The sequence below is a fragment of the Pseudonaja textilis genome, chromosome 1, assembly GCF_049901715.1.
Source record: "Pseudonaja textilis isolate UNSWEBS1 chromosome 1, rPseTex1.2, whole genome shotgun sequence".
In the NCBI taxonomy this organism is placed as follows: domain Eukaryota; kingdom Metazoa; phylum Chordata; class Lepidosauria; order Squamata; family Elapidae; genus Pseudonaja; species Pseudonaja textilis.
The window spans coordinates 299,939,911-301,093,343 of NC_141990.1; the positions used below are offsets into that span (position 1 = coordinate 299,939,911).

The 1,153,433-nt window shown below is 37.7% G+C and overlaps 13 protein-coding genes and 3 long non-coding RNA genes across 58 annotated transcripts; 10 read left to right on the top strand and 6 right to left on the bottom strand.

Annotated features, from left to right (window-relative positions):
• Window positions 1–11,913: 11,913 nt before the first annotated feature.
• Window positions 11,914–80,526, top strand: MARK3 (microtubule affinity regulating kinase 3). Of its 11 annotated transcripts, XM_087922232.1 has the most exons (20): window positions 11,914–12,901; window positions 30,922–30,960; window positions 33,129–33,173; window positions 35,229–35,420; window positions 44,225–44,278; window positions 47,027–47,075; window positions 50,876–50,941; window positions 54,619–54,689; window positions 56,999–57,055; window positions 58,085–58,321; window positions 58,439–58,558; window positions 60,627–60,726; window positions 60,929–61,041; window positions 63,303–63,456; window positions 67,506–67,723; window positions 68,988–69,091; window positions 70,070–70,327; window positions 74,394–74,420; window positions 78,246–78,290; window positions 79,959–80,526. In XM_087922232.1, exons 6-20 carry the CDS (start codon window positions 47,048–47,050, stop codon window positions 80,302–80,304), a joined length of 1,944 nt encoding a protein of 647 aa, XP_087778358.1. In that variant the 5' UTR covers window positions 11,914–12,901; window positions 30,922–30,960; window positions 33,129–33,173; window positions 35,229–35,420; window positions 44,225–44,278; window positions 47,027–47,047; the 3' UTR covers window positions 80,305–80,526. The 11 variants fall into 11 exon arrangements, with proteins under 11 accessions (XP_087778358.1, XP_087778359.1, XP_087778354.1 ...); XM_087922233.1 differs by lacking the exon at window positions 78,246–78,290; XM_087922228.1 differs by lacking the exon at window positions 33,129–33,173.
• A 13,148-nt stretch (window positions 80,527–93,674) lies between these two features.
• On the bottom strand, window positions 93,675–107,422 carry CKB (creatine kinase B). Its single transcript, XM_026698556.2, has 8 exons — window positions 107,312–107,422; window positions 105,333–105,546; window positions 103,127–103,281; window positions 101,391–101,523; window positions 99,753–99,924; window positions 97,578–97,701; window positions 95,892–96,081; window positions 93,675–94,074 (listed from the first exon to the last, which is right to left on the bottom strand). The coding sequence occupies exons 2-8, from the start codon at window positions 105,523–105,525 to the stop codon at window positions 93,896–93,898; spliced, it is 1,146 nt and encodes a 381-aa protein (XP_026554341.1). The 5' UTR covers window positions 105,526–105,546; window positions 107,312–107,422; the 3' UTR covers window positions 93,675–93,895.
• A 10,864-nt stretch (window positions 107,423–118,286) lies between these two features.
• Window positions 118,287–169,678, top strand: TRMT61A (tRNA methyltransferase 61A). Of its 4 annotated transcripts, none has more exons than XM_087922260.1 (4): window positions 118,287–118,744; window positions 124,370–124,734; window positions 145,021–145,287; window positions 167,600–169,672. In XM_087922260.1, exons 2-4 carry the CDS (start codon window positions 124,404–124,406, stop codon window positions 167,923–167,925), a joined length of 924 nt encoding a protein of 307 aa, XP_087778386.1. In that variant the 5' UTR covers window positions 118,287–118,744; window positions 124,370–124,403; the 3' UTR covers window positions 167,926–169,672. The 4 variants fall into 4 exon arrangements, with proteins under 4 accessions (XP_087778386.1, XP_026554342.1, XP_087778385.1 ...); XM_026698557.2 differs by having other exon boundaries at window positions 118,288–118,498; window positions 167,600–169,678; XM_087922259.1 differs by having other exon boundaries at window positions 118,515–118,844.
• LOC113435038 (uncharacterized) lies at window positions 155,607–430,342 on the bottom strand. The gene is made up of 7 exons (XR_003373878.2): window positions 430,155–430,342; window positions 426,637–426,778; window positions 425,332–425,472; window positions 423,975–424,089; window positions 421,802–421,843; window positions 417,124–418,131; window positions 155,607–155,639 (listed from the first exon to the last, which is right to left on the bottom strand). It is a non-coding gene; the product is annotated as an uncharacterized LOC113435038 (long non-coding RNA).
• BAG5 (BAG cochaperone 5) lies at window positions 248,731–256,386 on the bottom strand. 4 transcript variants are annotated; one of them, XM_026698559.2, is made up of 2 exons: window positions 256,260–256,386; window positions 248,731–253,998 (listed from the first exon to the last, which is right to left on the bottom strand). In XM_026698559.2, the coding sequence occupies exon 2, from the start codon at window positions 253,968–253,970 to the stop codon at window positions 252,615–252,617; it is 1,356 nt and encodes a 451-aa protein (XP_026554344.1). In that variant the 5' UTR covers window positions 253,971–253,998; window positions 256,260–256,386; the 3' UTR covers window positions 248,731–252,614. The 4 variants fall into 4 exon arrangements, with proteins under 4 accessions (XP_026554344.1, XP_026554346.1, XP_026554345.1 ...); XM_026698561.2 differs by lacking the exon at window positions 256,260–256,386 and adding an exon at window positions 256,086–256,242; XM_026698560.2 differs by lacking the exon at window positions 256,260–256,386 and adding an exon at window positions 255,129–255,229.
• Window positions 255,011–262,220, top strand: COA8 (cytochrome c oxidase assembly factor 8). Its single transcript, XM_026698569.2, has 6 exons — window positions 255,011–256,668; window positions 258,451–258,648; window positions 259,142–259,205; window positions 260,267–260,357; window positions 260,908–261,019; window positions 261,444–262,220. The coding sequence occupies exons 1-5, from the start codon at window positions 256,501–256,503 to the stop codon at window positions 260,993–260,995; spliced, it is 609 nt and encodes a 202-aa protein (XP_026554354.1). The 5' UTR covers window positions 255,011–256,500; the 3' UTR covers window positions 260,996–261,019; window positions 261,444–262,220.
• On the top strand, window positions 273,211–319,055 carry KLC1 (kinesin light chain 1). 7 transcript variants are annotated; one of them, XM_026698564.2, is made up of 16 exons: window positions 273,211–273,405; window positions 284,750–285,011; window positions 285,892–286,122; window positions 287,239–287,317; window positions 288,015–288,240; window positions 291,115–291,202; window positions 291,589–291,690; window positions 293,483–293,656; window positions 293,842–293,941; window positions 295,284–295,333; window positions 295,428–295,495; window positions 297,971–298,079; window positions 299,455–299,616; window positions 305,581–305,699; window positions 311,189–311,255; window positions 314,236–319,055. In XM_026698564.2, exons 2-16 carry the CDS (start codon window positions 284,751–284,753, stop codon window positions 314,299–314,301), a joined length of 1,902 nt encoding a protein of 633 aa, XP_026554349.1. In that variant the 5' UTR covers window positions 273,211–273,405; window position 284,750; the 3' UTR covers window positions 314,302–319,055. The 7 variants fall into 7 exon arrangements, with proteins under 7 accessions (XP_026554349.1, XP_026554351.1, XP_087778378.1 ...); XM_026698565.2 differs by having other exon boundaries at window positions 273,223–273,405; window positions 299,455–299,589; XM_026698566.2 differs by lacking the exon at window positions 311,189–311,255.
• XRCC3 (X-ray repair cross complementing 3) lies at window positions 320,851–945,483 on the bottom strand. Of its 4 annotated transcripts, none has more exons than XM_087922256.1 (8): window positions 945,465–945,483; window positions 334,897–334,953; window positions 334,102–334,239; window positions 333,469–333,681; window positions 330,518–330,672; window positions 323,287–323,499; window positions 322,942–322,991; window positions 320,851–322,404 (listed from the first exon to the last, which is right to left on the bottom strand). In XM_087922256.1, the coding sequence occupies exons 2-8, from the start codon at window positions 334,949–334,951 to the stop codon at window positions 322,155–322,157; spliced, it is 1,074 nt and encodes a 357-aa protein (XP_087778382.1). In that variant the 5' UTR covers window positions 334,952–334,953; window positions 945,465–945,483; the 3' UTR covers window positions 320,851–322,154. The 4 variants fall into 4 exon arrangements, with proteins under 4 accessions (XP_087778382.1, XP_087778384.1, XP_087778383.1 ...); XM_087922258.1 differs by lacking the exon at window positions 945,465–945,483 and adding an exon at window positions 336,777–336,862; XM_087922257.1 differs by lacking the exon at window positions 945,465–945,483 and adding an exon at window positions 336,187–336,630.
• Window positions 336,242–351,756, top strand: ZFYVE21 (zinc finger FYVE-type containing 21). 2 transcript variants are annotated; one of them, XM_026698575.2, is made up of 8 exons: window positions 336,242–336,448; window positions 338,264–338,314; window positions 340,529–340,697; window positions 341,271–341,346; window positions 342,189–342,280; window positions 346,152–346,205; window positions 350,000–350,142; window positions 351,064–351,756. In XM_026698575.2, exons 1-8 carry the CDS (start codon window positions 336,317–336,319, stop codon window positions 351,097–351,099), a joined length of 753 nt encoding a protein of 250 aa, XP_026554360.1. In that variant the 5' UTR covers window positions 336,242–336,316; the 3' UTR covers window positions 351,100–351,756. The 2 variants fall into 2 exon arrangements, with proteins under 2 accessions (XP_026554360.1, XP_026554361.1); XM_026698576.2 differs by lacking the exon at window positions 346,152–346,205.
• PPP1R13B (protein phosphatase 1 regulatory subunit 13B) lies at window positions 352,054–407,691 on the bottom strand. 11 transcript variants are annotated; one of them, XM_087922246.1, is made up of 19 exons: window positions 407,329–407,691; window positions 395,484–395,604; window positions 392,942–393,089; window positions 391,048–391,167; window positions 384,262–384,326; window positions 375,529–375,630; window positions 373,176–373,350; window positions 369,124–369,320; window positions 367,250–367,390; window positions 366,122–366,302; window positions 363,681–363,782; window positions 361,504–361,667; window positions 360,755–361,256; window positions 358,960–359,723; window positions 357,391–357,528; window positions 357,173–357,306; window positions 356,858–357,024; window positions 355,211–355,410; window positions 352,054–353,329 (listed from the first exon to the last, which is right to left on the bottom strand). In XM_087922246.1, exons 2-19 carry the CDS (start codon window positions 395,589–395,591, stop codon window positions 353,288–353,290), a joined length of 3,450 nt encoding a protein of 1,149 aa, XP_087778372.1. In that variant the 5' UTR covers window positions 395,592–395,604; window positions 407,329–407,691; the 3' UTR covers window positions 352,054–353,287. The 11 variants fall into 11 exon arrangements, with proteins under 11 accessions (XP_087778372.1, XP_087778371.1, XP_026554356.1 ...); XM_087922245.1 differs by having other exon boundaries at window positions 367,226–367,390; XM_026698571.2 differs by lacking the exon at window positions 395,484–395,604.
• On the top strand, window positions 407,719–413,073 carry LOC148128275 (uncharacterized). Its single transcript, XR_015741184.1, has 3 exons — window positions 407,719–407,968; window positions 410,782–410,859; window positions 412,437–413,073. It is a non-coding gene; the product is annotated as an uncharacterized LOC148128275 (long non-coding RNA).
• Window positions 430,265–516,656, top strand: TDRD9 (tudor domain containing 9). 3 transcript variants are annotated; one of them, XM_087922241.1, is made up of 36 exons: window positions 430,265–430,472; window positions 447,759–447,865; window positions 454,160–454,251; window positions 455,631–455,852; window positions 456,951–457,073; window positions 459,471–459,551; window positions 463,645–463,812; window positions 466,306–466,409; window positions 475,831–475,886; window positions 477,673–477,727; window positions 478,818–478,902; window positions 479,388–479,445; window positions 481,817–481,921; window positions 483,453–483,550; window positions 485,511–485,642; window positions 486,079–486,244; window positions 486,610–486,673; window positions 487,581–487,644; window positions 487,930–487,974; window positions 489,022–489,075; window positions 492,356–492,472; window positions 493,631–493,738; window positions 494,537–494,637; window positions 496,276–496,449; window positions 497,532–497,643; window positions 499,081–499,293; window positions 500,241–500,330; window positions 500,455–500,715; window positions 503,231–503,386; window positions 504,240–504,310; window positions 504,933–505,042; window positions 505,263–505,359; window positions 505,723–505,861; window positions 508,646–508,764; window positions 514,037–514,109; window positions 515,279–516,656. In XM_087922241.1, exons 1-36 carry the CDS (start codon window positions 430,318–430,320, stop codon window positions 515,378–515,380), a joined length of 4,077 nt encoding a protein of 1,358 aa, XP_087778367.1. In that variant the 5' UTR covers window positions 430,265–430,317; the 3' UTR covers window positions 515,381–516,656. The 3 variants fall into 3 exon arrangements, with proteins under 3 accessions (XP_087778367.1, XP_087778369.1, XP_087778368.1); XM_087922243.1 differs by lacking the exon at window positions 496,276–496,449; XM_087922242.1 differs by lacking the exon at window positions 492,356–492,472.
• Window positions 431,163–436,529, bottom strand: RD3L (RD3 like). The gene is made up of 3 exons (XM_026698380.2): window positions 436,168–436,529; window positions 435,155–435,461; window positions 431,163–434,200 (listed from the first exon to the last, which is right to left on the bottom strand). The coding sequence occupies exons 2-3, from the start codon at window positions 435,451–435,453 to the stop codon at window positions 433,903–433,905; spliced, it is 597 nt and encodes a 198-aa protein (XP_026554165.2). The 5' UTR covers window positions 435,454–435,461; window positions 436,168–436,529; the 3' UTR covers window positions 431,163–433,902.
• On the top strand, window positions 523,481–607,028 carry ASPG (asparaginase). Of its 2 annotated transcripts, XM_026698577.2 has the most exons (16): window positions 523,481–523,738; window positions 530,296–530,419; window positions 531,681–531,792; window positions 538,564–538,689; window positions 540,601–540,684; window positions 544,187–544,313; window positions 556,344–556,456; window positions 565,731–565,916; window positions 568,450–568,563; window positions 572,176–572,295; window positions 573,837–573,932; window positions 575,035–575,198; window positions 579,648–579,734; window positions 600,731–600,830; window positions 602,201–602,262; window positions 605,281–607,028. In XM_026698577.2, exons 1-15 carry the CDS (start codon window positions 523,588–523,590, stop codon window positions 602,255–602,257), a joined length of 1,761 nt encoding a protein of 586 aa, XP_026554362.1. In that variant the 5' UTR covers window positions 523,481–523,587; the 3' UTR covers window positions 602,258–602,262; window positions 605,281–607,028. The 2 variants fall into 2 exon arrangements, with proteins under 2 accessions (XP_026554362.1, XP_087778362.1); XM_087922236.1 differs by lacking the exon at window positions 572,176–572,295.
• KIF26A (kinesin family member 26A) lies at window positions 647,522–836,894 on the top strand. Of its 4 annotated transcripts, XM_087922240.1 has the most exons (19): window positions 647,522–648,569; window positions 649,968–649,984; window positions 651,586–651,603; window positions 653,191–653,201; window positions 661,141–661,397; window positions 721,241–721,756; window positions 746,329–746,486; window positions 789,009–789,195; window positions 811,328–811,534; window positions 815,274–815,367; window positions 816,977–817,239; window positions 817,501–817,684; window positions 819,188–819,347; window positions 819,895–820,057; window positions 823,166–826,475; window positions 831,552–831,742; window positions 832,230–832,250; window positions 833,153–833,303; window positions 834,302–836,894. In XM_087922240.1, the coding sequence occupies exons 1-19, from the start codon at window positions 648,423–648,425 to the stop codon at window positions 834,478–834,480; spliced, it is 6,234 nt and encodes a 2,077-aa protein (XP_087778366.1). In that variant the 5' UTR covers window positions 647,522–648,422; the 3' UTR covers window positions 834,481–836,894. The 4 variants fall into 4 exon arrangements, with proteins under 4 accessions (XP_087778366.1, XP_087778363.1, XP_087778364.1 ...); XM_087922237.1 differs by lacking the exons at window positions 647,522–648,569; window positions 649,968–649,984; window positions 651,586–651,603; window positions 653,191–653,201 and adding an exon at window positions 660,643–660,994 and having other exon boundaries at window positions 661,131–661,397; window positions 823,163–826,475; XM_087922238.1 differs by lacking the exons at window positions 647,522–648,569; window positions 649,968–649,984; window positions 651,586–651,603; window positions 653,191–653,201 and adding an exon at window positions 660,643–660,994 and having other exon boundaries at window positions 661,131–661,397.
• Window positions 945,484–964,846: 19,363 nt separating the features above from the next.
• On the top strand, window positions 964,847–967,837 carry LOC148128276 (uncharacterized). The gene is made up of 3 exons (XR_015741541.1): window positions 964,847–965,008; window positions 965,307–965,393; window positions 967,730–967,837. It is a non-coding gene; the product is annotated as an uncharacterized LOC148128276 (long non-coding RNA).
• Window positions 967,838–1,153,433: the final 185,596 nt, after the last annotated feature.

Consider the following 1,153,433-nt stretch of genomic DNA (forward strand, 5'->3'; position numbering starts at 1 on the left):
GCAGAAGCAGATCGATCTCTAAGGCAAATGACAGCCACCCTATTTCCCAGGGTCATGACGAAAAGGGAGGGACCAGAGAAGGAATCATTTGGTTCAGTTCTCTATTATGGCAGCAACAGAGAAGCAACTACTGTGGTGATTTGTGAGCCAATGCGCTCTTCTCTCTCTCCCCACTCCCCAAGATGAATAGAGGCAGAAGCTGAATTACTGAAAAATACAGAGCCTTTCTCCTTTACTGAGTGCTATCCATCCATATTTCAGTTGGCACAAACTATACTGACAAGAAATTTCCTGTCTGCACTAATATCTGTCTTACTTGCATTGTTTTGGTTGTGACTCACTGCCAAATATTATGTCCTGAACATGTGTGTGCAGGACATATAAAGTAAAGCTATTAGTTTAATTCTATGATTTTGTAGTCTCACCCACCTCAGTCATTACCAGCTGGTAAAGAAACATCCAACAATCACTACTGATGTAGAAATAGGGTGGGGCTTGATGTTTTGGAGAAATGAAGATTAATCCCAGGGTAGCTATCATGTTTGTGAAGGATGTTGAATCATACATGCATATATCTCACAAACATATCCCATGAGCTTCATATTTCAATAGCCACAACAGCACAAACGCTAAACTTCTCATCTCGCACATCCATCATGATGCAGGAGGGAAGGAAAGAAACATTTAAAAAAAATATTAGGTGTGGCAGCAGTACAAAAAGCTGTTGATTTCTAGTATATATTAGAAAGGGGTTTTGTAGCAGGATTTGAAAACTGGGGCATGGCTCAATCAGAACTATTTGTGGTTGGGTAATATAATTAGTCCTCAAATTACAATTGTAATGAGCCTGTCAAAATGGTTGTAAAAATCATTCCAAAAGCTTTTACAACTATTTCGTGATAGTAGTCAAAACTGCAAACCCATTGGGAGCAGTTTTGCCAAAAAACAGAAGTTTGGCAAAACTGCATAAAATGTGGTCATATAATATGGGAAGCTGTAAATGGCCACAAATACAGCCACGTTGCTGAACACCTGAAGTGCAGTCATATGACTACAGCAACAACTGCCAGAACTTTGGATCCAGGTCATGTCCCCTTTTTTCAAAAAGGTCATAACTTTGAATTGTCGCTAAGTGACTGGTTGTAAATAAAGACTACTGTAAACTACCAAGGTCTTTCATTTTTCTTCAAAGGACTCCAGTGTGGTTCTTCTTCAGATGAATCAGGAAGTGTTTAAAAAGTTATCTAGATTGAAACAACTGTTTTTCCAGGGGAGCTGCAGTACCACAAAGCTAGGCAATTTATAGCCTTTGTGTTTCTTGCAATCCCTGGCCTAGACCATTTTTTTGCAAACCCCAGAGCTCTCCCTTTCATCAAAACACACTACTGACATTTGTTAGCAAACCACCAAATAGAAGCACATTTCCCACCAATTTTAGTGGAAATTCAATTAAAATAAATCATACTCTATTGAATTTTCCACTAGGGAACCCGCCCTCCCCCCCCACTTCCCCTGCAGCACTACAACTTATGTTCTTGGATTTTCTCCTTCTCACCACCAATGTCATTTTCTGGAATGGAGCAGCTGGGTGTCTGTCTAAACTTATATTGTCTTGTTGGCAGCTAAAAGTGCCTACAGATTTAGTGCCTTCCCATTCCATACTGTGCTGCTAATCTTAACTTGGGGCATTCATGTCAACAGGTGCCTTCAAGAAAAGAAGGGATGTGGGATATTGGTACAGCTGGGGCAAGTATTTATAGGCTGTTTTTAAAGAGTAAGCTTCTAGATCATATCTCTGTTAATATATGTAACTTAATCAGGGAAAATCCCTGTTTTTTTAATATATTCCACTAATACAGAATTTCCTGTGGAATCTTCTTCAGACCACAAACTTAAAATTAAAAATAAAGATTATTAAAAGCTACATGTGAAGTGAAACATTGCAAACATGAAGGTTTAAAAATAATCTATCTTAAGCAAAATACTGATGAATTACTGATGAATCAGCATCCACTGTGTATTAAGTTCACTTAATCATTTCCTGCCTTATTGGCATACTACTGAACTTTTTGTCAAATCTATTTGCTAGCAAATGCTAAACATTTCAGAATTGGAGCCGACTAGCATCAGCAGCTTAATCTGTCTGTTCAAACTCAAATCAAGCAAGATGCAATTCCACTGCAGTTCATTATTTTTACAAGCCTATGGAGATTGTTTGGCATCTATGTACAACTCAGCACAGAATAGGCTCAGAGTTTGGTGAGCAAGCATATCCATGTCCAGTCAACAACTTGGTTTGGATGGTCTTTAGGTTTCATTTCTAAATCAAGTTTTTTGGCTCATATATATAATGGCTTTGTTCTCAGTTCTGACATGAAGCTCAGTTTTAACAGCGAAAACAGCAAAAGTACAATGCCATCCAAGGCAGCAGGCTATCAGACTGGACTGCCCATTTTTCCCATAAAGTAAATAATTGATGTTTAAGCATAATGGAGATATCAGATCATTCTTGCATCTCTGGGGATTGTTTCAATCTCCATTTTCACAGAGGTTGTGATGACCCAGGGTGGGATACAAAATAAACACAGTCACAGCAAACAGGTGAAGCCCCTTTTATTCCTTCACTTTGCTTCCAAGCTCCAAATATCCTTGACTGGAGACAAAAAACTCCCACACAAGCAGTCACAAGAAGGAGGAAATGCTGTTTAAATGATAAAGAGTAAAAAACAACACAAACCAGGCAAAATAAGGGCTTGAAGACATCCATAGATATCAGAACACACACTGGAAAGGACACCAAACTCAGAGAAGAACAATAAACTAGAGATATTTCCACACTTTGTTTCCAGCACTCGCCCGTACGCATGTCCGTCCTCTTATCCAGCTGCTACAGCTGCAGCCCATGAAGAGGATCAAGGCCCTCCCCAGTAGACCATGTCTTTCCCTTATCCTCTCTTCCCTGTGTGCCCTAGGATGGAGAGGGGATGGGCCTGGGTCCTCTTCTGACTGCCCAGCTGGCCTCTGCCCTTCCCCAGCCTCCTCCACAACCTCTGGAGCCACACTTCCACTCCCTGTTGGCTGTTCCTCCTCTCCCTGAGAGTTAGTCTCCACCAGGGGCATGACAGAGGTAGCTATTTTAGTTTGGGACAAGATTATGTTTATATTTATGAACATAGAAAAAGAAAAATAGTAGAAAAAGGCAGCAAATAAATTTATATATTTATAATTCCTTATTAAAATTAGCAACACACACGGAAGGTCAATCTTTATAATGTAAGGGAAATGCATCAATTCATTTTTGTCCTCTAAGGGTCTTTGACAGTATGGTGTTGATTCACGGAGATGTGGGTGTAGCCTGAGTTTTTTTGAACCTATCTTATTTTGGCTTGGAGGACATGTTCTTTGAACCCCATATGCATGCGTATAAGTGTGTGGGTGCATGTATTCATATATGTATTCATACAACTGTTGCTGATCTGCTACATAATTTCAGCAATGTGATCTTGGGGAAATCCAAAGGCCTCTAAAAGAGGAAGTTGGAGGGTTGCAGATTGCTCTCCCATGATACACTGTCTGGCTGAAGGATCAAATTTGTGCAAAAAAAGCCAACTATCTCTTCCATAAAGTGGCTGGTTATATTTTGTCTATTATGGAGATTAATTCCACTGATGGGAGTGATATGCAGCTTTTGTCCTAGTTTCACATCTCTCAGAAGAACAGAAATTATATGAAGGAAATGACAAAGAATTTGGAGTCCCTCACTATTTGTGGCTCTGGCTTCAGCCTCATTCACCAAAACTGTCCCCCTGGGTGCTAAAAAAATTGTCTGTCTTAACATGCATGGAAGGGTAGGGTGGTGGTGAATAGGATAAAACTGAAATTACAATGGTCATGTGTCAGCCTTTTTCATATATATTCCCTTGGTTATGCCAGGAGCTACTAGATTTCCATTTCTCATGTTGAAGATTTGTTTCTCTAGATTTTTAATTGCTTTAAATAATCACAGATTCTTCTTTTGAACCACCAATTACCAGACTGACCCAGATTCAACGAACAGGAAGCATTGATTGAGTTTTGCATCTCCCTTCAATGGATGGGGTGAGATTTTTATTTTACAAAAGGAACCCTTATAGAATTCAATCTGCCTTTTATCTTTTTAAGTTTCTGCTTTCTATTTCTGTTCTGTCAAAGTCTTCGTTTCCTCTTCATCTTTTTTCCTTGTTAGATCTTGGCTGGGCTTCTTAATTCTTCTTCTCTTCCTCCAAATCTTTATTCCATTGGAGGGAAACCACTTGAAGAACTTTTACCTCACATCAGTCTGAGGGAAGGAGATAAATGCCTCTCTTCCCTCCAGTTTTCTCAGCTGCTGCTCCCTTTTCATGTTGCCTCTTCTCATCTAGGGCATCAGTCTATTTTTTAGTTTGCCTCTTTACTTTGACTCCTGGGATTTGGCTATGTTTATCCAGCCTATTTGTTGTGCTGGCTCATATTTGATTGTCCACTAGGACTCCAAGATCCATCTCGCAGTTAATATTATTGAACCAGGCACCACCTATTCTATACCTGTGCATTTGGTTTTTCTTGCCTAAATGTAGAGCAGTGGTTCCCAAACTTTTTCAGTCCACACCCCCTTTGGTGCTACAAATTCATCCTCGGTGCCCCCCACCCAGGGGTGGGATTCAAATTTCTGTGGGTGTGGCCTAATTTGAGGGTGTAGCTTGCTGGTCATGTGACCGGGTAGGCATGGCTTGGTGGTCATGTGACTGGGTGGGCGTGGCTTGCTGGTCACGTGACTGACTGGCATGGCTTGCTGGCTGGGCATGGCTTGCTGGTCACATGATGGGGTAGGTGTGATTTGGTGGTCATGTGACTGGGGGGGGCGTGGCCAGGTGACTGGCAAACCAAATACAAGTGGTCCTCACATAATGGCCAGTTGTTTAGCAAGTGTTCTAATTTATGACTGGCCTCCCCAGAGATACTTGACCCATTTTTGGAGTTTTGACAGCCATGCACACACATACACGTGACACACTCCCTTCTAACCCTGCTGGAGCAGGTCGTTGCACTAGAATCGGCAAAGCATCTCTGATTAGATTCTAGCGGTGAATAAAATCTAATCAGAGATGCTTTGCCGATTCTTGATTTGTTTTATTTGTATCTCATTATTCTATGTTGCTGAATTGCATTGACATATGTGTCACTTCTTGTGCACAACCCAGAAGCTTGGGAGGTGGTAGATTTAAGAAGCAAACAATATTTCTCCACCTAAAGTATGGAATGTCTACAGAAGGCCCACCACAACATGAAACAAAAAATAGTTTGATGTCCCTGCTTTGGAAGTTTGGCTGCTTATTAATATTTCAACAATGCTAACTTTAGGAGAGATATGTGATTAAAAAGTTTCATTTTCAAATTTATTTAATATATAGGATGGTTTGGACTGTATACTTATTTTACATTACAGCTTTCAATTACAAGCTTTCAATTCTTTTGGGAATAAGTAGTTTTTCCTGTTTCTCTTTGAACTGCATACATATTAATTGACTAAATTTCTGCACGACTACTTAAAGCTGGTGGTGATATATTAAATTGTTGTCTCCACTTCTTCAAACGGTCTGGGAATCTTAGGAAATATTAAATTTCTTAAGGCAATAATAGTGCCAATTTCAATAAAGGAGACAATCGATTAAAGAATTACCATGGGGTTATCCTGTTGTCAATCATGGGCAAAGTATTTATGAAAGCAGCCCAAAAATGCCTTCAGAAGAGGACAAGTCAAAAGTTTCTGTCAGGAGGATGCTGTGTCCAAATTTCTTATTATAACAATTGCTCAAGGAACACACCAGAAGTGGAAAAGAGCTCATAATTGTGTTAATGAATTATAGGAGCCCTTGATAATGCCCATTAATCAACACTACAGAAAGCACTCACTGCAGAACATATGCTTGCTAGAACACTTCCTGCAGCAGCTTTTTGAGGGATCATGGAATTCTATTTGCATTAATGGCAAAATATTCAAAGTTTCACTGGTCTAAGGCAAAATGCATTGTATATTCTTTGCTGCTCAACATCGTGATTGATGCAGTCCTACAGAAAATCCATGCCAGTTAGTGTGGTGCCAAATTTGGACAAGATGAATTCATCATAGATTAATGTTTACCAATGACAGTGTGATTTTTTGCAGACAGTGAAATAGATGCTTATGACATTCTACTCAGTTATAGAAGCTTCTGCTTATACAAATAAACGGCTTGACCATCAATACTGATGAGACCCACTTTGAGAGAGTTCACCTTGAGCAAGTTGAATTATTTAAATATCTTGGCTCAATTGTTCAAGAAGTGAGATAACTGCTACAGCCAATATCAGCAACTGAATCAGCCAGGCTGCCTCAGTCTGAAATGGTGTCAAAATATTGCTATTAAAATGTGCATCGTTAACACTACTGATGCTTGTATGGTGTAGATTCTTGAATCTTACGTCAAATAATTTGAAAAAACTTGAAGCTTTCTAAATTCATTGCCTATCCCTAATCCTATATAAGGAATTTGAATTTATAATAAACTACAAAATGAAATAATGGTGTTGTAACCAATTTATGACAGTTGATGAAATGTAGAAACATCAAACACTGAATTGAACACATAAATATCCTGCTATTATAGCTATCGTTATTTGAGAGTTTAAATCCAAAACTGAATTGTAAGCTTTTGTAAACTCTATAAAGACCACGGGATTAAAGTGTTAAATACAAAACTGTACAAATTAAAGTTTGCTCATATTTAAAACAAACACACAAAGGAGAAAGAAAGAACACTTTAAAGCAATACCCAACAGCATCAGTGGTTTTTAGAATCCATACTTTTTTAAAGTTATAATTAATTTTGAAATCACATTTCTTTAATAATGTTGCATATATTTATATTTCCTTTTGTCTAATAGTTTAGAATAATACAGAAGGGAAGAGAAAAAATATTATCCTCATGTTTTACTGTAAATTCCATCCAGTACAAGAATCACATCATTGGTTTCAGTTGACTATTGTCAAATTATTACTCTTATTGTTACTCCTCTACCTCCTCCTCCTTTTAGCACAACTGTTGCATATTTCATTGCTGCAGAATACAGTAAGTTTATTTCTACTAATGTTCAAGCTTATCAATAATTAATTTGTATTTAAAACTCTTATAGACTGAAATCATGCCTTTCTTCCTATTATGAATGGGATCTTTGATTCCATATTGACTACACAGGAAATACAATATCATGCTTGACTCAGAAGGTAGAGAATCCAAAGAGAGTGACTCGCCAAAGAGGACATGCTGTGATATGAACCGGAGACTTCTATAAAACAAGTTTGTTGTTTTTAAAACACGTTAAAACAAAATTATTGGCATGACTTCATCATCTTCAAAAGAAAAATACTTAAGAAAAATTTAACCCATTGCTCTTAACAGCATTTAATTTACACAGCTTGAGTATCCTTCCTGTACATGTTATTGGAAGTTAACAGAACAATATTAAACATCTTTAAATAAAATAATAATTTTGATATGAAAGGAATTAATTTATCATAAATATTATCAGGGCTGCTAACTAATAATGCTACCAATGACATATTTTCAGCATAATTTTATATATGTATAGCAAGAAATCACCCCCCAGGTACAATCCAAGGAAATTTACTTGTTTAGTTGTACTTGTACTTGTTTAGTTAGGATCCATATAACTATTGTATTTATTAATTTTGTTTTGTTTTGTTTTGTTTAGAAAGGGAAATTGGGACCTACCTTACATGAATTATTTGTCTATCTTCTACAATGATTTCTAGGAGAAATGCATATATTATTTCAAGAGAGCTGGTAACACAGATTTGTATGAAATTATTTCCTTTGACTTGTTACCCATTTTCCTCTACTTGGTGCTTTCCAAATGTGTGAGACTTCAGTTCCCACAATCCTTAACCAACATAGCCTATAGCTAGGGAAGTCCCATAAATCTGGAATGCATCATCTTGGGGCTGTTCTATCTTTTTCTAAAGATTTCCAGCATGACCTTTATCTTTTTCATAGCAGCCACAGTTCAGTTTTAACTGCACTACTCAAGGCAAGCCCAAGATCAGTTTCCTCTTTAGACATTGCGTATATATACCCATGCTTATGGTAAATGGCAACAGTCCTTTTAACACGCTCTCCTGCATCGTAGAGAAATTATTATGGACTCTAAATTACTCAGAATAACTGCATCACCAGGAAGCTTGGCCATTTCACTGCCAGTAAATTATTTTTTACAAACCTATTTGGACTGCTTTTTTTAATACTGATTCTTTTTATGTTTCTCAAGCAAAAAAACTGTCCATTTCTGGGTTTTTTGCTTCTTCTTTTACATACAATCACTGATTCATATTATTGATTTATCCTATACCTGCTACTCATATTATTGACTAATTTGGTTTTTAAACATCAAAATACACTATGCGTACCATCTTCTGTTGTATAAGTAACACCATCAGAAATTTCTGTGCTGTAATTACAATGGAGAGAATACAGAAAGATGTATATCAATTTACATTAGGCTACATGACAATTTATATTAGATTTACATTGAAATTTCACACTGAAATAAAGAGGGGAACAAGTGAAATAAATATTTTAATCATGTATAAATATACAAAACCAATTATTTCACACTTTTGAACACTGGAAATATAAGCATTCAGCAAATTCAATTACATCCATCTAGGTTTTAATGTCAAATTAACAAAAGTAAAGCTGGCAGACTATTAGTGAGGATCATGTTTCTTATCTTGTATAAATGTAAGCTTTGCCAAAAAAAATCTATCTCAATCTTCATTTCTTATAATCTATACCATGTACACCACCTTCTACTGACAACAAAAAGTAACTAAAGTAATTTTCCAAGCATTTGATGAAATGTAGTACTATATCTAGTGTATAAAAAAAATTTGTCTGAAGTGGTGTAAGGTTTCCCCCCTAAGCAGGAGGTTGGACTAGAAGACCTCCAAGTTCCCTTCCAACTCTGTTATTCAATTCTATATCTAATATAAAGTAGTTAATGGTGTAAAATAGACCATTTTTTTCTTTTGTTGCAACAGACAACTATGTATTTCCCTTCACTTGCCTTTAATACATGTGTTTTTGCTTGCACAGAACCAGCTATTGGCTGGGGTCATATTGCATTTCTTTTTGCCTCTGCAGTCATGGATAACTTACTACGGAGCAAGAAGGGAGAAACAAATACCTAGCAAAGTCAATATGGTAGAGATCCCTTGAGGGAAAAAGAACCAGAGAGGTCCACTCTGCAGATGACCAGTTATGACTTAACATACTTTCAGATAAGTAAATGATTACACATTACTTTAAGAGAACTTCCTTATAAGATAATTAAGAACAAAACTGCAATTATATTTGCTTTTTTTCTAATTTGTAAAATTACATATACAGAAAAGAACAATTTCAGTAACATTTGTCCTTCACTAGCTATTCTCAGATTATGAAAACAATGCTGCAATCTAAACAGATGGGATATTGAATAGTCAACTCAGTATTTCTATTCTACTAATAAGTATACATATTAAACCAGCAAACGATTAAATGATACAAAAATTCAAACAGGGTGCTTGCTGGCACTATACAAATGGCAGCACTATTAACTGCCCCTATTATACAATGTAGGTGGAAAAGTATTTAAACAGATAATTTCAGAAGCTAGAATCACCTATGTATTTATATGAATGAATCCTTTCATTCTTTTTTTTAAATTGCAGCACATGAAATAAAAAAATACAACAAATAGCCAAAGAAGGCCAATGTTAAGAATGATGTTTGGAACTTGCATTTATAAAGCACATTTAATAAAGCAATAGCAATAATTCACAATATGGGATTGAAAACAGAAAATGTTACATATTTTATCTCACCGCTGCTTCTGTTCCCAATCTTTCAAAAGCAGTATGGAGGGGATTTATGATCTTCAGATTTGCTGACCTCAAAACATACAACAGTAGCCAGGAGTCACTACCTCCTGACTGGATGGACATAGGCTTGCCTTCCTAGTCTGTCACTGATATTAATGCATAGGTCCTCCAAGGACATTCTAGTATCTCTTTGATCCCATTCATCTGCTTTTTCCATTCTCTTCTCCATCTATTTCCCTCAACCCTGACAAGCATATTAGTTTTTCTAGGCCTTCATCTGCATCCATCATATGCCCAGATATTTGAGTTTCTATTGTTGAGAGGTCATTCTTTATTTTTTCTAGGCTAAATTTATTCCAGCTACCTTCTCTTACAATCCTGACATTTTATAATCTAACCTTTATATATATTAAATATAAATAAGAAAGCATTTTTGTTTTGCTCCATCATCAACAATTCTTGCAACAGCTTTTCACTGTTTGCACATTCTCTTGTATCCCCCTTTTTTGTGCGGGCATATATACCAATCTTTTCCAGTCTCAAAGCCAGTCATATTTTCTATGACACAGAGCTGTTAATACTTTAATTCCCTCTTCTTCTAGAACTATAGACATTTTAACAGGTTCTCTTCTATTTCACAGTAGATATATACAATGGTGTAGTACATTTTTAAACTGCAGTAGCTTTCAGTTTATTGCCAACACATACAGTGCCTCACAAAATCTTTTTTGAGTAATATTGTCACATTATTCTTTCATAATGTGAAATGGGATGGAGTGGGGGAGAGATATTGCCTAGGGAATTACCAGATAAAAGGGGCAGGAATCTGTAACTGAATGACAGAGAAAGTGAGTTAGAAAGGAAATATAAATAATATATAATAAATAATCCTAAATAATCAGTGGTAAAAAGAAAGGAGATTTGTACTTTCAGACTTGTAAGATTCTGCTAATGTAGCCTTACAAAAAGTAGAATTAGTTCATCTTGTATTTTCTGTCTGGTATATTTGGGAGACTACACCGATGAACTCCTGCTTTGTAGATAACTGGAGTGCATTTGAATATGAAAGGCAAAACAATATGAAAAATCCTTTTTATCCCATAAAGTGCATTTATTATCTGTACATCTGCTATCCCCTTTGGTAGATTCCATAAGTCCTCAACAATTTTCACCATAATATATTGCTAGAATAATTTTTGGTCGCTTTTATAGGGCCACAAGAACACATGCTCTTGTCTGACACTGTGTTATGTTCTTATTTGAAAATACGCTCTCCGGAAGAAAACGGAGCCTCTTCTGAAGGCTCCCCTTCCTCCCTGAACGGTATTGCTGATGGCAGCCACAGCTGCCTTTCAGGAGAAACGGTTGTCTAGCCTCAATTTAAATAACTCCAATGAAGATGAATCCACTATTTCCGAAGCGGTTTGTTAGGAAACAAAAGATGCTTTTCCCCCACCAACTTCTTACATCATCTGCTTTTTCCCACTCACGGATACCGGGCTGGCCCCTCCGGAGCAGCGGAGACCAAGTCTGTCTTACACAGATCACCTTTCAGGATACTAAGAATTCCTGTACCTTTAAATTTCTCGTGTAGAAGCTAACCATGGCTGGGTTTTTTCCCTCCCCTCACGTGCGATTTTTTCCCTAACCATCCGCACCCGAGTTCGGTTAATTAAAAAAGACCGAAACCCTTAAAGGGAATCTCAAGTTGTGCGGGTAACCGCGTAGACCTCAGCCTGTCAAAACGAGAAGCAGCCCAAGGCTCCTCCTTGCCTCCATGCCAAAAGCGCTCCTCCTCCAACGCCGCCTCCCCCGCCACCCCGCCAAAACACCTTAGCAACAAGAGGCGAACCAAGCACGCACGCCTGCGCTTGCGCCCTTGGCTTCCTCCTCCTTCTCCTCCTCCCCACCTCCTCCTCCTTCCCGTCGCTTGTCCCTGTGTGCAAGGGGCGGTCTCTTCCGGTTCATGTAGGAACAGAGGAAGCCGGGCGGCCATCTTGGATCATCCGGGAGCGGCCGCTGCTGCCGCCGCTGCTGCTGCTGCGGCTACTGGTTGAGAGAGCCAAGGGAGCTGGTTTGGCGGAGGCGGAGGGTTCTCTTCTGACAGTGTTTCCAACCCGGCAAGCCTCCAGGCTGTGACGGAAGGGTCTTACTCCTTGGGTCTGAGCCTTCCCCTTTGGGATAGGGGATAGTAGGCAGCGAAGGAGTTAGGAGTTCTCCTGGAGAAGAAGGAAGAGGAGGGGGCGCAATTAAGACACGAGAGCCCGAGGCCCGGTGAAGCGACCCGTGTAGAGCTAGAAAACGGCTGAGGGCTTGGCCCGCTTCCCTTTGACCAGCTCCGAGTGGTTGGTTGCTTGTTCTTTCGCAGCCGACGGTGGTTGAGCGGAAAGCGGCTGCTGGTTTCCCACTTTTCCTTCCTCAGCAGCCTGCTAGTTGGGCTGTACCGTGTTGCTGCAGCGCCCTGCTCGCTCCATCTCTCCCGGCTCCCCGCTTTTTCTTTCCTCTTAACGGCACCGGACAATTTTTAGCCCGTTTTTTTCTTTTCTTTTGGTGCTCCATGAGAATCTCCTCCAATCTGTCGTCCCCACCTTCTAAAGACCGTAATCTGTCTATAAGATGATTCCTGAAGATTCCCAGGGGGATATAATGCTTCATTATCAGACTGGAAGATAGATGAGAAAGAGGGGTAGCGGTGGTGGAGAAAAATCACTCAAATTTCTCTCTCCCGCACTACCTTTTCCTTTGATGGTGGCACTTAATAACTGCTATCATGCTGTAAAACCACATTTTTTTGTAAATATATATATGTATATGTGCTCGGGGGGAGAGAGGTGTTAGGATTTTTTTTTATTTTTATATAATAAATCGTTGGATTTTGCCATTGCAAACGGTGCTTCAGCTAAGTGAATGAAAATGTCTACTAGAACTCCATTGCCCACGGTGAATGAACGGGACACTGAAAACGTGAGTGCGCTTAAGGATTCTTCATTGGTATAATGCGTAGCTTCATAGTAACTGAATACCATTTTAATAATGTCTATCATACGAAGTATAAGTGTATGCAGATCCTTGGATTAATGAAAAAAACCTTTTGTTTTCAGTGAAAAAATCAATGTAAAAAGATAGCATGTAGAGAAATAGTCTATGTTCATTTAAAATATAGCTTAATATTACATAGGGAATTCTCTACCACAGCAACCTTTTTTTTAGTGGAAGCTGAAAATCTGATAATGGCTATTTTTTACAGGTTGTTGCAAAATGTCAATTGGAAGTAAATTGTTATGAGGCCTGCCTGGTGTAATAACCTTCCTTTTCTATTGTTTTTGGAATCCTGCTTTTTTCCTCACCTCTTTTTCAAAATATGCCTCTCATGCTTAAAAATGTGTTTTCAGAAGACAATGGAGAATTGAGAAATGAACATACGTTCTTGGACATAAAATACATTAGTTGCTAAAAAGGGATCATGAATACATATATTGTGAAAAAGACTGTGTCATTTGTTCTGACAGATAATGAACAATATTACCTACAGTAAATACGTATTTTTCATATCTAATGTGTATTTCCTTTAACTATTTAAACTTTGATACTGATATTTAGTAGGGTAATATTCAGTTGCTTCCTTTTTGGGTGGTAGTGAAGAGGAATTATCCATTCTTAAATTGTACATTTGCTAATTTCATGCATATTGAAAAAAACACTGTTCTGGTATTTTTAACAGCATGAAACAGCTTAGATAAAGATGTTTTGTGGAAATTTAAAATGAAAAGCTGTATGTTGAACCCAAGCATTTGTCTTGGACTGTCACTAACAGATAATCAAAGAAATCCAATACTGTACATAATATATTGATTGATAGAGAAGTCATAAGAAATAAATACTTATATTTGTATTTGGTTTGATTGCAAGCTAATAGTAAACTGGAAGCTTATTAGGTTCCAAGAAAGGAAAATGTTAAGTTCCATTAGGATTTTAAATGCAGGAATAATAAATATACCTGAATGTTTTATAATGGCTTTTTAATCAATTCAACTTATTACTCAGTTCACTGTTATTAATGGAATGTGATTGACCCAGGTTTAGACACAAGAAAATATGTTTAGAATAATTGTATTATCAAGGTTTTGTATGCACTATCATTGTTGATAAAACTTTTCTCCTTTGTTTACTTTAGCTCTTGATACAACCTGCAGAATTGTGTTCCGCAAAAGTTAAATGCAGAAATTCAGCTATAGAACATTTTGAACTTCAGTTCAAGCCTTCAAAGTTTCATTTTAGATAAAATTGTTCAGAATTAGATATTTCTGTAAATCATGGTCATTCTGAGAACTATTTAGTAGGATTATTCATATACACTTTCCTTAGATCTTTTAGTGTTGTTTACATCAATCACTTAATGTAATTTAGAAGCCATGTGTGAAAATTGCCCTCCAATACAATTAATGAAGTTCCAGAATATACTTAAATAGCTTATTAATGTATCATTGTTATTTAAAAAAAGAACACCATGGAATATTTGTCAGTCTGAAGTATGCATGTTTCTTGAGAAAACCTATAGTAGGGGTTTAGAAATTAGTGTAGCAGATTACTTTTTCTTAAAACTGCTGGCAATAATCATTTCTATAAACAATTTCAGGTTTTGGTATTCTGAAATAGGATGGCTTATTCTGAACCTATAATTTTTGACATGTCTTTCTGGAATTATTTTACTATGCTTATAAGTTTAAACTGTTTTAGTTTCTGTGTCTGGTTTCATTCACACATATTGTAAGTTTAAGATTTTTATTCATGTTGTGTTGAACAAGTCTTTGTAGTTTGATTCAGAAACTGTAATGAGTAGGCTTGCACATCACAGCAAGACTAAAACGAATAATATTGCTTAACACTACAAGTGAATTTGGCTTTGATTGTGAGATTCTATATACAGTACTCTCGTTCATATTTTAACATGAATAAATGCTCATTTGTATTCTAGCAATATTTTTCCATTTGTAACATCCATCCTGGGGGTGGCTTTCACATTTGATATTTTCCTTGCAAGCAATAACTATCAAACATAGGGGGAACCTAAATTTAATGGGCAATCCCTCTTCCAGTTTAATACATTTTTGATACCACTGGAAACATCCCCACAAAATATTGGACATGACTATTGTATCCAAAGTAGGCTAGAGAAGGCATCTTTAAAAATAGAGAACTTCCATTAAGTTTATTTAAATGTCATTTGCATCATTATGATAAACTAGAACATTTGGGAAAGATGGAGACATAAAAGGTCTATTAATCAAATATTCATTTGATTGTACAGTACATGGAAATAACTCTGTTTTACACAGTATTCTTAAGAATATTTAATACACATCTATACGCCCCCATTGTCTTTGCACTGTTCCTAAAATAAACCTATTTTATTTTAGAGGGAGAGTCAGTTTGGTGTGGTTAAAGCATCAGGCTAGAAACTAAGAAACTGTTCCCACCTTAGGCATAATGCCAGCTGGGTGATTTTGGGCCAGTCATTCTCTCTTAGGAAGAAGAAACTGGCAAGCTACTTCTAAAATTGTTGCCAAAAAACTACAGGCTGTTGCCAGGCATTCAAGACACAGATTTAGTTCGTTACTGAGTTTCTTCTAGACTATATACTTGCAGTGACTTGGACCTGCTTTCCCTGCCTGATATTTGCAGATGTATTGCACCACAACTGCTGTCAAGCCTAGTTAGCATAACCAATAGCTATGCACATAAGCAGTGTTGAACATAAGCAGAGTTTAAGACTTTTAGAGAACCCCAGGTTCGGTAAAATTGAATTATGTTAAATTGGAAAACATTGTTCTTATAAGGCATGTGTTTGAATTGTACTTTTATGGGGACTGTAAACGAACTACACATCTTACTCAATTATTAAAAGACCCATTTGTAGCATGAAACAAATAGATGAAATCAGACTTTGCAATGGCACCATAAAATGTTTCATAGATCAGTTACTATGCTTAAATTAAAAATAATAAAATTTAAGTGATTTACCAGTATGAAAACAATGTGGTATTCCAATGTGGTGCCTTTGCGTGCAGTCTTTCTCAATAGTCCAGGGTCTTCATAGTAAATTATGTACTATTAATTCATAAATCAAACTGCCTATGCTGAGTGACTTGTTTTAAATGATATTCTTTTAAATTATATAGTATAGGTTAGGACATTACTATAAATGTGAATCAAGTGTATTTGCTGATGCATTTTATGAATTTATAGACTGCTTCAGTCATTGGCTGTCACAACCAATATACCACTATAACTACATCACCAAAAAGGCATTAAGAGTTGTTAACCTAATCTTACGTAGCTTTTTCTCTGGTAATATCACACTACTAACTAGAGCATACAAAACATTTGCTAGACCAATACTCGAATACAGCTCATCAGTCTGGAACCCACATTTCGTATCTGATATTAGCACAGTTGAAAAAGTCCAGAAATATTTCACAAGAAGAGTTCTCCACTCCTCTACTCGTTGTAGAATACCTTATGCCACCAGACTTGAAATTCTAGACCTAGAAAATCTTGAATTACGTCGTCTTCGGTCTGATATAAGTATAGTATATAAAATCATACATTGCAATGGCCTACCAGTCAATGACTACTTCAGCTTCAACCATAACAACACAAGAACACACAGTAGATACAAACTCAAGGTTAACCGCACCAAACTTGATTGTAGGAAATACGACTTCAGCAACAGAGTGGTCAATGTCTGGAATACTCTACCTGACTCTGTAGTTTCTTCCCCAAACCCCAAAAACTTTTAACCTTAGACTGTCTACTATTGACCTCACCCCTTTCCTAAGAGGTCTGTAGGGGGCATGCATAAGCGCACCAACATGCCTACCGTCCCTGTCCTATTTCTTTTATTTTTCTTATATGTACCCATTTCATGTATTCATAACTATGTATATACTTATAGCTATTATCTTGTAAGCGATTGACAAATCTAAATAAACAAAATAAATAATCACATATAATTTATTTTCATGATGCAGTGTTAATGGCCTTTTACTTGGAAGCAATTTCACTGGAGATTGGTCTTGTGGTGAAGGCATTAGGTTAGAAGAGAGAAAGGGCTAGAATCAGTTCTAGCCCTTTCTTAGGCACGAAGCAAGCCGAATGACCTTGGATCAGTCATTCTCTCTCAATCCTAGAAAGGAGACAGTAGTAAACCATTTCTGAAAAGCCTTGCCAAGAAAACTGCAGGGACTTGTCCAGGCAATCTCAGAATCTGACACGATAGAACTGAAGAAAAACAATCCACTGAGGTTATTAGAGATGGAGTTATTCTTGTATAAATATTAATGCAGTTGTTTTGGGAATGAAAATCAAGCATAAACTATATTTATCATCTTAGGGATACTTAACAGTTATATTTACATTATACATTATACAATATATATATTGGAATATGGAAGTTTCACAGCATTTTTTTATTGGTGTTTTGGGGTTTTTCAAAGCAGTTAAATAATATGAATCACGCACACTTGTATAAATAAATAAAAATTAGGGTTGACATTTGATCTTTACATTCCTGAATTCCCAAGTTCACATATCTCTGGGATTTTATTTCTAAGAGAATTTTGGGGGCAAAAATGACTTCTTAAAGTAGCCTTATGTTGCATAATGAAATTGAAATCTAAAAAGATACTTTCTAACACAAATCCCAGATCTTTGCCTATTGGGTGTTATGGTTTCATACATAGATAAATAGAATTCTTTATTGGCCAAGTGTGATTGGACACAGAAGGAATTTGTCTTGGTGCAAATGCTCTCAGTGTACATAAAAGATATATTTGTCAAGAGTCAAAAATCACAATAATCATAGGGTACAATAAGCAATCAAACCATACTAGGAAACAGTCAATATAAATCAAAAGGATAAAAAGTTACAATCATACAGTCACAAGTGGGAGGGGATGGGTGATGAGTGATGAGAAGATTAATAGTATAGATTACTAACAATAGCAGATCAAGCTTGCCTATGTCTTACTCTTAAGTTGCTATATTTACATTTAAGTGCTGATGATTGTAAGAATGTAGTCTGATCAGTGAACTGATCAATGAACAGACTTGGCATGATTGGGACAGTATATCAGATTGTGAAAAAAAGCAATATTGTTCTCCTGTAAGTAACAATGAAGCCAGAATGTTCTATGCAAAATAACTCATTTATTTTAGTGCTAGGTTTATTTATTTATTTTGTGCAGGTGATCCCCTCAGTTCCTAACTAAGTCATTATTTATTTCATGATAAATCCAAGGCTACTCTTTGCTTCCAAGTATCCACATTGGAAGTGTGCATTTTGAGTGTAAGAATGCCCATGGACACAATTCTTGGCATCTACCAAGTCTCATTTTTTGTTGTTTTTTTAATTAGAAAAATAATATTGTGAAATTGGTATTCTGTAGAACAGTGTACTGGTGTCTATTAATATTCTCATTTGTAACACTGGTTGGGATCCTTTTCCAGCATTCATGCAATTTTGTGAAATGGGCAGTCATTCAAGTATGTAAAACCGCAAATAAAAATTACAAAAATTTCCCAAGATTTCAGTGATAAGATTCCATAGGAATATTATATTTTCATGTAAGAATGAAAAAGTCTCTGGAGGGTTCAACAACTTTTAATGGTATTTTTTATTATTATTAAGGTGCAGGGCCTGTATACTTGAGGAATGTTATAGAAATCTTGGTGGCTGTGGATACCATTTTACTGAATTGGGTCTTGAAGAATGATTCTTGGCCACACTTCCATAGAAAAAGTGAAAGTAATACGATGGTCCAGAATGTTCTGCGACTCTGGAAGGGATTTCAGAGAGTGCATTCATTAGCTTGCCTTCTAGTAAATTGATATTATATTTATATCATGTCCATTACAGTAACCATTAATCACTCTCTGACATTAACCATGTTATGTGCTCAAATTTCCAAATACACTTCCTACCTCAAAGTGGTTGCTAATTCTTAACTCAGGTATTCAGGTAACCCAGATATATGACATAGTTTAAGTTTGAAATATGAGTGCTTTGTGAATAATAATATCTAATTAATATATACTGTTTCTCATGATGATGTTATAGTATACCAATGACCAAAATCAAAATTGCTTCTTAGTTGTTATAAGCCACCTTGAGTCACTTTGATAGAAAGATGGGCAGAATGTAAATTTACCGAATAAATAAATTGATGCAACTAAACAAAAACTAAGAAAAGTACCTCCCAAAATATGAATTTAAGGACCATAGAAGCCCCTGGGCTATGAGGAAGATACATAATGCAAAGATTTAATAAATTATTTCCAGTTCTTTCTCTTTGGCATAGTGATGCCCAGCTTTGTCACTCTTGTTCTGTCTGGTGATTGGCTATGGATAGTATATTATATTTGGAATGTATGTTGTCTTTGACCTATGCTGTGAAACTTTCATGTGAAATGAAGTACAGTGAAAGATGACAGAAAGGAAAACTCCATTTTGTTGAATCAGCTGCTTATTTTCATTGATCAATATTACTAGCTGCCTAGTGGTTGCTGAATGTGCTGTTCCTCTTGTATTTTTTGTGGCAGTGCAGTAGTTTCCATTCAGATTTAAATATTTGTTGGCAAGAATTTTTTAATATTTAAATATTAAAATGTGCATTCAGAAAGTTGGAATTGTTCATAGTAAGGTGATGAACTTTTGGAATCTGATCAATTAGTTTAACCATGTTTAATACTGTAGTAACATAATTGTACAGAAAACAAAGTGGATCCAGAAAACAGAAGTCATATTATACTGGAAATTGTTTCACTTTTTAAAATGCAGCCTGGCTTCCAGTTAGAAATTCACTGTGGCTGTTTCATATTTCTCTTATTTTGTTTTGTTTTCTCATTAAGGTTTATTTATTCAATTCCTATAACTGCTCATCTCAAGCAAGTGACAGTACTGGTCTAGAATGTATGCCTCTCGAACATGTTCCTTTGAAAGATTGTTTTATTTTGAAAAAAACTTTATTTTTATCCAAAGATAGATTTGCACATGGGAAAAAGCTAAGTAAATAATTCAACTGTTCTGCAGAAACAGATAATTTAATGGTTTTCTGCATTAAATGCAGCCCAAAATTTCATGCCAGTGTAGTGTTTTAGTCCAAACATGACTGAAGAGCACCAGATTAAAGAAGGGTAATTGAATGCATAGATATTCAAATGTTGTATAGATTATTGCTAAAGATTATTATACTACTACCATGATTCTGGTAGAATGACATTCTGGGTTTCAGGGTAAATATGATATGCCATCATTTGATTGTGTTAGCAATCACATAAATTTTCTCCATAATGATCTGTCCCTACTGATCCTTCAAGTCTTCCAATCATCACTGTTGTAACTGAATCCATCCCTCTGGCTATTGGTGGATTTCTTCTCTGATTTGCTTCCACCTTTCCTAGCATTAAAGCTTTCTCCAGAAAGCTAAGATTTCATATAATTTGTCTGAAGTAGGTGAAGCCTGGCCATTTGTACCTCAAGTGACTATTCTGGGTTGATCAGGTATGAACCTATATATTAATCCAAAACTGGCAACGTGTGATGTTATAATATTGAAATATCCCAGGCTTAATCCACAGCTTAAATCAATCTCACCTGCTTATGCTAATCTACAGAACAGGTAAATATTGATATATTGCTGAATGATTTGCAGTATATGGACTTATTTTTCTCAATTGTTCGGTAGGTTTGTAGTACGTATTTAGAGGGGTGCTTCAAAAAGCAACCAACTACTCCTTTGAACTGATATTTGAACTATCCGGATGTCATGGCTTCAAAGCTTGATGTAGTTGATTCAGGTCACTCTAACTGAGATTGCTCCTTAGGTAGGCTCACACTATATGGGAGGTCCTTAAAGCAGCCATGGGAAACCTCTGAGAGGATATGCTGCCTCAACATTTTGAGAAGCAAGTTTGTACAAGCATTTTTATCACTTTGGAAATTACCTTCCAAATGTTTGTCACATGCCTACAGCATAAAAAGGTATCCTCTCCATTTTTGATAATCTCTCTAAAGTCAGTATTTGTAGATCCAAATCATTCCAGAATCTATCTCAAGATAATAAATAACTTTGGGGGTCCAACAAAATAACAAAACTGATCTCTGAAGATTGAAATCTGCCCATACCAAATCTTGGTAGGCAAGAAATAGAAATTCAAGGTAATTACATGTCAGAGCAGTGGTCACCACTGGTGGTCTGTGGACTACTAAAATTTTCCATGAGAAAATTTTGATGGTCCACAGAAAAATTATTTGCATTTTCTATATTGCACTAAATACTATTTATATTTTTTAAAAATTCATATTAGTGGTCCACAGTCTTTAAAATTATGAATTTAGTGGCCCTGAGGTCCGAAAGGTTGGTGACCCCTATAAAATTAATTTCATTGTGACAAAACTGCTGAAACTATAATTCTATTGCAGTGAATTTCTACTCCAGTTAAGTACTGTGTTGTACACTGTCCCCAACATAGCCCCTTTAGTTTAGAACTTTTATAACCATTCTATCTGATATTTAGGACATCAAAAAATGAAAAAATCTCAGAATGATGCAGGGCAGAAGACGTTAAGATATATCTTTCATTGTGGCCCATGGTCATCAAACCAGTAGTTTTAAAAAGTATGGCACCTGGTTGCCGAATGTTTGCCTGTCTCCGTTTTAAAGATAAAAGTCCTTAAAAAATAGAAGAATGGTAACAAATAAGGATTTGTTGATGAATATTGGGAAAATGTAATAAATTATGAGTAGAACTAATAATCATGATTCAAATGCCATGTTGTAAATTGGGAAAAGGTTTTGATGCATTTCTTATCTTGGAATAAAAAGAATCTGCCATCAAAGAAAATTGACTCCTTACATATTGTTTAAAAAAAGTATTGTATGGTTTCAGAAAAAAATAGATAAAATGTCTTCTGTAGTTTAATTTCAGCTTTTAGCAGAAAAATAGTTTAGAAATTGCTGCATACTCAGATATATTCATTTATTTTAAAAAAATCTGTAAAATAAAATCAGTAATTATCCATTTTTTAAAAAAATGTTTTTGCTGTCAAAAGATCAGTTAGGAGAGTTAGTAGATAAAGTCATGTAGTTAACAAGACCAGATTCGTAAAGTTACTTGCTGTAACTAATAATAAGTCTTTATTGATTAGCCCTTGGGCCATATCAAAGTACAAAGTTCCAGCAACAATTTGTTACTAAAATTTAATAAAAGCAATTCAAAATGGAACTTGATAAAATACAATTTAAAATGGAATCTAGACAAAATACGATTTAAAATGAAATAGTAATAAAATACAACCCAAAATAAAATTGTAATAATGTACAATAATTTAAGATATAGATAAAATATAATAGCATTATATTTTGGAGTCTCCCTTACAAACTACCCCAATCAATCCCACATATGCAGATCTCAACTGAATCATTTTGTTTAAATACTATGCTACTTTAAATGTTATTTTCAAGTTCTGGCCGGACATAAGGTAAGTTATTTTGATATGGGTATCCCAATGGGTCATTCGTCTGATATATAGACCAAGATATCTGTCTCTCATCCTCTTATACACTTTGATATAGAACTTTGCACTTTGATATGGCCCAAGGGCTAATCAATAAAGACTTATTATTATTATTACTTGCTGTAACTAACAAATATCTGTGAGTGATTATTATTTTATTGGATATAACTTTTCTATCTATAGCAGGGTTATCAAACTCAAGGCCTGCGGGCCAGATTCAAATCTATCCCATGGCACTGCCCTGGAAACAGCGAAGGACCAGTGCACGGTGCCGCTGCCACTTACGTTGAGAACTCTAACAGAGTTCATGAGGGCCGCGTGCAGCCCTCCCTGGCTCTACTTTTGCTGCCAGAGGGCTACAGGAGGCTTTCACAGCCCAGGAGAGCCACACATGGCCCTCACGAGCTCTGTTTTTGCTGGCAGAGGGCTAGCAAAACTAACTACTAGCAAAAGTGGCATTTGATCACACAAGTTAAGCTGGCTATGCCCCCCACCGCTCACCCTAAGTGCCTGAATTTTGATCACGTGACCACAGGATCTGCAGTGGCAGAAATTTCAAGGACCAGATCTAAATACAATTCATTCAGCAATTTCATATGATCGCTGAATGAATACTTGTTAAGCGAGGACTATCTGTACTTGGTAAGGAGTTACAAAAGAAAGGAATAATATCTAGGTCAATAGTCTTGTGAAAACGGATTTTTCCTAGAAATGTCATTTTCCATTCTTTCATGTTGTTAAGTTAAGTAAGCAGAATGTATGGAGGGCAAATATGATTTTTATTTGCCCAGGCAGAGTGTGAAAGCACATATGCATGATCCATTCACAGTATATGGATATTGGTTCATAATATAATAATTATCATATTTTGAAATAATTTTGAACTTGACCTCTGGAGATGACTAACCATATAGTCAAAGAACTTACTATTAGATAGTACTATTAGAGGAGGGCGGAGCTGGCATTGCGACGATACGTCATGCGATCTTGGACGTCTGAGATCGCTGCCGATATCTTTGCTCCTGGACGGTCCAAGTGGATCTAAACCGTCCCGAAGAGACAGTGAATGTAAAGAGCGCATCCTGTCAATCCCAGGGATACCACAAAGTCCCTGGTAGATCCAGGAGAAGCTCTTTTTGCCAGCGGCAAAGAGGCAACCATTAAAGCTGCTGAAGTTGGGACAGCTCCGAATCGAAAGAAAACGGAAAGAGAGAGTGTGCTGGTTTGGTGAGAACTTTTTCTTTATTTTAAGATTTGAAAGGACATCCTAAGGAAAAGAAAGAATCTGTAAAAGTTTTGACAGAATTGATTAAGTGGCGATTTTAAACAGGAATGTCAAAGTAATATTTTTATTTTATTTTCATTGCTGGATTTTCTACACATGATCTTATATTTTGAAACTGGACTGTTTTTTTTCTCTTCTTTTTATCTATTCTTTTCCCCTTTTTGACTTTATAATGTTTTAAGCCTGAGACTCCCTTTTAGTTTTTTTTTAAACTTTTTCTTTTTTTAATTAATTCTTATTATATTTTACTTGGAAAAGGAGGGGGAAAGTGAAAGCTAAACTTTGTAACATTGCCAACTAGAGACTTGGAAATATTCTATCTCTCTTTTGACCAGACAAAGCTGAGAAACAACTGAGACTTCTTTTTAAGGACATTGCCTGTTTGATAAGATAGAGGGAAGAGCACGGGAGAGTATTATTGCTGGTGCTCTTCTGGGTTTCTATCAACAGCTGGAGTCTGGTGTTAAAACTTATAGGAAAAGAAAAGGTGATAAGTCTTTGGAGAAGAGAGTTATAACAAGAGCCTTGGATAATTAAACAAAGTGCAGTGTGCTCTTTTTACTTTTTTTAAGCTGTGCTATCCCTCCTCATCCGTTTACTTTTTTTTGTAATAGCTATTTGGATTTTCAGCTCTTTGGAACTTGTCTTTGTTTTTGTTTTTTCTTGTCTTTGGAAGTTAAATTTCTACGCTTTTTATTTTAAAGGAAAAGTTTTAGTATTAATGTTTCCCTTCTTTTTCTTTTTAAGGGAGTAGCTTTTTCTCTCTCTCTCTCCCTTTCTGGTATTTTTGTCTTTCCATCTACCTCCCATATTGATTTTTTCTTTTTTTGGATTATTTTTATGCATCGTTTTATATTTGAGACCTCTTAATTGGATTAAGGTGTTGAAGAGCCTGAAGAATTTTTCCTTTCTTTTTTTAGCCTTTTATTCTTCACTTTTTCGCCTTTTTTAGGATTTTACAACTTTTTCTTTTTTCTGTGTGTTTATGGTCTGTCCCTTCAAAAATTCATTTTTGAATTTTTATTGTTATCTAACCAGCCGATTGGATTAAGGTATACAAGAACTTGAAGAAATTTTTTATCTTTTTTTATTATTATTACTATTTGGCTTCTTTTTTCCAACTATTTTTATTTGGAACTACAATTGGTTATTTCACAATTGGATTAAGGTCTAGAAGAACCTGAAGATTTTGAATTGCTCAAAATGAGTAGGAAATTAACAGCTCCTGGTCCCTCAACTTCTACTTCTTCCTCTCCACCATGGAGGACAACATTTAATACAGACAATATTAAGGCAAGAAAAAGAACAAGAAAAAGTGACCCTACAGATGATTATGCAAGGAATTCAAAACATTCAAACAAGATCAGAGAATATTGAAAAGAGAATAGAGAACATTTGAACAAAGAACAGAGAATATTGAACAAAGAACAGGGAAAACCGATGTAAAAGTGGAGAACATCCAACAAATGATGATGAAGTATGATGAGAGACTCCAAAAAATTGAAGAAGATAAACAAAGAGACAAGAAGATTGGAGAGATTGAAAACAGATTAACTGTGGTTGAACAAGATAAAAGTGATATGCTGAGATGGGAGATGGACAGATCAGAATTTTATTTTAGATTCCAAAACAGAGGAAGAAAAAGGACAAAATCTAGCTGAGATAATGATAGAAATATTGGCTGAAGCTTTGGAAATAACTGAAGAGAAGATGATGGATGGAATAGATGAGGTTTATCGAGTCTTCACAAGATATGCGATGAGAAATAGCTTACCAAGAGAAGTTCACATCAGATTTACAAAGAAAGCCATTAAAATGCAAATATTGCAAGTGGCAAGAGAGAAAACATTGAAATACAAAGATAAGGAGATTGTGGTCTTAAAACAAGTACCCAGAAGAGTGAGAGAGATGAGAAGAGAATACCGATTCTTGACCAAATTGTTACTTTAAAAAGAGGTGAATTATAGATGGCTGATTCCAGAAGTTTTAATGTTTTCATGGCAAGAACAGAGATATAGAATTGATTCAATTGAGAAAGCTGAATCATTTTACACAAAATTTTCCAGAGGGGAGGAAGAGGCAGAAAAAGAAATTTCACTAATTGAATTTCAAGAGGACTCCCAAATGATGACTGAAAAAGAAGGTGCAGTAGGTGGAAAGGAGGAAGCCAAAGAACAACATGAACCAAGATCAATGAGAGCTGTCAAACCTAATTACAAAATATAACCATGGAAGAGAAAAAAATGATTACAATTAATATAAATGGACTTAACTTAGCCGTTAAAAGAAGTAAAATCTTTCATAAATTAGAGAAATTAAAATCTGATATAATCTGCCTACAAGAAGTACATATTAAAAAACAATATGAACAATTGTTGATACAGCCAAAATTAGGGAAAATATTCACTTCCTTGACACAATGTAAGAAAAGAGGAGTGGTTTTATATATTGAAGAGACCATCTCAGCGAAATTGATTTATACTGATGACGACAGAAGAATATTAATGGTGGAAATAATGGACAATAATACAAAAACACTCCTGATTGCAATCTATGCCCCGAATGACAATCAAGAAGAATTCTATAAAAAATTACGTATGAAAATAGTTGAACTGGACTATGTTAATATAATTATGATGGGAGATTTTAATGGAATTGTAGACAATAAACTGGACTACACAACACAGAAAACAATAAAGCAAAATAGAAAGACTCTCCCTAAATCTTTTTTTAAAATGGTAGATGAAATAAACTTAAAAGATACATGGAGCGAAAGAAATGCTAAAAGTAAACAATATACCTTCTACTCAAATAGACACTTATCATGGTCCAGAATAGATATGATATGGATGTCACCAGAATTGTTAACTAATATTCAAGAAATAAATATTGAAACAAGTACTTGGGCAGATCACAATCCAATGACAATTAAATGGAAAGGACAAAGAAGAAGATCTAGATGGATGTTAAATAATACTATTTTAAAGGGAAAAGACTTCACACAGTGGATGGAGAAAGAATTGGCCTTTTTCTTTGGAGAAAACAAAAAAGAAGATACACCAATCGAGAATGTATGGGATACAATGAAGGCATGTGCCAGGCATGTGCTTGATAATAGACTATACAAGGAAAAGAAATACCATGAAAAGATGAGCCTCTAAGGCATTAGAAGATGGGTATAAAGGACTTGAAAAAGAGCTACAGAAAATGCCACAGAGAAAGGACATTAAGCTAAAAATGGATATAACCAAACATAAAATGGGTCTAATAGAAAAAGAAGAATTAGCACAAAAAATTAGAGCTGCCAAACAGAACTATTTTGAACATGCAAATAAACCAGGTAGATGGTTAGCATATAAATTGAGACAGGAGAAAGAATCAAGGAAAATATTGCAATTAATAGATGACCAAGGCCAAGTTTGCTATGGTAGTAAAGAGAAGAAGGAAATTATTCAAGATTATTATGGGAAACTATACACACAAGAGAATATTGATGAGGAAAGAGTTAAACAGTATTTACAGAATGCTAATTTACCCCAGATACCTAAAGAGATTGAAACAATGTTAGAAAGCAATATAACGATGATGGAGTTAACTGAAGCATTTAAGAAACAAAATAATGGAAACGCACCAGGCCCAGATGGACTTCCGGCAGAATTTTACAAAACATTGCAAGAATCATTGAATTTTCCATTGCTAGAGGTTATGAATGAAGTTATGTTAAAGAAGAGGATACCTAAATCATGGTCAGAAGCTTATATCACACTTGTTCCAAAAGAGGAGACCGATCCATTACAAATCAAGAACTATAGACCTATCTCCCTACTAAATGCAGATTATAAAATCTTTTCTTCAATATTGGCAGAAACACTTAAAGAATATTTAAATAATTTTATCCATCCTGACCAAAATGGATTTCTACCAAAGAGACAAATCAAAGACAATATGAGAGTAATCTTGGCGACTTTGGAATACTACGAGGCACATCCAAAAAAGCAAATGTCTTTGATATTTCTAGATGCACAGAAGGCATTTGATAATATGAATTGGCGATTCATGTTACTACTGCTGGAACAGATGGCTTTGCTAAAAAATTTATTCAAGCAATAGAAGCTATATATCATAAGCAGACGGCAGAGGTAATGATAGAGAGAGAACTGACAGAATCTATCGATATAAGAAAAGGAACAAGACAAGGGTGCCCACTATCACCTCTGTTGTTTGTGTTAACTTTGGAAGTGCTAAATAGAAATATTACAGATGAAAAGAAAATAAAAGGGATGAAAATTAAAAAGGAAGAATTTAAGTTGCAAGCATTTGCAGATGATCTGGTTTTTATCTTAGAAGACCCACTAGAAACAGCATCAAAATTGATAGAAAAGATAGAGACATATGGAACGGTGGCTGGTTTGAAAATAAATAAAGATAAGACAAAGAATATGCTATCAAGACAAAAGGAAGAATTGACAGACCTATTGAAAATTCAGGTCACAGATGAGATCAAGTACTTGGGGATATACTTGACAGCAAGATGCAGTACACTAAAAGAGAATAATTATTTTAAACTTAAACAGCAGATAGCGCTAGATTTGGCGAAATGGGAAAATTTACAACTGTCATTAATAGGGAGAATATCAACAATCAAGACGAATATATTACCCAGAATTTTATATTTGTTTCAAACAATTCCAATTAGGCTTGGAAAAGACTACTTTGAAGATTTAAATAAAATTGTGTTGAAATATATATGGCAAGGTAAGAAAGCGAGAATAAAGTTAAAACTTTTGCAAGATGCTAGAATAAGAGGAGGATTTGGTTTGCCTAAGGGACTTGTATTACCAAGCTACAAATTTGATGTGGGTTAAGGAATGGATAACATTAAGAAATACTAGATTGTTCACATTAGCAGGACATGACCTGTTGTTGGGGTGGCATGCTTTTTTATGGTATAAAGGAACTAAAACACAGGGGTACTTTAGAAGACATTATATACGGGAGTCTCTGTGGTTAAATTGGGAGAAGATTAAAAGACAATGTTATTTGAAAATTCCAGTCTGGCTATCGACTATTGAAGCATTTTCTTATCTTATAATATACAAAAAGGAACAAACAGATATGGTGAAATATTGAATGAAAAGGGTGAACTTAAATCTATACAAAAACTAGAGGAACAAGGTATAAAGATGAATTGGTTTTCATATGCGCAAATACATTCAAGGTATGATAAAGAGTCTAAAACAGAAGGTTTCTATGATAAACTGACTGACTTAGATAAGATTTTGACAGGTACTGATGAAAAGGTAATTAAAAAATTGTATGGATATTTATTAGAAATTAAACTAGAAGAAGAACAAGTTAAAGAAACTATGGTCACTTGGGGGAAGAATTTTGGATATGGGATTGATCTTGAGAAGTGGCAAAAATTGTGGTCTCAAAATTACAAAATGACAATGTCAACAGCATATAAAGAAAATTTGTATAAGATGTTTTACAGGTGGCACTTTCCCCAACAAGAATAGCAAGAATGTTCAAGAATAAATCCGAAAAATGTTGGAAATGTCATCAGATACCTGGCTCATATTACCATATGTGGTGGACTTGTGTGGATGCTAAAAAATACTGGACTAAAATCCACATGTGGTTGGAAAAAATGACAAAAAAGCATATAGATTTGAAACCAGAAATATTTTTATTGCGAATTTTACCTGAAATATATATAAAGACTTGAAATACCTGATTGTAAATGTATTAACAGCGGCTAGGATTGTATTTACTAAAAACTGGAAAAATGAGAAAATACCATCACAGGAGGAAATCATTAAGAAAATATTGGAATGTGCTGAAATGAGTAGATTGACACTTGAAATTAGAGAACAAGAGGATAAACAACTTTATAAAATTGGGATCTATTCTATCAATGGTTAGACAATAAAATATAGTAATGAAATTTGTAGTCTTTTAGAAAATAATAAAGATGTAAAGATGTATTTTCTCATATCTACAAAATGATTCTAGGATAGATCTGGGACGATGATACGAATTGTTATAAAACAAATTAAGTAAAATATGATCATTTTGGAAAACATGAATGAATAAAAGTATAGTCAAATGATTGATTAATAATGATATTAATGTATTTAATATATTGATTGAGAAAAGGGGATTATATACAATGTAATTATAATTGAAGACTATGAAATGGAAGCACAAAACAATTTGTAAACCAACTGGCACACTGTATGTACATATATGGAAGATGATTTGATGTTTTGATGTTTTGTTTATGTTTGTTTTAAAAACCAATAAAAATTAAAAAAAAATAACTTATTATTAGACATGTGTTGTTAGGATTATACATAATAGTCCAAATATATGTATTTTTCTGTCCAGCAATTTATGATAGGTGTTTTTAAAAATAAAATTTTAAAGATGGACAATAAATAGAAATTCCTATAAAAATACAATACAGTTTCATTTCCTAACCATTCTATCATTAAAAAAAAAATTTCTTTTAGCAAGTGTCAGCTATGGAATCATCATTCATCGCTGCCACATATCTGGGGAAAGTGGGAGGGGGTGGTGTTAATTGAATAGCTCTTAGCAGACAAAATAATATTGTTTTGATAGTTCAAGGTTAAAGAGTGTGGCGCAGAAAGAATTGGAACTTACTTTGGGATTGGTTCATGTGATGTGATGACGAGTAAAAAGGGGATGGTTGTAGGTTGGGACATTGTGGGGAAGCTGGGAAACTTTTAGTTTCAGAATTCCACAGAATGTGCCAGATGCTATTCTAATAAAAGTACTTTGAGATTATGTTTGTCTTGGAGTTACTGACAGGAATGGATTTTCCTTGGAATGCTGACAGCAGGTTTATAACCAACCATGTGTCTTAACTGTTGATCTCTTAGTATTTCTGTAGAATAACTAGTAGTTTATCATGCATGTTAATGATAATGTCCTGTTTTAATCATTGTTAATATGTCCTTATAACTTTTTGAAATATTTCAATAAAAAGAATATATAAATATCCCTTTGATAAAATTCAGCAGCACCTTTTGACAAGTTTATTTCTATTTATTTTTCTCTTCTTGCTTTCACTACACCTATTTCTTAATGAAAAAGGATGCTGGAACATCTGTAGGGGAAAACTTTTGTGAAAAGGTGGGTTATATTTTTTTGTCCAAAAATCAGGCTTTTATCTGTCTTCTGAATATACAGTATTAACTATCAAATTTATTTCTCTGTTCTTAGTTTGTGGATTTTATTCTAAATCACCAGAAAATAAAAGGGTATCCAGTTGCTAAGAAGGAGGTAGTTAGTAAAATCACCAATCCTTTCCAGGAATACTTTGTAAGCTTGGATGTTTTGAAATAGAATAGTGAAATAATGGTGAAATTTACCATTCTTATTTACCTAGGATTATGTAATCTTATATAAAATTCTTTACTTTGGATTCTTTCAGGAGGAATTCGTCACTTTTTATCTCTGCTATTTATGCTTCCCTATACATTGCTGATTTCTCAATATACGCTTACTTTAAGTCTTAACCTTTTTCACATTTTTCTGTGAAAAAATATTGTTAGAACATTAACTTTTAATGTCAGTTTTCTCTCCTGTATCTTGCTTTGTTTGTTTGCATTTTGACTCAAAGGCTTTTAGATGTGCTCAAAATATTTTGTTACTTGTGAAAAAAAGTTGAATAATGTTCACTTACTTGAAAGTTAATAAGACCCCCTTGAAGGTGATGGAGATGGGTCTGAATCTTGTTATCTGGGGGGAGTTCAAGCCAGTTGTTACTGACAAAATGGACAGGGTCCTTGGAACTACTACTGGTAGTTCTGCCACCTATATTCTGAATCCATGCCCATCCTGGTTGATTAAGGCCTCCTGGGAAATGGCATGTGGTTGAGTCCAAGCAGTGATCGATGTCTCTTTGTAGGAGAGAAAATACAGCTGTCATTTGTCCTGATACTCATCCTTTTGTTGGTACTTGATGCATCATGATAGGAAAAGGGTGGCGGCTGCCGAGTCAGCCATGCTGGGAAGATTGCTGACATAAGAAAAGGGACAGACAGAAAGTTGTGCACCCCCTTCTCAAGAAGCCATCCTTGCACTCCATAGTATTGAACAACTTTTGTCCAGTCTCCAATCTTCCTTTTGTGGGGAAGTTTGTTGAAGGGTGGTTGATGCACAACTACAAAGGGCTTTGGATGAAGTGAATTATTTGGACCTTTTCAGTTGGCTTCAGGCCGGAACACAGCACTGAAATGGCATTAGTCACACTTGTTGATGACCTTTGTGGAGGGCTTGAGATAGAGTTGGTGTGACTCTTCTGGCCCACCTGGATCTTGTAGCAACTTCCAATATCATCAATCTTGCTATTTTTCTGGATTGGTTTTGAAAATTGGGAGTATGAAACACTGTGGTGATTCTCCTCCTTTCTCTGGCTGGTCTTGGTGTTGATATGGAAAGAATGGTTGAATCCTAGGTCCCTTCAATGAGAGTGAGCTTCTGAAGACCTGGCTTTTCCCTTAACTACTGGGATAAGATTAAATGATTGTGTGTTGAAAGTTTGATTTGGCACCAGACTTTCTTGTTTTTAATGTTTTAATGTATTTGGTTTTATAATTTTAATATTTTTGTACAGTGGTACCTCGGGACTCATTGTTAATTGGTTATGAGAGCTGTGATGAGTACTAAAAACAAGGAATGCCAAACAAACCACATGATTTACCACATGACCCTTTGTTTTGGTTAGGAAGGATTTTCTGTTTGTCCTTTTCTTATGTCAGCAACTTTTCCAGAATGGCCAACTTCTGGTCCATTCTCCACACCTGTCGCCCTTTTCCTATCACAGCGCATCAAGTACCAAAAAAGGATGAGTACTAGGACAATGTTTTCACATCAAAATGTGTCAAGTACTAAATTCTATGAGTTTTGAAGCAGTTGAGTACCAAGGTACCATTGTATGTTGTTTTAATTTTTGATTCAGAGCTGCCCAGAGTTGGTTATAAGATGGGTAGCTATATAAATTTTATAAGTAAATTAAGGTAGCATAAAGTGTTAAATTAAATAATTCTAAGTTGACTAAAAGATAGATGCTGGGCTACTTAACTATGTCTAATGGAGCACTGCAAGGAAAGGAACACTATGCAAAAAATATTCAAGGATAGCTTCTTAAGTAGTTTGTGATTAGTTGACATTTGTAAATGGTTTGAAAAAACAAGTGACTTCAATCACTGAATGAAGGTTGATGATTTTGTAGCATCATTATGTTGGGATGAGACAATTTGAAACTTGCAGGAACTTGTTTTTTTTTTTTAATATAGCCCCGAAGGCTGCCAGTTGAAGCCAGTTGCTGAATACTTATTCAGGCATGTAACCATATAAATTTAAAAATATGGAGTTTCTGAGCACACATTCTAATACAGAAATCAGATTTTAGTATCAGTACCAAGACTAAAATGATATTCATGAAAAATCTACTCTTGGTCTACTCGATCACCAGTATTTCTCTAATCTTAAGTAATTGGGGAGAATGAATTCATTTAAGTATTGCTGTTATTAGACAATGAAAAGCACAAAACCTGATTAAACTGTTGCAGAACATTTAGAGACATATCAATACATTTACATCTACTTACTTTTAGATTTACAATACATTACAGTATTGTTCATTATTTTGTAGAAAGAACGACATTGAAATTAATGCATAGATAAATTACTGCAACAGTTTAGAAAATGAAAAAGAATTGGAAAGATATTTGGGGGAGGTGTAAGGACATGTAGAATAGTATGAATAATCGTAAAATTTAGGAAATTAATTGTTAAATATTTTCCCCAAGTGCTGGGATACTATTATGACTGCACATATAGAAGCTTGACTTGTTACCAGGTTTTTGTTGTTAATGTTTTAATGTGTTTAGTTTTATATTTTTACTATGATTTTATATGTTGTTTTAATTTTTGATTGGGAGCCATCCAGAGTTGGTTAGAAGATGGGCAGCTCTATAAATGTTTTAAATAAATAAAAAATATAAAGGAAATACTAAATGTAAATATAACGAAGAACATGAAGAAACAATTATGCGAGAATATTATTGTAAAGAAAAGGGACTCATAAAATACATGTGGCAATGCCACTTTATTGTAATTCCAATAACAGAATCAAAATTGTAACGCCTAAAAGGTTGATTTGTGTATGATATTGTAATGGCCAGTTTATGCATACAATAAATTGTCTAATTTAGGTTACTAAAAACAGGGGGAAATATTTTGACCATACATGGATGTTTATTATATATTTAAAGCAAATATTTCACTGGTAAAATAAAAGGGTGCTTAAGATTATCAGCAGTAAAAGTATAAATTATGAAATTATGATTACAACACTAAAGTAACTCAGAGAGAAGTTAATAGCTCCCCTTAAAATAAAACTCACAGCAGCTTAAAAGCAAGAAAGTTTTCTGAATAAATGTGCTTTATTCTGTCAACAGAAGGATTACATAGATGGAGCCTAGACTTCCTTGACTGGGAATAAAATAAAAACCATTTGACAAGTGGGCAATTGAAGGAAGGAAGGAAGGAATAAATGTAGTATTGATCATTAATGAAAATTCCAAAATCCAAGGTCATACAGGATATGTATTGGGACCAACCTAATGTATAAAATTGTTTCAAGATTTCTAAATTTCTTCATTAAGCAAAGTTTTATTTAAAAGTGGTTGTGGGGAAGAAGGAAGGACTTTACTTTCTTTGGAAATCATGAAGTTTGCATATCCAATTATAAAAAAAATAGTGGAAAATGATTCCTAAATATAATGTCTTAGTTTTGTCTCCAAGTTTAATTAAAAAAGAGGTTGGGCGCATGGTTGGTTTGATTTTTTTTTCTTTTTGCAGCTAGGGCAAAAGTGCTATAAGTCATATTATCAAAGATTTTAAATAATTATGCAAGATATTGACTTTACATCATACTAAAATGTGAAATATGGTGGAAAGCAACAGAATCTCTCCAAATCATTGCAGGAAATGCCTATATTGGTATTGCTGATTTAAATATTCAACAAGAGTGTCTATTCATTAAAAATACTATTGTGTTATACTATATTTAAAATAACATTTTAGAAATCAAAGTATGAAATCCATGGGTAATCCATCTTGTCCCTAATAGCTGTTGAGATTGTTCAATAGGCAGACTGCAAAAGTGGGAAAATATCAGGTGTTTGCTTGTTTGCTTTTCCAAAAGTATCAACAGAAATATTTTCTGCTTAAATATCAAAGTTTTAATTTGGCTATCATAACTTATATACATGAACTGTTTTAATGTCATCTAAATTGGTGCCTATTTGTTCTGTATCTCCTAATCTGATATCAAGTTCTAGAGTCTATTGTGTCACAGTGTATCCTAAGTTTTTCTGTTTTTATTATAGCATACCTCTCACAGTGAAGGACGACAGGAAATTTCCTCCCGAACTAGTCGGTCTGGGGCTCGCTGTAGGAATTCTATAGCTTCCTGTGCAGATGAGCAGCCTCATATTGGGAATTACAGACTCCTTAAGACAATTGGAAAGGGAAATTTTGCAAAAGTGAAACTGGCCAGACACATCCTTACTGGCAGAGAGGTAAAGTCATTTTTTAAAAAAATTTGCAAGATAAATTTCCTAATACAATAATTTTTAATAATTAAAAAAAATGAACTTTGCATAAATTTAATAGGATGTTTTTTCTGTATAATTAATACTAACGAAGTGTGTTAGCAGTACAACTAAAAGGTTGATTAAATGTTGCTAGATTAAACTGTGGTTGTTGTTCAGTCGCTAAGTCTTTATGACCCCGTGGACCATAGCACATCCTTCACTGTCTCCTGGAATTTGTCCAAATTCATGTTCATTGCATCAGTGACGCTATCTAACCATCTCATCCTTTGCTGTCCCCTTCTCTTTTTGCCTCCAATCTTTCCCAACATCAGGGTCTTTTCCAGTGAATCCTCTCTTCTCATTAGTTGGCCAAAGTATTTGAGCTTTAACTTCACTATCTGTTTTCCAAAGTACAGTCAGAGTTGATTTTCTTTGGGATTCACTGATATCCTTCCAGTCCAAGGGACTCTCTAGAGTCTTCTCCAACACTAAATTCAAAAGCATCAATTGTTCAGCACTCAGCCTATGGTCCAACTGTCACAGCCATACATTATTACTAGGAAAACCATAGCTTTGACTATATCGACCTTTATTGGCAAGGTGATGCTTTTTAATATGCTGTTTTACCATAGCTTTCCTCCCAAGAAGCAAATGTCTTTTAATTTCACCGCTGTGGTGGCCACCTGCAGTGATCTTGAAGCCTAATAAAATAAAATCTGTCATTTCTTCAATTTCTTCCTCTTCTATTTGCTAGGAAGGGAAAGGATGCCATGACATTAGTTTTTTTTTAATATTGAGTTTGTAGCCAAATTTTGCACTCTTATCTTTCAACCTCATCAAGAGGCTCTTTAGCTCCTCTTCACTGTCTCCTATTACAGGGGTCGCCAACCTTTTGGACCTCAGGGACCACCAAACTAATAATTTTAAATCCCGTGGAGAACTAATATGAACCTAGCATGCCGCTCACTGAAGTGCCTGGACTCCCACTGACAGGATGGGATCCTTCAGGGCACTTAGCTTGGCTGCCTGTTTCTGCAACCTTAAATACTCAGAACCATTTGGACCCGTTTCCCACAGAAAATAAAACACCGGGATCTCTCATCTCTCTCTCTCTCTCTCTCTCTCTCTCTCTCTCTCTCTCCATCTCATTTCTCTCATCTCTCTCTTCCCCCCCCCTTTCTCCGGGATGGGGGGGGGGGGAAAGGAGCCTCTGAACTGCTGCTGGGTGGTGGGAATCTGATGTCCGGATGCCGACGAGCCACGTGCTGAAGACCAGATGGCTGGCGGGTTGGGGCAACAAGGGTGATACCAGTGGCAGATGTATTGATGCATGCGGGAGATCGTGGCATCGGAGACCTTCCCGGGTGTTCCCTGGCCTGCAAGGGGTGGGGTGGGGGGAAAGGAACCTCTGAACTGTTGTGTTGCATCCTGCCTCTGTGCATTGAGCAGGCCAAGAGGCTGCCAGCGATGCCCTCAAGTGAAGATGTTGCGGGGGAGGCTCGACCCTTCCTCTCAGGAGCTGCAACGTGCTCACTGCCCCTCTGGCAGCTGCCAAGCCACCTGCCACCGTGCTTCCTCCTCGCCAGAAACACACCGTGCTTCCTCCTCGCCAGAAGGAGGAGGCTTGGTGGCTGCCAGAGGGGCGGTGAGCGCTTTGCAGCTCCTGAGGGGAGGGGGTCAAGCCTCCCCCTCTCAACATCTTCACTTGAGGGCATTGCTGGCAGCCATTCGGCCTCCTCGATGCACGGAGGCAGGACGCAACACCAGTTCAGAGGTTCCTTTGCCCCCACCCCCACCCCCTCGCAGGACAGGGAACACCCGAAAAGGGCTCCAATGCCGCAATCTGCATGCTACTTTCCCTCCCTGCACGCATCAGTCCATCCGCTGCTGGTATCACCCCTGTTGCACTGCGAACCACCAAAATTTTCTCACAGACCACCAGTGGTCCGCGGACCATCGGTTGCCGACCTCTGTCCTGTTAGAGTGATATTGTCTGCATATCTGAGGTTGTTGATATTTCTTCCTGTGATCTTAATTCCAGCTTGTGATTCATCCAGCCCAGCATTTCACAAGATGTACTCTGCATGTGTTAAATAAGCAGGGTAACAATATATAGCCGTGTCACACTCCTTTCTCTATTTTGAATCAATCAGTTGTTCCATGTCCAGTTCTAACTATTGCTTTTTGACCCACATAGAAGTTTCTCAAAAGACAAGTAAGTTGATCTGATACTCCTATCTATTTAAGAACTTGCCACAATTTGTTGTGATCCACACAATCAAAGGTTTTAGCATAGTTAATGAAACAAGTAGATGTTTTTCTGGAACTTCCTTGCTTTTTCCATAATCCAGCAAATTTTGGCAGCTTTATCTCTAGTTCCACTGCTTCTTCAAAACCCAGCTTGTACTTCTAGTAGTTCTTGGTTCACATATTGCTGAGCCTAGCTTGTAGGGTTTTGAGTATAACCTTGCTAATGTGTGAACTGAACTCAACTGTACAGTAGTTTGAGCATTCTTTGGAATTGGCCTTCTTTGGGATTGGAAAGTTAACTGATCTTTCCCAGTCCTATGGCTACTGTTGAGTTTTCCAAATTTGCTGGCATATTGAGTGCTACACTTTAACAGCATCATCTTTTAGATTTTTAAATAGTTCAGTTAGAATACCATCAACTCCAGTAGTTTTGTTGTTGGTAATGCTTCCTAAGACTCACTTGACTTTGTACTCCAAGATGTCTGATTCAAGGTGAATGATCACACCATTGTGGTTATCAGGGGCATTAAGATCTTTCTTGTATAGTTATTCTGGTAATTCTTGCCACTTTCTCTTAATCTCTCTGCTTCTCTGCCCATCTTTGCACAAAACGTTCCTTTGATATCCCCAATTTTCTTTAAGGGATCTCTAGTCTTTCTCATTTTATTTCTTCCTCTATTTCTTTGCATTGTTCATTTAAGAAGGCTTTCTTTTTGTTCCTTGCTTTTTGCTTTCCTTCTTTTGTCAGCTATTTATAAAGCCTCATCAGACAGCCACTTCAATGTCTTGTATTTATTTTCCTTTGTGATGGTTTTAGTTGCTGTGTCTCGTATATTGTTACAAATCTCCATTCCTAGTTCTTCAGGCACTCTGTCTACCAGATCTAGTCCCTTAAATCTATTCATCACCACCATTGTTTATTCATAAGAGATATGCTTTATGTCATACCTGAATACCTTGTTGTTTTCCCTATTTTCTTCATTTTAAGCCTGAATTTTGCAATAAGAAGCTCATGATCCAAGCCACAGTCAGCTCCAGGTCTTGTTTTTATTGACTGTAAAGAGCTTCACCATATCTTTGGCTGCAAAGTACATAATCAGTCTGATTTCTGGCAATGTCCACGAGCAGAATCTGCTCTTCAGTTGTTGGAAAAGAGTATTTGCTATGACCGGCATGTTCTCTTGACTAAACTCTAACAAAATAAAATTTACTAGCCTTTGCCCTGTTTCACTTTGTGCTCCAAGGTCAAAATTGCCTGTTATTTCCATTACCTTTTGATAATGTACCTCCTACTTTAGCATTCCAATCTCCTATGATGAAAAGGGCATCTTTTTTTGGTATTAGTTCTGGAAAGTGTTGTAGGTCTTCACGGAACCAGTCAACCTCAATCTCTTCATCCATGGTTGGGAATAGACTTGGATTGTTGTGATGTTGAATAGTTTGCCTTGGATTCAAACCAAGATCATTTGTCATTTTTGAGCTTGTACCCCAGAAGTACTTTTCCCACTCATTTATTGAGGGCTACTCCACTTCTTCCAGGGGATTCTTACCCACAGTAGCAAATAATGATCATCAGAATTAAATTTGTCCATCCCATCCACTTTAGTTCACTGATTCCCAAGATGTCAATGACCAATCTTTCCCTCTTTTGTTTGATTCCATCCAGTTTATCTTGATTCATAGATCTTACATTCAAGGTTCCTATGCAATATTCTTTATAGTATCTGACTTTCTTTTCACCATCAGATACATTCACAACTAAGCATTTTTTCAGCTTTGGTTCAGCTGCTTCACTCTTTCTGGAGCTACTTGTAATCACCCTATACTTTTCCCCAATAGCATATTGGACATCGTCCAACCTGAGGGACTCATCTTCTGGCATCATATCTTTAACCTTCTGGTACTGTCCTTGGGGTTTTCCTGGCAAAGATGTTGGAATTGGGTTGTCATTTCCTTCTCCAATGGACCATAGTTTGTCAGACCTCTCTCTATGACCTATTCATCTTGGGTGGCCCTGCACAATACAACTCATAGCTTTATTGAGCTGCACAAGCTCCTTCACCATGAGAAGGCAGTGAACCATGAAGGAGAATGATTAATTAAATTAAAATTTAATTAAAGTAAATTAAAACTAAATTAAACTAATAAAAATTAATGTTCTTGGAAATCCCAATAAATTTCTTTCATTACAAGAAGCTAAAACATTCTCCTTTATAGAAATATTGGTTTGGCATGTAGGTTTCTTTATTTCATATATATTCTTGGCAGTATTTATGTAAAGCATCTTTATATATCCTTTAAAAATCTGCCATTAAAATGAATTTGGATTTTGTTGCTTAGTTAAGAATGCAAGAGTACTTATGCTATGAACAAGGCCCATTATTCCAATATCCTCTTTTCTATTTGGCCAACTAGATGGCAAAGGATCTAAAAAGTATGAAGAAAGCAGCCCCCTGTGCAACTGTTGCCTAGCAATTATAGAATACTAGAGGTGGTTGCAGATGTAGTGGACAATGTGATAGTAGCCGCTATCCACTAATTACCATATCACCTATGCATTTGTATAATCTTTTTCTAAAATCATTTGTCGGTGGTTGTAATCATATTTCGTAAATGGATGACTCCAATTCATCATTGGTTGCCTTTTTCAGCTTTTTTCTACAGCTGCAGAATATCTTGGTGCTGCAGCCGGTTAGATACAGATATGTAATACCCATACAAAGGTTGATACATTATGTTCATTTGTCTTCTTTCTTATATCCACAAACAACAAGTACAGTTTCTACTATCCAGGAATGTTTTCCTGAGCAGGCAATCTTATATGTTCAGACTGGTGAGATACTTGAACCATATTTTTATTCATATATATTTATTTATAATATATATTGAACCATATTGAACCATATAAGGAGCCTCGGTGGCGCAGTGGTTAGAGTGCAGTACTGCAAGCTACTCCTACTGCAATTTGGCAGATCGAATCCCACCAGGCTCAAGGTTGACTCAGACTTCCATCCCTCCAAGGTGGGTAAAATGAGGACCCAAATTGTTGGGGGCAATATGCTGACTCTGTAAACCGCTTTGAGAGGGCTGTAAAGCACTATAAAGCAGTATATATAAGTCTAAGTGTTACTGCTATATTACAGTAGTTAAGCTGAAAAGGGCCTTTACAGGCTCAATTTAATGATCTTTTGCATTAAAGTCATTTTGGAACGCAGATACAAAAAATTTCCATATACTGCTTGACTATATCCATGTGATACAGATGCTATAGAACAGAGTTCCCCAACCTTTCCAGCTTTACGGACCAAGTGAGGGTGGGTATTCTGCACAAGTGGTGGGCAAGCACCCATTTGCACAGCTCCATTTGTGGGAGCGGCGGGCACACCTGCCGTTTGCACAAATGGAGCATGCACGTCCGTGCTCATCTGCTTGCACAAATGGGAATGCACAATGCCTATGCCTGTGTACTCAACAGCCACTTCCTCAGCCTGATTCTGAACTGCTCAAGGCATGGTAGTGGGTTGCGGCCTGGGGGTTAGGATGCCCTGCTGTAGGATCTATTGCCCACATTTTATTGCAGTGCTGTTTAGTGATATTAGATTTTATATCTGGTAAAATACTACGTCATTTTGATACTTTTTCATACAAGTTCTGCTTAGCTGCTGTGTATGACTAGGAAAAGCATAGTTTATTTCAAGAGCCAATGATACAGAGTATAGCACAAATACGCCAATGCTGAATCTGAAGAATTTTTCCCACGTCAGATCCAAATCCAATACTATATTTTATTGGCTAATTAAGGACTGAGCCTTTTCAGCCTGAACTTAAAATGATTTTATAGTACTAATAAAAAAAAAATGTAACTCAGGGTTGACATGAGGGGTCCTTGGTGTTCTCTGAGTTTGCTTGTTTTCTTACAGATATTTCATTATCCAAATTAGGTAACATCATCAGTGCTAGTGATGATGTTACCTAGTTTGGGTAATGAAATGTATGCAAGAAAACAAACAAGCTCAGAGAGCACCAAGGAACTCTCCTGATTTAATAGTCTTTTATTAGTCACTCGTTATGCAGCAATTTATCTTGTGTTTCGCAGGAATATGTACATTTTGAAATCACTTAGAACATAATTGTAAAAAAAACAGATATGCAACATTCAAAATTTCTTTCTGCTGTTTCATTTGTAGGTTTAGAGTCATCCATCTTTAATGGGTGACTTTTGATAACATTTACTATTCTTGTGATGCCATTTGGAAGGACAAATTCCCTTAAACATGTTTTTAGAGGCAATCTCTTTACTCAGTGTATCTTACAGCAATAGCACTTACATTTATAAACAGCTTCATAGTGCCTTACAGCCCTCGCTAAGCAGTTTACAGAGTCAGAATATTTCCCCAACAATCTGGGTCCTCATTTTACTGACCTTGGAAGGATGGAAGGCTGAGTCAACCTTGAGCCTAGTGAGATTTGAACTGCCAAATTGCAGGCACCGTGGCTCGTATGTCTTCAAGTAGAACATAATGTTGAGATGATACACTTTGAAGCTTGACAAATAGATTTAGTAGTCTTAGCTAATGCCTTTTATTAATGAAAAGGTCCTTTGGAGATTTTTGCCAGAAAATTACAACCAAAGGAGATCTAAGTAGAAAGGAATGAAAGAAAACAGAAAAGATAATACAAATCATATGGCAAATCAGGGAAACTTTTTTTGTTAAGAAAAATTAAATGAAAATAAGTATTACTGTTTGCTGCTAGTTATTGTAGAAATATAGTAATACTGTTTTCAAAAAGAAAACAGTATTTGAAACAAACAGCTGTCTTTTTATACCAGCTGATGTTTCCAAGCAGTTCTGTTACACAACTCAGTGAATTATTTTAGAGCAGTGATGGCTAACCTTTTCAGTACCAAATGCCCAAAGTGTGCGCACACACACGAACCCTCCGCATGCCCATGCATGTGACCTCCTGCACTCTGTGCATACAGTCACAACCCCCACATGTGCACCCCGCCCATGTGCGTGCGACCTCTGTGTGTGCCCCCCATGTATGCACTGCAGGGACCCAAGGACCAGCTAGGCGCTGGGAGGCACATACGCACAGCTGAACTGGGGCAATGGCTCACATGCCCACAGAGAGGACTCTTCATGCCACCTCTGGCACACATGCCATAGGTTTGCCATCACAGTGTTAAGGTGAATTCAGTCTGAAGACACATAAAGCTGTAATTCAGTAAGGATATTATAAACACCTAGTTCAAAGTAGTAATGCATTGTCCAAATGCATTTTTATTTCATTATTAAATTTGTATGCTGCCCAGTTTCCAAAAGCTCTCGATACCTGTATTGGGCATGATGTTGAATCAGGGGAATGAGGCTTATATGAAGAGAGGTTTGAAAGCTGGTTGATTGATTCTTACCAGCAACTTAGACAAGAAAAAAATTGAATTCAGAATTTTGAGGTCCACTGTGATTTAATTTGACCAGTTAAAATGTTCCTGTTTGGCACAACGAAAGTCATGATTGCAGAGAATTCATGATGTTGAAGAAGTGTATAAATATATTTCTGCTTATCAGAATTCTAGATTCAACAAATTATATGTGTCTTGAAAGAGAGATTCAAGAGATCACTTTCTGTGCACTGGATATCAACTTGAGCGTCCATTGTTAGTAACAAAACCTGTCGTCACTGCAGAAGAAATATTCCAAATATTGATTATGGACTGTATTTAGAAGGGGGATTTGAAGAAAGGTTCTGTTATAAACTCTCTTTAGAATCTATGAGTTGTTTTCCTTTCTGTTATCCTTGTCATCTCTATTCTTCATTTTTGTCTCTTGTTGTATATCTTGTCTTTTAATGTTTTAAACTATTTGTAAACTGCCCAGAATCACTGGCAGCTAGGTGCCATATATATTCAATATATCGTCATCCACTATTACTATTACTTTTTTAAAAAACAAAATTTTATTAAGTAAATTATTTAAAACATTGGACCTGGCGTGATCGTTCCGACCATCTTGTTTGTCATACATATTATGGCATAGAATACATATTTTATATACATATCTATATATCTGTACATTTATGCAGTGGTTTCCAATTCTAGTCATCCACTCTGCCAACCCTATTCTCTTTTAATTCTAGATCTTCTTTTTTTCCCACCATTGATAAAATTTATCCCATACTTTTTAGTATTCTATCTCTTCTTTATCTTTCATCTCTAAAGTTAGTTTATTCATCTCAGTGCATGTCCATATCTTTTTTATTACATCATTTTCATCAGGAATTTCTTTGGCTTTCCACTTTTGAGCAAAAGTTAATCTTGCTGCCATAATCACATGTATCATTAAATAGATCTCTTCTTTATTGTATTTTTATGTTTGTATTCCACTTTATACCCTGCCATTATTATTATTACTATTGACATTACATTGATTTTGTGCACTGTTTGTTCGTTTGGTAATATGCTATTAACAATCAAATATTTCTGCTTTGTAATACAACTACAGTTAAGAGAAATCAAACAATTGTATTTTTTCTAGGTTGCAATAAAAATAATTGACAAAACTCAATTGAATCCAACTAGTCTACAAAAGGTAAGTTTTTTAGATATTCCATCTTTTATGTATACTATTTTGTTTAGAATATTCTTTTCTGGCACTTCTGTCTTCCATTTTTAAACATTGTATTATTTTAAGAATAATGTATTCAATATGATTTCATTTTAATCATACTCCATTCTCTTCTAATGGATAGAATGGAAGGAATATAATCTAATAAAATTAGTCTTGATCTGAGCTCAGAATTTTTGTCAAAAATGTGAAATAAGTACTATACCTACATTCTCATACCCAAATCTGTAGTATAAACCAAATTGTGCCTGCCATTTTAATTAATGGATAAAAATGATAAAAACAACATCTTCACATATCATTTTCTCAGGCTGGAACTATATGTATTGAAATTAGAGATCTAGATTACAAATCGGCTGGGAATCTGATCAGTGGAGGAGGTATAAGCCATGCTTGTAACTTCCCATCACCCAAAATGTTTCCTTGAGTTATGTAACAAATTTGTATCAGGAAAATCCTCTGTAGAAAAGCAACTGAAGGAGGGAGAGATGTAGAAGGAAGTATAGGAAAGGTTAAGCAGTCTGTCTTGCCCATTGTCACTTACTCAAGCAGTGAGGTGGATTTTGTGTTGAATGTATATTTCCAAGCTATGAATGATGCTATTATTTATTCAGTAAATTTTATAGATGTTTGATGATTGTTGGAATGCTAATTTCTTGTGATTTTTTTAAAAAAACTCTGTTCTATTCACAACGAAACGATACTTTGATAGCATTATCTCTGAGGCAGGGGTTGATTTAAAATAAAACAATTTAATTGTTCTGCTCCTTTCTCTACTAAGAGCAGAACATAGCAAAGCAAACGTTTGGAGTGTCAACTTGGAACTTTGGTTACTTTAAAAGCAAAAAAAGAAAACCATTGTGTAGATAATGCATTTCTTAGGAATCAGTCTTTGCTTTTGGAATCTTTCCAGCTGAAAATCCCAGCTGTCAAATGAATATTGTTTACTTTATTAACATCTTGATGAAAATATCTTACTTTGAGTTGAAAATAATTTAGCAAGCAGTTCAGTTTCCCAGGCTATATTGTGTATTCAGTTTAGAACAATCCAGTTACATATTTAAATAGAATCTTATATTTTATAGGAAATAATAAAAAGGCATTCTTTTCTTTTAAAATACCTAAATGTCCAAAACAGTTCAAGTGCTTTCACAGAAACAAGCAAATATAAATGCAATTTTAAAAACCTTCTGTTGTCATGTTCCTTATTAAATATAAGAAATCAAGTTATGTAAAGGGGAAGAACATAAATATTGTTGAATTATTATGAACCTTTAATTAATGGTAGTCATTCCGGTGATTAAAAATGTCTCCCAGTGAATGGAGAGGTGATTTTTAGAAACCTTCTAATTCTTGCAGCGCAGTGCATATTGCGGACATGTATAACATGTTTAATGGGTTGCAGGGAAAAAAATGGCTAAGAATATTATACATCCTTGTTTAGTTGAGGGAATTTTTCAACATTTGAATATTTCTGTAAGTTATTGTCGATAGACAGATTTACCATTGTGGTGGCTAAGAGTACCAATATATTCAGGGAACTTCCTTTGCCTCATCAGGCTCCTTGTCTCATTGATTCTGAATTTCTGCATTAAAATATGAGAAGTTGGAGAGGAACTTTTGGAGAAGAACCTTGATCCCAAATGAACATGTACACATAAGTGAGGAAGAAACTCCCAAAATCAAGAAAAGTCACCTTATTAGAGTCCCAAAGTTTCCATTTTTGAAAGCAGCATGCAAAAGAGATGTCAGGGAGATCTGAGGTCAAAGAGCCACAGAAGATTTGTCAGACAGTCTGCAATCTAAAGTCGGAGTCGTGGGATTCAAAATATTTTAGGAACATGGAGGATGAATTATTGAACAATTGTCCCAAGGTTTGCTTCCTAGCTACTATATCTACTTTAAGTAGAGACAGTCATTGTTGCTCATTACAGCAAGGTATGGGCCCTGTCTTGCAAGGAGCCTTGCAGAGTGCCTTTGCTTCACTGTCTTCTCCATGTGGTGAACCCTCATCCTGAATGGAGGCAACAGCTCAGAACATTCATCTGAAACCAATAGCAGGCAATCCTGTTCATTACCAGCTAGTTCACTTCAACTTCCTGCAAGTCCTCAGATAGGAATTCATCTGTTAACTCTGGAACAGGGTTAGGATATTGATTTAGAACTGGACAGATTCCAGTCTCCCATCAAACTCTAAAATTATTTTAGAACGTTTTAGCTTTGGCACTTGAAGAATTAAATGTATGAAATTTTGTTTATAATTTTTCCCCATTTTATTACTTTTATAAATAAGTCAAGGCAGCGAACATATCTAATATTCTCCTCCTCCTCCTATTCCTCACAACAGCAAGCCTGTGAGGTGAGTTGGGCTAAGAGAATGACTGGTCCAAAGTCACCCAGTCAACTTTCATGCCTTAGGTGGGACTAGAACTCACAGCCTCCTGGTTCCTAGCCTAGTGCCTTCAGTGTTCAGTTTAAGAAAACGTGAAGGAAGATTGAACATTCTTCTGAAATCTCTTTAGTGTTAAAACTTGGTCTTCAAAGTATGCTTGCTTGTATATGGAGAGAGGAAAAGCTTTTATTATTATTTTTTCTGGTATACTTGTTATTTTCCAGACTCTTCAAATATGTTTACAGTTGTAACACTCTTACATCTGCATATTCTCACGGTTGCTAGCTATGTAATATTAACTTTTTAATTTTCTTTTCTAGCTGTTTAGAGAAGTAAGGATAATGAAGATTTTAAATCACCCTAACATAGGTAGAGTATGATTTAAATGTTCTCTTTTTGCATAGATCTGTTTATCCATTCAGATATGTATTTTTAAAATATATGTATAAGTATGTGCATTTAATGTCTTCATAATCCATTTGATTTTTAAGCACATCAGTCATCTCCTAATGCACTCAATATCTTCCTATATTTCCACAGTTTCACTGAACTATACTTAAATTTAAAAGTCTAAAGTCTTAGTATGCAGCTTAATCATATAGTTATCTCCTGTAAATGAAACCTGAGCATGCCTCTCCCTTAATTATTTGCTGCAAGGCAGAATTAATGTGTTCATCATAATATCACCAATCAGTGGTTATTTGTGAGCAGATATCACAAATAACATTGGCTCATCATAACTTAAGTAGTTGCAGCATTCTGCAAGGGAAGGCAGTTTTCAAAGTCAGAAGCCTTCTGGATGTAAATGAATACTTTATCTTGCCTGCAGTTTGTTCCCTTTCAGAGGAAGCAATTGTATATATATCCATTACAGCTGATAATCCAATTTTTTTCTGGAGCATATTAAAGAATATTAATTGTTGAGATATGAGAATGAGTGGATTAGATAAATCTTGAAAAGCTTTTCAATTGAAAAGTCTGCTTTCTGTGTTTCATTCTGCCCTCAGACAAAGGCTTTGTCTTTTGTACAGCTGTCTCATTATCCTGTGCACTATTCTTTATAAGTGTTCAGACATGTTCCATTACATCAATTCTTTCTGGAAAGGCTTGAGCTGCTCTGAGCAAACACTCAGCTATGCTTCTGTTTTCTCCGCCTCCAATAAGCCCTCATTCACCTGGGTAACATATGTTGAGCAACTTCAGGCTAACAGGAGAGAGCACAGGAAAAAGGAGTGGGAACAAAGAGGGGAATAGTATAGAACATTGGGCAGGGAGAAAGAAAAGGATTAGAAGCATTGCTAGAGAAAATGATTATGAAAGAAATACGGAGGGGATTTAGGGGAAATATGAATGGATGGCAAGAAAATAGGCTTCCAGATCTGGACAGAAGAAAATTATGTAGATGGCCATTGAATTTCAGTAAAAGGGGTGTCAGGATTCCGTCAGTTGCCTGTTGTCTATGCCTGTTTTAGAGTTGCCAAGGGGTTATTTTTAAGCAGCTCAGATCTAATAACCTTAATGAATAGAATGGTGCCTCCCAAAGAGACTTTGTCTTTGGTCTCACCTACTGTTGAGGTATAACTTCTGGTAGTGCAGTGGTTAGAATGCAGTATTGCAGGCTAACTCTGCCCACTGCCAGGAATTCGATCCTGACTGGCTGAGGGGTGACTCCGCCTTCCATCTTTCTGAGGTTGGTAAAATGAGGAGCCAGATTGCAATATGCTGACTCTGTAAACTGCCTAGAGAGTGCTGTAAAGCACTATGGGGCAGTATGTAAGTCTAAGTGCTATTGCTATCCATAAAATAATTTGTCTCATTGTAAAAAATTTCCTCAGCTTCAGGGTAACTCATCATTTGTCCTTAAAATATTTGGATCTTCTGCAGCATTCAGCAGAGGGTTGCACATTCTAAATTTATAACCCAAGTACATATTTATTTTCAAATGAGATTGAATTATATCAGCTTAATTGGCATTTAAAAGTAAACACAAGTATTGAAATTAGTTAATTTTAACAATGTATTTTTGTAGAGTTAGTATTTTGTAGTTTGGATATTGAAGATATTGAAGCAGTAACTAGTTTGCAGCTGCTAAAAGACTATTATTTTTGGATTAAATTCTGAAGATCAATCAACACTGATTATTTATATCTAAGGATTTTTTATTGTTATGTAATGGGAAGAAAAAAATAATGCTTTTCTCTTTTTTACCTTTTAAATTAACATCTTTTTTCTCAAAATGTGTAACTACAACACTATTTTTGGCATTGTCACGATAAAAAACGTTTAGTTAAAAACACATTAACTAATAACTGTTTATATGATTCTAATTTGAGAAAAACTAAGAATTAGGTTATATATCTTTTGGGATGTCATCTGAGTATTTGATTCAGCTGTGAATATTGATTTGAATAATTATTTGAGAGGAATCATTTTGAATCTTGTGTGTCTAGCATAATTCATTAGTAATGTTAAGTTCTCAATTATAATTATCTTCTTTTTATGTAGGAAGACTTGATCTTTGATAAGAGTTATAAGTTTACCAAAAATTGAATAAATATTGTAATCTTAGCCTTTCTCTATGTAATATAGAGATAAGATTATAATTATGGAAAAATGATTTATTAATACAGAAGTCTGCCTTAATTTCTGTAAATTTCTTCCAGTAACTATATGTGCACCTCTATTCAAATTAATCTAAAAATATCTTATCACTTCACTATCTAAACATAAATAATATACTAGCATGAATAATTAAATGATATTATGTACATATACAGTATTAGGCAATTGAGTAATAATGTTTCTTCTTGGTTTACTTCAAAGGCCATTTTTATTTCTTTCGAATGATAGTAATATGCTTTTGAAGAAGAAGCCTCATGCAGTAGCATCTAAATAAGGGCAGCTCCATGTAGTGTAATAATATAAATCGGAGATCAGTAAGGCGTTAGTAATTTTAAGAGCCTTTGTCCAGGAATGGCTGTAATTGGTGCACAAAATGTAACAGTACAAAAGTCTTTGCCACACCTGCTGCTTGGTGATCATTTATTGAGCCCAGTAAGACCCTCAGATTACAGTATGAAGCACCTCTGAATGTAGGCGTACAATTCCCATATCATATGTATCAATCAACACTTTACTTTTTCCTAATAAAACTTTTTGCTCTAATACAGTCAAGTAAATAGAACAACATTTTTTCTTGAGGAAAATGAGTAATAATGGTAAAGGTCAATTGTCAGATTTTAAAATAAAATTGATAATATTAATGAATTTGTATGCTATCTTGAGATGTCAGAAGCAAGTCTTATGATTCGATTTTGATTTCAAGTGAGCGTTGTGATATATACAATGGAAAGCTAGGTTATAATTATTCCTGTATGATTGTTAACAGGTAAATATCTTGTTATTATTTCATTTCTATTACTTTAGCTTATTTGAATAAATTTAGCTGTCTTATATATAGACTGTAATAAATGTTACATATCTAGTGTATTATATCTCCTGAATGTGACTGTGAAATAACAGGATGGGCTCACTTAAATGTTTCTGCATTAGCCTTTGATTTGTTCTCCTGGGGGGGGAAGGTTGGCTTCCTAAAATATGATCAATTGGTGCTTCCTGAAACTACTTAGAGGTTGGATCTTTAAGTGGTTTCGGTACTGCAATTTTGGTCTGCATCCCCTAATGAAATGCAGGTTTTTTTCAGCTGATGTTTAGCAAGGCTTTTGACATTTTTCTGTGAATACTTGTAAATTGCCTCTAAACTGCTTTTGAGATTCCCCTGTGATTTTAATTATAGAATATGCAGTTCAGCTTAAGGAGAGGCTATGACTCAGTAAAAACAACATACTATGTAGATTCATTCCTTAGTATTTCTAGCCAAAGGACATTAAATAGAATGCTATTGGGATAGCATTTAAATAGAATGCTATTGGGATAGCATTTTGCAAAAGGCACCAGGTTTCTCATGTGTTTAGCAATGCCTTGCTGTTCTTGTATTCCAGGGAAAAATTGATTAAAATATGTATTTTGTATTTGATATCATTTACCAGGATATCAGATAGGAGAATGAAATATACTAATATTGTACAAGTAGATACATATATTTGATATTACATCTCTAAATTAATTCTTTCTCTTTCTTTTTTTTTTGGTGGTTGTTACTGTTCCAGTTAAATTATTTGAAGTAATTGAGACTGAAAAAACACTCTACTTAATCATGGAATATGCAAGTGGAGGTAAGTTCAAACACTTGCAAGCAAAACACTTACCTGTCTATTTATATAACATTTTATTTTGAACAAGATATTTAAGAATCACCACTTTCCTTTCATTGTAAATATCAGAATATTTAATTAATATTTAATTAATTTTAGCGATTACTTTTCCCTTGTTATTATTCAAGGACTCTCAAGTTATCTAGAATAGGAATCCAGAACTTTAGATGTTTGTGCTTTCAATAAAACACTAGTATTTCTTAATTTATTTGCTCTATTTAAATAATTGTATTTTTGTTGTTTTTAATAAACTCCCTTTCCATCCAGTTGGAAAAATAAAAAATGTAATTCTTGAAATGTGTATTTTTCCCTCTATTCTTTTTTATATCCTTGGTGCTTTATATATTTCCCAAATAACATGTTAATTTGCAAATAAACAGTTTTTACACTGGTTTGTCCTTTGCACGCTGAATAGTATATAACTTGCAACTTCCTTTTTTATCTGTACATGATAAAACATTTTATATGCAGACTGTTATGATTAGCTATCAAAATAATGTTTGGGGTTAAGCCTAAGAATTGTCCGCAAACAAGATAATTTTATCTTCATTACTTCCTCTTTACTTTGCATTTTGGAAAACACAATGAAATCTCAGTCTATAAGAGTTATTTGGCAGATAAATACTCATATTGTAAGAAATGGTTGGACAGATTTTTTTATTTACATAGAATAGCTTCCTTCTATTCAGTGATAAAGAACACTGGGATGGAACACAGATTAGATTAACTAGTGATTAAAGATTAACTGTGGGAACAGTTTATATTCATATTTAATAGATTATAAAAGAATTTTAAAATGTTTTTCAAAGCATCAGAACTTAAATTTTAACAATAATTTGATATCTCCTCAGGAATCAGTGCTTACAGTTGTTTCTTATTATTTTAGAAATAGCTTCCCCAAATCCTCAGTTACTTCTTAAATAATTTTGTGTTTGTACATTTCATATTTAATTTTATTTACTTTAATTATTCTAAAAATTATAAATGAATTATATTTGGTCAGGATGCCTTTCATATTGGGCTAATCCCTTGTGGTTTTCAAATCACATTTAATCGCTTGTGGTTGATTAGGAGATTGATTAGTTTAGTTGTTACTTCAATATTTTCCCCTATCTTGGCTTAGTCACACTTTTGATTTTTAATTTAATTCTTATTAATATTTTAGACAGTCCCCAATATTTGATGTTATATTGTCTTCTGAAAATGAGGTGCTTGATTGTGCTGATGTTTTCATGCAGTTTGTCTTGCAGATAGGAAAAATCATTTCAGTGGTAGCTACAAGCTGAAAATTATCCCATGTCTTCCTTTTTCAAACAAAAACATACATACATACATACAAATTATTTCCTCTGCATAAAATCTTACTACCATCTAAATAATGCAAAAGTAAAGCTTTTCTAGACCATTGGTTGGCTAAATCCCAACAGTCAACCTGGAACTGTGATTATCTACCAATTCCATTGATTTTCTGTTGTTTCTGGGTTCAGTATAAAGTACAGTTAATGTTTTTTAAAGCACTTAATGGTCTTGGGCTAGTTTATCCAAGATCAATTTCAGTCCATTAACCTGCACAGTACAGAAAATAATTTCAGAAGCTTACTAGAGATAAGATGGACAGGTACATGAAGGCACTTATTTTATTTATGCTGTCAAAACTGAGGAATATTTTTTATGCCTGGAAAATCTATAGCCTTTCCCATTACTACTGATTATTATTGTTTTTTGTGGTATTATTGTTGTTTAAAACCTTTGACCACTCAAAGCAGCTAATAGATTTGTCATTCTCCAAGCCCTCCCCTTTCTATCTAGCCTTTGACTTCAGGAGTTTCCTCTCCTGCCAATCTTCCTATCTGGATAGATGGTAACTCAGAATTCTGTTTACCTGCATTCAGTATTTAACATATTCATTTAAATGGGGTAGGGATGTTCTACTACATGTACAATTTTAAAATTGGAGTTGGTGAGGAGAGTCTGGGACTCAGTGGAGTATAAAAGCAGGCCTACGGAACAGGATTGGGAGGGAAATGGGCAGGAGGCTACTACAGATCTCTGCTGTCAATCATAAGGGAAAATACACCCAAATTTTGTTCATGTGACTGCAGGGGTGCTGCAGTGGCTATAACTTTGAAACCAGGTGATGGGTAGCTTTTCAGGAGTCCATTATAACTTTGAACTTAACAACCAGTCATAATTTGTGAACTACCTACAAACAGAACCTAGACACTTCCAGAGGAGAACATGTTTAGTTGGCTTAAATCAGGTCAGTCCATCCTCTAGTATTTATTCACAAGCTTCCAAATTGGAACTAGTATGGATTTTTTTCCTGTGAGACCTAAATAATTTGGTAGTTAAACCACCATTTTCTAGACCCTGAAAATACGGGGTCGTGAAGAGCTTTCCCATATTTTCCAAGATGAGGGATTGTTGTTTTGGTGTAGGTTTTTCTTGCAAACTCCCAAGTGTGAGAAACAATCATAAGGGTCTTTCTTGATGCAACACTCTCAAGTGCAGAAGCATGGTAACCATAGTCTCTGCTTCCCTAACCGCAGAAGTAATTTCTGACATATACATTATGGAGGACTTTTAAAGGAATGCAATGTATCTTATCCTGAAATTCTTTCCAATTCTCTAAAATTATGTGGGCTATATTTGTTATAGGATGGGAAAGCAGCTCACATAATTTCCCCAAAGCCGTCTGTGGATCATTGTGTGCAAAAGTTCAGGAGAATTGGAGGCTCTAAGTATGGGGCTACAGATGATGGAAAATTGCTAATAACTGGGGAGAGGAATCTGTGGTAGTTTAAGAAAATTCAATTTGATTCAGGCAATTTCCTCCTTATTATATTCATGTATTTACTTTTCATTCTAATGCAAGATACAAGTCATTATAAACATCTTCAGTTTCCCACCGTTAATGATCTGACTTTCTGTGATATTGCTGCAACAATAATTTTAACCTTATTTACTATGCAAACATTTCAATATTTGAACTGTCCCATAGACTACAGCATTGGGGGGTGGGGGGTGGGGTGGAGAAACATGATCATGGCTTATTGAATCATATTCAAAATTAAAACTAAATCATATGGTATAAAGAATAATAGTTTTTTTCTTCTTTGTGCTACTAAAAGTTAATTACCTAATGCCATTTATTGCAGGAGATTGAGGACAGGCAAAATTATCTCTTTCATGCAATATGCAGTTGAATTATTGAATTTACTAATCTAAATGAATCACCATTTTGGATCAACATTAGATATAGTATTATTTATTATTGCTGTCATGATTATCTTGCTTCACCAAGATTAGAAAAAGCACATTTTGGAATATCAATTCCAACATAAGTGAGAAAAAAATCTTTCTGCCCTGTTCCTGCTGTCATTTCTTGTAGATAATTTGGTTTACCTAATGCAATTATATGCCATTTATCCTCCACAGAGTTTCAAAATGTTCACAGTAGTTGAAAATTAATTTTAATGTAAAGTGATAAAAAGTAAAGCATTAAAAATAAAACCAAAAACTAATAGAACTATAACAATTCTGAAGATCTTTAATAAAATATATAACATAACATCTATAAGATTACACATGAATGTTCTGTTTGTGATCTGTTTTTCTTTTGTATGCCTTAATTACAGGGGAGGTATTTGATTATCTAGTTGCACATGGAAGAATGAAGGAAAAAGAGGCAAGAGCTAAATTTAGACAGGTATGAAAATATTTTGATGTAAAATATTTTTCCTGTTAGTGATTGATCCTTCGCATATAGATAGATGTGTTTGTTCATGGTGGAAAATACTGATAAAATTGACTTCAGTAATGTGACTGCAACCCACCAATGTTGATGCTATAGTTATATGATACAGCATTAAGAGAAGGTAACTTCTACATAATTTTGTGTTTCTACAAGGAGTTAATAAATAATAATCTTAATAGAAGAATCCAATCAGAGCAGGAATAGACTGTTTAGGCCATTAAATCTAATCTCAATCCTATGAAGGAACCTAAAGGCATTGACAACTAATGTTTGTCTCTCTTCTGCTTTAGTATGCCAGATCAAGGAATGTTTCCTTGATATTGAATTAGAGTGTGCTTTTTAAAAATCTTAAATTGATTTTTATACCCTGTAGGATGAGAACAGGTCTTGGTATCTTCTGTTTGACACTTTTTTCAGATATTTTAAAAATGCTGTCATAATTCCCTCTTGTTTTCAGGCTAAATAACTCCATTCTTTCAGTATTTCTTCATAGGACTCAATTTCTAACTCCCTCATAATTCATTTTGCTGTTCTCAGAACCTGTTCCTGTTTGTCTAATTCTTTTTTGAAGTATGCCCACAACTGGGCACAAGCTTTGAGAGGTGGTGTGATTAGCCTAGAAGGAAGTATTGTGATTTCAATATATTTTTATTGCGGTTTTAAATTTCATTTGATGTTTATCCAATAATCATATTGTTGGCTCATTCTCAGTTTGCAACCAACTTGTTTTTGAAGTGCTGTTAACCATACCAGATATTCCTCATCCTACACTTGTTCACTGATTTGTTTTTCCTAAGTGAAGAATTTTACTTTTGTCTCTCTTTATATTTCAATCTGTTAAATTTTAGCTCATTTTGTAAGTTGTGAAAATGGTTTGTGAATGGGATATTAATATTCCATTGACTGTGTCACCTGCAGATTTGATAAGCATTTTGTTCACTTGCTCACTAAAATCATGAATAAAAATACTAAAAGAGTAGAGAATCCAAAACAGTCCCTTTGTGGCATTCCACATGATTTCTGTCTCCAGTTTGATGAGCACTACCTCTACACCTCTGCCTTCAGAAGTTATCCACAAATATGACCAACTTCACTTCCACATTCTAGAGTCTTTCACTTTTTAAAGCAACATTTGTTCTCTACATTCATCTGATACTTCACTACCAGACCAGGATTTTTCCAGAAGAATTCATAGAGTTTCAACTGGATTATCAATGTTTCCTTGCTTTGCATCTGGCTCTAGAGAGTTCAAGTTATTCATTTTATACTTCTTCAGTCCCATGCTTTTTACTTGCCCCTTCATTCTGCTGTTTGTAATTGCCAAGAGGAACACATCCCATCTTACTGAGGAAGATTGAGCAGAAGCTAGAATTGAGTAATTTATGTTTTCCTTCACTTTTTTTTGTCTGCTAGTATTTTACAGTCTTGATCAAGCAGATGATATTCTAATTTATTTCTCTTTATTTTGAATATTTCTGAATGTTTTCTTGTTAATTGTTCTTATTATTCTTTGTCAATCTCTGCTCAATGTCATACCAACTTTATGGACTGCCTCTGTGCACTCTTCCTTGATGGTACATTACTCTTTCCTCTACCTATATGTGTCTTTCATATGTGCTGTTTTAATTTGCAAGTCTTCACTGAGCATTTTGTTGTCATGTAGGCTTCTGGTGCAATCATACACATTTTTTTTCCTCCTTAGAATTGGTTGTATTAGGTTTTTTTGTTATAAATCTTAGTTTATGTTATTGAAACAGTTTTTTTGAACTCTACAATGAATTACTTTTGTATAATTATGTTATCACCATTACAATCTGCAAAATAACTTTCTTAGCACCCAGATTCCTAGCTTCACTTCATTTTTAAAAATAGATTTTTATTTTTGAATATGGAGACTAACATGCTACAGAATAAAGGACTCACGTTCATTAATTTTATTTCAAGAATACTTATGGGTACATTTGGGACCCTTTGGAATTACTTAGAACATTTTTTTTAATTCCATTGGGTTGCTAGTGAAAAATTTACAATAGCCAATGTAAATAATAGACTTGCCTTCAGTCTTGTAGTAAATACTATTATTTGAATAATTCTTACTAATTTTGATAAATATATTTTGACCTGCACCCTTTAGCATTCATAATATGTCTTGTATTGCCTTTGTAACTTTTCTTAATTTTAAGCATAGTTGCTAGAATATATGACTGCAAAATCTCATTCTATAAACAATACTTTTATCATTGAACCTGTTTTCTATCCAGATAGTATCTGCAGTGCAGTATTGCCACCAAAAGCATATTGTTCACAGAGATCTCAAGGTAAGAGAACTATAAAGAATTTTATGGGACAATAAGTTGCATTTTAGTGCATATTTTTTTACTGTTACATTTTTGTTTTAGTCTGAAAAAATAATGGATTACATTCTGTGACAAAGATGGACTATTGCTTGGCATGTTAATAGGGCAAATATTTGGCTGGCATTTTAATAAAGTTGAACATGTTTTAGGGGAACAGATAGAAATAAGTATGTTTTTATACTAAATAAGGCTCTGTTGCACAAGTACAAGATGATTGTAAAGGCAAAAGTAGAAGCAACACATATAACTTCTCACTTTAAGCTTTACATAGCTTCACACTGTCTATGTTTCTTATTCCATCACTCCTTGTCTCTAGGAAAAGTTGTTCATACTCAGTGCGATATGGTCTATTTCCAGAACATAACAGCAGCAACAGCAGCATAAAGTATGCTTGCGCATACTTTAATATCCTCATAATTCCATCTTTGTTTGGGCTTTCGGCATCTTTGTTTAATTTCCCTTATTTCTTCAATTCTTCATGTGCTGTTCCAAGATTTTAAACCTGTTTCCTGGCTTTCCTTTCCTTTCCTTTAATGTCCACCTTTAAAACTCTTGTTTAACTGTTTCATTTTAATTTCTCACTGCCAAAAGCATATGGTATAAAGAATAATAGTTTTAACCCTTAACTTTCCTTTTTTCCTCAATTCTAAACAATATTAATTCTGAAAATTCATTATGAAACTTCAGCTTTTGAAAAAATCTGCTGTTTTTGCTATCTTTTCATAAAGATTTATAACATATAGTTATAAATCAGTAACAGTAGTAGTAGTAACATATAATTGGGTATATTTTACATTCCTTATTTGTTTCAGTTGCCAGATAATGTTCAGCTGTTTATCTATTAAATCTTTAACCATTATGCCAATTCCATAAACTGCATCTTGAAGGCCAGCAAATAGAGGAAGCTGTTTATTTGGGGGGGCAAGAACACCCCCACCCCCACACCTCCCACCCCTGCACAAGTCTGATCACATTATTTTTCCCCTCTAGGCTGAAAATCTATTACTTGATGCAGACATGAACATTAAAATAGCCGATTTTGGTTTTAGTAATGAGTTTACAGTTGGTAATAAACTGGACACCTTTTGTGGCAGCCCTCCATATGCTGCTCCAGAACTCTTCCAAGGCAAGAAATACGATGGACCTGAAGTAGACGTTTGGAGCTTAGGTGTCATTCTTTATACTCTTGTGAGTGGATCTCTGCCTTTTGATGGGCAGAATCTAAAGGTATGTATCTAATTTATATCTAAAAGATGAGGGAGGGGAGATCCTTCTTATGTCATTTCTCAGCTGTATCAGCATATTGACTGTTTTTTGAAATTTTCTGATCACTATTGATTTAAGGAACTCAGAGAGAGAGTGTTAAGAGGAAAATACAGGATTCCTTTCTACATGTCAACAGATTGTGAAAACCTGCTAAAACGTTTCCTGGTGCTAAACCCAACTAAAAGAGGCACTCTTGAGGTAATAGCATACTCCGTAAACTTATTATAACACATTTAGTACACTTACTAACTTTTACATTCATTTTTGCATAGATTATATTCCTTGCTAACGTTTCATCTGCTGGATCTCCCAAGTTGTTTTCCAATTGCAGAAAGAGAAAACATACTTAGGTATATTAAAATGCATGCAGCATATTTTATACCAGATATAATTAATCTACCTCCCATGCCTCTCCATTACATGAGAAACTCAAATCTTGTTGCTGCCTTATTTGGATATTGTACTAAGAAAATCAGGGCACCATGCAGTTAACTGAAATCATTGTACTGTCAGTAGTGAAATTGTCCTTGATATTTTTAAAGTTTCTGTATTTTAAACAGGTTTTTGAATGTTAAAGAATTTTCTGAATTTTAACGAGGTTGTGTTCCACCTGAAATTTGTTAGTCTGAATCTAACTGAATGATTTTATAACAATAATTTATATACCAATGTTGTCCCTTCTCCCTTAGAAAGCACTTTAAAACAAACATCAAAGTGATTTATGAACATGTTTATAGAATCAAAGAAGAGATCTATTTGTTTCAGTGGTAGCCAGCTGTCTGTCTCTGAGAAGCCCACAAGCAAGACACAAATCTCTTTGATGTTTGTTTTAACCAATTTTCCCTTGGTTTCTCAACAGCTAGTTCTGATACACTACAAATAATATATAAACCATCTTGATGAGTATGTTTGTTAGCCTTATCCTTGGTCTAATGAACCTGGGTTGCAGAAATTGAAAATATCCACTCCATTAGTGAATCCATGTGGTTCTCCAAATTTTTGCAGCCCAAATACTATTTTTCATGTTAGTTATATTATGTGAAAGGAATCTTAAGTACCAATCAAGTGGTATACTGGTAATGGTTAAACAACCGGCTCTGCTAGTTTCATTGCTGCCATTGCTACACTGAACAGCTGATCTGCATGCTTGGCATAGTAGCTTAGCTCTGCTCTCAGTCAGCTAACAGAATTCCAGAAAATTTAACAATCGGCTCTTGTGAGCTGGAACAATCTGGCTCCACCACACCACTATACCATACTATCTAAGAAATGAGGAGAAAAATATAGCAAGCTAATTTCCTCCACAAACTATCATATTGGTAAGCTGTTGGTAAAAACAATGTCTGGTAAAATGTACACTTGGTAACAGCCTTTACTGTTTCAGAGCAATGGGAAAAGGGCATTCATTACATGATACAGTGAATGAGCAGATATTTTGAGATGCCTTGTGAGAGAAATGTACCTATTCTTTTGTACAAATTCACCATTATGTAAATGGAAAAAAGATGAAAAGTTACCAATAAAAATATTTAAGGCAAGGACTATAGCATATCTGAAATTATAGTGATTCCCTTTGATTGAAACCAATCTTTTAATTCTCTACTATATAATGATAGAGGGTTATTGGTACACCTCTCCTTCTTTCTTTTTTATTGTGAACACAAACATTATAGTCACTAAGACTTGTCTGTTTTAGCAGCAAGCATCTATCCCATCTTATTCCTAGGAAGAAGTCAAAGATTGCTTAGATAACCATATTTTCCCCTATTTCCTTTGAGGGGACCACTTCTTTCTCTCTTTGGATCAATGTAAGCCTATATACCAGAAACATTCCATACTGTCCTTCCTTCCTCAGTAAGTGTCCTACAGAAGGTGATTCAGTAGTTATATTCATAAGGGAGATGTGGTAGATTGTAACAGAAAGGCTAGGTCACATGATAATTTCAATATAGCCTGAACTAGTTCTTAATATGGACTTTCTTTAGCTGTCATTCTGGCTTTCTATTGCTGGAATTTAAAATTTACATCTGGTGCATTGCATGCAGAATAAGAAAGAAAGATTTGGGAGAAATAATTTTGCCACATGTTAAAATATGTACTATTTATTTTGCTGTATATAGGATGATGGCAGTGTTAATACTGGAAAGAAAGGAAAGTGCCAGTGCTTACTTGCCTTCAATTATCTAAAGTATTTAGATGTGAGCTTTACTAGAGATGTTTGTTGCTGTTGGAATAACATAAAAGATATAAAACTTTTTATGTGCAGCAAATAATGAAAGACAGATGGATCAATGCAGGACATGAGGATGATGAACTTAAACCTTTTGTGGAACCAGAATTAGACATCGCAGACCAGAAGAGAATAGGTAACCAATGAATTGAAATGGGAAGCATCAATAATTAATAAAATAAATAGTGTACATTGTAATGTGGGGTACTGCTTTGTTTAATGTGCAAATTTATATAGGAGAAAGATATTTGCCATAATATGTAAATTGAGTTAAATGTTCTATTATACATCTATAATTAATATAATATGCCAATCAAACCTGAAAACTCCTTTTTTAGATATTATGGTTGGAATGGGATATTCTCAAGAAGAAATTCAAGAATCTCTTAGTAAAATGAAATATGATGAAATCACTGCTACATACTTACTACTGGGAAGGAAATCATCAGAGGTAAGTAAATTTTTCAAACTAACATTATAAGCTGAATATAATCAAAGCATATTGTTTTATTAATATTTTTTTAAAATTAGCGCTGTGTGTGGTCTGTGTATGTGTGTGTTCACTATTTATCAGCACAAGTTGATTCCCATATCAGTTGTGCAGCAGTTCTTTTTAAATAGGCACATGAATTTAAGGCTTGAAGCAGCTTGTTCTCATAATAAACTAGGATGTAAGCTATCTCAATTGGCTTATATACCCTTGAATATAAAACAAATAATAGTTTGGCTTAACAAGCATCTTAATACACTTGAAATAGTAAATTTAGGAGAGACAGTTTGGTGTTATGGTTGAGGCGTAGAAATCAGGACATCATCCCTTCTGGAATAGTGGTGCTTCTATTTAAGCAAGATTTTACATTTTCTCTCTATACTTCTGTTATTTCACATGTATCCGTTTCCTTTTTACAAGATGGGAGAGAAAGGAAATCACACATACACACAAAAAGCATTTTCAGTATTAATAAAGATAATAGTTTTAGAAAGAAATTACCAGAGTTGTTTACTGATATCCTGCTCTTACATTGAGTCTCTGTGATCAGGGGAGATGCAGATGCAAGATATTAGGTGCACATCTTCATCTTAGTGATGTTGAGTTACTACAAGCTCTGAATATTCATTGGCAGTTGCCAACTGATACCAAACATGCAATGGTAGCGGAAGCACTAGGGAATTTTATATTTCTTTTATAATGGCCAATATTTTTAAATGGAAGTTGTCTTTTCCCCCCTCGTTCCTAACTGGAATTAGGGAAAGAAAAAAAATTACCATGGCAATTGGAAATGTTGAATCAAATAATGATTATGCATTATCAAATCATTGTGGACTTTTAGCAACCACATAAATAGATTTTCTCCTTGAGGAACTATCTCTAACCTGGTTTTTCACCTTTTTCAGTGAGATACTCATCATTTGGAACTGAATCCATCCAGCTTGTTGATGGTCATCCTGTTCCTTTTTTTCCCTTTTATCTTTTCTAATATTAGAGCCTTCACCAGTATTTGTATAATGCAGGTGGAGATTTTCTCCAAGCTTGTGGATTGGTTTCTGAACATTTCGTTAACCAAGCTAGGTAACATCTTCAACTGTGTTCAGGGGATTCAATCCCCTAAATGTTGCTGAAGATATTACCTAGCCTTGTAATGAAACATTCAGAAACCAACCCACAAGCTTGGAAAGCAAAACTTCACCTTCATCCTACACACAAGCTACATAAATTCACCATTTGTATAATGCATCCAAAGTAGGACAGTTTGAGCCTGGTCATTTGTGCCTGGAGTTAGAACTCATTGATTCTCAGATGTCTTCTCCAACAGTATCAATATTCTTCCCATCCTGCTTCTTCAAAGTCCAACTTTAACTTCTCTAGAATGTCACAGGAAATCTCATGATTCTGATCTTAAAATGCTGGATGGCTTTGGAAAAAAAACCCTTGATAATTCTTGGCTTTGTCAGTTTTTAATTAATTTCAGCTGGATGGCTTATGGTAGAATGTCTGAAGGCTGCATGCAGCTTCCCACCACACAGCAGTTGTGTAATCAGAATCCAAAATGGCTATTTCCCCAGGTTTAAGAAAGGAAGTGGTGCAGGAAATTCTGGCAGGCAAAACACTCGTAGCCCCATTTTTGATCTTCCCAACCACACCCAACCAGTAGCAAGGAATAGAATCACAAATAATAATTTTAGTCTGATTGTTTTTTCAGGAGTAGTAAGGTTGAGAAAATTGAGAAAATGACTAGCTTCATACATCACACTAATCCAACTCCCCTCCCCCTACTGAGATGGTGAACCTGTGGCATGCGTGCCAGAGGTGACACACAGAGCCCTTTCTGTTAGCATGTGAGCCATCTCCCCAGCTCAGTTCCGCCGTGCATGTTTGTATGCCTCCCAATGGCCAGCTGGTGTTCGGATCTCTGCCACGCATGCACGGGAAATACACGTGCATGCACAGGGGTGGGGGTGCATACATGGGGATGCACGGACATTGCATTTTGGGGGTGTGCACACATGCATGCAATTTGGGCACTCGGTGCCGAAAAGGTTAGCCTTCACTGGCTACTGTGTTATCATTTAGCATGATGTGTAAAGTCAGCCTCATAGAATTAGACTTAGTTTTCTTTATATTCTTATTGAATGCTGATCCACGTTGCTAATGACCTAAATGCTGATCCATGTTGCTAATAACTAACCTTTGTCCTATCTATTTATATTTAGTTGGATGCTAGTGACTCAAGTTCTAGCAGCAACCTTTCTCTTGCTAAAGTCAGGCCAAGCAGTGATCTCAACAATAGCACTGGACAGTCTCCACATCACAAAGTTCAGAGAAATATATCTTCTAGCCAGAAGCAGCGAAGGTACAGTGACCATGGTGAGTGACTTTTCATTGTCTCAGAACTCTTCTGCTCTAGAAAACCAACACATAGGTGTAGTAGTTGAGTCTCTGCTCCAGAGAAAAAGAAAAGATTGTGCCAGCAATGAAGAGTTTAGCATAAATTCATTTTGGGGCTGCCCTTAAAGAGCATCCGGAAGCTCCAGTTGGTGCAAAATAGAGCAGCCCACATGGTTTTGTGCAGACCCCGGTATGCATAGGTGTCACCGCTCCTGCAGGAGCTGCATTGGTTGCCGATTTGCTTACGGGTGCAATTCACGGTGCTGGTTGTCACCTTTAAAGCCCTTCATGGCTTGGGACTGGGTTATCTCAGGGAACATCTCTTGCCAGTCACATCTACCCGACCCATTAGAGCAGGGAGGTAGGAAATGTTGTGGGTCCCATCCCTGAGGGAGATACATCTGGTGGGACCCAGAAGAAAGGCCTTCTCTGTGGTGGCTCCCTCTCTCTGGAATATCATTCCCCCAGAGATTAGAATGGCCCCTACTCTAGCACTCTTTCAGAAGGCACTAAAGACCTGGTTTTGCCAGCGGGCTTGGGGAACCCAGAACAGGATGGAGACCATCAAATGGCTAGTGTGATCTGCTGTCGTCAGGGCGGGGGGTAGGAGTTGGGGGGGGGTAATTTTTTTTCCAGATTTTGTTCTATTGTACTTTATTAATTATTTGATTCTTTTTGTTAGTTTTTTGTTTTTTATTTTTATTTTAAATATGGTTTTACATTGTGTAAGCTGCCTCGAGTCGCCATGGGCGAATAGGCAGCAATATACATAAAATAAAATCAATAAATATGACTAATCAGAAAGTTTTTAATTTAATGGTGGAGGCCAACTACGTACTACAGCTTCTCTGGTTGCAGATTTAACTATTATTCAAGACAATCTTTATATATAAAAGTGAAAAAGCACTCATGCATCATCACAAAATCTCCAGAACCGTAAAGCCTACAAACTTGAAATTTGGCACATATGTTCCTCTTGGCTTCTAGGTGCTCACTAAGAAAGGATTTTTCAAAATGACCATCACAGCATTAGTATTTCCTATATTATTATTAACAGGCTCTGATGCTAAGGATTTCAACTCCCCCTCCCCACCTGAAAAGAAATCTGTTCCAAATGCAAAACACAAGCAGAGGAGAGGAGTTTCAGTTTCAGTTTTAGTTTCACAGCAGCAACCAGCTTTAGTACAGAACAGATGAGCTAAGCTACGCCCAAACTCCTTGCTGTCTCCTTCTTGCTCACACAGCAAATACTGCTTCAGTTTCCAAACACCCCTCAACTGTTTCACACACTGACAGGAGGCTAGCCAGATGAATACCGATGGATGCTGGTAAGCAGAGGCAGAATTTTCCCCCCTTGTTTTCCTCTCCAAAAACCAAGCCCAACCACATAGTTTCGTAGCGAAGCATGGATCTAGTAGGCTATAAATGTTGATGCCAAGTAAATTCTAAAAACTAATAAAGGGATGTTTGATGTTACGTATTTGGACCTATTGCTATATATTTTCACCCAAATACCTTTTCATTATAGAATAAGAGATTAGATATGGTCTATTGACTTATCTCTTGCTATTTCCATTATCCATAGTACAATTTTAAAACAGGATTTTATTACTATATAATTTTACTTAAAGCTTATCAATAAAAAAAGTATCAAATAGCATTCTTACCTAATGGATAGGTTTAATAAGCACATTTTTTCGAGATTTCTTGCCACAAAACACCTTTTCTTCTAGTTCTGTTGTGTGATGGTGGTATATGTGTATGCATGTACTGTTTGCATGAGGAACTTCATGTTTACTCCTACTCTCATTTCCTTTTCTTCTGTGGGGAATCTGTCATTATTTCACAAAGTTACTAATTAAATATGGGATGGTGCAATGGCTCATTGGTTAAGATGCTGCATTTGTTAGCTAGAAAGCTGGCAACCAAGCTTCGATACCTGAGTGCCACACATCAGGGTGAGCTTCCATCCTTGCCCCAGCTCCTGCCAACCTAGCAGTTTATAAGCATATAAATGCAAGTAGATAAATAGGTATCAATTCACTAGCCACAGGACTGTGGAAATGTCTTTGGACAGTGCTGGCTCAACGGCCTTGAAACAGAGATGAGCACTACCCTCTATAATCAAGCAACAACTAGTGGAGTAAAATCCACAGGAATTGCTTTACCTTTTTTTTAACCTAACTATATAGAGCAGCAACTCAATCAAATTTGCTCTGTATGATGTAATAAAAGCAGACATTTTCTTATTTTACATGGATTTGAATCCAAAGTACAATAGATTGTTCTTCTTTTACTCAGTTTCTAACAGTTGTGTGAACAAAATTAAAAGCTCCATCTTCTTACACCAGTGCAATTTATTACAAGGCAAAATAGGATGTATTTGAATTAATTTTCTAGAGGCTGTATGCTGCCCACCCAAATATCTATAAATTTGAAACACGAAAAAAATGCTAATAAATCTTAAATGGATCAAGACTATTTTGCTTACTACTATACTATACTAGAGTATGTGTTGGTGATGAGATCATTGTGATTTTATTCCAAAAGCAGTTACTTCATTTTGAAGACAAGGGTATCTTGAAGTTTTTAAACTAAGGAAAGCGTACATATATTTGGAGTAGATGGGAAGGCGTGTGTTCTTTTGTCACAAAATTTCTGTGTGTGTGCAGATTAAGTTATAATAACCGCCATTACTGACTGCATAAAAGCAAAATTACATTTAACTATATAAAATTTTTAGTTGAGAGTGAGATGAGTAGCAGCTAAATTTGACAAATAAATAAATCCTCATTGTTTTAAAAGAAAACAGTTGCAGATTCTGTGACAAGATTTGCAGCAGAAAGAAAAATCTATAATAGTCATCCTGGATACAAAGTAGAAAATAGGTTGCATTATTTTTTGTGTGATGTAATAGTTAGGATGTTGTACTGGCATTGGAAGACCTAGGCTCTAATCTATTCGTAGCCACAGAAGTGCTATAAGACAGTCATTTTCCCAGCGTACTTCAAAGGATTGTTGTTGTGGAGAAAAGAGAAAAACTATATGTGCTACTTTGAGCTTTTGAACAAAAGGAATGAAACAAATTTCACAAATACATAAATTATTAAATTCTTTCTGAAGCTCTTGCTAACAGCTGCAAAAGATAAACAGGGTTTACTACTTTAATTTCTTCTTTTCCCCCAAAAGAGCTAATGTAATCAGATGTCTAAGAATGTTTGAAAATTAAAAACAAAACTTAGTCCATGTTTAATATGTGATTGCATATAATAAAAAATCAATGGTTTGAAAAGTTTCATAATATAATTTTTAAGATCTGGTGGTGCCAGGAGCACTAGGCCAATGCTGGCACCGCTAGAGGTCATCAACAAAAGTAATGGTGATATTTCTGTTCAGCGCCTAAGCTTGAATCTTGGCTGGAAAGGGTCCAGCAAATCCATTTCATCCAGGAATCTCTGTAGCTGTAATGCAACAACCTTACTAAACAGGAAAAGTTGGAGAATGGCTGATAGTTGTCTAAAATAGAGGAGTCAAATGATATCATTTTAAGATTGGGAGGGACATAATAATACCTCTTCCAAAGTGGGAGGTAAGCCACCCACATTCAAGGCTTGGTCTTAATTGGAAGTATCTTCAATCTTACAAGAATTAGAATGTGTCTCTAATTTTTATACTTGGGTTTCAGAAAGAAATACTGTATTAGTAGTAAAAAACAAAATAATTGCCCTAGAACAGTGATGTCAAACTCATGGCATCACGGCATTGTCACGTGACATATCGGGACTCCCCCCCCCCCAGTCACTAAACCAGGTGTGGATGTGGCCAGTGCATGACACATCCAGCCCATGGACTGAGAGTTTAACAGCCCTTCCCTAGAGAGTGGGCAACTTAAGAAAAGTAGATGTATTGTTGGTAATGCCCTCACTAAATATTGCTTAGATATAGTTGCTTATTTCTTAAGTATTACACTTTCATGGGTACTTTGCAAGCATAATATACAACAATTCTGTGTTGTTGCTTTTTTTCAGCTGGTCCATCTGTTCCTCCAGTAGTAGCGTATCCTAAAAGGAGCCAGACGAGTACTACTGACAATGACCTCAAAGAAGAAGGGATTCCATCAAGGAAGTCCAGCAGCAGTGCAGCTGGAGGAAAAGGAATTGCTCCTGCTAGCCCTATGCTTGGGAATGCAAGCAATCCAAATAAAGCTGATATACCTGAGCGTAAAAGAAGTTCTGTTACGCCCAACGTAAGTTGTGGATTTTCTTTAAATTATAAGACCATCTTACTCTTGAACCAAACTTACATATTAAGAACAATTTGGGGCATGTTAATTTTTTTATCAGTAAGAAACATGGTATCTCAGGCCTATTCTGTGCTATAATTATTATTCTATAAATTAGTTTAGTAGCATATTAATTCTGAAACTGTCTTACCATAGATTCTGAATGTGAGTATGATTGTGAGAATCTGTTGATTAGGTTTTTTTTTTCCTTCTGAGTCAACTTTGAACTTAGGGTAAACCAAGTCATTGTTATGGTACTGACACAATGTTTTTAATTATTTTTGAACTGGCTATTAATGTGGAGTTCTGTAAGGGAAATAGATATTCAGCCATTTCAGATACATGATACAGTTTCCCCAAAATACAGTTGGAGAATTACTACCTTATTTGTTTAAATTTTGATTGTGGAAAGTGAAAATGTTTCTGGTAATTAAATTTGTTGCTTTAGAGTCAGGTAAGCTTTCAGATTTAAGAGGTGAAAGAAATAGAAATGGGGGGAAATGCACACTTAGTATCATCTGGAGATGATCTGATCTATGACAGCGAAGGCAACCTAGTCATATTCTCACAAAATCATCTGCACCATCTCTGGGTTGATCTTTTTTCCCCCTGTTCTTATGGCTTTCTTAAACATAAATCAGTCTGACCATCAGCAAATTTCTAGTCTGAGATGCAGTATATTTAGGCTTGTGACATTTCTGGCCCCCATTCGTAGTTAATTGCATTACTCAGAGGGAGAAAAATCAAAACTTTCCAGCTATTATTGTTTTCTCTTAAGTCACAGTGGGTGCATGTTGATTCCTGATAAATAAGCCCAATAATCATTGTTTATTTGCTGTGTATCTCTTTTTAAATAGTCATATCTGATAATTCCATTCTCATTGATGGAAAACTGTTCATGACTTGGACACATTGTTTCTTTGGAAAGTAAGAGGCAAAATTATTTAATTTTTGTTTTTGTACTGTTGTCTCTAAACAAAATATTTTAAATGGGCTTGTGGTTATTTTTTCTTTTTGTATATTTGTATCCATATTTCATCATGTATTATCCAATATTTTTGCCTAAATCCTTTCTGTTCTTACTTTCTTTTCTATTTAACTAAACTTCCTTTGCAGCTGTTACAAGTAAACATATTTGTATTTTAATCTAAGTTAAATTTTATACTAAGATTATGCAATATTCCCTTCCTTAGGTGATCAGTATAAATGTGCTTTTTATTTTATCTAGAGCAACACTACACCTGGAGCCATGACACGACGAAACACTTATGTTTGTAGTGAACGAACTACTGCAGACAGACACTCAGTAATTCAAAATGGCAAGGAAAGCAGGTAAACATTTCTAAAAGGAGGCTTACATTACTATTTCAGGATTATTAAAAGCATATCGGTAAAGGGGTGCTTATTAGTGAAGAAGATAAGCATGAAAAAAGCAAACAATACAGAGAGGTGTAAAATTCTAGGCATGGAATGTTCTGGTGTTTCTCAGAATATTCTGTTTTTCTCCTGGAATGTGCAGATTGGCAGAATAGATACTTTTTTCCCTTAATGTTTCTTGATTATACAAAAAGGTAATCAATTGGCTTATTTTACTGCACATTGATAGTAAGCCTGCTTAGTGTTAAAAAACTTTTAAATAACCTTTTTTTTTCTGCGGTAACACCAGAAAAATCTGCTGCCTTTTAGCTATGTACTGCTATTTAATATGGGCAAAAATATGAGATCTAAATAATAAAAATTATCAAACAATTGACTAGAGAAGCAAGTGTTAGTGTAGGACAGGGCTGTCAAACTCCCGGCCCTCAGGCCGGAAGCATCACGTGCTGGCCACACCCACATCCAGTTTAGTGAAGAGGGGGAAAAGTGACGCCGCCGTGACAATGTGTGTTTGACAACCCTGGTGTAGGACATTTAGTTAAAATCTGAAAATGTATAGAAAGTCTTGAAAGTTTTTTATAAGGAAAATATAGTAGGAATCTTAGGTAAGTTGTTTTCTCCATAGTCTTCTGTCTGTTATACATGTATACGGTATTATAATGTACGGGTATTTTTGTTTGTTTGCTTACTTGCTTTTTGCAACTCATTGGCATATTACAAAATCTTTTTTCTGCTATATACATTTATTACCCTTTTGCAGTATGTTGTGTTGTAAAATGTACAGTATATAACAATATAGAAAAATAATTACTGTATTATAATCTACAAATCTTTGTCTATATTATGCTGTTTGGAAACACAGTTCTGCAAATGACTGAGGTTATACAGTTGAAATGTTTTAGTGAGTTTAAGGTTCCTGTGGCTTTATTCTAGTACCATTCCTGATCAGAGAACACCAGTTGCTTCAACTCACAGTATCAGCAGTGCAACAACACCTGATCGTATCCGATTCCCAAGAGGAACTGCCAGTCGTAGTACTTTTCATGGTCAGCTTAGAGAAAGGCGCACTGCCACCTATAATGGACCCCCTGCATCACCTAGTTTATCTCATGAGGCAACACCACTTTCACAGACACGAAGTAGGGGCTCCACTAATTTGTTCAGTAAATTGACTTCAAAGCTGACTAGAAGGTATGTATTTTTTAAAGAATCACAAACTAAGTTATGATTACTACAGGAATTTTCCATACTGAGCAGCACTTATATACATGTGGCATTTTTATGTGTCAGTGGTTTTTTTCTGAAACTATTTTTAAAAGTTGAAGTATTGACTATTAAAGTATGGAAATTATAGATCAAGTTCAGGAGCATTACTTTGTAAATGAGCTGCTTGTGTTTTCTCTCAGACAAATGTTACCTAAAATGGGTAATACAGTAGATTTTCATCCTTCAGAGAGAACTGTAGTTGTGGAAGCCAATTAAAATGACTCTTTTAAAAAGTGGGAAATACAATATAGAACATCTGCTGTAATGCGGCATATTTTAATGAGTAGGACTGTAGAAAATGTTCCATGTGTCTGGATCAGTTGGATTCAGGATTCGCTTTGATTGAACTGATAAAACATGCATGTTAACAATACTTTGGTTCAATGCACAGTCAACAGTTCATCAGGATGGAACTGTATAGTTCCTGATAAGGAGAATAATGTTCGCTAAAGAGAGGTAGGAGGAAGTTCTGAGAAAATTGGGGGATGGCAGGGCAGAGAGACATACCAAGTGGTGGGTGATATTGGTGTTGGCTGAAAGGAATCCCCTGGGAAGATTGGGAGGCAGAGAGGCAGAGGAAATACATGTGCCAAGTTGAACTTGGGAAATCTTACCAACAGAATCTTTGTTTGGCTAACGTTTCTGAAACGTTTCCTCTTTGCTGTCTATCTATTTAGTTGTTTTATTGTGGTTCAACTCTGTAACATATCACGAGAAAATGAGAAGTGTTCTTTATAAGAACTTTTCTCAAAATGCACAACAAACAGGACACAAAGAATTAACTTTAGATACTATGGTATTATTCAGTGCTTTAGACTTGTAGAGACAGAAGCAGATAAATTGGACAATATAGGTCAGGGGTCGCCAACCTTTTGGACCTCAGGGACCACCAAACTCATAATTTTAAATCCCAGGGACCACTAATATGAATTTTGATGGACAGTGGCTTGCTGACATTGGTGGGAGAGAGAGAGAGATCTGATCTAACTTACCTCTCTCTCTCTCACACACACACAGAGGCAGGGGTGGGATTCAAATTTCCTAACAACTGGTTCTGTGGGCGTGGCCTAATTTGCGGATGTGGTTTGGTGGTCATGTGACTGGCTGGGCATGGCTTGTATGTAAATATTATAAATATTAATATAAATATTGATTTTTTTTAAAAAAAGAGCAACTTTTATCCAAAATCAGGCAGAGTAGGCAGGCAGATTGAGTTGCTCACAGAATCACAGATTTATTCAGAGATCTGTGAGATCAGCTACCTGAGCCTGTCACATAAAATTTGCTAGTAAGAAAATTCACAGAATTAAATCACAACACACCATGTATGTAAATATTGAATTTTTTATTTTAAAAAGAGCAACTTTTACTCAAAAGCAGGCAAAGTAGGCAGGCAGATTGAGTTGCTCACAGGATCACAGATTTATTCAGAGATCTATCTATCTGCCATTGGCTAGCTGAGTCTGCACTGCTCCAGTTCTAAGGAAAGTTCTAAAGATTAGCTAGAAAGCAAGAAATGCGACGATTTCCTGCTTTCTAACTAATCTAAATCCCCTGGCACAGCAGAACAGCTGATGGTCGGAAAAAGGAAAAATAGCAATTTAACAGGCAAGTTTGCCAGGTAAGGACTGAGTAGCTGGGGAGGGTGTTCCTGCACAGCCTGGGTTAATTGCTTTGGGGGTGCTCTGGGGGGGTCACATTGCTCTGCACACCACCAAAATTTTCTTGCAGACCACCCGTGTGCCACGGACCACCGTTTGGCAACTGCTGGTATAGGTGCTATATAGGCTCAAAATGAAAATCAGAGAAAATGACAGTTCCAAACATAACATCTTTTACACCTTTTTGTCTACTTTCAAATAATGAAAGTTATGGTTGCAGATTTTACAAGAAATGTGAGAAAAAGGATTCTTTCTATGGGTATTTATCTTTGTTTGAAATTATTGATTACTAGGAGCTGCACCTCCAAAACTCCCATGTTTCAGAGATCCCAGTTGCAACTAATTAAGCAAATAGGTAAAGTCCATTCCTTAGTTGTAGAAGATGTTTTGCAAGCAGAAGATACCAAGTTCTATCTTCAATATTTCCATGTAAATTTGGATGTCTGCGGTAGTTCATATATTGAACTTCTTGTGTTTTTTTCACTAAAAAATCTCCGAATGCTCCTCAGCAGTTTTTTTGTAGGAGAGTTTTACTGTTCCACCATTGCTCAGATCATTTTAATGATGCCTGATTCGGGTTTAAACCACACATGCAATATTAATCTTTGCCTGTACTGATGCATTGGATATCCAGTACAAATCTTATGACTGATGAAAAAGAGAAGAATTCTATTCATTTGGTAGCAGGGAACTTGGACATGGAGTACAGATGAAGGAGAATGTTTGGAGTTCTGTTAACAAAAGTTAAGAGCACTGTGGAGAATCTTTTGGGCCATCTAGTTCATTTCTTTCATGAATACAAAATGTTTTACTTTTTAAAAGTCATTTTAGTCCAAAATTGGAATGTACAAAATTCAACAATTTGGGAATTAAATATTTTGTTCCTGAGTAGACAAATTGTACATCCCTAGCCCAAAATATTCAAATACTTACAACGTGAGTTCCCATTGTATCTGAAATTTTTAAAGAATGTCTGTAAACATTCTGAAATATGTATGGTACTAATCTGCTCAGTATTTCAATCCACATCTACACTCTTGAATCATACATAAATAATTTATTGACATACTTTTTAAGCAAAGTCCTTTTGACTAGTTAATCATATTTGTAGAAAACTTGTTTATAATGTACATATATGTTGTCATATTCAGAATGGATTCCTAAAATATGTGCATTCAGAAAGCAGTATTTTTCATATCTAGTTACCAAAGATGTAATATGTGCATTATTTCTGCTATTGATCAGAGTTATATATACAACTGGCCAAACATTTAAATTTCACTTCAAAATGTTGTATTTTTATGCTTGGAATAATTCGTACATCTTTCCCAAACCATCATCCTTTGTCTATGTATTTATGCCCTACAACAGTGTTGTTTAGACATTTAAAGCATTAAACAAAATATGAGTGTTTATCTTATTTGAAATATTTGTGATTCTGTCCTTGGAAAAATAGAAAAAGTAGTAGATTTAGGTCATATAATGAGGAAATAAATTAGAAAAATAAGTTCTTTTTTTCAAGTCCCCAGTGCTTTAAAATACACTGCTTTAGATGTAGACATTTGTTTATAGGGAGAAGCCAGCAGAAAGGAAATAGAAATCACTCCTATTTAAATCATCTGATTATTTCTTTCAAGCTCTGAGAATGTAGAGGAAATTCAGAAAAAAAAACTGGTAAAACCACTTGTCAATTTTTCCATCCAGTTTTTGATGACCCTTTTCTTCTTAAATGCCTAGTGAGATCTTCTATTCTGATAATGTAGAGAAAATCAGCATTTGTGGGTTGGTAAAGCAAATAATCTTCCACCTGTCTCCTCTCAGGGCTGATATCCTGTGTTTATTGTTTTCCAGAACATGTGCATACTGTCTACAGCAGGGGTGTCAAACTCACGTCCTCATGGCAGCGTCACATGACATATCAGGACTTTTCCCGTGGGCATGTGCAGCATGTGACACATCCAGCCCATGAGCCGGGAGTTTGACAGCCCTGGCCTACAGTAATCTATTACAATAGTATATAGTAATACACTGCCCTAATGTCTTTGGTTAATGATAAAATGTAGAAAGCAGAAATGACATGAAAGGATACTTTGCTACTCAGAAGACATTCTAGATCAACTATTGATAAGTACTAGAAGAAAAATGTTGAATTCCTCATACTGAAAGGCCATCCCTTTCAATAGCTATTTTTAATTTAATTAATGAATTTGAAGTGTTTCCATAGTTCATTCAGCTGGGCTTATTCTGTGTCTCACACATTGAATAGATTTTCAGTTTATTTCACCAATAACACATTTGTTAATTATTATTTTGGCTTTAATTTCTTTTAGAAACATGTCATTCAGGTTTATCAAAAGGTAGGATTTTATTTATATTTTAAGAACCAGCTCTTGCAATTAACACCAAATTTGGCTTTCTAGCCTTGATTTTTCTTTTTAAAAATGAAACAACACTAAACTTTCTGCTGAGAACTAAAAATACTTTTCATGAACCCAAGAAAATAAAATAAAAAACTTCATATTAACTAATGACAATCCCTGTGGACTCCTGAATAATGAGATGCAAAGCATGCCTTGTGCGCTTTACTTACTTCAATAGTTCCAAAAATAATTTTATTCTTTATACTAATACACTTAAGCATGCTTGTGATTGGAGATTGATGTTTGGTGATACTGATTTAAACGAGTAATGTACAAGAAACAGGTAAGTAACTCAGAACTTGCTTTATTATTCACATTTTAGTTTTAGTACCGTGTAAATTTCCACTAATAATACATTCAGAAGCTATTTGTGATTTGCAAATAAGCTATTAATATTGATAATGACAGTGTTAAATATCTTTAAGATTTTCAAAAGAGTATGTGTGTGTGTTGGTGGTATTTCTGCTGCTAGTTTGATATTGATGAATATGTTAATCAGAAAAGGAGAAATAAAGAAGCTATTGCTTCCAACTTTTCTCCCTTGTCAGTTTGCAGCCAGGAAGAGCTTGTTGGAGCTTGCCTGAATATTCTGCAAGTCTGAGAAATATTTTTTATACTCCTTGGTTTAATAAAAAGTGGAATATACCTTATTGCATATATGTATAATTTGAACTGGTTTGTTCACTGTCTTCGCCATTTTCAAAATTAGTCATCAGTTAGTGTGTACTTGTACTTTTTGTTACTGCCTTCATTCATTCAGCCTCTCTTCATACACTTTGCTTCATGTTCTTTTACTTGGGAGCTTCTCCACTTTCATATGGACTGCACCCAGTACATATGCCTTATAAGTAGAGTTTTCTTATGCAATAGGAGTTGCCTTTGCTTTATTTCCCCTCTCCTGGATGCTGGATAGTCTCCCAGTTCTTCCAAGTATGAAGAAGGGAGAATTAATTCTATTGGCAAATACTCATTCAGTGTTTGATAGATACAACAGTTAAGACTATTAGAGCTATTTTGCATATATAGTATTCAGCTTGCAGTGGTCTGCATTGCTAGCCCTTGAGTTAACTGTAGGTAGTTTAGTGACTATTCAAAGTTAAAATGGTGCTGGAAAAAAGTTACTTATGACAGGTCCTCGCATTTACAACCTTCACACATCTTTGCAGTCAAGTGATAGCAACCCAAGCAACTGGCACCCCCCTTATATTTACAGCAGCTGCAGTGTCCTCGGATCAAGCGATTGCCATTTTCGACCTTCCTAGCTGCCTTCCAACAAGCAAAATCTACAAGGAAGCCAGTGGCAAGGTTGCATGACAGTCATGTGATGTCTCACTTAACAATCACCATGATTCACTTCATGACTATGGCAAAAAATGTAAAATTGGATGCAATCCCATTGATGCCTCACTTAACAACTGCACCACTTAATGGCAAATTTTCTGGTCCCAATTGCAGTCATCGGTTGAGGGCTACTTATAGATTGAATTAAGCCACTGTTCTTTCAGGCCCAAATAACGTTGTACGGGTTACATAATTAAAGCTGTTGTCAATGGGCATCCCAGGAGGCATAGGTGTTGTTCATTTCACACGACCAATGAAATGCACAAGTCCTTAGTAAGAATAGTATTCCCCCACTATTCTTGCACATAAAACTGATATTTCTTTCTGTAAAATTACTTAAGACCTCTCCAAAGTGGCAAAACCATTTCAAATACAATTAAAATTTATTTTGCTTTGACTTGTGTTGTGTATATTTCCCTAGTGGTGTCTGCATCATAATAGCCTTGTTTGACTTTTAGTGTAGTTTTATACAGCTATTCTGATAGTAGCAAACAGAGAGGCATACTTGTTTTGACTTAAAACTAATACATTTTACTTAGTTAACAGAGTATAAAACCAGTGAATACTTTAGCTTCATTTTTTATAACTTTCTAACACTCTTTTTCAACCTCCCCCCAAATGAAATAATAAAAATATAAAAATCTATTAAAATGCATTTTTTAAAAGAAGCAACAGAACAGCAGTAGAAACCATTCAGGCACTGAAACCACCAGGAGAAAACTGTCTAAAAAGCACTTTTGATTCTGTATTGATTATTTATAACTATAATTTTAGTACATTCTGCTTGTATTGTTGTCAATTACAGCTTAATTGACAGCATAAAAGCCATCTGGTTTTGTGGCTGCTGTATGCCAGTTTTCCAATTATAAATTCCTATTAGGTTGTTCTTATGTGAGTTAACTGCTTAATTTATAATGTTTAGCGTATATCTTGCATCACTATATTAACAACCTAACAAAATTTACCAGTACAAGTGCTCTTGTATAACACAGTGCCAAAACAATAAATTACAGCCAAATATCATATTTCTTATTTCTCTTTTATTATCTTCCAGTATATTTTGCTTTTCTAGGACATAGTGCAAATGAAAGGAAGAAGTTATATTACTATTGTTATGTTGGAGACCAGTACTTCTAATATTAAAACATTAATAAGCCTTTGAATTGTTCTACAGAACGCTACTGTCAAATTTTATAACTGCAGAATTGGACTTCACATTTGTATGGAGCTCTAGATTACAGAGTTATAAATCCTTATAGATTTAATACATAGTGCACTGAACTGCAAAAAGAAATTAGTTTTCATAGATTTGTGAAATAGTTCAATTATATCGATCAGCTTTATCTTCATATAGCAGCCAGCCAGCCTGTTTAGAACATATTTAGATGCTGCCTTACAGCCTTATTTTCCATACAGAATACTATGTAGAATTTCACCTGAATATGTTGAGCCAATCAAATATATTTTTTATTGTTTCTATATTGTATACTGACTTTTGAGGTAAAACTTTCTATATCAGTGTGACTAAAATTCCACACAAAGCTGTGATAGTTCCACAATTAGGGATTCAGAAAAGATCTGTATAAAGACTTAGTCAGCATACTTTCAGTTTAGTATCTCAGACTTCTAAAAATAATATAGATAGCTCTGAACTTACAATGCCAAGAAAGGATTTCTTCCTTATTACTTTGTTAGCTATCTATCTATCCATTGACAGTAATTTTGTAGTAGGCAGAAATTTATTTTAAACAGAGGTTTAATATATTTCTTTTTAAAACCATATAGTAATTAGAAAATATAGAAGATTGGTTGAGATTCTTGTTTCACATCCAGTTTATGCAAGTTTTATTTTCATTTCTTCCTGAAAGAATTAAGATGTATTTATCTTGTATTATTACTATTTTCTTTAAAGATTTATTGTTAACAGATAGGGAGAAGTATAAGTACATGAAGTTACAGAATAATAAAATTTCTAGCTGAAAATATGGATACTGTGAACAGCAATTATCAAATTGGCTGTAAAATTTTCTTTATGTATCAAATAAATGCTGCTAAAATCCTGGGAAGAATGTTCTATTAGCTTATCTTAAACTGAAATAAATTTTTATTGCTTTAATTTTTTTCCTTCCTATCTAGCACCTTCTGCAAGTAATCAAATCTTTCACAACCAACTTGTTTCTAATATCTCTAGAATATCTCAAACAGTAAATACCTGAGGCTTCCCAATATATTTGATACAGAAAAAGGCATGCTTGATATCCTGAATGTACTGATTATTTCTGTGTTTAAAACCAAACAGTGAATTGCAGTTAAATTAAATGAGATTTCAGTGTGCAGTGTTCTGCCATCATTATTTGTGCTAGTGTAAGATTTGTCTTCTCTTTCCTGCTTTCTTTGTGCTTCGGCATTGTTTTCATTGAGGCTCCCGACTGAATATGAGAGGAATGGGAGATATGAGGGTTCAAGGTGAGGGAAAAATTGTTTTTTGCTTAAAATTTTAACTTAGATTAGTATGTCTCGTTCTCCCCTCCTTCAAAATACGTAAGGGTGTTGGTGGCGGTGATTCTTAAATATCTGAAACCCAAAATGCCTTCTATCTGCAAAACTGTGATTAAGTCATTCAAAGTACACGATTCTGATTTCTCATGCAGGTCTAGACCTACTTCCACATCCTTAGAAAGAATCCATGATCTTAGCTGCAATGTAATAAATCAGCTCTGAGAGATCCAGCTGGTAGTTTGCTGCTAAAGAATACTCTCCATTTAGCTTCAGATTGTCCTGAAAGGAAGCTACTTTCACTGCCAGATAAAGAAGGAGCTACATGCTGAAATTGCCAGTTCAGATCCTAGGATGGGAAAACATCCTGCCATAGAAGCAGTTTCATGTGACTAGGACTTAATCACAGATGTCTGTAACAAGGGCTTTGAATGACAAGCTAATATTCTTTACATAAATTCATAGATTTTATTGGCCTAAAAACCCCAACCACCACCACCTCTAGGATCCTGTTAGAAAATACCACGTTAGGAAATTAAATGAAATGTAGTTCTTTTCTTGAATATGCCACAGTGTTATCTCTGAAGCACCTGGTGCAATTCTGATTCCATGCACAAAACTTAACAGTACTAGATAACTTTATTTTTTAGAATTTAGGTGATTAATGCTTTTCAGAAGGGCATGGCAATTTTTCACAGGATCAAGAAGCAGAAGAGTATGAACTTCTAAAAATTCCCAAGACCTCATTTTATCTTAGCTTATCCCCAAAGAGTAAGGGAATTGGGTTGGGAAAGGAATGAGGCCATTTGTCAGATAGAATCAAATGTATTTTCACCCAGAAGACTATAGTTCGATAAACAATAAGCAACAGCTGCTGTTATAAATTGAACCAGATCGCAATTTATAATTTTAATTCTAATTTATCTATATATACAGTGTAACCATTACAGAATATGTATGTTAATTTTGCTGTTTTCTGGAACAAAACATAAATGGCAGTTTTCATCCATACAAATTATGGGTGATAATTTATAAAATAATCTGGTGAATCCATATTATTAATGTAAAACATGAAAAATTATAATCTCTATATTTTTTAAAGAAAACAAAAAATTTTAAGTCTGAAGTTATCATCTAGCAATTATAAACTTTTAAGTAGTCTTTTCTAATAGGTTCGAAGTGTAGCACCAACTTGTTGTGCTCTCCCTAAAAAGTCTTAGTAGTGAAGTTGTTTCTTAAAAACCCCAATTCCCAATGTTGTAAATTTCCCTGAGTATACTCTATAAAATTTGGCATAGGCAGGCCTATTTGTTTGTATTTTGTGAGGATAGGAATATGACCAATAAGGGAGAAAGATTTGGAGCAGAGAAGTTGCAGCAAAGTAATACGCAATACCATAGTCACGCTTCCATTTGCAGCCCCCACCTCACTCCCATAACATCTGCTTTCGGGAGGAATTAACTGTGGCCTTTAACTTTATAGGGCTGTGTCTAATTCATGTGTTGCTAAACACTAACCTAAGCTTTTTAATACTGATAGAAGAATGTTTTTAATAATGCATGCCTCAAAACACAATAGCTTTTACCAATAGCAGTTTCCAGGTTCATCCGTGAATATTGAAACTTGATTTCATTTCAGTCGTAACGTGGCTGTTGATCAGAAGGATGACAGCAAGGAAGCCAAACCCCGTTCACTACGATTTACTTGGAGCATGAAAACTACCAGTTCAATGGATCCTAATGATATGATGAGGGAAATTCGCAAGGTCCTGGATGCCAATAATTGTGACTATGAACAGAGGGAACGTTTCTTGCTTTTCTGCGTCCATGGGGATGGCCATGCAGAAAACCTCGTGCAATGGGAGATGGAGGTGTGTAAGCTACCCAGACTGTCCCTGAACGGAGTTCGCTTTAAACGGATATCGGGAACATCCATAGCTTTTAAAAACATTGCTTCCAAAATTGCCAATGAATTAAAGCTGTAATGAGAGGAGCAATCGAGTTTGTAAATTAAATAGCAAATTCAAGTGTTTTTGTTTTGTTTTTGAGGACACCGATGGTCATGTATAGAATACTAGGGCAATAACTTCTGCATCTTCTGGATCGTGCTATTGAAACAAAACAGTTCAGACAAGCTGCTGAGCTGGGAGGGAAGTTGGACTTTTTTTATAAGTGCACTACAGCATTAAAGTTGCCTATGTAAAATATTCCCTTCTGCTTTATTTCCATTGCTTTGAGTCTTGACAAACAATCTAAAACACACCATGTATACATTTGAATATTCCTCCTGTTGTGTGGATGTGTGAATGTACAGTATGTGTGTATAATTATAATATAAAAGTATTATATGTAAACAATTCATTTATAGCATCAGAACTGTACCAGTACCTCTTCCAGGTTAATTTTGGTGCTAAAATTGAGATGGCCAAGGTGAAAGTCCTTAAGAATACTAAATAATCGGTAAACACAAGTTTCACAGTTCACTGTTGTGTTTAAGACTACAAAGGTTTGGGTTTATGGGTGTGAACATTATTCCTGTGTTTTTTAAAATTAATTTTCATGATTTAAATCCCCCCCCCAAATCATTCTTTCTTTTCTTTTGCCTATTTATTATTATTTAAGTCTGAAATCAGTTTAAATTACTTAATTATGATAATGAAAATTGTGGGGGAAAGACTTCAAGGTTACATGTTTTTTCATGAGCATTTTGTCCTCTCCTTTTTTTTTCTAGTACACATAATTTTAAAATTTTTACTTGAAAAATTTATTCTCAACTCCCATTCATTTCAGTGGAGCTGGTGCAGGGAAAACTTGTTGCTAATTAAATACTGTAGAAACAGCCTGAACACTTGATATAAATTTTGCATTTAGGCTGCCTTATAATAATGTATTTTGAAGTAAAAAACATATACTCAGACATTTGTAGTATGAAAGAAATTCCTATGACAAAATAGCTGGGCCAGATCAGCAAAAAAATGATCAAGAGAGAATTCTTGAATTCCAGTAATTTAACTTTCTTGTACAATGACTGATAATGTTAATTATAAACAAAACACTATCACCATAGTTCATAAAAGTGAGAAAGTATGACCTGTCCAGTCATTTATGTTTCATTTGGTCTTTCCCAATTGTTTGCTGTCCAGATTTTAAAATTGGTTATGCAGGTTGGGAATTATGGGAATGGTAAATTATATATATATAAATTATATATATATATATATATATTGCCATCATCAGGCTTCTGCATTGAGGCTGGACGAACACTATACAAAGCCTGATGAATGGCAGATGAGATTCTGCCAAAACGTTGCTACAACTTTAAAAGCACAACTATAATGACGTGGGAAAATACCCGAATTCAGCTTTGTTCGGGTATTTTCCCACGTCATTATATATATATGGGAGATGAGAGCATTGAGGAAAGCTATTCTAAGTCTATTTCACGTGTTTCAATTTTGTCAGAGGGTTAAACTTCCTTGAAGCCTTGTTGCTGGTCCAGTCTTCCGTTATCATCAATTACATCTCTGTAGTAAATTCTGCTCTTAGAGAGAAAAAGCTGTTGAAAACAGGGTGGGTAGGTAAAGAGGATTGCCTGCCAGTGACATGATAGCTCATAATTTCCATTTGGAAATACTTTGTAAATCTAAACAGATTTATATGTTTTCTTGCACAGCTTCATATTTAAAAATATTTTAGTCACAGTGCACTGGAGTTTAAAGAGGGGTTTGTAAATGACTTAAATCTTTATTGTTATACTGGGTGCATAAATCCAATTCCTGGACTTCTATCTAAACTTCTATTTCCTTGTGACAAAGCTTCAGACATTCAGTGTAATTATGATGACTAAAACACTTTTCAAAAAGGCTTACTGATCCTGCATTGCAGGTGATACGAAGCAATTTCAGGGTGTACTCTACATGAATTGGCTGTAACTATCTGCCTTTTTCAAACTGCTATCTCCTCTGCTGGTCCTTATTAAACTGGGTATGTTTTGTCTAAATCAAATCAAAGGATGATATATTTTTTGCTGACTGAATCAATGCATTTTGATTCAAATTTGATTGGAGCTTAAATGATCATGTATTAGATAATATGGTCTGGCAAAAAAAACTTCATTTAAAATGTAGTGAATTGAATTCTAATATTTCATTTGGAGGCACCCAACTAAAATTCAATCCAGAACGGTATACAGAATATTTCAGACATTTTTCATCTAAGTGTAATTCTCCCTTGAAACTTTGTAAAGATGTTATATTAATCCTGCATTGCTGTAGTATAGCACAAAGTGACTGACTTCTGTTTTTTTATAAAGAAAAGAACAGTATTCTGTATAGAGATATAATTATAACAATTGTTCAACAGTGGCTGTAGCAAGTACTGATTCTCCGTTTTGTCAAAGCAATAAATAACATTTCAGGGCAATTATTTAAAACTTCAGGTGAGTATCCATCTGTCCTGTTATCTTTCCTGTTTAAATCTTTTTAAGCTAATTGAACTTTTTAATGCATAAAAATTGCCCGTTTTTATATTGTTCTGAAGAGAGCCAGGCCAAAAGTGAGAAGTAAGAAGGATGTTTCAAGATGATAATATATATTCTTTAGAGTCTGCAGACTTGCTGAATGAGATTTTACCATGTTCATAATTTCTGTGCTGAAGGTATTCTGCAGTACCAACCTTCTGGTGATGCTATAGGTTTTCTAATAAATTTCTCACCTGCCATAACTTGTTTCTATTTGTCAGTCACATATATTGTACTCATCTTAATTTTGAATTAATTCACAGATTTAGAATTTTAAAGCACCTAATTAAATATTCCATTGTCTACTTCATAATCGGGTGGCATGCTACCAGTTCGGCCCAGTTCTATAGACACTGAACTGGTTTGCTGCAACAACCTTTTGTTCATCTGTTTGGCCTACCCGCCTGCCCGGGCTCTTGGCTATTCTTTATTTCCTGCTTTTTCAACATCAGCTGCTTTGTGCAGCACAGCTGAGGTTGAAAAAGCAGAAATGAAGAAGCTTTTCAAATGCTGTGCACCTGCATGCAGCGCTTGTCAGCTGTCCGAGTGGCATAGCTGAGGTTTTTGGAAATGCTGTGCGCACACAAAACGCACTCTCACCGACCCGGTAGTAACACCGGTTGAATCCCACCCCTGTTCATAATTCACCCAATTCTCTAGCTACTGTTTATTCTACCAGGGAGATGATTGTCTTAGCAGTATGATGGAGTCATCTTATATAAATAGACATTGGAAAGGAAAATAGCTTCTGCCTATTGTAAGAACATTCTTGCTTCTCATTTTTAAGAGGCAGCTTTTTTGGAAATGCTATTATTACCAGAGAAACTCAAAATCTTGCTTACAAACACCACTGTACTTTTTTTCCCCTGAACTTCCTGTTTCCAGTTTAATGCTAAGTGTAGTTCAAATGTTAATGTCATTTCCAATTTGCTCTTTGAATATATGATCAGTGCCTACTGCTTGGGATATATAATTTTGGTGACAAATGAGATAATATTGCTTGAAACAAATAATTATACTAAGCCAAACATTTCTTAACACTGTTTCTGTTTTAATTTTATACTGTAGCTATATATAGAAGTATTGTTTCCTATAAAAGAATGAAAAGGTATTCAGTCAAGAAACTTATTTAAAAGTTTAGCACCTATTTCCCATAATGGTCTACCACAGTGGTGGCTAATCTTTTTTGGCTCCTGTGCCAAAAATTGTGTGCGTGCTTGCATGCTCGCATGCCAGCACCCAGAAGGCAATGTGCCCCCCCCCACTACCCCTATGCATGTGCGCACAATCCACACCCACCCACACCCACCCCCTTATCTGCACTGTGTTCACAGCTGATTTTTGGCCAGTTTGAAGCCTTTTACGGCCTCCTGGAGGCTTGAGGAAGGCATCTGTAGGCTTTGCAGGCTGAAAACTAGGCCCGTTTCATCACTTCCGGAAAAACAGGAAGTGATGAAACAGGCCTAGTTTTTGGACTGCTAAGCCTGTAGAAGCCAGCAGAAGCTTTCCTCAAGCCTCTGGGAGGCCGAAAAAGGCCTCAAACCTGCCAAAAATCAGCTGTGAGGCGCCCTCATGCGCAGTGAGGTAAGTTTGCCTGCAGCTCGCATGCTGGCACAAATGGCTCTGCGTGCCACCTGTGGCATACATGCCATAGGTTCACCATCACGGATCTATCAATTGCATAAATCTCAGTGGCTGGTATAAAAACAACAAATGTTGATCATTATTAAGTGTTGGCATTCTGAAGCTCTGCCTCTCTCAATTTAGTTTTTATCAGACACTATGACTATTCTGAATAGTATATTGAACATGTACTTGTTTTTTTAAATGCAATCAGCATTAGAATGAAGAAATGAATGAAAAAAACCAGTATCTTCCAGAATTTAAATACTTATGTCCTAGTGTTAAGGCTAATGAAGGCTTATGCAAAAAGTCCAAAACAAGTGAATACTGAAAGTTGTCCCTAGATATCATAATGCTTAAGTGAGTGTGGATTTTCTTATAAATCTGCACTTTGCAATTCTAGGTTTCTTGTTCAAAGTCAGTTTTGGATTTTACTTTTTTAAATAGGGGTCCTTCAATGATTTGGTTACATCACTAACTCATTTCCAAATTCATGTGGAAGCTGAATGGGTCCATTTACATGTAGAATTATGGTAGCATAGTCAGTGATCCGGGTCTCAACACATGAATTAGGAAATTTTACATTTATGTTGTAGCATCTACTTAATTACTCCGTCTACATGTTCCTTATACATTGCTTTCTTGGCAGAAGCCAGTCCAATTCCTTTTCAGCAGGTCTTATGTATTGTACCAATAAAAGAAAATATAAGTAGCTCAGGGTTGAACTACGGAGTCTTGGCACTCTCTGAGCTTGGTTCATTTCATTGACTATTACTAGCACTGATAATGGCTAGTCTAGTCATGAAACATCTCAAGCAAACAAGCTCAGCAAGCATCAAGGATTCCACTCATATATTGTGTTTTTCCAGCAACTTGTGTCTATGAATAACAGTTAAGTTAAATGCAGTTAACTTCATTTAAAAATAAATGTTATTAAATTCAGGATAAATAGGGTAAATTGACTGAAAGGGCAAGAATAAGTCCTTAAAATCCCAGCTATTAACCAGGAGGCAGGGAGAGGATGCACCCAGAAATGATATTGAAGATTTCTGGAAATGACTGGTATAATCAGTCTGTTCATCTGAGCTTTTTAAAAAGTCAAGTGCATTTGGAAACATGACAGTGGGATCATTTTTAAGAGTTATTGTAACAGACAAAGTAATACAGTAATTCTGGAATTTATACCTAACTGAGCAGCAAAGCTATGTCCACAAAATTGTAATGACCTTGATGGCCACACGATGTCTCTCAGGTGCAGAAATAGAAAAAAAATGTGTATATTCTGGTGCTTATCATCAATAGACAGATCTGCTGAAAGATAAATGATGAAATTATAATAGCAGATTTGTAGTTAATTTGATGTGTTGGAAGATCTGTTCGTTTATTTTTAAGACTTGTGGGCTTTTTTTTTTCAGAAGTGCTCTAAGGCAGCATGCAAATAAAAACAGAAAAATGAAACACTCAAAAGAAAAGCCTAGTTTTATATTCAAATTAAATATAAAATCCTCAAGTACAATTCAGAAGGAATGCCATTACCAAGAAAACCTGAAGGTTATATCTACAAGTAGCAGAACCTTCATAATAGATATCAACCCCCATGTTGGTTAATAGTAAGATAACACACCTTTTAATTACATGGAGGCTAAACCTTGAAGGCTTTATAAATTTGATATGACCCCTGTATCTCAGTAGAAGTAAAAAGAAAAATTTAGAACTGACACTCTGCAGTTGCATTTATGGGAATTGTAGTTCAGTATATCTGGAAGATGTCAGCCTGTGGAAAGCCATTTCTGCAATGTTTCAAGAACTCAGCAAAAGTAAATATGCTTAGTCTCAGCAAGGCATCTTTTAAATTCCAGTCTGGTGTTAGCCTTTGCAGAAGTCTCTATTAGGACTTAGGAAATATAATTGCACAGGAAGTCAAGATAACTACCCACAGACACAAAAAACGTCAAGTGAGGGTTACAGGAAAGACTGGCTTGACACTAAAACCACAAAGTCTGCCTTTAGTCACTTTCTTAAAATGGAAGGCAGGAAGTGGAGCCTTACAAACAAAAAGTTGCAGTGTATCTCCTTAACAGCTATGTAATTATGTGAAGGTGTGACTGAAAAGAATGTAACACAAGAAAAAAAGCAGCTTCAAATTTTTCCTCTGCACATGAATTTGTTTATTTAAAACATTTATATAGTTGCCCATCTAAGGTCAAATTAGAGGTAGGTCCTAATCATTTAAGACAACATCAGTAAAAACAACATAACATAAATCTATTAAAGCCATAAACATCAAAAGCTTGACACCAAAGTTAAACTTCCAATATTCTTATGAAATCTCTGATCAACTTCACCATATTCTACTGATTGGAGGAAAAAGCCAGGTCTTAAAAGTGCTTTTCAAAAGGCGAAAAAGTTGAAGACCTGCTGGACTTCATCGAGGGGAAGGGTGTTCCACAGGTCAAGGCTGCCACAGGAAAAGGCCTGCTTTATAGATCCCATGAGGTGGTAATGTTTAAGCGAAGGGACTAGGAGCATGCCCAATCTTTCTGATCTGATAAAGACAGGCAGTGATGGTGATGAAGATAAGAGAGAAATTGAGGATTTATAAATGCAGCCAGTCTCTGTGCAAGTAATTACAGCTCATTTGGGGGCTAAGAAGACATCTAAAGAGCATTTGCTATGCTACAGGAAGGGACAACTGACTTTTATTGGGAATTAAAACTGATCTCAATATTGCTGCTGCCTAATAGGTTTAGCAATGGATCCTATTGCAAGTCTCTGTAATTAACTCTTATTTATAGCATAGTCACCCAATCTGCTGTTGAATATAATGCTCCACTAGCCTGCCTTCTGTTCTCTCCACTTGTCTTGACACTGTTGCAATGAAAGCAATCATTAGGATTGCAAGATAATGTTTTGCTCCTGCCATTCCAGTCCCAGCCCACAAATTGCAATGGAGGGAGGAGGGTCTCCAGACATATTATAAACCATTGAAGCCTGGACTGTTGTTATATTTAGTGCACTGCCAAATAACCACTATTTGTTTTCAAATTTCCATTAACCAGAGTTATTTTTAAAATGCCTCATGCTATGATGGAATTGCCTGGGGGGGGAGTGAAAAGACTGGTGAACTTGGACAGAATAAAATTTTCCTTCATCTTGCTAAAATCAGGTAAGTGCATACTGACATAGGGAATTAATCATTAAAACCAGTATCTTAAATCAAGACAACAAATTGCCGACAACCCAAATGTATTTTTAGCCCTTAAGAGCCCAGCTGCTTCATTTTAAACTAACCCAGTTTGATGTGGTGGTTAAGATACTGGCTTAGAAGCCAAGAGATGCACATTCTGGTCCTGCTTTAGGGGTGAAAGCTGGCTGGGTGACCTGGTTTAGTCAATCTGTCTCAGCTCAATTCACCTCACAGGGTTATTGAAGGGAAAATAGGAGGCAGAAGGACCAATGTTGCCTTTGTGATGTCCAGCTGGGGATCTAGAACCGCAAAGAAGCATAAAAGAATCTTGTGGACCAATCTGAGCATCAACCTGTTCAGCTTTTTAATAAGCAGTTCACAACTAAGTCAATGTGTAAACAGCAGGAAGAGATGCCCAAGAATAAAACTATCAACAATAAGAGCTATGGCGTTTGATAATTTAATGTCTAGCATCTAAAAGTTAGGTTTCTAAAAGTGAATTAAGTAGATGTGAGATCCTTGTCAGGGGATGTCCTAAACAAAAGTATCTGATGAGAAAGGGACATGTGAAAGCAAGAAATGTTGATAACGTGTTGGCAAAGTAGTTGTGCTATATTAAAATGGTAACTCTCAAAAACAATCCCCCCTAGTCCCATCTCTGATTGCAAAGTAATAAGACTGCAGGGGAGCTAACTCAGGGCCAGCTAAGCTAGGGGATGTAAGCATTGTCCCTTTGCAAACAAAACAATTGTCTGAAAAGGGTCTTATTTGTCTAGTTCCCATAGAAACAAAAGCTTCACCCTCTGGCTTCTCTGTTTCTTGCAGATGATTAAAAAGTAAAGAATCTAGCTCTTGTTCACTCACATGTTCCTGACAGCTTATGAGTCAGTCAAATGAGAATTAGTTGGCATTCCCAATACATCTGCTCCATACTATTCCTGCTATGCAGCTGATGAAAAGATGCAGCCACACAATTGGGTGTGTGCTTCAAAATGTCTGTTTTCTATTATGAAGCTAGTCAGCTACCAGTTAAAGCCACATCTGATCAGACAGCAGAACTGAAAGTTCTAGATGGGAAGCAAGGGAAAATTTGGGCTGGTTCCCTAGAAAAGAAACCATGACCACAGGAAGGCTGTAACTTCTGGTTCAGAAAGCAGAAGTGGATATGCTGAAATGAGGCTAGCAAAGAAAATACACCCAAATGGAATTATGTTCTGTTGTATGAGAAAAATTAGGAGAAAAGGGCATCCACAAAGGATGTTCTGACCTGGGTCCCCGGGCAAGTGTAAGTACCAATAAAGCCTGTTTATTGCACAGCTACTGTGACAGGCAGCCCTTCAATGGTTCCAGTAAAGCTCTACCCCAATTTACCCTGAAGGCAGTCATCCATAGTCAGGGCAACCTGGTCCACAAACTAGGTCCAACAATCACCAACTCCAATTCACAAGTCAAGGAGGAAGTTTGAAGTCCACAAACAAGGTTCAGAGTTCACAAAGCAAGGTCCAAAGTCCGTAAGTCTGAAACACAATCCAAAATCCATCAAGCAGGATTTACCAGAGTCAGAGAAATGTTTGCTGTTCCCAAATGGCTGTTCCCAACAAATGCACCTTCCCACAGAGTCTGGCTAAATCACCCCCAGCCAAATGTTCCTTGTGAGGAGGGGTGGGGTTTTCTCCTCACCTGACAGCTGTTCATGTTTGCAACCTTTACACATTTTTGCTCTGTCTAAAACCTAGGGTGGCATAAGAAGGCTTTCTGTCAAGGCTTTTCCTGACTTCTTCATGGAATTTTACAGGGAATCCAGAGAATGTGCTTCAACAGCTGAGTTCAAACCAGAGATTTAACCAAAACCACGTGGAGCTTTGATTTGGCCTTTGCTGCCCCTGCCTCATTTACTATCAATCTGGTAATATGGGGAAATAGACCTAAATAAATGAGCATCTCTATTTGTTCACAAAAAAAGAAACACCCAATTCAGCTTTGTTTAATACAATGCGGTTCATACTAATGACCTTGATGAACAATCCGTTCCCATTGTGAGGCCTTGCGTTTTGGAGATTAATTTGGTCTCTAAATGGTGTGAACAGCTCTCAGTTCTACAAATCATTTTGGCTTATAAATTGCTTCCACCTAGGGAGCTTGTATTGTTTTTTTGAGTTCCCATTAATTTAATTCACTTGCTATTGATTTTACAAGTGAACTAAAGCATTATTCAATTCAATCTAGTAAAAAGGACAAAAACCAATGGTTTTTTGGAGCATAGCAAGGAGACTTTGAGTACTGTATACCGAATATCCCATATCTCAGAAATAAGTGAAATTAAGATTTCTGTACATTCTGAAACTATAAGCTAGGCCATTTCCAGGTTATGTTTCTTGTGGGAATAGAAATGATCTTCAGATATTAATATTTGTTGCTTAATATTTGTTTCTTGAATGTATCTACTATTCAAGAATATGTCTGTATTTTCCATTCCTAGGGTTAGTTCATTCCTTCATTTTTAGTGATTCCTTACATTCTGTTTTATAATTGTTCATAATTTTACTGCCTTCTGAAGTTCAATTATTTTTCTATAATAATAGTTTATTAAATAATTGTACAGAGAAAATTAGTACATGATATATCAAAGAAGAAGAAAAAAGGAAAAGTCCAAAGAGAGGAGAGGAGACAAACTTTCCTCTTCATTCCAGCAAGTATAAACAACTTGAAACTGATCCCTTTATCTTAAAATACAACAAATAGTCATTTCATTCTATATCTCAGCACATTGTTTATAAGTCTTTAAAACCTCATCAATCCTAATCAGCAAAGATCCATTAAGGGTTTCCAAAAATAACCTCTATCTAAAAACTTATAAACCCATTTGACTTTTTTCCTTTTACATTTGTATCTCCTTTTCTATAATTATACATATCTCCTTTTCTATCATTAAGTCTCCCAAACATTATCTTTCAACTCTAATCAGTAAAAATTCAATAAAAGTTTACTGCACAACGTAACTGGTTTAACCTTAATTAGATAAATTTAAAAGACAAAAAAAGAAGTCTCTTTTGTAAATCCAATTTAGAAAAGTTATCCAAGACACTCTTCTGGTTCATTATTTGTATGTTCTTTTTAGTTGTCAAATCATTCCCTGGTTTCATTTGTATATCCAACATTTCATCTTTTTTCCCACATCCTCGTTTTTAAACCCACATTTGGTTTAACTTCAGTCTTGTCCAGTAATACTTGTTCCTCTTCCATAGCATTATCAGTAATGTCAAAGACCTTTAAAACTAACTTTTTGCTAGGATATTTCATTTTTCTAGGAGAGGGGGGGTGCTAACTTCCTACAGTCCAGATAGAAAACCAAAATCATGAATATTAATATTACCCTTATTATAAGGTTACAGTAAGCATCTTGCAAGTCTGTATGTTGCTCTCTCTTATCTGCCTTTATGTTCCAGAGAACTAGGGAGGGCCAATTCTAATACACTTACTCAGATTATATTTTTGCTTTGGGCTCAGATTTCATTTTATCAGATTGGCCCCAATCTTGCTGGCTGGGTTTCACTTAAGACTTGGCTATTTTTCTAGCCATGAAAATCATGAACCTTCTCTTTTTCTTTGATCATATATTATATTTACAGTTATTTATATTAGTTTGCTTTTAAATTCTGTTCGCCACCCAGAGTTATTTTGATGAGAGGGGCCATATAAATCAATGTTGTGGGAAGTTGACATTCAATGCCATTGGAAGGTCCATGCGGTTGTCCAATGTTGTGCTATTCAATGGATTGCTTCTTTCTTGACTACAATCCTGTTATAGGGTTAAAAACTTAGTGTCTATGGAGATTCTCAGTCATCCAGGTCATTGCTGTCCCCCAAAGGGGCTTTCTCAAGAGGCAATTGGTTTTTCTGGTTTTTCTTCGAATATGTTTCACTTTCCATCTAAAAAATGTCTTCAGGTCTATCTGGATGGTGGGGAATTTATACTCCTTGCAGACAGCTGGTCATTTGCATTCTTTTACCAAGTTGTTAAAGCCACCTGGAGGTTTATCTGTGTCTTCAGGGTTTCCTGAATGGTGCAAATGAAAAAGCACCTTTCAAAAAGCACCTTTGGGATTAAACACTTAAGATTGTTGGTGCAACGTAAGATGCATTGTCCCTTAATTAGAAATCTTTCTCTGTGAGACAGTATTGGGTAAAAGTACTAGAGGAATTAAGAAGTACCTTTCAGAAGCAACCCTTAAGTTCCAGAAACTACTATAGCTTTCAGGAACCACTAAAAGTCAATATCTAGGCATTTTTCTCCTGGATTAAAATAAGGACCAAAATTCATGACTCATATGTATCTTCTTGATTTGTTCCTATAAAAATATTCATTCTTCTAATTAGCAGATGTGGAGATCATTGTTGCCCATGTCTGAGTAGTATCATTGCATTGATATGTCAGTGAATGCATGTTCCCTCAAGATGTAGGGCAGATCTAAAGTCATGATAATTCTATGAAACCTCCATGTTTAGAAGCAGTATATCCCATAATCCCATTGCCTTTAAGATGGATGGGTGAGCATCTGACCAATTCTGCTCTGACATAATTTTCCCAATCTTGATGTGTTCAGTTATATGGACTTCAATTCTCAGAATTACTTGCTAGTATGATCGTGAAAGAGAATCCTTAAGAGTGGAACTTTATAGCTCTGGTGGGGAAACATGCTGGAAAAGACTAGTATTACTAGGATTAAAGAGAGATTTGTAGTAAAAACAATGATCCAACATTATGTGCTAACTTTTCAAGTGCTTACAAACTAGACCGTGAGCAATTGAGGAAGCATGGCAATCCATATAAACTAAGCTTCTGTGGGGGGGAAAAAGCAAAATAATGTGGAACTGGGTGTCAAAAATGGAAGCCAGGTGGAATCTTCTTAAGGGTTTAAGTGGATCCAGTGTAAAAGATACAAGGCTTGGACTGGTGCACTTTTTAATTAATTTGACTTCTTTGGAACTCTTGTATCAGCCATGGGCCTTTACAGCATCCCTTCTGACCCATTTGAGCACTTGAGCAATCCATCCTATTATCACTCAGAATTTCTTCCAAGTGACACCAAAAACAGGGTGGGTGGGTGGGAGAAATACTCCCAAGAACTATCAGCAACGTTCCATGACATAATTGCACCATCTTTGTTAAAAGTCAATCCCTTGGCGCTCATTAGACATGAGCAAGAAATAGAAAATAGTTGGAAGACAAATCCAGCAGCTATCGATATGCTTATGAAATACATCCACAATGAGATAGGCAGCAAATACAAATGTAACAAATAAACACTATTCATATAATCATTTAGTAAACTGGTTGCACGAGTTTAGGCCTCATCCCCTTCTCAGCTCACCAATATGAATACTAAGTTTGTCCAACATTTGAATCTTATCTCCAGAAAGTATTTTGGAAGACACAGGACTACAAAAAAAGCATTTGCTTTAAGGGATGTAGACAGGAGCTATTTCTCCTACTCCTCTCCCCCACCTCTATACTGGGACTAGGCACTGAGTGAAAGGATACTGGATAAACATGTGGCATACATGGTGTCCATCCTGTGGCGGGGTGGAGAGTAATAAGAAAAATAGGTAAGGTGTTTTTAAAAGACCTACCTTTGGCATGAACTTGTCTAACGGACAAGAGATAGGCCTTATGGTGAGAAACCTTCACCCTTCTATGATAAACATTTTCTGATTGGAAATAGACCAAAACAGCAACTCCACACAGAAATACCACAGATGTTTTCATGATCCTAAGATTATCCTGCAGAATTCTTAAGATATACATGCTGACTAGGAAATTCTGGAAATTTAAGTCCACACATCAAGTTTTTTTTAAAACAGCTCTCTCACTATAGGCATTGGTCCACTCAGTTGACTTAACGCTTAGTCTGTGCTACTGCTTAGAATCTTGCTATAGCTATAGGAGCAGCTTTAAGACAGCTGTAAGATTGTAGCTTTAGCTACCCCATCATTCTTTTTTAACCCAGTAACAAAATCAAGAGACCTTTCAGGGCAAATGATGTTTTATTTCAGTTTCTCAGTGATATTTCAGCCATCAAAAAAATAAACTCTAACACATGTGGATGGAAGACTTTCTACAATGTTACTAAGTGGGTAAATCTCTTTTGACTCCATGATTTTGATCAGAGTGTCATTTTATTTTGTGTGTATAATTCATCCAATAAGTTAGGAAGAAGCATGAGGAGCTAGAACATTAAAGTGCTTTTCATTTCTGAGCTGGGATCATATTATTAATGCACTGGCCCTTTTCAAGGCATTTCTCCATTTCAATCAGCAGCTTTACTCCATCCACTACCATCTGCACCAGCTCTACTTCAGAGAATCCCAGACGGTCAGCGTTGGAGATATCAAATACTCCCCCCACAGCTGCTGTGTCCACACCACCTAAAACAAACCAAAACAGAAGTGAGGAACCCAAATTGAAAGCTCTACGATACAGTGAATATATTGTTACATTAGGATCAGAATTCAAATAATTACAATACACACACACACACACACTTCTTATTCCAGCATGTTTGAACAGCGCTGTTTTACAACCATCCAGTCAACATGTTTACCTTTAAAATTCTGCAGGATTGTCTTAAGATCACAAGCTGATCCCATTAAATTGCTTATGTGGATGTGCCTCCTTTCAAACAACTTCTAGTAAGGAAAAGCAGCATGTATTTCCTAAATTCCAGAAGTGAATTGTGCATGTGACTATCAGACCCTAAGGGAGTCATATCATTTAGGCCATGCCTTTGAAGTATCAGACATCAAAACTAAGCTGCCTTAGACTAGACCTCATCGCCACAACAATATACCCCTGTGTCTTGGAAAGTCAGCCTTTATGTTTTTTGAGTAGACTCTACTTGCTACATAGGGTCATCCCTGCTACGAGGCAGAATGCAACACCATAAATTGGGTCACATTCCCTTTTCCTGTATTCTCACAATCTACCACCAGCAGAGCTGTTTCACTTTGCCTGAAGTATTTGGTTCTCCATAGCAGTTCTGAGGTCCAGTCCTAAACAGCTGCCCTTTATGCATCACTCAGTGATTTCTCGGAATGATGGGCACTGTGAAAGAACCCAGGGAGGCTGCCTGAATATGTAGTTTGTGAGCTACCTCACAACATGGCATAGAGAGCCTGGTTGCCTGGAGGACAGCTTACCTTTGATACCACTGCTTACCATCTGCCTGGCTAATTTAATCTGGCTGGGGTTAGGATTAGATTCATTCAATTAAACTGTATCAGGATGCCAGAAGCTTTGTAGCACTTGCCCTGCATAATAAGGTTGCCCCCAAGATCTAGATGGTTCCCACTCTACTAGTGTTTCAATGGGGCTTCGAGCCCTGTCTTTTCTTCAAGGCCTTTGGCAAAAGCAGGTGAATCCCCCTGGACTGCTATCTTATTTTTGTTTTTTTACTCTTGACAAACTAGGTATAGGGAGATAGTTAATAGGCAGATCCTCCTCAGAATGATGCCTAACTAGTGTGATCAGCAGTGCTCCTACTGCCAACTCAGGAAGGCAAAAAACCCATCTTCCTGTCTTAAGTGGGGATTCAGCCCCATGGACTCAGAGAGCAAATTTATTTGGGCAGCTATACATTACCAGATATATTAGGGCTACAAAATCCCCAGAATTAGCAAGCATATCAAAATTCTTTTTGTAAAAGTCTGCCTCATGTCTGTTAAGACTTCAAAGCTGAGGGCTGTTGGAGATTTTAGGACAATCTGCGCTTAACTATTAATATCTTGGCTCTGCTGAATAAGTATCAGTAATATGGCATTTACCAACTGGAGGGCAGAAATATTTCTTAAATACAGATAGAGGTATGACATTTTTTCAGAATTAGAGATATTACCCAAAGCCAAATTCTCATTGTTGAGAGAGAAGAAACTGATTATAATTCAAAGTGATGTTAGGATCTTGTATAATAGTTTTTACATGAAAAAAATTCCCTGCATACAAAAGTTAGATTGAAAGAGAATATTTTAAAAATCTGTATCAAAGACTCATTTGTTTGTATTATGACCTTTCCCCAACCACTTTGTTTAAACTGTGTTTGGTTATGTTTTAAAATGCCTCTCAGAAGTTGTTTAAAAGGGTTTAATTGTATGTTTATCATTATCATTCACCATAATCTGGCTCATGAGTTCTTGACAGAATGATTTCAAACAAATGAAACAAGCACCATCCATGCTTCCTTCCTCACCTGTACCACGTTTCTGCAGCCTCAGCCTCTTGAGGATATCTCCAAATTTCTCATGTTTGCTAAGATTCGGCAATTTAACATGAACTCCCGCCCGAAGACCTGTGCCAAGGTTGGATGGGCAAGTCAAGATGTATCCCAGATGGGAATTCCACATAAATTCATAGTTTTGAGATTTGAAGAGTGTTTCAAGCTAGAGAGAAATGCAGATAGTTATAAAGAACTTCATTCTTCATTTCACAAGCTGAAGAAAACTGAAAGAGATCTTTCAAGGTCAACAACACAATTTTTAACATACCTACAGATTCCAATGTTAAATAAAGTATGACCATCATATTATTTCCAGGTAAAATTAATTGAATCTTTGGCTTTGTCATGCAACAATCAGTGGCTCAGCAGTGGGATTGTCATGATCACATAAAATATTGCTGGATGAGATTGTTGCCCCCTTGCTTTATTGTATGAAGGTAGTTTAGTTCTTTCAGTTCCCAAACATAAAAGTGGAAGAAGAGATAAAGTCTGCACTATAAGAGCAAGACATGCCGCAAGGTTCTTCATGCAAAGTAGGTTTTCCACTCTGTATTTCTCCAAAGTATAATCTCAGCTTGATGAAAAGCAACATTATTGGCATAGGACGGGCCAAATTAAGGTCTCCATGTTATATGAAGACCCTAAATCTTTGGTGCAATCTGCAGAGTTGATTCAAAGACTGCCACCAAAATGGAGTTCCTTTAATATGCAGTATCATGTATGCCATATAAAGTATATATATGGGAAGTAAATTACATCACTTTCTGTTTCAGAATTTAAATAAGCAAAAATACTATTTCTCCTTCTTTCTCTCTGTCCATTTGCTGAAATGCAGTTCCCAGTATACCACTAGAAAGTAAGCAGAGTCCTTCTCCCCCCCACAAAGCAAATACAATATACAGCTTGTTTTATCCCTAATAGATGGATGGGGCTAATATATACTTTCATCTTAAATGAATGAAAGATGGACTTTTTATTCTTTCTGTGATGCGCTGATTGCTATTTCTTTACTGCTTAGAAACATATTACCATTTTAGGCACCCTAATGCCTAAAGAATTTGCTCAGAGAATTTACAAAGTTACTGTATAGGTTACAAATAATTAAAGAGACTCCCCCCCCCCCCCATCTCAACTATGGTAGCATACCACAGCATAGATACCTTCCGGTTAGAAATGTTAGAACAAGCAATGGCCAAACCTCATTATAAGCTCTGTGGGGACTGGAGACATGCTGGGACTGGCCCTCTCTGCTCTTGGAAACTCATTTCTGAAGTTGCATATAACTATCTGTTAGTACAAGACAGGCAACTGAGTTAGAGAATGCCTTAAATCTGCAAGTATTTAAGATTTCTGGCCAGAGGCATAATATATATTATATATCACTATTATTTGACCACTATTCCTTCAATAAACAGGGAGAGTGATATCCAAGAAGTTTCTGGGGCAGGAAGGATGCACATTTTTACTTTCAAGCTCACTGTACCGCTACTTTTGCCTAAACAGATACTTTGAAACCATTATCACTATATCCTGATATGTTTGTCCTAAAGTCTGTGTTGTATTTAAATCAGCACTTTTGAATTGGATATTGTAGAGAAGGCTGCATCAGCTTGGATCCCTGGGCAAAGTCTACGTGCTTCCATTACCAATTATATTTACCTGCGTTAGCCCGGAACAGAAGCGAGCGAAAACCTCTTTCATATTTCCACCTTTTTGCATGGAAATAATTCTAAGGTGATCTTCCTCATTGATCCACACAAGGAAAGTCTTATTGTCATTATGCCTAAGAAGACAAAAGAAGACTCCTTTATCTCAAGCATAAACATATATAAGTTTACATACCAAAAAGCTTCCAAATGATGTTCTATAGCTTCTGATTGAGCTCATACCATTACTCTGCTGTAGCCATATCTGTATATTGCTACTATGGCTACTGTATACCCATTGCTACGACCTCTAACTGAGCAAAATGCTACATCACAGGGAATAATTTTTGAACCAAGATACCTCAAATCCCTCCAAAACCAGGGCTCATGACTCCCAAGACAATGAAATTTGGGGAAGTTGTGGCTACTTCAGTGTTATTAGTGGCTGCTGAGCTGCTGCTGCAGTCATGTGATCTTCATTTTCATTGTCCTATGACAGCTTCCCAGCCAGCTTTGCAATCCCTTGCTTCTTTCCCCACCCAACGGCAGCCACCTGCTTGGTAGAAGGGAAGGGGATTTCAAATACTTCTTGCTAGATTCCCACTAGGAATCTCAATGGGGAAGCTAGCAGGAATTCAGAAGTCACTCCTGTGCCCACTGCATTTTTGCCCACCCTTGATCATTCTGTTTCTCTGAAAGATAAGGAAATATCTCTGAAACACTGATCCAATAGGGCACAGGTTGCCTAGTAGATTAACAAAATATACCAAGCACTTCCAAGCACATAACTATAAATGGGAAATCTGCACTCACTACAATCATGTATTTGTTCAGAAATGGGTGTACCAATAGTGCAGTATAGAAATAGCAATAGAACTTAGACTTATATACTGCTTCATAGTGTTTTACAGTCCTCTCTAAGTGGTTTACAGAGTTAGCATATCTGGATCATTTTATCGACCTTGGAAGGACAGCAAGCTGAATCAACCTTCAGCTGGTGAGAATCAAACCCCTGGCAATCAGCAGAATTAGCCTACAGTATTACATTCCAACCACTGTGCCACCATGGCTCCTTGGAATGTTACACTACCCAAGAACAGTTAGCCATCAACCAATTTTTTTCATCAGAATGTAAAACCAATCCATTAGGAATTAATGAATACATACAACAAATGAAAGTATACATTAACTGTAAATGAAACAACTGAAATCTAAGTATGAAATATGTTGGGAAAAACCAGGTATAAATTTTGGAAAACAAAACTATAAAATTTTTGAATTCATTTCATCCAGGCAGAAGAAATATTCTTCTAAGTGACCTGGATGTATGGGTAGGATAATGCATATAAGAAAAATTAGTGTTGCAGAAAATGAGGTTGAGAGACATATGTGTAAAGGATATGGAGAGCACAGATATTTGCAAATGTAACCAGAGAGATCAAGATAAGTAAATTAAAAGATCAAAATATGAGAATAGATGCTGAATGATTTGAATTTAATACTGAATGAATGTCTGGCACAAAAAAAAAAATATGGTGAGGGAATTAATGAAACCTGAACTGGAAAACAAATGTGAGAAGAATGAACAAACAGATTAGGGTAAAGAACCTGAAAAAGTCCTGGTGGGATAGAATAAATGAGGTCTTGAGAAAGCATCAGGTAGGAAGTTTAAAGAACAAAAGCGCAGCATGAAAGCAAGGATTGTTTTACAAGGACAGGAAGGCAAGAAGAGAAATAATTAATGATGTTAATATAAGCTAGCTTTAATTATGTTTCCTTATATCATGTCTTTAACTTCTTTGGTTAATGCCAAGTTAGTGTGACAAGTATATATTATTTTGCACTGCTAGGATTTTTATTTAATTAAAAAAACCCAATTTTATCAGAAAAAAGTTTGGGTCAGGAGAAAGAATCCAAGTTAATTCTGCAGAACGAGTGTATCTGTTAGGTAACATGAGCTTAAGTTAAAAGAGCTTCTGTCTTCCAGCAAGTCTCTAATACGTTAAATTATACATGTTGCTGATCAACTCACTGACCAGTTTCACATGTAGTTGTAATCCACAATGTCGTGAAGCCACCTTTATTGAATAAGCCACAACCGGATGGCTATAAGAATTTATAAATCACAATATCAAGCTTAAATGAATGTCTTAATATTCAAGATGCAACTTTGCCTGGCAACACTCACCAGATCCCCCTTCCATCAGGCCAGTCACGGGCCATTCCAGAAGCCAAGAGCAAAGGGGAAACGGGTTTATCGAAAAGGAAGTGATCATCAATGAGCTGTTGTTGTTCGGCATCTGTCAAATTCTTCAAAGCATAATACTTCCCACTGAAATCCCCTTCCAGGCTGGCCAAAGCTGAAGGAAGAATAGCAAGGATTGTAAGCATTGAGATTGTTTTAAATGAGTTATTTAATAGAATATGCATATTCTTCTGGCCTAACATTCATTATGCCAAAGAGAGCAAAAAGGCTAGCTTCAGCCTGGCATGCTAACTTTTAACAATTTTCTAGCAGAGCAAGGCACTGGCTGTTTTCCAGAGTCTTGAGGCAGGAATGGGAGGAAGAATGCACCCTTCATTCAATGTACCTGCTTTTTAGCTGCTCCATTAATTAACATGCAGTTATTGGGTACCCCTAAAGTAGTGTTTGTTTTCAGGAACATCTTCCAGCAGAGTTATCTGCAAAGCACACTCATGTCAAGATGGTGGCTGCAACACAGTGTTTAAAGCTCCACACATGAAAACACTGCAAAAACAGGAGGAGTTGTTAACTGTGGTTACTCTGTTTCCCTTGCATTCACTTGAATAAATGCAAGGGAAGCAGAGTAACTACTGTTCAATTTTCTGCTGCAGGCAAGACTTCAAAGGTGCATTGAGCTACAGGCATGGTACAGCTTTCTAGCTGGCACAAAAGGAGTCTAACATGAAACACTCAAAGAGATAGTTCAATCATACTCACCAAGCATCTAATTAAACAAATCAGATAGTCCTCGATTTATGACAATTGGGACCAAAATCTTGGTTGTTGAGTGAAGCAATTAAGTGAGATATCATGTGACTGACTGCCCACATGACTGCTTTTGTACAATGACTGCAATCCCAACACTCATGGCTGTGATTATTTTTTGCACAGATCATTAAGTAGATCAGATCCCAGGTAAGGAATGTGTTGGGGAATAGGGAAGGGGAATAGGGAAGTCCTGGGAGACACTGCTCAGGAGCTGAGAATCCTCCCCGCCCATATCCAAGCAGGGTTTTCAACCCAAGTAGAGAGATACTTACATGTCTTATGAACTGGGCCTCACTCACTCATCTGGGGCATCTCATGCTTCTTATCTTACCATGCCCTCTGCTTGGCTTTCAGCTCCATCTTGTTTCTGGCTGAAGGATCTGCCTGCCAAAGCAGTGCAGTTCCCCTCCATGCACAGAAGATAATTCCTTTGGTGGTATGCAAAGATGGGGCTGAAATCGGTAGGATTTCTGCATCCCATTAAAGGAGATCAGTTCCTCTCAGGAGGCAGCTCCCTTTCAGCCAGCCCCCCCCAGAGCTAGAGGGAGTCCTCTCAGCAGGAGTGCTGGGACAACATTTTGTGATGTCCAGATGTGCTTTACGGGCCATAAAACATCATTTGGGTGGCCATCTTAATTCTAGTCCATTGTTAACAAACAGTTGTAAGTTAAGGACTACCAACAATGCAAAAGGCAAGGGTAATTCTACCCTATTTTATATCTACTTGTTCCTTTTGATTATCAAATTACCATCAGGACTAAAACCAATTCTACTTGCTTGGGGGGTTTGTACACAAGCAATGCTGAATTTTACCTTCCACAGAAAGTTTTTCAATTGCACGTCTCTCGCCTCTGCTACAGTGGGGGGGCAGACAGAAGCCACGGATGCTCCTACCAGTTCGGACACGTGAACTCAGAACATAGTTGGGGTCCAAATCATCGCCACCCTATAAAAGGAAAGAGCTTCATCATAGTAGTAAGAGACCCAACAGCTAATTCCATCTAGACTTACTCTGCAAATGAAAGGCAAATTCAGAGTTACATGGTGCACATTATATTTAAATGCCAGTGATATTAAATCTTAGTTCTGTATTTTCATTGTCCTTCCATACCCTTTAATTAAAATTTAATCAAGGAGAGAAGCAACCTGGAATTAAGGAGAAACTTCCTAACAGTGGGGACAATTAACCAGTGGAACAGCTTGCCTCCAGAAATTGTGGGTGCTTCATCACTGGAAGTTTTTAAGAGGAAATTGGACAGTCGCTTGTCTGAAATGGTATATAGTCTCCTGCTTGAGCAGGGGGCTGGACTAGAAGACCTCCAAGGACCCTTCCAGCTCTGTTCTGATTGATTGACATGGCTGTACAAATGGCAGCCAATGCCCAGTTCCTAACTGCTTCCACTTCCAACGTTTTATGACAGCCGCCTTGCTGATGAACAGCACCATTCCATAATTTCCCTAGAAGATGTATTAAGCAAGGTCAGTACTTATGCTGAAAGAAGCATTTTAAGCCAACTCTTGTCATTCTTATAAAGAAGTGTAAGATATTGTTGAGAAAAGCCCATTTTTGGACGAGATCTCCATCCTGGAAATGGGATACTGGCAATCAAGGGCTTACTTTAGAGCCCAAACATATGCCATTCTTCTGCTACAGAGGCTTGAAAACAGGTAAAGTTTCAATTTGCTTCATTACTATTAGTCCTTTACCTGTCCTTGAATTGAGTCTAATACATTTGGAGGGCACTGGAAGAAAATTGGAGCATCAGTTCATTAATCTCTCCAACATAAAGACGATTTTCTTCCACAAATAGGAAGCTCTTCTCACTAGCCATGGCCAGTTATTTTTTATAGTGACAGTCTAGTGATAGAGTGCTCTTCAATCCTATATTCCATGATGGAAGCGATTTATCCATCTCCACTGCTAAGGCATAAAGGACTAAACAAGTCAATTTATCATGCTTATTGTCCAAAAGATTCTAAATGAATGTTCAGAGTACAGACAAAAATTCTCTCCTGAAGAATATCTTTCTACACATGAGAAAGAAACCTAATAGTGAGGCCCAAGCTAATCCTAAACATACCTGTGCAATTTCTATTAAAACTCTTTAGCAACAGGAATCGATTAAAATTTTGAAACTGGCAATACAGATTGCAGCCTTCATAAATGTCACTCCGTAAACATATCCTATTGCTGCAGAAACAATTCTAGGTTAAGGAAGCTACCAATGGGTAGTTTTTAACATGCCTACCAGGTGTGAATCAGAAAGTACAGCATCAAAAGAATAAGTTAAAAATCTGTTAATAAATATTTGCCAATAAAGGAGAATATTTGTAGCTCGGGTTTAAATGAGGGGTCTCTGGAGCTCTCTGAGCTTGCTTGTTTTCTTGCAGATGTTTCATGATCCTAACTAGATAGTATCATCAGTACTAGTTGACCAGTTGACTGGTGTTACCTAGTTCGGGTAATGAAACATCTGTAAGAAAACAAGTTCAGAGAGAAACAGGGACCCCCTCATAAGTATCTGCTTCTTTTTAAAAGACTTCCCTACCTTCAGGTTATCAGGATTCAAGTCAGTCTTATGTTGATCCGTAGGTTTGTAGCCTCCGTGTCGATCTTCAATAACTGGGTCAAAGAGGTCACAGAATGTGACATACGAGTCCTCATCACCAGCTACGCATCCCACTGTCTTAATATAGGGATGGCCTACAGGAATTAACAAGCCAGAAGAGCTTTGGTTTGGATAATGCTTCGGTTCCATTCTAGCATTTGGCATTTCCACTCAAACACATTAGATTTTGTATGTCGTTAGCTTTAAAAGGTATAAAGACTTTGATACACTGTGAGTTCTCTGTTCAGTTAGACTTTATAGTTTGTTCATAGGTTTGTGTGAACGCAGCACATTTAAAAAGTGTGTACGTGTGTTGAAAGTAAATATTTGCTTTGAATATTTAGTTTACGCTGAATGCTCCAGAATTAGGCAACCTTAAAACCTTAGTTTCCATTAATCTGTGTTTTATTAATATTATAAAAATACATAGAACTATATATTTTCTGTGTAGGTATCAAATGTTATCTACACAGGCAGTCCAAATTCTACAGCCAGCACACATTACAAAGTGGGGAGGGTTCTTTTGGGCAAAATCCATTCTGAAACACAGACTTTTGCAAAATACAATCACAGGGAAATCAGCACCAAAATGGGGTGAAGGCAACTCATTATTTTCTCACCAGTGAAATCTTATTTAGATTTTTAAATTCTGAGGTTTCAAGCAGGGCTAATTTATCTAACCTGCCAACCCTCAGAACTGCAAAACTACCATTGTCCTTAATCTGCTAGCCAGTGGTTCCCATGGGCATTGTAAAGTATAATGTCTAGAAGTTACCAGGTTGAGGAAGACCGTAATCAGTGTCTGAAAAAAAAATCACAAATCAACTTCATAATAAGCCAGATATTTCTCTGGCAAGGCCATCCCTTAATGGATCAATTTCTATCAGGCCTATAGGAAAGTTGCCTGGAACTCAAATGCCTAATGCTCAGAAATCACTAAAATTGAATGCAATTGTTATTTATCAAATTTAGATACCATCCATCTCACTCTCATTATCACATAGAGACTAAGCATCTCTGAGGACATATACATTTTCATTAGAGATCATTATCAAATTATAATTTATCAGTCACTGGTGCCCAAACTTTTTATAACATTGCAAATTTTGTATCCAGTCCACAACAAATGATACCCAGGTGCCTCCATAAAACTTGCGAACAGGATGTCAAGACTACAGTTATCTCTGAAACATAAGACTGTAGAGCACAGGGGCTCTATTTATCACTATTGTTTGGATTAACGTGTACTCAGCAGTCTATTTCTAGAAGTAGTCATTGTAACTATTAGCCAGAGAGACTTCAATTAATTCAACCCGTTTGTTAATGGCTAGGAGAAGTTAATGGTCCTCCCTTCATCACATCTAACAGTTCTAAAGGAGGTTTCCAAGGCATAAAGGGCATAAAAAGCCATTCTAAAAAGCTCCATTACATACTACAATTAACCTCAACTAACAAGCATTTCATCTAAACCAGGCTTGTTTCAGCCATTTTGCATTTCTGTGGCCACAGCCAATTTCATGCCAAAAGCCTGTATCTTCATTAGCCAGTTCACCGGCTCAAGGCTTTGGCAGGATTATCAACCCCAGACTGAATAACAGCTTACAAGGAAAAGGATTCACAATTTCTAGCTCAGATTCAGGGTTAGAACATCAGCTACATGGCTTTTGGGGAAACTTGACTATGGATGGCCTCATTGGAAGGCACCTTTAATTATTAAAGGTGCCAGTTCAATATTGCTAGAGAGTAGCAGGAAAAATGCAGTAATATCCCCACTGCTGAGATCTACTCCTACTTTATGTGCCAAAGAGCAGCTGTATTTCTTAACCAGGGAGTCATTTTAAGAACTACAGTTGTAAATTATATTCATTTAGAATTGGGACTTCCTGGGAGGGGAAGGGAATTTCTCGTTCAACATTAATATTTGGGGGGGGGGATAAGCAGAAGGAATCAATAAATTTGTATTTGTCAGTAAATAAAGCCATTCTTGTTGCTATCAAGATTCTGCATAAACACTTTGCAGGATTTTTTTTTAAAGGTTGCCAGGAGATTCTCACAGATGGTGTTTTTTTTTCCCTAAAGCAGCACAGCACTCCCTTGTTAAAAAAAGGAACAGACAGAAATTAAATGAGCAGCCATTTTCCTTTACCTGGGTTGTCAACCCCTGTCTGAATACAATCATCCACAGTAAATCCAGTAGAAGTCTGTTTATCCTTCAGCTTTGAATATAACTCCAAGGTCAGAACTGAAGCCATGTGATTGTTATGGAGACTTAGATCTGGGTATTCATCTTCCGCGGAGTAATTCATCTTGCAAAGATTGTGGCTGTTTGAAAACGGCATAACTGGCCTGTCTGAAAGGAGCTAAGAGAAAGGGGTGAGGGGAGGAGAGGGAAAACATCATTTTGCCTCTTGCAGGGTATTAACTTTAGCTTCAGTTATACAGAAAAAGGCTAGTCAGGATCAAGGTCACCTTGCAGTCAGTCTCTCCCTTACCTGCCTCAATTCAACACTGTCTGCATAGCACCTGCAGTTGTGGAGGGTTGCCAAATATTACTCAACTCCTCCCCATACCGCTGGCCTGCAGGCTGGGCCAACACTAAGAGGCTTGGCCAAGGTCAAGGTGCTTGATCTGTGGCTGACCAACCAGGAATAGGAAGCCCAGACACCTACCTTCCCCCCCACCCCAGCTTCTAAAAGCTTTACTAAGAACGCCTCCCTCCCTTTTTCCTGGATGCCAGAGGTCACCTTCACCTCGAGGATAGCAGACATTTTGCTGCAGAAGACAGAAAGAACCCCGAGTTCCCTTCCGGTGGGTTTTCAGCCACGGGTTCCTTTGCGAAGAGCCGGCTGCCGGGAGAGCCGAGCCTTGCAAAGCAAGCCCAAGGAGGCAGGCAGCCTTAAATTCTAGCCTTCCCCTCGTCAGGGCTGCCTCGTTCCGCGCCCCAGGCACCTAACCTCTCTGTTGCAAGAGAAGAGAAGCCGGTTAGGGATGCGCAGGGCTTTGGCACAAACAATCGCAGATGGAAAGGCCGCGGGGTTGTTATCTACCTACGACTTTCCATCGGCTCTCCGGCAGAAGCGCGTCGGAAGGAGCAGGTGGCGGCCGCGGCGGAGTGGGGGGAAAAAGGCACGGGAAGCGGGAGGGAGGCTTTAAGTGGATCGAAAAAAAAAAAGCGGGGGGGAAGGGCGCTGGCTGCGATGCATCGCAGCTGACTTCCACCCGCGCTCTCTCCCTTGGCTTGCTCGAGCCTGGAAGGTCTCCTTGGCCAGAGCAGCCTGGCTTGAGCGGGAGAGCTGCGATGCGCGACAGTTCCGGCAAGGCTGTATTATTACCTTGGGGGAGCAAATGGCCGGGAGGCGGCAGGGAGTTGGGATCGCTGGCTTGGCGCAACTTGGCTTCCCTCTGTAGCCCTCTCGAAGACTGGCGAGGGAACCCCCGCTCTCCCCTGCAGCCCTGCTTTATAAGGGCAAGAAAGAGGCGGCCTCCTTCCCTCCCTCTGCACTGCCCAGGAACGCGCTTTCTTGGGGGCATCTCAGCCTCAGGAGAAGCAGCGACCTCGAAAATGAAACGGGCCACCATTACGTAACCAAGATGAATGGAGCCAATTGCTCTGAGCGAAAAACCCTAAGTCCTCTACATGCGCGCGGGCGGGCGCGGGGGGAAGAGGGCGAGTGTCGGAGCCCTCCGAGCATCGCGCCTCAGCGAAAGGAGTCGGATTTTTTAAAAGAGTTGGGGGAAAAAAAAAACCCAACAACCAAGGACGCCTGCAAAGATTTGAAGCGTTATCTCCAAGCCTTTGGACACGTCCACATTCTGGACGTGGCGCTTTTTTTTCTCTTTCTCTTTCTCTCTCTCTCTCGGTCCAAGAAAGAAGCTACAATCGTTGCGGCGTGAGAGCAGACCCCGAGTCGCCCTTCCTCTCCCCAGGGCGAGATGCTTCCTTCAAGAAACGCGCCTTCGCAAAGAGAGAGAAACAACAATGCTGGTCTTTTCGTGCCAGTAAAATGCCTGCTCGGGTTTTTCCTCAGAAGACGCCGCAGAGCCGGGCGTCCAGCTCGCCAACGTCAAGCTCTAATCCGAAGCCAAAAAAGGGGCTGCCCGGCACCGCTTGCCCTGCGCACTTACCGAGAGACTTTCGGAGGAAACTGCGAAAGGAAAAGCTCCGCCAGAAAGACCTGCCTGAAATGAAGCCTTTCCCTCCACCTTCCCATCCCTTTTATATGCACCCTAAGCCGGCTGCTTATTGGCTGGTATTTATATTCCATTCATTCCATTGGAGATTTGCTTCTAAGGGTGGGGAAGAACTTCTCGCCTTGCTCGAGATCTAACTGTGGTCCCCCACTTTGCTGTCGGGCCTCCTAACGTCCGATGCCCCGGCCGTGGTGTCTCGGACAGCCACAAAAGGCTTTCAACAAAGGGGAGTCACTTGAGACATTTAACTGTGGGGAAATACGAAGGATGCCGTCGCCAGCTTCCCACACACACACCCTCCCTCCCTCACGGAAAGGGACTGAAACACCACATGCCTGGGAATCGGGAAACCGCTGCTTGATGCAATGCTTCGGAATAAACCTCCGCAAACGTGTTTTATTCCTAAGGATGGAGTGAGAACTCTCAGGTCGATGCGATGCAGACCTGTTTGAACCAAGGTGTTTTTCCCCCCGCTCTTTTATTCGCTGTTTTTTCTTCTGCATCCAGTGAAAATGAATACAAGAGTATTTCAGTACAATGGAGAGAAATACAACCAAAAGCTTTAAAGATTTAGTGCTTGATTGTGAAATTCTCTGCAATTGGATTTATATAACAGCTGTGCTAAGCCATACTTTGTTTAACCACGATTCATTGCTTAGTTGGATTTTCATCAGATAGTAAACTAAACCAAGACAATTGTTACAACTTCGGAGAGCTTTTTGATAGGATTGTTCTGCAATATATTATCTTAGCAACTTCCCATAGAGTTATCTGCTACTCAGCAGATACACAGGGAGACTGTAGCTTCCCAGATTCCCAGCCCATATAGCTCTGGGGACATCTAAGAACTGCTGCACCAAAACAGTTGTTCTAAATTGAGTTCTGCAAATCAGTTCTAAGCCTATTTCATGTTTGATTGAATAACAAGTCTTAATACCAAAGGAAATAAATATACTTAGGAGTAAATGAGGTTAATTTCAACAGGATGAACCCTACCGTGAGTCTAAGATAGTTTAAATCTATAAAGATTGGTCTTTGTCATTTAGAATGAACCTGTGCCCATCCAGCTGTTGAAGAACAATTCAATTGCAATGTTGCCATTGGCCACACTGATGCTATAGTTTAGCAACATCACAAATGTCACGAGTCCTTCATCCCTAAATTTAATTTGGTGAACTCTTGAATTTATTTCTAAAGATAGTTGGGAAGACTTGGCCTTACAAGAGCAGAATTTTATTTCCTCTTTTTGCTTATGCTTATTTTGCTTATTTGTCTTTAATGTATTGAAATAGAAAATGAAATTCTATCAGAGATGGCCAAATGCAAATGAGAAAAAGAGCTACAAAGTCCTTCAGCAATAATTTTTTAACAAGCTCCAGATTGCTGGGGGCTCCATGGGTGCTGTCATCTCCTCAGCTAAAAATGCAGACAACATTTTAACTTTTTATATGCTGTGTGAAAAGCAGCCAATCTTTGTTATTCCTAACAGAAATTCCTTTGCAGGTTTTCCCTATAGAAAAAAAATCCAGCCTCTTTGCCCTTGTCTGAACTCTGCTCAAAGCATTCAAAGCTTTTTGTCCTTGTTATTTTACGACTTCCACGCATAATAAATTACACCAGAGGAAAAAAAGCAGGTCAAAAAATAGGCTGAACTAGATATTTTCTAGTCTTAAGTTTTAACTGTATTTGAACATAAGGCTGCATACAGTTTGTTTATATTCCATTTTTATTATTTTTACAAATAAGCAGTGAATATCTCCAACACACCTTCCTCCTCTTCTTTCCCCCACAACAACCCTCCGAGGTGGGATAGTCTCTATCAAGGTCAACTTTAGATATAAATATTGTTGCAGGTAGTAAGTATACTGGTCAGGAAAAGTTTTTTTTTTAAATATACCCATCTATACTTATTCCAAAGAAAAAGTATCAACTTATGACCACTTCTGAATTCAACTTGCATGAGATGACAGTGGGTCAATGAGTATTTTATTGATATTATTCTACTTTATGTAAAAATATATATCTAGCCTTTTGAGAAGTTAAAATCAGTTAACATATGCAATAGATAGTAACATACAGATGAAACTTTCAAAATAGAAAAAGATTCACACAGGAGTAAACCACTAACCAAATTGATGCAACATGCTAAATCAGTGATAGACCTTTAATGGCCAAGAGCCATACTTAACATTTTTATTTTTGCTGAGTGGCTGGATTTACGTTGTGTGTGGAATTCAAGGATTTAATTTTTCCCTCAAACTGTGATTCAGTATCTGTTTCTCAGCTGAAAATGATGGGAAACTGTGGGGTCCCGAGGGAATGGGAACTCATGAGACATTAGTTATCTAATCTGTAGGAAAACAAAACAAAACAAAATGGGTTGCAGTTCAAGTCAATTTGTGTGAAACAGGCCACAGCCAAAATCTAGTAAATTTGCAAGTCTTAACTAAGATATTTGGGGGGAAATGTTATGGCTTTGTACCTAATATCTTATCAACACAATTTTCTGTGTTATATTAAAGCTTAACCCCTTGGCTGAGCTTTTACAATATACTAATCTAAAATGTAACTGGGTAGTTTTTAGTTCAATGATAATACAATCCATAGACACATTTCAGAATAAATATGTGTACAATTATGATGTAACTTAATGTAGAGATGAAAATCAGAAACCCAAATAATAATAGCATAAGAAGCACCTTAATAGCTACTCAGCAAAATCATGGTAAAAGGGAGGTAATTAATAGGGATATAAGCCAGCAAAAATATTTATTCTACTGGTTCTTAATTTTCTTTTAAAAATAAAAGTGAAGCTTTAATTCATCTTATTAAAATGTTATAATGTTGCCTTACTTGCTGCTGGTTTTTCTATGTTATGTAAATTGCTGTGGGGACCTAGTCAGGGCTGAATAGCAGCATGAAACCCTTTAATAAATTATAATAGATCAGGCCATCTTGAAGTTGAAAATTCCACGTGATGGTTGCAGCCTGTGAAAAAGGAGAGAGCAATCAAGGTACATTATAGGACTTTTGGGACCAGGGCAACAACAGGAGCTTCAACAACAGTTACAAGAGGCAGGAATGAACACACACACACAGCAGTCTTTCTCTTCATGATGCAAGCAACTTCACCTCCTAATTTTCAGACATAATTCCACTCTTAAAGCAAAGCTACAGGGGTTATTTCAGAGGTGGTATTCAGCAGGTTCTGACCGGTTCTGGAGAACTGGTAGCGGAAATTTTGAGTAGTTTGGAGAACTGGCAAATACCACCTCTGACTGGCCCCACCCCCATCTATTCTCTGCCTTCCGAGTTCCACCTGATCGGATGGGTCTTCTTTTGTTGCCGTGCACAGGAGAAAGGATCTGGAAAGCAGGTTAGTGGGGTAGGGTGGGAATGGAGATTTTACAGTATCCTTTCCCTGCCACATTCACCAAGCCATGCCCACCAAACCACACCCACAGAATTGGTAGTAAAAAAATATTGAATCCCACCACTGTTTTTGGTTCTGGAGTATGCAACTACGTTCCTTTTCATATGAGCAAAAGAAAATCACAGTGACCAAAATGTGGATCACAGCATTTTGAAAAACATTGCTTAGTTAGTTACATGCATGCAGTGATACTATAAATTGATTTTAATCAGTGGATAATAGACCAGGATTTAACCCAAAATATTTATGTTGTTCTTGAGTCTTGGAGCCTAATATAAATTTTAAAAAAGAACAATGTTTCTGTAATTTGAGCAGAACAGATGCTGAAATTCCTCTTCTACTCAATTATTAAAGTCTTCATTGCTGCTGGCAGAAGATAGTAGTGAAAAAACCATTGATTTCCAGAAAAAGCCAACCAGTGCTTAGAGAGTGTGCATTTGCCAGGGTTTTAAGGATTTTAAAGGTCCCTGACTCTCATTCTGTTGCCTCAACTTACGGGTTGCTTCAATTGGATCACGCAACCTCTAGATTTTCCTAGGTTTTTTTTTTAATTACACTCTGCTTGCATAATTGTAAACAAAATATTTTGAAAAAACACCACCAGTATTTAGTGCTCTTTTATTCAGAAGAAATTAAATCTCCAACAATATCTCTGGAACTTATTCAAGGTACCATGGAGTGAATATGTATAAGTTTGCAATTTTTAAGTTATGACAGGAACTCTATTTCTTTAAACATCAGAGAAATTCAACCAACGCAGTTTTTCTTGTCATTGCTCCATAGAGCAGGTAAAAACTGGACTATGGCTAATCTGCACTGCACTTTGTTAAGAAGCTAGAATTTGACTAGAAATAGCGAGAGACCACAGAAGGAAAAAAGGAAGGAGAAACTTCAAACCCTCCATTCATATAGCTCCCTAAATGGCTTGATGACACTCAAGGAACAGCTTCCCTTATGCCATATAAGAACATGAAATATGCAGCTTCATTAATTTAAATAGAGCAACAAATTAATAAAAGTTTGTAGAACTAGTTCTTTGTCCAAAATGTAGACCAGGATAGGGCATTATATATTGTCAACAACTCCAATGAATCATTTCATGTGTTGCAACAAACGTTCTCTAAAATGCAAGCTAGCTGATGAGATTACAGCTACATTCATCGCCAAGTCTTCTGCAGAGTCAGGGCCAAAAGCTTTAGCTAAAGAGCTCCCTAAGTGACCTTGGAGTACTTTCTCTAATCGTTGCCTAATTAATCTGGATTTGCACAACATGCAAAAGACCTACTGGGGTCACAGCCATACATAGCCACATTATACCGTAGTCAACGTGTTATGTGAATCCAGAAAATAAGGTTTAATTGATTAAACTGTTAAGTATGGGTAAACGTATCATGGGAACACAGCATATGAGAAGCGTGCATACACACACACACACACACACACACCAGATTTGGTCTGTGTTAAATTAAGAGTCCAACTTGATGGGCATACTAAGATGAAAAATAAAGAATACCAACTGAATACTCGAGTTCTCTGTCATTTATAGAAACCTGTATGGAAAAAAAGGACAATGAATATTTGAATGGAAGATGTGTTGAATTAAAATACCTCCTTTCTTATTCAAGCAGCAGGCAGAAATGCCAGTAGAGGTTAATGGATATCATAATCCATTAATGCATTCTCAGACACGAAAAAGTGTGTACGTTGTTTTTCAGCTCATGATAGAGCAGCTAAGCTGCTGTACAGACTCTCCTCCATTAAGTGGGGGGGGGGGGGAATCCAGTAATAGCCACTCTTCTATTGACTCTTAACTCTTCACTTCAAGAATGTTGAGGTCTGTAAAAAGTACAGACCAAGCTGAAGAATTTTCCCACAACTTTTCTTTCATCAAAGGAACGCAAATAGACCCTATCTCATTAGTGTAGCTCCCGCCATGATAATTTCCTTTAATTCCAGCCTTAAAGGCCTAGTTTTATCTTAAATTACATTCATTTTATACTAAAGTAAAGCATTGTGCTCCTGGACCTTTCCTTTTGTGTGTTTGTTTGTCCATAAATTATTGATGCCTCTGACCAGTTACAGCTCAGTTTGTGCTCTCTAATGCATTTCTTCTCTTTTACTAGTGATTTTGAAAGTACAGGTAGTCCTCAACTTACAACAGCTCATTTAGCGGCTGTTGGAAGTTACAACTTCACTGAAAAAAGTGACTTATCACAATTTTTCACTTATGACCATTGTCGCATCCCTATGGTCATGTGATTTACATTCAGATGCTTGACAACTAACTCACATTGATGATGGCTGCAGTGTGCCAGAGTCATGTGATCTTGCAACCTTCTGACAAGCAAATCAATGGCAAAGACAGATTCACTTAACAACTTCAGTGATTCACTTAACAAATATGGCAAAAAAAATCATAAAATAGGGCAAAACTCACTCAACACATTTCTTAACATAAATTTTTGGCTCAATTGTGGTCCTAAGTTGTGGGCTACCTTAACTTGTGTCCTTAACTTATAATAAATACTATTTATTCTATTTATTCTATTCCTACTATTTATTCCACACAAATAATTCTTCACCAGCTTAATGTCTGGCTGTGAAATTGTTTTTAAAAGTTCAAGGCCTACCATGTTGAGGATGTAAATTATTAATGGTTCTAAGCAGTAGTAATTTTGTATTTGGAATAGTTGAATGTACCTTTTCTGGTGGGCTGTTGTCCAAGAGTGATGGCTACAGGCCTTAAGTACACCCAGAACATATTCTTGGGATTTCAAGCCAAACCTCTCTCATAGCCGTCACCATCAAAATAAATAATTCACAATATGCCTTCTAAATATAACCTTAGATCAGGGGAATCAAACTCATGTCATCACAGCAGCATCACATGATGTATTGCGATTTCCCCCCCTGCCCACCCTTTTCTAAACCAGGTGTGGGCTTGGCCAGCGTGTGATGCATCCAGCCCATGGGCCGGAAGTTTGACAGCGCTGCCTTAGATCATCCATTCTTCACCATGTAGCCACAATAAAAATGTCATAATGCACACAAGGTTTTATTGTTAGCCACATCTTGTTAGACATATAGGCTGCAGCTATATGTCTAATAATCTGCGTATGTCTAAATAATCTGCAGCTGATTTGAGACACAAAAAACAAGTTCAAAGCAAAGTAACTACACTTTTACTTAGTGTGGAATGAGAATTTTAATAGAAATGAGAAACTAAACCCTGGCTACTCCCTCTCACATCTTTTTCCCAATTTTTTTTTCTTTAAACATATCCGAATGCAGCTTCAAAGAAAGTAGACAGTAGTTGTATTTGCATAACATGTTTAGTTATGGTTAACTTAAAATTGACGGACTAGATGGCTGTGTTAATCACAGAGTCAACTTATTCTCCTAAAATCTTCTCTCTTTCTCTCTAATAGCAGAGTTACCAACTCTTTTTTTAAATTCAAATTGCAAGAGAAGAAAATATATAATCATCCTGTTCATTTAGGATATAAATGGCTGGGAAACATTAAAAGGCTCCTCAGATGTAACTATTGTGTGAAAAAAGCTACAGCAATTGTTTAAATTCAACCCTTTTATTCTGCTCCATAAAACACAAGGAACAAAATAGGATGATTGGAGGAAAAAATAAAAAAAGAGGCAAGCTTCCAACAGTCAGAATTTGGGCAGTCAATTGTTAGCAAATAAAAGTGATGTCTCATTTAAAGTCTGCCTTACAGCTATCAAATATAGCACCCCTTCGATCTAAGGTTTTGACATTGAATGTACACACCAGCATTTTAAATACACTAATGCTTTAGCTACAATTCACTGTGCAGTTATGTAATTTTAGAGTCTGGCTTGATTAATTTGATACTGGCCCTTTTAAAATAGAGCAGGTAAATTTATTGGTGAGGCTGTGTTGCTCGTACAGTAATTTGTCAAATGGGGACTTGACTTGGAGTATCCAGAGTAATGTTCTAATGGCACCCTTGTGAATGCAAACTGACAACTTTGTCCTTGAGATCATGAACAGATATAAGGATCTGCCTACTTTCTCTTACATCAGCCCATCCCCGTTTCCCCTGTGGATTAATTACCACTGTTGTTATTTGATTCAAGCACAGTGTGATGCTGACCACTATATTTGAGGAGTTTGTTGAGAAATGATACTTCCACCATCTCAGAAATTTGTAAGCAACAGCTCTGGAGAAGGTAAGCATTATACACTATCATGGCTACATTTTTAAACACCGTGTGGAGTTACCTAGTAGAGAGGCCCAACATAAAGCAAAAAGCAAACACTGAAGCTTCATAAGTAATTGTTGCAAATATTTCCAGGATGTAGATCAGGAAAGCAGAAGACAATTTACTCTAGGGCCATGCTACGAGTGTCCCCAGTGGCTTAATTATAAATGCTACAAAGCATTATGGGAAAAGCAGCTTACACTTCTGAAATGTTGCAAAAGAATCTAACAGTCTATCCAATATTGCCCCTGAATGTTAGTGGATTTAGGACATGCCTCTGCATAGAAAGAATGTCACAGCTTCGGGGACATGAACCTAACACATTTAATTGTGTCACATGAATGCACAATTTGTCCTCAGATGTTAACAGACTTCCCAGCATCCCTCATTATTACCCATGCTGGGTGGAATTGTTAGGAGCTATGGTAAAGTTACACCAGGAGAGCTGCATATGTTATGAAATCATGCTGAAGTTAAATTTCTGAGACCAAGGAACATTATGGTGAAGGTCTGGGTACAAAAATAGCAAAATGATTTCCATTTGAGCATTTTCCCTATACTGTCAAATGGCCAGTGATAATACAGCTTATTTTAAAACAAATTATTAGCCAACTTTAGGAGGTCAACTTTTTTTCAATTTTTTTCAGGCATTTATTATTTAGTAGGTGCATGTAGTAGGTGGAATTTTTTGAAGTTATTTTAGCAAGTGGAACTTTTTCTGTCAGAAAGGGAAAAAGCATCTGATTCATATCCAAATGTCAGGATGTTGTGAAATCACAGACATAGATCTAATTTAAAAAATACCTACATGGTGACAGCCATTGCCAACTTTTCCACCAACTCCTCTAGGTGTGATATGCAAAAATAAAAAATCAGAAAAAGCCATAAACACATAAAAATGCAAGACAACGAAGGCCTACCATAGTGCTACAAACAGCAATTGAAAACTTACTAGGCTTATAATTATCCTAGAACTGTGATATCATATACTCTTGATTAGCATGCTAAACTCTTGTCTCTTAAGGTTTTCTGCTCCTTAACAGTAATGGGCCACAATTCAATAGCAAAAATACAATTTTCATCATGGCAATTCCCTTCTACAGGTAAGGAAAGCATTTCTGTTTATGAAGTTGTTAAATTGAACCTGGGAAATGAAGGAATTATCAACTATCATCTCCAACTATCAACCATCATTTCCAAACCACTAAGAAAACACCTGACCAATAAATTATACACTATTCATGTATATTAGTTTATATGGTTTATTAGGTGGATTTTCTTTAATGAGTGTTAAATTTAACTGTACACGAGAGTCCTTAGGAAATATGACAGTATAACAATATAGCATGCAACTAAATTAAATAGATAAGATTTAGTTCCCAGGCTGCCACCCTCTTATTTATTTGTAAGGTAACTTCAGCCTAAAGCCGATAAAAGCTGAGTATGCTGCAATCATGTAAAAATGTAATATCTGAAGATGTAAAACAAATTATGAGTTTTTTGTTAGGATGTTTTCTTTTATTATAAGCATATTAAAGCTCTTGTAAGAAAAATACGTTGTAATTTTCCCTGACCGTTTGGAGGCTTTTTTAAAAAGGGGGGTTCACTGTCAGTTCGTCTCTGTTATTTCATCATTAAAATGCAATGGCTTTGATGATAAAAGGAGCTATTTTTCACAAAGATAATGGGATCTGTGGCAATCAAAAGACAGAAAGATTCATCCATATATTCTGCATAAATCAGATGGCAGGAATCAGTTTTAGAATTATAAAGACTGTTTTTTATTGGCTTAGTTCCCAACAATAAAATCCCTTTTTAGAAAACAAAGTATGTGCAGAATCTTTGCACTGAATTGCTGCGTGAACTAAGAGCTATTCTTCAAAATATTTCCCAACTCTTATGCCAAGAGTCAGCTAAAAGCTCTAACTGGCTGAAAAAACATAGAGCAACATTATAGGAGCAAAGTAATAATTTTGCATCGACAAAGCTGTTCTTATGTTTGTCGTGTTAATTTTGTTTACACTATGTGTAAACTTGCTCTGTGAAGAGCATTTTACATTGCTTTGGAGCTATTTCTTGGCAAACTCCATACACTAACAAAAAAAAATTCACTACCATATAAAGTATACATCAGAGTCATGCCCGCCCCTTTCTTCTTTCTGGAGCTTGTTTAGCTTGTTCCTCAATCATGACTCAAGGCTGCAGTCCTACACACATTGCTAGGGAACTGGGATAGCAGAGAAAGTCAAATTTTAATTCTACACTGTACATACTAACCTGGCGTGTCATCCTCATGAATCCTGTGATTCTCCACCTACAAAAATCTACTTTCTCTTAATTTCAGTCCTCATCTCAGCAACACAGAGGGGAACATGGAAGTGATTGTAGACCTTTACCTTACTGTGCTATGAGAATTACACTTAAGCAATGTAAGAAAGCCATTTGAAAAAAAAAATCCAAATTTAAAATAATAATCAGCACATTCCATTGAAGAAAGTAGGGCTTATTGTATTTTCAAGGAAACGCATCTGATTTAAAACGTATAACTATTGGGTAGGTAACTTTCAGTCATGGACACATAATAAGAAAGTGATGGGAGGATATTCTGCATTCTGTAAGATGTGTTATTTGAGCTTATGTAAATTTACAATTAAGGAAGGCCCACAGCATTTCCTCTCTCTCCTCAATAGTTATTTCTTTAAGTATCTGCTTCCTTTAAAAATATTTCTAGGGTTGATCCAGTTTTTGAAAATGTGAAACAATAACTACAAAATAGCCTGATAAGTATGGGCACCCAGATTAAGTAGGTATAGGAATATATGCAATCTCAAAACCAGGAACATATATCACAGATTAATACTGTAATCGCATTACAGTGAAGGTAAAGGAGAAATGAAATGCCAGTTTTAATCCATGCAAGCCTTCCTTGACAGAGCTGATCTTGCAAAAACAATGCCGTGGTTCGCAGTGTATTCACGAAAGGAACCGATTTTATTAGCGCAATCCTACACTCTACTCAGAAGTCCCTTCCAATTCAAAGGGAGGTTTAGTCCCAGATAAGCAGGGATGGAGCTGTCGCCTAAACGCGACAAGGAGACGCTCGTGTAAGAGTGAATTTGCGACTCTGGTTATTTAAAATAGCGACACAACAAATACCAATCAGTGATGCACCGATTGCACCACACAACTAATGGGAAGCCAGGGGCAGAAGCGACAGGACGCGAACTGCATCACCGCGAAAGGAAGCAAAAGCACTCCAACGAAGCTGGAAACGGGGAAGAGCTTCCTCCCGCTCACGACCGGCTATGCGAGGGAGGGGAGGAGCAACGTCATAGGCTGCGACGAGCAAGAGAGAGGAAGTACTGAAAACACGTGTCTGCACCGGCCGAGTCTGTGCTCTGCTCTTGAGCTGATGCTTCTTGCCTGAATGCAAGTAGGGAGTCGGAAAGGTAAGAGTGAAGTGAGATTAAAGCAAACGGCTGTTTAAGGAGTCGGGGCTGAGAAACGACACCAAGAACTGCACTTTGGTTGCCTCTTTGCAAGAGAGGCCACTCCATTCGCTACTCTGGAACCTTCTTTTGAGTGGACATGCTTTAAACTTTATAAAGGGAAACCTTTACAATCTCCAAAGGTCTCCAAAGGAAAGCAGAGCTCCTGCGATTTCATTAATTTTAAAGAACGGGATGTCAGCAGAGGTAAAATCGTGAGCGCAAACGATGGTCTGATAACAACATAGAAGTGTTACCTTGTGCCTGTTTTTCCCTTCCCCCTCCAGAAGCATCTCCTATAGAAAAGGTAAATAGGGACAAGTCGTTTGTAGGTCACAAATGCAAAACAGGCTGAAAAAAGGAACATGAAACGTGAAAGTGTAGAGTAAAAAAAGGGGGTGGATAAAATATGAAAATCCCATGCTTTCTTTCAGTCTGGGGTTTTAAAAATGTCTTTTAGTTTTTACAACTTCTATATATTAATTACATATTAAAACTACACATGTAGAAAGTTGTACCTGGTGTGTTGAAATTCTCAAACAACATATGTTGTAGTTGCTTCTATCTAACACCTAGTTGTCCAACCTTTTGGTTTGCCAGGACCATACTGAGTGAAGAGGAATTGTCCTGAGCTGCATATAAATATAAATATAATTAATGCATATAAATAATTCTTTTTTAGTTCTTTTTAAAATTTGTTATCTTATGGGGCTACATTACTAACTGTTCAGGGCTGCATGCAACCTATATACGTTGTGGGCCGGACATACCTGATCTAACAGTTTCTTGTTAAAAAACTCAGTTTATTGGTATTCCAAAACAAGTCATGTTCCAATATAGCAGTTGGTTTCAAACAAATACTGTTTAGAATTCAGTTTGGAAAGTTAGCAAAGCAGTTTTTCCAGTTGACGTAGAGACATTGAAAGAACTCTTATGATAGAGGAAAGAAGTTTTAATGACTTCATGAATTATTACTGCACAATCATTGTGGACTGCTATCTGGTTCATCAGATGCACAGAGTGTAGTGCTGAAATAGGAATATTATATATAGACACAGCAGAAGAAGACAAATGCCAGACAATTTTATGCATGGCTTAGCCACTGCTAATGCTATAAAGATGGGTCTAGCTATTTCATCTGCTATAAATGGTATGTTCTCTTTTGGAGAACAAAAAGGAGAAAAAGGATCTTTAGCAAGGTTAATTGATTGATTGATTATGTGCCACCACCAACACCAGTTGGTGTTGACTCTTAAGGACAACATAAATATATTTTCTCCATGACAATCTCTTCCTAACCTGGTCCTTCAAGTCTTTCAGCAGAGTAACTGATTCCATCCACCTTCTCCTAGATGTCCTCTTTTCTTTCATTCCACATTTCCTAGCATTATTAACCTTTACCATAGAGTTAGGTCTTTATATAATGTTTCTAAAGTAAGATCATTTAGCTTGGCCATTTGGGCTTCAAGTGAGAGTTGTGATTTGTTTTTATGATCAATTGTTTGTTTTCATATTTTTATTCTTAGATGTTTTCTCCACCACAAAAGATCATAAGTGCAAATGCGCTTTCTATCCTGTTTCTTCCATGTCCAATTTTTCCTTCTGTAATGTGTCATACCATTACTTGCACAATTCTGATCTTTGTACATACATCATGGCAAATTAAATATATTTTCCATGGCCTTCAAGAACTGCTCTAGCAAGTACTGGTCTGTAGTATATTTCTTTACTCCTTGTTCCTTTAGTATAGAACAGGCCTATCAAACTGGCAGCACACAGTCTGGATCAATCACTTGCAGGCCACACCCACCCCGGCTCCACAAAGGCAAAAAAACCACCGCAATATATCATGATCCGGTCTGTGATGTGATTGAGTTTGACTCCTGTTGTGTAGAAGATTGATCCTAAAAGGCAGAAGCTGTGTACCATTTCAATATCTTCACTGTCAATTCTAAGTTCTGTTTTCTTTAGGTTGACCTTTTATATGTAATCTTAGTCCCATCAGCATAACACATAGACTATAGATGTTTCTTCCTCCAATTTCAAAACTATGTTAATCTTTTTCCAATCCAGTTTCCCTTTATATATGTTCAGCAAACTATTGTACAATGTCCTTAATTTCTAAGAGGATGGTTCATTTTCTTCTACAATAAATCAAGGGGAAAGTTGGGTTGGTTAGTTGGTTTCTGCATTTTGCCTCATTCTAAGCTTCTAGTTTTATCTCTTGATAAAATGGCATATAATTCTGAGGGTGTGCACCATGACAATTTTGAAAGACATTGATGTCTGAATTTTTTTCAGATATAATTGTATTTCATTAGACTAATGGGATTCTCTTTCTGACATTTTTTTCTTTTCTGGCACTGTATAGAATCTTTAGCAAAAGGAAATAATCCAGGAATCACTGTTATATTTTCAGTGATATTGTTCTTTAAGGTACTGCAAGGTACACTATATCCTAGCATTGCTATTGTCTCTTTCTCTTTAAAAATGTTCTTGTTCATGTTGCTTAGTAGCTGGCAAATTACTTTTTTTCCTCCCACTTGTTTCAATGCCAAGAAAAGCTTCATTTGCTTTATAGCTGTGGTCAAGAAGTTCTTAGTAGCATAACAACAAAGCCTTTTAAAAATTGGCAATCTTGTAATACAAAACCTCCTCATTCAAAGAATGCTTTCATGCTACCTACCAATTAGTCTTGTACTATTGTTTACTTTTTTCTCATTTTTTAAAAATTTCCATTAGCATGTAAAATCAGAACATAAGTTAATAAAGTCAGAATGCAGATTCATAGTCTTGCATTAGCTTTCCAACTCTAAACTGCATTTGGCTGTAATTCTGATTAGTCTCGTGTTGGAAATATAACTCTACTTATGAGAGTACTCCTGTCCCTATCTACAAAGATCAAATGTATGGTGAGTGTAATTTAATTTGTAGAGGGGTGCATTAGCGCACCAACATGCCTACCGTCCCTGTCCTATTGTTTCTTTTATTTTTCTTATATGTACCCATGTATTCATAACTATGTTTTTACTTATACCTATTATCTTGTAAGCAGTTGACAAACCAAATAAAATAAATAAATAAATAATAAAAAATAATGATTACAAGATTAAGCATAGGAGCCTCATGAAATTATGACTTAATTTTGATGGTCAGCAGTTACGTGCTGAGATAAAAGATCTAATGGTGATGCTGGCATAAAAGCTAAAAGGACTTTTTGTCAAGTAATTGCAATGCTCCAAACCCTTTGGAATAGACATGGTGATTTGCAAGGTACAGCGTCCGTCCAGTTAAACAAAACACTCTTGCATTATTAATCCTCCTTCTCCTTCTATTAAAATTTTATAATAGTGTCATGTGGCTGAGATATTTAACATGTAAATGAAAATGAATAAATAAACACAAATAATTTTTGCTAAATCCCATAGTGAGTTTTTTAAAAAGCTTGTTAAAATTCAGAATGTACTCTTCTCCAATTTTCATGTGTATCTGAAGCAGCAGCTTCTCCTTAAGTCTCCCTCATCAGAGTAGGTAACTTGAGATCCTCCGCACCACGCTTATGTGACTTTCTTAACCATTCTTGCAACATTTTCAGCCACTTCCATTTGCAGTTATTGAAAATGAGTTGCACTCTAACCAGTTTGAAGTGAGAAATAAGCTTCAATGAAAAAAAGAAAAAAAAAGTTCTCCAGCAAAGTAAATTCAGATTCTGCCACATGATGTTTGGTATGGTCCCATTCGCTCCGAGTACAGTTCTTGTCCCTCCTTCTCTCAAATGTTAAACCATCTTCCTGTATGAATGTATGCTGTGTGGCAAGAATCTTGTTCAGAATTGCCAGACTTTGTAGGATAGTTGAAAGATCCTTTGTAGGATAGTTTATGTTCAAGTCTTTTCCTAGGAATTTGCTATTTTAGGGAACCAGTTTGCAAGGTGTTAGACTGGAGTATGGAGGACAGGACAATTATCTAAAATAACTATTCATAGAAACCTGATTCACATGTAAAGAAGAACTTGGATTTAAATATGCATTCCATAGATACAGATAATCAGAGTTGGAAGGGACCTTGTAGGTCATCCAGTCCAACCCCCCACCCAAGCGGGAGACCCTACACCATTTCTAACAAATGGCAGTCCAATCTTTTCTTGAAAGTTTCAAGTGATGGTGCTCCCACAGCTTCCAAGGGCAAGCTGTTCCATTGGTTGATTGTTCTCACTGTCAGAAAGTTTATCCTTATTTCCAGGTTAAATCTCTCTTTGTTCAGTTTCCATCCATTATTCCTTGTCTGACCTACAGGAGCTTTAGAAAATAGCTTGACCCCTTCCTCTTTGTGGGAGCCCTTCAAATATTGGAACACTGCTATCATGTCTCCCCTGGTCCTTCTCTTTACTAGACTAACCAAGCCCAGTTCCTGCAACGGTTCGTTGTATGTTTTAGCCTCCAGTCCCCTAATCGTCCTGGTTGCTCTTCTCTGTACTATTTCTAGAGCCTCAACATCTTTTTGATAATGTGACCAAAACTGGATGCAGTATTCTAGGTGTGGTCTTACTAAGGCTTTATAGAATGGTATTAGTACTTCCCTTGATCTTGACTGTATCCCTCTGTTAATACAACTTAGGATTGCATTAGCTTTTTTGGCGGCTGCTGCATACTGCTGGCTCATATTTAGCTGGTTGTCCACTAAGACTCCAAGATCCCTCTCACAGTTACTGCTGTTGAGCCTGGTTTCACGCAGTCTATATGTGTACTTTTGGTTTTTCTTGCCTAAGTGTTTGCTTTTCTGTATATTGAATTTCATTTTATTAGATAAGGCCCAGTGTTCTAGTCTGTCAAGATCCATCTGGATCTTGAGCCTGTCTTCTTGGGTGTTAGCTATTCCTGCCAGCTTAGTATCATCTACAAATTTTGTAAGTTCCCCTTCTATTCCCACATCTAAGTCGTTAATGAAGATATTGAAGAGTATTGGGCCTAAGACAGACTTTGGACTCCCCAAATATGATATAATTATCAATATTAGATAGCCTGCTAAAGACTGCTGCATCCTGTGCCAAGTTCTTACAGTGGAAAAGACTGAATTTTGGACTTCTTCATAATATCAAACTAAACTTGAACCACTCCAGCTGTTAGATTACTGATTTCTCCTGTGAATTGCTTGTGTTAAAGGGCTATTTAGGATTGTAGGACAATCAGTCCTCTCTAGTGAACTTTAGTTTACTGGAAGGAAACCGAGTGACTGAAATACCCCCCTCCCCCCGCCTTTAAGAGAGAAAAAAAAGATTGTTTATACTTATTCCTTCTGTCTTATTATACCTTCTGATTTTTATTTTATACTTATCGTTGTGTCTTGTCCAATGGTGTTCTCTATATGACTCTATATGACTATAATCCACATTCCTGGTTTTTATTCATTCTTTGGGGTACTAACAGGACTTATACACCAAAATATCTGGAGGAAAGCAGGAATTAGAGCTACAATAGATGGCAGGTGACAGCAAGAAAGGACAACAAGAATTGAAGTTGAGCAAAAGGGGTTTCCTGCTTCATTTCTATCCTGCCTTTTTTTGTACTGTAGTAATGACTGTATGTTCATGGGTTTCCAAAGTGAACTCCCTGACAAGCATCAAGCAAGCACAGCCTGCTTAGCTTCAGGAACGAAACTATATTAGGTTGCCTTTAGATCATGATTTGAACTATGGAATGATGCTTTATTTGAGTTGGAGATGGGGAACTTAAATGAGAAAGAGTAGTTGTGAAGAAGAAACAAGATTGATAGGCTAACATAAGGAGAAGCAAGGAGAGATTCTCAAGTATGTTTGTTTCCTTTTTTCCTTAGCTGCAAATAACCTGCCAGTGACAACATTATCGTGATGAGTTTTATTGAATATGGAGATGTGATAAAAGAAGGGGACACGGCAGTTGTCTTCTTGGGACATGAATCAATGTTTCCAGTGAAGGTGCAACATGGTGGTAAAACTCAGACTAAGTATGGTGTTATTAGACACTCAACTGACCTCATTGGAAAGAAGTATGGTTCCAAGGTGACCTGCAGCAAAGGAGGCTGGGTGTACATCCTTTATCCGACCCCAGAGTTATGGACTTTGAACTTACGCCACAGAACTCAAATCCTATATTCAACGGATATCTCTTTAATCACCATGATGCTTGAGTTGAAACCAGGAAGTATAGTGTGTGAATCAGGTAATGGGACATGGCATTCTGCAATGTTATTGTTTCTTTTTGTTCTTTTCAACCAAAGGTTTCTGGTACAAATGACAATTGTTTATTTTTATGTATTCAGTTTGGATACTGTCCAAATGACTGGCAGGGCATGTCCCCCCAAATAAAAAACAACATAAAAAAAGAACCTACAACAAAGTTGATGGGAGCAAAATACAAAAATAAGTACAAGAAGGCAACTCATGCAATACTCCCAAAGGTGCTTTTCAAAAGACAACTGGACTTTTTTTGTTTTTGTTTTCCTTGAAAACATTTCACTTCTCATCTAAGAAGCTTCTTCAAGAAACCAAAAAAAAAAAAAAAGACCCAAGAAACTCCTGTTGTCTTTTTAAAGAAACACCCTTGGAATAATCATGACCTGGATGATTGAGAGTTTTCACAGACAAGCAACCCAGATAACAAACCAAAACAAAAAATTACCACAGGTGGAGGCGTCCCATGCAACCTACCTCAAGTATGGCTGCTTTGCCAGATTGTCCTGGATTCCTATCTGAGGCAGTCCCTCAGATAGCCAAGCCCAACCATATACAGAAACATATTGGCAACCAGTACAAGTTAGAAAGCACGGGTGCAATAAGGGCAAGCTGAGGCAAAGAGTGAATGGTAGCTAGGGCCAAAGGGATCTTTCATAGCTCCATTTGGTGTGCCAGGGCACCCTTTCAGCCACTTACACCTATGTCACCTCACTGCTCAGCTACTGCAGTATACTCTCTATGGAGCTGCTCTTAAAGACCACCCAGAAGCTCCAACTGGTCCAGAATAATATAAAGTCCATATTCTGCATAGAGAGGACCATTGGTTTGAAAGAGGCCATTTATGTTAATACTGAGTAGCCCTCTCAGCACCATCTCTGTTCTGTCTACAACACAGTTCTTTCAGCAATTCCAAGAAAATTCCACCCCCATTTACACTCTTACAAGTGATCCTGAGGGCACAGATAAATCCCCCCAAATGGCCTCAAGAGCTCTCAGGGAGAATGCATGGATGACTGCAAAGAAATATGATCCTTTGAAACACTGCCCCCCCAGGCCCCCAATCTTATCAGAACTAATTCTTCTATTGCTCCCACCATCCTGCCAGAACCGATGAATGGGAATGAGAATAAAATGAATTTCCCTTCTTGGATGAGAAGGAAAATATCTTCTTCCTCCTCAAGGAAAAAAAAACAATCCAGTTGCCTTTTAAAAAGCACCTTTGAGATTGTGCTGAATAGATTCTGTTATGTTTTGAGTGGATGATTCCTCTATGGGGTGATCCAGAGCTTGATCCTCTCTATTTTAACCTTTACCTGAAATTTCTAGAAGAGAGTATGGATTTCAGTATCACTAAGTTCATGATATCCAGTTATATTCCTGCACCCAGGGGAGGTCAGGAGATATGGTTGAAGTCTTGATCTGAAGTCTAGGTCGAGAAAACAAGCTTGTGCTTAATCCCTGAAATAGAGAATAGCTGGCTGTTTAGAAGCTGACTGCCCCCCCCCCCGGATAATTCCAAACTGAGCTGTGTACCTCCTGAAAAAGCAAGTTCAGAATCTGGCTTCTTCCTAGAATAATAAATGGGAACCACGACTGTGAGAGGTTTGTCTCAGAATTGGCGGCTGCAGCAGCTATACACTCTCCCAGAATTTTGGGAGCACATAATATCCTGTATATTGTTGTCACCTCATGTCGGGGCTATAATAAGTACCTCTAATTAGGCTGTCTTGAAGACCATTCAAAAACTTCAACTGGTACAAAATGCAGCAGCTTCTTTGGAAATGGATGAGCACTGTTAGAATCACATACTATTCTGGAGGAGATGCAATGATTATCAGTTTGCTTCTGGCTGCTATTAAAGATGCTAGATATAATTATAACAACCTAAATAACTTGGGATCTGGGTAACTTGTAAGGCACCCAGTAATTCCAGCAGAGAGGCACCCTAAGAACCCCCACCTTAGTAGACGCAATAGAAGGCACCCAGAAATGAACATTCTTTGGTAGGATTCTTTGGATCGGCTTGCTACGTAAAATGGCCACAGACCTTTAAAGTTTTTTAAGGAGTACAAAATAATTAAAACATTGTTTTTTTGCAGATCTTTGGGGGGCTGAAAGATTTGATATTTAAAGAAGGAGGGAGGTTTCGCACAGGTTTTCAAGTGAGGAGAATGCTGTGTGGAATGTAGGATTATTCAACATTTATGGATGCTGCTAGTCAATGTATGTATTTATGTATGGTATTTAGGTTTGTTCGGGTATTTTCCCACATCTTAATAGTTGTGCTTTTAACGTTATAGCGACGTTTCGGCCGAATTTTAAAAGCACAACTATTAAAAGACGTGGGAAAATACCTGAACAAACCTAAATACCATACATATAAATACCTGTGAAAATATAAGAAAACATATGTATGTATGTATGTATGTATGTATGTATGTATGTATGTGTATGTATGTCTGACTCACAGATGAACACAGTACAGAAGCCTGATGATGGCAGATGAGATTCTGCCGAAACGTTGCTACAACTTTAAAAGCACAACTATAATGACGTGGGAAAATACCCGAACAAAGCTGAATACCATACATGTAAGTACCCGTGAAAACTTAAGAAAACAAATATATGTATGTATGTAGGTAGGTAGGTCTAGGTGTGTTCGGGTCTTTTCCCATGTAAGATTAAGAGTATCTTCGCAACGTTTCGGCGAGGTCCCACTCACCATCCTCAGGCTGGTGCTTTCAGCTTTGTGCCAGTGCAAGTATATGTATATGTATATATAAATATAACTACATATATTATTTCAGGGATTAATCATACACTGCTCAAAAAAATAAGGGGAACACTTAAACAACACAATGTAACCCCAAGTCAATCACACTTCTATGAAATCAAACTGTCCACTTAGGTAGCAACACTGATTGATAATCAATTTCACATGCTGTTGTGCAAATGGAATAGACAACAGGTGGAAATGTATAGGCAATTAGCAAGACATCCCCAATAAAGGAGTGGTTCTGCAGGTGGTGACCACAGACCACTTCTCAGTTCCTAGGCTTTCTGGCTAATGGTTTGTCATTTTTGAATGCTGGCAGTGCTTTCACTCTAGTGGTAGCATGAGATGGAGTCTTCAACCCACACAAGTGTCTCAGGTAGTGGAGCTCATCCAGGATGGCACATCAGTGCGAGCTGTGGCAAGAAGGTTTGCTGTGTCTGTCAGCCTAGTGTCCAGAGCATGGAGGTTCTACCAGGAGACAGGCCAGTACATCAAGAGACATGGAGGAGGCCGTAGGAGGGCAACAACCCAGCATCAGGACCGCTACCTCCGCCTTTGTGCAAGGAGGGACAGGAGGAGCACTGCCAGAGCCCTGCAAAATGACCTCCAGCAGGCCACAAATGTGCATGTGGCTGCTCAAACGGTCAGAAACAGACTCCATGAGAGTGGTATGAGGGCCCAACATTCACCGGTGGAGGTTGTGCTTACAGCCCAACACCGTGCAGGACGTTTGGCATTTTCACAGATGAAAGCAGGTTCACACTGGGCACATGTGACAGATGTGACAGGGTCTGGAGACACCATGGAGAACGTTTTGCTGCCTGCAACATCCTCCAGCATGACCGGTTTGGCAGTGGGTCAGTAATGGTGTGGGGTGGCATTTCTTTAGGGGGCCGCACAGCCCTCCATGTGCTCGCCAGAGGTAGCCTGACTGCCATTAGGTACCGAGATGAGATCCTCAGACCCCTTGTGAGACCATATGCTGGTGCAGTTGGCCCTGGGTTCCTCCTAATGCAAGACAATGCTAGACCTCATGTGGCTGGAGTGTGTCAGCAGTTCCTGCAAGACGAAGGCATTGATGCTATGGACTGGCCCGCCTGTTCCCCAGACTTGAATCCAATTGAGCACATCTGGGACATCATATCTTGCTCCATCCACCAACGCCACATTGCACCAGACTGTCCAGGAGTTGGGGGATGCTTTAGTTCAGGTGTGGGAGGAGATCCCTCAGGAGACCATCCGCCACCTCATCAGGAGCATGCCCAGGCGTTGTACAAAGGTCATACAGGCATGTGGAGGCCACACACACTACTGAGCCTCATTTTGACTTGTTTTAAGGACATTACATCAAAGTTGGATCAGCCTGTTGTGTTTTTTTCCACTTTAATTTTGAGCGTAACTCCAAAACCAGATCTCCATGGGTTGCTAAATTTGATTTCCATTGATAATTTTTCTGTGATTTTGTTGTCAGCACATTCAACTACGTAATGAACAAAGTATTTAATAAGACTATTTCATTCATTCAGCTCTAGGGTGTCTTATTTTTGTGTTCCCTTTATTTTTTTGAGCAGTGTATATAATAAAATTTATGTTCTATTAGTTTGGGTAAAGAGTTTAGATTTGTAAGACTGAAGTGGTTTAGAAGTCTCAACAATAAATAAATAAAACACTGGATATAACAATTCTTATATGAGGAAGTACTGTATAGGAATGCATTTTCAAAAGGTTTGAAATCATTGAAAAAATGGGATCATCAATTGTGCACATAGGCCTACAATGCTAAAATAGTCCTGGCCTGGATAAGTCAACCAAATTTCCAAGAAACCCCCTTTCTATGATTTTGTTGTGTGCTGTAATGCTAGGGCCTATCCTAGCCAAGTCTTCACTGTAATTTTAGTAGAAGGACATGTATAAATTTTGGGTGAAAGTAATGCAATTGCATAATCTTGGCAGGCTTCTGATATGATGGTATCTTTCTTGGACTGCACTAGTACCATCTGTAGCTGTGCTTCCTTATTTGGCAGGATGTTTCGCTTTCTCTCTCCCACTCTGTGGGAAACTTCATGACTGGTAAACGGTTTCTGGATTCAATACCCTCTGATATACTAACTTTGAAACTAGGAAACCCTATGAAATTTTGCCATGCTCATTTCATTAGTTTCTCTGCCTGAGGTTAGTTTGAGAAATTCAAGATGGCAGATTTAATCTCATGTCTTCTAAGTAGCTACTTTATTAAAACTTGAATAAATAAAGATTCCCTTTAGAGAAGCAAACAGGAAGCATCTGTGGGTGGAAAGGGGAATTGTTTCTTTTTCCATGTGTCACAAGAACTTACTACAAGTATTAGGGCCAGCTTCCTAAGTAAAGCACTTCTCTATATCTGCAACAAAAAGCAGCCTCAGCTTCTTCCCCTTTTCTGAGGTCTTCATAAGTATGCATGTCAGAGGATCTTTCTGTCGAGATTATTGTCCTGGTGGAAGGATTTGTAGGCATGTATATGAAACAGTACAAAATCTCAGCCTCCTTGAAATAGATGCGCTCAGCCTTGAAATGGCTGGTTCATCCTGGGAATCTAGCAAGGTGCTTTTCTTATTCAAAGAGTCTGCCACAGACCAAATAAGTTTCTTCCTTTATATGTTTATATGCATAGGCTAGTTTTTTATAGGTTCCATACATTTTACAGATTTATTTGCAAGCAAGGTTTAGGATTTGTTAGCCAAAAAAAGGTTTTGATTTTTTGACCAGTCAAAATCGTTACTAAATTGCAGACTAAAAGTATTTGGAATTTCCTTCATTCTCTGGACTTTAAATGGTTCCATTCCAGCATCCTGTTGAATGACTGAAAATGGTGTTTTGAATTGAGATCTTGTTTAACTGGTGAAGTGTTTGCTAAGACTACGAGCAGCATTAGGGGAGAAAAATGTTTGGAGCAAGGGTATATCCAATCATTTTCATGATGCTTATTTGAACCTCTTTCAATATCTCTGAATTCTTCTTAAAGTGCAGTGTCTAGAATTGAACTCACTGCTCAATCTGAATGGAAGTAGTAATTCCAATTATGTGTTTTAATATTTTCCCCTTTCTATCTCATTTTTAAAAATGATAAAAAGATTTAAAATCTTTAGCAGTCTTCGAACTGAATCAAAACCTTTATTTAACTATGGAACCCAGGACTTCATGTTGGATTTCTCTACACTAGACAGTAATTGACAGGCTTGTTGTAAAAAAGATTGGCTTTAAAATTGAAGATTAAGTATCCAGGGATCACATTGACAAATATGAATTGTATGTTGTTTCAGAATAACTATACTAAGGCATGGAATGATATTAAACAAGATTTATTAGACAAATTGCAGCTATCGTTGGATAGAATTTTAGTAATTAAGATATTTTATCTATGTTTTCTTAATTGTTAAGATAAATATACTGGTTTTCCTTCTAGATTTGATGGATAAATAGATTGAAAGGAAATATAGAATTTTGTTTCTTTACCTGACAACAGCAGTGAGACACTTGAATGCACATAGATGGAAGGACTTACAAATTCCTAGAGTGGAAGAACAGATGGTGAAGCTAGTGGAATTGGCTAAGATGGCAAAGCTGATTATTCCCATTAAAGAAAAGTCTTTGTCTGACTTGGTTTCTATTTGAAAACCACTATTAAAAACTTGAAAATCATTCTTGCTAGAAAATAGCAATAGCACTTAGACTTGTATACCACTTTACAGTGCTTTACAGCCCTCTTTAAGCGATTTACAGAGTCAGCATATTGCCCCCAACAATTTTAAGTCTTCATTTTACTCACCTCGGAAGGATGGAAGGCTGAGTCAACCTTGAGCCTGATGAGATTTGAACTACCAAATTGCAGGCAGCCAGCAGTCATCAGAAGTAGCCTGCAGTACTGCACACTAACCACTGCGCCACCATTTCTGTAAAGAAAATGAAAATGTAATTTTGGGTTTTGACTATTAGAACTGTTGATAATTATAGAAATACTGCATTATTGCTAGTTTTAGAGTAAGAGGTTAAAGTATTTTATATCTGTACAGAAAAAAAATTAAAAGTTATTTTTCTTTTTCCTGTTTTTCTTTCCTTTGGCATCCTTGATTTGTTTTGTTTTTTCCTTAACCTCTCTTTTCCATAACCCCCTTTTTTGCCTTTTTATCCTTTATTCTTTGCTGAGCCTTTTTTTTTTTTTAAAAGAGATGGTTGATATAGTTCCATTTGGAATAAATCACTAGTGCAAGTATGCGTTTCTAAGTTTCTGCCAAGAACTTGGGACAGTGATTCTGACTTGAAACTACTGAGCTTAATTGACAACTTGATGGACAGGATTTATAATCATAGGTTAGTAAGGCTTGCAGATGTTATGTTTGTTTTTGAACAGATTATGAGCAGACGAGAAAATGTGGTGCTCCAGCTGGTTGGATTTTGGATGCTTGTCTGACTTAAAGCATCTCAACCATATCACATGTCAAAGGAAGCAGACAGTGTGCTTGATAAAATACATCCATGTTTGAGATATGAGGCGTAACTCGTTTACATTATTTCAGTAGGATGTAATATTACAATTTTGTGTGATTGGTAAATGATAATCTACAGATGAAAATTCTGCTATTGGGTATTTTATTTTGTTATTGGTGAATTTTCAATCTTAAAAATGTCATACCTTGAGATGAAAATCATGGGCTAATTCCATAAGAATGCTGCTCTGTGATCCATTAGTGGGAAATAATCTTGAGAGCCTGTGCTAGCGTGCTTCTTGTAGCTTTATGTAAAAGGTTGTGCAACATCTTGCACAAATGGAAACACCCCCAGCTTTCCTTTCTTGTGAGGGATCTTGTAGTAAGAAAAGATAGTTTACATGTGGGCGAACACTTCTGGATTGAACATGTAGGATTTTAACCTTGACCCTATTTAACATGAGAGAATAACTATAATCTCATGCATACGTTCTAAGGAGAAAAATCCCATAATGTTTACAGATTTTTTTTTCCATTGTTGTTGTGGTTGCTGACACAGTCAGCCAGACTGGATCTGGCATTTTTGTCTTCTTAAGAACCAGGAATAGTTATAGTATAATTATTATTAGTAATTATAGTTAAATGATTTCTTAGTAATGATACTAGGTTATACAATTGTTGATTGATAATATGAGTCATTATGTAATATAACTATAATGGCGTTTAGGAAACGGATGCACAAAAAAAAGTGGTAAACCAACCGATACACTGTTTGTAAATCTATGAAGGAGGAAGATGTTTTTATGTTTTATGTTGTATGTTTTATGTGGTTTTGTTTGTTGTTAAAATCAATAAAACTTTTTTTTTTAAAAAAAGAACCAGGAATAGGCAGATCTTGTTAATAATATTAAGTGTATAATTGCTTTCTTTTGCCACATGATGTGGAATTGTTTACAAATGATGGTCATATTTGTACTAAGTACAAACTTTTATTGAAAACAGAAACAGAGGATGAGTTAAAAGTTGTATGATAAAATGGGGAAAAATTGGCTACAATATATACAGTTAGACCAATGGGAAAATATGTGGAAGAAAGAGTTGAAATTTTCGCTGAATTATAGCCTTAAAGATAATTTTTATAAAATAATGTATCACTGGTTTAGGATACTGGATAAAGTCTGAAATGCAGGAGGAAATTTCAAATATTTGTTGGAAATGCAACCAAACAGAAGATATATTTGTTTTTCATTTCTGGTTTGTCTCTGCTATCTTCTGGCAAAGTTTCAATTTCTTTTCACTGGGTAGGCCTTTGCAGTTCTTCCACTTCTACTTCTGTGAATGCTTTTATTTCAGATTATAAACTGATATTGATCTGCTGGTTTGTATTCTGGGTCCAGATATCTCTTCTCATTGAAATTGATTTGTAATAACAAATCATTGTTTTAATTGTTATGATTATTTACACAACAATGTGAAATCACAGCTGACAGTTCTTTAGCTGGTGTTAGCCTTCATATCTTCTCTTGCCAAAAACCTAGGATTTTGTAAAGTATCAGCATAGTGTATATGCAGTCCCAACCTTTTTAATTGAAAAAAATGAAAATTTTGAAATAAAATTTTTGTCAATATGTATATTTCCTAAGTGCCCAAATCTTGGGAGCTACCCAGAGATGGTTAAAAGATGGGAAGCTGTATAAATAATTTTAAATACATAAAACAAATCCTCTCAGTGCTGTCCAATTTTTTTTGGTATGGCACCCAGTTTGTGGTTAACTCCTGGGATCACCATGACTGGTTTACACCACAATCTTTCAACTTTGATATTCAGGTCATGTTATGTTGTGATCTTCTCCAGTTCTTTGACTTCTATTCCGCTATTTCCTGCTATTACCATATCAATTATTCACACCTTTTTCTTTTTAACCACAGTTAAATCTGGTGTGTTATGAATCAAGACTTTATCAATTTGTATTAGTAAATCCTGAAATATTGTAACCTGTTCATTTTGGACTATTCAACTCTTCTGCTCAATTTTTCATTACTGGTACATGGTAATTTTAAAGATGTTCCAGTGAATCATTTTGGCAACTGTTTTATGTCGTTGTTTATAATCCGTTTGTGCAAACTTCTTGCAAGAGCTGAGCATGTAATCTATTTTTTTCTACTTCTTTGCGCAATCTACAGTTTGAATCATGAGATGATTTTTTTTCAATTCTGATTTTGATTGAATAGCTTGTTCTTGAGTAGTCAATATCTAGCCTTCAATTTCTTTTTTGAATGTTTCAGTTTAAACGATTGCCAGATTTTATCTTTATCCACTTTCTGCTTGCTCTTTTGTAGACAGTAACCATGTAATGCTTTTCCTTACCAATATTCTGTACATGTTTTTATTTTATAATTTCAATATTCATGTTTTTTCCTGTACTTAAGTTTGAATTTTAAATTTACAACAATGCTTGTTCTTGGCTGTCTTTTACATAATCAGCCAATGCATGTGTTTCTTCTTTGACAGTCAGTTTGGCCGGAAGTAAATCTCTGCCTCCATTTCTGCAGGACAAGTATAATCTATCAATATCGTTACACGGATGTACCCTGTTTTCCCAAAAATATGACCTATCCTGAAAGTAAGCCCTAGCTTACTTTGCGCCCAATTTTTACAACCCCCCCCCCCCAGATAAGCCCTAATTAAGATCCCACCTAGTCCAGAGTGGACGGGTAAAAATTAAGCTGGGGGTGGGGGTGGTGGAGCTGCCCTACTACTTACCTTTGGACAGTTGTAGCCAGGCCTCCCACACCCCGACACCTGCCTTGCTGGCCCATTTCTTCTGCAGCTGATAACAAAACTCAGGATTGATCTGGAGTTCTGTTATTGGCTGCAGAAGCCTTCAGGAAAGCCTTTCTGGCTGCAGAAGAAGAAGTTCCTGAAGGCCTCTGACAGTGAAAAGGAGGCCGGGGGGGCGACGTATATAAGTGAGGTTAGTCAGTGGATGACATCCCCTGAAAATAAGACCTGGTAACTCTTTGGTGGCAATATATATATATATATATATATATATATATATATAAGACAAGGTCTTATTTTGGGGAAAATACGGTAATTGTGAATAGTCATCAATTCCCTTGTTTACAGTCCAAATTGTCTAGTTCAGCTTTTGTCCAGTTAATAATTCCAATAGTGTATTGTTTCTTAGGTATGACCCAGCTTTGGATATGGATAGCTTTAATGGTGTTTCTATGATTCAATTTTGTCTTCAGCACTTTTTGTACTCTTTGAATGCATTCTTTAGTAATCACATTTTTTGCTTGATGTTATCCAACTGTAAAATGCCCAGATACTGATAGGCTTCATCCAATTGGCTCCCGATGGTTTTGGCCATTTGGTATTTCAATTCCATTACTGTTTGTGATTTTACCCTACTTTATTGCTACTGCAGCATATTTCCCTAGGCTGAATTCCATTGCTATATCTTTGCTAAAAATTCTTATAGTGTATGAATGAAACAAACAAAATGCTAAAAAGTTATGATATTGATGTAGTTACTTACCAAGCACATTAAATTATATTAAAATATCTTTACCATCCCCAAGGCATGCCACAACTTTTGAGCACCCCTAATGTTTGGAAATTGAAAGTTGAAAAATTTAACACACTCTAGACTATGTCGACTGGATTTTGATTCCTGATTTTTCATAAAGCTTCAGATCATCCATGTGGACCAAAAGTGAGATTTATTAGCACATTTTGCTAAGACTTGTTTTCTTCAAAATCACTGAAAATGGGATCATGGCAATGACAAATAATAAAAATGATAATCAGTCACCTGGAAGATGCCTCTTCTAATGTTGACAAGCTCTTTTTTTCCCATTTCTAACCCCGGTTCTGTCTGCCACATCTTCATTATTTTTTTCTATAAACATTCTAATTTTTATTGACACCAATTGTTTCCAAATATTTAATGAACCAACTATAAGGTAATGAACCAAACACTTTTTAAATAATCCCTGAAGGAGATGGGCAATCTAGAAACACAAAATAAGAATAACATAAATAATCCTGATCTTATGCAAATTGTTTTTCTGGCATTTGCAATTCTCCAAAATATTTTATAATCATAAATTGAACTTCTGTATATCTCCTTTACTTTTTATTTCCTTTCTGTTCTGGAAGGATATTATTTTTTTCTAAATATTCTTGGATTTTGCCCAGCATTATTATGCCTATGAATAAAAATAATAGATGGAACCAAAAAATAAATTCGATTATATGCAGTTAATATAATTACCCTCCCCCAATCATATATTTGATTTATTTTTCAGCTGCATTAAAAACGAAAATGTGCACCTTCTACAGCTTTTGGATAGCTGTGGCAAGCCACATGTGGTCTTGGTGTTGAATATATTCAGTATTTCGATGGTTAGGCTTATTAAAAGTGCCAGGATATGCAGATTTACAGTGAAAAGAAAAGAAAGAGGAGAAGGAAAGATGCAAACATGTAAATATTTGAAAAATGTTCAAGAATCTGATGATGAAAGAATCTGAATCTGATGAACAGTAAAAATAAATGGAAAATTTTAAAAAAACCTAAAGTGAGAAATGGTAGAATCTAACCAAAAGAATCTATGCAAGGCTACAACTTAGAGTATTTCAGTAATTGGAATTTAACTACCCACTGATAAAAAGATGCAGTGGAACAGAAATAAACTTTATATTTCATATTTATTTTGTATAGTTCCAGCTATTATATATACTCCTACTCCCCCCAACAACAACAACAGCAGCCCTGTGAACTGGGTTGGGCTAAGAGAGAGAGAGGGACTGGCCTGAAGTCACCCATTGCCTAAGGCAGGACTAGGACTTACAGTCCCCTAGTTTCTACTGTAGTTCAGTATCTTAACTCCTGCACCAAACTAGTGTTTAAGGTGCACATAACAGTAGGGAAAAGGATTGAGCAGAAAGGAGGAAAAGCCATCAACTGAAAGTCATAAATAGAAAGTGGGGAAAAGATGTAAAAAGTGAACAACCAAAAGCCATTTTAAAAAATGCAAGAAAAGCAGATGGAAACCAGTTGATCAATTCAAGATTGTTCAACAGAAAGAAAAGGAACATAGATGCAAAACAAATTATGTTTGTATAGGAAGACAAAAAAAAAAGGGGGGGGGGTGAGGAACCCAGAAGCAATTGGTTGTAAAAATTTCAGATAGACATTTCTGAGTAGGTGGAATTGCTCTTCTCTGCATGGAATGATGAATCACCCCTCACAGTTCCTGGAAAAGGCAGCCAAGCCTCAGCTTTGGACTTATGCCCCAAGAGGCCCAAAGCGTTTCATGTAGTGCAGGTGGAATTCCTCCCGCCCTGCTGGACGATGAATCATGAATCTAAGATACAGCAATTTAATTTCCATGAGCACCACATTATAAGATTATTAAACATTTAATCTCCTGGGCTGTAGCAGAGAGGCTTATGGATATGGATGGGTCTAAAGTGTGTGTGGTCTGCAGATGGCATTTGAATGCAGTGCAGACTCCTGAAATAGGAAGGAGGCAGCTGAGGACAATCCTTAAAGACAACAGCGTGAAGCAACCTAGAATTTTGCTCCCATTTGTACCCCAGTCACATCCATGATTAGTGTGTTCTGGTTAAACTAAAGAATGGACAGCTGTACTTTTAAAAGAAATTGTAATCAGGGCAACTTAGCAAAGGGCTGGATTTCCTTGCCATTTTAGGAAGTGCATCTGGCACAGTGACACTAAGACTAAGAGAATCAGTGTTAGGATTTGCACTTTGCTTGCACTGAATCATAGGCATCTGCTCTGTATGGTGCACCTTCTGTTTTGAAGGTTGACAGTTATACTGGCCTGTGTGATTAGTAAGGGACCGGGTGAATCAAAGGAAATTTTGGGACTACAGAATCTGATAAAGGGTCTTTTTTTTTCTGTTTGGCACAATTCTTGCATTCTTTTTATTGATCAGGAATTATTCCTAAATTCCCACCCCCAAATACTGATTAATGCATGCAATTGCTGAACAATTAAAAAAAAAACTTTCTCAGATCAGCTATGCAGAGAGATATAATAGCCAGGTGCTTAAGGAACAGAAGTAGCTATATTGGAATATTTTTTGCTGTATTATTCCAATCTGTGAAGAAAGCAGATTGCTCTCCGCCAAAATGAACAGGAACCTGTCATATTGCAAATCTTACTTTAGGTTCAGCCAGCCCAGTTACTAGTAGTCTTTAAAAAATCTGCACAGTTCAGGAAGTACTTTTCATATTGCTGGATTTTGCTGGTGTTGTTTTAAAGGAAGTGGCAAGGACTGCAACTAGACTTTTTCTGCATGTAAAGCACGTACTCTGTGGGCAAAGCTGATGCCTGCAAAGCAGTCTTGCAGCATAGAAGCCTAACCTGCAGCGTAGGAGGTGCATGAAGCTTGTCAAGGCAACCCAAGTGTCTCCTCCCAAGTGTATTAACCAAGCCCACAACCTCTGTACTTAGGAAGGTCATAAGTATATTGGTAAAACAGAACATTTGTTTTCTTTTAAGTTATGTTTTGATAAATATTTTATTACAATCATAATTAAAAAGAAAATGAAGCATTTTCTTTGTGCACATTCCTCTTATTTTAAATCAAGAGATTTAAAATCTGAGATAGGAGGCAACGGGGATCACTCTAACTGCAGATAGAATGTGATGTTAATATAATTAAACATACTAAAAGTAAATTTGTGTTGGATTTAATTTTCACTATCCAGAATTTCAGAGCCATTTTGTATGGGCCTATTTCTTCTGGATTCTTTTGAATTTTGACAGATTCGAAGGCTGGTGCAGCCTTCAGCCTGGTGAAAATCACACATTCCTTTCTACAGTGAGCTACAAACCTGAATAGTTTGCATGTTTTCTCTTGTCCTAGTAGCTGAAGGTGACATATAGTGGGATCCACTTAAGTCACCAATCGCCGAGAAATAATACACCTCTTCTCAAGCCAGAATCCCTCCTCAGGGATTCTTAACCAATCTCTTAACGTCGCAGCTTAGAAATGATTTGTCTATTTGTTTTATCTCTTTGTTTTTGCTCTTGATTTGCTTTCTTCCAGATGTGTGAGACTTAGACAAGGAGATAGAAGATGACACAAAGCTGGTGGGAGAGAGGACTACAGGCTCAAGGTTCAAAAGGATTTTGATAAAGTTGAATGTTCGGCCCCACCAAAAGTGCTATTCGGTCGTAAGAAATATAAGGGTTTACATTTAGGCAGGATAAACCAGATACAAAAGTTTACAATAAGTGGCTCCTGGCTTGGCAGTACCTTTTGTTTGAATGACCTGGGAGTATGGGAGATCACAGATTAAGCACACAGATTACAGATTAAGTGTAATGTGACTGCCAAAAGGGGTACTGCAATCTTGGGCTGCATTAGGAGAGGTATAATGTTGAGATCAGAGGAAATGATAGTTCTGCTAAGCACAGTTGCACTTGCTAATCTCAGTTGTGATTGTGAAATAGATCTATCTGTTTATAAAATATATACATATGTCAATGTCAGTGAAGATTCTCAGTCATCCATGTAGAGTTGTCTGGAATTTGAGTGATGACAACTGGACTTCTTTTGTTGTTGGTTTGAAACTTTCACTGCTTATCCTTCTTCAACCTGAGCAAGTAGAGGAGGTTTTGTTTCACACCTATATGTCCTCCAGGGAGGTTTTGTTTCGCACCTAATCTATTGATTTGATTGGTTGAGGGAAGAGTGGGGGAATGTATTTATGCCAAAGTGGAAAATCCTTCCCTGAATAGAAGTTAAGGCTTCGGAAACAACCTGTCTCCCATTTTTTATGCTGCTCTTTCATCAGTTCCTAGGAAGATTGAGAACCACTTCATAAGGTTCACTAGGAAGGCCTACCTGGGATAAAGGAGTTGAAATATTTACACTCCAATGACTCTGCCTACTCATATATGCTGACATGACTCAACTTCCAGTAAATATGCCATTGTATTTATTTTGGAGATGTCCCTCTTTCACTGGAAAATCTACAGTTCTGATTTAAACAAAGAAGTCTGAATCAACTGAATCCTACAGAGACCAGGATGAAAGATAGCTTGATCAAAGAACGTTTATCTTTTCAAAGCCCATATGGCATCTGTGCATAAATAAATTGAAGTCTGGAGCTATTTTGAAGAAAGAGGACAACATAAAGCTAACTGGTGATGCACAACAACAACCCATCTGGCACTGTGTAGCACTTCTACTAAGTTTCATTATGTCAGATGTTGTTCAGAGAATAGTGATTTGTAAAATTTGGCACACAGACTTCAGGTATTCTGTTCTCATAACAACTGGCACACTAGCAAAAATAATCCCAGAGCCTGGAGACTGAGCTATTTGAAGATGTTTCCCCAAAATAAATTCTATACCTTATAATAGCACACTGTTTTCAGACTTGGCTATTTGAAGATATATGGACTTCAACTTCCAGAATTTCCCAGCCAACACACTGAAAGAACTTAGTTTGACTTGCTTTTATTTTACAGGGTTTTTATCAGGTATGTCACACATAAAAAACAGGGGGCTGTTTGTCTTTACTGTCATGTCACCATCTTGACTTTTTAGAACATAATAGAATAATAGAGTTGGAAAGGACTGCTCGAACAGGAGACACTATATCATTTCAGAAAAATGATTGTCCAGTCTCTTTTTGAAAGCCTCCAGTGATGCAGCAACTTCGTCTTAGTTCTAGGTTGCTTCTTTCCTTGGTTAGTTTCTATCCATTGTTTTTTCTCTTGTCTTTTGGCCCTTTGGAAAAGAATTTGATCCTCTTGTCTTTGTAGGAATCCCTCAAATATTGAAACATTGCTAACATGTCTCCCCTCATCCTTCTTTTCATTAGACTAAACATACCCAATTCTTGAAAACATTCTTTGCATGTTTTAGCCTCCACCCCACTGATCATTCTTGTTGTTCTTCTCTGCACTCTTTCCATTTTTATATTGTGACCAGAACTGGATGCAGTATTCCAGGTATGATCTTAGAATAGAATAGAATGAGCTGGAAGGGACCTTGGAGGTCTTCTAGTCCACTCCCTGCACAAAAGCTATACCATTTCAGATAAGTGACTGTCTAGCTTTGTAAAGTGATACTAGGACTTCATGTGATCTTGATTCTCTCCCTCTATTAATGCAGCCTTGAATTGCGTTAGCTTTTTGGGGTGGGTGGGGGTGGGGCTGCTACCACAACTTGGTTGGCTCATATTTAAGTGATTGTCCACTAGAACTCCAAGATCCCTTTCACAGTTATTGGCATTAAGCCAAGTTTCACCTAGTCTGTACCTACACAGTTTTTCTTGCCTAAGTGTAAAACCTTACTTTTGACTATGCTCTGTAGATAACTCTGGTTGTTACTGCTCCAAGCCTTGGGAAAGCAAGATTGAGTATGCTTGAGTCTTTTTTTTCTTTGAAATTCATTGTCTGTTCTTTTGCATCCTGTTTGATGCTACTGTCAAACTCGTGTGCACAATGATATCCTCTCTTATTAGCTATCTGTTGGCCATATTATCTACTACTATAATCAAAAAACGATTCCCAGAAACATTGTGCTATATTCTCTAACATTCAGTATGATGTTTTGCTTCACTTCTATTTATCCTATTAATCTCTACATTTAGTATGCCAAAAGAGGTTTTAATAGTGCTTTGATAAACTGGAATGCTTATTCGTATTCTATAAATACAGTAGCCATATGTCCTTTATTATAAGAGTCAGACCTTTATTTCAGTAATCTGCCCTTTAGATTTATTCAGTTTAATTATTTCCTTGATTTTGCTCTTGAATTTTCCTTTGTGAAGCAAAGTTATAAACATACTTTTTTTTTATCCTTATGAACCTGTTTCAGGGTTGCCCTCTTTTCAGGCTTCTGCTTTATTTTTCCAAGAAAATGTGGTCATTGTATCTATAATGTGGCATGATAGGCAGCAATTAAGGCAGACGGGCCATTTCAGCAAATGGAGCTAGAAAATTTATAGCATCTATCTCAAGGGAGATCTCCAGCATGGTTGCTTGGATTTACCTCAGGATGGTTTTGTGGGGTTTTTTTTTTGTTTTGCTTGGGTGAGATTTCCGAAAAGGTTTAAAAATTAGCAGGACCATTACCTTTCAGCAAATATGTTCATTAATTGGCATTCATTTGATCAGAGTTTCTCAACCGTGGCAACATTAAACAGGATGGAGAATTCTGGGAGTGGAAGTCCACATGTTTTAACATTGCCAACGTTGAGAAACGCTGGATTAGTTGTCGCCTTTGCCTCTCTTAACAAAAATGGAATTTGATTTGGCAAGATCTGCCAGACTTGCCTGAACCACCTGCCCTCAGAAAGGAGGGTTGTTGAAGTGAATCCTTCGTCCCTCCCAGTCGCACAGGTTGAGGGATAGAGCCACAATATGCTGGTTGAAGAATTGCTCAGCAGCGAGATAGGTGGCACATAAATTAAATAAATAAACGCTCACATTGTTGGTTGTACCTTTCTCTGTCTCAAACATGAAAGAACTATACAGCCCCGTTGATCATAATCTCTAAAAGATGATAATAAGAAACCAAATTCCTGTTTTGCTGTAGATATTTAAGTACAGGTAGTCCTCAATTTATGACCACAACATATGACTCCAGGATACTGAACCCATCATAAATACAAATTAGTTGCCAAGCGCCTGAAATTTGATCGTGTGACCACGGGGACGCTGCAACTGTCATTAGTGTGAAAAATGATCATAAGTCCTTTTTTTTTCAGTGCCATTGTACGTTGAATGGTCACGAAATGAACTGTTGTAAGTTGAGAACTACTTGTAGAGTTAAACATGTATGTGGAAATCTGATGCACGGGACAAATAAAAGGGTTCTCTGTAGCAATCATGAATAACTTCGGACTTTCTATAATTTTATTTTTGAAGAAAAAAGAGCTGGTTCTCTCTTAGGGCCTAAGCTACAGTAACTTGTTCTGCCCCCCCTTCCCTGTTATGTATTTCCAAAACAGATTTTTAATGATAATTTAGCAGATTGTTTCCTGCTACCATAGGAGATTGTTCTGTTGGCAAGAACCACACGTGCTTGGCAAAAAAATAAAATCAACCAGAAAGTACCATCAGATTCCGGATTTGGCATAAACCGGAGGTTTGATTAATCTCAAGAGCCAGGCAACCAGCCAGTTTTACTGTGGGTTCTAGAAAGGAAATGAGGACAGTATCTTCTATGGCTCAACAACTGATCGTAAAAGGCAGTTGATTAAAAATGTAAAAGACTGCAGTGTGGAAAACTAAACCAAGCAGCTGCCCTCTCGGCTTTCTATCCCTGCTGCTACTTCTGTGGATGAATGCAAAGAGATCCAAAGCAAGGGCAAAGGTAACTTGAGGTGGGGGAGGGGGAAATCATTACATCAGTGGGATGCACAGCTCCCTCCCAGTACAGTTGTGCCCTCTGGCAAGAGATTCAACAAAGCGTGTTGGCCTCATGAGCTCTTGTTGCAGAGTCTTTATGTGCAAAAGTAAGAGTAGGTTCTATGGTAAAATGACAAAGAACCTGTGGACACACTGCTACAGCAAAAGTGCTGGAGGTGCTTTAGGTATGACAAGATGCTAGGTGTGACAAGATGAGATGTTGCAAAAAGTTACTGGATAAGAAGATTTGGGCAAGGTCTTTGACAGAATGGATAGGCTGGTATGTTTCAAACTTGGCCAGTTTAAGATGTGTGGACTTCAACTCCTAGAATTTCTCAGCCAGTATTACCTTACGTGTGTGATCTTAACGTTGCCAAGTTTGAAAACACTAGAATAGGCAATATGCTATTCTAAAATATATCAGAGATGAGATGCATTCTTACAATGCTGCATGTCTTGTTTTGTTTGCTAGGGAAAATAACGTGTATAAGCCAGAGCACTGAAGCTTTTGTTTCAAATCTTTGATTGTTTTTGTAGGATTTTTATCCCTTTTTAGAAATTTGTGGGTACTGCCAATATGGATGATCAAGCATATTTTTATTTCAGTAAAATAAACTTAGAAACTTAATTGGGTATTGGCCATCTCGAAGATCAAGAGTTGGGCCACTCTTTTGTGTATAAAAAGTATGAAAGAAGAAAATAGAGAAAAGTTTAATAGAAAGATTAGTAAGATTTTATGAGCACCTGATTGTGGATAAGAAGTTTAGAAGGTGGCGGTGACCTAGCCTTTTGCCTTTTGCCAATTTTTCTCAGTTCTTCTGATGGCAACTTGCATCAGCTACAGCATGGATGTCAAACTTGTGTCATCACAGCGGTGTCGCGTGATGTATCGGGACTTTTCCCCCCCTTTGCTAAACTGAGCGGGGTCAGGGTGAGTTTGACACCCCTGAGCTCCAGCCAACATGGCTAGTAATTCAGGATGAAGGCAGTTCAGAACATGAGAAAGGCATTATTTGGAGAAACAATGAGATCTTTTAACAATTGGAAGGCTATCCTAATTTTGGACGTACTCTTTGTTCACTTACTGAGAGAATTTTATTTTCCACGTAAGAACTTGAACCTTGGAGGGAAAAAGAGAGAGAATGCCTTGAGGATTTTTTTAACCAAACAACCAATTCCATATCTGACCATTCTGTTATTGGATAATCATTACATTATTCCTTGTCAGAATGCAAATAGAGGTTAATTATTTGCCAATTATTTTTAGTTTGGCCATAACTATGAATTCCCAAGTGAACACTTTCCATACGTTGTGGGACTTAATTTTTGTGATTATCTGGTTGCCTGCCTAATTCAGATCTGGCTGCAGACTTTCCTTTTATACCTGATTCATGTGTGACAAGTAGTTGTTGCAACTGAAAGCTTGGTTACCTTACTCTTTAGCAAAATGTGGCCTCTCACTAATCATATGAGACAAACAACCTCTAGAATCACTTCTCTTTCCATCTTAGCAAATTAAGTTAATTTTCTCCAAATTGCATCTATGCAGCTCTGCTTTTGACTCTCTCAATAGTTGCCTCTTGTTTTAATTTATTTATTTGTTTGTTTTTTGTCTTCCCAGGAACTGGAAGTGCTTCTCTCTCTCATGCCATCATCCGGACAATTGCTCCAACTGGGCATCTGTATACAGTGGAGTTCCATCAACAGAGAGCTGAAAAAGCAGTAGAGGAGTTTGAAGAGCACAAAGTGGGGCATTTGGTGACAGTCAAGACCCAGGATGTCTGCAAAAATGGCTTTGGTGTCACTAACATTGCAGATGCAGTGTTTTTGGACATTCCATCCCCATGGGAAGCTGTAGGCCATGCCAAACTAGCATTAAAACATGAAGGTATGTGTCTTTTTCAAAACTACCATGTTTCTCCAACAATACAGCCTCCCCCAATAGGTTAAGGCCTATATTAAACATGCAAAATGAGGGGGAATGGCGGGGGGGGGCTTGCCATTAGGAAGTACTTTTGTTGCATACCCAGATATGGTGCTGTCTGCATTGACCTCGGCATTGGCAGGGCATTTCGTATTGGGAGACCTTCCACCACCGTTGCTTTTCCTTCTCCCCGTGCTGCCGCGGCGTTTAGAGCAATGCTGCGGCATTTGATGCAGCCACGCAGTAGGGCGCAGCCACACGGGGCCGGCCAGGGCTCCTCCCTGCAAACAGAGCCTGGCGGAGACACTTGGCTTCAGGGGCTCCTATCACCATCTTCCCAGGCATCGTTCGAAGGCAAAGCCCATTCTTTTAAAAACAACGCCCTACTACCGGTACGACAAAGCCTTCCCTACCCAAGAGGGCAGCCCAACCCCACATGGGGAGGTGAATCTCCCGGGGCTGCAGCGCAGGATCAGCCCACCCTGGGAGAAGCGCCCAGCCGCCATCCCTGCCTGGTGCCAGGCAGAGCGCAAAGAGCTTCGCCTGGGGCGCCCAGCCTTCCTGCCTGGTGGCAGAGCTCTGGCCAAGGCAGCGAGCGCCTCCCCCCAGGCCCTCCTCTCATCCCGCCAGGGCTACGCCAGAGCCGGGCAGGCTGGGCAGAGCCAGGAAAGCGAGCTGCGGGTACACACCCGCCTGCCAAGCGAAAGAGCCGGGCCGATCCGAGCTTGGCTTCCCAAGTCCCTCCAGCCTGAACCCGAAGGGGCCACTGGGAGAGGCTGCCTGAGGCAGTGATAGTGCCCACCCGTCCGCAGACAGGATGCGAGGCGACGACAGCGCTGCTTTCCTGGCCGGCGGGTCCAGCGGAGAGAGCGCGAAGCCTCCCATCCTTTCCACCCATCGCCCAGCCCGTCCCCAGCCCCATGCAACTCGAAACATGTTGGCAGCTCCAAATGCTGCAGCGGCATGGGTATCGGGCAGAGGCGCTACTTGGCAGGGCTCAGCTTGGAGGAGGACACAGCAAGGGCCGTCGCCTTGCCTCCCTGTCTATGGATAGGTGGGCGCTATCACTGCCTCGGGCAGCCTCTCCCGGTGGCCCCTTCAGGTTCGGGCTGGAGGGACTTGGGAAGGAAGCCAAGCTCGGGTTGGCCCGGCTCATTTGCTTGGCAGGCAGGCAGGCACGCACCCGCGGCTCACTTTCCTGACTCTGCCTAGCCCGCACGGCTCTGGTGCAGCCCTGGCAGGATGAGCGGAGGGCCTAGCGGGGAGGCGCTCGCTGCCCTGGCCAGAGCTCTGCCGCCAGGCAAGAGGGCCCGCCTGTCAGCTGCGCTTTGTCGTACCGGTAGTAGGGCGTTGTTTTTAAAAGAATGGGCTTTGCTTTCGAACGATGCCCGGGAAGGTGGCGACAGGAGCGCCTGAAGCCAAGTGTCTCAGCTGGGCTCTGGTTGCAGGGAGGAGCCATGGCCAGCCCTGCGTGGCTGCACCAAATGCTGCCTGGCTGCACTAAACACCGCAGCGTTGCTCTAAAAACTGCGGCAGCACGGGGAGAAGGGAAAGCAATGGTGGCGGAAGGTCTCCTGATACGAAGTGCCCCACCAATGCCGAGGTCAACATCCAAGCCGTCACCGCCCGCCCGAGAATGCAAGGGGGGGGAATTAAGTCACCCCCGAAAAGACGGCCCAGCCATTTTTTCAGGGGTCAAAAAAAAAATAAGGCCCGGTCTTATTTTATGAGAAACACGGTACTTGCTGCCTAATTTATTCCAACCTCTTACCTTCTAGATGTGTTGAGTAAAAACTTCTGTCATTCAACTGAACATAGGTATCTTGCTGGATAGCTATGATGGGAATTGTATTCCAATACATTTAGAGGATAATAGGTTGGGGAAAGATAGTCTAGGAAGGGTTATTACTATGATTTGATACATGTTTTGCAAGATTTGGAGTCTAGGTGACTTCAGAATTTCCCAAACTTGTCTTACCTTCAGTCATTCTTTCTAACTCCTAACTTCCTAATTCATAGGATTATGCCACAGGAGACAGTGAAACCAGAAAATCATCAGCTTGTTGTATTAGAATGATTGGTACCTGTCTGTGAGAGATCATCTAATTTCACAAATTGAATGCCTTACTTCAGAGGCTGTTAATTAATTTAAATAACCATAATAAAAATGCTAGGGGCTTTTCAACAAGCAGCAAGAGGAAGAAAACAACTTTCTCCCACTGGTTTGTCTTTGATTACCAATTGTAGCTGGCTTATGCATAATAGAAAACGCTCTTGAACTTCTGTCAAGCGTATTCTAGCTGAACTACAAGTGTGTGGGAAGACATAGTAGCATAAGTTGCTGAATGTAAATGTTCTCTGACATTTTGTTAATAGCATTCATACGTGTGACTTACACACACACACACACACAGAGAGAGAGAGAGAGAGAGAGAGAGAGAGAGAGAGAGAGAGAGAGAGAGAATTACGTTCTCCTAATAATTCTGAGATTCAATGGCACTTTTGTTTCTATTTCTTATGAACCTTTAGCTTCAGTCCAGATCAGCATACTTTGTTTGTTTGTTTATTTATTTGTTTATATATTTATTCAATCAATTTCTGTAACTGCCCATCTCTGTCCGTGGCTTTGAGCAGCCTACAGTTCAGAAAATTTATTACAATTAAAAATACTAAAAAATATTTAAAAACAATAAAATGAGTAAATTACTAAAAATGACCAGATCAAATATACATGGGAGCAAGATTCTTTGCCAGTTAGCAATACAATCAGGAAACAGGGTCCTTAACACATTCAGCCCATAGGCACAGGAACATAGCCAGATTTTTAGAGGGTTTATGAAAGGTTAACAGGGTTGGGGCCATTCTAACTTCTAAAGGGAGAATGTTCTGAGGAAAAAGCTTTGTCTTCTGGCTACTGCCAGCTGACATTCTTTGACAGATGGGATCTGCAATGTGTCCGTTCTGTTCGATCTGGTAGGACAGGTAGAGATTGTTGGAAAAAGGCTACCTCAGCTACCCCAGTCTCAAGTGATGTGGGGCTTTAACACACTGGTAACCAGTGCAATTCATGCAAAAGTGGTGTTATCTGTGCTGTTTATCTGCCATTGTTTACTACCTGCACAGCTGCACTCTGCACTGCATTCTGCATCAATTGAAGCTCCTGAATGGCAGTCCCATGTATAGACTATATGTAGTCTAACCTAGAGGTTACAAGGGCATGAACAGGGCCTCCTGATCACAGTAGGGGCACAATTGGGGCACCACTGGAAAGTCTGAAAGGGCCCTCCTAGCCTTGGCTGTCACTTGCTCTTCAAGCAGGGGCTGTGAATCCAGGAGGATCCTCAGGTCTGTCTGGGGCAGTGCAACCAATCCAGAACCAAAGGTGAAAGAACATTGTCTCAGAGGCATCCAAATACCCACATCCACTCTGTCGTGCTAAAGTTGAGTCAGAGCCCATTTTACCTCATCCAGTCCCCAATCGTCTCCAGACACAGGACTTAAGGGGCCTAAACTAGATATAAAAGCTAGATGTCATCAGTATATTGATGATATCTCACTCCAAAATGATGGATCACTTCACCCAGCGGTGTCATATAAATGTTAAATAGGAGAAAGAACAGAACTATGAGGCATCTCTCAAAATAGGATCCATGGGCTGGATATCTCTCCCGCTATCAGCACTGACTGGAACTGGCCCCAGAGAAAAAGGAAGTACCACAGTACACTGCTACCTACCCCTAGTAATCAGAGCTGCCCAAAGGGATACCATGATCGATGATATCGAACACTACTGAAAAGTCAAGAAGAGCCAGGGTGTATGCACTAACTGTATCCCTCTCTCGCTAGGATGAGAGCGATCTATGCTGACTCAGTCCCAAATCCTGATTTGGTTTGAACCCCCACTGAAAGTAATCTAGATAATCTGTCTAATCCAGGATTCTCTGAAGCTGCCTTGTGACCACTCTCTTTATAACCTTTCCTAGAAATGGGAGATTGGAAACCAAATAAAATTTGCCTGGATTAGCTGGGTCGAGTGATGGGCCTTTGAGGAGGAGGCATACCATTGCCTCTTTAAGAGCTGGGGGGGGAGATCACTCCTTCTCTCAAGAAGGCATTAACTGTTGCCCAGACCCACTCATTCATCCCCTCCAGTGAGGTCTTAATTAGCCAGGAGGAACACAGATCTAAAACACAAGTGGCCAAACTAGCATCCAAGAGACCTCTGTCCACTTTCTCAGGTTCCATGGCCTCAAACTCTTCCCATTCTACCTTGCAAGATGTAGCCACCGCCATTTCCATTGAGACTGCTATATGGTGACCCTTTAGTTGGCCTTTGGCATTGTTTCCCAAACCAGGACCACTGGGCAATTATAAGACACAATAGAGGCAGAGAAGTAGTTATGTTGCACCATACTTATCACCACAAGATAGGCCTTAATAGTGGCTCTAGCTCATTCCCAGTCGTCTTTGTTCTTTTTCTTTTGCCGGCAACACTCTAGGCATCTTAGCCTGCTATTATATGCACTTTATGCGATCTGCTCATGGATAGTTATCTCTCCATGATAATAATCTTAAGCAATGCATGATCTACAAGCTTGAATGGATCACTAGCGAAATGATCATGAGTTGGAGCCAAAGAAGTGTAAATGGAAGGAAACATAGAGCCACTTGCACTAATCTGCAAAACAATTGCATAGCTGCTTTAGAATATAAATTCAATAGTAATTTGTGTTGGCTTTCTGAATAGTTGTACAAAGTGCACAGTAAATTATACAAAAGATTTTGCAGTGTCATTTTGTTTAGCACAATTATCAAATAGCTATCTTGCGGAATGGAAGTCATCCTTTACATAAAAAATGGTAGAACATTTCCTTTCTATTATTGTTCCCACATTTAACTACCTTAAATACAAGAGAACTGATGGCTTATGCCAAATGGAGACTAAAGATTTATTATTCTCTTCTATCCAGTTCTCCTGATCCAAAACATATTTATATAACCAATCAGGGATAACTGACTTTTGGGGAATTCTATAATCTTATACCTGGATATAAATCCCTCTATGCAGCATAAATGCTGTTAATGTATTTTAAATCCTGTGTTGTTTCACAGCAGATGTCTTGGAATGCCTCCATTAGCTCTTTTTTTGTTCTAGAAACCACCTGATTTCCTGGACTTCGCTTAAATTGTGTTGATCTTTTATTTGGAATAATTGGAGCAGAGGCTAATGTAACAGGATTTTGGAACTATAGAAGGATGGTCCCATCATCCCATGAAGGCTAGAACACTGGATCTGTTAAAGGTCATCCATGTTTTAATTTCAAGCAAAATGCCCATGTTATCAGTCAAGCTTGAATAAAATGTTCATAGCATGTTAATGTTATTAATTTCTCAGAGCCAGCTGAATTGAATCACTTCGTTGCTTTGGGCATGATGAGGATACTTGAGCGCTTCCACTTATACTGGATTTGTGATTTGGACATAACGTTGTTTCCTCATCCACAACATTGCATGTCCTATTATCTGGATAGAATATTGGTTGATTGCTCCTGTTGATTTAAATCCAGCCAGATTTTGTAATGGGAGGAGACCTATGTTAATGGTGGTGTTGTAGACAAGAAGGCTCTTTTCCTTTCAATTCAACTTATAATGGAGAGTGGCATTTATATGGGAGAGGCTCTAGTCCATGGGTGTCAAACTTGCCGCATCACGTTGCTGTCCTGTGACATATCGTGACTTTTTTCACTTCACGGAGCTGGGGGGGGGGAGGGGGGCGGGTCTGGCCTGCGTGTAATGCATGAAGTTTGCAGGCCACCAGTCTGATACCCCTGCTCTCATCTTTTGGGATCAGATCATGTCAATGTCCATGAGATCACATCATTGAGATTGATGGGAGTTTGTCTTAAGTACATTATGTTGGCAGCTGGACATGTAACCCAACTTCCATTGCCTCTTGGGTAAATAATTAATTTATACAGACTAGATCATCAAAATAAACTCCTATATCCTATTGTTTCATGCTAGTGGCCTTAAGATGCAACTGCTTTCTTAGATGAGTAAATTGTATTGTGTTGAAGTATTATAGGCTGAATAATTCAGCAAATCTTGCCAACTATTTCCAAAATTCGATGCTTTTTGTTAGTTCTCAGCAGGAAAAATACCAGTGAGTATTTTGTACTTATTCATCAGAATTCTTAGGACCAAACTGTATGAGAAGGAGCCTTTCATGTCATTAGCAATTGTGTGGATGGATTTTAGAAAGTAAATACCAAGTCATGCTCTTATCCGTCCACCACTAACCTAGAGAGAAGCAAATTGGAGAACGTTGCTCTCAGCTAAATGTTAACTGTGATCTATGCATATACCATTCTTTTTGACAGAGGGTGTTAATTTTTATTTTACAAATTCCACAAGTCCCTAACAAGGAGGTAAAGAGGAAGAATACATTTTCCTCCACTGCTTTGAATCAGTCCTGATCTCTGAAAAGCTTTGCTCATTATTTTAATAGGCTGAGAGTTAATGGTCTGTTAAGCTTACATCTTTTGCTTCTATTCCTGTCCTTAGAATGCTTTGACCTCCCTCCCAACCTATTATATTGCAAAGAGCTGGAAGAATTAAAAATAACGCTTGCCGTGCTTTCTTGCAGGCCCTTATTTTCTGCCTACGGTGGTCTTCATTTTTGGAATTCTGGAGAATCCCAAAGATGTTGCACTGCAGATTTTGCTTCCTTGCTGAACTTGCATAATCTCTCTGCTCCCTTCATCCCCTTTTTAGCATCTGCTGATAAATATTTTTCACTACATTCATTAGAGTACCTTGATTTTGGTTTCAATTCAATGTCAAAAAACTTCTTTAGGCTATCAATATACAGTAGAGGATGCTCAACTATATGTAGAAGATATAGACACAATGTTTGATTGAATTGTCATGGAGATTTCTTGCTATGTGTTTCATCAATGACAACCCTAGAGCCATTTCAGTTTCTGATTCATTCATGTTTCCAACAAATGAATGGGGTGTTGAACTGAAGTCCATGATCATTGCTTATCCCAGGCGAGATCAAGGGCCATTTTGTTCAGGAAAAACAATAGTGAGTTTTGTTGTACCTAGCCGGTGGAGCTTAAGAGTCTGATTCTGAATTTGCATTAAATACAGAATTACTCTAAATAATTGGGGAGAGGGATGCATGCATCTGGGGTTATACCATTTTAATAATAATATTTAGTGATTTTCACACTATCTACTTACGGTAAGAGAATTTATCAGAACTTTGTAGAATAGACCAATATTGTTACTATCTTAGAAACATGCTGGTAGTAACAGTTAATAGAGGAAAAATTGTGCTTCGATGATATAATATGTGTTTGTGTAACTCCATATGTATTAAATAACTCCAAACAGAGATAGATACAGGGATAGATACAGAGATAGATTTTGATACTCAAATCAGTATCAAATTTCATTTTGATACTCACTCAGTGTCAGCTGATACAGGTAGTCCTGAACTTATTGGAACTGGAAGTTCCATCGGTCATTAAGGGAGTTGCACCCAGTTTTATGTCATTGTTGTTAAGCAAATTTGGCTTCTCTCGTTGTCAGAAGCCTCCTGGGAAATCATGATCATGTGACCCTGGAACACTGCAGTTCTCATAAATACATGCTGGTTCCTAAGCTCCTGAATTGTGACTGTGTGACTGCAGATATGCTGTGACATTCATAAGTGCAAGGACCAGCCCTAAGTCACTTTTTTTCAACACTGTCATAACTTTGAATGGTTATTATAAGAATGGTTGTAAGTTGAGGACTATCTGTATAATAAGCTGGTTGTATCACTGGTTTTATTTGATCCATGACAGTATCCTATAGCTGTCATCTGTCGGAATTCTATATTAGCCAGGCTCTAACTTGATTTTGTAGAATAACACAAAAAGATTGAAAGAGCAATCCCCTCAGCTGCAGTCTGAAGAAGAAGAAGAGGACTATATAGCGCATGGTTTTTCTAAATGAATATATCCACCCTCAGTCTTTACTAGTAGATGTTTAGGGGGAGAACAGGAGCAAATATGTGTTGGAAAGAATTTGTGTCTTTTAAAACTAAAACAAATTCCTGAGAAGCTCAGAGACAGCTTCAGTAGTTGCCTTCCTTAGCTATCTCTTGCAGTTGGTTTCTTAGTAAAGCAGTAAAACACCAAGACAATTCCACAAGCTTGAACAAAAAATCACAGTGACAAGAAGAGTGAACTTTTATTAAAATGTGAATAACTTTGCCTATCATGATTCTCTCTATAGCATTCAAGATAATTGGCTTTCTGTGGTGAACATCCAGCATGCTGACCTTCCATACCTGGTGCCCTCCAAAGTATTGGACTTCAATTTCCATATGCTGTTTCCCCTTCCAGTGAGTTCAAAGTCCAGTTGGAAAGGTTAACGGAATTGAAGTCTTAAAGATCAGTACAATTGGGGCATTGTAACTTGCTCCATTGTAACATGGAATAAAATCCTAAAACGGTTCAGTTTTACTCTCAATGCATCATGTTCCTGGAGGGAACTTTGAACTAAGATCTGGGATGCCTTGCTCTATAGCAGTGCTTTTCAAGTTTGGCATCTTTAAGATGCTGGCTCAGGAATTCTGGAGTTGAAGTCTACACATCTTAACATTGCCAGGTTTGAAAACACTGCTAAAGAGCATGCCAGATATCGCTTTCATAGGACAATGTAATGAGAAATGTAGTGAGGAGAGAAGTTAGATCTGCACACGTAGCATTTTACACACATACATATGCACGTCCATATGTCTTTCACAATTGGCAGCTTGATCTTTCTGTAGTTTCTATATTTGAGGATAAGTGTATCCTCTCTCTCTCTCTCTCTCATGATAAGTTTCTCTAACAAATGGGAAGCAAGTGGGAGGTTGTTTTTTTTAAAAATAAATAAATAAATAAATAAATAAATAAATAAATAAATACCAGGTCAGGTTTCTTCTAAAGTATCTAGGTGTTGTGCTTAGAATAAGCTATGCACATTTTAATCTGCACAATGTTCTGACTGCGGAATTAAAAGTCTTGAATAATTAACAATTCCTTTGCACTGAGAAAGAAGGCAGAGGACAAAGCAGAAGACGAGGCAAACAGCCAGGAAGGAACAGCGTTAGAAAGGTGAGAATGTACATCTCCCATCAGATGGATATATGTGGAAAAACTTCATAAATCTTTTCTCTCTCCCCCAAAAAGTGCGTAAACACTACTACTTCTTAAAGAACTGGAATTTTAAGATAAGAATTATTAGCACCTTCTCAGTGTAGTGGATGTATACCTATGGAAACACTGCCCATATTTGTATAACAATGAATACCAGAAGTTCATTTTATTTTGTTAAAGGACAAATGATTATAAAAGCAATGCAATTCCATTCATCATTTGACTCTAAGTCCTTTCTTGCATTCTATTCCTTGTGCAACAGGAAAGGTGATCTACTGTTTGTTTCTCCCAGAAAAGTTAACCCTGTTCACTGAATTTAATATTGGAAGTATTAATCATAATAACTTTGTTGATAATGAATGCACATTGAAATGAATCTAGAGCAGGAGTACAGTCACCTGCATGTGAATGCACACACGCGCAACATACAGTTTCCTCTGGGAGCTAAATCCTGCAGTTTTCCTTGTCAGCAAAATGTCAGTTTGCCCACATACTTTCTCACTTAAAGGACATTCTGTCCCCTCTTTGCCAAGGCAGTATTTTTAGTATGCTCTAAACACTGAATAAATGCGGATAGGATGTTGTCCTCACTCCCACAAACCATCAGTGATTCCCACCCTCACCCCACATTGAGATCCCAGTAATTTACTGTTGTGGTTATGATGTTGCAATGACATTTTGAAGCATACTGAATTTCCTGAAGGAAAATCCAGAGGGTTGCTGGGAAAATTAGTACGAAAATTAAATATAAAAAATACAAGAAATTGCCATATGCTGCATCATATGTGTAATTCATTCTAGCTGACCTGTAACTCAGTTTTGCCTACTCACAAACGACAGGCATCTTCCCAGGTGTTTTGCATCACACCTTCTACAATTTCTTACTTCGCTACCTGAACCTGATGGGAACTGAAGTTCATACCATTTGAAAAATGTCAAATCTTGTATCCTTGCTCCATCAGTGGTGGTATTCTACCAGTTTGGCCCGGTTCTTCCAAGCCGGTAACAGCGATGAGCAGTGGAGACCGAACCGGTTCTCTCCACTGCTCTGCTGTTGGAGCTGCCCGCCCACCCAGGCTCCCATACTCACCTTTATCCTCTGAATTTGAAGCGCAGCTGCTTTGTGCGCTTGCACAAAGAGTGCATTTGGCGTGTATGTGCATGCACACAAGAGCTCCCACCAAGCCACACCCACCAAAATGGTGGTAAAAATATTTGAATCTCACCACTGTGCTCCATATCAATATATGGTGGTTCTCCAGAGTGGATATTTCCCAGCACAACTCAGAAATAGCAGGGATTAAAGTTTAGAAGTTACCTCATGTAGCTCTTCTAGGAAATTTACTTGGAATTAGAAGATGTATTTGTCCACTGAAGGCAATATCCAGTTGTATCTGTTGAGATAGTCTTGTTGTTATGTATGAAATCCCTAATAAAAGATCTTACCTTTCTTTGGGAATGAAAACACTGCATGCTTTGAAACTCTTGAATCTGATGGTTTTCTGTGAGTTCCATGTACCAATTATAAAACTCCTAGAAGAAAAGCCCTCCTTGGTAGCAAAGGTCTAGACTCTAGACCATAAGTGTCAAACTCGCCGCGTCATGTTGCCGTCACAGACTTATTGTGACGTTTTCCCCCTTTGTAGAGCTGGGGTGGGCGTGGCCTGCACATGACGCATCCGGCCTACAGGCTGCCAGTTTGACACCCCTGGACTCTAGACAATGAATGACAACCACCCAAAATAAACCTGCGAGGTGCTGAAGGCCACTCTTGAAAATAGGGTGAGATGATCTCCTGGAGCATTGCCTGTGAGATTCATATTCTTGAAATAGGCCTTGTATAAGGTATAGGGATGATCCTAGGTATGTGTTTATTGTTCCTCCTGAAATGCTTCATACAAATTCAAGAAAAAGTGGTGTTTCTGTCTGAACACTTCCAAAAGTCAAATATGTTGTACAGGTAGTCACCATTCATTCAACATTCCAATGGCATTGGGAAAAAAAGGGACTAACGACCATTTTCCACACTTATGTTGTAGCATCCCCACAATCAAGTGACCAAAATTTGGATACTTGGCAACTGGCATGTATTTATGGTGGTTGCAGTTTCCTGAGGTCGTGTAATCACCTTCTGTGATCTTTTGACAAGCAAAGTCCATGGGGAAGTCAGATTCACTTAACGACGATGTTATTAATTTAACAACTCAGTGATTCACTTAACAATCATGACAAGAAAGGTGATAAATAGGGAAAAGCTCAATAACTGTCTTGCTTAGCAACAGAAATGTTGGGCTCAATTGTGGTTATAAGTCAAGGATTACCTGTATAGGTTCCTTTCTGTCAACCTCACCAGGTAAATATTTAGCCATGTTTCATTCCAGGTTGTGAGTTTTTGAAAAACTGGAAAGCAAACCCCCAGACTTAAAAGTGATAAAAGATGAAGAGGAAAATAGTGGTTTCAAAAATTATATTCAATACATACTTAACATAAAATGATAAATCTGTTCAGAAGTCCAGGTTTTTCTTGTGGTGGAAGTGTTGGAGCAAAACTCTTGAGAGTACAATAGCACAACATAGCTACTCCAAAACAGCATTCTCTGTGTTTTGTGAAAGAAACAATGAGCGTATGGGAATTCTTGAATTACCAAGAGTCTCTGATACAGTTTTTGTATAAAGCAGGCTACCCAAATGGATAATGTTTTTCTTGTGCTGCTTCCTCTTTCTTTACCTTCTTGGTTCTCCACTTTGATCTGTACAAACTCAAAATCAAAATGTCTGCTGGCCTCCTGCCTAACCTCTTTCTCCAGCCTAAGGAATAGGAAGCTTGACAGTTTAGTCATTTCCATCAAAACAATTTGCCCCCTGCGTTGAATGAATGTGGGACGGAAGAATTTCTTCAGACTGTCTTGTTGTTTTTCCTGTCTTTCCATCACAACAGTTCTAGATAGAGCATTTATTCTTAAAGGCAGCTCCGTCAGATCAAAAGGCTCACGCAGCTTCCATTGTGAGCAAGACTAATCTGGGATAATTACTATATCAACTTGGGCTGACAGATCTCATTAAACAAATTGCGTGCTGGTAGCTTTTAGGGAAGGGAGGGAAAAACACTCAAAGGAGCCACTTGAGGAAAAGGTAGGTGGTTGGTATTCACACAGCACACATAGATCTCATTAGGCATTTGTTCCCATGTTAGGATTCCCTAGGGAATCTCTATTGTGGAAATTAGTCCTGTAGGAACTGTACACCAACATTCTCAAGGACAGAAATTTTCCTTGACTGTCCTGAAAATGTTAGTGGAATGTTTTTCTTTTAAGCAAGAAGTAGACTTATTTCTTGTTCATTTTGCTTGTAGCCCTCCTATTCAAATAAGGGCTTACCCATAATACAGACCAAGCATTTGTTTCTGTTTCTGTTCCAGAGCTCACGTTTTAAGACTTAGAGGGAGATAAATGTCAATAGAAATTTAGGAGATACTTCTTGTTCATGATTTAGAACAGTTCAGGATTTAAATTAATTAATTAGAAGGTGGGTTGGTTTTCTCCTGTTTGGAAACTGAAAGAAAAGATTGGCTAGTCATTTGTGCGGTATTTGAATTCTTAATTTTTTGACAATAAATGGTGGTGTTCTAGATGTTTCATTTTCTTTATTCATTCTTTTAGAACGTGTTATATTTCTATTAGCATCCTGTAAGGTACAGACATGTAATGTAATGTTGAGAATTATTGGGAAATATCAAAGAACAAATAGTTGTCATTATTAATAATACACAATGATAAATATTTAAAACTGCAAATCCTTAAGCATATTTTATATTTTAGTGTAAAACTGCATCAAAATGTGCCTAGAGTGTCAATTCATAAAATATTTCTGATATAGAGCATCTTTATAATTCTGACAGCCAGTATTTGACAGTATTAAAATATCAATTTAATTCTATTTTAATAACCATACATATACAAACTAAATTACTCTAATTTTTTTACTTCAGATCTCTGTGGCATGTGATTCAGAAATGAAAGCTACCGTTTTTCTCCCCAGAGATTGCTTACTACTGTTAACAAATCACTTCCCAGCTGGGAAATCTGTTAGCTATAGTGACATACAAAGTTTTGTAGATCCACCAAATAATTTTTTTAAAAAAACAACCCTATGGTTATAGAGATGATTTGTGCAGCCTAGCCTAGGAAGAGCATCTCAACAGCTCATGGACGTTTTTCTTTGTTTTGAAAGATTGGAAATGTCTATGTTTTCCTTATCTAGAGCGTGGTATAAATCACCAGACACCATTTTATTTTCATTAGTGCATCGCATTCTAGGATAAACCATTAAACACAAAAACGTTTTAAAAGCCTGTTGGAAACAATTGAAAGCTGCTCTCATGTCTCCTCAGTGCTTTCTCCGAGCACAAAGCCTTTATTGTGAGGTGACATTTCACAATGCTTCCCTCCCCCTCCCCCTTTCCATAAATGCCGAAAATTAGAGCATCTCCTTCTCCCCGCTCCTTGCTTTTTACAGCTTCTGTTTTAAAAGGAACAACCACCATCAGTTTGTGGGCAAATCTCCTGAATATATTATCTGTTAGCTGTGATTTGTTAATTAGATCCCTGACCTTCTGTGCTGCTTTAAAATGCACCAGGCATCACAGATTCACAAACAGTTTGGGTTGGCAAGAAATATCTATTCCAGATGTTCGGTGATTTTAATGACCGTATCCTATTCAGTGACATGCATCCTATTTTCTGGATATAAAAATTGAACCAACAGCCTCTACAGTGAATTAAAACAAAGGATGAAGGGGTTGGGAAACAGATCTAAAGACACGTGATAAATGATAAGGAAACATTCCATGTTGTTTTCTGTTTTAATTCTTAAGTAGATTGCATATGTGGTATCATTTATAACTAAGTGAGCTGTAATGGAATTAATTATTCAGTGACAGCTCTGTACAGGGCTGAATTCCATGTTTCTCAGACATCCATTGTATTTTACTGATAATCTCCATTTAACAATCTCTTTTCTAGTACCTTTTCTTGGTAGAACCAAGAAGCCTTTGTCTTCTGAGAATCCCTGTCTTTAGATTTAAGTGCATCTTCATTGCATCTTTGAGTAGACATTCAAGACATTACATAACCTGCCACATCTTATGCCATGGAATTAGGCAAACTTCTGGGGAGGGGCAAAGTTGGCATTTTGTTGGGTGCATTTTTTTTAAAAAAGGGTGCTATGTTAGGTGTGTGATAGGTTAAATAAACAATTATACCACATAGTGAACCAGCCGTCTTGGATGTTCCTTAGTTAATTCAGTGGAATATTTAGATAGCTCAAGGCCATTCCCATAAACAAAACATAATGTAGAAGATACCTTTGCATTTTATTAAAATAATACATTTTTTTAAAAAAATGTCAGAAGTATCTTTGTGACTTACCTCAGTTGGTAAGGTTTGTTTGTTCTGCTAATATTTTATAAAATTTAATCTCAAATACAAAATTTAAAGTAGCCATTTTTAAAATTTATGTAATTTATGTCTTGGCTGAATGCGAGACTACCACTGGAGGCTGGAGTCAAATCCCCCTTTAGCTAAAAAGTTCATCAGATTATCTTAGACCATTGGCCCATCCTTCATTTTAATACACTTCAAAGGATTGTTTGAAGACAACATATGGAAGAGAAAGTACACTGCCCCTGTTTCTTAGAGAAGGGAAGGGTTAAAATTAATTAATTTTAAATAATTACTTTTTTTGTAGGGAGGATTCAAAATTGTGGGTCCCAAAATGTGCTTCCTTATTCTGCCTAACTTGTGAGTCATTCTGCTTTTTCCATAGCATTTTTAGATGCAGAGTTTATCTTTCTCTTCCTGCTTCAAAGAAGGAATTAGATATAAACCAATATCGTGCCCCTATTATACTTTATTTTTAGCAGGCAGGTTATATTATTATGTTGGATTACATAACAGTCTTTTGTAAGGGATTTGGTCCATTAGAGGATTCAGAAACAAGGCAGAGAGTTGGGAAGGAATCAAGGGAAGAGTAGCAAAACAATTTACACCACACCCACTGTTATTTTTCTTTTCTTTTTGCCCCTCCCCCGCATTTAAAACCGTTTGTGTCAAAAGGCCTGTATAGCAGAGATGCTACATCATAACCATGATCACGCCATCCTGCCTTTCTGGCAGGACAGCATCTCCTTTAATTCCGTCATGTGATTTGGCCACTTGCCTTTTCTGAGTAAATCTGCAGCATGCTATTCTGTACTGCAGAGGTGACATTAGGATAAACTGAGAGAATTTCAGAGAAAGCTGAGTTATTTACACGCAAGCTTCCTTGTGCTTAAAAGATCTTGACCATTGCAATGATAAATAAAATAAACTCTCTGTAAATACCGTGTTTCTCATATAATAAGGCCGGGTCTTTTTTTTTTTTTGAGCCCCGAAAAAATGGGCTAGGCCGTCTTTTCGGGGGTGACTTAATTCCCCCCCCTTTGCATCTTCAGGCGGGTGGGTGGCAACAGCTTGGATGTTGACCTCGGCGTTAGTGGGGCACTTTGTATCAGGGTCAATGCAGGCAGCACCATATCCAGGTGTACAACAAAAGTACTTCCTAACGGCAAGCCCCCCCCCCCCACCATTCCCCTCCATTTCGCATGTTTTAATATGGGCCTTAATTTGGGGGGAGGGGCTTAATTTCATTTCATGCCTATAAAACATGCTGGGACTTCCTATTGGGGGAGGCCGTATTATTGGAGAAACAGGGTAGGTGTGGCTCAACAATGTTTGCGCTAAACTTCTGTTTTATCTGCTCGATCTGTTAACCTTGGGAGGGATTTTCAGTTGCTGTCTCTTGTCAGTTTATATGTTCAGAAAAACGTGAGGACTCTTGGCTAGAAAGCTAAAGTCTCCTGAATTCTTCATCTAAGTACAAGAGATTATTCTGTACAATGTATACATACTATTCTCTTAAATTAACAGAGTCCTGCAAATGCACAGTAATCTGCTGAATCAATTGGTTGTTTTTGGTGGACATTTCATTACCCAATTAGGTGACATCATCAGTGTGGGATTTACTCACTTTGTATTCAGTAGCTTGCACAGCCAATGTTGGTATGGGTATAATTTTCTCCTTGGAATTTCTTGATTAGTATATTATTTTCTGCTTGTTTGTCTGGTGTTAAACCCTGCTTCTCTGGGGGTTGCTGCTGGAGGATATATGTTCTATTCTTTTTTGTTTCCTTCTTAGCTGTTCCCCTCCACCAGCCAACAACATCCAGTTTCTTTGCTTATTAACATTTAGATCCTGCCTCTTCTTCAGGATCTCCAGGCCTTACTATTCCTTCTTCCATTTTCAATGAGCTTTAATGAGGTTATATCTAGTGATGTAAAATATGGTCCACAACAGCTTATGTCAGAATAGTCTTGTCACCAAATGTCACCAATGTTAATTTCCTTATTGATTAGATTTTTAATATAAATTCTGAAGTAAAGATTTATTTTCTATTCAGTTATTTCCTATAAATACATTTTGCCTACATGATTTATATTATTTTCATTTTTCTTTAGTTAAAAAAAATATTAGCAAGTGATGTCATTAGGTATCGGTTCAGAAAAAGAATTTCAAGAGCATGGGAAGGAACTGAAGTTCTACACTTTTGTTATTTGAGAATAAATTAAACATTTGGAAAAAAATACCACTCTTAACACTGGATAGCTGGCATGATGCATATTCTTTAAAAATCATTAAGAAAAGATTGTGCATTTGCTATTATATTTTATGACTTTACAGCAGAGGTTGAGAAACCTCCAACTCAGTGGCTAGTTGGATCTGGACCCTGCTCTGCCATTTTGTTTCCACACTTGGTGTGCCAGTTAAGTATAAGAAAATTCTCATATTTTGCAAATGACATCTCTTTTCAAAGTCTTGGTATGATGGGAGTATTTTTTGATTTGTGGATTTTGGGGTAAACACTTTGTACCATGTAGTAGACTAAGTAAGATGAATTATAGATTTTAACAAAACATGTATGAACAGGCATTATTATTAATTTCAATAAAATGGACCTATTGACATTTTTGTAATGATACAATTCTCCAAAGTGAATGGAAAGTTTAGATTGAACTGTAGCCATATTCTGAAGAAGGGAACAACTTTTTTAGTGTGAAATCACATTCTGTTTTATGGAATTTTCCAGAAATAACACTCACCTCTCTCTCTCTCTCTCTCTCTCTCTCTCTCTCTCTCTCTCTCCCCCTCCCTCCCTCCCTCCCTCCCTCCTCTCCTCTCTCCCTCTCCCTCTCTCTCTCTCTCTCTTACACACACCCCCCTTTATTACTATCAATAGGTAATTTTTAAAAATACATTAAAGTCAAAGTACATATCATCTTGCGTGAGTTAATGAAAAGTGGGAAAATGAAAGTTTGAAGATAGGAGAACATTCTGGAATAGAGTAAGAGCATGGGTCAAAATTTCCATTTGTTTGAGCAAAGCTGAGGTTCCTTTCCTTCACATGCTGCTTATGGTCCACCCAGGGCTACCTATTGTGTGAGGCAAAGTAAAGAATTAGATCAATCCTTTGAGTCCCATAATTAGTCTTCTGATATTTCTTGTGTCTTAATCTTTTAGTCGTTTTGTTTACTCTTGGATGAAAATATGATATCCATATCTGAGTGCATTTGTCTATGGACCAATCAGTTTTAAATTTAATTTGATAAGGCAAAATTTAAAATGTGTAACTATAAGCCAGAATAAATCAATTCTATGTTGTGGCTCCTTAAATGTTAGAAATATATCCTCTTCCATAAATTACATTATCTTTATTTGCTTCTCTTGTACTTTAGCCTTTCTGCTCTATTGCTTGTCATACTTGAAATATCCTGTCTCCAGCCAAGTCATAAAATTATAGGATCCTGGAGTACTATATTGGTCTAATCTGATTTAGACTGGGGGTTGGGAGGAACAGATCTTTAAATGCTGTGCTATCTCAAAGAAAATAAAACAAATATAACAGTTCAATCCAGTCCTGGCTGCCTGTTTCCTCTTTGAAAATGAACTTAAATCTAAAATATTGTATTTTATATTATTTATATTAAAAGATCCCTTATATTAAAATGACATAAAACTTCCTTCTACACATCTGTGTTAAGCAGAATGCAGTTACATATAACCTGTCATCAAAAGGGATGGGAAGTTACCATTTTAGTATGAATGTAATTTGCATTTTGAAATTACTGTACTGTCTGAAATCTAATTATGCTTTAAAACTAATAACCTTTTTGAATTTAAAATAATATGTACATGTTCCTTTTAGGAGAAATGTATATAAATGCTTATGATTTAAGCAGGTTCTTTTTTCAAATTGGTGCAGCAATAGACAAAATAAATTTAAGCTTGCAAAAATAAGAAAGTGAACAAAATTAAATTTATTATCTTTTCCCCTCTCCAAAAATAGATTCTTAAACAAGGACTTGCTTCATTTCTTCTCCTGTTCCTCTACTTCTGTTCTACTGAATAATGCAAACCTTCTGGTCAAGACTTTATCAACTATTTATTTTAGTATCTCTTGTCTTTGTTTTAATTACCAGAGGAATGAGTAGAACTAGGAACGCTAATAATAAAGTATCTGTCTTGCTTTCTTAAGCCATTGGTATTCAAATTAACATTAATGAACTTATAAAAGTAATAATCTCCCTGGAATACCTCCTATATTTTGTTTATTAACCACATTTTTGTATTATCCTAGTCAACCAACTCTGGGTGTTGTTTTAAATCATCAGTAAAGACCATTGACATAGATTAACAACCCTACTCTCACCCTCTTTAAAACACTAAACATATTGGCCAATAAAACTGAACAGTTGCCCATTGTTCATCATTTGGAGTCAATAGTCTGTTGACAAAAGTATGTTTTAATGTTTTCCAAAATTACAGAAGAAGAGGACAGGGATATCTTGGAGATCATTCATACAGTATATAGGCAGCAGTCATTATAAAAATAAAAGTAGTATACTTCATTATATGGGTGCCACCACAGAAAAGGCCTCTCTCCCAGCCCATACCTCTCTTACTTCTGATAGGAGAGGGATCCTGAGAAAATCCATTTAACATTCTGTTCAAAACAAGCAGAATCATGCTGAATAAGGTTACCCCTTGGGTCCAGAAGCCATTGAGATAGATGTCACTCTGCAGCCTCAGATTTTGTAATTGCAGAATAAAAGGAACAGATGCTGCCTAGGAAACAGACAAGAGAGGCAGGAACCCCCAGTGGCTTAACAATCAGATGAGAAACTTAGGAAGCCCCAGCCCTAATGGATCAAATATTAATTGGCAGGAAGTTTGTAGTTTCAGACTTACAAGATTGATGGCAGTCCTCTCAAATTAACCAAACAGGAAACATGACTAGATGAACTGATTCTATTTTATTGTATGGCTACTTTAACAGAATCTTGAAAGTATAAGCTGCCCTTGCCATTTTTAATGGCTCGATTAGTTAGGGAGGGTCCTTCCTAAATTTCTTTCTCTGACTGTTAAGCCACTGGGGGCTCCTGTGTCTCTTGTCCAATTGTTTCTTAGAGAGCATTTCTTCCCTTCTGGACCCCCAGAGGTCCAGCAACCATTATCTTCTGCTGCTATTCAGCCAGGAGATATGAGTCCCAAGTCATGTACCTCTAGTTGAGCCTGCATTGGCAATGTATGATTGAGTATCATCAGTTACCTGTCCCCATAGTCTTATATAGATGTTGCGTAATGAAGAAAACTCCAAGCCCTGGAATACTCGACTTTGGAACAACCACAGATGCTAAATGCTCTCCCAGTAGATCAGCTCACAAGGTAGACCAAATTTATAACCAAAGACATGCAAGCTAATACCACTTTTATTGTAAAGCTACAGTAACTGTATTTTGCAAGTCTGAATGTGCTTCCCTCCCTCCTTCCATTTATTTTCATGAGAACTGGGGAGGATCATGTCTGAGATACTTTCTCAAATTGCATTTCTGCCAAGAACTCAGATTTCTTTTATTTGACCATTGTCTTGGTTGCAACTCTTCCTCCTGTTCCTCAAAGTTATTCCGATTACACAGTATAACATCCAGCATTCAGATAGGAGCAAAATATTATGGGGCCATCTCCACAGTGATCCTAATCCGTCCAGGTGGTTGGAAGGATATCTTGATCAATAATATTGAACTCTGCTAACTCTGGGACTGAGAGGAGCACACTCTTTCTATCCAAGTCCTGACAGAAGATTGGTGTTGTTTCAATCGTACATCCTGAAAACTGACTAAAAACTATTCATATCTGTGATTAGCAGCTTCACCAGTTTCCAGGGCGGAAGTTATCCCAACACAGCTGGTTCTTCAAAGCACTGGAGGACAAGATACGAAACTAATCAAAGAGAGAAGCAACTTGAAATTAAGGAGAAACTTCCTAACAGTGAGGACAATTAACCCGTGGAACAGCTTGCCTCCAGAAATCATGGGCTGTTTTTAAGAAGAGTCTAGACAGTCACTTATCTGAAACATTATAGGTTCTCCTGCTTGAGGGGACTGGACTAGAAGACCTCCAAGATCCCTTCCAGCTTATTCTATTCTATTCTTATTCTACTCCAGACAGTGTCTGCAACCACCTCTTTTCAAGAAAGATGGGGGCAACACGCTCTTCCTCTAAGACAAGGTCTTCAAACTTGGCAAATTTAAGACTTGTGGACTTCAACTCCCAGAATTCCTGAGGAGGAGGAATTCTGGGAGTTGAAGTCCACAAGTCTTAAAGCTGTCAAGTTTGAAGACCCCTGCTCTAAGATATAGAAACCACTTCTTAAATCCAGCCATGCTCATGTAAGCTCTTGTCAATTTTCAATCATTTTTAGTTCCAGAAAATAATTTTGTACATATTTTATATAAATGTGCTTTTTTCTGATGTGATTATAGGCTTACATCATTGATTGAACATCCAGTTTCATGAAAGTATAGAATTAGAATTAGTGATATTGGATGGGAGACATCCTCACCCCCAACAAAAAAAAAATAATCTTCCAGGTTTGTAAACAAGGAAGTCAAAGAAACATCTTGCAAACAGCAGTAACAAACAATATCCAGACTGTTGCCAGGAAAACTATCCGGTCCAGTCTGTGAAGTTAGGAGTCACACTTGACTTGAAGGAATTTTTTTATTTAATACAAAATTTATGCACTGATAATAAAACAAGCAGCTTTGACAAATCCATAAAAGAGTGTCAGGATTTGTGCAAAGACGAAGAAAGTTATGCAGTGCTATTCTTCCTGTCAAGGAAAAACAAAAAAGCCGTAATAGATTAATGTCAATTCATTTGAACATTTTGTTTGTGAAGAGAATAATTGAAGAGATGCTATTGTCAATAAGCACTGTGAACAGAAAGCCAAATTTAACATCTTCCTCTGGCTCCAAATAATTTACCCAGCCGAAAAAATTTTTATATGTTCAAATATATCGTCGCTTTTTCAAACCTGCTATTAAGATCTTCTCAAAAGAACACAGAAGGGCATTGTGAGAGTCACTGCCTCTTATGAGCTGCTAATATCTGTGTGAAGAATTTAAGAATTGGAACAGAAATCAAGGACAGACATAAGAATAAGGTACAGTCTGTTCCAGTTTTGTCTATATATGGCAATCAGGTACACAAGACATAAGAGTCGATGCAGAAATATATTGATGGTTCAATACTGTACATACTGTATCTATTCAAACATCATTAAGTTCTATGGAGCCTATTACCAGATCAATGGTGTAGGCTTGCAGTCTAAAATAAATATTTAAATTCTGCATATTTCTGATTCCGTTGAAGTTTTTCCATGCTTAAAATTGTAGATTTCACATAACTATTCCTGCAATCATCTGTAATGTATAAGATTTAAGACTTTCCTTTTATATAAACCAGCAACTACAGTCATTATATAATTTACTTCAGAAGAGTGATCCCACCGGATTTAATGAATCTCCTTTGGAAATAAATGGTTCAGAGGAACGTGCTTTAAATAGCATTATAGGAACTCGGATTGAGATAGGATTCTTAAAATTGCTGGTTTTCCATTCACAACCTTCCTTTTTCTGTTGTAGGTGGACGCATATGTTCCTTTTCTCCTTGCATTGAGCAAGTTCAAAGGACCTGCTTAGCTTTGGAGGAACACGGCTTTACTGAAATCACTACTTCAGAGATTCTGCTCAGAGTGTACAATGTTCGAACAATTAGTTTGCAAATCCCTGATCTTGGAAAAGCAGATGGTAATTCCAGCACTGGGCTTGATGGAGGCAACCTGTCAAATGAAGATGCCTTGTGTCCAAATCTTCAGCAGGAAACTATACAATTTAAGAGCGGTGTGCCACTTAAGGAAATGGTGGGTCACACTGGTTATTTGACCTTTGCTACTAAAAACCTATTTTAAATACAGGCTCGAGAGTGTTTCTGCTGTATGTCCTCTGAATGTAACTTTCCCAGCTCTCTGCTTCCAGAGCAATTCCATATATAGTCAGATTGATATTCTGTTTAAATAGCTAGACAGGAGCACTAGCCAGATCGGTCTTGGCAATGTGCTGCTGTTCTAAAACAGTGCTTGCCTAGTTGTCAGGTACGGAAGATGGACTGATAACTAATAGGTGCGGATTGGAATTTACAAAATAAAAGTCACATGAGAGAGAGTGTCTGTCTGTCTGTCTGTCTGTGTGTGTGTGTGTGTGTGTGTGTGTGTGTGTGTGTGTGTGTGTGTGTCTTTTTGACATTTTTCTCCCTCAGAGGGTTTGCCATAAGGATTTTTTTTCCAGGCCTGAATATTTGCTTTATAAATATAATGTTTTTTTAAAGAAGAATATGAAACAAGTCTAGTGTGACTTTCAATTAAGGCCATTAAAAACCACATCATATGGAGTAAACATGTTTTTATTCATACCCAAATAGAGCTCATTGTATGAATAAATTCTAAGCACAAATACAGATATATGTAATAAATAAAAGGCTATGTTTGCAACAGTCTCATCTCTTACTCCATCATCAAATGCTGTCTTTGTTTGATCATTCTTACATATAAGATTAAATTTTATCACTGCAAATGGTTTTAAGATTAAATTATTCTTGGTGCCTTCTTGCATTGAAGAGTTTTATCTCTGCAGATAGTTGATACAATGAACTGTACAAGATATACCCGCTCCAGGTACAGGCTATTTAATATATCTGCCTGAAATATGAAATAGATTTTGCCCTTTTTTTTTGACAAGAAAAAAACGTAATGAATCTTGGAACAGGTAACGTACAGCTCTGGTGCTAATCTGTAACAGTTTAACCACCGTGGGTAGCAAAGATAAGATTTAAAGGACGGCTGAGCAGATTAAAAATCAGGAAAGCATATTGTCTAAGAAGAGGCTGTTACACAATTGGCCTTATGACTGCTTTTCCCCTCAGAAGAGGTGAAAATCTTTATGGCACGCTTTAACAAAATACTTTTGTGGGAAAGTAGGACAAAAGTTCTTGTATCATTAGTAGGGTAGCACAAGGGTTCCCCTGCAAAGGAAGGGAAGGCTCATATTTGTTTAAAGGTTAGGCCAGCTGAATTAGAAGTGGAAGGAAGACTCCGCATAACCTGCTAAATCTCCTAGACCAGAGGGGTCAACCTCACAGCATCACAGTGTCGTTACATGACATATTGCGACTTTCCCCCCCCTTCACTAAACTGGGTATAGGCATGGCCAGCACATGACACATCCGGCCTGTGGGCCGCGAATTTGACACCCCTGTCCTAGATTAATGCTACAAGTTCTTACTTGGAATGCCATGTTCCTGAGGGTGGAATCTGATCACTGGGATGGCATCCGTTGTAGAAGTGAAGTATAAGGATGCTGAATGCATTATCTTTTAGCATTTAATAAAAATTTTACTTTAAGTATTTTATTTGGAAAAAATAACTAAGGGCACAGGACAATGGAAGTATGAATGGAGCACACTTCAATGTTAAGATGGGAAATGTTAGAAGAATTAGGTATATGATGTAGATTAGTATCATGTAAGAATAGAGTATTAAAGTAAAAGCAATGAATATGTCTAAACTATAATGATTATTGCACAAGTTATGTATACACAGATGACACACTGTTCAAATGAAAGATGGAATGTTTGTATAAATAAAATAAAATTAATTTTAAAAAAAAGAATGTAGCATACTTCATGATTTTTTTCCCATGGCTGCTTTGTTTCAGAATGTTTTAGCTAACTTTCCAAAGTCAAAGTATCTTTCTGTAAATGCAAAGTTTGCCACATATTTGAGCTCTCAAGCCCATTTCAAAATTCAAGAAAGTCTCATGAGCAACACCACAACTTGATTGACCTGGGGTGATTAAGAAAAGTCTCCACTGAATTGAGCTTAGCTCCAAGGGACTACTTTTTGGCATTAAGACAAGTTATTTGTGTTCTGAGATTCTTTTACTTCCTAGTCTAGCAAAAACTTGGATTTCAAGTTGTTCCACATCCAAGTATTAACTAAGGAAACGTCTCATAGCTTCCAAGGTTCACTTAAATTCTGCCAAGTTACACATTGTAAATAACTGCAAAATATCTTTTTTCAAGGAAGAAAGTGGTATGCCTCAAAAACAAAAACAAAAAAACAGAAAAATAGGCAACAACCATTCCTAAACACATACACAAAAAAGGGGGAGAAATTCAACACAATGAATTAGACTATGACACAATTGTGCCAAGAAGCTGCGCAGCAGCATCTAATCACACATATCCTGCTTTTTATATAAGAATAATGTAAATAAATTTCTTAGAGGATCTTCCATCTTGGCAATCTGCTTGGTTTCCTGTAAGAAATTTATTACATAGTTTTACGTCATTCATTCAACTGGAACACAAACACATACCCACCCGCTATGGTTTAGCCAAATCTTTGTGTAATGTCTTTGAAAAATCCAGGAGAGGGGATAAAATAAGATAAGTGGGATAGAAAAGTTGAAAGAAGGCAAAATTCTTTTAGGGAACTACAGACCATTCATTTTGATTCTGACACTTGGGAAATGCTAGTACATATCATAAAGAGATAAATTTGTAACCAACAGACTGAATTTGTTAATGATGAATCTTATCTCTTAATTAGATAACTCTTAAAAGTGTTACAGTGCTGTAACTTAATATCTTACACAAGGTTTTTTTTAAAAAATGCTTCATAATATTTTGACTAGCAAATCAGTTAAATATCATCTTTCCATCCTTCCGAGGTGGGTAAAATGTGGACCCAGATTGTTGGGCGCAATATGCTGACTGCAAACCGTTTAGAGAGGCCTGTAAATTATCTAAGTAAGTGCTATTGCTATCAGCTAGATGGTAAAAGCTGATGAACAGCTGGCCTGAAAATCATAATTAATGACTGCTCATCAGTAGTTTAGTATTAAATTGTATTATTTAACCAAAGGAAGGGCAATGAAATGTCTGCAAGAATACAATCAAGCTCAGAAAGGCCTAAGAACCAAACAGTTCAACTCTGAGCAATATATTCTCTTCTGTTGAACATATATTTTCCAAATCGCCAAAAGCAATTATTCAATTTTACTTTTGCATCTATCAGATCCTTCAGTACTGTATCAGTTCTAGCTACCACATTTTAAGAACAATTCAGACAATGTGAAATATATTCAGAAACAAAGCAATGGGGACAATCAAGGGACTGGAAAGTACATTCTATGAAGGGAGCTTTTAAAAACTGGGAGTGTTTAACCTTGAGAGGAAAAGACTGAGGTATCTGATAGCCCTGACAGATACCTGAAAAGATGTCACATAGAACAAGGTCAGGACCTGATCTCTTAACATTTCAGTGTGCAGGACATGTTACAGTGGATTTAAGTTACAGCAAGGCAGACTCCACTGAAGGTGGAGGGCAGGAGGGAATTTCCTAGCAACATAGTTTGACTGTGGAATCAATTATTCAGAGAAGGAGCAGCTCCCTTTAGTGTATGTTTTCTTATAAAGGTTAAAAAGGCATCTGTCACAGGCAAGTTTGAAGCTGAATTCTTGCACTGAACAAGGACAGGGCTCATTGGCCTAAATGGCCCCTTAGCAAGTTTATGGTTTTGAGTCAGATGCAAGAAATGGAACTCCCAATCACTGAATTAGTAAAAGGGAAGTTAAAAGGTTGCAAGAAGGAGTAATGGAGTCAGGGTTAATTTATTGCAACACAGATGTGGCTATTGAAAGAACTTCATGCCAAGAAGCATAAGCTAAATTCCACCTTATACATGTATTCCTATTACCCTCTCATATTCAGGGCACTACAGTTAATTGACACATATGCCAATTGGAGCCTGTATTCCTTTCCTTTCCTTTTTTTTCAACCACAAATGAAAGATTAAAAACCTCATTTAAAAAAGATCATTTTTTAAAAAAAATATTTTTTTAAAAGAAACCTCTAAAAGATGCATTCTATACATTTTTCTGGAAAAAAAATATATTTCATTTTGGGCGTATCTTGATTTCTCAGTCAGATAGTTTGTCGCCTATGGACTTCCTATCAGTGAGAAAAGAAAGCATAGCTGTTTTGTAAAGTGTGCTTTTGATTCAATCAAAAGGAATCTATTTGGTATGGATTTGTGATGAAATTAATTTCAAGGAAATATCTTTCAAGCTAAGATTCCTGGGAAGGACTCCTAGACAATGAATTTGCATATAATCCTTCCTTTCTCACATACATGTTCCTTACATTAAAATAATGTGCAATTCAAATATTTTGCATTGCTGATTTTATCAAAACCTTCCCCATTTCATTCAAAATATGGATAAGGAAGATGTGAGAGAACACCGAGGACAGCAAGGCACTGAGTAATATAATGTTTTAAAAGATAATATTGGAATAGAGGAGCACATGTCTATCAATGGATCCCTACCAGATTAAAGTAGAGATTCTGTTATTCTTCCTTAAATATATAGCCTATCTTAGCACTGTAGGTAGTCCTTGACTTACAACAGTTAACGTAATGGCTGTTCAAAGATTCAACAGTAGTAAAAAAAAAAAGTGACATGGTCATTTTTCACACTTAAAATCATTGCAGCATTCCCATGGTCAGGTGATAAAAATTGAGGTGCGTGGCAACTGACTCATATTTATGACATTTGCAGTATTCCAGGGTCGTGTGATCAGCTTTTGCAACCATTCTGACAAACAAAGTCAATGGGAAAATCAAATTCACTTAACAACCATGTTATTAATTTAACAAATGCAGTGATTCACTTAACAACGGTGGCAAGAAAGATTGTAAAAAATGAAGCAAAATTATCTTAATGGTCTCACTTAACAACAGAAATTTTGGGCTCAGTTGTGGTCGTACATCAAAGCCTATGTGTATAAACAGCACTCAAAGGCAATAATATTAGGTGTCATACAAACTAAAAGGAGTTTGTAAGAAAAGAAAAGAAAAACATTAAGTAACACGAATCAGTTAAATTCTCTTTCAGTATCTGAATGAGCTGAGAACAGGAGAGGATCGGAGGGAATCCCTTGTGCAGAAAAGATTAGATCCAGCCACCGAGATTAAGAATCTTGTTGGCTACAAATCTGATTATTTGTACATCTAAGGTAATGGGTCTCTTAATATCAGCTGTAGATTACTATTGTTATTAGTACCTAATTCCCACACTAGTTATGGTAACACGGGAATATTATCTAAGTGAACTTGTTTTTAAAGTTTAGCATTTTATATATAACCATCCAGGTAAACGTTAAGAACTTCACAAACATTAAGAAGCACAACATCTTGAAGGAAGTATAATTATTGTAAGAAATGGTGGAACACTCAGAATAAAAACAAAAAAGAAGTGGATTATGATAGATTAGTGCAAAAGATTAGTGCAAATGTCTCATTGTCACAATGTCATTGTCATTGTCTTCAGTCAGCCAATTCTTTAAATCCTTGCATCTGTTCAGGAGAAGCTTCTCTTTTCCAAGTTTAGGGTGTCACATATTCACGTCGGCCTAATTCTGATACCTAACATTTACAACATCACTTATCAATTCTGAAAGTATGGTTTCCTAGCTTTACATCATTACCAATAATGCCTACAGCAATTTTATAGTTTTGCTATTAACTTCCTCAAATATTTTGGGTCAAAGACTCCCAATTTTTTTTTAAACAAATGGCTTCTCATTTCTTGAGAAAATGGATCATTTGAATCTAGGACATGCTTGCAAAATAATAAGACCTTTCTTTTTCCTAAACAAGCTGGAATCTGCCCAGAGAGTCAGCCAAGCCTAAAAGGTGATCTCCCACTAGTGCTTCAGGAAATAAAAGAATTTGCCTCATACTTTGCTATCTGTTACAGGCCCGAGGCTAATGCAAGCTATGACAGTAATGAGGGTGGGAAACACAATCACAAGGTTACAACTTCCCAGCAACTGTCCTGCTGTTGAATTTCTAATTGGTCACTCCGAAAGAACAAAATGTTAGACTAGCAGTTTCCCAAGCTCAAAGCATTCTGCCTGGTGTGGGTGGTTAAGCTGACAACTTCTGTTCTTACGTGGGGAAATTGGCCCTCTCTTTATTTGGAATCTGGATATTGCAAAATAGAAGCAGGAGTGCACTGTTTTTTTCAAAAGTCACCACAATTTTCAGGTTTCCAAAAAATCTTGTAAATAATGGTCACTTTAGAAGAATAGAATAGAATAGAATAGAATAGAATAGAATAGAATAGAATAGAATAGAATAGAATAGAATTCTTTTATTGGCCAAGTGTGATTGGACACACAAGGAATTTGTCTTGGTGCAAGTGCTCTCAGTATACATAAAAGAAAAGATATATTTGTCAAGAGTCAAGAATCATCAGGTACAACACTTAATGATAGTCATAGGGTAAATAAGCAATCAAATCATACTAGGAAACAGTCAATATAAATCGTAAGGATACAAGCGACAAAGTTACAGTTGTACAGTCACAAGTGGGAGGGGATGGGTGATAAGGAGTGATGAAAAGATTAACAGTAATATTAGTGCAGACTTTGTAATAGTTGAACAGTGGTGAGGGAATTATTTGTTTAGCAGAGTGATGGCGTTCAGGGAAAAACCATTCTTGTGTCTAGTTGTTCTGGTGTTGTTGTGGTTAGCTGGCAGCAGGTGCAGATGGCTGAGGAGAGCAAGGATTCTGATGAGGGTCCAGGACCACCAGGGAGTGGACTGTTGCCTTCAGAGATTGTGGGGGCTGGCAACAGTGATGAGGAGGTTCTCGAGGAGCCTGTGCCAAGTGCATGTGCATAAAGGATTATTCAGAGGAAAGAACAATTACAGCAGCACAGGCGACTCAGGAGTAAGGCAAGAGGATAAAAGCCAGTTTTGAAAAAGCATTCTTTGCAGAAAGCAAAGAAGCTCTGAAGTTCAACTTGTGGACATCTTAGTTCGTGTTTGGAAAATCTTGTAAATTAGTTCTTATCTCTGGGTTTTTGGCAGCATTGACGAACAACTTGGCAAGGCTCTTTCTTGTCAGAGCTAATTAGTGGCAAGCAGCCACCATTCTATAAAGGAACAGAATTTATTAAACCTTTGTGTTTGCTCTTTGGGAACCTGGTTGGGTCAGAACAGGTGTGCAGTGCTCTATAGCATCATTTTGAGGGAAGGAGTTGAAACAGTTTATGTCTGGGATGTGAGGGGTCTGTAAATATTTTCACAGCCCTCTTTTTGATTCGTGCAGTATACAAGTCCTCAACTGAGGGCAGGTTGGTAGTAATTGTTTTTTCTGCAGTCCTAATTATCCTCTGAAATCTGTGTCTGTCCTGTTGGGTTGCAGAACCAAACTAGACAGTTATAGAGGTGCAGATGACAGACTCAATAATTCTTCTGTAGAACTGTATCAACAGCTCCTTGGGCAGTTTGAGCTTTCTGAGTTGGTGCAGAAAGAACATCTTTGTTGTGCTTTTTTGATGATGTTTTTGATGTTAGGTATCCATTTTAGGTCATGTGATATAATAGAACCTAGAAATTTGAAGGTCTCTACTGTTTAAAAAATTAAAAACACTGGACATTGCTGCTTTAAGGAGCTGTCTCTTTAATACAGCCACATCTTTTTTTTAGACCATATAAAAACCTGAAAAGAAATAACAGTTTTTTAAAAAAGGGTTATTTGCACTTTTGAATGCTCCAAATAACTTCTTCTGAATCATTTTCAAAGGCTGAACATTAAATTCTTTGATCTTCCCCAAAACTAAAGCTTTTGCAAACCAAAATGAAATTGCTAAAGGTTTCCATTTTTGCTCTGACAAGCTATAGTGTCCCCGTTTGATCTGAAGAACAACTAAACAGCATCATCTGCTCAATAGTAGCTGCTCTTTGATTATAAATTGTGGTTGGCTATGTTATGATATCAGCTTTAAAATCCCAGGTAAGTTTCAGCTGGTCAGGTCAACTCTTATGTGTATAATTTATAATAGGCTTTCAGGTGAATGGCAATTGGGTTGCTTGACTACACTTCCCAATGTCCCTACCCAGACACAATACATATTGACTGGGGAAGGAGCAGTGGATAGGAGCAGTGTGTTTTTTCAAACCAACTTTATCAACTTTAAGATGTCTGGACTTCAGTTCCCAGAATTCCCCAGGTTAGGGGGAACCTGGGAAACACTGTTTCTAGGACTGTTTTTCCATGGATTCCTTCCTTTCCCCCACATTGAGGGTACCAAATGTTTGACCTTGAAAGAGTTAAAAGCAAGAGTCCAATTACTGAATTCCACAGGAAAGCAATTTGGGATTGAAGTTGTTCGGCTGGGTTGCCTTCTTTCTTTAATATGGTCTGAAGGTAGGGGGTGGCAAAATGCCATTCCTCACACAAGTCTCAACATGTCTCCTTTAGAGCAAAGTGTCTCTTTTGTCCTTCCTGACTGCAAGAAATTTCTCCAGCCTCCAAGCAGGTGCCTGGCATGTAACCAAGGCTGCAATGACCTCTTTCTGCAACTTGGTCCGAAAAGCACATGACAAGGCTGCTGAAACGAGGCTTGTATGAACTTGAGAATTACTAGCAGAAGGGCTTTCAGAAGAACTGTACCTAATAATCAGAAATGGCTTTTTAGCTCAAAACTGAATATGTGGAGTCCAGCTAAACTTTTTATTTCCCCTTGCCTTCCCCTCAAGAATGCTAAATGCAGCCAGAGATGCAAACTGAGTATCATTTTAGATTATGCTGGCTGGAAAATTCTAGAAGTGGAAATCCACACATGCTGAAGTTGCCAAATTTGAAAAACACCGGCTCAACAGCTTCTGGTGATGGGGATGGCTCTTTGGAACTGTTTCCTTTAGAAAAATAACATGGCTGTCTCTGTGTCAATTTTAAGAAAGTATTTTTCCTACTATTATTATTATGCTGTGTGGTCTAAATCGATTTTAAAGTGGTTTTTGAAGACCTGAATTGTCAGGACATTGTGCCTTCAAAAACATTTTAAAAATTGTTAATATTTTAATCAGGAGAAAAGAAGAAAGGAAAAGGAAATGGAGACCTCTGCAAACTAAATATGCATTTACATATACACTGCCAGTGTATATCTGAAAACAAAACTCAGCATTCCTGTTTTTCAGATGAAAAACTATCTTATCAGAGAGAGCATAATTTGGTGATGGAGCACATAGTTTGTATACGAAGCGCTCTGTGTTCAATCTTTAGGATCTCTAGTTAAAAGAATCAGGTGTAAATTGAGAGGGAAATACTCTCTGGAAACCCCACAGAGTCTAATTTTTAAGACATCTATAAGAAGTTATTGTACTGTTTAGGCTTATGCAATGGTTCCCAAACAAGACCACCAATGCAGAAATAATATATTTGGAACAAAGAACTCTACGAGTTGTGTCATTTTGTAAATTAGTTTTTCAGAATATGTATTGCTTGCTTGTCCTAGCTATATAACTTTCTTTAATCTTTCCAGAGCTTCTTGGCAGTCAAGTTAAGTAGTTAAATGACTATGAGTACTGGGATTTGAGGAGAATAATTTCAATTTTCTGCTTGCTGCCTAGAACAAAGTCAAGAATACAAAAGACAGCATCTCTTTCCTGAAAATAAGCAAAGCAAAGGTGGAGAATGAATTTATGGCAACAAAAATGCCAAAAGTAATGCTCTTTTAGGAGTATTGCAGAGGATGACTGGTTGGTGAAAATATTGGAAGGGAAATATTTAAACGGCTCTAGCATTAGTAACTCCCCCGCTTTCCCTGAAACTCAATACCATTTCTGGGACACCAAGAGTAGAACATCTCCATGCTTGTAATAAAAATCATGTCTCCTATTTGCACAACTGAATAGGTTTCTTTACAAAATCCAACAGTGTCCTAGAAATTTTGGGATTATGGCCTAGGATGTATAAGATCTAGTAATGAAAATCAAGGAACATGGTGAAAAAAATGGGGCTAAAATGTAGTAATGACAATAGCTACAGGCCATTCAATTATATGATAAATAGAAACTCGAAATAGATCATTATTTCCCTCCATATATTTCAAGATATGGAGGTAAAGGCTGGGAATAGGTATGCATTTTACTAGGGAACTTTATTCCCAGAATCCTCCATCCAGATTGGAGGCTGTAGACAACTCTGGGATTGTGATCCAGATGTAAGGAGGGCACAAGTGTTGGAGAAGGCTGTTCTTTCTTAATGGACAATATTTCTCCAAGGTATCAGAGACATAGTTATCTAAGGAAACAAGTCTTGCCAGTCACATCTACCTGACCTATTCGAGCAGGTAGGCAGGGAATGTTGCAGGTTCCACCCCTGAGGGAGATACACCTGGTGGGACCCAGAAGAAGGGCCTTCTCCATAGTGGCTCCATCTCTCTGGAACATCATTCCCCCAGAGATTAGAATGCCCCCCTCACTAATACTCTTCCAAAAGGCACTGAAGACCTGGTTTTGCCAGCAGGCCTGGGGAACCCAGAGTGGGCTGGAGCCCATCAAATGGCTAGTGTGATATGTTGTCGTCAGAGCGTGGGGTGGTAGTTGGTTTTTGGTTTTTGTTTTTTGTATTCCCAAATTTTGTTCTAGTGTACTTTACTAATTTATTTGATTCTTTTTGTTAGTTTTTATTGTTTTTTTTTATTTTTTGTTTTAAGTATGGTTTTACATTGTGTAAGCCGCCTCGAGTTGCCATGGGTGAATGGGAAGCCATAAAAATTAAACAAACAAACAAACAAACAAATAAATATCTTTCCTGATGAGACAAAAGCTTGACATTGAACCTATAGCCTTTTCAAATGAAAAGCAGATGATTTAACACTGAGCTACAGCAGTAGCTATTCGGTGCTTTGCCAGAATGCTTGGGAGGACAATACAATAATCAACCAATTGAGGATGGATATATTTCCATATGTCAGCTGTCCTAGGGTAATCTTATTAAGTGGATATTGTTTCTGAGGACAAGGCTGTTCTTGGCAATGGAAGGTCCAGTTCTTTGAAACTGAGCTGTTCCTCTGTAGTTGACAATCCCTGATCCTGTAGAACAGGGGTCTCCAACCTTGGCAACTTTAAGGCTTGTGGACTTCAGCTTTGCTGGCTGAGGAATTCTGGGAGCTGAAGTCCACAAGCCTTAAAGTTGCCAAGGTTGGAGACCCCTGCTGTAGAACATACCCATGAACTAGCTTAACTGATGATCAAAGAGTAATCTCTTCCCCCTTCCCTCCTCCTCCAGCCACTGCTCCCACTTAGCAGCTGCTCTCTCCAGATTTCAAAAATGATACAAGAAAAGTGGTGGTGGAGGACAGTTATGAGAAATGCTGATTCTCTTGACACACCTTGAAGTGCGGGTAACCTCAGAATCAGCTCACAGAACAAATAGGGATGACAAAGAATGGGGTGGGATGCTCATTCTTTAGCCATCAGTTCTCCAATTGCAAGGAGCTGATACATACATTTGGAGGCTTGGTAGCTAAATACCTAAGATATCTCTGCCATGCCTTACCAGCTTTTCCAGCAAGGACCCTGCATACTCAAAGCTGCTTTTTAGAAAGTAGATGAAAGCAATGACAATGTCAATGACAGTTTTTCTATTACAGGCATTTGTGTTCAGGGATTCACATTATTGTTCTGGCTCAACTTATTTTAAAGTTTGTCTGAAGTGAAACTTACTTTGACCTGGGTGATGAACTATTACTAGTTTTATTTTAAGTAATAATTTAATACATAACTTAGAAGAGTGAGCTGGGCAGAGTTATAAAATGAATCAAACAAAACAATTTAATGAATTATGTTGAAATATGCTTATTCTTTGATTCTAAATGGTATGAGACTGTCTTAAAAATATAGGACAGAAAGGACAAATTTGGGGAAGCTTCTATGTGCTAGTTTTTTTGTAAATGCTTTTTAAATATTTCCATTTTTTCTGAAAGCATCACAAATTATTTTTATGACAACTGTCTTGTACAAAAATATCCAGAATTAGCTGCGGACTTTAAAATGATGGTGATTTAGACTGAAATTATTCTAAGCATAATCTCATGATTAGATGATTAATCAGTATTTTTGAAAAGATTATTAATGAAAGCATAAGAGGTAGGTGACCGGAGGTGGTATTCAGCAGGTTTTGACCAGTTCTGGAGAACCGGTAGTGGAAATTTTGAGTTCCACTTTCTCCAAAATTTCGGAGTTTCTCCAAAATTTCAGAGAATTGGCAAATACCACCTCTGACTGAGCCCGCCCCCATCTATTCTCTGACTCCTGAGTCCCAGCTGATCGGCTGGGTCTTCTTTTGTTGCACAGGAGAATGGAGCTGGAAAGCAGGTTAGTGGGGTGGGGAGGGAATGAGATTTTGCAGTATTCCTTCCCCTGCCATGCCCACAAACCACGCCCACCAAGCCACGCCCACAGAACTGTTAGTAAAAAATCTTGAATCCCACCATGGTAGGTGACCAAGAAAAAAACCTTTAGGAATAATATTTGAAGGTTAAAGTATCAAAGTAACTGTAGACTAAGGCAAGAACAATAAGAGCAAGACATTTGCTTAGCTTTGGCTTGGCTAAGTTTAAAAGAATTCTGAAGCTCAGTCATTTGCTTTATGATCCGCAAAGAGTTATATGCATAATAAAAAAATGTACCTGGGTAGCTTAGAGGCAAAGTTCACTTTAATTCAGGTGACAGATTAGCAAATATCTTATCTGCATACAACATAATGGCTTTGTTTGATCTTTGCATATTGCCGGGTACAAAGGGGAAACAGAAATATTTCATTTAAAGAAAGATTGATTAGCTTGCCTCTTTTGACTGATTATGTACCATCAAATTAGTGTTAATTCTCAGTGACCGCATAAGATGGATTTTTGCCAGGACAACCTGTCCCCAACTTGATTCTTCTGACCTTCCAATAGTATACCTTTTGGTGCTGACGGTCCTCTTTTTCTCTTTCCTCTTCACTTTCTCTGCATCATGAACCTCTCTAGAGACCAGTGGTGGGATTCAAATTTTTTTTACTACCAGTTCTGTGGGCATGACTTGGTGGACATGGCAGGGGAAGGATATTGTAAAATCTCCATTCCCTCCCCACCCTACTAACCTACTTTCCAGCTCTGTTCTTTTGTTGCAGAGCAACAAAAGAAGTTCCAGCCAATCAGCTGGGTCTCAGGAGGCAGAAAATAGATGGGGGCAGGGCTAGTCAGAGGTCGTATTTGCCGAATCTCCAAACTACTCAAAATTTCTGCTATTGGTTCTCCAGAACTGGTCAGAACCTGCTGAATACCACCTCTGCTAGAGACCTAGGTTTTCAAATAATGTGTCCAAACTATGATAATTTGAGCCTGTTTCTCGGTGCTTCAAGATAATTTTGGACTGAATGATTTTCTCCATTATAGTCTAGCCCTAACTTGATTCTTCAATTTTTCCAATGGATACTAGTTGAGTCCATCCACCTGGTTGTCCTTTTGTTTCATTTCATGCTTCCCAGAATTAGAGCCTTCTCTGGAGAACTTGATCTTTATATAATGTATCTGAAGTAGATTTGAGCCTGGTCATTTGTGGCTTGAGTGAAAATTCTGGGTTGGTTTGTCTGATGGTCCAGGTTTGCTTTGCTTTCTTGGCTGTCCATAGTATCTTCAAAGAGTATTGATTCCAAAAGTGTCAATACTCTTCCTATCCTGCTTCTTGAAAGTCTAATATTCACTTCCATACAGCTTCACAGGAAAAGCCACTGCCTGCATGATTCTGATTCTATAAAGCCTTAGTAAGACCACACCTAGAGTACCGCATCCAGTTTTGGTCACCACATTATAAAAAAGATGTTGAGACTCTAGAAAAAGTACAGAGAAGAGCAACCAGGATGGTTAGGGGACTGGAGACAAAGGCTTATGCAGAACAGTTACAGGAACTGGACTTGGCTAGTCTAGTGAAGAGAAAGACCAGGGGAGATATGATAGCAGTCTTCCAATATTTGAGGGGCCACCACAGGGTGGAAGGGGACAATCTATTTTCTAAAGCACCTGTAGGCCAGACAAGGAATAATGGATGGAAACTGAACAAGGAGAGATTTAACCTGGAAATAAGGAGAAACTTTCTGACAGTGAGAACAATCAACCAATGGAACAGCTTGCCCTTGGAAGTTGTGGGAGCACCATCACTTGAGACCTTCAAGAAGAGATTGGACTGCCATTTGTCAGAAATGGTGTAGGGTCTCCCAAATGGACTGGATAACCTACAAGGTCCCTTCCAACTCTGATTATCTGTATTATCTGATCTTTCTAGGTGCAGTATATATACACCCTAGCCTCTAAATACCTTTTCCAAGGTCTTCACTGCTATTCTAGACTGTGCTGTATTTCTTTACTGCTGATTTCTTTGCCCTTGACAGTAGATCCTAAAAGGCAGAAGCTATCCATTATGTTAAATTCAAGATGATCTTTTGGGGAAAAAAAACAGCCTGGTGCTCATTATATCCTAGAAATAATAATCATATTTCATCTATTTCAAAATAGTATAAAGATTTGAGAAAAAAAGCAGAATTTCTGACATAACTGTTACTTTGGTCGGTCACATAAATAAGTTCTGTAGAGTCCTGTATTTTATTATAAATTTACATTGTGATTCTTGGCTTAAAATGTTTTCATTGACACCAATAAAGACATCAAGAATAGAAAGTCAAATATATGGTGTTATATATGGAAATTTGTAATTCTATGCAACTGCAATCATACTGCAATCATACCTTAGCTAACTGTGAGTCACATTAACCTGTGAAGTGCAGGTGAGACTAGTTGTGATATTTTCTTCCTTTGGAAGAAAATGGCATTTTTATTATAATTCCTAGGTGACAAATCTAGAAAACTTTGTTATAAGTATTTCTTGGTCAAGGTATTATCCAATGTCATTAGCAGCCAGTTAAGCCATACTGGCCAAATGGCTCCAAGAGCAATGGTGACAATTCTACTCATAGGCCTTTCACCTTAGCCACTGTTACACTGCAGTTGTAGATGTGAAAGAAAGGACAAGGTGGCACTGTACAAAGAGTTTTGTGATGTCATCAGTTAAAAAAAAAAGAATGGTAGAGATTACATTCTCCTTCCAGAAAGAACACAGAGATTAGTTTGGCGGCTGGCCAGAGAACTGGAAATTGCTGCAAGCAAGTTCTTCTTCCTGCCTCTTGTCCAGAAGAACAATAGAAGTAGCACCATGATTGTAGAAGAGAAAGGAAGTTCATAATATTCCAGCCAGGGGTCAATTATCTTAAACACATGCCAAGAAGTTAAATATGGAGTTGCTGCAATTTGACAATAACAATGTGGAGTTTTTTAATGGCATATTTAAGGAAATTCTACTGCATTGTTGTGGCTGTTTTCCTTTTCAATTTGTTGCCCTGAATATTACGACAACTGTAGAGCCTTAGGCTGGAATAACATATGAATCACACGCATGTGTTTCTGCTTTAATGCTCATATTATGATCAATGATATAGTCTGTCCTAAATTACTATTAGTCTGTGATCAACATATTGGTCACATTTCATAATAGTCAGACAATAGAAAATCAGAATGGTGCTATACAGATGAAATATATACCAATAGAGGAGAATATTGTAGCTTAGGGTTGAAACAAAGGGTCTTTAGTGCTCTCTGAGCTTGGTTCATTACCCATACTAGGTAACATCATCAATACAATGAAGTAATGAAATATATGCACTATGGATGATCAGGGGCAGATTTAATTAATTGGGTAATCACTGGGTAAGGAGCTTGTTTTGTCTTGGGCCGGGCTGTCAAATTCTTGGCCTGCAGGCTGCATGCGTCACGTGCTGGCCACACCCATATCCGGTTTAGCAAAGGGGGGGAAGTCCTGATATGTCATGTGATGCTGCCATGATGACATGAGTTTGACTTGGGCTTCCAATGAACGTGATTCTGCTTTTGCCTTTCTTTTTTTTTTTTCCCTTTATATAAATTTTATTGAATTTACAATTAAAAAATAACATAACAACATTACATATGCAACAGAGAGAGAAAAAGAAGAAAGAAAGAAGGGAAGAGAGAGGAAAAAAAAAAACGCTCGGTCTTGCGACCGAAAAAGGAGAAAAAGAAGTATAAAAGAAAGAAAAAAAACAAAGAGACGGAAGAAAAAAGAAAATACGTTAAAACCAGACAGATATTCTTTTTGACAGTCTGCAAGATCTGTCTGCTTTTGCCTTTCAAACTATTATACATTCTGCTGCTTCCCTTTGAACAGCTGTCCAAAAGCATCTCCCAATCACAGGTATTCATCTGAATGCATCGTGTATTACACCCCTCTTTTAAATGTTTGCATCAAATTTAGTACCATGTAAGGATAGGTTTTGTAGACAGGGCTTGTGTGCATACAAGCCTATAAACGTGGGGGCAAAGACCTGTAGAAGTCTTTGATCAAAGTCGGGTTTCTTAAAAAGCCCCTAATGATGTATACTTCCTCTCACCATGAAAATAAACCAGGAAATTGAGAGGTTTTGCATTTTGCATACAATGTCCATTTATCATTGCTATCTACCCCAGTTACATTACTTGTAGAAACTTGTGTTCTGTCTTCTCTCAGTTGCAGCCTGTTATGTATCACCGATGAAAATGACAGCTCATGCACCAAAAAGAATTAAATAAAATTAATAACATTTCAAGCTGCCTTCTGACAAAGCAGGGATGAACTCATGTGGACATGTGGAGGTCTCCTGTAATATGAAGGGAAAAGCACTGTTTCACAATAGAACAAGAATCACTTGTGAAAGTAAGCTGAACAGCGGCCTTTTTCTGATTAGGTGTACATATAGCAAGCATCATCAAGAAGACAGGTACAGATTAGCTACACCACAGGTCCTATAAGAACATTCCTGTGTGCTTCTCCTTCTGCTTTTTTTTAATCCATTCCCTATTCCCCCTTAGATCCCATCTGGCTTTGGGCCTTTTATTCCCATTGCCTTTTGAAAGTAGAAGCAAATATTCCTTTCTTTCACTTTTCAAACATCTGTCTTTCATTAAGGACACTGTGGAAAACAAGCCATTGGTAATTAGCTTAAACAGATTCACAATCAGATTTGCTAATCTCAGTATTTTACGTATTCTATAAAATTGAATTCAGATGATTCAATGAGCTGTCCAGATTATTTTCATTTATGACTGAGCAATTGGAAGGATTTTTCTGGGAAAAGATACTTCTCTACAGATTACCATAGTAATTTGGTAAATACTGTATGGGTTTGAAAATGTGTTTATCATAGTCATTCAGAACAGAACAGAAACGCACAAGAGAGAGAGGTAATTCTAATTCCTGGCCAATCAGCTTAGATTTGAAGCTTGCATAAGAGGAGAGGTCATTTAGAAAAAAGAAAGGTTGTTTTATTTCTCCTTGAAGAAGTAAAATACAGTGAAGACAAATCTGTGTGATATTCATGTGAACAACTCTTGTAAGGACAATTAAAATTTGTACTGTATACACATCGTTTATTGATTCTATTGTGTGACATCATTAAGGCAATAAATTGTTGACTGAATGGTTCATGTACCTTTCTTTCTGAAAATTATATGTAGACTTAAAAGACTCCACCATTTATAGTTTAAATAAATGAATACATACTGATTCCTGGGGGAAAATTGGTACTGGGGAATGATTGTATGGGACAGACACTGAATTTTGGTAAGACTTAATGGACTGTGATAGAGAAAGATGCATTAGAAGTTAATGTCTCAGTTAGTTGTCAGGCTCCCCAATATGAGCTCAGCAGCAATAATCCAGACACCCCATATAACAGGTTAGATAACAATTTTTTATTGCTTACTAGTATGATTCTTGTGTAAACACTTGATGGCTTTCTATCAACATGAGAGTGCAGTTCCTTCTTGTAACCTTTGCAGTTTAAACCTGGCATTTCTTTTTCCTGCCTTTCCCATTGCTTAATGGATATCTTGTTTTGCATTTCTCAGTCTTATGGTTAGGAGACACTTTGGTTGCAGACATAACCGGCTTTGCTAGCTCTCAACATAACTTCCCAATTGTCTTTAATGGGATATTTCTCTCAGCCCCATTTTTAACTGTTCGGGGTTCACCCAACCTTGATTCAGCACAAAACAGTGCTGGTGCAAACTTTGCTATGGTCCCTGCTCTCTCTTGAGACACGTTGTCCTGATTTGTGACCACTATCAGATGCAAGCAAAATTATTGATTTTTCTCTTCTGGCTCTGCTGCCATCCCTCTCAAGTCATCATCCAGCCAGGAAAGAAATCCACCAAAACATGTACTGCAGTGGAAATAGGAGGTTCTGATTTCAAGATTGTCTGCTTTTTGTACAACGGTGTGTCTGTCCCTCCTCCTCCAAGTTAAAATACTAAGAAATAAAGAAACAGATGGGACAGAACTAGCCCAAAATAAGATCCAGAGAGGAGGGATGCAGACCCTGTCATTATTAGCTAGCAATTTGCTTGGTCCTGTAGAGTAAAAAAAAAAACTAAAAATGATGAGCAGCCAGCAAATATTCATTTGCTTCATGGTGAAGGAGGAAGAAGTTATTAAAATTGACAAATAGGGGGGAAATGTTCAACATCCTCATTATTTTGGGAAGGAACACTGTAATGAGAAATGGGGAAATGGCATAGCTGGTGCTGCTTGAGAAAACTGTTAAAGTGAATAAATGCAAACATACTTCCTCTTCTTCCACAAGTGAAATAGCTGAGATCTGCTTTGTTCTGCTCTGAAACCTGGAAAATTGCTATAGTAATGACCAAGTGACCAGTGGGTGGGTGGGGCCTACCAACACCCTCAAGCACACCTGTGACTATACCGTTATGGTTACGTGACTTCACACACCTAGGCAAATGGGTGATGAAATATAATAACTATTAGAAGGCTGAGTTTGAACAGTGTCAAATTAAAGAAGGTACTTTTTAAAAACTGGTACTGCTAATGACATTTGAAGGCTGTCTCATCCAGGGGCTGAAACTTCAATAAGTTTAAAGTCCTGGCTAAGAGGAGAAAATGGTGCTGTCAGTGAATTATGCCATAAGGACAGGCCCTAAACTACAGAAAAGAATTGCTTTCTCCTGAAATGTCATCTACCATTTCCATATCTGCTTCTCTGTGGGGTTGTGCTACTTTCACAAAATGTGTTCCCGTTTCTGTCCACAAGAGCCTGTCATGGACAGAATATCACATCTCCCCCCCACCCCCCAAGATATCTGCAAGTAATTCTAGGTACACAGATCACTCAAGGCAACACTGAGAATGTTATGACTGTCATTCTCCATAAATTATTCCCAGAGATTGGTTCTATTTAACAAGTGCTGCAGTTCTCAGTTAGAGTTATTGTTCTGAAGTCTGTAGGCAATATATTCAGCCTTGGTTTGCCTCAGGGGTCTATCTAGCATACAGATTAGGAGCTGTCCTAAATTCTTGTCTCATAGTCCTTCAGTTGAACATTGGCGTTACTAGGGATATTATGATAATGGATCCTTGAATGCAAGAGCAGATAGACACCTTCCTCACCTCCCTCTCCCTCCCTCCCTCCCTCCTTTTCTTTCTCCCTCTCCCTCTCCCTCTCCCCCCCCTCTCACACACACACTGCACCACAAACTCTGAATTCCTGAACATTCTGAGAAGTTGCTGTGTTTCTATTTCCAGAGAACAAATCACAACAAAATGGATCATCTTGCTTATATGAACACATCACACAAACTTAATTTATAGGGACAAAGAACTGACCGTTGTGGTCTCTTGTTTTTGTCTACATTGCAGCAAATATGCAACTGGATCCCCAGCTGGATGGAGTGACTAGAGAAGAGAGTGTGGGAATAACCAAGCAATAGTTACTGTAGTTAGATTCTCATACTTTTAACCATGTGTATAAGAAATGCTTTTCAGAGGAGGAAAGCTAATGCAATATTTTGAAATAGTATACCCCTCCAGCCTAATTTAATAATGGGAAATCATGTGTTTCCTGTTTCAGGAGTTACTCATAGTAAGGCTTCGGTTTATCACTGATCTTCATCTCTTGCGCCCTCCAAAGATGAAGGATAAACAATCTATTTCCCAAGGCAATCTACTTGGGGGGAGGGGAGAAACCTGGGTGTTGTTTTTTGTTTCAATTTTAATCCATGAATACAAACCTGGACCACACCAATGTTTCAGCAAGCAAATCACAGTTGTCCAAAACTGGACTTCACAAGAATCAATAATGATTTTAAAAATGAAAATTTCTATACTTCTTGTAAGAAAGAATGGAGGAATGACTACATAAACTGAGAGTTCACTGCATCCTATTCCAGAGCATCATGGTGGAGAACAAGTGTCATCCAGAGGTTCTTGGCCACAGTTCCCATCTTCTCCTGCTGAGCTGCTATCTAGAAGAGATAGCAGGTCTAGAAGAGATGATGGGAACTAGAATTTGATAGTTCTCTGGTCTATAGGTACTGATAGAGCTGGAAGTGATGGCTTTCCAGATATTTAAATGCTCGATGGCTATGGACACCGAACAGCTAAAGGACTTCCAAAATAAACCTTTTGAAAAGATTTAGATTTTTTAAATCCTGCACTGATTAACAGCAAAGTACTAAAAGCTCCAGTGAAAGAAAGAGATGGATGGGATTGATTTTTTCTCTCTTTTCCCACAATTTATTATCATGCCTTTAAAAGGGCTTTTAATGTAAGAATCCTTGTAATAAGTGGTGAAGTAGAATGCATTGGCAGCATGAGGTTTTAGCATATAAAAATGCATTTGGTGTTTCTGCTTCATTAAATTTTTACTTCGAGAAATTAAATATGTGGCACACACTTAATCAGATGACACAGCTGGCACCCACATTTTGTACCATTACATTGGAATGAAAGACGACAGTTTTGGAGTGGCTTCATTTCTCTGGTCTTTTTTTTAGCTCCTTAATAATATTATTTTTATAGAATAGCTTAAAGAGTAGAATAGAATAACTGAGTTGGAAGGGACCTTGGAGGTCTTCTAGTCCAACCCCCTGATTTTCAAGGACTCTTAAGATATGAACCACGAATTCAAGTAAGGTGTAAAGCAAAGCAGACAACTGAACTTTCAAGCCGTTGTCAAAGTACTATGTTTCTTGTTTTTTTTTCATACACTTCATTGCAGTAATACCAAGAGAGCAGCCACCCATGGTGGTAATCATAACAATACAGGTAGTCCTCGACTTACAACAGTTTATTAGCGACTGTTCAAAGTTACAACAGCATGGAATAATGTGACTTATGACTGCTTTCCACAGTTTAGACCTCTGCAGCATTCCCCCTGGTCATGTGATCAAAATTCAGATGCTTGGCAACTGGATCGTATTTATGACCGTTGCTGTTTCCTAAGCTGGTGTGATTCCCTTTTGTGACCTTCTGACGAGCAAAATCAATGGGGATGCCAGATTCACTTCACAACCGGGTTACTACCTTATCAACTGCAGCAAGAAAGGTCATAAAATGGGGCAAAACTCACTGAACAAATGTCTCATTCAACAACAGAAATTATTTGGGCTCAATTGTGGTTGTAAGTGGAGAACACCCATGTTAAAAGAATGAATTGCTGAATAAGAGCAAGCTCTTTCTAATCTACTTTTCTCTTTTCAAAGTGGCTATCCAGATGCTCCTGAGAAAGCCACAATGAGTATATGAGTACTCTACCTCGGGTTTTTAATAGAACTGATAGAGACCTGCTGCCTCTAAAGTAAAAGCAACTTACATTAATAAGCATTAATAGTAGAGAACTGCATCAGAATCTGCCAGATCCTGACTAACTCTTGGCAATATCACAATAAGGGCAGAAGAAGGAGGAGAAGGCTTCCTATAAACATAGACATTGGTCTTATTTGTATAATTCAGTCAAATCTCTTTATTGATAATTCTGGAAACAAGCTGTCACTTGGAGGATATAGGATCTCATCCAGTTCCATTAGGAAGTGCCTTAGTGTTCCTTTCCAAGAAAGTCCGGCCAGGGCTTCATTATATGACTTGACCATTATATGGGTTGACCATCGATCATATGGCAAGCAATGGTTGGGAGGGTTCTGGGCTCCCAGGCATTGGTATGGATTTTTATTGCTACATAATTTTTCTTGGAGGATCAACTGGATGTAATTTGAAAACTGCTTCATTTTTTATTAAACTATGGTGTTTGCATAATATACTTACCATACTATTAATCCAGTTCAGGCTATTCCTTCCACCACACTATATTAAAGCACAGGGAGAGGACGCCTCAGAGTGAGGGCCAGTGCATTTGTAAAATATGTTAATTTAATTATTAAATAAATTTATATGGCCACCAAACTCACACGTGGTGACTCTGGCCTGTATACAGAAATGAAAAAACATAATCTAAAATCCCAAAATGCACCCCACCAGTTGTGTTACAGGTTATTTATTTGCAAGATTTATAAACTTCTTTCCTTCAGGGGTTCAAGGGAATGTACAAAGCACTTTCATCTCAGATTTGGTCATTGTGCAACACAACTCTATGAAATTGTTTTGTCTGAAAGGTAGTGACTTTGTTTGCTTTCACAATGGAAGTAGACTTTAACCTGGATCTCACCAGTTTTAGACCGATCTTTTAGACTATACTGGTTTTCAGTGTTTCTCACCATAGACCTGTCCAATCTCTCCTTCACCTTTGGTCTAGTCATGTCTCATTCTCAGTTTTATCTTCTTCCTTGGCAGAAACTGGGTCTGTCGACAAATGTATTCCAATGGTTCAGAAATCGGAAATGCTTGCAAGAGAAAACAAGCACATTTTTTTTCCAAGTTTGCCTTCATTCTTGCTCTTTCCCATTACTTGTGGTCAACTTAAATTTGTGCAGGTATAAAGTCAACCCAGTGGTGGCATTCAAATGTTTTACTGTTAGTTCTGTGGGTGTGGCTTGGTGGGCGTGGCATGGCTTGATGTGTGTGGTGTGGCTTATTGAGCGTGGCTTGTTGGGTGTGGCAGGGGAAGGATACTGCAAAATCTCCATTTCCACCCCATTCTGGGGAAGGATAGTATAATAAAATCCCCATTCTCTCCTCACCCCATTAACCTGCTTTCCAGCTTCATTCTCCTGTGCAGGGCAACAAAAGAAGACCCAGTCGATCAGCTGGGACGTGGGAGGCAGAGAATAGATGGGGGAGGGGCCAGTCAGGGGTGGTATTTGCCAGTTCTCCGAACTACTCAAAATTTCTGCTAGCGGTTCTCCAGAACTTGTCAGAACTGGCTGAATACCACCTCTGAGTCAACTCAGATGGTATCCGCATCTGCAACCTGATGTGTAATTGTTACTATTATTTGATGAATAGTGCTTCTGACTGCTTGGATATCATCTCTCAAGCAGATGCTCTGGAGACAGATTCACCTTCACTGGTGTTGGGACTGCATAATGCTGAGCCTCAAGGCCAGGGCTGTCAAACTCCCAGCTCACAGGCCAGATGCATCACATGCTGGCTACACCCACACCCGGTTTAGCAAAGAAGGGGAAAGTCCTGATACGCCCCATGCCGCCACTGTGACAGTGTGAATTTGACACCTGTGGTCTAGGTCCTAGAGTCTAGCAGATGGGCTTGGATTTCCTGGCTCCAGATGGTAAAAGGAATCTATTCTCCTGTGTCTCAAGGATCAGTGACCCCTATCATTCTATTGTGATGAGCATGACATAAAACCTTCTCCTTACTTCTTAATTCATTATATTTAGGGAAGTTTTTAAAAACCATATTTTCTTCCTAACCATTGCATGGGGCATTTTTTGTCAGCAGGATTTGGGATGCAAAAATAACTCTCTCTCTCTTTGTGTGCGTGTGTGTGCTTGTTTGTTTGTTAAAGCATGGCAGAGTATTTCTTCTGACAATAAACGTTCCATGTAGCCATGCTGTGTAGTGCTGACCTTATTGAAGCCTGTAGAAAACTCTCATTATATGGAATAGAATTGCAGAAGCCTTAATTAATTTTGGCCTTCACAATCCCCTATTTAGCTTGCATTGCCACACTGAATGGCTCTTTGCTTCCTAGAATCACTTGAGAGGGAGAAAGTAGGATGGGTAAAAGGAGAAGGATTACAAAGGATAATTCTGCTTAATATTGGCAGCATAAAGGGAGCCAATACTTCCACTCTGTAGTTCCTGCTTGCCTTCCAGCCTGAGAGTGACCTTTTGAATATAGCCTTCCAAACAATGAACACAAAATATCTTATAGAAGCACACAGATAAATTGCATAAAATCAGATGGTATTAGATGTAAATACCTTCATCTATAGTATGCTTTGAAAAAACTCCTTGGGATCTTTAATTTATTTTTGCAGAAGTTAAATATCTAAGACAGGTAAGCCTATCATATTATTTAATTTTTCATCATTTTTACTTTTTTTCTCAGATTTTTAGTCTAATTTCTGCATTTGTATGAAAATATGTAAACACTATGCTTAAAACTCTGTACACATCTTTTATGAATTTCTCCTAAATGATGTATTTTCATAGTCAGTATTAATACACTTTGTACTGATATTTATAAAATATAAAAAAAAATATTTTCACACATGCACACACAAATATATATTCAAGAGAAAAATGCATGCTCTGTGCATTATGTGGGTCTATAGAGACATTTTTCTCTTGACAAATTCAATCAGAAATTTAGGGGAGTATAAATTTTGAAAAATAAGTACATTTGAAAAAATAACTTTTGGAAAACCAAATTAAACTATGAAATAAATGTCTCTTGACCTTGCTTTAAATGGAAAAGTCTAACAGTCAGACGCCAACCATCTTATTAGCTATGCTGCGTCAACAGCTTGTTCCTATTTATTGCCCTTAGTCACACCAGTTTAGGTAGGGAAAAGAGACATTAACATGATTTACTAAAACTCTACTCCATCTTTCACAAGGGAACTTGGTGAAAATTAGTATGAATTTAAGTAACAATCCAAAATAACAGTAAATACAAGGATTATGAGTTTAGAACCGGAGCCACAATGTTGTAATCAATAAGAGAAGAAGGAAAAAGGAATTAAGGCAGATGATGTGAAATAGGAGCTGTCCAAAGGATTAATTTCAGGTAGGGTTTACTGTCCTGTATGTGCTCCTAGAGAGTAAAAAGAACCTCTGAAATCCTGTAATAAATTAGCCATTCATATTGTTTTTGACCACATCTTCTATCATTCTTAAACACTGGTCATGCTGACTGAAATGGGATTTGTAGAAACCGTGATTCAAAATCAAGAGGGCACCTTGCCCTAAATAGTCACTTTCGGAAATTAGATTATACTGAGCTGGATAGACTAAACGAAAGGGACATGGAACAAAGCCTCTGCTGATGAATGTATTGGTAATGGTTCTGGAAGAGGGAAGATGGCCCTTAAAAATAGTTCAGTTCCTCAATCATAAAGTCTTTATATATAGTAATAATCGATACATTGAATTATGCCTAGAAGTACACCAGAAAAAAGCAACTCTGCAAACTGAGCCTCTCAGTAGAAGGCAGGCAGTTAAAAGTAATGAAGAAAGTGGCTATGTTTGGGGACATGTTGTGCTGAAGGTGCAAGTAACCAATAAGGTTGTGATTAGTCTCAATTACTTCACCTATTACTATTCCACTGAGAATATCAGTCATACTCTGTCAATCAATTCCATCTTAGTTTTAACCAGAAATCTTTTAAACTGGATCTGAGAGGACTAGATCTGGAATTTTGGCCTATCCTTCAATCCAAAATTTGACAATTAATCTAAAATAACAATCTCTGAATTATTTTCCAAATGGGTTCACCTATATAAGTCTATTGTTGCAAATGTAGGCATTAACGTACATTGCACTGATGTAAAATATGTGCACTTTGTTTTTTGATTGGATGATTACATTTATATACTGCCTTCCTGTGACCTCTGCTGATCTTCTGTAAATAGTTGGTACGTAGCAATGAACGCCAGTCTTGTGTTATGGCAAAGATGGTTAGAAATGAGAGGATGATGAATTCTAGTCTCGGCTTAGGCATGAAATCAGCTTAGTAACCTTGGCCCAGCCACTTTCTCTAAGCTCTAGGAAGCAGAGATGAAGGAGGAAGGTAGTAATAGCAAACCATTTCTGAAAAACCCTGCCAAGAAAACTGCAGGGGCTTGCCCAGGCAGTTTTTCAGAACCAGGCATGATTGAAAGGAACATTTCAATTTTTCTTGCTTCTTTTTTTTTTACCAAGGAGCCGAACAGTATTATTCTGCATGAACTCAGTTCATCCTCACCAAGGAATAAAAGGCCTGATTCATACAGTGATTCAGATCTCCCCTTCTGACCAAAGCTATTTCAAATATCAATTCAGTACCTCCTGACATGAGTGGGAAGATTTGACTGAAAATCTAATTCATGATGCATGCAAGCAAAGAAAAAAGCATATCTGCTTGCACTGAAAAATGCAGGCAAAGCAACATGGATGCAGTTGGAGAAAGACTAATTGTAGATTCCATCTAAGGCTTTGTTTTCAGACTAAGTATTTGATCTGCAACACAGACACTGTAGGATTGATTAATTTCTCTCTGGGGTTAGAGAGGCATCTGATTTCAGAGAGAGGAATTTAGCATCAGTTTCAGAGGTGGTATTCAGAAGGTTCTGACCAGATCTGGAGAACCGGTAGTGGAAATTTTGAGTAGTTCGGAGAACTGGCAAATACCACCTCTGACTGGAGATTTTACAGTATCCTTCCCCAGCCATATCCACCAGGCCATGCCCAAAGAACCGGTAGTAAAAAAATTTAATCCCACCACTGATGAGTTTATACCCCCAGGTAGTTTCCATTGACAAATGGTTTCCAAGTTCAGAAAATTTCAACCTTGGAAAGCTCCAAGGAAGAATAGGATCTGGACCAAGCAGAGGCGAAATGGGAACAGTTTTTAGACCAATGAATCCAAGGCTCCAAATGAAAGCTAGTAAAAGTCTCTGAATGATAGCAGGATGCAAATGTGAAAAATAAATAAAAGCTCTTCCAGATGCCCATTATATCCCCTTCCAGGGATGAGGAATGTTGGACCACATGTATCACTGGCCTAATAAATAAATCCCTTTCTACTTTGAGCCATGGGAAAGATATTCTTGTTTGTTTAAAAATACAAGTGGATTTTTATTAAAAAAAACAAGACAGTCTTTCAAAACGCAAATACGAATGATCTGGCAAGGAAGGCATCCTTGTGTGTGCCTTGGACTACACAGCAAGCATATGTAACAGCCAGGAAGAAATGGGATTTCACAACAAAACATCTAAGAGGCTTTCACAATGAACAGAAAAGCCACCGTCTATTTCCAATGTAATATCCTTTTCTTGACCTAACTGTGACCTTGATTTAAACTGGCCAACCTGCTAAGTAAGAGTCATCTTCCTGTTTTATTATATTCTTTTTCTTTAGTTGCTTGCCTTACTGTCATCATAGCCTTTGCTAACATGCTGTCTAGGGGACAAGAAATGGACAGAGGCTGTGGAGCTGTAGATTTAGACACCTGCTAGAACCCATCTTTCCTGGCCAGTCAGGGCTTCACAAAAGACAATATGTGCTTGGGTCTAGGCAATGATAGATTCATTTTGGGGTGAGACAACAGTCTATCCATTCATCAATAAAACATCACTGGACCAAAGAGTACTGGACAATTTTAATCCAATCTCCAATTTTAGATTTAAAAACCATCAAACTCTAACCTAAATCCACAACAGCCTATATTGTATAGTCCCATAGATTTCAAAATCAACATTTTATTTCTTTCAGTTTCCTGCAAAAAGTGATTTCCATGTAGAAACAAAATTAGTCAAAGCCTTTTCTTTAACCAAAGGTATCAATTTTGCCATCTTTGCCAAGGTAACTGTTGTCTACTTGAATTAAGATTCTAGACCCACTTTGGTGGCTGAAAGTTTGTCCTTGAAACTTACAAAACTTCAGATTTGAATAAGCTTGCATTTCATACATAAGAAAACATATGTTTATTTCTGGTTAAATTTTGCAAAGGGTCTGCAGTACTTTTTCTGGGCCAATTGAAATCCCCCTCCATCCAAAATAGGTGCAAATATTCCTAGATAAGTTAGGGCAACCAGATCTTAGCTACAGAAATCTGAATGACCTCCACAAGCTATAAATCTATACTGATATCTAGGGAATATCTGGATTTTTCAACCTGGATCAGATAACCCTAATTATATATTATATTTAGTTGAGGAACATATTTCTATAGGATATACTAGGATATTTTATGGAGTTTTTCAAGAGTTGAAATAATTTAGTCAAAGTTCAGCACCTGAAGTTACATGTATTACCAAGAGAAGATGCCTAACTCTCAATTGCAAATGAACTGACTTAAACGTTGAGTTGCAGATGGCTCATGCCTGGGGATTTTACATAACCAATTGCATTGCTCATTTCAGCTCTTAAACTGTGCCACGTTTACAGTTTCAGAAAAAGACTCCACAAAGTATGCCAGATATGCTAGAACAGATTGTCCTGAGTAGAAGGTCTAATCCTCATGGGAAAAAGCAGTGATTTTTTACAAATATTAGAGCCTTGCTTTTTGTCTTTCCTTTTGATTTTCAACAAAGAAACTTGCCTCTGCATCTTAATCCTGCAAAGGGTAGCATTTTCCACGCTGCAAGCCAAATAATAGTGTGAAATATCATTGGCAGAGCTCTGTAAATGCACTGGAGAAGCATAGGAAGAGTCAGAGTCAAAATGCTTTCCTAAATCCATTTGACACAAGAAGGGCATTCAAATATAACTTTGGACAAAGGATGGCTGCTTAGCAACCAAGTCTACGCAGCCTCCTTTGATCACAGAAGAGGATTTACATTTTAATTAATTAATTTGAAAATGAGTGATTCAACTCCCCCTGTGCTGGTTTAATTTTGGATTGGATGGTGGAGAAATCCTTCATGTCCTTATTATTTCCTCTGGCTACAACCACAGAGTTTAAGAGTCCAAATGAATTTACCAAATGAATTTACATGAACAGTCCCATTAAATCCCTGCATATGGCCAATATTTTTGCAGTCTTTAGCAAACAACAGTATGCCTACTAGCATTTCTATCCCACCCCCTTCTACTTATTCCACTTACTCAATCCTTTACATGCAATATTATTTTGGATCAATGCCACTAAGTAATTCTTTGCTAGCCTTTAGTCTAAAATGAAAGCCTTCTTTCATTATCAGACAATGCTGTAGGCAACTCATTCAATTCCAGTGTGGTTCTGATCATTCTCAAAAAAAAAGAAAGAGGCTCTTTTAAAAATGAAATGCAATTGCAGAATTAGACCTGTGAATATGTTATGGATTACTTGTGGATCACTTGCATGTTTCTTCTGAAGGCAGCTTTTGTCAGTTTGGTGATTTTTAATTCCTATTTCTCCCATGTTATCAGCAGACAACTTATTAATTGCTCATTAATTTATGATTTTAAGAGTATAGTTTTGCAATTCCAAATGCAATAAAATAAGAATGTTCAAGGGCTTCGTTAAGGATCATTTAGGAACACCATGGCCATGATAAATAAGCAAAAGGAATCGAAGGGCAAAATAACTTTAAAATGAAAGGGCAAAGAAGCAGCACTAAAACTACCTTTAAATACCAATATCCCACTATTTAAAAATATTTAACATAATAACTGAGTTGCAAAGGACCTTGGAGGGCTTCTAGTCCAACTCTCTGCTCAAGCAGGAAACCCTATACCATTTCAGACAAATGGATGTCCAATCTCTTCTTGAAAAGCTCCAGTGTTGCAGCACCTACAACTTCTGGAGGCAAATTGTTCCATTGATTAATTGTTCTAACTCCATAGTTCTCCTCCGTAGTTCTAGGTTGGATCTCTTGTTGATTAATTTCCATCCATGTCCATCCATTTCTATCCTGGGTTTCCTCTGGAAGTCCATGGTGGTGTATGGAGAGAGCTCAGATCAACAACATGACTCAAGTTGGGTTCTTTAGGCTGAACATAATAAGTCCCTCATCAACTGTTATATCACACTGCTTCCCAATTCTCAAAGGACAATTGTAGAGGGAACTGAGATAACAGCTGAGTAGGACTGATTGAATAAATGTACATTAGAAAGGTAGGATTCCTTGATAGTTACAGGGACAGCTATCATATTAAGTAAAACATGAAATCAATAGTTCAAATACGTATTTTAGCATGTATTAATTTCTGGCTAAAAAGCACAATTATCAAGCAAGATACATACATGAATGTTTCATACCTACTACCTTTGGTATAAGGAATTCCTATATATAAAAAATAGAGAATGGTTTTTTAACATTGGTACAATATTTGTAGATTTTTCAGATAACTGTATTAAAAAACAATAGTTTTATTTATTTTTATAATCTGCTACATAAGCAAAGAACTTGTAGTGTTGATAAAAATCTTGAACACTGCCATCCTAGATATTGTTATTTGTTAAGGTGGTACAATGCACAAACAAACTTTGTCTGCAGACCAAAAAGAAATATATTGTCCATTTAAACCTGTTAATTACTTTATATTTCCATGTGCATGGTTTCTTTTAATTTTAAAATCCTGTATGAGTTCTATTTTTTTCTTCTGAATAAATCTATATAAAATTAAATGTATTCTACCCAATCACTTGGTTAATCGCAAATACTAAAAAATAAAGAACTTTTTAATTAATCCATATGAACTGGATTGATAAATTACTTCTCCTTTACTGCAGAATAACAATTTTCTCTATAAACTTATTCATAATCATAAACTGCATCTCTGGAATGACCATAAGGTCCATGGTTTCATTTCATTTCTTTTCTTTTGTTTCTCACTTAAGCTGTGTGCAGAGTATTAACAGGAAACAGCTATGCTACCATGTCTTTTTTCCACAATGTTAATAGACCCACAGTAACACAACAGTAGTGACGCTAATGAGAAATCTTCTAAGAAATGTAATCCTTAGAGAAAACAAGTTACAACAAGGTAGCTGGAAAGACTTACAATGCTAGTCACCTTGAATGACCTTAGCACTTCAGGGATATACCCTTCAGTTCACAGTACAGCAAGTTTTTCAAGCCTTACTGTATACTGTAAGCACTGGCCCCACAGTACTCAGTGAGAACACGGCATGTTTTGTATAAAATAGCACCTATTACTGTGTCTCTGCTCTTCCACCCCTGGCCTTTGCTGAGAACTGAGAACCGGACGAAGTTAAATCAAAGGGAATTGCAGGATTTGGATGGCTGCACTGGCAAATGATAGAAATTGCAATGCAATATGTCTGGTGGGTACTTGGTGGAAAAAAGATTGCTTTAGAGTACTCACACAGCCTTACAAAGATGAAAAAGCCCTCCAGCCTTGTTCTTTTTATAACATGTTTCTCTGCAAACTGCTTAATTGCTTTTTAGCTGCAGTGTCCTTCAGAATGTGTTGATTACTATCATTTGCTGGTAGTAATTACCTTTTCAGAAACCGTAAGTGGTTGTTAATTTCATTACTTCAGTCAATTTCATTCTGTCTGTTGCCTTTGTAGTTTCAATTTAAGGGATGCAGTACACATAAAAATAGTTGGAGATGTTATTATAGGAGCCTAATGAAGGAGCTTTGCTTTTAGGTCCCAAGAACGGGACAATAAAATACTGCATCTTTTTTTTTTATAGTACCCATGCTTCCGTGAAAATACTACCTACCCTGAAAACAAGCCCAAGGCTGATTTTCACGCATGTGCCTAATATAAGCCCTACCCCAAAATAAGCCCTAGATAAGTCCCACCCACCATCTGGTTGTATAAGTTGGGGTGAAGCTCATGCATAAAAATCAATCAGGGGGGTGGGGGAGTGGAGCTGCCCCACACCCCACACCCAGTTTACATTAGGCTGTGTGGCACATTGCGCTGGTGCCGCCACTTACAGCAGGACGCTATGAGGCTCATTGCGCCAATGTCACTGCTTATGGCAGAATGCCACAAGGCTTATCACGCCGCTGCCCGCTGCCATGAGCTTCATGGTGTTTTTCCATGGTCTTAAGCTAAGCAGATAAGACATCCCTGAAATAAGACCTGGTGCTTATTTTGGGGGCCAAAACAATATAAGACTGGGTCTTATTTTTAGGGAAATATGGGTAAAATATATATTTTATTTTATTTATTTATAATATATTTTCAAAAATTTATTAGAGTGCAAAATATAAGCAAAAATGAAAACAGTGGGAAAATATAAAGGTGGAAAAGGAAAGGAGGAAAGTGTAGGATAAAAGGGAAAAAAGAGAAAAGGATTAACTTCCAACTCCTTTCAGTGCAGTAGGACAAACCTAAAATACTTAATGTGGTCCTGGTCCCATATAGTAAACCTCTATAATTAATTTTAAAAATCACAGCTTCCCAAGGTGTCCACTTTAAGCAAATAAGCTGTTTATTTTAATTCTAATTAATGAACAAGGCAGGACCACACAACTGTTTCAGTTCCTGATTTCAAGCAAATCATAGTTGTCTAAATCTAGACATCAGCAAAAAACAGTAATTATAAATTGTAAATCACCTGGACTCATTGACTGAGATGGATGACCATAGGAATTGAACAAACAACAATTAGTTGAAAAATAGAAGCAGAAACCTCTACACCAGGGGTCTCCAACCTTGGCCACTTTAAGCCTGGAGGACTTCAACTCCCAGAATTCCCCAGCCAGAACAGCTGGCTGGGGAATTCTGGGAGTTGAAGTCCTCCAGGCTTAAAGTGGCCAAGGTGGAGACCCTGCTCTACACTTATGGAGGAAAGGCTCTGTGAACCAAAAGTTTCCTGCAGTTAGACATACCTTGGTTGCAAATAGCCAGATAACCACTTGATAGCGTTAATGAAATTTAGAAAGGTAACTGTACTGGAATGCAAATCTGGCTCTGGGAATAGGAAGGGGTGAATGAAGAGAGCAGTTTCAGAAAAGATTACTGAGGCTTCTAAAAGAAGAAACTCAAAATAACCCTACCTTCATTTTGTTTGAAATAAGATGTAGTACAGACAACCTATGACAAGCTTCTAAGATTTTGTTATTATGCCAAACAACAATAAAGACATTATTGAAAACCCTGGTATTGCTTCCCCCCGCCCCCGCCCCTCTTTGCCTACCTCACTCACACTATTTGGTAGCCTGTAGTGATTGTCTGAATTTTTTCAGCCCCTATCAGTTAGCCTTATGAGGTAGATCAGTCAGGAAACAGGACCAGATGAGGTAATTCTACTTTATTGTAAAACAGAATTAACAGAATCATATAAGTCTGCAATTTCTTCCCTTGTCTCCTTTACAGCCCAAGAGACTAGGGAGGGTCTCTTTTGACCTTCTTGCCCCACCCACATTTCTGTTGTGGCCAGCTGCCTTTTATCTGATCATTCCATTGGTTGCATCTTTGTGCCCTGTCTCCCAAGGTATATCCACATACCATTACAATATTTCGCAGCTGTAACATGTGCTGTGACAGCCCTCTAAGACTCTATGGTGGAGACAACAATTTCACCAATGTGTTTATATTGAACATTTCTATCATTATGATTGAATAAACATTAAGAATATAAGTATTCAGAACTATTCAAATTGGGTATTATCCAATACCCATCCCAGACTATGGAATGTTTAATATACATTTCTTCTGAAATTCTGCCTAATCTGTAAAATGAATAGGAAACTAAACCTACTTGTTTCCCTTGTTTGTCCTTTGCTCCATTATCTGAACAGATAATGGGCACAGTATTAAGCTGATGAACCAGTCATAAACTTAGCATAACCCTATTTCCAATATGAGAGCCAGCTTGGTATAATAGTTAAGGCATCAGGTTAGAAATTGAGAGACTGTGAATTCTAGTCCTGCCTTAGCGATACAGCCAATTGGGTACCTTGGCCAGTGGTGGGATTCAAATTTTTTTACTACCAGTTCTGTGGGCGTGGCTTGGTGGGTGTGGCAGGCGAAGGATACTGCAAAATCTCCAGTTAGAGGTGGTATTTGCCAGCTCTCCTACTCAAAATTTCCGCTACCAGTTCTCCAGAACTGGTCAGAACCTGCTGAATACCACCTCTGACCTGGGCCCAGTTACATTCTCTCAGCCTTAGAAAGGAAGCAATGGAAAAGAACGTCTGAAAAACCTTGTCAAGAAAACTGCAGGGATTTGGACAGGCAATCTCCAAGAATTGGACACGATTGAAAACAAAAGAAAGAAAACAGCTACATTATTCCCAAATCTTAAAGTATTTTTCCACTAAGGATAAATTTAGCAGATTCCTGCACAAAGGTTAGGTGTATCAAAGCTAAATATTCATAAGTAAACAGGAGTTGAGCTTGATTTGAAGGAGATGATATCTTTTATATCTGTTAAAGAGCAGTTTGTACTTTATTCCATGCAAAAGTAGAATTAGCTATAATTTTTTAAAATAACTATTTTTCAGATTATGTTCTGCCTTTTTTGGCTCCAGCTGATACTCAGTGAGGCATACATTCATAAAACAATTGTAATCCATTCAAAATACCCAATATAAGAGAAGGTAATAAAAGTGTTAAAACATAACAATTATAGTAAAACAGTGCTGAGAATAAATTTCTCCACTGAATATTATAATATGTTGCCTTTTGATATGTCATTTATTGTCTTCATTCACAAAACTCAGAATGGCTTACACAGAATACCAGATGGGCTGCCAACTGGCTTAGCTGCAACAAGATAACTGCATTTTCTGCATTTGGAGTATAATGTGGACTAAATTAAGAATTCATATGCAATACTGAGCCAGCTTACAATTTTGCAGTATTTAGGCTATTATAAGAGACAAACCGAAAGCTCGAAACTTACAATGTTAGATAGATTGGCCCAAACGCTTTCTAAAAGGCAGCTGGACTTCTTTAGCTTTTATCTTCTTCTTGAAAACGTTTTGCTTCTCATGTTTTCAAGAAAAAAGAAAGAGAGAAAGTCCAGTTATCTTTTGAAAAGCACTTTTGGACATCCAAAACCTGGATGATTGAAAATCTCCATACAAGATTTTCTATATTAGATAGATCATGGATCCCCTTTTTCCTTCTAGCAACCCCATGTAGTGATTGGAAAAAGAGGACCTGAGTTCATGCAATAACTCTGTGCTACATTCCATAGTAGAGTGTGATGCATACCTCAGTACAAGTGGGACAATCAATGGACATCTTATTGAAAAAGAACAGATAACAACTAGTATTTAGGAGGAATCAAACAAGAGCCTGGCAGCCATGCTAGTTCTCTGGAGCATGTTGGAAAAATTTCCAGATTTTGTGCATTTTTGAGTTGGTGGCCTGCCTTCAAATTGGAAGGGCACAAGCTGCACAGACCAGCTGAAGACTTTAATAAATGTCCAGGTCACCTTATAATAGGCTAGCTATAAATATGCTCCTAGTGTCAGTGCAAGCCCTGAGAATAAAGGTTAAATCCTTCCTTCCCTGCTAAACAGCTCGCTATTAATCTAGCTTTACAGAGGAAAGGTGTGCAGTGAGAAGTGCCAGGATGACCTCATTCAACTCCTCCAGGGCTGTTCATGTTGTGACAGCAATGTGTGAAGAAATCAATTTTCATTTCAAGTCTGATCTCAGGGACTGCTTAGCTTTAAGATGTGCTAATGAAAAGGAAAGTTTTATTGGAAGATATATTTCAGCTGTTTATGTATTCAGGTATAAGGAAGAGGAAGAACCAAATGAAATGGTTATCAATTTGAATAATGGTTGTAAATCTCTTTGTTGTAAAATTCAGCCTAGATGCTAAAGCAAGAATGAGCAAACATGGGCAACCTATGGCTCACAGCTGGCATGTGATTCCTAATCTTTTTCATAATACCCCCAAGGACTCCACATATTTTTGCATGAAATTCATTGGCAGCTGCTAAAAATCATCTACACTTTCCTTCAAATAGGCTACACTTCTATAAACAACACCCATTTTTATAAACTTATAACAGGATCACCCTGTCTTCTGGATCTAGACACTAGAAATAACACATAACCCAAAATGTTGTTCCTGTCTACAAAAAAAAGATTACATTGTCCTATTCAAAAGCACTTCTCCCTTTATTTCTCTTTTGTTTAATATGATGCTGCTTCAAAATTCCTATTATTATCCACCTTCAATCTCTGAATGACCTGCTGTTCCTCTGAATGTTCAGTTATTCAGATACAACTTGAGCTTTTTTCAAGCTGGCATCCTGTTATGGGAAACCAATGCCCATTGTTCCTACCCGCAAAGCCCTATGTTTTGAGAAGATGGGAATTGTCATTCAACATTCAACATTCAGACTTGGTCTGCCTTGTGTACAAAGAGGATTTGTAGAGGGTCTTCAACTTTTGTGGACTGATACGAGTGGGGGCTTGGAGATGTGTCTTCTTGTTGATGATTCCATTTTATAGAACAACTTGCTTCCAGAGGTATTATACCTTCCTCTACCTTCCTCACTTTTCACAAGGTGAAAAAAACAATCCTGTTTTGGCAAGCTTTCAGCTAGAAAAGTGCACCTGGGCTATCTTTATGAATGTTATAGAGATTATTTATTTTTATTTTCTTGCCTACTGGGTTTATGTGAGTGAGTTGCGCTATATCTAATCTAGTTAATTGGTAGAATAATTTGGTAGTATAATTTGTAGTTGTTCATCTTTTCTGTTTTTATTTGTGCTATATTATAAAACAGCCTGAGTCTGTCACAGTAGGAATGGCTTATAAACAACTACATAAATAAACAATATCTGGAGAATGTCAGTGTTTGGCAAGCTACAGCTGGTTTTTTTTTTTAAATTGTTCATGCTCTAGAGCAATGTTATTTGCATGATGGGACCACCGGGTGAGGGTTTTTTTTTTTTGGAGGGGGTAGCCACACAGAATTCTTTATTCTGTCCAAAGCACCAATGCTTACTGTGGTGTCCAGTTTATTGTGTTCTAAGGCAGACACTAACCACTTACTGTGCTGAAAACCTGGGGGAGGGCAGAGGAGGAATAAATTGCAATGCAAATATTCATTCAACAAAAATGGAGAGAGAAGGCATAAGCCCGTAGCTCATTTTGATTCTCTGAAGCGAAACAGAGAATCTTTATTTAGTAATGGCAATAATCTTCACCTCTCAAAAGGTGAATTATTTTAATTATCATGACTTTTCCACAACTATTCTGGGAACTGCAGCTTTAGGAAGTCAGATTGCAGAGACCACTAGCAGAACACAAAATATTTATTTTCATTTTCCAAGCAATTATCTCACACGTATAATATTCCTGCTTGGATTATCCAAGCCCTGTTGTCCTAACAAACATTTGACCTCTACTTCCTTATCCTTGCTTTGACCAGAAAATTTTAGGATTTTACCTGCAATGAATCACCCTTTGTTTAAAAAAACATTAACGATTTACTAGAGTCAAGAGTAGAATGGACATTTAGAATGCTTTCTTTTACATAGTGTTTTAGTGAGGACTGTTCCCATGGAGATCAGCAAGAGTTGTGCCTAATTATACCTTGTCTTCTTTGCCCAACTGCCAAGTGACATTGTTATCTGAGTAATCTGTTGTATTCTAGAGGCCTAGATTACAGCAAGAAATGAGATTGGTTCTAGTCTGGGAGGACTGTGCACAAACATGACCTGATGTATTTCTTTGGCTGTTCTAGGGATTGTGGTAAAAGTAGCATTCTGTAATGTCTGGTAAGTGACATTTTCCCAGAACATCCCATATTTTAATACCAATTTCCCATATGATGCTCAGTGTTCCAGAAGTAAATGTTCTATTTTAAGATGACTCAGCTGTGAGGGTTTTTTCCCCCTTTGGATCTTTTTATGAGTATGATCTTCCATTTGGGTTTACTGTTCTTTCCTTATTGTCTTCCTGGTCTGAAGCAGGCTTTCTGATTAGTCATTTCATTTTCAATCTCACAACATTCTGTTTCCATTCTTGTGAACATTGTCAGAATGGCCATCTCTGGAAACTCTCATAATATCCATTGGCTATTGAAATAAATCTTTTACTATTTATTAAATTTTCAGCGAGATTATGACAATACCAGCTTGATACATGTCAACAGCCGCATTTAGGCAAAACTATGATTTAGCATAGGCAGTGGGCAATTTCTGGCCTCAGATTAATTTGAAAAGCTCTTCCCCATTCAAGCCACTGGCAAGACTGATCTGTCTCTTCCCGAAAACCTGTTATATGACAAGAAAAAGAAAGAGTGACTGAAAGAGAGAATAAAATAACAAAAGCTATAACAGAAACAGCCAGTGAAGGGGCAATAACACTACGAAGGATCAGACTATTGAGTATTCAGTTGGAAGACCATAGGAAGCAGTGGAAAGACAACCAGATAGACAGTGACATTTCCATGTTGTTGTCAAAAGCAAATGTCTATAAAATTCCCTGCATTGAAATTTGACTTGAAGGAATCCGTACATTATCTGATAAAGAGGACATAGAGACAGGACATAAGAGCTGTGGTGGAGCGGTGGTTAGAATGCAGCACTGCAGGCTACTTCTGCTGACTGCCAGCTGACTGTAATTTGGCAGTTCTAATCTCACCAGGTTCAAGGTTGGCTCTGCCTTCCATTCTTCCAAGGTCAGTAAAATGAGGACCCAGATTGTTGGAGGCAATATGCTGACTTTGTAAACCGTTTAGAGAGGGCTGTAAAAGCACTGTGAAGTGGTATATATGTCTAAGTGCTATTGCTATTGCTAATCAATCATTTTGACTGTGGCCTCACTGACTACTTTCTTCAGCCCAACCCATTGGCATGCAATGCTGTCCCAAAAGATTATTCCTAAAGGATTGTGACTCCAAAGAGAAAAAAATAATACCTTTCCCTTACTTAGCATGGTGAAATATATTTAGGTGGCCTTGGACATTTCCACTTCCTTTGCCTCTACTCCTTTAAAAGTAATCTCCCCATTCCGATCACAGTTCATCACAATTTAATGCAGTCTTTCCAAGCTGGTGCCTTCTAGATACACTGGGATTCCAACTACTAAAAGTTACCATCAGCACAAGAAGTTTCTGCTAGTGGTGAATGCTGAGAGTAGCAGTCCAAATGCATCTGGAAGAACATATGCTTGATCAGTCATTTTCAAACTTCAAAATTGTGGCATGTGAAGCCCACTCATCTTCAAGTGTGCTAGATTTTGGAAGGCTGATTTAGCATGTCATCAACTAAACTAAGGATGGATTTATTTCAAGCAATCTTGCTGCCTAGTCCATAGTTTGGCTTGCTATAAACTAACCATAATTAAAATTGTTAGATTTGTATAGTACAACAAATTGCACTGTAACCAACATGTTCTCAATCTGCAAAGATCCTTTCCAGACCAGGAGAAAAGTAAACTTTACCATTTCTCTCTCTTTTTTAATGTGAGGAGGAGGACCTGGAAAATGTTTGCTTTTAATTTTGATTAAGTGCAACTTCCCATCTCATTTGTAATTACTCTTTACTTTCATTTGTTTGAAACAAGTCCCTTCCAAGCCATAGATTATGATGGAAGAGGAAGGTTGTCTTGGTGCTTTTTGAAAGGCTAATTAATAAGGTAGTCTCCTTAATGTTGAGCTTAACGCTATAATGTCATGGACACATTTGTACAGAAAAAGTCATTGCCTTTTCCCTATATGCTGTTTGACTTCCCACTCTAACCTAAAACCCTGATATATCCATATAACCTTGCATTTAAATGCTAACCAGGACCAAACCTGTTTAAACAAAGTCTTCAAGTGCTGCCATGTCTCGCAGCTAATTATGCTGGTTAAAGTTAATTCTTCTATATTTTCCCAGAAACTTAGCAAGAGACACAGTCTACTCTCTAGCATTGCTGAGGGACCTCTGAACAATACAGTTATGTCAGGAAACCAACATAATTACTGATGGTCTCAGTAAAGCCATATAACAGAGTCAGTAAAGCAATGCATGGATTAGGTCTTTGAATCTGTAAATGTATAAACATCCAGTAAATACCACACTATGGTGTTTAATATCAAACACTGGCAAACCTGCTTTAAAATTTCAAGGGGAAAGGTGCCTGGAGCTGGGGTATGTTCGCATTACTTCCTTGTAAAGGTATAATCTGTACGTGTGGGAGAAAGAGGTTAGTCTGAAAGAAGCCTTTGCCTACAAGGTTACTGTTGTAGAGCTAAAGGAAGGGAAATGAGCCAATGATTCTCAACCTTTTCTTCACCATGAACCCCCTTTAAATACATTTTGTGCCCCTGACCATGGCCATGGACCACCAAGACTTAAGATGTAAATCATAACATTTCTTCAAGTCTTTTTAGACACCTTGTGATGACAGTGTGCCCCCGCCTCCGGTACCCTCAATCACGGACCGCAGGTTGAGAACCACTGCAATGAGCTATCTTGAATTCTTGGAGAAAAGGTCATATCAATCTCATCAATCATGGTTACACTAGGATTTCTCAAAGTGGTCAGTACAGTATCAACCCTCAAGAGTTGATGTGACTACTCATTCTTATCAATGGCCACACAGTTATTACTATTGTTACTTTTATTCATAGTACTACTGTAATAGTTAACATAGTATTTATTAAATTACTTTCATAATTGGGGTAGACAAACAATATGAAACTTCATAAGGATGTTAATGAGCTGAAGAGTTTAGGAACCCTGGTTAGACGTTCAGGGTCACCTTTCAAAACTAAATGCAAAAAGCAATTATTTGCACGACTAGCTAAAGTATAATTTGGTGCCATTAGATGTGATGGCCATCAATTTAGATGGCTTAAAAGAGACTTGAACAAAACAACAAGGACCAGGCTATCACTAGCTATTCATTTTGGTCTTTGTATATACTTCATCCCAAATCAAAGACAGAACATCACAAATACCAGGTACTATAAAACAATGGATGACTATTGCCCTCTAGCCCATGCTTACATTTCTTCATATAGATCTGCTCTAGCCAGGTAATTATTTTTTTGTTTTGTACCTTTTATAGCTCTGCCATTGTTTTCCAGTGTGATGACTAAAATTGTGTAGGGTAGTTCACTATACCCTTACATTATTATACCTTTACATTATTATAGCAATAATAGCATTACTATTTGAGTTTTTTAAAATTCCATATATAAAATATGCCTGTTTTTTTTCCTTTCAAAACTCAAGTAATCTTGTTTTCAGAAAATCTAAATCAGTGTTTTTCATATTTTAAGATGTATGGACTTCAACTCCCAGAATTCCTCAGCCACCGTGCTGTAAACCCCCAAAACATCTTAGACATACCAGTTACAACGACATACCAGTTACAGCCATGTGCCGGATTTCATTACATAAGCACTTTTGTGCTGCAGTCCTTCATCATTTGTTTTAAGGGCTGTTTGCAAGCAGTGAAAGGCCATATCTCCCTCATTTGTGGTAGGAATTTTTCCAGCATAGATGAACACGGTGTCTTATGTTAACTGACAGTTTCTGTTGCATATGAGAAGCTAACATCACTTTGGAAGGAGACATTCTTATAAATATATGTAAAATACTTTAGCAGATGAAGTCCGATTTGCCTCTTGAGATCACTTCTGATTTAAAAGTGCAACTGTTCTCATCTCTGCAAGTTAAAAGGCACCTTTACCATCTCTGATTCAGTGAAAATGGAATGATTTATTTATTTTAAGTTTCTACATTTGGCCTTTAAGAATCCTTGGGACTAAAATGTCTGATACAGTTAAACTAGCAACGTGCATATAGCACTGCCCCCTGCTGTGAATATAACTGTTTCACATTTCTGGGTCACAAAACAGTTTAATCACATAATGGGATATTTACATGTAAACAGGAAAAAAATGGGGAAAAAATAGGAGTAGAGGTTTGTTTTGGCTTTGTAAATGCCATTCGACGTATAAAGTCATGTTAGAATGCAGCAGAAATAATATTTTGTCCAAAAAGTGTAAAGGTATTAACAAGATCTTAAATGGGAGAGAGAGAGAAAGAAAACATACAGTACATAACAGTCTCATCTCTCTTCTGCTGAATTCAATTAACTTTGAAAATACTTGCTGGTGATAGATCCTATGTCCACAATCAACAATTAAATAAAATCAAAGTCTAAAAACCTAAGGGAGAAAGTGAGTTACACATTTTGTTCTATATACTTCAGTTGAGGAAATAATGATGTCAAGAACAGGAAGCTTTATGAAGCTATATAAATATAATATGAATAAATAAATAAAATAATAATTAACTCTAAAGGATCAGACTGAAGTCCTGGAACCTTTCCCAGAGTGACCAATCTATTTCTTTGAAAAGTCATGTAGGGAGTAGTTCTTTTCTGCTATTTCTCATCAACAAATGAGATTCAATTATGTATTGTTGTATGCTGCATAGAGTTGCATCAGCAATAGAGCGCCCCAATAAATAAACCAATTAAATAAATAACAATTGGCAGTCATCGCTAACTTATCTTCTATGAATTGTCTATTCCCCTTTGAAAGGCATCTACATTTTTAAATCTCCCTGAAAAGAATTTTGTATAATGCAAACTATTGCTGGCTGTGTTATTATCAAATCTAATGATGCTAATTTATTGTATTATTACAATTATATGATCTCTTTCTATATAGAAATCTGAAGAAGTTTGTCTTCAGGGGTCTTTCTCCAGGACCTTCCATCTACCAAAACAAAGGTATGTTTGCAATGACACACAGCAGTGAAACTTCTAATCTGAGTTTTGCAAACGCAAGACTGATTTCAGAAGTTTCAGTTATAACTGTATTTAGATGCATTCAGATACTTTTAATTTGTCCCTCCAAAATTTAAACCCATCTTATCAGCCTTAAAAGAACTGAGCTGCTGTGAGCCTTGGGTTTGTTTATTCCTCCTTTCTCCTCTGAACAGATTACTTCCTGGGTCATAATTCCATTTAAAACCCTTGCAGCAGAGTAGTAGGGGAACTCCAGGCCTTTGGTTTTGTCCTGAAAGCCAGAGGAAGGAGTTGATAGGAGATCAACCAATATGGAATAGTTGTTCTGACCTAGGCTTCCTCAATAGCACAAAGCTGAGTCTTCATCCCGATAAACCCCTTATTTAATTTACAGTGAATTCCTCTCCAGCAAAGTCACAGCCAACAGTCTTTCAAGACAGTTCACAATTACAGACCTTTATCAGGCCTGGAGAGTGGCCAGGCCGATATCTTTCAGACCCCACAATACTTGGCAAGAATGCAGGAATGAATTAATTGTCTCCTGCAAAACCCCACTTTCACTCCTCTTTTATTCCCTATGGGAGGGGCCATTCACTGTCCACCTGTGGCTTTACTCCCAAGTCGACCCTTGTTCCTTAGCTGTTCTCTTCATCTGGCAACTCTGCACATGTGTACACTGGGAACAGGCTCCAGCTGTTCTTCTGCCTCACTGATGTCCGACTCTGAAGGCAGCTGATAACTGTCAGATGTCCCTGGTCCCATCTCTACCTCTGATGCAGAGCACTCGTCAGAGCTTTTCCAAGACTCCAGGACTGGCCCATGTTCCTCCGCAACCTCCCCACTGTCTGAATTTGCTGCCAACTCTGCTGGCTGCTGATGGGTCACAACAATAATGGCATCTGAGATTTTGGCTGAAAGTCCATGCATCTTAAAGTCACTGAGGTTGAGAAACATTGGCCTAGACCACAGAAGCGGTTTCCAGGCTGAGCATGGACTTGAACCTGGATCGAGTTTTTCCAGTCATGCCCCAACCGCTATACAGGCAGTCCTCCACTTACAATCACAATTGAGCCCAAAATTTCCATTGCTAAGATGGTTATTAAGTGAATTTTGTCCCATTCTAGGACATTTCTTATTAAGTGAATCCCTTTAGTTTTTAAGTTAAGTAACACGGAATCTGACTTCCCCATTATCTTTGCTTGTCAGAAGGTCACAAAAGATGATCACATGACCCTGGGATACTGCAAGCACCCTATATACAAGCCAGTTGCCAAGCGTCTGAACTTTAATCACATGACCATGGGAATGCTGCAATCATCATTGGTGTGAAAAATGGTCATAAGTCACTTTTTTCAGTGCTGCTGTAACTTCAGTCACTAAAGGAATGGTTCTAAGTCCAGGGCTACCACATTAGCTAATACCACATTAGCTTCTACTGCTTAATGACAATATTGGGAAAAATAGATCCCTTTGCTGGGCTGGCACAATAATTTTTGTATGGTGGAACAAAGAAAAATGAGACTCACTCACTTATTTAAAATTATATGATCACTGTATATCTTCTGTCTCCCATCTTCATTCTTAGGAGTCCAAGAAGCTGCTTTCCATAGGATACAGTTATTGTTACAGTTATTAGATAGGATACAGTTATTGGTCCATCTAGCACAATATTGTTTCCACTGGTGCATGCAGACTGAATTTGGAGAGATACATACGGTCCTCGAAAATATGAGGCCCAGAAAAATGCATTAATTTCTACCAATGGTTGTTAAATATAATTTCATGATCATTAATAAAATGTAATCAATGGCTAAATATGTATTGAAATATGTAATGAAATATATATAAGATATACAAACTTTAGCAATTAATAATTTCTGTTAGTTTTAATTAAATTATACTATGTTTCACTGAATATGGGAATGACATCCACTATACCCAGTAAGTGAAACTTATTTCCTAATAAGCATGATTTACATTAGGCTAAGCTTACTACTGTTATTTTTTTAATAGGAACTTCTTTCATTAACTTTCATTACTATATCTGTTTTATCCTGGTCCAGAATGAGTTGTAAGGCAGCAGCTATGAGATTATCTACTTAGGCTATTCAGTGTTTCACTCATGTGAGAAATAGAATAGGGTTGTTTGGGATAAAAATAATCTATTTGTAATCTTGAAATGAGCCTATGTAAACTATTTACAGAATTTGGAGCCATCAAGAATCTGCTTGATTCATGGACAGCTCAAGAGCCTACACTTACATGTAAATAGCAAAGAAAAGAATCTTACTTGATGATACCATGTGGTTTTCTTCTTAGAGTTTGCCCCAATAAAAAAGTCTGAATAAACAGCATCCTTTGGCAAATGTATTTTCAATTTTGTTCTCCATCAGGAATCACTGCTCTCTTGCACAGCTAGAACCTGATCTAGAAGCTAACAATTTCCAAGTGATGGAGATTCTAAGAAGTCCTAGCATCCAGCATTTGGCCAGTACATAATATTAACAAAAAATCAAGTTCTGCTTCTAGATTTTGTGATTGAGGTGGGAAAAAATAAAAAATTGACTTTGGGTTTTGCTGATTAAATAGGTTTGTTGTTATAGACATGGCTAATATATATTATTATGCAAAAGCAAAATGTTGAGCCTGTATGTTATTACCGTATTCTACTGCACTAAAAAGAAAAGTAAATGCTTTTCTTTCTTTTTCACCTTTTACTCTACACTTTTCCTCTTCCCTTTTTTCCTCCCTTACTTTTCCTTTATTTCCATTTTCTTTGCATGTTATATTCTGATAAACTAATAAAAAAAATTGCATACGTGTAAAAGACCACTTAATCTTAGTATCATTTTGCAACTCGTTATATTCTGGTGATGTGACCGGTTTGTTTGGGCTCCTCCTGAAGAGAAGGTGCAAGCAACTACTTGCAGCTTCAGAGGTTGTTGCACCATTTGAATATGGCAAAATGACTTTTTGCACCTGGAACAAGCTTGTATAGAAACCTAAGTTTTGTTTCAGTTTCTTCTTGCTTGCTTCTTCTTGCAAGACTTCACTGTGGTGAATTTCAGTGTCAAGGCTTTTCAAAGTTAAGCACCAGTGTAGCTACGCTATTTGCAGAGAAATAACACTCTTAGCCAACCAGGAGTCAGGACAGCGGTTTAGGTGTTAGAACAGGGTTCTGAAAGCCCAAACTCAAGTCTATTGTTTGCCTTAGGTGCTCACTAGATTATTTTGGACCAGTCTTTCTCTCTTAGCCCATCCTACCTCACAAACCTTTTCTAGTAGGAAAATTTGGAGGATGGAGTTGTCATCTGCAATATCTTGAACTCATGAAGGAAAGTTGAGACATACATTTAATAAATAAGCTCTAATAAACATGTTGTAGGCATTTGCTGTCTACCTTCAGCTGAATAGGTCTGCCCTTCTCAATATGATTTAATTGCATATCAAAATGTAAAGGAAAAATACATAAACTGAAAAATTATGCTACTGTTTACAAAATTTACAACAGCTAAAACTGATGCAGCTGGAATCTCCAAATTCACTCTATTCAAGTTCTGCATAATTCTAGATTCAAACAGCCAATGAAGCAACCAGTCTCTTTCTATTATTCATTACAACTTGTAGCCTGAAGTATTTTTAACAAAAATAAAATGAAGTAGTGCAGGGCACTCAGGAAAAGTAAAGAAATAAAGAAACAAGTTCACTTAGTGATGTTTTGTCTGGTGATATTTTATAAAGGGTGCAAATATAATGTATAAAAGATCTATTCAAAGGCTGGGATTATTTACTTTTTATATTATATATGCAGAGAGAATAGTTAAATAGGCCCAAAGCATTTGCTGCATTGGGAGTCAGCCCAAATATATCCCTTTGTCTGCCCTTACCCTTATTCAACTCATTCTGTAGGTTGACACAGAAGGCCAGGAGAACATAATGGGTGAAAAGCCCTATTGTTAAGGCTACCTCAGACATTTTAACAGATTGCAGTTCATTAAGCATTTTCTAGTGGGGGGGGGACTTCTCTTAAGCAGTCACATGCTTCCTCTCTGCTTTTGTGGCCTTCAACTGACACCTGTTTGATCCTGTGCCTCCCGTTGTTAGCCAAGAATATTTGTCAACATTTTATGGGTACTGGATGCCAATGTTGTCAGGTTTAATTTTCCCAGTCCTCCAGAATATTATTTTTGGTAAATCGAACAACTGGAAAGAAATGTTTGCTTTAAGAAATAAAACATGGCCTGGATCAATAACTAGGCATACAATTTACTTTCAGTGATCCAGCAAGAAGGCTATTTGGTTATACAGGAATCAATTAAAGCATTTTTTTTAAAATAAAGCAAGAAAGATAGAATAAACATTGGTTTCTCCTACCCCTCCTCAACAAGGAACTGGCCGTACTAATCTATATGATTCAACAAAGTACATTTGGCACAATTTCAAAAGCCAATTTCCACTCTCACTTTAAACTCCAGAACACCAGAAGCATCTGCATTAGGGTTCAAAAAACCCCAATATGACTCCATGTGATCAAAGGCCTGCCCCTTCAAGGGTGCCCATATGTGCTGTGAAATGCTTCTATTGCACTTTATTCCAAGTCCTCTTCCACCCATTTCATCCTTTTTTCTGTTCCGTCTTACAGCAACAGGAACAGCATCCCTCAATCTTTAAGATTTCCCTGAACCTACAGATAACATCATTTTAAATGTGAGTTATTCAGTTTGACTATATAAAGATTGGCATGTTTTGTACATTTTAGTTTTAGGAACATTTAATGATTCCTGTGATTCAGATATATCGGACAAACCATTCTACATGACTGATGTAAGCAGTAGTAGCAGTGATGGGATTTATTTTTTTTTTACTACCGGTTCTGTGGGCGTGGCTTGATTGGCGTGGCAGGGGAAGGATACTGTAAAATCTCCAGTCAGAGGTGGTATTTGCTGGTTCTCTGAACTACTCAAAATTTCCGCTACCGGTTCTCCAGAACTGGTCAGAACCTGCTGAATACCACTTCTGAATAGTAGTCAGTTAAATTGTAGGCAAATGCACATCACTTGACTTGAAGGGAAAGACATCTCAACAATAACAGTCAGTAGTTAGTCTAGAATTAAGGGCCTGGCCAATCAATACTGAGGTTAAAGTGAGTTGCAGTCTGTATCTATTGGATAGGCATGCATTACTATGGTTTTATTATTGTTGGTGCAATAATAAAGTTACAGTATCTTTAAGTTGGACTAAGTAAATAGGTGGAAAATTATGTCCCTTTTAGTATTAAGTTGTTGAGGTGCATTATTTGGGGAAAGTTGTGGTAGAATGTGCTCTTATACCACCCTTCATTTTTCTTCTTCTGCATATTCATTTATTTTAAACATTCCTTTACCTATTTCTGAAAAGATATAGATTCCATCCCCCTTGCCATTTTGCTAGCCTTCTTCTGAGATCACTTCTGTTTGTCAATGTCCCTTTTAGATTGCAATACCCACAAAAGGACATAATATTGCAAGTGGGACCTGAATAAGACCGAATAGAATGGGACAATTACTTCCTGTGATCTGGAATCTTGTGCTTCTGTTAATACATTCCAAAATAGCATTTGTCTCTTTCATTTCTATATCATGCTATTGTATCATGTTTAACTTATGCGCTACTAAAATATCCAAATCTTTTTCATATGTACTATCATCAGACAAAGTCACATCTATCCTTTATTAGCACTTTTTATATTTTCTTCCAAGATGTATTGTATTACATCCCTGTTGAATGTCATCCTGTTCATTTTAGCCATGTTGAAACCTGCCAAGATCTGCAAAGCTGATAATTAATCTCAATCTTACTGAAATTTATTCAGGTCATTAATTAATTAAAATCTTAAGCAGCACAAGATGTAGGACATTGCCCCTTAATATCACTTTCCATATTGACATAAAATAATTTATAAGCACTTCCTGGATGAGGCTATTTAGCCTATTATGAATGCATCCCTATCATACTTTATCATATCATTAATATTTACAGTATGATGACTTTGTAAAATGTTTTTATAAGCTCAAAATGCAGTATTTTCATAGCATCCCCCTGATCTATCAAGCTTATGACTTCATAAAACAAAGGAGATGAGGTTAGACTGATACAACTTGTTTTGACAAATCCATGTTGGCTAATATTATTGATTCGTTTCTATGCAAGTACTCACAAACATGTTTCAAATAATCCACTCAAGGATGTTCTCAAGATATCTAGCTGACCATTCTGTCATTTTCTGGGTCATCTTCTTTCTCTTTTTTGAAGATAGAGGAAACCTTTGCTCTCTTCTAGTCTTTAGCATTTCACCACGTCTACAGAATCTTCTCTACCATCATTTTATCTGCTGAAATTTACCTGAAAGAGCCGCTTGTGCTGCAGGAATTAATATAGTCACCGTTACAGAAGATCATTTTATGTTCTTAGTAGGGAACTGAAATTATTCTTATAGTCATTTACATTCAAAAGCAGACTGAAGATACCATTAGGCGAAATGGTAGGTTGGGTGTCAATGTATTGCCTTATTGGGTTAGGATTTGCCTGAAAGTAGATAAGGTGCTCCAGGCTATTGCATTATCATTGGACCTGGTGCAGTTTGGCTAGTTCTTACTGGAAAAGATCTGTTGAGCGAAATGTTATGTTCTATGGCTCCCTCTCCCAGGGGAGGATACCATCTTGCTTGACCTCCTGCTGAAAAAAAGTTTATTTTTAGAAGTTATGCACAAATTTCTAGTCTACCACTCTTTTTCAAGATGGCTGAATGGTTACGGCTGAATAACCCAAAGCAGTCCTAGATAATACTGATATATTGCAGGTCAATTTCATACCAGGATATGGCATGAAGGCAGCTTTGGCTGTTCTAAAGGGCAATCTATTGGAAGATTACAATTTAGGAGGGGTGGTGTCTGTTTGATTCATTTGTACCTTTTCATAGAAACCATCTACCAATCCATGTAATCATCCCAAAGTACTTCAGGGAATCGTTGCTTTGAGATGTGCCCCCCCCCCCCAAATTTGACGATCGGTTTTAGATGATAATACTGGGAGATTGTAGTTGTCCCCTAAGATCTTTGGTCTGTGGATACTGTAAAGTTCTGTTCTACCCCTCATTTTAATATTTACGCAAAGTAGCTGACTGGGAGTGTGCAGTTGCATACATCTTTTTTTTCCCTTCTGTTCAATTGTGTCCAATTCATAGAGAGTGCCCGGACAAGTCTCTGAAGTTTTCTGGCAAGATTTTGCAGAATTGTTTGCCGTTGCCTCCTTTCTAGGGCTGAGTAATATGACTGGCAAGGACAGCTGACTGGCTTCATGCCTAAGTGGTTTCCATTGCCCCTTTTTAGGGCTGGGAGAATATGGCTGGTCCAGTTTCTAGCCTGATGCCTTAACTACTACAACAAACTGGCTGTCTACAAGAGTGATACCAGATCTATTTCTATTTTCCATCTTCACGAGGTGTTGGTTACAGACTGCCATGTGGATAAAACATAATAGACTAATGCTGAATCCGAAGGAGTATTGGATGTTAGAAATAGCTTTATCTGACTAGAGAGGACTTTACCAGCTCTGAATTAGAATGCATTCCCTTCTCAAAGACTGGATTCACAGCTTGGAGTGCTTCTCAACCCCCTGAGAACTCAGCTAAGCACAAGAATTATGGCACTTTCTTTCATCTGTACTTGATCTATCAACTATGACCTTTTCTGGCAAAAGCTGACTTAGCTTCCATGATGTAAACACTAGTTACCTCCTGAATAGGTTATTAAAATACATTTAAAGGACTCCCAGGAAATTGCTACTTTAATAATTGTATTGAAATGTTTAAGCAGTGAAAATAATAAGTACAATCTTTATTTTCACCTATTAAAGAAGAAACTTCATACAAGAAAGATTTTAAAGGAAAATAGAAAAAACAACAATAATAGTTTAAAAATCAATAATCAAAAAAATGACACTATTTTTCTGTGACAATAAAATAACAGTTTTTGATCATACAAACTATTACTAATCATTTGTTTTTAAACAACAAGTGTAACCTATTCTACATTTCTACTTTTCTATACATCCTATTCATTAAAAAAAGTTAACAAATTTCACTAATGCAGCTTTTACGTCTGGTATATATGCTATACTTTATCTCAGAAATATATAATTATTTTTTTCTCAGCAAACCAAGTATGACTGAACTCCCTAAACAGACAAATTTATGTATTTAATTTCTTAAACAGAAAAAAATTGCAGCATTTGGTGTAATTTAGCGCCATATTAATGTCGTTCAACTTTATTTTTTCCCCAAGAACCTGATTGACCATATTATTATTATCTAACTAAGAAGGAACCAGACAAATGTAAAGCATATGCACTTATGTTGCAAAAATTGGACCTAGAATGCAAAAACTAGGATTCTATTGGGCATTTCCCATCAAATATCTTGACAGTCGTGCTAGATTGAATAGGCTTTCCATTGTTTTCTTTCCCTTTCAAAGCACTTGCTTTAACATAAAAATCCCTTTGCAGCTTGTATCCTACCTACCCAAAGGAATGATTTCTCATTGTGTGCTAACTGGTAATATTGTACTTCCTGTATGAACTTAGTATGGGTGCCACCTAGAAAGAATGTCCATCTAGAAACAATTAGGGCCCTAGATCTCTTCCCAGAGCAGTGAATTTCCATCTCTACTACATGAGAAATTGAGAACTTACTTTTTTAATCAAAAACTTTCTCTTTCATCTTAGCACTTTGTAACTTAAGTATGATGTCTGTTCTCAATTTTATGTAAGCTTTTTTTGCTATCATTTAATGTTTTTATTTTCTTTGATGCTTTTATTCGTTAATGATGTTTGATGCTGTTCCTTAATGTAAGCTTCTGCAGGTTGGCACAATCTGCCCATCAGTTACAGGCACCGAATCGACAGTCAAACATTTTTAAAGTACGGTTATATTTTTTATTATTCTTTATTTTGTATTTTATTTTATGTTAATGTTTGCTATAATATTTAGTTTTATCTCAAAGCTATCACTGATATCCTAGACTTGCCTTTACAGATCTTCTCTGATACTTTGAAGGAAACAAGTGTTGGATTTGGACTTCAAAAACGGACCTTTCCCGCTATGAAAGTTTTCTATTTGGGCTTGTTAAATGTAAGAGCTGTGGGAGGACAGCTTCCCTGTGAACTTAGCTCCTGCTGGACAGCTCCTCAGCTGATTCAGGCCTTTGAACTTAATGTGTGCTTGTGGTGAGATTGTGTTAGAAGAGTTTCTGAATGGAGAAAGATTATGGGATAAAATGGTAACGAATAATACATATTTATGACATGCATACTTATCACATTATTCCATTTTGGTAAGCAATGATATGCAAGGCACAAAAAGGCAGTAAAAAATAAACCAAAGAAACTACAAGCAGGAACTAAAAGGAAAAAATAAAACTACAAAGATTATTTGCACTAACACCATTCTATATAACTCTCTATACCTTTTTATCTTTTCAAACAGTCCTTTCTTTCACATCTGTACACCAAAATATTTATTGCCTTTGATATTTAAGTTTTTCAACTCTCTTTTTTGGAATCTCATCAACAGCATCTATGATTTCTTAGTCCTCCACTTCTTCTGATTCATCTATTCACTCTTTCTCTTTCATCCTTCCGGTACGATTAACCCATCTCAATATATGCCTTTGTACCAGTTGTGACGTTATCTCTCTTTTGTTTTAGGATGCACACTTTTTTACCACCCCATTTAATACATACACACCTTGCATTTAATTTACTTTTGATGTTTCTCCTGACAAATCCCTGTAACTTATTACTTCCATGTAAAAAGCTGGGAAGAAGCATGCTGTAATATGCAGCCAGTTTTATTTATTTCAACAAACATGCATTTGTTGCAACATACCACATACTTCCCACTACATTTCTATCAGCATTTGCATATCTTACAATAACTTCACCTACTTTGTATTTTATAATGCTTCATAATTCAATAAAAAAATATCTTCACCTACATTCCTGCTTTTAATACATAATCTACTAAGGTACACAATCTATGTTATTAAAACTTATTACATTTAATATAATTGCACCAAAAATAATTAAACATTCAAAAATGAGTACTATCAAACAATGAGATCATAAATGATAAATGTATTAGATGATCTTTCCAGGTATTGTGTACATGTAACATAAATAAAGGAATATGTATTTCAAAAAGAAGAAATGTTTACTTGTATGTTTGGTTCATTTTTTTCCCCAGGTTCCTGGGTCATGGAATACAATTTTACTTAATTATTTGATTATTGTTTTAAAGGTACTTTCCATTTATTTCATTTGCTGCTCTGTATTGGATTGGTGTGCCAGGAACATAAGTCTGCAGAGTCTCCCTCAGGGGTTCTAAATGTAGTCTGGAGACTAGCTGTGTAAGAAGAGAGCTTCATAATTCACAGGCAATTTGCTGAAAGAAAACCTTTTGTTTTTTTACATTTGTTCAGAAAGACGCAGTTCACATGAAAGGAACATTAGCTTTGAGAACTACTCAATCATATTTCTCTGGTGATTAAAAACTGTATAGAGGATGTAACTGCAGAAATCTAATAATTTGAGAAAAAAATGTATCTAAGAACATAAACAAGGAACAGAGCATCCTGACTGCAACAGACCAAATAATATTTAGTCCATCTTTTTTGTTATTCATAGTACCTAGTCAAAAACTTCCAGGAATTCTAAAATGAGGACAAGAGAACAGAACCTGACTCTTGATGTGGTTTTGCTCTGATTAGTATTCAGAATCATATCTTCCTGGAATTCAGAACTAGCATATGTCTGTCATGACTAACCACCACCGATTAGCCTTACTTTTTATGAATGTTTTTAATCCCATTTCTACATCTTTTGGTGGCTATTTGCTTCACACCCAGCACTATTTGCCCAGAGTTCTATCTTATATTTTTCTGATTCATCCCTTTTATAAGCTAGAAAGACCCAAATTCTGAAACCCTGTTTCATAAAAGCAGGGTCCCAACCTGTTCATCTTTTAAAATGACAATTTAAGACATTGTAAGATTTTTGGGGGGGCAGTTAAGTTTGCAAAACTTATAAAATAAAGAGAAAATTCTGGAGAGCAATTATTATTAAAGCAGGGATTCCTAATCTCTAGGCTATGGCCCACTAGCGGGCTGTGAGCTATTTGCAACCCTGCAAATAGCAGGTGAGTGTGTACACACATGCTCCATTTACATGAGTGGCGGGCAAACACACCATTCATGCAAATGGAGCTGTATGCATTTGTGAGCCACTCATGTGAAATCATTCCCTCCCCTCCCCCATACTGGTCCACAAAGCCTAAAAGGTTAGGGAACTCTGTATTAAAGAGTTGCTGGGACTTCTACCTACAGGAACAGGAATGCAACTGTATGCAGCTATTGAGTCATTTGGGACACATTTACTGAGTTAACTTTTGTTGTTGTGGTTCACTGGCAGCAGGTATGGATGGAAGAGGTCTCTAATAGTGAGGACTCGGACGAGGATTTGTGTGTGATGCAGGGATGGGGCCAGGACTATTGGAGAGTGGGAAGCTGCCTTCGGAGCTTGTGGAGTCTGGCATCAGTGATGCAGAGGACCCCAGGGAGCCTGTGCCCAGTGCGTGTGTGCGTAGGGCTGCTCGAAGGAAAGAGCAGCTGAAGCAGCAAGGGTGACTCGGGAGAAAGGCTGGAAGGTGATGGCCCCTCCCATAAGGGATAAAAACCAGCCTTCGGGGACGTGTTCTTTGCAGGAAACAAAGAAGTTCTTTAGACTCAGGGTTCTCATCAAAGCCTTGCTTACTCCTGTTTGTTTTTGAAACTTCTGTCGGTGGATATTTAATCAGTAATTAGTCTTCTGATCTTGGTAGCCTTTCACAAACTTGAAAGGGCTTGCTTTTGATATCAGACAATTAGTTTTAAATGTATCTTGGCTAGGAATGCGCAGAATTCCCAGCGCTGCATTAAAAAAGGTTTGCTTTTTTACACAGTTAGTGTTTGTTTAATTTGAACAAGGCTTGGGTCAGAACAATTGTTCACATTAAGTTCTTTATAACAGCCAAGAACCTCTATTTTTCAACTTCAAGATTTTCCCTCTGCAAATTGCAATTGTGATAGTGTATGATATCAAGTTGTGATAGTGTGTCACCCAGAACAAGGCCAAGACCTATCCTCTCATTTCAGAGAGCAAGTCACGGAGTAACAGATTTAAGCTGCAGAAAGACAGACCCCAATTGAATGTTAGTGGGAAAACTGACAGGACGGCTTGACAGTGGAATTAATTACCCAGATAGGTTATGGCCTCTCCTTCATTGAATGCATTCAAACAGAGGCTAGACAGCCATCTGTCAGAAATGTTTTAAATTGGATTTCTGCACTGAGCAGGAGATTAGGCTCAGTGACTTAAATAGCCCTTTCCAACACTGTGAAAATAAGTTTTTTAACAGCATATTGCTTTTCTTAAAATAATGTGGGAGAATAAAAATAGGAAGATCTTTCAAAATAAAATTCAAACTTGTTTATTATAATCATATTTATCTAATTCCCAAATACATAAAATAATTCTAGAACATTTGGCTAAGCCTTTTTTCATTTGTGCCAAAATTTACCAGATGAGAAAATTTTGTGTAAATCTATATTAAGATAAACAAAGGAATGAGCGTGCAGCCATCAACAAATAAATCAAAATTGTTAGTGAGACAAAATGTCAGCTTATTTTTTTTTACAATTTTTAAGTAATCAAATATAAGATATTAACAAGATAAGATTAATTTAAACCTTTCTGGTTTATCAATAATGTCTTAACTGCATTCAACAAAATTTCACTCTGTCTTTCTTATTGTGATCTCTTTCATTTTTTTCTGAATGCCTTTAAAACAAACATACTGCCTTCTTGAGTTTCCCTTTCAATTTTATTAGCTCCTTCATTCTTTCAAGATTTTTTTCTAAATTTAAAAAGAATAAAAATATCCAAATAGCTTCCCACAATGACACTATTTATAAATCTACTAACCATTAGTCAAGTTACCTGGTTTTGCACAACACACTGAAATGTAAACTACCACATTGGTTGCATTGACATAACACACTGAACTGTCAACCAGACAACCACATTTTTGTGCAGCATGTTGTCTGAATCGATTGCACACTGAACAACACAGTGTATAAATATTTATAGTTCAGTCAGTCTGAAAGTGAAGGTTCTTACTTATATCTGGTTGCTATTTACTCTGCAGTAAAAATTACAGTGTGCTGCAATTTTAAAACTATTGCTAGATGTTTTTAGATTAGATCAGTTAAACCAAGTAGGCTGGATTAAGTATACAAAGAAAGCAATGACACACAAATCCAAAGGAGTTTACTGGAATCCAGATACATCTATCTGTATGGATTGTACTGGTTTAATAACTGAATTCGCAATCACACTAAAATATAGTTTATTTATGTATTGAAAGAATTGCATATTACTTGTTCCTACCCTATTCAAACAAACCATGTTATAGCTCAGTGCTGGGCATAAACTAGTCAATCCATTTGTAGGATTTTTTTTACATGAAGGTTCTTTGCGGACTTTTGTACTCATGGTTTTAGCAATATTGCTTATTGCAATTGGTCAAAATGTGAGAGATTAGCACCACAATCCATTAACCACCAGAAGCATTAATTGGAAAACAGGAGTATGCAGCCGTTACACATGGCCTAGCATGAAAATAATTAAGGCACTTGCACATGCACAGATGACACTGCAAACTCTGACTGACAGCAATTTGCAAGTCTGGTTCCTTTTTGGCAGCTGTCCCAGCAAACTTTGCACGGTTTGTTTTCCAACACTTCCTGTTTATTTTATTCTATTCTGGATTTTTGCAAATAAAACAAAAACTGCATGGTGGCTCAGACAAGGTCAAAGCTGGTACAAGTGGATCGGAGAAAAGTGAATCTTTTTCCTGACCCCCTTATTTTCATAAACAGCTCGGGTGCTTACAAACTGTTAAAAAGAAAACTGGAAGAACAGATACACTCCTGTTGGAATGGATCCATTTTGTGACCCTCATTACCCCACCTTGTTTTGTTTCTGGAGGGATAATAGAGCTACTGAGCCATAAACTAATTATAAATCTAGTTCTGAAACACAGGAAGTCATTGTCAAACAGCAATTTCATCTCACATGAAGCTTGCAAATAACTTCAATTTGATTTGGGACTTTTGGTAATTCATGTTAAAGTCTAATGTATGCTCTCTCTCTCTTTTTTTTTTTACAGTAATGGGACTATTCTAAATGGACCTATTCCAAAAGTTCAAGATCTGGAGAAAGCAATGGGTAACTGAAAAGTTAAGCGAAAGATAAAGAGTTTATGTCTTTAAGTAGATCCAAGAAGGAAAAAGAGCAAGCAGTTGTTCCCCAAGGCACCAACAACTTCTGCTTGATTCAAAGTTTCTTTAACCTCTGACCCATCCCATTATTTATATCAGACAATGTAGTTTTCCCACTTGTTTTTATTTGGAAATATTCCAGCCCCACATTTCTCAAGGGATAGAAACAGCAGATATTCAGATAGAAGACTAAAAACATGTTTTTGATATGCAAAGGCATCTTGCCATCCAAATTTAAATGGTGGATCTAGTTGTCTTAAATGTGTTGATGGCACATACAACAACTAAGGCATGTTTATTTAGTGGGAATAATTTTATGTTATCTGAAAAGAGGACAATAAATTCCAAAGTTCTTATTGCAAGTATTGGTAGAACTTGATAGAACTTCTAGTTCCTATTCCTCCTCTGACAGACACAACTGAATTCTGACACTATGGCTGTCCAGCAATATTTTTTTTAGATTTTTATATCAACTTTTTTTTTCTCATATACAACTCAAGGCAGCAAACATATCAATACTCCTTCCTTCTCCTATTTTCTCCACAAATTGTTAGGTGAGCTGGGCTGAGAAAGAATGACGGGCCCAAAGTTAGTCATGCCTAAAGCAAGATTAAAACCCACAGTCTCCCAATTTCTAGGCCAGGCTCTTAACCACTACACCAAATTGGCTCTCAAATTCAAATTATTATTTAAATAACCAATTGATTGAATAATCAATTAAATCTGACCGTCACTCAAAGAGCATAGAGCTATTTATATCCTCATCAATGAAAACATTCATTCGTCATTAGAAAAAAACATTCATAATTTATAGCCAAAAACAAACTTTAATTAAAAATTGTGCTGTATTCTGTAATAAATTGTAATAATCTGAAACAATGCTTTTGTTCATACTGAGCTTTGCCAATTAATCAGTTAAACTTCAGCTGATAGTTGACTTATCAAATTAATTATCACAAAGAATGGTCAATCCAAAATCTTTGCATAGTGAAGGGAAGTTATTATCAGAATTTTATGGGTAATTGAGTTGACAATCTAACTGTAGAAGAATATTCAATTGTGTGATGATTTGGCAAATGGATATTATACTGAATGGGGATATAGAATCTAACCAAGATTAAGAGGAAAAGCAACCAAGATGATGAGAGGACTGGAAGCTAAAATATATGATGAATGGTTGCAGGAACTGAGCATGGCTAGTCTAGTGAAGAGAAGGGCCTGGGGAGACATGATAGCAATCTTCCAAAATTTGAGGGGCTGCCACAGAGAGGAAGGGGACCAGCTATTTTCTAAAGCACCTGTAGGCCAGACAAGGACTAATGGATGGAAACTGAAGAAGAAGCAATTTAACTTGGAAATAAGGAGAAATTTTCTGACAATGAGAGCAATCAACCAGTGGAACAGCTTGCCTTCAGAAGTTGTGGGAGCTTCATCACTGGAAACTTTCAAGAAGAGACTGGATTGTCATCTGTCAGAAGTGGTGTAAAGCAGGGGTCTTCAAACTTTACAGCTTTAAGATTTGTGGACTTCAACTCCCAGAATTCCTCCTCCAGTCTTGTTCACTCAGGAATTCTGGGACTTGAAGTCTACAAGTCTTAAACTTGCCAAGTTTGAAGACCCTTGGTGTAGGGTCTCCTGCTTGGGTGGGTGAGGGGTTGGACTAGATGACTTACAAGGTCCCTTCCAATTCTGTTGATCTAATCTAAACATTCTCAAACCTTCTGCTGCAAACTGGATAATTGTAGACAATTGCAAACTTTGTTGTTTCAGCAGGCCAAAATATTATTGATCCCCCATTAATGGCTGTGTATGCTGGTCTTTAAAGCAGATGAATACTACTATTCCTTTACTTCATGTCACATGAATGGCAGAGTTCAGGGGCTTTTTCTTGGTAAGAGCTGACATGATTTATGTTTAATAAAGGTTACTTGGCTTCTGGAAAGCAGAGCCAAGCCAACTCTCAGGCTTCTTCTATAGTCTTGTCTATTATCTTCTACCTCTGAGGTTACATCTCTCGTCTTGGTAAACAAAAAGGCAGCTGTACGCTTGGCCAGCTCTGATGCAGCCCTTTGTCCAGGACTGGAACTCTGCTCACATCATTCATCACACTTGAATAAAAATGATCCCTTGGAGGACAAAACCAAGAGACAAGGAAGGGGGAGAAAGAGAGAGGAAAATAACAAAGCCTCTTTATATTTGCTGGCATTTGAATGGGGGCAGTAACAAAGCAACTGGTCCTCAAAAGCCAGGAGCAGCAAAAAGTAAACAAACAAACTGCAAAAAAAAATTCCTGCAAAAAAGCAACTTCCGAATTGTGGAGGATCTGGGTTGGAAGTGGGAGGAGCCTCAGATTTATGAAAGGAGGCTGAAAATCAGAGGTGCCAAAGAGGGGAAAAATCTGTTTCTATTCCTCCTACTGGAAGTTGTTTGCCAAACTGTACATGTTTTACTTTGTCAGAGGTCGTTCTGCTGTAGAAGGAAGCAGAATTAATGAATGGATTTATCCTGCTGAAAATGAAATCCTATCACCTCATATTATATTACAGGTCTGCAAGGTCAATTCTGTGATAGGTTGCTTTTCATGAAGACTGTGCAAAGCTGTAGTACAAGGTATGAAACTCTGGAATCAGCTTGCACATCATTTAAGATTCTTACATAAGGAAGGAGAGCCTCTGGATGACATTGCAGGAGAAAAGACCATGGGCTCTGCTTCTAGCCTCTCATATCCTCCAGCATCGCATATAGACATTTGCAGCCATAAACAACACACTGCCTTTCACTTTCCCTGTAAGCCTCCAGTCTTGCTGGATTGCTCCAGATTCGAGGGGGAGGGAGAGGAATCTAGCAAGCAGGTACCTCTGTGCTTTGGTGGGGGGAGGTTTACACAGAGCAAAACCCTTGGCCTAGACCATCTTTCTGTGGTTCAGTTGCATGTGTCTATTTTTTTTGTTGGCAGCAGGAACAATGCTGTACACAGCGCTAGTGTTACAGATTTGAATTTCAGGATCTTATGCAGTAAGGAAATGCTGAGAAGCACACAACAGGGAGAGAATCTCTGTGAAAGCAGTTGTTTGACCAACATATACTGCCCCTCCCCTCCCCATACTCCCTTGTCCTATTGCATCCTGATCAGATGGCATAGGGGGTCTGGGAAGACAAGAATTCCCCATAGATGATAGTTATGTGTATGAACGAGGGGAGGGTCCTTTGAATATTCCCTCTTCAACCTTCCTTTGTTTCTTTTGTTAAACTGAATTCATGAAGCATAACCTCATTTTGCTGTTATGTTGCAGCATCTAACATGATTTGCTGCATGACAGTGAACTAGTCATCTTTGGTTTATTTATCTGCTTGTTTATTAAATTTATATGTCATTTATCTCATTCCCTTACCTCTCAGTTAAGGGAAGTACATTATACCTAGCATAGGAAATTAGCTATACTCTGAATCAGAAAAAGAATATAGAACATAGAATAATAGAGTTGGAAGGGACCTCAGAAATCTTCTAGTCTAACCTACTGTTCAGGCAAGAAACTCTCTACCATTTCAGACAAATGGTTGTCCAGTCTCTTTTTGAAAGCCGTCAGTGATGGAGCACCCACTACTTCTGAAAGGCAAGCTATTCCATTGGTTGATTGCTCTCATTGTTAGGAAATTTCTCTGTAGTTCTAGGTTGCTTCTGTCCTTGGTTAGTAATATATTTTAGTCTGAGATCTTGAACATCAAAAAGATTGTGTGAGTGGCATCACAAAACTTAAAATGCATGCATAATAATATAACGGGATTTCTGTTTTTAAAAGACAAATGTTTGACATCTAGTGATGGTAAGGGAATAGAAGCAGAGGTTCAGAAAATAGAAAAAGGGGAGGCGAGAGAAAGAAGAGAGTGTTAAATTATATGGTGGGAGGCAAAGAAAAAGAAAGGAAGGACTCAAGGAGGGAGAAGAGATACAGGTAACTGCCCCAAATAATGTAAGGTGACTGCATAACCCATATCACATATACAAATGCGCCAGTGTTTCAAATTTCTCCATCTTCTGTCTATTCTGTTTTCCTGTAGGGATTACATGTTGGGCTAATAGCAAAAGCCAATGTGTCATTTGTATCATATGTATTCCCTGTGTTGTGCTGTGCTCTATAATGAAGAACAAAAACAAAGTTGTAATTCAGGCACCCAACAGTTGTACAAATGAATATTTATGACACATATCTAGAGATCTAATCAACTGCAGCTCTCTGAAGTTTCAAAGTGAAACTAAGAGAAAAGCCATTTTGCACTTCTATTCCACAGTATGTGGAACCAAGAATGTTCTATTTTAAAATGGGGGAAGACTTATACTGTGGTAAGTAGTTGGATGTCCTACCTACATTATAAGGCAATTGGGATCCAACTGGGAGATAATAAATGATCAGAAAGCACAGAATGAAGAGCCAGTTTGGTGTAGTGGTTAAGGCATCAGACTAGAATCAGGGAGATAATGAGTTTGAGTCCCACCTTAAGCATAAAGCCAGCTGGTTGTCCTTGGGCCAGTCATATTTCTCAGTCCTAAGTAGGAGGCAAAGGAAAACAACTTCTGAAAAACCTTTCCAAGAAAACAGCAGGGGTTGGACAGCATGAGGCAGTCTCTGCACATTGGACATGACTGAACAATTTTAAAAAGGCACAAAACAGTCTTCTTCAGAAGGAAAGGCTTATCATAGTGTCACCATCACTACATTGCCCAGGTAAACAAATGACAGTTGTGAAGCCTTGTGAGATAATGTGTTGCTGGTTGCATGGATGTGGATTTTAACCTTTCCTATCTTGGAGTCCAAGAGTGGGATTTAAATAATCTCTGTCCCGGTTAGGGTTAGGCGTTAATATGTTAGTGAGCACTAGATTCAGAATGAGTGTTTTACATTATGGCAAGAAGCTAGTTAGAGGATACAAATCAACCATAGGATATGAAAAGAAGAAACCATGTACACTGTCCTAGATTTCTTGGAAAAGGTATTATTATAATAGCAAATTATTCTGATTTGATATAAAGCAGCTCTATGGAAAGTTTACAAATGGATACATATAATCTTTCAAAATTCTCCACCAAAACTGCGTTCAGAAAAATTGGCTGTAATGAGGGGTTTGTGGATTGTTGGGTTTGTTTGTTTACGAATTTAGTGTACTGTTACTAAAAAGGGAATGGCAGAGATCCTTCCTGATGTCTTTCCTTAGAGCTGAATTAAAACCTCTGAGGCCAGAGAGGTTGCAGATCATTGACATGATGATCATACATTTTTTATTTGCATATGTATCCAGAGGCCACCTGAGAACTAAAATAAGCGTAATGGCATACCCACATTCAACCCATAAGCATTTTAGGGGATTTTCTTCTGAAAAATAAAATCTAAAATAAATATTCTTTCAGACATTTTAATGAGAACTGGTAAGAAAAATAAAAAAGAATCTCTGGAGCCATTGCAAATTGCCTGTTTTCTGCAATTTCTTATCATTTTAAAATTATTTAAAATTTAAAACATTGTTTATATCTGGTTAACAAATCACTGGGATGAACAAGCAAAAAGGTTGGGCCTTGAGGAAGCCCTAATTTTCAGACAACTTCCCAAGTCAAAAGTAATCCAGATAGCCAGACATATCTTTAAAAGCTAAATGATTAGAAATGCTATAGCTAAATCATTGGGATTTTCAAGCAATTAAATTTACATAAGGTGAGATCTTGTGATTTCCTGGGCTCCTCTGAAACCATGGCATGTATGTGGTCTAAAAATGACTGAATCTGCCCTTGTTTCTTCTTCTGCTGCTGCTGCTGCTACTTTTTTTTAGTGGTCATTATAAAAACTTGTTCTGCTATTGGCACAGGAGAGTGCAGTGTTAAGAGCCCTTTCTGCACCTTTCAAGCCTAAACAAAATAGCTCAACACACTCTGATTAAAAGCTGCTGTTCCTACCACCCTGCCTTTTCCTCCTCTTCCTCCCCTTCCTTTCACAAAGCAGCACTACATGCAAGGATTTGGTTCAAGGAGCATTCAAATCACAGCTGTCAGCTCTGAAACAAGAGCTGGGGTGGGATGAAGGGGGAGAAATAGGACACTGACATTGTGAGGGAGTTGCTATGGCAATTCAAACAGAAGGGTTGCTTAATAGGTTTTATTCCCAGGAAACCAGGAGCATTAGAAGGGAAATAGTAGAGCTAGTGCTCCACAAAAGCATTACCACATATTTTTTTTAATGAATAGCATCTCTATGGAGAATATCTTGGGTTTCTTCTCCCTTAAGAGCAAAGGAAGGACACCTCCTACTGGCCATTTGAAATATAAACTGGTGGCTCAGAAAAGGAAAGTCCATTCCAGAGCAGAGCTATCTGGAAGAATATGAACCCGCATAGCCCATAGCGTAAAGCCCTCCAGTGGTGGGATTCAAACATTTTTACTACTGGTTCTGTGGGTGTGTCTTGGTTGGCATGGCTTGGTGGGGATGGCAGGAGAAGGATACTGTAAAATCTCCATTCCCACCCCACTCCTGGGGGAAGGTTACTGCATTCCCTCCCCACCCCACTAACCTGCCTTCCAGCTCTGTTCTCCTGTGCAAAAGAAGACCCAGCCAATCAGATGGGACTCAAGAGGTAGATAATAGATGTGGGCGGGGCCAGTCAGAGATGACATTTACCGGTTCTCAGAACTATTCAAAATTTCCACTACCAGTTCTCCAGAACTGGTCAGAACCTGCTGAATACCACCTCTGCCTCTATTAACTTATGGCTGAGAACCCTTGTTATGGCCAGAGGCCCCTGAATGGGTGGAGAGAAGCAAGGGTCCAGGAGATCAGGCAATTATTCCAAGAGGTAGAGCTGTATATTTCTGTTTTTGTTTGAAGGAAGCAGGAATTTTACTTGATTTTTTTTTATTCTGTTTAACCTAATTTAAGGGGCTTGACAGAGGAATGGAAGACTTTGAAAATTTGGAGCTGAAGGTTGACCATTAATGACATAACTGGTCAGGCCAGTAATGCATGTACTTATTTTCCAATGGAACCTTCACTTTACATGAACTAATAAAGTGATTATTTGTCTCTAACTGATAAATTATTCCATCTTTCTGCTCAGAAGCAAACTGGATGTTTTTAATTTTCTACAGAATTCAGCTTACCCTTCTTAGTGCATAGTGGAGAATCCTAAATACTGGAACTTTGGCTTGATTCAGGATGTTCTTATGAAACCTTAAAATGTGGCTTTATTTATGCATTCAATTTATATTCCACCTTTCCTCAAGGTGTTCAAGACTGTGTACATAATATTGCTTCTTCCACATTTTGTCACAATAAATGCCCAGTAAAGGTTTTCTTTTTACAAAAGCTTTTTTTTTCTTCAAAAGCTTCTTTTCTTTTTCTTTCCACCTAGCGCTAATCTAATATTGTACAGCCACAACCTTCACAGGCACTGATGGTGAAACAAAAATATTACGATAATCCTCAATTTATAACCACGATTGGGTCTGGGATTTCCATTGTAAGTCAATGCAGTCGCAAAGCAAACCATCACATGACCAGATCCAAGTTTATGATAATTTTTTTACTATATTAATCATGCCACCTTTAAGCAAATTTGGCTTTCCCAGTTTATTTTGCTTCTCAGAAGCAAGCTGGGAATAGTTACAAATTGCAATCATGTGACTGCAAGATATTGTAGCCATTGTAAATGCGAGCCAATTACCAAGCTCCTGAATAGCGATCACATGATTGCAAGGATGTTGTGACCATAATAACTTCAAGGATGGATTGTAAGACACTTTATCTGAGGCCATCATAACTTTGAACTATTGTCAAATGAAACAAGCATTTCTTGTATCGCTGTTCTGCTATATATTATATTACTATATTACATAGTATCAGTACATTAAAATAGGTCATGTAGTAATATATTACCTCTTGCCCCAGCATATGAAATGACCCTTTTTTTCTGAAAAAAAGATGCATCTTCTCACCTGAGCCTTGTTTCAGTAACATGTCAAGTGGATGGTTAATTGAGTTTTTAATAGACTATAAGCATCTGTGGGAGTAGGGGGTGGATACTTATATTTAAAATTATGAAGCAAACTCTATTACTTATAGTCTTGCCTCTGGCATTTAGCAGAATTATTAAAGACCTGAATTTTTTGTTGTGATATTACAATGGACATTCTCATTGTTTTTTCACTAGTATCCATAGGATTATAGAATCTGATTTGAGTATTTTAGATTCTATTATGTTACATTGATAAAATAGCAAAATATACATATTCCTTGGTTTTGCATATAATATCAGGGAATCCATCTTGAATCTTTGAGGTGTTAGCATTTTCTCTCATGAGAAAATGCCCCAATAGCAACTCCTTAGTTGCTATCTCAGTTAAACTGTTTACAAACAATGCCATCTAGTGGTAAAAATTCTTGATACTGAAATTCCACATTAAAGTTAAAGTCTACAGTGGAATTATCTCTAGAAATATCTCGTAGCGATGGGTTTCATCCAATAGGTCATATTCTTGGGATGATGGCTTCATTATTGTGCTTATGTGTTATATGTTTTTAATTAACTTCACACATTTACTATGGATGTTTTAATTACTATCACAAACATCTTTCCCCTGCAGTTATTTTGTGAACCGGTGGACTAAATTATGACTTAGTACAATATATCAACACAGCAACTAATCTGAACATCTAGAACAGTGGTAGCCAACCAGTGGACTGGGGACCACTGGTGGTCCATGAGAAAATTTTGGTGGTCCACAAAGAAGTGTCACCCCCCCCCAAAGCACCCCCCAAAGTAGATAATCCAGGCTGTGTGGGAACACAAGGTTGTGCTGCCCACATGGCCTGCGGGAACACAAGGCTTGTGTTGCTTGCATTGCAAACAACCCGAGGTAGTGAGGGGAGGGGGGAAAGGGTGGAGGGGGGAACTTGCCCCATTCACCCCATGTGCCTCGCCTGGCCACTGGGCTGCTTCTTTCCGCTTTTTTCTTCTTCTGCTTTTGGCTGCATACAAGGAAAGCAGCAAAAGTCTTTCTTTCTCTCCCCCAAACTCTGCCAGAAATGAGTCTTTGGGACCCTGCAAGGCATCCTGCTCCAAGAGGCTGCGTTGGCATGACAAGTCTCACAAAGACTCATTTCTGGTGGAGTTTGGGGGACAGAAAGAAAGACTTCTACTGCTTCTGCTGCTTTCCTTGCATGAAGCCAAATCTCTCTCTCTCTCTCCCCTTGAGAACGGAGCTGGAGATGGTATCCTGCAATCCCAAATAAAGAATGATCGATTGGTAGGAAAACGGGGTGGGGAATTTTCCTGCAGACTTTTTTTTTTTTTGATTTTCCAAAGGTCTCTGGTCCACGGGACTTAAAATTATGAGTTGGGTGGTCCCTGAGGTCCAAAAGGTTGGCAACCCCTGATCTAGAAGACTTTAAAAGTGAAGCAATCATTTATATCACTTTATCATATTAAAGCAGTTGAAGTACCTTTCTCAGATCAGGTTCTGCTAGATATATCAGAAGTTAAGTTTCTAGAATTTCTGTGACACATATAATTTTATAATGCTGAAATAATACTGCAGCAAACAAAAATCTTATTGGGCTTTTAGAAAGGAAGGCTGAAGGGAACATCATAGCTGTGTATTAATCTGGAGAGGGAAACTTTTTTTTTAACTTAGCAAAGGGCCCTTTCTTTTCTTCTTTAGTTAAATTTAGCTGTCCAGTTAAATATCTGGATCGGCTCCTTCCAAATGCAAGCAAGACCAGCACCATATTGCTCTTTGCTGATATTATTGTGAGATATTGCTTGAATTCCAAAAGAGTGAACAAATAACTATCAGCTCTGCTCCTAATCCTTTGAAATTAGCAGAAATGGCTGACCAAATGACTAAGAAAATAAATAAAAAGTAATTTATTTGAGACAAGGAAAAAGTGACAAGAAAAAAAAGTAGCATAATTAATTCCAAATAATTCCAAATGAAGTAAGTAAAATAATTGTAAGTTAACTAATTATATATTATAAACCAGAATTAGAACTTGAATTTCAGAATATTTGCACTGTTCATAATAGAGGAAATTGCCTAAAAGAGACTTCCTGCTTAAATGTTGCCATGTAGTTTTTTTTTTCCTAAAAGCAATTTTTTTCCCCCGAGGAGAAATTTGTAATAATTTTTGCTAACAATGATATGCTTCACTCTTAAGTCCAGGTTAAATCTAGCAGATAAAAATTATTCTGAGGCTGTTACCATCCTCTTTAAAAGTCAAAGTTTGATTTTGAAAAAAACAAGGTAAAAAGGCAACTGTACTGACATTTAGGAATTTTGGTGTTGGGTGGTGGTTTTTTTAAAAAATATCTCTTGTGATGAGTTCATCAACATGTCTATGCAGTGTTCTTGACAACACTATGGCCACTGTCTTCCTCTGAAAACATCTTCCCTTACCTATCAGTCTATCCTACAGCCTGAAACTTCATTATGATCATCTACAAGGCTGACCTTGCTTACATTTCTGAGATCACCTTAGTCCAGGAGTGTCAAACTCACGTCACATGCTAGGCCAACCCCATCCGGTTTAGCAAACAGGGAAAAAGTCCCAAAAATGTCACATGACGCCGCTGTGACGCTGCAAGTTTGATACCCCTGCCTTAGGCAGTTAGCTACAGACTTCTGGTGTCCAAAAAAGAAGCGGACATAAATATTTTACAGCAACAACTAGTTATTTCTTCAAAATGGTTTGCTTGGTACTGATATCACTTATACATTACCGAAAGAAAAAGAAAGATCATTTTTGTTCAATAGTAAGATCGTTAGCTAGTTAGCGTGCATAAGAGCACCAATGTGCCTACCGTCCCTGTCCTATTGTTTCTTTTATTTTTCTTATATGTATCCATGTATTCATAACTATGTTTATACTTATACCTATTATTTTGTAAGCAATTGACAAATCAAAATATATAAAAATAAATAAAATAATTGGCCTGTTTAAGGTTTCATCTGCTGTTATTTTTTGTCTTTTAAAATTTTACTTTTTTAAATTTTTTTTTACTAATGTCAATGATTTCCTATCCTTGAAATCAAATATCATAAAGGGAAGTTTCCAATATTTTAAAATAAAATTAATAAATAAATTAGGTTCATGCAGCATCTTGCTCGTGGTTTTATTTTTGAAGTCCATGATGAACCAGTTTAACACTTCCATATCATCAGTGTCAAGCCACTTAAGATTCCGATCTTTAGTCACAAACCTTAGGCACATAGCTACACAAATTACACTGTTTGAAGTAAAACAAGTAATGTGTTATGCTAAGTGTTTTATTTTCACAGCAGACAAGTGTACGGACTGTCAACGCTGACATCATTAGCAAAGAAGCCGTAATTGCCAGGCAAACCAATTCCTCATGATGTCATACATAATCAAGGCAGATGACAAGAGATCAAGAAAAATTCACACCTTTTTTAACATTCTTCACTACTTCTCTGCTAATGACTCAGAATTTGTTTGTTTTTAAACTCCTGGTTTACTTTACGTTCCCTGGTGTCCTATTTGATTTAAATCTGTTCTGTTATCCACAATTAAACTCTTGGTCCAGGAAGGAAAACATAAATGTCAGATTTCCTTTGAACTGAATTTGACTCTCAATGACTTCATGAACAAGTCTATGCAGTTTCTGTTGTTGCTGGTTTTAGAAGTGGTTTGGCACTGCCGTCTCTTAGATGTTTTTCAACTACCTAGTCCAGCTTGCAACCCTGATATTTCCCAGATGTTTCCTGTCTAACTATGTACTAACCATGCCCAACCCTGATTAGCTTCCAGACCTAGATCAGTTAGGTGCAACTTGCTGAAATTATTAATTTTCTGAATAAGAACTGCATGAAAAGGAGGCTACGTAGGTTTAAGCTAGCCTTATATGTTTGTAGCAGCTTTACCACCTTACCGTACAAGTTGTCCTTGACTTACAATAGTTTAATGATAATAATTAGGATGGCCTTTGAAAGGGTACTTTACAGACTGTACTTATGATGGCTATAAAGCAACTTTGGCTTTTGCAAAACATTGTACTACCACCTCTAAGGTCAGATGACAACAGTCTAGTTGCTTGGTGCCTGTTTGCACATACAATTTGTTGCCAAGCGCTTCACAATCATATGGTCGCCATTTGCAATGTTTTGTGCCAGCTTCCCCAGAAAATCAATGGGAACCCACCAGGATAAGTTGCAAGCTGCTGGTGGCGCCTGCCACTTGCTGAGACAACTTCCTCTTATCTCTGGGGGCTGGCTGAGAACTGCTAGCCAAGGAAAACTGAACAACGCCTTCTCCTTCTCCTGTGCAGAAACACAGCCGAAAGATTTTGGTTTCACTCTTGTACCCCTTGGAAGGAGTTTCCTTCTGTGTGTGGAGTAAGCTGGGACAATGGCTGTGTCCAGCCCATTTTTCATCCTCAGAAAATCATGAGGTAGATAGAAAATGCTGAAAAATGGTTACATCATGCTTAACCCTATCTAGACTAGAGCACTTCTTAGCTTTATGGGGATTTCAGCTTGAACTTTTCAACAATATCTGTATTATAGAGTTTATAAAACCAAAATGAAGCAGAAAAACAGCTTATCAATTTTTATCATCCCAATTCCTTCTTCACAGCTAACACTATTCAGACAACCAAAATGCTGCCACCTATACATGGACACACAATTATTACAAATATAGTAAGTGGAATTCTGACATTCCAAACATTTGCTTCTTCAATTCTATGTTTATGTCATCCATAGAAAGATCTTTTCTTCCTGTATATGTTATATTAACTTTCCCTTGAAAAAAATTTCTTGCTCCTAAATCCAGCATTTCAAACATTATAGTATAGTGGTCGTCAATTATGCTAAATAAAAATTTAGAAAATGTCAATGTTTTAATGAAATATTTTCAACATTTTCCTGAGAGGGTATTACAGTGGTTCTCCTCTTTCCTTCAGGACTGATTCCAGTTGATGTCTATGGAAATTCTCAATCATCTAGGACATGGTTATCACAAAGTACTGTTCAAAATGCAACTGGATCCCTCTTTCAAACCAGTGGCTCTTTCTGTCCAGAATGTGAACTTTACTGTACATACATAGCACAATACAGGAGAACAATTCCATCAGGACAAGATTCAGCAGTCCACCTGCATCTAAAAGACAAATGTTGCTCTTTTGAAGACAATAAAGTCCACATTTTGGACAAAGAAGGCCACTGGTTTGAAAGAGGAGTTAAAAGGCCATCTATGTTAAAATTGAACAGCCCTCTCTCAACAGAGGGAAAGGATGCGACATCACCTATTTCCTGTCTACAACACAATCTTTCAGCAATCCCAAGAAGGTTCCATACCCATTCGTACTCTGTTTCAGGTGGCCCTGAGGATATAAACCTCTAAATGGCCTCAACAACTCTTGGAAATGAATGACTGACCTTCACAGTGCTGACGGCCAGATAACTGCAAAGTATATAAATCTTTTCATTCCTTACTATTCAGACAGAACTGGAGAAGCGTCTTGGATGAGAAGTGAAAGATTTTCAAGGAAAAAACCCAAGAAAGTCCAGTTGCCTTTTGAACAAAAACCTTTGGGATTCCAGCTGATGTTGATGGAGAGTGTGATCCTGTTTTGTGGCATACCTCTGGGCTCAAGTTTCTGCCCTCACTTTTTAAATATCCATATGACACCCTTGGTCAGGATGGGTTTAGATATTATCAATAAGATGATAACCCAGTTATAATCTCAACCCTTGTCTATCCCCACAATGCTGTTGAAGTTCTGTCTCAATGTCAGGAGCCTGTGAGGATCTGGATTGTGAATTAAAGACTCAATAGGTAACCCTACTAAAACCCAGGTGTCTGGAATTTGGGGCCACCTGGATCCAGAGAATTTCTATCTTTCATTAATTTCATTCTGCATTATAGACCCAGTGTGCAATTTATTGGTTATCCTGGTATCATTGTACCCATGGCTCAAATTGTCATTGTACAAATCCACTGAAGATGTGTCATAAATGATATGTGGTCCAGAATGCAACAGCATAAGTAATTATGGGCTATGATGCACCCATGTAACACTTACTCCATGAGCTACACCAGGTACCAGTGTGCCTCTGGTCACCTAAAAGACTTTCTTTGGACAATTCATAAGATCACTTGTTTCCAATCACTTCTGCCCAACTAATAAAACCTGGTGGCTCTGGCTTATAGCAATAGTGGTAGTAATAGCACTTAGACTTATATGCCACCCCATAGTGCTTTACAGCACTTCATTTTATACCTGAGTGGTTTACAATGTCAGCATATTGCCACCAATAATTTGGGTTCTCATTTTCCTGACCTTGGAAGGATGGAAGGTCAACATTGAGTCAACGTTGAGCCCAACAGGATTAAACTCCAGTCTCTGGGCAGAGTTTGCGTGCAATACTGAATTCTAATCACAGTGCCATGAAGGATTTAGGGTCATGTTATTTCAGCAGTATTATCTGGTGGACCCAGGAGATATGCCTTTTCTGTTACCACAATACATTCACACACAGAGAGATTATTTAAATAAATACAAATGTTTATTATTTTCTAACATGAGAAATCTGTATATAAAGTACAAATGAACTGCATCTATCATTAATAGTTTCTGATTCATTAAATATTTTCTGTTTTATTAACAGAAAGAAAACTTTAAGATAAAATAGGAGGCCATATCAACTGGAAGGAAATGTTGAATAGTCACTACCAAATATATAAACTGAGGTTTTTCAGCAATTTTTAATTTTATTTTTGAAATAAAAGTTTGTTTTGTGAGATATAACATAAATAGGTACCTTCAACTAGGTATATTAAAATGGTTTTAAAGTAAAAATTGTCTTAAATCTCAAGATCAAATAGTTGTCTTAATTTTATTCTTTATGAAGCATAAATTATATTATCCTGACTAGTTCTAACTTTAAAAACTCAGGAATATGATTATAGCTTATGATACTATGAATTAGACAGGTTATATTGTTTGACTCAGAAAGATGAAAGCAAAACTGTCTGAATGTGGGATCTATGTAATAGGTGCCAGAGAGTCTAATTCTTTTTAATTTATTTTTTAATTTTAGTCTAGGTTTAATGGCAAATTTAAAGATTTTACTCCACTGTGATAGTGACATTGAGTGCCAAGCTTGAAGAAATGTATGAAGTTTATTGTATATCCCAACATCAGTACACTGACGGCCATAGTTAACTGAATTACTTCAAACTTAATTACAGGAAGGAAATACAAGTTAATTGTATCATGAAGCCATTAAGGTACATCTCTAAAAAAGCATAAAGTAAAATAAACAGTCATTCTTCATCCACATGAACATGTTTTCTTTCCCTGGCTTTGCAATTTACTAAGGTGTAGGATCATAGAATTTATCATTCCATGGCAGGATAGAATTGTTATTGCTAAAAATTATTTAGTAAACTATAACACTGTGCAAATGAAAACATTGGTCTTTATTATTATAGTCTGTTATTTCACATAATTCTTCAGTGATAAGTATGGTGTTAGCCTTTTTGTACAAGACTGTTTAGTTGATTAAATCCTTGTTAAGCACAAAATTGTATATTAATGGATGCTGTATTTAAGTGTTATACAGTATTTATAATATATAGCTCACATAGGGAATATACAAAACCATCAAAACTGTTGCAGTTTTATTTTTATATTTGAAATATTATTTCAAACTTGAGGAAGCACAATTACTTAAAGAATCAAATACCACAATATGTTTACAGAATATTTGTAGTATAGAATCAGCCTTTCTTCAGGCATGGCTGGGAAACAAATTTTGCTTCTGACCAGATTTGTTACCACTGTTAATATAATAATTTGTGCTTTGCCAAGACAGAAGAATTTCATGGATAGGGAGTTGCCCTTGAGAAACAAGAATTTTAGGAAATATGTAGCATGCTTGCCTAAAACAAGCTCAATTTCCACATACCACATACTTAGTCATCATATAGATAAAAGGTCTCTCCAAACTGGAGGTTTTTTTAAAAAAAACAACAACCCTGAAACCTTGATTCTATAAAACAAGAAGCAAATAAAACAAACTGTAATACTGTTCTTCAAAGTTGGGGAAAAGATGTGAGATATTTGTTTTCTTCTATCATATTTGTGACATGTTCTCTTAGTACATGAACTTGGGGGCTGGGAGGGGATGTTTTTTATGGTTGTGTATTGGATTTTTATTTTTGTAAAATGCCCAGAGTCACTGAGAGTGAGAGGGCAGCCATATAATTTTTCTAAATAAATAATAATTATTATAAGGGTGAAAGTTCGTTCTCTGAGCTTCTGGGTTGGTTTCTGAACATTTTGTTACTAGGCTAGGTAACATCTTCAGCGGAGTTTAGTGGATGTTAGTGTCAGTGTTCTTCTGTTTAAAAGGGCTTCAGGTGTGGGTGTATCAAGTGACGGTCTTGTGGTGGGTCAGTTGTGAGTCATCAGTGAGTCTTGTGATGGGCCTTTTGGGTCTTGTGATAAGGAGATTACATCAGGTCAAGGTCATTGGGAGGTGAACTACTGGGAGGAGTTGCATGGGTTGATTGAGGGTTGGTGGTGTCTCTGGTTGGCTGTCCGGTTGATTTGGATTCTGAGAGGTTCGTAGGCTGATTGTAGGTTGTACACACAAGCTACAGATATTCACCACTATTGCAAATAAATAGTATGCTAACTTCATAGTTTAAAAAAAGGGTAAAGGTTTCTTCCTGCCAGTCGTATCCAACTCTAGGAATGGTGCTCATCTCCAATTCACAGCTGAAGAACCAGCATTGTCTGAAGACACTTCTGTGATCATCTGGCCAGCATGACTATACACTGAAGGAATGCTGTTAACTTCCACTGAAGTGGTACCTATTTAACTACTTGCATTTGCATGCTTTCAAGCTGCTTGGTAGGCAGCAAGTGGGGCAAGAATGGGAGCATATGCCATCATGCGGTACTTGGATCTCAAACTGCCAAACTTCCAGTCAATCAGCCCAGCATCTTAACCACTCAGCCATTGTGCTCCCTACCATCATAGTATAGACCAGGGGTGTCAAACCCTCTCACATCGTGGGACTATTGTGACATATCGCAATGTTTTTTGCCTTCGTGGAGCTGGGGTAGGTGTGGCCTGCACAGGCTGTATCCGGCCCATGGGCCACCAGTTTGACAGGCCTGCTATAAATGGACAAATAGTGAGAAGAAATATCAGTGAAATTATGACATGGTATTACATTCTATCCCAATTTTGTATGAAGTAGAAGCAGATTATTCATTTTGTGAAATCTGATGGTGATATAGACAGATCTTACCTTTTTGTCTCACCTTCCTACATTCAGTTTATCCAACTGGCTTAGTTCTAGTATATAATGAAATAAGTTAGTGAATATTTCCTTACAAGTACTAAAAACATGGCAAATACGTACTATTACCGGAAAATTCCTTATTTCCATAAGTTTAAATTGCTAAGCAGTTATATATGCCATTTTTAGTTGTATTCAAGAATATATGTTATTTTGACATATTTGGTAATCCATGAATAAGTCCATTTAAACTGAAAATTGAGATAAAAATGAATAAATTATATGCAACAATAGAACGTGGTTTCTCTTGACATTTTCCAAGGCATTGTGTTCATATTGATATTCTTCAGTTTTCAGTTTATTTTTATTCATGGTTTCAGCACAATACACTACATACAAGTAGTCTTCAACAGTTCATTTAGTGTCCGTTCAAATTTACAATGGCACTGAAAAAACTGATTTATGACCATTGTTGTGTCCCAAGGTCATGTGATGCCCTTTTGCGACCTTCTGACAAGCAAAATCAATGGGGAAACCAGATTCACTTAACAACCAGGTTACTAACTTTGAAGTGCAGTGATTCACTTAACAATTGAGACAAGGAAGGTCATAAAATGGGCAAAACTTACTTAACAAATGTCTCACCTAACAACATAAATGTTGGGCTCAATTGTGGTCGTAAATCGAAGACTACCTGTACAGTATCTGTTCCCAATTTATAATGCACAATTGATACCCTGAATTACATTTCTCTTGAGGAAGAATTACCTTATTTCTGCTTTCTCCTACCTGGAATTATATGAATAATCAAAAGGATGGACCTAGACTATTTCTAGTTCTTTCCAAATCTTACGATTTACAAAATATATATTTATATTCATTGTGTTAGCTACATACAGTAGTGTCATTAAATCATTCAGTTATAGAATATTCAGGATTGCTTTCTTAGCTGTACAGCCACCTTGTATTTTTTTCTTTCTGGAATGAGGAAATAATATTATAAGCAAACTATGACTCCATCTTTAAAAGAAAAACAGATTAAGGAGATATGTATTGATGTGACATATGGAACTGCATTTTTCATATTGTGATGAAATTGCTACAGGAAATCGCAACAAATGAAATAGAAGAATCAACATTTAAGATTATGGTGGTCTTGATTTCATAGGATATATTTATTATAGATTGGAAAAATATTTGCTGGGTATATTTTAATTTTGATTTTTTGTACTGAGAAAGAGTCTGAACTCTAAACTATTGAGTCTTCATCTATGATTCCTTGAAGCATTCCCTTAAAATAGAGAGATTACTTTGTCTCCTATAAGAGCCTAGCACAAGAGACATACAAAATAGATTTTTGGAGACAATTATTGGAAAACTCAAAAAATTGCAAGGTTTGGATGTAATATCACTGCTCAAGATTCTTTACTTTGGAAGCAACAACCAGCAGCCTGTAATACAATTAGTCCACTTAACTATTATAAAGTATATTCGTGATTCTCAGAGTCTCTTTTGGATCTATATTGTTCTATCAACAAATATTAAGACTTATTTTTATTAACTATCACCACATCCAATCATGGGTCTTTAAACCAACCAAGAGTACTACCACTCTTAAAAGCTGGTGGAGGAGCTCAATTCTAGCACCAAAGATGCCTAGGTGCTGACTGTGGAGCAGATCACAAACCGCTCATATGTAAGTTCCAAGTTAAGCTAAAGAAGAAGAAAACCAACTGTTTTCCAGAATATGATCTTGAGCATTTTCAATTTCATCAGTAATTGCTTTGAAATCCAGAAACCCATTTATAGAGAACTACTAGAGGAACTATGGAATAAATTTAAAAGATGCTGTTAGGAATAAACATGACCAAGTTGCCAAAGATGAAAGCAAACTATATGTCGGGGTGGTGGTGGGGAGAGAGAGAGAGAGACTGGCAAAAGGAGAAGGGAAGCCAAAGGCAAGAAGGGCAAAAATCTCAAGAAAGAACATAACAGTCTTCTGTCAGAAGAAACAGAAAGTAGTACTATAACTGCACATGTAAAGACATTGAAGATGGAAATAGAGAAGGAAAAACAAGGAAAGTCTTCCACAAGATATTCGAACTCAGAAAAATTTTCCAATCTTAAATTTGCATGCTAAAACACAGTTATGGACACTAACTCATTAAAAGACGATCATAGAAAGATTGAAGGAGTATACTAAAATATTGTACAGTAGAGATATGGGCGAGCATACAAGATGTCATAAGCTCTAGTACAGACGAAACTAGATCAGCACTTTGATTATTACTAAGTTGGAAGGCTACAGGAACTGATGAAATACCTACAGAAATATGGCAAGCAACAAACAAAGAATTTGTAAATTATGTCAGCAAATCTGAAGAAAGAATCCAAAATTGGAAGACGTGAGTATAAATTCTAGTAAGGGAGAGGGAGACTTAACAATGTGTAAACATTGTAGCAAAACCATGTTTAGTTCAGTGCAGATTGGAGACCTTAATGGAAAGGGACATTTCAGATATTAAGTTGACCTTAGAAAAAACTGAGGAACATGAGATATAGTATTATTGCACATTGGATAACTGGGAAAGCCAAATAATATTAAAAGTTTGTGTTTTATTTATTATAGAAAGGACTGTGATCATCTCAATCATCTCAAGCTGTGGCAAATGCTTAGAAAAGAGGGAATCTCAGAAAATCTCACTGTCCTCTTCCAAAATTGCACCTATATATCTATAACTACAGTATGAATAGACCATGGTGAATTCGACTGGTTTCATTTTGGCAAAAGATTGAAACAACATTGTACGCTCTCCCCTTATTCTGTTCAGCCTATATGTTGAACATATATTACGGGGAGCAGAATTGGAAGATGAATGCAGTTTAAAAATTGGAGGAAAAAATATCAATAACCATCACTATTTAATTTTTACTTATTTAACTTTTATCTCACCCATTTCACCTGAAGGTGACTGTAGGTGATTATGCTAATGTCACTACTCTGACAGCCAAATATACAATCTCTTGTAATAAAAGGCAGGGTGCATACTGAAAAATATGGAACTAAAATTAAATAAAAGGAAGACCAAACTAAAGATAACAGTGGAAACAACCAGCCATCGAACTGATAATGAAGATATCAAAATGCTAAATTGTTCCTGTCTTTTAGGATCAATTGTCATCAGTAAAAGAACAGTCAAGAAAAGCACTTGGTAGAACAGCCAGGAAGCCCGGGAAAAGATATTCAGATGCAGAGCATGTTTATACCAGCAAAGATGAGAATTCTGCATGCCATGATATTCCCTATTTTATAGAACCGAAAGCTGGATTTTGAAGAATCGGGACAAAGAGTATTGACACTTTTGAACTTTGGTTTTGGAGAAGACCCCTGAGAGTACAGCACACAAACTATCAATAAAGCAAACCAATGGATCATCAAACAAATCAGGCCAGAGGTCTTACTCAATGCATAAACAACCAAACTAAAATTATCCTATATCAGACATATTATGTGAAGACTCAGCTCTCTGAAGAAGGCTGTAACACTAGGAAAAATGGAAAGAGAAAAGAATGACTATCAGCAAGATGGATGTACTCAGTTAGGTGCACCACAGGAAGACTTAAAATACTGAAGCAGTCCCCAATTTTTTTGGCTCCATGGCAGCAGCAATGGCAAGAGGGAGTTTTGCACCTGCAACCTAGTTCCCACGCATGCCAAGCTTCATGTGTTCGCCTGCTGCTTGCATAACCTGGTTTCCAACAGGCTGCGGACCAGCACCAAGCTGGCCAATGGTTGGGGACCCCGACTTAAAAAATTATCAGATTAGGGACAGATCATGATGGAGAACATCTATGTGATTGTTATGAGTTGATGCCAATGTGATGGCTCATAGTCAATCAAAAACAACGTATTTATTTCATCAGGATACTCAGAATATTTTCAGCTTAGTTTAGGGTAGAGTTATGCAATAAAATTGAGCAATAAAAAATAGGCTTTTAGTATACTCCATTGTATTTTCTACATTCTTATAGGTATTTCCATTGTCCTCCTTCCTTTTTCTTTTTCTTCTTTCTTTCTCTCTCTCTCTCCCCCTCTCCGTTCCCTTTTCTTTCCTACATTCCTAGAGATACCTTATTTTAAACCTGTATATGATGTTTACATTGTCCAGTCCACTCCCTTAAGATTTCCGGCTCTTCTTGAAAAGTCACTCACTGCATAATAGTATAACTATTCTTGCTTTCTCATTAGGTTTTTTTTTTTTTTGATAAATTAATGTGCATGCAAACTGGGCTAGAATGGCTTGATTATCTTGCTTCTTTTTTACTTGGCAAATGAGACTATAATTTATTAAAACATAAATGTAAGCTAGATGTAATTTATGCCTTAATTCTTTCCATAAAATTGTTTTCTGTGCCGTTTTTATAAGGCAGATTTTTCTAGAGAACTCTTCCAAAACCTGATGCCTGCATGAAAAAGTGGAACAAAACCATGCAACAATCAATCAATCTGCTCCAAGACTTTTGGCACTAATAATAAAATCAATACAATAAAATTATTAAAATGTTCATTTTAAAATACCACAAAAGAACAAGAGTGATGTAATATAACTGCTTAACAGATGACAAAGCTCTGGTAACATCTCTAAATGCTCTATATGAGCTCCATTTTAACTTGAAAGGCAGGGAGGCTATACCAGAACACTGGAGCCAAAATGGACTTCCAGGCCTCTTCCCTTCTACTCCCCTCCACCCTTGCAAATGGAGCACCAAGGTGATTGAGATCCAGTTGCATTTTAAGATTTTCCTCTAAAGAACTCAAAAATTAGTGCTAGGAGAAAATTATAATTAGCATCTAATATTCAATGTAAAAAGTTGGAGGAACCAGAATTTACCATAAAATCCCAGAATATAAGGATGTCCTTGGGGAGGAACAAAGTTCATTATAATTGCTTCGGTAATCCAATCCTTCTAACATATTTCCCAGGGAAAATGACACTGCATAAAATTGGTTTAAGGAAGCCACTCTTCTTAATATACATATAATTAGGCTGACTTTAAAAAGATGCCTCTGTTTATACTGTCGCTATGTGATTGTAGGTATATTTATTAACATACCAATCTCTAAGTGAAATCTAGTTTCCAAATCTTAAAATAGTCTGATCCATGTCATGCTATGTTGATACTTTGCAGAAAATTAACACAGAACTCCTAAAACACCAAATAAATGAATTATCCACCATTTTTAAAGTTTTTCTTTCTGCCAACTATCTATATAGTGCATTAAATAGATCTTAGCTATGCAGGACATACAAATATAACTTCCCCTCCTATCAATAAAATTTTATTCTGATATAATCATTAAAGGAATAGAAATAATTTAAGGTTCATCATCTTCTGTTTCTTATACCAAACCCCATGGAGTGGGGGGTAAAACAGGGTAAAGGAACGTTTTAGAAAGATGGAAGTAAAATTAATTACTTTATTTGTAATCTGTTGCCCCTTTGAAAAGCTTTTTGATTGGGAAGGCCATTAAATTGCATTTAGTGGTTATAATTACATAACCTCTTTCATCCAGGAGTTCAAGTAGTTAAATCCTAGATAGTCAGATTCTAAGGTTCCAATTTTACATTTTAATAATAATTTAATATGTGATGGCTGATCACTTCAGTAATTTCTGGCAGCTTACAAAATCCAAATACATAGTGAAAACAATTAAAAACATAAACCAACAGTTCAATTCAAAACAACCAAAACTATGAAAACACAAGCAATTAACCTAAAGTCTGGGAACAGAGTCAGGTCTTAAAAGTGTTTTCCCAAATTGCACAATGGCAGTGTCCATATCTCTGAGGGGATTCTTTTCCAGAGGTAGGGGACAGTGACTTAAAAGGCATGCTTCAACGGTCCCACAAGATGTTTAATTGAGGAGACCCAGAGTTCACCCACTCAGCCCAAACATAGTGGGTGAGCAGAAACATTTGGAGATGAGGCAATCCCTCAGATATCCAGGCTTGAATGGCACCTGGAAGCCTACTGGCAACCAACACAAATTGGGACTCATGAGCATAATGAAAAGTGCCCATTATTGCTCAAGTTGCAGCATTTTGAAGCAGTTGAGGCTTCCACATGGTCTTCAAGGGCAGCCTCATATAGAGCACATTGCCATAATTTAATTATAAGGTGATCAGGGCATGTATGACCATCCAGGGTCTAGTTGAGGAAAGGCTGCATTTCATTATGTTATTTTGTTAACATATTATTTCTAAAATTGTGCTTCTTAAAAAGGCCTATATTTGATAACTATTTTTTTTAATCAAAAAGAAGAAAATCCTAATTTAACATTCTAATCCCATCCATGTATCAGCAATGGCTGTGTAGACCATTATGTCGAAGTATAGAAAGTATTTTATACCCACAACCCACCATGCAACACAAAGAATTATTCTGTCCTGGAGTAAATTGTCAAGAAAGCAACATCCAAATAATTTATTTGATTTCTGAATCTGTATATACTGAACAGTGCAATACATAAACATGAGATAATACACTTCTTCAAAAAATAGCAAGTTCCAACCACGTAGTAGCTTGTTCTCAAGTTTAACATACAACAGAATATGTACCAACTACAGGCCTAGTGCCCAGAGAAAGCTTAATTATAAAAGCTGATTACAATGGTTTGCCAATCATATTGGAATAGTTAGTTTCAAACTGCTCAAAACAAAATTGTTTTGTGATTGCTGGCAAAGATACCAGAAAGCTATCAGGCGGCTATTTAGAGCAACAGAACATCTAAAGCAATACAATCAAAATCATGATGTATTTGAGTAGAATTACATGTGTTTCTTACCCTAAATACTATGGCACTGCACAAAAACCTTTATATTAAAAAAAACACCCTCTGATCTGGTCCAATGCAGAACTGCAGAATAGACTGTTAAATCTTTGCAATGGAAAATATGTGCTGTAACTACTTGCATGTTAAGTAGAAAAAGAATGTTCTTAAATGCGCAAACCAAATTTACAATGTTTCATTTTGGTTTATCATATTTACTTTTTCATATTTATTCATGCAAAAATCAGATTTATAGTTATACCAAGTAACTTAATATAGATCAGCAAAGCACACTTAAATTTGAGAGCTAGAGATTATTTTTAAATAGAAAAATGGAAAATTATGCTCTTAGTACAATACCTACTGTAATTTTATTACATTCTCTTTAAAACCTGCAGCTTTTACAAGGTGCAAGAGTCATGGGAACTGTAAGAATGTCCCTGTGTACTAGAAGCCTACATGTTGAAGCATTGCAGTTATGTGTAAAATATGAGCAGAGGGTTAATAGAAAATCTTAAAGTTAAAATACCAAAAAACCAGGATGTATGTGGCGCAAACTAGAATAGCATAAAGGAAACAGCTGAGCTGTTTTTACAGTTTGCCATTCTTTTTAAACCACTCACTATGTGATTGCAGAAAGTTCCCCCAAATGATTGCTAGACTTCTTCAGAACTGCATGGGAATAAATGACTTTCGCCTCTTCCACTACAGTTGGAATTTACTGAAAAGATTTTTTTCCATACAAGATACTACCTGCAGTAAGTAGTAACCAATATTAAGAATGTTTCTGAAGCATAAACAGCATAAAAACTAAATCCAAATATAAACTTTCTTTCTGCTACAATTTTCAACATCAAATGTAATGCTGTTCCCCAAACACTGAAGCTTATTTTATGGAATCCAGGGAAGTAAAGAGAGAGGAGAATCAGCAGTAATCATCTTTCTCTTCCTTTCACAAAGGTATCTTCTGTGAAGAGTTTTCTGTGAGCTGAAGGACAAGTAGATACACAGCCAATTATTTATTTGTTCCCTAAAAAATACATGTCTAATCTGCTATCTCATTTCAGAGTACTCAAATAAGAAATAGCTTCCACATGGAAGTGGAAGAAGGGGAAAAGAGACTGGAAGAAAAACACTTGTATTACTGTTTTGAAAGTTATATTAATGGGGAATCCAAATCATGTAGAAACTATGTGTGCAGGGTGTGGGATCAAAATCATGTAAGTAGAATGAAAACTTCTAATTCAAGTGTAAATATCTTAATCCGATATGGTAGACAATTTAGGACCCAAACTAGTACAAAAGAACAAAACAGTACAAAAAGACAGAAGTAATCATTTTAAGCAATGAGAAAAAGGACAACATGAAGTTGCTGATGATGAAGTTACCAAAAAGCTTATTAGTCCATTTTGGACTATTAACTGTTCATTGACACAGATTCACCAAAATATTAGGACAACAAAAATACATCAAGCTTAAAAAAAAACTTTTTGTGCAACAAGATCAAAATTAATTTTAAGGTAAATTGAGCTACTACTCTTTTTTACATCTTACAGAAATGAAACACACAGAGATCAGAGAATTGAGCCAATGAGACTAGGCCAAGGACAAAACTAAGCAAAATGGAGGTTGCTGTCATCAAGGTTTTAGGTGTTTGCTAATATCACAGTAGAGACTTACAAATATGATAGCTTTTTTAAAGCTGTAACTGATAATCCATACTACAGAAAAAACTTCACTGAAAAACACCATGAAAAACTACAGCAGTCATAAGCTACAAGGTGCTACAAATTCAAAGGTCATTTAAAAGGCACTTGTTTCTGAAGAATAAGCCTTGTGCCTTTTAATTCTATACTAAAACTTTATTCATAGACATCAATGTAATATCTCAGCATGCATTAATCATGTATTGTAGAAATAATATTCTACAAGCCAATAATTTTGATTATATGGAGATTGGATTAGAAACATGTTATTCTACATATTAATCAACTGCAGATTTCTGGATGATACTAACAATGCATTCTAAAAATATAATTGCTGTTGATTTCTCCTATTCCGAATAGCAACGGGGAAAAATTATTGCTAAACTGACGTAAGTTTAGTGTATTCAAAAATATTATCAGATACTGTTAATGAATTATGAGACTTCAGTGAAGGCAAAAAGGTAATAGAGGACAAAATGTTAAAAAAACTAAAGCAACATTTTCTTGTATACTTAGGAATAGTACATACAACCTATTCAGAATAGTTAAAGTAATATATAACAATGCTTTTGTTTTTTAAATTCTGTTTTCTGAAATGTTTAGTCATTTTGATGGATTGAAAGATTTAAAAAGTTAAAAGAAATATCTGCTGCCTTCATAAATCATGAACAGCCATTTGGAAAATAAAACAGTTTTAATCAACACTCTTAAGCTATAATAACAGCACATGAAATCTTAGAAAAAGTAACATTTTTGTGTCAAGCTGAGTCTGGAGAAAGAATTGATGAATCAATCTAAAAAATGCAAGGAATGTTTGACAAGTTGCCCAATATCTACCAAATCATCACAAAATTAAAGGAAAATATCTACACAGCTATTAAGATCCCAAATTCAGAATCATTGATTACTGAAAAGTTCACCATAATTCAGAAAATATATATTCAACTTATGCTGTGCATTCTATCTTTAAAGTACCATTTCTATATTCTGGTGTTCCTCTAGTTTAAAAAGGTAAAGGTTCCCCTCACACAAATGTACTAGTCGTTCCCCACTCTAGGGGGCAGTGCTCATCTCCGTTTCAAAGCTGAAGAGCCAGAGCTGTCTGAAGACATCTCCGTGGTCATGTGGCTGTCATGACTAAACGCCAAAGGCGCATGGAACGCTGTTACATAATGAGAATTCCAGAATGTGCAAGGTGATCGACTGTAACTCTGTTAATTCTGAAATAATCCTATGGAAATCAGAAGAAAGTATGCAATTACAAATTTATATCTATATTTCAGATATGTTCATGTTTCATATTATGCCAAACTATTAAAAAAATCTCAGATGAAAGATCAGCAAGATTAAATCAAACACACAAAACAGCCATGAGTAATTTGCATTTAATCCTTTGGATTGCGACTGGATTGAACCAGACAACTGCAAACATCTAAACTGGTTTAAGGCTGACTGACATTTGCACTGGATTTTCTCATTAATTTTGCTTTGATTTTACAAGACTGTATTTTGTCTTGGTGTAGAATTTTATATAGAAAGCTTTAGGCAACAGCTGGAGATGCAGTTTTGGGAGTCTTCTTCACAAATCATGCAAACAACAGAAAACAGGCTATGACAAAAACTGTAACATAATTGGACTGCCTTCACTGCCTGATTGCACGAGCAGGAAAAAGTTGCTGCTTAGCCCAGTCCAACTTTTACTCAACCTCAAACAGATGAGCAAATGATGGAACTGTTAGTCTTATAGTAACAGGGAGACTGACTGTTATAAAGTGCAAGAGAGAAACCAACATCTAGCACACAAGACCAATATTATTTTAGTACTCCCATTCATCAGTTTTCATGTCCAAATAGTAAAGAATGTTCTGTGCAAGCTTCACTGCCTGTTTCCTGGATACTTTTGAATGCTCATCTCGAGGATCTATAGCATCAAGTGCTAGAAGCTGTTTGGTGAGGAGCTCCTCTAACCGCATGTAGTTCTTATCAGTTCTGTTCCCATCAAAAGACAACACCTCTTGCTGAATCTGAGCTACGTTTCCAAGAATATTCCAAATTGCTCTTTGTGATGAGACGTCTGTTTCTGTTTCTGTTTGCTCTACAAAGGTTTGTTGTTTAAGAAGTGCTTCCTTTAAGTCAGTATAAGTTATGAGGGTTTGCACTTCTATCACGGCTCGCCTCCTGGCTTCTCGGATGCAGGGATTATTGCCTGGACTTATTTCATCCAACTGGGCGATTAACCCCTGCAACTCTGTCTTTGACTTTAGATACAAATCTGAAGCTTTCTCTATTTTTAAAAGGGAACCTTTAACTTCTTTCATGTTATTGCGTATTTCTTCTATTTTTATAATGGATCCGTTTTGTGCCAAGTCATAAGCATAAGTGGAATCTGCTTCTTCTTCCAGATCCAGATATTTTTGCAATCTATTGATCTCTTCCACTACTTCTTTACGATAGTTTCTTATTTCTGGGTGACCACATACATCTAAGGCATCCAGATCAGCAATCAGACCTGTGAGTACACAGGATAAATGTCTACAGGTCTCATTGTTGTTTACTCCCATTAATACAGCAATAAGAGTCCCTTTTGCTTTGTTCACATCTCCTATGACAGAATTAATTTTGGAAACAGAAGGATGTGCATCACTAGACAATGGCAGGGAAGGCTGCTGCTTTGTACAACGACTTATAATTTCTTGAACAGCACATATTTTAGTCAGGGTGCGATATCTGGCTTTCCGCAGAGAAATTTTCCCTCCAGTTTTTACCTGAGTGAGTCTAAAAATTATATCCTGTAAACCTTCTTCAAATTCCTCAGTTACACAGTTGCCTCCTTTATAAAAGGCAGTGATTTCCTGCTCCACCAATGCCTGTGCCTCGTTAAATATGGATTCGATCTCCAGCCTTTGGGGATGGTTTGCATTCTGCTCTAGTTCCTTAAGCAGTTTCTCAGTTTCTTGGGCAGCCCTCTTTCTGGCTTGCTGAACATCACCTCTTCCTTCAGCATCCACAGAATCTATTTCAAAAAGCTGTTTAGTCAAAGTCCTTTCTAATTTCTTGTAAGCTCTATCACTGGACAAACCACTGAAGGCTACTACTTGAGATTCAAACTCTTTGACTTCTTTTTGTATTTCTTGCAGCCTTTTGATAGATGGATGTTGGTTACCCATATCCATTCTTTTTCTTCATCCAGTTTCAACAGAACTAAAAACAATGGAAAACAGAATAAAATGTAACAGATTGTTTGAAAATATTCTAAGAACATGTATGTGCAGTTGGAAGTACTCAAGAAATATTCCACTATTGTTTTGAGAGACAATACAGTACAACACATCAGTTTGACGATATCATAGCTGTAATATTGAAAGATTCTGCCAGTTGCTTTAAATCTGATGCATATTATGAACTTACAACATCTCTAATTAAATTGGTCTACCCCTTGCCAAAAGTAAAAAGTATAAACTAAAATGTTCCAAGCAGAGTGGTTTCTTTCCCCAATCTCTTTTAAATACCACAAGCAAGTCATAACAAGTGCTGATGTATTGAAGAAAAAAACAGTACCAACTGCCTCCCCATACAATATCCTTCTAGTAATCAAAAGCAGATAAAATAGGAACAAAAACAGATATATCTCTTGTTACCCTTCTTTGGTCATCCCAGGGAAATACGGAGTTATATTTTTGCCTTTTCCTCGTTTCTCCAGAAATAAAGACAGTCCTCCTCGTCATTTCAAACTGTACTGGCCAGGGTGTCAATACTTTTGAGTCCGGTCCATCGATTCCTCTCAAAACACACTGCGGCCATCTATCTCTACCAGCTACCACTTGGCACAGAGCAAAGCTGCAACTCATTCAGCCCCGATACTTATTGCACCCCCAACCCTCCCGGGTCCGCCCTATTCTTACCCAGTGAGAAGCTCTTCGGGGGAAGCGAGTCCCCGTGCACAGAGCTTGATCCCCCGGCCCCTGTCTCAATCCTACATTCCTGCAGGAAGGTAGCCAGGAATCAGCCCCGAGCTCGGGCCGCTTCCCCCAGGTAGAGCGCGCCGACAACCTCCCCGCCGTCCTCTCTCTGACCCCCACCTCGCCGCCCCACGCTCCCCCCCCCCACCAGTGACTTCACAATGCTGCACAATCTTAATTCCGCTTTGGCCACCGGGGCGCTTCTCCGGGAACGGCTGAAGGAGAAGGAGGGGAGGCCGCTTGGGGCGGGGGTGGGAGGAGAAAGGGGAGGCGGAGAAAGCAAACGGGTTCGAGTTCTGGAGGAGACGAGAACAGGGGGTCCCCCTCCCCGCCCCGTTCGCCAACACCCTTGATCAACCTGGAGCTATTTACCGGGGGAAGACCCATCCGCGCCGTCACAAGCTCCGCAGAGGTTTTCACCCCACCCCCCACCCCGACGCGGCTCTTCCCATCTGCTTCCTAAATCTCGCCCTCTCCCCTCCCCCTGCTGGGACTCCGCCGCCGCCAGCTGCGCTACACGCTTAAAAATAGTCGCCCCCGCCCCCTGCACGCCGCTGCTTCAACGCTTGCCAAGTAGTGCGGGCACGTCGCCTGATCTGACGCAGAGCGGGTCTCCCGAGCAGCTCTCCCGCTGCACTAAAAAGGGGGGGCTTGGACCCAACACGAGGCGAACAGCCGCTTGGCCTACCCGCCTTGGGAGACCCTCCCTCTCTCCAACCCCCCCCCCACACACACATGACCCTTGCCTAATCCAGATTCGTCCCTCCATGGGCCCCGATAAACGAGGACTTCTCTGCACCTTTTCTCTCTCTACGGCCCACCTTGACAAAAGGAAGGGGTGGGGGAAGAAGGCAGGCAGGCATAGGGGAGGACGCCACAGGACCGGAAAGAGGAAAGGGCGGCAATTGAGGTCGTTTAGACTAGAGCAGCTTTCAGGTCACCCCTATTGGCCGCGGGGTTTTGCCGAGCCTCCCCCCCCCCCCGCCCCCCGGCTTGTTTGATTCGGCCCCTGGCTCGCCAACTTCGTCGGAATGCCAGTCTTCACAATCGCCCACCAAGCAGTCTTACCAGGCCTGCCTGCCTTTGCTTTCCTCTTCACCTCCCCCACCTCGGTTTGAGAAGCCTTGTACCCGCTTCCACGCTCCCAATTAAACAGCAGCCGCCCGGGCATGTTCACTATCACTCGCCCAGCTCCTTCGCCCCGTCGGCAAGCACCAGCCTCCCTGCCTTCCTTCCCTCCTTATGCCGCAAGTCTTCTCCCCTTCACCTTCCACTCCATACTCTTTCCCCGCTCCCGCGACAACCGCGAGTCAGGTAATTCCAACTAACGTCGCTCCGCTCTTCTAGCTCCCTTCCTTCGAACCGACGTTGCGGGCTTTCCATTCTCTCCCTCCCGCTTTCCAATCCCCACGTTATCGTCCTTCGGAAGCGCACAGCAGGATGGGAGTTCTCCGTAGCACCTTCGCCGCCACGTCCCTCCCCACTCTCCGCTCTCTTTCTCACCTCAAGGTTGGCTCGAAAATGACCCGGCCTGATCGCAACACTCCCGCCGCCAGGCCAGCTCGCGCGCTCTCCCGGCGCTCGATAACGCCGGCGCCATTTGAGGCAACGAGGAGAGCGCGCGAGAACTGACAGGGAAATCTCCCTCCGCCCCTCCCCTTTCACGACGTTGCCGTAAAGTGACGGGCGCGTTCAGTTCTTGCGGCTGTGGGGGCTGTTTAGTCCTCGCCTCGGTCTGTCCGGGATGGCGGCACTCTTGAGGAGACGAGGGTTTCTATACAGCCTAGGCGGTTGCCGGTACTTAGTCTCGACCTGCTTCGGCTGCAGGTTTTTGTCGTCCTCAGTCTCCGGGGGGCCTTCGCAGGGCGAAGATCCGGAGAGGAAGAGCGCGCCCTCGCCTCCCAAGACAAAGGTAACGCGGAGGAAATAAGGGGCTAAGGTACCCAAGTGCCCTGTCAAAGTTTCGTAATTCCGTTCGTCTGGTTCCCAGCCAGCGTGACTTGACTGCGGGAGGGCACCGGGTAACCATCTGCTGTCATAGAGTCGGTGGCTTGGTCCACATAGCCCAAGTTTTAACGATAATCTGGTTGCATTTGCGCGTTTTGTAAATCCAGCCAATTGTGATTTATTCATCAGATCTTGGTAAGCAAATGAAGGAAGCTGCTTGGAGTTAATGAAATGATGGTCTCTTATCCTGGACAAGGCACTGTGCATAACTTGTGGGTTAAGGTATAATATTTCCCCTTTTCGGTTTTCTTTCTGTGACAGAAAAAGATCAGGTTGCCTCTCGTTGATAGGAGATTGTTTTTTCATTACACAAAAATGTTTTCTTCTGTTCAAAGCACTTTTAACCACTTCGGCTGTCTTTAGTAATCTGTGCTCTGCTAACTGCCTAGATTACCATTTTGCACTGTGTGTAAAGCTGATTTTGAAAACAGTTTGGAAACGGTGATACCAAGTGAACTGTCTGGGACTAAATATTCACTTCATGGTCTACATGACTTCAATTTAAGAAGCCGATTTTAACTCCTGAATCTCTTTATATTTTGGAACTGCCTAAAGAAGAGTAGATCTTTAGACTATCCTTCCCCACACTTTCCAAGAAATATATGGAGAACAACTACCCACTCTGGCATCAGTGGGATAGTGGTTATGCCATCGTAATCTAAGTTCTGCCTTCCTTTCTATAAGTGTTTATAAAGGGATGGGGCTTGGATCATCACATTAAGTACATTATCCTCCCTTCTGATACCCTTCTCCACCAGTGCCACTATCTTATCTGTAATGGCCCCTAGATCTGGAATGAGGGAAGCCTACTTTGTTAGCTTTTGAAGCTTTAACACAATGTCCAAAAACTAGAAATAAGAGTCAGTAACTGTATTGCTGTTCCATTTATCGGCAATAATATTTTGGGTTTTTTCGCCATGTTAGATTATAGTTAGATTAGTCTCAATTTTAAATTACAATTTCAGAATACTGTATTACAGTATCGAGAAAAAACTCTTGAAGGGCAGCTTGTAAAATGATTTTAATATCCCCACAATTCTTTGTTAAAATTACAAACAGTTGCTTTAGTTTATCTGTCCTCCATGAACTTTACTCCTTTGTAGTATTTTGTTTTGTACTTTATTTTCTTTTTTTTCCAATTGAGCTACTCCTTTATGGGGAGATTAGTTTTTCACTTGAAGTTTTCTTGTTAAAAATAGGATCTGAAAATTATAGTGGGGATGTTCAGCAGTGCATGATATCATGGGTTTGGAACTGAACATTTGGGCCTTTGGGGAATTAAGGGCAAACTAGAGATATTAAGTCTTATGGAGACATCATAAACCACATCTGTTTTCTATCAGGGGAAAACAAATTGGGGATCTATGTATGACATTTGGAAAATTGTATGTATTGTATTGATTGCCTGTCCCAGTTGTCTCTTTTTCTATGTTTTAATTTGATAGTATTCTTTTTTTAAAATATTTGTTCTGATTATTTCATTTCATCACCATTATCCTATTTGATGTTTGATAAACTACAAGATAGACATAAGATTGAATTTTGTCCAGTGTTAAATGTTATTCTTTAAAAAAAATTCTCACCTTTATAATTGTTTGTATAGCTTGCTTCTTTCATTTGGGAAATGTAATGTTGAAATAATTTGTGATGCTTTGTATTATTAACGCCACCTCCTCTCTCTTTTAAGGTTTCACGTTTTCACCCGCCTTCAGATTCTTGCTGTGATTGGATTGGACCTCCTGATCAATATTCAAATCTTCGACCAGTAATATTTTATGTTCCTAAACATGAAACTCCATTGGAGCGAAGACTGAGAGAACTTAGGCAGGAAACCCAGGCTTGGAATCAAGAATTCTGGACAAATCAAAATTTATCATTTAGAAAGGTAGATATATAAAACCACCAGGTGGCACTAGGTGTCCTTTTAAGGCTTGCACAATATTTGTTTTAAAGGAATGATATTATTCAACTGTTCAATATACAATTCATTTTTATATTTGTGATATTTTAAATTTATTTTTCATTTCTAAATTACTCCAGTACCAATTATGAAGTCTTACTGTCATAATTATTTGTTTACCCTAAGCTAGAGCCAGTGTATTTTTTTGTATTTTTATTGCTGTACAAATGTGTTAGTCTTAAGTAGGTCCTCTCTGTTTTAATATCAAAATGAATAGATAGCTGCTGAATTTTTTGTTACAGAATTGCATTTGCTGAAGATACATTAATCTCTGTTTTGAAGAGAATCTTATCCATCAGTTAAAATATTAGATGGAGTAGATTTTGCAATGACTATTATGATTGATAATAGTCACTTATAAGATGATACCAATACACTAAGAACCAGTATATTATAATATTATTGAATCCTATTTCAGGAAAAAGAAGAATTTGTTTGTTCTAGACTGAAAGCCAAGGGTATACAGCCAAGAGATGAAAAAGGTTAGATCATTAATTTTACGATTTGGCATACATTCTTAAATGATTTATATTATTTGTGGATTTCAAATCTAACCATTCATACACACACACACACACACGCACACACACACACACACTTAAATCTACCCCCTATATATATATATATATATATGTTTTCTTAAGTTTTCGCGGGTACTTACATGTATGGCATTCAGTTTCGTTCGGGTAGCCTGATGATGGCAGATGAGATTCTGCCTAAACGTTGCTACAACTTTAAAAGCACAACTACAATGACGTGGGAAAATACCCGAATGAAGCCGAATGACATACATACATATACATATACATACACACACACACACACACACACACATACACACACATATACACGCACATACGCACGCACACATTAGGCTTCTTGAGAGTGAAGTTATAAGTTAGAGAACTTATGATACAGAGTAATATAACTAAAATTCAGTTACAGAGGAGCTGAAAGAACTCCATAACTTTTCATGAATTTGGAGTGAGTCTTAGTTATAAAAAAAAATATTTTTCTTCTCCGCTTAGTATTATTCATTTAACCCAGGCAACTCAACCCATGATCATAGGCCCAGATGCACCCCTGGACAGCTAGTAAGGCATACCCATAGATTGTAAACTGAGAGGGGTGGAGAGAAAGAGAGAGGGGGGGGGGGGGAGAGAAAGAGAGAGAGAGAGAGAGAGAGAGAGATGAGGCCCAAGATAATTCCTCTTTACTCAGTACAGCATAGGCAAGCCAAAATTTTGGATACTTACGTTTAACCAGTTACTACTAATGCTACTGCTTGAATTTCATACAGCATTTTCATTTTACAGGATTCATACAGATCTTTAATGTGAAGAGAACATTCCTAAAATAATACAACTGTTCTGTGGAGGGTTGTTTGTGTTTAAAAGAGATCATAGGGAGCCATAAATCTATAAATATGGATAACCTGCCTTCAATTTCAATTTGATATTAAACCTGTCATAATAAAGAACAAATAAATTAACCATTAAGGTTTTTTCCTGATCTATAAATTGTGGTTTCATTTCCTTTTCAGGTCAGAAAGCATCACTGACTATAGAGGAAATGGCTGAATTTTACAAAGATTTCCTAAGTAAAAACTTGGAAAAAAATGTATACTACAATAGGTGAGAGATACTTTTCAGGATAGTTTTCTTTCCTTATTTTTCAAATCAGTTCTATCCTTCACTTTCATTGATTTCTTTAAGACCAATTTGTTTAATAACATTTTTGGAATTGTTTCCAAAAAGCTGACTTTACCTGTTTCTCTCTTGCTATTCACCTACCAATCTGTATTGTATTTTCTATATTCTTAATATTTCTTCATTGACTGTTTCATCTAGTGCAGTAGGCTGCGCATCAGTCTCATACTCTACGTAACTGATAATAGCAGGCCCTGAGGCAGATATCTCGAGGCCTAGAACGTTCAGTTGTATTCACTGAAATATGCAGAAAAGTGGGGATATGAAATAAAAAAAATAAAACTTTGCTTGAAATCATGCAGATTTTGCATACATCCACAGATAGTACAGAGTAGGGTATTTTTCTAGAAAGGTACTTTCAACAGCACATTGTTAGGGTTCATTTTAATTATGCAAAGACAGAAGTTTTTCCCCCTAAATATTTATCTTCTAAGGATGACTGATTTTGCTATGTTCATTTGCTTCTCAAATGTAGGGAATGGTACAAACGGAATTTTGCTATCACATTCCTCATGGGACAAGTAGCATTTGAAAAAGCATGGAAGAAATTTGGACTGAAATGAAATGCAAACCAACAGCAACTTTGGGTAAATTTGATTCTTAAGTTGCAGCTTTGACATTTAAAAATACAAAACTAAAAAATTATGTTTCAGAGTGTTGCATACAGAGTTATCAACTACAATTTACATTTATGTCATTATACTAATTTAAAGCTAACAAGTTCTTTAAAAAAATCACCCCAGTGGTTAAGTAGTAGCTTCTGCCCTTTTGTAGAACATTCCTCTTTTGGGGGAAGTTTAGATTAAGTATATTGCCAATTTCACTTATAGCTTACTGAAAATAGAATAACACAATTTTGAAAGAAATATTAATTTTCTCTTGATAAAATCCAGTTGTGTTTCTTTTATTACTTTAGTGGCTCTGTGTATTAGGCTAGTTACATAGTAAGCATGCCCAAATATTAATTATAGACTAATTATAGTCTAATTTTCCTCTTCTCTCTCTTTTTAGTTTTTTCAACCAAAGATGAGACGAAGAATTGAGTTTCTCTTCTAAATTATATCAAAGCATTCTGGTATATTTGTATATAGGTGCTTGTTTTTATTTATTTATTTATTTTGTTCATTTATATATCAGATGCTTCCGATTGACAGCAATGGTTAAGAAGCAGTATTAATATATAATGGAAAATTATAAAATAAATAATAATCATAATAGAACTGTCTAAAACAAATGGTTAAACCCCAGAAATTGCAGTATCAGAACAATAAATCAAAAGATGATTAAAGAATACAATAAAAGGAAGAGGATACCCAGTCCAATAAGTTAGGTTCATGCCCAGTGCCTTGTCAAAACAGTGAGGGGAGAATGGCATTGAACTTAGTAAACAGATACATTACACTTTAGTCATATAGCGTAATTTAAATGTTCCTTTTCCTTCCACTGGAGTTGCTCTTTGTCTGTCTAAATATAAAAATGATTAACATTGCATACAAGAACACTGCATATGTCAGGAACTTGATACTCATAGAGTAAAATAAATTAATACTTAGTCATGGTGAGTCTTTTGTTATAAAAGACTGGTAATTTATTAATACTGTTTCAACTATAAATAATTCAAATAATTTAATATTTTTCTATGGAACTGTAATTACCACTCATGAAGATGCCAGCATTATACTGTAATGCATGAAGATGATACTGTACTTATGTCATTTATATCATCTCTGAAAAGTTTATAATTTAGGAATGGTTCTCCTAATAAAGACTTTTGTTGCTGGGTATTAATTGCTTTGTCCTGCATTGCATTATTTAAAAATTTGTGATCAAATGTATAGAACATCTTGCTAAATGGCTGAAAATTGTATGTTAACAACACATGCTATGATGTGGCATGGGGAACATCTGAAAAGGATAGGTCCAAGGACCGGAGAAGTAGAAATGCCAAATCTGCCCAACAAGACACATCAAATGCCATTCTGAAACCTGTTTGGGCTTTTTCTGAGACAAAAGAAATTATCTGGCTGCATATGAAACACTTGTACTTAAGACATATTGGACGTGCAGCATGGATCCCAGGAAAATATAGAGGACTGGATTGATCCAGATAATCCAGCACGATCCAGATGATCTCTGCTTTACTAACAGTGTCCAATCCTTTCACCTTTTTTATACATCATTAATTGCTAAATGACTGAAATATTTTAAGATGAGTTTGGAATTCATGCTTCATTTAATTAAATACAAACATGTCTCCATTTTGATGTATTCATTTTTTAAAATCTCATATTCAGTATTCATTCTAGAAGAAATCATCTGTGTCTGTCAATCTATTCTTACATAAATATTACCTTTATTTATTGATTTGCACATCCGATGCCTCTAATAGATATATGATAGATTGCATTAGTTTAATGGAAAAGCAGCAACTATTCCACAACTCAAAATATATACCATATGGCATGTCATATAATGATTTGCTCATGGCATTAAAGCAACCAACTTATTTATTCTGAAAAGTGGTTCATTGTGATCGACTTCTGCCTGAATAGAAAGGTTCCTGGTGGATTTTGCATAGAGCAGTACTTCTAATGGATTCAGATTGTGCGTTCCTTCCACACATGGAAAGATTGCTTTTATTACAGGCACATTTCCTCCAGTAAAGGAAACATAAGCAGGTGAAAGCAACTTTTATTATCCATTCCATCCCCTGCAGCCATTAGTATTCTAATAATAGGTCTGGCCAATTTCATCTCCCTCTAGGGCAGATCTTTAGGGGATGCTAGTAGCTCCAGATGAAAAAGGGGATTGGTATACACAATGTATATGCACAAACCCACACCAAAGGCGATTATAATGGCCACCAAAAAAAAGCCAGTGCTGTGCATAGCAATCTTTTTCTTAGACAATCTAAGAGTTACAGGACTGCATGTAAACTTAAGTTTCAGAAATTCTTCACTGGCAAGCTTTTTTTTTTAAAAAAAGGCTTCATTTGCTTTTTGCCCCATTATTCTCCCCACCCCCTTAAAAAAAACAATAAATTGCCTAGATGAAGAATTCTTCAACTCCTGAATCTTGCATTCTTTTGTAACCCTGAGGTAAAGGTATCCAGCAGTTTCTGCATTATAATTACTGATATATATTCAGAATACTATATGGATTTTTCAGAATTTGCTGCTGTAACGTCCAAATCAAATAAGGGAAATATCAATGACATTGGCTTTCCATAGAAACAAAAATAAATGTTTGATTTTTAGCTGAAGTTAAATGTTTTTTTAATGTCTAGTAATTTTCAGTAAGATTGTGAATTCTATGATGAAACATCTTTTTTGTAAATTCTACATGCTGTTTAATCTGATGGGAAATGGTGATTTCATTCCAAGCATGTCCTTTATTTCCTGCTATTCATTAGATCTCTTCATTGAAGTATTCATTTCACTAGAATAAAAGAGGAGGATGAGAGAGAAGGAAGAGGCTGATTAAGGCTAAACTAAAAGCTCTTATGAATGTCTCTCTGTGATTGCACTGCTATTACAGAATGTGAGTTTATAAACCAGGGTATTTTTAATTATGCAAAAGAAGAGCGCTTTCATGGTGCATTATTGTCAGTTCTTAGTGTTTCAATTTTTATATTACCAACATCCTCACTCCTAATTTCGAATCCACTGGTTGTCTCATTTCCAAATAAAAAAGAGGATCTGAAAAGGATTGTGATTATTCTGCTCTCCTTTCTCCCAATTTCCTGCTAATGTGAGACAACACAGATACCATGTGATTTCAGATATCACTTTGTTGAATCTGGAGTCCCAGTAGAAGATTGCTCTATGAATCCAATTGGATCTGATAGGGAAACTATAATCTGCATTATTATAATTATGGTCTGATCCAAAGAGTATATAATTCTTTTACCTGTCCACAAATACAGTGTGCACCAAATGCTATTGTTTATTTTTGATTGAGTACTGTTCTGAAAAAGCATAATTGTGAGATGACCATTGTGTACATCAATGATTTTCAAAACTGGCAACTTTAATGGGTGTGGTTAGTGTGGAAAGTCTAGGAGGACTTTCTCTCCTAGAATTAGCCAGGCAGCCCTGGTGGCTGAGGAATTCTGGGAATTGAGGTCCACACATTTTAAAGTTGCTGTGCCAAGTTTCAGAAACACTGTTACAGATGCTGCTGTCTAGTGCATGAAATCTTATTAGTGGAATCTTGTTTTAGGGTGCGTTTCAGGCTACATATCAGATATTAGCATAGTGAAATTTCTAGAGTGAAAATAATTTGAGCATAGAAGGGTCATAGTGTTGCATCAAAATAAGTAAAATCAAATTTAAAGACTAACATATTTTTACAGCATAAGTGTGGTGGACTGGCAATTGAAAAAATGATGGGAGACGCAGGGAAGACGTCTGAGCAACTGCCAGCCCCGATAGCCCTCGGGTAGCAGTATTTATTAAGAAAATACAAATACAAAATCAAAACAATGACTTCAACATTAGCTCAGCAACATTATCTAGCTAGGCCTCAGCGAAGGTGATAAAGTTCCCGTGAGAAAGCAGGGCACCAAAGGTCTCATGGGAATGGCTCGGATAGGTACTGTGAACTCCCACACAGATTCCTGGTCTCTGAGCTTTAGCAGATCATAACAGGATCAAACTCTCATCATAAAGACACTACTGCCCTCATGAGGAGCGTTTGTGATACCCCCAGATCTTACAAAGCTGTACAAGAACTTGCAGAATATGATGGATATATTACCACATTCCCTCCTTTTTTATTTATTCAAAGATAGGGGTGTTTCAGTGGCAAAATACACAGTTCCCTTGCAAACTTGGTTTCGTACACTTAAGGCTGAGGCACACATTTGAAATAGATTAGGAATACATTGAATACAGCAACATAACATAATAAGTGTAATAACAATTATTACAACTAATTGAAGCAATAAACGTAACCATGAGCTGTCAGGAAGCCAATCCCATAGCAAAGCCCAAAATGACTTATTGAAGCCATCTTTCCCTGCTTCGTGTTCAGCTATGCGGTCTTCCATATCATGAACAGTTCTTGTAATGTTAGGCTCATAATTATGTATAAAAAACACAACAATGTAAATGAATTAAAGCACAAACTCCTAACATTATATCTAAAGCATAAAGTAACTTGGCGAATTTCAGACACTTCTTCATTTAACATCTTAATATTCTCAACAGTATCATAAAACATAGCAACAGTAAAATTATTTAAAATATGAATATCTCTATAGTTCATAGCTATTCCAAAAGGTGGGTACATGCATACAAAGCTAACAATTAGTTACATTTAAACTCTTTGCTGCAATCCGAACGTCCTTGATGTAGGAATTTTCCTTCCATAAATTATCACCAAGGTCTCTAGTTTCTGAGATAATAGCAGCTCTCCGCCTCCGTATTAGAGTCCGTGGAGGCATAAGACGAATGGAAAAAGAAGTTGTGTAAAGTAACTTAGGCAACTCAATTGACACCAATATTGTCCATAGTCTGAAACAGAAACATTAAACAGAATCAGAGTTGTAGCACAGGCTGAAGATATAATATCCTTATCAGGTCCCGAGTAAAGAATGTCTTGACCCTTATGCCAGGACCAATATGCTGGAAAAATCAAAAGATGCCGCTGTTTGCAGATTAATTTAGTCCGATTCCCCAAAGGAACCTGCTGCATACAAGTTGATAACCTCGGATAAGCAGTCATCTTTTCCCAGCTTTCACAGCGCCACGCCTGGACTGCCGGCATCAAGAGAATCAGGAACCACGGAAACGCCATCCTGAGAATCAGGAACCTCAGGAACGGAATCAGGAACCACAGGAGCGCCATCCTGAGAATCAGGAACATCCCTCACTGGCACCTGCGAAGCGCTTGTGAATGATCAGGCCGGATACATCGACCAGGAACCCAACGAATTTGACCAAGATGTTCTACTGCTGCATAACCACGTCCCCACGTAATCAGCTCAGCGGGAACCCATGCCGGATCCGGAAGGAATCGCACCAACACTCGAGGCCTCACTGCATCTGTAGAAGGGAAGAAAAATGCCTGCTGGCGCGCTAGGGGGTTACCAGACAAATTTAAAAATTTAAAGTATACAAAGCAAGATTTAAATGATCTTGAATTGCCGGAAGCCCCAGGAGCTTCCCTCCTTTTTTATTTAATTTAGCTAACATGTTCTTGAGCGTGCCATTATAACGCTCCACAATAGCTTGTCCTGTGGAATTGTATGGAATTCCAAATTTATGTTCCACAGACCACTGTTTGCAAAACTGATCAAAGACTGTGCTCCGATAAGCCGCACCATTGTCTGTTTTTAAAGTTTGAGGCGTACCAGCGACTGAAAATGTCTTAATGCAATGATTGATGACATGTTTAACCGCTTCACCTCTTTGAGGAGTAGCCATTAGAAATCCTGAATAAGTATCCACAGTCACATGTATATACTTCCAAGGTGCAAATGATGGATACTGAGTAACATCCATTTGCCAAATCATTGAGGGTTTCAACCCCTGGGGTTGACTCCCATAGGAATAGCTGTGCCTTGCTTTGAACATGTTGGACATTGTTGAATTATGGCAGCAGCTTCTGCAGCAGTAAGCTTGAATTGATGTGCCAACGCTTTAGCATTTTGATGAAAATAACTATGGCTGTCCCATGGCTGGACAGTGAGAACTGAAGTTACAGCACTGTCAGCTTTGGCATTGCCTTGTGATAAAATTCCAGGTAAATTACTATGACTACGGATATGAGCAATAAAACACACATTCATCGCTGCTCCAAACATTCTTGCAACAACAAAAGCAAACGTAGAATATTAGGTGATATTCCAGGAGACAAATAAGAACCTGCTACAAAGGGTAACAAATTATATACATACAAAGAATCCACTATTAGATTAAAATCCTGATTTTGAAAATTTTGAAAAGCCAAAACCACAGCAGCAAGTTCTGCCTGTTGGGCAGACTTCTGCTCTGATGTCACTTTTGTATGCCAAATTCCAGATTTATCTTTCCAAACACAAGCACCAAAAAAAATTTCTCCATCAGTAAAGACTGTAGGAGCATCTGATATAGGCTGATTTACTGATTTAGGTCACACCCTGTCCCATTGATCTCTCATTTTGCTGACTTTGACCCCCAGGAGCCCGACATTGCGCTTTAAAATGTCCAGGCTTCCCACAATTAAAAAAGTTTCTTTTTAGCATTTCCTGCCTGGAGAGCCAGAACTAAAGTCTCCATGTTAAAAGTCTGACTCCCCACCTTTTGGCAATCTGCGTTAGCCTGATCTACTGCTAACTTCAAAAGCAATTCATTCCGGGCAAATTGATTGTCAATTTGCCTTTCAATAGCCACTTTCAATCTGCTAATGAAATTTTCATAGGGTTCATTGTTTCCTTGTTTGATGTTAGTAAAGGTCTTCTCACCACCTTCGCCGTCAGGGAGGGCCCGTACGGCTTGTAAATTTAACTGTGGGAGAAGAACGAACCTCCTCAGGCATTCCATCTCTCTGTTGATTTAAAGCAACGTCCACACCAATTTCTACTGGATTAAGTTGAATCTCCACTCCAAAATCTACCAAATCATCTCCTGATAATTCCCCTCTATCTGTTGCTTCTTGAATAGCTGCAGTAACTGCATCTACTTGAACTCTTAAAGGCAAACTCTTCTCTTCTGACAAAGTATTTTCAGTGCCTGACAGCCCTCTGGATTTATCTGGAGGTGCTGTCGGTGGCAATATACGTACCGCATTGTAAGGCGGCAAACCTTCTTCGGGGGTGATAGGAGTGGTTGTTCATGCGTAGCTAATGCATCCATAACCACCCTCCAGGTTAACAAAATTGAAGAAGGGGCACGAGGCTCCTCGTGCAAAAATTTCCCTATCTTTCTCCAGCGCTCTACTTTAATACTACCTCCCTCTGGATAACACGGAATATGTTTCCAAACATACTGTAATAAGTCCTCAATTTCTTTCTTTCCTACTTCATGTCCTCTACTATGAACTCCAAACTTAAAACTATTCCCAGCGATCTCTCTCATTTCCCTAAGGTGCTTTGTCTGAGCTTTCGAGAGACCTTCCCCCATACTCACGAAAAGAATCTGTCTCCGTCCAGCGAAGAAGATGAGGGCCCAGTCGACGTCCGCGACGATGAGTATAGGATGCGGGAAACGTATAGCTTTCAAGCTATCACGCCAAAACGTATAGCCTTCCAAACTATCACGTCGGGGTCACCACTTGTGGTGGACTGGCAATTGAAAAAATGATGGGAGACGCAGGGAAGACGTCTGAGCAACTGCCAGCCCCGATAGCCCTCGGGTAGCAGTATTTATTAAGAAAATACAAATACAAAATCAAAACAATGACTTCAACATTAGCTCAGCAACATTATCTAGCTAGGCCTCAGCGAAGGTGATAAAGTTCCCGTGAGAAAGCAGGGCACCAAAGGTCTCATGGGAATGGCTCGGATAGGTACTGTGAACTCCCACACAGATTCCTGGTCTCTGAGCTTTAGCAGATCATAACAGGATCAAACTCTCATCATAAAGACACTACTGCCCTCATGAGGAGCGTTTGTGATACCCCCAGATCTTACAAAGCTGTACAAGAACTTGCAGAATATGATGGATATATTACCACACATAAGCTTTTCCAAATTATATCCTCTATGGATTCTACTAACAAGCATTGTTCCAATTTGTTAATTTTTTAACATTCAAATATTGCTTAATCAAGAAATTACTCTGCCCTTTAAGTAACCCTGATCGAAAGATTAGATACAGTCTCTATCTTGTTATTAAGCCCAATTCCTCATTATACTAATCACCTTTTCTAATAAATGTCTACATTTGATAAACTTGTAAATGTGCATCTGTATGCAGGTAAATATGTACTTTTATATACTAGCCAGAGATCACAATTCCCAGAAAGGATAGGCAAATAAAAAAGTGTAGTAAAATTTATTGTCTGCAAACAGGGCATGGGTTGTAAAGCTAATTGATTCCCAGATGTGATTAAAAGATATTTCCTCACACAACATATACACAAATAGACAACTTCACTGTATAACGATGAAGCTCAGCAAGCATAAATCCATTCTAATGAATTCACTAACTCTCACTCTTTTCAACACAAACCACTTGGTTTGTAATGTTTCTTTAAGCCAAAGGTGTGTATGGGGTGTTGCACTCTAAAAAAATCAGCACTCAATACCAACTATGCATATGTAATCTTTATAGTATAATATCTGTATTGTTTTAAAAGAATGCCTGGAAACTTTTCTCTCAATATGCTCAGTTGGTCTAAATACAAAGAGGTCCTTGAGTCAAACTTGACTTCTTGTGGATACATGGGGACTATTACACAATTTTATTGGAAAAAGTACAGAAAATATTTTGTTACAACCTTCATCCAGGGTTTTTCCAAATTAGTATTCACACTAGTTATATAGCCACTAGCCAATAACAATGTTTGGCCTATCTTTATTGAATTTTCTGAAAAATACTTCATTATAATACATTAAATAAAATATATCAAATTCTAGCAGTCATTTCCTGAACCCAATGGTTTTCTTGGACAACCTAGTCCTAGAAACACAAATAATTTGAGTCGGTATTTCTTTCCTGTTTTGGGGACCAAGTTAATTATTTTCTTTTTTAGCCAGAGTTTTGGCTACGTGTATGATTGAAAGTGTAACTCAAATTCCTTCATATTTTGCTGTGACAACTTATTTCCCTGCCCTCTCCCCGAATTGATTAGTTTGTTGAATCATTCATAAGAAGTGTTGTATTCTTGAATTTCATTATCTGCATTCACAACTAAATGTAAGCAAATGCAAGCTAAATGTATTTCTGTAATGAACAGAAATAACAAAGACCTGGACAAGTCAACAACAAACAAGGAGAATAGTGTGTGTGTGTGTGTGTGTGTGTGTGTGTGTGTGTGTGTGTACATGAATAATATAGTATAGTGGAAAAACTAATCCATAAACTTCCCTGAAAAGAGTATCAACCACTTAATGTTAGGCTTGCTTTGTACATGGGAAGATTTTGAAGGCTTTGCCTTTTACACCAGAAGATGAGGCTGAATCATACCTTGTGGATGGATTCTGGGTGCATCATTCTGCTTCATTTTTCTGTCTGCTGTATAACATTACACAGATTACACAGGTGACCTTAATGTTTCTCAGTAGCAAACTTTTGAGTACCCAGACTAGCAACATAGACGTTAAAAAGACAAAAAGAAATGGGCAGGTGGGCTTGAAGGGACTATATTCTGAATGTACACTACAATTAAAGTGTAATATTAATCTTTTACAGTTGAATTTAGGAGGTAAAGAGGAAGGAACATTTGAAAATCAGCTTTTAATAGCTCAAAAATAAGCCTATTTAATAGAGGAATCTCTAGCAAAATATGCTAGCATCCCAGAGGATAAGCTTTTATTTACTTTTCCTACACTTAAGGAGCCAGCCAGATATCCTTGCAGATAGCCGACAAGCCTGTAAAAAGCAGCTGCAAAATATAGTAAGTGTAGTATGAGGATATTTGGAATTCTATGTAGATACTAACATGGTTCACACATTTAGAGTCCATTTTTCTTCATAGAAATTTTGTTCCAGAAAAGTCTGATTGTTGATTTAGTAGAATAAAGGATTATCTGCTTAGTATGTCCATTATTAACTTCTAAATGTTTTTGATCTACACACATATTGTCCAAGCTCTCTAAAATTAAAAAAAGGACTTTTATTCTTTATTTTTTCAATTTAACCAAAGGTAAGATAGTGCAATTTAGTGTGGATGTTTGTGCTTCTTTAGTATAGTTCCAACCTTTTATTTTTAAAATAATCTCAAGTTACCTTCCAAGGCAACTGTGAAATATTCCCTAATGACTTCCAGAGAGCTTGTAAGTTATAATGCCACCACTTTGGTTGGTAGGCAGGTGTTATCTAAAGACAACAAATCATTTAATAAAAAAGTAGATGCAGGGCAAGCAATTGGAAAAATATGTAAAACAACTAGCATTTTAGAAACCTAATTTAAAAGGAAAATGAGGTGAATTTCCATGATAGAAAAAGTATAAACTTTTGGATATATAAATAAAATTTATGTATTGTATATACAAATTATATACAACCAAAAGTTAGGTCCCATAAGTCAATAATAATTTTTCCCAGAGAAATATTACTGTAAGTGTTTACAGGTAGTGCTCAACTTACAACCATGTTTTCAGCCACCAAAATTACAACGGTGAAGATTCAGGAAACAACAGCAAGGATTTGTTCACTCCTGAAAGGTTTTGGCAAGCATTTTCACCCAGCTGCTTTTTTCCCCAGTTACCCGCACCAACCTTTTGCTGTTTCCTTTTTGGATCCAGCTTTTCTGGCAAACATTTTGTAATTTCCTACTTCTTTTTTTTTCTTTCTGAAGACAGCGCTGTCTCCAAAAACAGGTAAGGAAAATTTAAAAAAATGGGAATGCTTCTATCCTCCAGCACATGGACTGTATTGATCTGCTAGTGTCATGGTTTTAAATATTTAATATAATGGTTATTAAGTAAAATGAATGTTTTTATTATTTGTAAACACAAAGAAACATTTCTAGATTAATATTTATTTTTAAACACACTGTACACTTTCCCTACATTTTATTTGATATAAAATGCTTCATTTTCTTGCAAGAGTGTAATTGGAAAAAAAGTAGTCTGCCAGGATAAAATAACTTCAGAATAATTTGGAAATTTGAGAGCTAAAATGAAGAAAATAATGAACTAGGATCTCAGATATTACAAATATTTTCTAGAGGATGGTAGTGTTGTTGGCAACATAACAGTGAAGAACTTTGCAACACCATAAAGATTAAGAAATTCATTATTCCTGAAATGTTTGTGGATCATATTTCATTTAAATAGGCATGTACAGTGGTTTAAGATCTGAGAAAGAATATTCTCATAAGGGAATGGTGAAGAACTGAAAAATAGTGTATGGCTTTCCTAAATTGTCAAGATAGTATCAGCATAAAAATTCTTGTTTTTCATTTAGTCATACATCCGATTGAATATATTAATGACTCAATATAAAAATGTTACCACGCCTAACTACTGCTTTGAAGTTATTTTTCCTCATTCTATTGCCCCTTTCACCATTTTCTTCTCTTCCCCACTTTGAAAATAGCAGATACATCCCCTCCCTCCCCCACCCCATACACACATTGTTTCTTGGGGCTATACAGTACTTTTCATTATTTGATACAGTGGGTTGAGATCCAGAACCGAGTGATCTAAATTTATGAAATTATAAATACGTGTCCTGTGGATGTGGAACATCTTACCCCCTAAGGTCAAATTGGCTTCCATCCTTCCGCAGGAGCCTGTAGACCTGGCTCTGCCAGATGGCTTGGGACCCTGTGGAGGGGCGGGCATCACATTGGAAGTGGTTGTTGACTTAAGGGGCAATCCCACTTTCCCCCTATCCCCGAGCCTCCCGTTTGATCATTGTCATTCACGAAATGATGGCACCACCATCTCCTAGAGTCGCATCACAACGCAAACCACCGAGAATTACAAATATCGATCGGTCACAATTCAACCCCGGCTTCGTCTCCCCGCCCGCAGCGTGGCGCATGCGTTTTTGTGGGAAAGCCTTCGCGTATTCCTCCCTCGCGCTCCTTTAACTTTTCCAGCCCTCAGTCCGCCCTTGCATCCCTGCTTCTCGGAACCAGTGACATCATGGCTCTGGGCACGCGCAGAATTGTGGGCCGGGAGGGAACCGCCATTTTCGGAGAGGAGAGGGGTGGGGCTAAGGCCGGTCAGTCAGGCTTTGGGAAGCCGGGAAGAAATTGTCTCCCGGCCGTGAGAAACACGGGAGGTAATAGGGGGGGCAACGGCGGTGCTGGGGTCGCCCCCGCCTTGTGATTGACAGCCCGGACTTTCCACCCGGGCGGTGAAGTCAGAGCAGGGGTGAGTATCGGCATGGGTCCCCGCCGCCTTCCTTAGCATCCTTTTCTCTTTCTTCGCCACCAAGGGAACCCGGCGGCCTGCCGCCCATCAAAAAATGCTGATCGCTCTTAAGGACTAAGCGGCCAAGGCGGTGGCAGCTGCGGACGCCAGCAGTAGGAAGAGCTCCGAGTGTGCGTGCGCGCGTGTGTGTAAGAATTGGGAGTAGATGAGAAGGAACAAAGTGTGGTGCTCACCAGTGGCAGCATCGAGAAGCGGGTCCTGTGGGGGAGTGGAGAGGTTCCTGGGTGGGCGATGGAAGAAGGGATGTCACACTGGGGCGTGTTGAGCGGAGCATCGGAGAAGATGAAGACCCAAAGGCGCTTTTTTTTTTTCAGGAGGCAATTGGACTTCCTCGAGGTTTCTTTTCTTTTCTTTGAAGACCTCTCTCATCCAAGAAGCTTTTTCAGCTCTGACAGGATAGTGGGGAATGGAAGGATTTATATTCCTTGCAAACAGCTGGTCATTTAGAGGGTCGTTTGAAGCATTTGGAGGTTTATCTGTGTCCTCAGGGTCATCTGAGTAGTGCTCCTGGTTCCTGTAATCTGCAATTTTTTTCCCTCTGGAAATCAAAGAAAAAAACAAAGTCCAGTTGCCTCCTGAAAAAAAGCACATGACCTGGATGACTGAGAATCTCTATAGAGGAGAAGATGATGAAAAATCAGATCTGGAAAAGGAATCGAAGATTCCCAGACACAGAGGACATAGGAAGCTGATAGCAATTCTATGTGTAAAGTGTCTTTCATTGCCAATTTGTCATTCTAGAAGAAAAGGCTGATTTAGGTGTCTCTAAGTGCTGGACTAATCTCTGAGGACAACAGCCATCCTTATTCTGCTGATGATGTTGCTCTTCCAAATGAAAAAAAAAAAAGCTAATTGAGGAAGGGAGATTGAAGAGGAAGGAACTAGTTGTAAGTTGGGGAAGTGTTTCTTTGACACCTCCCCTCCCCTCACTTGTGCTTACTGTCCTTCCCCTGCTTTCAACAATTTTATGTTGCAATTTGGGGCCTGACAACATCCAGGAATGGGGACATCTGGTCAAATAAAGAATGGTCCTTTGGATATTCGGATATGTATAGTTATGGACTATTTTTCTTCTGCATTAAAAAAAATCCTTTCAGGTTGGTTTTACATTTTTTTAAAGTTATTAAAAGCTTGCGTCTATTAGTCACAACTTCACATAACATAGATTCGTATGTAGATTTTTGATGTATATCATTATTGATATAATGCTACGAAAACATTGTTTTCTTGGCATATTTTTATTGGATAATTATTTTTTTACATTCTATACTTTACCTTTTTTTTCCCTTTAATAGATGGATATTTCTGGGGTTTGTGTGTTTGTTTGCTTTTTTCTGAAATGAGATCAGAAAAATTATAGTTCTGTTTTCCATTTTTCTGTGTTTTGAGTTTGTAGGCAGAGCCATCAGGTTTTTTTTTTCCAAAAGGCTTTTTATGGCTAGAAGATTTTGGTTGGGAAAAATGTAATAGCAAAGCTTATTATCTGTATGCAGTATGATGGATAATCTTGATAGGATTTCAGCTTATTTAATAATTTATAGAGCTAAATTTTTAATAGCTAAAACAAAGCTGCACCTTTTGCTTTAGGCTACTGATATATGAGTTTTAAAGAACTGTCTGGAAATATTTATTCCCTTTTGCAGTATGGTTTGGGTGGAGAAATTTAATGAAATTTAGGAAGGCTGTAGTGTAAGTCAAACTCAACTGCCTGATACCAACATAAAGCAAAAATTAAACTCAAAATTCCAATCTTGTATTCGCTTACCTGTGAGTAAATCATGTTGAATTTGGTGGTTAATATGTCTTAAGTAGGCATTTATACAAATAAGTTGTAAATGGAATTATGTTTTTCTGAACTAATTTTGAAACTGTATATTAAATAAATAGTACAAGTATAAATGTTTTCTGAATAAATTTAAATAATGCAATATTATAGAAAATATCTTTTTCTAAAAATTGCCAACACAAGTCTGATAACAATTAAAAACTAAATTATGAGTCTTAGAATGAAAAAAAGAATCATGAACAGTAAAGGTCAAACAGTTTAATTAGGCAAAGTCTTAATATGTTATACACCAGCAACTGTATTGTAGCAAGCAAATTGCTGACCAGGAAAAATAGCATGAGATGATATCAGGCTTGAAGCTAGGAATAGTGTGGTCCTAATGCATACCAATTTAGCAAAGTTTATATGCCAAAATTTAATGCAATCAATTTTAGGAAGTCAGGATTGAATAACATTTCTATATTATATTGCAGTAATCTATCTTCCATGCACCTGATAATAGGATTTATATATAGAATTAATATGACATTTTTGAAATTGCTAAATGGAGGTTGCATATGAAAGCATTAAAATAAATATCAACTGTAAAATATTAATATTATAACAATCATATCGTATTTGTGGTTTTTTTAAACGGAAAGAAAATGAAATATGGTTTAGAATAAGAAAGCTAAGAAAAATTGGGTCATTAGTTTTTCTAATGTTTGCAATGTCATATTAAATCTTTATATATGCAACAAGAAAATGGAACATTCTAACATTTTTTAAATGAAGATATTTATAAAATGAAGATCAGCATATAATATATAGTTGTATGTATAGTAGAAGCTTTTTAAAAAAATGTTGATTTCATTTTCTGCTTAAGGAGTTCCCCAAAAGGATCTAACCAAATTTGCGCCTACTTCTCTTTCCTTTTGTTTTTTATTTTATCTGTTTATTTCTCTTACTTCCCTCAGTGCCCTTGGGATGTTAGATTGTACCCTGTAATGCAGTGTCTGGCTTCTTATTGTAGGCTGAATTCCCTTTGGACATGTGGATTAGCGCAGCTACTCTTCTGGCTCCATTTCTTTGATCTGCTTCAAAGCCATGCTTTGATAGCTGCATTTTAATTTTAAATCTCAGCATACACAATGTGACAACATGGTTCCTATATATTTCAGGATTATTTTAATGACCAGAATGAGTAATTCACACATAAGGCAATAGGAATCAAAACTATCTGAAAGAGCTGTTTCAATTCCTCTCTTGAAGGGAGGAGAAAGGAAAATTGATCTTCAATTTTTAGAACTTATATAAAGTAAAATCTTTTTGCTTTAGATTGTTCTTAAGAGGATGAAGTGTTTATAAGCTTGATAATATATAGAGGAACTTGAGTAATGAAATATTTTAGAAAAATTGTTACCAGTTTATTTTCCATGTTTGATTACTGATGTGGAAATAAATGTTGATCATAGAAAATGTGGATTTGTTTTAGCTGCTTTTTTAAAACAACCTTAAAAAATGTTGCACAGCCAGTGATTCATTGGAAAATAATTTTTCCCCTTTCACTATTTTCAAATTATGTAATAAACATTCTAGTCTTTCTTGGAAAATACTGTAAGCTTGTATAATTGTAAGTAATATAAATAAGCTGTTTTAATTTAAAAGCTGGAAAAATTATAACTAGACAAAAATTGCAGCTAATGTATTGTAAAGGTTAGGAATGTAACATTTAAAGCTACTTTGTAAACAGCTTCTTTTCAGCCTGATAATATTTTTGTAATATTTAATACTGGCTACATAGATAATCCTAGACTTATGACCACAATTACACCCAAAATTTTTATTCTTAAATGAGACATTTGTTAAGTGAATTTTGCCTCATTTTATGACCTTTCTTGCCACTGTTGTTAAGTGAATCACTGAATTTAAGTTAATCACATGGTTATTAAGTGAATTTGGCTTCTCCATTGACTTTGCTTATCAGAAGGTTGCAAAAGGTGATCACAGGACCGCAGAATCCTGCAACTGTCATAAATATGAGTCAGTTGCCAACCGTCTGAATTTTGATCATGTGACTATGGGGATGCTGCAACGGTCATAAGTGTGAAAAATGGTCATAAGTCAGTTTTTCAGTGCTGTTGTAATTTTGAACGGTCATTAAAAAAACTATTGTAGGTCAAGGACTTTACAAGGCTGAATTTATTTAAGAAAATGTATATGGCTGCCCAACTCACTTTCACTGTATACAGCTTACAACAGTGATGGCTAACCTTTTCAGCTTGGTGTGTCGAAAATCGGGAAAAAATGTAGCCTTCCTCGGGTCGTGTGTCACTTCAAGAAATATCAGTAATTTGGTAATATTTGCAGCCCTAATAAAGAAAGAGTTATATTTTTAATATATTTATTATATTTATTAGTTCAAAAAGCTAAAAGTTTTGGAGATTTTTTTTGGAGGATTTGCATGGTGCTCTGTGAGGATGGTGAGAAGCAAGAACTGCAAGAGGTGCTATGGAGGCAATTAAAGCTTAGAGGAGCTGGAGAGGGGCTGAATGCTGCAGACTAGACATCCAAGCGTTTTACAGTGGGAGAGAAGAAGGGAGAGCCACAAAGACAGAAATGCAGATTTTAGTATTAATTGCACTTACAGGACAGCCACCCGATGCTGCTTATCGTGAGCACTGTGTCTGGTTGTTGTGCTGCAGTCCTCCTGCGATGTTTATGACGAACTGGGCTGGGGTGATCACACAGGGCTGTGAAACTCGTCTCCCTGGTCTCAGGGCTGCAGGTGCAGGATGTGGGGATCGAAAGGCCACCTTACAGGGCTGTGAACCTCATGGATCTCCTTTCCTCCTGTAGCGTTCCTGAGGTAATGAAACTGACAAACCTCAGTTTATGGTGGTTAAAACTGGTTCTCTGCTGCAAAGATCTCGCAGCAGCGGTGACACCACGCCTCCACGCAACAAGCAGGGAGCAGGGATTGGAGCAGAGCACAGGCAGCCTCTAAATGTGCAGGTTTTCCCCACACCAACAGGCGTGTCAGTCAAAGTGCCTCGGCATGTCACGAGTGACACGCGTGTCATAGGTTAGCCATCACTGGCTTACAAGAATAAAAACTCAATATTAAAAAAAAACAATAAAAAAGCAATAATTCCCAGCCCTTCTGATGACAACAGTCAAATAAGCCATTTGATGAGCTCCATTCCACTCGGAGGTCCCCAGGCACATTGGAAAACCAGGTCTTCAGGGCCTTTCAAGAGTGTTAAAGTGAGGACCAATCTTAGCTTGGTGGGGATGATGGTCCACAGTGAGGGAGCCACCATGGAGAAGGCCTTCTTCTATGAATGCTTCTGATATACTTTAAATGCATTAAATACATTAAAAAAATTCCATTACATGTTGTCAATTGCAATATTATATATTTGTGATAGACTTCATCTCATGTATTTGAAAGTAATCTATCTCTTAAATTGCATTGTTTTACATCTAATCAGGATTGTTGCTTGACAGATTTGTTTTTGGTTGTGTATAGCTGTATGATTTAGAATAATTTCATCAGATTCTACAGGGAGACAGTATTATTGATCTTGCATTTTTAGGAGGTTTTGGGAGATGAGATGAGGAGGCATTACTTTTTAGTAACAATGCCAACCCTACCAAGCAGCCTCTCAGAAGATTCTATTAAACTCTCAAGATTCTATTAAAGATGAAGTTATTTAGAAGCTTCTAAAACTGGAATTGTTTCCAAGAGCCTTTCTTTGATTTTACCATGCATCTTGCACATTTATTTTATTATTTGTGTTTTTATAATTGGTGTTTTTGGTCTTTTTTATGGAAGCTTGCAGCATATATGCTTTATTCGTTTTTGTATAAACTGCTCATAATTTTTTGATTGTGATGGATTAGAAGTAAAAAAAATAACTTTTTTCATAGAAATGGAAGATTGTATGAAGCTATATTATCTTGTTTGATAAACTTTCAGAGTAGTCTTCTTGGAAACATTTGGTTGTCCATAGACTTTTCCTTGTTCACTTTCTCTTTCATTGTGCTCATTTTCCTCTTTTACCACATCCTCATTTTTGGTACCTTTCTTTACTTTTATGGTATAGTTCAGTGGTTCCCAAACTTTTTCAGTCCACCGTCCCCTTGGTGCTACAAACTCATCCTCAGTGTCCCCCACCCATGCGTGGGATTCAAATTTCTTAACAACTGGTTCTGTGGGTGTGGCCTAAATTTGTGGGCATGGCTTGGTGGTCATGTGACTGGGTGGATGTGGCTTGGTGTTCACATGACCAGATGGGCGTGGTTTGGTGGCCATGTGACTGGGTGGGCAGGTCCACCCCATTGATCGTGCTGCACTGGAGGGACTAGCCCACTCCATCTGAGCGGAGTGGTGTAGCAGTCAATGGGGTGAGCCTGCATGGCTGGTGCCTAGAATACGGCCGGAACAGTATGTTAGAGAAGCAGAGCAAAGCCGGAGGTTGTTAATTTTCGCTGCAAAAAACCTCCAGCCGCCACATGGTTTTTTTCAATGCGGCTAGACTCCAGCTGCACCGAAAAAACCACACGGCATTTGGATGCTTTTTTGCAGCGAAAATTACTGACCTCCGGCTTTGCTTGCTCCGCTTCTCCAATGCACCGCTGTGGCCATCAGCGATTGTTGCACATGCATGCGATGTTGCGCATGTGCAATAAGGACTGACTGGTTAGGGAACAGCGCAGGCAGAGAGGAGCAGGGCCAGCCAGGGGCCTGTTTTACCAGTTCTCCAAACTACCGGGAATGGTAATGAACTGGTAGAATCCAGCATATTCAGCATATTACTGAAGTTTGAATGTGGCTTCAACCTAAACCCATTGCCCACTGATACTTAGATTGTGCCTGATTTGGATACTGTTAGTGTAATTCAGACTTAGGTCTTCATGACACGATGAAGATTTCTGTAAATTTTTTAAAAATGTACATATTTATTCAGCTATGTCTTGTCCTATAAAAGTATACTTCTCTGTTAGTTTTGTGTAGGAAGTGATATCTGTATTCAGACTTCAGTTAACCTATTTGCCAACAGCCCCAACGTCTTCAATTTGAGGAATCAGAAATGTTTAGGAAAGAGAGGTTTCACAAGAATAGCTATGCTAAACTGCCAAAATAATCTGAAGTGGGCTTTCAGAAAATAGCCAGAACTATCTAATTCTGAAAGGGATCTGCAGGATCTTTCACTTCTTGGGAATACTGCAAATCTGACTTTATTGGGAATTAACTTGATTTTGCACAAGAGTCTGTTTCATGCATTACTCCTCAGTTAAGCTAAAAGAAGCATCTCCTGCTTCCTTACTTCATGATCTCAGTTTCTTAAATAATGAGTTCATGCACAGATTGTGAATCAGATTATAACTGGGAAATCAGTTTAATCTTCATTTAACCAGCCAGTATCTGAGATCACCATATAGAGTAAACTGTGACTACATTCAGTGCAAGAAAGTGTGATTTAAAGGGAAATTGGAGTTAAAGAGGCCACATACACTAAGATGAACAGTATGAAGGCTTTGATATCAGTTTAGTAGTATTTGAATGAATTCGATGTGCACATCATTCTAACTACTGTATAATATTGGGTTTTATCCACATTTTTATCAAACCATCTATTGCAGTTTGTAAACAATTTATTGTATGTAGAATTGGAACAACTGGGGGTCTCAGTGCTTCATGCCAAATTAAATGTAATTTTAAGGTAATATCCTGCTTTTGATTTTTAGAACAACTCAAAAGACCAACTGTGGACTCCATCCTGAAAAAGCATGGACTTCTGCCTTAGTATAAAACATAGCTGTTGATATCTCATAAATATGATGTAGCATATGTAGATATTTCAAAAGCGTGAAATATCTACATTTCTCAATGTATGCTAGTTCAGTAAGTTAATCTGTTTAAAACTTTAAAGCTAACTGTATAATGCTTTATGACGTAACTTGAAAAATAGTGATCAATACATAAATTAGCATAGTGATTTGCTTTTTTATATCTTGCAAAAATCTACTATATTACTAAAAATCTGCTTAGTTCTTATTTACTGAACCCAGTTGGAACCAGCACTCCATTGTTAAGCAAAGTGGTTACTATGTGGGAAATAATGTGACTGCTTTTACCCATTTCCCTGCCCTGTGGAATGCTTACTTTGCTGCCATAATAGGCAAGCTTGCAACAGCTGCCCATAACTGACAAGACTACTGTAATCAATTTAACATCTTTGCATTTGTTTGCCTCCTAATGATTTTATTTCAGCTTCCTTCCCCCTCCCCCCACTCCACCTCTCTTTGGAGTGCTGTCTCCAATGATGGCATAATTAGCAATAAGGAATTAATGTTTATAATTAATTGGAGAAGAAGTGATTATAAGAGAGTAAGCAGGTACAAACAATGGAGGAATGCATATTGGAAGGAATGTGGTGGAGCCAGCAGTCCCAACTGTACTAGGTAAACAATCCATCCCTGCTTATTCTCTTGTAATCCCTTCTTCTCCAGTCTTTCTACTCTGCAAGTGGCAGATGGGTGCGTAGGAACAATGGATCAGTCAATGTATATTGACTATAATGGTGATCTTATGACTGAGAGACACTGAGAAGGTTATAAACACAGGCATTGGTTTTAAAGTTATTTTTTCAGCACCATCTTAACAATGAACTGTCCCTGAATGAGTTAATCGGTAAATGAGGTCTACCTGTAGTTGTCCAGAAAAAAAAGAATATAGAACCTATTAAAGAATAATACCAAGGAGACTCATAATTTCTATGCCAATGATATTCGGTGTCTAGATATGTATTCATGTATTTATGTGCAGAAATGATGTTTTTACAAATAATAAATTTAAAAAATGAATGGGTATTTGCAGATTTGATTTCTCATCTACTCTAAAGTAAAACAAGTTTTTAAAAAATTGCCTTCAGTGAGATAGACAGCATACAAGTTTGATAAATAAGTAAAAATGTTTTTCAATATTAGATTTTTTTAAAGCGAAGTCCAGGTACTTTGGATTTCAACCTTTTCATCCCAGTCAGTATGGTCAAATCATCTGGATGGTATCTGGCTTGTTAATAGTACATGAAAAAAGTCAGTAGTTACAAATAGAAAACAAGAAGTAATGAGAAAAGTTCTTGTCCTGAAAAATGTGGAGAATTATCAAACATAGAAGCTGTATTTAGGTCCACTGTTCTCAAGCAATATGCTGCGTACCTTGGGGCATTGCAGCAAAATCATAGAGCACTGTGAGATATTTTACCACTTAGTAAATGGAACTGTTGGTGAACTGGGCTGTCACTATACATGGCTTGAGCATGGTGAATGATAAAAGTTTGAAAACTTCTGGTTTAGGTATTTTTAAGACTTGTCAAGGTTAACTGATTGAAGAAGTAATAGATACGTTGACATTTCAATATTTTAAAATATTTCTAAACCTAATTGATTCTGGGAGTGTCGGGAGTTACATGCTGGGTTCATCTGCTGGTACCAGTACTTTCCCTGGCTCAGATTTGGGAATGACAGGCTTCATCCAATGTTTGGTAACTTGGCATGATAGAAAGTTTTATTCGGTTTTTGCTTACTAATTTATTTCTTATATTTGAATATGCTGTTTAGCCAATTTATTCCCTACATTTACAGTCAAATATAACAATAGCATAGATACTTATGAACAAAGCAAGTAAATTATAATAAAAACAGCAACAAAATTAAAATAGATTTAAGACACAGAACTATAAAAATGTATCAATGTATGTGCCAATTATGGAGACTATGGAAGTTTATGGTAGGAGTATCAAATGTATGAGGTTACCTGGGATTTAAAGCATAAGTTAGCAGTATTGCAATTATAGTTCTTTTATTCTTTATGTTGATGTGAACCTTTCTATTTGAAAAAAAGAAAGAATTGGACAAGAAGTAGGAGTAACAAAGCATGGCTATGACAGGATTGAAAGGTAGAACAGTTATTGATTTCCTTATGTCCAGACTCTTGAGAAATGTATTTAATGAATAGAGCTAACTCCAATAGTTGCTGCTGATATGCCTTTCTTCTACTACCTGTTTTTTCCATTGAAAGATAGAAAAAAAAAGAAAGGATTTCAAACAGTATATGACTGGATGCCAAGTGCCCCATGATCATGCAATCACCATTTTCAATTTCCTTTTTGGCTTCCTCAGAAAGGCAGTGGGGAAGCCAGAAGGGAAAACTGCAAGGTGATTGAATAAGACTTTTCCATCTGTGCACCCTCCCCCAGCCACTCTGCATTTGCTTCGCTTTGGCCACATGTGCACCTCCATGCATCCTCCCCAACCTGCACCTCTCACATACCCTCCATGACCCACATCGCACTTCTCATGCACACTCATGTACTTTACCTGACCTGCATGACACCTCTTGTGCATCCTCTTTGTACCTCCCTGACCTATGCAGTGTCTCATATGTCCCCTCATTTATTCTCCCTAACTCATACCTCTCACACACTCTCTCTGACCTGTGTGTGCTTGTCATGCAACTTCCTCAACCTTCCATACGCTCCACACTCCCTCTTCTTTCTTCCCCCACATGGCAACAGTTTGGGATTGACTGGTTGTGGGAAGTGGCAGGAAGTTGCCTTGCCTAATAATTGTGGCATTCAGTTAATGACAGCAACCAGAATTGTAAGGATTGCCCTCGCTAAATGACCACATACCAAGGGAATTTCCAGTGGCAATTGCTGTCATAAGTCAAGGACTACCTGTTTTAAATGTCAGAGCTGCATCACTGCTTATGGAATTATTTGTTGAGCACTTTATATTGATATGCTTATTTATCTTCTGCTTAAAACTAGAATCCTATTCAACATTGCCTATACATTAATAGAATCATAAAATGTCATTTGATACTATGCTTTCATCCTTCTGAGTTTTCCAGAGAATACTGTATATCAACTACCATAAATGGGTATTACATGATTGGAACACCTTATTTGGAGCTTGTGAAATATAGGGAGCTAGATATTATTCTGTAGCATCTCTATAATTCTCTACTAGGGACTGAACTCATTAACGTTTCCTTCACATGAATGTTTAGCTTTAAGAAATGTCCAGGTCCTGGTCCTCAATGGTTGTAGGAGGTGATATCTAGAAATTATCAGAATGATATATACAATCTACATTTAATATGCAGTTTATTCCATAAACTTTTGGTTCCACAGAATAAGCAAACACGAACATCACATAGGATGTACATTGTATGGAAATAGAGAAATGTTCCCATCCCCAAGAGGCATGAAAGTCATGTGAAGCTCCTTACATAGGAACATGACATAATATAACAACAATCTCTCTCTTCTGAGTTAAGGGAAGATGAACTCTACATATCATTGTGATCATTTCAGAAAACAAATGTTATTGGGCATAATTATTAGTAAATAAATTGCATTATGGGTATGTGAGCTAAAACTTTAATATTGAAACAATGTATTTAGATGGTATTTAAATAATATCTCTGGAATTTTTTTTTCGTAGAATGTATGACAACATGTCCACAATGGTGTATCTAAAAGAAGACAAATTGGAAAAGCTCACTCAGGATGAGATTATTTCCAAGACTAAACAAGTGATTCAAGGCCTAGAAGCCTTGAAGAATGAGCATAATTCCATCTTACAGAGTTTACTTGAGACACTAAAATGTTTGAAGAAAGATGACGAGACCAATCTGGTGGAAGAAAAATCAAATATGATTCGGAAGTCTTTGGAAATGCTAGAATTGGGACTAAGTGAAGCTCAGGTAAATAAAATGAATGAAGATAGCCTTATTTAATCTCTGATGTTCAAAATCAAGGGGGAAAGTTTGTATTTTAATTCAATTTAAATATGATTGTATATGATCAATGTATAATTGGCTCTGTGCTTTGGATAAAACTGACTTCAGTACACATGCTGTTTTTCGATGCTGTTTTTACAGTAACATACATTCTGTTTTCGTCTGTCTTTAGGACAGTCTTATTTGTTCCTTGGTATCAGGCCAAAATCCTTAGCATCAATAGGAGAATTTAGTTGATATTCCTATGAAGGAAACTTTATTTTCAGATATTATTAATTCACAATTTTGTTCTTCTAGGTTTCCCACATTGCATGTAGGTTTTATTTTTTGCCCTATCTTATTTGTCACTAATCAGTAAACAGCTTTACTTACACATACTTAAATATAACACAAAATCTTGACATGTCTACATACAGTAGTCTATTATTCAATAGGTTATACATTTAATATATTAATTCTTAAAGTATTTTATTAAATTTATCATTTTTATCATAAATCATCTATTTTTAATATCCTGCTTTCTATCCACTGTCCTCTGGTCAGTGTCATATATACATTAATAATAAATGTCTTATAAATCTTTTAGACTTTTAAGGCATTTTTTTAAATTCTTCGTGTTTATGCTTTGTTTCCTATGTCACGGCTTCCCTTGTTTTGTTTTTAATGAAGTCAGCTCTTTAATTTATTGGTTGGTGGATATTGTCTGTCTGTCTGTCTGTCTGTCTCTCTAGTTATCATTCTATCATCTCTCTTATCTAACCAATGTCCATTTCCTCATGGCTTTACAAAATATTTAAGTACTAGAATATTGAATCAAACAAATAACAATTTTGGTGCATTCTAGGTGATGATGGCTTTGTCAAATCATCTAAATGCTGTAGAATCAGAGAAGCAGAAATTACGTGCCCAAGTTCGTAGGCTATGCCAAGAAAACCAGTGGCTAAGAGATGAACTCGCTAATACCCAGCAGAAATTGCAAAAAAGTGAACAGTCTGTGGCTCAGCTGGAAGAAGAAAAGAAGCACCTTGAATTCATGAATCAGTTAAAAAAATATGATGATGATATATCACCTTCAGTAAGTAGCTTCAAATAAATTACATGATTTTCTTTAAATTCCTTTCTGTGAATGAATGTTACTCTGAAAGTATTTAGAATTTTTAAGGCAAATTTAATTTCTTTAATATCTGTAATGATAGACAAAGGCTGTATAATCTTTGTACATGATGTCAATCTTGCTTACATATCGAATTCCATAAAATGTGTAATTTTGTAATATTTTTATAATGCAGCCTCCTTTGAGTCCAGTATTTATTTGGCTTCTAGTTGGAAGCCAAAGGACAAATATATGGGACAGGCCAGAAATTAAAGCAGTACATTTATATCTTTAAAACAAATTCATTTCTACTTTCCCAAATGCACTTTCTAATCTAAGTATGCTATATATGCTATACATTTTATTGGTTTGATATCTCACTACAATCTAACAATTCTTGATTGTTACATTTTCAGAATAAAAAGAAAGACAACGGAATTAAAACAATAAAGGAGAATATTTGTAGCTCAGGGATGAAATGAGGGGTTCTTGGTGCCCTCCGAGCTTGCTTGTTTTCTTCAAATGTTTCATTACCCAAGCTAGGTAACATCATCAGTGCTAGTAAGGAATGCGGTTTGCTGTCAGTTTATATTCTGGTGTTTTGCCAGTCTGTGGGGGTGGGGGTGGTCTTAGAGATTCTTTGGTTGGACTGTTTACTGATGGTTTACTTGATTGTTGGTCTGACTTTAACCTTGGAGTTAATCTATGCTGATCTGAGTGCTGATTACTAGTGAGTAATCAGCACCCAGATCAACATAGATTAACTCCAAGGTTAACTTCAGATCAACAATCTAAGCAATACCCCAATCAAGAAACTGTCTAAAGAGTCATCAGTAAACAACCCAATCAAAGAATCTCGAAGACCAACCCCACCCATACAGACAGGCAGGACACCAGAATATAAACTGACAGCAAACATCACTCCTTACTAGCACTGATTATGTTACCTAGTTAGGGCAATGAAATATCTGCAAGAAAACAAGCTCAGAGAACATCAAGGACGCCTCAGGATTAAAACAACATACAATCCAAAGTAAAAAAGTATCTATATTTTGATTCAGCAATTTTAATAGTCTGCATATTCGGGATACATTTTAGGAGGACAAAGACGCAGATTCTGCCAAAGAACCATTGGATGATTTATTCCCCAATGATGAAGATGACCAAGGACAAGGAAGTAAGTTATAGTTGTAATTAATTTACTAAATTTACCAGACTACACCCTGAATCTGTTTCATTTCTGAAACCCAATCTTGTCTTAGTAAGCCTTCACCCAAAATTTGAAATTGGGGAGAACTTTTGGTTCCCCCCATCCACCCCCCAGTTACGTTGTTTAACAATTACTAGTGCATGGGTCCCTAACATTTCTTCCTTTCATGAGCTGAACTACGTTTTTCTAAAATCCAGGTAATTTGAAGAGAAAAGCGATATGAAAGTACTTTAACTTTTTTTACAGAACGTGTCCCAAAAGAGGTATTCTCAAACACTAGCATGTCATATTATTAAGCGTAATAGGTATACAATATTTTACAGGTAAAACATTAGTGTATATGCTACTAACAAAGGCCAGTTCAACTATATTAATGGTAGATTGATTGGTTTATAATGAAGTAACTGTTAGTTTTGGTCAAGGCTATTGTAAATGGTATACAAAATCAACAGTTGCGGCTATTGCCATAATATTAATATCATACCATACAGTAAAATATAAAATGATGGGTGAAATTGTAGTGAATATAGTATACCTGCATTGAAAAGTTTATAGCTGTCAAGCCCCAAAGTCGTTTTGGAACAATCAGATTTTTATGAGCTTCCAGGAGACTGGAAACTAACCTTGCCTCAGAATTGAATGGTCTTATTCTGATTATTTCCAGTTCAACAGCCACATAGCAGCGCAGCAGCAGCTGCCCAACAAGGTGGTTATGAGATTCCAGCAAGATTAAGGACCCTCCATAATCTTGTCATTCAGTATGCTTCCCAAGGTAGATATGAGGTTGCAGTACCACTTTGTAAGCAAGCTCTCGAAGACCTTGAAAAGACTTCAGGCCATGATCACCCGGATGTTGCCACTATGTTGAACATACTTGCATTAGTATACAGGTTAGTAAGGTTAAGAATATAGTTTTAAAATGTTGCATGTTTAGAATGTACTGATGCTGCAATGCAATGTTTTATTTACAGTATAAGACAGTTAAAAATATCCAACACCTCAAGCTCAAATGCTAACAGGAAAGGCCAGGTTTCTGTTGTTTTACAAAATGTTGTGTGTGGGTAAATTGGTCTAAAGAGGCAGGGCCCCCATGTTTCCTCCACAAGCTCCAAATGAAATGCTTGTGGACTGATTCAACAAGACTGGCAAATTCTGCTTGGAAGAAAGGATTCTGCAAGTTACCTCAATCAAAGCTAGATTTATAGACCCATTCCATTAACCTTCTATTTCCTTTTCTAGAGCTTTAAGAAAGCCAAACCATTATTAGGATGATAGCCAGGTAATCAATTCAGGATGGCAGTTTTATTGACAGGATTTCATTATATACTGTCACAAGACTATGTGGCAGAGGCCTGTGACTATGAAGATGTTCACATATGCAGACAGAATAGTTACCTACAGTGCCATTAAACACAGCAATCTTATACAGTGTCAGCCTATCTGGGACTAAGCCTCATTAAAATAAATAGGATTAGACACAGACTCTGCTATAATTAACATATTGTCACTTCAAAAAAGATTAGCTAGATTCTTGCCACCTCATCTTTTACTATGCCCAGACTGCTCATCTCTTTGATAGTCTCAGTAACATTAGCTGATAGTGATCTTTAGTTGTGTCATTCTCCAGGCATCTGAACTAGAAAGTCCAATTTATTGTGTTAAAGTAATTTAGCCTAGGGGTGCTTGGGCTGTCTGGGCTCTGGTGTGACGGAATCTGGCATGTTCTCCCTTGAGATGTGTTCTGTTAACTGAACAGCTGAAAAAGAATGTCTTCCCACTCATTAGTAGCCTGCAAGATTTCTCCCTTTTCCCACCACTAACTGAGCTTTTCAACCTGGAAGCTAGAATTTTATACACTGCTCAAAAAAATAAAGGGAACACTTAAACAACACAATGTAACTCCAGGTCAATCACACTTCTGTGAAATCAAACTGTCCACTTAGGTAGCAATACTGATTGACAATCAATTTCACATGCAAATGGAATAGACAAGAGGTGGAAAGCATAGGCAGTTAGCAAGACATCCCCAATAAAGGAGTGGTTCTGCAGGTGGTGACCACAGACCACTTCTCAGTTCCTATGCTTTCTGGCTGATGGTTTGGTCGCTTTTGAATGCTGGCGGTGCTGTCATTCTAGTGGTAGCATGAGACGGAGTCTACAACCCACACAAGTGGCTCAGGTAGTGCAGCTCATCCAGGATGGCACATCAATGCGAGCTGTGGCAAGAAGGTTTGCTGTGTCTGTCAGCATAGTGTCCAGAGCATGGAGGCGCTACCAGGAGACAGGCCAGTACATCAGGAGACGAGGAGGCCGTAGGAAGGCAACAACCCAGCAACAGGACCGCTACCTCCGCCTTTGTGCAAGGAGGAAAAGGAGGAGCACTGCCAGAGCCCTGCAAACTGACCTCCAGGGGGGCCACAAATGTGCATGTGGCTTCTCAAATGGTCAGAAACAGACTCCATGAGGGTGGTATGAGGGCCCGACATCCACAGGTGGGGGTTGTGCTTACAGCCCAACAGCGTGCAGGACGTTTGGCATTTGCCAGAGAACACCAAGATTGGCAAATTCGCCACTGGTGCCCTGTGCTCTTCACAGATGAAAGCAGGTTCACACTGAGCACATGTGACAGGTGTGACAGTTCTGGAGACGCCGTAGAGAATGTTCTGCTGCCTGCAACATCCTACAGCATGACCGGTTTGGCAGTGGGTCAGTAATGGTGTGGAGTGACATTTCTTTAGGGGCTGCATAGCCCTCTATGTGCTCTCCAGAGGTAGCCTGACTGCCATTAGGTACCGAGATGAGATCCTCAGACCCCTTGTGAAACCTTATGCTGGTGCGGTTGGCCCTGTGTTCCTCCTAATGCACGACAATGCTAGACCTCATGTGGCTGGAGTGTGTCAGCAGTTCCTGCAAGACGAAGGCATTGATGCTATGGACTGGCCCGCCCGTTCCGCAGATCTGAATCCACTTGAGCACATCTGGGACATCATGTCTCGCTCCATCCACCAATGTCACGTTGCACTAGACTGTCCTGGAGTTGGGGGATGCTTTAGTCCAGGTGTGGGAGGAGATCCCTCAGGAGACCATCCGCCACCTCATCAGGAGCATGCCCAGGCCTTGTAGGGAGGTCATACAGGCACGTGGAGGCCACACACACTACTGAGCCTCATTTTGACTTGTTTTAAGGACATTACATCAAAGTTGGATCAGCCTGTAGTGTTTTTTTCCACTTGAATTTGAGTGTAACTCCAAATCCAGACCTCCATGGATTGATAAATTTGATTTCCATTAATAATTTTTGTGTGATTTTGTTATCAGCACATTCAACTATGTAATGAACAAAGTATTTAATAAGAATATTTCATTCATTCAGATCTAGGATGTCTTATTTTTGTGTTCCCTTTATTTTTTTGAGCAGTGTATTTACAAGTCTTATTAATCCTACTATTCCAGGCACATTATTGTTAATATTTTTTTAAAAATCCTCTTATTTTTGTGGGTTTCCACAAGGCTAAGTAGTACGTAGTTTTATTTCAGCTATGTCTCTTAGTTAAACCCAAGTACTGGATTCTCATTTTTTTTTAGTATTGTCTTCACCAATGTTTATGGTGGTTCCACAAAATCCTATAATAAAAGTTTAGCTTCATTGTTAGCTTCACTAACAGCTACACGCAATATTTTGAAGTGAAGTGTAGAATATTTATATATTGTTTATATAAAGGATTTATAAACTAGTATGTGTTAATTATTTCTTCCCAATGTAGGGACCAGAATAAATATAAAGATGCAGCAAATTTACTGAATGATGCCCTGGCCATTCGTGAAAAGACCTTAGGCAAAGATCATCCTGCGGTCTGTATATAGTGCAGGTTTTTGTTTTTCCTATCACAAATTATTTTCCTTAAAATTTATTTTAATGTTAAATTTGAAATGAAGGTTTTAAAGTTTATTGTTAAACATAATTGAAGTTAGAGGACCTTCAGTTTTTTTTTAAATTTATAATAACTGAATACAAATCTTTTTAACTCTATTTATTTAAATTACTTTCTTCATACATATATCAGGTATATTCCTCTGCTGAAACAGATACTGTCTATAATTGTATTTCTTGAATAAACAATTAAAAAACTGAATTGTTTACATTTGAAGTATACTAAAATATAAGTATGTGAGTTATTTAACTTAAAAATTGTGTCAGCAGGCATAGTAGTTGATCTAGTGTTTGGTTTTTCTTGCAGGTTGCAGCAACTTTAAATAATCTTGCTGTACTTTATGGGAAAAGAGGAAAATACAAGGAAGCTGAACCTTTATGTAAGAGAGCTTTGGAAATCAGAGAAAAGGTAACATTTAGTTTTGTATGATATACAAAACAACCCTCATAAAATTGTAATAATAATAACTTACCACATACTTTTACCAAACAACACAATAATTTCAAATGAAGCCAGTAAAATTAGCTTAGAATTCAATAAACAAATATTAATATAAAGCAGAATACCATTTCATTTAAAATATTGTCCTCTGTTATTTTTGTTGAATATATTTTACAATTATAATAATGGGAGTACAGGTAGTCCTCAACTTACGACTAAATGAAGCTGCCCATTACGTTTGTAAATTATGACAGTCATAAAGCAGGTCATCCACATGATTGACCAGCTTTTGTAATCATGGTTGTCATCATTTTTGTGATGGTTGTTAAGTGAACCAATTATTTGCTATGGTCCGGTTTTGCCAAAATCCAGAAATGCAAATTTTTAGCAAAAATATCATGAAATGTGGTTATGTGACTACAGGATTTTGCAAACTGCTATGTAGGCCAGTTCCCAAGTGCCTGAAATGCAGTTATGTCACTGTGAGGGGCTAGGTGTTGGAACTTTAGAACTGGGTTGTAAGTATCCTGGACGATACTCTGGAGAGGTCTGTCAGAATTTAAAAGTTACCAAGCAACTAGTTTTAAATTTATGACTACCAAGATGCATGCAGCTAAAGAAGAAAACTATGCATGCAGATAGGAGGTTTTTTCTTATAAATATTTGTTGTAATAGAGATATATTGTAATTGGTTATTATAGAACATTAAAATATTTGTAATAGGACAAAGACCGTTGTTAACAAAGAATATTGTATGAACTTTTTTGTAAGTAGTTTCATAAGATAATCTACATACCAAAAACACCCCAGTGAAAATATTAGCAGATGCTGGGGGGTGGTGGGTGTCAAAACATTTTTTAAATAGTTGTTACATGAATGTTTTAAGCATATTTATCATACCACATTTTTTTTCATTCTAAGTGAAACTTCCTTAATCGCAGAATTTCTAATTTAAAAAGAAAAAGATTGGGGAGTGTTCCCACCTTGCTATCTAAAACCTGATAGTATGAGAGCAAAAGGGGATTCTGAAGAAAGCAGTAAGAATACCATGATGGAGACTGGGAAGTTGGGCAGCAGGGGACAAAGATAATAGCGGACAAAGATAATTTCCTATAGAGCTTCTTCTGTCAACATGACGCAGTAAAGAAATTTATGAAGTTGGAAGGAATAAATAAATGAGAGGAAAGTCTGAAGAAATAATATGAAGTAACGTAACCAGGGAATTTCAATATGTTTTCTAGGTGTGCATAGTAGATTTAAATTAATTGATTATTCCCACACAACATTTCTTCTCCCCCATCTCCAAAGGTCTTTCCCAAATACCATTATACAAAACTTCCATGCAAAGGCATTGCTTATTAGGGCTGTCCACACTTGTTTAACTGTAAGCAATTCTGTAAAGTTATACCTGAAAACCTTAAAGCATTTAAACATGAAACTCATGAACCAGAATATCTTCTTAAAATCTGCATTGCATGGAAATAAATCCTGCTAATGCTGATCAATAAATTTTGGGCTTGGGATATAATTAAATGGTTAATTTGAGAAACAAATATATGTATTGTAATACATTCATAATAAGAATATTAGTAAAAAAAACTAGAAAAGTAAATGTGATAGCAGTAATTTAATCAATTAATGGATAAAAAATGAATACTAAACATAGGTGGATAAAGATTATCTCCACACCTCAATAAAATAGATGTTAGCTATATCTGAGAAAGGGAAGAATTAATGTGAAATTCCTCTTTATTTCTAGGTGCTGGGAAAAGACCATCCAGATGTTGCCAAACAGTTAAATAATCTGGCATTACTATGTCAGAACCAGGGCAAATATGAAGAAGTAGAATACTACTATCAGCGGGCACTTGAGATCTACCAAACAAAACTGGGGCCAGATGATCCAAATGTAGCAAAAACAAAGAATAATTTGGTATGTTTGTATAATAGAATAAAAAGCAGAGAAGCAAGTCATTGTGGTCCTTATTTGTTGAAAATGTGAACCTGATTTCAAAACACTGTGACCTTAGCTGCTGGCTTGTCCTACAAATGCTTACACAAGTGCTGATACTGATATTTAAATTTAAAACATGCTAAAGTAATGCTTTCTTTCTTCAGGCATCCTGCTATTTGAAACAAGGGAAATTTAAGCAAGCAGAAACTTTGTACAAAGAGATTCTTACTCGTGCCCATGAAAGAGAATTTGGCTCCGTGGATGGTAAATATTTGTATTATGAAAAAATGTTAGACATGGAGATTATTTTCCAAATGATATGATGTATGTATGTTACATATTTAAAAATAATACAAATTTTAGAAATTCTTATATTAAAAGTGTTTATTTCTATATTAGTTCTGCAGATCTGACCATAGATATTTTTTCAAGGGATACATATTTCAAATTGTGCTTGAGGTATGCCCAACCCCCCCCCAATTCTAAATTGAGCAGAATTCACCCCCCACCCCCAAATACTGTATATATACTACTAAAACTCTTATGTCTGCAACCATTAGCTTGGCGTAACAGTGCATCATAGAGCAAAAAAACTTCAACCAAGGTATCTCAAATGGGCTAACTTGACAGAATGCGTTCAAAAATCCAGGAGCCATGACTGTTGTGGAACTGAAGTTTGACAAATTTTATAAACATTTTATGTTTTATTTTCTTTGTATTATAAAGCATAATACAAAATGTCTTAAAACATATTCTGTGGTCAACTCCTCATGTTTTGACTGTGCTTTACAGTTCACATGGGCTACTTTTGAGGCAGGTATATCTCTGAATATCTCCCTGAAGCTTTAACAACATTTCTAGTACATTAGAAGCTCTGCCATTGTTGAATGCATTGAGGAATCTGGTTAAGGAAATAGCTCTAAAATGATGACTCAACAGGTCATAGGTTATTTCAGTGCGTAATGAAAAAGGAATGGAAGAAGCATTTTAAAAAGCAAAACATTCAAATGCCACTGATTACAATTATCTGTCTGCTTTTAGGCCTCTTTTCATAATTAATGGAATTCTGCCCAGTGTAGTAAATATAGTACTAATAAAAATAAGTCAGCTGAGTGTTGTTTCACAGAAGAAATACTGATTGTATATAATAATTTCAGTGTAGTAGCTTCATTGAATTAAATCAGTTATGTCAACAAGGATGGACAAGTTGTCAGAAATACTGTGATCAATGAAAAACTTTGTAATGCTTTAGCAGACACCTGTGTTCTCTCAACATGCTATTTGAAAGTTGGTTGAGATCAAAGCTACTTTAAATAGAACAACTTGGAGTTATAGATCCTTTTTTCACAACGTCTAAGAAGGTAGATGCATTTTGACATAGCGGGATGAGATAATTTTCTGTGGATTCATCTTATTTTAAAAAATAGAATTGTGTAATCTTTACAACAATAGAAATAAGAGCTACTAGTTAACACTGACCAACATGTTTTAGAAACTAGCAGAGTCTAGGATAGATTTCTCTATATAGATATAAAATGTTTCCTTAACCATGATTCTGGAATGTGTGATAATTTATTTCGCAATTCCATATTTTACTCTTACATAGATGAAAACAAACCAATTTGGATGCACGCTGAGGAGAGAGAAGAATGCAAGGTAAGAAATTAAAAAGCAGAAATGAATTTATAAATATGTTGTTGTTAATTTATATTCCACTTTTCTGCTTCTTAATATATTGTTCTCACTTTAGGGAAAACAAAAAGACGGCATGACATTTGGTGAATATGGAGGCTGGTACAAAGCTTGCAAAGTTGACAGGTAGGTATACTTTCCCCAAATCATTTGTAGTGTTTGGCTGCTGGCAGTGCTATGAATTCTGAAATGTAAAGAAATCATAACAGCTAAAAAAGTATAAATCATTTTAAAAAATTGTGTCATAGTATTACATATTCTCTGCTTTCTAGTGAAAACTCCAGATTACCTCTTTATATGAAAAAAAAAACCCTATATCATATAAACAGGTAACCTGAATTTTTCAGTTTTCAAACTATTTTTCTGTTTAATTCTTAGGGTTCGGCGACAAGAACACTATTTTCACAATCCCCTGCTTGCCTATTGCACTTGATGTTTGTAGTGTGACTAGATCTATTTTACCCCTGCTAGATAGGCCTATGTATTACTTCAAAACATTCAACATTCTTCAAAATGTCAGAGGGGATGTATAAGAAAGGGATCATTTTACCAAAGCTACAGATAGTACTAGAGATACCATTGTAATGGAGCCTGCCCATTATGTTTGCAAGTGATGATGACCGTTAAGCAAGACAGTCTCGCTTAATGACTCTCATCCCCTACTCTTTTGAAGCAGCTGTTAATGTGTGAAACATTAAGCGGAGCACAGTTGTCTCAGATGTGGTGGAAGGTCTTGGAGGCTTAGCACAGACCTAGACCCATCTGCCCTGGGCCTCCGAAAGTTCTCCCCACTCCTAAGAGTCTCACCTTCTGCTTCTCAGCCCTTGGGTCCCTACAGGCCTTTCCCTGCCTCACTGGTCCTTGCAGATCTTTCCCTCCCCCCAGTCCCCACAGGTCTTAGTCCTGATGTCTACCTCACCAGGCCCCACATGTTCCTCCTCACTTAGTTTTTGAAGAGCTCTGGACCAATCCACTGCTTGGGTAAGGAGGGCAGGCCATGAGTCCCTAGGGAGTGTTTCTGCCTCCTGGAAGCAGTTGTCATTTTTAGCACAACTGCTATTTCTTGCCAGTACACTAAAGTGGTAGCTGTTTACATGAAGCCACCATGCAGCCTAGGGACAAACCACTTTGCTTTGCTTCTACAGCTGCAGAAAGTTTATGTAGTATTGTGCAGACCGCTTAAGGCAGCAAAATAGTGCATTTTTGTCCTGGGCTGCATGGCTACCTCGTGAAAGTAGCCACCAATTTTTCAAACTAGAATTTTAAGGGGGGGGGAACTATCAGATTAGTACCTTTTTAAAAAATTATATAAATTACCGTTATTTAGGACATCTATTGTTAACAATGTGCACATTTTGTTGATTCCAAAATGAATAGTTCTAGAAAACTGCAACATTTTGTTCCCAATGGGCCAGGTTCTTTTTGGAGAATGGGGGAGTTTGACACCTTTGGGCAATAAATTATTGAAACCAGAAGCATTTGAAGTGTTACCAGTGTTCTGGATTTTAAAAAAAAGGCTGTTCCATCTGTAATGTTTTTTGTAGAATATCGCAAACTATTTTCAGTTCAGAGAATTTATTTCTAAAAACCATAAAACCATCCACCAGAACAGTATGGTCTAGAGAAAAATCATAAATATTCTTAAGAATATTTCTGAATTGCTCTGCCAAGAGTTTTATTGGTGCAGCTAATGGATTTACTATTGCGATTGAAAGCATTTTGTGGCCTAAAGTGGTTATGCTAGAAAAGCACCATAACCACAGTGCCTTGAGAGAAGAAGCACCAAAGCACTTTGTATGTTTGTGTTATTATTGCTATTGCTCTTTGTATTTAATCCTATTTTTAATATTGATGTGGCATTGAATTTGTAAATTGTTAATAAGAGGTGGTTTTACTTCTTTTATCGGAATGAAAATGTTCACACTTTCTGTAAGAGACAAGTAGCAAAAAATGATAAATGCAGAATATTATGTATCAGATATTTTTATGGTTTTTCTTCTTTAAAAAAAAACCTGAACAAAGTTAATAAAGGGAAATTGATAATACAATTTGTATGTCTTAAAGCTATTGCTTTAGAACTAACTATAACATGGACTAAAATAACTGAAAACAATGTGTGCCCTTTGCAAGTATGTTATCCAAAAATCGCATACATGAACATTTCCATAACAAGCAAGTATTTAAATTCAATGCTCTTAGGAAATAAATGCCCATTACTTTATTAATTTATTAATACATGCTGCCGTGATGGTGCAGTGGTTAGAATGCAGTACTGCAGGCTACTTCTGCTGACTGCCGGCTGCCAGCATTTCGGCAGTTTTGAGTCTCACAGGCTCAAGGTTGACTCAGCCTTCCATCTTTCTAGTAAAAGGTCGGTAAACTGAGCGCCCGGATTGTTGGAGGCAATATGCTGATTCTGTAAAACGCATAGAGAGGGCTGTAAAGCACTGAGAAGTGGTATATAAGTCTGAGTGCTAATGCTAATTAGGCTTAAGATGAGCATTGGCTTTTAATCTTCCAATGTAGTCTTAAGCAGGATTGTTGCAAGCTTGGGTAGTTATGGATTGCTGTCAGAAATAATTTTGATTTTTAATTTAACAGTCCAACAGTTACAACTACTTTAAAGAATCTTGGAGCACTTTATAGACGTCAAGGCAAATTTGAAGCTGCTGAAACACTAGAAGAGGCAGCAATGAGATCCCGTAAACAGGCGAGTACTATAACACAAAAAGGTTCTTTAAAATGTTTAAATTGTTTACATTTTCAATATTACCATTATTTTAGAGCAGAACAAAGGTAAATTTAGGAACAGTGGATGATATGTGCTCCTTTACTGCATGAAATACTAAAGAAAACTGGCCACAAGCAGGCCAAACGAACAAGTTCAAGGATATCTTTTCAGCAAAATGTACCACTGACTATATCAGGAAATAACAATTCCAAGCGCTCATTGACCCCAAGTCTGTTCCCAGTACAAGAATCCACTGCTAGCATCTTTGACAAATGACCATTCAGTATCTGTCTAAGCATCTCTGTTTAATCAGTGACACACAGGATCACAGTTTGCATACATAGGAGCTTAGCAGGCCGACCATAAAGGAGTCCTTTCTACATTTTCAAATGAATACCGGTCTCCAAATCAATAAACAAAGGTCACTAGAGAATGTAACAGTGCATAGAAAACAAGGACAAATGATCACTGACAGCACCAGAGAAAAAAAAAACTTGCAAGAGCTATCCAGGAATCTTGCTTTTCAGATGCACCCAGAAAACAACAACAAACCAAGGTGATCTGCGTAGATTTTGGAGAAATTTAAACTATGTTGATAACTTAGTTTTATTCAGCTATGAATGAGCTCTCTCTACTGCCCTTTTGTCTTGTTGATTATGGAGCTTTCAAACTATCTTTGAAAAAGACGGTTACTGCATATAGATTTTTCATATTTCAACATTGACAAGAAAGATTTAAACACTTGTATGAAGTGAACACACCTAACCAGCAAAACAGTCAGACAATTGATGCATGATGACTTTGGCTGGGGAAGAATGGGCCTCCAGCCTGAGCACTAGTTTCATGCACTGTACACTGTATTGCTTGTTCTTTGAGTACACGATGTCTCAGGGCAAGCACAACCTGTTGCGACCAAGCTGGGTTAGGGCTTGGAGTCCAACAATGTTACTGGCCATACACATTGAAGGTAGGGCATGTGGATGAATCCTATTCTAATGGATATTCTGCATGGACTAGGAAAACCCATGTGGACTCTGTTGGAGTATGATGCTTATTTACTGACTGTTCAGAGACTGAGAGGGACTCCTGGGTGAGCCATCCATTGTGCATTCAGTGTGATTGAAAGAGACACAACTAAATCTGACTTGCTCCTTAACAAGTTTGACAAGATCAAGGAAGCAATTTTAGTACACAGATTCTAGTAAAGCATAATTAATGCTATTCTGGAGATAAATATAGAATCTCGGAAACTATAAAAGGATTTTCTAATCTTCATTTATTGTGAATTTATTAAGGTGGAGTGATTTGAAAAGCTCCTTGCTGATGTTTGTTTTGTCTTTCCTTCTTGTAATAGGGACTTGATAATGTTCACAAACAAAAAGTTGCTGAAGTACTTAATGATCCAGAAAGTATAGAGAGAAGGCAAAGCCGTGAGAGCCTTAATATTGATGTGGTAAAGTATGAGAGTGGACCTGATGGAGGAGAGGAAGTGAGTATGAGCTTAGAATGGAATGGGGTGAGTACAGTACACAGTGCAGTCAAGTTTTTATTCTGTTGGTGTTATAACATATTCTTGGTTTATATTCATCTGCAGATTTGAGTAAAAGAAAAATCCTGCTTTTTATATTTTAACATCAATTGGAAAATACTCAAATGGGGAAAACCTAGGAATTAATCTTTGGATCTTGCTGTGCTTGCTTTGAATGCTGATTGAATGTCCTAGTTAACATGCAGCCTAAATCAAGCTAATGTTCTTTTTTCTGGAAGCAAAGTATGACAGTCACATGCTTGTATTCTTTATCACTTAAAACATTTGCTGATTCGGGAAATAAACACTGCTGTAAACTCAGGTGGAATGATATAAAAGAAAAACCTGGACACTGTATTGTGAAAACAAAGTGAAAATAACTTCTGTATAAATGAAATCCACTAGTTTTTTTTTACATACAGGGAGTCCTCATTTAACAAACAGTCATTCAGCTTCATTGTCTAAAGTTACAGTGATGCTGAACAACTAGTTTGGTCATGTGATTAAAATTTGGGTGCTTGGTAACTTGGCTGTACTTATGATTGCATTGGATCTTCAACTCCCCTCACTTTCCCATCTCCCCCCCCCCCCGCCCCCATTTGTCCTTTTGGTCACCTTATACAGTGGCCTCTTTGGTAGTGGTGGTGATAGTGGTGGTGGTGATAGTGGTGATAGTGGTGGAGCTAAAATAGGCCCAGGGTCTTTAGCCTCAGCCAGCCACGCCAAATCTACTCATACCATTCTGCAGATAGGACTCAATGTTGCTGAAATTATGCACACAATTCCCATAATGCCTCAGAAGGCCTCAGAAGATTTCTGAAGCATTGTAAGAAGAGCACTCACAATTTTTTAGAGAATGACCTGAGTGGCTTCAGAAAGGAGGTCTGGCATAGTCAGCAGCTGCCTCACCTATAGCCAGGTTGGGCCTGCCTTTTCAGCAGTGGGAAGAAGATGGTGAAGATCAGCTGGGTGTGGCAGAACTTGCAGATTGCAGGGCAGTGGTGATGGCTGGGACTTTGTCCTGTGGCTCTAGTTGGCTGCAAGTGTGGGGCATAAGGTGGCACTCCCTGTCGCTGGCAGTGCTGAGGCTGAAGTAGGGATTCAGAATAGTGATGGCTGGCTGAGACTGCTGAAGGCCTTGGGCCTCTTTTTTCTGCTGCTGCTGCTGCTGCTGCCAAGGAGCGCTACTGGGCAAAGTGGCCAAGGGCAGAGATAGGAAGGTTGGGGAGCTGAAGAGGAGGCTCCCTTATTTTACTGGAGCTCAGGATGGGAGGGATCAAGACAGGAATGGCTTTGATCTAAGTGGGTCCTTGCTTATTCACCAGTGGGATTCAGTTAACAACTACAATGAAGACCACCAGGATTGCTGTTGCTAAGTGATGTGGTCACATGACATTGTACTTTATGATTGCATCTCTTAATGACAGAAATTCCAGTTCCAATTATTTGTTGTAAGTCAGGGACCACCTGTATGTTGTGAGCTGTGCTGCAGAATCTATTCTGTATACAACATTTCTCAAAGTTCATGGCACTAGAATGCAAAAATAAAATCTGGCTCTATAGCTGGATAAATTACTGCTTCCAAACGTCCTGGAAGACTGCTGCATTTTTAGAAAAAAATTGTTTTTATCTCATGCTATCTGTTCCCTTTGGGTAATGCAAAAATGTGCTGTAGAAATTAAAACAAAAAGCACTTTTTAAAGCCAGTATTGTTCTTTTTCTATTTGTCTGATAACTTTATCATTGTTGTAATGATTCTCGCTTGTTCTAGCAGCAGATAGTTTTCCACCTTTGATTTGTAACTGGATATGCTGAGCAGATAGAATTATTGTTCATCATAAGCGCATCATCATAAGCGCATCATCATAATTTTGTTTTTATAATACATTTGAAACCACTAGCAATTCATCTTGCATTTGGAAGTGTAGATTAGTTTCGATAGTGGGATATTTTTCGGACATTTCTTCTGTTGCTCTAAAATCTTGTCTGAATTTTACAGCCCCAAAGGTTATGTGGCTCTATTTTGTTCTTTTCTTCTTTGACTTTTTTTCCTGCTCATCTTTAACTTTCTTTGACCTCCTTTCTGATTTAATATTAACAGTGCTAAGACAGTCAATCAGCATATAATAGAAACACCATTACCTTATTATTCTTTAATTTTTCCTGTTGGAATTAGAACTGTGTACTGTACTCTTCCCTGATTTTTTTTTCCTTCTGCTTGGCATGCCTTCAGTTTTCAAGTGCAGGAAGATGCACTGTTTGCATGTGTTTTATTTTTTATTAAGATATATGCAGATTTGCGATTGGATAGAGCATTCAAGGAAATAAACAGTATTTCTAGATCACAAATAACTCATATTTTAAAATACTCTGATCAATAATGACTTCCTTCATAATGGAAATATCTGCTTTGAATGATATGTGGTCTTTAGGGTTGAGTAAACCAGATTTAAATCATGTCAAATGCAGCTGCAATTTAAACATATCCATCATATTCTTACAAAACACTGCTAAATTAATCATATTTTATTGTTTTAAAATGTTATCTTTGCCTGAAAAGTCATCTTTAAAATAATTCTAGCAGTTTGTGATATTGAAATAATTAATTGGATGGAAATTTAATATGATAAGGATTTTCAGCCTGTCACTTTTGCATTCCCAACTCACTTTAATACCTCACTGAAGAGGTCAAAGGAGCTGATCTACTTGACGGCTTTCCATTAGCTCCAAATTTCAGCTCCGCTTTTAGCTGAGCCATCATCAATCTGCCATTTGTTCCTAGAAAGGGACTGAAGGCAAGTAATTGCAATGGAAATAGATTTCAAATGCTTATTGGAATACAATATATGTTTCTATATTCTGAATAGAAGGTACAAAAATTGAAAATCTTTCAGAAAATCCTCTTGTGATTAAGAATAGATGTTATATTCTTTTTTCAAAGAAGGACTTGTTATCCTTTCTAGGCAGTAATGCTTCAGGGTGTGTTATTATTCATTCTTATGCCATATTCTTACAACATTTTTCGTTGTAGAAGTGGTCAAGGCAGTATTTTAAACAACAAATATTTTTTTTAAATGTTACTTTAAAACTTTAAATATTTAACATTCCATATTGCTCCTGTGCTGTGATAGTTTTGGAAAATCTACAAATAAGAATAAATGTGCTTACTTCACTCCACGTGTATAATTGTTGGGATCTTCCTCATGGACAATAGTTTTCTAATCTTCGGTAGTTTTCATTATTTTCTAATCATTTCCTTTCCCTCAAAAGTACTTTAACAATCAAAGCTTGGGAGAAAACACATATACATGTATGTATTTATTTATTTTTAATCCCATCTTTATTATTTTTATAAATAACTCAAAACAGCGAGCATAAATTGTGGTTGTAAATTTATTATTATTTATGAAACTTGTATACCACCCATCTCGCTGAGGCAACTCTGGAGGGGTTCAGTTCTGATACTGAAAGCAAGTGTTTAGGTTGACTTTGTCATCAAGGGTAACCTAAGCCTCAGTTAGAAGCCCCTGGTGCTTTATTGCTTAATTAAATACACACAGATTTGTCAGGCCTAAAATTTGCCCAGATTTTCATTACATGTTTAAGAAGAAAGCAGGCCAATCTCATTGGATCTTATTCATAAATTTGAGGTTGGTGTAAATTTAGAACAGTCACACTTTCCTCCTTGCAGTCTAGGTGGAAAACAGTTAATCAAAGGAACAAAAAAAAGGAATTGATAAATAGTATTTATTCAAAGAAAGGTTGAGGCCACAATACGAGTATTCCAACAGGTATCTTCAAATCTTATAGTATATTTCTGTTTAGGCAATTTATCATTGCAAAACTCTTGCCATTTCTTCTACTTTTTTTAATGTAAAGGACTGGAGGCTTGCCTCTTTTGGGAAAGCTGGACGGTCTGCATCTGTTTATTGCTTTGCTTTTTTAACAGTATAATGAAGTATTGGAATATTGATGCATTTATTATGAGCATGTTGGTATTGTTAATAGTATCTAAAAATCAAATTGCTCTATCTTGTTCTTTCTTTTTTTAAGGTTCTTTTGGTCCCTTTTGACTTTGGCTTATGTGTTTTTTTAATGGAAGTTCATTGGCTATAAAATCGATATATTCTCAGTTATATTTGTTATATTCACAGGATGATTCTGATTCTTTCAGCATGTGAATACTAAGAGTTTTGCAATAGAAGACAAAGGACTGCCTAAAGGCTTTTATTTTCATCTTAAAGATATTCAATTTCCCCCTTCTCTGCTAAGTATATATACGGAGCAATTCACATAATTAGGTGACCTAGAAATACTGTTAATAAGTATTAACAAGCTTGAAACTGAAAACTGTTGAACTTCCTCCGCAACAGTTTCATCCAGCTTTTTCTCTCTCCATTTCTGTCCGACAGGCCTAGATGCCTTTTCTGACTCTAATACTGTCTCCTGCATGACGGGCGTACACCACCTTCAAGCTCTAACTTCTCTCCACTACTGACTGCTGTGTATTTAGCAATTCCTTAAGATCTTTGTCACAGCTATACTTCCTGTAAAAATGGCCACTTCTTCAGTGCTGGTGTCTCTCACATTTGGGACAGGGGATCCTCTTTCTCTTGTATATGTGTCGCTTTGCCAGATATGTAGTCTTCTAGAATGTAGTCTTAATAACCATTTGCTGTGTAACAGACGAGTAAACAAAACTAAGAATGAAAATTCATAAGTAAATGTTTCACTATAATGAAAGATAGTTTAAGCTATTACGCAAGAAATTAAAATAGCATGAAGGTTACTTTGACAAAGTAATTAGTTAAAAATAATTCAAACTGTAAGGTACATGCTTACATTGTATTTAGACTTATAACAGGGTTTAACATCAATATAGATGTCTTGACTTAATGCTTATTCAAAAGTAGCAGTGCTGTTTAGTATTCATGTGAAGATGCAATTATGCTTTTCTCTACTAATCTTGGTGATGGGTGACTTTGTGTATTTGTCTAATAAACTCAGTCCAACTGACGTCTGTCTCTGTCTTCTGCGTAGTACTTTCTTACCTTTTGTGTATGGAAAGATTTATTTTCTAAAAACAGCAAGGTATTAGTAACTTGAAATTAAGCATAAACAAGTTACTTAGAGAATAAAGTTAACAAAATATTTCACCATGTAAATTGGTCCTCTGGAAAATGTCACCAAATATATTATTGTAAAATTATGGCCTTGCATCTTAACTTTCTAGAAGTCTAGAGTGCAAGAACTTAAAATGTTTTGTGCTATCATATGCTTCTGTTCTTAATATGTTTGCTACGTATGAGCCAAATGAGATTGAGCCTCAATCAATTTTTGCTCACTCAGCTGTTACTATAATGCTACTGCTTGGTGGTGGGCTTTTGTTGTATTCTTATTACTGCATCATGGTTTGCATAGAATGCAATAATGGGTTAGATGTCTATGCTGCTAATAGAAATGTTGGCTATTGTGCAAGGAATTGCCTTTACCTATATACTGTTTTGATACAGGTCCATTTAATTTTATTGGAAATGAGCAATTAAGTGTTCAGATAATTAAATCATTTTATCTTATTAAAACTATCTACCAAAATTTGTTTCGTTGAAATGTATGAGAATTGTAATTCTTGGTTAACTTGTCATCATGGTTCAGTTAAAGTGATGCACCCCCGATAGATAATATATTGTGTATTTATTTTTAATCTGTTCATCTCAGAGTCATTATCACAGAAACTTAGAATTAAGGGTTCAAAGTGATCTTGGAGATTATCCACTCTATTAAGAATAACTTTTTGTTAAATCTTGTTTATATATTTGCTTATAACTTCAGTGATACTTGCTTATAACTTCAATGACAGCAAAACATAACCAATTGGTGTTTATTCGTGATCACTAAACTCTGACAAAGGATGAATGATTCTGTGGTTTTAAACGTGGTCATTTTTTTCAGGATGGCACTGGATCATTAAAACGCAGTGGTTCCTTTAGCAAACTTCGTGCTTCAATTAGACGCAGCAGCGAGAAGCTGGTTAGAAAACTGAAGGGAGGAAGTTCACGAGAAAGTCCTGGGTAATTATTTTTAGATGTGTTGCAACACATGGGAATTGAATTATGCCTAAATTTATGCTGCTGTGTAATGGGTTTATCTGCTGTGCGAATATACCAGAGTTTAATCAGGAAGCTGTTCTCATAAAAATGCAGTACAGAGGATGAAGTTGAAAGTTAGTCATAAATAGTTGTAAAAAGTTTGTAAACAGTATTATGGCTTTGTAAAAATTTTGACATTATATAAATGACTAGTTCAAGAATTGATTGCGCTGTCATCCTACATAGAATGACTAATGCACTTGGCTGGAATTTCAGCAGGTTCTCCTTAATAACAAATACGAGCCTTTTAATTTATTCTGAAAGTTATTAAGATTTAATTTAACATGAGAAATTAACCCATGTGTATAATATCTAATCAAACTAGTTTATTGAATCTGTACAGATCTGTTTAATTGGGACCTGTTTACATTTAATAAACATGTAAACATGAAACTTTTTTTCAATTCTCACATATTAATAAAAGCTGTTCATCTACTTTGTCTAGAATTCCTGCAAATAAACTATTGTTATATTAAAATGGACTGAAATTCTTTATCCAGTCCTTCTAATAAATAAAAGATATACTTGGTACCAATATCATCAGGGCTCCTTTTGAAATCTATGCTCATTCTTCCTTATGAATCTTATGGTTTGAATTTTTTTTCGTAAAAAGCATGAATAACTTTGTTATTCACTCCAAATATACAGAGATATGTTATCAGTCTGTCTGTCTGTCTGTCTGTCTGTCTCTCTCTCTCTCTCTCTCTACACACACACACACACACACACACACACACAGAGAGAGAGAGAGAGAGAGAGAGAGAGAGAGAGAGAGTTGTTTCCAGGTCTAAGGAAATAAACTTGACAGATTTTATTACATGAAAGTATTATTAACTTTTAAAAGAAGTTATACAATGCCATTTCAGTAAAAACAATGTAGACAGTCTGGTTGGAAATACAGAAACCAATCTATTTCTACCTATGGTGCTTTGAAAAACAGGTAACAGTAATAAAGGAAATGAAAGTCTTTCTATTAACGAGGAAAGCATCTAGATCAGATGTGATTGTTTTTTTGCTACAGTAAACATGGTTACTTCTGCCTGTGATTATCTTTTGACTTTGTCTGTAACCATCAAGGCCTTTATCCCATAATCTTTTCTAATCTGTCACGTTCCAGTTTGGAATATTTCCGTATTTAGGTTATTGATAAGACAGTTAAACATTTTTGGGATATTTTTTCTCTGAACTACTAGATTTTCAGTCAATAAATAATAGCAAAATATTTCCAAAACCATCTACTTCTTTCCTTAAAATATTCTTAAATGCACTTTTTGTTTCTTTCAAGAATATTTTTCTTTCTAAAACCAGCCGAGTAAAAAACAACTTAAAAATTTGTAAACATTTCACAGTTATTTTATATTGCATTAGCATAAGCTTTCATCAATTTTAAAGTTTGGTTTACAAATAAAATACTTAACTACTTTCATTGTTTTTCAAAGAGCAACCCACTTTGTTTTGAAAATATACATTCTATAAAATATTGTTAAATAACAGTATCATTTAAGTGCCCTTATTGAGATCTGCTATTTCTATTAATTTGAGATCCTTTTTTCTGATAAATCTATACAAGCGAAAAACCTTTCAGTTTTTGAATAGTATTGGATATGGGGAGAAGGAAATAAATTAAGATTTATTTATTACTTTTATAAAGTTCTATACACAGTTTTGAAAGAGAATTACCTATATTTTTAAGAAATAAAAAGGAAGGTTTAACAACTAAATTATGCCTTTATAATATTTCAGAGCTTGTTGATTAAAAAAATTACTGGAGTTCAAATACAATTTTATTTTTTTAATTTCTTACAATTGAAGTAATATCCTTCTAAATTCATAATTATTATTATTGGTATTATTACTTGTTTTATTTTTATTCTAATCCAAGCTACAGTATAGTATTTTCCCATCTTATTTATTCTAACTTTTCTTCCTTTTTTGGAATTCCTTCAGAAGAACTGCAGTGTTTCCCTCTTTTAAATAGAAAACATGTTTTTCCTTTTTGAACTATTGCTTTTATTTTTTTCGAGATGATTGTTTGCTTTCAAACTTTCCAATCCCTTCTCATTTGGTAAATCACAGTAGATGGGAGCATTCAACAAAACTTACCTGATCTCAGAAAAGTTAAGGATGGTCAAACTAGATAGTATTTGGATGGGAAATTATTAGGAAATCCCAGGAATGTAAATCATATGAAGAAATTGTTAAAATAAGAAAGAGGCAAATAATTTCTATACTGTGCCGAAAACAAAACATTACCCCACAACCAAATCCTATCTGCATATGTCTAGATAATTACCAGAAGATCAGCTTTGAGGTAGTTTTTGCATTCAGAGAAAAATCTTCGGTAGCTACATTGTTCATTATCCAGTGTGGAACTTGGTAGTCTTACATTCTATGTTAATTAACTTTATTTTGGCACAATTAAGTTGGCACTGAAGGAGTTTTATTTTATAAAAAAATAAATTCTGATATTCAAATTGTCACTGTAGATAATTATATATCTTCTCTTCTATATTACTTTCATGTTCCTATATTACTTTCATGCTGCTGCATTTCCTTAAATATGATTATTATTCTAAGAGTCAATAAACAATTTAAAACATTATTTATATAAAGGGCCGTGATGATTTTTAGATTAAAAATAGCAAGTCTCAGAGCAGTATCACAAACTGTTTTTGACAGCCTGTCTTAAGAGGCTTACACTCTTGGAAAACTGCTGTTGTGAATCATAAATTCATTGGTTCAAAACATGTATGACTTCTTGAGTTCTGCTGCAAGTGGGAATTTGCCCAAATAGAAGAATAACAAGATTCCAATCTACTTTTATTTAATACACACTGTTATATAGTTTAACTTCTAACTAATAGCTGATTTGAAGTGGTATCTGTCCATGATGATATTTATGTGTGATCAGTAAAACAATGGCCTGTAATGTCAATTTTTAGGGTTGGATTTGTTTTTGTTTTTTTATAGAACAATCTACACCACTACCCACCTCCAACTTGGAACTTGGGGCCAATTGTTTATTGAACATGCTTAAGGAAATCAAATGAACACTCAGCAGTAAATAATAGGTTTTTCTTTATTCAATTCTAACCTCTATTAGGCAGAATATGCTCAGATCAAATTGACTAGATTTAATTTTTTATTACAGACAAAATATAAACAGTGATTTCCCAGTGCAGTGCAAAGAAGTCACAGACTGTGTATATCTGTTCTCTATAGCCACAAGTCAACATTCTAGGCTTCTTCTTCCCACCTCTCTAAATTAACTGGTAGGCCTCTTGATGCTAATGTCCTTCACTTCAGTCTCAGCCCTTAGACACTCAGCCTTTACACAGCCCTGTCTTTAGTGGGCAATCTAGTGTTTATATTAGTTAAAATCCTCGGGATTTTTTTTTCTGTACCTTATTGATTTGTACTCGAAGGAATGGTGCTGCAGGAATTATAGTATCATGACCTGGTTGCAGATTCTAATGCAGCAGGAATTTTGAAACATGTGAAAACCAGATTTTGTCTTGTCAAAGATTTCCCATATACTGTACTACTACTATTTATATTCCAAAACAATTAAATTTATATCACCCTGGGTATGAAGTCAATTTTTTAAAATTGACTAATGTTTTAGTGTCATCTGTGGATAATTTTCATTTAAAAACTCAGATGTTCATATCTGTGCTGTGTTAAACATTTTTAGATTAACAATACATGTTTTAACAGTATATATAAATAATATGTAAATATTGCATGACTTACTACTTTATGTTGATAACACCTGTTTTTTAATATGCATGCATTGAAGTTCTTGGATATGCAGAAATATATTGTTATTGTTGGCTCCAATACAGTGTAAATATTTCTTATTTTGTTTAAAATAAATTTGCTTGAATTTCCAAGGCTTGTTATATTAATGGTGTGCATAGGTGAGAATATATGTATATGTATATGTGTGTGTGTATATATACTGGAACAAAGCTGAATACTATACATATATATATATGTAGGTCTAGGTGTTTTCGGGTCTCTTCCCGTGTAAGATTAAGAGTATCTTGGCGACGTTTTGGCGAGGTCCCACTCGCCATCCTCAGGCTGGTGTTTCAGCTGTGTCCACCTCGCCTAAACGTCGCCAAGATACTCTTAATCTTACACGGGAAAAGACCCGAACATGCCAAGACGTGCATACCTGTACCCGTGAAAATCTATATGTTGCTGGGACTGTCTTTTGGCTAAGCTGTGCCAAAAGATATGGTGTGCCTGTCTACTGATATACACTTGCTTCACTCACAACACAAATCTATAAGACCAAATAATTTCAGCCACCACAATATGATCTTTCCAGTGCAAGGAATAAACTATTGCAAACTTCCCATAAAAATCCCTTACCAAAATGACTAGTGTAAACTGACTGGGTAGTAATAGTCAGCTCCCTCATGTTTTTCATCCCAAAATATCCAAGATTAATTAATCACCCAACTTTACTGTTTAGACCTTAAAGATTCATAAGAATCCTAGCTGGCATATGTCTACAGTAATGCAAATGTTTGCTGTGCTGAGCACACCAAAAGTATAGAAAAATAGTAATTTGTATATTATGCTACTTGGTTTTAAATCTTTAAGGGCAAAACCTCTAAAATGTTAGAACCCCCTAAATTATTATAACTGTAGTTATATGTAGGATAATCATTCAATAAATCTTGGAATATACCATGGAAATTCTACAAGGTTTTATCTGCATTGTTACAGCTAAATATGATTATAATAACATCTTCTGGGGCTGAAGAGTTGATTACATTGTTTAATACAGTGAGGTTTGCTACCAAATCTCTGCAGATTGTGGATTTCAGTTGGCTAAGGTTTAAATATTCAGGCAGAATTTTGGCAATGCCTCATATATATTATATTCTACTATCTGTAGTCCAGATCAGAAAAACTATCTCCAGAAAAGAGAATCTCTAAAAACCAATAATTTAAATTAATGTAAATTTAATTTAAATTAAAGCTATTAAGGAACAAGTCAAGATGGGCTATCATTTGTCCACTTAGTTACTAAAAATGAATTACATGTTCTTAACTAAGGATATTTTTTAAAAATGTAGATACCGGTAGTACTATATCTATCTTTAAAATAATGATTTAAAACAGTACGATAGTGAGTTTTAGAAGTTCTATGGTGGGATTTTCCAGTTCAGAGCAAAATAATTTAATTGTTAATAAAATGATACTTAAAATAATTTTAAATTTTATGACCTTTGTGATAAATATAGGAAAATGTGTATATACTAAATTGTATTTCTTTCAGTCATAACGGTGTTATTAGTGTAGGAGTTATTTTCTTGTAATATATGTTTTGTGTATTCAGAGCTTTCCATTTTCAGCTGTTCTGATTGGTTTATCATTGCATGTTCACTGTCCAGCATGAAGCGTGCCAGTTCAATGAATATTCTTAACGTGGGTGGCAAAACAACTGAAGATCATTTTCAAGTAAGAAGACCTATAATACTCTTATGCAACTAGACGTTACTGGCAGGGCTTAAAATAGCTATAGGTAAAATGATGAATTTGGGCATATGAGAACCCAAACTCATACATGGAACTAAGTTTGATAGTGTTTCATTCCTAATTTTATGTCATAACACTGCGACAACCTATTTCAAAGCTTCTAGTATGTAGGCCCAACAACTTTATTTAAAATAGCCATCAACTTTTGCAGTTTTACCCTTTTATATACTGTTGACTGCTGCTAATTCATTGCTCTTTCTATTCTCTGAATATTTTAAGGCACAAATTCCAGTGTTGTCAATAGAAACAATAAGTCTTTCATACAGATAGCAAATGAGGTGACAGAACCATGCAGTTCAGACTACATTCAGGTGTTGTGTAATTGAACATGTCTTCTTGGGTTGTGGATTTGGATTGCTTGCATCTGTCTACGTATGCTATTTTGTAGAAGAGAGTAAGTAATAAATGTAGTATGAATGAAGCTATCTGGAGACTGATAAAGATAATTGGCTATATGTGAAAAAAAACACATATTATACTGTCTTTCCCATAATAGGCAAGCAGAGATTAATAGAGTTGTGAGAGGCATCTGTATGCTATTTATAAATAATTTCAGGTAGCAGACATTTATTGTCTTATGTATGGACAATGTTATTCTGTAATGGCTTGTAGTATAAAGGCATTAGAAGTTACACATAAACTCACTGATATTCAAATCCCCCTTGCAGAAATATTCTCCTTTTTATACTATTTTACTGTATCATGGTTTTTCAAAATCATCAAAATGCTTTTTCTGAACCATACTTGTCTTCAACCTTGATTATTAAGGGAAAGCAGACAAACTGTTATTGACTGCTTTATGTTCACATTTCCTGACGTTTGCAAGGTTACCTTCACTGTCCAGGCATTTTAAGTGACTATTGGAGTTTAGTGTCACACTGATTAGGATTAAAATATATCTGTACAACATCCAGCATACTGATGCATTTAAATGTCAATCTGCAGCACTTTGGCAGTTGTGTAAATTGGATAATTAGTCTAGAAGGCAATTAACAGTGGAAGGAATTCTGTGTGGCTTTTCCAATTTGCCAGCTTTTGCTAAAGCCAGAGGCTACTCAAAGAGCTTGGTTTACTCTCTAGAGCAGAGGTGTCAAACTGTATTTCATTGAAGGCCACATCAGAGTTGTGTTTGACCTCGGGGGGCCAGGGTGAGTGTGGCCAGCTCAACATCACCCATGTCAGGGGCGCCTGTGGTGGCCCAAGCAGTCTGCCAGGGAAATGGGCTCCCGAGTTCTGTTTCTGGCTGTGACAGCCTCCTGCAACCCTCTGCCAGTGAAAACGGAACTCGTGAGGACTGCATAGCACTCTCCTGAGCTCCTTTTTTGCAGGCAGAGGCACCACAGGGTGGTCCTTTGATATTTACAAGCCGGCCCTGCAGGCCAGATCTAAGCATCCCGTGGGCCTTGAGTTTGATACCCCTACTCTAGAACAACTTTAATCTACCCCAAGGGGCAGTAAGTAAAAATAAATTGTGCCCCTGAGTAATTACAGGAAGATTTACACTTAAAAAATATTTTCAAACTCCAACCAATACTTTTTATAAAGATTGTTTTTCAAAATTCAATTTCTATATAGTACTTGCTAATGAAAATAATTGGGTAGGCTACAATCTTCCACGGGGAAAAATGAGATCTCAAAATATTAACCCAGTCACATTTTAATAATGTCTGCATGAAGATTCTCCTTCACATGTCTTAATATTTGTCATGTTTGATTTAGTAGTCTTGTTTAAATGACTAGTGTTATGTTATGGCTGTTAACTAACCCTATAATTTCAACTAACATAGATGGCAATGTAGCAGATCTTTCAATATTAATGCATAACACCAGGAGAGTAAAAAACCTACACACGAGTAGTTCCAGTTGTCTGAAATATTCTTGCATTTATATAAAGCCCAAAATAAGATACCTAAAGCAATTAAGAATTTCAGTTTTAAAAATGGAACTATTTATAACTGGAATATAATAACATGAGTTAATAAAAGTAAAATAGTTGGAGGGATAAAGTCTTCAGTTTTTGAGGCGTTTGTCTTAATAAGGTTGTAAAGCTAAATATTTAATTAATAATGAGGCCACAATAGCATCATAGGCACCCCTCCCTTTCCTTGAATCTGTACAGAAGTTTGATCAGATATGAAAAAAGGTAAAATAGTCCTATTTTTATAATATAATATAAATATATGATATATGATGTGCATTTTATATTACAAATAATCATAGCTCTTAGCATTTTCAGGATGCAACATTGTATTTTTTCTTGTTTGCTGAAGTTTCTATATTTTCATGAGTTCTATATCCTGTGGCAGAACTTGTTATCAGTCAGTGTTATCATACAAACCATAGAATTTAGGATTGTTAAAAACTTCCAAGATACCTTAAGTTCTGATAAAACAGCTTTGAAGATCTTTCATGCTCACATGCTATCTTAGAAACATATTTTTAATTGCTCACTTCCTAAAACAAGTACGATAAAAAAAATTCTGATAATCCAATTGGCTACTTTGTGTAATAAAGAATGATTTGACTGAACACGTGTTCTTCAGATAACCACAGTTTGAGAACAGAAGCAACTGCTTCCAGGTTTGTGCTTGTGGTGAAAAAAGGTACTTTAATTCGGAGCTTTTTGGATTCCTCTTTAAGGAACTGAATCAGGCACTGATAAAGATACGAAATGTTCTTGTTGCATGTTGGAATAAAGTTTATCTAGATAACTGAAAGTGTGTTGAACAATCTTGAAATTCAGTTAAGATCCTAAAACTAATTTTAGGTAAACAGTACCAGTCTTTTGTTTTTTTATTTTGGATTACCATGTATTTTGTTCATTTGGAGTTTGTATTTTTCAATGACTGATTGCACAGTTTACAACTATATATAAACTCTTTTTGTTCTCTTTCCTATGCAGGGACGAACTAATTGTCTGACAGATTCAAGAGCTAAGAGTGTCAGTCACACTGATTTGGCCCACTGAGGTTCTGGAACAGATGCTAGCTAAAATATTCGTATGAATCATGAAGCACTGAGATTCAGAGGTTTTGGGGGTCCCCATTATGATCTTTTTAGCACTTTCTAGGTTAAAGACATAAGAGAATGGACTATTTCTAGGCTCTCTTAAAATAACTGGCATTTTAAAGAATCCTAGCGTTAGCAATTAGCTTCTTTCTGAAGCATGCTGAGTTTGTTGCATTGTTACTAGCAAATTGGAGTTTGTTACAGATAGCTGTATAGCAGTATTCATAAGCAGAGGAAAATATGCCCACAGAAAGGAACTGAAATACAAAAAATGCAAAAGCTTTCCTCAACATGCTGTTTTAAAACTGTTACAGGAACATCCATTTTTAACTATGTAAGCATCTGCTAGAATGAGATTTACATTAAGTTCATCGCTGTAAGGAATAAGGACTTTGTACACATTATATATAGATTACAGATATGAAAATCGTCATGTAGCTTATGACATTCAGGTTTGAAATCAAGAAGGCACGATACTGGTTAATTGGAATGGAATAACTTTGACACCTCTTGAAAATGACAATAGCCAATTTATTGTGGCTTTCTTCAGTCTAAAAAATAATGAAAGTGGTGCAATTTACTTTAACCTGGAAGAGAAAAGCAGAATAAGCTAAACCCATCAGGTTTTCAGTCTTCATTTCAATCCCACAGAATACTCCTTTTTTTCCTCAGTCCAGAATTGTAAGAAATTGTTTGCCCTCTTGAATCTGACTTCTATTTCAGTTTGGAGGGGAAAAATAAGTACTGTACTGTGAAGTTGTGGCTTGCAAGAGGATCTCCTAAGAAATTTGTCAGGATAAACAAAAGCCAATTAGTGGCAACTTTTTCAATCTTCCATTGGTTTATTACTTGTTTGGATGATAAAGTCTTTCTCTTCTCAGGGGACTAGATAAGAAAGGATGTTTATCTGTTTCCATTTTGCAATACTATTATTTGCAAGCAGGAAGTAGGAAATGTGTCCAAGTCATGATTGTATGCCAAGAAAATTAAATCTCTGGCCACTAGGAATAACTGAGCTAAATTAATTTTGCTTACTTTTTTGCAGTACAATCAATATTAATGTGAACTGCAGAGGTTAAAGCACTAAAAGGGGAATGTATTCTAGTTTTATAAAAATTACATGTAACAAGATTTGTGGTGAAGCTACATCAGTCTAGTCTTTAAATGAAAACTGAGGTCTGGTCAATGCTGCTGACTATATAGAGGTTTTGCATATCATTTGCATATCATTTGCAAATCTCAGTGAATTATACTTGCTGGTTCACAATGGAGTTGGTTATATTGTTCTTAACCATCTTCGTTAAATTCTAAAATTCTGAACTGACTTTGGAAAGCAAATATAAAGAAACCAAAAAAGCTGATGTAAGATACAATGACTCTCCATTTTAAAGTTGTTGTATTTGGATTCCTGTCTGAAAATGCTGAAAATTACCATTGGTGGTATATTCTAATACAATTTCAGCCTGTTACTCAAAGTGGACAATAAATACGCCTTATTCAATATATTTTTGAGAATAAGAACATAAAATTTAAAGGTCTTTGGAATGAAGTGGTTAGGTTATTAAAATAATACTAGTCTCCCTTATTTTTAACAATTTTCCCATTTTTATTTTCTTAAGGAGAAAAAGATACATAAATAAAATGTCCTTTGTATGGTAACATGGTTGTGAGTTACATTGTCCTTTGTGTTTAATAAACATTTTTTTCAAATGAATATTCATATTTATCTTTATATTGTTATAAAATTACCTCTTGCATGCATACAGTTTAAATGAAAGTTGAAAATATATCCTGCCAAAAAGTTGAAGGGGGGCAGCCTTTTAATACCATCTTATTTTGATCTTATAACAAAGTATAATAGTATGCTTAGAGGAATGAAGCACAACAGCTGGCTCTTCATTTGGCGGGACTAAAATTTTGATCTGTCCAGTAGAACGTATGAATATTGTTACTTTATGTCCTCCAAAGGAGATGAAATAAATTCTCAGAATTTTCAGGATATCTAGACTTAAAATTCTGGAAATTATAGGAAAATCTACTTTTAGAAGATAAATCTAGTATGTTATGTATTATGAATAAGCAAATGACCTAAAATATTAATATTGTCTCATGGGAAATAAATGTTTATGGCTAATCTGTATAACTCTGCTAAACTTGGTTCTTAGTATCTGACTATCCTGCCTTGCTTATTATGGATCTATCAGTGAATAAGAAATGAGAGAAAAAATTTACCTGATACTTTTCTTTGAAGCAGTTTACTCAGTTCATTTGATTAGAAAACTAGATATACACAAACCTATGGTTGGGCCATGCTGTGCAATGGGTGGTTGTGATAAGTTATCACTCTACTGATATACTATTGAGGAAATTATGGCTATAGTATATCTTATCTTCTGCAATGTTATAGAAACAGTTACCATATATTTCCAGCTCATGATACAAACAGTTTAGCTTTTCACTAATTTAAGTGAGTATTGTAAAAAAAATAAATCACCATTCATTTCATTAGAATCTTGTATTTGGTGCAAAAATAACTTTGGTTTGTGCATCTGTTGTACCCATTTGAAGAACTCACCAGCATGGGGGTTCTTCCTGAAGATTGCCATTTCTCACGACTCTGGGGTTTTTAACTAAAACAGCTATGAATTGAGAGCTCAATTGCAATATTAATCTATCTGATATCTGCACATTAGCTGTCTTGACAGCAACATTATTCAGATAGATTTTTTTCCTCTTTAGTTTTTTCTTTAATTTTAAAATAGTATAAGTGATGGTGGTAATCTAAATTGCCTGTTACATTATATCTTTTCTTGGACAATATTGTTAACTAGTACCCAGGTCACAATTTTATTTGTATTATAAAATAAATAAAAATATGTTGCAATATTAAATATAGTTTACCTAAGCTACATCTTTAATAGATGTTCCTATATCCATTTAGGATACTCAAGAATATAATTAGCCACCATACAAGTCTTTGAAAGAAACATTGGGGTTGGGCTAGAAGACCTCCAAGGTCCCTTCTAACTGTTATTCTGTTAACATGATGATCTAGAACACTTGCCTTGCTTGATTCAGTAGTTATTCATAAATATATGAAAAATTGGCATTAGTAACATCTGGTTTCAAGAAAATGCTTCATGGAAAACAATTCAGATGACATTTACTACAGATATCCCTCTTTGCAAGCAGGAATGCTTTTTAGGTTTAACAATATGTTAAATCAGCTGGCTAAAAGATGTTTTGTGTTAAACTAGTAATTCCACTGATTATGGAAAATTAAATATTTTTATTGTATATATTTCTGAAGCAGGTTGTGTAGTGTTTTACTGAATTTGTTTACAATGTTGAAATACACCAATTTGTTAACAAGGTCAATTTTCCCACTGAACTCTGCTACTGAAATCTGCTGAAGTACAAAATTCATACTTGTAACATAAATCCATGTAAAAAATATTTTGCCAGAACATATTTATATTTTGCTGAAATTATGAATATTCCTTTAAAAATATGAAACTTTATTTCATTATTGTATATCGCAATATTAAATCAGAAAAAAAATGTTACTTTTAAAAACACACTACTGTAATTCTTAATCAGTGTGTAATTATCAATGTGCAATTCTATGGCTTCAGATAGTAAATTAAATAGTTTTTGTACCCTGTATGTATGACTTATCGCAACTGGATGTAACTAATGGCATTTCATCTGTGCACTTTATGCATGGAAGCACTGATGGGGCTATTGTGTAATGGCAGGATATTCAGCTAAACTGCTGAAATGGAGGAATTCATGTACCCTTTTGAAACTCGCTTCAGAGCACTTAAGGATACCATAATCGGAGAAAAAGCAACAAAGCAGCAGTTTAAAAAAGGAAATAAATTGTATAGGTAGTCCTCGACTTACAACAGTTCATTTAATGATAGTTCGAAGTTACAACGGCATTGTTTTTCACACAACTGTGGCAGCATCCCTATGGTCATGTGATCAAAATTCAGACTTTTGGCAACTGACTCACAGTTATGATGGTTGTAGTGTCCCAGGGTCATGTGATTACCTTTTGCAACCTTCTGGCGAGCAAAGTCAATGGGGCAGCCGGATTAATTTAACAACCATGTTACTAACTTTTAAAAACTGCAGTGATTCTCTTAACAACAGTGGCAGGAAAGGGCATTAATGGGACAATGTTCACTTAACAACTGTCTTGCTTAGCAACAGAAAATTTGGGCTCCATTGTGGTTGTAAGTTGAGGACTACCTGTAGTTCAAAATAGTATAATTTTAACACTGGAAAATATTAAAATGGAAATAGGCTAAATCAATCTTTTAGATTTGATTCTCCATATTTTATTTTAAAAAATTGCATTCTTTAAAACAGAACTGTTCTAATGAGGAATTTTATTCTTACACGAAGAAATCATGCATGATAATTTATCTGCAAAACTAAAAAATGGCTCTTTTAAAAGTCACAGTCTGTTTTTTTAATTGGAAAAGCATATTTTCAATTTGCCACAACAATTTCCTTCCTCTGTTTGGATTCTTAAATGGATGTTAAAGTGAAAATATTTGCCTTAGGCTAAAGAAGCAGACTTTCTTCAGAAGTGTATAGCATGGTGTCTTTTGTTTTGTTTTAATCTGTTACAGAGTTATGAAGTATTTGTTTCATAAAGCTTTCTTGTTACTCTCAAAGTGTAAAAATAAAGAGTCAAACAGAGCTAGATAAATGTGGTTTCTTTATTAAAGGGGCAGAAATGTTCTGTGCATGAAATGTTAACAGTCCTCAATACTGGTTGCTTAGCAACCATTGGAAGTTCAAACAGACCGGGTACTTCAGTCCAAATTTGAAGTTCCAAAAGTGTGCTCCCCCTTACACACACATGACTGTACAAACCAGTCCATCTTTACAGCCCTTTGCAGTATTCTGTGATCACGTTTTACGAAATTTTGCTGAAAACCAACATTTACTTCTGGGTTTTAGCAAAACTATACCTGTAGTGAACCATTGGTTCACTTAACAATCACTGGATTTGATTAACAACTACCACAAAAAAGAACTGTTAAAAGTGGGGATTTGCTTTATGGCCATCACGAGTTACAACATAGCAACCAGCTGTGAATTCTAGGAGTTGAAGTCAAACATCTTAAAACATTATCTTAGGAAATAACTATGTTCAAAGAAACTTATGTTCTCCTTGTTCTCTCAAACCATCTTTTTTGTAATTCCACCCCATTACCTTATAGAATCCACCCTGCTAATGTATATACATGATATGCTGCTATATCCAATCCGTTATTTTGCATGATTCTCTACAGAGGGCTGCATCCCTAACTTCTGCATACCTAAAAAACAACTTGTGCTTCAAGATTATTGTGTACTGATCCACATTTCAAATGAACATTTCGGGAATTTATGAAAGAAATTTATCCTACAATATACAATCTTGACTAATGCAGTCTGTTTCTCGGTGGAGAACAAGGTTTTTTCCTTAAAAATGTAGCATTAAATTTGGGAGAAAGTGCTATTTTCTTAAATACCCTGAAGAATATTGCACTGGAGACAAGTACATGTTTTGTTTAATCTGAACTGTTTGTTTTATCTTCAGGTCATCGTTCTATGAAACTTAAGACAACATAATGAGACACAGAATTAAATATTTTCAGGAAAACAATCCAGCCAAAGTCAAGTGTATTTTATTACTTTGGAAAATTTCTAAACATATATTCAACTATTAATAAGCCTGTAGTTTATATTAGGAAAGCTGAATGTTGGCATTGTAAACTTAAATAATCTTCATCTTTAGTTGCTTAACCAAACAGTCATCTAAATTTTTGTGGTAAAACAATCAAACTTCTGCAATCTGCTTGAAATGAAATCTAATAAAAGTTGTATCATTTAATTCTTCCAGTCATGATGGAGATAAAACACGCCCACCATATAGTTCCCAAACATTTCTGACATAATTAAAACTTTAAAAAAGATTCAGTGTTAAATGAAAATCTAAGATTCTCCATTGCTGCTGTGGCACTCAACATTTGTTCATAGTATGTTAAAATGTTATTACATTACATTACTTTAATATTTACATGGCTTTTTGATAATTTTTATTGTTAAACATGATTTAAAGTACATGCAAATTGCCATATAGTATTAACAAAAAATTAAAAGCTTTAAGCTTGAAAAAAAGCTTAATAGTGTATTGATTATTAAGAAAGAAAGAAAGTCTCATGTATTCTTACAGAGAAAATTTATTAGCAGGACAAATATTTTATTTGGACAAATAAAGAGTCCAGGATTTTCTATCCTTGTGTGGCCACAAGAAGCTGCTGCATTTTAATTGATTAATTTCACAATTTACTAGAATGTATGCAATATGCTAACCAAAACATTGTGATCTGAAGATGTTTTAATGAATAGGATCAACTAGGCTAAATATTATTTGAACAGGACTTCCTGTGATAATGGGAATCGTTTAAATACAGTGTAATAAAATATTTCTAGACACAAAATACAAAGTGAAGGAATACTCTCCATTTAATCATCCATAAATTGCATTGAGAAGCTTCTTCTTGCAGAAATCTATTACAGCATTTAGGAAAAACATCTCCCAAAATATGATTTGGAGAAGGTGTATAACAAGTACGGTATATAGGCACAGTATTTGACAATGATATGAGAATAAGTGAATCAATCAGCAGACAGTCTCTGCTCATCCCATGAAATCTACCAGTGGTGCATATGGATATTTCAAGTCCCCCTAATGAAATAGTGTCATCTATTAGGATTTGGAAAGTTTGTCTTCTATGTTACAACATCACCCTATAGAATTTCATTCCCATCAGATTTTGATTATCCCAACTCTGAAATGACTTTTGAGTCTGTTGGGATTTGGCCTTAATCAACCTCTACTGCGAAGGATTTTAAAATGTTTTTAGCCATGTATAAGCTCCCCAGAGTTACTACTGGCAAGTTGGGTAGCCACATGAATCATTTAAATAAATAGTAAATAAATATGGACATTTAAGTCTTATTATCTTTTCCCCCTAAGATAGGGGACATGAGGTCTTTATCTGCTAAGTTTCATCTCTTGGGGTTCTTGTATATTTTAAATTTAAATCTTTAGAAATTTAGAAAATCAAATTATTTTTCCCCATGTGGAGACTGCAATGGAAGTTACCTATATTTACATTTAGTGCACAGGCAGAATATAAATATGACCTCATAAGTTAAAACAGCAAAAAAAGTTTTAAAAAGACATTTTCAAATTTGTTATCTTAAAAGATAAACAAGGGACCCAACTAAATCTCCCCAGGAAAATAATTTCCCAGCCATGCTAGTAAGTTGCCTCACACCATTAATAGTCTACCCTGACTTTAAGACTGCAGCATGTTTAAATGGATTTCAGCCTAAGCACTTTCAGTGCAGCATGTTAATCCTGTGTTAAATACATGTAAATGTAATTGCTGACAGCAAAGAATTTCCTTTATAGAAATAGTTTAACTTTCAAAGGTTTTTCAGTTCAAAATTATTTGATCAGATGTTTGTAATATATCTGTTTTATGCTGCTAAAGGGGATTCTTTTATGAACTGAAGTTTTGTTGTTCTATTTTTGTAGTTTAAACTGGAGTTCAAATTATTATTTGCCTCCATTCTGAGAGCACAGTCCAGTTCAAATAATACAAGAACTACTGAGCAGGCACTTTGCTGAGCAGACAGGATAATGCAATAAATAGGATGATACAAGCACAGGAACAGATTGAGGATTTTTAATATATTAGCTCCGTTTTATACTGAAAAATGATTAAAAATACTGCTTTACGTTTCTTCATAATCATGACTGATTTTCCTGATTCCTTTGACACCTTCCAAATTTACAGTATAATAGCAAAAATGCTGGGGCAAATGAGGCGCAAAAATAATTCTTAATATTCGGAGCTCACTTTTACTATACAGTGTTTCTCCACCAGTCAGTGCTTGGTTTACAGTACGACACACCATCAATCTCATCAACAGCTGGTTAGACCAAGTTATTCCCAGTGCTGGAACAACAGTCCTGGCTGAGCAGCTGAAACACAAAGCCTGCAATTACAAAATATTCTACTCAAGAAGATTTCTGTTGGGCAGAAGTGTGGTTGGTCACAGCCTCACTCATCACAGTTACTGTTTCAATGAAGCAGAATCCATCTAAAATCAGGTGTTTTCACCTTGTGTTTCGGGCTAGCCACAGAATCCAATAACAATTCTTACATCATTCCAACTCAAAATGAGTTATTATAGGTAGGGTGAAAAGAACCCAGTATCAATAGAATAGAATTGAATAGAATTGAATGGAATGGAACAGAACAGAACAGAATTGAATTCTTTATTGGCCAAGTGTGATTGGACGCACAAGGAATTTGTCTTTGGTGCAAATGCTCTCAGTGTACATAAAAGAAAAGATACATTCGTCAAGAGTCAAGAATCATAAAGTACAACACATGCACACTATTGCACACATACAACATATGAGATATATGTTTAGATCTCTTTCTCTCACTTTGTATGTATGTGTGGGTGTGCATGGGTGCATAAATGTGTGCTTGCTGAATTTTTTTCCACTCACCTTTGAGTATTCCAAACAGCATTTTTCCTCTCATTCATTGCATCAGTTACCTAGATTATGCAAAAGAAACAGAAAGAAATGTACATTCAATGCTTTGTCAGCATGTAGTAACAGGAAAGAAAAATAGTTTTACTTCAAATAAAATACTTTGGTTAAACCAGTTAATTAACCAATGTTAATTCTGGTGAAACACAAAATTTTACTTGCAAACATTCCATTCTTAACTGTGAATTTCATTTAAGTGATTAAATCAAGGTCCAGTCAAATAGTAAAAACCAGTTAGATGCATATAACTCTCCTGAAATTAGTGAGATGTTGCTTAAGCCAAGCAAACTGCAATCTTACCTGATTAATGCATATTATGGGGGTCTGGAACCTGCTGCTTAATCTGTGAAGTTTTGCCCCAAATCTCTGTAAATATTTAGCTTTTGGGAGAGAATCTGTAGCACTGAATTCACATCTGAACAAGGCAGCAATGGAGTCGATAATAATTAGCCGCACCATTCCTCTTGAGAGTAGCAAGCTAAGTCTCTTAGTAATGCATTCATGGAAAGTGTCCTATAATAAGAAGGAAATACAACAGGATGTCTGTCAAGAACAGCACAGTTGTAAAAAAAAATCTGTGCTCCAGTGGATGTACAGTAATTACTACAATAGCCAGAGTAATCCTTATTCCAAGTTTTTGTATTTGTTTGCAATGCAGCAAACAGTAAATTGTATACTCAATCCATCAGAGCTTTACTGAGTCAGGAAGCTGAGTGAGAATTACAGCAATGTTGCAAATCTATGCACATTATTTTGAGATTAAGCCCCAATTAAACCCACTGAATGTATAATAGGATTACATTAAGATCTTTACAGCAGGATTATTGGTATGGCTCCTCACTCTAAAACAATCGCTTGCAAGAATAAATATCCTTTTTCCATGCTTGTAAATATGATTATTCAAAGCTTCTTCCTGCCAAAGTGTACAAGCATTTCCTAACCAGTGATGTTTTTTCCAGGGTTTCAGATAGGGGTCAGTCCCCTGGCATGGGTCCTGCCTAATGTCACCATCAGCACTGAAATAAGTACCAACAGAAAAGGATTAACTGTGGTCAGCACAAATTGATTTAAGTCTCCTAAAAGAAATTACCCCACTCCAAACTGAAATATATCCACTAACTGCAGAGCTCTGCTGCATTATACTACCACTGCAACCCACAAGCCATTTATAAGGTGGTATAGAATGAATCTGTTTTTCTCTGCACAACTTTTATTGTATGTTCCTGATGGAGCATCAAACTGGGAAGCGAGGAATATAGCTGACAATCATTCCAGTGAACAATAAAATGCAAGAGAAATATACTGGAAATCAAGTTCTTATCAATACATTAATGCATCCATTTACCCTTCTGGCTACTGTTCTAGTAAGCTGAAACAGCCTCCCGCCCCAATGACCCATTCCCTATTCATATTTAGGAAGGTGGCTAAAATGGAGTTACTCAAAAGCACTTTACATGTTGTCACTGGGAGATACTATGTCAATATCATAATGGGTAAATTAAGACATTACCCTGTGATTTTTATCCTGTACTTTATCTGTTTTATACTATAAAGTGCCAGGAATCTATATGGAGTATTAATATACTGTTCAAAAAAATAAAAAGAACACAAAAATAAGACATCCTACATGTGAATGAATGAAATATTCTCATTAAATACTTTGTTCATTACATAGTTGAATGTGCTGATAACAAAATCACACAAAAATTATCAATGGAAATCAAATTTAGCAACCCATGGAGGTCTGGATTTGGAGTTACACTCAAAATTCAAGTGGAAAAAAACACTACAGGCTGATCCAGCTTTGATGTAATGTCCTTAAAACAAGTCAAAATGAGGCTCAGTAGTGTGTGTGGCCTCCACGTGCCTGTATGACCTCCCTACAATGCCTGGGCATGCCCTTGATGAGGTGGCGGATGGTCTGAGGGATCTCCTCCCACACCTGGACTAAAGAAATCCCCCAACTCCTGGACAGTCTGTAGTGCAATGGGGCGTTCGTGGATGGGGCGAGACATGATGTCCCAGATGTGCTCAATTGGATTCAGGTCTGGGGAACGGGCGGGCCAGTCCATAGCAGCAATGCCTTCATCTTGCAGGAACTGCTGACACACTCCAGCCACATGAGGTCTAGCATTGTTGTGCATTAGGAGGAACACAGGGCCAACCGCACCAGCATATGGTCTCACAAGGGGTCTGAGGATCTCATCTCGGTACCTAATGGCAGTCAGGCTACCTCTGGCGAGCACATGTAAGGCTGTGCAGCCCCCTAAAGAAATGCCACCCCACACCATTATTGACCCACTGCCAAACCGGCCATGCTGGAGGATGTTGCAGGCAGCGGAACGTTCTCCATGGCGTCTCCAGACCCTGTCACGTCTATCACATGTGCTCAGTGTGAACCTGCTTTCATCTGTGAAGAGCACAGGGCGCCAGTGGCGAATTTGCCAATCTTGGTGTTCTCTGGCAAAAGCCAAACGTCCTGCAGGGTGTTGGGCTGTAAGCACAACCCCCACCTGTGGACGTCGGGCCCTCATACCACCCTCATGGAGTCTGTTTCTGACCATTTGAGCAGCCACATGCACATTTGTAGCCCGCTGGAGGTCATTTTGCAGGGCTCTGGCAGTGCTCCTCCTGTCCCTCCTTGCACAAAGGTGGAGGTAGCGGTCCTGATGCTGGGTTGTTGCCCTCCTACGGCCTCCTCCACGTCTCCTGATGTACTGGCCTGTCTCCTGGTAGCGCCTCCATGCTCTGGACACTATGCTGACAGACACAGCAAACCTTGCCACAGTTCGCATTGATGTGCCATCCTGGATGAGCTGCACTACCTGAGCCACTTGTGTGGGTTGTAGACTCCGTCTCATGCTACCACTAGAGTGAAAGCACCGCCAGCATTCAAAAGTGATCAAACCATCAGCCAGGAAGCATAGGAACTGAGAAGTGGTCTGTGGTCACCACCTGGAGAACCACTCCTTTATTGGGGATGTCTTGCTAACTGCCTATGCTTTCCACCTGTTTTTTTTTTCAATGAAATTTTATTAACTTTCAAAAAGAATACACAAACAAAACATAAGACATAAGAACATAAAACATCTTTTCTAACAGCTACTTAACAAAACAAATAAGACATCTCATTTAAGTACAATATAGTTCTAAATTATCACATTTCCACACACAACTTAATATGCATCTTATATATTCAACTTCATATCTTATTACTGTTTTCCACCTTCTTACTGTTTCTTCCTTTATTTCTATTCAATTTTATTCATTAAACTTATACTTTCATATATTTCATATTACTATATTTCATATTGTTACTATTTCATATGTTCTTATCCAACATTACTCCTCAATAGACAAATGTAGACTAACAAACACATAACATAAAGAATATAAAACTTCTTTTTAGAAAGCGGCTTAACCCCGGGTTATAAATTTTGGTACAGACGTAAATTAAATTCATGCTCAGCTTATATACTATTTCATATCTTATTTAAAATTCTACATTTTACATATATCTTCTCCACTCTTTTCACTCTCTTAATTCTACTTTATTTATTTAATCTCAATTTAAATCATTACACTTGTATCTTTTGTCCGTTCTTTTTCAATTATCCATTTATCTTTCTCTTAAGCACAAACTTTTTCCTGTAATGACTGGTTGAAGTATGACACCTTTCTATTTTCCCCCCAAATTCAACACTTAAAATTAAACATTATTTCTATTCTGATTCTGCTTAGTACATTCTACATGACATTTTAAAATAAAAAACATAATAATCTTATAGTATATTAAAAATAGTGTTCCATAACCAATTAGTTAATTAAACATTAATTACACAATCCCTACAATATTCTATTAACACATATTTCAAATACAAATATAAAATACAGTCTTGTGTACCTTTGCAGAATCTCTATTTAAATTATATTTTACCCTTTATCTCTGAAAAAAAATTGTTTATTAACATCTTGTTTAAAATCTTTATAACTTCCCTTCGCTTTGTCCCTTCCTTCCTTATCAAATCTAACCTTTTTACCCCCTCCTCTCTCAATCTCCAACTTTTTAATCTCCCCTCTCTGTTGTATTCCTCTTTTCCATTGCTTTCCATCGTTATATCGATTTTTCACCTTACTTTTCCCTTTCTTAATTGTTTTTTTAGAACTCAAATTCTTGATTTTCTTCTCCTTTTTACCCTTTTTTAAAATCATATGTCCATTAAAGATGGCTTCTTCTTCATCGTCCCAGTCTTTTCCTTGTTGCATTTCCTGGTAAGCAGAAATCGCCATTTCTAAAAAGCAAAGATAGATCCAAAAGAGCCCTCTTCCTCTTCTCTTAGTCTTTCAAACTGCATTTTCAATTCTTCAAAAGATACCATTGTAAAAAGAAAAGGATTTTTTTTTTAAGCAATCCAAATGTTTTCTTAGTCTTTCAAAAGATAGTTAAAGTCCCGAAGTCATCAAGCAATCAAAGTCAGCACAATCAGCATAGTCTGTTTCACTTTCTTACTTGCTCTTCCTGGGGCAGAATTCAATTACATAATTCCAAGATATTTTTTGGAAGTTTTATTGCGATTTAATCTCTAATCTTATAAAACTCCAAGCAGTCTCCTTCAACAAACGTTAGTATAAATCATTTACCTCTCTTCCCTCCCACTTAAAGCAAGAAGATTTGGGTTTTAAAGTATCAGTATTTAAGAATGTAATTTCCCCTTGGCTTCAATTTTGAAAGTTAGTACCTTCTGCTGCCAATACGGGTGTTTCCGATTTCCATCTGCTGTCTCCGTGGGAAGGAAAGTGAGGAGAGAAAAAGCTTTCCCTTTACTCTCCACCGCAGCTTAACGATCCTCTGGGAAACAATATATCACTTGAAAAGCCAAAGTTCCAGGGTATTCAGATGTTAATTGTTGTCCCGGTTCAGCCAAAAGCTTTCTCTGTCTTCTCTTCCTTCAGCACACCTCCTGCACAATCTTTTCCAGATGCCAGCTTCTTAGTGGCGGCCATTATGACCGCCGCTGCATCGTCTTGAGAAAAGGAGGTTAAAACTGGGTGGGGAGGGGGTCTGTGACACCCCCAAACCCCTTCCCAGATCCTCCCTATCTTCGGCTGCCTCTACAGGGCAGCCTTATCCTCCAAATCCATCTGGATCGGAGGCACCAAGACAGCGAGCACAGCAGGGATCGCGAAGAAACGCAAATCCCTGCTGTCACCGAAGCCTGGCAACCCGGAAGCCCCCTTTCCACCTGTTGTCTATTCCATTTGCACAACAGCATGTGAAATTGATTGTCAATCAGTGTTGCTACCTAAGTGGACAGTTTGATTTCACAGAAGTGTGATTGACTTGGAGTTACATTGTGTTGTTTAAGTGTTCCCTTTATTTTTCTGAGCAGTGTACATCAAGTAACTGAAGGTTTGACCAAAAAAGCTGGTTTAAAAAGGCACATTTACAAAAATCAAAAAGCTTCAGGAAACACTAAAGATTGTATTGTTCACTGACCTTGTATTTGTAATAAACACCTAACTTTAAAAAAAAAACATGGCCTTTTCCCAGCTTGGTAGCAGCAGTGGCCATAAGAGGAATTCCTATTTTCTTCTGTTTAATCAAGTAATGTGTTCCATGTGCACACACATATTTTCTCACCAGGGACTAATCAGGATATGTACATCTGCTCTGCCCATCTCTGTGTCAGATGTCTAATTAGGTTAGACACATGAGAGCTGCCTCTGTATACAAATTTCTGTTCTTCCTTCATAGTGTATCTGTTTGGCTTTCAATAAGTGTGTGCATCAAAAAGCATAGGCCAAGTGGCAAACATGCTGCCCTGGGTAATGTGATGAAGAGAGAAGGGAGGGGTTTAGAATAGAGGAGTGGTGGCATGCAGAACCATTGCTCATCTGCCCCTCCCAAATTCTTTGCAGCCCATGGGCATTTTCTAAATCAATATTTTTTATTTCTTTTTTTTTCAGTTTCTCCTACCTCCTACATCAAATATGGTTGTATTATGTTCTGTTTGAGAGAATTATTTTGCTGACAGACGGATAGCCATCATTTTGAGCCCTTTTAGGAAAGGACTTTCTAATATGCCATTGGGTTGGAACGAACAAAAGGAAAGCATTTGACGTACATTTTACTCTTGGGCATTCCACTTTTGTTTTCCTTTCCTTAAGAAAAATTACAAATAATCTTAAGCAAAAGGTATCCTGTGAAATTCCAGTGTATTTTCTCACAAAGGAAACACTGAATATGCCAGGGGAAAAACAAGCAACTGATTAAGTCAGATCAATTTCTCTTCAAAATCAGTGCAATGCAATGCAATGCCTAGTTGAAAAGATTTTCTACGCCTGCAGCATAGTAATCAAATGCCAAACAATTCCCCTCTCTGCCAATTTTGAAAGAGCAAATGAAGTCTCTCCCCTGTCCTTGATTCCCTTTCTATCTCACTTACTTTGTCGTTGTTGAGGGCAGTGATGCTGTACCCTTGTCTCCAGAGTACAAGTTTCTGGAGGCCTGAAGACTGGTTTGATCACAGCCCCTGAGTTTTACTGCTGTCCACCATTTAATGGACAAACTGTTCTAACATCAGAGGTATACCGGAGAACAAAATGCAAGTTACTGTAACATTAATCAATGAGGCAGACTATAATTCTGCATTCTGCATTATATGCCCAAAATTAAAATTCAAGGCAGTAATAACATTTAAGACAATATACACACACACATATATGTATGTATGTATGTATGTATGCATGTATGTATGTATGTATATGTATATGTGTATGTGTATGTGTATGTGTATGTATATGTATATATAAAAATAGGCAGCCAATGATTCTGTGACTTGAGATTTATTATTGATGGATTAAAATCTGCTTTTATTCAAACTGATTCTTTTAGTCTTCTCTTGATAGCAAGATATACAAGATGCGTTGTGCAGGAAACCTGAAACAAAGTTCTTTTAAAATGTTTATAATTCAGATGACTTAGTGCCAAAAAAGTAGGCATATAACAGCACTGCTCTAGCTTCTGAGAGTCTTTCAACTTTGCATAGTTTCATAGCTCTGAGAACAAAAAGCGTACCTTTTTATTATAAAATAGAAGAAAAATGAACATTCTTTTCAGAAGTTCTGTACATTTTTTTGCAGTATTGAAGTTCAAACGTGACTTGATGAATGTGTTCTCTAAGTTAAGGTCTTTTTAATGATACCATTTTTAATGTTTTGCATAGTTTAACTAATGGATGTTCTATATGCATTATTTGTAGTCTTATAGCTTCATATTGAGAAAATGGGGGGGAGGGAAGGCTAACTGTATATATTTTGTAAAAACCAACCAACCTTTTTTTCTGTAGAGATTTGCTGAGAAATGGCATTTATGGAAACGGTACTATAAAATTGATGTTAAGTGTGAGTAATTGTTATTTTGATTTACAAAATGCATATTCTACATTGGAATGTAGCATCACAGCTCTTTTTCAGCTGCATAGATTGAATCTAACCTTTTGAAGCACTGACAGACAGATAATATACTCACCAGGTCTGCCGCATGTTCAACAAATATTCTGTTTCCAAATTTTATCTTCTGCATCACCTCAGATGGAACATCACTCCTCAATTTTGGCAGCTGCTCAATCAGTTGCTGCAGACGTTTATTAGGAAAAACATCTTCTGTGCAAATGTAAACTGCACCTGTAACAAAGGCCAAGCCATCTGAAATTACTGGCTTCTCTCTGTGGCAATCAGCTGGAAAACACACACACACACACACACGCACGCACGCACAGGGTCCACCCCTACAGGCCTAAAATGCAAGCTACTTAATGCAAAAAGCCTTGCAAACAAAATGCCTGAATTCCTCCTGCTTCTAAATGCAGCCCTATTCGACCTTGTTTTTGTCTGCGAGGCGTAGTTGAATGCATCCTTTCCAGACTCCTTATTACAGTAATAACCCCAATTTGCCTCTTATTAATTGGCCCCTAAACAAATGTACAACTGAACCTATGCATGCAAACCTGTACAATGCTGCTATGACTGGAGCTGGAGCATTTGATAACGAACAACACTAGGCTCAACAATTGCTTAGATCTCATTTTCTGCAATAGCTTAAACTCAATTTATGGCCTATAAGTTAAAGAACCTTTTTCCAACAGTGATCACAGTATGATTGATTTTTGTCTCAACTTGTGTCCTTGCAAAGAGGGTCATAATGATGTGACTCCAAATTATAATTTTAAAAAAGCCAATTATGATCTCATAGCTGCCAACCTCACATCTCTTGATTGGCACCTTTTGTTCACAGGTGCAGAAGACCATTATAAACTCTTTTGCTCTAAGTTAATAGAGTCATTAATCTATACGTACCAAAAATAACCCCTAAAGAAAAAACAACAAATTACCCATAACAATAAGAAAGTTACAATCCCCCGAAAAAATCTGTTTGGCGAGAAAACAAAACTGTCTATGTTAGCTAATGTTAAAAACCGCTACAAAGCCTTATGCTGCCAGATAAAGGAAGAATGTACCAATGACCATTGCAAACTGGAGGAAGAGTTATTAAACTCGAAATCCACCTGAGCTTCTATAATTTTGTAAACACCACATTTAAAGACTCGAAAACTATCCCACCCCTAAAAGGGCCTAATGGGGAAGACTGTAACGATGAAGCTGTTAAGGCCAACTTCTTCAATATGTTCTTCAGCTCAGTCTTTGTTGATAGCAATGACTGCTGTCCCCCCCATTTCCTAGTTGTACCATAACAAATTGTAACAATTTACTACATATTGATTTTACAGTAGGTAACATTGAAATGGCACTACGTAACCTAAAGCCATCTTTATCTATTGGCCCTGATGGATTATGTGCCTATTTCTTGAAAAAGCTTGCCACTGCCTTAGCTGAGCCTCTATGCACAATCTATGAGGTATCTTTCAGAACCAGCTCCTTGCCCGACTTATGGTCATTAGCCATGGTCATACCTATTTTTAAAAAGGGAGACCCTAGTCTAATAGAAAATTACAGACCAATCTCACTGTGTTGTGTCACCTGTAAAGTCATGGAATCAATTATAAACTAATCCATCATCCTCCACTTAGAAACAAACAAGCAGTTTGGTTTCAGGAAACAAACAGTTTGGTTTCAGGAAAAATTTGTCCTGTAATCTGCAACTCCCACACTGCAGAAATATTTGGATCACACATCTTGACCAGGGTAAAACAATAGTCGCAATTTACATAGACTTCTGCAAAGCTTCTGATGCAGTGGTGTACGACAAACTACTGTTGAAACTAAGTTCTTACAGCATCTACGGATCCCTGCACAATGGATAGCTGTGTTCCTGTCAAACAGGCAACAAATAGTCAAAATAGGAAGGGTCCTATCAAATCTGGCACCAGTTAACAGTTGTGCCTCCCCAAGGCAGTGTTTTAGGACCCACACACTTTCTGCTTTATATCAATGACCTATGCAACCATATCAAAGCAGCTGTGTCCTCTTCGCTGATGACATAAAATTATTTAACACCACCGACAATGCTACTGCCCTGTAAAGCGACCTTGACTATGTGCCAGAATGGTCACATAATTGGAAACTTCAAATTTTAACTAATAAATGCTCTGTCCTACATTGGCAATAAAAATCAGAACACCAAATACAAATTGGGCGGAAATGATCTCGTAGATGACCCTCACCCTATCAAGCACCTAGGAGTACTCATCTCAAACCTAATTTTGCTAAGCTTATTCTTCAGTAAACATTGAATTGCTAACTAGGGCATGAAAAACCTTTGCCAGACCAATTCTTGAATACAGCTCTTTCACCTGGAACCCACACTGTATATCGGACATTAATATAATTGAGCGAGTTCAGAGATATTTCTTGAGAAGAGTACTCCACTCTTCTACTCACAATAAATTTCCCTGTGTCTCCAGACTTGAAATTTTGGGCTTGGACAATCTGGAACTGCACCACCTGCGGTCCGATCTAAGCATCGCACACAAAATTGTCTGCTAGTCTTGCCTGTCAATGACTTCTTCAGCTTCAACCACAATAATACACAGGTACAGAATTGATACAAACTCAAGGTAAACCGCTTCAAAATCGATTGCAGAAAACACGACTTCACCAACAGAGTGGTCAACACCTGGAATGCTCTACCCAACTCTGTTGTTACAACCTCAAACCCTCACAGCTTCAATCTCAAAACTGTCTACCGTGGACCTCACCCCATTCTTAAGAACTCCTTAAAGGAGCTCCTTAAAGGTGCATAAGCGCATCAGGATGCCTACCGTCCCTGTCTTACTGTCTCCATTTATATGCTGGGAAGGGATAATAATTTCCTTTTTTTAAAAAAATTATTTGATATGTCAACCCATTTTATAACTGCACCTGTGGGTGGCTAACGAAATAAAAACAATAAAAGCAGAGTAATACTAATAGAAAAAACCCTGCTCAAAAACACTAGAAACATTAAAAGAAAATATTCCTTACCAGATTCTAGTCCACCATATCTGTATGGATACTGCACAGAAAGACACAGCTGCAAAGCAATCTGAGTCTTCCCAGCAGAGCTTTCACCAGCAATTTCAGTAATTCCTGTGTTGGGAATTCCACCTCGGAGTAAGCCATCTAGAACTGCGCAGCCCAGACTCAGCTTCTGGCCTTGGGAAGTGCTGGGGGCTTGGTTTTGAAATAGTTGGAGTGCTAAAACAATTTGACAGTAGATTTACTTAATACACTTGTATGTCATTTTCAATGTAATTATCTTAAAATGGCTCAAAAAATAAATGCATGGAGGCTCTTAATCGGCTGATTCAGAAATCCTCAGCAAGCATTCAGTAAGACATCCAGCAAAAGCACAATGTTCCATTTCGGCAGCAGGAAAAGAATATAAGATGGAAAGGAAAGGGAATAAAAGAGATTCTCAAAATTAGAGAAGAAAAAAGGTACCTTGTTACCATTTTATGACATACACATCAAATTTTACAGCAAGTTAAAGGATTCAATTAGATTTTATAAAAAATCTGGAAGATCAAATCCCACTACACCTTCAATTTATAGGTTTATAGTAGTTTAATATTTCTTTAAATTGATTGTTTAGAAAAAAGCTAGTTGAAGACTTACCCGTAAAAACAGTGTTTTTTCTCAAAGTACTAGAAATTGTTCTTAGTAGATATTGTACATCTGTCTTGGATAGCTTTGTTAACCTTTGCAAATCTGATCCCGAAAGATGGAAAATGTCTTTAATTGATGTTATATTTGCTGAAATAAGAAAATTGATTCTATAACCAACATAGATTTATTTATTTGAAAAGTGGTAATATTACAGGGCATAGACATGTTATTACTTTATTCTCTTGTTCTGGAATCCTGTATCATATACCTTAAAATGGCCTATTCAACTCAATGCAACTTACTTTTAAGTAGACATGAATAGCATAGCACCATTAATATAGAGATTTGTTTTTATGCAAGTACTTTTTTCTAAAGCAAAACTGTGAAACTATAATTGTTCACTGTTGCTCAACTATTCAGAACATCCCTTATCACTGGCATTCATTCATTCATTCATTCATTCATTCTTCATACTTCTAAACATTAAGTGGGGTTCCTAGTACCTGTAGTTCAGCAATGAGAACAAGGCTAAAAAAATCCAATCAATGGTCAGCTATAGACACACTCACAGATGTTTATTCAGAAGTGAGTCCAACATGGAAAAATTTCAAATTGTGACCTTAGTTTCTTTTCAGATCTGGATATACCCAATCTCATCACAATCAGCATTTACCCACTTGCAACTGTAGTCTATACAATCCCTTAATCAAATGCAGCAAGACAGTTTTCTTACACAATCAATATATAAAAATGGTAGATGGGTGGCATATAATAAGAAAACAAGGATTTGTAGAGTTAATGTACCTTTTTTAATAGCTGCAATCACTCTAGGGTTCATGTCAAACTTATCCCAGTCCATTTCTTCACAAATGCAGAGCCACACAATATTAAGTAACAAAGAGGAAGAAAACTGAGTAAGACATAGCTTTAAAAAGATGCTAACAGAAAGATTTGAAATAGTTTTTTACATCAGCCTTGCTCCTTTATTTCAGTATTATTTTTCCAAGTTTTCTTTAATGCTTTTATGTTACTAGTGCTATATACTGACTTGCAATTCCTAGGCTCCTTGGCTTGTTTTAGTTATTTTCGGGTTATGTGAAAAAATATCAGGGGTGAAGAATAGTTCAAACATAAACTGCGTAAGACAATGATACTTAGGTGGAAAAATAAAAGGACATATGAGATTGGCCAAGACATATTGAATGTTGTGAAAGTGGATGCAGCTGCTATTTTACAATCATCCCACGAATAAGGGGCTTCCCTCCTCTATTCTTCTGGAACTCAAACAGCCTAGCCTGTTAGACGTCGAGTAGGACATCCATGGGAAGAAAACGAATGAAGCTTTTATCATGAAAGTGAACCAAAAAATGATGACAGTTGAATGAAAAAAAGCTTCCACCCCTACACGTAAAAGTAAAGAAATTTTAATAAATGAAAAAAAAATAATTACTGAACTTAACTCTTTTACTTCTTCATAGAATCTTTATTTGCCTTATAGTTCCAAGTCAAGCACATATGTGATTATAGACTCAAAACTGCAAACCAACTTGAAAAAAAATGCCAATTTTGAAAGCTAAACAGAGTTCTCAAAAACGGACAGTCGGACAAAAGTCCCCCCCAACTCAAACTCCACCGAGAAAAGCCTATGAAGGCAGAGTCGCTTTTAAATTATTTCCTACCTTCAATGAACGACCCTAAACCTTAGAGAAGAGAAAGGCGCTAACATGAACTAGCCTAAACCGCGGAAAGCATGGGCCAATCACAGAATGATGGAAAGAGTTAATAACCAATCAGAAAGCTTCGCTCGTCATCAAGATCTTAAACTTCGCTGTACATCTTTTACTTCGCTGTAAAAGGCGCATGCGGCGTTATTGTCTAGTCTGCGCGCACGCGTGCGAGACTCCTCTCTCTTTCTCCCTTTTTCACTTTCCTATTTGGCCTGACATGCCTTGAAGGGGATTGGCTGAGAAGTATATATCAATGGGGGAGAGGAAGAGTCGGCCCACCATTGTAATGTTGAAAACAACAGCTCTGTCCCCCACCCCGAAGAGAGAAACGTTTCTCAACGTTTCATTGGCCCGGAGAGACGTCTACCTTTAGTGAATCCGTTGGTGATTGGATAGCTGTGGCGGGACGGTGGCTTCGGATTGGGTGGCTGGGGTGGATCGATGGTTTGGGCGCGTCGCCGTGTGGCGGCGGCTGTGGTAGGAGGTCTGAGGTGAAAATGTCGGGGCGCCAGGCCCCTGAAGGCAAAAAGTTGATTCGCTCCGCTAGTGGGCTTCGAATGGTCCCCGAAAGCCGGGCTGCGCAGAGCCCTTTCGGATTGGAAGAGCCGCCGTGGGTGCCGGATAAGGAGGTAACGGTGGTAGGGCGGCTCAAATCTGGACCCTTATTCAGTGTTATCTCCTTCCTCCCTCTAGTCTCTGCCGCCCTCCGCCAAAGCCTGTCCTTTCGGTCCCTAGTCGTGTGGAGACTGTTGGACCGTGGAACAGCAGGCCTTCGCGGAACTTCAGTGGTGCTCTCCGCCTCATCTTCCCCACCCTTTTTTTTTTTTACCTTCAGGTCTATTCCTCTCGCGGGAGCTCCCCGCCTCCGCCCCCGCCCCCCGTGCTGGAATGAAAGTCCCGCTGCGACGCTTAGAGCTCGCCCTGAATTCAGGCGTTGGATCGATTCTTTGAACGTACTTGCCTTAAAATCACCCTCCAAAGTAGGACATCAGAACAGCTTGCTTAAGAATGGGGCTAGCACTGGATGTGCTGTTCTTCGGTCCGCCAGCAGGGGGTGTCTTGAGTAGAAAACAATGGTGGCTTAATTAGAGGGGTCCTAATGTATTATCAGTGCTTTGATTGGAAGCGACCCGAAATTGGTTGTAACATGGCTATATAAAAGCTTTAAAGAAATAAAATAGTGAAGGTCTGTTGAAAATATTGGAGATAATGGAAAGAATAGTCTTAGAAAAATAAGGTTTACTTTCAATAATGGCTGATTTAAGTATATGTTTTGTGAAAGAAACTAGATTGGGCGAGGGATTTGAAGGGAGAAGTAGTCTGCTCATTTATGGATTTCACATTCATGGAAACATTAAGAAAACTGATCACATAGCTAAAGAGACCTGGGAAACAAATAATGGCTTGGGAAGAAAAACCCGGAGGTGATGGTAGCAGCTGCAGGATCTTAAGAGGCAGAAATGGCAGTCACTGTTTCAGACTTACTACTACTGAAACAAAAAAGAAAGATGTAAATGTGCTCAGTAGAGCAGTGGTTCTACCAGACACCAGAATTGACAACAGACACATACATCATTATATGTCAAAATCATTCTTTGCAAATGCTAGGTAACACAACAATAAAAAACAAGTCCTTAACTAAATGTGTTCTACTTATTTTATCAAATACTGGAAAATCATGAATTATCAAAAAGTTTCAACAACATTGCAAACAATACCAGTTCTAGAATATTTGTTAAATGATGTCAGAAATAGATATTTGTCTAGAAAGTAGGTTGAAGCCTGTTGGAGCTTAGCATGTTGTCCAAGAACAATAGTATAAAGTACGTTTCACAGCAGCCCAACATATTTTATGTTCCATGAATCATGAAAAATATTGGCAGTATATACTGTCCTTATGTGCATGAAGAAAACTTTGTGATTGAAACTCTTGCAAAATACAAGTCTTCAGAACAACATATGTGAAGGATAAGGTTTCTGTTTCTTCAGAGCTACCTCCCCTTTCCCCATATAACATATTTTTATGTTATTTTTAGGCCCAATATAAATTGGTGTTTTTTATCCTTTTAAGTAAAATGATATTTCAAGCACTGTCTGGAAAATATGTAGTATAAAGATGAAGAAAATCAAGTGGACAGGAATCGGTTGTTAAAAGTTCATTAGAAGAAATGGTAACATTGGAGATTGATTTCAAGCAGTTTTAAATCTGGGGTTTAGATGTGATTTCAAAAAGTAGCCCTTAACTCGGTCATGCTAATTGGGCTTGAATGTGAACTACAGATGATCTTGTAGTTTTATTTGTATTTTAGAAAAATATGGTACAAAAAGAGGCTTACACACGTAAACCAATGAGGCTCTTTAGAATTGTGTCACATAATATGCCATGTATTTTTTTAGTCTTTGACTGAAGCAAACTTTAATATCTTTGTATTATTATTTTATAGTGTCCTAGATGTATGCAGTGCAATACAAAGTTTGACTTCATAACCAGAAAGGTAAAGAGTTTGGATGCAAGTTTATTATAGAACCGTGATGGTGCATGCATAGAACCTATGGCATGCATGCCAGAAATGCCAGAGCCATTTCTGCTGGCACGTGAGCCGTTGCCCAGAACAGATCCACTGCACATGCATGTATGTCTCCTGCCAGCCAGCTGATTGTTGAATATCTGCTGCATATGCGCAGGGGCAGGGCACATGAGGGGGTGTCATGCGCATATGTGCAGAGGCACACAGTGTGCACAGGGTTGTTGCGCGTGCATTGCATTATGGGTGCAGGCATTCCTCTGAAAGCAATAAAATGTCCTTGCCGTAGTCAGTCACTATTGAGTAGAATGTTCTGCATACCACCAAATGTGTTATAACTATAACATTTAGGATAGGGGTCGTTTATGCTGAAAAAAATTAGTGTAGTTTGTACTGAACATACTTAATAATGAAACCAAATTTTCTTTGTTTTTTTCAATCTTTTTGGAATTGCATTGTGAACACATTAAAAATTTTCGGTAGATGCATTTATTTATTTTTCTTCTATAGCTGCATATCTCAAACAGCAACTTTGGGCAGCGTAATGATTCTAAAAATATAAAAACAATAAAAACATTTAAACATATTTAAAACAATAGAAACATCCAAAATAAATATATACAGCACCCAAGATAATTAGACAATTCACAGGAAATCAAAAAAATGGGGCCCTTAACATATTCAGAGTTTCAGGCTGAGGTTCAGCTGGATGGCATCTTCAAAATGTGTAACATTTGTTTTTAAGTATAACCAAAGCCAGAATTACAAATCTCGTTATACATGATTATTGTACGCTACATATGCAATAATAAGTACTTCCACAAATCTGTCTCTCTCTTTTTTACATTGCTATCCTTGAGGCAATTACGGCTCCTTCTCTAATTAATTTTTTTTAGTCAGGCCATGCAGGCAGTACTCATTACAGTTGAAAACTACATATTGTGCACATGCTTTTTGATGCTACAGATTTGCTGTGTTTACATTAATTCATGTTGTATTTAATTTTGATTTCTTGAATAAACCAGCTGACTAGGTTATACTTATGTTTAACATACTGTATATATAATACATATATGATTATATAAATTATGTATTTAATTATATGCTTCACAATTTCTCAAATAATGTATTGATTTCTTGTGTAGTAACTTCATTGAGTTTTTGATAGGCAATTAGGATAGCATTTTTTTTTTCAGAACTGTAGATATAAGGATGCAGTACTGCATAGGGCTGCCAGAATAAAAATCTGGATGACCATTAGATGGCACAATAGCTCTACTACTATCTAGCATTCATTCAGATTATTGCAATCCTGATCTGGTGGCCCAAATATTTCTCATTACAAAAGATGTTTGTTTAACAAACATAATTTGGATATATTTCAGATAGTGAAGGAAATATTTGGCTTGATCAAATGTCATTTTCACATGGTATGTGAAGCTGTGGATAGCTTAACCATGGACTATTGAAAAAATCCACAGTTGTCTAATTCATAGGGTATATTAAACCTTATATTAGTAGAATTTTTACAATTCTTTAAGGATAATACATAATTTGTTTGCAGATTTGTATGTTATATGAATACTTCCTGAATTTATTTGTTTTCCTTCCTTCCCCTCCCCCTCTCCCTCTCCCTCAGTTTTGTGATATGGAGATTACAAAATGTATTAAGCGCTGTTTGTATTCTCTAAATATGTAACTCAGGTACTTAAGCATTAATTCTGGTTTGCTGATAGTTATTTATACTTATTATAATTCTACAGCACCAATGTCACCTAAATTACTCTGGACATTTGGTACTTGAAGCTTGCTGAATGTGCTTGATTTTTTAGAACATGGAAATGAAAACTCTGCACTTTGTACTCTGCACTTTCATGGACCGATTGCTAGACTTCTATGGAAACTAAAGTAGTACAATGTGATCTGCAAAGACAGCTTTCTCTAGGACATGGGAGTTCAGACTTAATTCAGACATTTTTCTCAATTTGTTTTTGTTTTTGCAAATATTTTGGTTTTTTTTTTAATCTGGCATATCAGAATTTTATCCTCTTTATATTCCTTGTATTTCTGCTGCAATATTTATTTCTCTTCTACCTGATAGAATTTGCCATAGAGCAGAATCAAATATTTTAAACATAATGATCCAATTTTGGTTAATCTCTCTCTCTTTCTCCTCTATTCCAGCATCACTGCAGGAGATGTGGAAAGTGCTTTTGTGATAAATGCTGCAGCAAGAAAGTGCCTCTGCCTCGTATGTACTTTGTTGATCCTGTACGCCAGTGTGCTGAATGTGCTCTCATTTCTCAAAAAGAAATGGAGTTCTATGACAGGCAACTCAAAGTGCTTATGAATGGTGAGTATTGAATATAGATTCTTATTTGACTAGCTAAGAGACAGTAAGGATTTGTTTGGGGTGATACACTTAATAATAGTAATAAATACACAACATAAAACAGGATTGTGAAATTTAATCAAAAAATTACACTTGGCCATTAGGTGGTATATCGAGGGCAGTAATGGATAGTAGAAGGCAGAAACTGTATCTGATTTTGTTAATTTTGGGTAAAATCTGTACAAGTTTAGTCATTATATATTAATTATTACACTTCAAGTAACAATATTTGGAGGTCTTAGGGGAATGTACTGAATGTTTTGGGTCTGCAAAAGTTCTTCAGCTTGGGTTTTTCTGATATAAGTACATCTTTGGATTCCAGAATAAAAAATGGTAAACCTCTGTCTCATTGTAATAGGAATAATCTGGATATGCCCAATTTTTCTTTTTCCAGTTAATAACAAAAATTCTGGAAAAGGTTAATAAACCTTAACTCTTTATAGTAAGATTGAGAATTGCACTTTTAAATTTGTTTTAATTATATTGTATTTTAAAAAATGTATCTTTAATTCTTTTTCTTCCTGGAATTTTGAGGTGCTACATTCTTTGTAACTCCAGGGACATCAGAAAAAACAGAAATGATGGTTTGTCGACTTTCCAACAACCAGAGGTAAGAAATGTGTTTTGTTTGCTAGTAGGAATTGAATCAGTTGAAATCTTTTTCTGAAAAATATTATATTTGCTACATATTTTGTTTCAACATTTTGAAGAATTACCTATCCAGCATCCTAGCTGTTATTTCCAAAGTGTTATCCGAACAATATTGCTACGACTTGCTCTTAACAGAAAATTGATACTTTTTCAATTTCCCTTTTTGAAGGTTTTGGCTATGGTTGTATGTATTATTTTTTGTTTTTCTTATAATTAATAAGTAGTCTAGTGTACCTTATTAATGTTTTGGTATTGATGATTGTATAAGTATGATCTTATTGGAGGAATACATTTTAATATTTCAGAAAGATAGCTAATGACCAATATTTTTCAACTCATATCAGCAAGAGATTAATCTTCTTTAGTGAGTTAGGAAAATTGCTACCTTTCGTTCATTATTTTATAAAGGTTTAAGGAGGTAATCGTTTTGACACCTGGTAATTTGTTTATATTGTAAGTATAGAAGTGTTGACAGAATCTAGGAGGAAGTTTCCTTGGGAAGGCTTTTCCCATATTAGAAACATTTTCAAACATTTCATTTGAGAGCGAATAGTCTTTGGAAACTGTTTTAGTACATTACTGGTTTTTTTTTAAACAATAAAAACACTTTAAACTATTGTGAAGTGATACAACAAAGCATAGGTACTACGAATAATGAGTAAATAAACTTTGAACAAATGTAATGTCTTGTAATTATACAGTATCAATGATTGTTTTATTTTCTAGTACGGGACTTAGTGATGTAATTGTAAGAATTGTAAGAATCACTAATATACATGAAATGAACACCTTTCTTTGTAGGTATCTATTTTTGGATGGAGAAAGCCATTATGAAATAGAAATTTCACATATCTCCACGGTCCAAATTCTTACTGAAGGATTTACTCCTGGAGGTAATTTGTTATTAAGCATAAATAGTAACTAGAAACCTGTAGCTAAAATCACTGGATTTTACCCTTCATAGTTTAAGCCTTCCAGATAGTAGTGTTTCTGTGACTGAAACCATAATTTACAGAATTCCTCTATCTGTATTCCAGGCCAGACAACACAATACACTGCATATCTCTTCCCCGCCTGATTCCTTCTTATTAGCTGTACATATTTCCTTTTACTTCCTTATTGCTTCTCTTTAATTTCTTTGCCATTTTTAAATTTTGCCTTTCAAATGTCTACCTATTTTATCCAGCTTTCTTTATCTAGTGTATTTCTTGTCAAATCTTCCTAGAATTAATAATTAACTTCTTGGGATATTTTATTAGATTGCTTCTTAATGGCAAGCATATTTGTCTCTGAGTTTTCTCTCCTTTTCTTCTGGGATACATATCTTATCTGAAATACAGGGTAAAAATCAGGATGGTGTAGTAATTAAGCTGCTGCACCAGGCTTACACAGTACTTCTTCAAATATGTCTCAGCATCAGTGGTGGTATTCAAAAACTTTTACTACTGGTTCTGTGGGTGTGGCTTGGTGGGCATGGCCATGTGACTGGGTGGGCATGGCGCTTTTTTTTTTTTTTTTTTGCAGTCCCCACCCATTTTTGGGAGCTTCTTAGCCACAGAGAAGCCTCGGGGGGGGGGTGTTTTTGCTCCTCTAAGGCTTCTCTGGGGCTTAGGAAGAAAAGGAACAGAGCATGGGAGGGGCACGCAGCACTCCTCCAAGCTCTATTTTGGGAGCTTCCTAGCCTCAGAGAAGCTCGGGGGGGGGGAATTTTTGCTCCCCCGAGGCTCCTCTGGGGCTCTGGAAGGCAAAAAATGGAGGGGGGGTGAGCTCCTCCCTCCATTTTTTGCCTTCCTGGGCCTCAGCAAGGGGAATCCCGGCACAGCTGATCTTATCTACAGCTGATTATTGGGAGGGGAAAAAAAAGAAATAAATACCTTAGGCGAATGTCAGGCAGGCGGGCGGGGTGAGCGAACATCGGCTGGGAGGATGACCGGGTGGGGGCGCGTGGCCAGCCAGAACTTAACTACCGGTTCGGCGACCCACGCCAAATTCTTACTACCGGTTTGCCCGATCTGTTGCGAACCAGCTGAATACCACCACTGCTCAGCATAAGTTATTTGGGTATCCTGGAGCCGGTCACTCTCTGTTAGCCCAGCCTGACACACCAGATGATTGTTGTGGAGGAAAAAATGGGAAAAAAAAGATTTGTGAACCTCTGTAGAAAATGTATGTACAAATCAAATAAATTAGTAAAAAATGGGAACTGACTGCCTTTCTTCAGGAAACATTTTAGTACTATGAAGGAGGGGTGGTGGTTATTTAGATGGCAATAGTTCAGAAACATCCAGTCTGAGAATTTTATGATATCATGAACTTACAATTGTTAACACAATAGTGACCAATTACAGGGCCACACAGTACACATATCTGTAGGACATTTTTTCTTAATGTGATTGCTTAGACATTCCTTTTAATTCAATTTAGAATGTTTGTAGCTTTTGCACTTTCAGATTAATATAATGCCTACATATGCTAATGAACAAGTTTTTCTGTGTAATTAAGTATTATATGCATAGATCACATTCGTGCACAATGAAAGTATTGGGAATAAATATATTACCTGTCAGATGCTTCTTGATTGCTATCATAGTGGAGCTTGCAAATATTTATTTCTTAACCACCCATCTCTGTCAGAGTGTGGCTCTGGGCGGCATACAATATAATGAATAAAATTTAAAAAATCAGAATTAAGATTAAAAACTTTTAAAATTATTTAAAAAATATAAAATTTCAGAAAAATTCCGAGATGGGGAGCAGTTGTTAATACAGGTGGGGGAAGTTCTCAAGGGGCCAGCCGTCTGCATAAATGTGTGGACCCCATGTAAGACTGGATAGCTAAATTTTGATCCCTTTCGGGAAGGCCAAGAGATAGGGGTTTTTACTCACCTCTGAAGGCAAGGTGTTCCACAGTATAGGGCAGCAATAGAGAAGGCTCTCCTACTATACCCTGCCAGTCAAAATTCTTTGACTGACAGATTCTACAGTATACTTTCCATGAATGAGTGCGATGGGCTGATACAATGGGATGTTGCAATGTAGAGTTTTATAGTTGATGATCAACACCAAGAATAACTTTTGTGGAGCAAAAGTGGTATATGTGCCCTTTTTTTGGACACCCAGTATGGCTCGCTCAGCCGCATTCTGCACTGTTGAAGCTTCCAGATTCTTTTCAAAGGTAGCCCCAAGCAGAATGGGTTACAATAGTCCAGTTGGGAGATGACCAAAGCATGTGTGACTGAATGGAGGGCCTCCCTCCCCAGGAAGAGGTATAACTGGTGCACAATGCAGCAGGAGCGGTGAGTCCAGTAGGTCCCCTAAGTTACATACCTGGACTCTCTGAGATAGTGCAACCTCATGCAAGACCAAAGATGATAAACTCCTGGATACAGAGGGGCCCACATACAGCCATCCCTTCTTATCAGGGTTCAGTTGAAGTCTGTTGTTCCTCATCCAAACCCTCACAGTCTCAAGGCAACACAAAGGAACATCCACTAAGTCACTCACTTTACCTGAGCATCATCATCATATTGGTAATATCTGTCTAAAAGAACCTCAAGCCGAAAAACAAAATGAGTACCTTATCTTTATGAAGTATAGCTTTTCATAAAAGCATTTTAGAATTTTGTTATATTTCTTAGATTTTGTTTCTGATTCTACTTCAGAAATCTTTATTGTTTGAAACAAAATGCAATTTTTATTTACCTGAAGTGAGCTTGCTTATAATAGGTATGAGACTTTGAAGTTCCAATTTACTACTGTTTCTTTATACTTTTATGGAAATAAACATTTATTTTAGATAACAGCTTCTGCCACAGATGTAAGCATGTAATTAGGACTTGTTTCTCACTTCATTAAGCTAGCAAAAAAGGTTGATAGTGGCTGTATTTGCAATATGTCACAAACTTACAAGAATTCCATAAGAAACTCAGTCATTATTTCATTCCAAACCTTATTTTTAATGTCTAATTATATTTTTTCAAAAAAAAATTCAGGATATTTGCAATATAAAAGAGAAAAATACTGGCTTGATAATAGAAGTAAATATTAATTCAGAATAATCTCAAATAAAACAAGAAACATGAGTGTTGTGCAAATCAGATACTCTGAATTATTTTTGGAATGTCTAGAAATTATTTTTAGCTGGTATTAACAACAGGATAACTTCCTAAAGATGTGACTGGTAATTAAACAAATCAGTGTATAAAACCTGTTGTTTTCAACTACTTAGAATCCTTGAGAGTCTGGTAATATAATAATTGTTTGTAGAATATAATTTAACAATATTTCTATTTTGTACATTTTAAAGTAATATGGAACTGAATTATGAACAAATATTAAGCCAATCCTTTATTAAAGCACATTGTTTTAAGAAAATTTTGGATTGCTCATTTTTTTATTTTTCTTTAACATTGTGTTAGCTACAAAAGTAACTATTATATAAGAATTATTTCATTAATGCCAGTTCTGAAAAATACAAGATTTTGCTGACTTTTTAAACCATTAAAGCTAGATCACATTAATAAAAATGTGATTGTGAGAATTCAGGAAAAAAAGAATAAAATTTGAGACCAATGTTTCAAGTATTCTGTCACTGGATTAGATTGCATTCATATCCATTTCTTGTCTGTAGCTTTCTGTATATTTTCCCAAATGATTGGTCCTGTTGTTCAATTTTTATGGCTATAAATTGAATCTTCATTTTAAACTTCTGTATTTCTTTTTATTAACATTTCTCTTCATTGCTTGCCTGCTTCCTTGATGTAGAAAACGACATTCATACTTATACCTGCCTCTTGGAAAGTGAACACATTATGGAAGGTCAGCACTGGAACTCATTACTCTTAAGCATGCTTTTTGTATTATTTCTTCAGTATGTGAGGTGTAGCGCAGATACAGTTTTTTTGTGGGAATGTTTTCTTAATGGCTGAACTTCAGATCCATTCACGACAAACCATCTCAACGGCCAACTAGCATTCCCCAGGCTACATGTAGCCACTGTTCCTTTTTTTCCTCTTTGTCTGACAGCTAGGCTTGGACTACAAAACATTAAACATTTAAACATTAAAAAGTTGTGTTAGACTGAAATATTAACAGTAAAATATAATATCTTGGTATGTTTTTATTGGAATAGGTCAGAGGTGCTTTGCTTTTCTCCAAAATTATGTGTGTATTTACTTATCTGGATCCAGTTTCATGAATGAAACTGCCAGAGGTTTTTTGTAAGTAGGGGTTGAGTGGTTTGTGTTTAAGTGAGAAAAAGATATGTGATCATTTCATAATTCCAGATGAGATGGGGAAGGGCTTATAAAAAGGAAAAGTCTTTCACTGGATAAATACTATAAATCCAACAGGAGATGGTTTCAACTTTGCCCCCTCCCCTAGCAGAGATGTGAAATTACTTTGGCCAAGGACCTGACTTGATGTTGGAAGTTATATTTGATATACGTTTAAAGTAAGTTTAAAATGATACAATGTGGGAAAGATGTAAGTAATACATTGCTTAGCACCCCCGCAAACAGCTGTAAACCCTATCTTTCTATAGAATTGCACATGACAAATCTGAGGAAATACTTTAGGTTATGACCTAACTCTGGAAGTGGCAGAACTCACTATTGTTTCTGGTTGCTTCATTATCTTTCCTGATTCATATGTCACATTGAGAAACATTTAATACTACTCTGTTTGCAACTCTATAGTCATCTATGGTCACTTCCTTTGCATGCATCACTCCGAGAATGGAGTTGGGTAGGTGATAGCTTTGAACAGATGAATTAAAAAGACAGTTTTTAGGCAGTGGCCACAATTAATTACCCAAGACAAAGGATTTGTTCTGCCTTACCAAAAGACTAGTCTGATTACATCAGTTTGAACACTGTTTATAAAGTGGTGTAGGAGTTGATTTGTATATTTAGCCTTTTTAGTATCTACATTAAATTTAAAATGTAACATAGCTTCATACTGTTTGAATAACTGGAGTGTGCTGCAACTATTCAGATTCTGTTTCAAAGGATGATTCATATTTCTTGAGGGAAAAAATATAGTTATCTGTAATTTTTAAAACAGCCATGCCTTTCCCATGACTGCTTTCTGCAGTTTCCAAGTGATCTTGGGAAAATATGCATCTGCTTTGAAGAGCTTCAGAAAAAATACTCTGTTTATGTCTTGCACATGCTGAAATACTATTTTGGAATGAAATCCAAAATATTGAACATACTTCTAGCCTTGTTGCTAGATCAGTGTTCAGAGATAGCCATTTAAATTTTTTTTTTTGTCTACTTAGGATTATTTTAACATGTTGACTTTTTTTAATCAAACAAAAGTGAAAAGAATTCTGTATTAGTTTTACCTATTGTTGAATCTCTCTATGCCATTTAAACTATTAAATCACAGCTTAGGTATCCCAGAAAGCTAACTTAACTATGGCTCACATTCAAAATTTAATTATATTACTGTTCAGTCAAATGCACTTATCGTTGTTTATAAAAGAATAAATTGAATAGATTTACTTTAATATTCTCACATTAACACAAATTAAGAGCTATGCATGTTATGTATTTCTCAAATATATTCTGAGACATTATAACCCCAAAATTATTTTTAATACTGTTTCCATTAGTTAAGTCAGCTTCATAAAATGCTAATCTAGAAATGATAAATGTGTCTACAGAAAAATAAGGCAGAAAAAAATTCCAGTCTTACATCTCATGAAAGAGTAACAACATCAGTTCTTTCACACTACCCTTTTATTTTCATGGGTAGTCTTTCATTTAACAACTGTAATGGAGCCTGCCCATTATGGTCCAAAGTTGTGACAGTTGTAAAACAGGTTAAGCAAATCAGTGGTTCCCTATGAGCTCTGTTTTGCTGAAAATTGAAGTAAATACTAATTTTTGGCAAAGCCATCATATAAGAGTGTTGCCTGATTGTGGGATGCTGCAAACAGCCATAAATGTGTCTCAGTTACCAAGCACCCGAAGTACCATCATATGACCACAGGGGAAGCGACCATCGTGACTTTGAATCTGGGTCATAAGTAGCTTCCCAGTAGGTCCATGTAGCTTCAAACAATTGCTAAGCGACCAGTTGTAAGTCAACTCGTATTCTTTCCAACACAATAGAATCTTGGGGATAAATTACATAGATAGACTTGAGAACAGGATAACAGAATGGAACTAAATTTGATATCTATAGGAAGAATTGCAAAAAGAAAGATTGAATTCAACAGTATCAGGCAGGGGTTTCAGAGAAAAAAAAATGCTTCCCTAAGAGAGGTAGTTGGGCAGATTGTTATGACATTTTCAATCATGTGATCTGAAATACAACTGTTTTAAAGTGTTGGAAAAAATTCAAGAAGCCATCCTCTGTGTGTGCTTTGTTATTCTCAAATCAGCAGTTTCTGCATTTGTACAGCAGTACAAATACAAGGATTTAGAACTGTGTATATTCAATTTTTTTTCTATTAAAAAGGAATAATTAGGGACTTTGCCTTTGACATAGGATTTCTTTGATACTTCTAATGTCATAAACATTGTAATTGTAGATTATAGTGGTTTTAGTTGGTGTTTTCAAGTCAACTCTTAACCATCAATCTCACAGGAAAAAAATTATTCAAAATACATGTCAACTTGTAATGAAGGAGATGGGTACAGGTATTTGTTGTTGCAGTATTGAATTTGGGATGTAATCATAAATCATTAATATTGTAAATAAATCTGTATTTCGCAGAATCCTCATACTGAAAGATGTTTAGAGTAACTTCTGTATTGTTTAATGGATTGAATTATTTTACGCTGCTCCATGTTTTTTCCATTGTTGCAAGCTATTTAAGGTTTGTCTATTTGAGCATATATCGTCCAAATAATGTCTTGTATAATGTACATTCTCCATATGTACTCTTGAATATGAGGCCTTATATTCATTATAACACTCGTTCTTGTAACCTCAAAGCTATCCAGTCTGAATACTTGCTCGGCCATAGTTGTTTTGCATGTGGCTTTCTCTATATCATTATTTCTTGGTGTGACTATATAACTGAGAGTTTAATACATTACTCAATATTCTTTTCAGGATTTATCAGTGATTGGGGTTAGAAAGAGATGATGGGTTAACCAGCCACCATTGTAAGGATAAAGCCGTATTTGCTTTGCAATGTAAATCTGTGGATTACATCTAATGCCACTGAATAAACTTCCACTTGCACAATGGGACTTCCTCTTGTTCTCCCTTTTCTAGGTCTGGTTCAGAAATTTACTCAAAGTTTGCATTGCATTTTGGGATGCGTAATTTTTCTGGTGATAGCAATAGCACTTATATACCACTTTACAGTGCTTTGCAGTCTCTCTAAGTGGTTTACAGAGTCAGCATATTGCCCCCAACAATCTGGGTCCTCATTTTACCCACCTCAAAAGGATGGAAGGCTGAGTCAACCTTGAGCCTCGTGAGATTTGAACTGCCAAATTGCAGGCAGCCAGCCAGCATGCAGAAGTAACCTGCAGTACTGCATTCTAACCACTGCAGCTCATATAATCCATTCTGTCAAGAAAAGCAGCCATAGTTTGGTACAGCCCTTTGTATTTATAATGAAGTATTTTTACCTTATTTTTTCCCCTTAGGAGGCAATACTCGTGCTACAGGTATGCTGCTTCAATACAAAGTACCAGGATCAGATGAATTCAAACAGATTAAATTTACTGCCGGTGAAGATTTCAGTTCCAATAAAAAGCTATCAGCTACCTGGCTGGCAGCAATGCATAAGGTAACTAAAGCAATTGTTAATTAAATTATGCCTTAAAGTCATATAGGAGTACTTTTAAACCTAAAGCTCTGTTCAGTTATCAACTTCCAAGATGCCAATAGGAAATTGGCAAGAAACACGGTGTTAGCAAGTCTCTTCTACCAGGAGAATCCACGGAAGTTCAGAGTCAAAATTGGCAAGATGGTAGGTATGCCATTGTAATCAAAACCACGTCTCTTTTAAAGAGAGTGGTGTTTAGCTACCACAGGCTATTAGTCATATACTAAGCTGAGGTAGTCTTTGATTTATGATGGCAACAGAAACCAGAATTTCCATTAAGTGATGCAGTCAAAACATAAGACTACATCATTTAGGAGGCAATGTTTGCTACCGTTGCCATTGTTAACCTAATCCCATAGTAATTAGGCATTTCTAGCTGCTGTAAAATGTTGCAATACCCCTCTCCCACAGTTAATGTGACCATATTTGGGGAATTTGGCACCTTTGTGGCTAGCTGCAGTGACTTGCGATCATCTGACCATGATTTGCAAACTTTTTTGCCCGTCAACCGCTGCTGTTTAGCTTAACGACTTGCAAAAAAATGTAAAAAGATGGGACTAGTCCCAACCTGCAATTGCTGTGACTAAGACTGAAATATATGGTTCCAATTATGTTAGCAAGTTGAGGACTACCAGCATAAGTGTTTGTGTACAGATTTTCATATAATCATACTTATCTTTTGAAATTCTAGAAAATTTTCCATGTACCATTCGATGAATCAGAATCCTAACATTTAGCACATCTTGCTTTGCGTTTTTCTTTTATAACAATTTGAATGCATTCAGAAATAATTCAGCCCCACTGCTGAATTGCATGTGCAATATAGCTTCTGACAATGACAGTTCACTTCTTCATTTTTTGTTCTTTTTTGTCATCTTACAGGCAGCAAAACTACTTTATGAATCTCGGGAACAATAGGTAGTTTTTTGGAATTGAGGGGAAAAGTTCAACTCTAAAAATAAGCTTCTTACTACTTGCTATTTACACATGGTATAGGGATTCTCCCTTCCTCCTTTCCTACGTTAAATGTGGTTCATCATGTGAGCACTGGCCAATTATAATGTGAGTATTTGGACCTATAAGTATTCACTTATTTCGTGTGCAATATGTATACAGTTTATTAATGCTTTAAATAGAGCTCTGCATCTATGACTTTATTTTGTTAAATCTTATCTGCACTTAATATGTAAAATGAAGTGTGACCTGCACTATTGCTAAATATATAGCACAACTTTTATAATACAAATTATGTAATTCATTTAAAACCAATCCTCATTGTTCCTGGAAAAAGTTCTTCAGAAATGTAGATCTCAGGTTTTCCCCCTATATATCCAAATGATCTATCAAATCCGTCTTAGGTATTATTTTATATAGAATCACCCTTTCTTCTGGTGAGGGGTTTGTATCATGAGATTAAAGCTTTTTTTGTTGTAAAATTAAGATTTACAAAATACTACAAATAGTGCTGTATAAATTGGCCTTTTTGAATGAAACTGTCAGCAAAATTGTTTTTGAGATTTTATAGACATTTTGTGATAATTTGGGATTTGGCTAATAAAATCTTATCAAATACTATGTAATCTTGTCTGAGGTAGCACTATTGGGAATTCATTTAACTAATACGTAGATCGGTGTTGTCAATTTGAACTTGGTATGAAATCAAGTACAAATTAAGCAGGAAAAAAGTAAAAAATAAATACAAATACAGAAAGTTTCTAAAGAATTCCGTCTGAAGACTTGATTTAACACATCACTCTTAAGGGCATGCAGAAAATATATAACAATATAACGCATGTAAGGTGTGTATATGAAAACTTCATAAATGATTTTCAGAAAAAGCATACATGTTAAACAACCACCTGAAACGCCAACAATTCTTAGTAGTAGTTTATTGTGCACACTGGATTAGCAGTGTATTGCAGGCTTTTTAACTTTTAATTTCATTTAGCAAATATTCTTTTACAATACTCTTTCACTTCTCATCACACAATATATACAATTGATGCTAAACAATAATAAAAGCAAGTCACAGCACTGCATGAATGGTTGTAAATTATGCACAATGTGTAATGAATAAAGCCAATTGGTCTAGAGTTTACTGGCAAACAAATAAGCATGGTTACAACATAATGGGAAGTTCAAAATAGACTTCTGTATATAAAACCATGTACAATTAGTATTCCAGTGAAGTGCTTTTTTGCTTGAAAGTAGATACTGGGTTTATTGCATATCTCACCCTGGCAAGCAGGGTCACTAGAATCACAAATACTATTTCAGTCCAAAAAGTAAATTATCTCTCCTTTCTCAGCCCCAATCTATTGAACCAACTTTTATCTTTTTATCCAACCTTTTAATCACTTTCCTACTTTCACAAATAAAATTTAAAGTCCTTAAATTGAATCTTCTAGCTTTTATAGCCTACCTCTTACCATTTCCAACTATTGCACTTTTCTTTCATAAGACATACAAGTTCCTTAAGCCAGGATTGTCTAGGAAATAGAAATCAGGATGTGTTTGAGGAATGATAACAGAATATTGGGAAGATAAATTTGTATTGTAAGCAGAATATCAAGAAGAAACATCAAGTGAAGGAACAAGTGCAGTTTTTAGAAGTGTGCAAAATCCATTCAGCATAAATGCTTCTCTGTCCTGTTCAGAAACACCTTTTATATATCATATGATTATTCATTACTCCAGGCTGTCAACTCTTACAAGCTCTTTAAGGATTTACACATTAAACTTAACATTCAATTGAATATTTTAATTGTAAAGTTCTTGACATAACAGGGTAGCTACAGTGAACTATGACAGAGTAGACAGCGTATCTGCATTTTACAAAGGTTTTAACATCTAGCACTTTTAATTCAATTGGCAAAAAATACTGTAGACTGTTTGAGTACCTCTCAATGATTGGCAGATTAATACGGAGCAGACCTCACTTACAAACTGCAGATCGAAAATCTCAAATGCTGTCTATCATATTAAACAAGAGCACCATTTAAAACAAGAATAGCTTTAATTTGTGGTGAAATGTAATTGCAAATGTCTCCAGTGTATACTTTCCATCTTCCAATTCCCAGAAAAAAATATTGACAAATCAAGTGATTCAGGCAAGTGTTCGCTGTCTTGGTTTTATCCTTGGGTATAACTGCAATAACATGAAATTGGAAATAAATTTAAAGTGCAAAAGAATGAGGAACATGTAAGGACAAAGTTGCAACATTTCTAGAAATTTTGAAGCATTGTAAAAAAAAAAATGGATGTGAGGAGATGAAAAATACTTCTTGGCTTTTTCACAGAAATAAAGTAACTTGCTACTATATAAAGTGTATTATATACTGGTTTGCTTAAGGTAATGCAAAGAGTAATAGCTAGGACAATCGTAAATTTATCAATTGAAATTTTAATTTAGAATGTTTCCAATGCCACTATGTTACTAATATCTAAGGAATGCTGTTCTTGTCAGGTTTGCCTGATATCAAAACACCAATTTTCATAAAAGGTATAGAATACCTATTTTCCTATGTGAAACTTCTATTCATAGTCATTTTCTGAATTTAAAGTTCAATCAGTATTAGCAGTTTTTACTTCTAATCATTTTCCCAAATTCCTGAAAATAATCAGTCATCTACTTGCAACTTAGATATTCAAGTGATCATCAGTGAATTCACACAGACTCTATCCCTGTGCAGAGCTCTGATCAAAACCTTTGAGAGCTTTAATGAATTTTGGCATGAGTCTTGCTCCCATATACACCTGCAAATATATGCATAATTCTTGCTAACTGCTTTTTCTAGGATCACCACAGAAATTTCTGGAGCAAACCATGGACCTTATTTTTCTCTTCTTTTTGTCCTGCCATAGTATGACAGCTGACCTCTTTTTCAAAGCCTTTTGTCAGGGACAAAAAAATCCCTGCCTTTTGAGTGGCTTATAAACAAAAAAGCTATCTGCAGCTAAAACCTGCAAAGCAGCCTGCGAACCATCAATCACCAATTTTGATATAGTTTTGAGAAAAAATGGTTTAGTAGAATCTATGGTCTTCAACACATACTTCCAATGTGTTACTCTTGGATGAGAGACTTATTGTATCAGATGTGATAAAAAAAGATTGACAATGTTTACAGAAGTCTAGTACAGGCAGTTCTTCATTTGTAACAGGTTTCATAGTGACCTCTCCAGGATACTTATAATTTGAATCTGATGAATGGGGGGTGGTGTCACGTGGTTGCATTTTGGGCACTAGGCAAATGGCCCCATTTATTGCCATATGCAACACATGTTCATGTGACTGCAATTTATATTTCTGAGTTTTGGCAAAATCCATAATAAAATGCAGTCACATGACCATGAGGCACTGCAAATGGCCATAAATGGGGACACTTGCCCAGTGCCCAAAATACAGTGGTGTGATCACCTCTGTGATCAGACATCAGGGTGACATTTGTAACCTTGGGACGGTGTCGTATGTACAGGGCGGGGGTATGTCGCAACTTCAAACAGTCGCTAAATGAACTCTCATAACTCAAAAATTACCTGTATTGTGATTATTTAAAAAAAAAGACTCCTGAGATTGGGGAGTACTATAGTTAAACACAGATATGGTTTCTAGGGACAGGGCACTCACCAAATGTTTCTGCACAGGATATATATATATATATACATGTATGTATGTATGTTTGTTTGTATGTATGTATGTATGAATCACAGACACCATGATGAAGAACTGAACGTTTCCTTCCACTGACCAGGATTGTCTAGCCCTTCATATGGATTATTCTTACACTATGGTAATTTGCACATGTAATTATTTTCTAATAGTAGACTTTATGACAACTACTTCAAGCTATTAGAAGTTGAATTAAAATACATTATAAAGCTGTAGATTAATCATTTTTTATTATTTCTATTGTGGCTATTCCTTGTTTCAAAATAAATACCACAATTTCTAATGGCTGTGATATGAACAATCAGATATCCAGCCTAGGAACTATATCACAACTTAAGATAAAGTATGTATCATACTTACCCCCAAGAGATTTTTAGGCACATAGCCTTCCTTGTCATTGAGCCGAGCCCACCACCAGTCTGTCTCACTGTCATCTTTGCGCCGCAAAATTGTAAGCGCATCTCCTTCATGAAATGATAACTCATCATTGTTCTGCGCTTCATAATCCCACAGTGCATAAACTATGCCTTTGTTCATGACTCCTAACTTCTCCTGTACACCTGTTAATAAATGTTTTAACCAAAATGAACTATTTTAAAACTGGAAATGGTATAATTTCAATTATGAAATTAAAATTTATTTAATTATAATTTATATAATTATAAAACATAAAAATCCCTTTTCTTCTGACCAGTAGTAATAAAGATGTAAAGGTTATGAACTTTGCATAATTATAATCAATCCCTACTTCATTGCTTCATCAGTAAAAATATCAGCTGCATTATTCATTTATTCATTTATTTGACTTTAATAAACCCCCAACTTCAATGGATTATGGGTGGTGTACAAACTCCAATGGACTTTGGGCAGTGAAAAAAATAAACAAAAACCATTTTTAAAAATTATCTTACTTCCTTTGCCCCTCAAGAAGACAAAGTTTAATGAAGGGGTCCTGGAACACAATTACTCTGCTGAAATATCCTAATAGTGCCGAAATGGAGACAAGCATTCCTTCAGATATCTACACCCTATGCCATATTTTGAACCAGCTGTAATTTCCAGGTGATCTTCAGGCACAGCCCCATGATAATTACATTGCAACAATCAATTTGTGAGGTGATCCATGCATGAGTAACTATTGGAAGGGCCTGCCAAGGAAGGTAGGTGTCATTGGAGTTGGGTTTTTCTGGAACGCTGACAGAAGGAGTGCAATGAGCACACAAGATGGACCTGTGCAATAGCCCTGGCCAGAGCTGCCACTTGCTACTTGAACAGTACTTGCAATTTTAGAACGACTGTAATGCAGCTCCATTCAAGGCCAGTAGCAATAGCACTTATACCGCTTTACAGCCCTCTAACCGGTTTACAGTGTCAGCATATTGCCCCCAAACAATTTAAACCCTCTCCCATACTGGCATACTTGCATACACATTTTCTTTGAGAGAAATGAGTCCTGGCTATCCACTGGCTATACTATGTAAAGCTGATAGTTTAAAGTGGCAGATACTGGAATCTTAAAAAGCTGTCAAAGTACTGAGCAAAGAAGGAGGAGCTATTATGCCTATCGACTGTTAAAGTGGCCAATCTAAACGAAAGCTTTCCTCATCTGAGCAATATTAAGAGGATTGTACTGCAATCTTAACATCTGAAGGGCACCAGATTGGGACAGATGGCAAGTGAACTTAGGTTTTCCATCTCTCAATTTAACACAAATTCAGATAAGAAAAATACCGTTCAAAAAATTATGTCTGTGTGCAAATATTGAAAAATATTTTTGTAATTAAGTATTACAGGTCAAGATAAAAATTGGTGAGTTTAAGACTTGTGGACTTCAACTCCCAGAACTCCTGAGCTAACATGACTGGAGGAGGAATTCTGGGAGTTGAGGTCCACAAGTCTTAAAGCTGTCACATTTGAAGACCCCTGTTATAGATCTTGAAATGAGTTGAGAAGAGACATTATTTAAGCTATGAATCTTCCAATTCTACAGGGAAACATGAAACCTACCATATAGGAACTGGGAACACTGAATATATCCTTCTTCCATCTCCTCACATTTATCTGCTGCAGTTTCTATATCGCTTATAGTTGAAGCAAAAATTGCTGCTCCAGATTCAACAAGTAACTTACAGAGGTGAACACTGTTGCAACTGGCAGCACAATGCAAAGGAGTCCTGAAACAAAGCAGATATTGGAAAATCAGTATAAGGCAAATAAAAGATATAAACAGATATGCTAAGATGAAACCAACTAGCATTTGGCTGCTAGCTTTTCTTCTCCAATTGTTAGAAGGGTTATTAATATATCACATTAATACCTTACCATCCATCACTGTCTGCTGCATTAACGTTGACCCCAAAATCCAATAAAAATTTAACTATGTGGTGATGGCCAGCACAAACTGCATTGTGCAGAGGGGTAATTCCTTCATCATTTGGTTTGCTGGGATCATCCACCTAGGGAAAAAAAAGTATGGCTACATGAAAATATTTTTATTTATTAAACAAAGCTGATGAATTTGATCCTGTTTCCCAGCTTACCTCATATATGATCCTTTGCACTAGATCAAATTCTCCCTCTAGTGAGGCATCCAACAGCAAGGCCAAGGGATTAAACTTTACCCGCAAGGTATGACCAGTTCTCTCTGAGTCTGGTTTCTTCAGGTTGGTCCTTTTCGTCTGAACAACAATGTGGATATCTTTAAACTACTTCACTGTGACAATATTCAATTTATCCAAATGAAATTTTATTTTTTTTAATGTATTTATTAAATTTATATATTGCCCATCTCACTATCTAGGTCCCATTCTTCATTAGTTATTAAATTTATACACTGTTCATCTCTATCTCATTATCCACAAGCTAACGAAGATTCAGTTTTCATTTCTAATCTGCTGTTAGAAGTTAGAAATGAACATGAATGAGTACAAATATAAGATGTATTCCAACTTGATCTTCACCTTCTCTTAAGTATGTATAAAATGCAACTGTGAGAGGGGTCTTGAAATCTTAGTGGACAACCAGCTAAATATGAGCCAGCAGTGTGAAGCAGCAGCCAAAAAAGCAAATGCATTCCTAAATTGCATTAACAGAGGGATACTATCAAAATCAAGTGAGGTACTAATACCACTCTATAAAGCCTTAGTAAGACCACACCTAGAGTACTGCATCCAGTTTTGGCCACCACACTATAAAAAAGATGTTGAGACTGTAGAAAAAGTACACAGAGCAACCAGGATGATTAGGGGTCTGGAGACAAACATATAAAGAACAGTTACAGGAACTGGGCTTGGCTAGTCTAGTGAAGCGAAGGACCAGGGGAGACATGATAGCAGTGTTCCAGTATTTCAGGGGATGCCACAAAGAGGAAGGGGTCAAGCTATTTTCTAAAGCACCCGAAGGCCAGACAAGGAATAATGGATAGAAACTGAACAAGGAGAGATTTAAGCTGGAAATATGGAGAAACTTTCTGACAGTGAGAACAATCAACCAATGAAACAGCTTGCCCTCGGAAGTTGTGGGAACGCCATCACTTGAGACCTTCAAGAAGAGATTAGACTCCCATCTGTCAGAAATGGAGTATGGCCTGCTTCAGCAGGGGGTTAGACTAGATGACTACAAGGTCCCTTCCAACTCCGATTATCTGTTATCTGCAATATGCCATATTCTCTCAATACAACTGAAAATCTACTTGAGCTATTCTAGAATCTTAAACTTTGAACACTGGAGAGAGAATCAGCTTTTTATTTCTCTCTCTACTGCTTAAAGATGTGTTGAATTATTGGTATGACCTACTTTTGTTGGCTACAACTGGATTGTGGACAAAAATCCTCAACTGAAAGCTTTAAAGTATAGCCTCTAATTTATGAGTCATTAAAGACAGATACAACTCATCAGAAAACTGCTAGACTTCCTGTCGGGAATATTGTTAAGCTTTGTCAAGCTATCATTATTCGACTGATGAATTATGCTTTCAGCCTTCCAAGTCTCATGTTAAGTCAGCATTGGAGAAGTTTGCCATAAAAATGCTATGGGCATTGACCAATTAAAAACACATTCACTAAAAATATGTTTTAAAAATACGTTATTCCTGTTTTGCTGTAACTTACCACAGGAAGTGGAGGTGCAGGAGGAAGAACAGGTGGCACCTGCTCTTCATCATCATCATCTGAGGAACTGCCCATGGGTGTTGGGCTAGGAGGCCGCTCTATAGGAAGAGCCATAGCAGGGTTGTTGTTGTTATCATCCTCAGTTGTCTCAGGAATTTGATTTGTAGTTTCTACACTGATCAACTCCTCAGTTGCAGGAGAGGGTAGTTCATTATCATTAGCATCTGATGAAGGCTCATCAGAAAGAGGAACTGTAGGAGATACTGACACGGGACCCTCAATATTGCCATTAGTATTCATATTCCCATTATCCACGTCTGCCAAGGTACCGATGAAATCTTGTGAGTTACTTGACTCATAAAAAGGGGCACTTTCTATTCCTCCTGCCAAAGTATTAAAGCGCTGGTATAAGAGTTTTTGAATATTTGGTCCACTGGGACCTTCTGGCTCTGTGATAGAACTTCGCTTCTTCAAAGGCCTAGGAGCATTGGCGAGTTTCCTGCGAAGAGCTTCAAGATCAGCATCACTTTGGTAACGAAGGGGTGAATGAACAATAGGAGTGAGCTTTGTCGGACTGAGGGGACGAGGAATGTTTTCTACGTTACTGTTCTCCCCAGAGGATGGAGCGCTTTCTTGCTCTTGCTCTTTTTCACTCATATCATTTGGTGCTTGAGACTGTGATGTACTGGCAGGCAAAGATCCTTGAAGGAAGGGAAGTGGTGAAGGAGATGTTGAGCCAGACTGTACAACAGGTTTCCCATAGACTGAAAAGAAAAGGTAATGGAGGGACAGTTAAAAGTAAACTAGAATTATATAACTTTAAATGGAAAAAAAAATCAAAATTACTTATCCTAGTGGTTGACTTGTAACATTTCCTAATACACATATATAATTTTCCAATCCCTTCTACATTCTTCAAAAATTGAAGTATCCTGAAGAGAAAGAAATTATAATGCCAAACATGTCTGATTATTTCCCATGTTTGATTTATTTTAGCCCCCTTTTCTCTCCTTGAGGCTGAACAGGTCAATTTACATTTTAATCCTACTTCTATTATTTTCTAGATCTTCCTTTTTATACTCTCTTTTTTTAAGACTAAACTAAGTGTCACCAAGGCTTTTTATCTCATATATACATAGAGATTAAAATGTCTTTTCATCTCATATGTACTAAAAGTTAAAATGTCTTTTTATCTCACATATTCTGAAATGAGAACAAACCCTACTAGCACTAATACAGCCAGTATGGTGTAGTGCAGGGGTTCCCAAACTTGGCAACTTTAAGACTTGTGGACTTCAACTCCTGGAATTCTGGGAGTTGAAGTCCACAAGTCTTAAAGTTGCCAAGTTTGGAGATCTCTGGTCTAGTGGTTAAGGCACCAGGCTCAAAAGCAGGAGACTGGGTTCTAATCCCACCTCAGCCATGAAAGCTGGGTGATTTTAGGCCATTTACACTCTCAGCCCAACTCACATCACATGGCTGTTGTTGTGGACATGTTTTCCACTTTGAAATATTTGTAAAAATAATAAAGGCCGGATAGAAACAAATAAATAAATTTTAAAATGTTACCTAGTTTGGAAATGAAATGTCTACAAGAAAACAATCAAGCTCAGAGAACACCAAGGACCTCACTATACATAGACATACATACGTATCTTCCTTATCTCTTTGATATACATCTCAGAATCACTGTTCACAATTATTAAACTATTAAACAAATCAAGTCTGATCATAATTCTTAAAGGGTTGCAACTTCTAAAGCATAGCCAGAAAATGTAGCATAAAATTATTCTACCTGCTTTAACTGACTTATTTAGCGTACTATACACAGCTTGTTGATAGTTCTTTGGTGGAGTTGCTTGCTGTAGATAGACTGAATATATGGAACTTGAGTTCACAGTTTGTGGCCCTTTTCTAGGAGACTGGGGCCTGGAACCTTTTTCAGCTAAGAAAGGCCTAATGGCCACTGTTAAAGGGAGATCAGGCCTGTTGTCACCGCCTGGAAATAATGGTGCATTAGAAGGTTGGTATGTTGGACTTGGAGGCACAGATATTCTCTGCTGTATCTGCTGTGAAGAACTTGGTTGGTGAATGCTGCTTGTGGGTGGTAAAGGAATAGGTCTTTGCCGGTTCACTGCTGTGGAACTAGGCCTTGGCAGGCTGCCATCTTTTCGTCTTTCCAAGGAATTAGTGGAACCTGGTCCTGAAGGAATAGAGCTTGGATAGGTCCCATAGTTTTGAGGCAACTGTTTATTTACACCAGGAATAGTTGGTGGTATTTTGCCCACATCAAGACTCTAAGGAAAGAAGTTTTAAAAGGCTGGTTAGACTGCTCTATTCCACAATGAAAGCTAGATAACTGAAATATAAATCTAATGATGAGATGCATACAATTTTGCCAAGGAGCACCATAGTATAACATTTTAACAAATGAGTTGTATACAGATTCTGTACCAAATTGTAAAAGCAATGAAAATTTTAATATTATGTGAAGCAAGAGGAAGTAAAGAAGAAAGGGAGGAAGGGAAGGAATAAAAAACCCACCAGTTTATCCGTGCTTCCTAAGCCTGACGATGACAACGGTTGACTGGATATAGTTCCTTGTTTTAAACTTGCATCCATGTTTGATTCCTTCCAGTCTGTATTTGAGAGTTGTGGTGGTTTTACCACAGCAGTTTGTTTAAGTGCAGGCCATGTTCCATCATTAGCTTGAAAAAAAAGGAAAATGTTTCATTAAGTATATGTTTGTGGAATAAATCAAATAGATCTAGACAAAAAATTTACATTAAAGAAATAAAAAGTAGTGACAGAGAAGCCAAAAAACAGATGTACTTTTAATTCTAAAGGTTCATTATTTTTGCATTCTTCTGTTCCATACCATGGTCAAATTACAAGAGGCTATAAACATATTCATATCAAAAGAAATACTTGTTATTTAAAATAGCTACATTCAGAAGATTTGGCTTCTTTAGTACATTATAACTGATAGAAAAGGCAATGCTATAGTTGAAATTCTCTCCTATGGTCAGGGGTAAAATAGTGCATTTATAATCAGTGATTTTGCACAATGAATTGTACAATTTTGCTTACTTAAAAGAGTACAATTTAAATAAGACCCGTGACATTAATTCTACAGCTAGAAATCACTTAAATCAGAATTATTTAATGGCATTAAAATGTCTAAGCATATAAGTTAACTTAAATTTCCTGCCTTAAATTTCTACCTATTTTTACTTTGATAGGCCAAAAGCAAGTCTTTCTAATTTTTTCAATCATGATTTTGTGCTGAGAAAAAAGAGAAAAAAAGTTCTATTCATGGAATCTAAAATGAATCTAACAAAATAGTAATTGCAAGATTTTTGAAAGAAGAATTTCCCAAAAATGTGATTAATTACATGCAGTACAATACTCATGCAGTAATAGCAAGTTATGGTATAGCCGGATATAAAAGATGTTTCTTTTTCACTTTAAATGTTTAGGAGGGGATTTAGGAGAGTATATAAGATTCTGCTGAAAATTGTTGTAGACTATCTGCTCCAAATCAACATTTAATACCCCTTAATTTAGTATAATTTTTCTGGTTCATTATTACAAAATTATAATCATGAATTGGTCCTTTATCCGGATTTGGGGATTTTACATGTCATGGGATCTGGTAAATTGATGAACTGTCTCTCTCCCATAATATCTGCCCTGTAGGATTGGTGTGTCCTGGATTCCTTCAATTAAGCAATGCAATTTATTAGAACCCCAGAAGCACATCATCTGTTTATTAGAAGAGCCATGAAGTTCCGGCCTCTGCCTCAGACCTTTGGGGAAGGAGAAGGAGGCCTCTTGCTTCATTCCCTCTGTCTATCATACTTGTCATGTTTAACTTCTATCTTTATCTTTTATCTCAGTTTTACTATAATTTCTTTGATTGTTGTGAGTGCCCAAATCAGCAGCATACAAGTTTAATAACTTATAATATTAATAAGAAAAACACTGATTGTGCAAAGAAGAAACAGTAGATTCTATACTCATATGTAAGCGCGCTCGTGCACGCGCGCACGCACACACACACACACACACACACACACACCGATTAAAGGGCATGTTTGGGAAAAACATTTTATTCTAAAAACAAGCAACTCCCATATTCATAATTGCTGACAAATTTACTTCATGTTACTATATATGACTTCCAGGAAAAGATTCTGCTGAAAATGAAATTTAGAATGTACAATTTTGTGTCTTAATTTAACTTATTAATTTAAAGCTGGAATAAACCACACTTTTTAGTTAATAAATGATAATACAACTAGAATATAACTACAAATTCTACACCATTAAAATATGTATATTCTTATAGTTTTGATAATCTGACTATAACTATATTTCTCTCCCATACACATGCATGATTTTCAATCTGTGTGATTAAATACATTTTGTGATTTTATACTCAATCACCCAATATGTATATATTATCAATTATTACTGAATAATCTTATTTTAATTAAATTTCTTCTTAGAAAGATAAGCCTTTGAAAAAGCTGAATAGAATGCAAAAACAGAGAATAATATTAATAAAATTAATATTAGCAATTTTACAGATTTATCTTCAAATTTAACATGCTGAAAAGTAATCAGTTGAGAATGAAATGACTTGATTTTTGATCGGAGAGTTAAAAATAATTGAAGAATATAGTTGGTTTAAATGTATTACGGTTTGTAAAACATACATTTCCGAAACTGATTAGTTTTGTTTCTTGGATACCATGTAGAGCTGCATTCAGGCCTGACATCAAGGTCTGATACTGTCCATGACCACCTATAACCATCATCTAGGATAGTACAAAGAATCAGAAAATGAACTATCTCTACCCACTCAACCCACCAACCCTGCCACCATTACCACAACAATCACCTTAACTCCATGCCTGCTTGCCTAGTAAGAGGAAATGTGGGTGTTTTTTTTTAATTATAGCTGAAGCAGCATCCAAAATATTTTTAGACACATATCTTTAAAAAGTGACATCAAATCTACAGCTTAAAATCTGTCTTGGAAAGTTTCATACTCAATTTAATAACAGAATATATATTAAAATGTAGGATAGAGACATGGCAAATTCTGGCTTGTGGAGTCTGTGTTAGGTTTTCTTTTTTACTAAAATTCCAAGATGTATTAGCAAAACACAAGAGCAGAATACCTAACTGCAAAAAAATGACTGAATGGTAAAAGGATGAAGTGAGTCAGTTATTTCTGCACTCCATAGAACATAATATCCAATATACTCAAATACAAGGTGTATACTGGTATAGTTCCAGGTTTAATTTAATTATATGAAAAAATTCAAAGTAATAGCTGTGAAAATTGTTTCCTCATTTTCATTTCAAGCAAGACATATGCAGATAGTCACATAAAATAAACATAAGACAAAGCACTTCAAAGTCTCTTCAGTTTGATGCCCTATTGGTGCCCAGTTACATGGCAACAGATGGCCAATCTCAAAAAATTAAACCTTGTTTATTACTGGAATGGAGGACATCATCACAAATTCCAATGGTTATAACTAGATTAAGAAGTTGAGTAAATATCCTAGAAGACAGTGAAAAAGCACTTTTGCACCGCTTCCAAAAAACTCTAATTTTACAGTACTTGAAGAAAACTTTATTTTTCTTTGTCCTTTGGTGTGGATGACCTGCTTTCTGAAACCTCCAAAGGGAATTCATAACTGTTTCTAACATTCTTAAGATCAAGAATGAAACTATAAACTTTCTTTTATTCCTGATTTAATTTTTTTTTAAAGCCACAAACTATTCTAGTCAGAAAGGTATTCTAGGGTTTACAAAAAGATTAGTTTAAAATGTTTCTAAAATTACATCATTTGTTTTGTTTGAACACAGCAGAGAATATAAGTAAAGGTACGATGAACAATGTATGTCTGTGGAGATTCTCAGCCATCCAGGTCATGGTTGTCTCAAATGTGCTTTTTCAAAAGGCAACGAGACTGTTTTTTTTTCCTTGAGGAAGAACAAAACATTTTGTTTCTTGGATGATAAATGAAACATTTTGTTCTTCTTCCACAAGGAAAAACAGTCCAGTTGTCTTTTGAAAAAGCACTTTTTGAGATGCACAATGCATGCATTCATGTTTCTTTGGAAACGAGATTATCCTCAGTACTTTGAAAGTGGCATCACTGTTAATGTTTACAAACTATTCTGTTTCTTCCAGATATATAAAAGGAGTATTACAATTTGCTAATCATTAAAAAGTCTGAATCATTTTCTTTTCATTCCTCCTCCCAAAAAGTCATATGCACATTTATCTAAAATATACAGGTGGATATGCAAAATCTCTAAACATTCTTTTCTGTTGAACATGTATGTATCTGTATATAAGACTTCACATACCCATATTAAAATTTGAATTTCTTAATTAGTCAATAATCTACAAATTCATAATGCAAGAAAAGATATATGTGTTGAGTGAACATTGTATACACAAGACTGAAGAGAGGGAGATAACAGAAGACTATTATCATTATAATGTTTAAATCAGAAATCTTCTGTAGATTTGGAGTTTGTACACCATACCTATAGTTTGTAACTATAGGAAATAACTAGATGTGGTCACAAATAAAAATAACAGAAAGAATAGATTATGGATAAAATTAAAAAATGAATGATAAATGATATGTAAAAACAAAAAACCCAACCCCACCCCAGAAATTATAGAAAGAAAAATGTGATATTTAATATATTCTGTTCTATATACTTAGTATATAATCTTTTCACAAATTGTTTTTGATTTAATTTACTAGCAAAAAAAGGCTAACTTTCAAAAAGAAGCATATATGTAATTATCATATACATGACTGAACAGCAATCTTTCTGTTTTTGAAAAAATATTTGTTATAATGTTTTAATTCTATTCTTCTTGCAATTAATTTTCATAGCAGAATTGTATAATACTGCACATCTAGAAAATCCATAGAGGTACCAAACAGAAATATGAGACAGAGATATTTATCCCAAGATTATTAAAATCAAAGAAAGTTGAAGGGGCCATTTTGCTTTATATCAATATTTTATCTCAAGAGATAGAGGGGCCATCTCAAAGAAATACTCCTTTATCATCTCCCTCTGTACAGAACAAGTAGAATCAGTAAGAGCTACTTACCAGATTTGGACCTTCCATGAGTTGTGCTAGTATTAATTGTGAGGGACTGTGGTTTTACTGGGTCAAGTGGTACAGCATAGTTGTTGGAGCTAGGAACCTGAATGTATGGCCCAACTGCTGCAACTCTGCCTGAAGCATTCAGTGAGGACTGTGGTGAGGAAGTTCCATTTATCCGATTTAACTAAAAATAACAAACCAAAAGTTGTGTTAATATGCATTTGAAAAAATAAATAAAAGCTCAAAAGTAATGAGTGCCATCTACTCCATTTTCCTCATTTCAATCTTACTGGATATTTTAAGAGATAGCACATTTAAAAAAAATAATTTTATGATGATGTCAGGCACCCCCCCACCCCCCAATAATGTGTATTTCTTAAAAATAGTAATGCCTTCAATGCTGGAAACCTTAAATCATTCAATATCTACTTCAATAGAGAAAGAATGATCAGATATTATCTCAGATATAGATATAATCTATTTTCTTCCAGTTGCAAGGTTGAAGAAACTGTAGCCTTTCATATGTTACAAAAGTACAGCTGACAGATTTCTCTCGTGATTGGCCACAACCCCTGAAGATTCTGCAAATTGTGGTTCAGCAAGTTATAGATTGTCAGCGGTTCCCCACTCACATGCTACTGCTTTTAAGTGAGAAGGATGTGGCTAAAAATATTAATAGATAGCTGAAAATCAAGGAAAATCAAGAGAGGCGGAGGAGATAATTTCTCCTTTGGAAAGATGGTGGCAAGCAAGTTTAATAAAAAAGTAAATACAATTTCTATTTTACTGTTCTAACTATAAAAGTGTTCTCTGTGAGAATTAGTATTTTTCAGATTACAGAGCATTCTCCCTAAGTTTTCATGTGTTTCATACATTTCACTCTTTTATGCAATATTGAAAATAAACCCCAGATTTTGCCAGCATAGCACATTTTTAATCACACATGCGTATCTGTGGTGTGAATAAATATTTTAAAAAGTTATACATTCTCAATAACTTAAAGAGTATTTCTGTAAGGTATTAGAATGCTACAGCTGCATAAAAATGTAAATTCATTTGGCTTTACAGAACTCACTGAAATGTGGCCCTTTTAATAGTTTATCTTACAGGGATGTTTTCTTTTTGACGTGCCTCAACTTTTTTCTTGTACAGGCGCTCGCGTAGCTCATTGATTCGTTTGTCCATCATAGCCACTTCCATGTTTCGCTTGTTCAAAAGTTCTTTTTGTTGCTGAAGTTTAGTATTCTGTTCTTGATTAAGCCTGTTGCGAATCTATTTTTAAAAAAAATATCAAAGTTGATCCAAATTTACTCACAGATACTTAATGTGAAAAGAATTAAGATCCAGCAGACAAGATTGAAATATATACGCTATGAAATTTGTTTCATTTAAAAACATGTGAAATGACAGTAGTTTGTGCGTATCTCAGAAATTTTTGAATCTCAGTGGTTTGAGTTTCCCAAACCTAAACCTTTTTCAGGAGCTGAGAGAAAAGTAAAGGAATTTTCATTCACTTAAAGTGTATCAATGCAGGGAATTGATCTAATCCCATTAGAATTTCAGATCTAGCTCACTGCAGACCAACTTTTGCAGAGCTAGAAACCTGTATGTCTGTTGCACAAAGACCAAAAATAATCTGTGATCATATGAGGTTTTAAACTAGTCAGACAATGTCAGAGTACTATCTAAATTGTGTGAGCTAATATCAAGAAGTTCATTCTAGATCTCCTAGTATCCTACTGCTACTGCTCAGCTCATTTCAGAGGTGAGCAAAAAAGTGCTGGCATGTAATTTCCCTCCTCATTCTCTGCTTATTTCTGACCTGACTATACTGAGGAGCAGAAACGCATGTTGTAACAGGATTTAAAGTAATTTTAGACTACAGTCTCCTTTTCCCTTAATTTGAAGACATGTGGTTTCTCCAGAAAAGCAATTTCTAGCAAGCATACACTGTACATTTTCACATATATCTTTGAATCTCACTTATGATTTTATATCAAAACCCATAGTTGGTCTTTATGTGACTCTGAAAAATAAGTAACTTATTAGTTAACATAACTAATAAGTTCCCCTAATACCTTGGCCCTGACACTTGGAGAAAAAGCCTAGTTTTAACAGCCTTTTTTTGGAAAGCCAAGACAAATGTTATCATCCAAATCATCATACAGGAAGAGGCAGTGCCCAATCAATAGGACAGGCACTGTGACATAGAAGGACATCTTCTCATTCCAACAGGATAACAGTTTCATAGAGGGGACCTGAATATGCCCATCCTATTGCATCTGGTGGAATGGGAGAAACAATCAGAGATGCAGGTAGTCCTTGGGTTATGCCCGCTCATTCAGGAACCATTCAAAGTTATGTCAGTGCAAATGAGGGGATCTTAAGACCGTTTCTCAAAATTGTATTCACTGCAGTGTCTTGTGGTCATGTGATTTGGATGCTTGGCAGCTGGCTTGCAATTCAACAGTTGCAGTATACTGTGGTCACGTGATTTCAATTTGTGACCTTCCAAATTGGTTTCCCACAAGCAAAGTCAATGAGGAAACTGGTGGGAAGCTGCAAATCATTCCCAGAATTTTATTTCATGACTTGCACTCTGCAGAGCCCACTCAACTGTCCACCTGTAGCTTTCACCCACCAGCCTCCTTGCCTGGAACTTCGTCCTCTTCCCATGTTGCAGCTACATGCTGTTCTTGCTTAATTACCCACACGGTCCTGGGGATGCAATGGCAATCAGGACTGCCATTACACTTTATGATGAAATTATTTAGTGATGGAAATCTTGGTTCCAATTGCTCTCATAACTGAAAGAATACCTGTAGCAGTTGCCCAATAAATATCAATAGCTGAACTGTTAGTGCAACATAGCTGATGTGTCCTGTTCAGCTTTGATGGATTCTCTATTTTTGTTTTATTTTGTTGTAGAGAAATAACTGATTTTTAAAAGTCCAAAGGAATGCTACACTTCTGCTAATAAATAAGTAAATATCTTAATTATTTACCTGTAGCTCTTGATATAATTTTTTTAATTCTATAGCTGCAGGTCCTGTCATCTGTCCATTATAAGACTGGAATCCATTCAGTTTCCCTTTTCTTAGATCTTCTAATTGTTGAGTAAGCTGGTCCACTTTTAACACTGCAGCTTGTAATTCTTGTTGCTTTTCCTGGAACATGGCACTGATATGTTCAATTTCAGTAGCTACAATTAAAATGAAAAATGAAAAAAGTATCAAGGAGTATCAGAGATTACATGCAATACTTTAGAATTGTATCCTTGCAAACTCTGCATTATATGAGGTGTCCTTAGTGCTCTTTTAGCTTGGTTGTTTTACTGCAGATGTTTAATTACCCAAACTAGGTAACATCACCAGTGCTAGTGACTAGCACTGATATTACTTAGTATAGGTAATGAAACATCTGCAAGAAAACAACCAAGCCCAGAGAGCACAAGGATGACTCATTTCAATCCAGAACTAAAATATATTCCTTTATTGGTTTGCATTATATCTCTGTGAGCAAAATAAAAATGAGAAATGTTGAAACTGTGATATGACAGAAGTTCATTATGATATTCTCATGCTGTAAGTTTTCTAAGATTCCTAAATAAAGAAATAGTCAAATAAATAAATAGTTCTCTACACTCAGGACATAAAAGCAATAATGGACAAACCTGGGGAGCTGAGAATACTATCATGAAAATTTAAACCTTAAATTGTACAGTCCAGCTCCATGTTCAAAGCCTAGGATGCTCACTATGCCACAACCAGCCTATAAATTCCATAAACAAAGAAGCCTGGGACTTCCAGTTTGAGCTTCTTCAGCGACAGACTGAAACCTCGTCTCTGTGAGGCTTTGATCCGTGCTCGCCGCTGGAGCGCCCCGAGCTGGCTGGTTTCGGGGCTAAGCCACCCTGTAGAGGTGGTGAAGAGGGGGGAGACTGCATGCAGGGTTGAAGAGAGCCGCATCTCTCCTCCCCAGCTGGCCATTACTCCCTTTCCCAAAGGCGGTTGCAGCAGTGGTCAGAAATGGCCACCACAAAGAAGAACTGGACTGGAAAATAATGTGCAGGAGGAAGATAAGAAGAGAAAGTTTTGGTTGACCGGGTCAAACAGCAAAAGCAACAAATAAGGTAACCTGGAATTGAAACTGTTAAAAAACAATAACATTGTTCCCTAAGAAGATTTTTAAGCTGCGAAAGAGAGAGAAAAGGGAAAAGATTTGGGTTTTTTTTCTCCTTTTCCTATACTGACAGCTAAGAGACTTAAGCAAGAAATTGGAAAAAAATCCACTTTGACATCAATAGGCATTTAATGCTGAAAATAAAAAATCAAAGGGATAATAAAGATTTCTGCATATTTAAAAGCTTTTGAAAACAGGAAAGGAGAGAAAAAGAATAAAAGGGCAGGATCTGGAAGGGAGGAGACTGCCTGGAATTAAAAAAGAACTTACAGCAAGATCTCAACAAGACTTCCAAAAGATACATTCTAACTGAAATATCGCAACAAAAACCCCAGGAAGAGAAAGTCGAAAAAGAAATAAGAAGATATAACTCGGGACTATCTGGATTACTTGATGATTTCTGGATTCTTGGTTATTGTATTTGAATGACTAAAATCAATCAGGTGGTTGTTTACAACTGTTTAAAATGGCTCCACTTTTAGAAGAACTGAAAATGGAACTTAAAAAATACAAAGAAGATGCACAAGAAGGGAGAGGTTCTTTTGGCTTCGTATTTCAGTTTTTAGAAATGGAGATTTGGAATTACGAGAAACAACAAGAAATGCCTGCAGAACAAGAAGATTGCAACAAAGAAGAAGCCATCCTTAATGGACAAGTAATCTTAGATGGGGGGGAAGGAAAGGGGGGAAAGAGAATGGAAAGTTTAAGATTGGGAAAAACAACTCCAAAAAAAAATTAGAGTGAAAAATAAGTATAAAATCAGAAAGCAATAGAAGAGGGAAATGCAGAAGAGAGAATTAGAAGTAGAGGGACAAGGGGGTAAAAAGGGGAGGGAGAAGATGAGAGGGAAGAAAGAAAGGAAAAGAAGTGATAAAGGACAGAAACAAAATATAGAGAAACAGGGCCTATTTAGAGATAATGGGTGAAAATTTAATGGAAAAAGGGATTCTGCAAAGGTACATAAGATAGTATGGTTATATTAGAAACAAAAATAATTTTAGAAAATATGAAACAATGTATGATTAAAATGTCTGATAAAATAGCTATCGTAATTCAGTGGAATGCTTGTCAATAAATAAATGTAACAAAAGGTATATTTAATGATTTATAAAACATATGTGAGGAGAAATAAGGGAAAAATTAATTATGGAGATTATATGTGTTTTTAAGGAAGTATGATATTTAATTGAAAAGAAGTGTAAAAGATGTTTAAGACTTTAATGATTATTAATGATAGAACTGAACTGGAATGGAATGAGGGTTTATAATTACATATATTTACAATCTTTTTTTAAAAAAGAATATAGTGTGTATTATAAGAATGTACCAAGCAGAATTCAATTGGAAGTTATGTATTATGTATTATATTGAAGGTCATAACCTTAAGGTATATATTGAAGTTTAAATAAGAGTTGAATGGATGTAATTAAAAGATATAAAGGTGTCATACTCCATAAACAAAGAAGCCTGCATTTGTACTTAAGGACTTAAGAAAATCAGTGTATGAATTTATAAATACTGTATGTTTGAAAGAAAGAATATTAAGAGATTCTCCAAAAACAGTAAAAATTGAAAATATTAATTCTGAATAACTCTTCTGATTTGAATATAATGATTAATCATGTGCTTTCCCTTTTGAATAAGCATAGCATGTAAATATATGTCTCAGAATTATATTTACTTATTTATGTAAAACTTTTGTATAGATACTGTCATGCCCCTGGTGGAGATTGAGGAAGAGGAGGAACAGCCAACAGGGAGTGGGAGTGTGGCTCCAGAGGTGGTGGAGGAGGCTGGGGAAGGGCAGAGGCCGGCTGAGCAATCAGAAGAGGATCCAGGCCCATCCCCTATCTATTCTAGGGCATGCAGAGAAGAGAGGATCAGGGAAAAGCGAGGTCTACTCAGGAGGAGATTACCATGATCCTCCTCGTGGCTTGCAGCTGGGAGCTATGTATATAAGTTTGTAACTGTGTAGTCAGAATTGCTGGAGCAAAGTTTAGTGTTTTCTTTGAAAGAAGTTTATCTTTGTTGGCGTTCTTCCCATGGACTCTCCCCATTATCTTCCTGGACTATATGATTAATTATCTTGGCTTGCTTCGGAACTCTTGTCAATGCGGTTTGTTTTGGTTTCCTTTTGCCTCATTATTTACTTTTGTGACTTTAAACTGTGCCTAATAAAACAGTGAAGTTAAGTTGAAGGCATTACCGGACTTTAATGTATGTTTTGGGTTATTTTGAGAGACCACGGGTCATCACAGATACCCACCTTAAAATCAAACTATGCCCCCTCCCACTATGACCTCACCCTATCTCAGTGCCTGGGGGAAGAGCCAGGTCTTGGATGCTCTCTGGAAGATAAAAGGGATGGGAACCTGTCGGATCTGCAGGATGGTGAACTGTATGTACACTAGACCACATAATGGTTCCCATAATAGATAGACCATATCGCCAATAGACCATATGGCTCACATAATAAGTCACATTTTTTAATCCTGGCTTATTGAAATATATGGATGTCTTGCATTGTTCACATAATTCATACCAAGTTTAATAGTTTTAACTATACATGAACACTTACATCTCATTCTTAATCAAGTGTGTGCTTACAACATGCTGAAAAATAATGTAAACTTGGCTATATTCAGCAGTTGTTGTCTTTGTCATGAAAAGTGGAGAGGGTGAAAAATAAAAGCGTAATAGCAGAAATGGCTTCCAATTAACTCCATGTTCAAAATGGTTCAGATGATTGCTTTTCCATATCTGAATTACCACAGAAGTTTGACACACATCTCACTGCATGACTATCTAAATCAAATAAGGGGTTAAAAAAGTCCCGTAACAAGTATTACAGAAATGGGAAAAAAATCACTCATACACAAATTGCCATTCATAATTTTGCTGTAGTCCACCTGTCCCCTCATGGCACGGATTTTTTTCAGCTTAGTCTCTTGGGTCTCTACTCGTTCTTTAAGTTTCTGAAGCTTTTCACTCTCAGACACAGACTGTTGTTGACGGCGTTCTTGTTGCTTGAGGTAACGCAAACGTTGTTCCTATCAAAACAAGTACAACATGTAATCATTCTGTTTTATTTTTAGAAAAATATTACCAGTCAGTCTGTTAGTATTAAAAGCATGCTGAGACAGCTAATCTTTAAATTAGTTAACAACTTTCTTGCCTGGCGATCTTTTTCCTTTTGAGTCTAAAAACAAATATTAACTCCCTGTCAAACCTGTAAGAATATCAAACCTCATATACACTTTTAAGAATTTAAGTGAACTATTCATTCCAGCATAGTTGCAAGTTTCCTGTAAAGCGAACTTCCTGCTACTCAAACATGCTTCCTTCCACTGAAAAATTGGTCCCAACACTCCATTACACAACTTCCCAAAGGAAACAGTGACTATCATAGGATTACAAACATATAAAGAGATCCAAAGCAAGATATATATCACTTCTTTAGAATCACAGCCTATGAACTGAACAAATGCAGGAAATGCTTCCTTTTTTCTCATAGCACTTTGTTATTACACAAAACAAAAACTAAAATTCATTTCTTCCCTCTAATATGGCACGTATTTTAGTAATAGACGCTAAAATACTTCAGATGCTAAAATACTTTGGAATATATATCTATATCTATATCTATATCTATATCTATATCTATCTATCTATCTATCTATCTATCTTCATAGATTTTCACGGGTACAAGTATGTAGGTCTAGGTGTGTTTGGGTCTTTTCCCATGTAAGATTAAGAGTATCTTGGCGATGTTTCGGCGAGGGTCCACTCACCATCCTGAATGCCATACATGTAAGTACCTGCGAAAACTTAAGAAAACACACATATATATACACACACACACACACACACACACACACACACACACACACATACACACATACCTGTACCCGTGAAAATCTACGAAAATATGTATGTATGTATGATGTATGTGTGTGTATATATGTATGTAGGTCTTGGTGTGTTCGGGTCTTTTCCCGTGTAAGATTAAGAGTATCTTGGTGATGTTTCGGCGAGGTCCCACTCGCCATCCTCAGGCTGGTGCTTTCAGCTTCGTGCCAATGCAAGATACTCTTAAATCTTACATGGGAAAAGTCCCAAACACACCTAGACCTATATCTATATCTATATCTCTATATATGTATGTATGTATATATGTATGTATATATGTATATGTATACATGTGTGTGTGTGTGTGTGTGTGTGTGTGTGTGTGTGTATATATTCTCACCCAGATGAAACCTAGCTTCCTAACAAATGATAGCCGTCCATTTACTCGGAGCCAAGCTGCACTAAAAGCCTCCAATACAGGAACACAATGTTGCCATCCAATCAAGACACAAAAAAGCCACAAAACAGACAGAAGATATTAGAAACACCAATCAAGCAGAACATAGCAAACTCCAAGACCAATAAACACAGACCAAGACTCCCAACCAATCAGGATGAAGAAAAAACCATTCTGGCACAGCAGTAGGCTAGCCCCAAATTTAAAACTGAAACAACTGTAAAAGCCTGACTCACAGACGAACACAATACAGAAGCCTGATGATGGCAGATGAGATTCTGCCAAAACGTTGCTACAACTTTAAAAACACAACTATAATGACGTGGGAAATATATATATGTATATATCTCACATACACACACATTCACACATACAAAAAACCTTTGGAAACTCAAATTATCTCTATTCTTAACATTCACAGAGCATTCCATGCTTAATTTAAAAGCATCCACACTAAATTTTTGGTTGAGCTCAAATAAACTGGGTGAGCCAAAAGGAAAAAAGAGAAAGAACCAGAGGTGTTATTCTCAGAGATGAAATCAATAGTCTGAGAAGTTTAATCCATGCTACCTCCAAAGAACTATTGATGAAACAAAATAAAACAAAACAAAAAACCTAGCTATAAAATGTGGTGTTGTGTTTCAACTGCTGCCTTATAAAATATCTGAGCCATTTTTTCTGCATTCGTGCAGTATCACCAATTAATTTTGCTGCATTTGTGCAGTATCACCACTAAGAATCCTATCCACTTTTATTTCAAGAGTATAATGTAAGGTCAGTTGCATATGTATAGTTGTAGCAGCATTTTAAGGAGGAAAAACAATTCTCAATTGCAGCAACTCTTTATTACATCATTTTCTGTATAGTCAGATTTAAAAAATCTTCTGGACAGTATATTTTCAAAGTCTGATGGAAGTTTTACCTTGGCAACCAACATTTGCTGCTGATTTTCAATTTGCTGTTGCTGCCTGGCAGCCATATCCTGAAGTTCTGACAGTGTGAGCTCAACACGTGGATTTCCAACCTATAAAGGAAAAAGATCAATTGTAAAAAAGAAAGAGCATTGAATGGAGATAGAATAAAACAATTTCAGTTTCACAAGTGTAAAAAATTAAAAGCAAACAATAATTTATTACTCAATCTCAAGAAAAAACAGAGCTCCAAAATGACACATACTGTATACATTATATATGAAATATGTTTGAAAATTTAACTTCCTGAAACCAAATATATCTTTTACATTCCTGACACATCAAAGTTTCTTAATTTTTAAAAAAATGTTTAGCAAAAAGTAGACAATGAATTATAAAAAACACACAAAAAACAGTAACATAACTAACAAAATCCTAGAACAATCCTAAGGAAAACAAATCCCAAAATAAAAAACTCACTAGTAAGTATCTAAATTTTTCACATGTGTATATATTATACATAGATGCTGTACAGAAATAATTGGTTTATCGAAAATCTACTAAAGCTCTCCTGTGTGTTTGTAATTTTCAATTAGCCTAACTGTACATCATAGCACAAACATTTTTGAAATGAGGTACCTCAAATCTGATTACTTAAAATGTATGCAAAATCTGAGACCCATACACATTAACATTTCAAGGATCTTCACATCATTGGTATTTGCAAAGTTGTAGCCGCTGCAGCATCACCATGGGTAGCTACAGTCATTCAACTGTGATTTCCAGTGCTCCCTGCAAGCTTCCCACAAGCAAAGTCAATAGGGAAGCCAGCAGGAAGTGGGAAGTTACCCCCACTCCCACTGCTATTTTGCCTACATGCTTGGTCATTCTGTTTCATGTTAGAAACAGAAAAATAACAAGAATGATAATGTTATTCTAAACAAAAACATATTGCTTCATCTTTTGATTACTGGAAAACATACTTTTTAAAAGAAATAAATTACACTTTTACTAAATAAAGATATCTATTTTTACAATTTCATATACATTTTCTCCTTTCATAAAGCATAATACATATTTTGAATTTCTATCATTTTTTAGACTGAATTTCAAGCTAGCCTGGTCTGCCTATCAAACAAAATTATTTGATAATTAGTATGGTATCATGTAATCATAAATGCACATATTTTTCATTATCTTATTTTATTTTTTACAATTGAACAGTATCTTTGGAACTGTTTTACCATCAAATAATTGTGCATAATAATACAATGTTCAATTACGGCTTAAATATTACATTTGATACAGCATGTTAAAATCCATGAGTCTGATTTATACTAAATCAAAAAAACACAAGAAGGGTGAGGAAAAAAAAACACTAGCTAGGAAAAAGAAAGTTATTTCTGTCCAGTTCTATTGAGCCATGTCTTGGATTCTTTCAATAAGGTTAACCCCCCTCTCCCCCAGATGTCTTAAGAAAAAGTTTAACTTGTGAATAGGATATGGCTCCAACTTCTCATACAAAAATCAGTAAGGCATTAAAGAAAATTTAATTTAGCATTGCCCCCAAAATATTGCAGTTAAATGCATACATTTCATAATACCGAAGGACTAAATAACTGAAGTATCTCCAAAATATAGCATTTTACCTTCTATCCATAACAGCAAATTATGACGATTACCTTCTAGACACAAATATACTTTCTACAGATTAAGACAAATCTTTACCATGAATGACTATTCTGCAGTAGTATATGAACAAAACAGAAATAATAACAAAGGTTTAAACCTGTAGCATTATGCTTGGCTGTTTCCTCTTTCTCCACATGAGAAAAAGATGGTTGTAGAAGAACAGGAAAGACACTCAGCTTCAGAGCTGCAAATTCTGAAGATCAGAACCAGTATGTTTGGCTCATCAAAGTAAGGCTACCAAGTCTTTGAAAATTAAATAACTTCATAATAAATTTGTTCTCAAGTAATACAGTTTTCCTGAAAAGGATTCAAGCTTTTAATTCTAATTCTTTTTAATTCAGTTACAGTTCAGATAAAATGGATGGAAAATATCTGCAATTTTTCTCATCCAAATGAAGTTTTCTATTAGAAAACAAAGCTCAAAGAAAACAACAGTAAACATTTCTAATCCTGTTAAAGTCTGAGAGCCCAAAATATTGTACAACTAAATACTGTATTCATACTACTTATATAGTTGTTCTCTGAATGACATCATTTATTTTTCAAAACAAACCTGAGCCTATCACATGTAAGACACAAAAACCTCATGGCACTCACTGACAATATAATAATAATGCATTTCCAGTGTTCATAAAAGGCACAGATACATAGATAACCACTCCCACATACATTCCAAAAATTCATTCTGAGCTTCATTTTCTAACTATTGGCTTCTTTCTATTAACTGAGAAATCTTTCTCTTAAAATAGAACTGATGCAAATAGAATTCTGACCACACTAATCTATAAATGAAAAACTTGTATAAAAACATAATATTTATACCTCAACTTATTACATCTGAGAAACCTTTTAGAGCAAAGCAAGTATCACCTACTGGAAACATAGCCAGTGAAGTCTGACTTTATTTTCAGTTCTACCATATCCAGTGACAAAGAACTGGAAAGAACATTATAAATCATGATTAAAATAATATTTTATTCAATAGAAGTCCTTGCGTGATTTATTTTCTTCATTTATTTAAAAGTATCTCTATCAGATGATGTACATTTCAACTCCCAAAGATAAGCTTCTATGCACACCAGTACTAGAAGCACCAGTCTTAAAAAACAATGAAGCGGAAATGTGATAAATATATAGTTCCCTGGCATGTGATTATGCTTATCAGCCTGTAATTTTCATATATTTTGCCACTGCAGCGGTATATGAAGAAACACAAATAAATTGCAGACTGGAATCTTGAAGATAGTGTTTTCATATCTGTTTAAAATCTGTTATATAGATACGAAAAATAATCCATCTATGGAACAGTTGATTTTGTTTGTCAATACTGAAGCCAAAATGATTTTGATGTTTCAGTCCATGTCCAGAATACAACAGACATGTTTTTTATTTATTCATACGATGAAAAGAAATTTTGATCCATGCAGGGGTAGTGTGTTGTTGTTGGGACGGTGGGAAAGAAGACAGACGAATGAGAGAGGGATAGAGATAGAGGGGAAGGAAGACAGTGAAAAAATGGGGGTAGAATAGTCATTGGGATATGCTTATCAGGGCCAACAAGGGCTAAGAAAAAGAAAAGAAGGTGCTGGGAAGATAAGATCATAGGGGACCAGTAGGATATGCCATACTGGAATTCCTAAAGTAGAAAAGGACAGAGGGGATGAAGTCCACCAGCCTTACTCTAACCATAACCTGTTGTCTGTAACGGTATGACCCTGTTGCTACTGAGGGATAAAATAAATAAATAATACTAAAATAATCACTGATGCTCAAATCTGGGAACTAGAAAACTGAATTAATAGGTTAAATTCACATGTTATGTTGCTGCTATAGTTTCAAACTTTGTAACTGTTTTGTGTGATGCATAATCCTTGCTATTGTTACATGATATCCAATTGAAACTAATATACTATTATTCCCAGGTTTCATCTACATTTCTCTCTTGCATTTTTTAAATTAATTGCATTTGGGAAGGAAAATGTAAATTTTACAGTGGCAATAATTAGGTTCATGTGAATATAGATTGACTAAATCTAGACAAAAAGGGAAACAGTGAAGACAGGACTATCTAATGATCATATTTATCGAGGCTTTGTATAGTTAAAAATGATTTAGAATAAATGTTTGCACTCATAGGAGCACAACATTTCTCTGATATTTTAGGCCACCATGAAAGCTTAAAAAGATGCAGTTGCTTTAAAAATTAAGTCATTAAACTAAACTTCATTAAAGTTTTTTTAAAAACTCATATTTTTTCAAGGCCTTATATTTATATCCACTGTACACTTCACCTAGCAATATAATTTAAAATGTGATTAATTATACTATTAATATTACATTAAAAATGTCACCAAAGTTCTCCTTATGCCATTGTTTATTATAAAAATTAATATACCATTCCACTAAAATGCTGCTTTAAATTGAGGGCAATGGCAACATTGCAATTAAAAGACAAATCAATTAAACATTAATAAATAACACTAGGTATAGATTACAGTAAATACAATTTCAGCAGCATCACTTAACATACCCAACCCAATTTGAACAACAACAACAACAAAAATGCTGCCAGCAGCAGGATACCAGATTTCTTTTGTCAGGAATCCCCATGTTCTGGGAATAGCCTTCTAAGTACTCCTCAGATTATAGGAAGGCAGAAAGAAAGGTATCTTCCAAAAGGTTCACATGAGAAAAGATAGTATTTCAAATAATCTGGTGTAAGTTCATATAAATTATTATATACCTATTTCCTGTATTCTTATTCATGTTTATACTTATATCTATTATCCTGTAAGTGATTGACAAATCAAATAAATAAATAAATAAAATAAAGTTATTATTTATCATAAGCAGTGCTGACCTGTGCCCATAAACAGAAAAGCAGACAATGAAGTAGTTGTAACAAGGAAGTCATATGCTTTTTACAACTGACCCTAATCAGTATTTTGGCTGTGCAATCGAGACCTGATGAAATTTCCCTAAAAGAGAATAGATTAAAATCTTTAACTGTGCAAATATACTGCCAGCTATACTGAAATCTGGATACAAAGAATCAAGGATTTAAATCTAGGAATAAACCCAACCTGCAGTTCAAAGTAAGCAGGTCAGAACTGTGCAGCTAGAAAAAAATACACTATCTTTTTGTACATTAAGCATTGTCTTTTGTGCATTCAGTTATATGTCCTCATTCAGTCTGCTACTGTCAGCCCTTCAAGGCGGGGTAGACCAGGAAACAGAGATCACAAGAACTATTAGAACTCTATGTCACAGGTTATAATAATATTCAATACCTGACACAAATTTCTCTGCCCACTTTTGTAACCAAGAAAATCAGGGCGGGGTAATCTTGAAGGTTTTTCCCCCCGCAGCCCAATCTCTTTCTCAGGGTTGACTTGGTATTTACATAACCACCTTCACATTCTTTCTTAAAGAAGAACTCTGTACTCCTCTACACCACCTCCCTTATCAGATTTAGTCTACCCTCAGACAGCATTGGAAAGTGCTTGGACTTGGAAACAAGGGTTGAACACAGAATAATACTTTCAGCTCTACCAGAAAGGCCAGGACAAAACACCACAAGAGCTACAGAAATTCAACTGGATAGGGTATTTTAGTAGAACTTTGAAATCCCAAAACCCAAAGAGAATCAAAACAAGGTAATCTTGAATATTTTTCTTGTTGTTTTGTCTGCTTATCAGATTGCACTTCTTAATGATCCATTTAAAAGAAGAGCATGAATTGGTTTTGTGACAAATATTTCAAATATGTAGTGCTTTTTCCCTTTAATAACTGATAATCAGTTCCAAAATTGTAATAAATGTAATCTAATTTTAAAGCAAATAGAAAAAAAGAAAATCTATTGACTGTACATTGGTTCACTGTGAAATGTACAAAAGATACTACAAACTGAAGACTGCTCAGTGATGAAATGATTTCCATCCTCCTTTTACTGAAAACTGGAAAGAACTGCAAGCCAAAATATGAATGTTGTGTTTACTATAATTCATCACTCAAAAGCAATTATGAATAATAGAAATGTCTCATTAAGCACTATAAATAAATACTGTTCCTTTAATTGTGACTTGTGAAACTGGATTTCTCTGGATGTTTAAAGAGGAAACAAAGCCAGCCTAGTGTGATATGCTCTAACCTGCTATGATTAAGGCTCATTAAAAAATTCTGAAATACCATAGGCTTTACTTTATTTTTGTTTTTCCAACATTGTGGTTAATGCAATGTTTATGAAGGTGACACAACCTCAAAAACAGACATTCAAAACAGCACATGATTAAATTTAATGCTACAGGCATCATAAAGCATTTACTTGCCTCACACATTTTTATTACAATGTTTCTTTTTCAAATTAAATTGTTGACAGTGTTCCATAAAAATTTGTACAGTCGCCAAATGTAAATAGATAATTCTTGCAGTACCATTTCTTCTATTTCACCATTTATTTTCATAGTTAAGTATGATTACTGAAACAAAAATCAAATGTGTATTTATTTTATTTTATTTTTATTTATTTATTTGATTTGTCAATCACTTACAAGATAATAGGTATAAGTATAAACATGAGTAAGAATACAGGAAATAGGTACAAATAAATGGGGACAATAGAACAGGGACAGTAGGCACGATTGTGCACTTATGCACACCCCTAACAGACCTCTTAGGAATGGGTTGAGATCAATAGTTGATAGTTTAAGGTTAAAGGAGTGGGGGTTAGAGGATGTAACAACAGAGTCAGGTTGTGCATTCCAAGCACTGACTACTCTGTTGCTGAATTTGTACTTTCTGCAATCAAGTTTGGAGCGGTTTACATTGAGTTTGTATCTGTATTGTTGCGGTTGAAACTGAAGTAGTCATTGACTGGTAGGACATCGTAGCAGATAATTTTGTGTACTACGCTTAAGTCCAACCATAGGTGGCGTAGTTCAAGGTTGTCCAAGCCCAAAATTTCAAACCTGGTGATATAGGGTATTTTGTTGCGAGCAGAGGAGTGTAGTAGTCTTCTCGTGTGGATTCCAGACAGAGGAGCTGTATTCAAGTATTGATCTAGCAAAGGTTTTATATGCCCTAGTTAGCAATTCAATATTTCTGGAGGAGAAGGTTCATAAGATTAGATTTATAACTCTTAATGCCTTTTTGTCAATGCTGTTATAGTGAGCTCTGGAGCTTAGGTTGTTTGATATTAATATTAATATTGATATTGTTAATATTAATAGTAAAACCAATGAACTACAAATAATCTATTCACAAGCTAAGTTGGTGAATAACTCCCACCTCATAAGAAATAAGCTTTCCTCCTTGGTTTGTATGAATCTAATAAATCTCAGGTGGCTTTGTACCTTCTTCGATCAAAAACAAAAGCCTTCTTCTCCTCTTATTTAAATCCTTCTTCAATATGGAAAACTGCCCCGGGCATTCTTCAAAAATCAATGAATGAAAAAAAGTCTAGCGGATTTTGCTAGCAGTGAAAAGCCTAATCATGACAAGATCACATCAGCTGTCAAGTCTAATTACTCAATGCATTGTCCTTTTTGTATTCAATGGAGAAGTTTAAGCTATTTCCATTTTTACACTTGACTGTGGATTTAAATTTCAAAACAAAAACAAAGCAGAATAGAAACTTTTATGATTTGTACGCCTGTGTGGTTTTAAGTTTTTAAAGGTTTTTAATGTTTTTAAAAATTTTCTATGTTGTCCAGAGTCCACTGGCATTGGATAGCTGAAGTAAACATTTATCACTGAAATAAAATAGCTATCTCAAGTTTTCTAAAAATTCTGCTTTCTAAAGAATAATAGAAACAAGCCAAACAAATGTAACATCCAGAAGCATATGAATATTTTATGCTATTTTCTGAAAAGACATGACTATGATAGATCATTTGGAGTCTACATATATAACGACACTAGAATTCAGAACCAGGATAGCTGATAAAAAGAATTTGGTGCAGTGGTTAAACCAGTGAGCTAGAAACTGAAAGATCATAAGTTCTACACTCACTTTAAGGCATAAAGCCAACTGGGTGATCTTTAGCCAATCACTTTCTCTTAGCCCCAGGAAGGAGGCAATGGCAAACCTTTTCCTAAATCCCATATTGCTATAGATTTCCCTAAAGTTAAAAAAAAATCTAAAGCTATTTATTCAATGGTCAGGAAATTACTGAGTTCATGCATTTGCTTAAAAACTGTCTGTTGTAGCAAATGGGGTGCTAATATGATTATATAAAGCTCTTTTATATAATATATAAGAACACTGCAAATATTTCATTCTAGGTACTAACAATAATGGCAAAAATGTGGTATTTATTCCAAGATAGTATTCACTACATGAAGATGCCACACAATCACAACAGCTGCACTGAAACTTTGTGTAATTGTAAACACTGTCACTGAATATTTAAAAAATACTATTTAAAATTTGTTCTAATAGTCTACATTACTACTATCAGTAAATTGTTGCAAAGTAACACAGTTTTGGGATATATAACATATATTGAAAACTTTTTGTGTATAATAGAAATACCAGTGGGTTAAATTCTTATAAATATTCCATATAAAACTGTTTTTTTTAAATGTTAAATTCAGGAGGGGAAAAAAGGTATGTAGTCAACTGTCATAAATTTTATAAAAGAAATCCATGCCGAATTTGTAAAATGTAAATTTTTTTGCCTTAGGGAAAGCTATGCAAAATATTTTACTTTAAAATGTATTTTAGAAATTTTAAAATATAGTCTGAGAAAGCGAAAGTAGGTATAACTTCCATAGATAGACTAATTAATCCTAATGTTTTTTTAAAAAAATTCTTATGAAGACATGCAAGATTCTGGTATTCTCATATTAGACTGTAAAAGATTGCAGAAGTAAAATTACCAAAATCACACAAGAGATTGCACTATTTACAAAATGTTGGTTGTTATTTTATGTTACTTTATTTATTTCTGTCTTAACTATGAAAACCCACTTGAGGATGCCAAAATTGCAGGTTTAAAAATACAAATCAATTTGAAAATATATATACTGTTAATATGCAATTTGCCACATACCCCATTTTCTGTACGTTTCTCCACAGGTATAGAGATTCCATTTCTATGATTTTGAGTCTGACGTCCTAGGAAAAACACAATTATAACATTTAGGTTTCCCGTTTAATAGCTATTTAGACAATATAATGCCCAAGCTTGTGTGTTGATTTGGCCAACAAAATTTTAGATGAAGAGGAGAATAAAATGTTTTCCATTTTTTAGTTGTACAGAGGTTTGTTTTTCTACATGTCAGTAGAACCTCCATTCAATAACAACTAAAATACCACTGGAATTGACATTATCTCAGTTTTAATTACTATATTGTTTTCCACAGTTATATTAGGGTGGTAAAAAGGTAAAATGTTTGTTCACTATACCCTTTCCACAAAAACTATCACCACTACTGCTGCTAATTTCAATTACAGGGAGTCCTTGACTTTACAACCATTCATTTAGTGATCGTTTGAAGTTACAATTGCACTGGGATAAGTGACTTTTGAATGTTTTTCACACTTATAACTGTTGCAGCATCCCCATGGTCATGTGATTAAAATTTGCTATGCTTGGCAACTGGCATATATTTATAACGATTGCAGTGTCATGGGTCATATGGTTATCTTTTGTGATCTTTTCACAAGCAAGATCAATGGGGAAGCCAGATTCACTTAACAATTGTGTTATTAACTTAACAATTATAGTGATTCACTTAACAACTGTGGCAAAAAGATCATAAAATGGGGAAAAATTCATTTAACAACTGTCTTGCTTAGCAACAGAAATTTTGCACTCAATTGCGGTCGTAAGTGGAGGACTATCTGCTTACCTATTTGTAAACAATACCAACCACCACCATACCATTTTATTCACAGAAGAGAATGTCAAAACTCTATTAAGCCTGAGTTTCTACCAGCCACTGTGGAGTATCACTGCCCAATCTTTTCCATGTATCAACTTGCTTGCCGTGATTGCTATTTTTCCATGAAGAGTAACAGTATGCCTAAGATTATAAAAACAAGCCGCTGATCTAAACAACCGTACTTTAATTTTGTTCAAATGCAAATTCTGATAATTTTTTAAATTACAAAAAGGGAGCTGGCATGGTGGCAATGGACCAAGGGGTTGGAAAGCCAGTGGAGCTCTGTTCATATTTTCCTGGGTGGCAACCAAGTGAGATTGGGTCAGGGGGTGGATGACCCCTCCATTATGGAGGCCCCTTGGTGAGCCTGAAGTGGAACTCAGTAGGGCTGTGGATCAATTGCCTTTGCTCTAACTATGGAACAGACACCACAGGATGCAGCAGTACAGCAGAACGACCAGAAATAAACTAGCACCTTAGCTGTCCTCTATCTTGGGTCTTCTTTCCCAGGAGAATATAAACACAGGCTCAACTGGCACAGGAAATGGATGTGATCGTGGCTAGAGGTTCTGCTTGGTGGAGACCCAGTGGAGTAGAGCGGGGGTCCCCAACCCCTGGTCTGTGGACCGGCACCAGTCCGTGGAATGCCAGAAACTGGGCCGCACAAACAAGCAAAGCCCCATCCGTGGGATGCAGGCACATGCAAAACTATGTCCCCTCTGGCCCATGGAAAAACCTCTCTTTGTGGAACTGGTCCCTGGTACCCAAAAGGTTGGTGGCCACTGGAGTAGATGATTCACATGGCCAAGTGGTTTATGGCAGCAGGAGCAAGGCAGTGGAACTGTGGGAGAGTAGCTATGTGTCTTGCAACTACTGCTCAAGAGGCCACATGTAAAGCAGCAGTGGATTCCCTTGCCTGTCCAGGAATACCTGGGACTGAAGTTGCTGGCACACAAATTAAGAAAATTTTTATGGACTTTATTAAGATTTGGTAGCTGGAATTGGGGCTTGTTGAAGACCACCTGTATGTCTATTTATCTTGCTACCCTCATATGGGAGATGGGAAAGGGCTGGGGATTCTGCCTTCCAGTCCTTTTTGGGGGTGGCTTCTCTGTTGCTTGGGTAAGACTGAGGAACAGAGTGTAAAGGAATAATAACACAGGAAAGTTTGATTTAGGATACAAGAGTTGTGGGAAGGAAGGAAGGAAGGAAGGAAGGAAGGAAGGAAGGAAGGAAGGAAGGAAGGAAGGAAGGAAGGAAGGAAGGAAGGAAGGAAGGAAGGAAGGAAGGAAGGAAGGCAGGCATAGGTTAAGATGGTTAGATGGAGTGTCTGGTCAGTGAGTGCCAGAACCTGAGCAGAATCTGTCTATTTTGATCATTTAGGTTGGATGTGGATGGCTTCCAGTGCCTTACGGATGGGAGCTGGGATCAGAAAGGGAAGCAGAACAGGAAAAGAGGGAAGATGGTAGGGGAGGGCATTGCAACCATGATGGCATGGGGAGATATGACAAGAGCCAGGGGGTAGGCCTCTCTTGGAGAAGGCAGCCCCAGTGTTTAATACCAGTACCCTGTGTTCTGGCCCCCCGTGCTCAACCCCAAGTCCTGGTTTCCAAAACTTTGGTGGATCAGGTCTCCAGTTGTTGCTGCTTAATGCCAGGTTGACCTGAAAAAAGCTCATCTCATCCACAATCTGACTGTGGATGAGAGAAACAACCTGGTTTGCATTATCAATTCCTGGATGAGCAATGTGTGTGCGGGGTGTTCCCTCTCTGAAATGTGCCCTCTTGAGTTTCAAGTGTGGCATCAGCTGTGACTCCAGGCATGGGTAGCTGTGGTGGTTATTTGTGAGTCTTTGGTGGCTTCTATTATGTCTTTTTGTTTAATGTATTTGTGAATAAATGTATGCGAAATTGTAAACAGACTTGAACATTGGATATGGGAAGATACATCAAAGTTGAAAGAAATGGGAATAATGAGTATTTAAGAAGCATGTGTGATAAAGCAAGAAACTTTAAAGTCAAATATGGATGGGTTTTGAATAAATGTGGATTGAACACAACATGAACCACAAATCTGATAGAAGCTGCAGCTTCTTGTTCTGTAATAATACTGGGAGTGGCTGACTTAATGATAGTGTTGAAAAGAAGAATGAATAGAAATAAGAAATATGTTAACTTATAGATGAGTTAAGAATAAAAGCTTTAAAAATAATTGCAAAGAAGATGAAATACAGCATAAATTTCAAGGAAACAAGTTTTATTTATCTATTTATTAAACTTATTGACTCATGCATTAAAATTTAAAAGCCTGCTAAAGAAAACTATTTGTAGTTCAGGGTTGAAATGAGGGGTCCTTGTTGTTCTCTGAGCTTCTTTGTTTCCTTGCAGATGTTGCATTATCCAAACTAGGTAACATCATCTGTGTCCTGACTAGATAACTAACTCCGATAATATCTAGTTTGGGTAATGAAACATCTACAAGAACATAATCAGGCTCAGAGGGCATCAAGGACCCCTCAAAATTTAGAGAGCAGAACGATGACAATAAATTAATAATAAGGTTCAGGGGGAAAATTATAGGTGGCTTTTAATTCTAGCAGTAACATATGCAAGACTGGTTCTTCTTTTTCTTTATTTCTGGTATGATGTCCAAATAAGTGGGGTTGCAGAGAAGAATTTCCATTCTAAATTGATATACAAGCTCTACCTTTATACAGAGAACACATATCTCTTTCAAATTAATCAAATCAAAAGCTCAAAAAGCACTTACTAATTTGTTAGTGTGCTTATTAGAACTACTGATTTTTTAATTCTTGATTTAAATCCTCAGACTGATGGAATAGGGAAACATACTACTGCTATGTGTCAAAAGGTGCAGCCCTAGAGGATTTCATGTTTGCTGAACAGTTTGAACAGTTGACTTAATAGTTTTAATGTTCAAGTAAGTTAAATATTTTGAAATGGACCCTAGTTTCATAACTACACTGCTCAAAAAAATGAAGGGAACACAAAAATAAGACACCCTAGATCTGAATGAATGAAAAATTCTTATTAAATACTTTGTTCATTACATAGTTGAATGTGCTGACAACAAAATCACACAAAAATTATCAATGGAAATCAAATTTAGTAACCCATGGAGATCTGGATTTGGAGTTACACTCAAAATTAAAGTGGAAAAAAACACTACAGGCTCATCCAACTTTGATGTAATATCCTTAAAACAAGTCAAAATGAGGCTCAGTAGTGTGTGTGGCCTCCACGTGCCTATATGACCTCCTTACAAGACCTGGGCATGCTCCTGATGAGGTGGCAGATCGTCTCCTGAGGTATCTCCTCCCACACCTGGACTAAAGCATTTCCCAACTCCTGGACAGTCTGTGGTGCAATGTGGCGTTGGTGGATGGAGCGAGACATGATGTCCCAGATGTGCTCAATTGGATTCAGGTCTGGGGAACGGGCGGGCCAGTCCATAGCATCAATGCCTTCATCTTGCAGGAACTGCTGACACACTCCAGCCACATGAGGTCTAGCATTGTCATGCATTAGGAGGAACCCAGGGCCAACCACACCAGCATATGGTCTCACAAGGGGTCTGAGGATCTCATCTCGGTACCTAATGGCAGTCAGGCTACCTCTGGAGAGCACATGGAGGGCTATGCGGCCCCCTAAAGAAATGCTACCCCACACCATTACTGACCCACTGCCAAACCGGCCATGCTGGAGGATGTTGCAGGCAACAGAACGTTCTCCAGAACGTCTCCAGACCCTGTTACGTCTGTCACATGTGCTCAGTGTGAACCTGCTTTCATCTGTGAAGAGCAGAGGGCGCCAGTGGCGAATTTGCCAATCTTGGTGTTCTCTGGCAAATGCCAAACGTCCTGCATAGTGTTGGGCTGTAAGCACAACCCCCACCTGTGGACGTCGGGCCCTCATACCACCCTCATGGAGTCTGTTTCTGACCGTTTGAGCAGCCACATGCACATTTGTGGTCCACTGGAGGTCAGTTTGCAGGGCTCTGGCAGTGCTCCTCCTGTCCCTCCTTGCACAAAGGTGGAGGTAGCGGTCCTGATGCTGGGTTGTTGCCCTCCTATGGACTCCTCCACGTCTCCTGATGTACTGGCTTGTCTCCTGGTAGTGCCTCCATGCTCTGGACACTACGCTGACAGACACAGCAAACCTTGCCACAGCTCGCATTGATGTACCATCCTGGATGAGCTGTACTACCTGAGCCACTTGTGTGGGTTGTAGATTCCGTCTCATGCTTTCACTAGAGTGAAAGCACCACCAGCATTCAAAAGTGACCAAGCCACCAGCCAGAAAGCATAGGAACTGAGAAGTGGTCTGTGGTCACTACCTGCAGAACCACTCCTTTATTGGGGATGTCTTGCTAACTGCCTATCCTTTCCACCTGTTGTCTATTTGCACAACAGCATGTGAAATTGATTGTCAATCAGTGTTGCTACCTAAGTGGACAGTTTGATTTCAAAGAAGTGTGACTGACTTGGAGTTACATTGTGTTTAAGTGTTTCCTTTATTTTTTTGAGCAGTGTATTTGACCTTTTATCTTATTATTCTTTTTGTTCTTTTTCCTTTCAAGTACTGTCTTATTATCATTTATTTTCTTATAAAAGCATACTTAAAAGTGTTAAAACTTATTTCTTCAATTATTCTGAAGTCTTCAATCTTAGTATTGGATTTTTAAAGGTAGCGTGTGTTATGTATAATTACCAGAAGAACCCGCTCATTCCTACTTACCTTTGATGTCTAAATTTGCCCTTATCCCCTAAAGCAAAATAAAGGCTTTTATCTGTATATTTAAAAAGTTCTGCTTCTCAATCCTTTTTCTAACTAAGAAAAAAATAGAAAGTCCTAGATGCTTTTAAGTAAAACATGTTACTGAGACAGAAATTAGCTTGTTTAGGGCCTAAAAGTACTAACTACTGAAAATTTACAAGCCAGCAATTGAAAACAAAATGAAAAAGCTTTTAGATCGCATCCTTAGGACTGTAGACTAAACAAGTTTAAATCAGGATTATATGTGGTGTTTTAGACCTATAATTATACCGTAGGGAAAAGGTATCAGGTGGAAAAATAAGATTCGAAATACAGAATGCATAAATGTACAATGTTCAGTCCCAAAAAGAGTGAGATATTTTTACAAACCTAAAAGATTTGTTTGAAAAGGAAAATGTCAAAGCCAACCTAAATATTTTAACCATTATTTTCAAGCACCAGTAAATCCTGATATTGTTTCTCAGTAGTTAATACAAGATGGATTATTTTCATTTACACACATTCCACAATTAAAAACTAGGAATTCACCTATAAGAATTAAAATCAACTTTACAGTTCTAGGAAAACATATTGTAGTCTTTTGAATTTTCTTATCTTTGCCATTGAATATTATTATAAGTTTAATATGGGTCCTAGTAATATATAAATTGAATGAATAGACAAATAACACTAATATTAGAAATTTGTTTCATAATGTTTCATAAACTAAGTCATCCATCATACAGTGTGAAAATATAATCTAAGAATTTAAGTAATCTTAGGTTGAAAATAATTTAATTTCTGTTTAAGTCAGACAACCGAATAGATATAATACATATAATTAACAAATAAATTTCTCCTTAGGTTCAGAAACTGGTTTCACCACCTTCAGCTGCAATAAGTAAAAACAAACGTTTATTGTAATTTGTCATCAGTATCTCACATCACTATATAGAGAAATGTTTGCCCATTCCTCATACAAAAGGATAGGAAGCATACCTTTAAAAATCAATATCTATAGAAATACTTGCAGATCACCTTTACCTAGAGTTACAGTAGTTAAAACCAACACTACTTTATCACTATGCTAGCAGGTTTAATTGAAACTGATAAAAGTTGGGGCATAAAAAAAGATATCCATGATACAGTAACAAACATTATAGAATAAAAGAATACCTGGTTCATTGCTTTCTGTTGGGGATTCTTCATGTCGGAGAAAAAATTTCACTTCTTCTCTACGAGGTCCCCATTTTTGTAGATGGTCATACATCATATGATCAAAGGGTATGTGTCGTTCTGAATACAGAATCAGAAATCATTCATTAGAGCAATTCAATTTACTTAAAATAATGGTAAACAAGTATATAAAATAAGTACATAAAATAAGAGATATATATAAAATAAGAATGATTTTCCTGTCATTCCCCTCCATCAAAATTATAATATTCTAGGGTTCCAATGGATAATCTAATTCTCCCAATTACAGAGTAACTTTTTTGAAAAAGTTCACAAATTGAAATGATATAATCTCTAAAAATAATGACAGTAGTGCTGAACTGGATTGTAGTTTACACAAGACTATAGCTTCATGTGAGATGTTACCATGTTTATATTTTTAAAACATTACTTATATATTAGATTTATATCCCACCTTTTCATTCAGGATCTCATGGTAGTGTATACAGCACTTTCTCATCCAGTTTTTGCCCATTATAAGCATCCTGTGTGATAGTTTGGAGTAAAAGGGAATAACTGGCCCACAATCACCCAGTGACCTTCTGAATGCCATAAATATTTTACTCTTTCACAACTCAGGATGTTAGAAAATAATGATAAGGGATTAGCACCTCAATGTTGGTATAGGTTTAAGGCTAAATATGCACATTTAACTCTATTCAGGTTCACGTTACAAGCATGCTTTCTACACAGGTACAGTAATGGTACTCTGCTAGATTGAGTAGCATGCTTCTTGCTGTGAAAATTTAACGAGAAAGAAGTAACTAGCAGAATACTATGGAGTTCCATTTGTCTTTTATGGAATCTAAGATTTATATGAAACAACTGGGGGAAATTATAACTCTGGACTGCTGTATTATCTATTTATTTATCTATGTATCAAATACCTCTACCTCTGTTTGCCACATCTTGCTCCCCTGACAACTGTAAAACTCTGGAATTAGAAAAAAAGCTCAATCTCTGTGGACACAGAGGTGGCAGAAATGCCTTTACCTGGCTGCTGCAGCCTACTTAGCTACTACAAAACTAGGCTACTGTAATGTGCTAAATTTAAGGAGCTTTAGAAACTTCACAGATACATAATATAGTTGTTTTAGTTTTTCTCAAACTAAATAGTCAGATCCTGTTTATTAACTACATGATTTGCCAATTTTGGAGCTAAATTGAAAGTTCAGTCTGAAGCTAAGTTCCTCCAAATTGGATTCAGATTTGTTAAAATTCTACAAAACCCATATGGATATATGGTTTAATCTTTTCTAATCATACTTGCTTCTCAGATCAGGCAGGCATCACTATGACAAATATTTCAAACCTGTCCCTACCCAAGGAATGCTATTCTGAGTGAAGATAATTGCACCCATTTAATATTTCCTTTAGGGGGCTTTTAAAAAGATATCTGTTTTTCTTAAGCATTGTAGTATTTACTGTTCTTAAACTGTGTGTTATTTACTGTAAATTAATTTATTTTTCAGACTTTTTATACTGCTAACTATGCAATAAACATTTTGAAGCTCTCCTTTTCAAAATGGATTGAAATGTGCGAATTCTATTTAGTAAATTTAATACATATATGAATATATTTTTGACTGATTTATGCTTTAATTCATTATTATAAAGATATAACTGGAAATGAAACTTTCATATTTTATTGATCTGCTGATTTTTCATATGACCAAGAATTCCCCCCCCACTTGTCTGGAAAAAATATATAGTTTCAGCCTAAACTATGGATAATATGCAGTCACAAAGTAATGTTTCTTTTAAACTGTTGATAAATGATAATGCTTGACATAATGCAGCATAGACAAATATGGAATACCAAAGTATTGCTTACCATTTCCACGCCACACTTCAGAAAGATGGCAGCTACCTTCACCAGGTTCTTTGCAAAATTCCACTACATCTCGACAGGTTGTTTCAGGAGTAATTGGCACTTCAGTCAAAATTTGTTCATTATTGCTCAGGAACACAGTCAATATCATCTGAAAAACAGGAAACCGCTATACAATATAGATCAAAAGTTTTTCAATCATACAATCTAATCTGATCTGTATAATTTGGTGCACTTGTCCTGAGACAATGAGTTTTTAAACTACAGAAGAAGGATCCTTTATAAAATTCAGCAAATATTCACTGAAAAATGAAACAGAATAAAGATATGCCCAAAGATCAAAAGAGTTAATAATAGAAATTACAACTCCCATCTGTTCTCAAATAATCATGTTCTGGTGATATGTTATATCTGATTACAGTAGACTGGAAAGAAATAAAAGAATGTTATGCTCACAGACTGGCAATCAAAATACTAGTCAGCAAAAACAATACATCTCAGTTTCTATCAAGTACAAATTTAAGCAGTGCATCCCATTTAATCAAGAAGCCGTAATATAGTTTTTATAGCTTATATTGTTAAATTGTAAGAAATGAGTCCTTAGATAAATGTGGTTGGATCTATAGAATGAGTGGAATAAATCCACTCCTTAGCACACATCCAGTAATAATATGACCACTAATAAAAGAACATTGGTTTCAAAGGAAACTTGGGGTTATTCCTGAGACTCTGGTGCACGATTTGGCTGCAGTCTTACTTGCAGTCTGGAATGACACAAGGGCCTTGGGATAGGATCACACCTATAGGGATTCTTTGTGATCAGGGATCCCATAGGACCCCAGTTTATAGCAGAGCTCCAGAAAATGAAACAACACAAGAAACACTATAGAATTGTTGGAAGAAGAGGAGGGATGAAGCCAACCAAGCCTAAGTAAGAGCCTTTATTAGGACTTAGCTTGTGGCAGTAAGAGCAGTGAAATGCACTTTTCTTTGCTCTTATTGCATCTGCAGATGACCAAGGGGGTTTACAATGTCCTATTATCAAAAATGTACATTTTTGAATGTACAAAAACGTACAATTAAGCTGACAAAATATAAGATAACACATTCAACATTTAAAATTTTTTTTAAGAAGATGAACCTGAACAAATTTGTTTATCTATTATACTAAGCAACTTCATATAATTTCTTCTTCCAAGGAAACAGCAATAGCACTTAGATTTATATACTGCTTTACAGTGCTTTACAGCCCTCTCCAAGCGGTTTACAGAGTCAGCATATGGTTCCCAACAATCTGGGTCCTCATTTTATCTGATTTCAGAAGGATGGAAAGCTGGGTCAGTATTGCATTCTAACCACTGCACCACAAAAATGATAAAACAATGCAATTTTTTGGTGATAAGAATTGTTTATGATCAGTTATGTCTGCTATTAAATGTAGTTCAATAAAATTATATTCTGCTGAAGCATACAACCTATTTATTTTTTCCTGCAGTAACAACAGCAGTTTTGCTAAAAGAAAGGAAGAAGTAACTAGAAGTGTCTAGTTGCAATATATAGACTTAAACTTACAAAATATAGGCAACAGAGAATATGAAGTACAAATAATAAATTAAGAACAATTGCACAAAGCAACAATCATGTAAAATGCCCTTAAGGGTATTTTTATAAATGATCTGAAGAGTGGCTTTGAAATGTGTCATGAGACTGCATTAAAAATTTTACAGACATTTTAAGATTTAATGAGTACACTAGACAATTCAAATTTATTGTTTCATCTACAAATTCAGGAAATGAAACAGCCATTTAACTGTTAATAAAAATAACCTAAGGCATGACTTTGTAAATTACAAGTACAAGGTCAGACTACAGAAACTAATCTTCTAAAACTATCTGACTATACAATAGCCTCTTGTTCACTAGAAAATGGTGCATTATTTTTCAACCTGATAAATATTTGTCAGAGTTAAAAAATACTAACAATTGTTTTGCACCTTTATTCTTTACCAGGAGGCAATCCTAAAATAATATACAAGTGTCAAGGGCACCAGATAATTCTCCAGGTATGCATTATTTAAATGCAATAAATAAAGGATCCTAAATAGTAGAAAAATGAATTTTCTACTAAATATTCACACACAGATATTAAAGCCAAAAAAATCTATTTTCTAAGAAACAACAGCAAAAACCTGTCTTACAAGCAGAATGCTTTTAATTATGGAATATTATAAATATGAGAGGAATGTAGAAAAATGCTATTTTTCAAAAATCTCTGCTGTCCTTATCAATATTTGTTACATAATTTTTAATTTGTTAAGCTAGTATCTACAAGACAATGTGATTGTAACAATATTCTAAAAATATTATGTAAAAAATCTCAAGTACAATATTTAAACATGCAAGTGAAAACAAATTCATGTACAAACAATAAATTTCTAAACATGAAAATGTTACTATGTCTGTAGTACATAATTGCAAATTGCCCCATGAACTATAAGAATTGTTGTGAGACAATCACGATAATGAAAAAAGTGTTCATTCTCACCTTTTTTTCCATTATTTTGTTTACTTTTCTATTTCTCTGATTTATGCTGTTCCTGCCATGTTGACAATCTTTGTCTTTTGGTAAGTTTAAGAGGTTTTGAAGAATCATTCTTAAAGGGTTCCTCATGTGTAAATAATAGAGAAAAAAAGGTGGTTTTTAAAAAATAAAATATACAGTGAAAACTAAAATCTAAAATAGTTCCTGTGCACAGGCAGCAGTGAGAATCTACTTAAATGGGCATCTTCTGGATGCTGAGTAAATGAATACAAGAGATAATGACGTGTGAAGATAAGCCAGGCTACTGAAACAAGACAGAGCCTAGTGACAAGCAGATATTGTGGATTGGGTTTCACCTAATTAGGTAAATTTACAAGAAGAATTCATTTAATCAAATGTGTAGTATTAACCACGGTCTCAGTTAGAATTTAAGTGAGAGAATTTAACGTAGTCATTGAATTAAACAGAAAATAATGTTTTAATACAATTATATACTTCTCTAACTTGACCAAGTTTATTTTGCATCTTATTTTTGTTTTTTATATATTTGCTATTTCATCCAGATTCCTGGATTCCTTTCAGAACCTTAATTAAATTAACCTGAAACGTCAGGATAAGCAAGTACTGTAACTATTAATTGCAATAGTAAATTAGTTAGATCTAATAACATATTTTGCAGAAAGATTTCTATTAATTTCCTGAACTATTCTCAAAGATGAATTTAAAAGGGCTGACAGAAAAATTTGGAGATTATTTACATGTTTTGAAAGCTGACAAGATTATGATTCACTGACTTAATAAATTTGAAGATTGATGTATACATAATGAATCCTTTCAGGTAAGTATGTACAATGTACATGTTGTGTATAAAGGAAAAACTGGAATTATTCACAACAAATGCAAATTTGAATTAAATAAAAGTGAATACTAATGACTCTGGCAGAACAAAATGATTTGAATCAAACTACAAGTGATTTTTTTAAAATTAACCTTCCTATTAACTTTTCAAACTTTATAACTTGATGAATTGTTTTTAGTGCAGTCAATCATATTCTCATGAAAGAAAGAAAATCACTTGGCTGTAGTATTAAGAGATATTTTTACTTTAAGCTTTAAGTTTAAAGTCTGATAATGAGTTGTGGTTGAAGGACATCAATCCCAAATTTGACATTAAAATGAAAAATAAAATAATTTTAATATTTAATATTTAATGATTATGTTTAAATACTTTATCGCATTTAGAATAATTTTTCTTTGTGATCATACTTAATGTATAATCAATTATTAATAGTACCAAAATACAATTACTTTAACAATATTGTCACTTTATGAAAAAAAAATAATGTTAAAAATAGTCATTTATACAGATGGGCAGTAAACGTATTCCAAATGCAAAAGTATTGAAAAGCTTAGTGCTGTCCAAAAAAGGTTAACCGTTATACTGCAGCCTGCCCATTAATGTCTGAAGTCAGGATAAATGTTAAATAAGCCACATCAATTAATGATCTCTCATCTCTGCTTTCCCCATTAAGTGTGCATGGGGTACCTCACAGGTAACCCTGGAGGGCCTAGTGCAGGCAGAAGCTCACCTGCCTTGGGTCTCTCAAGGTATCCCCCATCTCCTACAATACCCATGCTCTACTTCCTATCCCTTGGAGTCCCCATACTCACTTGGGCCTCCTTTGCCTGTAACAATTGCTCCCTTACTGCATAAGACCTGCAGAGCTCAGGGGGGGAAGGAAGGGAAAATGATAAAGTTTTGAAATCTGAACTAGCTCTGGACAAAGCAGCTCTTTCCCCTCCATGCAGAGAAACCTCTGTATTTTGAAATCTGAGCTAGCTGTCAACCCTGAAGCTGACCTGACTGAGGCCATTCTGAGGCTTCAGTGTTGCCACACTAGAGCTGTGGGATAGGGAGGGAATAGAGATAGCTGGGGCTTGTAGCCAAACAAAATACTTTCTCCTGGGAACCAAGGACATTCCCACAGGTGGTCGAAGAGAGGCAGGCAATTGGACGACACTGTGACTGCACCATGTGACTGATTGTTTGGGGAAGGGGGAAAACTTTTACTTTTAATTAGGTGAAAACTGCGGAAACATTCAGAGTCAGTTTTCACCAGTCTATGCCAACATGATATATCCAATAAAACTGTTCTTTGAGGAATTCACCTGCCTCAGAGTTATGTTTGTTATGGGTGTATTACTTGGAACCCTGCCTTTAAGCACTATGATTGGCTAGCTTGGGAAAATTCTATGGTTTACAAAGAAACGTTTAATTCACCAGCAAGGCAGCCTTTTTTACCCCTCCACGCAACAAGGCTGACCAGAACTAGCTCAGATTTCAAAACAGAGAAATTCCTCTGTGCAGAAGGGAAAAGATTGCTTTGCTGGTGAATTAAACGTTCTTTGCAAAGCACATGGCTTTCCCTGATCATGCTGCTTAGCTTTGTTGCTAGGCTGCATGGGTGGCTGGGTCGAAAAAGATGCTGCTTATACAGTTCTCCCACCTTGTCCAGCAAGAGAGACTCTCCCTCCCTTCCCCCACCTCCGGAGCTCTGCAGATCTTCACAAGTGATTGTGAGTGATTGTGAGTTGTGGAGAACTGTGTGGAATCCAATGGAGGGGCAAAACAGGCCTAGTGCCTTTGAGGACCTGGCAGGAGAACGGGGGTGGGTGTGGGTGTGGGGAGAGGAGAAATAGGTAGATGGGCACGCTGCAGTATCTCTGCAGTCAGTCATAAGGGCAAATGACTAGGTGGGCTCTGCAGAGTTTGAAAAAAAGTAATGTGTAGCTTTTGTAAGGGTCTATTATAACTTTGAACAGTCATTAAATGACCTGTCATACCTCAAGAACTACTTGCAACTGTAGAGTTAAGATTTTAACATTTCTCTTTACAATTTCAAAATGTATTTTAATTTGTTCCTCTATTTTGTATTTAAGATAAAGTTTTGGAAACATATGGCATTACTTTGAAAAACTTAGATAATGCAATCTTTTCCAAATCTTATACTGCGTTAAGATGCTATTAGAATTATATCCTATCATCAATGTTTTGAATTATTTGAAGCTATTATTTAACCAAATGACATGTGAGGGTCATCTGGTTACACAGAAATAAAAGTAATGTTGGCAATATAAATGAGTCTCTCTATCTAAAGTTCTTATGACCTAAAATTAGAAATCATAAAATATTAATTTTAGAAGAAATACATGATAATAATTGAATATGAAAGCCAATATGTTATATCTGTCTTGTTCTATTAACGTGATTGTCTCTAAAGTTATTAAAATGCTATTCATTTGACAATTGCAGCCTATATTACTATATCTTAGAAACTGAAAAGGATCTATGTCATGCAGGGCTGCATTCAAATACCTCACAAACATGACCACCAATGCAGCTACAGCCTTACTTAATGTTTCCTCCCTGGCATCAGGTATTCAAGACATGCTACCAATTGTGGCTCTATTCTCCATGAATTTGTCCTATTCTCCTTCAACCAACATTTAATGGCAGCAAATTCCACAGCTTAATTATTGTGCAAAGCAATACAGCTGGTCAGTTTAACAACATGGGTTAATTCTTATAGTTCATGGGGCAATTTGCAATTATGTACTACAGACATAGTAACATTTTCATGTTTAGAAATTTACTGTTTGTACATGAATTTGTTTTCACTTGCATGTTTAAATATTGTACTTGTTCAAATTTGCTTTGGGTCTCTGCACAAATGATACTTACAATTGGTCCTCAAAGTTTCAGCTTTGCAATCATGTGACTGAGATTTGGGCACCAGTAACTAGCCCAAATTTCTGACTTTCATGATGTCCCACAATTATGTGATCACAGTTTGTCTACTGGCTTTCCACAAGCAAAGTTAATGGGGAAGCAGGCAGGAAGTCAGAAATCATGATCACATGAGGCCCTCACTTAATGATCCGCACAGTCTTTGCTTAACTGGGTCTACTGGAACTGCCATCACTAAGTAGTGCAGTCATGTGACATCACGTTTTATAACCATATCATTTAGCAATAGAAATTCCAGTTCCAGTTGTAATGATTAAACGAGGGCTTCCTATACTTCTTATCATCTCTTCTTCTAATTTTAACAGATTAACCCAATGTCTAACAATGTGAGAAAAAATATTATCCATATTAAATTATACATGCATGATTTTAAATGCCTGACATATCTCCCCTTACTCATCTTCACTCCAAGCTTTTAAAAAATGCAGATGCTACATTCTTTCCTGATAGAACTAGTGTAGTACTTAATCGTGGTGTCATGTTTCGTTTTCCACTCTACAATATCCTTTTTCAAGAGTTACCTCCCAAAATTCCCAGTCAGCTTGGCCAAAGGGTACTGCTGCTGAATGCTTCAAGGCTTTTGAATTTTTTATCTCAATCTTTCTTTTAAAAGTTAAGTGACTTAAACCAGGGATGTCAAACTCAAGGCCTGGGGCTTAGATCTGGCCTGCGAGGCTATCCTGGAAACAGCAAGGGACTCCCCCACGGTGCTCTGCCAGTGAAAATGGAACTCAGAAGGGCTGAACAGAAGGTTGCAGGAATGGATCTTGGGAGCCTGTTTTGCTGGCAGAGCACTTGTGCCACAACAGATGCCCCTGATACAAGTGACGTCAAGCTGGCCACACCCACCCTGGCCCCCCAAGGTCAAACACAACCCTGATGTGGCCCTCAATGAAATTGAGTTTGACAACCCTTGTTATAGCCTTCAAGAATCCTTCTTCTACTTGTCTTTCTGGCTGCCATAAAAATGGGGGGGGGATTAATTGGGCTTTGTGGCAGTTGGGAGTGTGCTGGAGGCTTGAGATAGTGAATTGTAAAACTTGGGAAAACTTTCTCACTTGCTTATTGAGCTGCTGTAACTTCTTGTCTAAGAGAGCCAAGGCCAACCGCCCTGGCGAGCCAGAGGTCTGAAATACCACCTGAAGATGCCCCACATGACATTATACACATCTCAGATTGGATGGCCAGTTTGAACTATTGCGGGTGGAAACGTTGCCATTAACTTTGAATATGTGATTTTTGCGCCGAATGCCTTAGATCTTGAATTATTTTGATGCTACCACTTGATTTCCAGTAAAAGTCCTTTTCTCTATGGATTTTGGATGGAGCCTCGCCTGACAACCCTGTTCTAAGCCTTTGTTGAATTATAACATGAATTTTTCAACGTTTTTTCATGGTTTTACTCTGCAATTTTGAATTACTTTCATTTTTTCTGTATGGAAGTCAACCTTTATTTTCTGGGTAGTGAAAGTGACCTGTTTGGATTCACATTAGCATTAGATTTTCACTACAGGTATTTCTTATCTTCTTAACTTTTAAAAAGCTCTTTTTTGATGGATTTTTTTCCCCCATCCTTCTTTATTGTGAGATCGCAACTTTTTCTGTGGCTACTTTGTTACAGTATATCTAACTCCCCTGTTCTTGAAAGGAACTGTTTATGTCTGGTTGTAAATATTCAATTACAGGATTATATTAAAAATGCAAACAATGCACCAGCTTAAAGATAAAGCCTTCTGGGAGGCCTTTGGGAAAAATGCTTTTCCCAGTGCAAATTGAAAACTTTGGTTAAAAAAATTGAGAAAATAATGGTTCAAATCAAACTAAAGAGGATGTCCCAATGTAAGCAATTGTAGTCAAACCCTAGAGCAGGTCTTCAAACTTGACAGCTTTAAGATTTGTGGATTTCAACTCCCAGAATTCCTCCTCCAGTCATATTAGCTCAGGGATTCTGGGAGTTGAAGTGCACAAGTCTTAAACTTGCCAAGTTTGAAGACCTAGACTCACAAGTGGATGGATTGGAATCTAAACTGCTGTTGACAGATTTAAAAGGAACTTGGTTTGGAAACTGCAAGTGCACTGAAAAAGGCTGAAAGAGGATTGGATTCTACAGATTTGGAGTTAACAGTATCAGTGAGTGATGAACTGGACTTTCTTAAGACGATTGATGGTGATTGGGGAATGGACTTACTATACCTAACTGGAAAACAATTTGGACTGAATGTTTATTTGGCGGGGGGGCGGGGGAGATGGATAGACAACAGAGCTTCATGATTCTGGAGTATAAGATACAATTGTTGAGAAAATTCTCAACCAAAATCTTATGGAAAACTTTTCTTATGAAGAATCAAGTATGTAGCAGTAGCTCTCACACCCATAATCATAAGGTGTTTTGAAAGACTGGTCTTAAAATATATACAGGATTGTCTCCCACCGACCCTTAACCCATACCAGTTTGCTTATTGGAATAACAGATCCACAGAGGATGCTATTGCCATGACTCTCTACGTTGCACTGGACCATCTGGAGCATAGTGGGAACTGTGTATGGATGCTTTTCATTGATTACAGTTCGGCTTTTAATACCACCATTCCAGATATACTGATTAAAAAGTTACTTGAAATGGGCCTCTCCTCTCACACCTGCTGTTGGATAAGGGACTTTCTTACTAACAGACCCCAAACCATTAGGATTGGTAGCTATTTTTCCTCCACTTTTGCTCTCAGCACTGGCTCTCCACAGGGCTGTGTGCTGAGCCCCCTTTTGTATTCACTCTATATCTACAACTGCACTCCCTCTTGTCCCACTAACTCTATAATAAAATTTGCAGATGACACCATGTTGGTGGGACTCATTTCAGAAGAAGACGAAATGGCCTATAGGTCAGAGGTTCTCAGACTGGTCTTGTGGTGCAAGAGTCATAACCTCACCCTGAACATCAAAAAGACCAAAGAATTGATTATAGACTTCAGAAGATGCAAAGCAGAGCCTCTCCCACTATATATTAATGGAGACTGTGTGGAAAGAGTTGATAGTTTTAAATTTCTAGGAACTCATATTTCCGACAACCTTACTTGGTTGGTTCACACTATGGCCACTGCAAAGAAGGCCCAACAGCGCCTGCACTTTCTGAGGTTGCTGAAAAAGAGTGGTCTGGGTGAGAAGTTGCTGGTTACTTTTTACCGGTCTACTATCGAGAGCATTTTGGCATACTGTGTAACGGAGTGGTATGCTGGATGCTTTGCAGTGGATAAGAAGATATACCAGAGAATTATAAACATAGCACAAAAAAAATCATTGGTTGCTCTCTTTCTTTTCTGGAAGAGATTGCAAAGACCAGACTCCTCTCTAGAACACTAAAAATCTCCACAGACTGTTCTCATCCCGGTCATTCATATTTCGAATTGTTACCATCAGGGAGGTGTTATAGATGTCTTAAAATGAGGACTAATAGATTGAGAAACTGTTTCTTTTCCAAGGCAGTAATTGTGTCTTGAATCAAACAGTACATTTGTGATTTAGTTCTATTATTATTATAATTATTTTAATTTTTAAATACTTTGTAGTGTAATTGTGATGTGGTGTTTGGGGCACTGTGCTAGAGTAGCTTACAAATTTCACTGTATTTGTAGAATGCAATGACAATAAAGGTATTCTATTCTATTCTATTCTATTCTATTCTATTCTATTCGAATATCAGCTCCTGGGAGGATCAGAGATAATGATTGTGGTGATTTATGATAGATAAGAAGCTGTTGTAACTTTTTATGAGTTAAATACAATAATAGATCGTTAACAGAGGAACTTTTAAGTTTAATTTTGCTGTTGGTTTACCTGTTAATTACTTTGCTTTTTATATAGAGTAGACAGATGACAGGTCAAATTGGTTGCAAATAGATGTTGAAGTTTATAAATTTTGGGTATGCTTCGCAAGGGTAAGAAACTAATATTGTTGCAACATATTTATCAGTGTTCAACTAGAGGCAACCATATATGTATATATGATTTAGTTCTTTGTCCTTTTAATGTACTTTTTTAATGTTTTGTAAATCTTTTGTTTTTGTAATTTTTTGGAGTTTGTATTTTATCTTAATTTTCTGAATAAATAAAAATTTACTCAAAAATAAATGTTATATGGACAAACTTCTCACTAACATAATTTAAAATGTAAACCATAGACATTGATAAAACCATATGTAAAAATAGAATAAAAAAAAAACAGATTAAATAAGAATAAAGAATGTGAACAATATTTCTATGTTACCAGTATAATTTACCCAGGTCGGATCCACATATGCAGACCTCAACTAGACTTTTATTCAATTATAGAGCCATGTTATATGTGATTTTAAAATTCTGACCAGATATGAAATATGTTGTTTTAATATAAGAATCCCAATAGGTGGTCCAAGATACTAGTCACTCTCTGTCTTATAAAGTTGACATTGAAATAATATGTATTGTATCTTCTATCTCTGGAGTTCCACAAATGCAAGTGACTTCTTTGCAAAGGACTTTCATATTTAAGCAGTCATCCAAGCTTTTTAAAGCTCGCATTTGTAAACACTGCCCTAAGATGTTTAGGCTTTTTGTGTTTAGATATTTGGCAATTTGAAAAGTACATTTATATGCCAACCTTACTGAAGATGGCTGCATTTTTTGTGCTTCAATATCAAAGATTTTTTGTGCAATAATCTTTTTAGCTTATTCTCCAGTTGTATAGGAGACAGGGAGATCACACTCCCAATATAATTCGTCAGTTGTACAATTCAAACTCAACTTTTATTGAGTTTTTGTCTATTCTAACACACACAGTTTTGGGAGTCTGTTAGTTTCCATAGCATTAACTTTGGACCTAAAATTATATGCCCTGAATTTAGATAAAGAACAAATTGTATAAATTCCCAATTCAGCTCTATCTGTTGCAGCTGAAGTCTTTTATCCAAACCCAAAATACTTCTCAGATGTAGTCACTATGTTTGTTTTATTATTGATATTTAAGCACCAAACTTCAGCTCAATGTAAGAGCACTGAAGTGATCTTGGCCTTATATAATTTAATAATTAGGGGTGAGGAATCTAAATAACTATGTTTATTTTTTTAAAAAAATTAGGGAGTAGATTCATTCCTGGTCTTGTTCTAAGTGAGCTCCTTTGATGATGGAGCCAAAATCCAGCCTCAGAAAAACTTCCCCTAGGTAAGAAAAGGTATTAACCTTTATTGGCTCATCATCTAATAGCCACTATGGTGTTGTTTTCCAAAACCCTTGACTTTGATTTATTAATAGTCAGAGATTATGACAACAGGATCCAAGTCTTCTTAACAGCCTACACAATCACACTTTTAAAAAGGAACAGCAATATATTATCAGTGTATACTAGGGTACTACAATGTATATAATGTATGATGCCTTAGGCATGTGTGTCTTTATTACTCTTTGTAAGTCAATGTATGGACTATATAACAATGGTGCAGGTTGAAACTAAAAAAAAAGTAAATAAGGCAATAATCGAGGGGACTTCACTTATAGGAATGGGTGAGACATCTCTTCCATGTTTATGGAAACTCTTCCTTGCTACTATTTTTTCCTAAAAGATCTGAAGCATTCATTCATTAATGTAAATGTAATGTAATGTCAAATTGCTATAGTTGTATGTATTTGTGGATATAAAATATATAAATATTAAAAAGAGTAGAAATATTGGAAAATATTAAAATATAAAAAATGTTAAAACCTTTATACAATAAAACAATGTTTCTTAAAGTATGGCCTTGGGAGACCTTCTCAGGAGTCCTCAAAATCAAAATTATTTGCCAGCCTATGTTGAAAAATAATGCAATATTAAAATCCCATCAAACAATTGTGAGAAATGATAGCATCAGTGAATGTATCTATTTTAATTTTTAATATAGTAAATATCAATAAATAGAAACAAAAGCTCTTTTGGGGTGCTCCATAATTTTTAAAAGCAGAAAGGAGATCTGAGAGAAAATGATTAAGAAACACAATTATATAGAAATCATACAGTATTTAGAAAACGGAAGGTTCACTTCAATGGTACAACACCTGTAAAGGTGATTAAGTTTCATTTTACATCTGCTTTCTAGTAATGTTACGATCATTTTGCAAGCTAACACTTTGAAAGCAGAAACTTCTAAATGGCATATTTCATAAAACGACATCCAGTGACATGCCTTATACCTATTTAGTGAATGCAATCTAAAGAACAATCTACTGAATGAAGTCAGGAAGTTATCTTGAACTGCAAAGACAGTCATTAAGTTTACATACACCCAAACAAAAAGACAGTCATGCCGATTGATGAGAAAAAAAAAACAAGTTAGGTAATACCTTAACTAAGACCAATCAAAATGCTACAAAAATCACTCATGCTTTCTCAAAAATTTGAAACCGTGCAAAATGTTTTGCAACATTTTGATTCAGGCTAATAAAGCTATTGCCCAATTATGTATGCTTGTAAATGTTTTCCATTCCAGAGATCTATAATCATCAGCTTGTTCCATAAATTCATTAATCCTAATATCCCTGTTTTTCACAATTGTAAAATACCATCATCACAGAATGAATGGGAAGTTAACCAAATAGGTTTGTCTCATTCTTACTAAAATGCTTTATGCTACAGAAATTTCATCGAAACTATTACTTTATAACTTCACTATGCACAGTCAACATGTATTTCTTACTTATATTCTCATGTTCAAGCAGTTTTTGATATGGTTAATAATACAAGGAATCCTGCCTCTCCCTTATTTATTGGAAGATAAAAAGAAATGTATAATTATGTATACTTCTTTCTGAGAACCATGCTATTTCTTTTGCATATCAAGAGCAATTCAGGAAAAATAATTCCCAATCCAAGCAAATAAGTAATGGATTATATCTTTATAGATATCAAAATAAAGCACAGCCAACTAAGAGAAACCAGACTGCTGATAAACAGAATAAATTTTTTTAAAAATTCTATCACTGTTGGAAAAGATAAAGAACCAAGGCAAGGTCACATTCTTTTATGCTGAGATGAGCAACACATTTTGCAAACATGTTTCCAGGAGGTAACAAATTATTTAAATAAATACAGAAACGTACAGAATGAACTATACAGCCTCATCTAATGCTTCCTGTTTCTGTTACATAGAAATCCAACTATACTCAGTCATGAGTAAGCCTTTCTGGATTGGGATTTACTCATACAAAAGTAGACACAGGACTGCACCATGAAGGTGTCTCATCCTAGCTTTTCACCACACAGCCTGTATTTTTCTTTGATGCATATTCAGATTACTCCTTGACTGTGCCAGATGAAAGGCTAGAGAGCTCATATACCCGTTTTTCCCATCTGAATTCTCTACAAAAAAAAACAGAAAGGGCACAGCATTCCCATGATTTAAATTGTTTTTTTTTTAAAAAAAGACACCAACCTTTCCCTGAACCTAATATAAGGTTGTGTAAGAACCTTGTAAGAAGTAACAACTGATGATTTGGGAGTGGGGATGGGCAGCGGTGGTTTAAATCTGGCCAATCTTTCCTTAGGGAGGGTTGAGAGAGAAGCTAACCATATAAATGTATAAAAAGGAATCATACAAATATATAATCCGATCCGTCCTTCAAATAACCCCAACATCTAACCTTATCACCTCCTTCGGGAAAACCACCCTCAGCAGCCTGGCCCTGTCACATTCAGCTACTTAATGGCCCAGAAGGTAGGTTGGGTGGGTGGGAGGGAGGGTGGGAGGGAAAGAGAGAGGGAGGGGAAATCCTTCCTGCATCTGTTGGGAAAAGGGGAGGGGGGGAACCAAAACGTGCGGCGCGGTGCTGCAACCGCCTCCAATTGAATCACGGTCTGTGCAGGCTGAAAATCCCAGATCGTTACCAAGCCTGTTTCGGCGATTACCTCTGGCCGGCCTTTTCGTCGCAAACACCCGGCACGGAGAAAAGATTATCCCCGCTATGATTCCTCCTTCCCCCCCCAATAAACGGCACCCCTCTTTTCTACCCACCCAGCCACCCGCAATCCTGCTTACCGGCATCATTTCCGGCGCTGTCACTAGTGCTAATCAAGACGCCGGTCGGAGGAACGAAGGGGAAGGGGCGCAGGGCGACCGCGGACCAGGCCTGGCTGCGTTGCCGCTCCTTCTGGCTCTCGGGACCGGAATTAAGACAGGGTGGCTTCCAGCACGGTTGCCAGGCTCCGTTGTCCTATTTCCCCCTCGCGGAAGGGTGTCCTCGTTTTCTGCTGGTGTTTTTTTTTTCTCTCTCTCTCCTTCCCGTCCTCCCCTTTACGGGCGGCGATGACAGCGGCCGCAGAATCAAGAACGGGCAATACAAGCCCGGCCGCCGCCGCCGCCGCTGCCGCCGCCGCCGCCTCGTCCTCCTCTTTTCTCCTCAGAGGGTTTTTTTTTTTTTTGCCCTTCCTCTCAGCTCCGCTCTACTCCGCCTCTCCAGGGTTAACGACGACGCTTCCCTATTGGCCGAGGCAGGAGAGAAAAGCGGGAGGGGTTTTCCCACTGCCCTTGGAATGAGCAGGAAAAGGGGAGGAGGCAGAGAGAGAGGAATGCGGGGCCGCCTACCTGCTCTTTGGGCCGCACGTGACACAGGCCGGGTTATTATTCCTGGGGCCTTTTAGGATGCAGGAAGGAACCACCCTCCTAATGCGCCTGCAAGGTTTTCGCCATGGGGGAGGGGCGGGAAATGGATCCTAGTGGATTTTACACGAGCTTTGCGTGCATAGGAGAGTCGACCCATCCCTTTCCTCCTCCCCCTTTCTTTTTTACTCCCGTGGGCGTTCAGTGGTGCGTCACTGCAGGATCGCGGAATTTCACCTTTCCTATAGAATAGATTCTGAATCAATCTTAAAAGGCAGCTTGATGCTAAAGTCAGCCCCGCCGTTCTCAAGCCAACGTACGATGTGTTCCTAATTAAACCAAAACATATGACGCCGTTATCTTTCCCCAGTCTGATACCCTTCAGGACAACGTTGGTAACGCTGAATTCCGATTAATGTCAATTCTGTACAATCGGGAGGCACCAAGTTGAGAGACGCTGGGCTGGCGCTTTTAATGGCCCCAGTTGGTTCTGGATTTGCTGTCTTCCGGCTGTTTTTCCTGTTTTTCCAATTCTGTCTTGAACTACATACTTGGCATCCTGCGAACTTCCTTCCCCTTCTAGTACCGTAGGATTTGCTGCCCTAAGCAAAGGCCGCCTACAAGTTCTTTCCTCGTGTGTGTTGCATTTGCTAGCAGAACCGACTGTATTGCTGTTCGGACTGAAAAATCATTTTTATATATCATCTCTGCTTGCTCCTCTTCTTGGTCATGGAGACGGAAACTCCCCCCCCCACCTGAAGATCAACCCTCCTGTTATGGATTTATATAGGTCAATAGAAATGAGGGTAAAACACCATATTGAAGGAGGGAAATCCCTTAATCATCTTCAGTATTCCATCTCCACTTGTAACAAATACTAACACTGATTTAATACGAAAGTCTTTTTTCTTCTGCTAAGTTTGTCAAACCCTATTTTTAAATGTGCTCACAACCTTATTTCCCCTAGAATCCTGCCTCCCTAATTTGCTTGTGTATTGGGATTGATCTCTGTAATTGCAAATACCATAAACCTCAAATTCATATAAATTGAAATCTGTTCTACTACTGATCAATTATGATTTTTAACATTACCTCTTCCATTGTTTAATTGAAAGTAAAATTAAAGTTTTCACTAATTGTGTTCACATAAAATTTGCCTCACGCACGAAATTAAACCACAAATTAGACTTCTTCCTAATAAACATAGTAGGAATGGATACAAATGTATTTCTTTTCATTATACCCCCCTTCCCCCAAATCCTGGCATATCAAAAGCTTCAAAGTTTCTACTGTGATTTCCTTTTTCCGCTATATTGTATAATTTGTTTGGTTTTTTAGACCTTGATCTGGGCAATGGCTGGAGTAAAAGCTAAAATCTTGAAGAGAAGTAGATTATGTGGTGAACAAGAAACTGCATGTGAATTACTAAGGCATAAAACCAGCTTTCTTTCATAGGCAACATAAAATTCAGAAAGGTCTGCATAATAGCAAATATGATCATTCTTCTAGGAAAATGTTTAATTTTAATTTGAATAAAACAGAACAAATAGAACAAATGTTTTCAAATAAATGTATCTTAAAATTCAGGAATCACATGTGGCTCCCAAAACACCTCGCTTCTCTTTTTTAAAAGAGGCCCAAATTTATGGATCCCTCAAAAACTGACTTGATTCATATTTTCATATATATCACACTTAATCAAAGTTTCTTTTAAGGTGAATTATTTAATAATAATCCACACTCAGCAAATCCACAAAGGGTCACATATTAAGGATTTGCAGCTTTGAGGATTAGGTTGCTTTAAGGATAAGAAGCTTGTTAGTCTCTTAAGATACCACAATACATTTTTCTAACACTAGTAACATTGTTCCAGTCTGTCAATATTTTAGATTAGAAGTTGGATGCTCAGCAAATATTCCTGTAGTATAAATCCCAGAGGTCTAACTGGTAAAGTTAGTTAATTTTAGGCTGTGTTCACATGACATGGTAAACCACTACAAAGACTTAGCAAGTTTGTCCATGATATCATGTTACCTTTAATAAGAGCACCTCATTAGGAAAGGAGGAAACCTTAACCAAAGCACATAACATTGGCCCACTCAACTTGCCTAGACATAGCTTATTTTTATTTTACTCGGGCTTCTCATTTTGTCTGAACCCTGTAATGATGTTGAGAGTACTCTTTTCCAGTTACCAACACAGATGCAAAGAGTGTCTCCATGATGCTGTTCTAACTACATTACCTCTTCTCTTTTTGTCTCCACTTGAGAGACAATGAGAGTTTGAAAACATGTTTCCTAAATGATTCAAAAAAGAGATGCAGCCAAATTTGACTGTCATGCAGAACTGGTAATCTTTATTTCTTGTTCTGTCTACCCCAGTATTTCTCAACCTCAGAACTTTATGTTGGTTGCAAATTAAAGTCCATTGATAACAGTGCTGAGGTTAAGAAACACCGTTTTATTCAAATTACCTATATAGGTAATAAATGCAAGTGCAAACTCAATGTAAGGAAAAATATATCGAGGAACTAGAAACCTATCTGAAATTTTCTGATGGTTCTCTGCTAAGATCTGTTAACAATAACTTGCATTGGCTCTACTTGGATATTATGCCAACCCAAGTTAATCAGAGTCTACTCAATTATTCTAACTTTTTACATTCACAACACACCACACCTAAATTGATAAGACTTGGGCTCACAAAACTCCCTACACTAAAAAGTGGTTGACTTTTTTGTGCTTTATCTGTGATCACAGCTACCGTGCTATACTATACATAGATGAAAAATCAAATCCGGTTTCTCTTTCTGCAGCTTTGCTTAGTCTTAACAGCAGTTTTAAACATAGAATGACTCGAGCAAGAGTAATTCTTCCTGTCTTCTTCCTCTAGGTTACACCCTATGGGCTAAAGGCACAATGCACTTTAAAAGAATTTCCACAGCTGACAGTCCCTTACTACCAACTTGAGGTATGTAAGGAATGCAGATGGCGGAGTCCTTCCGCTTCTCCATCAAGGCAAGGCTCTGGGACAAGGCTTTCTTGAAAGTGGGAGGTTAAGGTAGAGACAGATATTTAAAAACCCACTGGGGTGTGCATGATCATAATTTAAAGTGCGGGGGGAGCATAATTTCCTATTATTGTTACTGGAGACTTGGAAAAGGTACATGTAAGGTTTGGGGAAAAATATTTAGCGTATTTTAATTTTTTAGAAGTATTTAGAAGTAACATCAAATCAAATTTATTTGTGATGGTAATTGATTTTGTGATCAGGAAACTTGACAGATAATATTTAAAAGCTGTTCACTTAATCATGCTTTACTGAATTAGACCAATTTCTAGGCTTACTTGACATAAGAAGCTGTAATTTAACATGGGTTATACACAAAGAATATTTTAAGCTAAGATGTAGTTGGCTATTATACATTGTGGAAAATTACAGAGAAAGATATTAAGTGAAAATATATTTTTGCAAACTATTTTAAACAAATACCGGTACTCTCTCTCAACTCAGCCCAACCCACCTCACAGGAGAAAGATATGTTTACCGCCTTGAGCTGTTTATAAAAATCATAAAGGCAGGATATAAATAAAATAAAATTACTTGCCTCTGCATTACATAACCAGAGAAGAGAGCTTAAAATGTATACTACCCATATTTCTCCTGTTGTGATGCTTTGGGAATTTTTCTTTTTCTCCCTAGATCTTGCCTGATTTTCAAACTCAATCTTTCTTTTGCTGTCTTCCTCTGCCACATCAAGTTTAGTCCTGTTGAATTAAATTCAAGGAGTAATTATGCTGACAGGTGGGCAGAATCACAACCTGCTTAGTGCGATTTGTCCCAGTTCTGGCAGATTGGAAAGAATAAAAAGAAAAGTCCCTGGCTTTTTAAATGTGAAGTCTAATGAATATTTTGGCAATGAGATATAACCTTGATACCATAACAGCTTTGTGTTAATTTGTTCTTGTCTCCTTTCCCCACCACCCTATGAATATTAATTAGTTATGAGAGTTTGAGCCATACTTCTAAAGTAGCCTGTGTTTCACCTCTTGCTGCTTCTTAGGGAAAACCTGTTCAGCGTCTTTGTGGCAGAAATTGTATATACCTAAAGCTGACTGGCTTATGACATCCCGCCCCCTCCTAGTACTGCTTATCAATTATTAACCTCATTGTATTTTAAAATGTATTCATATATATACCAACTCAGCTGTTTGCACAATACTCTAATCCAGTGTTTCTCAACTTTGGCAACTTTTAAGATATATGGACTTCAATTCTTCAAATTGCTGGCTGGGGAATTCTGAAATTTGAAGTCCTCACATCTTAAAGTTGTCAAGGTTGAGAAACCCTCTCATCTATTGCTTGACAATGACTTGATCAGTTAACTGGGTATATATAACCTCCAGAACTTTTAATTAAGCACACATTGAGTTTATAATAGATGGGGTATCATCTCAGAGTGTATCTAGTATTTACCAGGCTCCTGAATTTTATAATCATGAATTTTAAATGGGAAGCTGCAAAGTATCAACCTATTTTTTTTACAGAATGCCTCTGGCCATCAAATGGGCTCTATAAGCATGTTTAGAAAACGCAAACGATGGAATATTTGTTTGGAAGTGTGCACAGCAGCCCAGAGAAAGATCAATAGGAGTAAAAAGAAACATTTCATGGGAGAAAAATTTGAATTTAAAATTTTGAATTTAATTCAAAGCTGAATTTGTACAAAAAGTATCTGCAAGGTTCTGTATTCAACAGCTGCGGATCCTAGGGAAAAATGCATCTATTGCCATTTCTTGTTTCCACTTAACTAGTGATCCTTCCATCTTTCCTTGATCTATTAGTATTTTTGATATTTATTGTACTGTAATCCTATTGTACTTATTATTTCTACACTTTAACTGCATCCATTAACTTCTGCATCTGAGCTTAAATGCTTGCATAAAAATGAATTTTGTAACTTGAAGAGGACCATTTTCAGACTTGAATTATGTTTACTGCTTCAATGAGAGCTATGTCTTGAACATAATAACTCTTGATAGTTACAGCAATTTTTGTGTTCCAGTAGTTCATTATTTATGAATAACAAAACCCGATATTTTTTTCATTCCCAATTGCAATGGGATCCCAGGATGTAGACAATTTTCTTAATGCAATAAAAGTTCAGAGGATTCTAATATTGTACATCTTATTTTATAGTAATGTTTTAACCTTGTCTCCTGTAAAATTACTGTTGCTGTTTGAAAGGGTTCCATAGAATGATTTAAAATTTTAAATCATGGTTTGACAATCAATGTTTTAAACACTTTCTTCAGTCTCTGAAGCTGCTGGCAGCTATTCCAATTTTTTTCATCATCCAATTGATCGAAGGAAAGCAGAGCATAGTTTCTTACTGCTAATGGCACAAGGACAGCTCAAGTTTTTCTTTTCTTTCCCTTGCAAAATAACAAAGGGTGCTGACTTCCCCTTTCCTTGTAACAATAATATTCCACATCATCCAGTAGAAGGGGAACATGTTGGAGGGTAGGGAGGAAAAGGGAGAAAATTAATCTGGACGTAGTAATGTATGCTAAAACCATATCTATTTTAATATCTGGCCTGAAGGGTACCTAAAGCCAAATGTTGCCAAAAGTGAGACCAGCTGGATTTAGAGAACATGTAGCTGAGACATACCCTTTTCTTTGTTGTCTTGAGTTGCATGATGTAAGAAATCAATTACAATACTCTTTATTTGATTTTGAATGTACTAAATACATAAATTTTAATCTACATTGGAAATCATAAAATATGGAAATCATTTATATCCACACTTTTCCTCTTATAAAATTCAAGGTGATATGGGGGGTTAAATAAACTTCCATAAGATTACTGATCACATTGAGACCTCCTTAGCTTTTACCAAATGGTTGTATTATGTACCTTGAGACTATCAAATCATAGAGTATAGTCATACAAGATACTGAATCACAAATTGCCAACTATATTGTAACCAGCATATTCTGCAAACCCAGATGTGTAGTTAGATGATGGTTCAGTGTGTCATTAAACCCAGACATTAAATACATTTCTACCCCATTGCAATCAGAATGATTCCCAGCCAACATATAAATAAAAACAATTTTTAGACACCCATGGCAGCAACTGAAAGTATGCAATGACTTGTTACTCAACAACCAATTATATTGAATAAACCATGTTTGTTATCCATGTGAAGATAACCACACACCTGGCTATTGTAATATGTAACATAACCTGAGGGACATGATGCTGCTATGGAACTAAAGCTAAACAAAGATTGGATGGGGAACTTTTGAAAACAAATTTTATACTATGTATTCAATGATAGAACATATATATTTGTACATAAATATTACAAAAGGCATTCGTCTCCAATGATTAAACACAAGTAAACAATGACCTACTGTAATAATTTCCTGCCGGATATAATTATAATTTTAGTTGAATACAATTCAGATTACTTTCTGAGGGATTTAGAAATACAGAGCAACTTCTCAAAATTGTAAGAAATTGTAAATTGTCCCTTTAAATTAATAAATAAATCCAACATTACCTTATTGAAATTCCTTGCAACAAGTGAATAGAGAAAACAAATCAAAATTGGCACATAAACCTTATTTCCATAAACTTGTTTGTCCCTGTCTTCTATTTTTAGCTTGTTTGGGCTAACACACAACTGTTTAAAGCATCAATTTACCTGTATATTCAAAGAGGATATGAATGGTTAGTTTAAAAACATGTAATTTAGGAAATATCCATTTACTTCAATTTATCTAAACTTCTTCTGTTGAATTATACAGTAGAACTGTACTGATTGGAAGTTTGCTAAAGAGATTGTGTGCTCTTCTTTTATTTAAATAAACAGGATGGGCAGCATAATCTGCCTGACCTGTTTCTACTGCTAAAATATAGTGCTTTGCATCTCTGGATTTTTATTTTATTTTAGAGATAGAAACCCAACAGAAGGCATTTTTGTTATATATAACAATCTGCTTGAGTCATAAGATGTCTGTATTTCAAATTTACCAGCATGCATACAAGCAGATGAAGGCTGCAAAGTTTAAGTTCTGCATTATCCGTCTTAGCCTTTTTGGCCAAAATTGTAATTATTTTAATTGCAGATGGAATTAGGGAGTAAAAAAGGGATGTTGAGTATGTCTTAATTGAATGTATGGCTTAACATATGTGCATACAATGCTAATATTGAAAAAAATCACATCCTTCAAAGTATTACTAATAGCTATAGGTGAGTTGCATTCCTTATCCCACCATTTTGTGTCCTACTACTATTCAAAATAATTCACCTGCCAACTATTTCCTAATCTATGTCTTCTGTTCATTTACAGAAAACATAATAAAAACCCAGCAAAACAAAACACTTTCTCAATAGTATTAAAACAGCAGCCAACTTACAAATATATTCCTAACATGGTTTTTAAAAGATTTCCCAATATTTTATTTTATTTGATACTGCCTAACTTCTAAGGGACTCTGCACAGCTCAGTAAGTATATTGATCAAAAGGCAAAGCAGAAAAGAAGAAAGAGGAAAATGGTGAATCTACTAGGCAGCACATTTACAAACATCCTCTGGAGGCTCCAGCTAACCAAGCTCAAGGCCTAGGAAAATATGGCCCTCCAGAAATCCATCAGATAGGAATCATTAAAGGAAGGCATACTATTACACTTAAATGCAGTGTCTTCCATCCAATGGCCATGGAGAAGCATAACTGATAACAGATAATCAGAGTTGGAAGGGACTTCTGTAGGTCATCTAGTCCAACCCCCTGCCCAAGCAGAAGACCCTACACCATTTCTAACAGATGGGAGTCCAATCTCTTCTTGAGGGTCTCAAGTGATGGCACTCCCACAACTTCCGAGGGCAAGCTATTCCATTGGTTGATTGTTCTTATTGTCAGAAAAACATAAGGGCTCAAAGACTTTCAAATCTGAAAGTCGCTTACAAGATCAGAATCTTAGTTTCATGACTACACATTGCCCTCTAGGCTGAATTTCTCATAATGCTTGGCTGTGGCTTCTTATAGCTGAAACCTCTCCCTCACACCCCACCCCCTTGCCAAAAACTGGAGGGTTCCAGGAAAAAGAATGGGCATATTGACAAAACTGCATTATTTTGCAGGATCAAACAATGGTTAATTCAAAATTAACAAGTGCAGTTTCATGTTTTTATATTGGTAGTGATACTGACAAAACTGACTAAGGACAGCTATTTCAAGCTGCCATGGGGCAGAATGGTATTTACAGCTAAGAGTATTATATAACATATTCAGTCCACAATACAGACGAGAACTATCAGTGCTTATTAGGTTTGTTTTTCACAGTGCATTTGTACAACAGGTTTATAACCTTGAACAATATAGGAATTTATCTTTGAATGAAATAAAACAAAAAATACCCTTAGGGCAAACAAAAATATATCTAGTATGAAATTAAATGTTTAAAGGTCAAGGACACTTCCATTTTAGAATATTCTTAAAACTAACCTACTCTATTTCAACAAAATGTACAAAAATCAAATGTTGATTATATCCTAGACATTCTTATTCTCATAGCAGAAGTGCTAATTGGGGGGGTGTAAGTGAAATTCACTAAGTGAATGAACAACAATTTAGATATTATACACATGATTAAGATGGGCCACAAATAAATTTAATAAATACATACATAAAAAATAACGATCAACTCTATCTGCAAAGCCAATTCAGCCTAACTTCATTATCATAGAATCTTAAGAAAGGGTAACAAAATAGAAAATCACTTGATCACATTTTTACTGAATACTTTCTTTTGCCATTTTGGTTTTTTTAACCTCATTTGTTATCTGATTGTTCTAGGACCAAGGATGGCAGCAGCCTGCCAGAATCTCAGAAGAGATATGGAAAAACTTGTGAAATTATAAGAAAAATTATACATTCTTATACAATTGTTTTTCAATGAAGCCTGGGAGTATCTGATTGTGTATGTGACTGAGATCCATGCCAACTTGTGGCAATGCATGCTACATTTTTATCTGCAATCTAGCATCAGTGGTGGTATTCTACCGGTTCGTCCCGGTTCTGCTGAGCCGGTTGTGGCGATGAGCAGTGGAGACCGAATCGGTTCTTTCCACTGCTCTGCTGTTGGGCCTGCCCACCCGCCCAGGCTCCCATATTCACCTTTATGCTCTGAATTTCAAGCGCAGCTGCTTTGCGCAGCACAGCAGAGTGCTGCGTGGCTGTTGAAGTGACTGGGATCATGCAGGTGAGTTAGAATGCCTCTGTGCCTGTGCAAAGTGTGCGTTTGGTGCATACGCGCGCAAAGTGCACCCACCAAGCCACGCCCACCAAACCGGTGGTAAAAATATTTGAATCCCACCACTGTCTAGCATGCAATTGATATTTCAATACATTCAGCAGTCTTAAATTCTCCCATTCGGCTCAGGTTTTATTTCCCCGCACATCTACAGTTCAGGTTCATGCAACCTTGCAGTTTTATCATCAATGTTGTCATCAATGTTCAGTTTTAGGTAGTGGGTTAGCATATATCTGATAGTTTATTGACAAAATACTTATCTGAGAGGATGGAAAGAGCCAATCTACTGCTACTATCTAAAAGCATTCAGCTTTCAGATTTTTTCCCTTGTGATGTGACTTTGTAGCTGTGTCAGCTGGCAAACATTTTCCTTAGGTTCCTTTAAGTAGAAACTATTTTGGTGGGGTTTGATTTTGGTTGGCTAGATTTTATGGTCTTATGTTAGTCTAGAATAGATCCTGCTGTTTTTAACATGCTTTATCTACTATATTATGTTCTGAAGTTTTCTGTAGTGTATCCTGGAACCTGAACCCTAGGAATGCTAAATATAGCATTATATTTTAGATAACTGTGTTGTATAATGTCGTTATGTAGTACTGCATGCCATTTTGGTAGCTGGGCAATTAAAGAGCAGCAATTAAAAGAAAGTAGTGAAAAAAGTATCTAATAAATAAATAAGTAAAAAATATCGATTACGTCTAGGAAATATAGATTAATAAAATATTCGGCACACTTCTTGAACACCACATTTATTCACTCCACGACAAATGGCAGATTACCACTGTGCTAATGATGCACACTGCTTACAGAATAATTAGTTTCCCATGATGTAGCGCAGCTCGTTTACAGCTAGGATGACAGTTCAAAAATTCATACTGAAGATTGCAAGTTTTAATGATGCTGAGCCTTGGTTCCTGAAATAACATAATCTTAATTAGACCAACAACAAACCATTTTTTAATAAAATACTTATACTTTACTGGAAAATTATGATTTAAAATGATGGGGGGAAAACATCAAAGTCAATTATAATATGACATATTCCACTGGGCACTACCTAATTTTGTTTTCTCATCGGAAGATTCCACCAAATGTTCCTCAATTTTACGCCCCAAATTTGCTCCAGAGTGTCATAACACAGGGGTCGTCAACCTTTTGGATCTCAGGGACCACCAAACTCATACTTTTAAATCCCGAGGACCACTAATACGAATTTTTTTTAAAGCTAATATATTTAATATAATTTTTATGTTAAATGTATGTATGTATGTATGGATGGATGGATGGTAGGTATTCAGCTTTGTTCGGGTATTTTCCCATGTCATTATAGTTGTGCTTTTAAAGTTGTAGCAACGTTTCGGCAGAATCTCATCTGCCATCATCAGGCTTCTGTATAGTGTTCGTTTGTGAGTTTCCCAGCCGTTTCTGTTTTAAATTTGGTGCTAGCCTACGTTGTGCCAGAACGGTTTTTTCTTCATCCTGATTGGTTGGGAGTCTTGGTCTGTGTTTATTGGTCTTGGAGTTTGCTGTGTTCTGCTTGATTGCTGTTTCTAATATCTTCTGTCTGTTTTGTAGCTTTTTTTGTCTTGATTGGCTGGCAACATTGTGTTTCTTGTATTGGAAGCTTTTAGTGCAGCTTGGCTCCGAGTAAATGGACAGCTATCATTTATTAGGAAGCTAGGTTTCATCTGGGTGGTTGGTTAGGGTGTGTTTGAGCTGGAGGTATCTGTTTGTGCCCAGGTGTTTGCCTGGCTTGTGGTGTGGAGATTTTTTTGTTTGAGAGTGCAGGCTTCCAGATAATTGACAGTCTGGGGGAGTCATCTCTTCTTTTCATGCTTTCAGGTCTTTTTTCAATCTCTATGGCTTCTCTGATAATTCTGTAGCTGGGGTTTTCTATAGTGGCTAGGGTTTTGGTGCCATTGAAGTCGATGCTATGACCTGTGGCTTTCATGTGTTGGACTAGTGAGGAAGTGTGTTCCAGCTTTTTTACTGCATTTTTGTGTTCATCTAGGCGGGTACTTATTCTATTGGTCTGTCCAATGTATGTGGCCGGGCATGATGCATAGGGGACTTCATATATGCCTTCGTTTTCCAGGTCAATTTTGGAAGATCTGCAGCTGAGGAAAAGCTGGGGGGGTGGGGAGGGCTCTTCCAGCCTCACCTGGAGACAGGAAAGGAAAGGTGTCCCTAGGAGTACTTTGCTTGCTTTAGCACTTCGCTGCCAAACCCAGCCAGCCAGTGATTATTTGGGGGCGGGGGAGAGAGAGAGAGAAAGCATCTCTTGCATTACCCAGAGAGGAAAGGAGGCGAAACAAAACTCACTCTTTCACTGAGACCTACATAATGCCAATCTACCATGTTCCAGGAGTTCTTTGAAATCATCAAACTTGCAGTTCCTGTGCCTCCCAGCTCAGGTCCCTGAGATGTATGCTCCAACACAGGGTGGTGGTGGCAACAACAGTCCCTTCCCCCAGCTCCCGCTGTCAGCTCTCCCCATTAGTTTTCTAGCTTTGAATTGCTCCCGGCTCTCTTTCTTTCCTCCCCACTCACCCACGTGCAGGCAGGAAAGGAAAGGGAGATGGAGCCATGCACAGCTCTTCCCTTTTTCAGCTCTTACTGCCTCTCCCAACATCGAAGCCTCAGAAATGCAGGCAAAGCCGCCACAGCAGTAGCACCCTGAGTTGCTTGCTTCTCCACTACTGCCTCCTCCTCCTCCAGCACCACTTCCTTCTCTGGGTAGGGTGATTCTTAACTGAGCATGCTAAGGAAACTCAGGACGCTACTGCTGCGGCGGCTTTACCTGCGTCTCCGAGGCTTCGATGTTGGGAGAGGCAGCGAGGGGTGGGAGAGTGGAGAGCTGAGCATGGCTCTGTCTCCCTTTCCTGCCTGCACATGGGCGCAGGGGCGGGGGGAGGAAAGAGAGACGGGAGCAATTCAAAGCTAGAGAACTAATGGGGAGAGCTAACAGCAGGCGCTGGGGGAGGGGACTACTGTTGCTGCCGGCGCCGGGTGTAGGAGCTGGTTGGCGCATGCATCTCAGGGACCTGACTCTGGGGTCCCTCGGAGAGCTGGGAGGCACGAGACCTGCATGGCCCAGATTAATTGCTTTTGGGGGCTATTTCTTCTGTGGCCCACCAAAATTTTGCCATGGCCCCCCAGTGGGCCAAGGCCCACCGGTTGGTGACCGCTGTCATAGCAGACCTAAGTTATACATATGAGATTGAACTAGGAAAGAAGATCATACATCTATCAATTATTCTGATACAGAAGTATAACTCTGAATTCTCCAAAGTTTGTTCCTTTTGCTCATTGTGCCTGATGAACTCTGAATAGATATGCAAATCTAAGTGTTATTTTATACAAACACATAATATGCTACAATCTAGATAAAATAGCATAATGCTGTGCATGTTTACTTGGTAATCAATCACACTGTATTCAATGTTTCACTTTGTAATACTTATGAACTACAGCATTTTTGCACTTCACCCATTTCCTTCATTAATACATGGCTGTCAGAACCAGCATATGAAGGACGCAATAACTATATAATTATAATCAGTCCTTTTATTATCTAGTAGCAGTTTTAACAGGCCTCAGCCAAGTAACAGATTTGCTTTTTCTAGCATGGAATTGTTATAACTGCTTACAACACAAGAATGTGAACACCAGCTACAAAGCACAGCGAGAACTGCAGCTAGATTCTTTCAGGTATGTATGTTGTGAAAGATGATAGTTTAATTAATTTAAATATTTAAAATTAAATATTACTTAAGTTTAAATTAATTATGCATAAAATAATGTATATTCAAAAATAATGCTATTTGCAAAAAAGAAAAAATCAAAAAAGTGGAAAAACATGATTATGAGTAAGAGTTTAAATTGTTATCTAGATAAGAAAGACAGTGATTTAATTTAAATCTAATACCAAACGGACTGGATACAGATTTTAAACCTATAAAATACCAGTAGTTTCCCCTTGTTATGTGTTTCACTTAGTTTAGCAAACTGACAAGAGCTAACCTCTACCCATCCCCTGAATATTTTATTAAGAGTTGCTTTGGATAATGAAATGGATAGCATATAAATTTAACAAATAAACTGGCTTGGATAATCCAATTTAATGGGTTAAGTAGTGGCCTCAGGAAGAGCATCTGGTCAGTGAAGACTCAACTTCATCCAGTCATCCCAATTCTACCCCGAATTAAGGGGTTACAGGGTGATAAAAAGGGAGTTTTTTTATTGGGTTAAGAGGAAAGGGGATACAATCATAAAAGTCACTGATGGTTTTTAGAGCTACTCTTTACTTTTCCATATATCACACTATTTTAGTTTCCACCATGTGGAAAGAAGGAGCCCAGCTAGCCTAGATTCATGCCAAGTAAAATGTGAATCTTATTTAATGGCTATATATATTAAGAAAATCTTAGATTCAGAAGAAGTATCATTACTTTCAGAGGTTTATGTACACGTTTGGTACTAACAATAAATGCAGAACCACTGTCAAGTTCTACATTAAGATCTTAATTAATGAAATGTAATTATGACAGATCTATATGCTTTTCCAATTATACTAGCACTTACTCTTCTCTTTTTCCGCTGCTCTTCTTTCCGCTGCATTTTTACCTATGGATAAAGGAATTTCATTATTAAAAGGTAAAACAATAGTTCCTAATATATTCAGAGACATAGATCGCATCAGGACAAAGCTATATTTCAAGAAAAAAAAATGTATACATGAACCCGAAAAGTCAATTACAAAAAAATCTGTAAATTTAATACCAAAAATTTTGTAGTCATAGATGAAAAATCTTATTTCACTGAAAGTTTGGATTACCTTTCAATGATTTTGAATTATTTATTCAATTTAACAATTTGTTTTTTGGTTATTTTGACACTAATGTCACTAATGCCTTGAAATTACACATTTATTACAGATTGCTAAATAATACATATTAGGTCCAAAACCAGTAACCTGATTTTATAAGAATTTGAAGAAATAAGATTGTTGGTATAATTTTTGCAAAATTTGAGGCAAGTTTGATATCCATTAATTGTCTGAATGCTTCAGGTAATGTTTTATTAAGGATTGGTTACAATCACTATGAGACAGTACTAACGATGCAATTCAAGAGTTGGAATGTTAATTCACATGGCTTCATCTTGCTTTCCTCTTATGATATTTTTGTGCTAAAATCCACAGAAATCTTTGAATTAGAGATGAAGATGTTGTTCTTGAAACCTATGTATGTTTTGAAGCAGTAAATAGGTAATGGACTGTCAACATCTACATTTTTAATAGAATGATCAGGAAAAGCTTAATGTCATATTATCACATGTATTTTGTTGATTTGTTTTATATAATAAAAAATGAAATTCCTTGATTGAGCTTCAACAGCAAAAATTGCTTCAGTTATATATAAATACCTCTGTACAATGAATATAATACAAGGCAAAAAGGGAAAATACGGTAATCTTGTATAAGAAACTTTGATCTATTTTCAGTCAACTAAAGATATACCATAAATCAAATGGAATGCATAATCTTTTATTGTACTTAAGTTATTTGGATGCAATTAAACTTAAGACAAGAAGCCACAACACAAATTTGGGAATAGACTGTCAGGCCACAGATCATTAAAAAATCAATTGAAGCTTCCGCATAATAATTTCATTAATATAATCAGTTTGTAGTATATTAATTATCTACATCTAGCTTAATAAAAATTATTTATATGGATGCCAAAAGTTACTCAATAGCTGAGTATTGTAATTTTGTCTTCTATGTCAAATGAAGAAAAAAGAAAGAAGAGCTAGTTTATTCATTAAATTTATATGCCACCCCTTTCAGTGCTATAGCAACTTTGTGTGGCTTAAAGCATAATAAAATATACAAAACTGTGAAAAATTAGGAAAGATTAAATAAAGACTAAAAAGCAAAAGGACAGGTGACAGGGAGTGGGGATTTTTCCTCTACCCTGTGAGCCACCCCAGCATAAAGTGCCTCTATCAGGGCCCCAAGCCAGCTGACAGAGCCAGGTTTTAAGGCTCTTCTAGAAGGACAGGAATGTGGAGGCCAATTCCACCTCCAATGGGATTATATTTCAAAGGGAGGGGCCACAGCAGGAAAGACTCTTCTTTTAGACCCCACCAGGCAAAATTCTTTGGCAGATGGGATCTGAAATAGGCTTCTTCTGCTGAAGTGAATGGGATGGGCTAATCCTAGCACAGTGAGATAGTTCCTCAAGATACCCTGCACTCATGCTTTAAAGGTGACAACTAACACCTTAAATTAGACTCGAAAGCAAACTGGCAACTAATGCAGCTCGAACAACAACAGTGTTAAATGTACCACCCAAGGAGCCTTCAGAACTATCTACGCAACTGTGTTCTGTAGTAGTTGTAACTTAATAGCCTTCAAGGGTAGCTCCGTGTAGAGTGTGTTGCTGTAATCCAAGTAAGAGATGACCAGGGCATGAATGACTGCACACAGTTTAGTGTAGCAGTTAAGGTGCTGACCTAGAAACCAAGACACAGTGAGGTCTACTCATGCCTTAGTCATGAAAGCCAGCTAGGTGACCTTTTGTCCAGCCCTACCCACGCCAAAGGATTGTTGTTGTTGGGAAAATAGGAGTATTAGATATTTTCACCACCTTGAGTTACTTATAAAGTAATAAAGGTGGTATAAAAATCTAATAAATAAATCCCAAACTGCATATGTAACTAGAGTTCCAGAATACAAGCATATAAACTTTACCTCCAAATTCAAGTCTGTAAAAAACGTATCCCGTTAAGATTGCAGAAAACACGATAGGCTGAATTTCTTTTGAAGGTTTATACATAGCCCACAACTTTGAAACATTAGCCAGCATCTGTAAGTAGGAAGCAAACAACAGTATTTGAAAATAAACTAGTGCTTACTGGTTTATTAAATGTATGTAACTTTTATATTTAAATTTATATTATAATTAGGGACCTACAGACACTCCTCTGTATATGGAGGCTTTATTCAGAATGTAATTAGCTTGTCCTTCATTTACCCAAGAAAGTAAGAGTTCTTTTGGATCCCACTTGAAATCTATTATCTTGTAATTTGCCAGTGATTTGCTACAAGCCACCGAGCATGAAACCAAAAGCCAACCCTTATTAAATTTATTTCTCCAGCCTAGCAAACAGCATCCAGTTTATTGGACCTTTTTATGAGTTAACCATAAACTACATTAAGTGTACCTAGCCAATTGTGGATCTTTCGTGAAACTATGGCTACCCAAGCCATAGCTTAGATTCTACAAGAGCAAAAAGCTCAAGATGAAGCAGCTTTATATATTATTTTCCATCCTACAACAGATATCTCCAGGACATAAATCAAAATACAACACATCTGTATACCACACTGGCAACGCCAACCTACAGTTTTTATAATAGCTTCATGTAGTATATCTCCCCTAATAAATTTGTACAGCTTTTCCGTAAAGTGAATAAAAGGTATGTATCAAAAGATGATAGCAACTTCCACCTCTAGTGGCAATGGATTTCATATACTCTAGGACTGGTTACCCAAGGCTCAGACACAGGTAGGAACTGCAGCTCAGGAAAATGTATTCCTTTAAATAGCTTGTTAGTTGGATAAGATGCTACCAGTTTTTGCCATCATAGACTAAACAAGGCTCTCCTACTACAAAGTAGGGCGCGAGTGAAAGTGGTGGGTAGTAAGTCCTCTAACATAGGGGTCTCCAATCTTGGCCACTTAAAGCCTGGCAGACTTCAACTCCCAGAAATCCCCAGCCAGCTGGCTGGGGAATTCTGGGAATTGAAGTCCCCCCAGGCTTCAAGCAGCCAAGGTTGGAGACCCTGCTTTAATACGTCTTTCTCTATACTCCCAATCCTTCCCCTGCTGTCATAATAGCTGGGACTGGTCTATGACTATACAGTATCTTTTGTGCTCCCTAGACCCATCCCGGTAACCTTCCCCAACAAACGGTGCGTTGATTTCGTTCGCAAACGATCGAGACATTCGCATGGCGCCTGACGGGGCGCTGACAGGCAGCAAAAGGGTAAAAAAAAAAAAGTCTCTTAGCCAACCCGCTATTCCCAAATGGTAACATCAAACCCACCTTCAAAGTCAGAGAAACCCCAGGAAAGAAAGGTCACAAACGGATGATTGTAAAGTAAGAATGCCGCAAGGGTTGCTGGGTACGGAAACAGCGTTTCCCTAGAACGGCTCTTCATCCCGCTTCGCCCGCCTACAGCTCCCCCTGTTTAGGAGAAAAGAAAAGAGTCGCTTCCAGTCCCGCAATGGCTGTACGTTGCCGGAAAAGAAACCTTGGTCTGGCTTGTTTTCTGCAGATTTCAGTTCTTCCGAATAACGGACAATTCGTGGCACAGACACCGATGTGCAAGGAAGCCCTGTTATTTCTGTTTCTCCACGGGCAGGAGCATTAGCTGCCACTTGAGTTTAGAATACATTTACGGTTTCAGTTAGATTCAGTGTGTAGAGAGAAGTAAGCCTGCCAAAGAGTATATATCCAAGAGAGGCTGAAATAACCAGGCGGATTAATTCCGTTTTATTTGATTAATTGACACTGTATTTTAAGTCGACTTGAATAGAATTGGGCTGTCCTCCTGGCTAACGCTTTGTATAGTCTGCTATGTCTCTGTTAATTCATGTAAGACTAAGATGTATGATTTTCCTCGAATGATACACTCCTATAAATTCAGTGTGTCTCTCATCCCAAAAATATGCATAAAATGTGCTTGTTTTGGCTTACATTTTACAGTCAAAGCTTAAAGTATACACTTTTCACTTCAAGAATATGCCATACTGATTTCAATAGAATTTACTCCTAAGTAAAAATGTATAAAATTACTACCTTAATCATCACAGTTCTTTTAAAGTACAATATATTAAATATTCATCATAGAAATGCAGCCTATTGCAGCAAATGGTTAATTTTTTTTTGTAAAATCACTTACTATTCACAATTAAGAATTGCAGCTTTGATTGTTGTAACATGGGATGATCTCAAAATCGAACTTTCTTCACAACATAAACTGCATATAATATTGTTAGGAATGGAAGAAATCCAGTCTTCAACTTGATCACATCCTGGTTTACTCGAAATTAATAGCTAAAGGGAAACTTATGACAGCTTCAGTCCAATCCAGCATCAGATTGGGAAAGACTGAATCAGAACCTTCATAAACTAAATGCCATTTTTATTCCATGATCCACACCATTCTGAATACTGAGACATGTCAGAATAATTCATCCTAGTCAAGTATCACTGGCCATGCTGATTTGAATGTGGTTAGGATTGTCCAGCACTTCTGGAAGGCCCCAGGTTGGAGAACACAGCTTAAAATAAACATTGCACATCATTTTTAAAATGATATGTCATTTGACTCTCAATGGGATTTACCTCTGTATAAGCACGCATAACATGAAGTGCAGATTCATAAATCTCTTCAGCTCACTCGCTGTACTTTCAATTTATCTGTGCAAGAGCTTGTTTTTATCATAAATCTGCAGGTTAGTTGTAGATCTGACAGATTGCAGGATGTCTGGTTTGGCAGGTGAATATTACATAGAAGGAAGGGAAGACAAGTCTGTTGAATTTATTTCAGCTGTTGAGACATGTTGCTGAGATAGTTTGAGGCTTATATTAAATTCAGATAGTTAGCAATAAAAGATAGGAATACTCAATTTTAAACTGTAATCCTAATCTTACTGGAGGGGATTCATGGGATGTAGTTTTATAGGTTTTGTGAAACTATAGATCATCGTTTTTTGAAATGCATTGTTAAACTAGATTCATTGCAAAATACTAACTTGTGATTAATTGAACCACAGTTCATTATTTTAACTGGGTTTATATCACACGCTAAACTGCAAGTTAGCTTGATATTTTAGTTTAGCATTTTGTGTAAATCTAGCTGTAAACTAGAATGGCTGAACACTTTTATAAAATTCCAGAGAACAAATTACAGTGGTACCTTAGTACTCATCTTTAATTTGTTCCAGGAGGTGCGATGAGTCCAAAAACCATGAGTACCAAACAAAATTTTCCCATAAGGAATAATAATATAGTGAGTTACAAGGCAACTCACACTGACAAGTTCTAGTTTATGCATTGAGTAGCAAACAAATGATAAGTACAGGGACATTTTCACATAAAAATGCCTTGAGTACCAAATTCGATGAGTTTCAAAGCAGTTGAGTACCAAGATACCACTGTACTATAGTGGAATAGCTGTAGTACTAATTAAGGACACTTTGCAGTTAAACAAATACTAGTTTGTAGATGAACAAAGTCTAAATTAGAATTACAATACAAACTGCAATCTTGTTTATATCCAAACTAGCTCTATACCCCTGCTTCGCTATGTGATCAGGCTTATGGAAACTGAAACAGTATTTGCTGTGAGCAAGAAGACAGCAAGGAGGCTGGGTGTGGCTTAGCTCAACTGTTTTGTACTAAAAGTGGTTGCTGGTGTGAAATTAAAACTGAAATTCCTCTCCTCTGCTTGTATGTTGCATTTGGAACAGATTTCTTTTCAGGTGGGGGGGGCATAGAACTCCTTAGCATCAGAGCGTGTTAATAATAATATACGAAATACTAATGCTCTGATCGTCATTTCAAAAAACCCTTTCTTAGTGAGCACCTAGAAGCCAAGAGGAACATATGTGCCAAATTTCAAGTTTGTAGGCTTTACGGTTCTGGAGATTTTGTGATGATGTGTGAGTGGTATTTTGGTTTTATATACTGTATATAAGAAAAGAAAGATAGAAAGATAGATAGAAGAAGTCCAGGTGAATTCTGCAGCTAGCTTTCTGATAAGCTTGCTAGTGAGTCTTTGAAGGTTGGAATACACGTTACTGTTAGCGCAGTGGTTAGAATGCTGTATTGCACTGCCAGGAGTTCCATCCTGAGAGGACTCAAGGTTGACTCAGCCTTTCATCCTGAGGTTGATAAAATGAGGACCAAGATTATTAGGAAAATATGTTGACTGCTTAGAGAGGGCTGTAAAGCACTATGAAGTAATAAGTAAGTCTAAGTTTATTGCAATCTACATTCTCAACATTATAAATATATATTGAACTAATTAAGCTAAATTATTTCTGCAGCTGACAGCTTTGTGGATTTCTAAAAATAAGTGAAGGGGAACTTGATACATACAACACACTAGATCAAACTTCTCTAACATAGCACCTTCCTACGTTAGGATCAGAACTACCAATTTGTCTGATCAGCAACCTGAGAATATGATTCAAAAAGCTCCATCTAAGTGCAACACAAACATCCCAACGACCTCTTTTTCTGCTATGTTCTCACGTAACAGGTGATTCTCAACTTAAAACTACAGTTGAGATCAGAATTTCCATTGTTAAGCTAGGCAGTTGTTAAGTGAGTCACACCCAATTTTTCCCATGTAGTTAAATGAATCCCTGTAGATGTTAAGTGAATCATATGGTAATTAAGCAAAGCCAGGTTCTCCTATTGACATTGCTGGTCAGAAGCCAGCTGAGAAAATTGCAAATGGTGATCATATGACCCTAAGATGCTTAATCTGTTGTAAATACATGCTGGTTGCTAAGCTCCTGAATTTTGATCATGTGGATATGGGGATGCTTTAAGTTGTAAGTGCAATGATCAGTTATAAGTCACCTTTTCAGTGCTGTTATAACTTCAGCTGGTTGTGAAACAAATGTTTAAGTCAAAGACTACCTGTAAAACCTTCAACTGATATCCACCCCATACCTGAGAGAGACTTAAGTGTATTTAATTGCACAGGTGTACTTTTCTTATTTTCACACTTTTTTTTACTTGACGCAATTGAACATGCTTCCCTAAATATTCCATTAACACATACTCTGATGATTCCTAGAAGGTCAGATCAGCTCCTATTGGGCAATTTTTACATTGTGATTCTGGGACAGTCATTTAGAGTGGCTTGGCTTAGCCTTAGGGCATGTTCTTTCAGGTTATACTTCTCCTAACTCCATCAGGTCTGCAAGCTGATAACGAGTTCGACCCAGCTATGAAAGTGAGATCAGCCTACTGCCTGGGGTTGGATGAAGAGGCAGAATCCTGCTTTCCAGCTCAGCCTGTTTAGATGTTATGTGGGTTCCTTTAAAGATGTCTCCCCCCCCCTCAATGAAGGCTAATTCTGGATTTAAAAGCAGCCAGCAGACATGTGTTGCTTTGCTTAGTGCAGCAGAATCTGGCAACCCTCTCTCTCATCAATTGTCAGGATGCACTCACTGCATGATGTGGCAGAAGACCTCTCATCCCAGTCACAAGTTCCTCCTAACTCCATTAAATATGCAGTGCTTGATTTGAAGTGCTAAAGCCAGAACTTGTAATGCTGCTTGGGGTAACAAATTCCAGAATTCCTGGTTAGGAATGTGAATTGTTAATTGTTTGAAGAACCCAGCTGGAATAATTGCCTTATGGTTGATTTGTGCAAATGCAGCCATTTGGGTTAATTCCATTAGCTATAGGCCAGTTAACACCAAATTAATGAGTAACACAAGCACAACTGCAATTTAATGCAATTGGAATCACACGAATAGCTTCTGTATATACATATCCAAGTGGTGTGATATAGACTGCAACCCTAACTTGGCTTTATGTTTAGTAAATTCACAACACATTAAATCACCAAGCAGCCCATCTCGTTTTGCAATAGTGTGTTGAGTGAACGTAACCGTATCTAGTATATTAAAGAAAACTGGGTTAAATAATCAAAGATACCATGCAAATCTAACTCATTCCGTATTTGCGCGTACTTTCATTGTAAGCCTACACTGAATACAATCAGAATTGCTTTCAAGCGCAATCCTGCGCCCTTCTCAGAAATAAAGCTTATTTTCAGCGCATCTTAAGCGTGCGTAGGAGATACGATGCCGAAGTAGAAAACCGAAAATCGAGCTAACCAGAAAGAAAGCAAAGTACTTGCAGGTTCGCTGAACAAGTGCAGAAATTCGAGGTCTTAATTGGGCACGTGGCTGTAGCCGGGCGGGGCCCACTAATAAATTCAGCGCGGATCGGTCGACGGAAGGATAGATTTCTTTCTTCGCGGCTTCTTAGGGTTGAGCCATGTTGCGAAAACTCACCGTAGATCAGATCAACGATTGGTTCACAATTGGCAAAGCGGTCAGTGGGGTAGAATTCCTGGGGGGCGAAGTCCGGGCTGCTGGCTCTGCTCATCACCTCGAGGAATCTGTTGAAGAGGCGGCGCCTGCTGCTAATGTGTAAGTAGGCCGGTACCTGCAGCAAAACTAGTTCTCCATCGAAGGCACGCTTCACAGGATAACTGCTTAGATAGGTCCAAAACTGCACAGGTTCTTTGCTGTTGAATGGTATAAATAAAGCCCCTTCCATCAGTAAATACCCCCCGCCCCAAATTCATAAATAGGACGGATTTCACCGCTGCACAGGTTCTATTGAAACGAAGTACGATTTGTTTTTAGAAATAGAATAACGCCCCCACCCACCCATCTACCGTCCGTAATAGTCTGATGGTGGCCTACCTCAAATTGTGAATTGTGTAACGATATATTAAGTTTGAAGTTGCTGCAACGCGTTTGTTTTTGAATTGCAGCTAGCTTCTGTAAAGTAAGCTAAAAACAAGCTCAGTGCTATCCGAAAAATGGTGTGTGTATTAAAAAAACATGTATGACAATAAACAGTCAACCTGAATCTATTAAATGGTCAGAACCTCAAATAATGTAGTGCTGTTTTCTTGTTTAAAGCAGAGACAAATAAGAGTGGGAATTGCTTCTTTCTGAATTGGCCTCAACTTGGCCAGGTTATATAAACTTAAAGCAGGATATTTGGTTTTGGTTTTAAACATTTTTAAAGTTTGTCAATCTCATCTTGCCAAGAACTTCAGTTTTACCAAAAACATTTATGGTGTTCACAGATACTATAGCAATAAGCCACAATTTTCTTATGCTTTATTTAATAAAATACAATGGTTTATGTACACAACACACCAGACTAAATCGAAGCCACAGCAGGGTTTATAATACAGATGTGTGTATTCAGCCATTATATGAGCACTGTATATAGCGTGCTAGTAATTCTTAGAAAATTCTTGCTTCCCTGTCTGTCCATGTAAATAAATTGTCTATTGTGAGATTAAACCCTGGACTAGATAGATCTTGGATTTGATCTATCCATCTCAACAATTATTTTCACTGGTGTCTTGCTCTGCAAATGTAAAATTACTGTATGGCTATAGTTCTAACAATTCATATGAGACTATAACTGTTTATAGAATTTTAAATTCTAAGTGCTCATGGTTGTAGTCTCATGGCTGTTTATAGGGAGAGTTGAAAATGAATAGCTATATTAACATCCTCTGAGGTAATGTTATCACTGTTTTTGTAGAGTAATAAGTATTTTAACTGAAAATGAAGCAAATGGGAACTCTTTATGGAGAAACAGTGAGAAAAATATTTCAATCTTACATAATTTTTTTTCTTGTTGCCTGTTTCTAACTTCTGGTTTGAATCCTGAAGAACAATACGTTTGTTGACATATTTGCTAAGAAGAATATCATAGCTCAAATAAGATTTATTCACAGTAAGAATATACTAACCAACTTTTACAATAATATTTTTCCTTGTTGCTTTAACTTCACAGTTTCACACATTTGTTGACATATTTGCTAAGAAGAATATCATAGCTCAAATAAGATTTATTCACAGTAAGAGTATACTAACCAACTTTTACAATAATATTTTTCCTTGTTGCTTTAACTTCACAGTTTTATAACATTATTTGCAGACAGTGAAGCAAAAGAATGCTAATGAGAAAAACACTTTGAGATCCTCTTCTAATTTTCACACTTGTTCAATTGCTTTCAGTGTATAGGCTAACTAGAGGTTCCCAAATCAACATTGTTGAGTAAATTTATACAACACATATTAACCAACCATATTTTAGTTCAGAATGTTGTACATATTGAGCCATTTGACTTAACATTTTAAAGTTATGATTGATTCTTTGAAATTAACCCTGTGGAGGCTAACTAGTTCAGCATTGACAGACTGACACTTGGCGGAAGCATTTGTTTAGTTCAATTTTTAACCTTCATCCAAATCTTTCTCTCACACATGCTAACCTTATTCATGATTTTTCAAAAAATTAACATTTGGTAAAGTACTATTTTAGCAATTTTAAAAATCCCATTTCTTTGCAAATCTAGATTTTATTCATAAAAAATTACAGCATAAAATCTAATTCAGTGTATTGCTTCTGGGTATTTATCCTTTCTGGTAGATTTGAAGCAAAGGAAAAAAGGAGTTATTTTTTTGGTAATAAAGATTGCAATCCATAATGTACCTGCTTTTCTATCACCCTATTTCAGATGATGGAATTTTGGCTTATATAGCCTTTTTTTTACAACCTGTGAATGAATGCCATTTCAGATCATCCTATAAACTTTTTACTGAATTTCTGCAGGATGTAAATAAAGCTGCCATGCAGATTTTGCACAGATTTATCTTCCCCTTCCCTTTCAGGTTTTAATTTTGTGTAAATGCAAATAATACTCCAATAATAATACTAGCATTAGTCTTGCTACTATTTGCATCCTCCACAGCAGTGTTTCTTAACAACGGGAACTCTAAGATGTGAGGACTCCCTCAATTAGCTGGCTGGAGAATTCTGGGAGTTGAAATCTATACACAGCTGCCGAGGTTGAGAAAAACTGTTTCACAATATCTCATATAGCCTCATGGCAGGGAATTGTGGAGAGCACATTGTAGCCATTATAAAAGGGAGAAATATATATTTGTCTTAAATCTGTGATTAAATCTTAAAATGTGTACATATTTTTCCAAAGTGTCAATATAAAAAAAAGTGTCCTTTGGGTGCTAGTGTATCTGGCATCTTTTACTACTCTTTTTTTTTTTTTGGTTTAAAAGGCAAAATATGGTGCTATTGTTGTGACCTGCTTTAGGCCTTTGTAAAGCTTATCTGTTTCCAGTTTATTAAAAACAAGATCTTTTACAAAATGGATTATTTTCTTTTTAAGTTTTTAGATTAGAATTCAACATCTTTGTTTTGAAAACATTGCATTGTGTAAGCAAATTATTATAACAATCTGTCAGTGACTTTCATCATGACTATGTTTCAGAGCATTGCTAAGTCTTTAATTTGTTGCATATTTAGAGGGGCAAAATAAATGGTATTAAAGACAGCTTACATAGTCAGTTAAGATGGTGGACTCAGAGTAACAATATCCAGCTTCGAGTCCATCCTTAGTCCCAGAAGTCAGCTGGGTGACCTTGGACTAATCATTTGCTCTCAGCCCACATCAACATCAGGCTGTAAGACAAGACAGCAGATAAACAAAAACCCTCATGGCATCATGAATTGTGAAGCTTTGCTCTAATAATTAGATGAATACATTGAAAACAAGGGGACCCTGCAACCATGCAGGATTAATGCCAAGAAAAATGATAAAACCTCCATAAAAAAGTCTCTGCTATAAGAAGGATTTTAATGTGTCACTATTAGTATAAAGCATCCTATTTATTTAAGGATTATGCCAGCTGTAGTTTTTAAGTTTAAGTTTGCATTTATGAGGATGGGAAGGTAATTTTGGTGTATTGAATCATTACAGAATGATTATAGCCAAGCTGAATTGAGTATTAGCGAAAGAGAAAATAATTAACTCGATGGGTAGTAATAGGGAAGATTCCAGATTCTGTGGGAGAATGTTGGAAGGATGCCTTGTGTATTTTTATCAACATAGCTTGATACGGTTGGGATTTCCTCTTTGTCCATTTTCCTGGAGTTGGTGCTAGATGCTGCGAATTGGCTGGAACAATTTGTATTCCAAGCATCAGTCAGTTGATCTTGCTGTGCTTCTTTTTCAAGATTAGTAAGGAACTCTTTTAAAACTTGTTTGAATAAATAAACAATTTCCCAGGGTAAAACATCATTTTCTGCTAGGGCCTCTCGAAATCTAGAAAAGGAAAGAGAAAAAAAAAAGCCTGAATTCTATTAGCATGTATTCAACTTATCTGTTAAAAATGCAGGGAGAGAGAAGATATACTATCCTTTTTAGCAGTGCTTTTTAAAGGAAAAAAAACGGAATACAAAAGAATGATGTTTGCAATGCAAACAGCTGAAGCACTTTTTTTTCTTGTCCAATTTGTCCAAGCAAGTTGATTCAAACTGACATTTCCCTGGAGCCCTTTTCTAGAATCAGAGAGAAATCAATGAATTGTTCGTGGGTTTGTGTTGTTTTGAATTCCATATGCTGTATGTGCAGGTTGATATGTATATATATAAAACATGTTGGAGAATTGTAGAGAAACTTGCTTTGTGATCAAAACAGTTTCATATCAAAATTGCATGAAACAAATGTGAATCAAGTTCACTAGTTTATAATGAAAATCATACCATGCAGATTTTAAAACTGGGCACATGATAAAAATGTAATCGATGAATATGAAAGCAAAAGTTTAGCAAAAGGAACAAACAAATTAGCACTCTAAATATTAGAGCTGTGAGTACTTACTAAGCATTTAAGTGGCATATTCTGAATTGTTACATTTAATTGTTTTGCTAAGCTCAAAATTAAAGCTGAAGGCATATTCTTTTTCTATTTTGTGGGCAAATCTTGGAAATTCCTTCATTGCATGCTATTTAATTGAACAAATGAAATCCTAGCAATACTTTTTTGAGATGTCACAACCAACACAGAGAGTCTTATGAATAAGGCTGCGTATATTGCCAGAAAGTAAGTTTCTTTGAACCTCATTTCAAAGAATTATTTTTTTAGTTTGAAGCATGCTAGTTTTGAATTAATTTGAAACTGTTTTCTTGTAGGAATAAATTTAATATCAAGCTGCAAAGATGGGGACCCTTTTCCTTTCCTGAAGCTTTTGTTATACTATATAGATAATACATTTACCTGCTGAGTATGATTCCAGTTTGACATGGTTGGATTTGAGAGCAAAGAATTTCAACTTGTCGTTGTTCAGTAGCTGGGATAGTTATTTGAAGATTTTGGTAGCTCCTTATTTCATTGTAATCACTTTCAGGTTTTTGAATTTTGTGTCCACTTTCAATCTCCTGTATCAGCCGTTCACGTTCTTTCAAATGCCATTTTAGTTCTCTCAGAAGTGTCTTTGTCACAACTTCTGAGCCAGGATATTGTCCACTTTTGTAAGAATAACTTTTTGGCCATTTCATCCAGCCAAAGAATGGCATTTTGACAACTATTTAAAAAATAGAAACAAAAAGACACATGCACATACCATTGGTAAAAGGTGAGTTGGATATTTGGTTCTCAGGGATTTCTCGCTCAAGTTTGATAGTTAAATTTTGTAAACTTACCCATTTTTCACATAGCCAGGCAGTTTTAAACTGCAAATGTATCTACATTTAAATGGACTCGATAGAGCTTAATTCTGAATTCCCATGCATAGGATTGTGCTGTCAGTAATAGTACAATCAAAATGCAATTGTATTCCTCCCAGAAACTAGTATGATACTTAAAATATCCTACTTTAGCTTTATTCTGTCCTGGGTATATTTAATCTTTGTAGCACCTTTAGAAGGAATTGGCTAAGCCCATCTCAATTCAATATTTCTATTTTCAAAAACAAACACAATTTAAGTTATAGTATTCTGTATGTTCTGCAATCTAAATGTAAACAATACAAATCTAGATAATATTTATAAAATAACATTTGGTATGAGAAAATCTAGATTTTAGAGAAAAGACTAGTTTATTTGCAACAGTTTTTTAAATTACAAAAACCATAAAGAGACTTGTGGCAGACTAACAAATATATGCAATTAAAATGTTTCCATTTTTATAGCATCTCAAAATTCATGGATATTTGGAGTAACTCTTAAGAGATTTTTATTTTTATTTTAGTGCATCAAATTTTTTTAAATTAGAATTATTCTTCTACTTACTGTACTTGTAGAAAAGAATCTATTTCACCAGATGAGTTCTGCTTGATGTGATGATTGTTCATTCCAGTATGTTCTGTCTGAGACAAGTATTCCTCATTTTATCACTTAAGAAAAGTGTATTATCCCAGCTTTTAAAATAACTTAATTCCTTCTATCAGCAGAGGACCCAGAATCTTCTGAAGTGGATTCCTCTGAAATTCTTTCCACAAAGCCCTTTCACAGTTTCTGCCTTTCCATATAGACTTTGTCCTGAGTCAGTGAGAACAGTTTCAGAAGCTGTCTATGGATGCTAAATGTATTGTCTGTAGTCATATGAATAATCGTAATCTGAAGCCAAGCCAGATGTGCTTCCAGCTAAAGTAAAACTGTCGGTTGGATGATGTGATGCTTGGATGTGCATAGCTGTAGGTCACAGTTCACTGCTGTATTTTTATGCCCTGTTGTGCTCTAAAAATAACCTAGTTGCTTTTTGTCATTGGACTAAACTTTGGAGCAATTTTGGCTGAATTTGTAGTTTGCTTCTTTGTATTAGTGCCAAGATAAATTATTGTTCCACCCTGTTTACCTATTCATCTTACGTATGTGTATGTATGTATGTATGTGTGTGTGTGTGTGTATATATATATATATATATATATATTAACATGGCTTATGTAAGCTCATATCATGCAACTTTATGCCAGTCTAAGACTATCTATTAAGCAGCGTACAGCGTACTTGTTCCTCTTACACTTCAGAAAAACTATGTGAAATTATGCTTTTTTAAAAAATAACTTCCTAATGTCAAGGTGTCAGTGAACTTTGCCTTACATCAGGTCATCAGATTTTTTTCTTCATCTAGATCAGTATTTCATATTCTACAATGGGATTCATACATTTGGTCTAAATTATGTTTTATTGAATGAAACATAGTCTGCTGGGTTTACATAACATACAGCCATAAAGCAACCATAGTACATTGCACGGAGTTCTTTTGTTGGGGAGATGGTAAGTAGGTAGGTAAGTAGATAGATGTAAAGTATATGAGGCTTTGGGTATTGCCTATTTCTGTCTTTTCTATTATTATATCTGCTAATTCATCCTCTGTACCAGAATCTGGAACATGGAATTGAGTAAGTAATTAATTTAGATTTTAGCTCTGTTGAGAAAATAAGCGTTCATATCTGCTCCTAGATTTTCCTTCCATACTTGTACATACTTTCTCTCTTACTTTGCCTGTATTTGGTTAAGGTTGGAGTGGAGCTTGAGTAGTGATTTCCACTTTAACATTTGTTATTTTTTCTTAGCACAAAAAAAATATCTCTCCCATTTTGCTATTCCCTTTATTGGATTTTTTGCTATAAATACAAAAAACAAATATGGAATACATCTTAATTCCTTCTTTCACCAGTATATTTTAAAGTGGCAATAGTCTCTTTTTATAAGAATTGATGATCTCGCCTGGTTAATCTGTTTTTCAAAAGTGTTGAATTGAACTGTTGTTGAAAAATAGTCCTGCAAATCTGGTCTAGATGTCATGCTATATAAAGGATGACATCTGTGTCTGTTATTAAAGCTGATATTGCTTATATGTTGGAAAAATTCAAATGCCAGTACTAATCATCCTCAGTTGGAAGGTTTTCACATTGCATTGTGTGTGCTGCTATAAAAAGTGAAGAAAGGAGTTGGATGTAGAATGACAGAATGCCTTTGCACATTCTCAGACAGAATTAAAATGTTCTTTGCCATCTCTTTGCTGGCATAGTTGCCAGGTCAATAACAACTCTTTTGTTATTGTGAAAGCTAAATAACGGTGATAAGTTGCGTTCGAAAAAAGAACATACTTTGGATAATGTGAGCCACTCTACAGAATAATTAAGAAGCTAAAATTCTGCAGGATTAAGGATTCAGTAAACAATCTGGAGAGGCTAGATTACTTAAACAACATGGGCAAAAATGCCCAGATACTGCCATCAATCTGCCACACCTCTTTCTGTCGGGGCAGGAAGCTCCCTAGCCCCAGTCATGACTCAGTCTTGGCCCTATAGAGGCGTGGCAAAGGTTGGCTCCAACTATTTCAACAGAAAGCAGCAATTTAAAGTGTGGATTCTCCCAAAGGATTGCAAAAACTCCCTCAAAGTATCCAAATCATCATAAACAGGCAGCAATAGGAACTTTTGCCTGCTCCATTTTTTGCAGCCCCCCTGAACTACCAATTGAAGGCCTAACAGCCCAGGCAGTCAAGGGGGAGCTCCAAAATGATCCCCCACCCCAGGGGGGCGCTGAAGCTGCGATTGCCCCCAGCGCATTGTGGAGCTCCCAGGCTTAACCAGATAGCCCCAGAGCATCCACTTTTGTTTTCAAGGTCTCCAGCTGATTTTCAGGGCAGGCAGTGGCCATTTTGGTCACATGGCGAGTTGTGCAGCTAATCTAGGAGACTGGTAGGGCCACCACTGCCACAGCCCAGGGAAAGCTTCCAAGCCTGGAATTCCCCTTGGAGCAACAGGATTGGAGGATTGAGAGAGCTCTCCTCTCTGCAACCTAGGCATTAGCAGCATGGCTAACCAAGGCAGCAGGGAGCCCACGAGTACAAAATGATCCAATCAGAGTCCCAGGAAGGCCAGATCTGCAAGTAAGGAGGCTGCTAACAAAATAAAGGCAAAGGCTCTTTATTCCAGAAAACCCAAAAGAGGAGAAGTAAGGAGGCAAAAAACATTGGAAAAGCTGTTCTCCAGAGCTCAGAAGCAAGTTGACCAGGAGAGGTATATCCCCTCCCCCCAGCCAGGGCCTGTTAGCCCCCTCCCCCAGCAGCCTTTAGCACAGGAGTTGCGTGCAGTTCCCGGGGCTTGATCACCAGAGGGAAATAGGGAGCAGGAATTTATCCCTCCTGCTGAGGAAATCCAAACTCAGAGATTTCCTTTTGATTGCATACTTCCTCATCCTGCAGATTTGCAGATCAGAGATAGGACTGGAACACCTGAGGCTACTTTTACTCCAACTCTAGCGGGGATGTGCTCAGCAGATAGGATGGCCCCTGAATTATCAGAGGATCTTAAGGCCCTTATTGCTCAGGCCATTTCTCATGGGGTAGCCCTCCTCTCTGAGGGGGAGGAGCCAGTCTTCTTCCCCAAGATCTGATCCTCAGCCATTGCACCCAGTGCAACCCAGGCCTCCATGGGTTTTCCCAGGCACCATAAGGAGGCTTCTCCAACCAACTCCATCAGAAACACGGTATCTGGGAGGGAGGAGGAAATTCTGGGGGAGCAGGGGTTCTCATCAGATGAGGACCTGTCACCTGATCCATCCCCATTCACAGGTCTGTTTAGCCTGGGATTGTTTAAATCTTTCCTCCACAAGGTTAGGACCACTGCCCAAATTGATCCTCTGCCCACTATACCAACTGCTTCACCTGATGCTCGGACCCAACAGCAGGTTTTTTTTTTTTTTTGAAAATACAATTCTCCAACAGGAGATTCCTTGTCCCAAGTTATTTTTGGACGTACTTCAGAAACAATGGGCACAGCGTGGATCCTTCTGCACTCCAGGGGACAATGATAATTGTTTTTTCAAAATGGCTCTTCTCCTCTCTGAGTCACTTCAACTTCCCCCTCTGGACAAACCTTTGGCTTCCTTGATCTCTCCCTCTGCAATATCAGATGACATAGCAGAGGCCCTTAAAATGGAGGACAAAAAGGCAGAACAAAATTTCCACAGAACACACCAGGCCAACTTCTGGGCGGTTAAAGCAGCTGTGGCCACCTTCTTTTTTACTAGGACATTCCTTCTCTGGCTTTGCCGATTACAGGCTAGGATTCCCCCTGGGGAAATCAGAATGATCAGGACGTCAACAAACTGGTGGCGGCCTCTGAATTTGTGGCCGACTCCTCCCTGCATGCAGCCCGATTCTCCTCCAGGGCCATGGCCTCCACCATCACTTCTCATTATCTGCTGTGGCTACAATGGCCGATGCTAAAACCAAATGGAAAGTGGCCTCTGCCCCATACAACGGTTCTTCCCTATTTGGAGAGGCCTTAAATCTCTTCATAGTCGAGAATAAAGACAAGAGAAAGGTGTTCTCCTCTCTTACCAGGAGGGCTGATAGGAGGGCTTTTCCCTACACCCATAGACAGCCATTTCGTTCCTCAGACTCAGGCCAGGAATTCTCGTAATTCTAAAGGTCCTACCAGCCCAGATAAAATTGTCCTGCGGATAGATCAGGATTTCGAGGTAGAAACAAACAACAGTTTCAATCTTACCGGCCCTTTCATGGCACAGGAGGTCGTCCCTACCATCGATCCAAATGACTGCCGGACCCTTCATCCCATTGGCTGCTGTCTGGCCCTATTTGCAGACCAATGGGAGACCATCATATCCGATTCCTGGGTCCTGAAAACAGTGGGATTCGGTCTCACCTTGGATTTTCTGTCCACTCCTCTGAGGACCTTTACCCGTTGCCCAACCTCCAAGAACCACGTAAGGAGAAAGCTCATGGACATGGCAGTCCAGCATTTGCTAGACATCCAGGCCATCGAGCCAGGACCAGAGAGGGCATGAGTTTTACTCCATTCTGTTTGTAGTTCCCAAGTCCTTGGGGTGGGGGTGGGGTGGAGTGTGAACCTGGATCTCAAAAAGCTCAATGCTCATTTAGAATACAAGAGATTCAAGATGCAATCTCTGCAGTCCATCTTGGAGAGCATAAGGGGAGAGGCCTACCTCCACATCCCCATCTACCCCTCCCATCAGAGGCTTCTCAGGTTCTATTATGCGGGGGGGGGCATTATCAATACAAGGCCCTGCCATTCGGACTTTCATTGGCACCCAGGACCTTCACAAACGTGCTGGCAGCACTGGCCATGCACCTCAGAACAATTCTGGTGTGTGTCCAGTGCTATCTGCATGACATTCTAATCCAGTCCAGCTCCAACCAACAAGCCAAATCAGACCTGACTTACACAATCCAGGTTCTACAGGATCACGGATTTTCAATCAATTTCCAGAAAAGCCAGCTAATACCTTCCACCCGTCTCCTTCATCTGGGCGCGGTGATAGACACAAATCTATGCAAAGTATATTTTTCCCAGGAGCGTCAGGACAGCATCAAGTCGTTGATAGCACCACAGATTTTCAATCAATTTCCAGAAAAGCCAGCTAATACCTTCCACCCGTCTCCTTCATCTGGGCGCGGTGATAGACACAAATCTGTGCAAAGTATATTTTTCCCAGGAGCATCAGGACAGCATTGTCGTTGATAGCACAGGTCACAGCGGAGCAAGCGGCTCCCTTGGAGGTGCTTTCCCAGCTTCTGGGAAAATTAATCTTGTGCATAGCCATAGTACCATGGGCCCGATTGCATGCCAGGCCTCGCCAATGGTTCCTCCTACTGTTTCAGAGGGTAAGCACCAGCACCTCCAACGTCAGGGTCTGACTCCACTCAGATGTCCTCAGATCCCTCAGGTGGTGGGTTTCCCCAGCAATCACCAAGAGGTCCCTATTCAAAGAACCCAGTCTCATCACAGTTACTTCAGATGTGAGTCTGTTGGGAAGTGGGGGGCATCTACAGTCCCAGCTTGCCCAGGATCAATGGTCCACAGTGGACCTTCAACACAACATAAACTGGTTAGAACTGAGAGCCATTCACTTAGCTCTCAGACACTTAAGAAGCACAGTGACCAGCCAACACGTACAGATCCTAACGGACAACATGGTGGCCAAAGCACACATCAATTGCCAGGGAGGGATCCACTCCAGATCCCTCATGTCTGAAATGCAGCAACTGGGAACCTGGGCGGAGGCTCACCTATTATCGATCAAGGTAGAGCACATATCAGGGATAGCAAATGTCCAGGCAGATTACCTAAGCAGGACCAGGGTGGACAACTCCGAGTGGCGTTTCCATCCAGATCTGTTCCAGGACATAGCTCAGAGATTTGGGAGGCCAGTACTTGACCTCTTTGCCACTCTCAACGAACACCCAACTTCCCTGGTTCTACTCCAGATTCCTGTTGCTGGGCTCAGAAGGGGTTAAAGCCCTTCACAGCTGCTGGCTGAAGGGTCTCCTTTACATCTTCCCTCCTCTTCCCCTCATACCGGGGGTGAAAAGGAAAGTACTTATAGAACAGGCAGAAATCATCCTCCTCACTCCCCACTGGCCCAGATGGTCATGGTATGCGGATCTAGTGAATCTGTCAGTGTCCCACCCTTGGAAGATCCCTCAGGGCAGGATATATCTCAGCTGGGGGGCTTGGAACACCTGGAGCCTCAGTGGCTCCAATTGACCACCTGTCACTTGAGAGGAGGATCGTGAGGAGGGGTAACTTTTCCAGAAATGTCATCAAAACAGTACAAGCCTCCAGGAGGCCTTCTACAAACAGAATATACAACGCTACCTGGAAAGCGTCCCATCAATGGTGCACCAAGAAGAGCACAGATCTGACTGGCCTCAGTGCCACAGATCCTGGACTTTCTACAAACAGGACTTGACAAAGGGTTGTCTACTAGTATGCTATGCATGCAGGTAGCAGCCCTATCCACCGTGTTGCACTACGGGAAGAGGAATTCCTTAGGTCATCATCCGATCATCTGCTCCTTCCTCAAAGGAGCTATCAATCTTAAACTTCCAACAGTTCACAACTATCCTTCTTGGAACCTGTCAACAGTATTACAAGCCTTTACTCAGGATCCGTTTGAACGTCTTCAATCTGTAAGCCTGCAGTTCTTAACACTCAAAGTCGCCGCCTTAGTGGCCATCACATTGGCCCGGCGCATATCAGAATTGGCACCTCTTTCCATCAGGGAAGACCTCTGTACATTCCATGACAACAGGGTTGTCCTGCACCTCGACCCCTCTTTCATCCCAAAGGTAAACTCTAGTTTCCACAGGGCTCAGGAAATCGTTCTTCCCAAGTTTTGCCCTGCTCCTTCACACGACAGAGAGCACAGATAGCACAAATTGGATGTTCAGAGAGTTCTTCACAGGTACATCAAACGTACATCAATGTATCATAAAATCGAGGCCCTGTTTGTCTCATTTCAGCCATCTTCAATGGGCACTAAAGTCTCCTCTTCAGCTATAGGCCGCTGGATCAGGGTTTGTATAGCCAAGGCCTCCGAGACCCAGGCTCTTCCAACATCCAGATGGGTAACAGCTCACTCAACCAGAAGCGCAGCTACTACAGCTGCCTGGCCGACACAGGCCTCACTTGAAGACATCTGCAGGGTGGCTACATGGTCTTCCCTGTCTCCATTTGTAAAGCACTACAGACTGGACATACACGCCTCAGCTAAGGCGGCCTTCAGAAGAAGAGTGCTATAATGAGTGCATACAGACGGGAGTGCACAGGACCAGACTTCTTCCTACCCATAAGGACTGCCAGCTTTGGTATGTCCCATATGTGTGGATTATACCAAAGGCATGCTGGAGAATAGGCGTTGGCTTACCTGAACGCAGTTTCTCAGCATGCCTTGGGATAATCCACTCCCACTCTGGCAACCGTCTGGTCCAGTGTCCAGGTGGGAGGCAGAGCCAACGTGACAGGAAGATCATCAAATGGCTGCACCTTCATCATGACTGGGGCTAGGGGGCTTCCTGCCCCGACAGGAAGAGGTGTGGCAAAGATTGTTGACTTAGTCCCTGGGCAGAAAGGCAGATTCAACCAATATGTGTGGACTATCCCAAGGCATGCTGAGAAACTGCGTTAAGGGAAGCCAACACCTATTCTAAGAAAACCCCTCTGGTATATATTGTTTTGAACAATACTATTATGTGGAACATAACATCTTTAGACAAAACAGTAAGGTGTTTTTAATGATAGACTCTACAATTAAGGGGTAAGGTACCAATGAGGCCTAAAGTTTTATATGCCCTTGGCAAGATGTGTTTAATGTTCAACATGAGAAAGGAGCTTGTTTGTAATGTATGTCTTGGAAGTAGGTCTTCAAGAGATTCATGTCACATTGACCAAACTTCAGAAATGAATTCTATTATTAAACTAGCCAAGAGGCTGGTCTCCCTGCACCATACTGTTTTAAAATATTGTTATGCATTGTGCTATATGGCTGCTTGTTAGTTATAATTTTCTTTAGAATAATATGTATGTTAAAGTATAGCATTTACATTGGAGCTCATGCTTCATGAGTTAGCCAGGCATTTATGGATTATGTATCATCTACATGTGATGACATTCTGTATAAAGAGGCAGTTTGGTATAGTGATGAAGTCACCAGGCTAGAAATAGGGAGGCTATGAGTTCTAATTCTACCTTGGCACAAAGCCAGCTGTGTCACTTCTGAAAAAACCTTGGCAATAAAATCTTGGAAGTCACAGGAAACTAACACTGATTCAAAAACACACCAAAAAAAATCTGAGCTATCAATACATATTGAAACTACCATGGAACATTTTAATTCTGCTCAGAGTTATTCATGCCTTGTTCCACTCCTGAATGTATTAAGGTAACATGCTGCATATGGGACTGCCCTTGAAGAGTATCCAGAAGCTTCAGCTGGTGCAAAATACAGCAGATGAGACAGTAATGGGTATTCTTAGGAGGACACACATTGCACATCTGCTGATGAGCTGCTATTTGCAACGTGCAATTTAAGTGTTGGGGGTTGACCTTTAAAGCTGTACATGACATGGGGCCATGTTATCTGAGGATCCACCTCTCTGCAGTTACTTCTACAGTAATTACTTCATCAGGTCCGGCAGTAGAAGCATGTGGGTCCTTTATGCTAAAGAGTTCCATTTGATTGGATTCAGGAGATGAACTTTGCTGTGATGGTACCTCCCTATAGAATACCTAATCTCCCTGAGGTTAGGTTAGCTCCAATCCTTAGGGATCTTCGGAAAGTCCTCAGAACATGTTTTTTTCTAATATTAGATCCCCTGAGAGAAGAGAACTTCTGGCATTGGTTGCACTATGTATGACATCTAAACTCTCCTGATCTTGTTGAATGTAATGATTTAATTGTTTTAACTGGTTTTTATAGTAGGTTTTAATAGTTGGTTTTACTGTACTCTATCCATCCATCTATCCATACACATACAGAGCAGTATATTGTCACTAATAGAGCATGCCAATCACGTGTCATTATATATGCAATAATTTCATGCCATACTTCAAGTGAATGAACAAGAAAGAAAAATGAAGTAAATACTTTGAAATACCAGAAAGATTTGCTTAGGAAGATTTCAGCATACATAATACACAGAAAAGTACCAGGCCGAAAATGGCAAGAGACAATTCCCTAAACACCAGTTATTTCCATCTGAATTGGATCAGACAAAGGCATTCTGGTGAAAAAGGTTTATGAGGTACGAGCTACCTTGGAATCCGTAAACTTTTTGTGAGGTTCTAAACCTCATAGTCCTTGCGGGTCATTGCATAAAATGAATTTTCCATGTGAGACTCTTGCCTCATTTTTTTCTGGAATTCAATCCTAGCGAAGTTTACTGAAACTTTGAGTTAGAACATGTGTAGGAAGGTGTGAATGAATGGCTTTATGGGTACAGAAAGCAAACAGTGCTGCATTTGTTGCTCTGTGACCAGAGTATAAAAAACATTGTGCTGGGTGCACCCTCTGGTCTTCTGTGTAGTGCAGTTACTCGCATTTAAAAGCAATTTTTATCCTGCTTCTATTAAAAAATTTGTAGTAGTTTACAATTCCCATCTCCCTTTAGTTTTAGGTTATTGATACCCGAAACTTTTAGCATCATACTGTTTTGAATGCTAGTTTGTCATTTAAAAGAAAAAAGACACTTTCTGTGTGAAAATTGGTTGAAGTGTGCTCAGTCTTTTTCAGCATTCACTGAAACAGACCCTGGAATATTGTGTGCCTTGGATTGAAATTGCATCATACTTTTCTGCATCTTAAATTCATTTATGAATGGTACTTCATTGTCATTTCATACATCTAATTGAGTCATTGATTTTTGTTAAGCGCTCCCTTGCAATGTTTAGTACGTCTATATTTGCTGTGATAGCACAGTTGTGTGTTTTCTAGCAAACAGTAATGTGGATGTCCCAATGGTGCTTTTTTTCAGGAGGCAACTGGACTCTTTCTTTGAAGATGTTTTGAATATAAATCCTTCCATTCCCCACCATCCATTCAGAGCTGAAAAAGCTTCTTGGATGAGGAGCAAAACATCTTCAAAGAAAAAGTATAGTATATAAAATTATACATTGCAATGTCCTTCCTCTCAGTGAATAATACTTCAGCTTCAACCATAACAATACAAAAGCAAACAATAGATACAAACTCAAGGTGAATCACAACAAACTTGATTGCAGGAAATACAACTTCAGCAACAGAGTGGTCAATGTCTGGAATACTTTAACTGTCTCTATGGTTTCTTCCCCAAACCCCAAAAACTTTAACCTTAGACTGTCTACTATTGACCTCACCCCTTTCCTAAGAGGTCTGTAGGGGGCGTGCATAAGTGCACCAACGTGCCTACAGTCCCTGTCCTATTGTTTCTTTTTTTATTTTTATTTTATTTTTCTTATATGTATCCATGTCATGTATCCATAACTATGTTTATAGTTATACCTGTTATCTTATAATTGCTTGACAAAATAAATAAATAAACAAGCAAGTAAACAAACAAACACAGTTGCCTCCTGAAAAAGGCACCTTTGGGACAACCATGACTTGGTTGACTGTGAATCTCCATATACTTCTAGTAATGTGGGTAACAGTACAAGTAAGAGCATCTAAAGAAAGGAAAGACAAATATTAATGCTGTTGCCATTTTGAGCAGCACATTCTTAGTCCTTCCGCTTAAAAAGAGTCCAGGAGTTAAAAAAGGGAAATAACAGGTACTTGGGCAAGAAGAGATTGGCGTTGCATAAGAGCATCTGTATGGTTGAAAGCACACCCTTGGGTTGAGAGTGGTTGGCATCCATTTCACATGAAACCTCCAGTTGTTTTCTTATGAAAGTACTGGCGCTGGGATAGAGAATTGGGCATTAAAGTGGAAAATAAGGCCCTAAAATGATTGAGGTTTGTGAAGGGATGCTGTCAGAAATGCTTGTGTTCAAGAGAGCAGTTTTCAGTGGCTTTGCTCCATCTTATTTTCTTCCCCACTTAAGTTTTCATACTTTACTTGCCTTAATGCCCTGTCACTTTCTCTTACTAACAACATTAGTAGAATCCTGGAATAGTTAGTTCCCTATCATTAAAAAAAAACAACTCTTAGAGTTATTAGCTCTGGTTTAGGTTTTTACACAACTTGTCTATTCTTACCTCTGCTTGGTAATGGAACACAATATGTCATGACCAGCAGTTCTAATTTTACCTCATATGTGACATTTCTAGATATTTAATTCCATTATTTATATGGTTAAAGTTCTCCCGTGTAATGATTGCATAGGTCCCCCCCCCTTTATCTTCCTTTTTAATAGATTTAGCCAGTTCTTCCTCTTTCTGTGTTTTAGTAGCACTAATAACTTGTTCGGCTTCCCTCTGTCAGTTCTTATAAACTTCTCCATCAGCATTGACTCAGAAAACTGTGGCCCATAACTAATATGCATCTTCATAAAATTAGTCAGGAATTTTCAGTCAGATTTTATTATAAGTTTTTGTTTTAATTCATCATTTTTTTTTACTTCTAGGACACCTGTGTTGCAAAACGATGGAGAGGAATATGTAAAAAGATATAGGAAATTAGAGGCAAAAGAAGTTGAGACGGCAGGTGTCAACTGTTCTTCCTATACACCAGGTATTTCCTCCACTTTCTTCTTATCTTAGACATCCTCTCCAATCATGCATTGAGCACAAAAGTGATTGTGAAATGTGGCATTTGGGAAACATTGGAATAAGATGCTGCATTTGAAGGAATGGCTCTGCTTTTTACCCATTTAATCAGCAAGAGCTGAAAATGCCAGGAACGAAGAACATCCAGTGAAGCTGGCTGGAAGGAATTTGAAAAGAGATGGAAGGAAGCACTACTTCACATAGCCTTTACGCTGACCTGGGTGTCGGCAACCTGCAGCTGCAGAGCGCATGTGACTCTTTGGGACCTCTGCTGTGGCTCCCTTTCGGGTGATTCCCATCACTGGCTGGCCCCTCCCCCTCCCCTCTCTGTCAGTCCTTGCCCGGCCTGAAAAGGTAAGGGCGATGGAGAAGGGGCCGTGGCTGATTCTGTGGCACCTCACTCTTGCGGGACACGTGCAACCTGCTCTCCGCCCTGACCCAGGAGAGACGAGGGGAGGGAGCGGGTGGAGAGAGAGAAGGAGGTAGAGAGGTAGGTCAAGGTCAAAAGCGTTTTGTGGTTCCCAGGCTGGGTAGGGTTCCCATGTCCAAATGGCTCTTTGAGTATTTAAGGTTGCAGATCCCTGCAATAACCTTTCAGATTCATTAACATAACACAGAGTTGTGACCACTAACTTAGATAAGTTTAAAAGTAAATTGAGTAAATTAATGGACAGCTATTGATCTTTATAATACTATGCCTTAGCTGTTTGATTACGCTCAAGTGTAGATAACCTAAAATTACTTGTGTATTTAGTTTGCCTCCCATCTTCTTTATGCATTAACTCAATATAGCATACAAAATTCTCTTTCCTGTTTTTCTCCACAACTGTCCTATGAAGAGAGATTGGACTGCGAGAGAGCGATTGGCCAAAACATTACCCATTGATATAAGATGAAGCAGACTCTGGGTATCCCTACTCTTAGTTCTATGTGCTTGTTTAACAACCCATGATCCTTGTTTAACAACAGTAATAGAGATTGCCATTGCTAAGTAATGCAGTCATGTGACAATGTTGAAAAAGCACTATGCAATCTAAAACCATCTCTATCTCTTGGACCAAATGGATTATGTGCCTACTTCGTAAAAAAGCTATCCACTGCCATAGCAGAACCTTTAAGGATGATCTTTGAAAAATCTTTCAGGACCAGCTCCTTGCCAAACCTATGGTTACAAGCCACGGTCATCCCCATCTTCAAAAAGGGAGACCCCAGCCTAGTTGAAAATTACAGACCAATCTCCTTATGCTGCGTCACCTGTAAAGTCATGGAATCAATTATTATCCAATTCATCATCCTCCACTTAGAAACAAACAACCTACTCTCTAATAAACAATTTGGTTTTAGGAAAAAACTATCCTGTAATCTGCAACTCTTACACTGCAAAAACATATGGACTACCAAACTCAATCAGGGCAAAGCAATAGATGCAATCTACATAGACTTCTGTAAAGCCTTTGATTCAGTGGTACATGACAAACTACTCCTAAAACTAAAATCTTACGGTATCTCTGGACACCCGCTTAACTGGATAGAAGCATTCCTGTCAAACAGACAACAAATGGTCAACATTGGGAGCATCCTATCAAATTCTGTACCTGTCAACAGTATTGTCCCCCAAGGCAGTGTTCTAGGACCAACTCTTTTCATACTCTACATAAATGACCTCTGTGATCATATCAAGAGCAACTGCATCATTCTCTTCACTGACGATGTAAAACTATTCAACACCACAGACAATACTGCTACCCTTGAAAAGGACCTTAACTATGTATCAGAATGGTGAAACAAATGGCAACTTCAAATCTGAACAAATAAATACTCTGTCTTAGATATTGGCAAAAAAATCAGAAAATAAAATACAGGCTGAATGGTCAAGACCTTGTTGATGATCCAAGCTCTGTAAAGGACCTTGGAATACTCATCTCTAATGACCTAAGTGCTAGAGCCCACTGTAACTACATAGCCAAAAAGGCATTAAGAGTTGTTAACCTAATCCTACAGAGCTTTTTCTCTGGTAATATCACACTACTAACTAGAGCATACAAAACATTTGCTAGACCAATACATGAATACAGCTCATCAGTCTGGAACCCACATTACGTATTTGATATTAGCACAGTTGAGAAAGTCCAGAAATATTTCACAAGAAGAGTTCTCCACTCCTCTACTCGTTGTAGAATACCTTATGCCACCAGACTCGAAATTCTAGACTTAGAAAACCTTGAATTATGCTGTCTTCCGTCTGATCTAAGTATGGTCTATAAAATCATACATTGCAATGACTTACCTGTCAAATTAATATTTCAGCTTCAACCATAACAACACAAGAGCACAGAATAGATACAAACTCAAGGTTAACCACACCAAACTTGATTGCAGGAAATACGGCTTCAGTAACAGAGTGGTCCATGTCTGGAATACTCTACCTGACTGTGGTTTCTTCCCCAAATCCCAAAAACTTTAACTTTAGACTGTCTACTATTGACCTCACCCCTTTCCTAAGAGGTCTGTAGGGGGGGCGTGCATAAGCGCACCAACATGCCTTCCATCCCTGTCCTATTGTTTCTTTTTTTAAATTTCTTTTATTTTTGTTATATGTATCCATAACTATGTATATACTTATACCTATTATCTTGTAAGCAATTGACAAATCAAAATAAATAAAATAAATAAAATATAAGGAAAAAGGAAGTGTTTGGCAATATAAATGTTTATAAATATTGTCACCTTTTTATGTTTTCTATAGAGGGATTGGATAATGGGTGGAATCTTATTAAACTACCATTATTTATAATGTTTATTATAAGAATAAAGTGGTGCCTTGGTAACTTTTTCTGAAGAAACTGAAGATTAAAATGTGTTTTAGCTTTAACTAGAAAGTAGAGGGGTATAAGAAGTGTCCTCCATTTATGCAAGGCAGTGCTTTCTTGCAGCCCTGTTTGGAACTGTATATAAAAAAATAAATGTAGTTTTCTAGTTATTAACCAACACATTTCTAGGCACCTGTCAGTGAACGTCTGGGATTTTTCAAGCAGCACTTGAAATATTTCTCTTAGCAGCTTGAAATATCTTCTAGCTCATTTGGTCAAATTGTACAGAGCGCTTGATGTTTCCATACTGACATCTTTGAATTTGCCAGGGGGTGGATACCAGCCAGCTCTATAATGTGACAGTATATATGAGTTGTTCAGAAGAAATGTGTTCTTAAAAATATCCCAATATTAATACTAGCATTTTATTATCAACACTATAACTCTGAACATAAAATGGCTTATTTTTAGTTATCATATTGTAGTAATTAGTTATCTTAGTTATTAAGCTCAGATATAAACAGTTCACTTTATTTAACTTTACTGCATCACAACCAGACAGATAGGGTTTTGCAATTTTGAACAAGCCAGGATTTTAAGTCTTTTTCTGACCTTGGTTACAATTCTGGCTTGTTCTAAATCTCTAGCTATTGGAACAAGATAATGCAAGTTATTCTGAGTATATGTAACTTTTTTCTATTTAGTGTTGGTCAAATCTTACCTGAATATTTTACCAAGTTCTGAGCATTGTATTTTAGGAAGGACATTGTCAAACTGGAGCATGTCTAGGTAGACCATTAGATGATAAATGGAATAACAAGCCTAGGAGGAACTATTAGAAACATTGGATATGTTTTGGAGGAGATTATAGAGACATAATAGCTCTTTTCAGGTACTGGTTGTCATGTGAAAGACAGAGAATGGTTCAGAGTTATTCCAGAAGACAGCATGACAAGGAAGTATATTTGTTTGAATATGAGGAAAACACTTAAATTTTCTCTATACTGGAACATAGTGCTTCACAGTAATTGGTGTACTCTCTTCATTGGAGATATTTAAATAGAAGCTAAATGAGCTTTTTGCTAAATGAGATTATGCAGTAATGGATACTTGCTTTCCTTCCAATCCTTTCAGATTCCAAGAACTGCTATAATGTTAATATGGCAACATATTAATAAATCTCAACATCAGATGTGACTGAGATAATGTGAAAGTCCTTCCAAGCAGTTCTTGCTTGGTCAGTAAAGATGCTCTTCTCATGAGACACTAACGTGATTGGCTGAATTAATTCAGTTGCCAGAGCCTAATACACCGAAGCACGAAACAAGCGTACTGGTAGTTGTGCTTGTATAACACAATGAGATACAAATTAGCCAACTGCATTATAGGTAGTCCTTCCATTTGTTTAGCAGCCATTCGACGTTATGGTGGTGCTGAATAAGGAGACTTATTACTGCTTCTCAAAATTGTGGCTGTGGTAGCCCCTCTATGATAATGTGCCCAAAATTCGGGCCTGATCTGGCCCACCCACATATATGGTTGCCTTTTGGCTGCCCACCTACCCGCTGCTTCTAGTTGTCCAACTGTTGCATCTACTTCATTACGTGCCACTGCTTTACTTGCCAGAACCACCAGTGCAGCGCGGGGATTGTCTTACAGCCAGCCAGGGCCTTCCTTTACAAAAGAAGCTTGCCATATAAAAGAAGGCCTCAGCTGTGGTGGGTCAAAATAGCCTTTCTAGCCTCCCCACCCACCTGCCTTCCTCCCTCTCTCTCCACCCTCCACCCTCCCCCTTTCCCTCTCCCCCTCCCACCCCAGAATGTGGAAAGATAGTAAGGCTGCAGATATAGATGATATGATGGGAAATACCTGTATTAACATGGTTTGCTTGCAAAGTGGCAGTCTAATTTGTATCGTGTGTTTGAATGCTGTACATATGCCTGATGATGGGAAAAATGTTAATATTTCCCTGATAAAAGTGAATGCAAAAAACATAAGAGAATTTATTTTGTTAAATGTTCTGGAAAAACGTTTGGCAGAATTCTGGTTTAAAGGACACAGAAGTGATGACTAAAGAGTGGCATAGTGGCCTAATGGTGAAGCCACTTGCCTCCCAGATGTCTCAAATATCTCCCGCGAATTCAGCATGACATCCGGAAGGGCATCTGACCAGTAAATGCTCAGTTCCAACCAGTCGCCCTGACTCTACCCTGAATTAAAGGATTAAGGGGGTAAAAAAAGGGAGCTTAGAGGTGATGAGTAAAATTTGGGAAGTGCCCACATGATTTTATGTTGGGCAGAGGGTATTCAGATTTCCAAAGAACATAAGCCAAGTATATAATTCCTTTGTTGATTCTTTATACTTTGTTATTCTTAGAAGATAACAACAGGGGTGGGATGCTACTGGTTCTGCTTGGCTCTGTAGAACTGGTAGCTCTGAAGAGCAATAGACACGGAACTGGTTCTGTGTCTGCTGCTGTTTGGCCTACCCAGGGTTTTACCTGTCCTTTATTTCCTGCTTTTTCAACCTCAGCTGCTTTGCGCGGCAGAGCTGAGGTTGAAAAAGCAGTAAAAAAAGTGGCTTTTGAAATGCTGTACACCTGCGCACAGTGCTCATCAGTTGTCCAGGTGGCACAGCCTAAGGTTTATCACATGTGCGCAAAATGAATCACCAAACCGGTAGTAACGCCAGTTGAATCCTACCCCTGGATAACAATAAGTGCCATACCAAAGAGTGTTGGACGTCAATTAAAAAATCTGTGCACTGACAAAATTTTCATCTGTCAATTGCAATAGGCCTTACTGCTTGGATCTGCACATATACTATACCAACATATTATGGCATACTAGGTACTTGGGAAGAATTCAGTGTGTACGAGGACCAAGAGCTGCTAAAGAGCTGGCAACTAGGGCTTTACATTGCTGTAAATTAATAAATAAATAAAAATGTATTAACTGCGTTGCTGAGTCTGCAGACCACATTAAGAATAAATAACATTACGGCTTAATGTGTTGTGTAAACTAGAGCATCTGTTATCTTTCTAAATTCATAATTTCAGATGCTTGAAAGAAATAGCAAAATACGAATGGCGCACATGAATGAGAAGAAATTTCAGTTAGATCACTGAGATGCTAGTTCTTGCTTTCATTTCTTTTCATCCTCTTACATGATTTCATGCCAAAAGCAGGTTTCTTCATGTTTCTGAATGCTGCTTGTGATAGAGCCAACTGTAGATCTTATGCACAGTTGAAGGAATAGTTTAGATATTAAGAATTAGAAAACAGGCAGTCATTCAGAAGTGATGCAAACTCCGGTGGTTGCACAATCTTGTGCTAATTTGTATTCAGTATTTACTGCTGACCTGATCTGTGGAAACTTGGATTTTGTGGTCTCTGAGTACAGTATTTTGATGAACCTGCATTTCTGATCTCTTCATTTCTGTCTCCAGGATCATCTCAGCATGAATCTACTGTGGTGACTTACATACCAGATCGCAATTACAAATACCCTGATTTGCCCATCTCAAGATACAAGGAAGAGGTAACCAATTTTTTTGTAAATCATAACTAAAATGTGTTAGGTCTTTCTTCCCCCCTGTACCATCACTTTTCTTTGATTTCTTTTGATTTTGACCATTAATGGTTTGTGTGATGCTGAATTAACTTTATTTTTCAATCTTTCAAGCTGGTCTCCATAAATAGAAGTTTATATTAGGCTAACTGGGTTTGTTGTTCACCCTATTTTGCATGGGAAATTGACTGCTTCAGAAGATAACAAGTGCAGAGCCCAAAGTGCCGCTTAATATGCCACAAATTCAAGAGATATATGTGGCCTGAAATGCTTTTCTTCAGCAGCATTGATGTGACAGCAGTAATCTTTTCTTTAGTTTGGATAATGTAGCCATGGTTATTCACACTTTAATAACTTCTGAAAGAAATTATTCAGAAGCATGGAGTTACTATGGAAAAAGAACTGTATTCCATACAATAAGGCAGTAGGGCTATTATCTTATACTTGCCAGGCATTTTACTTAAAAAATTCTCCAGTGTATTGTGTCCTTTTTAATATATGTTTGTTTTAATGGAAAATGAATTTAACAATACAGTAAACTTCTGCTGATTGTACTCCAGCAATTTAAGGGATGCCTCATAAATTAAATATGTGTATTGTCTAAAGTAGATTGGAGAATAAAAGGAAATTCATATATAAACAAAGATTTTGTGGAATATGACTTAAAAGTGTGGACTTAAAAAAAAACAGCTGGGATTTAACAATATTTGGAGACTTGTTCTTGATGTAGATCAGGGATGTCAAACTCAATTTCATTGAGGGCTGTATCAGGGTTATGTATGACTTTGGGGGACTGGGGTGGGTATGGCCAGCTCACCATTATTCATGTTGGGGACACCTGTGATGGCCTGAGCGCTTGCAACCCTCTGCCAGCAAAAACAGAGTTTGGGAGGGCTGCATGCGGCTCTCTTCAGCTCTGTTTTCGCTGGCTAAAGGCACTGCAGGCCTTTGCCCTTTGCTGTCTCCAGAGCAGCCCATGGGCCAGATCTAAGCACCCTGTGGGCCAGCTCCGGCTCCTGGGTGTTGTTTGACAGCCCTGATGTAGATATTCTAGAGGAGAATACCTAGCAGCTGGGTCAGCAAAAGAGGAGAAATGATAATTTAAAATAATTGTTTGTGGTAGGCAGCCAAATATGATAGAAGTGGAGGGGGCTAAAAAGTGAGACAAAGCAGTTTGGGAAACTGTAAAGGTACGCTGACAAGAATTTTCTACAGAAAAGACAGAAAAGACAAATTCAGAATTTTTAAGACTGAAAGAAACTGGTAAGACATAAAGAAAGCAGAACTGCAAAAATATTTTAAGATTTGGGACTCTCATCCTTTTAATAACGTTTTTTTTTAAATTTCAGATTCTTTCATTGATAGAAAACCACTCAGTGGTAATTGTACATGGATCTACTGGTAGTGGCAAAAGCACACAACTTCCACAGTATGTTTTGGATTACTGTGGGCAGCACTCTATTTATTGTAACATTGTAGTTACACAGCCCAGGAGAATTGGTGCCAGCAGCATTGCAAGATGGATTAGCAAGCAGAGATCGTGGCCCTTGGGTGAACTTGTGGGCTATCAGGTAGAGCAGTGTGTTACTCCGGATCGCATGATGTCTCTGAGGTGGAAATCACATTCAGATTTTACTTCCCCCCTCCTTTTAAAATTCATTTCCTGTGCTGTAAGAGATAGTTAATTTCTTTCATAGCCTCTGGGGTGTACTAAAATTAGAAACATACCTTTGTAGAAAAGACAATAGTCAAAGCACAAGATTGTGTAAGTGGAACAGATGTCTACTTTCCCATCATTTCTCTTTGTCCAAATTTGGTCTAAACAGTTATCAACTCTTGAGAGTGGGTCTTGAGATTGAAGGAGGGATGAGAAATTCAATCTGTCTAGCCTTTTGTCCATTGAACAACCACCATTGGATCTATGCTCTTGGTGTTTTGGATCCAAGCTTATGGTTGGGGTTCCTTGGAATCCTTCCACTGGTAAATCCTATCCTTTTTGTACTCTGTTGTTAAGATCCTCCAGGTTGATGACTGAGCTCATGTTTTTATATTTTCTTTGTAAATACGTTTGTATAGTTTCTTCTGAATTTGTCTTTAATCAGACATTTAAAATGCTTCTGTTCCAATGTTTTATTAATGCATTATGCATTGTTTTGTTATAATTTAATCTTGTTTTACATTTTCATAAGATATTCTGGGAAATCTTCCAAGAATAGAAGTCACTACCTTAAGCAGCAAAATGTCTTTGACATGATATTGAAGTACATTTGTACAAACCATATACAAATAATTGGAATTATTTGTACAAATAATTAAGCACAAACTTAAAAGACACATACTGGCAGCAACTTAAACATGGATAATATCAGCTACAAATTAGGGACAATGCAACATTAATGCTCTGGGCTAATTTTAATTTTTTTTAGAAAATTGTATCACACGATAAATTTTGTATCCTTTTATTTAATCTCAGCCATGTCTTAAAGATCATGGAATTATTTTAGCAAATGAGATTGCAGTACTTGCTGCAACCCATGATGTTCATTCAAATAAATGTGGGGCTTCTATTTAATACTTCACCATTTTAAAATGTAGTGGTGAGTTTATCAGAGGTACTTAGTTTTCCTAATGATTTCTAAATAAATGCAACATCTCCTGTATCTTTCCAGGTTGGTTTAGAAAAAGTTGCAACAAAGAATACAAAGCTGATTTATATGACAACTGGTGTCCTCCTGCAGAAAGTAGTTGGAGCCAAAAGTCTTTTGGAGTTCACCCATATCTTCATAGATGAAGTAAGTTGGAGAAAAGTAGAACATCGCTTTACAAATGGCTTGTTTATTTTGAATACTTTTGGTTTATTTGGATTACAAGTATATAAAATAATGTTTAGCCTTGTTTTTGTCACAGATATTTTCTATAGATGTCTTCATGAGAGTTCTGTCAATGATATACAGTATATAACCGTGATGGTGACCCTATGGCACGCATGCCACAAGTGGCACGCAGAACCATTTATGCCGGCAAGCGAGCTGCAGACAAACACATCTCACTGAGCATGCATGCGTGTCACAGCTGATTTTTCAGTTGGTTTGAGGCCTTATTCGGCCTTCCAGAGGCTTCAGGAAGGCTTCTTCAGGCTTTTCAGCACAAAAATTAGGCCCGTTTCATCACTTCCTGTTTTTCAGGAAATACCAGAAGTGACAAAACGGGCCTAGTTTTCTTCCTGAAAAGCCTGAAGAAGCCTTTCTGAAGCCTCTGGGAGGCTGAAAATCAGCTGTGAGGCGCAGTGCAGTTAAGGGGGCGGTGGGTGTGGATTGCGCGCATGCGTAGGGGGCATGGGTGCACATTGCCTTCTGGTTGCTGGTGCGTGAGCGTGCAAGCGCACGCACAATTTAACAGTTAACAGATAATCAGAGTAGGAAGGGACCTTGTAGGTCATCTAGTCCACCCCCCTGCCCAAGCGGGAGACCCTACACCATTTCTGACAAATGGCAGTCCAGTCTCTTCTTGAAAGTCTCAAGTGATGGCACTCCCACAACTTCCAAGGGCAAGCTGTTCCATTGGTTGATTCCACTGTCAGAAAGTTTCTCCTTATTTTTGGCACAGGAGCCCAAAAAGATTAGCCACCACTGGTATATAACATTTGCTTAAGCAGTAAAAGCATTAATGTCTAGGGAGATTCTCAGTCATCTAGGTTATAGTTGTCCCAAAGGTGCTTTTTCAAAAAGTAGCTGGACTTCGTTTTTCCTTGAATACATTTTGCTTCTCATGCAAGAACTGAAGAAGCTTCTTGGATGGGAAGCGAAATGCCTTCAAGGAAAAACAGTTGCCTTTTCAAAAACCACCTTTGGGACTTTAATGCTTTAGGAATAAATTCCCATTTCTTTGGAATATGGGTAGTCCTCGACTTAGGATAACAGTTAGGACCGGAATTTCGGTTCCTAAGTGATGCATCACATTACTGCATACTTACTTCAGTCATTAAGCAAATCACTGCAGTTATTAAATAAATTGCAGTCATTACACAAATCTTGACTTCCCCAATGCTGCTTGCCAGAAGCCGTCTAGGAAGGTTGCATATCATGATCACGTGACTGCAAGATGCTGCAACTGTCATAAATGCAAACTAGTTGCCAAATGCTTGAATTGCGAGCATGTGACAGTAGGGACAATCATAACTGCAAGGGCCAGTGTAGTGTTTCTTCTGTCATTGCTTTGAACCATTGTTAAATGAACAATCATAAATCAGGGTGAGTTATATCTGGCATCTCTCTGCAGTTTTCAAGATATGTGGTTTATAATTGTCCTGAACCCAGTTTTTTAAAAAAGTAATCTTGGTTTAGTTTTCTACTTGAATAGTTGAGCCTGGCTGTGTGACTTTTCCAAAGTACTCTGAAGTGATTACAATGCTAAATTTAGTGGCTAGATCAAGCACCCTGACAGTTTTTGGAGAATTGGTAGTGCTGCCCTGTTCTATCAAATTAAGCCTATCAGTTTTATTTATTTATATATACATGTACATACATACATACATACATACATACATACACACACGCACACACACAATATTGCATAGTATAAAAGGCAAGTAAGTGTAGGCTTTTTTGGCTTTTATCACCATTAATCACAGTGATTGGATCCACCATTTCAATAGAATTGTCATTAGAATATATAGGACCAATTAAGTTTGGATATGAGTAAGTTAGTTCATCAGGGAGAGACGTATTTCAAGAGCAGAGGACAGTCATCTTGTATAAGCCTATTCTGAAAGGAAGAGTGTATAGCCTGGACAAAATCTATTTGATTTAGTTAGAATTACATTAATATTTATTGCAGTAAAATTAATATAATTACTCATCAATCATGTATGTTATATCCCCTCCAAAAATTCAAAATTCAAATTTGATAGCTGTTGCTGGGAGATTTTAAGACCACATTCAAAACTTTTCAAAACTGTACAATACCCCTGAGGCCTTAGGGCATACATGTCTGGTTTAGCTGTTTCAATTGTAACTCTCTTATTTAGGTCATTAAGTGTATTTCAGCAAAGGTCTTTCACTATGTACCATCTTCTTTTATATAACTGTTGAGAGCCTGCTGTTTTCTAGTAGTTCATCTTAGAATCCATGTGCCTCTATAGTAAACTCATTTCAAGTTGAGTTGTCTCATCTTTTAAAATAATGTTTTAGATACATGAGCGTACAGAAGATATGGATCTTTTGCTGCTGGTGATCCGGAAACTGCTGCGAACAAATTCACGATTTGTGAAGGTAACTGACAATTTCAAGGTTTATTCAGTAATACAGTGATACTTTACCACAGTTGTTGGAAAAGTTGTTAGGTTTCTGTTGTTACTAATATTTACCAATAGGATATAGGCAGCTGCTTGTAGAAAGTCCTCATTGCTTTTGATCATGTACATCAGGGATGTCAAACTCGTGGTGTCACATGATGTATTGGACTTTACCCCCCTTCGCTAAACCGAGCGTGACTGTGGCCAGCATGTAATGCATCTGGTCCGTGGACCACGTGTTTAGACAGCCTTGATGTACATACTTTCAATATTTTTCTCGTTCACAAAGAACCTAAATACTGGTAGTCCTCACTTAACAACCAGATACTTAGCAACTGTTCAAATTTACTATGGACCCCCCAAAAGATACAACCCAGATTCAAAATTCTGATATCACACACCTCTCCTCAGTCACATGATTGCCTTTTGGGTGCTCTTTCCACCAATCCATATGTATAGCTGTTTGTAGTGTCCTGTGACCATGATTTACAATGGAGTTTTTTGGGGTGGGTGGAAATTGGCATTAACTTTTGGTTTCTAGCAAAAAAATACATACCTAAATCCCCATTGTAAACAGTGGATTTGCTTAGCAACCACAGTGTTTATTTGATAATCACAACATTTGCCTAATGACCAACATAAAAAATAATGTAAAATCAATTATATGATGACCTACTGAACAACCGGTGTGACATTCAACTGTAATTTCAGGCTCATTTATGGTTATAAGTCAAAGAATACATGTACCTTATTCTTAAAATGTTTGGGGTCAGCATTATCCTGTATTTAAGAAAGTAAATAATCTTTAGCTTAAGATAAATTCTTCTCTCTCCTGATTTTGTTTTCAGTCTTTTCTCCACCGCCATCTGCTAGTAATGCTTAACTTGTTCCCCAGCTGCTGAAAAACTAAATTCAATCCACTTAAATGTAAGAGTTGCAGCTAAGTTTATTCTGAAACAATCCTGTTGTCCCTCCTCCCCATCTATATTGTGGGGGGCAATGTTCTTGGCTGGAGAGTTCAGAGGTCTGGATATTTTCCCTGGCATTAATAAGGTGGAAGCCATGAAAGTTCAGTGTGCCCCTTGTGAGCATGCATCTTTAAACATTGGTTTCTGCCCATAAGATGCTTGAAGGGATCACTGTGACATTAACAATGAAAACAATGCACAGTTTAATGTGCTTTGTTGATGGCTGTAAAATTATTCTCTCAGCTGTGAAAGAAATACAAGAGGATGGTGTTTTCTCTGTCCAGTGGCCCTCAACAGTCATTGATAGTTCACAACCCCAGGGATATAGGTGGGTACAGATAAAAAATGAAGTAAGCAGCTAAAAATATTTGCTGGCCTGAAATGGAGGTGTTGCATCTTAATGACCCACTCAGATTTTAATCATCTGTCCTAAACAAAAAAAAAAAACATTTTATGACATTTTCCTATACATAAATTTTGAACTGATTCTAGACATATAAGAAGGTGTCTTCTAATCCACATTAAACGACCACACTGTGATATTTTCTCATATACCGTGTTTCTCACAAAATAAGGCTGGGCCTTATTTTTTTTTGACCCCTGAAAAAATGGCTAGGCCAAAGCGGCTGGGGATTCTGCCTTCAAGGGAACTTTTGTTTGCCGAAAGAAGCAGCCTCACGGCAAGGGAAGTGTGTGTGCGCTCACCCCGAGGCCGCTTCTACCGGCCGATTGAAGTGGCTAGAGACTGCATTTGGGGAGCTTCCATCGCCCAAAAGAGACTGCCTAAAGACGAGGGGACACGGGTAGCCCTGCCTTGCCCTGAAGCGGCTGGGGACTCTGCCTTCAAGGGAGCTTTCGTCTGCCGAAAGAAGTAGCGGCGAGGGGACTGTGTGTGTGTGTGTGTGCGCTCGCCCTGAGGCTGCTTCTACTGGGTGATTGAAGTGACTGGTGACTGCATTTGGGGAGCTTCCATCGCTCGAAAAGACTGCCTAAAGACGAGGGGACACGGGCAGCCCCGCCTCGCCCTGAAGCGCCTGGGGACTCTGCCTTCAAGGGAGTTTTTGTCTGCGAAAGAAGCGTCCTCGCAGTGAGGGAGTGTGTGTGTGTGTGTGTGTGTGTGTGCTTGCCCGAGGCCGCTTCTACCGGCCAATCGAAGTGGCTGGTGACTGCATTTGGGAGCTTCCATTGCCCAAAGAGACTGCCCTAAAGGCGAGGGACACGGGTAACCACGCCACGCCCTGAAGCGGCTGGGGACTCTGCCTTCAAGGGAGCTTTCGTCTGCCGAAAGAAGTAGCCTCGCGGCGAGGGGACTGTGTGTGTGTGTGTGTGTGCGCTCGCCCTGAGGCCGCTTCTACTGGGTGATTGAAGTGACTGGTGACTGCATTTGGGGAGCTTCCATCGCTCGAAAAAGACTGCCTAAAGACGAGGGGACACGGGCAGCCCCGCCTCGCCCTGAAGCGTCTGGGGACTCTGCCTTCAAGGGAGTTTTTGTCTGCCGAAAGAAGCGTCCTCGCAGTGAGGGGAGTGTGTGTGTGTGTGTGTGTGTGTGTGTGCTTGCCCCGAGGCCGCTTCTACCGGCCAATCGAAGTGGCTGGTGACTGCATTTGGGGAGCTTCCATTGCCCGAAAGAGACTGCCTTAAAGGCGAGGGACACGGGTAACCACGCCACGCCCTGGAGCGGTTGGGGACTCTGCCTTCAGGGATCTTCTATCGGCTATCGGGTTATTCTAGCCTAGGCTACCTGCAGGGCACTTCTAAAGGCAAGTTTTCTCCCCATCCCCCCGCCCTTCCCCCACCCATTTCTCTTCACCTCGTGTAGTTCTAACGAACGATGTGAGAAATGGCGGGGAAAAGCATGATTTAAATAGGCCTAAATTTTGGGGGCGGGGCTTAATTTCGCCTCATGCCTAGAAATCTTGCTGGGCCTTCCTATTGGTGGAGGCCGTATTGTTGGAGAAACACGGTATATATTTCATTTTTAAATTTGAAAGATATGTCTAAAATCACATACATACCCTATTAAGAAAAATTTATGTGATGTTGCTTGGATTATAAGGACCAAATTGAAGAGTGTATGGGAGGGTGGAGTGCAGTCAAAAGCCTGCATTTTTATATTTGCAGATAAAATGAAAAACTTCATTTTCGTATGTAAGAGTTTTGAGGAATGGACTAGATTTGGATTTATTTTTACTTATTTTATTTATTAAATTGGTATTTATTCCTATCACTTGTGCTCCATTCACCTCAACATTTTCCTGCTTTATATATCCAAAGTTTGATACTTTGGATAGATTCATGCCTCCCCCTAAGTCTTAATGTGATTTATTTCATCTTGTCTAGGCAAACTTTTTAAACAAGATTTGCAAATAGTAGATTATGATTTAATACAATAGATGGAGGCAGCATTGTATGTGGCCTATTTCACACATATGATTTATGCAATTTCATTAAGTTTGTTAATAAAAAAGAACACTGTAGTTTTAAAATATGAATTAGTAATTAGTAAATTGTTATCCATACTTGAGATTGATCATTGTATGAAGTATCACAAATTTATGAAACTAAAAGGATTTGTAAAGATAGAAATAATGCAAATTTATAGTTTTGGATTATAGATATGTGCAGGACCTGAAAAATAAACAGATTTTTTTTCTTGGTTTCTTCAAGTCAATTTGACTTCTGATGATATTTTTTTCAGAAGTGATTTTCCTTCGTTGTCTTCCTTGAGTTGAGAAAAAATGACTTGGTCCAGTCTGACTTTGTACCTTATGTAAGAATTAATAATCCCCCAGTTTCTAGCTTTGCTGCCTTAACAAATACACTGGACTGGCTCTCAAAATACTTAATGTCAAAAAACAAAACATCCTTCTGGATTGTACTTCATTGTTGTAGTTCACTTTTTGTAGCACCAATCAATAAGATACATGTCCTCATATGTCTCTAAACCACTCCAGGAAGTAAACTTGACATTTTCTAACATATTGTGAGATATTGGCAAACTCAAATATATCTAACTTTTTGGACAAAACATGTTCTGGGCAATTAAAATTTGCTGTTGCCTGACCTGAACCTTCTAAAATGTGTATGCTGTTGTTTTTAAAGCTAATTCTGATGTCTGCAACTATTGACTGTGAAGAGTTTGCCAACTATTTTGCACTACCAGTTCGCAACAAATTGTATCCAGCCTATGTATTTCAAGTGGAAGGAAAACCTCATGCGATTGAGAAATATTATCTGGATGATCTGAAGCCTGTCCTTAGTCACATTAAGGTATGGAATAACTAACTTTGTTTTATTTCTCATTGGATATCTGGAAGGAGGAGCTCTGCTGGCTCAGGGCTTACAATGCAGTACTGCAGGCAAACCCTGCCTATAACCTGGAATTTGATCTTGACTGAGCTCAAGGTTGACTCAGCCTTCCATCACGAGATCAGTAAAATGAGAATCCAGATTTTTTATCTAAAATATTTAGATAGGAGAGATGATTGAAATAGAGAATTTTCCCAATCAGTTTTGAAATTATTATTATTTGCGTATGGCTTTGTTACAGTAGCCAGAGACCACAGTGCAAGTGCAGAGTTATAGATTGGCTTGCCAAGGTACCAGCCCTGTTGTTGGACACACTTGCACACTTCCCAAGATGCGCCGTAGGAGGAAGAAGCTGAGGCACCCTGCCATACAGTGCTGTGACTCAAACCATTGGAGCAAAGGCTATCTCCAATATTATTAAGTCACTGAGCCATTGCTCCTCCAGTTTTGAAATCCTACTGGTTGTAAATCTAATGAGATTCCATACTATCAGTACTTGAGCTCATACACGTGCTATATGTCATGCACTGTTTCAACCAGGATTTCTTGAATAAACGATAGCCATTTAAGTTGAAATAAATAAATCTGAATTCATTGAGCAAGATATGCTAGTTACAAGTTATAATGGCTATTTTGTAAAATTCTCTTATAGGGGTTCATCTAGTATGATGCAGTTGAATGGTGCATCAAACCAGATAATTGATTAATAGTTATAAAGTTATGTGTTAGGAATTACAGGAGGCAATGAGAGATTATGATTGACTCTGTGTTCTAGGCAGAGAGAATAGGTTTGAATACACATTAAAAGAATAGAAACCCTTCGATAGGGTTTTGTCAATTATGTGTCAGCTTCAGTGGATAGTGTCAGGAGGGAACATTTAATAGTATCTGACATTTATGAAAGATTGTTGGTGATGGGTTGACAACTGTAAAAATAACCAGGATGTTTACTGGATGACCTTTTGCTGTTGGGTTAGATCTGTCAAATGTGCAATTGCCTCAAGGATAGATTAACTGGCATTCTCCAACCCTGGCATCCTTGTGAATGGGAGAGGAGGAATTTGGGGTTCCTGGCTTACTTTTTCTTTCAGTTATGTGAATTTCATCCTCATAATGTTTTTTTAAAATCTGGCTGCTGTGTATTTCTCCCCCTCCCCCCATCTGTTTCCTTAATAGCCACCTTTTTCTTTCCTTAATTGAGAATGAAAATTAGGATGCTATAGGTCAGTGGTTCTCAACCTCTGTGTTGAAACCCCTTTGGGGGTTGAATGACCCTTTCACAGGGGTCGCCTAAGACCATTGGAAAACACATATGGTCTTAGGAACCGAGCCATAATTTTATGGTTGGTGGGTCACCACAACATGAGGAACTGTATTAAAGGGTTGTGGCATTAGGAAAGTTGAAAACCACTGCTATAGATGATGGTTTTTGCTCTACAGCTCCACTGCAGTTTTAAAGGGGGTTTGCTTGGAAAAGAAGGGTTTGCATTTCAGCTTGATTAAATGATGGTTTTCCAATTCTAAAAGGTAGAAATGAAGTCACAGTAGAACAGAATGAATTCAGAAATCCTGGTGCCAATGACAGTTGATTATATGAATATAATATCAGGCCTTGAGCCTGATATTGTGAAAAGAACAGTGGAAAGCAAGTTGTGTTGGGGGTATGGTGTAACAGAGCTAAAACAAGCTTTTAAAGTCACATGCACCTTTTAACTATGTCCTTTGTTCCAGCAAGCCCACTAGAGATGAAATTTCCTTTCTCATGCTACCTTACCTGGTTTATTTATGCAAAATAAACCCACTTGAGGCATTGTGGCAACATCCTTAATGTGGCAAAAGCATATCACATGAAGCAGCCCTTAGAAATTATTCTGTACCCTTCTTCACCAATATACAGGTAGCCTTCAACTTACTACAGTTCGTTTAGTGACTGTTCAAAGTTAAAATGACACTGAAAAATGTGAGTTATGACCATTTTTTCACACTTACGACTTCTGCAGTATCCCCATGATGTGATCAAAATTTAGATGCTTGGCAACTGTTTCTTATTTATGACTGTTGCTGTATCCCAGGATCATGTGATCGCTTTTTGTGATCTTCTGACAAGCAAAGTCAATGGGAAAGCCAGATGCACTTAACAACCAGGTTACTTAACTAGTCAACTATGGTGAGAAAGGTCGTAAAATGGGGCAAAATGCACTTAACAAGTATCTCACTTAACAACAGAAATTTGGGTTCAGTTGTGGTCGTAAGTCGAGGACTACCTGTATTCTGGATGGGAAAATACTGTATTAACAAATCAGCTGTAACATCTTATTCTTTGTCCTCAGCCAAATTCTTTCAAAATTTGCTCTTTGCATATTTATTTCTATTCCATTGCCTACAGTGAAGGAATGGCTTATGTAGAGCAAGAATGCCAGTAATGACTTTACTTTACTCTTTTTTCGTCTCTAGATTCCTCTTCAAATTAATGAGGACCCACTCATACACCCAGATATGTACAAAGCTGCAGTTGCTCTAATACAGTGGTTTGATGAGCTGGAGACAAAGGAAAATAGGTAAGGTATTTTCATCTTCATAGTTTCTATTTATTTTATTTTTTTATTTATTTTTGTCAATTGCTTACAAGGCAATAGGTATAAGTAAAAACATAGTTATGAATACATGGATACATATAAGAAAAATAAAAAATAAAAGAACAATAGGACAGGGACGGTAGGCACGTTGGTGCGCTTACGCACGCCCCCTACAGACCTCTTAGGAAAGGGTGAGGTCAATAGTAGACAGTCTAAGATTAAAGTTTTTGGGATTTGGGGAAGAAACCACAGAGTCAGGTAGAGTATTCCAGACATTGACCACTCTGTTGCTGAAGTTGTATTTCCTGCAATCAAGTTTGTTGTGATTCACCTTGAGTTTGTATCTATTGTTTGCTCTTGTGTTGTTATGGTTGAAGCTGCAGTATTCATTGACAGGTAGGACATTGCAATGTATGATTTTATGTACTATACTTAGATCAGACTGAAGGTGGCGTAGTTTTAGGTTTTCTAGGTCTAGAATTTTGAGTCTGGTGGCATAAGGTATTCTACAATGAGTAGAGGAGTAGAGAACTCTTGTGAAATATTTCTAGCCTTTCTCAACTGTGTTAATATCAGATATGTAATGTGGGTTCCAGATTGATGAGCTGTATTTGAATATTGGTCTAGCAAATGTTTTGTATGCTCTAGTTATTAGTGTAATATTACCAGAGAAAAAGCGATGTAGGATTAGGTTAAAAACTCTTAATGCCTTTTTGGCTATGTAGTTACAGTGGGCTCTAGCATTTAGGTCATTAGAGATGAGTGCTCCAAGATCCTTGACAGAGTTTGGATCATCAACAATGATCATCAGCATCATCTTGACTATTCAGCCTGTATTTTATTTTCTGATTTTTTTTTGCCAATATGTAGGACAGAGCATTTATTTGTTGAGATTTGAAGTTGCCATTTGCTTGACCATTCTGATACATGGTCAAGGTCTTTTTGAAGGATAGCAGTATTGTCTGTAGTGTTGAATAGCTTTACATCATCAGCAAAGAGAACACAGTTGCTCTTAATATGATCACAGAGGTCATATATTTAGAGTTGGTCCTCGAACAGCGCCTTGGAGGACACCACTGTTGACAGGTACGCAATTTGATAAGACACTCCCAATTTTGACCATTTGTTGTCTGTTTGACAGGAATGCTTCTATCCAGTTATGCAGGTGTCCAGAGATATTGTAAGATTTTAGTTTTAGGAGTAGTTTGTCATGTACCACTGAATCAAAGGCTTTACAGAAGTTTAGGTAGACTGCGTCTATTGCTTTGCCCTGATCGAGTTGTGTAGTCCATATGTTTTGCAGTGTAAGAGTTGCAGATTACATGATAGTTTTTTCCTGAAACCAAATTGTTTATTGGAGAGTAGGTTGTTTGTCTCTAAGTGGAGGATGATGGATTGGATAATAATTGATTCCATGACTTTACAGGTGACGCAGCATAAGGAGATTGGTCTGTAATTTTCAACTAGGCTGGGGTCTCCCTTTTTGAAGATGGGAATGACCATGGCTTGTGACCATAGTTTTGGCAAGGAGCTGGTCCTGAAAGATTTTTCAAAGATCATGCTTAGAGGTTCTGCTATGGCAGTGGATAGCTTTTTTAAGAAGTATGCACAGATTCTGTCCGGTCCAATAGATAGAGATGGTTTTAGAGTACATAGTGCTTTTTCAACATTGTCTTCTGTAAAATCGATATGTATTAGATCATTGTAGTTGTCTGTGGTTCGATTAGGAAATTCTGGGCTTGATCCATTGCTGTTTACAAATACTGAGCCAAAGAATGTGTTAAAGAGGTTGGCTTTAATAGTGTCGTTGTTGCAGTCTTTACCATTAGGTCCTTTCAGGGGTGGGATGGACCTTTTTTTTTTTTTTTGTAAATTTTATTTGAGTTTTCACAAAAAAATTCAAATAAAACATCTTTTTTGAAAGTAGTGTAATCCCGAGTTACATTTCTTCGTACAGACACAAATTCAATTTCATGCTCATTTTTATGTTCTATTCCATATCTTATTACTGTTTTACATTTTCTACATAGCTTCTCCCCTCTTTAATTTTCTCAATTTTATTTTAATTACCTCGTCTCAATTCAAATCATTATATTTATACTTTTTGTCTGTCCTGTTTCAATTTCCTTATTATCTTTTCTCATTAAACAAAGTTTCTCCTGTAGTTGCTGATTGGAGTATGACATCTTTATATCTTTTAAGTTTATCCATTTAACTCTTATTTAGGCTTCAATATATACCTTAAAGTTATAACATTCAATATAATACATAACTTCCATTCGGATTCTGCTTGGTACATTCTTAAAATACACACTATATTCTTAAAAAAAAAAAGATTATAAATATATGTAATTAAAACAACACATTCCATTCCAATACAATTCTATCAGTAATATTCATTAAAATCTTAACTTCTTTAACATTACTTTTCAATTAAATATCATACTTCTATGGGAACAGTTATAAGCTTTCCATAATTAATTCCCCCCCTTCACTTATATTTTATAAAAAATTAACTAATTAAAATGTTCCCATCCCTTCCTAATTCAATTTTATCATTTATTTTATTTCATTTATTTTATTAACAAACATTTCACTAGATTACAGTAACTATTTTATCCCTCATTTTAATCATACATTGTTTCTAATTTTCTAAAATTATTTCTATTACTAATATAACAATACAATCTTATGTACCTTTGCAGAATCCCTTTTTCAGTTAAATTTTCACCCATTATCTCTAAATAGGCCCTATTTCTCTATATCTTGTTTCTGTCCTTTGTAACTTCTTTTCCTTTCCTTCTTCCCTCTCTTCTTCTCTCTCCCCTTTTTACCCCCTTGTCTCTACCTCTATTTCTCTCTTCTGTATTCCCCTCTTCTGTTGCTTTCCAATATTATACTTATTTTTTGAACTATTTTTCTTTTCTTTGGTTGTTTTTTTTAAGTCTTAAATTCTCCATTCTCTTTCCCCTCCTTTCCTTTTTCTTCCCCACATAGAATTACTTGTTCATTAAGATAGCTTCTTTTTTGTCCCAGTCTTCTTGTTTTGCAGACGTTTCTTGTTGTTTCTCATAGTTCCAAAACTCCATTTCTAAGAATTGAAAAACGAAGCCAAAAGAACCTCTCCCTTCTTGTACATCTTCTTTGTACTTTTTAAGTTCCATTTTCAGTTCTTGTAAAAGTGGAGCCATTTTAAACAACAACCACCCGATTAATTTTAGTCATTCAAATGCAATAACCAAGAATCCAAAGATCACCAATAATCCAAATACACGTAAGTGGTTTCTTTTTGTTTTTGTTTTCACTTTCTATTCCTGCGGTTCTGATATTTATTTGCCAAGTTTCATTTAAAATGTATCTTTTAGAAGTCTTGTTGAAGTTTTACTGTAGATTCCTTTTAATTCCAGGCAGTCTCCTCCCTTTTTTCCAGATCCTGCCCTTTTATTCTTTTTCTCTCCTTCCCTGTTTATAAATTTTTTTTAGTGTCCAGAAATCTTTATTATCCCTTTGACATTTTGTTTTATTTTCAGCTTAATTGCCTGTTAATGTCAAAGTGGATTTTTCCCCCGATTTTTTATTAGGAAAAGTGTCTGGGACTCGTTTGTTGGTGAGGGCTAGCTTCCAGATGTCTGGTAGGCGGGAGGTATCGTCCCGTCTATTCATGTTATGGGGATGTTTCTCTATCTTGATGGCTTCCCTGATTATTCTCTTGCTGGAGTTTTCAGTGTTGGATATTAATTTGCTTCCTTCGAAATTAATTTCATGTCCTGTGGCTTTAAGGTGCTGGAAGAGGGAGGAAGTATTTTCTTCTCTTCTGACTGCGTTTTTGTGTTCTGCAATGCATGCATTTTACACCCCCACCCACCCCCCCCCCCCCCACCCCCCCCCCCCCCCCCCCCCCCCCCCCCCCCCCCCCCCCCCCCCCCCCCCCCCCCCCCCCCCCCCCCCCCCCCCTTCTCCTTTTGGTTTGTCCAATGCATGTGGCTGGGCAATTGTTGCATGGTATTTCATAAACTCCTTGGTTTTCTAGCTGGATCTTGTCTTTGGGGTTTCTTAGGATGTTGGCTATCTTTTGGTCAGTGCCGAAAGCTGTCCTGATATTGAGTTTGTGGAGAATTTTGCTGATTTTGTCTGTGGTGCCTTTGATGTAGGGGAGGAGTGTGATACGGTTGTCTTGTTCTGTGTCTTGGTTTTTTGGGGGTATCTCTTTTCGGATTAGATTGGTGATAGTGTTTCTTTGGAATCCGTTGGAAATTAATACATTAGTGAGGGTGTGTAGTTCTGTTCTCAGGTGGTCTTTGTCAGCTAGGCATTTGGTTCTGGAGATGAGGGTCTTGGCTACGGAGTTGATCTGTGCAGGGTGGTGATGGGATTGTGCATTTAGGTAGCGGTTGGTGTGTGTTTTTTTCCTGTAGATGGTGTGTCCTAGGGAGCCATTGGGTTTTTTGTAAATTAGGACATCCAGGAAGGGAAGTTGGTTGTTGGTTTCTGTTTCCATGGTGAATTGTATTTTGGGGTGTAGGTTGTTAAGATGTGTGAGGAAGTTGTCCAGTTTTTCTTTCCCATGTGGCCAAATTACGAAAGTGTCATCTACATATCTAAGCGAAAGTTTGTGTTTGGATTTGTCTAGAGCGTTGGTTTCAAAGTGTTCCATGTATAGGTTAGCGATGACGGGTGAGAAGGGTGATCCCATGGGTGCTCCTTCTATCTGTTTGTATCTTTGTCCATTGTGGATGAAGTATGTGTTGGTTAGGCAGTGGTTGGTCAGATCTAGGATGTGTTTGGGGGGGTTGTATTTGTTTTGGATGGCTGTCAAGGCTTCTTTGATGGGTACTTGGGTGAAGAGGGATATGACATCGAAGCTCACAAGTAGGTCACTGGGTTGTAGGTTTTGCTTCTTTATTGTTTCTATGAAGTGGAAGGAGTTTTGTACGTGTGAGGTGATGGATCCTGTGTAGGGCTGGAGGCGAGAAATTTGGCAAGATTCTGTAGAGGTGAGCCTATGGAGCTGACTATCGGTCTGAGTGGTATTCCTTCTTTGTGTATCTTGGGGAGACCATAGAGCTTCGGGCATCTGGATGATTTTTCTCTGGGGAAGATTCTCTGCTGGATTTCTTCACTTGACAGCCATCCAAAACAAATCGTTTGAGCAGCCACATGCACATTTGTGGCCCACTGGAGGTCATTTTGCAGGGCTCTGGCAGTGCTCCTCCTGTCCCTCCTTGCACAAAGGTGGAGGTAGCAGTCCTGATGCTGGGTTGTTGCCCTCCTATGGCCTCCTCCACGTCTCCTGATGTACTGGCCTGTCTCCTGGTAGTACCTCCATGCTCTGGACACTACGCTGACAGACACAGCAAACCTTCTTGCCACAGCTCGCATTGATGTGCCATCCTGGATGAGCTGCACTACCTGAGCCACTTGTGTGGGTTCTAGAATCCGTCTCATACTACCACTAGAGTGAAAGCACTGCCAGCATTCAAAAGTGACCAAGCCACCAGCCAGAAAGCATAGGAACTGAGAAGTGGTCTGTGGTCACCACCTGCAGAACCACTCCTTTATTGGGGATGTCTTGCCTATCCTTTCCACCTGTTGTCTATTTGCACAACAGCATGTGAAATTGATTGTCAATCAGTGTTGCTACCTAAGTGGACGGTTTGATTTCACAGAAGTGTGATTGACTTGGAGTTACATTGTGTTGTTTAAGTGTTCCCTTTATTTTTTTGAGCAGTGTATTTAATCTGGCCTTTTTGTACTTTAGATTGTGTACAGCTGAGATTTTTGGTAGTGTTACTAAGATTTACTGTCAAATATAACTTTAAAAAAAAACAAATTTGATACAATGTACTTTTAAAACCTCATTATATTGCACTGCAGCAAGAAAATAATTGATGGAATTTTTTTAAACAGATAATTACTCTGCATTATGAAAATACAAGGTCTTTTTCAAATAATTATCATAAGGCTTCCCTGAACCACCATCTCTCTGTTGGGTCGCTGACTTTAAATTATCAAAATAAAATACACCTTCAATTAATCGCGATACTTAAAACCTTGCTTTTTTGTCAAATCTCATTCATGTAAGGAAACTATATGAAAATGAACTAGATTTGGATTAAATGTAATATAGAAAATAACTTCATGCTAAGCTAGACCATTTGTCCATTTAGGGAAATCTTATGTTCATGCCTTCCACATGGATGAAGCCACTTTTTTGTTCTAGTTTTCTTTGTTCTTATGCAGCTTACAAAGATTCAGTTTCTAATAAGAAATATATTGTTCAGTAGTGTTAATTTGAAGGTGAGAGTTGCATGATGCAATAGGATACAAGTCCAATAAATCTACAGGAAGGAGTTTGGAATTTTATTAAAAGAAGACTCAAAGTACAGCTAATTTATTAGCTTGCTGTTCAGGTAACTGCAGGGGATTACCATGTTAAACTCCCTAAAAAGTGCAAATTTGACCAATTTTGAAGGAGCCATCAATCACTAGTTTAAGAGGAAGGTAATAGATAAAATAATGCCTAATATGTATGAAGAATGTTGCTTGTTTGGAAGCCTGTGGTTCCTCCCGTTAAGATCAGGTTGAGTATTATGAAATACAACATGGCAAGCCATTACAGAAAATGCTCATTTAGATGTAAAAATAATCTGAGTTTATAAAAGAGTTGTTCTATTCCTCGGGCAGGGATAGGCAATCAAATGTGCTTATGGATGACTCCCCACACTGCCTGCTTTTATTTTTAAAAATCATTTTAATTTACAAAAATGTTAAATGAGATGTTGACATGCTGTAAAGCAAAATACCAGCTTCTAATTTCATCTTCATTTGCACAAATGTCTCTAGGCTCCACATAGTTATTTCGTTGAAACAGTGAGTGGATGAATCTCAGTATTAATTTTTGGGAGCAAGACAAGATACCTTAATTGCCTAGGAGGAAAAAAAACGTTTAAAAACAAATTGGAGTAGGAAGAGAGGGCATGTTGGGAAAGTAGAAAGGAAGAAAAAAATCCAAGTATGCAATATGTAGCATTTTGCTCTTAAGGTATAGTAGAATGACTTCAGAGTCATCCAAGTTTTAAATGAGAATACAGTGCTATAGAACTGGATTTATGTTAACTATGGCAAGCATCTATGTCAGTGTTAGGGGAAAGCATGTATGCATTTAGCCGAATATCGTAAAGATGTATAATTCGTAAAGCACACTTGCACAAATTAAAGGTTTCCATTTGTTTTTCAATCTAGAGTTTGTCTAAAACCACAGTGCTATTTTGTTGATCTTAATGGTTATATTCAGTGCATAACTATGTGTATTATATATAAAATATTATGACCTAAAACAGGTAGACTTAACTGCTGAAAACCTGAAGTTCCCATCCAAAAGTTGCTCTGACTTGTGCTTTTTGAAGTGACAGAAGAGAAAAATATATGAAGGATAAAATCACACTGAATATTTTTAATTTATCAAATTAAATTTAAATTTAATCAAATTTAGTTTTCAACTGGGATCATCACATTCTTTCCATTGTGTACCCTGGGTTGCCTATCAAGGGTCTAAAATAGCTTTACAAGAATTTAAAGATGAACAGTTCATAAACTGTTTCTGACTTTTCATATGCCACTCTTTCTCAGGATGTGGCACATAAAATGCATTAGGAAAGTGGCTGATTTTCAGTGGCAGGTGTGAGTTCTTTTTAAAGATGAGTTTAGAATGCAGTTTGCAGAACAAAGCTATCTCATGTGCCATCATAAATAAATAAATACATGTGTGTATGTGTGTGTACACACACACGTACGTGTACATGTATATAAGGTAGAAAAATAGCCTTCCAAATTTGGGGCATTTTGCCCTTGAATTTTTCAGGATGATTCAGGCTATTTTGGGAGGATAAGAAGAGTTGGGAAGATTTTTAAAAATGGAAATGGTAATTCAGTAGACGGTCTTTCATAGTTTCCCTTCCTAATCTTATTGTGATGGTCCATTTTAGTCGGCTCTGACCTCTGGTAACTCCAGGGGCAAGTTGCAAGTGTTTGTGCAATATTTTTTGAAAGTGGCTTGCCAGTGCCGCCTTCCTAGAGCTGAGAGAAAATAATTAAGTCAGCTTGCCCATCCATCTTCCATGCCTCCAGCAAAACTAGAATTCATGGTTTCCCATCTACCCCAATCACTTGAGCAAGCTAGCTTTTCTTTCCTATTCCTAATCTTAAAGGTACCAAAAAGGAATTAAAATATTGTCCTCCCCTTCCCATGTACATCATCCTGGTGATTCCATTTTTAGTGGTACCACAAAGAAGCACATTAGCTATACAGTGTTTTGCAATATAACAGATATCAATACAACCTCATTAAAAATTCCCAATTATATGACATATCATAAATTATGAAAAGGATAACTCTCGCAAACAGCAAAAACATATGATACAATCCAGACTTTCAACCTTTGAGCATCACTGTTGCACACGTTTCAACAAAACCCTTCCGAAGCATCTTAAACAAAATCAAAGCCCCAATAACCAAACAACAACAGAAAGCAGAAGTTCTCTACAACATGTAAAGGGAATAACAGTTACTATGTAGTACAAATGGAGCAGATTGACAGAATGTATCCATGAACATCAACTGGCAGTCAAAATACATTAAAATTTCTTTATCTCTCAATACATAGACAAATTCAACCACTATTTAAGGGAAACTAACGGCATTTTTAGTTGTGCTAAATTCTAAGATACTGATTGAAATGCAAACATCATTGTAACTTAGATCACATCTTTAACCTAGTTTTCTAAATTAATTACAATTAGCTGTGTTCAGGCAACAAACCCAGCCATTTCTTTTGCTTGATTTTGAACTTTGCTCTGTTATAATAAGCAAGATTAATTATTAATAATGAAACTGTACACCAAGGATTCCACAGTAAAACAAAGTTAGAATACACTAAGAATCCAATAATATTACTTCAGGCCCTTCACTTAGGAAAGCTTCCCCTTTCCCATCTTCGATGCACGGGAAAGGCTCATATTGCAAAAGCTTGTTACATAACTCCAGTTTATTTCAAATTAAATATTGCATAAGGGAATAAATAGCTTTTAGCTTCCCCTGTCTGTATATATTTACTACAAGCCTACCTTTAAGTAAGTCTTTGTGAATAGTTAGATCTGTTTACCCTGTTAACTCATCTTTCCTAATCATGGCGATTTCCAGAATTCAGTTCCCAGAATTCTCAGTAGTCTGGCTTGGGATTTCTGGGAATAGATGTGCACACATTAAAAGACTGCTTGGGTTGGAAATGTGCTAGAAAAAGTGCTCTAGTCAGTCTTTACGCATATATGGTCCTCCGATGGTCTTCGGAGGAAATAATATTTGCTTTGATGTAAACTAAGACAAAAACTGTGTTTCTAATATTAGGGATCGCAATTTGGAGTTTGTGTCAGACCGTGGCAGTGTGCTAGTATTTTTACCAGGTGAGTTTTATTTTTTGTTATTTTTTTAATATGTGAGAACTGGTTTTTTAACTGGGGGAAAAATATCAACCTTTTCTTTTGCAAATTATGTTACCTGACTCCCAGAGACTCTGGGCAATCAACAAATTGTTTAACCATTTAAAAAAAGGGAAAGAAAACAAAAAGGAATAAAGATGGTCAGTTACAGTAAATCCAGATGAGAATAAAGAAAACGAAGAAAAGGAGGCTTCAGTCAAACTTGTCCAAAGCTTAGGCTAAGAACCAGATCTTCAGGGTCCTTCAGAGCATTAATAGGGTGAGGGCTGTTTAAATCTACCCACATTCCAGAGGGTAGGCGCTGCTACAAAGAAGGTGCCTTTCTAGATTCCTGTTATATGGCACTCTTTAAGTGAAGGAATCTGGAATGTGCCAATCCTGCCAAATGGGATCAACTCAGCACTATGGTCCCTCAAATAATCAGGCACTATACCATGTAGGACTTTATAGGTAGAGACCAGCACCATGAATTACACCTGGAAGCAAACTGGCAACTGGTTCATGAAGCAGAGGTATTATATGGACATACTGAGGCATGCCCATCACTGTGGGTGGTTCTGTATTCTGGGTCAGTTGAAGCTCCTGATTGTTTTCAGGGGCAACCCTCTGTGAAAGACATTGCAATAGTCAAGTCATGAGGTGACCAAGGCATGAGTTGACTGATGAGGACTTTGAAATAAGTGTTACGGCAAATAGGAGTATTTCTTATTCTAAACCAGTTATCCAAAGTAACTTGGCAGTGACTTAAGCAACCTACAAAGACTTAAACATAAATTTCCCCTGTATCCTGCTCCATTTGTGATCTCTACTGTGAACTAAGTACATTCTAAAAATCTGTTAGCGTTCCTGTCCTGCTTGATTTTTGCATTTTAAAACTTCTCAATTAAAAAGATGGAAAGCTGGCATGAGATAAAATGATATCTTTACTTCCAAGTATGACCCAAATAGTCCATAAAAGTTTTCTTAGTCAATGAAAATGAATGTGGCTACTACATCTTCAGATGGCCATTGGTGAGGGCACCCACCAGTCTGAACAAGCTAGGCCCACCATTATTAGGTGAATATTTTTAAAGGAAAACACATGGGAGATGCCAGTGATTGAAGGTGGTGGGAACATTTTGCATGCCATGTGCTCCATCTTGGGGAAACTTATGGCTAAAATTGGGGAGACTTTCCTTAGATTAGGAGCCTAGCCTGATGATTTACAATATGATAGATTGAGTGCATTTTGGGGGGGAAAGTCCTTGCCTTTGACAGGCACTATAAAGCTTGTGGATTGGCCAGATTTAAGGAAATTACCTGTTTTTGATCAGTACTTGGTCAATGAAGCCTGACTGCCTTCTTTTAGGGACTATGGCTTTGAGAAAAATCAGTTTGTGATATGTTTACTACCAGGCTTAATGGTAAACTGGAGGATGAAATGCCACATTTTAACTTGGTTCACATATTTAACCTACTTTACTAAATTAATTACAATTAGCTGTGTTCAGACAACAATTTCAACTAACTCTTTTGCTTGTTTTTGACCTTTGTTATAATAAGCTAGCATAGTTACTTATTAATTAACTAATTACACACCTAATAATTATGATGACTAAAAATGAGAACATTAACCCATCATCTAAGCTAGAATTAAAGATGCTAAGGTAGCTATTTCAACTGAAGAAACGTCTAAATTTTAATAATTTTACATTTTTTTTTTCATTTAGAGGAAACAAGCATAATTACCTTTTATTTTTTTACTCTTCAGGTTTGGCGGAAATAACTTACTTGCTTGAGCTTCTCACAAATATGGTCCACAGGAGGTAAGACCAATTCTTTTCTGTGCCAGACATTCTATAAAGTCACACAGGTCTTGCTGAGTGATGTTTCTGTGACAATGCACTAAGAATGGGATAAGGCTGAAGTAACTGATGAAGACAGAGTTTGACATGGTAGCACAGAATATACCTGCAAGTGTATGGAGGTTTTTAAAAAGGAGGAGGATTTTGAGGTATGCAAATAGCATGAGAGGAATAGTGTGCTGTTGGTATGTTCATTCATCTCATTGCTAGATGAGGTGAGATGCAAAGAAATGGAAGCATAATGGACTTTGATATGTCAAGGAGCATATTCTTTTAAAGATTATTCATTAGAAGCACTATTAAAGCATCGGGTGTGGGCCAAAGCCCTGATGAATGGACTTTGAAATATTAAAGGACTGGGTATTATATGATCCTTGGGTGTACAACCTCATTCACACTCCCCCCACCCCCATTCATGCAACTCACAACTAGTTATTTGCAGACAACTTCGATTTGTTTCATCTTTTCTCCCATGTGGTTCAGAGTTACGAATTTCCTGTCCACTCCCTGCCTGCCTTTTCTGCTTTTTGTTTTTCTCCATTTCTGTAGCTGAAAGCTTTTTGTGGGGTTCTCCATTTGTTTTTCTTCTTATGCACAGCCCCTTAGGCATACAGAGTAAAATAGGAGGGGAAGGAATTTTGAGAGTGATGGATTGAAGTGCCAGAATGAGCTGGTTTCTCTTTGGCTGCATGGCTCAATGCCTTTTTCTTTCCACTAGATGATTACATTCTTTTTGTCCTTTTTAGATGGAATTAAACAGTAGCACATTTATTGACTGTGTTAATACATTGAGATGCCATCAGTTTTAACAATGTTTTAAAAAATAAACTACAATTTGCTATGTTCTCACGTAACAGGTTGTGTCATAAATCATTTATAAAGATCACTGAAACATAGGAAACAAGAGTGGTTGAAGTACTGTTTTATTTCCAGTATATATTTCTAACGAATTTGTTGACAATTTCAAATATGTTGTTTTGAACCCAACCTGGGGAAAATGTACATCTTTCTACATGTTCCTTTGTACAGTTTCTCAAATGACTTTTTTTAGGTTACAAGTATATCCACTCCATTCCAGTGTCACATTAGAAGAACAGAATAATGTGTTTTTGGCGCCAGTTCCTGGTTATCGAAAAGTGAGTTTTTAATTAGGGAGTTAGCACTGTGATTTCTTATTTTGAAGGTGGAGGGTGGGATGAATAGGCATCATTAGCAGAATAAAAATTGCTTACAGTAAAATATTGCTGAAGAAAAGGAAGAGGTGTATTGATGGATGGATGGCAGACGATGAATGAAATTCATTAAAATTTGACATTTTATTCCTGATCCCCCAAGTGCAAAATAACAATATTTTTACATTTTAAATACAATAGTTTTCTTGGATATTTTAAAGAAGAAATGAGTTTTTATTTTTATTTGGGTTCCATTTAGATTTGGAGAAGCAGTAAGTCGCTGAGCGTCACTGCTCAGTGCGATGGTCAGCATATAAATTTAATAAATACGTAAATAATATAATAGAAGAACACACATCACTGTCTGTAATTGCATGAGATTATTGTAAATGAGGTCAACATTTAGATTTTAAAAATGTCTTAAATTTTATTTTAAAACCTCCTTGTAGATCCTTCTGTCTACAAACATAGCACAGAGCTCTGTAACAGTACCAGATGTCAAATATGGTAAGTATGTTTCTTATGTTATAGAAACAAAGTTTGTGCATATTTTGTTCTTTTATTTTGTAATCTGGCTTCAAGAGTGATTAGAATCTTTAAAATCTTTGTTTAGAAATAACTTTTAAAAATGCTGTTTCTGTAAAGTGAAGGGCGTAGTTACTACAACTTTATTATAACCTTTCTCCCTCAGCTGCTTTTCAGAAAATCGCTGTTCTGTGCAAAAATCAAATTCTGTTATGTCAACTTGTACTTGTTCAAAAAAAGATGAGAAATGTCATTAGTACTACTAATTATTAAATGGTATTTGTTTATGATCACTCTTTGAATTAAATTAAATATAGCATTTTTGTTTTGATTCATTTGTTTTTTGAAACATCAAAGGCAATGCAGGAATTGGGTTTGTTTAGTCTAGTGAAAAGAAGGACTAGGGTAGACATGATAGCAGTGTTCCATTATCTGAGCGGCTGCCACAAAGAAGAGGGATCAACCAATTTTCCAAAGCACCAGAAGGCAAGATAAGAAACAATGGATGGAAGCTAATAAAGGAGAGAAGAAACATAGAACTAAGAAGAAATTTCCTGACAGTTAGAACAGTTAACTAGTGGAATGGCTTGCTTTCAGAAGTTGTGGGTGCTCCATTTAAGAAGAGATTGGACAACATTTGTCTGGAATGGTATGGGTTTCCTGCTTGGGCAGGGAGTTGGAGTAGAAGATCTCCAAGGTCCTTTCTAACTCAGTTATTCTGATCTATCCTGTTCAATTTTTATGTTTATCTTCGGCAAACACCACAGAGATAAAGGGTAGAAATTATAGAGAGGCGAAGAGATGTCGGGTAGTTATTGCATGCAGGCAAAGGGTAAGGCTATATAGAACAGTTGTAAACTTTCATGTACCATTTTCAGCTCATAGCAGCTACAGGCAGTCTTACTCAAAACCAATTGATGAGTTTTCCACAGTCAACTCGCATAAAAATAATAAATAGTACATCGAGCTAGAAATTAAAACTTTTAAAATAGAAAATGACCAATTACAACAAATGAAATATTCTAACATTTTGCATTTTTAAGTGTTTTTATTAGATTACCATAATATGCAAAAGAGAGAAAACAATAAAATGCAAAATGATATAATTTAAAAATAAATATAAAATACAAAAATAAAAGAAACTACACAGACAAAAAATTTCACACATCCATAAAAACGTATCATAATGGCTGTATAAAGAGAACTCAGTTTTGAAATAGTGAGTTAAACTCTGCCCACACAGAATCACATTGGTAAAAAAAGAATCAACATGTTGCATAGTAATAGGTAGGAATGCTTAATGTAACAGTGCAGAAATAGTGACATTTCATCAGGTAATAGTAATAGTTTTATGGGATGTTATTCCTTACTCTTGCATCAGGAAATTGTACTCAGGAAGTTAAGGTTAAAGAAACATAGCATTCTATATGCCTTAGAAATCAGTGACATATCTGAGTAGTTAATCTCATCAATTTCTTTGATATTCACTTGACAAAGTAAAAGTTCAGTGGTTATTGCCAAACCTAGTTCATTCTTTCTTCCTTCCTTCCTTCCTTCCTTCCTTCCTTCCTTCCTTCCTTCCTTCCTTCCTTCCTTCCTTCCTTCCTTCCTTCCTTCCTTCCTTGAATATATATTGAGCAGGAGATTCAATGTATATTCTGCACTTACTGGCAGAGTAGTGCTTTTACTCTTATTTTGTTCACTTAAAGTATATTGTAGAGAATATTGAGTGGAAATAAAAAGCTACTGTATCTCTGGCAATGTTATATCTTCTTTATGAGAGAGTTTCTTCTACCTTTTTCCTCTGTACTCTCAGGAACAGGATAGTGAGAACATTAACTTGTATCTCATTTGGTTTCTGCTTCCTTTATGTGCATTTTCATCATTGGTTTTGCTTTCTAAAAATAAAACTTGGAAAAGTATTAAATGGAGAGAAGTCATTGGAAGGAATCTTCTAATTAAAGTTAAAAAACAGTCTTGCTCAATTCAAGAGATACTCCTGAGTTAAATTACAGAAAGCCACCAGGGATTTTAGATAACATTGTAATATAATTAAAACCATTATCTTAATTTATCTGCTTCCAGAAAAGCAATGTAACTCTAGCAGGAAAAGATTCTACAATAGGATAGTATTTGTCCTATCCCCATAGCTACTTCATAATCCCATGCTGTTATTTCAGGATTCCACTCCTTCATTTAACTGAGTTGGGAGAACCATGAACTATGTTACCTCAGGTTGCGTAAAAAAGTTTTGTTCCCACAAGATGGAACTGAATCTAATTTCTCTTTAAAGTACTTCAGAATGTTCTAAACTATTTTCTACTTATTTTTATCTTTTGCTTTTATTGTACAGTCATTGATTTTTGCTTGAGTAGAAATCTCGTTTGTGATGAAGATACCAACTATCAGAGTTTGAGACTTTGTTGGGCATCTAAGAACAGCTGTGATCAGAGGATGGGTAAGGGGATTTTCTTGTATAAAATTCCAGGTCTTTTGGAGACCCTAATCCTGAAAACATTTTATGTGTGAAGTCTGTCTTACATATGTGCAGTAAAAGTATTAACTTAATCTGCAATTATCTGTTTGAATTAAGACATACATGCTTGCTCTTCCTACTGGTTGTTTTAAGTTAGGGGCTCAGATCCCCGGGCTGTGGAACCAGGATATAGAAGCAAGTGAAGCTTCATCTGTAAATGAGCAGGATCTAGGTAGCACACAATACATCCTCCTCCACCCTTCTTGGTCCGTGGAAAAACGGTCTTTTCCAAAAACCAGTCCCTGGTGTGAAAGAGATTGGGGACCACTGGTTTAAGTAACCACATACATATTTCAGAAATAAAAGCAGTGATGGTTAGATGGCCATGCCAGTTTTAATGACAGAGCAAATTAACTTCACTGTATGTACGTGTGCATGTGGTGGATTGAGGGGGGAAGTTCCTTCCCTATCATTACATCTTTATCCAAGATTGGTACAATTGTAATATTATTCCACTTCAGACAACTGTCAGTGAAAGCTGTTAAGCAATGGAACAGCTTGCCCCCTGAAATCATGGGTGTTTCATTCTGGGAAGAGGTTGGACAGCCATTTGTCAAGGATGGTGTGAGGATTCATTCACTGGCCAGGATCTAGACTAGAAAAACAGCTTTAAGATCCCTTCCAACTCAATGATTCTATAATTCTACATTTGCAGTGCAGAGATTTTATGATTAAGAGCAATGGTATTTATAAAATATGTTAATTAGAATTATCTTATATTAAATTTTAAAAAGGTGTCCCTTGTAACAATATATCTTAAATCATTATCTCACAGTTGCATTGTTGCATTGTGGAATGTTTTGCTAATGACATACAGGCATAGTCAAATTAGGCAATTTCCTAATTTTTGAGAACCCTGAAGCTAAGAGGTTCTCCATAATTGCACTAGGCCAGTAATGGCTAACCTTTTTGTTGTTGCGTGCTGAAAGTGTGTGCACGCATATGTGCTCATGCTTGCACCCATAATGCAATGCACGTGCGACTCCCCTGCACATGCATGTGTAACCCCCCCTGTATGCACCACGCACCTCTGCACATGTGCGCGTGACCCCTGTGCACCGTGCGTCTTTGCACGTAACACCCACATGCGCCCCGCCCCCTGCGCATGCATCTCCCATGCATACCCCAACCCTCGCGCATGCGTGCTAGATATCCGACAATCAGCTGGCTGGCGGGAGGCATGTACGCATGCGCAGTAGATCTGTTCCAGATGACGGCTCACGTGCCAGCAGAAATGATTCTGTGTGCCACTTCCGGCACACGTGCCATAGGTTCACCATCACAGCACTAGGCTGAAATAATCTTTAGATAATTCCTGTACTGAGATATTGATGCTTTGATTGTGAACAGGCAACCAGTGTGTGTCAATACTAGTCCCTGCTGCCATTAATAAGTGTAAGTGGTATTTCAGCTTTTGAATTGTAAGTGCTGAAGATTTTTCTTTAATGTAAAGGTCGAGCTGGTCGTGTGTCCAAAGGATACTGCTACAGACTAGTATACAAAGACTTCTGGGCAAACTGTATACCGAAAAGCACTGTTCCTGAGATGATGGTAAGAATAACACACACCCATTTGCATGACTTTAGAGTGGGAAGACCAGTTATATTTCTGCTGACCACCAAAAAATAGCCATTATGTTTAAGAACAATGGCAGGAAGTGATGAGAACTCACTGATAAAATGTCAAAGGATGATGGAAGGACGGTTTTAGATTCTGACATTCTTAGGAACAATCAATAAGTATTTAGCTATAATTAAGCCATCAGCAAACAATTGTTACCTAAATCTGGTACATTCAATAGACAACTCAGAAAGAAAAATATTTTTTCTGGCTGTTGCTTGATTCTTTTTTTACAATTCACTCATAACAAATTGACTGAAAAAAGGTATGTGTCTCTATGTATCTTTCAAAAAAAAATGTCAAATTTTTTTTAGATAGTACTTCAAAGATATCTCATGCCACTCTGCCATCCAGTTATTAGACAGCATACAAACTTAATTTATTATTATTATGTACACAACAATATAAAATCCAAGATGCCATAATCTAATCCTCTTTTAATCACAATTGAACTCAGAATTTCTGTCATTATATTCAGTAAGTGTGGCACCACTCGGTGGGATTTAAATATTTTTACTACCAGTTCTGTGGGCGTGGCTTGGTGGGTGTGGCAGGGGAAGGATACTGTAAGATCTCCAGTCAGAGGTAGTATTTGCCAGTTCTCAGCACTATTCAGAATTTCCGCTACTGGTTCTCCAGAACTAGTCAGAACCTGTTGAATACCACCTCTGCACCACATGATCTGACTCAATCGTATAACAATTTTTACAATGGTCATAAAGCAAATCATCATGACCTTTCAGCGAATCATGTAATCATTAAACAAATCTATTCTCCTAAGTTAATTCCCCCCCCACAAGAATCCAGCTAAAAAGTGTTGCAAATTATGTTCTTTTGACCATGGGACACTGCAACTAGTCATAAATCCGCCTAGAGCAAGGTGCCTAGAATAGCCCCATGGTGAGATAGGTGGCAAATAAATTTAACAAATAACTAAATAAATGTGAGCCAGTTAACAAGTGCCTGAAGTGTGACAATGTGACTGGGTGTGTGTTGTAATTTCAAGGACAGATTGTTAAGTAACTTGGAGGAGCTGTTTTTGCAGGATGCAAGCTGTTCCAAAAAAAAAGCTGCCTTTTGCAATTGACTGGTGATGATTTTGTAAATGCTGTTGGTGTTCAAGTGCTGCTCCCAATGTTTTGGGATTTCATTTGGCTGCATGATCTTTTGCTTTAGTGTTCATTTGTAGAGTCAGAAAATCCATTCTTTTTACAAGTGGCATTTTTCTCTTGATTGTTTTCTTGTGTGGGCTTGGATAGTTGTGGTAGTCCATTTGGATCTGAGCAGCAAGAGGAAAGCCACATACTGTTGGAACAAACAGTTGGGGGACTGAGATTTTGGCCCAAACTTTCTGTATATAGTAGCAAGGAAGTGAGCAAAAAACCAGAGAATGTTGTATCAATCTCACCTCTTGCATTGCCAGTTACATGGCTTCCAACTTGCTGCTCAGCTCAATACTACTCATGAGTATTAACACCTAACCTGTAAATTTTGCAAACTGTAAACTTTAAGTTTCCAGGTAGCCTTACCTCAAATCAACTAAGTGTCTCCTTGAAACATTTTCTTAGACCGCTCTAAATATCTGTGCTTCCTCTTTCACACCAGCTGAACTCCCCCATATGCTTCTCAGAGTTTTCACATTCACTTTTAGAAAAAGATAGTATTTCTTGTTGAGTAAAAAATATGACATTGTGTCTACATGGCAGGCAGTTAGGCTGGAAGACTTCCAAGGTCCCTTCCAATTCTGTTATTCTGTTGTTCTGTTACCTATAGGTTGCGCATAGCATAAAAGCAACTAGCTTTACCAGCTACTACTGTTAAAAAAAACCCTCAAGAATATCCTTGCAGAATTGGAGAGTGTCAAACACAGGACTTTTATTTATCCTTTTAGCGTTGCCCATTGGAAACTACTGTACTGAAAGTGAAGATGCTTGACATGGGAGAACCAAGAGCTCTGTTAGCAACCGCTCTCTCTCCTCCTGTTAGCAGTGATATTGAACGCACAATTCTGCACCTTAAAGAGGTGGGTGTTTTATAATTCTTTTTAAGTATGCCTTTTGTTTTTTGAAAAACCAAGACATCTGTTTGCTTAATAGGAGGATGGAAAGTTAAATAATCTGTAATATTTGTAATTTGTATATGTTATGTCACTGTAAATCAACCTAACCAGTATGGTTCTACCTGCTGAGCATGGATAACTAATTCTCAGAATTCAGTTTTGGGAGGTGTATAATTAAAAATGAAATCAGGGAATGAGACCACATGCATCACAAAAAAGTCTACTGTTTGTTATTAGTCATATATACAGTACCTGCCCTATGGGCTACAAATTGTGCTAGCCTGACTTCATTTGCTACCAAGCTTTTTACAAGTGCCATTTTGGCTTATACTAAAAATTAGTCTTAAAAGTCATGATTGTGTCTCCTATTAATATTATTATTGCTTTTGTTTTGAAATAGTTAGGGGCACTTGCTATTAATGATCATTTTGAAGAAAGAAATCCTTACGATGGTGAGTTGACCTTTCTGGGAAAAGTGCTGGCACAGTTACCTGTGAATCATCACCTAGGCAAACTAATAGTTCTTGGACATGTCTTTGGATGCCTGGAAGAAACACTTATAATAGGTGAGTATAAATACTATTTTTCTCAACTTAGATTAGTAATATCTTACAAGCTGTTCATAGTAGAAAAGTAAGAATGAGGCAGATCTTTAAACTTAGAAATGCGCATGACTATGGCCAAAGAGCCACCTAAAAATAATGTACTGAAATTGATGAAATAAATTTGTTAAAATCAATGATGCTGGAAGGAAGATACTTATGTAATGAGGAATGGATACATATATAAATACACCATTAGTACCCTGCAACTGATAATTAGATTATATAAGTTTTGTACATGGAAATAAAACTTGAATCTGCTGCCTTTTTGTGATTAAAAGGGCAAATACAATTTTTAGCAAATGCTATTTTTTCTCTCTTTGTTACAGCTGCAGCCCTCTCTTTGAACAGTTTCTTTATAATACCTTTCAAGCAACATCTTGATGGATATAGGTATTTTCCCTAAAGCCACCATCTGATTTATTGAAATTTGATCCTTCATTTTTTTATATTTGTGTATATATACTATTATTTTTCAAGAAATTTGCTCCAACGTTCTAAATATCTTAAAATTCACTAAAGGAAAGCAACCCAAAAGTGGAAGGCAAGTTTATACCCCACTTTTTTCTTCAGAAGGGAGCCAGTTTGGTCTAGTGCTTAAGACACCAGGTTAGAAAGCCAGAGATTGTGAGTTCTAGTCCTGCCTTAGCCATGAAAGCCAGCTGGGTGACTTTGGGCCAGTCTCTCTCTCGCTTAGCCCAGCTTCCCTCACAGCGTTGTTATTTTGGAGAAAATAGGAGGAAGATGGATTATGTTCAATACATATGAATTATTTGTAAAAGTAATAAAGATGGGATACAAATAAATAAGGATAATCAAAGGAGCATTATGCAGTTGTAACAGCTGCATGTATCTAAGCTTAGATTCATATTAGGCCTTGGGAGCTTCACAATATAAACCCTTGATATAATGTATCTAGGACTGTGCAGTGCTTCCGATTCAGTTTAGTAAAAGTATGTTGAAATGTATGGAAATAGGACTTCTACTCTTTAAAGCGTTCACATCAGTTTCCATGATCTCAGACAGGTGCTGGTTCTTGTTCCTGCATGTTCTTAAGCCCTTCACATCAGATCCAAATACTTTGCAGACTTTTTGTTTACGCTGCTTCTGAAGACTATGTGTAAATTGACTTGACTTTTTTCCTTGTTCATATAACTGCAAATAATTTTAGAAATAAAATATGTTTTGCTACATACATATTTTTTTAATTCATGGAATAAAAGGGTTGGCCAAAACAGAAAGAAATAGTATAAAATATATAAAATAATACATGTATTTTAGACCTCTTCTTGCTCTGCAGGAACAAGCTACAATTTTCTGGGAACAGCAGTAGTGATTGTATTGCGATTATTAATGCATTTAAGGTAACTAATCTTCCTTGTTCCTGCTTTTATATCTTATGTTACTGGCATAATTGGGGATTTCTTTATGTTACTACCTGCATTTATTTATTTTTCGTTTCCATTAGTGATTACTACTATTAAATGAGCTATTGCAAATTGTCCTTAAAATTTTAAATTAAAGGGCAAAAATATTTTCCATGTAATAAAAATCAAAGCTATTTGGCTATCGGATTTTGGATCAATGTGCATGGAATATGCTGTATGAAGGTCAATTACAAATTACATTATGACTTCTTTTGTTGTTAGGAATGGCAAGAAAACAGGAAAAAAGGAAAGCTTAGGCATCCAAAGGTTAGTTCTGTTGGTAATCTGTTTGTTAACTTGGATATTTACTTGATCAAATGTTCTATACACTGTGATGGGATGGATGTTCCCCTTCTGCATCTTTCAATATTGCTGATTTGATCTTTGAAGATGTTGGATTAATGTCCTAAATTTAGAACTTAGGAGAAACTGAGGGAAACCCATCCAATTGTAGGAGAAGAGATTAGTGTGCACAAATCTGTGTCTCATAAATGAGTCTTGATATTCAAATAGACCATTTATCCTAACAGCTGTATGTAGAAAGTTTTCTTGCAGCTGGTGTATATTGACAAGATTGTTTCTCATCCAGCACTTTGGTATTTGAACAGATTGGTATAACTCTGCCATTCAGAATATTACCTTGGATGTTTGTTTTAAAGAAAGCAGCTAATCAGATGGGAGCACGTAAAATGTTTGTTTATTAGAATATTTCTGTCCTGTCTTAATCCATTAGATGGTTGGTAAGCTTTTCTAACTTTTCTAAGCTGCCAAACTATTTTGGGGTACTGATGCACTGATTCCACTCTGCATATTCATGAATTTGAGTTGCTAGATTTCTCTAAGATTTTGTGTATTTAAGCAGTAATTATTGTAGAGAGCTGGGGATTTCTCCCGCTTGGATTTGACCCACCTTCTGAAATGCTTGTAGTATAGAGAAGAATTTAACTGGAAGTTAAAGGGAGTCTGACACCACAACTTAGCCTGCCTCTGGAATCCTGGTTACACATATAAAATATCCTGCAACTAAAAAATCGAGTGCTTGCACGTTACAAGCATGGAAGTTTGTGTTCTCACATGACCATAATCTGTGGGTAGGGAAGAACCTGTATCTAGAGTAAAAATTCTTCATTGTTTGCTCTTTGCTCAACTGCCTGAATAGTTCTGGCAGGCTGCTAATGATTACAGGAACAAAACCTTGGTAGGCTTAAAATAGGGCATGGCACAGAAACAAAAACAGTTGAGATTATGCAAGTTGCTTTTTCAACTTCAGTTTACAATTTTAGTTATTTTTAACTCTTTTGTTTCCCTCTCCAGAATGAAGTGGACTGGGGCCGTTCCAACTACATTCACATCAAGAGAATAAGAGAGGTGAATATGATAATCTCTTTGCCTGTTTCACTGTTCTTCTTTTCCCATTACATCATAAAAATGATTGCTTGGCCATCTCCTTACATTTTTTTGTAGCCCCCTAGTTGTATTTTTGCAGGTTCCAGTTTATACTGCTAATATTAGGTAGTAGATGTGCCAAATTTTAGATAGGCTTTTTATTTTTGCGAAGTTTTTTCAGGTTAATAAAATTTTACTTCTTATGGTTAGAAATCCCCCCCCTCCAAATAGGTTATAATTTTTTTAAGCTTAATTTGCCTATGGTTCCACTTCATGTTATTTATAACCCATCTATTATTTTTTATAAATAATTCAACATATCTAACATATCTTCTTCCTTCCCACATTTTTCCCACACAACAAGACCTGAGAGGTAATATGGGCTGAGAGACATGACAGGCCCAAAGTCATCCAGCCAGTGCCTAGGCAAGACTCAGTGTCTACCTGGTGCCTTTAAAGTGGAAATATAAGACCTGGCTCTCCACATATGACTTAAAAAAATAAAGACAGCCCAGATTAATCAGATCTGCAACCCCATTTCAAAGTTTTTATTTGAGGAAGGAATTTTCACATTAACTTTGGAGAATAAACTATGAATGCTATAAGAGAGCTCTCAAAGAGGGATCGGGTGACATGATTTTTTTCGTTCATACAGAGCAGTTTTGGAGAGAATGATGGGAAAATCTTTCCCCAGTGCCTCAACACACAGTTAAAAACTTCTGGCTATTTTTCCTTACTCTCGTATGGGCTGATTTAGGCTTTAAAAGAAACCCAGTCACTTGAAATCTGGTCATTTGTGTCTCCGAGTTCCAGGGAAAGCAGTATTATCAGGAGTTTCGCCTCTCATCCATCCAATTTGATCGTATTCTTTTTTTTTCTAACTGCATTTAGAAAGATGATTTAATTTCATTAGTTCAGAGGAATACATGGAATGCTGTCCTATGTGCCTTGTGAGTCTTAGTAGCGTTCTGTGTTTTAGCTATTTGATTAGATAAAAAAAGGATATTTTTACAATCTGCAACCCCTTTTATCTTTATTAAATCTCATATTTATGTACATGCAAACAGGTATGTGGTAAAAATACATAGGAAAACAACATCAGTATAAAATAATAAAACTGATTAGCATAATAAGCATTGCTGTCTGTAACATATTTAATTAATAAAATATAATAGAAAAGCTTCTCATTTTCTTCTCTTGAATATAAAAATTTGAAGCTAGTGCCCAAACATGTAAATTTGAACCCATGTTCCTTTCCAAGCAAAGTTACTTTCCTATTGCCTTTAGTTTCTGAGAATATCTCCTGAGAAACAGTAGACTTATTCACTCCCAAGAGAAATAAAATACATTCGTATCAGACAGTCCTATACTATCTCAGTTAAATTCTATTAAAGTGGAGTGGAAAGGGAAAATCGCAATTTGTTGCCTGAAATCACATGGCACTGCTTAACAAAACTGCTTATTCCTGCTATAAGCAATTAGACTGCTTATGGGTATTTTTGAGGCACCCTCTGTCACTAAAGTTACTGTAGCATTTAGTATAGTTCTGTAATGGTAGCAGATTGAAAGAGAAAATGTAGAGTAATATTCTAATCTACTACATTTCCTGTTTCTTGTTCCCCTGATCTCCCCTTTCTGTTCTAATAATGGAGGTGGCTAACAGTTTACAAGTCATTTCAACTTACTTTCTATTTCTTTTCATAGTCTTATTATTTCTGTATCACAAAGTGGGCAGAAGCATGTTGTTGTAAGCAGATATTTTTGCTTCTTTTGACAATTCTTACAGCATGCCGCATGCTACCTACTCTGTTTGTGCCATCTTTTATATGTATTAAAATGACTCCGCCATCCTGTATCTTTGGTAAACATTCTGCCAAATGCACAAATTCAATTACTGACTCTAGTTTTTTCCCATGTATTTTCAACTCCATTGTTCAGATCAAACGTAGATCATTCAGATCATTACTGAATGTTTAAATCTAAGTCCCTTTCTGAATCATTCAGCTACATCATTGCAATGCATTCATGATCTTAATTAACAACGCACATGAGATACAGACAAAAGTACCCTTATTCATGTCCTCAATCAATACACTAGCCAGTATTTTTGTACTATTTTAAACTAAAGTGCATGAAATAGCATAGGGGACATCATTTATTCCTCTTCAGTGTTGAACTTTTCTCTTAGCAGTCAGTTAATTTCCGTAAGTGCTTTGCCTTATTTCTGTCACACAAAAATCATACTGCATTCAACAGCCAACTTTCAAATCATATTCACATTGAGAATTGAGGATCTTCTTGAAAGAATTCTCAGAGTTCCTAGCCACCATGTTGGCTAGAAATTTTGGAAATTACTAACATAACACATCTGGGAGGCAGTAGAATAGTGATGAAGAAACCTTTTGGGCTCAGTGTGTCAAAAATTTGGAAAATGCCTAAGTTGAATCTGTTAGCATGCCACGTTCCCTCCCCCCCATCAAACAAAAGATAACTCTCTATTTAACACACACACACACACACACACACACACACACACACACACGGGTCTAGGCTACCCTGAATAGAGACTAGGCCTGAAGTGGAAGACCAGGCCTTGATTTCAGGCCTAACATCACTGTTGCCACTCTAAAGGGCTGCCTTGCACCATCCCCCAAAGTATGAATGTTCCTGTGGCCCAGTCCTCTCCAGGATCTGTCACTCATTGTTTACCCTCAGGCAGTGTTCTGTTTCTGTTGACGGACTCCTGCAACATATCTGAGGTTGCTCTGGGTTGTATGAGGCCTTTTCTCTTGGACCAGATTTGGAAAATGCTCTTCCATGGCCTCTGAAAACTTCATGAAAGCCTGCCCTATTGTCATGCAATTTTCAGAGGCTATGTGAGAACATGCACCACTTTTGTGACTTCTGGAAAGTCCAGACTTTCTCGCAAGAGCATACCCCATTGTCTTCCAAAATCTGTGCAAGAAAGGGGCATGCTTTCGAGAATAGTTATTGAGTGAAGGTAAACACTGGCATGTCACCCAAAACTTCATGGTGTGTTACTTTTGACACGCATGTGGTAGGTTGATCATCACTGCATTAGAATATGAGATGGCTGCTTTTTGATAAATTCAGTCTGGTGCTTAGGTACTATTAGGTAGATTATCGGCAAAGGTCTAGGACATAAATATATGAGAATTTATTTTGTACAAGTGTTTTATCTTTAGATGCGTCTTTACTTTTTAGGTTCTCATGTACTTTAAAACAGTTTTACAATTTTTAGGTGGCTGAGTTGTATGAGGAGTTGAAAAAAAGAATTAGCGTATTCAATATGCATGTCAACACTCATTCTCCCATCATGGATCGAGAGCATGCATATAAGCAGCGTTTTATTTTGCAGGTGAGAGAGTTGATTATATTAGAAATGTTTTCAAGGATATTCAAAACATTTATGAATCTGCTGAGACTTAAGCACAGGTTAATTTCAGAGTGTGGCTTTGAATATTTTTATTCTTTTCTATTTTATTTTTCTATTTTGTACAGTTTAGAAGCATTCAGACAAAAGTATAATTAAAGTAAAGATGCATGGATTTTGTGATCACAATTTTCTTTTTAGATTTTAAATATGAACGCTTTATTTCTCTAGATATGAGACATGGAAATCCAATTAATCTGCATGGTTTAGTTTTTTTGTATTGTTTCTTTGTTACAGTACATTTATACAGTATGCCACTTACTTCCCTCCAAGAATAAAAGGGACAGTCAAACAGATATTTTCAGTAATTTTCCTTGAGGTCAGATTTTCCCTGTTTTTAATTGAGACCAAATGTCCAAATGTTATACTTACATCTTCCGTTTGAAAATATGTGAACTGTATGTTGAGACTATTACAAGACTTTCACACACACACACTTATCATTCAGAAGAGAATAGAATAGAAATAGAATAGAATAGAATAGAATAGAATAGAATAGAATAGAATAGAATTCTTTATTGGCCAAGTGTGATCGGACACACAAAGAATCTGTCTTGGTGCATATTGCTCTCGGTGTACATTAAAATAAAAGATATATTCGTCAAGAATTATCAGGTACAACACTTAATAATAATCATATGATACAATAAGCAATCAAATCATACTAGGAAACAGTCAATATAAATTGTAAGGATTCAGTAGGTATATAACAAATGGTGAAACAATCGTTATATTTTAAAGAACTATTCCATTCATAGATGTCATGGCCAAGTAGTTTTCTAACAAAAGGAATAAAACTAATGTAATTTAGAGGAGTAAAATCATGTAACCAGGAATAAGCTTGGGTCACATGATCATCTAAGTAACTGCAGAGGGAAGAAGGGGTTGGCTAAGAGGGAAGTCCGCCTTTTATAGCAACTTACTCCCTCTTAACATCAGCAAGTATTGTGGGCCCAATTGGTAAGAGAAAGCTCAAGACTATCTAGATTGGAAACATGCAGAAGAGACCTTCATCCTGCAGTAGAAAGAAAATGGTTAAAATGATGATGGTTATGATGATGACAACTCCCCCTTATTTCTCAGGTGGTGATTGCTGGAGCTTTCTATCCAAATTATTTTACCTTTGTGCACCATGATAAAGAAGTTGCTATAAGGGAATTGTCAGGCAGAGATCCCAAAACAACAGTGATGGTATGTAAGTTAAGTTTTAAGTGGCTTTCACAAAGGGGTCTTAATTTTCCACATGGTAGATGCATTAATCTTTTGTGGCCAATGTAACATAATTTTGTGGCACAAGTATTTATTATGGCATACATTTTTATGGCTACAGTAGCCATAGCTGCTCCATTTCCTAGTTTATTTCAAGTCCACTTACAGTGGATTATAAGAAGAATATGTGGAAAAGAGAAAAATGTTGGAGGAATAGAGATTGGGAACAAAGAAAAAAAAAGAACCAGTGAAACTTTTCATGGTAGCCAAGAGACACTATATTCTTCTTGCAGGAAGTAAGGTCACACTTGGCAGAACTTGGATACTAGTAGAAGTTAGGCTGTTCATGATAGGAGAGCTAGATTTAATCAACTGATATTTGCCGTAGTAATCTATCTTAGAATATACTGTATAAATGTTGAATAATGATTTAATTCATGTTATTATTATCTCTTTTATTCATTAAACATGAAACTCAGTCAACTGAACATTTAAAAATGTATCACAAATGTCATTGACTTGCGCTGGTGGTTGATACGCGTTTCTGCCAGCATCCTAGGTATCAACCAAGTATCTTCTTAAAATGTATGATGTTCCGGGTAGCACAGGTTTTTGCGGTTCTGCTGCTGTACTACTACTACTCCTACTACTACTCCTACTCCTACTCCTACTCCTACTACTACTACTACTACTACTAATAATAATAATAATAATAATGAATTTGTTTAAAAGTATCAGAATACAACCTTTCTGAAGATGCACATTTATTTTTCCTAACAGTTAAAGAACATTCCTCCCTATGGCTTTCTGTATTATAAGCAGCTGCAATCTCTATTCAGACAGTGTGGTCAAGTCAAATCCATTGTTTATGATGGAAGCAAGTAAGTGGATTTGTATGTTTTCATTTTATGTAATTTTTGTTTTTGTTAACCATCTTCTGAGTAATCAGCTGCAACTCTTCTCTCTCCTCTTCAGCCAAGGGCTCATTCGGTTACTCCTCTGACTGCCCTTCTGAGGTTCCTGGCCTCTCCTTTTGCCCACTGGGAATTCCCAAATTTCTGTATTGTGGTTCTCAGATCTTTGTATGTTGGCGATGGCTCTGTTATGGGAAGAAAACATCATTATGTCAGGAAGCAACAGAAAATACAGAAATATGAATTGCCCCTCTCCTGGTTCCTGCTCCCTTTTGCTTGCTCTAAATTTCCAGTTTTATGTTACTTCCCTCAGTATCTAGAAGAGTCCTCCTGATAGTCATGCTTTGTTTCTGTATATTTCCATGGGAATCCTGGAGAATCAGAAGGCATCAGGAACATTTCTTAGGACTGTTCTACCAACATTATCCTAGTTCACTTTCTTCTTCTTTTGCACATTCTCTACCATAGGGGTCACCAACCTTTTGGACCTCAGGGACCACCAAACTCTTGATTTTAAATCCCAGGGACCACTAACAGGTTCTGTGGGCCTGGCCTAATTTGTGGTTGTAGCTTGGTGGTCATGTGACTGTCTGGGCATGGCATGTATGTAAATATTATAAATATTTATATAAATATTGATTTTTTAATAAAAAAGAGCAACTTCTACCCAAAAGCAAGCAGGCAGGCAGATTGAGTTGCTGACAGAATCACAGATTCATTCAGAGATCTATCTATCTGCCATCGGCTAACTCAGTCTGTCACATAAAATTTGCTTGCAAGCAAACTCATAAAATTAACTCACAACACACCATGTATGTAAATATTGAATCTTTTATTAAAAAAGAGCAACTTTTACCCAAAATCAGGCAAAGCAGGCAGGCAGATTGAGTTGCTCATAGAATCACAATTCATTCAGAGATCTATCTATCTGCATTAGCTAGCTCAGTCTGTCACATAAAATTTGCTTGCTGTGAGTCTGCACTAAATAATAGAACCTTCAGTCCTAAGGGAGGTTCGGCTGTGCTTAAAAGCAGAACTAAAGATCTAAAGACTAGCCAGAAAGCTAGAAATCCAACCTTTTCCTGCTTTCTAACTAAGCTAAATTTCCCGGCATAGCAGAACAGCTGATGGTTGGAAAAATAGCAATTTAGCAGGCAAGTTTGCCAGGTAAGGAGTGAGTGGGCGGGGAGGGTCCCTGCGGGCCATGTGGGTGGCGCAGCCTTGTGTTTCTGAACAGCCTGGATTAATTGCTTTGGGAGAGGTGCTCTGCGGGTGAGATTTCTCTGCGGCCCACCAAAATTTTGTCGCGGCCCACTAGTGGATCGCGGCCCACCGGTTGGTGACCACTGCTCTACCACACACCTCAGTTCCCTTCTTTCTTTCACCATTTGTGAATGAAGTGGGAAGCAAATCAATCTGTCTGTCTTGTCTGTCTTCATCATCATCATCATCTGTCTCTCCCTCTCTCCCCTTCCCCTCTCTCTTATTATCTTAATATCTTAATACCTTTATCTGTATATTTACATGTGTGTGTTTGTACACAAATGCACATGCCCATATTTTCCTCCTGAGACAATTTTATTTCTTTTTAATTTTTTTACCTAGAGCCTTTGTAGAATTTACTCGGAATCCTACAGAACGTTTTAAAACACTTCCTGCCGTGTATTTTGCTCTTAAAATGGCACAAATGAGGATTCCATTTGAACTGAACACCCATTCCTCAGAGGAGATAGAGGACAAATTGGGAAGTATAAGTGGCAACATTCTAAGGGACATGAGGTATGTTGTTATGAAACGATTTGGTTCCTTATCTGACAGGGAAGCTGTTTTGCTTTGATTCAGCAATGCCTAAGCAGAGCCAAAATATACCTTGCAAGGTTCTAATATGAAATAAGCTTTAAAAAAAAAATGCAGAATTTGGAATACTAAATACTGAGTGATATGGAGCTCCGAAATGGAGAAGAGGCTTGGAATGTCCAAGATCATGGCTATTCTGTATTCTGTACAGATGCAGATAGATAAACTCCACAAAACATCCATAACAAAGTACTTTATTCGTTCATCAGGTATCCTCATAACTCACATTTGTGATGAAGTTCTTCTTTAATGACCAATCCTTTGCATATCTGTATTGTAGGTAAAAAGATGGTTTATCTCCTATCCTTTTTCTCCCATCTTGTAACGATAGAAGTAGAACAGTTACCAAGAGTTCAGCCAAGAGTGAGGAAAACTCCCCCAACCCATCGAGGGTCAATTTAGTGACCAATTAGGATTACAGATATGGTCACATGACATGGACTACATTTCCCAGGATATCTTAACTACATTTACCATGATGCATTCCCTTCAGGGAACAAACAGCTCACAATTGCTACCTAACTATCCAATTCCCATACACTGGCTGGACAGCACAATGGCATGACTTTTTTCGCTTGATCTGGCATTTTATGAAATGAATTATGAGTAACTAATCAGCTCCTTCCTAGTCCACTGTTTGGTTTTTTAATGTTTGCCAATAGTCATAGGCAAAAAATAATTCTGTGGAAGGCATAGCACAACTGCCCATCCTTTGTATAGAAAATAAAAAGGCTTCACACCCAGGAAATGCAATGAAAATACAATGAAGGGAACGTGGGGTTCCAATCCTAATCAAGTTGATAAAAGGTTTTTGCGTACCTTACAGTTGATTTAAACAGTTTTAAACAGTTTTAAACAGTTTTATTTATCTTGATAATGGAAAAACAGGGTCCATAGGCCACCTTTCTGGAATAGCACCAAAGGTGACTTACTTACTTATTATCTTTAGATTATACATGATTAATGACTAGCATTTGTTTATTATTTTGATAACTTGTTTTTAGAGTGAACGTTGACTTTCAGAAACATACTGTGACTCCCGTGCAGAAGTTTTGTAATACCTTGGAAAAACTGCCGACTATAAATAGTCTTGATTTATCTATTTGTGTCACTGAGGTAGGTGATAAATATGTCTGTGTGCCGTTGTGTGCAGTACCTGTTCAACTTTAGTGGGGTGAACTCTAAAATGGGGGAGATAAACAGTTTCTTAGGAAACTAAATCTTAAAATCATTTGTGTCAAACTTCACACCAGATACATTTATAAATCTGAGCTCTCCCGTCATTTAATATCTTAAATGATTTTCTGCCAAGGCATACAAGTGGGCAAGATAGGTCTTTTTACTGGCAACAATAATGAAACCACAGATGCACATCTGTATATTCTGCAAAGACTTGTGTGTTCCAGGATTTTTAAATGCTAGACTTTTCCCTCCTGCCTGTTAATAGAATAGAGTAGACATGGAATAGGAATAGGAACGGAACGGAACAGAACGGACCTTGGAGGTCTTCTAGTCCAACCCCCTGCTTAGGCAGGAAACCCTATACCATTTCAGACAAATGGTTATCCAATCTCAAAAACTTCCAGGGTTGGAGCATTCACAACTTCTGGAGGCAAGTTGTTCCATTGATTAATTGTTCTGTCAGGAAATTTCTTGGTTGCTTCTCTCCTTGATCAGTTTCCACCCATTGCTTCTTGTCCTGCTCTCAGGTGCTTTGGAGAATAGCTTGACTACCTCTTCTTTATGGCAGCCCCTGAGATTTTGGATATAGATATTCTAGAGTTGGGATATTTGGTTGGTCCCTTGAAGACTTTGAAAAGTACCAACTTCTCTGATTAAAAAAAACACAGCTTCATTAGCTTGTGAATTGTAGTACAGGTAATCCTTGCTTAATGACTGCTCTGTTAGCCACCATTTGAAGTTTTGACAGGATTGAAAAAGTAATTTCAAGACTGATCCTTTTGTTTACAACCGTTGCAGCATCCCCACAGCCATGTGACTGACATTTGAGTGCTTCACAGCTAGCTAGAATCAGTGAAGAAGTTGGCAACAAAATTGCAAGTTGCGGTCATATAATGTCTTGCTTAATTACCCCCCATGAGTTAGTGGAAATGAGGTCATAAATTGTTGCATTCATGTTTTGCCTCACTTAATGATCATCTTGCCTAGAGGCAGAATTGCCAATTACAATTGTCATTAAGCAAAGACTACCCGTAGCTTCATTCCTAAAGAGTACGCCTTAAAACATGGTTAATTTTGCCGAAAAAAACATGCCCATGATTTGCAATTGAGCTAAAAATATTTAAATGTTACAGAAAGACAGAAATAATTAGCTCAAAATAGTCACTTGCAAAATATAATAATTTGGGGTAAATCCTGAGATAAATCATTTACATTTCTGCCGTTTTTCTCTTGTCCTACTTGACTCCCAAACTGTCCATTTAACTGAGTATTAACTAAATCCTGTTAATTAAGAGCAGTTTGAAAATCCAGGCTTGTTTCTGTGTGTGTATTGTGTCAGAGGATGCTACAAACAAATCTTGCCTTTTTCAGATTGTAGAAGTTGGGCACTTCTGTGGATACAGAACAGATGAAAGAAGTATGGCTGCATTACAAAAACTGTCTGCTGAGATTGGCCAGCTGGAGTTGACCTCTTTGCCTATTCGCCCTTATCCAGACTTGGTTTGTTTGGCACCTTTTACTGAATGGGAAAAAGAGAGGTACTACCGTGTCCAAATCCTGTACGTGTCTGGAGACAGTGCCCAGGTGCTTCTTTTTCAAATCCTTGAGCATGTGCAAGTATAATCGTACGGAATATGTTTAGTGCAGTGTTTCTGACCTTTGATGACTTTAAGATGGTTGGATTTCAACTCCCAGAATTCTGCAGAGCAGAGCTGGTTGGGGAATTCTGGAAACTGAAATTCACCCATCTTAAAAAGTCACCAAGGTTGAAAGATGCTGGTCTAGCATAACAGATGGCAGCATCTGGGGAAAAATTGACTGGTCTCTGCTTACATTTTAAAAATACATTATGGATTGCTTGGAGTAAAGGCAATAAAACCATGGATCGCTTTTGGAAAGGAATAGAAGACTTGACATTTTTTTTAAAAAAAAAATCCTACTTCTGAATAGCAAGAGTCCCTGTGTAACTACAGTATTATCTTCCCATTTGAGAAATAAGTTGAGCAATAAGTTGTACTATTTTGGGCAGCAGAGGTTGTGCTGATTTGGAACATATATACTCCTAGTCACATAAAAATATCTGCTATTCCTGTCTAATTCTGGCATTCGCTGGAACTAGCAGGGATACCCTTGAAGCATCCTCGGGTATCCATAGATCAAATTATTTTTATGGGTGGCGTCTTTGGGGTGCTCTTTGATTTGTTTTGGAGAAGTTTTAAGTACAGGGCCATGTTTTAATGAATGTTTGGAAAAGAATAGTCCATTACAATACTCTTTGGGGGAGATGATAGAAAGAGCTGACTGAAGCAACAATAGGAAATAGCGTCCTGTTTTGAATGAAGCAGACCTCCACTTTCACAACAGCTCTGCACTTTGTGTTAATCCACGTTTTGTTCAGTTTGGCTTTAGTTTGGCTTCAGTTTGGCTTTATGTAATGTGTTTGTAATTTAGCTCACTGTCACCTGGGATTGCACTCTTTTCTTCTCTAAGCCTTGGAAGAAGTTTCTTTTTAATTGCTTTTTGTTTTATAGGTGTTCTATGTAGATTATGGCAATAGATCAAAAGTGGCTTTAAACCAGTTGCGAGAGATTCCAAGCAACCTCCAAGAGATTCCCTTTCAGGTAAACTTTTTTCTACTTTTTAATGAATGGCAGGAAAGTGTTCTGGGGGGGCAGGGAAGTGTGGCAGTCAGAATATTTCATTTTCTTGGAAAATATGTATTTGTTTTGATATTTTTTTATTCAGGCTCTGGAATTCAAGGTGCGCAGAATACGTCCTTCTGCATGGTCTCTTGTTTGTGGAGAACAATGGAGTTATGCTGCAAACCAAAGATTTGCTTCCTTGGTCAGCGACCATGTTCTGATGGTGAAGATTTTCTCAATTGTACATGGCATCTTACATGTGGATGTGTTTCAGTGCTCTGGCATTGCGAAAGTGGTGAATATCTGTACCATACTTATTGAAGAAGGCTATGCAGAACCTGCAGATGACTCTTATGAATCAAAAGTAAGAGATTTTTCTCTTTATGTTATTTCTGTTAGGGAAATGATTTGAACTGTAGTATGCGTCTGTCTGTCCTACCACCCATCTCCCTCACAGAGGGGCTCTGGGCGGTTTCTTGAACTTGTGGATGCAGGAAATTGAGGAGTTGAGGATGGTTACTGACCCACCACTATAGAAACGTGGTGGCGCAGTGGTTAGGATGCAGTCTACTTCTGCTGCCTGCCGGCTGCCTGCAGTTTGGCAGATTGACTCTCACTAGGCTCAAGGTTCACCTTCCATCCTTCCAAGGTGGGTAAAATGAGGACCCAGATTGTTGGGGGCAATATGCTGACTCTGCATGCTACTTAGAGAGGGCTCTATAGCACTGTGAAGTGGTATATAAGTCTAAGTGCTATTCCTATCGTCCTTCTCTTTTGTGATTTTGTGATATGCTATTTTAGGGCATGTTCTAATGCCTTTACAAAAGAACATTTAGAAAAGATGGATTTTATTGTGAAGCAGATGAGCTGAAATTGATTGGGAGATTTAAAATTCTCATGATTTAAGTAGAGTGTAAAGTTACCGTATTTATCGGCGTATAACACGCACTTTTTCCCCCTGAAAATAGGGGGCAAATGATGTATGCGTGTTATACGCCGATGTCCAGGGAGCGGAATCCTCTTTAAGGAATCCCGTTCCCAATAGTGCCTAGCGGCGGCGCAGCGTCGTGACGTGATGTCAGCGCTGCGCCCGCCGCATATTTTTTTCCTGAAATTTCCCTCTTAAAGGGAATGCGTGTTATACGCCTGTGCGTGTTATACGCCGATAAATACGGTACTTACACGACACAACTCAACAGCATATAATGAGGATACCTTTATTATATTAATTCAGCTCACTTCCCTGTCCCCCAACCCCCCCCCTTCTGCCTTCCCCTCCCTTCCCTTCCCAACTCTCTGATAGGTTTTACATATGCATGCATAAATTCTTCCATACATTTAGCGAAAGGGACTGCGATCCATGAAATTTTAGACAATGCACATCTTAGTTTCCTCTAAACTTTTCCAGCATCTAATAAATTTAGAAGATGCAGGTAGAGTACCACAACTTCCATGCAATATGTTATTTTTGTAAACTACATTAAAAAACAAACATCTTGAACTGGCACTTTCTTCTCACTAACTACTTTGGTGGATTAGAACCAGTTGAACTTGCAGTTGTGGGTTCCCATTTCAATTATCCTCACTGCCCTTCTTATTTGAGGAATAATGCTTATGCTCTTGTGTTTACTCTGCAAGATTTTTTTGTTCTCTCCGTTCATTTTTTCCTGTATTGTTGCTTGGACTTTGATTCTCAAATTTTCCTTAGTGTAATTGAGTCTTACAGTTTTCCTTATGTGTGAGAAAGAATTTCTCATTTGTCATGAGGAAGGGTGAGGAGGATATGGCGTCTTCCAACAGAAGGATTAAAAGTAAGTTTGTTGAATCCTGTATTTGAAGTGAGAAGAAGTAGGAAATGGGCCATAGTGTTTTTCATCCGTTGAAGAGAACGGGCTGGAGTAATGAGATTTTTATTGTGAGGGTCAGTGTGGTGTATTGGGGAGTATGTTGGGATGTGACTGTAAAGACAGGTTCATTTTTATCTTTAGATATGGAAGCTTACAATGTAACTATGGGCTTCTCTCTCTCTCTCTCTCTCTGTCAGCCCACCTTACATCAAAGGAGATTCTTGTGAAGCAAAATTAGAGGAGGGAGTGCTATAGATACGCACTATAGAAAAAGGCATGATATAAACCAAGAGTGTCAAACTCAGTTTCATTGAGAGCCTCATCAGGGCTGTGGTTGACCCTGTGGGGGGGAGGTGGTGTGGCCGACTGGGTGGGTGTGGCTGACTGGGTGGGCATGGCTAGTTTGATGCCACTCCCCAAACTGCTGGCACATTTCCTCTTCACATTGGGTAGACCGGGCTGAAGCCAGACTGGCCCGATCTTTCCTCTTCGCATTGGGTAGACCGGGCCGAAGTCATCCTGGCCAGATCTTTTCTCTTTACATTGGGTTGACCTGGGCGGCCCCGTGGGCTGGATCCAACCACAACCTTGAGTTTGACACCCCTGATATAAACTATTAAATAATAATATAAACTATTAAATAATAATATTGATAAAGAAACAGGTTTAGATAATGGACATAGAAGTCAATACCTGACTTGAGAAAACCACAAAATATGTAGAAGTAGAATAACTGTGGCAAAAGAAAGCAAAAATAATACCAATAGTATCAAGCACCTTAGGTGTAATTCCAAAACATCTGGAGCACCATCTGTATTGATAGAATTGTCATCATTCAATTGCAAAAGCAGCTTTACTTGGAACAGCTTAAAACATGTGACGTTGACCTATGTCAGCTCCTTATCAATAAGTGGATAAAAATGCCAAATCCAGTACAAGCTGACTGACACTGTTCAACCAACCATAACAATACAAATTTCTCTTCCTGCCTTTTCACTCACCTGTCAAAATCTTTCCTCCCAATCTCTTTAGCTAAATCATGAAACTCTCGAGCAAATGTTTTCAAATCCAGAAAAGTGTGAGGGAAATAAATCGGCATCCCTCCAGATGTGCTCAAGAGAAGAGAATGCGCTGACTGAAATACTGGAGCGCTGCTCTGCTAAGAGGATTTGTCCCCCAAACTGCAAAGTAAGTTTAAAATGTATTAAAAGGTTTTTGCCACTCCCAACACCATGTTAGTGGTGAGCATTTAATGATTCACCTGAAGTATGAAATGCTGGTTTTTTCCTGTCTTTATGAATAATAGGACTGCTTCATCATTCCAAACTAAAGCCATTGTGAAAACAGCTGAAAAACCAAAACATTTGTACCTATTAAAATTTAATTTGTACAGCATTTGTGCTGTTATTGTTCATAGAGAACTAGACAATTTTAGAAAAATGAACAAGACCAGGACATATGTGTAGGTGTGAGTTTACCTCTCTGGGATTTTATGGAAGAGGTTTCAAGAGCCTTCCTTCCTTCCTTCTCTCTGTCCGTCCTTCCTTCCTCCCTCCCTCCCTCCCTCCCTCCCTGTTTAATCTTACAGTTCGTTGCAACAACCAATTTTACATTTTGAATTAAGAGAGATTTGTTTCAAAATACTCTGATTAAGATTAGTTGCAGTTTAGGTTTCACATGTTATTTAAACAATCTGTTTTTGGCAATGACTAAAGAGAAGATATACAGGTGCAAGATTTTTGTATCTGCAAAGAATGACCAAGCATTATATTATTTATATTTTGTTTAAATCAAGAGCTTTCTGCCTCCTTTTGGGCTGCATGCTAATCCTGAAAAGCCCAGCTTACAAAGCTAGTACAAGCTGTTTTGGAGCCTCAGAAGAGGCTTTCTGTTTTGAGGTGTATATGTTATCTCGGAAACCAAGACACAAAAATGAAACATGGAATTTCACTTAATGTAATAAAGAAACTGAACAAACTAACAAACTGACATGTTGCAGATGTCTTCTTAATCCCATTTTCTCTCTCTCTCTTTTGAAAAGGTCACACTACTTGGCCCCTTCAATGTCTGCAGCCTAAAATTCAGCAGTATGACCAGAATTTCCAGATTCAGGTAAGATACAGTCTACAGTGCTTTGGGGTCAACTATGTAAGATTATAAACTTCATGTTTTGCTTTTAGGCATCTCTAAAATATCTGGTGGACCACTGCAGAATACAGAACACAGCTTCAGATGGACCTTTTGTCCAGATGTTTGATTAAGAACTAAGGCTGAAAGGAGCACAACCTTTTTTGTGTTTATTATTACTCTGTCCATTCACAACATTTTATGAAGGTTGTGCAGGTTGCAGAAAACAGCATCTCCAATTCATTTCACCATTCCCATTTTTCTAACTTTTCCTCTTTTGTTTACCAATAAGGAAATAGAGATAGAAAACCTACACGTCCACCCTCCACCCCAGCAGTTCTGTGAATTCTCCAATCTGGAAGCACTTCTCCTTTGTATTTATTTTCTGCTCTCTATGAGGGAGGTGGTTGTGAGATATTTCTAGAATATTCTGTGCTTATTATGGTTTGTGTAATAATTGTATATAGAGCGTTTTTAAATAGTTATGGCGTTATTTATTTTTAAACATTTGGAAAATTTTCAGTAAACTGACTCAACGAAATGTTGCAATATTGGACTTTTAAAAATTCTTGTAATAAATCATGTTGAATCTTTTCCTGTCCTTTAGAACAATCTTGGTAGAGAAGGAGAGCGTAAACTCTGTGGTTTTAGTTGATGGTCCTGAAAATGCATTTCAACAAATACTGGTTTCTGCTTCCATATCTGTAAATGCAACAGGTAAAAAAAATGCTTTGTATTTATGATGACTGAGGAATTCTGGGAGTTGAAGTCTACAGAACTTAAAAATTACAAGTCTTAAAGTTGTCAAGGTTGGACATCCTGGTTTATAGCATGTATAATCTTTCCTGCCTACACTGTATTTCTAATCAAAGCTATAACTGTCTGTATGACTTTTTTGTTTTGAAAGGTCATGTTAATTTGCTTTTTATGGTGATAGGCTCAACAATGATTCTAAAGGAAACTTCTCTCATGCCTCATATCCCTGGTCTCCCAGCATTACTGAGCATGCTCTTTTCTCCTGTGATAGATCTCAGGTATGCGAACATTTCCAAGGAGGAACTTGGTGATCACTGGGAAAAAAATGTTTTTTTTCTCCCATTTTTCTTTGCAGCTTCTGGAAACCTGCTTTATTTGAGCCCCTGGAAATTTGCTTCATTGGAGAAGGGGGAGGGGCAGTGGGGGGCTATGAACTTGGTGATGGGATAATGAAGGTCTCTATTCATCCATCATTTTAACTGGAACCAATTAAAAAAAGCTTTCTGCAAGTGAAAATAGTTCTTTTATGGAAATGATGTAAGGATGCAAACTCATGTCTATACAGGATTGTTATGACATTATGTATCAGGCATAGGTGCTGTATTTTCTTACATTTACTGTTAATAATCTTGTTACTTCAGGGTTGATGAAAGCAGAAAGAGATACACTGGTGTCCTATGTGGTTTGGGCTGGAACCAGTCTCTGGGCAGCCCAGTCCTCCAAGATCATGATATGGAACTTGCATTTGATGTGATGATTGATGCAGATGACATAACACAGGTAAAATGTGCTTCGGCTTTTCAGATATTATGACAGTACACCATTGGAATGTCACATCTTAACTTACTCCCTTAGGTTTCTTGGAATGAATCTGGCTTTTTCAAAATTAACAAACGCTCTGGTTTCTGTGAAACAAGATTGCCTGGTTGTAACCTATAGATAATTTTGCTTGTTCAATTGTAGACATAGTATTATGTATCTATATTCTAAATATTAGAACTGCAGCAGAATAACGTAACAGAATGGGGTACGACTTCCAATAGTGTATTACCATTTCCTTACAAATAAAAATGGAACCATAGGGAACGTACAAAGCCACCAATGTTCGAATTCAATGCATGAACAAAGATAGCATGTTTTTATTTTTCTGCAATAATTTGCCATTGTATTGTGTATTCATTTTACACATAAATTGCTTTGCAAAACAATAATGGTAAGAGAACAGGAGTGTACTAAGGCTGAAAATCTATAGCGACTCACCAAAGTAGCTCATAGATTTAGTTGGAGTTACAGAAACTATAAACAGTTTTATGAATGAACCTCTATTCTGATGGAATCAGGTGAAGCTAATCCATTTCAGATTTATTATTCACAGCGCCTAAAAGTTGGGAGTTTGTAATAAGTTTTATTTGGGTTTATTATTATTTTTATTTAAAAAGGCTAGTAAAAACAATGGTGACATGGGAGAAAGAAAACTTTCGGAATGTCTATGCTACTCATGGAGAAAGCAAAAGAAATGTATTTGGTAATATGATAAGGGAATTCACTAACGAAATTGTGATGTTATTTAAATGGGTATGGCTGAAATAATTGCCGTTTTTTTCTCCTCTATTTTGGGGACATGTGGAACTTAAGAGGCAGAATTGTCCCTAATTTCAGCCTGCCTCTTTGGGAAAAAAATGGCTGATATATCAAAGTTCTGCTAGTCTTAAGATACCTGTTTTGATTCTTAAAATTGCCCTAAATTTTAACATATTTTTTAAAAGTTTTAAACATTTGACATTACTCACTAAGATTACCAGGGCCTCAGTAGAAAGTGCTGGATGCTAATTCTGGTCTTTCAAGCTGCTTTTTCTTGAGTTTGAATTGGGAAAGCAGCTCAAACTTAACAACTGTTTGGGGATGCATTTAAATCTATTTAAAACTGATTGATTGTTCAGGTTTCCCCATGTATGCACTAGCTTATAAAATGCTACATTTTAAAACATTAACATTCATTGACTGAAGAGGAAGTAACAGTTTGCCTTTCAAATGTTTTAACAGCTTCCTTGGCAGATTGCCTGCATCTAATTGATGCCTGCCTTTATGTAAACAGGAATGTGGGCATATTCTTGAGCATTGTCCTAGGCTACTTGCAGATTACAAATTTCTAAAGACCTTTTTAATAGAGAACCATTAAAAATGCCAATTAAGAGTAGTTTCATTTGATTGACATACTGTTAATATTGGTGGGCAAAAAAAGGCAGATTTAATTTGGATCATCAGAAATGCAGAAAACTAGGTCTTGTGTCTGCAGTGGCGAAAGTGAAAATTTCTATTAGTGGAAATAATTGGGCATTTGGAAATCATACTTTATTATTTTGGGAATGTTTTGTAATTTAACCATCAGTCTGAAATGCCTAGAATACATTCGAACTATAGCTCACATAATCCTAGGGATTATGGTTATTTGCAGTTTAATGGACCATTTGTGAAGGTAAATTGTTAATATATTGCAAATCGTTGAAAGTAAGATAATTTGTGTTACTATATATTTTATTTATTATTTATTATTTTTATAAATAACTCAAGGTAGCACACATATCCAACACACCTTCCTCCTCCTATTTTCCCCACAACAACTCTGTGAGGCGGATTGGGCTCAGAGGTCACCCAGCTGGCTTTCATAGCTATAAGGCGGCACTTGAACTCATTGTCCTCTGCTGTCTAGCCTGATGCCTTAACTACTGAACATTTATTTGCATTAGTTTAAATAATTTGTGAATTATGTAGTAAATTTAAATTTTAAAATTGGCACATTATTCAGCCACAGAAACAAAAGACTTTGTCCATTATTCAAAGTTTACTGAATGGTGGAGGCCTTTATTACATGCAAAACGTCAAAACATTTAGACAGTCGCTGAATCTGTAGTATGATGTGTTTAGGTTTTGGCTTAGTATAATGTCCAACCTTAGGCACAAAATCAGCTGGGTGACCTTTCTCTCAGTCCTAGCAAACCACTTCTGAAAAACCTTACTAAGAAAATGGCAGGATTTCTCCAGACAGTCCCTGAGAATTGGATATGGTTGAATGGAAAGAAAAAAATAGCACAAATAGGCCACATTAACTTGTTCAACAGTGATGGCTTTAGAAATCTTAATTAAATATTCTGTCTGTACCAGGCTCATGTGCTTTTTCTTTATAAGGCCGGTAACATGAGTTGATTAAATTGTATGGTCTTGCTCTTAAGAGGAATCAGGGATATTCCAAATAACTTGGAGTTTAGCTTCTATGATTCTTCTCCAATCCAACCATTGATTTAATGGCTGGACGTTGGCTAGAAAATCTGAAAATCCCAAATTTTAATAGACTGAAACTTGAATTTAAAAGTCTTATAAATATAATCAAGTAAATGCTTTTTGTTGGAAGCCAAAAGGTTTCATTCATTTTATTTTTTAAAACTTAATTGCCAACTGTTACTGTTCTTGTTTTTTTTAAAAATCACTATCTTCATAGATAAACAGTTTTTAAAGCATAATTGCCAACTGTCACTGTTCTTATTTAAAAAATCACTATCTTTATAGATAAACATTCTGAGGACATGTATTAACAAATTAGCCTCTGATGAACCAAACGGCCTGCTGCATTTTGGTCCTGAGAAAATTGCCCAATTGCAGAATACGGCTCGCGAAAAGCTTTTAAGGTAAACTCTGTTTTTCCTTTACCTCTTCAATATCTTAAGTTTGTTTCTATTCTTCATAATTGCATTGTGTGGACAAGCAAATGTGGCTGTTTGTTAGTTTAATGTGCTATAATTATAAAAGCCCGTGTGTGTGTTATAATTGGGTGTCCTCTAAACCCAGAGGAAAATGCACAAGGTTGCATCTTAGTATAATGTCTAAAGAGAAGGCTCCTTGGAAATATAGCTGTTTTTCCCCCATATTAGCCTTGAGCCAAAATACCTCAGCTCCACGTTTCATGTAGTAAATTGTATGGGAAGAAGCTCTGAGCATTCACAGAAGAGATAAATGATGAAATGAGTTCTGACATCATGATGCAAACTCTGCCCCTTTTGTGCCTCAGATGTCACATGGAAATGCATAAGGAGTACAGCTTGCATTGTGATGTTGTGACACATGCTTTGTCATTTTAACAAAATCTTGGCTTGCTGCAGATGACCCTGGAGGGGGCATTTCAGTAATTACAGTAGGAAGGACATTTACTTGAGTCCTTCCAACTGGAAGCCAGAATCTGTCATCTAAATCAAGCCTAGAGGAAGGCTGGTTAATAGCTCCCCTTCCCTCTCCTTTCCCCCCAATCACCTTCACCTTTTGTCTAAGGAAGGGCTATCTACCTCTGCTGTCTTAAACCCCTGAGTGAAAAGTAGGGTATGTATCAGACAAATAACGAAGCCAGAAATGGAAGGAATGAAAGCAGTTATTTTTTCCCCTCTTTCTTTATATGTTATTTCAATAAAAATGCCAATTTAAACCTGTAAAATTGTAGCGTGTAGTCTCATCAATGCATTTTTAAAACCTGTAGCTATATTTTTCATCAAAACACATGGAAAGATCTAATTATAAACCACCTACAATATAAAACTGGCCCAAGTGGACCTTTTCGTATGCTGTATGCCTAGTTCTCGACAGCAATTTTATTGAGCATCCAGATGACCTTGTCATTTTTAGTATCAATCAGTGATTTATTTCTCCTAACTCTGTTTTACCTATAAGTGAACTGAACTGATTTAATTTTGAAAGCCTAAATTGCTAGTGGAAATCTCCAATGATATGGAGCTTAAAAAACCCTATTTTGAAAATTTTGAGGATAGAAGGGAAACAGCCAACTTCTCAGTGTGTTATTTATGAGGAAAGGGTTAGTTTTCTAGACTTGAATTTCAAAGAACAAATATACAGTTGTAGTTGTTGGAAGTACTGGCATTTAGAAATGGATGGACGGGGAAATAGAGCAGAAGAGATTAAGTGCATGCCACTATGTAAAAGAGCTGTGCTTATAATTATATGTGTTGTGGGACTGGAAAGAGGCTGAGGTGGGTCAAAGAAGCATATTCTGTCATTGTCTATCCACTGGGATGCAAATTTTTAAAAATAAACTCAAAATACGAACAAGTTGTGTGGACTGTACATCACAATGCCACAAACAATAAAGATAGAAGTGAAGGTTCACATCTGGATATAACGTTCGTCTGGGTTTTACTTGGTTTATATGAAGTTACAGTTATCTGTAATGTAGGTTACATGTGTTTTCTAATGCCTTAAAAAATCACAAATCAGAAGTGAAAATCCCCCCAAAATACGAAGGCATTGAAAGAGAATAATTTCAAGGTTTATGATATGAAGAGTGTAAATGTTGTTGCCTTGTTCCCCACACAATCTCTGTGTTCAAGTAAAAACACACATTTTATCGGATTCCTGTATATGAAAAACTAGCTCTGTACCTGTGCTTCTCTACAAAACTATGTGATCAGGCTTAGTTTTTGGGGAGAAAAATAAGTGGGGGGGATTGTGCCTCTACCTACCAGCATCCATCGGTATTCATCTGGCTAGCATCCTGTCAGTGTGTGAAAGAGTTAAGGGCTGTTTGGAAACTGAAACAATATTTGCTGTGTGAATAAGAAGGAGAAAGCAAGGACCCTGGGTGTGACTTAGCTCAACTGTTCTGTAGCTGCTGTGAAACTGAAACTCCTCTGCTTGTGTTTTGCATCTGAAACATTTCTTTTCAGGTGGGGAGGGGGAGTAGAACTCCTTAGCATCATAGCATGTTAATAATAATATATGAAATACTAATGCTTTGATGGTCATTTCGAAGAATCCTTTCTTAGTGAGCACCTAGAAGCCAAGAGGAACATAGGTGCCAAATTTCAAGTTTGTAGGCTTTACAGTTCTGGAGATTTTGTGATGATGCATGAGTGGTATTTCGCTTTTATATATGGAGATACAAGCAATAACAGCATGCAAGAAAAATGATTTTTTCCCTTACCTTTGCAATTCTGAAATTCAAGCTATAGGAATAATGATAAAATTGTCATTCAAGGAGAAACTGAATGGATGGTTTACTTTCCTTCCCAGTTTACCTGCTCTGCAGGTTTTTAAAAAAATATAGAATTAGATAAAATTAATAATGTGCCTGGATCCTAAAGCGCATTAAAAATGAAGAGGGGAATAGCTTCAAAATCATCGGCAATTCATATATTTACATTTTAAAATAATTGTATGTGTTATGTGTCTTCACTATTTAAGAGGAAGTTATGTATTTGAAAAACATGTCTTGACAGAATGAATTAGAATACAAATACTGCTTTACTTTGCACAATTTAGAGAGGGAGGAGTTGGCAGAGAATGAATCTGTAGCAATTAAGTTTCTGTACACAACAAGACACTAAAAATAGCTAACATAGCTTTTTTTTCTGTGGATGGATAAGTAAATAGATAGACAGAGGCACATAAATATACTCTCTATATAGATATATCCATACATATTTATCATGGAAAAAAATCTATGTGATCACTAAGAATCAATCCTGACTTGATGGCACATAGGCTAGTGCAAAGTTTAAACACTGTGACTAAAATTATATTTTTAAAAATGTCTGTATCATCAGAACATACTTAATAAATTCTTCCAGTTGGTATCTGAGCTGCTAGGATAGGGAAGCAAGGACAGCAAACTATCATTCTAGCTCAGGGGTCTCCAACTCCTGGTCTGCAGACTGCTCCCAGTCTGCAGCCCATCGGGAACTGGGCCACGGAAGCGGTGTGTGAGTATGCAAAGTTTCATTTGTGCAAATGGCGGCCATATGCATGCAAAACCCTCTGCCCCCTGGGGGCTGCCAGTCCGTGGAGCCAGAAAGGTTGGGATAACAGATAACAGATAATCAGAGTTAGAAGGGACCTTGTAGGTCCTCTAGTCCAACCCCCCGCCCAAACCGGAGTCTTTACACCACTTCCGACAGATGGCATCCAATCTCTTCTTAAAAGTCTCAAGTGATGGCGTGCCCACAACTTCCGAGGGCAAGCTATTCCATTGGTTGATTGTTCTCACTGTCAGAAAGTTTCTCCTTATTTCCAGATTAAATCTCTCCTTGTTCAGTTTCCACCCATTATTCCTTGTCTGGCTTTCAGGTGCTTTGGAAAATAGCTTGACCCCTTTCTCTCTGGGGCAGCCCCTCAAATATTGGAAGACTGCTGTCGTGTCTCCCCTGGTCCTTCTCTTCACTAGACTAGACTAGCCATGCCCAGTTCCTGTTCTTTATATGTTTGTCTCCAGTCCCCTAATCATCCTGGTTGCTCTTTGTACTCAACATCTTTTTTATAGTGTGATGATCAAAACTGGATGCAGTACTCTAGGTGTGGTCTTACGAAGGCTTTATAGAGTGGTATTAGTACCTCACTTGATCTCAATTGTATCCCTCTGTTAATGCAATTTAGGGTTGTATTAGGGACCGTTTGCCCTAGCTACTTATTAACCTTAGATTGTGGGATGATTTGACTACCTTGTATAGATTTAGAGGGGGAGCTTCTGGATTTCGTTAAAGACCATTTCCCTCCTTTTCATAATTTTTAACCTTCCCCCCTTCTTATAAATAGTTTCTGAAATATTTAGGCGTTCTGAGAGTTGCAGAACCAAAACACATGGAGACCATCCAATAAAAAAGGCTGATGCAGAGGAAAGGAATCTCAATTGTTCTGAACCATAGATCACTGCTCCAAGCATATGATGTGTCTTGCATTTACCCTTTACAGGCAGTGTTCAATGTATGACCATAATTGAGCCCAAAATTTATGTTGCTAAGTGAGAAATGTGTTAAGTGAATTTTGTCCCATATCATGACTGTTCTTGCCATGTTGTTAAATGAATCGCTGCAGTTGTTAAATTAGTAACACAGTTGTTAAGCGAATCTGGTTTCCCCAGACTTGGCTTCTCAGAAGGTCACAAAAGGGGATCACATGACCCCAGGACATTGCAACCGTCATAAATTTGAGTCAGTTGTGAATCACGTGACCATGGGGATGCTGCAATAAGTGTGAAAAATGGGCATAAGTCACTTTTTTTCAGTGCTGTTGTAACTTTGAACAGTCATTAAGCAAACTGTTGCAAGTCGAGGACTGCCTACTTTTTTTATTTTTTAGCTTTATGGTAAAAAAAAACTCAGAATTATAAAATCTTAAAGAGTTGGAAATTGCATTTTAGGTTTTGAAATCCAATTCCAGATGCCCAAATCTAATTAATTAGATTGCTTGAGCACATCTGGGCATAACTGGGCATGGCTAGTCTAGCACAACTGGGCATGGCTTGTCTAGTGAAGAGAAGGACCAGGGGAGACATGATAGCAGTCTTCCAATATTTGAGGGGCTGCCACTGAGAGGAGGGGGGCAAGCTATTTTGTAAAGCACCTGTAGGACAGACAAGGAATAATGGATGGAAACCAAACAAGGAGCGATTTAACCTGGAAATAAGGAGAAACTTTCTGACAGTGAGAACAATGAACCAATGGAACAGCTTGCCCTCGGAAGTTGTGGGCGCGCCATCACTTGAGACTTTCAAGAAGAGATTGGACTGCCATTTGTCAGAAATGGTGTAGAGTCTCCCGCTTGGGCGGGGGGTTGGAATAAATGACCTACAAGGTCCCTTCCAACTCTTGATTATCTGTTATCTGTTATCTAGTGAAGAGAAGGCTAGCATCACTCTCTGAATAATTACTTCCACTGTTAAACTTCATTCACTGTTAAATAAATCAAAAAACCAAAAACCAATCAGAATTGGCCCTCCTACCGGTGTAATGTACTTGTATAAGCTCTGTTCTGCATTCTGGAATGAGACCGAACAAATCTTGACTTTTTTTGGTGACATCCTTTCAGCATTTGAAGTGTTATTATTTCTCTATTAATCTGTTCTCCATTGCGGGGTTAGTATTCATACGGATTTTTTTTGTTTTGTTTACAATTCTCATTCAGCTTAATTTGCAAATCAAAACCCCGTGAAGCTGTTCCTCCCACATGGTATAAGAAGTCATACGAATGGACCCAGGTAGGTTTTTGTCCTCAGTTTTTAATCTTGTTTTAATATATAAACAAAACCTGTTTTGAGTTTGAACGACAAAGATGATGGTATAAAAATAAAAAAAGTTGTATCTGTCTGTCTGTTTTAAAATATATAAAAGAAAAAAAGGAAAATGAAAAAAAAACCTGTACATGAAGACAACTTTTGAACTTTTGCTTGAAACCAAAAGAAATGAAATTTTAATTTGGGGATTTGATGATTAGAACTGCTTATGACTATAGAAATATTGTGTACCAGTAGTCCTTGACTTACAGCAGTTCATTTAATGATGGTTCAAAATGACAATTGCATTGAAAAAAGTGAGTTATGGTTGTTCAAGCATATGACCGTTGCAGGTTTTCCCACATATGATCCAGTGGTGGGATTCAAATATTTCTACCACTGGTTCGGTGGGCGTGGCTTGGTGGGGCGCATTTTGTGCGTGCGCACACACTTTGCGTGCATGTGCCAAACACACACTTTTCCCAGGCCCAGAGGCGTTTGCACAGGTACAGAGGCATTCTAACTTACCTACTGCAAGCCTGCACTCTCCTGGTCACTTGTGCTGTGCTGCGCAAAGCAGCTGCGCTTCAAATTCAGAGGATAATGGTGAGTGTGGGAGCCCAAGTTGGGGGCGGGTGGGCCCAACAGCAGAGCGGCGGAAAGAACCAGTTTGGTCTCCGCTGCTCATCGCAGCTACCAGCTCGGCAGAACCGGGCCAAACTGAGAGAATACCACCACTGATAGGATCATAATTCAGATATTTGGCAACTGAGTCGTATTTATGACAATTGTAGTGTCCCGGGGTCATATGATCACCTCTTGCGACTTTTTCACAAGCGAAGTCATTGGAGAAGCCAGGTTCACTTAACAACCATGTCACTAATTTAACAACTGTAGTGATTCACTTAACTGTGACAGGAAATGTTGTAAAATGGGGCAAAATTCAAATGTTGAAAAATGGGGCAAAATGAATGGCTCATTTAGCAACAGAAATGTGCTCAGTTGTTGCAAGTTGAGGAATACCTGCACTATTGAACTTTAAAGGAAAAGGATTTGTAAATGTATTGAGGAAAATTTGAAGTTGCTCAGTTTTCTTACTTTATTTACATAAAAAACGTGATTTATTACTAACTTTCTTAATTTCCCCCTTTTAGCTGAGATCATCACTTGTTATTGATCCATCTGATCAGCCAGTTGTAAGCAGGAGAAATTCCTCTCTATACCAGTTGCATAAGTTGGTGTTGTTATATGCTTAAATTCATGCTGAAAAAAAGTTTATTTAAGATTTAATAAGTTACCTGTTCTCACAAAAAGCCTTTATGAAAGAAGTTAATTATTTACATTTTGTTAAAGTGTTTTTTTCTAAAAAATTTTTTTTATTTTTTGCCTTCAAAAGATTCTGAAAAATTATATGTCCTGTTTTAGTACTTGTTTTCAGTTATTCTGTGTTAAATTTCTAATATACCTGAAAAATAAAAATAAAATTATTGAGCATAAAGCACTTTTTGCAAAGACCTAAAGGAACAAGTGAGCATAAAAAACATCTTCATTGTTTCAAACAATTCTTTTTTACTTAAGAGGAAAATATATTTGTTTTTAATTTATTTTGAATACACCATATTAATACAATATATATGTATTTATTTTCCACCCAGTCCTGAAAGACTCTGTGCACTATATGGCAGTGTAATAAAAAAAATACACAGCTTTATCACCAAGCTTACACATACAAGATGCACATTATAAGTCAAAAACCACTAAAAGCTGATTTCTTACTGGTGTAACACAATCTTGTAGAGATTCTCAGTCATCCCATCATTTGGGACAACCTTGCCTTGCTTATCCCAAAGGTGCTTTTTCTAAGAGGCAACTGGGCTTTCTGGTTTTTCTTTGAAGACATTTCACTGTTCATCCAAGAAGCTTCTTCAGTTCTGACTGGATGGTAGGGTATGGAAGGATTGATACTCCTTGCAGACAGCTGGCCATTTACATTCTTTTAGAGTGTTGTTAAGGTCACCTGGACGTTTATCTGTGTCCTCAGGGTCACCTGAGTAGTGCAAATGGGTGTGGAGCTGCCTTGGAACTGTTGAAAGGACTGTGTTGTAGATTGGAGATAAATGATGTCCTATCCCTCTCTGTTGAGAGACCTCAACAGGCTTTTACTAAATGACTGGAATGCACAGTGGTGATAAATGTGCAGCTTACAAATGAGCTACAATCCCTTACAAATCTATGGGAGTCTCCTCCCCCTTTCCCATTACATGTGAACGCCCTGAAGTTGTCCTTGTAATAAATAATTTACAGCAAGCTGAATTGACCCTGAATAGCACCAGAGGGAAAAATCAGTCACGACTCAGTGGTCCTTTAATTTAAATTGTTGATATTTACTGGCCCTATAGCTAGCACGCTGATCTAGTTAGGAGGTGATAAGTAATAAGGCTATCCAGATGGCTTGGTCGAAAAACATTCCAACATCATGCTATAATTTACACTGGGTCTGCCTTTCCCTTTCCCTTATCTTTGAAATCTAGCTGGCTAGGCCAAAGATTTATTAAGCTGTGGTTCTGCTTTTCCACAGGGCTGCTTAACAAGCTGCCAATGCTTTGCTAGAAATTCAGTGTACACAATAGTGGTTTGCGTGCTTAATACATTTATATTGTATCTTCAAAGTGTTTTGATGAAGTGAATGACACTTTGGCCCAGCAATAGACAGATTTTGTTCTTACAAGGTGTATTTCTTGGTAAGCGTGCTACATAGGCTTAATTTTTTTATTTGAAAAAAAATTATGTTTCCATACATTTAAATTCAAACTCTCAGTAGTTTTCAAGTTAATGATTTTTTTGGGGGTGGGGGTGGGGGTGGGAGGTTGGAAAAGTACCTTGGAACCAATGTAGCAACTTTAATAAAATAATTCTATATTACTGGGTATGTCCCGCCAATGGTCTAGCTGCTGAATTTTGTACCAGCTGTAGCTTCTAGGTCATTTCCAAAAGAAGCCCCATACAGAGCATGTTATAGTGGTCCAGCTGGCAATCGGGGTAATTGGTGTAGAGCCTCAGTTGTGTGAAGATCCCTCTGACCTCATCTTCTACTTGCTGTTTGAGTAGGAACCAAGATTTGTAGGTTTGAATCATTTCTACCAGGGAGACCATGATCTGTTTCAGAATGGCTACTAGATTATCACCAATGACTACCAACTCCACCTTAATCTGAACTTGATTTTACCCATCCTGATCCTAAAGCTTCCAGATTCTGGATCTCATTTTTCCCAAACAAGCACATATCAAGACTTTGTGTAAGAGGATAAATTGATGGTCACACTTCACTAAAGTTCTGGGGTTTCTTTTCCTGCAAGAGTCTTACCGTAAAAACTTGTAATGGTATTTAGGAATGCCCACTGGATGATAGGTGGAAGAGACAGCAGCCAAGGGAATGGTGAGATAAAAGGCAGCTGAGCCCAGGGCAGGAGCGTTGGTAGCACAAGAGGCTCAAAAGAGACCCAAGTTCTTGGGCTGTAAAGGAGTGGGGTGGAAGGGGAGAGGTATATTTTCTGACTTGCAAGATTCTGTTAATTATCTTACAATGAGGTAGAGTTAGCTCATCTGGCTTTATTTCCTGTTTGGTCCACCTTGCAATGCAGTGGTGGTATTCAATTCTTTTTACTACCAGTTCCGTTGGGTGGTTTGGTGGGCCTGGTGTGGCTTGGGCGCGGCTTGGTGGGCATGGCAGGGAAAGGATGCTGTAAAATCCCCATTCCCTCCCCACCCCACTAACCTGCTTTCCAGCTCCGTTCTCTGCAGGGTAACAAAATAAAACCCAGCTGATCAGCTGGGACTCGGGAGGCAGCGAATAGATGGGGGTGGGGCTAACCAGAGGTGGTATTCCCTGGTTCTCTGAACTACTCAAAATTTCCACTACTGGTTCTCTAGAACCTGTTAGAACTTACTGAATATCACCTCTACTTGCAAGGCTGACAAATGTGCTGTTTGTATAAGAACTACCAAATTTAAGAAAGCACTTGTTCCAGTATAAATGGATGTAGGTCCTTTCTTGGTATTAAGCATAACTGTGAAAGTAAGCAATTTTCCTCAAGTCTTCAGTATCGGAAAGAAAGTTTCCTGAGTTTCATCCATTGCCATACCATCATAATGAAAATCCTCATCTTGTACCAGCTTTTTGGCTTTTTTTCCTAAACATAACAATTACATGCTCTGCGCCACATTTAATACACTATTGCTTCTTTGCCTTACATTGCCTTGAATGGAACGTATGTGGTAAGCATGGAATGTCTTGTGAAAGTGTGTGATGTTGGACTAAGTACCCAGCATGCTTCACAGTTGGTACGCTGCTGGCTGGGAATGTAGAAATAGCATCCATACCGTAGTAAGGAATCACTTTGCAATTCCACATGAAGTTTACAATAGCAAACAAAAACTGCTCATACCTTTTTTCTATATAGCCTAATATCTATGTTGATTAAGAGAGATTTTTCCAGAAAAAAAGTAAAGTATTTTCAGCTCTTACCTAGTGGTGAACTTCAGAAGCAGGAGTAACATCAGGAAGAAATAATCTGGTTAAGTGCGTGAGCTAAGTTACCAAGAAGTACTGTGAGATAAACTCGGTTTCATTCTATAAGTTTTAAAAACAGCCTTTTCACACTGAATTAGTTCAAAATGGAAATGAGAGGCCAAAATTTATTCAGAAAATATACTATTTTGAACATCTCATAATATAAGGTTTATTTTGACAGGGAGTAGTAATAGTTGAACAGGTACTACTGTTTTTGTTTTTGTATGGGCACCAGCAATTAGAATACCCCAGCCAGCATGCTGGCTGGAAAATTCTGGGAGTTAAGGACACATACTGTATCTTAATGTGAATCAAATTGAGGCCAAGCATTCACTCTCTCAGCCCAACTTAACCATAAAGTACTGGACTAGGGCTTTTTATGGAACTGAACATTGGAAAAACCAATTTTGGGAAATTTGCTGCCACCTGGTGGACACTGTAGGAACAGAGCCATGTTTGTTTACGGTAGCCAAAAGATAAAGAGAATTTGGTAGCTTTATTTTTACTTCGTCTTTATTAGTTTTATAAATAACTCAAAGCAATAACACACTCCTTACTTCTTCTATTATCCCAGAACAACAGCTCTGTGAGATTTTATGCCTGACAGATTTTATTGTAAGTCCTTATAATTCATTAGAATGATTTTTTTAGTCTTAAAAGATATTACCAAACTTTTTACTATACATGCACATTGTTCTTGTTTTTACAATATTTAAAAATATAGTAACATGTATTTGAACATTATGTTAATGCAATTGATTTTTTATTGCTGATGAACCACAGAGCAAAATTTGGAGTGGTTCACATGATATGTTTTGGTTTATATACTTGTTTGAGCAAATATACAGTGAAATGCATACATTTCTGTTTCATTCTTGTTAAAATATTTCATTCCATTAGAGGTCGAGTTGCGAGAATATTGTGTTTTAGCTGCAACTTTTTAAAGAGGGATGCTGACTACTACTAGTAGCATGCTTAGACAAAGACATCCAGGTTGATAACTGATGTCTGGAAATCAAGGTCTCTGAAGAACTGTTAAAACTGCTGGATGAATTTTGCCCATCAAAGAGAATAATAAGGGTTCTCATCGAGAAATATGTTGGTCTGCTTGGAGAACAGCATGCAAATTGTAACCCCAAATACCTGCAGCATGCCATATTGGGGTGGCCAATATGGTACTGACTTTTTCTTTCACTTCAGAGAACAGGAGCTAAAGTATAAAGGTGGCAGTTGCAGGGAAGCTGTTTTTAAGCTTTATATTTAAATCAAATTCCCAGATTGTAAGAACAGATTGTTATAGAATCCTCTGCCTAAAGATTGGTATGTGCTGTATAAATTAGCTGTTTGTCCCAAAGGTGCTTTTTTTTTTTCCAAGAGACAAATGGACTTTCTAACCATGATCTGGATAACTGAGAATCTCCATAGACACATAGATAGCCATTTGTTAAGGATGCTGTTGTTACGTTCTACAACCCCTATCTTTATTTGAATAGATCACCTCCAAAGATCTTCTAAACTCTAGGGGTTTTTTGGGGAGAAGGTTAGAAATGTCCATCTTCACAATCATTCTAATGACTTCTCTTTCATTCCTAAGAAGTTATTTATTCTCTGTCTTCTGCCAAGAGAAGAACTGGCGGTGTTCTTGCTGTTCTGCCATTTAGAGGTATGCTGGAGTTTCAAGGAAGGAGTGGTAGAATATTTGCAGTGCTGCTGTGCTAGAAGCTAGTGAGTCCAGCAAACCCAGTGGGTGCTGCTGCCATCTCCTCCGATGACTGTTGACAGTTCATTAACTTTAATTGCTTATATTAAACATTTACTTTAGTTTCTGCCTGTTGCACTTGATTTTGTTGTTCTCTGCCCAGAGTTCATTAGAATCGGAAAAAGTAATTTTGTAAAACAAAGTTCAAACAAGTGCTTCCAATCCCCAGTCCTTGAGGCAGTTTTGAAACATGTTTGAGAGACTGAGGGGTCTGGAATGATCCAAGATGGGCATACTTCTCTTATTCAGTTCCAGCCAAGGTCATCTATTGGAGTGACCAGTGCTGTTTCCATTTCATGTTTGAGTAAAAGGGTTCAAATATTACGCATTTTTCTAGGTTGTTTTCACAGATTCCCCTAATACAGTTTCAACCACCTTCCCCAGAAAGGGAAAAATGGAGTCTGCAACAGTTATCAAAATTAACTGGATAACTTGCAGAATCTCCAATATTCCCATTCTAGAGGAGATTGCTGAAATTAACCAGATCCAAGGAAGTGCTCTTTAAGAAATGCTGTGCCACTGTTCCTCTGAAGGCTACCACAAACCCTTCTCCCAAAGTTAGGTGATGCTAACTTTCAGGTGTCCTCCATGTCCTCCTAAGAGAGCCTGGATTGAGCTCATGGGGCAGAAGGCTAAAAAGGGGGCACAGAGGACACAGACTTTGTTCCAGTTGCCACATAGAATTAATTGCTCATGGGCAATTAAAATCTGATTGACTTTATTGGTAAAGTGCAGTACAAATTGTTCGCAGTAGTTTGGCAGATAAACGAGGCTATTGGAGTGCAGCCCGATGTTCCAGTAAGAGAGGAAAAGTGGTGCTTCACCCTTGCAATCCTTACAGGTAGTCCTCCACTTGCAACCAATTGTTTAGCAACTGTTCAAAGTTACAACAGCACTGAAAAAAGTGACAGGACCTATCCTTGCACTTATGATTGTCATTAGTATCTCCATGGTTATGTGATCAAAATTTGGGTGCTTGGCAACTATCATATATATACAATGGTTACAGCATCCTGGGATCATGTGATCACCATTTGTGACTTTCCCAGCCAGCTCCTGACAAGAAAAGTCAAAGAGGGAAGTTGGATTTGTTCAATGACCATGTGATTCACTCAACAACCATGGCAAAAAAGGGTAAAATCAGGTGCAACTCACTTAACAACTTACTTAGCAATTCAAATTCTGGTTCTAGTTGTGGTTGTAAGAACTACCTGTGTTATATAACTCAAACTGGCTTTTCATCTTCACTGGTGCTCCAGATATTACTTCTACAATTTCATTTCCTGGAATTTTCTTTTGTAAAATAAACCAAGGAGCCATACAGGGTCAGTCACCAAAAACTACATTGTTTGGGGCAACCGGAACTGTTCTGACTCTTCATAAACATCTGAGAGCAGGACAAGAAATGATCGGTGGAAGCTAGTCAGAGATCGAACTTTGAACTAAGGAGAAACTTCTTGATAGAACAATTAGTCAATGGAATAGTTTGTCTTCTGGAGTTGTGGGTGCTTCATTGCTGGCGTTTTTCATTTGTCCAAGTATGATTCTACGATATTCCAGAAAAATGGTCCAAGCCACTAGGGAGCAAAATCTCCAACACAGTTCTTATGGGGAGGCAATAGCAATTGTAGCAAATGAAAACAAAAATAAAAGGAAAGTAAAAGCCCTCTTTCAAACAAACATGGCAAGTTCACTATTAATACTGATAAATGTGAATGTTAAATAGCTGTAGGAGAATTTTTCCTACCCTGGAGAAATCTGAGGAAATGATTCTTTGTCCATTTGCTCACATGCTGTCCAGAACCACTTTGTTTGAGTTTGGCAGCCCTATAAATCCATTATATACTTACTTAGCTAGAGTACATACATCCCACCTCAGGCACCGAAACATCTTAAATTGTTCCCTGCAAAATATATGGAAGTAAAAAAAGAAAAGGACAAAAGGTGTACAAACCGCGGTTATTCTGTACAGTTATTACAAAGGAAGGGTAGGTCAAGAGGTGGCTCTATTATGGAAAAGAAAACACCCCCACCCCCCCACCCCAAAGCAGAGGGAGAGCTTTAAAAAAAATTACAAAAGTAATGATATATGTTTTGAGTGTTATTGGAACATATAGAATACTATAGGCCTTTATGTTAAAAAAAAAAAAAAACAGCAGGAAATCCCAGAGCCCTTTAGACTAAGGTGCCAAATATATTCTTTATTTTGAAAACGGGCAACCGTAGGCGTTTGACTGAATTTCAACACGCTGTGGGAATTGGAAAATCACTTTTCCGTTATTCGAAGATCCAACATCCAGCCGTTTCAAAGGTCACCCTAAAAGTTCACTGAATTTTTAGAGGCCGTTCATCAATATAAGAGCACACAACAGCCCAAGGCAGACGTTTTCATACGGGCCCCTTCAGAAAAGAAAAGGCTTTGGGGTGTCCGGTCGGTGTCGAAACGGAAATGTTGAACTCGGCGTTTTCTTGGTCTGACGCAGCAAGATACTTCACCCTCTTTGCTTTGAACTTCTTCACCCTGTATTTTGATTTCGAAAACGTTAATAATTGAAACATCGACCCAAAAGAAAAGTGGGGGCTTGTCTTTGAGGCGGCTCAGGGAAAGTTTTAAGAGAGAATCAGAATCAGAATCGAGCTGGAACTACTAGTCCAGCCCGCTGCTTGAAGCAGGAGATCCTATACCATTTCAGGGAAGTGACTATCCGGTCTCTTCTTCAACCAGCTTTCTTTCGCCCCGGCTTGTTTCTCAGCGCCGGCTTTCAATAAAAAAGCGGGGGTGGGGTGGGCGCACTTTGTTTTCCTCTCTTAGAGAAGAGCTCAAGGCGGCAGTACATTGAAGGGAGGGAGGTGGAACCGCCGGAGGGCAATGAAACCTCCCCAGGTCAGGAGGTGAAGGACACCTGCCCTCGCTAGTCACCTCCGCGCAACCCAGTGGCTCAACGGGAGGAAGCTGGAGAGGGTCTTGCCGTGTCCCTCCGCCCCTTACTGGGGAGGTAGGACGAGGCCTGGCCAATGGGAGACGACGAGCCCGGAAAGGGGCGGTGCTAAGAGCCGGTATTTGGATGCCCAGCTTGCCCGTCGGGGGTATCCCTACCTCCGGCCCTTCCTCTTTCCTACCGGGGTGAACCGTCATGGCAGAAGAAGAGAGCGGCGAGCTGGGCAGGGCTCTCTCGTACACCGAGCCCGCTCCGGCCCTTGACATCGGATGCAGACCCATGGCCGAAGTGTGGGTGCTGGTGATCAACACCGGGGGGACGATCGGGATGGTGCCCCAGTCAGAGGGTGAGTTGAGTCAGAAGGCGCTCGAGGAGGCGGAGTAACGAGCCGAGCCCCTCAAAGAGAGGAGCGATCTTCTCTCCCCACGAATCCTTCCCTCCTTGCACGCGCCTCTCTCGGCAGAAATTCAACAGAAGACGCTTTCACCTGCCCCTCGTGGATAGAAGCGCCTATTGAAATCTAGCCCGATTGAAGCCATCCTATACAACGGGAGTCCAATCTGGTGCGCTTCATATGTGCCAGAGTACAGCTTAATGTCTATGGGGATTCTCAGTCACCAAGTCGTGATTGTCCCCAAAGGTGCTTTTTTTATTTTATTTTTCAAGAGGCATCTGGACTTTTTTTCTTTGAAGACGTTTCATTTCTCATCCAAGAAGTTTCTTCGGCTGAAGCTTCTTGGATGAGAAGTGCAACATCTTCAAAGAAAAACCAGAAACCCCAAAGCAGCTTTGGGATAGAGTACATCTTCCTTCTCTTCCAACCATCGTGCCTATTGGTCATAAGTAGTTTTGGGGAAGTTTGTAATTCGGGGATTGCTTGATTGCACTGGAGAGGGCAACTCAAGAAATTTGGTCTCATTTATTGAATTTCTTCTACTTGACTGTTCCTGAGATCTTAGCCAATGGCAGCCACCCTGAAGCTGACTTCAGTAGACACACTCATATGAAAAATATGAATGATTTCATATGATCATTGGTCTTATGAGTTCATTGGGTAAATGGGGGGGGGGCGCTAATGTGATTAGGATTGTGGAAAGGGGATGTCCATGAAGCCATCAGGTGTTGAATATGATTTGAAAGAGATTTTTAATTCTTTGTTGGAACAGAATACTGTAATGTAAAGGAGACTGGGATTCCATCATCTGGCAGCAAGATAACTAAAAAAGAGAGATATAAAGTTTATTTAATAGGACAAAACAACAAAAGAAGGGCCAGGTCTGCAAATGAGCTGGGTCCAGGTTGAGGCAATGGCGAATTCTTTTCGTAAAATATTCTCTAAGACAGGGGTCTCCAACCTTAGCAACTTTAAGAGTTGTGGACTTCAACTCTCAGAGCTGGCTGAGGAATTCTGGGAGTTGAAGTCCACAAGTCTTAAAGTTGCTAAAGTTGGAGATCCCTGCTCTAAGGCAGTGTTGGCTAACCTTTTTCAGCTCCGGTGCTGAAAATTGTGTGCATGCTTGTGTGCTGGCCCCGCCCCACAACCCCTGCACATGCATGTGCGACTCCCCCCCGTGCGCCATGTGTCTCTGTGCATGTGTGCAAGACCCCCTGCATGTGCTATGTATCTCTGCACATGTGCATGCATCTCCCATGTACCCCACCCCCGCACATGTGCGCCAGATACCTGACAACCATCTCTTTGGTAGCAGTGCATGCATGCATGCATGTGCAGTAGGACTCTTCTGGGTGACCTCTCGCATGCTGGCAGAAGTGGCTCTGCGTGCCACTTCTGGCACGTGTGCCATAGGTTTGCCATCACGGCCCTATGGGAGAAGCACTTGCACATTGGTTCAGAATGTAGACATAATATATTTAGATTTCAGTAAGGCATTCGACAAAGTAGACCCTTAGTAAGCTATAAAAAAGTGGAATAAATACCATCAAAATCAAGTGAGGTACTAATACCACTCTATAAAGCCTTAGTAAGACCTAGAGTACTGCATCCAGTTTTGGTCCCCACATTATAAAAAAGATGTTGAGACTCTAGAAAAAGTTAAGAGAAGAGCAACCAGGATGATTAGGGGACTGGAGACAAACATATAAAGAACAGTTACAGGAACTGGGCATGGCTAGTCTAGTGAAGAGAAGGACCAGGGGAGACATGATAGCAGTCTTCCAGTATTTGAGGGGGTGCCACAGAGAGGAAGGGGTCAAGCTATTTTCTAAAGTGCCTGTAGGCCAGACAAAGAATAATGGATGGAAACTGAACAAGGAGAGATTTAACCTGGAAATAAGGAGAAACTTTCTGACAGTGGGAACAATCAGCCAATGGAACAGTTTGCCCTCGGAAGTTGTGGGCACACCATCGCTTGAGACTTTTAAGAAGAGATTGGACTCCCATCTGTCAGAAATGGTGTAGGGTCTTCCGCTTGAGCAGCGGGTTAACAAGGTCCCTTCCAACTCTGATTATCTGTTTTCTGAATGCTAACACTTCTATTCTAAGCCTACCATGTGCTTCCTTTATGATCACATGATCCAGGGGTTGGATATCTCCATTCCTTCTCCATCCTTCCCAAATGCATGACCCAGAGCTGAGGGAATGCAGCCTGCCTCATATTGGGCATACATAAGCGCAACACTGGAGATTAGACATATTTATTTATTTCCTACCTTTACTCTTTTTATAAATAACTCAAGATGGTGGTGAACATACCTAATATTCCTTCCTCCTCCTATTTCCCCCATATCAACAACCCTGTAAGGTGGATTGGGCTGAGAGAGAATGTCAGGCCCCAAATCAGCTGGCTTTCATGCCTAAGGTAGGACTAGAACTCATGGTCTCCTGGTTTCTACCCAGATGTCTTAACCATATTATACTTAGAATAATTTATATGCACTTGCCTCAGTAGTCCCTTTGCACATGCACAGAGAGATATAGCTGTTATGCAGAGCATAACACACATAAAGACATAACTGTAAAATTGATGCTTCCTGTAATCAAAAGCTGGTAAAAAGATCTATAAGAATGCCAAAAACTATTTCTTGCTTCTTTTCCCTGACTTGTTATGCATAGGATTGTTCCATACTAGTTCACACCAAAATAAGTCACTTTTCATCATGAACCTTTGATATACATTCATATTACTTCACCCTCCCTGAATAACTTTGGATGTTTACATGCGTTTGCCTAGGGATGTGTGGGTCAATTATTAATACACAATTTTCTTCTTGATCCAACTTTCATTTTTTCTCCCAACTTTTTGGTAATACAGGGCAACTTGCAGAAGGATTCTTTGGCTCTCAAGTGTTAGATACATCCAAATAAAATGATAACAAGAGGCCTTAGTTGATGTTTTAGATTTTTTTTTCTTTTTATAGACACAAGGAAGAAAACCTGGAGGCTTAGGTCTGCAAGTTTTAAAGTAGCTCTGTAATTTGGCTAGTTTATTGCAACAGTGCAATTCAGTTAGCCTATTGCAACAGCTCCCTGAGTAATATTGAAAATGAGCACTATTCCAAGTGACTAAGATGTTCCTGAACAAGGCAAACCCCTCACGTAAAGGGCACTTCCTCCATATGCAAGGCTAACATGGAAAAATGTTTATTCTTGACAAATACTTGCATACCTGAAAACCTAATTTTTGAAACAAGATTTGTACTGTACTATTGTAATGCAATATTTTATTTCATGTAAACAGTGCTAATTTTTTAGGAATTGGAAGACCTAGTTTCTTTTTCTGATCACATGGCATATTAAAATTGTTTAAAAGCAATACAGGTAGTCCTTGATTTATCACTGATGCCTCAAAAGGGACTTATGACACACTTTTGAAATGGTCACATGACTGCAACCGGATCATGTTTTAGGCCATTTCTAGCAGCCCGATTTATGTAGCCATAATTTATAATGTTTTTGCCAGAAATCAATGTTTACTTCCAGTAAAAAATCAATACATATTGAAAAATGGTTCCCTTAACAACCACTTAATGACTATGGTATTTACTTTTTTAAAAATAAAGTTTTATTTGGGTTTTCACACACAAAATACAAGTAAAACATCTTTTTTGAAAATAGCATGGTCCCGGGTTGAACTTCTTTATACAGACACAAAACTCAATTTCATGCTCCTTTTTGTATTCTATTCCATATCTTATACTATTTTACATTTTCTATATAGTTTTTCCCCTCTTTTAATTTTCCCAATTTTATTTTGATTATCTCATCTCAATTCAAATCATTATATTTATACTTTTGTCTGTTCTGTTTCAATTTCATATTATCTTTTCTCATTAAACAAATTTTCTCCTGTAGTTACTAATTGGAGTATGACACCCTTATATCTTTTAATTACATCCATTCAACTCTTATTTAAACTTCAATATATACCTTAAGTTTATGACCTTCAATATAATACATAATACATAACTTCCAATCGAATTCTGCTTGGCACATTCTTATAATACACACTATATTCTTTAAAAAAAAAGAAAGATTGTAAATATATATAATTATAAACCCTCATTCCATTCTAGTTCAGTTCTATCATTAATAATCATTAAAATTTTAACTTTAACACTTCTTTTCAATTAAATATCATACTTCCTTAAAAACACATATAATATCTATAATTAATTTTTCCCTTATTTCTCTTCACATATGTTTTATAAATCATTAAATATACCTTTTGTTACATTTATTTATTGACAAGCATTCTACTGAATTACGATAGCTATTTTATAAGACATTTTAATCATACATTGTTTCATGTTTTCTAAAATTATTTCTGCTTCTAATATAACCATACTATCTTATGTACCTTTGCAGAATCCCCTTTTCCATTAAATTTTCACCCATTATCTCTAAATAGGCCCTGTTTCTCTATATTTTGCTTCTGTCCTTTATCACTTCTTTTCCTTTCTTTCTTCCCTCTCATCTTCTCCCTCCCCCTTTTACCCCCTTGCCTCTCTAGTTCTAATTCTATCTTCTGCATCTCCCTCTTCTGTTGCTTTCTGATTCTATACTTATTTTTCACTCTATTTTTTTTTTGGAGTTGTTTTTCCCAATCTTAAACTTTCCATTCTCTTTCTCCCCTTTCCTTTTTTCCCCACATCTAACATTACTTGTTCATTAAAGATGGCTTCTTCTTTGTCACAATCTTCTTGTTCTGCAGGCATTTCTTGTTGTTTCTCATAATTCCAAATCTCCATTTCTAAAAACTGAAATACTAAGCCAAAAGAACCTCTCCCTTCTTGTGCATCTTCTTTGTACTTTTTAAGTTCAATTTTCAGTTCTTCTAAAAGTGGAACCATTTTAAACAGTTTTAAACAACCACCCGATTGATTTTAGTCATTCAAATACAATAACCAAGAATCCAGAAATCATCAAGTAATCCAGATAGTCCTGAGTTATATCTTCTTATTTCTTTTTTGACTTTCTCTTCCTGGGGTTTTTGTTGCGATATTTCAGTTAGAATGTATCTTTTGGAAGTCTTGTTGAGATTTTGCTGTAAGTTCTTTTTTAATTCTAGGCAGTCTCCTCCCTTCCAGATCCTGCCCTTTTATTCTTTTTCTCTCCTTTCCTGTTTTCAAAAGCTTTTAATTATCCAGAAATCTTTATTATCCCTTTGACTTTTTATTTTCAGCATTAAATGCCTTTTGATGTCAAAGTGGATTTTTTTCCAATTTCTTGCTTAAGTCTCTTAGCTGTCAGTATAGGAAAAGAAGAATACCAAATCTTTTCCCTTTTCTCTCTCCTTCTCAGCTTAAAAATCTTCTTAGATAAAATCTTCTCAATAACAATGTTATTGTTTTTTAACAGTTTCAATTCCAGGGTACCTTATTTGTTGCTTTTGCTGTTTGACCCGGTCAACCAAAACTTTCTCTTCTTATCTTCCTCCTGCACATTCTTTTCCGGTCGAGTTCTTCTTTGTTGTGGCCATTTCTGACCACTGCTGCAACCGCCTTCGGGAAAGGGAGTAATGGCCAGCTGGGGAGGAGAGATGCAGCTTTCCTCAACCCTGCTGGCAGTCTCCCCCCTCTTCACCACCTCTATGGGGTGGCTTAGCCCCAAAACCAGCCGGCTCGGGGTGCTCCAGCGGCGAGCACGGATCGAAGCCTCGCAGAGACGAGGTTTCGGTCTGTTGCTGAAGAAGCTCAAACCGGAAGTCCAGTATTCACTTTTGACTGCCACACACACACAAAAAGAGGTCACAAAAACAGGTCTGGTCACGTGGTGACCCACTTTACAACTTACATGACTTACGACCGTAAATGCCAAGCTCAGTTATGATTTTAAGTTGAGGACTACTTGTATTAATCTGGGACATACTGTCAACGAGAAATGTGAATTAGATTAAGTCGAATGCTTACAGTAATTTTATAATGAAATGGGCTGATGCTAAACATTTCAGGATTCTTCTGAAGCAACTTAAGTGTGAGCCAGACCCTTCATTGTTGATTTAGTTGGGAGGGACCAAAAGTACAGGAACGACATTCACATATTGCACTAAACAATATTGTGATGGTGTAAAATCTGTTGCAGGTGATAGCCTTTCCTGTTTCATTTCATACCTTGCCTCTTTTCAGTGTTAGATAAGCAAAATACATGGGCAATGTTTTATGATTTCAGATACCAGTTTATATGAATTTTCTTTTTGGTTCTAGTGGAACAGTATAGTAAATGTTTGCTATTGATCCATTTCTGCTTGTTATTTTCACAATCGTTGAAATGACTATTCAGGGTTTTATGCAAGAATATGTCTAGCTTTAAATGGAGATGCAAGGAATGAACCTGGAATTATCTTCATGCGAACCATGTTTCTACTACCGACCTGCATCTCAGTCTCAAAGTTCAGATGATCATTCAGAGAACATTGTTTTATTCATGATTTTTTTGTTTCTCAGGTCTTGTCCCTGAAGCTAACAAGCTTGCAGAAGCTCTGAAAAAGATGACCATACTTCATGATGCAACATATGCCAAGGAAACACAACTAGATAACCGCCTCGGAGTTGACACTTTGGTACTTCCGTATGTATTTGGAATACTGGAATGTTTTCATTTAATGAGTTTTTGAATTTCCTTGAAGCATCCTGGATATTTTTTAAAAAAATATTTAAAATTGTGTCTAGAATAACCCTTTCCAACCTGGGACTCTTCAGATATATTGGGATTGGAGCCGCCCAAATCCTGAGCTAATCCCTTTGCGGTTTGAAGAAATAAAATTGTAATACCTGGCCAATTATCTAAATTAACTAAAATTAAATTAAATTGAATACTTTATTTGGCCAAGTGTGGTTAGACACCCAAGGAATTTGTCTCCATACAGAAGCACTCAATGTACATGCAAAGCAATAGAATAATAATAATATTACCAATAAAAGGGGGAGCAAAGAAGATAAGAATAAGAATAAATAATACCACAGCCACAATACATGGATTAATAGACATAAGGCAGCACTAAGAATTAAGTGTTGAGAGCATGAAGAGATGAGGGAAAAAATTGTCGCTTTGCCTAGTTGTTTTGCCATACAATACTTTATAGCGCTGTTCTGAGGGAAGGTGTTGATGACCAGGATGTGAGGGGTCTGCAGATATCTTCTCAGCTCTCCTTCTGACCTTTACAATGTAGTGGTCTTCTATGGAAGGCAGGCTGGTTGCAATTGTTTTTTCTGCAGTCTTAATATCCATTTGGAGTCTGTGAACCTGTCCTGTTTGGTTGCTGTACCAAATCAGACAATTATAGAATAGATACCATATCAAATAGATGGAAAATGATTGAATTAGTTTAAATTAATGCTGATTTTTAAAGGAAAACCTCACTATTTTAGTACAGATAAACATTTCTTTTTTAAAAAAAAGATGGCACTCTTGTGTACTTAGTGCAAAACAGGATTTGGAGTTTTCTATTTTGTGGAGTTGGTAAAGTTGGAGGTTGAGGATGGGTACAGAGAATTAAAAGATGTTAGAACAATGTGGAATAGTGGAACCTCAGGAGGCTGACAGAGAGGGAAATGAATTTGCACAGTGACAGTCAAGGAGGGGTATAGGGGTTTAATTTAATTTAATTATTCATTTTAGGTGCTACCCAACTTCAGAATGACTGTGGGTGTTGAAGTTTATTTGCATCTGTACCAGGTCAGCCCTTCACAAGTTGCCAGGAATATCTTGCATGAAAGCCATTCTGTTTATAGATTTTCTCATCAACTATAACTTGATACCTTTGTCCAGAGTTATTTGAAAAAGAGTATCATTAAAACAGTTTATTTCAGAAGATTTTTTTTTATGACAGTTCTTCCAACCAGGATAAAAGAATTATCTACACCATCCTGGAACTTTCTCCTCTACTAGATTCTTCAAATATGACACCGTCTGAATGGGACAAAATTGCCAGCTGCCTTGAGGTAATTTTTAAAAATAAATAATATGTTGTTGGTCACAGATACACAATCATTCTGTGATCAATAACTCAGATATTATTTCTGATCAATTGCCTAATACAGCACCAAAACTTCAGTTCTTTCAAATCCCTAATTTTAACTGAGATGATTACATAGTCAAAGCCAACTAATTCATTTAATTGACAAGTTGTGTGATTCACATGGCTGCCTGTTAAACTCATACTAATATATGGCATTTTCCATTTTCTCTATTTCCTTTTGTTGGAAGAAATATCCTTCTGGGATCAGTTCCAGGTGGGGAAGAAAGACATGGGAAACATGGTGACTGTTTGGAAATATGGTTTATTGATGAACAGGATGGGTTCCTGGGCAGAAAAAAGGGAAGAGATGCTGAGAGTCCCTTGGCTTTATGCTCTCTGCTGGGATTTGAATTTGAGCTCGTATTCTGATTGGTTGTCAGACTCCCAGGGGGCCATCAGACTCCCAGGGGGGCCATGCAGGGGCAACTCTGTAGGCTGTCCGGAGTTCCAGGCTTGGTTGAGCCTTGCTGGATGATAATGTAATGAAAGGGCTTTGGACAATTCCTATTATGGCTCCATCTGGAGTAGATCTTTGTTATGTAAAATAGACTGGCCCAGGCCTGAGAAATGGCCTATTAGCAAAGGTGGGGGTGGGGGCTGAGTTTCTACTTTTCTTTTTAGGGGAAATATTCTGCCTTTTTAGTAGATCCTAAAATATTTCATTTTCCCAGGAGAGGGGTAGGTTTTAACTTCCAACACTTTATTATTGATTTATTTTCTGAGGAATGGTTTGGAGCAAACTCATGAGAATGTCATTGAAATAACAATAGTTATAGCCCAGCATCTCTTAAACAATCCTTTTTTTATACACAAATGTTATTCTAAAAACTAGGATCCTGATTCCAAGATTGCTCTAGGACTGTTTCTTAAATATTTTGTTCTTCCCACTTCTAAAAATTATAGAGGACCAACCGCAAAAAAGATTTGGTCTGTATGGGTTATATTAATTGAATTAAAAATGAAAATGGATGCATTTGTAGAATTGAATCATGTAAAATAACAACATTAAAGCCATTAGATGTTGATTTAAATAAAATGTTTTTATGAAAAAACTGTAATTTTAACAGATAAAAATGATAAAGAATAATGTTGAGTTAAATACAGGTAGCCCTTAAATTATGGCCACAATTGAATGCAAAATCTATGTTGCTAAGTGAAACATTTGTTAAGTGAATTTGCTCCGTTTCACAACTTTTCTTGTCACAGTTGTTAGGTGAATCATTGCATTAGTTAAGTTAGTAACATGATTGCTAAGGGAATCTTCATTTCCCATTGTTGGTCAGAAGCAGTGGTGGCATTCGGCTCGGTTCGGGTGAAACGGTAGTAAAAAAATGTTACAGTTCGGCTGAACTGCTAGTAAAAAAAACAGCTATTGGTTCAGCTGAATCAGTATTTCTTTTTTTTTCTTCCCAACGATCAGCTGTTCCGTCGATCAGCTGTGCTGGGATTCCCCTCACTGTCTTACTGCTTCACCAGGAGGCTTCCCGGAGTGCAACCCCGCCCCCCCGTGCTCCATTTTTGGCTTCCTGGGCCTCAGGAAAGCCTCTTGGGAGCAACAACGGCCTCCCAGGAATCTTCCCTGAGGCTCAGGAAGCAAAAAAAAAAAGGGAGAACGGGGGGTGGGGGGGTGTGCTGCCAAAAAAAAAAGAAGTCACGCCCATCCAGCCACATGGCCACGCCCACCTAGTGACGCCCACCTAGCCAGGCCCAGAGAACCAGTAGTAAAAATATTTGCATCCCACCCCTGGTCAGAAGGTTGCAAAAACCGATCACATGATCCCAGAACACTGCAATCATCATAAATATGAGCATCTGAATTTTGATCATGGGGATTCTGCAACGGTCATAAGTGTGAAAAATGGTGATAAGTCACTTTTCAGTGCCGTTGTAACTTTGAATGGTCACTAAGTGAACTGTTGTAAGTCGAGGACTACCTACCTGTAGCTGCAATATCTGGCAAATTAATGGTGATTTCATGGACCTCTTAAAGAGTCTTATATTACCTCCAGGATCACACTTTAAAAAACACCAGAAAAAGAAATGAGGAGAAGGAAAGCTGATGTAATTTTAAGTGACTTCCAGTTCTGTAATTCTATGACTCACTTAAAACAGGTTTTTAAAACCTTTCTGCTAAAATTCATATGACCACAAGGTGGTAGTATATTGCTGCTTTTTGCTCTGCAAAATTTACAGATGGCATGCCAGCAAGCATTTGCAGAAGAATAAGCAATTTACAGAGCAATCTGTCATTATGAATATTGAAAATTAGAATTCAGTGGAATGATGAGTGTCATACCCCATAACTTTGTTGATAAAGAACATGTCCTCTGGACGCAGAAATATTTAATCACTGAAGTTTCTGTTCAGAGGAGTTAAAAGTAGCAGGTTTGGGAAAGGAAGTTCTAAGGACTGATAATTGCTTCGTTAGGATTGTTTCTCCCAGAATTCCCAGCCAGTTTGGGTCTATCTGAATTGTATAAGGTGTATAAACTGTATAGGGTGTATTTGTACTGATGTTTCTGTTCTTTGGTATATGTTCGAGCTTCCAGAAGATAATGTATTAGGGGTTTAGAAAAAAATCATTTTCATTTGTTAGTAGAAATCAAATATCTGGTATGCAGTAGTGCACTTTTGATGCATTGATTAGGTATGGTCGAGTTGCTATCAATTCTTAGTGACCATATGGATAGATTTCCTCCATAACAGTCCGTTCCTAACCTGGTTTTTGGATCTTCCAATAGTGCACTTATTTCCTACTAGCTGACACCATCCACCTTTTGGTTGGTTGTCTTCTTCTTCCCTTTCCCTGCACAACAGCTAGACCTCTGTTAATTTCAGCCTGATCATTTGTGACTCAAGTGAGAACTTTGAGTTGATCTGTTCAATGATCTATTGGTTTGTTTTCTTGGCTGTCCGTGGTGCTCATAGGAGTCTTCTCCAACATCAGAGTTCAAAAGCATCCGTGAGGCAAATTTAAATACTGGACTTCATAATTATCTCTTTATTTATTTAGTGTTATACTTGAGGACATCCCCGAGAACTCCAGCATGTGAGATCTCGAGTTTCTGCCTCCTAAGTCCCAATTCTCTTTTCCTTTGAGGTACTACTGTGTTCCCTTTGCAAGAGTGGCCCTTCCCTATGGCAGATTGATTACATGACTTTTTCCTCAACTATCCTCACTTGAAATGTTGTGCAATCTCAACAGTCTTGGTGCATAAGAAAGCAGAGTTGTATGATAAATAAATGACTGTTCACTTATTTATTTGATGATTAGCATTGGTGAAAGTGATAAAGGGCACTGGAGGGAGATTAAATGTTAAATGTTACAAAATCAAAGTGTGGCCATTGGGTATGCACTTATTCAGTGGGTCAGTGCTCTTTTCCTTTGTTCTGATATTTCTCTCTCAACTAAAAGGGCTTTAGAATTATCCTATCAACCTGGCACTTACAAATTGCTGTGTAGATGTCTAGTTGCAAGTCCTGTAAGCAGTAGTTGCTAGTATACCTCCATTTGGACCCCTGCTGAAGGTGTTTTAACAGACCATAGTAGATTAACAGATTAACAAAGTTGGAAGGGACCTTGTAAATCATCTAGTCCAACTCCCCACCCAAGCAGGTGACCCTACACCATTTCTGACAGATGACAGTCTTGAAAGTCTCTGAATTTCTGAAAGATGACAGTCTCTTTTTGAAAACTTCCAGTGATGAAGCTGCCACAACGTCTGAGGGTAAGCTGTTCCATTAGTTGATTGTTCTCACTGTCAGAAAATGTCTCCTTATTTCCAGGTTGAATCTCTCCTTGTTCAGTTTCCATACATTATTCCTTGTCTGGGCTTTGGAAAATAGCTAGACAAATAGCTAGAGAAAATAGCTAGATCTAGAGAAGATGGCCATTGTGAACAATTGGATTATGTTTTTCATGTTTGAAATTGTTGTTTGATTAGTAAATGTCATGTGATGTATGTAATGTTTGTGTGTGTGTGTGTGTGTGTGTGTGTGTGTGTGTGTGTGTATGTATGTATATAAGTTTCAAGATATTTATTTATATTATTTGGGCTTACATATGGCTCCAATCGTCCACTGAGAGGTTTTCAATCCTGTATGGATAAATTATCAATAGAATATATACACAAACATACAGTATAAATAAAATATGTCTGTGATGAGAATCATAACCCTAATCATAAATGGTGTAGTGAGGAAGGCACTAGACTAAAAACCAGGAGATTGGTGAATTCTAGTCCTGCGTTAGGCATGAAAACCAGTTAGGTAACTTTGAGCCAATCCCTTTCCTTTCCTTTCCTTTCCTTCTTTCTTTCCTTCCTTCCTTCCTTCCTTCCTTCCTTCCTTCCTTCCTTCCTTCCTTCCTTCCTTCCTTCCTTCTTCCTTCCTTCCTTCCTTCCCTCCCTCCCCAATTTCAGCTTGCTCATTTCTAATTTAAAATCATGCTTGAACCAGTGAGTTACATTTGGGATGGATTCATTAAAGGATGGTTAATTCTGATTCTTTCACAGTGCAGAGTGGTGTAAATAAACTCCAATGGGAACTAAATGTAAAATAGTTACTCCTGGAGGTAGAATGATACCCAAGAGGACAGCTCAGCAAAATGTCACAAGTTATTACATTATAATTTTTACAGAGTGGTGAGTTCACACATCATGCTAAACCATCATGTGGGTTGTTTGATTTAGGCTGGGTGGTGTATGAACGCAACCAATGGTGGGTCTATTCAGAAAGCCAAATATAAGTAAACTAATGACTAATTGGGATGTGTGATTCCAATTATGAATTAAATAAACTGAGAAAAATAAGCAATTAATACCAGGCTAGATATTGAAGACATTTCTTTAAAAAAATAATAATTATTATTATATCTTATGACTTTTTATCCCTTGGTATATTAATATTTCTGACTATTTTGACTGCATGATTTTGTAATCTTCCCAGAGAACTTTGTGGTTAGACAAATAAAAGAATAAATAACAAATTAATATTTCCAAATACATTTGCCATTGTAAGCCAGAAATTCTTGCTAATTTGAAAGCCTCCTATAATTTGATCTACTTTAGATCCACTTTCCTTTGCTCCATTGAAAACTGTAATTATTTCAGGCATGAAAACAAAGAAATTGTTGCCAATTCTACCTCAGAGAAAAAATAATTAGATATAAATAATGTTGTCATTCAGATTATAGGAGGTCAGATGTCATAGTACAGTGGCAATAGACATGGCATCTCCAATTTAAAAGAAGTCAGGTGATGAGAAGAGCTTGCTTGAAATCTTAGAAACCTATTGCCTGTCAGACAATTAGTCCTGGAACAGAGAAATCAATGATTTGATTCTGGGTACCACTAATCATATTATTTTAAGATTGGCAAATGATATCTTAGAATTTACTATTAGCCACTTGGGAGACAAAGTACATCCAATTGCATCTGTATTTCTGGCCCTAATAGAAAAAGTGCCTATTCATTCTTTGACTATGTAAATTTCTAATTTTCTTTGAAGAAAACTCTGTGTGTGTATGTGTATTTTCTGTACTGTCTTTTGAACAGATGAGGGCAGTCTTCCATTAGCATTTAGTGCCTATTAAGGATGGCATTTCTTCTGTATCCACTATTACAATAGCTCCAGTTTGCTTAGTCTGCTCCCATAAATGGTATAATCCCCAAAGTAAAAGCAAGAACAAGGAATCAGACCATATGATTCATTTACATATGTTAACATTCCTGTTTTAAAGCTACTGCTAAGCTTTTCTTAATTAGCAGTCTTCCTCTGGTTAAGGACATATCATTAATATTTATACACCGAAGAACAAGTCTTTTAATGTTGTCATAATTAGTGACTGAAAAAAACCTCACTAGATTTTATGTTGTCTGTATTCTTTAAGAAATAATTGTGTTTTTTTCTTAGAAGCTAGATGGGCATATTCAAATAAATAAGAATAGAATAGAATTCTTTATTGGCCAAGTGTGATTGGACACACAAGGAATTTGTCTTGGTGAAGAGATTATTGATCACATGTTTTATATTGGTCAGATATAAAGGCTATTTGCTGAGATTTTTCAAGCCCTTCCTTTGTTTTTATTTTCCAATTTATGTTTTAGTATCCATTTGTATGAGGATGGGAAAAAAGTATTTATTCTACATGGACAGGCAGACCTGCCTGATAGAGATCAGATCATAAGTCTCCAACCCAACATTCGGTCATTTCTCCATCTTGAATATCCTCTAACTGGCAACACATCCAACTCATCTAGTAGTGGACGCCATCTTGGAATGTTTGTTCATGATAACCTTTTAAAAGTGCATTTGGACAGACAATTTTTTCATCTCTACCTACTGTTTTAGAGATCAGAGAAATTCTAATATCATCTGCACTAAAAGAACACCTCTTCTATAAATGAGAGCTCAGTTTCATTTTCTTGTGGTACTGAAAGCAAACTAAATTACATTGGTTTTATATTACCTTGCCCTCTGCTATTTAATTCTAAATTAATAATTTTTGTGCTTGGTTGGTGTTGATTGTATTGATATAAATGCAAGAAGCATGAAATCTGTCTACCTCAACTTGACCCTTAAATACTGTTGTATTCCCCACAATTCTCAAACAGTTTGTATTATTTAAATACTGATTACTTTGTCCCTTTGACTGTTTCTCTCACCATAATCATTTTTTTTTTTAAATTGGCAGGCAAACTATGAGAAGTATGACGGATTTGTGATCCTCCATGGCACAGACACAATGGCTTATACATCTTCAGCATTGTCCTTCATGTGTGAGAACCTGGGCAAAACTGTAATCTTGACAGGATCTCAGGTAAGAAATTTTCATTTAAGCAATACATTTATGTTTAGAAGATACGTTTTTTAATTCTTACTTATTACATTTTTTCTCACCCCTATTTGAACATGGGATACAGTGAATGAGAAATGAGACAATTCATGACCTTGTATGATGTTCTTTTTTAAACTGAAAATATTTATTTATTTATTTATTTATTTATTTATTTGATTTATATTGCCACCTATTCGCCCATGGTGACTCGAGGTGGCTTACACAATGTAAAACCATATTTAAAACTAAAACTAAAAATAAAAAACAATAAAAACTAACAAAAAGGATCAAATAAATTAGTAAAGTACAATAGAACAAAATTTGGGAAAACAAAAACAAAACAAAAAACAAAAAAACCAAAAACCAACTCCCACCCACCCCGCCCCGATGACAGCAGATCACACTAGCCATTTGATGGGCTCCATCCCTCTCTGGGTGATATCCTCAAAGACAGTTACCATATTTTTTGGTGTATAAGACGCACTCCCCCCCCCCCCAAAAAAAAGTGGGTGGAAATGTTTGTGCATATGATACCCAATGGTGGGATTCAGCCAGTTCACACCAATTTGGGAGAACCGGTTGTTAACTTTCTGAGCAGCTTGGTGAACTGGTTGTTGAAAGAAATCATTAGGGCAGAGAACTGGTTGTTAAATTATTTGAATACCACCACTACTTATATTGTGAATATTGCTGAAGCCCCACCCATCCGCTGCCCCCCACCCTTCGGCTTCTGCCTCCCAGCAATTTGCCTCCTTGCAGTAAACAGCAAACAGCCTGGTCACCTTCAGCACTGCCTGATTTAGCATGACCAGCTGATTGTTGGTTGGATTGGCGTGGAGGCCAAAAACAGGGTGCACGGAGGCCAGAAATGGAGCACACAAAGGCCAAAAATGGGGCACATGGGGCGCGTGGAGGTAGGGATAGGCAATGGCAATCCCTGCAGACTGGACAGCTGATTGTCAGTATCCCGGGAGGCAGATCCTACCGACAATCAGCTGCTCATGCTAAATCAGGCTGTGCTGAAGCTGACCAGGCTGTTTGCTATTTGCTGCAAGGAAGCAAATTGTGGGGAGGCAGAGGCAGATTTTTCTTCTTGTTTTCCTCCCCAAAAAACAAGGTGCTTCTTATAGTTCGGAAGTTCTTATAGTCTGAAAAATACGGTAGTTTGATTGAGATATTGGTACTGCTGAAAGTTTGTTGTTTTATTTTTTAATCTTCTCCCTTTTCCTGATTCAAATTGTTTCTCCTTACACTTGGCATTATAGTTGCTGGGGTTGCAACAGTTTTAAAGGGATGATTTTTATCAGGGAATAATGTTTTGAAAAGAAGTAATGAATCCCTTTCATTTAACCACTACCAAAAAATCATCGTAGCTCTTTATGGTGGTTACTGTGAAGAAAGGACAATTAAAAGGGGATCCAGTAAAATATCTTACTTTTATAGACCATTTGCTATTTAATTGCTTGCCATAAGACTGTTCCTGATTGTCACGAACCTCTGGTGGGAATTTGACTTTTGTATTAGCTAAATCTTACAAATAAAATGCAAAGGAATAGGCTAGATGTTGAGGAGGATTGTAAGGACCCCACTTCCCCTTTGAGTTATTCCCTCTCTCACTCCAACAAAAAGAATATGGTAAAATTCAAGAATAATTTCACGAGGTGTGGGAGAAAGTATTTTACATTCCAAACGAGAAATCCCACCATCTGCCATAGTTGAGATGAAGAAATGCATCCATGTTCCAATAAATCATATGTTAGGCGAATGTTTCATAAATTATGCATGGCTTTACACTCGCTTTGTATTATGTCGACTGGAGTTGCTCTCTCTTGCTGCTGAGTGCGTGTGATTTTTTTTTGAACGGCAATTGGTTATCGTTTTTCTCTTTTCTAGATACCAATATATGAACTGAGGAATGATGGCAGAGCCAACCTGTTGGGGGCACTGTTGATTGCGGGCCAGTTTGTAATTCCTGAGGTCTGCTCATTTTTATTTTTATTTTTTTGCTTTTAGATCCTTTGTTCCCTGTAAGGGCTATGTTGTAGATCCTAACTGGGGTGGTGCAGAGGTTGTTTCAGAAATATTTTGATTTATAAAAATAATATCAGAGCATGCAAATAGCAACAAAACAGCAATTAGAGGGAACTTTAATTTTAAAAAAACAAAACAAATATATCAATATAAAATACTTGATCCACTATTGATTCAATATTACTATAAAGCAGGGAAAACCAAATACACAGGTACAAAATAGGCAGTACCTGGCTCAACAGTAGTACCAATGAGAGGAATTCAGGTGTGGTAGACCACTGCTTAAGTATGAGCTAGCAGTACACTGTAGCTGCCAAAACAACAACAATGTAGTCTTAGGCTGCATCAACACAGGGATGGCATCAAGATTACAGGAATTGATTGTACCACTCTATATTGCACTAGTAAGGGCACACTCAATATACTGCCTCCAGTTCTGCTTGCTACAATACAAAAAAGATACTGAAATTCTAGAGAGAGAGAGAAAAAGTGCAAAAAAAGCAACAAAGATGGTAAGGGGTTTGGTGGTTAAACTGTACAAGGAATGACTAAGGGGACTAGATATGGTTAGTCTAATGAAGAGAAGGCTTAGCATGATAGCAGTCTTCCAATACTTGAAGGGGGTGGGGTCATAGGGAAGTGGGATTGACTTATTCTCCAATGCACCTGAGAGCAGAACAAGAAACAATGGGTAGAAGCTAGGAGAGCGATCCACCTTGGAACTAAGGAGAAATTTCCTAAGAATGAGAAGAATTAGTCAGTGAAACAGTTTGTATTGCAGATTTGTGGGTATTCCATTACTGGTAGTTTCTAGGAAAAGATTGGATAAATATTTGTTCAGGGTGGAATAAGGACTCCTGCCTTGGGCAGGGGATTGGATTAGATTTTAGAAGCTCTCCAAGGTCCCCTTCTAGCCCTATGATTCTATAAAAAAAAGAGTCCCTGCAGATTTTACTTTTTTGCTAATTGTTGCTGACTATAGGAGGCAGTGCTCATCTCCATTTCAAGGCCATTGAGCCAGAACTGTCTGAAGACATTTATGTGGTCATGTGGCCAGCATGACATCATGGAGCACTGTTACTTTCCCACCAAAGTGGTACCTATTCATCTACTTGCATTTTGCATGTTTTCAAACTTCTGCGTTGATAGGAGTTGGAGTGAGAATGGGAACTCATCCCATCACATGGCACTTGGGTCTCAAACCTGGACTGCTGGCTTTCCAGGCAATGAGCCTAGCTTCTTAACCATTGAAACACCATGCCACCTATAGGGCTGCTAAAAAAGAGAAATACACTTTTGGGTTGCCTCTATAGAGCTGGACTTTTCAAATGATGGAAAACAATTTGGTGCCATCAAATTGATCTTGACTGTTCATGACCACATACATAGATTTTATCCATGATGTCTGTCCCCAATCTAAACCTTCATGTTTTCCAACTGTGCTGTAAAATGCTGTAATTGAGCCCATCCACCTTTTCCATTTGTCATCCACTTCCCTTTCATCTTTCTCAGCAATAGAGCTTCTCTTGAAAGTTAGTCTTACATAATATGTTCAGAGTATGATAATCTAAGCCTGATCTTTTGTGCCTTGTGTGAGAACACTGGGTTGATTTGTTCAGTGATCCATTTGTTCAATTTCTTAGCTTTAAATGATGTCTCAGAAATCTCCAATATCAAAGTTCAAAAGCATCAATATTTGCTATTTCACTTTTAGAGAATGTCACAAAGAATTTTTTTTTATAGGTGTTGAGGTAATTTCCCGTTAGGAGAATGAGCGCATACAGGGAGATGTATAGAGAGTAGTGTTGGAATAATACACACAGAGCACACAGATACACTGTACAGTAAATATAGGTTTTTACTTCCAGAAAGGTTTAAGCAAAGTCCAAAATAAGCAATCCAAAGTCATTCACAAGTTAAATCAGTCAGTTTTCAATCCAGGGATAATCCAAATATCAAAGTCCAGTGTCAAAAAACAGTTCAGTAACAGTCTTACATTAAATCCAGAAAATATCAGTCAATTAGGAAAAATGGAGCAATGGCAATACTTTCCAACAGAAGGAAACAAAGATACACTCACACTCTCTTCTGAGACTAAGACCAAAACAACCCAGGTTTCTGGCTCTATCTTATGGCCGTTTGAGAAACCACACCTAATTACTGTTTTGCATTTTCTTAAAGATACAGTTTTAAAATGTTTATCCTGGTTTATATATATTTCTAACCCAAATAGCTGTTAGATGACCCATATTCCTAACAATAGGTACCAATATATGCCAACCTCAGGTTATATTTTCCAAGACCCTGATTGCTACTCTACCAAGTGCAAGTCTGCAGAGTGTTTCAGCTGCTAACTCTTTTACTGTTGATAGTTGATCCTAAAAGGCAAAAACTAACCATCACTTCAGTATCTTTGTTGACAATTCTAATGGGAAATAATAGCTTGTGTTTTGCATTGGTGAGATTCCTACTTCTGTTGTCCAGTTCTTGGCACTGGACAAGGAACACGAAATTACAGGAAAGCAGATTCTGCTGGAATGTTGGAGCCAATGAGTTCTAATATTACCAATAGTAGTTTCCTGCAGTACATATAAGAATATTGGATTTCCTAATCATTTTAATGGTTGTATAGGTACTGCCTATTCTCGCAATTAGTTTTTTTTAAAGTTGCTACTACTATAAAGGTCCTTCTACTTCAGTGTGACATTGCTTAATAGAAAGCCACCAAAAAATAAATGTCAAAAATCAACTTCATCAGTCTTGAAAATTACCAATTATCTGAATAAAATATGATAGGAAAATGCATAGATTATTTCAGATGTGATGAATCTATGATCTTCCACATGTGTCTGGTATACAGCTTTTAGTATTCTTCAACATTGACCCTGGTGTAGTGTGATGGGGAGTTACTTAGTAAAAGGTTTCCCACTCTGAATTTCTATTGGGATTAATCTGTAGTGTCATAACCCTCAATAGGCTGAGACAATCTGCTCAGAGGGAAACCCAGAAACCTGACTGATATCTAGGTAGACTCACTTTCTACTTGCCTTTCTAAATAATCCAATTTTGTCTGCTGTGTCACGACCATCAACACTTCTGGGGGGATTTTGCACATTATTAAAAGCCATTCTATCCCCTTTAAAAATATATTTAACTTCAGCAATCCGTCATAAACCTTGAGAGCTGCCAAACCTGTTCTTGGAAGGAAATCTCACAAGGAGTTTACCTGTATTTTGTTATCAAAATCCAAAAGAGACATAGCACTTTTCAAAGCAGCCAAGGGATTAAAACCCTCCTACATAACCCTAATTATATTTATAACTCTCTCTAAAGAAGCTTTCATTGTATAGAAAGAAAAGTCAACTTTATGTGTGTGTATGTTTTAATCTGCTGGATCTTTTAATTATAAGGTTTGCATACTGACATGCTTCTTTTCTCATCCTTGTAGGTGTGCCTGTACTTTGATAATAAACTGTACAGGGGAAACCGGGTGACTAAGATGGATGCAGGGAGTTTCAGTGCCTTTTCCTCACCTAACCTGCCTCCGCTTGCAAATGCTGAGGTTGATATTATAAGTAAGCAATGATGTCATTTCAGCTTTCAGGCTGTAGTTAATCTGTAACCCTTTCCTGGATTGTGGCCACTTGGGTCCAATTGTTCAAGCATCTTTACCTTTTATTTATGAGGTCATTTTTGTTTGTTTGTTTGTTTGCCAGTATTACAATAAGTACCTAATTCTCTCTTTATTCAAAAGTGACATGATACGAAATCTACTTATATCACTTTTGAATGACGTAGTTGACATAGCTTAGCAACTGATTGCAACTGTTTGTCCAATTGTTCTTCCTTATTGTCTCTCCAGTTGTCCCTCTAAAAGAGGCCACTGTCAAGGAATTTTGTCTCACTGGCCTTCAATTTCACTTGTCAACCAGACAAATAAACCTAAAGCAATGTCTGGCTAATGTCCAGTTAATAAAAGTATAAATTGAAGGCAGGTGGTAAAATGAAGTTGTTGGAGTGGAGTGTTTTTAGTGTCTTGTGAGTTCTGCTTGTAGCAGAATACCATGTGTAATTGAGGGTTGACTAGTGTTCATTTTTGTTGATGAAATGCATACTTCTATTGGTTAGAATAGGATATAACATATTCCCAAGGCCCTTGGAGAATAAAAGCACACCTGAATTCAACTTCAGTTAAAGTTACATAAACCTGAAGTGAATTCATCTCTTCATGCCTCAGTAACAGGGTTTATTAACAATTCTTGTTGAACAGATATCAGAATTCTGTAATTCTGCATTGATACTATCGTCCTTCTTCAGCTAAGGAATAGGATTAGTCAGAACATAAAGTGACATGCATGAAATTTACATTTTAACTATAAATGATTTATTGCATTAAAAGATTTTATAACCAAAATGCTTAAACCTAGCAGTGAATATTTATAAATTAAATCTCCCATGGAAGGATAAATATTTCACCTGCCTTGTTCTCCTGGCAAAATTGCACCTTGATTTTAAATTAATGCTAATAATTCAAGAGCGGACAAACATATCAGTTTCACATATTGGACTAAAGCAATTCTGACTTGTTCAGTTCAGTAGTTGGCTTATGGTTATAGCATAGCCATTATGGTCTGTAATCTTTACTTGCACTTAAGCATATATGAACCAAATGTATTCAATGAGATATGTTTAGAACAAATATTACAGTGCAATGCTACAGCCATAACCACATAGCTTAAGTTAACGCTTCCTTTGACTTATTTTGGCTTCTGGTAGATTCGCAGAAATACCGATCTAGTTTTCTTGGCATCAGTACAAAGTGGTTTGCCCCCTCTTTCTTCTAGGATGATTTCTTAACTTCCCAGTTGAATTACAATTCTAGTAGTCCCTGGAGGCCTCCAAGCCAGATGCCACCAAGCCAACTCTGCTTGGGAGCCCAAACTAAGCAAGAGCAGCCATATGCTGTCACTTGCTTAGACAATTGGCAGATATTTCATTAAGGCAGAAAAAGAATAACTTTCTCAGTAAATAAACCATTGAGATTCCCAGAGCCAGAACTAACCCCACATTCAATATGCCAAATACAAGTGCAAATTTGAATCCTACTTACTAGATGTTCTTGGTAGAAACTGTGGTCTTTTGGCAGAAACTGGGCATCCATCTGTGAGAGATGCTAGCTTTTCTTCATCTAGATCTACAGAACAGTCTGGACGACCGTAAAGAAACCATTTAATGTACAGCTGCCATAGGGAATACTAGCTTGCCTAGCATGATAGTAAACCTAGATTTGTGAGTCAATAACAGGGATGTGATCAAAAAGGTGAAGCCTTTTTTTATGTGTATCACATTAAAACAACAACAACCAGAAGTTTGATTGGAACATTTTGTTCTGCCATCTTGACTTTTTAAAAAAAATCACACCCATTGGACAGCTAAGTAGAGAATTGTGACCAGTCTGAGTTCCCTGTTTAATAAATTGCTTCATTAACCACATAATTTAAAAAACAACAACAACCAACTTAGAACCATTAAGCCAGAATTTTTATGAACCAGTTCTAGGCAGTCCTATTCAGCTTAAAAAGCTCAAGCCACTTCTGAACATCCCTGCCCAATAAATACAAGCATATTTATACGTAACATTATTGTTTGGATGGATTAGGCTACCTTAGCTTATAAGAACAGCTTATAAGAATAAGATCAATTATTTTCAGTAGTAGTGAATATATAATTTTGTTCTGGCTAGGAAAAGATTGTATGTGTCTTCTCTTCTCTTTGTCTTTGTCCTGTATTATTTGTATGTCTCTTGCCTTGCCAGTTCAAGAACTTTCACTATTGACTGTTCAGGGTTTTCTAGCTCATTGCTGTCTCTTTGTACTCAGAATGAACGTGCAAAGTTATGTAATTGAGGTTAAGCTACTTTCAGCCATGCAGGAAAGAGATGAAAAAACAGTGTTAGGTCTTCTCAGCAGTTTGGAACCATCTGAAAGTTGCATTTCAGGTTTGCTTTTGCAGATGGATTCCCCACTCACTCCCTCTTAGGGAGGAGTCACTTCTCAAAACTATTGTACTCCTTTAAAGGAAAGAATTCAAACCTGTATGGCAACATGGATCCAGCTTTACTGCTTTCTAGAATATTGTATGAGTGGATTAGTTTGATCTCTTCAGCTCTTGGACAGAGTTTCTTTTATTGCATGCGACCTTGCTGGCAATACTTATAGTATGCTGGTTTTTCACAGCTTAAATAGCATCTTGTGTGCTTGATCTCAGTAAGAGGGAGCTGCTTCTTCTTGTTCTGTGTGTTTTGAAATGAAAGTCTTTCCAGATACTGGATAGTGGAAGGCAGCCAACGAAAGTGCGGCTTTCGTAAACCTCTCAAGTCTACACTCCCAAGGACTGCAAAAGCAACCTAACTTGATTATGTAACCTGATGGGTAATATATCTTCACCACCTGGAGTGGGAGGAAATGAAGCAAGTGAAATTTTTCCCCATCACTTTTTCTTCATCCCAGTACATGTTTAATTATTATACATGTTTAATTATTGCACATCAGACTGCTGTTAAAGGATTAGGAACTCAGCCAAATCTACAAACGTATGTTTGGATGCCATCATTAGTAGGGTGCACCTGCTGGTTATCTTGGACTCATATTTTCTTGCAATACTCAAGGGATAGGCAACCTGTGGGCCAGGAAAAAGAAAGGGGGTTGGGGTTGTAACATTCTTCCCAGACACAGAAGATATAGTACCCTTAGGGCTACTCTTAGGTCTGAGTTACCAAGATCTAATAGTCAAACCGGTTGGTTTACACATCTCCTGATTCAGTTGCTGAATGCCAGATTAGTTCACTATAAAAGTATTTTCTATCCATGATCTTCTTATGTATCAGCAGTCTGGTCTGGTTATGTTATAGAGACCAGAATAGGAGAGCTGGGTGGCCTGAATTTAACCCATATAAGCCTGCCTGGAGATATTGTACCGCATCAAGGTAGATTGTGAGGTAGAATTACAGTCATCTGTAGGGAAAACATTCCCTCTCCATTAATCAGATTCTTCAGCAACTATACTTTGTGGTGGGATGGGGGACAGGGAAACTGAGTACTTTGTTGCTAGTCCAACAATTGATTACACTGGTGCTCTCCAATATGGTTCTTAGAAACTTAGGACTGGTGCTTATGGATCTCAATGCCCATGCGGGTGATCCTGGATCACTATGCAGTGGTTTATCTTTTTTTTTTCAATTGCTGGAAAGTGAAGTGATAGTTAAAGAGGAAAAGTTACTTCTCTGTCATGACTGGATTACTTCCTGCTATGAACTAGACAGATTGCCAATTCTATCTTCAGGAGTTAGGATCTAGCATGCTTCCTAAGACTTATGAAATTGTAGCAGTTCCTGAAAGCTTTATGGAGTTTTCTGATCAACTTAACATCCCTCCTCCACTATTGAAACCTTCATCATAGAAGTAGTGAGAGTTCACAGGGCTCCTTTGTTTAGTGAAAAGCACACAGGAATGAAATGGGGGGAGATATAACTGAAATATATAAATTAAAAGTCTCAATATGAATATAATTGCACTTAATATGTATGGGGTACTTATGAGGGCAAAAACGTTTGTGTTCATAGCACTAATTATGGTGTCAAAGAACCCACTGTGTCCCACTGAACTTTTCCAAAGATTGTGAATTATACAGTCAAGTTCTTGCTGGCAGAAGCAAAACAATGACTTTGTCATGCACTTTATTGGCAAAATTGCTAAAGTCTGCCAAAATTAGGAGAGTTTGTCAACACACCATATGATTATTTACTATAGAATCACTTTCACCAGTGAGACTTGAGGAGATTGACAAAGTACTTCAAGCTATTTTCTTGATTATCTGCCCTTTTGATCTTTGTTCTTAGTGAGTCTCACAAGCAAGCTGGTTAAAAATATTGGAATGGGTTAAGAGAGTAATGGATGTCACATTAATGGAAAGAAAGAAGACAACAGATTTGAAGATATCAGTGATCTGACCTTGGTTGAAGAGGATCCAGAAATATCTACTGTCAACATTCCATTTTTGGACAGGATTTGATGAACTGATAACTAGTGAATTGTGGTAATAATGGATGTTGCAGATTTTTCTGGATCCATCATAGACCAGCATAGAAAATAGCTTGGTTACTTTGGTAATTAACCTTATATAGGAGTAAGGCAGTATCATTCTGTTGATTCTTCTATTTAGCAGTTTTTGATGCTGTTGATGTAGAATCATATTGAGGTAACTCTGTGAGTTGAAACTTGGAGGCATTGTTTCATAGTGGTTCCATTCCTACCTGTGGTGCTGTTGTGGGAGCATCATCACTTGAGACTTTCAAGAAGAAATTGGACTGCCATTTGTCAGAAATGGTGTAGGGTCTCCGGCTTGGGCAGAGAGTTGGACTAGATAACCTATAAGGTCCCTTCCAACTCTGATTATCTGTTAAATCTGTTCCAAAGAGGGATTTGTGCAGGGTGACTTTTGTAAAGCCTTGTAACAGTTGTGGTATGGTCCATCTTGCCTGGTATTCTCAAATATCTGTATGAAACTGCTAGTAGAAGTCATTCTGACATTGAGAGTGATGGAAAATGTTCCCCAAACTTTACGGGCCTGATATAACTTTCTAATCCCTTATTTTACTACATAATAGTTCTCAGGTGACTAAAAAAATACAAGAAGAAAAAGCTAAAAGGCAAACAGCTTGTGTAAGTATTAGTGTCCACATCTACATTTCATCACTTGTTGAGTGCAACGTGAAGTGGCTTGTATCACAGATCTAAATCAAACAGAAATGCCATGATATTAAAACATTATCTCAAATGCAATGTAATTAAGATGTCAGATTGCATGTCATTAATGCGTGTAGGTGTATGTCAAGCCTTTGTTTGGCTCTTGAAGAAACCATGTTCATTCCAGGCCACTACTATAGTTTTATTTGGAATGTTCAAGTGGGCTAGTGACAAGTCCAATCTTCCAGAATTGATACCTTCCCAGGGGTGGGCTACTACCGGTTAATTGTATTAATTGGTGAACCAGTTGTTAATTTTATGGCTGGGTAAGTGAACTGGCAAATCCACCCCTGGCTGGCCCTGCCCACCCCACCCCTCCTAGGAGTCCCCACATGGCCCATTTTGGATCTCAGGTAAGTGCAGGGCCTGTGTGGCGGCTCCGAGAGGGTGAAAAATGGGCCGCCCATTCCAGGCTCTGGAAGGCTGGAAATGGGTTTGTTTTTGGCCTTCAGAGGGCCTCCAGAGTCCAGGGAGACCATTTTTGCCCTCCCAGAGGCTCAAGGAAAGCTTCTGGAGCTTGGGGAGGGTGAAAAATGGGCCTCCCAGAAGTTCCGGAAGGCCATAAATGGGCCTGTTTCCAGCCTCCAGAGGGCCTCCAGAGGGGAGGCCATTTTCACCCTCTCAAAGAAAGCCTCCAGAACCCGGGGAGGGTGAAAATTTGAGCATACAGGAAGTATGGTTTCTTCCTGACAAACAGAGCTCAAAAATAGCCAGTCTTATGCTGCTAGAAAAGGCAGCGTATCTGATTTATGATATGTCTGCTTTATGCCAACTCAATTCTTGGATTCCTTGCAGATAATCTTGGTAAATCTAGAGTCATTAGATACTAATAATGATATTCCCCATGGAATACAATTCATTTAAGGGGTCAGGAAATTATAAAAAAAAACCTTATCTGTCCCAAATAATAAATAAGTTTCATTGAACTTGTCACCTTTAAAATAAATTTACCTTTAACTTTAAGCAGTTTATAGTATTTGCTGTTGCTGATTGAACTCCATAAGTACAAAGGACCCACCTTTTCCTTCAAAGTTTTACCTAGTTCTGAATTGGTCTTGGTGGAGAGCTGGGGGAGAATGACTGTTTCTTCTTAATAATTATTCAGGGCTGTGACTCATCCACAGTGCTACTCTGAGACATAAATGATATATGTAGTAGATGTGGCTGCCCATTAATGAAATTGTTTTTACTCAGAGGCTATATATAGTATGTATATTTAACTGTAACTTGAACTGAACATTATCAGGCTTATTCATAATTAAGAGTGCAACCCAGTGTTTTTCAAGCTCAGCAACTTTAAGCTTCATGGAGTTAAGCTTCCAGAATCCTAATATTCTGGAAGTTGAATTCCACAAATCTTAAAATTGCCAAGTTTGAAAAACACAAGTGTAACCAATAGAAGTGTGCTCCAAAATAAAGATAGATTTGCTTTCCTATTCCCACAGATACCTGTTAGTAAAGTTGCCATTGCTAAAATATATGCAGGGGTGTTGTTTCTCCGTTTGAAGAAAGTTATGTTTACTGTAGATTGTCACAAAGATTTAGTGGCATGATTTGGGGGGTGGGAGAAGCTCTTGAAGTGGGATGTCCCAAAACTTGTAGAGTACCATTCTATGGATTTAAAGAGTGGTTCCCAAACTTTTTCAGTCCACCGCCCCCTTGCTGCTAGAAACTCATCCTCAGTGCCCCCCACCCAGGGTTGGGATTCAAATTTCTGTGGGTGTGGCCTAATTTGAGGTCACATGACTGGGTGGGCATGGCTTTCTGGTCATGTGACTGGGTAGGTGTGTCTTGCTTGTCACGTTACTGGGTAGGTGTGGTTTGGTGGTCATGTGACTGGGTGGGCGTGGCCAGGTGACTGGCAAACCAAATAGAAGTGGTCCTCACTTAATGGCAGGTTGTTTAGCAAGTGTTCTAATTTATGACTGGCCTCCCCAGAGTTACTTGACCTGTTTGGGGGTTTTGACAGCCATGAACACACATACACACACTCCCTTCCAACCCTGCTGGAGCAGGTCATTGGACTAGAATCGGCAAAGCATCTCTGATTAGATTCTAGTAGTGAATAGAATCTAATCACAGATGCTTTGCCGATTCTTGTTGATTTTTATTTGTATTTCTTTATTTTATGTGCTGAATTGCATTGACGTGTGTTCTTTCTTGTGCACAATGCAGAAGCTTTTGTGATTCTTTGCAGCAAAATTTACCAACCTCTGGCTTTGCTCTATTTTTCAAATGTGCTGCCACTGCCGCGTTCTAGGTGCCGGCCCCGCAGGTCCACCCCATTGAACCTGCTGCTTTGGAGGGACCTGCCCAAGCAAGTCCGAGCGGAGCAGTGCACCAAGTCAATGGGGTGAGCCTGAGAAAGGGAAAGAGAGACAGAGAAAAGAAAGAGAGAGAAAGAGAGAGAGAAGGAAGAAAAGAAAGAGAAAAGGGAAAGAAAAAAAAGGGACAGATAAAGAAAGGGGGAGATGGAAGGAAGGGACAGAAAGAAAAAGAAATAAAGAAGGAGAGAGGGAGGGAGGAGAAAGATAATGAGATATCTATTCTAGTCCAATCACCTGCTCCACCTGTTCTGGGTTAGAAGGGAGTGTGTGTGTATGTGTTCTCCTTGTAATTTACCAGTACATTTTGGTTTTGCCTTCTTCAGAATTGGCATGGTAATATATTGGGGAAAAGTAATTTTTAGGGTAGAGATCTGGTTCAATGTTTCCTGTTTAAAGCCTCAACAAAACGTGAGAGCTTCCTGATAGTCTTGACCATGTTTCCTCCACAAAACCTTTTATAGAAACCAAATATGTTTCAATGTGGAAAAGGGCCTCAATCTAAACTAGGCCTCATTTCAATTTGATGCATCAGGTCTCTCTCTCTCTCTCTCTCTCTCTCTCTTTCTCTCCCTCCCTCCCTCCCTCCCTCCCAGACTGGCTTTGCTCTACTTTCCCAATGTGCCTGCGGGGCTGGCGCTTTGAACATGGATTGATGGATGGATAGATGGATGGATAGATAGAGAGACAGGTAGGTAGGTAGATAGATAGATTGTTAGATTAATAGGTAGGTAGACAGGCAGGCAAGCAGGCAGGAAGACAGACAGACAGACCTTTTGGACGGATGTATGGATAGGTAGGTAGGATGCTAAGAGGTGTCAGGGGGGGCGGTGCGTCAAATGCGGCCGCAGTGGCACGTAACGTGCCATTGTGGCCGCATTTGAGGCTCCGGCTCCGGAGCAGTGCAACAGCCGGCCCCCAGCTGCCTCTTAGCACCCTTCTGCTAGTCCCCTTGGGGACGCTAAGAGGCAGCAAGGGGGCATTTGAGGCACTGGCTCTGGAGCAGTGCAACAGTCACTGGGTGACTCTGCGGGGCCTGCGCCTCAAACACCCACCTGCCACCTCTTAGCATCCTCAAGGGGGCCAACAGAGGGGTGCTAAAAGGTGGCAGGGGGGCGATCAAGGCACTGGCTCCAGAGCAGTGCAACAGTCAATGGGTGACCCTGTGGAGCCTGCACCTCGAACGCCCCCCTGCTGCCTCTTAGTGCCCCCCCTGCCGACCCCCTTGCCTCTTAGTGCCCCCCAAGGCATCCCCCCCCAGGGGGTGGTACCTCCCACTTTGGGAACCACTGGATTAAAACAATAGTTATTGGTGGTTTAATCACCCTCTCTTTCTTGTACTGGAAGTAATCCAATATAAAGTAGAGATTATGGTATTGCAACCAGATGGAGAGCTGAGTTGTAAGTCCCCACTCAACCACTGAATTTACTAAGAAATTATATTCATTGTCAAGCCAGCCTACTTCACAAAGTTATTGTAAGGATAAAGTTATGTGACCCCCCTTTGTAAATCCCACTGAGTTAAAATGGGATATAAATTCAGCAAATGAATGAATGAATGAAAGAAATGGTTACATTCAAATTCAGAAACAGTTATGAAAAAATTCATTGCTGTGGCTTCTCCCAATTGTGTATTTTCATCTTGTCATCTTGTGTATTTTCATTCAAAGTGAATATGGCTAATGTATGTTATCTCAAAAATGGTGTTCCTGGTTATTCCAAAGTTCAAACACTAAACCAGACACATTCAATGTGACAATAATTCTTTTTTACATCTTCTGAGAAAGAAACTCTTTCCGGGAAAGTTGATGCCAGCCATATTGATGCCACAAAACAAATTAATCTACAATTGCCGCAAAAATTTGAGTTGGGTATAATGATACTTTCATGAAATACGATGCTGCATCTTTTGCTTTCAGAACTGAAATCAGTCTTACTCTTCCCATTATAGGGCTTAACTGGTGACAGAAACTAGCTGAAATAGACTTCTGTGTTACTTTTAATTGCCTTAGTATCTCTTCTGAGTCACATTCCAGCAGTTATAAGACTTGTATCCTTATCTGAGATCTTTTGAAGAGGCCTAATTCAAAAAGTTCCCTGAAGTTAATGTTAAAGATACATGATTTTTAAATATTCACTGCATAGATAAGGTGCTACCAGTCCAGATTAATTTCAGTTTAGGACACCTCTGTTCTCTAGAGAGACATTCTGATTTGGGCATCAACAATCCCTGTGTATTTGTGTATTTTTTATTTTAGTGTTTTAACGTTTATTTTGCATTTATTTACATTTAATGACCCTATGCAATGTTCAGTCCTAGATACTTCATAAAATATAACAATACAGTGCAAATGAACATCTCTTTTTCCAGACTTCTTAACTTGGTATTATCTTGGATAGCCCACAAATGTGCATCTTGTGGATGCAGCTTTTCATCTAATCTTACATTTCATTCTCTGCTAGACAGGGATAGTGAGATTTTTCAGAATTAATAATGAATGTTTTGGCATTTCAGCAATGGAACTGAAGCATGACTATTAGTTAAACAGCTGGCATCTGGCTTGCAATGTATAATCACACTTAATTGAATCATTGCCATTTTATTTAATCACTAGTAACTGCATTATAAACTTTGTAGATGTTTAGTGGTAAGAGTAACAACATCTGTCTTTTAAAGACGTGTGAAATATGTGTCACATTGCAGACGGCTGGCAAGGTGGCCTTGCGTTGCTTCACTCTTCCCCCCAGGCACATGTTGGTACTGTTGCCCTAGGTACGTAAAATGAATCTGGGATTAGAGAAGCAGAATATATCAATTATGCTTAAGCATCTTTATATCTTTCTAATAACAGAGCACCTGAAAATTATTATTCAGACAATTTGGAATGTGTTGACATATTGGTTTTCAACTTGGGCTGTTATAAACAGGTGTTGTGCAAAAATCCAATGGCTTCTTCAGTTCTAATTGGCTGAGACTTTTGTGCATTAGCCAGAATGCATTGCATAGTATTTTTCCAGATCAATTTTTGGATACTTCATTTAAGAGGTGGTATTCAGCAGGTTCTAACCAGTTCTGGAGAACCAGTAGCGGAAATTTTGAGTAGTTTGGAGAACCGGAAAATGCCACCTCTGACTGGCCCCATCCCCATCTATTCTCTGCCTCCCGAGTCCCAGCTGATTGGCTGGGTCTTCTTTTGTTGCCTTACACAGGGAGAACAGAGCTGGAAAGCAGGTTAGTGAGGTGGGGAGGGAATGGGGATTTTTCAGTACCCTTCCCCTGAAGTGGGGTGGGAATGGATATTTTACAGTATCCTTCCCCTGCCATGCCCATCAAGCCACACCCACCAAGCCATGCCCACAGAACTAGTAGTAAATTTTTTTGAATCCTACCACTGCTTCATTTCCATGGATAATAATGGCAGTCCACTTTCCACAACTTATTATATGCCTATGTTCCCTGATTACTGAGCAAAAAGAGAGAAAGAATAAGATTTTAAATCATTGCACCGGTAGAATTGTTCTTTAATAAGAAGCATACTCATGAACTGTCTCTGACAGCTCCCTCTTGAGTTCATAGAGTTCTGTGTCTCAGTTCTTTATTTTTTTGCAGAATTCAGACTGTTAAATTTCACAGGATCTTCTAATTGTACGTTATGCTTTTGAAATAATTCTTCATTTTAATTTTGCACTATTCTTTGAAATAAAAAATGACATTTAATGTTTATGGTTAAATAAATATAAAATACCATGCTTGGGCTTTAAAATCTTTTCTCCTCTTTTCTTTTGAAACATAAAAGGTGAAGATTAGTTGTATTTCACATCATTACTGCTGCTGTAATTATTAAAAAGTGAATACATATGATCTCTTATTGACCTTCTGAAACCTGAAATTCCTATGAGAAATTAAGTCCAGAACTGGGCAGAACTCAAGGAAATTATTTTCCTTTATGTAAGAGTCATGCTGTGCTACCGATACAAAACTTTTCAGAATAATATAAGGCTGATTCTCTCCCCATTGGGTTACATTGCAAATTTTAGATGCTACCTACCTATGAGAAGAAAAGGAGACTTACAAGAGATGAATGCAAGAAAACTTTGTATGTTGCACTTAACTTTTCTTTTCCAGATGAATGAAGCCTGAATCGTAATAAATTGCCCAGTTTCATTTATGGAATGGGTTTGATTGGTAGAATTAAGATTAAAATCCTACCTACAATATTTAATATTTGCTAGAGGGAAAAAATAGGAAGGGAATAGTAGGGTTTGCAGATTTGCAGAGCCATAGAGAATGTCAGAGGAGAGGAAAAAATATCTTTCTGTGTGACTAAAAGTTCACTCGGATGTAGGGTACTAGATTTTATCTATAAGTTGGTAGTTATTTTGGGGTGAATATTAATCAGATTTCCTGTAAGGCAGATTTTGAACACAATAGGAAAGAATATTCCATGAATGAATGATTTTTGTTTTGTTTTCATAGTTAATTGGGAGACCATATGGAGAGCTAACACTATGAAGAAATTTGAGATCCATATGAACATGAATAGCAACGTGGGACTACTGAGACTCTTCCCTGGAATTACTGCTACAGCGGTCAGTCTCCCACTTCCTCAGAACATCTCGGAGCAAATTTGGAGTATTGATTAAATTTAATGAATAAGCAATGAGAAAAGATATTTGGTATTACCCAGGTTCATTGCTGGTATTTAAATACTCTTCATTGCTGGTATTTAAATACTCTCAGAGAAGTACCCTGTTTCTCCAACAATACGGCCTGCCCCAATAGGAAGTCCCAGCATGTTTTACAGACATGAAATTAAATTAAGCCCCTCCCCCCCCAAATTAAGGCCTATATTAAAACATGTGAAATGGGGGGGAATGGTGGGGGAGCTTGCCGTAAGGAAGTACTTTTGTTGCACACCCTGATATGGTGCTGCCCACGTTGACCCCGATACGAAGGCCCCCCCAACGCCGAGCTCAACATCCATGCCATCGCCGCCCGCCTGCCCAAAGATGCAAGGTGGGGGAATTAAGTCACCCCCGAAAAGACGGCCATTTTTTCGGGGCTCAAAAAAAATAAGACCCGGCCTTATATGAGAAACACGGTAGTATTGAACGAATTATCTTATAATACTTGGTCAATACTTCCAAGAATACTGTTATGTCAATATTTGTAATAGGAAGCTACCAGATTTTGGGGGCTTCTGTGGCCAAAAGAATCTTCTCAAACTTTGACACTTGAGAAACACTTTTATATTATTTATGGCTTGAGGTTGTTAAAGGGTAATTTGCATTGGAGAAGTAGGCCAAGCCCTTTACACTGTGATTTTCTCTTACCAAAAATGAGTCTGAGGATGCAGATACTGGACATATCTCTGTCCTGACCACCAAACAGACCAAAACCTCAACCAATAAATAGTTGGTGATATAGTTCGAAAGCTCCCTCAAATAACTTTGTTTTCAGTAATTTCCAAATAGCTAATAAACTGGAGGCTCTGATCAAATTTATCCTTTTCTCTTTTAAAGACATCCATGTTAGGAATCATTAGTGTACTTTTTGATAATGAAAATGCTCTATGTAAAGAGCTAATTTTTTTTACTCTTCTAAATTTCCTCCTGATCAGCATAATTATATAAGTCCTGATTTTCATATTTTAAGAAGGAGGGGAAAAAAAATCTCCATGCCCATTTCTCCATGCCATGCAAGTTTTATATATCTCATTCACTAGTTTTCCAAACTAAAGGAAATGTCTGCTATTCATTTTGAAAATCATCTTCTGCATGTTTTCTAGCTCTGCATATTCTCTTTCAAAAAAGGGGTAACTGGAATTGTACATAGTATTATCAACGGGGATGTAGCACAGCTTTGTATCAAGCCATTACAAATTTGGCAGTCTTGTTCTCAATTGCTTTCCTAATGATCTCTAGCATAGAATTTGACTTTTTCCATAACTGAACACTGTCAATATCTTCACTGAGTTAATCATAAGATCTGTGTAAGATCTGTTCCTTGGTTTGTTGCAGATAGCTCAAACACTATCGGTGCATAAATGAGGTATTACAACTTGTTGCCCAATGTGCAACATTTCACACTTAAACTGAACCTCTATTGTCTGATCTCTTGACCACTGGGTTTACTCAACAGTTTTGATGAGGAATATTGTACCTACTGATAGTCAATGTGTATAGGTCATTCTGAAAGTTCCTTAAAAATCCAAGTATATAGTGTTGACGGAGCCATTAACAATCCCACAGAAGGTTGGTAAAGAAAAACTCTTGGATGGATCCCATCAACAGTGATTTGTTACTCTAACTCATGGGTGTCAAACTAGCTGTGTCACATTGCTTTTACATGATGTATCACAATGTTTTTTCCCTTCACGGAGTTGGGGTGGACGTGGCCTGCATGTGATATATCCGGCCCGTGGGCTGCCAGTTTGACACCCCTGCTCTAACCTCTCAAGATATTCTAGAAGTTTTATGTATTTAGTATATGGCAAGTACATAGACTTATAGTGGTTCAAATGTTAATGTCCAGTCCACCCAGCCATTCAAGGACAGGGTGGTCTATCCTAGAAATATTTTCCCTAGTTATCTCAGTTTGCTTTATTTATCCTGATCACTTCCTTGAAAAAGCCAATACAACTTCAGATATATATCCCATATCTTCTATTCTTTATATACATTGTATAGTTAGGAATTATTCTAAGTTCCTAACCCAGTCATTCTTTCCATTCCAGCAGATTTCGGTTATATAGTAGATAAGTTCTTGTTATGTTCTTTTTTACAACAAAGTACTTTAATTTTCCATTCTTTGCTTGGACACTTCTAGCATTGGAAAAGAAACAGCTATACTCTACACTAGATCCTTTCCCACATCTTGTCTTTTTGTTTCCTGACTGTTTTGTCCACTGATTAACTCACAATACTATTACTTATATTATTTTCTAAAATTTGTATACCCTTCCACCCTAGATGCTACTTCCTGTCTGTTGATTTTCCCTTAGGGATCAGTAGAAAAGCTGCTCTACAGCTTTTTTCTAATGATATGCCAGCAGCCTAGTTCCATTTTAGTTCAGGTGGAGCTTCTCTATCTTGTACAGGGTTGACTTGTTCAAAATCTTTTCTTGGTGCCTAAGAAATTTACTTAGAAATCTGACATAACTCTGTATTGAGATTCCTCAGTTTGTTTGCTTAGTTGACCCTGGTAAAGATTAGGCAATATTTTACAACAGGAGAATGCTATCTGGGCAATTGTAAAATTTAAGCTGCTAACTCATAGCCTTGGGAAAAAGGGCATATCTACTTAAAACGTATTTAACATACTTATGTGGTCACCTAGCTCAACTAAGGTGACTTTGTCTGGTTCATAAAATTCAACAAAACCAAATATGAAGAACATAAAATCAAGGTATGTAATCTGACAATAATGAAATAATAAAATAATAAAATGGTGATCCAAACAGAAATAATACCATCATCTAATCATGCCTCCAGTATATCATGACTCCAAAGCCCAGGGAAACAGTCTGTCTTGACAGCATTTCTAACAGCTAGCAAAGTCAAGGCTAACTGTATGTTGGGAGAAAGGTTGTTCCATAAAATAGGAGCTGCCACCATAAAGGTCCACTTCCTGGTCCCATACAATAACTTTATTTCAATTAATGAATCCAGAGTGTATAAGGGGCACTCTGGTGAGAAGGTGGCCCCTCAAATATACTGGTCCTATGCCACATAGAGCTTTAAAGATTATAAGCATCACCTTGAATTGGAGCCAAAATCCAATGGGGGAGCCAGTATGGCTTGTAGAGTACAGATGGTCCTTGGTTAAGAACCACTCATTCTATAATTATTAATAAGTCTGTGGTCTAGGTCCTCCTTCAGGATCAGCGAAATTAAGGCTCCCCTCCACGAGTCCGGCATCTTGGCTGCTAAGAGTACCTCATTAAAAACATCCAGCATCAGTGGTCCAATTTGTTCTATGATAATTTTGTAAAGTTCTACCGGTATCCCATCCGGTCCAGGTGCTTTATTGTTACTTTGCTTCTCTATTGCTGACTTCAGTTCGGACCATGTTATTTTTTGATTTAATAATTCTATCTCTTCCTCTCCTATTGCTTTATCATTCGCTTCCTCCAGGTATTTCATTATTTTATCCTCAGAGACTTCTTCTTTTTGTATAATTTCTCAAGTAATTAAAAGTAATCTCTTTTTTCTTCTCTATCTCCTCCTGCATATTGCCCCCTCATCCATTAATTGGTGTATCAATCTTTTTCTTTCGCTTTTCTTAAGTTTGTGGGCTAACCATCTCCCTGGTTTGTTTGCATGCTCAAAGTAGATTTGTTTAGTCATTTTCAGACTAATCTCCAATTTTTCTTGTTCCAGTAAATTTAATTTGTGTTTAGTTGTTATTAACTGGTTCTGTATTCTTTGGTTTTTGGGGTTCTTTTGTAATTGGATTTCTAAATCTTTAATTTCTTGTTGTAGATTACTTTGTTGGGCATACTTTCTTTTATTTCTCATAGCATTGTAAGAGATTGTTATTCCTCTTATAAATGCCTTAAATGTGTCCCATATATTTTGTTTCAAGTTAGATCATTATTATTTTCCTTTAAGAAGAAGTTCAGTTCTTCTTTCAGTTTATTAATATATTCTTCTTCTTTTGTTAAATGAGTGTTAAAAGTCCATCTTTTCTTTGGTTTTCCTCTACCTCTCCAGGTTATTTGAATTGGATTGTGGTCAGCCCAGTCATTTGGTAAGATTTCGCTATCTTTGATTTCATTAATCAATTCACCGTTTATCCAAGCCATATCTATTCTTGTCCAAATTTTGTGCGGGTTAGAATAATAAGTAAACTGTTCTTTTTGGGATTTAATTTTCTCCAGATATCTACCAGATTCATTTCATTCAACATATCCTTACATGGCTTAGAAAATTCTCTATTCCCTTTTTTGTTCTTACTCCTATTACTATGATCCTTCCGGTAGTCAGCAATAGAGTTAAAATCGCCAATCAGAATAATATTACCATTTTCGAATTCTGTTATTTTTTGATGGAGATGTTTAAAAATTTACCTTGATCATCATTTGGGGCATAGATTACTACCAGTAAGAGTGTAATGCCATTAATCGAGATTTGTACTACCAGCGTTCTTCCTTCAGGGTCCGCCCAGATTAACTCCGCTTTTAAGTCATCTCTCATATAGATTGCGATGCCTTTCTTTTTGTGTTTATCTGCTGGTGCTGTAAATAATTTTCCCAGTTTCGGACACTCTAGGAATTTCTCCTCACTTTTCCTAACGTGTGTTTCTTGTATGCAAATTATATCAACATTTTGTTTTATTAGTTTGGTTAGAGTCCTTTTCCTTTTAGCTCTTGAATTTAGGCCGTTTATATTAATGGAAAGAATTTTCTTTCCTTCGTCCATTTGCTTAAGTCTGCCTCGCTTTTTGTCTCGTAACTCTACGGCTCTCTTCTTGTGGCTGATATGGAGTTGTTTCTTCTCTTCCTCGTTGTAAGTTGTCTTTCCCTTGAATTTGGACAGATCTTTCTTCCTTGTTCCTATGGCGGTTACGATCCTCCTGCATATTTCTTTGGATTTTCTCCCTAGTGAGTTGATCCTCCGTGGTTGTTAGCTGTTCTAGGAAGTTTTGTGCTTGTTCAATTGAGTCTATTTTAATTTTTCTTCCCTTCCACGATATTAGCATCCCTTCTGGGATTAGCCATTTAAATGAGATTTCGTTTTTATTTAAGTAATTAGCTAAAAATTTATATTCTTGCCTCATGGCCCTCACTTTACTTGGAATCTGCTTAAGAATTATAATCTCTTTGCCCTTATATAATGTTCTCTCATCTCTGGCCTTTCTATATATTAGGTCTCTCATGCATCTTCTTGAAAAACGGATATGGATCTCCTTGGGCAATTGTGACGCCTTGCATAGCTGGTATTCACCCTATAGATTTCATCAAATTCCTTGAGTAATTCATCTTTCTCTTTTTCTACTAGTTCAGCCAACAAACCTGCCATTAATTGTTCTAATTCTTCATTTTTGGATTCCTCCACATTTTGGAACCTTAAGTATGCAGCTGCTCTGTCCATCTCAAGTTGGACCAAGGAATCTTCCATTTCTTTATTAACATTTTTGAAATCTTCCTCAGTCCTTTCTAGGTTCCTCTCCACTTGTTCCGTCCTGTTCTCTATTTCTTTTATTTTTAATTCAGTTCTTTCCATGACCAATTGCATTGTCCCAACCCTATCTTCAACTCTCTGTATATCTGCTCTCATCTCCTCTTTTAATTTACCCATTTCTTCCTTCAGTTCGCTAATATCTGCTCTGGTCTCATTGTGATTCCTAATCATAATCTCCTGCATTCTAGACATCAATTCTTGCATTGATTCTTGCAGGGATAATAATGTCACTTGTAAGTTGGCATTCGTAACAGTCGGTTGTTTTTCTCCTTTCAAGGTCTCTTCTATAGTTTTCTGCGTTGTTGGGGAGGCAGATGCCAGAGTTGTCAACAAGGTCTGATTGTTCTTCCTTCCTGTTTTCAGGGCCGTGGTTGTTGTGGAAGTCATCTCTGCTAAGATTTGTTTTTGCAATTGGACAATGTTAAGAATATTATCCCAAATCATCATTCGATGTAATAGCCCTTTAAGTGTGATTACAAATCTATTTGCTATGCTTACACCCCAGATACTTTTAGCTCTCTTTCTTTGGCCCAATCTATCATTCAGGCAAATTAAATTCCAATTCAATAGAGTGTTATCAGTTACTATACAATACTATACAATAGGTGCTATACAATAGAATGAAATCAAATATTATGTATTATGTATTATTCTCTATATTAAATTCAAATACCAGAGTTAATTGTATTTTACCCCTAGTAAATCATACTTGTTTAAAGCATACAACCAACTCTAGAATTTCTCACTCTATATATACTTTTGTCCTATAGTATATATAAATATTTAAGATTCCATTCTATCTGAGACAACCCTATTAACAAAAAATCACTGGGAAAGATGGCAGGAAGCCAGAAGTTGCAGTTACTTGAGGTCCTCTCTTAACAAACTAGGGACTGCCAAAATTGCCATTGCTAAATAGCACAGTGACATAATGTCTCACTTTATGACCACATTGCTTAGTGATAGAAATCTGGTCCCAATTACTACCATTAAATGTGGACTACGGTAGTGATATCAAATGGGCATAGTGAGAGGAATCCATAATTTCTTGCACTATTGGATTCTGGACTAATTATAGCTTTAGGATGATCTAGAAAATAAGCCCCATTAAGTTATGCGACAAGTCCAATTGGGAGATGATTAAGCGAAGATTTTCACTGTCAAGTGAAAGACAAATATCTCAATTAAAAATTGGAAAATACAATGAAAGGAGAAATGAAACTTTTTAGAAGATCAGAGAAGAACATTTACATTAAGAGAGGATTATTCATGAGTTATTATGGAAGAGTTTTGATTGATGTAGATGAAGTTAAAAAAAGATGAGGAAATATATTGAAACCCTTTACAGATGTGATTTAGAGTTAAAATTTGCAGAGAGGGTATATCAATTCCAATAGAAAGTGGAATACAATAAAACAGTTGTCAGGTAGAAAATCACTGGATAGAGATATCTTTTTAACTGTTTAAAGCTAAAAGACAAGATATAGTTAAAATCAAAGCAGCACCATGTCAAAAACAAGACTGCTAAGTTAGAGACGGGAACAGTTTGATGTATATACCTATTGTATCCCAAAGAAGAGAGATGTAAGAGAATATACAAATTAAAGCGTTGCACTAATTGCTTGCACAATCAAAGTCTAGCTTAGGTATCTACAAAGAACAGAGCCATACAGTCCATGACAACTGGAGCTCCAAATAAACAGGCAGGTTTCAGGAAAGGCAGTGGAGGAACCCAAGATCAGATAATTACCATAGCACAAAAAATGGACTGAGCAAAAACAAGAAGAACTCTATCTTTTTAAATTGATTACTGTATAGCACGACCATTGATTGGTCTTAATATATGTTGGAGTTTAAAAGGTCAAATGATTGTTCTTTTGAGAAATTTTTACAATGAACAAGAAATAACAGCAAGCTTTGGGTGTGGAAAAATAGAATGGTGTTCAATAGAAAATGAAAAAAGACAAAGTTGTATATAATATATATAATATGAGATTGGCAGCAATGGACAAGATAGATGGAGTCAAAATAGACAGCTTGAAGTCAAACAATTGTTTGAGCACTGCAGCTTTTGTAGAGTGTGGTGGCCTTTCATTGTTTCAAGGTTTATAGTACCCATTTTGCTCCTTAATAATCTCCCAAATGCCTAAAGAACCTGGAAAAAAAATGCAGTTTTTTTGGCTTCATCTAAATGGAGAGTCACAGGAGCCACCAAATGGGAGCTGCTGGGCTTTGCATTTTTCACAGAGGATCTATTAGTTTATGCATACTTTTTATTCAGCAATAATAGCACAATGAAAAGCTTTAGATGATAGTGATGATAAAATGGATTCTATTCTATTATTATGCTTGCAAATTGGTTGTTAAATTCTTTTTTTTTCTTTTTGAAGAAAGCTGAGGCTTACATTAAACAGAAAGCTCAACATTTAGATCTAACACAAAGATGCTATAACTTACACCAGGTTTCACAGTCTGTAGAGGCTTCTTAAAATTTCAGTTTTTTGTTTAAATATGGGAAATTAAATTAAGCCTTTTAGTATGGTCACATGACCCCCAATAATTGATTAACATATGCTTTGTTTCTGCATGCACTAATGCCTTTTGTTCAAAGAGAGCCCATCCCCTCTCTACCACAGGTTTGTTATGCATCCTGGCAGCAGTCTTGCCAAATTCAGTTGTTACACAGCTTTATTCTCTGCTGGTACTTGTCAGGTAGAGCCTCTACAACTTCTCATAGCTTGGGGCCTCACCATGTCTAAACCTGGCCCCATCTCCAGCAAAAGTCTAGGGCTTCAGTTCTCCTGCACCCTGCCAACTGCCTTTCATGCAGCTTCGGTCCCGTTGACAAGTGTACTGCTCTTGCTAGGAAATGAGGCTAGTCTGCAAATGTCTGTTAAACAAAGGAAAGATGTCCTAATTTTCTGCTGTAAAACACTTAAAGCGAAGAAAGTCGGAGATCATTTGACGTTTTTATCTTCTCTCTGCTTCTACTATCTCAGACTTCAACCCTGCCTTGTGTAATCAGTGTTTTGTGATTAGAACCAGGCAATCCTAGCAGACGGCCTTCAAGGTCTGTGTTAGAAGTCTATAATTCTAAGTGCAAAAGTAATCACAAGCTGTTCACTCTGAAGTTATATATTAATGTCCTTATTTAAGTAGATTATTTTAACACATCCTAATTAAAATAGACAGATTACCTACATCTTTCTGAATCATCATATTTTTTTCACTTTTGACTGTAGTCTGTCTTTGCTTTCTCAACATTCTTTGTACATAGTGCAATGCTGTATATATTAGCTGTACTTTTCCCTACCCTTGATCAGCCCAGTAATCCTCAAAAACTCTAGCCAGCCACAGCCAGTGGTGTGACATACTATAAACTATTGGTTCTTGCGCAAGTGTTTGCATCTGTGTGAGAGTGTGTATTTATATACACACATGTGTTTGTAACATCCACTTATTAATTTTAAATAATTAGCACTTCTGTTCCTTTTTGAAATTTTATTTACTAATGCGTCTATGCTACTCCAGTCAAAAGACAACACTGAGTTATTTATATTCCGCATTACCGAACTAATGTGATTATTCATACATTTGGGATGGATCTGAGAAGACATAAAATTGTATTGCAATGAGTTTTAACTGTAATTTCTGATTGCCGTTTTTCTCTTCCAAGCAGGTAAGGGCATTTCTTCAGAGTCCTATGGAAGGCATTGTACTTGAGACCTATGGGAGTGGAAATGCTCCAAATAATTGTCCAGAATTACTAGATTTGCTGAGGAAAGCTACTGATTCCAATGTTGTGATTTTGAATTGCACCCAATGTCTGCGAGGATCTGTGTCATCAGTCTATGCCACAGGAAAGGTGAGAGGAATTCTGCAATCTAAATCACTCTTCCCAACTTGATGGCTTCCAGATAATTCCCATGATCTTAAAGACACTTGTAAGATTCTTATTTTAGATGGCAGATTTCAACAATATGCTTAGCTAGTGGACATACTTGTTTTTCTCCTCTTATGGACCACTCCATTCCAAAGATTCCAAGAAACTTCCATACAATTAAAACATAAGAACCACTAACATGAACATAACAACAAGAAGGCTGAGATATATTGGGCAGCAAAATCTTCATTTAAACAGCTCTTTCAAATATAATGTAGTCCAAATAACTGGGGGTAGGCTGTTCTAGAAGTCTGGAGCCCTCAGTTAGATATCCATGTAGACAGTACTTCCTCAGAGTTGGCATCCTTAGCACTGGATTTTACTGGATGGGCAAATTCAGCTTGCAGAATGGGATCTTGGAGATATCCAAGCTTTCAGCAATGTAGAACTTTAAACTGTATCACTTTGAATTGTATACTGAAATTGATAGGCAGCCAACGGAGCTCCCTTTGTAGTGATATTATATGCTTGAAGGTAGGTATTCCAATAACAGCTCAGGCCACTGCTTGCTGAACTGACTGAAACTTCTGAATGGTTTTCAAGATAGGATGCTTCCAAGAGGTATAGCACGAACGGCAGATTGTATCCAAGGCAGATGTGATTTGAAGAGTAGGATAGGATCAAGTTTAAGTGGTTGTGCCAATTAATAGAATTATGTCAGATCTGGCACTTGGAACTTTTTAATTTCTTTTTCTATAATCCCCATTGTATCCCAAAGATGACTAGTTCTTCCACCAATTGCTTCTAAGATTGTGGTTTTTATGCCTAATTCATCTTAACAGATGAATACTGTCATGTACAAAGACATGCGTGTTATTTATTTTTAATATTTATTTGGTTTAGGCTTAAAGTAGCTGCTTTTCTTTGGTTTTAAAATGGCTTTGCTTTTCCAGGAAGTATTTTGGCTTAAAGGTTTGCCATTAGCAAATGGCTGATTGTCTGTCGTTGTGGTAATGAAAAAGAAAGAATATTAGGTTATGAGAGACATATAGTGAAACAATTTGCATTTGAGTGAAACTACCCTGTGGGACTGTTCTACAAACATGCTCATCTATTTTAATCTAGCATGTACCTGGAGAAGATTCCAAGTGCAATGACATTCCTTTACATTGAATAGGATAATTTTTGTTATAAAAACTCAATTCTGGGCATCCGAACTGCTGTATTAAAGCATGCCTATAATATATGCAAAATAACTCTGAAATCATTACAAATATACCGAAATATGTTACAATATACTATAACAACAAAGCCTGTTTGTTATTGGTATGATTTCAACAGGTAGGCCCTATTCCTGATTAGCTTTGCATTATGAATTAAGACATTGTTATTATTTAAAAAAAATCCTGTGTTTAAAATGTGCCATGTGTGTGGAAGTCAGCAAATAAAATTGATTAAAAAAAAAACAGATATAAGTTAGTTGTTATAATGGACCAACGGTCCATTACCCAGCAAAATAATACTGACATTTAAATCAAAGGAATAATACAATTAAAATCTTATTTACACTTTCAAATTTTACTCTAGGCATTCACACATTTACCAGAACTTAGTAAATAATGATAACAAATATTAAATCACATTGACTGGTGCAGTAGCAAAAAGCTTGTTCATTAATGTTCATTAATGAGCCGTGATGGCAGAGCCGTGATTAGAATGCAGTATGGAAGGCTACTTCTGCTGACTGTTGGCTGCCAGCAATTTGGCAGTTTGATTCTCACTGGCTGAAGGTTGATTCAGTTTTCCATCCTTCCAAAGTCAGTAAAATGAGGGCCCAGATTGTTGGGGGAAATATGCTGACTCTGTAAACTGCTTAGAAAGCACTGTGAAGCGGTGGTATATAAGTCTAAGTGCTATTGCAAAACACAGCGAGAGGTTCTGTGTTTTCTAATTCCTTCACAAACAAGCTGGCTCTAAAAAAAATCTTCCTGAGATTTGCAGCATCGGAAGAATATTGGTTGAAAGAGGGCTGCAGTCAGTACAGGTAATTCCGTGACTTAAAATCATTCATTTAGTGACCGTTTGAAGTTACAACAGCACTGAAAGAAGTGACTTATGACTGTTTTTCACACTTACGACCATTGCAGCATCCCCATGGTCACATGATCAGAATCCGGATGCTTGGCAATTGGTTCATATTTATAAAAGTTGCAGTGCCCCAGGGTCATGTTTCATCTTTTGCGACCTTCTGACAAGCAAAGTCAATGGGAAAGCCAGAATCACTTAACAACCATGTTACAACTGTGGTAGGAAATAAAATGCAGCAAAACTCACTTAACATGTGTCTTGCTGAGCAACAGAAATTTTGGGCTCAACTGTGGTTGTAAGTCAAGGACTATCTGTAATTGCCCCCAGATCATACTTTGCACTTGCAGAGCTGTTTTTCATTCTAGTTATATTAGAAAGCAGTGCCTTCATTCAAGCTGTATTTTTTCCCCTTTGGCATTGAATATAGACTCTCATGGATGCCGGTGTAATTCCAGGAGGAGATATGACGCCAGAAGCTGCTCTTGCCAAGTTATCCTATGTCCTGAGCAAACCTGGACTTACTTTTGATAAAAAGAAAAAGGTAAAATGACTTTTTCTTTTCAGTTTTTAAATGCCTGGTTTCCTTACCTTTCTTGCACATAGGATCCCACAAAGCGCATAACTAGTAGCCGGTGGCCAAGGGAAGTTTAAAGAACAGCCTGATCTTGATGGTGGCTTAGTTCTCTCAGCACAGCAAGCTACAAAATACCTAAGCAAGGTCAAAACATATTGAGATAATGTGTTTGATTATTAATGTCTATGAAAATAGACCCCGTGGAGTCAGTGTGTATGGCTAAGTCTGTTCAAGATTCATATTAATAAGAATAAATAGGAATTGGATAGCAACAGCAAGACTAACATTGATAATTTGTTGATGAAGATAATGACAAGGGTGATGATCATGATATTCTCATCCTCTATCAATTTGATGATGATGATGATAATGATGATGATGATGATGATATTGACATAAAATTCTCCTTCTCTATCAAACATCTCAAGTTAGCCTTGTCCCCCAAATAAAAAAAATAAATGGATCAGTTCACTTCTACTCACTTGAATGATCTTCAGAGCCAGTTTTTACCTGCTGAACTTCAGAGACAAAATCCTGCTGAACTTTTTAAAAATTTCTACCCAAAGTCAAAGAAAGTCTTTAACATTCAATTGCTGCCCGTTCATTATGTTTCTTGTAGCTCTCAGAGGCTGAAAAAAAATAGTACCTTTGGTATAATACAGGTAAAAAATATTATCTATTCTTAATTTAGCTGCTGCTAATGGGAGAAAGGCCCATTTTAATAAAGAATCTCCCACAGTATGCCCACAGTGTGGTTTATGATATACATCGGGGGCTGGATCCGGCCCATGGGGTGCTTATATCTGGCCTATGGGCCCACCCTGGTAGTGAAAGACCAGCCCATGGTGCCTCTGCAAGTGAAAATGGCATGCAGCCCTCCTGAGCTCCATTTTTGCTGGCAGAGAGATTCAGCAGACTGTTTTCACTGGTGGAGAGCTCAGGCCACCACATGCGCCCCCGACATGAATGACATCAAGCTGGCCATGCCCACCCTGGCCACGCTCACCCCGGTCCACTGAGATCAAACACAATCCTGATGCGGCCCTAAATGAAATCGAGTTTGACACCCCTGGTATACATGGAGGCTTGTAGGTCAAAGTTTGGTATAAAAATAGCAAACCAAGAAAAAAAACAGAAGATTTTTATACCCATGGAGCAATATAATTCTATATAGTCTATTGCAAGATGTTTCCTGTAAGCTATGGATACCTGGTGAACTGTGGGGAAAATCTGTGTATGTTTTGATAACTAGAGTTAGGAATGCTGCTAACTCAATGATAGCTGAAATACGGTGTCGAGAGAACAACTACACATGTCACTTGCTAAAAGTTATCCTGTGGCTTGGGAAGAATTCTTGTATGTGTAATATATTTTACATATATAAAAATTGGGGCCTAACTTCCCCTGGAAAGTAGCATTAAAAAATTCCCACACCTACAACGTTCTCTTTATTTTATTCTTTTTCAGACATGCCTAAACAGTACTAAAAGTGGGATAGTATTTCCCACAGTACTCTTGCTTTCTTTAACTTTGTACAGCCATGCTTCTAGATAGATAGGCATCACTAGGCATGTATATTCCCATATTCTCTCTAATCAGGGAACAATTCTGCATTACACAAGCGTTCTGCATGTATGTGCAGCACTGTTTTTATTTTGTTTTCAGTCTTTCTCCAATATTATCCCAGAACCTCTCCTCTTCTTCTGTTCCTAAATAATCAGTGTTATTGTCAGAACCAGACTGTGCTTAGCTATGGCATCTTACAGGCTAAGGGCTCTCAGATCACAGTGGTTGACAATGGCCTTTTGTTTTGTTTTTGTTAGGGTTAGATTCTTGAGACAGAGAACCTTAACTCACACACAATAAATATGTATATTTCATATGGGTCATTTCATACAATACAGGTAGTCCTTGGCTGCAGACTGCTATGTTTAGTGACCATTTGAACATTTAGCAGCATTGAAGTAGTAGTTTTACAACTGGTCCTTGAACTTTAGTCGGTTGGGTTGCCAGCATTAAGTCTCAAGTTGATGTCATACTTAATGACCATGAATGGTTTGCTTATCATCTGCAGAAGAAATGACATTGTAAGTCTGGCATGGTCACATGATGTTTTACTTAACTGCCATGTTGCTTAGTGATGGAATTCCTAGTCCAAATTGTGGTTATTAAGTGAAGACCACTTGAAATCCAAGCCAACTAGGAGAAAACACCTCCACTTACCAAATCCATATCAGAACGCTACTAATTCATAACTGTTACCATAGCAGGATCTTATAAGGAGATTGATTAATCTTTCTAATATTGCTAACATGCTAACTTTTCAAGGTGATTAAGTATGAATGATATTCAGGAAAATCATATGAAGTAAGTAAGAATGATGTTCCTGAAAATCTTATGAAGAGCAAGTCAGGAATCAGGGTATACTGATCAAGGCCCCTGATCATAAATGAATTTCCATCCAAACATGGATCTTAATCCTTTTTTATACTATCCATAATATCTTTCTCATGTGGTCTGTGATAGATCCAGTTCATAGGTCCAGCACCCATGTAAATTACTTTCCATTTTGTGTGCTTTTTAGAGTTCAGAATTAGATGCCTGCTTGGAAACTTGAGGATTGTCATGTATTATAAATTGTGTAAACTTCTACAGGCCTCAGTAAGGTTCAGTAAGGTTCTGGGGACTTGTCATGATGCACACTTGTCTTTGTATTTCTTGGAGTCCCATTCTTTATTACTTCTGATATTTTGCAGCCCTCATCTTGGCTTCTTAACATGTCTTCCTCTCCTGTTCTCAGGAAAACATTTCTCCCTTCTATCTTTACCTTTCCAGAAAAAAGATTTGATTTCTGCTGTATCATTAGTCCTCCTTCAACATATCCCTGAAACTTTTTGATTGTGAGCACGGTGCACAGCGCATAGTGTACATTCAGGCTGTTTTTTCATGCCTACAATGCCATCTTTCTATGCTTAACCCACATTCTCCCACATTTCTTACTCTTCTCCTGCATTTCAAATAGAGGCATAATGTGACTGGTGATGTTTGCCTCAGATTATTACTACTAGTACTTCTCCTGCCTTAGTTATCTTAATAGCAGCAAGCTATTTAACATGGTTTTACCCTTCTGTGAATGAGTTTATGATTATAAGACAGGCAATATCTACAGGATTTGAGTAAAGGAATCTTTCAAATTAGTATTAACACATAAAAAAATCAATACTTTTCGTGAGTGTTCACATTGTGCACATTAAATAAACCAAGTAACATATAATCTTAATCCTTCATACTACGTATAAAAGATGAAATAAGTTTGAGTTGTGTGACTTTGCACCATCTCTTTTCTTCTTCATCTTGTTACTTTCTTAAAGTTTCTTTGTTGCATAAAATCTAGGGATTGTGATTTAATTCATTATACACAAACAGATTGACTAGGTCTCAGTCTCGCCGCTCTCCCCACCACCGCACAAAATGTGCTTGGAGGATCTGCTTGAGTGGGCCACTCAGATTGGAGTAGATGGTCCTTCAGTTATCTTAGATTTATTTATTTGGATTATAGACTGGCTTTTCTTTATGCAGATGCTGAGTAAGAATCTGAGAGGAGAAATGACTGTTGTACCCATTGGAACCCAGATAACTCTCAAAGATTGCAAGTTTATACAAGAGATTGCAAAATATCTGTTGATCAGCTGCAAAGAGGTACTTGTTCAAATGGCAGTTGTTCAAGCAGAGGACACTGCAGAACAGTTTAACCACTTGTGAAATAATATACCATGGTGAAAATATTCCCTTCCCTATTACTGCTTTCTTTTACCAAGGCACAATACAAACTTTAAAAAGTGATATCAACCAGTGCTATATCATTGGCTTGGAATTTAGCTTCAGCACAGTAGACAAATATTAGTTCTAAAATGATGAACACAACAACAACAAATTTAAAATAATGCCACGGAATAAAGCTGAATGTATGTACACCCACAATCATTTTTAAAAGGTACTTATCCATAACTGTCAGATAGGATGGAAAAAGCAGATTAACCCACTAATAAAATAATTTAATATTTAAATCCCTTTAAGGGATATCTGATTTCCACAGACATGGAGGGAGGGGGGAAGTGGGCCCTGAGCCATGGGTCCACATCTCACATGGAGCCTGCACCCCTGAAGTAAGAAACCAAAATAAGACCCTGCTGTTTGGAACATAAGCAGACTGTAGGAGGAAATAAAAGCAGACTGATACTGAGGAGTTTGTGACCGGAGGGATTTAAATATAAGTAGTATTAATTTAAACTTGAGACTGCTTTCTCTTGGCAGCCAGTGAAGAGCTCTATATAGTACTAAAATGTGAGAATAATATGAAAGGTTCAGAACAAGCTCAAATGGCACTGTTATGCTCTATGAAGATAAAACATTCCAGACCACACATCATCCAGAGCCATAAAAGACTGATAGAGGTTGCTATCATTAATGTAAACATTGATACTGGATTCATAATTAGAGCTCCCAAAGGGATAGGTAAACAAAATAGCACCATATCTGATCTCTGAGGGACAACCCCTTCCTAGGACTTTAATCCACCGTGTTATACTGTCAAATAACAAGAAAACAAAACAAAATCTTTTAAACCAATCAAGAGCATTGACAATGATGTCCAAGAACTATCAACAATATCCAGGCCCACCGAACCGGTTGGTCTTGAAGTCTCTTCCCAAATAGATCGACCAGATATTGAATGGAAATCCACATCTATATATGTGTGCAATACATTCCCTCTTGTTTGTGCTCACCAACCACTGCCTCTGACATTAGAAGAGATGGTCATCATATTTTCTTCTAATCAATTATATATTCAGCACATTAATAGCTTTAGCTATATCAGGCTCTTTCATTCATTTTTATAACTTTTCTTTTCCCTAACGGATTAAAGAAAGATATAATAATTAAAGTGTTTGATAAAAATATGTTTGAAGATTGCTGGAGTGACTGAAGTACAGGACTGATGGAGAGGAAACTGTAATTTCATAAAACTTTAAAAATAAAAAGAGTCATGTTGTCCATATGCTCATTTTGCACAAACCATATTAAATTCTAGAGTTCTATATAATAAATGGAGAAAGCAGGCATTGCTCAGAACGTGATTCCTCAAACAAGCATATCTAGTCAAAAATGTCCAACTACTGTATATGCAAACGCAGGTGGAGGAAATATGTATAACTAATAGTTTTATTTCCTTTTCTCAGGAACTGGCAGCTGTAAGGAATGCCTTGACTCCTTCTTTGGCATGCGTGGCTGCAAAAAATGGTGACTTAACTGCCCTGAAAATCTTACAGGACTTGGTAACTGTCTCTTTTCTTTTCTTCTTATATGACTGTTTTGGAGTGTCAAACAATTTTTTCTCACCAATTAATTTGAACTGTATTTTTCCAAGAGGTTATTCCATGGCCTCCAGAATCTGGATTTAGAAGGAAAATAAAAAACCCAGACATGTTAGATTATCCATAATCAATTTCAAGAAGCTTTGTGTATTTATTAGAAAGAATGCCAGATTTACAGCTGATTAAAACCTGGAGATAGTTTAAAATAACTGCTACATTTTTATATTTTTGAGTAGAAAGCACCAGACTTTCCCTTTTGCTCCTTGCAATCTAATGAAAATCCCATTAACTCCTAGTACATCCCTCAGGTGATCTTAATATTTCAAAATTGCAGATGGGGAATTCTTATCTTATTCTTCTTGCATTCCACATTTTTGGTTAATATGCAGTTGTTCTGGAAAATTCAAAAGTGAGTTTGTCTCTTCGTTATTGTTTGTCCCAATCGTTAAAATTATATTATTGCTTCTAGTCATCAGATTGTTACGTGAAATTGTATTATTGGATAAAGTGTTTATATCAATGAATGTACATTGAATGTAAGAGAGGGCAAGTAGAATTCAGTTATCAATATAATAATATCTGAAAAGAGTAGGTTTTCCATGTGAAAGGGGACTCCTGAAAAGCAGAGGATCTGCACAACACCCTAATCTATTTGCATCTTATATACTGTATATATACTGTATATATACTGTATATATACTGTATATATACTGTATATATACTGTATATATACTGTATATATACTGTATATATACTGTATATATACTGTATATATACTGTTAGAGACTTTAGTCAAGCTATATTTCTTTATTCCTTAAGGGTTCTAGATTGATATTCAGAAAGTAGTTTTAGGTGAGTCTTCTCCATTGGTCCCAGAGTTCATGAGAATGAATGAATGAAATAATACTAAATAAATGAATAATACAATGATAGAAACATTTCATGCTTGTGATAAGTCCAATTCCTGATAAACTAGAAAAAGATATGGGTAGACAGTAAATATTTGAAGAAGAATTTAAAGAAAGATACAATTTTGTATATACTTTAAACAACTTTATTATAGGGTGGAAACTTGAGCTCTGGTGATTATGATGGTCGCACTCCACTCCATGTTGCATCCTGTGAAGGCAATTTGAAGATAGTCAGGCATCTGTTGAAGTCTGGTGCAACTGTATATGCAAAAGACCGATTAGGAGCTACTCCACTGATGAATGCTGTCAAGTTCAGGTATCTTATTAAAATATAATTTAAATCAAGCACCCTGGAAGAGTTAGGACATCAGCAGCTGAATGAATTGAAGGCTAGTTTTATTGTTATACATTGGTTTTGGGACAGATAAATATTATATGCTAAACGACTGTTCTCGAAACAGTTTATTCCTTTACAAAACTTATCTTTTACAAATCAAGTTTCATGGCTGGAAATGAGAGACGTTTTTGGTCATGTGCTGTATCTCAAGCAATAAAGCCGGAAAATTTTCTAATAGTATAGTAAAAGATCAATACATGTAAAGCACATGTTTAGCATCTATTGGGAAGATGTTTTGGCAAATACACTGCTGTATGGCATTTCACTCATCAAGGCTGTTCATAACTTTGAAATCAATTTCAAAAAGGTATGTTAAAGTGCACAGGCAAATGAACATAATATGCATGGGCAGTTCTTTAAAGTAACTATATCTTTTCCTGGCTTAACTGTCATCTGCAACTGTACTTGACTTTTTGGAATAAAATCCAGAATTCTTCATATGGAATATGTAAAATTCTGGTTAAAGAAGCTACTGAATTATGTTTCAGATCTTTTATGCACATAATAACGTGTTGAGATTTTTGTTAACTCAAAATCACGAAGGGACTTTTTCTGAGCATTTTAATGGATTTTAGCACTCTCTACATGTTATGCCTCTCTCTGTAAACTATTGTTTTTTCTCCTTTTATTCCTAATTGGCTTAACTGGTTATTTCACTGTCCCTATCCTAGTAATTGAACAAGAAAGTTTTTGCAGATATTGTATATATTTCTATATAAATCATGTATTAAAATTAAGTCTGCAGAGCTTCGCAACTGTGGAAAGAGTTTGATGCAATAGATCTAAATCAGGGGTGTCAAACTGGCGGCCCGCGGGCCAATGTTTCATGCACAGGCCACACCCATCCCAGCTCCGCGAAGGGGAAAAACATTGTGATGGCAATGTGACACCGCTAAATGCTTGCTTGTAACAACTTTATCCATGGCTCGTCCTCATAAAACAATCACTAGTAAAGCTTTCTCTTTAAGGATTCAGATAAATGCCTGACATAATGTAACATTCTGATGAGTTCCAGAATTGTGGAATGACAGTTTCCATCATCACCAGTCCACAAGGCTAAAACTGTGGTCAATTCCTCACACTCTTGGGTTAGTATTTTTCTAAGATATTTGGCATCTGTTCCAAATGATCTGTGACAATATGATGGCTAACCAGGTTCTACAAATACCAGAACACAGGAAAGGAATTTCCTAAGAGTTTCTAGTGCAAGTTAAAAACACTTACAACCTGCTCTGCACGCCTGTGCAAAATGTTCCTGTAAACAGTAATGTGCCTGCATGTGTGTTTAACCACACCCAGGGCTTCCTGAGGAATTTCACATGAGTTTGTTATTCAGATTCTTTTGCTTTACCACTCCCATAAGAGAGGGAGCTTGATCTTTTGAAAGCTGCCAAAAGGGGGACTAGAAGAACAGAATTAAATTGAGTTCAAGATTATGCTCTTGTTAGAAGAGACTTACTAGTCATCATTTTGTAGAGTCTGGAAGGAATGCTTTAGGCTCCTATGTGCTGGAAGACTTTGCAGCCAATCTTAAAAGGGCAAGGGATGATTTAAATCTGGTAGCATTAGGTATTATTACTGCAACTGGAGCAAAAATAATGTTGTACAGGGATAGGTCTTTGCTTTCATTTTATGTGAGAGAAAATTACTTGCATACTAATATGTAGTCCCACATATGTGCCCAGTCACTCATAAAGCATGTTTATTTTGTGTTTAATTTCCCACAACATTTTCTTCTCAAATAAGTAAATAAATAAACTTTAGCAATAAAAAGGAATTATGAGATTTAAGGTAGAACTGTGTATTGCTTTTTTGTTCATAAGTATGATGGAAACAGCTTGTGTGCGCCTTAGACATCAATATTTCTGTTTGAAAAGTTGGATATTTTATGGGAAAGCAAAATAAACGTCCAACAATATTTATGCCTTCTATGATTTCTTAAATACTGGGCAAAGAAAAATGACAATATTATTAGTAATCCACAAATAGGCATCTTGTTCTGGCTCTTTTAAGGACAGAGTTTTCTTGCTCTGCTGCTTCCTATTTTTGAATTTTGTCAAGACTATGTAAAAAGTCAATTCTTTATTTCTTACCAGAGAGCCAAATTAAAGAATTTAAATAAAGTCCATCAAGTTGAAGCCTGGGTTTAACATTTGCATGTCTTTAAATTCCTGAAGGAAAGGAAATATCCTTGCTATTTAAAGCATATGTAAAAATAATGTCAGCTGTCAGCATTAGGGAATCTTCATACTCATTCACAGCATAATAATTGTAATCATCTTTATCATGTATAATAATGCTTTAGAGTGTTTAAGGTGGGGCTATAGTTTTGCATGTAAAATATTTCTGATTTATTCTCTGGCTTACTGAGTGAGAAGGATTTCCGATAGCACTTCTTAAGTGGATCAATGTATGACTAATGTAAAGTATCTCTGTTCTATTTTTATTCTGAGCTGAGAAGCAACATCCAGGGGATTTCCAACAATCTCCCATTGATGGGCTGAACCTAAGGAGGCATTTTACCTTTCACTTCACTTTTTCTGTTCAGTCTCATAATGTAGATGAGAAGCTGAGACTGAAGTTTGTATTTTGCCAAAGCCCTGTCTACTAGTTCTAATCTGAGATAATCCAGGTTATAGACCAAGAACACCTAAAATGTACTGCTATCAATGGGACAAATTGTGATTACCTCAGAAAATCCAGCACATGTGTTACAAAGAATGAGACCCAGGGTTTGCAGTTTACCTATTCAAGGCACTGACTTACCTGTATATAATTATCTGCAACTCAGTAAGAATTCCACCCAGTCATTATACATTTCTGTGTCAGGTGAGTTGTCTGCCTGCTTCTGATTTTGAGCTGAATATTAAACAAGTTATTTGTAGCCCTTGATGTCTTCAAAAGAGTTTTCAGGTACTCAAGAAGTTTAATCAGTGGTTCCACATTGTCTTCAGCTTGATGGTACAGAAAGGCGCCTATGAGCCTGTGCAATTTGAGGCATATGAACCTGACAGTGCAAAAATCTCATGGATGTTTCCTCAGGAAAACATTCACTAACTTACACCTGGATGAAATTCAGAATATTTTATTCCAAGTACCTAGGAGCCCACAAAGAGGACTCCTGAAGTCTTGTGTGAATCAAAATTCACTCAACCCCTCCCAACATGGTATGAGCTAATTGAAGTTGAAATGTTCTGTGAACATTTATATATATATAAATGGTACATTGCAGGCTGAAGTGAAAATCAGTGTAAGTTACCTACCAACCGAAAGGGGGGAAAATATCTAAAGTGATGTTTTGTTTCACATGGAATACTTGCAATAATGTATTTAAGATAATAAGCAAACATGGGAGGCCTGTAATTATGATAGTTAATACATAGGTGCTCAGCAAAAGGGACTGAATAATACTGCTTTCCAGGAGAAGGAGAATTTCATTGATATTGTGATTTTAGTAATGCAACAAAAGCAGCATTAAAAATATTGTGAAAATTTTTTTCTGTAGCTGACCAAGAAACAATAAATCTAAGAAAAAAAAAATCCAATATATGCCTCAGATTGGCCATGCGTACCTAACAACTTAAGCTAAGTAGAGGGTGCTTTAAACAATTTGAAAAAATATAACTGAAATTTTGTGATTTGCTTTCTAATCTAGAGATACAGAAGGAATTTGTTCTATTCTCCAGATTTGGTTTTGCTTTTAGACAAAAATACAGGTGTTATATCACCTCTAAGTGGGCCACTAAATTACCTTAACAGAAGTTCAGCAGGTTCTGACCAGTTCTGGTGAAGTGATAGCAGAAATTTTGAGTAGTTTTAATGATTGAAACTTGGATACTTTGAGTTGAAAATTCTCAGTTGGGTTATGGTGGTTTAACATGGAGGCATGGATGTAAACCAGCCTCCCAGTGGTGTTGGGACTGCAAATCCCAGAATTCTTATTTTATTTATATAGATTTATATGGCTGCTTATGTCATAACAGTGATTCAAGACAGCATATGCAAAGATTAAAACAATGGTTATAAGCAGTGATCCATAATTCTCAAGGTAAACCATTATATCCCAATGATTAAAACCACAACACAAGAGTGCTTACCTGATATCCTGGCCCAGGTAGTTGGGGAAACAGCCATCAGTCACCATGACCTTCAGAAATCCAAGAAGATGCCATCCTAGCACAGTTTTCATTTTGTCCTCTTCTGTTCTATTCTTTACCATAGATGTGATTTGCAGGGTCCTATTGTGAAGGAGATCCAGCATGTGAAATTATTCTGTGATCCTGCTTATCATTGGATTGAAGTAGATACTCTTATTGAAGCACCAGTAGAATGAAGAATTAAACTTTCTCCTTCCCCTCTTTTCTAAAGGAATCACAAAGTAATTGAACTACTCCGCAAAACTGGAGCTCACCTTTCCAGCCAAGAACTTGTGAATGTTGGGACAGAACTCTGCAGGCAAGTATGACTCTAAACTATACAAATCAGAGGTGGTATTCAGCCAATTCTGACAGGTTCTGGAAGACCAGTAGCGGAAATTTTGAGTAGTTCGGAGAATCAGTAAATAACATCTCTGGTTGGCCCCTCCCCATCTATTCGCTCCTCCTGAGTCCCAGCTGATTGGCTGGGTCTTCTTTTGTTGTCCTGCACAGGAGAATGGAGCTGGAAAGCAGGTTAGTGGGGTAGGGAGGGAATGGGGATTTTACAGTATCCTTCCCCTGCCCATGCCCACAAAGCCACGCCATACCCACCAAGCCACAGAACTGGTAGTAAAAAAAATTGAATACCACCACTGATACAAATATATATCTCCATCAGCTGATTTCCCTCCATTCAAGAACTGTATATTTGGTAACTAACAGCTGAATGTGATTTAAAAAAAAATCAAATATTGATTTTTTTGATTAAGGCTGCTTTTTTATGATCCCTGATATGCCTTCACAGTGGTTTTGGCATACATTTAATTATTGCTCAGTTATTGGAGGTGTAGAAGAATTCTCTCCCAGATAGTGGCAAAACTTTGAGATCAGAGAAGAGAACTAGGAGCATTTCAAACATTTTGGTGCGTATTGAAAGAGAGTCACTGGATGTATAAATTTACTGGTCCTCTAAATCAGAAACAGATCTATAGTAATTCAGAAACTAGGGCAAATAAATATAGTTCATTCATGTGTAATAACTGGCAAAGAAAAACAAAATGCTCTCTCTTCATCCTGTTCAGACCTAACAAATATTGAGTTTTGCAGAACTTCAAATGAAACAGTTCCTCTGGACGCAGATCTTTCTGTCAATAGTGGCAGAATTATAGGAATTAGAAATAATGCTCCAGATTCAGCATTAAGCATCAGTACAATTTGTTTTCTCATTCTTAATCTGACATTTTTTATTATTAGAGTCACTTAGGTGAGTTGGATATTGTAGAAATTGAATCAAACAATCTGAAGAAAGGCAGAATCTTATTTTATTAGTAAATAATAAAACTGTAATACTGAGCCAATTTGGTGCAGCAGTTAAAGGCAGTGATCTAGAAACCAGAAGTCTATGAGTTCTAGTCCTGCTTTAGGTACAAAGCCAGTTGGGTGACCTTGGGTCAGTCACTCTTTCTCAGCTTTAGGAAGAAGACAGGGACAAACTACTTCTGAAAATCTTAACAAGAAAACGGCAAGGACTTGTTCAGGCAACTGCCAGAAGTGTATTTCTTTTTATTTGTTTTTTTTAATTTGTCAATTGCTTACAAGATAATAGGTATAAGTAAAAACATAGTTATGAATACATGGATACATATAAGAAAAATAAAAGAAATAAAAGAACAATAAGACAGGGACGGTAGGCACATTGGTATGCTTATGCATGCCCCCTACAGACCTCTTAGGAAAGGGGTGAGGTCAACAGTAGACAGTCTAAGGTTAAAGTTTTTGGGGTTTGGGGAAGAACCACAGAGTCAGGTAGAGTATTCCAGACATTGACCACTCTGTTGCTGAAGTCGTATTTCCTGCAATCAAGTTTGGTGCGATTAACCTTGAGTTTGTATCTATTGTTTGCTCTTGTGTTGTTATGGTTGAAGCTGAAGTATTCATTGACTGGTAGGACATTGCAATGTATGATTTTATATACTATACTTAGATCGGACCGAAGGCGGCATAGTTCTAGGTATCAAGTGCAGTGTTCATATTAATATTGTAATTTCTTAATTCTCATTTTACTGATTCACTGATATATTTCTTTTATAAGCTAGCCTATTATCCTGTTCAGATCCCAAATTGTTTTAGTTTTGATGGAAAGTCACTGATGACTTCCATGGGGTAGCAGAATCAGTCTTGATTACCTGTCTCAGGAGCCTATTAGTTTCCACAGAGTTTTTGGGGAGTTTACCAGATCCCTAGTAGGCGATCTGATTCAGAGCTTGACAGCTTGAAGAAAATCAGGCACTGGACCCTTTTGTCTCCATACAGCTTCTTTCTGGGTGACAGTTCAGATTGACATAATGGTTTATTGAGGTCTACTGGAAAATGAAATGCTTGAAATAATGCCTGGAGCCCTGGTGGAAGAAGACTAAAATGAATCCAATCAATGCTCTTGCTCAAGCTCTCTTACTGTGTTAGTGAGGTGTTATCCAGTGACTTTTTATGATAACTTACTCACTTTTAGGGATATACCATATACATATGGTATATCTCCCACCCAACCACTGTGATCCACTTATTACGCAGCATTTGTCTGGCAAAATTGCTCAGATTTGCTAAAATGTTGACTCTTATTAGCCAAGAATACTATTATCTGAGACTCCTTTTAGCCCATGACCTCCAAGGAAGAAGTTAGATTGTCCTCTGATGTGTACATTGGATAACAACTGGACAACTTTTAAAATTCCTTTTTAGGGGAAGGATTGTTAAGACCATGACAGAACTAGATAGCATCATAGGAGTAAGAGATTATCTAAACCTTTTTCAGACCTAGGTATGAGACCGAGAATGTTTTGATCACTCTCCTTGTTGAACTTTTTGAAACCTCAATGGGGATAGTGCACCTCTTTTGGCTTTTTCAGATCTTTTGGTGGCTTTTCAAACCATTGACTATGGTATTTTTGTGAAATATTCATAGTAATAACAGAAAGAAAAACTTACGCTCTGAGTTAGAGTAATGATATCATCATACCATATATCTGATTCTGAATGATTACATTATATCAGGCAATTGTTCATGAAAGAATATTGTAGAATATTGATGACAAAGCAACTGAGGGAGTCTTATTAAATTTGCACATTTAAGGGTTGGAGGGCTAGTGGGGAATGCTGGGGGTTGAAGTCCACACATTTTCAAGTTGTCAAATTTGAAAATCACTGCATTAATATATGTACTGCTTTGATTCCAGACTTTTTGCTGCTTGAGACAAAAATGAAAGTAGCATCCATCTTCAGATTGCAAATCTCCAATATCTATAGTTGTGCTCATAAGTTTACATACCCTGGCAGAATTTGTTATTTCTTGGCCATTTTTCAGAGAATATGAATGATAACACAAAAACTTTTCTTTCACTCATGGTTAATGGTTGGCTGAAGCCATTTATTATAAATCAACTGTGTTTACTCTTTTTAAATCATAATGCAACAGAAACTACCCAAATGACCCTGATCAAAAGTTTATATACCCTGGTGATTTTGGCCTGATAACATGCACACAGGTTGGCACAAAGAGGTTTGAATGGCTATTAAAAGTCCTCACCTGTGATCTGTATCCTCACCTGTGATCTGTTTGCTTGTAATTAGTGTCTATATATAAAAGGTCAATGAGTTCCTGGACTCCTGACAGACCCTTGCATCTTTCATACAGTGCTGCACTGACCTTTCTGGCTTCTGAGTCATGGAGAAAGCAAAAGAATTGTCAAAGGATCTGCGGGAAAAGGTGGTTGAACTGTATAAAACAGGAAAGGGTTATAAAAAGATATCCAAGGAATTGAGAATGCCAATCAGCAGTGTTCAAACACTAATCAAGAAGTGGAAAATGAGGGGTTCTGTTGAAACCAAACCACAGTCAGGTAGACCAAATAAAATTTCAGCCTCAACTGCCAGAAAAATTGTTCAGGATGCAAAGAAAAACCCACAAATAACTTCAGGTGAAATACAGGACTCTCTGAAAACATGTGATGTAGCTGTTTCAAGATGCACAGTAAGGAGGCACTGGAAGAAAGATGGGGTGCATGGTCGATTTGCCAGAAGAAAGCCATTACTATGCAAATGCCACAAAGTATCCCATTTACAATACGCCAAATAACACAAACAAACCTGGCACAAAGTCATTTGAAGTGATGAGACCAAAATCGAGCTTTTTGGCCACAACCATAAATGCTACATTTGGAGAGGAGTCAACAAGACCTATAATGAAAAGTACACCATTCCTACTGTGAAACATGGAGGTGGATCGCTGATGTTTTGGGGATGTATGAGCTACAAAGGCACAGGAAATGTGGTCAGAATTGATGGCAAGATGAATGCATATGTTATCAAAAGATACTGGAGGAAAATTTGCATTCATCAGCCTGGAAGCTGTGCATGAGGTGAACTTGGACATTCCAACATGACAATGATCCTAAACACAAGACCAAGTTGACCTGTCATTGGCTACAGCAGAATAAAGTGAAGGTTCTAGAGTGGCCATCTCAGTCTTCTGACCTCAATATTATTGAGCCGCTCTGGGGAGATCTCAAACGTGCAGTTCATGCAAGACAGCCCAAGAATTTACAGGAACTGGAGGCTTTTTGCCAGGAAGAATGGCATATTTTACTTCTAATCTAGCCTTTCCAAAATCTGCCCATGTTTTACCAGGGGAACTCTGTTGTGGCCCATTATCTGGAAAGATTACTTATCAAATCAGTTTCTATGGCTACACAGAACTAATCTAACTAAAGGAAACTACTTAAAAGGATATTTAGAGGTAATTAATTTATATTTGGACTGCCAAAGAAACAAACTCTTTTAAACTTCATTTTTACCTTCTATTATACCCAGTGAAAAATTCTTGGTCTGAGCTATTGCAAAATGATATATGATCCCAGTTACCTTCTGCCATCTCTGGCTTAGATGAATCAAGTTGCTGAAGATAAGAAAAAGAACTTAGAGAAAAGCTAGTTAGCTACTGTTAACTTTCAAAAGTACTGAGCCATAGGAGTGACATAAAATTGTTGAATTCTAGTTCTGTTTTGTGCTTTCCAAACAACAATTCCATGAAGCCAATTAATGTAGCATTATTTCCCAAGAATGAGAGGCTTGGAATCTGTTTTGTAAAATCTTGTTTAGTTGTCAAGATAATTAAGAGGAGTGGCTTAAAAAACTTTATATTCTTTAGGAAATAGATTAACCCACTTAGCCTTTTCTGCATGTAAAAATCCAGTTTAACAGGTTAATCACAGAAGACAGCAAACTGCTTTGGGGCTGCATTCAACAATCAGAAAAATGATAACTGCATAAATAATTTTTTATTGAGACATTTTGTTTGCTTAGATTGCTTTTCTAACTGAATAATTGTTTCATTTTTCCATGAAGGTTTTTATTTATTATGGTTCATTGCATAGTCAGCCAGGTGTTCAGACTGGATTTAGCACTTTTATCTTCCTATCAAGTTCTTCCCAAGGACCTGTTGTAGTTTGATGGTGTTAAAGGTATCACTGCGGGAAGTAAGCTGTTCCAAATAAAGCTGCCTTCTGCAATTGATGGCGATGGTGATTTTGTCAATGCTGATGGTGTTTATATTCTGCTCCTGTTGCTTTGGAATTGAACCTTTCTTTGGTACTAGCATACTTTTCTTTTGCCAGTTTATTCTACTTCTGTTTGTCGATCTATGTGTTTGTGATTTTCTCCGTTTTTTTCTCTTCTCTCCTGCTCTCTCGAGGTATTGCAACATCAACTATCCAGACTCCCCCCACACCCTTTGTTATCAGTAATTGTTCACTCTGGAGTGTTAGATAGCGGATGCTTATTTGTCTGAATTCTAAAATTACACAGCTCGTTAGCTTCTTTGTTTTTTATTTCTTTTCCTAGGTTGTAGTCCCATCAGCTTGCAGACAAAAGATATTTCTTGCAGATGTTCCAATGCACCATTGTTGTTATTTGTCATGCTGTTGTTTGTAGTAAATTTGTGTAATCTCCTTACAGCAGCAAACTAGGTGGCCCATTATTTTTTCAGTTTTTTTGCAGATGTGGCATTCACTGTCTGTTGTTATCTTCTCAGTTCTGGCTTTATATGCATTTGTCCTGAAGGTTTGGTTTTATACTGCCAAAAATTAGCCCGTTGTCTGTTTCTTCAACTTTCTTTCGCTTAACTATTGCCAGGTCTGTTTTGCCTACTATTGGCTATGTAATATTTTGACTTGTCATGTTTTTTCATTTCATTTGGTCTTTCTTGTAGGGCAAATTGAAAATGAGGGACTTTTTCAATCAACTTATGTTGCTTTTGTCAAAGCCAATGGTGACATTAAGACTGAAAGAACTGAAAAGTCCTGCAGATATTATTCTAATGCCCTTTTATTTGTATACTTGCAACATACCATGGTCACCTATTTTTCTTAGTAAGTAGAATCTGTCAGTGTTGCTGTATGGATGAAAGATATGATTTACAATACTGTGATTATTTTTCTGGTCTCCCTATCCAGAACTTTTAGTTTTGCTTGAGTCCAGTTCACTATTCCAACTGTCTAATGAATGGAATTCCCAAGATATTAATTGCCTTGATGGAATTTCCTCCACTGAGTTTGTACTCTCTTCACTCTCATGATGTATTCACTTCTAACCTTCCTTTTGTCTTTATGCTTGATGTTGTCAGTTTGAAGTGTGGCCAGTGATTTTCCTCATCCAGACTTTTGAAGTTATTCCAAAGGGCATCAATATTCATTCAGTTTTCACTATTTTTCTCCTGTTGGTGTTAAGGGTGACATATTTGCCCAGTCGAAACTCCATTGCAATATCTTGGTTCTATATACAGAAAATGTTGAGCAGTGGATTCTATCTCATATGATGTTTTCTCATACAGTTCAATTTGTCTACGTGAGGGAGGTAAGTATGTAAGGTTGGCAAGTATGGCAAGTATGTAAGGTTGCAATCAGATAAAATGTGGCTATTTCATTTGAATACATATATAGGACTACCCCCAACCAGTGCCTATACAGTGTTTGGCTATACTTGTATAAAAAACTTCATTGAGTATAACATGCTAAACGTGATTGGTTAAAAGTTCTTGTCATATGTGAATTCAGGTCATGTTAATAGATTGTTCAATGCATTAGTGTCTACAGGTGCTTATTGTTTTTGTCAGAACAAACAAAAAGCAGGGGTATCTGCAGGGAAAGGTCAGAAACACCAAGGTGGCAGTCATGATTATGTCATTGACCATAGCATACCCCTATTTATGGGCACTATTTCAGCAACAGAATAGAGTAGAGTAGAGTAGAATAGAATAGAATAACGGAGTTGGAAGGGATCTTGGAGATCAGTCCAACCTCCTGCTCAAGTAGGAAGCCCTATACCAGTAATGGCTAACCTTTTCGGCACCGAGTGCCCCAAATCCCCAAAATGCAATGCGCACTTCCCCCATGCATGCATGGGTGCTCCCTGCACATGTGCCCTGCCCCATGTATGTGGTGCGCACCCCTTGCACATGCGTGTGCTTGTCCCACATATGGACCCCACCCCCCTGCATGCACCCTGCCCCCCACATGCACCTGAGCATGTATGGCAGAGACCCAAAGACCAGCTGGCCGGCAGAAGGCGCGCACGCATGTGCGGCAGAGCTGAGCTGGAGTGATGGCTCATGTGCCCACAGAAAGGGCTCTGCATGCCACCTCTGGCACACATGCCATAGGTTCGCCATCATGGCCCTATACCATTTCAGACAAATGGTTGTCCAATCTCTTCTTAAAAACTTCCAGTATTGGAGCATTCACAACTTCTGGAGGCAAGTTCTTCCACTGATTAATTGTTCTGTCAGGAAATTTCTCTAGTTCTAGATTGCTTCTCTCCTTGATTAGTTTCCATCCACTGCTTCTTGTCTGCCCTCAGGAGCTTTGGGGAATAGCTTGACTCCCTCTTCTTTGATATGGGTCCCACCCCTGAGATATGGGAACACTGCTATCATGTCACCCCAACCATCTTTTACCAAGGCATTATAAACTGGTATTAATACATCACATGATCTTGATTCTACCCCTTTGTTAATGCAGCCTAGAACTGTGTTGGCTTTTTCGGGCAGATGCAGCACACTGCTGACTCATATTTAAATGATTGTCCACTAGGACTCCAAGATCCCTCTCACAGTTACTACTACTACTACATTATTTGCGAAAAGATGTAGGATCTTAACCATGCAGTTGAGGTCACCATCTTGAAATCTGCTCTCCATGGATGCCCTTAGCTGCTGGAAGGGCAGTGTATGTACATGCACACAAACACTTGCGTTTCTGAGAATTATTTATGTGTGAGAGAACAGTTGGTATTTGCAGATGGGGGAATCAATTTTATCAAATGGCATTCTTAATTAATTTGAATCAGTAGGATACAATATATCTCTGTATTTGTATATATGTGGGTGACTTCACCCTTCTGGTCCCTGAAGGATTATTTCTGGCATGTGCATATGCACAAGTATAACCTGTATATACATTTATTAGCTTTAACTAAAGTTGGAAACCTAGTTTGAAAAGGTGAGGAAAGCTGGACGTTATATTGGATGCTTATCTCTATATAAGTTTTTTTTATACTTCAAACTCTTCATTTTGGGCTGAGCACGATCATTAACTTTAGTGTAATTAACTTCAATATACATTTACTTAAATACATTTAATATGTTTATATGTTGTGCATTAAGTAATTTCTCCTGATTTCACATTAAAAAATTTGATTACAATTTTATAGTGGCTTTTAGAGCCAAACACTCCCATAAACTGACTTCTACAATCTGGTGCCTTCTAAATTTATGTTTCAATTTCCATAATTTTTAGATGCCTGGTAGACACAGTGATATTCTCTTCCCTGTCTGGGCCCAACCACATTGGAAGGACCATGTCACCTAGTTTCTCTGGGGAAAGGAAGAATTCTCCACTATTTTCTCGGAGGGAAACTTCGCCATTAGTAGTTGCACCATATTTGTCTGCTTTTCCAGTAAAGATCAGATGAGCAATACTATAGTAATGCTAAGTAGTCTATGATGTTCTAAATGTCCCATTATTAAGCATTAATGGTAGGCATCTTTCTTTTCTTTTTAAAAAAAGGGTAGGGTAGGGAATATTCAGAGGTAATTCTGCAAATGCTGTTGCTGCAATGTGTGAGAAAAAAATAGAAAAGCTCTCATGAACTGTTTTTGGATACACAGAATAGACCCAAAGCTATCATTTGGCTATCTCTATATATTTTGCATATCTATAGATTCCATTTGTGAAAAACAAGTATTGAAAAAAAACACTTTGGATAGAATGCATAGGTATCACTTAATTTGTGACTTCTTTGTCTATCACATTGCTAAGGTGTGATGTGAACTGACTCACAGTTGTTCTCATCTTAACTGCCAAACCAGATTTCATGTTTTAGGAAAGAAATTATATAGCAGGAACATAAATATCCATTCTAAAAATGACTCTGCAATAACATATTTGACCAGAGATCAGATTTAATTGACATCCCTGACTCTGTTTAGGAAAAAAGAAGTTCAGCCTTGACCTTTTCATCTTTGGATTGTTTCTCTGAATGAAATGTGAAAACATAAGAATATTTAGATAGAGAGAAGTAATCAAATTCTCTTTTCCTTTCTGTCCTTCTTCTTTCTCCTATATACTATTTATATAAAAACTGGATAATGAAATCAAAAAACGCTTTATTCCAGAGCTCTTAATGGAGTCCCTCTCTAGGCTAAAACGCTGTTCATTTATGATTATAGATGTTAGAAAAAAAATTAGGCTTCTGATAGAACTTTGACTATGCTTCTTATACCAGTTTATCTTTCTCATAAAATAAAATATGGAGTATCTTTTTATAGTCTGAATCTGTACTAGGTTTTATAGGAAATTCATAAAAAGATATAGGTAGGCAGACTTATTGCATGAATGTGCTCCAGGTAGAATTACTTTCTCTGCATGTAAAATCTCTACTTCTCTTATCAAGGTTTTTCACCAACACAGAAGGATAATATCTTCACTATCTGGAAGATAGTTTTCAGCTGTAAACATCTAAATCTACCATCGGGACTTAATGTGCTTGTTGGGAGGATTTAAGGTGGGAAGGTATGGAAGAGTTCCTAGAAAAAGTGAGTCAACTAAGCCACCACCAGATATAGTGCCCTGCAAGATGTTTAAATCTACTTGGTTTTGCAAACCAAGGTAGGCAACAAAGTCCTGTGACAAAGCTTTAGATGGACAAGAGGATAGAAATGATGGGCATATGCTTCAATTAGCTCACAAATTGTATTTCTTTTAAAAGACACCAGCCACGGCTGGCTTCTTAAACCTAGCTGGCCTCCATATGAGTGGACTTCAACTTCTAGAATTATCAGTAATGAACTTGCTGCCCAGGGTGGAAAATCAAAAGGTTAGGCAAGAGTTATAGAAACAGAAAACTGATGATAGAAAAAAAATCTAGTGTTCCATCAAGTCTGCCCTTTGACATCTTTATTTCTGGTGTTCTTATTAATTAATTTAAAATTAGTTTATTTTTTTATTTATTTTAATTTTTGCTGGAGAGCAATAGCACTTAGTCTTATATACTGCTTCATAATGCTTTAGAGCAGGGGTCCCCAACCACCGGGCCGCAGACTGGTACCGGTCCATGGAACATTTCCTACCAGGCCGCCAGTTTGCTGGGTGCCGCCATCTTGTTTGACGAGAAAGTGCTTCCGGGTGAGCTTTTCCGGGTGGAAAGCGGCGTTTGGGTCCTGAAGGAATCCTCGCGCCTTAGTTTCATCGAAGGGGGGGGGGACTTCGAATGAAGCTAAGGCGCGAGGATTCTTTCAGCACCCAAGGCAAGGCGAGCCGAGCGACCATCCCGAAGCTGTCCCGAAGCGAAGCCCATCGACAAAGGTACAAAGGAGGAGTTGAAGGTGGTGGGGAGAAGCGGGGGACGGCTGGCTGGCCAGTCGCTCGGCTCACCTTGCCTTGTCATGCGTGCTGATGCTGGTACCGGGCCATGGATCATTTTGTGATGCCGATACCAGGCCGTGGCACAAAAAAGGTTGGGGGCTACTGCTTTAGAGCACTCTCTAAGCAGTTTGCAGAGTCCGCATATTGCCCCCAACAATCTGGGAGTAATTTTAGTGACCTTGGAAGGATGGAAGGCTAAGTCATTCTTGAGCTGGTCAGGATCAAACTACTGGCAGTTGGCAGAATTAGCTTACAGTACTGCATTCTAACCCCTATGCCACCATAGCTCTTGTGTTACCACAGATGATGGATATATGTTTATTCCAAGCATATTTAAACTCAGTTACAAATGACTGACCCACTATCTCTGCTGGAAGTTTATTCCAAGCTTTCACTACTGTTTCTGTGAAGTAACACTTTCTTTTCTTTTTTTTTAATAAAGTTTTATTTGGATTTTCACACACAAAATATGAGTAAAACATCTTTTTTGAAGATAGCATGATCCCGGATTGAACTTCTTTATACAGACACAAAACTCGATTTCATGCTCCTTTTTGTATTCTATTCCATATCTTATACTATTTTACATTTTCTATATAGTTTTTCCCCTCTTTTAATTTTCTCAATTTTATTTTGATTATCTCATCTCAATTCAAATCATTATATTTATTTAAATGGTTGAGATTACTTATTGTTTATTGGGCCATGTTTTCTTCAGTTAACCATGGTTTTACACACTATATGCTGCACTAAACCATTACCTCAATTTTCAAATGATAATGGCTGGGTTTGAATAATCCAGGGGTGTCAAACTTGATTTCACTGAGGGCCGCATCATGGTTGTGTTTGACCTCGGGTGGCTGGAGGGGGCATAGCCACAGTGGGGTGGCCAGCTCAACGTCATTCATTTTGGAGCCATCTGTGGTGGCCCAGGTGGGGCTGGGGGGGATCCTCCTGCAGCCTTCTGCCAATGAAAGTGGAGCTTGGGTGGGCTGTGAGCGGCCCTCCTAAGTTCCATTTTCAGCCACCACAGCCTCCTGCAACCCACTGCCAGTGAAAACAGAGCTTGGGAGGGCTGCTCCCAAGCTCTGTTTTTACTAGCAGAGGCACTGTGGGCTGCTGTTTCCAGGGTGGCCATGTGGGCCAGATCTAAGCACCCCATGAACTAGATCCAGCTCACAGAGTTTGACACTCCTGGCATAATCTGTTAAACATCCAAACAAATCACACTAGTTGTAGGTTAGGTTGGCCAAATGTTGGATAGTGCCAGATTGGGATAGGTAGGATGTCTTATTCCAAAGTTACGAAAACATGATTTCCATGGAAAGCTCCCCCCCTCCCCAAAACCCCCAAAGGCTTGTGAACCTATAGAAAGAGTGTCTTATTTCTTTCTTGGCCAAGGTTGTCATATATCTGGCTTTAAATTGTGTATGGAGACTGCAGTCCCAAAAGCAATAGGTGAAGAAAAACTAACATTTAACTTACAGTTAAAATCTGTTGATATTACTTTCTAGACATGTAGTTTATATTTTTCTCTTTTAAAAATGACTATTTGGAACAACATTTGTAGGGCTCTGAGTTCTGTACTCTTTGGGATATGCCATATTGTTTAGGTCTCTAGGCTGTGCATTCTCTTGTGTAAAACCTAAATACATTTCCCCGAATCCCCTAAGCATCTGCAAGTTTTTACACTGTGTTTTATCAACATGCAATTCTCTAATTCTACTACTATGCTATATCTTGTAATCAATGATTTACATTTTGCCATTTTTGCTTTGAAATATTGATCCATAAAGGCCTTAGGTTTATAGATGAATTAATAAACTTCCATCTCAGCCTTTTTCTTAAATTTATTTAAATAACAGGTCTTTTGGATATCTAAAGTTTAGCTGAAGGCTTATGTCTTTCAGCATATTATTAATCTTATGTATATCTAAGATGGTGGAAAGGACATAATTAGTGATGCATCTGATGAAACAGATTAAGTAAATTTCCTGACTCGTAATGAGAGAAAGGGCTGAAATCTAAAAGGCAATTTTTCCATGCCAGGAACATCATTAACCCAATATGTGAACCATGAGGAGATTGGTATGGGTAAATAAATGACTTGTACTAATCAATTCTATTCTTTTTAATGGTGATATCTTGATCTGTAAGAAAATAAGGAAAAGATTAAATTATGAAGCCTTTTGAATGACTTAATGTTTTGGTATGGAAACCATGTTATAAAACCTCACACAGAATCATGAGAATATTTGTGTTGCAAAATTGGATCCTTGTTTCTACTTTCAAGCAGGATAGGAGGACTGGAGAGAAATGTACAAATTCAGCTTACATATTGACCTTAGAAGTGGTGATTCCCTTCTATGATGATATTTTATTTATTATTTATTCATTTGTTTGTACAGTCATGCATCTACACCTCTATTCCAACAAATCAAGGCAATTTACAATAATATTATGGTAAAAATAGAATAACAAACTCCTAAAAATAATATTACCATAATAGTTCAGGTTCACTATTTGCACCAGAAGCCCTTTAGAACAAGGCAATCTTGGCTGCTTTGTGAGAGGCAAGGCATGCCATAGTTTGGGGCCCACCAATGTGAAGAAGTAAACCTGGGACTGTCCTCCTTTCACTTCACACAAGTTGGGAGCACAGGCTTCACTAGGGATTTATAAAACAACACCTTGAATTAGTTCTAGAAATTTGTCAGCAGTTGAGTGACAAGGGACTGAGGCAGTGCTTCTAAACCGATTGTGCTTTTCCCTCCAAATAGCTGGGCTGCTGCATATTGAACTAATTGCAGCTTTTGAGTTGCTTTCAAAGGTGCCTCATGTAAAGTGAACCATAGGAGTCTAAAGACAAGGTGATGAGGATATGAGGCATAGCAGCAAGCGAGCATCCTAGTTTGAGAAGGTCTACAACTTGTTTAGACATAGAATGAATGTTACAGGAAAACCAGTAAAATGGTCATTGTAATTATAGAGCCGTGATGTTTATGTGAAGAGAGGAACTCTAGAAGTATCCTCTATTTAAATATATTAAGCTCTCTGTTTCCTTCTATTTGATGCTCAGATTTTCCAGCATTTGTTCTTTGGAGTGAATGGTACATAGTCCCCATTCTGAGAGAAAAATCTTCATGAACAACTAGGACTGCACCTACCTGTTCTTTGATAGCTCTCTGTAAGTTTTGCTTGGTTCCCATCCTGGCTTTGGATTTTTGGTGACAGTGGAATATGTGTCTCTCTTGGTATTACTCATGTATCCCTTCCAGAAGACTATCCAGCATAGATAATGGTGAAGATTGCTTGGAGATATAATTCAATAAGATTGGTGGGACCACGGAAGATGGCAGCAACCAAAAACTGGATATCAGTGTAGCACATAGTTTCAGACCTTTGGAAAGCAATGTGCTATTTTACAAGCCCAACACATTTTATGCCCAAGATAAAGAACAAGATGGCATTCTCTCTCTTTAATATCACTTGAGGACAGCAGGCTAGCTTAGTGAGGTACAATGCAGGTTTCATGATATACAATAACTATAGCGCTACCCTCATTGCTTCCATGCTACAATCTGCCCTCAGTATCTAACTAAAGTAAGGTAGCTGCTTTACTTAGCCTGACATTGGCCTTGTTTCCTCACTCATTGAAGCTGAAGTCTCACCAGTACAAAGTTTGCAATTGTATGGTTGATTGTATGGCCACTCCTTAATAATGGAGCATCTGCAAAAGAGTCCCATTATCTTAATTAGATTATTCAGAGGTTCACTTTAAGCCTTTCTTTCCATTTGGTATAGAAGAGGTATTCTTTTATAGCTTTCCAATCACTCACAAAACAAAGAGAATAAAGTCCTGGTTCTCCAGTTGAGTATAGCTTTTCCCATCTGGTGTTAAAGGATGTATTTTAAAAATGGCAGACATCCTTCCATGAGTTTTACTAACTATGGGCATTATTCCTGGCTCTATCTACTTTTATTTTCATTCCTGGGATGTTTCAGCAGGTTGATTCCCCTACTTTCCAATGCTTGATGTTTCCAAAGGCTTACATATTTTTATCAGCAATGCTGGATTGAGAAGTGACCTCAGAGGCAGGAAAGATATGAAATTGCCAATTCTCTGTAATTCTTATGGGAAATCCTTGCTGCTTCTTGTAACATGCCATTGACTTTTCTCAAGTCTAAGGTGAGATGGCACATTCAACATACAAAATAATAACTTTATTTTTCTGTCTTATTTGATCTTTCCTCCAAGGTTAGTGCACAGAAAATTGGTGAGGTGAGTTAGATTGAAAACTCTCTAGAGCTACGTGAAGGTTCAATTTAAAGTGGTGATTCAGTTATCTTGTCTTAAAATCAAATCTTTGAATTAAATTGCCAATTGCCAAGTCAACTTAATGTATCAGATTAGGTGCCTTGTAATTGATTTGACAATTTGATGAACTTTTGCACATTTATACACTTTATTCTGATTGATAAATGGATTGATAAATTGTTAAATCAACAATTTAACAATTTAGATGATCACATATACCTACAACTTGTGACAAATCAAATATACTTTGTAGTTTAATTATAATAGTAATCTTAATAAACATTAGTATCTATAGAGCATTAGTATCTGTAGAACATGTCCAAGTTTTAAAATCAGTGGAACAATTTGCCTCCAGAAGTTGTGAATGCTCCAACACTGGAAGTTTTTAAAAAGATGTTGGATAACCATTTGTCTGAAGTGGTGTAGGGTTTCCTGCCTAAGCAGGGGGTTGGACTAGAAGTCCTCCAAAGTCCCTTCCAACTCTATTATTCTATTCTATTCTAAAATATTTCACCTGCATTCTTATATTATTCTCACACTGCACACAGTGGTTTTAAGGAAGAGTGGATCAAAAAAGTAAATAAACAGAGTATATAAAAAGTATTTAAATCCTTTTAAAAGCCATTAGATTTTTTATAAAGATGAAAGGAAATGATTCCAGAATCACACAGCCAGGCTCATAATCTGGAGGCCATAACCCCCTATGAAGGGACCACAATAAGACTTTGCTCAGAGAAATATAAAGAACGAAAAGAATTGTAGGGAGAAAAAAGGACAGTAGATACTGAAGAATACAGAATCATGGGGCTGGAAATTGAGATTTTCTAGTCCAACCCCCTTTCCAGGCCTGGATTCTTTATTCTGTCCTGGACAAATGGTTGTCTAATTTTTTCTTGAAAACTTCAGTGATGAAGCACCCAGAACTTTGGGAGGCAAGCTGTTCCATTAACTAATAGTTCTCACTGACAGAAAATTGCTCCTTAGTTCCAAGTTGGATCTCCTTTGACAAGCTTCAATCCATTGGTTCTAAGTGCTAATACCACTCTATAAAGCCTTAGAAAGACCACACCTAGAGTACTGCATACAGTTTTGTTCACCACATTATAAAAAAGATGTTGAGACCCTAGACAAAGTACAGAGAAGAGCAACCAGGATGATTAGGGGATTTGGGCTAAAACATACAATGAAAGGTTGCAGGAACTGGGCTTGGCTAGTCTAGTAAAGAGAAGGACCAGGGGAGACATCATAGCGGTCTTCCAATATTTGAAGGGCTACCCTAGAGAGGAAGGGGTCAAGCTATTTTCTAAAGCACCTGTAGGCCAGACAAGGAATAATGGATGGAAACTGAACAAGGAGCGATTTAACCTGGAAATAAGGAGAAACTTTCTGACAGTGAGAACCATCAACCAATGGAACAGCTTGCCCTCGGAAGTTGTGGGAGCACCATCACTTGAGACTTTCAAGAAGAGATTGGACTGCCATTTGTCAGAAATGGTGTAGGGTCTCCCGCTTGGGTGGGGGGTTGGACTAGATGACCTACAAGGTCCCTTCCAACTCTGATTAACTGTTATATGTCTTGTCCCCATGCGCTTTAGAGAATAAACCGATCTCATCTTCTGTGACAGCCCTTCAAGTATTGGAAGATGGCTATCATATCACTCCTAAGCTAAATATAGTTCCTTTAGTCATTCATCATATTGTTTAGCCTCCAGACCTCTTATCATCTGTGTTTCTCTTCTCTGCGCTCTTTCTAGGGTCTCAGCATATTTTATATATTGTGTTGACCAGAACTGGATGCAATATTCCATATTATTAGTGCAATATAGAGTGGTATTATCACTTCTTGTGATCTTGATGCTATACCTTTGTTGATGCAGCCAGCACTGCATTGGCTTTTTTGGCAGCTACAGCACACTGCTGCTCATACTTATGTGATTATCTACTAAGACATCTAGAACCCTGTGACAGGTACTACTGTTGAGTCAGGTGCTGTCTATTCTGTATTTAATTCCTGAAAGGCTGTAAACATAATCACTAATAATTTATTGTGGGCTATATAGTGACTAAAATAGGGAGCCAGTGAAGAATCCTGTACTGACTAAGCCATGAGAATAACATGGAGGAGTCAAGACATCCCAAGCAATATTGTTATGGATGAAGATCAGAGGGGGGACTGAGAAAAACTGCCAGGAATTTACCACAGTAATCTAAGGATGAGGCAATGCCAATGATATCCAAAGAATGTGGACAACAATCCCTGATGGTCTAATGCAGAGGTGTCAAACTCAAGACACATGGGCCGGATCCGGAGATCTGGCCCGTGGGGTGTTTAGGTCTCGCCTGCGAAGCCACCCTGGACACACTGAAGGACCGGCCTGCAGTGTCTCTGCCAGTGAAAATGGAGCTTGTGAGAGCTGTGTGTGGCCCTCCCGGGCTCCATTTTTAGCAGTGATGGCCACCTGCAGTGGCCACCTGCCAGTGAAAATGGAGCCTGGGAGGGCTACCCTCCTGAGCTCCATTTTCACTGGCAGAGGGCTGCGTGTAGTTGAGCTGGCCATGCCCACCCTGGCCACGCCAATTTGACCCCTCCAAGGTCAAACAGAACCCTGATGCAGCCCTCAATGAAATTGAGTTTGACACCCCTGGTTTAAAGCAAAAGGAAATGGTATTTTTCTAGTTATGGGTAACCACTATAAATTCTTACTTTATTTGACCCAGGATAGATATGCGGTATGTGGAGCTCATCCAAGGATTTAGCTGAATTGGCTAGGGGACTGTTTCTCCTGTCCTCCAGCATCTGTTGCCATAGGTGGCTGCTTCACTTTGCCTAATATTAGGAGCAGCCCTTAAGTGAGGTGTAGCACATTAGGCACCTTATATATCCTGCCTACTTGCTCTTTTGCAACGCCTCCCTAGCCTCTAGTTTGGAAACTTGAGAAGGCAAGTATCTTTCAGGAGGCTAGAGATTATATGATCAGGTTTAATATTAAAAAATAACATGCTTATGAGACTGCTTTGTTCCTATATTGTATTTGAGTATTGAATTTTGAAGCAAAAACATGAAATATGAAGCAACTTCAGTGCAGGACATCCCCTTTAAACTGCATTTTATGGGATAGCTGTGATGTTGTGAAATATGAAACTGCCTGTGCCTCTTTCCCTTTGGTCATGGGCACACCTTCTGGGTGAAACCAGCCTGTCGAAAACTTCTTCCCAAACGCCCTTGTTAATTTATACAGCTGATTCATTAAGCAGTATTGCTTGTTCAGCTATTTTGGCTTTTGTAATCTTGTCTTTCTTTTTCTGGCATCTTTTCCAAGCCTTTTGTTTCTCACCCTTTAAAAAAAACCTGTTGTTCTAAAAAAAAATGTAGGTACCAATTTTAATAGTCTGAAAGATAGGGTTCCATATTTGGGCATATCTGGGTGGTCATTAGATGGCTGCCAAGGGGGTAGCTCTATGGAAGTAACTCTTTGCTGCCATCTAGTGATTGTTCAGATTTTTTAAAGCTCAGATATTATAGCCTTAGTAGAGAGTGCAGAGAACAAGGATATCTTGGCCCTGTTATTATATTGCACAAGATAGATAAGCATAAATAGAAAAATATGTGAGTGAAGGGCCCAATTGATGCAATCACAAGAAACTATTGCTAAAATCTACCCAGAAGTAAACCATTTTAGGTTTATGCTTCCTTGACATAATGTTCCTCCTCAGAAAAAAAAATTGCCATGTCATATATAAATATATTCATATCCATCACCCTATTCTTTATTAGGACTTTATTAGGACTTAACATTTATTAGCAATATTATGCAAAGTACAGAAAAGGGTTTTACTGGAAACATGTTTGAAAGAATTATTGGTAAAAGGAAACCAGACTGTCAAAGGACAGGATGGCTGGGCATTGTCAAAGCCAACACCAGCCAGAGCATAGAAAAATTCAAAGAAATGGTTCAAGATTGGAAGGTGTGGAGAGACCTGGCCCATAGAATCACCGAGAATTGGACTTGATTAAATGAATAACATCATCATCACAGAAAAGGAGTAAAAAATAGTAAGCCAAAGAAATTAAAATCACATACACAAAGGAAAAGGACATTTAGGTAAAGATATTTTATAGTAACCTCATTCACTAGCCCTTTCCATTCCTTTCTATCCTCGTAAAGCATCCCTGCTTCCACCATATCTACACACAGGTACATAGATTGCTTTTTTTGTTGGTTAGATCATGTGAAGAATAAAAATAAGCTTGCCTCATTTACCTGCTAAGAGTTTTGGTTTTTCTCTAATAATGGAATGTTGGAAAAGCAATCCACTCCTCCCTCTGCAGTTTGAAACAGTATGTGTCAACAGAACATTACCATTTGATTATATTGATTGGAAAAGATGAATGAAATACAAATAGAAGAGAATATTTGTAGTTCAGGATTAAAAAGTGGAGTCCTTGGTTGCTTTCTTGCAGACCTTTCAAGTTGAGTAATGAAATGTCTTCAAGAAAAGAACCAAGCTCAGAGAGCACCAAGGACTCCACAAGATGAACGAGATTTTGAGTAAAGGTGGGTGGTGAAGAAGGCAAACACAATAAGTGAATCTGAAGGAGCTTCCCGGATTCCTTCAGTCCTCTATGTAGCTTCTGTGAATAAACCATCTTGTTGGGACTATGATTTCAAATGTTTCCGTCTTAATAAAGAAAGTGAAGGCCAGCTTTTTCCAGTCCAGTCTTCTTGAATTGCTACCAGGTGCATGTTATAAGAATTGGAGGATAGATGATGCACTTATTATGTTTCCCTAAACTTTTCAAACCTGACACTAAAGTATTTCACATTAGTGCTTTGAATCTAAGCACAGTTTCTCAGAAATTGATTTTAGTAAAATTACATTTTAAAACTTAAAATAGATGTAATTAACATACTAATATAAGACTCTGTTTTAATGTTTTAAATTAATTATAATCTCTGCTGTTGCTAAACTGTAAGTATTATTCTTTAAATGGGGACCATTTTATTTGAAACATCTTAAGTAAAAATTACACACAAGAATCATCATAGAATTGTCAGGAGTTATTTATGCCATGGAATCCAATTACTACTCAGTGCAGGCATCCCTGAAATTTGTTATTTGAATACATCCAATGAAGATGAGCTAATCGATTGTTGAGTAATTATTCTATGTTCTATACTCTGGAATGATAGAAGACAGGGCTTTCATCTATGTGTCATCTTTTCAGATATGTGGAGAGTATTACAATAAGGCTAAACCAGATTTGTGTAATGGTTAAAGCATCAAGCTAGAAACTGGGAAACTGTGATTTTTAGCCCCACCATGAAGACATGAAAACAACTGGGTGACCAGTCACTTTTTCTCAGTCCTAGGAAGGAAGCAATGGCAAACCATTTCTGAAAAACCTTGCCAGGCAGGGAATTGACCAAACAGTCTCTGAGATTCAGACATGATTAAATGGAAGAACAATAAAGAAACAAAAAGGAAAGAAAATTTCCATTTTTTTCTTCTAAAGATTAAGCATTCCCAGTTCTGCCAATCTTTCTTCATGGAACTCAGTTTTTAGCTCTTGAAGATAGATAGATGGATAGATGGATGGATGGATGGATAGATAGATAGATAGAGAAATTTTAATAATATAGATTTTTCAGTGTAGATTTGGAGACTAAGGCAAGAATGTCTAGAAGTACTTGAATTTGGGGTGAATCTGCTTGATTGATGCTTATAATATAACCACTGATTGTACCTTTTATTTTTGATAAATTAATGTTTATTGATTGGTGTATTGAATTTTATAGTCACAAGCTGATTAGAGACTGACATAAAAATGAATTAGCATAAAAATATTCATAATAAATAATTTAAAAAATACTTCAATTAGAATTACAGAAAACAAATATACGGTAGAAATGAAACATGGTTAATTATCATTTTGTAAAAGCTTGGTTTTCTGTGTATTTGTAAAATAAGCTGTATTTTTCTGAACTCAGAATATTTAGAATAATAATATATTTTTTCTTGCAGTCTTGCTTTTCACGGAGATCTTGATGGTCTGCTGGCATGGCATTTAGCTGGGGTAGATCTGAATCAAACTGGTTATGATGGAAACACTCCAGCTAACGTGGTAAGAATGTATGTGGATGACTATACATTATATTCCGATTTCAGTTCTAGATGCAGGGAATATTGGTAGGTCATGCTCAAAGCTTTGTAAGAGGTTTTTTCAGACATTTTAATGGGAATCACATTGAGGGAGATTTTGCAAGACCAACTGTACATGCATCACATCAGTTCTGCAATATTAACTCTCATGGCTGACTGGGGCAAATTCAGTTTGATAGTGCTGCCTCCAAATAAAGAGAAGTAGCTGGGCCAGCAAGTAAGAATTACATTGCTCAAATGGGTAATTGCCATGGATTTTATGCAAATACCTATACAATTGCAGTGTATGTCTCTATAGGTGTGCATATGTATAGAGGAAAAGAACTGCTGTCTAGCCATGGCATTAATACAATTCATGGAATTAACCCTTCTAATTAAGCATGTGTAGTATACATAGATTATTTATCTATTTTTCATGTGTCTCCTGCTAGTGCAGCTAAAAGAGGTTTCTAGACCATGATTTAAAAGTAGCATAATATGTAATAAAGTCTCAGAAGGAATAAACAGCCATAAAAGTGAATAGAAAATCAGAAGATCAAGAAAAATAAAACAACTCACTTTTTTTCTTTCAAACAATGGGTGTCTTTCAAGCATTCCTTGACTCTTGGATGGGGTATAGATAGTATAATTTTAAATTTTATGAAATAAAAACATTGATCACATTTTAATAAAGTTTCAAAGAATGTCAAATCATTCCTGGGAAGGTACTAAGTATTGGAGGATTTTGAAGCAGAGCCCTGACTGAACCATAAAACAGGATGATGCTTATAGGCACATATAAGCACATATGCGCAATATATATCATGAACATATTGAGGAGCCCTGGTTGTGCAGTAGTTAGACTGCAATATAGCATGTAAACTCTGCCCACAACCTGAAGTTTGATCATGACGGGGCTCAAGATTGACTTAGCTTTCCATCTTTCCCAGGTTGATAAAATGAGGATCCAGATTGTTGGGGGCAATATGCAGACATTGTAAACCACCCAGAGAATCTAAATGTTACTGCCATTGCTATTGCTATGTTTATGGAAGATATACAGTATATGTAAATTTTGCACTCAAGTCAGAAGCATCAAGGTACCAATGTGCTTCTGGGGTTGAATGATGACACCACCGTTGCCCTGGGCACACCCACTTGGGGGTTCCTTTCATGTCCCCAACAGCTGGAGTAAAGGATGAGAGCTCAACTCTGCCCCATGGCAGCTCTCAGCTCTCAAACCCAGGCTTGCTAAGGTCCTGCCCTATGTTCCAATCATTTGAGCCACCATGTTCCTTAGTATATGTAAATGTGATGGTGCTTACTGGCATTGCAATTCTTTTTTTTTTATAGGCCAAGGCTGCAGGACATGCAAAAGTCATTGAGTTTTTCAATAAATTGGCATCCTGAACTTGGTAAGTATTTTTAAAAAAACTAGCATTCATTGTTGTACATCAGTTGGTCATGCAGCACAATGTGGAAAATGGGATGGGTGAGGTCATGGTCCTCTGGTTCGAGTGTGTCATTTTGCCACTGACTTTTATAGCAGATATGCTTGTTTCTCTGCTTGAAGAGTGATTTGAGTGTAGAACTGGCTGAGAGTTAAGATACTTGAACCAGCAAAATGTTTTTAGGCATTTTTCAGTTTCAGTAAAGACAAATGTAATGTAAATACTACTCATAGTATATTATTTGGCTAACCTGCAAGGGTTTTGTAGTTTCAATTACAGACAAGTACATGAATGAATTAATAGCAACTAATATATTTCTCAGTCTTGCCCTTTCTCAAATCTTCAGGCTTTGCTTTATTACTTCCAAAAGTTTCATATAACTTTCTACTTTTATGTGTTTCCTTGTCCTCAAGTACCTTATAAGCTTTAGTCCATGCAAAAATATGTTGAAATTTATATTAGTCTTTAGGGTGCCCAAAGATTTTTATATTGTTTTCCTACAACAAATTATAACAGCCATTCTTGTGAGCTTATTTCAGTTTGAAAAAAAAAATGAAATGAGATGATTTTTAAGTTGCTCTGTAAATTGGGGGAAATGTTATTTTGTGCGAGAATAACTAATCGGTATAATGCAGGCTTTTTTTTTACTTCAACTTACGCTACTTTACTTTTTCATGTAGTTTCATAGTCTACCTCTAGAAAGGACATTATGTTTGCGCTGAATTCCATGAGGATGTTTTCAGACCAGTCTTATTGCTCTGAGTTATTATCCTTTATACCTTCATACATTAAAGGACTGAAAAAAGCAGAGAAAGTATTTATAAGAACAGTTGATTCTCTTATTTAAGCAGTAGGATTTTCAAAGTTAACCACATTCCAGGTTTTATTTCTATGTATTAATAAAGAGCTCAGAAAACATTGGTATTTGTGGTCAATTTATATTCAGAATAAACTTTTGAGTGAAAACAGATCCCTAAATGAAGCATCCAGGATTTAACTACATAGATGCATCACATAATTGCAAAGTTTCTTTTATACAAGCACACACTTTTTTTTACTCTTCATCTCCCAAATCCCATGTAAAATTGGTACTTTTAAACTTTTTTCCCAACTGAAAATCACAAGATTCTTCCCCCCCCCCCCCAGGTCGATCCATCCATACATCCGGTTTCCAAATCAACTTTGCTCAAATTTATATGCTCCAGATTTTCTGGCACTAGAGCTATTGGAATTGGCTGCGTTGGGTGGGAATCAGCGGTGGGATTCAACTTTTTTTACTACCGGTTCTGTGGCATGGCTTGGTGGGCATGGCAGGGGAAGGATACTGTAAAATCTCCAGTCAGAGGTAATATTAGCCGGTTCTCCGAACTACTCAAAATTTCCACTACCGGTTATCTAGAACTGGTCAGAACCTGCTGAATACCACCTCTGGTGGGAATTCTGTGTATTGCAATCCTCACGCAATTATATTTTACACAGAAACAGACAATTTGGGGGTAAGGCAAAGGTTTAAACCATTTTGGAATAATCTAGTTTGCTTTCTTAGATCAAGGATGGTGTCTCTCCGAGGTTTTTTTTAAAAAACAAGATTCAGCAAGATTAGTCTACTTCTTGAAACAGACTTTGGGATACTTCTTTTTTCTAATCTGTACAAAATTATAAAAGTAGTTCCTTTCCCACTTGAAACTCAGAATCCTGGTATGTATTGTCCCAGATCCTCAAGGTGTTCAGTTTTGAAACCACCGATTTCAGAGATGACATTCAGACAGGAGGTCCCTAGAATCAAATCGGCTATACTCATCAGCTTTTTAGAAGGGCAACAGTGGGCACACGTTTGTTTTCCTAGCTACTTAAAACTTTCTGGTAACGTACCCAGACAGATTTAAATTCTGAATGAAATGAAATGGAACAGGGATTTTAAAAAGTGTGTTGTGTTGGTACTCATGCTGTGGATCTGTGATTAGCTGAAACTCCCTCTTCAGAGCACAGTTGCTGACAGCTCTCTTTTTCTTTATAGCCATTTAACAAAGTCTGCAAAATCCCCATTGGGGTTTCAGGTTATTAGAAAAATGGCTCCTTCCATAATGTGGAAGAAGTTTCACATTGCTTCAGAGGCATGATGAAATGGTTTCTAGTTTTCTCTGGATATGAAATAGTCTTAAAGCCCTCATAAGCAAAGTTTCGAGCATATATGTTTGTATATTATGTTGAGATATACATAGATATCAGCATTTTAATAGTTGTCTATTCCAGCAACCAAATTGTCAGCAACATTTTTGCACTGGAATTATGTTGCAGAGAGAAAATTAATTTTGAGGGTGTTTTGTGTTCTCAGTTTGAGAAGTAAATATTTTTTCTGGAATGACTTGGGAGAGAAAGCAGACTCACAGATAAAAATAAAACAACAAAAAATGCAGTAGATGACAGAATGTAGTATTTCAGATGATCCTGATAGAGTCAGGATCCACACTGCAATTTAGATACAACTTCATATACAACCATAGACTAAAATTTCCTAATTGCTAAGCAAGGCACTTGTTAATTGAGGTGCACCCCATTTTACAGCCTTTCTTGTCACAGTTGTTAAGTGAATTGCTGTAATTATTAAATGAATCATGTGCTCATTAAGTGAATCTGGCTTCCCCTATTGACGCTATTTGTCAGAAGCCAACTGGGAAGGTTGCAAATGGTGATCACTTGAGCCTGGGACTATGGAACTATTAAAAATACACACTAGTTGCCAGGCACCTGAATTTTGATCACATGACCATGGTGCTGCGGTTGTAAGTATGGGAACTGGTCATGCATCACTTTTTTCAATGCCATTGTAACTTTGAATTGTCATTAAATGTACGAGTGTAAGTCAAAGACTACCTTTTAAGGCAGATATTAAGACTAGGAAGGTATTATTTTATAGTAATACTCAGACAGCTAACCTCCTCTCTTTCTCTCCTTCTCTGTCATTTAAAAAAAAAACTTTAGATACATGATGTTCCTTAGTGACTGTGAGGAAGAAAGGCACTGTTTGTGCAAACTCTACAACCTACTGGAAAAAGCAATTGAATGCTTATGATGTTTAGAATTAACTTAGTATGGAGATTTCTTTTTATATCTGTCTTTTAAAAACAACAACAAATCCTTAATAAAAAAAAGTAGTCTGCCTATAAGGGTATCATAGATCCAAACTGTATTCCCATAGTAGCCTGTCAGATTGTATTTTGTTTTCAGGAAGTAATACATGATACTAAATCACACTTTAGTATTCATTGGTAAAACTAGGACTTTATGTCTAATCTAGTCTAGTGAAGAGAAGGACCAGGGGAGACATGATATCAGTGTTCTAATATTTGAGGAGCTGCCACAGAGAGGGAGGGGTCAAGCTATTTTCCAAAGCACCTGAAAGCCAGACAAGGAATAATGGATGGAAACCGAACAAGGAGAGATTCAACCTGGAAATAAGGAGAAATTTTCTGACAGTGAAACAATCAACCAATGGAACAGCTTGCCCTCGGAAGTTGTGGGAGCTTCATCACTTCAGACTTTCAAGATTGGACTGCCATTTGTCAGAAATGGTATAGGGTTTCCTGCTTGGGCAGGGGGTTGGAGTAGATGACCTACAAAGTCCATTCCAACTCTGTTAATCTGTAATCCATAGGAGTTGAAACCTTTGCTCCTCCTGCTGCTGCTCTTTAATTTTGATTGTCTCAATATACAGGACTATTATTCCCATAATCCCTAGTCACCATGGGCAATACTAGGCTGGGAATGATAGGACTCCAGATTCAGAAGGGCTATTTTGTACTCAAAGCAATTCTCTCTACAATTGAGATCTCTTGAGCTATTTGCTGTAATTCAGTGGTAGATAGTGTGAATCAACCCTTCTTAATAAAATTTAGAATTAAAGTGCATAACTCCACTTTTAGCATTCTAAGGAACAACGTGATCAGCTATTGGCCATTGTGTTAGAAACTGAATAGTAGATTTCCCAACAAATTTTTTTTTTTGATATGTGAACTGAAGATGGACTGCCAAGAGGACTGGAACCTTTGTGAAGATCACTGAGAAATAATGGGGAAAGATGTAAGCAAATCTTGAAAAAACTCGGAAGTTTTAATAAAGAGAAAAAAATGGGGGTGGGGATGGGAAAGAGGGGAATCTTAACTTCATGCAGATCCCAGGTGAGTAAGAACTGAGAACATCCTCCCTGAATGAGGATGCTTCATACATTCTTTCATACCCCTGAAACATTGAAAAAAATGGAAAAACTGGTTGGCCTATCTTGAAAAAAGATCTGTCTGTCTGGAATACTGTATGGTGAGGAGATTCTGTGGTGTTTTGTGGCATGTTCAGTTTGATACATGTAAAGCAAATCTTAGCATGAATTTAGAGATTCCTACTGTAGGAGGTGAGGGGAAACTTAGATGATTTCAGAAATCAAAGAATATCAGTATGTTAAGCAGATGAATAAATTGAAAGTTTCTATAGGTAGTGAAATGAAAATTAATCAGCCTTCTAGAGAATCTGATATGGGGTATAACTATATGAATTTGAAAACAACTTAATAAAATTTTGATTATTTCTCATGTTTCTCAAGTAGGCATTGTGAGTTCTTATTTCTAATGCCTCTGTTAAATTACTTACATGCCAAATACAGTAGAACTATGTGCTTTATAACCTTTAAAATGTAATGACGTGCTGCTATGGTTTTCAATAAAATATTTTGGAAATTATTTGTTCAGCATGAAGTGATTTTGTGTGTGTGTTGTCTGAGACAATATGCCATTTTACTCACAAGCAACCAAAGCTGCCCGGAGCAGTGGCTTTTCATACTGCTGATTTCATGCAACATGCTCATCTGAATCTCTTGTTTTCCACTGAATAATAATCTGTTGAATGCTTTGCAATTTTGGTGGCTTCTCACAAGATCACTCAATGCAAATTAAAGGTATCAACAAATAAACCTTTTCACTGGGCATTTGAAGATTGGGACATGTAGACAGCTGAGGAGGATGCTAATGGTGCATAACTAAAAATAACACTAACAATCATTTTCTGCATACTTTCAACAAAGAGGATACACTCAGACATGTTTTTTTCCCTTGTGTCTTATCAACAAAGGCAGGTTTTGAACTTTTCTTTAGAATTGACCTCCCTGCCCCTCATCTAAATAGTAAAATGATGCTGCAACAATTGTGATAACAAAAAACAGTAACTAAAGCCTTGCTGTAATCTGGATTGATTACATGGTTTCACAGAGAAATTTGCTCATATGCAAGAATCTCAGACTTGATAATCCTGAATTTTATTTCACAGACTTGTTTTATCCTGAATAAGGCTTGGCTTTTCCCATGTTTTTGTTTGAACATACATTAGAGTCCTCCTTGGTCTTTGTGTTTGGCTCTTTGCTTGCAGACATTTCATTCTCTGATCAGGTAATATGATCAGTGCTAGTTAGTATAGGGTTTGCTCCAAACAGCCTATTCAAACCTGTGCAAGCCTGAACTACATACTGTATATTCTCTTCTATTGAACACACATTATAATTTATAGTTTAAGCTCCAAACCATACAAACCAAATTCAGGTTTGATATCAAGTCGTTGATAACTTTACTACCAAATCCTCCCCCCCCACAAAAGCCTGATCTGCTATATTTTCAACATCCATTAATTGACTAGTCTTATTCCAGCAAATAAATAAAGGCCAGTTTGGGCTAGTCTAGTGGTTAAGGCACCAGGCTAGAAAGCAGGAGACCATAAATTCAAAGTCTGTCTTTGCCATGAAAGCCAATTGGCTGATCTTGGGCAACTCACTTTCAACCCAACACCCTCCTCACAGGTTTGTTATTATGAAGAGAAGAGGAAGACGTGTTGGATATGCTTGTTGCTTTGATTTATTTGTGTGTGCGTATATACTCTACGTAGCAAAGTATACAAATAAAATCTTAAGATAATTTCAAAAGAAAGCCAGACAAGAGGGTGACTTTGAAGACACAATTTAAACTGTCCAGGACAGTGACAATTTATAATTGAAAATCGCAAAGTAAACAATATATGGGTGCAGTCTCAATTATTGTACATGTGTGCATAATTTTGCTTGCATAAGATAGTACCTCACCTGTATTTCTCTTCTTAATATGTGTTTCATGAACTATTATTCCACTTTTGTTTACTTGACAGATGTTTTCTCAGCTAACATGGGGTTATTAACATATCAAAGGCTAACAAGTGAGAAAGGCAGACTGGGATTCTAGCATGAAGAATCTTAGTCAAATCCATTATTTCCCTTACTCAGACACTATATTTGGCTGCTGTAATAGTAGCAACTGATGTAGAATCTTTTTGCTAAACTGGGAAAAAAAACCCTGCCTTGATAGAATCATAAACTCACAGGATCAAAAAGGACCTTGGAGATCAAGAAGAGATCTGAGTATTTTCTAATTCAGAGATAGGATACCTGATGCCCATGACAGTCAATGCCTCACCAACAAATCCCCTGCCATCCCCATCTGACTTTTTAAATAGATTATTTTAATTAAAAAATAAAATTAGGTGGAATCTGGCCATGCTGCAAAGAAAGTGCCAACTTCTAGCATGAACTTTATTTACAAGTACAATATGCCTCTAGGTCTCTTATGCATTTTTAGAAAAGAATAATAATAAAACTTGGATGGCTACTGTCTAGTGTTTTAAAAGGAAATCTGCCCACCTCAGAAAACAGCCAAATATACAGTAGGACAGAAAAGAAAACATCCCAAGGAAAATAGAATGGATTGGGCTGTAACCTTGCTTGCTTGTCTTTTGGAGAAAGGGTGTTTTGTGACTGGAACAGAGATCCTGGCATTTTATAATTGGATAAGTTGCCCTTTGGTGGAACATCCTCCACATGTTTCCATAATCCAGATTTGGTTGAAAGAGTTACCAGTAAGTAATGCTATCACTACTACATTTTCTTGGGGCATATCAGACATCCCATCAACACATCTTTCTAAGCTGAAGACTAAATATTGGGGTAATTCTTTTAAAAGGACATCAGTTCAAAGAGCTATAGTAAAATTTTAAGGATGAGTCATAGGAGGTCAAGGGACTATTGGCTATGATGAATGGCTACTTAGCCATTGGCTTGGGGATGGTTAGCATCCCATTTACATTATGAAGAGGAAGCTGCTGTAGACCATAGGCAAAACCAAAGTGGTAATTCTGCACAACTCCTCTTTCAAACATACTACCCATCCTACACACACACACACACACCTCTGGATTAAGTTAAAATTTGCAGACTAGAGGATCCCCAGACAGTATTTTTCTTTTTTCTTTTGATATATGTAAAACTTAGGACACTAGAAACAATGAATTCTGTGTGGCAAAGTAATGTCTGTAAATAATTTGGAAAGGGAAAAGGGGAGAGAGAGACTATATATACTGTCCAAAGCTATAAATCCAAGACAGATATTTTTCCTGATCTATGACCAAAACATACTTTCTTTAATTTAAACCTACTCTTTCCCATCTGGTCTGAGTAGATGGGAAACTAAAAGTAGTTTTACACTACTTTACAAAGGATTTATTTTATGTTCTATTGCCAATCCATTTCAAGGTTAATGTTGGAGCCAGTAGGGATTTATGATCACAAAATAGTTGCTGGCAGCACCAATGGCCAGCTACAATAATATATTGTCAAAAGCAACTTTGTACATTGGTTGATTAAAAGTACGGGTAATATGGACTTGTCCAGGCAATCTCCGAGAATTGGACATGAGGAAATTTTAAAAAATGATAATAGGCTACAGAAAATCCAGAAATAATAAATTTCATTACCATCTATGGTTTTATTGGTAGAGGGTGCCCTGAATGAAGAAGTATTCTCAGACTAGGGCAGGCAAAGTAGTAAGATTAAGATTATCCAGGCCTGAATTATCACCTTTATAGGATCTACTGGAACTCCAATGGTATCTTTGGTATATCAGACTCTTCCCACTATAATGCCTTCATGGCAGACCTTAAAGGGAGAGGGCAACATCCTCTTCTACATCTACCATGATGCTGGTATATAATTAAAAGCAAGAGTTGGTTATTCTCTGAATGAAAATAATATCTTATCACAGTATGAATTACCACACTCTTGGGATTCACAGTACATGCTCTAACTGGTCCTCCTGAACCTCTTTCCCATTAGAAACATATCTTTTCTCCGAGTATACTTACAATGCTTTCATGTATTACTGAGAATAAGGTACTTCCAATCTGAAAAACTGTCAGATTCATTTGTGCACCAAAGCATTAGAAATATGCTGCTGCTTACATAAATAGGGACATTCAAGCTCAGTCCTCTATACAACTAAATGGAATGGAGGGAAAGTAACTGGACAAGATTAAGATTGAGTTCACTGATGTTTTGGGACTGTCAAATTAACTAGAGAGCTCAGCTAGAATGGAATTAACAAAAGAGGATGAAAAGGTTGATCTTTGCTTTCCAGAAACTGGTAATAGGGAAATTATTAATTTCATGTTTTAAATCTGGACCAGGTATGCCATATAGAAGGGAAGTCCATTCAATCCTGTGCACATTTGCAGACAAAATTGTATTTAAAAAAATCCAACATACCTTTTCATTGTAACAGCACTTCTATCAATGCCACTGCGGTTCATTTAATGAAGTCTCTAGTCTAAATAGGAAGAACTATGCACAATTTTTCTAGAAAATACTCTCTGCAGAGAGACTCATCCTAAAATGACATAAGCTACTTTAATATATGATTGTGCTGGACTTCTTTAAACCATGTGTAAAAAAAGGGTGGGGGTGGGGAACAGGCTGACCCACTGACTTATCAAATGAGAATGGAATGACAAGTCTATTATGAAATACACATCTTAATACTTTCCTGTTTATCCTTTTAAGGCACAGTGACTCCTTGTCCTCTAAATTAAGTCAGAATAGTTAATCTGAGCCTGGCATAACATCTTATAAGCACCTATCCTATCCTGTCCTGTCCTGTCGTTCCCTGCCCTGCCCTGTCCCATCCCATCCTATCTTAGCAACCATCTGCTAAGGCTTTGTTGGACTTCACAAAACTCCATGTAGCATTTTGTGCTTGCATTTGATTGAAACTTGCCACCATTCTTCCTATCTCAAAATTTTTCCTTGACTGCCCTATAGTGCTTGAGTACCACTGACCCAATAATATCCCCACTCATCCACAGGGCTTTCTTGGTATGTACTCACAATGGTCAGATTGCAAGAACCATTTTGAGTCCAGGACAGATGAATTGATTGCTAAATTTAATATTCTCCCTAAATTGAATGTTCTCCTTCCATCGTTCCCCTCACTTCTCCACCAAGACATTTTATGCACGTAACATTCTTTTTTTTTAAAAAAAATTCTTGTTTTACACTTCCCATTTTAAATGTACCAGCTGTATCAAAACTTCAGCAGAATGGAAAATCCAGACCAGAAACTCACAGAAAGTTTTGAACAGAGATAAGGTGGGTAAACACCATTCCATCCTGTCTCAGGTGAATAAAATCTGTTTGCTCCCTGTCCTGGATTCAGACTTTGCCCAATTTGGAACACAGCCATATTAACTCTTCTAGCCTGGTTAGAAGCTCTCTGCCACCTCCACTTTATTTACTTTTACCCAATCTATCTATGCATCTTCCCTAGCTGTGCTTTTTAGAAGTACCAGGAACAAACTTTTATCTGCAAAGCAGGCAGTGCTGTATAACACAACTACCTCCTTCCCTCAATTGTTTACTTACAATTTTGTGGTTCGTGTAAAATGCCAATTTTTCTGCCTAAGGTAAAACACCACATGATTCTCCATCCTCATTCTAACTTCAAGGGGCATTATAATCAAGGGTAGTTAAATTTGTTTGGTGGCTGAGTCCAAAAAAATCTCTTTAAAGGCCCTTCTCTATGATAGTAATAGATTACAATATGTACTTGATTTTTTTTTTTTTTTGGTCTTTTCATAGCAATCCACATCTTCTGCCTTTCTTTGATTTTAAGCTCTCTGGATAGTGCCAGTTTCAGGCAAGTGCAAAACTAACAGAAGTGAACACAAAAACAAATCAAGGTAGTCTCTGTGCTCAGGAAACAGGTCAATTATACAAGACATGCCTATGGGATTACCAAAAGCTTTGGCAAAAACTATTACTCATAGCCTGATCCTGTTGTCCTAGAGGGGATTTCCTAAAGCGATGTCTCCATTGTCACGCTATGTGTTGGATCATTACATCTTACTCCAAAACAGTTTCAGTGTCAAGAAGAGGAACCATGAAATTCTTAAAAATGCATGTTAACTGCTTAAAATGCATGCATGTTTTATAAAGTTTGGATGTAGGATGAACTAAGAAAGATGTGGAAATTGAGAGAAGTTTCATTTACCATATTGGAACATTCTCAAATCCAGTGTGCTAATCAGCCCTCTAATGATTACACTTAGGTTATGTCAGCTTGCTTTTCCTGCATTCCGTACAATTGTCCATGTGAGAAAGTCTTTGTGCTCCTAATAGAATGGGACTTTGCCTTAGAATTTTGGTTCGTGTTGAAGGCAATTCATGTTCAGCTGCTGAATGTATTATTTTCTGCAAAAGCATGTTATTATCTGAGTGTAGGCTGAGCGGGAGGTTAATGCTTATAGGATGACCCTGCTTGACAACTTGGGTTTTTTCTTTTTTCTTTTTATACCAGCCACATTTTGAACCGAGGAAGGGCTGAATGACTCTTAATGCTGGTTCCACCCACTGAGTCACTTCCAGAAGAGTTGAAATGCCTGCATGACTTGAAATGCTCTCAGCCTTCTCTGGCCCAGTGAAACTAATAGACTGCTTGAGTGGCTCATGCTAGCTGTATCATACTGAACTACAAACCAATCAACACCTTTAACCTTGTATGTTATGAAAACCTAGCCCATATCATCACTCTGTGTTCATGTGAATGCACTTGCCATCCTTTTTCAAAAGACAGTGACTTGCCTGAACTTACGTAGTAATTTCCATGGTCAAGTGCAGATTTATTCTGGTTTCTTCTCTATTTAACTACCTGAATATCATGCTGGCTTTTATATACATATATAGATTCAAGGGGGTGAGATATGGATTTTTTTGTATGCTACAGAACTCTGGTAATTTTGCTTCCAAAATCTTGAGGGCTGCACCTGTCCTTTTGTAGCCATGTAAAGGCTACAGGCATACAAGGTTCACAATCGGCTACATGCCACAAATTTCACCTTTCCACCATATTGACAATAGAAGAAAGGATCCAGAAAGGTGGCTAACTTTGGCTTGATTAACTAACTCATTTCCAAAAGGTCTCGGTTTTATTATCCACGTCAATTGCTCATTTGTGAAGAAAACTGAACAGTGGACCTATGAAGAAGGCTCCATTCTGTGTATATCATTGCGCACTAGTGGAGGCAAGGGTGGGTGGGTGGGTGAAGATTTTCTCATATTAGGGTGGAGACGCAGCTGCTGGAAAAACTGTGCAAGCCACGTTCATAAGTGATTCTCGAACGGTGACTTTTCTACTTACCGGTGGGACTTGGACTGAGTCAGGCAGGCCCTTTCCCAGGTCACACCACCTCATGCCACCAAACTGCAGAGTTTTATCAACTGGCCAGTCCTCATGGAATTGTTTTGCCTTTCTCATTAAGCTCTCCCCCCGCCCGCGCCCAAATAGAGGCTTGCTCTAAGCCCCTTGCCCCCGTCCCCGCGCTGGTTTGAGCGTCATGGTTACCGCGTTGTCACCTCAGCCCAGCGCTCCTCCGCGGACTTGGAAAAAGGGTTCTCACTCTCCGGCATGCCGGCAAAGGACGCACCGGCGCGTGCGAGACAGCCAAGGTGGAGGGAGCCTGGCTTTTCCTGAGAAACTCGCCCCCCCCCCGCCGCCTTTCCCTGCTTCCCCTACGATTTAAGGCGGTCTCGGCCCAACCTGTTGAGCGGTTTTGTGTGTTTTTTTTGTTTGTTTGTTCTTGTCGCTGTTCCTCCTTTCCCAATGACGAGACTGTTCGGAGCGCACCTGGGTGAGAGCAGGAGGCGCCCAAACGCGCCACAGAACAGGTTTGCCTCCGGCCCGCTCCCTGCTTAACGTTTACACCGACCCAGATGAGCGCTGTGGAGAAAAGGAAAAAAAAAAGAAAAGAAACCACACGCGCGCGCACATACACACACACACCCCGTCAGCACCCTTCCACACCTCCCCGCCACCCCCACCCCGCTTGCTGTCGTTGCAAAGGCCGCCTGGAAAAACTGGTCGCGGCAGGGGCGCGGGCCGCATTCTTGCTTGCCCCTGCAGGCGACGGCGAAGGAGTCGGGCGGGTATATAAGAGGAGGAGCAGGTTGAGGCACCTCGAGCTCAACTTGGGACGGCGAGGAGAGAACGAGAGGAGCCGGCTGGGCTCGAGCCCACCTCTCCCTACCTGACAGGGCAGCCCAGCTTCGACTTTCGACGCTCCGGCAGGATAATTTAAAAGAAGCTCCTCCGGGCTCGCACCCGGCATTCCCCCACCTCCCGCCGCCACCACTGACTTGGCCGGTCCTTGGCGCGGGTATGGGGCGGAGGGGCAGAGCGCGCGCGCTTCTCGCCTGGATCTTCTTGGCACTTTGTAAGTGGCGCTGCCTGCGAGGTGTTGGGTCCAAGGCAGGCTTGTCTGCGGTGTCTTTATTGCCTCCGCCGTTTCTTTTTCCCTGTTTGCTTCCCCTCCCCCCCCCTCCTTTTTTCGTCTGGCTTAGCAGGTCGCGGAGGTGCAGAAACGTGAAGTGCGGTTTTGTGAGATTTTTTGGTGGGGGGGTTGGCGGCGGGACTGGGGAGCGGGGGGAGCAGGCGGGAGGTCGCTCCCTCTTTCTTCAGCCCAGCCCAGCCCAGCCCAGCCCTGTCCTTCCAACTCCAAGCTCTCTAAGCCTGCTGGGTGCAGTGGTTCTTAACAGTTCAACAGTTCTGTAGCATAATTGTGAAATGTTTAGGACCACTTGATCCGGACGGCCTATGCGTCGCAGGATGGAAAAGAAATGACCCTGTGGATTTAAGGGAAGGGGAATAATTCGTGAGAGAAAAACGACGAACTCAATCCGGATTTCAGCTGCTGTCACTAGAGGAAGAGAGTCAATCATTTGCAAAGGTGGGGGGAAGGTTTAAAGCCACTTTGTGAAAGGGCCCGTCTAGGTTCATCTGCAGGGACCCCAGCAAATCCTGAAGATAAGCCAATGAAAGTCTGAATGAGTCAGGAAGAAAAAAGGAGAGAAATAATCTCAGAACAACTTCTCCTCTTAAAAATGTTGAGTCAAAGGGGCAAACAACAAACAAAAAGAAAATTTTAAAACAGAGAATGTCAATTCATTTTTTTTTTAAAAAAAGCAAATTTATAGTTCCCAGGATGACTGCAAGTTTTGAAGAGCAAAGAGAAAGCAAAAATAATAGGACAGGCGAATAAAGAAAATGAAATAGAAAGCACTTTGTTCACTAAGCAGCGCTAGAAAACTAACTGCAGGGAAGTAAACGTAATCATTATAAATTGCTGTCATGATGGTCAAAGAAGTCCAATAGAAGGAATAGATGGGACAATTTATTTCATGTGTAAAATCTGGTTTCATGTTAGTGACAGCTCTTTGTTATTCTAAATCAAAAATAAAACAATTCTCACTATATGAAAAGCCAGGTTATCAAGCTGTGGCAATAGAATGAGATCACCAATATCTTTCAGTGTGCCAGCAAATTAGCTATTCAAGTCAAGATAAGGATAGTAATTTAAAAAAAACAAAACAGATAATAAGATTTTTGTTTTGTAGATTCTGACACTGAAGGTAGAAATCTAAGGTTGACAGCTTCTGGTGTCACCTACACTATTTATTGTAGAATAAAGCCTCTGTTGATTTTAGTGGAATAAATATTCAGAGACATCAAAAATACCAGGTATTCACTTTGGAGGTCTACTTTTGCAGGTGCCTAGGTAATTTTCATTGTGTTGTTCAAATGATATATTTACTTAACTCCAGAACATTGCCACTGCAGAATAAATTATTTGGAATCCAAGTGTTTTCTTTCTGAGAACTCAACTCAAAATTTGTTTTCTTGGATTTTGATCAGATATACTCCCAGGTAAGAGAATTCTTTAGATTACAACTTTATGTGAATGGGCCTATTCTCCCGCTCCCTTCCACAAAAGAGAAGAAAAAAGTATACAATGTAATAAATATAGAGAAAGTTATCTTCCCTTTTTTCTGGGAGTATGGGGAAAGAAATGTGTAGAAGGTTGCTGAACAACAACAACAACAAAAAACCTGGCCAACATATTTCAGTTTAGCATGTTAGGCAACCCAGTTTCTCATGTAATTAGTTAATGTGGTACAAACCCAGAAAATTGAGTTGAACAATCCATTTTTATGTCAGTGTTATGCAAAGAATTTTCAACATCTCAAGAGTTTCTGAGAGTTGGGTAGCATGTACATTTAATATATTGCTATTAATTTGTAATATTTAGGATTCTGTAATGAATGAATGAATCATTGAATGAATCATTCTGATGAATTGCAATGTATTTATTTCCACATTCAAAACCAGAAAAGTGATGTTTTTGATTTTGACTGCAGGTTGTTAACATATATACTTAAAAAGTGAATCAGGAGAGAAAATACGTTGCACTGGGTTGCACTTTCCCACTCTGTTGCTGCTCTCAGTTTCATACCGGGGTACAAAGGTGTGGTGACATTTTCTTTATCTCTTGGCAAAACATCATAAAGATGAAAGAGTTACCCAATCCTTTTTTTTTTCATTCAACACGAGGTGACAATTTTTACAACTTGTGGCGAGTCACATCAAACATTAGTTATTAGTTGTACCTCCTGTTGAACTGGCCTGAGCAGGAATGCTAGGGGTTTCATTTATTCATCAGTCATTTTCTCAAATTACAATAAACGTGTGTCAAGGGAGGAAAGCCATGTTTGTCTATCATAGCCAAAATTTAGAATGAATTTGGTATAACCTTTTCCGTCTAACACAGTTTGTTGAAAGGCATGAGCTTTTTGAGCTGCAGCTTTCATCAGAGAAGGAGATCTGTCTTGGCTATTTTGACACAATACAATGAAACAAGTCAGAGACACATTTATATAATATGCTAATTTAGTTAGTCTTAATCTTGATTAGGTTTTTTCCCCCCCAGTAACTCAATATATGTTTTGAACCCTATGTACTTGATCAGTTTTTGATCCAATGTATAGTGAAAACCCAGAAAATCAATTAATTCATTAACCAGGTTACCTAGCACTTTTACAGCACAAATATATAATATATGCATCCTGCACTAAATGGATTCTTTAGTACTTTGTTCCCCTTAGGAAATCTAGGAATCAGTTTGAGAAGAGAGCACTAGCTGGATTTCTAGGACTGCTGCCATGTACCTTCCGGTAGCTTTATTTCCCAGAACTCCTTAGAAGAAAACATGACCAAATGAATTTGAGTTGAAGATAATACACTTTTGAATCCAGAAGTTGCTGTGAATGCTCTTGTAAGGTATTATTACTGCCCTCAAAACTCATAATTAAGAGGGGATCATCATATAATGTTGTGCTATATAATGGAATAGTCATTTGATTAGGACTACAGGATGAAAATATCCAGTCAACCATTAGAATTCAGGAAAGAGTCATGGGTTTTCTGTATCTCTAGAGGTTGTCTGAATTTTTTTTCTTTTTGGCCTTAGTTATGATAGCCTTATTAGATAATAATTTGTAGGACTGGAATAGAAAAAGAAATAAATTAACCTTTCCTAGCATTGTGCTATTCAGATATGTTGGACTTCAAATCTTATAATTCCAATCACTGAGAAAATGGTGAGATGATGAGAATTATAGTCTACATTTTCAGGGCACTTGATTGGAAGTGGTTGGAATTAATGGTCAAGAGTATTCTAATGCATTTTCTAAATAAATCAAGACATGGAAAATTGTACATAAATAAATTAAAGGGGGAAACTGCTGTCATATGTCCACTATAAAGTTTATAAAATTCAATGGAACCAGGTAGATTGGGAATCTGATTAGGAATGCTCTGCAAATTCAGGAACAAAAAACTAACAGTTAAAATGATATTTTGAATGTTTTATTAACTGACAAGCTCCTATGAAAGACGAGATTATTATTCTGCAACACAGACTTTGTTACTTTCTCCTTCATGTCTTTTTTCAATATATTATACTTTTAATCAACAAATAAATGTATTTCCCTTTAAATACTTTGCATGTTGTTATATTTGTACTGGCTTTAGTGGATGTGATTTGGAAAGGTATTCCCTACCTTTCCACTATATATTTCATTTTTAAAGGCTTTTTTATGTTTTTTTGTCTAAACAACTCATAGAACTTTCATATGGTTCATCGCAGAACATATATACCTCCCACCTTCTAACTCTTATGTAGGAACTATATAGCATCAATCACATTCAAAATAAATTAAGTGAAATGACTCCGTGAAATTAAGTGAAATAATTCCATGAATTATTTAGTGAAAACTGAGAATTAAGTGTGTCAGCACATCCAACACTGCAGCCTAATCTTACAGAAAACAAATTAAACCAATTGCACCAATGCTGACCTATGCCAACCAGTCCAGTGGATTAGTCTGTTGAACAAGCTGCTTGGAACAGGTATTACAACTCTGCTGTCTCAAATCAAAAACAGGTTAGGTGAGATTAACTGTGGCATAATGAGTTTAATTTTGCTGGGAGTCACCATAGGGTGGCCCTCTAGCAGTGTTTCTCAAGCTCTGCAGCAGGCCAAAACAAGCCCAACAAAATTTAGAAAAACATGTGCATTTTGTCTGGGGCTCGGCTGGAAGGAGCACTCCTATATTATCATTGCTGACAGCTTCTTAATTGTCCATAATGAATGTAGAAACAACCATGCATGGGAAGAAGACAATCTGCTTATTGTAAGAATCACATCATATGACTGGCTGCTTCATAGAATATCTTTGATTGCATGCCACTTACTTAATATTTTCCAAGTTTCAAAAAACAAAAGCTTTACTTAAATACTAAAACCTTAGATGCAATGCAAGAAGGAGAAGGGGGACAGGGGAAAAACAAAAAAAAAACAAGAATGCATAATTCAGGTATTAATTCCTCTCTTCCCTGACAAAGGTCAAGCTGATCTGAGATTCACCTAATAAGGATCCATTTTGGGATTTCTATTATCTTGGAAGAATGGCTGCTAATAACGTGGAAAGTATTGATATATGCACTACAAACTTCACAGGTTTCCATATTTCAGGAATATGAAACACACTTGGACTGAACAAAGAAGTCATTTTAGAAATAAATTTGAATCTAATCTTAAATGAGCTTACTCAGAAGAGGACTGATATGCAACATTTTTGTAAAGGCTATATTTCAAAAACTCTACTCCAAAAGTGGAATGTGAGGTTCAGATGGGATTGTTAGTCAACACCAAATCCAATGACTATTGAGTTGGAGGCCTCCCCCTGTAGCTTTTAAGAAGGATCTTCCACTTTATTATCATAATCAGTCAGCTAGACTTTATATCATTCAATCCCATGTACAGAACTGGAAACTTGTCAGAATGACAAAAGCAAACTCTGCTATTGTGACACAAGCTCTATACTTTTTGTACACAACTTCACACATACATGAAAAAAGGATGGAACTTATATCACAATTGGGTCATGTTGCTTCTATAAATTGGATCTCCCTAACCTAATCCTTCATAGTAGAGTTTGGATCTTGGCTTGATTAAAATTCACCCATGTTTCTCAAAATACTTCTGAATGTTAGCAGCATTCCTCAATTGTATATTATTTGTTGGTGTTGCTTGGAGCTGTAGTTAACAGCTTCTGAAAGAACACAGATTTTTAATTGCCCGGCCCACCATCTGAGGATTTTTCTAATATTAGGACATGTGAACCAGACCGCCTCATCAAAGGAACTGTGGTTTAGTGTGGGGATCGGGTATATAGTGCCTACAGACATCATTCTTCTCTCAAATATTTCCTTAGGGGTACAACCCCATCTGACTTTTTTTTTCAAAAAAGATCTTATAATTAAAAATGGAAAACTAAATGCTACCAGTAATTATTTGCAACAATGGCTTTGGAACCAAGAAAAGTTCTACTGGATTCATAGACAGTATGAAAGAGATGAAATTCATCTTCTGTTAAACCTTGTAATAATCTTTGCCTACCAGAGCTTCTACAAGAGGCAAATTGCCCATAGCTGCCATTTTTGAGTGCTCCTAAATTCCAAGTACTGTTTTCCCTTGTCCAATTTCTTATAACTGTAATACATAATGATTTCATGACACTAATGTAAAAAACAATGCACATCCAACAATATATGTATCAATGAAAAAAACATCAGTATCTACAAAAAAGGGTGTCTGGATGGACAGGACTTGTGGCACAATGTCTCAACAATGCAGTTGTCATTCCAATGAAAGCAATGAGGTCCTGCTTGAAAAGAAACCATGATTAAATGTTCTGATTTTTCTGAAGTGAAATGCTGAATGGCTACTATAAACCAACCTAAAGTAGCCTAGTGTCCCCACATGTGTTGTATTTTATTTCTTATAATCCTTATGCAACTCATCCAACGTTGACTCAAACCAACCATTCATCAACCTTTATTGTTTTAACAAATGGTGTTTCTCCAGCATTGGATTGCTTTGAATTTATTATCCCCCTTTAAAACAAGAGAGAGAGAAAAAGCCAGGAGATTTCTTTTAACCTGATGGTAAAATTAGGAATAATTCCATGACATTTTTATAGCAGCAATGAGCAGAAGTCTTCTTTCTCTATAACCAGTTTAACCTTCAAAGTATTGTAAAGTAGCTCTGGACTCGTTGGGTTGACAAGATGAAATAAATCTAAAAATAACTCTTAGTGACTGCATTTCATACACTGAATAACTTACATGTGCATTGAATGGGAGGGGAGGGAAATTTCATCAGGTATTATGCATATGTCCTCTGGGCTACAATGTTTTTCTGAAAGTATTTTGAGTTAGAGCAACGTTGCTAAATTGGAGTATAAAAGCTAATGTTCAGGGTTTTCTACAGACATAAACATTTGCCTTACTGGGCCTTTGCTTACTAGTTGGAACATAAAATAGAAAAAGCCCTACTAAATTAGAAACAAAATATCATTGGAAAATTCATTGGAATATTTTAGAGAAGCAGGACCGTAGAGGTAATTCCCTGTTTCCAATCCATGGGGTATGATTCAGTATGGCTCAGTGTTTGAGATGGTCAAGTAGACCAGCAGTTTTCACTTATAAAAGTAATTTAAAAAAATATCCCAATAGTTTCCCAGTAAGTAGTTTTAAGCTTGTGGAATTTAGGGAAGTGGACACAAGCTCTGCAATCAATGGGCTGGTTCCATGTCCATTTGGTTCCTTGGTAACTAACTGAATGGAGGAAATTGGTTCATTTAGGAAGTGATCATAACACTTTTAAGGAGGGTGAAATATCATCAGGTTTGTCATAGAATTATAAAATAGGGCATAACCCTAGAGATCATCTAATACAACTTTTGTTCAGTATAGAAAGCACTAGGGAATGTCTGAGGGGCTACTATTGAATCTTTGAAGACCTCTAACAAAGGATAATTCATTATTTCACTTAACATCCTATTCTAACACCTGATAGTTTGTACAGTCAGAAAATTTATCTTGATGTCCAACCTGGACCCTCTACCTTTAGTTTTAACCCAAAATGTTTTGGGCATTTAGGCACATTCGCTTATGTTACAACCCCATTGATATTTGAAAACTGCTCTCATATTTCCCTTTTGAAGGCTATCCAGGTCCTTCAGTCATTCCCATCAAGGCTAAATTTCCAGACCTCTCAGCATCGTGGTAGCCCTCAAATTTGTCACCGTTTTTTAAACACTGGTATCCAGCACTGGGCATAGTAATTTAAAGGGGTCTGCCAGGACAGGGTAGAATGGAACAATTACTTCCTGTGACATGAATTTTATGCTCCTGTTAATGCACTTTAAGTTGCAGTTCCTTTAATTGCTAACCAATAACTAAACCTATGGGATCTAGCCCTGCTTTCTAGGGTAGTAGAGTAAATAATTGCTCTCTTCTGCTTGATAGCCTACAGTAGATTAAAAAAAAGCCTTAACTGACCACAGTAAAACAGCTGAAAGCTTGTTACATACTTTGATGGGTTTCTATTAGAAAATCAAAGGATTGAAGGGTAGACTGGGAAATAAACACATATGCACTCACTTACCTACACACACACACACAAACAAACAAACATGCAAAGCAAAAACATATGAAGAATTATTGCAGGAATTACGTATGCCAAGTTTAACAAAAAGAAGGAATAGGGGCGATATGATAGCAGTGTTCCAATATGTAAGGAGTTGCCACAAAAAAGAGTGGGTGAGCTTATTTTCCAAAGCACCAGAAGGCAAGGCAGGGAACAATGGATGGAAACTAATCAAGGAGAGAACCAATCTAGAACTATGGAGAAATTTCCTGACAGTGAGAACAATTAATCAGTGGAACGACTTGTCTCAGGAAGTTCTGGATGCTTTATCACTGGAGGTTTTTAAGAAAAGATCATTGGAGAATCATTTATCTGAAATTATATGTCTGAGCAGGAGATGGATGAGAAGACCTTCACGGTCTCTTCCAACCCTGTTATTTTGTTATAACCAGCATTCACAGAAGAAGGAAATGGCAACCAGGTACTATACTGCTGCAAGAAAACTACACAGCCATGTCCATCTGACATCAGAGTCAATCTTAATTCATAGGAGACATTGCATTTAACATAAAAGTCCTTCAAGTGAGCTGTGTTTTCATACCCAGTCTTCTCATTTCCACACACAGACATACCGTTACTTTAAACATTCCATAAGTGACTGTATTTCATGCTTACCTCTGAACCTATTTCTCACAATATCACTTTTGTGTCTTTGTGACTTGGAAATTTAGGTTCTGTTAATTTTCTTCGCTTTCTTTCTGCAGCTGCATTGTACTGCTTTGCGATTTATCTTGCAACCACTTATTTATATAATAGGATATTCTCAGACATCTTTTTTCTTTACACACAACCTTTTCCAACTTTCAATCCCATTTTTCTACAGTTCATGTCATGCTCCAGCATGGCTGTATAGTGCCACCTGCTGCTATATGAGAGATACTCTGTAATAAAACTCCAAAAGAAGCAGCTGGAAGACTGATGGCTCTGGTGCATGCTTTTGTTTTTCTAGTGCAGCTTATCTCAGAAGATATCTTTCCAGCTAAATTTTCACTATTTCCACTGCTACCACATCTCATTTTTCCTCCTCCACTTCCTGCTCCCAAAAGAAAATGTTTAGAGTTGCCATTTTTTCAAAATGTTAGCGTATTTCATTCAGGAATGTTTTAGATATGTCCAGACTACAGCTCCCAGGACTCAATCTACAGACATGTTGACTTTGATTCTGTGAGAGAGAGTTCTGGGTAGCCTCGGTTGGAAAAGCCTGGGCTACTGTGAGGAAGAAGTTTAACAATAGAAAGATGAAATGAATCTGCTTGTGGAGGGCAGTAAGTATGCTCAGTCCTCAGTACAGAGTTGACTTGCTTATATTTTGGAAAACTTGGGTATTCCCAAGAGCTTAGTGGATATGCTTGTGTGTAGCTGGGAACTAGGTCATTTGTTTTTTCCCCCTCTTTTTCCCTAACAATTTCTCCTCCTCCTCCTCCTCCTCCTCCTCCTCCTCCTCCTCCTCCTCCTCCTCCTCCTCCTCCTCCTCCTCCTCCTCCCTCCTCCTCCTCCTTTTCTTCTTCTTCTTCCCCCCTTTGCTGAAATTTTATAAAAAATTTAAAAGCCCCTTTGCTGAAATTTTATAAAAAATTTAAAAGCTAAAGAAAAAAAGGGATGGGAAAGGCATACATGAAAGGCAACCCCAGTATATGAATAAATGTAGTTTATTCTTCTCTTTGTCACGGGCACTCCATCTTTCATGCACGCTCATTTTTATACTTGTGTAGTGCTACCAAGAAAACAATATAGACATGTCTTTATATAAGAACCAAACAGCTATAAATCAATATGTATCATAATTGCATAGTTTCACTGGCAACAATATGATCACACTTGTGCACATTTCATAGATGCTGTATTTTTAAGCTGCGTTTTTTCCACTATGGGTACGTCAAAACAATTACTTCATTAGAATTACAAATAGGCAGGCTTGGATCAAGTTTGCTCCTTGAAGTGAAAAACAAGATGTTTACCTACATGTTTTTCTGACAAAATCTAATTGTACACATGAATTTAAATGTACATGTTATTTCTCTTACTTTTATGTGACACAACTGAAATACTAATCATGTAATTGCAATATGACACACACACACAAGCTCACACACATACACACACACATCATTGGTTTTGAGTACTATAAATTAATTTGTATTCTTATGCAATTTCCCCTTTCCTTTCTCTTTCTGTACAAGAAAATAAAAATAACTGGCAATTACAAGTTCGTTTTTCCTTTTATGATAAGACAACATCTCTCAATTTAAGGAATGGCAGGATATCTAGGGAGATTCAGGCAAAGTTTCAAGAGAGGAAATCACCTGCAGAGCTGCTGCCTTTTCTTCTGTTACCACTCAATACACTCCATCTGAGGTGGATGTCTCATTCTGCTTAATCTGGCAGGACTGGTGTAGACAGGGCCTTGGTGCTGAGAACCTGCCAATGTTGTACCTTAAGACTGCCTAGAATTAATGAAATATGTAGATTTCTAGAAAATAATAAATATATAAAGATGTACTTTTTTTTCTTATTATAATTACAAAATAATTTTAGGATAGATTTGGGATGATAATACAAACTGTTATACAATAAATTAAGTAAATTATGGTTATCTTGTAAAATATGAATGAATAAAAGTATAGTCAAATGATTGATTAATAATGATACTAAAGTATTTAGTTTTCAATTGATAATATGAGATTATATGTAATGTAATTGAAGACTACGAAATGGAAGCACAAAACAATTTGTAAACCAACCGGCACACTGTATGTACACCTATGGAAGACAGCTTGATGTTTTTATGTTTTGTTTGTTTATGTTTGTTTTTTTTAAAAAAACAATAAAATTAAAAAAAAGACTGCCTAGAACTTGAATACATGAACTCAATTCACACTGTAGAATAAATTAATCATAGATATCACACTTCTAGCAGCTCTTCACAACCAAAACTATTATCATAATAATCTTATTAAGCAGATTTTATTGAAAGGAAAAAGGTTAGGTTACATAATCTTGGAAAGTGGATGTATTTAGAGCTCCATTTACCTGTAAAGGAAGGTTGGAGGTTCTTTGAACTTCTTGCTAACTGCTTTCAATCCACTGGGGACCTTGCTAGTCACTTCCCTGGTATGAGAGGAATGTGCAGATGTTCTGGTCCTGTAATATAAAATGGACATTCTGTTTCATAGGCTCTGAGAATACCATTACAGTTAGACAATTGAACTCACCCCCTTCCTCAGTGCAAGAATCCAAATTAAAATATCCCTGACAGATGTCTATGCCTAGTCTCTGCTTAAGCACATTTAGTAGGAGTAGCCTATCATTTTTAGGGTAATTGGTTCTATTGTCTGACAGCTCTTATCACTCAGAATCCCCACCCCATTAAATCAGAATTTGCTTTTCTATATCTTTAAATCCATTGGGATTCTGCCCAGTTCTATTTGAAGTTTTGGTTTGTAATGTTCCAAGTATCTCATAGTGTGCACTATGGATGGTTTGGTTGTTCTCTACTTTCATCATTTGTAAACTGTGCATTGTTTTATTCTTTTGTTGTGAGCTTTCCAGAGTTTGGCCTACAAGATTGGAGGCTATGCAAATATTTTTCATGAATGAATGAACAAGCAAACAAACCAACAAATGTGACTCACAGCATATACTGTGGAATGTAAAGGGTTATTGGGAAAATATCCAACACTGTACCATCTTCATCTCTGCTGATTGATTGATTAAGTGTGATCACATAGACAGATTTTCTCCAGACTATTCCCAACCTGATGCTGCAGACCTTCTAATGATATACTGTACCCATTACTGCTATAACTGAGTCCATCCACCTTGCTATTGATTGTCTTCTTCTCTTTTCTGCTATCTTTCCCAGTATTATTGACCTCCAAAGATTAGGTCTTCATATAATGTATCTGATGCCTAATAATAATTTGGGAGTAGTCATTTGTGTCTCAAGGGAGTATTCTATATTGACTTATCCTATGATCTTTCGTTGTGCTTCTTGACTATTCATAATATTCTTAGAAGCCTTTTCCAAGCTTCCCAGAGTCACATTCATGAGATAGATGGCTATAGGAATTTGATAAATACATACTTAAAATAAATAAATATAGAATAAATAAATACATAAATATACAATCAAATAAATCACCATTTGAGTATGTTATACTTCAGTATGTTCTATCATGTTTCTTCCCAGGCCTGTGAGAATTTGGAGGGGGAGGGAATTATTCACAAGACATATTCATTTCTTGTCTTTTATTATCCATGTTAAGTGAATTATTTATGCTCTTCTTCACTACCTCTCATTGCTTATGCCAAATGAAACATGTTCTCCCATTCACCACCACTTATTATCTTTGCCAAATGAATCTAGTCATCTCCTTAAAAAAATGTATTCTGGGGCTAAAGTTTGATGATGTTTGCACTGACGTTTGAGGATCAAGAAGAAATGTGCAGGGAAGCCAAATAATTGGCTGGGTTCATTCAACAGGCCAGACTAAAATGTGATTGGTTGTTTCATGCTCAACACATTATGTAACCCAGTCTGTATTATTAACTTTTGATTTCAGTGTTTTTGTGAACCCAGACTATTGGACTGATTTGATAAACTACAATTAAATGATATATGAATTAGTGTGCTGTAAGAACCCAACAAACCAATTGGCTAATCTGAGATCTAAAGCTCCTTTATTTAGATTAGTAATGTGCCAACTACCTGCCTATTGAAATCACTTTCATTTGTTCCTTTGAAGAAGGATGGCTGATCTAAAGGGAGGGAGTTGCTCCTTATACAGTAATCTAAAAGCAGATATGAGTGCTAGAATGAGTGAAGATCCAACTAATTTATGAAGCTCATCACTGCATAAGTGCCAGTAAAAATGTGGTTTTAGCTTCAGAAGAAAGTAAAAAGTAACAAAGTGCCATTCCTCAGAAAATCAAGTTCATGAAAGAGACTTATTGAAATTCATTGGACTTTTCTAGTGAGCAAGTGCAACGTTTATTCTGGTGGGATAATTATCAAGCACAGAAAAATGCAGTTCTTGTTAAAGGATACATGTTCTTATACATACATTGTTGGAATGGGGGGCGGGGAGAGAAGAGAAGTGTCAAAATTTCAAATTTTTAGCATAAACTTTGCTGTTATCCATCTTCTCGGTCTGCAGGTTTTGTAGATAATCACCTCTGCACATAATATGAAGGTTTAATTGGCTGTGGTAATTCTGGTCCCTCTGGGTTATAGAGTTGAAGACTATTAATATCATTAATCGTTCAGCTGATAATGCGACCAGCTTTGTCCAGAACAGCAGGTCCAAAGACTACACAGAAACTCATGGAGCTCTCCAAAGTCCTAAAAATTCTTCAACGCCTTAGTTAGGAGCCTTGACTCTAACTGCCAATAGCAGCCAGTAGGGGGCAGCTCTTCAACATGCTCTTAACTTCCTTCTTCATTTCTTAGTGATAATTGCTTTATTTTATATACATGCATAAAAAACTACGCTCCCACAACTTCCTTAGAAAAGTTGATTATCCTATTATCACATTACAGATTCCTCTGCACATGCTTACAACAGATAGTTTTCTTCATTAACATGGTCTGGTTATATAGCAAGAGCCTTCTTACACACATATTTAGACTCTCGAGATATAGATAGGCATAGTTTCTGACAAAGTAACTATGTTTTAAAAATCATTTATAAGAAACAAGGAGAGAGTGAATTCTAGTCTCACCTGGTGTCCAGAAATCAGCTGATTGACTTTGGACCCCTCACTCTCTTTCACTCCAATCCATCTCATAGGGCTGTTATTATGGGGAAAATGGAAGGAGGAAGGAGTATTATATTTGCCTCCTTGAGTTATTTATAAAGTAATAAAGCTGGGATAAAAAAATATAATAAATAATGAAATAATAAACAATTCAAGACAGCAGACATATCTAATGCTCCTTCCTCTTAGTAGTTTCCCCACAGCAACTCTGCAAGTTGAGAGTGCTTGACCGAAAGTCATCCAGCTAGTTTTATGCTTAAGGCTGAACTAGAACTCACAGTCTCCTGGTTTCTAGCCTGGTGCCTTAACCACTAGATTAAATTGGCTACCCATAAACAAATATTTGACTGCTTGCCTGGCTATTTGACAATTGTGTGATGGGCACTGTTAAATTAGAGGGAGCTATAGTGAATTCTCCATTAGGTATGACATTCACTTTGTGATTAATTTATGTGGACAAAATTGGGTAACTTCCATTTATACCAGAAGAAGGTAAATGAAATAATCAGAACATATCAATTGTTCTCTGTACACTTATATGTATATTCTGACATGCGTTTGTGAAGCAATATTTAGTAGCATGTATGAAATTGGGTTTTATATTCTGGCCTTCTGAATTGCCTGCCAAATATTTCTCCAGTTGTTGTATGTAGCTGTAAAATATTTTCATCGAAAACTATCTTCTGCTACATAAGCCTGCCCAAGATTTAAGAATGGCATCCAGCTCATGCTATACAGCACTGCTATTTCATGAGCAGCGATGGGTATGAGAAGTGAGTCCTTTTTGTATTTATCCTAAGAATTTTGGATTTTCAGAGGAAATTCACTTGGCTTTACATCTTTTATAAAGTTTTCAACTCTGAAAGGCTGATCGTCCAATCTAAACAATTGTAAATTGGTACACTACACTATTTAGTTGCCATTCTGATATTTCTAAATCATAAGTTTTATTTGGGTTGTTTATCTTAAATGTATAGGTTATACTGTATTTATCATATGAGCAAATAAATGAATTCTGGCCAATGTATTTAATGGTAAAATTTGTCTGGCAGAATATCCTTCAAATTTAATATTTTGACAAGTTTAACATTGCCTAGAAGTTATGGGTCCAAATACGGTTAATATCAAATCAGTTTTCACATTACTGCTATAGTTGTGGATAAAGCAATTTCAAGAGTCTGAATATGGATTAGGCCCTTTGTTTTTCTTGCACACTGGTTCTAGATTGCAACTCACAACCAAGCTGTTCAGAAATAATTGAGGCTGAAGCATTTTTGTTTTCTTTTTCTTAAACTGCAAAGAGGAAGTATTAATATCTGATGCCTCAGTTGAGAATGTGCTACATTTTCAGGAGAAGGCAATGGATCAACTGAGCATGCAAAGCAATCAAGCAAGCAAGTGAGGGTTAAACTGGCATGATTAGGGTGACAAGAAATTAAATGGAAGCTCCCGTATCACAAATGGCTTCTCTTTTTATGACTTGCAAATTAGAATGGAAATTAGAAAAGCTTCTGTGCAGGGAACCCTACTGCCTCCCAGCTATGGACAACTGAGCAAATGATTGCCAGCAACTGTCTTTCATTAGGAACATGTCAGGTGCTCCCCCGCCCCCCCCCGACCTTCAACAACTGTCTGCAGTAAGGATTTTTCAATTAGTTGTCCAAGACTTGAGAGCTGAGGAGAATCTACTCAAATTCACATTTCAATATGCCTGGACCAAAATCAGAGTCTTACTTACTGCTGATAGGCATTGGCGTCTAATTGTCAGAAACAATCTACATCTTTGGGGAACGGAGTTGGAACTGAGGATTAGACTTCCTGCTGATTTTGATGCATATCTCAGACATGTAGTATCTAATCTGGGGTTTCCCCTCCCCCTCCCATGCTTTGATGTTCCTAGCATGAATAGTCTTTGTCTTTTCCATTACCCAACAGCCACTTGCCTTTCTTGAGGAATTTCTCTCTGTGCAACGAAATGCAGTTAAAGCATGAAGCCTACAGATTCTTCCCCTTCCGTCTGGACTTCCTCTATTTCCCTAGCCCAGTATTTCTCTACCTTGGGAACAATGCATGGAGTTCAACTAGTAGAATTCTCCAGCCAGCAAGTTTTCTGGAGTAAAACTAACATTACTGTGGATATATAATTCAGATATGCACATTTAAAACTTATTTTGGGAAGGACATGTTGGAAGTTAAAACCCACCCCTCTCCTAGATAAGTGAAATATTTTGGATATATTAAAAAGACAGAATATTTCTCCTAAAAGAGAAGTAGAAACTCAGAGAGGCAGAAACTCAGCCCCCTTACCTTTGCTATTGGGCCATTAAGACCTGGGCCAGTCTATTCTACATAACGAAGATCTACCTCCTTCAGACAGACCCATAATAGGAATCCCAAAGCCCTTTCATTGCATCAACATTCAGCAAGGCTCAACCAAGCCTGGGACTCAGGACAGCCTACAGAGTTGCCCCTGCATGGCCCGATAGGAGTCTGACAACCAATCAGAATACAAGTTCAAATTCAAATCCCAACAGAGGACCTAAAACCCAGGGGCTGTCATCATCTCTTCCCTTTTTTTCACTCAGGAGCTCCCAGGCATGTGGTCCTGTCCACCATTAAACCATCTTTCCAAACAGCCTCCATATTTCCAGTGTCTTTTCCCCCACTTGGAACCGAACCCAGAAGGATATTTCTTCCTACAGACCTTTAGGTTTTTTTTTTCCTATCTCAAATTGTTCGTCATATATAGGCTGTAAAAGTGTCTCTCTTTCACACGGTATGCATGCACTTGGAGCCCAGGATCTCCTGGTGCTAAGACAATATTGCCCATTTTCCTTTAAGAATGAACTAAAAGCATTGTGCTGCCTGAGTTGAGTCACAAGCACCAGCCACTGCCCCTAGACAAAATGAACATTCTCATGGATAGCCAGATTATTTTGGCAGCTATAAATATTTCTGGGCAGTAAAATTGAAGTAAGTCACATCCCCATCTCTTCCACTGGGATCTCAGGTTCCTGCTGTTGTGTTTCACAAATCTCTTTAAGGATTAGACTCTCCCCACCCCCCACCCCCTCTTTGCCTCATGCTTATGGCTGTTGCAGCATCTCCATGGCCACGTGATTTACATTTGGATGCTTGAAAACTGACTCACATTTATGACAGTTGTAGTGTCCCAAGGTCATGTGATGCCCTTTTGTGACCTTTTGACAAGCAAAGTCATGGGGACACCAGATTCACTTAACAACCGTGTTACTAATTTAACAGCTGCAGTGATTCACTTAACCAATATGGCAAGGGAAAGTTGTAAAATGGGGCAAAATTCACTTAACAAATTTCTCACTTAGCAACATAAATTTGGGGGTTAATTGTGGTCATAAGTTGAGGACTACCTGTATAGCATTCTTCTGAGACCTATTATTTTCTGCCTACTATTCAATATTATTCCATTTCTCATTGCTCTTGCTGAAACCATTCAAAAACAGCACTAAACCTGGTTCTAAATTAACAAAAGACAGTAGGGATAACATTTACACCCCAACCCACAATAGTTCAGTGTGGATTGACTATACTTAAGGGATAGAAAATGCTGAACAATGTTTAGGGGATAGAAACAGAAAAATGGAATGAAATGGTTGAACTGAATGGGAATGTCCTAGAAGAGATGGATTCACAAAGAGGAGTATTTTTATATTCTGACGTTTCAATGAACTCCAAGTTATAGAAAAACTAACATTAGGAATATTTTACAGGTGTTTTATTGTAGAATCTTAAGTCAGATAAAAACCTCTTTTTTCATATTGCATTTTTAAAAAAAGATGTTCATTGCTTCGCTATTGCAACCTATGCTTCCTTTTACATTCTTCCTTTTAACAATGATTAAGCTTGTTTGGACTCTTAGATTTTCATTTTCATGCAGTTTTCTCTAGCCTCATTCTTGCTATATGAGCAAAAGCAACATTTAATATTTCTAAGTGTTTCTGGAAAGCCCAGTTAATAACTGGATTATCGAAGAGATAAGATAATATAGTACCTTTCTATTAAGTGGAATTCTTCACCAAGAATAACTATGTTCAGCTGATTACAAATGCAAGCATTTTACTCATCTCAAATAATTAAATACCATTTTTGCACATTAAACACATATTGACCAACCCGAAATTATACATGCTGACCCCAAATGCAGCAAACCTATGTCGATCAATGTATATTAAAGATTGCATTATTGTTTATTTCTGCCTGAAATGATTACATTTATAACAGGTTTCTTTCTATCCCTAAGATTTATGCACTCTTGCATTTTTCCTATAAAAGTAAGTTAGTATTACTTTATATTTTCCATACTTCATTAAACAGAAATTAGTTTACTGTGCAAAATCCTATGCATGTCTAATCAATTATGTCAGATTGAATTAAGTGGAATTTATTCTCGGACAACTATGGATTAGTTTTCAGTTGTACTATGGTGTCAATAGTAATAATAATCAGTAGCATTTATAGAACAATATGCAAATGCAACCAAAGCATTAGTAATCTTTACAATAATTCTGTAAAGCAGGCTTTCAAGTTGATGTAGTGGTTAAGGCAACCAGGAGATTGTGAGTTCTAGTACTACCTTCAGGACAAAGACAGTTGGGTGACTCTGGATCAGTCAGCACGAGAAAGAAGGCAATGGCAAATCACTTCTGGAAATGATGCCAAGAAAACTTATGGGACTTGCATTCACAGATACACACACACACACACACACACACACACACACAGAGAGAGAGAGAGAGAGAGAGAGAGAGGTCTTCACGACCATTATCATCCCTGTACAAACAGATGTCTGAAGCATATGATGGTGATTGGACAAAGGCATCTCTGTGAACTTTTAGTGGAAGTGAAAATCAAACTTGAGACTTTCAAGAAGAGATTGGACTGCCATTTGTCAGAAATGGTGTAGGGTCTCCTCTTGGGTGGGAGGTTGGACTAGATGACCTACAAGATTGTTTCCAACTCTGTTAATCTGTTAAATCTCTCCATGCAGTGAGAAAACTTGAGTCAAACTTAAGACTTGTTATAGTGACAAATCTATACAAAACTTTCAGAAATTATTTCCATTGATTTCAATGGGATTTTCTTCCGGTAAGAGCTGTGGTGGCGCAGTGGTTAGAATGCAGTATTGCAGACTAATTCACAGCTCACTCCAGGAGCGCGATCCTGACTGGCACAAGGTTGACGCAGCCTTTCATCCTTGCAAGGTCGATAAAACGAGGACCCAGATTGTTGGGGGCAATAGGCTGACTCTGTAAACTGCTTAGAGACGACTGTAAAGCACTGTGAAGTGGTATACAAGTCTAAGTGCTATTGCTATTGCTAGGAGACCAAAAATGTAATGATGTTGCAATAGTTCAGAAATGTGACCTAGATATTAAAGAGAGCAAAAAGCATGTCTGATATTAATAACTTCAAAATAGAGTCAAAAACCCACCTAATAATCTGCTTGAGGCTATGTCAGATTGAACTATCATTTTGTTAGGTTATTGCTGGGTAACCAGAGGCCCTTGGCCCAATTTTAAAAGTGTCTCCAAATAATTCGGACTTCTGCAAGAATATTCTATCCTAGTCCACTATAAGAAAAGAAGCAAATACAGACAGAACAGGGCATCTGGAAGAAAAAAAAGAGGATAAAGAATGTGCAAAAATTGGCCCTGTCTGCTCACTCAGTGCCACTTATATGTGGTTTCCCCATAGAATAATTTCAAGGAAAGATTGCCCTTAACAGCAAAAAAATATCACTGAGCCCTGAGTAGGAGCATTACCTTATTAATGCAACCCTTCTTTATATGGTCCTTAAAGACTTCTGCAAACATCAATGTGTCGCATTAGATGGAGAAGGAGGAGGAGAAGTTGTGTCTTCATCTTGATTGACAATTAATTGATTATAACATACTGGTGAAATGACTTAGTCAATGGAGGGGATGCCTCTTCTCAGATTTTTCTCAGCAGCAACTACCCCTCATAGATTATGAGGGAATGCTGGTTGCTTTTGCGACTGTCAATGAAAAAATTCCACAAGGATGTTTCCTATTATCAGGTTATTTTAAGATCTGATTGTGTCAGGTAGAGAAAGGAAGAAAAACATTATCTTGGACAAAACGCTTACCTTTTTTCTGTCTGACATTAAGAAGAAGCTTGCCTGGGGGATATTTTCCCCAACCTCAGAGGACAGCAGATGTAGAAAACCCTTAGGGATCGAATCTTGGGAAATTTCATCAGCATTCATGGGTGACCTCGCCTTTTCAAACACAATGATGGACTTGATAAATCATCTTTACAATGAATTCTAATTATCGTTTACGTGGCCTGGGTACCTCTTGAAAAAGCAAAGAAGCTAACGTCCCTATTTCTACATGGGTGTCAGAAGTTGTTTGTCCTTGTAGGATCCCTTGGTGGATTGTACTGTGTGACATTAACCTCACAGTCCTGAGAATGTACAGTCAAACTACTCTATTAAGTTACACGACTGAGCCAAATTTAATTCCTTTTCCCGCCCCTTCCCCCACCTCTCTCACAATGAAATTACGTGCTATAATGTATAAGATAGGATTAGAAGTATAACATTATAGCAATTAATACTATAATGCCACCATGATTAGTGTGCTACATTGAATTTCATGGATTTTGCTCAGTGTTTCCTAGATTTCCCCTGGGCCCTCTAGACCGAACCTTTGCATTCTTCGTAAATTAAATGGTAAAAAATATATAACCACAGCAATATATTTAATAAATTCAATTTAGCTGCAAGTCACAGCAATAAATACATCCATTTAAACAAATAATATATACTGTATATTTTACAGCACCAGACTGTAACTATTCCCTCCTTTCAGGAACTATTCCCTCCTTTCTGGACTGGTGTTAAAAGTAATTCCCAATTGATTGTTTTATTTTAACCATGCTTATGTTCCTTGCATTTTTTTTTCTCTTTCTCAATTTGCCCTTAATTCCATTATAATGAATACAAATCTGTTTAGTTGTGCGGAATAATGCAGTTGTCTCAATTATTTTTATTATGACAAGTTTTTATTTATGACAACAATTTTCATTTGCCTTTACCTGTCTTTTTATATATCGCATGACCTAAACTGATCGGCCACGTGGCATCGTAAGTAATCCTGTTCCTCTTGATTGATTTGGAGTCTGGGTTGTGTCCAATCTGGATTCAATAGGGAAAAGGTAATTTGCAATGTACATAGGCATGCATGTTGTACCAGTCAACAATTCCTTAATGAAGTTGTAAATGTTGGGCATGTGATGATGTCATGTGATCCCAGAACTAGATATATTTGCTTTGAGGAGGTCCTGCCAAGTACAACAAGTGCATTCACATGTGCTTCATATCACATATGTCTCTTTGAATCTAGATCAGTGTAATCATAGTGAGTACCAACTGTAGGATTCAGTTGGTGGATTAGCGGTAGAGTTTCTGGAACAGCTTCCTTCATTCTAGATAGAAGTAGCTAAACTATGGTCCAAAGACAGTACTGATTCCATTTTTTTGTGGCCCTTGGAATCCACCCATCTTTGCTGAAAACTAACTGCATATTTTTGTGTCATTTGGAGGTGGAACACACTTAAAAATTGCCCCCCAACCAGCCCTATTCACAAGGAAGGTATGATATTCATTTAGCAGTATTCCATCCCCTCACTAATGCTAAGTATGCCCTTTGGCCACTAAAAAGTTGCCTTACTGTAGATAACCCATAGATTTTTTAGGCTGGCTAATTATCTGGATCAAACTGAGATTGATTAAAACAAATGTTTGCTTATCTTATTACCATGCATGAGAAAAATACGAACAATTCTAATGTGCAGGTCAGAATGCTTGGAGCTGACAATCAAACAAAATTTTATTCCTTAAACAATAAATACAATATTCAGGAAGAAAAGAACATGGCTGGAACCACTGCATGCTACACTGAAGAAACAGACAAGTATGACATAAGCTGTGGTGTACACAAATGGTTTTTGCTGTCAAAACTAGTTGACTTTTTCCACATCTGCTCTTTTTCCTGCAGTTATGTATTGTGTGCCTCATGATTATATTATGTGCTCATATGACATTGTTATATTCCTGGGTAACGCTGCATTTCAAAAAACATGAAAGGGGGTTTAGTAAATCCCATTTTGACTGCAAGTAAAACAAATGAAGAAGAAAATGTAACAATTATTGGATCTGTCTAAGGCAAACTGAACAGTGGGCAAAAGCTGAGAACAAAAGCAGCCAACAACAGCTGGTCTAGAGTTGAGAAATGTGGGGACATGAAGGGAATCCAAGAGCTTGTAAATTATGTACGGAGAGGTAAAAATTTCACCCAAAGCTATGGAAGTGAAGACTTTCATTTGCAATGCAGTCTTTTTATGGGATGTGGGGATTCTTGTGAAAACTCCATGCTAATATCCATGTTTTTGACTATCGTTTTGTCTGTTTCCAAAAACTGTATAGCAGGGAAAGTACAGTAGCAACTGCTTCCTGAAAATAAGTTTCAGGAATTTTTAAAATCAAGCTCTAAGAGTAATATTAGAAGAAACAATCTCACATAATTTTGAAGCTTTTGCAGAAAGCAGAAGAAAGTACATGTATTGACAGTGGTGGAAGGTGAAGAGAAGTGAATTCAACAGTCCTAGAGATGGGTCTATGGAGTTGGGGGCAGGGGTAGGAAACATTTGTGTCTCCGTGTTTTTCTCCATTCCCAAGATTCAATGCCTTCCACTCAAAGAGGCCTTTAAAAGGGGGAGCCTTTTTGAAGGGCCCTGATGGAAATTCGAGTTATTATTAAAGATACAGTAATGGATGTCTGTTTATCTGCAGCCGGGCCTCTGTGGGGAGGAGATAAGATATTTATTAAGAGACCTGCTTTAACACCCAAGGATTGCTTTCAGAAAGCCCAAGAAAAATGGACTTTATCTAGTCCATTATTATGTATGATCGCCTGTGTGGATGTTTTACTTTAGTTTGGACACCATGAATGAAAACTAATAACTTCCCTGTTATCAGCAGGACACCTGGGGGATTTTTCACTTTGTCAGAGCTTATTTAAGAGAAACTTGGGATGGGGGGTGCATGCTTAAGGCTTGGGAAGCTCGTTCCACTAGGGGACCTCAAATACTCACTTCCATATAGATTCCATTGGAATAATCGTAGAACGAAAGGTTTGCAACAGAAAACAGGCTTGTGAATGAGAATTCCTGGAGGCCAGAAAAAATATCTTAGATTTGCACAATCCAATTCTCCAGCTGCTTCCCCATAAAAAGGGCTTACTAATTATTCCCCCAAAGAAAAAATAGATATTCCATCAATCACTGTTTATTACAATGAACCTGTTATGAATATGTTATATTACTTAAATGTCCATTAGATTTAATTTGTAAGTTTTTACCGAATATGCAAAAAGAGAAGAAAAAGCACAAACACCTCTAGTCATACATATAAATTATATAATTAAAGCATTAAAATGTAACATACTCTTTATGAATAAGAAAGGAGTGAAAAATTAAACTAACTTTTTTGGCCGTACAAGAATTCATATATATCAATAGATGAGCCCTTCAGATAATTGTTTAAGTGTCATAGCCTACTGTACAATGATTACAGAATTGGAAAAAGTCCTTGGAGGTTTTTGAGTACAAATCCCTGCCCATTATGACAGTCCTCAGATCTTGCCCGAGAAATATCTGACCAACCTTTCTTTGAAAATTTCCAGTGATGGAGTCCCCACAAGTCCAGGAGAGAGGCTGTTATATGACTTAATAGAATTCAAGGTCAGGAAATTCCTCATTTCAAGTTTGGATCTTTCTCTGTAAAACAGAGGTGTTCAAGATTGGCAACGTTAAGATTTGTGAACTTTAGCTTTCAGAATTCACCACCAAGTCAAGCTAAGCTAAGATTTATTAAGAGATCTACTGGGGAACACAGCTAAAATCTACAAGTCTTAAAAGTTATCAAAACTGGACACCCCTTCTGTAAAACCTTCACCCATTGATTCTTGTGCTATCTTTGGGCATTTATAGAGAATAAATCCACACCCTCTTCTTTGTGATAACTTTTCAGGTATTGGAAGGCTGCTGGCATGTCTCCCCTTAGTCTTCTCTTCTTTAAGGTTAACCGTGCACAGTTCTTTTAATCATTCTTCATAGGATTTGGCCTCTGAGTCCTTCATAATTTTTATTGCTCTTCTCTGCATTCTTCCTAGTTAATCAGCATCCTTTATGCTTTATTATTTTATTATTTATTAATTGCCATTGTACTGCTGAATCTTACAAGGACTCATGCTGGTTTATAACTATTCCACAACTATTAAAACAAACATCTGTGTTAATATTTCATCCATAAAAATTTCAAAGAAATTAACATATTGGACCACTGACTGCCTTGATAATATTATTAAATTAGATTAAATTTAAAACTGATGAACCCTTCATCTCTAACCCAGTTAATAAAGATTAAGTAACAATAATAACCATTACCAGCAGCAATAGCAATAACTGATTATTCCAATATATTCTCCAGAAGAACTCTGCCTTTATTGTTGGTCTGGTCTTCCTCTCTCTCTCTCTCTCTCTCTCTCTCTCTCTCTCTCTATATATATATATATATATATATATATATATATATATATATATATATATATACACACACACACACACACACACACACACACATATATATATATATTGCTACAACTTTAAAAGCACAACTACAATGACGTGGGAAAATACCCGAACAAAGCTGAATGCCATACATGTGAGTACCCGCAAAAACTTAAGAAAAAAAATGTATGTATGTATGTGTATGTGTATGTATGTGTATGTGTGTGTGTGTATGTATGTGTGTATGTATATATATATATATATATATATATATATATATATATATATATATATATATATATATATATATATATTCCATCCATCCAATTGGATGAATTCTCAGTAACTCGAATTAAATCTGGAAAAGGCTGAATTTTTGTTTTTCATCCTGATAATCCTTCTCTTTCACCTTCCATTGTTTCTTTTGTTTTTCAACACGGTCATTTGCAGATGTCCTATCTGGCACCTTGGTTTAGGAATTCTTATAAATGAAAAACTTACTGTAAACCCGTCAGTGATAAAACTACAAGAATTTGTAACCTTTTACTCTTGAATATACATAGAATTCATTCATATGAATACATTCAGAGAATTTATTGATCCTTCAGAAATGGCTATGGGGTAAATTCATGCCTTGGTGGTATATTACTTGGATTAGTACCAGTATAATACTTGTAGGTCTTTTTGATTTTGATCTCCATCTATTGGTTCACCTCTGCAATAATCTGACTCATATCATCCTGTATCTTTCCAACGTACATCTCTTCTTTTTTCATCATTTCCTATATTGATTGGAACTTTGCTATCAGTATAAACTGTATAAACACTCAGTTGTTTAAATAAATTGATTACAATTCATATTCTGTGCATTTGCCTGGATTATGTAGTTAAGGTTGATTAACTTTTCATAAATGGCCTCCTCACGGTTTAATATTTTCCCTATCTAACTCTGGAATTGACTTCCCCTTCAATTGCCTTTGGAGTCCAATTTCTTTCATTTTAAAAAGGCTCTTAAATGCTTCTTTTTACAGGATTATTGTTGTTGTTATAAACTTTTATTTATTAAAAATGAAACTCAGTCAACTGAACATTTAAAATTGTATCACAAAAATATCATTGACTGGCTCTGATGATTGATATGGGTTACTGCCAACATCCCAGGTATCATGCAAGTATCTTCTTAAAATGTATGTTGTGCTGAGGAGTAGTAGTAGTAGTAGTTATTACTAGTTCATTGATTATATTATGATTGTACTAGTATTAAGAAATGTTTTGTATTGATTATTTTATTGCATTAGGAAATGCAATGTAACAATCAGGAAATATATTATTATTTTTATGGTAATATTGAGTAATGGCTTTTGATTTACTTTACTCCATTCAATTAAATCAGCATACTAAATAATAATGGTACTTTTATTTTTTAACTAATAATGCTATTTGAACCATTGTTTGGAAAGTTATTAAAGAAGAGAGCAATCTCATTTCTAAGAGGACTTTCCTAAGTTGGGGGCAATAACAAACATAGTTCTTGGCTGTGCCCCCCATCACTTCATGGAAATGGGAGATAACTGCTTCTTCCAAATTAAATGGGTTGATTCCAAAGTCATAGGGAACACCAACACCTTGAATTTTCCTCCTTGAACACTCTGTACCTTAAGATTCTCTCAAGATTCTTCCCCACGTACTGGAGACTGGAGGCTGGCCAATACTTAGAGATGGCGTATTAAGGAGAGGTCATACTACAGCCTCTTTCAAGACTGCAGACATCTCTCCCCCCTACTCTGTGTAGACAACCTCCCATTTTCAGCTAAACATGCTCCTTTCTTTCATCAGCAAGAGCTAGAAAGGTCATGGATCCAGATTACAGGTGACAGAGGTCATGCTAGGGAATATTCTATCCATTTCATCAGAGTGCAAAGGCCAGAAGAAGTCTCCGATAATATAATAATTGCTAACCCAGACACTACCCTGCACTCTAACCATTAAGGTTCAAGACTTTGTTCAATTTTTATTGCCAAAGTACTAAGCAAAATGATAAGGGGACGGGGAGGGAGTTTCTCCTCAACAGAGTGGGCTGCCCCCAAAAAGGCAGTTATCTGTCAGCCTGCTGATGCAATAAGGGAGGAGAAATACAAACCTTTTGCCTTTCTTACTTCCACAATGTAGGGCAAAACCTGGACTCATATCTCTGCTTTGTTGGATTCATATTTTGATTGTAAATTATGATTCCAGGGTCCAATTTAAGATAGAAATGGTCCAAGACTCTAACTGAAACAGGAACATAGAAATAACAATAGCATTTAGACTTATATATGGTTTCACAGTTCTTTACAGTGCTCTCTAAGTGGTTTTCAGAGTCAACATATTGCCCCCGACAATTGGGGTCCTCATTTTACTGACCTTGGAAGGATGGAAGGCTGAGTCAACCTTGAGCCAGTCAGGATTGAACTCCTGGAGTGAACAGTGAGTTAACTTGCACTTCTGCATTCTAACCACTGCACCACCATGGCTCTTCATATTTCAGATTAGACTCCCATGGCTGCCAAGTATACCACTATACTTTCCATCAAGAATTACCTTACTTATTACCATTGCAGCATGATCCCGTGAGCGGCGCCAACTGCTTTGCATCACCAGCCCAATTCTGAGTTCTGTTTCTTAGTCACTCTGAGATTTGTGCGAGTCATTAGCCTGGAGTTATCTAATGAGTTCCAAGGTTCAGTGGAGGCAATAACCAGGTCCATATTCCTCCTAGTCCATATTTCTCATAAGTTATTTTGGGGTCCCTATCTCTCAGTTGGCTGATTTTGTCTTATTGCATATTGATGTAACTAATTAAGAAGCCATTGTCCGAAGGTATTTGCTGAACAAATACAACCAGGTCAATCACAAGCTCTGTGAAACTGATAGTTCTGGCAGCACTCAGTCACAGTACCTGGGTCAATGTTGTCATTTGGGAATACAAAGTGTCTAACTTTTCAAAGAGAATGAGGCATGTCACGAATCCTTGCTGTCACCTGATTTTTTTTTGTAACCCAGATGTGGTAGCCTTAGCTTGCACAGGAAGACTACTGTCAAGTTTTTTTCTTTCCCATTGATCAGACAAGTGGCCAGTCAGGAGGAAAGATATGAAACAGAAGAACAATACTACTCCACACAACAAAAAAAACCTATTACTCCTATTCAGTTTGGTTGTCAATACCTGTCAGCATGCTTGCTCCGTTCTCACATCCCCACAATACCTGCTTCACTAACCCCTAGTAAGCACCACCTTCTCCAAAAGACAGGAGACAACACATCAGTGGAAGCACTACTCCATTTTTATTGAGTTATGTTGTTCACATGATGCACGTGATGGGATAAACCAAAACCAATCTAAGTTTAGATCATGGTCTAATTGTGGCAAGTAGCCATAGCCAAAAAATAGGACCAATTTCTCTCTCTCTCTTGCCAGGGAACTGTAATTCAGTAATATACGGTAGGAACTGTATGCTGGGAACTGTAATTCAGTAATATACGGTGAGCTACAAGTTCCCCATCTTTAGTAACACAAGATGGATGGCTCCATAGATGGATGGAGCCGATGTATCTTTGGGATCCTCAATCCTGTTGCCTTCTCTGAATGTTCTTATTCCTATCTGGTGTGTTTGTTTGCATGACCACTCTCTGACTAGCCCCAGACAATTGATTCCACCATTCGTGACTCTAGCTGATAAGAACAAACAGGAAGTTCACAAAGAGGCAAAATCCATCACCCTTGTTTTATCAGTAGAAAAGGGTTCTTCTGGTTGGCAGGGCTGTGCCACAGGCAGGCTATGCTGGCAACCAAAAGGGAAGTCTGCCAACATGACTTGGAGTCTCTTGATGATCATCTGGCATGTATACAAATGAAAGAATATTAATTTGGATTGATGAGGCATAGAAGTTGCATATACTTGTTTCTAATGTATGTGTGTTTGTATATATCTGCTATATGTGGTTTATATTAAAAGCATCAATAGGAGACTCAGTGGGGAGTAAAGAAGCAAAGAAAGAAGAAGAAAATGCTAAAGCTTTTCCAACTGGAACTGACACACCAGTTGCAAACCTATTTGGAAGGAATTAGCCTTCTGGTAGTTATCCATATGTTGTACCTTCATTGTTCATTAATGCAATGCAGATTATATTGTGATATTACTTTTCAGTGCAGTCCAGAAATTTCAACTATCTAAAGAGATCCAAAAGGGACTTGTTTTGTTGTGCATAATAACCAGGGTTGGGATTCTACCAGTTCGCACCTATTCGCTATAACCGGTTGTTAACATTCTAAGCAGTTCGGAGAACCGGTTGTTAGAAGAAATTACTGGTCTAATCCTGTAAGGAAGGCAGGAAGGAAACATTCTGGTGTTGCTTACAGAAACTGCCTTTCCGTTAACCCTTATTACATTCTTGACGGGACTAGACTTCCTGTCTCGGGAACATCTCTGGAGGTTTTTCCCCTCCCTTTGCTGGTACTTTGCTTGTGTGGAGTGACCATTCAAAGTTACAATGGCACTGAAAAAAGTGACTTATGACCATTTTTCACACTTATGACAGTTGCAGCATCCCCACAGTCATGAGAGGCCAGGCGAGGAGATGCGTGCCTCGATGTGAGTTGGCCACACCAGCCACCAATCTTGGCCATTTGAGTTGGCCACACCAGCCACCAATCTTGTAGGACATCCTCGCATAGGGCTTTTCTGTGCAAGGATAAGATCTAATTACTTTGCCAAGGGATTGTTTTATTTATTTTTACTTTTACCCTGTCTTATTACTTTATAAGAAACTCAAGCCAGTGAATATATATTATATTTCTTCATTCTCCTATTTCCCCTACAACACCAAACCTGGGAGGTAAGTTGTGCTGAGAAGTAGTGACTGTCATTCAGGATATGTGGAGAGCTTAATGTATCCTGTTTTTTCAATGGCCACACAGTTCTCACAGAACTTGATGTCTCAATATGGCTTCCAAAGCTGACACTTGAATTCCATTGCCTTTCGCATATTGCTATCTTCAAAATTGGCACTGACAGGAATACAGGTAGTCCTCAACTTATGATAACAATGGAGCCAAAACCCATATTGTTAAGTGATAAATTTGTTGAGTGAATTTGCCCCATTTTATGACTTTTCTTGCCACATTTGTTAAGTGAATCCCTGAAGTTCTTAAATTAGTAACACGGTTGTTAAGGGAACCAGGTTCCCCCATTGACTCTGCTCGTCAGAAGGTTGCAACTCTGGGACACTGCAACTTTTATAAATGTGATGAGGTTGTCAAGCATCCGAATGCAAAGCATGTGACCATAGGGATGCTACAATGGTCATACGTGTGAAAAATGGTCATAAGTCACTTTTTTCAGTGCTGTTGTAACTTTGAATGGTCACTAAATGAAGTGTTGTAAGTCGAGGACTACCTGCACTGCTTTCAGTAGTATGAATTGGCATAACCAGGAGTCACTTACAACCTTATTCAATACATTACTCAATCCCCTTTAAATACACTTGTGCAACCCTTGAGTGAAAGGAAATGGTTATACGAGCAACTATATGCATGTTGCCAAATGGGTACTTTTTCAAAAATTAAAATTATTTGTAATTCATAATTATGCTTCAGATTGCCCCACTCCACTCTGCAGCATGAGTGAATCCTCAAATCTTTAACATTTAAAATATTATTTTGTTTTTTTAATTGGAATATGAATTTTCTCCCTCCTGACATGAGACCAATTATTGCAGGATGGGTATTCTTGGGCTTTTCACAAGAACAGAAAATATGGATTCCAATCTCTTCAGGCAAAACAAACTTAGCAGCCCAACTTAAATGCATTATTCAAACCTGTGGTAAATTGTAGTTAAATGTTATAAATATGAGTTACAAATGGCATCCATCCGTCCTCTAATATGGCCCTGAGGGTAAGATCTGAAGCTTCCATTTGCTTCCTTTTTAGATATAAGGCTGATATGTCCTTTAATAGACAACAGACTATGGTAAATCTTAATTTGATGTGTTGAAAAAGCCAACATTAAATAATAATGTATGATACCAGGTTCAGTTAGCCATAACTATGATTAGGTTTTAGTTTATGTTTAATCTCAAATAGAAGCTAATGTTAGTTTGTAGCTATAATGAATATAAGGGTATGGGAACTAGGGTAGGGACTAGCTAAAAATGGTTCTAGTATAATTTGAAACCAAGTTTCTAGACTACATTCTATCAGCATCATAAGTGAGCTACTTCATTGGAATCAAGGAAATGTATCATCTAAAGAACAAAAATCCATTCTACTAATCTAGCAATATCATCCACTGATTTTCCAGAATTTTCCTCTGAATCCTTATTTAGGTACAGTATCAAACCCAGGACCTTGTGCACATATATTATGTCCTCCAGGGATGAGTAGGGAGGATGTATGAGCTTCATGCAGTGGATTTTTAATGTTGTAAGACACCCAAAGTCATGATGTGTGAATTGGGCAGCCACATAAATTTGTTTAATAACTAAATAAACCACAGTTTTTATACCAAAAGATTTATTCCCGACACTCACTAATATCGCATTTCCTTAAGTACTAAAGGATTGAAAATGCATTGAGGACAAGTCAAAATTGGGAGTAATGTTATGCACAAGATATGCCTCAGGACTATTGATGTGATCCCTGCAAACTTGGAAAATGTATTAACATTTTGTCTATGCTTCTGCTATGTATCAATCTAGCAAACAGATGAGTAAAAGACCTTTAGGGGCTGAAAGGTAAGGAGAGTCTCAATCGGCAGATCATAGTTGCTTCAAAGGTGCTATTTAAAAGGAAGCTGGACTTTTCTTGTTTTTTTCCTTGAAAACATTTTGCTTCTTATCCAAGAAGCTTCTTCAGTTCTGGGTGAATGGTGAGGAATGGAAGGATTTATAGTATTTGCACTCATCTGGTCATTAGAGAGCTAGTCTTCAGAGAACTAATGACCAACCTTCAGAGTGCTAATGACCAGATGTCTGCAAAGAATTCCTCATCATTCACCCAGAACTGAAGAAGCTTCTTGGATAAGAAGCAAAATGTTTTCAAGGAAAGAGAAACCAAGTAAGTCCAGTTGCCTTTTGAATAGTACATTTGGGACATTTAGGTGCTGTGTTTGCATTGTACACTGAACCTTAAACCAAGTTAATTAAATATAATTCTTGTGTTCAAATAAAATGCTGTGTGCAAAATTAGCTTCATGCGATGGTTTGATTCCCATTGTATACTAGGACAGGAGCTGGATTCCTTCTGGTGATTCTCGTACCATAAATCTCTCCCATCCCGTTTTAGCCTAGTCTAATGTTGTGTGGATCAAGTCTTGCAAAGACAGCAGTTGAACTAGGGTTAGTTTATTGCTTTGACTCAAATGTGCACTATTATGGATTTTGTTGCTAGTGCCATTACAACCTGTCATTTCCACTTGTGAAGATGTATGGGTAGAGACAGAGATCCCCAAAGATTTCCAGATGCAGGTGTGAATACATGTAGTCCATCAGTAGGCAAAATGATGTGGTTGCCTCCGATGTCAAGTGTAGAGGGCAGGAAATAGGAGCAAATTTATGGAGCAAAATTATGTTGCTGCAAGATGTGTTTTTTGTACATGCAGTGAAGAGAGAACCCATGTACTATAGTGTTGAATATAATATTAGATACAGGCATATCACAGTTCAGAAACAAAGGGAATATACCACCATTCATACCCAAACTCAGCTGTGCTCAAATATGTGATGTACACTCACCCACTTGATGTTCTTAAATTCCCACAAAAAATATTGAGCAAGTCCTTTCCCAACTAAAAGTTTCTTTATCCTTTTCCTAGAACAACAGTCTAATTCATTATATACACATATATAATTCCATTCTTCCACAAAGGATGTCTGTATTGAAAACCATCATGTTTGACAAATAGTAGGAATCCTCCTTGGGGTATTTGCTCTTGAAATATTTCATTCATGCCTTCAAATTCTCCTTTGATGGTAATTAATGAAGAAACATCCACGTGTGAACTTGCTCAAAAAAGTCACTGTACGATCCAAGGAATGGTGGTACCTTCTCTGTCTAAAAAGCCTTCAATTCAAATAGTTGGGTGTGGTGGGAGTTGAGTCCAAGAGAGAAGAGCTCAATGTCTGAGAAAGGTAAAGAAAGGACCACTCTTCCTCTCTCCTTTAAGTGTAAGGAACCACCAATTTAGGATTAACGGGGCAGTTCCCCACCTCATTCTTCCAGGAATAGTTTATTCCACTCACTTTCACAATGCACCTTGAAATGGGGGGGTGGGGGTTAGGATGAGGGGTATTGAAGAAGGGGTTCTCTTTCTCAGTTCCCCATTCCCTTCCCTTCCTATCCTTGGAAGCTATTGATCCTGCTCTTCCCCTTCAGTGCACCGTAAGCACTGCTTGTCTGTCACTCTGAGCTGATGTCACCATAGACAGCTGCGCTTGGAGCGAGTGTGTGTGTGTGTGTGGGGGGGGGTTAAGGAAAGGAGGGAGCTGCTGTCTCTTCCCCCCAGCCCTGAGGCATCTGCTGGCAGGGACGAGGCTCTTGAGCGAGGCCCCACAGTGTCTCAGAGCCAGGTTGGCTCTGGCAGTGACGCATCTTTCCTCTGGGTCACACAGGCAGCGCAAGGGGAAGTGCCGTCAGCCGATGCTCAAGCCTGGCCAGCAGGCAAGCAACTTTGCTGCTCTGTGGCTCTGAGTAAGCATGGCTTGGGTGGCTGTTGCTGTTGCTGCTGCCGCCGCTCTTGCCTCCTCCCTGCGCCAGCCTCCAGGGTGCGCTCAGCGAGGCTGATCAGCTGCTGGACAGCGACTCCAAGGGAAAGAAGGAGGGCCAGCGGTGGTGGCCAAAGTCAGCTAGCCAGGATGGATGGGCTGCGCGCTTGCTCTGGAGAGCGAGAGCTCACCTAAGGCAGCCACTCGTTTCCCGGTTCTGCGCTCTCCCCAGATTTGGAAAGTGCTTTCTTTGTTTCCTCGAGCTCTTCCACTCGGAACACACCTTCAGTCTGCCAATCTCGATCAAGCTTCTGAGTTATCACCGGTCCCAACCTGCCGGAGTGTGAGGAAGGCAAGGTAGGCAACGGGGTGATTTGCTCCCATCCTGCGCCTTTGGAGCGCACTTTCTCAGCCCCGGCTAGCTGATGGCAGAGGGGGCTTTTCCTTGTCTGGTGGATTCGACCTGGGAGAGGCAAGAGTCTGGACGGGACGGTGAGAGGAGCTACTACTGCTGCCGCTCCTACCCTTCCCACAGGAGATTTTCATCCAAGGCAGAGAGAGATTGGTGGTTTGGCTTGGGATCCTCATATACAGCGGAGAGCATCTCAGCAGAAAGACCACCAGGGAGTGACCCTCCCCCGCTACTCTTTGGTTATTGCTCAGGAAGCCAAGGAAGTCAATTATCTCCCTTCACTTCTCTCCCCCCAAGCGTAAAACTATGGCTTTTCAAAAAACAACAGAGCCTTCCAGCTCTACCAGGAAACCTCCCAGTTTGTTGGAGATCGGAGCTCTCTGCTTGGATTCCGAGATCATCTTCGGGTTTACCAGCCACCTTCTCAAGAGGAAAAGCAAGGTAAGAGAAGGTGTGGCTGGGGAGCTTCCAACAGGCGGGAGGGTATAGCAGCCGCGTGGCTTCGGACAGCCCACACATGGAGCAAAAACTTAGAGCCATGGTAGCAAATAAGCGAAGGAAGGAAGGAGAGTTAGAAAGAAAAAAGTTGAAGCAGTGGCGCTGGACTTTTGATTAGAACCGGCCGAGATTTCTTAGGCTACCACCGAACGCTTTCAGCACCGCGGATAGCGCCAAATGAGTTTTGTTCACCTAGATCTTCCACGTGGACTTTCCCTTCGTTTTCCAAAGCTCCTGGACTGCGCCCAGGAAAACAAAGCGCGACGCTACGGCTTTCGCTAGCACCCCTCCCCTCCCAATTCTTATTCTCCTCACCCCACTTCTTGGAGCCCAAGGAGGTTTCCCACACATGAAATATTTAAGCAAGTTTAGCGAAGATCTGCTGAGCTGCCGAAGCAGGGGGAGGCTTGGGAGTCAGGCACTTTTATTGTTATGCGCGAGTGCCAGGCGCGTCTTCCTCGTCCACCTCCCAGGTTAACTGCGATGCGGGAGGGAAGGAACGAGGGAGCGAAACCAATGCTAATGAAATCGCCCCCTCCCCAAGCTATGCACGGCACGGGATGCTACAATGGGTCGCTTCCATGGCTCCTCCATCATTTCTTTTCCGGCTCCCTCTGTTCCCTATGGAAAGTTTCATTTAGCACCCGAGCTGCGCGTCGCGCCTCTGCTCCTTGGAGCGATAGAAAGTCACACGTTTGCCATTGCTTTACGCGAAGTAATTTACAGAGCAGCATATGAAAGAATCTCGCCCCCTCCCACTGTGTTATTATTTTCTGAAATGCTGTAGATTTAAGATTTACGCTTTTATTCTAGTAGGTTTAACTTGCCTAGTAGGTAACAGTGCCGATGAGAGGAAGAAAGGCAACGCTGAATATGTTCCAAGATTGCTCTTGAAGACTTTTGACCCCGAATCCAAGGCATTTGAAAAGAGAGACTATCCTGAGTTGTACCTTCCGATTTCACCCCTCCTTCCTCTCCGTATCCCCTCCCTCAGGCCAACAGCGTGGCTTGGCGCCTCTCGCGAACCTCTCCTGCTGTGCTCGCAAATTGGATGCGAAGCGCCACGTTTGGCTAAAGCAGCGGTGGCGCGCAGCGGGGTGGGGGAGATGGTCGCTTCTTCAGGGGTGGGCTGATGAGATGAGGCTGGAAAGCTGTCGGTTGGAGGCAGGGAAGAAAGAGGGACGGGGAGGAGACGAAGAGTCACGGAGTGTGCATTCCCTTCGGAGTTTCTCATTTTGCCTTCGGGGATTTGCCTGGGGGTTGCGCGCGGGCGAGCGGCTGTGGCGCGCCGGAGGAAGTAGAGCGAAAGCAAAGCTGCGATTCGCGCTTGAAAACATCCGAAACCTTGGAAAGGGAAGGCGGGAGGGAGCGTGTGTGCTCGCGCTAGCCCCGCGGCTCAGAGCGAAGGCGGAGGCGGCCTCGGGCGTCTCCACCTTGACGGATTAAACTTAAGATGTCAACCCAGGAGCTGCCACCCCTTTTCATTTACAACTTGTCATTTGCACCGGGGAGGGAATGGTGCAGAATGCGGGCATGCGTGCAGAAAAGCGATGGGGGAGGGGGAATTGATGAAATAGGGTTAGCATTGGGCAGGGCGGTGGCGGCTAGCAAGATGAGGCTCGGTGGGTTTCAGTTACCGGCGTGCATATCTCAGAACAATAAAGAGGTCTAGAAATAGATCTATAAAAAGACCCGAGCTCTATATATGTATTCTAGTTTAGGGACTACCTGCAAAGTTTCTGGGTATACGTTTATGATTGCGGGCAAGAAAAGAGGAAGGCGTGGTCATCCTGGGTATTCACGGCTAGGTTGTTTGGCAGGAAGAGCGTGGGAATGAAAAGCGCTCGGAGAACGTGGCTTTCGCGCGCTTCTTTGCCAGCGCAGATGGCTTAATTTTCTTTTGACGATCGATTGCAGAGCGACAAGGGACCGGCAGATGGCGCTGTAGCTACAGGGACCGGAGAGTCGCCGACATTCGTCTGACTTCTCTAATACGCCTTTTGCCTTAGCTCGGCGGTTGCGTCTCTTTAACGGATTTATAAGGCTTCCTCCCCTGTATCGCCATCAACCAAGGAAGCCACGAGCAACCATTCCCGCCATGACTCAAAAGAAGAAATGTTTAAAAATGCCCACAACCGAGACGTTTTTTTTTCTTTTTGGGCATCCTGCAATTTAGGTGTATAACGTGGGCACCAACTGATAAATGCTTGCCAAATAGATGCTCTTTAAAAGTATGATATGGAATCGTAGAATTGTACAGTTGGAAGGCACCATTAGGGTAATGTAGTTCAGTGGTCTCCAACCAGTGGGCCAGGGACCACTGGTGGTTCGTGAGAAAATTTGCGAGGTCCATAGAGAAATGTCCCCCCCAAAGCAATTAATCTAGTTTCCACCCATTGTTTCTTGTCCTGCCTTCTGGTGCCTTGGAAAATAAGGCTGCGTCTTCCACATGGCCTGCCTACCCGCTGGCCCCTCCCCTTCAGCCAAGCACAAACCTTACCTTGAGTAGAGCCACGCAAGCTGGAACTGGAAGGTAAGACCAACGGCGGGGAAGGGAAATCCGCCCCAGGGTGGCTTGCTGACGTTGGCGGGAAAATCAGTCCTATATTCCAGAGCTGCCGTAATCACAAGACTGGCCTTTTGGTCATCCCGGAGCAGCTCCAGCAAGCCACCGTCAGTCAAAATTCATATTAGTGGTCCACAGGATTTAAAATTATGAGTTTGGTGATCCCTGAGGTCCAAAAGTTTGGCAACCCCTGATATACTCTCTTTCTCCAACAATACGGCCTCCCCCAATAGGAAGTCCCAGCATGTTTTATAGGCATGAAATGAAATTAAGCCCCTCTCCCCAAATCAAGGCCTATATTAAAACATGCAAAATGGGGGGAATGGTGGGTGGGGGCTTGCCATTAGGAAATACTTTTGTTGCACACCTGGATATGGTGCTGCCTGCGTTGACCCCGATATGAAGTGCCCCACCAACGCCGAGGTCAACATCCAAGCCGTCGCCGCCTGCCTGCCCGAAGATGCAAGGGGGGGTGGAATTAAGTCACCCCTGAAAAGACGGCCTAGCCATTTTTGGGGGCTCAAAAAAAAAAAAAAAAAGACCCAACCTTATTATATGAGAAACACGGTAGTTCAATCCTCTGCAGGAAAATCAATTAAACCATCTTCAATAGATGGCTCTTTATCCCCTTCTTAAATACTTCAAAAACAACAGAGAACTCAAAACATCTGTAGATAGACTCAATCAGAATAGAGCTGGAAGGGAACTTGGGGGACTTCTAGTCCAGGCCCCGCTCCAGCAGGAGACCCTATACCATTTCAGACAAATGGCTGTCCAGTCTCTTCTAAAAACCTCCAGTGATGAAGCCCCTACAACTTCTGAAGGCAAGCGGTTCCACTGGTTAATTGTTCTGTTATGATGTTTCTCCTTAATTCCAGGTTGTTTCTCTCCTTGATTAGTTTCCACCCATTGTTTCTTGTCCTGCCTTCTGGTGCCTTGGAAAATAAGCTGACACCTTCCTCTTTGTGGCAGCCCCTTAAATACTGGAATGCTGCCATCATGTCACCCCTAGTCCTTCATTCTCCAGCCAAACCCTGCAACTGTTCTTCATATGTTTTCCCCCCAGCCCTTTAATAATCATCTTTGCCCTTTTCCCAGACTAAAAATCATGTTTTTTTTGTCATGTGGTGACAAAAACTGGACACAGTGTTCCAGGTGTGGCCTCTTCTAATGTTGTATAGCACAGATATCATCTATTACAAATTAATTGGAAGTTTTTCCTTATATTTAAATAAAATATAGAGAACTGCATGGTTTATTCATTATTTCTCCTCCTAGGTAATAGAAAGAGCTGCTTCTCATCCTCTTAGGGTACCTTGGATATATCTAAAGACTGATATCATGTCCCAGTCTCTCCTCCCCAATTTTCTTTTATCCAGACTGAGCACAGCGTGCATTCCTGTTGCATGTCCTTCTAGGGCCTGTCCCCAAGTCCCTGTGTATTGCCCACCTCTACACCTATTCTGACCTGTCCCTTCTGGGAATGTGATGTTCAGAACTGTATACAATCCCCTTGGGGTAGTCTCACCCAGAGTAGAAGGAAAAAAGGACTTCTTGTGCACACAACTTTTCCCAGACCAGGAGCCCCACTTAGCCTTCCAACTGCATATTAGTCCTACTTGAAAGAGTGAATTTTCTGATAACAGAATAACAGAGTTGGAAGGGACCTTGGAGGTCTTCTAGTCCACTCCTCTGCTCAGGCAGGAAAGCCTGTACCATTTCAGACAAATGGTTGTCCAATCTCTTCTTGAAAACCACCAGTATTGGAGCATTCACAACTTCTGGAGGCAAGTTGTTCCACTGATTAATTGTTCTAACTGTCAGGAAATTTCTCCTTAGTTCTAACTTGCTTCTCTCCTTGATTAGTTTCCATTTATTGCTTCTTGTCCTGCCCTCAGGTGCTTTGGAGAATAGCTTGACCCCCTCTTCTTTGTGGCAGCCCCTCAGATACTGGAAGACTACAATTATGTTACCCCCAGCCCTTCTCTTTGTTAGACTAGACATACCCAGTTCCAGCAGCTGTTCTTTATATGTTTTATCCTCCAGTCCCCTAATCATTTTGTTGCTCTTCTCTGCACTCTTTCTAGAACAAGGGTCTTCAAACTTGACAGCTTTAAGACTTGTGGACTTCAACTCCCAGAATTCCTCCTCCTGTCATGTTAGCTCAGGAATTCTGGGAGTTGAAGTCCACAAGTCTTAAACTTGCCAAGTTTGAAGACTCTTGTTCTAGAGTCTTTTTTACATTGTTTACATCTTTTTCACATTGTGGTGACCAAATACTGGATGCAGTATTCCAAGTGTGGCCTTACCAAGGCATTATAAAGTGGTATTAACACTTCATTTTATCTTGATTCTATCCCTCTATTAATATAGACTAGGACTATGTTGGCTTTTTTTTGGCAGCTGCAGCACACTGCTGCCTCATACTTAAGTGATTGGCTGCTAAGACTCCAAGATCCCTCTCACGGTTACTATTATTGAGCCAGGTGACTACCTATACTAAAAAGTAAAGTGCTGCATTTAGATGAGAAAAACTAAATGCACAGGTATTGTATAGTATACCTGTGCATTTGGTTTTTCTCATCTGGGTGTAGAACTTTACTTTTTTCACCAATGAATTTCATTTTGTTAGATAGCACCCAATGTTCAAATGTTAAACACTACAATTCATGCTATTCCACATTTAACATTCAAAGCTGGATTGCTCTCCAGTCTTGTATTTAACAATCCTTTCAAACATATTGAGGTACACTCAAAGTTCTTGGGCAGAGGTCTCCAAATTTGGCAACTTTAAAGACTTGTGGACTTCAATTCCCATAATTCTTCAGCAAGCTGGCTGAGGAATTCTGGGAGTTGAAGTCCACAAGTCTTCAAGTTACCAAGTTTGGGGGATCCCTGTTCTTGGGGGTTGTATGGCATCTCTGGTGCCTCGTCTCTGAAGTAGCCCAAGGAAGCCACAAGGCTGTGGGCCCTTGCTGTGCAAAGAACCTTTGTGAAACATCACAGACCTTGTGGGCTCAGCCCATTGCTCGAGGCTTGATGCTTTACACAGAGAAATGAGGAGGTTTCCTCTCTCAAGGATGGATTTAAAACAACACAGTAATTGTATTCCATAGTAAATAGCAGCTGACTAGGCAATTAGTTCCTTATGCTAATTTCTCCAGCTGCCGGGTCAGGGTTCCTCTGTAGAAATCATCTCCATCAATTCATCTCTTAGGGGATGAGGGGAGGAGGAGGCAGCTCTCACAGAGACAGTGTGACAATGGAGAGGCAAAGAAGAAGAAAAAAGCGACAGTGAAAAATGCCTGGGCCATCTCTTATTTCAAGGGACTCCTCCCTTGAGGGACTGAGCCTTGGGCCCGGCAACTGGCCTGTTTAAATACATCTTTGGTTGAAATTCACGGAGGGCAGCTCCAGCGTGGAAGCAACTAAGAGGGGACACATGACTTTTAATCTGAAATGGACTCCTTGCGTTTGTGGAATGGGGCCTGTGCTTAAAGAGAATGTCTGGGAATTCACTCTGAGTTCTGGGATTCCTTTCAAGGTTTTACAAATACCACAGAACCTCTTACATGATTCAGAGGGCTTAAAAGAGATATACATCTGGCACATAGGCCATTCTGGCTGGGGTTCAACCTTCCTTGTGGGAACTGACCATACACAGGATAGGGCACACTCTATATTAGAGGTCTCCAAACTTGGCAACTTGAAGACTTGTGGACTTCAACTCCCAGAATTCCTCAGCCAGCTATGCTGGCTGAGGAATTCTGGGAGTTGAAGTCCACAAGTCTTCAAGTTGCCAAGTTTGGAGACCCCTGCTCTATATCCATCTCACCTTTAATGGGAGGAACTGCAGCTCATTCAACTCATGCTTTGCATCAGGAATGGAGAAAGCAACCACAATGACCACTACTGTCCCCAGGAATATTCGTGTGTCTGGCAACGGCAACGGATCAAGGGCAAAATGGGTAACTTAAGCCTTTCAGGTAACAGTTCTACATTAAGAAGCGATCAGTGCAATCTCTAATTTCACCAATCAGAGGGCTTAGATAGTAAATAAAGAGGCAAGGCCTCTCATTGAGACCTTGGATAAAAGGCAACTGGGTCTAGGCTACAGAAATCCACGGTTAGGGTTTCCTGTAACTCTCTGCTGTTATCTTGTGGTCACCAAGAGGGCTGGTAGCTCAAACCTGGAAAGATGTGCCAATTTCTATCAGCCACACTAATAAATAAAGGAGACATTCTGACAAGCTTGACCATTTTTTCTGTCTTCGCAGTGAGGAATCCTAGAGGTTTTTGGAAGTCATTGCTTTGCTCTAATGGAAGTCAAGGAGAGGGCAATTTTTTAAAATTAAGTGCTTTAAAAAGTCAGTCTGGTGCAACAGAAAGTGAGCAGATTTCAAGTCTATGGTATCGCTTATAATTTTCCCAAAACAGCATGAGTTTGGGAAATGGTACCAAGCACCCATACTGCATGGGGAATAGAGTCTTTCTAATTTCTGGTTATTTAAAAATATACATGGAAAGAGGGGGCATTTCACTTTTTAATATTTATTTTAAGTATGGTGTGGGAGAATATTATTGGAAATGCACCCAAGATACACCCCTAGTTGCTACGTGTTCCTGAAAGGGCAGGAAATCCATAGAACTCCTTGGGTTGCTTAGGCCAGGGGTATCAAACTCAGGGCCCTGGGGCCGGATTCAGCCTGCGTGTTGCTTAGATCTGGCCCATGAGACAGTCCTGGAAACAGCAAAGGACTGGCCCAGAGTGCCTCTGCCAGCAAAAATGGAGCTGCGTTTTTGCTAGCAGAGGATTGCAGGAGGCTGTTGCAGCTGAAAATGGAGCTCGGGAGCCCCTTTTCACTTGCAGAGTGCTCGGCCCACCACAGGTGCCCCCGACATGAGTGATGTCGAACTGTCCACACCCACCCTGTCCATACCCACCCTGGCTCCATTAGGTCAAACATAACCCCGATGCGGCCCTCAATGAAATCGAATTGTTACCCCCGACTTGGGCCTTTCACTCGTAAGAACAGTGCTCCTACGCATGTGTTAAAATACAGTGAGGAAAAAAATGACGCAGTTCAATTCAAACCAAGATCATGGCCATGACTTCTGATTGAAATCTTAAGTTCAGATTCTGAAAAATGCTGTACTAATAAAGGAAAGGGCTTTTAATAAACTGTGAAGAATACATTTTACTGAGCTACTACTCCCAGTCATTTTACATAGCTACTGTACATGGAAAAAGGACATGCATTTACAGGTGTGATCCCAGGTGCCTTTGAGTAAATGTGGCAATGTTAATAAAGGCCACCTTTTTATTACTGCATTTCTGTCACTGAGCAATTACGGACCCATATCTAGAATTAAGATCATGATGACAAGGCAGTAAACTCAATTTGGTATCCTTGGTAAAACTAAGAGGGAGTTGCAGTGAATCCTAGCTCTCTGAGGAAAAGAATACCTAGATAATATGTGAGTTTCCAAAGATTTATCTTATTATTCATATTATTCATTTTGAATAATTTTCTTCCAAAGCCACTGGGCATAACTTCAGATTGCAACACAACTAAGAATGCATAGACAGTAGACACATATTGAAAACGACTTCACAGCTACACACATTTTTTTTAGAAGAAAGCAGCATTAAATAAATAACTTCTTGGTTCCCTTAAATACCTTAAACACAGGATTTATAAAGAAAGCTCTAAAATTTGGGGACCACCATTGAGAAAATCTAATCAGAGTTCTACTAGGAGATATACAAATAATGCTTCCAGCATTATTAAGGTAGGTAATATGAGTAATATGAATGAAGACATTTAGGATCAACAGAAGGTAGAGTAAAGCATATTAGAAAATGTGATCTATAATCATAAAAAAGAGTGGTTGACTCCAGTTATCTATATGAATGGCAATGACTAAAAACCTTTCCCTTTCAAAATTTAATCCACTATTACGAGCGAGTTCCCATTGGTTCTTAAATTTGTGATAAAATCAGAGTTGATCCTGCAAGTTGCAGGACTCTGCTTTAGATGACTAGCCCCAAGCCACAAACACTTCAGAGCTTTAATGACTAAGACCAACACTTTAAAAAAATCGATACACGCTTATATCCCATCCCTCATCTTTGCAAAGAGCAAGGTGTGAATTGGCCAAACAATCCAATCCTCTGTGTCGGTGTCAAACTTGCGGTCTGTGGGCCGGATGCATCATGTGCTGGCCCCATCCCCACCTGCTTTAGCAAAGAGGAAAAAAGTCCTGATATGTCATGTGACGCTGCCAAGATGCATTTCTGTCACTGACACCCCTGCTCTGTGTGTTTACTTCAAATTCTCACCCACTGCCTGTATAGGTGTGTGCATAAGATTGGGGTAGGGGGAAGGGTAGGTTTACTTCTCTTTAACAAACCTCAGAGGGACTTGTTTCTGTTTAACTTGCTTGTTTTAACCAACTCTGCTGCCTCCTTACAAGTGTTTCTCAACCTTGGCAACTTGAAGTGTGGACTTTTAAGTTGCTAAGGTTGAGAAACAGTGCTCTAATAGATTCAAGACTGGCAAGGGAGGGTAAGGGAGGTTCTAGTATACATTATTGATTGACTATGATGGCAATTTGAAAGCTGTATTGGCTGCCAGTGCAGCCAATGCAAATTTTGAGCACATTTCAGAATGTTGCTGCAGATTCAGTCTACAATAGTCTACAAAATAGTGCAATAGAAAGGCCATTAAAATAATTTGTGTTCCCTCCAAAAACTCAGTCCATCCCATTAACCTAAAAGGACTCATGAGATTTTCCTATTTTTCTCTTGGGATTGCAAGAATGAAATGTTTCCTCTACTAGGGCATTGCTGGTTAGGGCATTGATGGGATTAAGGTAGGATCCAATGCTACCAATGGTAGAGAATATGCATGAAGTGACAACTGTAATCAGTTACAACTCTCTGATAAGGGGGCCATGCTCACCTCCCATCCATACATTATATGTTGTTTAAACACCAAATGTATGTTGTGTATGTGTAGTAAGGTAAGGGTTTCCCTTGCACATATGTGCTAGTCATTTCCAGCTCTAGGCTCATCTCCATTACAAAGTCAAAGAGCCAGCGCTGTCTGAAGACATCTCCATGATCATGTGGCTGGCATGCTAAACATCGAAAGTGCACGGAACGCTGTTGTCTTCCCACCAAAATAGTCTCTATTTTTCTACTTCATTTTTACATGCTTTTCTAACTGCTAGGTTGGGACAAGTAATGGGAGCTCACTCCGTTATGCGGTGCTAGGGATTCGAACCGCCGGACCGCCGACCTTTCTGATCAGCAAGCTCAGTGTCTTAGCCGCATCCCTCTGAATGTGTAGTATATAACACTTTTTATGTGTATGCCTTTGAATCATTCTTGACTCCTGGTGAACACCTGGAGAAGTCCATGCAGGTTTCTTGGCATGGTTTTCAGAAGTGGCTTGCTGTTGCCTCCTCCTTCCTAGGGCTGAGAGAGAATCCCTGGCCCAAGGTCATCCAAATGGCTTTTGCAGTCTCCCAGTTTCTAGCTTAGTGTCTCTAACAACTACACCAAACAGCTTCTTATTTAATACTGCCATGCAAGTAAGAAGCTATAACAGGTTGCCCTAATCAGAATAGGTAGAGTTTGGTAAAGACACCTGTCAGTTTAGAGTAATAAATAACAAGCAGGGTGTGGTTGTTATTCTAGATGAATTAAACTGGAGCAAACGAGTATATAATTTTGTGTCACAGGCATGGCTTTGTAGAGAAAGGATAGAAATCCAGCATCATTTGAACAAGGCTCCATTTAATCCAGTATCCTATTACTAAGACTATCAGCCAGATGATTTTAAGGAGTCCACAAAATAAGTATCAGTGTTTTCCTATCAGCCTATTCGGCTTTGGAATGTGGACATTCCTTTTAGCTCTCCCTGGGATAATAGGTGTTGATAGGCCTGACTTCTATTTCATTTGTCTATGAACGTTTAATCCTACTTTTAAATCCCCCTTTGAAATCAACTAAGCTGGTAGTTATCACCACATTTTCTGGCAGCGAATTCCATTTAGGAACCAAGTGTGAAAAAGTACTTTTCCTTGTTTCTTTTACATCCACTGCCAATTAATTTCACTGGCTGTCTCTGAATGCTGGTGTTGAAGGAAATAAACCTCTACATCTTACCCAATTTTCAAAATTGTTCCAACCTAGTAACCAGGGATCAAACCAAAACAAAGAGAAACTAAAGTTGAGCTCCTCATTTTACAGCACTTGTTCCAACCCAGTTTCATCCAGTTACCTGAAAACCCATCACGTCTGTCATCTGGATGCCCTTTTGGACCCCATCTTTCCAATTGCTTCTTTGGAATTCTTGCCATTTTTGTCTCAGACACCTTGTTTTAAATAATTATTTTATCTTTGTATAGTGCCTAAAGCTGCTTTGGCAACCGATGCGGCTAATCAATTGATTAAATATTAATAAAGCTTCTTTGTCATTTCCCTTCAGTTTTTTGGTAATATAAGATATTCTACTTTATATCCAGGTTGGGGAACTGTCAATGACTGGATTTTTTTTTTCTGGAGCTGAATGACTTAGAAAAGTGATAGTAGCTGAATCTGAAGTAATTGGTGGCAAAGAGGTTCCATATTTTTAGGATCAAGAAGTGATCCTATGCGTTTACATTTTTTTCTTCACTGTTTCATTATCTAATGCAAAAGTCTCTAATATTTTTAAAGGTCCTTCGGTAACAGTCATGGGCCCAGATTAAGTCTCTGAACTAGAGATCCATCTTGCCTAATTCAAATCAAGAAGGAGGAGGGGAGGGGAGGAGAGGAAGGAGAGGGAGGGAGAGAGAGAGAGAGAGAGGGGGATGTTTGGGTATTCAAAGGTAGTGCTTCCCAGCCAATATACACTTCAGTAGATTGGATTACAGAGTGATTCAGGTGATGACAAGGCCAACGAATACTTTTGGTTAGGATAATGACTTGAAAATCAGGAAGGAAGGCTTAGGTTTGGGAGGAAGAGATTGATTTGTCTAAGGAAATCTAAGGAAAAGCTATAAATCTGATTCTGGTCAGTGGGGCTGGGACTCATCCTGTGTCAAATTTACACGATGCAAAGATTCCCAGCACTGCTTTTGAAAAAGCAGCATTAATTCATAACATGCCTATACATTCCCCTCCCTTTCTCCTTCCTCCATTCTGATTTTAAAAGCAGACCCAGGACCAAAAATGCAACTTAAATCAACCAGCTCTGCTCGTACCTCAGCCGAGACCCCCTCGCGTTTGGAATCCCAGAGGGAAAACACTGCAGCTGCCAAAGGGGGCTTCCTCTCCCCCCCCGTCCCCTCCTTTCCACGTGCTCTCTCGCTCAGCCTCCTTTCCGCGCCGGGGTGGGCGGAGAACGGCGAGCAAGTTTCCCTCCCTTCCCCTCCCCTCCCCTCCCGCCCTGTCCTCCCCGACGGCTCTGCCCGGGACTTCTCTCTTCTTTTGAACTTTGCAAATCTTCCACTTTTCCTGCTCCGCAACGTGGGAGGCAGCATCATGTAGCAGCGGGAGCCCGGAGCGGGACCGACTTTCGCCACGACTTTGCTCGGTTGCCGAAGCAGCAGGAGTGCGTGGCTGGAAGTTTCCTGCGTCCCGCCGTGGGCTTCTCGGTTCGCGATGGGCTTGCTGGATAGATCAAAGCCGGGAGGCTTCCCTTTGCCGGCGCTATTATAGTTTACCGCCAGCTCCGGATCGGCTTGGCTGGAGTCCGGTAGACCCGTTTGTTCCTTTCCGGAGCCCCCCAGACTGGGATTTGACATGCCGCCGGTGCTGGGGGTGAGTGGAAAAGGGCTGGAGCTCCCGGAGGCTTCCCTCATCTCGAGGTCTCTGAGCGCTGCACAGAGAAGGGGAGTCTCGCCCCCACCCCGATTGTCCCAAAGCGCCTAATCTTGGCTCCGTTTGTCTCTTCCAGGTAACCGAAGGCGGCTCTCGGCGCGAAATCACGCCGCTCTCCCTCGAGTTCCCACAGCGCAAGAGACCCCTCCAGCCAGCCGTCCCCGAAGACCGATGCGGCAGTCGCCCAGCTCCGGAGGGAGCCGGAGCCGCTTCGGCGGGCGAGTTGAGCCACTTCGAGGGAGCCGCCAAAGGGGAATGGTGCAGAAGCTGCCAAGCCAAGCTGGCCGAACTCAAGAGGCAGGCGGCGAAGCTGGCCTCAGGCTCCAGCTGCCCGGCCCCGCCGGTAGGTTTGCGCCACGCTTGCGCTGAGGGGGACGGAGGGTCCCGGAGTGGCCTGTGTGTGTGTGTGTGTGTGTGTGTGTGTGTGTGTGTGTCTGTGTGTGTGTGTGTGTGTGTTTCCCCGGTGCTTTTACACCCAAAGCCCGGTGCGATCGCGCGTCCTGACTTTTGGCACCCAGACCACTGCAAGGAAGGAGAGGGGTGTATATCCTTGGAACTCTGTGTGGCGTTATGTCACCGGTGTACCTATGGCCCTGCTTAGTCTTCTGTCCTTTTAACGCTGCTTCGCTTTGGAAGCCTCGGTCGGGCGACAAGGCAGAGCCCTCTTTTCCCCAGGAAAATACTACAGCCTACTGTAGCCTGGGGAACGGCCCCATCCGCTGCATACATTCCTGCGCACGTACTGCGTGGTTTTCCTCTCTCCAGAGTGTTGCGCTTGGGGCATTGCGCTGCTGATTGCACGGGCAAGTACAAAAAGTGGGGGGAGGAGCGGGGGGAGGATTGCACAGTAGTTTGCCTTGGTAGCTGAAAAACCTGTAAGCCTGGACATCTGAGGGAAAATGTGCATTCTGTGGCTCACTTGGGGATTGCCATTCTCACTGGGTTAGCAATTCGTGAACAAGGACCCCTGCTCTGATTTTTTTATGTTGTTGTGTTCCTACATTCCAGTGTACATTTGTGTCCAGTGCACAGTGTTGTCTCACCACTTGCCCCAAGCAGTATCTGGCCCCTGTCAATATCTGCAGACATGGCTAGGTCAGCGCTGATGTCTATTATATCCCTGGTGGATATTCTTTGCACCGGTTTGCAAGAGTCTCATATTACTTCGCCCCAAAAGTTATGTTAGACCTCTAGAAGCTGCTTTTTCTTCTCTGAAGGGGAAGCTAATTTTTTTGTATGCACGCTATCTTCAGACCAATGACAGTGCAGTGTTGGGCTTTTGCTGTGTGTTGAATATTGTCATTGTTCCTTTTTAGACTTTTGGTACTGCTGGGGAACTGACTGCATCATATACTCATGCTAGGAATAGCTATGAATATACACCCTTGTCCTTGATGCAGTGTTAGTTATGCATTGCTAGGAATTGACAATGGAATCTGTGCTCCCAGACTCTGGGGAGGCATTGTCCAACTGTAGGTATGTCATCTGTGCACTGCAATTGATGCACATCATGTCTGCAGGCTGTAAATTCTAATCCTTAGAAGGTAACTTATTTCTGTTATGTAGGAAAATACTGATCATTTAATCAGTATTTGGAAAGTCTGTTTGCATATCAGTTTTGCTTTTGATGTATGTTTTTTTGTACCCATTCAACTTATTTGATTTGCATCCTGCTATTATTTCTATCACTCAAGGTGACATACAAAAAGCTCCTTCCCCCTGTTCTTTCCCACAACAACAACCCTATGAGGTAGCTTGGGCTGAGCTGAGGGAATGACTGGCTCAAAGTCAACTGTACTTGCAACCAACTTGCAGGCCCAAGGAAGGACTAGAATTCATAGCCTCTTGGTTTCTAGTCCAGCACCTAACCCATCATGTTGTAGACCCACATACAACTCAGATGAAATTGATTAAATCATTTCAGAACCAAACATTTCTGTAAAGAGTTCATATTCTGTCTAAGCTACGGGTGTCAAACTTGATCATGTCACGTGACATATCGCGACATATCACAATGTTTTTTGCCTTTGCGGTGCTGGGGTGGGGGTGGCCTGTATGTGACACATCCAGCCTGAGGGCCACCAGGTTGACATCCCTGGTTAAGGGAATCAAGTAATATCTGGTGCTGTTAAAAACTTCAGTGAATTGATGTTTGATTTAGGAGATCTATTCACTATTCTCCCATGACTTAGCTTTAACAAAGATTTCTGTTTGGGGATCTGTTAGAGATAGGAGGACAGATTTTGCCCTCTGTACTTACTCACCAGATTTAGTGTTTAGTTTGATCCTAGGAATTACTAACCAATATTTAATTATTGGTTGGATTGAGCAACACACTTAACCCTAAACCTAGATCAGGAATCTACAAACTGGTTGGCTGAGGAATTCTGGGAGTTGAAGTCCACAAGTCTTAAAGGTGCCAAATTTGAAAACTCCCATGTGACAGAATCTCTGCATTCACATAGCTCACTTCATCCAAGAATATAATATTGTGATTTAATCAGATGAGTTTTGGAACTAGCGGCTAAACCACAAACTCCTATTTTAGTTTATTTTACTCTTTTGTGTGAACTCAGGGTCTAGCAAACGTACACCTAAACTTAAGAAAGCAACTAATAATGGATTGTGTGGGTGTTTCTGTATCTAGGCTTATAATTTCTGTCTTAGTGATTACTGGTAGAAGAATTTAAGCTTCAGAAAGTAATGTGAAGACATTCAGGCTTCTGGTTATATGGAATTGAAGTGCATTGACCACTTGATTCTGTGCAGATTTAACTGGAAGTAAATTTTGTAAAGAATGAGATGGTTTTTCTCCCAAGAGCAACTGGCATAAGGTGTGAAAGCATTAGATTAGAATACTAGAAATGCCAATTCAGTTTGCCAAGTGAAGCTGGATTTAGATCAGTGACAGTTCTCAACATCATTGGCTTCAAAGAGCTGTAGAGTTGTCCTTGGGAAAATGTCAGAACATAAATGCCCTGGGTAAACATGGCACAGAATGGAAGCTGTTTTTACTCTTGGTGGGATTGCCAAGAAGTGGAGGTCGTGTTGAGAAGACTGTAGTAGAGAAGACTGATATGTTTGCTTTACTTACCAGTATTATTTCCTCCAAACATACAAGTATGAAAATTAGCTACATTGACAATTCGTTTAGGAGACCCCAAAATAGAAAAGCTGAGATCATCCAGTTTTGGAGTTCTCCTCATCCTTAAACATCAATCATGTAACTTTGGGAGCTGAAATAGCATCTTGATACCAGCAGTATTCAGGCAAGTAATGTCATGTGGTGCCATTGTGGCTTATCCATGCCAGTATTCTTTTGAATATTGCCTCAGTTGTATGGGAAGATGCTACAATTCTTTCCATGTCATAGGACTAATGTTCAATCAGCTCTAGATTAGTGGTAAAATGTGATGTTTTGCGTCAAATTAAAAAAAATAAGGTACTGTTTTTGATGACGCCCTGGAAAATAATCATGGAATCATTCCAGAGGGTGTTCATCATCTATAGTCTGAAGTGATATCACCTATCTATTTCTAAATTCTCCTTCTCATTGTTTAAGGCACTGATATACAGCCTCTTTCTCACTAGTGTCAAACAAGCAGCCAACTGGAAGGTGCAACCAGATAATAGGTGTATAAAGCAATAATGATCCAATTTCTTCCGTATTTACTAAAAGTCCAGATGTTTGATGGGAATTCCTCTGTAATAAGATATCTGTCTTTCCAACTCTTTCAGTGTTCCATTGCCACCTCAGAAATGGTGATGTTTCTTATGGAGGCCAATCTGATAACCATATCAATTCTACTTACAACAAAGTTTCATTAAATTGTCCTCACTTTTAAAAGTTTTATGTGCAAAGTAAAAATCATTGAGATAATCAGGATGCCTTCTATCTTTTATTACTTTGTGGATTTTTTTTCTGTTGCCTGAAACCAACTAGACTCTAGGTGGCTTACAGAGCTTGCCTAATAAAAACATAATATGAAATCAGATTAAGAATGAATTGAAATAGCAGTTCCAGTTCATGGCTTGAATAAATTAATACTAAAGGTTAAAGATTAAATTTATGGAACATGGCACCATTGGGTTTAGTTAATCCCCAAAGGGTCTCTGGAAAAGCTGTGCGTTCATGTATTTCTGGCCATGGGGTGGGTATCATCTGTGCTTCAGGAGGCAAACTGTTCCAGAGGAGGGAATTGTTATGCAGAAGACTCACTATTGGGCTCCCTCACATTGTACTTTCTGGTAGATGGAGACCCTTGAGTAGCATTCCCTATAGGATGAGTAGATACTACAGAGGGAAGGCCTGAGACTTAAAGGGCTTTACATGAAGCATCTTGAATTGTGTTTGGGAACCTACTGGTAATCAGTGCAGTTCCTGCAGTAGGGGTGTAACAAGCTAGTACTGTTGCTGATCGCTAAGGTCCCATGCTGCTGTGTTCTGAGCTAGCTGAATTTTCCAAGTGGTCTTCAAGGACAATCTTGTATAGAATGAATTAATCTAATTGAGAGATGGCAGAGACATGAGTGACATTCAGTGCATCCTGTCCCAGATAAAGCTGCAGCTAGTCACACCAGTTGAAGCTTCACAAAAGCCCTTCTAGCCATAGTCTCCACCTGCTCTTTGGGAAGGAGCTGAGAGTTTTGGAGGACTCCCAGATAATTATACTGCTCTTTCTGAGGGAACACAATCCTGTCAAAAGCTGCAGATGTCATAGTCCTGGCAATCAGTTAGCCTCTGAATCAACAATGACCTGAAACTACTTTTTCCTATCAAGATCCACATAGCCTCCAGATGCTGGGTCATGATTTCCATCTCCTCCCTCACTAGACCTGGAATAAAGTTACTGTATATCAGGGGTCTTCAAACTTGACAGCTTTAAGACTTGTGGACTTCAACTCCCAGAATTCCTCTTCCAGTCATGTTAGCTCAGGAATTCCGGGAGTTGAAGTCCACAAGTCTTAAACTTGCCAAGCATGAAGACTTGCTGTATATCATGGAGTATTTTCAGCATACTTTACCTGGTGGATGACTTTTCTCAATGGTTTCATGTAGATGCTGAACAGGGTAGGGAAAATGACCACATCTGTCAAAGGAAAGTGGATTTTGTAAACAAATATCTGCCAAATTGTAACTTTTTGTGGTATGTATTTAATTATTTGGTAAAACAAGTTGTCTGGAGCTCTGCATGTTCAGCTGTAACACTTATCTGATAAAGCTGAAGGAAGTTGTGCCCCTGGTCCAATGTCACATCTCTAGGCTAGCCCTGTTCTATGAAATGTGCACATGCCGTGTGTCATCTGCAAGACAATCCCTCTCTAGATAACCAGAACTTCTCTTGTGCTCTCTAATTAATAGGTATTGATCCAAAATTAATGTTAATAACATTGAATATCATTCACATAATGCCCAATACCTGTTGTATTTGATTTTTTTCTTAACGAAATCAATTTCTGTACATGCTTCATTCAAAACAGAGAGTTAGATTTTTGCTGATTTGTGTAGCAATAGACCAGAATATCTGAATATATATATCATTACAGTTATCAGATCCTTCCGTTATTCATGGATGTTCACCAGGCTGGACCAAATTATGGTATGTATGTTGTGTTGAAGATGACATCACATATATTTGCACCAGATACAGCAATGCAAGTTCTAAAGTACACCTTGTACAAAATGATATGATGCAGTCGCATGTATCACCATTTTGACATCAAGGATGGTGTGTTACAAATATTGTATCTGCCATTAAGATCCTCAATGCTTTCTGAGTTTGACTTAGTGCTTTTCTGAGTTTGACAAGTTGTCCTAGCATCCTTCAGATTTGTTAGGCCATCAGTTGTACTGTGTGGGGACTTGGGGCTTTCCCAAAGCCTTTGGAAGGCATCTGATTGGAAAAAGTAGACTTGTGTTACAGTCATTGGCAACATTGCACATCGCACTTTGTAAGTATGCACTATTCCTGAGCTGAGTACACATTGGGGCATGAACAAGGTAGTAATTGGATTACTTTTGATTTGTCTTTATATTAGGAAGAAATAGAAGGAAAATTTGTAGCCAATTATTTACAAGCCATTTATAACACTTATGAGAAATTTTGGAGCTTTTTTGTCTTACTAACAATAATTTTTTAAAATCAGGTTGGAAATAATGTATTGTTTCCCAAACAGTATTTCTCTGGTGACTTGCAATAATAAGAGGGGAGAGAAAGGAGGTCCTGCAGAGGAAGTCACTCTTCCATTGTCCTTCAAGAGTTCCTTTTATGAACAATTTAATTTCCCACAGATTCTAAATATAAATTGCTTTGAGGAGTGGCTTTGCTAAAATAATATCAGGTTGTAGAGATCAAGTTGCCATGTTTCAAAGTTTGATGCAAAGCCTGTGAATAGCGGGGAAGTGGAGCAGGAAGATAAGAAGTCTTTTTCTGCTGGTTTGTTTAGATCAGTCCTTTTTTGTTCCCTTAATGTGAAATGAAAAAAAAAATCAACTGCAAAATAGTTAGACTTCTGATTGTCCACTTAGCAGAGAATGGAAAGTTAATTTCCCATTGTTTACTTGCAGAGTATAATGACTTGCAAGGAACACATAATCCTGCTTAAGCTTGATCCTTGCTCTGGATAGGGGTGATTGTAGCTTTTATTTCCATGTTGTGGGTTTTTTTCTACAAACAAGGTTTTGTCATAGGTAGTAAAGACAACAATGAAGAGTTTGCCAGCCAATGGTTCTTATTTAGGAGATCAGATGAGGGAATTCTCTCCTCTGGTCTGTTTGTGTGGTCTCATTTGTACCAAATCCTGAGGAACCCTCTGTGATCAAATTCTGGAGGATGGAGAAATTAGACCTATTTGCCCTGCCTTTCTTCTTTTTAAGGGTATGCTAAGGAATGTAATAACTTAATTGTTGCCAGGACAGCCTCGGATGGGCTTCTCAGTGCCCCCAAAACATTTCCAGAAACACAAGACTCTGTCTGGATCAGACTACAGGCCTGCCTTGCTCAGCATCCTGTTTCTCAGAGAGGCTCATCACTTGACAATCTTTGCCCACTCCTGTGCAGTGGCTAGAATGCAGTATTGCAGCCTAACTCTGCTCACATTGCCAGCAGTTCGATTCCCTCAATCCTGAACGGCTGAAGGTTGACTCAGCCTTCCATCCTTCCAAGATCAGTAAAATGAGGATTCAGATTGTTGGAGGAAATATGCTGACTCTGTAAACCACCCAGAGAGTGCTACAAGGCACTGTGGAATGGTACATAAGTCTGTTGCTATTCCCAGTTTTTGCTACAACCCCCAATTTTTCTTCCTACCCCCTGCCTTCAATAACTTTATGCATATTTTCAGTAGATATTTTCCCCCTTAAAATGACAGGGAATTGTCTTGTCAATTTTCAGTGATTATGGTTAAGGGAACATGAGCCGTGGTGGTGGTGTAGTGGTTAGAATGCAGTACTGCAGGCTATTTCTGCTGACTGCTGTGGTTGCCTGTAGTTTTGGCAGTTCGAGTTTCACCGGCTCTAGGTTGACTCAGCCTTCCATCCTTCCAAGGTCGGTAAAATGAAGACCCAGATTGTTGACAATATGCTGACTCTGTAGACCACTTAGAGAGGGCTGGAAAGCACTGTGAAGTGGTATATAAGTTTAGGTTCTATTGCTATTGCAGGAGCACCTGTAGGCCACAGTGTGGTTAGTCTTGCCATCTCAGATGGTACTGTACTGTCAGCAACCATGACCTGCAAGGGCTGGATGAAGCAAAATAAAAGCACCACCCAAACCTAGAAGTTGGCCATTTCTGCTTAATATATAGAAGTATTAACTATTACTTCTTTTATTCTGCAGTAACTGCAGAAGCATCACTTAGGAATTTTTAAACAATAAGTTGTTCCTTGTGTTGTATTCTTGATACAGATTGGTCTCCTTGCACCTATATTTCATATTGACAAAAATGTGATTTAATGAAACAAATGGATCGCTGGTAATATTAAAGGAAACACGCTGGGCGAGGGGGTAGTAAAATATAGCAGAGTGATAGTGGATGGAAATGGAGAATGGAAAGAAATCAGTTATTAAATACATGTGTTTTCCACAGTTTCACAATAGCCTGCAAAATGGACTTACTCCATTCCGGTTTTTATAAATGTACCAGAATGCTAAGAAGCATCAAGATTGCCAGTACTGTTTCTTTTGTCCTAAAAGCAGTTTTAATAGAAATCTGGGCTGTGCTCCAAGTGTGTAGGCTTTTTTGTATTGGAAAATGGTCATTGTAGTGATGTTAGAGTGGAAAGTATTAACATCTGAATATTTGGAATACTGTATGGGTCAGTGTGTTGATTTTCCAGAGGCAGGAAGTAAGCATTTCTTATGTAACTTGGCAGAATAGTTCTAGCCATTCTTCCTTAATTCCAAGTCCAACTGATATCATTGGGTTTTGCTTTCTAGTCAGTGTGTTTAAAAATACAGCAATTATCTGCATGTTTGCTGAAAAAAGCCCCAAACAGTAGGTGCAGCAGGATGTTCTTCTCTCAAGTTAACCCATATAGCAGAAGTGGGTAATTTCTGATGTTGTTTTTGTTTTATTCATCCCTGGGGGCTGGGAGGCATGCCTGGTGACATCACGGGCCATCATAGTGGGCAAGGCTAGCATGGATGAGGTAACTCCCCCTGATAGATATAATGTGCAATTTGGTGCCTGGACTTGCAGCTCCTGCTGGAAGAGCAGACAGCAGCTGTAGCCAGGGGAGCCTTTGGATAAATCCATTGTGTTTGCCAATTGTGCCCATTCTGGAGTGGGAAGCTTTGTTCACATCACTCATACTTCAGTCCCTGTTTGGATTATTGCTAAGCTGCCTATTTGGGCTATCCTTAAAGACTACCTGAAAGTTGCAATTGGTCCAGAATGCAGGGCGGTGTGCAATTTCAGCTATCCCCTGGTTTACCTGAGAAATACCACTGCTGTGTGAGCTGAATTGGCTCTTGGTTGCTTTCTAAATGCCTAATGTAAGGTACTTGTTGAAGATCCTCCATGACACAGACACAGGTTATTTCTGGGATTGCCTCTCCCTGAAAATATCTGTCCATCCTACTAGGTTAAACAGGGTGGGTGCTCTCCAGGTTCCTCCCTTAAATGTGCCATAGGACCTTAGAGACACATCTTCTGAATGGCCAATCTGGCCCTTCTGAACAATCTCCCACTGAGATCTGAAGGATCTTTTAACCTTCTGGAGGGCTATGAGGACCAACCAGGCTGTTCCCCCAAGCATTGGGCTAGGATGGGAGTTGAGCTTGGAAGTTGTTTGATCTGATGCCTGGTGGGAGGAAGGGTACTTCTGTTTTTATACTTACTGTGAATCATTATATGATATTATTATCCATACACACGCCATGGTCAGGGGTGGGATTCTACCAGTTTGCACCTATTCGCTAGAACCGGTTGTTAACATTCTAAGCAGTTTGGAGAAAAAATTACTGGCCTAATCCTGTAAGGAAGGCAGGAAGGAAACATTCTGGTGTTGCTTACAGAAACTGCCTCTCCATTAACACTTATTACATTCTTGGCAGGACTAGACTTCCTGTCTCAGGAACTTCTCTGGAGCTTTTTTCCCCTCCTTTGCTGGTACTTTGATGTGTGGAGTGACCATTTAAAGTTACAATGGCACTGAAAAAAGTGACATGACCATTTTTCACACTTCCGACTGTTGCAGCATCCCCACAGTCATGAAAGGCCAGGCAAGGAGATGCGTGCCTCAATGTGAGTGATATTGAGTTGGCCACACCCAGCCAATAACATGACCACCAAGCCATGTCCACCCAGTCACATGACCACCAAGTCACGCCTAAGCCATGCCCACAGAACTGGTTTTTTAAAAATTTGAATCCCACCCCTGGCCATGGTGTCTACATACGGGCTGCAGGTTTCCTGTGCGTGAGATTGGATTTTCTCTTCCTCTTCAGTTGATTTCAAAGACGGGGAAGGGAAGGCTGGCAGGCAGGCAGGCAAGAAGGAAAGAAGAATTAGAAATAACCTCTAATACTAACTTGAGAAAAATCGTCAGCATAAAAAAAACCAGGATGATCCTTTGGGCCTTGATCTAGCTCTCTGGAAAACATAACGAGGGTACTTTAGTCTATGTATTTAGAAGTTTTAAGTCTTTTGCTATTATAATTAGCTGTTTCATCACAGCTTCATCAAGGTTTTTCCACCTGATCTTGTTGGATATAAGGTGCTAGGATGATAGAAAGGGTGAATGTCAGAAGCTTTACGCATTGCTGTTGATCGAAGGAAATTGTCTTCCTAGAATAAAAAATGATGATTCTGCATTCAAGTTTAGAATGGTATGAAAATAGAATGATGGTTCGCTGGATTGAAATCGTTCTGTAAAAGAGATGTTTCATTAAGCTCAGCAGACACGCAAGTCTTTGTGAAACCTTCAGTTCTTTTAACTTCTGTGATTTTCAAACATATAATTAAACATTCATGAATCTTTTGTCATCTGCCTTCTTAATTTTTCCTCCTTTGGCATGATAATTATTGAAATTATAAAAACAATTGTTTGTGTAACTGGCTCTCAGAGACTGATAAAATGATAAAGATTGAATACCTCTCTACATCATACCCACATTGTCCTTTGAATGCAATATATTGGGGGATGTATTTCAAAAGGGGGCAGGGCCACATAAAAGTGTTTTAAAAATAGATAAGGAATGAAAATTTAATTAAATATTAATAGGATGACTTTTAAGTAATTTAGCTACTGAGCAGTTTTTAGAAGTGCAAATGGAAAAATATAAGGGGAAGACTGGCCCAATTTTACCACAAACCCCGCCTACTGCATATAGTCAGAATATTTATACAGATATATGTAGGTATTCATGAGTAAAATTTCGCGCACATTAACTAGGTCATAGACCCCATCCAGGAGCTGGGTTTTGGTGCCCAAGCCCAGACTATGGGTTGCAATGCTTATTTCCTTAAGGCATAATGAAACTTGGCATTGTGATTTTACCTCCTGCCAGCTGCCATGAATAATTAGAACGGGACTATACCCAGGCATTCCTCCACATGCATTTTGCACTTAGGAAGTCCCAGATTTAATCTTTGGCATTTGTAGGTACAACTGGAAAATCTTGTGCTGCTGCAGTGAATTGGTGCAGGCAACGCTGAATTAGATAGAGCATTAGTGTGACCATGGTTGGACTGATGCACATTTGAAACTCTAAACTGGGTCAACAAAGAACACTTCCTGTGCTCATACAGTGCTGTGCCCTAATGTGCCCTAATGTGCGATTCATATGGTTTACTCAAATGCTGTGATGTTGGCTGGGTTCTTACAAGATATTGAGCCACATTTACTTAATGGAACAGTACTTGAGGATGGATGATGGAGGACAGAAGGGTAGAGATCAGTGGTGGGATTCAAATTTTTTTTACTACTGGTTCTGTGGGCGTGGCTTGGTGGGCATGGCAGGGGAAGGATACTGTAAAATCTCCAGTCAGGAGTAGTGTTTGCTGGTTCTCTGAACTACTCAAAATTTCCACTATCGGTTCTCCAGAACTGATCAGAACCTGCTGAATACCACCTCTGATAGAGATGGGTTTTCTGGAGCAAGGTTTCATGGGCAAACAACAACTTGACTGTTGCTGATGCCATTCAGAAACAGCTTGGAACAGGGTAAGCACTTACCTGCAAAAGTTCATCAAATGACTATTTATCTAGCTTATGATGAGAACATGACAGAAGGGAAGCAGACATACGCATACAATCCATATAATGATACATACATTAAGCAAGTCCCTGGATCGAGCAGGACACGATTAAAATGGCTTCTGCAGAGTTTGGCCTGATGTGAATGGATGTTTTTTCTAGATCCAAAAGAAATAAGCCAAAAAGCAAAAAGACATTTTTCACAGTTTTTAGTGTTTCTATTGTAGGGAAGCCTAAGGAGACTTTGGTATTGTCAGAAGCATCATAAATGGCATTGGTGCTTTCCCTAAGGAAGCTGTCATGGATGACTGAGCTTTATGCTGAGGGTTTGGGTGGGTGGGTGGGGGAAGTGCTTCAGAGAGACAGGTGAAGTGGTATCATTATGCAGCACTGACCCCTGGGGCCTACATTTAGTACTCCACCCCCCCCCCGCCCCCCATCAGGGATCTAGACTGGAGGAGAGAGAGGAGAAGACTGCAATTTATCTAGGCCTCCCAGGCTGGCGGCAGAGGGTAATTACCGTTGTTCTTTTCCTTTCCCCAACTAATTTCTCCAGCACCCTGCCTTATTAGAGGGAAGGGAAGGAAACACACAAACCAGTTCAAAAGTCCTGAGGGATGGAGGGGGAGGGGGAGCATGCAAGAGCATCTGCTCCTGACATCTGAGGTTACTTTGAACCTGTTGAAATACGCGGTAGCGGCTTTATTGTTCCTGCCAAATGTTCAGCTATGGCGATTCAGGCTTCTCAGACATGTTAATAGCACAGCTGCAGGAGGGAATACTCACCCTGTGTGACTTCAGATGATTTTCCACACGGGCTTGGCTCTCCCTTGCCGTGGAAAAAGATCGACTAGGATAATTTCTCCTTCGTTCCTGGGCTTGTCCATGCATTGCTTTTCCTTCAGGGTCATGTGGCTCTCCTTGTGCTGTATGTTGGAATTAGATCTATTTTCTGGAGGAAAGGGCTTATCAGGGGCTACTGTGGATGATGCAGCGGCTGGTTCTAGGGCAGTACTGTTTTCAGCAGCATCCCCCCCACCCCACCCCATACCAGTTTCAGGGGATAAGCATGCTTTTGCTAGATGTTCTGCCTCTAGTGTTTCTGGAAAAAAAAAGTTGGGGGGAAAAGTAGGATGCTGGATTTAGAATTAACTTCTGATCTGAACCAGCAGGATGTATCTTTCTTTACTAAGTTTAAAATGAAATACGGTTTAAAAATAAGAAAATCAATAGGAGTACAAACAGGAACAATAATGGTGTGTGTGTGTGTGTTAAAACAGGGGGCTCCAACCTTGGCCACTTTAAGACTCGTGGACTTGAAGTCCACAAGTCTTAAAGTGGCCAAGATTGGAGACCCCTGCGTTAAAAAGTCAAGATGATAGCCATAATTGAATGGTGGAAGCTTTGCCTCTGTTCCCCCCCCACCCATTTGTTGCACTTTTTTTAAAAAAGTGTAGCTTTGGTCACAAAGCCTTTTTAAAATCCTTCCTATGATTGCCTCTGGGAACATGTCAGTAAAGCAGTACTAAAACAAACAAAGAAAACTGTACATCATCTCAAGTAACAGATAACACAGACCATAATAAATCACCATGTAAAACAGTTGTGTCAAACATAGAAACCAGGTGGAAAGATCTTTGCTCTTACTAGGAAGACTTCAAAGTAGGTGTCAGAAAAGACACTCTGAGCAGGGTATCCCATTAAGAAGTGTTAAGAGGCCATTTACTGCCTTCCTGTGTGCTGTGTCTTGCTTTAGAGAAGGGGTGTCAAACTGGATTTCTTTGAGGGCTGGATCAACATTGTAGTTATCCTTCATGGGGGGGGGGCGGGGCGAGAGGAGACTGGCTGGACAGCAGATGGGACAGACACCTCCTACAACACTCTGAGGGCCAAAATGTGCCCCCCCCTCCACATCCTGTTTTGCTGGCAGAATGCTGCAGGAGACCATCCAGGCTGAAAACAGGGTGCCTGCGTGCATGCCCCCATGCCCTGTTTTCACTAGCAGAGGCACCGTGGGCTGGTCTTTTGCTAATTCCAGGCAGCACTGCTGGCCAGATCTAAGCACCCCATGGACTGGATGCGGTGCACAGACCATGCATGAGTTTGATACCTCTGCTTTGGAGGAACAGTTGGTGGAGGATCTCTGTTAATGAGCTCATTAGTGTACATAGTATACTAGGAGGAAATATGACCTCAACAAAACTTCAAATTGGATTGAGTCTTCAAATGGTTTGGGAGCCAGTAAAGACAGCAAACAATGGGTATGGTATACATGCAACCAAAAAAGTTCTTGTTCTTTTTCTTGACTATTTCTTCTTTCTTGAACCTTTACATCAGAAAATAGTATTCTTCAGGGATAAAGTATCAGACTGATATAGGGCCGTGATGACACACAGAGCCATTTATGTGGACACGCGAGCCCCAGGCAAACTTACCTCACTGCGCATGCGCACACCTCCCAGCTGATTTTTTGGGCCTTTTTCAGCCTCCCAGAGGCTGGAGGGAAGCCTCTGTAGCCTTTGTAGGCTGAAAATCAGGCCCATTTCATCACTTTCTGTATTTCCAGAAATACCGGAAGTGATGAAATGGGCCCATTTTTTGGCCCACAAAGGCTGCAGAGGCTTCCCTCCAGCCTCTGGGAGGCTTCAAAAAAGGCCCAAAAATCAGCTGGGAGGTGTGTGCATGCGCAGTGCAGGTAAGGGGGATGGCCCCCCATGCACATTGCCTTCTGGGTGCTGGCATGTGAGCAAGTGTGCACAAGTGTGCACGCAATTTTCAGCCCAGGAGCCCAAAAAAGGTTAGCCACCACTGCTATAGGGGAAAAGATTGGAGAGCCTTCATCTTTTTCAACTGAATTCTATACCTTCCAGGTGGGAATATGATAGATGATTTGGGAGTTAATAATAATGTGCTTTGTTTTTGAAATTGAAGAAATGAATTGCTTGCAGTAGGAATGGTCAATCTGTTTTCTCCAAATAATTTGGACCAAAATTCCCATAATCTTGGCTATTGGCTTGATTGGGTGGAATATATGCTGTAGATACTAGCGTGCAAGACTTTTGCTAGGATATCACTTTGCTTATGTTTGATCGCCATGCAACATGGTGTTGGATTACTCCCTGACACACATCTTTTCCACCTGTTTCACTTGGAATGCTAGAGGAATTTATTTATGGGAGGCATATTCCTGGCATGTTCTTTCCATTCTTTTATGGCTTTCTAGTTTTTTCTCTTGACCAGAGTTTTATTGAGATGGTATACATCACAGTGGAGTCCAAAAATGTAGCTTCTGGCGACAAATCTTTTTCTGTCATTACAACTTATTTATACCCCTTTTCCATCCGTGTGGTCCTGGGCCCTCTCATTGGCTACTCCGCTTGCTTGTTCTTTCCATGGACAAAACTCCACAGCTGCAGGCCTGCCCTGTTCCATACTACATATAAGTGTATATGTTGGGTTCTGCAGCTGCTGCTAGCAGAAAAGGCCAGACTGGAAGAAGTGGACCTGCTGCTTCTTTTTCTCCTCCAGGAACTACAAACAAAGACAGGAACCTGAGGAAACAATTGGTGGGATCAGTTAAATTGATCTGAGCCTAAATATAGTAATAGAGCTGGTGTCTTAGAATAAAAAAGTTTGTCTGAGATCCATAACTGGCCAATACTTGCAGACAGAGTGTCTTGATCCTCGGTGCAGGATTCTGAGCTGAAAGGGTGCTGGCTGATGTTTTCTTGTATCTATCAAAGTTACCGCCTTCCAGAATTACACTTATTTTTAATATTCTTTCTTTTTATTAATGAACGGAATGATAGCATGCTATAAAGCAAGTCCCAGCTTAAAACGCAATCTGTATTTTCAACAATATTAGAAATGGATGTTGAAAAAAGTCAGGAAATTACAATTAAAAAATACCAGGGGGTCATCAGATTGGATGCTATCTTTTGGATATCCCTGCTATAGAACTAGCATGTCCCATACGAAGGAAGGTCTAATTTTTGCTTCAGGTTTGTGGTCATTCATGATTTCTTTCTTTCTTTCTTTCTTTCTTTCTTTCTTTCTTTCTTTCTTTCTTTCTTTCTTTCTTTCTTTCTTTCTTTCTCTCTCTCTCTCTCTCTCTCTCTCTCTCTCTCTTTCTTTCTCTTTCTTTCTTTCTTTCTTTCTTTCTTTCTTTCTTTCTTTCTTTCTTTCTTTTTTTCTGCCATGTTTAGCTTACTGCTTTCCATCCCCTTTCCTTCTAAAAAACATTGTTTTTAAAAGGGGTTTTTAAAATAAGTTTTTCTTCTTTGAATGTTAGCCAGTTTGGAAAGGAATAGTTCTTAAATATCAGATTTCCTATCACCACTTTTGGAATTTAATAAAGCCTTAACACCATATGCCAATATCTTCACATAAGTGATTAAAGAGAACAACGGGAAGGAAACTGATAAATTTTTGTTTAGCCCTTAACACATCTTCATTCCAATTATTTGGAGACATTTCCCATAGCTCTGGATATAATGCTAAAATCTCTTGGAACAAAAATGGAATATGATATCTTTGTTGAAGTTCATCATTAACTGGTGAGATATGGGCAAGCGCTGAATGAAAAGCCTTTGTGTGAATGTTCAAAGAACTAGTTTGTTAATTGCCTCTTATATGTAGTACTCCGTTTATTAGGATTTCTATATTGCTATTAATGTGATTGGAAGGTCTCTGTGAATGGTTGAAATTTATATATTGATTACTGCCTAATTTAGGAAGAATATGTCCTTGATATTTACTTGGGCTATTAAATTGTGCTTCCCACTTTGCTATCCAGTTGTTTTTGATTTTAATTCTTATAACTGTCACGTCTCCCAGGTGCTACATTTTGTTCCAGTAGGGGCTTTCTGATTAACTTCTGGGCTAACTTAATATTGGCAAATTGTTGCAAATCAATACTGTTAGCTCCTACACTACATTTAGTTGGTTTTCTTTCCTTGTTCTCCCAAAGGTACTTTTTCAAAAAGGCAACTGGACTTTCTTTGTTTTTCCTGGAAGACGTTTTGCTTCTCATCCAAGAAACTACTTCAGTTAAGAACTTCAGTTAGGTTAAGAACTGAAGAAGGTTCTTGGATGAAAAGTGAAATGTTGTCCAGGAAAAACAAAGAAAGTCCAGTTGCCTTTTGGAAAAAGCATCTTTGGGGCAACCATGACCTGGATGACTGTGAATATCCATCAGTGGTGGGATTCAAAATATTTCACTACTGGCTCTGTGGGCGTGGCTTGGTGGACATGGTGTGGCTTGTGGGTGTGGCTTGGTGCAAAATCCCCATTCCCTCCCCACTCCTGGGGGAAGGATACTGCAAAATCCCATTCCCTCCCCACCCTACTAACCTACTTTCCAGTTCTGTTCTCCTATGCAGGGCAACCAAAGAAGACCCAGCCGATCAGCTGGCACTTGGGAGTCAGAGAATAGATGGGGGCGGGGCCAGTCAGAGCTGGTATTTGTTGGTTCTCTGAACTACTCAAACTCTCCGCTACTGGTTCTCCAGAACTGATCAGAACCTGCTGAATACCACGTCTGGTCTCCATAGACACTTTCATAGTTCTCCTATAAGCTGGATCTTGATGATGAAGCATAAGGCACAAAGCGATTTACTGTATGGAAATCATGTCCCACAACAATCTTGAATTCTGACATAAAAGAACTAATTATTTGCCCAGCATTTCTTCAGTAAGGCTGGGGATATAGTTTTTGTATGACTGATGGCAGTGGAATCTGGTATGCTTCTGTTCTTTTGTAGATTTTTCTAAGAAGAAGCAATTTATAACACATCCAGAATCTCACAGCCATTTCCTCTAGCAATTTACCTACGAGATAAAGTAAAAAACATGCATTATTGATACCCGTGTTCTGCATTTTGCAGTTATTTCTTCCAATGTTGTTAATTTTTTATCTGCAGCTTTGAAGGAGCCAGGGAAAAGAAATGAATGGTAGGGAGCAGGGGGTGGAGAGAATAGAATATATGTGTATGAGTTAATGTATGAATTTTGCATAATTTTAATATGATGGATATATAGCTTTTAATTTTATTTTAATAGTTAGTATTTTGCACTGGGGAAACATTGCTCTTATTCTCTGAAATATAGTTAGGCTTTTTATGTTTGTGAATTTGACTGGTATATGTTTTCTCTTGCTCTGAAATATTTATCATGACCTTCTGTAATGATGCAGCTTAGGTCACCGCCTTCGCTTAAGCCTTATATTGTAAGGTTTCAATTCAAGACAGGTGAGATAATTTATTAGCTGCAGTCTTTAAATATTGCTTTCCATGCCAATGTCCATCTCTTCTCCCCCCCACTCTTTTACATACACACATACACACACACACACACTTCGCTCAGTTGAATGCTTTGCAGCTGGTGAATTCCCATGCCATTTAGTTTAATCAGTGGGGGCATTTTGAATTTTGACAGCATTCCCATAAAATGGTTGCAAGCCAATCACAAAATACTGCATAATCATAAAATAAATCAGGTAACCTGCTCATTAACATTCCAGCCTTTCCAGGATCCTCTTCTCACTTCTTGGTAGTGTAGCCTCACAGTTCCTGTTTTCATTTCTTAGAATGCTTATGGAGGATTCCATCACCAAACCAGGCAACAAATTGTGGTTTGTAATCTTCCTAGGATTTGAAGATACCTTCTGCTTGCTTCTTTCGTGGGATTACGTAATTTAGGAAGTTTATCAGGTTCTTGGGAAATCATATTTCATGAGTATTAGTTGTCTTCCTGGAATCTTCAGAATTATAGTGTTAATAGACTAGATTAAATGGACCGATTTAGTATAAGAGAGTATTCTATGGTTCTGAGCTTCCTATGTTTTTTAACCTGCTTATCTGAGGTAAAATTGCAACATATGTCTTTCCAAGGTTAAGATGTAACAATTTAAACTGACACACTGACATTTGTTTATGTTTCAAATTCTCAAGCCTTTCCATTTGCAGGTGGCAGTTTTTCTTAATCCATTAGAAAAGAGAACATTAAATTCCTGAACCTTAGGTAGAGTAATAGTGAACAGCCTGGTATATCACCTTCATGATTTACATGGTGTTAGACTCCTGCCCATTTATCTTTTCCTGAAACAAAAGGCATATTTTGTTGGATATTAAGGAAATTAGAAGGCTGAATTAGTACCATAGTGGCAATAACTATAATAGGCTGCCTACCATGATTAAAGGTTCCTTTGATTGTAAGGGATAGAAAACTTAACTTAGGTTTCTGCTAGCAGCAGTAAAACAGAACATAATTTGGACTTTTCTTGAATTCCTTTTGATTTTCTACCACTGAAATTGGCAAGAAGAAGCCAAACTCACAGATTGTCTGCATTCCATGGTGGTCGGCACTTGTGTTTTTGTGCCAGCCATATGCCTTATTCCGGCTGACAGTTCCAAAATAATTTTCATACTAATTTTTTTCCATTGGATAAAGATCATGGTAATTACAACTAACAATATGCAACTGGTAAACAGTGACATGTTGTAATGTTGAGTGGAGGGACTTAAAGCAAAATGATTTAAATTGGTGATTGAAGAGTTTGCTCATGCATAACGTTTATTGATGATGCTCTTGGCTTATTTGTTATGCCTTCTGAATGTGATCACTTATATTGTGAGGGCTAACTGCATTGAGATTTTGCAGTGAATACTAAAATGGAAAGCTCATTCTACTTGCTTTCAAGTGTGCCAAACAACAACAAAAAAAACCCTGTAGATATCCGTGGTCACAACCCTTTCTTAGTTTCACCTAACTTATCTCTACAGAAGTAGTATTTTATGAAACAAGGATACATACGTTAATTTGGAACTTTATTGCAATAATAAAGTTAGTCTGTTCTGGTGGTATTGGAAGTAACATGAAAAGATAATTTGATTGGCAGGACGCTTTCAGATATCTGAAAATTGACATTTTCATGATAATAGCACATAATACTTAAAGCAGGACTTGTAAGCAGATTTAGAAAAGCTTGCTCAATTTTGAAAATAGTTGCAACAAGCTTGAATCCATATTGAAAACAGAACAGGGATGATAGTTGATCAGTACTGCTTTAATTTTGATGGAAGATGAATAATTGGAGTTTAGAGCTTTAGATTTGACCTTCTCGATTTCTGAAACTAATGTATTCCATTTTAACGTAAAGTTATAGTTTTCCATTCTTATTGTTTATAGGCCTCCATATTAATTTGCTGCACTGTTTGACCAAACCTTATCCCCATCATATTGTCCTCAATAGGCCCAACTTTCAAAAAGTGAATGCAAAGGGTTTTCTTTCTGAGAAAGATACTTCCAGCCAAACAATTTAGAGAGCTACTCTAGGGAAGCAGGTGGTTTATTTCCTATCTGACTGGTTTGTTTCCCTCATTCAATCTGGAAGGAGAGAGGCTTAATAGTCACATATGAAAAAATGGGTTTTTAGAGTCACCTGACATACATGTATGCAGAAATCAGTCCTCATTCTCCGAGGCTATTCAACCCCATTGTTCTCACTGTTTGGTGTATGCATTGATAGAGCTTTGTAGCTGCCACTTTGTGACCAAATAATGATGGGGCCTGTTGAACTACTATGTATAATAATCTTCTGTGTTCCCTTTTAAACAATTTTCAGTGAATTATGGACAGTTTTTGAATCTGGAGATCTAGGCTTTATAATAAATATTTGGTTTCTCTCTCTCTCTCTCTCTTCCCCACCCCAAATAGTAACCTCACACACACCTTTATCTTTCCCAATATATATATAAACATTATATATATATATATATATATATATATATATATATATATATATATATATATATATAATGTGTGTGTGTGTGTGTGTGTGTGTGTGTGTATAACAGTTTCACGGGTACTTACATGTATGGCATTCACCTTTGTTCGGGTATTTTCCCATGTCATTGTAGTTGTGCTTTTAAAGTTGTAGCGATGTTTCGGCAGAATCTCATCTGCCATCATCAGGCTTCTGTATAGTGTTCATCTGGACAGACGGACACAATCAGAAGCCTGATGGCAGATGAGATTCTGCCGAAACGTTGCTACAACTTTAAAAGCACAACTACAATGACGTGGGAAAATACCTGAACAAAGCTGAATGCCATATATATATATATCCTGATACCATGGGAATGGGCCTCAGGATTTCATCTGCTACTGCCATTTCCCCCCAGATTGGCTGCTGGTGGTAAGGAGTATACTTGTATGCGTAGGAAAATATAAAAGCTTAATAACTGCCATGTTCAATGAAACAATGCGGAATACTGTGACCCATGGCTGCCAATTTTTGTGGCAGCTCCACTAACCTAATAACACAAAGATAGAAAACCTCTTTTGATGTGAAAGCTACAATTAATATATGAATAGAGTATTGGGGGCTCCTCTGTTCCAAAGTGCTTAGAGCCAGATCAAATAAATTTAACAAATAAAATAAATTTCAGAAACACTTCCCTCCCCTCATATTCCTTACTTTGTAACTTAACAATTCCAAAGCATTATGAATCTTTGTAAAATGTTAGAAAGATGTATCAAAACCAGAGGGCAATTCTGGATGCCATAGAGCAGAGTTGGAAAAAATATCTTTGCATGTGCTCCACAAGTTGCAATTTTCAATTTTGTTCTGAGCAGTCGAAACCAAAAAAGATTCCCCCCAAGATTTAATATAAACATTTTAACAATATGAACAATAATGTACTGAAAACAATAATGTATACATTTTTGGAGAAATGGAGTTTGCTTATGAATCAATTCCTGTTTCCATTGAGGTGACCTGTTTTTTTTTTTTTTTGACTGTGTCAATTATATTGGACTATGGCACTTCATAGTATATTCAATGAAAGGCCTATTATTTATATAGTATCTCTTTGCAGTCTGAAAGTCTCTTACTGAGCATCCTGTTACCGGTGAAAAGGCAGTAAGTATATCAGAAAGAATTCTCCAGACAAAACAATTGTCAGCTAGTATAGCAGGAATGTTATTCTTAGCAGCAAAGGAGGAAACAATATCTCAATTGTTGTTTGCTTAGACTGAAGCAAGGCCATATTTATAATTTGATATTGACCATTTTCGTTGTTTTTGTATAAATATAATATAGATGTTTTTGGAATGTAGCCCAATGCATCAACATTATATTTGTACAAGACAACTGAATTTCAGCTTTCTGTTCTGCTGAGCAGTGAGAGGGAAAGAAACCATGAGCAGTATGAAGTGAAATGAGTAGCTTCATTATTGTGGTCAGAAGTGGTTAGACACCAAGGAGTGTTGAGAGAATTGCAGTGTAAATTCAGCGCCAGAAAAGTAAACACAGATGGCTGAGGCTTCATTTAACTTCTTTATAAACACAAAGTAAATTTTACAATACCAGTTGTAGATTTCTCCAACATGGAGCAAACTCAAACAGAAGCAGACATGTTACAGGTTCAGAGCAGAACAGCAACTCAACTTCAGCAATCAAGCAAGCAAGTTAGTTTCTCTTTCCCTTTAGAGCTGAGCACAGAACAAAGAGAAACCACGCCCAGATTCTCTCTTTAAGTTTCAGCCCTCAACTCAGCTCTCATTGGCTGACCTTGTTACTAAGCTCTATTCCAGTTCATGAATATACTCTGACGAGTAGTAAATGCTATTTATTTTTTTTTAGCAAGAGTTCTTCTGGGTTTGGAACTGAAGTCTCATAACCATGGTAGGATTCCCTAACATGGTGGCCATGGGTATCAACGTACCTGTGGATGCTCAGTTTATGTCCTCAAAGTCCCTGGCCCGCTTGATTTTTTATCAACCTCCCATTTTGACCCATAGGAGAGTAGATGCTGCCATGCTGCTAAGCAGGATACCAGCCTCCAGTGTTAGCTTTATTGCCAAGAAATCCTCAGGGCCACATGATGTTCCTTAATTTCTTAATATATATATCCCCCAAAGTGAGGTCCTTTGCTATGGTTAGGGATCAATTTGGAGACCCTTTGGAGAGAATGGAAACAAAACACTGTGGAGCTACAATGCCTCAGAGAAGAATGCAGAGAAGAAGCGGAGAGATACATTTCTGCTAGATAGCCAGAGGTGGTATTCAGCAGGTTCTGACCAGTTCTGGAGAACCGGTAGTGGAAATTTTGAGTAGTTTGGAGAACCGGCAAATACCACCTCTGACTGGTCCCACCCCTCACGAGTCCCAGCTGATCGGCTGGACCTTCTTTGGTTGCCCTGCACAGGAGAACGGAGCTGGAAAGTAGGTTAATGGGGTTGGGAGGGAATGGGATTTTGCAGTATCCTCCCCTTGCCACGCCCACCAAGCTACCCTCACCAAGCCATGCCTACAGAGCCAGTAGTAAAAAATTTTTGAATCCCACCACTGTAGATAGCTAGTATAAATGAACAGCTCATTTCTTTTTTAGACTGGCAAGAATATTTACTAACCTGAAACAATTGATTTTGATAGCTTATTACAATAAACTTAAGAGTGCCGTAATATTATTTGAAGCTTATTGAACAATGTTGCATACCTTATCGTGAAAAGCATGACAAGTTATACCCACACCTACAAGCACAATATGATCATAAGGACTAGGGATGATACAAGCTGCCTCTTACTCATTTCTCAGTGATCCTTTTTCAGCTGGAGTCTTATTGGCATTCACCAGGTGAGCTGGCTGTTAGAAGAAATGATAAAACCCTAGTCTGCTGGTTCCAAAGCCAAACACAAAGACTCTTATATTTGTAGGGATTAAATAACTATCTGAGTGCAATACGAATCCTTCCCTTCTCTTCCTTCACTTCCCTTTGGATTTTAATTTAACAGAATTTCTGGTTAGTCTGGAAAAAGTTATGCACATCTTTTCAGTTTTCCTGTTTGGCTTGTACCTAACATGTCTTATTCAAAGTGGGAGATCAGTGTTTGATCACAATTCTGCCCCATTTGTCATTATTTCTGAGTGCTGAGGGTACCCTTCATCACCTTCAGTTGTTGGCAATGATGATCTAAATGGTGGTTCAACTTATCTGGAGTTGTATATTTGGAAGAGGATGTTTAAAGCTATGTAACCTAATGGCCAAGAAAGCAACCTAAGCAAGTCATTTAGTCATCAGGACTCAAGTTGTACTTGAATGATTTTTTTAAAAAAATCTCCAACTGTTTTGTCAGATAGAATCAGAAGCCCTTTTTTGTGTGGTAAACCTTGAGGAATATAAATGTAAAAAAAAATTCCCAGAACCATAGCACGAAAGTGACCAGGATTGCCATTTTCTTTTTCTTTATCAGATTTAACAATAACATTTAAAACATATAAAATTAAATAAGTGGAAAATTGCAGTATCAATTCTTTGTGTTTTGCTGTGGCTGGAAAACAACCCAATATGAATGGAGGTCATGGTATTTTTATTACCAGTTCTTTCCCACAACAAGTCTCTTCATCCCTTGCAGGAAAAAAATTAACTATCTTACCTAATAATTTGCTACCCTTTCAAAGCACCACAAGTCTGTTGTCAAAGGTGCTCTTTTCATTTGAAATAATTAGAGTGGATCCTGTGGAAATCTGTAATTTAGTCACCAAAGCGACTCTCACTTCCTTTGCTTTTTTTTTTAATATTCAGGTTAGCTGTTAAGTGTGTTGTAGCTTGAAGCTGGTTATAGGTAGTCTACAGCTGATGACCAGTGTGATGACAGAAGACTGCTATGATTTTCAAAATATGTTATTGCCAGATAGAGTTCAGATGGCAGGTACATTACAATCACAGGGTTAATTTTTCCCTCCTTGTTTTTTCCTCAAAGAGAATCTGCTTTATGTGAAACATCTTAAATCCAATGTCTGCTGTAGTCTGAGCTCTTCATCTCCAATGGCCATTATAAAGTTGCCATATGCCTCAAAATATGTCAGTGCAACTGTGATAGTTCAGACTCTGAATTTGCTTTTCATTTTATTGTATGGTCCTTAGTTGAAAATAAAAATCCTCCTTCAGTTGGGACATGAATGCTATTTGGATGCATATGGCTCATTATAAAGTAAAGGTAAGAGTTTATGCATCTAGACTATTGTTCCGAATTTGTGTTTCTAAAACTGAGTTTGGGGGCTTATGTGGGAGAAACAGTCTAACAAATTGCCATTTTTCTCAGGATCATTCCATGTAATTGCTTATCTTTCTTGTGGGTCCAATTTATAAACATGTAAAACTAAAGCAAATGTCAGCACAGTCTCTAGTTTTATAGCATTATGGTTTACTTGGCTCCATAATAGATAAAGCATTTTGTTGGTTTTTGTCATTTTGGTGCGGATTGCTGAAAGGTATTCAAGATATCAAATTTGCCATTAGTTTCTTCTGTAAAACTATTAATGTATAAAATATAGATGGTATGCTTCCTTTGGACATAAACCTCATTCTTGTTAAATTTATAGAGTCTGATTTTTCGGTATATTTGTTGAGGTAATTCCCCATTAGGAGAATAAGTGCACACAGGGAGACCTAGTGAGAGTGAGGTTGAATAACACACGACCAGCACACAGATACACTGAATACTAAAATGTAGGTTTTACTTCCAGTAAACGGTTAAGCGAAGTCCAGCAAGTAGTCCAAGTCATACATGGTTAAAGCAGTCAGTTTTCAGTCCAGGGATAATCCAAAATCAAAGTCCAGTATCATAAAGAGTTCAGTAAATAGACTCATAGTAATCCAAGAAGAACGGCAATCAGCAACAGTCAATAGGCAAAATGCAGGAACCAAGAACATCGACCATCAGAACTTCTAGCAACAAACAACATCAACAACAGAACTAACAATCCAGGTTTCTGCCTCCATTTTATGGCCGTTTGAGGAACCACACCCAATTACAATTTTAGCATTCCCTTAAAGAGACAATATTAAATGTCTATCCTGGTTTATATATTTCTAACCCAACTGTTGGTGACTATCAATTCCTAACAATATTGTTATCAGTTCAGTGGCACAGTTCTTCATACAGTCGATTCTCTCCAAATTATTCCACATATGAAAATATTCTTTCATACTCTTCATACTAATTTGACACAAGTCCAAAAAGATTTGGGAGGATACCAAGACCATTCTGATCTTGAGTACCTTGTTGTGTTAATGCCAATAAGAAACCCCCCAAATTAGTATTGGGGCATGATTTGCTGGTTCTCTGAACTGCACAGAATCATAACAATTGGTTCTATAGAACCGGTCCAAATCGGTAGAATTCCACCCCTGCGAATCACACTATAGATAAATTAAAGTTTTATTTTGATAGAGACAGGGACACAACCATATATTTTCCTTGGCAGCATTGTTGGTAGTTTGTCACTTTCTTTTTCTGAGATTCTTTTTCTATTTCTTAGTCCAGTCTGTAATCTTGAAATTTCATGTCATTCTTCCATTCAAACACCAATCATGTTAAAACTTGCTTAACTTTCTGAGATTAGCTACTGTCAGCTTAATGCTGCTCATTATAAAGAATTTCCCCCTTTATCCAGGGATATGCCTGTAGGTATTGCATAGAAACCAACTTTAGCTAGTTAGTATTGGGGTAGATAAGTCTAAGAATCAGTCACAAAGATAATTCTTATACCCATACTAGATCATCCAATACTTGACTGAGAGTTCTGGGAATTATAGTCCTAACAGATCTAGGAGCTCTAGGTTAGAACACATTGTTTTATATACTATCTCTTGTTTTAAAATATTCTCTTTTTGAAATTCCGTATTCCTTATGGAGAGGGCTTAAGGGCTTCCTTTTTATCATTGAGGAAGAAGAGCCCAACAAGAAGTGGTTGGGTCATGGTGCTGGTACCAGCCACCTATGTAATTGACTAGGGTTGGCCTGGAATAGGATAATAACACTTAGACTATTGTATATCATTAAAGTGGCAGATGCCCAGCACTCATCAGAATACTTCCAGAGAAGAGGACATGGCAGAGGGGCTCATGCCTTCTGCTGGTGCTGGGCCTGGCCTCTTAAAATGGCAAGTTTCAGTAAAAACAAACCAATGGTGCTGGGATGCAACTATACTGTATATAGTGGTTGTATTGTGTGATGATTTATGAAATTCAGCTATCATATTGAGGGTTTTAACCAGCACTTTTCAAATGTTTCTACAATCATTCCAGAACCTGTTAAACCTATAGCAAGCCTGCTGTGTGAGTGGTTTTGTTTAACAGGATGATTATCTTACATTTTGATATGTTTTATTTGTAAAGATTTCAGCTCCTTTACTCTAGCACAGTGATTCTTAACCTTGACAACTTTAAAATGTGTGGATTTTTAACTCCCAGAATTCCCTAGCCAGCATGAAATCCACAGCTCTTAAAGTTGCCAAGGTTGAGAAACACGGCTCTAGTAGTTTGAAATGGCAGTGATGAAGTACAACCTCAAATGATGCATGGACGTGCAAAAGGAAATGTGGTTCAGCTGTACTATTGTTCAATAATCTGTGAGTGTTTGGCACTGATTGAGGTGGTGATGAAAAAGCAGTGTCTTTTTAATACTGGATACCTCAGAGTGAAGATGAGTCACTTTCATTAATAGCTTTTGCTGCCGGAAGAAATAAGTGGATTAAAACAGTGCCTTCAAGGACAGTGAATTGGCTGGAGTGTTTGACCCCATTGTAACTAGTAGCCACTAGTTCCTGTTGTTTTTGAGGATTTGATTAAGCGTCTAGCCTGTTCATTGCAAAATGATGGGAAAAAGGGGTGGAGAGAGGAAGTAACTTTCCAAAGTGTATCTCCCACTGGAGAGTAAAAATATGTGACTGGGGTGGTGCAGTTGGGTGTGTGTGCATATGTGTGTTTTTATAAATGTTCCCCTTTGAGTATATCTCTATTCACCACCTGCTGATTAATGGAACAGTGGAAGGTGTTGGGGAAAGTTTGTTCTGAAAATCAAATTTGGGATTATGAGCAAAAAATAAAAAAAATGCAAACACACATCAGTCAGTTCCGAGTTATTAATTGGTGGACAGGATTGGAATTTCCTATGCTGGTTGATAAGTTAGCCGGGCTTTTTCTGGCAATACTTTGTAGCCGCCTGTTTAGCCGACGATGCTCTTTCCTGGTTCTGTTGTTAACACAGGAAAAAGCATCAGGTCGCTTCCAGTTACACCCAGCTTATCACGTGTTTTTAAATTATGAGGAAAATCATGTTTGAAAATAGGGTTATGCCAAAGCAATGGGAGAGAAGTGAGAAAAGTTTCTGCTGAGAATCTTCCTACAATTCTAGTGGAAATGGTGATCATGTTCTCACTGCCTCACAGTAATAACCATGACTGATGCGTACTTATGGTTAAGCATTTTATATCTCCTGGCTTATGTTAGCGCAAATGTTTTAGCAGCAGTGGTATCAGCATCTGGCTTGTTGGCGGAATCAGTTGTTTTGATGGCTCTGGAGATGCCTTCAGGCAACATGGTAGTTAAATGGTTCTGCTACTTTGTCATTCTAGGCAGTTTTCCTCTTCCCCCTTTCGGCTTCTTCCCATTCTCTCTCACTCTCTAATTTATCATACCTTTTAAATTCAAGCAGTTGTAGCTGCATTTTAGGTTTACAGGGCAGCATTCTTTAATAAAAGATCTAGAAAAGAGATAGGAAGGAAGAGACGATCTCTTTCAGTGGACACCTGAAGCTGTTTATCTCTTAGCTCCCCTTTCCCTCCACCTCAAATTATCATGTTCTTCTCTTCGTTTTGAGATTTGGCAAACCTTAAGTTTGCCATTAAATTATCCAAAAGTTTGCCCAAAAGTTAGCTTGGCTGGCATGAAATGACATGCTACAGTTGGGAAAGAAATCAGTGTTTGGAGAAAGGAATGAAGGGAAGAGGGAGCCCAGATCAAGGATCTGAAAGGGGGACCTATTCCCTGTTATTCAGAGTGTAAGACAGGGAAATAGGGATGCAAGGTACAAGAAAAAAGATTCTGACTGAATTGCCAAAAGAGGGAGAGGGAGAGAGAGAGAGAGAGAGAGAGAGAGAACTCCAGAGAGATAGTGGTGGGGTCCATTTTATTGGATGTCTTCAGGCAGCATATGTTGGAAATGGTTTAATTTTAATTCCTGCATTGAGCAGACATTGAACTTTATAATTTACTTGGCCTTTTCCAGATCTACTATATATAGTCACAGATAAGCCAAGGGTTTTAAGTACTAAAATATACTGCCAAAATTGGTATCAGCTTATTCATAGATGAGCTTATCCACGAGTATACGACAATACTCCATGTATATATTCCATGTATATATTCCATGTATATTACTTCCATATAACCAACTCCACCATGAAAAATCTGGGTGGGTTTGTGTGGGGCACATTTTTCATGGTATTTTGGTTAAAAAATTCAAGGATTGGCTTATCTAGAGATGGGCTTATCCAGAAACATATGTTGTATGTTTCTATGATTCTTATCTGCACTCCATTCTTCTGCTAGCAATTTCCTTTTTCAGCATTGATTTCTTGGCAGACAACTTGAATCAGTGAAGTTTTATCTATTTTATCTGCACTCAGGACAGATTGTCTTATGTGTGAAATCTTCACACTTTCTGTGGATAAAAGAGTGCTTTCCCTATCCTTTCTCTTAAAGAAATATGCTCAGTTAAAACAACTTTGGAAGTCACTTATCATCTGCTTCCCTAGAGAGGAATATCTTTCTCCCTGGGCATAATGGTAGGTGGGAATGACCTCGGAAGACTGGTCAAAGAGACATTGGCAAGGGAATGGTCAGATAAGAGACAGCATTGCCCGCAGCTAGTCAATAGGTGTGTCAGGAGCCTCAGAAGAGACTCTCTTTAGCTTCTCACACTGGAAAGAAATAGAAGAAATGTATTTTTTGATTTATAAGATTCTGTCAATGTTGCTTTACAGTAACATAGAATTAGTTCATCTGGTTGTGTTTTGTGTTTGGTTTGTTCTGACATCAATCTTGCAAGTCTGATAGTACATGTCTCCCCCTGCCTCCTTTACAGCCCAAGATACTAGGGAAGGTCACTCCTGAGCCTCTTGTCCCAACTATTGTCCATTTGCAGACTATGCCTCTCAAAAAGTATGCTGCCTAGAAAATAGCCAGCATCTGTGCAGTTCTTAACCAGCATCTTTAAGCCAGCACTGCCATGTTGAGTATAAAAGATGTACTTCAACACACATCTGGAGGTGTGTGGGAGAGAAGGAAGGAGGTGGTTTGTGTGTGTGAAAATAAAGCAGCTATTAAGATACTTTTCTCCAGGAGTAGGACTCATAAGGAGTAGCAGTTGGGGAAACAGTAGTAAGAGGTGGGATAGGATAGGATAGGTTAAAATAGGATAGAAACTTTATTGTCACTTTAAATGTACACTAATCAGCGTACATTAAAATGAAATTCCATTTCTTCATCTGATTATTCATCTTTGATGCTGCCCAACTTCAACTAACTCTGGGTGGTTAATCTGTAATATAAATAGTATTTTGTACTGTTTTAATTGTTTTAATTGTTTTAATGCTTTATGATGTATGTGGTTAAGGGCACTTGTTGAGCTGGACAGCTATAGAACCCAAATAAATAAAGAAATAAAAATGCAACATAGAGAATACACAAGTTGCTTTGCCAACAAATCTCAAGGCCCATCCGCCCAGTTGCGGGCATTACACCGGCATGTTTCATTTTTCTTATTTTTAATATGATCATAACAAAAATGATCATAGACACATTTTGCATGCTTAAAATAGCAGGATCCATCACAAAATGTTGCCAGTGTGTCTTTCATTATAAAGGAAGTTCTGAATAACAATAGGACTTAGACTTAAATACCACTTCACAGTGCTTTAAGTGGTTTACAAAGTCAGCATATTGCCCCCAACAATCTGGGTCCTCATTTTACCAATTTTGGAAGGATGGAAAGCTGAGTCAATCTTGAGCTGGTGAAACCTGAACTGCCTGTACTACTGCATTCTAACCCAGGGGTCGCCAACCTTTTGGACCTCAGGGACCACCAAACTCATAATTTTAGATCCCAGGGACCACTAACTGGTTCTGTGGGAGTGGCCTAATTTGTGGGTGTGGCTTGGTGTTCATGTGACTAGCTGGGCATGGCTTGTAAGAGCAACTTTTACCCAAAATCAGGCAAAGCAGGCAGGCAGATTGAGTTGTTCACAGAATCACAGATTCATTCAGAAATCTATCAATCTGCCATCGGCTAGCTCAGTCTGTCACATAAAATTTGCTTGCAAGCAAACTCACAAAATTTACTCACAATACACCATGCATATAAATAAGGAATTTTTTTATAAAAAAAGAGCAACTTTTACCCAAAATTGGGCAAAGCAGGCAGATTGAGTTGCTCACAGAATCATTCAGTGACCTATCTATCTGCCATCAGTTAGCTCAGTCTCCCAAATTCAGTGCCATGAGCCTGCACTGAATTTGCTTGCAAGCAAACCTTCAGTCCTAAGGGAGGTTCGGCTGTACACTTAAAAGCAGAGCCAAAGATCTAAAGACTAGCTAGAAAGCAAGAAATCCAACCATTTCCTGCTTCCTAGCTAATCTAAATCTCCTGGCACAGCAGAACAGCTGATGGTCAGAAAAAGGAAAAATGGAAATTTAGCAGGCAAGTTTACCGGATAAAGATTGAGTGGGTAGGGAGGGATCCTGCGGGCCAGGTGGGTGGCGCAGCCTTTGTTTCTGGCACAGCCTGGATTAATTGCTTTGGGGTGGGTGCTCTGGGGGTGAGATTTCTCTGTGGCCCACCCAAATTTTCTCACAGCTCACTAGTGGGCTGTGGCCCACTGGTTGGCGACCACTGAACTAGAGCATCTGTTATCTTTCTAAATTCATAATTTCAGACGCTTGAAAGAAATAGCAAAATACAAATGGTGCACATGAATGCTCTTCATTCTGCTTTTCTTTTTAAACATTAATTGCAATGATAAAGCATGCAAGCACCCTAATTCAACTCTTCCTGTTTTATAAAATCTAAAATTCTGCTAATCTTGAGAGACCTTGATCATTCTCTTGTGTAGTAGTAGCTCCATTTTGACTGCATTTGTTGGGGCATTCATTGGCGAGTTTTGTTCTTAGAAGGATAAATAGAATAAAAATAATAATAAAAATATTCAAATTTGATGTGGGCTTCTGTCCTTTAGTGCTCAATGATTAACAGTTTTAAACATATATCTCTTGCATGCTTATGTTACTGGACTATTCTTCCATATAGTCAGAAGAACATGAGCAATGGGAATGACTAGTTTTAAATGTAATATATGATTGGTTTATGTTCTCAAAGAGTCAGTGGCTTTGAATTTCTAAATACAATTGAAGTGATTCAAATTGAATGTCAGATTAAATCAACCCTGGCTTAGTGAGCTACATTTATGTGGATGATGTTCTCCTTTAAAATAAAAATGAAATTTTGCTTTGAGAGTGGGAAGATATTATAAGAATTAGATCTTAGAGACTGATTTATTATAGAGCCGAGAAAGCATAATTTAGTGCTTCGAAAACCCATTTTGAAATGTATTGAAATTTCTATTTTAAGTCAGTTTGGTCACTAAAACTTTATTCATATGAAATCCTTGTAAAAAATCAATAGGCAGTCTAAATGAAAGCAGCACTGTTCATCTCTAATCTTGTACTTTATAATCTGAAAATGTTTGAATTTCAAAGAGAAAAAAATAATTTTCTGAGTATTTTTTTCTAAAAGATCTTTAAGTGATTTGAAAAAAGCGTTGCAATTGGACTGAAATTCACCTCAAGTTAATTAGTATTAAATCTTTTGCATATTGAATACTGTGTGTTGGGGCTAGTGTTCAACAGTTCTTACTGAGGGCATTTTAACATGCTATTTCTTCAGTTGTGGCAGTATTTTCCATTGGCAGTACTAATAATCACTAAAAGTCTCTCTCTTCGATATAGGCAGCCATATAAATTTGATGAATAAATAAATAAATAAGATAAATAATCACAGTGATTATGTCCTCTGCCTCCAAATTTCTCTTCAAACCAATCTTAAAGATAAAGATTTCCCCTGTCTAGTCAAATCTCTAGGAGACAGCGCTCATGTCCTTTTCTTAGCCAAGGAAACCAGAGTTGTCCGAAGACATTTCCGTAGTCATATGGCCAGCATGACTACACAGTGGGGGTCTTCAAACTTGACAGCTTTAAGTCTTGTGGACTTCACATCCCAGAATTCCTCCTCCAGTTATGTTAGCTTAGGAATTCTGGGGGTTGAAGTCCACAAGTCTTAAACTTGCCAAGTTTGAAGACCCTTGCTATACAGCAAAACGCATGGAATGCTGTTAGTTTTCCACCAAAGTGGTATCTATTTGCATTTGCATGCTTTCAAATTGTTAGGTGGGGAGGAGCTGGGGCTAATAACTGGACCTCACCCTATTGTGTGGTTCTCGGGTCTCGAACCCTGGGCTCTCCAGCCGACAAGCTCAGTGTCTTTAATCACTGAGCCATGATGCCCCCAAACTGATTTTATATGTTCTATATATTTATTTATATAGCATTGTTCTCTAGGGGAGTTTGAGAAAGGGGAAGTAATAACTACAACTGAAAACGAAATATTTTTTCTTACCATTGTTATCTTGCCTGGAAACATGAGGTAGATTCCTTTGCCTTTGTCATATTTGAGAGGTGATGTAGGATTCCTTTGCCTCAATCCATAATGTCATCATGCCCTCAACCATAGAGGTAGGCTCGCCCTGTTTCATCTGAAATTTTATTCATATTTTAATTGAGGTGTTAACAGTCCTTCATATGATTAGGTGCTCCTCACGAAATAAACTCCTTCACTGGTGGGCATTTTGCTGTGTTGCGAGCAGAAGGACAGGTCCCTCAAAATGGTTTGTTTCGCCCTCTTTTCTATGCAGATGTGCTGACCTTGCATCATAGCAACCATAATGTGCTGCTTTGCAAAAGAAAACAAATTTGCAAGCAAATTATGTCAGGTTTAGTGGCAGAAAATTGTTCCATGATAAGGAGGAAAAGATGAAAAGAATACCCATTTGAGTTCAATATGCCCAGCTGCTTTGGTGTGTAATATGAGGATGAGGTCTCAAGTACCCCTAATAATGCTCTATCTAAAGAGTTGTTGCATTCTTTGCTTCCGTAAGGGTATGTGAGAAATATTAAACTCCATAGGGAAAAAGTGATGTACTAACGTGGCAGAAAAGTAACTGCTGGATAGCAGGTTTATTCAATAAGGCTGCACCAAAGCTTTGGATTTGAAGGAAAAAGGAGAGTTGGAACATGCGGGGATGCTAATATAGCATACATTGACAACTCCTTAAAGTAAGCATTATAACCTCTACAAAGGACCTAGAGTTGCTGAAGTATGATTTCCTCATCACTTTTTCTCCTTTCAGTGTGAAGTACAGCAAAGTCCTACTATAGAAGATGTGTAAATTGTATCAGAAGGTAATCTTACTCCAAATGTATGTTTCAGCAGTCAAAATATTTTCATTATATGCTAAATGTATTTTTCCTTTTTGGAAAAATAAGGACGTTCATCATTTCAGATTTCCCTGCATAGCTTTTTTTAAAACCGCTTTGATCCCTCTGTCCATCTGCTGTGGGGTGTGAGCACACACGCTTGTGCATACATTTGTGTGTATGTGTGAGAGAGCGAGACAGAGAGAGATGGAAAATGTGTTTTTTTGGAAACGTATCTACTCCCCTTATGAGCCTTCACTGAAATATTTCTGGATCAGCTAAGCAGTTTGTTTTCTCGGCAAATTCTTCATGGAGATGCCAGAAAATCCAGCTCTGGGAGGAGAGCCAACAGATTCATTTTCCTCATTCCATGGCATCATTAGGATTGGTACCTTTTAGTAATTGATTTTCCATTTGTTTTGGAAACTCTCAGCAGCCAGATCTATTGCAAGGATATTTGAACCTTTAAAAAATAATAATAATGGCACATCAAAGCATGAAGCAAAGGAACAGCCTTGCTGGAGGAAGACAAAGCCCACCTCAGGCCGGCATTTCATTTTTCATGGAGGCCAGCCAGATGCCTCTAATGTGCTCCTAAGTAGAGAATGAAAGTCTGTAGAGATTCTCAATCATCCAGATCATGGTTGTCCCAAAGGTGTTTTTTCAGGAGGCAACTAGACTTTCTAAGAGGATGAAAGGATATCCCTTACTTGCTATTGTTCTCCCTGTAGTTAGCATTTGGAATCAGGTTGTCAACTACCCAAAGGGGACACTGGGTGTTTAAGATCAGTAGCCTTCAACAAACCTTCCATGAACTTTATATAATCTCCTTTTGAAGCCATTCAGTTTAGGGACCATTAATGTCTTGTAATGTCTTCCACAGATTACTTATGAAAGAGCCGCTGTGGCACAGTGATTAAATTGCAGTACTGCAGTAGTTCTGCTGCCTGCTGGCTGCCTGCAATTTGGCAGTTTGAATCTCACCAGCCTCAAGGTTGACTCAGCCTTCCACCCAGAGGTGGGGGTATTCAGCAGGAGAACTGGTAGTGGAAATTTTGAGTAGTTTGGAGTACCGGCAAATACCACCTCTGACTGGAGATTTTACAGTATCCTATCCACACCCACCAAGCCACGCCCACAGTAAAAAAAAATTGAATCCCACCACTGATTCCATCTTTCCGAGGTTGGTAAAATGAGGACTCAGATTATTGGGGGAATATGCTGACTCTGTAAACTGCCTAGAGAGGGCTGTGAAGCAGTATATAAGTCTAAGTGCTATTATTATTTTCTTTTCTGTTTTATAAAACTTTTTTTGAATAAGCTTCAGTGGATATCCATTAAACTTAGTGTTTGTAGAGCATGATAACATTTCCTTCCGATCTATGCATTTGATGCTTTTATATCCTTTGATAATCTTTCCCTCCCAGTTGCTTTTCTTATAAGGATAGTGTTTAAGCTTCGTCTGCAGATTTCTCCACTTTTTCCAATTTTAAATATCCTTTTTCAGAACTGTACACAGTACTCCAGATGAGCAAGTACAGAGATATTACAGTGTTGGCAGTTTTATTTTCAATCTTTTTCCTAATAATCCCCAATGTGAAATTTGTCTTCTTCACAGCTGCCACACATTGGCTCAACATCTTCATTGAATTATCACTGTGAGCCAATGTATTTTCCTGGTTAGTTACAGAGAGATCATCACCACCTGAGTAAATTTAAGGTGTGTGTGTGTGTGTGTGTGTGTGTGTGTGTGGTTCCAAAATACATTATACTTCAAGGAGTTGAATAATGTTTGCTATTTGGTAGACCATCTATTTTAATGAGAATTCAGTAGCCTCGGAGTGGGTTCACAGAGCTCTTCCCAGGCTCCTGGATTCCCCCACATGAAATAATTTGGTATCATCCACAAACTTGCCCAGCTCTCTCTTTACCCCCAATTTTTAAACAAGTTAAACAAAAACACTGGTCCCAGCAGACATTGTTGAGGAGCTGTAGACTTCTTTTCCCTGAGAATATTACTTACTTATTCCTGACTTTGCTTTCTGTTGTTTAATCAATTAGCATTTAATCAGTACATAAAAGGATGCATCTTCTTACCCCAAGCCTATAAAATTTACTCAGGAGCCTTAATGAGGAACTTTTGTGAAATGTTTTTGAAAATCTGCATTAACAACAACAACAATAAACTTTTGTATTATATCTGACTCCCAACATCTTTGGATGGTCCACGGCAATCAAAAGAATTGCAATAAAATTAATAAAAGATGGCAAGTTTGGAATGAAGCAAGAGGTCTCACTCTCCCTTGCTAAAGACCTGGGTGAAGACCCAGGTCTTCACTGGTCATCTGAACAACAGCACAATAGGAGCCATTTGGATCTTGGTGGAAGCCTCATATCTCATTGCTGTCCCCAATACATGGCCTTGTTTAATTCAAGGGTCTTCAAACTTGGCAAGTGGAAGACTTGTGGACTTTTACTCCCAGAATTCCTGAGCTAACATGACTGAAGGAGGAATTCTGGGAGTTGAAGTCCACAAGTCTTAAAGCTATCAAGTTTGAAGACCCCTGGTTTAATTGAAAGTATCCAGAGCAGGCCAATCCTGCAAGATCAAAGTGGTCAGGCAGATACTACTGTACAGAAAGAGGCAGTCCTTCAGTTAACAAGTTTATCTCCCTCTATTGCAGGGGGTCTTCAAACTTGACCGCTTTAAGACTTGTGGACTTCAACTCCCAGAATTCCTCCTCCAGTCATGTTAGCTCAGGAATTCTGGGAGTTGAAGTCCACAAGTCTTAAACTTGCCAAGTTTGAAGACCCTTGCTCTATTGGGTCTGCTGACATTGATAAAATTCAGAATCTGTGTTGATCTTCTATGTTTAAAACAAACCCAATTTCTACAATTTGCCTGGTGCAGAGATTAACTATTAATTTTTTAAAGATGCTGGTTAAGAGACTTTGGATGGATCCTATAAACACTTAGATTTTTAACTATTTATATTTTTCTTCTTTAGGAACTTTTTAACTTAGAAGTTAGCCCCTGTGTTATATGTTTACAAAGTTTGGGGCCTTGACTTTCTTGCATTCACTAAACTCAACCCTGAAACCTATTTTCTGGAAATGGAAGATTAGTGTGGCTCTTCCTGCTCAACTTGATAGCAGATTACCTTGTTGCTATTTCCTTTCCTGTTTCCTTGCCATGGATTTGAACTCTTAAAAGTATCTTTCCTCTTGTTAAAGAGTCCTAGCTGGGATTGAGTTGTTGCATGTGAACATGACTTCATTCAATAGCTAATCACTTGATTAGTATTCAGCTCAGATTTTACTCCCTCCCTCTCAAATTGTGTGATCAACAAGCAATAAATATTCAGTTCAAGCAGATAAAAGGCAGAAAGCCTCACCCAGTTAATCAAACAATCTGTCCTGATTAGCTGATTAGCTTCACAAACCCAACAGAGCCATCCAACACTCTCCCCTTCCCTGGCATCCTGTTTGCTCATAAGCGCCCATCATTTTAGTCAAAGCTGACTGAGATCATATTCTTTAAAATGGACATAGTGGTGTATTTAATACAAGGAGGCCCTTAATTTGTGCACTCTTGCCCTGCCCATGGAAGTATTTAAAAAAAAGAATCAATGTGTTATCCCATGCTGGAGAAATCCCATATGGTTGTAATGTACTTTTCAGTAGCTGAAATAATTCAATCCAGCACATAAACTATCTGGAAAATATGATGTAAGATAATGATTATATGAAGGCTGAATTTGAGTTGGACTTCCTGGTATTTTATGGAATTGTGCACACCCATGTTTAGTTTTAATACTGTATATATGTACACTTGTCTATACACACACATCTTCATCCATGCATATGGATGAATTTGTAGTTATACAGCTACCATAAATAATTTCCTTATTCTCCAGTATATTTTTGATATCGATCTACTAATTTTCATAAATATTTTCTGGAACACATGAATAGAAGACTTTAGTCAATAGGTACACTGAACTCAAGGACACCTTTTGTCTGCAGACCATATAATACCTTTCTATTTTAAGTGAGGCTTCTCTTCTAGTGTTAACAGCTGTGGTACAATAACTGCTTCTATGTTCGCTTTGTGTACTCTATTCAACGTGCCTGTGTCTTGAACAGTTGTACAGTAAGTGGGAATTAAACATGTGGTGCTCCCCCAGTTCAAAGTTGTGTTGAAAAATTACATAATTCCTGCTGGCCAAATATTAAGTGTAGCTCTCTGCCATCCAAATATTTTTTGCTCCATTTTTAAAAGCTTATTACATACAGGAATTTGAAAGCAGATATGATTCAAGGATGAGTTGGCAATGCAGGATTGCATAAATGAAATAAAAGAAACTATTAATTATCTTTCATGCTTTATGAAGTAAATAAGAACTCTCCATATATGAAAAGATTGTATAAATACGTACCATGCATTTCTGTTTGAATTGAAACTTGTCCATCCTTAATATCTGGATGATATTTTTTTTAAGCACTACATGCATAGTCCTTTGACTATGGGCATCTGTAAAAAGAGCAAGTGATGGTATATATGTGTGTAAGCAATTTACACACTTTATTATAATAACTAAAGTCACTGTATTATGACACCACTGCATGTGTATAATAATTTTGCTAAATTATTGAATATTTCTTTTCTTCTCTTGCCTATGCTCTGACTCTTTGGAGGACAGGTAGGCCATCGGAAAGAAGAGAATGGTTAGCTTTTCCTAGGATTCAATGGAAATGCATGCTTTGTATAAATAACCTCTTCAAATGTAGTACTTTATATATCTGTGTGAATATGGAAGAGCCAGTTTGGAATAGTGGTAAAGGCTTCAGGCTAGAAACTGGGAGCCTGTGAGTTCTAGCTCTGCCTTATGCATGAAGCCAGCTGGGTGACTTTGAGTCAATTACTCCTTCTTCTAGGAAGAAGAAGTCAGTAGCAACCACTTTTGAAAAATCTTACCAAGAGAATTGCAGGGACTTGTTCAGGTGATTACTGGGGGTCAAAACTGATTCAAAAGCACAGATACAAACATAGATATGAAAAAGTGCATATTTAGTTCAGTAATGAAATTTGTGTCGATAACCTCTTAAGAAGTACCAGGATAAATTAAAGTGTGAGGGTATTCTCAGTGATAAATGAGCATGAAAGCAGGAACAATGTCTCTTACTAATTCACGTTGAATCAAGGGGAGCCCTGGTGGCACAGTGGTTAGAATGCAGTAGAGCGGGCAAACTCTGTCCATAGCCTGGAGTTCAATCCTGATGAGCTCAACCTTCCATCCTTCTAAATTTATATGAGACCCAAATTACTAGGGGCAATATGTTGACAATGTAAACCACCCAGAGAGTGCTGTAAAGCACTATGGGGCATTATATAAATCTAAGTGCTTTTGCTGTTGGTAGTACACCATTTTGTTAGGTAGTTTGTTCTATTGTTGATTTTTTTTTCTTATTGTTAGGAAGTTTCTTCAGACACTCAGTTGGAATTTGCCTTCTTTAGCTTAAATTCACACAGGGGATTATTTATTTTACAACAATTAAAATAAAGATTATGAAACATAAAACAATTAAATTCAATAACATTAAGTTAACAATTAAAAGCTTGGTGGGAAAGAATGGTTCCTGCCACTTTATTGAGTACTGGGAGCGGGGGCTTCAAATGCACTGCCTTGGAAGAAGTATTCTGTGGCCAAGGAGCCATAGGAAAGAGGCCTTCTCTTTTTGTTGAACTCTACTGACAAGCTCCAGCCCACACTCCCTGTTTGCTTGGTCGGTGAGCTTCCTCTAAGAAGCCTGATTATCTTACATTCTTAGTCAGCAGTAGCCAGTCAATGAATAACCCACAAGGCAGTTAGCAATAACTTTGGACGACTAATTTCCTACGGAATTCCAAAAGAGTATATATCAAAGCCATTGTGGGGAATCCAAAATACCATCATTATCCAACAACCTGGTATGCTTCACAGCCTGGACATAAAAAGAATAAACATAGGTACGAAGCTGCTTTCAGCTGTGAGGCAGGCAAATGCTAAGGAATTGGGACTGCCCTTGATCTGGGAATGGAAAGATTCCTTTTCCCAAGTCAGATCATTGTTCTATCCATAGAGACCATTCTTAGGAGAATCCTGCAGGATATCAGATTAGAATCTTTTTTGGCTCTGACTTTTTACATTCAGAACATATGTCCTGCCATTGTATTATAGGCCCTCTTCTCTGAATGCAGTGTTTCTTTTTAAGTGCCTGGTTCACACAGTAGCTAGTTAGTTGCCTAGATATAATGATATGGTTGGGACAAATAAATGATAAAAGAAAGGTAAATGGAGAGGTACCAATATTAAGATCTATCATTAGCCATAAAATCTTTAATGAGTGGTATTTGCTGAGATGAGATACTACAATCTAAAGTATACATTTAAAAGAAGATCTCATACTTCTGGATTAGAAACCCAATCATTTTAGAGCAATTTATAGATATAACTTCTCTTTGGATAACATTGAGAGAGGATGGTAATATACATTCATATTTAAATTTTGCCATGCCATTCTTGCAATAATAAGTGCTGTACAAGAGGGGACCATTATGTTAAGTGGCTTAGAAGTTTAAGGCTCATGGTAAACATGTAAGTTGAGACAACATGTAGGTCCTGCAATCCTGGAGTATGGTCTATATCTCCTCCACAAACTGTAATTCTTTATATTACAGCAGGGATCTTCAAACTTGACAGCTTTAAGACTTGTGGACTTCAACTCCCAGAATTCCTCCTCCAGTCATGTTAACTCAGGAATTCTGGGAGTTGAATTCCACAAGTCTTAAACTTGGCCAAGTTTGAAGACCCTTGTATTACAGGATCGATGGAAAGTAGTCAGGATTCCCAGGAGGGAGGGAATGCATTCCACAGGAGCAAGACACAATTCAGTTCATACAGTTCATGAGACAAATATCGCAACGGGTCTTTCTTGGTTTTTGGAACTTGACCCCAAGTATGAATAATATGAAATATATTACTTCATTTTAGAGAAAAAGTTAATTGAGCTTTTATCTTGGCTCACCAATTTTTCATAATACAGCTAGACCTTGATTTATCTTGATCAGTGACTATTCCAAGTTACAATGGTGCTGAATGAATGGCGGTTATGACCAGTCCATGGAATTCTGGCCACCCAGGAATCCTGGGATAAGTCTCCCCTCTCTCGCACACCATTCCTGAGCCTTGTTGTGCCTCCTTTTCACCCTAGTCATTGCTTGCTGAATCTCCCTTCTGCACATCCTTGTATTCCCATGCACCCTCCCCAAGCCTTCCTGTGCCTCTCCTGCATTCTTCTGCCCACTTCACGTTTTTCCCCACTCAGCAGCTGCCACTAACCTGTCTGCCAGCTTGCTTGACACTGGCTGGGATTTGCAACTACCTTCTGTCTTCCCCAGTGACTTGGTTGTGAAAAGCAGGCAGGGATTTGTCTTGACTAATGAACATGGAATTAACACCTGCAACTGGAACTTCAAATTGCCTTTGATAAGCGATATGGTCATGACCACATCGCTTAGTGACAGAAATTTCAGTTTCAATGGCTACCCTGGAAACAAGGAAGGACCGGCCTATGGTGCCTCTGCCAGTGAAAACAGAGTCTGCTCCATTTTGGCTGGCATAGGGCTGCAGGAGGCCATCATGGGTGAAAATAGAGCCTTGACGAGTGTCGTTGAACTGGCCAGGCCCACCCAGCCATGCTCACTCCAGCCACATCCATGTCTGCTCCCCCAGATCAAACACAACCCTGATGCGGCCCTCAATTAAATTGAATTTGACACCCCTGATTTAGGTGATACAGTGTATCTACACGGGGTGATATTTGTGGCACCCAAGCCCTGTATTGCTATTGTTACTTGAAAAGATATATCTTTTCTAGAGATTTTAGTGGTAGACCTCCATAAGGACCATCAGTATGTTTAAGTTGGTCTTCAGCTTTAATGCCATCTGGTGTTGAGAAGCTTCCTTCTCTAACTATGGAATAATTTTAATAAAAAAACCTTTAGAGATTTTAATGGCAAAAAAATCTGGCTTTCCAGATAATTCCATCTCTCTGTCCCACTAAAACCAAAAGTCAATCAATACAGCTGATGGAAGGATTTTAGATCAGTACTTCTTTCTACAGCACAGAGTTAATGTATGGAATTTTCATCATAGCAGCTTTGAATTTATGAAGAATCAAGTAGTTGATATCTCTTAGGGCTTTTCACTACATCCATACAGCACAGCAAAGCTGAAAAGCTGCTTGAATAAACACTGCCTCCACAGTGGTTTCTTGCTGTGACTCCAAAATGAGGCCAGTATAAGGCTGCGGCCCTTGCAAGACAGTGGGACTATGGATATCAGAGGGTGCCAGAGGATATCAGAGGGTGTGTGTGGAGTGGAGCAGGGAGGTAAACAATTCCTGTTTCCCCAGCCTTTTGTCTTCTTCAGTAAATCCAGTAGAAGCATCAAGGGAAATCAAGGGAAAAGCACCTGTCTGTTTGGTGGGAGATTACTGTGTAGAAGAACTTTCCCACTGTTGCTATTCCTACCTGAGCTGCATAACAAACCTTTGTCAGGAAGGCTGTATTCTGGTGATCCTAATGGGCAATGTGAGAAGTCAGTACTGCAATTGGAAGATCCTGCAAATGAGTATCCATTCAAATAATATGACCACATAGGAGGTTGAATTGCCTTTTCTGGTGGCAAATACCATTTTACTGCTGGATCTCTGTGGTCAGGCTCCAGCCTATCTGATTAGCAGGCTGGTACCAAGATGGAAAAGATGGAAAATTTGTTGTGTACCCTCAAACGTAAGCAGACCACAAGTTCTCTCAATTTTCTTGGCAAAATATTCTGAAGTATCTGCCATTGCCTTCTTCCTAGAGCTCAAAGAGAACAAGATCAGCCCAAATCCACTGTATTAGTTTTATACCTAAGGCAGGCTATAACTCCCAATTTCCTAGTCTCTAGCCCAGTGTCTTAAGCATTGCACTAAATACCAGTTGCAAGAAAACCACAGTAGGAATGTTTCCACCTCCTGCTTACAGGTGCCCCAAGGCAACTGGCTGGCTGCTGGGAGAAATAAAATGCTGGATTAAGATAGACATTGGCCTGATCCAGCAGAGCTATGATTAGTTCGTAAGTACTTTAGTAAAAGCAGGCTAGCTTTATAAACATGTTAATGGATTTATAATTGTTTTTCCAGCTGTGTAAGCTATACTATAAATGATAGTACTATGATATAGATAAAGTGGTATAAATGGCAACAATAACAAGCAGTAACAACAATAGTGACAAAAAAGTCGTGTGTTTCTATAAAGCTTGGCGGGGAGGGAATATCCCCCTGCCTATAAAAGTTACAGTAAGTTAATAAGAATCAGGAAAGAGGAAAATAATGCAAACATTATTTAAAACTAACAATAAATGTACAAATTAAAAGTCATAAAATTACCAACTAGTTTGTGTGTGTAGTTTATAGAATACATAGAATGCTAGAATAGAATGAAATTAAGAGGGAAACATTTTGCAAATCCAAAGTAAAATATCTGTTTAATTAGGTAGTAAAGAAAGGAGATTACAAGTCATATTTTGTAGATGGTAATTACTGTTTCATGTGTTTGTGTGTGTGTATAGTCTGGTTTCTGTGTTTTGCTTCACATTTCAATGTGATAACTGATCTCTTCAGGAGTTCTGGGCTTTGTGTCTTTTTAATTACTTTAAAACTGCAGCTACTGCCTTTATTTTGTTTTCCTTCCCCTAAATAAACTTTACAGTGACTTGTTGAAATCCTTCTTGTTCAGGGACAATTCCTCACCCCCCCCCTCATTGCTTGAGGTTAGAAATGAAGTCATCCAAAAGGGAGGGGGTGTTGGAGTAGTAAGATAAGAGGAGAGGATGTTACAGCAATCAAGTTACTGACGGGCCTCCCAGATGTACAGATACCAAACTGCTTTCATTTGTTGCTTCCAGCACAGTTCACATTCCAGTGGCTGGGCTCGTTTTATTTGTTAAACAGTTGAGATGTATAACTTCAGAACTTTAGGGGAGACCACCAAAGTATATGAAAGCATTGGGGAGGCTTTTGAGTAACCTAAAGACACCACAACAGCAACAAGTTGCTAGATGGATGCTTAAAAAAAACCCAACCAAAAACAAAACATGACACATCTCAGCCCAGAGTTGAGGGAAATGAAATTCATTGGGATCATATTCTCCAAAAAGAAAACAAAATGAACTCATGTAACATTTAAGTCATGTAACACTAGAACACCTAGACACAAGTTCAGTTTTTTTCCCCCATGCCATCATTCTGCTAAACAACTAATTCCCACAACACTGTCAAACTATCTAGTAAAGCTGTATTACTATTCTTCTTCTCATCTTTCCTATCTCCTTATCTTCTTTATGACTATAACTTTGTTGCTTGTATCTTATGATTTCTATTGTTTTATTTAGTATTCTAATATGATGTATGTTAATTGATTATTAGTATCTTTTGGCTATCACTAAGTGTTATATCATGATTTATGATGAATGTATTTTTGTGATGACTATGATCATGATTTATCACCTGTTGCTTGCATGTACACTGAGAGAGTATGCATCTGAGACAAATTTGTTGTGTGTCCAATCACACTTGGCCAATAAAAATTCTAATTCTAATTCTAATTCTAATTCTAATTCTAGCCCACTCCACTCCACTCCAATTTTGAAGTGTGGAAGTGAAGGGAGGCACTCCCAATCAATATCTGCTTCCAGTTGCAGGAACAGGAACTCTCAAGTCCTATGTTGAACAAGATTGCTTGCAAATGAGAAGAGCTGTTTACCCTCATCATCATTTTTTTTGTAGGTACTTTATTGTGTGTATGTATGTGTGCCTGTGTGCATTTCACCATACATTCACATACAAGTATATATGCATATATATGGAAATATACATAGTAGCGATAATGATTAAACTTTGGAGGAAAAAATTCCTGGAGGTTTTGTACCATAGATTAAAACAAGTTCATAGGTTTTGATCAAACTGCTCAAGAGCTCACTTTCTTGTTCCTTTGTGAAAACAAAACTAATCAACTGTTCATATCAGGAATCCAAAACCGTGAATCGGGTGTGAATTTGGCTTTTATTTTGTCTATCCCTGGCTCTATTATTTGAATTTAGATTCTAAATACTGTGGTATCAGGGTGAAATATTTGGACTTTGTCTAAAGAGATTAGGTTCAAATGTAGTCTTAAGCTGTGAAAACTCAAAAGATTTGGGGCAATCTTTGTCTCTGCTTACAAAGTTGTAGTTGTGGATATAAAATGAAGAGGAATCTTCCATGTTAAGCTACCTTGAGGTTCAGAGAAAAAGGACATTAATTGGAGAAATCAGTACATGTAATCAAGAACATGGGCATTTGATATAAAAAAATAATTTCAGCTCAAAATATAGTGATGATAGGACAGATCCCAAACATATGAATTAACTTTACCATTCCATTCAACACTTATCAATCTGTAAAATAATCCACCAGATTTTATTATTACCATTAAAATGCTCTCCTCTTGAGTGTTTTATTTCATGATGGAGTTGTTGTACGCTTTGAAATTATTGAATTTCAAATTATTGAAATTAGTTTATAAAATGAAAGATTTTGAATTTCCCTGTATTTTGTTCTATTTTTGCTTACCTAATTTCTGTCCCACTTCTAATTATAACAATCATAAAACAGAAATACAACTCGTTAAAGTTATAAGGTTCTTTATGTAGCTTTAAAAAGTTGGCTTGCAGCAAAATGGGTGACAAACAAATTTAATAAATAAAAATAAAGTAACATACTTTTTCTCCTTTCTACCTTTCCTCTCAAGTGTCTTTTTGTTATGTTGTGTTTTTATTCTGTACAGGGTTTTTCAAGCTTTGCAAACTTTAAGATATGTGGGCTTCAATTCCCATGCTGGCTAAGGAATTCTGGGAGTTGGAGTCTCTCTGATTTAATTGTTCCAAACATTTAAAGATACTATCTTTTAAAAGCCTTGTACTTTAAATAAGACATCCTACTGGTTTCTGAAGGCCAGGTCCTGATTGCTGCCAAACCTTCATTTGTGGATTGATAAAACAATGACTAACTTTTATCCTGTGCTCTAAATTATTAAATATTTGAGTGAGTAACATTGCTTTGGAATGATTTTGCCCATGCTTGATGTCCTCCAGATGTGTGGGGACTGTAGTTCCCAGAATTTCTTAAATTAGGTTAACAGGAAATCATGAGTGTTGTCATCCTGACACATCTTAAGAAAGCCAGATTGGCAAAGGCAATAGTAATTTGCAGCTTTGCTACTTAGCACCACAATGAGAATGATGACAAGCCATATAACTGCTGTCCAAAGTGGTAATATTGGACCTTCTCATTATTTGGATATAAAGTGACATCCTTGTATGAAATGTTTGCTGCCTCCTGTCTGTTCCATTTCTTATGCCTCCTTTCCTGTTTGTAGAATATATAAAATTTCAATTGACAATGTAATGTCCTATAGTTGCTAAATTGCTAAATGTTGCTCAGTGAGATGAAATGAAAAGAACAAGCAAATAAAGTTTGCTAATTAAAGTGGTTGGGAATTTGCCGGCAGTCATTGCTATTGATAATTGTGCTCAGTTTAGTTTTCATCCTAGGGTGCTGATAGTAATACATATACTAAGTGTTCTGAAACAGTTTTTGGTACATGGTTCACTGATTTCCATGTCACATTCCATTTTTATTAGCGAAGATTCTGAAGTGTCTTCCTAATAACTATTTTTTTTAAAAAAAAAGCCAGTCCCTACTTTAGCATAAAGGCGTGGAAGTTCTCATCTAGAAGATATACTTATATTTCAGGCGTTGTCAAACCTTTTCATTCTAATTATTCAAACCAATGTGACAATGTAGGCAATAACAACAACAAAAATTAAAAAAAATTAATAGTGCCCAAATCTTGTGAGATTCCAGAAATTTCACCTGAAACCTCATGAACGTCTATTGTCTGAATTTGATGATACATATTTCACTTCAAACTTTAAATAACTATTAATTTTGGAGTTCTTTGTTACAATTGGGTATAACAGATGCCTCATTATTAACCTCTACAGTGCTATTTTATCAGGAAAAGATAAAGCAAGGTGTCTTTGCTTCCATTCTTTAGCTTCATTTTCTTGACTGATCCTCTATAAACATCAATTACAAATTGTGATGATGGAAACAATAACAAAATGAATGTTGATATTTTGATGCAACTCCATCCTTTTTTGCACTTGGACATTAGATTCAGGTATATAAATTACATAACTCACACAACTGCCTGTGGTAATGGCATGGACCTTGTATCAAAAACATGCTAGCAGTTTTCTCTTTTCAGGGAAACAGATGTTTTATAACTTCATTCCAGACAGTTGTGGGGCCCAGCGCAAACTTTTGAACAAGCCAGTACTATAACAGTAGACAAGCAGTTTTGCCATTCATAACTGTTCTCTGCAATGCACAACTTTAGCAGCAGGAAGGTTGCAGTGAGATATATAACAGTAGATTTGGGAAAATTGTTGTGGGATAATGATGAAGCTGATAGATAGATGTCACCTGGATCCCGAATAGACTGTCACTCAAGAACATAGTTTCTTTAGCTGAGAAATCAAGGATTTCAAGGATAAAAGTCAGCATGCTTGAATTAGCATCTAAAGAGAGGAACAAATAATTTTTAAAAATTATTAGTTTGGGTATCATGCTTTCCTTTATGTGGTGGACTGTGCTTTCTTTTTTCTCTTTTTAAATGTTCTGCTTTTACTGGCACTTGTATTGGATGACATGAATTATTCTATCTTCTGCCCTTAGATAAATAACTGATGTTCTTGCTCTCTTGGGAAAATTGGCAAATGCCTTTTGATACCACTTGTGTGATACATTTGGTAAACCTTTTTAAAAAGCAAACCATTAATCCTCCCCATTTCCTGATTGCCCTGAATTGCCTCTGTTTTTCTGATCACTGTTCTGTTTTCTGTCAAGGACTAGATAGCAGGAAGCAGACTTCTCCCTGTAATTTTTTTTTTTATCAATAGGGAAGATTATAATGGATATTGCAGCATGTCATGTTAGGTAAAAACTAATTTTGTAAGGACAGCATAAAATAGGAAGACAATTAAGTTAAAATATCATTAACATTGATTTTTTTTCTGGGAAGTGTGTGTATTAAGAAAAACAGCATGTATAGACATATTTATATCAAACATATCTACATAGATATATACAGACATTACTGTTTCTTAGATAAAAGTTTGGAAAATAATTTACAGTGATTATAAGATTTTATTAATATCAGTTTCAATATGATCCAATTTCAAAATGAAAAATAGATTAGTACTAGATTTGAAACATATGCTATAATTTAAAAAAAAGTTTCTATTTAATTATATAGAAATAAATTTCTTGGGCTCAAAACACGATTTCCATTATTTAGGTAGGATAAAGAAGACTTTTTGCCTTTGCTTCTTATTCTATTTTTTCACTTGAACAACAGATTTCTACAAAGAGTCTAAAGTCTGCTAAAAATGTATGTGTTCCTATAAAAATGTGTCTCTAGAGGTGTGGGTTGAGTAAACATATATGTATAGAGTTGCTCTGCATAGTGTTTTATCTACTGATTTATTTATTGCTTTTATATATTTGTATCTTTATATGTATTCATTCCGTGTGCAAAATTGCATAGCAGAAATACTCTGCTTTATCATTCACAGAACAATCCCATTGGATTAGGAATAGCAATAACAATAGCATTTAGATTTATATATAGTGTTCCATAGTACTTTATAGCACTCTCTGAGCATGAATGACATTCTCTTTATTCTCACTTAATCTCTCTCTCCCCCCCCTTTCTTTCTTCATACAGGATTATAAGAAAGTTTTCATTCTAAAAAATTTGAAGTAGCTAACACAACTTGTGCCTGTTGAGACAAGTGCAGTTAACTTTCCATATATTGTCACCAAATTATTGATTGTCTCTTTGATTTAGGAATAACAGGAAGCTAGCAAAATTTGAATGTTTGCAGACCCTCTAGTTAGCTGCCATGGGTTTCAGGGAATGTGTATTTGGTTTAATAGTCTACAAATTGCTTTGAAAACAATCTTGCTCATTCTATACAACATTGGTAACATTGATGACATCTTTTTAAGGTCTTATCCACAAAATTTATACTAAGTTTTATATTAAGCTGATCATTTTGTTGACCATTTTTAGCATATATAAAAAGAGCTTAATTGAAATAATAAAATGAATTAAAAGCAAAATAACTGTGTAAGGTTGTTCACAACCTTTCTTTCTTCTGTTACTGATCTGAAAAAGGACTTCAGTGTGATTTTTCAGTGTGAAATGGTAGGTATTTAAGAATGCCTACTTGTGAAATTTTACACTTTGAAATAGTTTGGTTGGATTGGATGGGACTATTCCAATGTTTTTAGGATCTGTCCATTTGCTACTTTTCTTGGTTTATCCTTCAAAGTTGGTGGTCCAAAGGGTTTTTAAAGACCTTTTTTTAAGATATCTATGACAGAATTGTCAACTGATTCTTCTTGCCTTACAATGACAAATGATCCAGTTTAATAATACTCTTTCAAAGTTTGACAGAATTCAGTGGAAAATATTTAAGCACATTTTAACTTTCTCTGTTCGTATCTGGGCAACTTTTTTCTAGCAATTTGAAATGCTTGTTTATTGAATCCATTGTTTTCTTTGGGTTCTTTTGGGTTTGCTGGTTTAAATTGGTTTTACACCCTTATGTGTATTTTAAATTTTTCTTTTATAAGGTACGTTTTTAATCTATGTATGTTACTCAGAGAACTTTGTATGAATAAATATATTGTATATTGTTTTTCATGCTTTCTCCAGAGTCATACCGTGATATGGTCTTTTCAAGGATTAAAAAGATGAGTTTCCAAATTAGCATTTTTAACTTCTTCCCAAAGGAAATTTGAGTGCTACATGCAGATGTCTTAAGGTAGGGTAGGGCTATCACCTGTATGTTTTGATCTCTTGCAGTCAGTGGCATTTGATATGCTCAAGCAAGAGCTAGGAACCTAATGAAGCTGTTATGAATGGGAACTGCCTGCCCATGTCTCAATTATTTTTTTCCGAGCTAGAGTGAGTACTTATAGAATCAACTGTCTTTCATAATTTCCCACCATGGGGTATTTGGAGGTTACTGGAAATGTAAAGTGATCATCATGCTGTAACTGATCACTAATGATCACAAGCAATAACAGTATTTTTTACTAGGTGTGTGTGCTATAGAAGGCTATCAGACTTCAAATTCACTGTTATCTAATGATTGGCCAGCTGTTTGCTTCTTTTCTCTTGAATCAGGTAACAAGGAAAAATGAAGCAGGGAAAAATGAAAGCAGAAAGCCTAACTGTGTTCTACAAACCTGAAATTTCTGTCACCTAATCCAACTTCCGGTTCAAGCAGGAAACTCTTGCCATTTCAGACAATTGGTGGTCCAATCTCTTCTTAAAAACCACTAGTGTTGGAGCATTCACAACTAATGGAGACAAGTCATTATAACCAATCTCTTGCTCTTGCCCTTATTGATTATGAGATTCCACTGCCAGAGCCACAGATAAACTATCCATGTCCTCACTTAAATAATCCTTCTATAGAGATGTAGCAATCCTCATTTATCAGTCATATGGATTTTTATTTACCAATACAAACATGAAGGAATGTAGCCCAGTGCTAGATCCCAGAGGATCATATCTATCCTGTATTTTTCTGTCATGTCTATTTGCAACTTCAAGTTAACACCATTGATGAGCTCCAGATACTGTATGAAGACAGATGAAAATTCTGTTAGAATTGTTAAAATAGCAGGCCCAAAGTTCATTGCATCCTGTGGGATGTACTTTCAGTAACAGCATAAGACAGAAATCCTTCCATAGGTTTAAAAGCAGTGTTAAGTGCAGAATTATTCCCCGACAATATGTTTAGGTTTCTCTTTTAGTCTTTTCTTCTTCTTCTACACTGCCTTCCTGTCTTCCCCAGCCCCCTCCTCTTTCTTATAGCACCTTTGGTAGCATTTGTTGCAGATTTTAATGTCTTCCTTGTGTAAAACTGGAGGGTGTCACTTCCATATAAGGTTTTATATGGAACTCAGGCTGTTAAGGTGAAGAATTCCTGGTGGTGGTGGTGGTAAGATTATCCAGAGATGATGGGGGCAAGGATTGTCACAAGGCAATAAAATGCCTTTAACAGGGCTGGCTGAATGTTTAAAGTCACATTTGATGTTTCTAACATTAGCTTGTGTTTCCTTTACGCCCATCCATTATCCAGGTGTTTTTGTTGCACCAAGTGGGAAAATAAAAAGTAATCACCCTATACAGCTGGGACCTCCACGGGAGCCAAGGACAGAGGGTTGGAACAGCTGGAGAAAGGGCCCTTGCCTCTCGTTATTTTATTATTGCAGAACAAAAACAAAAGGTGATTATTTTAAAGGGATTTTACAGCTTATTGAGGAAGTAATACTCCTGGAAAATAGGGATCTTTCTGCATATCCTCACATGCTATCTTTATGTTCCAGAGGCATATGCTTGGCTGCTTTGGGAAAGGGGGATGCTCCCCCTAGAGAACACCAGGGGTTATATTGATGTTGCATATTTTAGCTTCTTTTTATAAACAGCCCTATAAACGGAGGCTTAGTTCCCTTGAGTAAGTAGAACACCTCAGGAGCCTATCTAACCAAAACCTCCTCCAGACAAAAGACATTTTTTGCATATTGAAAACTAGCATGCCAGAAAGAAGGTGAAAATTTGTTTCTCAGACATTTAATCTTCTTTGTAGATTTTAAAAAAAAATGTTACGGATAGGATTACATTGTGTAATTGATGCAGCCGAAAGTGCTTCTGGATTCTAGCCACTATATTTCATTCTACTTTGTCTCTGGATCTGTCCCCTTGCCAATTACGAAAGCCTCTAGCCTTCCCCAAATCTGTGGCTCCTTCCCTTTAGTCCACTGGTTTTCCATTTAACTCCCAGTTTAAGCAGTTCGAATTAGAGAAAGTTCCCAACTGCATTTTGCAGTGGAACAGCACAGATTGCAATAATTCTTGGCTATTTGGAGGACTCAGCTCGATAATCTCTATTCTTTCTCAACTTTACAGTTTCGTAGAATGGAGTAAAGAGTAAATTCTATGGAAATATGTGCCAACAGTCTTACAGAAAGACTGATTTTGCATTCGTTGGATGATCTCTATGGTGTGCAGTACCAGTGCAGACATTAATCTCTAAACAAGGTAAACAATGTTTGGAGACGGAAAAGTCCTGAGGGATGGGAGATAATTTTTCTAAAGAATTTTCCTGTGCTTTTTAAAACCATTGCAGCCCTGAATTTTGCTTTCTCCCATGCCCAAATACTTGAGTCTTTCTAAATGCATTAGGATCTCACTTGTGAGAGAATATTTCCCAATATATTCCTGTTTTAATATTAAAATCGGCTGAGGGGGCTCTTCTGTACACCCCACTACTGGAAAAACACATTATTTGAGAACAGAGAATGAGAAGAAGAAGAAGAGGGAGGGAGGGAAGGAGGGAACTGCTTTAATTAGGATTCTTGGACTATGAAATGCATGATTTCCTAAGGCCAGACTAAGACTGATGGTTTTACACTAGCTCAAAGGGAAGATGGAGTGATTTACTCAAAGTGGAGGGTGTGCATATGTTTTAGTGGTCATAGCTCACCATGCTATATATATATTGAATCATGAGGTAATTACTTTAATGGCCTTAGCTTTAAGCATTTTAACATTTGTTTATTTCAATAATTCTGTTTGTGCCCTGCTTTTCTTCTCAAGGGAGCCCAAAGCAATGTACTAAAACAGTATAAACTGGAGAATTTAGTTGAATAACACTTAAAATGAAAAAAGAACATACCAGCAAGGCAGTTAATATGAAAGTAGTTGGTTTTATTGTTACTGTTGTGTTTTTATTGTTTTACTGATTTTTATTGTGCCCTGAGATTCACTGATAAGAGGGTGAACTATGAATATTTTAACAGATCTGGCACCAAGATCCATCCTCGCTCCTATCTGATCATTCGGTGGGGAGTTAGACATTTTGATATGCTGGTTGTTTTAAGTCTTTTGCCCCCCTTCTTCCCTTGTGTCAAGACCTTGTGTTTTTAGGAAGACTCAATATTTTAGGAAACAGCTTATGGGCAATGCAGAAAGGATATATTATTCTGAGCCTTGCTGTATCTGATTTTCCCTGGGTTTACTGGCTAACTATTTTGTTTGTGGAAAGGGTTAACCACTTCATCTTGCACTACACTGATATGCATGCTGGCTATTTTCCATAACTTGTTGAGTTACACTTACTGAAGACTATGCTAGTTGCTTCTTGGTGTGGAAATTGAAGATGTGTTCCCAAAAATAAAAATAAGGGCCAAGGCATTTCAAGTATCAGATAAGAGCAAGTGCACCTCTAGTATGTGCTTGCCATCTGTCTTTGGCTTAATTATAGACTGACATGTCCAGTGCTTTATGAATGGTTACTTAGGAAGATTTTCTTCCAAAGTAGTAGACCTCCATGTCTTCTGTGTGCAGCAGAGCTCTTTTGCTGGATCAGAATGCCACAAAGTCAGATAAGGAAACCTCTTCAGTGGATGCAATGTTTTGTCTGGAAAACTAGAAGTCGCTTTTATTTTGTCCTGATAAATATGCATTCAATAGACAGAGATACAACAGAAACTGTCTTATATGGACAACAGTCTAATGGTACAGGTAGTCCTCAACTTACAACAGTTTGTTTAGTGACCATTCGAAGTTACAACGACACTAAAAAAAAGTGACTTGTGACTGTTTTCACACTTAGGATCTTTGCAACATTCCTATGGTTACATGATCAAAATTCAGATACTTGACAACTAGTTAACATTTATGACAGCTGCAATGTCCTGGGGTCATGTGATCACCTTTTGTGATCTTCGGTCAAGCAAACTCAATGGGGAAGCCAGATTCACACAACAACTGTGTTACTAACTTTAACAATTGTGGTGATTCACTTAACAACTGAGGCATGAAAGGTCATCAAATGAGACAACCTCACTGAGCAACAGAAATTTGTGGTTGTAAGTCAAGGACTACCTGTTGTTTTCTTACTACAAATGTATTTTAGGATAGGATGCATATTATCATATTTTATACATGACGTGGGAGATGTTTGACTGGATCTCCCAAGTCATTTGAAGTAGCAAGAAGGCTTTTATATTAGTGGGGGAACAGCAGTCACATTTTCCCAATCTAATTCAGATCTGCCCCTCCAGTTACAATATGTGTACTTATATTACTGCAAAGTTATTTTGTGTGATGTCCAGAAATATGTTACAGCCTTTTCAGTCTGATTTTTGAGATTTAGTTCATGCACAGGAGTAATTTTTCCTTTTTTTTTTTTAAAACGGCTTGTAACTCTGACCAGTCTGGGTTTAGTTTACTCTGTAGGTGTAAAACACCTCTCAGCAGGTAGCTGGAGAGGGGCCTTCCTTTGCTCTGAATATCAGCAACTTCCTTTAAAACTTCAAAGCCCTTTTCCCCCTAAGGTCTCCACTTCCAAAGAGAATGAAAAGCTATAATTAAAATACCTTTCAGCAGAACTCATAAATCAGTTTACTAATATGGTAAACAGTTTGCATATGTCTGTAGGGAAAGGGAATAATGGGATGGTAAATAGTTAAGAGTTTCGTTCCCTGCTAATAGATACATCTAACTTTGTCAGGAGAATATGGTAATGTTAGATGTATTTACTTTGATTGCCTGGATTTAGACATACAATTTGAAAAATGTCCTTTGTGATGCCTATTGAGGATCAGAACTTGGTCAGTTTGCTCACTGGTATATTTTCTATTTTTTTTAAATTGCTAATACCCAGTATATAGTAATGAAAATAAAAAACAAAAGTTGTTAAGTACTTTGCAAAGAACCAGAATGGTGACCAGAGGGAAATGGCCTACATTAAGGGAGTTTATCAATCACATATGTGCTATATGTCTTATTTATTTTAATTAAATTTTGAGGCTGCCTGACTTGGGTAGTTTACAATTAATAGGAAAAAACTGCAAGATAGGGAAAAAAAACCCACAACTGACTGAAAGACACTAAAAGAAAGAACAAAACCCATGCGGATCTGCAGTCACCCTACCCTAAGGCCTCAGAGAACAACCAAATTTTTAATGATTTTCTGAATGCCATTAAAGGAAGAGCAATATGAGTCTTTGGGGATGTCATTCCAGAAGGCAGGCTGAGAAGGCAGTCTTCTTGGGTTCTGCCAGGTGACATTGTTTAATTGACAGGACCTGGAGCATGCCCATTCTGCCTGACCTCACTGCATAGGCTGCAACATTTGGAGGCCAGAGGTCACTCAAGTAACTGGGCCTGTCACCAAGGGCTTGATAATTATCGTCTTGTATTGCAGCCAGAAGCAGACTGGTAACCAGAGTAGCTTGAAAACAGTGAAGACATGTCAGTATTAGGCAACACACCCATTACACTACAACCCTGAAATATCCTTTTCTGTTTGTACACCCATTACTGCTCATGTTGTTCTTGTATACATGAAATAGAGTAACTTTTGAATTTTAGAAAAAAGGATTTGAACCCTTCTCATATCTGCTCTTTTTTAAGACCCTGTCATCCATTTGTGACATTCATACACACATGCTTGCATACATACGTACATAGAATAGGCAGTACCTGGGTCAACAGCTGTATTTGTGAGGGGTGTCCTAGTGGACAATCACCTAAATATGAGTCAGCATATGCTGCAGCTGCCAAAAAAGCCAATGCAGTCCTAGGCTGCATCAAGTTTACGAAAAGTGATAGTACTCTTCATACCACACTAATGAGACCACACTTGGAATACTATGTCAAATACCGGTCATCACAATGCAAAAAAAAAAAAGATACTGAGACCTTAGAAAGAGTGCAGGAAAGAGCAACTAAGTGCAATAAAATGTCTGTATCATACAAGGAATGGTTAGGGGAATTAGATATGTCTAGCCTAATGAAGAGAAAGATTAGGAATGACATGACAGATGTTTTCTGGTACATGAGGCCCTGCCACAGAGAGGTGGAGATTGACTTATTCTCCAAACCTCCTTTGGGTAGAACAAAAAGCAATGGGTGGAAGCTTGTTGGAGGAGAGATCAAATCTGGAACTAAGGAGAAACTTCCTGACAGTGAGAACAATTATCCAATGGAATAATGTCCTGGAGCTGTGGATGCTCCATCTCTGGAGATTTTCAAGAAGATATTGGACAGTCATTTGTCTGGGATGATAGAAGGTCTTCTGCCATGGTTAGAGGGTTGAACGGTGTTAAGGCCCCTTTCAGCTGTATAATTCTATGTGCATGTGCAAGTGTGTGAGTTTTGGAAAGGTTTGCCAATTTGGAAAGATGTAGGTTTGCTAATTTGGAACGATGTTTTGGAAACAGTCTTAGTTAAAAGAGGTGATTTGCTTTGTCTGCTTTCATTACATCGTATTAAAGCATCTCCCATCCTACAGTCTAGAATTTAAAATACAAACCACTTGTCTGTCCTGTGATTTTCTGTGTAAGATGTTAACTACATAAAGATCTCAAAGTGAGCCCTTGGGTCTGTTGGAGAACATTAATATTAACTATAGATGTATACCCAAATTGCCTTTATTATGTATTTTTAATCTTCACAATAGCATTGGTTGGGGAAACAAGTCCAAGGAGATACCTTTCCCTGTTATCCTTTCTGAGCCCCTTGTTCACCTTGACTCTGAAATAAAGTATGAGATAAACTCACTCAGTGGAAGAAGAGTATGTGATGTTTTTAAGTCAGCTTTGGTGTGCATATCACTATGGAAGAAACCACAGATTTCTTGAATTTCTCATCAAATGAAATGCATGATCAAGATTTCCTAATTGAATGCATCTAGGTTTTACAAATGATGAGAAAGTTGAACTAAAGACAAGCAGTATTTTTGAGAGGAAAGTAGCCTTGCTTTTCCATGATTTAAACTCATGATTTGTTCCATTGTCACTTCATGCCAAAATAGTTGAATAGGCTTTTAATGAAATTGAAATGCTAGACAAGCTTACTAACCAAGGGGAAACTGAGATAACTGTATGCACTATGAGAAGCAATGCTTCATTTATACCACCTTTGATTTTCTGAAGTATACAGTATATATTCAGCTCTGTTTCTTGTTCTCATACCATCCTGGGCAAATAACTGTCCAATCCTCTTTTGAAGCCTCCAGAGAAAGGACACCTATGGCTACAGGACGCAAGTTGTTCCACTATGTAATAGCTCCCACAGTCAAGAAATTGCTGCTTCTTTCAGGTTTGAAATCATTTTTTACAAAATGATTTCAAATAATTGGTTCTGGTTTTTGCTGGGGGTGCTATGGAGACATACTTACCTCCCTTGACATCCTTCAAATAATGGGAAACTGCTGTTATGTCATCCCTTATTCTTCACTTCTTTATAATAATACCCATTTTTAAAACCGTTTTTCATACATTTAACCCCTGAGTCTCCAAGTTCTTTTGCTCTTCTCTGTAACCTTTTTAGTTACCCAGCCTCCTTCTTGTTGTACAGCAAACTGGAGCCAATGTTCCAGGTTTGATTTGACTAGTGCAGCATAAAGGCAATATGGCAACTTTTCGTCATCTTGTCACTGAATCTCGGTTGATGGAGTCCAAAACTACATTGTCTCCTTTGGTAGCTATGGTGGTGAGATGAGTAGCATATACATTTAATAAATAAATAAATGAATAAATGCTTAATTTATGAACTATCCTTCCTGGAGGTACTACCATGGAATCTGGTATCTGACATGGCATAAGGACTCCTGCCTTGGCGGCAGATTGGATTAGAAAACTTTCAAGGTGCCTTTCAACTCTATCATTCTTTGATACCTTCTGCTTGGTTGGATGGTCTATAGTACAATATTTCTAATTATTATTAGAAATGCAAATAACAACAGAGAGACTAACAGAATATGGTAGATTTTTTTAAAATGTTTAGGTGTTCCGGTATGCATGGTTCCTTCGTTGCAAGATTTTGAAACGTAGTTGTGATTTTAATAAAAAAAAATCTGCAAATAGTAAGCTTGTTTCAGAGCATGATAAACTTAAGTAGATTAGATTTTGTTAGGAGTGAGGGAAAATGTGTTTAGATTACATTCCAGGATATAGTTTTTGTGGCTTCTTTTATATTTGGAGGCATTAGCTTACAATCCCCCCCTCAAAAAAAAAATCAGGTAAAATCTATATATTTGACCCATCATTAAGAAGAAAGTATAAAATTTACATTAAAGGAAATTGCTTCCTTTCCCAAATATTACATTAGGATGGTGTGTCCCCAAATATTTACATTAGAAATGTATAAAAGTGAATATTCTCTGGCAAACTCTTTGTTTCTTAAACATAGCTTAATACAGAAAAAGAATGAAAAACTGATGTAAAAAACGAGATGTGAGGTGATATTGAACAGGCTGGATTTGTCCATCCCTAGTTATCATTGTTTTTAAATGGAGAGCTAATTAAAAGGCAAGTACACAAGCAGTTATCAAGTACACTGCAAGCTCTATTGTTAGTGCCTGATAATCATTTTCATGCTGGGCATTATAGAGTGATGGTGCTTATTATGGCTTATTAATCAACTATGAAGGGTCTGCCAAGGACTCAGATGATGTTTAAGTGTGTGATAGCCTAATACATTCACATGTAATCAAAGCCAAGGAGGAGATTGTATAGAATGGTATTTCTTTCATATCTAACAGCTAGGTTACAGTTCACACTTGAACCCTAAAAGATTTCTTTTTAAGTGTGTTTTTTTAAATTATGATACAGGGAAATTTTAGGCTGCCAAGATCTACATTTTAAAACATTGGAACTCTGAAGTTCTAATAAACCAATGAATAAGAGAATGGTTATGCTAAATTTCTTGATCTGGTAATAGAATGTTCCTGAGAACTCTGGAACTTTTTGTTTCCCTGTATTTCATGGGTGTCAAACTTGTCGCACTACATTGCCATCATGTGATATATCATGATGTATTTTCCCTTCATGGAACTGGGGTGGGTTTGACCTGCATGTGACTCATGAGGCCCACGGGCTGCCAGTTTGACACCCCTGTTAGTCTAGATCATATTGAATCTTCCCCCACCAAACCACGGTATTCCAGGATAGTTCAGAGATTTTGACAAGTAAATCCTCCCAAAATGAAAGTGATTTAAGGCGTTCTGGGGTGGTTTAGTCCTGAAACAAGCTGGAGCACTATATCTGCAAGATCTTAAATTGCCTTTAGTTTGAAGGATTCACTTCTGAAAACTATCCAACCTTGTAAGTCCTTGTTTCAGGGGTACATTTGGCAAAGCCCAGGGGAAAATAGAATTAGAATTGGAAGTTCTCTGAAACATTCTATTCCTCCAGTAATAAATTTGTGACTCTCTAAACTGGAGACTTGTGCAAAATCCATACACTTAGAATTGTAGAGTTATGAGCTCAGAGCTGAACAGGGTATATTCACCCAAACTGCAGTCCTTGTGGGTGGCGGGAGGCATTTTTCCCCTCAAGAGAATGTTTAGATACATATTTGAATGTGGTGTGCTTTGAATGAAAAATAAACTAAACTCACTTCTGGGCATATATAATTAGAATATTGTAAAAATGACTTCCACTGGAGATCATAAAGTCTACTGCATGTTGAAATAGAAATATTGTAGATGACCCAATCATTTATTTATGCTTTTGGAGAAAGATTGTGGCTTACTGCCAGAATGCAGACTTTGCAATAGATATTCCATTTAGATTCAAGATCACATTAAAGAGATTTGAGAGAGGTTTGCCTCAGGCCTGGAAGAAGCTGCTGTGATTCTTGGTGAGGCTGCTGTTATTCTAGGTGAGGCAGTTCTGGGCCAATACAGTAAATAGTTAATATTAACCTGGTTAATAAAATATAGTTTGTACCCCAATGTTTGACTTTTTTAAAAAAAAATATTTTGGGGTAGTATTCTTTGGTCTTGATTCATTGTGTTTCTTCTCTTGTTTTTTTTTCCCAGGACCCACAATTATCAGCTTTAATTTTTGACAAGCTTCAAGTGCCTGAATGTTTACAGAAACCTAGGAGTGAAGGGGAAAGCAGGTGTGATGTTTGTGCTGCCCATCTGAATCAGCTGAAGCAAGAAGCAATTCAGGTCATCCACAATCTTGACCAAGCCAGCTGTCAAGAGGCAACAGAACCCCCCACAAATGCTGCGGCAATGGCTGCCGTGATACCAAGATTGACCTCCCAAAACATGGTCAGTGTCTCTTCTCAGAGGGACTTGTCCCTCATGGCTGGACAGGGGGGTAGACAGCCTGGCAAAACTACAAGCTTTTTCTCTGGGATGGAGAGGAAGAAGGGACTAGGGTGGCCACAAGGTGCAGGTGGCTTCCCAAACTCCAGCGTTCAAGTGACAGTGGCTCCCAGTGGCCTTAGTGGGGCATTGAGCTCAGTAACGATCCAGGCTCAGCAGTACCTTGAAGGGATGTGGAGTATCTCCAGAGTAAACAGTTTTCTTCCTCAAGCTTGTCTAGTAAGTAACTGCCTACTGTTTCTGATATTCCACATAGTTACAGGTTTCGTTGCCTCTGTCTTGAAAGCTTTTACCTATCACAGGGCTTTTTAAAAGTCTGAAGGGGTCCAGGAGTTGGGATGTTCAATGAATCCTATTTATCTTTTTTCTGTATTCTGCCAACACATTTTTTTTCTTTAACTGTTCTTTACCCAATGAAATCAGTGGCCCAATTAACTGGGTATGTAATGCTGAACTATCTCTTGGAATGTACTTATTTAATAGATTTTTTATCTTTTATGGTATTACTTTAAAAGTAATTCAGGGTGGCAAACATACTTAATATTTTTGATCCTCCTATTTTCCCCAAACAATAATCCTGTGAGATTTGTGAGACAGGTGAGTGGGCCAAGGGCACCCAGCTGGATTTCATGCCTAAGATGAGACTAGAACTCATAGTCTCCTGATTTCTAGGCCAGTCCTATAACTACTACAGCAAACTGGCATTTTAACTGATTAGTTTGATTATCCTGAATGAAAAGTAGTGATCCATCTGATCATTTCAAGTACCATCCATATCTGAAACCTGGGAGTTCCCAGGGCTTTTCACCTTCTACCCCATTTCCAAAAGATAGAATACAGATAGTTCTCAACCTATAACCATAATCGGGACCAGAATTTCTGTTGCTAAGCAAGAAAATTTTTAAGGGAGTCACACCCAATTTTATGACCTTTTTTCCTGGGGTTGTTAAGCAAATCACTGCAGTTGTTAAGAGAATAATATTAAGTGAATCTGGCTTTGCCCATTGACTTTGCTTTTGAGGAATCAACTCAGAAGATTGCTAATGGTGATCATGTGACCATGGGACATTGTAATTGTCATAAATATATGCCAGTTGTCAAACTCTCAAATTTTGATCGAGTGACCAAGGGGGAACCATAAGGATCCTATGGCAATAGTCATGACTTGAGGTCCGATTGTAAGTCACTTTTTCAATGCTGTTGTAATGTTGAACAGTTGCTAAAAAATGGTTGTAAGTTAAGGACTAACTGTAATTCAAGAGCTAATATCAGAGCTGTCATTGCCATGCTTTATTTATAGAATGCAAATCTCTTGGAATGATGCTAGTGGGGTTTTCCCTTCTGGTCCTCACTTTAAAAGAGAGAGAAGTATTTTCATTCCTCTATAAGTGGCAGCCATGTTTCAGGGAAAGTGGAAGTAAGACTGATGAAAGTGACTTTTCTACATGAGCATCTCTCCTTTTCAATATATGCATTGCAGTGTTGCATGGATGCCCCAAAGGAGAAGAGCTTATGATGCAACATTGTGATTCTAAGGGGAAAATAAATGTATTTACAGTGTTCAATTGATATAGCAACTCATCTCACGTATGGGAGATTGGGTGCCTCCCAGAGTTTAAATAAAAAACCCCAAATCCATATAAATAAATAGTTAAAACAATGACAACAGAAAGCTCTAAAACCAAGTTCAAACAGTGAAAACAATTCACACTAAAATATTAAAATGTGGGAGAATGACAACCAGTAGGTTACAAGCAACATGGTCATCATATATTGGCATACACCAAAAAAAGTAATGAAAACAATACAAAATTGATATATATATATATGAGATCTACATGTGGAGCAAGAAGATCTGCTTGTAAGTTTCGTCGTGGTTTCACTATTCACTCAAGTGCCGATAAAAGAGACCCTTGAAATCATCAAAAATAAATACCAACCAGCTAAACACCTCATGGAACTAACAGAACACTGCTTAACCAACACATATTTCATATACAAAGGACAAAGATACAAACAAATTGAAGGAGCCTCTATGGGATCACCACTGTCACCTGTCATTGCAAACTTGTTCATGGAAGAATTCGAATCCAGAGCCCTGGCCAATGCCATCTACAAACCCAAATTATGGTTAAGATACATCGATGACACATTTGTGATTTGGCCCTATGGAAAAGAAAACCTAAACAATTTCCTAACACACCTAAACAGCACACACCCCAAAATCAAGTTCACCATGGAAACGGAAACAAACAAACAACTACCATTCCTAGATGTACTAATCTACAAAAAAACAGATGGCACACTAGGACACACCGTATACCAGAAGAAAACACACACTAACCGCTACCTCAACGCCTAATCCCACGACCACCCAGCACAGTTAAACTCCGTGGCTAAAACACTAATTACTAGAACCAAATGCCTGGCAGACAAGACACACATTAAGACTGAACTATGCACCCTGACTAAAGTACTGACAGCCAACGGCTTCCACAAAAGCAAAATCACCGGCTTGATCCACAAAAACACACTGAGACATAATAGAGACCCAGAAGATGAACAGACCTATGGAACAGCTGTCCTGCCCTACATAAGAGGTACTACAGACAAAATTAGTAAGATACTACACAGACATCACATCAAGACTGCCTTCCAAACAGACAGAAAAATAGCAGCCATCCTTAGAAACCCCAAAGATAAAATTGACCTGGAAAACCAAGGCATATACGAAGTCCCCTGTGCATCGTGCCCGGCCACATACATTGGACAGACCAATAGAAGAATAAGTACCCGCCTGGATGAACACAAAAATGCAGTCAAAAAGCTGGAACACACTTCCTCACTAGTCCAACACCTGGAAGCCACAGGTCATAGCATCAACTTCAATGGCACCAAAACCCTAGCCACTATAGAAAACCCCAGCCACCAAATCATCAGAGAAGCCATAGAGATTGAAAAAAGACCAGAAAGCATGAATAGAAGAGATGATTCCACAAGACTGTCAATCATTTGGAAGCCTGCACTCACAAACAAAAAAATCTCCACACCACAAGCCAGGCAAACACCTAGGCACAAACAGATCCCCCCTGATAAATCCAGCTCAAACACACCCCAACCAGGCACCCAGATGAAACCTAGCTTCCTAACGAATGATAGCCGTCCATTTACTCGGAGCCAAGCTGCACTAAAGGCCTCCAATAAAGTAACACAATGTTGCCAGCCAATCAAGATACAAAAAGAACCAAAAAACAGACAGAAGATATTAGAAACACCAATCAAGCAGAACACAGCAAACTCCAAGACCAATAAGCACAGACCAAGACTCCCAACCAATCAGGGTGAAGAAAAAACCATCCTGGCACAGCAATAGGCTGCCCCAAATTTAAATCTGAAACCTCTGTAAAAGTCTGACTCACAGATGAGTCACTATGAGTCACTCACAGATGAACACTATGCAGAAGCCTGATGATGGCAGATGAGATTGTGTGTGTGTGTGTGTGTGTGTGTGTGTATGTATGTGTGTGTATGTGTGTGTGTGTGTGTGTGTGTGTATGTGTATGTGTATATATATATATATATATATATATATATATATATATATATATATATATATGTGTGTGTGTATATATATTTTCTGAGGTTCTCGGGTATTTGTATGTGGATCTTTGGTTGTTCGGGTTTTCTCCCGCGTAAGATTCGAAGTATCTAGGCAACGTTTTGATGAAGTCTCATTCATCATCTTCAGGCTTCTGTCTTCGGCTCTTGCTTCTCAGAGTGGTTACCAAGTAAAATTGTTGCATGTATGTTAATACGGCCAAGAAACTGAGCCCTAATTATTTAGGATTGAGCAGAAATTCTGAAGATAGGCAACAAATTATAGGGTTTCTTTGTTGCCTTACATTTAAATTAGTGGCCATGGTTAGTATTTGAATGTATCAGCTGAGATGGACAAGGCTTGAAAGCCTAAACTGTCTTGTTCAATTTTACAGCAATAGTCACAGAGCAAAATACCTCATTGTAACACTTCTGCCTTATTTGCTCCAGTGTTAAACTTGTCATAAAGATAGCTTTATTATTTTTTTGTGATGCCTGAGTAAATAATTTCTGTGTAGAATAGCTGCATTTTCTTTGTCCGTTGAAGAATGTAATTATGGATGCTACATTTTCATAATAGCTTTTTATTCACCTCAGAGTTAACAAACTGGAATACAAATTGTGTGTGGTTTAGAGATAATCCCTGGATGAAGTATGACAGCTCTTCAGATCTAAATGGTTTCAGGAAACTCTCAAGAAATAATGAAGTAAAAAATTTAGAAATGTAAAAAATATATCTGAGTTGGGTTTCAGTTAAGATTCTAATTGATATTGATAAAAATCTGTGAATTTATTGGAATGAGGCCAACGTATGACCCGTGAACAAAAGTTATTTGCTGTATCCTCTTATAATGTATTAATATATCACAAATAAGGAAAAAAGGATAATGTAGCTTTCTTAAAGTTGCATATGAATCTCTTGAGCTCTCCCAAACGTCTCTGGTTTTGAATGTTGTCTAGGTGAATACCCACAATGTTTCTCCATCCTTTCTGGATTTTTATGAATGAGCAAGTGCGCGCATCGATGACCCACAAAGATCTCTTCAGTTCCTTGTTTCTTTCATCATTCTTTTGGTGCAAAAGGATGCACTTTTTTGAAGCACAGTCCCTGGATAACAGTTCACTGGATGGTTACCAATGCAGACTTTTTGAGCTGGTCAATCGTATGATAGTTTGAGAAAAATGGAACAGAATTAATCATAATGTAGTGGAGCCAGGGGTGGGATCCAATCGGTGTAACTACCAGTTTGGTGATTTATGTTTTGTGTGCGTGAAATGTTGTCAACTTGCTGCCTGGACAGCTGAGCAGTGCTGCATGCGGGTGCGCAGTGTTTGAAAAAGCACTTTCCCCCTGCTTTTTCAACCACAGCTGTGCCATGCAAAGCAACTGAAGTTGAAAAAACAGGTAAGAAAGGACAGGTAAGAACCCGGGCGGGCGGGCCTAAACAGCAGCAGACATAGAACCGGTTCTATGTCTGCTGCTCTTCAGAGCTACTGGTTCTACAGAGCTGGATAGAACTGGTAGAATCCCATGCCTGGGCGGAGCCAGTACTAATCATATTTTGTTTATTTCTTTATGTTTTGGCCTAGTCTCAAAGGATTGGATAGTGTGTCATATCAACAAAAATACCACCCCCTAGAAACGTGTTGGCGAACCTATGGCACGCGTGCTGGCATGTGAGAGCTCGCCTGGAAGAGTCCCACTATGCATGCGCGTGCACTGCTGCCTGACAGTTAATTATCGGGTATCTGATGTGCATACATGGGGGGCAGGGTTGCATGGGAGACACACGCATGCGCAGAGACATGCAGTGAGTGTGGGGATTGCATGCGCATGCACAGAGATGTGCGCTGCGCAGGGGATTGTGTATACACACATATGTGCAGATGGATGGTGTGCCGGGGGGGGGGGTTGATCATGCACACATGCACAGAGACCCATAGCACGCACAGGGTGTGATCATGCATGCGTGTGCAGATGCATGGTATGGGAATCACATGCACAGGCGCAGAGACGCACAGTGCATGGTGAGGGGAATCTCACATGCATGCACAAAGGGTGTGGGGAGGCCCACCACGCATTGCCTTCTGGATGCTGGCATGCGAGCACAAGCGCAGGAGCACAGCGCAATTATTGGCACGGGAGCTGAAAAAAGTTAGCCACCACTGCCCCGGAATAAATAAATCAGAACAATGACAAAATCAAAATAAGAAAAATGAAAGATAAACTCTAAATCAGACCAAGGTTAGTGTCCACAATCAGTCAGCTAAAACCAAAAGCATGTTGAAATAAAAAAGTTTCAGATTTTCCTTGAAATAAAGTAGAACCTTGAGAGCAAAATTGGATTTGGATATTATAAAACAGAAAGAATTTATCAATCTCCCAACTCCCCGCCCAAGAAACCCCCAGACCACTAAATGGGTAAGAATTCTTTTTTAAAATAATGTTTATGTTGTCTGCAAGCTAATAGACTGTGGCGATAGTTAAGATACTGTAAAGTCTCTGGAGGAATGAAAAATAAAAGATCATTACCATATAGGAATTATAATTATTTAATTATAAGAATAGAATAGAATTCTTTATTGGCCAAGTGTGATTGGACACACAAGGAATTTGTCTTGGTGCAAATGCTTTCACTGTACATAAAAGAAAAGATACATTCTTCGAGAGTCAAGAATTATAAGGTACAACTATTATTAAATTTATAATAGTCATAGGGTACAATAAGCAATCAAATCATACTAGGAAGCAGTCAATATAAATTGTAAGGATACAAGCGACAAGTTACAGTCACAAGTGGGAGAGGATGGGTGATAAGGAGTGATGAGAAGATTAATAGTTATAGTAGTGCAGAAGATTAATAGTAATAGTAGTGCAGACTTTGTAAATAATTGGACAGTGTTGAGGGAATCATTTGTTTAGCAGAGTGATAATTGTTTAATATTGCCATTCAGTTACCTGAATTGTGAGATGGGTGGCAAATAAATTTGATAAAATAAAATAAAAGAAATATTCTAAGAAATAGATATGGCATACAAGCCATATCACTTTCAGTTTCTGTGAATATTATAACACACACATTTTGTGACATAAGACAACTATTTTTTGCCAAAATCAGTTCAAGACTGTCAAGTTTCACAAGGTGAACCACTTCTTTGATGTTGCCAAGGAAACCACACATGTACAGTTATTAAAGTCCCCAGGAGTTTAGTTCAACTCAAAAAAGCAAGATCTTTGTTGTACATCTCAAGAACAACTCCTGATAATAACATGGAATTGTTTCATGAAAGAATCTGTATATAATAGCACAGTGAAATTTTAATTCTCCCTTTTTCCTCTATGTGTGCTATTGATTTTATTTCACTTTTCAGGCAGTAATGGATTTATAATTAGAATATAGTCACAGTAACCAATGATGGGATTATTAGGCATATAAATAGAACTTTTGAAACTATGATGAGGTAATTTTCTGCTGCAACTGAGGAACAATTATTGAGGTTTTGTTGAGGATTTTAAAATAGCACTTGTATACAATTAAAAGTGTTTTAAGAGTAAATCCAGCTGGTTACTTACTTTAAAAGAATTAAAAAAAATAACTAGAAGGGTAACTTCATATATATTGACTGTTGTGTTGAATTCCATGCCTACCCACCATTAGCAGACAGACTTAAATGTTCCTGAATTGTATTCTGAGAAATCTCTTGGCAGAACCATGAGCTTCACCATCAGCTTGGCTGAAATCAACATGTTGATTTCTCACCTTTCATCCATGGAGTTCAACACAGCATGCATAGGTCTCCTGTCCTTCTTCATACAATTCTGTGCATTGTTAGGGTGAACATAGATGTGAACTACAGTTTTTCTGTTCCTCATTAGAAAACCTAACTACTATACTTCATGACCAGATTCCAGGGGAAATTAAGTAGGAGATGGAGCTAATAGACTTGGTTCATAAAGAGAAACAGAAATCAAATAGCATCCTGTTTCGAAGTGCGCAAATTTGTAGTTTTTCTACATTCTGCTTTGGAGGCAGATTAAGAATTGGAAAAGATCCCCCCCCCCCCCGCCCCCATGGCCTTTTTCAGGAGGGAGGGATTGGATTACCATACCTTTGGACAGCTCCAAAGATCAGCAAACAAATGATTTTATAGGTTTCTACAACTTATTGTAATTTTCAAGTGAGATAAAGCTTTGACAACTTTTCTAAATCCTACTTTTCCATTGATATAGGAATAAGGGAGTCTTGATCTGACACCCTGGATTTCCTACACTGCGATCTAGTTTCTAGGCAGATATGTTTGCATGGCCAAAATTTATGGAAAAAATGTAGAATACAGTATGTTTGGCTTATTCCTGTTTGGGATCTGGGGCAATTGCCTCTGTGAATTCATAATTCCATTTTCTGATGGGATTTAATATACAGTATATTGCTTCCATGAGAATCTTGAGATTCTGCAATTATTCTATGTGAATTTGTTCTTATAACAAATCATGAAGGATGTATTGTACATTGCTTCTATCTTCTCCATAGCTATCTTTATCAAATATTTGTAATTGCTTGTAGGATACAGGATAGTTGGGTAGTTGGGTGAGGAGTCTGGGTGCAGGACAAATATACTTGTTGAGGTTTTCTGGATAGCAGTCAAGATTTACACTGTGGAGATTATTTTACTATAATTGAACCTCCGGCTTTCAGACTAATGGGATGACTTATACTGCAGATCCTTTATTGCATAAAGGAAGAATGAACAACAGATTCCATGATCAATAATTAGGTGAGAAAAAAAGATGACTTTGTAAGCCTTCATTCTGTTCCACCATGAACTCTGCTGTCCCACAGGGATGTGAGCTGCTCTAAAATACAAGAGGCAGACAAGGAATTAAACTAGAAATTAATCTAAGGGAATACCAGTACTTTCATTAATCCAAATAAGATCCAGAAAACCAAGATAAAGCAAAGTTAGGTATAAAATGTCAAATTCCACAAAGGGCAGTTTAGAAGTTCAGGATAGAACTGGTTACAAGAATGCACTATTAAGCATGGGTGTTGTTTTCATCACTAAATTATTTCCAAGTGGTAAACTTTCTGATGTAGGATGCAAGCCTCCACCTGAATCCAACTTGCTTAGTTCAGAAACAAAGCAGATCCTGAACATTTCTCCCAAGGAGCCTTTCAACCCAAAATTGTGCATCTGATCAGTTATCTGATTCTCAGGCCATCATGACCAATATTTCCACAGGCTTGGAAGCTGCTTTGAAGAATCCATTTCACTTTGGCTCCTCATTAGCAGTTTAGAAAACCATCCCGGCTTGACATGATGGTCTGACATATGGCCATTAATAGCTAAAATGTCCTTGGGATTCTATAATAAAAGTAACATGGGGAGAAATTTACTTGGAAATTATATAGTAATATATAGTACAATGAGAACCAGTTTGGTGTAGTGATTAAGGTATCAGGATAGAAACCAGGAGACTGTGAATTGTAGTCCTGCCTTAGGCATGAAGCCAGCTGAGCCAGTCATTTTCCTTCAGCCTTAGGAAGGAGGGAGTGGTAAACAATTTTTGAAAAATTTTGCCAAGAAAACTGCAGGGACATTTGGATACAATTGAATGGAAGGAAAAAAAAATATACACTACAATATCACCAACAGTGCAATGTTAAAATAATATAGGTACAAAATTCTTACCTAGAAGTTTTATGGGATAGCTTACCTGTATTGAATATGTAAAACTCTGAAGTGCATATTTAGACAGAGACAGCAGCAGTAGTTTTCTTGCTACTGTGCAGCAGCTGCAGGTATTAAAAACCTCTATAGAAATGAAGTTTAATCATAAAATTTCTCTTATGCTGTTTTCTAATGAGCCCCACTGGAATCATTGGCAAGGAACAGTAAAAAGTTGATGCTGAGAAATATTTTTCTAGAAAAAAAGCATAAACTGTATTTACTGTACTTTTAGTGGCAATTGTAGTGTATAATTTTACTGATATCTTGGCTAAATATGTGTATGCAGCCTATATGCTTTCAGGAAGGTTTTATGTCCTTTGAAATTCCACAGGGAAAGTAAAAAATTATATAATATTTATTCTATTTAACAGTCATGGATCATAGAATTTTAAGCCAAAACATTTTAAAGTGAGACTATTACTATTTCATGAGCAAGCACATTTCTGTTTTTGGAAACTTGTTACATTTCCATTCTAATAGTTGTGTCCACTGTGAGATGTTTTAAACTAGGTAATAAAACTACTTAACCCCTTTTAGATTTGAATATCAATGCATCAGTCAGAACTGAATCAAAACCTATGAAGACTTTCATATTGCTCTTTTTTAAGGAAAGGCTTACTGGTATAAATCACTGTTTTCAGATCCCTTCTCAGTATTTCTAGGTCTCAGAATGATGAAATGACTCATGATAGCTGAAACTTTCTGAATGATAGCCAACTACTATTAATCTTTTCCTGCAATGCCCAGCTCTAAGAGAGTTTGTGCATATTCTTAGTCATGTAGGGCAGCAGTGAGATTAGTGCTGGCCAGTGCCCTGGATGATCTAAGAGCCATTTTATGCCCTAGTTTTCATCACCATTTGTGTTCCAGGTAGATTTGAAATATAGTTCCCAAATTTTCCATTTCTTGCCAGCAAAGAGTTCTGGTTTCACCCCAGCTGAAAAACACTACATTGGCAAAGGCCGAGTAATTTGAGGTTGTAAAAAATCTATACTAGTTCAGGCTACAGTGTTTTTCCCATCTGTGAAGCTTCTTCAGTGTTGTAAAGTAGACACAGAAAAGAAGACCATTCTTCCTGACAGACACCCACAAGAGGAGTTGGTACAATTTCAGTTCCACATCTCAATTTGAAATCCATCTAAAAGAAGTCTAGATTAATAATTAATCCACTCATCCAGGGTCTTTACATTGGCATTTCTACCACCTTCTCCAATAGATTCCTCAAATGGTTATGTAATATGGCTAGATCAAGAGTTGGTTTCTTTAGGGGATACACCAGCATCCCCTCCAATGCAAAATGTATAATCCTTTTTGTCAAAGAAGCATTTCTTCCCTCTTGAAATGTGCATATCCCATTAGTTCCCCATAGGAGTCATATAATGAACAGATCTAACTCATAGGTACCAGAGTTTATATTGCCAAGGACCTGTCCATAAGATTTAAAAAAAATCTGAGATAACATTGAAAGTTGTTACTCAATCACCCCAAATCTCATGTCATATCTTCCTTTGCTAATCACTGATAATTTTTCTTCTGGACTCATAGCATTTCCTGCAGTATTCTTCCGTCTCTTTTCCCCACATCCAAACAAAGTGGACTCATGCAACAGATATTTGTCACTGACATAGGATTGGTCCTTTCCTAACTCTTATCACCTACATCTTATAAATTACAGGCCCAGACAAGCAATTCTTGCTCTCCTAGAGAACTCTATTGACATTAGAAAGGCATGATTAACAATTGGGGTGGCATGCATTTGTATGGTATGGGAAAAGTAAACTACATAGATACTTCCAAAGGCACTATATCAGGAATACTCTGTTGTTAATATGGGGAAAAAATTAAACACAATCATTATATGAAAATACCAGTCTGGCTATCCATGATGGAAGTGCTAATATACCCTAATGCTTTAGAACTGGATAAAATTGTAAGATACAAAGATATTCTAAACAAAGAAGGGGACCTAAAATCAAAACAGGAGAAAAAAAATCAGGGAATTGATTTGGCCTGGTGGCCACATATTCAAATACAAATATACATAAGAAAGATGCAGAAATATAAGGAACTCCTAGAATTGGACCACATCTTGTTAGGGCCAGATGATAAATTAATAAAGAAAATTTATAATTATTTGTTGAATTTTAAAATGGAAGAAGAATATGTAAAATAAACCATGATAGTATGGGCCAAAATTTTTGGATATAGCATAAAACTAGACAATTGGCAAAAACTATGGGGAAGAAATTACAAATTAATTCTGCAACCCAACAGGACAGACACAGACTTCAGAGGATAATTAGGACTGCAGGAAAAACAATTACTACCAACCTGCTTTCAATCGAGGACCTGTATACTGCACGAGTCAAAAAGAGGGCTGTGAAAATATTTACAGACCCCTCACATCCCGGACATAAACTACAGAGCACTGCACATCAGAACAACTAGACAAAAGGACAATTTTTTCCCAAATGGCAGCACTCTGCTAAACAAATAATTCCCTCAACACTGTCCAACTATTTACAAAGTCTGCACAAATATTACTATTAATCTTCTCATCACTCCTTATCACCCATCCCCTTCCACTTGAGACTATATGACTGTAACTTTATTGCTTGTATCCTTACGATTTATATTGACTGTTTCCTAGTATGATTTGATTGCTTATTGTACCCTATTAAGTGTTGTACCTTATGATTCTGGACTCTTGACGAATGTATCTTTTATGTACACTGAGAGCATTTGCACCAAGACAAATTCCTTGTGTGTCCAATCACACTTGGCCAATAAAGAATTCTATTCTCTATTCTATTCTAAATTAATGATGCCAACAGTGTACAAAGAAAACCTGTACAAAATGTTCTATAGATGGTATTCGCCACCACAAGAATGCCAAAAATGCTCCAGAACATATCACCAGAGTGCTGGAAATGTAAACAAGTACTGGGAACCTATTACCATATGTGGTGGACCTGTCCAATGGCAAAAAAATATTGGTTATTGATTCCCCACTTCTTGATTCCCCAGTTTAGGCCCAGAAGAAAGGCATCACCCACAGTAAACATAGAGATTTCATTCATTCATTTATTTATTAATCAAATTTATATAGCTGCTCATCTCAAGAGAAGATGATAGATAGAGCCATGAAAGGAAGTTGAAATAACTCTTACATTTTTGGTATCACTATATTTCTTAACTTTGTCCCTTTGTTCCAGCCTAAGCTGAATAAACTCTGTATCTATATATACCAGAAGGTTATCTTTTGGTTGAGTCATTCCTCACAGAAAAAAAAAAATCTCAATTGATATGACTGCTCCTTATTGACCTGCCCCACAAGGGGCACATAATATTAGTGGCTCTGAGGGTCTGTGATTCTGAAAAGTATTTTGACTCTGAAGCAAATCCCTATCCTCAGATCTCTGTGATTAAGAGTTGGTCATACAGTAGAAGGATAATGAGCTATTGAAGTGAAGTGTGATAGGAAAATTGTTGTATCACTGTTTCTTGTCTCTTTAGGGTACCACCACCACCGCTTCATCTCAATCAGTCCTAAGCATGACTGAAAACAACAAAAAAACCACATGGTTATGACATAAAGTTGTATTTATAATCTTAATATCAGCTTTGCAGCCAAGAAATAGGATATAGGGTAGCACTTGGTAGAGTAGCAGTGGAGGCCTCGCAAAGCTATTCAGATACCAGGGTGTATCTATTAGTAAAAGTCAGAATTATGCAGGAAATGGTTTTTCCTGTGACAATCCAATCCAATATAGAAAAAGTACCAATACTTTTGAGGGGGAAGATTCTTGAAAATCTTATGGACAGCCCCAAAAAACCTCAATGAATGATAAAAGATATAAATCTAGAATTCTCACTTGAGACAAAAATGCAGTGGTAGGATTCAATTTTTTTTACTACCAGTTCTGTGGGCATGACTTGGTGGGTGTGGCAGGGGAAGGACACTGTAAAATCTCTAGTCAGAAGTGGTATTTGAAGAAGAAGGAAGAAGGCAGAGCCTCCACTCTGACGGACCGTAGATTGCAACTCTCTGTGGCTATGGTCTGTGCTGTTTCGTTGGAGAGCCCCGATCATTACAATTAGGGGCTGAAGCTGCCTTGGAGGGGCGGCAGAGTAAGGGGAAGCTGCAAGCCAGGTTGAGGGGAGACACATCTCCCCCCCTGGGCTTGGTCATTTTCCCCCCGAAGACGAATGCAGCGGTGGTTTAAAAGGGGCCACCCCGAAGAGGAGGACTAAGCTGGATTAAGATTTGTGCAGAGGGGAAGAAAGAGGTGGATAACATCTGAACCAGGACAACTGGGCAATACAACTAAACAAAAGTACCCCGGGATTAAGGTAACATGGAATTTTTAAGAAAAGAAAACTGAGTGGCAAAATTACAAAGGGACAGGAAAAAAAAAGAAAATATTTTTGACAGCTAGAAGAAGCTGGAACTAAAGATTTAACTAAATTGGACTAAAATATTTTGGGAATAAACAGGCATAAAATAAAGCTGGATTTAAGATTGTCAAAAAATAATAATAATAAAGTTTACAAATTGGAAACTGGACTGTGCTGGAATATTGAGGTTCGAAAAACCCTAAATAAAAAAATAGGGGAAAAGGTGAAGACTTTGTATAATGGAGAGTGCCACCTTTTGACAAAAACTTGAGCTCAAACAAAAGGGAAAGCATCCTGTTTTTGAATGAACTTGTGTGGATATAACATTAAAGAAATATTGAAACAAAGTAAGAAACTTAGAAAGTGAAAGCAGAACCAGAATAAAGAAAAAAGCAAGGAAAGACTGACTGTGGGATTGATTGATGTTTTTGGTATAGACCCTGGGCTAGAATAACTGAGAACTTTAGAAAATTGAACTTCTGGTTTGAAGGGCTTCAGCAACAGACAGAAATCTGCGATCGTGCACGGTTTCTGTCTGGGCTTGCCGCTGGAGCGCCCCGAGCCGGCTGGTTTCGGGGCTAAGCCACCCCGTAGAGGTGGTGAAGAGGGGGGAGACCACCAGCAGGGTTGAGGAGAGCCACATCTCTCCTCCTCAGCTGGCCATTGCTCCCTTTCCCAAAGGCGGTTGCAGTGGTGGTCTGAAATGGCCACCACAAAGAAGAACTCGACCCAAAAAGAATGTGCAGGAGGAAGATAAGAAGTGAAAGTTTTGGCTGGCTGGGTTAAATTGTAAAAGCAACAGCTAAGGTACCCTGGAATTTAAACTTACAAAAAATAGCATCGCTCCCGAAGAAGAGTCGGAAGCAGCGAAGTAAAGTGAAAAGGGAAAGGTTTGGCTTTTTTTTCTTCTTCTCTCTCCTTCCCTATATTGACAACTAAGAGACTTAAATAAGAAATCGGAAAAATCCACTTTGACATCAATAGGCAATTAAGCTGAAAATAAAACAAAATGCCAAAGGGATAATAAAGATTTCTGGACATTAAAATTTTTCTTTTTCACAAGCAGGAAGGGAGAGAAAAAGAATAAGGGCAGGATCTGGAAGAGGGAGGAGACATCCTGGAATTAAAAAGAATCTAAAGTAAAACTTCAACAAGACTTCTAAAAGATACATTTTAACTGAAAGTTTGCAACTAAATAGTAACCCCAGGAAGAGAAAGTGAAAAAAAAGAGCAAAAAAGAAACAGCTTGCGTGTATTTGGATTATTTGGTGATCTTTGGATTCTTGGTTATTATATTTGAATGACTAAAATCAATTGGGTGGTTGTTTAAAAATTTATACAATGGCACCACTTCTGGATAAATTGAAAATGGAACTTAAAAAGTACAAAGAAGATGCACAAGAAGGGAAGGGTTCTTTTGGCTTTGTTTTTCAATTCTTAGAAATGGAGATTTGGAACTATGAGAAACAACAAGAAACGACTGCAAAACAAGAAGACTGGGACAAAGAAGAAGCCATCTTTAATGAACAAGCAATTTTATGTGGGGAAGAAAAAGGAAAGGGGGGAAAGAGAATGGAGAATTTAAGACTTAAAAAACAACCAAAGAAAAGAAAAATAATTCGAAAAATAAGTATAATACTGGAAAGCAACAGAAAAGGGGAATACAGAAGAGAGACATAGAGGTAGAGAGACAAGCGGGGAAAATGGGAGAGAGAAGAAGAGAGGGAAGAAGGAAAGGAAAAGAAGTTACAAAGGACCGGAGCAAGATATAGAGAAACAGGACCTATTTAAAGATAATGGCTGAAAATCTAACTGAAAAAGGGATTCTGTAAAGGTACATAAGATTGTATTGTTATATTAGTAATAGAAATAACTTTAGAAAATTGGAAACAACGTATGATTAAAATAAGGGATAAAATAGTGTAATTTAGTGAAATGTTTGTGAATAAAATAAGTGAAATAAAATAAATGAGAAAATTGAATTAGGAAGGAACGAGAAAATTTTAATTAATGTTTTATAAAGTATAAGTGAAGAGGGGGGGAATTAGCTATGGAAAGCTTATAATTGTTCCCATAGAAGTATGATATTTAATTGAAAACTAATGTTAAAGATGTTAAGACTTTAATGAATATTAATATTAATAATAGAATTGAATTGGAATGGAATGTTGTTTTAATTATATACATTTATAATTTTTCCTTTTTTTAAGAATACAGTGTGTATTTTAAGAATGTACCAAGCAGAATCCGAATGGAAGTTATGTATTATATTGAATGTTACAACTTTAGGGGAAAGATATAAAGGCGTCATACTCCAATCAGTAACTACAGGAGAAATGTTGTTTAATGAGAAAAGATAATAGATAATTGAAACAGGACAGACAAAAAATATAAATACATTGATCTGAACTGAGATGAGATAATTAAAATAAAATTGAGAAAATTAAAATAGGGGAAAAGCTATGCAGAAATTGTAAAATAGTAATAAGATATGGAATAGAATATAAAAATGAGCATGAACCTTAATTTGTGTCTGTATGAAGAAATGTAACCCAGGATTACGCTACTTTCAAAAAAGATGTTTTATTTGTATTTTTTTTCTCTTTGTGAAAACTCAAATAAAATTTACAAAAAAAAAAGAACTTTAGAAAATTGAAAGAAGAAAGAAGGAAAGTAAAAGTGTTTTTTTTTTTGTGGACTTTAACGATCATAAAATATAAGAGTGTGTAATGATGATATCTCTTTGGGAATTAAAAATGGAACTTAAAAATATGAGAGAATTACTACAGGAAAGAGGTGAATCACTTTGCTCTGTGTTAGAAAAAATGGAAATGGCGATTGAAGAACAAGAAGAAAGAGCTTCAGAAGAGGAGGAGTCAATTCAAGAAGAAGACATTTTAAATAGACAATTAACACAAAGAACACTACAAAGAAGTGGGGAAAGAAGGAAGGTTAAAAAGTTGAGATTTAAGAAGGCAATCAAAAAGGGGAATACCTGTGAAGTCAGGAAAGGCAGAAAGACCCAGCAGAAAAGGGGAAAGGAAAATATTAAGAAAGAGAGGGATATAAACTGGAATGAGAAAGGATACGGGGAAAAGAGGGGGAGGAGAAGCAGTAAGAAACAGGTGCATGAAATAAAGAAATACGGAAATAGTAAAATGTTGAAAAGAAATTGTTTTTTTCAGAGATAATGGTTGATGAATTAAAAAGGGATTCTGCAGGGTGACAAAGGGTAATAAGAATATTTCTGCAATTAAAAATATTTAGAAAATAGGGTAATATAGATACTGATAACTCCTATTAAAAATCAAGGGGGGAAAATATGCTGTGGAATCCAAATGAAAAGATGTAATGATTATTATTGTAACTTCTTAAAAATAATGGATTATTGGGAATCAAGATGAGGCAATAAAGGTATATTCTAATCATTGAGGTGTCACACTCAAAACAGTAAAAGTGGGGAAACCTATACTTGGTTTTTTTTTTAGTGTTAAAATTTGTATTAATCTAGAGTTTATAAAAAGAATGTGTAATGGAAAGGGAATATGACAGACTAAAGAACCATCTAAATTAATAAGTTAATAGAGACTATTAAAAGCAAGAAGAGACATTGGTAACCATTATTATTATTATTATTATTATTATTATTATTATTATTGGCAAACATATATTGTTTATCTTTATTTTTAAAATAAATATTAAAGGATTATATTTGAAATAATTGAAATGAAACAAAAAGATGTTTCGATTGAGATTAATGAAAGAGGCTAGAAGTAATGTGTTTGTTTCTCTCCTTACTGAAAATTTGGAATGGAGAAGGTAATAATAGAATTAAGTATGCATGTATGAATGTATAATTGCTGTCATATTTGTATGTAAAGGTGGTGACCCAGAAATATGTTGTCCACTAGAAAGAGATTTTTGTTTTTAATGTGAAAAACTGAATAAAAAGTGGTATTTGCTGGTTCTCTGAACTACTCAAAATTTCCACTACCGATTCTCCAGAACTGGTCAGAACCTGCTGAATCTGCATAAATCTGCATAAATGACCAAGCCAAATTGGATAGATTATGCAAAATATGGCTCTCTAGAGAAATCTATAGTGCTAGTAAAGGTAGATGGAAAAAGAGGAACATGACCAGTAGCATGGTGGATGGATTCAGTCAGGGCTACTTCAGTCATATAAGGCACCTGTATGCAGAATTTCACTTGCTAACTTTGCCCATCTAAACAATCTTTTTAATTTTCAAAAATTTAAAACAAAATTACATAACAAAAATTATGCAAGAGTCTGGTGCAGGGGTGGGATTCTACTAGTTCGGACCTATTCAGTAGAACCGGTTGTTAACATTCTAAGCAGTTTGGAGAACCGGTTGTTAGAAGAAATTACTGCCCTAATCCTGTAAGGAAGGCAGGAAGGAAACAGTCTGGTGTTGCTTACAGAAACTGCCTGTCTGTTAACCCTTATTACATTCTTGGCAGGACTAGACTTCTTGTCTCTGGAACGTCTCTGGAGTTTTTCCCCCCCTCCTTTGCTGGTACTTTGCTTGTGTGGAGTGACCATTCAAAGTTACAATGGCACTGAAAAAAGTGACTTATGACCATTTTTCACACTTACGACTGTTGCAGCACCCCACAGTCATGAGAGGCCAGGCGAGGAGATGCATGCCTCGACGTGAGTGATATTGAGTTGGCCACACCAGCCAATAACATGACTACCAAGCCATGTCCACCCAGTCATATGATCACCAAGCCACGCCCACCAACTAAGCCATGCCTACAGAACCAGCTGTTAAAAAATTTGAGTCCCACCCCTGGCCTGGTGGCTTATGGGCAATAGGTTCTGTTTGCAGCCTAGTGTTCATATGGGAATCAAGCCTATCATTGATATAATATCTTCTTTAAAAAAAAGACCTTGTACAGTGCACTACACACTGACTGCCCATCTCAGAATGAAGAAGCAAGCAGGAAAGTGTCTTCATGAACTTTGGGGCGAAGTTCCTTCCATAGTGTCGACACCACCACAGAGAAGGAGCACTTCTTGGTTCTTATCCCATTAAACTCATGGACGATGGGGACATCCAGCATCTCTTCTTCAAATGCATAAATGTAATTGGAACAGACTGTCTTGGATGTATATGAAAGCCAAGCTAATGAATGATGAATGAATGAATGAATGAATGAATTTTATGTCTTAAAACTGGGAGCTTAGATTGTATCTTGAAGCCTCATGGCAATTATTCCAATGATGGAAGCAACAATTTTGTAGTGCTAAATATTCTCACCCTTGTTAGCAACTGTTCTACAGTATTTTGGTATAATTGTGCTGCCCAAATATCTCCAAAGTCAACTCCCATTTGCAATAACTTAATTGTACAGAGATGAGGAAGTGAGTAATGGTTATAAAGTAATCCATTTTTCCTCAAGCCTTCCTCAACAATCTCCAAATATTTTGGGATTGGAATTACCATGCTTCTCAACCTACATAGGTTTTTGCTGACTGGAAATTTTTGTAATCTAATATATTTGAATCATCAAGACAGGAAGGGCTACTTTTATCCATAGATTATATTCTCATTTTATTGTTGATCCTGAGTATGTATTACTCTTTTCTCTGCAGCCAATTTACTTTACATTCAAGAAAAATGTACAGATACTAAATTTAAAACTATGGCATCAGGTCACTTCATCATATTATCACAAAAGTCCTAAAATGTTTCAATGAGGGACATGATTTTCTTAAATTTTACCCTCTGTCAGCATAGCAAAACTTGTTTAACTGCTGACTTTAAGTGTTAATTGAATAATTAAAGATTTAGTCGAGTGATATGGATCATCTATAGAAATTGTCGTTTTCCTAATAAATTTATCTCGGCAAGCTGATGCCATTCTTCCATTTGACAGTTGGTGTACAGGCTTGTGAGATTCTATTCCATTGACATAAATCATGAAAGGAGAGGTTCTGCTTTCAGCGCTTACTCTGGCATTGTTATGTTACTGGCATTTCATTTTTTAAAAAAACAACAACATAGGTTTCTCGGATGTGGGCAATTAGTTTTGTTAGAAGAAGATAAAGATTCTCCCCTTGCTGAAAAGGAAAATAAAATATGAAACTTCTTTATACAGTGAATTAATTGTAGTTAGGAATTGCCTGCTTTGATTTGCAGCAATTTCCAAATTTTTAGATAGATGACAACAAGGTTATAATGAAGTCACTAGTTCTCTGAATACTTTTTGAGGATGTCATTTCCTATTGGTTGGAAACTAACTCCTCTTTCAAAGAGCATTGCAAATATCCAATGCTAAGGATGTAGTGGGCATGTCAATTTATTTTCCAAAGCATTAGAGGGAAGGACAAGAAACAATGGATGGAAACATGGAATTGAGGAGAAACTTCCTAAGGACAATTAACCAGTGGAGTAGCTTGCCTTCAGATGTTGTAGGTGCTTCATCACTGGAGGTTTTTAAGAAGAGAGTGGACAGTTACTTGTCTGAAATGTTATAGGATCTCTTGCTTGAGCAGGGGGCTGGACTAGAGGACCTCTAAGGTCTCTTCCAGCTCTATTCTGATTGATTCTGAGTTAAGTGGAGATTGACCTTATTTTACCGATCCAGACTATTGTGGGGGGCAATTTGCAAGAACCATACTAAGGCTGATCAGCTCCTTTTTTAAAGACTTCCTTACACAGGTAATCCTGGGGTTATGGCATTCGTTCCGCAACCATTCAGACTTTAGCAGCACTGAATGAATGGTATTTACAACAGGTTCTCAGAGCTCTGGCTATTACAGCATCCTGATGGCCATGCGATCATAATTTCCAACATTCTCTGGTGACATCCCACAAGCAAAATCAATGGGGAAATTATTACATGAGATCCTTGTTTAATGACCTGTGCCACCCTTAGGTTATGATGGCAACTGGGACTTCTGGAATTGCCATTAAGTGATGCAGTCATGTGACATTGTACTTTACAGTGGTATCAGCAATGGAGATTATGTTCCCAACTGCTCTCATAATCCATGGATACTCAAGATGTTTGATTTCATGTTTTACTTGTGTGGCAATCTGTGCCTGCAAAATTGTTTGCACATAAGCTTTTCCACTACAGATGGACATTCAAATGTATGGACATCTGGTGGCAGTATCATGGTAATTCTTTCTTCAATACTGAATGATTGTCATAGTTCTGCCATTAGATATTCAAATTTCAAATGACGCCTTCCTAAATGCAAATAATACATGAAGGTTTCTGCTTACTTTTCTGTAATAAACGCAGAGAAATGCTTGTGGCATATCATGAGAAGGCTCTAACATGTTACCATAGGAGGTGGCTGTAAAACATGATCTATGGCAGCAAAGAATTTAAAGTTTTGTGGCATCCTGGAGAGTATTTAATTGCATTTGTGTTTCATTACAACACTGTCTCTTTTTGGCTAAATTTATTTTAACTAATTAGTTTGAAATGTCAGAGTAGTATATCAGATGACAGAAATGCACATTATCTCATATAGTGGATAACCCTAGTGAAAAATATGTATTGTGGCATCTGATCTAATTAAACATTTTTAAAAGATTTCCTGGACATTTCTAAGAAAATACTTGAATGGGATTGCATTTCTCATAATGGTACACACACATCAGTGGCTTTTTAGATGGATCAAAAGAAGGTATTATAATTATAAATCAGTCTAGCTGGGGATACTATCTGAAGGATAGTATAGATCACAGCTGTCAAACTCATGGCATCACATTGCCATCACGTAACATTTTGCTAATTCCCCCCCCCCCATTCGTAGAGCTGGGGTGGGCGTGGCCTGCACATGACGCATCCGGCCCATGGGCCACCAGTTTAACACCCCTGGTATTGATGATCTTTCACAACCCATGATAGGTATATATCACATAAGACAATAAGGATGAACATTTCTATCCCACTTTTCCTCTAAGGACCTCAAAGCAAGATGCTTCAATCTCTTAGCTGACTTCTCCATTTTAACTTCTCAATCTAAACCATCCAGTTGTGACCATTCCTGGATTGGGAGTTGCTGGTCATTGTCACACACAATGACCAGCACCTCAGAGTTGGACTACTGCCACATTTTGTATGTGAGACTGCCCTTGAAAAGCGTTTGGAAGTTTCACCTGGTCCAGAATTCAATCACACTTACAGTTTTGGGTATATTACAATATGCCCATGTAATACTGCTTCTGTGTGAGCTGCAATGGCTTCTAGTAGGATTCCAGATGTAATTCAAGGCTTCAGTTGTCAGTTTCAAGGCCCTGTGTGGCACAGTCACCTTTTTGTCAGCATTTTTGCCTCATATTTTAAAATGAAACAAGTTTTTTTTTAATTTGGGTCTTTTGGCTTAGGTGACTATTACATGCTACCAATGTGACTCTTTGGCAAGTTCTTCTTAAAATATAAGATGCTTGAAGAGATGTGAGACTGAGAAATAATCCTTGAAAGTTATAACACAGGCAGATAAGCAATTCTACCAGGCACCAATAATTCGGTAAAACAAAACCATTCTGTTTGTAGTGTTCTATCTTTTCGTGCTTGTCAGATCGTTTAACAGTACATTACCTGTAACAAAGATTTTCTGCATTATTCCTGTTATGTTTCTCTGGTCAGGCTTTGAATCTTGCTTGGTGTTGCGTATGACTTCTTTTAATTACTTATTATGGGCTGTACAGAATACAGGAAAGATGAGTAAAATAGCTTGTCAGCTAAACATGAGAGGTTTGCAAACATATGACAGCACAATAGGCTTAGATCAGCCTTCCACTATTAGGCACTTTCCCAGAAATGTTGCACTGCAGCTCCCATCAGATCTGGATCAGGATGGCTACAGATGATGAGAATCATAGCTCAACATATCTGGAGAGCATCAGGTTCAGAAAGGCTGGATTAAACAATCTGTTCAATTGATATAATCCAAAGCATGTCAGCTTCCAAATTTTGCAGACGACAATTTGTAAATTGTCTTGTAAATGTCCTTCTGTTCCGTTTGTAATTTTTGATTCTCTACTAATATCTCTTCCAGGATCTGTTGCCATCCTTTGTGAGTGGCCAGAGCTACACAGGCCCATTTCTTCCTAAGTAATCCCCCTTCTCTTGTCTCTTACTTATAACTGGAAATACTATTATCTCACAGTCTTTGAGAAACTGGACATTTCCACACTGCCTTATTCAGTTTCTGATTCTCTTACTAACCAAGTTCAAAAGCAACTTGTTGTCTTTGCTAATCCCATACACTTTTCAAGCCACTCTCTTCTAGCTGACTAACAGGAGGATGTAAAATATATAGCTTATTACTTTTTAAAAATAGCAGCTTTCCGTGATTCTGAAAGGATAGCTTGCTATCCCTTTTGGAACCTGGTGCTTTTCTCAGAAGCTGTAAACATGGTTGCATGTTGTCGCAGAGTATGGAGTGATGGAGAAGGGGAGAAGTATCCTAAATAATAACTGCATAAAGGCTCAAGAACAGATAGCTGAAGATTGCCTGTGTGTTAGGAAGATGATTCTGAAAGACTACAGTTCTCCATACCTACTACTTAGGTGAGGAAAGAAAATGAATTGCTGGTAACTCCCGTCTTGTTGAGATTCAGGGAAAGAAACATCTCTAGCAGCATAGTGGCCTGTCCGTGGAAGGGAAAACAGTATTTTTGTCAGTTCTCATCCTACTTCCTTTGGCTAGGATGCAAGGCATAGAGGAATACTTGCGATGATTTTTTGCAGAGGAAAAAAAAATCTAAATAATTGAAGATACATTATAAAGTAAAATCAGCAGTGCAGGGTGAATTTTTCTGATCTTATACAAATAAATTAATCAGCCAATCTATTAATCTAAGGGTAGCTGTGAAAGATGACTCATGAAACTGTCAAATCCCTTTCCTTTTGAGGTCCTGTAAACAGAATATTGTATCTGCTACAGCTCAGAGCAGGATGTAATGAAAATTTTCACCAATAAGAAAAGAGGTCCATAAATTTGGTAGAACATTCAACATAGCAGATGGGATCATTACAGTCTTTATGTTTTGCACTTGCTTGCGCTCTCACCCACACAGTCATAAATAAATAATTTTGGGCTGGACATTGTTGAGAAAGATATAAATCAGCTCAACTGCTGGACATAAATGGTGGTAGGAGAACACAGGTATGGATCTTCGTTTGAAGCAGTGCAACAACATGATATGGATCTTTCAAAGGCATCTGTTGATTTTCATCAATATATCATTCTTTTTCTTTTCATTAAAATGTTTTTGTCTCTTCATTTAGATATTTTAAAAAGATCTATGTTTGCTGTATCTCCCAAACAGTTGCAGTTGCTATTTGATGCTGCTGTTCCCTTTCATTAAGTTCTATTTTGTATATTCTACCTTCACCCCCATTTTATTGGCATAACAAAGCTTGTAGGTACATTGGTAGGAATTGCCTTGTATATGTCCCAGGCTATATCCCGAAACAGCATGATTTAAGATAAGTGTCACATACTACTATTACAATTAGTTTATACATTTAAATAGTAATTTAGCATGCAAAAGGTCAGTCCAGTTTTTCCCCATCCACAGCTGCCAGAATTATTGAAATTGGAGTCGCAGAATTCTATGGTAATAGTAATGTGATACAACTAGGCAAGTAATCAATTCTGTCTTTATCAAAGATTAATTCAAAAAGCCTTCTATTTATCTTAAATCATGCTGTTAATTGGAATGTATATATTTAATAGTATTAATACCATTTTTGGGTAATTGCTCTTGTATGATACTTAAATATTCAATATCATCTTAAACAAGTGAGAACTATTGCATGTAAAAAGACTCCCTTCAGTCCTACCTAGAGGGGCAAATTATGAGGCATGCTGGGAACTGCAGTTCTGCAACAGGCTTCTCAATCTGACTCTAGTTTCTCATAGTGATGTTTGGTTTTAATTATGCCCTCTGTAGCATTTGGGCTTCCTTCTAATTTTCATATTATTTCAAAACTGGGCTAATAAATGCTTCATCTTTAAAAATATTTTAAATTACTCTGTTTTAAACTAAAATTAATTTAATTTTTCATAGGAGGCAACAACAGGAGAGTGTGGAAAAGAAGGCTCTAATTTTCAAGTTACCTCAGGACAAAACAACTGTGACCAGATGGGGACTGGCAGTTCCCAGAGTTTGGTTGCTCCTGCTGGCGTCTCCACAGGTACTTCAGCAGCGGCTTCTTTCTTCATAAGGTAATACTGCTGCATTGAATATTAAATAGCGGTAAATCGAATGTTCTTAAACTTTCTTCCTTTTGCGGACTGCTCAAGTAATTGAATGCAGTGAGGCTGTTTGGATAATGTAATTATTATACATGGCAGCACAAGTCTGAAACCCTTAGTGAGGGAAGCTTTGTGAGCTACAGGAAATTGTGAGAAGAAACTGATGGCAAAATTAAGTACCTCTTTCTACCCACTGTGCATCTGCTGGAAATCCTGCCTTTTTGGCTCTGCTTTGCCAAAAGGAAAAAATACCTGCCTGTGTTATAAAAGTATATAATTCTACTGCCAACATTGGTTCTCCCCCTTATTTGTAGAGTTTATCGTGAATTCCTTTTCTTCCTGTGCTCTTGGAGAAATGTGGTCTTTCTTAACAAGAGTTCTTAGCAATTCTATCACAAGATAAGTCCCAGCATTCTTTATGGGAAGCTGTAATAATTAACAACAATAGGGGGAAAAAAGGAATTGGTCATCCACATAAGTTTGCTTATGGACCTTATTTATGATGAAGTAGGATCCTCTTGTAAGATTTTCTGATTCAGAAGCTTTGGAAAAGACTGCCAGGAACTTGTACATTCAGAAAGTCTAGGTTCCTGGAAAAATTAGAAAAGACTACCCTTTAAAATTTGGAATAGAAAGAAAGAGGTTAAGACACCAGACTAGAAAATCAGGAGACCATAAGTTTTTATTCCACTTTAGGTCTAAAAAGCAGCTGGGTAAATTTGGGCCAAGTTGCCCTCTCTGTATACCCTAGGAAGAAGGAAATATTTTCTGAAAATCTTGCCAAGAAAACTGAGCTATTAGTCTAGAATAACTTGAAGAGCCTCCCCACCTCATGTCCTAATGGAATCTTTCAATATTTTTAAACAATTCCTTCACAGCTGTTTAGATTGGGATTCCCAACTCCCAGTCCATGGACTGGTCCCAGTCCATAGCTTATTAGGAACTAGGCTGTGGGGCTTCCAGTTTGAGCTTCTTTGGCGATGGACCGAAATCCGTGATCGTGCGCAGTTTCGATCCCTGCTCGCCGCCAGAGTGCCCTGAACCGGCTGGATTTGGGGCTAAGCCATCCTATAGAGGTGGTGAAGAGGGGGGAAACCACCAGCAGGGTCGAGGAGAGCTGCATCTCTCCTCCTCAGCTGGCCATTACTCCCTTTCCCAAAGGCGGTTGCAGCAGTGGTCAGAAATGGCCACCTCAAAGAAGAACTCGACCAGAAAAGAATGTGCAGGAGGAAGATAAGAAGAGAAAGTTTTGGTTGACCAGGTTAAACTGAAAAAGCAACAACGTAAGGTACCCTGGAATTCGAACTATAAAAAATAACACTGTTCCCAAAGAAGACTTTGAAGCAGCAAAGGAGAGAGGGAAGGGAAAGGATTTGGCTTTCTTTTTCTTCCCTTCCTTATACTGACAGCTAAGAGATTTAAGTAAGAAATTGACAAAAATCCACTTTGACATCAATAGGCATTTAAGCTGAAAATAAAATGTCAAAGGGATAATAAAGACTTTTGGATACTCAAACACCTTTTAAAGCAGGAAAGGAGAGAAAAGGAAAGAATAAAAGGGCAGGATCTGGAAAAATGCAGGAGACTGCCTGGAACTAAAAGGAACTTACAGTGAAACCTTAACAAGATTCCTAAAAGATACATTCTAACTGAAACTTTGTAACAAAATAATAGAATCCTGGGAAGAGAAAGTGGAAAAAAGAAGCAAGAAGAAACATCTTTGGATTATTTGGATTACTTGGATTACTTGGTGATTTTTGGATTTTTGGCTATTGGATTTAAATGGCTAAAATCAATTGGGTGGTTGTTTAAAAGTGTTTAAAATGGCATCACTTTTAGAAGAATTGAAAATGGAACTTAAAAAACAGAAAGAAGATGCACAAGAAGGAAGAGGTTCTTTTGGCTTCATATTTCAATTTTTATACATGGAGATCTGGAACTATGAGAAACAACAAGAAACGCTTGTAGAACAAGAAGGTTGGGACAAAGAAGAAGCCATCTTTAATGATCAAGTAATTTTATGTGGGGAAAAAAAAAGAAAGGGGGGAAAGAGAGTGGAAAGTTTAAGATTTGAAAAAAGAACCCAAAAAAGAATAGTTTGAAAAATAATTACAATATTAGGAAGCAACAGAAGAGAGGATCACAGAAGAGAGAATTAGAAGTAGAGAGACAAGGAGGCAAAAAAGGGAGGGAGAAGAAGAGGGGGAAGAAGGAAAGGAAAAGAAGTTATAAACGACAGAAACAAAATATAGAGAAACAGGGAAAATGTATAAGGATTGAAAGTATAAGCCTATTTCGAGATAATGGGTGAAAATTTAATTGAAAAAGAGATTCTGCAAAGGTACATAACACAGTATTGTTATATTAGAAATAGAAATAATTTTAGAAAATATGAAAAATGTATGATTAAAATGATGGATAAAATACTTATTGTAATGCAGTGGAATGTTTTTTAATAAATAAATGAAATAAAGTGAATGAGAGAGTGAAATTAGGAAAGGATGGGAACATTATTATTATTAATGATTTATAAAAATATAAGTGAAGAGAAATATGGAAAAAAAGAATTAATTATGGAAAGTTTATAAGTGTTCACAAGGAAGTATGATATTCAATTGAGCAGAAATGTTAAGGATGTTAAGATTCTAACTAATATTAATGATAGAATTGAATTGGAATGGAATGAGTGTTTTATTTACTTGTTATATATATATATGTAGGTCTAGGTGTGTTCAGATCTTTTCCCATGTAAGATTAAGAGTATCTTGGCGACATTTTGGCGAGGTCCCACTCGCCATCCTCAGGCTGGTGCTTTCGGCTTCATGCCGGTGCAAGCAGTGTGTGATCGGAGCTGCTGTCTCTCTATAAATACTGGGGGAGGCAGGGGCTGGTGTGCTTGGCTGGTTGGCTGCACTGCTGCCTCTTGATTGGTTGATGGAGTTGATGTTGGTATAATGAGCTGTGTGATGTCCTTGTGAGTTTTGTTGTGGAGATATCCTGGATCTTGTGCTGTAATCTCCTGGGTCGTTTGTTTTGTAGTGGTCTTTTTTTCATTAGCCTTTTGTGTTTTAACAGCTTGGGTAATGGGTTGTGTGATGGCCTTGCGAGTTCTTTTGTTGTGGGATCCTGGGTCCTGTGTTGTGATCTCCTGGGTCGTTTGTCTTTTGATCTCTTTTCCATTAGCCTCCTGTGTTGTAATGGCTTGGATAATGGGTTGTGTGATGACCTTGTGAGTTTTATTACTGTGATATCCTTGGTCTTGTGCTGTGATTTCCTGGGTCATTTGCTGTGTTGCAACGTCTTGAGTTCTCGTGGTGTAATTTCCTGAGTTTTCTGATGTGATAGCCTGAGCGAGTGGCTGTGATGTAGTGTTCTGGGTTTTTGTCTGGCTTCGAGTTTGGGGTCTGGGTCTGTGTTCTTGGCATGTGTCAGCTTGTTTGGTTTTGGGGTCGGGGGGTGCGACAGCTGGTGAAGCAGCCATGGTCTGGTTTCTGGATGGTGGATGTCCTTCATTTATAGGATGGGTTTGGGCCTGGGTCTGATGAGGGGGATTGGCGGTGATGTCCCGTGTTGATTTGGGTCTGGTGTTGGTTTTTGTGGCTGGGACTTGTTTGTTGGTGAGGGCTAGTTTCCAGATGTCTGGTAGGCGGGAGGTATCATCCCGTTTATTCATGTTATGGGGGTGTTTCTCTATTTCAATGGCTTCCCTGATTATTCTCTTGCTGGATTGTTCAGTGTTGGATATTAATTTGGTTCCTTCGAAATTAATTTCATGTCCTGTGGCTTTAAGGTGCTGGAAGAGGAAGGAAGTATTTTCTTCTTTTCTGACTGTGTTTTTGTGTTCTGCAATGCGTGCATTTATTCTCCTGTTGGTTTGTCCAATGTATGTGGCTGGGAAATTGTTGCATGATATTTCATAAACTCCTTGGTTTTCTAGCTGGATCTTGTCTTTGGGGTTTCTTAGGATGTTGGCTATTTTTTGGTCAGTGCTAAAGGCTGTCCTGATATTGTGCTTGTGGAGAATTTTGCTGATTTTGTCTGTGGTGCCTTTGATGTAGGGGAGGAGTATGATACTGTTGTCTTGTTCTGTGTCTTGGTTTTTTTGGGGTATCTCTCTTTGGATTAGGTTGGTAATTGTGTTTCTTTGGAATCCGTTGGAAATTAATACGTTAGTGAGGGTGTGTAGTTCTATTCTCAGGTGGTCTTTGTCAGCTAGGCGTTTGGTTCTGGAGATGAGAGTCTTGGCTACAGAGTTGATCTGTACAGGGTGGTGATGGGACTGTGCATTTAGGTAGCGGTTGGTGTGTGTTTTTTTCTGGTAGATGGTGTGTCCTAGGGAGCCATTGGGTTTTTTGTAAATTAGGACATCCAGGAAGGGAAGTTGGTTGTTGGTTTCTGTTTCCATGGTGAATTGTATTTTGGGATGTAGCTTGTTAAGATGTGTGAGGAAGTTGTCCAGTTTTTCTTTCCCGTGTGTCTAAATTACGAAAGTGTCATCTACATATCTAAGCCAGAGTCTGGGTTTGTGTTTGGATTTGTCTAAAGTGTAGGTTTCAAAGTGTTCCATGTATAGATTAGCGATGACGGGTGAGACGGGTGATCCCATGGGTGCGTCTTCTATCTGTTTGTATCTTTGTCCATTGTGGATGAAGTATGTGTTGGTTAGGCAGTGGTTGGTCAGATCTAGGATGTGTTTCGGGTGGGGGGTTGTATTTGTTTTGGATGGCTGTCAGGGCTTCTTTGATGGGTACTTGGGTGAAGAGGGGTATGACATCAAAGCTCATGAGTAGGTCGCGGGTTGTAGGTTTTGTTTGGCAAGATTCTGTAGAGGTGAGCCTATGCACCATGATTAAAGTACTGACAGCCAACGGCTTCCACAAAAGCAAAATCACTGGCTTGATCCACAAAAACACACTGAGACATAATAGAGACCCAGAAGATGAACAGACCTATGGAACAGCTGTCCTGCCCTACATAAGAGGTACTACAGACAAAATCAGTAAGATACTACACAGGCATCACATCAAGACTGCCTTCAAAACAGACATAAAAATAGCAGCCATCCTAAGAAACTCCAAAGATAAAATTGACCTGGAAAACTAAGGCATATATGAAGTCCCCTGTGCATCATGCCCTGCCACATACATTGGACAGACCAATAGAAGAATAAGTACCCGCCTAGATGAACACAAAAATGCAGTAAAAAATCTGGAACACACTTCCTCACTAGTCCAACACATGAAAGCCACAGGTCATAGCATCGACTTCAATGGCACCAAAACCCTAGCCACTATAGAAAACCCCAGCCACAGAATTATCAGAGAAGCCATAGAGATTGAAAAAAGACCAGAAAGCATGAATAGAAGAGATGATTCCACCAGACTGTCAATCATTTGGAAGCCTGCGCTCACAAACAAAAAAAATCTCCACAACCACAAGCCAGGCAAACACCTGGGCACAAACGGATCCCCCCTGATACCTCCAGCTCAAACACACCCCAAGCAGGCACCCCGATGAAACCTAGCTTCCTAATAAATGATAGCCATCCATTTACTCAGAGCCAAGCTGCACTAAAAGCCTCTAATACAGGAACACAATGTTGCCAGCCAATCGAGATACAAAAAAAGACCGAAGATATTAGAAACACCAATCAAGCAGAACACAGCAAACTCCAAGACCAATAAACACAGAACAAGACTCCCAACCAATCAGGATGAAGAAAAAAAACCATTCTGGCACAGCATAGGCTAGCCCCAAATTTAAAACTGAAATGGCTGTGAAAGTCTGACTCACAGACGAACACAATACAGAAGCCTGATGATGGCAGATGAGATTCTGCCGAAACGTTGTTGGGGATTGCTGGCTTAGATAATCTTCACACAGAATGATAAATAAGCAATTATTTTGCTTTTTGAATGGCATTAAATAAAATAATAAATCCCCCCCCCCCCAATTTTTTGGCATATTGCATGATGCCCTCTGTATATGTTGTATGTCAGGTACTAGGAAGGGCAACTTCTCTAGTCAGCCTATGCAAAGTCTAGGATGGAGCCTTTTGGCATGATTCTTCTTCCTACTGAACTGCAAAAGAGAAAGAATGCCTGAATAATATACTTTACTGTACATTTAAAAGCCATTATTTTAATCTCACACTGATTCCATCTGTCTTTTTATAGATAGTATCCAAGTTATCTACATAACTTGGTAAGAAGTTATTTTGTTACTTTCCATAAATGCAGAATATATATCCATTTTGAGTGAAAAATTATCATTTAAAAATGGTTGCTTAAATTCATCAGGCTGAATTATGTACTGGTGTTATATTTGATATTTTTATTCATTTGCCTCCAAAGGAATATGTATTATTTCTCTTTGTCTTCTTGTTTCCCCTCCCCCATTTTTTTTTTTTGCACAGGAACACTTTAGAAAAACTGGTACCACGATAATATTTTAAATAGAAAGCAAATTCCTGAATTCCTCTATATCAGGGGTGTCATCCCGTTGTGGGCTGCATCAGGAATTTGTTTGCCCTTGGGGAGCTGGGATGGGTGTGGCCTATTCATCATGACTGAGTGGGTAGGTGTGGCCGGGCCTAGGGCGGCAGGGGCTTGTCCCTCAGTTTCTCTTGGATGACCCGTGGGCCAACTGCACAGCCTATTGCGGGCTACATGTTTGACACGTCTACTCTATATCTTCTGGTTGGACATATCAGTTGAGAGTTGGGGGTGGGCTGCTGAGATTTACTATGTCTGGACACTGCACACCAGATTGGGGAAGGCTACTCTAGAATACAATGGAATTTAGGTGAAGAAAATGAAATGTTTACAACATTGCAGCCTTACTCACACAACCCTGTCTTGATTGAGTTCTGCTTATATATGAACATTCTTTTGTAGTGTTGAAAATGTCTGTTCAGTAATTTGTATGTTCTATTCCTTCAGTTTCCTAATTGAATATTAGGAAAACATCAACAGGGAAACCAATTACCCAGAGAGGTCATGGGTTCCCTTTCACTGGATATGTGGAAATGAAGGCTAGGCAACCATCTGTCAGGGATGTTTTAATTTGGATTCCTGCTCTGAATTACATTTGATTGTGGGGAGGGGGGGAACCCTTCCAAGTTAAATTTTGTAGCTCAAATGCCCAGAGCAGTACTTAGTTTCTTTATCTTTAAAGAAAACCTTTTAGTACACTTATTTCTAGAATCAGATGTTCAGTCATATTTGTATGCTTCTGAGTTTTCAGATTAAAGAATCTAATTATTTGCTAATGAACATTAATGATACATATAAACTGAGGGTCACTCTCCTATTACAGGCACCTGATGGTTTGCTGATAACCATTTGGCCATTAGATTGACCATAAAATACAGTCAATAATTGAGGTGACTGAGAGAGCAGAGATCTTACTAGTTTTAAATCTGACAAGACAGCTTGTCAGGAGTCGGGGTTCTGATTGAACAGTGACTGAGCATATGATTAGGCCATTGGAGCAGTAATGAAATGGCAACAAAAGCATTGCAACATTAGTACAACTGCTAAATGACTAATGTGCTTTACTTCCAAGGCTCAGGCACTTCAATTAGTTCTAATAAATTGTTCACTTGGCTATTCATTGTAAACTGTGGGTAGCACTGTATAGGAAGCTTTGGGTTGTTTTGTATGCCATTTCAGGATAATGAAGGGATAGTTGCAATGGGAAGCATAGTTTCCCTTCTTTGCGTTCTTCCAGATGAATAACTTCTAGTAGTACTACACTGCAAAAGGCATTATGCAGTTGCTTCATTTTCTTTTCCTTAATAGGTTTTCAGGAGTAGGAAGAAAAAGATAACTATTACAAATATGGAACATAAATATTTTGTGCTTGAGGCATGGCAATTGCACAATAAATATCTCTCCTTGAACTATCTGTTGATATTTGGATATAAATGATTACTCTTGGACAACTTAAATTTGTGCCTATATTCTTAGTTTTGCCCATAATGACTGTTATTGAAAGCTGTTATATGGACTTACAGTACGCATTAGATTAGATTAGATTCAACTTTATTGTCATTGCCACAGGCAATGAAATGCAGTTAGCATCTAACCAGAAGTGCAAAACAGCAATGAATCTCATCTGCCATCATCAGGCTTTTGTATGTATGTGTGTGTATATATATATATATATATGTATATGTATATGTATATGTATATGTATATGTATATAAAATTTTCTTAAGTTTTCGCGGGTACTTACATGTATGGTATTCAGCTTTGTTCGGGGATTTTCCCACGTCATTATAGCTGTGCTTTTAAAGTTGTAGCAACATTTTGGCAGAATCTCATCTGCCATCATCAGGCTTCTGTATTCTTCTTCTTCTTCTTCTTCTTTTTCTTCAGCGTTTGTCTCGCGCTCGGGCGAGGTCCGCTAATGTCCTTGAGTACTGCTTCCACGCCTCTCTGTCTGCCACGTGTGTCGGGTCTGCCTTCGCGATCTCTAGATCGGCCTTGATCGTGTCCATCCAGCGTTGTTTAGGTCTACCATGCGGTCTCGCTCCTCCGACAGTCATCTTCATTACAGATTTGATGATGGATTCTTCCTTGCGCGGCTCACGTGGCCGAACCATCGTGGCCGGGACTGCCTCATGACCGTGGGGATGGGCACGACGTTGAACCGTCTACGCGCTAACTTCGTTCCTGACGCGATCGAGTAGGGTGAGGCCTACCGACCATCGGAGCATTCGCATCTCCATTATCTGGAGTCTGCTTTGAGACTTCTTTGGTCGTCGGCCAGCACTCTGCGCCGTATATGATTTTCGCCTTCAGGCGCATCAGCATCTTCTTGTCACAGAGGACGCCCGTGACGGACTTCCATTTGCCCCACGCTGCATTGATCCTGGCTGCCACCTCAGTTTGTAGTAGGCCTTCTTCCCCAAGAGTAGTTCCCAGGTACTTGAAGGTGGAGGCGCGCGGTAGCTCCTGCCCGTTCACGTGGATGGAGCCTGTCATTTCATTGTCAGTGGTCAGGTATTCGGACTTCTTTAGGTTCAGCCGGAGCCCGAACTGCTCGAGGCGGTCGTGCCACTGTTGGACTCGGTGCTCGAGTTCAGCCTTGCACAGGTTGGCCAGGAACACATCATCGGCGTAGAGCAGCGTCCATGGGGCGGGCGTGTACAGGTCGTGTGTAATTGTGTCCATCACCAGAATGAACAGCAGTGGTGAGAGAGCAGAGCCCTGGTGTGCGCCGACGGTAATATTAAACTCCTCTGATATCCCAGCTGCCGCTTTTACACGGCTTTTGTGACATCTGTATAGGAGTTGGACCCATTGTACGAGCAGCTCAGGCACGCCGTGATCTCGCAGTGCGTACCAGATGAGATCGTGCGGGACTCGGTCGAAGGCCTTTTCAAGTCTAGGAAGGCGGTGTAGAGCGGATTTTCTTCTCTCTGTGAGCCTCCATCAGCATCCGCACACCCGAAGATGGCGTCGGTGGTGCCGCAGTTCTTGATGAATCCAGCCTGGTTGGCGCTGATGTCGGCGATGTCCCGAATAAGCTTATCAAGGCGCGTTCAAAGATCTTCATAGTGTGTGACAGTAACCTGACCGGTCTGTAGTTGGAGCAGTCCGCTGGGCTGCCCTTTCCCTTCCAGATCGGAACAGTGGTGCTGCGGTACCAGTCGTGTGGCACTTTTCCCGTGGAGACGATGTTGTTGAACAGCTCGCACAGCCACAATGCTGAGCCCGGTAGTGCCTTTTTCCAGAAGTCGGCAGGGATGTCGTCTGGTCCTGTTGCCTTACCGTTTTCATGGCCTTGATGGCGTCGGCGACCTCGCTGGCATAAATGCCTGAGACTGGGCCTTCAACTGGGTCACCTCGCGGGGTTCGTGGGTGTGGGAACTCCTCGGTGGAGATCTTCTCGAAGTATTGCCGCCACCTCTCCGCAGCGTCTCTGGGGTTGACGATCAAATTTCCCCTTTCGTCGTTGATCCCATGAAACTGGTCAATGTCCAGGGTCTTCCTGTGTCTGCTTTTGGCTAGGCGGTAGATCTCGTTCTCGCCTTCTCGCGTGTTCAGCTTCTCGTAGATGTCATTGTAGTGGGAGCTTCTGGCTGTCGCTACTGCTTTCTTGGCTGCCTTTTTGGCCGCCTTGTATTACCAGAGCTTCTCGCTGGTCTTGTCCTGAAGAAAGGCCTTGTAGAGCCGTTTCTTCAGGTGTACGGCATCTTGTACTTCCGGTGTCCAGAGCCATGTATCTCGTTCGATGCGTCTCCGTCCTGGCTTGGTGCAACCAAGCTGTTGGCAGCCGGCAGTGTGAACAGTGCTCTTCAGCATGGACCACGCTTCCTGTGGCCCGTCGACCATCTGCAGGAACTGCTCCGGTTTGATGAGGGGTCCCGCCATCTTCTTCTGGTTCCACCACTTGATTCGTGGCTGGTCTGCATTCCTTTTGTCAATCCTGGTCTTGGGCTTGCTGATCCTGATCTTCGCCATCAGCGGCCTGTGCTGACTGCTCGATCGTGCGGGTACACCTTGGCGTTGAGCACGTTTTTAGCGGCTCTTCGTCGTGCGATGATGTAGTCGATCTGTGTGTGGTGGCTCCCGTTTCTGCTATGGTAGGTGAGGAGTTGAGATTCTCGCCTAATGAAGCAGGTATTCGTGATGGTCATATCATGGGAGTCGGCAAAGTCCAGGATCCTCTGGCCATTCTCATTCGTATCGCCTGTGCCGTGCCCACCGTGGCACTGGTGTCCGTTTTGTCCCGCCCTACATGACCATTCAGGTCGCCCGAGATGATGATGTCGTCTTCGTGTGGGATCTGCCTGAGTTGGCTGTCGAGCAGTTCCCAGAAGGTATTCTTCTCCTCCTCGTGACATCCGGTCTGAGGGGCGTAGGCGGACAAGATGTGTAGGCGCTGCCTCTCGGTCGCTACGACGATTATCATCAGTCGTTCTGTGAGGCGCTTAACTTCTGCGACGGAACTTTGCCAGCTTGGACTGACAACCACAGCTACACCGCCGCGGTTTTCCTTACAGCTGGTATTGTGTTCTGTATACATATAAACACCCGCGAAAACTTGAGAAAACAAATATATATACGTTTGTGGTCGTGCCGCATCTTTATGGTGGGTGTCAGTTCACTTCATGTATGGCTCGGAGGGGTTTGAAGCGGGTAGTGATGCAGCGGCAGTGTGGCTTCTGGTCCATGGTCATGTCTCATCTTCTGTGTGGGTGTGAGTCTGCTTTCTATGTGGAAGTGTGGTGGTAGCATCTTGTGTGGCCCTCGTGGGTGTGGGTCTGGTGTCATTCTTCATGTTAGGTACTCCTCTGTTCATGAGGGCAGGTTTTCAAATGGCTGGTAGGCGGGAGGTGTCATCTCATTTATTCATTCTGTGTGGGCGTTTTTCTATCTCTATGGCTTCTCTGATTATTCTGTTGTTGAACTGATGCCCACCATGAAGATGTAGCATGACCACGAATGCGAAGCCAAACAGCAGGATCACAGCTCACCAGCTCAAATCCCCCAGCAACTAAGACTAACCTGAGCACAACCAAGCCCCCACCTGAACAGAACACACCCCCAGCCAAACAGAACACAGCCAACCCCCAACCAATCAGAACACAGCCAACCCCCCAACCAATGAGAACACACCCCCACCCAATCAGAACACATCCAAGCCCCCACCCAATCAAGTCACACCCCCACTAGCAGTTAAAAGGAAGAAGCAGCTGCAAGCTCACATTACTCTGAGGAGCACAGAGCCGAAGACACAAGCCTGAAGATGATGAATGAGACTTCATCGAAACGTTGCCTAGATACTTCCAATCTTACGTGGGAGAAAACCCGAATAACCAAAGATCCACATACAAATACCTGCGAGAACCTCAGAAAATATATATATATATATATATATATATATATATATATATATATATATATATATATATATATATATATATAATATGTCATGTCTCACCTGTGCCAACGAGGTGAGAAAGTCCAAATTTCCAAATGAATATAAACAAGCAAACAAGTCCAGGAATGACGGGGTTAAATTCCTTGAGCCGGGAAAGTTCTTGGCAGTCTCACACAAGCTGTCTGCCAAGTCCGATAATAAAGCAAGAACATAAATCACAAGCTATCGCCACACACAGAATCTTTCGAAGCTTCTCTCACAAATTAACACGTTGTCCCGAACAAGTTTTCAGAGCGAACACACCCACTTTTATTCTCTGTGGGGCGTGTCAGTCCCTCATCTCAGTCTCTGATTCGTCCTTTCTTTTTACGTTGCAACTTACATTTTGCCTGCGCTGTTGCCTTGCATCAAGCCAGCATTCCTCAGCTTGATCCTCAGTCAGAGGCTCTGATACGCTCTCCTGATTATCTGCCGACACCTGAGGCACAATCAGGGAGGAAGGTCCTGCTGAGGAGGAAAGTCCTGGGGAGGAAGGCAATTCCAAATCCTCTAACAAAGCAGGCTCAAACCTCAGAGCCAAATCCTCCCCTTTCTCACCGTCCAAGTCTTCGTCCTCTAGCAAAGCAGGCTCAAACCACAGAGCCAAATCCTCCTCTTCCTCATTGTCCAAGTCCTTGACCTCTGACAAAGCAGGCTCAAACCTCCAAGCCACAACACACACACACACACACACACACACACACACACACACACACATAGAGATAGATTAGATATAGATATACAAAAATATTACTATATATGGATATACAGAATATCTATGAATATATGTAATATATGTCTATGGAAGGAATATATACGACTGTACAGAGTGTTTATGACATATTGAATATAAGTATAATGCACAGAAAGTTTATACAGGATATGTTATATATTATCAAGAAAAGTATCAGTGTGTGGGGATAGATGAACTGAGGAATTCAATAAGGAGACCGCTGTATGGTAGAAGCTGTTCCTTAGCCTGCTGGTCTTAGACTGCAGGCACCTGAACCTCTTCCAAGATGGAAGAAGGGTAAACATTTTATGGGCTGGATGGGAGAAGTCCTTAACGATGCTGTGGGCTTTTCGCAGACATCATTTCCTCTGAATGTCCACAATGGCAGGAAGTGGGATCCCTATAATGCGCTGGGCAGTTTTCACCACCCTCTGTAATGCCTTCCTTTCTTTAATGGTGCAGTTTCCATACCAGACTGAGTTACAGCTGGTTAGGATGCTCTCGACTGCACAGCGGTAGAATTTGATCAGAATAGTTGGGGAGAGGTGGTTCTTCCTCAGTAATCTCAGAAAGAAGAGGCGCTGGTGAGCTTTCTTAATCAGTCTGGTGGTGTTGATCTGCTAGGACAGATCCCCAGGGAGGTGGATCCCCAGGAACTTGAAGCTGGTGACACGTTCTTCTAGATGTGCACTCTGTAGAGTCCTCTTATAAAATCTAAGTAGAAATGGATTCTAGGAGCTCCTGAATTACAGCTTCTGCCTTTTTTCACCATTGGGTGCATGAGGTAAATTGCTGGTAATTGTAATTTCCACACTCTTTATATTTAAGGTAAATAAATATGATTATATCACCATAACCAATTTAGTGTGGCAGTTGAGGCACTAGGCTAGAAACCTGGAGGCTGTGGATTCTAATCCTGCTTCAGGCACAAAGCCAGCAGGTTGACTTTGGACTAGTCACTTTCTCTCATCCTTAGGAAGCAAGCAATGATCAGCCAGTTTTGAAAACACTGCCAAGAAAACTGCAGGGACATATCCAGGCAGTCACCAGTCACCAGGAATAATAATGACTCACATCTGAGTCAATCAACCAATTAGTCAATCCACCATAAACTGATTTTCTCAAAATTATTGCTTTTTCTTGGGAAAAATATAGATAGGCACCTTATCTTATGTTAATGGACACTATTTGTAAGGTGCTTTATATTCCAGCCAAGGTAGCCTAATATTAACTCTATTGTTGGTCTTTCAAGACTTCAGATAGATGAATCTTAGCACAGTCCTACTATATCATATAGTAGTTATCAATAAAGATATTGATTTATGTTTTTTTTAGAAATGTGCATGTTGTGCTATTTATATTTGTGTATAGACACATAGGCATCTACATATTAACTTAAACATTCATGGCATACAAAGATTAGTCAAAGCCCTTGTAACCATTAGCATGCTTTGACTAATCGTTGTATGCTCTACTGTCCTTCATAGCTGAGATCTCCTTTTAGGAGTGCACACTTTTCATTTTAACCCCTTCCCCATCTTAACATTCATACATTATTTAATACAGTGAAAAATGTGAACTGCCTTTTGTCTTTCTGAACTGCTTGCTGTCCAGGCTTTTGTGACCTTGGTTAGTAACCATAGAAACGTGTTAAAAGCATCAGCCAAAAAAAAAAAAAACCTGACCAAAAATGAAACAGTAGTTTGAATGACAATTCCATGAAAGGAGGTCATGATATATTAACAACAATAAAAGCATATATTATGTCTAACCTGTTAAACTTGATTATTCTGTGATGATCAGCACTTTCAGAATGTTCATCAAGGTAGAGGAAGACAGAAACATATTATATACTTTAATAATAGCCCTTTTTGAAATATTTGTAACTAAATCTTGGAAAAGTGTCATCTCAAATCTTGCTTTAGCTCTTAAAACGAGCATTATTTCTTTGTTGAGTTGCTGATATAGTTCTCCAATTTTCTATATTTAATAGCTAGAAATTTTTACTCATCCTGATCATTCTAGGAATAACTGGCACTTCGGCTCAGTGTAGAGCTGGCATGATGCAAAGCCATCTAGACAGATGGAGAATGCATAACTGAGTCTGTAGTTATGTAGGTCAGTACAAGCTAATGGATTCTGTGATTCACCAGATACCAACTTATTTCTTTAACAACTTGCATGTAAAATTACTGGAGACTATCGAAAGAAGTCAAAGTTTTTAAGGGAAATTTATATGGACACTTGAAGTACTGTGGTGGTAGTGGAAAAGTCTCTTCGTATGAAGTGTGATACCAAATAAAGATCAGATTTATTACGTAATAAAGCTGCCCCTGTAATGAGCATTTATTTTCAATGATGTATCCAGGAGATAGGGCATTAAATTTATCATGAGATGCACTATAGTATGATTAGAGAAATTTTATTTTCTTCTGTGTGGAAGTGCATTGTAGTGAAATATTTTGCTCTATGAAAATAAAAAGTAATACTGATTCGGACTAGTACAAAGTTTGATTATGCTAAATAATCAAGCCCATGAAGTCCTCATATTTTCTTAAGTGTTTGTGAAAATGTTAATGAATTGTTGATTTATTCTGGCTGTAGTAAGATAGGATTGTTCTGTTCAACCATCATTTGGTCATTTAAAAAGGGAGAGGATAACACTGATGAGTTTTCTTTATGTAAGTCCAACACCTTTATTTTGTATAAATTACAAATTCTTGATGGAATGTCAAATCCATTTTCTTCTTATATTTGTTCATTCATTTGAAAATATAGTTACATTTTAAAATAGAGAAAATGTTACTCATTTAATAAATGAATTTGACGGAAGCAGTTTATTAGTTATTGCAGCATCTGATATGAGAAAAAACATATTTCAAATCTTCTACTTGTATACACCTGCTTGAGTGACCTTGAGCAAATCTAAAAGAGCTGCTATGATACTGAAACAATATTTTGGTATCCTCATAGGTAGTTCAAGATAACACTGTACAACAAAAATATTCTTTATTCATTAATTTCAAATTACACAATGCATGACTACTCATGCATAGATTTACTGGCCTTTAGGGATCAGCATTTGTTGATTCTGGAAGAGAAAAGAAAATTGAGAAGTGAAAATTGTCCTTGGGTATTTGAGAAACAGTTAGCCATTTGGGATATTGCTCTAGCATCCTGTATGGATTACGGAGGGAATAATTCATGTTTGTTAGGCTCTTTCCTGCTGTTGACCTTTGTCACCTTCAGATCAAAGGGTTCTACCAATCTGCTTTTGACAAACAAATTACGGGTGTTTCTAATATATATTGGAATGGGTGACTGGCTACAAGTTCCACAGGACATTACGTGCTAATTTTAAGGGAAATGATGACTATATGCCTCCTTGATTGGCTAGTTTTGTTACTTGATGATGGATAGTATTCTTCAGAAGAAGAGTGAATAGCTTTTTCATGTTCCATACCTGTGTTCTCCAGATTAAAGGCTTGGATGGATTGTGTGAAATGAAAACTCCCTATTAACTCAGAATTTATCAAGAATCCAATGTGGGCATAAGATTTGTACACTGTTATCTTCCACACCCCACTTTCTTGAACTGTACACAGGATGGTACCCTGGTTCTCATACAATATTAGTTGAAATGCATTGCTTGAATGTTATTTTACTGGTTTCTCTAGTCAGCTCTTTGGGTTGCATGCATAGCCAGGGGGAGGATTTCAGTAGCAGACTTCAATGTCAGTTTAGGCTTGGTAGCATTATTGCATATTCTATTGCTTTGTTTCCGTCACCACTCTTAAATGGCCTTCTATTTCTCTCATTTGTTTGGCTCTTGTTGTATTCTGTGTTAATATTTGAAGGGAGAGGTGAATTAGGGGTAGCAGCAAGGACATGTTTATTACAAATAATCAAAAATGAGTCGCAGGAAGCCATAGCTCCAATATAGCTTTGTGCATTTTTTCTCAGGACTTTATGAACACAGAGAAGAGAGAGCTTACTGTCATGAAGAGTTCACATTTGTGGGGAGGCAAAGCAAATATGCCTGGTAAATTCAAGGTACAGTACTAATGTATGAAGAAAGGGAAATTAGATAAGAGCCTGCGGTGTGTAGGAGGTTGGATATGTGTGTATGAGTTGAATATCTTTGCAGGTGGCAGTCTTAGATGGGAAGGATAGTAAAGGCTGGCAATAATGGAGAAGTCAGGGAGGTTAATAGATAGAATATTGGAGGATGATTGAGTGATCAGATTGGAGGGAGGGAGATGAGAAACAGGCAATTTTAGACAGGAGTAAATTGTGATCAACACAGGAAAAAACAACAATGATGCTGAGTGGGAGTTCAAAACTGAAGATGTGGGTTAACAAAGGAGGGTATGAGGGACCAATGTGACCAGAAGGAAGAATAAGGAATGAAATCAATATGAAGGCAGGAAGATTAGTGTCTATGCAGGTTGGATAGGTAGAAATTATGTCTAGAATTGAGAGAGCAAAAAAGAAATGAAATATTAAGGTATGTGGTGACAGAGAGGTAAAATTGTGCACTTCATCAAGTGCACACTGGAAAATCTGCATGAAAAAGAGAAATAAAAAAAATGAAAAACCTTGGTATATGGGATAGAGCCAACAACAAACAGAAGGAAGAAATGATGGAAAAGTATTAAGGTGGGAGTTTTCAAATGTAATGTTTGCATTTTTCTTATATGGCTGAAAGTCTACGTAAATACTATTTATTATAATAATAATAATTTGTTAGGTTCTGCCTAGCTTGTAGATCACATTTTTTTTAAAAAAAAACATGATCTCAACAGTGAGATGAATGAGGATTGAATTATTTTTCCTTGTGCTATTACTTTAAACTAGCCTCATTCACCCCATTATTGTGTTGCTAATAACTATCCCTTTATTAAGCTGAAGATAATGTTGGAAGAAACAACTCAAAAGAATACAATCTAGGTGTCCAATTCTGTTTCTCCTTAGCAAATAATGTAACTTTGGGAATGCAAAAGATATGGGAGGAAGAGTAGGAGGATTTAGTATCTCCTATTATTCCACTGCCTATTATTTTTAAATTCCCCAAAACTGCAGTAAATATGCCTTGTGGGGGAACAAGATGAAGTACATTGTTTTTTATTTAGACTAATTTTTATATTTTTCATTCAAAAGATTTTGGATGTTCAATAAGACAGCAGTGTGTGGACATCCCCCATAATAAGCCATAAGGTAAAAAATAAAGGTTCCCCTTGCACATATGTGCTAGTCATTTCCGGCTCTAGGGAGCAGTGCTCATCTCCATTACAAAGCAGAAGAGCCAGCGATTTTGGAAGACGTCTCCGTGGTCATGTGGCCAGCATGACTAAACACCAAAGGTGCATGGAACGCTGTTACCTTCCCACCAATGTGGTCCCTATTTTTCTACTTGCATTTTTTACTTTCGAACTGCTAGGTTGGCAGAAGCTGGGACAAGTAACGGGAGCTCACTCCATTATGCGGTGCTAGGGATTTGAACTGCCGAACTGCCGAACTTTCTGATCAACAAGCTCAGCGTCTTAGTCACTGAGCCACCGTGTAAGCCATACCCACATACAAAATGTAATTAAAGAATAATGAAAAATGATTGCCCAATAGACAACAGCTAGGTGTTAAAATACTTTTTTAAGCAGAAACATTTTCAAAACCTTCCTGAATGTACTAAGCACACCACTAACATATTCTTTAATGTGGGACCAACAACAGAAGATACCTCCTTTCTGGTTCATGCTACTCTGCCTTTAATAAAGGAAAGACCTTTAGAAGACCCACTCTAGAAATTTTAACAGGATAATCATGAATTATGTATTTATTTTACTGATTTATAGAGATAATTTATATATAGGATAAAGTGATCCCTAGACTAACCTGTGGTGATGCTATTGCTATATAGGGCTTCATAGATAATGACAGAACTTTGAATTGGCTTAGATGCCTCCTGGCAACCAATAAAAGAGAATGAGTTACCGCTGCATGTTCGTTGCATCTTATTTGGATTGTAGCTTTCAAATAATCTTCAATGCCAATCCTACATGGAACACATTGCAATAGACCAAATGTGGTGATAACTGTGAATTACTTTTGTCATGCCTTTTTGGCTTTTGTTATCTTGAACTCTTGCTAAACAAAAGCAGTTGAGAATTTCAGGTGAATCTCCTGTTGCATTAACAGAAAATATAGAAACTTTATACAGCCATGTTGACTATCTCATCCATTGTTGATCTGCTTGCTAGGCACACGCTCTGCCAGCAGTATGTGGTCAGCAGATACACACAGTTTCCACCAAAGAGAGGATCTGACAAGTCTAGTCCACATGGCCTTGCAAAGCTGTCTTTCTTGATGAAATTAACAACAACAACAAAACCCTTGTGGAATTAAATACTTGAAGGACAGTATTATTAAACAATCTTATATGGCCTTCTGCAATCTTGTTTCTTTAATCAGTTTTATGGTACTGTAATCTAAAGTAAAGGTTCCCCTCGCACATATGTGCTAGTCATTTCTGGCTCTAGGGGGCAGTGCTAATCTCCGTTACAAAGCCGAAGAGCCAGCGTTGTCCAAAGACATCTCCATGGTCATGTAGTCGTCATGACTAAACACTGAAAGCTCACAGAATGCTGTTACCTTCCCATCATAGTGGTCCCTATTTTTCTACTTGCATTTTTACAACTGCTAAGTTGGCAGAAGCTGGGACAAGTAACGGGAGCTCACTCCATTACGCAGTGCTAGGGATTTGAGCTGATGAACTTTCTGATCGACTAGCTCAGCGTCTTAGCCACTGAGCCACCGTGTCCCCTTTATGGTACTGTACTGTATTACAAACAGACAATCATTTTTTCTTCTGTTTTTAAGGATTCACAAAGAAAACATAATTGTATTATTACATTTTGGACTTTGCATCTACTAAGTATAGGCAGCCTTTCTCATTCAGGCACTACAGAGTATAGGATGGAGAGATCAGCTTTGCAATTTAGAACTTCATAAATCTGTCATAGCACTAATCTTCTCTTAAGGGCAAAGCTGTTCTTTTTTTTTTCTTAAACAAAAGGTGACAGTCTCAATTTGCATGAGCCCTTAGGCACTGAAGCTTGTTGCAAGTGAAATACTACTGAGTTTTCTATTAAATGCCAGTGGGGTAGAAACCAACTAAAAGGGAGAGAGTACAAACTGAAATTTCTAAGTGTGTAGCCCTTGAAATGTATTGGGCTATACTGTACTCCCATCATCCTAATTAACAGGATTATTTCCTGTTGGGTAAGTAGGTACATTGCTTATATCAACCTGACCAAACTTGCATGGAGGATCACTTGAAAATTCTAGATCTGTATGCAATATATCATCATCAATCACCATCATTTTTTTTTTTTCATAAGAGGATGGAAAATAATTTCTTATTGTTACCAGGAGCACATTCAGCTGAAGGAAGTCTGCTTTTAAATGGTTACACTACAGTGGGTTAATGAATATGTCTAATTTGCAGCAAGCATTCACTATATTTATGGCATTTCTTTTATTCAGGAAGTTGATGTAGGCATGACATAATCTTTCCACTGATTATTTTATTCTCACAGCAGTCTTGTAGAATAAAAATTGTGAAGCAGTAATTGGGTTAGGATCACCCAGTGAGCTTCTTGGCTACATAAGAATTTAATTTTCCAAAGGATTCCAGGGCCTCAATGCACTCCTGCCAAAACAATAAACCAGAATAGAGCTGAAAGGGACCTTGTGTCTGGTTTTCTTAAAAACCTCCAGTGATGAAGTACCTACAACTTCTGAAGGCAAAGCTGTTTCACTCAATCATCCTCACTGTTAGGAAGTTTCTCCTTAATTCTCAGTTGCTTCTCTCCTTGGTCAGGTTCCATCCATTGTTTCTTGTCTTGCTTTCTGGTACTTTGGAAAATAAGTTGACCCCCTCTTCTTTGGGGCAGCCCCTCAAATACTGCAATACTGCTATCGTGTCACCTCTATCCTTTTCTCTAGACTAGTTAAACCCAAATCCTGCAACTGCTCTTCATATGTTTTAGTCTCCAGGCCCTTAATTGTCTTAGTTGCTCTTTGCACTCCCCCCCCCACCCCAAAGTCTCAACATTTGGATGCAGTATTCCAGATGTGGTCTTAGGAAGGGTTTATAAAGTAGTAGTAAAACTTCATGTGATTTTGATTCTATGCCTTGGTTTATACAACCAAGGATTGTATTAGCTCTTTTGGCTGCTGCGGCAGGTAATCCATTAATATGAATTGCCTGTTCTGTTTGAAAGCACTGGTGCTTAATGAGCTGTTTGGTAGAATACTGTTATATGGCATGCTGAACTTTATATTTCTGGAAATAAAAGAGCTGTAGATTTATTTCATAAAACAGAAGTAAAATTACACAGAGAAGCTGTCTGTTGTTACCTTTCTGTTCTTTTTTATTTCCTTAACAAATCAGCTACTCTTCTGAATTATAACCACCATTCATTTGTTGTACATATTTCTTATCCCAATCCCTTTTCCTGTCCAGATTTCTCCTAGTTTCCTTAAGCAATCTTCAGGCTGCAAGATTTTGTTTGCTTTTCCTCCACCAATTTTTGTGTGTCTAATCTCCAAATGGTCTGTTCCTTTAGCCTGAGTGCTGTCTTTTCTCTTAATAACTTCTGACTTTTATTTCAATTTCTTGTTTTTATCTGGATATCTCTTGTTTAACATCCCCCTCCCCCATCCCTGCAGGTCGAGAGCTGCAGCTGTCATGCTCAGTAGCTTTGCTTTCCTGGGGTTTGTAGCATTCCATAGTTACAGTGATAATCATGACTTGCCAAGCATGCGGTAATTTGACAGCGTGCACCTGTTTTTGTATCTCTTTTTTTATTGGTGACATTCCAGCTCTTTGGTACCATTATATATTTAACTATCTCCAGGGTTGACAGCCTTGACAGACTGAAGGATAAAGATCTGTCTGCTCCTCGACATGTATTCTTTTGTCTTCTTATTGTTGGGTATGGTAGAAATAATTTTGGGGATATTCATAATACGCACTTCTGAAGCCTGCAGGTCAAGTTGCTTTTTCTGTGATTCAGACTTGGCTTGTTTGCAGTTAAGTTGTGTTTGATAGATAAATCTTAATTTTTATAACAAGTGCAATGCGGCAATAATATGCTTTATGTACATCCTACATTAATTTGCATCCTACATTAACCATTCATAACACTGGCAGGAGTAAAACACAACTTGGTTTCAATGCAGTTACCAACTGATTTCCTCTTACTTAGTGTCCATATCGGTTTCTGTACATCTTTTAGTATCATTTAGTACTAGTTCGAAACCTGTGCTTCACTACAAAACTATGCGGTTGGGCTTAGTTTTTGGGGAGGAAAATAAGGAAAAATAAATTCTGCCTCTGCCTACCAGCATCCATGGGTATTCATCTGGCTAGTGTCCTGTCAGTGTGTGAGAGTGTTGATGGCTGTTTGGAAACTGAAGTAGTATTTGCTGTGTGAGCAAGAAGGAGACAGCAAGGAGCCTGGACGTGGCTTAGCTCAACTGTTCTGTGCTAAAGCTGCTTGGTGCTATGAAACTAAAACTGAAACTCCTCTCCTCTGCCTGTGCTTTGCATTTGGAACAGATTTCTTTTCAGGTGAGAAGGGGGAGTAGAACTCCTTAGCACCAGAGCATGTTGATAATAATATACAAAATACTAATGCTCTGATGGTTATTTTGAAAAAATCCTTTCTCAGTGAGTACCTAGAAGCCAAAAGGAACACAGATGCCAAATTTCAAATTTGTAGGAGATTTTGTGATGATGCATGAGTGGTATTACACACACACACACACACACACACACACACACACACACACATATATATATATTCATTTTCATTTGCACCATGTATATATACTTGCACTTCAGTTTTTATGGCCTGGATTTATATAGTTTTCAAGGAATGGCCATAATCTCTTTGTGCATACTAGTTCACTTTTAGCTTTTAAAGCATGAAAATAGGAACCCCAGTGGGGCAGGGGGAACCCATTCACGAATGACGGGCTGCCTGCTAAAAAAACAAAGCAAGGCTGTGGCATGCACTTGAAAGTAAACTGGGATGCTTGTAAATGTAGAGTCTGTCTGGCAAGAATAAAGAATGTTTATTCATAAAGAATATGCATGTGTAATACTTGTATCAATTTTAGGTGGTTAGAGGACTGATAACAGTAAGAAAGAGTTAGACATCCTGCATATCTCAGCTACTGTGTTTCTCCAACAATACGCCCCCCCCATAGGAAGACCCAGCATGTTTTCTAGGCATAAAATGAAATTAAGCCCCTCCCCCCAAGTTTAGGCCTATTTTAAAACATGTGAAATTGTGGGGGAAGGTGGGGGAACTTGCCATTAGGAGCACCCCACGGGCAGCTATGCCTTGCTATCAGCTGCTCCTAACAGCCGATCATGGCAGAGCGCGGAGGGCTCCCTACCCCCCCAAGTGCCTTTACTGCAGACCCGGGTCAGCAGGCGGGCCATGTCGGTGTGGATGTCCACCGGCAGTGTTTCAGCCACTTCTCAGGCCTCCGTAGCTTCCATGGTTCCCACCAGTGCTGGCACCTCTTTCGCCAGTGCTGTCTCCAACAACAGCGTCTGAGTTGCTCCCGCTTCCCCCCCATCCCCGTAACAACAGGAAAAATAACATTTTGAGGTACCTGGGAGTGTGCTGCATTTTGGTATAATCCCGATCAGCTGGGTGGGCATGAGAAGAGTCGAGCGAGCATCTCTGGTGCTGCTACCCTTGGTGCTCTAGCCTCGGGCTCTGGAAGTTTCCAAAAGTCCCAGTGCGCAGCCTGTTCCTACATTCCAAGCATGCCCAGGCTGAGCTGCAACTGTCCCTCTCTTGCCAGTGCCGTCTCCAACAACAGCGGCAGCAGCGCCGTGAACCGTGTAAGTTACGGAGGCAGCTCCTCCACCCAAGAAGCGGCTGAAACGCTTCCATGGTTCCCGCCACTGCTGCCACTGTTGTTGGAGACGGCGCTGGAGAGAGAGAGACAGTGAGAGATTGAGCAGTCTCTGAATGTCCCAGGTTCCCATTTCTTACTATAAATGCCTTTTATAAGAATCTTCTACAATCTAGAGCTACCGTTAATCTGCAGAAACTCTGACCATATTAATTTCACTGAGTGGTAAATTAAATCCCACCCCAGTAAATATTTGCTACATGCCTATTCCCAACAGTCATTTCTGTGCAATGGCTACTGTTCCCTTGCCATTCTGATCTATTTTCTTCCTGTTATGGCTCCAACCGGGTCCACTCGTTAAGCAAGTTCAACAGCCGTTCCTATTGGCTGGCATCGTTTGACAGCCGACTATAAAAAGCCGGCTGTCAAGCCAAGCCAGCCGTTGTTCGCAAGCTAGTCTGCCCGTTTGGCTGGCAGACGCGACAACCACTGTTCCTTCAATAAACGTGTTAATTGCATGCCCTGGTCTAAGCTTCTCTTTCCCTTGAAATACAACACTGGCGACGAGGATGGGATCTGAAGGCTAGCCAGGAGCATTTTCTAAAGGAACAGGAGCCTGTCAGCGGAAGCCGCAGCCGCTTGCCGTTTTGCTGCCGAGCCTCGGACTCAGAAGCCTGTCATCGGAAGCCGCAGCCGCTTGCCGTTTGCTTACCGAGCCATCGGACTCAGCAGCCTGTCAGCGCAAAAGTGAAAGCTCAGGTTAGATCAACCGGGTTAGAGCACCACAGATAGGGAAAGTCGGGCGCTGAAGCCGCAGCCGCCCGCGCGCGCGAAAAAAAAAGGCGCGAAAATTCTAACGGCTGTCACTGAGCTGCAGCCCCGAGCAAGCTACGGCGCTGAGAGCCTCAGCCGCCTCGATCACAGTTGGGCACTAATTACAGAAGCCGTCTCTAAGTGAAGACTCCCCAGTGAAATTGCGAGCGCCTCAGCCGCCTTGCCAAAAAAAAAAAAAAATTAATAATAAGAAAAAAAGGCTCGAATTTTAAAGCGCTGTCAGTACAGCACCACAGCCACAGCCGCCTAACGCTCGCAAAAGAGCACTAAAATCCAAACATCTCAGAAAAGCCGAAGTCCTTGAGTGAGAATAGGGCACTGTAGCCACAGCCGCCCACGCCCCCAAGCAGCATCAATCCAAGACAACGAGCTCCCTGTGAGGCGGACCAGTCTACCAAGAGACTGAGGGACCCAAAATGAATGTCAATTCAGTATTTCCCCCTTTTAAACCCGATGAGGAAAAATGGGACTCATATAAAAATCGCTTCAACCACTTTATTGATGCTATTGGACTGGCTGAAGCTTCAGAGCAGAGGAAGAAATCCTTCTTCCTCAGCTACTGTGGGGCTGTAGTATATGACACTGCCACAGCTCTCCTGGCCCCACGAGAAATAGGGAATGTCCCATGGGCAGAGCTGGTGGAAACACTATCCAACCACTACTCCCCAAAACCGTCTCAGATTGCTAGGCGCTTCGCTTTTAGGATGAGGAAGCAAGCTGAGGGGGAATCCATAAACCAATATATGGCAGCCCTGAGGACAGCAGCTCTACAATGTGAGTTCAAGAACTATTTGGACGACATGCTACTAGACCAACTCGTCTGTGGGGTGAGGGATCTAAAACTCCAGAGGCGTTTGCTGGCTAGAAGAGACCTAAACCTCCCCCAGGCAGTTGAGGAAGCCTTAGCTGCAGAACTTGCAGCACAGTCCGCAGCTGAGATCCAGGGCACCACTCCCAGACCTAGCACTTCCTCTGTACACTCTGAAGAAGCGGTAAGTGAGGATGACCCGGCAGAATACTCCGATGTGCATCGCCTCAAACCAACGAGACAGCCGCAGGTAGGAGCGAGGCCAAGAAACAACAGTGGTCCAAAACAAACTCTGTTATGCCTGACCTGTGGAGGTTCCCATTCCCGGACATCTTGCAGGTTCCGAAACGCCACCTGCCACAACTGCCACAAGAAAGGTCACCTCGCAAGAGTCTGCCAGGCAGCGCGCACATCTCCACAAAGATATCCTTCCTCTCCTGTTCCCCAAGGCAAGTAGAAAAATGCCATACTTGCTACCAAGCCAACCACACACTCTATACCCCAAATAAAATTACACTTTCTGTTTTACTAGAAGGTAATCCCTGCCGCATGGAAGTAGACACGGGGTCAGCGCAGTTAAGTTGCAGTTAAGTTGTGTTTGATAGATAAATTAAGTAGACAATTAAGTAGTTTGATAGTTTGATAGACAATTAAGTTTGATAGTTTGATAGACAATTAAGATAGTTTGATAGATAATTAAGTAGACACGGGGTCAGCCCAGACTGACAAAGAAACAGCTTCAAAAGTGCCATCTCACCTTGAGAGACTACCAAGGAAAGAACATCCCCGTCCTCGGGAAAGGCAAGTTTCTCGTGAAATTCCAAACCTTTAAAGGCCATTTGCCTTTAGTGGTTGTTAATGGTGCCCTCCCTAGTCTTTTGGGGTTGGATTGGTTCCCCTCTCTCGGCCTTAGTATAAAAGGAGTCCATGCTGTCTCAACTTCTGATGTTGACTCCTTATTTACAGACTACTCTGACGTTTTCAGTAGTGAGTTAGGCTGCTATAAGGGCACTCCCATCTCCTTCTCAGTAGACCCACAGGCAGTCCCCGTTCATTTAAAACCACGTAGAGTACCCTTCACCATCCGCCCCAAATTGGACGTGGAACTAGACAAACTACTAAAACAAGGGGTGATAGAACCCACAGATTTCGCTAAGTTGGAGACCCCCATAGTCACCCCGCTAAAAAAAGATGGTAATCTAAGAATTTGTGCTGACTACAAGACGTCAATCAACCGTTATCTACAGGTTAGCGCATATCCAGTCCCAGTCATCCAGCACCTGTTACATACATTCGAACCTGGCACCATTTTCGCCAAACTGGACATGTCACAGGCATACCAACAGTTCCCCGTGGATAACCAAACAGCTGACTTACAGACCATAGTTACACACAGAGGGGCATTCAGATGTAAGCGCCTCCAGTTTGGCGTAAGTGTAGCCCCAGGTATTTTCCAATCACTGATGGAGCGAATCTTCCAAGGTCTCCCCGGCGTAGTGCCTTATTTCGATGACATCTTAGTCACAGCCAGGGACAGACCCCAACTCATCCAGAGAGTCAGGGCAGTATTAGAGAAGTTCAGGCAGCATGGCCTCAAACTAAAACGGGAGAAGTGCACCATCGCCACTAGACAGGTGGACTTTCTAGGCTACAGGCTGGACGCCTCAGGCATCCACCCGGTGGAATCGAAAGTCAAGGCCATCCACGAGGCGCCCACGCCTACCAACAAAACCGAGTTACAAGCCTTCCTGGGGTTATTGAACTTCTACGCTTCATTTCTCCCACACAAGGCGTCAGTTGCTGAACCATTGCACAGACTCTTAGACAGAAACACACCATGGCACTGGGGACCCAAAGAAAACCAAGCATTTGTGGCAGTCAAATCTCTACTCACCTCTGAGGCTGTCTTAATACAATTTGACCAACGCCTTCGTTTGGTCCTAGCCGCAGATGCATCCCCTTTTGGGATAGGAGCTGTCTTAAGTCACAGGCTTCCCAATGGCTCCGAGGCACCAATTGCCTTCTTTTCAAGAACCCTTTCAACGACTGAGCGTAATTACAGCCAGGTTGATAAGGAGGCCTTGGCTGCAGTAGCAGCAGTAAAAAATTCCACGAATTTCTATTCGGACACCAATTCGAACTTATTACTGATCACAAGCCGCTTTTAGGATTATTATCAGGGGAAAAGCAAACCCCACAGATATTGTCACCTAGAATGACCAGATGGACCTTATTCCTGGCGGCGTACTCATACAAACTGGTCTATCGTCCCGGAAAAATCTAAACAACGCTGATGCCCTCAGCCGCTGCCCCTTGCCAGCCCCAGTCGAGGACCCAGCTCCTGTGCATACTATTTTTGATGTAAACGAACTAAACCTACCGGTGACTGCAGACGACATAGCATCACATTCCAAGAAGGACAGAACAATCGCCCAGGTTCTGGACTGGGTAGGGAGGGGGTGGCCGGAAACTAACTATTCAGTTGATTTCGCCCCATTTAAAACTCGCCAGCTAGAGCTCTCCAAGTTGCAGGGATGCCTATTGTGGGGTACCAGAGTGGTCATACCAACCACCCTTCGCACACCCGTCCTGAAGATGCTGCACGAGGGCCATCCAGGAATCGTGCGGATGAAGGCGTTAGCTCGAAGCTACGTCTGGTGGCCTGGGATGGACGATCAGATCGCCAAGTGGGTAAGCTCGTGTCGACCCTGTCAAGAATCTAGGGCAGCCCCGCCAACCGCCACACCCACAAAGTGGGAAAGTGCCAATGCCCCGTGGTCACGGCTTCACATCGACCTGGCCGGGCCAATGCACGGCAAGACCTTCTTGGTGGTCGTGGACGCCTATTCAAAATGGATAGATGTGGCCTTACTTCACACGACCACCACACAGGCAGTTGTTAAAGCCATGACTCACCTTTTTGTAACTCACGGACTCCCTGACACACTGGTATCCGATAATGGCCCCCAGTTCACCTCGAACGAATTTAGTAGGTATGTCACAAATCTAGGCATCAGACACGTCCTCACGGCCCCCTTCCACCCCGCCAGCAACGGGTTGGCTGAACGGGCAGTCAGATCAGCCAAGGAGGCATTAGCCAGATTCGGCCCAGTGGGTTGGCATTCTAAACTGTCTCAATTCCTCCTAAGCCAGCATACCACACCGTGCACGGTTACGAACAGATCCCCAGCTGAGCTGCTGATGGGGAGACGCCTGAGGACTGCCTTAGACAGGCTGCACCCCCACTACTGCCCAGACACCCCTTTGGGGCCTGACAGTCTGGCCAGGAATTTCGCAGTTCAGGACCTAGTGTTTGCTAGGAACTATGCGGGGGACCCACTGTGGGTGGCCGGAAAAGTCGTGGCTGTCACGGGTCCGAGATCTTATCGGGTCCAACTTGAAGACGGTCGTATGTGGCGAAGACACCTGGACCAGCTGCGGAGACGACGGAGCAGCCTGACCGGCCCAGACCCGTCTCCACCAGAAGAGCCGCGGGCGCCACTCCAAGGTCCAGCTAGGGGTTCCCAGAGTGACCAACCTTCACCAACGGAGCAGAGAGAGCAGGCAGTAGACTGGGACTGCCAGCCGGGAGCACCATCATTTAACCCCAGTGAAGGCAGAGACTTTGCACTGACTCCAGTTCCTGCACCGAGCCCTGGTCGCCACACTACGTACCCTGACCTGGAGTCCGCGAACTCGTCTTCGCCAAATGAATCTCCTGAGTTACGTCGCTCGGGTCGCCAACACAGACCACCGGCGTATCTCAAAGATTATGTGTGTTCTCATCTGGGGGGAAGGGGTGTTATGTCTTGGGAACCGGTTGGGGCTCCAACCGGGTCCACTCGTTAAGCAAGTTCAACAGCCGTTCCTATTGGCTGGCATCGTTTGACAGCCGACTATAAAAAGCCGGCTGTCAAGCCAAGCCAGCCGTTGTTCGCAAGCTAGTCTGCCCGTTTGGCTGGCAGACGCGACAACCACTGTTCCTTCAATAAACGTGTTAATTGCATGCCCTGGTCTAAGCCTCTCTTTCCCTTGAAATACAACACTTCCACCTGGTTTCACTTTTGCTTTTGAAATGGTGAGAAAAATAGGTAATCAAAACTGAGTTCCTCCTCTATTTTCCTAGCTTCCAGGAAAAGATAGGTATTATTACAGAAGCTCTGGATTGTTGAGGGCCTATATATAATTAATCTGAGATGTGGCCCTATGGCTGCAGATAATTGGCACTGATGAAAGAAGTAAGCAATCTTCATCTGCCTGTTGTTTGGTTTTATAAATAATCTCAGCTGCTTCATGAGCATTTCAAGAGGCAAAAACTATGTTTACTTTCTACTGCAAGAATTAGGACCCTCCAGGTTATTGTTCAAATTTATCCCATAAGGTTTTTGCTGAGTCTCTCTCTCTCCAAGAATAGAGATTGGTTTCATTGGGACATGGCTTGAGGTGGTAGTTCCTCAGGGCTTTCCTTGCCTTTCACCAGAAACCTGCTAGTTCAAAGTGCTGAGAATATCTCAAGGTAGCAGTTCTCCAAGTTGAGCAGGGATGTCTCCTCCTGCACTGTAATTGTGTGCCTCTACAATGGGGACGTGTGCTGTGAAGGAGTGGGGAGTGTGAGTTGGCTATGTATTCTGGGCCCTGAGAGCAGACCAATTCAGTTTCCCATTTTAATGTATCATTTGCCTCTTAGGACAGCCCTATGCCCTATTGAGAGTCTGTTTTGCCCTGAAAAACATTTAAACCACCCAAAACTATTTCTGTGAATGTCACGGTACAATAATTTTGTTAAAATTATGATTTCCTCAACCAAATACATTTTTTTTTAAAAAACAACCCCTCTAAGTTATAATTTTAATAGCATTGGTATTTATTTTTCTTTTTTCTTTGTCATGAAAAAACTCTCACAGCAATCAGTGGCAATTGTGAAAGCCCAATTGATTTCAGTGAGATATAATTCCTGAAAACCAACTTTATTCTTCATGTTGCATTTGAAGAACAAAACTCACCAAAAATTTTATTCAGAAAGAGAACAGCTATATTATGTACAGCTATGATTTTTAATGCATGATATATATTTTTTTGTTAGCGCCTATTAAAGACTGTAAATTTAAAAATAAGTTCTCTCTAATATGCTGTTTTGGCTGTCAGTCTAGAAAAGGCCAATATTATGATTAAAGACTCCAAGGCCAAGCTCAATAAAGAGTTTGTGCCGTGATGTTTTGTGCAAAAACTTTTATGTACACATGTGATTTTTATACATCTTTATTTAATGATATTTTTTGGTCTTACTGTTTGAAACAGTTTGTTTCTTAATAGAAAATTTAGTTAACTAAATTATCATCAGAAACCTCTGTGCATGGATACCTTCTCCATGTAATAAAATAGGTCATGGGACGTATGTGTTCTTTAACACCAAAACAGAGTGTGGAGGGTGCTGCGTGCCCCTCCCAGGCTCCGTTTTTTCTTCCTGAGCCCCAGAGGAGCCTTCTGGGAGCAAAAATGCCCCCCCCCGAGACACCTTTGAGGCCCAGAAGGCCCCCCAAAATGGGTGAGGGTGGCTGCAAAAAAAGCCACACCCACCCAGTCACATGGCCATGCCCACCAAGCCACACCCACCAAGCCACGCTAGCAGAACCGGTAGTAAAAAAAGCTGAATCCCACCACTGCTGCACACATGGTATACAGATAGTCCTCGACTTACAATAGTTCATTTAGTGATTGTTCGAAGTTACAATAGCAGTGAAAAAATGACTTATGACCATTTTTCAGTGACTTATGACCATTGCAGCATCCCCATGGTCACATGATTTACATTCGGATGCTTGACAACTGATTCACATTTATGACAGTTGCAGTGTCTGACTCTTGTGATCCCCTTTTGCAGCCTTCTGATGAGCAAAGTCAATGCGAGAAAAATCGTAAAATGGGACAAAACTCACTTAACAAATTTCTCACTTAGCAACATAAATTTTGTTTATGTTCAAATTGTGGTCGTAAGTCGAGGACTACCTGTATATGGTGATGAGGATATGTATTGGATGATTCAAACCATTTTTTTTTTCAAAATGTGGATAGCTTTCATTTACTTTATTAATATAGCTACTACATTTCAATTTATTTTTCTTCACTGTCTGCTATGGGAATGTTAACATTTAGTGATCAGAAATATAAATCTGTTTTCAATATTTTTTATACTGAAAGGAAACTTTTTCTTTATAGATTTGCCTACCATCGGCTCTTATATTCATGTGAAGACCAAAAGTTCTTGGGACTGAAAGAATAATACTGTTCAGATTTTGAAAAGTTGTTGAAGAAATGTTTAACTTGTCAATGAGTTAGCATTTGAAAACGGCAGATGTTATCTAAAGCAACATATTAAGTAGTGTTAAAACTTTGGATAAGTTTTTCCAAACAAAGATATTTGCTTATTTATTATGTTTTAAACACTGTTACAATCAAATCTTTGCTTAAGGCAGCTACTTCCAAACAATATAGATTTTGTTGTTTTAAGCACTTAAAAGTACAATGCTTTGTCTGTTAAAATTAGCATTATATGTATCTCACGGTGCAAAAAACATTGTAATTGTTCTTCAACATCCTTGACTGAAGACAGTTCAAGTATCTTTTTCTTCATTAGTTATGTGATCTTGTATGATTTTAAGCAATCATCTGGTATTTTCTGTAGCCTTAGTCACATTTCTCACTGTTTTGCTTTATATGATGATTAATTTGGATGTTCAAGAAAGTGCACATCCAATTTGATTTTCCACCCTGTTACAGATTAATCCATACATCTGGGACCTACTTTTGAAAACTTGATAGACCTTGGTTTGATTTAGCGATGCAGGATTTTTTTTTAAAGTGGTGAACAGCAATTCCATTTGTTCTGTTGATAAGATTAATAATGTGCATTTTAAAAATTATTGTAAATTAACATTACTGAGCATATTTTAAAATGAATATAGTATGGTGTTCACTGGAAGATCACTATGCTAGTTTACAATTCAGGTCTAGATAATGGGTTAAGAATTAAATTTATTGTTATTAAATATCTAATCCAGAAGATTTTTTTCATAGCAAATGGAAGAATTGGAAGATAATTTTTGGAAAAAAATATAAGATATATATATATATATATATATATATATATATATATATATATATATATATATATATATATATAATGATATATACGAGATAAAATTTCCTGATTTCAAGAGACATAGAAATGACTTTTCAGAATGGGGGTAATCTGCATTTCTGGCTCAGAGCCAGATCCATTAAGTGTCAAATTTTTACTAGTATTTTGAAGTTCATTGGTTTGGCTTGGAGCCAGTTGAATGAATTACTCAAAATAGTTTGCATATTTTATTTTTTTTTCACCAAAAAGGGGGCGAGGCCTGTGTCTTTGAAATTCAGTGTGAGAAGTGGCCTTCAGACAACAGAAGGTATCAATCAAAATGTCATTTTGTGGTTACGCTGGTTAAATGGCTTTTTTGAGTCATTTAACATAAGCGAATGACTTTCTAGGAAAAACAGTTGAACTTCCTATAAATTTTACTGCAGGGTTAATTATATTAAAGAAGGAGTGCTGGTGCAACTGTTGCCATTTCCTTTTTTTTGCCTTACATGCAGATATATACAAATCAGAGAAATCTAAAAAAGATATCAGAAATTGTGAACAGAGTTTAGTTCATCCAACAGCATTTCTCTAGTTGATCAGTCATTGATGGACCAGCTCTAACATATTAGTCAGTTTCCTGGATTAACTCTTGGCTGACCTGTACTGTTCTTAGTGTGATATTGTACAGTTTTCTTGCCAAATTCTGTAAGATCCATTGTTTTGGGTAACAATTGTATGAGTAAAACATTAAAAGAATCCTTTGGCAATTAAGATAAAACATAAATAATTAATGTTAAAAATTTTATGTTTACTAAACACACAAAATTATTAAACACTAAAAATTGTAGTGTTAAAAGAATACAAAAGCATATAAAAGAGCAGCTGAGGTAAAAACAGACCTACCATTCACAAGTTAACATAACCAATGTATGGATACAACCAGCACCTACTGCACCCTTAATTGACATGTTAGGACATTTATAACAATCACAATCACACACACACACACACACACACAAATTTCAGATGTTTTAAAATCAGTTGTAGAACTCTTCAAGCTCTGCTTCAGCTGTATGTCTCAGTGATTCACAAATATCTAATTCATGCTATCTATAATGGTGCTTTCCTTTTGACTTGCAAAACTGCAAGTATTTTTCAGGGCCTTTTACTGGAGGGAAATATGCATGTCTTGAATAATAACATCAGGCTTTTTCAGATTTTGGTTTTAAAATTTAGATTTGCTTTCAACACTGGAAGAAAGATTGACATTATGAAGCTTGTCATATGTTCTTTCGCTTAAATTCCCTATTCTAGATCGTTGTTAACATTGCCATAACAAATAAATGGCTTCATCTTTATACCACAAGACTTTGCTACTCTTACTGCAGCAGACTGTAGTGAAAGATCTATCTGGTTTCACTAATTTGTAATATCCTGTTTTAGACTCTAGAATTGAGAATTTAAGGCCTTTCTTTAATTATCCAGGCATACTATAGTGATTTATTTTCAATTTTGGTTCCCTGGATGAATACCATTAATGAATTGGTTTTCCTGGGTTTCTCTTTCTTGACTTTTCTTTATTCAGCTATGCAACAGCCAATTTAGCAATCTGTAAATTGCACAGAGAAAAGAGCAAGCTAGAGGCTTATCCCTTGCCATTTGATATTTGAGTGCTCCTCAATGTGCTGTATATTTGTTTTTATTTTCTACTCTGACACCTTACTATGAGGGAAGAACTCTCTGGAGCATCTTAAAAGACTTCTATTAAAGACAAAAAGAGTTAAGAAAAATGCAGACAGTAGATCTCATAGTCACAGGAGAAAATAATATATAGTGACATTTCAAAAGCATTAATTAGGGAAGGAGTAAGAAGGTGGTAGAATGGGTGGTTCAGCTCCTTTTCATTATGTCTTTTGCAGAAGATTAGTCAAACTCAAGGAAAAAGATGGTACCTGAATCTCCAGCTTTCTTAGATTATAAGGGTTTTGCTTAAATCAGACCTGTGTGGTTGTTATTAACCTTAATGTTCATTACCCTTCATGGATTCAGGTAAAGCCTTCTTAATTGTATGTGAAGATTACTGAAGATATTGAAAACCTAACTTATTGGTATAATAATTTATCAAGGAACAGATTAATATTGGATCCTCTATGCAAAGCATATGTTTTACAATATATCTGTATTGTAACACTTTATGTAAAAATTATCACTTGTAATTGAGGTTGTCAGTCTAGCATTGTAGCAGGTCTCAGTGATTGTAGATACATTTTCCATACGTGTATTGGAGATAATGGGGAAAATACATAAGAGTCTTTTCCTATAAAGCATGTGTTTTACTACTGATATATTTCCTTCTTTCAACAGAGACGGTTGTAGTAATTTTTTCTTAACCCCATGTTGAAAGATTGTGGCTTAGATTGTTAAATCATCTAGAACATGAGTATCAAACTCGCAACGTCATGTTCTCATCACATGACATATTGGGACTTTCCCCCCTTTGCTAAACCGGGGTGGGTGTGGCAGAATGTAATGCATCTGGCCCATGGGCTGAGAGCTTGACACCCCTAATCTGGAACAATTTCATGGCCAATTCTGAAACATTTTTCCCCACAGAAACTAACCATGATAAGTATAAGAAGCTTTGACATCTATAGAATGATAATAATGGGAGGAAAAGCATCTCCCTTTCCCTTCCTTTGCCAATTTTGGTTAGATGTTTTGGAAAGCAGGATTGCTGGAACTGATGACTGAACGATTGAACTCTGATTCCCATATTTTTCACCCTTGATATCTCATCAAGGTGCCATGACCTGATATGCTATTCTGCATATTTAATCTCCATAAATTTTAGTTACATAACGGTGCATCAAATCCACATGGACCATATGAATAAGCTACATTAGCTCATTCAAATGCATGAGATTCATTTTCGGCTTTTTATAAGTACTTTCCCCATTGACTGCCATCTTTGAAAACAATTTATTTCTGGCTCAAGATACAAAGCAACCTTCTGTAACTTTTTTTTTGTGAAGATTTGTCAAGAAATAATTGTGTGTATGATCAAAAAAATCCAGCCTCTTTTAAAATAGCCTGAAATAAATTTTCAACAATTCTTCTTCATTGGTGTAGAATTGTAAATTGGCCCAGGCAACAAACAAGACGTTACAATAGTATTTTTTTAAAAAAAACCCTATATTGTTATTTCCCTTAGGGCAGGGGTCTTCAAATTTGACAGCTTTAAGACTTTTGGACTTCAACTCCCAGAATTCCTTCTTCAGTCATATTAGCTCAGGAATGCTGGGAGTTGAAGTCCACAAGTCTTAAACTTGCCAAGTTTGAAGACCCTTGCCTTAGGGACTGCATTTATTGGCCTATATTTGCCAAGTCCTGGTACACAGAGAATGTTCTGAAATTGGCAAGCTCTCTGGGAACTAAAATTGCTTCTCCTTTGCTGCTGGTCCAGGCATATTGCCATGCTAGTTTTCATTACCATATAGTTTTAATAAATTCCTTTTAGGAATATCATTAAGATGATAGTTGCTTCTTCTTCTGTAAAAAGCAGTGTTGCAGACTGTGCAATATAAATCATAGTTCAGAAAACTCCAAAGGGGGTGGTTGGGAGTGGCAGGTAGCTTTGTTGTACAAACAAACATGAAAGTTATTCAGAATCTAGTGGCTATTTGGCAACCTTTGGTCCTACAATTTCATGCCCTGAATTTTTGCTTTTCTGAACCTGCTGAATTATTGGAGGTGCTTCTGAAATTGCCCCTACAGAAGGAACTTTAGTGCCCTCTATAACAACCTTGCCAAGCTGTTGCCTTCCAGATGTGTTGGACTATAATTCCACTCAACCCAGCCAACATGGCAGTTGGTGATGCTTCACTGAATGTTTTCATATATAAATAAATGTTTTGGGAAGCTCCAGAGACATTTATAATGCAGCTGAAGTAAAATTAAGATTGCATATTGTGCTCACTGTTAATTGCTCTCCATAACAGCTGCTTTCAATTTTTTCTCTGAGAAGAGGCAACAATATTTGTGTGAATATGTGCGCGTGTGTGAACTCCTAGAAAAAGTTGATCAAGGGCAACTTCATAAGCTGTACTAAATGGAGATAAGAGATTTGGTCTTTTCTTCAATAAAGTTAAATCCTGGAGTCAGGACAGACAAAATGAAATCTTTCTTCATACCACATATACAGGTAATCCTTGACTTACAGTAGTTCATTTAGTGACCGTTCAAAGTTAATAGCACTGAAAAAAGTGACTTATGACACTTGCATACATTGCAGCATCCTCATGGTAAATTTGATCAAAATTTGAATGCTTGACAATAGACTCATATTTATGGCTGTTTGCAGTGTCCCTGGGACATGTGATCCCCTTTTGTAACTTTCTGATAAGCAAAGACAACGGGGAAGCCAGATTCATTTAGCCCCTGTGTTACTAACTTAACAATGAACAAATGTGGCAAGAAAGATTGTAAAATGGGGCAAAATTCACTTAACAAATGTTTCACTTAGTAACAGAAATGTTTGGCTCAATTGTGGTTATAAGTCAAGGACTACATGTAATAAATTTTGAGATTGCTGTTGCAAGATTACCTCCTGACTATGGTGGTTTTCAAAAGGGTCTGAACAAAATAATGTTGAGAGAGAGAGAGAGAGAGAGGGATGGCATTCAGCTTTGTTCGGGTATTTTCCCACGTCATTGTAGTTGTGCTTTTAAAGTTGTAGCAACGTTTCGGCAGAATCTCATCTGCCATCAAGCACAGAGCCGGAGACAGAAGCCTGAAGATGATGAATGAGACTTCATCGAAACGTTGCCTAGATACTTCGAATCTTACGCGGGAGAAAACCCGAACAACCAAAGATCCACATACAAATACCCGCGAGAACCTCAGAAAACATATATATATATATATACACACACACACATACATACATACATACACACACACACACACACACACACACACACACACACACACACCATTACCAATAGATCTATCCATAGCGAGGGACAGCATGCCATTTTAACAATAGCAACAGGGCAAAAAAAGGTATCTAGCAGAGTTTTATTTATGGCAGCCTTTATTCCTTGTGGTATTTTCCATAGAATCTTGGCGGGGAGAAAGAGAGAAGTCATGAATTACACTGAACTTTCTCTTCTAAGTATTAAGTGGTTCAGCTGTATTAATCATAGGATTGTCTTAGTGAAATGAACTGATATGGAAAATTAGAACATTCTTTTGGCTTTCTGAATTTTTCAGAAACAAGTATGAAGAAAATTAAGAAAAAAATGTAGGAGCCCAACATTTATTTTTGTGGGCTGTTCAGGTCTGTTGGATAGCTGTTAACATATTCAGTTAAACTTTTCCCACAGTTGGGAGCTCTGCCTTATCAAGAATTCTGGCCTTTGGAAAAGTTCAGTTTATAACTCTTTTATATCTCTTTATACATAATGTCAAAAATATTGTGAAGCTAGAGTTGCAATATTACTGGGACCAATGTATATACATGCAGTCTTACTTCTACCTCACTTGAACTATATTTATGAAGATGGCTTCTGTTTAACCATGTTCCAATGATTTAATATTAGCTTTATACAACCCTGCCTCACCCATTTCACTGATTCCAAAATAAAATTTGTCAGGTTATGCTCAAAAGGATTCTTATGAATTCTAAACATTGTGCAATGAATGAGTACAGTATGTGTCTTAACTGTCCTCCTAACAGTATTTCCATATTTTTCCATTCAAAATTATATCTAGTGATAACTGGACAAAAATAAATTTATGTTCTGTGATTAGAAGCTTCCCTTCTTTGTGAAGGAAATAATTCAATCAATGAGAATTTTAAAGGAAAATTTTTCAATACAACTGCCAAATCAGTGGGCTCAAAAAAGGGGATTTTTCTTATAGCACATTAATCTGTCAATTCAGTTCCCCATATGTTGGTACATAAAAGGACATAAAACACATTTCAAATAAAGCAAAAATATTCATTGATTTAGAGAACACATGATAAAATGAATAGGCTTGAATTATGCAATGATTTATGTAAATATAGGTCCTTTTGGAGAATAAATTAAATGTTCAGAGAATGATTCCTGTTGAGCAGGAAGTGAGAATAGGATGTTTGATGATCTCTTGGTTTTTAAAATGTATTTATTATGTATAAGGAATGCTTGGGGTATCATTGGAGTTGTATTAGTTGAAGACATAAACATACCTGTACTTTGATATGCAGATGATGACATATTGTTGGATGAGAACTCAAATGTCTTGCAATGAATATTAGATAGATTACATGTTGCAATGAAAAGTATATATCTGAAAATTAATGAATCAGACCAGGGTAATTTAACAGATAAAATAGAATGAATAGTTTCAAGTACATGATTTTGCCTATCTAGGTAGAAAGTTCAGTGAAGATGTAAAAATTGAGAAATTTAGAAATATACAAACACTGATAGAAAGTTAGTGAATTTTATGAGGTCTGTTGTAAAGGATGGATGCTTGCTGAAAGAAGTAAAATATTTCTAAGAATGTGCTTCTGAGCATTTTGTTCTATGGAAGTAGAGATTAGGTACTGCATACCAGGAAAAACTCAAACAAGAATAAGTCGAACTCAGTAGGAATGGATTGCTTTGGAATTGTGATAAAACAGAAGATATAGAGTTAAAAATAAACAGAAGATGAATAAATGTGGATTGATGACAAAAGTGAATGATCAATGTAAAGTAAGCATATTGAGATGATTTAGTGATATAGAAAAAATGAATGAAAGCCACATTGCAAAACATTGAAAAGTGAATGAGCTGAAAGGAAGGGGAAGAAAGAAATTATTATTTTTTTCCTAACAGATACTGGTGCTACTTGCTTTTTCTTGTATAATGTTGCATAGTTGTTTATCCTGTAATGGAATATATCTTCATTCAAAAAAGGTAATTGTAGTCTTGTCAACATGTGCACACTGTTTGCTAAACATACAGGTAGTCCTCAATTTATGACCATAATTGGGGCCAGAATTTTCATTGTTAAGCAAGGTAATTGTTGAGTGAGTCATGCCCAAATTTACAATCTCTTTCTGCCATGGTTGTTAAGCAAAAGGCTGCCATTGTTAAGTAATTCATGGACTGTTAAGCGAATCTGGCTATCCCAATTGGCTTTGCTTGTCTGATGTCAATCACATGACCTTAGGATGCTTCAAGCCATTGTAAATACACGCTGGTTGCCAAGCATCTGAATTTTGATCATGTGATCCTGGGGATGCTGTAATGGTCATAATTTATGAGACTAGTTGTAAGTCGCATTTTTCATTGCTGTTATAATTTTGAACAGTTGCTAAGCAATTGATTGTAAGTTAAGGGCCCCCTGTTTTTTATTTTCACATGTAGGGCAATGTAATACAATACTGAAGGAAGCAAGTTCCAGTTTCAGTTTTATTTTAATTTACACATTTTTGTTCCAGTTTCTTTTTGTGTAATGTTCCTGATTTAAGTAAACATGCTGATTATTATTATATTTTACAAATTTGATGATTTCATATTTGGGTCCATATTTAAAGTTGCATGAAATAGTTTTTGGTCACCAAGGATGATGTATTAATGCCAGAATATCAAGCTTGCGAATAAAGCTTCTTGTTTAAGTGTGGCCCATAAGTATACTTGTGAAGGACTTCAAGCTAATCTCTATAATATTATTTCAGAATTCAAATGAAATTCAGTTTAATCTAAATTTCAATTTTTAAGAGAGTCAATTCAAACCGGATGCCAACTAATTTTGGCTCTCCGTTTGACAATTATTTTAGTTTGAATTTAACCTAGTATAAGATTGTAGCCTTGGGTTTTATTGCAAATCTAACACCTTTATTGTATACCTGACCTACATCTTTCATTTGTGGATTCCCTTGTGAGCACTAAATGTATCTGGCTATTAACACTCGGCCTGGGTGTCTGAATAAACATTGGATGCATAATTCAATCTTGGCATATTTTTCTCTTTTATATATTTTTCTCAAGGGGACTCTAGCTGCAGAATGTACTGAAGCAATCATTAATCTATCAGGATTTCATGTATCCCATCATGGAGCATTGAAAAGATTCTCTAGAGCTATTTTTTCCTATTTGTTATTTCCATGTTACAACATATCATGATAGCTAAAATATGCATAATATTCCCTATTCATCAAAAATATGAAGATATCTTTTTATAAAGCAGTGAATATTTCAAGGCTGTTTGGTCATAGAGAACCATGTTAAACCTGAGTATCAGAAATACATCAATGGTGTCTCAGAACTGCAAGACACTCTTGTACTAGCTGTCAATCAATTTATACAAACATCAGGCAAATTAAATTGTGCTATCAAACCAGAGCAATTTGCTGTGGCCTTTGGTTTATGCCTGCATTTCAGTTTTGTTTTGTTGCTGTTATAAACCCATATTTGTGTTCAAGAGAGATCCTTGCTATATTCTAAAATAGAATACATCTTGAAAATCCCCTAGTGGGAAGATGTTCAGTTATGTTTGTAGAATGAACTGAGAGTCAGGCAGGCTTGATTATGCCAGTAATGCATACTGTATCTTTTATTTATTTAGTTACTCGGTTAAATAGATTTTCATCTTTTTGCTAAATATATCCGAGGTAAGTTTACAATTTAAAATAATGGCATGTAGCTTCATGATTATAAGTTAAAACAAGGGTCTTCAAACTTGACAAGTTTAAGACTTCAACTCCCAGAATTCTTGAGCTAACATGACTGGAGGAGGAATTCTGGGAGTTGAAGTCCACAAATCTTAAAGCTGTCAAGGTTGAAGACCCCTGAGTTAAAAGATCAAGGAAAAGGAAAACGAATGTAGTGTTCTGTTCAAACATAATTGCATGCTGAGGAATGATCATATTTGCTTATGTATCAAAACAAGCATCATCTGAAATGCTAGAAAAAAATATTTATAGTCCTATGGATGGGGTGGGAGACGGGGAATAATCAAAGGTTGCAGACTCTTGATGAAGATTAAGCCTAAAGAAAGGCAATTTTGCCCAGGGACCACATGTTGTGTTTTCTGTCCCTCAACATCTCTTTGGCCTTTGAGGGGTTCAAGAGGACATGGCTGTTGATGCATGGGCTGTGAGGTGGTTATCCTTCAGATTTTTTTACTTCTCAAATTTTGCCATTTAGTTTTCATCTTTACAAAGCATACCAGAATAATATACCAACAATACTTCAATATAACTGACTTTCAGAATGTTAACATTGAAAGAAGGCAAGGCTATGGCATATTTAAATTTAAATGTATGTTTTGTATGGCTTAATGTGAGTTTTATGTGAGTTGGAATGGAATGAACACAGGGTAAATGGACTTGATCTGGAACTAGATGGATTTCTCCATTGCTTGTAATCCTAACTATTTTTGTGCATGGAAATCATTCCCCCCGCAAAAAGTAATGCTGTTACTATTTGGAACATTAAAAAGTGCCATTCAATGCATTTTCTTTTTTTTAATGAGATAATGAAATTAGGAAAAAATTATAATCCTACCCAAAACCATACTGCTAAAATTCCAACTGGTTTCTGTGAAAGCCTTGGACTTGATTGTAGATCTCAATGCTATTCCTCTTTTATCCCTCCCCTTTGCCCCCCCAAACTTTCCAACCTTCTTTTGATTTTTACACATGGTTGGAGGGAGTTTTCTTGCGAGCTTCAGTCCAACTAATCTGGTTTTGCCAAAAGTTTTTGCTTTGTCTCTTGTTAGGGTACAAATTAATGTAACTCTTGTATAAATGTTAGCAGCAGCAAAAGCCCATCTGGCCCTGCAAATGATAATTTGAAATTCTTTCAGCATTTTATGACTTGAGGTTCTGGCAGACTTTAATTTGATTCTTCTAGGCTTCTGCCAATGTTTTTTTAAAAGTTAGAATAGAACTGAAACTCGTTTAGAGATAAAAATATCTTGCCATTTCATTTTTTAATCTATTTCTATTATTGCTGGCATTTAAATTTAATTATAGAATCAAATTGCTTGGTTTGTTAAACAAGTGGTGCTGGTGCTGAATATCTGTTTTATAACAATATCAATTCTCTTTCTATATAATAATGTTAACTTTTTTCTTGTTTTGTTCAGAGCTGCTCAGAAACTTAACCTGTCCTCTTCAAAGAAAAAGAAGCATCATGTACCTTTGCTGAACTCCCATGGCGTCTCTATCTATGCCACAAATTTTAGTGGCATCCTACAGATGTATCCTCCTCCAGCACCACCATGCCTTTTAAGAGCTGTATCAAAAGTCAAAGACAACCCAGGAATTGGAAAGGTATTTAAGTCTCTGTTTCCTAGTTGCTTCCTCAATATTAATGAAGAATTGGATAACCAAATGTATTTTGACTGGAATTAATCTGACCTAATCCAGAAAAACTGTTTGTTCCTGTTGACAAGAGTGTAATCCATGGTTACAGATTCCTGGTAGTTCAAAAGCAGATCATAATAGTTGGATAGACACAAATTTTAAATTGAATTGGCACCTTTTTGCTAAGCTGCATCTGAAAGCTGCTGCTGGGAAGAGCTTTTGAAGAGGTGCTGGTATATTGATCATAGGAGGTCTTTAGGGCTACACTGATACTATGGGAAACCTTTCTTGCCATTTTCTTATTCATGTCTAAAATTATGTGAATATTATTTGGCTATCATTATCTGTGCAGAACTCTGCACAGCCCTGAAGCTTAACCTCTCCTCCCCTTTACCCTTATGTGGTGTCACTATGGATACAATATGTGCAGAGATATATTGAAGTTTTGCTGCAGTTATAAGGTAGGCCTTAATAACGGATTTAACTTGGTGTTCATTCAGATTCATTCCTCTTCTTCCTCTAGACATCTTTTGATCCTTTTCAGCTCCCCTAGTTCTATAAACAATGAGGAATGTTGGGAGCAATGGACCAACAGAGGTCCCAGGCACGATTCTACTAAAGGCCTTGGACACCTCCCATATGACCAGGGCCTCAGCAGGAACATGCAGCAGAACTTTAGGTATATACCTCAGTTCCTTTTGCCATCCCACCAAATCCATCAGTTGCCGGGGACAGACCAATTCAATAGGTGCTACCTCTCTTCAGAGGGAGATAAGAGAACCTCAAATTCACCAGGTGTGATCTAACCATGACAAAGGAACAGGAGTAGCTCTCCCCCTCAGGTCACATTGCCATTGCTCTGACAAGAAAACCATGTCTGGTTTGTGGCTACTGTTGCATGAATGACTTAGGATAGACCCATGGTTGCCATGGCGGCCCTGAACTCCTGAGCTGCCTCCAAGGCCAGGGAAAGCAAATGGATGATAAATTAAGGAGTTTTCACTGTCTTCTGTCTGCTAATTGATGTTCGTAGATGTGTCCTGCTAGTGTTATGCCTGTCTGCCCTACATAGTGGCTGTTACAGTCCTTACACTGTATGTTGTAGGTGACTCCTGTTTTTTTCTTTTGGGGCTACTAGGTCTTTGATTTACTTAAGATAGTTTGTAGGGCTTTGGTTGGTTGGTTGTTTTGGATACGCTTTTGATGTATGGCAGTGTTATCTTTTTCATAGTTTGCATTGGTTGTATTATAGTGCATTGTGTGATCAGGCAATTTTTTTATAAAGTTGTGTGGGTATCCATTTTGCTGGAATATGTTGTGTAGGTGGTCTGTTTCATTTTTCTGGGGTTCTTACATAGCTCCTCTTGTGGGAGGTGGTAATAGAGCTTGTTACTTTGGTAATGGAGCATTTGGTTTGCATGGGTAGTCATAGACTTGTTTCTAATTTATCACCATTTCCTCTGCTGATGAAAATAACCTGTATGTTGTTGTTTTCTTATTCCCTTGTGAATTTTACCCTTTTGAAGAAGTGGAAAGTTTCATGTCTTCTAGTCTTTTTTTTTACTATTATTATAACAAAAGTGTCTTCTACATACTGGATCCATACTTTCGGTTGCATGTTTGGGATGCTAAATGTTTGGAGTTCTTTAACACAGTCCCCAGAAACTATAACACTTCCTTGGCTATACTTACAATCAACCAAAATATAGGTACTACCATGTTGGGTAACAAAATATCTGTAGGAAAACAACCAAACTTTGGAGCACCAAGGATTCCATAGTTCAATCCTGAGCAACATATATTCTTTTCTATTAGTTCTAGATATATCTGCATAACATAGAGTTTGATGTGAGAACAGCATCATAAAATTATTGAGGTTTTGTAGTTGAAATTCTGGAACATTTAATGCAGTTTATTAAACTTTGGAAAAGGGAGGGAGAGGGAAAGAAGTTTCTGTCTTTTATCTATATGTCTACCCGCCCACACCTGTCTGTCTGTCTGTCTGTCTGTCTGTCTGTCTGTCTGTCTGTCTGTCTATCTATCTATCTATCTATCTATCTATCTATCTATCTATCTATCTATCTATCTATTTCACAGTTCAAGACAACTCTGAATGGCTAATGCAGAAGGACAGGAAGGAAAGGAAGAGAGGAATAAGGCAAGGAGTAAAGGAAGGTGGGAGGAAGGAAGAAAGGGAGAGAAGGAAGTTAAAAAGAACACAGAGAAGAAGGAAGGAAGGGGGGAAGTTAGAAGAAAAAAGAGAGGGAGGACAGGAGGGAGGAAAGGAAGGAGAGAGAGGATAGAAGTAAGTAAGGAGGGATGGGAAAGGAAATAGGATAATGACAGAGTGACAGAGAGGCAGGGAAGAAAGGGAAAAAGAAGGAGGGAGGGAGGAAAGAAAAAGGAAGGAAGATTTATTCTGATGTTTCCTGCCAGCTTCCCACAAGGAAACTCAATGGGGAAGTTGGCAGGATGTTGGAAGTTGCTTCTGCTCCCATTCCTTCCCCCCATTTGCTTTGGTAAGGAAATATCTCTGAAGCAATAACCCAACACAGCACAGATTATCTAGTTTAATATAATTATAATCTACCTATTATCTAGAAGGTCTTACAATGAATTACAGTCCATAAAAACAAAGTAAAATAATACAACCAATTAAAACAAAACATTGGTTAAAAATACAATATAAGACATAATTTAACAATATTAATGAGAAGGCTCTTAAGGGACAAAGGGCCTGGTCAGCTTGTCACTAAACTCCAAATGTGAGAGTAAAAAGTCAGTTCTTCATCAGATGATAGCAGTCCAGGGGCTCTTGGATTGTACAATTTGCGGACAAAAATTGTTTGGAACAGAGATAGCCAAAATTTTCTATAATCTATTTAGTGGGATGTTGGGCTCAGGACTTTGAAAGGTCAGTAGCAAGATGTTGATCAGGTTTGCTATAGATACTTTTCCACAGTTCCAAGTGAGTTTTGCTCTGTGCATTTCTAATTCTTGCACTAAGAAAGCTAGCTGGGAATGCTAAGTATGTACATGATTTCTATTACAACCACAATTGCAATGCTTCTTTGCTGCCATAAAAATTCTGACAACAGATTATTTTTGACTACTTAAGCACACGTGTGGAAAAGATGATCTGGGGAGATGCCTTGACTTGGATGTGGTATGGAAACATATGTTTTTATGCAACAAATTAGTGCCCCCCCATTAGACATGTCATTCTTTTGGAATTTTTCTCTTGAGAAATAAGCAGCTTTGAAAAAATGTAATAAGCACAAGAACTAAAGAAACGTATTATAACTTCCATGGATTTTCCCCCAGTGTACATATTTCTAAATTACATTGTCAGATAAAAGTTTGCTCTGTGATTGAACAAGAGAAAAGGTTAGTGCTTTATACTTCAAAAATGTGAGTGTTTTGGGAGACCTCAAAAATAAGTTGCATTAACATTTAAATTCGGTTATGGTAGAATTTATTCTCAGAATTATAGCACTAGAAAGGGTGTCATTAACAACAGCTAGATTTGTCACCAGCTTTTATACTCTCCAGTTCCCTCTCAGTAATTTGAGGTCATTTTAGGCCTCTTTAGAGAGCTGACAAATATTAAAAAATATGCAAGGCAATAATTATTTCCGCCCAATGTAGTTGGAATATTTTAAATATTTTTCACATGACACCACAGGGATAGAGGGGGGTATGTGTTTCAAAAAAATCAGGATGGCAGCCACAACCACACCCAATTGAAGCCCTGTCCCTTCTTAAAACATGACACACTTGATACATGCATCTTGACTTTTGTTGACTCTCATGATGTCCCTGCATGACACAATGTGCTATGAAGATGTCATTATGAAATACCCCAAATATTTCCCTGGTAGATTTTATTAAAATTTATCTATAAATTTATGGATAATGGGATCCTGTAGTTTGTCTAAACCAGCGTTTCTCAACCTTGGCAAGTTGAAGATGGATGGATTTCAATTCCAGCCAAATGGATTCATAATTGGTTGGTCAACCACACTATGTAGTCTTTAATGGAACTGCATTTACGTGGAGGAAACTATGCAGTGGAGTACCCCAAGGTTCCATCTTGGGTCCAGTATACTCAATAACTTCTTAAAAGATGTAGATGATGGTATAGAAGGGAAACTTGTCAAAGTTGCAGATGATACCAAGCTGGTGAGAACAGCCAATACTCCAGAAGATAGGCTCAATATCCAGAAGGATCTTGACAGATTTGAACACTGGCCCTAGCTAACAAAATGAAATTGACTGTTGAGAAAAGTAAGGTTTTACACTTAAGCAAGAAACACTAATGCACAGGCGTAGAATATGTGGCACCTGGCTCAATAGCAGTAACTGTGAGAAGGTTCTAGGATCTTTGTTGACAACCACTTAAATATGAGCCAGCAATGTGCAGCAACAGCCAAAAAAGTCAACACAGTCCTAGGCTCCTTTAACAGAGGGATAGAATCAAGATCATATGAAGTGTTAGTACTTCTTTATAATGACTTGGTAAAACTAAACTTGGAATATTGCATCCAGGTGTTGAGACTCTAGAACTGTGATGGAGAACCTATGGCACACGTGCCGGAAGTGACATGCAGAGCCACTTCTGCTGGCATGCAAGAAGACACCCGGAAGAGCCCCACTGTTCATGCATGCCCGCCCAACAACTGATTGTCGGGTATCTGGTGCACATGTGTGGGGACAAGGGTGCAAGGGAGATGCACATACATGCACAGAGATGCTCAGCGTGCACATGGGGGTCTCGTATGCATGCACAGAGATGCATGGTGCATGGGGAGATCACATTCGCATGCAAAGAGATGTGCAGGGTGCAGGGGAGTTGCACACATATGTACAGGAGGCGTGCCCCCCCCCATTCGCATTGCCTTCTAGGTGCTGAAACGTGAGTATGCGTGTGGGTGCATGTGCAATTTTTGGCATGGGAGCCCAAAAAGGTTAGCCACCACTGCTCTAGAAAGACTGCAGAGAAGAGCAACAAAGATGATTAGGGCATTGGAGGCTAAAACCTACAAAGAACGGTTGCTGGAATTGGGTATGTCTAATTTTACAAAAAGAAGGACTGGGGTGACATGATAGCAGTGTTCCAATACTTGAGTGGCTGACACAAAGAAGAGGGAGTCAAGCTTTTCACCAAAACATCTGAAGGTAGGACAAGAAACAATGGGTGGAAACTAATCAAGGAGAGAAGCAACTTAGAACTAAGGAGAAATTTTCTGACAGTTAGAACAATCCATCAGTGTAATGGCTTGCCTTCAGAAGTAGTGAATGTGCCATCACTGGAGGGTTTTAAAGAAGAGATTGGACAGCCATTCATCTGAAATGTTTCAGGGTCTCCTGTTCAGGGTTTGCACTAGAAGACTTCCAAGATCCCTCCCAACTCTGTTATTTTGTTATTTAGCTGGGTTTTATTTGAGTGATTTATTGCCTAAACTATTGTTGGTTGGTTCATACAACAGGCAACCAAACTGGCGTACATGAATCAGATCTACACTTGTATTTGTCTTTGAAATAAAGTGATGTGATAATGCTTTGAAGACACTGCAGTTGTCTCATAGCCGTTGATACCATAAATATCTGGACGTGGACAAGCTTAGTGCAATTTCTTATGGTATATTTTATGTCCTTTTATATAAATCAATAATGCCAACAAGTTAACTGAGGGCTGAACTCACTCTATAATAGGCCTGTCTATAGCCCATTAACCAAGTTTAAGAAATTGGCAGTCTTATATCCCTTTTAAAACTTAATTTACACTGAAGAATGCATATAGTCCTATTGATAAGATACCATGTGGCAAGTTCCTTAGAAGTGCCAGTCATTGTAGCTCAGTTTTGTTAAAAGGCAATGATCTAGTGCAGTAGAATAAAGAAATGGAATAATTTATTTGTGCAGTCTCATTGAGCACTATTAAATTTAATGTCAAACGAGTAAGGAAGATGTTCAAAAACCTTTGCAACCAAAAGAAGTTAGATTATGCTCAGTTTCTGACATTAATGTGCTATTTAAGATAATTTATCAAATTCTGGTATTTAAAAAAAGACATCCTTTTTACAACAAGTGGTGCTCTGCATTCTAATGTGACTTTCTTTTCTCTCTTTGTAGAATTGTAGAAAACTTTTTTCAATGCAAAATGTTATTTTTTTTCAATGCAAAATGTTATTTTCTATTCCGGACATGCTTTGTAATTTAGTGTCAATTACCAAACTAACAGGAGGTGCTAGTTTTAGAGGGCTGTAAAGCACTGTAAAGCTGTATATAAGTCTAAGTTCTATTGCTATTGCCATTCCGAAAGTCCCTTCGATTTTTAAAACTACAGAATAACAGAGATGGAAGGGACCTTGGAGGTCTTCTAGTCCAATCCCCTGCTCAAGCAGGAAACCCTATAACCATTTGAGACAAATTGTTGTCCAATCTCTTCTTAAAAACCTCCAGTGTCGAAGCACCCACAACTTCTGCAGGCAAGTCGTTCCACTGATTAATTGTTCTAATTGTCAGGAAATTTTTTCTTATTTCTAGGTTGACCCTCTCCTTGACTAGTTTCCATCCATTGTTTCTTGTCCTATCTTCAGGTGCTTTGGAGAAATTTATTTATCTTTTTGTGTTAAGCAATATAAATCTCTCCCTCCCTCCCCCCACCTCTCTGTGGGGGAACAGGAAAAAAAAACATGACTTAATATATCAATTGAGAAATCACATATTTACTTGTCTTTCATTTTTTTAAAAATAACAATTGTTTTTATAAATCTCTTCTTGTCAGCCACAACTGAACACAGTTTACTAACTGTTATGTCCTGAGGACTCAAGGAGTTCTCACTCAGGTCCACTCACTTTGTGTGGGCGATATTCCCCCATTCCCATTGGTTGGTTCTCCCCAGCAGCCAGCTATAAAAGCAGGCTGCGGGGTCCAACCGGTTGCTGATTGCTGCGAGCCAGTTCCAGGCTTGGCAAGCACGGTCAGCCCTTTATTTGTAAAATAAAGTACTGTTGCACTCATGCTCTGGTTCAGCCTCTCATTGCTCAAACTTAACACTGGCGACGAGGATGGGATGGCTACCAGATGCACCTTGCAACCGCTGAGTCACTAGCCACCGATCCGCAGCCCAGAGAGAGCGATCGGCTGGCGATAAGGGAAACGCTGATCCGCAGCCAGAGAGAGCGGTCAGCCAACAAAACGAGCGATCAAAAAGAGCAAACGCAGATCCGCAGCCAGAGAAAGCGGTCTGATTCAAAGTTAGAAGCGTCTGTAGCCGCTTGTTAGCCCGCTGACGGGGAAAGTGAAGCGCTGCGAGCCGCAGCCGCTCTGCATTTGGCGCGAAATTCAAGCGGGTGTCATTTGAATTTCGAGCCAGTAGGAATCACAGCACAGCGCTGTAGAGAGTCACTAACGCCCACTTTTTGGCGCGAATCAAGACACCTCCAACGGCTAGCAGCCAACGTGGTAACCCAGAGAGAGAAAGAGAGGGTAGCAAAAAAACCTCTCCAGAGCTGATATCACTAGTAACTCACGAGCGCTCGTAGTCCCAGAGAGATTTTTTCCGCAGGTAGCCCAGCCGTTCCAGCACCATGAGTTCCAACCCAGTATTCCCGGCGTTTAAACCAGACGAAGAGAAGTGGGAATCATATAAGAACCGTTTCAATCATTACATCGATGCGGTCGGCCTGGCGGATGCGGGAGAGCATCGGAAAAAATCCTATTTCCTAATCTACTGCGGAGCCACCGTTTACGATACCGCCGCAGCACTCGTAGCGCCGAGAGAATTGAAAAACGTTCCGTGGTCCGAGTTGCTTGAGATCCTCACTAACCACTACGCTCCCAGGCCTTCACAAATCGCCAGGAGGTTCACGTTCCGTATGAGGAAGCAATCAAGTAAGGAGACCATCAATCAATATATGGCCGCCCTCAGAACAGCAGCCCTGCACTGCGGGTTTGGAACATACCTGGAGGACATGCTCCTCGATCAATTAGTTTGTGGGGTCAAGGATCTCAACCTACAGAGGCGCCTGCTAGCAAAAAAGACCTCAACCTGCGCAAGCGTAGAGGAGGCCCTAGCAGCCGAGCTAGCAACGAACTCAGCCACCGAAATTCAGGGCCCAAGTGCCAAGCTAGCATCGTTCCCAGTCCATTCCGAAGAGGTGGAAGCGGAGGAAACCCACAACGATGAGAACGACGTCCACCGCCTCACCAATGACAGACGGTCGCAGGTAGGGGCCAAACAAGAATACACCGGTCCACCCAAGCACATCACATTGTGCCTAGCCTGTGGGGGATCACATCAAAGGGCCACCTGCAAGTTTAAAGGAGCCGTTTGCAACAACTGCCATAAGTGGGGGCACATTGCGAGAGTCTGCCAAGCCCCCAAAGCGCTGCACACAGACCCCGTCCTCGCACTCGGGACCACAGAGGCAAGTATTAAACTGTCGCACGCACCGCCTTGCCAGGCGTACTTGCCACACTGTTAGTAAAATTTCTCTCTCCGTTTCCCTAGAAGGTAAACCGTGCCACATGGAGGTTGACACAGGGTCAGCGCTCTCAATAATCTCATGGAACACCCTCAAGAGACTCCAACCCAGCCTATCTACTACCCGGCTTCAGAGATGCCAGTTCGGTCTGAAGGACTACCAGGGAAGGCCATTCCCGTGATCGGCAGAGGCAAGTTCTTTGTCAGTTTTAGAGCTTTTAAAGGCCACCTACCTCTAGTGGTAGTTAACGGCAATCTACCCACCTTATTGGGGCTCGATTGGTTTCCCCACCTCGGCCTAGGGTTAACAGGAGTCCATGCTGTCTCAACCTCAGACACTGACTCCTTATTCGCTGACTACGCAGATGTGTTCAGCGAGGAGCTGGGGTGTTATAATGGAACCCCATCTCGCTCACCGTTGACCCCCAGGCAGTCCCAATCAGATTAAAACCACGTAGAGTTCCATTTGCTATTCGACCAAAACTAGACGCTGAATTGGATAAACTACTAAAACAAGGGGTCATTGAGCCAACAGATTTCGCCAAGTGGGAGACGCCCATTGTCACACCCTCAAAAAGATGGTAGCCTGAGAATTTGCTCGGACTACAAGACAACAATCAATAAATATTTACAAGTTAGCGCCTACCCTGTGCCCGTCATTCAGCACTTATTGCACACATTCGAACCGGGCAGTATTTTTGCTAAATTGGACATGTCTCAAGCATATCAGCAGTTCCCTGTTGATAAACAAACAGCGGAACTTCAGACCATCGTCACTCACAGGGGTGCCTTCCGATGCAAGCGTCTCCAATTTGGCGTAAGTGTTGCCCCGGGTATTTTTCAGTCCCTCATGGAGCGGATTTTACAGGGCCTCCCTGGTGTAGTACCCTACTTCGACGACATCTTGGTCTCGGCCAGGGACAGACCCCAACTCTTCCAGAGAGTGCGAGCAGTGTTAGAGAGGTTCAGACAGCATGGCCTCAAGTTAAAAAAAAGAAAAATGCGCCATTGCCACTAGACAGGTGGACTTTCTGGGTTATAAAATTGACGCCTCTGGCATTCACCCCTGGAGTCCAAGGTTAGGGCGATCCACGAAGCTCCCACACCGACCTCCAAAACGGAGCTACAAGCTTTCTTGGGGCTGCTAAACTTTTATGCATCCTTCTTGCCCCATAAAGCCTCAGTAGCCGAACCCCTACACAGATTACTAGACAAAAAGTCACCGTGGCACTGGGGGCACAAAGAAGACCAGGCGTTTAACGCCGTCAAATCACTACTTACGTCAGAGGCAGTGCTCATCCAATTCGACCCCAACCTTCCTTTAGTACTGGCAGCAGACGCATCCCCTTTTGGAATTGGGGCGGTCCTTAGTCACAGACTCCCCAATGGCGCCGAGGCCCCCATCGCCTTTTTCTCCAGGACGCTCTCGGCCACAGAGCGAAATTACAGCCAAATAGACAAGGAAGCCCTAGCAGCTGTTGCAGCCATGAAAAAGTTTCACGAATTCCTTTTTGGCCACTTCTGAACTGGTCACCAACCATAAGCCCCTCCTGGGCCTACTGGCCGGCGACAAACAGACACCTCAAGTCCTCTCCCCTAGGATGACAAGGTGGACACTTTTCCTAGCGGCCTACTCATACAAACTTATTCACCGCCGGGCAAAACTCTATCCCACGCTGACGCTCTCAGTCGCTGCCCCTTACCCGCTCCGGCTGAAGACCCAGCTCCTGTCAATGCCATTTTCGAAATCACCCAGTTGGACCTGCCCATCACCGCCCTTGACATCGCCGCTAAAACCAAGGCAGACCAAACGCCGCCCAGGTGCTCGACTGGGTGAGGAGGGGTGGCCGGGAGGCAACGTTGATAACAAATTCGCACCCTTTAAGACTCGCATGCAGGAGCTGTCCAGTTTGCAGGGTTGTCTACTGTGGGGCACTCAAGTGGTCATTCCGACCTTGCTGCGTACCCGAGTCCTGGAGGCGTTGCACGAGGGACACCCCGGCATTGTGAGAATGAAGGCATTAGCACGCAGCTACGTGTGGTGGCTGGGTCTAGACGAGGACATTGTCAATTGGGTAAGTTCCTGCAGCATTTGCCAGGAATCCCGTCCTGCTCCCCCATCGCCACCCCTACCAGATGGGAGAGCGCCAGCGCCCCCTGGTCTAGAATCCATATCGATCTGGCCGGCCCCGTGCATGGAAAGATGTTCCTAGTGGTCGTGGACGCTTATTCCAAATGGATAGACGTGGCACAGCTATCCACGACCACCACACTAGCAATCACCAACGTGTTAACGCGCCTGTTCATTACTCATGGACTACCCAACTCCTTGGTCTCCGATAATGGCCCACAGTTCGCATCAGTAGAATTCAGCCGTTTTGCAGCCAACCTAGGCATTCGCCACATTTTCACAGCCCCATTTCACCCTGCGAGTAATGGGTTGGCTGAAAGGGCCGTCAGGACCACCAAAGAGGCCCTCGCTAGGTTTGGCAGAGATGACTGGCACCACAAACTCTCACGGTTCCTGATGAGCCAGCACTCAACCCCCTGTGCAGTCACCAATAAGTCCCCAGCGGAACTTCTGATGGGCCGGCGCCTGAGGACTGTATTAGATAGACTGCACCCACAATACTGCCCTGACTCTCCCCTCGCTTCCACTTCGGGGGTTAGACATTTTATGTTACAGGAGCCGATATTCGCAAGGAATTTCGCTGGGGACCCACTTTGGATTCCGGGCGAGGTCATCGCCGTCACCGGGCCGAGATCGTATAGAGTCAGGCTGGAGGATGGTCGCGTCTGGAGGAGACACATAGACCAACTCAGAAGGCGCCTCAGCAACCTTGCAAACAAGAATCCAGAGTCTCCAGTCGAAGGGGAACCGTCTCATCCGCCGCCCAGCCACATCGCACCCAGCGACCAGTCTGCGCCAGCGGTCGTTCCGGTCAGCCCAAACTCGGACAACAGCGCCCAGAGAGTTGACCAACCTGATCCAACCCACGAGAGCTCGACCCCAGTAACCAACCCGGTGGTTTCCGAGGATGCCCAGTCCAGAGAGAGTGTTAGCGACACTATGCCGGCTCAACCGTCACAGACTGATACCGAACAGACAGACAATGTTCCCGAGTTGCGCCGCTCCGGGCGCCAACACAAACCCCCCGTCTACCTCAAGGACTATGCATGTTCGCATCTGGGGGGAAGGGGTGTTATGTCCTGAGGACTCAAGGAGTTCTCACTCAGGTCCACTCACTTTGTGTGGGCGATATTCCCCCATTCCCATTGGTTGGTTCTCCCCAGCAGCCAGCTATAAAAGCAGGCTGCGGGGTCCAACCGGTTGCTGATTGCTGCGAGCCAGTTCCAGGCTTGGCAAGCACGGTCAGCCCTTTATTTGTAAAATAAAGTACTGTTGCACTCATGCTCTGGTTCAGCCTCTCATTGCTCAAACTTAACACTAATCCTATATAGACTTTTTCTTCAACTGCTTGTATGTCCTCATCAGTTTTTTTATGACAGTTGCTGGATGGATAACAAATAACTATTTAATTTTGGCATCTTTATTGCTACTTGTTTCCTAATAACTTCAGTGCAATTTCTACTATAAATCATTTCAGATCATGCCTGGATATGATTTGGTCACTACCCTCCTCCCCTCCACTTTAAAGCCTGAAAGCATTTTGTAAAATTAGAATAATAGTAATCTCCATTATAGGATTGAAATTGGATGAAATAAAGTTTATCATGATGATATAAAATAATAAACCAAACTGCTCTTTGTTTACTGCATTGTATCAATGATTAATGCACACAAAACACATAGTCTCTCTAGTGAATGCCTTTAATGTATGAATCAAAAGGTGGAAAGCTGCACAGGAATACATACTGTATTTCATTCTATACCTGTTTTTTTTTTTTAAGTGGTTTCATGCCAGCCTTTGGGGAAAAGGGAATCAATTGCCACTTAATACAGGTTATAGTTTGAAAAGAGTAACATGATAGTACTTCTTTTAGGTTCTCCCAAGAGAGTTTGGTACAGTTGTTCTCTTAGTTTAACAATGTTTGCATATAAAAGTGCCATAAGTAGAAGCAGAGCTATATGAAGGATATCTGGAAACCAAATTTGCAAGTTATATACTTGTCAGTCAGTGGTAGGAATGTGGGTGATTCCAGATGGGAACATCTTAAAGTGCAGAAGGAGAAGCAGAATGGGACTGTTATATTCTTAAAATTTTCATATAAGGGAAAATAAGGGAAGAAAAGCAATCAGAAAAAGTCAGGGTTGAATTGTGGAGTCCTCTCTGAACTTGATTGTTTGCTAGCAGATGTTTCACTATCCAGCTAGGTAACATCCTAAGGGGTTTGCTCCCTGTTTATAGAGTAACTTGCCTTGACAGTTTTCTTGGGGGCATGGTGTTCTCCTTCAAAAAAGACAATAAAAAACTAAGAAGGAAACAAAGAGCAGGACACATCCTTTCCAGCTGGAGCTAATATTTAACACCATGAAAACAATCAAGCACAAAACAATAACCACAGACTTCGAAGCTGTGTCTACTGGATAAATGGCAGCCAGTTTCAAAAATAATGATTTTTATGTCATAGTCCAGGATTTTATACTTGAACCTGTATACAAATCACTATACAGTATATAACAGAAATTTGGTTTCTGTCCATATGTTCTTGATATCAGGAATATAATCTAAGAGGGAAACGTAGTTTTGTTCTTATTACTATTCAGTCATTAAGAGTTGGAAACAGTGGTGGGATTCAAATAATTTAACAACCGGTTCTCTGCCCTAAAGATTTCTTCCAACAACCAGTTTACCAAATTACTCAGAAAGTTAACAACTGGGTCTCCCAAAGTGGTGCGAACTGGCTGAATCCCACCACTGGTTGGAAACCTTTGCAGATCAACTATAAATCACCCAAAGATCTAATAGTAGTGCTGCCATTTGCCTCTCCTTGCTTCAGAGAAATCATACAATATCTAATTTCAGCTTAGGATATTATGGCCCACATTTATTTGTTTGCTTATTGATGGGTCAGCACTGTTAAAGAGTTTATCTACTCATATTACCATGTATGATAAAAGATAAATAAAATCAATCTCAAATCCAATGCAAGTTAAAACTCAAAATTACTTCCAAAGTACTAAAATAATATTTGGTTCTAACTAGATCTCTGCTGAGAGAAATACAATTCATTCGAATAAATGTTTAGCTAAATAAGCCAGCCTTTAGGACTATTCTTAAAGTGATGCAAAGTTTTAACAAACTTCAGAAGAAGCTACAAAAAGACCAATTCCTGGTCTTGAAGTGCAGATAACCGATACAGGTAATACAAGTTTTCAATTCCAGTAATTCATTCCCAAACCATTTAAGGCTTGAAAAGTAATCTTTTCAATTTTATTGAAATACAGAATATTCAACTCGTTTATTATTTCCACTTCATGTTATAACCTCAGTCTCCAGTCTGGAACCCTGGAATGAATAAGGGTGAACAAATTGAGTCTCATCAAGAACATATTCTGGTAGAAAAACGGTAGATAACCCATAATGGAGGGATACAGCTGATCTTAGAAGCATTTGCTATTCCCTAAGAAGTCTTCACTGGATGCCAGGTTCTAGCAGTCAGTTTTTCAAAGCTAGATCAAGGCAAGATATGGTTTGTATTTCACTGGGGACCACCAAGATTCCCATAAATGTAGATTATATTAGAAAATGTCCCCCCCAAATCTTGACAGGATATAATGCTAAATAATGTCCATATTCTCAACAGTTTTCCTAGGCTGAAGTCCATTTCCCTGCTACCCCTGTCTGGAAAGCCTGACATAGCCTCAAAATAATAGAATGTATTATAGAATCATAGAACAGGAAGGAACCTCAGAGGTCTTCTAGCCAAACCCCTACTCAAGACAGGAATTTCCTACCATTCCAGTTAAGTGGTTGTCCAGTCTATTTTCGAAAACCTCCAGTGATGGAACAGCTACAACCAGGGGTGGGCTTCAAAATTTTTAGCAATGGGTTCTCTGCCCAATTGCTGGGCAGGCGTGGCCATGATGGGTGTGGCCTAGTCAGCCTCCTGCACCACAGTGGGCTCCTTTGGCCCGCCCTGGGCTCCTTTGAGGCTTTCTTTAAGTCTCCGGAAGAGTGAAAATGGCCTCCCCGGGCTCCAGAAGCTTTCTGGAAGTTTCCCGAACTTCCAGGAGGCCCATTTTTCACCCTTCCCAAGCCTCCACGTGTGCCCTCCACTTACCTGCATCCAAAACGGGCTACGTGGGGACTCCTGGGAGGGGCAGGGTGGGCGGGGCCAGCCAGGAGTGGGATTTGGGGGTTCTCCGAGCAGCACAGAATCTTAGGTAGGGGCTCTCCCGAACCTCTGTGAACCCCCAGCAGCCCACCCCTGCCTACAAACCCAGACTTGATGTATTGATTAATTGTTCATACTGTCAGAAAATTTCTCCTTCCTTCTAGGTTGTTCCTCTCTTTGACAAACTTCCACCCCTTACTTCTTGTCCTGTCCTCTGTTGTCCAAGAGAATAAGTCAACCCTCTCTTCTTTGTGACAGCCCCTCAAGTACTGGGAGGGAGTTATCATGGCCCCTCTGATCCTTTCCTTCAATAGGCTGGACATACCTAGGTCCCACAACTGTTTGTCATACGATTTAACCTTTAGACCCTTTATCATCTTCGTGAATGTCACCAATAAGTTCTAAGGTGAATAGAAGTTCCAAGAGAGTGGCACTATTTAGCACAAGAAGTATTGATGTTCTGGTTGCATGGCTGAGTTATGGTAATTCACTGTGCAATTTCTCCTTCATACTTTTCCCCCCCATGCCCAGCCTGTGCTTCTACATGGCACATAGCTCTCTGGCTTTGTTGGTTAGCATCTTGAGCACCTACAAAATACTGCCGAAGGTTGCAGCACCTAGAGTACAGAAACCAAGGAAGAAAGCTTTATATCTCAGTGATAATACATGTATTTTAAATGTATTCTAAAAGGAGAAGTGGAAAAATAGTTGGAAAAACTGGATGTTCATTTGCAATCAATGTAGATAAGACAGTAATCTAATGTAGTGTAAAAATAGTAACTTCCTGCATTCCATCTGGCCTTTGTGTTCGGTATAATATTTTCCATATATGTGTTTCTATCAGTCTTAATTGCTCCAAAAATGAAAATAAAATTTAAATCCTTTTTTGGGGTCTTCTTTACATGTTTTGTTGCATATGTTAATATGAATGTTTAAGAGAGTGTTGGTCTGATTTGATTTCATTTTAGCATCAGCTTAACGTGTCCTTAAAATGATAGGAATAGAAGCATTTCAAAGTGTGTCTGTGTTGTTTCTGTAACCTTCTGTCTCCCAGCTATTTTTATTTATTTTTAAAGGGTAGTTTTGTACGGTGGTAAGATTTTCTTCCCTAATCCTGCTGAGCCACCCCACCCACCAGCACTTCTCTCTTGGACTCAGACTGAAATGTATAAATCTGAGAAGTTCAGCAGTTTAATGTGAACCTACCATGTTTAAAACCCACAAGAATTACCAAAGCAGTTAATTAGCAAGATAGTTTTGTGATTTGCATAATACAGACAGCCTCATGAATAAAGACAAGCATCCATTCTTAGGAGGATGCTTAGAGTGGTTGCCATGCATGCATTTGTTTTAGGATAATTTGCAGGAATTATAATTTGTTTGTAGAAGAACCCTTATAGCTTGATTTCTAAACATGCTGATTATGATCATGCAGTTAACATAACCAACAACCTGAAAAATATATCTGTCGTATTGTTCTCTACCCTGTAACAAAACAGAAGGAAACTGTATTAAAGTCATTTAAAAAGACATAGAATGAATCCACCAGATTAGGAGGAGGTAAATCCTCTACTCCCCCATCCATCCCTTAACTGTCACCGTGATGTTTTACCAAGTGAGGGCATCTTTTTTGGGAAGACCTCCAACATTTACAAACATGTGTATGTTTGTTTTCTTGAGCTTTAAGGGAAATGAAACTTACATCCAAATACCTGGGTAGTCTTCATTGTATATGCTGTTCTCACCATGTATGTGAGAGGTCTCTGTCATCATGCTAAATTCAGTGCATTTTTAGAAGACCTTCCTTAGGGCTTTTTGTCTGCTATGGGCTACAAATATTCTCCTTTATTGAATAATGCTGGTTTGGTACCATGAGGACGATAGAACCCAAATATAAAGTCCAATTCAATAAAGCAACCCCTTGTTTGTTTAACAGTTTGTCCATGGAGAACCAAGGCAGATAACACTCATCTTCTGGGCTGACCTATGTCTTCCTGATGTGTTAATATCTTTATTAATTCTGGCGTTACTCTCCAGTCAGTAAAATATCTGCATTCTACAGCAATTGGCATCTCTTTTCAAAACAGTTTGCAGAGAGGACCAAATCTTAAACTGCAGGTTTAGATTCTTGCTAACAGAGAAATAAATATCAATACAAAGAGTTGCCCCAAATGATTTACTTATCTACCAGATTACCTGGACATGATTGTTATCAGATCAATCCCTTTTCTGTATAGTTCCCTTTATGACAACTGAAATAAAAGTTGACATTATTTACTTGCTTTTTCATGCAAATTTAATTTCACTGGTGGAAGTGTATGTGAAAAAAAAAAGGGGAGGTGGGAAATATCCTGGTACCATATCTCCTGTAGGAAAATAGTCTCCATTTGTTCCAAGTATTGTTTAAAGGGGGTATCTACAAGCTCGTTCTGACTCTAGTTTCAAGGGATGTCATTAATATATTCAGGGGCCCTGGGAACCAATCAGTCGGCAATGTTCACAGTCTGCTTCTGGCAAATTTTAGGAAGATGTACAAGACTATAGGGATCTTGTTTCATTCATGAAAGCAAGAGTTTGCTTTCATGAATGAAATCTGTCTGTTTTATCGAACCATTTTCTGAAGCTCCCCTTAATCTTCCTCAGAGCCCTGGTGGCACAGTGGTTAAAAGTGTAATATTGCAGGCAAACTTTGCCCACAGCCTAGAGCTTGATCCTGACTGGCTCAAGATTGACTCAGCCTTCTATCCTTCCAATGTCAGCAAATTGAGGACCCGGTTTGTTGGTGGCAACATGCAAATACACTGTAAACTGCCCAGAGAGTCATGTAAAGTGCTATGGGGCAATATATACAGTAAGTCTAAATGCTACTGCTATTCCTCAATGAGAGAGTTTTGGTGGGAGTATGGTGAATTGTTCATAATCAGATTCATCTCTGTTGTTACTGCATAGTCATCTAGTTTCAGTATGCTATTCCTCATTGTGGGTAGGGGTTGCCTATATTGCAATAGATTGATTTGCTATGACAACCTGGTATAAGATTTTATAGTGTATCTGAAACATAGCTTCTCACTTTCTAAAACAATACTTTTAAAGAAACAAGTTCTCAACAGCAGCTTCTCTTTTATGATCCTTTCACTTAAATGCTGTTTAACCATTATGGAACAAAAGATGGATGAGAGATTAGATATTTATACCTGTATAATTTTTTTCTTGAAATCTCCTAAGCTTGGTCAGATGTTATAGTGGCAGAGGTAAGTTCAAAGAAGATATTGATGATTTCTAGTAAATAGAAGAATTTTATAATTATTCAAATTGTGTGTGCTTGCACATTTGGTGTGAAATGCATACCAGGAACTTCGTATCTTTATCTGCATGAGTAGATCAACTTTGTGCAAAAGATGTACAAATTCTAAACTTCTTAAGACATATCTGAGCATTTTTGTACAGAATCAGCAGTGCTTTTCTCTTAAAATGAGGTCATTGCCACTGCATAGAGAAATACAAATCTTATAATTTATTATAATTAAGATTTATTAATTATAAATAATTAACTAAACAAAAAATGAATACATCTCAGGTCTGGTGTACTCATACTTTTTAAATTTGTGTAGCTTTCAGTGTGCACAAATGAGATTGCATATCAGTGGGAGAAATGATGGCTTGCAATGAATTATGTAAATTAGAGTCTTATACATCTTTTTTCTTCCTTGAAATTGCTAGTTTTGTGCCACTGGTTTTGCATCTTTTATTTTCTTTGCTCCACGTAAGTGCATGGCAATAGCCTTATGTACTCCAGCCTGGGTTTTTTTTATCTCTCTTGCTGTAGTTGAATGGATAGGTTGTGACCTTCAGGGAAGTACCTTCATCCCTAAAGCAATGAATAGTGATTGAAGGATTTTCTTCAGTTTCTAGTTATTGGCCTGTGGGGTTTAAAGAAACTATTTTTTCTTTGAGATCTCCCTTTGATCTCCAGCCTCCTCCTCCTCCTCCTCCTCCTCCTCCTCCTCCTCCTCCTCCTCCTCCTCCTCCCCTCCTCCTTTCAGGGTTACTTACTTTAAAAACCCCATCTGATGATGGCCTCAGATCTCCCTCCAGATGTGGGGTAGGGAATTAAAAGAAAAAGAGATGCCATGTATTTGATCCACAAACACATGGAACATGCTATTTTAAGGAGTTTTCTTTGTTCTTTTCTGGTCCTTGTTTGAGATACAAGAGAGAACTGATAGGATTTGGAGAAAAGAATATGTCTTAATCTGTACGTGGCTAACCAATAACATAAATGCAGGAGAAATGGTACCTCTGATATCTGAAGCTGTGCTAGAATGTTTTACAATATTTACTATTAATCTGTTTGCTGTAGAGCCATTAGCTGTATTCAACATCAGACTCAATCCCTTTCTGTTTCCATCTTGGTCTCTCCCTTTCTCACATACAGGTGTACATAGACAGGCATACAAAAATGGGAATTATACTTGAATTACTTATATATATTTATGAAAAAGTATATGTTCAACCCGGCCCATAAAATTTAAATAGAAGAGATTTACTATCATTTCTGTTTGCATTCATGTTTAAAAGCAGCAGGGTAGAAACTATTTTCCCATCTATTTCTTGTACTGATAGTTTCTTAAAAAGAGGGGGTGGGGAGACTTGCAAATTGTCCTTCCAAAATCCAGTTTTTAGATATGAACAGTTAAAATTGTTATAAAGCAATGATCTTTTCTCACTTTATAATCAGAGAAGTTGGCGTATCCTACTTATTTCTGTGGCCAATTCCTGTCAGGTCCTGATTCAAATTTTGCAGTCAGGATATGGTTCTTGTTTTCTTTCCATTTCTGTCATTTGCTCTTTTGGATACTGTATTTTTCAAGCCTGCCAATATGCCTCAGAAACATTTAATTGGGTTGGAAAAGTCTTTTTTTGTTTCCTAGATAAGCCAAGGGACATAAATGCTGTGAATCTGACATTCTTCATGTAGCATAACTGAAGACCCTGCCTGATTGAGACAATCTGTTAGATTCTAGTTGCTAAGAAAATCAGTTTTGGTTCACCTTTTAAAAATCTCAGTTGTATTGGAAGATCAGTTTGTTCTGCTGTTGACATCTAACATTCTCCTAAGGTCAGTCAGGGTAAAATCATGATGATTGAAGTGAGCATTGTTGTAGCATTGATAAATGCCAGCTATCAAATATAAATAGAATATGCATAGCTACAGTTCCTTATACTTCAGTGCTTTTTTTGAATTGATATCCTCTTTGTATATTTATTTAACAGAAAATGTTACTTACTTGGCCCCTTGGCAACATTCCCAAGGTCGAAGGAACCTCTCTAACATATACTGGTAGAAGCTTCATTCAGCTTTTGTTGGAAAGTAGTCTTGAATGTGTCACCTACAATAATTACTTTCATTTTGAAGCAATTTCTTATTTTATTTTAAGGTTCAGTTATTTTCTAGGACTGTCATGTCATATTCATATCACATAGATGGTGAGGGAGATGGAGCAGGGAAAGAAACCTAAATGCTAAAAAAAAAAAAGATAGTGACTTCCCAAAGCTAACATGTTTGATGAATATTGTATTCCTAGTAGCGAAGTGTTTTTAGCCAAAAAGATTTCAGTAGATAATTAATCTTGATGTTTTCCATAAAAATAATGTTCCAATCTGCACAGTGGGAAATATTTCACAGGACAGGTAAATATATAATATATTTAGAGATGGCAAAGCATCCTGAAGTCGTGTTCTTTTTTTAGAAATCTTGAGCTTCTGGTCCTGTACAGAAGCTCAAAAATATTGGCAGAAAATTAGAATTTGGCTGGAAGAAATGACAAGAGAGCAGATCGAATACAAACCAGAGTCCTTTTTGTTAGGGATCTTTGACAAACAAATATCAGAAAAAGCAAAATACATAATAATACACATTTTGACAGTGGCCAGATTAGCTTTTGTCCAATGTTGGAAGCAGCCTCAGGTTCCATCAGAGGAAATGATCATTCAAAAAATTTCAAGTTGTGCAGAAATGGACAAATTAACTTTGGCACTAAAAAATAAAGACACCTCAGTATACTACAATAGCTGGAACTGCTGGTGCAAATGGATAGACCAAAGATAGATTTTACACTATAAGGTAAAAGAGGATAGGATAAATTCATAGTAGTGATATACAGATATATGTAAGGATTAGGTGTGTGTATATGGCATAAATTAAGGGTTAAAAAAAAAGAGATCTTACAAACTGTTGAAGATGAGAATGTTTTTAATTGTTTTCTATTTTTTCTTTCTATTTTCTTCTCCCCTTTTTTCTTTTCTCTTCTTCCATTTGTGTATGTGTTGTTGGTTTGTTTTAATTGTAAAATCAATAAAATTTATTTATTAAAAAAAGAAAAGAAATCTCTTTCTATGGTCAACACATTTCAATTAATCCAGCATATTTTTGGCTAGAAATATAGTATGCAGTATTTGTGCATGTATATTCTTTTTATCTGAAGTATAAGTAAAGTAAAACAGTAAATTGGAAAAGGGAGAGAGGTTATTTCTCTGACTGAGAGAACAGAACATGACTGAGCTAAAGTCTCTCATTCAGTTCTATAATTGAATAGAGGTTGAATCTGAGTTTTTCTCATCCAAATCCTATATATTAAACTTTACATAATGCTGGAATTGCAGTGCAATTAATATTTATTGATATACTACCTTGAACATGGAGGTCACTTTTAGCTCTTGTGATTCATTATCGCTGGTAGAACTACCTCTCATGAATTTGTCTTTTCCTTCTTCACATCCATTGAAGACAGCAGCTGTCACTGTATACTTGTAATAGCAAATTCCTCCATATATTTTAGACTGAGTGAAACATAATGCACAAGGCTACCTACTTTTGGCCTTTTTATTTCTCCTTTGTACATTATTACATAATGTTCTGATTATGATATATTGAAGTTCATTGGGTAGTAAGCACCTACACTGATGCAAGCAGTAGAATATGTGAAGATTTTATGGGAAAATTATGTTTCAAATGATATGATCAATAATATATATTTTTCGGCAGGCTAATTAATTCAAGCTTAAGATACAGGCTGTAACTCAGTTGAAGAAGACATGCTGTGCATATGAAAGGTCAAAATCAGAAAAATCTTAGAAAGATTCTTGTATGAAATCCTGTCAGATAATATATACAGTTCGGTAGACAGCTAGATGGATGCATGGTCTCATTCAGAGCTGTATTAGCACTGTAAAGCAAGGATTTGAGGTATGATGTTGTTATTTACTTGTAACTGGACTAAAATCTATATTTTTGTAATGATTTTTAGGTGAAGGTAATGATGAGAATTTGCCCATCACAAGGAACACACAACACATCGGAATCTATGTCATTTCTGAAGGTAGATTCACGAAAAAAGCAGATCACACTTTATGATCCATCTACAAGTGGCTGTAATGCAAGTCACCGAAGAGGAGCTGTGGCTGTCCCAAAGATGTTTGCTTTTGATGCAGTGTTCCCCCAGGATGCTTCCCAGGTACCAAAACTGAACATGTAAAGCTGATAATTTGAGTTGCTGCCATGGCATTTAATTCTGGTGAGAGAGTTCTTTTACAGTATTTTTTTTCCTTTGAATTAGTTGGTTTAATTACTGGGAAGGCATGCTAATTAATAGTCAGTTTGCAAGGCCTCACGCTGTTTTAATTTAGCCCAGATGTGAAATTAAGAAGCAATATCTGTAGAGGTAATTCTGTTCAGTGATTATATTCCTACTATGTTTCTTGTGTGGTTTAAAGCAACATATACATGTAACTTGTTACTTCCATAGTATCCCTTTTTAGTTTTAGTTGTAGCATAGCATTTATAGGTTTGGGCTTATATGTACCATTATGAGAGATCATCAAATATTTTTTTGATTGTGGAAGGATGGAATAAATGGATAGTCCAGTTTTTTCGAAGTATGTTGACTTCAATTCCCATAATCCCTAGACCATAGGAGCTGTGAAAATCTGGAATGCTGCAATAGTTTTCATATAGTTTTTGAGAAAATATGTTATGGTCGAATGTCCTTCCTAAAAAATGGCTGCCCATCATTGCCAACCTTTGAGATGAGGCATGCCTTTAGAATAATGATCCATATTTAAAACAGACACTCGGCCTGCAGTTTTATGCACGTGCATTTGAAGAATGATACTACATATCCATACAAAAAAAGGCCTTACAAAATGTCCTGGGACCCTACATTAGAAGGATTTTCTAATGGATTTTGTATGATTTTTACAATACACAAATTAGTGTCCCATTGGAGACAATTGGAAGATTGAAATAACCTGTGTTTGAAAGTAGAGCTGAGAGTGGCTGTTTCACTAGTTTTGTTGCTTTCTCTGTCAACATAGTCCAATTCATGGAAATAAAAACAAAGAAGGAAGAGAATTTGGAAGAGTGTTCTCCTTCAACCACTGTGGAACACTCCCCCCCCATTACTCCTTTGTTCTTTGTTTTTTGCCCTGACTGAGAAATAACTCACCATTCTCCATAATTCTTGCCATTCCTTCTTCCTTTCTCATTCAGATGAGAAAGAGAAAATGTGCTAAAATGTACTAAAACGGTTACAAAGATATCAGCTATGCTTTTTTTCTACATATATAAGTGCCCAATATATCACGAGCTTGCTGTTTACATGTAAATGGACATTGGATCCCTCCTTCTCCCACCCCCTCTCTCCCCAATTCTGATGGCATGGTCAATGGAAGGGACTTGCAGCATACCTTCCATGTTAGACCTGGTGGGTTAAGTGGAAACAATGGGAGAAGACTGCTTTAACATCATATACTAACCTTGATTTAAGCTTTTTGGTAGCTTGGCATCCTGCATAATCCTAGACTGCTTGGTTAGAATATAGTACAGTGTTGTGGCTCCGGGCTTGGATTCAGATCCTGTGATTGATATGAGTTCAAGTGAGGAGGTCATTGCAGAAAAATATGAGCCGGCCTGGCTTAGTGATTGGACTGATAACCAGGATGAGGAGATGGACGTGACAAAGAACGACAGGCCTGATGTATTAGAATTGTCAGGACCTTTGACCTCTTCTGGTTCCTTATCTGATCAACAGCCGGGAATGGCTGACAGGGAAGTTTTGAGAGAGTCTTCTAGTGGAGACGAGAACTTGGAAAATTTGTGGTTAAATGTAAAAAATAGAAGACGGTTGAGAAGGCAAAATCAGCTGGAGTGAATGAGAAGAGCAAGTCAGTAAATTAGCACGTTGCCTCAATGAGTATAAAAGGACAAAGCTGGGCTGGTACATTTTGCCAGGAACAAAATGACTATTTGAGTGAGGACGTTACAGCAAGGAGCTCTGAGACTGGAGATTTATTGCCAGGACTGGTTTGCCGGACAGAGTAAAGATTTATGCTGTGGTTTCTGCCAGCCGTTATCTTGTAAGACTTCTTTCCATTTGATTTAATTGTGAAACGGCTGCTTTCTGTTTTGTTCGTTTGAATTTTGAAGGGGAGTCATAACAGTACAGTATATTGTGGAAACTCAGAAAATAAGTCAGTTCAGTAATACAATTAAGTCTGGCATGTAAATGTACTCTATCTTGCCAGTTTATCTGGTTAGTTGAAACATTCCATGAGCATGTTATATTGCTAAGGTAGAGACGTGAGGTCAGGTGTCAGTGGATTTTATGGCTCCCTTTCCTTTCTGTTGTGACATGAATTTCCTTTGCATTTTTCAAGTAGCCTTGATTTTGGTTAAGAATTAGAGCTGCCTATGGTTTATCAATCTGTGTTTTCTACCTGATCAAAATTTGAAATGTGGGCTTACCACTGATTTGTACATTGTTTTTATGAGTCGAGATAGTTGTTATTTATCACAATATTTATCTGAAACGAGGAGCTAAAGTTAGTTTATGTAACTACTTTGTCAGCCTTAAATTTACAGCATATTAGTGATGCAACCCTTGGCTGTAATTATGGTTGTCGGGAGAAAAATGGCAATGAAGCATAGGTTTAGCTCAGGAGCTGGTGTTTGTCTGAAGAGAACCAGGCCAAATACATATGGTACAGCAGACGGTTGCTGTCCTGAATGGCTCCCTGGCCAGTAAAGAAAACATAAAGCTGGCAGGAGATGACACATGCATCTGAAACTCAAAAGGAGTAACAGAACCTGTGTGCCTAATGCAGACTTCTATTTCCTGTATGGTTCTATTACATTTGATTAAAAGAAATCTGTTCTCTCCCCATTGAACAGCATTTCTCTTCCTTTCCCCAGTACACAGACGAGACTTAAAAGCATGTCCTTTGTGTCTGTGTGTATTCTAGGAGATGTGGTTTTCATCATTAAGATTAAAAGTTCCAAAATTTTTCATTTGGGGTGAAATGAAATTCATTTGTTTGTGGGTGTTTCCTTCTAAGCATCCTTGGCAGTATATAGCCTTTGCTATAGTGGCGAATATACTCAGGTGTAGGATAAGGGTAAAGGTTTTTTTTCTGTCACAAGACTCTTACTTGACACACCCACATCAGAGGTGGTATTCAGCAGGTTCTGACCAGTTCTGGAGAACCGGAAGCGGAAATTTTGAGTAGTTCGGAGAACCGGTGGTAACTTTCCCCCAGGAGAGGGGAGGGAATGGAGATTTTACAGTATCCTTCCCCTGCCATGCCCACCAAACCACACCCACCAAGCCATGCCCACAGAACCAGTAGTTAATTTTTTTAAATTTCACCACTGACCCATACCTAAGCCCTTATAAACAGAACACTGACATCCCCTAAACTCCACTGAAAATGTTCCCTAGCTTGGTAATGAAATAAATCAACCCACAAGCTCAGAGAGCGAACCTTTATGTCAACTCATAAAACATTTCTATGGCTGTTTTATAGTTGCCAACAGAAAGGGAGAAGGGAAAGGGGTTGGAAAGAGCAGTGTGGCAAGCTTGGAAATAGAAAGTGCACAGTCTACTAGTATTAAAAAAGATGGATGATGAAACGTTATATTAATTCTGTGTTTGTTGGTTAGCATTTCCAACATTAGTATTTGTATCTGAGTTTATGGAATTGACATGCCATGGCACCTTCTTTAGTGAAATAGGAAATCATTTTGGGCTTATGTAATAGATTTAATTAGAAAAAAATGGAATATAGTCACACTAGAACAGTGTGACTAATGCTATGAAATGTGCAACTACATTGATTTAAGAACCATTTTCATGTCGAAATATCAATACAATGCATCTGAGTCCATGTTTATTAACTGACTTCCAACTTCTTTACTAGGCTGAGGTATGCTCTGGAACAGTAGCAGAAGTAATCCAGTCTGTCGTGAATGGTGCAGATGGTTGCATCTTTTGCTTTGGCCATGTCAAGCTTGGTGAGCTCCCAAATTCATTACAGTTAATTACTATGTCAACCTGGTAATTACATGCTGTCAGTTCTTGGAACAATAAACCAGGACTACATGAATAGATGAGAATTTCTTTTTAATTAGTTATGCAAACTTCTCCTGTTTTATTTCTACACTGGGACTTTAAGTTCTGCGCATTTTTTCTTGTCTTTCTTTAAAAAAAAAACATTGGATAAAAGGTAAAAAGTAGCTATGTGCACCTGTCAAGTTCTTTAGAAGCAGATTTTTTCAGGGCCAGCCTGTGACATAATTCAAACAGAGCAAGGAACTTGCAGAAATTAATTGGTTACAAAGTTACAAAGTATGGAAAAATTAATTAAGTACCAATGGATTAATAATGAAATATGTAAAAGCTACTTTTTGCATTTGTTCTCTCCCATTTTCAATTAAGGTATGTGGTTTAGTTATAATCTGAAGGCTTGTATGAAGAGGGTATTTCATTTCTATAAACCAGATGTTATCTACTTATAGTCCATTTTCTCCTCAGTTAGAAAAATCACTATCAAGATTGCTTGAATTTTCATATATGCAAAATTCAACTTCAGAATTGAATAAATATTTCCACATGCCTTAAGATGAAATCCTAGCTTTTTTAGATAACTGTAAGAGGTGAACTAGGATAGGGGGAACTAGGGTAGGGAGGAAGTTGTAAAAAATTACTCTGCCAATGTGGGGAGGAATATCCATCAAGAGGCTCCAATACAAATTCAAAGCAGAATTTGTGGCAGAAATCACATGTGATTTAAATGCTATGCTGCATTAATAGAAGTGTAATTCTGGGATCAAAATAAGTCATTGGTCTTATTTATTTTACATTGATTAATCACATGAATATTGTGCAGTTCTGGATGCCATATTTTAGGAAAGACCTTCACAAACTGGTGTCCAGAGGAGAAGAATCAATGAGGTGAAGAAAAATTAACCAAGAATTATTGGAGGATTTGAATATATTTAGCCTGGAGAAGGGAAGACTGATTGGGGGCACTGTACTAGTGGATTCCTGAATTGCACGAGGGTTTGCATTAGAAGATCTCCAGTTGTTTTCCAGTCCTTACATTCTGTGATTCTATGAGATCTGACTCTTAATTATTCTCACTGATTATGTCCCAAATGAGGGCTAGAGAGCCTGGATTCACCACAAAACCCCAGAAATAGATCCTAACTTCATCAACCTGATAAATATTACCAGTAACTAGCACATCTTTAAAATGCAATACCCCTCCCCTTAAGACTAGTGAGTGAATAATTAATTTGCTTTTCCTTAAAATATCAGGAATTGTGAGTGATTCTTCAGCAGAATATTTAGGAGGAGGGAGGCTGCATTAAGGACACTAGCCATTTGACCGCCTGAACAGACTTGTTGAAAAATGAGGACAGTTGAGGCAGTCTTTTTTCTTCCCTCCACTTCTTTTTGTAGTCTGAGGAAAGACTCTGCATTGAGAAGATTCACAGTGGATGTGAGTGTGGATAGTGGCTTCATTCATGTCCCATTGTTTCTTCCTTACTCCTCCTTTCACCAGAAAGTCAGTTATGTGCTTAGTGGTCTAATTAGATCTCCATTTGCTTTCTATTTTAGGCAAATCCTACACAATGTTTGGAGAAGATAACTCCACACAGAGCCTTGGCATCGTACCTTGTGCTATTTCATGGCTCTTCAAGTTAATCAATGAGCGCAAAGAGAAGACTGGGACTCGTTTCTCAATTCGAGTATCTGCTGTGGAGATCAGCGGCAAAGATGAAAACCTTACAGATTTGTTAGCTGAAGTAGCCACCGGCAGTCTTCAAGATGGACAATCCCCAGGGGTCTACCTACGAGAGGATCCAATATGTGGAACACAGGTATAAAAATATCAGGACAGGAAGCCTGGCTTTTTCTTTCTTCCTTACATTTGTCCCCCCCCCCCCCCAAATACTTTGATCTGTCAAATCAGTTCTAATCAGTTTTAAAATATATGTTTTAATTGTCTTTTTCATTTTTAATCTCCAGTCCTACAGTGTACATATTTGTTTCTTTTAGCACCCTTGTGGCTTCTTCCCCTGTTCAGGAAGCAGGGATCATTCTGTCCCTCTTAATTAGGTGTTTTCTTGTTTATATTCCAGCTTCAGAATCAAAGTGAATTGAGGGCCCCAACAGCAGAGAAAGCAGCTTTTTTCCTTGACGCAGCACTGGCTGCCAGGAGTACTAGCAAACCAGAATGTGATGAAGAAGATAGGAGGAATTCACATATGTTTTTTACACTTCATATATATCAGTATCGTATGGAGAAGAGTGGCAAAGGAGGAAGTATGTAGATTTGGCTCAAACTCTCTTTCTTTTTGCATTGATTTTTGAAAAGAAGTGCAATTGATTTTTACCAGGACCGAAGCTGATTGTATTAGCCAAGAAAACTTTAAAATGGATTGCTTTTTGGAATTTCTAATTTGAAAACCTGGCATGTAATAATGTAATAAGATTGGGATTAGTTTAGCGACTTCTGTCCTCTCTGTGACTTGTGTTGGGGGGGAGTGCACGAAGAGAGGCTCAGCCAATCTCACTGTACACATGCTTTACCTTTTGCTCCAAGGGATCAGGTGAATATGTAGATTTCCCTCCCAATCCTGTTTTCAAAAAATTATTGTGGTAGTTTGGCTGATAAATGGTCTAATAAAATAAATAGTGTAAGTTTACTTAAGGAGATTCATGTCTGAGTAGGCAGTTAAACTCAGGATCTTTCTGGTTCTGTTGTTACCATTTTAACCACTGGTCAGTGGACAACTAGATAGAAACCTGTATGAATTGGAATATGCATACCTTTGTGTGTGTTAAAAAGTCCAGCTGCTCACCCATTGGGGTTTAAAATGTAAATAGAAATGTGTGCTTCTTACACAAGTGGAGGAATATTTCTGCATGAGATGATTGCTACATATTGATAGCTGTAGGTAGCTAACAGATACAGGTAGTCCTTGATTTACAACAGCAATTGAGCCCAACATTTCTGTTCTTAAACAAGGCAGTTGTTAAGTGAGTTTTGCCCATTTTATGACTTCTCTTGCCTCAGTTATTAAATTAATTACACATTGGTTAAGTGAACCCAGCTTTTGACTTTGCTTTTCAGAAGCCGGCTGGGAAATTTAAAAATAATGTTTACATGATCCCAGGACAGGGCAATTGTGATAAATACATGCCAGTTGCAAAGTACCCAACTTTTGATCACATGATCATAGGGATGCTGCAGCAGTCATATGAACAATGATCAAAAGTCACTTTTTTCAGTGTCATTGTAACTTGGAACGGTCACTAAACAGATGGTTGTAAGTCAAAGATTACCTTTCAAAAGTAAGCACTTCTCCCTGACTAGTGGATTTTTTTTAGGAAATATTATCCAGTTTTATCAAAGTTCGTTGCAAGTTTTGTTATTGCTATGTCATCTGAAGTTGACTATTCCTTCTTGCCTGTAAGTGGAAATGTTCAAAGTATTAAGTTCAGTGATGAGATTTGCACAGTTAAAAATAACATTTGAATTCCAGAAATGCTTTCCTAATATAGACACACACATAATATTTTTTCACATTTATTTGGTCCTAAAATATGGTTAGAACTAAACAATATTATAAGAGTTTCAAAGGATTCTTAGTGAATTGTTGGACATTATTATTGCTTTGCTTGATTTTGTCCATCATGCAGTCATTTAATATGTAATAGTGCTTATTTTCTGTTTCCATCAGAATTTTATTTCCTTCCATTTTATTTTTGGTTATCCCATCCAGACTTCAATTAATATATATCTGTGTTCCTATAACTTTTCAGTGTCAGGTGGACGCAGTCGTTTACACCTCATTGACCTGGGTAGCTGTGAAAAAGTGCTAAGCAAAAGTCGAGATGGAGGACATTCCTTCTGCCTCTCTCTGTCTGCATTGGGCAGTGTCATTCTGGCCTTAATTAATGGTGCCAAACATGTGCCATACAAGTAAGTGAATTGCTCTGTGTTGTCTTGTCTTTCAGAATCTTAGCATTTATCTTGTAATGATGTCATATAGTGCCTGGCAAATGATGCATTACAATTTTTGCTTCCTTTTTCTCCTATGAGCACTCCAAAATGATTCAGCAGTCTGAGTAAGAGATATGTAACTATTTCCTTCAGTTATTTGATTAGGAAAAAAAATGATTATTTTGAAAAAAAAAATCAGAAGGCTAATGAGCAGAATTTACCATTTCCCCTAGTGCGGTGATGATAGTCTAAAGCAGGGGAAAGCTAAAGCAGTCTAAAGCTGGCTGGAGAATTCTGGGAGTTAAAGTCCACAAGTCTTAAAGTTGCCAAGTTTGGGGATCTCTGGTCTAAAGCTCAAGCTATTTTTGTTTTGTAGAATCAGATGTCATTTGAATCTGAGACTGTTTTTTTTAAAAAAAAAACTCATTAACCTGTTATGATCACTTAAAAATAGACTGCTTGGAAAAATGATGACAAGAAATGGAAATATTTCAAACCACTCTTTATACCTCCTCATGCTTTATAGGGATAATAAACTGACAATGCTGCTAAGAGAATCACTTGGGAACATCAACTGCAGAACAACCATGCTAGCCCACATATCGGATTCCCCAGGAAGTTATGCGGAAAGTCTCATGACACTTCAACTTGCCTCTCGTATCCACAGGATGAGGAAGAAGAAATCCAAGGTTGGTGTGCACAGGCAAATAAATATTTTATAATTTGGAAAGGATTTTATGAACTTTCATTCATTGCAGTTGGGATTGTAGTATTCCTTTACTGTTAATTTGTTTTGCAAGCTTTTGACCGAGACATGTATCAGAAGTATTACCAAAGTCATTATCATAAAAGTCCATTAATCATTATCTTCATTATTTGCTATGATGCAGCTCAGATTGTTATTTTAAAGTATAATAAATTGGAGAAACTAGTTTGGACTATTTCATTAGATGCAGCTTTAAGTTCAATGCTTGAAAGGTAGGAACAGTCAAATCAGGTAATTAGGAGATAACGGTGACTTAATTTGAGCAAATCACTATTCTTTTATTGGAGTTCCCCACTTTCAGCTGGTACTGTGTTTCTCATAAAATAAGACTGGGTCTTTTTTTTTTTTTTTTGAGCCCTGAAAATAATGGCTCGGGCGTCTTTTCGGGGGTGACTTAATTTCCTCCCCAACATGCACCCCAACCTAGAGTGCCCCAGGTACACTTACCTCTCCACAAGGCTGCTTCTATCGGCCGATGGAAGCTCCCCAAAGGCAGAGTCACCACTTCTATCGGCCAGTAGAAGTGGCGTCATGGAGAGGTGAGTGTGCATGGGGCGCTCTAGGTGGGGATGTGTGTAGGGGATGAAATCTATTGGCTGGTAGAGCGCCCACATGCACTCCCCTTGCCATGAAGCCATTTCTATCAGCTGATGGAAGCTCCCCAAATGCAGAATCACCAGCTGCTTCTATTGGCCAGTAGAAGCGACCTCGGGGCGAGCGCCGACGTGCAGTCCCCTTGCCACGAAGCCATTTCCATTGGCCGATGGAAGCTCCCCAAAGGCAGAGTCACCAGCTGCTTCTATCGGCCGGTAGAAACGGCCTCAGGGTAAGCACCCCATGCACACTCCCCTTGCCATGAAGCCACTTCTACCAGCTGATAGAAGCAGCTGGTGACTCTGCCTTTGGGGAGCTTCCATTGGCTGATAGAAATGGCTTTGTGGTGAGGGGAGTGTGTGTGGAGTGCTCGCCCTGAGGCCACTTCTACCGGCCAATAGAAGCGGCTGGTGATTCTGCCTTTGGGGAGCTTCCATCGACTGATAGAAATAGCTGGTGACTGTGCCTTTGGGGAGCTTCCATTGGCTGATAGAAATGGCTTCATGGTGAGGGGAGTGTGCGTGTGGCGCTCGCCCTGAGGCTGCTTCTACTGGCCAATTGAAGTGGCTGGTGACTCTGCCTTTGGGGAGCTTCCATCGGCTAATAGAAATGGCTTTGTGGCGAGGGGAGTGTGCATGGAGTGCTTTCCCTGAGGCTGTTTCTACCGGCCAATAGAAGCGGCTGGTGATTCTGCCTTTGGGGAGCTTCCATTGGCTGATAGAAACGGCTGGGGACTCTGCCTTTGGGGAACTTCCATCGGCTGATAGAAACAGCTTCATGGTGAGGGGAGTGTGCATGGGGTGCTCACCCTGAGGCTGCTTCTACCGGCCAATAGAAGCGGATGGTGACTCTGCCTTTGGGGAGCTTCTATAGGCTGATGTTCTATTAATAGTAGATTGGAGTATTCTAGCCTAGGCTACCTGCAGGGCACTCCTAAAGGCAAGTTTTCTCCCTCCCCTTTCCCCCCATTTCTCTTCACCTTGTATAGTTTTAATGAACTATGTGAGAAATGGCGGGGAAATGCATGGATTAAATAGGCCTAAAATTTGGGGGTGGGGCTTAATTTCACCTTATGCCTAGAAATCATGCTGGGCCTTCCTATTGGTGGAGGCCGTATTGTTGGAGAAACACGGTATATACTGATGAATGATGTATAATCATACTAAAATAAGCAGTTTTATCAATACAATGAAATCCTTCACACCAAATATTCAGAGATGGATAATAGCATGAAGTAAATAATATCTGCATTGACTTCTGGACAGTGATACGCATTTCAGCTAACAGCTAATGATTGCCCTGTCCTGACCTAATTACATGATCTTTTTCAGACTTTATTTAGTATTTGGAATACAGGCCAATTCAAGTTTTAAATTTGATTCTTACGTTTGACTCATGGTTTGATTCATTACTAAGGATCATTTTGAATAGTGACTAAATATTCAATAGTCACTGACTAAACTATTCCCTTTATTATCTGTCTCTCTGAATTTTTTTCCATGAGAATGAATGCATTATTCTGAAATTGGCTTAGGTATTTGAATATTCCAAGTAAATATGATTTCTGAAATCCAATATTAATGGCTTGGTTCATACAGAAAAGGTTGTCTTGCTTATTGACTTCTTGCTCAGCAACCATACTAAGCTACAATAACATTGAAAAAAAGGAGACTTGCAACCTGCTCTCAAAGTTGTGGCTGTCACAATGTCACTGTAGTTAAGGGGCCATGATTTGATCGCTTCGCAACCAACAGTATTTACAACAGTCACAGCATCCTGTGGTCATATGACCACCATTTGTGACATTCAAATCTGGCATCCAACAAAGTCAATGGGGAAGACAGCAAGAAGTTGTAAACATGTGACATTGCAGTTAATGACCTGTGCTGATTCACTTAACAGTAGTCAGAACTGATATCATAAGTTGAGCACAGTCATATAATATTTCACTTTAAGACTGCATTGCTTATCATTCCTGGTTCCACTTGTGGTTGGTAAATGAGGATTGCCTGTAATCTGAACTTATCGCATATTGCATATCGGCCAGATGTTATTAGGTTTCAGATATTCCTGATCATATGACAATACAGTCATATTGTGAAATGTGGACTGAAACCAAGATTCTTATAAGTATTAAAGCAACCATGCTATTTGAAAACTTACCACCCAATGCAAAATATTACATACTTGGCCATTCAATCAATGTTCCTTCATGGTGATTGTGCCACTTAATTGCCACATCATTCTTTTTTGCCTTTTGAAAACTGCAAGTTATCACTAAAAATGTATCATAAGTGCCTTTTATTGGAATCATTCCAATAGATACCAAAAACTATTCTGTAGGACATGAAAAAAAAAAGACTCATATTTTGTCCTCTTGTGAATAAATTTAATATTAAAAATACTTCTCTGCTATTTATGTTTTTACAATCAGCAGTATGCATCCAGCTCATCTGGAGGAGAAAGTTCATGTGAAGAAGGCCACGTACGAAGACCTCCTCATCTGAGACCATTTCATCCAAGGACAATAGCTCTCGATCCTGACATTCCTGTGTTGAATCTTTCTAGTGAACATGATTATTCCTCAAGCAGTGAGCAGTCCTGTGACACTGTTATCTATATAGGTTCCAATGGCACTGCTTTGTCAGACAGAGAGCTGACAGATAATGAAGGCCCTCCAGAATTTGTTCCCATAATCCCTTCTTTGAACAAAAAAAGAAGCAAGGACAATTGTGGTCTTCCAAAAAGCTCTGACAAAGATCACTTCAAGTGTAACACCTTTGCAGAACTGCAGGAAAGATTGGAGTGTATCGATGGAAGTGAGGAACCTGTCAAGTTTCCTGTTGGAGAGATTACTGCTGTAGCTTCCAATAGCACAGTACCCATGCCTACAGAAAACGGGCAGTCTAAATCCAAACCATCTTCTCCTCTTGGAGGCTTTAAAAAACCATTTTCACAAGAAACAGGAACTCCAAAAAAGGGACATAACATTTATTTCCAGCACAACATCACATGCCCTGAAAAGAAGGTATCTCCTTTAAAAACAGAACATGCCAAATTGCAATCAAAACCCGAAAGCAAGAGAGTAGATTTCAGTGAGAATAATGAAGTAGCGGCTGATTCCTGTCGATTATCAACAAGTAATTGTGCTAAGGGTCATGAATCAAGTCAAGCTGATGCTGAAATGGTTGTGAAAGAAAAAACTTCATATATGAAGAGACCATTGCCCAGCCCTGCTCCTCCACCACCTCAGCAGCAGGACTGCTTAGTGACAAGCAAACAAGCATATCTAAAGGTGAATCACAACAATTCCATTAGGACTCCACCTGTGGGAATGAGTAAACAAGTGGCTAGTGAAACTGAACATAACACTATAACTAATGACACAGAACAGCAGGCAGATGGTTTTGAAGTACACAGATTTCGATCATCTTTCCAAGGCCCATGCTTTGACAGGGATATACTGACAACAACAGTGACCTTGCAGAAGCCTGTGGAACTCAATGGTGAAGATGAGCTTGTCTTTACAGTGGTTGAGGAGTTATCTATCAGTGGTATTATGGACAATGGAAGACCCTCTAGCATCATCAGCTTTAATAGTGACTGCTCTCTTCAGGCTCTTGCCTCTGGTTCTAGGCCAGTTAGTATCATCAGCAGTATAAATGATGAGTATGATGCTTATACCTCTCAGGCGAGTACAACAGGTGTCAACATTGATATTGTTGTACCCTTTTCTGAAGAACCTTTCACTAGTAGCAGCAGATGTTCCTCGATCAGCTCATGGCTAAGTGAAGTCAGTATCTGTACAATTGGAAGTGATGGAGCCCATCCCAGTGATGGTTTTCTTATGCAGCCCTCATATGGCTGCCACAAGTCTGAGGAACTTTTAAATTTGGGCTCTCCTAATATCTCTGTTCCCTTGAAAACTACCTTGAATGATAGTGGGTTTTGCTTTTCAGAATTGGAGAGCAAGAGCATGAATTCAAGCAAGACAGCCTCAGGAGTCAACAGAAGCCTTCAAAACTATGACTTAACCAAAGTGTGTCAGATGGGAAGTACTCTTTGCATCACTGATCAGACCACAAAAGTTAAGCTTTCTAATTCTCAGAACACTCCAGTGATTGAAACTATACACTCCAGTCTTCCCCGAAGAACAAAAACTACCTCATCTCTGACTCATAATAATACTCTCTGTGATAAAGAACTGCAAAAACCACATGTGATGTTTGAAGATCCCTGGTTGGTTCGCACAGACGATTGTCTGGAAGCCAATACCACAGATCTGTTACCTTCAAATTCTCAGGCATTTAGTTCACAGAAGCAGTCACCAAGATCTACCCAACAATTTAGTAACACAACTAAAGCTTTAAAATCCCAGACATTACTTGCCTGTTCACAAAGGGTGGTAGACGGTTGTGAAATGAGCTGCAAGTCTTCTAGTGGAGTTGCTAAAAAATCTGAAGCTTTCCCTAAAATTCCACAGCTCAAAAGAGGAGCCACCACACTGGGAGTAGTTCCTGTGTCACACAGCAGTGGTGCGTTTACAGAAGGCATGCACAGAGGGAATTCTGAAGCTGCTTTTGCCATTGGGAGCCTGAAAAAGAAGAATACACAGCAAAAGATGAGTATGTTACCCAGGCCAAATGGCATAATACCTCCAGCACCTCCTGTTCGTAAATCCAGCCTGGAGCAAAAAAACGGAGGGGCCAAAGCTGTAGGATTAGAAGCTAATAGGGCTGCTGCACTAAAACATGAGGATGAGATTGATTCACGACTGAGAACTGGGTTATGTACTGCTGAAAATGCCAGTAGCAAATATAGCCTCAGAGGAGACCATTCCTTGCCAAAAGCAACTTCAAGTTTAAAGGCCAAGGCATCAAAAAGTGAAGGTGTCCATCGTTATGGGAGCCACACATCCCTTGAAAGGTGTGATAGCTTGCTATCTGTGGGAGGAAAAACGAATCTGAATAAGGAAAATGGTGGTGGCAGCCTTAGCAATGGCAGGAACGGCCGGCTAGTCCCAAGACTGGGAGTTTCTCCTGATACTTCTGGCCTGACCTCTCCTCCATTGTGCACCATGTCTGTATCTTGCAAAAATAGTCAGGTGAAAAGTGCTACCAGTCAGAAAACTGCACTTAGTGGGAATAAGAGTCGTAGCCTTTCAGCTAGTGGATCCAAGTCTCTGAGCTCCTCTGTGAAATCTTTGGCTCAGTCCGGTGGGAAGAATTCTAGCATTCCTTTGAGTGGGAAAACAACTCCAAAGTCCACGCAAGGCACAAACAGTAAACCTGGTCGAGGAACAATTATGGGAACTAAGCAGGCCATTAGGGCAGCCAATAGTCGTGTTAATGAGCTAGCATCAGGAAGCTCTGGCAAGATGAGCCATTTCCGGGGTTCGACAGACTCTGATAGTGGCAATGACAGTGGAATTAATCTAAGTGATGAGAAGTCACAGATCCAGATGCTGCCATCTCCATACAGTAAGATAACTGCACCCAGAAGACCTCAGCGCTACAGCAGTGGGCATGGGAGTGATAACAGTAGTGTCTTGAGTGGGGAACTGCCACCTGCAATGGGTAGGACAGCTCTTTTTTATCATAGTGGTGGCAGCAGTGGCTATGAAAGCATGATCCGTGACAGCGAAGCCACTGGCAGTGCTTCTTCAGCACACGATTCCATGAGCGAAAGTGGGATGTCTTCACCAAGTCGCATGAGAAGTTTGAAATCCCCAAAGAAAAGATCAGCAGGTAAAAATACAATAGCTACAAAAACCTGGTATTAGAATTTCTATTGATTTGTGTCTGCATCAGGTCTGTCACAACCTTAAACCGACCTATTAGCAAATAAGGTATCTGAGAAAATGCCATCATAGTAGTCCTTAAAACTGAAGGCATGTTCAGACCTGACAGATTTTTAATTTGTAAGTCGCACCTGAGCTTTAGCCTAAAGAGGCAAATGATCAATCTGCATGGCTTAATGAAAGAGGCAGATCCTCAATACTACATTTTTGATTAATAAATTCTGTCACTGAACTCCCTAAATACATGTTAACTAGTAATGGCTATTTAGAACCAGTTGTTTTATTATGGGACAGGTGTGATTGCTGCTCCATGGGGATGCTAGCAGATTTTACTCTGTTTCATATGAATTACACTGGAGAGGTTGAAGTTTTCAAGGGCAGCTTATGTTTCCCTGAAGAAGAGATAAAAAGAATCCAATTTCTCATGTAATTCTTTATTCTACTACTTTTGGGGAAGTATCCATGAAGAAGAGCAGGCAGTTACTTTAAAAGAGATGCTATCCACTGTTAAAACAGCTCCCATCTTATCCATAAATATTCTATTACCTGATGTTAGATTCATCTGAGTAGCTTCAAATGAACATGGTATGAAGCAGGATGGACAGTTGTCACACACACATTACTATACATCAGGGGTAGTCAACCTTTTTATACCTACCACCCACTTTTGTATCTCTGTAGTAGTAAAATTTTCTCTAACTGCCCACCGGTTCCACAGTAATAGTGATTTATAAAGTAGGGGACAAAACCCCTACCGCCCACCATGAAAGCTGGAATGCCCACTGGTGAGCAATAAGGACCAGGTTGACTACCACTGCTATACATCAACATGCCCTTATTTATACCCATCACCACCCAAGCATTGTGTGTGTGTGATAGTATAGTAATAAAAAGGATTGTGAATGGATGTGTTGAATATGGCATGGATGGCTTTCACTAGTCTATATTTAGCTCAGCTAATCCAACAGCCATCATGAGCTACCAGATTACTATGACCCACAGAAGATAACACGACCCACAGAAGACAAAAAGAATCTTACCCAGGTTTTGAAAAGATATGTTTATTTGAAAGTGTTATTGTATAATTCTAGCAGATACTCATGCAAATCTGTGATAGGTCCTCAAATGAAAATTATGAGTACACAAAGGAATTTGGAAAAAGTGTGCTAAAATGTCTGCTTAATGGAATTAATAATCTACAAAGCTAAGGATCAACTGAAATTAGAAATAGATTGTAGATTCATAGTGTAATAATTCCAGAAAAAGGTCTTTTCATTGAAAAGCTTACTATCATGCTCTTCAACTTTTGAAAAATTGATTTCTGTAGTTTGAGAAAATAAAGTGGTAGGAGGAAGGAAGAGTGAAATAACTGACAATTCCAGCTACTGGGAATAATATAGTTTAGTTTCCTAAACTTTAGAGAAAAGAGGAAACCAGATTAGCTGGTCTCTCCATAGTGTCCATACAGTAGCTCAGCTTCTTTAGGCAAGACCTAGGTAACAGTGGAGTTTCCAGAGATTTTGTTTTCTTCAGCAGCTAGACTTGTCTTCAACATTCTAGACCTTTTAAAATTTTCCCATCCTATTGAAATCTCAGCTTATTAACGCTGTATGGAATTCTCCATCAAGACAGCATGGAATGCCCATTTGCCAATGTGACGTCTCTTTACCCTAAAGGATGTTGCATTAATCCTGAGAGAAATAAACAAAACTTCGACTATCAAACAAAGAGCCCTGTGAATATTGTTAAACTATTGTAACAAATGTCAGAAGGAAAACACCACTTTATAAATATAAGTCTGGAATTACCATCCCTGGTAGGAAAATGTTAAAATACATTGCCGTGATTAACTTATTCATTAGGGATACCGTTCCAATTTAAAAGCCATAGATGATATTTGGGTACCCTATCCTCACAGGTCTAGGATGTGTATATACAAATACGTGATCATGTTGTACTTCCTAGTCGTGGTAACTAGTTTATTTTACTGTGTGACCTATTGTTTTAAAGACCCCATTTCAGCCTTTGCAGTTGTTCTCTTTTCATAGCACATCAGCTTCCTAAGTCTCCCCTGCAAATCAATATTAACAGCTCTGTAAAGTTGCCCACATATTGAAAGAGTATTATGGCTGATGGATTTGTATTTGCTTTTGCCCCAGGAAATGCTTTAAAGGCATTTCTTTTTAAAATGACAAACAGTTCTTTTGTCAGTTGGAATAGTCCTCTGCTGATAAATTACAGTTTACCTGTTGGAGTGTTTAATGCTTTGCCACTCCTAATTTAGTCAATTGCTCTAGATTTGGGGAGAAAGAAAACTAATTGTATATTCCTATTGAAAAGTATGTCTGAATTCAGTTGGGCTTAATTCCAGGTAAATGAGTACAATTGTATATGCTAATGACCTTTTTTTAATTTGAAGCTAGCATAGCCTTAGGATAACCAGTTGGATAAATGATCATAAAGCAAAAAATCATGACAGCAGTTCCGGTTGCAATTGTTCAGTGACTTGTGCACAGTTGTTAAGCACATTGTCATGTGATTGCATCATATGACTTCCTGCTGACTTCTCCATTGCTTTGCTTATCAGAAGCCAGCAGTAAAGGTTGCAAATGGTGATTGTGTGACCATAGGACATTGTGACAATCATAATTGCATGCTGGATGCCAAGTACCTTGAATTGTGATCATGTGACCATGGGGACATGGAACAATTGCAGCTTTGAAGATGGCTGTACATCTCCTTGTTCAGAGAAGCCCAAGCTTTGAATGATCACTGGATATCTCTACCAAATAAAATAAAGATACAGTGTTGTAAAGACTCAAAATTGTGTTCATGCAATGAACTTAACTTGATTACTGAATTCACCTATTTTTTTAGTTTGCCCAAGAACTCTCAGGGCTTGTTGTTCATATGCGTTTAAGCTGGTTACTCCCATGAAAGTGCCATCAGGGCTTAAATTCTGCCATATTATTATGGACCTATGCCACTCCTGGTTGGATAAGACATATCAGAGGTGGCATGTGGTTGGTTCAAAGTTGGGATTAATAACTCACTGTGGGTGGAATGGTGTCACCCATCTTGAGGGAAGTAATGGTATACCTCCCTTTTAGGAATCATCTTTGAACCTAAGGGTACAGTCTTTAACTTTCCCTTTTTAGGGAGGTTGTTAATGGGTTGTAGCTATTCAGCTTCAGATGGTCTTGGATGAAATGTATTTGGCCCCCTTTTAGTCAAGGCTTCACTTTGAGACATCATTGGTTATACTTATGGATGAGGCCTTGGGATGGGGTCTGTGTGATGCATCTATCCTAGCCTTATTAGATCTGTTCAACACATTAACCTTCTGGTTTTCTTCTGGTCCAGCTACGGCAGGGGTGCCAAACTCAATTTCATTGAGGGTCACATCAGGGTTGTGTTTGCCGTGGGGGCATGGCCAGGGTGGGCATGGCCAGCTGGACATCACTTGTGTTGGAGGTGCTTGTGGTGGCCCAGTGAAAATGGGCTCTGCCAGCGAAAATGGGCTCTCAAGCTCTGTTTTTGGCCCCCTGCAACCCTCTGCCAGCAAAAACGGAGCTTACAAGGGCCGCATGTGGCCCTCCCAAACTCTGTTTTTCCTGGCAGAGGCACAATGGGTTGGTCTTTTGCTGTTTCCAGAACAGTCCCATGGGCCAGTTCTAAGCACCTCCAGGCTGGATCCGGTCCCTGGGCCTTGAGTTTGACAGCCCTGAGCTTTGGAAATGGGATATTTATAATGGTTCTTCCCCTTCCTCTGTGGCTACTTTTAGTTGGTGTTGGTGGGAGGGAGAGATTGAGTTCTATGATCCTGCAATGAGGGAGTCTCTTGAATCTCTTGCCCTCTTTTTCTACATCACTTTCACCAGTCTAATAGGATATGTGTATGCTCTAAGTCTCTTGCCTTAAATGGCACCTAGAAAGCACACATTTTCTGTAGCAGCTCTGACCCTGTGGAACTCTTCCCCTTGAGATCTGGCAGGCCCTCATTCTGTTAGCTTTTTCAAAGGCCTTGAAGAGCTGGTTCTTCTCAAAAGGGCTAGAATGGGGTGAGGCTGGAGTCTGGTACAGTTGAATGTCAGTGTTTGGATTTGTTGTTTTGTGAGTCATAAGGATTATAGATTGTCCTTGATTTATAACCATTCAAAGATTGAATGAAGAGGACTTAGGAGGGGACCTCAGAGTTCCTGTATTTCAGTTTCCCTGAAGTCATGTGATCATGATTGCCTACCTTCCCTGCCAGCTTCCTATAAGCAAACTCAATGGGGAAACCAATTGGAAGTTGGAAATCATGGTTGGATGAGAACTTTGCTTAATAACCTGAACAGTCCTTTAATACTGGCAATCAAGACTGCAATTATAAATCAGCTTGGTCACATGATTTTTTGCTTTATGGCTTTTTTTTTTTTTTGCTTTTCAATCACATCATTTTAGTTTAGTTTACTTTATTGCACATCGTACAATGAAATCAAGCACCATCTTCAGTGCACATCATGACCATGACCATGAAAATAAACACAAACACATATCCTTCACCCTTCACACATTGAACGGGAAACCCCTGACACCACACCAGCACTGCACTATACAGCAGAATTCAGAAGAGCTACTGGCCTGGGATAGAAATTGTTACTTATCATTTAGCTTATTGTGATGTCGAAATGTTTCCTGAATCCTATTGGGTTACTTTGATCATCAATCATTTTGATATGGAAACTTGTAGAACTTTGTGTGTTAAGGCATCACAAAATTAAGGAGAGAAGAAGGAAGGAGTTTTGATCAACTGATATTTGCAGGCAGAAAAGCCCAGTGTGAATTGTTTAGTTTCAGCTACACTTATGCTTCTTGATTATATTGCCCTGTGACAGAATTTCACTAGACACATAATGTAATTATTATTATAGCAAAATGTCTGTGGCTACACATAAGTATTTTAAGTATTGTCTGGGTTAGAATGTTCATAAATTATTTTAGGAGGCAAAGATATGAGGACACTTTTTTTTAATCTCAGGTTTCCAGCGCCGTCGGCTGATTCCAGCTCCACTTCCTGATTCTACATCTCTGGGCAGAAAACAGAATGTTGCTGGCCAGTGGGTTGATCTCCCCCCTTTACCAGGGACTTTGAAAGAGCCATTTGAAATAAAAGTTTATGAGATTGATGATGTGGAACGACTACAGCGACATCGACAAGAGGAAAATGAGGTCAGGACACATTTTACAACAAAGTGGACAATATAAATTTCACAATCTGTGAGGCAAGATTGTAGCTTAAAATCTAGTACCTGAGTGGAAGAACAAGTTTGCAATTAAATCAATATCATAAGCCATTTTTAAATAGTTCATATGTTGGGGTGTCTTGCCCATTGAAAATAATTTGGTCTCCCATTAATTGTGTTTAATGTAGTTGATGGAGTGAGTGGAGAATATCAATTAATACATTATGAGCAGGCTTTATAATAATTGCCTGCCGGATGAAACTTTATGAGTCTCCTTTCACTAAAGGGTCATTAACTCTTTATGTAAATGGCACAACATATCATTTAGAATTCTGTTAAGTTCAAGATGCTGTGAGTTTAATTTATTTGTAATTGGCAAAACAATCCACTTAATTCTGATAGGTAACAGGAATTACAATCATTAGTTTGCTACCTGTTTAAAACAACTGCTTCTTTTATTTCATTTACAACAGCCTTTCCAGGATGTTGAAAAGGTAAGTTATGTATTTTCATCTTATTTATCTCTTCAGAGCTAGCTATTTTGCGGCAAACATAAAATTTTCAATTAGCTGTGTTGTGCATGCAATTGGAGATGGTTTCAATGCAGAACCCTCAGGCCAATGAAGGAGATCCTAAGTGAGTTGGGGAGTTTGTAAAATAACTTCTCATCCAAATGCTACACGTATGCATTTTTATGTTAATTGATAACTCCACAATCAATCTTAGATCTTTTATTATACATTGTTTCTTGTGTTTTAGTATCCATTATTGTAAATTGTGTTTTGCTCCTTTTTAAAATTTTGATCATATTTGAATTTTATCAGGCACCATTTCAGCTTTATGTATAGTTTATTTTTGTTGTCCTGAAAGCTTAAACATCAGACAAATAAAATGGGAATAGAGTTTTCTCTCCTACTTTTACTCTGCAAACCCTTTACCCATCCACTTTCAAACCGTGTTTAAAATGAAGCAAGACATTTGGGTTATGGAGCAAACCAGATGGGACATGATTAAGCATCCCACCTGCACATAGAATTGGGATTTTGAAATTTTATTTTTTTCTAATGGAGTTATATTTCCTCATTTCACAGGGGAAAATAATTTCTGTATACATGATTGTAATTTAAGAGTATTGTAAAAGAGCACATTAATTCAGAATGGCAATAAGAGACCTAAGTGCTTGTAGAATGTTGCTTTATTAGATTAGCATCCATGAAAGTTCACTTTCAGCAAAGATAGGATGGAAGAGAACTCAGCTAATGTTTAATATTGCTTGCTGAGGCTGTATATGAGTAGTTAAAATTGAATGGTGTGGACTGTAGGCTTTTGGGAAATGGGGAAAAAGCCAGCAGATGGCCAGCAAAGAGTTACAGATGAATAATTTTTTACCCTAAAGGGCTTGATATATTTTAATACGAAGCTGAAAATCCTAGAGAGACGTCACCAACGGATTAGGGAAATGAAAGCAAAGCATGAGTTATTGAAAGAGGAACTGGAAGAAACAAAATGCAGGCTGATGTTGGATCCAAGCAAGTGGAAAGGAGAATGTAAGTATTTATTTAGTGCTAATAGCTAAAGTGCTTGATTGGCAGAACATTTTGAAGAATGGTATAATCTAAATATTTTAATGCAGCGTTTTGATCCAGAATGTTGAAGAGCTATAGAGATAGCTATTATCTACCTTGATCTCTTTTCATAATTCGTCCTTGTAGTGTCTCTGTCCTAACTGCATGTTAATTCACTTTTAAAATATAGAGCTCTTTTAAAATATGGTGGCAAAGCAAAGTTAACAAAAACTAAATTAAAACATTTAAATGAATTACATTAATTAATGTATTTATTTTAGATTTAAATTCAAGAAAATTTAAAAGATAAAATTAAAAAACCCAAAAAGTTTTCTTTAAATAGAGGTTAGCAAAAAGATCAGCATTTGATTTAGGCAAAACATTGTTTTGGCTACAAACCCCAACTATAGTCCCTCCTCCCTATCCCTCAACTCCAGTGTGGCAACACTGAAGCCTCAAAAATGGTCTCGTTCAGGTCATCTTCAGGGTTGACACAGAATTTTAACTGGGAGCAGATTCATTTATGTTTTGCCACCTTATCACCACAGTGTAGATCTTAAGACAGGCTCTTACCTGTGCTTGATTGAACTCATTCTTCATTTTCCTGGGGGGCACTTTTAGGTGCCCTTTATGCTGTTTCATATCCTGGAGCTGCTCCAAAAATCAAGGGACCCTCTGGGATCGATAACACAGAGTCCACATAAGTGCAGTTTGTTCTAAGATCACCATTGCCTGCTTATTCCAAGCAGTAGCTAAGACCTTGACTGAACCGTGCAACAAATTCAGGAACTCCAATTTCCTTTGGAATCCCACTAGGTCAATTAGGTGCCTGGGATAGACTGATCAAACAAATCCCCCCTCTTGGAATCTCCTTTCTTAGAAATTCTTAACCTATAATGCTGGTTTAAGATTATTACATTAATCCCTAGATACTTGTTTGGATATTAAACACCTTCTGTTGGTTTGTTTGTTTTTACTAGTTGAGGTTGATCCTGATCTTGATAAGGAATCGCAAGATTATCTGGAGGCATTAGAACAAGTGACGAGTGAATTAGAGCAATGTGTAAACCTGTGCAAGTCGCATGTCATGATAGTCACCTGCTTTGATATTGGAGTGATCAATGACATCCAGGATGGAGCACAAGAAGTGGAAGTTTGAAAACATTTGTAAAGGGATTTGAGGCAGTGGAACCAAACTTTCAAAGGAAGAAAGAATAATGGGTGTATTGGAAGGTGATGGTGGAGACGTGAGAATTTATTGCGACAAGGAATGTTGTGGAAACCAGAAACTGTCAAGGAATTGGAATGTTCTAAACCTTTATGGTGCCTCAACAATCTATGAATTGTACAAAGCTTACCATAATTTCTAAAAGAGAAAAGCAGAAAAGAATATGCTGAGAACTGTTTGAAAAGCGAAGTGCCTTTAACCATTCATTTGTGACTTGTTTTCTTAATTTTCTATTTGTTGTTAGAATTGAAACCAGCAAATCAAAACAAATCATAAAATGTATTCCTATGAAATATTTTCTACTGTACAGTGTAATTTATGACTATATGTAAAAACAAAACAAAAATTGTAGCAAAAGCAATAATTATGTTTTCATACCTGAATTTGCCTCCTTGTTTTACGGAAAAGCTGGTTTATGTAGCAGAACAACAAAAATTATATTGTAATTGCTTTTTCATGGTTTAGGATTTGATATATTTTTATGAACATTATCTATTGGAAAGGTATATGATGACATTTTGGAACACTTGCTTTGTATTCAGTTTTGATACTCTTTTTCAGAACATGACGAACATGCTTTTTCCATGTTTTTTCTATACAAATATTAGGGCTGAAATATTTGATAGATTGATATGTTACATTTGTCAATGAAAACACCATAAGTTTGATTAAAAAGGTGCCTCCTGATTAACTGAGCAGCAGATTTTAAAACTTTTGTTTAAACTTATTTTTAATACAAGGAAAAGCTGAGAATGGCATGTGGCACACTGTAGCATTCCCTGTTCTCTCTTCTACTTACATAGATATGTCTGTTCCCAGGTGGTGCTTATTGCAACATACCTGTACATGTGTTTTTTTAAACAAAAGATACATTACTTTTTTCTCTTCAGAACTTTTGTTTTTATTTATGTGCATTTAAATGTATTTACCAATTAATTGATTAGTAAAAAGCCAAAACTCAAATAGTTGATTGGCCAAGATTTCCTTTATCAGACAGCAGTTCTAATAAACAGGTTAACAAGTTAAGTAATTTCATGGGCAACATTCCTAAACTACAAAGTCCCAGAGTGGCCTGTGATTACATGTTGGTAGGTCTGCCATAAGAGATAGGCAGTGAAAGCCTTGGTAATAAAGGTCAACCTATAAGTTATTGCACAGACATGATTGCATAAAAGACCCAATGGCTTCTACTTCTAGTCAAATCTAATTTGGGAGAGAATTTTTTTTTGATTACTAACACTTTACTTCATTATTGTAGAGCTGCTAGAAAGACTGTTTGAGGTAGCAAATTACCAGGTAGGATATAGATCAAGCACCACATCATCGTTTTGCTTTGAAAATGGCCTCCAATCTCTTTGATTAGATGAAAAGAGCTATGAGAGCTTTTACACATGTCTATGTATATTATGTAGTTTTGCCCTAACTCTGATAATTAACTGCATTCATAACTAATCCCCTTTCCTAGAATTCCTTAACCAGGGGTTGGCATCACAGATTCTCTTACTCCAATATATCCATCTTGGTTTTTTACCATTGGAAAACCTCCTTACGGAAAGATAATTACTGTCCCACTGAACATGCCTGGGGTGCCTGGTCATTGTTCAATCTTGGACCAATGACGTATTGAATTGGGGAGAGATGGTGGGCTATCAAGTTGCCAGCCCCTGCCTTAATCTAACTTGATGAAGTCTGTTAACTACACTGTGGCTTTTCTCTCTTCTGAGTGCAGGAAAAAAAAAGAGTTGGCTCCAGATTTAGTCACAAGAGCAGACCCACTGAAATAAATCCATTTCTTTTGATTTCAACGGGTCTACTTATCCTATGACCAGACTGGATCTAATCCTCTGTTTACAGCCAAAATCTCACAGAAGTGGGGTAAAATGTTTTCTTGGGGGAGGGGGGTAATTATTAAGTTAGGTTCATATTTTTGTATAGTTTTAACAATAAATATAGCATTTGCATTTTATGAACTTTGAAAGACAAATATATCTTTTTACAGTTTTTCTAAGGAAGGCAAACTCTCAGGATTGTTTCTAGACATGCTGCATGAATTTTGTGCTCTTTCTCCCTTTCTTTCTATTCTTTTTAAATAAAACCACTTTCAAGTGGAGACTGTTGATAAACTGTTGCCAAACAAAATAACTTTTGGAAAAGTTTGATAGTGTATGTAATGACTGCATTTCATAAGGAACCATATTTTCTATCATCTTACTATGTACGGGGTTGTGTTTCCCCTCCAGATCCTTTGTATAAATGTATACAACAATGGCTTGCTTCAGCTTTTCCATGTGAATAAAAAGATTTGTCTATTGCTAACTGATTTCTTAATTTTGATAGGTACCCTTTTCTTTTCTAGTCATAGGGAAAAGGACAGTTATACTTCTCATCCTTAAAACAACCAAGGTAAAGCACCAGGGTAGAAAGTAGGAGTTCTTGTGCCCCCTTAGCTATGAAAGCCAGCTGGGTGATCTTGGATCAATCGTTCTCTCTCAGCCCAATTCATCTCTCAGGGCTGCTGGTTTTGGGGGCAAAATAGGTAAGAGGAAGGTATGTCGGATATGTTCACCACCTGGAGTTGTTTGTAAAAATAATAAAGGCAGAATACAAATAAGTAAAAATAAAAAGTTCACCGTGTATTAATTAAGACACATAAAGAGTAGCTAAGTTCTCTATGATTTATATTAAATAATACACACACACACACACATATATCCAATCTAGATTGGTCACCAGGACCAGGGGTTTAGTCTTCAAAGCTTTCAGACTCGTGCTGGAGCCCATCCTTGGGAAACTTCTCTCTAGCAGAATATGTGTGTGTATATGTGTGTGTGTGTGTGTGTATACTTTCATTATTAGAAAATCATGAACTTATAGATTCTTCTCAACTGTTGAATTCAAAAATGAATACTTTTGAATCTATAAAGGCCAAAGATAGAAAGGGGAGGCAGTGGTTGTGGTGGTGGTTGAAGATGTACTCTATAGTATAACTTTTTTAAAATTCCAGATGTTGGTTTTTGGATGCTAAGAAAGAATCTGGTAATATCTGTAATTGGATCCATACCTATCATTAGAAGTTGGAATATGGGAAGGAGCAGCAGTAAAAGAACGTGGGAACCACTGGGAACAGTGGTAGTATTCTACCGGTTTGGCCCGGTTCAGGTGAACCAGTAGTAAAAAATGCTACCGTTCGGCCAAACCAGTATTTCTTTTTTTTCTCCCAATGATCAGCTATTCTGATGATCAGCTGTGCCAGGATCCCCCTTGCTGTCTTACTGCTTCACCCAGGAGGCTTCTCTGAGGCTCAGGAAGCAAAAAAAAAAAATGGAGCGTGGAGGGTGGGTGGATGCTGCACAAAAAAAGAAGCCGCGCCCACCCAGTCACATGGCATGCCCACCTAGCCATGCCCACAGAACTGGTAGTAAAAATATTTCCATCTCACCCTTGACTGGGAAGCCTTATTGGTGTTCTGTAAAGGAATAGAAATTCAGGGAATATAATACAAGCAGTCCTTGACCTAAAAGGATTTGTTTAGTGAGCATTCAAAGTTATAACAGCATAAAAAATGATTTATAACCTTTGCAGCATCCCCTTGGTCGCATGATTAAAATTCAGATACTTGGCAAGTAGCATGTATTTATGATGGGTTGCAATGTCCCAGGTTCATGTGATCATCTTTTGCAACCAGACAAGCAAAGTCAATGGGGAAACCAGATTCACTTAACAACGTTACTAACTTAACACCTGCAATGATTTACTTAACAACTGTGGTAAGAAAGATCATAACATGGAGCAAAAATCACTTAAGAACCGTCTTGCCTAGCAACAGAAATTTGGGGCTCATTTGTGGCATAAGTCAAAGATTACTTGCAGTGTGTATTGGTCAGAGTCCATTCCGTCTATAAAACAAAAGGATAAAGCCATTTAAATAATAGAATGCATTCATGTGCTGTAAAAAGCAAAAAGAATAATTGATCAACTAAAGTTTAGAATAACAATAACAGCTGCAGCATGAAATGTGTATAAATTTTCAGTACTTTTCTGTGGAGTTAGCACAAAGCTCAGTCTATAATTATAAATCCTAATTATTTGTCCTTTGGTATTCATACACTTATTTGAAGAAACAACAATTACTCAGAAGGTAAACAGCCTCAATTACAAAATCATTAAGCACCGAGCTACCAGTTAAAAGGGATCAATTCTTGTTGCAAAAGAAGACCACAATTGAGACAAATAGATCAATTGGCTGATCTCTCTTAAGCAGAAGGGGAAAAGTGCAATGCAATCCTAGAATTTCATGGGATGGAAGCAGGATTCTGTCACTGGATATTAAAAATGAAATTTTGTTCAAGGGCTTGCAAAGAGCAGCCTAGAAATGGTATGTTCAATTTATATTTGAAATAATATCTTTAGCTGCAGATGAATGATGGTCTATAATGAGTGGGTTGGGAAGCATCTGTTAATTAATCACATTTCTATAGCCTCTCATCTCACTGAAGACAACTTTGGGTGGTGTACAACAACAGCATAATCTTTCCATCTATTTCCTTGCTTTTTAAAGAATTTTTCAGGTACAAATCATTGCACAGACACAGGCTACGCAATTGTTGTCTTTAATATTTTAAAATCTACCAAATAAATTGATGCCAACAATTGAAAAATGTGGTTACAAAGTATATATGTGAATGGTTTTTTAAAAAAATGATTTTAAAAAGAGTTGGGGAAAGCGTAGGTTCAATACATTCACTTCTTGCACACAAGGGCTCAGATCAGTCAAAGAAATTAAACATAGAAGCTGGGCAGGAAATTGGAATTCTACATATTATCTCTTTGGCCTTTAAGTCACAATGAAGTTTCAGACAGGAAATCGAGGAAGGGAAATAATTTCATCCTACTGCATGAGCTGATTGCAGATAGATCACCTCCTTGATAGCTTTAGTTCAACTAGGCGCCCTCTGGATGGGTGGGTTTCATCTCATCTAACTAACATAGCCATTGCTTACTATGCTTGGAGATGAACTCCACAATTCTGGATTAAACTCAGGTTGGGGAAGCCCCTATTGGTGCTTTCTAAAGATCCCCATCTTACTTTTATTTTCTTCTTGTTGTGTCATATCCATCATATGATATTGGCGATCCTATTTTTATCAGCAAGCTGCATAAAAAAGTGCTGCTGAGTTTTGTCCAAACCAGTTCCTTAGATTTTGAAACCATGATGTTCTTCTTCTGCCTGGATCTCATTTGCCTTCAATTTTTACCTGGAGGATTATGTGAAGTATGCCGTATTTTTCTGGGTGTCACATATATCCAAAATATTCTAACTTTTGCTTTTTATGGTTTTGACTTTTTATTTTAGTTCCCAGAAATTATCATTTTATAAACAAAACTTCTGGATCTCTTGCACAAATAGAGCAAATGGAAGTTTGTGAAGTCTATTCCATTACAAATACTGATATTAACAAATGTGGAAGCCAGTGAGCAGCATTGATGTTACCTGCTTCCAGTACTATTTCCTGACAACTACTGAACAGAAAATTGCAATTCTTTTCCTAATTAGTGATGTGGGGAGGTTAATGGATTTTTTTTAAAATATTTGTTTCCATTTTGACTGTCATCCTGGAATTTTGAAAATAACATCCTCTAATGTATTTCCCAATAAACTCTTTAACTGTGTCTATTTCCTTATTGTCATAGAATGGTCTTTTTTTTTTTTTTTTTATCCAGGGCAATCTTTTAAGCTCATCTTATAAAAATCCTTAGCATTACATCATATGTACATATGATACCTTCTTGGCTCATCTCTCATGTATAGCTTTTTTGCTCAAAGAAAGCCCAACATCAGCAGATTCTGTTCAATGGCAGAATCCATTTGGCAGATACTGCATTTCTTCTACCATAGAAATCAGTTACAGATTTCTTCTCCATCATTAATACCAGCTACTTTCTTTGTTCCTCAAACTTTCAAGAGTGATAGAAACTTTCTACTTGTGAACCATTTCATTAATCTCTGATGAGTGTAAGTGCATTTACCCCCAGAGTTGTCGTCATCATCATCATCATCATCATCATCATCATCATCATCAATCATCTCTTAATTTACATCGCAATGTCTTCTTTATCGTAATCCAGCCTGCATTTGCTTTTAATTGACCTATTTAGACGAGACTGTTGTATTACAAATATACCACATAAGATGAGACTCAGAGTAAATGAGCATGGCTCTTTTAATATAAATCTATTGTCTGCTAAACTCCAGCAATTGGCTGTAAATTATCCATTGAGTTTGTTCTTCAAGATAACCTTTAATTTATTACATGGCTTTCTTTCTTGTTGTATTTGTGACTCTCCCCCCTCATCAATTTACATATGCTTATTTTTAAGGTATGAATCAAGACTTATTTATGGAGATGAACTTGGAATCATGAGCTCAAGAAGTGAAATCAGAATGTAGTGTTTTTATTTATTTACTTCTCTATCAGATTTGAATGATGTGCCTTCAATTGCACACTTGGAAAAAGTCTATTGCTTATATATAAACTTAATTTGTTCCATTCTGAAGATGTATAGCAAGCATCAAGAAAGAGAGAAGAGAATCTTCCTAATGAAACAAAAACCTGCCTGAAAATTCCTATATTTTTTGTTCTGTTAACTGAACTGAATTATGCTGATGTAATTTACTTGCATGTGGCTTAGCTTACTGTGAGAACCCGCATTATGGTTTTAAAATTCTGGTTTATGATTTCATATACTTTTGTGCCCATCCAATTTTGATTTATTCAATTAATAATGGTTAAGTAAAATAAGTTTAAGTATGTTGTGTGAACACAGCCTTGACATTTATCCTCGAAGGAGAAATATAACAGGAGTTAAGCATTTAGAAGTCCATGAAGGGTGCATCTGGATGAGCTTAAGAGCTCATCTAGTCCAGCATGGGGTCCAGGGCCCAATCAGGTACATTAGAAAACCTTAACATTATGTTCAAAAGTTCCAAAACCCTTTTTTATTGTCCCTCCCTCGATCTAACATCCACAGCTTATGATTCAAGAGACAATATAATCATACTCATTGACTATCTGATCCTCTGGAAGTTCTGAAATAATAATTCTAATGTAATGCATTTAACATGATAGCGACTATGAGATCATGCAGTTACCACATGGAACAAGTAGTCCCTAAGGTACCCCTGAGACATATAGGGCTTTATATAGGGCTTTATGAGTACCCCTGAGACATATAGGTCTTTACCAGCACCAACTTAAACTATCATTATATTTGGTAGCAGCAAACTCCAGGTCTGAATCTCCCCTCATTTAATTTCAATGTTAAATTCCAATATAGTTGATGTGGAGAAATAACTGCTCTTTATTTTCATTTTCTCAGGCAAAATTGTTTGTGGCTCGATCATGTTTTCTCTCATCCAGCTTTGCTCCAAGCAGTAGCGTTTCCTCATAGAAATTGTAGCAGAAGAGCAAGCTGATCTAGAAGGTGGGATTTCAATATGTCTTCAGTTTGGAGTCATTATATTACCACAAGTGATCTAAGTCCACTCTCCCATGAATTCTGTTGACCCTTATCAAGCAGCAATTTAGCTTTGACTATTACAGTTGACTATATTCTTGTATTAGAAGTAGCAATAATAAACTCTTCTGTGCTTTGAACTCTGTGAATGCTCCTGATTATTTGCACCTGACAGAAATGTTGCTGTAACCACCTAATCATTTTAGGTGTCTCCCACTTCACTTATACAGCAGCCTTTTTAATATTGTGGTGACTAGAATAGAGCATACTCTGCAGCCTCATCATGGATTTATGTAGGAACATTACTATATTGACTTTCATTTTCAATTCCACGCATAGTGTTTGTTAAGATTGCCGCTCCTGTGTTCCTCAATATATTCAAAATCCATGAGGGCATTTTCTGTAAGAATAAATTGAAGATTTTTCTTTCAGACCAGCTTTTGATTTTATGGCTCTTAGGAGTTGGTTATTGTTATTGCCTCTGCTTTTTCTCCTATTATATTCTCTCTTCCTTTCAAAGAAATAATTTGTGTTGCATTTTTGTATTTTTATTGTCGGGCTGTTTTTGTTTTGATTGCAAGCTTTTGTTAGCTGCTTTAAAAATCTTTGCTTGGAGGGGAAGATACAGGTTATTTTATGTTTTATTATACAAGCAGAAAAGAAAGGCCCTAGATCTGATCTCTAGCTTGTCTATATCACATGTCAAGCCTTTAGGAAGGAAGAATGTAATTGCTGACCCTGGGATTGTGTACTCTGATGACCGCTCTCCATAGCATTAAGCTTTAAAAAAGCCTTTTCCATTGCAGGCTGGTGGGTTCATTCAAGGGAAGATGCGCAGGGCTCTACTTTGGGAACACATAACAGATTTGGTGCTTGGATAAAAAAAATAACAGTAAAGACCAAAGAAAGAGAAAGGGTAGGGAAGGGAAGGGAAGGGAAGGAAGGGAAAGGAAGGGGAGGGGTAGGGAAGGGTAGGGAAGCTTTTTTTAAAAACAAACTTTATTGATTACAAAACCAAAATATCAAACAAACAAAACACACAGAAGAAGAAAGAAAAGAAATAGAAAAAAAGAAAATGATTAAAAAAACTAACAATTCTACTATCGACAGTCTATGGTTCCTTGTTTATTATCAATATTGGTGATACATTTACAAATACATCTTATTGCGAATATATAATTATGATTTACATTTTAAATTATTTACTAATATATTTTCTATTTTTGTTCTATTCAATCATACCAGCATTCCCAGCTTCTATAATATTCTGATGTTTCTTTTTCCTTAAGTGCTAAGGTTAACTTGTCCATCTCTGCACAGGCTGTTATCTTCTGTATAACCGTTTCCTCTGTTGGAATATCTGCTTGTTTCCGACACTGTGCAAAGGTTATTCTGACTGCAGTAAGAATATACAGTATTATATATTTAACATTTTTAGGAATTTGTCTATTAAATATCCCCAATAGGAAGATTTCTGGTTTTAATTCAATTTGCTCAGCCGTTATTTCCTCTAACCATTTTTTTATTCTATGCCAGTCTCTTTGGGCTTCAGTGCAGGACCACCACATATGAAAAAATGTTCCCTGTTTCTTTTTACATTTCCAGCAATTCGGATTCATGTTAGGAGACATTTTCGCTATTCTCAAGGGTGAGAGATGCCATCTATAAAACATTTTATAGGCATTTTCTTTATATGCTGCTGATCTTGTAATTTTATTATTCCTTGTCCAAACCTTTTCCCATTCTAATAATGTAATGCTACATCCTATGTTTCTGCTCCAAGCTATCATGTTGCCTTTGACTACTTCCTCTTCTAATTCCATCTCTAGTAAATAATTATAAAATTTAGTTATATTTTTTTAATCTGGACCTAATAAAATTTTATCTATTTGTTGTGCCTTAGTATAAATTCCAAAAATTTTCTTGTCCTGGCTATATCTATTTTGAATTTGCAAGTAAGCCCACCGGTCTACTTGTAGCCGAGAAGGGAAGCTTGTACTACCATAGTACAAAATTATCCTGGGATGCTGAGGGTCTGCCCTTCAGAATAAAGTATCACTGGGCAAGGTGGGCAGAAAATCAAGAAATTAGGGAGGAGCAATGAAACAAAGATCTATTTTCTTATGAAGACTGAAAAATAAATAGGTTTTAGGCAAGAAGTGTTTATGGGATTTCTTCTTATTCCCTTGACAACAAACCTGTGAAGTCAGCTGGACTGAGAAATTTATAACTAGCCTCAATTCACTCAATGAATTGGCTGAGCAGGGATTTGAACCAATTTGAACCAAAGTCTATGCCTAGTATTTGTGATTATGTGCTATTCTACTAAAATATTACATTTCTGAAATACTTCCAACACTGTCACTTGAAGCAAAGGAGGAAATCTTGCTTAGCTTTAATAAAGACATTCTTGCTGAGATCCAACATCACATAAATGAACTTCTTGTTGTGCAATGGGACTTCCCTTTCCTAATCCTTAAGAGAGGATTTGGGGGCCATGCAAGGGAAAATAAGTTGGAAGATAGAGGCTGGATTTTATCGTCATCTGTCAGTCAGAGAAAAGACTACCACAAGATCTTGATCTATAGCATGAATATAACTTATTTAGCATACAACTTTTTCAGACCTCTTTGATAGCCATTAGAGCTGCGCAAATGCTTTGAAAGATATGCTTTCAATTGCCTGGACATGGATATTAAACTTCTTTTTTCAAATCATTATAGCATTTTTATCCAGACCCACATGGTTGCTTTGGGTGATGCTCCCTGCTCTCTATAGTTGTCTTGCTTTGCTAGGGAAGTCTAATGGTCTAAAGGAATGATCTGGGGAGATAGGCGGAACAGCCAAAGACTAGACAACCATCATGTAAAAGGTATCTCAGCCCACAGAAGGAAAAGAGGCATGGGAAATATCTCAGAAGGGACCTTCTTAGTTTTGGGAAAAGCAAAAGTAAAAGGGGGGAAAAGTGCTTTCTGACTTCTGTTACTATACTTATATTATGTTTCCCCCAAAATAAGACCTATCTCGAAAATAAACCCTAGCTTGATTTTTATATGTGCACCTAATATAAGGCCTGCCCCCAAATAAGCCCTAGTTAAGATTCTGCCCACTCCATCCCACCATCTGGTTGTATGTGGTCGGGTGAGGCACATATGTAAAAATCAGGTTAGGATGGGGGTGGGGTGGGGTGGATGCCCCATGCACCCCACACTCACTTACTTAGGACCACTGCAGCCAGGCCTCCCACACCCCAATACCTGTTGCGCTGCTACCTGACTTCTTCTGCAGCTGCTTACAGCTACTCATGGCTGGATGAAACATGGTGCATCACGTTGGTGCCGCTGACCTCAGCAGGAGTTCACATGCTCATTGTGCCAGTGCCACCACTTGCAGCAGGAGGCTGCATAGCATGTCATGCCATGAGCAGCGGCACTGGCCTGAAGAGCCATGAGGCATCCTGCCATGAACAGCAGCACCAGCATGATGTGCATCATGTGGCATCCAGCCACAAGTGGCCGCAAGCAGCCACAGAAGAAGTCAGACAGTGACACAGCAGGTATCAGGGCATGGGAGTCCTGGCTGTTGTGGTCCTAAGATAAGTGTGAAAGATATCCCCTGAAAATAAGACCTGATGCTTAATTTCGGGCCCAAAAGAAAATAAGACCGGGTCTTATTTTGGAGGAAACATGCTAGTAAAGGTGATGTTAGCACTCATGGTTTGTGCTTCCTGGACTACCACAAAGGGGTGACATCGATTGCAAGTTGGAAAGCACTTTTCTCTTCCTTTAAATTTACTTTCCCCAAAACTAGGCAAAGTCTCTTCTGAAATACTGGGATGCTGTTGGTAGTTAGTACACCTTTTGTATGACGACTGTCTAGACTGCAGCTCTGCCTCCTGTCCCCCAAAGTCATTCCCACAGACCATTACAAGAAGAGTGTAAAACAACGTGACTGCACATCCACACGAAGGTTGCTACAGTTGGGAGCAGCTTCCAAAGCAGCCACAGGGTAAACATGGAAAAAAGAAATGTCTCTTTTAATGGTTTCAGAACAGGTGCTTCATACCTCCTCCCATGTATTCTAAAGCATTTTTTTAAAGGATCTGCACAGCCCTACTCATTATTTTGTTACTTTTTTCATTCTTAATTTTTACATTTTACTCATTAGCACTTCAACAATAAGTTAATGATTAACATAATAAAAAGCTTAAAGTATTGTTTTATAATTCTTTGACTCGCTATACTATTTTGTGCTCAGATTTATGGAACTTTCTAAAGAAATATATCTCTAAACATGTATTTTCCCTGCAGAACATTAACTATTGTGTCCATTTTTCTGGTACTGATATATTGATCAGTAGTTGGAAATTGCAGAGTTGCAGTTCTTGGGCTGCAATTTTCTGCATTCCTCTGGGACTTACTTCTGACTAAATTCACAAAAGACTAGCTTAGTTGTTGTTTAATGGCTAAAGAAAAAAGTTATTGGATGATGTAATATCAAATAAATTGAAGTTTTACTTGGCAGCCTATGCTTGTATGGAATAAAGTACCCTGATCCAGAATTCATTGTATGAATTCTTATTAACGAATTCTTATTCTTGTATTCTTATTAAATTTGCACCAGAGATAGGGCACTATGGATTGCCTAGCCAGAATCAATTACCAATGACTCTTACTAAGAAAATGCCAGAAAGGAAAGTGATGGTGGAAACCAAAGCATTATACAGTGTAAACATGATATACAAAAACATTTCCTTTATTCTAGATTTAAATTCTCTCAAAGGTGATAGGGAATACATTTGAATAATAAGTGAAAGGAATTTGGTCCATTAATTTCCAGCTGTGTAATGGAAAGAGTTTGGCAACATGGGACTCTTGAAGACTTTTTAGTTTCTTGCATTGCCCCAGCAATTCAAGACATATTCTAACAGTGATAGAAAGTAGCCCTACCTTCATCCTTAAATAAACAACAGGGCTGCCCTGAGAGTGGCCCAAGATCTTCCTTATGAAGTTGCTCTGGATTATTTCCAATTGGGCAATGACCTTTTCATCCCACCTCCAATCTGAACTACTTGTTGGATGGTTAATTGTCCATTTGTATTTAGTACTAGTCAGGGGTGGGATTCAAATTTTTTAACAACCAGTTCTGTGGGTGTGGCTTGGTGGTCATGTGATTGGCTGGGTGTGGCCAACTCAATATCACTCACGTCGAGGCATGCATCTTCTCGCCTGGCCTCTCATGACTGTGGGGGTGCTGCAACAGTCGTAAGTGTGAAAAAGAGTCATAAGTCACTTTTTTCAGTGCCATTGTAACTTTGAATGGTCATTCCACACAAGCAAAGTACCAGCAAAGGAGGGCAAAAAAACTCCAGAGAAGTTCCTGAGACAGGAAGTCTAGTCCTGCCAAGAATGTAATAAGGGTTAACAGAGAGGCAGTTTCTGCAAGCAACACCAGAATGTTTCCTTCCGGCCTTCCTTACAGGATTAGGCTGGTAATTTCTTCTAACAACCGGTTTTCGGAACTGCTTAGAATGTTAACAACTGGTTCTAGTGAATAGGTACAAACTGGTAGAATCCCACCCCTGGTACTACTTACCCTGCAGACAACTACCCTTGTTTTATTATAATTTATTCTCAGTTTTTTCCTTTCATAGCAAGTGGCTAGTCTGACCAGTAATCTTCTATGGACAATCTCAGTATAGGAAACTAGAGCCATGTCATCAGCACACATTAACAATGACATTTTTTGTCCATTGAGTGAAAAGCCGTTATTCAGAAAAATACCGATGGGCATATAAAACAACTCTATGTCACTTTTTTTGACTTTACCTCTGCCTTTGATTTTATTGACAGGTCTCATGTCTGGGAGAAACTAGCTAGGACAGATATTGATAAGCTTCTTAAACTAATTATTGAGCCATATACTTACATTGCAGCTAGAGTAAGAATAAGCTCACATTAACACCCTATCTTATTGAAGAGGGAAGTTAAACAGGGCTGTTTATTTGCTCCCTTCTATTTAATTTATATATTAATGATATTGAAGTAGACATGAAGTCATTACCTGGTATTGTCATGTGACACTAATGCTACAAAGATTGCATTGTTACTAGTGTTGTTTCTGTTTTTAGTTTTGTTCAGTTCAAAGTACTAGTGATCACCTTTTAAAGTCTTACTAAGTTCGCTCTTCTATGTGGAATAAACAGGGAAAAAAGGCAGTTGGTCTGTGGTTTGATTTTGGCTTTTTAAAAAAAAAAAAATTTTATTATACTGAAATACTGCTTTCAAATGAAGTATCAACATTCTTACATGCCTGATTTTTTTCTCTTGTCCTCCTGAAGATAAATTTTTGCTCTGCACTTTGCCTCATGATAGATTTCATTCTACCTTTTAATATTCACAAATTAAGTTTTTGTTTTAATCCTTCCAGGTGTTAAATTACAAACTCAAAGCTTGCTAAAGTTAAATTCAGAAAAACATTCAAAATAAATGCATTGGGTTAGGGTTATTTACAAAATGACAGAACACTAGGCTAATTCCCTTCATTTCATGTAACTAGTGGGGGAAGCAACTTAAATTTGATCATAGAAACCAATTTTCCTGGCTTCTTAATTCAAGAATAAGCTTGGCTGCTTCATCAATATTCCTTCTGTGGTAAAACCACAGCCAGAAACACTCTGAATCAGCAAACTCAGGTGAAGGTAATTTTGTGCTCTTGGAAAAACACAAGATGAAAATCTTGGGATTAATTTATTAATTAATTTAGGCAAGCCGGCCACTCAGAGGCCCCACCAGAGTCTAGTCAGATAAATAAAATGATGTGACTTTATAACATCTGCCTCTGCTCCATCCCCATTTTGGTTTCTTTCTAGAACAACATCTCTAAGGGTCATGGAGCATTCATTGGTGATCCATTTTTATAGGTCTGCTATTTTAGGATTTTTTTCTGTTTAGAAAGTACTGAAAAGATTCTTTCTCTTTAAAAAAATGACAGGATTTATTTTTATTTATTTATTTATTTATTTTGATGTTACCTCACTCCAAGTGATGCTAGGAAGCTCACAGAAAATAAAAAGCAACATAAAAAGAAAAAAAATGCAATAGACTGGAATGAATGATAAAAAATAACCGCTTTCCCAACTCCATTCTCTTAATTCTCTAATGTTATTAATTCACATCTCGGATTGGCAAAGTCTTATTTTTTGCAACTTAATGAAAACTTTGGCATGGCTGCTTTAGGGATCAATCCTATATCTATCACCCAGTCTATTTGATAGATAGAGATCTATCAAATCTCCCAGTTGGAATTCAAGGTTGTTGAGAAAGAGATGGACCACCATCTTCAAAGGAGTTTGAATAAATGGATTATCTAGACTCTTCCAGTCAGGATTTCAGCCTGGGCTTGAAATGGATATAGCATTGATCATTATCACTAATGGCCTACAGTGAGAGAGGGGGAGATTGACTTATTAATCCTGCTAGATATCTAAACAGCCTTCGGTACCACTGACCATTGTGTCCTTCTGGATCAGCTGTGATAATTGGGAATTCTGAAGGCTCTTTTTTTTAATTCATCCAACTTCTTCCTGAGTGGGCAGTTCTAACCTGTTCTCTATTGATCTTCTAACAGAGAAGAGTAGTGCTTTCTGGTTGATTCATCTTTCACTTGGTAAAATGCATGCTAAACCAGACTCAGCTGCTACTAGACAACTGGGAGTTGTATATATTTCACTAGCCAAAGGCACTGGTTGTACTTTAAGCTAAGTGTTATATGGTTGGGAATGCCCATTACAAGTCTGTGCAATGAAATCTAAAACCTAAAAGCCAGGGAGAATTTAAATAGCATCTAAGAACAAAAAAGGCAAAGCCTTATCCCACTAATTGTGAAGGCCATCTGTTAGAACCAAACTGCTAGGTATTGTCTTAAGTGTATGTAATCCCATCTTTGTATGTGAACTCTGTTTTTAATCTGTACAAAACTCACAAAAAGGCATCTGTTTCTGAATTTAAATAGGTAAGTCTAATCAAACTAATTTGCAATAGGCTTAATTGATAACCTAATTTTGTAGCAGAAAGGGCATACACTGTTCATTTACATATCTATTGTTTTTAGCAGAAAAATAAAGTCCCTTAATTGTCTTGCATGGGATACTTTTTTCCCAATACTCTTTATTATGCACTTTAAAATATTATGTATTTTATTAAAGATAGTAAAAGATACACAAACTATAATTTAAAAGACAAGTAAAACAGAAAGAAAAAAAGGAAGAAGAGGGGAGAAAGAAAGAAAAGGAAAAAAAAAGAATAATTGAAGAAGTGACTTCCAACCATCTTGATAGCAAGTACAAACAAGCTTAATACTTCTCCGTATATGGGATATATTCATCATATTTAAGCAGGACAATTAAGTCCCTGATTTCTCTCTCAATGAACAAAGTAAGTTTCAGTTTGGATTTAGAGATCCACATTCTAACTCTAGCAAATGTATCTTGGGAAGACATTAATTACAGGTTTTGTATGTCAAGCCTACATATAATTTGATTGCTGAAGTTACACTCTCATCCTGAAAACACTATTTTTCTCTATATATATGATTAAGATTTCAATTGAAAAACAAAATAGTTTTTAAAAATATTGCATGTTTCCAGATAATTTATTATAAACGAGTTTCTAGTTTGGAGTTGGAAAAAAAGAGTAATCAATTTATTTACTTATCAGATTATACTTCACTTCCAATCCGTTATGAAAAATGCTTATAATGAAATATTGAAATCAGAAAATAATTCACTAGGCATTGTTAAATGGGGGAGAGATGATATGTTGTGGACAATTGTCTTCTTTTCCCAAGGCCTTATGACTTGCTATGTTCAAAACAAAAGGGAATCGTGATTGGGTTTTTTTGATTATTAAGGCACATTTTTAAAATAAGCCCTTATATCAAAATGAGTGGTAGAAATCTACTTCAATTTTTGTTCATATCCTTGAGTAAGGAAACTTTACGTCAGGAAATCCAAGGTTACTTCTCCCCATTGATCTGCTTTTATATATATATTTTATTATTTTATTTGTATTTAACTGTATTAACTAATTTTGTTTGGTTTTCTTTTCTTTTTTTGTAAACTGCAAAGAGACTTTGGTATACCAAAGTGGCAACAGTCAAAACAAATTGCTACTACTAATTCAAATGGAAACACCAAAGTCTTGTCAGGTTTAGTGACCTCCTAATTTTTTGGCCATTAAAAAAGTCAATATTTTTTATTTAATGTATGAAATAACAGACACTACCTTCAATCATTCACGTGGATCATGTTGCCCATAGGTATCACTGTATTGGTATCTGGTCTAGACCAGATATAACTATCTATGGCAGGGATGTCAATCTTGCGGCCCATGGGCCGGATGCATCACAGACTGGCCAGGCCCAGTTTAGCAAAGGGGGAAAAAGTCGTAATATGTCATATGATGCTGTCGTGACGATGCAAGTTTGACACCCCTGGATATGCTCAATCATCCAGGTCATGGTTGCCCCAAAGGTGTTTTCATGAACTGAAGCTTCTTAGATGAGAAGCTAAATGTTTTAAAGAAAAAAACTAAGAAAGTCCAGATGCCTTTCGAAAAGCACCTTTGGGATTTTAACAAAACAGAATAAATGAAAATATATTGCATTAGCTATGGAGATCCATAGATTGGATTTCATGAAAGACCTTTTTTTTCTTCAAAAATCTTTCTTTCCTTTAGAGCATAGGGAGTTTACACATGTTACTTTTAAGAAAGTTACTTCTGTTTTAACAAGAACACACTTTAGGCTGTTTTACTGGTCATATTAGTGTTTGTTTGCTATTATCTAATGGTATTGTTTGAACATGAAAGTACAACCTGACAAGCATTATTTATTTCATTGTTATGAGAAGCTAGTTTCAATCTACCTCATATTAACTGGACCCTAAATGAATGTACAACTGAATCCATACATGCAACCTTCTACAATGCTGGAACAAATATGGGACTAGAACAACTAGTAACCAACAATACTAGGCTTAACAACTGCCTCGATCTCATCTTCTGCAATAGTTTGAATTCAATTTACGGAATACAAATTAAAGAACCCTTTTCCAACAGTGACCATAACACAATTGACTTTTGTCTCAACATACATCCACACAAAAATCATCACAATGACAAAATCCCCAATTATAACTTCAAAAAAGGCAACTATGATCTTATAATCTCTTCCCTTGATTGGCAATTTCTCTTCACTGGATGCAATACTGTTGAAGACCATTACAACATATTCTTACTAGAAATCAAAAGAGCTATCAAACTATATGTACCAATAACAACTCCCAAAACCAGGCAAAACAGATTACCCATAACAATAAGGAAGCTTCAATCCAAAAAGAGATCACTTTGGTGAAAAAACAAATCTGTCACATTACCAACTTCAAAAGCTGATACAAAAATCTATGCCACCAGATAAAAACTGAATGCACTAATTATCATATTAAACAAGAAGAAAACCTTTTATGCACAAATTCCACCTGTGCTTTCTACAATTTTGTAAACGACAAATTAAAAGACTCAAGGTCCATCCCACCCCTGAAAGGACCTAATGGCAAAGACTTCAATGAAGACACCATCAAAGCAAACCTCTTTAACACATTCTTTGTAAACAGCAATGGATCAAGCCCAGTACTTCCTAGTCGAACCACAGACAACTAAAATGATCTAATACATATTGATTTTACAGAAGACATTGTTGAAAAAGCCCTGCGCAATCTAAAACCATCCCAATCTATTCAATGAGATGGAATATGTGCCTACTTCTTAAAAAAGCTATCCACTGTCATAGTCGAACCTCTAAGCATAATCTTTGAAAAATCTTTCAGGACCAGCTCCTTGCCAAAACTATGGTCACAAGCCACGGTCATCCCCATCTTCAAAAAGGGAGACCCCAACCTAGTTGAAAATTACAGACCAATCTCTTTATGCTGTGTCACCTGTAAAGTCATGGAATCAATTATTAACCAATCCATTATCCTCCACTTAGAGACAAACAACCTACTCTCTAATAAACAATTTGGTTTCAGAAAAAAAATTATCCTGTAATCTGCAACTCTTACACTGCAAAAACATATGGACTACACAACTCAATTAGGGCAAAGCAATAGACGCAATATACATAGACTTCTGTAAAGCCTTTGATTCAGTGGTACATGACAACTACTCCTAAAACTAAAATCTTACGGTATCTCTGGACACCTGCATAACTGGATAGAAGCATTCCTGTCAAACAGACAACAAATGGTCAAAATTGGGAGCGTCCTATCAAATTCTGTACCTGTCAATAGTGGTGTCCTCCAAGGCAGTGTTCTAGGATCAACTCTTTTCATACTCTACATAAATGACTTCTATGATCATATCAAGAACAACTGCGTTCTCTTTGCTGATGATGTAAAGCTATTCAACCCCACAAACAATACTGCTATCCTTCAAAAAGACCTTGACTATGTATCAGAATGGTCAATCAAAGGGCAACTTCAAATCTCAACGAATAAATGTTCTGTCTTGCATATTGGCAAAAAAATAATAATCAGAAAATAAAATACAAGCTAAATAGTCAAGACCTTGTTGAGGATCCAAACACTGTCAAATACCTTGGAGTACTCATCTCTAATGATCTAAGTGCTAGAGCCCACTGTAACTACATATCCAAAAAGGCATTAAGAGTTGTTAATTTAACCCTATGTAGCTTTTTCTCTGGTAATATCACACTACTAACTAGAGCATACAAAACATTCGTTAGACCTATACTTGAATATAGCTCATCAGTCTGGAACCCATATCATGTATCTGATATTAACACAATTGAAAAAGTCCAGAAATATTTCACAAGAAGAGTTCTCTGCTCCTCTACTCATTGCAGAAAACCTTATGTCACCAGACTTGAAACTCTAGACCTAGAAAACCTAGAACTATGCTGCCTCCGGTCTGATCTAAATGAGCAAACAATAGATACAAACTCAAGGTTAACCGCACCAAACTTGACTGCAGAAAATACGACTTCAGCAACAGAGTGGTCAATGTTTGGAATACTCTACCAACTCTGTGATTTCTTCCCCAAACCCCAAAAACTTTAATCTTAGAGTGTTTACTATTGACCTCACCCTCTTCCTAAGAGGCCTGTAGGGGGCATGCATAAGTGCCTCCGTCCCTGTCCTATTTTTTTTCTTATAAGTATCTATTTCATGTATTCAAAACTATGTTTATTCTTATACCTATATCTTGACAAATAAAATAAATACTAAAAAAAAAAAAACTAGTATAAAAATTCCAGCCATATGGATGTAGGCTATCAATCTCTCCTGATAAGAAGGAGTAACAAGGATGTGTCTTCTGCTCATCCTGCAAAATGAATCATTTGATTGGGAAACTGAAAGACAGACCAGAGTGAAATGTTTCCCAGTATCTGGTTTCCCTTTTACTGTTTATCTCCACTGGATAACTGTTGGTTTCTCCCTTTCCCTCAGATATCTTTATGGACACATCACTTTGGGATTACTCCCACTGTGCTTTTGTTTTTCTTGACATTTTTCTTGTCTTTACGATAATTAAAATACTGAAAAAGAATACAAGGAGTTAGGAACTTTGCCAAAAGCCTCAACCTCTTGGGCCGCAGAACTGGCTGACCTACTACTTCCACTTTGCTGACAATGTTCATCTTGAGCTAGCACAGTTTAAACTTCTGTCTTTCTGTACAGTTTTCTAGCAATGGCTCCTTGCAGTTACTGAGCACTGTCAGATATAATACTTATTGCTTTTAAAAGTTGCCAGAGGGACGGTGTTTCAGAAAGACCCTCAAAGTTTTTCAACTTTAGTAACTTTAAAATATATGGACTTCTCCAGCTGTAACAGAGGTTGAAGTTCACACTAGAGGTGGTATTCAGCAGATTCTGATCCCTATCTATTCTCTGCCTCCCGGGTCCCAGCTGATTGGCTGGGTCTTCTTTTGTTTCCCTGCACAGAAGAACAGAGCTGGAAAGCAGATTAGTGGGGTGGGGAGAGAATAGAAGTTTGCAGTATCCTTCCCCTGCCATGCCCACCAAGCAAAACCCACCAAACCATGCCACGCCCACATAACCGGTAGTAAATTTTTTTGAATCCCACATCTTAGTTACCAAGGTTAACCTCCCCCTGCTGCTTTAACTAATTGACTTAATATGGAAGATGGATGCTACACCATGAGCCCAGCTACCTTTTTCATGGCTGTCAATGAATGGAAACAGGGCAATACCAGAGCATATGGTCTATGGAGACTCTCAGTCATCCAGGTCATGGTTGTCCCAAAGGGGCTTTTTTCAGGAGCAATTGGACTTTCTTGTTTTTTCTCAGAAGATGTTTTGCTTTCATCCAAGAAACTTCTTCAGGTCTGGGGAATGAAAGGATTTATATTTCTTGCAGACAGCTGTACATATTTTTAAAGAAAGTCATCCAGTCAGAGTTGAAGAAGCTTCTTGGATGAGAAGTAAAATGTCTTCAAAAGAAAAAAACAAGAAAATCCAGTTACCTCCTGAAAAAAAAACCTTTGGGACTATCAGAGAACATGGAGTACTCCAGCCCTTGGATAGGATTTAGTTTGAAATTAACACATGCCTTCCAATGGTGTTTGCTTTACTTCAGTTATTAGAAGGATGAGGGATGGATTTGCAACTTGGTGTTTTGCCAAGTGATCAGGTGGGCAGTGATCAGGTGCCCGATCAATCGGTTCTTTTGTATTGAGAGACAATAACCACATCAGTTCATAAAGGGATTTTAAGCTTTATTATTAGTCAAAGCAAACAGATTTACATACATAACATAAAAAGCACACTATGATTCTATACCAACCAAGAAGATATCCAAATCTCTTACAGACTGCTAGGAGCTCCTTAGTAACAACAGTTGATGTACCAGAATGGCAGCAAGTTTCCACAGTACCTAGTGTTAGGTTGTGTGCAGAAATTCCAAAAACAACAGCAGTGCCAATGTTTTTATCACTGGCACTATGACTTCATGGCCTTACTAGGATAGCAAGACTGCAAGAACTGACCTTGTCTGGGTGCCACATGGCTTAGGAAGGGAATTGACTTTGAGACTGTCACAGTAAGAAAAAGCTTTACAACTATATAACAATCCCTCTTCCTTTAGCAATAGCACTTAAACTTATACACTGCTTCACAGTGCTTTTATAGCCCTCTCTAAGTGGAGAGGGCTTTACAGAGTCAGCATATTGCCCCAACAACCTGGGTCCTCCTTTTACAGACCTCAGAAGGATGGAAGGTTGAGTTAACCTTGAGTCTGGTGAGATTTGAACTGCCAAATTGCAGGCAGCCGTCAGGCAACATAAGTAGCCTGCAGTACTGCACTCTAACCACTGCACCACCACGGCTCCTTAGTCAATAAATAAGAGTAAAAAAAACCCCACCAAATAGGTTAGCTCAGAATGAGTCTAGACTTCTACATTTTTCTTAACATGAAGGAGAAATCAAAATATCACTAAACTTTTTGAAATAACAAGGGTCTTTCACATTGCCACTAAACTTGGCAGAGCCAAAATGTTTCACATTTGCCAGAATGACCTGTTTCTTTTTTCTACCCCAATGATTATTTTATCACTGTTATTGGAACATTAGAGTCTCCTATTTTTCATGGGCTTTTAAACTAGCCCATTGCTGCCATAAAAACTTCATAGACACGTTGAAAATTAAATGTAGAAGACAAAGAGGAAAATATAATCACCCCAGTGGTATTTCTTAATTGGAAAAAAAGTAATATCATTTAGTAATAATATCATTTAGTAACAATATTATTTAGTAACAAGTGGCATCAGCAACACAGTGATGCAAAATGTGTGGAGAGAGATTGGTTAATAAAACGGAAATTTTGAAACAAGCAAATTATGCAGGCATTAGCAAGACATTGGATAGCCTTGAAGAAATATCCTGAGGTAAACTCTTGCTGACCTGCTGAGTTGGCAGGACCACCATTCTCTCTAGCGGGTTAAAACTGTTCTTATCTGAGTTCAGATAAGATTTTTATGCAGGATGTTTGGGGAATTTTTATGTAGGATGTTTGGGGAAGAAATCTTCTCAAAGAACAAATGTATGTATGTTTATGATGTAACTTTGCATGGCTATTCTTTATTAATTAATATGAAAAGTATTTAAATGATTTTATATATGGTCTACAGTATATCTATATTTCCAATATACTGATTTAAGGTATATATAGAAAACACCCATTTAGTTTCAGAACTAAGGGGGATTTTGATTCTGTATCCTGTCTATCATTTGTCAACAATTCATAAAATAATGTATGGTTAATTAAAAACTAATTCACAAAATCAATAATGTATTAAATACAGATTTTAAAAAGTCTTCAATAAACTCTTCAAGAGAGAAATTTCTGACGTTCTTCAATAAAAAATAATAATTTAAACAGGATTTGGTCTAAATTTTGCCCTGAATCAAGACAATCTTGAGACATAGTAGGCCGACTATTTATATCACTGCCCACTAACCAAGCTGGGCAGCTTACAAATTTAAAATGTCAACAGATACAAAAACAAAAAGTTTATTTATTTTGAGAAATAACTCCCCAAAATCTTGTGAAACTATGAAACTGGCATGTCTTCAGTGGCAGATTTAACAATGTATAAGAACAATCTGAGAGAATCTGGAGTTTTCTTTCTCTGCTCTGTGTTCGTATGTGTGCATGGAATCTCTTTAATGAAACTCAGCTGCCTCAGCCTTGCCTCTTCCGTTAAAGCATGATTCTCAGACCTGCCACACACAGGCAGTTTTTTTAAAGTCGTCAGTATTTCCAAGACTCTTGGGAATAGAGTAAAACTTTATTTTGCTCAGCTCAGCAGTCTGCCAAGAGTGTGCCTCTCTCTCTTTCTCTCCCTCCCTTTCTCCAAATGGTAAAGAACATTACTTATTCTGAATAAATTAAGATGTGTTGGAAAATCGGGGTCCTAATTAAAGCTGGCATTTTGGTGCTGCCTGCTGGTTAGCTGCTCCTTGCTGTAAAGAAACATAATTTGTGACATGGGAAGTCTCTGGCAGGCAGTTGCTGCCTATAATAAAGGCCTTCCACCCTACTTCAAAAGTGGCTTAATAAACTTGAGGGCAGAGCTTTGAACTTTTGATCTGTAATAACCTTTGTAGAGAAAAAGCAAAGAAGAAAAGTTGCACTTAAGTTTATTGCTCCAAATAGCCATTCAAGCAATTTAGGCTTCCTGTGTGGATCTCAGAGCATTTTCCAGCCAGTTGTAAAGTGGGTTGTTAGTCTGTTCTGTTTATTCATTTTGGACCACTATTTATATTTGCACAAAGAACCAGATGCAAATGATTCTGGTAGCTTATGTTCCAGCCATCTTTATTTCTTTAGGTTTGCCTTATTGAACTTCCTAAATGCTCATAGGAATAGGGAGCCTTTGTCCACTTCTGTCACATATTGGAGCTGTCCTATCCAGTTGACCAAAGCTCAAGTGGACATCAGTTTTCTTCTCCAAATGCTTATCTGGATTCAGAAAGAAATGCTTCTCCACCCCTTCATAGAGAAAGTGTAGCTCTGGTGTATTTAAGTCCCACATAAAAATAAAGCTTCTGAAGAAACTAAATTGTGCTACTTGGTTATTAACTTCTGTCAATTTTTGGCACTCCAGGATTACCAAAGAAGGTATAAAGATAGGAGCCAGGTGATATATACTGGTTTTATTCACCATCCTTCACATTATTCTCCTGGCTGGCTGATTTTCATTACCACCTGGTCTTGCACATACGGCTATCTAAGATAATGGCGATGAGAACAAAATAAAATTCTGATACACCTGGCAGAGCTGTCTGATGTGTTTGAATTACTTTTTTCTGACCAAGGTTCATTGTGTTGAACCCTTTAGCGAGCCATTCAATCACATCTGTTTCCGTGTGACATTTGTACCTTTAACCTCTCTTGCCTGAGACAGGACTCCCCATGCTTGTGTATTTAACTAGAACTCTTTGTAAGAAATGTGTCCCTGCACTGCATTCCATATACTGAACATTTTAAGATGTGACTTATAGGAAATAGGAAGACTGCTGTATAGATCTGTTACATATACACTGAATTTGGCTTTTTTCACAGTCAGTGTAAATTCCACTCCAGGTGTTGGAAAACAAAGAATGTGGGGAACATAATGCCTTCCTTTGATGTCTCAGGATCTAAAAGAGACAATAAGACACTAAATGTTATTGCACCCTGTTTGCTAAGTCTGAGATATGGCCAGGTGTTTCATTAAATGATATTGCTTTGAAAGTACAAATTGATTCTATTCAGTAGTATTTTTAGTTATAACAATAATTCCACCTTTTAGCAGTAGAATATGTAGAGTATTTCATAAATTGAAGGAATATCAGTCTTGGATAACCCAGAGCTAAAACAGGCTTAGTAGAAGCCACTACTAAGCCATGTAGTAGAAGCTACATGAAGGGAGGGGTCAGAGTTCTGCCACATTTCCCCCCCCCCCAAAAAAAAATTGGCAGGATATTGTTATGGTATATATATCATCTCATCACCATAAGATGCATTGGCTGTTGAAATAACTACAAAAGTTAAAGAAAACATGCTTCAATTGGAGTGGATGAGCCTAGATAGATACTCGCATATTGGAGTGATTGAACATTATCTTCTTCCATGCTACTTTTTCAACTTTCTGTCCTAGATTATGGCCTGGGCTTTCCTAGTCATCTCATACAATTACTAGCTAGATCTGATTATGGTTAGTTTTCATCCAAAATAAACTAAGTTCTAGCTGCATTAATAGAAACATTGTTTACAAGTTTCAACTAGTTGTACTCTATTCTCTATGAAAGGAAAGGTCCCCAACATTTCTGGCTCTGTGACTGGCAGTGGCAGTGGAGGTGGTGAGGGGAAGGGATGCTTTCACGTGTGCACCTGCTGCTTGCACAAATGGAGCTTTGTGTACTTGCCTGACACTTGCATGGCCCAGTTCCCAATGGGTCACTGACTGGTACCAGTTTGTGGCCCGGGAGGGCTAGGGATCCCTGTTCTATTAGACCTTTAAATCTCCTCTAATTAATATAGTTAGTATATTTGTTAAGTGTGGATACCACATTTTAAGAAGGTCATAGAGAAATTTAATCTCTATAATTCCAACAAAATGATAGAAGATAGCAATGAGGTCAGTCAACGGGGTGAAAAACATATTCTGTGATAAATATTTGAAGGAACTGGACATGTCTAATCTGAAACAGAGAACTAGAGGGGCAGGGGAGATGACAAAAAGGCAAGGACAAAGTACTTGATTTTTGTTGGCTCTGACAGCAGGATGATAAGGACTTCTGGGCTATTGATTTATAGCATTATTTAACCAATATAATGTGCCATATAAAGCCTATCCACATTACTGTATATTACTGCTGCAATGGTTGGATGATGCTATAAATTGTTAGCATAAAAATTATCTAGCTCTAAGAAACATGTTCTAGGAAATAGATTTCACTTAAATATTAGATGAACAATCTTGATGATAGAAACAGTTTGACAATGAATTTATTTTACAAGTTGATGGATCTTCCTGACTGGAAGTCTTCAAGCAAAGGCTTGAGGTTAGATTTCCTGCATCTAGTAGCCTGAAATACCTACAAAGTCTCCTCCAATGTTATCTCCTTAAACTTCAGCAAATGTTCCATAGGTTTAGATTTGCCCCTGTATTTGCTGTCTCTTCAACAAACAAAATGTAGCTCAAATTATTCAATTTTTGTAGGATCCAATCTGAATCAGTCACCTGGACCAGAGGTTTAGTCTGCCAAGCTTTTGGACTCATGCTGGAGCCCATCCTCAGATAACCTCTCTCTCCAGAATGTGTGTATTCAGTTTTTGTCTTGGGAAGACTTACCATAATGAAGGTTGGAAAAGTTTATGTGAGAGGCTACATTGCAATCATGAGTTTCTGGTTCAGTTCCTGCTGCTTTGAGTCAAAAGGTCTGTAAAACAGAGGGCTTAGAATGATCTTTGAGGACTTGGAGAGACAAGTGACTGGATTAGACAGAACTGAATGAACTACACAGCTTTGTTTCAACGTAGATTTCCTCTCATGCCTAATTCCCTTGCTTTTGAACTATTTATTTACTTATTTAAACTTACATCCCACTGTAATCCAATTAAGGACACTCACCAGTTCATAGATATAGGCAATAGGCTTATGCAATTAAAATGTCCACTGTAAAAATCTACAAATAAAGCACAGTTGAAAAGCAACAGTAGAAAAGAAGAAACGGCACTAATTCCAAAATGCTTGATGAAAGAGTTGTTTTTAAACTACAGTTTAAAAGGGAAGGAGCCAATCTAATTTCAACCAAGAAGCTTCTTTAAAAGGCCAGTGCTGCCACTGAAAAGCTTCTCCTGAAAGTGGAGAACCATGAGTTATTTCTCTGGGGAAAATCATGTACGTCAGGAATATTCTAGCTGGAATACAGGCTCTGAAGTTAATTTGTAATTATTTCCCAAATTCTGCTGGCCAGAATAAGATGAGGTAATCACAGACACTTGAAAGTATAAATGGTAGTGCTTAAGGAAGATTTTTCATGCCATGAAGTCATCCTGATGACTGACTGATTTCCTTGATTATTGTCAAAAAAAACCCATAAATGTGCAATTATTACTCACGTCGAAGCCCTTGGCATGTGCTGTTCTGTATTTAGGACAAGAATGACGTGAGATGGGGAAGAAATATTGATTTAAAACTAGAATTGGGAGTCTGGGAGAGAATGGGAGGCAGATGCAATTTTGATAAGATTATCCTTTGGGATTTAAAGTCATGAGGAATCACTGAAGAATAATAGTAATTAAATAACATGGAAGGAGAGGATTTTTTGTTGTTGTTGTTCTCCTTGGTTCTTGATCTTTCCCCAAACACTTGTGGGTGGCTCTGCACTGCCATTTTATTTAATAAAGACATTTAAATCCTTCTTTTCTTTTTTGGGTTCTGAATTTCTAAAGTGATTGCTCCCTATGGACAGACTGGATTAGTTGGATGCATCAGGTAACAGAAGTTTTCTACTAATGAAATAATAAATACTAATGAAATAATAATAATCGGGCATGCATAAGCGTACCAATCGTGCCTACCGTCCCTGTCCTATTGTTTTTTATTTTTCTTATAAGTATCTATTTCATGTATTTAAAACTATATTTATTCTTATACCTGTATCTTGTAAGCAATTGACAAATCAAATCAAATGTAAATGTAACGAACTGTCTTAACAAGGAGAGATGAGGACTGAGCAAAAACTTAAATTTTGATTTTGGTTGGAAAATTATGTTGACATGTCTTGGCTGTTTGTATTATGGAAACTGTGCTTGCTTAATTAGTTCATGGTTCAAAGTATTATGAAAACCAAGAAAATGGGTTAATTCAGCAATGTGCGTAAGCATAACTTACAAGCACAGTTATGAATTAGCATTAATAATAATATTCATGCTGGTGCTTAAATGAAATAAGATAAGAATAACACTTACTTTCACAAATCCTTTCTGAGTTTCCTGGGCCAGAATTGTCATGTCTCAGAGAGTAGGGTGTTATTTATTTGTGTGGGACAAGACTTAATGTGTAACATGGAAACATTTTCTCCCCTGAGCATGTTCTGTCTTTAGTTTGTCATTTGCATCAGCAAAGCTCATTACACTTTCTAGTAATCTGTAATATTTCTTTAAGAATGATGCTATACCAGGAGACTGCCATGCTAGAGTAGGGCTGTCATCTCTCATCATATTGTGTTTTGCAACTGAGATATAACAAGCCTAATCTAAGGAATTGTTGGGAGAAAAATATGGCAATCTGAGTATCATCTTTTAGAAAATGTATCAGCACTGTGATCAGTTGTCCCAAAGATGCTTTTTCAAAAGGCAACTGGCCTATCTTGTTTTTTCCTCAAACATTTAGCTTCTCATCCAATATGCTTGTTCAGTTCTTCTTGAGTTCTTCTATTCTTCAGTTAAGAAGCTTCTTGGATGAGAAGCAAAATGTATTCAGGGAAAAAACAAGAAAGGGCAGTTGCCTTTTGAAAAAGCACCTTTGGGACAACCATGACCTGAATGACTGAGAATCTCCATCAACACTGTGATCAGTTGGTGATCAGTTAAATACATACATGCATACCTGTGACAGTATCCTCTTTGGGAGATAACCAATGTCCATACTGCATACTCAGCCTCATTTTGTTTTCTTATAAAGCATTATTTTCTTAGTCTTTTCCTACCTCTGATTCATTCATTCTGGCTTCATTTATTGTTTTGCAATTCCATATTTGTTCATTCTCTCAATATAAAAAAACATTTCAATGTACTAGCTATTTCTCACTCACTTTAGTATTCAATCCACATTCATTCAGCATCTATTTTTGTTCTAGCATCACACTTCTTAAGTGCCCCATTCTTCCTGGATTCTCAACACAACCAATGGTCCTTTCCTAATACAAAGTGAGCAGTCATGCTCTTATATACAGCTATTTTGGCATATTTTGATCAACATTCCCACAACAGACAACATATTCTCCTCCACCTTTCTACATGTTCATATCTTAAGAGAGCATTCTATTAAAGTACACAGATCCATTTACTTGTTGTAATTATTAACTGAATGTCTTCCTCTTTTACTACCTCATTCACTTTCTCTTTCTGCAAAAAAAGAAAAAAGAAAAGATAAATGATGCTATACCCTTAATAGGGCTGATCCAAAATTTTGATTCATCTACTGAAATATTTAGCAACACTAATTATTTTCTGATCTTTAGATTTCCTCCAGATTCAGGAACTGAGAATGCCCGAGAAAATACTTGCTTTGTTGAAAGTTTTTTTTTTTCCTGTTGCTTTCCATAACTTTTTCAGGGTGCTATAGTCTTGATTCATTCTGCTCTTCATGGAATTGTCATCACTAGAATTGATGGTATTATTGTGCAAGACAAAAAGTCAAGCCATCCTTGGAAAAATCTGTTGGCCATCATAGCCCATCATAGCAGTAATTACAGGTGGAGTTAAGGACAATAAAGGCAAAGAAGGAATAAGTAAAAGAGAGTGGACACGCTCATGAAACTTAAATATGTTTGCCATGAATGTTGAAAATTACCCTAGAAGCTACTGATTATATTTGAGCAGTAGCCACCATGAACTCCTGACAAGCAAATAAACAAAATGTGCTAGTCAAATGCAGTTAGTAGTTTATAAATCTGTTAAAAAATGAGATTGCGTACATAAGCTCTCAATCTGCTCTGTGTTGTCTTGTTCTTGCAATTGCTGCTTATATACTGTGGGCAGCATTATTATTATAAATGCCATTCTTTGTTCAAGGAATTTGCACCAGGGATGACAAAAGTGCTAGATTCTCAGAAGAGCTTTTGAAAGAGACATTAAATGGGGAGGATCAGTATATTTTTAAAGATGAGCTGTCAACGAAAAGGTTATTGTAGGACTGCTGAGTGCATTATTTATATGACTTGGACCTTGTGAATAAAAGGAAATATAAATCTCCAAGTAACTTTTCTATCCCCTTACTATTTATATGCCTATTTTTCATTGAAATAATTTTTCATCTCTTTCACATTCTGTAATCTTAAAAGCGGAGATCAAGAAAGACCTTTCTAGGACCTGGTTACCCAGAATGATCACATGCTTAAAAACTTAAGCTTTTATTTATTTATACCCCTCCTTTATTTTATTTTTTTATAAACAAGCATGTTTTTCTTGGTCTAGCTGCACAATGCTCACTTATTGAGCTTAATCCAAGAATGATAGCCTACAATGAGCTTGACAATCTTAGGCCTTTTGGAGAAAATCAACAGAGCTATTGAAGTGCATCTAAGTCATTCAATTGCATAGTTCTGTCTTTTCTTTTCCCCAAAAGGCAAACGTAGAACAAGTCCTTTAAATTTTATTTTAAGGAAGAGCAATGGGACAATTGTCCCATAATGCTTACATGAAGGAGAATCCAAAGTATGTATCAGGATGTAAAATATCATATTTCCAAGAGTGATTTCAGTACTTGGAGTTCTCCACATTTTTCTTTATTGGGCTATTGATTTTAGTGAACAAACAAGTTCACTAGATGCAAAAAAATCTGGGGATGGGGGCTCAAATCAGCATTATGTCCTGTCTCTGAGGCTCTTAAAAATATACAAATAGCCATTGAGAGCCTTCTTCCAGAGCTGTTACTACTATGGATCCTCTTTACCAGCTGGAGATTAATCAGCTATCATAGTTATTATTCACAATAGTAATGCAAGAAAACTCACAACTAAAAGCAAGGGCACTCTGAAATAGGAAAAGTACTAAAATGCTTGCCACCACTACTACTATCCTCTGCACTCATCTTTTGATAAGGCAACCCACCTTCCCTATGGCTTGTAACAATGCTTGAGAAAGGAATAGAGGGTACACTCTATAGTGAGAGGATCTTGACAATGGAGGTGACTTTGATCAAGGTATATGGAAGGATACAGTGAATAGAAGAGCTGCTTTTAATAAGCCCAAACGGCATCTATGCTATCGTTTGGCATCCAACTATCTAAATTGCAACTTTTTTCATAAAGATTTGATAAGATTCTTTATTTGACATCCTTTTCAGAGTGCCCTTGCTTTCAGTTGTGAGATGAATACTAGCCTAGAAATGCATCCAATTTATTTATTGATAGCAAATTTTCAGTGTTTCAGTATAAATTATAGATATTAATCTGGGGACATCAAAAAGCAGTATTAAAAAGTGTCACTGTGAGAGGGGTTAATAATTTCTGATATTAAAGAATCACAGAATCATAATCTTGTTTATGAAAACCCTTTTACATCAGCAGAATGTGGGGAAAAAAAGATGACTTAAACCAGCGTTTCTCTATGTTGTCTGTTTGTGGATTTCAACTCCCAGAAATTTCCATATTTTGACTTCAACTCCCATAATTCCCCAGCCAGCAGAGGAAGCTGTCACGAATGTAGTCATGAAGAGACTATTTGATCTGCTCTGAGGGCTAGATATGAACTTTAGAAATGACTGACTACATTCTTTATCACTGCTGGGATATTGTAATCCCTTTTAATCCTTGAACTGGAATTTGGAAAAACAGAGATCTTCCATCCTATCATTTATCATGAAAACAAAACAAATCAAAAGACAAATGCCTACAAGTCTACAAGCCATTTCTGATCAGGACAGGATATAATGTGCAGGGCACTTAAAAATGTATGAAGGGATTTTTAAGAAATACTTTTTAAAAATCGGAGGTTTTTTTTTTTTAAGTTCTAGCACCTTTTGTTTTAAGAAGAATGTAATGAAATTTCAAGTGAAAGAAATATTTTTACAATAAAGATTATTAGTCATTATCTTAAAACAGATTGAGAGGATGATTTTGGGGGGTAATGGGGAGGATAAAGAATATGCTGGAATTGATTATTGAGGTTGAGGATGCGGAAAAGTATAAGAGATTAACTCACTGAACTTTTCTGTATAAAAACTGTAATTAAGGCATTCAACTAGCTAAGACAGTTCATAAAATTTTGCTAAACATGGATGTTGGGAATGAAATACTGAGAAGCAATGAAGCGGAATGAATGATAGCATTTTCTTTCAACATCTCTTTCCCTCTTGCAAGACTTTATAATTGGGGAGACCACTGGTGATTGCACGGATTACTTTGATATGAGGGCAGATTTGTCCAATTTTTCTTTTTCCCAATCTCCTCAGTGGTGTTTTAATGAACAGTGGAAATTTCTCTTTTTGTAGCAGTTGCTGCCTCAGCACCATCTTTTAAGCTTTTGAAGCTTGCCAGGGTACCGAAGAAGCTTCAGAGATTAGAAATAGGAACAGAAAGGCTTAGAGTTATCTGGTCTGCCCTGGTTAAATGAAACTTTGTAGAATTTTTTGGATCTATTTCAGATATTATGAGTTTGTTCAAGTTCATACTACCAACAAGATTTCAGCAACAATATACCTAGGATGAATCTGGTAGACAGAAAGAGGTCATCCTTTAAACAATAATCTCTTCTTAGTAAACATTTAGCTGTAAAATCATCATCATCATCTGATTAAAAATCTTTATCACCATCATGAAATGATTAAAAAGTAAGCAAAGAAACTTAAGAATTGGACTGTACCAGGAAAGAAGAAATGTATGAGTTTTGATGTCTGATAATTCTCCATGAAAGTTGGGCTATTTAATGAAATATTACAAACTGGGAAAGTTGCAAAATGGATGACAAATAGTAGAACCTTTATAATAACAAAAGACAGGAACTACAGGTTCTGAATGTTCTTCAAGGGCAGCCCAAATAGAGTTTGCTAAGAAATGCAAGCAGGAAGTGACTAAGTCATGACTCACTGGGAGCAATGTCTCCTGGTACAGGAATGGGCACAGTTGATGCAGAGGACAAACTTGTGCAAAGATCTCCCTAGCCAGAGCTGCAACCTGTTCTTTGAGCAGAAGCCATAAGTCCACATTGGCCCTCAAACTGAATATTAGCTCTGACTGGAGAAATTCACCCCAAGGGCAGAGTTAAAGGTGGAAGCTCTCTGAATTTGGATGGCCTTAAAACCCACAGCCACTCAGTCTTGCTTGGATTGAACTGAAGCCTGTATTTCCCCATCCATGTCCCCCAGTTTTCCAGGCACGATGAAAGGATCTTGCTGCTGTTGCTTGATTGGTCAAGGGTAGAGGTGTGTAGATGGGTGCCACCAGCATCTGATGATACTGTACTCCACAGAAGACCTAGAAGTGTCATGAAGATGTTAAATGGAAGTAGTGGAGAGAAAATGGAGTCCTAAGGCACTCCACAAAGAAAGAGCCTCTGACTCAACCTCTAACCTCCCTATCAATAGTGAATGGAACAAACCCTGAAATAGGAAAATTACTATAAAAGTGCCTATTCCTATTCCCCTGAGCTGGCTTAGAGGGATACCATGACCAGTGTTATTGAAAGCCATTGAGAGATCAATGTGGATCACAATGGATGCACTAACCTCAGCATCTTTTTGCTTTGTTGATGAAGGTTACCTCATAAATGTAAAACATGGCAGTGTATTCAGTTTTTTGTGAGCTTGGGAGGTAGCATGCCTTCATTTGGTGTGGTGATGTGGTCAGCAAGAGTTTTCGTTTTTCTCTATCTCTTTGCTGAACTTACTCTCTTGGTTTGTGGCATTAAGTGTTGAAGCATGTTTTTAATTTGATTTTCTTTTAGGGTCAGTGTTATTTGTCTGAAACGGTATAGGGTTTTCTGCCTGGACTAGAAGACCTCCAAGGTCCCTTCCAACTATTCTATTCTGTTCTGTTCTATTCTTCTTTACTTGGGGTTTGATTTTGGGAATGGCAATGCTTTTTAGGTGTTACATGACTATTCTATGGTAAATACCTTAACTGGGGATCTCCTGAGTGTTTCTGTGACCTGATTTTATACATAATTGTTAAACTGGAAGTAGGTAGTAAGGCTGAAGTTTAAAGAGACAAAATACATGGAACATCTCCCTAGGAGAGGTCAGAAGAAACATTTGGGCAGAGGCAAAAGAAACAAGGGACTGGCCAGAAACAGACAAAATATGAGAACGATTAGGCATCCTCCCTCGCTTATGTCAGTGACTTATCCATAGAGCTACAGCTAAGCTGAGGGGCCACAAAAAGGAGATTTTAGTTAAAACTAAATGGAAATTTTTGAGAACCTTTTTTTTCTGAATGTCATTGATCTTTCCCCCAAGGAAAGAGCTACATTCAAATCTTTCAGCCATTATGGTGGTAGTTTGGAGACTGTCTCCTGTACTTTCTGCCTGCCCTGTATGATTAGAGAGAGTTGACATGTTTCAGATCCTGTTGATTAAATCGTATCATCTGAAGAGAACCAGGAAGTGGCCTCCTTTGTTGCTGTGCTTCTCCTCTGTAAGAGAATTCTCCTAGGTCTCATTTAAATGGGCCATAGAGAACGGTTCTTCCCCATGGCCTTGGGCTAGCATATGTTGCAAGCCTCTTATGGGAATGCATTGTGTTCAGATTGTATGTCTTATTGTTCTCTCTGGACAGTTGTTGTTCCTTTCTTTTTATTATACTGTTGCAAACTCTTTTTAACATTATACCCAGCCCAAAGCCATTATGAAGTCCAAGCCTTAGAAATTTGACAAACAAGCATACTTGTTACAGTTAATAAGACATATTCCCCACAATGGCCCAGATAACATTATATCCAAGCATTTGGCAAATGAAAAAAGGGTGGTTCTGTTATCAAGATTTCTGCTGTCATTGCTGCTACTGAAGAAAGAACCAAAACCAAAATAGAACTCCTAAGAAAAGCTTGGTACCACCTGTGGTGAGCTCCATGCTTTAAATAACCATGGGAGATTTTGCCCTCCTTCTGAAGAAATTTGGTGAAAGAATCTTCACAGTTTCTCTGCCTGCAAAGTAGGATGAGAATTTGAGAGGCTATTGTAGAACAGCCGCCAATTTGATGTTTATTTGTGCTGCTTATCTTTCTCAGAGGGGAGTCCCAAATAGAAGGCACCTAGGGCTTCCAGTCAAACATTTTGCAACTAGTATTTCTTTTTTCCTTAATGGATTTTTATTTCTGTTGTTAGAAAATAGAAGAAGCATCAGAGAACTCACTGACTTTGAAATACCTCATAGCATTTTTAAATGAAATATAATGATGGCACAAAGAAACCCCTTGCCTTGGGAGTATGGGACTGATTTTCTCCCCTGGCATTAAGATCTTCCTTCTGCATCTCAAAAACTTTTATTACTGTTAAGAGGAGGAGTGACATTCTTAGACAGAATATTCATAGACTAAACAAAATGGTTAGCCTGACAAATACTTTCAGTCACATGAGAGAAATAGCAAATCTGCTAAGCTCCTCTTTAAAAATCTCTGTTTTCAGATGACAAGTTGCAATAAAACCAAAAAGCGGACTGCCTTTGTCAGCCTATCTGAGGAGTGGTTTTTATGAGCATACTTTTGTTAACTAACTGCTGTGATCTTGCCTACTGAATCCTGAAATTAAAGTGTAAAAGAGAAAAGGGTGGGTGAGTGGAGGGAAGATGCCCAAAAGCAACCAGCAGCTGAATTGACAATGATTAGGTAGATGACTGTTATTATTGGAACTAACAAGTTGCTATTTGTTTGGCATGCCTGGTCTACAAAGCATACAATAGAAATGAAAGGCAGAATAAATAATGTGGTGGTGGGGAGACATTAAGCCACTTGAAATACTGTGGGGAGAATGTAAGCTTGCTGAGATTTGCATGCAAAGAAAAATTGTATAGAATGTGATTGCTAACAAAATTCTGTACTCATATCCACTGAATGATTGCAGTGTTGCAGCTCAAAAGTTTGGCATATACTCAAATCTATACAAGCTCTCTGGAAGGTCTGGGCAAGTTCCCAACTCACTCCATCCCATCCCAGGAGAGTTAATTGTTTTTATTTATTTATTTATATTTATTTATTTAATATGCTACCCATATAAGGTAATTCTGAACAGCTTACAGGTGATAAAAGGATAGACACAAAAAGAATTAATGTTAAGAGATTTAAGATTTAAAAACTAAGGCCAAGGGGATGGACAATACAGAAGTGTGAAGTTTTCTTAACCCCTCCAGCAAAGAGTGTCCCCATTGATGCCCCAAGTGAACAAGCATAACTGGGTTTCAAGGCCCTTCTGAAAGATCAGGAGGAAAAGAGGAAGCAAATCTTGCTTTTGATTGAAGAATATTCTACAGGGTAGGAGCTAGAGCTAAAAGGCTCTTCTCCTCAACCTTGTCAGCCTTAACAGATGGAGTTTGCAGCAAGTCCCTTCCACTAGAGCAAAGGGGGGGGGGGCTAATCCCATTGCATAAATGTTGACCAATTATACCCTAATACAGAATTGAAAGAGAAATATATGGTCTTCTGTCTGCAAAATATAAGTCCTTGAGGGCAATGGAGAGAATCTAGACCAGGGGTCCACAACCACCGGTCCCTGGACCGATACCGGTCTGTGGATCATTTTTTACCAGGCTGCAAAGCTTGGGCACTGCCATCTTGTTTCGATGGCGCTTCCGGGTTTTCAGTTGCTTCCGGGTTTTCGGTTGGAAAGTGCTTCCGGGTTTTCAGTTGGAAAGCGGCGTTTGGGTGCTCGCGCCTTAGTTTTGTCAAAGGGGGTGTGTGGCTTCGAATGAAGAGCCGTCCCGATGGTGGTGGAGTGTCGCGTTACTCAGGTACCGGTCCGTGGAAGAATAAATAATTGTGAAACTGGTCCCTGGTTCAAAAAAGGTTGGGGGCCACTGATCTACAACTGAGGGATAATTTCTTCTACACCAACCTACTTCCACACTAGGATAAGAATACTGTACACAGGAAAACTGCTTTCGACACAGACCATTAGTTCCTCTAGCCCAGTATTGTTGACATTGGGAGGTGTTGGGATTCAGGGTTTAATGACTGCAGTCTAAGCATCACATTTCCTTATGTTTCACTAGAGTTGCTTGCAAAATGTCAGGAAATCTGTGGGTTTGACCATGGTCCCTGAATTCTGAAGCCCAACCAAAAAAAAAATACCTATAAACTAAGATAAGCAGTTAGACAGTAATACTAACTGAATAGCAGATAACTACTGTATATAACTAAGATAAACAGTTAGCTGGATAACTAAGAAAAACAGTAGACATTAATAAAGCATCAAACAAAGCAAAGCATGCAAAGCTTGAGGTTCAATCTTCAAGTTCGGCCCTTCTCCGTAGTAGGACAATGTATATTGCTGATATTGTTGAGCCCTTCATTATTTTCTTCAGGAGCCTCTTTGAAGATACACAGGGAATTATGAAGAACGGAGCCTTTCAAATGCACTTTTGCTCCTAAAATGCCTCCAGGCATTTAGTATATTTGGGAACTGTGTAGGAATGGCTTGCCACTTCCCAATGTGTTTTCTTCAGTTTACCAATATAGGCAACAAGACTTACTCCATCCAAATGTTAACTGTGGCCCAATTCTGCTTAATTTATTGAGATTATCCAAGGCCTACAAGTTGTTATGTGGTACCTAAATAAGCTTTTGAGTATCAGGTAAATATTGTTTAATTTTCTCAGGTTTTAACTTTCAATGTATCTTTCATCCCTGCAGCGCTGTCCTTTGTCAGTTTGGTGACATTTTTATTATTTGCTATAACCCACTCTTTGTGGTTTTGTGTGTGTATACATTAGTCATTGCTGTTTTCTTAGTAAGATCTCAGTAGGGGTTTGCCATTGCTTCCTTCCTAATGCTGAGAAAGAAGGGGCTGGCCCAAAATCACCCTGCTGCCTTCAAGCCTAAAGCAAGGACTAGAACTCATGGGCTCCAGTTTTCTATCCTGATGCCTTAACCACTATATAAAACTGGCTCTTGTAATTTACTCCAGAATGAATTTCAAGATTCACTTTCAATAAACTGTGAAAATCCCAACCTATACCTCTATTTTCCCATGACACTTTCTATGATAATTTAGTTATTATAACATGTAAGTCATGAATTATAGCATGATAATTTTAGACATGACACCTCTGTGACAACAGTATGTTGCAACAATCTCCTCTGTGGGCTTGTGAGAGTGAAAAAAAGCAATGATGACTGTTAAGTTTGAGCAATGAGAGGCTGAACCAGAGCATGAGTGCAACAGTACTTTATTTACAAATAAAGGGCTGACCGTGCTTGCCAAGCCTGGAACTGGCTCGCAGCAATCAGCAACCGGTTGGACCCCGCAGCCTGCTTTTATAGCTGGCTGCTGGGGAGAACCAACCAATGGGAATGGGGGAATAACGCCCACATAAAGTGAGTGGACCTGAGTGAGAACTCCTTGAGTCCTCAGGACATAACACCCCTTCCCCCCAGATGCGAACATGCATAGTCCTTGAGATAGACGGGGGGTTTGTGTTGGCGCCCGGAACGGCGCAACTCGGGGACATTGTCTGTCTGTTCGGTATCAGTCTGTGATGGTCGAGCCGGCAAAGTGTCGCTAACACTCTCTCTGGACTGGGCATCCTCGGAAACCGCCGGGTTGGTTACTGGGGTCGAGTTCTCGTGGGTTGGATCAGGCTGGTCAACTCTCTGGGCGCTGTTGTCCGAGTTTGGGCTGACTGGAACGACCGCTGGTGCAGACTGGTCGCTGGGTACGATGTGGCTGGGCGGCGGATGAGGCGGTTCCCCTTCGACTGGAGACTCTGGATTCTTGTTGGCAAGGGTGCTGAGGCGCCTCCTAAGCTGGTCTATGTGTCTCCTCCAGACGCGACCATCCTCCAGCCTGACTCTATACGATCTCGGCCCGGTGATGGCGATGACCTCGCCTGGAATCCAAAGTGGGTCCCCAGCGAAATTCCTTGCGAATATCGGCTCCTGTAACATAAAATGTCTAACCCCCGAAGTAGAAGCGAGGGGTGAGTCAGGGCAGTATTGTGGGTGCAATCTGTCCAATACAGTCCTCAGGCGCCGGCCCATCAGAAGTTCCGCTGGGGACTTATTGGTGACTGTACAGGGGGTTGAGTGCTGGCTCATCAGGAACCGTGCGAGTTTGTGGTGCCAGTCATCCCTGCCAAACCTAGCGAGGGCCTCTTTGGTGGTCCTGACGGCCCTTTCAGCCAACCCATTACTGGCAGGGTGAAATGGGGCTGTGAAAATGTGGCGAATGCCCAGGTTGGCAGCAAAACGGCTGAATTCTACTGATGCGAATGTGGGCCATTATCGGAGACAATGGAGTCGGGTAGTCCATGTGTCTAACAGGCGCGTTAACACGCTGGTGATTGCTAGTGTGGTGGTCGTGGATAGCTGTGCCACATCTATCCATTTGGAATAAGCGTCCACGACCACTAGGAACATCTTTCCATGCACGGGCCGGCCAGATCGATATGGATCCTAGACCAAGGGGCGCTGGCGCTCTCCATCTGGTAGGGGTGGCGATGGGGGAGCAGGACGGGATTCCTGGCAAATGCTGCAGGAACTTACCCAATTGACAATGTCCTCGTCTAGACCCGGCCACCACACGTAGCTGCGTGCTAATGCCTTCATTCTCACAATGCCGGGGTGTCCCTCGTGCAACGCCTCCAGGACTCGGGTATGCAGCAAGGTCGGAATGACCACTCGAGTGCCCCACATTAGACAACCCTGCAAACTGGACAGCTCCTGCATGCGAGTCTTAAAGGATGCGAATTTGTTATCAACGTTGCCTCCCGGCCACCCCCTCCTCACCCAGTCGAGCACCTGGGCGAGCGTTTGGTCTGCCTTGGTTTTAGCGGCGATGTCAAGGGCGGTGATGGGCAGGTCCAACTGGGTGATTTCGAAAATGGCGTTGACAGGAGCTGGGTCTTCAGCCGGAGCGGGTAAGGGGCAGCGACTGAGAGCGTCGGCGTGGGATAGAGTTTTGCCCGGGCGGTGGATAAGTTTGTATGAGTAGGCCGCTAAGAAAAGTGTCCACCTAGTCATCCTAGGGGAAAGGACTTGAGGTGTCTGTTTGTCGCTGGCCAGTAGGCCCAGGAGGGGCTTATGGTCGGTGACCAGTTCGAAGAAGTGGCCAAAAAAGGAATTCGTGAAACTTTTTCACGGCTGCAACAGCTGCTAGGGCTTCCTTGTCTATTTGGCTGTAATTTCGCTCCGTGGCCGAGAGCATCCTGGAGAAAAAGGCGATGGGGGCCTCGGCGCCATTGGGGAGTCTGTGACTAAGGACCGCCCCAATTCCAAAGGGGATGCGTCTGCTGCCAGTACTAAAGGAAGGTTGGGGTCGAATTGGATGAGCACTGCCTCTGACGTAAGTAGTGATTTGACGGCGTTAAACGCCTGGTCTTCTTTGTGCCCCCAGTGCCACGGTGACTTTTTGTCTAGTAATCTGTGTAGGGGCTCGGCTACTGAGGCTTTATGGGGCAAGAAGGATGCATAAAAGTTCAGCAGCCCTAAGAAAGCTTGTAGCTCCGTTTTGGAGGTTGGTGTGGGAGCTTCGTGGATTGCCCTAACCTTGGACTCCAGGGGTGAATGCCAGAGGCATCAATTTTATAACCCAGAAAGTCCACCTGTCTAGTGGCAATGGCGCATTTTTCTTTTTTTTAACTTGAGGCCATGCTGTCTGAACCTCTCTAACACTGCTCGCACTCTCTGGAAGAGTTGGGGTCTGTCCCTGGCCGAGACCAAGATGTCGTCAGTAGGGTACTACACCAGGGAGGCCCTGTAAAATCCGCTCCATGAGGGATTGAAAAATACCCGGGCAACACTTACGCCAAATTGGAGACGCTTGCATCGGAAAGCACCCCTGTGAGTGACGATGGTCTGAAGTTCCGCTGTTTGGTTATCAACAGGGAACTGCTGATATGCTTGAGACATGTCCAATTTAGCAAAAATACTGCCCGGCTCGAATGTGTGCAATAAGAGCTGAATGACGGGCACAGGGTAGGCGCTAACTTGTAAATATTTATTGATTGTTGTCTTGTAGTCCGAGCAAATTCTCAGGCTACCATCTTTTTAAGGGGTGTGACAATGGGCGTCTCCCACTTGGCGAAATCTGTTGGCTCAATGACCCCTTGTTTTAGTAGTTTATCCAATTCAGCGTCTAGTTTAGGTCGAATAGCAAATGGAACTCTCGTGGTTTTAATCTGATTGGGATTGCCTGGGGTCAACTGTGAACGAGATGGGGGTTCCATTATAACACCCCAGCTCCTCGCTGAACACATCTGCGTAGTCAGCGAATAAGAGTCAGTGTCTGAGGTTGAGACAGCATGGACTCCTGTTAACCCTAGGCCGAGGTGGGGAAACCAATCGAGCCCCAATAAGGTGGGTAGATTGCCGTTAACTACCACTAGAGGTAGGTGGCCTTTAAAAGCTCTAAAACTGACAAAGAACTTGCCTCTGCCGATCACGGGAATGGCCTTCCCCTGGTAGTCCTTCAGACCGAACTGGCATCTCTGAAGCCGGGTAGTAGATAGGCTGGGGTGGAGTCTCTTGAGGGTGTTCCACGAGATTATTGAGAGCGCTGACCCTGTGTCAACCTCCATGTGGCACGGTTTACCTTCTAGGGAAACGGAGAGAGAAATTTTACTAACAGTGTGGCAAGTACGCCTGGCAAGGCGGTGCGTGCGACAGTTTAATACTTGCCTCTGTGGTCCCGAGTGCGAGGACAGGGGTCTGTGTGCAGCGCTTTGGGGGGCTTGGCAGACTCTCGCGATGTGCCCCCTCTTATGGCAGTTGTTGCACGTGGCTCCTTTAAACTTGCAGGTGGCCCTTTGATGCGATCCCCCACAGGCTAGGCACAATGTGATGTGCTTGGGTGGACCGGTGTATTCTTGTTTGGCCCCTACCTGCGACCGTCTGTCGTTTGCGAGGCGGTGGACGTCGTTTTCATCGTTGTGGGTTTCCTCCTCTTCCACCTCTTCGGAATGGACTGGGAACGATGCTAGCTTGGCACTTGGGCCCTGAATTTCGGTGGCTGAGTTCGTTGCTAGTTCGGCTGCTAGGGCCTCCTCGACCGCTTGCGCGAGGTTGAGGTCTTTTTTCGCTAGCAGGCGCCTCTGTAGGTTGAGATCCTTGACCCCACAAACTAATTGATCGAGGAGCATGTCCTCCAGGTATGTTCCAAACCCACAGTGCAGGGCTGCTGTTCTGAGGGCGGCCATATATTGATTGATGGTCTCCTTACTTGACTGCTTCCTCATACGGAACGTGAACCTCCTGGCGATTTGTGAAGGCCTGGGAGCATAGTGGTTAGTGAAGATCTCAAGCAACTCGGACCACGGAACGTTTTTCAATTCTCTCGGCGCCACGAGTGCTGCGGCTGTATCGTAAACGGTGGCTCCGCAGTAGATTAGGAAATAGGATTTTTTCCGATGTTCTCCCGCGTCCGCCAGGCCGACCGCGTCGATGTAATGATTGAAGCGGTTCTTATACGATTCCCACTTCTCTTCGTCTGGTTTAAACGCCGGGAATACTGGGTTGGAACTCATGGTGCTGGAACGGCTGGGCTACCTGCGGAAAAAATCTCTCTGGGACTACGAGCGCTCGTGCGTACTAGTGATATCAGCTCTGGAGAGGTTTTTTGCTACCCTCTCTTTCTCTCTCTGGGTTACCACGTTGGCTGCTAGCCGTTGGAGGTGTCTTGATTCGCGCCAAAAAGTGGGCATTAGTGACTCTCTACAGCGCTGTGCTGTGTTTCCTACTGGCTCGAAATTCAAATGACACCCGTTTGAATTTCGCGCCAAATGCAGAGCGGCTGCGGCTCGCAGCGCTTCACTTTCCCCGTAGCGGGGCTAACAAGCGGCTACAGACGCTTCTAACTTTTGAATCAGACCGCTTTCTCTGGCTGCGGATCAGCGTTTTGCTCTTTTTGATCGCTCGTTTTGTTGGCTGACCGCTCTCTCTGGCTGCGGATCAGTGTTTCCCTATCGCCAGCCGATCGCTCTCTCTGGGCTGCGGATTGGTGGCTAGTGACTCAGCGGTTGCAAGGTGCTTCTGGTAGCCATCCCATCCTCGTCGCCAGTGTTAAGTTTGAGCAATGAGAGGCTGAACCAGAGCATGAGTGCAACAGTACTTTATTTACAAATAAAGGGCTGACCGTGCTTGCCAAGCCTGGAACTGGCTCGCAGCAATCAGCAACCGGTTGGACCCCGCAGCCTGCTTTTATAGCTGGCTGCTGGGGAGAACCAACCAATGGGAATGGGGGAATAACGCCCACATAAAGTGAGTGGACCTGAGTGAGAACTCCTTGAGTCCTCAGGACATAACAATGACCATGTTTTGGAAATTTGCCCAGCAGTGATTTATGGTTTAACATAACGATGGCCTGTGTGTGTGTGCGCGTGTGTGTGTGTGTGTGTGTGTGTGTGTGTGTGTGTTTGTGTGTTTGGGAATTTCACTTAACAATTCTGACAGTGGAAGAGGAGAAGCTAGAATTTAAATTTGTTTTCTGTGCTTCAGGAGAAGGTTTGGATTGTATTTCTTTTTAAAACAAAGTTAATCCAGTTCACACTGTAATTTTTTTGCTTCCTTTCTCAAAATGGAAAGAAAATGAACAATTGAGCCTTGGATGATTGGAGAAACTTCTTTAGAGCCATATGACCCCAAATATAAGACCAAAAGTTACCCACTCCTGGTTTAATATGTTGTGAAAATTCAGCCAGTTATGGTTAAATAAATCAGATTTAGCCAAACCATGGCTTAACATGACAAGAGAATCCAGCTAGTCTGGCTTTCTATTCATGGAATTTTAATATACATTCTATATAGATTTGTATGTTGTAACTCATTGACAACAAATAAATTACAATCTGATGATTATTTGGACAAAGTATGGGGCAGCTGGCATAAACTACAGACTTGGAATTGGTTAAATTGTGTAAATAAAATGGCGGTTGTTTCTCTTTTAGCAAAAAATGGTGCTTGTAAATTATTCTAATATCTTTGCTTACTGTTTTGCTATTTGACATGAACCTGGTCTATGCAGTCTAAATTATTGCCTCAAAACTGCAGCCTAAGGAAGATAATTTTGCAAACTGTGCTTTCTAGAACAGTCATATAGAGAAAAGGTTACATTTAAAGTTCCTGGCACCCATTAGGGATTAAGTCCATTTATCAACGTTAGTTGTAAGATCTGCTATAAATGAGTCACAGCCAGAAGGACTAGAAAATTACAGATAAGAAATAGGCTGCAGGATGCAGATATAGAGCTAAACTTGGTTATACTTCATAACTAAGTTGACTTCTGGCATTTAAATAGAGTGCTGAGGTCCGATCACAGATGGCTGTTGAAGTAGAATTATGCGAGAAAATGAAGCAAAAAGATAATGCCTTTTAGATAAAGCAATATGTTTATTCTTTAGTCTAGGAATGAGAACCTGTGGTCTTCCAAACATTGCTGAGCAATAGCTCTTAGCATCCTATAAAGGACATTTTGACTGGATTTTCTAGACTTTATATGGAATTGGTCTGTTGCATAAATCTTTTCACACTGGTTGAACATAAACAAAATGTCAGCCATTCTTTCCCAGATTTATCTGGAGGTCATGTCTCAATTTGCCAGACATGAGAAATATGAACATGTTTTTTTTTTGTATGTCATAATTATGACAAATCTCAATGATTATATTTACTAAGAAAATAGACATTGATCCATCTAGTAGGACTACTTCATTCATATTGGGAGAATTCTACTGTTTTTCTGCCATTTTTATTCCACATGCTCTCACTTGTCTATTCCTTTCAGATGGCAGCAACTCTACCCTTTATCCTCTGGCCATTTGGCCAGTTTATAGGAATCTTAACAGAATGGAGAAGATAAGCACCCTCTGCCATCTGGTCACATGGTTTTCCAAATAGACAAACTGTGCTTGTGGAGGCTGGAAAAGAGCTGGAAAGATCAGATAGTGGTTTTCACGCAGACAGAATCTGTCATAAAGATGGACAGTTGAAAGAAGCTAAAAGAAAGTTAGCAGAATTGGAATTGAATTTAGGAGAGTATGGGAATGACTAGTAATCAAAGATGGAATTAAGCATGTGGGAGGTTGCTAAAACTGACTATCCAGAGTGATTCTAGATCAGTGAAGAATGCAAAGAAGAAAACAATGCAGCATGGGATCTGTCTAGCCAATGCAAAGACCTAAAGGAATGAGTATCTATAGGCAGTTAAAAAAAAGATAAAGGTTGCACTAGTCATCACATATTACATGCTATAAACCTTGTAGTTTACAAAAAAATTGAAAACCTTTACTAACTCTTTGGGGAATTTAGTGATAGTTAAACATTTAGTTGTGTTTTAGGACTGGCACATTTTCATATTAGTAGAAGCAATTGAGTTGCAGATAGGGAGAGTTAGTTTCAAAATGGTGGAACAATAATGGGTGAGTCCCATAAAACAATTTATTGCATTCTTTTAAAGTGGAAACCAGAAAGGGAGGTGGGATGAAAGAGGGAAGAAATTCTGTTTGCATTTGTTACATAAACCATTGTAAGCTGGCCAAGTACTTTTGAATGTTTCCTATAGGGCAGCTGTATTGGAGCTTAGGTACATTGAAGGTTTTAGGAGGACAATTGGCAAACTTGATCTCAATTCACTACCCAACCTCTTTCTTATCAAAAGTAGAGTGTTCATTCTGTGAAAGTACTCAGCACTGTTAAGGTATGAACCTGGGATCTTTTGCAGGCAAAGCAAATGTTTTTCCTTTAATACAGCCTGTTGCATGAGTGAATTAAAGGAACATTTAAAGTGTCATTTTATGATACATATTAAATATTATTTTGTTATCTTTGCTAATAGTGCCTTTCTCTACCCTCTGTACTTTTCTATGTTGATAGAATCATTTTCTACTATCATCATTCTTGATAAAGCATCATGTTCACTGATTATGCTACATTAATAACCAAGATTATTTAACCAAGATTATATATAATTTTCAACCAACAGTTCTGACAGTGTTAAAACACTCTCTTTTTAGATTTTTTTTTCTAATACAGTTTTCGTATAGAAAAATGTCTTTCAAATACCTGCTATTGATCTCACTGCTATCGTTATAACAGAAAACCTGATTGCCAACTCTGATAATCCAGGGGGATTTCATCTTTCCACAGTGGTGGCCTTTGGCCCTAGGCAAACAAGTCATCGGAGGCCTCCCTGGAAGATTAATATTTATAACACAAAACTATATGGGTGTTCAGGAAAAAAAAGGTTCTCCATTACCTAGGCTGTGTCAAAGCTGATACAAATATACTGATGCAGGTAAGTGCCTAGCTAAGACGAGGCTATACAATCTTCACTATAAGCTAAGTAATGCCAAAATTGGGTTTCCTTTAAGTGAAGTTGTTCTGGACAATTGCTTCATTTGCTCCCTCAAAGCTACTTCTATCCTCTAAAAAATAAAAATAAAAAAAATAAAAAGGAAATTTAACATAAAATCAGGAGTTGTTGGATTACTGTTGTCTCAAAACACATTTGGAATGATTCCTCTAGCATTATCAAATCGAGGTGTAGAAAAAGAGATCTTTTGCATGTGTTTAGCCTGCTCAAATATGAGTCAAACATGAGAGATTGATATGAGAAGGAGTTTCCAGTATTTCCAGATGTTCTTGGATTTTTGAAGTTAAGGATGAGACTCTTGAGGGAGAGATTATGTGTTCATTTTAACATGTATAACAACTTACGTTGGAGTAAGAATTAAAAAAAAAAAAGGCATTCTGAATCAAGTGACCTAGAGAGCTCTTCTTATCCTGGGCATGAGAATAAATGCTTTTTAGTCAGAAAACTCATAGACTGGAGACAGAAGTGGGTGTGTTGCAGATGAATGTATCATCTTTGGTAAAATCATCTTTGGTCAGCTTTGGTAAAATCCATCAAATTAATAAAGAGCCACTTCTATTTAGGTAAATGGACCATTACTCAGAAATTAGCAAAAATATCTGAAATTAATAAAGCAAATTAAATCATTCTGCACTCATTTTATTTGCTTAATATTATCAATACTTGATCAATTTGAGCATGGAAGATTCAGTCAACTTGAATATATGGGATATAGTGGTGGGATTCAATTTTTTTTAACTACTAGTTCTGTGGGCGTAGCTTGGTGGGCATGGCAGGGGAAGGATACTGTAAAATCTCCAGTCAGAGATTTTTTTTTGATTCTGTTTTTTGATTCTCTGAACTACTCAAAATTTCTGCTACCGGTTCTCCAGAATTGGTCAGAACCTGCTGAATGCCACCTCTGATGGGATATCTTGAATGCATAAGATAGGGCATTAAAGCTGGGCTAAAATGTGGTTGGCTACTTTGTGTTTCAGTGTATTGTGTTAAACTAGCCAAAATGAGTAGATTTTTTTTTTTTGTAAATTTTATTTGAGTTTTCACAGAGAGAAAAAAAATACAAATAAAACATCTTTTTTGAAAGTAGCATAATCCCAGGTTACATTTCTTCGTACAGACACAAATTCAGGTTCATGCTCCTTTTCATATTCTATTCCATTTCTTATTACTATTTTACATTTTCTGCATAGCTTCTCCCCTCTTTTAATTTTCTCAATTTTATTTTAATTATCTCATCTCAATTCATATCATTGTATTTATATTTTTTGTCTGTCCTGTTTCAATTATCTATTATCTTTTCTCATTAAACAAAATTTATCCTGCAGTTACTGATTGGAGTATGACACCTTTATATCTTTTCCCTAAAGTTGTAACATTCAATATAGTACATAACTTCCATTCGGATTCTGCTTGGTACATTCTTAAAATACACACTGTATTCTTAAAAAAAGAAAAATTATAAATGTATATAATTAAAACAACATTCCATTCCAATTCAATTCTATCATTAATATTAATATTCATTAAAGTCTTAACATATTTAACATTACTTTTCAATTAAATATCATACTTCTATGGGAACAATTATAAGCTTCCCATAGTTAATTCTCCCCATCTTCACTTATATTTTATAAAACATTAACTAATTAAAATGTTCCTGTTCCTTCCTAATTCAATTTTCTCATTTATTTTATTTCACTTATTTTATTCACAAACATTTCACTAAATTACACTAACTATTTTATCCCTCATTTTAATCATACGTTGTTTCCAATTTTCTAAAGTTATTTCTATTACTAATATAACAATACAATCTTATGTACCTTTACAGAATCCCTTTTTCAGTTAGATTTTCACCCATTATGTCTAAATAGGTCCTGTTTCTCTATATCTTGCTCCAGTTCTTTGTAATTTCTTTTCCTTTCCTTCTTCCCTCTCTTCTTCTCTCTCCCCTTTTTACCCGCTTGTCTCTCTACCTCTATTTCTCTCTTCTGTGTTCCCCTTTTCTGTTGCTTTCCAGTATTATATTTATTTTTCAAATTATTTTTTCTTCTTCTTTGTACTTTTTAAGTTCCATTTTCAATTCATCCAGAAGTGGTGCCATTGTATAAATTTTTAAACTACCCGATTGATTTTAGCCATTCAAATATAATAACCAAGAATCCAAAGATCACCAAATACACACAAGCTGTTTCTTTTTTGCTCTTTTTTTTCACTTTCTCTTCCTGGGATTACTATTTAGTTGCAAAATTTCAGTTAAAATGTATCTTTTAGAAGTCTTGTTGAAGTTTTACTGTAGATTCTTTTTAATTCAGGGTAGTCTCCTCCCTCTTCCAGATCCTGCCCTTATTCTTTTTCTCTCCCTTCCTGCTTATGAAAAAGAAAAATTTTAATGTCCAGAAGTCTTTATTATGCCTTTGGCATTTTGTTTTATTTTCAGCTTAATTGCCTATTGATGTCAAAGCAGATTTTTCTGGTTTCTTATTTAAGTCTCTTAGTTGTCAGTATAGGGAAGGAGAGAGAAGGAAAAAAAACCCAAACCTTTCCCTTTTCACTTTCCTTCGCTGCTTCCAACTCTTCTTTGGGAGCGATGTTATTTTTTGTAAGTTTAAATTGCAGGGTACCTTAGTTGTTGCTTTTACAATTTAACTCAGTCAGCCAAAACTTTCACTTCTTATCTTCCTCCTGCACATTCTTTTCCGGTCGAGTTCTTCTTTGTGGTGGCCATTTCTGACCACTACTGCAACCACCTTTGGGAAAGGGAGTAATGGCCAGCTGAGGAGAGAGATGTGGCTCTCCTCAACCCTGCTGGCGGTCTCCCCCCTCTTCACCACCTCTACCAGGTGGCTTAGCCCTGAAACCAGCCTGTTCGGGGCGCTCCAGCGGCGAGCCCAGACAGAAACCGCGCACGATCACGGATTTCTGTCTGTTGCCGAAGCCCTTCAAACCGGAAGTCCAAAATGAGTAGAAATTTTCAGTAAACAACATGGGATATTTTGTTAAAACCTATATTTTGGGGAAAGAGTGGTTGGGAATGTTTTTGTATATTAATGAAATTTCTACCCATATCTGTTTGTTATTTTAAATATTCAGGCTGAGTCTTCTAGGTGGCTGGCTTTACCAGAAACAAATGCCCAGAGGTGGTGAAGACTATCTGGAGAATACACTAAAACCCCTCCACACAACACATGCACTTATCTCTGAGTTAATGTTTGGCCCTATCTATTTTAATCCGTGAGATCAAAACATTTTCATGACACTATAAGTTACCAAATGTTCAAAAGAGGGGGAAAAAAAAAGAATCAGGGTCCATTTAAAAAAAAAAGAAAAATCTTGTTTATTTGGAAAAAAGAAAAGTGAGGATGGCTGGTGGAATGTGCCAAAATAGCTAAGCATTTAATGTCCAGGAGCTTTGCTTTCCCAAGAGTTCTCCGAGCATTCATTTAAATAATTTCCATTTTGCGTTGCATTAAAGTTGACAGAGGGGAAACAAATGAGCAGCCATCTGCTAATCAGTTTAGTTTTTCATAATAAAAACAAAGTTGCAGCTCAAAGGGCAACATATGTAATTTGACTGAGGGTCTTTCCCATTCCCTTGTAAAATGTTATCCATTCATTCTTGAATTGGCAGAATACATTTCCAACATAAATTTGCTGCCTCCATTGCTAATCTTTATATGGCCTCTGTTCTCTGTTCCTGCCAGTCACTTGACAGTCCTCCAAGATAATGGGTGACAAAATCTAACAGGTTTTACCTACCTTGAGGCTTTCCTGGGGTTAAAAGGAGATAAATGCTACTTCAATACCCATTTCAGGCTAATTAGGGCTAAAGGCTACCTCATTCATGAGCTGGGAATGAGACAACAGAAATATCATGGAGAAAAGGCAGCAACTGAATGTTGGCAGGACACTGTGTGATTGTTTAGGTGTAAGTGGAGACACAGCTTAGGAAATGGAGGCAGATTTCTGAATACAACAGGGGTGACTTAAAATCATTCTTAGGATTCAGCATGATGAGATGATGTTTAGATTCCAATGGCCGGATTTGAGTGGGAATAAAATAGCAATGTTGCTTTAAGGGAAGAACTGCAGTGTACTACAATGCATAATGTATTGAAATAATAGTAGGGGAGAGTTGATGGGCCGAGCATGCTCACAGTCAGATGGGTCCAAAATCAAAGAAGTCCTATGGGTGACTTTGGGTTATTTATCATCTCTTGGCCCAACTTGTTTCATAGTCATGGGGTATTGGATTACATTGTCCTGAACTCCTGAAAGAAAGACAGTATAAAAATTAAACACAATGGTGTGGTTAAGGCACAAAGGACCACCTATTTTAAATAATAGGGGAGAGTTGATGGGCAAAGTAAAAACAACAGCAACATGGAAGAAATGGAACATGGAATACTGCAGTTACTGATTTTAAAGGAAAATGAAACTTTGAGGTGGGTGGGTGGGGCTTGACTGAAACCCCACGCTTCAAAAGATGGTTTAATAGTTGACACGTTTGCCTCAGTGACTTAGACCAAGCAATTGGGAAAGGAAATTTAATTAGCAGAATTGCAACCTTAGATTAATAGAAGAATTGCTGGATATTTTATCATGAAATGAACTCAAGGAATTTTATCCAAGGACTAGTCTGAAAGAAACTGGACTGTCCTCTTATCATACTGGCAAGCTAGTCAAGTGAAGTATTTTCCTTTCCTAAGCTACACATTATCTATCTTCTAACAAGTTTGCATTGCCCAGAAGACAGAGATGTTTGCTCTGGTTGGAAGGAATAAAATTCTTTCTTTGCCCAGATGGGACTAATCATTTCTTTCTACTTCAGAATCTAGAAAGAAAAGCTTACTGTGCTGAAGTAGAACAGCTGCCTTGCTTCAAAATAACTCTTAATCCCCTCCACTACCCTTTTAAATAACTCCTCTAAAGCAGTGCTTCTCAGCCTTGGCAACTTTAACATATGTGGACTTCAAATCCCAGAGTTACCTAACCATCTTTTAAGCTCTGTCCTGGGAATTAAAGTCCAAACATTACAATGCAGCCAAGGTTGAGAAACAATGCTCTGAAGCAGCAAAGGATTTTGGAGCACAAAAGCCCAAAGTAGCTGCATGAGTTCTATGACCATATAGTTTCCCTGAAGGAGAAGGAGGTTCTCAACTTACAATTGTAATTGTATCTGGATCCACAATTATATGTCATGGCAGTCATTAAGCAGGTCGCCATGTGAATGTGCCCAATTTTATGACCTTTTTTTGCAGAAGTTGTTAAGTAAACCCATTTCTTCAATGGGCTGGAAACCAGCAGTAGATGCTGGAAACAAAACAAAACAACCACCAAAAATTGTGACTATATGTCCTTGGGATATAGCAAACAGTTGAAAATGCAAGTTGATTGCCAAGCACCCCAAATCTAACCACATGACTGTGTGGGGTTTGTGTGGCTGCCGGAACTCCAGAACTGGGTTGTGACTCCAGGAAGGTCTGTCACAAGTAAGTGACCATTCATTAAGCAAGAACTACCTGGATGGGAAATGCTCCAACAATGCTCCAAGTGTTCAATGTCATTCTTCAGCCATGATGTTAGAGTTCTGAAATTCACTTCTTTCATTGGCATGCTGGTGCACACACAACTTTTCTACTGCAAAACCATGCATTGTCTGTAGATTATAAGGGCAGGGGAGACAAATAAGATTGTTCTTCTCCAGGCTGTATTGCCATCTTTCTAGTAAGCATTTAAGCCCTGATCTTTGCAAGCAAACAAAAGTCAGGTAAGCTACAACTGTTCCATAGTTTTTATAATGTGCCTTTGTCTAAGCAGTTTTGTCAAAGTTCATAGTTGTTGTATTGGGGTCTGAGCTTGTAAATGGCTGCTTTCCAAAATTCTTGTGACCTAGAGCAGATGGGAAGGAGGGTGGATTATGAACTTCACACCTTCTTTGGACTAGGAGCTTGTGGCAGATGGAGAAGGAGGCAGCGTAATTTAGCTCATAAAGTTCAGGGTGCAAATGCCATTTAGTGTATGTGTGGAATTGGTGTCATTTCATACAGCTTCAAGTGCAAGGTGGTAACAGGAATAAATCAGAATGTGTGGATTTTTATATTTTCATGTGACACCTTAGAAGATGGATATTCACTGTACTCGAATACATAAGGTATTTATTTTGGGGAAGGTGGTGTAAAGTTTTTCATGACTAGAAATATCATCATCCTGTTTTCAGATTGGCAAGTTGTGATTAGCATTGTTCTTTCTTCCCTTTTGCACTGTCCATCAAAGCCCCAACTTGATGTATTGTCTCTTGAGTGTTAACTATGGAATTCAAGTTCACCTATCTCCTAGTAAGAAAACTGATTTATTTACATGGTTATATATAAAGTTCCAAAATGAGGCTCTGCACACAGTGTGAGAATATTTATTAGATTAATAGAAGAGAGAATGCTGCATTTTGGAAGCTGACTGGTCATATAATAATAATAAAGAACAAATGAAGTATAGAAAAGAGTCATGGCAAGGCAAATTATTACATAGCGAGTATACACACACACACACACACACACACACACAAACCCCTAGGAGGCAAAGCTGATAATGATAAGACCTGACAATGGCCAAGAGCAGGAAAGTTGGAGAAAGAGATAATGGGGCTAATTTTGGTTAATTAAGTCTTAAGAACAAATGCACACAAAGTCAGAATTGAGAAGACAGCAACAAATGCCGCCTCTATAAAAAAGCTGAAGAAATAGTGGACTATCTTGTTAGCTGCTGTAAGAATGCACAAGCTGACTACAAACAATGGCATGACAAACATACCACAATGACAACAGTAGTGCCATTGGAAATTCTGCAAACAATACCATTTGCCTGCAAGCAAGAAATGGTGAGAATATAAAATAGACAATGTAATATAAAGTGAGGAAGCTAAAGTGTTCTGGGATTTTAGAATTCTAACAGACAGGCCTCTGCCACATAACACCCCAGAGGGTTGATAAGAAAGACATAAAAAATTCTGATAGTGGATATGGGAGTAACCTGGAGAGAGCAGAATAGAACAGAAAGAACTGGAGAAAATTACAAAAGACAACAACCTGCAAAGAGATATAGAATGACTATGGCAAAAGAAAACAGGTGAGTAACAGGTGCCTTGGATGCAATCTCAAAACATCTTAAGCACCATTTGAATACCATTGGCAATGAAATTACCATCAGTCAACTGCAAAACTTGGAACACTTTATATTCTATGACAATACCTTTAACACCATGAAACAACATCTCCCTATTCCAGGTCCTTGAGAGGACTCGTTAGATTTATAAAAATGCCAAATCCAATCTAAATATTTGGCTGTGTGATAAAACTATAATAATAATAATAATAACTAAACAATCCTGCAGCAATATCTGTAGCACCATCAAACATTCACATCTGCCTATCCCAGGTCCTTAGAAAGAACTCAATAAATAGACAAAAATGTCAAATTCAGTCTAAACATCTGGCTGACTGTATGACAAACAATAATAGCAATAACACTTAAACTTATATACCACTTTACAGTGCTTTACAATCCTACCTAAATGATTTACAGAGTCAGCATATTGCCCCCAACAATCTGGGTCCTCATTTTACCCGCCCTGGAAGGATGGAAGTCAACCTTGAGCCTGGTGAGTTTTGAACTGCCAAATTGTAGGCAGCCGGCAGTCAGTAGAAGTAGCCTGCAGTACTGCATTCTAACCACAGCGCCATTGTGGCTCATAATAATAATAAAGAATAGTAATAAACCACTGTTTCTTTTTCCAAATGCAAATTGTAGGAGCGATGCTAAAACAGGAGGATATAGCTTTAGGACAGCATTCAGTCTTCCCAAATGATACCAAATGTGACAGAAAGGGAAAATTGTGTATGAAGGAGGAATCTTATAAATAGAATTTAATTGGTTTAATTTAACTTAAATGCAAATACATATTAAAGTAAATTTATATTTTGATAAGCTCTTGACTACTTTCAGGAATGTGATTGCTGGTGAGTTTTTTCAAAGATGAAATGATATTATTTCATCTATTATTATTTGGATATGTCTACCCAAAATTACATATGCTTGCACAAAAAGAACTACTTATTCATGTGTGAATATTGACCTATCTTCCCTAACAAGGATAGATAAACCTAAGCATAGTTACATTCATATATACCTTAAGCCAGTAATAATTAACTGAATATTGAGGATGATGAAGAACTGGGCTCATATCTCAATCTGCCTAACTATTTGCTAGACCCATTCCTTAGAAATTTGGTAGAGACATTCTGAAGGCCACTGGTGCCAGGTCTTTCTAGAATTTCTGCTGCAGAACTAATGTGGGAATGGAGGCTAGAGAATGTTGACAACATTTCCTTAGGATCTTCTGTAATATGCTACTTAAAGCTATGAAAAATTCTCAGAAACTGAAACTTTATGACCGCATGAGTTGGCAAATTTGTGTCCCCTGTAGTTCTTTATGTACTTTCTTGTGCAGTGAAGAGTTATTTCCAAAGGGACAGCTCTCCCTGAAACAGGAGAAGCACAGAGATCCTTGTAAAAGCAAAATTGCTGCTGAGTAGAAAAGTGAAAGCTTTAGAGAATAATATTACTAAGAGCGAGAAGAGCATTAACCTTTAGATATTTCACATCAAGGAAATTGCTGACTTCATAGCAGAACCAGATGGGATTTATTAGAACTTTGGTTAGAATTGTATATATAGCTGTACTTCGTGAGTCAGCATCTGCCTGATGATAAAAATGCTAATTTAACATGTTTTGACTGGTTGAAATCATATGACCTTAAAATAGCATTTTTTTCCTCCAAAAGAAGACTCTTTTGAAATAAAATGAAGAACAGTTCACTACTTTCTTTTTCTGCTAAATTTTGGCAGGGTTTACCTTCAGCAAAACCTTCCCTCAGTGAGCAAAGGAACTCAACCTAACGTTTATAATAAAAGCCTGGTAATGGTTATTATTGGTCTGCTTCCATCTCCCTTTCTTGGTCTTCCCTGGTTTGAGTAGCTGTTGGAATTGCTTTTATATTAAAGATGTTGTCTAGTTTTTTTAATCTTTTGAGAAAGAAATGCCAGTCATAGAATACTGACATATAGAGAATTTTATCAGAACTGTAAAACTGGCAGAAGGAAGGAAGGCTTGCAGCCTTCTCCAGCTAGATGGTCTTCAGGAAGATATGTGCTCTGTCCACTAACATGGCCACCCTGATTTAGAAAAAAAGGGTGTGTGTGGAGAGAGAGAGAGAGAGAGAATAGAATCTATCTATCTATCTATCTATCTATCTATCTATCTATCTATCTATCTATCTATCATCTATCTATCTATCTATCTATCTATCTATCTATCTATCTATCTATCTATCTATCTATCATCTATCTATCTATCATCTATTTGTGGATTCTTTCTTTTAAGATACAATGTGATTTATCTACACATGGCAAAATAATGTTGGCATTTCTACTTCTGTTGGTGAACAAGTACTTTTTATGGGGGAGAGAAGAGGATGGATTTGCAGACCCAGGTGCAGTAATCTATAACATTAATTTGTTTGAGAGGTTTTATTTTCCCCCCTATTTTGGCAGTAGAGCATTTGTGAATTTTTTGGGGGAGGTGTTCCTGTTATTTAGATTGAATTTTTGGGTGAAAAAAATACACAAATTGCTAAAAGGAAGCATGAAATAAGTTACTTTGATTAGAACTTTAGAAGGACAAACCTGATCTCTACAAAATCAAAACACATTGGATCAGTCAAATCCATTGAAACAAAAATTTCAAATGTGCTACAGTCTTTGGTATGAATCACACCTTACATTTTCACCTTGGCAGAACAGGCAAGATCAAAAAGGAATAGCCAAGAGGTATAATTTTCTCCTTTTTTGCCAGGTTCCTAAATGTTAAATGCATGTCCTTTCCCAGCAGGAAACTCACAAAGGATAAAACGATCCGCAATGAACTTCAGTCTATTAAATGTCATCCCCGCAAATAGGTAATTACTGCATGCATATTAAATTGAAGTAGTCCTTTCCTTATGAGGTGTCTCTTTTACAAGCAAAAGTATTACTGAATCTTAATTGGCGAGGCAGCAAAACCTCTCAAGCCACAAATTAAAGACTTTCTAAATCTACATGTTAACTGCATCTTTACATTTGTTTTCCAAAGAATTTGCCAAAAGAATGTTGAATCTGTGAACAGACATGTGTGAAAGGATTCAAGTTTATGATGGAGTTTTGGCAAGATAAGTTAACAAAAATATGGAGACTATCAATAAAACCATACTATTAGTAATGAACTTAGATGAGTCAAGAAAGATATAAGTTTTCATCAGCTAATATTATCTGCTTTCACATAAATGTACACATATGTACATTTCCCTAATTTTATTTCAACTTTGAACTGCCCTCATATTGTTTGAATATATTCTGGAAAATTCTTAGAGTATTAGTCCATCTGGCTCAGTCTAATTTGCTAAAGCTTCAGAGAAAAATCTCTCTTAGTCTGAAAGTGCTGTGGACTTGGGATTTTCTGAATGCATTGCATGTGCCTAATCCTTGAGTTTTGAAATCCCCTAATACATTTTAACAAAACTTCCCATCATAGGGAAGTCAGTTTAAATAGTTAGCATATCACCACATTTTAAACAAGGTTATTTATGGAGTCATTTGGAAGGACTGGAAATAAGTGAAATAGGGCTTCCCTTCAATTATCAGTCAATGAATAGATCATTGGTTGTCTAATGATATTAGCAAGGAAAAGAAACCCAATTTGAGACTACTACTATTAAGTTAAGGGAGTCAATACTGTCTGAAATTATAATGCAGAAATAATCAGGGATAACTCTCAGATTATGTGTCCCATGAGGTGGGTTTGAAAGCTTTGTGGCCCCTTCCTATGAAACAGGTCATTAACCTTGACAAGAATTTCTTCAGAGCCACTGGATTTATGAGCTGTACAACTCTTCTGTGTTCTAACAACAGACTTCTGTTCACAAAGGTCAGGGGTAACAGCAAATAAATGGCAATGAAATTTCACCTATCTAGTCCTTAGATACAAGAGAAAGCATAAAACTAGAATGATGCCAGAGGTAAAACAGGACTAGATCTGACAGGTCTGAACATATAGGCTGTGCTGGCACTGTATATGCAAGCATATTTGGAAGTATGCCAACTTTCTAAGAGAGCTATTATAGCTCTAAGGTACCTTCCTTTTAAAGTTTGATTTGTGTCTATTACAGACATTAATTTTCCATTTCTTTATTTTGGACCCCAGTTGCTGTTCCTGCCATTTTTACTAGATATGAAAATTGCAAGACAACCATCTGTGGGATGGCCTCTGCAGGAAGAGGAATGAAGTCCACATTATACAGAGATATCCACAAAATTTTTAATGACTCCATTAGGAGAACCAGCATATTACCACATCTTTAAAATGATTATTCATGGAATTATTTGGAAAGACTGGAAATAACTGGAATAGGACTTCTCTACAAATGTCAATGAAGCTCAATCAATCCAGCTCTACTATTACTGTTAATCTTTTCATCACTTCTTTTCATTCATCCCTTCCCACTTGTGACTGTGTGACTGTAACTTTGTCACTTGTATACTTATGATTTATATTGACTATTTCCTAGTATGGTTTGATTGCTTATTGTACCCCAGGACTATCATTAAGTGTTGTACCTTATGATTCTTGACTCTTGATGAATGTATCTTTTCTTTTATGTATACTGAGAGTATTTAAACCAAGACAAATTCCTTGTTTGTCCAATCACACTTGGCCAATAAAGAGTTCTATTCTATTCTATTCTATTCTATTCTATTCTATTCTATTCTATTCTATTCTATTCTATTCTATTCTATTCTATACTAAATTCTAATCTATTTTCTATTCTCTTTCAACTTTTCACTCTCCAAGACACTCTTCTTTTCAGATTTGCCCAATTTGAGTTGCCCCTGGGTTATGAATTTTAATTTTCAGAATTCTCAGCATGGCTATGCTGGCTGAGAATCCTGGGATTTGCAATACACATTTGGAGAAGACTTGGTTTGGAAAAGGCTGCTTTGCCTGGTATTTCTGCATAAATCTTCCTGGATAGCATTGAGTTAAGGAAGAAAGTCATGGAAAAAGATGGTTGAATACTTTAACATTTTCATTGTTTCTGGTTAACCTATGGTGAATGAATTCATTAATTGTGTAAAACTCCTTGCCCACTTGAGCTTGTATAAGTAATGCTAAATCATAAAAGGTAATCTCAACTCTTGATGACTATATGGTGGGTTGGTAGACAGCTATACAAATAGATTTATTCCTTAAAGGATACTGTCTGCCTCAAGGGCTTTGTGGCTAATCTGAAAGATGTAGATAGAAATTAATGTTTTTCTTTAACATTGTGGGTTGTTGTTTTGCTATGTCAGCAGCACCTGGCCTCAACACTATCATCCTATGGAGGAAAGATCAAACATTTTTCCCTCTCCTGGCAAGGAACATGGTTATTAAAAGGTTTCTCTAGTACAGCTTGTCCCTGTCAGAAATCGAAGGTCAGAAAAGAAGATGCCAGAGTTTATTTACTTCCACCCCTGCTGCTCTAATTAAAGGGTCAGTGGCAAACCTGTGCTGGGTCTCCATTTGATTTTCTTTATAAACCCTCACAATTTATTCTAAAAGTGAACAAAATGGCTTCAAAATCTTTAAGAAGTGATCAAAGACTTTGAAAGATCAGCAGCTTTGCTCAATGCCACTTTTTAAAAAATCTGCTTGTCTTGGAAAGGACATTTTCCTGTTAGGTTAAATAAGTGTATTTAAATACTGAAATAACCAAACATAAAGGGGAAAGTAGAATTTTTTTTTTAAATCTAGAGATCAGTGTGACAGTAAAGCTTCATTAATTTTTTTCTTTTAGTTTGGCATACTTTTAGTAAAGAATTTTTAAAAGATTGTTGTTCCATATTATAGATTATATAGGAGAAAAATGTATGATTGTGGTTAAATAAAAGTTTTTCAGTGTTTTTGTACTAATGCTTTTAGAACTTTTGCAAATCAGTTCTTCCTTTGAGTTCCTTCATGGTCCTCTCAATCGTTATTAATAACCTCATTATATATCAAGAATGATTGCATTATTCCTTTAGAATTATTGACATAATAACACTCTTAGCTTTCTCTTCACTATGGATAGTTTCCTATTTCTGAACATTAGTTTACTACTGTTACCCATAGCCAACAAATAAAATACTGATATTGTATTTGGAACCATACAACTTTTAAATTATGCATCTTGGAACTTTGACACAATCCAGGATTCCTAAATATATATTTTGTATTCAGCAATTTAAAAATACACATATAACATCCATAGATTATATATTGCATAAAACAATATGTAATACCTAAGTCAAAAAAGTAGTCTTCAACCTAACTCATTTTTAATGATTAGTAACATCTAAGCAACCTTCTAAAACTTGTTTAAAAACTTGTTAAAGTTTTAAAGTTCCACTCTTTTAATTAAAAACTGGCAGTTGTGACCATGTGCATTTTAGTAATAAAAGCATCTATAACATCTTTTTTTTCATTTAAGAATATAAAGATATTAGTTGTTTGGTTTTAACCAAGAATACAACTGAGAGAGCAAGCAATTGTACCAATCATAGATGTGATAGCAGTTTCCAATGTCTTCTTGCCACAAAGAAGAGGAAGTCAAGCTATTCTCTAAAGCACCTGAAGGCAGGACAAGAAGCAATTGATGGAAACTAATCAAGGAGAGAAGCAACCTAGAACTAAAGAGTAATTTCCTAACAACGGTTGTGGTTAGGTGGCAGCAAGTGTGGACGGCTGAGGAAGGCGAGGACTCAGATGAGGAACCAGGACCATTAAGAAGTGGACTGCTGCCTTCAGAGATTGTGGGTGCTGGCAGCAGCAATGAGGAGGTTCCTGAGGAGCCTGTGCCAAGTGTGCGTGCACACAGGGCTGCTTGCAGGAAAGAGCAGCTGCAGCAGCATGGGTGACTCGGGAGTAAGGCTGCAAGGTAATGGCCCCTCCTTCAAGAAGATAAAAGCCAGCTGTGAATCAGACGTTCTTTGCAGGAAGCAAAGACATTTTGAAACTTGAGCCTTGTGGACATTGTGGTATCTTAGTTGGTATTTGAAGACTCTTGTGTTGTAAAATATTTCTAGGTAACCTTTTCTGTTATTTTTGGCAGCCTCATACAGTTTTGGCAAGGCTTGTGCTTATCAAAATTAATTAGTTTGCAGCAGCCTTTTAACCAGGGATTCGTAAGAATCATTAACAGGTTTCTGTTCCCTTTGGTTCATGTTTGTTTTCTTGGAAAAGGGTTTGGGTCAGAACAACAACTTAACTCCAGAAGGTGTGAATGCTCCAATACTGGAAGTTTTTAAGAAGAGATTGGAGAACAATTTGTCTGAAATGGTATAGGTCACGGGTGTCAAACTCGCCATGTCACATTGCCATCACATGACATTTCATGACATTTTCCCCCTTTGCAGAGCTGGGGTGGGCATGGCCCACGAGCCACCAGTTTGACACATCTGGTATCGGGTTTCCTGCCTGACCAGGGGTTGGACTAGAAGACCACTAAGGTCCCTTACACCTCTGTAATTCAGTTAATTTTCTATAGAGTTTATGATTCCAATTGACTCCCTAGTATCCAAACTCTCTGGTCTTCTGACCATGAACATCTTTGAAATAGTTTGGAAGTCAATGACTACAAATCTTCTGCAGCTTGTATATAATAATCAAAATTGCATGCTTATTAATAAAGACTAACTTTTTTTACTGATGTTTTCTCCAACACGATTGTATAGCACTGTATTTATAAAATGACATTGTTTAAGAGAGAATGTTCACAAAATTATATGTATACAAACAATAGGATTTAACTGGTTAGTTAATCTAACATCAGAACAGAGTTGCTAGATCTGATCATGCATTCATCCAGGGATCCAACAAACTTATCAAAAATCCCTATGGCTAAAGGAATTAAGAATTGCCTTTAATGAGAGAGTTCCTTAAAGCAATGCCCATTGTTTTCAGGGTCAAGCTTCTTTAATTAATAGCTGGGTTTGGGTGAAGTTAGCTCTTCCAAATAATCTTGGAAATATGCACAATCCTTATAAATATGCTTGGTGTAAATAAATAATTAAAATTTTAATTTAAATATCCCAAGTTAGTGAACTTCAGATGCAATGGAACAGTTTCACATCCTAGCATCCCCATGAAATTGTCCATGTCAGCTACATTTAAATTATGTTGGATCGATGCTAATTTTATATAATTTATGATGATATACATGATTTTCTTAAAGACTTCATTGTGTAAACAATGAAGATTGACACAAATAATATAATTTCTGATTTTATGGATATTTACGAATTACAGATGCTACCTCTCCCTCTAAACTTTCTCTTTACTTCTTTTCTGTCTTCTGAATCTTCCACTTAGCTCACACACATGCCACAATACCAGAGCCCTATGTTCTTGTTATACAATGGTTTTATTTTACTATATGTTTTCTGATAACTAGTTTTGGTGAGAAGATTCCCTCCAATTATGGATTTATCAATTTGGACAACAGCTCTTCTCTTGGAGAAGAATCAGTTAAACAGTGGAATTAAATGTAATTAGATGTGGTGTTGAGCACCAGTTTAGTCTGTTTTAAAAACAAATTTGGACAAATTCATGGAGGATTGGGCTGCATGGTTGTTTACTACCTCCTGAATCATAGGTAGCATGCTTTGAATACCAGCTGGTAGGGAGTAACAATAAAAGACCTCTGTTTGTGGGCTTCCCAAGTCCTATCTTCTTGGTTATTCTGAATATGAAAGGTTGAACTAAATGGGAATCAGTCCAATCCAACAAGACAAGCTCCTTTTTTGTGGAAAAATTTGTGGGGAAAAAAATCTTATTCATATACCCTAGTCTGGTGCACTATCCAGATGTAAAAGTATGTTCAAACCATTTCTGGTATTCCAGTCACTGGATTACCATTTTAAAATTACACTGTATTATTAGAATTAGATTTCTCAAAGGATAATTGGTAGGTTTAATTGGTAATGCTATCTGGAAGGAAGCAAATGTATCTTTGGTTTGGCTGAGCTTTAAATCTTTCTACTTTTAACCTCTGGCACAGAAATGGAGAAGGTCTAGTTAATGGGAAATTCAAGCCAGCTCCTCAGCTGGTGCTGATCATTGCTTCATTGACAAGAGCAATCTGGCTCAGTTATTCCAAGGCAATGAATGAAAGCCAACCTTTAGCATCCTTGTGCACCTAAACTTAATTTTCCAAGAGATGGATGTCAGCTGCTGCTCTGTCATGCGTTTGTAGATGATGGTTGGATCTTCATGCCTCACTAAGTAATATTGGCTGGGAAGGTAAGTACTTGGCCACTCTCTTGGTTAGCAGAGCAGCAATGTTGGCATCTACATGGCTGATTATTAGTGAAGCTATAAAATCAGAAAATAATAAAAAGGAAGATAATTGTCTAAGGGTAAAAAATATTGTCTTATTTCATGTGTGTAAAAATTATTCTTCAGGCTATTGGCTCTCATTGTGATTATGTTAAACAAATCTGACACCCCAAGAGAAAAAAAGCAAATAAAACAGTGCCATTTATTAGGATCAAATATTTGTACAGCAATTCTTACTTAACTATTCTGATCTCTTTCCAGATTATAATGGTTTACCCTGTTATTTCCAATAAGTCATTTTCCTAACCCTCATGGATTAGTTCAGAAATGTGATCTGAGTTTTTTTTAAAAATCTTTTCCATATTCTAGCTAAAAGTAATACATATGCCAGAAACCTGGTGAAGCTAAATCTCCTACATTAATTAGATGTTTGGCAAATGCCGAGAATCATGGAGCAAAAATAGAATATAATGTTGCATAGAAACAACAATATTCCTACTGTATGACTGTAATTTTGTCGCTTGTATACTTACGATTTATATTGACTGTTTCTGAGTATGATTTGATTGCTTATTGTACCCTGTGACTATCATTAAGTGTCATACCTTATGATTCTCAACTCTTGACGAATGTATCCTTTCTTTTATGTATACTGAGAATATTTACACCAAGACAAATTCTTTGTGTGTCCAATCACACTTGGCCAATAAAGTATTCTATTCTATTCTATTCTATTCTATTCTATTCTATTCTATTCTATTCTATTCTATTCTATTCTATTCTATTCTATTCTATTGCATTCCATTCCATTCCATTCCATTCTATTCTAAATTGTAAATATCACATCTCTATATAAGAAGTGTTTCTTTTTCAAAATATGGTGTATGACATTATGAAAATTATTTTGAGATGTGTTTTTGTACTGATTGCATCAAGCACAATTATATGTATTTGTTATTTGCTTGTATGCATCTAGTACAGTTAATCAGAAGGCCCATGTGTGATGAACTGTACAAAATAAGTTCTGTTCACCACCAATTCTTTTAAAGAGCTAGTTTTAGCCCCCAAGCTCAACTGCTTCCACATTTCTACTCCACCATGCTTTAGAAGTTGTCATGCTTGGCAATATTTGGTAGGCAGAAAGTTCTGCCACACATAGTTTCTAAAATATCTGTGTTGAGCTAAAAATCCTCTACAGCAGGGGTTTGCAACCTTGGCAACTTTAAGACTTGTGGACTTCAACTGCCAGTATTAGCCAGTTGATGAAATTTTAGAAGTGTGACAAATTCATATTCTCAACAAAAATTTTGTTTTAAAAAACAAAGCAAATAAAACTCTTCTTGTTTAAAAAATACAATTGGAACTCCAGTTGGGAAAAGAAAGAAATGTTCATGCACATTTTTCATGTGACTAAATGTCTAGTTTGAGAAGGAAGAATAGGAGAGATGGTGCTTTTTATGCAGTGCACAAACCAGGAATCATACAGTTGAAAAATCTCATTGGATCATCACTGAACAAAATAAATATTCAGAGACCCCCATGTTGCATTTAGCTATCTCTAGTCTCTCCACCAGGGTTGCAATTCCACCAGGTCCATAGCCTAACAGATGGTTTTAACTAATGAAAAACACCCTTTTAATTAGTTTGTTTGAAGATGCTTATTTACCTCGGAGGAAGCTTCCGATGAAGTTTCAGTGACCGGTATCCATGTTGCTGGCTTCCAGCAGTTGCCATCTGCTTGGTGGCAGAAAGTGGCTAAGGGGAAACCATTTGCATTTCTTCCTTCAATGAGCTGGAATGAGCAGTGGAGTGAAAGAAGTGTGTGAAAGAAGGAATTTTGTTTACTGCTGGAACCAGCATGAAAACAGTGAAATTCTTCTTTCCAGATGACAACTGCTTACTTTACAATTGCTAATATAATTTCATAAAATCTGCTTAAGGAAATATTCTCTCCCCCTCCCCTTCCACTCCCTCTCTCTCCCCCCCTCCCTCCCTCTCTTTATTTTCACCCTCAAAAGTTCTGGTATTGGCTTCTTACACTGAACACACATACCCCTGCATGCAGTAATATCTATTCAGTATAAGGAGCCAATATCAGTTTAGTATAAAAAGCCAATACCATAGCTAAAAGCTATGTTAAACATTTCTGAATTCAAAAGGGCAAAGTGAGAACTGAGAATCACAGAGCTTGAAGGGATCATTTAGGCCATTGAATACAACCTGCTATTTAGTGCAAATCCAAATGAAATGTTCTGGACACATGGTACCCTGATTAGTCTCCACTTAAGCACATCATATGAGGGCAACCAACCACCACTATGTGTTCTAAAATTAAATCAGAATCTGCCTTCCTATCCCTTAAAACCATCATTCTGGAACATGACACAATAGCTCATTGCTATCTCCTATGCAGCATTTTTTTTCCTGATATCTGAACAATGCTATCAAAACTTTGTTCAGTTTTTTTTAAAAAAGCTAGAAATACCCACCTTTCAGTCTTTATTCATTATGTTTAGCTTCTAGAAAGCTGATAATCTTTGTTGGTCTATTTTGCAATGGTTCCAATTTCTCTAAATCCTATAAAAATGTGATGCCCAGAACATGAAATGGGGTCTGGCAAAAGCAGAATAAAGTACAAGAATGTACTGCCAGAAGAAATCGTATTTCTGCTGGAGCCTGAAATGACATTTTTCTTCTTTGCAGCTACATCACACCGTTGGCTCATATTCAGTTTGCATGTATTATGTATGCTAAATAATGTGATCAGCATTTGGCTCTCTCAAGTTCCTATAATCTGTACCTAGTTCACCAAATTATGAAGACTGGTGTGAATTTACGCAATTTAGTATTATTTGCAATTTGATGGGCATTTCTGCCACAATAAGCAGAATAATAGGAAATGGAAGTTTAATATTACAGATTAATAAGGTGAGAAAAAAAGAGATAGAGACCTTTGCTACAGGTGTTATATGTATTCATTCTGTCTGATTTCCTTCAAATATCTTATTTTTAATAATTTTTATTTAGATTTTCCCATTTTCCTTTACAGTAGTGTAAAATGTCTTAAATTACCCTCATTGGCAGTCTGGGAGTAGAAGTTGTCCATGACTTACAGCCATTTGTTTAGTGCCATTCAGAGTTACAATGGCACTGAAAATGTGACTTGTATTTACTAGATATCGGTTGGAGAACTGAAATATTTGCTGGGGGGGCATTAAAAATGAGTACCCCGAACCTCACCAAAATTAGCAAAAAACCCACCTCTTCCTCAAGGGCTCCCAGTCCTGTAAATCAAAGAATGATAGGGCTAAGTCTCCAACAAGAAAAATCTAACAATTTTCAAAAAGAGTTGCATACAACATTGCAGACAATCCAGGAAACAATTGCTTCACAAAAAGAAGACATAAGAAGAATCACAATGAGATAAAAAGTGACATAAAGAGTAATCAACATAAGGTAGAAGAAAAAATAGCTAAAGTAGATGAACAGGTCTTTTGCATTTCTGTCATTCTAGTGCCCTGTTCGATAGCATAAAATAATACAAAATAATAATCTTCTTCCCTCCCTCCCTTGAAATAAGAAAGAGGGAATTCATATACAATGGTTTTGGGGAAAAACAGAAGTGTGAGATAAAAGTGTGTTCAGAGTATTGCAGTGTAAATTCAGCACCAGAAAAGTAAACACAGATGACTGAGGCTTCATTTAACTTCTTTATAAACATATAAAGTAAATTTTATAATACCACTTGTAGACTTCTCCAACATGGAGCAAACTCAAACAGAAGCAGATATTACAGGTTCAAAGCACAACAGCAACTCAGGAGCTCAGAAACATACATCAGTTTCACTTTAGTTCAGCAGGCAAGCAAGCAAGTTAGTTTCTCTTTCACTTTAGAGCTGAGCACAGAACAGAGATAAACCACCTCTCTTTAAGTTTCAGCCTTCAATTAGCTCTTCAATTAGCTGACCTTGTTACTAAGCTCTATTCCATTTCATGAATATGCTCTGACAAAGGGACTGTCAGGGTAGGGTATACAGATGGCATTAAGATAATATCAGTAAGGAATATAAATGTTTAAGCTGTGGGGGCACAGGGGTTAAAATTCAGTATTTCAAGCTAACCCTGTCCATAGCCACAGTTCGATTTTGCCTGGCTCAAGGTTGACTCAGCCTTCCATACCTCTGAGCTTGGTAAGTACCCAGATTGTTGGGGGCAATATGCTGACTCTGTAAACCTCTTAGAGAGGGTTGTAAATCACCATGGAGAGTAAATAAGTCTAAGTGCTATTGCTATTAAGTTGAATTCAAAATCAGATTGTCAGTTATGCCTAATGTCTAGAAGAATGTTGTCCTTTAATATTTACATGACAGAAATCCTTGTCTATTCAATGGGATTTTAATTGCACACTTCTGAACTAGATTTTGAAGAGGCCAGAAGTAGGTTGAGCATTTATAGAGATTTGTTTTGGGTTTCCAGGTGTTGAAATGACTGTTTTTAGAAGATGATAATTTAGACCATAACATCATGGACAGACCCTAAATTCCTGGTTAACTAATAGAAGATCAGCCTTCCCTTGCAAATGGATTGAGGCTCTTAAAATATGATTAAATACCATAAATCCTTACACTGCAATATTCAAAGGTTGAGCTATAAAGCTATAAAGGTGATCAGCTCTACGAATATTTAAAAGATATTTGAAAACATTCTGTTTTGACAGCCTGCTAATTTTTAAAACTTGGTCCTTTAATGTTCCATGATATAAATACTGAGGCAAATAAATTTACACTATTTTCTTGAGAAATGCTTTTTCCACAGATATATACCGTATTTTTAAGTACTTAGCCTCCCCCTGAAACCCTGTTTGGATGAGGCTAATAATATTGGGTTGTTCTCTTCCACCCACCTCCTCCGAAGATGGAGAGCCCAACTTACATTGGAAGACATTAGGTAGTTTGAGAGTAAAAGAGGAGAAGGTGATGAATTAGTGCCATTGGATAACAATTTGCTACAATGGGTAGTGTGTAGCATTAGGGAAAGAGATTAAGATTTTCTTACTGCACTGGAGTTTTAACAGGATAAAATGGAAACTTCCCTCTCCAGAAAGTGATTTGAAGGCATCACAAGGTAATTATGCTTGTATTTTACAGTTTTTAGAAATTGATAGAAGGGAATATTTGTAGTTCAGGGTTGAACTGTGGGGTCTTTGGTGCTCTCTAAACTTGTTTTCTTGCAGACATTTGACAATCTTATCTAGTTTGGTAATTAAACATTTGCAAGAAAACAATCAAGCTCAGAGAGCACCAAAGATTCCACAGTTCTTAGAAATGAATGCAACATCTCTGAGAGATTTCATACTATAAACTTTTTTTTCTTTGTCAAAAAGAGGAGTTGATATTGTATCTTACACTGACAGATTTAATCTCAGTTAAATCTGAGAAATATGATCTATCAAGCCTTGGATTTTCTCCACTAAACATGTGACAGAATAGGATATGAGGTAAGTTCTTAAGCATCACAGTAATTATATCAGAATGATTACCTATAAATCAGGCTATTTCCTGGTTTATATTCCTCAAAAAAAAAGCCTGGTTTCCATCTTTCCACAGGTTGATACTTAAGATAATTTCATTCTGTAGCAAAATTCTCTTTTATATTTAGCAACAAAGCTCACAGCAAGTTAGTTTGCCTGGACTCACTGCAAGCACATAATGCAGATTAAACTGAGACTGTAAGAAACCAATTCCATGCCAGCTTGGCTTATGTGGCCCAAAAATACAACACTAATGTTCACATTAAGATTTGAAATTTCAAAGGGCTGATAAAGGAAAGTAATTTATCATAGCTGAGCAAAAGAAATCAGGTTTCCATGGTCGAATATTTATCGATAGGCTTGTAAGTCATCTCTCCACTTGTGATCAGTGTGGCCTTGTTTTATTTTGTATCTTTATTGGCATTACTTTTCTATTATTAGAGCCGTGATGTGCTGTGGTTAGAATGCAGTATGGCAGGCTACTTCTGCTGATTGCCACCTGCCTGCAATTTGGCAGTTCGAATCTCACCAGATTGACTCAGCCTTCCATCCTTCTGAGGTGAGTAAAATGAGGACCCAGATTATTGGGGGCAATATGCTGACTTTGTAAACCACTTAGAGAGGGTTGTAAACCACTGTGAAGTAGTATATAAGCTATTGCAAGGGTCTTCAAACTTGGCAAGTTTAAGACTTGTGGACTTCAACTCCCAGAATTTCTGAACTAACATGATTGGAGGAGGAATTCTAGGAGTTGTAGTCCACAAGTCTTAAAACTGTCAAGTTTGAAGACCCCTGTGCTATTACTATTAGGGTTTAGTACCTATAAAAGGAATTTCTCGATGATAATATTGCTTGATTTAATGTAACCCAAAATTAAACATGTATGTCTTTGAAGAAAGGATGAATTAAACAATAGTCATTCATCTCTAAAGCAATTGATTTTGTTGTGTATCTCAATAACACAAAATAGTAATAATTTGTTTGTTTATCATGGGGCCATGATCAAATGAGTGAGGTTTCTTTGTCTCTGTACCTATGATTTTCTGAGAAGCTGGCTGATCTAATATCTATAGGCTACTTGCCTGGAGCTTTGGAGGAACTTTTCAAGCTAAGCTTTTCTGAATATCTCATTTTTAACATGACGAAGTCCTGTTAGCCTAAGGTGGAAATAGAAAGTGAGATTTATGCACCAATATATTTATTTTGGGCTCATTATGGACAGCTTTCATAGAAGATTATTCAGATCATGGTGGACAAGCTGGCTAGTGACCATATGCCATAATTTATTCTTTCTTTACAGCAATTTGTATGCCACCCATATGTCATGTTTATGTGGAAAGTCTATATTCAGTGTCTCCATTAATTTATTTACTACACTGATATGCCATCTTTCCTCCAGGAGGTTAGGGTGGCATACATAGTACCTACTCAATGTCTTTTTATCTTCACAATAATATTTGGAGGTCATATAGGTAGAGAGAATGCCTACCTAAAATTACACAACTGCTATAGGTCTGAGTGGAGATTTGAAACTGGGTCTCCTTGGTATTAAATCAAAGCTCCCACCGAAACATTATGCTGTCAGTTTGAATATCAGATGCAGACTTCCTACTGTAGCATTTTCCATGCACATAGCCATAGACTGCTGTTGCTATAACAACCTAACAACTTTCACACTACTACAGATAGCCCTCAACTTACAACTATACTTTAGTGACTGTTTGAATTTATAATGGCACTGAAAAAAGTGACTTTGGGCCATTTTTCACACTTATGGCTGTTGCAGTATGTCCACAGTCACATGACCAAAATGTGGATGCTAGACACTGGCATGCATTTATGATGGTTGTAGGTCACCTTTTGAGACCTTCTGTCAGGCAAAGTCAATGGGGAAGCCAGAGTCATTTAACCAACATGTTACTTATTTAACAACTGCAGTGATTTAGTTAACAACCGTGGGAAGAAAGGTTGTAAAATGGGGTAAAACTCACTTAAACAACAATCTTGCTTAGCAACTGAAGTGTTGGGCTCAGTTGTGGTTATAAGTCAAGAATGTCTTATATCATTTCCATTCCCCCAAACTCTGAAAAGCTTCTTGATTATGATTTGTAATAGGCTTCACTTCTGGAGACCTTGAAATGTTTAGAAGAAGTAAATAATTTAATTTCATCACTGCAATGCTCTAAACTACTGCAGGGTCAGAATAAGATACCCCCTTACCCCCACTCTATAGAAAAGAGTTAAAAATGCTTGTACATTGACTCAATCTACAAATTTTGAATCACATACATTTCTTTAATCATATGAAAAGTAAATGTGGTTCTTTTGGGCTGCTAAGCTGTCAATTTCCTCGCCTTAAAGGCTTTCTAAAGTGACCAAGAGGCCAAGAACGATAGGAACAGAAGTTCCTATGTATTGGAAAGTGGATCTATTTTGTTGATCGAAAGGTTCCTAACAGTTGAAAAGTAATTAACAAATTATTTCCATTTTATATAAAATGGAAGATGGTTTTATGTTTTTACGTTTTGTATGTGTATCTTTGTTTTTTAAAATAAAAATTCTTTATTAAAAAAAACCCAAACAATTTCCAAAAGTAATTAGAAAAGGAAGTATGAAAATCCAGTTTTCATAAAGGTGCTGAGTATGGTTTGATTAAAGAAGGTACTATCTTGTCTCCCAGAGCTCAAAAGCCACCAGAGACCACTGTCTTGCAGTCTCCTCATGAGAAGCAACTGTTTAAAGCTCTTGTGGGTCTCTCAAGTAATATCTCCTTGTTGAGAGAAGAATTTCAAAGAGATGGAAGAATTACAAAGATTGACTAATTGTCAGCTCTTCATTCTGCTGTAATTGGCTACACTGTCTTCAGTTCACCATTTCTCCCCCAGAAGTCCTATGTTGGTACAACTCGATTGGATTAGTTTAATTCCTTGTTTGTAGCTCTGCCAGCATCCATTATTACAGTGAACCTCCAGCTTCACAATGCCACATTAAGAATGATCTCTGGCTCCATCAAAATGAGCAAATTAAACAATCCAGATGTCTCTTCGTTGGCTCCCTGTTTTAACTAAATTGATTACAACATCTGTTTTTCTCTGATGGAAGTCTGCATGGATTTGGTCCTTAACTGTCTGATTGAACACTTTAGCATCCATTCAAAACACAAATGGTACAAACTCCTTCCTTGGGGAGGTTTCTCAGGCCTTAACTGGCTTATGTATTCTACCCTCCCCTTGCTCTCTCTTGCACACATTCTATCATGTTTTCTTAATCTGTTCTGTCCTGGTCATCAACAAGCACCTTTATTATACTTCTACTGGCTGTTTTTACATTGTTACAGTGATATGTTAATTGTGCATTGGTAAGCTACTTTGACGATTTCCGAAAGGAAAAGCAGCCAAAGCATCTAAATATTCTATCATATATATCTCTGTCTCTCCCTCCCTCCCTCTCTTTCTCCACATACAACCTAAAACTAAGGAGAAATTTCCTGACAGTTAGAACAATTAATCAGTGGAATAACTTGCCTCCAGAAGTTGTGAATGCTCTCACACTGAAAGTTTTTAATAAGAGATTGGACAACCATTTGTCTGAAGTGGTTTTCTGCTTGAGCAGAAGGCCAGACTAGAAGACTCTCAAAGTCCCTTCCAACTCTGTTATTCTGTTATATATTACATATATTCTGAAAAGACAGATGCACAAAATGGGTGCTGCTAGAAAAGGCCTTGGGCCTGCTTAGCCCATGGTAACAATGTGGTGCTACAGACATTTTCCTTGGTGTCAATTAAACTCCATTACCATTCAACTGTAAAATCTCAACTGATTTGTCATCTTTACAAGAATATTTATCAAGCCCCTAAAAGCACAACACAACCCAGAAAAAAAAAATTGATTGAGTCTCATTTGTTAGATCTATAGTTAATAAGATAAGGGGTTAATCTACAGAATCTGAAAAGCTGAATAGGATCCAACTCCAACAATCATGTATTAGTGAATGTATTAATGTGGGATTTGTGAGAATCATTTAAACTTCTTTCTCAGAATGCAAGACCAAAGGACTAGCCATCCTTTTTCCAGATAAGATTGACTCTGAAATGTCCTTCTGCTTGTCCCTAATAAGGACATTTGAGATGTTCCCATTTCTTTTCCAATTATACAGTCAACTTTAGAGATGACACTTCTGAGCTCCCACATGGCTCTCTATTATGATGAATAATTTCAGTCTTGTACTTAGTGCAAAAAGGTGTTCACCTGCCCAGGAAAAAAACAAACATAAGCTATTGATCTCAGCTGGATGTCCTTCTGAGTGTAAAAGTGTAGGATTATGCCATCAGCCTCTTTCAAAGATAGAAGAAATAGAATAAATTTTAGTAAAACATACAGAAATGTTAAGAGTGTTCACTGGTATTCTGAAAATGGTTAATTTTGTGAAATTTCTTAATATTTCCCTCCTGAAGGTAGAATTTTAAAGACCCTTTAAAATTAATTCAAAGTTGACTTTCAGTGGCATTCCTTCTATAAAAATCATATACAATAATTTTTAAAATGCCACTTCTTCCAAAAAAACCCACCTCAAGGTGTCTTTTATTTCCTTCTCCTACACAACAATTAGACTGCTTGGATGTATCCAAAAAACTCAGTTACCATTTATTCATGGCACTCTAATCAAGATTCATCAATAACTTTCACACTTCCGGTTTGTCGGCTTCGGTGACAGCAGGGATTCGCTTTCTCTGTGATCCCTGCTGTGCTAGCTGCCTTGGTGCCTCCGATCCTGACAGATTTGGAGGCTAAGGCTGCCCTGTTGGGGCAGCTGAAGAAAGGGGGGATCCGGACAGGGATTGAGGGGTATCGCAACCCCCCCCCCAGCCGGCAATAACCCCCTTCTCTCAAGACGGTGGAGCAGCGGTCTTTATGGCCGCCATAAAGAAGCCGGCAACTGGATAAAGAATGTGCAGGAGGAAGAAGAAGGAGTTTTAAAACGAAAGTTTTTTCTTGGTCGAACTGGGACCTTAAGGACATATTTAACACCTGGGAAAGTATTGGCTTGGAAGCTATAATGTTCCCGATTGATGTTTTCAGCTGCGAAGAAAAGTGACAAAAAGGGGAAGTTACTCTCCCTCCCTTATGGAATTAACAAATGGACAAGGGAAACCAGCCTTTTGATAGAAGGTAAAACCTAAACTCCTTTGTTATAAGTGGGAAGGGAGAGGCTTGGGAAAAAATTTTTTTACTCTAAGACTTTGCTAGAGGAGATGCCTTGAAGATAAAGAGAATAGAAATTAATTCTAAGAAAGATTTAAAGCACAGATTGGACGTTTTTTCTTTCCCTAATTTGACTGCACCCCTAGAAGAGAAACTGTAAAAAGAAGAAGCTTGTACTCTGCCTGGACTGTTTGATGACTGCGGAATTTTGGGACTTTTGGGGACTGTTTTAAGTTTGGAAATAACTGATTGGCTTAATAATAAGAAGAGGATACAGAAAGAGAAGAAGAAACAGTTCAAAATGGCTCTATCTCTTGATGAACTAAAAAAACAATATTTAAAAATAAGGAAAGAAGGCAAAGATGTTATGGGAGAAGCCCTTTGTTTCCTAGATATGGCGCTTGTCATGTGTCAGCAAATTAAACAACAGCTGGAAGAAGCCGAGGAAGAAGAAGCCATTTTTAATGAACTAAACGGTGTGACTAAGAAAGAAAGGAGAAAGAGAGGAGCGAAAAGGAAGGACTTAAGAAATAAAAAAATGTTTATGAAAGAGAAAAAGAAGATGCAAAAACAACAGAATGCTAGAAAGCAAAAGGAAAGAGGAATGCAACAGAAAGGGGAAATCAAGAAGGCAGAGGTTTGGAGAGGAGGGGGTAAAAAGTTTAGGCGGGCTAAGAAGGAAAGGGAAAAGGGGGAAAAAAGTTACAAAGGTACAAAACAAGATGGAGAAAAGAACATTTTTTTTAGGGATAATGGGTAATATATGGGTTTTTTTTTTTAAAAAAAAGGGGATTCTGCAAAGTACACGTGAGTATTGTAATAGTGGTATTTGTATTATAAGTAGATAATCAGAACTTTTTAAGATCTAATAAAAGACTAAAATATTAAGGTATAACTTTAAAAGGTTTAATAATGAATGATATTAAGTTTTAATAAAATACTAAAGGGAATGTTTAAAATATTAGTTTAAATATAGAGTTTAATGGATTAATGTGTTGACTGTTATGGATTTATTATTGTAGTATTGGTTTCTGAAATAGTAGAATGTACTAAGCAGAATCTGATTGGGATTTAGGTGTTATTTTAAATTTTAATTTAGGGGAATGATAGAAAGGCATCATACTCCGATTAGTGATTCCAGGGAAACTATTCTTTTTAAATTGGAAATGAGACAGATGTAAATGGAGAAATGGACAAAAGATATAAAAATATTTTTCTTTAAAGCAAGATTAAATATATAAAACAGAATTAAGATGAGGCAAAAGTGGAGAGGAGTTATATAATAGATATAGAATGGTAAACAAGATAGGTAATGGTATATAAGAAGAGCATGAATTCAATTGAAGTCCATACAAAAAGAGGTAATCTGGGGCCAAGTTACTTTCTAGAAGAAAGTTTTATGTTTTTATGTTTATGTCTTATGTGTGTGTGTTTAATTAAGAATTAAATAATAAAATCTCGGAGGAAGACTAGATGAGAATAATTATAAACAAGCCAGAGGAAAATATAAATGTGATGATTGAATAGCAGATAAATTAGAAAGGAAATATAATTGAATAATGATTAAAGAGAAACAATGTGGAATTTGGTAAAGGGAATTTACGTGTTTATATGGAAATGGGATAAATTATAAGTACGTGATATAAAACAATATGTTACCTGCCTTGTAAAGATTTACAATGGAAAGAGGTTTTATGTTTTTAATGTTTAATGATGTTTTGTTTTGTTTGTTTGTTTGTAAAATCAATAAAACTTGTTTAAAAAAAAAGATTCATCAATAACTTTGTAGGGAAGGCCAGGGGTCTCCACATTTGCGAGGGTGTATGTTAAAAAAAGTGGAAAATCAAAAGTGGAAGCCATGACTATGCAATCAAAGTCCTATCCCCCTTTTAAAAAAATGCATTTCAGAAAAAAATATTAAAAACGGGGCAGAGTTTTGTGTGTTAGTTGCTGCTGCCTGGCTTTTTTGTTACTTCCACACAGACATCCCTGGCTGGGGTCTCTCTTTGGATCACTGTGAAGCAGTTTCATTTTATTACAGATCATAGAAATGTGTTAATACATCAGGGTGTACAGCAAAATGTTGTCAGCCAAGTCCTGTTTGGGATGCATTCAATTAGTCAGCCTGTCTCTAAGATAATCTATCCCCCTTTCTCTTTTCCTCTTTGTTTTTTTGAAAAAGCTGCTTTAAATACTAGGTTACACTCCAGGATCATATGATCAGTATGGTTTGTATATTATTCCTTTAAGAGGGTTGTGTGTATGCTGAAAAGAGGCGATGGTTTGCTATTTATGAATGTTATGTTGTATAAAGATATCCCCAGATTTAATAAAGAAGGCTGTTCGTTTTACCAACTGGTTTCTGTCATTGCTAAGAGGAAAACAGATCCCACTAGGGATATAATCCACATGAGTTTACTTTCTGTAGACTCACTGTGGGGGAACAATGTTTCATGGTGTCGTAAATGGACCTGTGTCTCATCTTAGCTACTACTAACGTACTCCAGTTCCTTGTGACTTATGGGATATTTTGTACCTCCAACAGGCGAGCAATTTGCAGGCAATCTGGGAGAAAATTGGAAGAGATGGGAACAGAATTTTAAATGATGCCTCACGGTCTCTAAAGCAGTGAAAGAGTTTGAAGACTGTACAACTGTAGTCATGCATCACTGCATTGAGGATAAAGCTCTGCAAATGAAGAACAACAAATAGGATGTATCTGCACCCACTCCCCAAATAAAGCTCTTGTAGTTTTTTTGTGTGGCTTTCAAGAACTTCAGCAAGTGCAAGAAAAACCCCATGTCTGAAAGACATCAGTCTGGGAAAATGGAGTATTTATTGAGTTGATAATTTACACTGCCTCAATCCAATTGGACTGGTTCACAACATACATAATAAACTAACAATATTACAGACAATACTAACTTTATCATATGTTATCGATGTATATCTGTAATCAAAGCTAATATAAGGTTGCCGCTCAGTCCTGCTATACTGCCTCAACAGGGTGTTCCTGAAAGGAATGAGGACAGAACATTAGGCATATATGACAAGAGTATATAATCTCAGTGGGGTGCCCCAAGTGTAATGTTTATCTCAGTGGGCCAACATAAAACAAGCAGACATCTATATTGGGCAGCTAGTTAGTAAAATGGAAATAAGTGGATGGTCACTGTATTGACAATAGCACAAATTCCTCTCGTACTGCATGAGATAAAGAATGATGTACTATTATTTTACCAAGAAAACTACACGGATAGACCATTTTGTGACTGATGATATAGCACTGGATGGTAAACTGCTCAGGTTGGATGGCACTCAACAAGGCTAAAGAGGAAAAGCTAAGGATCTTTCAGAATACTAATTGTGTTTATCATACTGTTAGATTAAAGTCTTTGAGACATGTTGTTGCTGACATTGCTACCTAGGAAAAGAAATTCCAAAACTACAAAGGTAGAATTACACTTGGGACATGGAATGCAAGAAGCAAGTTACAATGATTTGAAATTTTATATATTAGCAAACTGAAATTGACAGAAACTGGACATTTTTCATCTGGAAATCATACCTTTTGCTACTCAGGACATGAAAAACAATGGAGAAATATTGGTACTTTGGTACTAGTAAGAAAGATATGTCAAAGTCAATATTTGGGTACAATGTCATCAATAACAAAATAATATTAATTAGATTTTGTGGACTGAACACAGCATTAAATGATTTCATAACATCTTTAACCTTACATACTAGTAAAACAATGCTTAAAATTATCCACCGCAGATTACAACCTTACATGTAAAGGAAGATGCCAGATGTTGATATAGTTTTAGAAAGGAAAGACATTGTTGATGCAAAGAATACCAGAAAGAAATCAATATGTGCTTTATTGATTATAGAATGGCCTTAAGTTGTGTCAATTAAGTCAAATTATAGCATGTCGGGAGGTGGGGAGAGAGAAGATTCCAGAATATCTCATCATCCTCATGTAAATATATACAGAGGGACACTGGCTTGGAAAAAGATGAGTTTCATTTTCAAATAGGAGGATAAAACGTTAGTAACCTGTGCTATGCTGTTGCCGCAATTCCAATGGTGAATGGTAAAGTCAAATAATGAAAATCAAGGAGCAAAAATATGAATAAAATTAAATACAAGGAAGCTCAAACTAAAGATATTGATTAAAGATATTGATTAAAGTAATCCTCTTTAGAATTCACAGTGAAGATACTGAATTGGTGAACTTCAAACAGTTTCAAAAACTGTTTCACAGTTTCAGGCATTAAGCACCAGTTGTCCAAGAATGTCAGAAAATGCCTTTACAATCCCTGACCCAGTGAGATATATTATCATCATAAACATACAACAGACATGCACCGACCAACAGTCATGGCTTAGTCAAGTGTCATTAGGACAAAGTTTAGTTTTTCATACAGATGGGGGATGTTGAAAAAGGCAGCAAAAGCTGTTCATAATCTTTGGTACAAAGGATGATTATTATCAGGTGAAGTTAGATAAAGAATCTGCTGAACTATACCACACCATAGTGATAATGTCACTTCAAATGCCTTCCTGAAGGATATCAAATCAGTTACTGGTAGTAAAGTATTCCACCAATAAGAAAGAAATACTTTGGACTGTCATATTAGGTATCTTAATAGTTCAGATTATGATTATTCTAGTCACCACCCTGGAGGAACTTGATGTCATAGTCAAAAATACATTTTGGAAAGGGTACGCTTACCCAAAGGATGAGACAAATTCATTAAGGAGAAAACCTAATTACTAGTGGAGGAATATATTTTCAGTATGTTGTATCAGGCCAGATGCTAATGCAGTCAAAACTTATCAACTGCATGCCCTCTCTGGAAGAAAAGAAAGACCTTCAGAGACTCTTAAAAACCAGTTCTTGGCACAATATATTCCAAATTAAGTTTGATAGCACCTCTGACAATACTGTTGAGGAATGATATATTCTGGCAATGAAAATTGGATTAGCAGAATGCCCTGGCTAAACTCATCACAATCATTCCCAGGAGACTAACTAAAAATCCAGGGTGATGATTAGGTGCATGCTTTCTTCAAAAAAGTGACCAACTAACATGTATTGAGAGGCTGACTCAAGCTGAATAAAATATTGTATAACTTCAAAAGAAACTTTGGGCCTTTTTGCCACCAATGGTGAGTGTACGGCATTTAAGTGAGGGTCAAATCAGATCACAATTTGCTGAAATCAAATTTTGCAAACCTCGTTAGGAAGGCATCAATGTACCTATAGAGGTGAGGTGAGGTGAAACGAGGTGAGGTTAGGCTAGTCTACTCTAGGCTAGAACAGAACAGAACAGAACAGAACAAACAGGATATTATTACAACTCCAGTATGGCATTCAGACCCAAAGGCAAATATACTGTAGATTAGGGGCAAATACACTTTCAAGAGTTTCACTAATCTCTTCACATGAAGTTTTAGTACCACTTTACAAAGCCTTAGTAAAACCACACTTGGAATACTGCATCCAATTCTGACCCCAAAATACAAAAAGATGTTGAGATTCTGGAAAGAGTGCAGAGAACAACAACAAAAATGATGAGAGGGCTGGAAGCTAAAATGTATGAAGAATGATTACAGGAATTCAGTATGTTTAGTCTAATGAAAAGAAGGACTAGGGGTGAAATGATATTCCAATTATTTGAGGGGCTCCTACAAAGATGAGTGGGCTAAACTATTTCCCAAAGTACCAATAGGCAAGTCAAGAAATGGTTGGAAACTAACCAAAGAGAGAACCTAGAATGAAGGAGACATTTCCTAAGTGTGAGAGCAATTAATAATTTACCTTCAGAAGTTGTGGGTGCTCCATCACTGAAGGCTTTCAAAAAGAGACTGGATAATTTTGTCTGGGCAGTGGCTCCCAACCTTTTGGGCACCAGGGATTGGTTCTAGGAAGAGAGATTTGTCCATAGACTGGAGAGGGTATGGCTTTGCGTGCTGCCTGCATCCCACAGATGGGAGTTCATTTGTTTGTCCAGCTTGATTTCTGGCCTGAACCAGGGTCAGTCCACAGACTGAGGGTTGGAAATCTCTGATATAGAGTCTCCTGCTTGAGCAGGGAGTTGGACTAGAACATCTTTGAGATCTCTGCCAATTCTATTTTATGTTCTAGATTGGCCTGAATCTTTTTTATGTTAAAAAGGGCAATCTACAGTCTGCCAGAAACAGTGACATTCAATGACTGCTTATTGAGGGGCATTTGACCTTAAGGTAACAGTAGTTGGCCAGCTTACTCGAAGCAAGTCAAATAAGAAATCAAACTTTGGTTTGAGGTAGAACATCTGCTATTTCAATGTAATGGCTGAAGATTAGAGCCCAACATGTCAGGCAATGTCAGCTTGGCAGAATTGAATCTGCCTGTCTAGTCAGGTCTTTGAGATATGACCGGCTGAAAATTCATATCCTTTTGAGGTTTGCAAGTCATGGGTAAGATGACCAACCTTACTCTGTAAGAGATCCCACCTAATGGACTAATATTTTCCCCTGAAGTTCATTTGGCTCTCTCCCTTAGGAAGAGCAGCCTTTAGCCTAGGCAGGTTAAAAGTGTTTCATTTCTGTGTACTTTCATTCCCAACTGACTTGGGGTAGTCATTTTAGCTCTTATCTGTGCTTTTTGTGGTTAGGTTGGGGGGTTGATATTATTGAGATGTAGCTCTTTAGTATTCAGATTTTTCTTTTTGTTCGATATTTCATGCCATCCAGAAGTGTTGAATTAAAAATGTGGTAGTTTGGATACATTTACCACATGGCCCCATGCCAACTTTCTTATTATCTACTCTGAAAAATCATACCCTGTGAATTGGAAAGTACAGTGATTAGCCCCAAAGAGCAACTTGTCTGAAGGATGAGGAAGAAGTCTAGTAAAACTTAGATTTATACCTGATAGAAACAAACAAACAAAAAATACATAAATAAGCCATCAGCAGACCAATAGCACCTATAGCCACATCCTGGTTTTACACTGCGGGCTATTACCAGATGCAAAGTAAATTCTTCAACATTATCAAAAAGCTACCCAGAGCCCTTTGGGATTGAGATGGGTTATAAGTACTGTAAAATAAATGAATAAGCAAAGAACTCAGTCAGTAATGCAACTGTAAGTTGTGAATTATGCAATTTGTTAGGAGCTCCAACCTATCACATATAATGACTAACCAAATCACACACACACACACACATGCACACTACCTATAGAGGCTAGACCAGTGTTTCTCAACCGTGGCAACTTCAAAATGGGTGCCTTAAATACCTTCATTTTGATTAGTTTCTATACTTAAAAAAAAAGATTCAAAAGGCCCACATTTTTATTCCCATCAATTTTAAAGTACTCTGGCATTATCAGCCTTGCAAAGTTGTTAAGACAGGCAACACACCTAGGTGAATTAATTCTATTTTATAGTAAGGTTGCATTAACATAATCTTATAAGACTGAAAGTCCAGTTACCTCCTAAAAAAGCATCTGTGGGACAACCATGACCTGGGATGACTGAGAATCTCCACAGACTTTTAGCTATACAATTTGGGAAGAACACCCTTTGAATGGTGTGGGAGTAGGGATGGATTTCCAGAGGGGAAAAAAATTGCAGACTACAGGAACCAGGTACACTATTCAGGTGACCCTGAGGAGATAAAACTCCAAGTGCTTCAAGGACCCTCTAAAAAGATGCAAATGACCAGCTGTCTGCAAGGAACTTAAATCCTTCTATTCCCCACTATCCTGTCAGACTGAAAAAGCTTCTTGGATGAGAAGTGAAACGTCTTCAAAGAAAAAACAGAAAAATCCAGTTGCCTCCTGAAAAAGCACCTATGGGACAACCATGACCTGGATGACTGAGAATCTCTACAGACTGTAAGTCTCAAAGTACATTTCTCCACCATCACCTTTTCATCCCAAAGAACTAGAAAGGGTCTACATTCTTGTTATGTGGTAAGCTGTTTCTTATCACATTGTTGTCCTGATTGTGGCTCTCCTCTTGTCTCCTACAGTTATTCCTCCATATCATTACAGGAGGGCCCCAAGCAACACTTTTTCGTCCCCATTCCCTCAGTCCTATTTCTTTCTGCCAGCAGCAACAAAAGAAGCAACCAACCTATCAATTTTACCTTCTCTGTTTAAATGACATGGTTGACTGGGGAAGTTAATTTAGCTCCCAATAGCTCTAGACCTTTTTAGAGATAAAATTACATGCCTTAGCCCCCAGTTTATTGTATTCACATGTAACAATTAATCTTAACAAGCAATCAGATCCTCCAAGGTCCAAAGGAGTCCTAACTGTATTTCATAACAATCTTTCAATATAGCAGAAATATTGACTGGATGACAGATTTAATGACTTGTACACCATGGTGATCATGGTCAAGACCTTTTGATTATTTTTATCTCTTTCCTCTCTTTCCCAAAGGTTTATTTTTGTCTTTCCCAATTTTTCTGTATTGAGTTTTCTACATATCACAAAAACTTTCCTTTTTTCTATAGATAGCTTACACAAGGATGATCAGTCACAGAAAGTTCTTTGTTAATTCATAGCAGTGTAGGACAATTTTGATTCTATCAAGGATAGCTAAATCTTTAGTTATGTTTGAAAACAACAGCACATACTGATGATGAACAGATCTAAAGCTAAATCTCCTTATTTCCATGATCTCTTTCTCCCCCTCTCTGTAATTAAACTAAGAGTTGTACAAAAAATTAGTCAACACACGTGGACACTAGGAAGAGATGGATAAATGAGGATGGGAAGGAAGTGGAGGAGGAGGGGAAATGGAAAGAAGCTGTTGAAAAGATCACCCCAATCTGTATCATATTTCCTGAAAATGCTTTGAAAATGTTGATACAATTTGTGTTTGTTTCTTTTATCCCTATAAATTTAATAAAGATTTTTTAAAGAATAAAATCTTTTCTATTTTTAAGCATTATTTTCCCTAAAAGAGGACTTCAGCATTAATATAAATGTTAACAAAGAAGTAAACCTCAGATATGATGAGTTGTCCAATTGGTTTTTCTGTTGTTCAGATTTCCAGAAAGACTTGTTTGAAATTAGTCAATCCTTCATGTGTCCTGGCTTTTTTCTCAATTGGTCATTCAGGTGTCATTGTTGTAAAGAAATTACATCAGATTTTTAACTGCCTTTAGCCCCTTTCACACTCTTTGAATGAGTTCTTTGCAGAGGCTGCATGAACCCCAGTTTAACTGGGGGAGGTGATGGAAGGTAATGGCTTATTAGATAGAGCCTAAATGGATGGTGAGGGGAAAAATGAGATAGACAGTGAATTGCACATCTTTTATGTTATACAACAAAGGAACTTGTGATTTGAAAGCATTTCTACCATACTTGTGAATTGGATGATGACCCAAATACTAATCTCATGTTCAACCCCAAAAGCAGATGTGACAGGGGTGCTTTCTCTGGTGGATTGTTAATTTTGATTTCAAGCCTTTTGAAAGCCAGATTCTACAATTCTAAAATACAGAGAGATAGGATGGAATTACATCGAGATTCTCCATTCTCTCTCAAAGAAATGTAATTTCTTTATATATTGTTGAACTAGATGCTGCCGCTGAAATAAGCTTTGGATTTGAAAAGGATGACATCTACTTTGTCCATCTAATATTGTGTTGCCCGCATTAAATCTAGTATGGAAAAGGTTATGCTATAGCCAGTATGATGTGTTGGGACTTTCTCTTTTCTCACATTCTTTCTTTAAAAAAAATCACTGTGTGATACCATGAAATACTTTGGTTTTATTCACATATTTTCTGCCCTTCAGCTGAGAAAGACAGAATCAGCTTGCAGCTTCTGAAATCCATTATGAATCCATTATGAATATATTAGCAAGTATGGCCTTCAAATAATCACTTCTTCTGGTATATAGAACTATGAGGAGTTCTATCTGCACAACCTGGAAATAATTCAAATATGGAAGAACAGTTTTCTGAAGAGCAGTTTTCAATCTCAAGTATTTTTCATTGTGAAAGCATCAAATTAACTTTCCTTTTTAAAAATTGGCTCCAGGGCTGAATTTCCCATGAGAGATGATGAAACAGTCTCAAACATACAGAGTTTGGCTATAGTGTTATAAAACTAGTGAGAGCAGGATGAAGGTCTCACTTCCCACAGAAGCAACCAGAAGTGTGCCATATATGTCATTATTTTAATTAAAATACTTTTCCTTTTCAATTTTCCTGGCTCCAAAAGGCTGACAAATATGGCTGATCTACAATTCAGTTTAACCATGAAAATTCATGACAGCCCAATGTAGTGGTGGGATTCAATTTTTTTTTACTACTGGTTCTGTGGGTGTGGCTTGGTTGGCATGGCTTGGCTTGGTAGGCATGGCAGGGAAAGGATATTGCAAAATCCCATTCCCTCCCCACCCCACTAACCTGCTTTCCAGTGCCATTCTTCTGTACAGGGCAACAAAAAAAGACCCAGCCAATCAGCTGATACCCGGGAGGCAGAGAATAGATGGGGGTGGGGCCAGTCAGAGGTGGTATTTGCCGGTTCTCCAAACTATTCAAAATTTCTGCTTCCGATTCTCCAGAACTGGTCAAAATTGGCCCAATGGCATTAAAAGTGCAACCTACAAGTTCTGGGTAAAAAGACAATCTTTTAAGTCACTTTTAAACTGTAACAAAGAGGGACAAAACTGAATTTTTAATTGTCTATCCCTTGCCCCTTGCAAAAAAAGTGACAAAAATGCTATTGCCGTTAAATATAGCCTTGGCAAGGCTTGCTAGATGAACCCCTTGATGATCTAAAGTGCAGGGTGTGTTTCATGGGCGTAAGCAGTCTAGCAGCTAATTTGGGCCTAAGCCAATGGAGGCTTTATGCACCATAAAGCATTTTGAACTGGCTCCAGAAAGCAATGTGTATCCTTTTAAAATAAAGCAGATTTTTTTTTCTTGGCTCCTTCTCCCGTTCTTTCCCTGCAGCAGCTTTCCTGTGAAACTTTTAAAAAGAAGATACCAAAAAAAGGGCATAAATGTTACCTAAAAAAGTAGGGAAAGTATATGTGTGTAGGTGTGCGGAGGGGAGGGAGAAGAAAAGCAAGGGATAAAAATTATCCAGAGGTGTAACTGAGAAACTGAGGGCTAGCATTGTATTGAGGGCCTTAAAGGGCACCTTTCTCAGGGGACTTTGGCACTGGCAGCTCTGCTGGGTCAGCAGTGGCCAGTTAACCTACCCGAATTTCATCTTGGAAGAAAAGTGAGATATAATGGCAGGAAAATACTCATGGGATTTTAAATAATGGCCATTCTTATTTATGCCTCTTTAACTTTGTTTTGTAACCATGGAAACTAGAAACCCAGGTCACAATCTGTTGGACTTTAAACACTGTAAGCTCCCACTGATTTCAGCAGGAGAGAATTGCAGCTCTTTAACACTGATACATTAAGATGTACAAGTGCTTTATCAAGTCATACATGTGATGGCTCTGTAGCATCACTCCTGGGCACATTACTTAATTTATTCTGGCATAATAGTCCAGGAGGTATGAGTAAGCTAAAGCATTGCCCAACTTAGAGGCAAAGTTAGAAGGGTTTGTCATTTTGCTCCTCATTCATGTCTTTGCTACCAACAGCCCTCGTAATAATAAAAAGAGGACAGACCAGTTGCCTGGCTGATTGAATAACTTGGCGTATATTTCCTTGCTCTATTTCAAACTGTGGGAAAAAATGAAATGCAACCTATTCATCTGATAGGGATGTTAGGAGCCTTCAAGAAGTACTTGAAATGATGAACATCTGTTTTTGGTGCCAACAAAGATCAAGATGAACACACGACTGATTGCGGCTTTCTCTTCATCTGGGATGGGTACAAATCCTTGGGTTTAAAGGGAGAGAGTGCGAGAAAGAGAGAAAGTAGAAAAAGGAGGAGATAGATTTGAACAAAATCAATTTATGGTATTTTTTATGTATATATACATATTTAGATTTAAATAGGAATACATTTCTTCATTATGGGAGAAGATATGACTTTTAAAAATGATTCACAGGGCACCTTAGTGTCACAGTTAAAAGAAAGTATGTAAGAAAAGCAAAATAATCTGATTTTCCCTACCCCCATGCAGAAAATCTGAGAGAAATTAACATTTCAGTTTTGCAGGGACATTATCCCATCTTCTATTGATGTCTGTGAGGCTGTGTTGCAATACTAGAAGGTACAAGTATAAAATGGTATAATTAATACCATTTAATAATGCCTTGGTGAGATTATACTTGGAATACTGCATCCAGTTTTGGTTGCCATGATATAAAAAGATGTTGAGACTTTAGAAAGAGTGCTGAGAAAAGCAACAAACATGATTAAGATACTGGAGGCTAAAACATATGAAAAGAAAGTTTTCAGGAATTGGGTATGTCCAGTTTAATGAAAAGAATGACTAGGGATGACATGATAGCACTGTTCCAATATCTGAGGGGCTACTACAAAGAAGAGGAGGTCAAGTTATTCTTCAAAGCACCTGAAGGCAAGACAAGAAGTAATGGTTGGAAACTAATCAAGAAGAAAACCAATCTAGAAGTAAGGAGAAATTTCTTGACAGTTAGAACAATTAAATCAGTGGAATACCTTGCCTTCACATGAATGGAGTGCCACATGCATGAATGTAAGGTGCTTGAGCAGAGAGGGCTTGTGCTCATGCATGAAGTTCCACTTGTGAGGGGAGGGCACTTGTGCGCAAAGCTCCATTCACACAAACAGAGCTTTGCATGTGAGCACCCTCCACTTGTGAGAGTGGAGCTTCATGCACACATGCTTGGCCATTTCTACTGCAGCCTGGTTTTGAATAGGTCTTGGCCCAGTAGTGGGCCACAGCCTGAGGGGATGGGAATCCCTGGACTAAAACACCTCCAAGGTCCCTTCCAACTCTATTATTCTGAAAACAATATAGCTCTTGTGAAGCTACATTGTTTTAGTTGAACCTAACTTCTGCAACTTCAAGCACTTATTTATGTATTTTCTTGGCAGTTAGAGGGAAATGGCTTTCTCCTGCTGCATTCTGGGATATTATTTTTAACTTCCTAGCTTAGTTTGGTCCTCGAATATTTCCTAATTCTGTCCCTTCCAAATACAAACCAGGTCTGACTCCCATAATTTTTTGAAATCAATGAAGATATTCTCTCAAGTAGCAACTATCTACAATATATTCACCAAGTAGGTTGGCACATTACTAAGATGTTTTGGAGTTTTTACTTTCCTGAACAGGAGGCAGAGGAACTTAGAGATGCTCAAGACTAGTTAAAATCTGTTTGCTATGTTTGGATGCTGCTATTTTGGTTACATGTAGAACCTGCCCTTCCTATTAGAATATGCAGGAAAATTGTGGGAAAATAGGAAGAGAAAGAAGTATTAGGTATGTTTGCTGCCTTGAGTTATTTATAAACAATAATAAAAATATTATTTTGGGATAAAAATCAAATTAAATCAGTCAGTAAATTCCAAGAGTAACATCCCACTTGATTTGAAACCTCCTATGAATTTTTCACAAATAATGAGAAAGATGATGAGCAGGGTACTAATGGAAAGTAGAAAACTGAAGTGTAGGAATGAGGAAATTGTTTATATGGATTTGACCAATAATGAAAGTACTAATGACACAGCAGAATTTTATTTTATTTTTAATATAAAATGTTTTGAGCTGCTTTTATTCAGTTTTCTAATTTCTAGATAGGTAGTTGTCTGGACTACAACCCATGAAATTTTATACAACAAAAGTATGTCGATTTTTAAAATGCCACATAATTCTAAATTGTTTCTTTTATAAAGTAGCTAAACTGAATTCTCAAAACATATAAATATTTATTTTGTTTAACGATTTCTTGATTTTCAGTGGTATATGACACACTGTTATTATTTCTTTGAAGTCCACATTTAAAATATATTTTCTTTTTTCCCTAATAAATATTTTTTTCTATTGCATTGCTGTTAATTTGCATTTCTGTTTCCTGTTCACTTAATACTGTACTTTCCAGAAATAATTGTCTGTGTATCAACACTTCTTATTGCAGCTCTACTCTGACATTAAGTAGAATTTGTCTTTGGCATTAATTTTAAATTGCAAGTGTTAGCTATGTAGAAAATTAAGATTTATCTTTGCATGTTAACAGAACTTTTCTGAAAAACTGAACCCAACCTTGGAAAATGGTATTTGAATTCCAGATGCTTCTCATATAATTATCTTGAATTCTGTTCTGCTTTTCCTGCAGATTGAATACTTACAGCAAATTTCCAGTCAGTAATCTATTACTTGAATTTAAATTTCTTTCAGCTATTCCAATTAATTTTTTTAAAATCTGAACTGATTTGGAGGGACCTCATTAGTTTTTCATGCACCTGAGAAATCAGTTTACCAATTTCTTTTGTAGTGATTGTGATCAAGGCTTTACTCAACTTGCTCCTTAAGGACGGTGTGATTACTGGTGTCATAGTATACATTCTTTGGAACCTGGACAACAGAAATTATACAGCGATGGATTATTTTGAGAGGTCTGTACTTTGTTTCTTGTTCCTTCTCTCTCATGCTTCAATGAATTTTGTCTTATATTTTCAGTCAAACTTCAGGTGCTATTGTTTGTTCTTGCTTATCAGTTGAAAAGGGGAGGAATCTCTCTTCAGTTTCCTATTCTGAATATTCCATACCTGTCAATTCAATCTTTTGTTGCTTTGGTTATTTTTGTTTTGTTTTGGATATTTGCTTTCAACTGGAAGGACAGCCACTCCCATGCACCCTTTCTAAATCTCAACTTTTGATGATATACTAAAGTCCTCTCAATGCCTCTAAAGGCTTTTCCACCCTGAAGTGTTCCTGAATGTCCTATTCTTTCTAAATCTTTAATGTACTTGTTCTTTTCAAGAAATGTTAATTTGGGAATACAGTTTGTAACTTCTCCCAGGCAGGAAATCCCTAGCTAAACAAGAACATATGTGTCATTTGGTACCTAAAAGCAAAAAAGAGCTATTCTTGAGATGTATATTTGATTGATTAAAATGGTACAATTTGGACAGCAAAAATACAAAATACATAAGGATAATTTGGTAAATGTAAATTACATATCTACACATCATTCATTCAGCCTGTAACCTGGCCTAATCTGCTAAGCTTTCCAATGGATAACAAACAAACAGACTATAAAATACCATGGTAAGATAAATAAGGTATCCCATAAAGAGTTATAATATTTCAACCAAAATCAAAACAATTTCAGGAAACAAACCTATCTAGCAGCTGCTCTCACTACAAAATATCTTCAGAAGAGCCTCGTTTTTAGCTTCTGCAAAAGAACATTGAGAACATCTGGAATCACATTTTACACATCTGACACTGAGAACTCCCCACCAATCAGGTCCCAAGAAACTTCCATAACAGTGACATTTTTACAACTCTCCAGAAAGTCACAAGAGTGAGAACCAACCTTATTTGAGAAGGCAAGCTGTTTTGAGGACCCCTCCTGTTCCTCTAGATCAGGGTGGGATTCAAATTTTTTAACAACTGGTTCTGTGGGTGTGGCTTAGTTGGTGGGTGTGGCTTGGTGGTCATGTGACTGAGTGGGCGTGGCCAATTCAATATCACTCACATCAAGGCACGCATCTCCTCGCCTGGCCTCTCATGACTGTGGCGATTCTCCAACAGTTGTAAGTGTGAAAAATGGTCATAAGTCACTTTTTTCAGTGCCATTGTAACTTTGAATGGTCACTCCACACAAGCAAAGTACCAGCAAAGGAGTGGGGGGAAAACTCCAGAGAGGTTCCAGAGACAGGAAGTCTAGTCCTGCCAAGAATGTAATAAGGGTTAACGGAGAGGCAGTTTCTGTAAGCAACGCCAGAATGTTTCCTTCCTGCCTTCCTTACAGGATTAGGCCAGTAATTTCTTCTAACAACTGGTTCTTCGAACTGCTTAGAATGTCAACAGCTGGTTCTAGCAAATAGGTGCAAACCGGTAGAATCCCACCCCTGCTCTAGATAGGTGAGGTCTTTAGCAGTTGTTCCCTGTTCATTTGAGGGCAGTATCTACATAGAATAGGTGGTCTCTGAGATATCTAGGCCCTGAAACATACTGATCATTACATATACATATACATATACATATACATATACATATACATATACATATACATATACACACATATGTAGTATGATTTGGAGTCAGCTTGATTCCCAGAGGCTCTAGGCAGCCTACAGTTACAAAAAAGTAGCAAAAGTATAAAAATAAAGAAAAACTCCTGAATGCCCTGAGGACAAACATCTAAATACATAATACCCCATCCAACATGAGGCCAAAAATTACTATGCTCCAAAGTTTGGAAGAATTTCCAAGTCTTTAATAGCTGTCTGAATATTATCAGGATGGAAGCCACTTCCTAGATCTTATAAAATAGCATTGCTTAAACAATAATGCCCCAAATGCCCCTTCTCTGTCTATTTTCACTGGGTAGACAAAACCAACCAGAAAGAGGCATCCTCTTATGCCAACAATTTGAAATGAATTCAGAACACAACCATTTTGGTACCTGAAAACCAACTGGTTTTAAATAATACGTCCACTGAACAGAAATTCTTAACTAAAGCAAAACTGGGCTCTTAACAGGACACAGATAAAGTAGTGAGTGTCATCAGTGTTTTTTCTGTATCTTACCCTACATAGTTATTAACCACTTTGGAAATGGATCCTCAAACAATCTTGATTGATCCTATTGGTGATATTGCCAATTGCAAACCTTTCATTAATGTGAGCATGAGGAAAAGTGATAAATATTACATTTCTTTCAAAAACAACATGGATTAGAGTCCAAACATCTATTTCACTAAGAACCAGATTTAAAACACTGTAGATTAACCATATAACTTTGCTATTCCCATAGGAATTTAAAAGAAGTGAAGATGATTCTATATTCTATATGTGTGAAATCTGCAAGGGCACAGCCTGAAATATGCTTGGATCACAACCTGTTACATCTATGATTCATATTATATTTAGAGTTTTTCCAGCCTACACTTTTTGGAAGTGTTTATTTCTGCCTGTATTTTTAAAACCAACTCTTTCACACACTCTGTCTCTCTTAATATCTCTTTTTGAAATTAAACAAATGCTATTTATTTGTAAAACATAAAGTTGAGTTATTCTGAATAAAAGTTTCCTAGAAAAATACCTGTCTTCCCACCTCAACTTTCTCTCTTTTTTTCTTTCAGGCTAACGATGGTTATTGGAGTAATGGACCAAAAAAAGGGAGTATGTAATAGGTGCAACTATTATGTTAAGCCAGCTGTGAAAAATGTTGGGGAGGAAGACAGGAGGAAATGGAAGCCTGTTGTAGAAAACTCTCCCTCACTTATGGTGTCATTATAAGGGGTAGGCTGCCAACCAGAAACAAAATATAAAAGCAAATCTCTTTAATACCCAAAAGGCTGCTAGAAGGTCTGAGATGAAGTTACTGTCCAAGGCTTTGCATTGTCTCCTTAATTTTTAGTAGCCTTTGCCTTAATTTCATTTCTGCTGCTTTCAAGAAGAGGCTAAGAAAGGAGATACTATACTCTTAAAGGGGCAGGAGCAAAGGCAGTTATTTTGTGTCAAGACACCTAACTCGTTTTCCTTTCCCTTCCTTTTTCTTTTTGGTACAAGTGAAAAAAAAAGGAGCTGGCTGACAGTTAGAAATCTGTGTTTTCAGAATGCCGCTGGAGACACACAAAGATGTTGTAAAAATAACAGCATCTTGTGGTACTTCAAAAACTTAACAAATTTGTTATCATTTAAGCTTTGGGAGATCACAGTCCATTTCATCCACTGTATGGAGCATCATTCTGAGGAAATCACTTTACATATCATATAAGATAAGTACTGTTTAGAGGGAAAGAAGTAAATAAGTTATGAAGAGAGAGGGGAGAGACAATGAGAATTACTTCTTGTGTCCATAAAGAAAAGAGGAGGCTTGACACAATCATTCTTGCATAGATGAGCTATTTAATCATAGGTAGTGTGATAAGAAATATCTTTCTCAGTCCATGAGAAACTGTCTAATAAATTCTTCTTTGCACCAAAATCAGTCTTTGTGTTGTTTTAGCACTATGAATTGTGCTGTTGTTTAAAGGGGGGGAAAAGGAAAATCTGCAGGAGGAAGGAAGACACCAGTAAGCCTCTCAGACCATTATACAAATATTATATCACCCTCTCAAATGTAGATATCTGTCCTCCCCTCAAAGTTTTGGGGAAATGGCTTCCGGTTTGAGCTTCTTTGGCGACAGACTGAAACCTTCTCTCTTCAAGGCTTTGATCTGTACTTGCCACTGGAGCGCCCAGAGCTGGCTGGTTTCGGGGCTAAGCCACCCCGTAGAGGTGGTGAAGAGGGGGGAGACTGCCTGCAGGGTTGAGGAGAGCTGCATCTCTCCTCCCCAGCTGGCCATTACTCCCTTTCCTGAAGGCGGTTGTAGCAGTGGTCAGAAATGGCCACCACAAAGAAGAACTCGACCAGAAAAGAATGTGCGGGAGGAAGATAAGAAGAGAAAATTTTGGTTGACTGGGTCAAACAGCAAAAGCAACAAATAAGGTTCCCTAGAATTTAAACTTAACAACATGGTTCCCAAAGAAGATTTTGAAGCTGCGAAGGAGAGAGAGAAGGGAAAGGATTAGGTTTTTTTTTCTTCCCTTCCTTATACTGATTGCTAAGAGACTTAAGCAAGAAATTGGAAAACAATCCACTTTGACATTAATAGGCATCTAAGCTGAAAATAAAAGTCAAAGGGATAATAAAGATTTCTCGACATTTAAAAGTTTTTAAAAGCAGGAAAGGAGAAAAAAAAAGAATAAAAGAGCAGGATCTGGAAAAATGGAGGAGACTGCCTGGAATTAAGAAATGGAACTGTAATTAAAAAGAACTTACCATGAAATTTTAACAAGATTCCTCAAAGATACATTTTAATTGAAACTTGGTAACAAAATAATAGAACCCCAGAAAGAGAAAGTGGAAAAAAGAAGCAAGTAGAAACAGCCTTGGATTATTTGGTGATTTTTGGTTTTTGCATCTAGATGACTAAAATTAACCGGGTGGTTGTTTAAAAGTTTTTAAAGTGGTATCACTCTTAGAAGAGCTGAAAACAGAACTTAAAAAATGGAAAGAAGATGCACAAGAAGAGAGAAGTTCTTTTGGCTTCATGTTTCAATTCTTAGAAATGGAGATCTGGAACTATGAGAAGCAACAAGAAACGCTTGCAGAACAAGAAGATTGGGACAAAGAAGAAGCCATCTTTAATGATCAAATAATTTTAAGTGGGGGGGAAAAAGAAAAGGGGGGAAAGAGAGTGAAAGGTTTAAGACTAGAAAAAACGATAAAAAAGAACAATTTGAAAGATAAGTATTATTTTCTATTATTAGAAAGCAACAGAAGAGGCAATTGCAGATGAGAGAGTTAGAAGTCGAGAGATGAGGGGGTAAAAAGGGGAGGGAGAAGAAGAGGGGAAGAAGGCAAGGAAAAGAAGTTGTAAAAAAACAGAAACAAAAAATGGAGAAACAGAGAAAAGATATAAGGATTGTAACCATAAGCTTGTTTAGAGATAATGGGTGAAAATTTAATTGTAAAAGGGATTCTGCAAAGGTACATAAGATAGCATTGTTATATTACAAATAGAAATAATTTTAAAAAATATGATGATGGTTAAAATATTTACTGTAATGTAGTGGGATGTTTGTTAATAAATAAATGAATTAAAATGATTGTGAGAATTAAAAGGGAACACTTTTAATTATTAGTAATGATTTATAAAAATATAAGTGAGAAATATGGAAAAAAATTAACTATGGAAAGTTTATAAGTGTTCCCAAGGAAGTATGATATTTAATTGAAGAGAAATGTTAAAGATGTTAAGATTTTAATGCATATTAATGATAGAATTGAATTGGAATGGAATGTGTGTTTTATTTACATATATATATCATTTTTTTCTTTTTAAGAATATAGTCTCTATTTTAAGAATGTACCAAGCAGAACTCGATTTGAAGTTATGTATTATATTGAATGCTATAATCTTAAAGGTATACATTGAAGCTTAAATAAGAGTTTGAATGGATAAAATTAAAGGATATAAAGGTGTCATACTCTAATTGGTAACTACAGAGAAAAATTTGCTTAATAAGAAAAGATAATGTGAAATTGAAACAGGACAGACAAAAGTATAAATATAATGATTTGAATTGAGATGGGATAATTAAAACAAAGTTGAGAAAATTAAAAGAGGGGAAAACTATGTAGAAAATATAAAATAGTAATAAGATATGGAATAGAATATAAAAATGAGCATGAAATTGAGTTTTGCGTCTGTATGAAGAAGTGATAACCTGGGACCATGCTATTTTCAAAAAAAATGTTTTATTTGTATTTTGTTTTTGTGAAAACCCAAATAAAATTTAAAAAAAAAGTTTTTGGGAACTATAATGCTGCTGCTTCCAGCTTGCTTCATGAAACCAGAAGCTGACATCCATTCTTTTAAGTGAAGTCCAGCCAAGTGCTGGAGTGAAATGTTAAGCACTCAATGAGAGATGTGTCACAACAAGTGGTTGCTTAACTATTTTAATTAGTGACCACCTTCTTATCGCTGCTTGTAGAAATGAGTGCTATCAATAGCGGGAAAAGTTTCCCCTTACTTCATCACAAAACAGCCTCTTTTAATTAGATGTCTGCAAGAGTTTGAGACAACTGTATAAATACTGGGGCATTGCGTGGAGGCGATAGCAAGTTTGCAAGAAAACAATTGCAATTGTCTGTGGATAAGATGAACAGCAAATTAGAGAGGCCCAAAGTGAAATAGATCAGGAAATGCTGTCTGTTTTGTAATTACTTGCTTCACTGTGAAGAGGAGATATGTGCTACTCTGAAAGGATGGAGATGCGATAAAAGGCCATTTATCAGCACTGCATTTAGCCATGTGTTGTTGCATAATGTGTGTGAGTAAGATGTTTTACCATCCCTCTTGAGGTGGAGAATGGATGGCTCACAGCTGGACAACAGAACAAAGATACATTTTTTTTTTCATTGTGAGAATGGTGCTACAGTATTGGCTAAGTTTCACAGGTTCAGTTGACTATTTGATTTCCATAGTCTTCATTGTTTTCAACCCAATGGAATCTTGGGGGGAAAATCCATCAAGGTCAGGACTCTGTCCATTCATAAAAATAATAAGCTTTCAAAATCTGAATAAAAGGAGGATAGATCTGAAATTTGGTATTTGCTGGAAGAAGAAGGTGGCAAAAAGTGAGGTTGAAGTGGGCCAAATTACACAGGAATTGCACAGAAAGATATTTTGATAAAATACATTGGGCCAATGTAACCCCATACCCATTTAGGTAAGATGGAAGACAATTTTGACAGAAGAGAACAATTATAACTGAGGGTTGAATTGTAAGTCCTTCATGTTTTCTGAGCTTGGCTGCTTTCTTGCAGACATTTCATTACCCAACTAGGTAACTTCATCAGTGCCTGAAGAGAGTGAGGTTGCTCTAATTTTATATTCTAGTGACTTGTACTGCCATGTGGGTGTGGGAATGGACTTAGTGGTTCCTTGATTAGACTGTTGTTTATTGATAGTTTGTTTGTCTGAGTTGGTGGTTCCTTGATTGGGGTATTGTTTATTCTTAATTGTTAATATACAATCTTGGTATTAATTCTGCTCATCTGTGTGTGAAGAGGTGTTTTTGTCTTTTTGATTGTTTCTTTTGAATAGCACATTTATCTCTATAAAAATAAACATCTACATGCCATTCAAAAGAGATAATAAAAAAGCCAAAAAAAGGACCCCACAGGAAAACAATATAAATTGAATAAATAAACACGGCAGCTGGGTAGGAGTTGGGAATGCTGCTGACTCTTCCATTCTAGAAAGAATCTTTGCACAAAAAGAATAAAGATGGATAGTTTAACATAAGGGGGAAAAAACGCCCCTAGGCTTCAGAGTTCAAAAGACAGGTGTGTGTATTAAGTGCAGTTCCTTAGCCTCTATTATGTTATTAAAAGATTGCTATATATTGAGAGAAGCTGCATCCAAGTCTCCCTTGGCAGATACACTAAGTTAATTTCATAGTTCTTTCAATCTCAATCATAGCTACAAAGCAGATGGTGGGTTAATTTTGTTGGGTTCCAAATACACCAAATGTGTATTTCTGGAAGATACAAGTACCAAGGCAATTGTTTGGTACCAGCACAGATTCATTGCTGCATAAAGCTTTTATCTGCACAAATAAGACTAAAATGATGCAATCAGCATTATTGTTTATTTGTTTGAGAGTGGGAGGGAAGTAGTGGCAGTGGAAAAATGTAAATAATTGAGGGAAGGAAAGAAGAGTATAATTCCAGTTCATGGAACTTTTGCAAGTATTTACAATGAGATGTTAAAAATGAAAACGACAATATAAAAAAAATCACAATCACATAAGAGACATTTGAGATGTGGAAAGTCTGTGTATGTGTATGGTATGTATATGTGGATGCAGGGAATGGATGGAGATATGTAATCAGTCCTGGCTGATTTTGGGAAAACTAGGCAGACTCAGACAGGATTTGTACTCAGAGGGGACACAATTAGAAATATTACAGGTTCAGATTAGAATGGGAAGGCAAAATAGCATCCTGAAATGAAACACTTGGAGACCAAAAAGCCACATGGATAGTATTCATGATATCACCTAACTCAAATGAATCTATCATCTGTCTGTCTGTCTGTCTATCTATCTATCTATCTATCTATCTATCTATCTATCTATCTATCTATCTATCTATCTATCTATCTATCTATCTATCACAGTGCAGCGCAGGAGCTGTGATGGTGCAGTGATTAAAATGAAGTATTGCAGGATAATTCTGCTGACTGCTGGCTACCAGCAGTTTGGCAGTTCAAGTCTCATCGGCTCAAGGTTGACTCAGCCTTCTATCCTTCCAAGGTCAGTAAAATGAGGATCCAGGTTGTTGGGGGCAATATGCTGACTGTGCAAACTGTTTAGAGAAGGCTGTAAAGCACAGAGAAGCGGCATATAAGTCTAAATGCTATTGCTAAGGAACAGGTACGATACTGTGCAGAACTCTCAAACTCCCAGCCCACTGGTAGAGGACTCAAAATTGAGGAGGACATATACCACCCATAAGAATTAAAAAGATATATATTTTTAAAGTTATGGTATTAATTATCTGGTATTAAAGCTTTGCCTGCTGATTAACAAGCTGGGTTATTGTGATCAAGCTGTTTTTAAAGTGCAAGGGTAGGCTAGCTTTAAGGCATTTAACATATAATTTAGAGAGCCACACAACCACCCTACTTTCAAAATTATATGTATCACCAGAAGTTACTTTGCTTTCTGAACAGATTTGAGCTAGAACATGGCAAAGAAATTGTCAGATTTTGAATGCAGGAAGGAAAAGGTCAAGAAGTTTATTTTAGAATGTTGAGAAATGATGATCACATTAATTAATCTCATTATGCATTTGCCCTTTGCCTGGTCTCGATGCACTTTACATAAATCAGGATGTAAATGAATGTGTTACCAGAAGAAGACAAATGCTCTTGCATTAATAGATATCATTTAAATATGCATCTACTACCTGACTCACGTCGTCTGTTTTGCACTGCTACTTAGAAATGCATTGTTATTGAATGGTACATATGAGCCTGGGACTTAATAGTTGAGGTCAGCTTGATTTATTTCCTTTTATTTTCTTTCTTTCATCTCTGCCATCTTGAAATGCTGAAAACCAGGAGCACAAATGAGCTGTTATAGGTTGAGTAACTACAAAATACCTTTACCTCCACTTTATCCAGAATGGAAAAGAAAGAAAAAGAAAATGACATATCCTAATGCTTTACATGCTAATACCAAGAATGAGAAAGGACGGGATCACAGAGAAAATGTGTCTACTTCATCACTGCTCCATCTGGACCACAGAAAGAGAGATGCAAATTTGTCTAAGCAGCGGTGACCTTATCTATGATCAGAACCTCAGAAGCTGTCCCTAGAGGGTGGGGACAGAGATCTCTTCAATGGGAAAATAAAGCCAAAGCATCTCAAAACAAAATACATAAAAACAAGCTTCACTGTGGTTTCAAATACAAAGGCATGGAGTCAGAAATCAGTTCCCGCACCGCTGATTCAATGGGATAACAGGGCTTCAAAAATTTCAGCGATGGGTTCTCTGCCCAGTTGCTGGATGGGCATGGCCATGGTGGGCGTGGCCTAGTCAGCCTCCTGCACCATGATGGGGAAGCATTTTCGCCTTCCCCAGGCTCCGGAGATTTTTCTCAAGCCTCTGGGAGGAAGAAAATGGCCTTCCCTGGGTTCCGGAGGCCCTCCAGAGGTAGGAAATGGGGTGGGAGGGGCCAGCTAGGGATGAGATTTGGAGCTTCTCTGAATGGTCATAACATTAGCTATGGGTTCTCCTGAACCTGGGTGAACCTGTAGCAGCCCACCCCTGATCACAAGGGGCCAAACTGGCTTTCAGCCTGGTGCAGAATTCTCTAATGCCATGTGACTGAATTGCATGGAGGCAGCCATTACTGCGCCTACTATTGGGGTACTTGTGGCCATAATCTTAATGGCGGCAACTCAGTCAGGAATATGTAAAGATTCTATCCTTCAGTGGAGCCTCAGATTGGCATATTTATTTGTTTATTTTTAATTTAAAAAAAAATATTTTTTATTGAAAGTTTTAAAAACAAGAATGAAAATTAATACAAACTAAAATTAAATAAAAAGGAAAAAAGAAAAAGGGAGAAATAAAAGACAACGCTGAAGTACAAAATCAAAGAAGAAAAATAGGTGTAGAAAAACAGAATATAAATGAAAATAGCTTAAAGAAGTGGTTTCTGATCTTCTTCACATCAGTTATAAGTACAATTATAGATTTCTCTTTCTCTACACTTACACAGTGACTTTCTATAATTTGTCCTATCTAATTTTCAAACTATAGATCATGTTTAGTTATTTCTTTTCATGCAAAAAGTACATAAGGGAGTTCTAGTCAGCAATAAATGTAGACATTGTTTTTTCTCTAATCAAAGTGTCAATTTGGCCATCTTAGTAAGTTCCATCGTCTTCACCAATCATTGCTCCATTGTGGTTATTACCAATCTTTGTATACAGAATAAGCTTGCTATGGTTATTATATATAAAAACAAAGTTCTATGTCTTTTTTGCAACCACTTATCCATCAGTCCCACGAGGAAAAATTCTGGTTTCACTTGTATATTAATCTTCAAAATCCTCTGAATTACTTATATATATAAGTATATATACATTTAAACTCAAAATCATCTAGATTTTTTTGCATATCTATCAAGCATAATAAAATGATACGTTCTATTGTTCACATTTCCAACACAGATTTGAAATACCTTTATACATTCTAGATATTTTTTCTGGAGTCATATACAATGTTGTATCATTTTATAAAAATTCCCTTTAAGATTATACCATAGTGTAAATCGCAATCCTTTCAATCACTTATTCCCCCATTGTTCCATCTGCATATTATAACCAAAAATTATAGCCCACTTTGCATTACATGTTTTTACTTGTTCATCTTTTGCTTCAGATTTCAATAAAAGGTTTTATACTTTAGCAATCACATGCTCATCATTTGTACACAACTCCATTTGAAAGTCAGTCTTTGAATATTTGATACTATAATTTTTTTCTACTTTGAATCTTTCTGTTAACTGTAAATAGGAAAACCATTGACTGTTACGTCTCTGTCCCATAATTTGTTCTCTGTTTCATTTTGTATTTTCTTTGACAGAATTTTAGTATCTCATGGTATGTTAACGATTTGTGATTGCTTGTTTTTTTCTCATCTACAAAATGCTTCTTGTACTGAGAACAACAAAACTATTTTTAGACACAACCTGAATTTGTATCTATTCCATATCCTTAACAATTTAACAATTTACTAATTTATTTATTGCTTGACTTTGATCCTTAAACATCTCTCAGGGTTAAATGAGGCTAAGAGAGTTTTTTTGCTTCGTACAATATGTTTGGTTTTGGCTTAATATGTTTTGGGAATCAGCAGTTGTAATTTATGTATTGTGGTGATGGCTTAGCATAAAGACTGAGCAACAACCCCAGCCTTGCAGCTTAAGAATGCTACATTACTTAAACAAACTTTGCTTAAACATATTGTTTAATCATGATTTGTTGAAAAAAAATCCATTATTGTAAGTATAATAGTAAGGTGTAAGACCTTAAGTATTTACATAAGCAGACAGCTGGAATACTGAATAAAAGTAATAACAACGGCTAAAAGAATAGCTTCATGCAATTACTTCCCATTTTATGGCTTAGTACAGAGGCTCTCAAAGTGGTATGATCCAATTACCTCTTTTCCATGTAATGTCTTTACCCCCGCCCCCAACCCCATGACAATTCCAGATTGTTGCCTATATATGAGCACCTAGACAGTAGAAGTCCCAAACTGGATCCTCAACTCCCAAACAATCAAATACAAATTGCTCATTACCCCCAGGATTACCCCCAGATTACCCCCAGATTATGCCTACATAATCTGCTTGCTAATTATCCAAGTTTAATAAACCCTAGTTTAACAAGTTATTTAAGCTAGGTAAGAATCTGGTTTGAGATTACTCAGTAAAATTCATGACATAGGGGCCACAAACTTTTTAGTTTTAGTGAGATGCTCTGTGCATCTTTTCAATATTCTCATGTGGCTGTCTAAATCTGAAGGATGATGCAGTACTGTACTTGTTTTTTGGTCTGTTAACTTTTACTGACTTCTCTCCTCCCAAGGTTTGTGAAAGAATTTATTAGGATCAGAACTGCCCAAATAGGAATAATCTTCAAAGATTATGATTCAAGCTGAACAGCAGAAATGAGACTGGCAGCTTTATTATGCTTTAGATGTTCCAGATGTTTTAAGGATCTTATCTCATAGCATTCTCTAAGGCAGGACTGCACTCTCATCCCTTTCTTTATTTTCTTTATTTATTTATGTATTTATTTATTTATATTTGTCAATCACTGACAAGATAATAGGTATATAGTTATGAATACATGAAATGGGTACATATAAGAAAAATAAAAGAAACAATGCAGATTAAGTGTCTGAGAAATGCTAAAACAAAATGACTTTCCCTGATCCAAACTTGCTTTTTTTTTAAAAAAAATCCTAATTTTACTTGAATGGACTATGATTTTGGTCAGCAAAAATCCCTTCTTCTGTATGAATAAAAAAGGGAGAAGAACTCTCACACAAAAATAATTATTTACACCATGCATTAATTAAATAATCAAACTGATTGTCCTTTTATTTAAAACTGGTAATTCACATTGATCATCAAACAGTTTACTAGTCCTGGATTTTTTTCTTGGATGAAGCTGGTAAATTATTCATGAATTTCAATGTAATAGAGTAATTATTCTTGCTGGCAATCAGCGCTGTATATGGAATTATCTAAACACGAATTTGCTTTTTATTGTTTAGTGAGTCCACATGTATTCTGCCTTACAGCTTTTACTGTTTGATTGAAAAGGACAGTGTCTTCTGATTCCTAGCCAGATTGGAAGCTTGAGAGGAAAAAGGACAACAGAACATAACACAATGTGACAGTCTGTGTGATGGGTGCTGTTTACTATTAGCTGATAATCTATAAGTGATTCCTTTGAGTTCTTCCAGTGTCTTTTTATTTAAGGAATAAAAGGAGAAACTGAGATTAAGATTTAATTAATTTAAATTAAGCACATACATTCATAATGTGTTCTGATGTGCTTATGTTTGGGTGTGTGTGTATCTTTACATTATGCTAATCTATACTAAGGGACAAACGAATCTGTTATGGGCATGCTTGAACAAATAATATTTTAATAGCTTTCTACCAAGAATTGCAAGAGGGAAAAATCAACATAATATGTAGCACACGGTAGGCATATCAAATTTATAACCTCTGTTTCACTCCTGCAGAACTTTTGGAAACAATATGGCCTCTAGGATTAGCTGATAACAAATCCTGCATATGGCCATTTCAAAGGGTCTTAAATTTATATGTCTCCCTTGTCCCTTCCAATTATTATTCTGTCATTGCTCTTTTCAGCATAATTTTTTCCCATTTCATTCTGAACATGTGGAGAAGCTTGGATGTAGAAGGGAAATTAGCTCTTTGGTGAATGTGTGAACTAATACTAGTTTTCTGCAATTATATGGAACAATTTAATATTACTTTGTGGGGTGTTTTTCTCCCTACTGAACAGTTGTCACTATGGCCAGCTTTCCAATTAGTATTTAGCATAAAATTGGTCTGAACTAGCTAGTAAAAAGAAGAAAGTATTGCACCAGAGAAGAATTTTAGATAAAATGAAATAAAATGAAAGCTGTAGCTAAAATAAAACTGAAGGACAAATCAGATACCACACGATATTATCAGGTGTTACACAATTTTGTGCGTTTTTTTTTAAATATTCCCAATTATCTTGGAATTCTGGGAGCTAATATCCCAGGACATGTTGCTTATTGCTTAAATCCATTAACCATCATATTAGACCAAAACAGCAACTTTACCCCCTACTGCACAATTATTTGTTTTAATATTAGAATCCCTGCATGATTTATGCATAGCCAAGTATACCATTCTGCAACCTGATTGGCCATATCTACCCATTATATCAACCAGGATACAAAATAAATTATAGTATACTCCATATGTATGATTTCTGTGTAAGTGTAACCCCATTAGACCAGGTGTATGTCCCAGTTACTGAACCTGGGAACCATCCATCCCAAAGGATAGTTAGGATTAAATTTTAGTCTACTAACTGTCAACATCATCTATGCATCCAAATACTGATTCAGAACATACCCAACCTCTCCTGATTCAGATATTATGAGTAGATTTTAACTAAAGCAACTTTACATAAAATTTAATGGCTTGAAAATAGACACAATTGTGAATCTGTGATCTCATCCTTTCTTTTTTAACCAGGGCAATTGTTACCAAAGACAAAAGGTGAACATTTCAGACTTCAGACTTCCATCCAAGAATTTAATTCCTTCTTTTAATTTCAGTCCGTGATGAAATTGTCATTCTTTTGTGTGTGTTATGTAGAAGAATTAACGGTATAGAAACAATGTCTTACAAATATATGCACAAAATGTATTCTTTATGTGTCTCAAGAAAGAGACTTCAGATATCAGCTGTGCTGATTGCCCTATTCTATCTATGGTTCTATGACCACAGATGGAATGGAGCAGGGGTCTCCAACCTTAGCAATTTTAAGATTTGTGGACTTCAACTCCTTGCTGGGTGAGGAATTCTGGGAGTTGAAGTCCACAAATCTTAAAGTTGCTAAGATCAGAGACCCCTGGAATGGAGAGTGTGGGCCTATTAACATATGGAAAGGCTGGCAAATGAGCTGTCTCAATGCAGCAGAGAAATGCCACAAACCAATAAGTATATAACAGCCTACCATAAAACTATAAAAACAATTGAGACTTCTTTTCAACAGTCAAGTTGCTCCACTTTGAAATTTCTTATTATTGTGATTATTTTCCCCCTTCCCATCAACATAGATTCCCAATGTCCCATAGACTTTATTTATAAGGGTCAATCACTTGTGAGTCGGATTTTTTTGGTGTGTGTGTCAGTGGTGGGATTCAACTTTTTTTACTACCATTTCTGTGGGTGTGGTTTAGTGGGCATAGTATAGCTTGGTGGGCGTAGTGTGGCTTGGTGGGTGTGGCTTGGTGGGCATGGCAGGGGAAGGATACTGCAAAATCTCCATTCCCACCCCACTCCTGGGGGAAGGTTACTGCAAAATCCCATTTCTTCTCCAGCCCACTAACCTGCTTTCTCCTGTGCAGGGCAACAAAAGAAAACCCAGCCAAACAGCTGGGACTTGGGAGGCAGAGAATAGATGGAGGCAGGGCCAGTCAGAAGTGGTATTTACTGGTTCTCTGAACTACTCAAAATCTCCACTACTGGTTCTCCAGAACTGGTCAGAACCTGCTGAAAACCACCTCTGGTGTGTGTGTATATATATTTGATATGGATTGGACATACATTTTATGTAAAATTATTTTTTCAGATTTGCACTTGAAATCTATGACAAAATTGCCCTTACATGTTAAACAAGTGAGTGAAGTTGCCATTCCAAGTTCCAATGGATTCAATTAGCAAAAGAATCTGAAGCAGTAAGGAACATTTGTCTGCCATTTACAGCTATAGAGGTGCTCTAGCAATTCCTTCAAAAATATTATGGGAAAATTCCATTAATGAAACTGTTTTTGTTTGTTTGCCATGTTCATTCTGTACTCTATAACTAGGGAATAGACTGGCATTTAAATAACAATAGAATATAGTATTGGTTGCTCAGAGCTGAACTATGAAATTCTTGGTGTTCTTCGAGGTTGGTTATTTGCTTGTAGATATTTTATTATCCAACTGAGTAACATTATCAGCCACTTGCATTGATTATGTTACCTAGTTGGGTAATGAAATCTCTGCAAAAACAACAACAGCAATAAAAGTAAACAAAAAAACCCCCAACCAAGCTCCCAGAGCACCAAGAAATTCACACTCAGATAACAACTATATAAATATAGTAATATATTTACCATATATATAAAAAAGAACAAGTAATATCTGGTCTGTACTTAGCTTCTAAACTAGGATTTGGCCAATCTGGTTTACTTTGATCTGTACATTTGTCAAAATTATCAGATTGCAGATTAATTTAGCATTTCATACAGCTAAAGGATTTTAGACTTTTTAAAAGACTTTCTCTCTCTCTATATATATATATAAATCATAGAAACATAATAATGACAGTTTCCCAAACATCCTTGAGGCATTCAATAAGATTAACAATGTGTTTATAATAATGTAACTCCAGTGTGGCAGAAAAAGATTGAAGAAAAAAAATAGAAGTGCTTTTTTAAAAAACAACATCAACAAGAAGTGATTAAAGAATGGTAGAATTATGAATTAGTTGATATGGCTTATAAACATGGGAAACAACAGATATAATACTCATTATTATTATTATGTTAGCTTACCCAGTCAGCCAGATGTTTATTATTATTATTATTATATCATTATATAACACAATGTTTAGTTTGGGTTGAACCTCATTCACACTGAGTTATTCTCAATAACATAGAATATCATAATGTATAGTATATATGATGGAAACTTTGTCAATGTGCAGGTTTTCTAAACGTGATCCAAGGCTTTTGGTGTGGCATCCAGGGTGCCAAGAACCACTGGGATCATGTTGTTATGTCGTTTCTGTCATAATCTTTCAACTTTGATTTTTCAGATCATGATACTTTGTGATTATTTCCAATTCTTTGCCATCTATTCTATTATCCACTGGTATCGCCACATCAAGATTTACACTTTCCTCTTTTCAATCTGGTGTGTTATGCACCAAGACCTTTTCACTTTGTGTTCGAAAATCCCGAATTGGACTTCTTTGACACAGAGAAGGCTTTTGATAACTTGAACTAGGCTTTCTTATTCAAGGTACTAGAAGATATGGAGTTTGGAAAGATCTTAATAAAGTTACTCTTCACAGAAAGCAAACTAATTGTTAATGGAGATTACAAAACCATGTGAGATGTACAGAGGAACAATAAGACAAGATAAAATGATTAAGGAATAAAGATTTAAAAAGAGACTTATATGTTATGAATTTTTGCAGATGATTCAATGTTGGGTTTGGAAGGTTTAAAGAAAATCAAAATATTAATAGGCAAATTAAAAGAATTTGATGCATTAGCAGGATTTAAGATTAGTAAACAGAAGATAGAGATGTTAGCAAAAAATCTGAAAATACAAACCCAAAGAACTGATTAATAAAATGGACTTTAAGATTGAGAAGATGATAAAATACTTGGGCATCACTATGGCAAATAAGATTGTCTGCTATTATAAAATAATTATGTCAATGCATAGAATGAAATTTTAAAAAGACTTGTTAAGGTGGGAGAAATAGCTGAAGAGAATTTCTGTGATTAAAAAAAATGAATGTTTTGCTTAGAAGTTGTTTTTGTTTATCAATACCTGTTTTGACAATTGATGCGCTATATAAATAATAGCAGAAAGATATATCCAAATTGTATGCATACAAAATGCAAAAGGAAGAGAAGAATTGGATTTACCTTATTTGAAATTGTATTTTGAAGCTTGTTGCTTGGTTTGAATGAAAGAATGGGTGCTGCAGAAGATTCTTGGAATTAGAAGAACATGAGATTTTGGTGGTACTGAAATTTGTGATAAAATAAAGTTCAGGTTGTGCCTGAAAGGATCTTTATGGCACTCAGCACAAGAAGGATTTTATAGATGAGAAATAATAAACGAACACAAATGCCTAACTAATCATGAGAAGTTAGATTTTTTTCAGATGGAATGTAAAATGAAATCAAGAGACGATCTAGTGGTACAAGGATATGCTTGCCCATAGTTTTCTTATGTACAATTATTAGAAAGATTTGAAATAGATAAAATATTTCATGGTTTTGAACATTGTAAGATTGTTTTTGAAATAGAATTGTGTAGCTGTGATGGTGCGGTGGTTGAAGTATAGTATTTTAGGCTAATTGTACTGACAGTTCTATTCTCACCAGCTCAAGATTGACTCAGCCTTCCATTCTTCTGAGGTCGGTAAAATGTGGACCCAGATTGTTGGGGGCAATATTCTGACCCTGTAAACTGCTTAGAGAGGGCTGTAAAACATCACGAAACTGCATATAAATCTTAACAGCTATTGCTATAAATGATGAATATGTAATTGCTAATATGTCTAAACTTTTATTGACATTGAAGCAAAAGAGGAAGTATGATAAAGTCTGTTAAAATTTTTGGTTAGAGATGGAATAATGGGAAATATACATTACATTATAAATATGTATTCAATTACAAATATACATTATGTTATAATCTTAAAGAGAATTTTTATAAAATGATAAACTATAAGTCATCAGAGAAATTGTCTAAAACATCAAATTTATTTGGTAAACTGAGGAAGAAGGGCTTTTAAGGCAGTCAGAAGGTTTTGGATATATATATTTCAGAGGATTAAAAAAATTAATACACCATTGAAATTCAAGATTTTTATTTTGGGAATGATAGACAAACAGTTGAGAAAAATCATGGAACTTTGTATATGACATCAAGATTATTATATGAACAAAGATTGAAAGTTTCAATACTTCCCACAAATGGTGGAATGTTTGGTGCAGATGATAGAACTTTTAGAAATGACCAAACCAACTTCTTTGATAGAGAAAAAGAAAATATTTTATTGGAAATCCCTTATAGATGTTTTGTGTGAAACAGAAAAAAATGAACATATGATTTATGTTTTTGATGATTAGAAAATTGATGATTGATGAAAGAATTGAGTTGTGTTGTCACCATAGAGCAAGAAGTAAATTTAAAATTGTAACTGCTGAAAAGAAAATCAGAAGCTCCTTCCTTCCTTCTTTCCCTTTAAATTTTCGCTCTTTCTTTTTTCTTTTTGCATTTTATATTAGTTTTTAATCTTTCTTTAAAGTTTTAATACAATTATACTTTTTTAAAAAAATAATATAAAATATATAAGTAGGTCTCAATTATGGCAGTTAATCAATCCTATGAAATTGTTGCATTCAAATTTACATTAAAAATAAAATAAAATGGAAAATATAGTAACTGATTCCAGCTTGACAGAAATGGGGAATGATTTTTTTTTAAAGATAAACATTTATATACTTGGAGTGTTACTGTCCAGCCCAAAAAAGTATTGTAAGAAAAAAAATTGAACTTAAAGAATCCAAAGATTTTATGCCAGTGGGAACACAATAGGTTAGTATGAAGAAGTGATTGTCCTAGAGCTTATGGTCAATCACATCAGAAGGCAAACTACTACAGTTGCTTTTGCCAACTTCTTTAGCTATCTAGAATATGCCTTAAATGCTACAAAACTCTAAAGGATAATGAAAACTCCATCAAATGTTCTCTATGTAACAAATACACTCATCATGTCTGCTTGGGATTACCCGAGCAAATGATTCAATACCTAGAATCACCCAATGAGTTTCCATACCTCTGCAAATCATGCAGACCCAAACTGGATCTGTTTGAAAGAGTTGATACCATAGAAACACGAATAACATTCCTTGACACCATAGTGGTATCCCTGGACGCCTTAAAAGAAAGATTATCCAACCGTGAAAAAAAAGACACAACGCAAAAACCTGAACATCCAATAGCTACAAACCACATCTCTACCCACAACCACAACCCAATCCACAACCCAATCCACAAAAAAACATAAGCCAGACAAATCATGATATCCCAATCCTCATCAGAGAAGCTGTTGAGCGTGAACGGAAACGTCCAAATGCCATCTTATTTGGTCTAGAGGACATCAATGATAATGATGACATCACAACTGTCCGAAACATCATCAGTGATTATCAAGTGTCTACCATCTCCCCTGATGAAATACTTGACATTTCCCGCATTGGCCGAGAGCTCAAAAACAGAGATGGCTCTGTGGCCCCACGCTTCTGCAGGGTCATTTGTGAAAATGAATCAAGCAAACGTAAATTCATTTACACTATAAATTCACTCACCAAAACCAACACCAACCATAAAAACCTCCATTCTCGCCCCGACCTAACCATACAGCAATGTGCCCACTCCCGTGTACTCTGCTGACTGTATCAAAAGTAAGTCACACAACCTGCAACTCAGCTTTAACCTTCAACCACAACCCTACCTCAACCAATCCACCATCACCCAAGACTAGGCATGCATGCCCCAACTACCTCAATTCCAACTACTGCTGGCCTTAAATGCAAGCTACTCAATGCAAGAAGCCTTGTGAATAAAATACCTGAATTTCTCCTCTTACTAAATATGGCTAAATTTGACATAATATTTGTCTGTGAAACATGGCTCAATGCATCTCTCCCTGACTCCATTACTACAGTAAGAGACTATCATGTTTACTGATCAGATCGTGAAATCCATAGAGGAGGTGGTGTTGCTATCTTCTATAAAAAGTCCTTACATCTAAAAAACATCCAAGTTACCCAGGAGCTTGCTCTTCCTGAGACCATCATCTGTGAACTATCCTTAAATATCACATTTCGATTCTTACTATGTTACAGAGCACCTGATTATGACATCGAACATGTAAACAAGTTAAATACACTACTAACATGGGCAGCATCCTGCCCACAAACTTTTATCTTTCTTGGTGACTTCAATCTACCTCATATTGACTGGACCCTAAATGAATGTACAACTGAACCCATACACTCAACCTTCTACAATGTTGTTACAAATCTGGGACTGGAACAACTAGTAACCAACAACACTAGACTAAACAACTGCCTCAATCTCATCTTCTGCAATAGTTTGAATTTAATTTACAGAATACAAACTAAAGAATCCTTTTCCAGCAGTGACCACAATATGATTGACTTTTGTCTCAACATACGCCCACACAAAAATCATCACAATGACATAATCCCCAATTATAACTTCAAAAAAGGCAACTATGACTTATAGACAACGATCTCTCATTCCTTGATTGGCAATCTCTGTTCACTGGATGCAATACTGTTGAAGACCATTACAACATATTTTTACTCGAAGTCAAAAGTCATCAAAATATATGAACCAACAACTCCCAAAACAAAACAAAAAAAGATTACCCATAACAAAAAGGAAACTTCAGTCCAAAAAGAGATCACTCTGGGGGAAAAACAAATCTGGTAACGTTGCCAATTTCAAAAGCCGATACAAAAATTTATGCCACCAGATAAAAACTGAATGCACCAATTATCACATTAAACAAGAGGAAAACCTTTTATGCACCAATTCCACCTGCGCTTTTTACAATTTTGTAAACAACAAACTAAAAGACTCAAGGTCCATCCCACCCCTGATAGGACCTAATGGTAAAGACTGCAATGACGACATCATTAAAGCCAACATCTTTAACACATTCTTCGGCTCAGTATTTGTAAAGAGCAATGGATCATGCCCAGTATTTCCTAGCCGAACCACAGACAACTACAATGATCTAATACATATCGATTTTACAGAAGACAATGTTGAAAAAGCACTACGCAATCTAAAACCATCTCTATCTATTGGACCGGACAGAATATGTGCCTACTTCTTAAAGAAGCTATCCACTGCCATAGCCGAACCTCTAAGCATAATCTTTGAAAAATCTTTCAGGACCAGCTCCTTGCCAAAACTATGGTCACAAGCCACGGTCATCCCCATCTTCAAAAAGGGAGACCCCAGCCTAGTTGAAAATTACAGACCAATCTTCTTATGCTGCATCACCCGTAAAGTCATGGAATCAATTATTAACCAATCCATTATCCTCCACTTAGAGACAAACAACCTACTCTTCAATAAACAATTTGGTTTCTGGAAAAAACTATCCTGTAATCTGCAACTCTTACACTGCAAAAACATATGGACTACACAAGTCGATCAGGGCAAAGCAATAGACGCAATCTACATAGACTTCTGTAAAGCCTTTGATTCAGTGGTACATGACAAACTACTCCTAAAACTAAAATCTTATGGTATCTCTGGACAACTGCATAACTGGATAGAAGCATTCCTGTCAAACAGGCAAAAAATGGTCAAAATTGGGAGTGTCCTATCAAATTCTGTACCTGTCAATAGTGGTGTCCCCCAAGACAGTGTTCGAGGATCAACTCTCTTCATACTCTACATAAATAACCTCTGTGATCATATTAAGAGCAACTGTGTTTTTTTTGCTGATGATGTAAAGCTGTTCAATACCACAGACAATACTGCTACCCTTCAAAAAGATCTTGACTATGTATCAGAATGGTCAATCAAATGGCAACTTCAAATCTCAACAAATAAATGCTCTGTCTTACATATTGGCAAAAAAAATCAGAAAATAAAATACAAGCTGAATAGTCAAGATCTTGTTGATGATCCAAGCTCTGTAAAGGACCTTGGAATACTCATCTCTAGTGATCTAAGTGCTAGAGCCCACTGTAAATACATAGCCAAAAAGGCATTAAGAGTTGTTAACCTAATCCTACGTAGCTTTTTCTCTGGTAATATCACACTACTAACTAGAGCATACAAAACATTTGTTAGAACAATACTCGAATACTGCTCATCAGTCTGGAACCCACATTACGTATCTGATATTAGCACAGTTGAGAAAGTCCAGAAATATTTCACAAGAAGAGTTCTCCACTCCTCTACCCATTGTAGAATACCTTATGCCACCAGACTTGAAATTCTAGACCTAGAAAACCTTGAATTATGCTGTCTTCGGTCTGATCTAAGTATGGTATATAAAATCATACATTGCAATGTCCTACCTGTCAATGAATACTTCAGCTTCAATCATAACAACACAAGAGCACACAATAGATACAAACTCAAGGTTAACCGCACCAAACTTGATTGCAGGAAATAAGACTTCAGCAACAGAGTGGTCAGTGTCTGGAATACTCTACCTGACTCTGTGGTTTCTTCCCCAAACCCCCAAAACTTTAACTTTAGACTGTCTACTATTGACCTCACCCCTTTCTTAAGAGGTCTGTAGGGGGCGTGCATAAGCACACCAACGTGCCTACCATCCCTGTCCTATTGTTTCTTTTATTTTTCTTATATGTACCCATTTCATGTATTCATAACTATGTATATACTTATACCTATTATCTTGTAAGCGATTGACAAATCAAATAAATAAATAAATAAATAAATAAATAAATAAATAAATAAATGTTCTCTACTACCTCAATTTTCTTTTGCCATTCTTTTTCTGGTAGATGGGCTCCTTTCCAAACAAAGTTTTGGTGGCAGCTGTTCACTATTTTTAATATTCTAATCAACCCTCAGAGGCCTAAATGAGGCCTAGAGGCATAGTTAGAAAGACAGATAACATTTGAAGATGATACTTTGCTTTGCAGACTGATAGTTCCCCAAGTATTTATTTAAATTAGAAGAATCATAAAACCAAACAAAACAGTGGTGAAATGAGACTCTTGCAGGAATCATCTGAGGTGCACATAGGCAGAGGAGCCATATTGAGGAACTAGAATTAAGAGGAGAGTCCATTGCAATCCTAACTTTAACTCTGAGCATAGTTTCTTAACAGAGATGTTATGGAAAATTATGATGTCCTTGGGGGAAGATGATGGCCTATGTATTTAATAAACTAACCAACAAACCAACAAACCAACAAATAAGAATCTTTGAAACTTCTCAGAAGTTGAATGGAAAGGTGTCTTTGGTTTGGTTTTTGGGTCTTTTAGAAGTCCAGAACCTTGCTTCAAGTCAATCAAGGTAAGGTGTTCTGGTCTACTAATTAGAAACAGGGTGCTATGGTGCTTTGACAATGCACTTCGTTAGGCTTTTTGTTTGAAAACATATCAGAATGATGTATCCAGTGGTGGGATTCATCCGGTTCACACTGATTCACTAGAATTGTTGCCAAATTGTTTGTTGAGTTCTGTGAACTGGGTAGATGTGTTCTAGTCCAGAAAATCTGTGTTTTCTGGAACATGTTTGATTTTCATTCAACTTCCTTCCAGGCGGTGGGGAAAACCCTCCCCAAAAGTCCAAGAGAGAGCAATGGAAACCTTTGATCATGTCACTCAGGCAAAAATTGTCTCAGGCAGCGGGGGCAGGGCTTGCACATAAGGTGGCAGCCCAAGGCCAAAGTGCTGGCAGAGCACCAGAGGGTCAGGGAGGGTACTGAAGCAAGCAGGCAACCCACCTGCATGACCATACTGGCTGTCCCTTCCTGGCAAGAGCTGGAATGCTTCCATGTTTAAATGCTAGTAGATGCCAGCCTTCCCTCCAGTGGTCCTGTTCAGCTGCTGCAGAGAGACATCAGCATCTGCCCTCACTTCTCCCAAGCATTTCTTTGCCTACCTGATTTCCAGCTCTGTCATGTTTCTCTGTAGCATTTCTTGCAGTTGTGTGCGGGGAAACAAAAGTTGGGGGGAATAAAAAAAATGTTCAACCAACCAATTCTAACTTCTAAAAAAGAGATCTTGTGAAGTTGGGATTGGTGGGTGGGGCAAGCTCTGCGGCACGGTGCTGTGCAGCAATGGAGAAACAGGAAATGGAGTGGCTAGCACAAGGGAAGGAGGAGGCTGCTTTCCCTCTTTCTTCTCCCTGCTCCTCCTCCTTTCCTTGTGCCGACCATTCCATTTCCCATTTCTCCATTGCAGCGCAGCACCCAGGATCCACTTTGATAGTGTGTGTGGGGGGCATAATTTAACAACCAATTTGCCCAGGGTCTGGTTGGCCATCATGGGATGCTCATCCCACATGTGCGGCACAGCTGGAGGATGGGAATGGGCCACGCCTCCCACGACGGCCAAACTGACCCTGGGCAAATTGGTTGTTAAATTATTTGAATCCCACCACATTGGCGGTTCTGAATATCCCTGTCTATTGCTCTATCTATTACAACAACATGCATGCTTACTTGTGAGTAAATTCTATTGAAAACATGGAGCCTGCTCCTGAACAGAAATGAACATGATTGCACAACAGTATGAGCAGCAGCAAACCCACCCCCCCCGCAACATTTCTCACAGCCTGATTAACTCATTTTAACATGAAGTTAGAATTTAGTTGTGATTGAGCAAATCTCCATTAGTATTACTTTAATGCTTTCAGAATTAGGAAACATGAAACTTTGCTGCAAGAGAAAATAGCTACTTATTAGGGAGGTATTATCTTCTCCCATGTCAATTGTAAAGGGCTCTTGGCTGCTTGGTTAAAAGTAGTCATTTTAGCAAAAAGAAAAAAAGAAATTTAGGATTTTTAATATTAATAATTGTCCTTTTATTTTATTAATTTTTAAGGTCAGTAAAATGAAGATCCAGATCATTGGGGGCAATATGCTGATTCTGTAAGCTGCTTGAGAGTCTCTAAAGCACTATGAAGTGGTGTATAAGTCTAAGTGCTATTGCTATTACTATTTTCCACCTTGACTGATTTCACTGGACAACAACTTGGCTTGTTAAACATTTTGGGGTATATCTTATAGATTTTTTTTGGCAGATAAACAGGAAAATAACATGCAATTTAGCAATAGCGGCAGCAATAGCACTTAGACTTATATGCCACTTTACAGCCCTCTCTAAGCAGTTTACAGAGTCAGCATATTGCCCCCAACAGTCTGGGTCCTCATTTTACCAACTTCGGAAGAATGGAAGGCTGAGTCAACCTTGAGCCTGCTGAGATTTGAACTGCCAAACTACTGGCAGCTGGCAATCAGCAGAAGTAGCCTGCAGTACTGCATTCTAACCACTGTGCCACCACAGCCCATTTCACTGATCATGTACCATTTTATGTAGAAATCTACTGTTCTTACACAATGGTAATGTGCACCCTTAGTACTTGTTGGCTATTCTGCACACATGAAAGAGACATACAAAAACATGGAACTGTTGTTGAAGCAGATCCAGTGCACTAAGTATAACTGGAATATTTGTGGACATCTAAAAGTAACGGAGAGCTTTGTAATGGAGATGAGCACTGCCCCCTAGAGCTGGAAATGACTAACACATATGTGGGAGGGCAACCTTTACCTTACTTTTACTAAAAGTAATGCTCTGCTGCTTGGAAATATCAAGTACTGTTGTAACGTATCCAAATGGGACAGCCACGCAAGAAAGTTGCATTACGTTAAAAAGTCATATACTGCTGTCCTGCTGATTTTATGATGAATGCTTTGACTGTCACAGTACCTACCCTGTGAAACTGCTTGACCCTAAAATTTGGAAGGCTCTGTCCTTATTGTCCTTTTTCAGAGCTGAAGACTAGGTTGTTTCTCTGAGTTTTGGGTGAAATTGTTTGTAAGGGGCATTGTAATATGACTAGTGTTCTTAATTGATGATCTGTTTCATTTTTGAAATGTATTGTATTTATGATCATTTTAAAAGCCACCCAGAGCAACTTATTTTGGCTGAGAAGTCATTCAAAATGAAGAAATAAACAAATGAATATAAAATAACTTCGTCACTTAAGCTGATGTCTAAAAAAGTTCCTGAGCAATCCAGACAAATTATACATATTATTAATTCTTGAAGTTCATAACAGTCATGTCCCTTTTAAAATGGTCACGTTCCTTTTCAGAGCTTGAACTATGCAGATAGTGAAACATAACAATTATTGTTCAGTCTGACTAAAATAACACGATGTAAATTTCCACGTAATCTTATTAACATTCATTTTTATTACAGTTTTATAACTCTGTTTTTCTTCTATAACTTTGCAACATAGTTTTATAATTAAGTGATTAAGTTTAACATTTTAGCATTTATCCCTGCAAGGTATTTTTTCTAACTTAATCAGGGATTTTTATATATTTCCATCTGAGCTCTGTAAAACCTATTACAAAAGTCCACTGTATTCTGGCAATGACCATAATAGAGATGTTTGGTTTAATTTTATTTTCCCAAACAGATCCAAACAGGCATAGGATGAAACTAGTTAATTGTGCTGTGGGAACATCTGAATACAGTAAAATGATTTCATTTATATATTAAGTCCTCCCAAAATGAGAGATGGAGAGACAAAGTTGGAGAGATGGAGAACCAGCTTACCCTTAAGCTAGGGATAAAAAAAATGTATATTAGAAAAATTGTCAAGTACTTATTTTCTAGCCCTGATTTAATTTCAGTTCAGCAGGTAGAAGAGCATGCAGTGAAAAGGAAGAGCACCTGTCACAGGGCAGAGGTGGGAGTGAAATGCAAAAGAAAAGGCAAGCACTAATTCAGAATCTCAAGAACTACATCAAGAATAAAAGTTGTAACTTAATATTGTTGCTTTATCTTTTTTTTAAAAAAATAGCTTTGTCACATTTTGCCGGAAATTAGTTAGTTTTATTCAGAGCTGAAACTGACAGTGAGGTTTTACTCCTGCTACAAAGTCTTAAGAAAAGAAGCTTTTTCTACAGGAAATATTGTGAGAAGAAAGAAGTTTGAATGGATGGATTTTGTACTAATGATTGTATCATGTTTTTTTTCCTAGAAAAGAAACCAAGGAAGGAAATGAGTAGTACTGGCAAAAGAAGATGGCAATCTTGGAGACTGCCAACTTCACCATGTAGACTAAACTAGGAAACCAGCTCCACAAGAAGGCTAAAACTATGTCTAACTGAGATATTGGCTATACTAACAGAATTTTGCAAGTTTGATTGTGCTCTACATCCTCCTCCTTTTTATTATTTAATGCACTTTAATAAATTAGGGAGATGTCTATCTCAGATGCTTCTGAATGTTATCTCATTGTTTTGACTTAAAAATGCTTCAGCCATTTTTTGCCTAAATTACGGTTTCTGCAAGTCGTTTCCATCATTTCTATCTTATTTTCTACGTTGACTTTCCAATTCACAGACAAGATCTGAATGTGATGAATTCCAAAACTTATTTCAGCTTTTTCTTTCTCAGGCCTTGGAATTACCACATTTCAGGCTTGATTAATAATTTAATAATTATTAAATTATTTAGGAATAAATAATTTAGGAATAAATAACTAGATTATCTAGTTATTTAGATCTATCTAGAGCTTGTTGCACATTTTCTCCTCCCTGATTCATTTTTTCTCTGTCCTTAAAGTTTTGGATTGCTATATGAAGGGACTGGCATTGTTTTATAAGTTGTAACAATATATTTAATGGAAAAGATGAGTGAAAGGGCTTCATTTTATGGTCTGAATATGAGAGTAGTTCTCTTCCACTTTATAAAGAAAGTTCATACAGAATGGTTACTATTACTATGATTGGGGTTGCTAAACCCTTGCAAAATTTCTTCCTGGACTGGTTATATTTATGAACTCCTCTATTATATATTTAATAGTGAAGACATGGGTGGACAAGGGAGTAAAAATAAATTTAAAGCCAACTTGGTCAGTACTAATGAGGGCTGACCTTTGCAGCAAGAGTGGCTTCCGTTTATTAAAGCACAGGGGCACAACCATCTCTAGGCTTCTGATCAATCTGTGTTGCTTAGGGTTGAGGAATTTCCATTTAGGAACCTCTCTTCAGGTGATAAAGAGACAGATTCAATGGAGATCTGCTCATAAAGATAGTGCTGGAAGCTACTATTAAATCCCAGCTTCTGTCAGCTTAAGAGCAAAAACTTTTAATGAGGAACCCATTAAAGTTGACCTAATGAATTAGGAATGCTTTTCTTCACTGCTAATTACAAAGTGCCTGGAATATCTTTCAGCATAGGCAATTTCCACAATATTGAGCCCTTGCGTGTGTTGTCCACCCCCACCTCAAATAACCTGTTGCATGGCACTGATAGTAAAGCATGTACATTTGCAACCTCACAGAGGAATTGGCATCTTGACTTGGTTTCCCTGAAGTGCATCTATACATGTGGTTTGGGAATAAAGGATTGGTGATAAAGAAGGGGAGTTTGCTTACTTTTCAAGACAAGGCAGAAAGGCAGAATTGCTAATGATTTGTTTTGGCCAAGGGGAGACAATGAACGTAGTGCTATAAAAGACACACATGTTTTTCAATCGAATTAAATTTGAAGCTTGACCAGGATTTTAAAAAATGCTGTGAAAGGGATTTTTTTCTTTTCTGAAGGAAAATAAAGTTTGAGATAACTTTACAAGAAATACCAAAGGTGAGTTTTCTGTTTTCTAATTTTAAAAAAGCCCCTACTGCACATCCTTTATTCACAGCATCCCAGAAACTCTTCTCCATCTTATATCACCTTGTCAAAGAGTGATGTATAATTACCTGGCCAACATTCCTTGATCAGATGGTCATTCACCAAAACATGCTGTAAGACTCATTTATTTACTAAAAGCAAATGTGAAAAGAATGGCAGAGTAATTGCACCATGTGGAGCATGTTTATTGTAGAAGACTCATAAGTGCTTCTATTGCAGAAACAGATATTTTTGTGAGTTTAAAGCCGCAAACTCATGGCCTATTGTTTTGTTTTGTGTTGCAAGGGAAGTGCTCCATACAGTAATATTTCTCCTAGAATTCTTCCTAGAAACCTTCCAAGATGCATAACTTTTAGCTAGGAGGTTATTACAGATGCTTTAGTTGATTTAATACATTACTTTACATTACTCCTTTTGCTAAAAGGAGATAATTATTAGTCTTCTTCTTAACTCATTTCAAAGTGTTTTGACACATTTCAATATAGTTACTGAGGAGGCAGCAGGATTGACTTCCTTGGTCAACAAAATAAATGAGGGTGACTGAAGTTCTTCTTGATCTTTCAGTAGCTTTAGATACTATTGATCATGGTATCTTTATGGATCACAAATGAGACTGGAGAAATGTCTGCTTGGCTTTTGCAATAATACCATTCCTACCTGTCAGGTCTCAGACAGTATGGCTCCCTTAGAGACAGATAGTTGCTCCACAAAATGGGTGTTACCATATGCATTTCCCAGAACTACATAGCAATAATACTAGCACTTAGCACTTACATGTATATACCACTTCACAATGCTTTACAGCCCTCTCTAAGCAGTTTACAGAGTCAGCATATTGCCCCCAACAGTCTGGGTCCTCATTTTACCAATATTGGAAGAATGCCAATCAGGATCAAACTAAATTAGTAGACTAGCAAAATACTGTGACATAATATATTTAGATTTCAGCAAGGCATTAAACAAAGTAGACCATAACCTACTTCTTAGGAAGCTAGAAAAAAGTGGAATAAACCACCACTAGATGGACTCACAACAAATAGGATCTAAGTCTACATGGAGGAAAGTAAGCAGTGGGGTGCCACAAGGTTCCATCTTAGGCCCAGTACTCTTCAATATCTTCATTAACGACTTAGATGAGGGAAAAGAAGGGGAACTTACCAAATTTGCAGATGATACTAAGCTGGCAGGAATAGCTAACACCCAAGAAGATAGGCTCAAGATCCAGATGGATCTTGACAGACTAGAACACTGGGCCATATCTAACAAAATGAAATTCAATGTAGAGAAAAGTAAAATCCTACACTTAGGCAAGAAAAACCAAAAGTACACATATAGCCTGGGTGAAACCAGGCTCAACAGCAGTAACTATGAGAGGGATCTTGGAGTCTTAGTGGACAACCAACTAAATATGAGCCAGTAGTGTGCAGCAGCAGCCAAAAAAGCTAATGCAATCCTAAATTGTATTAACAGAGGGATACAATCAAGATCAAGGGAGGTACTAATACCACTCTATAAAGCCTTAGTAAGACCACATCTAGAGTATTGCAACCAGTTTTGTTCACCACATTACAAAAAAGATGTTGAGACTCTAGAAAAAGTTCAGAGAAGAGCAACCAGGATGATTAGGGGACTGGAGGCTAAAACGTACAACGAACAGTTGCAGGAGCTGGGCTTGGCTAGTCTAGTAAAGAGAAGGACCAGGGGAGACATGATAGCAGTCTTCCAATATTTGAGGGGCTGCCACAGAGAGGAAGGGGTCTAGCTATTTTCTAAAGCACCAGAAGGCCAGACGAGGAATAATGGATGGAAACTGAACAAGGAGAGATTTAACCTGGAAATAAGGAGAAACTTTCTGACAGTGAGAACAATCAACCAATGGAACAGCTTGCCCTCAGAAGTTGTGGGAGTGCCATCACTTGAGACTTTCAAGAAGAGATTGGACTGCCATTTGTCAGAAATGGTGTAGGGTCTCCTGCTTGGGTGGGGGGCGGGTTAGACTAGATGACTTACAAGGTCCCTTCCAACTCTGATTATCTGTTATCTGTTATCTGCTGGCAGTCAGCAGATTTAGCCTGTAATACTGCATTCCAATCTCTGTGCCACCATGGCTCTTTCTACATTTCACTTTTAGTTTTTTAATACCCACACAAGATTACTAAAGAAGATAATCAGATTTAAATCTTGGTGTTATTGTTAGGCTGATGTTACTAGATTTTTTTTTTTGTGACATCTTCAGGAACTCTCCCCTGAATGCCTGCTTATAGTCAGGTATGGGGTGAATCAGGGATAATAAATTAAAACTGAATATAGGTAAGAGAGAGGTGTTTATTGTTAGGTTCCATAATTCTAGAGAAGTGATAGATCTAACTGTTCTGAATAAGATTATTGTTTAAAGATTGGTTAAATCCTGCCTTTATTATTTTTATAAATAACTCAAAGTGACAAACATACCTAATACTCCTTCCTCTTATTCTTCCCACAACAACTCTGTGAGGTGAGTTGGACTGAAAGAAAGTGACTCGCCCAGACTCACCCAGCTGACTTTAATGCCTAAAATGGGACTAGAATATACAATTTCCAGGTTTCTATCCTGGTGCCTTAACTACTGGACCAAACTGGCATATAGTCTCTCAAAAAGAGCAGATATATGGTCTGTAGATCCTTCTGGGTCTAAATCTCTTTCTGGCTTCCCAAGCTCAAGTTCTGACCAGAAAGTTTGTTATTTTAAATGCTCTGGCTGATTAACAACTATATCTCTTCCAGGAAAAGTGACTGAGAAACTACGGCTCATTTGCTGGTAATGTGCAGGCTTGACTATAGTAATGCACTTCATTTGGATTGGGAAGAATGCAAAGGGACCATTTATATCTGTGATTAAGACACTGCACTGATAGCTATCTGTTTCTGGATGAAATACTGTATAAACTATTGATTATTATCTTGAAAGCCTTAAATGACTTTTGCCCATGCTGGCTTAGAGAATGTATCTTTAGATATGAACCTTTAGGCTTATTGAGGACGTTTGAAGAGGTTTGCCCAGGGTTGCCCAAAACTCATCTGACAGTGAGTTAAGGTTCAGTCTTCTCTGCTGCTTCCCCAGTTCAATACATTTTACCAAGCATGATTTTATCTGTGGATTTATGTCTTTAGTCCATGATATAGCAAGTTTGGTTCAGTTGATAACCAGTGAGGACTTGTGTTAGGTGACTATCAATTCCTAACTGGTATAAACCATTTCTTCCTTCCAGTAGAATCATGAAAGAAGGAATGTTCTCTTTTCAAGCCAGAAATCAAAGTGATGTTCCAGCTTCAAATAAATGGTAAAACATTAAAAGCTGACTTACACTCCATCAGTTCACTGATCCAATAGTGCTATTAGACTATTGTTCCATCAAGTATTGACTATTCTGGCTGACAGAAGTATTCCAATGAATGCTACAGCTTGAGTTCTCTTTTATTGGTGCATGAAGAAGATGGAACTGGGGTGCTTCTGCATGTAAAGTTTATGTTCTGCTACAGAATGTAGCTCCTTTTTTTAAAGGTCCAGGTCATCTGTTATGTTGACAGCACAAGGAATTGTTGTGCCAGCTCATTTGTTGAATATTCACCTATCCTCAAAAGAGAAATAATGGAAGTAAAGGAAACTGTCTATTGCTGTTCGTTAGGCACCAGTCAATGGCAATTGCATTTTGCAATGTTACTGATGAAAAGACCCTGTAACTCATAATGAACTGGATGCTGTGTTTTCACACAATATGTCCTATTTTGCTAAAAGAAAGAGATGAGACAATTGATAACTTCAGACTTTAGAAAGCATGAGCAGAGTTCCCATTCAAATGTAAATCACACAAATAACCATGATGATTAATAGCATTAATTACTTTGATCCATTTCCCAATACTTGAGCCCAAAGTTGATGCTCTGGTTTCTCTTTTCTGATACTAATTTTATCTGTTGTCTTTACAAAAAAACAACAACAACAACTCCCTGAATTGTTTCCTAGGTTTACAAAAGAACTACAGAGCAGAACAATTCTTCAACTTTATAACTTTTGGTCATGAGGTTCCATTGTGACCTCTCTGAAGTGCTGTTTCACAATATCTTCACAGCCTCAGTCACCCATCACTGAAATAGTATATAACCTGATCTTTTTTTGTTGTTATTTTGGTACTATTATGGTTAGATGAAATGCTATATGCTTTCATTACAGTCAGTTTGGCTGTAAGATACCAGGTCAGACTTTTCTGATGCAGGCAGTGGTTATCCAGCTATCTTAAAGTAAGCAGCAATAAAATATTATCAGAAGATGTGATAGATTAAATCTAGATTAACTTAATGTAGATTTACATTAAAGAAGTCACTTTAATCTTGCAAATCTGAAATTACAACTCTCCTGCCATCTCTATAAGAAGCTAAAGAGAGTTTCTTCTGAGTCTCTTTGCCCATTATGCAGTGACAGGCCCTGCTCTCGCCCTCTCTCTTATCTGACCATTCCCTGTCTAAACAATACTTCTTTGCCCTTCCTCAAGGGCTTTCTCACATACCATTATATATTCAGTGCCAACATTTGGACAGGAGCTTTCTAATGTCACTCTTCATATTAATATGAGTCTCCCATTTTCAAGCTTCCCATGATATTTAAAGCAACTCTATATAGAACAATCAACCAATGGAACAGCTTGTCCTTGGAAGTTGTGGAAGCGCCATCACTTGAGACTTTCAAGAAGAGATTGGATTGCCATTTGTCAGAAATGGTGTAGGGTCTCCCGCTTGGGTCGGGGATTGGACTAGATGACCTATAAGGTCCCTTCCAACTCTGATTTTCTGTTATCTGTAACTCCTAGATCAACAGTATTCAAAAATGAAATATAACTCTGAGTTGGGAAATGTCTAGCACAAGTTCTGTTGTTGTCAAGAAAAAAAAATCATAGCAGTGATTCTCATCATTTAGGAAGTGATTGCAAAGCAGATGAAAAAGGGCTGGACAAATTCACAGTCCAGCAGTGATTATCAGATTTGCTGCTCGTATATAAGGCATACTTATGTACATTTCCATTTAGTGTGCTCCACCAAAAATCATTTTTAATATTAAAAATTTATTAAATATAATTACATGAAGGATGGTTTGAGGTATAGGCTCTTTACCCATTGGTCTTGGCAACCAAGTGTTTGTGTGCGAAACCAGCAAATACGTTTTCCTGATATTGCTTCTCCTCTATCTTATTTCTAATTTGCAATTCCTTTCTTTTTCTTCTTTTTCTTGCAACTGGCACTCTTCCCCACTGTACGTGGTCTCCTTTTACAGTGCAAAAATTGCACACTGGGTTGTGGCTGCCATGACTAGTTTCACAAAATGTAGGTTAAATGGTTCCTCTATTATCCAAGTTACCACTTAAAAAAGGGAGAGTATAATCTTCATGCCCAGGAGCTAAGATTATTTCTATCATTCCTCTGGAGGAAAGAAAAGTTTTTTGGAGCTGTGGCTCACTTGTAGCAGAGGAAATAGCCTTTTCTCTTGCTTTCTGCCTCAAGTTGTTGCTGTGATTGGTTGTTACTTTGTAGGCATTGAAAATGAGCTGCAATATTTGTGCCAGCTAGCATTTTCCTACTTTCATGATACTCTTGACCTAGCAATAAGTGGAGCTCTATTGGAAGAGCACTTTTATAAAGGACAAAGAAAAAATCCAGTCCTTTTTCCAGTGAAAAACAATTGAGAGGTTTCTGTATAGTCGGGATTGTTATACTATGCACACATGCAACTGAGTGTACAGGAGTGTGCTGTAAATCACATAATAAAAATTGTCCAGTGGCATTAGAATAATGCGCACTGTGATTATAAATGAAATAATAACACATTGTTCAAATTGTTAATCTGCTCAAATGGGAAGGGCAAAATACTAGGAGAAGTGGGGCGGGGGGAATCAATAATAGCCTCTCTGGTGTTTAAAATGCATGGAGCCCCCTGAATATCCAGTGCCTCTGTTTCGTGGTTAATCATTTGAAAACATCTGAAACCCTATCCAAGCTTTCTTATAAATCAAACGTAACTCTGTGGAAAGTTCATTGCCATCCCCTGTTGGAAGCAACCTCTTTTTCAAGAAAGAGGGCAGATATACTTTTATTTGGCATGTCAGTGATATTTTCTCCTTTGGACCCTGTAACTTCAGTGACTAAAAATAACAGAATTATTTTCCACCTACATTATAGAACCAGTGTAGGGTATAGGATCTACAAAGACTACAACACTTTAGATTTATTATTTACATAGAACAACAAAGAATATATGAATGCTCAGGTACCTCTCCCCCAGTTTTGTGTATATGTGTGTTTGAAATTTTTTGGAGAAGATGGGGTGAATCAGGTTGAAGAACAATGTGATTTTATCTGAACCATGCTCTTCTTTACTCAGGTGCTTTTTTTAAAAAAACAAATTTTATTAACTTTACAGAACATACAGACAATCAAGGCATAATAACATAAAAGATCTTTCTGGAAAAACCAGTAGGACATACCAAATGTAATATATATATTTACGTTATCTGCTCAAGTTCATATCTTATCCCAATTTCTCCTTTTCATTCTATTGTCCAGATTATATTTCTTACTAATCAAAATTTTTGCCTTTCAAAAAACAATACACAAACATACATGACATAAAACATAAAAAACATCATTTATGAAAGCTGCTTAATCCCGGGTTAAAACTCTTCTCACAGACACAAATTCAAAAATCATATTTACTTTATATATCATTCCATATCTTATTACCATTTTCAGTTTTCTATATAGCTTCCCTCTTTTATCTTTCTTAGTTTTATTTCGTTTATCTTATCTCAATACAATTCATAATACTTATCATTCTTTGTCTGTTCTTTTCCAGTTATCCATTCATCTTTTCTCTTTAAATATACTTCTACTGTACAGTAATTGGAGTAACACCTTTGACTCTTTTCCCTAACTTAATAATGCTTAATATAACACTTACATTATATTGGGATTCTGGTTAGTACGTTCTAAAATTACACAATAAACTTTATGAAAAAAGCAAGTACACTACGATTACAAAATAAAAGCATATAACCCACCATAGATACCATTAAAAAGCTAATCATGTATACTAATACACATTTTGCTCTAAATACACATAGAAAAACACACTTTTATGTACCTTCCAGAATCCCTTTTTCAATTAAGTTTACCCATTGTCTCTAAATAGATTTTGTTTCTTTAAGTCTTGCTTCTCACCATTAAGGTTTTTCATCCCCTCCTTTCTCTCTTGTTTATTTTTCTCCTTGCCTTTTTTACCCCATTGTCTCTCCTCCTCCCTTTTCTTCTTCTTCTTACCCCCTTTCTGTTGTTTTCAAACCTTATATCCACCTTTCATCTCATTTTTCTCTTTTTGGATTGTTTTCTCAGACCTTAAAATCCCCTTTTTCTTTTCCTCTTCCTCCTCCTCCCCAAAGAGAACCCATTGTTCATCCAAGATGGCTTCTTCTTCTTCTTTATTCCAGTCATCCTGCTGCGTAGTCAATTTTTCATAAGTACATACCGCCATTTCTAAAAATTGAAAAAGAGTGCCCAAAGTATCTTTTCCCTCTTGCTCTTCTTTCTTATATTTTTGATATTGAGTTTTTAGTTCATCCAAAAGCAATGCCATCATGAAGAGAAAAACTTCTTCAAAAACAACCACCCAAGTATTTTTAATCAAGAATAATTCCAAAAAAATTCCAAAGTCACTAAAAAATCCAAATAAACTATTTCTTTCAATACTTTTTTTTTCCTTCTTCTCTTTCTCTTTCTGGGGTTACTGATTAATCAAAAAGTTCCCATCAAAATGTATCTTTCTTTGAAGTTCTAGGCAATCTCCTTTTTCAAGCTCTGCTCCAAAGAATTTTTTTTCCTCTCCCCCCACTTACAACAGCAATTTCCCTTTAAACGCTCAGAAATCCATACCTCAAATACGGGTTTTCCAATTTCTGAAGTTGTTAAATCCAAAGTCCAAAATCCTTTCTCTCATAACTTTCAAGTTAAAATACCTTCGGTGCCCAAATATATTTTCCAGTTCTACGTCTGCTATTTCAATGGGGTGGGAGAGTGAATAATAAAAAAAAGTTTTCCCTTGACAGCTTTCTCCACCGCTTTTCTCTTCTTAGGGGTACAATGTATCTTTAAGGCAATAAGCTATTCCATTCCAGGTTTTTAAAGGTTGTTATTTTCCCGGCTCAGCCAACACTTTCACTTCTGAATCTTCTTTCTCCTTCTTCCTCCAGCACAATCTTTTCCAGCTGCTGGCTTCTTTGTGGCACCATTGCTGACCGCCGCTCCACCACCTTGAGAAAAGGAGGTTAAGCTGGGTGAGGAGGGGGTCTGCGACACTTCCAAACCCCTTCCCAGATCCTCCCTATCTTCGGTTGCCTCTACAGGGCAGCCTTATCCTCCAGATCCGTCAGGATCGGAGGCACCAAGACGGCTAGCACAGCAGGGATTGTGGAGAGACGCGAATCCCTGCTGTCACCAAAGCCCGGCAACCCAGAAGTCTTTACTCAGGTGCTTTTTTGTCTCACTTGTGTCCTCAGCCTTTCAGATGTGGCTGTCCTGTAGGGAAGAACATTTATGGACTAAGGTGTCATTAGAGGAATGACTATAACCAAATAAGACTAAAAGCCCAGTTAAAATCTACTTTGTGACAGTAAAGGGAACTACTAGTTTATTAACTGATAAAGTTTGCAAATGTTGTTTTTAAAAAGTGTGATGATGGATACTAAGTGAGTGTCAGTCTTGCATCCATTCAAAACCCAAGAAAGAAAACCCCCAACTTCATTGAAGTAGAGAAGAGGTACTTTTACTGAGTTTGAAATGATAGCAGCGAAAGAAAAACAAAACCTGATCCAAAAGGAGTGAAAATTACATATTGAAAGCTTCCCCAAATCCCTCCCCCCTAGGAACCCAGGCTGAATGTCCAATCCACGTTCTGCATAGTGTCATGTGGAGCACATCTTCAGGTGTTTTTGTCCATCTGGAATTCTAGGACGGTTGGCCTTGACTGGGCATAAAAAAACACCATTCAGCAGTGCAATAATATTTGGGAGCAAACCTCCATTTTAGTTCACATGGACCTTCATCACCTCAACTCACTTCCAAACCCACATACCATGCCTCCCCTCCCATTACTATGGCAGCCGAGAACAAGCAAGCATTAAACGGAAAAGCCATGCAGGAGATTCGCCTGACATTGAGTCCAAATGCTTTATTTTGTTTCTTTTTTAGTTCTCACTTCCTTGTGGTGCTCACACAGAACATTGGACAAGCTGGATTACAACGCTTGATAAGCAATCAGAAATCAATTGGACTTTGTGCAATGTGCTAACCCATGCTTTACTTCATTGTGTTTAACTGAAATGGCCTGAGCTCTTACAACATTACTGAGCCACCCCCCAAAAATCAGAGTCAGGATCCTATAATAGTGGTTGGGCCACATGATTTGAAGAAGATACAGGTCCAATCCTTGGCATTTTCAGAGAAGATAGAAAACATTCCGACTGATAGCTTGGAGAGCTGCTTCTAATCAGCAAAAATAAACTAGATGGAGTGATGATGTGATTCACTAACAAGCAGTCCTTGTTGTTTTGATTACAATTTGGAGATGCATTTCCACATCAAGCATGAAAATAGTAATAATAGTAATAATCTTGATTGGAGAGAATCTACATCATAGTTGGTTTCTTTTTCAATTCAAAGTAGAAGCCCCAGTTTTTTACAGTATTTCTGATATTTGTGAAGATGGGTAGCACTCCCACTGAACAAGAAGACATCAGAGGTTGTGTATAAAATCTTCCTTTCTTTGCAACATTAAGATCAAATACATGGATGCCTATTGCTATCTCTCAAAAGTGATTGCTGAGGGGATATCCAAAACATACCCAGTCCTCTGTATTAAATAGAGCTCCATAAATAAATCTTTGTTTCTGAATCTGTTTTCTGCCTACAGAATTAATATGAAACTATCAATCGATTAGGTTTGAATAACATGTATAAGAGCCATTGGATTAATGGTTAAGGCACTAGGCTAAATCTTAGAGCCAGTCATTCTCTCTCAGGCCAACATACCTCACAGGAGAATAATAGTAGTAGAAGAAGGAGGAAATAATATTAGATATATTTGCTGCTTTGTATTACTTATAAAATAATAAAGACAATAAATAATAAAAATAAAATAAAATGTGGAGCATGAAGTAATACCTGGAGTAATAGTGGTGAAAACAAAGAGTAACTATGATCAATAGCACGTATTCAATATTATATTATGTGAAATATATTGAAGCAAGCTTATTTCTCTGTGCTTATGGTATCCACAGTTTCTTGCTTAGAGATTCTGTTTAGGGACAAAATTCCTTGTGGGGGAGGGGAAAAAATCAGGCTCGGTGCTGTGACACATACATGTCCTCATCAACCCCTCCCCCCACTCCACATGATGGGGCTGCCTTTGAAAATGACCTTGGTACAAAATGTAGTGGCTAGAATGTTAGTGGAAAAGAGGTACTACTGTCATGTTACATCAATTCTCTGGTCACTGCACTAATGACCAAAAGGTTTCTGAGTCAGATTTCAAGCACTGTTTTTGACCTATAAAGTCCCATTTTACTTGGTTCCAGGGTGCCTTAGGGACCATCTCTGTCAAATAGAATCAGCTCAGCTTGTATATGGATGCAGAGAAGGGATGCTCAGAGTCCTGCCTCTCTAAGAATTCAAAGGGACATAGACCCAAAGGCAGTCTTTCTCTATAGTAGCCATTTTGTTGAACATCTTATCCTTAGAAATATGCCTGATATCCTTTGTTTGTATTCTTCAAAATTGTTAAGATAATGCTATTTTAACAAGCATTTGGTGCCTGATTCTGAAAATTGCCATATGATTTTATGATGTTCAGGATTCCTGCTGGATCAAATAGCTTTTTATTATATTTTTATTATTTGATTATACACTTTTAACCTTGTCAGTGTATGGAATCTCAGGAGCTACTCTATACTGAATTTTTCAAAAATAAAAATAAAATGTTAAGTAAAAATAGCCGAAGCATTATTAACACTAAAAAAGAATTGGTGTTAAATTTATTTTAGTATATTATTCAATTTTTTATAATAAATAGACCTGATTGACTTGTATAATAGATCTCATTGACATGTATAATGTGGCTTTATCAGCCTTGCTCCAGTGGAATTAGCTTGTCTTCATAGCTTCATGAATATGTTAAACAGAAACAAGGATAGGCCTGAGGTACCCCACAAAGCATGAGTCAAAGGGGGCTTCTGAGGCTTCTCAGAAAACAATAACTGAATGAGAAACTGCTGGTGACCTTCTACCACTGCACCATAGAAAGCATTTTGACATATTGCACCTCTGTATGGTTTGCCAATTGCACAGTGACAGATAGGAAAGCACTCCAGAGGGTTAATGTCATTGCCCAGAAGATCATTGGTTGCCCTCTCCCCTTTTTGGAAGAGCTTTATAGCTCTTGCTGCCTTAAGAAAGTTCAAAACATTCCCAAAGATCCTTCTCATCCTGGGAACTCTTTTTTTGAACTATTACCATCTGGCAGATAGTACAGAATAATAAAAACAAGGACAAATAGGCTGAAAAACCACTTCTATCCCAGTAGCTCTTTTGAGTTCTGCTGTATAGTGCAGTGTTGGTGTGGTGTCGGGGGTTTCCAGTTCAATGTGTGAAGGGTGAAGGATGTGTGTTTGTGTTTATTTTCATGCTCATGGTCATGATGTGCACTGAAGATGGTATTTGATTTCGTTGTATGAGCTGCAATGACAATAAAATAAACTAAACTAAAGGGCCTCCCCGAAATCTCACTAATACCAGTTGGAAGTGACCTGGAAAAAAGAGAAACATAATGATGTGCTTCCCACTCACAACCTCCTGAAACCATACAGAAGATCAGTGATACTGAAGGTCATCAGGATATCAAAAAGGATCAGAGGAAGGCACCATCTCCAGTCCAGTTCCACTATAGGTCATCTACAGATGTTATCAATATCCCCATTTCCTCCACCCTGTGATATTCTCCACCCACCCACCCCCAGAGGTGGAGCAGGACCCCAGGTTCCTGGAATTCTGAAGAAAAATTAAAACATGGCTCTGAGGCCTCATGTAAGAAGCCCAGAGATGCACATTGCCATATCACTGACTGGTACTCTAAGAGGCCTCCCTTTACTTTTTAAACTAATTTTAACAAGGCTTTAACAGATCCTTTCTAACTGTTTAATTTAAGACCTTTCTAATTTTTTAAAATTTTTATATGCTGTATATTTGCTGTATGTTAATGTACCCCACCCTCTCTGAGACAGAAGGGTGGTCCAAAAATGTGAAACTAAATAAATAAATAAATGTTACTTTGATACAGATATGAAATTTGACTGAAAGGTATCAGATAACATCTAATAACAATATCTATCCTCTCTGAAGCTGCTGACCAACTACCTTTTCAAAACCTTTCCCAAAAGGGAAGATCAGAAAAAGGTCAGGGATCATTCAACTCCGGAAGATCCAGTGATAAGTTTTGTGTCTCTCTCAGTCCTAGGAAACAGACATGCCAAACCACAACTGAAATCTTGCCAATAAATTTGCAGGGATCAGTCTAGACAGTCATCAGGAATTAACACTGAGTGGAAGGTGCACATGTATAGAAAGAGACAGGAGAAGAAAATCAGATTCATATGAATGTCCTTAAGAAATCCAGTAAAACTCAAGAATTCCAGAGCAATAAAAAGTGATATTCCCCATCTCCAAATCACACTGATATCAACCTGAGACTAAAACTGATCCAATATGTGAATTCTATCTGGCCCTTAGTGATTTGGGATAGGTTTATGATTGCCAGGATGACCCTGATTTCCTCAGTAACTTCAGACTCCAAGTCCAGCAAAGGCATATTGACATTTCCCAGAACCATAAGTCTGGGGAAATCAAAGCCAATTCAGTACAGTATGGAGAGTTCAGGCAGGGAAGCTTCTGGGCAGCAGGGAGATCAGTACAGAGATAGTAATCCCATCTGTTCACTGGAGCCCGATTTCTCAAACAGAGCTTCACATTTCATTATCTGTGAAGAAATGTCTATGAAGGTCACCAGAGTCTCCTGGATGAACAAAGCCATTCCTCTGTCCCTTTGTTGAAGTTGTAACTGGTCCTCACTCAAAAGCCAGGTAGGTACATTTCTGATATGGGACCCTCACTCAGATCTCAGTTACACATACTGTCTTATCTATGATAAGGCCATGGCCACTCTTGATCTAGTGACTGGGAATTGGGATTGAGCCCACTGAAAGGAAGAGTCAGTAAAAAGCTCTGAGTATGCCTTCCTGTGTTCCACCATAACTCCCTCTGCCCATCACCACTATCTTGTTACTGGCTGCTCCATATTACCTGAACAAACCAACCCCCACCATCATCACCACACCACCTTCCTGCCAGGTCCAAAGTCCCCCTCTATTTAACTTACAGGTGTAAACCAGTCCATAGAGCTCATCCGAAACCTAGACTTGCTTTTACTCAAGCATTCAGCAGCAGCACAGATCCAGATCTAGACAGGTAAGCTGCCATCCACACCTGCTAAAACACCCACATCCTGCACTCTTCTGAAACATCCCCATCAGAACTAAACCAGGCATAAAAAGCACCTCTCAACACAACTGCAAACTAAAATGACTTCTGAGTATGTATCCACTGCATATACTACTCAATGTATCCAAAGGCAATTTTTAGATGAAATGAATTAGAGTTTTAATATTTAGAGTGACCTCAAGTACCTTTTGTAAAACACTGAAGACCTGGCTGTTTTCATGGGCACAGGGCCAGAAGATTGAATGAGTCCATCTCTAAGGGATATTATACTATATAAATTAGTATTTGATTTGTCTGTATTTGATACATATTCCTTTTATGATGATTTTACAATTTGTTTGTCAGCCAGCAGAGTCATAACCTGAGTTGAATGGGTATATAAGTCAAAATAAATTAAAGAAGGAAAGAAAATTTCATTCACAGCACTGGGTTGTGAGGAAATTTGAAACTTCTCACTAAATGGCTAAGCAAACATGCAGACATGTTGAATTGCAAAGAGTTCAATTTCTCCAAACTAGGAAAAAAAGGAATCCAGACAGTGCTGCCCTCATGACCCCAATTGCCAAAGCGCGTAGAGGAGAAGTAATCATTTTTATGTACTTCAACAAATCCAGAGCATAATGTATCAGAGAATTATTTGTCCAAGGACAAGGGTAGTCTTGTGTTTTGAAATCTGCACCTTTAGTTGTAAACGAACCCCACTGTGGCAGAACTTTAAATTTATGATTAGATTGCATCTCATGTAACAGAGTCCATCTTATCGCAAATGATCATCTCAAGGGATAGTCACATTTCCATCTTGGACTGACTGACCTTTGACAAACCAGTGAGCTATCCAAGCTGGATAAACATATTTTATGACAGAACTGCACATATCAGAAAATGTCCTTGCTAAGATTTCTTTTTTACACCCAAATTGTAGTTAAAGCTACAAAAGATGCAATTTTGTGTCATCATCATAGTTTCTTTCTGCACTTCCTCCACTTTTGAGTGTGGAAGAAGCTTACACCATAAAAATCATACCACATTCCAGGGAAGGTCTTTAATTGGTGTCTCTGTATTTTACTATACTGTTTTCTCATTTTAAGATTTAGATGGCTGGCCTACCTGCCTCAGCTGTTTTATTGCACATTTCTTTTCAGAACATAATTCTATAATTTTACTTACCACAATAGATAGGATCCAAAGTGCAGACTGTTGCAGAAAGGCACAACCAAGTAGCTGGGATTCTGTGTTGGCCAAACACCTCTAAAATGTTTTTACTTTTACTGTTCTGTTATTAGTTTTAACCATTATTTTCCATCCATTAGCATTTTCTCTTTTTTTATCTTTTATGTCGTCTGCAAACTAGTTAAATATTCTTAGTCCCAATACAGTTTTATTAGGATCCCACATAGATCATGTAAAAATTAGCAGCCAACAGTGTCTTTAGAGTCATCCAATTGCTTTTGTGCCAAAAGAACAATAATGAGTTCAGGCTTTAAATCTCTTTGGTAACAGCTGGATGATACTGTATGTGAAATTGCTAGTGAGCACACGTGACATATCTATGGAGTGGAGCAAGAAGATAGAAATCTCAACATGTTTGTCATGATACTACAGTGCCAAAGGCATACTGACTTATTTAACAAGGATTGTGATATGATTACATTATGGTGCCTTTTGTGTGATGACATGCAGGTGTTATTTTGATATCATCATGGCTTTCTCCAGATTCTATTGCTAAAGGGGATATAGCCTTTGTCCACCTCTCCCTTTATATATCTGTGTTTCTTGTCCACTAAGAATGCTTCTTATCACATAATTGCTATGCTTCCTCAGGAGCTTTTGTCAAAAGCCATTTGAAAGTCCAAGCACATGTCTATTAAAGAAAGGGAGACAGGATAAGAATCTCAATAATTATTCATTAGAAATTTAACATCTGCCAAGATAATACAAATATGCAACTCAGGCTGCCAATTGGATTGTATAGGTATTTTGAAAATCACTCAGAGCAGTGTCAGAGTTTCAGATTCTAACAAACGCCTGCAAAAATGAGAATGCATCACTAATTCTGTTTCATTGTTAGCATTTGAAAAACATCTTTCAAAAAGGTGTATTGTTGGCTCCATTTATTCTTTTGTGAAGCTCTCAATTGGGCTTCTGCCGACACTTGTGTAGAAAGTGAATCCATCCATCCCAACCATGTAGTGTAATCAGTATACTGATTCTGCAGAGGAGATACACAGTAGTTAAGAAGAATGTTGTTAATAACCATCAATTCAAGTGATTCATCTGATAGGAAATTCCTCTTTTTTTTTGAGATCTCACGCATCAGAAAGAAACAGCAAACAAAAGGATTGAAGCAAAGCATGCCATAACACAAAATAAGACACATCACAGGCCTCCACATCAGTAATCCATGAAATCAGATACAGCCAATGAAGAATGTCTACCAAGAACTTAACTTCTGGAAAAAAAGTCTTTTGGTTGAGTGGGGTGGCCATACTCTGTATATATGAACATTTCTCTCTATATTTGGAGTTGCTTTGTTGCTGTCTTCTGAGGATGCTGAAGTAGGCAAAATTGTAGGCCTCTGTTGTTCAAGGTACAAATGCAACTCCTGAACTCTCTCTCTCTCTCTCGATCTCTCTCTCCCTCTCTGTGTTTGTTTGTTTTTTTGTCTGTGTGTCTGTGTCTGTTTTCTATGAATGGATCACATGTTTGACCAAAGCTGCTGGTCTGAATTCACATTGGAAAATGCTCCAGTGACTGATTTATTCAAGAAAATCTAATTGACTTTCAGTACTTTTCCTAGAATTTTATTCAAAAAGGGATCTTGAGCATTGCCTGGCAATTATCGGAGGGAACATTCTGGGATTCATTGCATTCTATCTGGTTTTTCCCCCTTTTTCCTTTGATTCTTTGTGGTATTCTTTTGTTATTGTAACAATCATCATAATCATCACATAATGGATACTAATGTTTTCTTTCTTTATAAAAGGGGTGTTAAACTCAAGGGTGCTGTGGGGCTGCCCTGGAAACAGCAAAGACCTGGCCCATGGTGCCTCTCCCAGTGAAAATGGAGCTTGGGAGGTCTGTGATGGCCTCCTACAGCCCTCTATCAGCAAAAAGTGGAGCTCAGGGGTCCTGTTTTTGCTGGTAGAGGAGGCAGTCGTTGCCAAAACAGAGCTCGGGAGCCCATTTTCACTGGCAGAGTGCTTGGGCCACAGGCACCCCCCCAACATGAGTAACATCAAGTTGCCCCCCTGGCCATGCTGCCCCTGCCCCCCTGATGCAGCCCTCAATGAAATTGAGTTTGACATCCCTACTCTATAACAATAAATGTTATCTCCACTAAATAGACCTGTGTTAGTGCTATACTTTTGATTATCCTGGCTAGGTAGACCACATGAAGTGGGTTCATGTAATGAAATAAAATGAAATGTCCTGCTCTTTCTTCCTCATCCAAATATCTTAAGAGTAAAGATTTCCTAATGGAAAGGGAATAGAAGAATTTTTTACTTCAAATTTGGAACTGTGCATCTTTCATTTTCTTTTTTCTATGTGTGCCTTGAACTTTCTGTGCCTTCACACATGGAGATAGATAGATAGATAGATAGATAGATAGATAGATAGATAGATAGATAGATAGAGAGAGAGAGCAATGACACTACAGTCCCCATAGTGTAACTCTTGTATTGCCAGCTATTGCTCTTGTGTTGCATTGTGCTATTCCTTGAGCAAGGTCATTCTTTACCAGCTCTACGGTGCTCAATAAGAGGACAAGGAGGACAGCTGTTCATATGCCTGCTCCAAGGCTGCATTGCCAAGACTTTGAGCTGGGAAGAAATCACCAGCAAGGGCTTCTGTTGCAGCAGGTCTTTTGATTACAGTTGAATGCCATGCTGCGGTAGAACATTACGGCTGCCTAGAGCCTTTGACACAGACAGATGCTGATGTTGGGTAGACAGTGAAAGCTTTTGTGATAGCATGGGAAGGGTAAGGTTGATGAGTTAGGGGAGCAAGATTCAAAGACTTAATGAATAAGATTACTGCGAGATCACCCTCTTTGAAACCAGTTCCTGTTGCTATATGGGATTTACAGATGTAAGAGGATATCACTAGTAGGACATGGCTAGGGCAAAGGCAACTGCTCAGATTTGGAAAGTGACCTCCAAATTGTTTCCCAACTTCAATCTAGTTTTTAAGGAGACAGAAGGGGGAAATTATCAAATAAACCCATTATTTAACTAAGTTAAAGCAAAATTAGGTTTTTTCCTGGTCCCACTTACTCTTTTGGAGTATGACTCTTGGAGCTCCAGACAAAGGCCAGACCTGGTCTTTGACATGCCTAATATAATAATCCTTATTTTTTTATTAAAAAAATCCTTCATCTCTTGATTTTTTTATAAACTAGATTAGGTCCTTGACTTACAGTTCAAGTCACTAATTATTTTAGTGACCATTCAAAATGACAGTGGCATTGAAAAATGTGACTTACAACTAACTGATCTTTGCATTTATGATTTTCACAGCATTCCCATGGCACATGATAAAAATTTGAGTGCTTGGCAGATGGCTTGTATTTATAATGGTTGCAAAATCTCAAGGTTATGTCATTGCTAGCAACCATGGCAAAAAAGGTTGTAAAATCAGGTGTGGCCCACATAACAGCCATCTTGCATAGCAACAGAAATTCTGGTCCCAATTGTGGTTGCAATTAGAGGACTACCTGTAAACTATTACTAAAAGCAAGGGAATAGATCCAAATCACCTCTTCCACTCTTTAAAAAAATTCAGGTGGTTTCCTAACTAGTACTTACCTCTTACAAAAGGTTGAGCAAAGTTGGCTTCAGTTGCAGAGTTGTATATGAAGTGATCTTAAGTACAGCTGTATTGGATCAGATGAAAGTCTATTCTAGTCCAATATTCTGTTATCACAGTATCCAACCAGGTTTTTATGGGAAGCTTACAGATTGAACATGAGTGCAATCTACCAGATCTTCTGCATAGATTGCCCTTCTGACTATGTAGGATAGATGGGGAGGAAGCTAACCACCAGATTGCAAGAACACAAGTGAGCAATCAGACAAGGAAACTCTAACTCATTGGTAGCTGCACATTGCAATGAACAATGACGTAACATTGAAGCTATTTTTTACCCAAATAGCCTTGTCATTCCTATACTATACATGCAGTTTTGGTTAATGTGACTCCAAAGAAGTTATCACATGCCATGATAAATTCGAAGTTCTGCTGAGGTTTTGGATATCTTCGAAATCCTCATATACTTTTTTTAAGGGCAGATAATTCTACTAAAGCAGTTTATTAAGGCAGTAGCCATATACACCCTTATATCAGAATTAGTGGAAGAGATCATATACCTTGCATTTTTAAAAATGAGTATAACTTCAGTTTGCTGTAACTGAACATCGGCTTTGGGGAGAAGTCAAGGGGAAGAAACAACTCAGAATAGAGTCACGTCAATAAAAATCCAAATCAAAAAAGGGATTAGTGTGGGTCATTATGCTTAAGTATTTCTGAACTGAACGCTTTCTGATCCCCCCCCCACAAAATTTAGGAATAGCATTATTGGTTATAACATATGGTAGATGAATGCAATTTGTGATTTCAGTTGTAATGGTTTCATTATTAGAATTTTTACATGAGAAAATTGTTAACACAGAAATGCTAAATAGAAGAGAAGAGAAGAGAACAGAATAGAATAGAATAGAATAGAATAGAATAGAATAGAATAGAATAGAATAGAATACAGTAGAATAGCAGAGTTGGAAGGAACCTTGGAGGTCTTCTAGTGCTCAGGCAGGAAATCCTTTACCATTTCATTTCATATATTCAGAAGCAAGCTCAACTGAATTTTTTCCTAAGGCTGTTCACTATACTGCACTGATGCCTTGCCTTCAATATTCTTTGTATTTTGCTGCCACAGAGTCTATATTTGTTGGTCTCCTATTGAAATGTAAATACGAAATATTAAAAGATTTCAGATTATCTGTCATTGAAGCATTTTATATTTTAAGTACAGATTGATCAGTTTATTTTAGCATGTGTCAAATTCAACAAATGTGCATAGATTTATGTGACCTTTTTGCATTAATTTGCATTTTTTTAAAAAAATCATGAAAATGAACCCTAATTCTGTAAGAAAACTTGATTTTTTACTCTTAACCTAAAATATGCATCATAGTTTAAATATAAAATATGAAAACTTGAAGAGTCCTTATGTTCCAAAATGCATCTTAAGCCAGGACATGTGCATCAGATCAGTTTCCTTAAAAATGTCAATCAAAGGGTTTCTGATTATCTCTGATTTTCTATTTATTTAAAATAAAAATTGTTAACTCTTAATTGTAAGAGCTAAATGAAAACTATTCAGAAGAAGCTGACCTTTGAATTGAAGGTATAGAAATGCCAATTTTTACCTTATTCTCTAAAATCACACACATTCCTTGGCTATCTTGTAAGTATCATACATTATTAAAGAAAAATTAATCAGTTCTCTTTCAACCAGACTGAAGGAGAATTTGTAGAAAAAAATGCAGGATTTGTTTAGAGGGGCATGGCATTAATTTCTTGCAAAGTGTAGAAGCCCAGTATGTTATGTCAGAATTGCCTTTGTCCACCTTTGTTCAGGGCAGAAACCACTGACAAGAATGCAATTGTACTCTGTTTATTTTGCTAAGTGCTACACAGTACTTAATCATTCCCATTAAAAGCTGATCTTGGATAGTTGGCCTGTTAATAAATAGGCCCGATTAACACATGTGCTGAGTGGAAACAAAATCAAGACAAAGAAGCCACTGTAGTCTTTTGAACGGAGGTTCATAATGCTTTAAATACCTTAAAGCATTTTGGTTTCATGGAGTTAAAATTAGAGACAGACAGCAGGCTACTGAGAGTTTTTAATTTTACTTTTAGGTAAGTTTCAACTGAAGTAAATGACCAGTGGAGGACAGGAGAAGATCCTAGTTTGATGAGACCAAATGTCTGTAACTTGACAATGTTCAGATTTTTAAGTATGATGTTATCCAGAATTGTGAACATCGCAGCTTTTCACTTAAACTATTTTAATCCCAACTTGTTCGGAGGGTATCAGGCTGGGGGAAATTGGATGAGATATAGAGATCATCTAGTCTTGCAATCTTCTTTCCAGTAGAAATTGAAAACTTCATACTTCTTGGGAACCTATGGATATTAAAGCAGGAATATACTTCTATTTTTACTCACCCAACCTGGCATTCCCTGATATATTGCCTCTGGACATAGAGCTTCCATTTAACTTTTGTGAGAAATAGTAAGTTAGTTCTTCATAAATATACCTAATAGTTTTTTCTAAAAACATTTAATTTAGCAGCTCTCATAGTGTTCTTGTAGTTTTGATATTTTTTTAAAGGAAAAGAGAAAATGAATCCCCTTCCAAGAGGCACTTCTTATAATCAACAAAAGAAAACCAATTACATATCCAGGCCTTATTCCCTGTACATCTCTGCCAATTTAATTAAACGTGGGACAAAAGTCCATGATGCTATTGTATCCGTGTCTGACAGTGCAAAGTGGATTTAACTGCTATAAAATGCAAAGTATGGTTTAAATATTACTGAGATTACTGGAGTGTTCTTAGAAGAGCTACAGACAGGTCAGGATGGTGAACCTTTATCTATACAGTCAGCAAGAATCAAAGCAAACTTGATGAATTTACTCGATTTTAAATCCTTATACAGAGAAATGAAGAACAATTTGACACTGCAATCATCAATGGAGGTTTCCATGTGTGATTTAGAGAAAAGTTCGGTTCTTCAAAAATTATACTCAGAACAGACAATTCCTGAGTTCCTTTTTTCAAATGTTCTTCAAGATCATAAGAAGAGCAAATGTTCCTTCACCACCTGAGAAATGAACAAACAATATGTAAAAAAGTACAGTAATAAAAATAATGCAATTAAGATTGATAAGAATAATCAACTAAGACATATTAGAAAAACTCATAAACTAACAGACGTATTGAGCTCTATTAATATCCAGGTTCTGATGAGTAAGGAAAGAACTGGATCTTCACAGTCTTGGGGCCAGTTGGATCTCAGGGGAAGGTTGATCTAAAGGGGGCAACTGCTATGACAGAAATTCTACATCTGCTGGGACCCAGAAGGTGGCATTTGCTTCAGAAAGAAGACCTGGAGCAGTTCTCAGATAAAGTGGATTGAAATCATTGGGAAGGCAATACTGCAAATAATCATGCCATGCCATGCTTTAAAGATGATAGCTAGCACCTTGAATTGCACCCAGAAGCTTACTGTGAGCTTGGGCAGCTTGTCTAGAAGTCATATCACTTGGATGAAACCTGATGCATTTTGGACTAACTGAAGCTTCCAAGTGCTTTTCTAGCATAGTCACATACAGAGTCCATTACATTAATCTAATTGAAAATGAGTAAGACCTTCCTTCTTTTTCAGGAATGAGCACAGCTATCATACAAGGTTTAGTTCAGTTTAGTTTACTTTGTCATTGCACCTCATACAAGGAAATCAAACACCATCTTCAGTGCACATCATGAACATGAAAATAAACACAAACACACATCCTTCACGCTCCACACATTGAACCGAAAACCTCCAACACCGCACCAACACTGCATTATACAATAGAATTCAAAAGAGTTACTGCCCTGGGTTAGAAGCTGTTTTCAGCCTATTTGTGCTTGTTTTTAGTATTCTGTACCATAGCAAGATGGTAATAGTTCAAAAAAAGGGTGCCCAGGTTGAGATGGATCTTTGAGAATGTTTTGAACTTTCTTAAAGCATCTGGAGCTATAAAACTCTTCCAAAGAGGGGAGAGGGCAACCAATGATCTTCTGGGCAATGATGCTTGACCCTCTGGAGTGCTTTCCTATCTGTCACTGTGCAGTTGGCAAACCATACAGAGGTGCAGTAAGTTAAGGTAAATTTATGCAAAGGTCCTCCTAGACATGATTGCCAAATAGTATTCAAGTTGAACTCAAGGAGAACCCCCAGATTGTAGTGACCCAATCAGAACTAGAGAAAAGTTTCCAGATCCAGGGGACCATAAAACCCGTGGCCACTCTATTTTATTAGGATTGATAATAATCTATTACTCCTATTTAGACCATCACTGCCTCCAGTGTAGGCATTGGATAGGAACTTAGATGGCATCACTTGCATAGACTGGGATGGAGATCATGCTGAGTATACTGATAACTCCCTTTGTGCTCAATCTCTTCCTTTCACATGAACTGGCACCAAAGAAAGACAAAGAACCACTGTGGAACTCAGACCCTCAGCACCAAACCCTGAGCTGGTTCAAGAGAATGCCAGGATTTATGTTTTCAAAAGCCAACAAGAGAACCTGGAGAGTCAGGATGGAGCACTACCCCTATCACAAGCCAACCTTAAGACAGATCACATTCCTGGCCACACCTATATTCATCAGTCTGACTAGCAATGGCATAATTATGAATATTCATGGACCTATAGAACTCTATATGAAGCTATTTAAATTCCTAGATGGTATTCATAATACCTGCGTTAGGATTAGCATCTGAGCAAAATCCATGATAATTAGCCAAAAGAAATGTTCAGAATAATGTTTGGCCCCTTGCATTTGGATAATTCAGTTGTTAAAACCTGAGTATGCAGTGTAGCCTTTCCTAATCTGGTCTGTGTTGGAGTAGATCCAGGGCTAGACAGATTTGGGATCAAGTCCAAAATCCAGCATGGAGCTCACTGGGGCATTTTGGGACATCACTGTCTCAACTGAACCTGTTTTTTGTTGTGCTGATAAAATGATGCGATGCAAATATAACAACTAAGTATGTAAATGTATAACATATTAAGATAGTTTACAGAATTTCTGCATTAGAGGTTGTTACATTGAAGACAGCACATGTAAACTGATAATATTGGTCAGTATTGTTTTTGACACTCCTACGTTTAATATTATTTGAAAGAAGGGAGACAATAAGCAGGTATGTGCAAAGAAAGAAGAACAAGGGACCCTTGAAGTTTTCAGAGAAAATCTTGAAAGGGTTGGAAGAGGTTGAAATATACTGTATTACAACTAACTGGGAGCAAGTCATTGAGTCTCGGTGATGGCCAGTATTTCCAGATGCTCTTGCATCATAGAAGCCTAGAGCTGAATGGGGCTATTTAGGTCACTGAGCCTAACTCAGTAATGAGTGAAGTGTTAAATTTCAGTTCATTTCAGTCTGGCCTCAAAGCCTAACTTCATACTGAAACTGCTTTGTTCGTTTCAATAGATGCATTAGAAGTGTGGAAGATCTCTGAGGTTTTGATACTCTTGTCAGCCCTGGGTCATTCTGGCAGTCTGAATGTGAAGACCAGGTTGTTATTAGCATTCTAGCCTTTTCTTTTTTTGAAGATTAAAGCTTACTTAGGAGCATTTTTCCTCTGTTCTGAACTGATTATTCCCTTTCTACTTAACTCTCTATAGATTTTCTGCTTTGTTTTATATTTCCCAGTCTATAATAATACATTACCACTCCCCCCTTCCCCAGTGATTGTATAGATGTCAAGGGAGCTTTGGTTTGGTCTCTGGAATGAAACTCCTCCTTTCTTACTTTACTACAATATACCTTGAAAGGAGCTATATTATTCCACCCATTTATTTTCATATAAAAAGCACCTGTCATTCAATGCAAATTTGCAGAACCTGGGAGGTGGGGTGGAAGGCAAATAAAATAAATTGCATGCAGAACTCACATAATTAATTTTTAAAGGAAACATTACAGAAAGCAAAGTACACTCATCTATTTTACACAAGGGGCACTCTAACCAGTTTCTCCTAATTTATTTTAGGATCTTCTTGACCTGAAAAATAAAGGATTATGATATTTTTTAAAGTAGCAACCTGGATTTTAAAGTAGCAACTAAATTAAAATGTTCTTTTCTTGCTGAGTTTCTTAATTTCTTAATTTCTCATTGTTTACTTCAGGGGTGTCAAATTCTTGGCCCATGGGCCACATTTGTCATGTGCTGGCCCCGCCCCCACCTGGTTTAGCAAAGAAGTGGGAAAAAGTCATGAGTTTGACACTCCTGGTTTACTTCATCACTAGTTTACCTTCCTTTCTTTGCTTGCTTACCAGCATTTGCCATAGGAGCTTGGATTACTTCGATTTTCTTGAGATGTAAAGATAAATAGGGATATATCCTGCTCCCTCTTTTCCTCCATCAAAGGGGATCTCTTTTAAATAATACTGGTCAACAACAGCAACTTTGTGAAGCAGGTTAATTTTATGTATAACAATTGGCTTAATTTCCATAGTATGGATTTGAACCTATGTTTATCCTAGTCAAATACCTTAAACACACCACTATACTGTGGTGTTTTCTGTTCTGATAAAGCATTTACATCTTTGAGACATTTTGTTGATGAACATAAATATGTTAGAAACACCATTGTTGTCTTTTTTGCTTTTCTGGTGAGGGAGAAAGTTAATCTCTAGTCTCTACCACTTGACTATATTTTTCTGTCTTTCTTGTTTTGGAAAGAGATGGAATTATTCAGGGGTAGGATTCAAATTTTTTAACAACTGGTTCTGTGGGCATGGCTTAGTTGGTGGGCATGGCTTGGTAGTCATGTGACTGGGTGGATGTGGCTTGGTGGTCATGTTATTGGCTGGGTGTGGCCAACTCAATATCACTCACATCGAGGCACGCATTTCCTCGCTTGGCCTCTCAGACTGTGGGAATGCTGCAAGTGTGTAAGTGTGTAAGTGTGAAAAATGGTCATAAGTCACTTTTTTCAGTGCCATTGTAACTTTGAATGGTCACTCCACACAAGCAAAGTACCAGCAAAGGCAGAAAAAAAACTCCAGAGATGTTCCTGACACAGGAAGTCTAGTCCTGCCAAGAACGTAATAAGGGTTAATGGAGAGGCAGTTTCTGTAAGCAAAACCAGAATGTTTCCTTCCTGTCTTCCTTACAGGATTAGGTCAGTAATTTCTTATAACAACTGGTTCTCCGAACTGCTTAGAATATTAACAACTGGTTCTAGTGAATAGGTGTGAACTGGTAGAATCCCACCCCTGGAATTATTCTTTAAAAATATAGGCATTTCATCTTTCAGGGCCATGATTTCACTGGAGAGTTAGATATTTCTGCTGTGTTGTATCAAAGTGAGTTCTAATTCCCAATAATGCTTGATAATCTTTCTATCCAACTGAATCACAGGAACAAATTTCACATTTAATCTGTGATAACTACAATTTTCCAGAAAATTGGGCTAGGTGGCTGTCAATTTGGGTAGACTACAGAGAGACAACTTTTTGAGAAGTCCTTTATTAATCCCTACATTTGGCAATTTATAAAAACAATAACAGACATTTACAGTGAAATATCATAAACCTTACCCAATATAGAATAGAAAAACCAACCTCCAAATTTATAATATATACATACAAAAATAATGCTAGAACAGTCTGTATAATTTTTTTTGGCAGGGGGGCGGGTTGGGATCCTCCTGGACTCACAGCTTCTGTTCATGTGAACTGATGGGGAGTTGCACTTCTGTTTCTCAGGGATTTAATTCAAAATGTATAATTTCTCAGGATGGTATTGATTATAAAAAGGGTGATTTGGCGCTGCATGCAGTTTGTGGACTTCCATTCTTGGAATATATATGTCAAGGCTCTGACAATATGTCCCCATTCAAATTATGAATCTCTAGCTGCATCTCTCAGAGTAAAAAAAAAAAAGATTTATTAGGAGTGACCATGTCGGCATTACCTGGGTGCAGCTGACTTTAAGACACGCCATTCATTTCACCCTTGATCCTGGTCTTCCCCCCTCCCCCTGGATGTATATTGTCCAATGGGATACATCCATAACCAAGAGTCATCAATCATGCTCTCCACTAATAATCCTGCACAGCAACAGCTTCAGCTGCCTAGCAATTATCTCAAGAATTTAAGGAATGCGCTACTTTCCCCACTCCCTTTCTGCTGGCAACTAAAACGACTAAAGAAGTATTTTTAGTTGACAATATATATATATAGATAGATAGATAGATATAGGGCTAGATATTCCCAATTACTGGGAATTTTAGATAATAAAAACTTATGGAGGAAGACGGTGTTCTAAGTCAAACTAATGTCACTAAATATTGTTTCCTAAACTAATCTGCATTTGTAAAAACAAAAAAGCTTAGCAAATTTGTTGTTCTAAAAACCACCGTCCGTCAAGGTTGATCAACATGGCTCCGATGAGATTGCAAATTAGGCTCTGAGTGGCCTTGATTTTTTTTTCTTTTGGAAGAAAAATAGGGAAGAGGTGATTATAACCTCTATGATTATTCATAAGACATTAGGCAGGCATATTCTTTAATGTATTTAAATAATATCAAAGGCAATCTGCATTATTCTTTCTATGGGCATGATTCCTTGTAAAATTGATTATAACTTCTTGTATGTTGCTAACTGATTTTTGCCTATGTATATTTCTGTGTTGTAGTTCAATGTTCATTTAGAGATTAAAGCTTATTGAATAAAAGATGCCTGTTGGCTGAAATATTTATGTTTTCCAGTGTCTGGGCCTCTTCTGGAAAGTTGCTAAAATGCAGCATAATTGTTAGCTAAATGCTTTCTCAGGAGGTAAATGAATCCCAAAAGCTCAGCTAACTGTCTGGTAATTAATCCAAATTCCTGAGAGCAGAGGGATAGGTTCTTAATCAGAACTAGCAGAAGAGTGAGAGGATTAAACTCTTTAACATGAGTCCTTTGGAAGTTGGGAATCTCTTATCTAGAAAACTTGTTAACGGAGATTTGGCAAGAGAAGGGCCAGCTGGGATAGAGAATCTATTGGAGTGTAATCACCCTGGCCCTCCTCCTGCTCTAAACGCTAGTCAAATTTAAAGCAGCTTGAGAATTGTGTTTATTTGCTTCCACAGTGCATAAATAAAAGGATTTTTTTTTTTAAAAAAAAGACAGCAATACTGCTCCTTTCTATTCCATGTTGGTCTGCTACCAGCAAGCAGCTTAGAACTACTGCTACAAACAGAGGATTAGATATTCTTCCTAGGTTGTGCTGAGAAAGATTGTGAAGAGTTTGAAAGGGATCTTCTGAAAATCAAATTTGACACTTAAATGCAAAGAATTGTGTCTTTAAAAGATAAAGATGTCCTTGATCTGCATTCTGCTCCTAGGGACTATACCATGCAGTTTTGTTGGCAGCAATGCGAAGTGGTTTATCATTTTTTTTGTTTTGAGTGTTTTTTATTCCCAGTTTTGGCGCTCTTCCATTCAAGTAATAACCTAGATGACCCTGCTTAGCTTCTAAGATTAACCAAATATTTTCTAAAGCCCAGGCTAGTGCATGGTACAATACAAAATTTAAATTTTATATAGATAATGCTGAAGTCTAGGTTGAGTACACTTTCTTTAGGATGGAGCTTTTAGTAACTTATTAAAAATAATTCTTTAGAGACACATTATGGTCTGAAAATACAGAATATGGATTCATTCTAAGGCAGGTCATCATGAACCTCATCTAGAACCCACAGCACTTCCACAAATACAACTGAAAATATCGATCAGATATGTAGATGATATCTTCACCATAATAAAAAAGGACCAGTTAGAGAACACCCACAGAACCATCAATAACATTTTTAAAGGAATCCAGTTTACAACTTGCTACTCTTCCTGGACATCCTGATTAGCAGAGACCACAATGACAAACTAGAAATGGAAGTCTACAGAAAAACCACTCATACTAACCAGGTGCTCCACTACTAAAGCAACAATCCAAGCTTGCACAAGAGCAGCTATGTAAGGACTTTATTTAAATGAGCCCAAACACACTACAGAAACCAAGAACAGCAGAAAAAGGAAATGGAACATCTATACAACACATTTCAACAAAGTGGATACCCAGGCAACTTTATCAAAAAGTCTCTAACCACTTAACCCAATACAGCACAACCAACACAAACCCTAAAAAAATTACATACATCATGCCACACATCAAAAATATCTCAAAAATCACCAACAGACAACCACATGGAATCAGCATAGCATATAAACCAACTAAAGCCCTTCAAAACATCCTAAGCAAACCAGAAGACCCAACAACTGCAGAAGAAAAAACAGCATACAACATACAATGCAAGATCTGCAACAACCACTATGTAGGACAAACAGGCAGAAGATTGGCAGAAGGTATCCATGAACATCAACTGGCAGTCAGAAGACATGATGGAAATTCATTAATTTTGCAACATATAGACAGATTTATCCATAGTTTCAATTGGGAAAATGTGACAGTCCTAGACCACGTCAAGTCCAGAAGGGGATTTCTAGAAACCTGGCACTCTGACAAATCAGCCATCAATAGACACATAGTCATTAAGAACATCTATAGACTATGCAAAAGAGACAATCAAGCAGCCCAAAAAGGACAAAAGACTTCAGCACCTCTCCACCAGTAACAGGCACCCCGATGAACACTCAGATGAACTCCAGGTTAACCCCAGACCAACAATCAAGTACGCAATACCCCAATCAAGAAACTGTCTAAGAGTCATCAGTAAAGAACCAAACTAAAGAATCTCTAAGACTGCCCACACCCACACAGACAAGCAAGTCACCAGAATGTAAACTGACAGCAAACAGCACTCCTTACTAGCACTGATGATGTTACCTGGTTAGGGTAACGAAATGTCTGCAAGAAAACAAGCAAGCTCAGAGAGCACCAAGGACCCCTTATTCTAAGACAGAATCTAAACAGCTTTGGACATTTTTTTTTTAATGAATGACTGTCCTGGATGATAGGCAGGCACCTCAAGCCAATCACAATTACAAAGCAATGAGATGAACAGCAAGATTGGAGATGAGAGCACTAAGAAGTCTGGATAAAAGACAGATCATAACCGGGAACCAATTTAGATGTCATCTCCAAGAAACTTCAGAAACGTATTGTGCAACAGAAATGAAGTAGTTGCAGCAAAATTCATTGTGCCCCAAACTGTTCTTCTACTCCTTCCTGTTCATTTGGATGGAGTCAATCTCTCAGAAGCTGATTGTGGAAGTTTGGTCAGTAGTTCCTGAGAATGGAAATTTTTCTGTAATCCCCTTGATAAAAAAATTAGGATGTACATATAATTAAATATCCCTCAGTACATTGTGATTACTTGCTAAAACTTGATTTTTGAAGTCACAATATTACCTAATAAACAAGGACTCTTAGAGTGCTGTGACTAAAATTAGAAAGTCATGCTCTTGAAAAGAGGCAAGATGCCTTTGCATTCCTTTTTATCCTTATCACTATATTAGAAAGAAAAAAATGCAATATGTTGTCCCAGAATTCCTGCTGTTCTGATACCATCCTTGTCATGTATTTTGTAATCCAATGCTTTCAAATGGCATCTGGTGTATAATGAAACTTTTCAAATCAAGTAGGTGATGACATGTGCATCACGACACTTACGGTTGATTCATATGAAATGACCAGTTAACAGCTTTTGTTTTTCTTAGTCAGTTTTGAATTAGGATGCGGCAGAGCAGCCACTGGAGAGCATCAGTATGCAACATGTTTAGCATCGTGCTGGGCCAGAGATTGTGTCTGAAAACATTGGTGACTAGATACAACCTCTTCATTTCTGCCCAAAGCAGAAGCTGTTATCTGGCTTTCTATTGTGTTTTAGTGTTGTATTATTGGGATCAGAGGATCATCTTGCAGTTCAGCTTTGTGGGAATCAAATAACAAAAGCAATCCATGTCTCTAATTGTCATATGGCGCCAGAAGCTGAATAAGGGCACTAGCTATTTATTTACAAGGCTTACATGGCTGCCTTTCTTATAATGATTCTTGGAGGCACACAACAAGACATAGAAAGACGGATAAAAATGGAAGTGCCCCAGCCCAGTCACCAGACTAAACAGACTTACTAGCCCAGTGCTGGAAGGAAAAGCCAGATCTTCACAGCACTTTGGCAGGCTGAAAGTTGTATTGTGTTGTGGGGTGGGAGGTGCATGAAGGGAGGCTCTGCCAATTTCATTGTACACATGTTGTATTCTGACAATAAAGGTTTCAAATCTGAAGGATAGAGATCTCTTGGATCTCACAAGTACTGGGATCATCTGATGATCTTACAATTCAGCTTAGTGAATTGCAGAATGACAGGAGCAGTCCATGTATTTAATTTTAAAGGACTCTTTAAACTGACAAAGGACACTTCCACAAGGTCAACAAGTTTTACTCCTCTCCAAACTTTCAGAGGCATTTTTAGCACAACCTTGCACCTTGTTATATGGTTCTCTATGCAACGCTCAGTACTGCAAGCCACCTTTACATTCAGCTGATCAAGGAAGAAGCATAAAAGCAGGCTTCTACCCAGTTGCTCATCCCCCTACAATCCCTATGGTTGCTTTTCTGTGTTTGCCTTTTCATGAAGGAGGAAAACATCCAACCAGTTTAAGAAGCATGATAAAGTGGTGGTGAGCCACCCTGGTGCCTTCCCTTCAGCAGGGAGGAAGAACCATGCAGTTTGAAAAGCAATCTGAAATAATGTTGAGATACCATGACATCTTGAATTTATTAGGATGAATGGAATTAGGAGCGAGGAGATGGGATAAGGCGAGAATTCTCACCAATGGGAAACACTTCACTTTGCAGCTTCAGCATTAACCTACAGAGCTGAGTCTGAAATTAATTAGCTGCAGAAGCCTAATGATGCTGTGGAAACAAAGTAGTGCTTTGTTGATCACACGAACATTTCCATGTTCCAGCAAGTGACTGCAATGCCTTGTTTAAAACTAAGCTATTCCCCCTCTGACTGTTTGTATGTATGTGTATATACACAAACACACACACACACTCACACACACACACACACACATTGTATATATAAACATATATATGTTATAATATTCATTTACAGTGCATATAATGTACTATCATAGTCAAAATGCATATACTGTATACACACACACACACACACACACACACACTCACACATTTTCACTATAATACTAAAATCTAATGCAAACTAAACTTAAAGAAAAAAAGAATGGAATGGAGTAGAAAGTGCAAAAGAAAAAAGAGAAGGAAGAAAAAGAAAAGTAAAAATATAATCAAGAGAAAAGAAATGTAAAAATTAGTGTTTTCCAACCATCATTATAACAAGAATAAATTTAAATACTCTCCACCCTTCTTACATATATATATACCTCTTTATCTCATATCCAATCTCTTATCAATAAACAAATCCATTAAACATCATCTTCTCAATCCTGGTGCAGAATGTCCATTAAAAGTATTATTTTGTTTTATTTCTAACAGTTTTGATCTCTAGTTCAGTGCCCCATCCCCACCCCCACTTTTGGTTACCAGGGATTGGTTTTGTGGAGAAAGGTTTTTCCACGGACCAGAGGGAGTGTGGTTTCTTTCGGTTGTCATGTCCCACAGATGGGGCTTTGCTTGTTTGTGTGGCCTGGATGCTGGCATGCCACAGACTAGTGTGGGTACAAAGACTGAGGGTTGTGGACCCCTATTCTAGTTCATTCAAATGTTGCCATAGGATTCGATTTCATTTCTTTTTTCTTCCATTGCAGAGTTTTTCAAGGGTTTAATAAGCCTCCTTTGTAATTCCAGTAGAAAAAAAGTATCCATTTTCTTCACTGATTGTTTATAATTCTCTTTTAAATTTTTAAATTTAATTTTAAAAACTTACTGGAGGTCTAGTGAAACATTCTTTTCTAGTTAGTCTCTTGTCTTATTGGTTGTAAATCTACTGTTGGAAGAAATACCCTTCTGGGTTCAGTTCCAAGTGGGGAAAAAGACCCTGGAAACATGGAGGCTTTTTGGAAAGATGGTTTAATGGTCGACAGGATCACGTGTCTTGGAGCTCCTGAGTGAAAAAGGGAAGAGATGCTGGGTTTTATGCCCTCTGTTGGGATTTGAATTTGAGCTTGTATTCTGATTGGTTGTCAGATTCCCATGGGGGCATGCAGGAGCAACTCTGTAGGCTGTCTTGAGTCCCAGGTTTGGTTGAGCCTTGCTGGATGTAATGAAAGGGCTTTGGGGTTCCTATTATGGGTCTGCCTGAAGGAGGTAGAACTTTGTTATGTAGAATAGACTGGCCCAGGCCCATTAGCAATGGTGGGGGCTGAGTTTCTGCCTCTCTGAGTTTCTACTTCTCTTTTAGGGGAAATATTCTGCCTTTTTAATATATCCTAAAATATTTCATTTCTCTAGGACAGGGGTGGGTCCTAAAAGTAGGACACTACTTTTAATGCCATTTCTCCCATCAGATAAAATTTGTTCTACATCTGTCATTTCTTCAATAACATCTTTTAGTCTATCCATAGATAGATATTATTACAGACATTGATATTGGGACTACTATTTTCTAGTTCTACTCTTCAAAAATCTCCTTTTTATAATTATAACTCTCTATAACATTTTCATCTACCTAAAACCTTTAATCTTCTCTAGCATCTAGTTTTAATTAATGACCAATTTCCAAAAGTGAGTGAAGTTGTGAACTTAACGTCATTTAAAAGCCTTTGCAGTGGTTTACAGATTACAAATAATCAGAGTTGGAAGGGACCTTATAGGTCATTTAGCCCAACCCCACTCCCAAGTGGGAGATCCTACACCATTTCTGACAAATGGCAGTCCAATCTCTTCTACAAGGTCTCAAGTGATGATGCTCCCACAACTTCCGAGGGCAAGCGGTTCCATTGGTTGTTTATTCTCACCATTGGCTGTGAGCAGGATGGCTAAACCCCATTGTTTCTCTGTGCTCAGACCTTTAGAAAACTTGTGGTCTCTTCATAAGGATCTGCCATCTGGAGAATTTTCAAAGAACTGGTCTACTCATTAGCTTCTTGTTCTTTGCCATGGTCATGGCTTTGCTTTCACTGAGCGCGTAAATTTGGTTTGTTTCTGTTTCCTGAATTAACCACTGTCCTACTTATTTATTCAATTTTCCTGATAGGTACATGTACACTCCTCAAGCTGCCAAATTCCAGAAGATTTCAGAAGACCCCACCATCCTTGCCATTAGCCACACTGACTGGGTGTCAGTGGGAGCTGAATTCTGAAAAACCTTGAAGGCACATGATCGTCTGTACTTTTGCTACATCTTTAAGCCTTCTTTCCTTGTTTTTAAGTTTGAACTGGAAACAGAATCTGCAGAGCTTTAGTGAATAGTTGGCCAATCATAATGCCTGATCAGGCAAGATTAGGATAACATCTATTTTTGCTCTCTGATATTTAAGATATGCCCCTTTTGAGGGAAAAGGAATTGCAGGTTGTGCTCTTAAATCTCTAGATGTGTCACACACTGTGAAAGGAATCTGTGTTTCATGAGTGTAGCTAATGAGCTGAGTCTTGGTAAATCTTCAGCCTTTCATGTCAAAAAAGGACTTCCTCTAATAAATGAGTGGGGAAAATGGTTCACTCATCATTTGCATTTAGTATTACTGAAAATATCAGAAGTATTCTGACATTAGCATGTTTTTACAATACTTGTTAATAAAGCAAGCAAACAAAAGTCCATCTACACTCCAAAGTATAACTTCTTCAATAGGCTGTCTTTAAAAAAAATCTAGATTCAAATTATCTTCTAATGATAATGTTTCAGAAGGGGGGAAAGCAGAGGAGATTCTCCATAATATCTGCCTGGTAATTGCTGTGGGCGGTATATGAAGTGCAGGCAGGATGTGAAATTGGGTGGAGACTATATGATTAACTAATAGTGCAGTCAAAGAATTACATAAAATGATGGCGTATTTATCCAGGACCCTCTTTTTTGTGTTCCTGGATTTGTAATGCATATTTAAACTCAGATTTTCTTAGAACTTTCTTGACACATACAAATTAGAGCAACGATAAAGAGAATTTTCTACAGTAATGTGATTAGTACTTTTTTTTAAAAAAAAGCTTTCTTGCCTACTTTAGAAAATCTTTCTTTTTTTGCTTAAACACATAAAAGATTAAAGGACTTGGCTTTGTTAAATGCAAAAGAAGGTAAATGTAATTTAAATGTAAATTGCATTCTACTAATGTAATCAGCGTGTTGGATTTTCTGCTATGATTGAGAGAAATGAATGCTGCATCTGTAGCCAGATGCTTAATATTTCTAACTACTAACTGAATAGATAGAAAATATATACTTTACGGAGATGGATCATTACAAATCCCAGGCTTGAACTCAGCTAATGCTTGTGGTATATGCAATGTTTTTGTCCTTAAAAGAACCAGAAGAATGACTTTTTTCCTTACAAAGTTCTGTTGGGAATGTCTATTAACAATTAATGTTATTCAAATATTTGCACAAGTGGACCTCCATTCTGATAACAGACATTTTCCCTTCTTCTCCTACTCACCTGTATCATTTCCCTTGCTCCCATAACATTTGTTAGTGAGTCACCTGAGAACCTGGAGCAAATTTGAAACAACAAAGAGGGCAGGGAAAAAAGAAATTGTTCTGTCTTCAAATGCTGTTCTGTCTGATGACATTCAGTTACCATATGACACCATTTTAAATTCTGTGACGAGTTACCCCTGTTGGTCTTAATCAGATTAAAAATTGGTCTTGTCTAGAATTCTGTTTCTAAAAAATAGCTAGATACTTCTTGCATGTTCATAAGGAGGGCATAAAGGTCTATTTATCTTGTTGCCAAGGTAACAAAGAATAAAACATATTTTAAATCCAGAATGTTCAGTTAACATTTGGAAGTGTCTGAGGCATTTCACTAATTTACTCGAGGAGGAGGAGGAACATAATTAGGCTTGCAAGAAAGTAGTTTAAAACATTTTGTGGAATCACTTTTTTTGGTCAGGTCTACCCAGTGAAGCTGGCAAGTAAACAAAGAAAATGTTATGAATATAATGGAAGAGGTTACATGGTGTGTGTGTGGCATGTGTGTGTGTGTGTGTGTGTGTGTGTGTTGCAATTTAGGTAATTGGGTGATCACAGATTTCTCCATCCCTTCTCTAAAGCTGCTTAGAAATGTAGCAAGATTTCAAAAGTCTTGCCTAGAAAGATATTCCTGAAAACACATTCCAGAATGAATGAATGAATGTATTGCCATTCAAAAGCCATAGCCATATCACAAGGTTCTATAACATTGGGAATCTAGAGAAGGGACAGATGATTTTTCATGTAGGAACAGATGAAAGAAAAAGATCTCTATAATAATTATATTTGCACATGTTCAAGTGGTGCTCCAGATGTTTTGGGATTGCACTCAAGGTGCCTATCATTATTGGTACTATTTTTGCTTTCTTCTGCCACAATCATTCTACTCCTATTTGAAGGTCTGTATTTTATGGTTTTCTCCAGTTCTTTCTCTTTAATTTTGCTGTCTCCAGATACTGCCACTTCCACTATCAAAACTATTATTATTGATAAATTATTTCTGGCCATTATAGTTACCCAATTATTGATTGGGAATTATAGCTGCCCAAATCCAATGGACTCTGGGCAACATACAGAACAAAAAACAACAACAATTCATCATAACCATTAAATCTAAAACACATAAAGGGCCCAGACTAAAATGATCTAAAAACAACAAAACAAAAACAAATAATAATTTGTTCCCTCCCACAAAATATTAATATATTAGACCCAGCTGAGTTTTAAGAGTTTTCCAAAACTCTTGTGTGTGTGTACGTGCATGCTATTCCAAAGATTGGGAACACAACACAAAAGGTATGTTTCCATACTCCTGAGCTATTTGCATTCTATTGTGGTTCTTTGCCATGCTCAATATGCTATTTCTAATTGAGCTGGAGATACTCAGTGAAGATGCTACTTCCAAGTAAACTGGGATGGTACCCAAATGATAGTAACCCATTAAAATAGTGAATGTGGACAAACATTGGGATGTCTTTGTGTATTATGAAAGGCTGCTATATATGAAGGCTGCTATATACAGCTGCTATATATGAATCTCTATGCTTCACATCTGAAATAGCAGCTTTTCAATCAGAAACAGAACCTAAACACAATGTATTGCAACACTCCAGAAGGATAATTAGGGAATGAGGAAAAAGAATATAATAGGTTTTGCCAAGCTGTGAAGTTTCATTAACATTTTTCCCCAAGGCACATCTCCCCAACTTAAACACGTGTGGAAATTCTGTGCTGCTACAGTTTCATATTCCAACTGCAAAAACTCACTCCTTTTCTTTCACAGATGTCTTTTTCTATGTCAGTTTAGAGTTCTGGAAGTTGTTTCCTAAAACAACTGAAGAGAAAAGCTAATAAATATCCATGAGGAATTTCAACTCCTGTCCCTATGACAAAATCATGGCACTACGGCTTCTTAGAAAAGAGAGACTATGTAGTTATTCACTGTTCTTCTTCATAGGAAGAAACAAAAAATGCCTTCCAATGCCAATGGAACTTTGCTTGAACTTCCATTTATTTGATGTAGTGGACTGATCACAATTGGTTTTTTTGGGGGTAGATTCCTAGTTCCTAGCATGTTGTTTCTCTAGATCAGGGGTGTCAAACACATGTCATCATGTTGTCATATTGTGACTTCCCCCCCTTCACTAAAATGAGGGTGGGTGTGCCAATGCGTGATGCATCCAGCCTGCGGGCTGTGAGTTTGACGCCCCTGTTCTAGAACTTTTCCCAGAGTCAATCTCTAGATCTAAAATGAAATATAGCTATGAAAATTGGACCATTGTTATTCTTTCATGTCCTTCCCAACTATCAAGGTGTTCTGCTGTTTCAAAAATTTACTATTACTTTGTTTCTTCTTGTAGTTTTAAAATGTGACAGGTCTTTGGCATTGGTCATTGGTCATATAGATCCAATTAGAATCAAGGTCAAGAACATATTAGGTTGACAAAAGAAAAGGGAAAAAGTCTTAGTTTGTTAAAAAACATGCCTTGGTGATTAAGGCAGCCTTTGGAGCAAATGAAATTATAGCCTGAGAAATCTGATTGTGTCTGTGCTTGAATGAGGTAGTGTCTCAGTGGCCAATTTTCTCAGCCATATGCTCCAAGTATTCAGAAACTTTACATCAGAAAAAGGCAAAGGAAGGGCCTAAGGCAGTGCACATTAACATGGAATGAGAAATAAGAAGACGTGTGAGGGAGAGAGTGGTGGAATTTCTCCATGAAAAAGACTGATTTTTTAAAAAATACTCACGCACACACGCACGCCCCAATCAGAGATTTTTTAAGCTTGGCAGCTTGAAGATGTATAGTTTTCAAATCCCAGAATTCCCCATTTGGAATTTAGAATAGAAGAATTCTGGAAGTCCAACACATCTTCAGGCTGTCAAGTTTGAGAAACACTGTTCTAGATTCATGAGCATTGGAGAAAGCTGTCAGTTTCACTGTCAGTTCTATGTGTCTCACAAGCTTCTACTTATTTTGGAAGGAAAGTCCTTGGATAATCCAGGCTGTCATTTTTATAAATCATTTTGGAGTCAATCATTTTTAAAATTTACCATGTTCAAAACTAAGCAAAATCTGAAGGGAAAGTAAAAGTTTTCTCTGCTCATTGACATTTCTTAGAAGCAGGTACAGCCAATGGGGTGCTCAACACTCTCTTGCCCAGGCATCATGAGAGCTTCTTCTAATGTCACCTGACTGTGCTTATGCTCTGAACAGCAATCGGGTACCTAGAAATTAAAGCGAGTCAGTGACGTGCAATGTTTAAATTGAAGGATTAGAACTGGGCAGCCTCTCGGGGAGAACCTTGTTAAAGTCCATCCTCAGCCACAATAACTCACTGAGTGTAGTGGAATGTAGTTTGCATTCAGAGGACCAAGAGACAGTGAAATTTAATTGGGTTGGGAGAAAGAGGACAAGATAGTTCCTCCTTAGATATTCTCAGAGTATATCATTACTGTTGCAAATAGTTGCTCTAGTTTGGCAAGATTGATGTCAGGCTTCAAAAGCCAAGAAAAATGGTTACTTCTAACATGTTTTCTTTAGAATAAGAAACTTATTCTAAGTTTCCTCTATTATTTTTCATGTATTGACAAAAAATGAAAGCAACTACTTTTATCATTAAAGATATACTCTAGAACTTCTGATTGGAAGCCATCTTGACTCTCTTTCTTCCAACCAAACTACCTAAATGTCACTTTCTTGTGGTCCTCTGGAATGGAGTTGCTTCTTCCTGGAAATCCAGTCTACATTCCACTACACTCAGTGACTCAGGGCTGTCATGGATCACCATCTACCTAACAGGACAGTTACGAAGAAAAACTGAAGGAAGGTTGCTCTGTATGTTACATTAAGCCCCAGAAAACTAACAAAGAAAATACATACATAAAACTGTATGTGGAATGGATTTTAAAACCATTTTAATTTACATGTGCCCCAAGCTATTATTTAAAATCATCAGTGTGTGATTAAAAATAACTGGCAAGTCCACCTCATTGAAGTGCCAGCTAGATTTTGAAGTGAGAATCTTCAAGAAATGCTCAAAAGTCTTTTTCTGATGGCTGAGCAATGTTATTGGTATGGTGATTCATCAAATTGGTTTAGAGAGCTATCATGCAGCAGTGCCTGCAGGAAGAGATCAAAAACTTCAAGATGGCAGGATCTGTGAATCATAATCTACACTCTTGTAGATGTGTCATAGGTATTTATAAAAGGGCGAAGTTGGATTGCAACTCTGTACGCTCCTTCTTGCAGATTTGATACCTCTCATCTGCAGACACCCCTGCTGTCCCAAAGTTAATACCTCCATCTTTCTCACTCTCAACAGATTGAGCTCAAGGAGAAGGTAAATAAGACTGACCAACTTCTAGATCTAAAAATCAACAAGAAAAAGGAAAGCGATGAAAAAATTTTATGAGTTATTTCTTCCTTTTTGAAAATAAATATCAATGTGAAGAAATGCCTTCTTCCACTCTCATTTGGGAAGTGTAGTATAAATCTTATCCATGCATATAGGAATGGTAATTCTATGGTCCTTTAAAATCTTACATAACTCTTCCCAGCTTTAGGCCAATGGCAATCATGCATTGCTGGAAGAGGAATTATGGATATTGTGTTTTCCTGGGTTTTCTCTCCACAGATGCTGGACATCCAAAGATAAAGTCTTTCTCAAAGTGAGCTTGGTTTCTAACCACTTCATGGACAAGTCCCTCTAATTTGCTCCACAACTGTACAGATTTGCTTCTAGAATATTTCCCAACTTTTCAACTTGCCCCAAAGCCTGGAATGTTCTGGTGAATTCCCATTCAAATACTAGCCCGGTTGAACCTTACTGAGCTTTTCAAACCAAGTTTCCATCTGCTTGTAGGAATATTTGAATAGTATGTTTGAATATTTTTGAATATGATATAAGGGTAGCAGATGCCTCTACAACCTCAACCTGCTTTGCAACCTCATATCCCTTGGAGGCCATCCTCATCCTCTTCAGATAAAATTTCTTTTTTCTCCTCAGAGGTTTGAAGGAGGATTACTTATTTTTGAACAAATAGGTACCTTAAATCTTTCAGATATTTATATACACTCACACATTTTAAAATCTTAATTTTTGGATTCTGCAAAGTGGGCCAGCTGGATATAAATATTGTGAGTTCCCCCTGCTTACATAGTTTGACAAGCCAACTGATCCAGGAATGATAAAACAAAACCCAGGCCTACTCAGGAACCCTGACCACCAGTTCCAGAGGTGTATTCAGCAGGTTCTGACCAGTTCTGGAGAACTGGTAGTGAAAATTTTGAGTAGTTCAGGGAACCAGCAAATACCACCTCTGACTGGCCCCACCCCCATCTATTCTTTGTTTCCCAGGTCCCAGCTGATCAGCTAGGTCTTCTTTTGTTGCCCTGCACAGGAGAATGGAGCTGGAAAGCAGCTTAGTGGGGTGGGGACGGAATGGGATTTTGCAGTATCCTTCCACTGCCATGTCCACCAAGCCATGCCCACCAAGCCACACCACACCCACCAAGCCACACCAACTGGTAGCAAAAAAAAATTGAATCCCACCACTGATTCAGTTCTGATGGGAACCAAAAGGTCTATTAGTTATATAAATTGTTGAATGGATAAACTTATAATTACCAATTTCTGGTCAACAAACAATTCCAGGGAGTGAAGCAGAAGGGATTTTTTTTCCTCATTAACATCTTACTATTTTTTTTAAATTCAAAATTTCTTTTTGTATCTTCTGTCAAAAAGTAAGGATGAAAGATTACTCAGGAACCTTCAAGAAAGAGCCAAGCTGGTGATGTAAGAGATCAGCTCAGGAAACAATTAGAAAATCATTTTTACTAAACGTTTTATGACTCTGCATTTGCATCTAGGGAATATTAGAGTAAATATAGCATGAGGAAATTAGTCTTAATTTCATGTTAATGGAAAAATCAATTCAGTTCTAATTATGTTATGATTTATAATATTCAATCCGGCAGTTCTTTAAATGCTTTGATTAGGTTGTTCAATTGTTGATTTTTTCCCTTTAACCTAAATAAGTTTAATTCTGTTTCTAATCACACATTTAAATGCATAAATCTATCAGCAGCAGAATCTACTTAACCTCAAGGAAGCTTGAGGTGGAATGAGGTGGAAATATGAAAATTGCAGCGTTTGCTAAGATGAATGTAAGATGGCCTATAGGTCTATTATTCAAAGGACTTGGCAATTCAAAAGATGAGCTAGAACAACATTTCTCAACCTTATTCTAACAAATACCCTTTTGATAAATATAAATACCATGTGCCACATGCAAATCTCACACTCAACCTTCCTGTTACATTCAACTTTCAAAGAGAAAGAAATCTCAGAATAAATCAAAGCATTTGTAAAGTTAGAAAACCATATTTCTTTCCTCCCTCCCATCTTACATCAAACAACATTTCCTTCTATTGTTATCCATATTAAAATGGGGCCTGCTTGCTTGCCCTTGCTTTTGAATTCTGTGCAGAAAGGAAGAAAGAGAACAATGCAAATTTGCTGGAGTGCTGCGTGTTTAAATCCAGAAGAGTAGAAAAATCAGTTTTGGAAAGGTATGACAATACCATTAAGAAATCACATTTGCAATAGCTTGCTTGTTTTAGGGTAAACAAAGAGATATTTTAAGAACAATAAAAAATTAAAGTGATTCATTGGAAGTAAGGTTTAGCAATTGAATCAAAGCTGAGTCTGAAATTGTTCTTGGAGATTCTGCAGCTAAGGCTAAACATAAATGGTAAAAGTGTTACTCATATGTTTTCAACTGGGATTTTCAGCTTTCAGCATTACCTCAATTCATCCTTGAGATTTTTTTTTCAAGAATCTTGTCCTTGAAAGCTCATCAAGTAGAGAAAATGAAGAGAAGTTTCAAAACCAGCTTGCTATATCCATAGCTGGAATGTGCCCATAAATTCTTGAATTACATAATAATGAGTAATAATGGTGGTTTTCTTCCGTGAAGCATTCCACCTGTTCAAAGCTTGAAATATATCTGACAGATATACCAATCTCAGATGAAAGTTATAATTTTTCAAGCATTTGGCTTTTTTCATAATATTCTAAAAAAGGTGGACTTATTCCAGCTCATAAAACCAAATATATTTCCCTTTGACAACTGTGGAATCTAAGTATGGAACAGAAGAACCTCCTAATCAACTTTAAAATATTCATGCAGCAAGATAAAATAATCTGGGTTTTGTATAATTAATTAGATAACAAAACTGATCCTGGACAGAATGTTGGGAGCCAATGCTTAGTGAACGTTTGGCTATATCCCCAAAACAGATAAGAAGTGTGGGTGTATATGCATTTGTCCAAAAAACCTTATTGTGAACAATAGCTTTGTTGGGATACCATTAGTGCAAATTCAAACTCATTTTCCTAGTTCAGCTTGTGTATTTAGAAGAAGTTGAACATTGCTTCAAAGATACCAACAATTTAATGATAGTGTTCAAGGCTTAGGAAGACACAGTCAAAGAATTGTAGTTATGGTTAAAAGTATCGGTTCTCATTGAACAATTTTTCAGAATAATTCTATGCTTTATTTTCTATATAAAATACAAAATAGATACATAGAAAAAAATGCCACATGAATATGGACTTTCTGTTTTATGTAGATACATAGTATGCAAGTTCTTGCATAGACTAAGGAGATAACAATGAAAGAAAAGTCAGATATGTGCTAACTGCAACACTGAATTATTATTAATTATTATTAATTCAGTAATTATTATTCTTTGAAGCATCTTTGGACAATGCTGGCTCAATTGCCTTTGAAATGGAGATGAGTGTTGTCCCCTATAATCAATTATGGAGTAAAATCCGCGAAGACTCCCTTTCCTTATATTCAATGTACTGATTGTAGCAAAATGTACATTTTATTTATATACTGCTCCTTTTCCTCCCATTGCACAGATTCTGACCAATAGTAGATGGATGGATCTGAAAGTACAAGATATCAGTAGCTGCAGTGAAGCAGTGTTGGCCATTATAAAACAACCTTCTCCATATCAAAGCAAAGAATACATCCACATAATGAATAGGAACAGTTTGTCGACAATTTACAGCTAACCAGATACACAAGATTTAGTTTTCTGCTCACTTAGAGCCCTAAGTGATAGCTTGCACACTAGGACCACTTGAAATATGGTGTTCTTTGTTTTTTCATTTCCTGGGAATGGATTTTGGATTTTCTCCATCAGAAGCAGAGGGGAGGATGATTGCAGAAGTCTGCAGTTTATATGCGAAGTAAAATGCAGTGGTAGAATCCTGACATAAATCAACAACACCATTTCAAGATTCACCCGAAAAGTCTCATTTTCAGTGTTCTTCCATAGAAAGCAATTATATGTAAACAACAACCACAAAAAAGAACTCCTAGCTTACAACTTCCACCAGTCATGGTCTTGGAGATATACTATGACTGCAATATTTAATATCTGCAAATGGATAATGCCTAGATGGGAGACCACAGGAAAACTTGATAATTGTATGATAGAATTGGGAATTAAAGAAAGAAATATCCCGAAAGAAGGCGATAGCACCGTGATGACGAACCTATGGCATGTGTGCCACAGGTGGCATGCGTAGCCATTTGTGCCGGCACACGAGCCCCAGCCAAACTTACTGCACTGTGTATGTGCATGCCCCACAACTGATTTTCAGCCCGTTTGAGGCCTTTTTTGCCCTCCCAGAGGCTTGAGGAAAGCCTCTGCAGCCTTTGGAGGCTGAAAAATGGCCTGTTTCAGCATTTCCGGTCCGTGAGGCCCATTTTTTTCCTTACCGAGGCTTCAGAGGCTTCCCTTGATCCTCAGGGAGGCTGAAAAAGGCCTCAAATGGGCCAAAAATCAACTGGGAGGCACGCGCATGCACAGTGCAGGTAAGGCAGTGGGGAGGTGTTGTGTGTGCATGTGCGGCGGGGGGGACAAGGCATATTGCCTTCTGGGTGCTGGCATATGATTTTTGGCACGGGAGTCGAAAAAGGTTAGCCACCACTGCGATAGCAAATCATTTTCCTGAATTGTTGTCAAGAAAACAACATGGACATGCTGCTTTGAATCAAGTTCAATTCAATTTAATATGCATTTTACCCTATAAGTGTCCTGGAAAAGAAGAGATTTATCATTTTGGATTGGGGAAATCCCTGTGGGTTTCTGTAGTTGCTACTATAGCCAAGTAGTTTAAGGGTTTAAAGCAGTGTTTTTCAACCTTGGCAACTTGCAGTTGTCTGGACTTCAACTCCCAGAGTTCCCTAGCCAACACAGGAGTTGAAATTTACACATCTTCAAAGCCTTAAATGTCCTTATGTCCATGGCCTGTCTCGTTTACATATTTATAATGTAACAAATCTGTCCTGCTCAATCACATTTTACTAGGGTTAATTCTTTTTTCATTTATGTCATATAACTGGTAGAAATCCATGGGCAGATTTATCTTTCAATTTTCTTCCTCTTAAATTAATAATTTTCTAATCCTGGCTATTCCCCCCTTTCAACAAGCATACACACTTTCTCTTTTTGCCTGGCATGGCTCCATCTTGTGTAAAAATTAGAAAACATTTCTCTTCCTTCCATTTAGTAGGCTTACAACAAGAGAACATACACAATTCACTACAAGATTAAAGATGATTTTTTTAAAAAATGATCATTTACAGTTTTCTGAGGAGCATCTAAAGAGGCTACAGCACTAACATCTTTTTGTGTCTCACACTACACTTTTTTTTAAATGAAAAAGGTCAGATTCCCCAGATTCTTAAATCATCTCTTTTTTTTGACAAGCCTTAAATATCTCTGGATAATGGACTTTTTCTTTTACCAAACAAAACACTTATTTGTTCAGACTAGGGAAGGCATTAATTATTTACTCCTATTTCTACCTTGCTCCTAAAATTCTAGTTAAAATTCATGGCCTGGGCACTTATCAAATATTGATTTTTTTATTATTGTTATTTATTTATTTTTACAAAAGTTGATGCTTCTCCTTTAATATTATTATAATGAGAGACCAGGAAAAAAAATCAAATTGCCTGTGCTGAAACTCAATCATTTTCACATGCCATCTGCATTGATCTCTTTTCAAGGTTTTACCATAAATTATTCTATTCAATTAAGTAAACCCCACACATAATGACATTTTGCAAACTAAATAATTTATTGACTAGTTTGAGCAAGGAATGATTGGGCTCTAATGCTCCATCGTTTTCATAAGCATTAATAGCGACACGAAGCGTTTTTGCAGTGAAAGCATTTGTCAGGGTCTTTGTTTGGAAACGGGAGGGAGGAATCCTCTTGAAGAGAAAATAGACTCATTTCTAGCATTGTAGATGAAGACTGTATTCAGGCAGAACAATAAGCAAAGTGAACATCCAAGGCTGAGAAACCTTTCTTTACCTCTTGAGGGGCTGTACAGGAACTGGGAGATTTCACTTCTATTGTAATTTATCTGCCATTTAGAGCATCTCATAAAAGCCACCATGATGTCAATATATGTTATTTTTCTTTTCAGTAGATTTATATCTCACCTTTATTTTGGGGTCAGCTTACACAAGGCTCCTTTCCCCTGTTCTACCCACAATAACAATCCTGGGATGTGGACTGGGTTACAAGTCAATGACCAACCCAAAGTAGGACTGGTTGTAGACATTTTGACATGCCCGGGCAAAGTCATATTTTGGCAATCCTCATGATTTATCTCATCTTCTGATTTGTTAGAAATTTCAAAAAGGTGTCCTTTTTTTCTGTGAGTTTTTGAGCTTTATGGTCATGATTTTCAGTCAATTTTTGAAATTGGTTGCACTTTTGGATGATCTCTGGCATGGGTAGTATGGGATTAGGGTGTCCGTCCTTGGTTCACTTGATCAACTTTGGTATATTTTTGGATTTACTTAAAGGCATGGTGGTGAACATCACAGTTTTCTGCTGGTTCACCTCCTTTTTCAGATCAGTGGTGATTGGAAACAGGTATCTTGCCCTTGGCCTCTACTATGTAGGGTGTCTCAGGGGTCAATGCTCTCTCCACTCATATCCAACATCTACATGAGGGTGTTGAGTGAACTCATTTGTCACTATGGAGGGAGGTTCATCAGTATGCTAAGGATAGCCAATTATACATCTTTGCCCCTGGTGAATTAGGTAATGTTCTGGATGATTTATCCTGGTTCCTGGAGGCTTTGAGGGTCTGGATGGGGAACAATAGGCTACAATTGAACCCTGGCAAGACTGAGAGGCTCTGGATTTTGGGGCCTGTTGGAATATGTGATCTTTGGTGCTGAGTGGGGTTCAACTCAGAGGCCCCATGCCCAATCAATCATGGCTAGGAGGATCTTTTTATTTTTTAAAAAATAATGTTTACAATATTGTTTTAGTATTTATTAATTAACTGTCCTTCAGCTTTGTTGTAAGCTGCCAAGGATCACTAGTTGTAAGATGGGCAGCTATATAAATTTGATAAAATAAATAAATAATATGATAGTTAAGTGGCTTGTGTGTTTTCATATCTTTGTCTGTTATGATATCAATGCGCTAATGTTGCAAATGTCTGTATTTGAATCACAAGCCCAGAAACCTGATGATATGTGCGACATCACTTGACTCTCATGAAAAAAATATGTAATCCTTTGTGTAAATCCTCAATCATTTTGGAAATTTTGACAAAAACAATCTTACAGAACTGTCCACAGTGTCAGCTAACTTTTATTCTGGAGATGTGTGCACATTTCTAGAGAAAACACTCAGCCGCAGCTGCTACCTGACATTTTTCTTTTCTAAGAAAATAAATATAGAGAGTCCACTGAAAAAGAAAAAAAAAAGATTATGTCTAAGACCAGCTGTTTGCTTCAGCAGCTTCCTAAATTACTTATTTTCTTTTTTTTTAAGTGTGAGAATATTAAAACAAATACATTAAATTATAGAAGAGCTGGGAAAGTCCCAGGGATTAAACAAGGCTAAAACATCTACCTGCATGAGGGCTACAGAAGACTTTGCAAAGTATATGAACTCTACTTGAATGAGGGCCATGGCAGATTTGTGAAGAGATATGCCAACCCGGTCAGACTAGAAGTTCAGGAAACATCAAAGACTAAATCTGAGGTTTATTGTAGCAAACTAATTCAAAAGGTTTGAATCTCAAAGCTGCCTCTGAAGAGAAAAAAGAGCAAAGTTGATCCAGGTAAACTGCAGGCAATCTAAAACTAATATACATTAAAAGGGACTTTTTGCCTGTGCCTGGCTGCAAATGGCACTTGAAATACTTGTGAAAGGCACTGATTCAGTTGGGATGGAATTGGCTTGTTTTTCCAAAATTGACTCTAGTGAGCAGATGGGATCAACCAACAGAATCTTCTAGTAGCCTTCATTTTTTTTCAATAATCTTCATTGCAATGATTACTTCACACACACATACACACACACACATACAACAAACACAGAGTAGGTGGTTCTGTGCAAAATCACATATACTAGGGATATTCACATTAAAGTATTTACAAGTATTTAAAAGCCTATATGGGAGAAATCCAAGCTACCCAGAGATACTGTGGAATCTAATGGCCTTGAAATCTAATAAATAAATGAACAAACAAATGATAAAAAGCATAATGAGGGGAATTTGTTAAAGCATACAATGGAAAAATTTACTTGAGGAAATATACATAATCGTAGAAAATGGTCAGTAGTGCATCTGCCTGTAAGGAAATGAATGACAGTTACAGATAGATCTTTCAGAGAGTTAAAAACAACCTATGCAAAATGTACAAATTAAATATATAGCTTAAACTCTAAGTAATTCTCTTTTTTGTGTGTGATCCCTACACATCCCTAGCCTTGAGCATAACATCTGTATAATAAATATTGATTAAGGAAAATATTGCTTTAGAGGTGTCCAGGTTGGAAAACATCCTGTAAACTCCTAGAATAGTTTTTAGAGCATCCATTTAGCCCTTACACTCTCTTAAATAGCAGCTCTTACTTTTTCCAGTCAACATTTGTTGGCTAGCCATATCAGTTTGTCAAGAGAAAATAAGCTAACTCTGTTCTACTCAGCCACTGTGATTTTAATAGCAACTTGAAATGTAAGAACGAGTAGCAGCTGATGGTTTAAGTTCCAGCATCTGTTAAAAGTCCAGCCACTGGGCCCATTCTCAGAGAGAGAGAGAGAGACATCATTGGCAGGAGAGATGGAAGAATAGAATAATAGAATAGAATACTTTGTTGGCCAAGTGTGATTGGACACACAAGGAATTTGTCTTGGTGTAAATACTCTCAGTATACATACAAGAAAAGATACATTCGTTAAGAATCAAGAATCATAATGTACAACACTTAATGATAGTCATAGGGTACAATCAGCAATCAAATCATACTAGAAAACAGTCAATATAAATCGTAAGGATACAAGCGGCAAAGTTAAAGTACTACAATCACAAGTGGGAGGGATGGGTGATAAGGAGTGATGAGAAGATTAACAGGAGTAGTGCAGACTTTGTAATAGTTGAACAGTGTTGAGGGAATTATTTGTTTAATAGAGTGATGGCTTTCAGGAAAAAAACTGTTCTTGTGTCTAGTTCTGGTGTGCAGTGCTCTATAGTGTCATTTTGAGGGAAGGAGTTGAAACAGTTTGTGTCCGGGATGTGAGGGGTCTGTAAATATTTTCACAGCCCTCTTTTTGACTCATGCAGTACACAGGTCCTCAATGGAAGGCAGGTGGGCAGTAATTCTTTTTTCTGTAGTCCTAATTATCCTCTGAAGTCTGTGCCTGTCCTGTTGGGTTGCAGAACCAAAGCAGACAGTTATAGAGGTGCAGATGATAGATTCAATAATTCCTCTGTAGAATTGTATCAGCAGCTCCTTGGGCAGTTTGAGCTTTCTGAGTTGGTGCAGAAAGAACATTCTTTGTTGTGCTTTTTTGATGATGTTTTTGATGTTAGGTGTCCATTTTAGGTCATGTGATATGGTAGAACCTAGAAATTTGAAGGTCTCTACTGTTGATACTGTGTTGTCTAGTATTGTAAGAGGTGATAGTATGGGAGGATTTCTTCTACAGTCTGTTGGGTATATGGATACACCAACTAGGTTTGGGTGACTAAATATATAAACCTAAGTTTAAATGTTTGTAGCTTTAAGCACCAAACTGCAATGTAATTAGATAATTAAGGGTGCGGTTGCAAGCAGCAATATAAGGCAGTAAGAGTAACGTAACACTTCCTGGTTCCTGCTCTGGTTACTGGTCTTCCTGGTCTCTGGTCTGGTCGCTGGTCTCTCTACTGTCTGCTGCCTGCTGTTTACTCCTGTTTGAGACATCTGTTTGTTAATGCTTGTTGGCTACTGTGCTGGATACCGTTTCTACTGAACAAAAGGACTGTTTACTTGGTGAGCTGATATCCTGTGCATACTCAGCATTGTCTTCGAGAGAAAGGTATCGGAAGGAGAAGATAAAGACATTGTACTGACTAGTTAATGGACTAGGTTACTGGATGGATATATTGGATAATGACATATGGACTGAATGACACTGCTTAAACTCTAAATGAATTAAATAACTATTTAAAACTACAAACAGTGTTTTTGTCTCCAGTGTGTGTATACTCTTGGGCCCAGCCTCTCTCTCATTTGGCTGCCTGGCTTGACTGCTGCTGTGCACTCTGCTTGGGGGTTTGTCCCCAAACACTAACACAGTCTACCACCATTTCTACGGTTTTGAGTGTGTTCAGTTCCAGATTGTTCCGGTTATACCATGAGGCAAGTTGTATAACCTCTTGTCTGTATGCAGATTTGTCATTGTCTCGAATGAGACCAATCACTGTTGTGTCATCAGCAAACTTCAGTATTTTAACAGATGGATCGTTTAAGCTGCAGTCATTGGTATATAGGGAGAAGAGACATGAAGATAGCACACAGCATTGGGGGCCCCCTGTGCTGATTGTATAGGTATTGGATGTGATTTTGCCTAGCTTCACCTGCTGTTTCCTGTCTGTTAGGAAGCTTATGATCCACTTACAAGTGTGTTCAAGTACCGCTAGTTGGTTTAATTTACTTAGAAGAGTGTTTGGAATGATGGTATTGAATGCTGAACTGAAGTCTACAAAGAGGACCCTTGCGTAGGTATTTGGAGATTCAAGGTGTTGTAGGATGTAATGCAGAGCCATGTTAACAGTATCATCTGTCGATCTATTTGCTTGGTATGCAAACTGCATGGGATCTAACAGCGGATCTGTGATGGTTTTCAGGTGGGACAGCACAATCCTTTCAAAGATTTTCATAACTACAGATGTTAGAGCAACTGGTCTTTAGTCATTCAGTTCCTTGATGGAGGGCTTCTTTGGCACTGGGATGATCGTAGAGTGTTTGAAGCAGGAAGGAACATAGCACATCTCTAGTGATCTATTGAAGATTCGGGTGAAGATGGGGGCCAATTGGTCAGCACAGACTTTTAAGCAAGAAGGAGTTATCTTGTCTGGCCCCGGAGCTTTTCCTGGCTTTTGTCTGTGTAATAGATCTTGCACTTCTTTTTATGTGATCACCAGAGGTTGTGAACCCAATGGATTGGGTCCAGTTGTAGGAGGCTTGGCTGTTGTTGGTGTGTAGTTTCTTTTCAAACCTGCAGTAAAACACAGTACAGAAAATACAGATTCATGGAAGATATGGGACCTTATTCCAGAGAGACAGCTCCTAGTGTTACCAAACCAAATGTATTGGGAAGGAGTGAGCCAAAAAGATGGGGGAAATTTGGGGGTATAAATGGAAGACAGTGTAATTGACATACCCATAATATTTTTTGCATGAAGCAGATTACTGCATAATAAAGCCTCATCTAGAAATGTTGGATAGGTTGAATGGGAATTAGGCAGATGCTTAGAGGCAGATACCTATCTGCAGCTGTTAACCAGATATACAAATATTCCTTTTTTTGCTGTTGAGGACCACATTCTCAGGGTTAAACTTTTAGGATCCTTTTAAGGGAGTAAGCAGTGTGATAAACCAGAACAACAACAACAACAACAACAACAGGACAGCCCCTTTTGTGGGGAGGGGCTGCATCCCTCTGTTTAATCTTTTACTTCTTGATAAATTGTTCTTTGAAATTCACATAGCATCTCCCATGTTTTATGAGCTTTGCAGAAGTATCATGAAGGCCACATAATGCCAAGCATGTTAGAAATCCAGCTTGATCCAATAGGGATTTTATAATTTATTAAGAAAATGTATATGGCTGTCAACTCACTCAGGTAGGTTGCATAAAGGAAGGATTTTCTTTTGAAGTGAAGGACTCTTCCCATTTCTCATAAGGACAAACTATAGCTTCTCTGAGCTTTGATCTCAGCTTGATGGGTTCTCCATGCCCATTGCTTTTTAAGAACTACGGTAACAAAATATTGAACTGAAAATCAGATTCCTTCCAACCCACTGTGTTTCTGAACCATGAGACAGCATAAGGTATGAGAACATTCATCAAAGATCAATTCATGCCCTAAATCTACCTTCCTGAACTGTGGATGAGGGAAGACTCATGTAACAGGGCTGATTTATTTTGACCCACTACTTTTCTCACACCTTGCTTCTCCCTCACACCATTTTAGAAATCTCCAAGCAATGTTCTTGCTTAGATAATTGCCATCCTGTCTATATCAGTCAGCAGGGCTGCTGTCAGGATTAATGTTAATGGGGAATTTTAAAGATGGCAATAAAAATGCTCCCAGGAAGTCTTTAAGCAAAGGTATTATCCTAGGGGGAATTACGTATGTTGCCCTCTGCAATTTTGTTCCATTTCCAATTCAGCAATAATTTGTGTGACACCGAAAAGGTAGCATCAAAATGATCTCTGTATTTCTTAAATGTAAAACAACTTAAGGAATACAATGATGTATTAGTTCCCTAAATTTAAACGAATCTTTTCCTATACATTGATGCTTTTTTTTCTGACCATAAAGACACTAAGACATAGGTATACTGTTTTTCCTTGTGTAATCATTTTAGCAGTCACTTTCTCTTCTCAAAATTCCATGAGGTGACCTGCCATACATAATATTTAGACCACAAAATTCACACAACCATGAAAGTTGAATTACATGGAAAATAGTAAATGTAGAGTGTTAATTATATTATGCTAGGTTATGCTATGCTATGATATTCATTAAACCACACTACACTGCACTATACTATATTATATACTAGAGCCAGTTTGATGTGGTAGTTCATTGGTGTCAAACTCACATTGTCACGGCATGTCGTGTGACCTATTGGAACTTTTTTCTCCTTCGCTAAACCAGGTATGGGCGTGGCCAGTCCGGGATGCATCTGGCCCGCTAGTGGGAGGGTTGACAGCCCTGTAGTACCATGCAACAGGTTATAAACTGGAAGAGTGTGACTTCTAGTCCCATAAAACCAGCTGGGTAGTGTTTTGGATCAGTCACTCAATCCTAGGAAGAAGGTAATGACAATCTACTTGCTGAAAATGTTGCTAGGAAAACTGCATGGATTTCCATCAAAAGAGAAGTGTATGAGGCAATCTGTTCCCCTGGCTGGCAGCTTGTAAAGTTTAACCTGACATTTAGCTTGAACCTATTTCCTTAAAATGTTCATCCTCCATTTCTGGTCCTGCCTTCTCTGTAGAGAAGGACTCTATCTTGTAAGTTATAACCCTTCAGCTATTTGTAGATTGCTATTATATCTCCCCTCTGTCATTTATTTCATATTAAATAAATTCATAATTTAATAATTTAAATTTGATAAAACAAATAAATAACACACAGGTATATAATAGATATTATATTTTAAAATATATTTATAAAATAAAATTTATTTAACAAATAAATACGTAATTTGATAAGTTAAGTGTATTTAGTTTTTTAAAGTGTTTCTGATAAGGGCTCAAGTTCTAGGCGACTAAAAAAGCCACACTCTGATTTAATCAGTGGAACATCTTGCCTCCCAGAGTTGTGGGTGCTTCATTACTGGAGGTTTTCAAGAAAAGATTGGACAACCATTTGTCTGGGGTAGTATAAGGATGCCTGCCTTGGGGAAGGAGTTGGACTAAAAGACCTCCAAGATCCCTTCCAGCCCTATGATTCTATGAAAGTCAATGGGGAAGTTGGCAGAAAGTTGCAAGTTCTGGTCAGATGATGTTATGCTTAATGACTGCAGTGATTCCCTTAATGACAGCAGTTGGAACTTATAAAAGTGGCCTTGGTCTCATTTCACTTTACAACAAAGTTGCTCGGGTGCTGGTCCTAATTGTGGTCAGTAAATGAGGACCACCTATACTTTTTGATTCATCTGCTAATGAATCCTGGAAAATAACAAAATTTTGAATGTAAGTTGAAAGGCAAATTGACTTCTGTATCTTCAGATCCAAGTGGACTAATATTGGGCTATCATCTCTGTTAAGACAAAGGAAAGAAAGAAAAAGAAAGAAAGAAAGAAAGAAAGAAAGAAAGAAAGAAAGAAAGAAAGAAAGAAAGAAAGAAAGAAAGAAAGAGGCATCAATCTTATCCAAAGGCCTGTGAGAAGACCTTTGAAGACCCTTCAAAGTACCTGTAAGGAGGGAGCTATTAAAATTCCAGGAACTGCTAAAAGAAAACCACACTTCTCAGGTCCAAATTCATGGCATTTTTAATTGCTGTAACCTGGAACTTTATAAGTAATGACCAGCATTTTGAACTGCACTCAGAAGCAAACTAGCAACCAGTGCAGTTATGAAGCAAGAAGTGTTACAAAAGCATACCAAAGCATATCCTGTTCTGACTAGGCTTCACAAAATCATGAATCACGTCCCATTATTAGGCTAATGTGATTTCCTATCATTCACATCCAGCAAAATCCCAGCAAAGAGTCTTTTAAGGGTGAATTACAACTATAAACCTTATCAGGCTTGGAGAGCTACCAGGCTGATAGCTTCCAAGTGCAATGCTGTACAAGAAAATACTTGGCAAAGATTCTCTGAGAGTCACAAACAAATCCTCACACTAATTAAATGAACTAATTGTCTCCTCCCACTCCCCTTTTGCTCCTCTTTATTCCCTATGGGAGGGGCCATTCACCAACCACCTGTGCCTTTACTCCCGAGTCGACCCTGCTCCTTAACTGTTCCCTTCTCCTGGCAGCTCTGCGCATGCATACATTGGCAATGGGCTCCAGCTGTTCTTCTGCTCCACTAATCTCCAATTCTGAAGGCAGTGATAACTGTTGGACAGCCCTGGCCCCATCTCTGCCTCTGACACAGAGCACTCATCAGAGCCTTCCCCAGACTCCAGGACTGGCTCATGTTCCTCCCCAACCTCCTCATTGTTCAAGTCTGCCGCCAGCTCTGCTGGCAGGCCACAACATATCCGTCACTTCTGGTGCTACAGCTGGTAGACTAACTGAAGTTTCCAGGTAACTGTCAAGGGCAGCTCCATGTAGAGTGCATTGCAGCTATCTCATTATGAATTGATCAAGACATGAGTGTTTGTATGAAGGGACCCCAATCTAGGAAAAAGTACAACTGATACTTTGTACCATGTTACATCTTTGCTTTATGAACTGCACTGGATCTCAGTATGCTTCTAGGAGGAATAATAAGTGCTGGTTGACACCTATAAACTCCTCCATGTCATGGTGCTGAGTTATTTGTGGGACCACACCTCTAGTTATATCTACCTCTCCCACTTCAATGGTGCTACTTTGAAGTGTGCCTTTCATACTTCCCTGCCCTCTAGAATACCATACCCCACAAGATCAGATTGGTCATCACTCTGGTGTCCTTTCAAAGTGTTGAAGACATTAATGTGCTTAAGGGCCTGATGGTTGGGAGGCCCATTGAGAGACCTGTTAATTGATTTGGTTTACCTTCAGTAACCATTGCTGGTTTTTTTCATTTTTTTTGTACTTGTGTATGTATATATGTGTTTGTGTGTATTTATAAGATCCACAGACATATAATTCAATGAATGAATGAATTAATGAACAAATACATGTGTATGTATATGTATGTATGTATGTATGTATGTATGTATGTATGTTGGAGGACAAATTGGTGAGAAAAGTTCCACGTATTTAATCTCCCATTCCATTAAACCTCTGGGAGAGGACTCAGATAAAACTTTAAACTTTAGTGATTCATTGTGATACATTTTGCTGACAAATATCCGGAGGACATAGTTGTCTAGAAAAATCATCAATAAAAAGTCTATGTTTATCTATGTTTACTGTGTTCTTGTTAACTGGGAATTTGCTCTGCAACATTGTTAATTAGAAACAGAAGGTAAAAGATGACTGAAAATGAGGCTTATTCTAAATCTTGAATGGTATTTTAATACCTTAGACTTGTGCATCCATCTATTTATGGACATCTTTGATCAAAATTTTGTTTAAGAAATTGTTTCTAGATATCTAGAATTATTTGCAACCGTCATTTCTGGTGTGCAGAAATCCTTGGGGAGATATCATTTGTAGAACCTCTTTCCTGATTTAATCTCCAAATTCCCTTTAAATTTATTCTATTTTACCAAATAAATGTGGCTTTTTATTTTTCAAGAGACAGATAATTTCAAGAAACTGCTGGAGAAATAGCAAACATTTAGAGATCTGTATCACTGTCTCTGTAGCACAGGTATCCATGAGGAGTATGCATGCATGTTTCAGAAAATTCAAGATGGTGGTTGGGACTTTGTGATAGAAGTCCCTGTTCTCATACATGTTTAAAGGGCCAGGGAATCAAATCTGTAGTCATGACTGCTACTTGGTTTTTGTTGACCTTTCTGTGAATGTCACCAGCTTGAATAGTGAGTTTCCAGAACCCTAGATTCAGGAAAATAGTTAGCGAGGTTGACTGTTGTTCCTTAGAAAGACTATGTAGTCTTTCTATTAGTCTGTTAGATTCTTGGCTTGTATTTGTAATGTGCTTGTAATTGTGGATTCTTTGCTTCTGACTCCTGCGCATAATGACATTTACAGTTTAGCTTGATTTAAATCAGATTTTTATAACAATGTTTTTCAAAATTATGGCCCTAGCTCCATCTCTCAATGAAGTCTTAGTCAGGTATTTGTTGCTCAATTCATTTGTTCCCTTCATCACCTCTGCATTACTGATGTGCTTATAAGTATTGATAAAACATTGCAGTAAAGCAATCTGGAAGTCATTACATACATTACTGCAGCATGTGGGTTTTTTTAAATTTAAGTGTTCTATCAATGCACACAGGCTCTCTCACACATCAATAAAATGCCATTTCAAAAGTGCCACGAAACAATTATATAATCACATTAACTGCATTTTATTCCTCCTGCTTTTTGAAACATGTGGTACAAATGCTTTTTAGTTATACAAAGCATTTGTACTGTTTGGAGTATCACTTTACCAGTAGAGTTTGTGGAAGTATCTTATATGCATGCACAATTGCAGAAACAGGACTCAAACAACTGCATCTAGCCTTCAAGAGATGCTGTGTCCTTCCAAATATTCTATGCAGCCTTCAGTCTTTTATTGGTAAAACTCCAGACAAAAAAGAATGTTCTTGAAACACAACAAAACAAAGCAACTACTCAGGCTACCATGAGGACAGAGATAAACTTCCAAGTGCTTCAATGACTCTCTAAAAGGATGTAAATGACCAGCTGTCTGCAAGGAATATAAATCCTTCAATTCCCCACTATCCTGTCAGAGTTGAAGAAGCTTCTTGGATGAGAAGCGAAATGCCTTCAAAGAAAAAACAAGAAAGTCCAGTTGCCTCCTGAAAAAAAGCACCTTTGGGGCAACCATGACCTGGATGACTGAGAATCTCCACAGACAACAAAACAAAGCAAACAGAAATACACATCCAAAATGGCCAAATATAAATAAACAATTATTGCTAATGAAACATATTATAAAGTGATGAAGGTGAAGCAATCACTTTTCTCTAGTAGGTTTTCTATAATGGTTCCTCTAATTTAGCTTTGGGGGGAGGTGATAGAAGCTAATTACCTTTTGGTCCATGACAAGAAAATGTCAGTTACTTTATCACTTATAACGACCAATTTGCACATCTCCATGCTGCCTTGGCTGCCATAATTGATACAATGGCCTATTGTTTTTCAGTTATAATAGATACTTTACTACCAAGACAGACTGAGAATGTATAATACGGAATAAAGTTTCACTATTCACCTCCAGTTAATTTTTTTCTAAAAAAAAAACAAAGAAGTCTCTCAGCTTAGTTTTTGTAGAAATGCATGAGGTAACTTTTGAATCTTTTGAGAATTCTCTGGATCAGAAATTGATTCAGGGACCTCCTGGTTCTACTGGTAGTTTTTTAAATTTATGTTGGCCTTTTTATTTTTTGTTTGATGCTGCATATCACCCATAGCACTTTGGAATTGGGGGCAATTATAAATACCATTTATAAGTAAACAATCACATAAGCAACTAAATAAATATCCTCCTGAACTTATGTGACTGGGATGGAACCTTAGTAACAGCACACCTAGAGTACTGCATCCAGTTTTGGTCACCTCATTATAAAAAAGATGTTGAGGCTCTAGAAAAAGTGCAGAGAAGAGCAACCAGGATGATTAGGGGACTGAAGACTAAGGCATATGAAGAACGGTTACAGGAACTGGGCTTGGCTAGTCTAGTGAAAAGAAGGACCAGGGGAGACATGATAGCGGTCTTCCAATATTTGAGGGGGTGCCACAGAGAGGAAGGGGTCAATCTATTTTCTAAAGTGATTTAATCTGGAAATACGGAGAAACTTTCTGACAGTGAGCACAATCAATCAATGCCCTCGGAAGTTGTGGGAGCACCATCACTTAACACTTTCAAGAAGAGATTGGACTGCCATTTGTCAGAAATGGTGCAGGGTCTCCCGCTTGGGTGAGGGATTGGACTAGATGACCTACAAGGTCCCTTCCAATTCTGATTATCAGTTATCTGAAAGCTATAGTCCTTCTAAAAAATACAATTCACAGTGGGCAATTCTGTCCAATATCTTGTCTCTTGCCCTGTGGAACTCTTCAGAGGTCTTTCTTGTCCACCATGTTATTTAATATCTATATAAAAAGTGTGGGAGAAATTCTCCAGGGCAATTGTTTTGGTAATATCTGCATTGTCATAACACTAATCTTTCTCATTATCAAAATTAAAGATCTACATTATTTATATTAATTCTAGGAACATAAGTAGCAAAGGTTAGCTAAAACATTGAAATGAAATCCAGGCAAGACAGATTCATATCAGAGGACAAGCAATTCTATCTTTGCTGAATGTAATTACATTTGAAGACTCAAGTATGTAATTCAGGTATACTGCTGGAATCCATTGTTCGGGTTTTGATAGTAGCTACCACCACATTGCATAGAACTATATCTATTCCTGCACATGACAGGTTTGGCCAAAGTAACCCATATCTCAAATTTTCAATACTACAACCAGTATTTTGTGTATGGCTGCCTTTGTAATTAATAAGGTTTGTGAGGGAGAGTCTTCAAGTGGCTGTTCCCAGGCTTTTTTTGAAAGGACAACCAACTAACACCCCTTATTTGCAAAGAAAAAAAGTTCCAGCACTTGATTATTGGCACAATCTGCTCTCTAGCACTGAAATTATGTGAATCTTTAGATTAAATGCAGAACATTATCTTTTGAGGCAAACTCCCCCAGTTAATAGGAGAGATCACATAATTAAGTACATAATTGGGAAGGTTAGGTCAGGGCAAGAAGTAAGGGTGGAAAACCATTAAAGAGAGATCCAAACTAGAATTAGGGAGAAAATTCCCGACAGTGAGAACAATTAGTCAATGGAATGGCTTACTTCCAGAAATTGAGGATAAACTATCACTGGAAGTTTTCAAGAAAAGGCTAGACTGCCATTTATCTGGAGTGGTATAGGGTCTCCAACTTGAGCAGGGGATTGGACTACAAGACATCCAGGTTCCTTCCAACCCTTATTCTATGTCCTAAGAGTCAACCACAGCTATTGAAAGTCAGCACAAGCTTTACTTTGAATCACCCTTACTAATGGATAGCAGTGAGAACAGTATAGCTTTCCCCATTAAACATCTTTGCTAATAAATCCAGTTACACCAACACTGCCTTACCTAAATTCTATTTCCCATCGTTTTATTCCTCAGCCTGAGTTCAAAAGAGAGGTCTTCCAATAGTATCACAGAAACAATATTTAGGCACACAAGGAAATTCAGATGTGTGGCTTTTTCCTCCTTACCTTTTTAAAATGTCACCATTCATTACTCCTTTGCAAGACAGAAGTGCTGATGCACCATAATACCTTGCTGTAAGAACAGAATATTTCTCATCAGCAAATGAATTCAGCAGGAAAAAGGGGGAGCAGGCAGAACAAATTGAGTACATGGAAAAAAATGGTGAATGCAATACACAAAATCTTATCTCCATCTAAGAAATCGGGAGGGGTCTGGTTTAATAGTACGTTGTCACCATGCCAACCTGTGGCTGACTCCCATCTTGTGAAAAATGGGTTTTATGTTGGAATTTTTTATGGCTTTATACTTTAAGGGAGGCCAAGAGACTTGTCCCAACAAGGGGAATATTACTGAGCATCTTCTCAGATTTCTCCCGCACAGAATTTGTTGTTTTTAAAGAAGACAACATTATTATGTCAGGTAGTTATGTGAAGAATTCACATTGTTTTATTCAGACAAGCAAAATGACAAACTGGTCTCAGGGGCCTGAGTGTGTCTGGATATAATAGGGGATCACTATGAGATTGTAACAAAAAAGAATAGAAAAATAAATTTTTTTAAGATGAATTGGTCTCTTTATAAGACATGTATTATATTCATTAAATAAAAGCAAATCACAATATTGAAAGAATAAATATGCTTTTTTTTGGCCTTGCTCAGTTTCTGCTTCATTCCAGTATTTTGAAGTGAAAAAAGCTTATATACCACTTAGGAAAATTAGAAGTGATGAGGCTAAAATTAGATGGGAGTCCTTTTTCTCTGAGGATGTAACCATGGATCCAGAATACTGTAGAGCAGGTGTGTCCAACCAACAGCCTGCAGGCTGCATGGAGTCCTGGACAGCTAATAATATGATCCCACAAATTTATAAACTTCTAACATTATTATGTGGTTTATATACATTAACTACATTATTTATTTTATATGCAGCTCAAGACAGTTCCTCTTCACTCAATGCCTGTTCAGGAAAGCCAAAAGGTTGGACATCCATGCTGTAGTGTAGAAGATCTTTGGTTTACAGCATAAATGGCATAGGAAAGCAGCTTTATATATTGAAAATATTATCTCAAATAGCACTTGAGATCACAAAAGTTATCTGAGATTCTTTTCAGTTTGTGGTACCCAGGGAAGTAAAACATTGCTTATCTGGGTGTTGGCCACTGGAAAAGATGTGTTCTGATCTTTTTGTTTCCATAGCTTTTTATTGTCTGTTGAATGGTGTGTAAGTATGATTTATTTCTAAGTGTCTATTGATGGTGATTTGTCTGAATTCCAAACTTCCATGAATTCATGAGCATTTTTGGATTTAGCTTGATCTGGAATGCTCACAGTTTTCCGTTTGAAACTGTGGTTGAGCTTGCCCGTGTGTTGTGAGATTAAGGAGTTTTCATTGTGTCTTCTACCAGCTAGTTGGTGTTCATGACTGTGGTCTGTTAGTTTTCTGCCTACTCAAAAGATACAGTAAAAAGGAGATTAACAGTATACAAACAATCAAGCAGAGAACAATAACCTAATCAAGGAAGTACCAAGGAGAAAAGCATACCCCAGCAAAACTGGTAGGGCAAGCTACTGTATATAAATAGGGGGCAAAATCCCATGCTTACTTGATGTGACCTAGTTGGGTAATAAAATGTCTTCAAGCAAACAACCAAACTCAGAGAGTATCAAAGACACCATAGGAAGAAGCTGTTTGTATTGGTATGTAGGAAACACATTGGATGCTTGTGTTATATAAACTTTCTCACCATTACATAGCCAAAAAGATGTTAAAAGTTGTTAACCTAATCTTATGTAGCTTTTTCTCTGGCAATATTACACTAATAACTAGAGCATACAAAACATTTGCTAGACCAATACTCGAATACAGCTCATCAATCTGGAACCCACATTACGTATCTGATATTAACACAGTTGAGAAAGTCCAGAATTATTTCACAAGAAGAGTCCTCCATGCCTCTACTCGTTGCAGAATACCTTATGTGACCAGACTTGAAATTCTAGACTTAGAAAACCTAGAACTACGCCGCTTTCGGTCCGATCTAAGTATAGTATATAAAATCATACATTGCAATGTCCTACCAGTCAATGAATACTTTAGCTTCAACCATAACAACACAAGAGCAAACAATAGATAAAAAACTCAAGGTTAATCGCACCAAACTTGATTGCAGGAAATACGACTTCAGCAACAGAGTGGTCAATGTCTGGAATACTCTACCTGACTCTCTAGTTTTTTTCCCCAAACCCCAAAAAACTTTAACCTTAGACTGTCTATTATTGACCTCACCCCTTTCCTAAGAGGTCTGTAGGGGGCGTGCATAAGCGCAGCAACATGCTTAGCATCCCTGTCCTATTGTTTCTTTTATATATTTTTTTCTTATATGTATCCATGTATTCATAACTATGTTTTTACTTATGCCTATTATCTTGTAAGCAATTGACAAATAAAAATAAATAAATTACAGCATCAGAGTCTATGGCACTATGAGCTTGGCAAACACAAAAAGGAATCCCTCTTGCAGCTTAGCTCTCTTCACTTTACAGAGACAGCAGCTGTTTTGACATACAGAAACAGAGCATTTTATGCCCTAAAGAATGGAGAATCCACTGGTAACTGATGTGAAGAGGTACAGGACACCAGTTACCAGTGGGTTCTCCATTCATCTCATTGTTGCCCCGATAAAGAATTAAAATAGAGCCATGAAAGCAGAGTCTATGTGAGTTTGCATTCTTTAATCAGCAACACTCCATACAACCTCCAGGCTCTTAAGCTGATAAGAAGCTCAGGCTTCTTACTCTAGACTAAACTTTTTGTGACTTCTTAACTATTCTAAACAACACATTTTGTTTCAGAACCTACATTTTTACATGCAATCTGGTGTTGTTATTTCAGTATTTGTATGTTGATAACCTGAAATTGTCATTTGATTTTTACTGAGAATAAACAAATCTGATCTGTGCATTGTTTGCGAAATATTAACTAAATTATGCTTCCAAATGATGATGAATCAAAACTCCATTATCCCTCCTGGAATTCTGGCTGGAGAAATATAGGAGTTGATGTCAAAATACCTTAAAGTTGCCTAGCTTGATAAACACAGCCCTAGGGTAAACAAGAAGCCAACAGGGCTTTTGTTCTTACAGTGCCAGATGTGGAACTTTCTAGAGACATTTAACTGTTTTGTAGGCAGAATTACAAAGGCACTCTTTATCAGTGGTGGGATTCTACAGATTCGCACCTATTTGCTAGAACCGGTTGTTAACATTCTAAGTAGTTTGGAGAACCAGTTGTTAGAAGAAATTACTGGCCTAATCCTGGAAGGAAGGCAGGAAGGAAACATTCTGGTGTTGATTACAGAAACTGCCTCTCCGTTAACCTTTATTACATTCTTGGCAGGACTAGACTTCCTGTCTCAAGAACGTCTCTGGAGGTTTTTTTCCCCTCCTTTGCTGGTACTTTGCTTGTGTGGAGTGACCATTCAAAGTTACAATGGCACTGAAAAAAGTGACTTATGACTGTTTTTCACACTTACCACTGTTGCAGCATCCCCACAATCATGAGTGGCCAAGTGAGGAGATGCATGCCTCAATGTGAGTGATGTTGAGTTGGCCATGCCCAGCCAGTCACATGACCACCAAGCCATGCCCACCAACTAAGCCACACCCACAGAGCCAGTTGTTAAAAATTTTGAATCCCACCCCTGCTCTTTATCCTATTTATAATCTTTATTAGCTGTTTGCGAATCTGTCCTTTTCAGAAGTAAACCAACATAAAGTTATTCTGAAATCCAGTTTAATAGCCAGGACAAAAGATTAGTAGCATTAGACCCATATTCAAACTTTTACCCAGCTATGAAACTAATTCTCTTTTTGACAAATTAAAAATATTTTTTGAAAAATTGTCTTGTTTATCTCAAAACCCACAAGGACAAGGCCCAGGCATCAGGACTAGCCATGGGGCAAAGAGACCAGTTACAACTCTAACAACCAACCCTTTTTTCATAGCTCCTTCTTGCACACTCAAGATAAGTAGTAAGAGCCTTGAACAGCTATACCTTTTTTAAAAAAAGAATTTTATTAATTTTCAATAAACAAACCTACACAAACAAAACACAAAACATGGAAACATAAAACTTCTTTTTGGAAAGCGGCCTAGTCTCAGGTTACATCTTTTGGTACAGACATAAATCAAGTTCATGCTCACTTTATATACCATTTCATATCTTATTTACCATTCTATATTTTCTATATGGCTTCTCCCCTCTTTTCACTCTCTTAATTCTATTTTATTTATTTCATCTCAATTTAGATCATTATACTGATATCTTTTGTCTGTTCTGTAGTCATCCATTTTTCTTTTCTTACTAACACAATATTTCTCCTGTAATCACTAATTGAAGTATGATGCCTTTATATCTTTCCCCTAAATTTAACACTTAAAATAATATATAATTCTCATTCTGATTCTGCTTAGCACGTTCTAAAACTACCTTCTACATTTTAAGATAGAAAAATAATAAATTTATAATATAATTGAAACAATAATTCATAGTATATTAAACTTTATCATTTATGCATTTTGGTATTTTGTTAAATCCTATAAAGATCCAATTTTCTAACATTGTTTCAGATAAAAAAACCCAATAAAATAATACGTTTATAATATGGTTGAAACAATAATCCAAAGCAAATTGAATTCTATAATTAAATCTTAAACATTTTACATATTCCCTTTAATATTTTATTAAATCATATAATATTCCAATTTTCTAACTCTATTTCAACAATATTACAATACAATCTTGTGTGCTTTTGCAGAATCTCTTTTTAATTGTATTTTACCCTTTGTCTCTGAAAAAGATCTGTTTTTTTACATCTTGTTTCAAGCCTTTGTGACTTCTCTTTCCTTTCCCCTACTTTTCTTGTCCAATCTAGCCTTTTTACTCCCCCATCTCTTAGTCTCCACCCTCTTAATCTCCCCTCTCTGTTGTATTCCTCTTTTCTGTTGCTTTCTGACATTGTATCGATTTTTCACCTTATTTTCCCCTTTTTTGGTTGTTTTTTTAAATCTTGAATTTTCCATTCTCTTTCCCCTCTTTCCCCTTTCTTCCTCAGCCAAAGTCACTTGTTCATCAAAGATGGCTTCTTCTTCTTCATCCCAACTTTCTTGTTGTTGTAATTCCTGGTAGGTAGAAAACGCCATTTCCAGAAAGTGAAAAACAGATTCAGAAGAGCCCTTCCCTTCTTGTTCCTCCTCTCTTAACTTTTGAAATTCCATTTTCAATTCTTCAACAGATAATGCCATTGTGAAATTTTTTAAACAACCCAAAAGTTATTAGTCTTTCAAAAAATAGTTTCCAAAAGTCCCAAAGTCACCAAGCAACCCTAATCAACACAAACTGTTTCATTTAGCACTTTCTCCTTTTTATACTTTCTCTTCTTGGGGTAGAATCAGTTGCAAAGTTCCAAAATGTATTTTTTGAAGTCTTATTGCAGTTTGTCTCTGGTCTTATAAGCTCCAAACAATCTCCTCCAGCAAAGTCTTAATATAAGTTCTTTATCTCTCCCTTCCCACTTATAGCAAAAAAAAGGTATTTTTAAATTTTGATTCCAGTGTTCAGAAATCTTTAATACCCCCTTGGTTTTATTTTTCAAATTTAATTACCTTCTGTTGCCAAGATGGGTTTTTTCTGATTTCTTTCTGCTATTTCTGTAGGGAAGGAGAGTGAGAAAAAAAAACTTTCCCTTTTAAACTTTCTTCTGCCTCTTTTTTTACAATCTTCTTAGGGAACAATGTATCTTTAAAAAAAAGTTGAATTTCCAGGGTATTTAGATGTTACTTGTTATCCCGGTTCAGCCAAAAACTTTCACTTTCTCAGCTTCCTCCTGCACAGTCTTTATCCGGATGAAAGTTTCTTTGTGGCGGCCATTGCTGACCGCTGCTCCACTACTTTTGGAGAAAGGAGTTGAGCCAGCTGAGGAGGGGGGTTGTGATCCCCCTGGACCCCTGTGGCCTCCTCTATCTTCAGTCACCTCTACGGGGTGACTATTAACCCCCAAATCCAGCTGGATCAGGGGCACGCCAGCAGCGAGCACAGCAGGAACCGCGCACGATCACTGATTCATGCTGCCACCGAAGCCTTTCAAACTGGAAGTCCTGAACAGCTATACCTGTGCTTTACAATTAAGAAAGGAAACTAAAATATTTTCATATTAAAATTTGAAAATATGAAATATATACATCTTTCTTCTCTGCCACTACCAGACTGGTGGGAGAAGATTGGAGGTGGAAATAAAAACTCATATGTTTTAAAAGATAAAACAAAAAGCATAATCTTACTTTATTTAAAAAATGAGTCTTATTCTGATTGACTGATTGATTTCCTAGTAAGTATACTGGGAACTACAATCTTAACAAGGCTAGCCCAAACCTATATTATTTTATTATTTTATTTATTAAATCTGTTTGCCACACCACTCACTGCATAATCTTCTCTGGTAAGATTGTGCACCTTATAGTCCACTGGTAGAATCAGACAGCTCATATAAGAATTTATTTGTAAATAAATCTATAGAATATTTTGAATTGCAATGTTTCTGATAATCCTATCTCTATGTAGCACGCTATAATATGGATATATATTTTACTTACTACTGCTATGTGTAAACAATGGACTTTTCCTCTTCAACCGAAAAAAATGAACTTCTGAAAACCAGGTATTTTTCAAATATACCTTTATTGAAAGGAGGTGAATCCAGCATTAGTGAAAGCAAAATCTCAAGTGCTTCCAGGCATACAGTAATAGATAAAGGGAGTTAGAATCCCTCCCCTTATTTAGATGTGGATTTAGTCAAACAAAAAACCAACATGTTAATCCCCGCCTCCCCTTTCCTGTGAATGTATCTTAGAGGATTTTCCCAGGGAGTATTTTCCAGAGCTGGAATTTTTATGGTTCCTTCTCCTCTTGTTATCTCTCCAAGAGGTGACAAGTTTCTAGCCATCTGGCTCCAGTCCTCCAGTTGTATATCATGTGCAGTTATACAAATTCAATATAAGGTTTAATATATTCAGGTTACATCAAAAAGGATTACTTGTATCAATCCCCCCCCCCCTTCTTCTTCCATTGAAGAATGGCAGATGCACGGATCTGACACTATGTAATCCCTTCCTCCCTCCCTGTCGGATTGTTTCCAATTAATTTTGAAATGCTAACTATCAGAATTGTAACTAGTTTGAATACTAATTGTGATTTGAAGATGATGTAAGATTCACAATGTTCTCAAACTGTTAATAATATTTTCTTGTTTCAGAGATAATTGAGAAAGTTGGATTCATAAAAAACTCCTGCTTTGATAGCATACAACAGGGGCACAAAGAAATAAGAAGACACTATGTCTATAGGGGCATCAGCTCCATACAATAGCGGCATATTTAGCAGCAAGGGTTAGATTATTCCATTTTTAATTTGATTCTGCATTATAGTTTCTTGAGTCAGGTTTGTGTTCAGAGACTGCAGAAACAATATCAGCTCCGATTAAGCTTACTCCCCACACCACCTCGAATGAGATTTACCCACTGCTACATTGGTTTCAGTTTTCTGTGATTCTTATCTAATAGATCTCTTTTTCTTCTTCCTCTTCTTCTTCTCTCAGTATATTTATAAAAATTTTATGTCTGGTCATGAAAAATCCACTTCAGGACAGTGTGTAAGGATATGTTCATATTTTAGCTCTGAAATGAGCCGCCAATTGCTGAAGCAGGATAAGGCAGCCTTACCCACAGAGAGTCAAAATTAAATCTGTAGAAAGTGCAGACATAATATATAACCTTAATTGGTAAGCCATGTGTCTGCAATTTCTTATTCACTTATCTGGAAGTAGGTATTACTCAGCTCAGACTTATTAGTAGACATCTGTAGGACTGAATTGTTACAGCATATCATTGAGTTCAGTGAGTTTACTTTCAGGGAAGAGGATGTAATACTAGCAGTTTAATCTTAACAGATAACAAATAATCAGAGTTGGAGGGGACCTTGTAGGTCATCTAGTCCAACCCCCACCCAAGCGGGAGACTCTACACCATTTCTGACAAATGGCAGTCCAATCTCTTCTTGAAAGTCTGAAGTGATGAAGCTCCCACAACTTCCAAGGGCAAAGTGTTCCATTGGTTGATTGTTCTCACTGTCAGAAAATTTCTCCTTGTTTCCAGGTTAAATCTCTCCTTGTTCATCCATTATTCCTTGTCTGGCCTTCTGGTGCTTTAGAAAATAGCTTGAGCCCTTCCTCTCTGGGGCAGCTCCTCAAATATTGGAAGACTGCTATCATGTCTCCCCTGGTCCTTCTCTTTACTAGACTAGCCAAACCCAGTTCCTGCAACTGTTTGTTGTATGTTTTAGCCTCCAGTCCCCTAATCATCCTGGTTGCTCTTCTCTGTACTTTTTCTAGAGTCTCAACATCTTTTTTATAATGTGGTGACCAAAACTGGATGCAGTACTCTAGGTGTGGTCTTACTAAGGCTTTATAGAGTGGTATTAGTACCTCCCTTGATCTTGATTGTATCCCTCTGTTAATACAATTTAGGATTGCATTAGCTTTTTTTGGTTGCTGCTGCACACTGCTGGCTCATATTTAGTTGGTTGTCCACTAAGGCTCCAAGATCCCTCTCTCAGTTACTGCTATTGAGCCTTGTTTCACCCAGTCTATATGTGTACTTTTGGTTTTTCTTGCCTAAGTGTAGACTTTACTTTTCTCTACATTGAATTTCATTTTGTTAGATATGGCCCAGTGTTGTAGTCTGTCAAGATCCATCTGGATCTTGAGCCTATCTTCTTGGGTGTTAGCTATTCCTGCCAGCTTAGTATCATCTGCAAATTTGGTAAGTTCCCCTTCTATTCCCTCATCTAAGTCGTTAATGAAGATATTGAAGAGTACTGGGCCTAAGGAACCTTGTGGCACCCTCCATGTAGACTTAGATCCATTTAGGACTACTTGTTGAGTATGGTTTGTCAGCCAGTTGCGAGTCCATCTAGTGGTGGTGCTATCTATTCCACTTTTTTTCTAGCTTCCTAAGAAGTAGGTTGTGGTCTACTTTGTCGAATGCCTTGCTGAAATCTAAATATATTATGTCCACAATATTTTGCTAGTCTACTAATTTTGTCACTATGTTGAAGAATGAATAAGAATAATCTTATTTCAGGAATACTTCCTAGTGTTAAAGACTAAAAAACAAACACTAAAAACATGTTGACCATTCTTTTGTGTTTCTTAATTTATCTGTAAAGAAACTACCCCTAAACACACTATACTTATTAAGGCCTTTGCATGACTCAAGGAGAAAAAAATCTCTTTGCTTCTCATTTTAATAGTGATCCAACCAAGTCCACATTTTGTAAACTAATATATAGATTAGAGTATAGTTATAGTGTGGAATATGTATTTAGTGAGACATGATTATATACTTGAAGAACTTCATCTTTCCATCCAGTTAAAGAAATGTGTATGGGACCTTTCATTTTTATGCAGTTCTTTTTATCCAAACATTCAAAAGCAAACACAAAAATAAATCATAGCAATCTTGTGCATCAGAAAACATAAAACTTATCGAAAGCAGAGATAAATGTACCCATATCCTGATTTTATTTCATTTTGGTTATATGTGTAATTCATACTATTATTTATTATAGAAAAATGAATGAAAACAAATATGAACATCTTTGTGCTTTGCAAGATAATTCCTGAACAGTGTGGCTATTGGATTCTTTCTGTAGTGAATTTTCTATGAAAAAAAATGGCCAATGAAGACCTTCTCTAACTATGCAAAACAATTGAGCCATGGATACAAATCAGGGAAAGGACACATGACAGAATTTGCAAAGTTTTACTTAAGTGGAAGATAATGCAAAGAGGATTCAAAAGAGAGCACAGAGAAACAATATGAGGGGGTTAATAAATCACTATAACGTCTCTGAACTCCATCCTCAATGTCTAGTTTTCATCATTCAGGTCACCTCCCTGGGCTACTGAAATTTCATTAAACAGTTTCAATGCAGGCTTATTTATTCCAGCCCAGTGAACCTTCTTGAACCCTTGGCAGTATAATCCCCCCCAACTCTGTTTCAGCAAATTATCAGTGCTGATTATGAGCATTATCTATAAATTGTGCTCCACTTCACTAAGTTTATATCACAGAAATTGTAACCTTTCCAGACTCTGTCAGATTGTAACTACATTGTTACATATTATCTTCTTTGGTGGCCTTGCCTAATTAGTCATTCCTTTAAATTAAAGGAAGGAAATCAGAAAAATCAATCCATTTTATCTATGAACTTTACAAATTACTGTACCTTTTCCCTAAGACTTATAAAAAGATACATTAAACAAAGAGTCCCAGATTGCACATGTACCCTATTCAAAACCAAAGATGGAAGGTCCCTAGAACCAGGAGGCCCAAAGGCATTTTTGTGTTGGTTTTTTTTAAATGGTATTCTCTTTCACTGAATCGGAGATGTAGGGTGTTGGGGTGAGGCAGAGACTGTAATATATATAAAAATATTGGTTGTGTTGTTCCATGAACAGCCCATGGAAAGATAACAGCTGAATTATGATTCAGTTTCAGATAGTATTTTCGGCTTTACCCTTGATTTCTTTATAATTTAGTTTTCCAATCCAGTTTAGCATGGTGATAAATAGTACTACTTTCACCAATGACTGCATCCTTTAGGGTAAAATGTGCTTTGCAATGGCTTGATCTGCCCTGAATTCCATTAATAAAACTTTACTTTAAACCCTGGTGTGTTGTGTGTGTGTGTATTCTATTGGAATAGTTTTCATTTTATAGAATGTCATCATTGTATTTGAGACATGCATGTGAGTCTAAGATAAAAGGTACCAAATTTACCTTTGAATTGGAGGACTGCTAAATATTACACTCTATGCTGTATGTTCCCTGATTATGCTCTTTTATACCTTCTGAGCTATAGCATTTGCCCACAGCTTGTAAAATGCAAGGCTCTTAATAAAGGCAAATTAAATCCTTCAGGTTGTAGAGAGTACACAATGCAGAACAAGCAATGAGAAGAGAGAAAATTTGCCATGGGGATGAAAAAAATAACTCACATTTAGGAATCCAAAGAACCTTTATTTATTTATTTATTTATTTATTTATTTATTTATTTATTCGTTTATTGCCTGCGTTTATTGCCTGCCAAAGTCACATTAACTCAGAACATTTTACAATTAAAAATTACAAAAGAAAAATAAAAAACGACGAGGAGCCCAAAGATAACATAAAACCAAACCAAGCACCATTTGCCCAGTTCAGCAGGTACACAATCACCCTTCCCCCCAAATATGAACAGAAAACAACAACTGAATAAAAAACTGCTGCACCATAGAGAGCATCTTAAATTACTGAATCTCTGTATGGTTTTGCCAATTGCACAGTGGCAGATAGGAAAGCACTCCAGAGGGTTAATGTCATTGCCCAAAAGATCATTGGTTGCCCTCTCCCCTCTTTGGAAGAGCTTTATAGCTCCTGCTGTCTTAAGAAAGTTCAAAACATTCTCAAAGATCCATCTCATCTTCGGCACCTTTTTTTTTAACTATTACCATTTGACAGACGGTGCAGAATAATAAAAACAAGGACAAATAGGCTGAAAAACAGCTTCTATCCCAGGGCAGTAGCTCTTTTGAATTCTACTGTATAGTGCGGTGTTGGTGCAGTGTTGGTGCGGTGTTGGGGGTTTTCGGTTCAATGTGTGGAGTGTGAAGGATGTGTGTTTGTGTTTATTTTCATGGTCATGATGTGCACTGAAGATGGCGTTTGATTTTGTTGTACGAGGTGCAATGACAATAAAGTAAACTAAACTAAACATCTTCAGGACGGGATCTATTCTCCATATGAATATGCACAGTATGAATGACAATTTCTGGCTGAGAAAATACATTCAAAGTGTGAATGTTTTGGGATAAATTACATTTAAGTTTATGTTTTTTCAGGCAATGCTTCAGAAATATATTTATGAATGAAGGTTTGTGTAAATTAACAAAATGTTAGTCCATCTTGAAACAGAAAGATGAAACTTGGGGGGTGTTTAGACCAAGACATTACAAATTAATATGGACTGGAAACAGATGTTCAGTGTGTATCCATATTCTCTTTTAAATCCATATTTATTCAACAATAAATGACTTCCAGGTGACCCCAGTGACTCACTAAAAAATGCAAATTACCAGTTGTCTGCAAGGAGTATAAATCCTTTCATTCCCCATCATCCAGTCAGAGCTGAAGAAGTTTTTTGGATTAGAAGCGAAATGTCTTCAAAAGAAAACCAGAAAGTCCAGTTGCCTCTTGGAAAAAGCACCTTTGAAATAAATGACATCTCTCTACTATTGACAAATAATTTTATCCAGAGAAGATTCTATGTGGGTCATGGGTTTCAAAATCCAGCCAAAATAGGTAAGAGTGAAAATGTGGCTTAAGCAAACATAAGTTATCTTCAAACACCTGAATATTTTTTTTAATATTTGAAAATCCTTTTGTTTATCCTTTCATGTGCTCTATTGTCTATTTTTTCTATCCTGCATCTATATACTGCTTATTTGATAATTTTTAAAATAATGATAAGCCTTTACATTCATATCTCTTCGATTTCATCTAGTTTGTTTTAGTCCAACATTCAGCACACTGATCTGATTTTGAATGTTATTACAATCCTCTCTTCTATAAATGTTAGTTTTTCCTAGACTCACATGATGAGCAGATTTGATAAACATTCCACTTAGAGAAATGTCCAAATAATTTATTAAACAAAAGGTTGAGTAGCTGACCCAGAAAATAAGGAGAAATGGCAGGAGTAGGCATGTTTGAACACCAATGTTTTGTCAAGTACCATATCGGGTAATTGCAAAGCTACCTGTAGCACCTGAATGATGTGTGCTCCAGCTTCTAAATGTTGATGTGTAATTGTTCCTATAAATATGTACAATTCCCTCTTAATAAAAGGCAATCAGTTATTGGTGTGTGGGGGAACCATTGTGTGTGGGAACCATTGAGGCAGAATAGCCTTCCTTTGAGAAGGAAGAAAAGAGAAAGAAAATGCACTAATTTTTACCTCTTGTTTTCATTTCCTTTCATGTTTAAAATTACATACTGTACACATTCAAAGGAGCTTGTCCCATTTAAAATTTTCCTATTTCAGGCAACAATTTTTCCTATTTCTGGGCAAGGGACCTGGTCAAAGAAAGAAATATTGTGATTGGTTGTGATTGGTTTTGTTTAGCTGTAATGAGTTGGTTCAACATATAAGAGTGGATGTAAGAAAAGTTCTGGAAATAACTGTAGTGTCTTCAAAAATCGACAGGGAGAGGAAATATGTAGCTTTCCCCCCTCTCTGCCTCTCCCCACCATCTATCATGTAAGTTACTTCAATTAAATCTAAATGTAAGATTACAGAGGTTCAGGTGGGAATTTCACATAGATTTGAATTACTCTCTGGAGAATTCGGGATTACACAATGCCCATTCAAATGAGTATGTAGTTTTTCATCTGAGACAGCTGTGTTATTGACAATCTTCAGCCATTCAATAAATCATTCAAGTATAACTCAGTGGACACTACTTATTTTCACTGAGTTTAACTGTTTGTGAATATCCATTTGGAATAGTACAAAAGAACAGAAGGAGCATATTGAAAAAGAAAATGGTAGGGTGGTAACTAACACCCTCCCCCAAAATGGTGTTGCATCTTCTGTTTCAGAACCATTATGTTCAGGAGCATCCACAAGGGGAGGGGTTAAAATGTCAAATGAAAGCTAGTCCTTCACAAAGACCCACCTTCTTTTTTACATTTGTTGCACATACAAAAAAGCTTTAAAGAGGGGGTGAGCAGAGTTTGATCATGTGGTAATGACCACCATCTTGATTTTCTTAGCCCTCCTTGTAATGTAAAGGGCATAGTCAGATGGAAATTTAAAGACCTCTGGGTTGTTGACACCTAACTCTGTAGAGTAAGTTATTTACCAAAATAGCTCTAATGTTCAACTCCTACCAACTCTAGATGTAGTAATTATATTCTATTCCCCTTGTTTAGGTAAACCAAGGAACACTCAGTTTGCTCAATTAAGACACCTTAACAACTCAACCAGAGGTGGTATTCAGCAGGTTCTGACCAGTTCTGGAGAACTGGTAGCAGAAATTTTGAGTAGCTTGGAGAACCGGCAAACACCACCTCTGACTGGCTCCACCCCATATATTCTCTGTCTCCTGAGTCCCAACTGATCGGCTGAGTCTTCTTTTGTTGCCCTGCACAGGAGAATGGAGCTGGAAATCAGGTTAGTGGGGTGGGGAGGGAATGGGGATTTTGCAGTAACCTTCCCCTGGAGTGGGGTGGGAATGGAGATTTTGCAGTATCCTTCCCCCTGCCACACCCACCAAGCCAGCCCACCAAGCCCACCACAGAACTGGTAGTAATTTTTTTTTGAATCCCACCACTGAACCCAGCATATGATTATCTCTTCCATATTCACAGTTCTCCATTCTCATTCACATTCTCCATTCACAGTTCCCCATACTTTCTCATCAGCTTGAGAGATCCAACTTATCTGAAGTGAGTCTGTAACAGACAAGATAATAGAATGGTCATCATGCACAAAGAGGCAGGGCCAGGTATTACATTGAAGTTCAAAAGATTTATTGCTCAAACTTATATACAACACTCTAGTCAATAAAAGTTCAATACTAAATTGGTGCCAGATAAGAGTTAGCAGAATCCAAGAGGGGTTGAACTGGACTGTTTGTGGCAACCTAATGACTCTAGGCTGATGGTGTCATTAACTCCACCCCACCCATAGCTCTGCCTGCTCTTCTCTTATAATATTATAAAACCAAAATCATCAGTTTAAAGCCAACTTCACCTCTGATTACCATGGCCTGAGGAAATAGGATTAGTAGAACATTTAAAATACATGTATTAAATAATTAAGCAAATTAAATGGAGATTCTCAAAATCTCAAAAATACTGTACTGAATTGTACATTTTGGAATTAGGCTTAAAGGATAAAACCCAGGGTCTCCATAATGTCACATTTTTTTTCTTTTTTAATTAAAAAAAGACAGACCAATCAAGGCAAAAAACATTTTCAGAGGAGGAGACTTTTACCATCAGACTTTCCAAGAATACTACTGGATTCTATCCATTAGAATTTCAACTATTAACAAGACTTTCGGGCATATCTGATTAACTGACTTGTATTTTAAGAACCATGGTGTCTCAATGGTTAGAATGAAGTATTGCAAGCTAATTCTGCGACTGCCAGCAGTTCGATTCTCACTGGTTCAAGGTTGACTCAACTTTCTATCCTTCCGAGGTCAGTAAAATGAGGACCCAGATTGTTGGAGGCAATATGCTGACTCTGTAAACTCCTTAGAGAGGGCTGTAAAGCACTATGAAATGGTAAAAAAGCCTAAATGCTATTGTTATTGCTTTTAAAAGAAAAAAAAAGAGAAATAATTTATTTCAGTTACCTGATAGTAATTGTCATGACACTGGAGAAAAAGGAAAAGAAATCTGCATGTGGAGGTATTGTTGTAGCATTGTTAAGGATAGTTGATTTCCTTATAGTATGCATCTATTGATTGCTCTGCCTGGTAGATGGTATTTATAACTTTTATATAACTGTAACTAAAAAAAGAACTGCTAGGAAACTCAATGGTTTGAAAGGTGATGGTTATCACCTTTAAAGCTCTACATGGCCTGGTATTAGGTTATTTGAAGGACATCATTTCCTGGTTACATACAGCCAATCCACTAGAGAGAAAAGGTAGGGTATGTTATGGGTCCTATCTCTACAAGAGGGCCATATAGTAGGACCAAGGAGAAGACCTTTTCCATGATTGCTCCCTCTTTGTGGGATATCAACCCCCAGATAGGCTTGATACCATGATTACTCTTTTGAAAGGCCCCGAAGACATGGTTTTGCCAGTGGGCCTAGGGACCCTGGGATGATACAGAGCCCAACAAATGGTTTATTTGATTGTTGGCACTGGGATGGGGATTTCTTGGGTTTTGTATTTGGATTTTATTTCTGTCATTCACCCAGAGTCACCATGAATGATTTTGGTGGCCAGGTACATTTTCATAATAAGTAATTAGTAAGCAGACCCCTTACCTCTACTTGTTCTCTATTTAGTTTCTGCAATACCCGCTTTGTCCCTAGGTGGCCGTTCCTCCATTTATGTGGGACAAGGAATAATAGCAAAGAAAACAGATTACAGAGACGCTGCAGATCCTGTATATTATGAAATGATTTTTTTTAAAAAAAAATCTTGATTCTGCTCAGAAAAAAGCACCAAGTAGCTATCAGACACATGTGGGGACTGTTAATGGGGAGTTAATCACATTAAGGCTGAGATCCTAACAGACACTTATTTGGAAGGAACAAAGTTCCTTAGAAATCAATGCAACTTACTTCCAATTAAAGGTGTTAGGGCTATAAAACTCTTTGAAATCCTCAGAGGGCTTTAAAGAAAAATAACAGAGTGATGCTGATTGGATTTCATCATCGCTAGAGAGTCATAAAACACCACATTAGTTCAGAGACATCATGCCCATCCCCCTCTTCACGTTTCTTCCATTTTTTTCTGAATATCTTTATCAGCAGTTGCTGTCATTCATCTGGCAAATCTCTCTTAGATTGCATGGCAAATTAAATCTTTTCAGCCAGGAGGCATAATTCAGAGAGTTTTTACTTTAGAGTCTTTTTTTAAGTTTCTGGCTCAAAAAAAGAGAAGGATATTTTTGATAATTATATTATGAAATTTAGGAAATGAGTTTCCTCAAAGGTGCGGAGTAAAAAAATGGTCCTGAAACTTCATATTGTTATTTTATTTAGAGGATTTTAATCAGTGTATGACTTATGTATCTGATATTTGTAATCAGGTTACAAAAATAATGACAACATTATATAAAACTATGGAATAAATATTAACGTACTTGCTATGTTCCACTAAATAGAATCTGAATAAAACACTGCAGTGTGCAAATCTAATCTGTTTTACCCTTTGACATCAGGCTATAAATTTTGGTTTTCTAGATACTGATCTGTTATTCAGGAAGGCTTTCAGACATGAACTAGTTAGTTTTGTCTCTTTATGGAAAAGTAGATATATCTATTTGCATGGCAAAGATTTACCAGCTGCACCATATGAAGTCAAAGCCTCCATTTTTCAATCAGTGGATACTTGGCTGTTCTCTTGATGATCTTTGAATGGATTCTTTCTTTCTTCCTTCCTTCCTTCCTTCCTTCCTTCCTTCCTTCCTTCCTTCCTTCCTTCCTTCCTTCCTTCCTTCCTTCCATCCTTCTTCCTTCCTTCCTTCTTTCCCTTCCCTTCCCTTCCCTTCCTTTCTTCCTTCACTCACCTAACCTCATAGCTAACTCTCCACAGCCAACTTGTCATGGCCAACTTGCTGCAGAACAACTCATCACAGCCATCTCACTACAGGACAACTCGCTGCGGCATGAGCATTACACAAATATCAAAGAAATGGTGGAGTAGAATCATTAAAGAAAGGACACAAAAGGAGGGACAGAATAAAATGTGAATGGCAAAAATTAAAATATTTTTTTATTTATTTTAAATAATTAAATAGAATTGTTACATTGTCCTGCAGTGAGTTGTCCTGTGGCGAGTTGGCCATAGCGAGTTGTCACACAATAAGTTGGCCAGGATGAGTTGATGCAATGAGTTGGCCGTGATGAATCGGTCATGATGAGTTGGCTGCAGCAAGTTGGCTGTGGCAAGTTGTTCCATTTCCCTAGAAAGACTGCAGAAAAAGCAACAAAAATGATAAGAGGTCTGGAAGCTGAATCATACCATGAACAATTAAGTGAACTAGGTATGTCTAGTTTAACAAAGAGAAGTTTTTCTTCTGGTACTTTAGGGTTGGCACAGAGGAGGTTGTCTTATTCTCTAAAGCACCTCAGAGCAGGAGAAAAAGCAGTGGGTGGAAGTATGTCAAAGAGAGAACCAAGCAACTTCCTGATAGTGATAACAATTAATCAGTGGAATAGCTTGCATCTCAGAGTTGTAGGTGCTCCATTGCTGAAAGATTTCAAGAAAAAAGTGGACAACCATGTGTCTGGGACAGTATGACACAGAGCCACCATGTCCCCTTTACAAACAATAAAAGCTACTAAAACATTAAAATTATGTTTATTAATAAATTATAATTAAAAGATGGGGAGGAAGGGAACAAGATGCACATAGGGTAAGATGGGTTCTTGTCTTAATGTGTTAACCACCTCCAGTGAATCTCTGTTAGGGCCCCAGACCAACTGGTGGATCTTCAAGCCCTTTTGGAAGATCAGAAGGTTGAATGGGGATCTCATCTGGGGGGGAGGGCACAAGGTTCAAAAGGGCAGGGACCACAGCAAAAAAAAGTCCTGGACCCCACCAGCAGAAATGTTTTTTTTTTCCAATTTTGGAAACTTTAAAATGTGTGGACTTCAACTTCCAGAATCCCCCAACCAGCATTGGAAGCATCAACTTCCAGAACCCTGTGATGGCTGGGGAATTCTGCAAGTTAAAATCTACACCTCTTAAAGTTTGAAAAAACACTGCTTTAGACCAATCTTGGATGTAATGTATTTACCACCTGATCACAATTTTAATCAATATTGGTTGAATATTTAAAGCAGTGTCTAACCTGGTAAACTTCAGACAACAGATAGCATTGACATAAGACCCATTGTTCCTCCACATACAAAAACTCTGCACAATGAGAACCGAAGGAGACATTCTAGCTCCCTTTTGGGTCTGAATGGATATCTTCATGTTGACAAGCAGTAAAGAATGTAGGAGACTGCTTGTTGAGCTTTCTGACTTGTGTGCTTTTGTAGCACCAAGTGCACTTTGTACTTCATTAGTGCCAAATCCTTGTAAAATAACAGAAACAACAGTGTCTTCTAAGGTAAAATTCAGATAAAATTCAAATTCCTTTTTGCCATTATGGAGTCCCATTCCTTCCCACCCATTTCCCCCACTTTCTGCTATTGTTTGGGTCATAAAGCTCCTCTTTGTCTCCCTATAGAACAGGATCATTTTCCTGCCTCACTGATGAATTTCCATTTCTACAGCGTGCCTAAGTCTTTTTACAGCTTCCTTGCAAAGAAAGAGGTTCTTAACTTGTCTGAGCACCTGTGTACCCACTAGGGAGAAAGCTGGGCGGATTAAGGGTAGGAGATCACTAGAAATGAATCTTTGTTCTGGGCTCAGCCAGTAATAGGGTTTTATGTAGAAGGAGCAAACAAATTCCTTGGAGATTCTGCCCAATTATATCCTCTATTAGAAGGAAAAGAGTTTTATTGCATTTTGATTTGGATCCTGCATCTTTAAGTGAAGAAAACACATGCCTTCTTTATACCAATGGTGCTTGCTATTATTTTTCACATGAACTGAACTCCATGGTACAGACTAGTTAAAGACATAAATATTTCTTATTTATTACTATTAATCTTCTCATCACTCCTTATCACCCATCCTCTCCCCCTTGTGACGGTATGACTGTAACTTTGTCACTTGTATCCTTACGATTTATATTGACTGTTTCTTAGTATGATTTGATTGCTTATTGTACCCTATGGCTATTATTAAGTGTTATACCTTATGATTCTTGACTCTTGATGAATGTATATTTTATTTTATGTACATTGAGAGCATTTGCACCAAGACAAATTCCTTGTGTGTTCATTCACACTTGGCCAATAAAGAATTCTATTATAAATAATTTTTATAAAAAAAACCTTAAGGGTAGAATACAAACTTATTATAAGTGTGGATAATGCTTATATTTTTAATAAATAGTTAGTACTAATTGTTGCCATGATAATCATAGATCAGACAAGCAGGGCTGATAAGAAACTACTGAAAGGTTTTGTTTATTTGTTTGTTTATCAGGTTTAGAAATCACCCATGTCACTCACAGAATGACCTTGGGTGATGTACAATTAAAACATAAAAATTATCTATAAATATTATATTAGGAGACAACATCTCAAACACAAAACAAAACAAGGTCTTCCCATTAGTTAGTGCCTTGTGGACTACATTAAAAAAATCCCTTATTCAGGTAAATGTCTTAAATGTCTTAATTGCTTTCCCTTATCTTAAATGTCATAATCATGTAAACAAATTTGATTAGCTAGATAGAATTAGCTAATATAATTTTATGCATTGTGTTATCCCCAATTGGGTAGGTTGTCTCTGAGTGATGCTTACTAACAAAAATGATAACCCTGTGTCTTGCTGTATTATTTAAGACTCAAATAGTGGTTAGAAAGTCCAGAAAGCAAGAACCTATAGCATTTGAAGACCAAAATATCACATAAGGAGTCCATCTGCCACTCTGACCAGAGACAACTTTTAAGGACTTGGAGGGAATAACATTCTAGAGAGCAGGTGCCATGTTAACAAAATATAGTTGCAAGTTCAGCTCATTAAGTGGAGCAAGAAATCACACTTCTTTTAAATGTTGCAATGAGTAATCTAGTGCAGGAGTGATTGCACTGCACTGCATTGCATAGTGGTGACAGATAGGCTGAAGCAATTGGTGAGTGGATAGGTCCCCAGGTCCCCCTCATTTTCAAAGATAATGAATTTTAATGCTCCCCTCCCCATTTTCACTTTGTTTTTTCTTGTTTCTCTGTTTTCCCACATGAAGCAAAAAAATAAATAATACCTAATAATTCTTATCTTTCTTAGTGACCTTCTTTCTGGAAAAATCTTCATCTGTGACATGGACATATTTCTACATATTTTATTAACTGAGCACACTGCATGATGACATTCATAAGATGGGAAGAAATATATAATTCAATGTCATCAGTGCACTGATGTTAAATAATATAGGGAAGAACACCAAATCATGTGGCACCTATCTATCTCAGGTAGTGGATATTATTCCAAAGAGCAGATGACAATCCCAATACCTTTATAAAAGATTGGACAAGGGCATCATGTTCCAGGTCCCACCAGATAAGCGATGATTAAGCAAGGGATTTGTTAGCAAATGCAGTATTTGCTAATAAATGCCTCGCTTAATCATTGAACTACCCATGAAATTGCTGAAAAAATCCCCAAGGGATCTCTGGAAAATTTATGAATTCATGAGAAGTCCATTTTAATTGATTTCCATTCTTGCAGGAGCCCAAAACTTAGATGATCCACAATTTGACTGGAAAGACAGATATTAATGTCCTCTATCTTCAGATCACATCTCAATTGTTTTGAAGACCACATCCAGACTGTGTCTGTCTACATGTGACAAGTTTCTAATTATTTGTGAGAAAACTTTGGTTGCCATAGTAGCCACGAACTCCTGAATAACACCAGACTAAAGGCCAATAGTTTTGAAGATTTCCTAGCCCTGAAATAATATCTAGGAGCAAAAATATCTAGGCGCTTGTGAAGGCAGCTAGGAATCTATACAACAGCAGCAGTGGTTGCATGGCCAATTTCCATATACAGTATATTAATCTCTGTGGCAATATTCTTGTCATTGTGAGACTTTCATGCATGACCATGGCTATGAACCCCACATGTTCTGTCCTTGGTGTCATAGACTGCTGGTGACTTAAAACCTGGAAGGATAGATTTCTAAGAGAGTTACAACAATCCTGTTACTGTTAAATCAGGTCTCAGTAATAAACACCGAGTATTCATATTTATCCGTCACTGTCTCATAGGCTCATAAGATTTTATTCTACACATTCTGGCCTTTACTAACAGTAAGTAGTCTTAAAGCAAGTGCTTAACAATTTGGCTACCTAAACCAAGCAGGCAACTGGTTTAAAAGAAGGGAATTAAAGGGAAATGATTCATTACCTCTCAAAGTAACAGGATTATGAAACCAGTGCCTATTTATATAACTGACAGTATTTAGCATGAACATTACTTTAAAAAGGAAAAAAAAAGAACATTTTTACTACTATTAATGATTAAAAAAAATAATCCTGTGTTTAAAGTGTGATCCTTGCTTTCTTTTCTAAAAGTGATTTAGGCTTGGCTAAATAAAACTGGGAAGCAAATAAAATTTGAAACATATATGACTAGTTGGTTCAAGATTTGATGTGATAGCCATCCATTGAATGATGCATAATATCCTATTTTGATTAGTTTCTGTGTATAGTGAGATATACACATATATTCATACTTGCTTTGTTCCTACATTACGTTTTGAGAAATGTGATTTGCTATAGAGTAGTGATCCACAATCTTTCTGGCTGCATAGACTGACAGTAGTGGGCGGGATGGTTTTGTGTACATGAACAGATGAAGCTTTGCACGCTCATCCCCTGCATGCACAGCGCTGTTCCCAACAAGCTGTGGACCGATACCAGTCTGCAGCCCACAGGTTGGGTACTTTTGCTATATAGTCAGTACAGGAAGAAAAGGATACATTTTATGCTATGGAGACACTTTACCCTAATTATTTTTTTTCCAAGTGGCTTACTTATTATACATGCATATTATTTTATTCAGTAAAAATGAGTGAGCAGGGAAACTTAAAAGGGCACAGAATATGACCATAAATGATAGAATTGGGGAAAGGTTAGTGAATAAAACAATGAAGTGAAAATTGAATAAACTGTTAATAATAAAATAAATTCCTTCTCCTTTCCCCAGTGAAGGTTTCCCTTTTGGACAATTTCCTCCATTTTCTTTTTCTCCTTGCAGTTTCCTGTGTAAAATACTGCAATGCCTTGTCTTCTAAATGCTGTCTGCTTAGATGGGTCATTAATTAGAAATTTGAGGAGCTGTGTTTGGATTTAAACCTAATTGGAAATTTGTGAACCAAATGTCAGATCCTCAGATCCAGGTCAATGCCTCTGTGACACCTTGATATCTCTTTTACGCCTCACTTGAATGACCCATATTTTGTTCCCTGAATGGTAGATTACACTTTCACAGACAGGCTTTATTTAATATTCTCTCTCTCTCTCTCCCTCCCTCTCCCCGCCTTCCTCCCTCTCTCTCTCCCTCCCTTCCTCCTTCTCTCTCCCCCTCTCTCATGTCCTGATTAATAGAAGGATTGAATATATTTGAGTCTGGATGCTTAGGTTTATAAAAAGTTAAGGTTTTCGCTGTTATGATTATTTTGAATTTATGTTGTTGGTATTTATTATTGTTATGGGACATATTTGATGATTTGGAATTATTATAATACCTGTAGTATTCTAGCTCTTGTTGCAAACCACTGAAAGATTCATGAGTGAAGCAGTAAAGAGGTATGTATAATATGTATAATAAATACATATCTTTCCTTTGATGACTAGCCAATATTTCTTGAAAATCTACTAGCAGAGTAAAAGGTAAACATTCATCTTCATATTTTGCCTCTCCAGAAATTGGCATTGAATAATTTGAATTCCCAAGTAGGCTTATGTTCCTTAAAAAATCTGTATTCTAAACTTTTCTCTTTCTTCTCCATAGAAGCATAGAAAAGATTTATGCCAAAGCAGAATTCAATCAAAGTAATTTTCTTCTATTGATGCTCATAGAGAGGAAGAGAACCTCTCCCAATTCTCATGGGTTAGATGCAGCAAGCATTCTGAAGTTGTAATGATCACAGGCTTCTATTGCCTGTGGAAGTTCAATAATAAGTCTTAATTTTTCAACATTACATAAAAATTATTTGCAATAATAAAAGATTTTGAGTTTCAAAAGGCTTGGATAACAACAATGATTCTTCCAGTCCCAAAGAATAATGCTGGTTTTTGTACACTGCCTTGAAAATTTGCAAGAAGAAACTTAGGAGATATTTATTTTAAATAAATGAGCAAATAAATGAAAACAAAATGAGCCACTCTATCTTGGGTATATCATGCCTTCAAGCATGTCGGCCATGTGTTGAAGTTGTTGTTAGCACAGCTGGTACTCCGTGTTCAATTGGGCGGGGGGGTTGGAGAGGAGTGTTTGCTTTGGCAACATTGAAATTATGCAACCTGACAGGTGCACAATTCACTCAAACACAATATTTTATTGTGCCTCGATATGGTGAAGTTAGTTTCACTTTTACAGGAAAGAAGCAAGGACATAAATGAAGATGTATAATATTTACCTGGGTAATCAGATCTAAATAACTTGCAACAATGTTGGCTTTGTGTTTTTCTAATTTGCTTTGCTGGGAAGGAAGCTAAAAAGTGAGAGGATAAGGAAGGGAAGGAAGGGAAGAAATCTAGATTATTTCAGAGCATCTTGCATTGCCAGAATCATTCATCCTTTTTTTATGAGGCTCATTTGCTTCTGTACCCTTTTGTGCTGTTGCTGACTATGTTCTTTTCAGTTGCCCTAAATCTATGACTGCTTGGAGGGTGCTTAAGGATCTGCTTCCCACTGATATATTGATTAGTCCTATAATTAGATCCCAAGTCTTTATATGGAATAACAGAACTGATGTATTTGGATGGCATTTGTTTGTTTACTTATTTATTTTGCAGAAATTACAGGGAAGGGAAGAATAAACTTGACTAATTTTTCATGGTTATTGTTGCCTTCTCACATTGGTAAGAGGAGCGGGGGAGAAGAATATCACTTGGAGCTTCTATTGAACTAAATTGACTTTCTAATACTAAATAATATTTGGAGACTAATTTCAGATATGTATCTAGAATAACACAATAAAAGAATCAGAAATACCTTGGAGATCTTCTACTCCAACTCCCTGTTCAAGCAGGAAGCTCTATATCATCTCAGACCAATGGTTATTCACTTTTTTTCCCCTTAAAAACCTCCAGTGGTGGAGCAGCCACAACTTCTGGAGGCAAGTTGCTCCACTGATTAGTTGTTATAACTGTCAGTAAATTTCTCTTTAGTTCTTTTCTCCTTCATTAATTTCTGTTCATTGCTTCTTGATCTGTCTTCAGGTTCTTTGGAGAATTGGTTGACCCTCTCTTCTTCATGGTAGCCCTTAGATATTGGACCACTGCTACCATGTTACCCCCACTCTCCTCCATGCACAGACTTCTTTGTGCATGAGAAGTGAATCCATCTTTTGAAGTGAAGGGAGCAGTAACTGTGAATAGATAAACTTTAAAAACTTTTCAGAATCCATTTATATGTCAGATCTTACTTCTTCTAAGCTAGAAAACCTGAGCAAAGTGTCCTTAAGGGCTTTGGTGACAAATGACATGAACTGCAGTAGCAGCACTCTGAAAATGATGAGCAGCTCAAATTGGGATTTCTCACAATGCCCAAAATTCCTGGTACAATACCATTCCAGGACATCTTAGGAAAATGACACATATAAAGCCTTTCATGGTATAGTATTGCATTACTTGCAAGACTACCATTCCTTTGGTAACTGCTACATCTTCCATGACCATGCTTCAAGTTCTGTCTTTGTAAAAATGCTTCCTGCAGGAATTGGGTATGGCTAGTCTAGAGAAAAGGACTAGGGGTGACATGATAGCAGTATTCCAGTATTTGAGAGGCTGCCACAAAGAAGAGGAGGTAAAATTATTTTCCAAAGCACCAGAACAAGACAAAAGACGATGGATGGAAAATAATCAAGGAGAGAAGCAATTTGGGATTAAGGAGAAACATCCTAACAGTGGGAACAATTAACCAGTGGAACAACTTGACTTCAGAAGTTGTAGGTGCTTCATCACAGGATGTTTTTAAGAAAAGGGTTGGGATAATAAATGAGCATGTTCTGAGACATATGTGCCTATTTTTTTCAATTAGATATTGATGATTATTAATATCCTGTTTTGTATGCAGCTCAGAATCACAAATGACAAAGATTCATAAAGTTGAGAAGGACAACTTTAGGAATCATTTAAGTAAAATAAAATGCATGTTTCACATTATGAAATTAATTATCTTTGCTGAATCATCAAACATTCCTCAGCACTATAGAAGTTTCTTGCAATGAATTTCATCTATTGTCTTATTCTGAGTTGTAATGTATGTCTTCTGTTTCTATCTATGCATTATTTTAAATAAAAATTATAATTAATACTCTTAATATTATTAATAATTTCTCCTTAAATTATCATACTATGCATTATTGTATTCTTCTATATTGTATTTCACTACCACCTTTGAATTTCTCTATTATTATAACTTTATTTCTATTCTTTATATTTATCAGTATCTTTCTCTATCTAAACAATGAGAACTTAACTTTAACCCTTCCATCATCACCCATCTATTTCCTTATATTAACTAAACCATTGTCTCTACTGCTATCATCCCTCTTTTAAAATTTATTATTCCCTTATCTTCAAGTCACTTCTCTGGTTTGTTCTCCTTCCAACTATCTGGGTACAGAAGGTTAGTTGCCATTAGCTGCTTTTAGCCCCTTTTGGAGTTTTTTTTTTGTTTGTTCTAAGATATTCATCACTGTTTTTCTCCTGTACATATAAAGCCATTTCTGTCCTGTGTCATATTTTACCATAGTTTCTGTGGATATTTTATTTCCGCTAGTGCCTGGCACTCTAGAGTTTTGGCAAGTTTGTCATTTCTGGAAAGTAGTGAAGTACAATACTCTGTGCTAGCATCTTTTGGTCAACTTTCATGGATCCACCTCAGCTCTGTCTCAATGCATTCTTAAGACTCCCTGGTACTATTTCTTGACCGTTCCTGGTATGTAAAAACATCCTTCCTCAATCCATTGTAGATCAAAGCTGTTGAACAACATATTCCAAAATTCCCAGCAAGCATAATCATTAAAATTCTAAAGAGTTGTGATTTATTATATCTGGATGGCCTCAGGTTGGAAAGGTTGCTTTGAAGACCCATACTTCTATCTTGACAGACTTAAATAGAGATATGAATTAAAATAGCGACCTATTCATTTGATGCTGTATACAAAAGCTTCAGATAATTGAAAGGTGCAAATTGAATTCATTTAGTAGCTTCTAATTAAGTCCTTTTGTCTAAACTTCCTCCCTCTTTTGGCAAAATGTGTCATGAACAAACAACATTCGAATAGCATAGTAGGAATACTACATGGTAGTAAGAAATTAAGAGTTCAGAGATCAATCACAGTACTGATAATATAATTATTGGAGAAGAAGAGAAATTATATCACTGTGTATAAATTAGTTTGGTAATTTTTTCTGGAACAGCTATTCTTTATATGCCTCAATTTCATAATTTGAACTTGGGAGAAAGTCACCTTTAGTGAGATTTACATTCACTTAAACTGAGAGACATCAGAGTTGTAAATCAAAGAAGCACCTTTTCTAGAAGCTTAAAAGGCTCCAATAGGTCACGTAGAAGATATAAAAACATTATGATGTGTTTGTTATGGCCTTTCAAAGGAAAGTAATCAAGCAAATAGGACAGCAAGGTTACTGAAATTCTGGGTAGACATCTTAAACATATGCTTCAGTCAGCCAGTAATAAAGTCCCAAAGACAAATAGCCAGAATTCTGCTAAACAAAGATTCCCATTTGATAATAAAGGACAAAAACAATTATTATTAGGAATTTGTGGATTATTGAAATTCCAGTATATTGCTATTTATTTTTGAGATAGATTTCTATTTCTGATTGTTTTTTGTCTGGATTTCCAAAATATTTAGCCATATTTGTGCTGAAAATTGTAACACAATTTTGGCCTTTTTTCAAACTATTATAGGGGAGAAAGTTTAAGAACAGAAACAATCCTGATGAATTCTACTCCCATTGAGCACTAAAAATTTTCCTGAAACATGAAAAAGCAGGTCCAAATATTAGACTCAATTATAGATACAAGTATAAAACTACCTTAATCATTGGGACATATTTCTATGAAGGTTGCTTTAGTACATTTCCCAAATGAGGTCTTCTAAGTATTTGAATGATAGCTTCCAGAATTCCAACCCATACATGATATTGACTATCTGTAAAGCATTAACATATATGGAGATCACTAGATTTTGGAAAGCTGCTTTGAAGATAAACATGCCAGTATTGTTTTTTCTGCTCAGTCTGTAAATGGTATGGCATTGCTTTAGGGAAGAAAAGATTGTAATTCGGTTTCATTCTTTCAGCTCCCAAAAGTTAAATATGAATAGTAGCATTATGATGAGGGCAGAGCCAAAATGTTTTCCTTTTAAATATATGTGTGTCTTCAGAATAACAGAATTGGAGGGGATTTTGGAATCCAAACCCCTGATTAAGCAGGAAACATATACCACATCACACAAATGGTTGTCCAATCTCTTTTTAAAAACCTCCAATGTTGGAACACCCACAACTTTGGAAGGCAAGCCATTCCACTGATTAATTTTTCTAACTGTCAGTAAATTTCTCCTTATTTCTAGAAATAAGTTCTTAGAAATAAGTTTCCACCCATTGCTTCTTGTTCTGCCTTCAGGTGATTGGAGAATAGATTGACCCACCTCTTCTTAGAGGCAGCTCTTTAGACATTGGAACATTGCTATCATGTCACCCCAGTCCTTCTTTTCTTTAAACTAGAGTAGATGTACCCAATTCCTGCAACCATTCTTCTCATGGTTTAGCTTCCAATCCCCTAATCCCCTTTGTTACTTTTCTCTGCATTCTCTCTAGAGCCTAAACATATTTTGATACTGTGGCCTCCAAAACTGGATGCAATTTTGCTTTAAGGAACCTTAAAAAAATGGCTGAAAAGTCACTGCTTGCCTACCCTGGCTTTAATTGTTTTATAGGCCTATCTTTACAAAGGAAAAAAAATCAAGTATATTTTAAATAGAAAATGCATGCAAGAGTTAGCCGCCACAAGAGAAAAATATGCAGAATGACTTATGTCTGATAGCAGAAGGAAAAACAGGAATCCCAGAGAACTGATTCCTTCTATTTGCTGTGGAATGGAAATGTTTCTTTCCCAGTTTCTCTTTGTTAGTATTATTCATCTTTTATTGTAGCAAATACTTCAGAAATCAATTTGTTCTCCACTAGAGACTCTCAATCATCATAAAAATAAATGTGAATAGTATTTTCCAAAAATAAATAAATATATATTTATATACAGCCAGGAGAGTGAATTTTTATGTGGAGATGTGATTAAAGCATAAAAACACATCTTTTGATTCAATGTGTGATTTGGCCATCGCGCTACTAAATTTCCAGCCAATGTCAAGTGCTCAGATACAAGTTGTTTGTCACTAAGATTATCCACTGAAGATTAGCATGAGTACTGGAATAAATACAAAATGTATAAAGATTAATTATAATAAATCAAATTAATTTAAATTACTTTAAAATGAATCAATTTCAGCTTTATGTTATTCCTGGCTTTACTTGTTTTTTTTTCTGAGTGTGGCCCCCAAGCATGACATTAAAAGGCCAAGGAAGTCTCGGGGAGGAGCTGGCGTCGCGACGATATGGCATGCGATCTTGGAGTTCTGAGATTGCTGCCTATATCTTTGCTCCTGGACAGTCCAAGTGGATCTAAACCGTCCCGAAGAGACAGTGAATATAAAGACCGCATCCTGTCGATCCCAGGGATATTGCAAAGTCCCTGGTAGATCCAGGAGAAGTCTTTTTGCCAGCGGCAAAGAGGCAGCCATTAAAGCTGCTGAAGTTGGGACAGCTCCGAAACGAAAGAGAACGGAAAGAGAGAGTGTGCCCGTTTGGTGAGAACTTTTCTTTATTTAAAGATTTGAGAGGATAAGGGAAAGAAAGAATCTGTAAAAGTTTTTTGACAGAAGTGAATAAGCGGCGATTTTAAACAGGAATATCAAAGTAATTTTTTTTTTTTTCTTATTGATGATGATCCTATATTTCGAAACTGGACTGGTGTTTTCCTTTTTTTAATCTACTCTTTTCTTTCCCCTTTTTGATTTTATAATATATTAAGTCAGAGACTCCCTTTTAGTCTTTTTTTTAAAAAATATTTTCTTCCTTTTTTAACTAATTCTTATTATACTCTGCCGGAAAAGGAGGGGGAAAGTGAAAGCTAAATAAACTTTGTAACACTGCCAACTAGAGGCTTGGAAATACTCTACTTTTCCTTTGACCAGACAAAGCTGAGAAAGAATTGAGACTTTTTTTCAAGGACACTGCCTATTTGATAAGATAGAGGGAAGAGCATGGAAGAATATTATTGCAGGTGCTCTTCTGGGTTTCTATCAACAGCTGGAGTCTGGTGTTGAAACCTAGGGGGAAAAAAAGGTGATAAGTTTTTGGAGAAGAGAGTTATAATAAGAGCCTTGGATAATTAAACAAAGTGCAGTGTGCTCTTTTTACTTTTTCTAAGTTGTGCTATCCCTCCTCACCAGCTTTATTTTATTTCATTTTATTTTATTTTTTTGCAATAGCTATTTGGATCTTTGGCTTTGTTGGAGCTTGTCTTTGTTTTTCTTTGTTTTTCTTTGGAAGTCCAATCTCTAAGCTTGCTTTTTATTTTAAAGGGAAAGCTTTAGTATTAATGTTTCCTTTTTTTTTTTTTTAAGGGAATAACCTTTTTTTCTTCTTTCCTGGTATTTTTGTTTTTTCATCTACCTTTCTGGTTTATTTTTATGCACTCTTTTCTATTTGAGACCTCACAATTGGATTAAGGTGTTGAAGAACCTGAAGAATTTTTCCTTTTCTTTTTTTTTTCCAAGCCTTTTTCTTCATCTAACCACCGATTGGATTAAGGTATACAAGAACCTGAAGAAATTTTGTCCTCCCCCCCTTTTTTTCTTCTTTTTTATCATTACTATTTGGCTTCTTTTTTCTACTATTTTTATTTCGAACTACAATTGGTTATTTCACAATTCGATTAAGGTTTAGAAGAACCTGAAGATTTTGAATTGCTTAAAATGAGTAGGAAACTAACAGCTCCTGGTTCTTCAACTTCTACTTCCTCCTCTCCACCATCTGGAGGACAACGTTCAATACAGACAATGTTAAAGCAAGAAAAAGAACAAGAAAAAGTGACTCTGCAGATGATTATGCAAGGACTTCAAAATATTCAAGCAAGATCAGAGAATATTGAAAAGAGAATAGAGAACATTGAACAAAGAACAGGGAAAACTGATGAAAAAGTGGAGAACATCCAACAAATGATGTTGAAGTATGATGAGAGTTTCCAAAAAATTGAAGAAGATAAACAAAGAGACAAGAAGATTGGAGATATTGATAATAGATTAATGGTGGCTGAACAAGATAAAAGTGGTATGTTGAGATGGGAGATGGATAGAACAAAATTCTATCTTAGATTCCAAAATGTAGAGGAAGAAAAAGGACAAAACTTAGCTGAGATAATGATAGAAATACTGGCTGAAGCTTTGGAAATAACTCAAGAGAAGATGATGGGTGGAATAGATGAGGTTTATTGAGTTTTCACAAGATATGCAATGAGAAATAGCTTACCAAGAGAAGTTCACATTAGATTTACAAAGAAAGCCATTAAAACACAAATATTGCAAGTGGCAAAAGAGAAAACATTGAAATACAAAGACAAGGAGATTGTGGTCTTGAAACAAATACCCAGAAGAGTGAGAGAGATGAGAAGACAATACCAATTCCTGTCTAAAATGCTACTTAAAAAAGAGGTGAATTATAGACGGCTGATTCCAGAAGGTTTAATGTTCACATGGCAAGAACAGAGACATAGAATTGACTCAATTGAGAAAGCGGAATTATTTTATACAGAATTTTTTGGAGGGAAAGAGGAAGAAGCAGAAAACGAAATCTCACTAATTGGATTCCAAGAGGACTGCCAAATGGCAATTGAAAAAGAAGAAGGTGCAGTAGGTGGAAAGGTGGAAGCCAAAGAACAACATGAAGCAAGATCTACAAGAGCTGCTAAGCCTAACTACAAAATATAACCATGGAAGAGAAAAAACTGACTACAATTAATATAAATGGACTTAACTCAGCCATTAAAAGAAGGAAAACCTTTCATAAATTAGAGAAATTAAAATTTGATATAATTTGTCTACAAGAAGTACATATTAAAAAACAATATGAACAATTGTTGATGCAGCCAAAACTAGGGAAAATATTTACTTCCTTGACACAATGTAAGAAAAGAGGAGTGGTTTTATATATTAAAGAGACCATCCCAGCAAAATTGATTTATATCGATGATGACAGAAGAATACTCCTGATTGCAATCTATGCCCTGAATGACAAACAAGAAGAATTCTACAAAAAATTACATAAGAAAATAATTGAACTGGACTATGCTAATATAGTTATGATGGGAGATTTTAATAGAATTGTAGACAATAAATTGGACTATACAGCACAGAAAACAATAAAGCAAAACAGAAAGACTCTCCCTAAATCTTTTTTTAAAATGGTAGATGAAATAAACTTAAAAGATACATGGAGACAAAGAAATGCTAAAACTAAACAATATACCTTCTATTCAAATAGACACTCATCATGGTCCAGAATATATATGATATGGATGTCAACAGGATTAATAACTAATATTCAAGAAATAAATATTGAAACAAGTACTTGGGCAGATCACAATCCAATGACAATTAAATGGAAAGGACAAAGAAGAAGATTTCGATGGACGTTAAATAATACTATTTTAAAGGAAAAAGACTTCACACAGTGGATGGAGAAAAATCGCCTTTTTTCTTTAGAGAAAACAAAAAAGAAGATATATCAATTCAGAATGTATGGGATACAATGAAGGGATATGTTAGAGGCCTGTTAATAGACTATACAAGGAAAAGAAATACTATGAAAAGATTAGCCTCTAAGGCCCTAGAGGATGAGTACAAAAGACTTGAAAAAGAGCCAAAGAAAATACAGAAAAGGACATCAAGCTAAAAATGGATATAGTTAAAATAAAATGGGTCAAATAGAAAAAGAAGAATTAGCACAGAAAATTAGAGGTGCTAAACAGAACTACTTTGAAGACGCGAACAAACCAGATAGATGGTTAGCATACAAATTGAAAAAGGAGAAAGAATCAAGGAAAATATTGCAATTAACAGATGACCAAGGCCAAGTTTGCTATGGTAGTAAAGAGAAGAAGGAAATCATTCGAGACTTCTATGGGAATTCAAGAGAATATTGATGAGGAAAGAATTAAACAGTATTTACAGAATGCTAATTTACCTGAGATACCTAAAGAGATTGAAACAATGTTAGAAAGCAATATAACGATGATGGAGTTAACTGAAGCACTCAAGAAGCAAAATAATGGAAAGGCACCAGGCCCAGATGGACTTCCGGTAGAATTTTATAAAACATTACAAGAATCATTGAATCTTCCATTGCTAGAAGTTATGAATGAAGTTATGTTAAAGATGAAGATACCTAAATCATGGTCAGAAGCCTATAATACACTTATTCCAAAAGAGGAGGCCGGTCCATTACAAATTAAGAACTATAGACTTATTTCTCTACTAAATGCAGATTATAAAATCTTTGCTTCAATATTGGCAGAGACTTAAAAAATATCTAAATAATTTTATTCATCCTGATCAAAATGGATTTCTGCCAAAGAGACAAATTAAAGACAATATGAGAGTAATCTTGGACACCTTGGAATACTACGAGGCACATCCTGAAAAACAAATGGCTCTGATATTTCTAGATGCACAGAAGGCACTTGATAATGTGAATTGGCGATTCATGTTATTACTGCTGGAACAGATGGCTTTGCTAGAAAATTTATTCAAGCAATAGAAGCTATATACTATAAGCAAACAGCAAAGGTAATGATAGAGGGAGAACTGACAGACTCTATCAATATAAGAAAAGAAACAAGACAAGGGTGCCCACTATCACCTTTGTTGTTTGTGTTAACTTTGGAAGTGCTAAACAGAAATATTAGAGATGAAAATAATGTAAAAGGAATAAAAATCAAAAAGGAAGAATTTAAGCTGCAAGCATTTGCAGATGATCTGGTTTTCATCTTAGAAGACCCTCTAGAAACAGCACCAAAATTGACAGAAAAGATAGAGACATATGGAAAGGTGGCTGGTTTGAAAATAAATAAATATAAGACAAAGATCTTGACAAAGAATATGCGATTAAAACAAAAGGAAGAACTGGCAGACCTATTGAAAATTCAGGTCACGAATAAGAATACTTGGGGATATATTTGACAGCAAGATGTAGTACACTAAAAGAGAATAATTATATCAAACTTAAACAGCAGATAGCGCTAGATCTGGCGAAATGGGAAAAATTACAACTATCACTAATAGGGAGAATTTCAACAATCAAGATGAATATATTACCCAGAATTTTATATTTGTTTCAAACAATTCCAATTAGGCTTGGAAAAGATTACTGTGAAGATTTAAATAAAATTGTGTTGAAATATATATGGCAAGGTAAGAAAGTGAGAATAAAGTTAAAACTTTTGCAAGATGCTAGAATTAGAGGAGGATTTGGTTTGCCTAATTGGGAGTTGTATTATCAAGCTACAAATCTGATGTGGGTTAAGGAATGGATAACACTAAGAAATACTAGATTGTTGACATTAGAAGGACATGATTTGTTGTTGGGGTGGCATTCTTTTTTATGGTATAAAGGAACTAAAACACCGGGGTATTTTAGAAGACATTATATACGGGAGTCTCTGTGGCTAAACTGGGAGAAGATTAAAAGACAATGTTATTTGAAAATTCCAGTCTGGCTATCGACTATCTGGCTATCGAAAATTTAAGCATTTTCTTAGCCTATAATATAACAAAAAGGAACAAACAGTTAGATATGGTGAAATATTGAATGAAAAGGGTGAACTCAAATCTATACAAAAACTAGAGGAACAAGGTATAAAGATGAATTGGTTTTCATATGGGCAAATACATTTAAGGTATGATAAAGATTCTAAAATGGAAGGTTTCTTTGATAAATTGTCTGATTGAGATAAGATTTTGACAAGTACTGATGAAAAGGTGCTTAAACAATTGTACGGATATTTATTAGAAATTAAATTAGAAGAACAACAAGTTAAAGCAACAATGATTGCTTGGGGGAAGAATTTTGGATATGGAATTGATTTAGAGAAATGGCAAAAATTGTGGTCTCAAAATTATAAAATGACAATGTCAACAGCATATAAAGAAAATTTGTGTAAGATGTTTTACAGGTGGCATTTCCCCCCGACAAGAATAGCAAGGATGTTCAAGAATAAATCCGAAAAATGTTGAAAATGTCATCAGACACCTGGCTCATATTACCATATGTGGTGGACTTGTGCGGATGCTAAAAAATACTAGACTAAAATCCACATGTGGTCGGAAAAAATGACAAAAAAAAACATATAGACTTGAAACCAGAGTTATTTTTATTGGGAATTTTACCTGAAATATATAGTAAAGACTTGAAATATCTGATTGTAAATGTATTAACAGTGGCTAGGATTGTATTTGCCAAAAACTGGGAAAATGAGAAAACACCATCACAGGAGGAAATCATTAAGAAAATCTTGGAATGTGCTGAAATGAGTAGATTGACATTTGAAATTAGAGAACAAGAGGATAAACAATTTTATAAAATTTGGGATCTATTCTATCAATGGTTAGACAATAAAATACAGTAATGAAATATGTAGACTTTTAGAAAATGATAAATATATAAAGGTGTACTTCTTTCTTATTATATCTACAAAATGATTTTAGGATAGATTTGGGATGATAATATGAACTGTTATAAAACAAACTAAGTAAATTATGATTATCTTGTAAAACATGAATGAATAAAAGTATAGTCAAATGATTGATTTTGATTGAAAATACAAGATTATATGCAATGTAATTGTAATTGAAGACTACAAAATGGAAGCACAAAACAATCTGTAAACCAACCGGCACACTGTATGTATACATATGGAAGATGGCTTGATGTTTTTATGTTTTGTTTGTTTATGTTTGTTTTTAAAAACCAATAAAAACTTAAATAAATTTTAAAAAGGCCAAGGAAGTCTCTTAGCACAAGACAAATTTTAAATAACTGTACATATATTTGATATTTTAAAATTTGCTTCTAATTTTAATTTAATAAGCTTTATCATTAGCTTTATATTCTGTATTCATTGCTGTAACTGCTTCCAGAATTTATATCAATGGAGAGACAAAGAATACATTCAGTTAAAAATAGATGTTCTCTGAACTTAGTTGTTTGCTTGCAGATATTTCATTACCCAACTAGGTAATATCTTTGCACTGATAATATTACCTAGGTGGTTAATGAAACATCTGCAAGCAACCAACCAAACAAGTTCAAGAATATTAAGAACTCCATAGTTCAACCCTGAGCTACAGATATTCTCTTCTATTATAACTATAAATGGGTGTTAGACACTTCAGAAATGATTCAAATAGGAGAAATTTGCATGCAAATAAACCTTCACCAAGGAGCACTTACACTGATGATGTTACCTAGTTAGGTAATGAAACACCTCCATGCAAACAAACAAAAAATCCATTGTTCAACTGAAAGCTACAGCTATTGTCTTCTATTGGAAAAAGATAAATTTACCACATATAAGTATCCTGCTATCTACAGAATTATTAGGATGACTTTAGGAAGAAGAGATATATTACCTGTTGTCTTGGTAAAAGTGAAAGGGAATTTCAAGGACAATTATTAGCAGTATCTTCAGTTTTTAAAAGAGATGGTGTGATGTTGGAAGATCCTTCTTTAGTGTGAGAATAGACCTTAAATGCTATAATGCTATTAAATGTCACTCTCCAGCAGAAGGGCCAAGGTGATGCTATTATTTTAGTTCAATAAACATTCTTTTGATTATTAGCCCATAAAATTAACTCATACGAAATCTCCTTAAAAGACTCAAATGAAGACAGCTGAATGGGAACAGTCTAGAGTCCCATTGGACTGGTGATGCATAAAAAGCAGCTTAGTGATATTTGATAAGCGTAGATTTCAAGGAACAATAGAGTTTTAGTTTGGGTTTCAGTCAAAATGCAAAATCAGCTACATTTGTATTCAAATGTAAGCCAAATGATTTTCTTCTCCAGCCATAACATACAAACAGAAGAAGGAATAGGCATGTTGTTTAAATTACATGGATGCCCGTGCCAGATGTTGAGCTTGATTTGAAAGCCTCTTTGTTTTTAATGTCTTCATTTACCTGATTTATGATGGACTGTAGGAAAATTATATTTATCAAAACTCAAAATGGGGTAAATAGTAAAACAAAAAATGTATGAATACATTACAATATCTGAGGTGCTACAAATAATCATCAGCTTCCTAATGAGCCTGGCTAACTATGAGGTCTATTGTATATTAAATGACTAGATCCCCAACATTTAAATCTTATTTACATGGTTCAGACTTTGCTGTTCTCACATTATTAAACTCATTGTGTGAGGAATGGGACTTTCCAGCCACTGATCTTTTTTCTGTGAATTTTCACAGAGCTTAACAACCAAATCTAGGCCTTGACAAGCAGAGGCAGGGGCAGAATCCAAGGACAAAGAAACTTGCCACCTGCCCGGACTATGAAAGGTGTAAGGAACTGTTCCATTTGAAAAGTCTATAAAAGGGAAGTATAGCCAGTCATCAGAGACCTGAAGTGAAGAAGGAAAAAGTTTTAAAAGGTTGTTGTAATGGTGCACTTTCAGAAACTGTAAATGGCTTAGAATACCTTTATTGTCACTTTGGAAGTACACTAACTGGCATATATTAAAATGAAATTTTGTTGCATACAGCTCTCAAAGGGTCTCTACCTCAATAAACTATATAAATATGACAAAATAAACTAATAAATACAAAATTATGCATATATCCACATATATTATATGACATGGAGAAACAACACAATCCAGTTCAGATGTATACATGTACATGGCAAGAAAAACGAATATTGGAAGTTTACCAGACGGATGGCATGGGGAACAAAGCTGTTACAGAATCTGGTAGTCCTGCTAGAAATACTTTGAAACTTTCTCAGAGGGGTGCAACAGAAACAGACCATGAAGTGGGTGTGTGGGGTCTCTAACAATGCTTCAAGCTCTAAGCACATAGCACTTATAAGCAGTATCCTGAATAACAGGAAGCTCACTTCCTATAATCTTCTCAGCTGTTCTCACCACCCTCTATAAGGACTTTCTCTCTGAGGCACTGTAGCCACCAAACAAAACAGTGATGCAGTTTATTAAAACACTCTCAATCTTGTCTCTGTAAAAAGTGGCCAGGATAGAAGGAGAAAGATGTGCTCTCCTCATCTGATGTGGGAAATGCAGACACTGGTTTGCACACTTCACTAAGGATGACGTGTGGAGAGACCAGTTCAGATTGTTAGTTATCTGCACCCTCAGACACTTAATATTGCATCATATGTTCTGTACAGACATTTGCATACTCGAAATCTGGCAGCCCGGATTGGCTAAAGCGCACGGCCACCGGATTGGCTGAGTGCGCGGCACTGATTGGTCGTTGAATCGACCGCGATTGGCTGAGCCGATCGCGGGCGATTCAAACGACCCGATGGCCGCAGCACTCAGCGGAAAATGCTTTAAGTCGCGCTTCTTCCCACTCACCCCACTTGTGTTTTACCCGAATAAAGAGCTGAACTAAGTCACTGCCTCGCGTCTTTGTTCGTATGAGAGATACGACACTGGCACGCGAAGGTGGGATTTTAAAACAAGTCCCACACCGCACGTGGCTCACGGAACCGCAATCGGCAACATGGCCAGCGGCAACGTGCCACCCGCCTCCCTTCAACCAAGCTACGGAGGACTGGGAATCGTGACATAGACAGATTCCTCATGTTCTTGGAGAGTAGCAACCTCAAGGACGCGAACGGGCAGAGAAAACGAGCCGTCTTCCTCACGCACTGCGGGCCCGCAGTGTTTAAAATGGCAAAAGCCCTCGCCAAACCTCTCAACGTGAAAGCCATGGACTGGGCCGATCTCGAACCGCTGCTGAGAAGCCACTCACGCGCCCGCCATGCCCACCTCATCCGCCGGCACGGTTCTACCGCCGCGACCAGAAGCAAGGCGAGAGTGTCAGCAACTTTGTGGCTGACCTCAGGGACCTCGGGGCCTGTGCGGGTTCACCGATCTCATGAAGCCTTGCGGACCGCGTCGTCCTCGGCCTCAGGGACCCGTCCCCACAGAGTCGGATCATGGCAAAGGGCGACATCTCCTCGCCGACGCCTTGCGAAGCCACCGCAGCAGAGGCGACCCGAAATCAGCGGCCCAATTGCGGCAAGCCAGCACCGCGGAGCGGCCCGCCATGGCCGACGACTGTGACCCCGAGAATCGGTCCGAATCAACCACTGAGCGGCCGCATCCACGCACCACGGCGACCTTGAATCCCCCTCCGACTCGGAAGACGGCGAGGAAGACATCCACCGGCTGCAGACGGAGCGCGACGCGCGAACCACGGAACCGAAAAATCAAAGTTCCAGTGCGCTGGCTGCGGCGGCGAGCACCAGCGGTCGGAATGCCGGTTCTTCGATGCGATATGCCGGCATTGCGACAAGCGGGCCACATCGCCAAGGTCTGCCGCTTTCAGACGAAACCACAGCCCCGACACCGAGGCGGCAGCCCAAGGAGACGCGACAACGCCAGGCGCGACAACACCCCGAGGAACCGTGACCGAGATCTTGAGAGCCGGTGGAGCAGGAAGCAAGGAGCCGCCGTTTCAGCGAAAAACCGCCAGCGCGGAAACGCACCAGACGATCATCGTTGGCCATTCCTCCAACTGGGATGGCCGGAAGGTCCACGTGGAGGTCGCCATCGAAGACCGCCCATGCAAGATGGAAGTGGACTCCGGGTCCTACCTATCCATGGTCGTGTGGCGGGAGATCAAGCGGCTGGTACCCTCCATGAACAGCGCGAGCTGGAGAGCCAGAAGCTCATCCTCAAGGACTACCAAGGGAACCGCATCCCCGTGGTAGGAACCGGGCATTTCAAGGTCGCATTTAAGGGACGCACCGAAATACTCCCCTGACCATCGTCCGAGCGAGACCGCCCCAGCCTCCTGGGACTCCAATGGTTCGCGCCGCTGGGAATAGAAGTGACCGCACCAACCACGTGCCGAGGCAGACTGGGAGGAACAGCTCGTCGCCAAATTCCAAGAGGTCTTCGACGGAAACCTAGGCAAGTACCGAGGGCCCCAATAACCTTCAGCCTTGACCCCACCATTGCCCCCATCCGCCTCAAACCCCGGTGAGTGCCTTTTGCCCTCCGTCCCAAAATCGATGAGCAATTAAATAAGCTCATCGAGCAGGGAGTCCTCAAGCCAACGGACCATGCCCGGTGGGAGACCCCTATAGTCACCCCCGATAAAACCAGATGGGTCGGTGAGAATCTGCGGGACTATAAGGCCACCCTGAACCGCGCGCTCCAACAAAGCACCTACCCCGTCCCAGTAGTGCAGCACCTCCTACACTCACTGGGGGGGCAGTGTTTTGCCAAACTCGACCTGGCCCAAGCCTACCAGCAACTGCCGGTCGACGAGAAACCAGGCGAAGCACAGACCATAGTCACACACCGAGGGCATTCCGTTGCAAGAGACTCCAGTTCGAGTCAGCGTAGCCCAGGGTGTTTCAAAGCCTAATGGAGAGGCTACCCGGGCATAAGGGGGTAGTACCCTATTTTGACGATGTGCTGGTAGCCATGACCGACCAGAAACAATTGGAAGGCCGCCTAAGGGAGGTACTGCAAAGATTCCAAAGTGCAGGGTTAAAAGTTAAGAGGAGAAATGCCAACTGCACACGGCAAGAGTTGAATTCCTAGGATACCTCCTAGACCAGCACGGAATCCACCCCACTGAGAGCAAAATCAAAGCCGTCAAGGAAGCCCGAGACCCAGAAACAAAACTGAGTTACAAGCGTTCCTGGGGTTGATTAATTTCTATAATGTTTTCCTGCCCCAAAAGGCAACCGTGGCGGAACCGTTGCATAGGCTGCTCGACAAGGCAGCCACCTGGGCGTGGGGAAGGCGAGAAGAGGATGCGTTCAACAAAACCAAGGACCTTCTCACATCAGACGCTGTCCTCATCCAGTACAGCGAGACACTCCCCATCACGGTAACTTGCGACGCATCACCTTTGGGCGTAGGAGCCATCCTCAGCCACACCCTCGCCGACGGAAAAGAAGCCCCCATCGCCTTTTTCTCAAGGACTCTCTCAAAACCCGAAAGAAACTACAGCCAATTGGACAAAGAGGCTCTAGCAATTGTCGCAGCCGTAAAGAAATTCCACGAATACCTTTATGGCAGGGTCTTCCATAATCACGGATCACAAACCGTTGCTGGGAATACTGGCGGGGACCGGGCCACCCCAATCATCCTCTCCCAAGGATGACAAGGTGGTCCGAATTCCTCGCCGCCTACAATACCGGCTAATCCACCAACCCGGTAAGTCAATTCCACACGCGGACGCCCTCAGCCGCACGCCATTACCGACCCTGGACGCTGACCCAGCACCCACCACATCCACCCTTAGCATCGAGACCTTACCCAACCTACCCCTAACCGCGTCAGACATTGCCCTAGCAACCAATAAAGACAGACGTCTGGCGCAGGTTCTAAGGTGGGTGGGAAAAGGGTGGCCAGAAAAGGACGTGGAGGGCGAATTCAGATCCTTCCGGAGCCGACAAACAGAACTATCCACACAAAAGGCTGTTTACTGTGGGGGACAGAGTCATAATCCCAGAGAGACTGCAGAAAAAGTCCTGAGCATGCTGCACGAAGGGCACCCTGGCATCGTTAGGACAAAAGCCCTGGCCAGAAGTCACACCTGGTGGCCAGGGATGGACAAAGATCGAAGCCTGGGTGGCCTCCTGCAAGCAGTGCCAAGAATCAAGACCAAACCCCCGCCGCCCGGTTCTAGAATGGGAAACCCCAGGGGACCATGGTCCCGGATCCACATAGATTTCGCGGGACCAACCAGAGGACACACTTTCCTGGTAACCGTGAGACGCTTACTCCAACTGGCTGGAGGTAAGCAACATGAAGACAACCACCACAGATGCCGTCATCAGAGAACTCAGCAAGCTCTTCGCATCCCACGGCCTTCCCGATGTCATCGTCTCAGACAACGGGCCCCAGTTCACCGCGCTGCCATTCGAAAAATTCTTGGCGGAACGAGGGATCCGGCACGCGTTAACGGCGCCAGCGCACCCGGCGGCGAACGGAAGGGCGGAGAAAATGGTCCAATTCACGAAGAAGACCATTCAAAAGATCGAAGCCGGGACATACAAGACAAGATAAACCGGATGCTACTGATCCAGCACATAACCCCGAACACGACAACAAACAGGAGCCCAGCGGAGCTACTGATGGGGAGGAAACTGCGATCACCGCTCGACCGCCTGCACCCCACATACAACTCCAGAGAAGCCCCCTGACTCCACCAGCAAATGCAGAACATTCGCACCAGGAGACAGGGTCTACAAAAAACCTTACTGGGGACCCCCTCTGGGTGCCGGCAACAATAACCCAGAACGGGCCCACACTCTGCCGCCTTCAAACAACCGACGGACGAGCGTGGAAACGCTCACATCGACCAACTGAGATCAAGAACCACCGCGGGAAATACAAACGACACGCAAACAGCAGACACAGAGGAGAACCGGCAAGACACCAACCAAGAGGGGAGGGAAGGCCCCAAAGAGCAAGAAGGACAAACCCACCTTTAACCCAAAAAGAAACCAGCAGTACTCACCACCTGAAGAACCGGAGAGCGACCCACTCAAGCCTCACCTGGAAGAAGCAGCCAAGCCAGCTCAACCGGACCGGGAAGCCCGAGCGGAGCAGCCTAGACAGCTCAACCAGCCCGGGAAGTCCGGCGGGAGCAGCGAAGCCAGCGGCCTCGACTCAACCCGGGAAACCAGGAGGGAGCCGCGGCGAGAGGCCTGACTCACCCTTCCAGGCGGTTCCATCAACGAGGCGGAGAGCGACAGGAGTCCCACCCGAACCGGCCGACAGCCAGGAAACAACTGACCAGCGCAAGTCCAGTCGGAAAATACGGAGCCCCGCCTACTTACGGGACTACGTCACGTGAGACCAAACCAAGAGGAGGGGTGTTCTGTACAGACATTTGCATACTAAAATCCGCAGCCCGGATTGGCTAAAGCGCACGGCCACCGGATTGGCTGAGTGCGCGCACTGATTGGTCGCTTGGAATCGACCGTGATTGGCTGAGCCGATCGCGGGCGATTCAAACGACCCGATTGCCGCAGCACTCGGCGGAAAATGCTTTAAGCCGCGCTTCTTCCCCACTCACCCCACTTGTGTTTTACCCCGAATAAAGAGCTGAACCAAGTCACTGCCTCGCGTCTTTTGTTCGTATGAGAGATATGACAGCATATGTCTTTCAATCACTTGGAAGGAGAATACTCTGCCTCCAATGCTCTGTAAGATTTCATAGGCTGACTTTTCTGGGAAACCCTTTGCAAATGCCATAGCTACCTAAAACTCTCCCTTTAAGTGCATTGCAATAAGAGGCAGAAAAACCATTTCTATTGATCAGCACCCCCCCCACCCCCCCACCTCCCCTTTTTAGCTTGGTACACAGATTTAAAATTCTCAAGAGCACTGAAGGATTTCAAAATTATCTACACACATTCAGCAGGTTAATGATAGATTTGAAATTCTCCTGAAAGAAGATCTGATGCAGCTTGTCTTCTTGGATGACTTTGATAGCCCCATTATTCCTTTTCTCCAGCTGTCTCTTTTGTAAGTTTTGCATAACAAACATCTGCCCTGGCCAGGCTCAGGGGCCAGCACTGTTAGAAAACTGCAGGAGATACTGGCAACATTACGTCCACATAGGACTATTGGAGAAACTAAAGGCTGGTTAAAATTTGATTTGGAGGACTTTGAGGAAAGTTGATGGGTATTGATGGAAGATTTTGCCTCAAAACATCATTCTCACTCTAATATTATCCTTTTTTCTTGAAACTAATATAACCAACTTTGCCCTTTAATGCTAATAATGCAATCTTGAAGGTTTGTAGAGGCTGTTGTTTGTAGCTTAAGAATGAGTGGTGGCCTACCCATGCTTTATAAAGCATTACATTGTGAAATAGGTGTAGGGGGATGGGATTGAACTAGAGGCGCCCTGCTTGGAAAATGAACATTTTGGCCTAGTGATTAAGACACCAGACTAGAAACTAGGAGACTGTGCATTCTAGTCCCACTTGAGGCATGAAAGGCAGCTGGGTGACCTCAGGCTAGTTACCTCTCTCAGTTCAACTCCCTTCACAAGGTTTGTTGTGGCAAAATAGGAGGAAGAAGGAGGATTAGGTACGTCCACTGCCTTGAGTTATTTATAAAAATAATAACATTGAGGGGAAAAAAGGTCTAAAAATGTGCATTTTACTATTGTGTCCTCCATTCAGTTTTAGATTTTTAAACACTGACAATACCACTTAAGAAAATATATTTGTCTAACTTAGCAAACAATGCACTTCCAGGAAAGCTTTGGATCCAAATGGATTCTATTTATTCAATCCCAGGCTCAGTTAATTATTGCTGAGACAAAGTAATCCCATATCAGCCTACAAACAAAAGGGGCTCATTACAAGCAGATGGAATTGTTTCAGCTAACTCCAGTTGGGATATATAGCATAAACACATAATAGGTGTTTGTGCTGTGGGCAAGGGCAAATCACAGAAAGAAACATAGTGTGCATCCTTGGTTTTCAGTGGGCTTGTTCTATGAAATTCTATCATGCCTGACTTGGGGGCCATGTGTGCATTAGACTGCAGAAGAATCCATCACTTGGTAAGGCATTGTTACTGCACATTCATCCAGAAGAAACAAAAGGGGGAAAAGATCTTTTGTGCCTCTTATTTTCCTAGTATATCAACTGCTTTAAAATCATTTAAGACAAATGGTGAAGCATCAGATAATTAACTTGGTTGTGCAATCAGATCGGGGACTCGCATGACCAATGAATTATTAAGGTAGCTACACTATTATTAACATCTCTTCACCTAATATTTTTTTCTAATTTAGATTGGTATTTTACAATTATATTTTTTTAACACCAGTCCTAATTGTTTGCTATTCATTAAGTGCAGTTTTTTAGCCTTGTTGTATGCCACCTAACAGATAACAGATAACAGATAATCAGAGTTGGAAGGGACCTTATAGGTCATCTAGTCCAATCCCCTGCCCAAGTGGGAGACCCTATACCATTTCTGACAAATGGCAGTCCAATCTCTCCTTGAAAGTCTCAAGTGATGGTGCTCCCACAACTTCCGAGGGCAAGCTGTTCCATTGGTTGATGGTTCTCACTGTCAGAAAGTTTCTCCTTATTTCCAGGTTAAATCTCTCCTTGTTCAGTTTCCATCCATTATTCCTTGTCTGGCCTACAGGCACTTTAGAAAATAGCTTGACCCCTTCCTCCCTGTGGCAGCCCTTCAAATATTGCAAGACTGCTATCATGTCTCCCCTGGTCCTTCTTAGAGTTGCTTGTTTGTGAGATGGGAGGCCCCATAAATTTGATAAATAAATAAATAAACAAACAAATAAGGAAAGGTATCTTGACCAGTTGAATTATCAAGTTCTTATTACAAATGTCTGGAGGATGGACATTTACAGTCTTTACAAAGCACAATAAACTCAATCTTCCAGGAAAAAAATATGCCAGAATTGGAAACAAGCCAATACAGCTTCATTCTGGGTGACCCAAATGCTGTTGCTGCACTTTCAGAGTGCCTGGAAGATGCTGGGATCTGGATAGGAGACAACAGACTTCAGCTGAACCCTTTAAAGCTGAGTGGCTTTGGGTAGATGGTGCTTCCAGCTACAGGACTTTAACATCTTGCACTATTCCAGACAGACACAGTGTGCAATCCAGGGTTTCTCCTGGACTCGTGACTCTTGCTCAGTGAGCACAGGGCAATTGTGGCTGGGAGAATTTTTTCACAACTTCATATTGTGTGCCAATTGCACTATTTCCTGGATTCAGTCACTTAAATCTTGCTCCTGCATGGACTACTGCAATGGGCTCTATATAGGGCTACCATTGAAGATTATCTGCAAGCTTCAGATTGTGCAGAATGCAGCTATAAGGGCAGTTCTTGGGGCCCTTAGGGTGTCCCATGTTACACTGCTGCTTTGTGAACTTATTTCTATTGTGGAATGGAGTAATTAACTGGCACTACTATAGATAGAGGTCTAGAGCAAGGGGATAGAGTGATAGAGATAAGAAGAAAGGAAAAAAGAAAGAAAGAAAGAAAAAGAAAGAAAGAAGGAAGGAAGATGGATTGATCAATCGATAATAGAAATACTGTAGAAAGAGATAGAGAAAGCGATAAAGATAGACACAATGATCATGGATAAGTTTTTTTTTTAAAGTACTATGGCTTTTTATATTTCACTGTAATAAGACTTGGAACTGAAAGCTAGAATTTCCCAGTCCCACTTCAATCAGCAAAGGGACGATTGTTCTAATGATGAGATGAGTGGTTGGTTGCTAAGACAGAAGAAGGATAAAAGGCTGAGGAATCCTTTGGGAATCCTATTGCCTTCTTGGGAACTGATAGAATCAAACATCAAGTCTTTGCGTGGGATAGATGCCAATTATATGAAAGCTTGACTTTCCTTAGGATCTCTTCTGGGCCTGCTCTCGTCACCACTTGAAGGCCTGAGGATAATAGAATATGCTCTTTTCTTTTCTGGCTAGCAAAGCACCTCAAAGTAGAATTATTAGTCTAAGTATGCACTGCCTACAAAATGTAAATCTGGCAATTAGGATTGTCCCCAACGGAGGCCTTTAATGACTGTTACCTCATGCTTTGTATTGCTATAGGGAGCTGGCAGTTGGAGCAATAGTGTCTGTCTCATTTATGGAAGAAATTTTTTGGATGCAAACATTTTTTCTTAATTCTAACTAGAGTGAAATAAATATCATCTCTATCTTGGCAACATTTACCTCTTGCAAACTTAACATTGTGGAGGTTTACCAAAAACGGAACAAGTTAAAATGTAGAATAAAGTAATGCAACATTTCTGTTGGATTTCAGTCTTTCTAAAACTGGGATTCATCTTCAAAGCACAGTTTCAAAATCCATGAGCCCCACAGGGGCCTGTTACAAACATCTTGTAGTTTGTGTGTTATTACTGTGGGGGAAACCAGAGATAGAGAAGCTTTTTATTTCACTGTATTTGGAGTTAGGAAAAAAAAAGTTTGCATCCAAAAAATATCTTCTCTAAATGAGCCAGACACTTGGCCTACCAGAAGTTATTAGCTAGGAAATATCTCCTTGGATTTTGCTCTTTGTATTTGAGAGGCACAATAAGTGCATAACAATGAGCTCATATATCAAAATACGTTTTATAAAGTAGTAACAGAAATCTATGTAGACTCTGTTTGTTTTTACTAGCTTGAAAGGAGACTTATGGAACTGATCCATAATCATGTCATGATGGACAGGTAACAATATAAATAATGAATAAGACTCTTACTTATTCTGAAGTCATGAGAGAATGGATTTGACCTTTCATCTTTCTGACTTCTTTTCTTTTCCTTCTTTCCTAATTGCCTGCAAATAGGAAAGGGTGAAACATTGCTTATTTGATATTAATGGAAACCAACCTAATTTGCATTTTATATTTACAAAGTCACTCATTCCCATTTTCCAAGTATTAGATATGTATATATGAATGTATGTTCAATTTTACCTGTTAGTGCTTAGACACAATAATCATTTGAATGGGTAAATGGGTAATGGGTAAATGGGTACCCCTAAATGGGTAATTGGTTTATTTGGTTTATTTCTGCTAAAATTTCTCCCCCTTTTTGTTCAAAGAATCACTGTTGATTCTGTGAGAGAGATGGCTATGCAAACCATTTAAATAAATAAATAAAAATAAAAATTGTATTTTCAGGCAAAAAATTAAGAATGAATTAAGAATGAATAAGTGAATATGACACATAGAGACAGATAAATAGATTGAATTAAATTCAGGTGCCACAGGAGATGTACCTGAATAAAACATCAATAAAGTAATTTCAAAGAATAGCAATAGTGATTGAGCAAAATTTGGCTACCTTTCTGGAGATTACAAAAGAACTATCAACTAAAAGGAAGAGTAATGTTTACATTACATTTCCTGGTTGTAACATAACAATTGTAGGAGTTAGTAAGTTAAAGAAGGACATGACTGTATAGTTGTGATATTGAAACCAGACTGGGAGCAGTACATTTATTGATTTAGGTATTGTAGATATTTGCTTTAGAAATAATAAAACCTATTTGATCTTTCCTCATCTTCCCATTTTCTTTCTCTCCTTTAATATCTGAAAGATGTTATTTTAATCCTGGAAAAATCTTATTTCAACTACTAATCTAATTTATTTTACTTAATTTTATCAAATTTTATTCTGCAATATTATTTAAAACACTTTGAACAAGTGTAAACTTCATGTGTAAACTTCAGATGATGGAATTAAGTAGCCAATATGGCCATTTCTGAGAATTCTGGAAATTGACGTCCATTTATCTAGATGTCTAGATTGGGAAAGGCTGCAGTAAATACTGATTGATCAAAAATAGTAGAATTATATTTCTCAGACTAATAAATTTCATGTATTTCTTGCTTTCAGATCTTATCAGTAATCATAAAGTTGCCTTATGCTATTTATCTCCTTCTTAGGCAATATATAATATGAGTGGCAGCAATTGTTTTGTTATTTTCATCCCAATCTTGACAGGGTAGTCCCAAATCACAACACAAAAGGGAATTGTCTGTTGTTGGTGAAGGTCTTCTGGAGAACAGGTAGCAGAAATTTTGAATATTCTGACTACCCCTGTCCACATCTATTCTCTGCATTCTGACTCCCAGTTGATCGGCTGTGTCTTCTATTGTTGCCCTGCACAGGAGAATGGAGCTGGAAATCAGGTTAGTGGGGTGGGGAGGAAATGGGATTTTGAAGTAATCTTCCCCCAGGAGTGGGTTGGGAATGGAAGCCACACCCACCAAGCCATGTCATGCCCTGCAAGCCATGCCGCCAGAAGCAGTAGTAAAATTATTTGAATCCTACCATTGGGGCAGACATAGAGACAGCAGTCCTATTGGTCTAATCTGGTATATTGAGATTGGAGAATAAAAGCCTGGCAGGACACGAAACTCCTCATCTGCTGGTGACATTCTTCTAGTCTGACTAAAATTTGGAGAGACAGAGAGGGAGAAGAGAACAGAATGGAAAACAGAGTGAATGGAGGGAAAAGTTGGAGAGTAAAATTATGTGAGTGTGTGAAGCAGTTGACAGTTCATGATCAGAGAGAGAAAGAGACTAGAGGAAAGGAGGAAAGGAGGAAAGGAGTGGAAGTCCTGAAGAGGTGATAACAACATCCAAATCCCAACACAAAAGGGAATTGTCTGTTGTTGGTGAAGCTCTTATCTCTGTGGAAGGACTGGATAGGAGACCTTGAAAAAGTTTATTCCTTCAGGTGGAGGAGAAGTTGGTCAGTGAAGTCAATCTGCTAATCCAGGAGAAGGATTATGCTGCACACATAAGCAATACATCCAGCACTTACCTTTCTATTCACTCTCTCTGATAAACCCAGAAACAGAGGAAGAAGGCAGAGTAAAGAGGGATGAAGTCAAGCAGTTAGCAGAATTGCTGGAAGAAAATAGTTGTTGGTAAGGAGATTTAGGAAGAAACCTTATGCCAGGTAAAAGTCAGAACTGGTGGGTATATTCCTGTAATAAATACTTGCTCTAAATAACTTCACTATATGTAACAAAAAAGCATAAAGGTTCCCACTGTTCTCTGTTTGTTGTTCTCCAGTGCTTCTCTGTACCAGTCACCATCCTTGCAAATGGAAATACAGCCCCAGTTCTGAAAGAACATGGTCGCACTGCTGCTGGGGCAATTGGTGAAGAAAATGGGCAAGAGCTCAGTGTTCCCCAAGTTGTGTGGGCTTTTTTTTACTCAATTAATATGTACTTACAAAACGTCTAGTATGGAAATTTGATTGATAGCCACTATCTACGTTAGGTAGACTTGAGAAGTCTTTTTATGTTCTACAGCAAGGGTGTCAAACTGTGCTGGATATGTCATAGGCAGGCCACACCCATCCCAGCTCTGCAAAGGAGGAAAATGTCATGGTACATCACATGACAGCAATGTGACACCAAGTTTGACACCTGTGTTTTACAGTTATATGGACACTTACTGAAAAATTATATACTTCGAATTTAAATATGAAGCATTTTCATTTTGCTTTTCTCCTCCAAAATATAAGTTGTTTTATATGAGGATTTATTTCTAAGGGCCGGGCATAGAATTGCTTTGATACAGACAGATTTAAAATATATTTATTTCAAGTATATTATATACCTTCCAACACAATTTATTACATGGTTTAATTTAAAAAAATAATAATATTTACACAGAAAGATCCTTTGGTTCTAATGCAACAGTACTCTGACAAACAATTGTCTTTGTCACTTGCTACCTTATCTTGAAAGGCATCCTTCCTGTTGCACTTCACAAATTATATAATGTTTTTCCCAGTTTGAGTGTATTATGGCAAGCAGAGAGGGCTTAGAATCCCTGAAAAACCCCCAACTTTCCTTATTTGTCTCCTATTCATCATCAGAGGTCCTATTACCTGAACAATTATCTTCTGGTGCTGGTGATGTTAGTGGGCAAAATCTGGCAGTAGTGATCAGTCCTAACAGACCTTCTGAAAGGAAGCCTAGCAAGGAAACAGGGCTAGTAAATATTACCTATGTTGGAAAAGCTGAAGTTCAAAAGAAGTCAACAGTTTTCTTTCTGCTTTCAGTTCTAAAACACCTGACATGCTTGTATAGAAAGGGTAACTCTGCTGCGATGTTATGTGTCTCCATCATAAAAAAAAATGTTCAGTGAGTTTGGTTTTAAAAAGCAACAGCATGCAGCTTGTCAAATGTTCTCTTGATACCTGAAGCCCTAAGCTGAGAAGAGAGATGCAGAACAAGCTACAGTTGTTTTTGATTGGCTCTTTAGAGAACTGAAATATAATGTGATCCACCAGCTACCCTTTCCCTGGTTTGAAAGCTTCCCAACAATGCCATCCCTCTTTCATGGTGGACATTTTGAAAGTCTCTCACGTTTGCCATTTGCCTCACAGTCTCTTATTGACTGGGCAGGAGAGGCAGGCAAAATCCATTATTTATAGTTACTTCTTCGGTGCTGATCTCTTTTGTCTTGCTTCATAAGGGAATAGAGGCAAAAGTTTCATAATGAAATAATCATGTGGGCTGAGGTTGCAGCAGTAATGGAAGCTGCTTGAAAAGAGGAGGACATAAAAGAGAACGGCTGGAGCTCTGTGAGTCTTGGTGGGTTGAAAAAGCCTGCTACTCCTTGTCTGAAGGCCAAGAAGGGGGGGAGTCTTAGGTGACTGCAAGATGGGGATTGAAAAGGCCAAAATGAGGAAAAGCCCTGCAGCTGTTAAGAAGTACTGGGGCCTGGATGTGGGCCTGGACAATAAAAGATATTGATTTATGTTTTGTAGCTTAAGAAAAATAGTTTGCTTTCAGTAGCACATTTAAAATAAAATAAAATAAATTATTAAAGCCTTTTCTGGGGCGAAAAAGAAATGAAGGAAAGACACTATTATGGCTTCGTTCTAGGATAGAAAAAGTGATGATAGTCAGAAAAGGTCTTTTATTAAATGTTTTGAATTTGAAAGTTTTGAGCACTGGTTTCTTACTGTCTCTTACTTCAAAGAAATGTCCCACAGAAAGTATCAGGAGGCAGAAGAGAGTTGCTTCTAAAATAGAACCAATCTTCTATGCTGTAGAGTTTAACTCTGAGAATTCCTGGATAGCTCCGTATATAGCAATAAAACTCCCTTTTATGACCTTGTAGTCTCTTATTTAGGGTAGAATTGGGGCGACTAGATGGAGCTGAGCATTTACTGGAAGGATATCCTTCCCGACGCCTATGTGGAATTTGCAGCAAATATTTTTTATTTGCGACCTAGGAAATATGCTGCTGCCTAGGACTGAATTCTCAACCTTCCAAGCGGGAGATGTGTTTCTTCATTACTAGGATACCATACTCCTCTAGGTTCCTATATTTTTTCCCCTGAAAAATATAGTTAAAACCTCACAATCTCATCAAGATAATACAAGATACCACTATCCTTATGAAACTTCAAGTGAGATCATTTGATTGCTAAAATCTAACATGCTTTGGTGATTTTATGGGCTTTTTAATTTTTTTAAAATACTATTTTTTGGCACCAGTGATGCTCACTGCTTCAAAATGCAAATTAAATCACAAATGGTATTGAATTATAACAAGGTTACAAGTGAATATATCATGAGAATGAAGAAAATCTTAAAGTCCAAATTCAGTGAGGGAAATTCCATCAAGGCAATTAATACCTGAGCAATTAGATACATAGCTGGAACAATGGACTGGACTCAAGCAGAATTAAAAGCATGAGATAAGAAGTTGAGAAAAATAATGACAATAAATCATACTTTTCATCTACATAGTGATATTGACAGACTCTACGTCAGCCCTGGAGGTCATCTTTACATTTGGATCTTCGGGGCTGCCACAAGCAGTGGATGGGCAAGCTGTGGGAATGGGAGGGGGTGGATGGAGACAATGTGGGATGTATAGCTATAACAACACTTTTTCCCTTGGGAGTCAAGGACATTCAGCCTGCACCTCAACTACAGTTGGGACAGTGACTTGATTGGACCGTGTGATGCCCTTGTTGGTGCAGGTGAAAGAACTTTACTTTGGGTGGGGAAAACCCAGAGACTTTCAGATTCCAGTTTTCCCAGATGTGCCAATATGACATCTGCAATAAATTCAAGCTTCAAGGAAAATGTCTGCCTTGGAATTTTGATTCTGTTGGGGGTATTACTCTACTTACCAAGGGAAATAGGAAGGCACTATGACAGTTTGATAAAAGTAGCAATAGCAATAATAAAAAATAGGCGGTGGGAAGAACAGAGGTAATGCAGAGTAACTTCAGCAATAACTTTATTTAACAATAAAGGGTTGCCGTGGCTGCCGTGAGCTAAAGGGCACGCAAGCACCGAGCGTTTGACAGCCTTTAAACGCGGTCAAACAACCTCAGAGCAGCCCATTCTGAGTGGGAACAATCTCAGAACGCAATACATAACACTAACACTTAGACCTATATACCACTTCACAGTGTTTTACAGCCCTCTCTAAGCTGTTTTACGGGGTCAACATATTGCCCCCAACAATCTGGGTCCTCTTTTTACCGATCTTGGAAGGATGGAAGGCTGATCAACCTTGAGCCAGTGAGACCCAAACTGCCGAAATGTGGCAGTCAGCATTCAGCAGAATTAGCCTGCAATACTGGACAATATACTAGACAGTTGAAGAAGAAGAAAAAGAAGAAAAACGGTCACTAGGTGAATATCTGAAGAACATTGAAAAAGATGCAGCATCCTAGGAAAGTTTACTGAATACTAGAGAGACCAAACTGGCCTACAAGAAAAACAAAATGAGATATAGAAAAGAAACATGGCAAGGGAAATAATTACATGACCAGTATATAAAAAACAGCAGGCAGAGCAGATAGCATGATCTGGCAATGGCTAAGAACAGTAAAAGGAAAAAAGAAAAAGAAAAGGGCTAATTCTGGCTAGACTTAACAATAAATGCATACAAAGCCAGAACTGAGAAAATAGCAACAGACAACAAATGCCACCTATGCAAAGAAGCTGAAGAAACAGTGGACCACCTAGTTAGTTGCTGCAAGAAAGTTCCTAGACTGACTTCAAATAATGGCATGACAGATTAGTAATAATGGTGCTCTGGAATATCTGCAAGATATATCACTTGCCTGTAAGCAAGATTAGAAAATAGACAAAGTAATAGATAATGAAGAAGCTAAAGTGTTCTGGGACTTTAGAATTAATCAGACAAGCGCTTGCTGCATAACATCCCAGACTTAACAATTGTTGATAAGAAAGACAAAACAGTCTCGATAGTTCACAGTACAAAACATAGAGGCAGCAGAATAGAAGAGAAAGAAGAATAGAAGAGAATTCTTTATTGGCCAAGTGTGATTGGACACACAAGGAATTTGTCTTGGTGCAAGTGATCTCAATAAAAGAAAAGATACATTTGTCAAGAGTCAAGAATCATAAGGTACAACACTTAATAATAGTCATAGGATACAATAAGCAATTAAATCATACTAGGAAACAGTCAATATAAATCATAAGGATAGAAGCAAAAAAGTTACAGTCATACAGTCACAAGTAGGAGGGGATGGGTGATAAGGAGTGATGAGAAGATTAATAGTAATAGTATTGCAGACTTTGTAAATAGTTGGACAGTGTTGAGGGAATTATTTATTTAGCAGAGTGATGGCATTTGGGGAAAAAACTGTTCTTGTGTCTAGTTGTTCTGGTATGCAGTGCTCTATAGCATCATTTTGAGGGTTGGAGTTGAAACAGTTTATGTCCAGAATGTGAGGGATCTGTAAATATTTTCACAACCCTCTTTTTGACTCATGTAGTATACAAGTCCTTGATTGAAGATAGGTTGATAGTAATTGTTTTTTCTGCAATCCTAATTACTCTCTGAAGTCTGTGTCTGTCTTGTTGGGTTGCAAAACCAAACCAGACAGTTATAGAGGTGCAGATGACAGACTGAATAATTCCTCTGTAGAACTGTATCAGCAGCTTCTTGGGCAGTTTGAGCTTTCTGAATTGGTGTAGAAAGAGCATTCTTTGTTGTGCTTTTTTGATGATGTTTTTGATGTTAGGTGTCCATTTTGGGTCTTGTGATATGATAGAACCTAGAAATTTGAAGGTCTCTACTGTTGATACTGTGTTGTCTAGTATTGTAAGAGGTGGTAGTATGGGAGGATTTCTTCTACAGTCTACCACCATTTCTACAGTTTTGAGTGTGTTCAATTCCAGATTGTTCCGGTCACACCACGAAGCAAGTTGTACAACCTCCTATCTTTATGGGGATTCATTGTTGTCTCGAATGAGACCAATCACTATTGTATCATCAGCAAACCTCAGTATTTTAACAGATGGATCGTTTGAGATGCAGTCATTGGTATATAGGGAAAAGAGGAGAAAGCACACAGCCTTGGGGGTGGGGGCTGTGCTAATTGTACAGGTATCAGATGTGAATTGAAGAAAATCACAAAATGCAGAGACCAGCAAATAGAATGATTGTGCTAAAAGAGAGCAAAGATAGTACTAATAGTAATGGACACCTTGGCTGCAATTCCAAAACAACTGGAGCATTATTTGAACACCATCATCATTGACAAAATCATCATTTTTTAATTGTAAAAGGCATACTTGGAATTGCATACATTCTACAAAATACCTGTAACTCAATCAAACAGCATCTATCTATCCCATTTCCTTGAGAAGCTTTCAATAGGTAGACAAAAATGTCAAATCCAGTCTAAACATCTGGCTGACTCTGTAACCAACAAATAATAACAACAATAATAAAAATAGGGTGCAGTCCCAAAACAACTGGAGCACCACTTGAACACCATTAGCATTGACAAATTTGCCATCAGTCAATTGTAGAAGGCTTGTAGATTGTAGATTTACTTGGAACAGTTTCCATCCTGCACCAATAACACTGTCAAACATCCAGATTTGCCTATCCCAGGTCCTTGGTAAGGATTCAATAGGTAGACAAAAATGCCAAACCCAGTCTGAACATCTGGCTGACTATGCGATGATTAATAATAATAAATAATCTCAATTTGAAAGTTCTTCTGTTGAAAAGATTATTGCAATTTATGTTTACAAGTTACTTTTATGCAAGTACTCATCTTTACACTGCTGTAAACAAATAAATTCAGGATAAGAGACTGGGAAATTATTGTAGAATTTGCTTTTTACACATCTGACTAATATGCTGTGATAATGAGTTTTGGGTTCTTTTGCTATTAGATTTCCTTCATGTGTTTGAGAAATCAAGATAGCATGTGGTATACAGTATAGTCATTGTGAGTCGTCTTAGCTGCTATATTTATGCTATTTTTGTTTTTAAAAATTCTGGTTGTTGTTGTTTTTTTCCTGTTTTTAATCTGTTTTAATTGTGATCTGCCTAAAGCCATGTATATGAGATGGGCAGCCTATACATTTACTAAATAAATAATAAGTAGCCTTTGTATTAAAAAGAAGTGATGTGATATCTTAAAATCTAATACATTCATGGCAGCGTGACCTCATGACCATGAGATACAGGAAATTTTTCATGAAAGTAACTTGTAAATATAAATTGCAAAGTAAAAAGGGTTTTATTTATATTCCTATATTTATTAATGATTAGATTTATTGTATACCCTGCCTTTATTAAGTACAACTCAAGGTGAAACAAATAATGTTCTGCCTGTCTCCTTTTTCCCCATAACAACAACCTGTCAGTGGGATGTGTTGAAAGAAGGTGATGGGCCAAAAGTTATCTGGCCAATTTCCAGATTTGAAGGTGAATTTGCTTTCCTGCTGTGCTTTAGTTTTTTTTTTTAATTCTTTCATGAAAATAACAGTGGTTTCATTACTCACAGTCTTGGCTTATTACTTTATGTTTACTAATGAACTATCTTTATCCCTGTCTCTCTGTCCAGTATCTATCTATCTATCTATCTATCTATCTATCTATCTATCTATCTATCTATCTATCTATCTATCTATCTATCTATCTAATTTAACCTATCATCTTTTGATCTTTGATGGAACATAGCAGCTTCCATATTATTTATCATAAATGTTTTATTCCAAAGAATTGAGATAAAAATACTGCTATTTCAAAAAACCGTAATCACCACTGGAGGCTATCTCTTACAATCTCCTGGAATCACCAGTGCTCAGAAGACTTTGGTTTATTCTGTTTGTACTGTCACCACTCATAGTAGGTAAAGAAAAATAGCACACACATATCAGTGGAGAGATCAGATTTGTGTATCTGCATTTGTCATGATGAAACTGAAGCAACTGGATTACATTTTTTAAAATGGAAATTGGCTTGGGAACATTCAAATCTTGGGGGTGGGGAGAGGAGAACCACATTTATTCTCTTTATTACATATCTCTTCTAGGCTAGTAAGTATAATATCACAGTTTCATATGGATAATTCAACAGTCTTTGTTATGCTGTGGTGCAAGGTTCATAGTGATGAAGGGAAAAGCATGAAGGGAAAAGCGTTCTGACCCCTTATAATCCTTTTTTGCTAGTTAGTAGCCACCTATTTCAGAAGGACACAGAGAAAAGGAGATAAAAAATAACAAAATGCTCGGCATCTGAAATAATCCTGTTTTCTGACAAGCACATATCCCAAATGCCTAGCATATAAATTCATTTTTGTTTAATCCTTTTGGGGGAAATGGAGGATTTGTGAAAAAAACAGAACTGCATAGACTTTAATGCTGGAAACTTATTCTTTTCTTTTTCAGAGCTTTTCCATTCAGCAATTTTTAGCTGCCAGGCTTATATAAACTGAAGAATAAACAGGAAATGAAGGCAGTTTAAGTGGTTATTAATTTGTTTGTGAAAAATCCCTTTCCAGATTTCAGTCCCTTTCTTTTCCTCTTTGGCCATTTTAGTGGTCTGGTCTGATATTCTGCTTTCAGAAGGTGCTGTCGGTGCTTGTCTCTCTCCTGATAAAAGTGTTTTAAAACTTCAAATTATCAGACTGTGTGGACAAAGACTTTGATCTGGGTAAATAAAACTTTTCATTATATATTATTTTGTTCTTAATGAGCTATAGGAATGCAAACTAGACCTAAATGTTCAACAATTAGCTTAACTCCAGCTCTGTCTCTGTCTGCTGAGCTGCAAAAGATGGTGGAGGAAGATTCTTTGACTAATCTATGAAAACAAAACCTGGATCAAGTATAAGTCTTGGAGCTAATCCAGCAAGATGTGGCAGAGTTTAAATGTGATTTAAAATAGACAGAACAAAAGATGGCTTGCTATGGAGAAAGATTTTTATGATCCCTGCCTGGCAGATTTCCCTGATTCTTCACCCTTCATGGGCTAGCAGAATAAAGAAGAAAGAACTTTGATTTACCTTTTCCATCTCTGTCACTTGGGCTATTTAAGGAAAGTGGTTGAAGACTTCCTAATTTTAACTGGTTAAAAACAAAGCCCCAAAGCCAAGGTTAAATCCATCTCTGCACTGTTCTATTAATTAACTTGCCAAAAAAAGAAAGGGAAATGATCAGCTTTTCAGCACCCACTAGTGAAATTAATGGCCATGAGCGTGTTTGCTGTTAGCAAGGGGTAGGTTGAGGACAACGTCATATACTCCTATCCTAAAATACTTATGCTCATGCTGGGTAAGCTGGGAATACTCTTCTATAATAGCATTGGTTTCAGTGCAATGAAAATGTAAACACATCAGGAAGGTTTTTGCACTAGTCTTTTCCTTGACAAGAATCAGTAATTGTTTTGGCTATTCATCAGGGAAACAGAAAGCCTGCACACCTGTAGAAGAGGAAAGATTACTTGATTTTAAAACTGATAGAGGACAAATTACTGCCAAGAAAACAACCTCAGCAAGTGGACTAGAATTTTTAGAGTGCATAATTTTAAATATGTATGCGTACACAGGTACATGTGCTTGGTCAAGAATCTTAACAATAAGAACGCTTAAAATGCAACTCTCCTATTGTTACAAGTAAGCTGCCTTGTTCCTTCTAGGCATCATAGAATATCTTATACTCAGTCCTACAGATTTAGCAGAGATTGGGACAATTTTGTTATTTTCCAGAATGCATATGCATTATTTAGCTCCATGGATTTTATCAGTGTACCTATCTTTCCAGATGGTGGACTGGATTTTTGTGCATGATTTGAAAAATCATAGAGGATTATTATGGGTGAACTTTGTATTCTTTAATGTATGTAGAAAATCAGTAGTCAAAGGAGATTTTTGGTCTAATTTTTATTATTTAAAATAAGGATCCCATGATATTAGATTGGGCAAATCAATCTGTCTTCCATCTATGCTTGTTCTGTATGAGTGTAGCCATGAATTCAATCCATTTTGACATCAATTTGCAATTAGTTCCTAAAAAGGAAACTTCACAAAAATGCACATTTATTTATAAAGACAATTTCCCCACATGCACTTCATATTTTTTCCTAATTATAATCATTATTATATGCCATTTTTTGTATTTATCATCAGTGTTCCAGCAAACCTCCATTCCAACCAATAACTCCAAGACAGACATCTCTCAAAAGTTCCTTTAATTGGATAGTAACTGGTACATCTGTGGAATCCTGAATCTGAAAGTTTCGGGCTTCCTTGCAAAAGTAAAAAACTACAAATCCATCCCCCGTCCCCATCACCACATCACATGGCCCAATCACCATCCATCCCAAAGTAAACTTTCCTTTTCACTATGCACAACACTACGTGAGCTTGAAACAACAAAAGAAATTTATTTTGTCTAACTAGATATACTCAAATGAATTCCTCCCTCCCACTTTCTCAGGCTCAATTGTGGCAGCGTAGGAGCAGCGAAACTCAATATGGCTTCCAAAGCTGACATTTTGTACTTTGGGGATGTAATTCCTGCTAAAAAGAGGTCCAAAATTTAAAAAAAGGAAATCATTTGAAATTGTTTTAAGCCAAGCATTGATCCAAAAGTTGTAGATTAAAACAATCTAAACAAATTAATTTACCATCCCTCCTGTAGGGGAGTAAGAAAATGAAGTGCAATGAAAACTGCATATGGAATTGTAAAACTGAAATGTCCAATTTAAGTATCAGAACAAAGGCCCTTTTCATTCCTGCCCTGTATCTTAATGTGCTTGGATGTCCATCAAACTACTAAGAATTTGGTTTCTCTTATCCAGTTTCAGAGATTGTATGATTAATGCCTTGGGTCCACTTTTGAATTTTTAGGAATACAACCCAAGTGTTTGTTTTCCAATAGACATTTGGGTGTAACAAACAGCAAAAGAATATCTAGGGGCACATGAAGGAGTAAGGAGAACGAAATATTTATTGGAAGGCACTGGACAGTCATACAAAGAGCTTTATAAATAGACTTCACTCTATATAAATCCCCCAGCTGAAATAGTAACAGATAAGCTGGCGCCATAATATCTGTGGTGACTTTACAGTGATAGATAACGGTGAAGTTGAAATTGACAAAGGGATTCAGACAACATGGCAGAAAAGGTACAGATACCAACTCACTGATTTCTAAAAAGCACAATATAGGGAATACATATTATTGCAATATGTTGATGAAACAAAACAAGTTTCTTTCGATTTCTCAGAATTTGTAATTAAACAAAGTATGAAGCTAGATAAATTATCTGAGCTGAATAGCTAATGTAATTCCTAAAATTAAACTCTCTTAGATTTGTAGATTTTATTCAATGGATTGTGTATAGGTTCCTTTCATCCCTCTTGGAAGATCATAACAAGTGACTTATAAAGTGTACTATGTTGCCCCTATATAGCCAGATTGTTTTCACCCCTGCTTTTAGGGTTTTCCCAACCTGCATAAACATACCTTGAAAACCTCTGTTTTTTCTGCCCTGTCACACTGTTGTCTTTATCTTATCCCCCAGTTATATCTGAGGCTTACTCCCCTTCAACTTATCTTAACCATGTGTATTTCTGACTTGCTTTACTGACCACTCGTGCTGTCACTGGTGGTCCATGGGGTAGCAGTTATCCTGATTCCTGCTGAATACTTCATGTTAATGTAAGCATGTCCCTTCCTCTCCTCCCTGGACACTGTTTTTCAGGGCAATCTTCCTTTGGATAGTGCAAAAGTCTGGTTCATCCAAACTGGTTTTCTGCCTTTGCCTACTAGTTGTTCAAACCTATCCCAATTTAAAAAACTGGAGAATAGCAACTGGCCAGCAGTGACTAATGCTTCCATCAGTCATTGCTGGTAAGTAGCTATTCCCCAGTTCTCCAGGCCTGTATGGAGAAGTAAAAGAGAGACATGCCTGGTGAAAAAGTCAAATCGTAAGAGCTTTCTGAAAGGCAGGGAGGATTGAAGCCATCCATACCTTTACAGGAATGGTATTCCATAATGTCTGATGCTATAAAAACCAGGTGGCATTTCAGTCATACTGTCATGGATGCCAACTTGAATCTTTTTACCATACCCTACAGTCACCCTGCAACATGCTTTAATCCTCACTAATGATAAGAATACAGCAGCCAACATTTTAAAAGCATGTTAGATAATAAATTACTTAATTATAGCAAGCAGCCATGCCAGTTCAGTTCGACACTAAGTGACAAATAAAATGTTGCTGGATGCTATCTGTCCTCCCTATCTGCCCCCACCCCCTGCCAGGAGAAGTTATTAATGGGGATTGTAGATCAGAAAGCAACTAACATGGGTATAAAGGATTTGCAGATGACCTGCTAATTATTTTTTCTGAAATTTTTCCATTTGGATTCATAATGTGCCTTGCATATTGAGGTGGAAGAGAATGGTCGATCCATGAAATTAAACCAAAACAACATAAATCTGCAAGTCTAACAGTGTCTTGGAAAAAATATACAATATTTACCACTTGACGCCTTGATTTGGGAATGAATATCATACAGAATATTCTGTAAAAAGGTAAAGATTTGGACATGTTTTTATAACAAGCCAATCTTGGCAAGTTTTACTTTTCTGAGAATCAGCTCAGCAAGAAGATGGAAAACCTTTTGTAAAGAATTGATGAAGTTAGCAATATAATTAGAGTACCTAATATTAGAAATCATTTTTCTAAAGGGAGTCAGGATTCTGTTAGAACAGTATTGCTCTGTTTATTTTTGTAAAAGGTTTGGTTGCAAGGAGAAATAAAGATTGAGAGTAGAGTAGAGTAGAGTAGAGTATAGTAGCATAGAGTAGAGCAGACAAGACTAGACTGGACTAGAATAATGTGTGTGGGTTTGTTTGTTTGTTTGTGTGTGTGTGTGAGAGAGAGAGAGAGAAAGAGAGAGAGAGAGAAAGAGGGGGGAGATGGAGAGGGAGAGAATAATATTTGAAGAGTCAAATAATATTGTAACAAGGAACTTAAAATGTATTATGAACAGAATAAAGGCAAATCTAATTAGTCAAATTGAAAAATACTATTATTAAATTATTTTAATGATTTTATTATAAAATAAATAATGAAAATATAATTATATATCAATTTCAAATTAATTTCACAATTACATCCCAAACTGATAATAACCTTATCACAGAAAAGACCAGTAATTGCGTTAGACATTTGCATTGGCTGATACAACATTTTTCTTTGCAACAGGACTTATTTATTATATAACATTAAAAGCAATGATTGAAATTATTTTGTTTTATTTAGTGGAACCTAGAGCAACTTCAAAGCCATTCTTCCACCCTTGAAGAAGATGTAGAATTCCAGCAGAAAGATTGTAAGAAAGAGAAGCGGTAGAATAGAAAGCAAAAAAGCAAGATTCAGACAAACAATCAAGCCATAAACAATAGCCTAATTAAAGAACTACAAAGGGGTAAACAATACTGTATCAACTCTGAAAAGCCAAGCTACTGTATATAAAAGATAGCAAACCCCATTCCCTTCTAGCATTGAAGAAGTTACCTGGTCAGATAATGAAATGGCTGAAAGCAAACAACCAAACTCAGAGAGCAGCAAGGACTCCAAAGATTCTAAGCTGTCCCTTCTAACAAGGCCAACCTGTCAGTCTGCTTTTCCCTCTGCAAATGATGATCTGAAGCCAAAGGATGGGAAGTCTCAGTATATTTTCCAAAAGGGATTAATGCTAGCTGACTTGCAACAAAATACATAAAATATGAAATGTGTGTCACATATTGATTATTATGTACTCTTATCAATCTAAACAGTTAAATGATCATCAATACACAACATTTTTGTACATCATTGATGATGAGCAGCCATTTTTTGAAAATCATACTAAAACTTTGGCATATATGGATTATCTACTTACAAGATAATACTATGATTGAGAATGGAGGTGCAAATGACATTTTTTCATGAAATTTTTGAAGAGAAATCAAAACCAAAAGGCATTTCTAATAACCATGCCTCAGAAATTGATGAGGTATCCATATGCATGTACTATGTGAGTCATGATGATGAAGAATCCCACTATCTGTCTGCAACTGAATAAAGCTTTTAGTATTTCAATAGCCATTCAACTGAATTTGGCAACTTCTATCTGCACAGGTTTCAATGTGCACCAGGGATGGGATTCTACAGGTTCTCACCTATTCACTAGAACCGGTTGTTAACATTCTAAGCAGTTCGGAGAACCGGTTGTTAGAAGAAATTACTGGCCTAATCCTGTAAGGAAGGCAGGAAGGAAACATTCTGGTGTTGCTTACAGAAACTGCGTCTCCATTAACTCTTATTACATTCTTAGCAGGACTAGACTTCTTATCTCTGGAACATCTCTGGAGTTTTTTTTCTGCCTTTGCTGGTACTTTGCTTGTGTGGAGTGACCATTCAAAGTTACAATGACATTGAAAAAAGTGACATGACTGTTTTTCACACTTACGACTGTTGCAGCATCCCCACAATCATGAGAGGCTGGGCGAGGAGATGAGTGCCTCAATGTGAGTGATGTTGAGTTGGCCACGCCCAGCCAGTCACATGACCACCAAGTCATGCCCACCAACTAAGCCACGCCCACATAACCGGTTGTTAAAAAAAATGAATCCCACCCCTGATGTGCACATATACTTCTGAGCAATGTTAGGAATGTTCTTAGATTTCTTCATATGATTTAAGACAGTTTAATATTTAAGACAGTACTTTTTGGAACAAATAAATATTTCAGGGCCCCAAATACATATCAAATATATTAAGTTATTGATTGATTGGTTGATTAAATTTATAGTGTCTCCCATCTCATGTTTGTGACTTGGGTGGGGTCCCCTGCCATTTGATTAATGTTTTGCAAAAAAAAGTGATGAACCTCTTGGTTTTGTCCTTTCTATGTATTATTATATTTCATATATCAACTCTCTGCACAGGTTGGAATCCTGCTATTATAAAATTTAAATTGTGTGGGAGCCTACACAAATAGAAAATATTCCTTGTTTTCAGCTTTCCAGCCTCCAGTCTATAGGCAGGAATGTTGAGGTGTAGAAGACTTGCGTCTGAGCCCAACTATAAATGGACGTTTGGATTTGCAAGCTGCTCCCAAGCTCTCTTTTTCTTGAGATTGTTTTCTCCCACTCCATTTTGCAAACTGCTTTTAGAGCTCACTATTTTAATAATTGAATGCTGGGGGCAGGAAGCAAGGCATGGAGTCTGGCTCTCCAGTCCAGACACCAAAGGAAAGAGACTTAAGGATGAATGCACACTCCTCCCAGGGCAAAAGTATGGAAAAAGAAATTAAAACCCTCTTTCCTCAGTTTCAGCTTTCGGAATGATACTGGTTGCAGGCAATATTGTGAGAGCATCCATGGTTATATTGTCCTGCAAATGTGTAGAATTCCCTGCATATGGTAGGATTCAGTATCTTTTCTTTCACACAATGTACTTATACCCAAAGGTGGGGTGGGGAACCCAGAATCGTGTAGTGATGTGAGTGGAGATTGCTATTGTTTCTTTTTTTCTGCAGCATCTTCTGATTTTTGCCATTTCTCTGCATTTACAAACAATATCAAAATCCTAAAGTTCAGGTAGAATTGTGACTGTATGACCTGTATGACTATTTGCAGCAGAATACAGAACCCTATCCAAAGAAATTCCTTGTGAAAAGAAGCTAATCTAGAGACCATTGTTTGCATTAGGAACCCTAGAGGGAGCTTCATAAAAAGGCAAATAGGTATAATGCGAAGACATCGCCAAATGTCGGACACTTATGGCACCATTGTCTACTACGCCAAGGGTGATGGTGTACAAAAGGAACCAGAGATTCTGACATTTAGAATAAAGCTCTATTAATTTAATGTGATAAAATTCTTGTGAAGTCACGTGAGGAAAACCAAAACAGGAAATAAAAAGAAAATTAAGTAGGTATATGCCTCTAAAATATATGTGTAAAATACAACCTTTCCATTTTTTTTCCTGCATAATTTAGGAACATAATTTAATATAGGAACTAATATTGGGCTAAATATTCCCCTCCTGTAAGCTTTGAAATGTACAACAGACAAGAAATTAATTTCATATCACCACTTAATTGTATCTGGAAAAAAATCAGCTAAAAATATGAACTTCACTTATAAGCATTCAAAGAATCCTTCTCCTCCCTATATAGATGGGGATGAGTCAAGATGTCCCTTAGCCTTCCTTCTAAAAGCACATCTTGATTTCATAGCCATATCCACAGATTGGAAGAAGGAATTGACCCAAATGCACCTGATCTTACTTCCCCGATATTTTATCAAATATATGGAAGTTTTATCAAAAAAATGGAACAGTCTAGAGCAGAGGTATCAAACTCGCATCATCATGGCAGCATCACATGATGTATCGGGATTTTTTTTCCCCTTTGCTAAACCGGGTGTGGGTGTGGCCAGCACATAATGCAACTGGCCTGTGGGCCGTGAGTTTGACAGCCCTGGCCTACAGCTCTCAAGACACAGCCAAAATATAGATTCCTGTGCTCTCTTCCAAGTGTTGGATGGAAGCATACAGACAAATGTTGTTTTGCATTCATGTATCATTGCCCCCAAGCTGTGGAAAGTATGTTGTGTTTATATTTTACATGAAAATGCTGAGAAAATTATTTTTAAAAAATGGATTGAAGAACACACCCAAGAACATTTCAGATACTCTAAACACCCCAATCAATCTTGTGAGCTTTTTGTATAGAGAATTAATGGGAGAAGCAAGGGTTCACACCATAGAGAAGGTAGAATTGTGAACCTAACATAACATTCAAACACACACGTTCCACTTTACTAGCCTAATTTTTGAATCTAGGAAAGAGAGATGAGAACACTGTCTTTTTTCAGAAAAAGAGGTATATATGCATAGGAAAATGGAAACAGGTACAAATGAGGATAAAGCATACGTTTGCTTAAAATCTAACAACAGGAACACTGTTAAGATGTTGCTCTTCTTGTCAGGAGAAATAAGGGTCCTTCACTTTTCCCCAAAGTCTCACACAGATTAGGTCAAGCCTCTTCAGACAAAGTAATTTTGTTGGTGCTTCAAAATGATGGGAAGTAATCTGCACTGAAGCTGAGCCTGGGTGTCTAGGCTATTAAAGATATCTATATGCCATAGGCGAATAAAAAGATAAGAGGGCAGTCTTATAATGAGAAACAATAACTCTGCACACTTTGTTTACAGTTTACCCCAAAGACTGCAGATTAACACAAATCTCAGAGCATCTTTATTATAGCGCACTGTGTTGCAGAGTTGGGACTGACAACAGAGGCTGGAATTGCTAAGTAGGCTGGGACCATCTGTCCTCTTGGGGAGGCAAAAATGTGCATGATTGACTGACACCTGCTTGTCAAGGGCAGCCTGCTGGGAAATTTGCTCTTGGATCACTGAGCTCAGGGTTACATTTCCTGCATTAGAATCAGACAAACAATCTTGCTTGGATTCCTATTTATTTATTTACAGGCACTTGCTGGTTTTTGTTGGCTTGGTAACATTGCATGCCTGTTTTGTTTATTTTTCTTTTAATTGATTTGCAAGAGGACAGCTTACCTTTTACCCCAAACAGCTGTCACAATAGCTCAGAACAACAATATATTGTATCACTATGGTATCATATTTTTCATGTTGTGTGTGTTGAGTTGTAAGTTGAGGATTTCATCCTTTGTGGTCTAATCTATAAATATTGTAAGCAAATTTCAAAAATCAGCTAACTAAAAGAGACATAAAAGTGTAAGTCAAAAAGACCTATTACAAATGCCATCTGAGATAAAGCAATTATTGGGATTAATCCAAACCATTTTCCTACAGTTGTCTTAAAATGTGGATCAGCATTTGCAGTCATTTATAACCTCTCTAAATATATATAATTTATATGCAACTTACTTTAACATTTTTTTCCTAAATGCAGCTATTCATAAATAGAATAAATAACTAGATTTGATTTCTTTAACACCCATGGTCTTTATGAATTTTGAACAGCGAACAGTGCTAATGGATCCATTCACTAATATCCATTCATTCCATTACAAATGTTTTACTTGTTTCTGTTTATTAATCAACTTTATTTTTTGCTAAGTACTATCTATCTGCTCCTCACAAAAACAAAAACTAATATAAATATTTACTTACTAAACTGTGGGCAGATTTATTTTACACTCCATGTCAGATTTATTTCACACTCCGTATATCCAAAATGGAATGTTGACATTTCAACATCTAGAACTTCACATGTAGACCTCAACTCCCAGAATTTTCTATATCTTATATACAAGTTTATTTCCTTTGGACTCATGAAACAATCTTCCCAATGGTATTTGATCATTACTAGTGTTAAAATGCTCCTGTCTGTGCACATAAGAGGGAAGTGATGGATCCCCACTTGTATTTTCTTTTAGATATGCTTAGCCTGTGAAATTTGAAGAAAATCAGCTTTGTTTTTATAGTGCATATAAAATTCTTACATCATATTCCACCCCCAAGTATGAGAACTGAGTCTGATGTTCAGGTCCTTCTATTGTCTTGCAGAAACACAGTGAAAAATCATATGGGATCAATTTCTCATGTCAGGTTAAGGTGCAGTCAAAAATTCTCCTTTAGAGGAGAGGGTCTGTTTTCAATTATCTAACTAAAGGCAATCAATGGTCAATCTCATCAATGACTGATTGCTCTCCACAGTAGCAGGAGCTTTTTGTCCTTTTTTATGGAATCTGGAAATAATTGGCTTTTTCTGCCTTTTTCTGCTTTAAAAGAAACCAGCCACATCCCAACACCCAGAGAATCATGTTCTCACATAATAACATATTTTCTTGATTGGGAATCTTATTTACCTAATTTCATTTTGATTTCTATATTCCCTTGTTTATATGAGTTCTATTGCTGCTGTTTTTGCACTTCCCAAGGCAACAAAATCAGTTTTCTGTTGTCTTGGTTTAAAACATTTGTTTTAAAATATATTATGAGTTAACATTTTAAGACTGCGATACTAAAGATTTACAGGGCAAGAAAGCCCCATTGAAATAATGACATTATTCTTTTTGATGCTAGCTAGAATACTATGTGAACATGAACTGACACTTCACATTTCAGCTGATGAGAGGCTTGCATCCTGTTGTCTTCTTTATATCCAGATGTTTTCTTAAGAAACTGGCACTACTTGTGTGGTTTCCCCTTTGTTTATTATCACAGCAACTCTATAAGATCGGTGAGGCTGGAAGAGCAATAAAGCAATAAAAATTATGTGGCATTTGAATTTTTCTATAGGATCATAATCAGAGGTGGTATTCAGCAGGTTCTGATCAGTTCTGGAGAACCGGTAGTAGAAATTTGGAGAACCGGCAAATACCACCTCTGACTGGAGGTTTTAAGTATCCTTCCCCTGCCATGCCCATCAAGCCACACCCACAGAACTGGTAGTAAAAAAAAAATGAATCCCACCACTGAATGATCCATCTCCTACCCTTCTCCCAATGGTTTCTAACACTGATAATATGGTTCAATTGATAACTCTATTTAACGTTTATGCTTAATTTATTGTTTATATTCATATGCTTGGCTACATATAATTATAATATTGGGCCATTATTGTGACTTATAATTCTGTTTTTGAAAGACTTGGCTTTATTTAAGTAGCTGTAATTTGAATTATAATTACTATCCAGAAATGAAGAAGTGGGTTGCAAAAATTGAACAATAAGTTGTCCAAATGAGCTGCGATTACTACTGCAGTAGCCACATTGCCACATATGAGAGTGGCCCAACTTGCACTCCAAAAAGTGTGATGCATTGAGCAAAATAAAATAAAGGGTTTTTGCACTTCTAAATCTATATCTTACATAATTTCATTGATGTTTACATTTAATTAAACAAATTAAATAATTAAAATTCATCCAAAATGTGGTATTTAATTATTCTTTTTTCATCATCTTAATAGTTTGGGAGTAAGGGCTGTCCTTAAGTTTTTGGAGTTCCTCAAGCAACTTTGAGCTTTAGTTAGTTTCCTAGAGATGCTATTCCAAATAAATGAGTAATAGTAGAGCAGAGAATAATAAAATAACAAAACCTCCAACTATTTGCTTTGAAGTTAGCAGGGTTTCCCATACTGATTGCTATCTTACAGGCAAATTAAAAAGCGACTCAACCAGTTTAAAGAATAAGTTTCTTAGTATCAACCTAGAATGTTACATACCTCAACTTTGGCAAGTTTATGATGTGTGGACTTCAGTTCCCACGATTTCTCAGCCAGCTGGCCAAGGTTAAGAAACTCTAACTGCTCTAACATGATCTAGGCTTTGGCTTTCAGGGCAGGGATAGACATTAGGTCTTGCCCTGAAATATTGAATAGTCCATACTGAATGGACTTCTTACATCAAACATAACCAGTAGATTCATAATTTGTTATAATAAATGCCATTCCAAGACTAAGTACGTACAGTTAAAACATCATAGGCCCCAAAACACCATAAGAAAATTAAAAATGGGGGGAAGGGAATTGACATTTTTAAAATAGAATTCTGATATGTGTGCTTGCATAAATACATAATTAATATCTCTGGAGAGAGAAAAAATAAGTTTTCTTAGCTGATTTCTCTATTGTGTCTGAACTCTCTTGTAGTTGAGGAATTGAAATATTGTTAGAGTGGGGACCAGGGAGGCAGAAATGCCTTCCTTTTATGAGGCAACATCATGATAATCATGCTTTTATTTGACAAGTACAGGGTATTATTTTTCCTGAGGACAGCTAAGGGAGTGTGCAATTTGAAAAAAATATGGATGGAGTGAATAATTCAAGCCATGACTTCATTGTAAAATCTGCAAAAGGGGGAATGTCTGTTCTGGCTTTCAGCTTTAGTTCCAGTTTGGTAGTAGAACCTAATTCCAAGGCTCAGGTTTTGATGAGTCTCTAGACAAGATGTTTCCAGTCAACTGCCTTCTTCTACTCACTCTATTCTTTATCATAGTTGCCATGCTTCCTTTATGTATTTCTCTGCCAGTTCTCTTTCCATATTTATTTTCAGAAGGTAAGACCCTGTGAAGCTTTGGTTCAAAGATTTGAACTCTTACATCAAAGCAACAACATAAATCATTGCATTGAATTAAATGTCTCCAAATTGACTGATTTGGACTTTTTTCATGCATGCAGGCATGAATTTTTTAATCAAATCAATTCTATTCCAACCATTGCATTGAATTTATAATCCAAATTGAACTGAGGATTTGACTAAAATTGAACTCAGTTCATAGAGATCTGTCAGAGTCAGAGGGCAAGTTGTAGACTAGTCAATTCTCCTTCTTACAGTATCTACTTATTCCAAAAAAAGCACCCAGCAACAGCAAGGTGAAAAGGGCAGTATTATAAGGAAAGTCTCTGCCATACAGGGTAGTAGAAGCCTGTCCATACAGCCCAGACTAATTTAAACAGAAAGAACTATAAGCAGGAACAGAAACCTAAAACTTCCACACAGTGGCTGACATTTACTATTTTATTAATTAACATGTTTCTAACTTGTTCCAAAGAATTCTGTGTAGCATGCAAGTACAAAACTAGAATTATAAAACATTATCTCTATCATCTATCTACCTGTCTGTCTCCATATTTGGCCCCAGTTTTCAGAGATGTAGGATCAAAGACATATGGAAATAAAACAGCTATTAACAGCTAGTAGAGTAGGGACTACATACACCTCTGGAGGCAGGAAGAGATTTCCAAAGACAGATAATATATCAGCTCACCACATGTTTCTTCATTGTGAGATTTGAATTTAAATGTAGTTCATTTGCATTTTGCAATATTCTGTATTTGCATTAATTTTTTGCATCTGCATTTATCAATATTTCTTTGCTCAGTTCAGTAAAATACTTAGTGGTTCCATGAGCCCTTTCCTTCCTCTTGCGTTTATTGTTATATGGTGGGTCATCATTATCACTCTTGTTCTATGGACTGAAGGAGATATGGAGAGAAGTACTGTTTCACCTAAGTTCTATTGCTAGCAGTAGCATTATGTTACTTGCTGTCCTTATATATTTATTAGAAACCAGTTACTAGTTTGTCAATTCTAAGAATATACAAATAAACCCTGTCGATGGCAAAATGGGAGAAAAATGAAATGAAAAATTCAAGAAAAAGTGTGTATTCAAATTCAGAGATAAGAAAGAACAGTTGTATAATTGAAAGTAAAATAAAGCATTTGAACTAAATTTGATCTACAAAGAAATTCCGAAGTATCCCTTTTTGAGCTCCATAGTCTTATGGCTAATGCACAAGAATTATCTCAGTTTTATAGCCTAAAATAATTGTTATAGACCAAACAATGGGTTTTTCATTACTGTCATTCAGAGGATTTGCTTAATCCTGACCAGATTAGATTTTCTACTTTTGGACACATCAACTATTTGATTTTGAATTAAAATCTGATTTCAGCTAAGCTTTAGAGGGATGACATACTGTAGAGAAACAAAACAAAGATTGGGATTATAATTTTCAAGCAGAGGACTCTATGCCTAGAGTTAGCCCCTAGATCCAATTCCAGACAGGAAGTACCTAAGAAAGCTCTAGAAAAATATCAAAAGAAAATCTTATTAAAAACAATGAAGAAGACCAAACAAGACATGTAACAAAAAGCTGTCAGTTGTCAATCATGGTAACAGAAAGAAGTATGTTTAGAACTTGTTAATAAGTCACAAATACTGAATTGTAGGGTGTTAATTATGCACTGAATAAGCCAGTAATTGTGTCCTCTTCAGGATGGAAAGGCAGTTATTTTGGTCTAGATGAGGCCAGTATAAAATATGTAGAGGCAGCTTGAGTAATAAAAGGAAAAATATGGAGCAAGCAAGTGTAAATATTAAAATGGTATGAATTTTAATCCTAAAATGGGGAAATCTTCCCTTGTCTGAAGATAAAGATGGAATATATATACAAAATGCAGATGCTATGACTCTTCTGAAAAAGTAGTGATCTAATCTTACTTCATACTTCTTACTTCATACATAATCTTACTATAATTAATTATATGAATATTAGTACTGTGCCTTTCCTTTCCTTTCACATTAGATCATTCTTTTCTTTTAAAAAAATGTACTAAAGATGCACCTTGTTAACTCTCCCCAGGTTATGGGATCTTTCACACAGAATATTTTCCAGCAAATAAGAGCACCAGAAAAATCATTTGTATTTATGCCTCTTTTGACAAGAGGAAGGGGGAATTAATCTCTAGGCTATCTGGGTGTACACACTGATGACAGATGAAGACCTGGCTTTGGTCCAGGGTCTGGGTTAATGTGTTTTTTGTGTGTGGATGTGTGTGGAGGGGGGAAGTGCTGTCATGCTTTGTTTTAATAGTTGTTTTTAGTCTGGGCCATCTTGTTTTGTTTTGACTGTGTTTTTCATTGTTTTAATTTAGTGTTTTATTTTGTAAGCCACCCAGAGTCTACTGGAGTGGGCAGTATAATAAATTTGATAGATAAAATAAAAAATAATGATAGCAATGAGCTGTCCTGTGTACATTTGTGCCACCTTAGCATTTCTTCTATCTTTTGTGAGATAAATCATGTCTGCCTGCCTGCCTGCCTGCCTACCTACCTACCTATCATCTATTATCTACTTATCTATCATTATCTATCTTCTTCATATGCACACATACAGACACAAAATTTTATGCTAACTGTGCCAAACTGCCTTGGGGGTGGAGGGCATGTATGAAATCACCATTAGCCAACAAACCCCCATCAATATTGGCATTATCAAATTCAAACTGAAAAGCAAATATTTGTGGAAAGCAGAAGTATCACTTTTTTCAAAGAATTTACCTTTGAGGTGTGAGGATGCATATATATAATCAAATTATTATCAAGCTACCTTTACCACTGAAAATATCCCAGTACACCACAACAAATTTTTCTAGTATGTTTTAAAGTGGATTCCTTGTTCAGAGCCATGTACAATAAAGGTGCATTGATCTCCTTTCTCTTCAAACCAGGAGAAAGGTCTGAAACATCAAGTGAACCAGAAGACCTCATTAACTCGATCTAACAACGATGCTTTTTAATGAATAAAAAAAGTGGAGGAGGGGCAATGTTTTTTTAAAGTCTCTCCAGCATCTACCCTTAAAGCAGGTCCCTTCTCTCATTATCTCAGCCTTGCCTAGGAGAAAATCAATAAACAATTTGCATTTTTTATCAATATTTAATGTCAGGCTGCAGGATCCTTTGAAACGCTCAAGTCCTTTCAAGAATCATCTATTCTTTTCGTTTTTTTCTTTCTTTCTTTATACATTAAAAAAAATCAGAACAGAGACTAAAGTTCCAGCACAGGCTCAAGTTCTGTGATCAGTTATGGTTACTCTAAAATATTAACAATTGTGTTGGAAATCATTGTCATCATCAACATCATCTACAGCTGCCTGTCCAAGAGCAGAAATGGCACTGCTCAGGGAGCATGGTGTTGAATTTTAATGACTGCTAGAGAAGAATGAGGCCAGGTAGCTATACAATTAGCAAGCAGTCAGAAAGATATGTTGGGTCTTAAATGAGGGACACAATCTCCTCTTAACTCACAGTGTGCATAGAGCTCTCCCTCTGAAGCCTGTAATGAAGAAGCTAGATGAGATCCCAAGCGGATTGATAGAACAATTACACAGAGGGAAATGGTAGGTGATGCCAAATGTTAGTCCCCTGCCAGCTATATATTAGTTCCAACCTGAGTGCTTAGCATCATCATGCAATGAATTCCATTGACTTTCCTAAATGAACACTACAAGTAGTTAAACTGACTTTTGTTTCCTTGCTATTCTTAGTTAAAGGAAATATCAGAACATGGCTATAATGTCACATATTGAGTAAGTACCGACAAGATTTCATATGTGTCAGAGATTATAGACCTAAATTACATCTACAGTTTTGAAGACTTAAGGCATCCTGTGACATATCAAGACATTATAATATATAGATTTCTAGGAATGTATAGATAGGGCAATTTCATGAAAGAAGAGAATAAGTAGAGCCTTGTTAGACAAGATCTGATGAATAGACTTGCCACACAATGATTCTTCAGCATCTAGCAATGTACAATCATATAGATCTTAAAGGCTGAGGTTAAATATAGTCTTCAAAGTCCTGCATCCATGGATGGACATATTTGTCTAAATAGTCTTTTGGAGTGACTTTCATTAATCTTGTAGCACAGAGGCCTTCACATCCTTTTGGAGCAAAATATAATTATCATACAGCTATCCACACAACTATTTGATATGAAAATTTGTGTTATTTATTATTGTGCATTTTACTGTGCATTTAGTAAATTAACTATAAGGAGCCTCGGTGGCGCAGTGGTTAGAGTACAGTACTACAAGCTACTCCTACAGCAATTTGGCAGATCAAATCCCACGAGGCTCAAAGTTGACTCAGCCTTCCATCCTTCCGAGGTGGGTAAAATGAGGACCCAAATTGTTGGGGGCAATATGCTGACTTGTAAACCACCTTGAGAGGGCTGTAAAGCACTATAAAGCAGTATATAAGTCTAAATGCTATTGCTATTGCTAACTATGCATTATAGTTTGGGGTGAGGAGAAAAGCCTAGCTGAGGAGCCTATTTTCACTTATTTGGAGTGACAAATAGGTGCTGCAAAATGTAAAATTAATGCGTCAGGTTAATTTCATGCACCCCTTGCCTCAGACTGATTAGTGTAAATTAAATTTCATGCTCATCAGCTAGAGTCATCACGAATGTTCTGCGGGAACCTGTAGATTTGTGATGATCACAGGAGCAAAGCGTTGTTGAATGCTGTTTGCTCAGAGCACAAATGGCTGGTTTTTTTTTTACCATAGTAATGAGGAAGCTGTGCAGTTGCTGTTCAATAAATAATGAGTATTTTCTGCAAATAGGGAACATTAATCGGCTCCAGTCACTACAGTAACTGAATGGTGGTCATTACATGGATGAATAATCTGATCTTGTTATAACAACAAACATATATGCCATTTTCTCTCTGGGTAATGTGTTGCATAATTTACCATCAGATCCCTAAGCAGCTTGGTCCAGTTCAAATCACTGCAGATGATGGAGAATATTAATTTTTGCTTAGGCCCTCCACTAAAGATGCAAGATGGTGGCTCCTGGAGTGATATAATTCTTCATATCCTCATCCTTGACATCAGAGGCAGTGTTCCCACCTTTCTTTTCTCTTCCAAACTCCATAGCGGAGTTCTTCCAAAGTCATGGAATCCCATTGCTAAAAATTCCAAAAGTGTGCCATGCATTTCAACAGAAATTAGGATGGAGCAGCTCAGAAAGTCTCCAAACATTTTCCAACCCATGTTGGAAATTTAGACCAGCCATTCAGTCCCAATAATTACTCTCTTCAAATGGTTGGAGGTATTCAAATTCATCACGAAAAATGTAAGCATCCCTCTGTGCACTAAGCAAGACATTATATTTTCTATGCTGAAAATGGTTCTACTCTGAACTTGACCAAAGACCGGGAAGAACTCTGTGTAATGCAAAAGCCAGCAAAAACACCACTGTTCCATTGTAGCTTTGTCACAAAGAAGGCAAGAAAGAAGATTCCCACAAAAAGATTTGCTTTGTAGGTTATTCTAAATTATGAACCTCTTTGTGATAATCAGGATACAATTTTATCCTCAATGAAATAACATAAGATGAGACTAGGCTTCTGGAAGGTCTTTAAAACATGTTTTTTTTTTCAATTGACCTGTGAAGCCCATAATTTTACTTTGGGAGCCTGCAAGATGGTTACATGATGATTAATTGAAATGTATTTATCGTTTTTTCCATGATTTTAAAAAGAACTTTTAAATATATCTTACTTGTATTCTAGTAAGTTTTTATTTATTTAGAGTGTTTTATTTTGTATGCTGCCCTGAGTCGCTTTCAGGGATGAGCAGATATAGAAATGTGATATATTAAATATAACCCTTTCCTTCATTGGCTATTTCCTTATAGATAGTCTGTGTTACCAGCCACAATTGGGATAGCGTCTCAGTGAACATGTCACTAAGTGGTTTAGGAATTGTAAAATCCTATCATTCCTATTATCAGGCATGGTTTTGCACCTAATGTTCAGCTGTTTTCAAGTTCATTTCTCATTTTCATGGAATCATAAGATACATTTGAGGTCTTCTAGTGTTGACTAGGTCAAAAATGATGATTCTCAGATAAATGGCTGTTCAACCTTTGTTTGAAAACTTCCAGTGATGTAATACCCATGATTTCTGGAGGCAGACAGTTCCTCTGCTTAGTAGCTTTTATGGTTTGGAATTCTTTCTTATTTTGAATTTGGATGTTTTAAATAAATACACAGCAGCCATCCTTTTATTTTGGGCAAAGTAATAATGAGGAAGTGTCATGGCAAAAGTTGAGTTCTAACTTTGGTATGCCCAGTGTATTGTTTTAAATTCCTGTGGCCACTCTCCAATGATTGCAGTGTTCCAATATTTGAGGGGCTGCCACAGAGTGGAAGGGATCAAACTATTTTCCAAGGCACCTGAAGGCTAGACAAGGAATAATGGATGGAAACTGAGCAAGGAGAGATTCAATCTAGAAATAAGTAGAAATTTTCTGACAGTGAGAACAATCTATCTATGAAACAGCTTGCTTTTGCAAATTGTAGGCGCTTCATCACTGGAGGATTTCAAGAACTGATTGGACTGCCATTTGTCAGAAATAGTGTAGGATCTCCTGCTTGGGCAGAGGGTTGGACTAGATGATCTACAAGATTCCTTCCAACTCTGTTAATCTGTTTATCTTCACATACATTACCCAGCCTCAGAACTGTCCTTTCTTTTAGCACAGGGCAAGCCAGTTCATTCTGTCAAAGTGAACCAACTTCTCTTGAGTCTTGAGGGCTTCCCAGTCTATGCACACAAACTGTGGATGACATTAGCCCCCCTGGGAAATCTGATATACTAATGGTTGTCATTTTGCCTCTGCAATTGTTTTTCTGCTGCCATCTAAAAGTGTAAATGGCCGTAGATGGGAAAGCATGGCTGAAGTGGAGCTAGCAAAAAAGTAATTTGAATTAAGTGGTTAAAATGACAGGAGAAATAGTTCAGTGAAATGGCTCCTCCCATCAACAATTTGTTTTATTGATTTGATTTATTTCACTAATTCCTCAGCCCATTTACTTCTGGTTTACTTCTGCTTACACACATAAAGGATTACTCTATTAAGCTCTATTTTACTTCTGCATTTCCACTACAATATTAAATAGAAATGATTTTTGAACCTATAACACCAGTAGGAATTGCAAGTCATTGTTAAATATTTCATCATTTGCTAATTTATTAAATAAAGAATGATGAACCAAACCAGGCTATTTTTAAAGTGAATAGAAGTGTTTTTAATGTTCATGCTATGAGGATTCTATTTTTAAAATATTTTTGTGTCTTCCAGTCAGGTTTGGCTTCTGACAATTGCCGGGACAAGTCCATGCAGTTTTCTTGGTGAGATTTCTGAGTGCCGTAGTCTATTTTCTAAGGCTGAGATAAGTGATTAGAACTCATGGTGTCCTACTATAGTTCCTTAACCGCTTATATATCTTAACCGCTATATTGAGCCTTTCTATTTGGAATATAAGTATTACAGTTAGGGCTAGACCTTCAGGCTGAGATCCAGGTATGCTCATTTCTAAGGGAGGCAAATGACTTCTCAGAGAGCAGATTATGATGGTTGCAATAACAAACTGGTCCAAGTATCAACCATCTGCACTGGTGCATATCAATGTTCATCAAAGCTGAATCTAGAAAGTGGAACATTCATTCTACAGGTCTAGTATCAACATCTAGACTGGGCACACATGACCACAGAAATATGTTTATTTCCAAGGATTAGGAGAAGAGAGGAAACTGCATTTTATTGCTGTGGTAATGGCAGCTCTATTATTTGAATTTAACATGTAAATGATACTTTTGGAATTTCACATTATTATTATTTAAATCACATATTAAAAATGCAATTTAAAAGTGTGAAATTATGATGGGGCAGGAGAAAGTTTTCATTATAAGGGGAGCTTTTTGTTAATTGGAGTAGAGTGTGTTTTAAGACCAGTTGGACCAGTGCCAAAAATAATTGAATTCTGTCATTAATCTTAATATTAAAAAGTGAGAAAAACATCAATAATTTTCATATATATGAATCCTCTTTGAATTCAGTGCTGAAATCTGAGTAGCACAACAATATGATGAATGGTTAAGGGAACTAAGTATGTCTAGCCCAGGGTTGTGAAACTCAATTTCATTGAGGGACACATCAGGTTTGTGTTTGACCTTGGGGGACCAGGGTGGGGTGGCTTGCTTGTCATCACTCATGTTGGGGCACCTGTGGTTGCCTGAGCACTCTGCCAGCAAAAACGAGCTCCAAAGCTCAGTTTTAGGCTGCAATAGCCTCCTGCAACCCTCTGCCAGAAAAAATGGGGATCGGGATGGCTAACCCTAACCCTAACCCTAACTCTGCAGCCCCCTCAAGCTCTATTTTCACTGGCAGAGGAACCTCAGGCCAGTCCTTTGCTGTTTCCAGGGTGGCCCTTCGGGCCAGATCTGGTCCCCAGGCCTTGAGTTTGACACCCCTGGTCTAGCCTATTGAGGAGAATGATGAGAAGAGACATGATAGTTGTCTTTCAGTACTTTGAGGGACTGTCACAGAAAAGAGGGAACTGATCTGAGTGTAGGAAAAGAAGTAATGGGTAGCTAGAAGCTTGATAAAGAGAGATCCAACTGAGAATTAAGGAGAAATTTCCTGACAGTGAGAACAATTAACAATGGAATAACTTAACTTTCAGTTGTGTGCTCCATTGCTGGAGGCTTTCAAGAAAAGACTGGACAACTGTTTGTCTGAGATGATATAAGGTCTCCTACCTTAAGCAGGAGGTTGGATTAGAAGACCTCCAAAGTCCTTTCCAGCACTATCATTCTATGAGTTCTATGACATCCTTCATGTAAGATTCATGGGGTGGGCTGCTGGGGATTTGCAGGGGTTTGGAAGATCCTCTAGCTAAGATTCTGCACAGTTTGGAGAACCCCCAAATCCCACTCCTGGCTGACCCTCCCCTCCCCTCTCTGCCCCTCCCAGGAGTACCCACCCAACTCGTTTCCAATGCAGGTAAGTGCAGGGCGCATGCGGAGGCTCAGGGAGGGTGAAAAACAGACCTCCCGGAAGTTCGGGAAGGCCAGAAATGGGTTTGTTTCTGGCTTCCAGAGAGCCTCCGGAGCCTGGGGAGGCTGTTTTTACCCTCCCAGAGGCTCAAGGAAAGCCTCCAAAGCTAGGGGAGAGCAAAAATGCGCCCCACCACCATGGTGCAGGAGGCCAATTAGGCCATGGCCACCATGGCCAAGTCCACCTAGCAACTGGGCAAACAACCCATTGCTAAAATTTTTGAAGCTCACCCCGGTAAGATTTCATTCTGGCCTTACTTATCTTGTGTTAAAGAAAATACGTTAAGTGCACACGTACATGTGCGTGCTAACAAACCACTCTTATTATTCTTTAAAAGTTAGCAGTCTTTAACAGTAATGGCATGCAGTTAGCAGATTAAAGACTACAATATTTCCCTAGTGTATGTATTGAGGCTAGATTCATCCAATCTCTAATGGAAATTGTAATTTCACAGCTATTGTGTTTAACAAAGCTTAGAAGCATCAGTTGTATAACATTTACAGTTCGTTTTTCTAATGGATAATATTATCTATGAGAAATTAAGTAACAATTATTAGTATTTGAAATAAGGAAAAAGAACATTTTTTTCTTTTCCTGGTCCATTTTAATGAAGTCTGGTTAGCAGCAGAGGACAATTCATACCCCAATGCAGGAACATACCTCATTCTTCATATTTGCCACAGGAACAAAGCTTTGCTTAATGTATATTATACAGATAGTCCTTGTTCAGTGACCATTCATTCACTGATTGTTCAAAGTTACAACAGTACTGAATGAATAGACTAATGACTGTTCCTTATAGTGTTCCTGCAGTCACATATTGAATTTGAGGGCTTGTCAAGTGGCTCACCATTATGATGGTCCCACTATCCTGCAATCACATGATCATCATTTGCAACTTTCATTGGCAGCTTTCCACAAGCTAAGTCAATGAGGAAGCTGGCAGGAGGTTGAAAATGGCAATCATGTGATGGTGGGTTGATCTGACCATGTGGGACTCACCTAATAACAGCAACTGGATCTGCCTCAACTCCTGTTGTAAGTTGGTATGGTCATGTCATATTGTGCTTTATGACCATATTATTTAATGACAGAGTTGCTAGTGCCAATTATGAGGAAGCAAGGACTACTTGTATTTATTCATTATCACCTTTCTATATTGCTCTCTAAAATAATCTTCATAGTGTACAATAAAAGAAAAATTCTATAACACCCACAATATATAGTAGAAAAAAATAACCACAGGAGATTATAGCAATATAATTCCATAATTAATGAAAATAATTCAAAATCATTTTTAGAAACAATTGGAACAATATACAATACCAATATGTTCAAATAGTTATGTCATTTCATATAATTTTGTGTATTAAGAAAGTTAAAAATGGGACTCAAAGCCTCAAAGAGTATTATTTTAATACCAATTTTAATACAAAAGGGAAGAAAGCTTGATTACACATAAGCACATCTGTATCTTCCAAGTAACAACACATACAATGAATACCTTCAAATATCTTCAATATTTCAAATATCAAAATATCTTCAAATCATGAAGAATATTTGATTTATTTATTTGTAAAATGTATTAAGCACTTATATTATTTCACAATAACTCTGAGCAGCTTACAATATTAAAAGATAAAAGAATCTGGAATCCTGTTTCTGAAGTAATTGACATTTCCATACGCATTGCTTAATTTTATTTTCTTTATCATTTTATTCCTTTACAGTTTTATTCCTCCTGTTCTGGGAGTTTAAAGCAGAGTTACAGTTTTTCTCTCCCGATTTCTTATTCCAAGAACATTGTGAGTTAGGTCAGATACAGCAACTGATTGAAAGTTGCCCAGTGATCTTCATAGATGAAAATAGATGTTGATTTCCCCAGTACTATGTCATGAGTGGAAGGTGTGAGAATGATGCAAAATCCTGGGGACTAAAACATGTATGTCTATGTGGATGCAGACAGTGAAGATTGCTTGGGGTTCTGTCAGGCACCAAGGATCTGAACTATATATATTGAGTTGCAATACAAAAGGTTTATTACTAAAATATATGTACAAGAATCTAGTAAACTAAAGTTCTAAATTGGTGCCAGATAAGGGCCAATGGAATTCAAGAAAGGTTGGATTTGGACTATTTATGGGAACCTAAGGGAATGTAATGACTCTAAGCTGCTGATGTACTTAACTCCAATCCTGAACTTTGCCTACTCTTCTCCTACAGATTTCTTCTGCAAGGGGATGTATTTTATGCCAGAAATGGTGCTGTAGGAAAAGTGTAATATATCTGTCAGTGGTGGAGTGGCATCTTCTATTTGCAAATCAATTACAAATGAAAACAGAAAGTGCAAATTATCTCAGCCATCTGGCTCTTAATGCATGCCCATTGTTATGCTCAAATTGTCATAGTAATAAAACAGCATATTAGCTGCAAATAAGGTTTAGATAAATTCTAGTGACTCAGTCTGACTTTTTTATTTCTAGGGCATGTTCTTAGGATATCAAGGCCTTCTAAAATTAGAAGAAGTGTGACAAATACTGTAAATCCACAATTAAAAAAGAAAGATAGAAAACAATGAAAGGCAAATCATTTGCTAGATGAATTTGATATCAAATTCTGGAATAAGCAGAAATATGCATATAAATCTTTAGAAAGGTAGTTTCTAGCATTTTTTTTTATCAGAATTTTTTAATGGAGAGACTCACCAGGTGAGATACAAGTGGAAAAGAATTGTATATTCTTTACAGTATTTAAAACATACAAAGAAAATGTACAAACTTTTACAAGATTTACAAGAGGACAAAACTGAGAAACAGGAATCCTGCTAATTCTTGGAATGTACTTTTATGAGATTAGGGTGGTTGTAGTAACAGAATATTTCAATTTATACCTAAAATTGTAAGGTTGGATTTGTTTATGAGTTTATTTTTCATACTTTCTACTTTTCCAGGATTCAGTTATCTTTTCTGTTATGGTGTTACATTTTCCTGATGTTCTTTAACAGACTGTGAAGGAAAAAAAAGTACTCTAAATAAGTATCACCTTGGAAATGCTATGGCAGTGAAACATTTTCACATAATAAAGTGGAGAGAAGCACATGACCATTTTTATATCTTAAAATAAAATATTAAAATATAATAACTAATGTTAAAAATATGAACCCACCTAGAGTAATCAAATTTCTTTATCACTAAAACAAAGCAACAGTTAATACCAAACTTAAGTTAAGAATCGTTTCACTTTCTTTTTCTTTTAACTGTTTGATTCTATACAGTTGTTTCTTTGGCTTATTGTGAACCATAGGTAAAGAATTTGATTTGAATTGAATGCTTTCCAGTCAAATAAAGTGCAGGCTAATTTATTAGCCATAGCTGTAGAAGATGCAATATTCCCTAATACTGTAATGGAACAATTTTTGGCACAATTTGTCCAATCTGCAACCAGTTGAACCAAAAACCATCTTTTAATCTAAGAACTCTCAAGTTCTATGCAAGCTAGATTTTCTAATTTAGGGGGAAAAAACCCTTCAAGTCAACCTATTGTGCTGCTGTCGGTATCCCATCAGCTCAAAAATAAATGTAATATATTGACACAATCAGAATGTGACTCTGCTACCAACTCACAACATATGCAGTTGTAATTTGCATCTCTCTTTGTTCTTCACCCACAGAGAATTTACTGTGTAAGGAAACTTTGTTTATATTTTTCATTATGGACTTATTTATACTTTTGTGCATTATAGTGCAAAATATGTAGAAACTTTTTATTACTTCAGCAAATGATTAACCTTGCATTTTATATAGAATTACCTTGCCCATAAGGGAATATATCTGCCAAATGGGGGAAAATCCCTAAAAATAAGGGCCAATCTTCTTTCTTCTGAAAGAGTGGAAGAGAACATTTATGAACACAGCTCTTCCCTCTATCCCACTGTGTCTACATTTAAGCTACAAAGACTAGTATTGCTTATATTTGTCATCACTTTTCTCAGAATGTCTTGAGAATCTTAATTTGGTAATACACTGGGGACTTTTTCTTATAAACATAGTTTGCCTCAGTCAAAGAATTACAATTCTGAAACTTCCATGGGAAGGCAGAATGGCCTGTAAATGAAATTATATTTCACAGTTGAGTTGAAATGGCATCCACCTTTTTGTAATCCTATTTGTGGGTTGCAAAATGGTGTGTGTATGTATGTGGAGACATTTCTACATCTTTTGAATAAGGGTGTATGAACAATATTTTGAAAGACAGGTAAAAGTTTAATAAAACTGCCTGAAAATACCCTTGGTTGGTATCCCTTTTTTTTTCTCAAAGTCTGGAAAGTGACATGGCATGGTTCTCAAGAGTCCTTTCATTAAAACATGAATCCCTTCCAGCGGGGCTCCAGGTTCTCTTTAGAAAACTCATCAGAGCAATATGGCCTCATTGTCACTGCTTCTTGGGATAAGAAAAAGAGAAATAGCAGTTGCTGGAGGAAATTCTGGGTAAATGCTGTAAAAATTTTCCCATTTCCCCAGAAGTGTTAATCACCCTATTTCTTCTCTTTAACTCAGTGCTTACCAGCCAACACAATAATTCTGTGAGAAATTCAGTCTAGCAAACTAATATGGAACGGTTACTATGGGAATAGAATGATTACTACTCTGATCTTGTCACAATGCCAAAAGACCCTCCAAAGCAGGGCTGTCCAACTCATGGCCCACAGCCTGGATGCGTTATGTGCTAGCCATGCCCACCCCAGTGTATCAAAGAAGAAAAAAAGTCCTGATATGTCACGTGATGCTGCTGTGATGATGTGAGTTTGGCACCCCTGCTCCAAAGGGTGAGATCACAAGGAAAGAATTGTGCTTCTCCTAAGCCTGAACCACCGCTTAGGAATCTCAAGATTCCTGGTATGATTTTCACCCTCCCAAACACCTTCTGAATTTTAGATCACTAAAATTATGAGGGACTAATTTACAGCAAGAAAAGGACACCCAAAGGTGCTTTTTCAAATGGCAATTGGATTTACTTTGTTTTTGCTTGAAAAGATTTAACTTCTCATCCAAAAAACTTCTTCAGCTCTTCATGATCTGGATGACTGAGAATCTCCATAGACAAGAGAAGGAACCAATGATATTCCACATGTTGTCTAGTTACAACTCTCAATCACTCCAGCTAGCATGGTCATTACTGAAGGATTTCTCCATTCCCCCCAGCACCAAAATAATACATATTTAGCTGAAGTTTGCAGGAAAATAACAGTTAAGTGAATTGCAAAATTAAACAGGAATGGGTTATTTCTTTCATGCATCATTCTGTCCACTTCTGATCAAATTTAACTTAAATGGAGTGACATTGAAATGAATGGACGATAAAATTATACCCACACATATAAAGCCCCTTTGTAGAAGAAGAGAAATTAAACATGCCATTTAAGTAAGTCTTTATTTACTTCCTAAGTAGCAAAAGAGAGACAATAGATCATCTGGTCTGGCTTTTGCATCTTTTCTCTTGATGAATTTGGCCCAAGCCAAAAATTGAAAAGAAATCCTGTTTTTCTTATTGGAGACAAATCTAGCAAGCAGGAAGCATATGTTGCGCTTGGGACCACATGCTGGGGAGTGGGAGCTGGAGGCTCTCACATCAATCAGTTAACTTCAAACAATACCTCCATTCACAGGGGACGGGGAGGTTGCGCCATTAAAGTCAGCCAGAGGAGGTCTCTAATGCCATTTGGCAGCCCCAGAGAGCAGCAGAACATCTATCTGACAAAGTTGCCACAAGCAACAAGCATAATAAGACCAACAACAATAAGAAGAATACAAATAATAGTAATAAAAGCTAGTAGTGGGATAAGTGGGGGAAGCCTGGAGGGGAAGATAGCTAATCAATAGGCCAGATATCAATTTGCGTTTCATTCAGTGTAAAAATGTATTGACGAGGCAGAGAAAGGGGAGACTGCCATGGGGAGCCCTAAAGTTTTACCATGAAATCTTTAACACTATTTGGCTAATGTGATCTTGGCAATAATTACACAGCTTGGAAAACTTGGTGTTTATTTATTTCTCTCTCCAAAGGGCAGCATGGGGAATATTGATTGGTATTAGAAATGATAATGAGGTTATTTTGTGTGTCAGCAGAATGACTTAAATTGTTTGCCTTCTCCTAATAAATCAGAGCTCCAGACGAGGTGCAATGACTTCCATTTTGAATTGCCTGCTTTCTCTTTCTCTCCCCATTCTAAGTCTTAAAATCATTTCTGTCTATAATATGGTAATTTTTTTAAAGAATGTGGACTTAGATTCTCTTGATCAAAACAATTTTAATTACTATGTTGCTTATAGACATAGCAAGAATCCAAAAATAAAAATTTTGGATCCATCCAGAGTTGTTCTGATTTTGCATTCCAGTAAGCATTTCAGTTTTGAATCCATAGAAATATTAAATACAGGCATTCAATTCATGAGCTTTGTACAGTTGATGGGTAAACTCTGAATTTCTAACAATGGAAGGGAATTCCTCCTTATTAATCTTACATGTCAAAACTGGATATGATTAAATATAAAAATATGGAAATGGATAAAATCCATTATCTAATTTCTACCCTGGTTTTTTCTTCTTTCTTCCCTTCAGATGGAAGAACCCAAGAATACATTTTGAGGATGCATAAGTAGACAGAACTACTTTTTTCCAATCCCATTGAAGGATATATTTTCTACTAAAAAGGGTATACAGTTGGATTCTACCAATGATAGCAGGTTTAATAATCTCTCATTCAAATGAAATCAAATCATTAGTACCCAAACCTGATCTTTAGTATATATATCAAAGGTTTTACTGTTCATAAGCCTCCAAATTACCTCTCATAAAGTAACATATCACCAGTTTCTAGGCTGACATAAGGAAGCTGAGGTTAATCAGCATCTTCTATAGAGATCTAGCCTCAGAATCTGGCCCGGGATATTTCTTAACAGATTAACAGAGTTGAAAGGGACCTTATAGGTCATCTAGTCTAGCCCCATACCCAAGCATAAGACCCTACCCATTTCTGATAAATGGCAGTCCAATCTCTTCTCGAAAGCCTCCAGTGATGAAGCTCCCACAATTTCTGAAGGAAAGCTGTTCCATTGGTCGACCATTCTCATTGTCAGAAAATTTCTCCTTATTTCTAGGTTAAATTTCTTCTTGATCAGTTTCCATCCAGTATTCCTTGTCCTGCCTTCAGGTGCCATGGAAAATAGGTGCCTCCACTCTGTGGCAGCCTCTCAAACGTTGGAACACTTCTATCATGTATCCCCTGGTCCTTCTCTTTACTAGACTAGCCATGCCCAGTTCCTGCAACTGTTTTTCATATGTTTTAGCCTCTAGCCCCCTAATCATCTTTGTTGCTCTTCTCTACGCTTTTTCTAGAGTCTTAATATAGTGTGGAGGCTAAAACTGAATGCAGCATTCTAGGAATGGTCTTTAATTACAATTTAAAATTATCTAGTCGAACCCTATTGTGAATCTACTGAGGACTTTTCAGTGTTGATTAAAACAGGAAATGCAGTTAATTACAGTCAGTGGTGGACTTGCAGTTTTTGGAGCCTTGAGTGAGAGTTTCATTGCCTCTCTATCTGGAAGTTAGATTTTTATAATGATCAATTTATCAGTTCTGATACATTGGTTTTTATTCAAAAATTTCTCATCATGTAATTTCATGATAAAGCTTTGTCCTATTTTTACATATTTTCACTTCATAAAGAAACACAAGTTGATTGCCTAATGACATGATTATCATTTTTGGTTATAGTTGACTGAAAAGAAACTATTCAAACCTTTTGAGATGAAAGATGACAGATAACTAAATGATCCTCACTGATGCAATTGTTACTAATACAGTGAAAAAAATGTGTACTGCCCATACATTTGCATATCTATCTATCTATCTATCTATCTATCTATCTATCTATCTATCTATCTATCTATCTATCTATCTTTTAATCTATAGTGGAAGACAAGCCAGTGCCAAGGCTTGAGAATGATTATATAACAACTTATCAAGATCAATATCTTCCTCAACATGCAAAGATACAGTTTGCAACCTTCCAGTGGTTTCTATTAAAAATAGGTGGTATCACAGCAGTGGGATCTTACCTGTTAGGTTCAGTGATCACGGGAGCACCTAATGTGTATACGCAGTTTTCCACACACCAGCTGAGACCTGCAGCGCCAATCAGCTGAGATGATAAAGAAAAGCACAGGGGTGGGTGGGAGGACTGATCCTGCACTTTTCTCTTCTTTCTCATTTCAGCCGATCATCAGAAGCTTTTTTTCCTCCTCTCAGCTGATCTTTGGAGGCTTTTTTTACTAACAGTTTGGTGGAACCAGTAGCAATGTTTGCTACCGGTATAGTATCAGATGACAAATTTATTGGTGCAGCTGCAGATGGCAAACTAACCAGCAAACTGTTCACTGAGTTTCCTATTTTACATAACTGGGTGTTCATATCAACAATGATAAGGTATAATCAATAAAAGGTCTCCAAAAACCAATTCCTGGAGCCCTAGACAACACTCCCCCAAACAAACATCACATTCACCAGGCCCCGCTTCACCTCATTCTAACCCATGCAGCACTACAAAAGTGGTGGCCAGCACTTCAAAAGTGGTGGCCAGCACTTTGAATTACACCTGACAAGAATCTGGAAGTCAACGCACCCTGTCCAATATTGGTGTAATATAGAAAAACTGAGCAGCACCTGAAAATGTAGGTGCCTTGCATTTTGGACGAGTTGTAGTTTCTGTGTGGTCTTTAAGGGCATTGTTGTGGTCCGCTGGCAGCCTGAAGAGATGGCAGCAGCGTCAGACAGTGGGGAGGAACATGGTCTGGTCCGGGAGTCTGGGGAGGACTCAGATGAGGGTTCTGCATCCGATACAGAGATGGGACCAGGGCCATCTGGGAGTTATGTGCTGACTACGGAGCCTCCAGAATCTGACAGCAGTGAGGCAGAGAAACACGGGAAGCCTATTACCAGTGCACCCATGCGCAGAGTGGCCAGAAAGCAAGAACTGTTAAGACAAAAGGGGCGACTCAGGAGTAAGGCTTGGAGGTGAGTGGCCCTCCCATAAGACATAAAGGAGGAGCAAAGAGACAAGAACCTTTTCAGGTTCATACTGGTCGGTTTGAAACCTGAAGCTCCATGTTGAATTTGTGTTGCCTTTGGCCTTGTACAGCTAATTGGCAATTTAGTTGTTGGCAGCATTTCAAGAAAGATAAAGGTGCGTGCTTATCAGACTTATCCCAAAGGACTTTGGCAGACTTCTGTGGGACTATTTACAAACTGTTTGAGACTCATTATGGGCTGTGAATGACTATAATTCACTGCCATTGAAATAAAAGAAAAGATTTTTGGGACTAACGTATATTTGTTAATGTCTGAGGAAGCCTTGGTCAGAACAGGCATAACCATATAGACATTTCAGTAAGACAAATTGGAAATGACCAATAATCATCAATGCCTTTGTATAGATTGGTACATAAATTTGATCTGTGTAAAACCTCCCTAGCCGTAGCTACCTCTGTAGCAGAATCAGAAATAATGTTCAAATAAACCCTCAAACTGTGCCTTCCAATTTGTTGGCTTCCTGTTGTGCCATACAGTATCACCAACTTTATGAAGGCAAGATGTACTAGTAAGAGAATACAGAAAAATTATGAATAACTCATTCATGCTGGTACATACTGACCTTCCTTATTTATCAGCTGGAAGATTCAAATCCAGGAAGCCCCCACACTAGCACTTGCACAACATCTGCACAACAACTTTAACATCAATTCCAAATAGAAAGCCAAATGGGTTGCTGAATCCCCTGACATAAGTAGACCCCCACCAAAAAAGTACTAGGCTTTGAACTACCACATCAGTAATGGACAATCCTGATTGGACCTCACACGGTGGCTGCTGGGACACTCTGTATAAATGAGAGTTAGTATCCTCCCTTCAGTGTGACAATAGAGTCCCACATCAAACTAGTGATCACACTATAACCGGTAGTAAGCTTATACCAATCCAGAATCTGATATTTTTAATAAATATGATGCTGCACTTCAGTGGTTAGATGGCCTAGAGATTAGTATAAGAACATAGATCTTTTTCACATTTATATTTTATTGTATTTTACTAATCTAGGTGAAATGCTAATATGACTTAGACTTAGACCTTAGACTTAGAATAACTTTATTGACACTTTGAATGTACACTAATCGGCATACATTAAAATGAAAATTTGTTGCATACAGCTCTCAAATGGTCTCCACCTCCAATATGCACTACATAATCATGAAAAAATAAATAAATAAATAATTATATTGCTATGTATGATATGCCAAACTAAATATATAGATATGCCATAAATAACTACCTGAGACTCTTGTGGCGACTACTTGGCTGAACAGATAAGTTGTCTGACATTGATTAATTTACCTTCCCTAGCTTCTTTAACTTTTGGATTTATATCAACAAATAATCATAGAGTGAGATAAAATAGTCAAGATGGCTCCACCAGTTAGCAATATTCCAATATTTGGGGCTGCCACAGGAAGGAAGGGTCAAGCTATTTTCTAAAAGGCCAGACAAGGAATAATGGATGGAAACTGAAAAAAAGAGAGATTTTAACCTGGAAATAAGGAGAAACTTTTTGACAGTAAGAACAATCAACAAACGGAACAGCTGGTCCTCGGAAGTTGTGGGAACACCATCACTTGAGACCTTCAAGAAGAGGTTGGACTGCCATTTGTCAGAAATGGTGTAGGGTCTCCTGCTTGGTCTGGGGATTAGACTAGATGACATACAAGGTCCCTTCCAACTCTGATTATCTGTTATCAGTTCAACTGTACTCCCGTGGTCACAAGCCTGTTTTTTCTTTTTTTCCTGCATATTCTGCAAATACCCCTGCAACAAGTTGAGTGAGACTACTCCAGGAAAGAACTGCAGGAGATGTATGGGACTTACAATATGTGTCCCCTATCACTCTCCAAACATTCATGGATTTATACTGTTTCTGAAATTGCAAAACCGATTCCAATGCAGACTTACTTTATTTCTCACTAGTTTCTTTGTGATAAAAAGATTTTCTTCTGCCTTCAGTTGTCTGCTTTCCATCAAAGCAGTCCATTAGACTTTCTAGGTAATCCTTGACTTACAGCCACAATTGGGACTAAACTTTCAGATACTAAGTGAAATTGTTGATAAACTAGACATCATATAACTGCTTCATTTATCCATCATAATTCTGGCTGCCATTTTTTTAAAATAAAGTTTTATTTGGGTTTTCACACATACAAAATACAAGTAAAACATCTTTTTTGAAAATAGCATGGTCTCAGGTTGAACTTCTTTATACAGACACAAAACTCAATTTCACGCTCCTTTTTGTGTTCTATTCCATATCTTATACTATTCTACATTTTCTATATAGTTTTTTCCCTCTTTTATTTTTCTCAATTTTATTTTGATTATCTCATCTCAATTCAAATCATTATATTTATACTTTTGTCTGTTCTGTTTCAATTTCATATTATCTTTCCTCATTAAACAGATTTTCTCCTGTAGTTACTAATTGGAGTATGACACCTTTATATTACATCCATTCTACTCTTATTTAAACTTCAATATATACCTTAAGGTTATGACCTTCAATATAACACATAATACATAACTTCCAATCGAATTCTGATTGGTACATTCTTATAATACACACTATATTCTTTAAAAAAAAAGAATTATAAATATATGTAATTATAAACCCTCCTTCCATTCGAATTCACTTCTATCATTAATAATCATTAATATCTTAACATCTTTAACATTTCTTTTCAATTAAATATCATACTTCCTTAAAGACACATATAATCTCCATAATTAATTTTTCCCTTATTTCTCTTCACATATGTTTTGTAAATATTTAAATATTCATTTTATTAAATTTATTTATTGATAAACATTCCACTGAATTACAATAGCTATTTTATCAAACATTTTAATCATGCATTGTTGCATATTTTCTAAAATTATTTCTATTTCTAATATAACAATACTATCTTATGTACCTTTGCAGAATCCCTTTTTCCATTAAATTTTCACCCATTATCTCTAAATAGGCCCTGTTTCTCTATATTTTGTTTCTGTCCTTTATAACTTCTTTTCCTTTCTTTCTTCCCTCTCATCTTTTCCCTCCCCCTTTTACCCCCTTGTCTCTCTAGTTCTAATTCTCTCTTCTGCATTTCCCTCTTCTGTTGCTTTCTGATTTTATACTTATTTTTCACTCTTTTTCTTGGAGTTGTTTTTCCCAATCTTAAACTTTCCATTCTCTCCCCCCACCCTTTCCTCCCCCCCCACCTAAGATTACTTGTTCATTAAAGATGGCTTCTTCTTTGTCACAATCTTCTTGTTCTGCAGGCATTTCTTGTTGTTTCTCATAGTTCCAAATCTCCATTTCTAAGAACTGAAATACAAAGCCAAAAGAACCTCTCCCTCCTGTGCATCTTCTTTGTACTTTTTAAGTTCCATTTTCAGTTCTTCTAAAAGTTGAGCCATTTTAAACAGTTTTAAACAACCACCCGATTGATTTTAGTCATTCAAATACAATAACCAAAAATCCAGAGAACATCAAGTAATCCAAATAGTCCCAAGCTATTTCTTCTTATTTCTTTTTCCACTTTTTCTTCCTGGGGTTTTTGTTGTGATGTTTCAGTTAAAATGTAACTTTTGGAAGTCTTGCTGAGATTTTGCTGTAAGTTCTTTTTAATTCCACTCACTCTTCTCCCTTCCAGATCCTGCCCTTTTATTCTTTTTCTCTCCTTTCCTGTTTTCAAAAGCTTTTAATTATTCAGAAATCTTTATTATCCCTTTGACTTTTTATTTTCAGCATTAAATGCCTATTAATGTTAAAGTGGATTTTTTTTCCAATTTCTTGCTTAGGTCTCTTAGCTGTCAGTATAGGAAAAGGAGAAAAAAAACCCAAATCTTTTCCCTTTTCTCTCTTCTTTGCAGCTTAAAAATCTTCTTAGGGAACAATGTTTTTTTTTTAATAGTTTCAATTCCAGGGTACCTTATTTGTTGCTTTTGCTGTTTGACCCAGTCAACCAAAACTTTCTCTTCTTATCTTCCTTCTGCACATTCTTTTCTGGTCGAGTTCTTCTTTGTGGTGGCCATTTCTGACCACCACTACAACCGCCTTCAGGAAAGGGAGTAATGGCCAGCTGGGGAGGAGAGATGCAGCTCTCCTCAAGCCTGCAGGCAGTCTCCCCCTTCTTCACCACCTCTACAGGGTGGCTTAGCCCTGAAACCAGCCAGCTCGGGACGCTCCAGTGGCGAGCACAGATTGAAACCTCGCAGAACTGAGGCTTCGGTCTGTTGCCGAAGAAACTCAAACCGGAAGTCCCTGGCTGCCATTGTTAAGTGAGAGTCATGGGCCATTGAGCACATGGAGCCCCAGATAAGGAGCATGAGTGTACCTCAGGGAGTTGGGGAGGCTTTATGAGACATGTGAATTGGAATTTTCTGTAGTTGTCAAGGGAGCCCACTTAGCCCAGTGGTTCTGGGCACTGCAATTCCACACCTCCTCCTTTTAGCCTCTCCCCTGATCTATGCCATTTGGCCACTCTGCACAGTGGCAGTCCTGGGTCTGGGGCTGAAGTTCAGGTCAGAGGTCTTCAGTAATGTATGCAGGCATTGACTTCAGCTTCTGTGCCATACTGCCATTGAGAAATGCTGCCTCAAGTCCCACACCACTGGTCTCATACCATTATCCTTTTCCATCTACAAGTCGTGCAACCCACATCTTTCCTAAGCCATATATCACATTCCTTTCCCAAGCTGGCATTCAGATCATGTGATTTGGAAAGGGACTGATGCACACAATTTGGGGAATGAGGATTTCTGAAGTATCACACGTCTGGAGTTCCTCTTGTTCTCCAGCCCAGCATCCCATTCTTGTGATCTTTCCAACTCTTGCCCAGATCTTGCAAGAATGGGATGCTGGAATGTTGGAAATGTAATCAAAAAAATGAGCACATTTTATCATATGTGGTGGACATGGATCAAAGCAAAAAAAAATGGACAAAGATACACAGCTGGTTAGAAAAGATGATAGGGAAACATATAAATTATAAACCTGAATTGTTTTTATTAGGTATATTATCAGAAAAACTTGATAAGAAAAGTATGTATTTAATATTACATGTCTTAACAACAGCGAGGATTATTTTCACACAACGAAGATATAACTGAGATGAAGAAATAGTTAAGAAGTTACTAGATTGTGCAGAAATGGATAGATTGACATTGAAAATTAAGTAGAAAGAGGATGTAGAATATTATCAAACATGGAATTTATTTTACTAATGTTTGGAAAAAAGGGGTGGAGATTAAGAATGTAATTTGTACTGTTAAGCAAATTAAATACACAGGCAACGCAATATTTATAAAGCACTAAGAAATGTATTGAATAGAAAATCAATTAAAAATAAAAAAGAATGGGATGCTAGGTTGGCGAACTCAGGCATGCACACATTGTACCCTCCTTCCATCTTTGGCCACATGGATCATGGCTTCCTTCTCTCCTTTGCTCATTTGAATGCACCATGGCCTCCTGTTTTCTTTGCTTGCTCTTATTTGGAACACATGAACGTAAGTTGAGGTCAACTCTTCCTACATTTGGAAGAGTTAAATGAGAAAGAACAAGGTTCTCTCATCACTGCAAATATGTCTGCAGCTGAGCAATTTTTTATAATCTCATCGCTGATCATTAACAGTGTGATATTGCAGTTCCAAATGCAGAAGAAAGGGGCACCCTCTTTCCCTCCCCCACATTATCTCCTTTGCACTTTTCAACAGACCATTAATTATAAGTCTTCACAACCTATTATTCTTCTACCAGATATTCAGGGCATTCTGAAACACTGCTTATTTATTTTCTTTAATGGGAAGCTTGTCAAAAGTCTTTTGAAAACTCAAGTAGATTATTCCCCACCCACCCACTCCTTTTAAGTGGCTATTTAATGAGTCTTTATAAAGGATGTGGACAGGTGAGAAAGGCAGTGATTTTTCCTATGCTAAAGCTGTGCAGGTCCTAGTCATTCCCAATTATTCTATTCCAATAGAGTTTGAAATTGTCATTTTGATTGCCCCCCCTTTTTAACCCAAAATATCAAATGGAGCCGGGGGTTTGTGTGTTTCAGGCCAAACAGTTTTCTCAGGGCAGAGCTATTTTTAGCACATTTTAACACAGGATGTATCCTTTAGCAATTGATATTTAGGGAAACATGGCCACTGATGAAGAACCTATTTTAGCAAGCAATTGGTAACTGCCCTAATCCTTTTTACAAATCTCATCTTGGTGTGAAGATTTTGCTACAAGGGATCCCAGTGAATTCTCTAAATTGATTATGCAACATGTAAAGAGGAAATATCATTGCTGCTGACTTAGAAAGCCATCTCATTTTGGACCTTAAACCCTGAAATAAGCTGGTTTTAGAATCCAAATTACTGTAGACCCATATTAATTCAACATGAACCTCAGAAAGAAAGCAATTTTCAGTAGGGGTTACTCAAGGGTGTGAACATAGCACTGCACCATACATTCTTAAAATGAGTCTGCATTAAGGAAATGAACGCCAACTAATGTAATTTCTTTTTAATATTCTTTTCATTTGTGTATTATTTGTATATTATTTCTCCACTTCCTCTACTTAGCTATTAGAGTGCTTTACACAAAATAACAGGTATCAAAATCTCATTAAAATCTATTTTATGTGAAGGAAAATTGTAGAGAAAGATGCTTTCAAGAAATCAAATACTGGGCTTTGTGCAATCCCTGAGATAAAATTTTAAAAAATCCAACCAACAAACACAGCCATCACACTATTCCAGCTTGGGCTAACATTATGCAGAGTGCAGAAAGGAAATAAGAAATAGTATGCTAATGATACTAAAGGCAGGAGGTAAGGAAAAAGAAAAGAAAGAACAGCAAAATCTCCTTTTCATCAAATATTTTCACTGTACTTTTCTATTCTTGAAAACAATCTATGCTTCCACCATGTGGATGCACTGTTGCATATATAGCCTTATGTTGCCTACATTTCTTCCCTCATTCTTTCTGAGGGTCTCAATACTCCATCCAACCCCCACTTTCTCAGTTATCCCTATTCTTTTGACCTTTCACTCTTCCTTCATATAGTGGTTTTCCAGCTTAATCCCTGTTCCTTTTCTCTGGATACTCACACTACCTCAATGTTCTTTACATGCTGATCATTCAGTTTTGTATTCAATTCAGGGGTGCCTGTGGAGGAAGGCTGTATGGCCAGAATGAAGAAGGCAACACTGCAGCACATAAACTCTGTCTTTTTGTATATGTGCTATGATGTCTATGCATGTCTCCAAGATATGGAGCTTGTGGGAAATGTAGTAACCCTTTGATGAAAGCAACGAGCTCCTGTGGAGATCACTGATATAATCCACATTTATTCTTGACCTCCTTATACATTCTGTTTTACCACACACTTCTTAAGATCTCCATTCCATAGCATCCACCTTACTTTTATGTTTAGCATGATATACCCACCCCTCACTTCTGTATAACAAAATGGATAGAAACAGTCTTATACTCAGCAATATTCACTTCTTCCCACCAAGGTTCATTTCTCACAAAGGACCGTATACTACTCACTATTTGTAAACTATAAAACAAATCTTGATTTATTTTTCCATCTTTCACACATTCTACCAAGTTATGCAAATCCAAATATTTGCTTTAGTTTTTAATCTTTTACATCTAACTTAATTGTTTACTCCCTTTTCCTTGTCTATGTTTTGATCTCTGATAGATTAGTCATCATATCTGTAGGGCTTGCTGCATTACTTTTATCCCCTTTCATTTGCTGTAATTTGAATTTTTAGCTGATGGCATAGTATCATCTGCATACTAAAGTATATGTACTGTACATTTACCAATTAACACAGCTTTAACATTCCTTCAAACATTCCATATACATTTATCCCCAAATGTATTTTAGAGGACATCAAATATCCTTGTTTTACTTTTTACTTGGTGTTGATACATTTCTTAAATATTCTGTTTATTCTCATGCATCCTTTTATCATATACTGGCTTTCATATTCAGCAACCAATTTTCAATTCTATATTCATGCAAAACATTCCATAATTTAAATTTATTAAGTTTTGTTCACTGATACATTTCTCTGTAACCCTCTAAAGAGTAAATATCTGGTCTTCATGTAGCCTACTCAACTTAAAGGCCCACTACACATCCCAAATGTTGCTCTCTAGCAGAATTCTGGATACCAGAATTGACGAACACTTTCCCTGGCTAATTTAAAAACCCAGTTCCTTTGCAGTGTTTTATATATTTTACTGCAACTGGGCAAAAAAATACAGAGAAAACACAATATTCAAAAACAAATTAAAAATGGAAATATACAGTTATCCAATTAACCATTAAATTAAAAGACAAAAACAACCAAATAAAAAAATAAGCAGCTGAAGAATTAACTTGTTATATTGATGCAAATGACTTAATGTGTACATCTAATAACAATATAACAAATTGTGCATTAAAAATGTCAATCCGTATAAAACCTATGCTGAAGGAAAATATATTGTGTTATTTTATTTTGAATAAAATTAGAAATGTTTAAAATTGGTAAATTACATATTTCTTGAATCCAGTCTTTGATGTCTGAAGTAGTTATAATTTCTAGTCTTTCAGTGTAATTAGTTTGGCTATTTCTTACTGAGATCCCTTCATTACAAACACCCTATAAAAAGAATTGATTCATTACAGGGTGGCATCATCCTGACTTTTGTTCATAATATTCCCATAGTCTACTGAATGGAAAATGGAAAAAATAAGATTATTTTTCAAGAATTCTTTCTGACAAATCATCATTGTACTGTTTCAGGATATTTACACCTTAGTTGTTTTATGATTTACTCTTGATTTCTTTATATGTATCAATATCAGAGGACTAGTATTTCCATAAACTCCTCCTTTTGTAAATAATAATGTTTGCCTTTTTCCTGTCATCTGGCTCTTCTTCGGGGCTTTCCAAAGATAATGGACAGAGTCTTAGCTCAGCAAATTCCAGTTCACCTAATCCTGCAGATCAGAGCTTGTTCAAAGTGAATGAATAACTCCAGCCATGTCTTCCTCAGTTTCAAGTTGCAATCCTTGCTCTTCCACCTGTTCTTCCCAATTGCTCAGTGGAACATAGATCCTTTTATAGAAGAAGATTTAGCCAAAGCAGAAGTTGAGTTGTCTATCCTACTGTTGTTGTTCCTATAATTATCTTTACAACTTCACTAGGCAGCTGATTACTATTTCTTTTCTCTTTTTCTTTGTTTGATTGTATTTGAAGAAATTTGACTGTGAGATGCTTTGAATTTAAAAAAAAAATGGAAAGAAAACAAATCCATTTAATGACCCTAAAGGGGCTAAAAGATGTGGTAAAGTTAGGAAACAAAGAGTTTAATCCACAGCTTTGCATTCAGATTTCAGAATGCAAACATGACAGTTTTCATGCTGGATCAAGTGTAGTGAATTATTTTTACATCTAAGGAGGAAAATGGCTTTTGCTGCTCTAATGATTGTTCATCTGTATATAGCCTTACATTCCTTGTCTTTTTTCTATTATATCTGACAAGACATCATAGGACATGACCATGTGAGCTTGTCAGTTATTTTGCAAGAGGTTCTTTTTTTTGTGGAGTGGAAACAAAAATCAATATTGAAGTTTTCCTTTTTCAGTTTTGGTTGCTGCCCGGTCATTGTGCATGTTGATGTGGGCCATCTATTTGATTAGAACAACACTTGTGAGTCCTTTGGTTATGATGCTTACAAAAGTCACAGAGAGACCAAACTGAAAGCATCCAACCCCCTTGATAGTAATAGATATAAACTTTGTGATGAAAATTCAGTTCAAATGTAATTAGTAGTAGATGCATTAAGCACATCAGAGAATGAGTGTTTGTCATACATGGTTAAACAGATCAGTTGTAGATGCTATAACTAATTTTAAACCATGGAAACAGACAGGCTGTTGACAATCTATAGTAATTGATTCATCATTTATTAAAATGTCCATTAATCACAGCAAAGCTTCTCACATCATGTGGCTGACTGGAGCCCTTACAATTCTTCCATTGAAATGCTCTGATAAACATGAGTAAAGGTAAAGACTGGAACATATAATCTTGGTAAAAAGAAGCATTTCTTTGTGGAAAATAGGATTCTTGATCTTAAAGCAAACAGAAAAGTAACTGTTCCAGAATTCTAAAAGTTTCCTGTGGTGTTTTATGTCTTTTTTTCATGACAAGTTGTTTTTCATAAAATCACCAGCTTGAAAATTTCCCCAATCAAACTTTTCAATGTAAAACTATGCAATTTTCAGTAAATTAAATCAAATAATACAATATAGAAACCTATTGACTACACTCTTCCAGCCTATGATATTTTCACATAATCCATAAAAAGTTTAAAAGGGGGCATCAGATACTAAAACTTACAACACAATAGTTTGCCTTTTTCTCAGTGTTTCTGTGTCTTCTGTGCCCATTCCCAGAAGTCATTGTAGATAAAGTATTCGAAGGCAGTGCTGGCAGCATGTTTAAATAGGCATTCCCCTCTCTAGTAAGGTTGTGTAATAAAAAGGTTTTTTTGACAAGTTTCTGAGACAAGAATATTGGATGAAGCCTTGAACTGTATTTCTCCCAAGAAAATAACTGGCTGATTATTCAAAACTCACTAAGTTTAGAAATTGATATAAAGATTAGAGAAGCATTTGTTTAGCAAAAAGTAATAGGTTCAAAGATAATCTCTTAGTACCCTCAGTTGAATCCTTCAGTATATATAATTATTAGGTAGAGTTTATGTAGCAGATTTTAATCAACATTTGTCTCTGTTCAATATAGTTTATATGCATATTGGAGCCTTTCTAAGAGACCAAGGAGTAGAATGTTAACTCGAACCCCCAATCTTTTTGCAAGATGATCAATATATTATTATTTTTCTTGGTGTTCCATAGAAATTAATGGCCAGTAAATGGATAATCCCAAATGCTAAAATAATTCTTTCATTATTTTAATTCAATATTTTTGCTGTCTACTATGAAAAATACTGGTCTTTGTAATGCATCCTCTGAATCCTTAATGTAATTATGAAAGTAGAGACAATATTTGAACTGGCAGCAGCTGTTTCCTAGAAATATTCAAGAGCTGCTTTGCCAAATTTTTTCAAGCCTGTGGAGAACAAGCCATCATCTGAAACTGCCAGAACAGAAGTCTGTGTAAAACCCTGGCTTCTAGTTTCCACTTGCTTTGCGATCTCAGCATGAAACATTTTTGGAATTATAGCCCCAACTAGCAATTTATATATCAGTTGGGGTCCTCAGATAAAATATGTATCTCTAGTTTAGATTAGTAAAACTGAAGAAATGGATTCAAGAGGGTTGGGTAGATTCAAGTCCACCCTCAGGTTTGGAGATTCACTGATCAAATTGCTTCTCTTAGCTCACTCTTCATAATGTGGTTCTGTAAGATGTCCTGGAGAAAATATAGGATACAACCCATAACCTAACAAATGTCTGTTATTTCACACAAAGAACAATAGTTTCAATTATATCATGAAAGGCTTTTGTATAGACCCATGAAATAACTGGAGAGAGAGAAAATGCTCTTAGGACTAGTGCTTTTAAATGTTAGCTCCTTTTATTTCTTCCAAAAATATAGCTACTAAATAAACATTTACTTTTCTCCTTGGGAACTGACCTTTAGTATTATGTAGAGGTCACCTGAATAGCATCATGCATATTTGAATGGTTATACAGGACTTATTTTACACTGAGCTTCCCCAGGGTAATTATTTCAAATCAGAACCAGGCAACTTTAATATCTGTATGCAATATGTATTTACACTTCATGGCAATGCATTAAACAAAATTCTATCACATTCCTTCTTTGTCTTTGTAATTTTTTTCCCGTTTCAAAGGCATGTTGTACATGATCAGCTTGCAAATTCCTAAAAGTGTTGGGAGGACTTCTAGTATTGGTGAAGCAGACCTGGGAGGTGGGGAATAACAGCTAAGAGGTGAGGAAATAGCAAAAAATGAAAATGAAAAGATGCTCACAAAGACAGCAGGGAGTGGGGAGATACAGTAACTATACTTCTATCTAAGTCTAATATTCCCATCATAGTTTTTGGGGTGGAAGAATTGTGTGTGTGGTGGAGTAACAGTAGTTGAGATCAGCAGTCCTCATTTCCCACCACCCTTGCCATTATCATGTATTGTAAATTTTAAATGTGTGTGTGTGTGTATGTGTTTTCATGTTAGTCTTGACTCCTGGCAAATGCCTAGACCAGGAGTAGGGAAACTTGGCTCTTTTATCACTTATGGACCAACTCCCAGAATTCCTGAGTGAGCCATAAAAGTTTCCCCATCCCTGGCCTACTGTTTTTCAGTTGTGGGGGAAATCAGTTTTTGACTTGATAAAGAATATGTCCTACATTTGTATATTAAACTGTCCCATTAAAGTCAAAAATTGATTTTCCCCCACAACTGAAAAAACCAGTAGGCCAGGGATGGGGAATCTTTTATGGCTCACTCAGGAATTCTGGGAGTTGAAGTCCATAAGTGATAAAAGAGTCAAGTTTCCTTACCCCTGGCCTAGACAAATCTCTGCAGTATCTTGGCATGATTTCAAAAGTGGTTTTCCCTTGCCTTCTCCTTTGTAGGACTGACATAGAATGAATTGTCCAAAGCTATCCAATTGTGTTTAAGGCAGGACTAGAAGATATGGTCTCCCCATTTCTAGTATGGCTCTGATATGATAGCATTATCCAAAGCCTGGGAATATTTTGGTGGAGTCCTTAGTGGGAATAGGACTGAAGGAGGGTTTGTCCGAAGTTTGACTAAGTGTTTTAAAATATTACATGAATCAATATTATTATTTTAAGGTGGTAAAAACCAATTCCTTAATATATGGCCCCTAGAATTATTTCAACATTTTAGGTCAACACATAATCCCATTGATTGGGCCACTGACTTCAATAAAGGGGAGGGGGGGGGATGAAGTAAAAACCTAAATAAATATAGTGAGAAGATATTTAATTATGGAACCATTAGTTGACTTCAGCCTGATCACAGTGTTGTTCTTCGGAAGACATGAGGTAGAAACCTCAGTGGGAACTGTTCCTGAGACTCAGAGAACAAATTAAGATAGACATCCTGTTGTTAAGTTGTTAAATACAATGAGTGTGTATGGAAGTAGGTACTCTTTGTTTTACTGACTGTATGAGCTTAAATGTCCCTGCAATGAATCTATTAGAAAGGTTTAAGGATCACAAATCTTCCAAAAGTCTCCTTTGACAATATGGAAATAATAATATTTGATAAAATCTCCTTTGAGTGAAACATACTTCATGGACATATCCATGTATGGGTAGTCCTTGATTTATCACCATCCATTTTGAGACTTGTTTGAAGTTATATGTCACTGAAAAAAGTAACTTATGGACCAGTCATTGCACTTACAACCATTACAGCATCCCATGGTCATATGTTTGTGACCTGGGGGTTTGGCAAACAAGTTGCTGCATCCTGCAGTCACATGATTACTATTTCTAAACTTCCCAGCTGATTTCCAATAAGCAAACTGAATGCGGAAGCTGACAGGGAAGGTTGCAAATCATAGTAATGTGATGTCTTGCTTAACAACAAATTATCCATATATATATATATATATATGTTTGCTTTGTCCCAATTAGCTTTGCTGCTTTGCTACTGAAGTACCATCAACATCAACTGTCAGTTTTCACAGAAATAAAATTCATGTACCAGTTTACGAGGATTAAGATGGCAATCATTCCCAAAGGGCAGCAGTTTAAAACACCAGTAATATCCAAAAGAATGCTTTTTATAACTGTATTTGAAGACAGCAATGTACTGCTCTGTAACAGATGCAACATCTGCCAGGCCTATTACAGATTCTTGTATAAAATGGAATTAGTCACTAGGCCTGCACAAATGAGAAAAAAAACAAACTAAAGAAATAGGAAGAAAGATATTAAACCATGATTCTCCTTTATATTTAAATTTTTCATAATCAATGGTTTCTGGCCAATGCTTAGAATAATTTGTTTTGTCTGAGCAGTGAGTTAGTAAGAATCTTTGTGAGATTACATTTTTGCAATGAAAATTGCACATTTATCACTGTATCTTTCTGTCAAACTGGTAATTGTGGAAAGAACTTAAGTTTGTATTACTGATAAAGAACTGATTCTCTAAGTAAGGATATGCATTTTTGATGGAATAAAGCAAGCATTGAACTGAATGGGGCTATTTTGGTTCAGTTGGCATTTGTTCCATAACTAATACTGAGCAGAACAACTGAGATGCTCATTCAGACTAATGCATTCATCATATATACCATTCAAGAGTGGAAAAGATTATTCAGGTTTGTCTTGGCCTCCGATATCTCCTTTATTTATAAACTTTTTATTTTTTTGTAAAAAAAATAGAGACCATATGTTTGTACAAAAATAGGCTTCTGCAACGAATTCCTAAAAGGGAACCCAATAGTTATCACAGTGTAGTTGTGGAGTGTTCAAACGTAGAGAAGTTAGAAAGACATAACTGAAGGCTAATTTTACTAAGTTTCACATTTTGCAGCTTTAAGCTTGTTTCATTTCATTTCCACATGTTTCCCCGCAAAAGATGACTGAATCAATTTCAATTTTTTCTTCTTCTTCTTCTTCTTCTTCTTCTTCTTCTTCTTCTTCTTCTTCTTCTTCTTCTTCTTCTTCTTCTTCTTCTTCTTCTTCTTCTTCTTCTTCTTCTTCTTCTTCTTCTTCTTCTTCTTCTTCTTCTTCTTCTCCTCCTCCTCCTCCTCCTCCTCCTCCTCCTCCTCCTCCTCCTCCTCCTCCCTATAATATTACAATGAAGATGACAAAATGTTAAAAGGTAACAAAGCAAAGACAAAAGTCCTTGATTCCTATATTTTGTTTCAGCCCTTGGTTTTGATTTTAATGATATTAATTTTGTCTTTGGCCTTGATTTTAATAATATTTTTATTTTTAAGTTTTATGTTATACTTTTCATAACCTCACTGAATATATAAACAGAAAGGCAGGATATAAATGAAAATTATGACCATCACCATTATCATCATCATTACTTTTGGAAGTAGCTCTTTCGTCTGCTTTCTTGATACCATGACTCAACCAGAAATCTTAGAAGGTTCTGGACAGGGCATATGATAATTATGCTCTTTCCTCTGATGTTCTCTGCTTTACTCACCACTTTGTTTTTGTGTTGTCTGTAGAAAAAAAATGTTGCAATCAAGCAAGAAAACAGCAATTTGTCTGATTAAGCAAAAAAGCACATGCACAGACATTGATGCTGCTGGAGTTTGTGGTCTGGACTGCATCGTCTGCATATCTCAAGACCTTTTCCTGTAATTTTGAGGGAAGATGAGTAATCAAAATAGCTAGTTAGTGTAGGCCAGCAACACATATATAGTACTTTTCTGCCCCTTGAATACTGTCTCTAGAAATGAAACAGCCAAGGAAAAAAACTCAGAAGACTAGAAAGTAGCCAACAACAGCTCCCTTCTAGGCTCATTTGAGGCAGCTACCTCACTCTGCATAATAATGTTGATTCTTCTTGAAAACAGGGAAAAAGATCATAGAGTTTGCAAGAAAACCCACAAACAAAATATAAACACTCAAAAAGGGAAACAGGGAGACAGAGAGAGAAAATCCCAATGAACTAGTGTAACAGGTTTCAAGCGTAGGTTCTGTGATTCCTCAAACAAGCAAGGACAATAAATGAAAATAGAGATCAATAACTATGTAAAATAATACTCCATTTGAATAAGGAAAGGGGCGGGGGGAATGAGAAAATGGCTATAGCTGACTTTCAATGCTATTCCAGCAGGTCATTCAAATATATGCCTCAAATAAAATAATGGGTTTAAAAAAAGAAAATAATTGTGGTTCAAAGAGAGATTCTGTCAGAAAGTAACATATCTATGTTATCCAAGGAAGAGAACAAAAATCTCTACGAATGGTTATTATAATGACTGTAGTATCCTTTTAAAACTGCATTCATTATTTGACTTCTAAACACAGCATAGCCCAGGGATAAATTTTGTTGGACAATTCCAGTGTATATGGAAAATATTTTTACCCTTTATCTGCCTGAATATAAATGTGCACAATGCTTGCTCCCTTCAATCCCAAGGGGAGATATTTCAAAGAATTCCTGCCATTGATGTTAATATCACTCCTGAGGGAAGTCCCAACATTGAGAAATTATTGATAGAATTTGGATAACTCTTCATTGAACTTCTTTGCTCATAAATGTGATAAAGAATTTGAAAAAAACCATTTGAGTGAGATCAACTGATGCCTTGCTTTTCTGTGTGATTGGTTTTGGCCACATAACATTTCAGAGAATTAACTTTGCTTCAGGTAAGTTATGTGAGCATTGATTTATTTTATTTTCATTCCTGTATAAAGTATGTTACACTTTACAAATTCCCTGGTATACTTCTTTGTTTAAATTAAGTTTCTCTCAAGATAGACATATGGCCAGAAATATTCTATCAGAAGATGATGGAGACTGGTCAAAACAGAGCCATAGGAAAACCAAGCAGCATGTAATGTGTCTAGGTTGTAGAGAATTAAGCTGTTGGATTTGTTTGTTTGTTTGTAAATTACTTTAGGGCAGTCTCAAACTATATGTTTTTACACGGTTATTGTTTCATATATTATTTGACCATGTAATGTTTTTAAATGGATTGAGCAGCAGCAACATCAATATAAAAAAAATTACATAAATTCAACTGATGAGCTACATCATATGTAAAAACCTGGGTCATGTATATTGGCGAAGCAAATGAAGAAAGGAATTTTGAGTAATGTAAGTTATAATTTTTTTTTATTTGTTTGTTTATCAAGCATGTATGAAAAACAAGTATAAATATGAACATAACATATAAACATATAAGTATAAACAGGTACTTTTATACAAAATAAATGAGTACGAATAAATGGATAAATGGGAACAGTAGGACAGAGATGGTAGGCATGCTGATGCGCTTATGCATGCCCCCTTACAGACCTCTTAGGAATGCAGTGAGGTCCATGGTAGACAGTTTAAGGTTAATGTTTGGGGGTTTGAGCAGGAGTGGGATTCTACCAGTTCTCATCTATTCTCTAGAACTGGTTGTTAACATTCTAAGCAGTTCGGAGAATTGGTTATTAGAAGAAATTACTGGCCTAATCCTGTAAGGAAGGCAGGAAGGAAACATTCTGGTGTTACTTACAGAAACTGCCTCTCCGTTAACCTTTATTACATTCTTGGCAGGACTAGACTTCCTGTCTCTGGAATGTCTCTGGAGTTTTTTTCCTCTCCTTTGCTGGTACTTTGCTTGTGTGGAGTGACCATTCAAAGTTACAATGGCACTGAAAAAAGTGACTTTTGACCATTTTTCACACATACGACTGTTGCAGCATCCCCACAGTTATGAGAGGCCAGGAGAGGAGTTGTGTGCCTCGATGTGAGTGATATTGAGTTCACCATGCCCAGCCAATAACATGACCACCAAGCTACATCCACCCAGTCACATGACCACCAAGCCACGCCCACCAACTAAGCCACGCCCACAGAACCAGTTGTTAAAAAATTTGAATCCCACCCCTGGGTTTGAGGGTGTAACAACAGAGTCAGGTAATGAGTTCCATAATAATTATGGAATATTTAGTTGTAATTTGCAAAATACTACTGTGGGAAAAACACTGCTCCTGCTTTTATTCCCCACTCTCAATTTGCAACGAATGTAATCTGATCATTGAATTCTTCAGAGGAATATTTTAAAGTAGTGTTAGAAATGAAACAGCCAGGGAAAGCTTATGGAAGATTTCCTAAAATAAAATGTGGTTGCTATCATCAATCTGGCCATGTGGTGCACAGTGCAAAAGCCTTGGGAATGCAATGGAGTGCATTCTTAATTCAAGACACATACCATGCATAAACTGATTAGGAACCCAGGAATATACTTAGAATCCTCTACATTATGAATCTGATAAAAGCAATATATTATAATCAGAGGTGGGATTCCACCGGTATAACAACCGGTTCGGTGATCGCGTGCTTTGCTCAGACTGTCTTTTCAATGCCCCTGAAAAAGACATAGCTTTGTCAAATTCTGAGTAATGTTGAAAAAAGAGGTGTCGTCCAATAGCAGCTTCAAAAAGGTAATTCCTCATTCCTTCCAGAGGTAGAAATTATAGTTTGAACCAAAATGCTGTGAATGTTCTGTTTGTCCCTGAATTTATATTCTCCTCTTGCACAAAGGTAACTCTTCTGACCCACGCCGTTTTCCGACAATCAAACACAATTCAAAAAGAACAGAAACCTTGTAATGCTTTTACAAAATAATTAGCTGTGATAAGCACAAGCCTTGCCAAACTGTGTGAGACTTGCCAAAAGATAACAGACAAGAAATAATTTGCAAAATAAGAATCTTCAAATACAAACTCAGGATACTGGAATGTCCATGAAGCTGTAGTTTCAAAACGTCTTTGCCTTTTGCAAAGAAGGTTAGTTTCACAGCTGGCTTTTATCTTCTTGAAGGAGGGGCCATTACCTTGCAGCCTTACTCCCAAGTCACTCGTGCTTTGTAACTGCTCTTTCCTACAAGCAACCCTGTGTGTACACACACTTGGCACAGGCTCCTCAGGAACCTCCTCATCACTGCTGCCAGCTCCCACAATCTCTGAAGGCAGCAGTCCACTCCCTAATGGTCCTGGCCCCTCATCTGAGGCCTCGTTCTCCTCAGCCATCCGCACCTGCTGCTGGCTAACCACAAAAGTAACTTGTAGAAAATTTCCATTGCTTATTATTGAACATTCTTTGATATTGCAATCTGTTAATAAACTAGTGAGTTTGAGAGAAGCAGATGATAAAAAAGATTTGGGAGTGAATCTGCTTCATGGATTCAAATAAATATCTTTTCCTGCAAGGAATATTGTAGGCAAAACATTTAATAAAGCTCCATAAAATCAAATTTATGCCCAATTCTTGTTAAAAGGAAGCCTGGAAACTTTTCAGCTCACAAGAGGATTAATTCTGGTTCCATTTTGAGTCAAAATTCTCTTCCTTTTTGTGGAAAAGAAGTCACAGTGTTAGACTGGGATAGTGAGGATTGTCTTTAAAAGAAGCGATGAAGAAACATGTTGACACAATGACAGTGAGTCATAAGATCCTTTTAATTGCTCATTTTTAACCTGCCAAAGACAACACCAGAAACAAAAAGATAGTGACAGGACATTGTCAGAATGATCACCAGGTCTTATTTCTCCACTCAGCTTGTGCAGCAGGACTTTGTGCTTTGCTGACATATTATACCACAGCTCCATCTTCTCAGGAGAATTATCAGCAAAGGATGGGGGAATGCTAAAGATGCATAATTACCTTCCCAGCACAAAGAAAGATCTTTGATCTCACATGCATCTCAGTACCAATTTACTTACTGTTGGAAATAAGCTCAAGTCAACTTGGCTTGTCCACAGGAGGCTGTTAAGTAAATCGAATTGGGTACTTATCAAACTGGGAACTTTTCAATTGCTTCAAATTATTATGCAGGGACATATAATTTATTCTCAGTCATACCTAGAATGAACTGTGAGCTGGGGTGTCACCACTGCTATGAAATCATTTGTCAGATTTAGAAGTGTGCCTCAATCTCAAACCTCACCTCGGCTGGTTTTACAGGGATTAGATTTAATAGAGTTTAAAGGGTTATGGGCACACAGAGTGGAGATTTGTGTCTGAAAGCTTCATCTGTTTGCTAAACTGAGCTGAGACTATATTATGTATCACCATGTAATGAAAACTAATAGTAATACAGTAATATCAATTTATATTCTGATTGAGTCAGTCATGTTTAAAAGCATATAGTTTTGCTTTTCAGGGTTTTTCCTCACTTCATGGTGTACCATCTGTGAGGCTTTGGAAAGCTACTAGTAGTTGGAGCCAAACTACTCTGCACTGAAACTTTATATTAAATCTTGGTGTGTTAGAAGAGTTGTCTATTGAATTCAAGATTGTGTTATGATTTACAAAATTCCAAGCAGTCGTCTGCTTGTGGGGTCTTGTTCTTAGTCATGGAAATGGCATCCCTTTCAATGGAAGATCTAAATTTTTTAGAAGTCCTATGTTACAAGTAAAGCATCTCTATACTTAACCTTTATTTACTTTGGTGTGTTGAAGCTGAGTAGTTTTTAGGATTTTATAACTTTGTTTTCCTTTTTTTATCTGGATTTTGTCTTTACTTCTGTAAATGGTTCTGTGTATCTTTAAGGAGACTAATAGACAAATGCAAACAACAGCAACAGATAATGTGGCAGGATATGATTTGGATTGGTTTAATGTTGAGACTGGGTTGCAACCTTGTTTCCCGTGGTTCTCATGTGAATTGGGCCTCACCTTAGCTATTTAGGGTGAAAAGCTCCTACTGGTATTAATAGAAGTGTTTTGCTATTGTAAATGGTAGTCATGAAGTGGTCTGATTCCATTTGGAAGACTAGTTGGGGCAAAAGCTTTAAGAACTCTTTATCTCACACAGAAACTTGGTAACCGTAAGATAGAATAGAATAGAATAGAATAGAATAGAATAGAATAGAATAGAATAGAATAGAATAGAATAGAATAGAATAGAATAGAATAGCTTTATTGGCCAAGTGTGATTGGACACACAAGGAATTTGTCTTGGTGTAAATACTCTCAGCATACATAGAGAAAAGATACATTCATTAAGAATCAAGAATCATAATGTACAACACTTAATGATAGTCATAGGGTACAATCAACAATCAAATCTTACTAGGAAACAGTCAAGTGGGAGGGGATGGGTGATAAGGACAGGTGAGAAGATGAATAGTAATAGTAGTGCAGTTGAACAGTGTTGAGGGAATTATTTGTTTAGTAGAGTGATGGCTTTTGGGAAAAACTGTTCTTGTGTCTAGTGGTTCTGGTGTACAGTGCTCTATAGCGTCGTTTTGAGGGAATGTCTGAACTTCAATTCCAAGAATTGGGAGTTCCAGTTCCAGTCTAGGTCACAGTGCCTTTCCCAGAATTAATTTTTATTCATGTTTTAAATATCAGTAATAGGCTAAAATGTGAACAATTTCACATCTGGCTTGCACCCTAGAATAAAATTTCAGATTAACTAGGAAAATATTCAGAAACGGTATCAGGCACTTTTTAATCGCTTACGTTATTGGATCTTTGTCCAGAAACAATCTCTGCTCATGTCATTTGTGGATATACTATAGCTGGATGTACTATAATAAAAGTTTGTGAAGGGAAAAGAATTATATTTGATATTAAGAGATGCTGTAAAGGTAAAGGTTCCCCTCACACGTACGTGCTAGTTTCCAACTCTAGGGGGTGGTGTTCATCTCCGTTACAAAGTTGAAGAGCCAGTGCTGTCTGAAGATGTCTCCATGGTCATGTGGTCAGCATGAGTAAACATTGAAGGTGCACAGAATGCTGTTACCTACCCACCAAACTGGTCCCTATTTTTCTACTTGCATTTTTACATGCTTTCGAACTGCTAGGCTGGCAGAAGCTGGGACAAGTAACTGGAGCCCACTCCGTTACTGCTAGTGCTTCAAACCACTGAACTGCCAACCTTTCTGATTGACAAGTTCAGCGTCTTAGCCACTGAGCCACTACATAGTCAATGTCAAAATACTTAGGAGCCAAGGACTTGGCAGAACAAGGAAATGACAGGCAATCAGCAGCCATTAACAGACCAATCAGCCAATAGGAAGGCGCCACATAAACACAACTCACAGAGAGCATCTATTCCAGTAGAGAGCAGTTTCCTGAAGATGGGCTCTTTTATGAGTCTGAAAGCTAGTAAATCTCCAGTCCCTGTGACCAACCCAAACCCGATCTTGCATAATTATCCTAGGGCACCTATATTTGCCTTCATTCATGAATGTCAAAACAACTTGGTGGCAAAATTAATAGTGATATCCTCTGTAGAAGTCCCACATGCTATAATTCTGTAGCCCTTTAATATGGCCAATGAGTTTCTTTCTTTAAGGTCAGACCCCAAACTCTAGTACAGATATGTAAAGATTTGATGCATCTTACAATGAAGGAATAGTTGGTAAAGTTGACAGATTTTGCTGAAATGGATAAATTGATTTCTTTGAACAGAGAAAAGACATTATCAACATTTATTGAAGATGGAAGTCTCTTATGGACTTTTTGTTTAAAAATGAAAAAAAATGTGATGTATAGTTTTATTGATTAGAGTACATTAAGGAAAGAAAAATAATATGATGTAACTAGAAAGAAAAAATAACATATATTGTACTGATATTTGCTCTGAAGAATATTGGAAGCTACTTCTTTATATATTTATATTTTTGTTTCTTTTCTTTTTAATGATTGCATGATTTGTTGCTTCTTTGAATTTTTTGTTTTCATTTTTTTCTTCTTTATTTTATATTAGTTTGTATTAGTGTTATCTTCCTGCTTAAATGTGTCAATAAAAAATATGAAACCAAACAGAACTGGAATTCTGATTTTACTAGTAAAAGAATCCAATTTTTGCAAAGCTACCATCTCCACTAATCCTCTCTTCACTGTATGTCTGTAAGAACTGGAAAAATCTTTTACCTCCTTTTATCTGACTCTATTGAATTTGAAGGGTCTTTAATCATTGTTCTGTGCATAGATTAGTCTGTGTTGTTATTCCTTTATGTCTTGTGGTTTTTCTTTAATCCTTTGTAAAACCTCTGAGTTACATTTCTGTGACAAAGGCAAAGCAAAACAAGGATGGATTTAATTTAGGAAAATGAATTTGGAAATGGACTCTTCTTTTCCAAATGTTTATTTTTGAGGGAGTAGTTTGTGTTTTTATTCCAAGTTCTCTTTTGTGTGATCTGATATATAAAAGATCTTCACCATATTTAAGAAAAGTTCCTTACATATGCACAGCTTAGTATGGAATGAATCTTCTTTTTTTCCTCAGGTATTAATCTTATGAAAGATCATACGAAAGAATGTGGCAGAAGAAGAGTAACAATACTAGGCTAAACATGACCCCATAATTTTTTCCTATCTGTAGCTAGCTGAAGAAAAGAAAAGCCTTAGTACAAGGATAGATGGCTACTGGGAGTGATGTATAAGCATTCCCAGAGATGTTACTGGAAGAGAAATGGCTGAAGTTCTTTGGTCCGGTTTTCAGCTTTGAGGACAATTAATTGTAGAAAGTGCAGGCAGAATGCTATCATTTCCATCTTTAAATTATCCTAATTCTCTGCTCCCAGAGCCTGAAATCACATTGCAGAATTTAGCTATCTTGGGAATTTAGCTATCTTGGGAAGGTAAATAGGGACAAAACTGTTTAGCAGTTCTTCTTAGTTATGCTTCATCCCTTTTTGACATGATTTGATGGAGACGTATGAAACCTGGCTGAAAGGGGGATATTACAAAGTGAATCATTCTATTCTTGAACCAGAGGAAAAAGTGTCTTTCTCACTTAAAAAAAAAACCCAATACAATCAATGATTTTCCAGCATCATATGACCAAGTCTGCTAAATTAAAGAATGACATCGGAGAAATTCCTGGATTATACCAAAGAGGAAGAAACATGTAGAGATAGTCTTCCATTATTTAAGAGAATTTTCATGTCTTCAATCCTGTCAACCACTTAGAATATGTGAAGCTTATTTGCATGACATGAATGATCTAGCCATCATGTCTCATCTTTAGGTATTAATACTGCATGACACATGATGGCTGGTCTTTCAAATGCCAGGCATTGTTGTACTAGTTTTCTTCTTACTGGAAGAATCTTGTGGCCAGATGTGGCACATGTCAGAGTTTTTTCAACTGGTTAGGCAAGAAACTTACAAGAAGAGATTTCCAAAGCATGAAATGTTAGATGAATTGGTATAAAGCAGAAAAGCTTTTATTTTTTTAAAAAAACTATAGCTGAAAGTCAAATTCATGGCCTACAGTATCTGAAGTGAAATCAAGGCTTCCATTCTCTTTCTCGCACCTACATGATATAGTCAGTGGGTCAGAAATCAATCTCTTTCAGGCAGTTTCCATCTGATTTTTGTATCAGATGACCCTGATGTTAGGCTGTTTGCTTTTGTCTATTTGAAAAGTAGCTCATGCATCACAAGTAGACAAAGATGTGATGATCCTACCTGTATCTACCTCTTTCTCTCATTTTACATCCATCTTGTACTCTCATGGTGCTAACAATCAAAACTATTGCTTTTGAATTTCTACTAATTCTACTATTATTTCTACAATATTTTATTGATTCAGACAGCTAACCCTATGACATGGATGACTAGGAGGAATTACTTCACTCATAAATAAACTCAGCCTCTTTGGGACTAGATTAATAAACCTCATGATTCATTCAGGTATTCCAAGTTTAGGAATTTCAATCATACTAGTCTTCTTTTTATGCTTTTACAGTATTTATATTTTCTACATTGCCCATATTTCAGAACTGAGGCAGATGTTTGCTTTCAAGAAAACACTTATTTAGTTATTAATAAGAAAGTTTTGACCACATAGTAGTCCCCTCAAGATCCAGATTGTCCAACTGTTTTTCATGTAATTTTTGTTATTCTAGGAAATATAAGTAGCTAGGCTTTGATAAAAAATCACTCTTAGATAATAAAAAAGGAAAAATCTTGTATATTTTTCTAAAGTGTTTGCACCTACATTCCTTCTAGTACATAGACTACTTGGGAATTTGGGTTGTGTTAGCAATGAAAGCTATGGCCTCAGTCAAGCACTTTACTCTTCTCCCCTTCTTAGACTTATTTTGTGTTTGGGTGTAAGAGACATCGGAGCATCCATAGAACATTAGAGCTATCCCAGGGTTTGCTAAAGCTAAATCACTAGGAAAAGAGATCTCAATCAAAGGGTAACATTATTTATTTCTCTCTTTCTAGCTGCATCCCGCTATTGGCAAAGGCTGTTTTGGGGGGAAATTATCTGACTGTATACAAATATACAGTGCATAAAGCTAATTGTACATGCAGTGTTGAATTTTGCAGGAGAATTGCGAAGGAATCATTTGGGGGCAGATTCACCATATTCTACAAACCATCAAGGAAGGTTCAACTCCCAGAACTAATAATACTCAAGCAGCATTTGCCCTGGAAGTCAAAGCAAGGGAAATAAGCTCCTGTTATTTACGCTTGGCAGTTTCACCTTTTGGAAGCTCCGTTTTTACTGATAAAACCAAATGCTACACTGGAGGCCTCTTAAACATGTAGCTGTATATTTATCTGACTGATAAAAGAAGTTATCCATCTTTAACATGTGCTGCTTTGGGGGGTACTTGATAAGGGCATAAACAGGGTGCACAGATGCACCAACAGTCTTGGTAATCATCATACTGTGCCATTAAGGACACAAGGGTTTCATTCTTTCAAGATATATTTTTTACTTGTAATTGGAAACCTGTCATAGTGCTTTTGCTAGTGGACAGAATATTTATGTACCAGATTCATTAACACAAGGTAGGGGTGTAAGAGGAAGCACTACCAAGTAATGAAATCAGATGTAATCCAGAGTCCCACAGAAACAATAATCTTTTCTTTTATATGTGTCCATTTCCTTTTATTACAATTGCTCTGAAATTATAAGGGGGACGAATTAGCCATATTTGTAAACTGCCCCTTTTGAAGCACGGTGTCACATTCCTTCTTGCCATGAGCAATAAACAATGAGCATTACAGCCCAGAAATGAAGATCGAGCCAATACATCTTTCTCATTTGGCTCAGTTAAACCTATCCATTTTTGTCAATTTCTGGGATTTTAATTAAAAGACGGGGGTTGGTTCTATACCAAACCAAGCCCAAGCCTAATTACCACAAGTGTTAATTGCAAATCTTGCTGTTTAACCAAATGACTAATAGAATAGGATGGCAAAATGCCTTTCTGACAGCAAACAGATTTCCTGATAAATGAAACAGGGTGCAAATTGAGGCTATCTCCTAGCCTTTGAAATCCTGCTGTACAACTGCTGTGAAAAATAATTGTAGATGATTGGTGGAAAAAGTTGAACGTGCAACTCAGGATGGGAACAAATAAGATCTTTAGATGTTTTCCAGTGTATGTTTCAAAAGAGAATAAAATATTTTCTCTTAGACAAAGAAGATTTCAGCAAATGGCATTAAGGCACAAAGGATAGTTGCTGATTTGTAGCTAAATCATTAGAAGGATTGTTCCCCTCTAAATGAATCGACCCAGGTTTTATGATTATTGTTTTATATTTAAGATGGTAATTTTTGAAGGCACAAACAAAAAAATGAAGTTTCTAGTAGTGCAAGTGAACAGATTATCCAAATCCATTTCATTTTATGGTCTACTTCAACACACCAATTTTTACACTGGGTTTTTATTTCTAAGTGCTTTAATCAATTATAGTTGTCTTCTTTTTAACATAGACATTTAAAAAAAATAAAATGGTAGTCACACTGTTTTTTTTTTAATATACAACACAATGAATTTTAAACTTATTCTTAACTTTCAAAGTGACTTGCTGGCTTAGCCTTTGCTTACAAGGAGGCATCTCCCTTTCAAAGACTATGTTAGAATGCCCATATTCATTCAGTCTCCAATTTCCTGGAACACCTAAGCATATGATGTCACATGGCCAAATGAGCAGCTGAAGAACTTGATAGAGAGGGAAAGAAGCATCACAGTTTATAGTTTAAGAAAAAAAAAATTGCTGGGGTGGAGGTGAGGAAGCCTCATTGGTTACCTTCAACCAAAAGAAAAGTTAGGAAGCCACAATGAATGAGTAAGTGTGTATCTCAGACAAGCTATTTAATTATTTATAGAATGAATATTCAAATCTTTTAGTTCGTTTTTCTCTTGCCTACCCTATGCCAAAGACTGTGCACCCTTTTGGATAGGAGTCCTAGATTCAATCTTTCCTTTGTTTGGAAGATGGTTAATGTTAAGTTTGGGAAAAGAGAGGCTGAACCAGAGCATGAGTGCAACAATACTTTATTATAACAATAAAGGGCTGACCGTGCTTGCCACGCCTGGAACTGGCTCGCAGCGATCAGCAACCAATGGGTAAAGGGGAGAACGCCCCCGCAAAGTGAGTGGACCTGAGTGAGAACTCCTAGAGTCCTCAGGACATAACACCCCTTCCCCCCAGATGCGAACACGCATAGTCTTTGAGGTAGGCAGGAGGTTTATGTTGGCGCCCAGAACGGCGCAGCTCTGGAACGCTGACTGTCCGCTCAGAGTCTGTCTGGGAAGGCAGAGCCGGGTGAGTGTCACCAACATGCCCCTCGGTTCGGGCAGGCCCGGGACTCGTAGGGTTGGTCACTGGGGACGTGCTCTCGTAGACTGGATCGGGCTGGTCCACCGTCTGGGCGCCGCTGTCCGTGCTCGGGTTTCCTGGACTGACGGTTGGTGTGTACTGGTCGCCGGGAAGGATGTGGATGTGGGGTTGATGCTGAGACCTCCCGTCGCTTTGTGATTCTGGGTCCCTGTTAGTGTGGGTGCTGAGGCGCCTACGCAGCTGGTCCAGGTGCCTTCTCCAGACCCGGCCGTCCTCCAGTCTGACCCGATACGACCTTGGTCTGGTGATGGACACGATCTCGCCCGGGATCCACAGGGGGTCACCAGCGAAGTTCCTCGCGAATACTGGCTCCTGTAAGATAAAATGTCTAACCCCCGATGTGGAAGCGAGGGGAGAGTCAGGGCAGTATTGTGGATGAAGTCTGTCCAATACGCCTGCCCATCAGGAGCTCAGCTGGGGACTTGTTGGTGACTGAACAAGGAGTTGAATGCTGGCTCATCAGGAAACGCGAGAGTTTGTGGTGCCAGTCATCCTTACTGAACCTAGCCAGGGCTTCTTTAGTGGTCCTGACGGCCCTTTCAGCCAATCCGTTACTGGCAGGATGAAATGGGGCTGTGAAAATGTGGCGGATACCCAGGTTGGCAGCGAAACGGCTGAACTCGGTTGATGCGAACTGCGGGCCATTGTCGGAGACAATGGAGTCGGGTAGCCCGTGTGTAACAAACAGGCGTGTTAATACGTTGGTGATTGCTTGTGTGGTGGTTGTGGATAGCTGTGCAACGTCAATCCATTTAGAATAGGCATCCACGACCACTAGGAACATCTTCCCATGCAAGGGGCCGGCCAGGTCGATATGAATTCTGGACCACGGAGCGCTGGCGCTCTCCCATTTAGTAGGGGTGGCAATAGGAGGAGCAGGACGGGATTCCTGGCAAATGTTGCAGGAACTTACCCATCTGACAACGTCCTCGTCGAGGCCTGGCCACCATACGTAGCTGCGTGCTAATGCCTTCATTCTCACGATGCCAGGGTGTCCCTCGTGCAACGCCTCCAGGACTGGGTGCACGTAGTAAGGCCGGGATGACCACTCGAGTGCCCCATAGTAGACAGCCCTGCAAACTGGACAGTTCCTGCATGCGGGTCTTGAAAGGTGAGAATTTGTTTTCAACATTGCCACCCGGCCACCCCTCCTCACCCAGTCGAGCACCTGGGCGGCGTTTTGTCTGCCTTGGTTTTAGCAGCAATGTCAAGGGCAGTGATGGGGAGGTCCAATTGTGTTACCTCGAAAATAGCGTGGACAGGAGCAGGGTCTTCAGCCGGGGCCGGCAAGGGACAGCGGCTGAGAGCGTCAGCGTGGGACAATGTTTTACCTGGCCGGTGTATGAGTCTGTAGGAGTAGGCTGCTAGGAAGAGGGTCCATCTCGTCATCCTAGGGGAAAGGACTTGAGGGGTCTGTTTGTCCCCAGCTAGTAGACCCAGGAGGGCTTATGGTCTGTGACCAGCTCGAAAAAATGGCCAAAAAGAAATTCGTGAAATTTTTCACTGCTGCAACAGCTGCTAGAGCTTCCTTATCGATCTGGCTGTAATTACGCTCTGTTGCGGAGAGCGTTCTGGAGAAAAAGGCAATGGGAGCCTCGGCGCCATTGGGAAGCCTGTGGCTTAATACTGCCCCAATTCCAAAGGGGGATGCGTCTGCTGCCAGCACTAAAGGAAGGTTGGGGTCGAATTGAATAAGTACCGCCTCTGACGTGAGTAGTGATTTCACGGCGTGAAAAGCATGGTCTTCTTTGTGCCCCCAGTGCCAAGGTGACTTTTTATCCAGTAATCTGTGTAGGGGTTCAGCTACTGATGCTTTATGGGGCAAGAAAGACGCGTAAAAGTTTAATAGCCCCAAGAAGGCCTGTAGTTCAGTTTTGGAGGTTGGAGTGGGTGCCTCGTGAATTGCCTTAACCTTGGACTCCAGGGGGTGAATGCCTGAGGCATCAATTTTATAACCCAGAAAGTCCACCTGTCTAGTGGCAATGGCGCATTTTTCTTTTTTCAATTTGAGGCCATGCTGTCTGAACCTCTCTAACACTGCTCGAACTCTCTGGAAGAGTTGGGGTCTGTCCCTGGCCGAGACTAAGATGTCGTCGAAGTAGGGTACTACTCCAGGGAGGCCCTGTAAAATCCGCTCCATGAGGGATTGAAAGATACCTGGGGCAACACTTACGCCAAATTGAAGACTCTTGCATCTGAAAGCACCCCTGTGAGTGACAATGGTCTGGAGTTCCGCTGTTTGGTTGTCAACAGGGAACTGTTGATACGCTTGAGACATGTCCAATTTGGCAAAAATGCTGCCAGGTTCAAAAGTGTGTAATAAATGCTGAATGACGGGCACTGGGTAAGCGCTAACTTGTAGAAACTTATTGATTGTGGTCTTGTAGTCCGAGCAAATTCTCAGGCTACTGTCTTTTTTGAGGGGTGTGACAATGGGCGTCTCCCATTTGGCGAAATCTGTTGGCTCAATGACCCCTTGTTTTAATAGTTTATCCAATTCAGCATCTAGTTTTGGCCGAATAGCGAATGGGACCCTACGCGGTTTTAGCCTGATTGGGACTGCCTGGGGGTCGACTGAGAACGATATTGGGGTACCGTTATAACACCCCAGCTCATCGCTGAATACATCTGAGTAATCAGCGAATAAGGAGTCAGTGTCTGAGGTTGAGACAGCATGGACTCCTGTTAGCCCTAGGCCGAGATGGGGAAACCAATCGAGCCCCAATAAGGTAGAGAGATTGCCGTTAACTACCACTAGAGGTAGGTGACCTTTAAAGGCTTTAAAACTGACAAGGAACTTGCCTCTGCCGATTACAGGAATGGTCCTCCCCTGGTAGTCCTTCAGGCTAAACTGGCACTTCTGGAGCCGGCTAGTTGATAGGCTGGGCTGGAGCCTCTTGAGGGTGTTCCACGAGATAATTGAGAGCGCTGACCCTGTGTCAACCTCCATGCGGCACGGTTTACCTTCTAAGTAAACGGAGAGAGAGATTTTACTAACAGTGTGGCAAGTGTGCTTGGCACGGTGATGTGTGCGACAGTTTAATACTTGCCTCTGCGGCCCCGAGTGTGAGACGGGGGGGTGCCTTTGTGTTGAGCTTTGAGGGGCTTGGCAGACTCTCACGATGTGCCCCCTTTTATGGCAGTTATTGCAGGTGGCTCCTTTAAACTTGCAGGTGGCCCTCAGATGAGATCCACCACAGGCTAGGCACAGGGTGATGTGCTTGGGTGGACCGATGTTTTCTTGTTTGGCTCCTACCTGCGGCCGTCTGTCGTTGGAGAGGCGATGGACGTCGTTTTCATCACTCAGGGATTCCTCTGCTACCACCTCCTCGGAGTGGACTGGAATTGATGTCAGCTTGACCGTCGGGCCATGGATTTCGGTGGCTGAGTGTGCTGCCAATTCTGCTGCTAAGGCCTCCTCGACTGCTTGTGCGAGATTGAGGTCTTTTTTCGCGAGGAGGCGCCTTTGAAGGTGTAGGTCCTTGACCCCGCAGACTAGTTGATCGAGGAGCATGTCCTCCAGGTAGGTTCCAAACCCACAATGCAATGCTGCTGTTCTGAGAGCGGCCATATACTGATTAATGGTTTCCTTGTCCACTTGCTTCCTCATACGGAAGGTGAATCTCTTGGCAATCTGTGAGGGCCTGGGAGAATAGTGGTTAGTGAGGATTTCAAGTAGCTCTGACCAAGGAACGTTTTTCAACTCACGTGGAGCCACGAGGGCTGTGGCAGTATCGAAGATGATGGCTCCACAGTAGATCAGGAAATACGATTTTTTCCGATGTTCTCCAGCATCAGCAAGCCCAATTGCATCGATATAATGGTTAAAACGGTTCTTGTATGATTCCCACTTCTCCTCATCCGGTTTGAATGCTGGGAAGACTGGATTGGAGTTCATGGTGATGGGGCCGGTAGAACAACCTGTGGAAAAATCTCTCTGGGGCAGCAGAAAATGTTCTAGTGCCTGTGGCAGGCAAGTAATTTCAGCTCTGGAGAGGCTTTTCGCAATCCTCTCTCTCTCTCTGGGTCAGCCACGTTTGGCCGTCAGCCGTTGGTGGCGTTTAAATTCGCGCCTGTGTGGGCATCAGTGACTTGACTACAGCGCTGTGCTGTGCCTTTTAGGTTTGAAATTCAAATGACAGCCGTTTGAATTTCGCGCCTAAACAATGAGCGGCTGCGGCTCGCAGCGCTTCACTTTCCCTGTAGCTGGGCTAACAAGCGGCTACAGACGCTTCTAACTTTCGATCTGACCGCTCTCTCTGGCTGCGGATCAGTGTTCGCTTCTATTGCTTGCTGGCCGCTTTCTCTGTCGGCGGACCAGCGTTCGCTCTTTTTGTTTGCTCTTTTTTGCTTGCTGACCGCTCTCTCTGGCTGCGGATCAGCGTTGCTCTTATCGCCGGCCGATCGCTCTCTCTGGCTGCGGATCGGCGGCTAGTGACTCAGCGGTTGCATGGTGCTTCTGGTAGCCATCCCACCTTCGTCGCCAGTGTTAAGTTTGGGAAAAGAGAGGCTGAACCAGAGCATGAGTGCAACAATACTTTATTATAACAATAAAGGGCTGACTGTGCTTGCCACGCCTGGAACTGGCTCGCAGCGATCAGCAACTGGTCGGACCCCGCAGCCTGCTTTTATAGCTGGCTGCTGGGGAGAACCAACCAATGGGTAAAGGGGAGAACGCCCCCGCAAAGTGAGTGGACCTGAGTGAGAACTCCTAGAGTCCTCAGGACATAACAGTTAAAGTTTCTATCACATTATTTTTCTCTGATTGTATGACAATTGTCACATCTTGTACATTTTAAAAAGGACATTCCAATTCAATGTCTCTTATAGCTTTGGTTTAATGGATCGATGAATCCTAACTGGATTTTATTTGTGCTACCTCGCAGAAGATAATGCTGGAGCAAAGGGCCAAATTTGCTCCCATCTGGTGATATGATGTTTATTTCAATCAGTGACCAGATATATCAAACAACATACAGCTAAGGCCAGCTGTATGTCTAATAATTAATATTTTAAAAAGCAAAAAAAAGAGATTTTTTTTCCATACTCCTATTAAATGGTAATGCATTTTTTCTGCAGTTCCTTTCTGGTGATGTTTAGCAGTAGTGTTATAAAAGGCTGAGAAAACTCAAGTATTCCCACTGTATTAATTAATGAGTTGTACTGAACGTGTTGTTATGTTTATCAATATTCTACGAGTCTGACTCTGAACTGATAGAAGTATACTGTAATACATAGGGCACAGATCATGTATTATGGTGAGCACTTTAAAATACAAAAATGTTACTACAGTGTTATCATGTTTTTATACTAGGCTATTGCTAAGTATGGACTTTGTTCAGAAAAGCAATTTATAAGTATGTTTTAGGAATACATACAGTTAAGTCAATTATCTAAAAAAGAAATACAATCTATACAAATACAAACATTTGCTAAAAGCAAATGTTTATAAGACGTTAAAAAACCATGGTAAAAAGAGAAGGAGGAGAAGTGGCTTTGTGGTATCTGAAGCAGAACAACTAGATTCTATAATATCTTTGTACTATATAGTATAAAGCTTGTTAACTCTCAAAACTCCTTTTCCCTCTATGTATTCAAAATGGATTAATATATGTATGCGTGTGTATGCATATATATATATATATATATATATATATATATATATATATATATATATATATATATATATATATATATATATACCCATCCTCAAAAGTAGACATATTTGTGTGTGTGTGTTTGTGGGGTTTTTTTTTTGTGTGTGTATGTATCTTCATAAAAAACTGTATATTATGTTGAGGGATCCCAGCTAAATTTACATATCACTATGCCATCATCCAGTTATATTTGTGGCTACAAAGTTTTCAAGAACCCTTATCTGTTGGGCCGTATTTAGCAAATAAGTAAAAAAAAAACATGGTTTGGTGTGATGTAATAATCATGTCATTGCCTTGCTTAGTGGTACCTAGTGAACAATACCATTAAATAAGATGTTTTTTATACAGGTCAACCTTGGAGCTGATCCCATCAATGTTCAATGGATTTAGGCAGGCAGAAGATTGATTGTTTTAGGCAGTTCTTCCATTCTTTTAGCCTGTTGACCCCATAAGCATGGAAACATTCTCACACCATGTTACATTACTGTTGAAGTTGCTGATCATACAAATGTACTCTAAGTCTATTGCCTAACATTTAGGATATCTCCTTAATATATGTTATGGAAATGAGCTGAATGTTATAAACTATATTAGGAATGAATTTAGCACAGAGAACACAGGATTTGCTTATGGCAAGGCCATCCATTGGATTTACAGATAAATACATGTCAATATCTAGCCCGCTATCCATTATACAATGCCTGAATCCATGGGATTTCTTCTGCCATCTGGTCCAGATTGGGGTATATTTAAAAAGCAAGAAATTATCCATTTCCCCTTTAAGAAGCAACTGTTGCGAAGAAGCAAGCCTTTTTTAAGATACTAACCAAGATGCAGCTGTTCATGTCTAAACAAGCAATTTCAGGTCTTAATCCAACAAACGCTGCTGGGAATTGAAGTGTCCTCTTTTCAATGGCAAAGCAATAATGCACCTCCTGCCCATGTGCATGGGCATTACATCAACTACTTAGCAGCCGATGTTTTGTACCACTTGTATTCAGAAGTGATTAAGCTCCTCTCCCCCCAATATTGTACTGGCCTTGGCTGAATTAGATTAGTGCAAATCAATTCCACCTCTCTGTTTCTGTTTGTTTGTTGCAGATACCTTTCTAGATCCATAACCAAAACGGAATTGGTTTATAAAATATGCAACATTTATCAGCTGAAATTTTGCATTCAATCTCTGCTACAGATTACAAAAGTGCCAGATTTTTTTTTCTTTGAAGAATGGGATCTCTCTGTGCTGCTTTGTTTTCAAAACTGAAGTACTTGTCATTCTTCCCTTTTGTATGGAGGATAACAACAGTTTACTCATGGTCAATACTAATTTTGTAAAATGCTGCATTGGAACTCATACAATCATCTGCTCCACAGTTAGAGTAAAATAATGAAAATGTTTGGAAAATGCAAATGATGCTTATGATAATTAGCTATGATGCTTCCCTACTTTTATTAATAAGTCTGAGCTGCAGGCAATTTCATTTACATTTCTTATGAAGGCTCAAAGCCTTCAAACAATTTCCTGTTATCTAGGAGAATGGCATTAAAAAGTCAACTTTAAAGTAATCTATATCATGGGCTGTTCATCTGTTTGGATAGGCATGGCATGTCTTTTTTTCTTGTCAATGGAGATTTAGTCATTATGGCTGATTTGCAAAAGAATCTGCATTTTCAACAGTTGTGACTAGGTCTCTCTGCATTTTCTGGTAATGGGTTTGAAATAACTTGCTAGTTTGCTGGTATATTCCAACCGGTGGGAGGATCAGCAGATGAAAGCAAGATATGATTGGAAATGAAAAGGAAAAGGAAAAAAGAAAAGAAAGGTGTCTAACGCAATTGCCAATATTTTAACTGAAACAGACAATCCTTTTCCCCTTGCAAAAAGATTACCTGGTTCAACTTACTCCCTATAAAGGTAGGCAAATTCCTAAATCTTGGCAAAGAAACAGAGTTGAGGAAAAACATTACTATTGATGTGCAATTCACATGGTGATGAAAAGCCACCATTGTTAATGGTTGTGAAATTAATATTTGATGAGGCTGGATGGTACTGAAATTCCATGATTTCTGGGGCAACTCTATGACACAATAAAGGCCAAATGGAAGCAGGAGTTTTAGGGAAAGAGAAGCTGTCTTTTTTGCTTTCTGCACAGACTGAAGCATCCAAATATGCCAGTGAGAAGAAAATGTTACAATCCATTTTCAGTATGAAGAATTGGGGTGTGTGGGGGGTGGCAGCATTACTTGGTTACTGCTGGAAGGAGAAGGGCTAGGTAGATTGGTAAATTTACTACCTGTGTCATCTTACATTGTTTGGGAAGCATTGCAATTGTGGTGAAGTGAGCCTAGGAACACATCAAGTTCAGAAGCCCATTATTCTAATTCTGAGAACATCAACAGATTGGAAGACGGATATTGTAGACCAGGGGTGTTAAACTCGCATCGTCACAGCGGTGTCACATATCGTGATTTTTTTTCCCTTTCACTAAACCAAGTGTGGGCGTAGCCAGCTCATGATGCATTCAGCCTATGACTGCCCTGTTGTTGAGTTTTTCCACTCTGATAATATCATCAGAATCAACTGCCACTACTCAGGAGATAGTGGTGATGGCAACCCATGTGGTGATAGTGGCGATGGCAACCCATTTTACTTTCTGGATCCCATCTTGGGACCCAGGAAGTAAAACATATATACAATCATTTTCTAAGTCACAATGGAATATTTTTTTTATTTCTCAATGAGCCTATTTTTATATGCAATTTAATATATGTCTATTCCCTCAGCTACAATTCAGTAAGAGTCCTGCAACCCAGAAATGTGTTCTTAATTCAAACGGAAATCATAGAAAGATCATACATTAAATGGTTCCATTGTCTCGGGTGGGGTGGGGTTTATCTTCTCTGATTAACCACTTTCAATTATCACAGTTTGGCTCACTGCCTAATGAAATTAAAAGTGGATTTATGTATTCTGTCAATTCTGAGATGAGGTGAATATCTGGGAGGTTGCCAATAGGAAAGATAGAACAAAACAGTTGCTATCAAGAACCAATCTGAAAAGAAAAGAAGTTGCTGCCAGAGTAATATAAAACAATCCCATAATCATGTATAATTTTTATGTTATTCATAAATACAGTTTTTCTGACTCCTAATTATTTGCTTAAAAATAGAAAATTGAAGAAGTAAAGATCCAATTTTAAGTGTGAACTACCGAACAGCACAATTACTAAGAGCCTCTTCTGTAAATGCAGTTAACATTATGAAAAATCACTGAGCCATTAAAAAATACATCCAACTTCCAAAAAACTAGTTTTGTTGAAGAAAACATGAAAGACCATTTAGTAGAAATCCTCAAAACATTATTGGACCTAGATCATGTCCTGTACCCTTATTTATAATTAGCAATCTACTGGTTTAGAAATGTTACTGATATGCCCATGTTTGCCATGGAAATGAATGTAAAATGATTTCACAATGGCTTTACATTTTACCATTATAAAGATGACTTCAATAATATATATATAGAGGACAGGAAGCATAACATAATGGAACAATGGAAAGCTGTGTCTCACACTGGGTTCACACACATTTTCAAAATTTATTAAGGATAATTAATTAAGTAAAAACAATGTTGACATACTCTATTTCAGAAACAAGAAATGTAACATGCAAGAGACATTTGGATAGAGAAAAGTTTGGAAATGTTCCTGTAGAGGAAAAGTTAGAGACTAAGATATAAAAGCCATAACAGGAAAAGATGCTACTCTGGAATGTTGCTATATTATGACCAGTGAGTTTTCAGCAAAATGTTATAATAAGGAGTAGAGATTTAACAGAAATCTATCATGGATTTATTTTAGAACACAGCAAAATGATACTAGACAACCCATGAATCATTTCAGAAATATTTCCTTATCTACCACTTGTACTGCACTCTGCCCAATCTTTTCCATGCCTCTTTTGAACCTCCTTGCACTCCTCTTACAACCCTGCTCACTACCCTGACATACATCTATGCACACATCTGTGTATGTATATACACACACGTATATACACTGTGGGTATCTATCTTTATCTGTATATTATCTATATCTATAATTAGACAGACAGACAGACAGATGGGTGATAGACATATACATAGAGATATCTATATATCTCTCTATATTAGAGGAATCATTAAAAAATCACTTATTTGATAAATGATAGGCTTTTTTCATTTAAAGACTAGTCCACAGAAAATTTGAACCAATAAAACAGGGGTCCTCAAACTATGGCCCACAGGCAGATATGGTCCGCTGAAGCCATTAGTCTGACCCACACAGGATCATGAGGTTTCCCTGCCCACATCACCTACCTACCCACTGGCACCCACCTGCCTTCTGGAGGCTGAGGAGGCCAAAACCAAGCCCATTTTTGGGTGGCAGAGTGGTACTGGAGGCCGACGAGTCCAAAAACAGAGACACAGAGGCCTCCCCAGTCTCCAGAGAGAGGGAGGGAGGGAGAGAAAGACACACACACACACACACACACACACACACACACACACACACACATACACCAGTGTTGGGATTCAAATTTTTTTACTGCTGGTTCTGTGGGCGTGACTTGGTGGGTGTGGCGGGGAAGGATACTATAAAATCTCCAGTCAGAGGTGCTATTTAACGGTTCTCTGAACTACTCAAAATTTCCGCTACTGGTTCTCCAGAAGTGGTCAGAACCTGCTGAATATCACCTCTGATACACACACACACACCATCAGAAGTCCCAAGGCAGCCACTAACCTTCTTTCCACCTCCAGGAGCATAACAAATTAAAGTTTAATTTGTGTGTATTGATTAATGGACTGCTAAATTGGCCACGCCCACCTAGTCATATGACCACCTAGCCATGCCTACCCAGCCATGCCTACCCAGTCTGCCCCCCTGCCCCCAAAGTCTGAGTGACCATGAAATGGCCCCCTGTTTAAAAAGTTTGGGGACCCCTGCAATAAAACAATCCATGGGTATGTTTGACATTGGGTTTAGAGCCAGGATACCCAAGGATACAACAGTGTCTGTGGATATCTCTGTTCTTGACCACAATGCATTTCTCCCACAGCAAACTCTCTTATAACATTAGCAAATGATTTCAATGTTGAATATTGGAAAATAAACATGAGGGATAGCTGCAACCTGTTTCGATGCATGTCACTCAGAAAACGAACAAGGACAAACATAGAAAGGAGGGAGCATCTTTGTGAGACAGGTATTATTGGGGGGTGGGAATCAGTTGCTATATGCATTTTGTCACTGGAGGATAGTATTGTACAGCCCTTTGATTCAAGGGTGAAAAGACATTTAATGATCTGTGTGATAAATCAGCATGCTTCTTTGGGAAGTATGAGGTTGTTACTTCCTCCCCTTCCCCTTCTCCTTCTCCCTCTCCATCATTGTTTAATTATCTTCCCTTCTCTATCTCTAATTTTTAGAGTTCCCCAAAAATTGATGCTGCTTTTCTCATTTTTCAAAATCACATTCCATATAGAAATAGGTGAAATGAACAAACACCCTGCTGGGCACATGTCTGATTAAATAGTCCATAATATATCTTTTCTTGGTTTCTGGATGACATTCTTGCTGCAGACCAGCTAAAGTCTTAGCAAGTTAAGGCATCACTTTTTAAAAAAATATGATAATGACAGCAGTATTTCTAGCAGTAAGAAATCATTTACATCCACATTCAAAATGTAATAATGTAAAAGTTATGTAGACTATGGCGGTTCAAAAAAGCATTTTAAGCTTTCTGCAAAAGTGCATCCAGAGTCACCCTTAAGCATTGATACATGAAAGTAATATTCCTATTGTAATTGTATGGTCAGTTCTCTGAGTGCACTTTTAAAATCAGAATAGAAAAATATATGAAGCCCATTTCAGACTCTGGAACTCAATTGTTCAACTTGTGGGTCATTCTCAGATTCTTATTCCTTTCTTATGGAAAATCTTAATCTCCTTCAAATTTTATCGGAGGCATAATTTTGTTTTCGGAAATTGATTTGTATTTGTAACTGTGTCTGGGAATGACCTTTGGATTTAGCCTGAAGAGCCAGAGCCAGGTCAAATAAAAGGCAGCTTATCCCACAGCAAGAATGTGAGCATGGTATAAACATCTCAGAAGGAAATGTCTGTGGAGATTCTCAATCATCCAGGTCCTAGTTGTCTCAAAGGTGCTTTTTCAAAAGGCAACTGGACTGTTTTGTCTTGAGGAAGAAGAAGAAAATGTTTTGTTTCTCATTGAAGAAGTTTCATCTTCACTCAAGAAGACAAAGCTTCTTGGATGAGAAGCAAAATATTTTCTTCTTCTTCTTAAGGAATAACAAACAGTCCAGTTGCCTTTTGAAAAAACATCTTTGAGATCTCAGAAGAAAGCCTCCCGAGTTTCTTGGGATGTAAAGGTGATGGAGTGGGGAAGCATAGATTCAGACTTGCAAGATTGATGTCAGCCCTGTGAGTTAGTCCAGACTGAAGGATGCCCAGATGAACTAACTTTATTTTATTATAAGGTTATATTTACAGAAGGTTTCAAGTTCCCCTGGCTGCAGCTCTTCCCGCTGACTTCCAAGGTCATTCCCACATACTGTTAAACTTCTGTGGCTATTTCTGTATGACATTGACTGCTGGTTACAATAAGAGATATTCTTCATTTCAATTTAAACTATGAAAAGCTTTTGTGGTTAGTCAACAGGAAAAAGGTCACATAATGACAGGTGCCTTGGTATCGTACTGTATCCCTCTGAGATTCTTCCATTTTTTTAAAAAAAGAATCTTTCTGCTGAAAATACATATCTTTATTCTGCATTTAATTCAGTCCTGATTCCCCCTTTTAATCAAAAGTTTAAGTATATTTTACCCTTTCAATCTAAAGAGTATTTAAGAAATGGGAGATGCACCTTATTTTTCACTTACCCTGAACATGCCTGGAATGTGGAACAATGGCAATGAATTGGCTAAAACCGGCACCTAGTGGCAAATACTTAGAAATTGTTATGTGCAATTGGCTTTGTAGGACAACCAACTATGTAATCATAGAAGCATTCTTTTCTAGCCATAGACAAAGATTGACTCCAGCTTGTTAGAGTTACCCAGTTCACTAAGATTGGCAAAAGCCCAAATGTCAGCCATATGCTCCAATTTAACTAACAGTTAGGAAATTCAAAGTGTCATTTGGGAAGGGTGATGTCAAAAGAAATCAAGATTGTAGCCAGTACCACATAATCAAAGCCTTGCCTCCTATGCAGATGGGATACTTATAAAAAAGGATTCACTTGCATGGTGGCAGCTTTTTGACATTGATTATGCCCCTAATAACTTTGTCCCATGACTGGTGACACAGTCAGTCTTCAAGGCTTTCTTCTTAACATGTGGATCTCCCTCTGCACAAACCCAGTGTTCCCTTCAACAGGGGCATGAAAATATCTACTTGACTTATGCCATGGTAGATTATCCCCTGCCATACCCAGGATTTTCCATCATATTGAGCTGAAGGGTTAACAGGAGGGCTGACTAAGCTCTGAATTTGAATTTGGATCTGGACTATACCAAATCTCTTATAAAGCTGTTAACCAATAAAGGTGTGATCAATACTTTCCTATCATGAGAAACTCATAACCAAATGTTCTTCCATTGTAACTATCTTATCCTTGTTGCTGCCAATACAAATAAATTCTCATGCATAAAGTGCTATTTCAGAATTTCTGGTTACACAGGGAATTTTATATATGTGCCCATTTCTCTGTCACCCAAAGCAGTGAGTTTCAAATTGTTTAATTTGACAGAACTGTATTCCATTTTTAGACCTTCTGGTAGATGGAAAAGCTTTTATGCTTTGGTTCTGCTATTATAATCAAATGGCTATTACACTTCAGAAAGGATAATTATAATACATGTGTAATACATTAGATTTCATTTTTATATTTTTATATAAAATAAGAATTACATTTTTCATATCCCTTTGTTCTGTCTAAATTTTGATGAATGAACATCATATCCTTGTCATGCACAATTCAGATGGGATTTAAGACAAATTTAACTTGAGTTCTAGGAAGCATTAGAAAGTGAAGCCGTCATCTTATTTGACTTCAACTAGCTCTTACATATCATTGCTTGCCTTATTGCTTCTCAGTAGCTTAAAATCCTTAGCTCCTAAAAGAATTCACCACAAGAAGCAAGACATATCTTAAAAGCCTGGGAGACCTGAAGATATTTCAGTTGAAGTGGGAATAAAACACTCAGAAAATGAAAATACTTAATATGCTTAGAATACAGAGGAGCTCCCCAAATTAATTTCTTTTTCTGTAAGAATGTTTTATCCTTGTTTTAAAAAGTGGAAGGGTTTTAGAAATCACATATACCTTAATGAATTCATTCTTCAATTCACTGCTCAAACATACATATGTACCCATAAATGATCCTCTTTCAGGAAAGGCACCATTATGAAAATCTTAGAAAAAAAGTAAAAATGGGAAGTCAAAGAAGTTTAAAGTATGGGATAAGAAAGTAGAGATAAATCTAATTTAAAGCTATTCCATTCTTTTTTTTCAAAAGTTTTTATTTTTAAGACAAACATATGCAAAAAAAAAACATAAAACCATCTTCCATTTCATATACATACAGTGTGTCAGTTGGTTACAAATCTTTTGTGCTATTCTTTCATAGTCATTACTCACAGTTTATAGAAATTTTCACATCATCAAACAAGCATATGCTCATATATTTATCAATTATCTATGACTACTTAAACACAAACAAAAGCCTAGCTGATATGGTTAAAAATTCAGATACATTCTTTTATCTATATCCATCATGCTCTCCTAAACTAAACAAACTGAGTACCCTACCTGACAAAGTTGAAAGCATAGAATCACTCATTCACTCAATAGAAGAACACTTAGCAACACGTTTTGAAACAACTATACAAGCAAGCCTAATTTCTCTTGGGAAAAAAAATACAGCACAGATAAGTGAGTACCTATCAGCTCAAAATCAAATCCCACAACAACCATAACCACTACCTCAACTACAATCACAACTACAACCAAAAATAACCACCAAACCACAGCCATAAACAATTACTATCCCTTCAAATAATTCCACAACTAATATCACCTTACTCATCAGAGACACTATGGAACGTGAACAGAAACATCCAAATGCCATCTTATTTGGTCTCGAAGACACCAACGAATCTGATGACATCACCAAAGTTCATGATATCATAAGCAACTCAAATACGACAAACAACTCTCCTGAAGATAGCATTGAAATAACCAGAGATGGCCCTGGGTACAAATACAATGACGGCTCTGTGGCCCCAAGATTTTGTAGAGTTGTATGCAAAAATGAGTCCAGCAAATGCATATTCATTCATACAATAAATGCCATTGCAAAAACCAATTCCAACCACAAAAACTTCACTCAAGACCGGACTTATCCATACTGCAAAGAATCTGCTCCTGTGAACTCCGCACAGAACTCAAAAACCATCTAGACAATGGAGAAAAGGACCTATATATTGACTACAGAACTGATTGCATCAAAAGAAAGTCACACAACCCACAACTCTGCATCCAACCCCACCCCATCCAATCCAACATCGCTCAAAACTAGGCATGCACATCCCTAACTTCCTCTATTCCAACCACAACTGGCAAGCTACTCAATGCAAGAAGCCTTGCAAATAAAATACCTGAATTTCTCATCTTACTAAATACAGCTAAATTCGACATTATATTTGTCTGTGAAAAAAGAGTCAACGCATCTCTCCCTGACTCCATTACCACAGTAAGAGACTATCATGTTTACCGATCAGATCATGAAATCCATAGAAGAGGTAGTGTTGCTATCTTCTATAAAAAGTCCCTGTATCTAAAAAACATCCAAGTTACCCAGGAGCTTGTTATTCCTGAGACGATCGTCTGTGAACTATCCTTAAATATCACATTTCAGCTCTTACTATGTTACAGAACCCCTGATTATGACATTGAACATACAAACAAGCTAAATACACTACTAACATGGGCAGCATCCTGCCCACTCGCTTTTATCTTTCTTGGTGACTTCAATCTACCTCATATTAACTGGACCCTTAATGAATGTACAACTGAACTTACACATGCAACCTTCTACAATGCAGTAACAAATCTGGGACTAGACAACTAGTAACCAACAACACTAGACTTAACAACTGCCTCAATCTCATCTTCTGCAATAGTTTGAATTCAATTTACGGAATACAAATTAAAGAACCCTTTTCCAACAGTGACCACAACATGACTGACTTTTGTCTCAACATATGTCCACACAAAAATCATCACAATGACAAAATCCCCAATTATAACTTCATAAAAGGCAACTATGATCTTATAAACAATGATCTCTCATCCCTTGATTGGCAATTTCTATTCTCTGGATGCATTGCTGTTGAAGACCATTACAAGATATTTTTACTTGAAGTCAAAAGAGTCATCAAAGTACCATGTTTCTCATATCATAAGGCCAGATCTTATTTTTTTTTTGAGCCGCGAAAAAATGGCTTGGCCATCTTTTCGGGGGTGACTTAATTCCTCCCCCTTGCATCAGGCAGGCAGGTGGTGATGGTTTGGATGTTGACCTCGGTGTTAGTGGGGTACTTCATATCAGGAGACCTTCCATCACCATTGCTTTCCCTACTCCCGTGCTGCTGCAGCATTTGGAGCAATGCCATGGCATTTGGCGCAGCCACACGGCATTTGGCACAGCCACGCTGGGCTGGCCAGGGCTCCTCCCTGCAACTGAAGCCCAGTGGAGACACACAGCTTCAGGCACTCCTGTCGCCGCCTTCCCGGGCATAGTTCGAAGGCAAAGCCCATTCTTTTAAAAACAACGCCTTACTACCTGTACAACAAAGCCTCCCCTGCCCAAGAGGGCAGCCCAACCCCACATGGGGAGGCGAATCTCCCAGGGCTGCAGTGCAGGATTGGCCCACCCTGGGAAAAGCGCCCAACCACCATCCCTGCCTGGCACTGGGCAGAGAGCAAAGAGCTTCGCCTGGGGCTCCCAGCGCAGCTGATAGATGGGCCCTCCTGCCTGGTGGCAGAGCTCTGGCCAAAGCAGTGAGAGCCTCCCCACCGGGCCATCCGCTCATCCCACCAGGGCTGCTCCAGAGCTGGCTTGGCTTGGCAGAGCCAGGAAAGCGAGCCGCGGGTGTGCCCCGCCTGCCAAGCGAAAGAGCCAGGCTGACCTGAGCTTGGCTTCCTTCCCAAGTCCCTCCAGCCTGACTCCAAAGTGGCCACTGGGACAGGCTGCCTGAGGCAGTGATAGCGCCCACCCATCCATGGACAGGGAGGCAAGGCGATGGCCCACGCCGCCTCCTCCAAGCTGAGCCCCGCCGAGTTACGGCTCTGCCCGATGCCCGTGCCACTGCACCATTTGGACTTGCCAGCATGTTTGGAGATGAGTGGGGACCAGGACAGGCTGGGTGACGGGTGGAAGGGACGGGTGGCTTCAGGGTCTCTCTGCTAGACCTGCTGGCCAGGGAAGCAGCACCTGAAGCCGAGTGTCTCTGCCAGGCTCCAATTGCAGGGAGGCCCTGGCTGGCCACGCGTGGTTACGCTAAATGCTGTGTGGCTGTGCCAAACACTGTGGCATTGCTCCAAACGCTGTGGCAGCACAGGGAGAAGGGAAAGCAACGGTGGCAGAAGGACTTCCGATACGAAGTGTCCCACCAATGCCGAGGTCAGCGCAGTCAGCACCATAGCTGGGTGTGCAACAAAAGTACTTCCTAACAGCAAGCCCCCCACCATTCCCCCTCCATTTTGCATGTTTTAATATAGGCCTTAATTTGGGGGGAGGGGCTTAATTTCATTTTATGCATATAAAACATGCTGGGACTTCCTATTGGGGGAGGCAGTATTGTTGGAGAAACAGGGTATATGTACCATTAACAACTCCCCAAAACAGAAAAAAACAAATTACCCAAAACATTAAGGAAGCTTCAATCCAAAAAGAAATCACTTTGGTGGGAAAAAAAAATCTGGTCACGTTGTCAACTAGCCGATACAAAAATTTATGCCACCAAATAAAAACTGAATGCACCAATTATCACATTAAACAAGAAGAAAACCCTCCACGCACCAATTCCACCCATGCTTTCTACAATTTTGTAAACAACAAACTAAAAGACTCAAGGTCCATCCCACCCCTGAAAGGACCTAATGGTAAAGACTGCAACGACGACACTATTAAAGCCAACCTCTTTAACACATTCTTTGGTTCAGTATTTGTAAACAGCAATGGATCATGCCCAGTATTTCCTAGTCGAACCACAGACAACTACAATGAGGGACAACAAGAACAAGTACAATGATCTAATACATATCGATTTTACAGAAGACCATGTTGAAAAAGCACTACACAATCTAAAACCATCTCTATCTATTGGACCGGACGGACTATGTGCCTACTTCTTAAAAAAACTACCCACTGCCATAGCCAAACTTCTAAGCATAATCTTTAAAAAATCTTTCAGGACCAGCTCCTTGCCAAATCTATGGTCACAAGCCACTGTCATCCCCATCTTCAAAAAGGGAGACCCCAGCCTAGTTGAAAATTACAGACCAATCTCTTTATGCTGAGTCACCTGTAAAGTCATGGAATCAATTATTAACCAATCCATCATCCTCCACTTAGAAACAAACAACCTATTCTCTAATAAAAAATGGTTTTAGGAAAAAACTATCATGTAATCTGCAACTCTTACACTGCAAAAACATATGGACTACACAACTCGATCAGGGCAAAGCGATAGACGCAATCTACATAGACTTCTGTAAAGCCTTTGATTCAGTGGTACATGACAAACTGCTCCTAAAACTAAAATCTTACAGTACCTCTGGACACCTGAATAACTGGATGGAAGCACTCCTGTCAAACTGACAACAAATGGTCAAAATTGGGAGTGTCCTATCAAATTCTGTACCTGTCAATAGTGGTGTCCCCCAAGGCAGTGTTCTAGGACCAACTCTTTTCATACTCTACATAAATGACTTCTATGATCATATCAAGAACAACTGCGTTCTCTTTGCTGATGATGTAAAGCTATTCAACCCCACAGACAATACTGCTATCCTTCAAAAAGACCTTGACTATGTATCAGAATGGTCAAACAAATGGCAACTTCAAATCTCAAGAAATAAATGCTCTGTCCTACATATTGGCAAAAAAAATCAGAAAATAAAATACAGGCTGAATAGTCAAGACCTTGTTGATGATCCAAACTCTGTCAAGGATCTTGGAGTACTCATCTCTAATGATCTAAGTGCTAGAGCCCACTGTAACTACATCGCAAAAAAGGCGTTAAGAGTTGTTAACCTAACCTTACGTAGCTTTTTCTCTGATAATATTACACTAATAACTAGAGCATACAAAACATTTGCTAGACCAATACTTGAATACAGCTCATCAATCTGGAACCCACATTATGTATCTGATATTAACATAGTTGAGAAAGTCCAGAAATATTTCACAAGAAGAGTTCTCCACTCCTCTACTCGTTGCAGAATACCTTATGCCACCAGACTCGAACTTCTAGACCTAGAAAACCTAGAACTACGCCGCCTTCGGTCCGATCTAAGTATAGTATATAAAATCATACATTGCAATGTCAATGAATACTTCAGCTTCAACCATAACAACACAAGAGCAAACAATAGATACAAACTCAAGGTTAATCGCACCAAACTTGATTGCAGGAAATACGACTTCAGCAACAGAGTGGTCAATGTCTGGAATACTCTACCTGACTGTGTTTTTTTTCCCCAAACCCCCAAAATTTTAACCTTAGACTGTCTACTATTGACCTCACCCCTTTCCTAAGAGGTCTGTAGGGGGCGTGCATAAGCACCCCAATGTGCTTACCATCCTTGTCCTATTGTTTATTTTATATTTTTTTAATTTTTCTTATATGTATCCATGTATTCGTAACTATGTTTTTACTTATACCTATTACCTTGTAAGCAATTGACAAATAAAAATAAAATAAAAATAAACTATTTATTCCATCATTTTATACAAGATATTCCAAATTTTATTTTGAAATTTATATTGTACTTTCATCAAATCATTATATATGACTATATTATATTCCATATCAATCTATTGAACTTTCATTACAAAATTATCTAATCTATTTATATTACCATGTCTTTTTGTCCAACCATTAATAAAACAAATCCCATATCATATAAAATTTCTTATCTTCTTGCTCTTTAATTTCAAATGTCAATTTGCTCATTTCAGCACAATCCATAATTTTCTTAATAACTTCCTCCTTTATAGGTATTTTTTCATTTTTCCAATTCTTAGCAAGTACAATTCTAGCCGCTGTCAAAACATTTACAATCAAATATTTCAGCTCTTTATTGTATATTTCCGGTACAATTCCCAATAAAAAGATCTCTGGTTTAAAGTCTATGTGTTGTTTTATCATTTTTTCCAACCATGTGTGGATTTTAGTCCAATATCTTTTTGCATATGAGCATGTCCACCACATATGGTAATATGAACCGGGTATCTGATGACATTTCTAACATTTGTCCAATTTGTTCTTAAACATTCTCACAATTCTTGACGGGGGTGGTGCTACCTATAAAACATCTTATACAAATTTTCTTTATATGCAGTTGACATTGTCATTTTATAATTTTGAGACTATAATTTTTGCCATTTCTCTAAATCAATCCCATATCCAAAATTTTTCCCCCAAGCAATCATCGTTTCTTTAACTTGTTCTTCCTCCAACTTAAATTCTAATAAATGTCCATAAAGTTTTTTAATTACCTTTTCATCAGTACCCAACAGAATTTTATCTAAATCTGTCAACTTATCATAAATACCTTCTTTTTAAAAATCTGTATCAAATCTAGATTGTATTTTCAAATATGAAAACTAATTCATTTGTATACCTTGTTCTTCCAATGCTTGCATAGATTTAAGTTCACACTTTTCATCCAATATCTCACCATATCTAACTGTTCCTTTTTATATATTATTGGATAAGAAAAAGCTTCAATGGTAGATATCCATAATGGAATTTTTAAATATTATTTTCTTTTTATCTTCTCCCAGTTCAAAAGCAGTGCCTCTCTAATGTGATGTCTTCTAAAATATCCCTGTGTTTTAGTACCCTTATACCAGAGGAAAGCATGCCATCCCAGCAGCAAGTCATGCCCTTCTAGAGTCAATAGTCTACTGTTCCTTAATGTTATCCATTCCTTTACCTACATCAGATTTGTTACCTGGTAATATAACTCCCAGTTGGGCAAGGCAAACCCTCCTCTTGTTCTTGCATCTTGTAACAGTTTAAGTTTTATTCTCGCTTTCTTACCCTGCCAAATATATTTCAGCACAATTCTATTTAAGTATTCAAAAAAACTTTTTCCCTAGTCAGATTGGAATTGTCTGGAATAGATATAAAATTCTAGGCAATACGTTCATCTTAATTGTAGATATTCTCCCAATCAATGATAGTTGTAAGTTTTCCCATTTATCAAATCTGCCGCAATCTGCTGTTTGAGTTTAAGACAGTTGTCCTCCTTCAGTGTGCTACATCTTGATGTAATGTATATCCCTAAATACTTAACCTTATTTGCGACCTGTATTTCTAAAACTTCTTCCAAATCTTTCTTTCATCTTGCTAACATATTCTTTGTTAATATCTCTGTTTTATCTTAATTTATTTTCAAACCTGCTACTTTTCCATATTCGTCTATCTTTTCTATTAATTTAGGTGCTGTTTCCAGTGGGTCCTCTAATATAAATACCAGGTCATCTGCAAAGGCTTGCAATTTATACTCTTCCTTTTTTATTTTCATTCCTTTTATTTCTTTTTCTTCTCTAATATTCTTATTCAACACTTCCAGTCTTAACATAAACAGCAGAGGCGACAGTGGACAACCTTGTCTTGTTCCTTTTCTTATATCTATGGATTCTGTTAATTCTCCATTTACCATAACCTTTGCAGTTTGTTTATAATATATCGTTTCAATGGTTTGGATAAATTTTTTACCAAGGCTCACTTGTATCAATTGCAGTAAGATGAATCACCAACTCACATTGTCAAGGGCTTTTTGTGCATCTAAAAACATCAAGGCCATTTGCTTTTCAGGATGTGCCTCATAGTATTCCAAAGTGTCCAGAATTATTCTCACATTGTCTTTGATTTGTCTCTTTGGTGGAAATCCATTTTGATCAACATGGATAAAGTTATTTAAGGATCTTTTCAGTCTTTCTGCCAGAATTAAAGCAAAGATTTTATAATCTGAATTGAATAGGGATATAGGTCTATAATTTTTAACTTGCTGAAGGTCTGTATCTTCCTTCAGTATAAGTGCAATGTATTATTCTGACCATGTTTTGGGTATTCTCTTTTCCTTGTATAGTCTATTATTAGGCCTCTTGTGTAGGCCTTCATTGTGTCCCAGAGATTCTGTAAAGATGTATCCTCTTTTCTATTTTCTTTAAAAAAGAAAACCAATTCTTTCTTTATTTTCTGTTTAAAATCTTTTTCCTTTAAAATCATATTATTTAAAGTCCATCTGGATCTCCTCTTTTGTCTTTCCAAATGACTGTCATTGGGTTGTGGTCTGACTAAGTGCTTGTTTCTATTTCAATTTCTTGTATGTTGGCAAATGATTCTGCTGACATCCATATCATGTCTATTCTAGACCATGATGGATGTCTGTTTGTGTAAAAAGTATATTGCTTGTTTTCCACATTTCTCTCTCTCCATGCATCTTTTAAGTTTACTTCTATCATTCGAAAGAAGGATTTTGGTAGTATCTTTCTAGTTTTCTTTGTTGATTTCTGCGTTTTATAGTCCAGCCGATCACTAGTTATTCCACTGAAATCTCCCATCATACAAATATTAGCATAGTTCAGTTCAATTATTTTCATATGTAATTTCCTGTAAATTTCTTCTTGGTTATCATTTGGAGTATAAATCGCAATTAAAAGTGTTTTAACATTATTGTCCATTATTCCCACCATCAAAATCCTTCCATTATCATCTGTGTAAATTAGTTCTGCCAAGATTGTATCTCTAATATATAAGACCACAACTCTTTTTTTACATTGTGTCAACAATGTGAATAATTTCCCTATTTTTTTGTTTCAATATGTTGTTTTTTAATATGTACTTCTTGTAGACAAATTATGTCAAATTTTAATTTCTCTAATTTATGAAATACTTTTCTTCTTTTAGTAGCCAAATTGACTCCGTTTATGTTAATTGTAATCAATTTTCTTTCATCCATATTAAGCTTTATTGCTCTAGTAGATCTTAGTTCTCATTGCTCTCTGGGTATACCATCTACTGCACCTTCTTCTTCTTTTTCTTTTTCAATTACTGCTATACATTCCTCTTGAAATTCGATTAATGATTCTTCTTTTCTTGTGTCTTCCTCCTTTCCCCTAAAATATTCTAAATAGAATAGCACAGCTTTTTCAACTGTGTCAATTCTGTGTCTTTGTTCCTGCCAGGTGAACAAGAGACCTTCTGGTATCAGCCATCTGTAATTTACTCCTCTTTTAAGTAACTCTTTAGTCAAAAATAAATATTCTCTTCTCTTCTCATCTCTCTTACTCTTGGTACTACTTTTTTTTTTCTTTATACTTTAATGTTTTATCTCTTGTCACCTGCAGTATTTATGTTTTAATGATCTTGGTAAATCTGATGTGAACTTCTCTTGGTAACCTACTTCTCATTGCATATCTTGTATAGATATGGAACACTTCATCCATCCCATCCATCATCTTTTCTTTCGTTATCTCTAGCACTTCTGGCAGTATTTCTGTCATTATTTCAGCAAGGTTTTCACCTTTTCCTTCTTCTACATTTTGAAATCTCGGCTAAAATTCTGATCTATCAATTTCCCAGCCTAATGGTCCACTCCTGCCCTTTTCAACATTGCTCAATTGAGTATCAATATCTCCAATTTTCTTATCCCTTTGTATATTTTCTTCAATTTTCTTAATTCTGTCCTCATATTTCATCATCATCTGTTGAATGTTCTCTACTTTCTCATCTGTCTTTTCAGTTCTTTGCTCAATATTCTCAGCTCTTTGCTCAATATTCTTTGTTCTCTTTTTGATCTTCTGGATTCCTTGCATAATCATCTGCAGTGTCACTTCCTTCTCTTTCTCCTGTTGTAACATTGTCTGTATTGATCGTTGTCCTCCAGATGGTGAAGAGGAGGCTATTGGCATTGAGGAAGCTGGAGCTGTTGTCTTTCTGCTCATCTTGTAGTGTTTATCAGTAAAAAGAAGAAAGAGAAAGAAAAAAGGGAAAAGAAAAAAAGGAATGAAGGCAGACAACTGCCACTCCAAAAAATAAAAAGGGAAAAAAAACCCTCTTCAGGCACTTGTATACCTTAATCCAATTAGTTGCAGTAATATATATATTAAAAAAGAGAGAAGATATGGAAAGGAGGATAAAAAAATTCTTTTTGAAGAAAAAAGAGGAATGGGGAAGGAGGAAAAAAGAAAAAAGAAATAATAGTCTGTGTATTTCTCTTGATAAAAAAAAGAGAGTGAAAGAAAAAAAAATTACATTCTAGTTCCTGGGTTAAAAAGTTAAATTCCAAATATAAAAATCCAACTAGAGGGGAAGTAAAAAAGAAGGTAGGAAATAACAAACAATTCTAATAAAAAGCAAGCCACTGCCACTAAATATCCAAGGCTCTTTGGTAAATTAGCCAGACTTTCTAGTTCCAGTATTTTCAAGGTCACTTTAGTCTTCTTTCTTTAACTTCAACTCCAGACTCCAGCTATTTATAGTTTCACAGATGGGCACCTGTATAAACAATCTACCATGCTTATCCCACTATATTTTTCAGTGCAAAGCTCAGAGTCCTTGAGTATACATAAACAAGTAAAAGAAAAAAGAAAACAATATATCCAAGCCTCTAGATGGCAGTGCTACTTATATTTCTTCACTTTCACTTTCCCCTCATGTATCCAAAGCCAGGAACAAAGGGAAAAAAGTAAAAACTTTTCTTTTCTTTTCTCTTTTTCTCTCTCTATAAAAAATAAATCTCAAATCAGAAAGAAGAGTCTTAATCAAAGCAGACTTTCAAGAGAATTGTTAAAAAATAAAAATAAAAATAGAAAGTTTAAAAAGACCAGTCCAGTTTAAAATTAAGAAGCTTTGCCAAGTTCCAATAAAAAGGGAAAAAAGAAAGAAACTTTCAACTTAACTAGCTTAATCTTGCCCTCAAGCTCTTTTCTCTTCACTTTTAATTCCTCTTTAAATCTTTCAGAGTGTTCTCTCCCAAAAACAAAAAGTAAAAGTTCATCTCACCAAGCTGACACACTTTCTTCCGATCTCTTTCGTTCCGGAGCTGTCCCAGCTTCAGCAGCTTGAATGGCAAAAAGGGCTTCTCCTGGATCAACCAGTGACTTTGCAGTGTCCCTGGGATCAGCAGGACATGCCCTTGTTGATCACCATCTCTACGGGATGGTTTAGGTCCGTCTGGACCGTCCAGCAGCGGAGAGATGGATGACGATCTTGGAGGATCAAGATTGCGCGTTGTACCACCACGACATCAGCTCCGCCCTCCAAAGCTATTCCATTCTTGATAATTCCACATACCATTATATGCTGATAAAAAATCATTTACTGCTTCATACATTACCTTTTATTTTTTAAACTTATTTCTTCTCTTGTCAACTCCTAGCCAACTACAGTGTTCTTAGTCTTCATTTAATTTCATTTATGGTTCAGAAATTGTTTTGTAATGTGGCTCTCATTTATTCTCTCTATATGACCAAAATCAATGCACTTATTTCATACCAGTTGCACATTTTGGGTTCAATTCACATTTATACAGCACTTATCCATTCTTGACTCTATCATGCCTTGTTTTAACACACGCAGTACTTAAGCAATAGCAATAGCACTTTATAGTGCTTTACAGCCCTCTCTGAGCATTTACAGAGTCAGCATATTGCCCCCAACAATTTGCGTCCTCATTTTACCTACCTCAGAAGGATGAAAGGCTGAGTCAACCTTGAGCCTAGTGAGATTCGATCTGCCAAATTGCAGGCCACTGGCTGCAGCAGAAGTAGCCTGCAGTACTGCACTCTAACCACTGCACCACCAAGGCAATCCATTCCCAGAATATTGAATGTATTTTTATGTTTTTTTATGACATATCCAGCTTTCAATATAACAGATTGGACATCTTCTCCAGGAAAAAATAAAAAACCAAACAGAAATAGATATGTTATAAACAATATGTATAAATCATGTCAGAAGTTTTAGTGTTAAATCCTATCCAACGTTTTGTTTCTCCCTCCTGTGCCATTTCCACAACACCCCACCCCACCCCACCCCATCCCCAAGAATGCTCCTGCTATCTAGCTAGGCTCTTCCTCACTGACAGCTACTTTTTTTCTTCATTGATTTCTTCAGGCAATTTCCTGTTTCCATGTATTTCTAGGTCAGTCATCCACGTTGTAGTGGGGAGAGAAATCCCTGACTCTACTCCTGGTTTCAGTACAGAGAACACTTCCTTATTCCTAAATCTTTTTAAACATTGAAATTTTGTCTCTGGGCTCCACTCTAAATTAGATTCAGTTGTTGCTCCGGGATGAGATCACTAAGTAAACGTTGTAGCGCCATTGATATAAAAGATGCATGCCTTTGGTATTCTGTATGCAATTATGATTGTGTACTGTCAGGCCCCAGTGTTTTTATGTAAATGTGATCAAATGCATTCCTTTACATCTAACTCTCCCTGAGCACCACTGTTATCCACGTCAGTACTTTCTATCAATTATATTTCAAAGCTGTTCTGTTCAGCTTTCATAAAGAACATGAGGTGTCTGCCAATTTGTGTGTTGATCCAAAGCAAATGTTTTGGCTCATATTTTCCTACACATATAGGAATAATAGACGGATGCAACTTGCAGTTTACCATCTTGATTGCAATAGGAAACCATGGTTTTAGTACTCATTGGGGAGGTTTGGAGGGTGGCATGGGTGTTACAGTTCTTTTATTTTTTGGGGTAAGGGAACAATAATTGCTGACAAGTTAATAAGCACCATATTTGATGGCTACTTGCATTTACTATGGTAGGTCAAAACTATAGAGATTTAATCGATAAAATAAGGAGAGGTGGCAACAGTAGC

Coding starts and splice junctions, on each gene's coding strand:
- KIF26A (XM_087922240.1), top strand. CDS start 648,423: ATGGCTTTTCAAAAAACAACAGAGCCTTCCAGCTCTACCAGGAAACCT. Junction 789,196..811,327: donor ACAACCCAGGAATTGGAAAG/GTATTTAAGTCT, acceptor AATGATTTTTAG/GTGAAGGTAATGATGAGAAT. Junction 819,348..819,894: donor GCCAAACATGTGCCATACAA/GTAAGTGAATTG, acceptor CATGCTTTATAG/GGATAATAAACTGACAATGC.
- XRCC3 (XM_087922256.1), bottom strand. CDS start 334,951: ATGGACTGGGATAAGTTTGACATGAACCCTAGAGTGATTGCAGCTATT. Junction 330,673..333,468: donor ATATGGTGGACTAGAATCTG/GTAAGGAATATT, acceptor CCTTTGTTACAG/GTGCAGTTTACATTTGCACA. Junction 322,405..322,941: donor GCTGTTTGGAATACTCAAAG/GTGAGTGGAAAA, acceptor TTTGTGTTTCAG/CTGCTCAGCCAGGACTGTTG.
- ASPG (XM_026698577.2), top strand. CDS start 523,588: ATGGCAGAAGAAGAGAGCGGCGAGCTGGGCAGGGCTCTCTCGTACACC. Junction 523,739..530,295: donor GATGGTGCCCCAGTCAGAGG/GTGAGTTGAGTC, acceptor TTTGTTTCTCAG/GTCTTGTCCCTGAAGCTAAC. Junction 572,296..573,836: donor TGTTGATCAGCTGCAAAGAG/GTACTTGTTCAA, acceptor TCCTTTTCTCAG/GAACTGGCAGCTGTAAGGAA.
- MARK3 (XM_087922228.1), top strand. CDS start 12,845: ATGAAAATGTCTACTAGAACTCCATTGCCCACGGTGAATGAACGGGAC. Junction 44,279..47,026: donor ATCCAACTAGTCTACAAAAG/GTAAGTTTTTTA, acceptor TTTCTTTTCTAG/CTGTTTAGAGAAGTAAGGAT. Junction 63,457..67,505: donor GCGAAGGTACAGTGACCATG/GTGAGTGACTTT, acceptor GCTTTTTTTCAG/CTGGTCCATCTGTTCCTCCA.
- RD3L (XM_026698380.2), bottom strand. CDS start 435,453: ATGCCATTCTTTGGCTGGATGAAATGGCCAAAAAGTTATTCTTACAAA. Junction 434,201..435,154: donor ACTGGAATCATACTCAGCAG/GTAAATGTATTA, acceptor TTCCTTTTCTAG/ATTTCGAGAGGCCCTAGCAG.
- TRMT61A (XM_087922260.1), top strand. CDS start 124,404: ATGAGTTTTATTGAATATGGAGATGTGATAAAAGAAGGGGACACGGCA. Junction 124,735..145,020: donor AAGTATAGTGTGTGAATCAG/GTAATGGGACAT, acceptor TTGTCTTCCCAG/GAACTGGAAGTGCTTCTCTC. Junction 145,288..167,599: donor ACTAGCATTAAAACATGAAG/GTATGTGTCTTT, acceptor TTTCTGTTGTAG/GTGGACGCATATGTTCCTTT.
- KLC1 (XM_026698564.2), top strand. CDS start 284,751: ATGTATGACAACATGTCCACAATGGTGTATCTAAAAGAAGACAAATTG. Junction 285,012..285,891: donor TGGGACTAAGTGAAGCTCAG/GTAAATAAAATG, acceptor GGTGCATTCTAG/GTGATGATGGCTTTGTCAAA. Junction 293,942..295,283: donor AGAATTTGGCTCCGTGGATG/GTAAATATTTGT, acceptor ACTCTTACATAG/ATGAAAACAAACCAATTTGG.
- BAG5 (XM_026698559.2), bottom strand. CDS start 253,970: ATGGATATGGGTAACCAACATCCATCTATCAAAAGGCTGCAAGAAATA.
- CKB (XM_026698556.2), bottom strand. CDS start 105,525: ATGCCGTTTTCAAACAGCCACAATCTTTGCAAGATGAATTACTCCGCG. Junction 101,524..103,126: donor TGAATCCTGATAACCTGAAG/GTAGGGAAGTCT, acceptor TTCCTTTTATAG/GGTGGCGATGATTTGGACCC. Junction 96,082..97,577: donor TCTGTTCCGGGCTAACGCAG/GTAAATATAATT, acceptor ATTTCTCTCTAG/CTTGAAACACTCTTCAAATC.
- PPP1R13B (XM_087922244.1), bottom strand. CDS start 395,609: ATGAGGAACCCTTTAAGAATGATTCTTCAAAACCTCTTAAACTTACCA. Junction 363,783..366,121: donor TCATGGAAGGTCCAAATCTG/GTAAGTAGCTCT, acceptor GTACTATCCTAG/ATGATGGTTATAGGTGGTCA. Junction 361,257..361,503: donor TAGGAAGCACGGATAAACTG/GTGGGTTTTTTA, acceptor TTCTTTCCTTAG/AGTCTTGATGTGGGCAAAAT.
- COA8 (XM_026698569.2), top strand. CDS start 256,501: ATGGCGGCACTCTTGAGGAGACGAGGGTTTCTATACAGCCTAGGCGGT. Junction 256,669..258,450: donor CCTCGCCTCCCAAGACAAAG/GTAACGCGGAGG, acceptor CTCTCTTTTAAG/GTTTCACGTTTTCACCCGCC. Junction 260,358..260,907: donor AAAAATGTATACTACAATAG/GTGAGAGATACT, acceptor TCTCAAATGTAG/GGAATGGTACAAACGGAATT.
- ZFYVE21 (XM_026698575.2), top strand. CDS start 336,317: ATGTCGGGGCGCCAGGCCCCTGAAGGCAAAAAGTTGATTCGCTCCGCT. Junction 341,347..342,188: donor CGACTTTCCAACAACCAGAG/GTAAGAAATGTG, acceptor CTTTCTTTGTAG/GTATCTATTTTTGGATGGAG. Junction 342,281..346,151: donor TGAAGGATTTACTCCTGGAG/GTAATTTGTTAT, acceptor TCCTTGATGTAG/AAAACGACATTCATACTTAT.
- TDRD9 (XM_087922241.1), top strand. CDS start 430,318: ATGTTGCGAAAACTCACCGTAGATCAGATCAACGATTGGTTCACAATT. Junction 493,739..494,536: donor ATCCCAAAACAACAGTGATG/GTATGTAAGTTA, acceptor TTTTCCTAACAG/TTAAAGAACATTCCTCCCTA. Junction 496,450..497,531: donor AACATTCTAAGGGACATGAG/GTATGTTGTTAT, acceptor ACTTGTTTTTAG/AGTGAACGTTGACTTTCAGA.